Below are 1,153,433 nucleotides of genomic sequence, written 5' to 3'. Positions count from 1 at the left end.
GCGCTATGGGCAGCTGCGAATTGTGTTTCTCTTTCGTGTGTGGTTTATGAAGTCAGTTACATTCACATTTTAAGTTAACATTGCATTAAGAGTTATTTTTATTTGAAAACTAGAGATAATAACAGGTTCATAGGCACACTTATTTATTTGAGAGAAAATTTTTCTTATCTGCATTAACAGCGCCGGCTGAAGTGGCCGTGCGGTTCTAGGCGCTGCAGTCTGGAACCGCGAGACCGCTACGGTCGCAGGTTCGAATCCTGCCTCGGGCATGGATGTGTGTGATGTCCTTAAGTTAGTTAGGTTTAACTAGTTCTAAGTTCTAGGGGACTAATGACCTCAGAAGTTGAGTCCCATAGTGCTCAGAGCCATTTTGCATTAACAGCTTCATTCACGAAACATTGTATTGTTTACCTATTGGCGATCGAATGGCGTCTGTTTCAGCGAGCAATGAACATGAAATGGAACTAAAGTATGCTCTGTTCTGGAGGTCGTCAACTTGAAGACACATTTACTTCGAGAGGATTTGAGAGTACCACTAACTGATGAAATAACAAGAAATGTAAAAAAAGGCTCTGAGCACTATGGGACTCAACTGCTGTGGTCATAAGTCCCCTAGAACTTAGAACTACTTAAACCTAACTAACCTAAGGACAGCACACAACACCCAGCCATCACGACGCAGAGAAAATCCCTGACCCCGCCGGGAATCGAACCCGGGAACCCGGGCGTGGGAAGCGAGAACGCTACCGCACGACCACGAGATGCGGGCAACAAGAAATGTGTCGGCAATAAAAAACAGAGATGCGACGTCTAATTATTTTGTTAGTGAAATATCTAAAGTGCCTTGCTGGCAGTAACGGAAATGTAGGATTATCTCAACACTTTATAGCATAGCTGACGTTCCGCTAACATTCCGCTCATGTGAACTCACAAGGGGAACCGACAATAGGTCGCTCTCTGACACAGACGAAAATTTTGCAGGGTGAAAGAAGGTTGAGACGAAAGCGACACCTATTTTGTCTTAGGTGCTGACACTTAATAGAGTCCGAGAAAGTGACGATTAAAGTTTCGACGATACTTTATCAGTCTGCTAGCACATCGCGTACGGAAGTGAGGCGTCAGCGGTTTAACAGCACGCAATCACATTTTTGCGTACCTTCCAATCCAGTCTTAGGGTGTTGTTTTTTCTTTATAATTTGTAGTTGCGGAAGTAAATGGCACAAACATTTTTTGTGACGTCGTGAAACGCAATAGAACAGCCGGGGTGGCCGAGCGGTTCTAGGCGCTACAATCTGGAACCGCGCGACCGCTACGGTCGCAGGTTCGAATCCTGCCCCGGGCATGGATGTGTGTGATGTCCTTAGGTTAGTTAGGTTTAATTAGTTCTAAGTCCTAGGGGACTGATGACCACAGATGTTAAGTCCCATAGTGCTCAGAGCCATGTCCCATAAATGTTTGGTTGGATTCAAGTCGGGTGTACTGGCTGGCCAAATCATTCGTTCGAATTGTCCAGAATGTTATTCAAACGAATCGCGAACAATTGTGGCCCAGTGCCATGGCGCATTCTCTCCATTCAAAATTCTATCTCTATTTGGGAACATGAGGTCTATGAATGAATGTCTGCAAATGGTGTCCATGTAGCCTGTCAATGATCGGTTCAGTTGGACCAGATCCATTTCATGTAAACACAGCCCACACCATTATGGAGCCACCTCCAGCTTGCACAGTGCTCTGTTGACGATTTGGGTCCATAGCTTAGCAGGGTCTGCGTCACACTCGAACCCTACCATCAGCTTTTACTAACTGAAATCGGTATTCATTTTTTTCCTTCCCCCCGGAGGGGGCGGGGGGGTGGGCTGGCAGCCTACATAAAAGTTAAAAAACATAATGAGAATATAAACAAACAAGAAAAACAGGCGATAAAACGGTGACATTGTAAAAAAAACTGTAAAATGGCGGAAAGTTGTGGAATTTAAAACATAAAAAAATGCTGCGATGACGATTCGGATGAAGACACAAAGTAGACAGGCACAATTAAAAAAACACAGCGACAGTCTAGTTTCTGTTCACAGAAGATAAAAACACAACTAGCGACAGTATGGTGGCTGTTCGCAACAATGATAGGGGACGCACAACACTGAACACTCACTTGGAACAGCACTATACAGGTGACACGACGGCAGATGGGGGGGGGGGGGGAGGGGGGGAGAGGACCCGGACCTATGAGGGGGAAAAAAGGTGGGAGGAGAGGAAAAGAAAAAAAGCGGGAACCGATGGAGGGAGGGGACATAGAAAAGGAGGGGGCGCTGGGTGGATGCGAGAAGGAGTGAGAAAGGCAGTGGAGGGGAGACCAAAAGGACTTGAGGGAGAGAAGGGAGGCAGAGAGAGGATAGGTGGGGAAAAAACAGGATGGAAGGGGGGGAGAGGGAGCCGGGGGAAAAGACAGAGGGAGGGAGGGGGAGGTGAGGATCAGAGTTGATAGTAAGGATAAATGGAGGGAGAGAGTGCTTCATATGGGAGGGAGAGTCTACGGAAGCCACCTTGGGAAAGGAGATGCAGGGTGTAGAGGTGAATGGCAGGGGGGACACAACGGCGAAGGCACGGAAGAGTGCGGGGGTAGCAGGAGGTGTAGAGGATGCAGGTGGGGGAAAGGAATCAGCTCGTAGAGGAGCCACGTGGGGGACGGGAACATATACAGAAGGCGAGGTAGAATGCATGGCGCTCGAGGATCTGGAGGGACTTATAAGATGTGAAGGGGGCGGATATCCAGGCAGGACTGGCATAACGATGGGACAGATTAAGGATTTGTAGGTGTGGAGGATGGTAGAGGGGTTCAATCCCCATGTCCAGCCAGAGTGAGGCAGTTGTGGGCTTTGGGTTGGATAGAGCGGAGATGGGGGATCCAGGTGTGGTGACGGTCACTGGGGAGGCCAAGGTAGGTGAGAGTGGGGGAGAGGCGAACAGGACAGGCGCAGATGGTGAGAGAGAAGTCAAGGAGCGGGAAGAAACGAGTGGTACGACCTACGATGATTGCCTGGGTCTTGGAAGGATTGATTTTCAGGAGCCACTGGTTACACCATGCGACAAAAAGGTCAAGGTGATTCTGGAGAAGGCGTTGGGACCGTTGAAGGGTAGGAGCGAAGGCAAGGAAGGCGGTCTCATTGGCATACTGCAGGAGGACTACTGGTGGGGGTGGTTGGGGCATATCTGCCGTGTAAGGAGGTAGAGGAGAAGGGTCGGTATTCGTGGACCAGCCCACAGTTTTCCAGTTGTCTAGGGTCCACCGAAATGATCACGAGCACAGGGGAGTATAAAGGCTCCATTGAAAAAAAAAAATTTGTTTACTACTACTACTACTAGGCTAATTACTGTTTAGCTCTACAGGACCTTTATACTGAAATGTTTCCCACACCACCTTGTATTGTCTTTCTATGTGTGTGAGTAACTGTATGTTCACTGTTGTGGGTAAATACATACAGCGTACACAGGGCAATGTGTGAAACTGATAGCAATTACACGCTTCCGCTGTTGTAGAAATCTGCTCCAGCTGCTGCAGATACCGTGCTGAGCTGAAAGTGGTAACCAAAGTACGGATAATATTTCTTCGGGGCTCTGTTGCATAGCAATCAGATTGCTTTCAGTTCTGAGAAATGTTCAGGTACAATTGTGGATTTAAATGATCCATGAAGTGAATTCATTTCCGAAGAAAACATCGAACTATTTCACTAGAACTGAACGCTCCCGTCGGAACTGTTCTCAAGCTGGTATTTATTATTATTAAATCACAATAGCAGTATACGCTGTGTGTAGAATAACACGTACCTTCTTGAAATGAACAATATTTTATTGTTCTATTAACTGATTTCCTTCCATATACACATTATTTTACAATGTGAATCAAAATCTCGCAATGGCGTCTATTTTTACATCACAAGAATGGCTCTCTTCCAGTAAAAATTACTCTTAAGAAGAACAAAAGCTCCATATCCTAAGAATAATTATGTGAGCGCTGACCGCCACAGAGTAATAAATAATATCTTTGTCTCTCTCTCTCTCTCTCTCTCTCTCTCTCTGTCACAGCAAGTTACGCTGCCTGATACATTATATATGCCCCTCTTGTGGACGAACGTTTTTGGGCAAAAACTAACACGAGCGTTCACACAACACTATATCGGTGATTGTTTATGACGCTGTATTAATGTCCACTAGAGTATTAATGTCCACTATATTTCTTACGATATTTTGGTATTAGTGAATGACTATCCAAATGGAAATTATAGATTTGGGTGCATATACTGCTGACAAAGCGTGTGCTGCTTGAAAATTACTGATGCAGCTTATATGCATGGCTTACTTGCTTGCTTTCATTCATTTGCGAGGATGGCATGAGATGTGATCAGAAACCTTTTTCATCATCACTCAAAGCTTCTGTCACATGCCTTAGGAGGTCTCAAACGGGTAATCTAGCCATTCGGCCAAGCCCCACAAAGGAAAACCAAGGAAAACCTCGGGGTAGATTTACCATCCTCGTATTTCACATTTGCAAAGAAAATTAATTGAATTACAATGGAAAAGATATTTACAATATGGATATTTTTTGAATGAATTTACACACTGTTCACAAAAGAAACACAACGCTGTTAATCTTCTGTGTCTTGAGGTGAACCGTCGATGCGTTGGTTTACGTCCATCTACGATTCCCTTCTATCTGTCATCTCCGGGTAACTGATTGAATTCTATTCTCATTTCTCCGTATCCTCATGGATATTATGGTTTTCCGCATATGGTTAACATGAAAATAAGAGTCAGTGTAAGTTCCGTGGAAAAGGTGTTTGATCTATGCTGAGCTGAAATAGAATCTAACCTAAAGTTCTTTCTAATTCTCTGTCCTGAATTCGAAATATTCGGAAGTCGTAAGGTGTTCTTCGAGTTGTAGGTGTGGAGGATGGTAGAGGGATTCAACCCCCATATCCAGCCAGAGTTTGAGGCAGTTGTGGGCTTTGGGCTGGATAGAGCGGAGATGAGGGATCCAGGTGTGGTAATGGTCACTGGCGAGGCCAAGGTAGGTGAGGGTGGGGGAGAGGCGAACAGGACAGGTGCAGATGGTAAGAGAGAAATCAAAGAGCGGGAAGGAACGAGTGGTACGACCTACAATGATTGCCTGGATCTTGGAAGGATTGAGTTTCAGGAACCACTGGTTACACCATGCGGCAAAAGGTCAAGGTGATTCTGGAGAAGGCGTTGGGACCGTTGAAGGGTAGGAGCGAAGGCAAGGAAGGCGGTCTCATTGGCATACTGGTGGGGGTGGTTGGGGCATATCTGCCGTGTAAGGAGGTAGAGGGGTCGGTACTCATGGACCAGCCCACGGTTTTCCAGTTGTCCAGGGTCCAACCGAAATGATCACGAGCAGAGGGGAGTCACTACAGACGATGTCATGCTGTTAACGAAGACACTCGCGCCAGTCGTGTGCTATCGTAGCCCCTTAAGGCGGAATTTCGCCGTACTGTCCTTACGGATACGTTCGTCGTACGTCCCACATTGATTCCTGCGGTTATTTCACACAATCTTGGTAGTCTGTTAGCACTGGCAACTCTACGCAAACGCCACTGCTCTCAGTCGTGAGGTGAAGGTCGTCGGCCACTGCGTCGTCCGTGGTGAGAGGTAATGCCTGAAAAATGGTATTCTCGGCACGCTCTTGACAGTGTAGAGATCGGTATATTTCCCTAAAGATTGCCGAATTGGAATGTGCCATGTCTCTAGCTCTAACTACCATTCCGCGTTCAAAGTTTGTTAATTCCCGTCGGAAAACTTTTCACTTCATTCACCAAAGTACCAACGAAGCTCTACCAACGCATCACCCTTTGTACCTTGTGTACGCGGTACTACCGCCATCTGTATACGTGCTTACTGCTATCCAATGACTTTGGTCATCTCATTGTAGTTTGCGCAAAGACAGCCAGAGAATAGTGAAAATCCAGCTCGACGCCCATGCACTGTAGCTTAGGTAGTATTTGGAGGCCAATTTGAGGTAATTTCCCAACTTCATCTCCTATATTAAATTGTTCGTCTCGACTTCTTCTAGACTACTGCGGTACGTTGGAAAACACGACAATGGACTGAAAATACAGGAAATTAATAAAAATGTACGTTAAATATATCTCGGAAACTGTTCGAAATAGGGCATATATCTACAAAAAGTTGTTTGCTTCAGATTATCGCTCCTGTCATATCCCTAAATACTGACCATTCCTCCTGGAACACAGTGTATATTTTTTCATTTTCATATACTGTTAATGATACGAGGCGTGTTTTTAAGTAAGAACCGTTTTGAAATATCTCAATAATTTTATTTTTACATGAAAGCCTGTACCTTAATCTACTTTTCTACATAATTTCTGTCAATACTGAGGCACTTGTCATAACGTTGTACCAGTTTTTGAATACTCTCCTCATAGAAGTCTGCCGCCTGACTTCATCACCAATGTTTTGACTTCGTCATCGTCTTGAAGACGCTGACGGCCCACGTGTTTCTTCAAGTGCAAAAAAATGGTTCAAATGGCTCTGAGCACTATGGAACTTAACATCTGAGGTCATCAGTCCCCTAGAACTTAGAAATACTTAAACCTAACTAACCTAAGGACACCACACACATCCATGCCCGAGGCAGGATTCGAACCTGCGACCGTAGCGGTCGCGCAGTTCCAGACTGTAGCGCCTAGACCCGCTCAGCCACTCCGGCCGGCTCTTCAAGTGCAGGTACAGTTGGTGGTCACTGGGCGCAGGATCGAGGCTGTACGGAGGATCGAAAAGATGTGATGAGATCTTTGGTCTTATTCGCCACATGCAGACGGGCATTGTCTTGCAGCAAAACAATGCCGTTGCTCAACTTCCATGGACTGTTGCTTTGATTCTGGTGTGACGTAGGCCACCCATGTTTCATCGCTCGTAAAATTTGGCTTAAGAAATCATCACTGTTGTTGTGGTACTGCTCAAGTAAAGTCAATGCACTGTCTTAACGTTTGATTTTGTGCACATCCGTCAACATTTACGGTACCCAACCTGCGCACAATTTTCGGTAATTCAAGTGCTCGGTCACAATCCCATACAAAATACTACGAGAAACATTAGGAAAGTCATCCCACAAGGAGGAAATCGTAAAGCGTCTGTTTTCTCTCACCTTATTGTCCACTTCCTGCACCAAACTTTCATTAACGACCGAAGGACGCCCACTCCGTTGTTGATCATGCACATTTGTGCGGTCATTTTTAAATGCTCTCACCCGCTTTCTTACCATTCCAACTCATAATGTATTCTCCGTAAACTGCACAGATCTCACGATGAATATCGATCGCTTTTTGGCCTTTAGCCCTAAGAAATCTTATAACGGCGCGTACTTCACAGTCGGCGGAACTCACGATTATCGGAGGCATCTTAAACACTGAGTACAGAACGAAAACAAGGTAAAATCAGACTGTAATGGCGTCAAATGGTTCTGAGCACTATGCGACTTAACTTCTGAAGTCATCAGTCGCCTAGAACTTAGAACTAATTAAACCTAAGGACATCACACACATCCATGCCCGAGGCAGGATTCGAACCTGCGACCATAGCGGTCGTTCGGTTCCAGACTGTAGCGCCTAGAACCGCACGGCCACTCCGGCCGGCTGTAATGGCGTCAGTGCGTAGATTAAGGTACAAGCTTTCATGTAAAAATAAAATTATTGAGATATATTAGCACGTCTTTTTTAATTTCAAAACGGTACTTACTTTAAAAACACGCCTCGTGTAAGATTTGTGATGATAAAATCTATTTTAATAAGATTTTAAATGCTTATTTCTTTTGCTAGTAACTTCATTATATTTCACGATGTCGTGCAACAATACAGATGTCACATACTTCCCTGACGACCAAAAATAGAGGAAAAAGAAACATAAGATTGGCTTTGGACACAAGGTGCAAAAGTTCGAAACGATTGCGCTAGCCGATTCATTATGTTCGATACTGAGCAAGCTTCCTGATGAAGTGGCTTCGTAACTTTGACCGCTATTTTCTTAGAAACTGCTGGGTGTTGGCACTTCAGTCAAAATAGAGGTCTCTTTTATTTTTACCATTCTTTCACCAAGCTGTCCTTTTATTTTTTTCTGAGGACACACTACCATTCGAAGCATTATGGCTGACACGTCACCGGCAGTATGAGAATATCTACAGCCTGAATATTTACCAACACCAACTCAATTATTCTGGAGGAAAACAGCTGATAGCTGCTAGAAAGTATGGAGTCTAACTTCGACGGAAAGCACATCAGACTTAAAGCTCCTGCTAAAACTGGATCAACATTTTATATTTCCAGTCCAAACCGTTTTTAGCTGTTCTTATATTTTGATGGATTATTTTGTCAGCTGATATAGGGGAAAATGACAGCAAGAGTGGTGGAAGTTTATTAGAGATAGGTTATTTCGCTAAAGCATTGTTAGGATACACGCTCCTGCTTCCGGAATCTAAGGCTTTGCCGGAAGAAAACTGTTTTCCCTCTGACAAAACTTATAAGGAGACTATATACACATAAAGAATTAACTAATGAATGGCGTACATTTAACAGATTAGTCAAATGAAGGTGGTCGGTGAAAGTGTTCGTTTTGTATGTTAGTAGGGTTGGCCCCGTCCCGATGTATCGGGATCATCACCATTATGGACCTTTTTACCCCAGCATCCCTACAAGATACAATTATGTGCGGTTTTGCAAAATACTGGTGCAAACTTGGGTTTCTATACCATAGCGTTTGCTTACTTAGAGAAATTTGCTATTTCTTTTAGCAAATATCAAGTATTTTATTGGATAACGCTATCTGAAACCCCAGATTGAGTGATGACAGAAAACACTATTACATACTTAACTAAAACTGGTGTGAAGATTTCAGGCGCCAATTATTTTCAGGAATATACGTATCTGAGGAGCTTTTTAGAAACTAAGCGTGACTCGGCCGTGCGGTTGTTGAACACTCCGTGGAAGAAAGGTCGATTTAATTTCTTAATAAAACTGAAAATCCTGAACGCAAATACCAACTGCAAAATTCTGCGAGTATTTGTTTTCTATTCCCACATACAACGCCACAGTGGAAAGAGTATCTTCGCTTATGTCGGCCCAGTGGACTAACGAAAGAAATCGATTGCCGCCATGGACTGTGGAATCAGTCTTACAGTGCCACTACAAGCTGACTTGCATCGAGTTTTACAAATGCGTAAATAGGGAAAAGAGTCTTGCTAAAAAAAGGTGGAGTCTTCCGAAAAATATGGTGTACCAGTTACTTCTGCCGCAACAAGTTCCATGTAATTGTGTTCTAAATGAAAAGTAATTATATTAAATAAATATTTTACTTCATTTTTACATCTCCATATCAGTGTGTCCCGACGAGGTCCCAGCAACCCTGTATTTTAGTGTCACAGATCTGGGTGTTAGAATTGTGACATGAATAAAATCGATCTACATCTACATGGTTACTCTGCAATTCGCACTTAAGTGCCTGGCAGAGGTTTTTCGAACCATTTTCATACTACTTCTCTACCAGTCCAGTCTCGAATGGCGCGTGGGAAAAGGGAACACCTAAATCTTTCTGTTCGAGCTCTGATTTCTCTTATTTTATTATGATGATCATTTATCCCTACGTAGGTGGGAGTCAACAAAATATTTTCGCATCGGAAGAGAAAGTTGGTGATTGAAATTTCGTAAATAGATCTCGCCGCACAGAAAACCGCCTTTCTTTCAGTGACTGCCACCCCAACTCGCGTATCATATCAGTGACACTCTCACCCCTATTGCGCGATAACACAAAATGAGCTGCCCTTCTTTGCACTTTTTCGATGTCCTCCGTCAATCCTATCTGGTAAAGATCCCATACCGCGCAGCAATATTCCAGCAGAGGACGGACAAGTGCAATGTAGGCTGTCTCTGTAGTGGTTTTGTCGCATCTTCTAAGTGTTCTGCCAACAAAGCGCAGTCTTTGTTTCGCCTTCCCCACAATATTATCTATGTGGTCTTTCCAATTTAAGTTGCTCGTAATTGTAATTCCTAGGCATTTAGTCGAATTGTCAGCCCTTAGATTTGTACGATTTATCGTATACCCAAAATTTATCGGATTTCTTTTAGTACCCGTGTGGATGACCTCGCACTTTTCTTTGTTTAGTGCTAACTGCCACTTTTCGCACCATACAGAAATTCTCTCTAGATCATTTTGTAATTGGAATTGATCATCTGACGGTAAATTACAGCGTCATCTGCAAACAATCTAGGGGGGCCGCTCAGATTATCACATAGATCATTTATATAAATCAGGAACAACAGAGGGCCTATGACACTACCTTGCAGAACGCCATATATCACTTCTGTTCTACTCAATGATTTACCGTCTATCACTACGAACTGTGACCTCTCCGAGAGGAAATCACGAATCCAATCACACAACTGAGACGATACTCCATATGCACGCAGTTTGATTAATAGTCGCATGTGACGAACGGTATCAAAAGCCTTCTAGAAATATGGAATCGATCCGAGATCCCTTGTCGACAGCATTACTTCATGGGAATAAAGAAAATGGTTCAAATGGCTCTGAGCACTATGGTACTTAACTTCTGAGGTCATCAGTCCCCTAGAACTTAGAACTACTTAAAACTAACTAACCTAAGGACATCACACACATCCATGCCCGAGACAGGATTAGAACCTGCGACCGTAGCAGCAGCGCGGTTCCGGGCTGAAGCGCTTAGAACCGCCCTGGCCGGAAGAAATAAAGAGCTAGCTGTGTTGCACAAGAATGATATTTTCTGAATCCGTGTTGATTATGTATCAATAAGTCATTTTCTTCAAGGTGATTCATAACGCTCGAGTACAGTATACGCTCCAAAATCCTACTGCAAATTGAGGTCAGTGATATGGGATTGTAATTCAATGGGTTACTCCTATTTCCTTTCTTGAATATTGGTGTGACCTGTGCTACTTTCCAGTCTTTAAAAAGAGACCCTTCATCAAGTGAGCGGTTGTATATGATTACTAAGAAAGACGTTATTTATGGTGTCTGCATACTCTAAGGGGAACCTGACAGGTATACCATCTGTACCGGAAGACTTGCCTTTCTTAATTGATTTGAGTTGTTTTGCAACACCTAAAATATCTACTTTTATGTCACTCATGCTAACAGCTGTTCTGGTTTCGAATTCTGGAATATTTACTTAGTCTTCTTTCGTGACATGAATAAAATCTATGTGATAATTCAAGCAATTCCTTTGTTTCATAACTTTATACAGATTCATGATGATGTCTGTTCTAAGTCATCTGTGCAGCACAATGTGTACCACCCTATTGAGAAGGCATATCAAAAATCAGTAAACTGACAGTGACCTACAAACAATGTTATGAAACTTAGTGATCCACTCTGTGGTTTCTTTCACAGCCAAAGTGAAGCATTGTCTTTTCAGAACAAAGTATGAATTTAGCTACATACAGAATGGGTCTGACATTGTTCTAGATCCAGAAAAACACCAAAGAGATTTGAAGACATTTGTAGAAAATTACATTACATAATTCTATTTAGTTCTATATCTTTGTTCTCTTCCAAAAAAAAAAAAAAAATCCAAATACTGCATGTGTCTGTGATATTTTACTTGCATTCCTTTCTCAGACTTAATTTTGAGCTTTCCTATGCTATATTTAGCACTGCTGTGATTGTAGATATATGGCTGTTTTTCCACTAGACCAACAAAAATGACTGGGCCGACTACTATCCATAGTATTACAATACAGGATATCATTCTATGGCTTAATCATTTTCTCTCTACCTATTTTCTGCTTAACTGCCCTCCACAAGGACAATGCCATTAAACAAGGCAGGAAAATCCCCCAATATATGATTCACTCCTTTTATCTTACTATCCTGACCTGGCTCATTAATCTCAGCTTCCTCAGAATCCTCTTGAAACATGTGGCTCGACCCATTTGCAGTAACATTGCCAGTCCCTGTGTGCCTCAGTCATGCAGACACCCAATTCAGTGCTCAATTATTGGTCTTTAACAAGAAGGGCCTATATTCTAGATAAAGCCTGAATTTTTCCAGGGCGAATATAATTACTAATACCTCAACTTCGTAAATGGAGTACTTCTTCTCTAATGGTGTTAATCCTCTAGGAGCATATAATGCTGCCCTTCACCCTTCCTAAAAAACATTTAACCATGGCCACAAATCTTGCTATTTCCTTCTTGTTCCTGGGCAGATGTCATTCTCTAATGGCCTCGATACATTCAGGATCAATTTTGATTTCCCTGGCGACATGATATGCCCTAGAAATGGCATGTTATGAAACATATCACTCACCTTTTCAGATCTAACCATACATCAACACACATGAACACGTCCCTAAAGTGTTCCATATGCTCTTGCTAATATTTACTAAGGAAACCACAATGGTACACAAAATCAAACTTGATGTTGGAAGACAGCATACTGTTGGGGATGGGATTTTTTTGGCCACGGTTAATTTTTTTAGCAAATTTGTACCGAATTTCATGCAATTGACTAGACCATTGAATGAACTACAGAAAAAGGATTGCCAGTTCGAGTGGGGTGAACCACAGCAATCAGCGCTCGAGGGCTTGAAGGAGGCTTTGGTGGGTGCCCCTCTGTTGGAAATAAGATATGATAAAGTATTCATCGAACAAACCGATGCCTCAGTGGCTGATGTGGCAGCTGATTTACTTCAAGAGTACCCAGAAGAGTGAAGGGCAGTATTATATGGTCCTAGAGGACTAACACCATTAGAGAAGAAGTACTCCATTTATGAAGCTGAAGCATTATTAGTTATGTTCACTCTGGAAAAATATATGTCCCATAAGCTCTTGCCAATTTTTACTAAAGAAACCGCAATGGTACACGAATTCAAACTTGATATCGGAAAACAACATACTCTTGGAGATGGTGCGACCATGGCAATGAGAGAGGACTGCATGGAGGGCCAGTAGGACCCAGTGATAGACTGGTGGTCAAGTAAAACGCTTTGTTACTTGTCAGTTGTACATTTATCCACTGTCAGTGTGAGACAGACACTCTTCACTCCAGCACGACTCTTGGCAAGTGCCCAACAGATCATTGGTCACTGCCCATTGGGATGGTACAAGCATCGGCACCCTGTGATGCTGGCATCAGGCCAACCAGCAAGCAGGAGGTTTGTCAGTAGGTCAAGGCCCTGACATCAGTGGCACACTACTGTATGCCTTTTGCTGTTGTAGGCCCATGCCCAGGTGACTCAGATGCGGCTTGCATCTTCTGCCATACACGGGACACGATCTGCTGCCTCCTGACTGGAGTCTTGCATTGGCAGGCACAGATGGGAGGCCTTCTGCACCGTGGTGCTTTGTCACACAAGATGTATTAGATGAGGGAGGGGGCTGTCTGACCCCGTCACATACCCTGTGGCTGCACCTGACAGTGCGCACTTGTCTTGTTATCTGGTGTAGCCCTGGTTTCGTGGTACTACGGCTGAGCTCCAAATGAATGTCTCAAAATTAACAGCTATTTCCACTGCTATGGGATGCATTTATTGCACTATTGCCAGACACCCAGTTACTTAGCTCATAACATCATTCTAGACGAGTTGTGATGCTGCCCACTCTAGCTATTACTGACACAATACTGCACAGAAGTTTGCTACAAATTCTTACAAGTTTCACTCTAGCCTAGGTAGGGACACTACAATATCCAAGAGCTGTAATAACATCACTGTGCCATTGATAAGCCCCAAAGGCATCCTATTAAACTCAAATTCCAAAAGATAGCAAATGCCATGATGCATCTCAGTTCCTCATTCAGTAGAATTTGATAGTATGTTTGGTTCATATCCGAGATGGTGAAAACACAGGCACCTGCAAATCAGCATAAACTGGTATGCAAAACTGGCAACAGAATGGAACGAAGAACTGCCTTCTTAGTAAGTTCTCTATAATCAACTACCAGTCTTGCTTTGCCACACAGTTTTGGCACAAGAAATACGAGAGCTAAATACTGTGATTTGTAAGGGCATATAACTCTTTGCTGCAACATCTCTTCCACTAGAACTTTCAGTTCCTTCATGCATGATGAGGCATGTGGCTTGCCGACAATACGTCAGTCCTTACATTTGTGCTATCTTCTGCTGTGCATTAAATCTGGGCGACAGACTGCTTGCTGTTTTCATGCAGCTGGGAGGTGTGGTTCTGTGCTGCTGGCAGTTAGGAACAGACACCAGTTAACAGACATCTCCTGCCTGCTACGACATCTGGGCTGGCTTCAGCACAAGTTGGTAGTGTATACTACGGGAGCCAGAGTAGTGTTCTTGCCAGGCCATATTGCCATGGCTGAACTGTGGATGTGCACTGGAGACTGCCAGCATTTTTCCTGGGAAGTAGCTAGAGCATTCAACCAGACAGTATTTTCTTACCTCGACAGTTGCTAATGACTGTGTTGGGAGCATAATGTAGCATGTGGAACATATTCCTGATAGATTGTCTCACCTTGTAAGCCCTTTGCATTTGGAATCTCATGTGTCACAGCTGGCACTGAACTTGATGTGTCATCATTGTGTTGATTTGTTGTATTGATGGCCACTCCTGATTGGCCTCAATGTTGCATAGTTGTCCTAGATGAATTTAAGTTTCTAGCAGTTATAAAAGGGTCTGGATAGGCAACATGATTGAAGGGATGTTTTGCAATTAAAGATTGTTTGATGAACTAAAGAGTGGTACCTGTTCATGAAACTTTAAATCTGTATCATGCATGATGAATTCTTACCAGAGCTCTGGTTGTTTCACCTTATAGTCTTGTTTTTTAAATGGAAAGAGTGAATTTGAGTGTTTTGGTATAATGTTTGCCATAAATTTTCGAATTCAAATGCTGGGTTGGATATGTGCGTTGGCTTGTAGGTGGCTCTGAGTTCCATCCTGTGTTTTCTATACCTGCCTGCCCAATTTCTTTATTTGTGCTGTTAAGCCATTGCATTGTATTTGACTACTCATGTCATTACTACCTGCTAGCTGTTTGCATGGCTGGTTGCTGTTTGGCTGTGTTCACTGATGCTTGTGTTTGCTCCTGCCCTGGATTTTCTTTGTTGTATCTTGTTTATTTTGTGATATTTTGCTGTAATTTCTTTTTTAATTCGGTAGTTGTAATTGAAGCCTGAAAGGGCAAATTAATACATCTTAATCCCATTGTGCATGGATAATTCACCCTCACATTGAATGTTTGAATAATTTGGTTATTCATTGCTCTGGCCTGGAAAATAGTAAAAACTGAAGTCTTATTTTTAGGTAAGCTAGTATTTGGATTCATTTAGACATGATAGTAGTTTGTCTGGAGACTGGCTGATTCTAATGTCAACGTTTGTTAATTAGTGTATTATTTCTGTATTTCCAGTTTAGGTAAATTTTGGAGAAGTTACAGTTAATTGCCTTGCAGGAGCAAAACTATTTTTAAATTGATTGTAGGTGTGGGGAAATTAGCAATTATTTGGCTCTCCTGTTTAGGTGTATTTAATCATTTTATTGTTCTGTTATATATTTGTTTTTAAATTTTTAGAGGACTTTTATGAACTTTGACTGTTTGTACAGGGAGAACATTCATAATCTGAGCCCCTGTGGTTAAGTGCAGTCTCAGGATGACTATGGTTTGCCTGTAAATTTTCTTTGCAGTTTGAATTTAATATTGTTTATGAGATGCAATGTTACAGCAATTTCGGCATACAGGGGCTGAGCGAGCACCTGTATTTGTTTTGCCTGAGAGATGATGTCAATTGCTGAAATTCTCACTGATTGAAATATGAAATTTGTTACTATCATTAAAACCAGTGAAATTGAGTGATTGTTAATTTAGTTCTGAACTTAAATAAAGAGTGTATTACTATGAATGCTGCTGCCTTTGTAAGTATTTGGATTCCACCTTCCACTCCACAGCCACTTGCACTGCTCCTTGCATTGTTTTATCTCAGAAGGATGCATTACACGATAGTGACAGATGATATGATGGCCTCCTCACATGCACAGTATTAATTAATTTGATCCGGTACTTAATTAGGTCAGTCAGCCCTAATGTATCCATTAGCCCATTGCCAAATTCACTTCATAATTACTGTATTTGCTCCCCCTGACTCAGTAGCAGATGATGTAATTGTATCACATTCCCCTCCTTTCTCTCTGTTGTACTGTCACTACAGGTGCTTCAAAATAAAAGCAAAATGATAATGTCCTGTTTTAGCAAAACTGGAAGGTGAAGTGCTCTTGCGCCCAATTCAGTATCAGTCTAGGTCTTTTAATTATATCCAACCCAAGAATCAGTTCAGTAGATAGTCCCTCCACTAGCTTTAACTTGATTTTCCATGTAAACTCCCAGATTCTCAAGCTAACAACAACCCACCCCAACATCTGGAAGGCACGAGAATTTGTCATGACATATGGAGTGTCATCCAAATTCAAATTCGACCACCCATGTACTGCCTGGTGTGTGCAAAACCACTCACCAATTACTAAAGTCACCAATCAACCAGTGTTCCACTGCTCTCATATTGGCTCATTATTAATTTCACGGAAGGCGAATGGTGTTCAATGTTGCTGATGTGTGAATCTGCCTTAATTCCTACAGCAGCAGCAGCAACAGAACTGAAAAGCTTTGCTGGACCCAACCCCTCTTTCTGTTGTGGGCCGCCTCTCTGGAAATGTCCCAGTGCCCCATAAATGAAACAATCATTAGATTTTAAACTCTCTTCTCTTTATAAACATTTGCACATCAAAAGAATTACTTTATTTTATTCAAACTGAAAATATAGTAAACGAGTGTGGTTTCTGAATGGAAGCATTAATGGAGTTTAATTTGGAAATGTAGTCCAAAACATAAATGAAGAAGTAAGCCTCTAAACTGAGAGCTGTGATTCTAAAGTAATATGGAAAATTGACCTTTGCAACTATGTAGTCGTGAATTTTTTGGAGGAAACATAGGGGCCTGAACCACTAATAAGCTTTGAATCAAGGATTAGTGAATTTACTGTGCCTACATATCCCATAACCTCTATAATACATAGGCACCTTCCACCACCATGATAACACTGCTTCAGCTACATCAACATACAATAAGCTGTCAACATGGAGACCACACTGGGTCTCACTGCACAGGTGTGACACACTGAGAAGAGTGGTCAACTCGTGCTGCACACCTAAGAGGCAACCTATTCCTATAACTCATGACATGGTAACTGCACACCAGTTCCATGACCTTACATCTCACTTGGCACCGAAATCTGTCATTCTAGAGTGCGGGTTTGATGCTCAATGACACTGGAGGCTGGAGAAGTTTCATCCAGTCAGCCAATGTGGAGATGGCTAATTAGAAGTTTGAAAGAGTTATGGAATCAGTCAGGGAATAATTGAACAAAGATGAGACTTCAGTAACTACAATCTTTAATTGGTCATCACACTACACAATGATTTGAATGAAAGTACACCACTTCTGATAGCAAAATCCCATGCAAGGAAGTACGCAGTTAAGTATGAGTGTGAGCAGAGCCAGAGTGAATACTACAAGTCCAGGCCCCAGGCATGACCTACACAGACATCCCTCCTGGACCAATGACTGTCTGTACTGAACTCTCTCGTGAGCTACCCCGCCCTGCCTTTTATCTGTGTGGCAGGCTGCATTGCCCCTTCCACATTGTCGCTCCCAGCCACTGCCCTTTGAGGCCTTGTATGTGACCGTATGTAGTCCACCAATGCCTTGCCATACATCGTGGCTTCTCCACATGAGCTCATGTGATACCTCGTGAGTCCACATAATATTGCTGGCCACTGCCCAAGCCACTGCCCTTCCCGTGAACCATATGCGAGTGAAACAGGAAAGGGAGGTAATGACAGTGGCACGTAAAGTGCCCTCCACCACACACCATTGGGTGGCTTGCGGAGTATAAATGTAGATGTAGATGTAGATCACCTTTGTACTCTGAGGACTTTCTAGAAAAACTTATTCTTTCTGGCTTCTGTTCATTGCATTTTCTAAGTATGCAACACCTCTTGCTTTTTGATTTCACTTTATCATTGATGTCACTTAATTACTGGGTAACAATGTGAGGCAATCTCATTGGTAATTTGCATGCTATGTTCACTACAGTTTTGGTGTCTAGTGTAGAGTACTCTCATTAGCTGTCTAAAAGTCAATTCATGTCAGAGAAAAAAAGTTTCAATTCACTACATATTGGCTCCCAATGTGGAGCAATATAATTAGTAATCTGCATGTCATTTTATGCAAGAGATCAAAGAAATCTCTCTTCCCTACATTTTTGGCAGCCAGCTTGTGGCCATCCCATTAGCACTTTGCATACTATATCACAGAGTATTGAATGATTCACCACAGGGTGCACACAGAGAATGCTTTTTAGCCTGCCAGTCAAGGTTCAGCAACACCATGTATGCTCTGCTAATTCTGTAGTCTTTCTCATAATATTTTACAGAAACTATTCATAAAAAAAGATTTTCACATTACATATAGCTTTAAGGCCTGGCCAGACAGAATGCGGCCTGGCCGTCCGGCCTGTGGCCTCGAACCGCAGCCGGCAGGCCGCACTGTTGTATCGCTCGTTATTGTATGGTGGTTGTCACACAGAGTGCGGCTCTGACGCACCGGCACGCGGCCTGCCGCACCGGCCGCCGCCGGGTTGTCACAGATTACAGATTCGCCCCAAGCCGGAGCCGCTGCTTGCCTCTGCTGGCGCACGCAACTGCTCTGTGGTCACACTGGAAGCAGCGGCGTGAGGCGGTTTTTGTCTTGCAGCTCGTAGTGCATGCATCATGAACACAGAAAGACTTATAGAGGAGGTGAGACAATACAACTTTTTTATGATGCACGCAATCCTGATTTGGAGGTAGAATACTTTTGCCCTCGATATACTCTTGATAGAAAGCTGAATTCTCAAAAATAGTGTTGTCACTGTGACGTCCATAATTTCCAATATCAACTACTGTAAACTCGTAGTATGGATCAACGATCGCCAGGAGAATCAGCGAAAAGAATTGTTTGTAACAGAAGAACTGGGATCCACTATCCTTTGGGCATTTTAACCTGATTTGCTTCCCGTCTATGCTTCCAAGGCAGTTCAGAAACCCCGAAAGTTCTAGAAATCCTTCTTCAGATTTCTTCCACATCTCTGTTGTAGGAGTAGGTAAATACTTGGGTTGTAGAACAGTCCATATTGCCTGGCACACTTGCTTCACAATTTCTGAGACTGTTGAACGTCCTAACCGAAATGAAAAAGCTATGGTCTGGTGACTCTCGCCTGTAGTCAAGTACCTGGAAAAGATTAAAATAAATTATGCTGATAGAACGAATAGATAAGTTAACGACCAAAGATATGTTTGTTTAAATCCAATGACAATGTTATGAATACAATGAAACAAAACAATCTATTAAGTACAAAGTTCTCTCTAGCGGGACATACGGAACTAGATGTTACTATCGTTTGCTGTAATAGCAAACACTTCAGATAAATTTATCACTCCACTAGTAACTACGTTGTGGGATAGCACTTTCCTCCGCCGAACCTTTCATATGATACAGCAAAACTGAAATGGAATAAATTATATGACTTCTGTTTGAAGCACAAAGAGGTCATAAATGGTAAAACGTACTTCAAACGAATGGCTAGTCTGTGCCTTGTATCAATTGGCTTTCTCCAGTTCGTTGTGCACTTCTCGGTGCTACCTTTCTATCAGGCGATGCAGATCCTCGAAACATTCTCGCGACATACGAAAATATTTGAAGAACCTATCTTCGTCAGACTCTAGATCAATACACAGACGATGGTATTCTCCTAAGCTTTCTCTCCTGCTATGAATGTCGTGCACCCAACATTTCCTCTTCTTGGTGCCATTTCATATCGATAGTGCGAGCTACTCATTTCTGCACCTCTTCTTGGTGCCATTTCGTATCGCTAGTGCGAGCTACTCATTTCTGCACTTAAAAAAAAAAAACTCGCACAAAGATAACGTGTCCTGCGTGAAGCTTCCAAATCGTCTAACGCCAAGACAATCTCGCTACGCATGCAATCTTAATAATGGGGTTCGGCCCTTTCCACAGTGTAACAGCTGACGCTGCGGCCGGCCGTTGCCTGTGTGGCGTCCCTGAGTGGCCGCTGACGGGCCCGGCCCACCGCTGCGCCGTCCGTCTCAGCGTCATGCCGGATTCCGTCTGGCCAGGCCTTTATTGTCAGCTTCTTGGTGAAATCCCCATCACCCACCTAATGGTCATACTTACTGTGGTATTTGCATTTAAGTAAGATGATGTGCGAAATTCAATGAGTTTGCAATGAAAAATATGGGTCGCTGTGATTTTGTGTTTTGTGCTTATTACACCACGTGTTGCTGCAAATGAAATTTAGTTAAGATATTGTATGTTTGTTTAATCTTGGGAGGAGCTCTGTCTCCAATCTTGAGGAAATGGAATTTACATAGCACATTCACTTCCGACTCCATAGCGGCAAAATGAAGTATTCATTATGTACCTCATATCTCCTAAACTGTTGAAGATATTGAAACGAGATTTTGGCAAATGATAGCATGCAACGAGCAGAGTATTTTGCCATATGGTTAACTATAGAACTTCCTTATCTTTGTCGATATAGCTGAAGCTATAATTTATCCAGTACTGTAATTTTTTAAAAATTCATTGATAACTAGTGAAAAGAGTGTTTACCAGAGTAAAAATAAATGTGAAATGTCTTCTCTTATGTTAAATCACACCGACACAGTGATGGTCTCTGTAAGGTATGGACCTCAGTGTTCACCTATTCCTTGGTTAATAAGACACTCTGTGTCAAGATTCTGTGCAATTTATGTTGTGTTTTGGCAAAAAAAGTAAAATTTATTGTGGCAATTAAAAATATATTTTTTCTCCAGTTACCAAAGGATTTTCATCCCACATTCCAGTTATATTTAACATACAAAACAGTACAGTAAACGGCTTACCACCTTTCCATTCCTATCCCTGTACAGAGTGAGGGGATGAATCTTCTTACTACTAATAATGTCTTTTAATTCATCACTGATATTGACTCTGATGAATGGTTGGCAAGGTACTGCAGGTCATCAGTGTGTCCACGTGTCAGACTTATGAAAAAGTTTTTATGTGTCATTTCTATCCTGCAGCAAAAATGCAGCATTTTTCTATTTGAAAAAACAAATTTAGTGCCTGTGTATCTGTGGATAACTAGGTTCTAAAAATATAATATTCATCACTTTATGAACTGCTTGAGACTACTCATTATGCTTAAAATAGATTATAAATAATTGTAATCTAACTTTAAGGCATCAAAAGACAAGTAAGATGAGAAAGATAACCACTTCACTCTGAATGGGGATAGGAACAACTATTTTTATATCTCTCAGATGAAGGGCAGGGAGAAAATCCTTGGTAAGTTACTGCTCCAGTCATTCACTATTAAATGTATGATGGGTTACGTACAAGAGTCTGCCAAAAATTCATCAGAACTGGTGAGTTATTTTTGTCTGAATTGTTGACTCTTCTCATTTGAAAAAGCATCATCAGTTATGAGTAACAACTACATTTCTCTTGTTAACAGGTTTAATTTTGCTTCTTTTACCAAAACACAGTCTAATTGGGAAAAACTTGCCTTGCAGTAGCTATTAGGATAAATTCTGAAACAGTGTCATATTAAATGAGCAATTGGTAACCAGATAGGTCAATATCTTTTATTTTCATAATAGCAAATTTTCTTTTAAATAGCAGTCAAAGACTCTTAAAAAAGTATAGTACTGCATTTAAAAAATAAAATAAAAATGATAGCTTCTGCTATGTCACCATAGATAAGAAAGTTTTGTGTGTTAACCATATAGGAAAATATTCTCCTCTTTGAGAGCTATCACTTGCCAAAATCTTGTATCAGTACCTTGAATGGTTTATGGTATATGAGGAATGTTATGGATATTTAGTTCTCACACATGTGCAGAAGGAAGTGAACAGGCTACATAAATTCCATTTTCTTGAGACTGGAGACAGGTAGAGACCTCCTCCCATGTTTAAAGAAAAATTCAATATCTTAAACAAATTTCATTTGCAGCAATATATATGGTGTAATATGCACCAAATGCAAAATCATAGTGATCTCTAGATTTGATTGTAAACTCTTAGAATTTTGCACAGTGTCATACTTAAATCTGGACATCACGTTAAGGATGACCATTATTGAAATTTTGGACACTTCACACTGAAGCTGACTTATAAAGTTATAATTAATGTGAAAATGATTGTTTTTACCAAGTACTCATTATAGAATTGTTTGAGAAAGATTGCAGGGAATGTGCTGCAACTCTGTCAGCATAGTGCATTGCCAACTGGTGTACCAAATGCAGACAAAGAATGTCTCGTCTATTATGGTCGCACTAGTCAGTGTAATGCCTAATTAGATACCAAGATGTTATACTTTGCATTGGATCAAGCTGCCTTTTACTTGCCCCCCCCCCCCCCCCCCTGCACAGATAGCCCACTTTATTTCTGTTCACACCCAACTTCCAGCACTGAGGGAGGAAAGAGCAGTTTGTTCCCATAATACAGCCAGTCTTCCAATGATTGCTTCCTCCGTTCCTGACACCACTCAGTAAACTCAGTCATGGCTCAGGTGGTCGTCAACAAACTGAATGACCCTACTCTGGTAGGATCGCTCTAGCTACACTGACAATTTTTCAAGAGAAAATAACCATTAGCAGTTTTGAACTGAAAATAATAATATTGTTTACGATTATTTGTAAACAATATTATTATTTCCAGTTGTTTCAGTTGTGTAGGATTATTTGTCCCCCCATGAACCATGGACCTTGCCGTTGGTGGGGAGGCTTGCGTGCATACAGATGGCTGTACCGTAGGTGCAACCACAACAGAGGGATATCTGTTTAGAGGCCAGACAAACGTGTGGTTCCTGAAGAGGGGCAGCAGCCTTTTCAGTAGTCGCAGGGGCAACAGTCTGGATGATTGACTGATCTGGCCCTGTAACAGTAACCAAAATGGCCTTGCTGTTGTGGTACTGCAAACGGCTGAAAGCAAGGGGAAACTACAGCTGTTATTTTTCCCGAGGGCATGCAGCTTTACTGTATGATTATATGATGATGGCGTCCTCTTGGGTAAAATATTCTGGAGGTAAAATAGTCCTCCATTCGGATCTCCAGGTGGGGACTACTTAAGACGATGTCGTTATCAAGAGAAAGAAAACTGGCATTCTACGGATCGGAGCGTGGAATGTCAGATCCCTTAATCGGGCAGGTAGGTTAGAAAATTTAAAAAGGGAAATGGATAGGTTAAAGTTAGATATAGTGGGAATTAGTGAAGTTCGGTGGCAGGAGGAACAAGACTTTTGGTCAGGTGAATACAGGGTTATAAACACAAAATCAAATAGGGGTAATGCAGGAGTAGGTTTAATAATGAATAAAAAAATAGGAGTGCGGGTAAGCTACTACAAACAGCATAGTGAACGCATTATTGTGGCCAAGATAGACACGAATCCCAAGCCTACTACAGTAGTACAAGTTTATATGCCAACTAGTTCTGCAGATGATGCAGAAATTGATGAAATGTATGATGAGATAAAAGAAATTATTCAGGTAGTAAACGGAGACGAAAATTTAATAGTCATTGGTGACTGGAATTCGACAGTAGGAAAAGGGAGAGAAGGAAACGTAGTAGGTGAATATGGACTGGGGCTAAGAAATGAAAGAGGAAGCCGCCTGGTAGAATTTTGCACAGAGCATAACTTAATCATAGCTAATACTTGGTTCAAGAATCATGAAAGAAGGTTGTATACATGGAAGAACCCTGGAGATACTAAAAGGTTTCAGATGGATTATATAATGGTAAGACAGAGATTTAGGAACCAGATTTTAAATTGTAAGACATTTCCAGGGGCAGATGTGGACACTGGCCACAATCTATTGGTTATGAGCTGTAGATTAAAACTGAAGAAACTGCAAAAAGGTGGGAATTTAAGGAGATGGGACCTGGATAAACTGACTAAACCAAAGGTTGTACAGAGTTTCAGGGAGAGCATAAGGGAACAAGTGACAGAAATGGGGGAAAGAAATACAGTAGAAGAAGAATGGGCAGCTTTGAGGAATGAAATAGTGAAGGCAGCAGAGGATCAAGTAGGTAAAAAGACGAGGGCTAGTAGAAATCCTTGGGTAACAGAAGAGATACTGAATTTAATTGATGAAAGGAGAAAATACAGAAATGCAGTAAGTGAAGCAGGCAAAAAGGAATACAAACATCTCAAAAATGAGATCGACAGGAAGTGCAAAATGGCTAAGCAGGGATGTCTAGAGGACAAATGTAAGGATGTAGAGGCCTATCTCACGAGGGGTAAGATAGATACTGCCTACAGGAAAATTAAAGAGACCTTTGGAGAAAGGAGAACCACTTGCATGAATATCAAGAGCTCAGATGGAAACCTAGTTCTAAGCAAAGAACGGAAAGCAGAAAGGTGGAAGGAGTATATAGAGGGTCTATGCAGGGGGGATGTTCTTGAGGACAATATTATGGAAATGGAAGAGGATGTAGATGAAGATGAAATGGGAGATATGATACTGCGTGAAGAGTTTGTCAGAGCACTGAAACACCTAAGCTGAAACATGGCCCCGGGATTAGACAACATTCCATCAGAACTACTGACAGCCTTGGGAGAGCCAGGCCTAACAAAACTCTACCATCTGGTGAGCAAGACGTATGAGACAGGTGAAATTCCCTCAGACTTCAAGAAGAATATAATAATTCCAATCCCAAAGAAAGCAGGTGTTCACAGATGTGAAAATTACCGAACTATCAGTTTAATAAGTCACAGCTGCAAAATACTAACGCAAATTCTTTACAGACGAATGGAAACACTGGTAGAAGCTGACCTCGGGGAAGATCAGTTTGGATTCCATAGAAATGTTGAAACACGTGAGGCAATACTGACCCTACAGCTTATCTTAGAGGAAAGATTAAGGAAAGGCAAACCTACGTTTCTAGCATTTGTAGACTTAGAGAAAGCTTTTGACAATGTTGACTGGAATACTCTCTTTCAAATTCTGAAGGTTGCAGGGGTAAAATACAGGGAGCGAAAGGCTATTTACAATTTGTACAGAAAGCAGATGGCAGTTATAAGAGTCGAGGGACATGAAAGGGAAGCAGTGATTGGGAAGGGAGTGAGACAACGTTGTAGCCTCTCCCCGATGTTATTCAATCTGTATATTGAGCAAGCAGTAAAGGGAACAAAAGAAAAATTTGGAGTATGTATTAAAATCCAGGGAGAAGAAATAAAAACTTTGAGGTTCGCCAATGACATTGTCATTCTGTCAGAGACAGCAAAGGACTTGGAAGAGCAGTTGAACGGAATGGACAGTGTCTTGAAAGGAGGGTATAGGATAAACGTCAACAAAAGCAAAACGAGGATAGTGGAATGTAGTCGAATTAAATTGAGTGATGCTGAGGGAATTAGATTAGGAAATGAGACATTTAAAGTAGTAAAGGAGTTTTGCTGTTTGGGGAGAAAAATAACTGATGATGGTTGAAGTAGAGAGGATATAAAATGTAGACTGGCAATGGCAAGAAAAGCGTTTCTGAAGAAGAGAAATTTGTTGACATCGAGTATTGATTTGAGTGTCAGGAAGTCATTTCTGAAAGTATTTGTATGGAGTGTAGCCATGTATGGAAGTGAAACATGGATGATAAATAGTTTAGACAAGAAGAGAACAGAAGCTTTCAAAATGCGGTGCTACAGAAGAATGCTGAAGATTAGATGGGTAGATCACATAACTAATGAGGAGCTATTGAACAGAATTGGGGAGAAGAGGAGTTTGTGGCACAACTTGACTAGAAGAAGGGATCGGTTGGTAGGACTTGTTCTGAGGCATCAAGGGATCACCAATTTGGTACTGGAGGGCAGAGTGGAGGGTAAAAATCATAGAGGGAGACCAAGAGATGAATACACTAAGCAGATTCAGAAGGATGTAGGCTGCGGTAGGTACTGGGAGATGAAGAAGCTTGCACAGGATAGAGTAGTATGGAGAGCTGCATCAAACCAGTCTCAGGACTGAAGACCACCACAACAACAGGATTATTTGTGCATCTCTTCTTATTCTTCTTTGCCTATTTCCCATTTCCCTGTGGCATTGATATTGTTACATGGACTTTGTCAATGTTAGCAACAGCTGACAGCCTAATGTCTTTCCTGATGTCATCACTCCTCCTAGGGATATATTCTCTTTAGCTCCATCTATCTGCATCTAGAGTAAATCTCATGTTTAAGTGTGAGAATGTCTTAAGATGCTTGTGTATCATGTATTTGAGGTGGGATGTGGGTACCAGCCTAGTATTTACCCAACTGAAAGTGGGAGATCAGATTGAAATCACATCCAGGCTCGTCATCTCACCACCCCTCGTCATTCATCCATAAGGTGTATTCAGTCTAGGGCTAGCTCACCTCAGCAGATCTCAGAAGGTGGGCATTAATGTGCTCAGCTATCTGGGGGGAAAGGCAGGGTTTATAAATAGCATGCACAAAATATGTAGCATTTTTAAAATATTAAAAATAATAGACACTGACATAAAGCTAGGTGTGTTTTTGAACATTTTAATAACACAATCATCACGATTCTACTTCATAAAACCACATTTTACATATTACAAATTTTCACAAGGGTTTCTATTCTACTAAGGTTTTGCCTAATTAGGAACTTGCGCCTCAGTACTATTGACATAAGTCATTTGCTTTACATTGTTAACAAAATTATTATGGCTTACAAATTGTTAGTTGACAGGCTCTCAGATCAAATGTTGCTAACAGTTAAGTGAAACCATAACATCCTAAATTTTGACACCTGTTTGTTAAGGATCAGTATGCATGTGACAATGGCATGTATTACCTACTATATCCCAAAATGTCATGCATAGAAATGGGATTCCTCTGCGGCTCATACCTCATTTTCTACTGGTTTTAGAAAGGTAGGGTCAGGGGCTAAGAATCATTTGTATACCCAACTGAAGGATCATCACTATCCTACAGTTCCAGTTCCAGACAACCCACAAAAACCCAAAAGAAATAGTTATCACACAGAATGATCAGATGATAAAGCAAGTGTACTTATCAAAATTCCTAGGCGTATACGTGGACAGTAGGCTGAACTGGGAACATCACGTTCTACAAACACTAAAACGGCTGACGTCGGCAACATTTGCTTTACGAATTTTGTCACGCTTCAATGATATTACCATCTCAAAGTCAGCTTACTTTGGCTATTTTCATTCAGTCATGTGTTATGGCATCATCTTCTGGGGCAATACACCTGCCGCAAAGAAAATCCTCACAGCACAAAAAAGAGCAATAAGAATCATTTGTGGTGTACCCCCACGAACCTCATGTCGAAATCTTTTTAAACGACTTGAAATACTGACAGCAACATCTCAGTACATATATTCACTGATGTGCTTCATAATAAATAACCCCACTCTGTACGAAACGAATTGCCTACATCATGAACATAACACCAGAAGAAAAGAGGATTTCCACAGTGAGTTAAAGAACTTGACACTTATTCAGAAAGGGGTAAAGTACGCTGGAACGAAAATTTTCAATTCCCTACCCAACAGCATCAAAAGTATAAGGAGTAGTACATCAGTATTTAAACATAGCTTGAAAAATTATTTACTTGAGACCTCACTTTATCCACTAGAGGAATTCTTTCAGAGAAATAAGTAAAACCCACATTGGAAAGATGTTTTTAAATTTTTTGACACTGTTTACTGTTAAACTAATGTAATAATGCCCTAATGTAAAAATTCCTGTTTTTCTCATTTCCATTTTTGGGTCACTTTTAAACCCAAAGTGGGAAGTTTTGATTACTGTTCAAGGTTAAAATAGATGCAATAATGCCCTAAATATGAACCTGCTATCTTCACATTTATGTTGACTAGTTTTTAAGCTAATAAGTATGACTTTTGTGCACTGTTATTAATACTATAACAATGTCTTTCTTCTATGTATTTTATTATGTACATTGACACGTTCCACATCTGAGTGACTTGCTCACATGTACAGATCTATGGAACAAGTATATAAATAAATAAATAAATAAAACAGTACAAAGTGTGAATATTATACATTTCCTCCTGCTTAGGTTAATGGTGAAAATTGTTTGATTCTTTGTGCATTTGATGCTGGGCACAGTGGGCTTTAAAAAGCTTATGGATGCATCATTAATTTACAAGCAGTTCCTTGGAAAACTGCAAAAAAAAAAAAAAGATTTTTCACCATTTTTTTTTTCATACCAACATCCAGCTGCAGATTCCAAGATGGCTATGCACAAAAAAATGGCTGTAATTTTCATGATTTATTCCCAAAAGCATGATCTTGTACAACCTTGAAAAGTTTCTTGAAATCTTAATCTGTTTCCGAGATACAGAGGATCAAAATTATCCTACTTGTACACACAAAGTATGTGAGGCATAAACATAGTTTATAAAAGTGACATAGTATGGATAAATATGCTGTAAGGGTCTTGAGAACCCTACATTGCAGTAATGAAACACATGCAAAATTTCTTTGCACATATAATCTGGTCTGAGGTGTAAAATTAGTTTGTGTTATTTCAGTTTCACATTAATAAGCTATCAAACTTTTAATGACCCAGTAAGTTCTTTTCATATGAGTGACATGCCCTGTGGACTAGAGGAAAAACTCTACTATCAGAGCATAAAAAAGGTGAATATGCTCCTGTTTAAAAGGCTAATTGAAAAGTGTGGCACCGGTTGGCTCATTTTACCTTTCTCAGCACATGTGAAAGCATCCCCAAAAAATATTGGCATGCAAACATATTTGCACTTTTTCATGCTCAGAGAGAAGCAGACAGTAGCAGTGGAAAGCGATAGAAAAGCAATAAATACTGGAAGATAGTAGACAGTGGCTGTGGTACAGAAAGAGTGAAGGAGACAATCTCAGTGTGAGAGAAAGACAGGGACACAGTGGCAGAGGAACATAGTTGACAGTGAAAGTACAGAGCTAGGCAGAGGGTGAAGGAGACAGTGCCAGTGGGAGAGAAATAAAGACAAGGAGAAAGTGGAAGAGGGTGAGGACCAGTGATAATGAGACAGTCAGTGACAATGACAATGAGGAAGAGAGAGATATTGACAGTGAGAAGAAACAGCAGCAGTGAGAAGGAATGAATGAGATAGTATCAGTAAGAGATAGGAAAAGGGATACAACAAAAGTGAGAAGAGATAGCAGCACTAAAACAGAACTAAGGAGACTGTAACTGTGATACAGGAGACAGTGACAGCCAAAGACACAAAGAGGTAATGGTAGTGAGATGGCCTGAATGAGTTAGTGAAAATGGGCAAGTAGTGGATGGGTATGGGTGACTGCGTGTTAAAAAGAGCACAAAAATGTTTGCGTGCCAAAATCTTTGGGTAAATTTTTGAAGGTGCTCACAAAGGCAGAATGATAAAGGTGGTACCCCACTTTTTAGTCAGAGTCTTTTATACAGGAGCATATTCGCCTTTGTTGTGCTCTGATAGGAGCATTTTTCCACTAGTAATCTAGTACGTTTCATGTGATACTAAGCATATACTGAACTGATTTTCAGTTCAGTTACAGTGCACATTTAAAGTATGTTTGTCTACCATATTCATAAATATTTTTGTAAAGTTTTCATGCATGCTTTAATGTTTAACCTATTCTTATACATGATTGTGTCCATTTTACCTTGTGGAATGTTTCAGTGTTGAGTCTGCATGTTCCACCCCTAAGCACAACACAGGTCCTACTTTCCCAGTGTGTTTTTTGGAGCTTCACTGTATGCCATAGTCCTATGTGAGCAATTGTGTTCCATGCAGAACTTTTTAATGCAACATATTTTACTTTTTTTATGAGAGTGCTTATAATTTGTAAAGAATTTTGACACAATGTGTGAAAGTCAGCTCCTGCTATGGTGACTAGCTGTCAGGTCTGCTTGCCATTAGTTCTACAGATAGTAAGAACAAGTAATTTTGATTACCTTACTCTTGCCACTTACACTGGGAAAACAACAGTAAGAACATCATGTCATTTCTTTAAATGTAAATATCAACTATTTTGCAGCTAGTGACCTAAAAAAAGTTTTAATTTTGTGATGGAGAGACTTCTTCTTCTTCTCCCTATCCAGTGTTAGGCCTAGTGCCCAGTTACAGTCTCACTCCATCTCATTGCTTGTCTTGCTACATCTCTTCCACCTCTCAGTTAGTATATGAGGATATTTCATGGGGATCTGGCCGGTCTCTGTCTGTAGTATGATACCAGTCAATGAAGGGAGTGCCATGAATTACTAAAAATTCTGATCTGTGGGTTGTGAGCTTTGAGGTGAGTGACAGGGGAGGGGTGAGGTGTTTAAAGGCCATTTTTAATATTTTTCTTGAGTAACTCAAAAACCATGGCTTCTAATGACAATGTTTCCTGGTAGAAAATTAAAATTTCGCAGTAAAAAATTAAACAACAGTATATTTTCCACAAAAAAGATCCTCTTCTTTCTTCTCTAAAAAAACCGTTTCCACATCGCAGGGGATGGAAAAATCACTAATTATTAAAAATTTTGTTTTAGTAGTATAAAATCAATGTTTATTTTAAATGAAGTTGGTTAAAAACAAATATTAAATGTTGTACTATGTCTCAGAGCTGTATTGTGGGATAAATTGTATTGTGGGGGCATAATAGGGGACCAACAGGGAGAGGGGGTGGGGGGAACGATAGAAGCATGAGGGAAGGCAGATCACCGTATTGTGGTCAGGTGCTGCCTTCCATCATATATTTGCAAACTGGAGAGGGAGCAGGTGATTCCCCACTCTACCTAACCCACTACAATGTGTTTCACAAAGTTAACAAAGCCTTCAAATTACACCTTATGAATCACTGGCTATGCAGAGTCAGACATGTTGGGGGGGAGAGTGTTTATTTTCCACAGAGTGTGTTAACACTACATGCAGTACAGATATGAGCTACTAATAGTACTAATGCAAGACATTCATATGGACAGAATAAGTAAATCTATGGACATAGTGCTACAGTGAATAGACAAAATAACTTCACTTAGCATGTGTTTGTATAGTGGAGCTATTTTCAGTTTATTAAACGGGTACTTATTTGCAGTTTGAGCTTTTATGTAAAATACATTCCTCTAAACAATGGCTGAAAAGTGTTTATGAATGTGATGTTGTGAGTGGCGTATGTAGTTTAGGTGGGAAAGGAATTGGAATGGTAAATACGGCACCTCGTCCTGTCTAACATTTACAGCATATTGTAAAGTCGTGAATGAAGTTGTGGTCACTTGGTGATGAATTACTGAATAGCCAGAAAGTTACAGCAGTTCCCTCACTGTTAGTTGCGTTACTTGTAGACTGCATAATTCTTCCATTCAGGAAAGCTGGCACTTGTTGGGTGAGCTGCACTAAGTGCAGCAACTTACCACACACACTCACAATATATCTTCCAATAAGGCTGTGAATATGTCTGATGGAATGGAACTGATCATGTTCAAGACTAGAGCAACAATCTGCTATAATGCATTGCTTGATTTATGTTGAAGTATCTGAAGTTCCATAACACTAAGGTGACCTGCTTCTGTTGCAGAAGAGACAATTTAAGCCTCTGGGCCTCTTCAGATGTTGGGAAAGCTGAGGTTGGGTTGAAGAATCTGATACCACTCACAGTGTGAAAGGAATTCCAGCCAGTGATAGTGGAGACAATGAAACTGACATTGTTGAATACATGTTGGCAGCATGTTACACTTGCGACAGGCACTTCAGTGTGGTAAGCAATTGACAGCTCCAGCTGTTGGTTTACGGGAAGAACGACTGCTGGAAAGCCTCAATGCATGCTAGAATCTCTCTAATTTTACATTCGTGATCTCCTCGGGAGGTATAAGTAGGGGGAAGCAATATATTCGATACCTCATCCAGAAACGCACCCTCTCGAAACCTGGACAGCAAGCTACATTGCGATGCAGAGCGCCTCTCTTGCAGAGTCTGTCACTTCAGTTTGCTAAACATGTCCGTAACGCTATCACGCTTACCAAATAACCCTGTGATGAAACGTGCCGCTCTTCTTTGGATCTTCTCTATCTCCTCCATCAACCCGACCTGGTACGGATCCCACACTGATAAGCAATACTCAAGTATAGGTCAAACGAGTGTTTTGTAAGCCACCTCCTTTGTTGATGGACTACATTTTCTAAGGACTTTCCCAATGAATCACAACCTGGCACCCACCTTACCAACAATTAATTTTATATGATCATTCCACTTCAAAAATCGTTCCGTACGCACACTCCCAGATATTTTACAGAAGTAACTGCTACCAGTGTTTGTTCCGCTATCATATAATCATACAATAAAGGATCCTTCTTTCTACGTATTTGCAATACATTACATTTGTCTATGTTAAGGGTCAGTTGCCACTCCCTGCACCAAGTGCCTATCCGCTGCAGATCTTCCTGCATTTCGCTGCAATTTTCTAATGCTGCAACTTCTCTGTATACTACAGCATCATCTGCAAAAAGCCGCATGGAACTTCCGACACTATCTAGTAGGTCATTTATATATATTGTGAAAATAAGTACTCACTTAATAAACAAAAGTAGCTAGCTACACTATATAACTATGTGCTCAATGAAGTTATTTTGTCTACTCATACGAGAGAAATGGACAGGAAATGCAGGGGAGGTATAATATGACTGTAAACTGAAAAGTGAGTAGTGCTCATGGTCGAGGGAGTTGCCTATCCTGGAAGAACACTACAGTTGCTCTACAGGATGACTAAAATCAATTTCCCCTCTAGCAGTGTAGAACAGTGGCAGAGATTTTTAATGTCCATGTGTGTTTCTTGCATTAGTATTATTACTAACTCATACTTGCAGTCTGTTTAGCGTTAACAAGCTGTGTGAAAAATAAACAGCCCCTAGACATGTCTGTGCACTGTCTTACCAGTAATTCATAAGGTGTGCTGCAGAAGGTCAATATAACTTCGTAAAACTCACCTTAGTTACTTGTACTGGTGTAGTGAAATAGACAGAATGGGGAATTGCCTGCTCGCTCTTCAGTCCGCATGACCATAATTGAAGACCTACTACCTCCTCTCTTGCTTCTATTCTCCAGCCACCCCCCCCCCCTTTCCACTCTGTTACAAACCCAGAACACAATTTATCTCTTAATATGGCTCTACTGCACTTGGATGTGATGCACACATTCTCTACTGCTCTTGGATGTGATGCTCACATTTAACATTTGTTTTCAATCCATTCATTTAAAAATAACCATTGATTGTACACTGTTAAAACAATATTTTTTAATAATCTGCAATTTTTCCATCCTCTGCAATGTGCAAACTATTAGTCCTAGAGAAAAAATCAATAGGATCTTGTTTGTAGGAAATTTAATGTAGTTTAATTTTCTACTGTGAAAAATTTTCGCTAGAAGCAGCAGTTTTCAAGTTATTCAAGAAAACATAAAAATGTGACCTTCAAACTCCCCCCCCCCCCCCCTTAAATCCAGCACTCACATCCATTGGTCTGGATTTTCAATGTGTTATTCATGGAATTCCCTCCTATCACTGTACAAAAATTTGTGACCACACAAATGTTTTCTACTGAAGAGCCAAAGAAACTGGTATACCTGCCTAATATCATGTAGAGCACCTGTGAGCATTCAGAGGTGCTGCAACACATCATGGCATGGACTCGACTACTGTCTGAAGGAGGGAATTCACACCATGAATTCTGCAGGGCTGCCCATAAATCTGTAAGAGTACGAGGGGGTGGAGAATTCTTCTGAACAGCACATTGGAAGGCATCCCAGATATGTTCAATAATGTTCATGTCTGGGGAGTTTGGTGGCCAGCAGAAATTCAGAAGTGTGTTCCCTGTGCCGCTCTGTAGCAATACTGGACATTTGGGGTGTCACTTTGTTCTGCTGGAATTGCCCAGGTCCATCAGAATGCACAATGGACATGAACAGATGCAGGTGATCAGTCGGGATGCTTATGTATGTGTCACCTGTCAGAGTCATATCTAAACGTATCACTCCAACTGCACACGCCCCACGCCATTACAGTGTCTCCACCAGCTCGAACAGTTCCCTGTTGACATGCAGGGTCTATGGATTCATGAGGTTGTCTCCATGCCTGTACACATCCATCTGCCTGATACAATTTGGAATGAGACTCATCTGACCAGGCAACATGTTGCCAGTCATCAACAGTTCAGTGTTAGTGTTGATGGGCCCAGGCGACGCGTAAAGCTTTGTGTCATGCAGTCATCAAGGATACACAAGTGGGCCTTCTGCTCTGAAAGCTCATAGCGATAATGTTTCATGAATGGTTCATATGCTGACACTGCTGATGGCCAAGCATTGAAATCTGCAGCAATTTGTGGAAGGGTTGCACTTCTGTCACGTTGAATGATTCTCTTTAGTAGTCGTTGGTCCCGTTCTTGCAGGATTTTTTCCGGCTGCAGCAATATTGGAGATCTGATGTTATACCGGATTCCTGATATTCACAGCACACTTGTGAAATGATTGTACGGGAAAATCCCCATTTCATTGCTACCTCGGAGATGCTGTGTCCTATCGCTCGTGCGCTGACTGTAACACCACGTCCAAACTCAATAAAATCTTGATAACCAGCCATTATTGCAGCAGTAACCAATCTAACAACTGGGCCAGATACTCGTTGTCTTATATAGGCATTGCAACCACAACGCCGTATTCTGCCTGTCTACATATCTCTGTTTTTCAATACACATGCCTATACCAGTTTCTTTGGTGCTTCAGTGTGTATCATTTTTCCAAGATGTTCTGTAGTTCTGCACTGTACTGATAATTGATTTTACTTTCAAACCCATAAGGACTATGTCATATCTCTTCTGCTTGATAGTGTACAGTCAACTGGTTTTCTTATTAACTGCATCTTGGCACTCCGTCATCTCTACAGAGTGTCCAAGCTTCTCTGCTACACAAGAGGGTAGGTTTGGCCAGGGTGTTGTATTGTTTGAGTTTGGTGTGCCACTGAACAACAGAGGCTCTGAAGATGTAATTTTGTTATGCCCGTGACTTCTGTGTGAAGTCTGTGATTTTGTGTTGCATATTGTTTCCTTGTACTGTAGGTATTCGAGGATTTAGTTGTCTATTGAAACTTTTTTTCTCTTGTGACCTTCCACAGTGGAAGGCCACTACTTTGGTTTCGTTGCGGTAGATCTACATATCACACATTTTTTCTGTTAAGTGCAGGTTACACACTGTAGGCGGAACACAGAATACGTGTCTCGTTGTTATCTGGAAGTTGTACTGTAATGTGGTTGGAAAAATTGCCAGCTGTTGTAGCGTTTACTAAAAGAAAAACGGTTTTGTTGATCAAAGGCTATAGAAAAATGTGTCAATGTAATCAAAATGTTTTCCGCAAAAGAAAGCGAGATGTTTATGTTATGGCAGTATCATTTTATTATGCTGGTCAGATAACGGTTCAACTGCCCGCAGAGCCGGTTTAACATCATACGTCTGTAACACTGATGAACTACGGCCGCTTTTCAGCAATAAGTAGGCCCTACCGTAACCGCACGGTTAAAAATAAATTTAGGAATTCACAGATTATTTCCATTACTGTATTTACAAATTAAAAGTTTATCAGCCGCTCACAAGTAGAGAAATGCAATTTCCCTTCAGGAGGGTGTCGCAGAAATCGGGTAAAAGGAATTTCAAGAATGTTGTTCTTTTATGTCAATGTGCATGAAATGTCCGTCATTTACCCGCAACACTACTGTTCCGAATGAAAGCACATTTTTGTCTATGTTTTCTGCTGTTGCGTTATCAGCAGCAGAAAACTATTTACTATTTCCTCACTGTGGGTGCGTGAATATCTGAAATTGTATTCACAGAAATTTGCGGTGTAGTATCTCCGATTTCTACTGTTCACCCTCGAGAAACCAGAATTTCTAGAGGATACTCTCAACTCCAATATGAGTAGCGATAAGATGTAAGTTGCCATGACTTTTATTGTTGAACCAGCTCACAGTAGTTACGATCAGCATTACGTCATGCTTGTGCCATTAATGCCTTTGGGGTGGCATGGAGGGGACATCGACGTATACGCCAAGGTTACCAGTTGCTACATAGATACACACCCCCACAGATGTGAAACATCCTCGAACGACCAAAGTTGTTTGCTGGTAAATATTGTATATGTGCAATGTTTTGATCTTACCCGTTCAGAAAGCTACCAACCGTATAAAACAGTACAGCATCTTCGCATGCGACCTTTGATAACTATCAACAACATTTTGATGTCAGCACCTGTAAATAGTCTCGCTTTAAAAATTAAATGCTTTCCAGCCCTACATTGGACATCGACCATATGAAATTACGATCGGCGAGGTAAAACCTCGTTTTTAATCAACGTTATTGCGATGGATAACGAACAAAACTGGTTTGACAAATTTACTGTTATTGTGGAACAGAATATTAGAGGTGTGCAGGTAAGGCAATCACATAAATGATTTGTAATCATCAGCAGTAAAAGTGACATAAAAATTGTTGTAGCAACAGCTGAATTTGTGTTTGTACTGTATTTCAGATCGGCATATATTCTGTGGGCGTGATCGGACTTGTTGTGGCCTTGAAAAGTGTGCGACCGGTAATTATTATAACATAAGCTGCTTAAAACTTTGTAGCGTTGTATTTGATAATCGCCAACGTTGTTATCAAGATAAATTATCCTGTGTATTTTGAGAAAATTACGGTCACATGAAAAAATTCCAGCTGTGCACGCTTTTCATGAGCCTGTGGACAAATGTACCGGTACTCAAATCTATAACAAGCGAGCAGTTGTAAATGCATCCACTGACATTGCCGTAGAAAATATTGGACTTCGGTTTGCGAGAAAATTTTGGAGGGTCAGTCGTTTTATAAAGCCGTCTGAAAATGTCTCTCGTGGAATTACACAATTTTGCAGTAGGTACAAGAAATGAGCAATGAATGCTGATAAACAAAGCATTTCTATTAATGTTTCAAGCTGTGCATTTAGTTTAGAGCTCTTCTGACATTTTGTTATTCAGTGACAGATGCAGAAACATTTCAAAATCTCGTGTTTTACTTTTTATAACTTACCTGTCATACTGTCATTGGTATTCCACATATTTTCCTTGCAGTTTAGTTTCCATTATGGCTACTTTCCAGAAATAGCCACTGGATTACTGTACGCTACTTTCACAGAACTAAATCAGGAGGGAAACCTTACCGTAACTTAACTAGTACTCTCGTTGGAACAGATCAGTGTAACTAAACTTGCACTTGCTGTGATGCGCATATCTTGGATGTGTAAAACTGATATTGAAATTTGTACTAGAGGAATGATTCCTCAAAGCCATAATTGTCATCTAATTTTGACAGTTCATTATTATTTAAACTTGGAGAATGACTTTATAGCTTGCTGGAAGGGTATGAGACACAAATCATTTTTAATTGGAGACAGAACCTTACTTCTGTTTTTCATGTACCTACAAAAAAATGATAAAACACACAAGCGAAAATATTTGAAATCTTTCTTTATGTGAAGCCACGTTCAGGGGAATTGAGGGCAACAAATGTTGCTATAAAGTCATCAGTTCATGTTAAACATTGAAAATTATTTAGCCAAAGGATCTACCAGAAGAACATTCCACAAAAGGTAAAGGAATAGATAGGATGACAAACTTCCGCTATTCCTAGTAAATGTCACCATGTGCCATGTGGAATGTTGTGATTTTTCCACCTTAACACATAGTCAGTGACCAAAAACTGATGTGTTCATTTAAAACTTCAGATCCCTTCAACCAAAATGTTTTTGTATTATAATGTACAACATTGTATGACAGACTTACAAGGGGCATTCAAAACAGGTTCCATACAGGAAATTGCTAAACTTTACTCAGCAACAGTGGTTGCTCCACTGTCAAAGGATACCTGGGTGGTTCATACCACAGCTTTGAATAAAACTAAATTGCAAAGATATAATAAACTTTTCTAGATTGTTTCTGATTACTGATTAGATTAGATTAGATTAATACTAGTTCCATGGATCATGAATACAATATTTCGTAATGATGTGGAACGAGTCGAATTTTCCAATACATGACATAATTAGGTTAATTTAACAACATACTTAAGTTAATATAACAACTTTATTTTATTGTGTTTTTTTTTTGTTTTTCTTTATTTTTTTTTTTTTTATTTTTTTTTAAATATTTTTTTTTTCTTAATTTATATCTAAAAATTCCTCTATGGAGTAGAAGGAGTTGTCATTCAGAAATTCTTTTAATTTCTTCTTAAATACTTGTTGGTTATCTGTCAGACTTTTGATACTATTTGGTAAGTGACCAAAGACTTTAGTGCCAGTATAATTCACCCCTTTCTGTGCCAAAGTTAGATTTAATCTTGAATAGTGAAGATCATCCTTTCTCCTAGTATTGTAGTTATGCACACTGCTATTACTTTTGAATTGGGTTTGGTTGTTAATAACAAATTTCATAAGAGAGTATATATACTGAGAAGCTACTGTGAATATCCCTAGATCCTTAAATAAATGTCTGCAGGATGATCTTGGGTGGACTCCAGCTATTATTCTGATTACACGCTTTTGTGCAATAAATACTTTATTCCTCAGTGATGAATTACCCCAAAATATGATGCCATATGAAAGCAATGAGTGAAAATAGACGTAGTAAGCTAATTTACTAAGATGTTATCACCAAAATTTGCAATGACCCTTATTGCATAAGTAGCTGAACTCAAACGTTTCAGCAGATCATCAATGTGTTTCTTCCAATTTAATCTCTCATCAATGGACACACCTAAAAATTTGCAATATTCTACCTTAGCTATATGCTTCTGATTAAGGTCTATATTTATTAATGGTGTCATACCATTCACTGTACGGAACTGTATGTACTGTGTCTTATCAAAATTCAGTGAGAGTCCATTTACAAGAAACCACTTAGTAATTTTCTGAAAGACAGTATTGACAATTTCATCAGTTAATTCTTGTTTGTCAGGTGTGATTACTATACTTGTATCATCAGCAAAGAGAACTAACTTTGCCTCTTCATGAATATAGAATGGCAAGTCATTAATATATAATAACAACAAAGGACCCAAGACTGACCCTTGTGGAACCCCATTCTTGATAGTTCCCCAGTTTGAGGAATGTGCTGATCTTTGCATGTTATGAGAACTACTTATTTCAACTTTCTGCACTCTTCCAGTTAGGTACGAATTAAACCATTTGTGCACTGTCCCACTCATGCCACAATACTTGAGCTTGTGTAGCAGAATTTCATGATTTACACAATCAAAAGCCTTTGAGAGATCACAAAAAATCCCAATGGGTGGTGTTCGGTTATTCAGATCATTCAAAATTTGACTGGTGAAAGCATATATGGCATTTTCTGTTGAAAAACCTTTCTGGAAACCAAACTGACATTTTGTTAGTACTTCATTTTTACAGATATGTGAAGCTACTCTTGAATACATTACTTTCTCAAAAATTTTGGATAAAGCTGTTAGAAGGGAGATTGGACGGTAATTGTTGACATCAGATCTATCCCCCTTTTTATGCAAAGGTATAACAATAGCATATTTCAGTCTATCAGGGAAAATGCCCTGTTCCAGAGAGCTATTACACAGGTGGCTGAGAATCTTACTTATCTGTTGAGAACAAGCTTTTAGTATTTTGCTGGAAATGCCATCAATTCCATGTGAGTTTTTGCTTTTAAGCAAGTTTATTATTTTCCTAATTTCAGAGGGAGAAGTGGGTGAGATTTCAATTGTATCAAATTGCATAGGTATGGCCTCTTCCATTAACAGCCTAGCATCTTCTAATGAACATCTGGATCCTACTATATCCACAACATTTAGAAAATGATTATTAAAAATGTTTTCAACTTCTGACTTTTTGTTCGTAAAGTTTTCATTCAATTTGATGGTAATACTGTCTTCCTCTGCTCTTGGTTGACCTGTTTCTCTTTTAATAATATTCCAAATTGTTTTAATTTTATTATCAGAGTTGCTGATTTCAGACATGATACACATACTCCTGGATTTTTTAATAGCTTTTCTTAATATAACACAGTAGTTTTTATAATTTTTGATAGTTTCTGGGTCACTACTCTTTCTTGCTGTCAGATACATTTCCCTTTTCCGGTTACAAGATATTTTTATACCCTTAGTAAGCCATGGTTTGTTACAAGGTTTCTTACGAGTATATTTAACTATTTTCTTGGGGAAGCAGTTTTCAAATGCATTTACAAAAATGTCATGAAATAAATTACATATTAAATTGGCATCAGGTTCACGGTACACCTCATCCCAGTCTAACTGCTGTAGGCTTTCCCTGAAATTTGCAATTGTTAAATCGTTGACTGGACGTACTACTTTGGAGGACTGTTTAGTATTGCTGAATGGAGCTATGTCATATATTGTAACTAGCTGTGCACCATGATCAGAAAGACCATTCTCAACAGGCTGAGCATTTATCTGGTTAAACTTATCTTGGTCTATAAAGAAGTTATCTATCAGTGAGCTGCTATTCTTTACCACCCAAGTAGGAAAATCAATAACGGGTGTCAAATTGAAAGAACCGAGTAATACTTCAAGGTCATTTTTCCTATTACCCTCTTTCAGAGAATCTACATTGAAGTCCCCACAAATAATAATTTGCTTCCCCCTGTCTGACAGATAGCACAACAAGGAGTCCAAATTTTTCAGAAATAGATGAAAATTTCCTGATGGGGACCTATATACAGTTACAATTATAAATGTGCCTTTATTTAATTTAAGCTCACAGGCACATGCTTCTATATGTTTCTCTACACAAAACTTTTTTGTTTCTATACTTTTTGCACAATGATAACTTTTGACATATATGGCAACTCCTCCTTTCTCCATATTTTCTCTCATTACATGTGCAGAGAGCTTATATCCACTTACATTTACCTTATCCGTATCAGGAACAATGTGATGCTCAGACAGGCATAGTATATCTATTTCATTCTCAGCTTCTAAATCTTCTAAACAAACCAGAAGCTCATCTACTTTATTCTTTAAACTCCCAATATTTTGATGAAATATACTTACATTATTTTTAATTATACTTTTATGAGAACCTTTCCTTATTCTAACATTTGCAGTACTCTCCTGTCTGAGTTTCTCATTGTGCTTAGGCCTAGTTCCTATACCAGTGGTCACACAGTGTTCAGAGAGGCAGATTATGTCAACTGGGTTGGGTGACTTTAATTCATCAATGCAATTACCTAGGACTGAGATACAACTTGGTGGAGATAAAATTTCTGGTGATTGGTGAAAATTTATAATTGATAGCTGTGATTGGTGATCCAATGTGCTAGAATTGTGCTGTTTAATTTCTTTCCTAAACTGAAGATTTGTTTCAATCCTGACCTCTCGTAGAACTTGACATCTTTCTGTCTTACCTATCCTAAAAAAGGTGCTGCTCCAACATCTGTAACCACTGGTATTTTACCATTCATGGCAGTGCCTCCCCCCCTTAAATTTCCTGCTATTACCCCAGCCAGTTTCCCCTTCCCTTTCCTGTTGAGATGTAGGCCGTGCCTGGTATAGTCCCACCTACTGAGATAATCAACAGGAACCACACCAATATGAGCCCCCGCACCCGACCCAAGCAGCCGTTCCAACTCCAAATTAACTCTCCCAACAGAAGAGTTCAAATGAGGCCGGTCATGGCGTCTCAGGACAGATACAAATTCAACATTGGTGTTCCACAATGCAACAGTAATGTTAAATGTAGATGATCAGTACTGAAATCATTGTTTCTGTTTATCTAGATGTGTCATACCCTAGCAAAGATTCAAATGCCCAAGTGTAGATTAATCTTAGATAGTTATATAGGCAAATATAACACTAACAAAGTCACAAATTATCATATCAGAAGAAGAATTCACCTCAGAAAAATGTAAAATTACAAGTAGACAGATTGGTTGAACGGATTTACCTTAAGGAAAGGAAATTCCACTATTGCTGATAAGGGACAGTATAAAATAGAAAAATAAAAGCACAAAAACTATTCCTAGCTTTTATTGGGGCCGGCCGGAGTGACCGTGCGGTTATAGGCGCTACAGTCTGGAGCCGAGCGACCGCTCCGGTCGCAGATTCGAATCCTGCCTCGGGCATGGATGTATGTGACGTCCTTAGGTTAGTTAGGTTTAATTAGTTCTAAGTTCTAGGCGACTGATGACCACAGAAGTTAAGTCGCATAGTGCTCAGAGCCATTTGAACCATTTTTTTTATTGGCCATTTCTTGTATGTCATTGTATACTGTCAGTACTTGACATGTGTAATTCACACTTTCTCTGAAAATTTAACAAAAAAAAAAAAAGGAACAGGTGAGAACATCTTTCTTTTATTCACCAGTTTGAGTACTGGCTTCATTATTTAGAGTATGTTCAGGAATCACTGTTGCAATTTTCCATGAAACAAAATTAAAATCAAAACATTTACTTCTTATCAAGACTGAGGGACTGAAATTGTACAGGACATCATTTGAGCAAGAAATTTATAAGAATGTATGTATGGAGCAGAAGACGGTGTGAAAATGAATCATGCCCAATGGGAAATTTGGGATAAGAAGGGAATTTAAGTGTTAAAGATGTGGTGCTATAAAATGACGTTGAAAATTAAGTGGACTGTTGGGAAGTGAGATGGTTCTCTACAGAATCAGCACAGAGAAATATACATGCAAAACATTGGCAAGAAGAATGGGCTGGACTGTAGGACATGTCAAGTCATCGGGGATGGACTTTTTGAAGAGGGTAAATTGGGTGCAGAAAGACATAGGTTGGAATGTATCCAATAAGTAATTTAGGATGTTGTGTACGTGTGCTACTGTGAGATGAAGAGGGTGCGAAGAGAGAGGAATTCATGGCAGGTTGCATAAAACCAGTCAGAAGATTAATGACCCCACAAAAAAAGTGTGTGTAAGTAGCTTTGAGGATAAAATTGTAATGTGGTCCATCTGGTACTGGGTACTGTTGTTAGGTGTTCAGTTTGACCTGTTGAACATCCATTGGAAGGTGCGGTCGGGTGGGGATGATGGAAAGGCAGCCTTTGTGGTATTGTACAACCTGCTAACCAAATCTAAAAGCTGTCTCTGAGGTGCAAATCATCAAGCACGTCTTGCTGAGCAATTTTTGCAAAGTTGCGAGAGTATATCAAGAGATCAGTACCGTGTAATAGTGCATGGCCTGTTCCATTTTGAGGAGACTTAAAAGATTTTCTCTTTATGAAGCTCTCTTACTAGGTAGCATATGGTAGTGGATTCCCAAAGCACAGTGTCATCATATATGGTATGTGCATTATTTGTAGCAATTGCTTAAAAATTAGTTTGGGAAATGGATGTGAGGAATGGTATTTGCTGTTGTTGATTGTAGTCACACCACTGTTATTCTGTCTATGCTTTGAAGTCATTCTTTCTCTGGAATCAATAAACCATAAGCACGAGCATACCAATCTCTTTAAAGTGTCTTCCTTGTGCTTAGAGTAACATATCATTCACAGATCCTCAACCTCTTTCACTGTAATATATGGAAGCGTATTTTTTCCTATATATTCGCTCTTAGTTTATGATGGGTAGCAACTTTTCATTTTCCTCAAGAGCGCTTTCAGTTCCATTGCTTATATGTCCTCTTCAGACTTATTGGACAAAGCCAGAGTTCAATGGTCTGATGGTATTTGGAACTATCTTTTTCATTTTATGGTTTTTCACTAAAACATCCACAGGAGATGTCATGGTATAATGCTCCCTTCCAGAATACGAAGGTATGTAACAGGCAATTTTAGTTGTATGTGGATACGAGTATAGGTGAATAGTCACTGATTGAGAAGATAATAGGCAAAAATTTATATATGCTGTTTTGTTCAGAATTTGGATTTGACAATTATCATTTGAAACTACGTTACGCTATACTCTTCAAATAGCTGGACTGGTCGAAGTAGCATCCATATTTGTATATTTTGAAATGAATTTTTGAAAGATGGCCAGGTTCTGACAGCGGTAAGAATCATCCTGGACACTCTGCTGCATGTTTTCGGAATTTGATGAATATAATATTATATTCCGCTGCAGAGTGAAAATTTCGTTCTGGATACATCCCCCAGGCTGTGGCTAAGCCATGTCTCCGCAATATCCTTTATTCCAGTAGTGCTAGTCCTGCAAGTTTCGCAGGAGAACTTCTGTGAAGTTTGGAAGGTAGGAGACAAGGTACTGGCGGAAGTAAAATTGTGAGGACGGGTCGTGAGTCGTGCTTGGGAAGCTCAGTTGGTAGAGCACTTGCCCACAAAAGGCAAGGGTCCCGAGTTCGAGTCTCGGTCTGGCACACATTTTTAATCTGCCAGGAAGTTTCATTAGTGTGCATTGCATTATTGTTGTTATTGTGAAATGCTGATGTTTCAGTAAGAAGCCTTTCCTGCTTTTGAGATCAATTGTCAGTGCTACTTCTGCTTTTTGAATGTGAAATTGGGATAACATCTCACTCACTTCTTGTCACTTAGTTCATCCTGTAAACCAAATTTTGGTGGAAATGTGTTATCTTACTATTAACATTTGGGCATTGATATTATATTTGTTCTGGGTAGCTGTCTTTGTGGAATTTTTAAGTTGTTTCTTTCTGATAACTTAGATAAGGTGTCATCATGATGCTTTCTGACAACACAGATGAATGCAGTCGCATGAAAACTTTTATTTAATTCTAAATTCTTAAATTGAGTGTAAATACTTCATATTTTACTAGCAACCTGATCTAGCTTTGCACACGTAGCACTAAGTATCTATGGCCAGTTGACTTGTGTATAATATTTAGTGATGTACACAAACCTTCCTCAGGAATCGGTCTATTTGTGAATACTGTTTAAAAATCCCTACAGTAGTTCCTGAGATTAGCCATGATATACAGAAGGAAAAAACGCAGTGGGGCACTTTAATTTATAATGTTAATATGTATACGGCTTGAACTCTTTTTATTACCAGATATTCATGAATCACATGACAGTTATTTGACGGTAGAGATAATAAAATGCACGTATAGAGTGGTCACAATAAAACTGTCTCACATTATCAATCTGTTTCAACCTTGACATGACTGCATGAGATGTTTGATGAGAGGATAATCAGAAAAGACAGTAATATCTTCTGGCTACCATAATGACCAGATATGTATACTACTGAATTTCCTCCGTGGAGCAAGTTAAAGGGTCAGCTGTATTCAGACAGTGCCCACACAATGGAAAAGCTAAAGCAGATCATTAAATATTCAATTTCTACCAGCCCTCAGGCAGAACTGCTTCATGCATTAAATCAGTTAATTAACTAGGGAAGCTTGTTTCATGTAAGACTTTCCTAAACATTTTTCAGTTCGGTCTTACTTTTTAGTGCAGCAGTATAAAATTGGTCCAGTCTTTGTTTTTGGCATTCTTACCATACGCTATATCTATTTTTATTGTAGACTATGCAGAAACTGAATATTCAAAATTTGAAGGCTAAGAAAACCAATGATTTGTTTAACTTATGAAAAATATCAAACAGTAGAAAATTCAGGATAGAATATGACAATATTATGAAAAGAATAGTTGCTACTTACCATATAGCGGAGATGCTGCGTTGCAGATAAACACAACAAAGACTCTCAGAAAGTAAGAAATTACCCACCCACCCACACACACACACACACACACACACACACACACACACACACAATTGCTTGCACATGTGCAGGTGTGTGTGTGGGGGGGGGGGGGTAGTTACTGACAAAGGCTGTGGCCAAAAGCTATATGTGTCTTTTAATCGTGCCTGTCTTCAACACGACATGTCTTCTTTATGTTAAGTAGCAATCTTTCTTCTCTTACATTGTTAAGATATTTTGATTTATGAAGAGTGGAGTACAGTAAGAATAGTATTTTAGTGGGCAGACATTTACTTCCGTACTACAAAGCAAGTATAGAAATATTTCTAAATGCACTGCTTATATTCATTCCTTGTCTATCATAGAGTATTATAAACAGACTCTTTGTTATGTGTTTAATACCAAATTAGGTCTGCATATGTGTGGCAATAAATCTTCAGTATTTGTGTGTGTGACTTTCTTTCCCAAACAATGGAAAATCCAGGATGGAATGTGACAATATTTTTTTTTCTCTTTTTTTATTCAGTTCTCACGCTTTGTAAGGCCTCAAGACATTCCAAAAACCTTTGTGGAACGCCATGTGCCGTTAAAGGGGCGAGTCTTACGGGTAGAACTAGGTGGTCCAGCTACACCACCATTGCTAATGGTGGATCATCAACCAATCATATCCCTTACACGGCAGTCGTCTTCTTGTCTACCTGTACATATTGCTGGTGTCGACATTTCTGGCAATGGAATTTCTTGGATGCAGTCTGTACTGGTTGGAGATCAAGTGAAGTTCACACCACTGAAAATTAATCCAAGCAGTGTTAGCTGCATAGTGAAAGCTTCGGTAAGTCAAAATAAGAATTTCATAATTATTTATAGTATACTGAGAAAGTTGGACTTTGTTTCCTCATAAACATTTAGTGTGAATAAACCTCATATGTGTATGAACATCAGCTGTAAATGATTCCGAAGTCAGACAGTTGAGTTCTAACAGTACACAACTAATGACAGTTCACAACTGATGACAGGGCAGGAGTATAATGATGCACTATTGTGACAGAGTGAAGTGTCGTAGGATATTCTTTCCTGTGAGTTAGTTTGTTGCACCAGTAATTTATTATTGATATCAGAAATATTAACAACTTCATTTTAAAAGTGAGAAAGAGATCTCATTGATTAAAATCCTAGTTGAAGTGGATTCAAATCCTTGTTTGACCATCCAGATCTGTGTTTCCCACTGCCTAAATCACTACTGGTGAACAGGTTGGTGATTCCTAAGACAAGGCAGGCATCATACTGATTGTTGCACTCAAGGAATGCTTCAGTATTGGCTTGCTGTTCGGATTGACTAAATTAATGGGTCAGATACTGCTGTTCACAGTTTCTTAGTTTTTTTTTTTTTTTACTTAAGTATTTTACACAACTATTGGTTGCATGTTATCTAATTGACTATTAAGATGATGTGCTGTGCCCCTCTACAACAAAGGGATCAGACTTCTGATACCTGAACTGTTGCCTCCCCATGTATTCCTAGAAGTGGTTGCTTGTCATTCTGGAGCATTGGAACTTCTGGCAATGGCTGCTGTGCTAGATGGCCCTTGCTGTGGCTGGGTAGTGCCCACAGGAAGAGCACCTGATCAAAGTGAGTGATCCCCCCCCCAGGGGGTCCACAACTCTTTTGTGGATATGTGCGTAGCGAGCACGGGACCCCGAGCTAATGTGGCCTTCCTTCCTTTCCGGGCTGCATACCTTCCCTTTCCGCATCCTTCCCCATCCCCCATCTTCGCCCCTCCCCCCCCACCTCAGCCTCTTTCCTTCTCTTTCTCCCCCTCTCGGAGTATGTTTTGTGCCTACGTCCGGAGACGGATGCTCAAAACTAATACATTCTTTGCTTTCTCCGCTTGCAAGTCTTCGTCCTTCCTTTGTCCTTCTCTTTTCCTTACCTCTTCTCTTTGCCCTTTTCTCCGCTGTGGCGTTTGAGACCTCTCTTCCTTCCTTTCCCTTTGTTTTTTCCCCTTTCTCTTTTTTCCTCCCTGTGCGTGTCTGAAGGCCGACCCACTCATTTCCATGCGTAGCCGGTGACGGGGTAACGCGTAATTCCCCGCCCTGGGTAGACAGGTAGGACACGTACGTACCCCCTGGTAATGGCCAGGCCCAGGGAGGGGTGATTACCCGAGCTGACACCTTCCGAAAGTGCCGATTGGTCCCTCCGTCCGTTTCTCGGGAGGTGTGAACAATCACCTAAGGCGGCAGTGCCCTCAGAGAGGGCCCCCACAAGGGAGGAGCGCGCCATCGGAGACGCCGGTAATCATGGGGGATTCTTCCGCAATGGTTTCCTCACCTTCCACTATGTCTGCTCACAAATGTAAGTTCACTGAGTCTCAGACACAGTCAGTTCTTCCATCGTTGCCACAGTTCCTTGTTGTTTCTCGGTCTGACGAAGGTCACGACTTCTCCACGGTCAACCCTTTCATTATTCAGAAAGGTGTCGACGCAATTGCAGGTCCTGTAAAGTCTTGTTCCAGATTACGGAATGGCACCCTGTTGTTAGAAACAGTCAGTGCCCTCCAGGCACAAAAATTGCTGCGTACCTCACTACTACACACTTTCCCTGTCCGGGTGGAACCGCACCGTACCTTAAATTCCTCGCGTGGAGCCGTTTATACACGCTCCCTCGATGGACTGTCTGACGAAGAAATTCAGCACTACCTGTCTGACCAGGGCGTAACGGCTGTTCATAGGGTTATGAAAAGGGTTGACACGAACATCATTCCAACCCGCACTGTCTTCTTGACATTTGACAAAGTTCAACTCCCATCAAAAATCAAAGCAGGCTATGAGATAATTTCCGTTCGCCCTTACGTCCCAAACCCTACGCGTTGCTATCGGTGTCAGCGGTTCAATCACACCAGCCAGTCCTGTTCCAATCCGGCCAAATGTGTTACGTGTGGCAAGGATGCCCATGAGGGTGCTTGTCCACCTCCATCCCCTCGTTGCATCAACTGTATGGGTGACCACGCTGCTTCCTCTCAAGATTGCCCCATTTTTAAAGACGAAAAGCTCATTCAGGAAATCAAAGTGAAGGAAAAGGTGTCAACCTTTGCTGCTCGAAAATTATTCGCCAGTCGAAAGCCCACCGTGCCTCAGACAGGAAAATACAGCACTGTCCTTGCCTCTCCTCGGCCAACAAAGGAGGTGGCCACGCAGACTTGTGATCTCATCTTTAGTGCCACGGTCGTCAGATCGGCCAGCGAAAAGATCGCCCGTTCAGCCTCCCCACTTTCGCCTGCTCACTCTATGGCTCACCCTTCATCAGGTTCTGCTAAATCTCAAGCCCAAAAGTCAGACACCAATACTTCGAAAAAAGAGCATACTCGTGAAGATTTTTTACGTACCCCAACTTCACAACCATCGGTTTCTCCTCCATCTAAACATCATGTTTCCAAGAAGGCTAATAAGAAACCCAGTTCCTCTCCTCCGCCAAGGCGTGTCTCATCTACAGCACCACCTGGCGGCAATCGCCCTCAGCCGTCTTCTGTGACGCCGAGGCGCACTGCTGGCGGCCGATCGCTGGTGGCAGGAGCTGCTCCTGAACAACCTATGGATCAGGATCTTCTGCCTTCGGCTGAATGCCATTCCGTGCTGTCGGTCGCAAGCTCTGAGCCGTCGTTGAGTTGACGGCAACCTTGGTCACATTCCTCCATTTTCTGTTCACCCTATCCGCGGCATTCGAGCCAATCAGGATGAATTGTCAATCCTCTTACGATCCTACTCGCCGGTCATCTTCTGTCTTCAGGAAACAAAGCTGCGTCCCCATGACCGCTTTGTTCTCCCCCATTTTCAGTCCATCTGATTTGATCTCCCCTCTGTTGAAGGCACTCCAGCACATGGAGGACTTATGATTCTTCTCCATGATACTCTCCATTATCATCCAATCCCCTTAAACACTTCCTTCCAAGCTGTCGCTGTCTGTCTTTCCCTTTCTGGATACACCTTTTCTCTTTGTACTGTATACATTCCATCGTCCACACCAATGGCACGAGCTGATCTCCTTCATCTTCTTGGTCAGCTTCCACCCCCCTATTTGCTGGTAGGGGACTTCAATGCCCACCACCCGCTTTGGGAATCTCCACATCCCTGTCCGCGTGGCTCACTATTGCTAGACGTCTTCCACCAAGCAGAAGTTTGCCTCAACACTGGGGTCCCCACATTTTTGTCTGCCTCCACGACAAATTTCTCTCATTTGGACCTTTTGGTCGGTACTGTTCCGCTAGCTCGGCGCTTCGAATGGTTCGCCCTTGATGATACACACTCGAGTGTCCTTAGACTGCAGCCTCAACTGCCATATATGCGCCTGCGACGCTGGAAGTTTGCCCAAGCCGATTGGACACTTTTTTCGTCTCTAGCGACATTCGATGACCGTCACTTTCCTAGCGTCGACTATGAGGTCACACATATTACAGACGTTATTCTTACAGCTGCGGAACGTTCAATACCACGCACCTCCGAATTGCCACGGTGCCCCCCAGTTCCTTGGTGGAACGAGGCATGCTGGGATGCAATATGTGAGTGGCGACGTGCTCTTCGCGTTTTCCGCCACCATCCTACTTTGGCCAACTGTATCCGCTACAAGCAGTTCCGTGCGCGATGCTGTCGCGTCATCCGCGATAGCAAGAAGTCAAGCTGAAAATTCTTTACTAGCTCCTTTAACACCTTCACTCCCTCCTCAGAAGTTTGGAGTTGGATTCGACGGTTATCTGGCGCGCCTAGTTTCTCCCCGGTCTCTGGGCTCACTGTCGCGCATGATACGTTAGTGGACCCCGTCGCAATTTCTAACTCATTGGGTCAACACTTTGCTGAGATTTCGAGCTCTTCAAATTACCCGCCAGCGATTCTCCTGAAGAAACGTGCACCGGAAGTACAACCTCTTGCTTTCTCCCCTCAAAATTGCAAAAGCTCCATGTGGGAACTCAAACATGCACTCTCTTCTTCCCGCTCCTCTGCCCCAGGACCGGATGGTATCCACATCCAAATGTTGCTGCATTTATCAACCCATAGTCTGCGTTACCTCCTTCGCCTTTATAATCGAATTTGAACCGACAGTACTTTTCCCAGACGATGGCAGGAAGCTATCGTCGTTCCTGTTCCGAAACCTGGAAAGGACAAACATCTCTCCTCTAGCTATCGCCCCTTTTCTCTCACGAGTAGTGTATGTAAGGTTTTGGAGCGTATGGTGAATTGCCGTTTAGCTTGGTGGCTGGAGTACCGCAGTCTTTTAACACCTGCCCAATGCAGTTTCCAAAAGCATCGTTCTGCAGTTGACCATCTTGTTGCTCTCTCCACTCATATCATGAACAATTTTCTGTGGAAGCGCCAAACAGTAGCAATATTTTTTGATCTGGAGAGAGCATACGATACCTGTTGGAGGACAGGCATCCTCTGCACACTGTTCTCTTGGGGCTTTCGAGGTCAGCTGCCCCTTTTTCTTCACGAATTTATGGCAGAGAGCACATTTAGAGTGCGGGTGAACACTACTCTCTCCCGTACTTTCTCCCAAGAAAACGGGGTACCCCAGGGCTCCGTGCTGAGTGTTGTACTGTTTGCCATTGCCATAAATCCAATTATGGACTGTCTCCTTCCCGAAGTCTCAGGCTCCCTCTTTGTGGACGATTTTGCGATCTACTACAGCTCTCAACGGACCAGCCTTCTTGAACGACGTCTTCAAGGATGTCTCGATCGCCTCCACTCTTGGAGCATCAAAACCGGCTTCCGCTTTTCTCCCAGTAAGACCGTTTGTGTTAATTTTTGGCGTCGTCAGGAGTTTCTTCCACCCTCCTTACATCTAGGACCTGTCAACCTTCCATTTTCGGACGTCTCTACATTCTTGGGTCTTATGTTTGACAGAAAACTGTGCTGGTCCTCCCACGTTTCCTATCTTTCGGCTCGCTGTCTGCGATCCCTCAACACCCTCCATGTCCTGAATGGTACCTCCTGGGGAGCGGACCGAGTGGTCCTTCTCTGCCTCTATCGCACCTTAGTGCGCTCGAAATTGGATTATGGAAGCATAGTTTACTCCTCTGCTCGGCCGTCTATTCTTCGGCATCTCAACTCTATCCACCACTGTGGATTACGTTTAGTGTCTGGAGCTTTTTACACCAGTCCTGTGGAAAGCCTTTATGCTGAGACTGCTGAACCTCCACTGTACAATCGGCGAGCAGTCCTTCTGAGTCGTTATGCTAGCCATCTGTCTTCCATGCCTGCTAATCCGGCCCATGACATTTTTTACGATGCCTCTTTGGATGTAGGGTATGCAGGCCACCCTTCCTCCCTACTACCACCAGGAGTCCGCTTCCATCAACTGCTCCATTCTCTTTCCTTCCGCTTTCCTAAAACCTTCTTGACAACTTGGGGTACAGCACCACCTTGGCTCCGTCCCCGGATCTGCCTTTGTCAATTTCCCAAGGATGGTACCCCTTCACTTGTTTATCGTCGGGCATTTGCTGCTCTATGTGCACAAATGAAGGAAGCCACATTTATTTACACTGATGGCTCGAAAACATCGTTAGGTGTAGGAAGTGCCTATATTGTTGGCGACACCCCAAATAGATTTCGGCTTCCCGACCAGTTTTCGGTTTATACTGCGGAGCTGTACGCTGTTCTCCAGGCTGTCCAATTCATCCGCCGCCATCAGTGGATACAGTATGTTATCTGTTCAGATTCTCTCAGCTCTCCTCTCCAAGCTCTCTACCCTGTCCACCCTCTGGTCCACCGGATTCAGGACTGCCTGCGCTTGCTCCACTTGGGGGGCGTCTTGGTGGCGTTCCTCTGGCTCCCAGGACACGTTGGTATCTGTGAAAATGAGGCGGCTGATATAGCGGCCAAGGCTGCAGTCTCTCTTCTTCGGCCAGCTATTCGATTGATTCCCTTCGCCGATCTACGGAGTGTTTTATGTCGTCGTGTTGTTCTTTTATGGCATGCACATTGGTCGACACTTCCCCATAATAAATTGCGGGATGTGAAAGCTCTTCCCTGTGCTTGGACCTCTTCCTCCCGAACGCGTCGTCGGGAGGAGGTAATTTTAACTAGACTCCGGATAGGGCACTGTCTTTTTAGCCATCGACATCTTTCAAGCGGTGATCCTCCACCACCCTGTCCCAACTGCTCTCAGCTGTGGACGGTAAGACACCTTTTAATTGAGTGCCCCTATTTTACTCCGTTATGCGCCCGTCTACAGCTGTCGCCTGATATATCGTTCATTTTAGCAGATGACACGCGCTTGGCCGATCGCGTTCTCGAGTTTATTAGTGCCAGTGAGATGACGTCAGTCATTTGAAGCTCTTTTTGGGGACAACCAACCCCTTTCTGTAGTGGATTTTTAAGCTTTCCTTCTGCTTTTAGTTTCTCCAATTTTTTGAGTTTCGTTCCCATTGCTGCTGGTTTCCATTTTCGTTTTTTACCGTTTCCTAAGTCACAGACCGGGCGCTACTGACCATAGCAGTTTTGCGCCAAAAAAAAAAAAAAATTTGAGTGATATCAGGGTGGATGCTTTGTGTATGAAATGTATTAAACTCGAAAAATCTGGGCATTCTTCTACAGCCATCCATCTCTTTAGTTTTGCAGTGGATCATATAATGCTGCTTCTTATGACCCTGCGGCCTTCCCTTCACTTTCTACATTCTGGGAGGAGGGCCGATCTCGCCAGCTTGGAGTGAAACATTTTTCCCCGCTACCTGGCCTGCACTAGGACTGATGGGGACACATTTGTTGCCACCAAGCCGTTATTTTTTGTGGAAAATATTGATAACAGATTTGGTGAAGTGGAGTCTCTTGGTAAGATGTGGTTGCGTTCACTGTTGATAAGAACATCTTCTGTCGCCAAATCTGCAGCCCTTCGTGCTTGTGATCATCTTGGTGACATCCCATTGTCCATTACTCCCCACCAGTCTTTAAATATGGTTCATAGAGTCATTTATCGTGGGGACCTCATCCTTCAAACTTATGAGGAACTTCAGGCCAATCAGGAATGACGGTGAATTAATTTTTTTGGGTGTCTTCAGAAAGGTCATAAGGACGTATTCTGACATTTGAGGGAGATACCACCCCCACCCCCTCCCCGCCGCCCAGAGGAGGTCGAGGTTATGTTTTATTGGTATGATGTGAAGCTGTACGTTCTGCCACCCATGAGGTGTTTTCTATATTTACTTTCAAAGTCTGAAAGCTTCCATCACTCCAGTGGTGTCCCATTGTACTCTCCACTCTTACAGGAGTTTCAGGATGCTATTTCTTTTTTACGCCACTGGCTCTGAATCTGATGATCATGTGAGATACATTTACATGTCTTTTGTTCGCACGGAACATCATCTTTTGCTTGCCATGTGGGTGTTTACTGTGTAACTAATGGTCAGGCCTTCTATCAGGCCCTCTGCTTTATTAAAAAGTCCTCCCTCACCCAAGTTTTGTTTTGTACAGACTCGGTGTCTTTCCCACCACCCCTTGGTCTCTGCCATCTATGACCTTCTCAATGATCTTGGTGATGCTACTTGTTTGGTTGATTTCCTTTGGGTTCCAGGACATACGGGTATCCTGTGTAATGAACAAGCTGATGGTCTGGCTGGGGGGACCTGCCACTGACCCATGTTCTTGGTGACCACTCCGGGATCAGCTTTGTGGCTTTACATCAAATTCATTTTTACTCAATTGTGGACGGATTCTTGGGGAGGGGGGGGGGGGGGTGGCAGCACTAACCCCTGTCTAATAAATGTCGTACAATCCAGGAGATTCCTAGCATGTGGCATTCTTCTCTCTGCCTCTCTCAGCGGGTATTTACTATCCTTTGCTGTCTTTGTATTGGTCATATTAAATTGACTCATGGGTTTTTGCTCGACAGTGACGTGTCCCTCTCCCCCGTTTGTAGTTGTGGAGCCCCCTCACTGTGATCCATATTTTGTTGGACTGCCCCCGCCTTTTGGCCCTCTGCACTAAATATGCCTTCCGACCTTCCTTGTCATGGGTTTTAGTGTACGACCTTCACATTGTTACGTCTGTCATCGGTTTTTTCTCGAAACTGGTTTGTCCTCCCAGGTTTAAGTACCTGAATTTCCCACTGGAATTGCGGTCCCTTGGTTAGCACAGGTGTTGGTTATGGTGGCCTTGGTCATGCCTCCACACCGGCCAGATTCTCCCCATCTTTTCCCTACATTTTGTTTGGTCGTTTTCCCCTGGTGTTGGCCCAGGTGTGCTGTGAACATGGTATGGTGTGGGGATCAGGAAGGATGTGTGGCAGTGCTGGTGCCCCAATGTTTGTAGCATCTCTGGGGTGCCTCTGCTCCCGCTTTCCCCCCCCCCCCCCCACCCCCCCCCAAACCTCACCCTTCTCCCATCCTGCTTGCTGTTCTTTACTCTCCCCTCTCCCATTCTGCTTCCTGTTCTTCTGCTGCTCTGACTTCCCTTTCACCTTTTCGTTTTACCATTTTCCCTTCCCCGTGACTGGGCTGTGCTGTATGGTACCAGGATAGCCAGCAGAATTACATAAAGAGATTCTGTAGGCAGGATATGTACCAAAATGTCAAGTAGCTGGACAAGCCTTGACAGAAGAAAGGGAGGTTACTGAGTTCCCCATGTTTCTTTTTGAGATGTTGAGATGGGATCGTTGTACCAATTTTTTCCTGTATCAAGCATCACATGAACTCCAACAGAATGAGCAAGATAAAATATCAGGCGAGCATGGTACTTATGAGATGTATACCACAGACTATATGTAATAGCTGGGGAGTTTTTACACTTTTACTTGTACATGGCATTCTCTTTAGCAGGTGAAGATAGGGACTGGGTAGACAGTTCCTCTTGGTCTCTAGTGGAGTGCACCAGGAAGACTATCTAAGTGTCCCATTCTGCAAAGTTTGTCCACTTGGATAAGAAATCACTGCAAATGGAGGACACTCACAACATGAGTAATGTAAGTGGCAAGCAGTTTGATGACATCACCTTGAAGGTACCCAGCAGGGTCTCAAATTCGCAACGACTCCTGAAAATGTGCCCATTTCAGGTATCATCAGTGCAGTGGAGCAAGTGGCCAACACATTTTCACCAAATGTGGCAGAAGAAATTCGCTGGGAGATCTGTAGGGCACTCGGCAAGAAAAAGGCTCCAAACTTTTGAAGTGATGAGACAGTTGAACTGACATTTGAACTCAAGGGTCCCTGAAGACAGCAGCATCCTGATGTTGGCAGCAGACAAAGGTAATTCCATAGCCATTTTACTCCAGGCTGATTATAATGAGAAAGTTTATCACTTTCTTGAAGACCTTGATACAGACTTTTGGAATGTGACCCTACAAAGTAGCCAAGGGTTCTTTTGAAGAAAATGGTTATGGCTGCAAGGTCATTACATAGTTCAGATTGAGAGTGCCAGTTCCAAGTAGACTATAGGGCTGCCGAAAGCACGTAAAGAGTACGTGCCACTGTGATCAGTTGTCACCAACATTGATGCATCAGTGCACCCAACAACCAAGTATATGAAGAAACTGCTGTTTGCATATGTGAGGAAGTGTATTCACCACATCCGCAACTCGGTGGACTTCCAATGTCTCAAGCAACTACATGTCATAGAATCTGATATAATGGTCAGTTTTGATGTGGTATTCCTGTTCACCAGTGTACCACTGAAAGACTCACTAGAACTGGTTGCAGAGAAGTTTGATGATGATCTCATGGACTTGTTCAGGCACATGCTGACCTCAGCTTATTTTCTTTATTGGGGCCAGTATTACGAGCAGACAGAAGGTGTAACCATGGACAGCAGACAGAAGGTGTAACCATGGACAGTCCTCTGTCTCCAGTGGATGCCAACATGTTCATAGAGAGATTTGAGGAGGAAGCATCAGAGATGGCTAGATGCAAACCCACATGCTTCTTCAGGTATGTGGAGTATACCTTTGTGATCTCGCATTGCGGCAGGAAGGAGTTCATTGAGTTTCAGGGACATCTTAACTCTCACCTGCCAAAAATTAAGTTCCCCATGGAACTGGAATGGCCAGTTGTCGCTTCTAGATGCACTTGTCAGAGAGCAGATGGGTCATTCGGCCACAATGAGTATCACAAACCTAGAGAGAGTGATTGTGCCTACAAACTAGCAGCTGTCACAACCCATCGTAGAAGAATGCAGTTATATTGGCCCTCAGGGCACACACAGTGTTATATCTAGATAGTTTGGCAGCAGAAATAGAACACCTACAATCAGTGTTTTGCAAAAATGAATAAATGGTCAAACAAATTCAGGAAGTCCTCCAACCAGCCAGTCCACCACATGCTCAAGAAGGGCAAGATGAAGCAAACACTGCCGTATGTGTCCTGTGCGGGATCTGTTTGTGCAAAAACCTTCAGAATTCCAGGAAGTATAACATTAAGTGTATGTTCTGTCCACCTAGCAAACTAAGGGGACTACTGGGAAATGTAAAAGGTGAACAGAAGCTATGAAAACCAGGAATTTATAATCTCTCTTTTTAGTGTGGCACGTCATATATTGGCCAAACAACTAGGATAGTGGACCTAAGATCTAAAGAACATCAGAAGTGTGCTTGACAAAGACAGGCAACGAAATCAACCATTTCCAAGCACTGTTTGGAACTCAATCATTCCATGAACTATGATGAAATGAGCATTCTGACACAGACCCCAAGTACTGGGAAAGTATTGTAAAGATAAACGTAATGGAAAATCTAATGAATCATGACACTTGGAAACCTCCACCAGAATTGCTGAAAATGCAATGGAGCCAGCAGCAGAACTCTTCGATAAGGAGAACTGAGAGTGTAGACATGCAGAACAAACTCCAGACAGAGCACCAGGTGCACTAGCCTGAAGATGGAACATTGTAGGATGCTTCTAGTGAGAATGGATCACAGAGGGACACCTAGAACCATACTGGACAAAAAATGGAATGCCGGCACTTGGCCTGGTATACCTGACTGAAGAGGGAATGTATAAGAATATTTCTAGTGGCAGATGCCAAAGAGAACAACTAGACTTGCATGGGACGGAAAATGGAAATCCAATGCATGGACGGGCACACCATCCAAAAAACAGAATGGCAACATACAGCCTGGTGCACCTGCCTGAAGAGGGAATACCCAAGGATGCTTTTAGCAGGCTGCAGGTCACATGCCAGGGCCCGACCATGGAGGGGGCAGGCCGTAGTTATAAATACTGTGCACATTCCACTTGATGAGCAGTTTCAGGTAGCACCTGATGCATATAATGAGTCACATTGTCAAAATATTTCGCATGAACAATGCTGGCATCTGGCAGAATACCCAATACTTTAAGAAGTCAACAGGTCACCAGGAATGCGTAAAGAATTCTGTGTCACAATAATCTCTCTGAAAATGCATAAGCTCGTTGTAACGACATTTTACAGATCATCTGCAGGCAGTGTCTTGAACTCATAAAATTTTTAGAAACAGCTTTAATAAGGTTGTGAAAGCTTAAATGCAAAAATCATAGCTTGTATAAGCTTTAACATTTACATTCTGCCAGGGGATGCTTACTGGTAGCACCCAGAGTAGTGGATGTGTAGCTATGGGTTATTCTCCACAGTAATATTCCCTATGAGGAGTGAAGGACATAGTGGCCAACATTGATTTACCATGAAATGAATAGTCCACGATTTATCTTACCATGATGGCCAAATGCTAACAATAGTATTCACTGGGCAGTAAAATACTGTTCATAGAAGAAAAGTACTTTATCGCAGAACCATAAACAGTGTCTTGATGAGTGTTTAGAGAGAAATTACGGGAAGAGCTCCAGGGAGAAATATATAAATCAGACAATTTTTATGGAAAGTCTTTCTTAAATACAGTAAAACTTGCTAAAATCAGCACATGTATAATTCGGAAATCTGCCCAAACCGTACAAGTATTTCAGTACCAACGCATTCAGTGCACTTTTATATGCCGAATTTTTTGTATAAAGTGGAAAGCGTCTAACGCAAAAATGGAAAGCAATCTTAGAACATACTTAATAATTCATTGTATAATGTGGAAAAGAGCCTATACCGTACATTACAGTTCATTAGTTATTCATGACTCTATGAGGACTTCACGTTTAACACCTCTCTAAAGCAGCGCAAAACCAATAAAAGAGGTACAGCGCAGCGCTGCTGGTATGGACCTAAAACCGCGCCACTCTGTGCAACAATGAATAAGTTACGCTCAGTGTCGGTACAGTACATCAAAGGAAATGGTTCATTTGTCATCATTCTGTTTGTCAGCTTTCTCGTTTCATTATTGGTGCACGCCGGCGCATACAGGAACATTGTTGCGCATCTACCAACACACTGCTGCAATGTGTGCAGTGAAAGAGGTGTCATTATTTTCCGCCAGTTTCAGTTTACTAATAGCACTTTAAGAAATACAGTAACATGATGTCGAACAAACGATATCTATCGTTAACACTTAGTGAACGGATTAATGTAATCAAGGTGACTGAGAAAAACAATCTCTCTGTACACGAAATTATGTTACATTTAAAATGAGGAAAAACACAAATTTATGACACTTTAAGAAACAGGGATAAGATTCGGGATGAATGGAGGAAAGGGAATGAGCAGATGAAAAGAAGACTGGAAATGAAGAAATTAACGTAATAGTGTGGGAATGCGTGGCCAAGAAACTTACTTTTATCCTGACCCATGTTGCAGAGTGAGGCTCTGAAAGTCACTAAAGAGCTTGGAATTATGGAGTTTAAGGCATCCATAAGATGGCTGGACAGCTTCAAAGCTAGGCACAACATCGTGTAGAATGAAGTGTGTGGGGAAGCTAAGAATGTGCAGGAAAGTGTAGCAACAGAGTGGAAGATAATTAACATAATAATTGTTAATTATGACCCAAAAGACATTTTCAATGCCGATGAAACGGGACTGTTTTATCACTTGCAGCCTTCAAAACTGCTAGCAGTTCGAGGTAAAAAGTTCACTGGCAGAAAAAAATCCGATGAAAGACTCACTGTACTGCTGTGTGGAAACATGTTAGGTGAAATGGAGAAGTCATTAGTGATTTGAAAGGCGGCAAAACCATGTTGCTTCAAAAAGGTAGATATCATTAAGCTTCCAGTCACATGGTGAAGCAATAAAAAGGTGTGGATGGTGGGTGGTCTTATGGAAGAATGGTTGGGCTCTGTCAATACCAAAATGGAAAAAGGAAATTGCCAAGTTCTCCTTTTCCTAGACAATGTAACCTGCGATCCGAAAGTAATTGTCTTTGTTTCCTCCAGGTTTAACCAGCCTCACACAACCTATGGACCAGGGGGTTATTTACACATTCAAGTGTCATTATAGGCGATTACTAATGCAATCTCTTATTCTTAGTGTTGAAGAAGCCGAAAGTGCATTTACTCTTGCTCGTTCAGTTTCTGTCCTGGATGCAGGAAATTTGATTGGCCTGGCCGTAAAGGAAATAAAACTCAAAACTGTCACAAAGTGCTTCAACAAAGTAGGGTTTAGGGGTCAAGAGCAAGATGCTTCTGTGGGCATCAAAGCTTAAAGAAAATGCAGCAGCAACTGCTGAATTAATGAAAATGCGAATCATTTCATGTAGTGCAGATGATTATATTCAAAGTGCTGACTTTCTGTCAACTTGCTCCACCTTCACTTCAGCAATAGATTTAATAGAAATCCGCAACTCGGAGGATGATGAAGAAGAAACAAAGGAAGAAGAAGAGGAGCAAAACGATGTACCAAGAAAAATCAAGATGCCTGAAGAAGCCACTGTATGCATAAATGATGATATGCAATTTGCCAGCACACACAAATTCTCCCATCTTTTTGGAACTACTGTATGGTGCAAAAAATTGTCTACAAAAAACATTTTGAACAGGAAATCAAAACAAGTTTCCCTCCTTGGTATGTGGCAAAAAAGTGAAATGTAATGCAATTAAACATGGGAATAATATGTTCGTACATACAATAATTAACGAATGTAAAGTTAGAGTCAAAATATAGAAATGCCGTGTTATTTATCAATTAGTGCAATAGTCCAGTGTTCTGTTGTCCAATATACAGTAAACGAACATCTGCTGTGCTGGAGTGAAGGTACATAAATACAGTATATGCATAATTAAAAATTTTTACTCTACTTTTGTGCATGATGCATGACAAATTTTACATAGCCCAGTGAGTTTTGTGTAATATGGAAACTTGTCCAATTTGAAAAATTATTTTAGTTGCAGGTGATTCTGTTTTGAGAAAGTTTTACTGTATGTCCCTACAGAACCTTGATTCTTGTTTTCCTTTAAAATAAAAAGGGTAACATTGAACAGAAGGAATGATAAAGGATGGATAACTTCTGGGATTAAAGAACCTTTTGCTAGGAAGTGTGAATTCAATGTAATTCAGAGTACAAGCAGTAATCAAGATTTGATGCTCCATTACCTCCAGTGTTGTTGAATCCTTCATTCTGTTGTACAATGCTTAAAAAAAAAACAACTCAAAGAATCAGGCAAAAACCATTTAGAACATTCTTGAACAATAAACAAACAAAAATAGTAATCCAAATGAAATTATACCTCCAGAAATTAGCTCTAGCAGAAATGGTGAGACTTTTAATAGTTGGCCACAAAAGTTAGTGATTATATCTTCGTAGTGTTAGCAAACACTGTACCCAGTAATAAACAAGCAAATACAGGTGCATTAGATTTACTTGTGCAGACTCTTCATGTTCCACCAACTGATATTTGTTTCAAAAATACAACCCATAAGGAAATTACAGAATTTTTCAGGTCACTAAGAAGTAGTGATTATCATGGTTATGATGGTGTTTATTGCAGATTATCAATGTCCTTTGCTAACTTGATTGGATTATCCATGTACTACACACAACAAAAAAAGTTTTGCATCACCCCAGTTCCCAGAACTCCTGAAGACAGATGTTGGCTGTGGATATTGTATCACAGACACAGTCCCTTTGACTGTTCAGAGATGTCACTAAACCCACCCAAAGATGTAAACTACCATGCACTAGCAGTGCCTATTAGACACAGGGGCTCCAACAGCCGATCAGTTCCAGTCATTCCACCAGGAAGGAGTTACACGGCTCATGTTGTCTGTAGTTCAACCATGCCTAGACAGTAAATACTGCGGTTTGATCATGTCCACATTGTTACTTTGTGCCAGGAAGCACTCTCAACAAGGGAAGCATCCAGGTGTTGCGGAGTGAACCAAAGCGCTGTTGTTCGGACATGGAGGAGATATAGAGAGACAGGAACTGTCGATGACATGCCTCGCTCAGGCCGCCCAAGGGCTACTACTGCAGTGGATGACCGTTAACGTACGGATTATGGCTTGGAGGAATGCTAACAACACTGCCACCATGTTGAATAATGCTTTTTGTGCAGCCGCAGGACGTTGTGTTACAACTCAAACTGTGCGCAATAGGCTGCATGATGCGCAACTTCACTCCCCTCGTCCATGGCGAGGTCCATCTTTGCAACCACACCACCATGCAGTGCGGTACAGATGGGTCCAACAACATGCCAAATGGACCGCTCAGGATTGGCATCATTTTGTCTTCAGCGATGAGTGGCACATATGCCTTCAACCAAACAATCGTCAGAGATGTGTTAGGTGGCAACCCGGTCACACTGAACGCCTTAGACACACTGTCCAGTGAGTGCAGCAAGGTGGAGGTTACCTGCTTTTTTCGGGTGGCATTATGTGGGGTCGACGTACGCTGCTGGTGGCCATGGAAGGTGCCGTAACGGCTGTACAAAACGTAAGTGCCAGCCTCCGACTGATAGTGCAACCATATCGGCAAGGCATTCATCTTCATGGATGATAATTCGTGCCCACATTATGCACATCTTGTGAATGACTTCCTTCAGGATAACGACATTGCTCGACTAGAGTGGCCAGTATGTTAGCCAGACATGAACCCTATCGAACATGCCTAGGGTGGATTGAAAAGGGCTGTTTATGGACAATGTGACCCACCAACCACTCTCGGATCTATGCCGAGGAGTGGGACAATCTGGACCAACAGTGCCTTGATGAACTCTTGTATAGTATGCCATGACAAATACAGGTATGCATCAGTACAAGAGGAGGTGCCACTGGGTATTAGTGGTACCAGTGTGTACAGCAATCTGGGCCACCAACTCTGAAGGTCTTGCTGTATGGTGGTACAACATGTAATATGTGGTTTTCATGAGCAATAAAAAGGGCAAAAATGATCTTCATTCCAATTTTCTGTACAGGTTCTGGAACTCTCGGAACCAAGGTGATCCAAACTTTTTTTGATGTGTGTATGTTTGTAATCAATTAATGACTGGATATATTTCCTCTAGACTTAAATATTCAGTAGTAATACCCATCTGCAAAATTGAAGATAAGTAGACGACCTCTTATTCCAAATCTAAGTAGACGACCTCTTATTCCAAATCTGTATCATTCCTTCCAGTCTTTTGAAAAGTATTTGAGAAAGTGACCTGTGACAGAACACTGACTCATTTAACCAAGCAGAAGTTGTTAACAGCCTCTCAGTTTGAATTTCGTAAAGGATTTTCCACACACAAAGCAACACAAGATCTCAAAATTAAGTGCTACTGGAGCTACATAAAAAAATTCCTTCTGGTATGTTCAGTGACTTTACCAATTCTTTGATAGTTTGCATTACAGAAGTCTACTGAGAAAACTAAACGGCATCCCTCTCACATGGTTGGAATCATACCTCCATAACAGAAAGCAGAGGTTGTATCATGGGCATGAAAATAACCTCAATATGGGAGGACATAACTTGGAGTGCGAAAGGGATTGCTAATGGGCCCACTTCTTTTTCTAATGTATATAAATGATCTTCCAAACACATTAAAGGGCAGATAGAAAACTGTAATGTTTAATGATGACAAAAGGATACCTAGTCAAGGCTCCAAATTCAACCATAGCAGACACAACTCAGATGATGATAGCTTAAGAGGCCAACAAGTGGTCCACAGCTAACTCTTAACCCCACAAAGACTCATATTAGGCAGTTTCAGACAAGCGGTAATGACCTGTTAACACCATAAGTGGACATTAATAGTCACACACTGAATGTAAAATTCATCGGTGTTCCATAACAAGTTACAATGGGGTACACACATGGATACACTAATTGAGAAACAGTATGTTAGGCCTTTAGAAGTAGCTCCCATTTTGTTGACCCAAAGATGAAAATGTTGGCTTTTTTTTTGTATTTGACCGTCTGTTGTCTTGTGGAATTAACTTTTGGGCCAGTGCACCTAAAGTAAATAAAGTGTTTGATCAACAGAAGCAACCAGTATAGATATTGTGTAAAGTAGATAATTGTACAGCCTGCAGAAATCTTTTTAAAGATCATGAAATTTTTACACTCATTTCTCAAAATATTTACTCCTTAATAGTTTTTGTTTCTGATAATAGAAATTAGTTTCAACTGAACAATGATATACACAGTCACAATACAAGACACAATAATAATTTTCATGTAGTCTTTTCCTCCTTGTCCAGTATGTCCAATATAAAGTAAGAAATCAGGAATCCTCAGCAATTTAAAAGAAAATAAAAATCATACCTCATTACACATTCATTTTGCAATTTACTTGAACATCTAGATTCAGGGTTCATAGCAAGTGTTTGTTATAACGCTGAATGACAAGTAATAATCTATTGTCTGTAGCATTATAAAGGACATTTCATCGTTTAACTTTACCAAAAATATCACAAGTTCATGACTGATTTACTTCAACTTTTTACATGATACTACGATGAACATTGTGATGGACATAGACTATATATTTTTAAAAGCATTTCTAAATACAAGTGTAATATATGAAATATGAATGAATTTTAATGGTGTTGATATCAATGAGATTTCAAACAGTAGTTTTCCATTCTTGTTCAGTTTTAGAATGATACACATGAACCAAACAAGATGTAATAAAAAGAGACTTAACATATAAATGAGAATAATTCACTGCTCTCTAAATGAAGAGTTGCTGAGCTGCAGACAGATATATAGAAAAGACAAAAAATGCTTAGCTTTCGACATAAAGCTTTAGATGAAAGGAAATAGGACATAAATGCAAGAAGAATTAATGAGAATTACTGTATTATACAATAATGGTAGCATCTAAGATACCAGAATTGATACTTGTTTGTGCTTTCTAGTCATCTCTGAAGCAGTTAAAGGAGTAAAGTCTCATATTTTTGTTTATGCTTATTTGATAAATAAGTACTGCATAGATATATAATCTACGGTGTTACTGCAAACAACTGAGCATTTAGTCAGTAATGAAGAGCAGCACTAAATGTGAACAAAAACTACAAAATACCATGTAAATCCTCAAGCACCAGTTTAATACCAAATAAAGGATGTTGAATGAAAAAAATCATTAGATGTAACTCAGTTCTGATTTTTTAACTGACGCATACTACAAAAATTTCAGAAAATTTTCTTTTATTTATTTCATTAGGTTGTGTGCAAATTTTCAGAAAGGTGATGTGGCTGTAGACCTCGTTTCAGTGGGATTTGCAACAGTGTCAGCATTGGACTTCACACTGGAAAAAGATCAGCTTTACATCACATACTACAAAAGACTTTTGAAGGCTGAGAAACAGGCAGAGCGTAAGGGGCATGGTATGTGGGCCACTAACAGCACATGGTTCCAACGGATATGGAGGAAGGTATGTTTTCAGTCATAATGTCCTTTTTGTACACAAGCAGTTAATTCTAAGTCAGAGTTGGAATTTTGCATTTATTTCCTTTGGTTCGTTATCATGTGCTTGCAAGTAATTGTATAGCAGACATCAAAAATACAATATTTGTGCTGTAAGCTGCACGGTCAGAAACGTGTAATGCTCAGAACGCAGAATAAGGCCTCAGCTACGTATTGTTAATTGCCAGTTAAAGTAAGATTGATTTTTTGTATACTTTATGAGATGTATGTTGAGGAGGGCAGTATCATTAAATTCAAATAATTATCTCTTCTTACTCCCCTCTCCTCCCCCCCTGCCTCCCACCAATGCCGTGCCTTTTCATTGCTGTCCCTCCATTCCTATCCCACGGCCCCTCCCTATCTTGTCCCTCTATCATACCCACCCCATTCACCCTCCCCCTGCCCCTCCCCCTGCCCCTCCCCCTGCCCCTCCCCTTGCCCCTCCCACTGCCCCTCCCCCTTCCCCTTCCCCTCCCCGTCCCCTCTGCCCCTTCCCCTCCCCACACCCTTCCCCTCCCCCCTGCCCCTGCCCCTCCCCCTGCCCCTCCCCCTGCCCCTCCCCCTGCCACTCCCCCTGCCACTCCCCCTGCCCCTCCCCCTGCCCCTGCCCCTCCTCCTGCCCCTCCCACTGCCCCTCCCCCTGCCCCTGCCCCTCCCCCTGCCCCTGCCCCTCCCCCTTTCCCTCCCCCTGCCCCTGCCCATCCCTTGCGCCCATCCCTTGCGCCCCTCCCTTGCGCCACCCCTGCTTGTGTGCCTCCCATTGTGCGCCCCCCTTGTGCCACCCCCCCCTTGTGCCACCCCCCCTTGTGCCACACCCCCCTTGTGCCACCTCCCACCCTTGTGCCGCACCCCACCCTTGTGCCGCACCCCCTCCACCCTTGTGCCGCACCCCCTCCACCCTTGTGCCGCACCCCCCCACCCTTGTGCCGCACCCCGCCCACCCTTGTGCCGCACCCCCCCACCCTTGTGCCGCACCCCCCCCACCCTTGTGCCGCACCACCCAACCCCCCAAACCCCACCCCCCCCACCCACCACCCCCCACCTTTGTGCCGCACCCCCCCCACCTTTGTGCTGCACCCCCCCCACCCTTGTGCCGCACACCCCCACCCTTGTGCCGCACACCCCCACCCTTGTGCCGCACCACCCAACACCCCAACCCCCCCCCACCACCCCCACCCTTGTGCCGCACCCCCCCACCCACCCTTGTGCCGCACCCCCCCACCCACCCTTGTGCCGCACCCCCCCACCCTTGTTCCACACCCCCCCCCACCCTTGTGCCACACCACCCCACCCTTGTGCCGCACCCCCCCACCCTTGTGCCGCATCTCCCCACCCTTGTGCCGCACCCCCCCCCTCCCTTGTGCCGCACCCCCCTCCCTTGTGCCGCACCCCCTCAGCCTTTTGCCGCACCCCCCCCCCACCCTTGTGCCGCACCCCCCCACCCTTGTACCGCACCCCCCCCACCCTTGTGCCACACACCCCCCCCCGCCCTTGTGCCGCACCCCCCCCCCCCCGCCCTTGCGCCGCACCCCCCCACCCTTGAGCCTCAACCCCCCCCCACCTTGCGCCTCCACACACCCCGCCCTTCTGCCGCCACCCCCCCCCACCTTGCGCCTCCACACCCCCCGCCCTTGTGCCGCCACCCCCCCCACCTTGCGCCTCCACACCCCCCGCCCTTGTGCCGCCACCCCCCCGCCCTTGTGCCGCCACCCCCCGCCCTTGTGCCGCCACCCCCCGCCCTTGTGCCGCCACCCCCCGCCCTTGTGCCGCCACCCCCCGCCCTTGTGCCGCCACCCCCCGCCCTTGTGCCGCCACCCCCCGCCCCTGTGCCGCCACCCCCCGCCCCTGTGCCGCCACCCCCCGCCCCTGTGCCGCCACCCCCCGCCCCTGTGCCGCCACCCCCCGCCCCTGTGCCGCCACCCCCCGCCCCTGTGCCGCCACCCCCCGCCCCTGTGCCGCCACCCCCCGCCCCTGTGCCGCCACCCCCCGCCCCTGTGCCGCCACCCCCCGCCCCTGTGCCGCCACCCCCCGCCCCTGTGCCGCCACCCCCCGCCCCTGTGCCGCCACCCCCCCGCCCCTGTGCCGCCACCCCCCGCCCCTGTGCCGCCACCCCCCGCCCCTGTGCCGCCACCCCCCGCCCCTGTGCCGCCACCCCCCGCCCCTGTGCCGCCACCCCCCGCCCCTGTGCCGCCACCCCCCGCCCCTGTGCCGCCACCCCCCGCCCCTGTGCCGCCACCCCCCGCCCCTGTGCCGCCACCCCCCGCCCCTGTGCCGCCACCCCCCGCCCCTGTGCCGCCACCCCCCGCCCCTGTGCCGCCACCCCCCGCCCCTGTGCCGCCACCCCCCGCCCCTGTGCCGCCACCCCCCGCCCCTGTGCCGCCACCCCCCGCCCCTGTGCCGCCACCCCCCGCCCCTGTGCCGCCACCCCCCGCCCCTGTGCCGCCACCCCCCGCCCCTGTGCCGCCACCCCCCGCCCCTGTGCCGCCACCCCCCGCCCCTGTGCCGCCACCCCCCGCCCCTGTGCCGCCACCCCCCGCCCCTGTGGCGCCACCCCCTCTCCGCCCTTTTCCCCCTTTTCCCCCTCTCCCCCCTTTTCCCCCTCTCCCCCCTTTTCCCCCTCTCCCCCCTTTTCCCCCTCTCCCCCCTTTTCCCCCTCTCTCCCCTTTTCCCACCTCCCCCCTTTTCCCCCTCTCCCCCCTTTTCCCCCTCTCCCCCTCCCTCCCTCCCTCCTATCCCTCCCTTTTGTTCCTCCATCTACCACACCCATCCCTTATGTTTCTCCCACAAACCAGTCTATTGTGCCTTTGATTTAAATACTAGTTTGCCCATTAACTGTGTGAATTTCTTAGGCATTTTATTTGCGCCTTCCTACATACAGTTCAGATGAATGATGCAAGTTTTGTTGTGGCTATGATTCTTTGTTCCTTCATCTACCGCCCCCATCCCTCATGTTTCTCCCACAAACCAGTCATTTTAGAAATAAGTAATTGTTTAATGATAGTAGTTTTATGGCATTCTCTGTGAAACTTCCTGGCATATTAGAACTCAGTGCTGGACCAGGACTTGAATCCAGGACCTTGCCTTTCCTGGGCAGTGCTCTTATGTTTAAACCTGTAGTCTTCAAGCCTTCATACAGTGCGTGTGAAGGGAAATTCTGGCACAACTATTTTTTGCCCTTTCTTGTTCCATTCACAAACAGCATGTGGGAATAATGATTGTCAGTAAAGCTCTATATGGGCTCTGATTTTTTTGTCATGACAATTTCAAGAGATACATGTGGGAGAAAGTAATAATTTGATCAGCTCTTCCTGGAATGTACACTCTGAGAATTTTGGTAGTACACCTGACCTTGATGCACAGTACCTCTCTCAAAGTGTCTGCTACTCTAATTTGTTGACTATAACTCTCTTCTCCCAAGTAAACGATGAAATGGCTGCTCTTTGTTGATCTCTTCTGTCTTCCATTAATGCTATTTGGTAAGGGCCCCTGACAGCTAAACGATGCTCAGTAGTCTGTAAAATGAGCATTTCATTAGCCACTTCTTTCACGAGTGAATTATAAACTCTTGTGCTACTACTTTTGTGCAGTTTGCTTTACCTAATCATTCAACTTTAGGTTGCTCTGGATGGTTAGTCCTAGCTATTTTATTCCAGTTACTGTTCCCATTGATTTGTTGTCAACAGTGTAATCAAAGAGTGGTGGATCTTGATGACTGAGCTATCCAGTCACTCCTCAATACGTGTCATCACAGTGCTACTTCTGGCAGTATTTCTTGTTAAGAGAATTGCCTATGAAAGGTGAGTTTCTAGATTTGAGACCCAGTCTAGCACACAGTTTAAATCTGCCGGCAAGTTTCAAAAAGTGCACACACTGCTGCAGTGTGAAAGACTCATTCTGAAAGCATTCGCGATGCTTTTTAAATATTGAACTCTACATAATGTAGCTGCTTTTGATACCTGAAATATAAATATTAGATCCAAATATAGACAATAATAAATCAAATAGTAATACTAATTACTGTATATATTCTAAGTAAAAGAAAGCCTTAAAACATTTAAGAGAATGAGATAATTTGCCTCTAGAATTCATGGTCTAGAAAATGGTTACTGTTGGTATCAGTTTTATTATTTGGAAAAATTTTATTGAAGTAATTGTGTATTGTTACAGAAGTGCTACCTAAATAACATACAATAGATTATAGCTTTTACTACCCAGTTTAACCAGTGTGATGCAATTTGGTTCATGTTTGATAGCATGACAAGTTGGCCTACAATAATTTACTCGGGATGTGTTGTATGTCTAGTGTATTTTAATTATAGTCAAAGTGAGGATAAGATTTAGTAATTTGTCAAAGAGAAAATTCTGCTAAGAAAACTGTTAAAATTTCGAGGAGACATGACTGCTAGCCAGCACTTACCTGTAGAAGGGGAAATTCTGAGTAGTGCCACTAGATACATGTAAGAGTAGAAAATACTAATCTTGACTTTAGAAATTCGTATGTTTCTTCTCTGGGTAGGAAAGAGGTATTGTTTGGGGGAAGATTTGAGATGGGGAGAGCAGGTTACTGAGACACTAGGTTAAGAGGGACCCACATGTTGTGATGAGAGTAGATAAGGATAAAGGACATGGTATCTCAGAGAGGAAGAGGTTAAAAGTAGTAAACTGTGTGCAAGCTTCAGCAGTGGTGATACAGAAAAAATAGTGACATGTAAAAAGAGATGAAAGGGAAGGAGAAGTCAAAAGTGCAATGTATAATGCAGTTATCACCCTCTTTTATTCAACTCTTACTCAGAATATGTCTTGGGGAGATATGTCACATCAAAATAGTAATTTAAATTTGGGTCAACATGATTCTTAGGACCTAAAATAGTTGATCCTAAATGTCAGAATGTAGTGAGACACATTAGGGTTGTTCTTGAACATGAAACAAACTATAATAGCAGCTTTATATTGCATTGAGATCAACAGAGTTACTGGAATTGAAAAACAGCTGGGTCTCAATGAACGTTGGTAGCATTCGAAGCTGGTGGCAAAAATAAAGATTTTCATTGTAGTTGATGGTGGAGCAACATCGGTGTCTTCATAAAGATATGTTTTCATAGCTGTAAAATCACCATTGACAGGTCATACTCGAGAAGTACACAGATTTGCAGTATTGGTCTCTTTCGTTATATCTCGTACACTAAATTTTTCAGTGCACCACAAGAACTTGTCTGTAATAAACTATCGATTGACAGTCACTGAGACAAATAGTCCCTTACTAATGCAAACACCCTTGTTTCTTTCATACAGCGTAATGATCATGGCAGTGAAATTAAAGAATTAGTTTTATGAGGTGGTGCACAACCAGTTGTTCCTTCTGTAAATTACTTACAAATGGAATAGGAAGGAACTAAACACTGTGGGTACACTATTTGCTTTCTCTGTCTTGTAAAGTACAGTGGGTTGTTGAGCACACATGCAGAATTACAGCAGGGAAGAATTGCTTTTTTGTTTTTATTTATTGGCATTTAAAGTGCCTATTAGGTTTCAATTGAATATATAAATTTAAGCACTTTCGTCTACTTGGTTGTTTTAATTGCAGTACTTTGCTGTTCTACTAGTTGTTTAAAATATAACTATCTTCAGAGGAATTTGCCGTAAAAGAGGATGATGAGAAAATACTGAAGGTCCCAAAGATTGAACAAATACTATGTTGGTTAAACATATTGCTTCTGGCAATTACTAGTGCAAGTTGGCTTCAGGAAAAGCTCTTCAGATGCACCTTAGGGACTCGTTCAAATTCTCCTTAGTGACGTGTTTGTTATTTTAGCCCTGTGTTGTATTCTGAACAGTGTTTGTTACTCAAACTGTTTAAGTGTTTGTGATCATTTGCTCTTAATTTGATTTATCGCTTTCTTCTTACAGAAATTTGTAATACTTTTATGTTTTGTTAACGTTTCAGGTCAGTGCAAGACTACAGCCAAGACTGTTGCTACCAGTAGTGTTACGGCGTTCTTGAATAAGCTTTCCATCCAGTTCCTAATAGGATACTATATTGCTACTGGTTGTGTGTAGAAAATTTAACCATAATTGTGTTCATCGATGTGTCATTATGGCTATCCAGATTATAGTCAACAGCAGGTAGCTACTAGTAATAGTAGTGACAAAACAGGAAATCTGTAAAATAACAGTACAACAAGAATGAATGGAGTAAGGCCAAGAGTCACACAAATTTAAAAAAAAAAGGCTGCATCTCTAGATTTCAACATTTTTAAAATTCCTTCATTATGATGATGATTCAAAACTGATTGAGGAAAGAGTATATGCATAGGCACTGAAGCAGAAAGAAAAAAAGGGGAGAGAGAGAGAAAGAGAGAGAGAGAGAGAGAGAGAGAGAGAGAGAGAGAGAGAGAGAGAGAGAGAAGTGCATTTATTCTGTGATACAAATGTGGCACAAGATAAAATTGTATCTTTCCTGGGTTATGTTTTGCAGAAACTTTTCTTTTCCTTAATCACATGTGTATGTACCGTTTCCTTTTCATATTTCCATTCATCTCTCAGTTGAAGGAATTTTTATGAAATGCTAAAATTTGAGGATATAACCACACTGCTGTGTGTGTGGCCCTCACTCCACTTGGTCTTGTTTTCCCATGTGATTAATAGATGTTTCTCTTCTGTCACACACATCATCATGTTTGTACTTATTAATTTAATTTTTTTGTGCAGCATTGAAGATGACATATTGAAGTAAAAAAACAAAAGCAGGTTCAAATCAAAGGAAAGAGGTAACAGTTTCAAAATAGCTATGTACTGGTATTAACATGTGTCATAAGTGGTAGTACATAGTTTCAAATATTATTTTTCATTGTTATTTATACCATTGTGGATACATTTTCTAAAATCTTAATTGGACAATAAAATCTTGTACAATTTTCTGTACTGATACTGATTTGACTGATGACAGTGTAGTGCATATTTCTGACTTTTTTATTGAAAATGGAATAACCATTGTGGCAGTATTTCATATCTTGCTACAAACATTAGCAGTTTACGCTGTTGTCTGATATACTATGCAGTTCTTATACTTCATGTAACCCAATTAAAAACTGTTCTTATTCCAGAGCCTTTTTTATTTCTTATGTTATCATGTCATAAGGAGTGACTGTCACTCACTAAATTGAAAATAATGAAAAAAGTCAAATTAAACATGTAACTGGCTAACAAGACTTTTGATCATGGTGCTTCTTTTATAAAAACACATTTGTGCCTTAGTGAAAGATTGTGAAGGTTGTGAATATGTAATTTATGTCAATTTGCCAGTGGTTATTTTGATAATTTGGATGTATATTCTGTAAATAAAGTGTTTTCTCTTAATACAAGTTCTTGTAATACAAAACTATTTCTATTTAGTTTAAAATGAAAATGAATAAAAATTAAAATATGACCTATCAAATGAACAAATTCCAATTATATTAATGTATAAAATGCAAGAATTTTCAGATGATGCTACATGATATGAACAAACAAACAATAAATGTTGTTGAATTGTTATAAGACCGATGGCTGGTCAGAAATTACCATCGGGAGATGCATTCTGCAGTAGAGTCGATAAAAATACACAAAATAACACTTAACAGAAATGCTGGCTTTTGTCATGTCACATGCGACAGCAGAGAAGGAAGTTGGTAGAAGTAGGAAAGAAATACAGACAATTCAGACCATAAGTTTCCCTGCTCAACATCATTTACTGTTTGCAATTGAGAAGAACGCACAGGGCATTTATGCTGCAGTAAGACATGATGAAAGTACAGCAAACTATTATGTGCTGTTCTGGAAACGCCATTAATTCAGTTGCGTCAACATTGTATGATTGACTTGTTAACATCCTAGCGAAGTAAATATTTTAAATCATCACGCATTAGTGCATAGTGATACTTCTACAATAATTACAGTCAAATTCGTAATTTGTGCTGCCATGATATCGATAGCTGCTGTGTGAATACCTTGTTAAGTTGATACTGTACAAACAACTGTTGTAATGTCTTTTTTCATCTCGACACACACTTCATCTTATTCAGTTAAAACATCATGAATGATGGTATTTACTTGTCTGTTTCATGCTTACAATGAGGATTTTATGACTGTACACTGGTCTCACAAGAATTTTCACCTTTGGACTTGGACAGATACTGCAAATGAAGAATGGGCAAGAAAACCAGTGTTGAAGGTAAAATTAATGTGAAGTACGTGAGCAGGCAACACATCACTTCATAAAAAAGAAACGGAAGATAGAACACCGCCTATGACAATTTACAAGTAAATAAGATGTGACACAAATTGGTGGGGTGGGTAGGAGAGGGGGGTGGTTGCTGCCTCTTAGCAGCTACATAACAGTATTACTAAGAGTAAGGTGTTCATATCAGTCAGTGTACACTGCGCACTGTCTTGTTATACATATACTAATTGAATGCCCTTATATGCGGGTATGCTGTTAAATACTACCAAACAGTGGAAAGTCCGGTATGGAATAACAACATGAAAATCAGGGGTGGTGATAGGGTGGGGAGAGGTGGTCCAATCCAGTCCCCACCCTAGAGACGTGAACCTTTTTTTTTTCTTTCACTTACATTAAAATATGTCAGTTATTAATTGTAATGAATATGAGATTAAATTTCGCCTGTTGAACACTTATGACAACATTTAGCCTGCCAAGATTTGCAGCAGTGAAGTGGTATATCTGTAAGTGGTCAGTGCTAAGTTGAACTTTGGCTCCGTACTTGTTATTGGTGCATGTCTGTGCACTTTGTCTTGTATTTATGACTGCTGCCAACTTAAGTGATCTAACAGCTGTAGCACTATAGTAGTGCAGCACACTCGTGTTGTGTGACAACTGAAAAATAAATAACGTAACAAGTGTGTTTGAACATGAAGAACTCTATGATTTGATTTAACGTAATATTGTTACTTCTGTTTGTAATTTATTGATACTGTTTCTCTGTGCCTGCATGCCTTAAGTTGCATCATTATACATCAGACAACATAGCCCCGCTTATGTTCCTCTTCAGTGTGGTAACAAAGTTCTCCACACCTCACACTCGAACAATTTACATAGAATTCTGTCGATAAATACGGAAGAGAACTATTGCTTCCCAGATCACTACCCCTGAAATAAAGAAACATGGTTTAAACAACATATATGTAACAATGATGTATCTAATACACAAGTTCGACTTATTACCAATGGCACAACAGCACCTGCTGGTTGTGTCGTAGGGTCACTGACCAAGCGTTGTGGTTGTGTTTGTTTACACGTGAGTTAAATTATGAAGATAGCCTGTGAAAGTCTTATGTTTTGTCGCACTGGTAGCAAGAATGGAGTTGCAGTGCTTAGTGTGACTGAGATTGTGTTCTTTTATCGAGGTGATCTGAAGTGATATTTCATGGTAATATTTTTTTTTTTTATTTATATTCTGGCAAAGTGAAATACTATTTAATAATTGTGTTAATTTAATTATGCTAACCTTACATGACAATAAGTGTAACTTTTGTGTCATTCATTCAATATTTAGAGGGGGTTCCCATTTAAATAAACCACAAATAATTTGTTTCCAGTGGCCTTTTAAATGCGTTAAAACTAAGGGTAGTTGGGGGAAAAAACCAAAATGGAAATGTGACACTGTTTTAGAAAAGTGATGGAAGTAGCTGAAGACACTAGAGAAGAACTGTAAATTCTGAGGTCTTGCACTACAAAATCCTTTAGGGCTGTTGAAATGTGTTGACCAGTTCTCTGGCTGACCCCTGTCATATTCAAGTTATATTATGCCAGTTTGGGCCACTCTGGCAATAGGAATGAAAATGATACTTGAGAAGTAACAGACACAATTGTTCAAATCTAACATATCAACCGCTCTGTGATTTGCTTTGGCCACAGTAATGTAGATGACTCTCTGAGGAGAGGCATTGCATGGGCAAATTTTATGTATCCAGTTTTTAGCTTGTGTTTCAATACACGTATTGTCAGGGACAGGCCATTGGTCGCCCTGTAGGTAGCGATTGGTGGCGTCATTTGTAAGGCTGTGCAAAAGGAGATTTCTCATAGTGAGGGTAAGCAAAGTTTCTCTCTCTCTCTCTCTCTCTCTCTCTCTCTCTCTCTCTCTCTCTGTCTCTCTCTCTCTCTCTTTGTGAAAAGGCAGGGCACGAATGCCTGCATCTGTGGAGATGCATTAGTAGGTCTCTTTGTCACCATTTGTATACTAGTTATGCTCCTGAAAACTGAGGAGTGGGGAGGTCCAGATACAAAACTGATGTGCCCTGCCTGGCACCATTCCGTTGCCTGTCAGATTAAGGAAAGCAATTTTCCTTTGGTGCCTACAAAAGACTTGCTAGAGATAAATAAGGGAATTGTTTACATAATGGTATGCGAGGATGATCCCTAGATAATAAGTAATTTTGTAGTATACTAAAAACTTGCAAAGGGGATGTCTTTGAAAAGTCAGTGTGGGAGGTGAAGCTGATTTTGATGCTGAAGAGTCAGTTTTCCTTCCAGTGCCGTGAAGGCAGACACACGTGACTAGGTTGGGAGCTGTTTTTATTTCACTGACAGAAATCAATGAAGGAATGTTAAGGCTTTCTGGGTACCAAGATGCAGTGCTGCACAACGAGCTGATGTCAACTTGAGTAACCCCATAAATATCATTGTGTTTGTGCTTTTGTATTTGCTTGTAGGAATCTAGTGTGTTTACAGTTCATTCTATTGTTTCTAATTTTTGGCCAGCAACCAAATATAGTGGCCCATCATTAAAAGCAAGCTGCAAAATAATGCTCAGAATTGCCAGATCTAGAAACCTTTCAGCAATGGTGAGTTCATTAAAGAGGACTTTGTTAAGGAAGCAGAACTGGTGATGTCATTGGAGGTAAAGAACTTTTCCGAAATTAGTCTATTGCGACAAACAATTACTTGCCCCTCAGCTGTTGTGGCACTGGATATTTACAGGCAGTTAATTCTCAGTACTGGCAAGTTCATTGCTTTCTCGATTGCCTTGGACAAGTTGATTGACATTTTGGACACAGCATAACTAGGGATTTATGTCCATGAAGTCAACAGCAATGTCTTATAATGTCTAGAATTGCATTCCCATCAAAATTATCACATTGAAACTTGCATTCCTCAGATCTTGGACACTTTTTACTTGTAGCATAAAACAATCTGAGACAAAAAACAAGCAGTGCATCACGAAGGAATTATCCAAATTGGGTGGAAATTGGGAGATGTGATGTACATGTACAGACCAATAAATTGTTACAGTTTCAGAAAAACTGGGTGATTTATTCAAGAGAGACAGCCTCACAAACTAAGCAGTCAGTAATGCGTTGGCCCATCTTTTGCCCTTATGCAAGCAGTTATTCGGCTTGGCATCAACTAATTGAGTTGTTGGATTTCCTCCTGTGGTGTTTCATACTAAATTCTGTCCAATTGGTGTGTTAGTTTTTTATCTGTTTAATATGCTCCTATTTACAAATGAACTGCCACCTTGTTACGAAGACAGGTTGTATTTTCATAATATGGAATTGAACATGTACAGAGTGTGAAACTTATTTGACATTTCTTGTTTGTAGCAAGGATTAATAGTACTTGACCTTTAAATGCTTATACATTTAAGAGCAATTAACAAACAAAATCTTAAAATTAATGATTTATGAATAGAAGATAAGAATGTAGCAAGACAGAAAAGAGGTTATCACATATTATAAATTCAGAAAAAATTTAAAAAAAAAAAAAAAAAAAAAAAAAAAAAAAAAAAAAAAAAACAAGCTTCTTGCATTTAAGAAGGAGAAAAAAAAGATAATAGGAAAGTACATAGCTCTGTATTAGAAATTCCACTGCCTAGCTATCTTGTGCGTGAGGGCTCGGCAAATCATCCAGCCTGTCACATTCGAGGTAGCCTACAAAATATATCTTTAATATACATATGATAAATTTACATGTACAGACGTGTATTTGTATTACTCTTATGTGCTTTACACAGGGCACAATCAGTGTGCTATTTGTGCGTCTTTGACTTCCTTATTTCTACATGTTATGTGATGCTATCTGTGTTTTCAGTAAGGTAAAACCTTATCGAAGCCTAATAACTGATTGTATCATTTTTGTTACCAGTATTATTTTAAATAAGCTTAATAACCTAATACATTATTTAAATTACATGTATTACTCTAGATGTTTCTACATATGTTAAAATGTTTAATGACATATTATCCATTTGTGTGTACCATAATTTTGTCTTATCTTACATTCAGGTCTGTATATTAATCTCACTGTTTGTATGTGCTTCAGTGTCTGAGTCTGTTTCAGTGTTTTTGTCTGTCTATGTCATTCCAAGAATCCTTTTTCCATTTTTGTTTGCTCTTAATCGTGTATGTGAATGTATTTGTTTGTATAATTCATGTAAGGCACATACCTTTTCACGTATGCTATTCTTTATCCAGTACACTGTTGCTCTCTGACAGATGATGATGTCAATGTGACACACTCCAATCACCATGCATAGTGGCTCCAACAATGTTGTGCCGAAGGCACCCGACTTCTGAGCAGAATACTTCTTTGGCCACATCTCACAATGATTTTATGTGTTGCAAACCTCAGACGATGTGCCCTTGTTCTCGCTGCAAAGCACACTGTGGAATCAAATAGTGCGATGTGATATGTACACACTGTTGTTGTGGTCTTCAGTCCTGAGACTGGTTTGATGCAGCTCTCCATGCTACTCTATCCTGTGCAAGCTTCTTCATCTCCCAGTACCTACTGCAACCTACATCCTTCTGAATCTGCTTAGTGTATTGATCTCTTGGTCTCCCTCTACGATTTTTACCCTCCACGCTGCCCTCCAATGCTAAATTTGTGATCCCTTGATGCCTCAAAACATGTCCTACCAACCGATCCCTTCTTCTAGTCAAGTTGTGCCACAAACTTCTCATCTCCCCAATCCTATTCAATACCTCCTCATTAGTTACGTGATCTACCCACCTTATCTTCAGCATTCTTCTGTAGCACCACATTTCGAAAGCCTCTATTCTCTTCTTGTCCAAACTGGTTATCGTCCATGTTTCACTTCCATACATGGCTACACTCCATACAAATACTTTCAGAAACGACTTCCTGACACTTAAATCTATACTCGATGTTAACAAATTTCTCTTCTTCAGAAACGATTTCCTTGCCATTGCCAGTCTACATTTTATATCCTCTCTACTTCGACCATCATCAGTTATTTTACTCCCTAAATAGCAAAACTCCTTTACTACTTTAAGTGTCTCATTTCCTAATCTAATCCCCTCAGCATCACCCGACTTAATTAGACTACATTCCATTATCCTCGCTTTGATTTTGTTGATGTTCATCTTATATCCTCCTTTCAAGACACTGTCCATTCCGTTCAACTGCTCTTCCAAGTCCTTTGCTGTCTCTGACAGAATTACAATGTCATCGGCGAACCTCAAAGTTTTTACTTCTTCTCCATGAATTTTAATACCTACTCCGAATTTTTCTTTTGTTTCCTTTACTGCTTGCTCAATATACAGATTGAATAACATCGGGGAGAGGCTACAACCCTGTCTCACTCCCTTCCCAACCGCTGCTTCCCTTTCATGCCCCTCGACCCTTATAACTGCCATCTGGTTTCTGTACAAATTGTAAATAGCCTTTCGCTCCCTGTATTTTACCCCTGCCACCTTCAGAATTTGAAAGAGAGTATTCCAGTTAACGTTGTCAAAAGCTTTCTCTAAGTCTACAAATGCTAGAAACGTAGGTTTGCCTATTCTTAATCTTTCTTCTAAGATAAGTCGTAAGGTTAGTATTGCCTCACGTGTTCCAACATTTCTACGGAATCCAAACTGATCTTCCCCGAGGTCCGCTTCTACCAGTTTTTCCATTCGTCTGTAAAGAATTCGCGTTAGTATTTTGCAGCTGTGACTTATTAAACTGATAGTTCGGTAATTTTCACATCTGTCAACACCTGCTTTCTTTGGGATTGGAATTATTATATTCTTCTTGAAGTCTGAGGGTATTTCGCCTGTCTCATACATCTTGCTCACCAGATGGTAGAGTTTTGTCATGACTGGCTCTCCCAAGGCCATCAGTAGTTCTAATGGAATGTTGTCTACTCCAGGGGCCTTGTTTCGACTCAGGTCTTTCAGTGCTCTGTCAAACTCTTCACGCAGTATCTTATCTCCCATTTCATCTTCATCTACATCCTCTTCCATTTCCATAATACTGTCCTCAAGTACATCGCCCTTGTATAAACCCTCTATATACTCCTTCCACCTTTCTGCCTTCCCTTCTTTGCTTAGAACTGGGTTGCCATCTGAGCTCTTGATATTCATACAAGTGGTTCTCTTCTCTCCAAAGGTCTCTTTAATTTTTCTGTAGGCAGTATCTATCTTACCCCTAGTGAGACAAGCCTCTACATCCTTACATTTGTCCTCTAGCCATCCCTGCTTAGCCATTTTGCACTTTCTGTCGATCTCATTTTTGAGACGTTTGTATTCCCTTTTGCCTGCTTCATTTACTGCATTTTTATATTTTCTCCTTTCATCAATTAAATTCAATATTTCTTCTGTTATCCAAGGATTTCTATTAGCCCTCGTCTTTTTACCTACTTGATCCTCTGCTGCCTTCACTACTTCATCCCTCAGAGCTACCCATTCTTCTTCTACTGTATTTCTTTCCCCCATTCCTGTCAATTGTTCCCTTATGCTCTCCCTGAAACTGTCTACAACCTCTGGTTCTTTCAGTTTATCCAGGTCCCATCTCCTTATATTCCCACCTTTCTGCAGTTTCTTCAGTTTCAATCTGCAGTTCATAACCAATAGATTGTGGTCAGAATCCACATCTGCCCCTGGAAATGTCTTACAATTTAAAACCTGGTTCCTAAATCTCTGTCTTACCATTATATAATCTATCTGATACCTATTAGTATCTCCAGGATTCTTCCAGGTATACAACCTTCTTTTATGATTCTTGAACCAAGTGTTAGCTATGATTAAGTTATGCTCTGTGCAAAATTCTACAAGGCGGCTTCCTCTTTCATTTCTTCCCCCCAATCCATATTCACCTACTATGTTTCCTTCTCTCCCTTTTCCTACACTCGAATTCCAGTCACCCATGACTATTAAATTTTCGCCTCCCTTCACTACCTGAATAATTTCTTTCATCTCGTCATACATTTCATCAATTTCTTCATCATCTGCAGAGCTAGTTGGCATATAAACTTGTACTACTGTAGTAGGCATGGGCTTTGTGTCTATCTTGGCCACAATAATGCGTTCACTATGCTGTTTGTAGTAGCTAACCCGCACTCCTATTTTTTTATTCATTATTAAACCTACTCCTGCATTACCCCTATTTGATTTTGTATTTATAACCCTGTAATCACCTGACCAAAAGTCTTGTTCCTCCTGCCACCGAACTTCACTAAGTCCCACTATATCTAACTTTAACCTATCCATTTCCCTTTTTAAATTTTCTAACCTACCTGCCCGATTAAGGGATCTGACATTCCACGCTCCGATCCGTAGAACGCCAGTTTTCTTTCTCCTGATAACGACGTCCTCCTGAGTAGTCCCCGCCCGGAGATCCGAATGGGGGACTATTTTACCTCCGGAATATTTTACCCAAGAGGACGCCATCATCATTTAATCATACAGTAAATCTGCATGTCCTCGGGAAAAATTACGGCTGTAGTTTCCCATTGCTTTCAGCCGTTCGCAGTACCAGCACAGCAAGGCCGTTTTGGTTAATGTTACAAGGCCAGATCAGTCAATCATCCAGACTGTTGCCCCTGCAACTACTGAAAAAGCTGCTGCCCCTCTTCAGGAACCACATGTTTGTCTGGCCTCTCAACAGATACCCCTCCGTTGTGGTTGCACCTACGGTACGGCTATCTGTATCGCTGAGGCACGCAAGCCTCCCCAACTATCTTTATGAATAGTCTATATTTTGTAGTATTTAGTCTTGCATTGCTTTCTCAGTTGTAAGTCTGATATGTCTAGTGAATTTCAGTTTGTCGTCTATGTGGAAATCTAGATATCTAGCCTTTTTTTGTGTTGCGAGTTTGCGTTATTTTATTTGATACTGGGATTTCTGTTATGTTTGCCTTTCAGTATTAAGTACACTGTTTTAGTAGCTGCAGCTGTTAGTTTAATGTTGTTACGCCATTCATTTATGTCTACAAGGAGCTGCATAGTCGTTTGTTCTAAATGTCTTTTTGAGTTTCCTGATACCACTATGAGCAAATCATTAGCATATACTGCTATCACTTCTATTTAGGTTGCCTATCAGCGACTCAGTAGCAGTGTTCCACAACCAGGGTCCACATATGGACCCCTAGGGGCATCCTTTGGTAATTTTCTTGGCAACGCTTCAATGGCCCTCTCATCATTCAACAATTCTGTATCTGCAGTAGTCGAGAAAGCTGCTATATAAAGCTGTTGGGATTCGCATTTGTCTTAAGTTTGTGAATAGCATAGGCCATCAAAGGTTGTCAAAAATTATCAGACATATCAATTAATATTGCCACCACATATTTGTTCTGTGGGCTCTGAGTTGTGTTAAGCCCTATTTACTGTATTTATTGCCACCACAAATGTATTCTGTGTGCTCTGAGTTATGTGTAAAACCCTACCGTTGAGTCTTTGTCCTCTAATTTTTTGATAATCACTGCATTGGCCATCTTCCAACAGACGGGTATTCTCCTTTGCTGTAAAGAGCCTTTAAGTGCAGTAGGTAGAGGATGATATGTCATGCGGCAGATTTAATGGTTTCTGAGTGGACCTCATCTGGTCTCAGAGCTTTTCTGTCTTTTAAGTTTCGTAATTGTCAGTGCAATCTCCTCATGAACAAAAGGAATACTGAAACCACAATGTAAATAGTTGGTGTCCATTTGTCTGGGTGGATCTATATGGTGGTGTTGGTCGTGTGAAGGGTAATCATCTGGTTGTAGGTTGTTTGGCGGAGCACCTTCTAAACATCTCCAGCCCAGAGTTATTGTACTGTTTGGTCATTTTAATGTTGACATTGCCATTGGTGTTTTAACTCTCTCAGTTTGTATTTTGAAGAGCTGTCCCAATATGTTATTCAATACTTTGGTCCTGACAAAACTGTCCAGACGGTCTTGCCTTGTTTTTTGTAATTCGTCTTTGCATCGTCGTTTGCCTTCAAGATATTGTTGCAGTCTGACTTCTTTTCCTTGTGTTGACTTTGCTAGTTGGTAGTATCGTCTTTTACCTCGTTAGTCCTTCCTAAGTTTTGTTGGTATACTTTGTTTATGTATGTCGTTGATTTGTGGGATTGCAGCAATTTGAGCTATCTGTTGTAGGTCAGTTAGTATGTGTGCACTGTATTCAACCTCGGGTGGTGTGCAAGGGGAATTCTCTATAGCAGGGCGTCAGAGGACATTTGCACCAGCGCATCGCACGACTCTCTCTCTCTCTCTCTCTCTCTCTCTCTCTCTCCTTATGCTTGTCTCGTTCGCTCCGCCTGTCTCAAGCTTTTCTACAACTTCACTTCTGCTTTTTTCGTCATTGCCAAATGTTTATAAACAGTGGGCAGAGAGCTTAGTTTGATGGGACTAGATTACCAGGGCATAAGAGATTTTTTTTAAGCAGTAATGCTACTAAGATCTGGAAAAAGGGATCGGCTGAACTCTTAGAGCACTTTTTAAATTCAAACAGAAATACTTCCACACAATCTAATCTTCGAACACGATAAAACAGAAGAAATACTTTCACATACGTATATGGAACCAGAGACAGAAATAATCTTCGCTGCTTCTACGTGAAGCTTAGGAAACTTTTCATTCGACAAATTCTGGTAGAATTCGAGCAAACCTTGGGTATTGTAAAATAAACACTTTCGGTGTTAATAGATTTGCAAATCGATTAGATTGAAATGTAAATCGAATGGCGCTTTACAAACTCATCAAGTATTGGCTGCAGTTTTGTAATTTCCTGTAATAAAACAAAAAATAAATGAAAGTAATGTATTAAGTAGCTTTGAAATACTGAAAGGTGAGATGTTTTAATAAACACGTACTGTTGACTAATATAACACTTGTACATTTAACAAAATCGACTTTATTTTGCTGTTAGTGATATACCGGTACACTACTTGGAATCGGTTGCTAATCTCATTTTCAATGTATTGTAGCACCTAGACGTATTTTTCAAAGAGCGCTCCTTCCTGCACAGATGCTGTCAAACAAAACCACTTCTAAAATCAGGATGCCTTTTTTAAGAAAAAAAATATGTGGTGATGCGTACGTTCCTCTGAAATATTGTTTTTGAGGAACTGAAGTTTGTGTTGAACAACTTTTATTTTGACGACCATATTGTTGATGAGATTATTTTCTTTTTGGAGTTTCAGACATGCCGGTAAATCATTTAGGAAAGCCAAAATGTCTGTTTAAAATTCTAAATCAGCTACCCATTTGGGGCCATGTAAAAGTGGCTCCGGACGTTCTTTGCCCTCCACCAACTGAACCACGGAGTGTCGTCCTCCAAAAACTCCAGATATCACTCTTCCTTTGCTCGGCTAACGTACCTCAGCACGATACGGGATATCTCAATATTCCTCTTCAAATGAAATCAAAAATTCCTTGAACTGATAATGAATAAGCTCGTAGAACGAATATACTCTGAAGAGCCAAAGAAACTGGTACACCTACCTCATATTGTGTAGGGGCCCTGCGAGCACGCAGAAGTGCCGCAACACGACGTGGCATGGACTCGACTAATGTCTGAAGTAGTGCTGGAGGAAATTAACATGAATCCTGCAGGGCTGTCCATAAATCCGTAAGAGTACCAGGAGATTGATATATCTTCTGAACAGCACGCTGCAAGGCACCCACACATTCTCAATAATGTTAACGTATAGGGGAGTGTAGCGGCCAGCGGAAGTGTTCAAATTCAGAAGTGTGTTCCTGAAGCCACTCTGTAGCAATTCTGGACTTGGGGTGTCGCAGTGTTCTGCTGTGCTGGAATTTCCCAAGTCCGTCGGAATGCACAATGGACATGAACTAGATGCAGGTGATCAGACAGGGTGCTTACGTACATGTCACCTGTCAAGAGTCGTATCTAGACGTATCACAGGTCCCATATCACTCCAACTGCACACGCCCCACACCATTACAGCGCTTCCACAAACTTGAACAGACCCCTGCTGGCATCCAGGGTCCATGGATTCATGAGGTTGTCTCCATATCCAATCATGTCCATCCACTCGATACAATTTGAAACGAGGATCGTCTGACCAGGCAACGTGTTTCTAGTGATTAACAGTCCAGTGTCGGTTTTTACGGCCCAGGCGAGGCGCAAAGCTTTGTGTCGTGCAGTCATTAAGGGTACACAGTGGGCCTTCGGCTCCGAGAGCCCATATCGATGATGTTTCGTTGAATGGTTCACACGCTGACACTCGATGGCCCAGCATTGACATCTGCAGCAATTTGCACATCTGTCACGTTGAACGATTCTCTTCAGTCGTCGTTGGTCCCGTTCTTGCAGGATCTTTTTCCGGCCGCAGCGATGTCGGAGATTTGATGTTTTACCGGATTCCTGATATTCGCAGTACACTCGTGAAATGGTCATACATAAAATCCCCACTTCATCGCTACCTCGGAGATGCTGTGTCCCATCACTTGTGCGCAGACTATAATACCACATTCAAACTCACTTAAATCTTGATGACTTGTCATTGTTGCAGCAGTAACCGATCTAACAACTTTTGCCGACCGCAGCGCCGCATTCTGCCTTTTTACGCGTGCATATATCAGTTTCTTCGGCGCTTCAGCGTAGTTCACGATACGCACTGCTGCGTTCACGTGTCTTGAAGACAGATAACTTTTACTCAGAGAGCTTTTTGGTATGGAGACGAAGGTAAATTCGACATGTTAAGCTCTTTCCACAGTAGGCGAATAAACCCTTTTGCTCTAACGTGCATTGCTGATACGCCATTTGTGGTTACGGGAAACTATCTTTTCCCAGGTGAACCCTATTCCTTCAACTGCCATTTCGACCGTTCGTAAAATACCCGCCCTCTAGCAGTGTCTTTCACTGAAATTATACCCAGGAGCTCTTCCGTTGTATGTAGGTCATCGTCCACGCCACGCAAAAAACTATCTGAGCCGTGACGCTAATATCCCTAGTCTCATCAAGTGCAGTGGCGTAGTACGCCAGGACTTTTCAGTCTTGGCTGCCTTTTGTTCATGCAAATTCCCGGCAATATCATTGATTCGCCGAGATATTGTCACACTGGAAAGTGGTATTCTGCTGTATGCGGGAGCTAATGTGGGTTTCATTGTCTCTACTGCATCCAACAAAATATCCTTTCTTAATGGCCCTTCCATAAACGGCTTCCCAGCATTTGCCAAACGTAGAGCAACTTTATAACTAGCTCTAAGAGTCATTTCGCAGCATTCTTCACATTCTTCGCCCTACATTAGAGAGAGAATATTGTGTTAGAAATAATACAATCAAAAATAAAAAGGAATAAATGTCTGAGAGAAACGTAAAGAAACTTCAGTTCATTTCACAGGACCTTTAACCAAATTGATCATGCTGGAATAAAGATACAAACCAAATTTGTGGACACAAAATTCTCTCCTGCAAGAGTTTGCAACTTCCTTAATGCTTCCTCTCTGGTGTCTCCTACGATTCCATTATATTTTCGTGAATGCAGTTTTCTGTACACACGATTTTCTGATACATGTAATTGCTGTTCCGCAGATTAGACATTTGGTTTTATCGTCACAACTAACAAAAATAAGGAAGTTCTCACTCCGGTTTTAAAGGACTTTCGAAAATCTTTGCTTTTTTCGGAGCAAGTTGTTCCATTATTCTAGTAACTGGCTTGCGCTTATCTATGTCAATGTTAAGAAGCTGTCTGTCAACGCACACGATAGCGCACCAAGGCGGCTTCACGGTGCACGCCGAGTTGAAGCGAATCGACTGATGCACCGTGCAAACACTCTCTGCACATCGCTTCGCGCGCACGCGATTTTCCATGCGTGAGAGGCTTTTAGTGTCTGCTAGTTTGCCCTTTTCGCGGGTGTTATTGAGTGAATGTGTTTGTATTTATGTGTGTAGCTGTGAGTATAATTATTGCATTGTGATCGCTGTGTGTTGCTCTGCCATGTACCTGATAATCAGCGATATGTGTTACAGATGTTCTATTTGCTTATGAAATGTCTATGTTATTGATACCTTAGGTACTTCCACGGTATGTCGGGGCTTGCCCCGCCTTACTGAGCGCACAAAGGCTGCCCTCATTTAGGATGTCGGTTATTGCTTGTCCTTTGGCATCTGCCCTATCAGCATGCCAGAGTGTTGAGCATAGAGCATACGATAATGTCCGCGAGAATGAGTAGTCTTTTGACCCTAGAGAATGTTGCTATTTCCCTACAAGGGTCTGCATAGGGCTCATTGTTATAAGATTACTGTGCGTATAATGATGTGACTATCCATGATTCCCATCCCAGTGTAATTTTTGCCGTTAGAAAGTGTTCAGTACATAGTTCTGTTTATTTTTGTCACTGTAATTCGTGTGTTTGTTACCACGACTGCTGAATGAGATTTTCACTCTGCAAGGGAATGTACGATGATATGAAACTTCCTGGCAGATTAAAACTGTGTGCCGGACCAAGACTCGAACTCAGGACCTTTGCCTTTCTCGGGCAAGTGCTCTACCAACTGAGCTGCCCAAGCACGACTCACGCCCCGTCCTCACAGCTTTACTTCTGCCAGTACCTCGTCTCGTTCGTAGGAGAGCTTCTGTAAAGTTTGGAAGGTAGGAGACGAGGTACTGGCAGAAGTAAAGCTGTGAGGACGGGGCGTGAGTCGTGCTTGGGCAGCTCAGTTGGTAGAGCACTTGCCCGAGAAAGGCAAAGGTCCTGAGTTCGAATCTCGGCCCGGCACACAGTTTTAATCTGCCAGGAAGTTTGACCACGACTGCTGCTTTAGCGTCATTTACATATGTGATTGTCATATATGTGTTAGGAGACCAGTTATTTTACCGTAACGCATGTAGGGTTCCTGTAAACAGACGACGTCCGCTTGTAATTCGTCCATCAACTTGCTTAGTTCCGTACTAACAGTTCTAAAAATGGCTCTGAGCACTATAGGACTTAACTTCTGAGGTCATCAGTCCCCTAGAACTTAGAACTACTTAAACCTAACTAACCTACGGACATCACTCACATCCATGCCCGAGGCAGGATTCGAACCTGCGACCGCAGCAGCAGCGCGGTTCCAGATTGAAGCGCCTAGAACCTCTCGGCCACTCCGACCGGCACTAACAGTTCTATTCCTCATAGAATTCACTTGTATGATCTTCACGGCGGGGCATATCTTGTGTAGGAAAAGCTCTTCCGTCTACTTTCCTTAAGATCAGAGTACAGTAAATGCGCCTGTGTGCTCTGCTAAGTCCTTGTAGACGTTATTTGGGAGCACACCCTCTCCTCTCCGTGTGTTACCACCCCCAGGAGTCTACAGAGCTCTCCTTTGTTAGCTGAGAAGTTTTCTGTTTGCAGAGCCTTGCGATTAGTTTGTTCCGTAGTTGTGTCACGTTAAATCGTCAAAATCCCGAGCTGGCTGAAGAGTCCTACGCATAATGCCCGAAACGTTTCCAATTTGGCGAGAGATGCGGCGACCTTGCTGGCCAAGGTATGGATTGGCTAGGACAAAGACAAGCAGTAGAAACTCTCACCCTATGGGAGCGTGAAATGTAAGTCCAGGATGACTTGCCAAGAAGGGCAACAAAACGGAACATAGAATATCGTCGACGTACCGCTGTGCTGTAAGTGTGCCGCAAATGACAACTAAAGTAATCCTGATACGAAATGAAATTGCAACTCAGAGAATAATATCTGGTTGTTGGGTTGTAAGGTATCCCATCACTGCCCGGGTCATTTCCAGACATGTCATCGCTGGTCATCTGGTCTCAGTTCGAAGTGGGACTCATCACTGAAGACAGTTCTACTCCAGTCAGAGAGACGCCCCAGTTTCTCTTTTCCGGCGAAGTCTTTGGCGAAAGCTTAATGTGTAGCAGCGTTTTCGTTGTGCCTGGCTACAGCTCTGAGCCGCGGTAAAATTTGCTGTTTGAAGAGCGCGCCGCAGCACGTAGTGTAAAGCAGTCGCCCTCCGTTTCTGGCGGTGGCGCCGCTGTGGCAATTGCAGCTTTGGTGTCTCCCTCTGGTGGAAAAGGGTAAAGGTTGCCTGTTCACGTGCATTTAAGGCACGTCAGGCTGGTCAGTCAGTCGGAGGCAATTGGTCAGCCAGGGCAGTCTGTCAGTCTCGCCGAGTCTTGTCAGTTGGTCAGGCGTCTGGGTCAGTCACTCGTCACCGGTTGCTGGTCTGTCTCTCGTTCGCATTTGTGCGGCAGTCAGTGTCTGTCTGTCGTCCGGAGTGCTAGTATGCGTTAGGCCGCCAGTCTGCTCGAGTTTGTTTAGGCAATGGGCATTGGCGGTTGGATCGATCGGTTGGGACACAAGATGACTTGTCCGTCTTGAGCGTCGGCGCATGTGAGGTCGTCACGTCAGTCCAGTGGGCCGCGCCGTATAGCGAGGGGTAGGGGCTTCGCGGTCGACGCGAGAGCAACAGGAGTCAACCCACATCAGTCTGGCCGGTGCGAGCTGCGACGCCGTGAGATGGGAGATCGGCGCGCCTTCCTGCGTCCGTTGAAGCGGCTGGCAGCGGACGGTTCGGGAGAGCGTTTTGGGGGTCCTGCGCCAGGTCTCGGCCAGACATCGCAGTTTTAGAAGTTAAGTGATTTGTGACATGTTGTTTAATTTACTTGTTAAATTCTACCTGTTTCCTTGGTCAGTCTCTCGTCCCCAGCTTGCTCGTCTGTCTCCCGTCGGCATTTGTTAGGCAGTTAGTGTCTGTCTGTCTGTCGGTCTGCCATACGTAATAGCTGCCTCTGTCATGTTTGTCGGATTCGGTGTTAACGAATTTATTGCTTAAAGGCCGAATTCCTGAAATACGTTTTTATCTTGCCTATCATCTTGCGAGGTGGTATATGTGTAATGTAGAGCATGTACATTTTATGTAAGTCTGCATTTCATGGGTTTTATTTAAATAGTTATTTTAGTTTATAAAGTGCCCACCCTTCCACCGCAAGAGTTCTTTAAAAACAAGTTGCAATTTCGGTGGCAAATAATTTTAATGCGAGTGTTTTGTAGCATTTCCATCCCTCTTACGGGGTGCATAGTTTATATGTTTGTGTGAGTTGTTAAAATTTTTAGTTTAAGGTAATCTGGTGTGTTGCAGATTTGCACCAGTGTAGTCTTTCAGAGGTTGTTGTGAGCGGTCGTGACTACGGCCGTGTTGAAAGGGATCAGGCAAGCTTTTCAGCCCGAAGGCTCCTACTGTTAATATTGTTCTCTTGCGTCCAAAATTGTTAAATTGTAACTTGATATTTCGAGGGTGCTTTTCTGCTTATAATTTTAAATCTGTTTTTGAAAAGGCTTTCAGGAATAAAATTCACATTTGTTAAAAGTAATTTTCCATCAGTTACTTCCTGGCAACTACTTCCACGCTCACCTAGTGTGATTAAATGTGTTAATGTTCTTGATGAATCGCCAGTAAATAAAGTTAATTCTTTGAGAAAAAAAATTGAAAGTAAATTCACGGTTCAAGCTCAATATGTCATTTTTACGGTGAGTAGCAGCTTATCCTTTCCACAATTGTTCAGTTGGCAAAATCTTGGAGTTAAACGATAATTATCCCACGATAGCCTACTTACAGGGCTCCAAGAACGGATATTAATTCATCTACATCTACAGCCACGTAGATTCTCAGCAAGCCACCGTGCAATGCTTGGCGGAGGGTATTCTGTACCGCCACTAGTCATTTCCTTTCCTGTTCCACTCACAAATTCAGACTGTCTATATGCCTCTGCATGAGTCCTAGTTTCTCGTATCTAATCTTCGTGGTCCTTGTGCTCAATGCCATGTTGGCGACAGTAGAATCGTTTGGCAGTCAGCTTCAAATACCACTTCTCTAAATTTTCTCAATAATCTTTCTTGAAAAGAACGTCGCCTTCCCTTCAAGCATTCCTATTTTAGTTCCCGAAGCATCTCTGTAACACGTGTTGTTCGAATGTACCGGCAACAAATCCAGCAACCCGCCTCTGAATTGCTTCGATGTCTTGTTTCAATCCGACCTGGTACGGATCCCAAATACTCGAGCAGTACTCAAGAATAGATCGCACCAGCGTCCTAGACGTGGTCGTCTTTACAGGTGAACCACTCTTTTCTAAGATTCTCCCAATAAACTAAACTCAGCTATTCGCCTTCCCTACCACAGATATCACATCCTCTTTTCATTTTATATCGCTTTGCAACGTTACGGCCGACCGGTGCGGCCGAGCGGTTCTAGGCGCTGCAGTCTGGAACCGCGAGACCGCTGCGGTCGCAGGTTCGAATCCTGCCTCGGGCATGGATGTGTGTGATGTCCTTAGGTTAGTTAGGTTTAAGTAGTTCTAAGTTCTAGGGGACTGATGACCTCAGAAGTTAAGTCCCATAGTGCGCAGAGCCATTTGAACCGTTTGCAACGTTACGCTCAGATATTCAAACGACTTGACTGTGTCAGGCAGGACACTAGTAATACCATATCCGAACATTACAGATTTGTTCTTCCTACTAACCCGTATTAACTTACATTTTTCCATTCATCGCAACAACTGTAAATTTTGTCTAAGGCGTCTTGCATCTTCCTACAGTCACTCAACTTCGACATTTTATCGTGTGTCATGGCATCATTAGCATTACTGCCCACCCTGCCCACCAAATCTGTCTCTGACGAACACGCGCCGACGAGGATCAAGGACAACATACTGGGTTCTATTACTTAAGTCTTCGAGCCACTCACATATTTGTGAACTTATTTCATATGCTCATATCTTTGTTAATAGCCTGCAATGGGGCACTGTGTCTAGTCTAGAAATATTCTTCAGCTCCGTATGTAACACTCCCGTAGAGACCGTGAAGACAAGATTAGATTAAATCACACCATGCACAGAGCCATTTAGGCAGGCATATTTCTTGCACTTGATACGCGATTGGAATGGAATGAAAACGTAATAACTGAAACAATGTAAAATACCATTTACCATGTACTTCAATGTCGTTTTTGGAGAATGGATGTAGGGCGCTACCCACTGTGATCAAGGAACCATTAGGGTGTACCTATGGACCGAGCGAGGTGGCGCAGTGGTTAGACACTGGACTCGCATTCGGAAGGACGACGGTTCAATCCCGCGTCCGGCCATCCTGATTTAGGTTTCCCGTGATTTCCCTAAATCACTCCAGGCAAATGCCGGGATGGTTCCTCTGAAAGGGCACGGCCGACTTCCTTCCCCATCCTTCCCTAATCCGATGAGACCGATGACCAAGCTGTCTGGTCTTCCCCAACCCAACCAACCAACCAACGTGTGCCTATGGACCAGGAAGATATGGAGTGCCTTGTGGAACGTGGCAAGCAAAAACAGATTTCTCACTATTCATGATGTATTTCAACTAGATATAGTATACCGTAACGATAGATAGAAGGGAAACTGCTTATAGTCCAACAGAGTTGGTAGTGTGGTAATGGCGTTAATCCTCATCAATGTTGGAAACATTGATGATGACGCCAGGTACGTGAGCTGTAACAGTACATATAATTTTATTAACTGCCAGTGTATAGAAAACAATATTAACTGTTAATAGTTGAATTCTGACTAAGAATGGATATATCTGTTTGAATTTTAGATAGCAAAAAGGCTGCATTCCAATCAGTGCATACATTATAAAAGTAAGTGTAGAATGTGCGTCCCTCTAACATCCAGAAACGCGTCCTGGTACGATCAAGGGAGTCATATGTTGTGGTAGCCCTCTATTCCCCATCCACGAAGGTGGTTCCCGTTCTTACCTGAAGTGAGTGCTTTTGAAGGTACAAGGGCTGGAAAGTATCGCCCTCTACAAATTTCTAGAACATTCCAGAATCCGGGATGTTCCGGACTGTTTGAGAACAGTCTGGAACATTCAGGAAGATTCCAGATTGTTCGGGAACATCCCAGCACATCCCAGATTATTGTGGAACATTCCAGAACACTCTCGAATGTTGTGAAATGTTCTGGAACATCATGGACCATTCGAAGCCTTTTTGGTAAGTTCTGGAATTCGCCATCGGTGGGGTGTATAAAGCAAGACCCTTCGCGGGTTCGAATGTCAGTTTCTTATCACTGACGAAGGGAGGAACCGAAAAAGTAGTGCAATGAAAACAAACAGTGAAGTGAAGTGTGAGTAGTCCGAGTGATGCAGTGACAGAATATAAATCGGAAATAAAGTATGACGGGTGTGTGAAGTGTACTTAGTGTATTTGTAAGAAAGAAGTTGATTTGATTTAAATTTTAGATAATGCCCAAACGTGAAAGAGGAGGAGATCTTGCTAGTTCTGAAGCAAAACGGCGAAAACAAAAGAACAGCGAAAAAAAAAAAACGAAGCACTGAAGAACCAACAATTGCGACACAATCTTATAGTAAAAGACTCTGACCTCAAGCCAGCCATGAAAGTATCAATCACCATACGAGATGCGCGGACGAGGACAAGTAAACAGTGCAACCTAACAAATGGAGCATTCCATTACGACCAGGAATGCCGTTACACTGCCGTTGATTTGAAATTGAATTTCAGATCATACTACTCAGAAATCTCAATTCACCAAAACTATGTAATGCAACAAGGTTGATCGTTAAACAGCTATGGAATAACACCGTCGAAGCCGAACTTATGACTGGAGAATACAATGGACACACACTGTTTATCTCCAGAATACCACTGATCTCTACTGAACTATTATTCCAATTTAAAAGACTGCAGTTTCCAATCATATTAGCCTAAAATTTTACAGTTAACAAAGTGCAAGGACGAACTTTAAAATATTGCGGCATCTACCTCCTGCTTCCTCGTGGTCAACTACACGCAGCTTTCTCTCGAGTAGGAAATTCGAAAAAAATTGTACATATATAGACCAGATAACAAAATGAAAAATGAAATTTATAAACAAGTATAAATAGAATATGTTTTTAATAATATTTTTACCTCTTATACTATAACAAGTATTGTAAATATTTAGAATATGTTTTCATATATACTATTTTACCTCTTATACTTTAAAGTTTATCCTTTTATTTCAACTACCACACAATCTCTATCAACGAAGCAAGATACACCAGCTAGTAGATAAACAAAGGTATCTAGCTCTTCCGTTATCTTTATCCTTCTCTTTCAGCAACCAAGACTGGAACGAGTAATTGTTTGCAGCAGTAATTTTATTTCTAGAGAAGGGGGTTGGATTCGAATAGCGATGTACACCTTCTCAGCGTGTATTCCGTTTCTCGTGTGAGACCTTTGTTGTAGCTGCACCTACAGCATCTTAGGATAGACTATCTTTAACTTCCTTTTAATGGGTCGGTGAATTTATCGTAGAATTTTGTTACTGGGGTTATTTCAAAAAAATGTTCAAATGTGTGTGAAAACGTATGGGACTTAACTGCCAAGGTCATCAGTCCCTAACGTTACACACTACTTAACCTAAACATCCTAAGGACAAACACACATACCCATGCCCGAGGGAGGACTCGAACCTCCGCCGGGACCAGCCGCACAGTCCGTGACTGCAGCGCCTTAGATCGCTCGGCTAATCCCGCGCGGCCGGATTATTTCGGCAACTGCATTAATCAGTAGTATTTGAAATGTATTTTATTACATTAAAAATTAATGATTCAAAGGCAAAGTTGTTCGACTTAAGTATGGTACTCGAACCGCACATTTCCAGTTCCAGCAAACATTTCTCAGTGTCGAATAACTACCACATTATCATTATTATTATTATTATTATTATTATTATTATTATTATTATTATTATTATTTATAGGTAGCCTTGGTGAAGGAGCTAGAAATTATTGGTCACCTGCATAAAGAAGTCGTTGATGTTTGGATTTCCATCAATCGGAGAAACTCTGCGTAGACTGGTATTCCAATTTGAGAAAGAAATGGAATTCGTCATAGATCTTCCAAAGAAAATCAAGTGGCCGGTTGGGATTGGTTGCAGTCCTCTCTGAAACATTATCCACATCTAGCTACCCGAAAGCCGCAAGGTTTGTCTATTGATAAGGCTACTGCAATGGTTAGGGAAGCAATTCTGGCTTTCAGATGAATCCTAGGTCGGACAAAGTTATAGTCAAATAATTTCCGGAGAAAAAGGAGAAACCATAACAGTTGTCACTTGTTGCAATGCTGAAGGCCATTCCTGCGACGTGAATTTTTAAAGGTAAAAGAAAGAAGCCTGAATGGTAGGATGGACTTCCGAACGCCTCAGTTGTATTTATGACTCAAAAATCAGGATATGATATATTCATGAGCTGGATGGAAGATCACTTTTGTTCCAAGAAACAACAAGAAAAGTGGTTCTGGTTCTCAATGGCCATACCTAACACTCTACTGATCTTAATATGCTGCAGCTTGCTACGGATAATGGTGTGATCTTGATTTGTTTATCTCCTCATTGAACTCACTATCTTCAGCCACTTGACAGGCTTGGTCTTAAATCACGGAAACAAGCTTTTTACAGGGCAATGCGCAACTCGACATTGTCTCGCCCTGGATGTAAAGTCTCAAGAGCACATTTCCCGCTCTTCATTAGTGAAGCGTGGAAGAAAGCTATACTGCCATCCAAGGCTCAGTCTGGGTTTGAAGCTTGTGGCTTGTACACTCTCAACCTTAAAAGAATTCCAGAGAAGGCATTTCAAGTTTCTGACACGGCTGCTAATGTTGAGGCAGACAGGAACGATGGAGGGAACCTCGACAGCACAGGATGTACTCGGGCTCTTCTCCCACAGACAGATAACAGCAGAGACTGAGAATAGCCCGATGTCAGGAACACTCTTTAAAGACATTAGTCCTTGTGTCTATCTTGGATCCACAGAAACCGCTGAAGTTCTCACAGAACACAGCTGAACTGAAGAGGCAAGAGCCAGTCACGGCGAAATAGGTCTAAAGCAAGAGATCCACTGTAGGGCAACCTAAGATTACCGAACCACGCAGGTCATAGAATGACAGTGTGCTATGAATCACTACGATAAAAGGTAGATTAGTTTCAGTGTGTCATGTATAAAAAATGATTGCATGAAACCCGTACAGAAGAAGACAACGTGCGAAATAACTGCGCAAAAAAGCTCTGATTCAGTGTGGAAGCAATCATGTTATATGCTAGTTTACTAAATCCATTTACATGTTTATTTCATATGTCTTCATAATCTATAAAATTTGATGTCGAATTATTTATTTAGCTACACTGTACCATAAATTCACAAAACTAGCGCTGGAGTCTGCTTCCGATATAACTGCCATTTCATTCCGATGATCAGAGTGAGATGCCTAAACCACACTATTCATAAAAAGGTTCAAAACGCATATTATTTGTAGTGGTAGCAGAACACCAACTGACAAGTACACAGAAAAGGCTCTTCAGTGAATTTAGTGTCGAATCTATACTCCATATTGTAACTAAGGTTCTGATTCTGCAAACCTTAAGTTGGCCATCTTCCCCCGATCTACAGTATTGAAGTTCTTACTGGAGAAGTGTACATTCAGTAGTTCTTATACTGAAATATCTTGCATACATATGCATTGTCCAGTCACATTAATATGACCACCCCCTATGTTCGATGTCAGCGCGCAATAATCACTCACAGACAGCAGGTGGCGGCACTGGCAGTGGAGGTTATATGAAGCTTGTCGGGGAGGATGTGGAAAACAGTTGACTCGTTGTCGTGATGCGGAAAAGGAGCGATATATCTGCCTTCCAAAAGGACATTATCATTGGCTTTCGGGCCAAGGGTGGAAGCATTTCCAAAACTGTAAATTGTTCGCGCGCCGCCGTGGTTAAAGTACATTGAGGCGACAAAAGTCATTGGATATCTCCTAATATCAAGACAGACCTCCTTTTGTCCGGCATACTGCAGCAACTCGATGTGGCATGGACTCGACAAGTCGTTGCAGAAATACTGAACAATGGTGCCACTATAGCCGCCCATAATTGCGAAAGTGTTGCCAGTAGAGGATTTTATGGGCGAACTGACCTCTCGGTTATGTCCCATAAATGTTCGATGTTCGCGTCGGGCGATGTGGGTGGCCAAATCATTCGCTCGAATTGTCCAGAATGTTCTTCAATCCAATCGCGAACAGTTGTGGCCTGGTGACATGGCGCATTGGCACCCATAAAAATTCCAACGTTGTTTGGGAACGTGAATAAATGGCTGCAAATGGTCTACAAGTAGCCCAACATATCCATTTACAGTCAATTATCGGTTCAATTGGACCAGAGGACACAGTCCATTGCATGTAAGCACAGCCCACACCATTATGGAGCCACCGCCAGCTTGAGCAGTGCCTTGTTCGAAACTTGGACCCATGGCTTCGTGGGATCTGTGCCACATGCGAACCGTGCCATCAGCTCTTACCAACTGAAATCGGGACTCATCTGACCAGGCCACTGTTTTCCAGTAGTCTAGGATCCAACCGATGTGGTCATAAGCCATGAAGAGCCACTGCAGGCGATGTCGTGCTGTTGGCAAAGGCACTCGCGTCGGTCGACTGCTGCCACAGCCTAGTAACGCCAAATGTCGCCGTACTGTCTTCACGTATAAGTTCGTCGTACTTCCAACATGGATTTCTGCGGTTATTTCACTCAATGTTTCTTGTCTGTTAGCACTGACAACACCACGCAAACGTCGCTTCTCTCAGTTGTTAAATGAAAGCCATTGGCGTGGTGAGAGGTAATGCCTGAAATTTGGTACCTCGGCACACTCATGACACTGTGGATTTCGGAATATTGAATTCCCTAACGATTTCCGAAATGGAATGTGCCATATGGCTAGCTCCATCTATCATTCCGCGCTGATTGTTCATTTCCGCCGTGCACCCATAATCATGTCGGAAACCTTTTTACGTGAATCACCTGAGTACAAATGACAGCTCATCCAATGCACTGCCCTTTTATACCAAATGTGTTGTGTCGAGGGGGATTACTTTGACCGGGACAAAGTTGATGTTAATAAATAAATAAAGATTCTTGAAGAAGAACGAAAAGTCCTATTACTTTTTGATCATACCTTGCATATAAACAATGAGACATCTAGGAGAAATTAATAGCTATTTACGCAACGGATTGTCAACTTTATATTCGGTGGCATCATCGTTGCGTTTCCCCAACAGTAGCAATATGCAAGTAGATATTTGCTTCTGAAAGGGAAAGATATAAAAATCAATAACCTGGCAGGCTATCAAGAATTAAGTGTTTGAACGTGGTGTACAGTCGGCACACGAGCGATGGGACACAGCATCTCCGAGGTAGAGATGAAGTGGGGATCCCCGTGCGACCATTTTACGAGTATACCGTGAATATCAGGAATCCGGTAAAACATCAAATCTTCGACATCGCTGTCCGCCCCCGTTAGCTGAGTGGTCAGCATGGCGGAATGCCATACTAAGGGGCCCGGGTTCGATTCCTGGCTGGCACAAGAGATTTTCTCTGCTCAGGGACTGGGTGTTGTGTTGTCCTCATCATCATTTCATCCCCAACTCGCAGGTCGCCCTTTGTGGCTTTGAATGCAATAAGTACTTGCCCTCGGCGGCCGAACTTCCCCGAATGGGGGACTCCCGGCCCACAATGCCGTACGCTCATTTCCATTTTTCGACATCGCTGCGGCCGGAAAAAGAGCCTACAAGAACGGGACCAACGACGACAGAAGAGAATCGTTCAACGTGACAGAAGTGCAACCCTTCCGCAATTGCTGCAGATTTCAGTGCTGGGCCACTAACAAGTGTCAGCGTGCGAACCATTCAACGAAACATCGTCGATATAGGGTTTCGGAGCCTACTCGTGTACCCTTGACGACTGCACGACGCAAAGCTTTACGCCTCGCCTGGGCTCGTCAACACCGACATGGGACTGTTGATGACAGTAAACATGTTGCCTGGTCGAACGAATCTCGTTTCAAATTGCTTCGGCGGGTGGACGTGTACAGGTATGGAGACAACCTCATGAATGCATGGACCCTGCATGTCAGCAGGGGACTGTTCAAGCAGGTGGAGGCTCTATAATGGTGTGGGGCGTGTTCAGTTGCAATGATATGGGATCCCTGCTACATCTAGATACGATTCTGACAGATGACACGTACTTAAGAATCCTGTCTGATCACCTGCATCCATTCATGTCCATTGTACATTCCGACGGACTTGGGCAATTCCAGCAGGACAATGCGACACGTCATACGTCTGGAACTGCTACAGAATGGATCCAGGAACACTCTTCTGAGTTTAAACACATCTGCTTGCCACCAAACACTCAAGACATGAAAATTATTGAGCATATCTGGGACGCCTTGCAACTTGCTGTTCAGAAGAAATCTCCACCCCTTCGTACTCTTACGGAGACGGATTTATGGGCAGTCCTGCAGGATTCATGGTGTCAGTTCTCTCCAGCACTACTTCAGACGTTAGTCAAGTACACGCCACTGCGTATTGCGGTACTTCTGTGTGTTCGCAGAGGCCCTACACGATATTAGGCAGGTGTACCAGTTTCTTTGGCTCTTCGGTGTATAATATTGCAGTGTATGCTACTTGTGATGATACATGAAATAAGACATTGCTCAAATGCCCTCCATGACTCTACAGACACACTTTCGTTCTTTCGATTAATTTTAACTCTTCAGCATACTTGCACCTCCAGTGTGAAATTACACGCTGGCTCTCGGCCTTGCGCTCTACGAGTAATTGTGGTTTGTTAACGTACACACTAAATTTCAAAAATATCCCTTTCCCCCAGACTAAAATCACTTGGTGTCAAATTACCAAGATCTGCGTGGCTAATTCACGTCACCGTTGCGAGAAATCACCCAGCCAGGGAATTTCTCTCGTAACAAGACCATTATTGCAATCGATGTGCTACAGGTTGCACCATCCCACTGAAACCAAACCTTTTCAGAATTCACAGGACTCAGTTCAGACCACAAGAGCTCTTTTAACATACTGAGGTAGCATCGCCGCCCGCTGTTTATGCATTTCTGGCGCCATCTTCGAAGTACGGCTCAGTTACGCTCAAATGCCACACCCATAGTCAGTCGCTGTGGCTGTAACGGCTTCTCCATAATTACTCGAGGACTTTCTACGACCCAAATTCTCCAATTTTGCTCGTTCCTGAAGCCACTGAATAGGAAATGTGCCGCATTAGTGGATACTATTTTCTTAAAGAAATTGTTGTCCACTCTTCGTTTTGCAAGCACCCAGCGGAGTTTTTAGTGATAATTTGTTTTCGGTTCTTGCGTCAGTCGGATTTTGTAGGTCCATAGGTGTAAATCTTCCAGAATTCATTGCGTGTTGGTTCTGGGAATGTCCAGTTGTTTTGAACGTAGCGAATGGATTCTACCCTGCTTACAGGAATATTATCGCTAACGATAGCTATGTTTTTCGCAGAGCGACTAATACTAGGGCGTCCTGAGGATTTAATGTCCACAACCGAATTGTTTTTCTCTAATTCAGCTGTCAGACTCATCACAATCGCCTCATTCGGTGCATTACGTTGGCCAAACATTCCACGGAGTTTGTGAACAGTCTTTGCACAAGATTCACCACATTTGTAAATAAGTTTTCACTGTGACAACGCGCTGTTCCGTCGTGAAACGCTCCATTTCTAACCAGAGGGAAAACAAATGAAAATCGCGCAATGTTCAGTGCTACCCATTTACTGGAATAGAAAGGACAGATCTTATGGGACACCACTTACTAAACCAGCAAATACGACACGTTCCAGTAAGAACTGTGAAATCACATATGGCGTGTTCTTATTGAAATCAAACATGGCGTGTTTTGATCTCTTCTCCATCAGCCCATGTCACAGCACACATGATTAATAACTAAAGTAACAATTAACAAATCTTTTATACAGGGGAGGGTATAGGGGTGGACAAAAATTTGGAAACGTCAAAAACACAGCACGTTACCATGACTTTTACGGTGTAGAAAAACCGTTAGCTTTCGAAAAGGCTTTCAATCGCACCGGAATGGATAAATAAAGGTCCTGCAAGGTGCTCGAAGGAAACTTATACCATTATGCCTGGAGAATAGTGGCACGTTCAGGAAACGATGATGGAGGTGGATAGCGATCAAACACCCTTCTCTCCTAAGTAGACCACAAAGTCATAATAATAAAGGTTTGACGACTGTGGGAGCCAAGAAAGATGCGACAGTTCATTGTAGCGCTCACACAACCAGTGCTGGACGAGGCGAGCTGTGTAAACAGAGGCCCTGCCGTCTTAGAACACGGCATCACCATGGGGGGGAAACGTTGCACCTTGGGATGGATCTGATCAGCCAATAAGGTTACATAATGCACAGTGGTAAAGCGACCTTGTAGAGTAACCATAGAATACCACAATATGGCTGTCCAAATCGTCACCGAATGCACCAAGTTTCTCGCTTGGGACGTAAACTCAGCCAGAAGTTGGAAACAGTGTGAAACAAGACTTATACGACGAAACAACATCCTTACATAGAATGAAATTTCCACTCTGCAGCGGAGAATGCGCTGATATGGAACTTCCTGACAGATGAAAACTGTGTGCCGGATCGAGACTCGAAATCGGGACCTTTGCCTTTCGCGGGCAAGTGCTCTACCATCTGAGGTACCCAAGCACGACTCATGCCCCGTCCTCACAGCTTCACTTCTGCCAGTACTTCGTCTCCTACCTTCCAAACTTCACAGAAGCTCTCCTGCGAACCTTGCGGAACTAGCACTCCTGGAAGAAAGGATATTGCGGAGACATGGGTAGCTCAGATGGTAGAGCACTTGCCCGCGAAAGGCAAAGGTCCCGATTTCGAGTCTCGATCCGGCACACAGTTTTAATCTGCCAGGAAGTTTAACATCCTTACATGGCTCCACAGTCCAGTTTTTACGGCTTCAGCATAACGTTTTCCTTTTTCGGGAATTTGCTTCACTGACGAGTGGTTCTGGAATTCCAGTTCGCCCTGCAATTGCCTGCTTCTAGTGTTGAGAGGGTTCGCGAACCCATATGTCACTATCACACACTTTCATCGCTTTGTGACTTAGAGGATGATGTATTTCCGCTTTCCTTGTATGAGAGAATAAATCTTCGATGTAAATCTCTCTCGAAATGTGAAACTTTCCGCTATCTTGGCTGCGGAAGCATCCACTATACGACAACCAACAGTCTGCCCACGTTCGAATTCACTTAGGTTCGACATATTCACTCTCAACTAAGCAGAATGGTGTTCTGACCACTATCGATCCTTGCAATGTGTTGAGGATATTGCACAAGTGTCGTTCGTGGTCAGATACAACTAGCATCTACATTTATGCACAAGCAAGAAGTTCTCGCTGTGTTTCGATATTTTTGTCCAACACCTGTAGCGCGACAGCACCGAATACATTCGACTAGTCTGACAGGCCTATTACCTGGCCTATGTGTATATCGGGTCAGACTAGAAACTCCAGTTATACAACCAGCGATACCACCGGCAGACCACACAGAGGTTTCTGAACTATGTCATATTTAATATCGAAGAATGGAAAGTTGATTCCAGATAGCGTAACCTGGGTTGACCTGAATGCATTGCAGCCGCCAGGAACGGGTAACCCGTTTCCGTCTGCTTCTCCCACCCCGCGCACAGCCGGTGCCGCAGCATCTTCAGCGGTGCTGAGACAAGAGGCGCAGTTGGCGGAAGGCCGTGGCATGGAGCGCTGGCGAGGGAAGGCTGCATTGGTCACTGGCGCCAGCGCAGGCATCGGCGCTGCCGTCGCGACGCGACTCGCAGCACGCGGGCTGCGCGTCTTGGGACTCGGTCGTCGCCTCCACAAGCTGCAGGTCGTACCTTCTTTCTTGCTAAACACTTTTATGACGATAGAAGTCGATGCTTCTGAAGTACCAATACCCCCCTTCATCTCCTGTCCCCGTTTTTTTAAAGAATCTAGCTTCCACGTATAAAACAGCTTCAAATGTTTGATTACTTTAAAAATGGGTTAATGTGTCCAGAGTTTCACGTGGTGCATGTAAGCGCGAAAAAGATTAGAACGGATTTGAATTTGTCATCTCTGTGATTCTACTAAACCATACATTTAAATTTTGCGGAGGGCAACAGAAAATACTAGTTGGCATAGCTGCATAAGTAACGTGTCAGACTGGGGTACGAGGACCGCCTGGTTCAATCCTAGGCTGTTGAAAGTCGTCTGTACCGGACTACTTCAGGATGGTTTCGAGAAGTTTCCCGACCGCTGTCTAGCCGACTGCTGGTCCTGGGCTACACTTTACTCAAACAGTCCAAAAAAATGTAGCTTTCTAAACAAATTCTGCTCAACTTTAATTACGCAGTCGAAATTAAAAAATAGAAGGCATGCAAATAATGCAATAAATCCAGTAATATGGTACGATGTGAAATTCTGTTAAGAGTCTAAGTTTTCTTCACTTTTAATAGTATTAATGTGTCATTTTTTGCTGTTTTTTTGTTATTGTGATTTAACAGGATTTCTTCATTCATTGTCATTTTTTCCCAATTAAAATTTTTTTCCATGTCATCATTCTTATTATATAAATAATCTTATACTTATTCTTTCGACTAGCTGCATTTAATTGTAAGGTAGATGTAATTTCACATCGAATAATTACAAAGATAGCATTTATATTGTTAATGATAATATACAAATGTGTACTTTGCGTATATTAGTGAAATCCTTACTGTTTACGTATCAAAGTAATCTACCTTTAAGAAAATGAGTGGATACCTGTCACTCGTTTGAGATACAAAAATTTTTTTGCCCTTCCTGTGAAATTTAGATCCCAAGCTCACTGAATAAGTTGTCTCAAAAATGGCAATTATAAAATCGCGCCCCTCTTTGATAAATCTGCGGACGTCCATGTGCGTGCCTCTGTACGATTAAAACTTGCTCATTGTACTGTATATGTACTGTAACGAATCGCACTAGTCTTTTTTAAGGTGTAAAATAACTAAATTACCATTTAACACGAATGTTATGGGTAAATTACTGCTGAATTACTCCATACTAAGATGATTTGATCTCTATATTTCGTTTCCACAGAGTGCAATCCATTCAGTATGCTTCGTTAGTATTTTCTTTTAGTAGGCCATATTCAATGAAGCTGATTTGACTTCCCATACTCACATTTCATTCCCAGGAATGAGAATCGCACAACTATACTGACGATGAGGAAGTGGCGTAGTTGTTCAGGAGAAAAGAGGTGAAATTTCGTGCCGCCGACGTCAGCCAATCAGAGTCGTCAAGACATGAGCTGTTGAAATGATCTTCTTGAAGGAAGTGATGAAGCGGTCTCTGACCCAGGCAAGCAAGACAGCAGCGAACGGGACACGGACTGCATCCGCCGGGGCGAGAGAGAGAGAGAGAGAGAGAGAGAGAGAGCGAAGAGGCGACGGCGAAAGACGGTACGTCGGTGAACCAGCCGTGCTGAGCAGCTAACGGTGCCACTGCCTTTCCAGCAGTTGCCGTTTCACTCGGGTCCATACTACGTTCTGTGCCCCGCGCGTCGATAGCTGAAAACAGATTTTTCCGGATTTCATTTTTGTTTACATCTCTGCAAGTCGGCGCTTTTCGCAGAATTCCAAGATTTTAAACGCGTACTGAAGAGTGCAGGAGAGAGACAGAAACCTTTCGGTCTATTTCTTGTACCACGAACAGTGCCTAACTAACGCCTTATCGCCAGATCTAAACAACGACTGTAATATGGCACTGATGGCGTTTCGCTAGCACTTAGTGCAAAGGCAGTTAAACGGCGTTTTCAATCAAGGCCGGATTTAGGCAGTGGCCACCTAGACCCGGAAAAAGACGCCGGAAGGAGACGGGGAATCTAAATTTCAGTCGGGGCTTGTATTTTCAGTAGACTTGGTCTCTCCGTCTCCCCTCCCCCGGTCTCTCTCTCTCTCTCTCTCTCTCTCTCTCTCTCTCTCTCTCTCACACACACACACACAACTGCATGTAATTCGAATTTACGGACGGCAAGTAGTGTCGCTATCGTAGGAGTTTGTTCATTGTTGAGTTCGGTTAGAGGGCGATCCACAATGTCGCTTACCGCAACTGATATATAGTTGTGTTTCGTATCGATTCGCGTAAAAGTTGTCGTTGCTTTGGTTGGCAATGCTCATCGCTGCGTCTACTTACCATTGAAACTTACGTTCTTCCTGAAAGAAAAAGAACTAGAAGAATTCTATCCGAACGTCATGGTTTCGTTCAGAATACACCTGTCGATGGTGGTTTTTAGTTGTGCAGTGGAAAGGTCGATATATGTTTTAAAAGCATTAGAAATCATCTCGCACCTACCGGTTTATAAATTAGACTTATCGCATTGTCTGTATCGTAACTTTATGTGTAAACTGTAAGCATGATGATTGCCGCGCGGAGTGACCGCGCGGTTAGAGGCGCCATGTCACTAATCGTGCGGTCCCTCCTGTCGGAGGTTCGAGTCCTCCCTTGGACATGGGTGTGACTGTTGTCCTTAGCGTTAAGTTAGTTTAAGTAGTGTGCAAGTCTAGGGACCGATGACCTCATCAGTTTGGTCCCTTAGAAATTCATACACATTTGAACACATTTGATTGTGATAACGTAACTGATGACTTTGCTGAATAGAAGTATCTAGGTGTTACACCAATTTTCAAGATTAGAGTTTATGTTGGTTTCACATTTTCAGGACATTTACTTCTTTTCTTTCTGTGGATAAACCGCAGCGGCCTTATCTGTTCAGTTTTTATTACAAAGTTAACTGGATGTTACGTATCACTCTTAAGTAACCCCTTCCCATCAAATACACCACACCACGTAAGTCGGGGTTGTTCCTTCCGTCCCTCCAGTATAGTTTTTCGTTTCACAAAGGAAATATAACTGTAAGTAGGCATATAACTTTAAAGTGCAGAATACCGGTTATGTTTCTTCTAAGTAATTCCATTACTGACTACATTTTTGTAGTACGGTATCTTCATTTTGTAGAGAAACAAAAATGTTTGAAGAAACGCCAAAAATCGAAAACAAACGAGATATTGGGTGGTGTAATGTATTTTTCGTTAGGCAGTAATGAGCAAGGGTAAAAAAGGACTTAGTTAATGGAATTTTCTCAATAATATGCAGCGCATAAATTAAATGTTTGCTGTCGAAAGGACACATTACAAACGCGAAAGCATGATGTGTTGGATTTACAGCCAAACATCTGAAAATATTAATCGGCGTCATTTCTCCTATTTTGCTGAGCTAGTGGGCCATGCCTTCGGTGGTGATCCAGATGACAGATGGCGCCGTGAGCCTTTGCGGCGATGTTAAACATACTACGAGCAGTGTCGGACTCGTATCCAATTCTGAGGACGGAGGAGTTGGCGAAGTTGCCAGGTGGGCTTTACTTCTTGCGCATCAACTTGCGTGCCGCATGCCTGCAATTGCCGTTGGACGCAGCTTCTTGGGATTAATTAGTACTCACGACCCCTTTGGATTTTTGAACTTTACCAGTTTAATCGCTTGCCCTTTGGAATTTCGTCTGTGCCAAGAATTTATCAGTGGTATCTGGAGCAGTTTAATCATAACATTTCTTGCTACGTAAACTACTTCGATGACATCTAGGTCAGGGTCTCCACACATTTACGAAATCTGCAGGTAGTTTCCCCTACGGACTAGCATGTCAGATCCCAGGAACCTAGCCGACCGGAGTGGCCGTGCGGTTCTAGGCGCTACAGTCTGGAACCGAGCGACCGCTACGGTCACAGGTTCGAATCCTGCCTCGGGCATGGATGTGTGTGATGTCCTTAGGTTAGTTAGGTTTAATTAGTTCTAAGTTCTAGGCTACTGATGACCTCAGAAGTTAAGCCGCATAGTGCTCAGAGCCATTTGAACCATTTTTGAACCCAGGAACATAAAGGGGCTCCAGTGTTTTTGGAAAAGATTTCTTGGCATGTGAAGTTCAAACCCCAGGCCGCACACAACTGCCATCCTCTTAATCCGCTTCACCAAAATGGCAACAAATTCGTGTGGTTTGCGGACTGTCAATGGGATTTTCATTGTCTCAAGCAGTGTTTTTGTTGCTTGTTGGCTTCCTTTACGCCAGGTAACAGCTAACCCTGACCACTTATCGGTCCGATTATCGCATTGGTGTGGTTTTGTCATATCAGAATCTAGATGACGCCATCGCTTATGCACTGAAGACGCTATCAGAGGGGCAGCGTTAATTACTCGCAGGTAGAAAAGGAGATGCTGGTCATCTTTTTCGGAGTTAAAAAATTTCGTGCTTTTTTTTTGTGCAGGAAACAAGTTTCTACACATTACTGACCACAAACCCCGCATTCATTACTGGTCAGCTGCTCAGCACGCTAGTGCAGAAGTGCTATAGTGCTCACTGGCCAGGCCTGATCCAAAGTTTGATTGACAGGAGGCTCTGTTTTTCACACTAGAGAGTAACTTGCAGCGGATATTGATGGATCTTCCTTTGACGGCATGGGGGTTCACAGCCACCATGGCTACCATCCCGTTTTCCTGGAGAATGATTTCAGTAGTCCAAATGGGATGGCCTGAAAGCACTCCTTCAGAAGCAGATTTGGTATGGTGTACATTATTTCATTTGCAGGATGGGCTCAGCGTTGTCTAGGGAGTCCTAATGCTGGCCACAGAGGAGCAAAGCTGCCGAGTGCTTATCTGGCGCTAAATGTACGCATACTCCATACATATATATATATGTTGGCAATCGATCATGATTCGACACTGTGTGTGGGCTTGTGCGGTCTGTGCACAGAACCAGACTGTGCCGCCACATCAGGTTTCCATTTGGCCAGTTCTGGAGCACCCATGGGAAAGGATACACTTCGACTTTGCATGCCCTCTTCTTGGAAGCACGGTAATGTTGGTGGGCGATGCATTGCCAAATTTCCCACATGTGGCCAGCCTGTCCTCTACAACGTCCGCTACAACTATTTACATGTTGTCATTCATTTTTGCTATCGAGTGCTCTCCTCAGACCCTCGTCTCTGTTAATGGTCGGCAATTCATGTAGCGAGAATTCTCAGATTTTTGCAATCGTGTTGGTATCCAGCACCTGACTACCGCCTCATTTCACCCGGCTTCTAACTCATAGGTGGAGTGAATCAGGCAAACATTCAAAACCCAAATGAAGATGTCTGCGTTTGTCTCATCCCATGACAATGCGCTGTCTAGCTTTCTTGCCACATACTGGATGATGCCTGTAAAAGGGTACAATATAGCAGAATGTTTGCATGGGCGTCAGATCTCTGGTCTTTTGGATCTGTTGCACCCTGAGATGGATGCCCTGGACCATTGTGGCCCACGCATTTTTCTCATAGAGCTATCATTTGGTCCTGGACTTCTGGCCAGTAGCAGGGCAGCAGGGGTGGCTGCTAGGTGTCATGGTGGGCAACAAAGGCTGGCACTTATTTGTAGTAGATATTGGTTGGGAGCAGCTGTCTCATCATTTGAATCAGTTATATATGCAACTCATTGTACTCTCTGCACTACTGTCTCCAAGCTAGCCAGTCGATGGGGACAATCACAGCATTGTCCTGCTGGGAGGCTCCCAATCGTGCGAGTGTGCTCACCCACTGTTACCTCCATTGCACCTTCCGATTTCCTACCTTTTACTGCAGAATAGGGAGCTGTTGGGAGCAGCTCTCATGACTGCCAATGCAGAGCCCGTGAAATTTGAACCAGCGTTCTCCATTCTCCACTCGCCAGTGGATGAGACCTCTCCCCTGCTGATGCCAGTGGACCAACCATTCCCCAGCCTCCAGAATTTTTTGCTCCTCCAGTGGAGCCAGGTGTATCGACATTTTCTCCTGTGGTGGTCGATCTGCTGCTAGGAAACCGCACGCCCTCTGTTTTATACTGGAGGTCACGCCACCTGGTCATTTTCGGCCCTATATGACCTTTTGACAGGGATGCTATTTGGTATCCCTTCTAGCAGATATCGAGATGGATGCAGATGAGCTGGCATGAGTAATCCAGGAGAATATTGCAGAACTCTGTCACAAAGTGTGTGCGTAAAGATTTCATTGGCAGAGCCCCTGACTCGAGCTTACCTACTGGCAGCAGTAGACCTGGTCTGCCAGTTCTTAGGCAGACATTAGCTACCTCGGACCTGACCTTTGCCTCGCGCCGTTCTCTGTTTTCCGTGTGCTTAGTTTATTCTGTCATTCATTATGATCATATTGGGTTTGCTCTGCACACTTCTCTCCGCGACGTTCGAACTCTCTTCTCCCCTGCACTGACTTTCAAGTCAAATTTCATTTCCTCTTCACAGGTTCAGTTCCCTAGGCTTTTAGTGGAGCCACTGCCAGCTAGTATAATAATACTGTGTGGCGACAGTAACGATTTCGTTATGTTATCACGCCTATGGAAATAAAAAAATGACGAAAAGTTTCTTGACTCCCCACTGAACACAGTGCCCATCAGGCAATGTGGACCATTGTATACTGTATAATTCCAGCTCTACGGTCCGACCTCGACAGACAAGTCAGAGCTGACCAGCCTAATTAACTTATCCTCTGCCAGTGCTGTCATTTGGATGTGAGCTCCTCAGTTGGCCTCAATAGGCTGAGTGCCCCCTATTACAGTCGTTGCGCCAAGGAAAAAATCTCTGGCCTAACTCGACGATGAACCAATGTGCTCTGCGTGGCAGTCATATAAGTTGACCTCTGAGATATGAAGTTTCTTGTCTGCCAAGGTGAGGGAACAGAAAGGATATAATGAATACGAGTGGATTGTAGGCGCTTTCAAATCTCGACATTTCGCTAAAAAAAATTGGAGGTACTATAGACATGTGTTCAGGTCCACTGTCAGTAGCAGCATTTTGGAGAGGAAGCGTGAAGGAAACTCTCAATTCCACCATCGATTTGGTAAGCAAAAGACATTAAATGCTAACGGCATACGAATTATAAAGCTTGTGTCTTAGCTAATTCTCAGATTCCTCAACTAAACTGCTCAAAACAGGTTTTGTACCACCCGTATGTCTGTGAACGTTGGTGAGCTTAGATTCAAGAGGAGGAGGAAATAAGCCCATGGAGAAAAAACTTTATTCTGGATGAAAAACTAATATATAATAAAAAACTCATTCTCTTTGAAAGTGCACGTACATCTTTGCCTACCTGTGAAATCAAAATGTGCTGCTAGTGTTGCTCAATCTAGCGCACTGAAACCAAGCTTGGAGCCTCCTTGGTATGCTACCCACAAGGTGGTTGAGACGTCACAGTTCAAGCCTGTCCATTCTTCGATGTAGCCCTCCCGAACTCAGCCAGTGGGTGAGGAGGGTTCCTGCAGGGGCATGCAGGTCCAAAGAACTCTCAAGCTGGTTCATGTCAGCAGACAGCACAGGCTATTCCAGCTGCTTGATTCTTACCCGGAGGAAAGTGTTCTTGTCTTAGATATGGTGTGCTCATGAATCATCTTCTTGAACCCATTGCCAAAATGTTGAATGTGGGTGTGGATGGTATGTTGAAGGACCCTGTCCAGAGACTGCACAGCACTCAAATTACCCTTACCAGCGATGAGAAGTGTCAGAGATTGATGATAGCGGCCCGAAATAAGACTGACCCACCTCCCTGCTAAATCCGTGGGACTGCAGCCCGACATGTGCGTTGATACTTGGACGCCTCTTCTACGGCGATCATCAGGAAACACGTAAATCCCAGTCATTGGTGATGAGAAATCGACGCTATTGATCCAGATTCTATTCCACTGAATCGCATTATGCAGTGATTTCCGAACCAAGAAAATAGTCATGAGGAGGGTGCAAAACTGTTTCTGAGCGGCGTACGTCAGGGATCTCCCCCTGTAGCTTAGGTAATTGGTGCTTCCGCAAGAAATACTATGTGTGGAGCTTACAGCAGTCCCCACAGTCAGGTCCTGACAGTAGCTCTGTAAAATGACTGAACTAATGCAAACCTCTTCCATCCAGTCTCTCGACAAAGAGGTTGATGTTGAAGCTGAAGAGAGCGGACGCAAGCTCGAAATGTTAAACTCTGCATTTAAAAATGAATCCACACATGAGGATACTACCAAACAAATTTTTCACCGCCCCCCGCCCACCCCCACCCGGCCACTCACAGACACATACAAGTAGGAGACAATGAAGTAAGCATCCTCATAATAGAAAAACAGTTAAGACTAGTCAAAGTGGGCAAGGCACCATGCCGACTCCGAATCGAATCCTCCCGTCGTTTAATGATGAGGGTCGGTGTGCCGGCCAGCCTGGGTGTGGTTTTCAGACGGTTTCCCGCATCCCACTAAGTGAATGCCGTGCTGGCCCTCCTCACTTACACGACTCGAAAACATTTAGGAAATTTTGGCGCCGGCCGAAGTGGTCGAGCGGTTCTAGGCGCTACAGTCTGGAACAGCGCGACCGCTACGGTCGCAGGTTCGAATCCTGCCTCGGGCATGGATGTGTGTGATGTTCTTAGGTTAGTTAGGTTTACGTAGTTCTAAGTTCTAGGGTACTGATTACCTCAGAAGTTAAGTCCCATAGTGCTCAGAGCCATTTGTACCATTTTGAAATTTTGGCAGACTTCCGCGTGAATTACACTACACGCAGATAGTTGGGGTACACATTCTCTCCACTTGGAAGGGGTCAGGGGATAGGGGGCAGAGGAAGAGCACCCGACCACCTTTTAAACCAATCCTACCAAATCCGTTCCTAACCAAGCCGACTCTGTGCAGATGCGGGACAAAGGCACGAGAAAAAAAAGGAAGATAAATACGCTGGGGAAATTAGCCCCTTATTCAGCCGATATTTGTCGTGTAGCGAATAGTCTCGCCTTAGCGGAAAAGAGCGCAGAGCACTTACATTTACGAAAAGGACAAGAGAACGGACACGGATAATTGGACGCCAATATCGCTATCATCAGTGTATTGTACGAGCCTTAATATTAAACGATAATGCTGTGAGATTTGCAAAAGTGAGATAGTTTTGTGTCTGATCAGGGTCATCGAGATCTCGAGGTGCATCTCGTGCAGTCTCCACGACGTGACTTTTACAAATGGAAGTCCTTGGCGTGTGTGCGAAAACAGCCGAGTAGCGACGTGATTTGGATTCCACATACATCTGCTTTTTTGGGTTGGCAGGGGCCTGTCATATACGATGAAACCGTGATTAATAGAGCTCTGTGATATCCACATTTGCCTTCATTGATTACGGGCCACACTTTCTTATTTTTTTATTTTAGACAACTATTGCCGAACAGCGCTGAACTTCAAGTGCTGCTTTAAAACAAGTTCCTCTGTACACAGTCCATTGATTGTAAATCGCCATAAGCATCAAAATTGTAGTACTGGACCCTTGTGCTGAAAGAAACATCTGCAGGCTTCTCATGCTGGACGTTGGTTTTGAAGCAACTGAACACCTCTTCCCAGTGACTGTTAGTGGAAAGTCGACCACCAAGAATATCTTTTTTACGGAGAATACAGCCACTATTGTTTTCCTCACTGACTGGAGTGCAGCTGGCGTTCTGTTATATAAAAAATAAGTTTTTTTTTGGTGACTTGTTAGGCTTGGGGACTTTCCCTCAACCATAGGACAACGTCGTGTTGTGCGTCACTAGTGGGGTAGTTTTGCATAATTCCGATGTCAGCTTTGACATTGCTGTTGCGCTTGTTTAATCACAAGCACAATTTTACAGTTAATAATTACTAACATGACCATTAATACCTACGCCAGCTCACTCGTTTGTTTTTATATTTACAGAAACAATTTTATACATATCTGGCATTTATAATATTTTGCACACAGTAAAAATCATGATTGCTTACACACAGTTTTATAGTTATCGTAGCAGAATTAGTATATTAAATACGCTGATGAGCCAAACATCATGACCATTGTCAGCCTCATTGTAGCACCACGGGCACGCGATGTGCTAAGGAAAATACACTCATGTTCAGAAAAATATAGAGCACCTTGAACGACTAGAGATCGGACGTTCATGTTGACAGGACATACACGTTAATGTGTTCTGCAGAAATGAGTAGCATTTGAAGCACATCGGCCGCCGGCCGTGGTGGCCGAGCGGTTCTAGGCGCTTCAGTCGGGAACCACGCGACTGCTACGATCGCAGGTTCGAATCCCGCCTCTGGCACGGACGTGTGTGATATCCTTAGGTTAGTTAGATTTAAGTAGCTCTGTCTAGGGGACTGATGACCTCAGATGTTAAGTCCCATAGTGCACATAGCCATTTGAACCATTTGAACCACATCGGCCCACGAGTTCAAGGTCATTATCGATATCGCGGCGCAACACCACCTACTGGTAAAATGTGCCTGCGGCTCTCGTTGTCGCTATAAACCGAAGGTAACGGATCAGTGTGACCTGAGCAGAGATGCAGGATGCCTCGCAGACGTATGGGCGAACCGTACCGTCAAATCAATAAGTTTGAATGAGGGCACATTATTGGCATGAGAGAATATGATGCCTCCATCCCGGAAACAGCTGCTCGTGTGGGACCAAGGGACCAGTGCAACGAGTGTGTGCAGAATGGTTCACAGATGGCTTAGGTCGCACCACCCATACCACCCTCCGAGATCAACACATCATCCGAATGGCATTACAGGACAGATCTGCGTCCTCCTCGCCTCTGGTGCAACAGTGTAACACATCGTAGACTATCAGGGGTGACAGTCCGTCGCCGTTTATTACGGCGTGGGTTACGTGCTCTTCGTTCACTTCTCCGCCTATGCCTGACGAATGTGTAGAACATGCTAGACGGCAAAGGTGTATGGAACGGCATCGCTAGGGTAGGATATTGTTTTCGGACGAATCCAGGTTCTGTTTGTTTGAAAATTATGGCTGCATTGTGGTTCGCCGCAGACAAGGGGAGCGCCGTCACAGTGACTGTATTTGCACAAGACATACAGCGCCAACTCAAGGCCTGATGGTGTGTGTTACTATTGGAAACAACCACAAATCACAGTGGGTGTACACAGCGCAGCACTGGCCAGCGCACTGTGACCAGTCTGACCTAAGTGAATGACATCCTGCAGGCCACAGCCATACCCTTTCTGCACAACACCCAGACGCCATTTTTCAGCAAGACAGTACACGACCCCATGTTGCTGCACGAACACGTGCCTTCTTGGTGTGACGGGATATCAGCCTTTTGCTCTGGTTCACCCAGATCACCAGACTTGTCACAGTTCGAAAGTGTGTGGGATACGGTGAAATGATGGGAGCAGTGCTGTGACCCAGTGCCAACGGCCACACATGAACTTTGGAATCAGCTGATTGCAGCATGGACGACTATACCACAGAATGCCATTCGCGCCTTATGCGCGCCGATGCCATCACGCATGGAACAAGTTATCGGGGCCCACGACAGACCATGCGCATGCTAAGGAACAGTACACATGGTTAATCGAGGTGACTGAAATATCCTGTGAATATGACCGTCCTATCTCTAGCGGTTTAGGTTGTTCTGTCTTTTTTGCACACGAGTGTACGAGGTGCTAACCAAAAGTTTTGGGACTGGTGCTGGCATCTGTTGAAAACCTTATCTATGGACTAATTGTCACCATCACCCTCGAAGTATTTCGCATCCGCACGTACACACCGGTCCCACCGCTTCTGCCAATCTACATGTACATGACTACTCTGCAATTCACATTTAAGTGCTTGGCAGAGGGTTCATCGAACCACAATCATACTATCTCTCTACCATTCCACTCCCGAACAGCGCGCGGGAGAAACGAACACCTAAACCTTTCTGTTCGAGCTCTGATTTCTCTTATTTTATTTTGATGATCATTCCTACCTATGTAGGTTGGGCTCAACAAAATATCTTCGCATTCGGAAGAGAAAGTTAGTGACTGAAATTTCGTAAATAGATCTCGCCGCGACGAAAAACGTCTTTGCTTTAATGACTTCCATCCCAACTCGCGTATCATATCTGCCACACTCTCTCCCCTATTACGTGATAATACAAAACGAGCTGCCCTTTTTTGCACCCTTTCGATGTCCTCCGTCAATCCCACCTGGTAAGGATCCCACACCACGCAGCAATATTCTAACAGAGGACGAACGAGTGTAGTGTAAGCTGTCTCTTTAGTGGACTTGTTGCATCTTTTAAGTGTCCTGCCAATGAAACGCAACCTTTGGCTCGCCTTCCCCACAATATTATCTATGTGGTCTTTCCAACTGAAGTTGTTCGTAATTTTAACACCCAGGTACTTAGTTGAATTGACAGCCTTGAGAATTGTACTATTTATCGAGTAATCGAATTCCAACGGATTTCGTTTGGAACTCATGTGGATCACCTCACACTTTTCGTTATTTAGCATCAACTGCCACCTGCCACACCATACAGCAATCTTTTCTAAATCGCTTTGCAACTGATACTGGTCTTCGGATGACCTTACTAGACGGTAAATTACAGCATCATCTGCGAACAACCTAAGAGAACTGCTCAGATTGTCACCCAGGTCATTTATATAGATCAGGAACAGCAGAGGTCCCAGGACGCTTCCCTGGGGAACACCTGATATCACTTCAGTTTTACTCGATGATTTGCCTTCTGTTACTACGAACTGCGACCTTCCTGACAGGAAATCACGAATCCAGTCGCACAACTGAGACGATACCCCATAGGCCCGCAGCTTGATTAGAAGTCGCTTGTGAGGAACGGTGTCAAAAGCTTTCCGGAAATCTAGAAATACGGAATCAACTTGAGATCCCCTGTCGATAGAGGCCATTACTTCGTGCGAACAAAGAGCTAGCTGCGTTGCACAAGAACGATGTTTTCTGAAACCATGCTGATTACGTATCAATAGATCGTTCCCTTCGAGGTGATTCATAATGTTTGAATACAGTATATGCTCCAAAACCCTACTGCAAACCGACGTCAATGATATAGGTCTGTAGTTCGATGGATTACTCCTACTACCCTTCTTAAATGTTTTCTGGAAGTCCTGTTCTTTGAGGGTGTTTATCACCGCCAGCGATTCTTCTTGAATTCTCTCTAGAGTGCCGAACCGACGGCCTTTCAACTTGAGTTTCAGTTTTGGGAATAGCGCGAAGTTGCAAGGTGCCAAATCTGGCGAGTACGGTGCGTGGGGTACAACCGCCATGTTGTTTTTTGCCAAAAAGTTCCTGGTGAGCAAGGTCGTGTGACAGGGCGCGTTGTCGTGATGCAGCAGCCAGTTCCCTTGACGCCAAAGTTCGGTCCGTCGTCACCGCACGTTTTCACGGAGCCTTCGCAAAACGTCACAGAAGTACCCGGAATTCACTGTTTGGTTGGGTGGGACGAATTCCTTGTGCACAATTCCTTTGGTATCAAAGAAAACGATGATCATGTTCTTCACTTGGCTCTTCACCTGTCTCGGTTTTATTGGCCTTGGAGAGCCCAAGCTCTTCCACTGGGACGGTTGTGGCTTTGGGTCATAACTGTAAATCCAGCTCTCATCACCGGTGATAACCCGTGACAAGAAGGTTGGATCATCAGATGCCGTCTGACGAAGGTCCGTGGACACATCAACACGCTATGCCTTCTGATCGGCAGTCAAGATCGCACAAATTTTGCGGCGACACGATGCATGCCCAATTCATCAGTCAACATTCGTTGACATCTCCCATAAGCAATACCCATTTCATCTGCAAAGTCTTGAATGGTTCGACGTCGATCCGCAAGAACCAATTGTTGAAGTTTGCCAACAATGTCTGGCGTTGTGCAGCTAACGGGCCGTCCAGTGTGAGCATCATCCTCGACATCTGTACGGCCGGCCCTGAACCGAGCATGCCACACAAACACACGCGTATGGCTCGTGCTCTGTACCCCAAACACTTGTTGAATCATTGCAAGGGTCTCCAGAGCACTTGTCCCGAGATTCGCACAGAATTTGATACATACGCGCGGTTCTGTTCGCGGATCCATCGTAAAATCGCCACACACCAAACACAGAGTATTACGGAAATCACTGTGGACACGCAACACGTCCTCCCAGCTGAATGCCACTCCGCACACTGACTCATCAGATATGCAGCTCTCGCCTCCTAGCGGTGCAAAGATCTGCTACTCCTACTTTCCGGATGGCAGCACCAGTCCCGAAAATTTTGGATTCCTCCTCGTTTATAAGCGGAGTAGAGCAACGCAAATGTAGAAATCCACTAACATACGAGATTCTGAAAAAGGACAAAGTGATATGGCCCGGCGCCTGGGAACGAGCATCTCGAACACGACGAAGCTGATCGGCTGTTCATGTGCTACTGTCGTGAGCATCTGCGGAAAGTGGCGAAAGGACGGTGAATCCTCGAGTAGGTGGCAAGGTGTTGGACGTCCACGCCTAATCACAGGCCGGCCGAGGTGGCCGAGCGGTTCTAGGCGCTACAGTCTGGAACCGCGCGACCGCTACGGTCGCAGGTTCGAATCCTGCCTCGGGCATGGAGGTTTGTGATGTCCTTAGGTTAGTTAGGTTTAAGTAGTTCTAAGTTCTAGGGGACTGATGACCTCAGAAGTTAAGTCCCATAGTGCTCAGAGCCATTTGAACCATTTGAACCTACAGAACGTGGAGGTCGGAGACTTGTCCGCACTGTAAGCCGACAATGTGTGGCAGATCTGACGACGAAGTGTAATGCTGGTGCAGGCACAGGTGTTCTGCAGCACACTGTTAAGGACACATTGTTGAACACGTGAGTCCACAGCAGACGAATCATACGTGTTCCCATGTTGACCCAACTAGATCGTCAATTACGATTGCGGTTGGCACGGGATCGTCGATATTGGGCCGTGGAATGATAGAAACGTGTCGCCTGATCGGATGAATCACGTTTCTTGTTATACCAGGTAGATGTTCAGATACGCCATCGTCCAGGCGAAGGGATGCTCAAAACATGCAATGTGCCACGGACGCAGGCTGCTGTGGGAGACACTCGCCTGTGCGTCCATAGGTCCTACGATAGTATTCAATGGCGCCATCTCAACGTCCACAAAGCAGCGTCCCGTAATTTACGGGAATTGCGTGCCTTCTGCGTAGATATTTGATGCCAGACACCTCCGGAAACCTACCAAGGACTTGTGGAGTCCATGCCACGCACAATCGCTGCTGCACTGCATTCCAAATGTGGGCCAATATGCTAATAAGAGGATTATAATGTTTTGGCTCCTCAGTCATCAGTATAAACAGTGTGGCGAGGTAGCGAGAATGATAGCAACATTACTTCAGAAATCTCCGAACCCTGCCGTATCGGCACACCACCTGGATCCTCACATTACGAAACATGTTATAATACCTCTTTTAATAAGAATCTCTTTTCTCGTGTCTCAGTTCCACCTCGGCATTACATCCCACATAAGAACAAGTAGTTTCTGCAAGAACAATTGTACTTGTTGTGCCTGTGGACCAGGCATATTGTGAGTCACACATTGTGGAAGCTAGCCCATAATGATCACCAGCCTCTCAAAGCCAGCGAATTGTGATTTAAGACCAGGGTGACGGGACACTCCGCCCAAAGTACACTTGTAATGCAACTTTAACAAGTCGTAATTAGGCACAAATGTGATTGTAGCTTTTGGTGACTTCATGAAATACGATTCGTTGTAGGAGATCAGAAACTGACTATTTGTAGGAGGGTCTCCTGCGTGTCAATGAACAAACGAATGTAGGTCCTTTATTAAGACATTATGTTAAGAGATCAGGGAATAACTTTTTTGCACTAGAGGGATCACAGAGGACTAAAACTGTGGGAGATGACGGAGGATGGAATACATCCAATAAGTAATCGAGATGAAAAGGTTGACACAGGAGAGGAGATCGTGGCGAACTAAAGTCTGAAAACTGGACGGAAAAACAAACAATTTGTAGCCACATATGAGGTAAATGTTACCCGTTTGACAGCAGTTTCACGGAATTGTATTTAGTTTCCTTTGTAAATCTTGTCTTAAATGTTAATTTTCCAGGAAGTGGAGAAACTTGCTCGAGAACAAGGTGGTGAACTTCACGTCTTGGAGTGCGATCTTACGAAGGAAGAAGACATCCTGCGTGCTTTCCAATGGGCCAGCGACAACTTTGGTGGAATTGATGTGCTCATCAATAATGCTGGCCTCTTCTACGAGAGTCTCCTGTCAGGTAATGGCGTTTCGAATATACTGTTTATGTGTGCCATTTTGTTGGCCACACTCTTGTCATGCATGGTATACAGAGGAAAGTGTAAGACCAATTTTTTTGAGAGAAATAGACTTCCCGAAGCCCCCCTCAGGAGCACGTTTTTAATTGGAACTGACTATGTTTTTATCTATGATGAGTAGTATTTGGTGTTGTGGTTATGTACAATAGAAAAAGTGAAAACAAGTGAAAGGCCAAATTATGATTCTATAAGTGGAGATTCAAAGAAGAGACCATAAAACAGACGGCAGATTTCTTTATTGTGAAGCCTGAGAAGAAGGAAAGGGGGAAAACCCAATAAACAGAATGATAGGAGGAACTTCCAAGTCCTTCAGCATCTGACTATCAATAAAATTCGTGAAAAGTTGAAAAATGATTAACTGAATTTCTGAAAACAATGTTTCACAGTTCTCTTTCAAATAGGGCGATGTCTTTTTGACAGCAATCCTGTTCTAAGAAATTTCATAGAGAAAAACATGCAGATCACTGAAATGTTGGAATTAGATACATAAAGAGTCTCTTCTTGGACAAGAGGAGCTTTTGACAATACATATCTCCACAGTTTCTTCGTTTTTCTATTCCGTGAATTCGTTATAGCTGACAGGGATTCAATACCAATAAGAATTGCTTTCTGTGGATCACGGCAGAAGTTTCTTTAACTGATCTTTAAGTTATTCTTTCAAATATTATACGAGGTTTGGGACTTAAATAGTGGCAACTATTTATTCACAACCGATACAAAAGAGTTACATGTTTCCCCTATTACTGTCTTCCAAAGTAGTCACCAGCGTTGTGTAGAACCCGTTGCCAGCGATGTGGAAGGCGTAGTATACCGGTAGCAGAGCCTGTTCTGTTGATGGTGCGAATGGAGCGGTCTAAAGTTATGGTGATCCTCGTGTACGACTGTGAAGGTGTTATCCTAACGCATTACGTTCCTCCACGGCAGACCGTCAATGCACAGTATTACTGTTCGTATTTGGAGCATCAGCTGCGACCAGCTTTGCGAAAGAAGCGGAGACGCTTTCTGCGCAACCCACCATTTTGCACGACAATGCGCGGGCGCATACAGCGCAAGCTGTGGCTGCTCTGTTCGGCCGATGGGACTGGGAAGTACTGTACCATCCACCATATTCCCCGGACTTAAGTCATTGTGACTTTGATTTGATTCCGAAGATGAAGGAACCACTTCTTAGCATTCGCTTCAGAACTGTTCCAGATATTCTACAGGCAGTAGACCGCTCCATTCACACCATCAACAGAACAGGCTCTGCTAACGGTATACTACGCCTTCCACGTCGCTGGCAACGGGTTCTACACAACGCTGGTGACTACTTTCAAGGACAGCAACAGGGGCAAACATGTAACTCTTTTTTATCGGTTGTGAATAAATAGATGCCACTATTTAAGTTTCAATCCTCGTACATCTGAATCGTGTTAGTACGGACTGCGTCACGTTGCAGAAACTAGCCATGGGTGCCTGCAGCTTGTTGACAAGTTTGTTAAAAATCGCCACCGTAAAAGAGAATACTGGAGTTTTGAAGCATTTTAGATGGTGTAAAACTATTGCTAGGGGGTCATGTGAGTCTGTTCCGCTGATGTAAGCCATGACAGTGAAGTAGCGTGTATGTACCTGTCAGTCAGAAGGAATCAGTACAGTAACATCGGTGGACGTGGACACACGACAGAATGACAGAAAGGAGCTATCGTGTTTGCACGCACCCGTAACGACACTGTGACTGAAGGTGACGATTTGCTGGTGTACCGATTTGACCTCTTCTTTTTGGAACGGCACCAAAGTCGCGTGCACCGACGACCCACTGCGGCCATGCATGCCTTTTGGACATGCATGCATATCCAAAGGAATTTTACATGGTAACTTAGAATAACACAGGCGTATTCATCTACCGACACGAGGCAAGCGACTTTCAATTAAAATGTCTCACCTGTGCGGGAATATGCATGATGTATGTACGAGCACAGGCAATAGACTCATGGTTGACGAGATTGGAAGTTTGGGTCTGGTTCAAATGGCTCAGAGCACTATGGGACTTAACATCTGAGGTCATCAGTCCCCTAAAACTTAGAGCTACTTAAACCTAACTAACCTAAGGACACCAGACACATCCATGCCCGAGGCAGGATACGAACCTGCGACTGTAGCGGTCGCGTGGTTGCAGACTGAAGCGCCTAGAACCGCTCGGTACTCTGGCCGGCGATTGGGTCTGGCCGCGAACCTTGCACGGGTGCCAAATGGTAGGGCGACCGCTCGTAATAAGCAGGAAATCTGCGTCTGAGTCCCGCTCCGGCACACATTTTCACTGTCGTCATTCCATTCTACAGGTGACTATTGTCCACATTCGCAATTGCGAGTACATTTAATGTGTTTGATTGTAGGTCGTTTAAAAGCTCCCTTCGGCGTAAATTCGTGTTAGGTTCCTTCCTTGATCCATTTGTTCTGTTCCTCTCTGCTACACAATTTAAATGGTTTATTTATCGAGACATCAAGAGGTTGCAATTGTGAAGTAAGTGCTCCGGAATAACAGCAAGCTCTGTGTTTCCCTGTCTCAATTTTTCCTTAAAAGAATTTTTCAAAAGGAGTAGTAAACTGATCTAGCACAAGAAGAGAACACATCTTCAATAAAGCACCTTTCCTCCTCTCCGCCACTCTGTTAATCTATAATTTCATACCAGCCTCGTCAATCCAACCCTTCTCATGTACGTGAACAACAACACCTGGCGGTGTTTCAGAAGGTTTTTGCACTGTTTTGAGCTTGAAAATGATCAGTGGATTAAGTTTAGTACTGTCAGCACAACATGAAAGAACAACACTGTAGCGTATTCTTCCACGACCACTTGTTTTTATATTTACAGTTTCAGTACCTTTCATGACTACAGTTCTGTTACTCGACACATCAAATTCTAGAGGAGATTCGTCCATATTCGCTATTTGGCTTAGTTCCACGCTGGTTTTCTTTAGATACTGAATACCGTAATAAACCGATGGAAAGATAACATTTTCTCCTCGTGCTCTTGTGGCGTTTTCTGAGATGTTTTGGTTTTGTTCGCATGCTAAGTCCATGACTCTTCGTAAACCTGTAGCACCAACCTGCCCCATCCATAAAGTTTAAGATCCACTGTAACGCTCACCTACTAGCTTGTATTTGAACCATTTTCGTATTAATTCCGATGCCATTTTGACGGTGTCCTTGATTCCATTTCAATACGTCATCTTCTAGTTCTGGCCATTTTGCATTTGAGTCCTCTATTTTCACATTTAGTCTTTCTCATTTTTTTCAGTTCTTCTTTACCAGCCCACCAATCGATTGGTTTTTTTCCGTTGGTGAAGGACTACTCTGTTTCCATGTTCTTCTGCATATGCTATTACTTTCGATTTATAGCCCGCATCATATGAATACCTTTCATTTTTTTTTCATTACGAAACTAGCTACTACCAAAAATGTTGTACCGATAGCACAAATCACTTTCAATCCAAGTTCAGTGGCACTGTAGATTGCAATGACGCATCATAAGCTAGAGAGTGTTCTGGCGGAGGGACACAGTGTGAGTCCCTGTTCATCACATCGGTGCACCGCTGCTGCCAGTTGAGTCGAATGTTGCCCAATACACTCATGCTCATAAATTAAGGGTAATGCTGATACATGGTGAAACAACTGTCTGGTGGGCGGTTTTCGGGTTTAAATCGCCTCGGGGTATGACCATGCGGTGCATTTGACCTGCGGTCATCGCACGGTGGCTCTAGCAGCAGTCCACGTATGCAGAGGTGTGTTGGTGCATGTCCGCGTACGGTGCAACGAGTAAGTCTGCAGACGTTTTCAGACGTGCTAACGGTGACTGTGTGTTGAAAACGGCTCAAAGAACACATATTGATGACGTTATGAGGGGTAGAATACTAGGGAGACTGGAGGCTGGTCAAACACAGCAGGTCGTAGCACGGGCCCTCCGTGTGCCACAAAGTGTGATCTCAAGATTATGGCAGCGATCCCAGCAGACAGGAAACGTGGCCAGGCACTACAGTACGGGACGTCCACAGTGTACAACATCACAAGAAGACCGATATCTCACCATCAGTGGCCGCAGACGGTCACGGAGTACTGCAGGTAGCCTCGCTCGGGACCTTACCGCAGCCACTGGAACAGTTTTCTCCAGACACACAGTCTACAGACGACTGAACAGAAATGGTTTATTCGCCCAGAGACCTGCAAGGTGCATTCCACTGACCCCTGGTCACAAGAGAGCCCGTAAAGCCTGGTGTCAAGGACACAGTACCTGGTCTTTGGAACAGTGGTCCCAGGTTATGTTCACGCACGAGTCCAGGTATAGTCTGAGCAGTGATTCTCGCCGGGTTTCCATCTGGCCTGAACCAGGAACCAGATACCAACTCCTTAATGTCCTTGAAAGGGACCTGTATGGAGGTCGTGGTTTGATGGTGTGTCGTGGGATTACGATTGGTGCACGTACACCCCTGCATGGCTTTGACAGAGGAACTAACCCCTTTTCAGGGGTGCAGTGGGTCCCTCCTTCCTCCTGATGGATGATAACGCACGGCCCCACCGAGCTGCCATTGTGGAGGAGTACCTTGAAACAGAAAGGCGAATGGAGTGGCCTGCCTGTTCTGCCTAAACCCCATCGAGCACGTCTGAGATGCTCTCGGTCGACGTATCGCTGCACGTATTTAAACCCCTACGGCACTTCAGGAGCTCCGACAGGCATTGGTGCAAGAATGGGAGGCTATAGCCTAGCAGCTGCTTGTCCACCTGATCCAGAGTATGCCAACCCGTTGTGCGGCCTGTGTAAGTGTGCATGGTGATCATATCCCATATTGGTGTCGGGGTACATGCACAGGAAACAATGGCGTTTTGTAGCACATGTATTTCGGGACGGTTTTCTGAACTTATCACCAATACCGTAGAGTTACAGATCTGTGTGTTTCCTATGTCCCTATGCGATTAGCGCCAGTTTTGTGTAGTGCCACCACATTCTGCAATTATCCTTAATTTATGAGCATGAGTGTTGATAGGTTTCCCGTGGCATCGAATATCTATCCATTTTCAAGGTTGGCGGGAATTTTAAATCAAACACTGGACATTTTTATATTAATTTCGAGTATAAGACTCTCGTGAATTTTGGAGGCAATTTTTCGAATAAAAAAGTGCGTCTTATAGTTCGAAAAGTACGGTATACGCGGCCGCAGTGTGGGGGAAAGCAGCTGACAGGCATATTCGTCGATGCCGAAGTCTGCGTAACACGGTCCTACGCCTCGCTTTGTATGTACTACGGAATTTATCTTCCTGGGACCTGCACGAGGCTACTCGTATTCCTATGTTGAGCGACCGTATCAAGCTGACCGCGCAGCAGTCCTAGACACATCGCAGCAGTCAGCCAATAGGCTAATTTCAAATCTGGGCTACCGGAGGCACAGGAGGGGGACAGCTAGGCGACCCGACCTGTTCCGGCAGTAACAACTGCCGATCCAACACAGCAGTTACTCTCGGAGCAAACATAGCATACATGAAAAAGACAGAAAACGTTGTACTGTATGGAAGGCACATTACGAATTAGGACAAATGAACATACTCGTAAGAAATGCAGCATAATGTTCCCCATTTAACCTGCACTGCCGGAAGAGAGTGAGGGGTGCCTTCTGAGGTTAGAGTCTGTCTGTCTGTTCCCTGTTCCCAGACTGACACTACCAGCAATGACCTCGCAATTTCTTTTGACAAGAAAGAACTCCTGTCTCGAGCATTTTAGTCAATCACAACCAAGGAAATTTCTTGCTACTGTGTATAATGGAGCCTTGCTTGGCCAATAGCAAACGAGGCCCCTTTTCGCAGGTCAGTATGCCACGCCACGTCAGAAAAGTGCCATGCTGGAACCTCCACGTGTCATTTTGCCTAGATTGTAGGCCTTGTGACATATCACACCATATTACGAATATTCGATGTAAATGTTATATACTTGTTCAGATTACTATGAACGTCAACTTAGATGTTTATTTCAACATTCTCGGTGACCAAGTGTTACGCGTTCTTGTGCATTTTCCATTGCGACTATGGTGTTGACGCTCCCATCTTCCAAGATCAGAGCAATCGCGTTAGCAAAACTGAACGCATGTGATCGTGGTGTGATGAACACTCAGGAACCATATCCACCTCTCCTGGTTCGCTGTATCACCCGATCTTCATCCCATAAGAAACTTCTGGGAGTATTTATAACAGCAGGTGAAACATAGCAATCAATATCAAAATGGCTCTGAGCACTATGGGACTCAACATCTTAGGTCATAAGTCCCCTAGAACTTAGAACTACTTAAACCTAACTAACCTAAGGACATCACACACACCCATGCCCGAGGCAGGATTGGAACCTGCGACCGTAGCGGTCCCTCGGTTCCGGACTGCAGTGCCAGAAGCAATCAATATCCCTGCAGTTTATTTGCTCAACGGGGTCTAATAGACAACGAATGGCTTTAAATGGATATGGCATTCCTGAAGCGGTTTGTGAAATGTCTTTCTCGCTGAACTGAGGTGGTGTTACCCAGTATTAACGACATGTCTCGCGTGAAGCGTCCGTCGGCTGAGGAATGCCCACAAAGGCAGCCCAGGTAGTGGTTAAAAAAAACGTGAAAATCTATCCACAGTTTTCAAAATTCTAGAATAAATATCTATGTCAACAAAGCTGGCGCTTCTCGCGTTTTCGTGTGAAGTACCATCGAGGCTAAGCGCCACGCAGACGACGTACAGCCGACAAAGTCCGCCATATATACGGGGTGGTCCATTAATCGTGACCGATCCTAATATCTCACGAAATAAGCGTCAAACGAAAAAACTACAAAGAACGAAACTTGTCTAGCTTTAAGGCGGAAACCAGATGGCGTCGGTTGAGTATGTGATCGATTGCTGAAACTGCAGGAATTGACACAGAGGGCTAAGGCAAATTTTACATAACCAATTTCAGATGCGAAAAGTGTTTGCGAAACTGGTGGCGAAAAGTCTCACGATCGAACAAAAAGAATCTGGTGGAAGTGTTTGTACTGGCGCTTTGCACACCACTGAAAATTATCCTAATTTCTTGGAAAAAGTGATAACGTGAAACAAATCTTAGTTTTTCACTTTGTGTACGGTCCAGAAACTAAGCGCCAATTCAGGCATTGGATGGACCCAACTTCACCGAGAGGAAAAGAGTTCGAATGAGCAAATCAAGATCCAAAGCGATGATGATTATTTTTTTCGATAGTGTGTGTCTTCACTAGGTTCCTCAAGGTCAAACTATTAATCAACATTACTACCTTCAGATTCTTGCTCTACTTCGCGAGAAAATAAGAAAAAAAGACCCGAATTGTGGAAAAACGAGTCGTGAGTTTTACATCAAGACAACGCACCGGCTCAGACCACATTGTATTTTAAAATAGGTTTCTAACGAAGCGCAGCATCCCAGTGTTAGACTACCTGCCTAGCATCACGCGACTTTTATCTATTCCACAAGGTTACATCTGCATTAAAAGGAACAAGATCTCAGTCCATCGAAGCAGTGAAAAAGCCGCGCGCTTCATTAAGAAGCTCATAGTGCAATATTTCCATCCATGGGAAATTCGCTTGGAGCGTTGTAGGGGTAGAGAAGGGAAGTACATTGTGTGCGGCAATAACTAAATTGATATGTTTCTGAAATAAAATGTTTTACAGCAACAGTCCCTTTATTTTATCGCCATACTTCGCAAAATCTACTTATTTGATTATATGTCACGTCGGAGGGGCCCATTTTCGTTTGTGTGCCACATGATAAATGAAATTAGTAAAAATGGGATTTTATTTTGCTGTTGGACGATATATCCGGTAGCTGCTTCGCCTTAACGTGCTGTCGTTGTTTGCTGTACAGACGGCGCGACTGAGGAGTGGCGCCAGATGCTGGAAGTGAATGTGCTGGCGCTTAACGTGTGCACCAGGGAGTTCCTGCGCGGACTGCAGCGGCGCAGCACCCAGGCGGGACACATCGTGCACATCAACAGGTGACTGCCCTAAGCGGCAATGTTTTTACACCGCTACCGGCGGCCAGTTAATATTGTTATGCCGTTTCTTTACTGTTCATAATTGTTGTACCACGTTATTTAGACCCACGTCTATACTCTGTCGCCCACTGTGAAGAGAATGTCAGGGGGAGTATTAAGATTTCTTCTCGTTCCATTTGAGTAATTGTGATTTTTATTGGTCCGCTAAATTACCTTTCATACAGCCATGTGCTTGTAATTCAGGACGCGTCATGGTGCTTACAAACTAGGCAATATATACAGACATTAGGTTACATGGTCTGTGAATAATAATATTCTATATAATGCAACATGATTAACAATACGTAATGGTTCAAATGGCTCTAAGCAGCATGGGACTTAACATCTGATGTCATCAGTCCCCTAGACTTAGAACTACTTAAACCTAACTAACCTAAGGACATCATACACATCCATGCCCGAGGCAGGATTCGAATCTGCGACCGTAGCAGCCGCTTGGTTCCGGACTGAAGCGCCTAGAACCGCTCCGCCACAGCGGCTATGTCCAAAAGAACAGAGACCACGCATTCGTATAAGTGATTCGTCCTGATGGGCAATGAACCCACCACAGACGGTCGGATGCACAATTCCGGCCGACGTCCTTCGGGAGTCTCAGAGTAGCGAGCACGGGGGCGTGGGCAGGGACTACGGACAGGTGGGGATAGGTGGGAGTGTGAGTCGGCCGAGGGGCGTGCTGAGATAGTCCGCGCAATTGTTATGAACGCTGTGTCTGGGTGGTGCAGTGGTTAACGTAACTTCCTAGTAAGCAGGAGCGCCTGGGCTCGAATGCCGGTTCGGCACACACGTCGCTGATGCTGCAAAAAGTCCTGGTGCAGCTGATATCAACAGTCCCTCCCCTTTCCCCCCCTCCTCTTTCAATTTACGTAACCTGAAACCACCACACATTCTGTACACCGGGGATTTTGTGTAATAGTATCAGTTGCTAATAAAGTTCTTGGAAACCCTTATATAGTCGATGTTCCGCTGCTGCCAAGCATAAATGACAGCTACGTGAACCATATCCCATACTTACGATCCTACTGTTGTGGAAAAGATTTTTGCAGTTTTGGTCGCTCTTCTGTGTCATTTCAGTTTTGTAACTTCCCTTGTATGTTGAAGGTTTCATGTTTAAGCTTGATTCTGTTCTGCAATCTTGGCCCTTTCTATCCCTCTCTCCCTCTTTCTCTCTCGCTCTCTCTTTCTCTCTCGTGTTCATTAAATAGACTGGCGAAAAAAATCGCAGCACCAGAAAATAATTAATGTAGAATAATGAAACATCGGGATTACATTTGCCTAGGTAACATACTTAAGTGATTGACAATGCACAATGACAAGTTAATGCAAGCGCGAGAGAAGCCATTGCAAATGTCAAATGCTGATACATTAATAACGGGTGTAACAGCCAGAATGTTTAATGCAAGCATGCAAACGCTGGAGTTGACCTCCGGTGATGCCCCATATTTGCTGGTGATCGTGCAGGGCAAGGCAACATGTCGACACTCTGTAGAGCATATTGGGTTACCACGGCGTTATGTAGACGAGCGTTATTCTGTTGAAAAACACCCTCTGGAAAGCTGTTCATGAATGGCTGCACAACAGGTCGAATCACCAGTATGACGTACAAATTTGCAGTCAGGGTGCGTGGGATAATCTCGAGAGTGTTCCTGCTGTCATCCGAAATCGCACCCCAGACAATCATTCCAGGAGGTGTAGATCAAGTGTATCTGGCATGCAGACAGGTTGGTTGCAGGTCCTCAACCGGCCTCCTTCTAACCAACACACGGCCGTCACTGGCACCGATGCAGAACTGGATTACATCATAAAACGCAACAGATCTCTACCCTGCCCTGCAATGAGCTCTCTCGCTTGGCACCACTGAAATGGCGGTGGTTTGCGATTGGTGTAATGCACATTACAGGACGTCTGGCTCGGAGCTGTCCTTGAAGTAACCGATTGGTAACAGTTCGTTGTGTCATTGTGAAGCCAACTGCTGCTCAGATTGTTTTTGCAGATGCAGTACTACGCACCAGAGCTCCACGCCGAACATGGTGGTCTTCCATCTCGGTAGGGCTATGTTGCCATCCCGATCCCTGTCTTCCTGCCACCGTGCATTCTCGTGACCACCGCTGCAAGTAACCGTGTACAGGGGTTATATTCCTGCCAAGTCTTTCTATAATATCACAGAAGAAACATTCAGTTTCTCATAGCCCTATTACACTACCTCGTTCAAACTCTGTAAGGTGTTGGTAATTGCGTCTTTGTCGTCTTAAACGCATTCTTGACTAACATCAACTCACCACGTCCGCTATCGAAGGTAATTGACGCTCACGACCGTTACAACGTGTATTTAAAGCAAACCTGATTTGTATACTCATAATGGCTCTGTTAGCGACACTTTTTTGCGACGGGCGTGAAATTTGAAAAGACATCATCTTTCAAATGTAGAAAACCGCCTACCAACTTTCGTTTATGTCGCACAACTTCTAACCCTTTGTGTGTAAACTCTCACATCTTTAACGACACGACTTATTTGAGACTGTCAGCTGACTTTCCTTGCTGGTTGGGTTGCTTCTGCAACCTCCTTTTCTCTTTTTTCTCCGAAGTATATTTGCTAAGAATAGGAATTTCTCAAGAATCCTTCTACGTATAAAAAATAATAAGCAGACGTATGCAGTTTCTTTTGCTTCACTTAACGATGTATATTCAAACATCAAAACTTTTGTAAATCTCATTCTCCACATAAACAAACACTGTCAATTAAGTCTCCTCGCGTATCCAAAGGTTAGAAACAAAGTTCAGTTACACACTAGAGAAAGTTGGCTTAAAAACAAAGTTCATTCTCATCCTGAATCTGAATACACGTCTTATCCTCTCCAAGTCAAAGTTGAGCATCCATTTAAAAATATTTCAACAGTTCTTCCTTTTTTTCACTACAATAATCAAAGTTATAAAACAGTACTGAATAACACAGACATTCCTTGAGTCTGCCGTGTTCTTTCATTAAGCTTCCATGGCGCGACCGGCAAACACTTGTCGGTGCCGTTCGACCGCCGCGACTACAATCTTCTTACTTCACGCCTTCGGACCTGCACACACAGACAGGCAACGCGCAGTAGATAGGCCCTCTCACACTATTTAAGATATCGTGTGTTCGAGACGGTAGAAGGCCGAGTGGTTCTAGAATTTACTCGAAAATTCTCGAAACACTACAAACTCCTTGGTGTCGCGGTTTTTTTTTTTTTTTTGCCATCATTGTATGTTTAACTTTAGACCACCCTTGGTGGTTGTTTTGTGAACTCCGGACTTTCAAAGGGCGAGATCGCGTTTTACATTGCACAACGGTGATGTAACTACTCTGTCGGGTTGACATTGAAGGTGGTGCAGTAATAGCTCCTGTCTGTTGCAGCGTGGGTGGACACTGGGTTCCGTCCCTGCCTGGAGCGGCCGCCTACGCCGCCAGCAAGCACGCCGTAACGGCCCTCACTGAAGGGCTGCGCCGAGAGCTCGTGAAGACTGGCAGGGCTGGCATCAAGGTCTCGGTAAGAGACACCTTAGAGAGTCAGCAAAGAGCAAGCTGCGCTAGCAGCGGCTGTGGAGCTAGGAAGCTGCGGAAGTGGTGCGTTTACATTGTTGTTGTTGTGGTCTTCAGTCCAGAGACTGGTTTAATGCAGCTCTCCATGCTGCTCTATCCTGTGCAAGCTTCTTCATTTCTGCGTAACTTCTGCAGCCTACATCCTTCTGAATCTGCTTAATGTATTCATCTCTTGGTCTACCTCTACTACTTTTTTTACCTTCCATGATACCCTCCGATACTAAATTGGAGATCCCTTGATGCCTCAGAATGTGTCCTACCAACTGGCCCCTTCTTTCAGTCAGGTTGTGCCACAATTTCCTCTTCTCCCCAATTCTATTCAGTGCCTCCTCCTTACTTATGTGATCTACCCATCTCATATTCAGCATTCTTCTGTAGCACCACACTTCGAAAGCTTCTATTCTCTTCTTGTCTAAACTATTTATCGCCCATGTTTCGCTTCCATACATGACTACTCTCCATACAAATACTTTCAGAAACGACTTCCTTACACTTAAATCTATATTCGATGTTAACAAATTTCTCTTCTTCAGAAATGCTTTCCTTGCCATAGCCAGTCTACATTTTATATTCTCTCTATTTCGACCATCATCAGTTATTTTGCTCCCCAAATAGCAAAACTCATCTACTACTTTAAGTGTCTCATTTCCTAATGTAATTCCCTCGGCATCAACGTACTTGATTCGATTACAATCCATTATCCTCGTTTTGCTTTTGTTGATGTTCATCTCATATCCTCCTTTCAAGACACTGTCCATTCTGTTCAACTGCTCTTCCAGGTCCTTTGCTGTCTCTGACAGAATTACAATGTCACCGTCAAACCTCAAAGTTTTTATTTCTTATCCATGGATTTTAATTACTGCTCCAAATTTTTCTTTTATTTCCTTCACTGCTTGTTCAATATACAGATTGAATAATAGGCTACAATCCTGTTTCATACACATCTGAGCCACTGCTTCCCTTTCATGCTTCTCTATTCTTATAACTGTCATCTGCTCAACATTGTCAAAAGTGTTCTCCTAGTCTACAAATGCTAAAAGTATAGGTTTGCCTTGCCTCAATCTATCTTCTAAGATAATTTGTATGGTCAGTATTGCCTCACGTGTTCCAACATTTCTACGGAATCCAAACTGATCTTCGCCGAGGTTGGCTTCTACCAGTTTTTCCATTCGTCTGTAAAGAATTCGCGTTAGTATTTTGCAGCTGTGACTTATTAAACTGATAGTTCAGTAATTTTCACATCTGTCAACACCTGCTTTCTTTGGGATTGGAATTATTATATTCTTCTTGAAGTCTGTGGGTATTTCGCCTGTCTCATACATCTTGCTCACCAGATGGTAGAGTTTTGTCATGACTGGTTCTCCCAAGGCCATCAGTAGTTCTAATGGAATGTTGTCTACTCCTGGGGCCTTGTTTCGACTCAGGTCTTTCAGTGCTCTGTCAAACTCTTCACGCAGTGTCTTATCTCCCATTTCATCTTCATCTACATCCTCTTCCATTTCCGTAATATTGTCCTCAAGTACATCGCCCTTGTATAAACCCTCTATATACTCCTTCCACCATTCTGCCTTCCCTTCTTTGCTTAGAACTGGTTTGCCATCTGAGCTCTTGATATTCATACAGGAGTTTCTCTTTTCTCCAAAAGTCTCTTTAATTTTCCTGTAGGCAGTATCTATCTTACCCTTAGTGATATATGCCAGTACCTCCATACATTTGTCCTCTAGCCATCCTTGCTTAGCCATTTTGCACTTCCTGTCAATCTCATTTTTAAGATGTTTTTGGCTGCTTCATTTACTGCATTTTTATGTTTTCTTCTTTCATCTGTTAAATTCCATATCTCTTCTGTTACCCAAGAATTTCTACTAGCCCTCTTCTTTCTACCTACTTGGTCCTCTGCAGCCTTCACTATCTGCTTTCTCAAAGCTACCCCTTCTTCTGCTACTGTATTTCTTTCCCGTGTACTTGTCAATTGTTCCCTAATGCTCTCTCTGAAACTCTGTACAACCTCTGGGTGTTTCAGTTTATCCAGGTCCCATCTCTCTAAATTACTACCTTTTTGCAATTTCTTCAGTTTTTATCTACAGTTCATAACCAATAAATTGTGATCAGAGTCCACATCTGCCCCTGGAAATGTCTTACAATTTAAAACCTGGTTCCTAAATCTGTGTCTTACCATTATATAATCCATCTGAAACCATCCAGTGTGTCCAGGCCTCTTCCATGTATACAACCTTCTTTCATGATTCTTAAACCAAGTGTTAGCTATGATTACTTCCTCGTTCATTCCTTACCCCCAGTCCATATTCACCTACTACTTTTCCTTCTCTTCCTTTGCCTACTGTCAAATTCCAGTCCCTCATGACTATTAAATTTTCATCTCCCTTAACCATCTGAACAATTTCTTTAATCACATCATACATTTCTTCAATCTCTTCATCATGTGCTGAGCCATTTTGCATATAAACTTGTACTACTGTGGTAGGCATTGGCTTCCTGTCTATCTTGGCTAAAATAATGTGTTCCCTATGCTGTTCATAGTAGCTTACCCCTATTTTTTTTACTCATTATTAAACTTACTCCTGCACATTCCCCCTATTTGATTTTGTATTTATAATCCTGTATTCACCTGACTAGAAGCCATGTTCCTCCTGCCACTGAACTTCACTAATTCCCACTGTATGTAGCTTTAACCTATCCATTTCCCTTTTTAAATTTTCTACTCTACCTGCCCGATTAGGGGATCTGACATTCCATGCTCCGATCTGTAGAATGCCAGTTTTCTTTCTCCTGATAACGATGTCCTCCTGAGTAGTCCCCGCCCGGAGATCTGAATGGGGGACTATTTTACCTCCAGAATATTTTACCCGAGAGGATGCCATCATCATCTACCCATACTGTAAAGCTGCATGCCCTCAGGAAAGGGGAAGGTAGTTTCCCCTTGCTTTCAGGGGTTCGCAGTACCAGTGCAGCAAGGCCATTTTGGTTAATGTTGCAAGGCAATCATCCAGGCTGTTGCCCCTGCAAGTACTGAAAAGGCTGCTGCCCCTCTTCAGGAACCACACATTTGTCTGGCCTCTCAACAGATACCACTCCATTGTGGTTGCACCTACGGTACAGCCATCTGTATCGCTGAGGCACTCGAGCTTCCACACCAACGGCAAGGTCCATGGTTCATGGACATTACATTACCTGACAAGAAAAGTGAAGCACCCAGAAGACATGGTTGGATACCAATTTATCTTTGTACACGTATATTGCAATATTGTGTATATAAACTATTACAATTGCAATTCTCTGCGACAGGTAGAATAGTCACCAGAGTCCATTACTGCTGTTTGTGTCTAGCGGTGTTACCAGACTTGATAGGGTATATAAAGAGTGTGAACAGCATTAGATATTGAGTGATCACTGTGAAAGACACAGAGATGGCGCTTACCCATTGTGAGACAGTGTTTAGTGCAACATGACAGAGATTGAAAGAGGTCTCATTGTGGGTCTTCATTTGGCACTCTGGTTGAATCACGCAACATTGAGATTTGTGGGGTGACAGGTGTGACAGTAGCCCAATGTAGGACTGCATAGAAATGTAGGGGTTGGGATACTCATCATCAAGATACCACATCTCACCACCATAAGGGAGGATCACCCTGTTGTGCATCAGACATATTGGAACCCCTTCACAATTGCACCTGCCAACCTATAACAAGTAATGGATGGTCAGCAACATTCTGTGGCAATACCACACCATTGGCTAGAGACTTCCGACAGCCGGGATAGACAATTACTGTCCCATGTTCACATTGATGTTAACACCACAATACAAACAGTTGCATTTGGAGTGGTGCAATAACTGGGAAGAATGAACTGCTGATGACTGTGTTCGGTGATGAATTGTGGTTCTGCGCTATCCAAGGTGACCATCGTCTGCAGGTATGGCAATGACTTGGGGTTCTTGAAGTGTTTTTGAGGGGCACATCATCGTTGCTCCTGGCATTGTGGTGTGGGAAGCCATTAGCTACGGCTTCAGGTCACAACTGATATTACCTCTCATGTGACAGTGTAGTGACACCATTTTTTAATAGGACAAGGCTCACCATGCATGGCACATGTCTCCATGTGGAACCCCTTCACAACTGCACCTGCCAACCTATAACAAGTAATGGACAGTCAGCAACATTCTGTGGCAATACCACACCATTGGAGTTACTCCAGTTGCCAGTGTGTTCCTCTGACATGTCTGTGACAGAACATGTTTAACACCAGCTTGAACGTAAACTCCATCCCAGTGTCAGTATTCGGGATATCTTGGGCCGATCGCTTTTTTAATACTCATTGCACGCATCCAGACTGGGGAGGGGGGGAGGGGGGCAGGAGGGTGAAACTTCATACTGATAAGTGAGCTTATGCTGCCAAGTTATTTGTAAATTTGACTAGATCATGTAATCCCTGAAATTACATCACTTATGTTCTCAACCCATGAAATTTCATTTTGTTTTCTCCTCCCCTTCTGCCTGCTTCACTTTTTTTGTCATGCAGTATATATTTGTTGAGGAAGAAATGCAGACAGCCTCACCAAATTATAATAAAATCTAAAAAAAAACTGTTTTTCTTTAATTACCTGAATATATCCTCACAGGGCAGATATAGTTGCTCCAGAGGTTTCCATAACAATTTAATTAATTGTTCTAAATAAGTAGGCTTTTGTGGTCAATGTCAGTTTCATAAAAATCTTTCTGGATGTGTCACTGCCTTATCGAATAAAATACTTAAAACACCAAACTACTAAAATACACCTATGTTTCGTCTGAGTTGAAGAAATCTTCCTTGAGACAGACACCTTTCACCAGACATCTCAGAGTGAATCCTAATCTCTTATCAAGTGAACTTACCTTAATAATGGTATTTTGCTTTTTATTGTATGTCGTATCATCAGTAATTTCTCATGTGATGCAGGGACCCATCCAAAATAACTTATGAAATTTGTCACGTTCATGGTTCTCACTGCAGTCAGTACACTGAAATGTGACAAGTCGCTCCTTTTGAAGCTGTTTTCAGACCTATTTCCTATTTTGACAGCAATATTTACTATGATTGCAGCACATACTTCTTTTGCATGTTTTACATCTTAACATTATGAAATCGAGTTGCGAACTGAAGTCTAACAGTACTGACAAAATTAACAGTGCTGTTAGAGCCACTTCAATATACAGTATCTACTACTATAAACGAATCATTCATTTTCAAAACTCTATACTTTTCAGTGTATGACATATACAAATATGACTAATACTTGAACAGAACTTTAAACTCATCAAGTTTGCATTTTGCTCACTACAGATTTTCTGTGAGTGTCCTATGATCGCACGACACCCTTCCAAGCAGTTGTCAAGTTCATTCAATACCTTATGTAGCAACATCCCATCAGTGACCATCACAGGAGTGTTGATGCGTCTTCTGATCTCTTTCAGTGTTCTTGGCAGTTGAGGTATGTATACATGATCCTTACTCTATCCCCAAAGGAAAAAGCCACAAGGCATCAGGTCAGGCAACCTAAGGGCCAATGGAACAGAGCAACATCATCTTCACTACACCCAATCCAGTGATGCGGAAATTCATCGTTTAAGTAGCATCTAGCATCGATGCTCCAGTGAGGGGGTGCCCCGTTTTGTTGGAAGGTGCGATTCTTGGAATCAGCAGTCAGTTGTCCAGACAACCACAACTGGAAGATATCAAGTCAAGAGGTACCCCATACAGTCTTCTCACAGAAGAAAAATGGCCCATGGAGCTTCGTCTGTGACATTACACAGAAAACATTAATCTTCTGCGAAACTCCTTCATGCACCACAGTTTCAAGAAGATTTTCAGTGCCCCATATATGCTCACATTGTTGTAATTACTCTTTTCAGTCAAATGAAAGGTTGATTCGCCACTCAATATCAGCTTCGTGGAGAAATATTTGTCCTCAAGTGCTTCCTGCATTGTAACACAGAATTGAAGGCATCCACTGTAAGCTTATAGTAGTAATTGTTGCACAAGTTATCGGTTCTCTTCTGCTTACAGAGACAACACAGCATCCCTAAACTGTTGACACCAACACACACTGCTCTGTTCACATGGCTGTTCTCCTCCACAATTGATTCTGAGTAAATGCTGTACTGTTGTAAGTGATAAACATCTCGTATGTTCCAACATGCCAAAAACTCTTTTCTTGCATTGTGTCATTTTGCTGAGGCACTACATTTCTAACGCCAGCTGGCAGTCTCAATGCAAACTCAGTGAGTTTACAGCTCTATTCACGCATCAGTCATATTTGCACAGTAATACTTTGGAAAATGTAGAATTCTGAAAACGATTTAATCATTTATAGTAGCCTTGTATTGAAGGTTTGACACAGTAGTCTTGTCAATAAATATTGAACATGTGCAGGGCTATTTAGAAGACAAATTCATTGACAGAATTGTTTGTCTGGTTCTCCAGCCTAGTGACATTTGCAGCTCACTTTCTGTCTTTACTTTGTCCTCTCCCTAATTTTCCAGCTCAACATAAATCTGGCTTCTCATTGCAGAGGCAACACACGAGTGGAAATGACACCAGAAAAATACTGGGAAAAAACAGTGCACTGTACGACTTGCTCCTTCAGATGTTTCGCTAGAAAATTGCAACATCTCCATGACTGGAGCTTTGCAATGTAAGTTCATACAAAGAAGGAAAACTGCTGTCTACAAAAAATTCAAACACACTTTTTGAGTAAAATTTCTTTTGTTCTGAAAACTATTCAGTCTCATTAACGACAACCAAAGCATTGGCCTGTTTAACATGCTACAGTTTTTATTATATAGCAGACATCTGGCTTTTCCATAGTGCACAGTGTGCAATGGAGGGTTTCGAATTACCATGGCAAGTGACCTGATCACAGCAACAGCCAACAGGTGACCTTATGTTGTTGTTCCTTGCCACTGAAGAGGCTTACTACCATACAGCAGACTATTGAAACTGCCTGAAGCTTCTGCATGAGGAAGTGGAAGTGTTCATAGTGTGTGGTGAAAGAGTGGCGAGAGAGTTTCATAGTGTGCTAATACTGCCTTTCTTTATTATGTATAGGATGCTTTTGTGGGAAAACTGGATACTCTACAGGTACTAGGTACAGCATGATGTCACACTGAGAGGGGAAGATATTTTCCAGTGACAACCAAGGAGAGCACCTCCCATAATCTGTATTGTTTGCAGTCTAATGGTAGACTAACTCACTTACTCCTTGGTTCTACAGTCCTTGTAGGGCCTTGGCATGCATCACAATATCTTTCCACTTACCTGGTCCATGGCTTTCTGTCTCCATCCTCTGACACCCAACTTTTTCATGTCCTCTTCAATTCCATCCACCCATCTCTTTCTGGAATGTCTCTTCTGTCTTCTGCCTCCAGCCTTGCCATCAAAAATCCTTTAACATGTTCTATCTTCCTCCTTTCTGACCATATGTCCTGCCCACTGCAGTGGTGGTGACAATGTCAGGTTCTTCAAAAAATTCTTCTAGTTCTGTATTCTTATGGATGCACCAACCTTCTTGTGCTATATATGTTACGCAGAAGTTTTCTCTCCCAAATGCTAAGAATCTTTTCCTCATTTGCAGTCATGATCCACGTCTTGGTGCCATACATAACTACTGGTCTTACAATTGTTTTGTAAATGAGGTTTTTAGGTTTTCATGATAGAAGTGAGCTCCTAAGCATGGGTAGTGTGGCAAAGTAGCATCTGTTGCCTGCTGTTCTAGCTTTCACCTCACTGCCGATGTCATTTGTCTCTGTGGTAGTCAATCCAAGATACCTGAAGTCTCTCACCTTTCAAATTCCTTGTTGGTTATCCTGAGATTTGGTTGATTTCATTGTTTGGTTGGTTGGTTGGTTTGTTGGGGGAAGGAGACCAGACAGTGAGGTCATCGGTCTCATCGGATTAGGGAAGGACGGGGAAGGAAGTCGGCCGTGCCCTTTGAAAGGAACCATCCCGGCATTTGCCTGGAGAGATTTAGGGAAATCACGGAAAACCTAAATCAGGATGGCCGGACGCGGGATTGAACCGTCGTCCTCCCGAATGCGAGTCCAGTGTCTAACCACTGCGCCACCTCGCTCGGTTTCATTGTTTGGTCATTGCCATATATTTGGTCTTTTCAACATTGACTACCAGGCCAAGTTCTCTTGTACCTCTCTCCAGTTGTTCATTGGCTTTAGTCAGCACACCAGTGCTTCATGCGAGTAATGCCAAACCATCTGTGTAGGCTACATGTTACAGTGATTGATTAAAAATGGTTCCTCCTCTATTTCACTCAATCTGAATTGCGCCTTTTTCTAGGAAAAGGTTGAATAACAGTGAGGAGATATTCTCACCCTGTCTCAGTCCCCTCTTCACTTCCATTTCTCTGGAGATTTCGCCTAGTATTTTTACTTTGTAGTTGGTTTCACTGTCACCATAGTAAGTTTAATGAACTTCTTAGGTGTTCTAGCCTCTTCCATTACATTCCATGATGCCACTCTTGAGATGCTATCATAGGCTTGTTTAAGATCAATGTAAAGCTGGTGTGTGTTTATTTGATATTCATAACATTTTTCAAGTAATATGTGAATATCTACCTATTTCTTTTGAAGCCATTCTGATTGTCTTTAGTTCTCTCTTCCACATAGTGAATAAGCCTCCGAGTTAGGATCTTGGAGAACACTTTATACGTAGTATTCAGCAGGGAGATTCCTTGATAGCTCTGACAGTTTAATTTATCTCCTTTTTTTACGCATGAGGCACATTATAGCCTTTTTCCACTCCAATGGCATGCTCTCCTCCTACCAGATGTTCAGTGTTACTTTAGATACTGCTTTCCACAGTGTTTCCCCACCATATTTGAGAAGTTCCACCTGGCTCTGATCTTCCACAAGTGCCTTATTGTTTTTAAGATCTTAATAGCTCATGTTATTACAACTGCCTGGCCTATGCCCAAATTGACTTTAGGCCTCCGTTTTGTGGTCTATGTGCCTAGCTCATCACAGGCTAGCTCAGCACAAGTGGTGCTGCTGTATCTGTGTGTGATGCCTCATGCAAACAGCTCAGTATTATTGACATATAATGTCAGTTGAACTCTTGCCATCTTCAGAACATTCACGGTGTACGGTAAGTATAACAAGGACCCAAGTGCAGACACCTGTGGCACTCCAGCTCTAATTGGCCATGCTGTTGACATGGTGTCGTCACACCCATGTTGTTCCTCCAGTGCAAGTAGCTTGTAGAGGAGTCCTTCACCTGCAGTCCATAGGGGCAGGTTGAGTTCATGAGTGTGGATGACGTAGGGAGCACCCCGCTCTGAACATTTAATGCCAATAGCTTCTCTAGCAGCCATACCCCTTCTGATCATTAAAGCTGATCATTTCCTTCCCATCTGAGATTTTTCAGTGACCTAATCATATTCGGCAGAAAGAAGATCTCCTGACCAAAGCAAGTTAAATCTTATCACCCTATCTTGGAAAAAAACAATTATAATTTTTGAAAGACATGATGTGAACACCTATGTGCTCAGAAAGAATCCTATGAATATGGTCTGTGGATGAAATATTTATAATACAACACTGAAGGGCCACAAGAAATTATTAAATTCTGGTGTCTACAACATACTAGAATATTAAGACTATTAGTCAAATCCAGGAGGCAGTTAATCAACATTAAATCTACTAGAATTTGCATAACATTACTATTTACTGAAATTATTCATTAAACATTAAAATGTTGTTTATATCAGATTACAGGTTTCTGGTAAATTTGAACCTTCTGTCTTTATTCCCTACTGCTTGTAAGGCACAAAACACATGTAATAATTCAAAAATTATTCACCTTCTTGAAATTTTGCCAGATGGTATTTCTTTGCACCTATCACAACTTTTTGATAATAAGACTATAATAAAAAATATTACTTTCAAATGATTGCATAACAATGTGGTGTCATCCAGCTGTGTTGGATGTAGATAGCATAAGGGAGTAATTTCTCTTGTAATCAAAACCATTCAGATGTGCTGACCGAACGTAGAGCACCTTCCTGATATTAAGAGCGAGGCAGAAAACAAAGAACTTTCTTCACTACAAGTCTTACAGAGTGAGGGCTGTAAACTTCCACCCCTACTCTGACCTATATTTCAATTTACATATTAATGGTCTCAACTTTAACTAAAGCAATCAGAATCTGTCGTACGGGTAAATGCAGAAAGGTTAAGAGCTTTGAGCATGTCTAGTGCCAAATCATTTTCCTGCTTCAAATTAAATAAATCTTGTATATATTTATTTCAATTCAAAGAAAAAAATAGTATTCACACTGTTTATATTCAGTAACTCAGAATGAACAAATTATGTAAATTTAATCACTATTTATTTGACACGTATTTCAATCTTAACAGCTTCAGTTTCCACAGGTCACTATTGTTGCAAAGCCATTTTCCTTATGGAAAGTGTTGTTCTGGATTGTTCTCCATGAAAACCACAAAAAATTAGATGAAACATCATGAATGACAATTACTATTCCTTATCAGCCAGATCCGATTGCTAACTTTAATCTTTTGTGCCACTTTAAATCAGAGCACTATATTTTTTAATAACTCCTAATCCCAAAGTATTCATCCACATTACTAATTAATATTCTCTCTCTTGTCACTTTTCCTTTACTTAACTCCTCATCTACATTTATCTCATATTCATTACTGTTTCACACAACTTCACTCCTCTAAATTCTGACTACTTCCACATGCCTCCAGAGATGTGCTGATTATACAAAAATGCACTTGCTCTCATATTAGAAACCTAACATCACCAATAGTACAATGGCCAATGACTGCTTCCAGGCTATCAAAGTACTTGGTCCTAGTAGATATGGTAACCTTAAAGGGCATACGATTTGAGATGAACTGTCTGATAAATATCAAGTTTTGTGGCCCACTAGCTTCTTTTGAGAGCATGTGTGTGAACAGTGTGACTTGGCAGCTAAATGTCAGATCACAAATCCAAACACAGCGGTTCGTTATTTTTTTTTGCTCTGTTAGTTGTCACTTCTTTCATGTTAAGCAAATGAACACTGGTGGAAATGGGAAACATTACACCATGATGCTTTAGCCTGATATTTGTCAAACTTTGTAGCAATGTACACTGCACAATGGGTATTAATTGATTCAGAACTGATGCCCATCGTTATCAGTAAAAGGTATGACCCCAAAGGGTACAAATACACTCTTGTGTTGCTTGTGCAATGCAAGTAAACAGCCTCCAAATGTTATCTTGAGAAATTTCTGTCCATGTTTGAAACATGCTGTATTAATTCATGAAGATTACTGATGTAGGCTGTTATGAATGTATGCATCTTTCTATCACATCCCCGACATGCTCTATCAGAGGACCAAACAGGTCAGTCAAAAGGATCAAAACATTGCTCACTGAGTGAGGTGGTGCAGTGGTTAGCAAATGCTTGGATGGTTCCTTTGAAAGGGTTCAAAATGGTTCAAATGTCCCTGAGCACTATGGGACAGCTGAGGTCATCAGTCCCCTAGAACTTAGAACTACTTAAACTAAGAACATCATCATACACACCCATGCCTGAGGCAGGATTCGAACCTGCAACCGTAGCAGTCATGTGGTTCCCGACTGAAGCGCTTAGAACTGCTTGGCCACACCAGTTGGCCTTTGAAAGGGCATGGCCAATTTCCTTCCCCATCCTTGACAGAATCACACCTTGTGATTCATCTCGCATGACCTCAAGGTCGACATGGTATTAAACCTAATCTTCCTTCCTTTTTTCACATTACCCAAAACATTTGTGGTGTGGGCTCGCACTGTGGTGACTTGCGTTATCCTGCTGGATTATGCCATCTGGTAGCCTGGTCATGAAGGATATGTATGACAACAGTTTACTATTCTTGTCATAACCATACATCCCCACTCCAAGATTCCATGAGTTGGAAAGGCAGGGGGCGAAGAATCGCTTCACAGAAATATGTTGGTGTGGATCTGACCACCACTATTGTGATGATGCCAAGAACAATTAAGTTATCACCATATGCCATCTAAAGACAACTGAATTTTGTTGTGTCCCAAGTGTGGTTTTTGCAAGGGACTGAGTGACAGAGGTTTGTCCTAACTGGAATTGCAATTGACTTCTAAATTTATTTCCAACTATCAATTATACGGATGACTTCCCCAGCTGAGATGCCTTCGCAAGTCCTTACACAGAGACAGTGACTGTTTATCACATTATTGTCTGCTTACAGAAATCCTCGTACATGAAATTCAAGATCAGCAGAGCTGTTGCAGCTAATTAACTTCTTCTCAGCAACCCCAGCATATTCCCATGCCTGATTCACCCCATGAAAGTTTCTCATGTCTAATCCACACTGCCTACAGCCTGACTACACATTCCTCTATATTTCTCCTCCTCTAGATGCCTGGTCCTTGAGTTCTATTGGCTTTTCCCTTCAAACCCACCAAGGACATGCTGTAGTGTCAAAAGGCTTCACATCACCTTACTGGCTACTCTGGTGTGTCATTCTTGAGGTATCTTTCAGATAGTGAAGGGGATAGGAAGCTTACCCTATGTGGTATGCAGCTATCATGGCATAACATCATCCTCATCATAAGCCTTCTGTCTGTCTCTCCTCACAGCTTATGCTCTCATCCTGTCTCAGTTCTTGTCCCTTTTACCTTAGACCCCTCCCTCTATTACATTACTTACTTCATATCATCTAATGACTCCCTTCATTAATTCTGTCATTTATTTCATTGTCATCTAAGGCTCTGGCTTCATAAATTCTGTCACTTAACATATTTCTTTATTGGCTATGGACCTTGCTTCATTAAGTTTGTCTCTCAAATTATTTCACAGGGCTGTCTCTCAAATTATTTCACAGGGCTTCTCTTGTTGCACCCATTCTGACCCCTACCATGTGGCCCTGTAGCTGGATGATATTTAAAAGGCCCCTTGCCATATCTGTGGCTGCTCCTGCTGCAGGTCATTCCCTCTCTTTAGTTTTTTGTTGACTTGAATATTATTTCTAGAACTTGGCTTCTCATTGAGGACATGTCAATCTGACAGAATTGTGTTTGAACAACTACTGTTACAATAGCTCTGACAATAAGATTCCAATTTTTGTTATAGGGAATCCAAGTCTTTGATATTTTATGAGTTCAACTGCAACCTGGATTTTAATGAGTGCACATCTGTATTTGGTGGCTGGTACAAATGTGTCTCACACAGTATTCTTTTTTTTGCATCACAATGTGTAGATAACAATCGAAAAATAAGTCAGAATTTACAACTTTCACCACCAACCGATAGGATAAGAAAATCAAAGAGGCGAGGCAAGAGGAGGGACTCTAATGGCTTACAATCCCAAGGATTCTCTCTGTTCATTAGCATTCTGAGATTTATTTCATACATTGCTACAGGGTCTTGTGTAATGTAAGCATAAGTGGCAATTAGACATGGATGTCAAACTTAGCAGCTTTGTTGGTGGTTATCACACTGCCACTTCCTTCAATTCAGTATGACCCAACATAGTACAAAGACAATGCTATATTTCAGAAACACGCATATCAAACATCCACCCAATGCTGTTATATATTTGAAACATCATCCACAGGCCAGAGAAAAGTATGACATCTCAGCAACATCATAATAACAAATCCCCACATTACTTCCTAATGAGGTGGCTTACGAATTGTGCCAGAATACAGTTTAGAGAGAGAGGAATGATTAAAAGTGACTGTTGGAGCTGCAATGTAGTCCACTGTATTTTACTGATGTATAAACACTGCTAACAATATTTCAGTTCTTGGGGGTTCAAGGTGGATTGTTCTCAATTTCTTCATGAACAGTATAAGCTGTCACTTCCTACACAGTAGGACAGCACAGTACCAAACTGAGTTATAGTAAAAACAGCATGTCAGGAATACAATGTGAAATGGAGTGTCTTCTCAGAGCACCTTTGTCTGTTGAAAACTAAACACTTGTAGTAGTACCAGTAGCAGTAACAACAGTGGTAGTGGTGGTGGTGGTGGTGGTGGTGGTGGTGGTAGTGGTAGTAGTAGTAGTCTCGATTCTTTTAGTTGCTGATGACATTAAAATAAAATTTCTCTTAATCACTATATGTGTCTATGCACAGGCTATTAGCCCAGGGCTCGTGAAGACTGAAATATTAGACAGGGGTAATCTCCACTCTGCAGCAAGCGACACAGTGTTTGCCAGTCATTCACACATGCTGCCTGAGGACATAGCAGATGCTGTTGAATATGTCCTGTCTGTCCCAGAACGTGTCCAGGTGAGTCTTTTTACAGAGCACACCAGCTTGCTGCTGAAGTGCAATCAAGTATATCCTATTATCAGTATGCAATTTCTGCCTCATCGCACAATATGTTCAAATGCAATGCTACAATCAGATCTGAATCCCTGAAGAAATTTCAGAAAGATTTTAAGTGTGACGCATGTTGAATTTCACTTTGGCGACCAAAGTCAAAAATATTGTTAACTATTTATATTTTGTTACACAACATATACTGCCAGACAAATCCATTAATTTTATTTCACACATTACTGTTAGAAATGGATCATGAAGGTGAAAGTTTTAAATTAATGTGACTCAGTTATTGCTTGAAAAATAGCTGTTATTAAACTTAATCTTGTATTTTTTTGTTTTCTTCATGCCTCCTGTGTTTCAGACCAGTAACATTTTGCTTTCATGAAACTGATCAACTTTACAGTACTAAAGATTTGATGATCCCTCTGGCTCATTCATCCACAATGAAACATTTCATCTAGAACATTTTGGTTAACATTTCTTTTTTGGATCTGTCACAAAGTTGTTTTCTGATGAAGGTAAAGCATGCTAATAAGAACTGTGTGTGGATATATGCTCTACGATAGATATATCAAATAAATTTCTAGCAGCTGTGATTTTAAGGCTAAAAGACAATGTCATCATATTTCAGTCAGTTAAATATTTAATTATTTTGGAATGTTGACTGCCTCTTGGAAAATAAGAGCTATGAGCACTTCTTCTTCTTCTTCTTCTTCTTCTTTGATACTGTGAAATGCATCTCTTCTACTACGAGCTCTTTCCTTTCCATATTTTGCGAGGAGGTAGTATGGACCAAAACAAGATAAAATATTTAGTAAACATGGGCTCTAAAATGAACATCTTCAGAACAAATGCTCATAATGTTTAAGATATGTGATTTGGCAAATCTTCTACAACAAAAACCGTAGGTTTTGTCATGACGCTCCTTGGGTTAGTTTGGAGACAGTACATGGTCTTTGTGTGGCACATTCTGTATGTCACCATCATGGATGTGGTTCACTCTTGATTTTCATTTTCAGCAATTTTTCAAGCATTACAATAAAAATAATAGCCATTGAAATGAAAGAATCTAGAAAGGAATTTTAGTCTGTAACATGCCAGGTACTTTTCATTATATGTTACAAGAGATGCCCTGGTTTAACAAAAACACATTAGATTACATGTTGTTGAAATACTTCTGTAATGCTTGTACTTCAGAACTTCATTATATTAGAAAAGATGGGCAGGTCAGTTCTTACACTATGCCACCAAAAGCATCCGGACACCTGCCTGAAAAATAACTTGCAAGTTAGTGGCACCCTCCGTCAGTAATGCTGGAATTTGATATGGTGTTGGTCTTGATGACAGCTTCCACTCTCGCAGACATATGTTCAATCTTCTTGGGGAATGGCAGCCAATTCTTCACGGAGTGCTGCACAGAGGAGAGGTATCAATGTTGGTTGGTGAGGCCTGGTATGAAGTCGGCATTCCAGAACATCTCAAAGGTGTTCTATAGGACTCAGGTCAGGATTCTGTGCACGCCAGTCCATTACAGGGATGTTATTTTCATGCAACCACTCTGCCACAGACCGTACATTATGAACAGGTGCTCAATCGTGTTAAAAGATGCAGTTGCTCTTCAACAGTGGGAAGCAAGAAGGTGCTTAAAATATCAATGTAGGCCTGTGCTGTGATAGGGCCATGCAAAACAACAAGGGGTGCAAGCTCCCTCCATGAAAAACACACGCACGCGACCACGCATGCACACTCCGCTGCTCGACTGGCTGCGGTTCACTTCGTTACCATCGTTCGCGCACGCCAACGCCACTAGCTCAACACCATGTCCGGACACAGAAAGGGATGCAAGCTGGCTGCCATGGCCAAGCTCCTGCTCACACTGGCGGGAAATGGGCACATCACCAGGATGTGCAAGGACGCAGTCGCATGTCTGAAGTGCGCCAACGTGCACGACACGCGTGCCTGTGATAAACCGTAACACGTCATGTCCACGTGCGTGAACTGCGGTGGCACGCACGCTGTGCATACCTAAAGAAGACACAGGCCGCCGCAAGAAAAGCGGCACATAAGGAAGAGGTTGTGGCCCCACAATCCCGCTCTACAGGGGGAAAACGAACGCGGCAACAAGAAGTTGGCTAGACTGGAGTCCCGCCCAGCGGCAGAGAGGGCAGCCACGCAGAAGTAGCTCATCACTGTTCACCGACAGCTTCAACAGCTGCAAGAGGAACTCAGGTTGGTGATGAAGAAGACACCCGCCCCCAACGCCACCTCCACGGTGGGTCGACAAGCAGGGATGGACGCGGTGACCCAGATGGATGGTCCGCCGCGAACGGACGTGGCGACTCAAACGGACATCGCCCTGGAACCTGTAGCAATACAGGAGACCGGGGAGATGCCCATGGACGTGGCACCGTCCTCCCCTTCCCCAACTCCCAACGGGGAGGTAAAACACCAGGGGAAACACGAAGAAGAGGCTGGGAAACTGCGCACCAATGTCATCCCATTCCCTGACAGCACCAGCATGCCAGTGGTGCTGAAGAAGATCACCACCATGCTGCGGGATGGGTGCTTCAATGCGCAGAAAAACCCATACCTCATTGCCCAGGTCGAAGGGGAGTAGAAGCCTTCACTACCACATAGGCCGCTAGATCTCTGTGGTGGACACCAGGCAATAATGCTCGAATTCGCCGCGAGGAAGGATCTGGACGTCATCAAGGCGGACCCCATCTTTACGCCATGCGACTGGAACTACATCCTGGAAGACGCAGTTGTGCGGCTGAGGAAGGAGGTTCGCGACAGCGAGAGGTAGCTGACAGCAGAGCTCAAGGCAGCAATTCAACAAGTCACGCGCGAGGGGAAGAAAACCCAAAAGAACAAAGTCCACCGCTAGCATGTTCGCATGCCAGCTGTCAAGAGTAATCGACGAACTGCGCCAGCACACATCTTCAAGACAGGAAACACCTTCACACACCCCACAAGGAATAGGAGGCAAGGCTGAACAAGCTAGAACTCCACCCCCCTTGGGCCAAGGATGAGGCCCGTCAGTACATCAGCATCAGCATCAGCATCATGAAAAACACAACCACACCATAACACCACCACATCCAAATTTTGCTGTTGGCACTAAACCCACCGGCAGATGACATTTATTGGACAATCGCCAAACCCACATCCTACTATCGGATCGCCACATTGTGTACCGTGATTCATCACTTCACACAATATTTTTCCACTGTTCAGTTGTCCAATGTTTATGCTCCTTACAACAAGCGAGGTGTCATTTGGCATTTACCGGCATGATATGTGGCTTATGAGCAGCTGCTTGGCCATGAAATCAAAGTTTTCTCACCTCCCACCTAACTGTCATAGTACTTGCAGTGGATCCTGATGCAGTTTTGAATTCCTATGCGATGGTCTGCATATATGTCTGTCTATTACACATTACCGACCCTCTTCAACTGTTGGTGGTCTGTCAGCCAACAGACGAGGTCGGCCTGTACGCTTTTGTGCTGTGCTGTACATGTCCCTTCACGTTTCCACTTCACTATCACATCATAAACAGTGGACCTAGGGATGGTTAGAAGTGTGGGAATCTCATGTACAGACGTATGACAAAAGTGACACCCAATCACCTGACCATGTTCGAAGTCCATGAGTTCCGCGGGGCATCCCATTCTGCTCTCTCATGATGTCTAATGACTAGTGAGGTTGCTGATATGGAGTACCTGTCAGTAGGTGGCAGCATAATGCACCTAATATGAAAAACTTAGTTTTTTGGGGGTGTCCGGATACTTTTGATCACATACTGTACCTGCAAGAGATGCAAATCCTGTTACAGTTAACTGAAACATGAACTAAAAACTCTTTCTTCAGGTGAGAAAGAAGAAAACCCTCTGTCCTTGAGGGTAGAGCACATTGCTACAATTTTGGGATTACCAAATTACTTTATAGTGGGTAGCATATTGCTTCTTCACTGGGCCGATTCAATAACTAATGTCATCCTTACACTGGGCAAAGGCTGCTTGGGATACTTGTTGTGTTGAAAAGATCCCACCATGAAGGAGTAGAATGTGGAATGTATTAGAAGTGGGCAGACATTATAAATCTGCTTCTGAAAGATGCTTCTGAAGATGAAAATTTCATAGCCTGACATGATGACAGTGCTAATATAAATGTGACATTTTGATTTTTGTTATGGTTCAAATGGCTCTGAGCACTATGGGACTCAACTGCTGTGGTCATTAGTCCCCTAGAACTTAGAACTACTTAAACCTAACTAACCTAAGGACATCACACACATCCATGCCCGAGGCAGGATTCGAACCTGTGACCGTAGCGGTCGTGCGGTTCCAGACTGTAGCGCCTTTAACCGCTCGGCCACTCCGGCCGGCGATTTTTGTTATGTTGGTACATGTTAGACAATAATTTAATCCACAGTGAACTTGATCAGCAGGATATTTTTATAGCTATTTTTAAAGTACTTATACTGTACATGTTTGTTGCATGGTGCTGAATACATTGTACAAGTTTTAGTCATTCCCTTTCCTGTTCTGCTCAGAAATGAAGTGACGGAAAAATGGCTTTCTGTATGCATCCAAATGAGCCTTAATTTCTCTGACCTTGTCTTTGAAATTGTTATACAAAATGTATGTTGGTGACAGTAGGATCATTCTGCAGACTGCTGAAAATACAGGTTGTCTAAACTTTATCAAGAGTATTTCCCAAAAAGTACAAATTCCTATTTCAGTTCAAGAAGCATTTCTGCAACACATGGGTGTTGATTAAATCTCCTAGTAACAAATCTACCAGTACGCCTCTGAACTGATGGAGTGTAACTCTTGGGACATCATCTTTTGTCAGATTACCTGGTGGGGATCCCATACACTCGAGAAAAACTCAAGAATGAGACATACGAGTGTTCTGTGCATGGTCTCCTTTATAGGATTGTCTCAATAAACCGAAGTTGACCATTCACCTTCCCTGCAACTGACCTTACATGTTCGTTTCAATTTATGCTGCTCTGCAGTGTAACACCTAGATATTTAATCAAGGTGACCATATGAAGCAACACATCATAAATACTGTATCTGAACATTGCAGGATTTTTTTAACTATTCATCTGCATTAACTTAATTTTTTCCACATCTAGACCAAGCTTCCATTCATAATGTTAAATAGAAATTCTATTCAAGTCACTCTGCATTCTCCTACAGTAACTCAAGGACAATATTTCACAAGCAGTAAGGCACCATCAACAGAAATATCCAGGTTGCTGCTCCCCCAACCATCAGATGGTTTATGTATACAGAGTACAAGAGTTCTCTTTGTCTTAGATGAATACTCACTGTCCAGGACAAGACACTGGGTGCTATTACTGAAAAAATTCTTTGAGCCACACAGATATCTGAAAACCCATTACCTATGCTCAGACATTAGTTAACAGTGTACAGTGCAGCACTGTGTCAAACGCTTTCTGCAAATCTAGGAATATGGAATCCATCAGTTATCTTTCATCCATGATTCACAGTACTAAGTGCAAGAAAGGGGTAAGCTAAGTTTCACATGAACAGTGCTTTCTAAATACTTGTGATTTGTGGATAGAAGCTTTCCTCTCTTAAGAAAACTTTGTTATATTCGAACTTAGAATATGCTCAAGAATTCTGCAGAAAACTGACACAAGGATAGTAGGCTGTAATTATGTGGGTCCATTCTTTTACCCTTCATTATACAGAGCCATCTGTACTTTTTTTCCAATCACTTGGGACTTTCATCTTGATGAGAGAATTATGATAAACACAAGCTAAGTATGGAGTCAATAGCGAAGAGTAAAACCAAATTTGGAGTCCACCTGGATCCAGTGCCATATTCAACTCTTTCAGCTGCTTTTAAACAACAAGGATGCCCTCTATATGGGAGTTTGTGAAGTAATCAAAGGATGGTATATCTACAATTCTCCTGTACGAATGATTTATAAACATGAAATTTAAAACTTCAGATTTCTTTTTGTTACCGTGATCTTTCATTAACGTCTCATAAAGGAAGTTGTTACATGCTTTGTGTACCAATCTTTTTACAGATGTGTGAATGTTTACTAAAGTTTATCTATTGACATTTCTGCATTCTTTTTTGAGTGCAGAAATCTCTTTTTCTTCTCAGCTTTTTCTGCATTTTGTTACTAAATCACAGTGAGCATTTTCCATCCTCAAACCACTTACTTGACACATACTTTTCCAGAGCCTGAATTACAGTCAGTTTAAACATTGGTTATAATTCCTCTATTCCATCGCACTGGCACTAGAAAGTGTCCACTCACTGTCTAAGTAGGATACTAACAACTGCTTGTCTGATCTTTACAGCATTAAATCTCTCCAAGCCTTCTCAATGGGTTTGTTAACTTTAGTAGTCATCATGGCTACAATGAATCGTGATTGCTAATCCTTCTCGCTATACTGACACTTTTGAGAAGGTCACCCTGTTTGTAGTTATGAGGTCTAAAATATTTCCGTTCCATGTGGGTCGTTGTCCATGGCAGCTTTTAGAGAAAGTGTTCAGAACAACTTCACAAGACTGTCTGCTGTCCATATCACATGCAACAATATCCCAGTATGTATTTGGTAGGTTAACATTGAATCTAACTAATTTTGCTTGATTTTGGGGGGAGGGGACTAACTCTGTGCTGCCGAAAGCAGACATTCTTCGAGTGATTCTACAACTAGTTCAGTGGAATTCGTCGCTGGTAGGACAATTACTCGTGTCCAGATAACTTTGCAGTCAGACTCAACCTTGACCTTGATATAGAAAATATTTTTGTTGAGTGTAATGAACCCTCTCCCTCCTACAATCTCTAATGTGTCTTTTAGATACACATTCCATGCTTCATTAAATAGTTCAAATCTTTCTACTTTAGATTTCATCCAGCTGTTGGTTCCAAGTATAATTTGAACATGACAGCTTTCCTGGAGGGCTATAAATTCAAGTACTTTGTTACAAAGTCTTTGGAAATTTAATATTAAAATCTTATAAATGATCTGATTTTGCTCTCTGTCTCTTGATTGGTGAGTGTTTATACAAGGAACATTAGCTATCTGTTTCTTCTTGTCAGAGCACCCCAATTTACCTCTACAATCCTCTGCCCCATAATGCATGTCCAGATATCTACAGTCGAGACTATCACAGAATCGATGGAGCCTCTGGCTGAGATCCCCCAATTGGCTTAAACCCAAGGATCCCAGTCAAGTAACTCAGGGTATGACACTGCAAATCATAAGCTCTGCTTGCACCCTGTGAGTAAGGCCAGCACTCTTCAACATTCCTACCAGCCTCCTGCAGGAACTGAGGATAGCCTCAGGACCCAAATAACAGAAGTCATTGGTGTCGACATTACAACTGCACCCTGCACCCTTGATAGCTGCAGGCTTGCCAACAAAAACTCATGCAAAGTTGATGAATGTTTACAAGAAGTCTAGTTCTTCAGTTTCAACAACTGAACCAGTAGTAGGTGAACTCATAAGTGCTGTACCCCTCTTGAAGAAGATCCACAAGGTGGACTTTCCACAATTGCAGCCAGATGAGACATAATAGAAAGGAGAGTATGGTAAATTACATGATGAATTAACTGTGTGCAAGGATTTTGCTTCCGTTGCTTCCATTTGGAAAGTTTGTGAAAGAAATGGCTCTGAGCACTATGGGACACAACTTCTGAGGTCATTAGTCCCCTAGAACTTAGAACTAGTTAAACCTAACTAACCTAAGGACATCACACACATCCATGCCCGAGGCAGGATTCGAACTTGCGACCGTAGCAGTCACGTGGTTCCGGACTGAGCGCCTAGAACCGCTAGACCACCGCAGCCGGCTTTGTGAAAGAAGCCAACTGATTTTTGTAAACTGACCAATGTCTTGAATGGGGTGTGGGCCTGCAAATTCATGCCAGAAATGAATCCTGAAGCGCAAAAGTGGTTGGAAATTGATGTGCTGTAACATAAATGGCAAACCAATTTCATATATGATTGTTGGAACTTCATTAACATAATTTCATATGTCAATATCTTGTAAATTTGTAACTACAGTGGTTTCCTAGAATTTTTCCAGTTTTGGCAGCAAGTGACCACTGGTAGCTATGGCTCTTTTTGATGTAGCAGCTTACATTTGCTACTGGAAAGAGTATTTAAAGCTGCTGAAAGGTGTTCTCTTTACTTATTACTTCGCAAATGATACAAAATTAACTGTTGAATGCTACTGAAGTCTTCTAAACCAACTCGGTTAAAAATATATGAAAGCAGAACTTGATTGATTGACGAGAGAGAGAGAGAGAGAGAGAGAGAGAGAGAGAGAGAGAGAGAGAGAGAGAGTTATCAAAAAGTAATAAGAAGTTTTGTTTTTCTTAAAGCATATTTATTTATTCACATTAACATCAAGTTTGTCCCCTTCAAAGTAACTGCCTCAGATACAATATACTTGGGCCAGCACTTTTACCAATCTTAAAAGCACTTCTGGAGATTACTTTTCATTGTGATGTTCAGCTTCTACAGCAATTCTATTTTTATCTCATCAATGATGGCAAAACAACATCCTTTCATGGTTCCTTTCAGTCCCAGAATAGAAAGAGATTGCAGAGGGCCTTGTCCGGTGAACATGGTGGCTGAGGCAACATAATGGCTTTATTTTTCACCAAAGAATCACACACAAGCATTGAGGTATGAGTGAGAGCATTATTGCGATGCAATTTCTGTGACTGGTCTTCCCAAAATTCTGGTCATCCTCTTCTGACTGCTTCATGCAAACAGCGCATAACTTCCAGATAGTAATCCTTATTGACCATACACTCATAAGGCAGGAACTCATGATACACTGCCCTGTTGTAAATGAGGAAAACAGTGGGAAGAACCTTCACATGTGATCGAACCAGTCAAACTTTTTTTGTCTTGGCTCTTCAGGCCGTTTACATTGGAACGAGTGGGCATTCGTTTCAATGTCATACACGTATACCCATGTTTCATCATCTGTTATAACCTTCTTTAAAAGTTCTGGAACATTATCGACTTCATTCAGTAATTCCTGAGCGACATCATTTTTGGATGAAATTCATCAATTTTGGAACAAACTTTACTGCTACATATTTCATGCCCAAAACATCTGAAAAAAATAGCTTCCATGAGCCAAACGATGTGCAACCTCTCCGATGGTGATTTTCCAGAACCATTTTCTTTACTTCATCCACACTGTCGTCAGCAATAGATGTGCTAGGGCATCCAGGGCAGTCGTCATCTTCAACAATTAAACAGTTTTGGAACAAACTTTACTGCTACATATTTCAGGCCCAAAACATCTGAAAAAAATTGCTTGTATGAGCCAAACCGTATGCTAATATTGTCAGCAACCTCTCTGATGGTGATTTTCCAGAACCATTTTCTTTACTTCATCCACACTATCGTCAGCAATAGATATGCTAGGGCATCCAGGGCGGTCGTCATCTTCAACGTCTTCGCGAACCTCTTTGAAATGTCTGCACCACTTGTAAAGTCTTGTCTCACTCAAAGTAGATTTGCCAAAAGCCCCAGTCAACATTTTGAATGCCACACTGCAATTTATTCCATTTTTCAAGTGAAATTTAATGCATACTCTTTGTTCCATCTTTATTGAAATTAAGAATTCACTGAGCACTCGAAAACATATACGACCTCTTCAGCTGTCAACAAACTAAATATACAAATCAGCTGAAAATGAAAACATACATCAGGAACTCATGATCCAAGATTATAAAAAGAACTGAAAACTGAATGTATAAAGTCCGTAAAATTAAAAAAGATCCAGTTTAAAAGACATTGAGAAATTTGAAGTACAAGTGATAGTTTCCAACATATGTCATCATCACCAGATTTGGTACCATCTGATTTAAACCTACTGCCAAATCAATAGAAATTTGTGGCTGGGAAATGTTTTGAGACCAACAGAGGGACTAACAGCAAAATATGCGTATACTGTATTGCATTCCTTAGACAGATGCACATCCAAGGATGACATCTACAGACTGGAAAATTTTCAAGTGTACTGACCTACAAGCGCACTGCATCAAAAAAATAACCATTTTTACCTAAAAACAGCCCCTCATTAACAACCAAGAATAATTATTTATAGTCTTTATGCTTTATTACATTAGAAATGATGATATAAAATTAACATGAAGGTTTATACCTAAGGAAAGGCCTTTAGTTTTACTATTAAACCACCCTCAAACTGCTTTCTTAACATTGATTTCGATTTACACACACACACACACACACACACACACACACACACACACACACAGAGAGAGAGAGAGAGAGAGAGAGAGAGAGAGAGAGAGAGAGAGTTTGGGAGGGAGTTATGTTAAACAATTGAATTTCAGTATACTCATAGACACAAAAAATAACCTTTTACTTTGGAATCATGTTGCTTATCATAACACTATATAATACCAATATATTATTTCATTTAATATTTAGGTTGTTCCTTATTATCAGTAACAATTTTGATGTAATAATTATTACACAGATTAGAAAAATATATGATAAGCATTGCAGCTGACTAACTTTTTTGTACTATACGCTTCATTTCAACTGGACAAATGTTTTTATTTCACATCTTTTTCTTCTTGGTTTTTCAGATCCATGACATCATTCTCAGACCTGCTGGAGAAGAAGGCTTTTGAAGACATAAATTAAGAACAGAAGTCTATTTATAATGATATACCATGGTTTTGTTACAACCTTTGAACTCACGAAACTAATAAAGTGGTAGCATATGACTGTTGCATAATGTTGAATTACTAATATTTTCCAATAACTTGTTATGTGTGCTAATAATTAGCTTGAAATAAAAGTTTATTAAACAGAATTATACTACATCAATTAAATTTTTTTCAATGAATAGCAAAAGTGTAAAAAGGATTTGACTGACAGCAGAACATTCATCTGCTCATTTCACACTGGACATTAAACCACTGTCATAGTGTTGCTTCGTTAGTAAATGAAATGTGGAAAGTAATTTATTAGAATCAATTCAGTTCCATAGATTGATTTGAAACCTTGTAATTGAAACACCAATAATGACTAGAAAAAAAAATTGTTTTAACTTGGATTTGTAGATTTCCAAACACAACAAGATACTGTTAATAAAATATGTTGAACTCCATTTAATAAAAATGTGCAGTATGTAAAATAACTTCCAACACTTTGAAAAATGAAAAGGAAAAACTTATTATTATCAAATATATACTCTGTAGACGAGGCAAACACAGTGTGTCACGTTTAATGAAAGCTCAGTGTATGGAGAGAAAGGAGTCACTGAAGGAAATGAGAGAGTAGCATATGGTAATTATTGTAACAGTAGGCAAAAGAATTGTACAAAGTTGAATAAGTACTAATACTACTTGTACTACCCATAAATGGCCAGTTGGTAGAAAAACCCAGCAACAGCACTACACTCAATGACCACATCTCCCACATCCACTTAAAGTGCAGTTAAAAGTGAGAATTACAATGAACTATAGCAGACAGACAGGAAGACACACACATCTGTGTATTGTTGGATCCACTTGTGAAATCACTATGATAGTTTGAGGGAGCAGCATTTCATCAGTCAGATGGTAGAAATGTGCTGGAGACATCGATCTTTATGTTGTTGGAGCTTCATTTTGCTTTCTGGATTGCCACTGCACTGTCTCCTTTGGTGATATTTTCAGTAATCCATATTTCACTCAACTTCCTCAATTTTTGCTGCTATATCTCCATCTTCGGACAGTGACATCGATAGCCTGGATCACTGCTGCACCTACTATTGTGAGATGGCATAGGAAGGCAGTCATGTGGGTGTAATTGAGGATGTCACATTGTCTAGTGGAGCTCATTCAGTTCAGAATGTGCTTTGCTTACAACTACCACAAACACTGTATTCCTCTATATCTGGCTGTGATTTTTGACACACGCTCTGGATATTTATTTGGACTGTTTACTTGGTGGCTGATTGGAGGCTGCTGGCATGAATATAGATCTTTTTGGTTAGTTCTTAGGCCAACTATTTATTCACAGCTTCTACATTAAGACATGGATTGGTTTTGCAAGCTATCATTGTATTTTGAACTATGTAAAAAGCAGTGTGAAAAATCACTTTTATTACACTGACACAAAGTGTTACATTCACTTCCAAAATTTTGTGGTTGTGGCTAATTTTTAAATGGTGATATATTCCATTGCATATATAGTTTCAGTACTGTACCCCACTATAGAAAGTTAACTGGGCTATTACAGCTGCTGAGACATTCATGTTCCTTTGAATATTCTACAAGGGTAAGACCAGATTGGCTAATGTTAAATTTATCACATACACAAAGCTTCTGCAAAAGGGGCATTTCACACATCATACTGTGAGCTAACCATTTTTATTGGTCCCTTTTACTTCTGTTCAGAGTTTTTTGTATCAAAAGAATTCTTTGACACACATACATTTTCACACAAGCACAACTTGCACACACTACTACTGTCTCTGACCACTGTGGCCAGACTGCAGACTTCAGTTAAACCTGATGGGAGAAGCAATTTGGCATGTTGGGGGAAGGAGGAAGCTGGGGGGAGGGTAGGGATGGGTGAAGGCTTAGCACTGCTTGTGGGAGCAGGAAGGGGGATGGTAGGGACTAGTGCTGGAGAGGGCGTAGGGTAGGGAATAAGTAGGTGAAGGGCAGGGGCTAGAGGCTGGAGGGGTGAGACGGCAAGGGGGGGGGGGGTTATGGGGACATAGGTTACGTTGCAGGAAGCGTTCCCACATGCACAAGTGAGAGAAGCTGGTGTTGGTAGGAAGGATACAGATGGTGCAGGCTGTGAAGCAGTCACTGATGTGAAGTACATTGTGTTGGGCTGCTTGTCCAGCAACTGGGTGAACTAGGCTATCACTTGGCCCCAGATTGTTGGAGCTCATTAGTTGCCATGCCCAAGTATAAAGCAGTACAGTGTTTGCAGCTTAATTTGTAGCTCACACAACTGCTTGCAAAGGTAGTCCTGTCTCTGATGGGATAGAAGATGCCTCTGGCCGGACTGGAGTAGATGGTGGTGGTGGTGGTAGGATGTATGGGACAGGTTTTGCATCTAGGTCTACTGCAGGGATATGAGCAGCGAGGCAAAGGGTTGGGAGCAGGGGTAGAGTAGCAATGGACAAGGATATTGCATAGGTTCATTATGTGGTGGAATACCACTGAGAAGGGGTGGGAAGGATAGTGGATAGAATAGTGTACTTACCCGATTATAAAACAAGGTTTTTTCCCAAATGCGTCAATTCAAAAAATACAGGGTCATCTTATATTTGCAGATTAATTATTGGTGCTGAAGTTGACATTTTAATGTTGTTTAATAAAGTATATAAGTATTGGCTTTCCTTTACACATGAAGCTTTGGATATTGAGGACATGTGCAGATTTATTTTGAAGAATTCATAAGGGCAAGGTTGGGCAAACTATAATCACTTTCGAACAGGTTTGAGATCTGCTGGTACACTGAAATGCTCAATACAGTATTGAGTAATGACACTGCTCGAACAATCACATGACATTCGACTCACATGGCACTACCCGAGATACTTGAGAAACTATGAACTAGCCACTGCAACAATCTATTTCTCTGTTTAAAATTTGATGGTTTTGTAAAACAGGAGAAAATAGCACTAAATTCTATAATCTTAGAAACTGTTGTTATATTTTAACAGGTTTGTAATAAAAGTTCTCATACATGTATGGATACCATATAAAAACATTATTGCTACTTTTTAAGTAAATGTAACATTCAAAAGTGAAAATGTTGTCCTTCAAAAAAACATTACTTGATTCTGAATTCAGATCAATATTTAACTTGATTATGAGATAATGTAATGATTTACTAAGTGGGTTGCAAACGAGGAATTCGGCTGCTCTTCATGTATTAGAATATTGAGTAAAAATGTTACCAGCTTTTAATCAGCTTTAGAACATGAAGGTGACATTCAGATGAAATGAGCAGGAAAACTAATCCAGAATGAACTATTTAACAAATGAAATCATTCAGATTAAACTGGCTGTAATTGTTCTGAGAATACATCATAGCAGCAAGACCTGTCATGGAGATGGTACCAACAGACATCAGTAGATCACAGGATGAGTGAAAGTTCGAGAATCAGATAGAATCTAAATTTATGTATCTTTTGTTTATGTATTAGTTGCTGTTGTTACATATGATCTGCTGCTTCTGCAGTCCATGTTTCACACTTGCTCAAGCACAGCACTACAGAAGGGTTGGAGGGGTAAAAGTGATGTCTGCTTGGCTGAGAACTAGAGGAATGTGGGGAGGAGAGCAATATGTGGGCAGCAAATTATGTCATGTTACCAACCATGGGAATGTATACCACATACTTTGGCTTTTTAGGAGCATCCGCCACATTCAAACTGCAGTTTGCCTGAATCCATTTGTACGTGGAATTGAAATGACTTTAAAATTGTACAAATACTCAACAATAGTATTCATTTCTGCAGGAGATGGTAAAAGTCCAGATAGGGGCCAATGGCATACTTGTGTTTCTTGCTTACACTCTTGCTTTGCTCATCGTGACACGTGACAAAAACGAAAGGAGATGTGTCAGCTGCTAGTTCTACGCAGCCAATGAGAGAACAGAAGGCAGATAATATTCTGGAAGCAGGTGACATTGTAACATTATCACATCAGTACAGAAATGAAATCCGCTATGTATCCAATTAAAAATGGGTGTGTTCTCAGGTCCCACAGTAACCACAACTGCAGAAATCACAACATATTTGGAAAAGGAAGCCAAATATTTGTGACAATGAAGATATAAATTTCACAGCTGTGCCATTAGGATGATGATGATTATGATTTTAATTTTATTTCTTATAGTTTTATCAAAATGTAGACAACCAATACATGACATAAATTTAGTAAAGTATAAAGCTAACTTTTTAGACAGATACTTTACGTCAATAAAACAGTTTGTAATTTTAATTAGTCAAAATATGTTAAAAATAAACTTTTCTCAAGAAGCCTCAAAAAAAAAAAAAAGGGGGGGGGGGTCATCTTATACTCAGGTAAATACAGTATATGGTTTTACAAGACATAATATTTACTGTCACCATAATGGAGCCCTTCACTAGTTTTAAGTTTTACAACAACTTAACAAAGATAAATAAAGATACAAACATCTAATTATTTGGCAAAAAAAGCTGGTCATAACATCCATAGGACATCAAGATGTGGGTGACCACCTACACAAAAGGTACGGCTGTTGGATGTGTCATGTTACATCTACTCTTCAAAGACAGAGCATATATTAATATGGCTGAATATGACAATACATTTTCAGAGTAGAATTTTGAATGTCAACAGAAATGTTACAAGAGGTCAAAGGAAAAAGCATAAAAAAAATTATTTTTAAAAAACAGTCATACTGTACATTACCATGGAATTGCTGTAAACTGTTTAAATTCTTTAATATATATTTAATGTCAAAACAAAATTTAGTTTCAACCCATTTAATTTAAGATAGTAACAGAAGTGCCAGATTCTCTCGAAGTGGCTAATAATAAACATTAAAAAAACACACAATACAATTCCGAAAAAAGTAAGACAGACCCTAAATGGAAACAATATTATGGTGAAACAACGTATTTTTACATTGCACTTAATCTTTCAGCTGGAACAGCTAACTCGGAGGAACAGTGACCACTCTGGAGGAGGCTCTGCAAATTTACGCTTTTCTGCCTCTTCTTGAACTGTGAAAGGGTTTTTCAGTATCTCATGCAGCATTTGGACTTCAGTAAAGTCATCATCTTCTGCTCGCTCAATTGCGACCTGTGCCATCCAGTTACGAAGAATGTAGCGTGGATTGAATTTCAGTATCCGTTCCTTCCGTACTTCCTCAGTTAAATCTGTGAATAATTATAAACGGTATTCAGTGGCCAATTATTGGAAACAAAGCAGAACAGTAAATATTTTGCTGGGTCCGACAATAAGAACACATTATCTGCTCTCTGGCAGATTACCAAATATAATGGAACATTACATATTCCATACGATATTCAATACAAATGTAATGAGATGGAATGTGACATCTCAACATACCTAGTATATAATTCTTTAAAACATGTATTTACATTGCAACATGTGTGTAATTTTCATGTCCGAAATTGATTACTTCTTTCTATTGAGGGGTGCCTCTACAGTACAGGTACCATTAAGGAAAAATAATGTAAATCTAACCTTGAAAACATTTCTGCCATCTGTCAGATATTTTGTTTCTACAGATTAGTAATCTAAGAATTTTGTAGCTATGTATTATACACTGTTCTGTGCCAAAAACAGATTCATTAGAGGAATGTGTGGATTAGTTTTCCTTCTACTGTTGAATTTTTGAACTCAAAGGTGTAAATGACAATAAATTTCATCAGTTAATAAATGTTGTGAGCCTGCTGTTCCTAGAGGTTAAACCAATGCCTACAAATCTTAAGCAAGTTAATCCAAAACCTAGTTCTCACTCCTTCCTTTTGCATATTTGTGCCGTACAGGGTGACAACTTTAGATGAAAGAAAATCATTAATATTTTCTTTGCTGATGCATTTTTTACTTGGCCCAAAACAAAAAAATGCATCATTCTCAATAAGAAATTCCTGATTTAAATTAAATGGTTGATAGACATAAATAAAGATGCCCATAATAATACACTGTGAAAAATCCTTTGTAATTCATGGTAGTACACTATGAAAGATCCATTGTAATTTTTTCACATGAAGAGGATATAACACTTGTGAACCTCTCTGTCAATTGTTTGGAAAGCCAACTGCAATTTTCTGCAACTTGTTCCTTAAAAAGAAACAAAACCAAGTATGTGCCGAGCCATGCATTCCATAAAAACATAATTTCTTCAACAGAATGTTTTCACTGAAACAAATGATGAATTTAATAAGTCATAGAAGATTCTAACTGCCGATATTCTATCATTTGAAAATTTTATTGTATTCAGCAAATGTATAAACTACTGTTTCAGTTCAGTGATCATTTAAAATCCAAACTGTAATTGGCTTAGTATCCCACTATTGCACAGATAGGTGACAAACAGGCACTGTCTCAAATATTCTCAAAATTATGTAAGGGGAGAGACTGACCACTAGTTACTGCTACCTGCAGAGCCATCCTTTTAATAGGCAGGCCAATTTTTAACCTCTGTGGGGAAAACTGAGTTACTTTTTAGTGTCAAACTGAAAATATCATCAACCCAATGTGAAATTACACTTTAGAATGACTTCATAATTTTACTTATTGCAGATGGGAATGTGTAAGAAATTTCAACTTCAATCAATTTCATTCGTGTTGCTTCTCTGGTGTACTGTTTTACCTCCTCTTTTGAATAACTTGCATCATGTTTTCCACCTACTTGTAAATAGTACCTGTCTAATGCTTTCATCTTTGATGCAACACAAAATCCAAAACTTACTTCCTTTTCAAATGGTAAGTACTAAAAACATCTGCCACAAGTGAAAAATGTCTTATCATATTTCTTTAGTACTCCACTGGGCATCAATATAGAAAACACGTCCTTGATGTGTGGCCACCTAGGCCAATATTAGTTCAGCTGCAGCATGTTGTAAGCTGCATCAGATTTTATGTATGGTTGCATCTTAGAGTGATATGTGTGTGCCTATCTCGATGGACTGTACAACCCTCAGGACTGTATTTTGCTCCTCAGATTACTGGCTGCATCTGATGTAACAACACTCGCACTTAGATTTGAACAATGACAGATTTTATCCTCATTACTTGGCTGCCTTAGCCTATGAAGAACTTACCTGATTCATGTGTTGGTACTGATTATTATGCAGAAATAAATGTAAAGTTCTATAAAAGGAGCCCCATTGCTTTTAATAGAAATAGAGCCATCTTCAGCAACTTATTTTCCCCATCTCTCTTTTTATGTTATTCTATATTTATTTTATTGTCTGTGCTTTTAATTTCAGGGAACATGATTATTTTTACAATTTTTCTTAATTAATACTGTTTGTAATATGTAAATTCCCTTGATCACTATCTGCACTGACTATTTTGCAGACATTCCAATTTCATTCCGAAGATAGTATGACATCTGTAGTAATTCAAGATTTATTTGAGGTTTCCTAATTGCACTGAATTATCTGGAGGGAGATGACTATTTTCTAAAATGGCTGCAAATATGTTAAATTTAGAGCTGGCATTGGACTCATGGTAAATCCTTCCTACTCAACATTTTAAGTTTTCTCTTCAGCAATATACTGTTTTATCATTAATCATCCTTAATGTTCTCATGAAGTGTTTTTGAACAATGCTATAAGAACAATATAACATAGCCTTTTTTTTTGGGAGGAAAGGAAACAGAGGAAGCCAGACGATTTTGGGCCAATATGGCATGTTTCGGCTAGTTGCCAACCTTAGCTGCTGAACAATACAACATATTGTAGCAACGAAGTAGGCACTGTGAATGCAATGTGCAGCCTGCACTGTGAGAAAGGGGTGGGAATTGTTCCCATTGTATCTCTCCTCTCCCTGCAGCAGGCCATAACTAGGTGCTGACCACATGTGCATGTTTCCAGCATCCAATGCAAAAAGGCAAGTTATATTATACATATAGCACATGCAAGGAAATTACAGAATCAAGCTAACTGTGCATCATTATATGCCAATTTAACATGGTAGCAGTATAATGTAATTGGATAAATAAGGAATCTACCCACTAAGTGGGAGCAAGAGAACACATATATAAAAAGAGATTTTATGTAAACAAGGCTCCTTCTTCTGGCAGAAGGGTTGAAGGGGAGGGAGAGGGGTGAAGGATAAGGACTGTAGCAGTTTAAGAAAAGGGATAGAGTTCAGAAACATAACAAAGACCCCAGGTCAGGGGAGACTTACCGGGTGGGATGAGGAGGTAAGGCTGACTTTTGGGGACTGCACCAGATGAGACTTGAAAACCTAAGAGCTTAAAGATGGAAGACATGGTAATATGTAAGACAGAGATTACTGCTAAAAAAACTGTGCATGAGTTAATAACAGTGAAAACCTAAGTGCATTGTATGTAATAGAGATGTAAGGGGGACAGCGAAAAATACACAGGTCAAAAAATGAAAAATGTAGAAAACTAAAGTACAGTGAAGAAAGGATTATTTACTGTGAAGAAATGCTGAGACGGAAGAAATTGAGGCAAAGTTGGCGGCAAGAACCAAGGACATGTTGTAATCCAACTTTTCACTTGGAGATTTCTGAGAAACTGATGTCTGGGGGAAGAATACGGATTGTGCGTGTGGTGAAACAGGCACCAAGGTGACGACTGTCATGTTGTAGAGCATGCTCAGCAACAGTGCCCAACAATCAGTCTTTCCTTTTCAACCTGTCTGGTAAGTCTCTCCTGACCCTGAGTTCTGGGTGACTTTTCTGAACTCTTAAACACTCCAGTCCTTTTCCTTCACCCCTCTTCCTTCAACACTTCTGCCAGAAGAAGGAGCCTCTGGCTCCAAATGCCTGCATATGTAAAACTTTTTTTTTTTACATGTGTGTTCTCCAGCCACTGCTTTGTAAATACATTTTTAATCTATCCAATAACAACTTATTGTCAAAAATTGTTTATTTTCATTGTTATAGCTTGGTAGCAGGAACAACAGAAGAGAAAGTCAGCTTGAGCTATGCAATAAATTTCAGCTGGTAACAGCAGATATATCGTTCAAGAATCACAAGAGGAGGAGGCACACTTGGAAAGGAACTGGAAACACAAGATGATAAAAGCTGGATTACATCATGACGGGACAGATTCTGGAAACAGATAATGGACTGTAAGGTATATCCGAGGGCAAATATAGGCTCAGATCACAGTTTAATAATGATGGAGAGTAGACTGAAATTTAAGAAATCATCAGGAAAAATCAATGTGTAAAGAATTGGGATATGGAAGAACAGAGGAATGATGATGAGATTTTAACATTCTATGATACTGGGCAATGGATATCAGAGTAAGTAGTTTATCAGTGGTTTTTTTTTTTTTTTTAACACCACATCTCAAATTCTCCAATTCTCTTTCCCAGTGTAATCACAGCCCATGATTCACTGCCATACAGTTCTGTGCTGCAAACTCACATTCTCAGGAAGCTCTTCTACAACATAAGGCCAATGTTTGATACAAGGCTTCTTTTAGGAAGTACTGCCCTGTTGTTCTATATTAGTCTGCTTCTAAGTGTCCTCCTTGCTTCATATGTTGTGTGTTATTTTGCTTCCAAGGTATCAGAGTTCCTTCACGTTGTGGATTTCATGGTTCCCAATTGTGATACCAAGTGTATCATTATTCTCATTTCTACTACTCCTATTTATTTTCTTCTTTCTTTGCTTTACTCTCAGTCCATAATTTGTGCTCATTAACAGTCCACTCATAGTGAATATTGTTTATATCCTTCTGCCTTGAATTTTAATCACACTCCTGAACCTGTCTTTAATTTTAATTATTCTTCTTCACTGTACAAATTGAAGAGTGGGGGAGAGAGACTGAATCTTTGTCTTACAACTGCTTTAAATCAGGGACTTCCCTGTTGTTCTTATTTATCTCACTTGGTTCTTGTAAATATTGTACCCTATGTCATTCCCTGTAGCTTATACCTATTTTTTCTGAGAATTTCAAACATTTGCACCATTTTACATTGTCAAACACTTTTCCTAGGTCAAGAAATCCTACAAATCTGTCTTGATTTTTTGAACTTTTGCCTCTGTTATATCAAGGGCAGCATAAAAAACTGCTTCCCTGACTATTTATTTGTTGTATAACGAAAACCAATACAAGTACACAACATTTGTGGATAAATATGCATAAACATGATGTTATAGAACATTACGGCTCATGGTAAATGTACCTTCATACACCCAAGAGGACAGTCAGCAACAGTGCAATGGATTAACTGCAAGTTCATAGAAATGGACCATCTTTGTCCTTCTCTGATGCTTGTATCTTTCCTAAAGCCAAATTTACTGTCAGCCAACATACCTTCAAGCCCTGTTTCCACTCTATTGTATGTTATTCTTGCCAGCAGTTGTTAAGCTGAATGTGTAATATTTCCCACATTAATCTGCCTTTAACATCTTCGTGACTGTATAAACAACACTTCCGAAAGTTTCATGGTATACCTCCATTCTCCTAGATTCTACATACTAACTTAAATAATCTTTGGTTTTCACTTCCACAACCAATTTTAAGAATTATGAAGAAATTTCATCCATGTCTAATGCCTTGTTTGACAATAACTCTTCCAAAGCTTTTTCAAACTGTGATTCTGATGATGGATGCCCTACGACATACACATCAACGCCTATTTCTTCTTCAGTCACATTAGCAGATGTTTGGTCCCCTTAAAGGTCCTCAGTGTACTCTTTTAAACCCACCCACACTCTGTTCTTTGTTTAACAGTTGAATTCCTTATACAGTTTTAATGTTGTTGCACTTACACTATGAAGAGCAATGACAGAGGTTGGATTGGCAAATACAGATACGAACTAATTTTGGATAACAAAAGAAATACTTCACCTGATTGACAAAAGAAGGCAATGCAATTGTATTTATGGAAAGAAAGGAATATAGCAACATAAATTCCTTAGGAAAGAATTAAATAAGAGGTGCAAGGAACTCTAAGTAAGAAAAAAAGAAGAAAAAGCTAAGACCATTTGAGGATTGAACCCTGAGCCTTTGTCCCAGATTTACCACTGACAAACATTCACAAACTTTACTTTTTAGCTTGCTAATATTCTGATAGCATGCACAGATTCCACTTTTCCACTTACTCTTATGTGATGAATCAGAGATTCTTTCAAGACTGTCAGAAATCCAGAGAAGAAGAAGCTGGAAGCATTTGAAAAGTGTTGCGATCCAAGAGTGTTAAAACTTAAGTAGGCAGATAAATTATAAAATGAAGAAGTGCTAGAAAGGTACAGATGAGTAAAGAAGTCAATGGAAAACCCATAAGTATCAGAAGGCTAATGTGACATCTGCTAAGGCATTCAGAAATATTTAACTTGTTCATGTTAAAAGAAGTAGAAGTGAGAATTGTATGGACAAAAAAAGAAAAGAATATGCAAAAGAGATTATAGAGGATGCTGGCTATATCAGTTACACTGAAATGAAATACATTACATGAACAGAAAGGATGGAGGACAGGGTAAACAGTTGAACGACTGATGATGACTTTTTTAAGGACTGCTCACCTCAATTCTGAATTTAGTATAAAAACATGTTGCACGTTAGCCCCCCCACCCCACCCCAATAACCACAGAAGTTTGCTTTTGTGACATAATGCCAATTCTCCCCCCCCCCCCCCCCCCCCCCCAAATCCCCCCTCAAAAAAAAAAATTCCCTACTCATTTGGATAACAAGATGATCAGCATTCAGTCATGCTGAAAACAGAAGAAGAGCAAAGGAGTGTAGCTCATTTCTGGCAGCAGAAGGAGTGGAGAATTAATGAAAGAATGGGACAAGCATACAAAGAGCACTGCACGTCCATTTTGAGGGTCAAGGCATGATAGAAACAATTCAAGGACATTGGCCAATGTAGAATCAATGAATGCCACACCACATTACTGATATCATTGTAAAGCAGGCGGATGTCCTTATTATGGAAGACTGAAGAATGACAGTGGTCGTCTCTGCCCCAGAGGCTGGACTGAGCATTGGAAATGCAATGGACATTTGGTGCTCTCCATACATTTGTGACATTCATCGATGAGTTTACATTCCCCATTCTCTTTCCACTGTAAGAAAACACGCTATATCCCTTCGCTGTTCTTATGAACACTCTACTTCTCCATTCTGAGCACTACTGAGTGCAGTGGATAATTGACGCGTACACATGCTCACTCCAATATCTATGGGAGCACACCCACATCCCTCCAGCATCAAGTCTGTGGCCTCAGCACTCTTATATGGACTAACACATCTGTAGGCAATAATGCGGTGTCATTGACCATCGACACTGATGTTCCAGCCAATGACCACTGCAAGAACGCTGCCTGTCCTCACACCATTACAGAGTGTCAATTGGAAAAAGGAAATAGCTACATGTCTTGAGAGTTGTGAGTTGCCACTGTCACACCTTGATAAGTGGCCACATGTGACAAGGGCCACCACCATGAGAGAAGACCTACTTCTGCCCTTCAGTGGACAGTTGTGCTCTTTATCAGTCTTTGTTATTTACATTGTGTTACATGGCATCAATGGTCATGTGTTTATAGTAACTGATGTCAACAGTCAAGAGTTCATTCTTCTACAGAGTTGCAATTTTACACAGCTAGTGTTTAGATCTCGAGGCATTGAATTGCATACATAATTCCACATGTAAACATTCAGCCACAGTCATGGAGAGTGAGAAAGATAAATGTATTTTATTCCAAATAAATTGTTTTGTGTTTTAATTAATCATTTTACTGACTGTTCTTTTTTACCACCTGTATGTTGGATAGCAGATCATGAGAAATGACATTATGATCATTTTACACTGGCACATTTCTCTTCGAATAATTCTAATATTTTATGCCAGTCTCTCTAACACTATATTTTATGTCTTTAGCTGGGCCTTTTTAGTCCCATCACTATCAGATATCTGTTACAATCCTTAAACATCTGTTCAAAGTTTTGTGTTATCTGTTTAAGTTTAACATTTGTTTTCATGACACCTAAGATCCTATAGCTCCTGGCCTGCAAACCTCCCACAGATTTTACCCACAAAGAGAGCTCCTGTGCTGCAGTGTGTCAATCTTTTTGGCATAATCTACAGTCCCATGTTACCTTAATGAGTGCCCTTTTCATCCCCATGGCATTTGGCTCAATGTAACCACAATGCAGAACCTCTGAAAAAAAAACACTGACAGTTTCACAAATCTACAGTAACACTCTACACTAATATCTATATTTGTAACTCATGGCTGATCAGTTTTATACAACCCCAACATTTAGACAGTATCCATAGGAAAACGCACTTAAGAAAATTATTTAATTACAAGGAGAGAGAATGGCTGGTCAGTATTTACGCTTAGGATGCAAAATTCAATAGCTATTAATACATAAGCTTAAAAGTGAAAACTGTCAGACCAATTAGTTCATTCATCAAGAGGGGGCAAAGAAGGATTGGAGGGAGAGATCAGGAATTGTGAAAAGCTGGTGGCAGGTCTCTCAGATCCCAGGATGACAGGCACCATCCTGTTACGAGGACAAGGGAAACAAAGATTTCTCCTCATCTGCACTACTGGTGGATCCCTCCTTTATAAGCTTCACAAATCTATTTCTCTTTCCTCACTGAGGAAGGAACTAACATTTCCAAAAGCCAGAAAAGTTTCTGTTTTTCAATCTTAAATGCATCTTTTGGCAATGTATGAATTTGGCCTCGTGATGATCAGAAACGACCAGTTATTTTCTCTCTCTGCACTTCAACAGGTAGATAAAATTAAATAGACAATATTAGGGTTATATGCTAATTTTTACCATGGGTAGAATTAAGTCTACAAATATTTCTGTGAATGTCAGAAGAAATATGCGCTTTTTACAATGTTTCACCTTACACGAGTCAATACTGGCATGTCCAATAAAGTAAATTACACTTAAATTACATTCACGACAGGATCAAATGTTTAAAAGTAACTCCTTATCTAATATTATTCAAATATTTACAATGACAACATTAAATTTGGTTGCATGGGTTTAGTGTGATAAACCAATACACTTTATACAACAGCTTATAAATTATTACAAACTCAAGATCAGTTACATTATTACAGTATACAAAACAAATAGACATAGCTAACTGGAAGCTTAAAGACTTACCCTTTTCTTTCTTCACTCTATTCCTATAGAGTTCAATAAAGTCTTCAAATAATCTGTGCCCAGACAATTTTTCTAAAGACCAGAGGGTATCTAGTTTAGATTTGTCTGTAATATCAGTCAGATCAATTTCACCAAACTGCCTAAATGTCATTGTAAAATCAGCTCTTGTTTCTGCCATTATCTGAAGCAAGAGTGTGATTAGCTCATCATCTGAGTCTTCAGACTGTTGTAAACCCAACTTTCTCACAAATGCTTGTCTGAAATTAGAAGCACGCACATAATTTTGAGTTGAAACTCACATATTACACAAAGGAGACCATTTTGGAAAGAAAAATGTTACAATATTGAATGAATAAAACCTCACCTCCTTTTCTGAGTGGAGTAAGATGAAAGGCTATTCATAACATCCAATATCTGGCTCCTCTCATCATCGTTTAAGAGAGGAGACAAAGCATGGGCAAGCTTTTCGAGGTTCCATCTGACAATCTAAAATGCAAGCACCAGTTAAATATAGTACTGTCAGTGATGCTTGGTGACAGGTAAGGGCATAGACATAAATATTTCCAAAAAAATTGTGATGTATTTGCTACATTATTGTTGATCACATAAAATATTGAAACTTAGAAGTCGTAGAACTTTTTTTTTTTTTTTAAAAAAAAAAGTTGTGATTATTAATGAGATATACTAGTGTTTCCACTAAGACCTATGGTATTTAACCTTCACTTCTATCATTGTCTTGACCAGTTATACTAGAAAAAAATTTCATTTTGCAATCAGTATACAGCTCTAGCTACATTTTAAACATAATTTATCATAAATCATTTAGATTTGTTCTTTTACTTTTTTTATGGTTATGCACTTCAATCAGTAAAAATGGAATGCTTTTAGAATCATTTTGTTGTCCATCTGTCTGTCTGTCTGTTCAACTGTGAAGAACTCTTTTTCTCAGGAACAGTTCTAGGTTCAAGTTGAGATTTACGTCAAATACTGAGGTCTATCGTCCCTTGGCGGTGTACGTAATTTAAGCTTCTAGGACAATGCAATCAAAAGATAGGGTCATATATGTTACATATTTTGATACGAACTCTTATCAAAACATGAACTACATACGTACATGTCAGTCCTGGTTGTCCAGCACAAAAGCACATGCCTGGAAACTGAGAGGTTGTGGGATTGAATCTCTGTGAGACCATGGATTTTTTTAGTTTGTGTTTTAACTACACTTCACCTCTCAACAATTTGAGGAGTTGCCAGGAACAACAAGTGGTTGGAATTCCACGTTAGACTGAAGATCCTCTTTCCCGTGTTGGATAACTGAGGTAAGACTTGCACCAAATCATTAAGCCACACAAAATTATTATTATTATTTACATATACAATTAAGTTTATACAGAATGCTCAGAACATGAGACCTATTCACATTTGCCCCCCCCCCCCCTGCATTCTCTACTGTTGTTCCCTTTCCTTGGGGCACTGTAATAGTAAGATATATGGCTTGCACTTGAAAGGAATGAGATTCAAGTCCCCATTGGGCTGTCCAAATTTAGGTTTCCTGCAGTTTCCCTAAACCAAGTAAGATGAATGCTAGTCCAGTTCCTCTGAAAAGGACACAGCTGATTTCTTCCCCATTCTTGTTCAATTCAAGACTGCATTTATTTCTAATGACTTAGTCATTGATGAAATGCTAAAACACTAATTTTCCTTGTTTCTTCCTATCTATCTGCTTAACTCCTTGACTACCTCTCTAGCTTTTGTTTTTATGATAGTATTTATGTAATATACAATTTCCACCATATTTCATCTCTTGTGCCTCAACATACATTTTAGCCAATAATTAATGTTTCTTCATTAGTGAACTGCTTATCATTTTTTAATTATAACAAAGTTTAAAATTCTGCTATTACATTCCACTTTTACTCCTCATTTATGCCGTGGGAGATCATCATTTTATCTACCTTTTTTTTTTTTCTTGCTGCCAATCTGCTTCTGTTCACTGATATCATAACATGAAGCTCTACACCAGATCAATTAAACTACGATCAGAGACGAGAGGTAAAATGGAACTTATTGTAGAATGATACAACTTTGGATTAATTAGGGACTCTGTGTACTCATCTGACTCAGGTTCCCGGCTTTCTCCTCCATATATCAGCCACTGCACACAACAAAATATTTTCAGCCTTATGTTGTTACATTCTTTGTTTATGAGTATTCTATAGAGAGATAAGTCAGTAGACCACTATCAACGACACCCTGTTACATTGTGTAGTTATGAGAATGTAACCTTTTTTCTCCTTTGTCCCAGACACTACTGACTCTTTCCCCCTTTGTATATATACTCTGAATGCCGGATTTATGGGAACACATTAGAAAATAAGTTTTTCTCGATATATCAGATATCCATGCATACATACATACAGGAAATGGCTACCTGAGTATCAGAGTATGTGTGTTACGCATATTGATGTTTCATAGTTTAGAGATACTACAGTTAGCTCTCCCTAAGCTTGGTGATAAACTACATGCCACAACTGGAAAAAGGCGTACATCAACCACATTAATGACAGATGAGATCATTCATCCTTGCAAGTCAGATGTTTATTTAGTGTCACTCAACTGCAAAAGGTTTCGTTATAGGGTCCAAGAATTAGTTTCATTTATTAGCAACAATAATGCCCACACAGTACTTGGAACAAAAAACTGGGTGAAACCAGAAGTGAAGAGCAACAAAATTTTATGCTGGGTGCTAATGGTGGTGATGTATTCATTGCTATAAGGAACTCAATAATATTTAATGAGGTGATCACAGATTCTGAATGTGAAATAATCTAGATTGAGGTAAGTGTCAAAGGTGGATCTAACTAATTGATGCTTTTATAAGTTACTTGCCTCATGATATATAGTGGCAGAACATTTCACAGAAAATTGGAGAATACTGAGAGTACATTTTCTAATGATGCCACTGCATCAGGAAGAAATTTCAACTTGCTAACTATAGATTGTGAGAGAAAGACAATTAAACTGGGTGGCAGAGACAAGGATTCATGTGAGATTACTCTGAAAGTGTTTTCTGGAAATTATGCTGAGTAGTTAGTTACAGAACTGACTCATGAGGACATCATCTCAGATCATCTAGTAAGTAACAGTCCTGAACTTTCATTGAGATAAGCGATTTTTGAACAGAAACTCAACTTAAGTCACTCGATAGAGGAAAAGCAACTCGATCAGATGACACTCCTGTATTACCCTATACAGATTAACAGTCCCATACTTGCCAAACTAGATCCATAAGAATGTAAAATATGAACTCCTTTTTTTTATTGTAATAGTACAAACTACTAAAACAACAACTACTGCTTGAAAGAGCTAGCTCCCCTTCTAGTTGCAGTCTGTAGGTTATCAAAAGAACAAAGCATTCCTAGTGGTTGGAAAACAGTACATGTCGTTTCCATGTTCAATAAGGGCAATCAGACACATGTATGTAACTATAGGTTTTATTGACAATGTGCAACTATAGATCAAATTTTATGCTTGTGTATCATGACCCATTCAGAGAATGAGAATTACCTCTGTAGAAGGCAACATAAATTCTGCCAACAGTGGTCTTGTGAAGCTCTGATTACACTGTTCATCCATGAGACCAAGAAGGCAGAACATAACAGCTCCCAGGTTGGTGCCATGTTCCTTGACTTCAATAAACCATCTGATAAATATCCACATTCTGCATAATTGCATAGTGAACCAAATCAAAGCTTATGAAATAACACACTAACTTTGTAATTACATTTGGTATTTCTGGCAGATAGATCTCAACATGTTGTAACACGGGGTGACATCATAAGATGTAAAAATTACTTTGAGTGAATCCCAAAAGGAGTATTATAATGTCGTTACCATTCATGTAAATGATGTGTTGGATAATTCCAAAAACTCTGTGAAAGCATTCTCAGATGATGATGTTTTGTACACTGAAGTCACAATGCCAGATAACTGTAGCAATATGCGGGGACATTTGTTTGGTGTAACGACTGCCAATTGACCCTCAACATAAATAAATGTAACATACAGAACATTATTGACTAATTATACATTTGATGATCAATTACTGGAAACACTAAGAACCATAAAATATTGAGGAGTATACATTCAGAGTGAGCTAAAATGGTACAAACACACAAAATCAGACATAGCAAAAGCAGATGCAAGACTAAGATTCAAAAGTGAATCACAAGGAAATTTAAACAAGTAGCTTACAAATTCCTCACTCCACTGATTCTTGAGACTTGCTAGTTAGATGGAACCATTAATTACAGATAGGATTAATAGAGGACGTAGAGAGAATCCAAAGAACAGTACAATTCATCATAGCTTCATTTAGTAAGAATGAAAGCATTATGGATATGTTCATCAAACTCTAAGGGAAGACACTGTGCGTCATGGAGAGGGAACAGATTAAAAAGAAAATTATTACTACCTCCCACCTACATTTTGAAAAATGACCACAGAGGGAAAATCAGAGTAATACGAGCTCATACAGAACATTACTGACTGTTGTTCTGCCTGTACATCATTCCTGAAAGTAAAAGGAATGATGGACATGATAGTGGTACCGCATCTACCCTCAGAATCTGAAGTTTATTGTCTCATGATGTACATACATAAACCATTGATTTAAAGCACAGGAAACTCATCAATATAGAAAATGTATCAGTGATACATACAATGTATCAAACAAAGAACAAAAGCAATCTTAATTTACAAAAATTGTTACAAATTTGTTTCATTACCCTACAAAGCAATCTTCATCATCATTTAAAAATTCCAAGAGTGAATAATAACATTTTTGCACTAGGATGATGTGTAATCTCATCTTCATGAAACATAGTTCCATACAGTGAAAGATTTTTAATTTATTATAAATTTTCATAGCCATGTAATGAGGAGTTTGGAAGTAGAGTTTTATTTTCTGAGATGGCAACACGAAGTTCTCTTTGTTTCTTGTGTCATACATATGTTGTAATTAGTTTTCTATAAATAATTATGAACTGGTATGGATAAAGACAAACAGTTCATAACTGTAAATACATGGAATAGTTTTAATCCTTGAATAAAGATCGGCATGACTCTCTAGGCTTAATATTACACAAATTTCTAATGATAGTTTTTTGATTTACACTACTTGCATTCCCTCAAAATATTACTCTGTATCTTACAATGGCTTCAAAACAGTTGTTGTAAAGATCTTTCCTAGTGTCAATGTCACCTGCATAAGACAATATTGTGATTATGAATGCTAGACTGTTTAGCTCATTTGCCAAGTAGCTTATATGCGAAGACCAGAATTTTTTTTTCTAAAAATATTCCCAAGAATTTGATAGATTCTGACTTTTATGAGTGATTTGGAAGTCACCTGATTTTCACTGTTTAGTTTTAAACTGTGTGAGGTGGTTTTGTTTTCATGTTTACTTTTAATTCATTTACACCAAACCAGTGTTTTCAATTAACTATTTGGGGCGCAAATGACTCTTTGAGGAATTTGTCCTGTGGTCTCGCTTGCAATCAGCACAGATGTATCATCTGCACATAAAACTGAGTGCAATGTTCTGTGTAGCAGTAAATCATTTACTAAAATAAAAACAGGATTGGGACTAAGATGAAGCTACTTGACTGTAAATTTTTTAAAAGCTGAACACTGTTATGATTTATTACAAAAGAAGTTCTCTTTTGTTTTTTAACTCAGTTTTAGTTGGTACAGTTTCTGTTGCAGGAAAAATGGGAAATGATTTGTAGGCAATGGGCAAGTCGGGAAATATTTTAGTGGTTTTATTGATTTGTGTTTTTGGACTATATTTTGAATTATGTTATATTTTTAGGTTTTTGCTACCAGAGATTTGGTTGCTACCGTCATTTTTTCTGATAGCTAAATTAGTTGTTAAGATGTGTTTATTTAGTTTTTGGACTTGGTTATGAATGTATTGATATATGTTTAGTGGGTATTGTGGACTTCATTTTAACTCTGTAGATAAATTGAAGTTAAAGATACCAGATGTATATTCTTATTTGTATATTATTCAGTTGCTTTGGAATTTTGTTTTAATGTGGTCAGTCGGCATTGTTGTGTTCATTTTAGGTACACGGCTGAAGTGAATTTAAGACATCATTATTTGTGGATTTTCCTCCCAGTAGAAATCATTGTTTCATGGTTAGTTGGTAACCTTAAATTTATTTTAGCTATGTAAGTTAACAAGATAATAATAAAAATTTGCAGTGTTCTTTTGGAGGATTCAAGTACCATGAGGTTAATAGAATTTTGTTTCATTTTTGGATTTCGACATATGTGAAGGGGGAGCAGGAGATGGTGATTTGTTCCTGCTACCCTCAAATTCCTGGCAGGTGTCCCATCAGTTACTTATTAGTTTTAGATTATTTAATATAGGCTATTGTTTTAAGGTGAAATTTCTGTTGCCGTGTTTCATTACGGTTGCATAAACAACTTCATGGTTGCCATATTGGTATTATATGAGTTGTCTGTATATGCCATTTCAATGATACTGCATGTCAAAATCAATGCCCAGTATACTTCAGAATTTACAGTAAACAAACTGGAGGAAGATAGTGCGCAGAGGCACTAAATTACTGCTTCCAGTTCCTGCACTAAAAAAAGGAATGTGAGGCACACATTATTTATGATGGTCAATGGAGGAAACTTGTGACTTAGAACTGCTCAGAAGTAAAATTCTACAAATGTACATTTCAATGTCATTTTGTCATGAAGTGTCTGGTGAGATGGCTTTGACCCATTTACTGATTTAACGTAATAACAAAACTTCTTAGGCTAATATTCTTTGTCAGATCACATATATACAGAATTTTACTTTCAAATTAGTTGAACACTTTGTGCATGGCTCTCCTTATGGGAATTTTGACTCTGTATAGTTTTTGTTAGTCTGCGAGGCTTTGGCTACATTTAAATGTGCACTGAAACTCTCTTTAGTTTCACAACAACTTTCTAATATGACTGCCAAACCACCACAGGTCGTCCTTGTCCCTCACTTCACATGGTACTACTTGTCCAGGCACTTATGATTGGCACCAAATTCTGAGTCTTGGAAGACAACAGGCAGACAATTAGTTCGCTCCAGCACCAGGTTATGTCTGAGATCAAATGATACTGCTAGGTGTTATGTAGCCACAATACATATGACACCACTCTTAGCTCTGTATGTTTTGTGCAATCTGAGTTACAAATATGAAATCCTGGTGACATTTCTCTTGGTGGCATATAGGAAGCAATCAAGTTTATTCCCTTCATTTCTAACAAGTGGCATTAAAAATTAGCTAATACATATTTTAGTGCGTGTTGTAAGTACTTGGTGCACTGTCCACTACACACAACCACCTCAGAAACTGGCATTAATTATGGCATCACAGACTCTTAACTTAGTTGTCATCAGCATAGTTTTCATGATGAATACTTCTCCTTTTCTCCTTTAGCTTAATAACTTCAAAAGTTAGTTGACTCTCTGAATTTCATATCAATTATATTCAGAAATTAAATTTGGTATACTGAAGTAATTCACTAGAAATTAAGTTCCAAATGTTGAAGAGACCTATTAAATCTTTCAAATACTGCTACACTTTGGATATGTATGACAAATCAACAAAAATGCTTGTGCAGGTAATATATGTGTCAAGATATGTTAGCACAAATTAACAAATATAGCTGATCCACTTACTTCGAGCTGTTTACAAAGAGCATATCTCTTCTCATCATCCGATGAATTTGGCACAAAGAGTGGATCATAAGTTTCTACAAAACCAAAGGGACCATAGTCAATGGTAATTCCAAGAAGGCTCATGTTATCTGTGTTCAGTACACCATGAGCAAATCCCACAGTATCCCAATGTATTGCCAGGTCCATTGACTTATATGCTACATCACTAAACATTTGAACATATTTGTTCTTGTCATCCTTCAAGTCAGGGAAATGTTCCTGAAAGAAAATCTTAATGTGTTACTGTGTTTTTACCAGAGCCTATCAGTTGGTCACTTCCCAAGCACTGTGTTTAAACAGTTATTATAAAAAATTGTCACCTGAATGATGTAATCTACTAAAACTTTAAGAGTTGCCAATTCACCATACTCTGTCAAAATTTCCAGGGAACCAAACCGGAACCAAGAAGGTGCTAGCCTCAGCACTACAGCTGCTCTCTCTGCTTTAGGATAACCCTTGTAAAACTGATCCCTTACAACAGGATCTTCACTAACAACTAAGGTGGCAGCCCTAGAAGTTGGAATCCCTGAAAATATGTTCATGAAAACAGGAACTGATTGCAGATAATTTCTTTAAAGATTGATCATGATTTGGAAATCTGTCTATCTAAAAATACAGCCTATTATTCATATAAACAATTAAGTTCTTAATGTTTTGTATGATGCAGTGACCGCTACCTAAATAATACATGGCTTCAGAGCATAGAAACTCTCTGACTGACGAACGAAGCACTGCTCGTCCATCACCAAACCGCGAGTATGGTGTCCTTCCTGAGCCTTTTAGTTGTAATTCCCAATGTTGTCCTTTGCTGAAAAGTGTAATGAATCAATCAACCACTACCCATGCAACAGATAGTATATAGGCTTGATATGCTGCTCACCTGTTAACGTATTCTCCAAGCGATACTGCTCTTCCATCACCTAGTTGGTAAGCCCAAAGTCCAAACTGGTAACCGCCGTATCTGTGAGCTAACGGTGTTGAACTATCCAACACTTTATTCCCAGCTATAAACTGAATAAATTCCTCTGTGTCACTTATTTCCGGATCCATGTCAAGAATGTCTGTTAATGCATCTCGCGAGATCGACACAAGCCTTAGCTTTGTTTTTAATGGCACCGGTGACACTTCTGAAAACACCGCATTTTCTACATTCCCACGGACATAGTTTTCTTTTATTTCATCAATGGGCAACTGTTTCAGTTTGCTACAAGAAAACTGCCATTCACTTAGGCTTCTTTTCAGCCTAGGACAAGTATCACGCTCGATTATATCCATCACTAAGTGCGTGTAATTCTTCGGCCACTTATCACAAGTGTCACAGGTTATCGAAGTGGCAACAACACACAAAATCGTCGAACACAAAAGAATCTTCATTAATTACAAATGGGATACATCAAGTAAATTGAAAAACTTCATTACAGGCGCCACACCTATTTTCATGAGTGTCTGTATTTAGAATGTCAACTGCTGCCATAACAAATAACTGCTTCGATATTTTACAGTTAAGCGACTATTATAAATTTGTAATGAAAATAATAACACAACACACTAAATATCGATTAATCGATAAATACTACAGTTGATAGTTTTCTCGACGTATGTGTGTTCAGTTATTATTCATCGACACAGCGCTCCGCAATATCGATGCTTGTGAAACAAGTTAAACAACCAAGCCGGCGCATTTGCAATTGCTAGAGAAGTTAGTTTCATTGGCAATGAGCTCGCTGATTACTGATGCACTTCCTTTAAAGGATAAGCAGAAGTAAGTACTTTGCTTTAGATAATAAAATGCTGGCATAATCAGTACGTGTGACAGAGAACACGCCATGTAGTCGTAATGCAGAAGTGGAAGACATAGCACTGGATAGAAACTTATGGGACAGATTACTCTAGCCAGTCAAAAGACTTTAACTAATTTGCAACGTCATGCTTGACTGACTGGTTATATTAACAGTCATATACACTTACAAATAAGCAGCTAAGTGCTCTGAGAGAATTTTTAAGTGGCACTGTTCTCAAGAAAAGGTAGAAATAAGAGCTGCTGGGTCTACGCATATTTCTTGCTACAGGATCATATATCTTGTCTTACGTAATCCAGTTTCCTGTCGTGTCAGTATTTAATACAGTCCTACACACGCGTCCGTTGTGATCGAAGTTAATATAACTAGTTCGCGTGATGTAGGAAGGCGACCCAATTTTCAGACTTCTGCGCATCCCCCTCTACTAGCCACTGTTGTTTGTCGTTGTGGTCTTCAGTCCTGAGACTGGTTTGATTCAGCTCTCCATGCTACTCTCCAGTGCAAGCTTCTTCATCTCCAAGTACCTATTTCAACCTACATCCTTCTGAATCTGCTTATTGTATTCATCTCTTGATCTCCCTCTACAATGTTTACCCTCCACACTGCCATCCAATACTAAATTGGTGAACCCTTGATGCCTCAGAACATGTCCTACCAACCGGTCCCTTCTTCTTGTCAAGTTGTGCCACAAACTACTCTTCTCCCCAATTCTATTCAATTCCTCCTCATTAGTTATGTGATCTACCCATCTAATCTTCAGCATTCTTCCGTAGCACCACATTTCGAAAGCTTCTATTCTCTTGTTGTCTAAACTATTTATCGGCCATGTTTCACTCCCATACATGGCTACACTTCATTCAAATACTTTCAGAAACGACTTCCTGACACTTAAATCTATACTCAATGTTAACAAATTTCTCTTCTTCGGAAAAGCTTTCCTTGTCATTGCCAGTCCACATTTTATATCCTCTCTACTTCGACCATTATCAGTTATTTTGCTCCCCAAATAGCAAAACCCCTTTACTACTTTAAGTGTCTCATTTCCTAATGTAATTAATTCCCTCAGCATCACCCAACTTAAGTCGACTACATTCCATTATGCTCATTTTGCTTTTGTTGATGTTCATCTTATATCCTCCTTTCAAGACACTGTCCGTTCCATTCAGCTGCTCTTCCAGGTCCTTTGCTGTCTCTGACAGAATTACAATATCACCACCGAACCTCAAAGTTTTTATTTCTTATCTATGGATTTTAATACCTACTCCGAATTTTTCTTTTGTTTCCTTCACTGCTTGCTCAATATACAGATTGGATAACATCAGGGAGAGGCTACAACCCTGTCTCACTCCCTTCCCCTTCCCAAACACTGCTTTCCTTTCATGTCCATCGACTCTTATAACTGCCAACTGTACAAACTGTCTGTACAAATTGTGAATAGCCTTTCGCTCCATGTATTTTACCCCTGCCACCTTCAGGGGCAAAGCTTTCTCTAAGTCTACAAATGCTAGAAACGATATTTCTACGGAATCCAAACTGGTCTTCCCCGAGGTTGGCTTCTACCAGTCTTTCCATTCGTCTGTAAAGAAATCGTGTTAGTATTTTGCAGCCGTTTATTAAACTGATAGTTCGGTAATTTTCACATCTGTCAACACCTGCTTTCTTTAGGATTGAAATTATTATATTCTTCTGGAAGTCTGAGGGTATTTCACCTGTCTCATACATCTTGCTCACCAGATGGTAGAGTTTTCTCAGAACTGGCTCTCCCAAGGCTGTCAGTAATTCTAATCGAATGTTGTATAATTCCGGGGCCTTGTTTCGACTTACGTCTTTCAGTGCTCTGTCAAACTCTTCACGCAGTATTATATCTCCCATTTCATCTTCATCTACACTCTCTTTAATTTCTGTAATATTGTCCTCAAGAACATCGCCCTTGTGGAGACCCTCTATATACTCCTTCCACCTTTCTGCTTTCCCCTCTTTGCTTAGAACTGGGTTTCCATCTGAGGTCTTGATATTCATACAAGTGGTTCTCTTCTCTCCAAAGGTCTCTTTAATTTTCCTGTAGGCAGTATCTATCTTACCCCTAGTGAGATAAGCCTCTACATCCTTACATTTGTCCTCTAGCCATCCCTGCTTAGCCATTTTGCACTTCCTGTCGATCTCATTTTTGAGACGTTTGTATTCCTTTTTGGCTGCTTCATTTACTGCATTTTTATATTTTCTCCTATCATCAATTAAATTCAATATTTCTTCTATTTCCCAAGGATTTCTACTAGCCCTCGTCTTTTTACCTACTTGATCCTCTGCTGCCTTCACTACTTCATCCCTCAATGGTACCCATTCTTCTTCTACTGTACAGGGTGATTCAAAAAGAATACCACAACTTTAAAAATGTGTATTTAATGAAAGAAACATAATATAACCTTCTGTTATACATCATTACAAAGAGTATTTAAAAAGGTTTTTTTTCACTCAAAAACAAGTTCAGAGATGTTCAATATGGCCCCCTCCAGACACACGAGCAATATCAACCCAATACTCCAACTCGTTCCACACTCTCTGTAGCATATCAGGCGTAACAGTTTGGATAGCTGCTGTTATTTCTCGTTTCAAATCATCAATGATGACTGGGAGAGGTGGCCGAAACACCATATCCTTAACATACCCCCATAAGAAAAAATCGCAGGTGGTAAGATCAGGGCTTCTTGGAGGCCAGTGATGAAGTGCTCTGTCACGTGCTGCCTGGCGACCGATCCATCGCCTCGGGTAGTTGACGATAAGGTTTCATAACTAACCTTTTTCGTAGGACTCTCCATACAGTTGATTGTGGAATTTGCAGCTCTCTGTGAGTCGATTTTCCTGGGCTGCGAACAAATGCTTGCTTGATGCGTCCTACATTTTCATCACTCGTTCTCGGCCGTCCAGAACTTTTCCCTTTGCACAAACACACATTCTCTGTAAACTGTTTATACCAACGTTTAATACACCACCTATCAGGAGGTTTAACACCATACTTCGTTCGAAATGCACGCTGAACAACTGTCGTCGATTCACTTCTGCCGTACTCAATAACACAAAAAGTTTTCTGTTGAGCGGTCGCCATCTTAGCATCAACTGACGCTGACGCCTAGTCAACAGCGCCTCAAGCGAACAAATGTACAACTAAATGAAACTTTATAGCTCCCTTAATTCGCCGACAGATAGTGCTTAGCTCTGCCTTTTGTCGTTGCAGAGTTTTAAATTCCTAAAGTTGTGGTATTCTTTTTGAATCACCCTGTATTTCTTTCCCCCATTCCTGTCAATTGTTCCCTTATGCTCTCCCTGAAACTCTGTACATCCTCTGGTTTAGTCAGTTTATCCAGGTCGCATCTCCTTAAATTTCCACCTTTTTGCAGTTTCTTCAGTTTTAATCTACAGTTCATAACCAATAGATTGTTGTCATAGTCCACATCTACCCCTGGAAATGTCTTACCATTTTAAACCTGGTTCCTAAATCTCTGTCTTACCATTATATAATCTGTCTGATACCTTCTAGTACTTCCAGGCTTCTTCCATGTATACAACCTTCTTTCATGATTTTTGAACCAAGTGTTAGGTATGATTAAGTTATGCTCTGTGCAAAATTCTACCAAATGGCTTCCTCTTTCATTTCTTACTCCCAATCCGTATTCACCTACTACCTTTCCTTCTCTCCCTTTTCCTACTATCGAATTCCAGTCACCCATGACTATTAAATTTTCGTCTGCCTTCACTATCTGAATAATTTCTTTTAACTCATCATACATTTCATCAATTTCTTCGTCATCTGCAGAGCTAGTTGACATATAAACTCGTACTATTGTAGTAGACGTGGCCTTTGTGTGTATCTTGATCACAATAATGCGTTCACTACGCTGTTTGTAGTAGCTTACCGGCACTCCCATTTTTTTATTCATTATTAAACCTACTCCTGCATTACCCCTACTTTGTTTTTGTATTTATAACCCTGTATTCACGTGGACAAAGCATAATCGGACAGATGAAGGAAGATGGACCTGGCATGGTAAAGGACAAAGAGAATGGAATACATGTAAATGTAGGAGGGAAAATTAGGAAGACCAGGAGCACTGAAAGTAATGCTGGATCAAATAATGAGTCTGAAGCAAAGTATAATAGCACTACAAGGAATTAGATGGACAGGTGGTGGAGTTATAGAAAAGAAAGAGGCGAATATATTCTATAGCTGCAGTGAAAGAAATCACCAGCTGTGGACAGGATTTGTTGTACATCATCAATTAAAGCATTTGGTGATAGGGTTTACACTCATCAAAGAAAACAGAGAGAATGGATGAAAGCAAGTGTCAAAGAAATGGAGTTCACGAGAAGCAAAAATAAAATAATAAAATTCTGTAGAGAGGTGAATGCGGCATGGAAGCCTTTTGGCAGCAAAACAAGCTTAATAAAAGATGAGACAGGGAATATAATAAGTGAAGGGAAGGGAATATGCGAAAGATGGTGCAGGTATTTTGATTGTCTCCTCAACCCTAGAATAACTATACCAGAGAACCCAACAGACACGAATGGGCGAGAGGACCTAGACAACAACACTACCCCACCAAATATAGAAGAAGTGAAAACCGCCATGAAGAAATTGAAAAACAAGGATGCAGGGACAAATGGTATTCCAGCAGGACTGTTTGGGCAAGGAGGCAGAGAGCTGGAACAAAGCCTTCTGAAAATGGTCACCAGAATATGGGAAGAGGAGAAAATGCCCCAACAATGGAAAGAGGGTATAATATGTCCCATATATAAGAAGGGAGATAAGATGGAGTGTGGCAATTACAGAGGGATCACACTAATTAATTTGGGATATAAAATACTCTCTAATATACTATTCGTCAGAATACTCCCAATCATACAGAGGGAGACAGGGCCGTACCAATGCAGATTCCTTCCTGCGAAGTCAACCATAGATCAAATATTCACCTTAAGACAAATCCTGGAAAAAACAAACGAATTAGGAGTTGGCACGCATCACCTCTTTATAGATTTCAAAGCAGCTTATGATGGCATAAATAGAGAGCAGCTATATCAAGCTCTAGATGAACTGGGCGTCTCTAGAAAGTTGGTAAGGCTGGTGAGAATGACAATGAGCGAAACACAAGATAGTGTAAGAATAGGAGGAATAATGTCCAACACATTGAGTATTAAAAATGGAGTGCGACAAGGGGCTGGATTGGCATACCCGGGATGGATTGGCATACCCTCTCTTTAATCCCGCCCTGGAGAAGGTGATGAGAAACGCAAACCTTCTGAACAGAGGAATGATCTTCTATAAATCGGTGCAGATACTGGCCTACGCACATGACATAGATATAATAGCAAGAACCCAAAAAGCAATGGAAGAGACATTTGCAGCTCTTGAACAGGCCATGAGGAACATGGGGTTAATTATTAATGAACAAAGAACCAAATATACGGCAGCTGGAAAAGCACATGGAGAAAATATGCCAAATGCAATAACAATAAGCAATTATACATTTGAGAGAGTTGAACATTTCAAGTATCTGGGCTTGACAGTTACACATCTAAAAGCAGAGATTAATACTGGCCAACAGAGCCTATTTTGCTCTAACAAGACTTCTGTCCTCAAGGCTCCTGACTCGTACCACGAAATTAACTATGTATAAATCACTTACACGACCAGTGCTTACATATGCGTCTGAAGCCTGGACATTAACAACTAAAGATATTTAAACACTGGATGCATTTGAAAGAAAGGTACTTAGACAAATTATCGGCCCAATCTGTGAAAGAGGAAGATGGAGGAGGAGATACAACCACGAGCTACATACCATATACAAAGATCAACCCATCAGAAGGATAGTGAAATCATCCAGACTGGGGTGGGCGGGACATGTGGCTCGCATGAATGATACAGAAGTACCAAAAAGAATATTACAAGGAAAGCCAGGAGGGCAAAGAGGACGTGGTCGACCAAGAGCCAGATGGGAAGATGGAGTAATCGAAGATCTTAGGAAGATGGGCTATAGAAACTGGAGAGTATTGGCAAAGGACCGAGAGAGATGGAAGGAAATTGTAGAAGAGACCAAGGCTCATCATGAGCTGCCAAGCCAAGAAAGAAGAAGAAGATTCACCTGGCCAAAAGTCTTGTTCCTCCTGCCACCAGACTTCACTAATTCCCACTATATATAACTTTAACTTATCCATTTCCCTTTTTAAATTTTCTAACCTACCTGCGTGATTAAGGGATCTGACATTCCACACTCCGATCCGTAGAACGCGTTTCCTTTCTCCTGATAACGACGTCCTCTTGAGTAGTCCTCGCCCGGAGATCCGAATCGGGTTCTATTTGACCTCCGGAATATTTTACCCAAGAGACTAGCAGCCAGCCGAGTGGCTAGCAGCCAGAGAGTTTAAGGCTAGAAAGCGAAAATCTCGCTCCTACATGCTGCATTGTTGCCGTACTTCGCTACAACCGAATTCTTCATTCAGCTCTCAATTTTTTCTTTTTTTTTTCTTTTTGCAGTATAGCCGTGAATGGGTATGTGTAAATGTTTAAGCGCGATAAAAAAAAAAAAGGTCAGATGACGGCAATAAATGTGCAGTGCTTCACAAGCAGGCGAAGGGTATTATTTATGCACCTACAACTTCTTCAAATGTCAATTTAAAGCAGATCTTCTGCTGTTGACATTTGAAAACTCGAGAACGGACTCAAAAACCATGTGATGTAGGCGAGAGAACTGTAAAGAGAATTGTAAACGGAAGTGTCAGAGCTGTAGGAACCGTACAAAAAGTTGATTTTGTGTCTCCTGGCAAGCATCGAAATCGCAAAGAATCTGTAACACAGATGGATGGTTTTAACAACGATGTTTTGAAGTGCTGAATATGAATACCTGACATCACAAAAACGTGTTACAGCTATGCAGGAGAAAGTAGGCTTCAATGGTAAGCGCTTCATCAATGTAAAGAATTTTAAAAGATACATCTATGCAGGAGAAAATTGGCTTCAATGGTAAGCGCTTCATCAATGTAAAGAATTTAAAAAGACGTTGGTTCCAGATATGTTCTGAAGAGAGCTTTTGGTTTAAAAAAGTGACATAGGTGCAGCACGAACTACATCCCTTATACAGATTGACAGTACAAGAGAACGAGGTAGTTCAACAGTGTATTACCTTGATGAAATATGGGTCGGTTAGAATCATTCCAGGAACATGTGCTGGAAAATGAGTGATGGTATATCGGTTTTAAAGTTGTCATAGTAATATGTCCTCGGATAATTATTCTGCATGCTGACTCTTCTTCTGATTTTGTTCCTGAGATTAAACTGTGTAAGAAAAACAGCAGACTACCATTCGGAAACGTACCAGTTACGTGACGTGATTCACAGTTCTTGTCATACCTAGCTTCGAAGTCGGTCACTGCTGTATACTTACAGTTCAACTGTTACAGAGAAAACGCCAAGTAAAAACATCAGAAAAGCGGATATTTCGTCCTGTCTTAAAAATCAAAATATCAGGCACAGTATAAGTCAGACTTGTAACAATATCCTGCAGCTTGTTAATTTATACAAGTTATGTGACAGAACGTACAAACGTGACTTCCTTGCACGTGAATGGGGCACATAGTTTTGTGTTTACTCACGTGTCACTGTCAGTGTAGTCCCATGGAATTAATATGGGCAAAGGGTTAAGGGGCTCCGGAACGCCCTATACTTGCAATGTTAAAATAACGCTTATAAATTACATCTTTCCTCACAAAGTATTTGAGGTAGGAAGTTGAACTTTTTACAGATTATTTATTGGAATATGGGCTACAACTTAACACAGGGATTTTACAAAATTTTAGTTCAGTTATTAAAGATGATTTTTTTTCAATTGTAATGAAAATTCACAACATTTTTTTGCAATTTTTGATTTATATTTTCAAAAATATACAGTTTTTTGGAAAAAAGGCTGTGTTAAATTATGCAGAAGGTACTGTGTAACATTTACTGAAAGTTTGAAACAAATATGTTTGGAAGATCCTTAGAAAACATGTAATTAGTATGAGAAAATAAAAGTTTTGGGAATCGAGCGACAAAGATTGGATTAACTTTTTAGTGCATTCCAGGTCCATAGGATGGATTATCTTCATCCTCTGCAAACTCCTCCTCCGGCTTCCTCTTGTTCCTCCTCCTGTTTACTCTTGCTTGTATTTCTAGACTCTTTACCGCCCTGTCTACAGCCCGAAGGCGTTCCTTGTCTAAAGCAAGCATCGCTCGTACCATGTTAGAACCTATCTTCATTCCCATATTTCTAAATACCTTTGGCTTTCCAACATTTCTCCTTTTCTTAAAAGCCTTCAGAGGATTTCTAATAACTTTACTTTTACTCATTATTATACTTCAACAAAACAGAGACTCAAGAAACAGAATTAATTACGAATATTTTCGAGATAACGACAGAGTAAATAAACATGAAACAATCGACAATCACACCAGCGATATATATTGAACCATCACAGGTTAGCCACAACACATACTTTATCTCACATCACTAAAATGTACCTGATGAACACGGACGTTAATAATAACACCATTTGACAGCAGTTTAACAGCGCCACAGTGGGTCACGCCCATGTAGAACACATTTCAAAAAAAATTTAAAAATAGTTGTAGTCTTCGGAATTGAATAAATTATATATCTATTAAAAGGTAATAGTCTGCAGATTCAGAAAACGCAAAAAAGTAAAAATTGAACTTTTCATGATTTTGAGCCTTTCCGGAGCCCCTTAAGACTATGTGGGAAGGAAAAAGAAACATTCAAGATAACATACACTGAATCGCTTGTGCATGAGGCAATAGACAACATCCCACCTGTAGTGTGGGCACTGTATGTGCTGCACGTTGAAAAGGTTCAGAAAGAAGAATTTGACAAGGAAGTAATATTGGATATAAGCCAGATTGTTCGGAAACAGACTCAAATAGAAGTGATAATGGTATTATGAATCAGATTTGGAACAAAGTAATAATAGTTCTTAGTTTTAAAGACCCGTAGTTTAAAAAATGTATTTGTCAACATATCAGTTTCATTCATAATAATGAGAACTTTCTAGACTTTTTGATTAGGACTTTGTATCCTTTGACCTATGGAGACTATAATGTTCAACATAATGCCCAAGGAGCTTCTCCCACCATGTTGTATGCTCTAATAATGCACGAGAATGCAGCTGGATAAATTTGTCAGAAGTCTGATATTTCCACATGTAAACCTGTGTCATTTTCAAGGCACGAACTGGTTAAGGCCCCAAAATAACAGTATTTTTTATTTGTCGAGATATCGGTGGTTTTCGATGTTATCGGTCAGCATTCCCTGGAGTTATTCGCAGATGATGGTTGATTGTTTGCTTGTTCAATGGATTTTAAATGCGGTCTCTCACTGTAATGTCGAACGCGTTAGTTTACACTCACAATTACAGTTAACAGCGAAAAATATGACAGCTTACTGAACAATTTTACGATACATTAGTATTTTCTACCACTAATTCATTTTTACACTCAGTGATTACACTTAACTAAGGTCAAACACATCACGACACACACACACACACACACACCTTACGCATTTTTAAACTTCTATCGAGTAGAAGCAGTAGTCAAGGAAACATAATATTTCGTTTTGTGCTTGAAGTTAACTTTGTTGTGTATCAAATTTTTACTTATACTGCAATTCAAATCACAGTAAATGATAATTATTGCAATCAGTTTCAATGACCTTGCCCTTAGACAATTGTCATATTGAGAAAAATTGTACTTCAGGTCTTCAGAAAATTGTCTCAGCTGTTCTCGCCTCCCAATGTCACGCAGAGTAAATCTGTGGAGCGGTGGACGCAACGTTATCAAAATGAGAATTTTTATTTCTCTCTTGAAAACTGATAGAAATTGGTTTTAATATTTATTATGCCCCTCACAGATTTGAACGTATAATACAATGTAACGAGCCTGGTGTCCACAGTTTGGCAGCGTGGACTTTGCCCGCTCTCTGCTGCCGCCCATATGCAGTAGTTCGTGTTTCCTGCGATACAAATGCGCCACAGATAAACATTGTGTCGAGATTTCCGAGAGTGGTTAATTGTTGCAGGAGGAATAACAATAAACACTGAGTAACCGTTCAAATTATCATAAACATTACAACAATTAAAGTCAAGAATAATGAGATGTTTTCGAAACCCGCATAGCTGTATGAAGGTGCTTTATTCGCAACTACCGCTTTCACGTCAGTACTAGGCCTATAGACGTATCTTCAGGTTTATAAAGGTTATAGTTCAGAAATGTAAGTGGACAACTACGGAGTCCCAGCTTTCGGGAAGCTATACACGTTATAAGTCAAAGAACAACGGTGTGTTGTCATAATAAAATTGACTGTACCCAAAACATGCTTGTAAATTGTACAAAGCGTGACTGCTGAATGAGTCAGGTCACATACTGTATATTACGAGATCTGGTAGACACAAACTGTGTAAAACCAATGAAGGGCTGCTTACGCCACATCGGCCGGTTACCAATGTGGAAGTACGCACATTATAAGGGATTTTAAGTTTTACTTCATTGGTCACTATCTGAAAGCTGGCATTTGCGAATAAAACATCTTCATGCAACTATGCGGCTTTTGGTGACACCTCATCAATCTTGGCTTTTTTATTGTTGTAATTTTTATGATAATTTGAACGGTAACTGAGTGCTGTATGTTTTTATTGTTACTCATAATGTCTCTGAGCTGTAGTTGGCCCCTTCCCAGAAAATTGTTTGTTGCAAGAGGTTACAACGGAGTATTACTGTCGTAATGTTGCTTTGGCTCCAGATTTGTGAACCCCATGCTTCATTCGCATTTAATTATTGATGTACATAATGTTCTACAGCGAAATATGAGAAAAATAATGGAAACCAGAGTTAGAGATAGCTGCATGTGTGATATACAGCGTTTTGGGCACTGAGAAAATGAACATGATGTGTTGGTGAATGTGTCAACACCTTGTAGATAGAGGAGGCCGAAAATGCACGCTATCTAACGCAGACGGGCGTGAATTCTGGAACAGGATAAGTAGTGAATTCTAATAAGAAAAGTATGCAGCTCCTCGAATACTTAACTTTTATTTATCCTTGTTGTGAATACAGCATTCTCGATGAGACATTTCATACGATAACTATCAAACTATGTAAGGCTAATGGCGCCTTGCTAAGTCGAAGCCATTAACTTAGCTGAAGGCTATTCTGTCTCTCGGCAAATGAGAGCAAAGGCTTCGTCCGTATAGTCGCTAGCAACGTCGTCGTACAACTGGGGCGAGTTCTCGTACGTCTCTCGAGACCTGCCGTGTGGTGGCGCTAGGTCTACGATCACACAGTGGCGACACGCGGGTCCGACATGTACTAATGGACCGCGGCCGATTTAAGCTACCACCTAGCAAGTGTGGTGTCTGGCAGTGACACCACAGAACATAACGTGGCAAACGACCTGTAAGTTGTGGGACATTGTACAGCTGTGTTCGATTGGCTAACTGTTAGCAAAGCACTTGATTGAGAAGTCTGAAAAATGTTGTACCCTATTTTGGGCAACGGAAATGTTCTTGTGGATGACAGTGTCTAAAACTGTTCCTAAGCACTTGTGGCCCGACTATGGCCAGCGCCCGTGTGCCAAACCAAGGAAACACCTCTTCAGTTTTGTAAATGAGTGGTCTGTAGCAAGAACGAACACGATTTCTGGAGCATAGTACTTTATATAGCAACACATAAGACTGAATGAAGTACAGGTTGTGCGTAACACTGAACACATAAACTGGATAACAGTAATATAGGTTACAGAATAGACCGAGTACCCGTTCGCGATCGCCTAAACTATATTGTAACGTGTCGTTTTGTAGGGTGGGCAACCACAGCCAAACTTCAACATTTTCTTCTCCAAAGAAAATTCCGCACTGGCTGTATAAATGTTCCTTTGGCGGGTCACCAGAGCGCGCCAGGGGCCGACCTAAGTGACCTCTGTAAGAGGGCCTGTCAACTGTATGGACGCACGAACTCTGAAATCATGAGTGAAGGTATTACCCGTTCAGTTTCCAATGCCGTTTTAGCTGGACTATCTGCAAACTGTTGACGTGTGGTGCTATTGATTGTTTCGGATCCAATAACATGAGTTTGGAGTGCAGCAGACAAAAATACATTCGCTCTTAACACATTATTCTACAGGAAAGCACAAGGAATGAAAATGAAACAGAAATTTTGGTGTACGATCTAGTAACTAACAAAGAGGTCCCCGCTGGAGTGAGGGGGGGGGGGGTGAGATCGACTTTTGAAACCATATATTTGGTGGTGTAGGTTATGGTCCCAGGAGTTATTCACTCTAATAAGCCCTCATTTGCAAGTAACAGAAGGAGAAAATCGTAATTCCATTAAAATAAAAAGGACATATTGTCAGCAGAAGCACTGCAGTGGACAGCATATCTGCTTGCAGACTCTCGCAGAAGAGAATTTTGTGTCCACAAATGATGGTTCAAATGGCTCTAAGCACTATGGGACTTAACATCTGAGGTCATCAGTCTCCTAGACTTAGAACTACTTAAACTAACTAACCTAAGGACATCATACACATCATGCCTGAGGCAGGATTCGAACCTGCGACCGTGGAAGCAGCGCGGTTCCAGACTGAAGCGCCTAGAACCGCTCGGCCACAAGGGCCGGCCCTCTGCAAGAGAATATCGGTTCAAACCTTTTTAGATCTGTAACTTTTATTTTCAAATCTTTACCTAAATGGTTTTGATAACTATGTTATTAAATCGTGTCGCAAAAATACATTTTTGACAGCATTGCACAACCAATAGAAAAAGATTATTCTACTTTTGTTTTTTGATCAATATATCAGCATTTTCAAACGTTTAAATATTATGGTGGATAAATAAAAATAATTAAAATCACATACATAAGGATTCCCAATGAAAAAGGAAAGACAAGAGCAAAATATGTGACTCAACAAAAAAACTTAATACAATCTTTTCAACGACCTTTACTCCATATGTAAGGGCTGAACATTTAGGTCTTCTTCTGTACACAATTCGGCCCAATGTATTGTCTCAGTAGACCTGTTGCCGATGTCCGAAGCAGCTGTCTGCCGAGTCGGAATTTGCCTCTTCCGATATATCCTCAGAACCACGCGACGAAATTTCACTGACACTGGTTGACGTTGAATAATTTCGCTCTCAGTAGCTTTCATCAGGATGTCTCTGTGCCAGTATACGTCCATAATAGTTTTCACATTTAGAGCAACTAGTGCAGCATAAACGCATCAATTTTCGTAAGGTTTCCACTATCATCGTTCACAAAAATCCTTCCTACTGTTGCTTAAAAGTTGTAAATGCGTTTTCCTTCACTAAATAGCTGAACTGTTTGCAGAAAAAGTAGGGAAAAACCTAGTAGCTTCGGCTGTTGTTGTTGTTGTGGTCTTCAGTCCTGAGACTGGTTTGATGCAGCTCTCCATGCTAATCTATCGTGTGCAAGCTCCTTCATCTCCGAGTACCTACTGCAAACTACATCCTTCTGAATCTGCTTAGTGTATTCATCTCTTGGTCTCCCTCTACGATTTTTACCCTCCACGCTGCCCTCCAATGCTAAATTTGTGATCCCTTGATGCCTCAGGGAATGTCCTACCAACCGATCGGTTTTCCTAGTCAAGTTGTGCCACATACTTCTCTTCTCCCCAATCCTATTCAATACCTCCTCATTAGTTACGTGATCTACCCACCTAATGTTCAACATTCTTCTGTAGCACCACATTTCGAAAGCTTCTGTTCTCTTCTTGTCTAAACTATTTATTGTCCATGTTTCACTTCCATACATGGCTACACTCCATACAAATACTTTCAGAAACGACTTCCTGACACTGAAATCTACACTCGACGTTAACAAATTTCTCTTCTTCAGAAACGCTTTCCTTGCCATTGCCAGTCTACATTTTATATCCTCTCTACTTCGACCATCATCAGTTATTTTTCTCCCCAAATAGGAAAACTCCTTTACTACTTTAAGTGTCTCATTACCTAATCTAATTCCCTCAGCATCACCCGACTTAATTCGACTACATTCCATTATCCTCGTTTTGCATTTGTTGACGTTTATCCTATACCCTCCTTTCAAGACACTGTCCATTCGGTTCAACTGCTCTTCCAAGTCCTTTGCTGTCTCTGACAGAATTACAATGTCATTGGCGAACCTCAAAGTTTTTATTTCTTCTCCATGGATTTTAATACCTACTCCGAATCTTTCTTTTGTTCCCTTTACTGCTTGCTCAATATACAGATTGAATAACATCGGGGAGGGGCTACAACCCTGTCTCACTCCCTTCCCAACCACTGCTTCCCTTTCAAGCCCCTCGACTCTTATAACTGCCATCTGGTTTCTGTAAAAATTGTAAATAGCCTTTCGCTCCCTGTATTTTACCCCTGCCACCTTTAGAATTTGAAAGAGAGTATTCCAGTCAACATTGTCAAAAGCTTTCTCTAAGTCTACAAATGCTAGAAACGTAGGTTTGCCTTTCCTTAATCTTTATTCTAAGATATGTCTTAGGGTCAGTATTGCCTCACGTGTTCCAACATTTCTACGGAATCCAAACTGATCTTCCCCGAGGTCGGCTTCTACCAGTCTTTCCATTCGTCTGAAAATAATTCACGTTAGTATTTTGCAGCTGTGGCTTTTTAAACTGATAGTTCGGTAATTTTCACATCTGTCAACACCTGCTTTCTTTGGGATTGGAATTATTATATTCTTCTTGAAGTCTGAGGTTATTTCGCCTGTCTCATACATCTTGCTCACCAGATGGTAGAGTTTTCTCAGGACTGGCTCTCCGAAGGCCGTCAGTAGTTCTAATGGAATGTTGTCTACTCCCGGGGCCTTGTTTCGACTCAGGTCTTTCAGTGCTCTGTCAAACTCTTCACGTAGTATCGTATCTCCCATTTCATCTTCATCTACACCCTCGCCCATTTCCATAATATTGTCCTCAAGTAGATCGCCCTTCTATAGACCCTCTATATACTCCTTCCACCTTTCTGCTTTCCCCTCTTTGCTTGGAACTGGGTTTCCATCTGAGCTCTTGATATTCATACAAGTGGCTCTCTTTTCTCCAAAGGTCTCTTTAATTTTCCTGTAGGCTGTATCTATCTTACCCCTAGTGAGATAAGCCTCTACATCCTTACATTTGTCTTCTAGCCATCCCTGCTTAGCCATTTTGCACTTCCTGTCGATCTCATTTTTGAGACGTTTGTATTCCTTTTTGGCTGCTTCATTTACTGCATTTTTATATTTTCTCCTTTCATCAATTAACTTCAATATTTCTTGTTACCCAAAGATTTCTACTAGCCCACGTCGTTTTACCTACTTGATCCTCTGCTGCCTTCACTACTTCATCCCTCAAAGCTACCCATTCGTCTTCTACTGTATTTCTTTCTCCAATTCCTGTCAATTGTTCCCTTATGCTGTCCCTGAAACTCTGTACAACCTCTGGTTTAGTCAGTTTATCCAGGTCCCATCTCCTTAAATTCCCACCTTTTTGCAATTTCTTCAGGTTTAATCTACAGTTCATAACCAATAGATTGTGGTCAACACTTCTTAAATCACGTATCCCTTCGTCTTATTCCCAGTCTGTGACGTCACCAGAGCTTCAGCCAATAACAGAGCGTTTTACAACACGTAACCAAATCTTCATATTTGGTGATTTGGAACTTAAATTACATAAAAAGAAGAGATATTTTGTATTAAAAATAAATAAAGATAAGAGTGAAGTAATGGTATTTGGAAGAGTGAAAGGGATCAACGGAAATATTACCTTAAATGGAGAACCCCTAAAAGTGGTAGAAAGTTTCACTTATTTAGGGAGTGAAATATCTAGTGATGGAAGAATAACTAACGAGATTAATAGGAGGTTACAGAAGGGAGGCAATTTCTTCCAAACAATAAAACACCTGATTTGGAATAATTAAGTTTCAGAAAGAGCAAAACTCCTTATCTATAAGAATTATTACATCCCTATTGTCACCTATGGTGGAGAAACATGGTCAATGACAGAAAGGGACTGGAGCAGACTGCAAGCAGGGGAAATGAAATTTCTCAGAGCAGTTAAGGGAAAAACAAGAATGGACAGAGTAAGGAATGTAGTGATTAGAAAGGACCTTCAACAAGAAATTATGAGAGAAAAAATTGAAAGAAAGAGATTAAGATGGTATGGGCATGTTAAGAGGATGCATGGGCAGAGACTCCTCAAAATTATGAAAGAACTAAAGATGGATGGGAAAAGACCTAGAGGGCGCCCAAGAATACGGTGGAGAATGGGAGTGAGAATATCTGTAGAAAGGAGAGGTGTGACCTGGCAGCAAGTGGAGGAAGAAAAGTGGTGGGAGGACCGAGCCAAATGGAGAGGACTCGTCAGCACCCAGACCCGGCAGTAGCTGGAGCGGGATTCGGATATAGATAAATAGAAGAGATATTTTGTGAGAATATTGACCGTAAATGCGATTTGAATGTTATAATCACTCCGAATAACAACAATTAGAACCACATTCTGAACATAGGAAAACAGCCTATTGCCGACAGAAGAACTCGGAACTAAGCTTTGTTTACATATTGTCGGAGCCGAAGGTGTCCGACAATACTGTGCTCGACAGTACACGAATGACGCACGTGGCTCAACATTGTACAGTCACGTTATTGTCATACGGATGTGTATTCTTGCCATATGTGCAAGGACGGACATTCTTTTCTCTGCTCCCTACAACATCATTAAACATTATCAAATGTAAGGAATTCTGGAAGTTTTGCAAGTGGGTGGTGGCAGTACAGACTTGAAATAGGCATAGCCAAAGATGCAGCTGAAACATTTGGCGACATCGTGGTTTCGTCAGCTACTGGAACTGACTCCTCACTGCTTCGTTTTGCCTTGCAACCATTTTTTTTCTGTATTACAAAGATCATGTAATATAAATTTTTAATGTGTCTCAATAACTCACTCTCTGACGTGACTGGAGTAAGATCAGTTGCTTACTCTACAGATAAGGCTTCTTATTCTTAGCTGCATCTCCACTTCTGGCTTCCTGAAATTTCAACGTTTCTGTATCTTTTTACTTAAAATGAAATTATATACATTATAATACGCTGATTATAATTTTCAAATACTTTTTAGATACCTAGGATCAGGAAATTCATTCCGTTCACATCACTTCGAATTTCTATTCGGTCGTTCTTCGGTTGCACGCATTATTCGTGATAATCAGACACTCAGAAAAGAGTTCATGAAACAACTAAAAACTGAAGCGTGGTTGGAAATCTGTCAGAAGTATGGGATTAGGACCAATCTCCTTAACTGCGTAGGAGCCATTGATGGGAGAAACACCACGATTACAAAAACATACGGATCGAGAAGTGAATTTTTCAGCTATAAAAGTTCTTTTCGATTGTCCTAGTAGGTGAGGAAGATAGCACTTACTGTTTCAGATACACAGACGTGGGACGCTATGGATATGTAGGAGATTCAAATTTGTCCAAAGCAACTGTTCTAGCCAAAAAAAATCTACGCAGAGAAATTAAATATTCCACAATCAAAACTTCTTTCAAACTATGCTGCGTGTAAACCACCTCCATTTGGATTTGTAACTGGCGAAGGCATTTAAAAATGCATGACACCACGAAGAAAAGTTTTCAACTATAGATTACCAAGAGCCAGACGTTTTTTTTAATGTGCATTTGGCATTTTAGCAAATAAACGGCGGATTTTACACTGGCTGGTAGATGGGAATGTTAAATTTGTTGACAGCATAGTAAAAACATTTTGTGTCCTTCACAACTACGTGAGGATTGTTGATGCTTACAATTTTGAAGACATCTATGCCTGCATACGGAGCTATAGGAAACAAACGTGGATAATTTATCGAGATTATTTTGCTGACTGTTCTAGTCGTGGATCAGTGCCTTGGCTAAACAGCTACACAGAATAAATCTTAAAAGTGTGTCCTAACTGGGATTTTAAGTGGAACTTGCTTGTAAATGGAAATGCTGTAATAAATACAACTTTTTATACAGTTTTCGCACCTACCAACTGTACTTCTTTCTTCCAGTTCCCAGCTGCGCGGGGTAGTCGCGTGGTCCAACGCGCCTTGCCACGGTTCACTCGGCTGCCCCCGTCAGAAGTTTGAGTCCTCCCTCGGGTATGTGTGTGTGTGTGTGTGTGTGTGTGTGTGTGTGTGTGTGTGTGTGTGTGTGTGTGTGTGTTGTCCTTAGCATAAGTTAGTTTAAGTTAGATTAAGTATTGTGTAAGCCTAGGATCTATGACCTCGTCAGTTCCGTCCATAGGAACTTCCCACCACTACCTCTTCCAGTTACATTTAATCTCTCCTCCCCCCTGTTCCCAACGTCCCCACCTCAATAAGAACCACAGTAATTGCTTCGTACGTCTCCATTTTCATATTTCTATGTTTACAGCCTGGGAACTTTATACCATAAATATATGGATATTTTTGCACTTCCACGATTAAGAGCTCGGCGTCTACACACTTCACGTTGCACATCATAACTGCGTTATGGTCGAGAGGGCGCGACAAACTGAATGCTGTATGAAAAACTGATCGTGTGGCCAGAACAGTTCTATTTCTGCCGCGTTTTTTGCAGCTCGCATTCCACAGGAAGAAACGCACGTATGACCATAGCCTTACCCTGAATAAGAACTGACTTCAGCCAACAAACTTTAGGAGTTAAATCTAACTTACATTGGAAAGTTAAACACTTCTATTTTTAAAAATTACGAAACATAACAAATATTTAATTTAACATTCGAACAGACGAAACCTATTTTAGATATTGATAAAAATTGCCTGAACTGTTATTAATTGTCTTTATTAATATATGGACGCGATTTCGACTATTGTGCCACTCTCAAGTAACAGCTGTAAAAATATAATTCGTAAAATAGCATTTAAATTTTTGGGAGGCGTTCTGATGTAAAAAATTTAAAAAAATCTAAATTATTTTTCAAACGTTGTACCACTTGAAAGTCTCTTCGGGTTTGCTGCCGGATCCTAAAATCAACTTGACTCGATATTTCGGCGATCCAACTGTTCGCCATCTTCAGGAAATGCTGCTTCTCCTTATGAGTCCCGCTGAGAACTGACGCAAGATTGCAATTCGACGTCCTATATTGGCCACCGTTCAGTACACGGCGCATGCGCCGCCCATCACGGTTTCTGGCTTCCAAAATAGGGAGGTGACGCCGCCCTTAGTGAAACACTGCTGGCAACGATATATCGCACTGAAGGCCGCACAGAAGAACGTTCAGTTTTGATGCGAGATAATACAGGTTTCCACGTTTTGCTAAGAGGAAACCCATTGTCCCTGTTGATTAAATTATCAGCCAACCTAATTTCAATCGCCTCTTTATACACACTATTCCAAAAACCGGAAACGTTGGCAGTTTCCTCAAATTTCATTTTGTGTCCCTCATTTAGGCAGTGTTCTGCTACGGCCGATTTTTCCGCCTGTTGTAGCCTCGTGTGACGGCGATGTTCCACACACCTGTCATTCACTGTGCGAATAGAACGGCCAACGTAAGCTTTCCCACATTGACACGGGATTTAGTACACCCCGGGTTTCCTAAGTCCCAAATCATCCTTCACAGAGCCGAGCAGAGCCCTAATCTTAGAGGGTGGACGGAACACACTCTTAATGTTAAAACTCCTTAAAATTCGTCCAATCTTAAGCGATAAGCCTCCAGCATAAGGAAGAAAGGCCACAGATCTATGTTCCTCTGCGAATACCTCCGGAGACGGTCCAAATTCCATAGCCCGACGAATCTGTTTCTCGAAGAGACTTTCAAGACTTATTACGCCGGGAAAGCCTACGTAGTCACGTTGTACCACTTCCTACTATATTAAAAAGTACATCATTGCATGTCATTACCCATATGTCGTAGTAAAGTAGGAAGTGATACAACTTTAATTTAATTGCAGTAGTCCTTTAGCAATTCACATTGCGTCACAAGAAAAGTGAGACACCCTGAAGAGAAGGAGGAAACGAAATGAAACTTCAAAAGCGGAGAGAAGACATGATGTTGTTTCAGTGATTACAATATCGAATCAAATTTACAAAGAACTTGGCAGTATGAGTCCAGCTGAAAGTATGACGTTGCACTGCCTCTGACCTGGATATTTCCATTGAATCGTTTGGGAAGTGTTTCATAAAGCCGTTGCATCCCTTCCTGAGACAAGCTGGTCACAATTTTAGTAACTTGTTCTTGATATCCTGGATGCTAGCTCTAGGACTGAGTTGATGTCGGAACGGGTCTCAAGGGAACAAAAGACGTTGGGATCTTGCACGCCATGGCAGTACCTCAACATCACACAGACGGTTTGTAGATATATAGTTCATAAATGTACGAACATTGTCCTGTTGAAAAATGGCATGACGATATTGTCGCATAAGAGGTAACACAGAAAGACGCAGGAGTCTAGAAATCTACTCTGTAGGAATCAACATGGGTTTCGAAAAAGACGATCGTGTGAAACCCAGCTCGCGCTATTAGTCCACGAGACTCAGACGACCATTGACACGGGTTCCCAGGTAGATGCCGTGTTTCTTGACTTTCGCAAGGCGTTGGATACAGTTCCCCAGAGTCGTTTAATGAAAAAAGTAAGAGCATATGGACTATCAGACCAATTGTGTGATTGGATTGAAGAGTTCCTAGATAACAGAAAGCAGCATGTCATTCTCAATGGAGAGAAGTCTTCCGAAGGAAGAGTGATTTCAGGTGTGCCGCAGGGGAGTATCGTAGGACCGTTGCTGTTCGCAATATACGTAAATGACCTTGTGGATAACATCGGAAGATCACTGAGGCTTACCGAGCGAGGTGGCGCAGTGGTTAGACACTGGACTCGCATTCGGGAGGACGACGGTTCAATCCCGCGTCCGGCCATCCTGATTTAGGTTTTCCGTGATTTCCCTAAATCATTCCAGGCAAATGCCGGGATGGTTCCTCTGAAAGGGCACGGCCGACTTCCTTCCCTAATCCGATGAGACCGATGACCACGCAGTCTGGTCTCCTTCCCCAAAAAACCAACCAACCAACCAACCAATCACTGAGGCTTTTTGTGGATGATGCTGTAGTATATCGAGAGGTTGTAACAATGGAAAACTGTACTGAAATGCAGGAGGATCTGGAAGGAATTGACGCATGGTGCAGGGAATGGCAATTGAATCTCAATATAGACGAATGTAATGTGCTGCGAATACATAGAAAGAAAGATCCTTTATCATTTAGCTACAATATAGCAAGTCGGCAACTGGAAGCAGTTAATTCCATAAATTATCTGGGAGTACGCATTAGGGGTGATTTAAAATGGAATGATCATATAAAGTTGATCATCGGTAAAGCAGATGCCAAACTTAGATTCATTGGAAGAATTCTAGGGAAATGCAAACCAAAAACAAAGGAAGTAGGTTACAGTACACTTGTTCGCCCACTGCTTCAATATTGCTCACCAGTGTGGGATCCGTACCAGATAGGGTTGATAGAAGAGATAGAGAAGATCCAACGGAGAGCAGTGCGCTTCGTTACAGGATCGTTTAGTACTCGCGAAAGCGTTACGGAGATGCTAGATAAACTCCAGTAGAAGACTCTGCAGGAGAGACGCTCAGTAGCTCGGTACGGGCTTTTGTTGAAGTTTCGAAAACATACCTTCACCGAGGAGTCAAGCAGTATATTGCTCCCTCCTATGTATATCTCGTGAAGAGACGATGATGATAAAATCAGCGAGATTAGAGCCCACACAGAGGCATAGCGACAATCTTTCTTTCCACGAACAATACGAGACGAATAGAAGGGACAACCGATAGAGATACTCAACGTACCCTCCGCCACACACCGTCAGGTGGCTTGCGGAGTATAGATGTAGATGTACATGTAGATGTGCGTGACGTACTGTTGTACCATCAGAGCTCCCTCAGTCGCTACCTGCCGTGACCAGAGATCAAGCTGGGCATCTGCCCACACCATGACTTCAGAAGTAACACCGCTGTACCTTTCCAAAACACTGGAAGAATGGGATCTCTTCAAAGCTTGCCATTATACTCGCTGACAATAGCCATCCTGGGTAGAGCGGAACCGCAGTTCATCGCTGAACTCGATGCGACGCCATCCATCAGCAGTCCATGCTGTCTGGTCACAGTACCACTCCAAACCCAGCCATTCGTGTTGTGGCGTTATCGGCAGCCTCCTAGACGCGAGAGGGTAATTCCCTAATCTAGCAGCCGCTAGTCTTAACCAACAGTTGGGATGACCCAAATTTTTGAGGGAATCAGTTACTTGTTCTTGGATGGCACATGCCGATGGCAAAGGTTTCTTCATAATACAGCCATCCTCCCTATCCATGACGACGAATATCTCGCCCTCGCGCTCCAATGCAGTCCAAATTGTCTCCACTTTCACACCGGAATGCCCTCAGTTCTGGACACTGCGCTATTAGACCAGTTGGCAAATTAAAAACCAACATTACGACCCCTTCCAAATTCTGTCAGGTGCTTATAACTTTGTACCAGTACGTAGCATCTTCGCATCCTACACAGTGATCACTCAAATCTGACGCTGTTTACGCCCCTTATGTACCCTGCCAGCCCTGGTGATGACAGTAAACATGGGTAACACTAATGCACTCTGATTGGCGATCTACCAGTCACAGAGATTTGCAGCACTAATCGTTCACATATCCGCTGACGGAGAGTACATGTACGAAGTTACATTGACACACAACCATGTCTCGTGGGCGCTTAATGTTTGTTGTCAGGCAGTGTATGTTGTTACAGCTGTTACTTACGAATGGCACATAACCTATTTGCGATCGTAAGTAAATATGTTTAGAAACAATCTGATCAGAAAATGCCGTCATTTCAAAAATACCTCAGGAGTATAAAAGCAACTTTAAAAGAAACCTATCTGCTTTCGCAATGTTTTATAAAACCAATAATAAGTCAACGAGGTGGTTGGTACTGCTTATTTCTGGCAATACTTTTTGATTTCGGGTTGTTTTTCAGTTGTTAAACTTGGTTTCAAGAAGGACGAGAAGAAAGATTTAAATAATTATCGTCCAGGTTTATTACTGACGTCTTTTTCCATAAAATTCGATAAAGTAATGAACTTAAGTAAATACTCGCATTTCAGCAGAAGAAGTCGAATCCAGGATTCTGGTATGGGGAGGGGAGGGTGGGGGGGGGGCGAAGAGAGGCTGAGCTCTACAGTAAGCGAAGGTGTTTTCCTAATCTATTATATCAGCAACGATAGCGCTCAGATTTTCAGGACTGTTGTCTGAAAGCCATGTTACAAAGAACCTTTCATTTCCTTTAGGTTAAGAAGAAACATATACACTCCTGGAAATGGAAAAAAGAACACATTGACACCGGTGTGTCAGACCCACCATACTTGCTCCGGACACTGCGAGAGGGCTGTACAAGCAATGATCACACGCACGGCACAGCGGACACACCAGGAACCGCGGTGTTGGCCGTCGAATGGCGCTAGCTGCGCAGCATTTGTGCACCGCCGCCGTCAGTGTCAGCCAGTTTGCCGTGGCATACGGAGCTCCATCGCAGTCTTTAACACTGGTAGCATGCCGCGACAGCGTGGACGTGAACCGTATGTGCAGTTGACGGACTTTGAGCGAGGGCGTATAGTGGGCATGCGGGAGGCCGGGTGGACGTACCGCCGAATTGCTCAACACGTGGGGCGTGAGGTCTCCACAGTACATCGATGTTGTCGCCAGTGGTCGGCGGAAGGTGCACGTGCCCGTCGACCTGGGACCGGACCGCAGCGACGCACGGATGCACGCCAAGACCGTAGGATCCTACGCAGTGCCGTAGGGGACCGCACCGCCACTTCCCAGCAAATTAGGGACACTGTTGCTCCTGGGGTATCGGCGAGGACCATTCGCAACCGTCTCCATGAAGCTGGGCTACGGTCCCGCACACCGTTAGGCCGTCTTCCGCTCACGCCCCAACATCGTGCAGCCCGCCTCCAGTGGTGTCGCGACAGGCGTGAATGGAGGGACGAATGGAGACGTGTCGTCTTCAGCGATGAGAGTCGCTTCTGCCTTGGTGCCAATGATGGTCGTATGCGTGTTTGGCGCCGTGCAGGTGAGCGCCACAATCAGGACTGCATACGACCGAGGCACACAGGGCCAACACCCGGCATCATGGTGTGGGGAGCGATCTCCTACACTGGCCGTACACCACTGGTGATCGTCGAGGGGACACTGAATAGTGCACGGTACATCCAAACCGTCATCGAACCCATCGTTCTACCATTCCTAGACCGGCAAGGGAACTTGCTGTTCCAACAGGACAATGCACGTCCGCATGTATCCCGTGCCACCCAACGTGCTCTAGAAGATGTAAGTCAACTACCCTGGCCAGCAAGATCTCCGGATCTGTCCCCCATTGAGCATGTTTGGGACTGGATGAAGCGTCGTCTCACGCGGTCTGCACGTCCAGCACGAACGCTGGTCCAACTGAGGCGCCAGGTGGAAATGGCATGGCAAGCCGTTCCACAGGACTACATCCAGCATCTCTACGATCGTCTCCATGGGAGAATAGCAGCCTGCATTGCTGCGAAAGGTGGATATACACTGTACTAGTGCCGACATTGTGCGTGCTCTGTTGCCTGTGTCTATGTGCCTGTGGTTCTGTCAGTGTGATCATGTGATGTATCTGACCCCAGGAATGTGTCAATAAAGTTTCCCCTTCCTGGGACAATGAATTCACGGTGTTCTTATTTCAATTTCCAGGAGTGTATTTCTGGAGGGGGTGGGGGGAGGGAACGCAGCCCTATAGCCTCCCCCGTCTCCTGGATTCGCCTCTGAAGCAGAAAGAACTTGAAACGTCCTGGCAGATTACAACTGTGTGCCGGACAGAGACTCGAACTCGGACTTTTGCCATTCGCGGGCAAGAGTTCTACCATCTGAGCTACCCAAGCACGACTCACGCCTCGTCCTCACAGCTTTACTTCTGCTAGTACCTCGCGTCCTACCTTCCAAACTTTACAGAAGCTCTCCTGCAAACCTTGCAGAACTAGCACTCCTGAAAGAAAGGGTACTGCGGAGACATGCCTTAGCCACAGTCTGGGTTCGCAGGAGAGCTTCTGTAAAGTTTGGAAGGTAGGAGACGAGGTCCTGGCAGAAGTAAAGCTGTGAGGACAGGCCGTGAGTCGTGCTTGGGTAGCTCAGATGGTAGAGCACTTGCCCGCGAAAGGCATAGGTCCCGAGTTCGAGTCTTGGTCTGGCACACAGTTTTAATCTGCCAGGAAGTTTCATATCAGCGCACAGTCCACTGCAGAGTGAAAATCTCATTCTGGAAGCATCCCCCAGGCTGTGGCTAAGCCATGTCTCCGCAATATCCTTTCTTTCAGGAGTGGTAGTTCTGCAAGGTTCGCAGGAGAGCTTCTGTTAAGTTTGGAAGGTAGGAGACGAGGTACTGGCAGAAGTAAAGCTGTGAGGACGGGACGTGAGCCGTGCTTGGGTAGCTCAGATGGTAGAGCACTTGCCCACGAAAGGCAAAGGTCCCGAGTTCGAGTCTCGGTCCAGCACACTGTTTTAATCTACGTTTCATATCAGCACACACTCTGCTGCAGAGTGAAAATCTCATTCTAGAAAGAACTTGCTTGCTGCATTACAGTTTGCATTCCAGAATGGTTGTTTGACTTAGGACACTATTTATACGTTCACTCATCAAGTATTAAAAGTCTTTTGTAGGTGGTTTTTGTTCCTGACCCCTTGTTGTTACTGGAACACAAAGCATGCCTTTTTCTCGTAGGTCCTCTATAGGTAGGTGTTGACTTACATTATGGATAACTGTTGCTCTCTTAGAACGACGTCCAGTTAAGAATTTCCACTGTACTTTCGTCGTCTTTTGTTCCCTGGCAATCATCTGCTGTGCTATGTCCTAACAGTCTATTACGACCTTATTATGGGACACTTTTGTCCCATGAGGTTCGAAAGGATCAAATAATAAAGTAACGCCAATTGGTATTTTTTGCGATCTTTCCAAGGCATTTGACTGCACAGATCAGTTTATTCTCTTAGAAAAACTTAAGTTCTGTGGAACTGATGGCATTACAAGCAACTGGTTTGAGTCATACTTAACAAACGGAAAGTAAAAAAATTTGCTAAATACTTCAAAAAGTGACGAAAAGAGAGAAAATTTTAGCGACTGTGGAGAAAACTCGAATGGAGTCCCGCAGGGTTCAATTTTAGGCCCACTTATATTCCTTATGTGTGTGGATGAACTTCCACTTAACATTCATTGAGCACGATTTTTGCAGGCAAAACTAATGTCATAATAAATTCCATTAGAGAGAAAGCAACACAAGACATTGTTAATGATATTTTTCATAGAATTTTTAAGTGGTTCTCTGAAAATGGCCGCACTGCTTTCAGGTCTGTACAACAAATGGAGACATACCAATACTCGATGTAGCACACAAAGAGCTGTCCGTGAACAGCGTAAAATTGTCCCAAATTTTTGGATGTGCATGTTGATAAAAACTTGAACTGGAAGAAGCATATTATTGAGCTGCTCAAACAATTAAGTTCAGCTACTTTTGCTCTCAGTATAATTGCTGGTCTTGTAAACAAAAGAATCAACCTCCTGACTTATTTTGCATCTTTCCTCTCAATAATATGTTATGGAACACTTTTCTGGGTTATTCAGCAACTAGAATGAAAATATTGATTGCAAAAAAGTGAGCAGTAAGAATAATACGAAGGGTTCACTCGCAGTCGTCATGGAAGCACCATCACAATACATATATTCCATAATGAAATATACCATAAATAATCTGTCACAATTTGAGATGAATAGTGATGTCCATGGCCACAACATTAGAGGAAAAAATGATTTTCATTAACGATTATTAAAGCTGACATTAGCTCATTAAGAAGTTCAATATTCAGCAACAAAACTTTTTGATAATTTGCCAGTACCATAAAATCTCTGATAGATAGCAAATCATGTTTTAAACCCAATCTAAAATCATTTCTACTGGACAACTTCTATTCCATGGACGAATTTTTATTTCAAAACTTGTTAGCCTGAAAAAAAACGCTATATTCTAAGCCTAATGGCATGATTAGGACCAAAAAATTATATGTTCATTTATGTTAACACAAATCACATATACATATCCTGTATACTGACTCGTTCCACACCATTTCGAAAAAAGGATCGTTCAAATTGTCTATGGAAGACGTAACTAAGTACTCACCACCAATATTTTGCCAACATGTAACCAATTTCGTGCTGGCAAAGTCTATTTTGTGGTTGATTTAAGATTTTGTACTTTGAACCAAATTTCACTATCTAAAAAAATATTCATTCATTCAATGAAGATTTATTTATATACCAGGCATATAATTAAGAAAAATATAAGCTGATAATATTCATTATTGATGACAGTTGTTGACTACTACGATTGTTTGTACAGCAACGAAAGTAAATAGAAGAGTAAAGAAGGAGTGGGACGCTTTTGGTAAATGAATTGATTACAGAAAAGATAGTGTTTGAAATTTGAAGTTTTCAGTCAGTGTATGTTTTGACTTATGACAATGGGATCTGAAAACCTATTAAGAACTGATAGTTTTGCAGGCAGCAATGGATAAATTCGTGTTGGGAAAAACAGGAAGAGACAGGAAAATAGGCAGATTGATCAGCTACATATTATGCTGATTTGGGAAGAGCTGCTTTACAATTAATGACGACAATAACAGCCACAAAGTTACTGATGTTTAGGCACAAAGTATGCTGTATGTCAAAGTAATGAAGAGGAGGCTGCTACTTCTGAAGTACAACATGAATTTACAAGGTCTGGCAGAATGAATAATGGACTACAAAATTGACAGAACTCCGTAGCGAATTGACAAATTTATTGAAACACACATTGCAAATGAAGAAATTATGTAAATACCATTACATACCATGTAAGCTCTTTACTTGGTTTTGATTGTAACACCATACTGATGGTCACCACCCAGTACTGTGTATTCTTCCAGGAGGCGAACGAAAGCTTCCATCACCCGATTCAGAATGTTCAGTAGTTTGATGGGATATTCTCCACAGCTGTGCGTGACCTTTCCTTGAGTTTAGCCACGAAATAAGGACATTTGACATACACTTTACTCTTAAAGTATTCCCCACAAGGAGAAGTCAGGGGCAGTAAATCGAACGACCATGTTTACTAGCGAATGTATCCAAATCTAGAACTCGCACACTATACTAAAGCAACAAATCATTGTATGCTTACAATTTTGTAAGAAAGAATGGAATCACCAAACATTCTGCTAAGACAAATTAATCAGACAAGAATTCCTTCTGTTATAAACACCATCTAACTCACTTATGAACAAGGTGAGGAGATGCTGATTTCTGCATTTCACCCACTATTCTAAATAGTTCCAGAGATTTGCTGTGCGATCTGGTGATGTAACTGGCCAGATGAGATACAATAGAGCGCCTGCATGATCGTCAAACAAAAACTTTTGTGAGCAGCCCTGTGAACATGGCTGCACACACATAATGAAGATGCAGAAGGAAATTTAACATTTAATTACCAAGAATGATGAAATAAACATCTGGGTTCACACTCACGGAAACCTGATTGAGTGGCTCCAAGTCGTAGCGCAAAAAATTCTTCCATAACATCACAGATTCATCTACGACCTGAACTATTCCCTCAAAACACTGCAGGTTTAAAGTCTCACTGGGTCGTTGTTGCATTCGCAAAATCACTAGAGATCAGACCATACTACATGCTTCCATTTAATTACTGTCCAGTTTCTATGTTGTTTGGCCCATTCAAAACTTGTAGTTTTATGTGCTGCTGTTCATAGGATCACTTTTTTGTATGTCTGCCTGCCTGTGCGGTTGTTAAGACCCCTTTTTCTCAGGAGTGGGTAGAGATAACAAATTAAAATTTGTCAAATACTAACGTACCTTGGTGGCTCAGTCAGTGCAATCAAAGATATGGCCAGTTTTTGACACCCGCAAACCTGTACCACACTCCCTGTTGAACTGGAACAATGAAATATGGCAAGAAGTAATGTTTCACAGAACAAGTAAAGGAAAAGATCCGAAACCTGTGAATCTGTATTTCTTTTTCTTTTCTTTTTTTGGTCATCAGTCGTCTGACTGGTTTGATGCGGCCCGCCACGATTCCTCTCTTGTGCCAACGTCATCTCAGAGTAGCTCTCACAACCTACGTCCTCAACTATTTGCTGTATCTATTCCAATCTGTTTCGCCCTCTGCAGTTTTTGCCCTCTTCAGCTCATTCCCTGATGTCTTAACAAACGGCCTATCATCCTGTCCCTTCTGCTTGTCACTGTTTTCCACATCTGCCTTTCTTCTCCGATTTTGCACAGAACATCCTCACTCCTTAACTTATCAGTCCACCTAATTTTCAACATTCGCCTGTAGCACCACGTCTCAAATGCTTCGATTCTCTTCTGTTCCGGTTTTCCCACCCACAGTCCATCTTTCATTACAATATAATGCTGTGCTCTTCATATTAGTAGACTTCTCTTGGCCAGAAATGCCCTTTTTGCCATGGCTAGTCTGCTTTTGATGTCCTCCTCGCTCCATCCGTCATTGATTATTTTGCTGCCTAGGTTATTGAACTCCTTAACTTCATCTACTTCGTGACCATCAACCCTGATGCTAAATGTTTCTCGCTGTTCTCATTTCTGCTACTTCTCATTACTTTCGTCGTTCTTCGATTTGCTCTCAGTCCATATTCTGTACTCATTAGATTGTTCGTTCCATTCAGCATATCATGTTATTCTTCTCCATTTTCACTCAGGATAGCAATGTCATCAGCGAATCGTATCATTGATATCCTTTCACCTTGAATTTTAGATCCACTCCTGAACAGATTGAATAGTAGGGGGGAAAGACTACATCCCTGTCATAAACTCTTTCCATTCTTATTATTCCTTCTTGACTCTTGTACATATTGTATATTACTCGTCTCCCCCTATTGCTTACCACTGTTTTTTTCATTTTTTTATATCATATAAAAATATCTGTTTGCTGTTGCAAATTTACATTGCATTCGAAAACTGTGAAAACTCTCAGAAACTAATACAGGTAGTTTGACCTGGTTTTCCTTAATAGGTAGAGTGATTCATGAGGAAGGTTTTTATACATAATTTACAAATATTTCGTAGTAGCTGGCTGAAATGAAATCCCCTGCTGTCGTGAAAACAATGTCTTTGCCATCTAGCGGTGACAGGTTCAAGGCCATCTAGCTACTGTGCCACACCAGGGGTAGTATCGCAGGTCTTTTATGGACTGCTCATTCTACATACAAACATTCACTGGCAGTCTATGCCTATGACACGTACAGCATCTGTAAAGTTTCATAGCAAAGTAATACTGGTAATTGATGGGGCACTGCATCTCCATTATTTGGGATGAACTTCCGATATCCCATAAAGTATCTGTTGACGCAAAGCACAGAGCAATTCGACAATTTGACAACAGCCCTACGGCGGCTGTACCGTTTACTTCACTGGAGAATTTCGTCAAATTTTACCAGTAATGGAAACAGGGACGTGAGCAGACGAAGTCAGTGCGTCTGCAAATACCAGTTAGCATAGCTTGTTAATATAACTCCGAAAATAATAAAGTAAATTAAAAATTATAGTAGCTAATGCGAAAGTACACAAAAAATTAGACTTGAAACTTAAAATAAAAACATCCTTGAAAGTCTTGGAATTTCCAGGACGACATATTGACACTATCAATATCGATAATATGCAAAAATTGTCGAGATTTTCGATGCCGAGGATGGATGAACTCTCTATATATACAATTAAGTTTGTACAGAGTGTTCGGTATGCGAGCTATACTTGTACTTGTCTTTTTCTTTATTATTGCGACAGCATTGGTGGGATATTATTAACAAATATTTTATTTGTAGAACTATATAAACATTATTGAAAAATCAATGACAACGTCATATTAAAAAAAAAAAATATTACGCTTGCAACTTACTTCTAGTTTTACAATAATGCAAGATAAAAGGTTATGAATTGGAATATTTGTCTTCAGTAATAAAGCGGCTCATTTGACAGTTATCTGTTGTCGACTTCAAGCAATTCGGAAAGCCCGCCAAGACTTTCATTCCTGTCCCAACTTCTTCATCTCATTGCAGCACTAGCACCAGATGTCCTCAGTTATATGCTGGATATGTTCCAATCGCTGTATTCCCTTGAGGTTTTACTCTTTACAGCTCCTTCTAGTAACATGAAAGTTATTCCCTGATGTCTTAAAACGTGTCCTGTCATCTTGTCCAATCTTCTCGTCAACATTCTCCATATATATGTTACTTTCCTCGTTGATTCTGCGGAGAACCTCTTCATTTCTTATCAGTTCATCTAAATGTCAACAGTTTTCTACAGCACCACATCTCAGATGCTTCGATTCTTAGTTTTTATGGTTTTCTCACAGTCTTCGCTTCCATATAACGCTGTGCTCAAAACGTATTTTCTCAGAAATTTCTTCCTCAAATTAAGGCCGATGTTTGCAAGGTAACCGACGCCAAATGTCCACTGCGTGCAGTCCCCTTCGAAATGTTGGCTCGGAAACGGGTTGACATTTGCCGGCATTCACTGAGAGTACTAATCCCTGTCAGGTCTGGAACCGAATGACTGGCCGTGACAATTGCTCCCTGTCCCTGTCGATTAAGATCATTCATGCGAACTGTTCCTAAGTTGTGTTTACATCACTGCGATTGGTGCATCATTTCTTGCAGATACGATGAACAGTCCGTGCTGATACACCATTAAATGGGGCAACATCATACATGATGTGATCATGCTCACGTCCAAATATAATAACTCCTGCTATTCTGTTTCGTCTCCTTGTCCACCCACTTTACTGTGCTGATTCAGTACAAGCGACTGGCACTTCACTACCATGACTTAACATCAGCGAAGGAGGCCCACTTGACCGCCAGGTACCCTTTATGCCACATCTATGCCTCTGCAAAGTAACTAATGTGCTGCTGTAAGGGAAGGACTCATACGAAGGGTGACAGAAAAGTTCTCCACTCACCTAATAAAGGTTGTCAGTAGTCCAAATGTTTACAGATATTTTTCAGCAAAGTCCCATTTTAGGGCCACACGCCACCGGTGCAGAAGACTCATTATTCCCTCCTTGTAGAACGTTCCTTCCTGTATGGCAATAGTCCTCCACCGCAGCCATGATATCATCTCATCGGAAATGGGCTCCAGCTAGACGTTTTCTGAGCTTAGGGAAAAGATGTCAGATCAGGCAAATAGGGTGAATAAGGTGGGTGCCGAAGCATTTCAAAGGCACAGGACTCGATGGCAGACATCGCATGCTACGGTCGCAGGTTCGAATCCTGCCTCGGGAATGGATGTGTGTGATGTCCTTAGGTTAGTTAGGTTTAAGTAGTTCTAAGTTCTAGGGGACTGATGACCTCAGATGTCGAGTCCCATAGTGCTCAGAGCCATTTGAACCATTTTTTTGAACATTGCAATGACGGATGTGTGCGTGGGCGCAATGTCCCGATTAAATAACGCTGGATTTTTGTCAATATCCCGACGTGTTTCACTTTGATGGTCTCTCACGGATGCATTAGTCACGCAGCATAATACGCTCCGTTCACTGTCTCCCCTTCTTTTGAGGTGAGGTACTCAGCCACCTGGATAACACCCCTCGAATCCCAAAAAACAGAGACCTTGCCAACTGATTGACTGACTTGAACTTCTTGGGGATGGGTGAAGATTGTTATTTCCACCGTTTCGACTGAACTTTGGATTCGGGTTAAAAGTGGTGAACCCATGCTTCATCCAGTGCCACAAAACGTTGGAGAAACGTCACAGGACCTGCCTTAAAAAGTCAAGTGTTTGGTGGACATGACGTGATTCTGGCGTTTGGTTTCTGCTGTCGACGTTCTTGGGACCTATGGACATGAGACCTTGTGCACGTCGAGTACAACTCTTATGACATGTCTATACGCGTTCCTCTCTCAGTAATGTAGCATTCTTCCATGTAGCCGTCTGCCATGATGATATCCGGAGTTGGAGTGACGTTTTTCTCCGTACTGACCGTTACCGATCTCCCACAGTGAGGTGTATCTTGGACAGAGGTGTTGGCCTGCTTGAATTCCGCAACCCACTTTTCACAGTGGAATAGCAAGGTGAATTCTCCTCTAATGTTTCTATCATGTCACAGTATCCTCGTCGCCACTGTACAGCCTTGCACCATAAGCAAGCAAGGGAGACGATACTGTTATGGGTGGCTAGTATTCTCTCTCTGCAACACAAATGCACAAGTGGATTAATATGGTTCATTATTTACATGAACATTTATTTATCAAAAAATGGTTCAAATGGCTCTGAGCACTATGGGACTTAACATCTATGGTCATCAGTCCCCTATAACTTAGAACTACTTAAACCTAACTAACCTAAGGACATCACACAACACCCAGCCATCACGAGGCAGAGAAAATCCCTGACCCCGCCGGGAATCGAACCCGGGAACCCGGGCGTGGGAAACGAGAACGCTACCGCACGACCACGAGATGCGGGCATTTATTTATCTTGAATACAGTCCATATGTTTTGGTACAAGCTCATCAGTAATAGGTCTCTTGAAGACAGTATTGGTAATCTTGCGATTACAAACTTTAACCTCACTACTAGAAAAGTACAAGTCCCACTATAGTTACTAATCTGGTCACAATGTACTGTCATAGCTTGTGGCCTGCTCTGCGCATATACTCACTGACTCACTCTCACATCCTGTCTGTCAGTACATCCACAGAGTGGGTCAAAGGCACACTGTGACCAGATTAGTAACTATAGCAAGACTTGTACTTTTCCAGTAGTGAAGCTTAAGTTTGTAATAGCAAGATTACAAATATTGTCTGCAAGAAGACTGCATAGTACAATATGAACACCTCTTCCTCTTTCTGAGCTAAAGATTTCACTCATTATAGAGGGACACTGACTCAGTTTTTCAGGATAGCAGATGGGAAGCTGCGATACCAGTGTGCGTGTGCGTGTGTGTGTGTGTGTATGTGTAGTGAGTGAAGTGGTATGAAACAATGTGTGTATTGTGTGTGCCGTGACTGATAGCGCGATATGAGTAAACCGTGTCGCATTTCATTATTTAATAAGTCATTTGTAAAAAAAAAAGTATTTATACCACGAGTAAATCTAATGATTGTCTCTAACTAGAAGTCTTAAGTGTATGTGTATACGAATTAGCTTATTTTAAATTGGTTTAAACTTGTAAATACTTTGACATGTCGAATACCCGTGTAAAAAGAGATCTATAGATGACTAAAGCTACTACTACTACTACTACTACTACTACTAATACTGCTGATGTGGTTGTACCACAACAAATGTTGATGTAAGTAAAGATTACCGATATTTGTCTTATAGAATGAGGATACTGGTCACCCATAACCTCATCCTCTCCCTTGCTTCCTTACTGTACAAGACTGCACGATGTCATTGTGAATCTCCTGTGTACTCATGTCCTTTTTCAGTAGACATTGGTTGACAGCATGCTTGCTCTCTTTCTCCACTTTTGGAAATGTGTACGTCTAGAACACTTTAAACTCCAATATCTGAAACAAGAAAAAGGTATTGATGAAGAATTCGGTATGTAGTCTAGTAAAGGAGTGTACTACTAGTTGCTAAACTGACATTCGGCTAGGACAAGTATTTCATGGATGGGTCGATTACTGATTATAGACATTGTGGAGTAATTAAAGTTTTTGCTAATCAAACTGTCCAAGGAAAAGAAAGATCTGAGTAAAGTTTGTCAGTGTGTGAATCTTCAATTTTCAGAATACAGTAAATTAAAAGTTTTTATTGATTCCTTTTACTATTTTACACTACTTAAGACTTGTTGATTAAACCCCTCCTGATCATTTAATTTCTATAAAATTAACAAAGGAATAGTTTCATCAGTAGTTGTGGCCATGCATTGCACTCCGCATGGATCGCAGCATTTCTTTCTAATTGTTTTACCACCTATTTGGATACAATATACTTATTGTTGCAGTTGCAGTGGCAAGACGAGGTAAGTTGTCTGTTGCGTACAGGAGCATTGCAGTATAATTGTTTGGAAACGTTAGGGAATTTTTAAAAATTTAACAATCAGATACTGGAGAATTAATTTTTCATGATTTATTCGAAGAGTAGTTAATTTCTCTTTCTGTTCTCTACCAGAGCACTGACATGTCCGATAGTAGGAGGTTCCAGAAAATATTTGAATACTGACCTGTCGGAATAAAGGTTTTCATAATACAAGTTGTACGGCTACGTATCAGATTTTATGATTACGACAGTAACACTTCGCTAGATTGCCTTGCAATTTTTAGAGCAAAAGTATAGATAACGATAATATTGTCTGAGATAGAGCGTTACACACTTCCAAACTTCTTTCGGCAGGCTAATAACAATTACAGTTTTTTACAGTCAAACTTTTAACTGTACGTTATTATAGCTATATGCAAATGAAATAGATTACGAAGTGGTAGTGAGTATGTCCTGCGGGCTATGTGGGATGGAGGGGCGGGGAAGGGAGTGCAAAGAGAGAGGGATATGATAGGGTATATTTAGTTTTGAACCACGCAAAAGGAAACTGTCTTCATTGTTTCTTTTGAGACTGTTATTTTAAGAGACAGTCATTACTGAATACAGTGACTATTTCTGTTGTATTCACTATCTATCTGTTCACTCAGCATGTCAGTGAGATGGAAAATCTGTTCTCCGTGTGCTTCAAGTACCTCTACTGTATTGAGTTTTGTGCCTGAAGGTTGTCTATGATAGATTGTGAGATCTTTATTGATGTCTGAAATGCTGTGTTTGTTGTCAAAAAGGTGAGCTGCCAATGCGTATTGGTATATTTAAATGGTTCAAATGGCTCTGAGCACTATGGGACTCAACTGCTGTGGTCATAAGTCCCCTAGAACTTAGAACTACTTAAACCTAACTAACCTAAGGACAGCACACAACACCCAGCCATCACGAGGCAGAGAAAATCCCTGACCCCGCCGGGAATCGAACCCGGGCGTGGGAAGCGAGAACGCTACCGCACGACCACGAGATGCGGGCGGTATATTTAACCAAAGAGCTGACGTGTGTTCATTATATCGTAGAGCAAATGATCTGCCTGTCTTACCTATGTAAAAACGGGGAGAGACTGGACATGTGATCTTGTAAACACCTGCTTGTTTATGTTTGTCAAGTTTGGTGCAATGTGAAGAGCAACATGCTTTATTTTATTAGTTGTGTAATAGATCATTTGGATGCTATACCTTTTCAACTGATTGTCAGTACATAAACTCAGGTAGATGAGTTGATGTAGTGCCACCGTACATACCACAGGTGATAAGAAGCTCCAGTTTAGAGACGCTGATGTTTCAGGACGAACCAAAGAAAGTATAATACCGACTCTTGCTGTCACCCAGAATCAAAGAGTGTCCTGAAGATCGAATTAAGTCGAGTGATGCTGAGGGAATTAGATTAGGAAATGAGACACTTAAAGTAGTAAAGGAGTTTTCCTGTTTGGGGAGCAAAATAACTGATGATGGTCGAAGTAGAGAGGATATAAAGTGTAGACTAGCAATGGTAAGGAAAGAGTTTCTGAAGAAGAGAAATTTGTTAACATCGAGTATAGATTTCAGTGTCAGGAAGTCGTTTCTGAAAGTATTTGCATGGAGTGTAGCCATGTATGGAAGTGAAACATTGACGATAAATAGTTTAGACAAGAAGAGAATAGAAGCTTTCGAAATGTAGTGCTACAGAAGAATGCTGAAGATTAGATGGGTATATCACATAACAAATGAGGAGGTATTGAATAGGATTGGGGAGAAGAGGAGTTTGTGGCACAACTTGACTAGAAGAAGGGATCGGTTGGTAGGACATGTTCTGAGGCATCAAGGGATCACCAATTTAGTATTGGAAGGCAGCGTGGAGGGTAAAAATCGTAGAGGGAGACCAAGATATGAATACACTAAGCAGATTCAGAAGGATGTAGGCTGCAGTACGTACTGGGAGATGAAGAAGCTTGCACAGGATAAACATGGAGAGCTGCATCAATCCAGTCTCAGGACTGAAGACCACAACAACAACAGCTGTCACCCAGAATCAAAGAGTGTCCTGAAGATCGTGTAAGGTAACACCAAAACTGAATGCTTATGAATAAAATACAGCTGATGATGTTTCCATTACTGCGTATAAGACACAATAACAGCTGTTGCCCCGTTATCTACCAGAAGGTGGATTACGGAGATGGGTCAATAGTGCGTCGTACGCCTTTGGAATGCAATACAGCATGGAATCGACAAGTCCCTGGTAAGTTTCAGAGGTATGTGGTAACAGATGTCTACGCACAGGACACTCAATTTCCGTAAATTACGGGCCATTGGTTAGTCAGTGCCAAGCTGACGCCTGGTAGCGTCCCAGTTCTGTTCCATCCTGTTCAGATTAGGCGAATTTGGTGCTCAAGAAATCAGTTCAGTTTCATGCTTCTCAAAGCACTGTAGCACGTCTCTGGCCTTATGACACGGACAGTTATCTGGTTGGATAACGCCGTCGTGGGAGAACATCAATCAAGAACGGATGAGGATGATTAAAAAATGGTTCAAATGGCTCTGAGCACTATGGGACTTAACTTCTGTGGTCATCAGTCCCCTAGAACTTAGAATTACTTAAACCTAAGGACATCACACATATCCATGCGCGAGGCAGAACTCGAACCCGCGACCGCAGCGGCCGCGCGGTTCCAGACTGAAGCGCCCAGAACCGGTCGGCCACCCCGGGCGGCGGATGAGGATGGTTCACTATAATGTTCAAGTAGTCAACAACTGTCATGGTACCTATGTTTACCGCCACAGGTTCACGGAAGTTCAGTGGAATGTCCACCATAGCATAATATTGCTCCCAACAGTCTCTGTCCGTGGCACAGTGCTTGTTTGCATCAGGCGTTCGCTTGGATGATGGTGAATGCGGACACGGCCATCGACGTGTAACAATAAACATGACTCATCCAACCAGGTACCACATTCCATTATTCCACTGTCCAGTCCCGATGATCCCAGTGCCAACTGCAAACGTACAAAGGGCGTTCAAAAAGTTTTGCACAGTCGTCCCTAATTTTTTTTTTCTTGCAGGACGATAATGAAATTTTTGTGAACGTACTTGGAACGTTTAGCTATAAGTTGGTATATAAAAGTATTTTCTTTTATTTACAGGTGAGCCATAATGGATCGTGAAGTAGATGTCAGGTTGCGACAACGGTCGGTTGATGGAGTTCCTCTTCAAGACCGGCGATGACTCTGCCACATCGATTCACAGGAAGTTGCTCCCTGTTTATGGGGAGGGCACTGTGGTTCAAATGGCTCTGAGCACTATGGGACTCAACTGCTGAGGTCATTAGTCCCCTAGAACTTAGAACTAGTTAAACCTAACTAACCTAAGGACATCACAAACATCCATGCCCGAGGCAGGATTCGAACCTGCGACCGTAGCGGTCTCGCGGTTCCAGACTGCAGCGCCTTTAACCGCACGGCCACTGCGGCCGGCAGGGCACTGTGGATCGCAGCAGTATCCAGCGGTGGTTGCAAAGGTTGAAAGAAGGTGATTTCTCTCTGCTGGACATTCCACGACGCGGTAGACCACCGACGACAGTGAGTGACGTGAATAAGGAGACCATTGATCAAATCATCCAAAATGACAGATGTATGACTCACGACAGCTTGCTGAAATGACTGGTTTGTCACTGGGTAGCGTGGTATCACTGGTACAGTCACTAGGGTACAGACAAAATCTGTGCATGTCGGGTGCCTAGATTATTGACAAGAGAAATGAAAACGGTGAGGAAGAATGTGTGCGAAGGTCTCATGAAGACCTTTACTGAAGAGTGGAAACAGTGTTTCGACGCCGTCATTACCCAGGATGAAACATGGTTGTTTTTGTCCGAACCTGAGAGCAAAACCCAATCCATGGAGTGGCATCATCAGGGTTCCGCTCGGAAGAAGAAACCAAGACTTCCACGAACAGCAGGCCGAAAGGTGATGGCCTCCTTCTTCTGGGATCAGTGTGGTGTCATTTTCATTGACTTTTTGGGACCTGGCTCCACAATGAACTGGGAAAATTGCTGTTTGTCATCGGACAAGCTGCGACGTGCCATCAAGAAAAAAATGGTTCAAATGGCTCTGAGCACTATGGGACTTAACATCTGAGGTCATCAGTCCCCTAGAACTTAGAACTACTTAAACCTAACTAACCTAAAGACATCACACACATCCATGCCCGAGGCAGGATTCGAACCTGCGACCGTAACAGTGGCGCGGTTCCTGACTGAGCGCCTAGAACCGCTAGACCACCGCGGCCGGCTGCCATCAAGACACAGACCACAGCTTCAGGGTCAGCTCAACAGACTACACCATGACAATGCCAAACCACATATGGCCCTTATGACGCAGGTGAAAATCGGGAAAAAGGATTGGAAAATTGTTCCTCGTCCTCCCTACAGATCGGACTTCTCCGTCTGATTTTTACCTCTTTGGTCGTCTGAAGGCCCACCTGCGCGGTAAAACATTCGATAATGAGAAAGACCTTATTTCCTGTGTCAAGCGATGGTGTGAAAGTCAATCCCCAGAATTTTGCCGTTTACATCATAGAAAGAACGTTGGGCCAGATGCGTCACAACTGATGGAGGCTACATTGAGTAGGCTCAATGTATAGCTAAATGTTCCAAGTATGTTCACAAATAATTTCATTCTCCTCCTGCAAAACATAAGTAAATTAGAGACGTCTACGCGAAACTTTTTGAACACCCTTTGTAACTGACGTCGGGTTAACGGAGGAGCATGTAGGGGCGTCTTGTGTGGAGCCGAATGTTCAACAATGCACTCTAAACGATGTGCTGCAAAACAATCGTGTCTGCACCAGCACTGCCCTTTGTCGGCAGATCTTCCACAGAGCGCCGCCTATTCTGCTTTACAGAGGGGCAACCCTTGGACCTCCTCCATCTGAGATGACGTGTGGACGGTCATCAGCTTATCATCTACTCGTGGTTTCACCATCCTTCAACCACTTTGCATAGATACTCAGGACTATAGCTCAGCAATAGCCGACAAGCTTCGCTGTTTGTGAGGTCCACGTCCCCAAGGATCGGGCACAACAATTTACCCCTTGTGAAAGGTTCGTATCATATCTATAATTATTCGCCATTTGTCTCTGCTTTGCTTATATACACTGGTGTCCAAAATTTTAGAACGCAAGTAACTTTCGCGTGATTATCTCAGCCAAGTAACAAAGCTCGAGGAAAATTGGACCATAGATAGAAATAACTGCTACAGTATAGTACAGAGGCTAACTGAAAGACAGACTTATTGAGACGACCAGGAATAGCACTCTTATTCAAAGAAAATAATGGCACTGAAGTCACCACTATTCATAACGCCGGCCGATGTGGCCGAGCGGTTCTAGGCGCTTCAGTCTGGAACAGCGCGACCGCTACGGTCGCAGGTTCGAATCCTGCCTCGGGCATGGATGTATGTGATGTCCTTAGGTTAGTTAGGTTTAAGTAGTTCTAAGTTCTAGGGGACTGATGACCTCAGATGTTAAGTCCCATAGTGCTCAGAGCCATTCATAACGGTCATTACAAACGGTGGTACATGGTTCTTTCAGGATGTGTGATTACTACGGATGACAATCCCTGTTTTGCAACGTCCTCACATGATAGCCCCAAAGTTTGTGAGGTGTTCATGTGGTAGGCGTTCCATCCCTCCAACAGCACTGCTGACAAATGCTGTATGGTCGTTGGTTTATGTTGACATGGGGCAGTACATCTCACCAACGCATCCCACACATTCTCGATGGGATTTAAGTAGGGGAACGGGCAGGAGGAGGGTTCGAAGAGTTTCTCCACCCGCGGGTTTCGGTGCGGTATTGCATTGTCAGCCACACAGATGAAGTCGTTGCCAAATGCACTCCTGAAAAGACGAACATGGGAAAGGAGTAGGGTGTCACACAACCGCTGACCGGCTAGTGTACCGTATTCAAAGATCTGTAGGTCAGTACGTCCGTGTAACATAATGCGTTCACACACCATGACACCTATACCACCGAAACTGTCACGTTTCGGCAATATTCCTGGGTGCACTATGTGCTCCCAATTATTAAAATGCTCCGGGCTATTTTGCCGAGGTCGAGTGGATTTCACATTCACATCTAAAGTTTCGTCCCCGTCTGCAGCCAAGCACGCTCGCCAACCGCTGGAAAAATCTGGAATATATAGGCTTCCGTGTAGTTGTGGGGAAGTGTACGTGGACACTACAAAAAGAACGGTAAAAAAAGCACAAGAAGGGAACAAAGGAAAAGTTGTTCCGGAACGTGCTTTGCAGTCAGGAGACCGGCGCATTCATTTTGACATATATAGAGGAGACCGGGGACAAAAGTAGCATTTTACATATTGCATTTTTTTATTACCTTCCTACACACACTAATGTGTGTGTCCTCTGAAGCTTTTCTAACACAAATGAATTTAGTTTCCACAAAATTACATATATGTGGTATTTGTAAAACTAATTTTAAGGTATCAGTGTACCTGTTACTTTTGTCCCCATTACAGAGGACGATAGTAACACAGGTATGCTACCAAAGTAACTTAATAAGTTAAGGGGGGTAGGGCGTGAAACGGGCCGACTTGGAGCAGGAGAGGCACCACAGGACATTTTAATTTCCATTGTCTATACTTTTACAAATAAATTCATAAAACTTTGTTAGCATGACCAGGAAGGATTCAGGATTCACACTCATAGCAGAGGAAGTTCAAAAACATAACAAAACAATTTTTTTACATGTGAAATTTCATCATTTTTTCACTTGGTATTGGCTGCATTTGTTGCTGTAGGTACACTTTTCTTCATAAGTAAGAGAGATTCTTCGATGAATTTTGCACAGAATACAAACCATACTTACAGGTGTATGAAACTCTAGAATTCCCCAAATCTGTTAAAAACTGTGGTAAAAATTGAGATAATTAACTATAAAATTCGAGTTTTCTCTAAACACGAAGTTTAAAACGTAACAGCCCATTCACTTTTCCATAGATTAAATAAATTCTAGAGTTTCATACACCTCGTAAGTATGGCTTGTAAGCTGTGCACAATTCAGCGAAGAATCTCTCTTGCTTATGAAGAAAAGTGCACCTATAGCAACAAATGCAGCCAACAGTAAGTGAAAAAAATCATGAAATTTCACATTTAAAAAATATTATTTTTTCGTGTTTTTGAACTTCCACTGCTATGAGTGTGAATCCTGAATCCTTCCTGGTCATGCTGACAAAGTTTTATGAATTTATTTGTAAAAGTATAGACAGTGCAAATTAAAATGTCCTGGGTGCCTCTCCTTCTCGAAGTCGGCCCGTTTGACGTCCTACCCCCCTTAAGCCACATTTTATTACCTAAAGGACTCATACAGTAACTTAGAGTACAGTACCATTACAAAACATTAATTAAACATCAATAAATTTCAATTCTCATTCGTTTACAATTATTATATTATTTAAAAAGCAATTAATAGCACTGAACGACTTCAGGCTTTATGAGTAAATGTTCAGTGAGTCAATAAAAGAGAAAAGTAATGCATATACTAGTCCTACTCGGATTCACAATTGTGGCACACGTAAATATCCCCCCGCCCCTTTGGTACAAGCAACAAGGGGCCAACCCTTACATTCCCAACACTGAATCCACTTCTCTTTGGGACGACTGTGGCGGAAAGGCTCGACACATACAAGGCAGTAGCTATCATTGTCTTCTGATGATGATTCTTCAGATTTTTTCTGCTTTCGCACTCTTGGCCGGCTGCTTTTTAAATTTGGCTTCTTTTCCGCTTTTTTCGCCAGGGGACGGGCTTTTAGCTCTTCTTCGATAGCCAGTTTCTTTGGAGTGTCGGTTAAAATTCCAGACTTTCTCCTTTTTCTTCCTTTTCTTGTTTCTGGCTTTGAACCTGCTTTTGGAAACGGACGAACACCTTCGGATGAAAAGGCTGTGCTGACTGAAGATGATTGTAAATCACTAGGTCCTGCATCACAGGCTGTGACATTTGAAAGTGTCTTCTCGCATATTGCTACTGGATCAGGATTAGATGTTCTCCCAGATTCAGATGGGTCTCTAGAAATCGCTAATGATTCTGCTAAGGACATAGTTTGCTTTCTATAGTTGGAAGCTTGTGCTGGGCGATCAGTGACAGAAGATGGTGCAAAATATATTTCACTGAACGCATTCCTATTAAATGGTACTATGCCTGTGCAGTGAAACCCTGCTCCAATGTTTTTGGGAGTTACAGCAAGTACAATTGAAGCGATGTCATTAATTGACATGGTCTTCCCCGGATGATTCTTGATCCAGTTGTCAGTAAAAGCATTTACCATCTTTTTAAATAGACCATAAACTGGTCTAGAGGCTGCATCCTGTGTGTACAGTGCGGTGGGAATGACAGCATAACAATCCCCTTGCTTTTGCAAAAATTCAGGCTTCTGATGGATACATGAGATTCGTGATTATCGAGAAGCAGTAAACATTTATGCTCAGGAGTTGGTTTAGCAAATTTTACGAAATGATGCAAGAATAACAAAAATTCTTCCTCTTGCATCCAGCCACTCGCATTTCCTGCTCCAATGCAACCAATAGGACCGTCTCGAACAAAATGATCATGATACCTCAAGCGAGGGAATACAAAGAGAGACGGTGTACTGTCTCCGTGAGCGTTGATGGCAATAGCAAGTGACAAGAGTGCCTCTTTCAACCGACGTGATAGCTCCTGCCTGCTTTATTCCCAGTTTAGCAACAATTCTGTTTGGTTTCTGAACAGTGGTGACACCTGTACCGTCAATTATCCTGATGTCCATAGGTTTTAATTTATATCTCTCCATAACGCTAGCCAGGTTGTTGAAAAAGGCATTCACATTTGTTGGATTAAAGGTCGTTGCTCGAGCAAGACTTGTGGGTTGAGGCGACCGAATAGACAACTGGGGATTTCCCTTCATGTGTACTGAAAACCAGTCTGGACTAGCAGTTTGATTGTCCACACAAGTTGATGGAATTGGTATACTTTTTCTCGTTGAAAGTTCGTGAGCTAATTTACGGATATCCTTAGGGCAAAGTCCGTAACATATCTCCGACGCTTTAATCACATATTCAGTTATAATTTTTTGTTGTTCATCAGAGAACACTCGTTTTACACCTCTATATCCAACACGAGGCATTGGTGTGCTGCTATCACTCATAGGTTTCTCTTTCTTTTTAATGTACCGATGCAATGTCACATGGCATACATTGTGTTTCTTTGCTGCTGCTATAATGCTTATATTATAAATTGCAACATCATGTGCATTAGTTTGATATACAGTAGTAGGAGTTAGTCCTCTTGTAGTCGTCATAACCCGTGTTTGTGGCATAATTCCCTGTAACGAAATAACTAAGTAAATAACGAGGCTATTCAGTAATAACGAGTTTGTTCAGCAAGACACTGCTGCTCCTAACAGTATCATACCTAATTTACTGTTCACTAAAGAAAAGAAAAAAAACAGGGGTCCTGCAGCTAATAATACTTTTTTAGTAACGGGGACAAAAGAAACACTATTACTTTAGTCCCCAGCGGTAATGTTTCTCTTGTCCCCGACCACGCATTTCTGTTTAATTGATATTTTAGACACACACTATACAAGTAATGAAGAAGCTGATACTGGTGGCATAAAACATAGTTAAATTATTACAGTAGACTTACGTTTACAGCGTAATGCCACCCTTATCACAAAACTAAGAAAATTGAGAAAACTTACGTGAGACTGAGAAAACGTTCTACTCCGCCACACTCAACAGAGACTCTCCAATACTGGTCAACAATTGGTAGGCAGTTGGTAAACATGAAGGGAATACGTTGTTTGAATCACGTGATTTTCGGTGCTACATGCGAAGGCAGGGGGGAGATGTCACTTTCATACCCTGTTACTTTTGTCCCCGGTCCCCCCTACCGACATCCACAAGCGGATACCGTGAAAGCTTATACAGAGAGGCCTTACAGATTGTAAAACACCTCATGTATTTCAATACGAAAGAGGAGGGCGTTAAACTGAATGACACCTTGAGTCCAGTGCTGAATAAGATGTGTACCAGTCTTCCACCATTGGGTGATAGCAACAGCGGTCGACGGCACTCGACAACGGACAGTTGAGCTCGCGCATTCAAAACATGTAATGTCACGCCACTGCGGGGAAGCACACTGAAGCGGAATTTTTCTGTAGTTAGTAGCGAACCAGGGTGTCTATCGGAAATTCATAGAAGCTACAGTCCTCCTTGAAAATGCCCTCCGCAGATGGGGACGAAACGTTGCGGTTTTTAGGTGAAATCCACTCGATCACGGGTTAACAACCCGGAACATTTTATAAACTGTGACATTTCCGGCCGTGAACGTTTACATTTTACACTACGTGTCCCCACCTCTCGCCGTATGAGGGTATGTCCAGTGTTGTCGAATATGATCGTTTTCGCGGTGCAGGTGTTATGGCGTAGGAAAGCATAATGTTGCATGAATGTACTCACCACTAAACGTTTGAAGACGGTACAGTCACCGGTCAACGCTGTTGTGACACTGTAATCTCTAAGGCGCTGCAGTCATGGACTGTGCGGCTGGTCCCGGCGGAGGTTCGAGTCCTCCCTCGGGCATGGATGTGTGTGTTTGTCCTTAGGATACTTTAGGTTAAGTACTGTGTAAGCTTAGGGACTGATGACCTTAGCCGTTACGTCCCATAAAATTTCACACACATTTGAACATTCTGAACACTTATCATTCAGCGAGTGACTTTTTACAGGGGCGTATTTGGCCCGGCCTTCATTTTTATGGATGAAATGCGCGACCGCATCGAACAGTGCAGGTGCAGAAGCTCTTGCAACGTGAGGATATGCGGCAAATGGACTGACCTGCCCGTTCCTCCGACTTAAATGCCATTGATCACGTGTGAGATGCGTTGGTAAGACGTATTGCAGCACGCCCGCTTGCGCTAACGGCAGTCCAGCGGTTGTCGAGCCCTCTGATGGAGGAATGGAAGCCGGCCGCTGTGACCGAGCGGTTCTAGGCGCTTCAGTCCGGAACCGCGTTGCTGCAACTTTGCAGGTTCGAATCCTGCCTCGGACATGGATACGTGTGATGTCCTTAGGTTAGTGAGGTTTAAGTAGTTCCAAAGTCTAGGGGACTGATGACCTCAGATGTTAAGTCCCATAGTGCTTAGAACCATTTGAACCATTTTTGGAGAAATGGAGCGCCCTGCCACAAGAACACCTTACAAACCTTGAGGTAAGTATGTGAGCACGTTGCAGAAAATGGACTGCCGTCCTTAGTGTTCAAACATTCTGATAAGAACAAAATCCCGCCTTTTGTAAAGTCCAGAGTGGCCGTTATGAATCGCACTGACTTCAGTGCAATTATTGTCTACGAACACAAAACGTCATTTCTGTTCGTCTCATTTCATATTTCTTTCACTTACCTTCTGTGCTATACTTGTGCGAGTGGTCCAAGTTTCATCGAAGTATTTTACTTGACAGTGATACATCATGCGAAAGTTACTTTCGTCCTCAACTTTTCCGCAACAGTGTACTTTCCATACTGTGTCGTATGCCCGTACGGACATTATGCGACATTCAGTCCCTCAGTGGTTCAAAAGGCTCTGAGCACTATGGGACTTAACTTCTGAGGTCATCAGTCCCCTAGAACTTAGAACTACACTATTGGCCATTAAAATCGCTACACTACGAAGATGACATGCTACAGACGCGAAATTTAATCGACAGGAAGAAGATGCTGTGATATGCAAATGATTAGCTTTTCAGAGCATTCACACAAGGATGGCGCCGGTGGCGACACCTACAACGTGCTGACATGAGCAAAGTTGCCAACCGATTTCTCATACACAAACAGCAGTTGACCGGCGTTGCCTGGTGAAACGTTGTTGTGATGCCTCGTGTAAGAAGGAGAAATGCGTACCATCACGTTTCCGACTTTGATAAAGGTCGGATTGCAACCTGTCCCGATTGCGGTTTATCGTATCGCGACATTGTTGCTCGCGTTGGTCGAGATCCAATGACCGTTAGCAGAATATGGATTCGGTGGGTTCAGGAGGGTAATACGGATCGCCGTGCTGGATCCCAACGGCCTCATATCACTAGCAGTCGAGACGACAGGCATCTTATCCGCATGGCTGTAACGGATCGTGCAGCCACGTCTCGATCCCTGAGTCAACAGATGGGGACGTTTGCAAGACAACAACCATCTGCACGGACAGTTCGACGACGTTTGCAGCAGCATGGACTATCAGCTAAGAGACCATGGTTGCGGTTACCCTTGACGCTGCATCACAGACAGGAGTGCCTGCGATGGTGTACTCAACGACGAACCTGGGTGCACGAAGCAAAACGTAATTTTTTTCGGATGAATCCAGGTTCTGTTTACAGCATCGTGATGGTCGCATTCATTTTTGGCGACATAGCGGTGAAGGCACATTGGAAGCGTGTATTCGTCATAGCCATACTGGCGTATCACCCGGCGTGATGGTATGGGGTGCCATTGGTTACACGTCTCGGACACCTCTTGTTCGCTTTGACGGCACTTTGAACAGTGGACGTTACATTTCAGATGTGTTACGACCCGTGGCTCTACCCTTCATTCGATCCCTGTGAAACCCTACATTTCAGCAGGATAATGCACGACAGCATGTTTCAGGTCCTGTACAGGCCTTTCTGGATACAGAAAACGTTCGACTGCTGCCCTGGCCAGCACTTTCTCCAGATCGCTCACCAATTGAGAACGTCTGGTCAATGGTGGCCGAGCAACTGGCTCGTCACAATACGCCAGTCACTGCGCTTGATGAATGTGGTATCGTGTTGAAGCTGTATGGGCAGCTGTACCTGTACACGCCATCCAAGCTTTGTTTGACTCAATGCCCAGGCGTATCAAGGCCGTTATTACGGCCAGAGGTGGTTGTTCTGGGTACTGATTTCTCAGGATCTATCCACCCAAATTGCGTGAAAATGTAATCACATGTCAGTTATAGTATAATATATGTGTCCAATGAATACCAGTTTATCATCTGCATTTCTTCTTGGTGTAGCAATTTTAATGGCCAGTAGTGTACTTAAACCTAACTAACCTAAGGACATCACACACATCCATGCCCGAGGCAGGATTCGAACCTGCGACCGTGGCGGTCGCGCGGATCCAGACTGTAGCGCCTAGAACCGCTCAGCCACCCCGGCCAGCAGTCCCTCAGTGGACAGCAGTCATAATGTTTTGGCTCATCATGTTACGTCGAGGTTGGAGGCTAACATGACACCTTTCAAGGTGCTCCAGTGCAACTAGAGTGGCTCTTTCAAGGAGGTGACTAATCCTTTGTGTGCTGAGCTTAAGTACACGAACAGCTTGTTACAGCGCTTCCAGAGCATGCCCGAATGCAGGATAACCGAAAACAAGTTGGCGATTCGAACCAATAGTTCGACGAAAGAAGGAATGTTTTTGCAAAATGTGGCTGGATCCGTCAGGAGACGGAACTGACCAAAGCGCGGATGGTGGTCGTGATGAAGAAGTATTATCGCGTGTATTCGCGGACAAGGACTCCGGAGGCGTCGTGACGTCACGGCGTCAGGGCGTGGGCCTCCTTGGGCGTGGCGAGGCAGCGGGCGAGGTCGCTGGACGAGCCGTCGGTCTTCTGGGCGACCTTGTGCGGCTCTACGGTAGCGGGGACCACAGAGGCACCGGCGGCTGGGGCCAGGGAAAACCGCGAACAGCTATGCCGGCTTGTCAGTAGTAAGAAGGGCAGTAGGAGTAATCCATCGAACTACAGACCTATATCATTGACGTCGGTTTGCAGTAGGGTTTTGGAGCATATACTGTATTCAAACATTATGAATCACCTCGAAGGGAACGATCTATTGATACGTAATCAGTATGGTTTCAGAAAACATCGTTCTTGTGCAACGCAGTTAGCTCTTTATTCCCACGAAGTAATGGCCGCTATCGACAGGGCCGGCCGAAGTGGCCGTGCGGTTAAAGGCTCTGCAGTCTGGAACCGCAAGACCGCTACGGTCGCAGGTTCGAATCCTGCCTCGGGCATGGATGTTTGTGATGTCCTTAGGTTAGTTAGGTTTAACTAGTTCTAAGTTCTAGGGGACTAATGACCTCAGAAGTTGAGTCCCATAGTGCTCAGAGCCATTTGAACCATATTTTTTGTTTTTTTTTTTTTTTTTTTTTTTTGCTATCGACACAGGATCTCAAGTTTATTCCGTATTTCTAGATTTCCGGAAAGCTTTTGACACCGTTCCTCACAAGCGACTTCTAATCAAGCTGCGGACCTGTAGGGTATCGTCTCAGTTGTGCGACTGGATTCGTGATTTCCTGTCAGGTAGGTCGCAGTTCGTAATAGCAGACGGCAAATCATCGAGTAAAACTGAAGTGATATCACGTGTTCCCCAGGGAAGCGTCCTGGGACCTCTGCTGTTCCTGATCTATATAAATGACCTGGGTGATAATTTGAGCAGTTCTCTTAGGTTGTTCGCAGATGATGCTGTAATTTACTGTCTAGTAAGGTCATCCGAAGACCATTATCAGTTGCAAAGCGATTTAGAAAAGATTGCTGTATGGTGTGGCAGGTGGCAGTTGACGCTAAATAACGAAAAGTGTGAGGTGATGCACATGAGTTCCAAAAGAAATCCGTTGGTATTCGATTACTCGATAAATAGTACAATTCCCAAGGCTGTCAATTCAACTAAGTACCTGGGTGTTAAAATTACGAACAACTTCAGTTGGAAAGACAACATAGATAATATTGTGGGGAAGGCGAGCCAAAGGTTGCGTTTCATTGGCAGGACACTTAGAAGATCCAACAAGTCCACTAAAGAGACAGCTTACACTACACTCGTTCGTCCTCGAATATTGCTGCGCGGTGTGGGATCCTTACCAGGTGGGATTGACGCAGGACATCGAAAGGGTGCAAAAAAGGGCAGCTCGTTTTGTATTATCATGTAATAGGGGAGAGAGTGTGGCAGATATTATACGCGAGTTGGGATGGAAGTCATTAAAGCAAAGACGTTTTTCGTCGCGGCGAGATCTATTTACGAAATTTCAGTCACCAACTTTCTCTTCCGAATGCGAAAATATTTTGTTGAGCCCAGCCTACATAGGTAGGAATGATCATCAAAATAAAATAAGAGAAGAGCTCGAACAGAAAGGTTTAGGTGTTCGTTTTTCCCGCGCGCTGTTCGGGAGTGGAATGGTAGAGAGATAGCATGGTTGTGGTTCGATGAACCCTCTGCCAAGCACTTAAATGTGAATTGCAGAGTAATCATGTAGATGTAGATAGCCTGTTTCTGCTCTTATTAGGCTTCACCTGTTACATCTGTTAGGTTTTGGGTCTCCTTCCGTTTCCTCGTCTTCTTGCTTTGTACAGGGGTCGGACCAAAATGTGGAAACACGGCGAGGAATCCATGCTTGAACATAAAGACAGATCCTAGCGAAAGCTGCAGGTTTCACTGTTGTACTCGACGACGAACGGCACCTGCACAATGTCCGCAATACGGAGTGTCAGTCGCAGTCAGAACGGTGTTCTGTGTGGCTGTGAGTGCATCATGTCGGAGCTAAGTGAATTCGAACGTGGGCAAATTTTTGGTGCTCGCATGGTACGTGCTTATACAACCAAGATAGCCGAAGCGGCCGGTATTTCAAGAGGCACCGTTTCGAAGATTTGGTTAAACAATGGTTCAAATGGCTCTGACAAGGGAACCTCCCCATCGCACCCCCTTCAGATTTAGTTATAAGTTGGCACAGTGGATAGGCCTTGATAAACTGAACACAGATCAGTTGAGAAAACAGGAAGAAGTTGTGTGGAACTGTGAAAAAATAAGCAAAATATACAAACTGAGTAGTCCATGGGCCACATAGGCAACATCATGGACAATGTGAACTCAGGAGCGCCGTGGTCTCGTGGTAGCGTGAGCAGCTGCAGAACGAGAGGTCCTTGGTTCAAGTCCTCCATGGTAGCTCAGCGTGTTCGGTCAGAGGGTTAGCTGCCCTCTGTAATAAAAAAACTGAGTTAATCGATCACCAACGAACATAAACGGATGTCTTACGACGTCCGCCCTGAGCAGATTCAACGAACAAAAGCGAACAAAATGAGACTACACAAAAAAAAGTGAGAATTTTACTTTCTTTATTTTTGCATAGTTATTATCTGTCCGTTCGTTCATTGACGTCTCTGTTCACTGTAATAAGTTTAGTGTGTGTTTCGCGACCGCATCGCAAAACCGTGCGATTAGTAGACGAAAGGACGTGCCTCTCCAATGGGAACCGAAAACATTTGATCGCAAGGTCATAGGTCAACCGATTCCTCCACAGGAAAACACATCTGATATATTCTATACGACATTGGTAACGGCATGTGCGTCACATGACAGGAATATGTTGTCGACCCACCTAACTTGTACACTTGGCGAATGAGTAAAAAGATTCTTCTAACTTGCCCGATTTAGGTTTTCTTGTGGATGTGATAATCACTCCCAAAAAAGTGATGAAAACATAAGAGTTTGTCACATAAACTAAAAATAAAAAAATTAAAATTTTCATAGATGATTTGAACCAAGGACCTCTCGTTCCGGAGCTGCTCACGTTACCACGAGACCACGGCGCTCCTGTGTTCCTAGTGTCCTTGATGTTGCCTATCTTTCCATGAACTACTCAGTTTGTATATTTTGCTTATTTTTTCACAGTTCCACAAAACTTCTTCCTGTTTTCTCAATTGATCTGTGTTCAGTTTTTCAAGGCCTATCCACTGTGCCAACTTATAACTAAATCTGAGGGGGGTGCGATGGGGAGGTTCCCTTGTGAGTACTATGGGACTTAACTTCTGAGGTCATCAGTCCCCAACTACTTTAACCTAAGAACATCACACACATCCATGCCTGAGGCAGGATTCTAACCTGCGATCGTAGCGGTCGCGCGGTTCCAGACTGTAGCGCCTAGAACCGCTCGGCCATCCCAGCCGGCTATCGAAGATGTAAACTGCATACAGGAAAGACGAAAAAATATCATCCCCTAAGTCACAACGCCGAAGAAGATGTGTGTTGAGTGATTGTGACAAAAAACAAGAGAATGACAGCTGCAGAAGTCACAGCGAAACTGTCACCAACAAAACAACACGAAGGAAGCTCCAGAAGCAGGGAATTGCAGGGTCAGCTGGAACTTCAGAATCACTCATCAGTGATGCAGATGCCCTTACCTGGAAAACGTGGTTTCGTAGTACCTGGACTATGGACAAATGGAAGAAAGCCATTTGGACGGATGAGTCTTGTTTCGTACTTCAGGCCCAGTTTGCGTCGTAAACATGGCGGAGGTTCGGTGATGATCTGGACACCCATATCTTGATATTTCATGGGACACATGGTTAATCTTCAGCGTCGCATTATTGCTAAGGATTTTGTGACCATTCTGGCTGGCATCTCATAATACGATGTTTGTTCCCCAGTGGTGATGATATGTTACAAGATCATAGAGCCCCTGTTCATACAGCTTGCATAGTCCAGGACTACTTTTGTGGGCACGGGGATGAGCTGTCGCATATTAGCGAGGAACCGCAGTCATACTATATCAATATCATTGAGCCTTTGTGGTCCACTTCGGAGAGAAGGATGCGTGATCTCTACCCATCACCGTTGCCTGAAATTGCCACTACTTTGCTGGAAGAATGTTATAAGATTTCATTGAAGGCGATACATGACCTGTTTTCTACATTCTGAGATGACTGGAAGCTGTTTTGAATGCCAACGGGTTTCCTATACATGGTAACGTGTTGCGCTTGCGATGTATCCATACTCCCTGCATTTGTACAGTATTTTTGGTAGTCTGTCATCCTACAGACTACTGATGTGCTCTTTCCATTTTCTTCTATATTTTTCTATTTTTATCATTTAGAGATTTAATCTTAATTCTGCCCTTATTTACGTACTTCACTTTCGACCTTGTCTTTTGTATCCTGATAAATCCCTGAGAAATATCATTTCCGTGTATCCACTGTAAGTGTGTCCTTTTTTGATGCAATCCAGGTTTCGCTTCCATACTATTTAAGTGTGAGTGACAGTATTCTGAAAAATTTCGTAAGTATTACTTTCTTTTGAAAGGTTCGTCTAATAGTACCATTCATTAAGTTAAATTCATCTGTCTTATGATGAAAATCAATGTTGTATTCATAATGACATGTTGCATGATAAATATTTTAAACTAGCTTAGCGCTTGTTGCTTCGCTCCTGTAGGCCTGCAGAGACTGTTTTTTTGTTTTTATTTAATGGAATTTTTGTGTTGTTTACAAATTGCAACACTTTCTAAGCTTTTCACGCTAATTTAGGCCATATAAGCACGATCTTTTCCGAATGTACTTCTGACATAATAGCGATTCCGGTAGCTAGACGCCAAAGTTTTCGTTATTCATGCCTTTTGCGTTCTTCTGGAGATATTTCCATAACAACTTCCATCCCCTAACAAATATTTCTTTATATATAACCGAGAAGTGGAATATCAATTTTCATAAATTTAGGTTTAATTTTTTTTAATGTAACAAAATATTTTCTTAAATATTTTCATATCCTTGTTCATACCCTTAGGGGTTGAATTTCCAGAAACACTGAACACGTGTTTTTTATTTGTAACTGAGAAGTCAAATCCTAATTGTCATAGTTGTAGCCTTAAAACTTCTTTTGTAGTTCTTTAGTAATTATTTGTTTAAAAAAATTTCACCCAGTATTTTACCTCCTTAGTGGTTGAATTTCCAAAAATTCTGACATTTATTTTTTTTTATTTTCTGCCTGAGAAACCAAATATCAGTTTTTGTAGCTCTAGCTTCAAAATTCCTTTTGTAGTGACATACTTTCAAAAGCCTTTCATTCCCAATTTTACCCGTTTAGGAATGGAATTTCGGACAATCCCATCTTAAACGTTGCCTATAGTATAAGATCAACACCCTCTCCAAACTTCAAGTTTCTATCCTTAGCAGTTTGGACAGGGCGATGAGTCAGTGGTCAGCCTGACCCTATTTCGCCCTTTTAGGGGGTTGAATTTCCAAAACCAATGAAACACTTTTTTTTCATCTCTAAACGAGAAGCCAAAAACCGTTTTCAAAGATTTAGCTTTAAAAACGATTTCGCAACAAAGTATTTCCATTAAACGTTTCACTCCCTTTTCAGGACCTTAGGGGTTGAATTTCCAAAAACAATGACATGCGTATGCTTCATTCCTAATAGAGAAACCAAATAAAAATTTATGTTTTGGTTTAGCTCCAAAAATGCTTGCACAGTGAAGTATTTCCATAAAAACTTTCATCTCCCGTTTCAGCCCCTGCGGGGCATGGAGCTGAATTTCCAAAAACAGTGGAATACATATTTTTTTTATCACTAACTAAGAAACAAAATTTAAATTTTCACAGATTTAGCATTAAAAATGCTACAATATTTTCATAAAAGATCTCATTCCCTGTTTAACTTCCTTAGAGGTTCAGTTTCCAAAAACACTGAAACATGTATGTCAAATACCAGTATTCATAGATGTAGCCTTAAAAATACTTTAGCAGTTGTCGCGTCCCTTAGGTAGTGAATTCAATAAATCGTACATAATATCTAGAAAAAGTGATATTAAAAATGAACAAACAATATTTTTAATGTACAAAAATGAACAAACTCTGATGGAGGAATATTTTGTGCAATTATGTCAGATATTAACTATAACAAAGACAATCAAAAAGACGTGGATGCTAGCAGATGTATAAGAATTGCTGCCATTGTAAACAGTGTGTAAATAGCAACTAACAATTAGAATGTCTCTCTATTGATCTTTATTGCTCGTTTGGTTTTGATCTTGTTGCTCATATGTCGTATCAAGATACTTTCGTTTCATTTGTTATAAGAGTGATTGTTCTTACCTGGTCTTATAGGTCGGTATTGTGGTAAATGTATCATGGTTATATTTCGTAATACATTGTAAAGCAACATTGAGCGTACATGTATTCATTTATTAGATAATAACCTCCATTTGCCGTTTATTCGAGGTTTCCAGCAATTTATCACACCTGCTGCGAATGCGAAAAGTATTATCTCTGACCGTCATTTGACTTTTTTGAAATTTCATTATTTTTAAAACCAACAGCGCACGTTAAGGCGCAACATATGCTCAAAATATGGAATAAATTATCGTGACGAGTACGTAAACACTAAAACTTTGATTTAAATACCAGAGCTTGACGTAAGTGGAAAGGGGTAAAATATATGATCCTGGCTTGATTGTATGAACCTACGTAAGTAATTGACATTTCATTTCAAATTGTACTGATAGAGAGGAGTGAGTCATTTTGCGACATTTCTCGCAAATCATTTTATTGCCTCATAAGCAGGTGTTTTTCTTATTAATCTGTTTCATATCGGGCTGAGAGAAAGAGAACACACTTGACAAACTAGCTGGAAACTCTTAAAAAGAGAATACGTAAATAAACTGTACATAATTCAGGTAAGAACGGCAGTAACTCAGATTTACTGTTGTGAAGGAATAGTCAGCGCACAGCAGAAGCAGGGTAAGCACAGTGAAGTGTATATCTAGTATTAAATAATTTATATAAGTGTTTTTCCCTGTGTCAGTCCTTGTGTAGGGTTTTATTGTGATTTCATTTGTGTTTGTGTACCGAAAGTCTTAGGTTAGGCAAAGGAAATGGGCACAACAGCAAGCTAGCCAAGGCTTGCCTGAAATAGAAACCGTGCCACCTAACAGTGCATGAACCCGACGATCTGTTGGAAATGACTGACACTGATAGTAAATTACAAACTATAAGTGAACTAGGTGCTCCGTCTTTTGCCACTGGCAGTAGGACGAAAGGCACGAGTAGTCAAACTACGCTGAAAAGGCAATTTGAACAAACCAAAACTGATAGTTTACCGGACGTAGCAATGGGTTCTCCAAATGCTGACTCATGTGCCGAGTTGTTACGCAAGTTACAAGAGCGTGACCAAGAGAGAGTCAATAAATTATAAGAGCGTGATCGAGAGCGACACAGCAAAGTGTTGGCCGCTTTCAGTGAAATTAAAAAATACGAACGTGTACAAACAGAGCGTGATACGAAGATTTTAAAAGAAGTAAAGGATTAGTTTACTCAATTGAAAGAAGCGTACAAGGATCTACCAGAAAAGGTACAGACCTTGTCCACGCAAATAACTGTCCTGCAGACAGAATAGTTACGATTAAAAGAGAAGGGGTCTGAATTGACACAAAGATTCGACACCTTAGCGGTCGAAGCCAATGAAATGGCGGAGCACAAATGTGACGAAGAAAATAAGAAACTTGATGAAACTTTCAACCAATGTCTGCAAGCAAAGGACGGCAAAATCATTGACCACTTAGAACAGAAGGTCAAGGATGTAAAAAGCTATAGTAAACAGCAGTTTAATGCTGTGTCGGACGACACAGTGTTAAAAACCACACATAATACCTCACTGTGACAACGCCACGTACCAGGGTGTGTAGAACCAGGTACCTGTTCTGTTAACAGCAGTAGACAGGGTAATAATATTCACACAGCCAATGCAGATAAGTATGGAAATGCTAACAATTTCAGTGCGAGCACATGTCCACACATGTTGAAGTTACCCATGCGGTTTGCGACAACAGAACCAATGTAAAATTCCGCAAGGGATTATGTCACAAAATGTGAGCAACTTAACTGGATCTAATCACTGTCTTTTGCAACGCAATTCAGTTGTGGGAGCAGTATCTCCAAGGTCGGAACTGGATGAGAGTTTGATAAAGAGAACACAGTTCCAACCTTGTACTGACAACAAGAAAACTGTTCACCCTGCTGTTTTCATACGTAATTTTAGGAACATATTACCGAAAGAGACAAAATGATCATTTTGTACGACCTCACATCCAAGGTGAGCCAGCCGTTTGGGCTGTGCAAGTCTCTGAATCTTGCGAAACGCAGAAGATGTTTGAGAAAGCATTCCTTGCAGAATTTTGGTCCACTGGCATTCAAGAAAGTCTTAGGAAACAGATTTATTCACCCACATTTTGCAACACAAAAGAGGATACGTTAAGAAAGTATTTTGGAAAATATATCAAACCATTCGCCACAATACAACGGCAATAGTAACAGAAAGTGTGGTTACAGTAATAATAGTAACCATAAATCATAAAACGGTTACAACAACACCAATGACAATAGCCGGTCATTCAGCCGAAAGAAAAGTCATGAGGACAGAGGTAGCTCTAGTCCTAGCAAAAATCCTAAGTGGAAAAGTTTTAAACAAGGAGGATATTCTGCGCTATGGAGCAATAATCAAGGCCCAGAACAGAGTAATACACCGAATAATAATTTTAATAACCCAAGCAATGACACAGCGTTGAATCATCAGGATCCGCAATGGACTGGTAATAACAATCAAACAATAAGAATAGTCGAAGTGGCAGAAGATGTACATCAGACAGGCACATCTGCGTCGAAAAACTAAATTCGGAAACAATCCACTCTCCGTTGTTGGCTGTGGAGAACAAGAAGAGCAAACACGATCTTAGTCATGAATTACAATTATTGCGATACAATGATGATGTGACTTGCAAGAAGAATTATTAGTACAGAGAAAGAGATAGTACAGGCTACGGTGGGAGGTAGTGTTTACTGTACACCCGTGAACGTAATTATCAATACTGGAGCTTCTACAAACGTGCTGAGCGTGGAGTTTTCCAAGAGGGTAACCAAAGTGCAAAAAATACCCACTTTGTCAGTGAAAAATTCTCGGGAAACTGGATCCATAAGAGCACAGTCCCAAATGATTAAATGTCAAATACAAGTCCCAATCGACGTCGAAAAGGAATCTATATTAAGTAACTTTCTTGTCGTATGGATATTCTCAATCGCTTGTATTTTGAGTTGTTTCTCAGGGAGAGAGAGGGACAAATTGACTCTCTCGTGGAGAAGTCACATTGATCAATAAAGGCAAACGAGTAGCTTTGGCGTTAGTGAGGACCAAGGAAACACATGGCAGATATCTCCAGAATGTGAAAGTTTTATGTATGGGGTCTCGGGTATTGCACATATTTGATATCGGTGATAAGGAACTTTACTACTCTGACGATGGGGAAGGCATTGCGCCCTGTATTGAGGAATCAATAGAATTAAAGACACAGGAATCGAAATACTTATCCATCAATCAGTAGGATGAGCTGAAACACTTGCTGTGTGACTATGTTGAAGTGTTTTCGGATATATCTGAGGACTATGAGTTCCACATTGAGAAAATACCTCAATAAACGTACTGCCATGCCAATTACTCTGTATCTTGGAATAACAAGGACGGGCTCACCAAGGAAATACGCAAAATGGTTGAGTGGGAATAATAGAGACTTCACTTTCACCCTATAGAAATACTTTGATTGCATAGCTAAGGCTGGAGGCAAATTACACCTAGTCTTAGATGCTCGAGAAATGAATGAAATAATGCCTGTACGAACCAGACCTGGGAATTTGGAAGAACTAATCCAGAAGTTTTTTGGTGTAAAATTTATAACAACGATCGATTTAAAAGCCTTGTATTGGCAGATACTCTTAACAGAGGAATCTAGAATATGCCTCGGGCATGGATGTGTGTGTTGTCCTTAGGTTAGTTAGGTTTAAGTAGTTCTAAGTTCTAGGGGACTGATGACCTCAGATGTTAAGTCCCATAGTGCTCAGAGCCATTTAAACCAATCTAGAATATATACAGCCTTTATGTTTCGCGGACGTAGTTATCAGTTCCGTGTATTACCTTTCGGGTTGAACGTAAGTGCTGGATTGTTTGTTACAGCTCTCGACACTGTTCTAGCCCCAGAGTTACTATACAAAGTTACTGTCTATGTGAATGACTTACCAACTGCTACGTCCACATGGGAAGAACACTTAGAAGTACTTGAAAGAGTACAACAAAGATTTGTCACAGACGGGGTGACGGCAAACTTAGAAAAATCAAAACATGGCAGACTAGAAACAAAGTTTCTAGGTCATATCGTTTCACCGGCGTGTATTCTACCTAACCCGAAATGGTTTATTGCAGTCGAGAAGTTCCCACGACCTCGTACAAAAAGACACTTAAAAACGTTTGTGAGCACGGTTTCATTCTTCTGTAGGCTCCTATCAGGCCAAGTACTGAATTGTAAACTGATGCTAAGCTTACTCGAGATGAATGTACCATGGTTATGGTCAAAGAAATGTAACAATGCCTTTAATGATATCAAACAAGCATTGTTAAATGCGAACCTACTGCACCATCCAAACATGAACAACGAGTTCTGTACTGCTACAGATGCTTCATCATACATACTCCAATGTTGTCTGTTCCGGACAAAAGAAGTGGATGGGCAGAAAGAGTTGAGACTAATAGGATTTGCTAGCAGAGTAATGACTATCTGCGAGCGTCCATAATCGTTTACGAAGCAAGAAGCCTTTGCCGCAGTGTGGACGGTCAAGAAGTTTCATTTTTACATATATGGCAAGCCTATTAAAATCTACTATGATCACCAGGCGTTAAGCTTCTTGCTGAGTTGCAGGTTGCTTCATGAGAGGTTACAGCGATGGACATTGATACTGCAATCTTACAAGATTAAAATCATGTACGTATAAATCAGTGACAATGTCGACGCAGATGCGCTTTCGCAATTACCGTAAGAATAGACGAGCTAACCGAGATCATAGAGTAGTTTACAGAGTTTAAGGTGCTCACGATTAAAGACCAAGTATATAGGAAACATTTCGTACAAATGTATAAAAATATGGTGGCTCTGCAGGATTCAGACGACGCCTGGAACAAAATATAGACAACTCTGAAACACAATCCGATGTGTTCCCTTAGTCAGGTCTACAAGATATAAGGTTCTATCTTGTATCACCGAAAGAGTACAGACTCGCAAGATTTGTGTGTATATATGCCAGAGACTAATTTTACTGTCTTTGTCTGGTACACACATTTAATATGGGACACGTTGCTATTAACAAGTGTGTGAATATAATAAAGAGATATGGTTACGTTGTTAACCTAAAAAGAAAAGTGCAATAGATAATCCGCACGGGTGAGAGATGTCAGAAGGCAAAACAAGGTGACGTGTCGGATAGGAATCTCTTGCACACAGCGTGTGACGAATCAAGTTGGGATAATTTTACTTCCCCTCTTGTTTTGCCATCTGCCTCTTTAAATTCTTTTTTTTCAATTTTAACTAATTACCATTAACATATGCGAGTATAATCTGTATTTTCATAAAAGAGGAAGGTTGGTCCTCAGTTTTAAAGAATATAACATCAGATCAAATTTTATGCTTAGTTTTAGGTATGTAATTGATTTTCTAATTTATTTTGACTATTCCTAGTTAGTATTTTTTATTATAGGACGAAATCAGCAATTGTTTCGTAACTTAAATTCTATTGTTGACATATAAACAAATATAAATTCTGTAATAATTGTAAACATTTGGAAGACGAAAGGCTAATAAACTTAAAGTATATATTTGGCTCTATTCGAAAACATGTCAACAAAGCTAGTCCGTAATTAATTCCGAAGTAATTAACAGTTTTGTCAAAAGTACTGTCTGCGTAACAATATTTGTTAATTTCATGATTTAAACAAATAATTCGGACTAACTCATGCTGTGGAAGATACTGTTAAAAATAACCAATCTTTCGATGTATTCAGTTAATTTAATTTAATAAAGTAAGTTTTAATTGCAATTTCTGTAAATTTAACTTCGAACAATGTGTAGTTTCAGCACCTATTATTTTGAGGATATATGTAAGGCCCGGCTTTTGGTCACGAGACAGTCAGTCCGCGGCCGAGTTTCAGACGACGTATTGGTTAGAACGGCAACAATGCATAAACTTAACAGTGAACGAAGTGTTACAGCCGGCGGGTGTGACCGAGCGGTTCTAGGCGCTTTAGTCTGGAACCGCGCGACCGCTCCGGTCGCAGGTTCGAATCCTACCTCTGGCATGGATGTGTGATGTCCGTAGGTTAGTTAGGTTTAAGTAGGGGACTGATGACCTCAGATGTTAAGTCCCATAGTGCTCAGAGCCATTTGAACCATTTGAAGTGTTACACCAATAGGCCGTATGTTAAAGCAATGACAGTGACTGTTCAATTTATTCGAAAGACTGTGAACTGTGTGGTTAGGCTTTTACTGCTCGTAGATGCACAGTAAACTATTGTAGAAGTATGTGGATGTTCGCCTGCAAACTATTAATAAGGCTTATAGGAAGTTAGAACGATAGTGCACTGGCCATATTCAATGTGTGTTATTGGGGGGTTGTGAAAAGTGAAAGCAAAAGACTGTGAAACGCAACTGTGCATCTGTCGGCTACATCATTTACAGTAGACAGTTCTGCACATCCACCCTCTGTTTTTTCAGCCAGTACGTCGACTCCGAGGACAACAAATGAAGAAACGAAGTAGGTGAACCACTACAAGTGATACCTACAAAAGCACTGCAACTTTTGTTATTTCACATATCAGTGTGCTTGCACATCTCAAGGGATGAAGTTAAGTTCATATTACAGTATATGATAAGTTTTCAAAATGTATGAAGTTGTATTGCTTGAAGGCCTCAACAATCAATATCCTGTCTTCCAGGAGTGCTAGTTCTGCAAGGTGTGCAGGAGAGCTTCTGCGAAGTTTGGAAGGTAGGGGACAAGATACTGGCGGAATGAAGGCTTTGAGGACGGGTCGTGAGTCGTGATACAGTAGCTGAGATGGTTCAAAATGGTTCAAATGGCTCTGAGCACTATGGGACTTAACATCTATGGTCATCAGTCCCCTAGAACTTAGAACTACTTAAACCTAACTAACCTAAGGACATCACACAACACCCAGCCATCACGAGGCAGAGAAAATCCCTGACCCCGCCGGGAATCGAACCCGGGAACCCTGGCGTGGGAAGCGAGAACGCTACCGCACGACCACGAGATGCGGGCAGCTGAGATGGTAGAGCACTTACCTGCAAAAGGCACAGGTCCCGAGTTCGAGTCTCGGTGCAACACACAGTTTTAATCTGCCAGGAAGTTTCATATCAGCGCACACTCCGCTGCACAGTGAAAATTTCCTTCTGGAAACATCCCCAAGGCTGTGGCTAAGTCATGTCTCTGCAATGTCCATCCATACAGGAGTGCTAGTTCTGCAGGGCCTGCAGGAGAGCTCTGTGAAGTTTGGAAGGTAGGAGACAAGGTAGTGGCGGAATTAAAGCTATGACGACGGGTCGTGAGTCGTGCTTTGGTAACTCAGATGGTAGAGCACTTGCCTGCTAAATGCAAAGATCCCGAGTTCGAGTCTCGTTCCGTCACACCATTTTAATCTGCCAGGAAGTTTCATATCAGCGCACATTCCGCTGGAGAGTGAAAATTTCATTCTGGAAATATCTGTGCAGAAGATTCTAAATATATTCGAATATATATGTTTATGTAGACACAGTGAAATACACAAAAGTATAGAGAATGAGGTATCAAGAGGCACATAAAAATAATGATCACACACACAAAAAAATAAACACTTAAGGATAGCAGTCACACTCACAGATAATGAGAGCACAAATATATAATTACTAAAAACATGGATTAGAGAGTAATGGTTCACATCAAAGAATATTTCATGCATTCAGTCAGTATGATTACACCTATTATGGTCAGTAATCAGCATGCTATCTAGTTATATTTTAGCCTTTAGTTCGTTCACCTTTTTATCCTTTAGCCTATAATTACACCAATCTTTCAACAAATATCACTGAAATAAGCAAATTCTTTCTGTCATGTTTCATACATTCTCATACATTGCCATACCTAACCATTTGCCATCTCTGTCCAACCTAAGCATTTCTCATATTTGCCCTACCTAATCATTTTGTCTTTTTTCATCTTTGTAACCATTTCTTTGCTCTTTCACATTCATATTTGTAACCATTTCTTTGCCCTTTCTTAACTTTTCCTCTTTGCTTCCTCCTTAAACATCTTTCATAATTTCTTATACGTCTGAAATGACTTATGAGAGCTCCATAGATTACTGCACTTAACATAATTCTTATACTAGTGGCGTCGCACCTACAGTAACAATTTATACAGAGAATATGCATTATAAGGAAACTCAGTAAATCTAAAAGGCAAATAAATCTGAAAATTCCTTTAGCTAAAGCAATGTGTGTATTATGTTACATCGTATGTAAATACAAGAAGACATTCCGCAGTGTCACGCATGTCAGTAGAAAAATAGACAAAAAAAAGTAATCTTATTCTATGGCATGGCAAAAAATAGTAAAGTTGAAAAGTAAAAAAATTATCATTAATATTCCTGCATATTGTCCTTTCATGTCACACCTCGCAGTTATGACCATCTTCACTTCCCAAGAATTTAAAATTTCCAAAAGACCTAGACTGTTATGAGAGCGTTTCATGCATATATAAACTGCAGAGAAATTCTAATTTGTTTTCACGTGGCCAATTTGGTGGTAAAGAATATAAGAAATTATCAGTCCAAGCTTGGGGGTGAATTTCGTAACTGTAGTTGGTGAAAACTTTGAAAGTGTTGGTGATCGAAGTTAGCGTTTCTGTGCGAACCAAATTGTTCTCGATTGCACCATATCGGTATTTCATTGTCGTGTCTAGATGTTCGATACTGTTCTCGTGGAAAATCACCTAAACGCCGTAAATATGTATGCTCACCAAAGGTTTCTGAATATGAATGTAAACAGTCAAATTCGTCCTTTTCATCGTTGAGGATAAGCTTTCTTTCAAGACGCTCGATTTTTTAATGTGTAGTGTTTCACAATTAATTTTGTATTTGCTTTCTTTAAATTTTATCAATGACTGATATTCTGCTGTCTCTGAAAATTGTACTGGTATTGTGTCATTTGAATCTCTATCTGCACTGGTTGCCAAGTTTGCCATTTTCGTTGTCAGGTCATAAACTTTTTCTTTAATTGTGCTTAACTGTTTTGTTCTTCAGAATTTAAAGTCAGAGTTTCCATATGTTCGCTAATTTCTTTTACCGTTGTGTTAAGATGTTCGTTCTGTTGTTTTATCTAACTATCGCACTCGGAACTACAATGTTGATTTTAGCTAACAATTCATCCTTGTCATTACGCTGATTTGTTTTCAAGTTTTCGTAGTCTGTGTCGAGGTCATGCAGACTAGTTACAAAACTGCTGATTATTAGTTGAAGGTCATTTTTAATTTCTTCCCTAAGTGATTTACTGTTTTCTTCCTGCGATTTTTTTTATTTCTTCCAGTGATTTCCTATTTTAATCTTATGTTTCTTTAAGCACCTGGTGAACTGATTCTAGGTATAGAATTGTTCACTGAAGGTGATGTGTGTTTTGTTCGTTCAAAAGTCATTGGCGCAAAACCTAGTTCTGATGTGCCTTTTACCAGTTGTTATTAGGTTTCGCACGACCGTGGCGACTTTAGGATGCTTTCGGTTGACTGTGACCGCTTACCGCCGACCGACCCAACTTCAGAATTTGCGTGTTCATTACCTATCTTTTGATCTGTTTCATAATTGTTCGCTAAACTTAATTAATAATTATGGATCCGCGCAATTTCCTTCAGTCTCATGTAAATTACTGGTATTTGCTAATTGCTCAAGGTGGTTTATGTCATCGTGTACCGAATCGTTATTTTGCAACAGCCTCTGTTGTCTTGTGTTACGACGTATTTTCATATTGTTTTCTGTTGTATCAAACATAGTGCAACAATATTTCTTTGGAAGACAAAATTGCTACAATGACCAAACAAACAAAATTCTAATATCGTCCACGCAAATACTCAACAATGAAAGAAATCCACACACAACCTGTAGTATTATGCCAACTGTTTACGCAACAAAATAATCGATAATCGTCACAAAATACAGAATTTCACAAATTGAACACAAATTTTTTAATGAGTTGTCTGAAAAAGAGGTACAACATTAGTAAAATTAGCGTATCCGCATTTCTTGCTGTCGAGAAATCCAACACTATCTGACTACGTATTACCAAAAGAACCAACGAACTACCGTGGCAGGTAGGTCGCCATGTGTAAGCTCCCCACTATATTTGTTTCTTTATGAAATTTAGCCCAAATTTACCACACACTCTATAAAAGTCTACGTATTACCAAAACTGTGTACCCACAAACTGTTACAAAATTGATGAGGCTTTCGTGGCCACTTGTTGACACAGACACAGAAGCCAATACACAAACTGTTGTTCAACTTAAACTCGTATGCTAACCTTTGACTAAACAGCACCTAATCTGAAGTGTAACTGATATGAATGCAACTTGCCTTTATATTAAATGCGTAACTGAAGTAAAACAATTATATGGCCTTAATCAGAATTTCCACTTAGGCAGAAAACGGCTAAGCTAGATTTCTGTTTCTAAATGCATATTCAAACTGTTGCATATGGTAATGCGTAATAATAAACAGTGGGGTGAGAAGAGTAACTATTCACATGAAAAGGTCTTCATATGAAAAATACCAAGACAACGATTTTAAAACGAAGTATGCATTCAAAAAGACAGAGTAAAACCTCGCGTGATTCACACGTAACATACTTATTAACAATAGTATGCTTAGCAAAGTGAACAATGATTTAAAAGGGTGCATTGATAACAGAGAATTTCGATAAAAATCAAACAGCTTAATTAGTATGTTAATGCATGACTCCGGGAAGTGGCGTGGTCTTTCTCTCAGTTATGAACAACTTAACTAGCTGAGCACAATCATTCCTAGCTGCACAGTGCTGCAGTCTTACCTCAAACATCTTCTCTTAAAAAGTAATAACATTATTCAAAATGTATACTCTTTTCACATTCCAGTATATATATATATATATATATATATATATATATATATATATATATATATATATATATATATATATATATAATACTCATTCTTGCCGTCCTCCTCCTTCTTCATCTAACAGATAAATACCAAGTCAACACCGCACTACTGAATACGCCCACACTTACCACACTTCTGCTAAGACTGCATCAGACTGCCCAGAGGCAAAGACTGTGCCACGACAAGACCAAATATCGTTTAACAGTAGAGTAACTTCGTCTGTCTCTGACATACAAAAATCAATATGACATGACCGCCTTAAACATCTTACACCGTTCTTCCTTCAAAATAGAGGCAAGTTTAGGTAACGACGATGGTAGAGCGATCAGGCACCTTTCTCGGCCGGCCGCTGTGGCCGAGTGGTTCTAGGAGCTTCAGTCTGCAACTGCGTTGCTGCTACGGTCGCAGGTTCGAATACTGCTCGGGCATGGATGTGTGTTAGGTTTACGTAGTTCTACGTTATAGGGGACTGGTGACCTCAGATGCTAAGTCCTATAGTGTTTAGAGCCATTTGAACCATTTGAGCAGCATTCTCTCCTAAGTAGGCCACAAAGGCTCAATAATACTGAGATCTGGTTTCTGTACTGGACCGCTCAGTTATGACAGTTTATCCTCGTGCTCACAAAATCAGTGCTGGACGATGAGTGAGAGTTCTGACAGGAAGGGTCCTTTCGTCTTGGAATACAGAACACTGAACCATGGGATAGATCTGATCAGGGAAAGTGATCACATAATTCTTGCCAGTAATGCGAACTTGCAGAGTAACCATGCGGCCCAAATAATCACCGAGCTCCCGCCATGTTCCACTCTTGGGATGTAATCTCGGTCAGCAGTTGGAAACAGTGTGATACAAGACTGACCCGACCAAATTACTTTCTTATATTACTTCATAGTCCAGGTTTTGTGGCTTTAACAGCATGGTTTCCTGTTAAGGCTATTTGCATTATTGATGGACTTATGGAGCTCCCTTCGTAGTGTTATTGTGCTGACATAGTTCACGAGTGTAATACACAGTTCTGCGGTGAAATTTGCCGCTGTCATTCTTAAATTTTTCGTCACAATCCTCGCCAACGACCATTCATCACGATCATTCGACACATTTCGTTCGCGTTGTGACTCAGCGCATGATGTTTTTTCGCTTTCCCCGTATGCGGTATAATTCTGTTAAAACACCAGACAGTTTGGCTACTTTGATTATAGAAGCACTCAATAATCTGCCCACGTTCGAATTCACTTTGATAGGACATAATACCCTCACAACTACACAGAACAGTGTCTCGACCACGACTGGCGCCAGAAATTTACTGTTGACGTTCACAGGTGGCTTTCGTGGTCAAGTACAACCCTGCAGGCTTGCATTTATGTTCCAGCATGCATTTCTCGCGGTAAATCCATATTTTTGTCCACCACCTATATGAAAGGATTTAATTTTCATGCAACACAAATGATACAGGTATCAGACACATTTGCATTTACAAAAATTACTCGCGGTGACCAACGCCTGCTTCCATTCAACCCGAGCGCTTGGGTTCCATACATTGTCGTGCTTTGTAGAAAACTGGTGGTGTCTACTTGGTCAAATTCATTTTGGATACCCCTCGTCAGAACATCGACATTGGGTATGGGGGGGTGAATATACTAATGAGTTTTAATTTGCCCAGAGGAAGAAAATCCCTTGGATTCAAATCTAGCGATTGGGCTGGCCATGCACTAGATCGTTCTGTCTGGAAAGTGGCTGTGGATATACTGGCGAAGTACACGTGTATAGTGAGGTGGAGCATATCGTGCGCTAACGACATTCGTTGGATGACACCTGGAAGGTAAATGGAGAAACTCATGTATGAGGAACTATAGATATGTTTGCCTAGTAAGAGGTTGCGAAAAGAGGCAGGGGCCAATAGATGATCACGAATGATTCCGTCCACACGTTGAAGCGGAACTTCTGTTGATGTCTGTCTGGTCGCAGTTCACGAGGGTTTTCATAAGCCCTGTGTGATTGTTATGATTATTCAAGCTCCTCCTCACGTCAAAACCCTGCCTCATCAATGAATGTGGTGCACGCTACGAAGTACTAGGAAGACAGCACACTGCCGTAACATGCGCTGACAGAAAATTATTCTTGGCTGAAGTCTGCCTCATCCATACACTCATAGAACGTCATACGGTTACAGAAGATTCTCATGCAGAATGCTCCAGATCGCGTTCACTTTTCTCAGTTCTCATTGTACAAGTTGCTGCAGTTACGAAGAACCCGTTTTGGAGTTCAGGCGTTCGCACATCGCATGGTCTCCAGTCGTCTGAAATTCTCTTTGTCAAATGAGCCAGCAAGCGTTGGTGGATCGGTGCAAAGTTTCTTAGAGAAGGTAACTACCTCCCAGGGTAATGCATGCCTATCTTCTAGGACGTACATGTAGAGAATATCCTTCATTACAGACAATCAATACATCGCTTTGATGTGCTGTGATGAAGGTCACTCTAAAACAGGACAAACGACCATCAGACAAAAAAATCTAAACAATTGCCGTGTGTAACTGCAAACAAGAAAGTGAGTAACAATGCACATTTGAGTTAAATGCAAACAATCAGGAGTCTCTTCCAGGGAATTCTTGTCATACCCAACTAATACTGGATTTTCGGACAAATGTTCAAATGAACTTTTACTGTTTTGATTTCAAGAAGAAATCCGTGAAGTTTCTGACATTTTCATCCACCTTGTGTGCTTATTGACGAGGCTTCGAGCGCGGCTGTAAATAAAATAAATTCCGCCGATTCGGCTGCCGGGGATTTAACGTGCGTGGCTGCCACATTTACGATCCACGGAACGGGGCGTGTCCCTGCCTTTCAGGCGCGCCAGCCTTGGTAGTGGCAGTGATGGCGTGCCGTCCCGGAGACCGCCGATCAGTATCCGTTAAACACAACGGTCTAGTTCAAGGGTGCACAACCAGTCTCTAAGTTTTGCGCCTTACTCTCAAGTAGTCTGGTTTAGCTTGGCGCAGTTTTTATCTTTCTTTTGCGTCTTCCACGTACCATATTCACTACAACTCTCTATGATGTGGAATGTGTTCATAGGTTCACAAAGAAGATACATTTTCTTTGAGAAAACATTGCTATATGCTGGTCATTTACAGAATTAGAGTTTTTTCTTTAATCTTAATCTAGGAAAAAATTTGATAAAAGTAGTCCAACCCCATACAAACATAATGCCTAACAAAAAATGAAGCTCCCAGAACACACAGTTAATACAACACAACTTTATAACTTGCCAACCACCGACGGGTAGGTTTATTAGATTCACAACTCTCCATAACAGGTACACTAATGACCCAAAGAAACTGGTACACCTTCCTAATTACGTGAAGGGCCCCCCAGAGCACGCAGAAGTGCTGCAACACGACGTGGCATGAACACGACTAATGTCTGACGTGAGTCATGCAGTGCTGTCCATAAATCCGAAAGAGTACGAGGGTGTGGAGATCTCTTCTGAACAGCACGTTGCAAGGAATCCCAGATATGCTCAATAATGTTCGTATCTGAGGAGTTTGGTGGCCAGCGGACGTGTTGAAACTCGGAAGAGTGTTCCTGGAGCCACACTGTAGCAATTCTGGACGTGTGGGGTGTCGCATTGTCCTGCTGGAATTTCCAAGTCCGTCGGAATGCACAATGGATATGAATGGATGCAGGTAATCAAACTGGATGCTTACGGACGTGTCTAGATGTAGCAGTCGTCCCATATCACTCCAATTGCACACGCCCCACACCATCATAGAGCTTCCACCAGCTTGAACAGTCCCCTGCTGACATGCAGGGCCCATGGATTCATGAGGTTGTATCCATACTCGCACACGTCCAACCACTCGATTCAATTTGAAACGAGAATCGTCCGACCAGGCAACATGTTTCCAGTCATCAGCAGTCCAATGTCGCTGTTGACGGTCCCAGGCGAGGCGTAAAGCTCTGTGTCGTGCAGCCATGAAGAGTACATGAGCGGGCCTTCGGCTTCGAAAGCCCACTTGAGTATTTTTCGATGAACGGTTCACAGACTGACCCAGCATTGAAATCTGCAGCAGTTTGCAGAAGGGCTCCACTTTGTCACGTTGAACGACTCTCTTTAGTTGTCGTTGGGCCAGTTCTTGCAGGATCTTTTTCCGGCCGCAGTGATGTCGAAGATCTGATGTATTATCCGATTCCTGATATTCATGGTACACTCGTGAAATGGTCGTACGGGAAAATCCCCACTTCATCTCTACCTCAGATATGCCATGTCCCATCGATCTTGCGCCGACTGTAACACCGCGTTCAAATTCACTTAAAATCTTGATATCCTGCCATTGTAGCAGCAGTAACCGATCTAATAACTGCGCCAGACACTTCTTGTCTTATATAGGCATTGCCGACCATAGCGCCGTATTCTGTCTGTTTTCATAGCTCTATGTTTGAATAGACCTGCCTTATTAGTTTATTTGGCGCTTCAGTGTAGAACGGCCAGCAGAGTGTATTTTCGTTATGTGTATTTAGTGTTTTTATCAGGCCTGAGTGGAGGATAAAAGTGATCTGAACAGCGTCCGACTAGCAGCTGCCGGACAGCGGAATTACTGTCCCGTGCATAGACTGCAGTGGACACGGAGATGTGACGTACTCGTGTGAAGAGGTAATTATGAGCTCCTGACAGAGATTGGAAGGGGCCTCATTGTGGGTCTCCGCTTGGCCGGCTGGTCGAATCGTGCAATATCCAAATTAGTGGTCCATTCGGATGTGACAGTGACCCGGATTAGACTGCATGAGAAACTGAGGGCAGGCACATTCATCTTCATGGTTCCAATCGACCATGTCTGACTTCCACGCGGCAGGATCGCTATATCGTGCACAAAGCAGGTCGCAATCCCTTCACCACTGCGCCAGCTATCTGAGAACAAGTATGGATTCCCTGCAGGATTCTGTGTCATTCCGCTGTGTTGCATTGAGACTAGCAGCTGCCGGACAGCGGAATTACTGTCCCGTGCATAGACTGCTGGTGACACCACAACACAAACGGCTGCGTTTGGATTGGTGCCTTGAACGGGAAGTAAGGACTCCTGATGAATGGTGTCGCATTATATTCAGTGACGACTTCTGGTTTTGCAGTATCCCACTTGATCATTGTCGGCAGGTACGGCACTGACTTGGGGAGAGGTCCCGTTCTTTCAATGTTTTGGAGAGGCGTAGCGATGTTACTCCTAGCGTCGTGGTGTGGGAAGCCATCGTGTATGACGTCAAGTTACTTCTGGTAGTATTAATTGTCGTGCGACAGTATCGTGGTCAGTGTCATTTTTCAGTAAGACAATGCTGTTACACGCATGACACGTGCCTGTATGAACTGTCTCCGTGACGCTGAGTAGCTCCTGTGGCCAGCAAGATCCTCAGATTTGTTCCAGATAGTACATGCGCGGGACATGCTCGGACGTCAGCTGTGCCAGTATCCAGGATGTTAAGGTTCAAATGGTTCAAATGGCTATGAGCACTATGGGACTTAACTTCTGAGGTCATCAGTCCCCTATAACTTAGAACTACTTAAACCTAACGAACCTAAGGACATCACACACATCCATGCCCGAGGCAGGATTCGAACCTGCGACCGTAGCGGTCGCGAGGCTCCGGACTGTAGCGCCTAGAACCGCTCGGCCACCTCGGCCGGCTCAGGATGTTAAGGACCAGTCACAATAGTTACGGGTCAGCGTGCCTCAGGAGAGGAAACAACGGCTTCAAGATAGCCTTCTCAATGCCTGTACATAGGCCAGAGTCGTTGCAGCTGATAAGGGGTTCATACTACCGAGATCTTTGCGAATTTGAATCTCTAATTAATAGGCTGTCAATGTCCCCTATGGCTCTGACATATATCGAAGATCGACCGTAGCCAGTGCTGACCACAGAAACCCAATTCTTGTGTGATATGCTATGTGGTGAGACCGATAATCACTCCACCTTTAGAGACGGTTCACTCGCGACGTGCTGCCACGTTCATTAAACGGCTGTCATTCGCCACATCTAGCCTCGAAATTCGGGCTTCAGACACGACCCATCTTCAAACTAGACAGCCCCTCGCGCGACTTATGACTACTCAGCTATGACGACTGTAAATGACTCTTGCTTGTATCGTAAACTGAGTCTTTCGAAGTAAGGAAGCAGTGATCTTAACTGTATATTTCGATCATTAAGAGGACTTGAATGAACAATGCGTGTGCGACAATGGTTTTGCAAACTGTACGCTTTTCATAACTACTAACTGTCCGTCGCATGGATGTTCGTGGCTCTACCTAAAACATAACCCACAATGACCTGTGCTGTGTCGAAGGTGGGGTTAACCACTGTTCATGGCTGGTTGTCGAAGATGGAGCATAACTCGGCAGAGGAACTTCCAGACGTGCATTTAACATGTGATGTTTGTCAACAGGTGTCATCCCAATTGGAAGAACTTTACCGCGGTGGGTAGAACTCTAGGAGAAATTCGGTCGAATACATTGACTTACCACTGCACTACTTCGTTCGGTATGGAACCAAACGATAATTTTGTTCAATCATCAAATTGTATTGTAATGCATACACTCAGGATGGTGTTCGTCACTTTGAAAATTTCGAAATTTTTTCTGTGAGGTTTCTTTGTAATTTATTTACATTAATTTCCGACGAGTAATTCCTTATATCAAACTACAAGGTTTACGATCCTTTACTTTCTGCATAACTGTCACGACACCGTCGTAGCAAAAATTTACAATGATCCAGTAAAGCCTTTTTGTCTTTATTCAAAGTATGGATCACAGTCTTACTCAAAATGTAGTTAATTTGGCTCCATGATGACGCTCTTCGCTCCCTGAGTACCAGCGCATTTTATACCATATAAAGTCGACATACGACTATACCATACTTACATACATCGTCATTCCAAAAGATTTTGAGACTGGATTAAGAAAATATAGAGAAAAGTTAAGACGGTGGTTTTAGTGCCTCGATGTTCAACATAATCTCCACCATTTGAGTACACCGTGAAAATGTGAGAAAACTCCTTCTTTGGTATCTTGTTCAACTCACGCGTCACATTCGCCTGGGTGACGGTAATGTCGTCAAAGCGTTGACGTATCATATCAGTTTCTGCACTTCGTTGTTCTTGCTCGGGAGATAAGGTGTGCGTCACAAACATTGTAGACGCATTTGCCTTCTTCGAAACATTCTGGAGAATGTCTTGAACATTTTCTTTACAGATATTGCTACAGTGCGATTTATGACACAACGACGTTGAAACGCCATGGCCGTATGCCCACTATTTAACATTGCCTGCTCACGTCTGTTAACTACAGTGGCAGTTCAAGATGGTATTGTAGTTACATCGCTGATGTCGCTTGAATTCCAGCAATAAAATCAGTCTCGGAACTTTATGGACATTGTAAAAAAAAAAAAAATGCTACTCAGTGCTTGAAAATATCTCCGACTAAAATTAGTTACCTATACGGTAGGATTATGATCCATAACTGGAATAAAGATGTAAACTGCACGATTCTTCATTGAGGAAGTTACATGAAAATCAAAAAGCGTGAATAACATATCAGAGATTAGTAATTCGAAAAATAAAGTAAAAACAATAATGAGGGTAACTGAAAGCAAAACGATCAGGGCACAAGATGACCCAGCAACTGTAGTAGCTGAAGATAATGACTAAACGGTCCGTGGCACCAAACACAAAATAAACTTCCTAAACAGTCACTTCCTACAAGGAACTAACTGTAGTAGCTAAAGATAATTACTGATCGGTCCGTGTCACCAAACACAAAATAAACTTCCTTAACAATCACTTGCTACAAGGAACTAACTGTAGTAGCTAAAGATAATGACTGAACAGTCCGTGGCAGCAAACACAAAATAAACTTCCTTAACGATCATTTGCTACAAGGAACTAATTGTAGTAGCTAAAGATAATGACTAAATGGTCCGTGACACCAAACACAAAATAAACTTCCTTAACAATCACTTGCTAAAAGGAACTAACTGTAGTAGCTAAAGATAATGACTGATCGGTCTGTGGCAGCAAACACAAAATAAACTTCTTTAACGATCACTTGCTACAAGGATCTAACTGTAGTAGCGAAAGATAATAACTACATTGTCTGGTGCACCAAACACAAAATAAACTTCCTTAACAATCACTTGATACAAGCAACTAACTGTAGTAACTAAAGATAATGACTGGATGGTCCATGACACTAAACACAAAATAAACTTCCTTAACGAGCACTTGCTACAAGGAACTAACTGTAGTAACTAAAGATAATGACTAAACGGTCTGTGACACCAAACACAAAATAAACTTCCTAAACAATCACTTGCTACAAGAAACTTCCTGTAGTAGCTAAAGATAATGACTGAATGGTCCGTGAGACCGAACACTAAATAAACCTCCTTAACAATCACTTGCTACAGGGAAAATGGTTCAAATGGCTCTGAGCACTATGGGACTCAACTGCTGAGGTCATTAGTCCCATAGAACTTAGAACTAGTTAAATCTAACTAACCTAAGGACATCACAAACATCCATGCCCGAGGCAGGATTCGAACCTGCGACCGTAGCGGTCTTGCGGTTCCAGACTGCAGCGCCTTTAACCACACGGCCACTTCGGCCGGCCCAAATGCTGCTACAGGTAACTAAATGTAGTAGCTAAAGATAATGACTGAACGGTCCTGGGCAGCAAACACAAAATAAACTTCCTTAACGATCACTTGCTACAAGGAACTAACTGTAGTAGCTAAAGATGATAACTAAATGGTCAGTGGCACCAAAACACTAAATAATCTTCCTTAACAATCACTTGTTACAAGGAACTAACTGTAGTAGCTAAAGATAATGACTGAACGGTCTGTGGCAGCAAACACAAAATAAACTTCCTTAACAATCACTTGCTACAAGGAACTAACTGTAGTAGCTAAAGATAATGACTGAACGGTCTGTGGCAGCAAACACAAAATAAACTTCCTTAACAATCACTTGCTACAAGGAACTAAGTGTAGTAACTAAAGATAAAGATTAAGTGGTTCGTGACACCAAACACAAAATAAACGTCCTAAACAACCACTTGCTACAAGGAACTAACTGTAGTAGCTAAAGATCACGACTGAAAGGTCCGTGACACCAAACACAAAATAAACTTCCTTAACAATCACTTGCTACAATGAACTAACTGTAGTAGCTAAAGATAATGACTGAACGGTCTGTGGCAGCCAACACAAAATAAATTTCCTTAACGATCACTTGCTACAAGGAACTAACTGTGGTAGATAAAGATAATGACTAAATGGTCCGTGACACCAAACATAAAATAAACTTCCTTAACAATCACTTGCTACAAAGAACGAACTGTAGTAACTAAAGATAATGACTTACCTGTCTGTGATACCAAACACAAAATAAACTTCCTAAACAATCACTTGCTACAAGGAACCTACTGTCATAGCTAAAGATAATGACTGAACGGTCTGTGACACCAAACACAAAATAAACTTCCTTAACAATCACTTGCTACAAGGAACTAACTGTAGTAGCTAAAGATAATGACTGAACGGTCTGTGACAGCAAACACAAAATAAACTTCTTTAACGATCACTTGCTACAAGGAACTAACTGTAGTAGCTACAGATAATAACTAAATTGTCTGGTGCACCAAACACAAAATAAACTTCCTTAACAATAACTTGCTACAAGGAGCTAACTGTAGTAACATAAGATAATGACTGAACGGTCCATGGCAGCAAACACAAAATTAACTTCCTTAACAATCACTTGCTAAAAGGAACTAACTGTAGTAGCTAAAGATAATGACTGATCGGTCTGTGGCAGCAAACACAAAATAAACTTCTTTAAGGATCACTTGCTACAAGGATCTAACTGTAGTAGCGGAAGATAATTACTACATTGTCTGGTGCACCAAACACAAAATAAACTTCCTTAACAATCACTTGCTACAAGGAACTAACTGTAGTAACTAAAGATAATGACTAAACGGTCTGTGACACCAAACACAAAATAAACTTCCTTAACAATCACTTGCTACAAGGAACTAAGTGTAGTAACTAAAGATAAAGACTAAGTGGTTCGTGACACCAAACACAAAATAAACGTCCTAAACAATCACTTGCTAGAAGGAACTAACTGTAGTAGCTATAGATCACGACTGAAAGGTCCGTGACACCAAACACAAAATAAACTTCCTTAACAATCACTTGCTACAATGAACTAACTGTAGTAGCTAAAGATAATGACTCTAACGGTCTGTGGCCAACACAAAATAAATTTCCTTAACGATCACTTGCTACAAGGAACTAACTGTGGTAGATAAAGATAATGACTAAATGGTCCGTGACACCAAACATAAAATAAACTTCCTCAACAATCACTTGCTACAAAGAACGAACTGTAGTAACTAAAGATAATGACTTACCTGTCTGTGATACCAAACACAAAATAAACTTCCTAAACAATCACTTGCTACAAGGAACCTACTGTCGTAGCTAAAGATAATGACTGAACGGTCTGTGACACCAAACACAAAATAAACTTCCTTAACAATCACTTGCTACAAGGAACTAACTGTAGTAGCTAAAGATAATGACTGAACGGTCCGTGGCAGCAAAAACAAAATAAACTACATTAACGATCACTTGCTACAAGGAACTAACTGAAGTAACTAAAGATAATGACTAAGTGGTCCGTGACACCAAACACAAAATAAACTTCCAATGCAATCACTTGCTACTAGGAACTAACTGTAGTAGCTAACGATAATGACTGAATGGTCCATGACACCAAACACGAAATAAACTTCCTTAACAATCACTTGCTACAAGGAACTGACTGTAGTAACTAAAGATAATGACTGAATGGTCCGTGACACCAAACACTAAATAAACTTCCTTAACAATCACTTGCTAAAAGGAACTAACTGTAGTAACTAAAGATAATGACTAAATGGTCCGGGACACCAAACACAAAATAAACTTCCTTAACAATCACTTGCTAAAAGGAACTAACTGTAGTAGCTAAAGATAATGACTGAACGGTCTGTGACAGCAAACACAAAATAAACTTCTTTAACGATCACTTGCTACAAGGAACTAACTGTAGTAGCTAAAGATAATAACTAAATTGTCTGGTGCACCAAACACAAAATAAACTTCCTTAACGATCACTTGCTACAAGGAATTAACTGTAGTAGCTAAAGATAATGACGAAATGGTCCGTGGCACCTAACACAAAATAAACTTCCTTAACAATCACTTGCTACAAGGAAGTAGCTGTAGTATCTAAAGATGATGACTGAACGGTCTGTGGCAGCAAACACAAAATAAACTTCCTTAACAATCACTTGCTACAAGGAACTAACTGTAGTATCTAAAGATAATGACTGAACGGTCTGTGGCAGCAAACACAAAATAAACTTCTTTAACAATCACTTGCTACAAGGAACTAACTGTAGTAACTAAAGATAATGACTAAGTGGTCCGTGACACCAATCACTAAATAAACTTCCAAAACAATCACTAGCTACTAGGAACTAACTGTAGTAGCTAAAGATAATGACTGAACGGTCTGTGGCAGCAAACACAAAATAAACTTCCTTTACAATTACTTGCTACATGGGTCGTAGAAACTCGGTTCAAATAAAAAAAAGCATTACGGCACTTGCGACGATCAGCACCACGAACATTCATTCAGTGCGAGATCACTCCTCTTTTCAGGTAAATCAAGAAAATAATTAAATCGCTTACAAAACAAGGATCTATTGTTGGCCTGATAACATTTAAAGCAAAATATTTAAGGACGTTCTTCTGATATAGCTTCAGTACTGAGCCATATATTTAATGCATCACTTTCAGAAGGTATCTTTCCAGGCAGATTAGACTATGCTATTTTTAGACCTCTCTTAGGGAAGGTAATACGACAGATGTTATTAACTATCAAAACGTTTCACAAATGGCTCAAATGGCTCTGAGCACTATGGGACTTAACTTCTCAGGTCATGAGTCTCCTAGAACTTAGAACTAATGAAACCTAACTAACCTAAGGACATCACACACATCCATGCCCGAGGCAGGATTCGAAGCTGTGACCGTAGCGGTCGCGCGGTTCCAGACTGTAGCGCCTAGAACAAATCGTTTCACTATTAGCTTTCATCGCCAAAGCCTAGGACAATGTAATGTATTTAAGAATAGTTGAGCACGTCTGCAAATATAATATTCTGTGTCAAATAAAACTTTGATTCTAGAACGCTCTCTCCAACTACACTGTATGACAAAAACAGTGAATCTCCTAGACAACCCAGTCGGATGTGAATGTAGCTTCGTACACTTACACACCATTGGTGGGCATGGAGATGATTAAAGTTAACAACTGTCTGTGATAGGTAGAGTTCTCATCAGAGTTCACTAGTGTACTCGTGTTTAATATTATCACGTGATCTGGTAGGGTATGTAAGGAGGCGCGAACTGCGTCAGATATTGAGTGATCACTGTGAAGCGTACGGAGATGCAATTTACTCGGATTATCAGCACTGGGAGTTTGAAAGGGGCCTCATTGTTCGTCTCTATTGCCCCAGCTGGTCTAATCATGCGATGTCCAGGTTTGTTAGGCAATCCGTTATGACTGTAGCCTGAAGGTCGACTGCCTGGGAATGTGAAGGTTTCGGTCGACCTCGTCTGACCGCCATAAGCACATTGTAACCCCTTCACGTCTGCGACTGTCATCCCAGAAAACTAATGGACTCCTTCCAACATTCTGTGTCAACCCACACAGTTGGTCGCGGACTAGCAACAGCCGCGATAGGGACTTCCGTCACATGCGTGGGCTGCCATTGACGCCACAACACAAACGACTACGTTTGGAGTGGTGCTATGAGCGGGAAACATGGACTGCTGATGAACGGCACCGTATTGTGTTCAGCGACGAATTGCGGTTCTCCACTACAGTGAGTATGGCGGTGACCAGGGGAGAGACCCCATTCTTAAAATGTTTTGGAAAGGCACAGCGGTGTTACTACAGGCGTCGTGGTGAGAAGAGCTAGCCGGTCACGGCTGGTAGTGATTAAGGGAACATCATCTGCCTTCATGTGTTACCTCTCATGCGACAATATCGTAGTGTCATTTTTCAACAGGACAATGTCTGTCACTGGACGTGTGTCTCTCTTTGAACTGTCTGCGTAATGTAGAGATCCTCATGTGGCCAGTAAGACCTCCAGAATTGTCCCCTATAGAACATGAGTAAGACCAGCCCTGACAACTCCATCCAAATATCAGTATCCAGGATATCAATATCCAGTTAAACAACAGCTGTGGGCCAAGTAGCCTCAGGAGGGGTTACGACACCCTTCCCAATCCAATCAATGCATGCATCCAGGCCACAGAAGGTGTGCCGTCATACTGAAAAGTGACTCGTGCTACCAAATTCTTTACAAATTTAATTCGATTTTATAATACGGGAGCAGCCAGACTAGGGAATTACCATCCCATATGTAGGCTGCCATTAACGGTAGAACACAAACGGCCGTATCTGGTGTGGTGGCATGAGCGAAACGCATGGACTGCTGATGATATAACGTCACATACCATTTCAACCTATGACATTTCATTGCATGTCTTTCTCCGCTTCTGGATGCTTCAGTTTTCTTGTGGCCAGTTTAGTTTACTATACGTGTGTTAAAACATCCTAATTCTCTTCGAGAAACTTAAAGTTTACGACTTTCGAGGTACAATGAGAAGTGAGGCACAATCTTAAAACAATTCTAGTAGCCATAAATATGACACCAGGAACAGTAGCTGCCACTATCCACATCTAAGAACTGCTATTTCACAGACAGGAGCAAACTATGCAGCCACAAAATTATTCGTCTAGTGCTCTTGTGAATTAAAGGTGTTTGCAGATAGTGAAAGTTTTAAAAACAAATTAAACCATTTCGGGTGTACAACTCCTTATAATCTACTTATATATTTTTGATGTATAGCCCATATACGGTTGGGTTACATTTATCAGATTAGGTTATAGATTAATGTTAAAAAAGCGATTATGTAAATGATTAACATCTTTTCTTCTATTTACCCGACATGTTTCGCTGAAGTTTCAGCATCATCCGTAGGTTTTTATTTTGTTTCTATTAAACAGAAAAAATGCCCTACTACTTTTACATATATAAAAACAAAGTTTTGAATGGATACCTTGCTATCTATGTTGTGGTTTTCGTGGGTTTATATGTATTTTTCTATTGCGCTTGTTTCCTTTCACAGTTTGCCATCTGCAAGAATATAGAACTTAATGTAAAAAAGTCATTTACTTCGAAATTTAGCGACTGGAAATGTTATGGTTAATTGTATAAGGCAACTTGTGTGTGTGTGTGTGTGTGTGTGTGTGTGTGTGTGTGTGTCTAGGTGAATAGGTTTGGATTTTATTTATTTAATTACCATAATTATTATATTTTTTATTTTTATTTATAAATTTCATTTTTATCTTTTAAACTGTGTATGCCTGTGTGTATGTGTGTGTGTTTGTGTACGTAACCATGGTTTCACAGAGAAAAATTCCTTATTTGTAAATATTAAATATACTCTGAAATTTGTGAAACTAAAGTCAACTGTCAGTCGTGTGACTGGAGTATTGTTACTTGTTGTTAATGTCGAAAGAAGGTGTTTGTACATGCGAGAATCACTGTCCACTTCCCAGTTAAAGAGCTGCATTTGAGGAGCACTGAGGACCAACCAGCGTCGCTGAGCGACAGCTTAATGAGACTGAGATTTTCACTCTGCAGCGGAGTGTGCGCTGATGAAACTTCCTAGCAGATTAAAACTGTGTGCCGGACCGAGACTCGAACTCGGGACCTTTGCCTTTCGCGGGCAAGTGCTCTACCAACTGAGCAACCCAAACACGACTCACGCCCCGTCCTCAAAGCTGTACTTCTGCCAGTACCTCGTCTCTTACCTTCCAAACTTCAGGAGTGCTAGTTCTGCAAGGTTCGCAGGAGAGCTTCTGTTAAATGTGGAAGGTAGGAGACGAGGTACTGGCAGAAGTAAAGCTGTGAGGACGGGGCGTGAGTCGTGCTTGGGTAGCTCAGTTGGTAGAGCACTTGCCCGCGAAAGGCAAGGGCCCGAGATCGAGTCTCGGTCCGGCACACACTTTTAATCTGCCAGGAAGTTTCATGACTGCTTAAATGCTTACCACAGAGCGCATCCTCGGGTTATGAGCCCAGACACAGCAAGAAGAGTAGTGAGTAAGGCTCGGTTTCACACTCGACGTCGCTAGCTGACATCAAGGACAGCTAGTCGGTCTCCGTCTTATGACGTCGCTGCCAATCAGCCTATGGCGGGTCCTTGATATTACGTAGTACGTACTAATCGCGCAGCACTGTTCAGCCTTTGGTGAGTTGGCGCCGGCGTAACTACCTTTTTTGAATATATTCATTCCGAATATGGCTGTTAAAAATAATTGTTGCGATTGCAATTTCGACTTCCGTCATTTACAAACACACTCAAAACGCGTTGTTGATGAGTTAGTTACATGTTGAAAAGATGATTTGAAAGATTTCTTTAGCGAAATGATGGATCTCAGATCGATTCCGTGTTCCTGGATTTCCGGAGGGGTTTTGATACCATTCCTCCCAAACTACTATTAATCAAATTGCGTGTATATGGAGTATCGTCTCAGTTGTGTGACTGGATTCGTGATTTACTCTCAGAGAGGTCACATTTCGTAGTGATAGACGGTAATACATCGGGTAGAATAGAAGTGATGTCTGGCGCTCCGCAAGTTAGTGTCATAGGCCGTCTGCTGTTCCTGATTTACGTAAATGATCTAGGTGATAATCTGAGTAGCCCCCTTAGAATGTTTGCAGATGACGCTGTAATTAACCGTCTAGTAAAATCATCAGACGATCAATTCCAATTACAAATGATCTAGAGAGGATTTCTGTATGGTGCGAAACGTGGCAATTGGCACTAAACAAAGAAAAGTGCGACGTCATCTACATGGATACTAAAAGAAATCCGATAAATTTTGTGTATACGACAAATCGCACAAATCTAAGGGCTGTCAATTCGACTAAATACCTAGGAATTACAATTACGAGCAACTTAAATTGGAAATATTGTGGGTAAGGCGAAACAAATACTGCTCCTTGTTGGAAGAACACTTAGAAGATGTGACAAACCCACTAAAGAGACAGCCTACATTACACTTGTCCGTCCTCTGCTGGAATCTTTACCAGGTAGGATTGACGGGGAACATCGGTGGCGGGGGGGGGGGGGGGGGAGGACTGCAAAGAGGGGCAGCTCGTTTCGTGTTATCGCGCAATAGCGGTGAGAGTGTCACTGATATGATACGCGAGTTGGGGTCGCAGTCACTGAAACAAAGGCGGTTTTCTTTGCGGCGAGATCTATTTACAAAATTTCAATCACCAACTTTCTCTTCCGAATGCGAAAATATTTTGTTGACACCCACCTACGTAGGGAGAAATGATCATCATAATAAGATAAGAGAAATCAGAGGTAGAACGGAAAGATTTGGGTGTTCCTTTTTCCCACGCGCCATTCAAGAGTGGAATAGTAGAGAAGTAGTATGAAAATGTTTCGATGAACCTTCTGCCAGGCACTTAAGTGTGAATTGCGGAGTATCCATGTAGATGTAGATATGTATACATGATTGGTGCAAACATTAATGAACGCTTTTAGTCCCGCTCATGCAACAACACTTAAAACCTAGAGCACAGTTGAAAAGTTTCCCACAATATGCCGCCGATATCGAGTTCTGTACGCGTTGTGACGTGGCATTTCCGGGTCGAATGTTACTGGTACACTTTCCGGAAAAATACGTTTCTCTCATTCGCCGTGATGCCATGGTGGTGACTTTGCAACGACTGTATGTAAGACATCCAGCAGTCTTCCATTAGTGGGATGACACGTGCATTCTTGTGGGATTTTGGTGATGGCGTCGTTTGCTACCACGACGTGCAGAAGCCGCTTGTATTGGTCACTCTAGAATTGGAAATAGTGTTTTTTGGATCAAAATCTCTACCGATTAATGTTCTACCACGCAATGCTAGCAGGATCGCGATATTGGGGGGTTCGAGAAGTCCCTTAGGTGGCATTTAGGCGACTGCTACTCCAGTTGCTTCCGTTGTCCCCAGTACTGATACTTGTAGAAGATGGTGAAGCGATTTCTTTCTGATGATGGTGGTTCCGCCGGACGTTCATTTCCGTAACAGCACTAATTTACTGCTCTAACACTGACACCGACATTTAAATGAGTCTCCGTTACGAAGCTTATGTCAACCCTTCATTTGGTAAGAAATTCTCGGAATTGACGGAATATGCCGTTTCCATTCCACAAGACGATAGTTATGGTGAGGTTTACTACCTCTGGCCCGAAAAAAGCATGTTCTTTGAGAATTTTTCTCTCGGGATGTGTCATAGATATCAATGTCAAATTTGGTCAAAATGTTTATTGGTATTTCGCCGGCCGTAGTGGCCGTGCGGTTCTAGGCGCTACAGTCTGGAGCCGAGCGACCCCTACGGTCGCAGGTTCGAATCCTGCCTCGGGCAGTTAGGTTTAATTAGTTCTAAGTTCTAGGCGACTGATGACCTCAGAAGTTAAGTCGCATAGTGCTTAGAGCCATTTGAACCATTTTTTGTTTATTGATATTTCCTCTACAAACTGGAATTTTTTCGACCGGAAATGTTGAAGAGCAAAGGCGGAAGTGCCGTCGGAACGAAACAAATTTTCGATGTAGACCTCCACGCGCGATATGTCACATGTCAGCCGGCTCTTCTGAAATCAAATTTGAGTTGACGTTAGCGAACTATATCAGATTCTTTAGGAGTTGTACCTCGCTTAACTTATTTTGACCGTAGGAAACAAAATGGTGGCCATTTGGAAAAATAGGTTTTTTTTCATCGATTTTTTAACTTCGTCGGCCAAGTAAAAATATTTATAGTTGATGAATCGGAATAAAAGTTGTACAACTCCTAGAAAATTTAGTTAGCTTCGTCGGAAACAAAGAATAATGTATATCGGTTCAGTAGGTTTGAAGTAACCATACCGCGCAATAAAAAGTTATTTCGAGAAAAACGCGTTTGAAGTTTTGACTAAATATAAAAGCAATATTATGCAACTTACGTTCAATCTGCTATTCCGGGCCCACAAACTGGTCCTTCCTCTTCCTCATAGAGGGTCTTCTGCTCGATCTGGGCCATCCTCCGCTGCTCCAGAGCCGCTCGTACGGCCGGTGACAAGCGGTTTTTCGGCCGCTTGAATCCGGTGGTCGTCCGAATGCTTGGCGAAACTGCGTCGAATAAGAGTCCCAGGGTGACGTACATCGTTGCCATGGTCTTCAGAATTGCTGAATATCCTTCGTTGAAGCTGCTCACTGCCAGGAATGTCGCAATCTCCACAGTCTCGCACCAGAATGCAAATGCTTGGGGGGCTAACTCCCAAACACACCCGTTCAAACTTTCATTTGAATTTTTTGTGTTTCCTCCCAAGCACCGGTACAATAACTCGTCCTCCGAAAGAAAAAAAACTGGTGCGTGAAAAAGGCTGATTTCAGGCAGGTGCATTTGTTTGTTCAACCGCGAATAACAAACATTTCCGTTCTGTATTCGAAAAAACTGTTTCAGAGGTGGATCCAAAAGTGCAATTTAAAAAAAAAAAGGCATCGATTTTTTGAACCAAAAGATAGTAAATCACCCCTTAACCACGATATCTAATGGCCATCGTTGGCGTTAACAGATCTGATGGAGTTTGCGGCTTCTGCCACAGCAGTGCGAACGGCGGTTGCTACGTGACGCGGAATGTCACATACCAGCTCCTTTAAAAGTTTATGTCGGTTTGAATCGTTAAAACTTGCTGAAGTTCGGAGTTTTGAGTCAAAGTTTTGTTCTCTTTAGGAGTGTTGATTTCATTGGGCGAAACTCTGGAGGCTTGATGACAGATGAGAATCACGGTGGTGTCGTACTCTGCCGTCGTTCTGTATAGTAGTCTGTCTTAATTTTGTACCATCTGAGACAGCCGCTACGTAGCTGGCTCCTGTTTCTCGCAGCGCTGATTTCTAGTCCCGATTTCGCTGCCTGGTGAATGTTCACTTCTACGACTCGCACCCATTCGAATTAGCAACATGATCTCCAATGCAAACGGCACATTTTGGATTTTCCTTGGAAAAGCCATGTGCGTATTCACAGAAAAAACTTAAGTGCTTACCAACTTAACCTACCCCCATGAACCATGGACCTCGCCGTTGGTGGGGAGGCTTGCGTGCCTCAGCGATACGGATGGCCGTACCGTAGGTGCAACCATAACGGAGGGGTATCTGTTGAGAGGCTAAACAAACGTGTGGTTCCTGAAGAGGGGTAGAAGCCTTTTCAGTAGTTGCAGGGGCAACAGTCTGGATGATTGACTGATCTGGCCTTGCAACACTAACCAAAACGGCCTTGCTGTGCTGGTACTGCGAACGGCTGAAAGCAAGGGGAAACTACAGCCGTAATTTTTCCCGAGGGCATGCAGCTTTACTGTATGGTTAAATGATGATGGCGTCCTCTTGGGTAAAATATTCCGGAGGTAAAATAGTCCCCCATTCGGATCTCCGGGCGGGGACTACTCAGGAGGACGTCGTTATCAGGTATCAGGAGAAATAAAACTGGCGTTCTACGGATCGGAGCGTGGAATGTCAGATCCCTTAATCGGGCAGGTAGGTTATAAAATTTAAAAAGGGAAATGGATAGGTTGAAGTTAGATATAGTGGGAGTTAGTGAAGTTCGGTGGCAGGAGGAACAAGGCTTTTGGTCAGGTGAACACAGGGTATAAATAGAAAATCAAATAGGGGTAATGCAGGAGTAGGTTTAATAATGAATAATAAAATAGGAGTGCGGGTAAGCTACTACCAACAGCATAGTGAACACATTATTGTGACTAAGATAGACACGAAGCCCATGCCTACTACAGAAGTACAAGTTTATATGCCAACTAGCTCTGCAGATGATGATGAAATTGATGAAATGTATGATGAGATAAAAGAAATTATTCAGGTAGTGAAGGGAGACGAAAATTTAATAGTCATCGGTGACTGGAATTCGAGAGTAGGAAAAGGGAGAGAAGGAAACATAGTGGGTGAATATGGATTGGGGCTAAGAAATGAAAGAGGAAGCCGTCTGGTAGAATTTTGCACAGAGCATAACTTAATCATAGCTAACACTTGGTTCAAGAATCATAAAAGAAGGTTATATACATGGAAGAATCCTGGAGATACTAGAATGTAGATTATATAATGGTAAGACAGAGATTTAGGAACGAGGTTTTAAATTGTAAGACATTTCCAGGGGCAGATGTGGACTCTGACCACAATCTATTGGTTATGAACTGTAGACTAAAACTGAAGAAACTGCAAAAAGGTGGGAATTTAAGGAGATGGGACCTGGATAAACTGACTAAACCAGAGGTTTTACAGAGTTTCAGGAAGATCATAAGGGAACAATTGACAGGAATGGGGGAAAGAAGTACAGTAGAAGAAGAATGGGTAGCTTTGAGGGATGAAATTGTGAAGGCAGCAGAGGATCAAGTAGGTAAAAAGACGAGGGCTAGTAGAAAGCCATGGGTAACAGAAGAGTTACTGAATTTAATTGATGAAAGGAGAAAATACAAAAATGCAGTAAATGAAGCAGGCAAAAGGGAATACAAACGTCTCAAAAATGAGATCGACAGGAAGTGCAAAATGGCTAAGCAGGGATGGCTAGAGGACAAATGTAAGGATGTAGAGGCTTATCTCACTAGGGGTACTGCCTACAGGAAAACTAAAGAGACCTTTAGAGAAAAGAGAACAATTTGTATGAATATCAAGAGCTCAGATGGAAACCCAGTTATAAGCAAAGAAGGGAAAGCAGAAAGGTGGACGGAGTATATAGAGGGTCTATACAACGGCGACGTACTTGAGGACAATATTCTGGAAATGGAAGAGAATGTAGATGAAGACGAAATGGGAGATAAAATACTGCGTGAAGAGTTTGACAGAGCACTGAAAGACCTGAATCGAATCAAGGCCCCGGGAGTAGACAACATTTCATTGGAACTACTGACGGCCTTGGGAGAGCCAGTTGGCAGCCCTGCAGCCAGGCGACTAGCGCGAGTTTTGGTGTTCTCGTAAAGATAAGTCATTTTAGATTATAAAACATATAGATTAGTACTGAATACGTGGTAAATAAGTGTATTAGTGTGCCGTTTAAGTCTACCATTAAAGGTTTCGTTTTTCTTTACGTAATATAGCAGAAAACACGAAAAGACCGTACAGTCGTATTTTCTGTTTACGTTCTGCTGAAGCAAATCTATAGAATTTCGTTTAGTTGTTCCTTGCTCTCTCCAGCAATTTAACTTAGCGTACCTCTTCATTATTTAACTAGCATTTCCGGAAAGTAGCGTAAAGTTTAAGTTGTTGTTTCAGAAACTTTGCACTTTTGTTTTTGTTTACACACAGTTGCGTATAGGCCAAATTTGTGTAACCATATTTTCGTGTTTATCTGTAATTTAACTGACTTATTCTTAATAAACTATTACTTTTATCATGAGTGAAAAGTGCTTGACTTGCCGTAGAATTGTTAGGTCGGGGCTTTGGTGTGATGGGTGCTGTAGTTTTTTCCATGTGGGTGACTGTAGTGGCGTGGGAATAGGGGAAGTAAATGAGACTCATCAGTGGTTTTGTAGGATTTGTAGTAGAGATAGGAAGATACTAGAACAGGAGGGGAAAATTGCCGCCCTTCAGGCTGAGTTAGACAAGGCCAGGGGAGATCTTGACAGGTTAAGGAGGGAGAAGGGTAAAGAGAGGTGGGAAGTGGCAACAGGCAACAGGAGGAACAGGCCTAGAACTTTGTCTGACAGCTTTATGGTGAATGTGGAAAATAGATTTGACCTGTTGCTTCAGTTAGAAGCTGGTGAGCCTCAAGCAGTTGCAGGTGTAGACAGGGCACAACAAACTTTCAGCAGCAAATTGAAAAGTAAGAATGTAGGGAAATCAGTAAAGAGAAAGAAAGTGTTGTTGTTAGGTAGTTCCCATGGAAGAGGTGTTGGCCAACTTTTGCAGGATGAACTAGGATCAGAATACCAGGTCACCAATTTTTTTAAACCTAGTGCTGGTCTGGAGCAGGTGACAGAGGATTTAGGATCACTTTGCAAAGATTTCACTAAGGAAGACACCGTGGTTATAGTGGGTGGGGCAGGTAACAGTATTGACAGAGATCCTGGGTACAGTATAGAGTGTGACCTGGCGAAGATTGCGTCAGCATCGAAGCATACTAGTGTTGAGTTTGTATCCGTTCTTGGGCGCCATGACCGACCTCATTTGAACTCTTCTGTCAAGAGAGTTAATTTGGAGCTGGAACGGCTGCTCATGTCGGGTGCGGGGTCACACATTGGAGTGGTTCCTGTTGATTCTCTCAGTAGGTGGGATTATACTAGGCATGGCCTTCACCTCAACAGGAAGGGGAAGGGTAAATTGGCTGGGGAAATAGCAGGAAAGTTAAAGGGGGGAGGCACTATCATGAGTGGTAAAATACCAGTGGTTATAGGATTCAGAAAAGACCCTTTTTTAGGGTAGGGAGGACAGAAAGAAAGCAAATTTTAAGAGAGGTTAGAACTGAGACAAATCTTCAGTTTGAGAAAGAAATCAAAAAACATAATTCCAGCTTATTACATCAGCATAAACAGCCATTGGTTAAGAATTTTCAACTGTCAGCAGATATTTTAACTCCACCCAATCTTAACTCAGTCAATGAGAAATGTCAGCTATCTTTATTGCATCAAAATATTCGAGGACTGAGAAATAAAATTAATGAATTAACTATCTGCATAGATGAATTAGAGTCTTCAAACCCAGCTGACATAATCTGCCTCTCTGAACATCATGTGACCACTGGTATAGAACTTTTAAGTGTTACAGGGTTTAGGTTAGCATCTCACTTTTGTAGATCAGAAATGGAGAAAGGAGGAGTTGCCACATTCATCAGGAACTGTCATAATTTTAAGAACATAGACATTCATAAATTTTGCCTAGAACAGCATATGGAAGCATGTGCAACAGAATTAGAATTTCACAAAAAATCCTTCATAATATTAAGTGTATATCGAGCACCTGCAGGTAACTTTAATCTGTTTGTCAACCACCTTGAAGCTGTACTGGCCCATTTAACAACCAAAAACAAAGAAATAGTGGTTGCTGGTGATTTCAATGTAGATTTCCTTAAACACTCTCCCAATAAGAACTTGTTTGAGTTAGTAACACTATCATTCAACTTAATTCCCACAGTAAAGTTCCCCACTAGGATAGCCACTTGCTCACAAACAGCCATTGATAATATCTTTATAGAAAAGTGCAATGAACAAAATTATATTACAAAACCAATAGTCAATGGCCTCTCAGACCATGACATGCAGTTCCTTCTGTTAAATGTTAATACTGAACAGGATATAAAATCCGTTAAATCTGAGCTCAAAAGGGTAATCAGTAAGCCAAAAATTGATTATTTTAGGACACTCCTCAGAGACATTCACTGGACTGATGTTTACAGCGTTCATGGCATGAATGAAAAATATAACATTTTTGCTAATAAAGTGCTTACCTTTTTCGAACACTGCTTTCCCCCAAAACTTACCAAGGTTAGAGCAAAGTCTACAAAGAAGCCATGGATTACTCGAGGAATAGGGGTATCTTGTAAAACAAAAAGAAAACTGTATCTGTCACTCCGAAACATTTCCAATGTTGATGCTATAGTACATTATAAGAAATACTGCAAAATATTAAAGACTGTAATACGGATGTCAAAGCAAATATATTACAAGGAAAAGATAGTCATATCAGATAACAAAATAAAGACAATATGGGATATAGTGAAGGAGGAGACCGGTAGAACCAGGCATGAAGAGGAACAAATAGCATTAAGAGTAAATGATACATTGGTGACAGATGTGTGTAGTGTTGCAGAACTTTTTAACAAACATTTTATAACTGTTACTGACAAGATGGGGTTGTCAGGTTCGGTAGATGCTGCTATGGATTACCTTAGACCAGACATTTCAAGTAACTTCCTTAATATGAATTTGACCCTCACTACCCCAACAGAAATAATGTCCATCATAAAATCTTTAAAATCAAAAACATCTAGTGGGTATGATGAAATATCAACAAAGTTAATTAAAGAATGTGATTCTGAGCTAAGTAACATATTAAGCTATCTGTGTAACCAGTCGTTTATTAGTGGAATATTTCCTGAATGGCTGAAATATGCTGAAGTTAAGCCACTGTTTAAGAAGGGAGATAAAGAAATAGCATCAAATTTCCGTCCAATTTCACTGTTGCCAGCATTCTCAAAAATTATCGAAAAAGTAATGTACAGTCGTCTTTATAACCATCTTATCTCAAATAACATACTGTCAAAGTCACAGTTTGGATTTCTAAAAGGTTCTGATATTGAGAAGGCTATCTACACTTACAGTGAAAATGTGCTTAATTCATTAGACAAAAAATTGCAGGCAACTGGTATATTTTGTGATCTGTCAAAGGCATTTGACTGTGTAAATCACAATATCCTTTTAAGTAAACTAGAATATTATAGTATAACAGGAAATGCTGCAAAATGGTTCAAATCTTATATCTCTGGCAGGAAACAAAGGGTGTTATTAGGAAAGAGACATGTATCAAGCTATCAGGCCTCATCCAACTGGGAACTAATTACATGTGGGGTCCCACAAGGTTCCATTTTGGGGCCCTTACTATTTCTTGTGTATATCAATGACCTTTCATCAGTAACATTACCAGATGCCAAGTTTGTTTTGTTTGCCGATGACACAAACATTGCAATAAATAGCACGTCAAATGTAGTCTTAGAAAGATCAGCCAATAAAATATTTGTGGACATTAATCACTGGTTCCTAGCCAATTCTTTGTCACTAAACTTTGAAAAAACACACTACATGCAGTTCAGAACTTGTAAGGGGTGTCCCAAGAGTATATGTCTAACATACGATGACAAGAAGATAGAAGAAGTGGACAGTGTTAAATTCTTGGGATTACAGCTTGATAATAAATTCAACTGGGAGGAGCACACCACAGAACTGCTGAAGCGTCTTAACAAATCTCTGTTTGCAATGCGAATTTTGTCAGACATAGGGGATATAAAAATGAAAAAGCTGGCATACTATGCTTACTTTCATTCCATAATGTCATATGGGATTATTTTTTGGGGTAATTCATCAAGCCAAGCTAAAGTTTTCCGGGCACAAAAACGTGCAGTGAGAGTTATATGTGGTGTGAACTCAAGAACATCCTGCAGAAGCCTGTTTAGGGAACTAGGGATACTAACTACTGCTTCCCAATATATTTATTCCTTAATGAAATTTGTCATTAAAAATATATCACTTTTTCAAACCAACAGCTCAATTCATGGAATCAATACTAGAAATAAGAATAATCTTCACAAGGATTTAAAGTCACTTAGTCTTGTACAAAAAGGTGTGCATTATTCAGGAACACACACTTTCAATAACTTGCCAGCAGCCATAAAAATCTTAACAACCAACGAAATTCAGTTTAAGAGAAGCCTAAAGGATTTATTGGTGGCCAACTCCTTCTATTCCATTGATGAATTTCTTAGTAAAACCAACTGATTTGTATATAAGTACAACATAACTTCTGCACAATTTCAGTGCAGTAATGTGTTCATTGAAAATTTGTGTGTGTGTGTGTGTGTGTGTGTTAGTATAATCTAACTTCTGCACCATTTCAGTGCAGTAATGTGTTCATTGTAAATAAGTATTACAGTAGTTGTATTACCTTATAAATAAATAAAAAACTTTTTTATTTTAAATTCAGTGCATTAGTATTTGTAAAATTACTCTTAGTGTTCATTAAAAAATGACGATCATTCCACTTGGGACCTGTGGAATGGTACATTAGCTTATTTGTTTTAATTGTAAATATTTGTCATGTATTGTTGTTTTTATGACATGTTCCACATCCTGGAGGACCTCCTCACTACGGATCAATTGGAATGAAAGTAAATCTAATCTAATCTAATCTAGTCATGTCAAAACTCTACCATCTGGTGAGCAAGATGTATGAGACAGGCGAAATTCCCTCAGACTTCAAGAAGAATATAATAATTCCAATCCGAAAGAAAGCAGGTGTTGACAGATGTGAAAATTACCGAACTATCAGTTTAATAAGTCACAGCTGCAAAATACTAACGCGAATTCTTTACAGACAAATGGAAAAACTGGTAGAAGCCGACCTCGGTGAAGATCAGTTTGGATTCCGCAGAAATGTTGGAACACGTGAGGCAATACGACTTATCTTAGAATATAGATTAAGGAGAGGCAAAACTACATTCCTAGCATTTGTGGACTTTGAGAAGGCTTTTGACAATGTTGACTGGAATACTCTCTTCCAAATTCTAAAGGTGGCAGGGGTAAAATACAGGGAGCGAAAGGCTATTTACAATTTGTACAGAAACCAGATGGCAGTTATAAGAGTCGAGGGGCATGAAAGGGAAGCAGCAGTTGGGAAGGGAGTGAGACAGGGTTGTCGCCTCTCCCCGATGTTATTCAATCTGTATATTGAGCAAGCAGTAAAGGAAACAAAAGAAAAACTCGGAGTAGGTATTAAAGTTCATGGAGAAGAAATAAAAACGTTGAGGTTCGCCGATGACATTGTAATTCTGTCAGAGACAGCAAAGGACTTGGAAGAGCAGTTGAACGGAATGCACAGTGTCTTGAAAGGAGGATATAAGATGAACATCAACAAAAGCAAAACGAGGATAATGGAATGTAGTCGAATTAAGTCGGGTGATTTGTATGGATTGAAGCCATGTATGGAAGTGAAACATGGACGATAAATAGTTTGGAGAAGAAGAGAATAGAAGCTTTCGAAATGTGGTGCTACAGAAGAATGCTGAAGATTAGGTGGGTAGATCACATAACTAATGAGGAGGTATTGAATAGAATTGGGGAGAAGAGGAGTTTGTGGCACAACTTGACAAGAAGAAGGGGCCGATTGGTAGGACATATTCTGACGCATCAAGGGATCACAAATTTAGTATTGGAGGGCAGCGTGGAGGATAAAATTCGTAGAGGGGGACCAAGAGATGAATATACTAAGCAGATTCAGAAGGATGTAGGTTGCAGTAAGTACTGGGAGATGAAGAAGCTTACACAGGATAGAGTAGCATGGAGAGCTGCATCAAACCAGTCTCAGGACTGAAGACAACAACAGCAACAACCAACTTAAAGGACCTTCCGTCATTTTCTTGGCATAATCAATTACTACGCCAAATTCATACCAAATGCCGCTCAATAATTTCTCTTAATAATTTACGTAAGAAAGGCGGAAAATATGAATGATCACAGCACTGTTAGAAGCTTTTCGAAAGTTGAGGCAATGTCTGAAGCCCACCCCTTGTCTAACGAATGTCTTATCCTGGCCACTGACATCTTTCAACATGGCATCAGGGCCATTCTTTCTCGGAAAAGTAAAGACAGACGTGAACAATGCTTTGGAAATGCGACTAAAACTCTGATATCAGCTCAAATACACTATATTCAAATCGAAAAGTACTGTTCGGCAGTCAGATATTCTATGCCTTCCTTTACGACACAAAAGTCTCACATTATTTACAATAACCCACCGATTTCTTTGTTTGGCCCTAAGAACCAAGTTCATGAAAAAAAAATCGCACTATGCCTGCAATGCTGGGTCCCTTGTACAACAGCTACACTTTTACAGTTCATTATTGGCGAACAGCACATGCTGACACCATGGCCTATCCTGACTAACAACGAGCCCAGATCCCAAATATAACACTCACGAAAACATTGCTCTTCAAAACTGAAGACACGCTACAAAACCGTCTCAATGCAGTCGTAACTGCAAAGCAAACGGCTAAAGACCCTTTTCAAATTGTATGATACATTCGCCAGGGTTGGCCAGAATGCTTCCCACCCTACTCCCTTCCATAACTCTGGAGATAATTTTCTCTCAGATCTAGAATCCACAAGGTACAAGGAACACTAATGCGGACAATAGGCAATGATGGCTGCCAGGTAGTCATCCTTTCCCACTGTATCAGCATGTCATAAAGGTTCTGCATCCTGACCACTGAGGGATGAAATGCGTGAAAGCACTTACAAGGTTGCACAGCTACTGAACTGTCATTATGCAGGGCATGGAGAGGACAGCCTGTACCCTTATGGCTTTCATGTCAACCCAGTCAGCAGCACTATCACATACCACGCCCGTCCAACGCCACAGCACCCATGCGGGTACATACATGTGGACTTCAGTGGCCTATTCCTGCGAGAGATGTGGTTCATCTTCATTGATGCATGCTCCAAATTCGCATATGTGATTCAAATGCCTAATGTCACAGCAAGGAAAACAAAAAACACCTTACACAAAATATTTGCCGTTGGACGGACCACAGAAACAGTTGTTTCACTATAATTGTCCCCTATTCTCTTCTAGTACGTTTCAGGATTTCTGCATTTAGAATGGCAGTTGCACCATTCTGTCCAGCTTCTAATGGTGAAGCCTTACCTTCAGCGTGCAGATGCAAAAATGATGTCAGCCATATCTTAACTAAGGTCTTGACCCAATTCCTCGCGTCCTATAGAAACAAACCAATCAGGGAGGGACACTCTCCAGTAGAACTGTTGACGGCTGGGACTAGCTGCGGCCTACAACACACCAATGCCACCTGAACCATCGCCCCCGTTACTATCTGGGCAGAAAAGTATAGGCGTGCACCTCTGGGGGAGTGTCAGGATGCCTACCAGGCTTCAAGGCATCATCAGAACTGCTGGGGGGGGGGGGGGGGGAGTGACACATATTCACCATGGAAGCTCATGGCGCCAGGATGGTATGCCATGCAAAGCAGCTGTGCTCCTGGCTAGCGACTACACCTCGAACCAACCGCCTCAGTCACTGGCGGTGCCTCAGTACAACTTCAGATGCCAGACACACTTCAGATCAAGAACCACAGATCCAGTGACGTCGAACAGGTCCCCCAACGGAATGGTTCCCCTTCCCATCTCCAGCACCAGCGACTACAAGTGGGAACCCAATGAGCAGAAAACCAGCACCAGCACACTCCAGCATCCTGACAACACTCCTGGTGCAAGCAGAGGACACAGTGCAACATAGACACCAACCAACGTTGAGATCGACCTCGCCTGCGCAGTCACCCGGCTGCTGTATCAATACAGTGATACTGCTACTAACAGGGACACTTTCGACCTTATGAGTCAGTTGATGAAGGGAGGGGTGCTATATCTTTGCCCTCGGACAGCGAGGTCTACAGTCTGGGATATATACTGCCAAAGATTTCAAAAGAGGCACCTGTGAGCAGTCACATGCTCCTGGTGTTAGATATCATGCATGAGATAAAACTGGCCTCCTTGCTAACATGAATTCATCCTGCTGTGTTCTGGCATCTAAATCCCTGGCGCTGTGCCTGCATGATCAGGCTGTTTATTAGATCTAACTTGGACAACTCTTTGGATTACGAGTACGTGAGCGCTGAGGGACTTGTGTGACCATGGACTAGCTGGTTTTTTCTCTTGGCATGTGTCTACAACATTACGACGAGCTGATGCGGTCTGGTTTTATTACATGCCAAGTTCCTTAGGACCAAATTGAGGAGCAAATCTCCAAGGTCATGGAACGTGTCAGTACATCAAATTACAACATAAACCGTCCTTACTGTGTAATAATGAGTGATTGATGCGCATTTGGATATTAGTCATCAATGACAACCCAAATTCAGTCCGAGGATTGGATGAGAAGGAACTATTACTACATGATACGAATGAAGACTTGGAACGTTTTACGATTGTTTCCCCAAATACACTTTAAGATAAAAAAAGATGCACCACGAAGGAATCATTCGAATGGGACGGAAATCGGTAGCTGTAATATACATTTGCAGACAAACAAATGATTACAGTTACAGAAAAATTGGATGATTTTACTCAAGAGAAAAAGCTTCGGAAACCGAGCAAGTCAGTAACGTGTTAACGCACATCTGGCTCTTATGCAAGATGTTGTTCGGATTTGCATTGATTGACGGATGTCTTCCTGAGAGATATCGTGACAAATTCGGTCCAACTGTCGCGTTAGATCGTCAAAACTCTGAGATTGTAGGGAAGCGCTGCCTATAATGTTCCAAATGTTCTTAATTCGGGAGAGATCCGGATACCCTGCCGGCGAAGGTAGGGTTCGGCAAGCACGAGGAAAATCAGTAAAATCCCTCGCTGTGGCATTATCTTGCTGACACGTAAGCCCAGGATCGCTTGCCATAAAGAGCACAAAATCGGGGCCTATAGCATCGTCGACGCATCGCTGTGCTGTAAGGGTGCCACAAATGACCACCAAAGAGGCCCTGCGACTAAAAGAAATGCCACCCAGATTATCACTCGTAGTTGTGAGTAAGATTGGTATACCACTGCTGTCCGAGGCGTCTCTAGACAAGTCTTCGGCTTGGAATCTTATTAACTGCAGTGGAATTGTCTTCATTGATGAGTCCTTTTTCGAGCTAAGCCTCGACAACCAGTGAAGACGCGTCTGGCTACGTCCAGGACAGTGGTTGGGTACCAACCTGCCTGTCACCCGCAATACGGCCCGGCTGCCAAGAGTGATGGTCTGGGCATTTCATAGCAGCATAGTCTGTCTTATTCCGTCGTGTTGCTGCAGATGCTAATGTCTCTCCATTTACCACCGATAAATTGTGGATACGCTTGTGGGAGACAGGTCAGTACGAGAGGCGAGTTGGACAAGGTCGCCGAAGCATTACAATCCCACGTGGAGACCGATATCTGGTCAACCCTGTGTTGCGGCGTCGTATGGCTACCGCCACAGCACTGCAACACTATCTCAGGAGGGCCACTGGAACCGCTGTGTCCGTCTAGACTGTAAGGAAAAGTTTACGAGAAAGGACCTTACGACCCAGGCTTCCTGTTTGACCACTCCGACTGACACTGTAACATCTTACAGCTCTCCTTCTGCCGTTTCCATGTCAACTGGAAACTTCATCTCTGACGAATTCTGATGCCCTGTGACTAAAGACAATGACCATATTCGTGTGTGGGGGCTGGTGTGCGGTACGTGCTACTTGCTGTCCATAAAATCGACATATTTCCAACGCTCTATGATGTTGTGGTGAGGATTCAGTGTTGACAGCCGTACGGATGTTGTCGCTGTCCGTGGTCGCCATACCGTCAGGCAGTGCATCGAACAGATTCTGTTGGACCGACTGGTGGTTGCTGTTACGTTGGTGGCCCTGAATTCCTTCTCACGCGCGATAATGCCAGGATCCACGTGGCGGGCGGTGTGGGTCATGCTTGACAGATGCGTTTGTGGCCGTCCTGTCCCATCAAAGAGTCTTCAAGGACTATCGAGGGCTTCCAATGAAGAATGAAAATGGATATCACAGGGAGCATGCCACATAGGTGTCAGGTGGTGGTAAACTTTCACAGAGTGCATGCACGTTTTTGAAGCTCTGAAACTCCAGCGAAAAGCATCCATAATTACGGAATAAATAAGTGTTTCCACTTGGTTTTCGACACCTATTGCACATTTCAGTTCTTGTTATGTAAAGGAACGAGAATGTAGTGATGTCTTCTTTGTCTACTTAATTGGTGAATGATAAAGGTATAATTTGCTAACATACCCACTCCTCAATTATTACTCAATGATGTTTGGCAGAGCAGCGTCTATCAAGAACAGTAATACACTGCGGCCCAAGTCGGTTAAGTCTCTCTTAACGCAGCTAAAAAAATTTTAAAAACTGCAAAATTATAATTAATTTTCTGCGTCAAAGAAACATCAAAATTTAACTGTTGATGCTGCACAGCAACAGATAATTATAATTAACTATACCTGTAAATGGTGGTATTATATTTGTAATGAACCTTCTAATAAAATGAAACAGATAAATCGTGTGTAACCGAGGTCCAGTAAATAAACAAAACACCAACTACTAAAGACTTTTACAATACAAAAATGCCTGTCTCAAAATGCAACAATTGGGCGTTACAACACAGCACAACCAAGAATGTCTAGCGTTAAACTATAATTTAAATAAATTAGAAATGCTTGAGAGGCGGGTCATTAGGAAAATGTTAGGACTACTAAAAATTGTGGAAGGTAGGAAATAATGAATTAACGGTGAAATTTATCGAAACATAGAAAACGTGTTAGAATTAATGAGAAAAAGAAGACTGGCATTTTTTGAACATTTATACTGAATGAAAGACAGTAGATTAACTAACAAGATCTTCAAATTCTGTGGGATAAAAAGTCAACAAGTTGACCCCACGAAGTAATGTAGGATTTAGAAAAAAAATGTAAAAGCTGAAAAAATAACTGACAGAGAAGAAAAAGTGTTGAATACGGAAGGATGCCAAGGTAGGAAAGAAAATAAAAAAACCGGTCTGAATTGGACAGAAGAGAGAAAAGAACATACTGAGCAGATGAAATTGTACTGGGAGAAAAGAAAATAACAATGAATAAGGAACTGAAACTGGCACATTGTCCTTAGTCGGCCATAAGAAGAAGAAGGAAAGATACATGTCACATCTCTGTGATTCCGTTACTTCCTCGGAAGTTAGTTGCTTTATAACAGATTACTATAGTGAACTAACGCGGCTAGTGCATCGACAACAGTTTATACATTACGTCAATTATTTTGTAAATTACATTACTGGCCATTAAAATTGCTACACCAAGAAGATGACGTGCTACAGACGCGAAATTTAATCGACAGGAAGAAGATGCTGTGATATGCAAATGATTAGCTTTTCAGAGCACTCACACAAGGTTGGCGCCGGTGGCGACACATACGACGTTCTGACATGAGGAAAGTTTCCAACCGATTTCTCATACACAAACAGCAGTTGACCGGCGTTGCCTGGTGAAACGTTGTTGTGATCCGTCGTGTAAGGAGGAAAAATGCGTACCATCACGTTTCCGACTTTGATAAAGGTCGGATTGTAACCTGTCGCGATTGCGGTTTATCGTGTCGCGACATTGCTGCTCGCGTTGGTCGAGATCCAATGACTGTTAGCAGAATATGGAATCGGTGGGTTCAAGAGGGTAAAACGGAACGCCGTGCTGGATCCCAACTGCCTCGTATCACTAGCAGTCGAGATGACAGGCACCTTATCCGCATGGCTGTAACGGATCGTGCAGCCACGTCTCGATCCCTGAGTCAACAGATGGGGACGTTTGCAAGGCAACAACCATGTGCACGAACAGTTCGACGACGTTTGCAGCAGCATGGACTATCAGCTCGGAGACCGTGGCTGCATCACAGACAGGAGCGCCTGCGATGGTGTTCTCAACGACGGACCTGGGTGCACGAATGGCAAAACGTCATTTTTTCGGATGAATCCAGGTTCTGTTTACAGCATCATGATGGTCGCATCCGTGTTTGGCGACATCGCGGTGAACGCACATTGGAAGCGTGTATTCGTCATCGCCTTACTGGCGTATCACCCGGCATGATGGTATGGGTTTCCATTGGTTACACGTCTCGGACACCTCTTGTTCGCATTGACGCCACTTTGAACAGTGGACGTTCAGATGTGTTACGACCCGTGGCGCTACCCTTCATTCGATCCCTGCGAAACCCTACACTTCAGCAAGATAATGCACGACCGCACGTTGCAGGTCCTGTACAGGCATTTCTGGATACAGAAAATGTTCGACTGCTGCCCTGGCCAGCACATTCTCCAGATCTCTCACCAATTGAGAACGTCTGGTCAATGGTGGCCGAGCAACTGGCTCGTCACAATACGCCAGGTCACTACTCTCGATGAACTGTGGTATCGTGTTGAAGCTGCATGGGCAGCTGTACCTGTACACGCCATCGAAGCTCTGTTTGACTCAATGACCAGGCGTATCAAGGCCGTTATTACGGCCAGAGGTGGTTGTTCTGGGTACTGATTTCTCAGGATCTATGCAGCCAAATTGCGTGAAAATGTAATCACATGTCAATTCTAGTGTAATATATTTTTCCAAGAATGCCCGTTTATCATCTGCATTTCTTCTTGGTGTAGCAATTTTAATGGCCAGTAGCGTATTTTGTATGTATTCTACCCAGTCGAACTTTCTATTTTGCCCCTTCATACTTGCATCGTTTTGAGTTATTTCTATTACCAAATTCTCGTCATATCTCTATGATCTATTAAACGCTAACAGCAGTAGCAAATTAAGTTTGGCGAACAATGAGCGGAGTGGCGGAGATCCGCTACTGCTAGCACGGCTGAAACGCGAGCCATCGACTCCGGTGGGCAAGGCCGTGTGGGTGTGCGGCCTTGTGGGCCGCTAGGCGGCGGGCGCTCCGCGGTCAAGCTTCCAGAAGCTCTCGGGGCAAGAAGGGGCCAAGCGCCCGGCCGGAACGCGATCTGCGGCCCGTCTTGTCTGTCAAGGCGTGGTCGTGGTCCGCGCCTCGCCGATCCGTTACCGCGGTCGCCAAATCCGGTGCGCCGCTCTGCGTATATAAGACCGCGGCACGCCCAGGCAGCTGCACTTCTATTGTGACGTCCCAGCACCACACAGCCGCGATGTACTCGACTCTGGTGAGTAGCCGACGACACGAGTGCTGGTTTACCCGCTAAGGCTACGGCGCAAAAGTGATCGAACGAACGCTTCGGCAATCTTATCAGTGGCTAGGCATTTGTTAGGGGCAAGTCACAAAGTCTTAATTAAATCTCGAAAGATTCAACATGTGTCCATGAAACTTGGTGTTTCTTCTCTACATATTCACATTTCAATGCTACACTTTTTTTTTCCGAACGATGGTTAGGTGACGTCGATCATCGCTGTACAAGTGTGCGTAATTGGCTCTTTAGGAAAAGTTCCTTCTCGAACATCAGCTCGTCGTCGTTCTGGAAACGTTGAACACACAATGGTTTCTTCATACGAGGAAGAGGAAGAAGTCAGGAGGGGGGGAAGGGGGACGGGGAGGCAATGTTTGAAGTCGAAAGTACCCTGTTGGACATTTCTCAGTCTTCACAGCCGGCCGCGGTGGTCTCGCGGTTCTAGGCGCGCAAGTCCGGAACCGTGCGACTGCTACGGTCGCAGGTTCGAATCCTGCCTCGGGCATGGATATGTGTGATGTCCTTAGGTTAGTTAGGTTTAAGTAGTTCTAAGTTCTAGGGGACTTATGACCACAGCAGTTGAGTTCCATAGTGCTCAGAGCCATTTGAACCATTTTTTCAGTCTTCACAGTCTCCCATAATATTGTCTGGGGATTTCGACAGTACGCTCCTGTGACAGTTTGCCCCTTATGACAATAATCTGTGAAAGCCACATTATCTAAGCCAGTGGTTCTCGACAGGTGGTCCGCGGACCCCCAGGGGTCGCAAGCTATGCCAGAGGGGTCCGCAAGATGCTATTAGAATAAAAAAATATATTAAACATATTTCGTATGATAACAGATTTTTTGTTTTGGCCGCTTCCTGCATGAGCAGTTTTAAGCTCCATATTTTTCAATAATGAATATGTCAATGTTTTTTGTAAGTACCAAAAATAGAAAACGTATAGAAAGAATCTTAATTTGGCTTTTTAGGTACTTGATACTGTGATATGACAAGGTACCAATCATACTCGATATTATGTTCAAAAATTTTGTTGGGAATCCCTGATCTAAGCAGACAGCGTATGGAGCATTAGTGCGACCCAGTCTTGAGCACTGCTCGAGATTCTGGGATCCCTAGTAGGACGGATTAAAGGAAGATATCGAAGCGATTCAGAAGCATGCTGCTAGTTTTGTTACCGGAAGGTTCGAATAACAGGCGGGTATTACCGAGCTACATCGTGAACTGAAATGGGAGTTTCTGGGAAGAGGGGGGGGGGGGGGGGGGGGGGGGGGGGCGGGGGGGTTGGGGAGGAGGGATGGAGAAAATTTAGAGAACTGGCATTTGAAGCTGACTGCAGAACGATTCTGCTGCCACCAACATACATTTAGCGTGGAGACCACGAAGATAGGATAAGAGAACCCTGGGCTCATATGGAGGCATCGCCCTGTCCGTTTGTGATTGGGTCTTCACCTTTTCCGGCGGTGTGACACCTTATGTTTCCACTGCTCGCTTTGCTCTACGTCTACACGTACACCTCTGCTCTGAAAACCAGTCTAGAGCGCAAGGCACAGGGCACGACCAGTTGTACCAACTATTAGGGCTTTTTCCCGTTCCTTTCCCGCATGGAGTGCAGGAAGACTGACTGTTCAAATGCTTCTGTGCACGCTGATCTTGTCCTCGCTATCCCTACGGAAGCGATATCTAGCGGGTTGTGGTATATTCTTAGAGTTACCATTTAAAGCCGGTTTTTGAAACATTGTAAGTAGGATTTCTCGTGACAGTTTCTGTCTATGTTCAAAAGTCTGCCAGTTCAGTTCTTTCAACATCTGTTACACTCTCCCGTAGGTCAAACAAACCTGTGAACATCCGTGTTGCGGTTTTCTGTATATGTTCAATATCTCGTGTTAGTCTATTTGATGCCGATCCCACACACTTGAGCAGTATTCCAGTATCGATCGCAAGAATGATTTGTGATAAATCTCCTATCTGCTGTGATCACGTTGAGACTATGTGATTTTTCCATTTTATGTCCTTGGCAAAGTGTTACATTCAGGTACTTTTGTGAGTGTATCCACACCAGCAGTGACTCACTGATATTATAGTCATAGGATGCTAGTTTCTCCGTTTCGTGAAATACACAATTTTATATTTATGAACATTTAAAGCAAGTTGTCGGTCTTTGCACCATTTTAAAATCTTATCAAGATCTGACTGAATATTTGCGCAACTTTTTCAGACTGTACTTCACTGCAGATGACTGCATCATCTGCGAAAAGTCTGAAGTTACTATTAATATTGTCCGCAAGGTCATTGACATACAACGTGAGCAGCAAGGGTCCCAACACATTTCCCTGGAGCACGCCCCAAGCTATTTCATCTGTTGATGACTCTCCAGCCAAGATGTCTTGCTGCCTTCTCCCTGCTAAAAAATCGTCAGTCGAACCACAAATTTCGCTTTATACTCCATACAATGGAACTTTCGATAAATGAGCGTAGGTGTCGTACTACGCCAAAAGCTTTTCGGAAAACGAGAAATATTACGTCTAGCTACCTGCCTTGATCCTTGGCTTTCAGAGTGAGAAAAAATTTAGTTGTGTTTCGCGTGAGCGATGTTTTCGAAATCTATGCTTAATGGCATGAAGGAGATAGTTCTGTTCGAAAAACCTCATTATGTTTAAGCTCAGGATATGTTCTAAGATTCTATAACAAATATGTGTCAGGGATATTGGACTGTAGTTTGGTGGATCCCTTTTCTTTCCCTTCTTGAAGACCACCTTGGCCTGTGCTTTCGTCCAGCTACTGGACACGAATTTTTGTTCGAGTAATCTACGATAGTTTATATGTAACAGAGGGGCTAAGTCAACCGCAAATTGGGTAAAGAATTTGACAAGGATTCCTTTGGGGTCAGGGGCCTTGTTCAATTTTGACGATTTCAGTTGTTTCTCAGCACCGGTGACATATCTATCTCACTTATATTTTCAATGGAACAAACATTAAATTGGTGCAATACTCCTTGATTTTTCCTTGCACAGGAACATATGGTAACAGAGTTAAACATTTCTGTTATTTCTGCTCTATTCTCAATTTCAGGTCCTACCTCTTTCTTGAGTGACCGGACGCAACTTTCGGTGCCAGTAACAGCCTTGCACGTATAACCTTTACCTTGTGTCATGGTGATACACCCAGTGCTCGTCCATAGTGGTTAGGTGACTAAAAAAGGCACTTGGATTGATCTGACAGCTCCAACATTTCCGCCGCTGCCTCATTTCGAGGCGCGTTTTGATTAATTGTTAACTGTCACGGAACCCTGAAAGCGGCGATCTTTGTCGTATTCAGAAAGTTGTGCAAGATGTTGAACACTGTACCATGGCCAATTTTCACTTTTACTACTGTAGCCTCGATTGCGATCCGCCGGCCTTCTCTTGCGGTTTGCGTTTCTTCACGGACTGTGTCACGATGGTGCATTGTTGCAGTTCACATTAACAAACACACCATAATTGTTGTAACGCTCTTCCCTTTCAGACGCATGAAACAAATTACTGCAGGCTACTCCACTTTATCAATATACTGCGCCGTTTGTTTTGGATGCTCTAGCGGCGTGCTACGGTACTATGGTACAATGTGTACTAGGGCTGCGAACATATACGTGAGAACTACCGAAAAATTAATTCTGTAATTTCATGTTTTCGAGGTGATAATTAAAACCGTACAACTGCTCCTCGGACTTTCAAATGGCCTTTTACAGTCTCGGTCTACCAACTCACTGATCTTTTTCCTCTAGACAAGTAATATGTCCTTTCTTGTGACTGTCTGAAACGCTCCATTTTCATTAACGCTCTGAAGAGAATATTGGCAGTTTCCCTGATTGTCTGTTGCTCTTCCACTGCAGTTGCATTGCGTTTATAATCCAACAGACTACAGTCAACACTTTCGCTCATATTTCATTTCAATGTGTGAAGACAGTTTTCTCTCCTTATTTCGATTTGACGCATACGTAGTTAGCAAAACAGAGACCTGGTCGAGTTAAATCGTTCAGGCTGTTAATTTAGTTTCTTTTCGGGCTTTTTTTTGTTTCTAAACGTTACTGATGCTCCTGAGTGCTTTATTGCGATTTCTATCTTGTATGTGCATCTGGAACATCGATATCACATAATGTGTATCGTAAGCATTTAATGGAACTGGCTTCCTGTGGGACTGAACAATCTAATGACTTAACTTTTCAATGCTGAGATCATCATATTATTAGAAATACATATAAACATTGTTGTTGTGGTCTTCAGGCCAAAGCCTGGTTAGACGCAATTTTCCGCACTAGTACAGGGTGTTTCAAAATGAATACACGGGTTTTAAGGCTTTGTAGCACATATTACATTCACCTTACAGTTATAAGTAATGCACCAAATGAAAGAGAAACACACAGTTTTTCTTACAATTATTCTGTGTGAACACCGATCACACATCGAGACGGTAGGCGAATTGTTCTGAAACCTTGATCAATGTGTCAGGGGTAACTGTTGCAATAAAGCACTCCGTCCTCAGGCCAAGACTGGCCTACCGGGACCATCCGACGGCCGTGTCATCCTCAGAGGAGGATGCGGATAGGAGGGGCGTGGGGTCAGCACAGCTCTCTCCCTGCCGTTATGATGGTATTCTTGACCGAAGCCGCTACTATTCGGTCGAGTAGCTCCTCAATTGGCATCACGCGGCTGAGTGCACACCGAAAAATGACAACAGCGCATGGCGGCCTGGATGGTCACCCATCCAAGTGTCGACCACGCCCGACAGTGCTTAACTTCGGTGATCTCACGGGAACCGGTGGATCCACTGCGGCAAGGCTGCTGCCAACTGTTGCAATAACACTGTTTCTAAAGCCGGATAGGTCAGCTGGTACCGGAGGCACAAACACATAACCGCGTCAGAACGTGTGCGAACGTGGAGGTCATGCATCAAATGCTGTGTCAACCGGCCCTTTGCGCCCAATCCATTGGTCGGATACAACGTCGTTTAACCAGTCGCGCACTGAGTTACACCAGCGAGGTGGCGCACCATCTTTCTCCCAAGTAAAGATGTGTTTTTCAGCTTCTTCCCGTCCAGGCACGGGCCATAGCTGTAGCACGTAATGATAAGAAACATCAGTTACAGTTGATTCACCGAAAATGAAAATACCATAAACTTTCCACGGGGATATTTCCTGGGGCTAAGCGACAAAGACTCGCACACGTTCAACACGTTTTTCAGTCACTTTTTGTCATTCCATACTCTTCCCATTGCGCACAGGTATACTAACAAAACTGTTTGAATTGCTCTTTCATTTCGTGTATTATTTACAACTGTACGTCGAACGTAATGAATGCTACAACGCCTTAAAACCGATATGTTCATTTTGAAACATACAGTATATTCTGTGCAAGCCTCTTCATCTCTGCATAACTATTGCAACCTACATCCATTAGAACCTGTTCACTGTAGCCCACTCAACCCTTGATTTACTTTTACAAATTATCTTCCACGGCCAAATTGAAAATTTCTTGATGCCTCAAGATGTGGCCTATCAACCGATCCCTAGTTTTAGTCAAGCTGCGCCATGAATTTCTTCTTTCTCCAGTTAGATTCAGCACCACCACATCAGTTATTCGATCCACTCATCTAATCTTCAGCATTTTTCTATAGCGCTACATTTAAAAACTGTTTATATTTCTGCAGTGAATGAGATCCCTCTGACATCTTCTTACAGACTGCAGATGTGTGTTCAGTGCGGTCCAGAATTATCCCAAAATTCTTTGCCGAAGAAGAAAAGGTTACTTCTGTGAAGCATAGCAGTAACGGTGGAAGAGATTCTCTAAACTGAGGAGCGAGTGATTGCTTGCCTTTTCATTACTTTTAGGCCGGCCGGAGTGGCCGTGCGGTTCTAGGCGCTACAGTCTGGAGCCGAGCGACCGCTACGGTGCCTCGGGCATGGATGTGTGTGATGTCCTTAGGTTAGTTAGGTTTAATTAGTTCTAAGTTCTAGGCGACTGATGATCTCAGAAGTTAAGTCGCATAGTGCTCAGAGCCATTTGAAACATTTTACTTTTATTTTTGTTTTTCATTTATATTACGATGTCTGTATATTACTTCCTCTTTGTAGAGATATAACGTTGCCCTCCGGTGTATATTGATATAAGTTGTCCTTATTCGTCTATTAATTGTACGCCAGGTGAATGAATTTAAAAAGTAAGAATATTGTTTGAAATAGTTTTCGTTGAAATTTACGTAGTGTATCTTGATTCAAAATCTATTGCAAGCGCCAGTTTTTGGAAAAGCCATCTGTTATGTATAGTTTGCCGCGAAAATATTGCCAATATTCAAAATCTTCAAAAATGTTAGCGACATTCCCTTCCTAAGTGAGATCCATACGGAGAAATGTCACTGTGAAGAACTTGCCTCCGCACGACGCTTATGGTGTTCGGAATACCTGTATTTCGGATGTTTCTACGATCGACATCACCCAAGGGAATGCACCAAATCATCCCGGAGAATAAACACATGAATAAAATATAAGAATTAATATAAGAGTTAATGTGAGAATTAAATACCGGAATATGAGAATTTGAAAAGGATTGTAAGTTCTCAACATACCATATACACGTATATTGTATAATAAGGGTATGACACTTATTGTGAAATCCAGTTGTAAATTTACAAATAATATAACACTCTTGTATCCCCTAATTTGATAACATTCGTGTAGTAACCTTCTACGGACATGGGTAGGTAAATGAAGACAATAAAAATAAAATGAATACAACATCCCCAAAATTAAGAAGCCACGACACTAACCCTTGAGCCACCGTTTCATCTGATGATCTCGCGCAGTTAAAGGATCACAATGTACCTCGAAAATACCTCGAAAACTTTCACTGTAGTTTTTTGAGAAACCGTCTAGTATCTACGTATAAGTCGCTTATTTTGACCCCTCTTCTACAGAAGTTCCTGGGAAATTGGGTGATGACACTTGCCGTATTCTCCTCATTAGATATAACAGAAGGTCATTAGCATGTAATTGATAAAGCAGTTAATACACCTGCAGTGTAATATTTTACATTTTGATAAGAAATAACCACAACTATCTGAACAGCAGAGCAGAATAGTTGACAAAGCATTAACATATAATGAAGAAAGCTATGGGCCTAATATTGATCCTTGTGGGATCGCTGAAGCTGTGAGCGTCCGTTGCGACCTTTTTGTTTCAATCATTAAACAGTGTTGGCGATCCTTAATTGTTCGATTAAATGATTGACGATCAGTTACTAGAGACAGTTTTTTTCTGTTTCGAGGTAATGACTGAAGGCCTTTGTGTGACGTGTGCAGGTGGTGGTGAGCGCGCTGCTGGCGGTGGCCTCTGCTGGGCTGCTGGCGTCCCCCCTGGCCGGGGCGCCGCTGCTGCCCAAGGTGCAGGTGGCGCCCGCGCAGGTCAACGTGGTCAAGCAGCCCATCACGGTGCAGCAGCCGGAGCTGCGCTACCGCGAGGTGCCGGTCCCCGTGCGCGCCGTCGCCTACGCCGCCCCCGCCGTCAGCTACGCCGCCCCCGCCGTCGCCTACGCCGCCCCCGCTGTTAGCTACGCCGCCCCCGCCGTCGCCTACGCCACCCACGCCGTCGCCCCAGCCATCTCCTACGCCGCGGCTGCACCCATCGTCAAGGTCCACTGAGACGAGATATAGCGCGCTGTGTATGTTCCTTCCTACGTTGCACTGCATTCAATAAAAGCCATTTTTTTCAAACTGGTGACTGTTTTCTAGCTTCTTCGCCTCACGTCTCCTTGCCCCAACTAACCTTGCTCTCCTGTGGAGAACTGCAGAAAGCAGCACAAGTCGCGTTCGTGTACATGAAGGACAATAGACGTGATCCACAAACCTACCGCATAATATCGCGACATCGATTTGTTGTACGATCTTACAACCACGGGCGGCGCAAGGCACGTGCGAAACGTGCGGCCGCACGGGGCGGTACTTTCCGATGGGCGGCACATCAACCGCCCTTCCCCATTTTCTTTTCTCTCTCTTTTTTTGTAGGACAAACTCAACATTAATGTCCAGGGGGATTCGAAACCAAACCTCGGAGGGAGCGGCTTCGGGAACTGTGGCATGGGGCCTTGACTACCTGCCGGCCGCCCCTGTTGAACAAGGGGTGGGAGGAGGACTAATTTCTTCCTCGCCACTGTGGCAGCACCGTCGTGTGACGGTTTTCAAACAGAGAGGGGAAAGCAGTCGGGCGTAGACGCCAGTAATCTTCAGGGAGAGCATAAGGGAACAATTGACAGGAATGGGGGAAAGAAATACAGTAGAAAAAGAATGGGTAGCTTTGAGGGATGAAGTAATGAAGGAAGCAGAGGATCAAGTAGGTAAAAAGACGAGGGCTAGTAGAAATCCTTGGGTAACAGAAGAAATATTGAATTTAATTGATGAAAGGAGAAAATACAAAAATGCTGTAAATGAAGCAGACAAAAAGGAATACAAACGTCTCAAAAATGAGATCGACAGGAAGTGCAAAATGGCTAAGCAGGGATGGCAAGAGGACAAATGTAAGAATGTAGAGGCTTACCTCACTAGGGGTAAGATAGATACTACCTACAGGAAAATTAAAGAGACCTTTGGAGAAAAGAGAACCACTTGTATAAATATCAAGAGCTCAGATGGAAACCCAGTTCTAAGCAAAGAAGGGAAAGCAGAAAGGTTGAAGGAGTTTATAGAAGGTCTATACAAGGGCGATGTACTTGAGGACAATATTATTCAAATGGAAGAGGATGTAGATGAAGATGAAATGGGAGACATGATACTGCATGAAGAGTTTGACAGAGCACTGAAAAATCAAAGTCGAAACAAGGCCCCAGGAAAAGACAACATTCCATTAGAAGTACTGACAGCCTTCGGAGAGCCAGTCCTGACAAAACTCTACTATCTGGTGAGCAATATGTACGAGACAGGCGAAATACCCACAGAATTCAAGAAGAATATAATAATTCCAATCCCAAAGAAAGCAGGTGTTCACAGATGTGAAAATTACCGAACTATCAGTTTAATAAGTCACAGCTGCAAAATACTAACATGAATTATTTACAGACGAATGGAAAAACTAGTAGAAGCCGACCTCGGGGAAGATCAGTTTGGATTCGGTAGAAATATTGGAACACGTGAGGCAATACTGACCTTATGACTTATCTTAGAAGCTAGATTAAGGAAAGGCAAACCTACATTCCTAGCATTTGTAGACTTAGAGAAAGCTTTTGACAATGTTGACTGGAATATTCTCTTTCAAATTCTGAAGGTGGCAGGGGTAAAATACAGGGAGCGAAAAGCTATTTACAATTTTTACAGAAACTAGATGGGAGTTATAAGAGTCGAGGGGCATGAAAGGGAAGCAGTGGTTGGGAAGGGAGTGAGACAGGGTTGTAGCCTCTCCCCGATGTTGTTCAATCTGTATATTGAGCAAGCAGTAAAGGAAACAAAAGAAAAATTCGGAGTAGGTATTAAAATCTATGGAGAAGAAATAAAAACTTTGAGGTTCGCCGATGACATTGTAATTCTGTCAGAGACAGCAAAGTACTTGGAAGAGCAGTTGAATTGAATGGATATTGTCTGAAAAGGAGGGTATAAGATGAACATCAACAAAAGCAAAACGAGGATAATGGTTCAAATGGTTCTGAGCACTATGGGACTTAACATCTGTGGTCATCAGTCCCCTAGAACTTAGAACTACTTAAACCTAACTAACCTAAGGACATCACACACATCCATGCCCGAGGCGGGATTCGAACCTGCGACCGTAGCAGTCGCGCGGTTCCGGACTGCGCGCCTAGAACCGCTAGCCCACCGCGGCTGGCTCGAGGATAATGGAATGTAGTCGAATTAAGTCGGGTGATGCTGAGGGAATGAGATTAGGAAATGAGACACTTAAAGTAGTAAAGGAATTTAACTATTTGGTGAGCAAAATAACTGATGATGGTCGAAGTAGAGAGGATATAAAATGTAGACTGGCAATAGCAAGGAAAGCGTTTTTGAAGAAGAGGCATTTGTTAACATCCGGTATAGATTTAAGTGTCAGGAAGTCGTTTCAGAAAGTATTTGTATGGACTGTAGCCGTGTATGGAAGTGAAACATGGACGATAAATAGTTTGGACAAGAAGAGAATAGAAGCTTTCGAAATGTGGTGCTACAGAAGAATGCTGAAGATTAGATGGGTAGCTTACATAACTAATGAGGAGGTATTGAATAGAATTGGGGAGAAGAGGAGTTTGTGGCATAATTTGACTAGAAGAAGGAATCGGTTTGTAGGACATGTTCTGAGGCATCAAGGGATCACCAATTTAGTATTGGAGGGCAGCGTGGAGGGTAAAAATCGTAGAGGGAGACCAAGAGATGAATACACTAAGCAGATTCAGAGGGATAGAGGTTGCAGTAGGTACTGGGAGATGAAGAAACTTGCACAGGATAGAGTAGCATGGAGAGCTGCATCAAACCAGTCTCAGGACTGAAGAACACAACAAGAACAACAATTTTGCAGAAGACGAGATCTAATTTGTAAATTCGAATGCAATGTTCGACACTGCAGTTACATGTTACGCCTGAGGCAATTTTGCTAAGCCCTTCAAAGGCAGTTTCCGAGGGTTTTATTCTTCCCGCATTATGGAAAACAATGGTTGAACATTACTACAGTCAAACATGTCCAACACCTACACTGCTAGAAGTATTCCGAATGGGTAAATACGCTGCGAATAATTACAAGGGATAAAGACGTTGCTAATAAGCCTGGCATAAGTTTCGACGTATTTTTGAAAACTTTTGCTATCCGTTTCTGAGTGATAGTCGGACGTTTTGGTTTTTGAGCCACGAAACACCTGTCTCCGCCTGCATCAACAACAATTAGACTCTGACCGGCACTTTTGTTTGACAATACTACACGCACACTATCACTTTAGCAAGATTTATTTACTGTATAATGCGTGTGAATCCATGTTTCATCTTAGTAAACTACTGGTCGCTTTGATTCTGATGAAAATCTGAGAAAGTATGGTCTTTTAGCAACAATACCCTCTCGACCGCACAAAACAAAACGTTAATTTTGACCTTCTAAAACGAAAATCCGTAGACAGAACATTGCTTCTAAGGGTTTCCTTGCGAGTTTTGAAGCTCGTTTCTGTTTTCTGTTAAGTAGTGTGTAAGCTTAGGGACTAATAACCTTAGCAGTTAAGTCCCATAAGATTTCACACACATTTGAATATTTTTGTAAATTCACGAGGCTTATTAAAATTAGCTAGATTTCATCAATCAGGTTTGACTCCATTTTCGAGCTTGTGCCCAGTGACTGTTTTGTACAAATCTGTGGAAAATGTCACCAATCAGTCGCAATTTTTGTCTTTATTTTCCAGATCTTCATAGATTTCTGGCACAGTGTGGCTATTCTCAATGCTTTGAGTTATGTTTACATCTATACCGTAATGCTGAACGTAACTGACAGCATGACGGTTTAGAAGTAAGCACATATTAAAAGCCACTCAGTGGCCGAAACCTATGTAGATTTGAAAAGTAAAAACAAAAATTGCGATTGATTGCTGACATCTCCTACAGATTTGTTTAAATAAAATTCGGAGTAGGTATTAAAATCCATGGAGAAGAAATAAAAACTTTTTGTAAAAAAAAAGAATAAAAAAACGGGGCAGCGGGGGGGGGGGGGGGGCGGCAATGTAGCAGCTCGCACGGGGCGGCACTTGGGCTTGCGCCGGCCCTGCTTCGAACATATTCTGAGGTATCTAAAACAGGACGACCTCCTCCGTGTCAACCAACACGGATTCCGAAGACAATGATCGTGCGAAACCTGGCGAAACCCAAATCGCGCTTTTCTCATATGACATACTGAAAGCCTCAGATCAAGGCAGTCGGGTAGATGTAGTATCATTCGATTTCCGAAAAAGTTGTGACTCAGTGTCACCACTACACTTATTATCAAAAGTACGGTCATACGGGGAAATGTGTTGGGACCCTTGTTGTACATGTTGTATATCAATGACCTTGCAGACAACATTAAAAGTGACATCAGACTTTTCACAGATGATGCAGTTACATGTAACGAAGTATTGTCTATAAGAGCTTGCGCAATTATTGAATCAGATCTTGCTAAGATTTCAAAGCAGGGAAATACAGAAGCGTCCGATCTTACCCGTCGGCTTTGACCCATGACGTCACAAATGTAGCGGAAACGACTATAAACGACAATTCCAATATGGCGGATATAAAAACATCGCATACGTATTATCCAATATGGCGGATATAAAAACATCGCATACGTATTATAAACACTGAAATACACAAGTTTCACAAAAAGCCTAATGACTCTAACGGGACAAGCGTGGGAAATTGGGGGTTTTTGGGTGGGGACAAACTAAATATACACAAATGTAGCCACCGACCGCCATACAAAACCACGCAAAACAACGAAATAAATCAACATCACAAAACTGACCAAATACCAAAAAACACATTCCTATCCAAAATCGGACACTTCCCTTGACCTATGTAGCTCAACAGAACCTACCGATCACATCCTCCAATACAAAAAAAAAAAAAAAAAACGAACACTTCCCTTACACCTACATACATCTACAACAGCTCCCAATCACATAAATTACGATCGAACACTTCCGTTGACCTATATAGCTCAACAGAACCTACCGATCACATCCCCCAACACCAACCTAAAAAACCAACACTTCCCTTACACCTACATACATCTACAACAGCTCCCAATCGCATAAATTACGATCGAACAAAGATAATAATAAACAAGTGGTACTCGAGGCCAGGCAGGGGGGGGGGGGGGGGCTGCGCCCCCCCCTGACCCCCCCCCCCCGCCAAAAAAAAACCTCCCAACCTAACCTCGTATTCAGGGCTACGCTACAGATCAATGTGTAGGTCCCTAACATCACGGGTCAAAGCCGACGCGTGAGATCGGATGTTTCTGTTGACACAAAACATACATCAAAAACAAAAAAAAAACGGAACTTACCTCAAAAAAGTTCCAGCCCCACAAACTAGATTGGCCACCACAATCAGACACAAATGCACCCTAACTAACCACTTTCGGCCTATACATTTTACCCACAGCCCTTAAAAAAACCCGAAAAATGCAATAGGCCTCTGGGACACTCTTCCGCCAACAGTACTCATCTAAATGAGACTGAAGGTTGGAAGAGCGCCTCTTCCCCCTCCCAAGAACTGACTTAACCGCCCCCCACATCCCCTCAATTGTGTTAGTGCAAGCCCCAGTATCATAATTCTTAAATTCTAGACTGTGGTTCACTACTAAATGATTAAATCCCCTGTCACCCAACCCCCTATAAGAAGAAAAAGCATCAGAAACTATATGTACCCGGGCTCTACATACTCCTCAATTAACCCCACTAATTCAGCCTTCGACCTCCCCTCCACAACCCTAAAAACACATTCAGTACCCCCACCCCCGTGAACAACAGCCCCCCACACCCAAAGACCAGCCACAGACTTCCCCCTCCCATACTTCCTTTTACCAAACTGCGACTCGTCCACCTCCACAAGCACCCCATGCCCACCCAACTTACCCCTGTACTTAATAAATTCCGAACACACTTCACGACAAAAGGAATACCAGTCTAAAACAGTCCTCTCACTCACACCAGTCTCAAACGCGCAAAAACTCTGTGGGCATCTATAACAAAAATAATATGTAATAAGCACAATCTCACGCATGCCCAATCTAGACTTCTCGAACCAGGTACCACGCCTTATAGAACGCCATACGCCATCTTTCCGGCAACACCACATGTATCCGTCGCTGGTCCGAGAGGCCGGAACTTTAACCAATTTCATCGCCTCAAGGCAAAGAGAACACTTAACAACTTCGGCGATTAAACCTAATAGTTGTAAGAACTTGATAAGTTCTAACGCTGTCTCGCCCATCATCGCCCTCAACCGAACACTATTAAGGCGGTCTTTCATATCCATTCCTAAACAAAAAACCACAACCAAATACACTCAATAACAAACTCACCCGACATACAGCAATGAGCATTAAATTAAAACAAACGAAAACCATGAACACACCACCAGAGAGCACCACAAACAAAAACAAGACTAAACTCCGCGCCGTAATGACGTCACACACCACAACACGCTTACGTCACGGGTCAAAGCAGACGAGTAAGATCGGAGGTTTCTGTTGACCCCAAAGCAGTGCAAATACTGACAACTTGCTTTTAATGGTTAGAAACATAAAGTTGTGCAATTCATAAAATGGAAAAATCGAAGCATCCTTTGACTGCAGTATCAACAAATCACTCACCTCAGACAAATATATGGGTGTAGCACTTTGTAGGATTGTTGTTGCTGTTGTTGTGGTCTTCACTCCAGAGACTGGTTTGATGTAGCCCTCCATGCTACTCTATCCTGTGCAAACTTCTTCATCTCCAAGTAACTACGCAACCTACATTTTTCTGGCTCTGCTTAGTCTATTCATCTCCTTACATCTCCCTCTACGATTTGTACCCACCACACTGCCCTCCAATACTAAATTGGTGATCCCTTGATGCCTCAGAAGATGTCCTCAGTTTTTTACGGTAAGGAGGGCAGAAACAAAAGATGTTCGGCAACAGGTCGAAAATTACATTCATATTGAGAAAACAGGCAGCCAGAAAACAAATTTTAATGTACAGTATTCATGAGACAACCTCTGGTTGAAACTAGAGATACTCAAAAATTGACAGGAAAATTAGGTTAATCTAGTTATAATTCAGCCAGTGCAAAAAATCAGTTATCCTTATGGCATCAGAATATCTGAGGACTAAGGGATAAGCTCAATGAGTTGCTTAATTGTGTTGAAGAGTTAGAGGTGACCAAACCGGTTGATATAATCTGCCTCTCTGAACATCATGTGACTACTGGTAGAGATATGTTAAATGTTACAGGATTCAAGTTAGCTTCTTGCTTCTGAACAGAAAATATGGAGAAAAGAGGAGTTGCCACATTTGTCAGAACCAGTTTTGATTTCAAGAATATTGATATTAATAAATTTTGCTCAGAGCATCACTTAGAAGCTTGTGCAACAGAAGTTGTATTTCATAATAAGTCCTTTATAATAGTAAGTATATACAGATCACCTTCAGGAAATTTTAACCTCTTCATAAAATATCTGGGAAATCTGTTGTCCCATCTTACAGTAAAAAAAAAAAAAAAAAAAAAAAAAAAACAAGGAAATAGTGGTTGCTGGTGATTTTAATGTGGATTTACTGAAAAGCTCTGTCAGTGAACAATTGTTGCAATCAGTAACTTTATCATTCAGTTTAGTTCCTATTGTGAACTTTGCAGCTAGGATATGTAAATGGTCTGAGACTGCTATAGATAATATCTTCATAGACAAATCTACAGAAAAAGGTCACATCACAAAACCAATAGCAAATGGGATATCTGATCATGACATGCAGCATCTTGTGTTAAATATTGAGACATGGCAGGATAAAAAAGAATCTATTAAATTTTAGTACAGGAGGGTAAAAAATCAGTCAAAAATCAAAAATTGAGAAATTCAGGAAATTGCTCAAAGACATGAACTGGACAGATGTTTACAGTACTTCTAACTCAAATGGAGAATACAAATCATTCATTAATAGAGTTACTTGCACTTTTGAAAATTGTTTTCCCTGAAAGGTAACTGCAATCACACACAAGTCAAAACATTAACCATGGATCACACGACGAATGTTGCATTGTAGCATCGTAAAACATTACAAAGAATACTGAAAAATACTGAGGCAAGTAATCCAGAAATCACAGCGGCTTTATTATGAGAAAAAGATAATTACGTAAGGCAACAAAATAAAAACATATGGAATACAGTGAAGACAGAGACAGTTGGGGCCAAAAAGGAAGATGAACAGATAGCTCTAAAAATAAATGAGACTTTGGTAAGAAATGCATGTAGTGTGGCAAATCTCTTAAACAAGTTCTTCATTTCTCTTACTGACAGCTTGGGATTATCAGGTTCAGTGAACAGTGCAATGGAGTATCTGAGACCTGTCATTAAAAATAATCTCAGTAAAGTGGAAGTGACACACACATCTCCCAAAGCAGTAGCATCCATAATAAAATCCTTAAAATCTAAGTATTACAGTGCGGATGATAACATATCAACAAAATTAATCAAAGAGTGCTCATATGAGTTGAGTTCTATCTTATGTTATTTGTGTCCTCTTATCAGTGGACTGGCTAAAATATACCAAAGTTAAGCCTCTTTACAGGAAGGGGGATAAAGACATACCATCAAATTATCAACCAATTTCACTTTTGCCAGTTTTCTCAAAAACATTTGAAAAGGTTGTATTCAAGGGTCTTGTTAAACATCTGACTGCAAATAATATATTGTCCAAGGCACAGTTTGGGTTTCTTAAGGGTTCTGTTATGTTGTTGTTGTTGTGGTCTTCAGTCCTGAGACTGGTTTGATGCAGCTCTCCATGCTACTCTATCCTGTGCAAGTTTCTTCATCTCCCAGTACCTACTGCAACCTCTATCCCTCTGAATCTGCTTAGTGTATTCATCTCTTGGTCTCCCTCTACGATTTTTACCCTCCACGCTGCCCTCCAATACTAAATTGGTGATCCCTTGATGCCTCAGAACATGTCCTACAAACCGATTCCTTCTTCTAGTCAAATTATGCCACAAACTCCTCTTCTCCCCAATTCTATTCAATACCTCCTCATTAGTTATGTAAGCTACCCATCTAATCTTCAGCATTCTTCTGTAGCACCACATTTCGAAAGCTTCTATTCTCTTCTTGTCCAAACTGGTTATCGTCCATGTTTCACTTCCATACATGGCTACACTCCATACAAATACTTTCAGAAACGAATTCCTGACACTTAAATCTATACCGGATGTTAACAAATGCCTCTTCTTCAAAAACGCTTTCCTTGCCATTGTCAGTCTACATTTTATATCCTCTCTACTTTGACCATCATCAGTTATTTTGCTCACCAAATAGTTAAATTCCTTTACTACTTTAAGTGTCTCATTTCCTAATCTCATTCCCTCAGCATCACCCGACTTAATTCGACTACATTCCATTATCCTCGTTTTGCTTTTGTTGATGTTCATCTTATATCCTCCTTTTCAGACACTATCCATTCAATTCAACTGCTCTTCCAAGTCCTTTGCTGTCTCTGACAGAATTACAATGTTTTTATTTCTTCTCCATGGATTTTAATACCTACTCCGAATTTTTCTTTTGTTTCCTTTACTGCTTGCTCAATATACAGATTGAACAACATCGGGGAGAGGCTACAACCCTGTCTCACTCCCTTCCCAACCACTGCTTCCCTTTGATGTCCCTCGACTCTTATAACTCCCATCTGGTTTCTGTACAAATTGTAAATAGCCTTTCGCTCCCTATATTTTACCCCTGCCACCTTCAGGATTTGAAAGAGAGTATTCCAGTCAACATTGTCAAAAGCTTTCTCTAAGTCTACAAATGCTAGAAACGTAGGTTTGCCCTTCCTTAATCTAGTTTCTAAGATAAGTCGTAGGGTCAGTATTGCCTCACGTGTTCCAACATTTCTACGGAATCCAAACTGATATTCCCCGAGGTCGGCTTCTACTAGTTTTTCCATTCATCTGTAAAGAATTCGTGTTAGTATTTTGCAGCTGTGACTTATTAAACTGATAGTTTGGTAATTTTCACATTTGTGAACACCTGCTTTCTTTGGGATTGGAATTATTATATTCTTCTTGAAGTCTGAAGGTATTTCGCCTGTTTCATACATCTTGCACACCAGATGGTAGAGTTTTGTCAGGACTGGCTCTCCCAAGGCTGTCAGTAGTTCTAATGGAATGTTGTCTACTCCCGGGGCCTTGTTTCGACTCAGGTCTTTCAGTGCTCTGTCAAACTCTTCATGCAGTATCGTATCTCCCATTTCATCTTCATCTATATCCTCTTCCATTTCCATAATATTGTCCTCAAGTACATCGCCCTTGTATAGACCCTCTGTATACTCCTTCCACCTTTCTGCTTTCCCTTCTTTGCTTAGAACTGGGTTTCCATCTGAGCTCTTGATGTTCATACAAGTGGTTCTCTTATCCCCAAAGGTCTCTTTAATTTTCCTGTAGGCAGTATCTATCTTACCCCTAGTGAGATAAGCCTCTACATCCTTACATTTGTCCTCTAGCCATCCCTGCTTAGCCATTTTTCACTTCCTGTTGATCTCATTTTTGAGACATTTGTATTCCTTTTTGGCTGCTTCATTTACTGCATTTTTATATTTTCTCCTTTCATCAATTAAATTCAATATTTCTTCTGTTACCCAAGGATTTCTACTAGCCCTCGTCTTTTTACCTACTTGATCCTCTGCTGCCTTCACTACTTAATCCCTCAAAGCTACCCATTCTTCTTCTACTGTATTTCTTTCCCCAATTCCTGTCAATTGTTCCCTTATGCTCTCCCTGAAACTCTGTGCAACCTCTGGTTTAGTCAGTTTATCCTGGTCCAATCTCCTTAAATTCCCACCTTTTTGCAGTTTCTTCAGTTTTAATCTACAGGTCATAACCAATAGATTGTGGTCAGAGTCCACATCTGCCCTTGGAAATGTCTTACAATTTAAAACCTGGTTCCTAAATCTCTGCCTTACCATTGTATAATCTATCTGAAACCTGTCAGTATCTCCAGGCTTCTTCCATGTATACAGCCTTCTTTTATGATTCTTGAACCAAGTGTTAGCTATGATTAAGTTGTGCTCTGTACAAAATCCTACCAGGCGGCTTCCTCTTTCATTTCTTAGCCCCAATCCATATTCCCCTACTACGTTTCCTTCTCTTCCCATGTCACCCATGACTATTAAATTTTTGTCACCCTTGACTATCTGAATAATTTCTTTTATTTCACCACACATTTCTTCAATTTCTTCGTCATCTGCAGAGCTAGTTGGCATATAAACTTGTACTACTGTAGCAGGTGTGGGCTTCGTATCTATCTTGGCCACAGTAATGTGTTCACTATGCTGTTGGTAGTAGCTTACCCGCATTCCTATTTTCCTATTCATTATTAAACCTACTCCTGCATTACCCCTATTTGATTTTGTGTTTATAACCCTGTAATCACCTGACCAAAAGTCTTGTTCCTCCTGCCACCGAACTTCACTAATTCCCACTATATCTAACTTTAACCTATCCATTTCCCTTTTTAAATTTTCTAACCTACCTGCCCGATTAAGGGATCTGACATTCCATGCTCCGATCCGTAGAACACCAGTTTTCTTTCTCCTGATAATGACATCCTCTTGAGTAGTCCCCGCCCGGAGATCCGAATGGGGGACTAGTTTACCTCCGGAATATTTTACCCAAGAGGACGCCATCTGACATAGAGAAAGCTATTTAAACTTACAGTTAGAATGTATTTAGTTCATTAGATAATAAATTAGAAGCTACTGGCATCTTCTGTGACCTGTCAAAAGCCTTTGACTGTGTGAACCACAGCATTCTCTTAAGTAAATTAGAATATTATGGTGTCACCGGCGATGCTGCAAAATGGTCTGAGTCTTGTTTAAGTAACAGGAAGAAAAGAGTGTAATTGCAAAATATCTGTGCAGTAAGCAGTCAGTCTTAATTTGATTGGCAATTAATTAAATGTGGTGTTCCTCAAGATTCAATATTTGGTCTGTTGCTTTTCATTGTGTACATTAATGACCTCTCATCTGTTACATTGCCAGATACTAAATTTGTTTTGTTTGCAGATGATACAAACATTGCAATAAGTTGCAAGTCAAGTACAGACTTATAAACAGCTGCTAATTAAATTTTCACTGGCATTTATAAATGGTTTAAAGCTAATTCACTGTCATTAAACTCTGGAAAGACCCACTATATGCAGTTCAGAACCTGTAAGAGATTTCCTTCCAGTTAGCATATAAAATATGAAGACATGCAGATTGAAGAGGTTGACAGTGTTAACTTTCTGGGATTATAAATTGATAATAAATTCAGTTGGGAAGGGCATATCACAGAATTTCTTAAGTGCCTAAACAAGTCTGTATTTGTAATGAGAACGATGTCAGATGTAGGGGATATAAATATAAAAAAAACTTGCATGCTTACTTTCATTCTATCATGTCATACGGGAGCATATTCGGGGGACACTCATCAAACAGAGAAAAAGTTTCTAGCATGCAAAAGCATGTTATAAGAATCATTTGTGGTATAAATTCAAGAACGTCTTGTAGAAACCTATTCAAGCAACTTTGTATTATAACCACCACTTCTCAATATATTTATTCCTTCATGAAATTTGTTGCAAGTAATATATCCCTATTTCCAACCAATACTTCAGTACATAGTATCAGCACTAGGAATAAGAAGAATCTACATAAAGACCTAAAATCACTTACCTTGGTCCAAAAAGGGGTCCAATATTCAGGGACACATTTTCAATAAATTGCCAGCACCCATTAAAAACTTAGTTTCAGATAAAGCATGGTTTAAACAGAATATGAATGACTTTTTGATAGGCAACTCCTTCTACTCTATAAATGAATATCTCAACAGGGACTGTTAGACCAGTTTAAGTAAAAATGTCTGTTAGATTTCAGTTTTGACAGCACTTGGTCACAACAGTCAAGATTAGGTACTTTGTGCACAATAGATTTATTAAAAGTGCATCACAGAGTTTCATTCTGACAGCATATTAATTTTGTAAATGTTAGTAATTCCTGTTTACTGTAATGTAATCACCTATTTTGACCATCTCCTGACAAATGACCAGGGTAGCAAGTATTATATTCAAATGCTTTATGTTTTTTGTGTTATACTTTTTGACATGGTCCACACCCATGAGAATCATCTCAATTTTGGTCTATGGAACTAAAACTGGATCTAATCTAATCTAACTAAATGGCCAGTGAACTGAAGATCCTGGTAATGAGTAGTTAACAACAGGAAACAAAGAAACATTATAAAACTGCTTAATGTTCCATATGGATAACGCATATTTGTTTTATCTATAGTAAAAGAATGATTACTTCGTAGAAATGTTTTAAGAAAACCTCATCAAAGTGGCATTAAGGCAAATGCATGCCTATGATTAATGGCTTATGGTTCTTTGTGGAGCATTCTCTATGTAACAAACAGGAATAAGTATATTTATTACAAATGGAATACACTTGCAGCAGTGGATATGCATTAAATATAAATATTTTCAGTGAAAAGGTTAAAACTAGTTTTGAGCTTTGAATATTGACCATTTGTTTAATGTTTCACAGTAGTGATCACATCGTTTACCTGAGGGGTGGAATCTTTAGTGTAATGTATCACTTTGGTAAAGTGATGTGTTGCGCAAATATTTTTTGAACCAATAAATGATGATCACCACTATAAAAAGTTTATTTTTATACTGAATTGGATAATCTATTGTTTGGATTTATGTTCTGTTTATCCTCATGTATCATGAAATGGATGGACACAGCATATCCGCAAGCCGGGACAGTGATAAACATCATACCAGGCTTGCGGTATGTGCTGGTCAGGCAGTGAATTCCATGTTGTCTGGTACTGCCATGGAGATATGTGTAAGCCATAGAGGAAGAACAGCTATGACAATGCCTATGATGTTATTGGGGCAAGAGAAAATCTCAGTTGGAATCTGTCAAATAAGACATCGTTTTTGGACTTAGTCCTTATCAAGATAATTGTGGTGTTCTGAATGACTCAGCACTGTTGTATCATATAATCAATGTAACCAAAAGTAGAATATATAATGAGTAGTTTATCAGAAGCATCATCTTTCTTTTGAGAATTGGATTGTATCCTTTAACTTCCAGCAGTAACTGCAGCATTTTGAGGAAAGAAGTCTGATCAGAATAGATTGGCAAGAATGCTGAAATAATAAGGCGAGCAAGATTGAGTAGTAGGAATCTTAGTTCCTGATCATACTTTATTTTGCCACCCGACATCATGATAACAGATCAGCATAATATCGCCTTTTTGAGTTAACAATTAGAAATTACATTCTAATATCATTAAATTCAGCTTATTCAACTAGCCAGGAAATGAAGCTTTAAAATATTCACAAAAAATAATTTTACTCACTTACCACCAAAAATTGAAAATCCAAAAGTGAACAATAACAGGTCATTTAAATAAATCCCATTGAATATCAACAAAAGGAAAAGGAAAAACTATGATTAATAACACTCCTCAAAGTACAAAAATAGGAAATAAACCAGAAATACTGATTCAAGGATGACACTGTCTATACCACCTCTTCTTTCTACCAGAACTTCCATCCAATCATGTTAATGGTTGTTTTGTGCCTTCTAATTTTGAATGTAGTTCAGCATAATTAAAGTTGATTTGCTAAACTGTATAATAAAAGTTGGAAAACATGTGTTTTTTAAGCTGCATTTATTAGGGTAAAATGTAACTCAGGGACAGCATTCAATGAGATGATTGCATGAAACTTTCCACAACAATCGTCTAATTGGTTGGTATAAACAACTTTCATCACTCAATGACTGATTGAAGATGGCCATCATCTATCCAGTTTGAATTGTTACTGTGCAGTTATGGCACCTGGACTTCATGATTCTGTGACTTGATGTAGTACTGTGTTGTGCCCCATGTAGTATAAGTAGGTTTCAGATCCTGGAGAGAACATTTCTTTGATCTTGAAATTTCATAAGTCTTTGTGCTCTCTGTTAGCACAGAAAATGGTAGTTCTTCATTCTGAATTATATATTTGGATTTATAGAGGTAATATAAACATACAATCCTATACTGCAGCATGTTATTTAGAGTCTATAATAGTTGCTACTGCCATGTAAAACTGGATGTATTCTCAACTAGAATAGACAGGTCTTGTTGTTTGTCCTCAAACAGATAGTACACTATGATGCAATTAATGTTGGGCAGTAGGGGAACAGGATGTTATTGTGGGAAGTGGGTACTGATGTCAGGGAGGTGAGCTCCACCAATGTATATATTGTGCTTGGTGTTTGGACTATCCCTTTATGCAGCTCAATAACAGCTGTGAGAGGAAGCAACAGAGCGAAGATGATGACTCTATTTTTTTCAATATTCTTATAAGACTCACATTTTCCATGACTACAAAACAGTGACAAAGTTATCGCCCACTCCTCTGACAAGACAATTACATGACTTCTCATGAAAGGCCTGATAACTTAACTAACCAGAATTATGTAGTATTTGCTAAAGCCACACTGTTTTCCTCTGCATTCAGCAGTTGTAAATATATGGTTCAGTGGAATTACAACCAATCATCTCCAAAAATACTTGAAATTTCTGCAATGAATGAAAAGTCAGTACTCCAGATGCCAGCAGGGGGAAACTACCCCATTTTGGCCCCTCTCCATCCTCCCTCATTGACCACTATGCACACATGATGAAAATGAGATATAAGTGAATCAACTTCTGTCCCAATTATTCTGGGTGAAATAGCTGATGTGAGTAATTTCTCACAGTTCTCCTCAGCATTTCACTGTGTCAAAGATGTTGGTCAAGCCTATGAAAGATTTTTAACATTCATGAACGTTTCTGAACAACAAACAACTGAGGCACTATATCATAAAAACAACAGATCATGATGAAGCACCAGGCAGAAGTTGGCATCCAAACAACATATGAACAATTTTTTACGGCCAAATCCACTGCAGAAGAAAACAAAAAAGGAGAAGTCCAGGACTCCCAGGAGGTGAAAATCATGTTAGAAACGAAAAGAATACTAGAGCCTACTCTTCAATGAACTAACCAGGCAAGAAATATACCTCTCATAGAACTGATTAATTCTTTAACTCTCCTATATCATGATGTACAGGACTTAACCAGTAAGCTATATGAGCCAGAGGTCCTTTTGAATGGTTCATTGAAGGAGAATTCTATCTTGTGTGTAACTGAACGCTGGCTGCAAGAAATACAGAAATGTGCAGCTGGGATTTCAGACTTCCAGTTGGTCAGCAGCTTTTGCAGGGGAACATACAGAGAGGGTGGAACATGTATATATGTAAGGACAGATATTAAATGAAAGGAAATTAGGTTTAAAAATGTCTGCTGCATTGAGAAAGATTTTTAATATTGTTTATGTGAACTAACAGACAGTAAAATTATAATTGCATGTATATATAGGTCCCCATCTGGCAATTTTGAATTGTTCTCTGAAAATTTGGAAAATCTTCTAAACTATCTAAATAGTCAGTCAAAATGCATAGTTGTGCCTGGGGATTTCAATGTTAATTTCAAGGATAACTGTAAAAAAGGTCAGAAACTTGTTGATCTACTAAAAACATACAATAAGGACATGTGTGTAGAAGATACCACAAGATACAGCAGCAAAAGTGAAAGTGCTATGGACCAAATATTCATTGACAAATCAAAATGTGGCTTTAAACATGAGGTACTGGATACAGGTTTCCCTGATCATCAAGCTGTCAAATTGACTCTAGAGAAATCTCATGAGAAAAGTGACAACAGGAGATATATTGAGAGAAGATTAATTAATGATGACACCATCAGGGTCTTTAATCTAATGTTATAAAATGTAAACTGGGACATGGAAAGCAATAGTTCTGTAGATACAAAAGTCAACAAGTTCTTGTCAAATTATAAATACTGCTATGATATTTCATTCCCTCTGAAGAGAATGACAATGAACAAAAAATCAAATTCATGGATCACAAGTGAAATCAAAGAGTCATCAGAAAGCCTTAGAATGCTATATAAGTGTGCAAAGCAAAATACTATCTTGAAACCATATGTTAAGTGTTATAGGAAAAAGCACAGGGAAGCTATAGTTGCTGCAAAAAAGAAGCACAATGATTCATATATCAGAAAGGGTAACAACAAAATAAAATCTATGTGGAAAGTTACTAACAATCATACAGGCAAACATGAAAATGTTAGTAATAAAATCACCATAAAACACAGAAATGAAATTGTTGGTGATACGCTTGTATTAGCTAATATATTTAATGATCATTATAATAATGTAGCCCAAAACCTGATCACCACTAAATATAATCTTATGAAAAAGGTAACAATGCCAATAAATGAAAAGACACTGTACCTATATCCTGTAACACCCAAAGAAGTACATGCCACTATCAGCAAACTAAAGAGTAAAATGACCTGCAGATTTGTTGGTATTTCTGACAAAATTATTAAATATAGTACCGATAATGTTGTCTCCAACTTGTGGACATAATCAATGACCCCTTTGAAACTGGTGTGTTTCCAAGTAAACTTAAGCAGTCAACAGTAATGCCAGTTTATAAAAATGGTGACAAGTTTGACATTAAAAATTTCAGGCCACTATCATTATTATCTGTATTTTCGGAAATAATTGAAAGAATAATGTATGATAGATTGCTAGACTTCTTAAACAAAAATAAAATTCTTGTAAATGCACAGATCGGTTTCAAAAATGGCAAATCTACACAAACGGCTCTCTTCAGTTCCCTAAAACTTGTTTACAAAGCTATTGAGGACAAGGGACTGATCTGTGGGTTGTTTTTGGACTTTCTAAAGCATTTGATCTTATAAATCATAATCTACTGTGGTTAAAACTGTATAATTATGGTGTCCGTGGTATTTCCGAGATGTGGTTCAAGTCATATTTAACTGATAAGAAACAAAGAGTACACATTTCTCAGGATGGAAATGTGTAACATTCTGAACATAAAAGAGTTAATTAAGGGGTGCCTCAGGGCTCGGTATTGGCAATATTGTTGTTCTTGATTTTTATTAATGACCTTCCACAACAGTTTTCAAGAGCTGATACTATATTATTTGCTGATGACACCAGCTTCATTATACAAGGGAAGAATGATTATGAGATGTAGCAAAAAACTGACATAACAGCAGAAGTGGCATAAAAATGGTTTAAATATAACTGTCTAGTTGTCAATGACAAGAAAACTGTATGAATGAACTTCAACCACATAAGGAATAAAAATAGGACCAATGTAAAATTCACATAATCGAATAGCCAAATTCAGCAAAAGAATCACATAAAATTTTTAGGATTATCGGTGGATGAGCATCTAAGATGGGAAAAAAATGTAGAAATGCTTAATAAAAAATGAAGCAAGTACAGTTACATATTACAAGTGCTTAAAGATTGCTGCAATACCGAAAGTGCTTATTATGCATACATGCATAGTCTACTGAAGTGTGGTATAGTGTTCTGGGGAAATACCTCTTTTGCAAAGCAGTCTTTTAAGTTCCAAAAGAAAGCTGTAAGGTTAATAAGTGATGTTGCTTACAGAGCACCATATAGAGATATCTTTAAGGAATTAAAAATCATTACCTTACCACCTATATTTATATTTGAAAGCATCTTCTTCATTAAAAAGTTTCAGCTTTGAATAGTGAAATACACAATTATCAAAGAAGGAACAAGGATGGCTATCATACGGATGTGCACAGAAAATCAATATAACAGGACAGTGCTGTTTACAAACCAAAAATTCTGTACAGTGCATTGCCAGATAGCATAAAAAATACCAAACATTAACACATTCAAAAAAGAACTAAAAATCTACTAATAAACAACAGCTTCTACAGCATTAATGAATACCTGGAAATTTGCTCAAATCTGTAGGTCTGCTTCATAATTCTCTAAACAAGAATTCATCATTATCAACCATTCTTAGATAAAACCAAACTTCTTTCATCCATGTATGTATCTAATTATGCACCTAGTTTTGTGCCATATTTTACTATGCCTAGTTAACTAAAGTACTGTTATTTAATAGTTTTAGTCAAATGAACCAAGGGGTTTCACTAGCTTTTATTCTATCTGTATGTATGTATATAATTTTATAATCAAATTAAGCAGAATAATGTCTTTATTATAAAGATGTGTTGATACCAATGATAAGATTTTGTACATGATGTAATTATATATAATATTTTATACTGTTCTGTACCTTGACAAGTCCAATATCATGAATGTGATAATACAGGCACCAAATAAATAAATAACTACAGTAACAGGAATGATTTCTTTTTTTCCTGTTCATTTTGAATCACCCTGTATATCTTCAATATGGAAACCACTCTAAGTTTCATGATCATCATAAATATTTTGAAATGGACTAATCATGAGTTACAGAACGTGGATGTATTCACAATAACATTTCAGTCTCAGACCTCTCAGCATCTTGTGCCTGTAGGTACAGCCATACATACACAAAACTTACAGAAGATAAAAGAGTCATTGTTGTTGACAAAACACCCAGCATTTAAAGGCCAAGCAAGCAATGCGCAAAAATTGTATCAGAATAGCCAATGAACAAGGAACATCAGTTTACTTCCATAATACCACATTATGTGTATAAAAGTCATTCCATCTGGGGCCATTATTGTCCAGTGCACTTGGAGGATAGAAAAATATAGGAAATTAGGGTTACCAAGCTTAGGCAAAAAGCACAAAAGGTCTGCAAGTAAATAAAGCCACCAGTCTCTGTAATGGAATTTGCAGCTACACCCATTATTCATGAAGCTGCTGATGAATCTATTTCATTCTTCATACCATCCATGGAAACTGCCTATCCTTGGTGGATCGAAGAGTGTTACTCTGCAATCAGTGGCAGGCAGGCAGCTTTGACAGTTCAAATGCTGACCAACTGCAGAGAAACTTACAGCAAGTACGAAGGGAAAAGTGCCATGTAATTACTGAGGGCAACGAGATTAAATATTGCAGCTGGTGACTACATATGGGTGTACTGATTTGACATAAGAATGGAGTGACAGTAGTGTGTCTAGATACAAATGTTTGTAAGCAAACGAACAATATACAATTTCAGTCTACAAGTGGACACACAAACTTTCTGATATTTTTGTTTTATTATTTTTAAGGGTAGGAGAGGAGAAGAGGCAAAACGTGGTGCTATGTGGACTCCTCTTTCACCATGTCAATGTGTTTGTTCACAAAGTGGATAAATATCACCATTTGCTTAGTTTAGAAACCAGGAATTCTGCATCAGTTTTTATAGTAATATAGTAGCCACAAATTGTTAAGAGATAATGTGTGGCTCCTATATATAAAAGGTGTTTCAGCATGTGGCTTTATACGGCTTGACCAGCAGTTGGCCTAAATCAATAAAAAGTTGTGAAATGAAGTTGTAGATGTTTACATTTACTAACACTCTTTGTTCCCTATTCACTGGATAGACAAGAAGTACAGACCAAGAGTGATTTGGATCTGAGCAAGTAGTTGTCATCACAAGGTGGCTGGCATAATATGTTGATCAAATGGAGCAACAATGAGAACTGCCTTTCCCAGCAGAGCATCACTTGTGTCAAGCAGGCCGGGCATGGGAATCCGGCTGGTGATGTGGCAAGCACTTCAAGGGTGTTACTTGTTTCCAAAATTTGTGTTGTGGGCCACTAACAGCTTGCAGCACCATCGGCAATACGAGTGGCAAGTATAGATCTGTTTCAGACAGTTGTGATAACTCCATCTTGCTGACCAAGTCAGTTATATTAGAAGAGACTGTATCAGTCAGATTAATTCTACAAACCTGGTAACAAACACAAGTGTCTCCAGTTCAGTTTTATGTCATGGTTTGCAAGGCCTTCCTATTCTACTTATGGTCCATATATGGTTGTGTTCTTTTTCTTGTAAATCAGTGTTCGTTATTCTGAGTACTAGAAGTACTCTTTACAGCGTACTTCCAAACAGTTTTTTTGGGAATTTATATTGCAGAATGTTCATTTTGCGGTTAGAAGGTATTCACTCGAGGATACATCTTGCAAGATAATACACTGGGAAGATTAAAGGATAAGTTTTTCGAGAGGAGGAACCTGTATTACTCTTTAATGTGGTAAGATAAACAGGCTAAGATCATATGAATAGTTACAGAAAGGAGGTAGGCTAAACCAAATGTGCACACCAGTTAATGATACTAACAGTTTTATATAAAAAGTACATTTTTCCATGTGGATAGTGTGTGTAAAAATAGTTGATTAGCAACCTAAAATATCTAAATTTACATTCATACTCCACAAGCAACTGTATGGTGTGTGATGGAATGAATCTTGCACCACCACTAGTAGCTTTCTTTCCTATACCACTTGGAATTAGGGAAGAATGACTGTCTGTATGCCTCTGTACAAGCCCTAATTTTTCTTATCTTCGCTTCATGGTCCTTATGCAAAGTGTATGTTGACAGCAGTAGAATCATTCTTCAGTCAGCTTCAAATGCTGGTTCTCTAAATTTTCTCAATAGTGCTCCTTGAAAAAAATATTGCCTTGCCGCCAGAGAGTTCCATCTGAGTCCTCAAAGCACCTCTGTAATACTTGCATGTTGATCGAACAAATCTAGTAACCCACTTGTGAACTGCTTTGATATCTCCCTTTAACACGACATGGTTGGGGTCCCAAATACTTGTGCAAGACTGAAGAATAGCGTGTATTAGTTTTCTATATGCAGTCTCCTGTACAGATGAACCACACTTTTCTATAATGCCTCCAATAAACTGAAGTTGACATTCACCTTCCCATATACAATCCTTACATGCTGGTTCCATTTCATATTGCTTTGCAGTGTTATATCTGGATATTTAACTGGTGTGACTGTTTCAAGTAGCATCCTACCTGATGCTGTGTTTGAACATTATGGGATTGTTTTTCCTAGTCAGTATCACACCAGCTAGAAATTTCATCTAAGTCACCTTGTATCCTTCTGCCATCACTCAATGACAACACCTATCTGTATATCACTACCTCATCAGCAAACAGCTGCAGATTGCTGCTCACTCTGTCCATCAGATCATTTACACACATGGAGAATAACAGCAGTCCTATCATATTTCTCGGGGGGACTGGTCTGCAATGAACACTCGCTGCTGAGGGCAACGTACTGGGTTCTATTACATAAGAAGTCTTCAAACCACTCACTTATCTAGGGACGTATCCTGTATGCTTGTACCTTCAATAACAGTCTGCAGTGGAGCATTGCATCAAGCGTTTTTCAGAAATCTAGGAATATGGAATTTGCATATTGCCCTTCATCTGTGGTTCATAGGATATTGAAAGAGAAAAGGGCATGCCGAGTTTTACATGAACAATGCCTTTTGATACATCTTGGTGATGTCTTCCTGAGCATCCGCTCATGAACAATACAATTATTCATTCTGAATGCCTGGTCACATAGCATAGCACATCAAGACAGTTACTCTATATTTGTTTCAATTCTGCTAACTTAAAGGATATTTTGTGTGTGTATGTTTCTGTTTCTTCCAGCAACATACTTTCTTTTCTCCTTTTCTCAACACTTCTGAAGGCAAATTTATGCTGAAAATGGTCAAGACAGAGTGTTTATTTATTATTGTTTATCTCATTGTGTCACACAGCATAGGTTTATCTTTTTTTATCTTCCATTCACTCCACCCTCACTTTCAGACTGAAACTCAATGTAAAACGTTTTATGAAAGCCAAGGGATTCCACATGGAAATGCAATACAGACCAAACACACACATTCAATTATAATTTATTTTAAAGCTTTACATATACTATGTACAAGGCATCTGTTTTTCGCTTTCCTTCTTCCAGTATAACTACAATGATGTGGAAATGTAGAATTTTCCAATAATGTGTATTTCTTCCACATGTTTCTCACTCATTTTTGATTGAATTGTCACAAACAATAACAAATTAAAATTTTTGTGATGCCATCATTATCTAACTCCTTAAAGTAAACTGTTATCATCCTCTCTCTCTCTCTTTCTCTCTCTCTGTCTCTCTCTCTCTCTCTCTCTCTCACACACACACACACACACACACACACACTCACATCGACACACACACACACACACACACACACACACACACACACACACACAAACAAACTCACAATTTGGATATAAAGACCATCAGCTATTCACCTTTACTAATCAATCTCAAAAAACATTAAAACTTGAATTTTTCATTCATTATTTTCTTAAAATACATTTTTGGGAATCAAACAGAAATAGAAGATATATTTCTTATTGCTCCAAAAACACAAACTGATGAAACAAATAATAATGAATGTGATGCTTTACTTGTGCAACAGGAAATAATGTATATAATTATATGAAAAATACTGCTTTACTGAGTTTGGTTCAGTAACACAATAATTTATGTTTCTTTTATTATGGCACCACAAAAATCAAAACTAACTGACAACATTGTGTTGCATGAGAGTTTTGAATAAGAAGTTCTGACGTTCTGGTTATCATCTCTCAACCTGATTCATCACTTTAGATTACACAACTGTAGAATTAGTGGAAAACTATCACAGAAATTGAAGTTTAAAAAATAGCAATGTTATTTATGGAAACAAACGACTGTTTTGGAATAAAGATAAAAATCTGAATGCACAGAAATATAAAGTATGTAAACGTTAAACTGTATGAATGTATGAGTTGCAATTAAAAACATGCAATTTAAATTTCAGTGGTTACAGCTAATTAAGGAATCACCACACAGTAATCAAAGCTTGCTTGATAAAAAACTGTATGTTTGATTAAACACATACTTCACTCATGAAAGTATCAGGAATGAATGAGTGAATTAATTAATTTATCATCTTTTATCTGGACTCTCAGGCAACATAATGATTGTCAAAGAGTAGAAATTAACCACAGTAGTTCAATATTGTGTTTACAGATTATGAGATTAGCTAAGAGGTATCTTAAAATATTGCAAAAAGATACTAACTTCTGAGCAAAGTGTCTGAAGTTCCAGTAATTCTGACTTCACTCATTATAGTTCATAAAATAATTTTCACAAAGGCTGATTCTTATTAATGTTAACTTATATTTAATTGAACCTCTCAACTTCTTTAAATATTCGGAAATAACAAGATAACCTTCAATTCTATTTTGTTAATTATGCAAAGACAAAAATTCTCTGTTTTAATTGAATTAAAATATTCATACAGCTAGTATGACAGATTGCATAATTTACAACACATGTCAGTTAAATCTTGAATAATTATATTTTAATATAACAAGTAAAGAGAGGAGCTATGGGCATGTAGTTTATAATGTTTGTATCAAAATGATGTGCATATAATGTCAGTGTGATCAGTTAATTATTTCTTTATACAAATCCAGATCATTTAATCATTTTCTTGCTGACACTGTTGTCATGAAAAACTAGAAATAAAATCTTTTTTTAACTGCACAAACAGCATAAGGATGAATGTCAACTCATTTGTACTGCATTGTATTACACCCATGTGTTACTTCCCTATTCATTTACTAATTGCACACAAATAAAAATAATAGCCAAATTTTGAGAAATAATATATTGAGCATTGTACAACATTTTTAAAGTGTGTTTTTTCTTTTCAGAAAGATTTAACAAATGCACAAATTACTTTACCGAGGTAGGAAAAATGAAAGAAAAAACTACTAATGGGCATTGTGGGAATATATAATGACATTGATCGTTACTCTCGTCAGTATAACTAGAGTGAAATTAATGGTACAACTCAGTAATTCAACAATATTATGAGCACTGAAACTTAAATTTATGTTACCACTGGTTCAAGATGTGTGTGCAATGTTGTCTCTTGTAATTGTTGCAGAAAACTGTCAGAATTCAGAAATACGTCCTGAAGAGCATTGATTATTTCTCTGACATGAAGATGATGTTTCAGGGTACATCCTTTCTGGCATAAAACATTTTGCACACATTAAGCAAATTTTGTTGAAAGTGAGAAGGTGTATTGTCCATAATGTTCCTTAATGTTGGAGTATTTTTGATCGCATTTTTTATGACATAAGCCTTTTATAGAGAGGTAAATAGTACTGGAGTGCCAAATTCTTGAGATGAAGGATGAACCACATAAAGTTAAAAATACTGGCACTTTATAAATCTTTTCTTGTGCAACAGATATATGGCAAATGCTTACTATGAGCAATATTTTTCAGAAACACTTTTGTCAGCAGATCTGCTATAAAAACAAACCCTGATGCTTCTTTATACATAATTTGTAATATGTACTAGTCACATGATATATTTCCTACATTCTTGAACAAGTGATAATACTGTGTGACACAAAGACAACTAATTTGAAATTAAATTAACACGAATCTGCAAAAGGTGGTTGATATTGTAACATTTAATAATATAATGTAATTAATGAATATGTTTATACATCAAACACACAAAACAGAAAATGCAAAACTTTCAAGCTCACTGTAAATCTGTAAAACAATTCATAATAAAAAGATATAAGTGAAACACTTCGACTGATTCACAGAATACAAGTGATTCATATTACATGTTCTTTTTTTTAAAAAAAAGAAAGAGTTAGATGGTTTAAATAATACTATTTTCCCCATTATGACATCATCGCATCATTTTTTTCTTCTCTTCTGGTGTTCTGAGTATTGAATTACTTTTCTGAGTGAACAACATATGTCGTAAATGATTATGGCTTTCGCACTTGTAATGTATGAAATGATTTTATGAGATGCTTTACACTATTTACAAAATTATGAAATATGGATTTTGTGTGCTAATTATTAATTCAGTAAGAAAGGAACTGGGTAGGACAAAGGACAGGAATCCAAATTTACAGCATATTATAGTAAAGCTAAATGTAATACTCAGGATATTACAGTTCTTTGCCTTTCACTAAATTACAGGAAAAAATACCATTCCAAATTTGAGCTAGATATACTTTGTGGTAATTCAACAGGTGCTTGATGCACACAATTTTATGTAGGCCCTATCATGCATAGTGCAAGACACTAACAAATTGTCCTGCACAGATCATTGTCATGTTAAGTGCTACATACTTCAGACTTGATTTAAATTAAATTTACCCTTCTTATTTGGTAACAATCCTAAAAATTAAACTACTCCTTCTGTAACATACTTACGAATAATCTTTAAAAATCCAAGATTTAACAATACATACATCTCCTGGATTTGATTTCAGAATAATATTTGTTAATGATTGTTAATCAGTAACAGTCAACATTTATGGCATCTTTTTTAAGATTTGTCCATTTGCCAAATTTTATATTTCCTTAAAAAGAAAGACTTATTTTGTGTATGCTACTGCTTTCCATATATTTCTGTATCACAAATATATGAAGGATATTATCACTGCCAACAGTATTTTACAGGAAATGGACTCTCACATCACATACAAAATAGATACTACCTCTTGATTTTCTGCACCTGTTTATCTTCTATTTGCTGATTTTGTAAATTCCTTTTTAAAACAGCCGTCTCTCACATAAATTCCATGGGACTAAGGGCTAAGAAATATAAAGAAGTTGAGTGAAAGAAAAAAATTAAGGGTTGAGTAATATGGTGGCTCTAAATTCTCAATTAATCAATAGTGTTAAGTTTCTCTTCAGTTTTGTAATTACTGAGTACAAAATGTGCTTACATCAGTTTCAATGTAAGCATCGAAATGGGAGCTACAGGAATACTGTTGCGGAATGAAACTGAATTAAATATTAACAGTGGATGACAGTGACAATATGATTTTATGCTCTTGAAAGTGATAGTCTTAAGTCCATGCTCTTACATGGAGAGATGTGAATAGACATCACATATTTAAGCTCCCAGTGTTGTATATAACAGTCTTTGTTAGTGTGTAATGATATGATTATGACTCCACATTACTTACATAGCAAATTTTACTGTACAGATTTGTACAACCTGAACGAAACTTTTGAAAAGTGAAATATTATGAGTACATATTTATTATACTATGATCTTTATTTATACATATACCATACTATTAAACTTTGGTTTATCTTTAACAGGAATTTCTTTCCACTGAATAGAAAAAATTCTTCTATTCAAGGGCTTCAATGCTCAACAGTGGGCTTCTGGTATTTTAATGTGTTAGACCATTAGTAAATGATGATAAGTTTTCTATAATAGTGTCTGTTATGTATAATTGTGCAATTACATTTATTTATATTTTCATTAAGTTCTCAATTCACACCCCTCTAAGGCTTAGGTACTGACAGAGTATAAAATTATATTGCAATTGTTCCTATTATTATTTTGAATTAATCCCTGGTTTCATACATATTATTCAATATAGTATCTTTCTTACCAAGACTCACATCCCATATTTAAAGCTCTACATTCTCCAGGTTTTAGCCACAAGGCTTGTTTGAGAAAGTCATCTTATAAAATCTCATATTCACATAAGAATTTTAACATTTTGTTGTGCTAAGCTCCCTTCATTCTGCTAACAAAAATATTAATCCATTTAGCAACTGATTCACATGTTTGTTGCACATTTAGATTATGGAAACAAAATAAATTTGAGTATTCTGTGTCAAAACAAAAAATACAGGTCTAAATTCAATAAATTATCATTGTTTTCCCTGATAACAGTTACAACTAATATCAACAATACATCCCAAATTATGAACAAATTTGGCACATTACACTTCTTAAAAGCAGGTAAATTATCTTCAATAAATAAATTTTATGCATAATTTAGCACACATCTATCTGCAAATTCCTACACAAGAAATCATCCAAGAACACATTCAGTTTCTCCTGGTCAACACAACCTAACATTCTTTATATTCCTTAAATAATTAATAAAACTGATGATATTTCATACTTAATCTTTGACTTATTACTGAAATATGATCTATGGAATGCAACTGAGAAAATAGCATAACATATAAATAATTCCACATTTCAGATTGATGTGTGTCTATAAAATTATTTTACATGTGATGATAAATTTCCAATACATTGCTTCACAACTAAAATCACTTTTTCACTAAAGAATGATAAGTCTTTTTTGCTGTGGGATTTTTGTCTTAAATGTACATTAGAGTAATTCTAAATAAACAGAGTCAAGAAAACATATTGAACCAGGTTGTTGGTGAACCAATAATTCACTTATCAGTAAGTAGCAGCTGCTACAAATCAACAATGCAATAAATCATCGAAACAGAGCTTCCCAGTGGAATGTTCTAGATAAAGAATTAGTTTTACACATTTGAGCAGTTACAATCAAACCTTTTTTTATGTGCGTTACCTGATAGGCCAAGTGTGGTTTGAAAATAGTATATTTTTCAGTGCGCTCGCAATGGCTGTAATGCTCTAGCATTACTTATCTTAGCAGATATTTTATGGTTTACAATCTTAATAATTTTGCTCCAAGACATGATGGTTTTGCACTTCCGTAGTTTATCTAACATGCCAAACGCTCCCAGAGACAAAAAAGTCTATTAAAGCTGATGGTCACATTATTTTTAATGAATCATTCAGCTTCTTTCATAACAACCTTCATTACTGAACTATTCAAAGATTTATATTTAAATTTTGTATGATTTCAGCAATGGTATCCTGCTCCCTGTATCTTTGGATCAGAATAATTCAACATTATCTAACAGAATCAACAAGTGATTAATGTTTGAACAGCCTCATGTCCTCTGTCTATGCTGAATGATTCACTGGAAGTGCATGCAAATTATTAAGATATGCTGAGCCATTTGACTGATGTTAATACTGCAATTTACCTATGCGAGCGCTCGACTTTCTTCATGGCTGCTGTGCACTGGTTGAGGATGTTGATGATGCATTTTCATGTGTGCTGCTTTGGCCTTCTGCTTTGCGAGTTGGAGTTGGGTAATCAAACACTAAGCAACGTTCTCTGTCCCTAGCTGTATTATCTGAACAGGAAGAGGTAGAGGAGGATTTACCCTTTCGAGGAAGTGTGGTTGCTTCACCTAGGCCTACCATGTCTCTTGGTTTCCACACGGGTGATCCTACAATGAGAAAGTCAACCAGTAAGAGATTGGTTTAAATGGAAGTACTGGTTATATTGTCACATAAATGATACCATTTGAAAATTATACAGCTTTTCATGGCATTATTTACCCTTGATATTGTCTGTCTCCTTCTGAAATTAATTCTTATACAATGATGTTCTATCTCTGAATATATCTTACTATGTCTTCGAAAATTACTTAAATATACATATTTTATGCCAAACATATTGGTATATTTGGAACTTTTAAACATGAACAGCAACTCATTTTCCAATTACCCCCTCAATAATATAGATGTATGTGTACATTTGGTTCTGATTTATTGGTGCTTAACCAACTGTAAATTTATTTAACATTGTAAGAAATTTTTTTTATCTTAAGCAAGGATTCAGTTAACCTTGAAAAGTTCAAAGTTAAAGAAGCTGAATTACATACTTATTTACTTAGATACATAATAAATGCTAGCCATGTGTGTTTCTATTTCCTTTGCATATTTGATGGTGACTGGGAGTGCAATCTTTAATCAATGTAAAATTTAGAAACCATCAGTTTCAAGTGGATGGTTTTATACAAATGATATTTATAAGTCAAGGAGCTTATTGGATAATATTTTAATAACAATGCTGATGATAAAATTATAAACCATTTTGAAAGGGCCACAATTATGGAAAAACAACAAGGATTTATGTTACCAAGTTCCATACACTATCTTTATAAGAGACTGTCAGGAATCATATCAAAGAGTAGATAAAGTTGAAAAACTGCAGAACTTTTATTAGGTATCATATGTCACAATAATCTCTTCTGACAGACATTCTCTGACAGTGAATGATGATATATTTCACTTATCCAGCTCCTTATTTAAACACAATTTAAACCAAAATCTTTTGGTTAACTTTCAGCTTTATTTGCTTATTCATTTTAATATATAGTCATTCTTCTTTAAAGAAACAAAATTTTGAGGGTTTTAGTGATTTAAGAACTCTGTAGTGAACATCACTGTTTTAAGATTGTTGAAAACCAACAGACATTAAATAGTTAAAATGAAAAATAGGATACATTCTATGAGCTTCTCAGGAGGAAGAAAATAATCATGAATATTTCTTCACCATCAAAATAACACAGGAAGTATCTACACCTCAATGCCAACACAAAAACAAAAAATTCAAAGTAAAATTTTATAACATGTGTGATGTGTTATAATTTTAGTAAATTACAGGTAAACTGACTTTTTGTGTGAAGGATAGTTTGTTTCCAATAAGATCTTTTACTGTAATTTTATCAAAAAACATTTAAGTAGTCATGAAAGAGCAAATCTCATATGATTAAACTTTAGTTACAACTTTTAGCCATGCTTACTCTTTAAGAGGGCTGCAGGTTAATAATTACCAGAATTGATCTTCTGATAATTAAGTTCTTAAAAGAAATTATTACCACGATTAAAAACTGTAAATGGAATTATTGTTTTGGTGGCAGTGGAAAACATAATTGGGTAACAAAACCACATAATATAAGGATGCCGATTTATCAGATGATGTAAAACTTATTACATTTAGAATAAAAGGACAGTTTACATAAAAGATGCTATGAAAATATAAATGCTTTGGATCTTAGAAGAAGAAATTCGAAACTCTGGCCTCTCACTACATGCATATGCATCCTCATAACTTTGTATAACGGCCCAGGAAGCAATTACTTAACAAAAATATTACAATATGTCTTCTGAATATATCTGGCCAAATCCAAACTAATCACTGCAACACAGGCTGTACTTTCCGATAAAGACATGTAGCCAGGCTTGGAGAAACACAAAAATGACCACCGAATTCCTTACACCTTATAGCTCAATTGAGCATCACTCAAAATATACATATAGCAGACTACACTCTCTGAGGAACAACCAATGTTTGCTTAGCAATGTATCATTTCTTTTAATAATGTAATTTTCTGTTTTATATTACTGATACTGTTTATATCTAATAACTTTGTGTTCTGCATATATTGCTTTTATTTCTTTATATTATAATACAGTTACTAAACAAAGAACCATTTTATGCATTTTCTTCTACACTTTCTCAGGCAAGACGGAATTTCTTGCTGCATACTTACTATCACATTGTTGGCAAAAGTGAGATTTTGTCTATTATTGAGAAAAAATAGTTCTTCATTTTTCCTGTTTTCCATAATTTTTTATTTTTAGTTATATTTAAATTTATGTTCTTTGTATACAAATGATATTTTATTTCCAAGTAATATGGATAATAATGGCCTCTTACACTTTAAAATGGAAGTTTCATTCTTATATATGTAGATGTTGTATCAGGAGGAATAATAAAACTGTTACATATAAAAGGCAGAGTGTATGTGTGTCATCCGGGATCTCCTCCCAAACTACTGGATTTATTTCAACCAATTTTGGCACAGAGGCAGCAAGCCTCATGAGGATCATCAGCCTCCCACCTCCGATAAGAAGGGCAATATGGGCAAAAATGTGTTTTTTCCAGCTACTGGCATATAGGCTGCCCTGCCCAAAGGCATGTTGTATGGGAACAGTATCAGTCTGTCAAATCAACCTGTTTTGCAGAAGCAAGATTGATATTTTGGAGCCCAATATGTTGGCTGCCCGTGATGAGAGGCATGTTGTGTTGGAACAGCATTGGCCTGTTTTATCGACCTGCTTCATATGATGGCCTGTAGATCAGGAGCTTAAAATGATTCTCGGGCCTGTGATGTACTGCCTGCCCTGCAAGACAGGCATGTCATGGGAGTAGTATCGGCCTGCTATATTGACTCATATTGCTGGGCTACATGTGCCGATCAGCATGACTACGAACAGTGTGAAATGGACAGAGGAGGGGATGGACAGTAAGAGGGGGAGGAGGAAATGGACAGAAAGAGAGAAGGAAGGGAAGATACATGAAGATGGAAGGTATAGAGGGGCAGTGTTTGGGTGGAAAAGGAAGAAGGGGAAGGCAGAGATGGAAAGAGAGAGGAGGAGGAGGAGGATATGTTCAGAGGGAAGGAGAAGGCAGAGATGGAAAGAGAGAGGGGGAGGAAGATTGTCAGAGGAAGGGGAGGAAGATATGGATGTGGTCAGAGGGAGGGGGGAGGAGGGGATGGACAATAAGAGGGGGAGGAGGAGATAGAAAGGTAGAGGTGGTAAGGTGAGATGGATGGACAAAGGAGGAAGAGGGGTAGAAGGGGGGGAGGACTTGTATTGAACACATACGCAGGCAAAGCCACAAGGAAAAGCCTAGTAGTAAATATTTTAGGAGCTAGTAGTACAGACTAGTTCAAATAAAACATCCCATATAAGATGTGTCCTTTTTTTTTTTTTTTTTAAAGGGATACAATTGTACACACAGGTAAAATTTCGTTTCATGCGTTCATACTCCAGTTGTTTTGAATTTATTCATCAACTGTCTTTTTAATGTATTTATTTATTTCAGAGTTCAGGCTGTAAAATTGTGACTGAGTTTACATAACAGAATTTTTCAACTGTGATTGTGATTGTCATTTGTTAGCCAATTGTATTGTATTGTTTAAGCATGCCACATGTATTCACAAATGCTGAGTATGTTGATATGGTATTTGTGTATGAGTTTTGTAATGCACATACTGCTGCTGCTGCTGTTGCTTGTAGAAAACATAGTAGATGATTTCCTAACTGTAACATACCATACTTAATTATTTGTCTTTGATGAACACATTCTGTAAGTCTTTGTTTGGATTACATTCTAGCCAATAAGATATTTCATTCTAAACAATAAAAAATGGGACATGTTATATGGAACATTTTATTTGAATAAGCCTATAATACTATCTTGTAAAATATTTACTGTTCCTCCTTAAACAATTGATATGTTGTAATTTCTGTGTGATAATTTCTTTTATCATTAGAATAGTTTGAAACTGGACAAAAGATAAGAAACACTTTAGTGAAAAAATTAATGACAAGAGGTTATGATAAGAAATAAATAACTTTTCAGTTAAGTGGAAGACTAAACATGGGAAACAACTCTACATAATAATTTTTAAATTTCAACATGTATTACATAGTAAGGGAATCATGCACATAACAGAGGCACCAGCAATACCTCCTCACTAACAGATGGGGTAATTTGTTTTAGCAGTTCCAGAAATTACTGTTTGTGTCATACGGAGATAAGTAAAGTAATGGTATGTCTCAAAGAAATGTATAGACCTGTTTGTCTGTCTTTCAAAAGTTCTTGATTTTAAAAGTCACTGGTGTCACACTATTTCACCAACTTTTTTCTTATCAGACATACAATGAATACCACACGCATTCACACAGAGAAAGATAATATAGTATCTAAATTTAAAAAGATCATTGCTTTTGGAAGGAAAAGAAAAAAATAAGGAATGAGAATATTTATTTCTTCAAATTTTCTTCTCTCCTTTCTTCTCCTGAGCATGCTTTGATACACAATGTGCATCTTAATATACGAGGTACTATACTGTTGGTGAAAACTGACCATTAATTTAATATAAAATACAGAAGACAACACCTTTATATTCGGGAGAGTAAGAACACATGCTTTGTTTTCTATTAAGTGTACAAACAAAATGCATATGGAGCACATGAAACTGCCATTTAGGTTTGAGCAAACTTGAAATTTATGTACAAAAATATTTCATGCAGGATACCTTGAGTATTAGTAGCTATAATAGTAGTAGTAAGAATGGTAATAATAATTACAGTAATAGAACAGGAACATGTCAGAAGTATACAAAGAAATCATAAATGGACATTCCCACTGAGATTTCCAACAGATGAACAATCCATACTTACCACACAAAATAAGAAATACCAGTACGGTGGACAACTACACTACACAATCATTAATAACAGCTGCAGAACTAAAGCTCATTTACATGATAACTGAAAAGGACTATTAACAGAACAAACAGGAGGGAGCATGTCTAAAGGAATGAGCCAGAATACCCCCAACAATAGCTTAGGACCATGCAATCAAATGCAGGAAATGATGTAATACCTTTTGAAGAAATTAAAATATTTATGGTTCTGAACATTTTAATTGAACAGTAACACAATGGCAACAGTTGTATGTGAAATAAAAGAAAAACTTGAAAGATCGATAAGAAGATAGATGCTCAAAGAATGCAGCACAAGGCGAACCAAAATGAATTTTTTTACAGTTTTGACAAAAATTATATTATACGCAAACAGGACACAAAGGACATGAGATTGACAGAATATGCTGAGGAAAGGGAAGCTAAGAGAAAGAAAGGGTGTCAGACAACTAAAGGATTGACCTTGAATAATAACAACATGCAGAATGCATTTTACCAGCAGACAGATACTGGCAGTGTACAATTTTGTATTGGTCTATGACGTATGTACACAGCAAAGGGCATTGTATATGAAACATAAAAGCCAATTTTTGAGTTTAAATCTCTGACACAGTTTATGGTGCTGTGAAAATTTTATTACCATTCCCATAGACAAAAAGGAACAGGGGAAAGTCTTGGCTGGAATATCAACAATTATGGAAAAGGAAGATTGCTACTCACTGTAAAGATGACATGTTAAGTTCCAGGCAGGCACAATGAAACGATTGTTATACATTAAGCTTTCAGTCAGGCCATCACCAGAAAAGAAAAACACACACACATTCACACAAGCAAACATATTTCATGCACATGTGACTGCTATCTCTGGCTGGCCTGAGCAACTGTGTGCATGTAAGGTGTTCTTGCTTGTGTGAAAGTGTGCGTATTTTTTCTTTTCTGGTGAAGGCTTTGGCCAAAGCTTAGTATGTAACAATTTTTTTGTTGTGCCTCTCTGTAACTCAACCTGTCATCTTTACGGTGAGTAGCAGTCTATCATTTCCATAATTTTTGATATTCCCAGAGACAAAACGGTCTTTCTGGATTCTTGGCAATGTGTTGAGAGTTAACTATTATTCTATGTTTTGTTTTTATCTTAATAATATCATGATAATTGCCCCTTAATCAGTCAGTTGATTTTGTTAAGTACATTGTATGTGAATGTATTGTATTAAAGCATAAGCCTTCAAACATTATGGAATGATTACTTTTCAGTAAGGTCAGAATCTTTCAAAATAATGGGTACCTGTTGATGGCCCAATAAACCAAAAAATGATAGATCATGAACATATATTAGAGGAATGAGCTTTTGGTGAGAGAAGAATCCATCAAAATTATTATACCCAGGCAAAATTTTTGTTGTATTTTTAAGATATGTAAAAGGACATTTACATGAAAAATGATTATAAGTAAATTTAATGTGAAATGAGATTCAATTCAGGTACACTTTAATATTTATCCTTTTAAACGAGAAAGAAAAAATTTCCATAGTCTGTGACACCTGTGAAATGAAAAGTCTAGAAAATTTAGATAGTTTAAAAGAAAACTCATGTATTTGGAAACAAAATATAAACATATATAATATTACTTTTGTCAGGGAACAATACCATTATGGTATTAATTATTGTAGGAACTTGTTAATGAGAGTACAATATTTTTATAGAAAAAATATATTTTTCTTTCTGTTGAACTGAAACAGGGGAAAAATAAACACCTATTGATTTGGCTTTAGACTCTTCAGTTAACTTTTCAGATGGTACTGAAAACAATAGAAATGGTAGGCATATGAGACAAAACAGTAAGATAAAATAAATGAAATTCAACCAGGAATCAAACTACAATGTAACAGCCATGTGGAGTGTTAAAATATTTTGACATCAGTAATATGCGTTATATTAATGCTATAGTAACTACATTTAAACAAGTAGAATTGGAAACAAATTGTTGTGAGTGTAGTAAGGAGTTCAGATGTGAGTGCCAAAGTTTGAGGTGGAGAACAGAAAAGGGGGAGGGCTTGAGTGGGGAGGGGGTGGTATTGAATTCTACAGCAGAACTGCAGAGAGTGGAGTATCTGTGGAATCTGAAATGATAACCTAAGGTTAATAAAGTAAATGATGTGAGGAAAATACTTTTTGAATCTTCCTAGCATAGCAAATCTTTTTATCACAGAACTCAAAAATTGATCTGAAGAAACTATGAAACTGCGAGAGAGAACGGCTAGTCAGGGGGTAAAAGATTTAGTACTGCTGACAGACACAAATGAAAGAACGTGACACTACCAGTTCTGCAAGCTAAAACAGTATCTATAAGCAGTATGAAATTTTTTTGGTCTCCTGAAGGCAAGTAATGGACAAAAATTCTGTTTCACAGTTTCAAAAATGGATCTTTTCTTTTCATAAAGAAAGTTCTTTGATATGTAGATGTGTCATAACCCAAATCAAAACTCTACCATATCTTCCAGTTCATGTCTCCTGAGGAAAATGCACTAGAAAGAAATTAATGCTGGTATTGATCAGAAAAAACTTAATTGACATGAATAATAACTTAGACTCTTCTGCCGATTACTTTGTATGCTCCAGGATGTGTATTGGGAGTCACTAGGCTTGTTTTCACAGCGTTTTGATTCCTTTCATTGTTCTGCAACACCCATCTTTCAGTCGCCGGAAATGTATTCTTTTCTGTTTCGCTGTATAGTTTTGGCTAATGTTATAGGACTTCTATTTGTGAATACAATATTTATGGATGAAAGCCACAGGTGCTCAGCAGCATTTTTTACTTTACTCGTTTCATGGTCAAAATACTTTGAAAGATTTCCATACCATGATTTTTAACAAAACATGTAATGAAAATATCCCATTAGCACAGTTTTGCCCTGAAGTCGAATATTAAAAGTCTAAATTTAAATGTCCCAGTTAAACTCATAAAGCTTGCAATCATCCTTCCATTGCATATACTTCTCTGCACCCTCACATTTGTGTAGAGTATCATCTTCATTTTCAGAAGAAGGAAGTTTGTAGTTTGGTCAGAGCTGACCACCTGTCCTATCCTCATAAAAAAAACACTCCCATATTAAAAAAAAAAAAAAACTACACACACAAGGCAACATAAATCCCACAGGTATTTAACCGTAATTAATTCCTTGATTCAGTGTGATGTCAGACGAGTAGTATAAATTGGTGTGAAATTTGGAATACAAATGACTGTACAATGATTTGCTTTTAGTCCTGCAACACAAGATACACATTTAATGCCTCAGTCTAAATATGTTGATTAAAAGCAGATTCAAAATTACTCACAAATGTTATCAGGTCATATCAGAAAAAAAAAAAAAATAAATAAATACAAAAATGCACGACTGCAACAAATTCAGTGTGTTGGTAAAATAGATCTAAAGAAAACTGAAGCAACAGCTAAAAAATTTTGATCACTGACTATACTATGATCATGTAAAGTAGACTCAGTGCAGAAGAAGAGCAGCAGCAAATTGAAAGAAACAATAATGACAATGAAGCCACACACTAAATATCCAATAAAGGCATCCTTCCAGATTGCTTAAATGTTAAACTTGTTGACTTAAGAAGAATGGAATTCTAGATGATGAGCATACTGTAATGTATTTATGAGATTATGGCAGTAAACTTGAAACTCACTTTTGGACAAAATTACCTGCCACTGAAACAATTATCCATTTAAAATAGTTTTTCTTTTTAATCTGTTATTTTTCTTAAAGGAACAAAGCAAACCTTCACTTTTAGAACAGTGATGACAGCAAATGAAACAATATCAAACTTGAAAAGCTTACACATCTTTTCTTTGTGAAGCTCCTATATGCGTAATACATCCAGCAGGACGTTTACTTCCCTACACTTGTTTTAAGCCAGGTTAATTTCAAGAATTGTGTACAGTTTTGTATGTAACTGGATGCAATTTATAAAATATGAGCTATTTTTCATAACTGGAACAATGTATGCATTATAACAGGAACCTTTTTATGAAAGGTGACGAAATGCAGATAATTTGACATTCAGTGTGCAGCTCTTTGACTTCCACTCTACAGCTGTACATGCTAATGCACTCCCACTTTTTTACCTACATGTTTCGTTTTACAATAAGTATGAGAAATTAAATAAACTGTGTCTATTGAACCATCTGTGAAACAAGCAACAAATATGATTTTATTAAACACCTTATTAAACATACTTCCTTTAACAGTTTGCACTATAGCTCTTAAAGTAAATGATCTAGAGCTCTGTTACCTACACAAACAGATTATGCAAAGAGAGACATTTCAGCTAACCTGTGTCTATGAGCAATGTCTTTGCAGAATGAAGACATAAACTTGCAGAGAGCTTAGCGCAGGCTATGCTATCAACTCCAAATATTAAAAATAAGAATTTATCCTGATAAAACAACATTTTTATTGTTAAATGCCTTCACAATTTTATATCTGCTTGTATTGCTATTAAATGCTAAATCTGGCTTACTAGTTTGTTTTTCATGCGTAACAATACAAGAAGTACATAGTAGCCTAAGATTTAAAGACCTTATGAAAGCTTCAAATATAACATCGCCAGAGCAAATTAGATTTTCCTGTCATTAATTTTTAAAGTAAGCCAGAGACATTTATCAACAACACTGTGTATACTGTACAACAGTTCATATTATTTAGAATTTTATGTACATTTTTACTATGAACTGTAAGTGAAATGTGTATATCTTAAATAAGTGCATCTAAGTATCATACATTTAATTAAGCATGCATATTGTACATTTTAACATTAAACTTTCCTGATGCTTTATATGAAGCAGTAGCAATTGATATGGAAAAATTTCCACAAAATCACATAAACAACAGACAAATATGCACTACCGCATGTGGCATTATATAATAGCTCTTAAGCAGTTTTTAAGCTTGAAGAATTCTTCAGTGCCTTTCCCATACTGTTATCTGAAATGAACTTCACACTGATAAACCTGGCATATATTGTGACATCTAAAATTGGCAGTTTTTGAGCGAGAAAAGGTATATTCTTTTGAAACTAAGACAGAGATGGATTTTTTTAATGGTTACAAACCGAGATGAAAACATGGAAAATACTGTGTGGTACTGTTCCTCTTTAGCTAAGCTGTCTAAAGACTCTTTCATGTAAACCTAAAAATTTAATTGCTGAAGCATGTGATCTGTGTGACAAAGTTTTCACTCTTCCCTCCAACACTGTAACATTTTTATCCCATGAAGACTTAGAGCAACTGCTTGACAGACCAAAAAAGAACTCCAAATTCAAAATCCATGAAAATTTCCATGATATTAATTTTTGATCGCATAGTTACTCATATGACAGATGGACAAAATAGAACTTTGCTAAAGATTGTGACCTCAGTAGCTTAAAAACGTTAGAAGTGTCTTTTGTTATTGAATAATTATGGTAAATACACAGAACTAGGTACTGAATTACAAAGTGCTGTGGTTATGATCTGATACACAGATAAATTCAAGCAATAGTGACCACACTCAGAAGGCTTCTTATATTTTGTCTTTTTAAAATTGAGGAAAGTATTTGCAAAGTTGTCTCACTGCATACTGACTCAAGTTTTGTTGTTATTTGTTAGGGGAAGAGAGGTTTAAGTAAAACATTATACCCAAATACAGTGTATAAAAATTAAATGCTGAAAATATATTACAGATGCTGTTTATAGTGACAACAAAACATACTGAGTTTGATGTTACTATCAACAAAAAATGATTTGTGTGTCTTCATAGCAACAATTAAGAGACATTTGGTTTGGTTAAATAAATATCATGAAATAAGAATAATTTGTCCTGAATGATCTACCAGATTTCGCAAAAATACAGAAAAAGGCAGTTAGTGTAATGAATTTTTATTGATAATTTGAATGAGCTCTTCATCATACATTCAAGATCAAGGTCAATCTTAATCACATTGTAACATTTTTCTTTAACAGTGGGTATAGAATTCATTTACCAATGAAACAGATACGGAGAATTTAAGAAACTGAAATGAATTCAAAAATGAAATGAATCATAGAAATCCAAGGGGAAAGGAGTGTCAGACACAATAACCAGAAGAGGAAGCCAATATTACTCCATATCATATGATCAAGCTGCAGTATAATATGTCCATACATTACATGGCAACATACACATGAAACATTACAGACTACAAACTAATTATAAATTAACAAAATATACAAATAAAATATTTTATGTAATTCACAAAATATGCCAGTAAACTGCTAAGTATATCCACATGAAATACTTTATTGACTTAAGTAAGTGCGTCTATCTGTGGTTAATGTGCAATCACTACTGCTTCTCTTACACTCATACAGTTTTGTAATTGCCAGCAAGGTAACACTGCAGGCAAGTGGGCTGTGGTAAAGTTGTAGGTGGTCTGAGCAGTTGTGACTGCTTACCTAAATCTTTAACTGTTGGTGGCTGGTAGTTCTCAGGCTGATGGGATGATTGGATCAGTCTTGCTTGGCTTCCAGTGCTTCCCGCTGAGAGGGTTGACGTAGAACTCAGAGTAAGGTGATTTGGTGTTCTCCCTAGAGTCGACTTCCCTTTTGCTGTTGCAACTAGGCTTGAATCCTCTTCTCCCTCAGACTTTGTTCCTGGATCCAAATCATGCTGTTTGCCACTACCTTTTTCATGACTTTCATCTGCAACATAACATAATTGTAAAATGTTGTATTATATTGGATTTTTTGGCAAAGATTCATAGCCACTGTTGTACGTATTGTTTCAAGAAAGGCTTGTAATACAATATATGTGCTCTATTACTGGTACAATATATTTTGCAGATAGCCAGACTGAATTGACAATGGAAAGTTCAAGATCAGCAGAAATGGGAGAACCTGCAGGGATCATATGTTGCATGCCAACTTGAAGAGGCCACATCACAAGTGATCAAGCTGGCTGCTGCTGCTGCTGCTGATGATGATGATGAGGATGATGATACTGTGCACAGTTTCACTCTCCATTGTTTCATGGAATTTCTTTTGGTGCAGTGCACTAAAAAGTACTTCTTCTGAAGAAGAGAGCAGTAGAACTCGTGTGAAAAGTCGATGACAACACTCATTGCAGTGGCATTTTTAAGGGTCTTTGAATTCTTACACTCTCATTCCGATACATTTATGCCTTAATGATATTTCTGCTAATAATAAATATCAGTTTCAGCTGATCTAAGGCACTGTCATGATACAATTCACAAAAGTAATTTTCCTGTAGACACACACACACACACACACACACACACACACACACAAAAATCATACCTCTGTAGCCACTCTTCCTATGAATTATATGACTATCTGATTCTGTTACCTACTTGGCAAGTAGTACTGTTCACAGTAAAGCTGTTTGATAGTTAATAATGTATTGTAATAACTTTGTATATACAATTTTAGATAACTATTTATGAATGCATGCTTTCATGGTGATATCCATTAATAGAATGTTATTAGGTTTCAAGCCACGTCAAGTGGTTAACTATTTAGTGTTCGATGCAGCTTTAAACTCAAAAGTATTTTATTATTTTAATTGCAGATGACTATTATTTGAAAATTATTAATGTAACCAAATTATTAATCCATTAATATCTGAATAAATTTCTAGAGGAAAGACAAAAATAAAAAACTGTAGTGCTTTAGAGGTACCCAAAACACTCAGGAGAATGCAGCACTTGTCGGAAGCATTGGTAGCTCCACACAGAATCAGCATCTACTGACATTGGCATTCAAAAACAGTTAACTTTCCAGTTATTAGCACAGCGGTGGTATGATGCAAATTCATGACATTCAGCATGAAGGGGTAATGTTACCAGGTAAATATCAGGCTACCAATAGCAACTACTGAACTTTTGTCACATAGAATCTGGAATCAAGTACCAGTTATGAACTAACACTAATACTCACAAGAACCAACCCTTCACACTGAAGCCAAGTTAACTGACCATGCATGAAGTACACACAGAACTTTTTTGCATCTCTCAGCAGAAGGAGCTTTTTTTGTACTTACAAAGAATGTTGTAGTAAAATGCACCAATCCATAAATAAGTCAGTCACAGAACCTCCCAGAGATTATAATTGTTAAATGATAAATAACTTTAGGAGACATCAATCAAACCAGTATAACCCACAAGTTGTTGGAAAGTGGCTATAACCACTGTGCCGCAGTAGATGATGTACGCCACATGGCAACGGAACTGAGCAAATAGCAACTTTTTCAACACATCACCTCCTTTCAGATTTGATACATAAGTTTAGCTGGTATATGCATGAATAGCATTAAGCAGTCTGTAAGTACCCCTTCTTGATGGGCTCTATGGGCATGATTAATGTAAAAGGTGACATAATTATAAGAGTACCTCACTCAGTCACTGTGCCATTTATTAGCCTGTAGATAGCCACCATATAAACAGACACATAAACAAATTTTTAAAAAAAGTGACTCATTCTGCAAAAATTTTATACTTTGGAACTATTAACGGAGCATAAGATTAGCTAACTGAATGCATTAGCAGATTGGGTTCTACAAACTATGCTGAGTGCATTGTTTGATTTGTTGTTGTAATGACTGACCGTTTAAGCTAGTAGTTATGTTAGAATTTGGATCAGAACTGTAAGATCAAAGAAAAAATTTACTGTAGATCTAAATAGGTACACACAGCTTACACTGTTCAGATTCATTACATGTGATTATTCATAGAGAAGCAGGAAAGCATTACAGTCTACAGCAGATAAGAAAAATTTCAGTACAAAAGTCAGTCTCAAAATACACTCGTGCTCATAAATTAAGGATAATTGCAGAATGTGGTGCCACACAACATGGCACTACACAAAATGGTGCTAATAGCATAGGCACATAGGGAACACACACAACACAGATCTGGAAGTCCACAGTATCGGTGATAAGTTGAAAAAACCGCACCGAAACAAATCTGCTACAAAACACCACTGTTTCCAGCACATGTAACCTGACATCAATATGGGATATGATCACCATGCACATGTACACAGGCTGCACAATGGGTTGGCATACTCTGGATCAGGCGTTCGAGCAGCTGCTGGGGTATAGCCTCTCATTCTTGCACCAGTGCCTGTCGGAGCTCCTGAAGTGTTGTAGGGGTTTGAAGATGTGCAGCAATGCGTTGTCCGAGAGCATCCCAGATGTGCTCGATGGGGTTTATGTCTGGAGAACAGGCAGGCCACTCCATTTGCCTTATATCTTCTGTTTCAAGGTACTCCTCCATGACGGCAGCTCAGTGTGGCTGTGCATTATTATCCATCAGGAAGAAGGTGGGACCCACTGCACTGCTGAAAGGTGGACATACTGGTGCAAAATGACATCCCGATATGTCTGACCTGTCACAGTTCCTCAGTCAAAGACAAGCAGGGGTGTACGTGCACCAATCACAATCCCACCCCACCATGCTTAAAATTGCTAAAATTGCTCTTTGTTTACTAAAATCCTGCTATAGTGAGAAAACAGAAAAGAATGCACATCATGCCTACTCACAATTTCACCTTAAATACAAGGTCACATTTTGAGGTTATTCTAAAGCTCATCTATGCCTACTTTCATTCTCACCTTAAATATGGAGTCACACTTTGGGGTAACTCCAAAGCAAACCGCAACATAGGGCCATTAGAATCATATTATGAAGCAAACCTAGAGACTCATGTAAACCACTATTTAAGATCTCTGACATTCCTCCTTTATCATGTATGTACATTATGGGAACCCTTACATTCTTTACAATCAATGTAATGGGTATGGACAGTAGATTGCAAAGAAAACTGTGGTAGTCATGTTCACTTTGACAGACAAAACAAAAATTTATATATGACCTAAATCAACGCATCCCTGTGCCAAAGTGGTACTTTTCACATGGGAGTTAAACTTCATAACAAAATTCCTGAACACATAAAATCATTTACTGAGGACAAAACCTTTGGAAAACCGTTTATAGCATCACTGCTTTTACCCTACTGAAATACTTAATGTATGATGTGTACTATTCATAATTTTAAGGAAATTTGCACAGGAACCACTTTCACCTGTACATTTATAAACTGACTTGGCCAATGGATTATGCATAAACTGTTTTTGAAGAGAACAGTTGAACAGCAAAACTATGCTCTGCTCTTAGATACATATACAATCTATATTTAACTGTTACTTAAATTTAGAGTGTTCACTATCAATTACAACACCAGATAAATTGTTAATTCTCATTAGTCTTCTCATTCCCCGCATCATTCTAGTTATACCTAAATACAGTTCAGTAAGTAAAGATGTTAGGGTAACACTTTGATTTGTAACAGAAAATCTGTTTGGTGAGTGTTAGTAGGATGTCTTTCACATTACAAGTACCTGTGAGAGCAATCTTTCTGGAGTCCAGACCAAATAAGGTGGCCAGAGATCTAGAAGGAAAAACCTGAAAGTTTTGAGAAAATAGACAAAATAATATACAGAGAAGATAAAAACTAAAATTACTTTCTTTTTATGTATGTGATTGTAATAACATTTATTTGAAGTGTGGAACTACTATAAATTTTATTCTGCGGGCTCTTACAGATTTTGCTTTTCTTTTTCCTTTCTCCACTGTCAGAACAACAAAAAATTTTAAAAGTGTTTAATGTATTTCTGTAAATAATTAACATTATACCTATGCATACTCTCATTTCTTATAATATGAATTCTTCATTGTCATCTGTGATATAGTATCGTATCTATATAGTATCATCACTGGGCAATGATCCAATACCAAGTAAATAACTATAAAATTAATAGATATTATTGCATTCTATGCAGGTCCTAACATGTCTGTTTGTTGACACATATGTCAAATTTAAAACGCAGTCAATGCAGAAATGTTCTTCACCCACATGAATATGCAATTAAGTATTTTCATTGACGATGCCTGAAATTTACTTTGTGCACCAATACATTTATAAGGCTTTGAGGTTACAATCTACATATGTATAACTTAGCTGCATTATATCATATTTTATATATCATTTGACAATGACTCAGAAGACAAAACAAGGCTGTAGTAAATTTGTAATTTTCACTGCCAGCAGAATCAGGTATCTAACTTCAACACATTCCAAGTGACTGTGAAAACCATTGTAAAGAAACTATGAATTTACATCATTGTCTATGAACTATGTAAAATGTAAATAGACCTGTATTACTGTTCAAGAAGATCTAGTCATCTCTCCATACACATATATGTACAGGAAAGATATATACCACAATACTGTATGATTGCAGAACACAAAAATCTACAGTATATATTGTGAAAACTGATGAGCTGCAGGGCACATTTGCTTTACATTTATGCAGACAAGGACCTGTACAATAACAGTCAACAGCAGTACTGATTTTTCTTCTCCTTATCTCCAAATATGAGCATCTTTATCTGTGGCACTGGATAAGGTTCATACTAATCTTTGAATAGTTTAGTTCTCCCCTTCTCTTTTTGTGAGAAGAAGAATCCCCTCATTCATTTCAGTCTTGTTTTTGTGCCTGTCAAGCACTCAATGCCTCAATTGTAACATGTGTGTTTACCTTTATTCTTTCCATTATTTGTACTCCACCCATGACTTTCCTGTGTCATACTAACTTTTCCATACAGCAAAATGTTCGAAATCCTCAGGAAGATAGATGTAAGCTATGGGGGAAGGCAGGTAATATGAAATGTACAAGAATGAGGAGGGAAAAATATGATTGGAAGACCAAGAATGAAGTGACTAGATTAGATAGAGTGTAAGACAGTGAAGTAGTCTTTTGCACCTACTGCATAGGAAATACAAGAAAGATTTGGGAGTGGAATTAGAATTCAGGGTGAAAGGATATCAATGATAAGACTGAAGTGTGACATTGCTGTTCTCTGTGAAAGCAAGGAAGAACTGCAACACCTGCTGAATAGTATGAACAATCTAATAAGTACACACTACGGGTAGAGAGTAAATAAAAGAAAAACAAAAATGAGGTGCATCAGAAATGAGATTAATAATAAACTTAACATCAAAACTGAGGAACATGAAGTAAATGAAGTGAAGAAATTCCAGTACCAGGGAAGCAAAATAACATATGCTGGATGAAGCTCAGGAAAAAGAGTGCTTTCCTGGCCAGAAAAGTCTGCTAATATCAAATATTATCCTCAATTTTACAAACAAATTTCTGAGAATGTACATTTGGAGTGCAAAATTATTTGTAAGTGAATCATAAATAAGTGAATCATGAACTTTGGGAAAACTGGAGAAAAAGAGAATAGAAGCAACTGAGATATGGAACTAAAGGAGGATGTTGAAAATTAGAGACCGATAAGCTAAGAAATGAGGTGGTTTTCTGCAGAATTAGCGAGCAGAGAAACATACGGAAGCTTTCACAAGACATAGGAACAGGATAATAAGGCACGTTAAGACATCAAGGAATATGTGTTTATGTATTAATACATTACATTTATCCTTTGGACTAGTTTGAACATAGCAATCTGTTTTTCAGGAACTATTCTATTCCTGTTGCCATTATAGCTACACTACAGAAATAGTAAGATGAAATATTTGATTTAAAGATGGATTTCATATTTTTCTATTTGTTCTCACATCTTTATCCAGCATTCATGGATTTTTGTGTGTATTTTTGGTTTAGTGGTAACTAGGGTATCTGTCACCATCTTCATTTTACAATTTATACCCTTTTCAGACTCTAACCAGATTACAGTATCATCAGTAATTCTAATGTACTTCTTTACTATAAATTGCTAGCTTACTTGTGCTAATTTCCACTGGGTCAGTTGCATTTTTCAGAGACTACTTAAAAAAAGTCTCCTACCATTAAAGACAGAAACACTCTGTGGTGTATCAATCATCAACATGTATAGTATGCTGCACAAATAATTCAGGGTAATTACCCACACCTTCATATGATCTACTTGTGTAATGACTCCAACACAAAATACATGTAAAATAGTTATCACCCTCAATGGACAACTGGCATATTAGCTGAAAATGAATTTTTAGTGACATGTTTCCTGAATGCAGGGCACATCACTATATTATTGCAATGTGGACTTTTCTACTGTTGTCAATTACTTTCCAGTTCTGGAAAAAAATGCTCATTCGCTAAAAATGGAGTATCCAGTATGGAATTTAACAATATTATGAAAAGGAAAACTGCTACTTATCATATAGTGGAGGTACTGAGTTGCAGATAGGTCCAAAAAAGGACTATCACAAATAAAGCTTTTGGCCTTACTGGCCTTTGTCAACTCACCCAGACATGTGTGTCTGTCGTCTATTTTTGATGAAGGCCTTACTGGCTGAAAGCTTTATTTGTGACAGTCTTTTTGTTGTGCCAATTTGTGACTCAGCACCCCCGCTATATGGTGAGTAGCAACTTTCCTTTTCATAATATTGTTACAGTATTTTTAATAATTAGAAAAATGTACTCACACAAGTGGCAGAAGGAAAACACACATATGAAAGATATTATGTATGTTAATTAACAATAAGCAATACATTGCTTTTCATTTACTATAATGTTGTTCTACCTTGAACCAATGGAAGAATCAGATAACATTAAACTTTTCATTTCAGTTTCCCTTTAATCCACATTTTTTGTCACTATGCCCCTCTGGACTGAAAGTACAATATTTGATCTACTAAACTCTCTGATATCTTCGTTCTCATCTTTGACTCACATTATACATGGCTCTTGGCAAAAAGTGAGTCCTTTTAAACATGTCCCCCCTTCCATTCATCCCATTCAAACCCTCTTCCCTCCTGGAAGTCTGAAAGTTAGGCTTAGTATTGTCTACTGTTGTGTTTCTATGAATTTCACACCTGGAGGTAAATAATTGCCAGCCATTTTGTCTTCTTTCAGAATTTCGACTTGGTAATGCCACTTTTCAAGTCTCATAATAATGGAGACTTGGGAAAATGTATTACTTAATTTCAAAGAAACTGAATTTTTAATGACCTTATTGCTAAGAAAATTGACTATTTGTGCTTCTGCTGATATTCTAGGTGTTCATATTCACTTCCTGATACTTCAGCAATTAAACGAACAGTAATATCTTCTTTCTATAATTACACATAATCAGTTCAAAATCCCATTACTACTGGAATTATAATTTAATTTAGTAGATTAAATTTTAATACAACTCACCAGCACCATCACTAACAGTCTTGCTACGTGCTCGGAAACTGCTAGGAGTTTCTTGGGAACCACTTTCACCAGTTCGATCAAGATTGTCATAGTCAATGTTGCCAGCCGAGTGTCGCTGAAGGCCCTTTGGTGGTTTCTTTGGCTTTCCCAAAGTGTGTGATCCCTGCAGAATTACTACACCCTTGCTAGATGTTGCCTGTTGCTGTTGCTGCTGCTGCTGTTGCTGTTGTTGCTGCTGCTGCTGTTGTTGTTGCTGCTGCTGCTGTTGATGATGTTGCTGTTGCTGCTGATGTTGCTGCTGTTGATGACTGTCTCCACCAGAAGACCCACTGCCTCCAGTTCCACTCATACTGTTAGAAGCAGCACTACCTGCTGGAACCTTAGTGGCTGTACCACTGCTGGGTGTTGCTGATGTTGAAGCAGATGACACTAGAGCCCCAGATCCTGATCCTGGCTTCGTTGCAGGGATGCTCATATTACGAACACTCTCACGAATTATTTGGCGAATAGTTTTCAGGAACGCATTTCTGAAGTCTGCCGTGCTATAAAAGTAAGAGAAATGTTGAGAAATTAAATTTGGTTACTCAGTATACAAGGTGTCCACATGAAACTACAGACTTTTACACTTTGACAAGTTATTCAAGAAGTAAAAAAGAGTTTCCTTGTAAAACATCTGTAATCCAAGTAAGGAAAACTCCTATAATTAAGGGAGATATAACAGGAAAACAGGACGGGAGTGAAATCAATAACACAGTAATTCATATAAAAATGACAGATGAAATGTAATAGCTGAGTATGAACTAGATGAAGAGAAAAGATTATTATGCTGTGAAATGCAGACTGCAAAAAAGAACTAGTAGAGAGGTGGGTACTTTAAAGTTTAGACATTTCAGATGATGCCAAAGGCATGGGGGATAAGATACAAGACAACTGCTTGCATAGCAACAAGAAGAAAACTATGACAGAAAGTTGCAATAATCAACAAAGAAGGAGAAAGAAATTAATAAACACCAGTAAAGTAATATTTTTTAAAAAAAGTTCAATCTTGTGTAATTTTGTGTAGGAAGGGCACTGCTATTAGGGAAAGAAGATCAATGGAGCACAAATAGCTTTAGCAAATAAATGATTGATATGATGGCATTTCTCTTATAACTGGGACTTTCAGCAACAGTCCTTTGAGGATGATGTCAAAGGACACACAGGTTGAGAGGAAAAAGAAATGAGACTGATGTTTAAAGAGTACGAAGATAAGCAAATGAATGGAATTCATCATAGGAAGGAGAGGAGAGCCTTAAGGCAGAAGGCAGACATCAGTGGGCCCAAATAATAATAATAATAATAATAATAATAATAATAATAATAAAACAGTTGAGCTGATAAATTATTTATGGAATTATCTACATTGATATTCTGTGAACCACTGTGAAATGTGTGACAGAAGGTACTTCCCATTGTACCAAATATATGGTTTCTCCTCATTCAAATTGCATGTGGAGTGTGGGAAGAAACATTACTCACATACTTCTCTCCACTCTGTAATTACATCAAATGAATTCACAATTGCAAATAAGGACTACCATCAGCTATAAAATGGAATGACGACATTGAAAATTTGTGCTGGACTGGGACTCTAACCTGTATTTCCCACTTATAGCCAGCAGTCCCCTAACCATTTGGCTATCCATGCATGACACCACGGCCAGATCCAAACTTCCACATGCTGTCAACCATGCATCTACAACCTGTACTCATACATCCCTTATGTATCTTCCCATACAGGTCAGATGTTGTACTTGAAAGTCGCTTGTCTGCTATCGGCAAATAAATGCGATATTGCAGTGCTTGTGTTATTCTGATTATGATGCCTGCATGTCCAAAGGAACAGGCACTGCGGTGACCACAGCCGTTACAAAACACATCAAATGAATTCGCATTTGCGAATGAGGGCTGCCATTAGCTGTAGAATGGAATGGCGACAACGAAAGTTTGTGCCGGACTGGGACTCGAACCCATAAAAGCTGTGGTCACCACAGTGCCTGTTCCTTTTGACATGACTGCATGGAACTTTGCATCATAATCAGAATAACACAGGCACTGCAATATCGTATTTATCTGCTGATATCAGGAAAGCGACTTTCAAGTATAATGTCTGACCTGTACGGGAATATACATAATGGATGTACAAGTATAGATCTTAGACACATGGTTGATGACATATGGAAGTTTGGGTCTGGCCATAGGTCATGCATGGATAGCCAATGGGTAAGGCGACTGCATGTGATAAGTGGGAAATCCGGGTTCAAGTCCCAGTCCGGCACAAATTTTCATTGCTGTCATACCATCCTACAGGTGATGGTAGTCCTTATTTGCAATTGCAAATTCATTTGATGTGGTTCATAATGGCTGCAGTCGCCACATTGCCTGGCATGTCCAAAGGAACTTTGCATCGTAATCAGAATAACACAGGGACTGCAATATTATGTTCTGTAATTAGTTAAATCTTGGCTTCTTGGTCTCTATGGGAGCAACACATGGGGGACTGTAGTATTATCTTATGTTTATGACTTAATAATGGATATTGTAACTTTTTAACTAGGCTTTCATGGGATAGCTGGCATCTCTCTTCAAGTTTCTGCCAGTCCAAATATGACAGTATTTCTGTGACACTCTCCCATGAGTCAAACAAACTGTGAGCACTTGTGCTGCCCTTCTTTGTATACATTCAATACTCATGTTGGTGCTATTTACTATGGGTCCCACATATCTGAGAAAGTATTGAGGATGGGTCACAATTTCCTTTGTAGGCTGATTGTTTCATTTGCAAAATACTGGGAAAATGCAAAGTGTGTCAACTGCTTTGCCTGCAATTATGACTATGCAATCATTCCATTTATTGTCCTCACAAACTGTTACATCTAAGTATTTACTGAGATGAATAACTGCAAGCATGATTGGCTGATATTGTAGTAATTGCATTTTATGAACTGGACAATTTTATGTAATTGAGGAGTCTTTTTGGATAGTACTTCTTTATAGATAACTGCACCACTACAAAAAAAGTCTGAAGTTATTAATAATACTGTTTGCCATCAAATTCGATGGTTACTTCCCCACAGTGGCAGCAAACACCTTACCCAGTAATAAACAACCAAATACAGATGCATTAAATCTGCTTGTGCAGAAACTGCATGCACTGCCAACAGACATTATTTTTAAAAATACAGGCTCTAGAGCAATTACAGAATTCATCAGATTGCTAAAAAGTTGTAAGTCTGGCTCCCAGGGTTATCTTTCCAGCAGAATATTGAGCCTGCCACATCAAGAAATGTGTGAGCCACAGTTACAGCCAGCATTAGCTAGTGGAGCTCGGCATCAACTGATTTACCATTAGGCAAAATTTTGGCAATAGTGTAACGCACACAGGTGTGCACGAGACAAAGCAAAGAACAGTGTGAGCTGAGCAACGGACCAGTATACGCATGTCTCCAGGTGTATGATCCTGCTTGTCGCAGGCCACATGGTTTGAGCTCACCCCAATGCATACGCGATTATGTAGATAGCACTCTCTATTCATCCTTCTCATTACATCATGACTGCCACAAAGTACACAGCAACATGCATTTATTCTGCATTCATTCTGTGTATAGTTATTTCCGAGTAAATTATTATGTTGGAGATGAGCCTCTGTAATGAGGAAAAGCTCAAAATAATATTTGAGCTTTTCCTCATTACAGAGGAATATTATGAAATATTTATATATTTTCTTCCAGAATAGAAAACACACACACACACACACACACACACACACACACACACACAAACACACACACACATAGAGGGAAACATTCCACATGGGAAAAATATATCCAAAAACAAAGAAGATGTGACTTACAAAACGAAAGGTCTATCAACCTGCCAGCGCTTTCGTTTGGTAAGTCACATCTTCTTTGTATATATATATATATCTAAAAACACAGATGATGTGACTTACCGAATAAAAGTGCTGGCAGGTCGATAGACACACAAACAAACACAAACATACACACGAAATTCAAGCTTTCGCAACAAACTGTTGCCTCATCAGGAAAGAGGGAAGGAGAGGGAAAGACGAAAGGATGTGGGTTTTAAGGGAGAGGGTAAGGAGTCATTCCAATCCCGGGAGCGGAAAGACTTACCTTAGGGGGGAAAAAGGACAGGTATACACTCTCACACACACACATATCCATCCGCACATACACAGACACAAGCAGACATTTTTAAAGGCAAATAGTTTGGGCAGAGATGTCAGTCGAGGCGGAAGTACAGAGGCAAAGATGTTGTTGAAATTGAAATTTGCCGCCGCTCATACCTCACCTGTCTTTCAACAACATCTTTGCCACTGTACTTCCACCTCAACTGACATCTCTGCCCAAACTCTTTGCCTTTACAAATGTCTGCTTGTGTCTGTGTATGTGCGGATGGATATGTGTGTGTGCGCGAGTGTATACCTGTCCTTTTTTCCCCCTAAGGTAAGTCTTTCCGCTCCCGGGATTGGAATGACTCCTTACCCTCTCCCTTAAAACCCACATCCTTTCGTCTTTCCCTCTCCTTCCCTCTTTCCTGATGAGGCAACAGTTTGTTGCGAAAGCTTGAATTTCGTGTGTATGTTTGTGTGTCTATCGACCCGCCAGCACTTTCGTTCGGTAAGTCACATCATCTGTGTTTTTAGATATATTTTTCCCACGTGGAATGTTTCACTCTAATACATATATATATATATATATATATATATATATATATATATATATATATATATATATATATATATATATATATATATAGAAGGAAACATTCCACGTGGGAAAAAATATATCTAAAAACAAAGATGATGTGACTTACCAAACGAAAGAGGGGGCCATCCTGTAACCCATGGCTGTTCCCTTTAATTGTTGGTATGTCTGGCCTTCAAAAGTGAAGAAGTTGTGGGTACGCCAACCTATTCATGGGTCGCCTAGAGGAAGCCTTCTTGGTTACCCAGGCCTGCCAACCCAAAGTTTGGTACAGATTTATTGATGACATCTTCATGATCTGGACTCACAGTGAAGAAGAACTCCAGAATTTCCTCTCCAACCTCAACTCCTTTGGTTCCATCAGATTCACCTGGTCCTACTCCAAATCCCACGCCACTTTCCTTGATGTTGACCTCCATCTGTCCAATGGCCAGCTTCACACGTCGGTCCACATCAAACCCACCAACAAGCAACAGTACCTGCATTATGACAGCTGCCACCCATTCCACATCAAACGGTCCCTTCCCTACAGCCTAGGTCTTCATGGCAAACGAATCTGCTCCAGTCCGGAATCCCTGAACCATTACACCAACAACCTGACAACAGCTTTTGCATCCCGTAACTACCCTCCCGACCTGGTACAGAAGCAAATAACCAGAGCCACTTCCTCATCCCCTCAAACCCAGAACTTCCCACAGAAGAACCACAAAAGTGCCCCACTTGTGATAGGATACTTTCCGGGACTGGACCAGACTCTGAATGTGGCTCTCCAGCAGGGATACGACTTCCTCAAATCCTGCCCTGAAATGAGATCCATCCTTCATGAAATCCTCCCCACTCCACCAAGAGTGTCTTTCCGCCGTCCACCTAACCTTCGTAACCTGTTAGTTCATCCCTATGAAATCCCCAAACCACCTTCCCTACCCTCTGGCTCCTATCCTTGTAACCACTCCCGGTGTAAAACCTGTCCCATGCACCCTCCCACCACCACCTACTCCAGTCCTGTAACCCGGAAGGTGTACACGATCAAAGGCAGAGCCACGTGTGAGAGCACCCACGTGATTTACCAACTGACCTGCCTACACTGTGATGCATTCTATGTGGGAATGACCAGCAACAAACTGTCCATTCACGTGAATGGACACAGGCAGACAGTGTTTGTTGGTAATGAGGATCACCCTGTGGCTAAACATGCCTTGGTGCACGGCCAGCACATCTTGGCACAGTGTTACACCGTCCAGGTTATCTGGATACTTCCCACCAACACCAACCTATCCGAACTCCAGAGATGGGAACTTGCTCTTCAATATATCCTCTCTTCCCGTTACCCACCAGGCCTCAATCTCCGCTAATTTCAAGTTGCCGACACTCATACCTGTCATTCAACAACATCTTTGCCTCTGCACTTCCGCCTCGACTGACATCTTTGCCCAAACTCTTTGTCTTTAAATATGTCTGCTTGTGTCTGTATATCTGTGGATGGATATGTGTGTGTGTGCGAGTGTATACCCATCTTTTTTTCCCCCTAAGGTAAGTCTTTCCGCTCCCGGGATTGGAATGACTCCTTACCCTCTCCCTTAAAACCAACATCCTTTCGTCTTTCCCTCTCCCTCCCTCTTTCCTGATGAGGCAACAGTTTGTTGCGAAAGCTTGAATTTTGTGTGTATGTTTGTGTTTGTTTGTGTGTCTGTCGACCTGCCAGCACTTTCATTTGGTAAGTCACATCATCTTTGTTTTTAGATATATTTTTCCTATGTGGAATGTTTCCCACTATTATATCTTTGTCTTTAAATATGTCTGGTTGTGTCTGTATTTTTTTGGATGGATATGTGTGTGTGTGCGAGTGTATACCCGTCCTTTTTTCCCCCTAAGGTAAGTCTTTCCGCTCCCGGGATTGGAATGACTCCTTACCCTCTCCCGTAAAACCCACATCCTTTCGTCTTTCCCTCCCCTTCCCTCTTTCCTGATGAGGCAACAGTTTGTTGCGAAAGCTTGAATTTTGTGTGTATGTTTGTGTTTGTTTGTGTGTCTATCGACGTGCCAGCGCTTTCGTTTGGTAAGTCACATCATCTTTGTTTATATAAACACAGATGATGTCTGCTTGTGTCTGTGTATGTGCGGATGGATATGTGTGTGTGTGCGAGTGTATACCTGTCCTTTTTTCCCCCTAAGGTAAGTCTTTCCACTACTGGGATTGGAATGACTCCTTACCCTCTCCCTTAAAACCCACATCCTTTCGTCTTTCCCTCTCCTTCCCTCTTTCCTGATGAGGCAACAGTTTGTTGCGAAAGCTTGAATTTTGTGTGTATGTTTGAGTTTATATATATATATATATATATATATATATATATATATATATATATATATATATATATATATATATATTTCCTACGTGGAATGTTTCCCTCTATTATAACCATATCATTAATTTGAATCCAACAATTACGTTTGTTATTGTCGCTGTTGCATTCCGAAATCTTTCCTTTCTCTTTCTGTTTTTACCAGTAGTCTCACTTTGTATTCACCTTCCCCTTTTTACCGTAATCTACTATACAATTTTATCCCGCCTATATATACTCAATAATACGTAACCCACTTCCAAACCATAACAAAAAAAATTTTATTTTCCGCTTTCAACACTACCGCTGCTATAAAATCCACCGTTTCTAGTTCAATAACAGCTGCTTTCACGTATAAAACAACCATTTCGGCTAGTTCTAATAACTTTCACTATATTTCCACTTCCGTTTTTCGCACATCACTGATCATTTTTAGCCGCTCCCCACAGGTTTTAACGTCATTATTTCTTCGCCATTCACCACAACACCACTCCTTTTAATACAATTACACGTTTTTTCGAAATTTTCCCGAATTTCTCCGTCGTTTAACATTTTTTAGTGGCAACACAACCATCTAACCTTTATGCACATCGCTGTCTACCAACCCAAGTTCACCACAGGATCAACTTAACCAACACTTTTTCGCCTTTTTCCATACCAGATCTCCAGTTGCTTTCTAGTTCACCTTTATCTCTCCCCATATATTTTTATCTTTCATTTTCATTTCAACCTCATGTTACACTTTCCACCTTCTAATACCTTGTCACCCTCACAACACCCCCACAACCACCCCATTAAGTTTTATGTACATTCCCTCCGCAAACATGCCTTCACCCTAGCCAGATTATGCTCGCATATTTTGTTTTCTCAGGCTTGTCTGACATTTGGCATAACCTCCAAAGGCCTCACACTTAAAGTTCCCATCTCTGGCTGCAACCCTTCTTTCCATCAGTCCCTATACCAGTTCCAAACTGAACAATCCATTGCCCTCACCCACCTAATCCTTCACCTACACATCAACTCAGCCAATGAACACACCCGTCAACTCCTATCCTTAATAAAAGTCCTCAATCTTTCCTCTCCCACATCCACACCGGCTATTCAGAGCATCCTCCTACAGGCCAACCGCAAATTAGAACAGCATGCCACCCTTCACCTCAAAAAACTATCCAATCTCCTGGTTTCCCACCTCCGGAAAGGCAACTCACTCACCCTTGGTCTTTAAATATGTCTGCTTGTGTCTGTATATGTGTGGATGGATATGTGTGTGTGTGCGCGAGTGTATACCCATCCTTTTTTCCCCCTAAGGTAAGTCTTTCCGCTCCCGGGATTGGAATGACTCCTTACCCACTCCCTTAAAACCCACATCCTTTCATCTTTCGCTCTCCTTCCCTCTTTCCTGATGAGGCAACAGTTTGTTGCGAAAGCTTGAATTCTGTGTGTATGTTTGTGTTTGTTTGTGTGTCTGTCGACCTGCCAGCACTTTCATTTGGTAAGTCACATCATCTTTGTTTTTAGATATATTTTTCCTACGTTCCTACGTGGAATGTTTCCTGTGTGTGTGTTTTCTATTCTGGAAGAAAGACTTTTTGTCTGAAATGTTAAATGTGTAGCAGTCTTTTTATTGTTCATATCTGCAACTCAGCTCTTCTTCCTTGTGGTGAGTAGCAATCTATACTTTTCATAATATTGTTGTTATTCCATTCTGGATTTTCCACTGTTAGTATATTGATACGATTACCCGTATGCTATCTGGGTAATCAATGAATGACTCAGGGCACATGTCCTGACAGAATTAAATATGCTGAAGTAACACCTGACTACCTCTTCCTCCACACTTATATCACTCCTTCTGTCCTTATTAACAGTGCTTAAGAAAGTGGTCTATGGTAGAATACTGACTCACTTAACTGAGCAAAACATTTTAATTGGATCTCAATTTGGCTTTGACAAAGGGTTCCACATACAAGAGCACTGTACGACCTCACATATGAAGGGCTAGCAGAGCTATAAAAGAAACTTTTTCCTGTTGGTATATTATGTGACTGTCAAAGCCTTTGTTTCTGTGGATCACAAAATTCTACTTAGCAAACTAAAGTGTTATGCTACATGGCATTCTTGTTGCATGGATGTAATTTTACCTCCACAACAGCAGAAAGCGGGTTTTATTAACATTATCTCAGGTATGAAAATAGATTCAAAATGGGAGAACATAACATATTAATGACAGTGAGGTCCCCTTTCAGGTAGAAAGATGACATATCAATTAATGAAGTAGTGTATTAACAACTTGAGACACCTCTGCTGTCCACAACCATTATGGCTAATGTATTTTAGTTACATGTCTCTAATGACCTGATTATCAATGGAGAATTAAACCCTATTGTTAATTTATTCCTTTTCTTTTAAACAGAAAATCACAATCAACGGTAGCTTTCCATGAAGGCCACGTACAAGTTATTTATGCAGTTTGGCTCACATCACTATTATTTGTGGAGTAGATGCTTTCACATCCTACAGTATTATAATTCAGGATGATGTCACATGATCTCATCTTGCATTTATTTTTCAGTTTTAAATGATTTATGCCAAGTGTTCCCCTTTCTTTCTTTCTATTTTGAGCAGGGTCAATCTTTTTCCTTGTTAAAGAAGGAACCTGGTGGAAACATACAATTTAAAAACATTAGTCATATTTATCCACACAAGTTTATCTTTGACTTGTTTGCCAAGAGCTGTCATTGACTCTGTTCATTGCTCCCTCGTACTAAAAAATGGCTTGGCTGTGTGCTCCTTACTGTCTGCACAGAAATGGATATCATGGCTACAGCTCTCATGCCTGGTCAAGTGCTGGTTTTACTACATGGCCAAAACATCATAGAATGCAAAATGAAATGAGACAAAATAACAGCCAGTGCAGGAAACTAATTTATTTCAAGAAGTTTATCATGACCCTGGACCATGTTGTAACTAAAAAAAATATAAGCCTAGGTTGAGCCTGTAATCATTAGTGACTGGACTAAACCATTAGCAACTTGTTAGAGCTATGTAATGATTTCAAGGGAACAATAAAGCTAAAGGGCACAAACGCTATTGACAAAACTACCCCATTATTTGTCAATATGATCTGCTTTCTGAGTTGATGGGTGTAAATACGTTTCAAAGACAGAACTTTCACTGCTTGCTGAGGTGTCAAACCAAGTCATGGTAATCAACACTTCAGCTGGAATGTATCATTGCAAAAAACTATCATTCAGAGAGGTTAGTGCATCTGTGAATTTCTCGAGGTATACCACATTTGCAACCTTCTCTAACACAATTGTTACTGGTGTTAATCGACAAGACCACTTGAACATCCTCGAGGTATTTTCTCTTGCTTCCAAGAAGCAGGCCTTGAGTTTAACTTAAACAAGAATTAAATTCTCCGAGAACAAACTGAGTATACAGAATACATCTTGCAGTGCAACAGGCACATCAAATGTCAATTTTTCCATTATTGAAACACTGTTGAAACCTAGTAATGCAACTGAGTTCCAAGCTTCTTGTATTTCTAAGACTACTGACACCAAGTATTCACTGAACAAACCTCATTTTGACATGTTACTGAACACCAGATCAAGGCAATTAAAGGAAAGGCAAGGCAAAAGTCACATTCAGTTCCATATTTAGCAGACTACACTCTGGGCAAACCTTTGGTATTAGTAATTCAAGCCTCTCACTAAGTCTTCAGCATAGTGTTGAAACATACAAATCCTGATGGTATGGAGAAACATAGTGAAGGCTACAGTGTTCACACAGTAGACCTTGCTTCAGGCCAAAAGCAATTATTCACAAGCTGAAAAATGAGGCTTCAGTGTTCGTTACCTGCTTGAAAGATTTCATGTCTACTTGTCTGGTACGAAGTTCAATTTAATAACAGATCTCAATTAACCAGTCATAAATATGCACTCTACTGCAACCAATGATCAAACACTTGCCTATGTCTTCACAGTCATCTTTCCTGGCAGTAGCTAACAGTATATGTAATGACAGTTCCATCTTGTGTTTAGAATAATTTGACTTCTACTGCGCTGATAACCTCAGAGTTGATTGCCCGTAAACTCCTCTTCTTCCTTCTACTGCCTTACATAGCCAAAGAAATCGAAATGCACAGTGCTTACTGTGTGCTTTAAATGCTAGGATGATGAAGGTAGTCAGCAAACTATGCCAAAGGCAACACTTAAAGTTCTAGTTGTTGTTCTGGTCTTTAGTCCAAAGACTGGTTTGATGCTGCTCTTCATACTACTCTATCTTATGCAAGGCTTTTTATCTGCCAATAACTACTGCAATGTACATCCTTATCAATCTAATTACTGTATTCATATCTTGGCCCCTCCTTAGGGCTTTTATCCCACACACTTCCCTCAAATACTAAACTTGTGATTCCTTTATGTCCCAGAATGTGTCCTATTCACTGATAACTTCTTTTAGTCAAGTTGTGCCACAAATTTCTTTCCTCCCCAATTCTATTCAGTACCTCGTCATTAATTACACAACCTACCCATCTAATCTTCAGCATTCTTCTGTTGCACCATATTTCAAATGCTTTCATTCTCTTCTTATGTAGACTGCTTATCATCCATGACTACACTCCATTCCTATATCTCTCTGGAATCCAAACTGGCTTCACCAGTTTTTGATGGTATTGTAGAATATATAAAGGGTCACACCCAAAGATGGCTAAATTCCAGCAGAATTGTTGCAAAGGATGGAACCCACCTCACACAGGTATCTGAAACATGACACTTGGTTCTGCACAGGTGCCCCAATCTGGGTGTGGTCTTGTGTCACAACAAGGACCTTTAACATTTCCACCACAAGCACACTAAATTGGTCAAAGTTTGAGCTATCGACAAGTCACTTCAGTCTACAGTTTACCAGGCCCAGACAATGCAAACTGGATACCCTAAATTCCAATCCTGGCCACATAGGCTAAGTGCTTATAACAGATAACACTGCCAGTCTTATGAAGTGGGCAGCATCTCAAAACTTTACTGTGAACCAAGCAGACTGCTTGTGCTTTCATCACACTGCAGCAGGTGTAAATTGGGGTGTTTCAAGTTCTATGTGCTTATTCCATGAGGAATAGAGTAATATTCAGGGATGCTGGTGTCATCAGAGCCCAAGGAAACAGCACAGTTATGTAGGGAGCCACTGCAGTATGCATGCTACAGCTGGCAGTCCTAGGGTTCTTGAAAAATCACATAGCCCACGTCCACATCTATGGTAATTGCATACTGGCTGAAGCAGTGCTTTTTACTTTGTTTTATTTATGGTCATCGAAGTTAAGCACTGTTGGGCTGGGCTAGCACTTGGATGGGTGACCATCCGGGTTTGCCAAGTGCTGTTAGCAAGTCGGATGCATTCAGCAGCTGTGAGGCCAATTGAGTAACTACATGACTGAGAAGTAATGTCTCTGGTCACAAAGAACGACAACAGCTGGAAGTGCAGTGTGCTGGCCACATGCCCTTCCATATCCACATCCAGTGACACCTACTGGCTGAGGATCACAGGGCAATTGGTCGGTACTGTTGGGCCTTCTGAGGCCTGTTCAGAGTTACTCATGGTACTGACATCTGTTACCACTGATGTTCTTCCAACTAGTTCCTTCCACAATGACCTATGCTACATGCTTGTGTAATTTAACACACAGAAATAGTTCACAATGTCAGTTTGTGTCTATTAACATATCTGTTGGTTCATTTCACACTCATAAATGTTTCCCTTCGCACTGCAATCTATAGAAAAAATGAATATAAACTGTATGACAAAAATGTGAAGCATATGGAAGACAATGTCAATATAACTTTGTGTATGTCACACCATTGGCAAGTACGTAAACAATTAATGTTGCAATTCTCTGTGACAGGTAGGAGCAGCCACCAGAGAGCATTAGTGTCATTCATTTTTACTGTCACTAACAGGCCAGTAGAGTGTGTAAAGGGTGTGAACAATGTCAGATGTTGAGTAACCAGTGTGAAGTACACAGAGATTCTGTGTACGCATGCGAGACATCATTATCAGCACCTTACAGAGTTTGGGAGCAGTATCATTGTGAGTCTGCATTTGGCTGCCTGGCTGAATCACGAAATATACAGATTTGTCTGGCAATCAGACACGACAGCAGCCTGATGCTGGACTGAATGGGAATGTGGGCAGGCAACCTCATCCTCAAGATTCCAAATGACCACATCTGACCACCACAAGGGAGGACAGTTGTACTGTGTGCCAAGCACATTGTAACCCCTTCACATTTGTGCCTGACATCCTAGAACAAGTAACGGGCTGCTTGCAACTTTCTGTGTCATCCTGCACCATTAGTTGGAGGTAGTAACTGCTGGACAATGGAATTAATCTCCCACACATAGGGTGCTATTAACACTACAACACAAATGGCTGCATCTGAAGTGGTATTGTGACAGGAAAGGATGTACTGCTGACGAATGGGGTTGCATTGTGTTCAGTGATGAATTACGATTCTGTGCTACCCTAGATGACCATCTGATCTTGGAAGAGGTCCTATTCTTTCTATTTTTTGGAGACACACAGCAGTGTTACTCCTGGTGTCATGGTGTAAGGATCCATCAGTTAAGTCTTTAGGTCACAGATGGTAGTGGTTGGAGGAACTCTGATGGATATCACAGACATCTTGCATTTTTCCTCTCATGTGACAGTATTGTGGTGCCATTTTTCAGAAGGACAGTGCTCATCCACACAAGGCACGTGTCTCTATGAACTGTCAGCACGATGCTGAGCTACTTCTGTGACCAGCAAAATACCTCAGATCTGTCCCCAACGGAACATGTGTGGGAGAAGCTTGGACATCAACTCCTTCCCAGTGCCAGGCACAAATGGTGCAACATCATACTAATAAGTGGGCTCATACTCCCAACTATCCAGGATATCAACAACCAGTTACAACATTTGCAGGCTGGCTTGCCTCAGGAAAGGATACAATGGCTTTACGGCACACTTGCCAACTGAGCCAGTGCATGCATTCAGGTCAAAATAGGTGCAACACAGTGCTCATACAGCCAAGTTATTTGTAAATTTGACTCGAATTTGTAATCAATGAAATAACAACACATACCCTCTCAACATGTCAAGTTTCATTTTGTTTCCTCCTCCCCTTCTGGATGTTTCAATTCTTTTGTGAAGAAGTATATGAAGAAATTCACAGGTTAAAAGAATTAGGGGTTCAGTCAAGATATTCTGACACACCCATCAGAGAAAACTGTGCTTGGGGAAACTTGAAGCACAACTTTTCTGTATTACTGTATGTAGATGAAAAATTATTCTGTGCTCAGCTCAGTATGTGACTAGTAACTGAAGAGATCATGTTGGACACAGCAACCTAATAAATGCAAAAAGAGAGATAACAGTCTGTTTGTTTGAAGAAGGTACTTTACTTGGCATAACTGGCCAGTTTTTCCTGCATCTTGGTAGAGTACAGCTATAATATAATAGTAATAACTAGCTGTAAAATTTCTTTGAAGATAGATGTCACATCGGTACAAGATAACACTTGTTACTATACAGTGTATTTATGTTTAAAGTAATTAGTTATGTTACAAATATGGGACAATTCAACTAGAAATCTTTAGGGAAGGTTTTTATTAGTAATGAAGCTGTCAAGATTGATATTAAGGTTACCTGTTAGAAAGAACGTAAACTTTTTCTGATCGCCTTTGTAGTTGTGACCTAAGATGTATAAGTTCCCAGAGGAAATGTGAATCCATGTCCTTTGCTGAACTTGCACGAACTTGTACTTCAGTTACAGGAATAAGAACTTGGTATCGAATTATTTCTACTTCACTGGAACTGCCTTTGCTCGACACTCCCTGTGTACAGCAAACAAAATTCATTAATCACACTATACCTATGATAACAAAATGTTTGTAGTATAATGAAATTTGTAGAATACTGAATTAGAAGTTTTTTAATATATGTTCTGTATTATTAATAGAGGAAAGGATTGATCATGAGTTTAATCACAAGGAATTGTTCAAGTATATACAACAAAAAACTGGTTTGTCTAATATATTACACTCAAATAATTAATGTAATGCTATTTAGAAAGCATTAATATGTATTCTAACCATTAGCTTCTTCTTCTGTCGCAATCGTTCCTTACAGAGGAACACAACTGCTGACTTGAATACAAAGCACATTGCATGGAGTTCAAGGCCTTTCTTTATCTTTCCTAGGAAGTCAGATATGTTCAACCATTCAACACCTCCATAATAAAGAAGATCGCCAGGTGAGAGATCAATTGGCTGAAACATAGACACCACATTTGTTACTTACCAAGTAATTACAATAAAATTTTATTAAGTGTGGAACCTATCCAAGGCTCTCAAATATAAAAGAAACAGTCACTCACAAAAGTAGTAAAATAACAACATCTAAACTATTTTCAGAGATAAAGTTCTTTCTGAAATAAGGAAAGTGGATGGCTCCCAGCATCAGTACTCTTTCATTCCCAATAAAAGGCTATCTGGCTGTAGCAGGCTGAGATAAATTTATACACGTTAGGATTTCGCAGCCAGTATTTACATTGATACTTTTAGGAAAACCAGAATATGAACAATATGGTAATAGTGATATCTTTGCTTTAAGGGATTAAACACTGATGCTAACAATGGTGCTAATGCTAACTTAATCCTTGTACATGACATGGCCACACTGAAAACTCATGAGAGATGGCATTATTGACATTTTCAATTCATTTAAACAGCCTATGCCTGGACACTGCATTTAATAGTAAAAAAGGAGAAACAAATGGAGAGTGCTATCAAATTAACTGTTACTGACTAATCAGGACAGTAAGAAATATATTATCATAAATTCAAATGGCTGTTGATGTTTCTTGGTGCCCTGAACAATACTTTCTGCTGAAATTACTTTTTAGTCAGCACACTGACTGGTAACTATAATTTATTTTCCACCTGATGAACTGGTCACTGATACCAACAATCATTTAACTCATATGAAATGAATTTGTGCAGGTGTGTGGGTGTCAAGTGTAGTAATCTATGCAGACATGATGGAATTGAAATTCTGTGGTGTCAAGCTAGAGGAAAATATAAAGGCACAAAAAATTTCATTCGAAAACACACACTACTTTGTTTCTTTGGAGACAGAAAACAAATGCTGTATGTTGTTGTTGTTGTGGTCTTCAGTCCTGAGACTGGTTTTATGCAGCTTTCCATGCTACTCTATCCTGTGCAAGCTCCTTCATCTCCCAGTACCTACTGCAACTTACATCCTTCTGAATCTGCTTAGTGTATTCATCTCTTGGTCTCCCTCTACGATTTTTACCCTCCACGCTGCCCTCCAATACTAAACTGGTGATCCCTTGATGCCTCAGAACATGTCCTACAAACCGATCCCTTCTTCTAGTCAAGTTGTGCCACAAACTTCTCTTCTCCCCAATACTATTTAATACTTCCTCATTAGTTATGTGAACTACCCATCTAATCTTCAGCATTCTTCTGTAGCACCACATTTTGAAAGCTTCTATTCTCTTCTTGTCCAAACTATTTATTGTCCATGGCTCGCTTCCATACATGGCTACACTCCATACAAATACTTTCAGAAACGACTTCCTGACACTTAAATCTGTACTCGATGTTAACAAATTTCTCTTCTTCAGAAATGCTTTCCTTTCCATTGCCAGTCTACATTTTATATCCTCTCTACTTCGACCATCATCAGTTATTTTGCTCCCCAAATAGCAGAACTCCTTTACTACTTTAAGTGTCTCATTTCCTAATCTAATTCCCTCAGCATCACCCGACTTAATTCGACTACATTACATTATCCTTGTTTTGCTTTTGTTGATGTTCATCTTATATCCTCCTTTCAAGACACTGTCCATTCCGTTCAATTGCTCTTACAAGTCCTTTGCTGTCTCTGACAGAATTACAATATCATCGGCGAACCTTAAAGTTTTTATTTCTTCTCCATGGATTTTAATACCTACTCTGAATTTTTCTTTTGTTTCCTTTACTGCTTGCTCAATATACAGACTGAACAACATCAAGGAGAGGCTACAACCCTGTCTCACTCCCTTCCCAACCACCGCTTCCCTTTCATGCCCATCGACTCTTATAACTGCCATCTGGTTCCTGTACAAATTGTAAATAGCTTTTGAAAGAGAGTATTCCAGTCAACATTGTCAAAAGTTTTCTCTAAGTCTACAAATGCTAGAATGTAGGTTTGCCTTTCCTTAATCTAGCTTCTAAGATAAGTCGTAGGGTCAGTATTGCCTCAAGTGTTCCAATATTTCTACGGAATCCAAACTGATCTTCCCCGAGATCGGCCTCTATTAGTTTTTCCATTTGTCTGTAAAGAATTCGTGTTAGTATTTTGCAGCCGTGACTTATTAAACTAATAGTTTGGTAATTTTCACATCTGTCAACACATGCTTTCTTTGGGATTGGTATTATTATATTCTTCTTGAAGTCTGAGGGTATTTCGCTTGTCTCATACATCTTGCTCACCAGTTGGTAGAGTCTTGTCAGGACTGGCTCTCCCAAGGCTGTCAGTAGTTCTAATGGAATGTTGTCTACTCCCGGGGCCTTGTTTCGACTCAGGTCTTTCAGTGCTCTGTCAAACTCTTCACGCAGTATCGTATCTCCCATTTCATCTTCATCTACATCCTCTTCCATTTCCATAATATTGTCCTCATGTACATCTCCCTTGTATAGACCCTCTATATACTCCTTCTACCTTTCTGCTTTCTCTTCTTTGCTTAGAACTGGGTTTCCATCTGAGGTCTTGATATTCATACAAGTGGCTCTCATTTCTCCACAGGTCTGTTTAATTTTCCTGTAGGCAGTATCTATCTTACCCCTAGTGAGATAAGCCACTACATCCTTACATTTGTCCTCTAGCCATCCCTGCTTAGCCATTTTGCACTTCCTGTCGATCTCATTTTTGAGACGTTTGTATTCCTTTTTGCCTGCTTTATTTACTGCATTTTTATATTTTCTCCTTTTATCAATTAAATTCAATATTTCTTCTGTTACCCAAGGATTTCTACTAGCCCTTGTCTTTTTACCTACTTGATCATCTGCTGCCTTCACCACTTCATCCCTCAAAGCTACCCATTCTTCTTCTACTGTATTTCTTTCCCCAATTCCTGTCAATTGTTCCCTTATGCTCTCCCTGAAACTCTGTGCAACCTCTGGTTTAGTCAGTTTATCCAGGTCCCATCTCCTTAAATTCCCACCTTTTTGCAGTTTCTTCAGTTTTAATCTACAGTTCATAACCAATAGATTGTGGTCAGAGTCCACATCTGCCCCTGGAAATGTCTTACAATTTAAAACCTGGTTCCTAAATCTCTGTCTTACCATTATATAATCTATCTGAAACCTGTCAGTATCTTCAGGCTTCTTCCATGTATACAATCTTCTTTTATGATTCTTGAACCAAGTGTTAGCTATGATTAGGTTGTGCTCTGTGCAAAATTCTACCAGGCGGCTTCCTCTTTCATTTCTTAGCCCCAATCCATATTCACCTACTACGTTTCCTTCTCTCCCTTTTCCTACTGACGAATTCCAGTCACCCGTGACTATTAAATTTTCATCTCCCTTCACAATCTGAATAATTTCTTTTATTTCATCATACATTTCTTCAATTTCTTTGTTATCTGCAGAGCTAGTTGGCATATAAACTTGTACTACTGTGGTAGGCGTGGGCTTCGTATCTATCTCGGCCACAATAATGCGTTCACTATGCTGCTTGTAGTAGCTTACACACATTCCTATTTTCCTATTCATTATTATTCATTATTAAACCTACTCCTGCATTACCCCTATTTGATTTTGTGTTTATAACCCTGTAGTCACCTGACCAGAAGTCTTGTTCCTCCTGCCACCGAACTTCACTAATTCCTACTATATCTAACTTTAACCAATCCATTTCCCTTTTTAAATTTTCTAACCTACCTGCCCGATTAAGGGATCTGACATTCCACACTCCGATCCGTAGAACGCCAGTTTTCTTTCTCCTGATAACGACAACCTCTCGAGTTGTCCCCATCGGAGATCCGAATGGGGGACTATTTTACCTCCAGAATGTTTTACCCAAGAGGACGCCATCATCATTTAACCATACAGTAAAGCTGCGTGCCCTCGGGAAAAATTACGGACGTAGTTTCCCCTTGCTTTCAGCCGTTCGCAGTACCAGCACAGCAAGGCCGTTTTGGTTAGTGTTACAAGGCCAGATCAGTCAATCATCCAGACTGTTGCCCCTGCAACTACTGAAAAGGCTGCTGCCCCTCTTCAGGAACCACAAGTTTGTCTGGCCTCTCAACAGATACGCCTCCGTTGTGGTTGCACCTACGGTACGGCAATCTGTATCGCTGAGGCACACAAGCCTCCCCACCAACGGCAAGGTCCATGGTTCATGGGGGTAGGAAAAATACTGTATAGCTAATGGTAAAAGTAACATTTATTTATATGATTGGAGAAATACCTGACAGCTTTAAATGGAAATGTATGATATATATTCCAAAGACCAACAGTGCAAAGAAGTGCAATCAGTGCAGAGCATTCAGCCTCATATCACATGCCTGAAAAATAGCAACCAAGATAATCTGTCATTCGATAGATCAAAATGATCAATGATGATCTTGAAGGAGCTGTTGAATATGAGAGACAATACTTGCATTATTAGCAATTACACAAAAAATTCTTGAGATTTAACACATCAATATTGATCATCTTCATACACATAGAGAAGATGTTCCGCAACACTGACTGGAACAAATTGTTCAAGAAATGAAGAACATGGTAATTGACTATAGGGGCAAAATCATAACCCTGCAACTCTACAAGAATTATAATGTAGTAATAGGGAAGACTGAGCCACAGACTAAGATATTAAAATGAGTAAAGCCAGGATGAGGCTTATCTTCACTCTTATTTAATTTGTACATGTAAAATGAATTAAGGAATTTTCAGAACCCAGCCAGAATAGGAGAACAGTTGATGTATGAAATTAAAGTTGGTGTAAGATATGATAGCACTGAGAAAGGAGGAAGTATAAGCAAGACTAACAACTTTTAGGTAGAGGAGAAAAAGATTATGATTTCCAGAAGGTTCTTTATCCTGTCTTCTTAATAATTAAACCTATACCACATTGCTGAGTGTTACTAGTGGCACTTATAACTTGCACAGTAAATGTGAATGTGAGATCACGAAGTAAGTTTTTTAGATTCAGAGATTGATTCATTCTCATAAAACTACTTGTAAACTACTCAAGTAAAAAATTGTTTTTGTTTGGGCTAGATTTTGAAATCCTGTTAAGATTGGGATCATAAGTATTGGATTCTAACTGTATGAACTAAATTTAGTGGCAAAGCTAGGAAAGTAACTGGGGGTAGGAAAATTTTCTTTCTGGAAAGGAGCTGTCTATCCAGTCAACACTTTCTTTTTCTCTTATACAGTCTATAAAATAAGTAATTGGCGATCTAAAAATTACAGAAATTGTCAAAATTTTACTTAGGATTTTTCAGATTGATTTTTATTACTCAGAATTTAGTTATCAGTCTCCTGATAGTAAAAATGCAGTTTATTTAAAGGAAAATTATGAAATTATCATGCGTACAAAAATTTCTACACACATAAAAATTCATTGCTTTAAAATTACCATTTGAAATCTCCTTCTTTTCGACATACGAAAAAATGATTTCCTTTCCCAAAACAACATTTTCTGTATAAAATTATTTTTTAAAGAATATTCCAAATTCTAAAGAATTTTTTTGTAAAAATGAAACAAATTTAAATAACCAATACTAAATTCCTATTTTAATATGAAATTTCTAAAAATATATAATTTTGTCAAAGTTAATGTCATAATAAGAAAATTATTGTAATTAAAAAAGTCCATCTTTCAAGAACAGTCTATAAGGGAAAGCAATATTACAAATATGAGCAATGCACTAACAATACTCTCATTTCACAGTATGTATTTGTTCTGTAAACATGCTGTGATGGATCTATCTATAGTTTTCTGTTGTGTAAACATACTGTACTGTGTTATTATAAGTTTTGTAGGTGTAAAAAAAAAAATCAAAAATGCAGAAAAAACATGTTTCAATCAACAGATGTTGTTGTTGTGGTCCTCAGTCCAGAGACTGGTTTGATGCAGCTTTCCGTGCTACTCTATCCTGTGCAAGCTTCTTCTGCTGCAATCTATTTATCTCTTGGTCTCCCTCTACGATTTTTACCCTCCAAGCTGCCCTCCAATATTAAATTGGTGATCCCTTGATGCCTCAGGACATGTCCTACTAACTGATCCCTTCTTCTAAGTCACGTTGTGCGACAAATTTCTTTTCTTCCCAGTTCTATTCAATACCTCCTCATTAGTTATTTGGTCTACCCATCTAATCCTCAGCGTTCTTCTGTAGCACCACATTTCAAAAGCTTCTATTCTCTTCTTGTCCAAATTATTTATCATCCACATTTCACTTCCATATGTGGCTACACTCCACACAAATACTTTCAGAAACAACTTCCTGACATTTAAATCTATAAATCTATACTTGATGTTAACAAATTTCTCTTCTCTTCTCAACAGATAACAAATCTGATCTTGGGCAATAAGCTAGAAGCAAGACAGAAAGATAGGTAAATTTTTTTGTAAGTATCTCTTCCCGATATTAAACATGAAATGCAAGAATAGTGAAATTTCAAACCTAAAATGCACTTAATAAACCTTATTAGACTTATTGATATGGGAATGAATTTTACAATTGTAATGCTCTTCTGAGATGAAATCTCAGAATTGTGTTGCTTATTGGGAAGAGAAATATTACATACTGTCTCATCCAATGAGAATGTATCACCAGCTTTGGAAAATGTCTGAACATTCAAGAACAACTTTTATGCAATATGGTAATTATTTGCACTCTTATGCCATTCAATTTACCACCAAGATGCTTATACTCAGAAATGATAAGACGTGCAAAGACTAAGTCACTCAGTGTCACAAATTATGCCTCTGTTATACATTTCTTTTTACGTGAACGTCACTTCAAATTAGTGAATAGAGTTTGCAAGATCAAGAGAAATTATAAAAAAAGCATGCATTTTCTATTCTGTGACAGTAAAAATACTTATGAACACAAATACTACATGAATAAAGAAATAGGACAGCTACAATATTCCCAGTTGTAAACATCAAAGAATAAAGTGGAAATTCTCACATTTAACAAAGACTGATATGAAGCACACACATTTCCATATATTATGATATACAACACATATGTAATATAGGATCAGAGACATAATACCATTCAGAAATATAAATTATGTAAAAAGGAGTTTATGAAAACAGTGTACTTAAATAGGAAAATAGTGGTGTGATACAAAAATCTGTAAAGGATGTCATCTGGACCAGAAAGCAGGATCATTTGGAAATATTGACAAACAATCTGCATAGGCACCAGATAATGCCATAAAAGGCAAAAATAAAACATTAAGAAGGTAATTGAAGTCCTAATGGACACAAAGGGAGAATACAAATTATTTGGTAACCATTTCATCTGCATTTACATAAATCTACCAGAGTCATCCAGTATCATGGGAAAACCAATGATTAACAGCCAATCTAAAATGAGTGTGAAGGAATCAAACAAATCATTAGCACAGCCAAAGAAACAAAAGTAAGAGCCTGGTGACCTGTGCAACACTGTAGAATGTTGAACTTTCAAAGGAAGCTGTTGAGCTTAATCAAAGCATTCAGTTGAATATCTGTGGTCTCTGTGGGTCACAATCTTATGTATGTCTTTCTTTTTTATACACTTCTATGCTTAATGCATGCCTTATTGTGTCAAGTGAGCCACATGTGTCATTGGCTGTACATCAGCTAGCTCTGAGTGCAGTAGAATGTGCAAGTTTCTTTTAAATCTTTCCTATAGAGTCAATTACAAGTGAAGTGTATTTTCTGGAGTGTCTGTGATTACTAAAATGCTGTGTAGAAGACAGACTTGTATCATAGTTATTGCATCTGTCCATGGCTAAATAGTGTTAAATGCTGAAGGCCAAATAAAATAAAGAAACAAGTTTCTTTTAACATGAAGTGATCTAATAAAGTGTTGAGTAAAATGACTACCAGTGTTCTCAAACATGTAGATAATTGAAGGAATCACATGCAATGTAACTCTACTGCATTTTATTTCCTCCTTAGTAGAATAAATATAAAAAAAACTAAGTGCTAACGATTTTCTGTGGATGTGGAACATCAAACGATTCTAAATAGCATTTTATTTGTTTGAGCTATGTTATTAGAACTGGATAGGTAAATTAATAAGAAGCAAGTAAACGGTTTACTCCATCCTATGAACAAAAGTAGCAGTTTATTAATTTCACAGAAATACTACACAAGTGCTATAGGTACTGATGCTTATTACCTGTTTACATGATTTCTGATGTTGCCTAAACAAGTGATCAAATATTGCTCCATACTCTTCATGTATCCTTTGCATTTCATTTATATGTTCAGCTACCTTCTCCATGCCCTTAAGGGCCTCTGAAATAAAAAGAATGTGTGTTTAATAAAAATATGCACAAAGTTGATCACAGATTAATTGCAATAACTGAGAGGTGACAATGTTTTGTAAAGTAAGTAAATCAAGAACAGTCATGCCTCCCTAAGAGTCTGCTACATAATTATTTGTACATATTGTAATGTCATAACAAATCTATTGACTTGCATAACACTTCTGTGCTGTCAAATGATGTGGAACACTGCCTTTCCCATTATTCCAATGGCTCATCATCCCATTCCAAATCTGCTTAACCAACCACATTCTGACTCATTTACATCTTCTTTTTCAAGCCTAATTGGCCAACAAATCCATGGTACTGCCATAGGAAAATGGATGATGGCTTTTTTATGTGATTCTGTATATTGGTCACATAAAGAAAGCCTTCATCCAATCCTAACCCTTCACGGATGAACAGATAAATGCTCTTTCCTCCAGTACTTCTACACACACTCTCAAATCTGTTTTACTGTTCCTTCAAGGACACTGACCTCCACATGTTGGATACTTCCGTAGAAGCCTTAGTTGATATCAAAATTGTTAACCATCATGAGTTCATCCTTTTTGACAGCTGTCATCTGTTCCATGTCACTCTCATGTAATTTCGATACTTGCAGACAATGCAGCTTGGTGTGATAAAGGAGTTATTCACTTATATTTATAAGTTTTCAACAACCTTTACAGACAGTTATTCCATAAAAAGATACCTGACCTCATACCTTTCCACAATCCTGGCATCATCACTGCTGCTAAATGGTACTATCCTTAACACACATGCCTTGCCAAACACAACACAATCTTTGCCATGGCTTTCACAATCTCATGTTTTGGAATGAGGCACAGGACATTCTATCAACACTCCTACCAACACACCTGACTTACTGAATATCCCATTACATCCATAAACCCTCATAGTCTCATCCTGCACCTAACTGTTACAAGACCTTACAACTAACCAGCTGCCTACCTATATGAATGTTGATTGGCAAAAATTGAAGTTGGTCTCACAAATTCAAACACATGCTTGCTAAGCGTGCTGCACACCACAATGATAATTACTTGAACAGCAGCTTCAAAATACTGTGCCATTGGTAATCCTCTAACCTCCTATATCCTCACATAAAGCACCACTCTCCAATCCACATAACCAACATCATTCCATCTTAACCGCACAGGTCAGAGCTTTCCCTCCAGCACACCCTCTAGTTCTGAATTATGTAGGCCCACAGGCTAAATTGCTGCTAGACCAATTGTAAAGGACTCCTTTTTACTCTTTTGTCTTTGTCTTTGCCTCCCACAGTTTTCCACCTTTGCCCCCAATGCTCTTCTGTCCTGACATCATACTTTGTTTTTAACTTCTCTCTCTCTCTCTTTTGCTCCCTCCCTCCCTAATATTCTACTCTATCTATGTTGTATAGCAATAATGGAAATTCTAAGATGGAACAACTAATAAAAGAAAAAGAAGGGAAAGGCACCATTCACTTCTAGCAGATCAATATGTGATGCATAGACACCCGTAACAGAAAACAATGTTCTCTTGTCTTTTAGCTCTCTGGCCCTTTTTCTCATAGAAAATACAAACAATCACATACACTACCACACAGACACCCAAGCACGTGCTGCTGCAGAGGCAATTATGTGCATTTGTCTGTCTGTTTGGCTCTGTGAGTGAATGTTTATGCTTTCTACTAGAAGAACCAGAGAGCTCAATAGCTAATGTACACTGCTTTCTGTTACACATTTCTAAGCACTGAATAGCTATCTATTTTGTGTCATTTGACAGTATAATCCAGATTTCCAACTCTTCTTAGCACCATGCATGTGAATTTGCACATGCAAACAATCAGACACACACACATAAACAAACAAACAAACAAACAAATACACACACACACACACACACACACACACACACACACACACACACACACACTTGCAAGTTCTGTAGATCCTGATAGCAATGGAGTTCAAGGATATGGAATGAGTAAGTATTTTTACAATGTTAACAATACAGTAGCACACAATATGATTAATTCATGACAAGACTCATAGTAACAACATGGCACACTAGAAGGAATAAAAACATATTACATACATCAGAATTAACACTTATGTGTACACATTCAGATTAACAATATCAAATTATTTGAGCAAAAATATAACATTAGAGCAACAAATAATTTACATTTATCCTTACATTGCATGGCTAACTCGGTTGTATAATAAAAACTTGCTCCCATGCACTAAAAAATTCACAAACTGAATAGAATGATTTTTGTATTAGGTATTCCTTCAGTTTGCTCTTGAACTTTGGTGTTTCAGGAACAAGACTTTTGATGACACTGGGTAGAGGATTGAAAATTTTGATGCATGTATAATTGACTCCTTCCTGTACAAGGGTATAGTTTGACTGGTTACTATGAATGTCCTTTTTGACCTTGTATTGTGGCCATTTTATTCACTATTGGTTTTGAAGAGAGAGTGGTTTTTATTAATGAAACATACATAGGATATATGTACTGAGATATAACTGTAAATACCTGTAGTTTCCTAAACAGATTCCTGCATGAATGCCTTGGTTGCACACCACTCATGATACGTATAGCTCTCTTCTGAGCAATAAAAACTTTTTTTGCCAAGGGCTAGTTGCCCCAAAAGATGATTCCGTAAGACAAAAGTGTGTGGAAATATCTGAAACAAGCAGCTCCTATGGCCTACTTGTTTTGTTTGGTGGAGATTTTACCTGACATTTGGTACAAAATCACCACTGATTTATCACAACTGATTCATGTTTAACAAATTCAAGAAGACAAAATGCATGCACCACTCCATTACACACCATTTTCTGACATGCCTGCCCTTTAGTGATGCACTTTGCAACTATGCCACAATGTGAATAACAAATCAAAACTTGGAGAGATGATCCACCCATTGATATTCATGATTTTTCTGTATGTCTTGCAATTTTCATGCAGTTGTCTTCTGAAATCTACTGGAGCTTATGAATAACCTTATATTGTGGGATTTACAAAACAGATTGAGAGATGAACATTGAATTTGTTTGATAATTAACTACACAGCAATCAGTATATTGTATTATTATTATTATTATTATGTAATATTCTGCCTAGTGGCAGGTCCATGTCTTCGTACGGAGAATTTCTGATTCCACTGTTCCATGTCTTCAGCTTCTTCCTTCAGTCTGTTGTATCTCCTTCCACCTTTCATGTCCTCCAGATGTTGAATTCTTCTTCTTCCTCATCCTGCGTTTCCTCTGATTTTCCCTTCGATGACATCACGTATGAGTCCCTCGTGTCTAAGTACATGTCCAATGCAGTTGGCCTCTCTCTGAAGAATTGTACGCAGAATACTTCTCTTCTCTGCTACTCTTCGCAGTACATCATCATTTTTTATGCGATCTGTCCACTTGATCTTTTCCATTCTCCTCCAGCACCACGTTTCAAAGCTCTCTAAGTATTTTTTCTCCTTCTTTCTCATGGTCCATGTCTCTGCTCCATACAGTGCAATGCTCCAAATGTAGCACTTTATCAGTTTTTTCCTCAATGCCAAACTCAACTTGCTGGTCAGCAGAGTCCTCTTCTTGTTGAAAGCAGCTTTGGCCATGGCGATTCTTGCTCGGATTTCGTTGGTGCACTGGGCATCCTTTGTGATAAAACTTCCCAGGTACTTGAACTGATTCACATTTTCCAGTTCCCAATTGTCAACAGTAATCTTCAAGTGTTTCTCACATTTTGATCTGCACATCACTTTTGATTTTTCGATGTTGATTTCCATATTGTATACAGTATAAAAACATATCTGTAGGACAGGGGTGTTCAACCTGTTGATCACGATCACCCATTCAATCGCCATGGCTTTATGGGTCAGTCTTTCAAATCCTTTTGTTTAAAATTTGTTTAAAGGAACTGTTTTTATAAAATGCTAGTTTGTAGACAATGAGTGTTTTGCATGGCATTCGTAGGCCTCATTTCTGACCACATTATCTTTGCCTCTTTTATCTCCATCTGCATTTCATCACCTTTAATGCTTGCTATGCATGGAGATGTAACATCTTTGTGAAAAATAAGTGCAGCTAACCACAGGAAAATATACTAGTTCCATTCTGAGTGGGAAGAACAGTTTTTTGTTACAATGCATGAAGATACGTGTATATGTTTGGTATATAATGCTAATTTACCCATACCTAAAAAGAACACTACTGAATGCCATTTTACAGCAGCCCACAAAGAATGCCATTTCAGAGCAGTCCACAAAGACTTTGAATTGGAAGCAGCTGTTGGTAGTGGGTTGAGGGGCAAGAAACTTTCTAATCTTAAAAGTAATTTACAGTCATGGCAGTAATTTTTTGTCAAGCCTGTACAAAAAAGTCTTTCATCAAACATTGCATAATTTCATGTATCAGAAGTACTCATGAAACATGAAAAACCCTTTGCTGATGCACTGATGTCGAGGACTTCTTTCTACCAGCTAGTGAGTCCCTGTTTTCCCCATTCAAAAACATGTGAGAGATAATATCAACCATCAGAGACATGCCTCTGTCAGGACCTACTATAACAAGAGAAGTGGAATTAATGGCAGAAATTATAAAATGTCAACTGATCATAGATTTGCAATCCTGCTTGTTTCTCAATGCAGTTAGATGTGTCAGTACATGGAAACAATCCACCTCAATTTATGATTGGTATTTTCAGATTTCAGTGTAAGAGAAGACTGACATACAACTTTGACCTTGAAAGACACTATATGAGGAGAAGATATTTACAATGCATTCACATATTTCAGTTTGGAATATGATTTTCCGATTCAAAAACTTGCATCTGGTACTACTGATGGAGTGCCTTGTATGGCAAGGAAACACAAATGATTTATTACCTGGCATGCAAACAACGAATCGTTCCTGCTTTTCTTTAAATATCGTTATCTTGTGCATCGGCAAGTGCTTTGTGGAGATATTTTGAGAATTGTACATGTTAGGAGCAATGTTACAAAAACTGTGAATTCAATTCGCTCACAATCACTATAGAGAACAAAGTTTAGATTGAAATTAGAAGAATTGAATAGCCAGTACAGAGACCTGCTATTGCACACTGAAGGTTGATGGCTGGGAAGAGGTATGCTTCTAAACAGATTTAGAGAAAATCTACCAGCGATAAAATCTTTTGTGTCTGAAAGAGAGGAAGATTATTCATAACTGTATGATTTGAGCTCATTGCTGGATCTACCATTTGCAGATGCTATGTCAGTAAAACTAAATGAATGAAACAAAGAACTTCAAATAAAAAAAACAAATCATCATAATGATTACATTTCTATAAAGTGTTTTGTGCGAAAACTTGATTTTTGAGTAGTACAGTTTCAGAAACTAAATGGGAAACAGTTTCCTCAAATACAGTCAGAACTGTGGGATCAACAAACACTACTGGATCAAGAAACTGCAGAGACATGTACAGCCAGCACGGTTGCACTGAAGATAGAATTTGAAAACTGATTTTCAGATTTTCAAAGCAATATGTCAGCTCAACTTTCCAGAAAGTGGATGTGAAAAATATTTCAAATAAAATGTGTACTCTTTTCTCTTGTAGTGAAACTGAACTTGAAGAGGAAATAATTTGATTTCAAAATGATGTGTCACAATACAAAAATAGTGAGTATAAAATCCTACCATAACATTGTTAAAGTGATGTTGTACATTTTATCATTTTTTGGATCAACTTATCTATGTGAGGTAACATTTTCAACGATGAACATAGTGAAATCAAAGTGTAGAAATAAACTGACTGACACTCATCTTTCAGACCGGGTGAGGTTGGCTCTGACAAATTATTTGGCAGCTTAATATACTTATCAACAATATGCAAAGCCAGGTATCTCACTAACCCTTTTTCCAACATTTATGATGGTGAATATTTTAATTTTTTTTTTTTTTCACGTGTGTAAGATCTTAAAAACTGAGTAGTAGGCTACAGCTTCTGATGGCAAGAAAATAACCTTTTATGTATTTTGTGAAATTAAAATAGTTAATTTTGGCTACAGTCTTGTTTTGTGCTTAAACTTTTTTTATGAATTTTTAAATCATTAGATCTCTCAATTGACTAAATCGCATGTGGTAGATCTCAAGCCTAAAAAGATTGAGCATTCCTCAGTAATACATGTGGTGATGAATAGATTTCAGTTTATAAAAATTCTGGATGAGATTCCAAATTTTTAGTATGCATTTCAGTTACAGTAAAACTGATTAGTTCTCTAAACTGAAGAGCAGATGAGTTAATTTATGGATATAATTGGCTGGACTGCAGGAGGCCACTTTTTTACATCTATAATGTTCAGATGCTTGTCATGTCAATAAAATACCTCATTCAGACTGAGCTTTCTTTAGAAAGTCATAACACAAAATGCCCTGGCAACACAATGCCACATTTCTGTGAATTACAGATTTATTTAGTATATAATACATTATGCAAGTGAAACAATGTACTTACCAACAAGATGCTGATGCTCATCTGAAGAAGGATCTGTTAAGTTTCGCAGCTGCTGCAGTAGAAGTGGATATTTAAGAATTCGTTGGATTGGTTTGATGAGATATGATTCCAGAGTGGAAGAATGCTGCTGTCTTGGATTACGTGCAGCTAGGAACTCTTGCAGTGCTTGGTTACCCTCATCTAAGGCAAATAAGATTTGTATAAACAGTAAATGTTGCACATCTTAAGTCTATACTTCATTTAGAAACATGATGAATGTCTCTTTCAAATCTGTCACAAATTTAAGACACTAGTTTTGAGTGTAATTGCTACTTCAAGACCCAAAGCACTTCCGTGCATAAATCTTCAATCATGAAACAAACAAAAGCCAATAAACTTCACTGATATATGTAACTCATATCTTCATAATGCGTCAGTGCGTGACACACAGGAAAGAAACACAGCTGCCACATACTGGCTGCAAGTAATGACAGCAAATGAGAGTAACCGTTTCTTTTTGAAAGGTAAGTTTATTCTTACATAACTGGAAAGTAATTACAAGAAAGGGGAAAGGTATATTAAGGTGCCAGTTATAGTAAACATACAGTAAAGTTCAGTACAATGAAATGAACTGAATACAATAATCAAATGATCAGATATAAAGAGACATATTGTAAAGAGTAATGTTTTCTTTCTTAAAGTTTTACACACTGAAAAGAGGAAAAGAAGACAGTTTAAGAACCAAAATATCCACGGGTGTACTGCCGGTCTACAGTGTCCAACGGGCACAATATTTCGGCGATCATACATGTCGCCATCATCAGGTGAACTGACGGACTGAGCTCCTGTGAACGTGCCGGCACAGAGATCCGTACACTATGGCTGCTCAGGGCGAACTGGGTTCGGTCGCGGCGGCGGCCGATTTAAATACCCTCCGCCCGCGGCGCGCTTACTCTGCCGTCCGCGCCCCGCGCCACGGTCGCGCGGTGGAACAGATTGTGACGGTGTCTGAGATGACGTCGGTGTGATGGCTCTGTCCGCTGTGGTCGTCACAACTATACATTTGCTCGATTTACTCTTGATTAACCCAGTCGCTGGTTCCCAAGCCTTGCCAAGATTATAGCCACAGTCACGGTTTATGAGGTCGTCATTGGTGCGAATTTCGATGGCCTCTCTAACAACGCTGTCCCAGTATCTCGAAGTCTGTACCAGAATCCTCGTGCGTTCATACTCCATAGCGTGATTTTCCGACAAACAATGTTCAGCGACCGCCGACTTGCTCGGATACATCAGTCGAGTGTGCCTCTGGTGTTCACGGCATCGATCCTCGACGGTACGCATCGTCTGACCAATATACGACTTGCCACATTGACACGGAATCTGGTACACGCCGGCCTTCCTCAAACCGAGGTCATCTTTAGCGCTCCCCAGCAGTGCACGAGTTTTATTCGGAGGATAAAACACAGTTCCAACCCGGTGTTTCTTCAAAATGCGGGCGATTTTCCTCGAGAGTGCGCCTGTATATGGGATAAATGCAGTTAGTTAACTTCATAGTGTGATAATAATTTTATTTACTTTATTTAAATAAGGGATGGATTTATAGAAGAAGTATGCTAAATTAAATTTCTTGTGAAGTTAAGAAGAAATTTCTTGTGAAGTTAACAAGAAATTTAATTTAGCATAATTCTTCTATAAAACCATCCCTTATTTAAATAAATTAAATAAAATTATTATTACACTATGGAGATTTATATTCCCTAGTGTAGGAATAAATGTATTTTCTGGGGAAATAGGGCAATAAATGAAAATGTTTTTATAAAGCATAAGTACTGCAATCTCTGAAGTTAGTAACAGATGATCCGCATGGTCCTCTGCAAATTAATCAGTGTACACACTTGTTGATGATGTCCATATCTCAAAAAAACTTTGTTAAATTAATGACACTCATATCACAGTACAGGACACAAAAATAGTTTTAAATAAGAGTAAACAGCCACAATGGAAGTACAGAAAGCTTTTGTACAAAGTAATCTGCCCATCTCCTTGTCCATAATGCAATAATACACTAATACAGTAGGCTAAAGGTGAGAAAATAACATGAAAGATTTTCTTACTTATCGGATTTAATGTTAATCATTATGAGTGGAAAAATGTATCTGCAATTAAAACATGTTGCAACTGAAACTGATATAAAAATACAGTAGAGTCTCTATAATCCAACTGAGCGAGGTGACACTGTGGTTAGCACATTGGACACGCATTCGGGAGGATGACGGTTCAATCCCATGTCTGGCCATCCTGATTTAGGTTTTCCGTGATTTCCCTAAATCGCTTCAGGCAAATGGCGGAATGGTTCCTTTGATAGGGCATGGCCAATTTCCTTCTCCATCCTTCCCTAATCCAATGAGACCAATGACCTCGCTGTTTGGTCTCTTTCCCCAAATCAACCCAAACTTATAATCCAACATTTCACCAGTCCGACACATCCAGTAATCCGACACAAGGAGCCAAGATCACGTGACATGAACACTTCAAGTGAATAGCTTAGTAAACAATACGTTGTCAGCCACCAGCTGTTGATTATTATATACATTGTGCAATCGAATTAGTATCCTCTTTTAATTTGACTGTGATAGTGTTAGTGAGTGTTGCATATTCCTATTAACAGAAGACACACTTTACACATGGTTTCTTCAGGAATGTAGTAAACACACTCCAATTTCAAGAGATCTTATCAAATAGAAAATGAGATTTTTTTTATAAAGGAATTATGAAAAAGTGTGATTCCTACACAAGTTTTAAAAGAAGATTTGGGGTCCACTTGCTAACCACAACAGGAGAAAAATCTCTTGTGACTTCAAAGCAGCTGTAGAGCTGTATAAAACAAAAATTCAAGTAAATTTTAGAAGAATTAAATCTTTGTTCTGAAGAGGTTCATAACGCAGTTGAAAGCGGATTGTTCTGGATACTTTTGTCCAACAAAACATTTGTCCACAAAGCAAAAGCAAGTGCTCTTGGCAGAAAAATATCTAAAGATAGGCACACATTTATGCCATGCTCTAATGCTAGTGGAACGCAGAAACTTGAGCTGTCATAGGAAAATCAAAAAACTTCTTGGGCTATCAAAAATCCAACACATCTAACAGTCAAATATAAACATGAAAAGAAAGCTCGGATGACACGGGAATTGTTCAGTGAGTGGTTTCATGAGGAGTTCATGCCACCAGTCAAAAAGTTCCACAAGAGGCAAAATTTGTCTCAGACAGCTCTGTTGGTGTTCAATAACAGCCCTGGACATCCAGATGAAGATGAACTTAAATCCAAAGATGGTATGATCAAGGTGACATTTCTCCCCCCCCCCCCCCCAAGATGTAACCTCTTTGCTACAATCTACGAATAAGAATATTGTCCAGGCTGTTAAGGTTCATTACGAAACAAGCTTTCTGTAAAGTGTAATTAGCAAAGAGAAAAGTATTATTCAATGATTAAAAGAAGCAAATGTTAAAGCGTTGTTTACAACCTTGCTTGCACTTAGGAAAGTGTTTCAACTAAAGTGTTGGTATCTGCTTGGGTCAAACTGTGGCCAAATCTGCCTTTACTAAATGAGTACAAAAGACGATTTAAAGAAGGTAAAGGGATTGAGGAAGATGCTGAACCTATTAAAAATGAGGAACTCGTGCAGCTCCAGGAGACAATTGACGATATCTGTTCAAATAAATCTGAAACACTGTCTGTTAGACGTGTAAATGACTGGTTATTCAGAAATGGAAATTGTCAGCTGATGAGTGATAATAAGATTATCCAACTTAACTACATATGACAATGAACAACAATCGGAAACTTTGCCAGTACACACCATATAACATTGTGATGCTGGTAGGGTATTCAATACATGCATCACATGGGCTGAGGAGAATGACATAGAAACAGCTGATGTTTTAGTTTTAAGGAGGCTGGAAAAGAAAGCTTTAAAAATCATTTTGATCTTAAAAATGAACAATGGTTGATGACTTCATATCACAGAAGCCAATTGATGAAGATGAACATAAAAATGATAACTACATTAAAAATTAAATTGTTCTTTTTTTTCAATCAATATATTTGTTGCTATAAATATGTACATAAAGTATTGTTTTTGTATGTAAAGAGTTTTACAAAGGATTTTTGTTTTGTTTTGTGAGTCAATTAAATGTTTAAATATTAAAAAAAGAAAACAGCATTTTTCACTGAAAACCCGGCAATCTGACAATTTCTTTCATCTGACATTTCCCAGTCCCATATATGTCAGACTACAGACTCTACTATAGACTTAATCAGAAAATTGTCATGAAAATGTTACACGCAAAAATATTGCTAAATTAGACCAGTGGCGGATACATATTGGGGGAGTGTGGGGAGCATGCCCCCCCTTGTGGGGCCACCCACATTGTCACCTGCGCCACCCCGCCAGTCAGCCCTTACGCTGTTCATTTGTTTCTTTCGTCAGTCGACTTGACTGAATCAAGTTATCGAGTAATTATACTTTCCTATGTAGCATGCGTATACGCATCATTGTATTTTGTACGTTTCTGTCTAGCACGAAGACAGCTAACACATACCTACAGGAAAAGTCGCCGGGCATTCTAGTGATCTCGATAGATTATTCTGTCTGGCATTTGTTCAAGAAAAGTCATGAATATTCTACTGTTTTCTTGTACAGAGAACCTTTGATATGTAGCATTATAAATATGGACTACTCGTCGAATAGGAAGGTAGTTTACATTCAGAAGCAGAAATATTAAGACTGAAGAATGAATAAGTAAAAAGTCCTAGTTGTAGCAAAAGCAAGTGGGAAGATTAGCCAAGAGTGAGAGTGATCAGTTGATTGTAAAGTATTAATAATAGTAATTCATAGCAATTTCTCAGTAAAAATATTATTATGAGACTCATGACAAAATTTTTACTAATAAAATAACTATAGTTTCCCATACCTAATTCGTAATATGAGTTAGGTATGGGAAACTATTGATGAGTATATCTCTACCTCAGGTAATAGTGACTTTTGAGAAGATTCCTAAAACTGCATTGTTACTATATAGGCCTTCTATCGAATGCACTAAAAAGGAACAGAATCAACAATAAAAGTTCTAGACACATAAATTGCCTGATGATGTCATCATTGTAACCTCACCCTTATATTATACATGGTAAGGTGTATATTGGCTTGTCGCTTTCACAGTAGGTGTTTGTTCATACTCCATAAAAGTCTGGATGTGAACATTTTGGCAGTGAATGTTCTCAAAACAACAGAGCCACATATATAGTCAGTTTGAAAGCTACAATTGTCGCGATAACTTGGAAGTGATAAAAAGTGAACAACTGTGATTATTGGCTATTACCAAGGACTTCAGTTAGTGTTGTGCTTAGTGATATTAGAAATATACAGAGTGTAACGTGTGTGTTTCAGTGCTAAGTGTACTAGTGTTGCATTTTTCAGTGTGAATAAAGTCTTTATTCGAGGATAATGGCATCTAATTTACCTATTTCACAAAAATATATTAAAATGGATCATTATGTAATAAGAAAAAGAAAAGTGGAAACATCTGATGAGTCCAGTCACTATTCAGCCACAAAAACACCACCAGATATACATGTAGAGCCCAGCATTTTGTCAAAACTTCCACAACAAAGTTCACTGACTGGTTCCTTTAATCCCATGGATATTGGTGATTATTTGGATATATTAGTGTCAGGAAATATTAGTGATGATATAAAATACAAGATTCTCACAGCTCCAAGGAAACCTGAAAAAGGTTATATCTTTCCTACTTCTGAGCACAACAAGGGGGACGGGTTGAATACAGATAAGTGCATGTTGAACAGTATCCACAACTGATGTTCTCACAAGTTAAAAAGGGACTTCTTTGCATTAACTGTTCAGTTTTTGTGAATAATAAAATGGTTGGAGGAAAGAAATCCATTATTGCCAAGAAATACCACTAACAAAGTTTGCCAAACTTACTGGTAAAGATGGTGACCTTGAGACCCACTTTCAGCTCAAGTACCACATTGAAGCATCAACAGATTCAAAATTATAGTTGGCAATACAAGAGAACAGTGAACTTGAGGTCATAAATCAATTGTCAAGACAGAGAATGGAAAGCATTAGGGAATACAGAGACTGGATAGTACTTATAGTAAAAGCAGCCATATTTCATGGCAAGCAAAATATTCCTCTGCAGGGGCATAGTGATGATGGGAGTCTATTAGAAAATGAAAGTGATCGTGAAAGTGTAGTGAGCAATGAGGAAAACTTTAGAGCTCTTCTAAGATTCAGAAATGTTGCTGGGGACTTGCAACTAAAACATCACACTGAGACCACTAAAGCAAATGCCACTTACATAAGTAAAACATGTAACAAACTTATTTCATGCTGTGAAACAGTGATGTTATTGAGAATACTGGAGGAAATCAAAGACTCTCGTTATTACAGCATAATCTTCGATGACACTATGGACATAGTGCACATCTTTCAACTGAGTTTAGCTGCAAGATATGTTGATGGTGACGGCAAATTACACAAAGATTTTTGGGTTTCATTGACATACATAAAGTCAATGACTTTAGTGGAAACATAGATGATGACCCTCAAGAGAGTCAAGATGAAGGGCATAGCATTACTGGTGAAGTATTAGGTACTACAATTCTAAGGAGAATGGATAGCCTTTCTCTGTCACTGAAGAACTGTGTGGGTGTAGGCTGTGATGGTTGCTCAGTTAAGTCAGGAGCTGTGGCTACAACAAAAAAGAAAGCTATCAATGCGCAAATAGCACCATGTTGAAGTCATCAGCTCAACCTCACTGTCTCTCATAGTTGTAAAGTTAAAAGTGTGGGAAACTCACTTGGTACTATTGAAGAAGCAGTATCGTTCTTTACAGCATCTAGCAAGTGGTTTGCAACATTGAAGAGTCACCTAAAACACTTGCTGCAGTCACAATGTCAAACGAGATGGGTTGAGCGACATGATGCTATTATTCAATTCGCAGCTGATCTCAGAACAGTTTGCAAAGTTCTTAAAGAAATACAGTGTTGGAAGGATAGAACAATGGCTGCCAAAGCTGATATTCTCCTTCGATCTCTCTCTAATTGCAAGTTTATTATCACTCTGTTTACACTGAGTGACATTATGGGCATAACATATCCAGTCAGCAAAATCTTACAGGATCCTGGCTTGGACATCATGATGGCAAAAGCAAATCTAGATTCGACACTCAGGTTGTATGACGGCATGAGAGCTAATACTGACAGCCACTTTGCTCGTATTGTTGAAGAGGTGAAGGCAGTTATGGAGGAGTTAGACATGGAGATCAGTGTTCCTTGTCTTACAGGCAGACAAAGACACGGAACATAAATTGAATCAGTGCTTAACTGAACTACGGTTATTGAATAAGAATCACTCTTTGCATTTAAAAAGAGACTAATGGGAGAGATTTTTCAATACAAGAAAATGAGCATAAATGCCCTTAATGATCGTGATTCTGTTATGCACGCATCGCATTGCCTGTTTGTCCTAGATCTGACTATCCTACTTTGTGCACACTGTACAAAATATTTGCTTGTCTACCTTCATCTATTGGTACAGTAGAAAGAAGTTTTTCAACATTGTGGTGTACAAACACATGGCAGAGGTGAACAATGAAGGAGGATTGACTTAATAGCTTAGCTCTGTTGAACACTCACCCTGACATTGACTGTCCTATTGACAATGTAATAAACCAATTTGCCAGGAAGACTAGGTGCATAGACTTCATCATTTAAAGAAGAGTACCACAATTGTAACATTTTTATATCATAATATGGCATTGTCTTGTGTATGTGTGTAATAAGTTTAAATAAAACTTTTTTATACTTTGCTTGTGACTTGATTATTTTTTATTATGGCAAAAGTAAAGGTAGCTCAAGATATTGTTAGCAACCCCTCCTTGAGATTTTCCTGTATATGCCACTGATTAGGTCACATATTAGCTTTTCCTTTCATTAGTTTTATGCAGTTAAAAATTATATGTTTAATAAGGCTAGGATATTTAATAATATTAAAAAAATTATTATGTGGATTGAAAGAAAAGGATGAAATAACAGTAACAAAATTCAGCAGCATTTTTAAACTAATTATCTGTTAGAAATGATACTGTAAAATAACCATGTCTTGTTTTGTGTTCTGCATCTATGAATGTTCTACTACCTGTGTGTGTGTGTGTGTGTGTGTGTGTGTGTGTGTGTGTGTGTGTGTGTGTGTGTGTGCGCGTGTGCACATCTGCACACAAGTTATTTATTTTGCATACTGTATGATGATTCAGAAAACTGATTTACTTTTAATGAGACAAGTGAATAGATAGAGAATAAAAAACCAAAGAGTTGCTCTTGATTTGTAAATAATACATTCACAACTTGACTTTGTGATTCCTTGATTTAACATGAGCACAACATGCAAAAATCTGAAAGAAAAAAATTCATTGGTAGTTACTTTGTATGACTAGTGTATAGATATAAAATAAAACTAAAAATTTCTCAAATGACTTTCTCTTGACACATGAAATAATACACACACACACACACACACACACACACACACACACACATTTTCCTAAACTCAAAACTCTACATATTTTATCATTTAATACAATTATGTCTACTGAATTACTTACTAGGGTGTAGTACTTTTTGTGCCTTTGAATGACTTGCACAGAAGGAGCTGTAGAGCTTGAAGTGGTTTACGTATAATAGGAATGCATTTCCAATAGAGAAAAGAACATTCTGAAACAGAAAAAAGATATTATCAGAAAAAAATATATTCATACATTAATGAGTCTTTGAGATCCACAAAAAGATTATTTGACATGGAGACAATGTGCAGACTGGACTGTCACAGAAGTTAATACACAAAAACATGCAACATCAAGAGCACATCAGTATGAGAGCACTTAGTGTAATAGCAACAGTTCCTGTGGGCACATGTCTTAAATGCAGTGGTCCTGAGTGTGTGTGTGCATTCGGTTTACAGTATATGAGTTATAGAGAAGTAAAATGCTTCAGTGAATACTTTTGTACAAAATTATGTGCAGTGAGGAGAGCAAGCAGTTTAATGCTCCAAGTAGCATCATTTCTGAACTGGAGAGAAGATCCAGGGAGGAGGAAACATTCAACAGCTGATGGGCAAAGGTTCGTAAGAAGGCAATTGAAACAAAGGTACATTTCAATCTAATCAATCAAAATAAATAAGTTTCCTCAGTATTCCAAGACAGCTGACTTTGAAGGCTATTATATACATTATGTTGCAGTATATTTGGTGGCAGTAGAGAGTGGTTGAAATGTAACTAGGTGTAGTAGTTAAATTATTTTTCAAAATTTTATTATTAAGTACATTATGTTCTTCTTATAATAAGTAGTGTAGACAAGTCATTCAAAATTTACAGTGTGTGAAAACCAAGTCCACTGTCAAAATTCAACCCCACTAATAATTGTTTGTTTGAGGACCGACATACCTTATTTGCAAGCTGTCATTCCCATCTTTCTAACGATCGTATTATCTTATGAAAACTGTGTAAGTCAAAACTAATCTTTATTCAAAATTGTGAGTTTTTAGAATCTTAAATGTAATCCTTTCAAAATTTCAGTGTTATTGTCACGTCCTACATTTTCTGTTTCTTAAAATGTATATTTCTCCTTGAATAATACATTAGATTATAAGATGTTTTAATCAAAAAATTAGAATTCTCAAATTTCTTCCTCATAAAATGGAACAATTATTTATTTGTACCAATTAATGGAAATTCAGCTGACTGTCTAAAAAAAATAATGGCTTTGCCTAACGTGAATCTATATTCTATACTTTCGCTGCCTTTCATTTTAATATCTAAAATGTAAAAGTTTTATATGTAACAGTACACATGTAATTTTCTGTTAAATCAGTCATCTGGACATAAATCTTAAAAAAATACACATACAATGACAAAGAAAGTAATTATTATGTTACTTATTAGTCAGTTTGCTCAATTAGTCAGTCAACACCCAGAATTAAGAACGTAAAATTCTGTGTCAATCTTCATATTTTCAAGTGATCTTGTGCTATGTGATTACTAATTATTGGCACATGTAAGTAAGTTTAAAATTTCTGTTAAGTGAAGTATATGAAAACTAACCAACTGCTGATCATCATTGTGAGACACAATATTAATAAACATATAAAACAGGTATAGTCTGTGGCAGGAGCCCATGACCAGCCTACTGTCCATACTGCACATAGAGTGGCAGGCCTCCCACCCTGCCCTCATTTCACCTGTCGGAAAGATACACGGTTTTGATTTTTATGTGAGGCTGGGTGGATCTGGGCCCATACTGGAGGGACTGAAACAAAAAAAAGCCCATCCCCATCAGGGATTGAACCTGGGACCTCCAGGACTGGAGTCTAGTGCTAAGACATATCTGACTTTGATTTTATAAAATTAATCTTTATTCATATACAGTTGTTTGACTCTAGTAACCTTCAAAGTAGCCCCATTCAGTTTCTGCACATCTCTCCCAATGCTGCTGCTACTGCTGGAAGTATCACTGGAAATCCTCTTTGGGTGTGGTGCACAGCTGCTCTGTCAAATGCCTTCCCTGTTATGAAATCTGGTCTTTTTCAGTCTTTTTATAGTTAAGGGAAAAGCTAGAAGTCACTTGGTGCTAGGCTAGGAGAGAGAGCAGGCTGACAAATGGAATAAGGAGGCTGACGAACCACAGCTGTGTTGTTTTGACCAAAAAACCCTGAATTAATTGAGAATGATGAGCAAGTGTGTTACTGTGGTAAAGGTGTCAACTGCCCACTGGCCAAAAGTCCAGCAGTTTGCATCTCACTGCTTCAAAAAGGCAATGCAGGACCTCTTGGTACTACTCATTATTGATGTTAATACCTTTTGGGGTGTAATCATGAGGGACTACACCACCGGAATCAAAGAAAGACAGTCAGCATTACTTTCATATTGCTGTGGCTCTGCCCAGGGCTCTTCACCAGTGATCACTATGTTAAGAAAATTGACATTACTGTTTACAGTATCCAGCACGCCCTCTGCAATCTCAAACAAAGGTGCTTCTGCTCAGTTGTGAGCAGCTTTGGTGCAAATTTTGCTGGAATCTTTATGAGATACAAACGTTCTGTTAAAATTGAATTAATGGATTCAGAACTAACTTTAACCTTGTCGGCAAGTTCTATGATTAGATTCATCTACCCTGCATCACCAGGGTCCTTACATGATCATTAACAACCTTATTTGTGGATGCTGAGGGCCTACCTGAATGTGCTTCACTCTTCACTGATGAGTGGCCATCTCTGAAGCTGTTGTACCACTCCTTTATCTATGCGGTACCCATTGCTTTACCCCCAAACTGTTGTTGAATCTTGCAAACTGTTTCAACTTGAGCATCACCAGGTTACAACAAACTGTGATGCAATAACATTGTTCCACTATTTCTGTCATTTTGCCCACAACACAAAATCTGATGACTACCAGTTATACATGTTCACTTGTCAACACCTAGCAAGCTAGTGGCTATTTCCACAGTCAAGGAAAAAATCAGGCTATACACTATGTATGCCTATAGACATAGAGAGCGTGTGCACGCTGATACCACTGTTGATTTCAACAAGGGGAGGAAACAGTTGGCCAGGGTTGTGAAGCACACACTAAAATCAACAATCTTATGTTCAGTTGCATTTTGTACAACAGAATGATCCATTTCACTCTTGACCACAATTTGACTGTGGCCATTCATCCTGGTGCACAGCTAGTTGGTAGTCATACCAAATTAAAAAGTTGTGCAATGATTGTAGCGAGCTGGTATTACATTTGTATGACTACCAACCAGCTGTCCACCAGGGTGAATGGCCAATGCCAAACTGTGACCAAGAGCAAAGTAGAACACCCTGTATCACAAAATACAGCTGAACGTAATATGTCTGATTTTAACAGCTACTTCACAACCCAAGCCATTCATATCTTCTCTTCCACAAGCAGCTTTTCTGAACTGCACAGGTGGGAGTTATCCTTACAACACACTCTCCACTCCTGAAATTATTCCAGCCTCAACCTACAATAACCTATTGTCCCTACAGCCTCTACCCAACAGTTTCTGCACCCTCTGTCCTATAATATCCTCCCAATTCCCATCTCATCACCACTCTCTGCCAGTGCACCCATTGGTCTTTTCCCCTCCCTGCTTCCCTTCCACTCAACCCCCCCCCCCTTTCCCACACACCCACAGCCTTCTGATGCTGCCCCTGGCAGCCTTGTCCTGACATATTTTAGTCCCTGTATGCTGTGCAAGATGGAGCTCTTCTACCCCCCCCCCCCTGCCCCCCCTCCTTCCCTGCCCCACTCCAGATTGCTGATTTTATTCACTGCACCAATTGCAGTTTGGCTGAAGAGGCCAGAGATAGCAGTCATGTGTGCATGAGGTACATCTGCTTATTTTGATCTGTGTGTGTTTTCTCTTCTTTTCTGAAGGAAAATTTGACCGAAAGCTTAGTGTATAAGAGTATTTTCATTGTGTCTGTTTTCATCTCAGTGTTCACCTTTATGATGAGTAGCAATCTATCTTTTTCATAATTGTTGATACTCCAACCAGGACTTTCCATTGTTATATATGAAATATGACTTGATATGAATAAATTATGTACTTCCTTCCTGCCACAGTCTACAAGTGTGTACAATTTTAGAGCAGTATCAAGCAGATAGTTTTAAAACAATGTTCAGCATGCTGTCACTAAATGAATGGTTTAGTTCTCAACATATAGGGAATTCAATAAGTCCATCTCAGAGTTGAAAATTGGCTACCCTAATGCAGAATCTTATATCTTTCTTCATTTACTTGCTGGCTTTAATCATAATTCAGTTTTGTATCTCTTCTTAAAATCAAGTTCCCAGTCATAGCCCACAATTTTCCACTGATTCATTTATATTACTGCATGTGAAACAATTTACATTTAGTCGTTTACTGTCTTGCCAACATTTTTTTATTTTTACATTTACATGTAGCAACAAAATCAGTATCCTGTATAGAAATTTAAAGTTGAAAGAGAATCTCAAAACTCCTGTTCTGCCCTATGCATAAGAAAGTATATTTCACTATGTAAAAATACAAAAGTACATTTCACTATGTAAAAAAATATAAGTAATTGATCAAGAAAATATATAAAATACAGTTTGATGGTGATAAAATATCACCAAGGTACAGCTATGCAAAATTCAAAAGTTGCGTGTGTATGATAAGTATTAGTGAGTGATATCTGAAATGCAAATAGTATTCATCAAACTTTTTTTAATGGCTTGCAGAGGGACAGAGGAATGTTAGTAGAGAAAATCTTTGTGGAGAACATTACTGTCAAAGGGAGGAGAGAACTGTAGGGGCAACAAACTGCAAGAACAATACACAGTACTACAACTACAGGTGTATGAAAGTAAAATAATTCTCAGAGATAACTAATGCTTAATGTTTCGTGAATGTGCCCTATTGACATGTTCATTTTGAATAAAAGTATTCACTGTGGTAAAAACCATATCAGTTATCAAAGCAGCATTCTGTGACACAGATAATTATTTTCCTTCCTTCACTTCACACTTCAATGAATAATCTCTGAAGAGTCAAACATAGCTCCCACTATAAGCACAGAACTGTTTCATTCCACATTTTAAAACAAACAACTTAGACAGCATAATATGTGTTATAACGTCAAGTTTAACAAATATATTTCAGAACGACACAACACATATAAGTCACAGAGTAAGCTGACAAGCAAGACATGTGTACACGTTAGCATTCGAATGAGCACTGAGTCCCAGTCTAGCGGCCGCTGCTCGGCTGGCCGCTTAAGTGGCGCAGCTGCTGCATGGCTGGCAGACAGCGCCGCACGTAGAGGACACGCGTAATTGCGCGGCGGTGCTTTGCACGATCGGTGAGTCACAACACTTTCCCCCCCTTTGAAATTGTTGCACTGGTCTTGATGGAGGTGTCCTGGAGATGGCTAATGTCCATAGGCATTGTTTGACTCGCCGTAAAGTCTCGAGGAGGAGTTTCCCGTACGGACGGAAGTGTCCCCGATGATAACGGGTCGAGATGACAGGAGACGTAGGGGTCGAATCTGCTGGGGCCCCCTGCACCAATCTGCCCGTTGCGGCAAGTCCAGTTGATATGACAGGAGACATGGGTGATGTGTCGGCGTCCGTTGGAGGAGGAGGCGAGTAGATTTGCTCTGACAGAGGATGGTCATCCGGTTCCTGCATGGGCACGTCTCCTGGTGGCATCCGTTCTTGTGCTGGCATCGCGATGACGGTGAGAGGGCTGCGTTGTGAGTATTGAGAGATGCTAAGATCCCAAGCATCAGGTAGAGTCGAAGGTGGTGTAGCGGTATTCGGAACAGGCGTTGCCAGCACACCAGGCCGAAGCTGGTCCGAATGACGCACTGCAACACCTGTGTCCATCTGGATTTCATACAGGCGTCTGCCACGGTGTCGTAAGATGTGGCCTGGGCTCCATTTTGGCTGCCTGCCATATCCCCATACCTAGACGAGGTCATCGGTGGTGAACCGGCCAAGGGAAGGCACCCGCGGCCGTGAGGTGGGAGGCCTCAGAAGATGAAGTAGTGTGCGGGGCTGTCGGCCATGTAAGCCGGGCTGTGGTCGCCCATGGGGGTGAAATGGTAAGACGCCAGAAACTGGAGAAGTGCATCAGCAGCAGCAGAAGAAGTCAGAAGTTTCCGCATCTGAGCCTTAAACGTGCGGACCAGTCGTTCAGCCTCACCGTTTGATTGTGGATGGAATGGCGGGGCTGTGAAAAACATAACGCCGTGACGAGCACAAAAATCCGCAAATTCGGAAGAGGCAAATTGCGGACCATTATCAGTAACAAGAGTAGAGGGGAGGCCTTCCAAAGAAAAAATGCAGCTGAGAGCACTGGTGGTTGCCGCGGTGGTAGGCGACGTGCAACGGACAATGAAAGGAAAGTTAGAGTAGGCGTCAATTACGAGGAGCCAATAAGTACCTAAAAAGGGTCCTGCAAAGTTAGCATGAATGCACTCCCAGGGCTTCTCAGGCGAAGGCCACGGTGACAAAGATGACTTCGGGGCAGCGGCCTGTGACGCACAAGGGCCGCAGGCAGCAACCATGTGTGCTATTTCAGAGTCGATGCCAGGCCAGTACACATGACGGCGCGCCACAGATTTTGTGCGAGACACACCCCAGTGCCCTTGGTGAAGGAGGTGCAAGACCAAAGCACGCAAAGACGCAGGTACCACGACACGCGGTGAAGCATTGTCAGTGGAGAGGAGGATAACACCATCCCTAGCCGTGAGGCGGTAGCGCAAAGCGTAGTAGTTCCGCAATGGATCAGAAGTCTTAGCAGACAGGCGGTCTGGCCAACCCTTCTGAATACAGCGTAAAACCCAGAAGAGGGTAGGATCAGAACTCGTAGCAGCCGCCAGCCTGACCCCAGTGATGGGGAACCCATCCACAACCCGCTGCTCGGCACATCCAGGTGGAAACACAAAAGTTCGTCCCTATTGTATGCCTGATCAGGACCCATGAGAAGGCGAGACAGAGCATCAGCATTTGCATGTTGAGCCGTTGGCCGGAAATGAATCTCATAATTGAAACAAGACAAGTAAAGAGCCCAATGCTGGAGGCGGTGTGCAGCCTCATCGGGAAGTGACGTTGATGGATGAAACAAGGAAGCAAGTGGTTTGTGATCCGTAACAAGATGAAATTTTGAGCCATAGAGAAAAACACCAAACTTATGAAGAGCATAAATAATGGCCAAAACTTCTTTTTCAATTTGAGAATACTTTTGTTGGGCATCCGTGAGCGTTTTGGAGGCATAAGCAATGGATTGTTCTGAACCGTCAGAAAAACGGTGCGCAAGGACTGCCCGACCCCGTATTGAGAGGCATCTGTGGCAAGAACAAGATGTTGGCCAGGTCGATAAGTAGCCAGGCATGGGGCCTGTTTCAGCATAGTCTTCAATTTCTGGAAAGCCGCATCGCATGACGTGGACCAGTGAAAAGGCACGTTTTTATGCAACAGGCGATGCAACGGCTGAGCCACCGAAGCCGCAGACGGTAAAAACATGTGATAGTATGCTATTTTCCCCAAGAAGGCCTGCAGTTCCTTAACAGATGTAGGGTGAGGAAGGGCATCAATTGCAGCGACAGTTTGCTGAAGCGGACGAATACCCTCCCGAGAGAGTTGAAACCCCAAGTACGTGATAGATGCCTGAAAAAATTGTGATTTCTGAAGATTACACTTAAGACTGGCAGTCTGTAAGACATGAAAAAGTGTGCGGAGATTTTGAAGATGTTCTTCAGTGGTGGAGCCAGTGACAACAATGTCGTCCATGTAATTGATACACCCAGGGACAGGGAGCAATAATTGTTCCAAGAAATGCTGAAAGAGAGCAGGGGCGCTAGCAACCCCGAATGGCATGCATTGGTATTGATAGAGGTCGAAAGGCATGTTAAGGACCAGAAACTGCCGGGAAGCAGCGTCGAGAGGAAGTTGATGATAAGCTTCTGACAGGTCAATTTTAGAAAAATACTGGCCTCCAGCAAGTTTAGTGAACAGTTCTTCAGGACGGGGCATAGGGTAAGCGTCGATGAGGCATTGGGCATTGACAGTGGCTTTGAAATCGCCACAAAGACGAATATCACCATTTGGCTTAGCAATGACAATGACAGGAGAGGACCACTCACTGGAAGTGGCAGGAAGCAAGACCCCTGAAGCAGTGACAGGAGAGGACCACTCACTGGAAGTGACAGGAAGCAAGACCCCTGAAGCAGTGAGATGATCCAACTCCCGTTTTACCCAATCACGAAGGGCCACAGGAATGGGCTGAGCCCGAAAAAAATTAGGCTGAGCAGTGGGTTTGAGCGTGATATGAGCTTCAAAGTCGTTTGCACGGCCTAACCCAGGAGAAAAAAAGGGACGAAAATGTCATCGACAAGGAATCCAGTTGAGCATAAGGAATAGCATCAGAGACAATATTGACAGAGTCATCTATGGAGAACCCAAAAACGCGAAAGGCATCGAAACCAAAAAGATTTTCAGCATTGCTCTGGTCGACCACAAATATGGGAACAGTGCAAACGAAGGATTTGTAAGATACCTCAGCGTTAAACTGTCCCAAGAGAGAAATCTTCTGTTTATTGTACGTCCGTAATTGCCGAGTGACAGGTGACAGGAGTGGAGAACCCAACTGAAGATACGTCTGAGAATTAATTATAGTGGCAGCAGAACCAGTATCCACCTGCATGCGAACATCTCGACCAAGGATTTGGACATTGAGGAATAACTTCCCTGAAAGGGAAGAAGTGCAATTGACAGACAACACAGAATCAGAATCAGCGTCACGTTCATGAACATCATGTATGCGGTCGGATTTGCAAACAGAAGACACATGACCTTTCTTTTTGCAATTGTGACACACAGCCCAATATTGGGGACAATCCTCACGTGAATGTTTCGTAAAACACCGCGGACATGAAGGAAGTTGCCGGGGGTTTTGCTGCAGTTTCTTAGCGGGTTGTTTACGGTGAGGCCGAAGCTGCGCGTGGGAGCGCACTGCGGCCACGTCGGCCGGCGGGGACACGCCGCACGCGTCGTCAACAGTGCACAGAGGTTGTATTTCCCCGACATCACCCCATGCTTTTATTTGCACCCCAGCAGTGCGAGAAATTTCAAAAGACTGCGCAATGGAGAGAACTTCATCTAGAGTCGGATTCGCCAACTGAAGGGCACGTTGCCGAACTTCTTTGTTGGGTGCCGACCGGATAATAGCATCCCGTACCATGAAATTGGCATAGGATTCTTTGTGAACGTCAGTAACAAATTGACACTTTCGACTGAGGCCGTGAAGTTCAGCAGCCCAAGCGCAAAAGGACTGATGTGGCTGTTTTTGACAACGATAAAAGGCAACATGAGAGGCTACCACATGCGTCTGCTTTTGAAAATAGACAGACAGAAGTCAGCACATTTCAGCAAAGGACAAAGATGCACAATCCTTCAAAGGAGCTAATTGCGACAACAACCGATACATTTGAGGTGAAATCCAGGAAAGGAACAGAGACTTACATGGTTGTTCGTCCGTGACATGAAATGCCAAGAAGTGCTGTCGAAGACGTTTTTCATAACCAGACCAGTCTTCCGCCATCTCATCATAAGGAGGAAAAGGAGGTACAGCCAACGACGAGAAACGCCCCGCATTTGACGCCGCGACGAAATCGCGAATCGCCGCTGTTAGAAGCGTTTGCTGTTCAAGGAGATTTTGGAATAATTGCTCGACAGTAGCCATGGAACCCTGTGGGTCAACAATGAAAAGGAAAAATCTACTACCTCATCAAGTTTAACAAATATATTTCAGAACGACACAACACATAGAAGTCACAGAGTAAGTTGACAAGCAAGACGTGTACACGTTAGCATTCGAATGAGCACTGAGTCCCAGTCTAGCGGCCGCTGCTCGGCTGGTCGCTTAGGTGGCGCAGCTGCTGCATGGCTGGCAGACAGCGCCGCACATAGAGGATGCACGTAATTGCGCGGCGGCGCTTTGAATGATCGGCGAGTCACAACAATATGATATTCACAATCCACTGTAGTGGCTGCTACAGCACTACTCACAGTACTGTTATTATTAGATCATGACACTGTTTGTAGCTAGAAACTATAGACCAGTGGTTTGAAGCATTCTGATTACAATCCATTTTCAAAGATTTATGATTACAGAAGTATAATCATATTTGAAGCATGTAATATGTTAGAAATGAGAAATCTTGAGTTATACGCACTTTGAATTGGCTAGGATGCTCAAACTTGTTGAAATCAGGTTCCATTTCTAGAGCTTCATCCAGGTTCTGAAGAAATTGTCTTTGGAATGCTACAATCTCTTGGATGTTTCCAAAAAGTGCATTAATTTCTGCATTTGATAAAAATGTTTCTTTCTTCAGTGGTTCTAAATAATTCTCCAATAGATTATTCAGGTGCTGAAACAAATTCAGTCATTACACATTACTGTAGTAGTATGGGACAACACAATTAATCATTACATTTTGTGCAATGTATCTCAATATGAACCCACACATCTTTGATATTACAGACGTGATATGTTCTTGCAACATGACAAAGTCAGCAGTCAAAGCGAAACCTGAGTTTCTGCAGTGTTAACAGTGGTGACATGGTGCCTCTAAACCAAGACCTGATAGTCACAAAGTTTTATCAGAAAATAGTTATATTATTTTCTTGGAGTGAGAAGGAAGTGGCAGCTAAAATACTATGACAGCTATTACAGCACCATACAATGTGACACATTGCACACAATGTAAAAGTGAAGTAAGTTTGACACAGTACAACAGCAAAGAGAATGGATAATTATAAAGAAATTAAGCACATATTAGATAATGTGGCTTTGTTAACCAAATCCCAAAATTTACAAAATATTAAACATGTCATTTTCACATCTACAAAGGACAATAAATGCTAAAAAAATACTTGTCATTATGACCACAAAACTTCTGCTAGTGACATTAAAGCTCACCCACTCGTGTGTAGCATGGCAATTAACTTTTACAGCTAGCTATAATGTGGTGAAAGGACTGGTGGGAAGTGACAGTAACAACAGAGTATGAATTATTTGGTCACAGTTTTACTACAAGACATATGTTCACATGTAATATCTAAACAGGTCTGTGATTACCATTGCTGAGTGTTACACAGAAATGGAAGTAATTTTGGGCATGCCCCATAGAATTGTGATAGAACAATTACTGTTCATTTTTTATATAAATAACTTACAATTACTGGTTAGCATTAGTTATCATTTAAGGATTTTCAAAGACGAGGAAGTTATCTATGATCTATGAGGATGTGCTACACAGAGGATGTGCTCCTCACCGCTGTTCACAGTGCAGTGCAGTGTAATGTAAGATTTATAGCAACACTGCTATTAGCACACATTTCATAGCATTGTCCTTCTTCTGCAAAGTATTTATCATTATAAAGCTATGTCATCTGGAAGTGTAATTCTTTCCTTCAATTTTTTACCACAATTTGAATTAGTATTGAGGTATCTATAAAGAAAAATTATTTATTTCGAGAGTTATTTTTCTAATAATATTTGCTTCTTTCCTTGCAGTATACACCATACTAGTAGTGCTACTTAATGTGATTAAGAGAGCAGCAACAGACAATTGTGACTACTGGATTGGACCAAAATATGACATAAGACAGAATTGTTTGTGGCATTCAGAAAGAAACACATCTGAATTTGACTGCAATGGTGTGGGATTCTGTGGAACATTAAATCAGGAACACTGAATGTGATTTCAAATTAAACATTCTGTAGCAGAGTCACTTGGAGTATTAGTATAGAATTGTCTTCAGGTTATGACTGGATGAAGATGAACACACACACACACCACTTCTTATTTCTCCCTTTATCTTGTTTATTACTAAATGGTAAATGGCAACCATTAAAATATGCTTTACGCTTCAAAAATATTACTCAATTTATGTCCAACAGGTTTCACATTAATTTATTACTGCACATTTATATCAGCATTCACTTTCAAAAGAAAATCATGTACTTACCTTAACATAAGTGCGTTCAGTATCAATAAGTTCGAGAATAACTTTGCGAAGTTTTTCAGCATCAGTAAGTTGGCGGCTAGGTGTAAGCAGAGCTTGTGACTGGCTGCTTGTGACACTACCTGTAGGACTAGACTTACGAGTTTCTACAGGAGATCGGCAGAAGCCTGTCACTTGCTCTGCAGTCTGAAAATATATGCAAAAAGTAAAAATTCTTTAGTCCAATGTAGACATAAAATAATGAACAAAAATATATATTTTCAAATTGATAAGAATGCTGTATGTTATTAATGTCTGGGTTCCAATATGTAACAATACTTAAATAGAATATTTTTAAGACCTTTTATGGAATTTTGAGCTTTAAGAAGAATGTGTTTGTCATTAGAAATTGATCTGTTCAAAAAATGGTTCAAATGGCTCTGAGCACTATGGGACTCAACTGCTGTGGTCATAAGTCCCCTAGAACTTAGAACTACTTAAACCTAACTAACCTAAGGACAGCACACAACACCCAGCCAGCACGAGGCAGAGAAAATCCCTGACCCCGCCGGGAATCGAACCCAGGAACCCGGGCGTGGGAAGCGAGAACGCTACCGCACGACCATGAGATGCGGGCAAATTGATCTGTTAATATTTCTTTTGGTGCTCTATCTTTAATTTCATTATAAGAAACTCATGGTTCTGCATGCAGTTTAATTTTTTGAGTATTGTAGCTTGTATAAAAGGTCTGTTCAAAAAATTCTGGAACATTTGTAATTTCATGCGAAATGTGGTTGGCATCCCTGCACACGCCTTTGTTTAATGTGTAACTGCTGGAAGTTTCAATGTTGTATGTCTGTTAGTTATCATTCAGTGCTGTATTGAGTAGAACATTGTGTCGCACAGTTTTGCAAATTTTGAGATGGCAGAGTAAGTGGAGCAACATATCTGCGCTGAATTTTGCGTAAAAATCAAGAAAACCTTTACAGAGACACACCAAATGACACAGGAAGCCTATGGTGATGAATGATTAAGCTGTACTTGGTGTTACACATGGTTCATGTGGCTTAAAAACTGCCCCGACAGAAATTAAAGATGACCCTCATTCAGGATGCCCTTCAACATCTACTGACGTCACTCATGTCAGGAACGTCAATGAAATTTTGCATGCCAATTGAAGACTGACTGAGAAATTGCAGATGAATGTAACATTTCTGTTGGATCATGTTATGAAATCCTGACACAGCATCTTGGAATGCATCATGTAGCATCACGTTCTCATGGCTCATGAGTCACGACCAGAAAGAGCTTCGCCTCACAATTTGTGAAGAGCTTTTGGATTGTGCAAATGAGAATGAGATGTTCTTTAAGAGGGTCATAACTGGTGATGAGATGTGGGTCTATCATGATGAGATTATGATGTTGAGACCATGGTTAACTCTTCACAATGGGTTGGGAAAGGTCCTCCAAGACCAAAAAGAGCTCATCAGGACAGGTCAGATACCAATGATGATAGTTTTCTTTGACTTTGAAGGATTAGTTCATTGTGAATTTGTGCCACAGGGAGACATTGTTAATCAATCGTACTATCGAGACATGTTGCAATGTCAGCAAGGAAATGTGAGACGGAAACAGCCTGAGATGGGGCAAGACAATTCATAGCTCTTGCATCACAATAATGCACCCATACATTCATCCCTGTTCGTGCACAACTATTGCATAAAAAATGAAATCACTGTGCTGCCTCATCCTCTGCACCCTCCAGATCTGGCCTCTGTGGACCTTTTCTTATTTTCAAACTTGAAAACCCCATTGAAAGGATGAAGGCTCACAATGATAGATGAGACAAAAAAATTTGCAGATGACGCTTTGTGTGATTCAGCAAGAGATGTACCAAGACTGCTTCTGGAAGTGTAAAGGGCACTGGGAGTAGCGTATCTATTGTGTTGGAGAGTATTTTGAAGGAGGTCTTGCACAATAAGTAAAACATAAGGGTAGGAACATTTTGTGGACAAAGTTTCAGAATTTTCTGAACAGACCTTGTTCACCTACTGTGGCTATAAATAATGACAGTCATTAAATTTGTCTATAATGTCAGCATGCTCATGGAATTTTATCAGTTGATTTATGACTTCTCTTTCTTTTACCTTTGTTCCCCATTGGCACACAGTCAGCATGGATTTGACATGGCTAATTTAAAGGGTGCCCAGATGCCCTTCCTATTGCCACTCCATTGCCACCCATCCCCCCAGGGCATAATATGTGTACCACAATTGTCTGCATGCAGTTTTATTCATGTAAAAGAGAGCAAAAGTTTTCTAAATGTTTGTGTATCATGTAACTGAGGCGGGACTTGGGTGCCAGCTGAGTATTCATCTAGTGGGGTGTAGGAAACCACCTGAAAGCCACATCTGGGCTGGTTGGTACACCAGCTCTCATTATTAATTTGTCCAGATTCGATCTGAGGTTGGCCACTCTCCTTGTATGATATGTTTTATGACTGAATGGACTTCCAGGGGTGTGAGTGGATTTCACAAGCTATTTTCATAAATATGTGGCCGAGAAAGTAACATGACCATTGCTATCATTCCTTAACTATTTATTTGTTTCACTGTTTAACATTCCTTCACTTCTTGCCAGGAAGCCATTAGAATATCACCCACTGTCATTGTCCACATGTGAAATATGCTGTTTTGCTATGCAAAGTGATAATGCTCAGATCAGCTTAGGAATATTTACAGATTGATATGAACCATCTTCCTGCACTACTGTACTTGTGAAAGTGTTTTGGGAAGGGCCACTATCCTTCCACAGACCTTCACAGTTCCTACATCACTGTGGGCCTTTTAGGCATGTCACTACACTTGGACTCACTATAAGAACCAACTGTTGTTGTTGTTGTCTCCATTCCAAAGATTGGTTTGCTGTAGCTCTTCATGCGAGTCTATCCTCTCCATGCCTCTTTATCTCTGCATAACTACTGCATCCTACATGCAGTTGATCCCACTTACTGTATTTGAGCCTTGGTCACCCTCTACAATGTTTGCCCTTCACACTTCTTTCCATTACCTAACTGAAGACTCTTTGATCCCATCAACCTATAGCCTAGCCTGGCACAAAGATAGTTCAATGCTCCATTCCACCTCATTCCACAGTGATTACTGATTAACTGATTTCGTGAGCTAAAGTAATCTCAATTTGGTCAAGTTCAAAACAGACAATTTGGTAGGAAACTTTTATTTTGTTTGCACATAATTAATTTCATGAACTAATGTGGTTTCGAATTATGCATCAGAGGAGAGGATAAGTGTGAAAACATCAAGAGCCAACATGGCCAACTTTACAGTGTACTGTTTCTGGAAAGGTATACATAGCAACTGGTAAGCTTCTAGACAACATTGGTAGAGGAATACAATTACTATTTCTTCAAGTTAAGATGTAGATTTCCCACAGGAACAACTGCTTCCCTGGAAGAAAGAGACCATCAGTTTTTACAGGCAGGAGAGACATTTGCAAAGCTTTTTTAGATCTGACAAGGGCTCTTTTTAGAGTTGGAGAGCAGGACATGAGGCAAGGTGTAGAAATTAACTTCATACAGTTTTATAGGTACTGGCAGGAAAAGGTCTAGTAAAAATAAAATAGTTACTCCTCACTGAACCAAGATTATGAGTAGGAGCACCTTCTCGTTTTTTTGGGACCACGCACTTTTCGGAAGTCAGTGTGAGTGTTTAAAAAATTGAAATAGATTTTGTGAAGTTAAACATGAAAAGAGCCACAGAGAACCTACCAGGCTTTTCTTCATGCTGTATTACATTGAGAGCAGCTTTAAGCATTGGCAGTTCATTCCAGCAGCAGCTATAATGGCATCACTTGGTGTTAGCAATGATGACACAGCTATGCAACTTGCCTCACATGCCACATAAGTCTCTGACATGCTAATGTCTCATGTTTGTGCCTTCCTGACAGTAACTGAAATTGTTGAGGACTGCTGGGTCACAAAAAGCAATGTAAAGTTCTCTAACATTAGGTGAAATCATGTGAGTAATGAAGTAATGTGTAAGACCCATGGCAAGATTAACATTTGACACTCTCTGCTTTTGTGCCAGGTGCAGTTGGAAGTGTGGGAAGTTTTATGTAGTTTGTACTGTTTTAAGAAACCACCATGCTTCAAAGTAAATGGTCTTCTATTGAAAGTTAAATTTTCTCTTATCAGCTCATCAATCGAAACCTTTCTCTGGAAAAGGAGAGTACTTTTCCTTTGATTTACTATATAATGGAGAGAGTGCATCGCATGATCATACTTTTTGAAAACACAAGCAGGTCGGTCTTGCAGAAATCAACCCTCCAGAAAGCAGGATGATATGCAATGCTGAGGTAAATACATTTAAAAAGAGGTCAATTAGCATGCAATCGGGACACCATAAGAAAAGTGTGGTTAGGTATCTTTACTTGGCCTTCTGCACAGAACAGAGCATGCTATGGTGATAAACAATCCATTCTTACAGTCAGATTGTACCACATTCTTCACCCCCCCCCCCCCCTTTTTGATCTAACTATCCAATCTTTATCATTCTTCTATAGCACCACATTTCAAAAGCTTCTAGTCTGTTCTTGTCTGAATAGTGTATTGACCATGTTTCACTTCCATACAAGGTTACACTCCAGAAAAATACCTTCATAAAAGGTTTCCTAACATTTAAATTCATATTCAATGCTATCAAGATTCTTACCTTGAGAAACACTTTTCATGATTTTGCCAGTCTGTTTTTAACGTCTTCTCTACTTCAGCCAGCATCAGTTATTTTTCAGCCCAAATAACAAAATTCATGGACTACTTTTAATATATCATTTTCTAATCTACTAGTGGACTGAAGCAGACATGTTTAAGCTCCCAACAGTGCAATTTATTTCCACTTCAATAAACTTCAGCAAAGTCTCTTACCTGATGCAAAACCAACATTCTAACAGAAGTTTTTTTAGGAGAAGGGGGGAGGGTTGGGGGAGGAGAAAGAGAGAGAGAGAGAGAGAGAGAGAGAGAGAGAGACTGCATATTAAAGTCAAGCCTCTCCAATCTTCACTTCACTAGTAGTGATCTGTGAAAGAAAACATAACAGTGTATCATGCCAACTCCTTGCACTTGAAATGTAGCTCTGACAGTCCCCATAGAACACAGTACATGCAACTACTAAAACAGATCACCCGACTATACATCCAACAGGATAAATAAACTTACTTTATACACTCCATATCTTTCCGCGAAATCCCTGATTTAGTAGATCCTGAGCAACTACAGAAAATTTATTGAACATTATGCCTCTCAGCAAACAGTATTGTGGCTACAGATTGATCAACTCTTGTACCAATCATGTGCATTTCTGAAACCCCAGAAAACTTTCTAAGATTTAATTTAGCACAAAAACTCTTATTAAGAGTGTTCTCTGAAAACTCAAAAATTTCACAAGAACCAAACCATACTTTTATTGTAGAAAGTACATTCCAGACACTAATGATACAAAGGGGATGTCCTTCACCTGTGCTCAAACTGGATGTATCTATTGCAATAACTCACTAAATTCCCGCCACTTGTCTCAAGGAAATGAAAATTTCTCCCCTGGCTGCAGTGGCCTCTCACAATGCAATACAAATGCATATAAAAATCACTACCTAAATTAAAATCTGGACTGAGTAATTTACCACCATTACATGCATGCTAGTAAATTATATATTACACCCATATGGCATGTAGCATTCGAGTACTTCACAGGCAATTTGAAATTGTAAGTCACATAATACAGTATCCAAGTTGAAATTTTCTGAGTTACACACTCAGTGTTTAATGCACATATATTTCTCCTCTGCTGGCATTCGCATTTACTATGAACACTGGCACTTATGTTATTTTCTTATGAAAAATTCTGTGTTTTTTATACCTTCAGTAGATTTTCTATTTCGAATGAGTTCGTCCGGGAAGTAGTTTTTCCGCCAGCTTCACTAGAAGGAGCAGGAGAGCTCTCCGCCTCGGGAGAGTAAAGCTCCTTGCCTGGAACATTTAAATTTGTTTTTTTGAAATACTAAAACCTCCATTTTGTGTTTCATTTGGTAGTCAATGATTTAGGATAACAAAATTCTACAATATTGGCAGAAACTATGGAAAGTGTTAAATAATATTATTTAAAATTAATATTAAAAGCCCATTTTGACTTACAGATAGCACTGTGAATGTAATTTGAAGAATACACAAGAAAGTGAAATAGAAAATACGCTGTTTGTAAACTGTATAAGAAAGAACAAGTTTCACAGGATTTGTAAGGTTCGCCAATGTTCTGTCATGTAAAGGATACAAAACCAAGAAATCAAGCAAAATGATGAGTATTATCTGAGCTTCTTGTCTCATAATGTTGTTTGGGGCCAAAATTTAATAACAATTTCCAGCAATCAGACATTAAGAGGACTTAAGATGATGCCATGGTGAAATGCAGGGTGATTATAATTAAGGTTCCAATTCCAAAATGCTGTAATTATATTTGAACAGAATACTATCAAAGAAGATGAAAATATTATGGAAACAAAATTTAATGAAAATTTTGGCACTAGATGGCACCGTATTCAGCAGAATATGCAATGGGACACTCACCATGAAAGTATTAATGAAAGATTACATGCTACTGGCAAAGTTCTTCTACAAGAATGGTGACTGTGTGTCAACAGCTCTGCAGAAGTTTCGGGTACTCAAGAGTATGAAAACAGTGTTGGTAAAATGTCCACCAAGAGTCTCGAGAAAATTATTATAAAATTCAAAAAGACATGTTCTTTTGAAATGTAAGGTGGCAGAAGGAGAAAACGACTGATGTGACATCAGTAGAAGATGTGGCCACAGCATTGCAGGAGGGCTCAAGCAGTGCTGTGCAAACAGGCAGTGCACAGGGAATTGCCCGAACTTTGGATATGCCTGTGACCATGGTGCATAAAATTCTACAAAACATCTTGCATTGCTATCCATATGAAACTACCCACCAGGTTTTATTCCATGAGAATAATTGTATCCTAAGACTGTGATGTCATCCAGGACAGAAGGATGGTCGGCATCCATTGTAATATCATCTGTATGTTATTGCAAATCCAGATTTCAGCTAACAGTGCAACGATCATCAGTACATTACAGGTAGTCATGTAGACTCAGTATAGTTATAATGACATATATGACAATATAAATTTGGCATGTACAGGCATCAATCAATGCTTACACATCAAAGTTATACTGTAACATGGCACTCCATCGCACATTACAGTATCAGTGAAAAGCTGCTGCAGAGGTATTTTGGAAATACCAGGATTACCAAGGATCCTATGTGACTTCTGGCTGGTAGGGTTATCCGGAAGGTGCTGTATTCAGTGCTCCAATTACAAACACAGCTGCAATGAAGGCACACATTGTGCAACACATTCTTAATGTGACCCTTGAGACACTAGATCTGTTATGTAACATGCTGTTTCTTGATTTAAACTTATGGCAGAAAATGATGAACAGCATACTGAACATGATTTGCTCTGGTCTCATGACAATTGAAACAGATTTTATTGTTGCTTCTTATGCAGTTCTTGGTTTTAGGACAGTTAAAAATTGATTTCCTTGCTGCTTTTTATGAGTTTTTTGGCCTCAGGACAATTAAAAGCTGATATCATTGTTGCCTTTTATGTAGTTTTTGGTCTCAGGACAATTAAAAATGAATTTTTCCAATCTGATATGGTATGACCTTGCTGTCATACCACAATTGTTGAATGCTAAACTTATGCAGTCTGGCACATTGGACAGTACAGCTGATGCAATGTGTGATTCATCTGTCATTTGCAGCCAGACCCATTTAAGTTATGATGCTTACAGTTCCATCTAGTGGGGAAATTTTCATTAACTTTTCTTTGTTTCCATAATGTTTGCTTCTTGTTTGGTAATATTCAATTCATTATTCTGAGCACCAATTCTTTTTTTCCCAGCATTTTGAAACTGTACCTTTAATTATAATCATTCTAAACATTACACACAAATTCCATTTTCGTGTAAGATTTTCTTCATTTTGATATTAACAGAAAATAATTTATCTAACCATTGCCCAATATTGACACATCCAAGATGCAACTGTTGCATATGGTATTTTAAGCAATATTTGTAGGTATCAGAGCATAAACAAAAGCCAGAAAATATTCAGTCACAAACTGTATTTTTTGAGTAGTTTCTTTACACAGAAGAAAAAATATTTCAAAATGAACTTAACTATAAGACGTAAAATAATGTAGTTACCATAGAGACAGGTGGCAGCATCTATGAAGGATAAGGATTTAAAGCTTTCAAACCAACAGTGCCTCCATATCATCCGATGAAGAGAAAGGTACGTGGGAAACTAATTATATGGAAAAATCACACACCATTCCCAGCCCAAAAGGACTTTAATGAATGTGGGAAGATGATAAATATTTGTGGGAAGTGTTGCTATTTAGCTCTGTGGTTATCTTGCCCATCTAGTCATTTTAATAAGTTACTTTTTGTCTTCAGATGGAGTGCCCCATAACCATTTGTTTTAGAGCTTTAGAGCTCCAATTCCTTTTTTGTCTTTCGGTCAATGTAATTCCCCATTTTATCTGGGCCTTTATAATACGTATTTTATTAAAACTTAAATGAATAACATGTTTTCAAGCAAATTTTGGCCTTATGAGATTTTAATTGAATTCTTTGACACTGTTCCTACCATGAACAGTAACTGATATTGTGGGCACCAGAACTAAGCAAAGAGTAGAAGCTCGAAATTTAGTGCTGCCATTCAAATTCAACAATCTACTACTTCTCTAGATGAAAAACTTGAAAGAAAGTGGTACAGTTCAAATGAAACAATCTACTGATTTTTCTGGATGTAATGGAGTTCGAAAGGAATACTCACTCCACCCGGGTGCAGGAACAATGAGCCCTGATATCATCTCTTCGCTGATGATAGGGGGATCTGAAGGGGGAGGTGGGCAGACGAGGCTCTCGATGATGTCGTCCGTCGCACGCATAATACCCACAAGATCTGGCGGCTCTGTCCGTGATGACCTCATCATCATGCACAGGGCGAGTTCTTCTTGGAGAACACTCTCGAGATACATCATGTCCAAGTCGCTCACTATAGCACCATTTATTACCATGATCTCGTCGCCCTTGATTATTCCTGTACAAAAAGTTATTATACAGAAATTTATTTACTACATTTACTGGTTTGTATAGTGTGAACTGTACAGCATCAATGGATTTAATGGAATGCTAGATTGCATGCAAGTTTTACTGGTGTGCATCATTTTCTAAATTGCAAACTGCTCCAAGAATAAACTTATAACCAATAATTTTTCAATGTACTTGTGTGAGACAGTGAGTGTCATGTGATCAACATCCACTGAAAAAGGACTATTATATTGATCAATATCTTAAGTTAATGGTGTGCTTTTAGGCAACTTTTATTGTTCTTGTTATTGCCACACAAATTTTGGCTAATGTGACTAATTTTTATATTAGATAGATTCTTACTTTATAAGTATACAAACACCCAAAACGTATATAAAGCAGTCTTAAGAACAACTGCTGTAATTATAATTGGAGCAGATTACTGTTAGTCATAAGAGTTAGTATAGATTGTTACTCACCACATAAAAGAGATATTCAGAGAGGCACATTTCAAAGTAGACTAAGCTATCAGACAAAGCCCTTTGTCAGGGCTAGACACACACACACATGGTCATTGTTGTCTATGGGCACTGAGTCTGCGACTCCAATGGGGCGTTGGCACCTGGAGATGACAGTGGCTATGCGTGTTTCAGTTGTGAGTGAACGCTTTTTTAAGCCTGACAAAGGTCTTCATCCCTTAACTTAGTTAACTTTTAAATGTGTCTGTCTGCTGTTCAACATTTACTATATGTGGTGAGCTGCAATCTGTCTTAATTCATATTGCTGTTACTCCATTCCAGAAATAGGTGGAAGAGATTTCTTTGATCTATTAATATACGACTTAACTCCCTCCACACCCCTGAGAGCATATATCACTTGACTCCCTCCACACCTGAATGCTCTCCTTCATGATGCGATTTACAGAGAATTATATGTGAATGAAACTGAATGAATGAATGAATGTGTTGTAGCAGCCCCTTATTGTTAGAGGGCCGCAGAACCAACATGCAAGACAAATTGCTAACCCCTTTCTGCACGGAGAGAAACATTACCAGTGGACAGAAACAGTAAAAGAATTTCCAAACGAACACAGAACTACTTCGCCAGACAACATGTGACAGTGTTCCACCAGTCAGAACTGCTGTAGCACTCTGCTGACCTGGCTTTATAAGCACACCTAGACCGTCAGACTGGCAGTGTTTACCATCTGCTAAGAACAGCTCTGGCCAGTACTTACGCCAGCCCTAGCCTTGTATTCACTCGCCGTAGTCTTGTAATAGCATGTTGTATTTTGTGGAGTAGTTTTGTGCATGTGCATGCACTCCGTGTTAAGGCCACAAGTGGCCCATCGGGACCATCCGACCACCGTTATCATCCTCAGTTGAGGATGCGGATAGGAGGGGTGTGTGGTCAGCACACCACTCTCCCGGTCGTTAGGATGGTTTTCTTTGACCGGAGCCACTATTATTCGGTCGAGTAGTTCCTCAATTGGCATCACGAGGCCGAGTGCACCCCGAAAAATGGCAACAGCGCATGGAGGCTGGATGGTCACCCATCCAAGTGCCGGCCACGCCCGACAGCGCTTAACTCCGGTGATCTCACGGGAACCGGTGTATCCACTGTGGCAAGGCCGTTACTGTGGAGTAGTTTTGGTCAGCATTTTCTTCCACTGTCTTGTTTCCTTATCTGTTTTGCTATCACAGAATTTTTTTTTTTTTGTTCTGCGTTTAAAACTTAGTGTATGCCAAGAAGGCGTTTTTCTTTAATTGTAATAAAGTGCGTCCAAACTGACTGTTAGTTCTTTCATGCTGACTGCAGGACACTACAGTTATTGGTGACAAGGATACAACTTTCATTTTCAAACAGAATGGCCTCCTCTGAGGAGCTTCCTCAGTCCTTGGTGGAAACTCTACAGGAGATTCAGGCAATGCTCACGCATTTGGACATTCTCTCACTCACCAGCGTTGCAAGAAGCAACCCATAGGGTTGATTCCATCACAGGTAAATTGAACACTTTGCACGTGGCTCCACCAACGTTTCTGGCTTTCAATAGGTCTGTCGAACCATTGTCAAATTATGTTGAACAGTTGGAACAACATTTACTGGCACATGGGATACACGACGAAAATCAAAGTCAGGCTTTCTTTTAGCGACAGTTGGTCCACAGGTGTATCGTTAAATTCAACAATTGAACCCTGAGCAGTCCCCCTCGAGACCTCTCATTTACTTACATTAAGGGCTGCCTTTTTTAGTACGATGCACAAATACATGTCACCTCCACCAGTCAGACTTTCTTTTCTTGTCAAAAGTCTCCAGATCAGACTTATCTTGAATAGATTATAAAGTTCCAGGGTCTCTCCCACGATTGTAAATTCTGGTGCACTGACATTGCCTGCAAGCAGCCTTATCTCTCTTCGTTGATTTGCAGTATGCTGGTTTTTCATGCACCTATCTCTTGACATCTGTCTGCTGATCATTCATGCGTTTGAACAGTCTCACAGGCTACAACCACCATGTCTTGATCCAGCTGTTTTCACGGCTTGCCAGTTGCTTAGCACTGAGTGGGAGCCTTGTCAATCCATTGGCCCACTCTGTGACAGGAAGTCTTCCACCCGGCTTCCATCCTGTCTGGACTGTTTACGGACCCACCAATGGTCGGAGAGCCTCCACTGGTGAGTAAGATGCATGGCTTACAGCTGAACAGGCCCTAGCGCTGTGGTGTGTCAGGCTTCACAAAAACATCGTGTCGATGCCACGCTTCCTGCAGACTCACAGGCTCATCCCAAATCATCACATCAAGAGCTGGAAACCTTGCATTCCATTGACAGCCAAGTATTCTCCATCATTCCCCAATCAGGTGCCCATTTTCTCGTTACCTTGGAGGTCATGCATATTACGGTGGTCTTCCAAATTGACACAACATCATCTGTCTCTATTGTGGATGGTGCCACATACCAACATTTGAGTTCGCCGGCTTTATCCCCATACACTTGCACCTTGCACAGTTTCAGTAATCACTCTATATCCGTCGATGGCGTTTTTTCCACACAAATCTCTTACAATGGTTGTTCCTTCACAGCTCAGTTTTTGGTGGTTGGATCCCCTGGTGCAACTAATTTTTTGTCCCCTGGGTTTATCTGTGCAGGACGCAGAACAAGTGGTGTCAATTCCCTCATCGCCCCATTGCTCAGAAAATGCAAGGGTTTCACTATACATGTTCAGCTTCTTCCCTCTGCTGTTCCTCATTTTTCTAAGGCCTGCCCAGTTCCCTTTGCTCTCTGAGACAGGCTCCAGGTGGAACTTCACCGCTTACAGGATGAAGGCATCCTTTTTCTCATCGCACGCAGTCGTTGGGCGATGCCTATCGTGATAGTCGAGAAGCTGAACTGTGCTTTACACATCTGTGGCGATTTTAAGGTCATGGTCAATTCTCAGTCCATCATCAATGCCTATCCTGTCCCATTGGTGGATGACATCCTCACACATCTTGCGGGCTCAACCGTTTTCACCAAAATTGATTTGTGCAATGCTTATTTCCAGCTGTCTTTGGACCAGAAATCACAGCAGATCCTAGTCATCGAAACCTCGTGTGGCCTTTTCCCTTACAACTGCCTCCTGTTTCACATTGCCAGTGCCCCTGCTATTTTCCAATGTTGTTTGGAATGCCTCACAAGCCAGGTACCCGGGGTGGCCAATTATCTGGACAATGTCATCGTCAGTGGCTCATCAGCAGTGGACCTCGTGGACAAGCTATACCGGCTGTTTCAGGTTTTTTCTGAGGTTAAACTGCGTTGCCAGAAAGAAAAGTATGACTTTTTTGCATGAGAGGTCAGCTATCTCAGGTTCATGATTGATGCCAGTGGCCTACACACCTCTGAGGAGTATATTGAGGTGATTCAAAACCAGCCTCCCCCCACCAATGTAAAGCAACTACAGTCCATCCTCGGTCAAATAAACTATTATCAGCATTTAATTCCACAGCTCATGGTCTCACAGTCGCATCCTCACTTCCCAAGTACAGCGGCCCAGGTTCGATTACCGGCGGGGTCAGGGATCTTCACCTGATTCGAGATGACTGGGTGTTTGTGTTGTTCTCATCATTTCATCATCATTAATGAAATTGGTGAGAGTGGACTGAGCAGAGGTTGGGAATTTGTACAGGCACTGATAACCGCACAGTTGAGTGCCCCACAAACCAAACATCATCATCATTGGCGTTTTATACCCCACACCATCGAGATTTTGGTGCCCCTGACCAGGTTATTGCACATGGGTGCAAATTGGGTTTTGGACACGGTGTATGAGCTGGCTTTCATACATCTCAAGTCAGCTCTCTCCCGCCCTCCTTGTCTGACTGCTTACGATCCTTCTCTGTCCTCATCATCACCACCGATGCCTCAGACTATGGCCTGGGTGTGGTCCTCTCACAAGTGGTTGATGGCGTTGAGAGGCCTGTGGTTTTTGCATCCAAAAAATTGACCGATGCTCAAGCCAAATATAGTCAAATTGAAAAGGAAGCTTTGGCGCTGGTTTTTGCCCTGACGAAGTTCTACAATTTCATGTATGGTCATCATTTCACACTGCAGACTGGTCACAAACCTTTGGTTTCTTTGTTCACCTGGGTGCTGCAGCGCCCACCCAGACGGGACGCCATCTCCAGCATTGGGCACTCTTCCTGGTGATGTTTGACTTTGATATTGTCTACCGTACCTCTGAATGGCATGCAAACATCGATTTTCTGTCCCAGCTGCCTGCCGTAGTGGATCGTGAGTTTGATGCTTCCCCCTTGGTGTGCTTCCATGTGGACCCAGACATGGACACAGCTCTGGACGCGCTTCTGTTGGATGCCGATGCAGGCTGTTGGGTCACCGCTCAGGATCAGACAATGCAGAGGTCCAGCACTTTTGAGATCATCAGCAAAGTCTCTTATTCCGCATTGGAGTTATCCTTTTGCATAGCGATTCTGATGTTCTGTGTCTGCATTGCACCTTCGGGTCCTTGACCTTCTTCACACTGGCCAATGGGACATCATCCTCACCAAACAGCTTGCCCGCCGGCGCATTTATTGGTGTGGCCCGCCGACACTTTTATTGGTGCGGTATAAATAAAGACATTGTCTCCCTCGTGTCAGCCTGCAACATGTGCCAAACATGTCAGACGCACCCCCGCACCAGTATTTTTCATGGCCAAATGCTGCTGCCCCATGGGAATGTCTTCATTTGGATTTCACAGGGCCCTTTCATGGTTCCCAGTGGCTCATCCTGATTGACTCTGGGTTGGGATACCCGTACGTCTCCCACGTGATGAGCACCACTTCTGCTGAGAGTATCAAAATTCTCCGGCACCTCTTTGCTGTTGACGAGCTGCCCAAAACGAGTGTTACGGATAATGGTCCACAGTTTACTTCAACCAAGTTTAAGCACTTCTGTACTGCCAATAGAATTTCCCTTGTCCATACTGCCCCATTTCATTCTGCATCAAATGGCCAGGCAGAATGTTTTGTGTGGACATTCAAGACCCAGCTCAATAAGCTGCTGAGCCATCATCCGCTGGAGGACGCCGTGCTTCTTTTCTTGGCTACATACCATGCTGCCCCCCCCCCCCCATGCCATTAAAAGTCCAGCTGAGACACGTCATGGTCCACCATTCTGCTCCCCCATATCTTTCCTGGTTTCTGGTTCCTTCTCACCCTCCTGCCTGCACGCCGATGCACTCCTTTCGTGTCAGGCAAGAGGTCTGGGGGCGGACCTTCTCTTATCCACGGGCGCGCTGGGTGCCTGCCAACATCACCGAACTCTGTGCTTGGGTAATGGCATCTCTTTGATGGGCTGACGGTTCCACCATACGCTGGCACCTCAACCAGCTTCGCCCCTGTCTGGTGGACAACGAAGCTGCCAATGCCTACTGCCGACCACTCTGTGGCAGAACCTTCGCTTCCACCTCCACCTCACCCGCTGTCTCCACCACCAGCTGCCCATGCTGCGTCACCACCTCCCACCCCTGCTAGCCATAAACCCATGGACATCAACTAGGACGCCCATACTCCTATGGACGTTTGTGGTGCTGTGCATCTATTTTCCCAGGGGGAGAAATGCTGTAGCGGCCCCTTATTGTTAGAGGGCCCACAAAACAGACACGCAAGATGGGTTGCTAACCCTCTTTCAGCAGTGCGGGTAGAAACATCGCCAGCAGGCAGAAACAGTAACTGACTTTCCAAATAAACACGGAACTACTTCGCCAGACAACATGTGACAGAGTTCCACCAATCGGAACTCATATGACTGCTGTAGTACTCTGCCAACCTGGCTTTATAAGCACGCCTAGACTGTCAGACCGTCAGTGTTTACCAACTGCTAGGAACAGCTTCGGCCAGTACTTACGCTGGCCCTAGCCTTGTATTCACACACCGTAGTCCTGTAGTAGCACGTTGTATTTTGTAGAGTAGTTTTGGTCAGTATTTTCTTCCATCATCTTGTTTGCTTATCTGTTTTGCTACCACAGAGGTGTGGTTTTTTTGTTTGCTTCTGCATTTAAAACTTAAGTGTATGCCAAGAAGGTGTTTTTTCTTTATTTGTAATAAACTGTGTTCAGATTGACTGTTAGTTCTTTCCTGCTGACCGCAGGACACTACAGAATGAATGTTTGATTGTACAATGCAGGCTTTCATGGCTGGTATTTACATCTTGTATAAGTATTAGCCTATGATATATGAAAAGTTTTTGTGCAAAACATTTTGTTTCCTAATACTGGAGACAACATAAGAGGCTATAAAGATGCAATTAGTACTTACAAATTTCGAAATTCTCAGCAAATAGTTGAACAATTTGGCTTGTTGAGCTTGATTACATTTAAAAATACTAACAGCATCTGTATAGCTTCTGGTGATCTTTACCATAGCCTAAAGCCCTTACAACAAACATCTCCAAGGAGATAAAGTGTTCATTCAGCAGAAGTGACCAGTAAGATTAACATGTGAAGTAGATAATTGTACAGCTTGCAGAAACCATCTTAGGATTCTTGTACTCACTTTCTAATACATTCACTACTTAACGTTATTTGTTGCTGATCAGATTAAGCTAATCTATGATGTACACAATTACAATAAAAGGCATGAAAGCTATTTCCATGTAGACTTTGCCACCTCATCTATGGTTCAGAATGGAGTTGTGTACTCTGGAGAGAAGATATTCAACAAGCCCCCATCTAACTTAAAGCAAGAAACTGATAATCCCTCTGAATTCAAAAGAAAATTAAGAACATACCTCATTAGCCACTATTCCTAGCAATTATCTGATTCAGTACTGTAAGTATGACTCAGTATTTATAGATGTACATAAATACTAGCCACCAATAGCAGATTAACAGCAGCAATACAATATAACTGCAGAGGCAGCAGCTTTTTTCAAAACGTATGTGGGACGTGCTTGACAGACATGTTCATGTTCAAAGAGATTTCAGGATTGCAGCCGGTCGTTGTAAACTTCATTCCACGACATTTTGGCTGGACAACTGCCAACCATCTACAGGTGAACTGAATGAGGACTGACGAAGACATTCTCCACTCCGTGTTATATAGTGCGCTGATGGTACTCCTGCGCATGTGTTGAAGTCGTGGAGACAGAAGGACCACACCGCCCAGCGGCAATGCCCTCACTGGTGGAACTGCAAGACTCAGCTGCCGTCGGTATTGTCACTGGCCGCAGCTTTTGAAGTCTTCTGGTGTCTTCACCTCGAGCAAATTTTGGAGTTGATGGGATTCCACGCGTTATTCAGTTGGTAATCACTGAATAACACGTGGAATCCCATCATCTCCAAAATTTGCTCGAGATGAAGATGCCAGAAGACTTTGATAGCTGCAGCCAGTGACTATACTGACAGCAGCTAAATCTTGCAGTTCCACCAGTGAGGGTGCTGCCGCTGAGCAGTGTGGTCCTTCTGTCTCCACGACTTCAATGCATGCGCGGCAGTACCATCAGCGCACAATACAAGATGGAGCAGAGAATGTCTTGTCAGTCCTTGTTCAGTTCAACTGAAGATGGCTGGCAGTTATTCAGCCAAAATATCATGGAATGAAGTTTACAATGACTGGCTACAATCCATAAATCTCTTTGAACAGTTGATTCACTGGGAAAATTTTAAATTTTACAGACGTGCTCATGGTTGTCCTCTTTCATTACACACTCTCCAAGAACTCTCATGAGCTCTCGCTGAAGAACGGGAGTGGATACCACAGGGTGACTTCCATAGACTTGTATAGAGGATGCAATGTAGATGGCAAGCCCTGATAAATATTCATGGAGGGCACACACATTATTGAAGCTCTCAAAGTCCAATGAATAGCACCCAGGATGACAGAATGAATGATTGCTTCCATTTTGTTTTTGACATGTGATCGACATTTCAGTTCTTTTTATGTAAACAATTGAGGATGCAATGAGGTTTTGTTGTATACTTAATTTGTGAAACATAAAGGTGTAATTTGACAATATTATGAACAGGAAAGTTGCCATTTACCATATAACGGAGATGATGAGTTGCAGATAGGCACGATAAAAATATAGCTTTCGGCCAGTAAGGCCTTCATAAAAAAAAAATCATACAAAACACACACACACACACACACACACACACACACACACACACACACATACAAATTGACCACACACACACACACACACACACACACACACACACACACACACACACACACACACATTCATGCACATGCCACTCATCCACACATGATTGCAGTCTCAGGCATCTTAGGCCACACTGCGAGCTGAAGCACCAGACTGGTGCCTATCTGTGACTCAGCATCTCCGTTATATGGTGAGTGGCAACTTTCCTTTTCATAATGTTGTTACATTCCATCCTAGATTTTCCACTGTTGAAAGGTATAATTTGGTAACATACCAGTCCTCAGTTATTGTTCAGCGAAGTATAGCAGACACTTAAAGTCATGTTTCCCTAATTCTTTTGAGCAGTGTATCATAGGAAATATCTACCATCCAGGATGCAGCTGATCAGTGGATTGGCATTATTTCATGAAATTATAAAGTTTGCAAATGTCTTCCAATTCTGAGTTTTCATTCAGTGGAACATATTTCACAGTCACGTGAGCACATAGTCATTGTGATGTGCAATATCTTTGTGATATCAAATTATTATATATATCCAATATGACTAAAAACAAAATGTTTCCATTTAATTAGAGCAAAGGAAGGCACACTTCCAACTGGTATGTGTTACAAAATTCATTTTTTCAGAATCTTGACTTTCTGAAGTTCTTACATGGTGGGGGAACTGTGAGTAATGTACATACAATACTACTGCTAGATCCCTTACATTTTGCTAAGCTAAAGCTTGTGCCCAAAATAAATAGCAATGAATACAAAGTAATTTGCTGTTGTGGAAACTAGGTGTTTTGTTCGTTAATTGTTTAAGACTCAAAAACTGCTCTGCTAATTTTCCTGATATCCTATGATGTGCTACTGTGAATAAAAACATACATAACTGTTGTATGCATACAGTTGTACCCTAATAGTAGTTAGTCCTGAGCACTTTTCCTTAAATTACTGTAGCATCTACTTGTAGCTGAATTTGTGAAGAATATTCATCTTGTCCAATTGCTCCCTACGACTTTAATGTGACTACCCTCTTTCATCATTGTGTAAATAGTCCAAAACAGTCAATTTTCTTTAGAGAAGAAGTTTTCCCCTATCAGGGTGAATTGGAACTCCGCTGACAAGACTTTGGGAATGTTCAGGGGCATTTTCTGAGCTTTTAGTATAAGGAACTCGTGGTCTCCAGTGGCTCATTACAGAGTATTAATGTTATAACACTTTTCCTTTTCGTTATCCTAATTACCTTGTGAAAACTTCTTCACAACAATGAAAAAGTCTGTAATATACAATAACTACAATGTACAGCACTAAACACAGAGTAATCTACAGATCCAAAAGTACTGTGACATGGTTTCCGCTGCTGCACAAACATGTCATCGTGGTGTCATTGTGCCACTCTTCTACTGCATTCAGTGAATCCACACATGAGGTGCTACTGGCCATTGCTTTATCCCTAACCTGTCCATACTGCTGGGTACCATTGTTAACATACCACTAATGCAAAGAGTAAATTGGGCATAATTGTTGTCAACAGTTAGTACCATACGTGAATGGAACAAGTTTGTTTCCAAACAAGACACATGGCATATACTTTTAACATTTGCATCACTGTGCATATGTTTTCAGGGCATTATGGATAATAAGTAGATATGGGTAAGAAGTCAAACAAAATGCAATTATTCTGCATCAAGTCACAGGAGGCCATAGGTCCCTTACAACACAATTCTCAGAAAATATCCCTAAACAGCTTCTAAAGTTTTGGTAAACTGAACTTGAGTAAAACTGCAAACAGAGAGATGTCCACAATGTTAATAGTCACAGAATCCAACCCCATGAAGAGGAGAAGTACACTAGACTCTTGCTAAACCAGCCATTCCTCGCACATATGGGTGTTGGATTAGCGGAAGTGCCAGATTGTTGAGTGTGCCTAAAATTTAGAATAAAAATTTTATCAAAGCAAAAGATACATTCATTTTTACAGAAAACTTAGTCCTTGAGTGTGTACCTGCATATTAGTATCACTCAACATTCACTATGAAATATGTCCCAAAGTTTTAGTTGACATGATGATGATATGCAGCGGTAGTATGCTTTATCACATAATGGCTTTACAAGCATTTCATAGGTCCTACCACGTTTCTGATTGTTGCATAATGTACTCCAGGAAGACATCTCCAGCTTCAGCACCAGCAGTTCGAGATATCCTCAAGTTCTCTCCTCCTATGTCCTCTTCTTCATCTGTTTCATTGTGACTTTCCTGTGAGCCTATGATTACCCCTTTTCTGTTGAAGTTTGGTCATAAATAGTTGCTCGTCCAACACTGTTGCCAGCAGCAACAATTTTCTGTGAAGAACCTCAGATCAGTTTATATCTAATTTCGAGTTTCTGCTTGAGGTCTGGCATAATGTGTTTTCCTTCAGAAGCCATGATAATGATCCACAAGGAAAGCCACAATTACAGGAATGTTGAACATTATAATTAACTAAAAACATTGTTGCAGATGAAATTTCATTATTGTAGGCGTCATTTCAGGTTGAAAGCCTAGAAGCTGGAAGTGTGCCAGATTACTGAGAGGCCGGACTACTGATGGCCGTATTACTGAGAGTTTCATGTAGTCAACAAATAAGTGACAGAGCATTGGGGCGAATATTGCAAGGGATGAGGCATCTGTTGTTGATTGTTGTCAGGGTAAAGCACTGGAGGCGGTGAGCTGCACACTACACTGGTGGAGATCACACTCTGACCAGAGGTGCTAGTGAATGATGGAATATCACAACAAATGGCAGGCATGACAGGATTTGAACTCCAAAGGTTGGGAACCATTTTAATGGTAGAACATTGTATAACAGTTTCACACAGATTAGCACACACAGACACCCAATGTTTGCAGTCACAGAATCCAACCCCATGAAGAGGGGAAGTAGCCAACAGCTAATAACCAACATGGCACTGAGGCGAATAGTGCAGGGGATGAGGCACAGTAACAAACTAGTCAAAAATGAGCATATCTGATAGTAGAAGGCAGCATATATAATATAAAACCCTGTAGTCGGTTGTTTTGAGCCTAAGCACTGGAGGCAGTAAGCTGTGTACCAAATTGGCAAGTTGTGTTCTTCCATTGTTCACCAGCATCTCCGGTCAGAAGGTGGTCCCCATCAGGGTGTATACAGCTGACTGCCTCCAGTGCTTTACCCTCACGACAACCGACTACAGGTGCCTCATCCCCTGCACTATTTGCCCCAATGCTTTGCCTGTTATTATTTGTTGACTACTCGCCCTATCCATGGGATGGTTTCTGTGACCACGAATGTTGGGCGTGTTTCTGTGTGCTAATCTATGTTATCACGTGAAGATGATGCTTTAATGCAGATAAACTGGTCAGATGAATAAATCATCAATTAACAGCTGTTTTAGGTTTCATCAAGTTCAATTTGCCATGAATTTCAGTGGCTGTGGCTGCCCACACTATAAAGTTGTGTGTTCTAAAGTTTTGTCAGTGGAGTTATGGTTAACCCTTTACATTTGGCTACCAAACATCTAAAGGAGTAAGAACAATGAATTCAAACACCATGATAGTGAGAACAAGGAGTATCATCTCACTTCTTATTATTACTGATACCTGTTGAATATTCTGAATCAGAGCACACTGTCGAATTTCATTAAATGTATGCTGAAAGATCAACTATTCTGTATGTGCAAAACAAATATCATGCTAAACTGAACACTATACTTCAACTAATATTTCTACAAGGTCTACAAGGGGTTGTTGATCTTTTATAGCTGCATCTAATTATTCCAACTACAAAGAAAGTGTTACCAGTATAATTAAGATTAATGTCTGACATTTCCATGTAATTACTTTTGTCTGCATATTTTCTGAAAACACTATATATTCCATAGACTAACTATGTTACATCCTTGAACACTTCCTAGCAAGCTGAAAAATATACTATTTTGCTTAAAGAACAAGTGGCTTATAGTTACCATTCTGCATAGCAACACTCTTGTCCTCCACTCTGCTCACATAACAGCACAGTTCGTCTTGGCGATCGGCGTTCTCGATCAGTTCTGCTTCCACTGAGAATCCCCACATCTGTTCGAGAGTGGTACGCTGAAGCTCTACCTGATACAGTATCTTTGCACAAACCTCCACTATCTCGTGTGTGTGGAGCTGTAAATTGAGTTATAAAAGAAAGAAATGTATACTTTTTTCATTAGTTTCACAATTTCCAACTCATAAAATCAAAATATTAGTAGAACCTTAAGACACACACACACACACACACACACACACACACACACACACACACAAAAAGAACCACAGATACACAAACGTGGCAACTGCAAAACTGTTGATTATCAATTATTGAGAGCAGTTGCCTGGGCAGATGGAGGTGGGGAGGAGGTTGAGAAGGACAAATGAGGCAATGAGGGAGTAGCAGAAATGGTGTGAGGCAAGCCTTTTGAGAGACGACTCAGTGGCTGCACAACAAGATAAAAGGAATTCAGAGGATAGAGGATATGAGAGGTACAGAGAAGAAAGGGGGGACGGTGACAGGGAAGGGCAGATAAGAGAGGTAGGTGGAGATGAAGAGAGAGAGAGAGAGAGAGGGAAGGAAGCGAGAAATGGAGAGGGGTGTACAATGGGGAAAGAAGGGGAGGAAGAGGAAGAGAGAGAGAGAGAGAGAGAGAGAGAGAGAGAGAGAGAGAGAGAGAGAGTATCCTTATGAGGGTGCAGGAGGGAGGAAGAGTGGTGGGATAAGACAGTACATGATCTGGATGGGGTAGGAGTGATGTGAACAGAAGAGAGAAGGAAAAAATTAAGGTGAGACAAAGGGAAATAGATTAGTGGAGGTTTAGACTAGGGTGATTGTGAGAGTGTAGGATATGTGGGAGAGACAATTTCCATCCGTGAAGCTCAGAGGAGCTGGAATGATGTATCCGTATGGCTCATGTAGTGAAGCAGCTGTTGCAGTCATTTGTGTTGTGGTGCACAGCATGTTAGGCAACTGGATTGTCTAGTTTGTGGTTTACAATAGCTTGGCATTGGTCATCCATGTGTGTGGTTTATTGGTTGCTTGTCATGGCCACATGGAATACTGCACAGTAATTGCAACATTGTCAATATGTAACATGGCTGCTTTTACAACTGGCCCTGTCTTTTATAGGGTAAGAAATGCTTATGACTGTAACACAGTGGGAAGTAGTGGGTGGCTGTGTGGGACAGGTCTCGCACCTAAGATGACCACAAGGGAATGACCCACAGGATGCAGGATTGGGAGCAGGATTGTATTTTCTACAAAGGAATAAAACTGTACAATAATTGTCCAAGGAGATTGAAAGAAAATTAAAATCCTAATATTCAAGCTAATAGTTAAAGTACATTTCTTAAATAATCAATACTACAGAGTTAATGACTATTTGGAAAACACTGACTAGAGAATGGTAAGAAATAGATGTTATTTAACAATAAACAACTATTATTATGCAGTAAACTGTGTTGGGTTAATGATTTTTGCTGTAAAATCATATACCCAGAACCCATGACAGAATGTTCTAACTTCTTTACAATCTCTTTGAATCAATATCTCATTCACTGTGATGAGGTGCTGACAAAGCTAACTCAGACGGACCAAGTGGACAACAAGAAGAAGTCAACAGAACATCAGATGTATCGTCAAGGTTCTGATGCCAGCCACGTGTGTGTGTGTGTGTGTGTGTGTGTGTGTGTGTGTGTGTGTGTGTGTGTGTAAATGACCTATACCACAGGCATTGGTTTCTCTCTGTGCATGTTCAGTAGTGTGATGAACTCTCTTGGTAAAAAAATCAAGCCTATTATCATATTTGCAGTTTAAATTTTATCGAATTTCATCTGAATAATAGTGAGTGACTCTCAAAGATCCAGAAAGAATATATCATGAAAAAATAAGCTCAAGAGTTTTGAGTAATTTATACAACTTAAAAACAAACTGATAACTGCAAAAATAATTTTGTTTAGTATTTATTCTCATTAATGTGATGCTGTTTCTAATATTCTAGAAACCCACAGTGATAAACCTTTTAAATTGGAATAAATAACAAATGTTGACCACCAATTACTTATAAAAATTTAATGAAGGAACGATGTAATGAAACACGAACAAATCATAAAATGACAGTTGATTCCCAGAAAGCTCCTTCAACATAAAAATTTCGCCAGCAGTGTTCAATCTATGAGCATTGATTTTTATTTCACATTGCAGACAACTATTCAGTTAAGTGTTATAGCAGTGCAATAGTGAAATTAGAATTCTCCACGACCTAATGTATCAATTTAAAGCAATTGAAATTATTAGTGTCTATTCAATAAGCTACAGTGTCTTATGATTTATAACAAGTGAGAGAGAGACACTGTTATCACATCTCAGTTTCATGCATGATTACGCATTTTTAACAGTAATCACATGAGTAACAAATATTTAATAACTGTGCATTTCTTAAAGAAAATAACGAAAGTGTGACTTTATGTTACTATAGCATAAACTGAACACCATGCTTTCAAAATAAAATAATACTCCTAAAAGAACTAATTCCATAAAATATTAACCATAAATTACAAGAGTGTGTTGAAAAGTGATGCCTCTGAATTTATTATGTGAAAACTCTTAAAGTCTTTTGAAAATAAAGCAAACATTATTAACATTCTACGTCTTTATACATCATGTCTCTGTATTTGCAGCCCTCTGCCACTAGAGGGCTCCAAATTGTAGCCTGTAACATGGTGGTGTGTAAAGTAACTATGTCAGTGTGTGAGAAACAGCTTGCTGTAATTCAGTAGAATGGAGAGTTGGAGTGACTTTTTCATTGATTTTTGCGTTTTTAGTTAGAAGAAAATCTTTAGTGCCTTAACTGATGTACCTCCTGGGTTTCCAGTTTGAATACCCTCCTTTTTATCTGTTGACTGAATTTTTGATGGAGTAGTAAAGAAACTTCATAAAACTTCAGAAAGGTAATGCACAAGTGGGTGAAGAAAGATTTTTGTGAAAGATTTGGAAATATCTGATTACATTAAACAATGCAATAATTTGAAGCCTGTAAATGGGGTCAATGATCTGAAAACGATTCATCAGAAGAAATTCATGATAGGCAAATGGGTAACTGATGTGAAATCCGAAACACACTTCAAACTGCTTTCTGCCATTAGGCAGATGTGGATACACTTTCATAAAAGTATCAAATAGATTCAAAGTGCTCTCTCTGAAGAACAGGAAATGGGGCACATTAATGTTTTTATTTCTGCTTCTGGTGTTCAAGTGCTTTATTTAATTTAAAAAAGTGAATTTTCAAAAAATAAAATTTATTTACCAGTTCTATGTTATTGAAAACTCATCAAAATGCAATATGTCCAAAACAGCTAACATGAAAACGCATATCATCCACTTAAAACACAACAAACTACATTTAATCAGAACACTCCTCACATCTTGACAGCAAATCAAAAAATTACACATTTTTATCAGTAGCCCTACAGATGTATTTTGTATAAATTTCAAAAAAAATATAAAATTATTTTTGCTGTACAGGTTTTTCATTTGTCAGAAAAATTTAACTTTCTGTGAGGTTGTGTGTTTTGAAAAGTTACTCATCATACAACAATAATGGAAATTCTTGGATGAAACAATGCATAGAATGAGAGAATGGCAAACTACTCACAGCAAACTGATGTGTGGAGTGTAGTAACACACAACAGGTAACACCGTTCACTCTAGTTTTCAAAGTCTTGCTCTTTTTCTAGTAATGTGAAATGTGTTTTATTCATCTCATAATCCACACAATTTCAGAACATTTGTCTGATGTACAGGAGTTGTGTCAATGTTACAATTTGCTTATTTGAAATTTCGTCACACTCAGATTACCAGAAAAGGAACAAGAGCTTGAAAGACAGTGTGAATAGTGTTTGTTGCTGTGTGTTTGTATGCTCCACACATCAATCCACTAAAGGTGAGTGGTAGCCTTTCCCTAATCTATGTAACCATAAATTTACAAATAATGGAAGATCCAAGATTGAATAATGACAATCTTATGAAGTACTACTTTGCTTCTCACCATGTAGCGGAAATGTTGAGTCGCAGACAGGCACAACAAAAAGACTGTCAAATAAGTAATGTTTCAGCCAAAAAGGCCTTCACGTGTGTGTGAGTTGCTTTTGTGTGAGTGAGCATGTGTATGTTGTCTGGTTCGGATGAAGGCCTTTTTTGGCCAAAAGCTTAGCTGTTTGACAGTCATTTCGTTGTGCCTGTCTACAACCCAAGATTTCCACTACATGGCAAATGGCAATCTATCCTTTTCGTAATATTGTCAATATCCATAAAATATGTATCTTGACATTGAAAAGATGTCAAACTATTTACAAGCATGAACTTTTTAGCTGTCAACTATTTTATCTTGTTAACAGTCACCAAAATGATTACTTTTATTAGCATGAGAGCAGATCAAGAGCCAATTCACAATTGGCAATACCAATGATAATATTAGTCACATGCCTTATTCTGGTAATCAGTTACAACACTAGTAACATATAGCACCATATAATATCTATTTAAACTATAACTAAAGAAAACTTCAATATTTCTTCACAAGGACACTATGTTTAACTTTAAAAACATCTTGCATGTTCTAAAAACTGTGTTATGAACTTGTACTTAACATACATATGTCTCTATAAGATCCGTCCGATGAGGAACGAAATAATTGTGGTCTTCCATGTCTCGTCTTTTCTTGACCCGTACAAAATGTTCCATCGGGTTTAAATTCTTCCGACCGCACGCGCTTGCCAGAAATTCCTCGACAGACATTGCATCCCTCAGGTAGATATGAGCAGTCTGTCAAAAGAGGAAGAGTGAATAGATTAACTTAAAACATTCAATAGATATTTCATTTATCATACAGTAAACACTGGTTTGTTGAAAATGAGGAATAATTCAACAATTAAGCTTATTACATGACTACTGCATTTCAAATGTTACAATTAAGTATTTATTGAAGAAAAAGTTTCTGCTTCAGTCACAATATTACACAAGAGGATATTTAGTAACTGTTTCATCTGTACCACAGATACCAGACACACTTTTGTGGCATTCAGTGAAAGCAGTAGTCAAATACTTTTTATATGAAAAGTCTTTAGCAGGATACGTATGCTTTATAACTTCTGCTAACACAGTAAATATTACTATGAAACACATACAGTTTTAGCACAGTCAAACTGCCATTTATCTTCTGTGAAAGGGGATAAACATAGGAGATGAATCACATGGATTTCAAATTAAATAATTGTACAACACACAGTACATTGAGTGAGCAAGCATAGGAAAATTATATATTATTTCTCCCTATCATTACTCACTCAACATGTATCTTAATTAGGACAAGCAGAGTCAGGTACTGAACTCAATAGTGTGATATAACACAGAAAGGAACAATTAATGCAGGCCATGGCATCATAGTTACAGAAAAAGGAGAAGGACAAAAGCTGTGGATAAATTCAGTTTATTAATGAAAGACGAAGATGTAAGACTGAGATAGCATGCACAAGAATGAAATTAACAAGAATTGTATTTATATCTTCCTTCAGGCTGGGTCATAGTAGCCCATCCCTACACTTTCTTTGTCTTCACCACGGCTGGGAGGCCAGTACATGTTCGGCCAACTATACTAGCAAAACTAGCAGGCAGCTCGAGGGGAAGCAATGCAAACACATTGCACACATCAGCACTGGCACTGGTCTATAGTAGTACTGCTGAATACTGCATCCCAGTATGGGCAATGAACACCCACACAGAAAAGATGATGGGCAGCTCATTGAACTGAGGAGGATCATAACTGGCCCAACCAAACATTGTGGGGACAACCTGGCTACCACTGCTAGTCAATATACAACCACCAAATATCGAACACAAAGCTGTAATAAAAAAAAGGAAGATATCAAACCATAGCCACCTCCCCATTCATCATCATTTACACACAAGGGTTCAATTGAAATTGAGGACATCTCTTTGGAAAACCATACAAAGATCAGAAGTTTTTGAGGATGAAATGGATTGTCAGTGAAGAAACACACCACAAAACGGAATCCTTATTGCTGATGTGATCAAAAGAGTTTCTGGTTTTGACCTCCCAAGAAGACACTGGACAAGCTTAAACAAAATAAGGACTGAAGCGGGTCACTGTAAAAGCTAAATGACAAAGTGGGATCTAGCAAATGATCCTTTCTGTAAGAGTGGTCAACTTCAAACCAAGGACCATATTTCAAATTATGCAATTTACAGTTTCAAAGGAGGAGGAATTAAAGACACCCACAATGTCTCTGGAGTAGCCCTGGAGTGACTGAGGAATGTTCAGTGTGCTAATTTGACTGTAGTGTTTACATCTTACCTCATTAATGGATTTTTTTTAATTCATGAGATTTTGTGTTTCTCCTTTCAGATGTGTTAATGTTGCAGTGCATATAGTATATCTTCATATATATTGAAAACTTTTTTCTCATGTGTTATCTGAGTTACTATGATTCGTGTGTGTTTACTGTGTGATATATTATTGTCACCACCATGTCAAATACAGGGTGTACATTACGTACGGGAACACTTTCAATTATTTATTGCATAAGAACCAAACATTGTACAGATATCATACCTATGTCATTTTGAAAAGAAACCCTGAAAAATTTTTTTTTCATGTATACAGCCATAGTGTATTTTGGTAATTTGCCGAGTCAGCACTAGTCACAAACACAAACGTGGCGAGTTCAGGTGGAGAGCGAGCTTTCTGTGTGTTGGAGTTCAACAAAAACAAGTGTACCACAGCTGTACAAAGAACTTTTTTCTGTGGGGATGCATTAAAGATCTGGTGTATGTACTGCCTCTACCACGTGATGTAGTAGAGCTCCAGGAGAGAATACGGGACTGTCACAGACACCGATGCTAGGCTGGTACAGGTATGGCAAGAATTCAATTGCTGTATTGATGTCTGCTGGGTCACTCATGGTTTGCATATCAAATGTTTGTAAAGAAAAAAAGGAAAGAAAGAAAGAAAGAAAAACTTTCAGAGTTTCTCTTCAAAATTTTATATATACGATACAGAGCAAAGGTCAATTAAATATAATTTAAGAGAAGTGAGAATTTATGGTGTTAAATTATAAGGCGCAGATGAGAAAACTCTGATAACTGCAGGAACAAGAGGGCTGAGAGATGGAAAGGTTATTTCAAAGGCATGTGTAATGGAGAAGAACTGTCCCAAAGTGTCAAAAAGAGGAGGAAATTAATATGAAAGGAATATGAAAGCCAATAGTACTAGGGATACAGCCAGTGTATAACAAATCACTGAATGATCAGAGTTCAAACACGTTAGCAGGAGACGACAATTTTAACTATGAACTACTAAAACTGTGGAAGGTATACAAACTACAATGTGTCAAAAATCTATGAAACAAATGTTTTATCATTTCCAAAAAGTGTTGCCATAAAAAATGCACACAGTGGATTTCCTTTGACGATTTTCCATTTCTGTTACTCCCACTTGGTTTTAATAGTTGTAGATTGCTCATATCTTTCTTATTTAGCCCCATTTGTCTAAGGACATCTTATTTCATCTTTCAACGTCAAAGGCTGTCTCTGTGTCTGGAAATGTTAAGAATTTAGCCTGAGTTTTCATTGTTTTTCTTTCCATTACTAAACAAAAAGGCAGAATTGCTTCTTTGACCATTTTCCAATTTCAAACTGATCTTCATAAATAAGTTTTTAAAATTAATTTTGTATTCATTTTACAGTTCTGGTCTGGTGATCAGTACACAACCACAACATGTCAGACTGACCAACCACTAGGTTAAGTAACAGACTGTTCCACTCAGACTATCAACACAACTAGCAGTCCCAAGAGTATCCTACAATTTCCACATCACTAGCAACAGGTTATACACAATTCTTGTGACTACTCTAAAGGTCAGCACAACTTTGAAACATGTATCTACTGGCAGAAGTAAAGCTGTGAGTACCGGGCGTGAGTCATGCTTCGGTAGCTCAGTTGGTAGAGCACTTGCCCGCGAAAGGCAAAGGTCCCGAGTTCGAGTCTCGGTCAGGCACACAGTTTTAATCTGCCAGGAAGTTTCATATCAGCGCACACTCCGCTGCAGAGTGAAACTCTCATTCTGGAAACATCCCCCAGGCTGTGGCTAAGCCATGTCTCCGCAATATCCTTTCTTTCAGGAGTGCTAGTTCTGCAAGGTTCGCAGGAGAGCTTCTGTAAAGTTTGGAAGGTAGGAGACGAAGTACTGGCAGAAGTAAAGCTGTGAGTACCGGGCGTGAGTCGTGCTTCGGTAGCTCAGTTGGTAGAGCACTTGCCTGCGAAAGGCAAAGGTCCCGAGTTCGAGTCTCGGTTGGGCACACAGTTTTAATCTGCCAGGAAGTTTCATATCAGCGCACACTCCGCTGCAGAGTGAAAATCTCATTCTGGAAACATTCCCCAGGCTGTGGCTAAGCCATGTCTCCGCAATATCCTTTCTTTCAGGAGTGCTAGTTCTGCAAGGTTCGCAGGAGAGCTTCTGTAAAGTTTGGAAGGTAGGAGACGAGGTACTGGCAGAAGTAAAGCTGTGAGTACCGGGCATGAGTCGTGCTTCAGTAGCTCAGTTGGTAGAGCACTTTCCCGCGAAAGGCAAAGGTCCCGAGCTCGAGTATCGGTCAGGCACACAGTTTTAATCTGCCAGGAAGTTTCATATCAGCGCACACTCCGCTGCAGAGTGAAAATCTCATTCTGGAAACATTCCCCAGGCTGTGGCTAAGCCATGTCTCCGCAATATCCTTTCTTTCAGGAGTGCTAGTTCTGCAAGGATCGCAGGAGAGCTTCTGTAAAGTTTGGAAGGTAGGAGACGAGGTACTGGCAGAAGTAACGCTGTGAGTACCGGGCGTGAGTTGTGCTTCGGTAGCTCAGTTGGTAGAGCACTTTCCCGTGAAAGGCAAAGGTCCGGAGTTCGAGTCTCGGTCGGGCACACAGTTTTAATCTGCCAGGAAGTTTCACATCAGCGCACACTCCGCTGCAGAGTGAAAATCTCATTCTGGAACTGAAGTCTGATCTTCTGATCTTCCCAAAAGTGTCTCCAGTGTCTTAACTACTGCACCGAGCGAGGTGGCGCAGTGGTTAGACACTGGACTCGCATTCGGGAGAACGACGGTTCAATCCCGCGTCCGGCCATCCTGATTTAGGTTTTCCATGATTTCCCTAAATCACTCCAGGCAAATGCTGGGACCGTTCCTTTCAAAGGGCATGGCCGACTTCCTTCCCCGTCCTTCCCTAATCCAATGAGACCGATGACCACACTGTCTGGTCTCCCTCCCCAAACAACCCAACCCCCTCCCCCCCCCCCCCCCCCCCGACAACTACTGCATTATATTGGTTGGTGTTGTGGTGTATATATGTTTTGAAAAGGCTTTCAAAGATCACAAACATTCTCAGAAAGTGGGCAAAAACAAATGTATTATCCATATACATTAAGGATGGCACCCATCAATCAGTTCTACAGACATATGGTCCACAGATTCATATTCTCAATGCCATGTATGAGAATGAGAAACATTTTTGTTTTATTTTAAATTACCTATCATAGAACAGAATTACACCAACTACCAAACCTAAACACCACCCCAACCTACTATTAAGTCACTGTTACCTCATTTATTAAAAAAATGGCTGCTCCTTTGAGCCCTTGTATGAATTTATGAAAAACATGGCAGTTGACTGTTACATTTCTACGAGCACTAGGGAAATCTCTGAGGGTAAACAGCTAATGTTGAACAGTCTCTAGAGTAGTGGACTCCTGTTATTTGCTGAACATCTTGTTCAGTGAAACACACAAAAGTCATTGGCCTTAACAGAGTCGAGTATCTGAAGTGACAGATTCATGCAAAAACTTAGCAGTCTACAGGAAGGTAATCATAGTTACATCATTGTGACAGCAAGCATTAAAAATAAACAGAACTGTTATGGCATGCTTAGTTCATGGAACAAATAATGATAGCATCATCTGCTAGAGTATAGATGTAGATGTTGAAATAGATGCAGATATTTCTTCAGTAAGGGCCAGTACTAAAAGAGCACAAATCAGAAATGCATATTCTCAAGCTCAGTGACCTGTTTATTTAAATTATACATGCATACACAACACATGCTAGATGAATGTGTTTTAAAAAATTAGACATGTACATAAACATGGAAATATCTGACAGGCAAATTATTCTGCAAACAACAGTTTTTTTACTGGCTATTGGATGATATAGCATGTGGATCGAGTGAGACTCAGGAACACTACTGTCTGTGAAGACTGTAATTTATGTTTTATTATTCTCTGTGTTGCATGTACACTTAAGTGATACAGATTCTGCCACGGGAGGTGGATCAACAGTTGGGGCCTACTTGTACATTGCAAATTTGAAGAATGGGAGTAATTTTCATGTTCATGTAAATACAGTTTTTCTGCTTTCCCTGAAAAGGGACATTAACAGAACAGTATTCTAACTTATCAGACAAATAAATCTGAAAAACATGTCATGTTTATACATCTCAGTGTCAAAGTAAAGCAATGGATGTAGCGGAATAAGAAAATAATGACACTCCAATTAACAGTAGCATTTCACTGCTTAGATTTTGTAAGGTTCTCTCTAAATATTTAGAGCTGACTGGATACTGTCATATTGTATCTGTCTAGAATCAGCAAAATAATCAAGCAATATGGGAAAAATAGTGTTAAATTACATTAATTTACTAGATTCAGGATTAATGAAAAAATTGCTCAGGTTTGTACTTACATGACATGAGCATGAAATGAAAGAACTATGTGATAAATATCAGTGAGTTATTGTAAAATTGTTATCATCAGAGTACTGTGAAGTGTTAATATTTCATGCCATTGCTGCCTATTTGAGTTTACAAAGTGCGTGTTGTGGCTATTTAACTGTGACAGAAATCTAAAGACCTCTAACAACAATAAATGTAGTTTAGAAATATTATAAGTGTTGCTTGAAAATAATTTCAGTAAGTATTGACATGGTCTCAATTAACTTTATTGACCTGGTTATGTAAGTCAATCAAAAATTGACATGTAAACATGGACATAAGATGTGTAAACTGTAAAAACATTATATTACTAACAAAATGAAAAATTTATAGGTGGTAATATTATTTCACAGTTGTAAAATCAGAAGACAGAGTCAAAAGTAAAAATTTACACCATTTTAAAATAAGACAGTCAAGGAATGGAAACAAAAGTTTGCAAACTGTTTTGTTGTGGTTTCACCATTTGGAAGAAAGGTAAAAGGAATGGTGGGAAAAGTTAATCTGAGTACCATAATAAATAACTCTGAGTACTTTGAGTATTTCTCTCTATTCTACTATGAACTCTTAAATACGTCAGTCTGTGTTTTTTTTCTCATAGTCAAACTAAAGAAGGAAAATCTAGGCTCAAACAAACTGGTGCTATATTCTGTTCTTGCTATTTCCACAATTCCACAATAAATATGATTTCAAATGCAATAATGACAAAATCTGATGTAAATGAAAAGCTAAGTGAGAAGGGGATGCTGATATAACAAAAATGAAAAATATTTTCTCAGCTGTAGATTACTGTCACAGATATAAAGTAACATATGGCAAAAATAATAGTAAGCACATCTGGTAAATAGATAGTCAAGACAGTAACACATTATGGGAAGACTGTGGTATCTTTATTTGCACCCAATTTTCAATTTTTCTTACTAAATAAATATGCAACAACAGCTCTAAATGTAATGGTGTAAACTAGGCACTTATTTCAGTGATGGTAATGAGAAATGTTCACAGTGGTTGCATTCATTGTTTCACTCTTCACTACCAACCAAAAAATACAAATGTACTAAAATATTTTTTTCTCATGAGCAACAGCTGTAAAGTAATACCTCAGTTGATATACCTGTCATTAAGAAGTAATTGGTATAAACGTGCATGCATCTTGTTTACCTTTTGAGACCACAGTACTGAACCAGCACAAATATTAAGAATTTTGACAAATAATGTGTTTACTGATCTCTGCAAGCAAATATCTGGTGCAGAACAATGTTGAACACTCAGGGCTATCTGCACAGTTTTTCTCTGCCTCTTGGTTCCAGAGTATGGAATCATCAGAAATGTGGAAAACATTTCACAAACTGAATTTATTAACATCTGTGTTTACAAGCAGAGGTCTAGTGCAGAAACTGACAATGCTATTGTTGAATGTCATTCTTTAATTGTTGTTCTGTATTTCAAGGATTGTAGTACAAAAATTAGTGAAGCAGATATAATTACACAAATGATTTAAGTACAGCAGTTTATCTTCCTGGCAACTGTGAACAAAGGAGGATAAGCTAACTCCTCATATTCCCTTTAGCTCACTTTGCTTGCTTTCTCTACTATTTCCTTCACATCTATGAAAACAGTCATGAAAAAATGTGCATGTATAACACACAAACTGCTATGTCTTTAATTTCTTCATTTGTATGGCCATATTGTCCGCAGTTGCTTTACAGTTTCTGAGGGTATTTTTGTTCCGTCATTACAACTACAAGAAAATTTGTGTTTTTCTCACCAGATGTGTTGTGCTTTATTGAAATAAAGCATCATCAGTGGTCTGTAACTAAAGATATTTACAATTTGATTTGTTTGTTATATTAAAATATAGTTCGTTAACAACAGTTTTTTGATCTAGAAAACAAATTAAATTGTAAATATCTTTAATTCCAGACCACTGATGATGCTTATTCAGTGAACTGAAACAAATTTTGTGAGAAAAACACACATTCTCTTGTAGTTGTAGCGATGGGACAAAATACCCTCAGAAATTGCTGTGTGTTTGTTTTCCCCTGCATGCAATACCACACAAAAATTTCAAGATATAACTTTAATTGTGTATCCATAGCAGTTATGTTGCAGAGTGTCTACACATGTAATGAGAAAGAACAGCTACCATTTCATGTAGTAATTTTTGCTCTAAAATGTATATTTCCACAAGCCCGGGTACGGGTATCAGCAGTTTTCTGTGTCATAGGCTACACAAGATTCAAGATGTGGGAGGCATCACTATCTACCAAGCAGATGAAGCAGGTGAAAGGGAATACAGATGTCTAAAACATAAGGCATACAGAAAGTGTAAAATGGTAAAGTAGGAATAGCTAGAGCAGGAATGCAAACATACACAAGTAAGTGTGAACATGGGAAAGATGGATATTGACAAAAGGATAATTAGCTACACTTTCAGAGAAAAGAGAAGCAAGAGTATGAGTACTAACAGCTCAGATGATAAGGCAGCTCTAAGCAACAAAGAGAAGAATGAAAGGTGGAAGGAACATATAGAAAGAGTATACAAATGAAACTACAGCAATATACTGGAAAAAGAAGAGGAAGTGAATGAAGATCAGGTGAGAAACATGATACTGTGAGATAAATCTGACAGAGCACTGAAAGAAGTCGAAAAAAGGCACCTGGTATAAATGACATTCATTCGGAGTCATTGAACTGCTTGGGAGAAACAACCATGACAAAACAACTCTATCTGGTATTTAATATACATGACACAAGGAAAATACTATTAGGCTTGAAGAAAAATGTAAAAATCCTATTTCCAAAGAAGGCAAATACTGACAGAGGTGAGTATTACCAAACAATGAGTTTAATAAGTCGCAACTGCAAATTTCGGACAGTAACTTGTGTAGCAATACTTATGCTACACCTCATCTTATAAGATAGAGTGAAGTAAAGCAAACCTACATTTATAGGATTTGCACATTTTGACAAAGTTTTTGACTATGTTGACTGAAATGCTTTGTAATTCTGAAGATAACAGGGACAGAATACAGGGAGCAAATGATTATCTACATCTTGTACAGGAACTAGGCTGCACTTATAAGAAAAAAAAGAATGCAAAAGGGAACTAGTTGAGAAGGGAATTGCAGTCCAATGTTATTAAATCTATACATTGGGCAATGAGTAAAGGAAACCATGGAGAAATTTGGGAAGAGAATTAAAGTTCAGGGGAAAGATTTAAAAACTTTGAGGTTAACTAATGATATTGTAATTCTGTAGAGATGGAAAGGAATTTTAAAGAGCTGCTGAACAGACAATGCCCTGAAAACTGTCAACAGGATGAACATTGACAAATTTAAAACAGGTTTCATTGAATGTGGTCTAATGAAATCAGGTGATGCTGAGAACATTAGAATACAACATGAGACACTAGGAACAATAGATGATCAAAGCAATGCAGATAGGTAATAGCATGGAAACTGTTTCTGAAAGAGAGAAAATTGTTAACACAGAATATAAATTTAAGTGTTTTGAAGTCTTCTCGAAGGTATTTGTTTGGAGTGTAGTTAATACAGATGTGAAATGAGGGTGATAAATAGCTCAGACCAGAAAAGAATGGAAGCTTCTGAAATGTGGTGTTACACAAAATTGTTTTTGATTAGAAAGCTAGGTAGGATTGCTAAAGAGGAGAAACTGAATCAAATTGGAGAGTAAAGAAATTTATGGCTCAACTTGACTAAAAGAATGGATCAGTTGATAGGACATATCCTACTGCATGAATGAATTGTCAGTTTGGTAACTGAGAGAAGTGTTGGGGTTCAACAATGTAGAGGAAGACCAAAGCTTGACTGCAGTATGAAGGTTCAAATGGATATAGGCTGAAGTAGTTATCCAGAGATGAAGAAGCTTGCACAGGATAGACAAGCACAAATGGTTCAAATGGCTCTGAGCACTATGGGACTTAACTTCTAAGGTCATCAGTCCCCTAGAACTTAGAACTACTTAAACCTAACTAACCTAAGGACATCACTCACATCCATGCCCGAGGCAGGATTCTAACCTGCAACCGTAGCAGTCGTGTGGTTCCAGACTTGAGCGTCTAGAACCGCTCGGCCACCCCGGCTGGCAGACAACCACAAAGAGCTGCTCCAAACCAGTCTTTACACTAAAGGCCACAACAAGCACCAATCAGTCAAAATGTGTGTGTATACATGTTTCTGTTTCATCATTCAGTGTGTTGTTTTTGCCTCTGCAAGCACTTGCTACTGTAAAGAAGAACTGCCATTACTGTACTCTTAATATGCTTTTTATTCCTTTCTTCAGTGTTATGGATTTTAACTGTAAGCTCACAGTGTCACCACTATTCCTGATTTCTTTAATTAATAAGTGTAATATAAGTTTCCATGTTAGAAGCTTTTAGTTTAAATGATTATTGCTATTTTTTTAGTAATAAATTTGCTACATGAGAATGACACTCCTAAAAAATATGTTTCATCTATCCTTATATTTTCAGGGCTGTGCAACATAAAATGTGTCTATTCCAGTTTTTATTCTCAAATAATATTTTAACTTATTCATCAAAATCCCCACAAGTTATTTTCATCTCAGAAATGACAAATTTCTTGGCAAACTTTAGATGTGTGAGAAGTATGGGGAGCAGAGAAAGCAAGTCCTATTACACATACACCAACTGGAACAAGAAGAGGAATGTTACAGAGGAAAGAAGCTCTGTCTTTCTTGTGTAGTACAGCCATCATAGCAGTACTTCCTGTTTTGTACTAGGGATTTACACACACTTCTTTTCTGAGAATTAATACCAATAACAGACAAGCAACTGCTTCATTGTTCATTCGAATTCAAACGTGACACCCTGAACATTCAACATTGCCTATTGAAATGCTAGTTCTGACAGCATTGTTTGATCACTCAGCAATCAGCATTGCAGCAATCAGGACACAGAACACTGGACACTCAAATCTTCTGAGAGTGCTCACACTGCATCCTTAATTGTCTATATAATTAAGAATCTTTTATATGCAGGAGAATTTTCACATACACCTCCATATTACAATTTTATGCAGCTCATTTTGATGATTCAAAATTAATGCAAAGTCTTACATTTTGGTAGCTTGGCACTTTAATCCAAACCGTTAATGAGCTTTAAATTCTTCATCAGTGTATGTAAACTGAAGTAAAAGTTAGATCTTGTTTATTAATATTTTATAAAAATTTTACAATTAATAAAAAACACACACACACACACATTGATTTTATTTCTCGTTTCTTTGCCAAATGTTGACTGTTACCAGGTGTACATGAAACAAATGTTTCACATCCTTCCTAAATACATGTCAGTGTAAAATGGTAAAGTGAAAACTTGGAGCATAATGGATAGAACTTAAAGTCCTCTTGTTATCACTGTCACAAGGAAGCCAAAGCAGCAGCTATTGAACAAAGCATTTACATGTATGAGTTAATAATAGCAAATTCATTGCACACTGACTGAGATGATATCCCACAGGGGCAAAACAACTTGTCTGGTAACAGAGCGAAAAAATTCCTTAATGCTTTTAAGTGAAGTTACACATTGTCTGGGCAATCTGTGTAAACACTAAACCAGCACAGATCTGTTGTCTTTATTGCGTATGATAATAGTATACCTTACTCTCTTCCAAAATATCAAAGTAGAATTATTGTCTGATTTTTGAGTGAGAAGGGGTGGTCTGGGGAGGGGGTAAGGGATAAGGTGAAACAACGACATGATGCACTGATATTACACAGCAGTGGCAGGGTGAGGGCATGGGGCAGCAGAGACGCTAAGAAAGATACATAGCTCATTCAGGGCTGTGATGTTTGAAATATTGAAATTCATAAAAAAGTACAGAAAACTGCTTGATAATTAGTAATTAAGTATAAGTACAACCATATTTTATAATGTGTGATTTACAGTAAAAAAATCAATTTTTTTTCTATTTGACTCATTTATTGAGATGAAATACATTAATTAAGTCTAGTTGGTCCACTTTTCGCAAAAAGTCAAATGGAAAAAAGAAGTAAACTTATGAATGGCTGTCTTACAAATATATATATTCATTCTTTTTCTGTGAGGATGTAATAAACACAACCTTAGTAGATGCTCATTACTAATCGTGGCCCTGAGCCATGTCCCTGATGATGCTAAACAATATTGTGAGGTGCACGTCTTTAGTGGAACTGTCATAATTTAACAGAAGTGTCTCAAGTGAAGGGGAAAAAAATTTAGATTTGGAAAGGTCACTTACTTTCATGTCACAGTCCTTGTCCCTGCTTAAAGGGTATCAGGTTCTGCTTCCCACTGCAAGATTTTCAGTGCCTCATAATAGTTTTGGTTAAAAGTTCTATTCAGGTTTTTCTGAACATTGGGGTGAATGAACACTGATTTGAAAAGCCCCTCTTTGTTTTCTGTAATCCTTGATTCAAGAGACTGAGTACAGAATGGGAAGACCTATTTCCTAGTAATTAAGTGGAGTGCCCACAAAATTTTTTTAAAAGAATTTGTCTGGAAAATGTTGTATGCATATTGATGTCAATTTCCAGAAATGCATTTCAAATTGAGATGTTTTTGTCTTGTGGTGAAACAACACACCAATTATAGAAGTTGTATTGTATTGTATTGTATGTCACCGGGGACCTAGAAATGACGGAGAGGCTCCGTCCTCGCCGTAGCTGCAGTGGATTATAGAAGTTAATGCTTCTCCCAATGATAAAATGCTTTGCCGAGAGAACTGTTTGATCAATTGGGTATTGCCCTTTTGATGCTGAGGTCTTCAATGAATTACAATAGTAACAGTACATACATGGACATGAGTGGCTGCAGAATTTTTTACAGGGAGCAGTGGTGGTGGTGTTGGGCGAGGGGTGGATGGGTAGGAGGGGGGGAGGGACGGGGTAGCAAGACTTCAAAATTGCCATTTCTGATGTACAGGAGGTGGCCAGTTTCGTGATACGTCACGCCATGCGAAATAAATTTCATGTGACATAAAAAATTTATTATATCCCAAAGAATCCATGCAACATATGAATAAAACGCCTGTACTCCAGAATCTGGGAGCGGGCAAGGTTTCCCTCTTCGTTGTCCCCATTCCTTACAATTGCGGTCGCCTATCTACAAGGATATTAAGTCTTACTTGGGGCACGAGCACGGAGGTTGGGAGGGGGGAGGTGGTTTGGGGCAGCTGCCCCTAGTGAGAATTCATTTAGTTTATGAGTATGAAAGAGGGCTTGTAACCTCAGTGCCCAGATTTTAATGAGCTAAAATACCTCGAAAATTATCACTAAACTGACCTGAAAATATCCATAAAATGACGTAAACATGATACAATATCTATGCATAGTGAGTTATAAAATGAATTAGAATAATGAAAGATTTTGTAGGATGTCTGAATCGAAATTACAAAAAGGTTATTTAAATTAAAATTGCTGTGTTTTCCTTTAAGAAATCTCATGCTTTGAAGCTGTACGAAAATTACTGGATATCCCGGCAAATAAATGCCATACGATCATTTCATCGGATAACATGTGTTTGTAATTAGAAAATATTCAACATTTACCTTTATTAAAAAATAAAAGAAAAAGGAATCTAAGAAAATCTACACAGGACTGCCAATATTTCACAAATCGACATTACCTTTGGTATTATATCGATATAAATTATCGATAATTTCGTTTCAGTACCCACATGTGGTACTCAAAACTAGACATGATAGTCTTAATGGGAATACCGCGATCGGTCATTAAATAAAATATGGCGTTTCAGTCTTCGATCGCTATTCTTTATGGCTATTGCCAGTTGACATTTACGCACACCAAAAAAAGTTTTGCATCAACCCGATTCCCAGAACTCCTGAAGATAGACGTTAACTGTGGGTATAGTATCACAGACACAGTCCCTTTGACTGTACAGAGATGTCGCTAAACCCGCCCAAAGATGTAAACAACCATGGATGAGCAGCGTCTATTAGACGGAAGGGGCCCGACAGCCGATCTGTTCCAGTCATTCCAGCAGGAAGGAGGTACACGGCTCGTGTTGTCTGGAGTTCAACCATGCCTAGACGGTCAATGCCGCGGTTAGATCGCGTCCGCATTGTTACTTTGTGCCAGGAAGGGCTCTTAACAATGGAAGTGTCCAGGCGTCTCGGAGTGAACCAAACTGATGTTATTCGGACATGAATGAGATACAGAGAAACAGGAACTATCGATGACATGCCACGCTCAGGTCAACCAAGGGCTATTACTGCAGTGGATGACCGCTACCTACGGATTATGGCTCAGAGGAACCCTGACAGCAACGCCACCATGTTGAATGATGCTTTTCATGCAGCCACAGGTTATCGTTACGGCTCAAACTGTGCGCAATAGGCTGCATAATGCACAACTTCACTCCTGACGTCCATGGCAAGTTCCATCTTTGCAACCACGACACCATGCAGGGCGGTACAGGTGGTCCCAACAACATGCTGAATGGACCCCTCAGGACTGGCATCACGTTGTCTTCACCAATGAGTGTCGCATATGTCTTCAACCAGACTCGTTGGAGACGTGTTGGAGGCAACCCGATCAGGATGACTGCCTTAGCCACATTGTCCAGCGAGTGCCGCAAGGTCTCGCTGTATGGTGGTGCAACATGCAACGTGTATTTTTCATGAGCAATAACAATGGCGGAAATGATGTTTATGTTTATCTCTATTCCAATTTTCTGTGCATGTTTCGGAATTCTCGGAACCGAGGTTACGCACAACTTTTTTTGATGTGTGTATTTTAGTACTAGTAAATCTGGAAATGTTTCGCAATTTCTAAATTTGTGATCTCTTGATCGCCCATCTCTGTTGATTATTTCCTTAGCCTCTCTTGGTTCATCCCCAACTCCTCTCCCACACTCTGTCCACCACTTCTATCGCCCATACTCTGACTGTCTCCTGGTGCCCTATCTCCTCCTCCCAACTCTTCGGGAATCTGCTCCTTCCCCCTCATTATGACCATTTCTCCTCCCCCCCCCCCTTCCACCTCTCCGTCCATATCCATCTCCTCTTCTCTCCTTTCTCTGACTACAAGCGCCATTAACTCCGTAGCAGATTTCTAATCATAATCAGATAAACCATACACACAGCTTTTCTGTTTTCTGTGAAAATCGACTTCGAAGAAGAAATCAGCACTACACGTTGTTGCGTATACCATTTAAATATATACACTCCTGGAAATGGAAAAAAGAACACATTGACACCGGTGTGTCAGACCCACCATACTTGCTCCGGACACTGCGAGAGGGCTGTACAAGCAATGATCACACGCACGGCACAGCGGACACACCAGGACCGCGGTTTTGGCCGTCGAATGGCGCTAGCTGCGCAGCATTTGTGCACCGCCGCCGTCAGTGTCAGCCAGTTTGCCGTGGCATACGGAGCTCCATCGCAGTCTTTAACACTGGTAGCATGCCGCGACAGCGTGGACGTGAACCGTATGTGCAGTTGACGGACTTTGAGCGAGGGCGTATAGTGGGCATGCGGGAGGCCGGGTGGACGTACCGCCGAATTGCTCAACACGTGGGGCGTGAGGTCTCCACAGTACATCGATGTTGTCGCCAGTGGTCGGCGGAAGGTGCACGTGCCCGTCGACCTGGGACCGGACCGCAGCGACGCACGGATGCACGCCAAGACCGTAGGATCCTACGCAGTGCCGTAGGGGACCGCACCGCCACTTCCCAGCAAATTAGGGACACTGTTGCTCCTGGGGTATCGGCGAGGACCATACGCAACCGTCTCCATGAAGCTGGGCTACGGTCCCGCACACCGTTAGGCCGTCCCGCTCACGCCCCAACATCGTGCAGCCCGCCTCCAGTGGTGTCGCGACAGGCGTGAATGGAGGGACGAATGGAGACGTGTCGTCTTCAGCGATGAGAGTCGCTTCTGCCTTGGTGCCAATGATGGTCGTATGCGTGTTTGGCGCCGTGCAGGTGAGCGCCACAATCAGGACTGCATACGACCGAGGCACACAGGGCCAACACCCGGCATCATGGTGTGGGGAGCGATCTCCTACACTGGCCGTACACCACTGGTGATCGTCGAGGGGACACTGAATAGTGCACGGTACATCCAAACCGTCATCGAACCCATCGTTCTACCATTCCTAGACCGGCAAGGGAACTTGCTGTTCCAACAGGACAATGCACGTCCGCATGTATCCCGTGCCACCCAACGTGCTCTAGACGGTGTAAGTCAACTACCCTGGCCAGCAAGATCTCCGGATGTGTCCCCCATTGAGCATGTTTGGGACTGGATGAAGCGTCGTCTCACGCGGTCTGCACGTCCAGCACGAACGCTGGTCCAACTGAGGCGCCAGGTGGAAATGGCATGGCAAGCCGTTCCACAGGATTACATCCAGCATCTCTACGATCGTCTCCATGGGAGAATAGCAGCCTGCATTGCTGCGAAAGGTGGATATACACTGTACTAGTGCCGACATTGTGCATGCTCTGTTGCCTGTGTCTATGTGCCTGTGGTTCTGTCAGTGTGATCATGTGATGTATCTGACCCCAGGAATGTGTCAATAAAGTTTCCCCTTCCTGGGACAATGAATTCACGGTGTTCTTATTTCAATTTCCAGGAGTGTATAAAGAATATAAATTAAATGAAAGAAACAATTTGCCTTACTGTGAGACTGAACAGAGAACCGCACATTTTCACAGCATTTTTACAGCAAAGCACTGCACACGATTTTCTTTCTCCGAGTAGGTTTTAACAGAAAATCTGTGCATTGTTGTTTACAAATTATGTAGCCCATGTCCGTCCGAATGTCTATTAGAGTATCGTGTAAAAGTTCAAAAGCGCTGTGGGCCCAGACTTCGTATTGATGAACGATAATGCTCGACCTCAAAGAACACGAGTGCTTGATGTTTTTGTGGAAACAGGAAGAATGGGCGTTATTGCCTCAACATGAGATTGATGACATCATTCACAGCGCGTCCCGTCGTTGTCAGATCTGTATTGGAGCCAGAGGTGGTCACGCCCCATACTGAGCACATTAACCAGCTGTCATAATGTGTGCGAAAATCCGTAAGCTGGAAAAAAAACGAAGAACATTTTTGTCTACCATCATGAATGTCGGAGGTAAAAAAAAAAAAATGGTTCAAATGGCTCTGAGCGCTATGGGACTTCACTTCTGAGGCCATCAGAGCCTAGAAGTTAGAACTACGTAAACCTAACTAACCTAAGGACATCACACAAATCCATGCCCGAGGCAGGATTCGAACCTGCGACCGTAAAGGTCGCGCGTTTCCAGACCGTAACGCCTAGAACAGCTCGGCCACCTCGGCCGGCTGTTGGAGGTCATTACCCTTGTGTATACTTTACATTGTTTCTACTTTACTCCCTCCTGTTTATGCAGTTTTGTGGCAAAATTTACGCAACCTTGCAAAATATCCGTTTGTTGCTTTAATTTTGGGCACCAGTGTATATATAAAAATATTTGGTCTATGTCCATACGAATGTTCATTAGAGTATCGTGTAAAATTTTGAAGTAAATCGGTAAAGGACTTTCCGATATTTTTGATTACAACGATTTCCCTTTATATACTACATTGTTTTTATATACTGTGGACATTAAAAATACATAGCCAATGACAGTCCGAATATTCATTAGAATATCTTGTAAGAATCTGAAGTAAATTGGTAAGACTTTTCAAGATGTTTGGTAAGAACTTTCTCCATTGCTATGTTACAATTACTTATATATTTATATATTGTATACACTAAAAATATGTAACTTGGGTCCAAACCAACGACCATGGCCTTGACGCAGTAGTAACAATGGTTCCCATCAGATAGTTAATCGTTTTCGTGCTTCTTTGGCACTTCGATGGGTCACCCACCGTCCGGCTCGGCCAGGTGCCGTTGGCAAGCGGGGTGCACTCAATCCTTGTGAGCCCAACTGAGGAGCTACTTGATTGAGACGTAGCGGCACTGGCCACGAAAACTGAGAACGGCCGAGAGAGCGGTGGATAGACCACATGCCACTCCATATCCGCATCCAGTGATGCCTAAGTGCTGAGGATTATACGGCGATCGGGCGGTTCCGTTCGGCCTTCAAGGCCTCTATGAATGGCGTTTGTTTGTTTTACAACCTGTGTCCGCCTGTTTGTTTATTTGAGCTTTGTGTAAAAATTTGAAGTAAGTTGGCCAGAACTTTTCGAGATTATTGGTACAGTTTTCCCTTTATATATTACATATATAGTTACACATTAAAAAATATGTGGCTTACGTTCGTCCGAATGTTCAGCGGAGTATCGCGTAAAATTTTGAAGTAAACCAGTCAAGAATGTTCCCACTTATATAATACATATATACTTATATACTAAAATAGCCTACGTGCGTCTGAATGTTCATTAGAGCATCATGTAAAAATTTGAAGTGAATCGATCAAGAACTTTCCAAAATTTGTGCTAAAAACCTCTCCCCTATATACGAGGGTTGGAACTTAAATAGTGGCAACTATTTATTCACAACCGATACAAAAGTGTTCCATGTTTGCAGCTGTTACTGTCTGTGGTGTGCGTACTGTAAGACCTTCGGTACACACACCATCAGATTATTTGACTTGTCGCTCTAACGAAGTAGGCGAGTGTCAGCAATATGTCTCGCGGTCTTATCGTGGCGTGTTTATCTTCTGCCGTTAGGTCAGACGATAGAAATGCCACTTGCACGCTTAGAATAGCAGATTGACGGTGACCATCTTTAAACAGAACTTGATTAATATTCATACAGATTTATTAAAATAATAACAAGCATAAAAATTAATTAACTTGGTTCTGGGTGCTGTTTACAATTGACAATCTGAAGTTCCTTTGGTATTGGTACGTTAATCTTATTCTCACATATATCTCTGATACTTGACAAAAGTGTCTATACATTTATCTTCATGGCTATGTACAGGAATATGGTAATCTTATTAGGCGCAGACTGAAACTTGACTATAGACTGGTACAGACAAATGTAGAACTCGTACAGACTGGTGCAGACAAATGCAGACGGACTAATCGGAGGTCTGTACACTCGTTATGATACTTCGCGCGTTCATGTATCACTACGCGAGTGTGATCCGCGAGGAGAAAAGGTTCTAGGTTAGCAGCAATCTCATTGGCTGCGTTACATATTAATACGCGGATCGGCGGAAGCAGAATTTGGTCCGTCTCTATGGCAGCGCCATCTCGTAGTGCGGAGACGGACGTGCGCTGCGCCTGCGGTGTTGTCTTAGCGGGGCGCGCTCTAGTGGGGAAGTTGTTTACGCGCTGACTACGCGGAACTATTTACACAACACTGTCCTTCAAAGTAGTCACCAGCGTTGTTTAGAACCCGTTGCCAGCGATGTGGTAGGCGTGGTACACCGTTAGCAGAGCCTGTTATGTTGACAGTGCGAATGGAGCAGTTCTGAAGTGAATGCCACGAAGTGGTTCCTTCATCTTCGGAATCAAATCGACCGTACAGTGCAGCCACAGCTTGCGCTGTATACGTCCGCGCACCCAAAGTGCCACTGTTCTGGAGGCAATGCCGATTCCCCGCACGTCTCTTGAAGACCTTGATGACACTGTCGTGCTGTATGACCTCTGGCACATTCAATCTTGATCCAACTCCGTTGTTTCTTTTTCGAAAACCTCGATTGTGCGGACGCCGGTGACGTGGGACGGGCGAGTCCATTTGCTCGGAGGTAGGTATGTCAACAACGTATATATATATATATATATATATATATATATATATATATATATACACGATTTGGCTTTATATAGTACTATAGATGCACATCAAGGCATAGCTTTACCTACCCAGGCGTTGATATGGTACGACGGTAACTGATAATCATCAGCTTAGATCTGATAGGTTGAAATTATAATGACTTGGAAGTGGGTTGTCTAAATCCCTTAGCAGCCACAAGGTCGGACTGAACTTTCGGGACCCGTTCCTGTCACACGTCCCGAGGTCCTGAATGTGCCGGTTTCGATACGTACCAAAGGAAACAAAAACTGCTTGCCATCATTTGGTATCCCTGGAGGAAGTCAGCGACCGTACTGAAGTACGGGGCGTGTAACGTTCGCTGCTAGCCTAAATTCAGAAGCACTTGCAGCTGCTGTATCTTGGCTGAAGCATCAAACGCCCACTCGGGCGAATTTCCTGATGTTCGCGACTAATTTTTATCTTTATAATGGCCGAATTACGACACCGACTTGGTTTTTTTTCTACTGGAACTATATATTCGTAAATTGTGGGATTTGAAAGAAGCTTCTAAGCACTTCAATAACATAACATATATGGGACTTGATCAAACACTCTCAGGCCAACAGCGCTGAAAACAAATGGCCCGCTGTCAGGACAAGAGGTTCGTCAAACGTGTATGCTATTATAGTAAATGTAAGCAAACAGGAAGAAATTTCTGAGAAGACTGTGGGAAAACCGGTACAGAATAGTATCGAAGCATTTGAGATGTGGTGCTATAGACGAATGTTGAAAACTAGCTGGACTGATAAGGTAAGCAATGAGGAGGTTCTGCGCTAAATGGAGAGGAAAGGAATATATGAAAAACAAACACTAGGAAGACATCAGGGAACAACTTCCGTGACACTAGAGTGAGCTGTAGAGCGTAAAGCTGTAGAGGAAGACAGAGATTGGACTACATCCAGCAAATAATTGAGGACGTAGGCTGTAAGTGCTACTCTGAGATGAAGAGGTTGGCACAGGAGGGGAATTCGTGGCGGTCCACATCAAACCAATCAGAAGACTGCTGATAACATAAAAAAAAGAGCAGGTAGCTCTGACACGGTTCGTCTGTTTATCACAGCTGTCATACCAAGCGTTCAAAATGATGACCTTGAGAACTGCTACACACAGTAAAGTGCTTCTAGAGAAACAGTACCGCACCTTGAATTTCATCTGGGATACCTTCCAATAACTGCGGCAGCAGTATATCTTATTAACTCAAGAGACTTTACTATATTCATATTCCCGTCAGTAGAGCAGGGCCCAAAGGTGCGGGTCTTGAAAAACAGGAATTTAACATTGAGAGACCAAGAGTGTTGTTTTTATCCATTTCTTTGAGTCAACGCAGATTTTCAACTCACAGTTAGTCCATACTGCGAAGACTGACTTGAACATGGTTTGTAAATGATGCTTCTTCCTTGAACAAAATTTTGCATAGGTATGCCGGACCACTTTGCTCTTTTCGTAGATAACAGGCCCTTGTTATAAGGCATTTCATGCCTTCGGGCGTCGTCGGTGTTTCCTAATAGACCTATTGTTTTAATTTTAGCAACAAATAAAAGTATAGATGGAAGACTTATGTTTGGTAAGTGTGCAGACCATTTTGCGTGTCCTGAACGACCGTTCCACTACCCTTCAAATGTTCAGTTGAGACGGTCTGTCGTTACATGTGCGGAAAGGGAGGGAGATCCGTCATGTTGGTAGCACACTGACTGCCTTATGTCAAGTGGGATACCTTCCAATAACTGCGGCAGCAGTATATCTTATTAACTCAAGAGACTTTACTATATTCATATTCCCGTCAGTAGAGCAGGGCCCAAAGGTGCGGGTCTTGAAAAACAGGAATTTAACATTGAGAGACCAAGAGTGTTGTTTTTATCCATTTCTTTGAGTCAACGCAGATTTTCAACTCACAGTTAGTCCATACTGCGAAGACTGACTTGAACATGGTTTGTAAATGATGCTTCTTCCTTGAACAAAATTTTGCATAGGTATGCCGGACCACTTTGCTCTTTTCGTAGATAACATTCGAAGAACTGTAACTAAATTTGGAAGTCATTACCATGAAGCTGTAGATGCAGCGAAATGTGAACAGGATGACGTGTGATCGAATGTAACGTTCACATAACACTCGTTTCGCTGATCCCTCTCGCGCTTCCGAGAGGCCTCTTAGTGACATTTGGCTTGTATGTTACTGTAACTAAAATGTTACTTTCATTTTTTTCAGCAGCTGTCCTTCCTCTTCCTTGGCGTATTTTATTCTCCACACTTCCAGCTTTTAGAAATTTTTAAAATTATGTTTTGCAAGACTGGTCGTGGAGTGCTTGACACGAGTTTGATACTCTTCAGCACGACACAGTCGCTCCGTTGCTATAATATGCTCTACGGAAAAAAAGACCGACGCAGTACGAAGGAATTACCCGAATGGGACGGCATTCGGTAGATGTGATGTAACGTACAGACAAGCAAAATGATTATAATTTCAGAAAAATAATACGACTATTCAATAGAAAGAGCTTCACAAATTGAGCGTGTTGGTCCACCTCTGACCTTTATGCAAGCAGACTGGTAGAGTTGTCGGATGTCCTCCTGAGGTACATCGTGCTATATTCTGTTCAACTGGCTCGTTAAACCGTCAAAATCCCGAGCTAGTTAAAGGGTCCTGCTCGTAATGTTCCAAACGTTCTCAATTAGTGAGAGATCCGGCGACCTTGCTGGCCAAGATAGGGCTTAGCAAGCACGAAGACGAGCAGCAGAAACTCACGTCGTGTGCGGGCGGGCAATTTAACACCAGGACGGTTCGCTACGAACCGCGCGGGATTAGCCGAGCGGTCTTAGGCGCTGCAGTCATGGACTGTGCGGCTGGTCCTGGCGGCGGTTCGAGTCATCCCTCGGGCATGGGTGTGTGTGTGTTTGTCCTTAGGATAATTTAGGTTTAGTAGTGTATAAGCTTAGGGACTGATGACCTTAGCAGTTAAGTCCCATAAGATTTCACACACATTTGAACATTTTTGGTTCGCTACGAAGAGCAACAAAACGGGGAGTAGAACATCGTCGACGTACCTATGTGCTGTAAGGCTGCCGCGGATGACAGCCAAAGGGATTCTGCTATGAAAAGAAATGGCACTCTATGGCACCCTAGACCATTCAGTACTCCAGGTTACTGAACCTTACGGGCCGGCCGGGGTGGCCGAGCGGTTCTAGGCGCTCGAGTCTGGAACCGCGCGACCGCTACGGTCGCAGGTTCGAATCCTGCCTCGGGCATGGATGTGTGTGATGTCCTTAGGTTAGTTACGTTTAAGTAGTTCTAAGTTCTGGTGGTTGATGACCTTAGAAGTTAAGTCCCATAGTGCTCAGAGCCATTTGAACCTTACGGTGGGAGACAGTTAGGCTGGCATCCCACAGCTGTTAGTGGCGTCTCCAGACACCTTCGCTGATCATCGGGGTTCATTTTGAAGCAGGATTCATCAGTGAAGGCAAATCTATGATTTTACGGTGTCTGGTCTTTCGGACATGTCCAAGTTGGATCTGCAGCTGTGATACATATTATGAAAGCTGAATCAAGGGAGGGGAGGGGGGGGAGGAGGATTAAAGGGGAAGTAAAGAAGCTATGATATCAGGTGCATCGGGACTTTGTGCGAAATCAACGGCAACGAGTGAAAATGTGTGCCAGAGCGGTACTCGGATACGCGATCTCCCGCTGACTGGCAAGTCACGTTAACCACTTTGCTACCCGTTCACGCCGTTTACTGCAAATGTGCGGACTATCTTGGGTTGAGTTGAGTCGGGGGAAGAGACCAAACAGCGTGGTCATCGGTCTCATCGGATTTGGGAAGGATGGAGATAGAAGTCGGCCGTGCCCTTTCAAAGGAACCATCCCAGCATTTTCCTGAAGCGATTTAGGGAATTCACGGATAACCTAAATCAGGATGGCCGGACGCGGGATTGAACAGTCGTCCTCCCAAATGCGAGTCCAGTGTGTTAACCACTGCGCCACCTCGCTCGGTGCGGACTATCTCTGGCCATCCCACATTCGCACCTTGCGTCACCTACCCACTTTCCCCGTCCACGTTTCCTATCCTCCATTTTGATTCCCACTGGAGGTCGACGCAATTGTGCATCTGTCCTGAAGGTTGTGGATTTATTGACCTGATAACGCACTTTATGAAACATGTGCCGTTAGCAGGTAAAGACCTTGAAACTTCCTGGCAGATCAAAACTGTGTGCCGGACCGAGACTCGAACTCAGGACCTTTGCCTTTCGCGGGCAAGTGCTCACCATCTGAGCTACCCAAGCACGACTCACGCCCCGTCCTCACAGCTTTACTTCTGCCAGTATCTCGTCTCCTACATTCCAAACTTTACAGAAGCTCTCCTGCGAACATAGCAGAACTAGCACTCCTGAAAGAAAGGAGTGAAAATTTCATTCTACACTCCTGGAAATTGAAATAAGAACACCGTGAATTCATTGTCCCAGGAAGGGGAAACTTTATTGACACATTCCTGGGGTCAGATACATCACATGATCACACTGACAGAACCACAGGCACATAGACACAGGCAACAGAGCATGCACAATGTCGGCACTAGTACAGTGTATATCCACCTTTCGCAGCAATGCAGGCTGCTATTCTCCCATGGAGACGATCGTAGAGATGCTGGATGTAATCCTGTGGAACGGCTTGCCATGCCATTTCCACCTGGCGCCTCAGTTGGACCAGCGTTCGTGCTGGACGTGCAGACCGCGTGAGACGACGCTTCATCCAGTCCCAAACATGCTCAATGGGGGACAGATCCGGAGATCTTGCTGGCCAGGGTAGTTGACTTACACCTTCTAGAGCACGTTGGGTGGCACGGGATACATGCGGACGTGCATTGTCCTGTTGGAACAGCAAGTTCCCTTGCCGGTCTAGGAATGGTAGAACGATGGGTTCGATGACGGTTTGGATGTACCGTGCACTATTCAGTGTCCCCTCGACGATCACCAGTGGTGTACGGCCAGTGTAGGAGATCGCTCCCCACACCATGATGCCGGGTGTTGGCCCTGTGTGCCTCGGTCGTATGCAGTCCTGATTGTGGCGCTCACCTGCACGGCGCCAAACACGCATACGACCATCATTGGCACCAAGGCAGAAGCGACTCTCATCGCTGAAGACGACACGTCTCCATTCGTCCCTCCATTCACGCCTGTCGCGACACCACTGGAGGCGGGCTGCACGATGTTGGGGCGTGAGCGGAAGACGGCCTAACGGTGTGCGGGACCGTAGCCCAGCTTCATGGAGACGGTTGCGAATGGTCCTCGCCGATACCCCAGGAGCAACAGTGTCCCTAATTTGCTGGGAAGTGGCGGTGCGGTCCCCTACGGCACTGCGTAGGATCCTACGTTCTTGGCGTGCATCCGTGCGTCGCTGCGGTCCGGTCCCAGGTCGACGGGCACGTGCACCTTCCGCCGACCACTGGCGACAACATCGATGTACTGTGGAGACCTCACGCCCCACGTGTTGAGCAATTCGGCGGTACGTCCACCCGGCCTCCCACATGCCCACTATACGCCCTCGCTCAAAGTCCGTCAACTGCACATACGGTTCACGTCCACGCTGTCGCGGCATGCTACCAGTGTTACAGACTGCGATGGAGCTCCGTATGCCACGGCAAACTGGCTGACACTGACGGCGGCGGTGCACAAATGCTGCGCAGCTAGCGCCATTCGACGGCCAACACCGCGGTTCCTGGTGTGTCCGCTGTGCCGTGCGTGTGATCATTGCTTGTACAGCCCTCTCGCAGTGTCCGGAGCAAGTATGGTGGGTCTGACACACCGGTGTCAATGCGTTCTTTTTTACATTTCCAGGAGTGTTGAAACATCCCCCAGGCTGTGGCTAAGCCATGTCTCCGCATTATCCTATTTTTCAGGAGTTCCAGTTCTGCAAGGTTCGCAGGAGAGCTTCTGTAAAGTTTGGAAGGTATGAGACGAGATACTGGCAGAAGTAAAGCTGTGAGGACGGGGCGTGAGTCGTGCTTGGGTAGCTCAGATGGTGAGCACTTGCCCGCGAAAGGCAAAGGTCCTGAGTTCGAGTCTCGGTCCGGCACACACTTTTAATCTGCCAGGAAGTTTCATGTCAGCGCACACTCCGCTGCAGAGTGAAAAAATCTCATTCAGGTAAAGACCTTGTTTGAAACTGAAAGTAACGGCACATACTCTGCGCCTTTATTTCACCTAATCATTTACGAATCTCTCGTTAGATCATGGCTTTTGTGTTACAGTAATCTAGTGCACTTTATCTAGAATTTTACAATCTTAAGAGTACCTTTACTACAGTGGTTAGAACTGCTAATGCCAGAAACTAAAATGTATCTTTAACACTATCAAATAATTAATATTAGATTCGATTAACGTCGCCTCAAATATCAATAGAGAAATACAGAGACTGGGACTCGAGAGTGAATGTTCAGTCACACTGCTTACCTTGTAAGCACCCGAGCGTGAAAATCGGAAGGAGGTCTGTACGATTGCCTTAGAGAGAGCTATGGTTGTGACTTCTAGAAGCCCATAAGAGCATTGTAAGGTCACAGGTTAATGTAAGCGCGAGATAAACCATTGCAAATGTGAAATGCTGGTGTATTATTAACCGGTGTACCGCCAGATCGTTGAATTCAAACATGCAAACGTGTCTGCATTGTGTTGCACAGTTTGTGGGATGGAGTTCCTTGGCTGTTCCACTTGGTCGGTCAATACAGGGACGGTTAATGCTGCTTGTAGATGTCACGAGTGGCAGCACAACAGGTCGAATCACGAGACTGGCGTACAGATTTGGAGTCAGGGTGTGTGGCATAGCCGCGAGAGTGCTCCTGCTGTCATACGAAATAGCACTGCGGACCATAACTCCAGTTTTAGGTCCAGTGCGTCTTGCACGCAGGCAGGTCGGTTTCAGTCCCTCAACTGGCCCCATTTTAACCAACACATGGCAGAACCACTTTAATCAGAAAACACAACAGACCTCTACCCTGAGCTGTCGTTTGACATTACTGAAGTCGCAAATGGCAATGGTTTGAAGTCAGTGGAATTCACGTTGGAGGGCGTCTGCTCGGAAGTGTCCTTCATGTAACTGAATTTTAACAGTTCGTTGTGTCACAGTGGTGCCAACTGCTGCTCAAATTGCCGCTGCAGATGCAGTAAGATGAGGCAAAGTCATACTCCGAAAACGATGGTTTTCTCTCTCGGTAGTGCCACGTGGCATTCCAGAGTTCGGTCTTTTTCCTACCATACATTCTCCTGGCCACCGCTGCCAGTAATCATGTGCACTGGTTACATTCCTCCGAGTCTTTTGCAGTATCGCTGAAGGAACATCCAGCTCGTAGCCCTGTTACATGACCTCGTTCAAACTCAGTGAGTTGTTGACAATGACGTCTTTATCGCCTCAAAGGCATTCTTGTTCAAATGTTCAAATGTGTGTGAAATCTTATGGGACTTAAATGCTGAGGTCATCAGTCCCTAAGCTTACACACTACTTAACCTAAATTATCCTAAGGACAAACACACACACACACCCATGCCCGAGGGAGGACTCGAACCTCCGGTGGGACCAGCCGCACAGTCCATGACTGCAGCGCCTGAGATCGCTCGGCTAATCCGCGCGGCAAAGGCATTCTTGACTAACGTCAATTGGAGTTGTAAAATCCTGAGTATGCTGCAAACTGTGCATGTGCAGAAGAGGAGGTTGGTACGGCTTCCTTAGTCTCAGCTAAAGTTGAGACTTCTTGAAACCCATAAGAGCAACAACCTGTAGAGACCATGTCCCCAGAGGTACAAGAGGCTAAAATGCTGAGTATTCTACAAACTGCGCACGTGAAGAAATAGGGGACTTTGGTGTCGTTCGTTACCGCTCTACTCACGCGACGCTCTCATCTATCATAAAAAATGGATTTCGTGCTTTTGTGTCTTCGTAAGCTTTATTTTCCAGTCTACTTTATTTTCGTGATGTACTGCAAAGTTTGTATGCGGATGTGATAGTTTCCTGCGAATGTCTTCCCACAACAGATATTAAATAAATGAAAGAAAATGGGTGATTAGATTGTGCATCATCTGTACAAAGAAAAAGTTTACACGGTGTATAAATAAGACTGTGAACAGATAAACGTTTTTCAAGTAAAAACTGTTTCATCAGTGTTGTGTACATAGTTGGGCGTAGTCAGCGCGCACACAACTTCCCCACTAGAGCGCGCCCCGCTAAGCACAACAGCGGAAGCGCAGCACTCGTCCGTCTCCGCACTACGAGATGGCGCTGCCATAGAGACGGACCAAATTCTGTTTCCGCCGATCCGCGTATTAATATGTAACGCAGCTAATGAGATTGCTGCTAACCTAGAACCTTTTCTCCTCGCGGATCACGCTCGCGCAGTGATACTGAAAGCGCGAGGTATTATAACGAGAGTACAAACCTCCGATTCGCAGTCTGCATTTGTATGCACCAGTCTGTACCAATCTGCATTTGTCTGTACCAGTCTATAGACAAGTTTCAGTCTGCGCCTAATAAGATTACCATATTCCTGTACATAGCCATGAAGATAAATGTATAGACACTTTTGTCAAGTATCAGAGATATATGTGAGAATAAGATTAACGTACCAATACCAAAGGAACTTCAGATTGTCAATTGTAAATAGTATCCAGAACCAAGTTAAGTAATTTTTATGCTTGTTATTATTTTAATAAATGTGTGTGAAAATTAATCAAGTTCTGTTTAAAGTTGGCCACCGTCAATCTGCTACTTTAAGCGTGCAAGTGGCATTGCTATTGTCTGACCTAACGGCAGAAGATAAACATGCCACGATAAGACCACGAGACATATTGCTGACACTCGCCTACTTTGTGAGAGCGACAAGTCAAATAATCTGATGGTGTGTGTTCCGAAGGTCTTACAGTACGCACACCACAATCAGTGACAAAGTCAATTGTACTGAACGGGAAAAATAATTTTTGATGCTATTTGACCATTTGAAACAAAAAAAGGACGCAAACAATACAGTAAAAGGACACTGCCTTCTAAATATTATTGGATGTGTTTGAATGTATATTTTGTCTTGAACAAATAAATATTAAAGTTTTGAAACTACCTTCCAAATGTTATTCTACATGTTTGAATGTATATATTGTCTTAAACAGATAAAGGTGGAAGTTTTGAAACGTTTGGACAATACTTTTGGTATTGTTTCAATTCTCCACAGTGTGGAGAATTTGCTATACAGCCTTTCCCAAGAACATTAACAAAGCATTTTGCTTTGGTCATTAGTAAACTCCTTTGTTACTGCTAGTTCCTCCATTCTGTTACTATATTCAGGTTGAGGTTTGTATGAAAAGGGCAGTCTCTCATAATCTTACTCTCGCCATTCGCGGGGCAAACTACGTAACACACGGCAAGCAGTTTCGATGGCAATGCATAAACAAAACCGACCACTTGCGACAGGAGAGAGTCAGTGGACTTGACTAGCCACGATTCGTGTGACAAGGAAACTGCGCCTATTCGTTATCACCGATTTCTTCCAAACTTACGGTAGGTGCAGGGCTTTCCTAGAAATAAAAGTGACAAAAGGGAGAGCTCCAGCTGGCTAAGCATCCGTAAAGAACTGGGATTTTTAGCGCCGGTTGGCCGAGGAATTGACGATTTATGTCGTCGCTTATAATAAAACATTGACATTCGTATGTCCCTTTCCATGTTGCCGGTAACAATCGACTTATAACCGAATCCTGAACCAGCGAGGGGTAAAAGTGGTCCTTGGGAACCAACGATATGAACACAGCAAGCCATTCGTATGCAGTGCAGTATGCTATAGCCCTTCCCAGAAAATAATCTCCATCACTCTACCTACGCCCACAAGAGAGTAGTGTCTTATTTGAACCGAGAATACGAAGAACCGTAGACTAGCGCGTGGCAAAATAGAGGCGTCTCGTAATTTCTTCATCAAAATAGGGAAAACGTACAACAGCCTTAATGAAGCCTACATGCAGGAGAACAAATTTCTTCCGTTAACTCACTCGTGGGGAAGACAGAAAAATTCACAATTATACGACGCGAATATTCAAGATGGAGAGCATGCAGTATTAAAGTGATTTCCCAGAAAAGCGTTCCGCTAGTGCAACCCACCGACATCTGTTTTTGTCGTCAGGTGCAGAATTTGATCCGAAAGCAGAAGCTGCTCTTTTCCCTTCCAGAGAGAAAAAGTAATCACATCCCGAGAATACTACGTCATTTTACGTCACCAACTATCCTTGCCAATATTTGGCGAAATAATGAGTTGCGCGTGGTTTGCTACGAAATCATACTATGGGACAGAATCTTTTATGAATGCAAACGAAATTTGTCTACAGAAACTGTAAAACAAACATTGAACTTTAAAAATGCGGCATTTATAACGTGTACAAGATGACGAGAAAATTACTGTTGCACTGATTTTATGATGAAAATAGCCCCAATGTGGTCATATCATCAGAAATAATAATAATCATCATAATAAAAGTATCTAATTTTGTTTACGAAGTTCTCGTGTACGCCTTACAATGCCTTCATAGAAATTTTTTATTGTCTTGAACGCAAAGTTTTTTGAATAAAATTACCGGTTTCGGCAATGCAATGACCATCTTTAGAATCTACAACAAAAGTAAAAGAAGATAAATTGATAGCCACTGTATCAAGAGATTAAAAACAAATGACAGTAATTATAACGAAAACAATACCTCTCGTTCTGCTAGGCTGCATATCACAAACGCAAAAATAACACTTGTCAAAACGGCCAAGCACGCATCAACCAATCATTTAAGGATGGAAAAGATGATGCATACCTGACGTACAAATAATTATGCAAAGTACTTAAAAGGAACCTCATTGAAAAGTACAGGTCCTCAAAATATTTTCAGTTGTATAGAAGAAGATTAAAAAAGAAAGGTTTTATCGTATGGGAAACGTATTCGTCTTCTGACAGTTTAAAGCTGCTCAGATGTTTACTTAACATTCATAGAATAAAAACTGATTATAAATCAGTCTAAAACTGAGTAATTGCGACGATGCTGCACTTTTCTACCTTCCGACTATAAATTATGCTATCATTTTAATGAAGTACTCTTGCAATTTACTTTACGTCCTTTCCTTTTTATTTTTATTACTCGCTGTTTGAATCAAATCATAAAGCGGATTGTGAGAAACAGTACGCTCTTTCTCGAATTTTATTCCGTCGTCCTTCTTTGTAAAAACTAACTTTAGAGCCATCGCAATGTATTCAATTTTAGATTAGTTTTTACTTTTTGAACATCCTGTTAAATTCTGACCAGTTTTAAACTGTCAGCAGACGAATACCTTTTCATATGGTTAAACATTTCTTTAAAATCTTGCTTTGTTATATACAACCGACAATATTTTAAAGATCTGTCTTTTCAAATTAACTTCCTTTTAATTACTTTGTATAATTATTTTACGCTGGTATCAAGGACCCCTATCATCGCTTTGTATCCTATATATAACTGGTTGAACTACTTATGGCAGTTTTGAGCTGTGTTGTTTTACATCTTATGACTTGTTGCACTGCAGAAGACTGAGAGATATATCACGCTTTTGTTATAATTACTGACTTTTTTTTAATGTCTTACTGTAGTAGTTAGTGATGCACTTTCATTTACTTTTATCGTAGATTCTAAAGGTGGCTATTGCGTAGCCGAAACTGGTAATTTTATTCAAAAAACTTTGCGATTACTCTGTTACAGTAGTCTCTCAACATTTCCAGATCAACGGCACCTAGACCATCTCGAAGCGCTGAAGCTCGAACTACACAAATTGATGTAGGAAAAAGAAATATAATAATGTTGAGAAGAATAAAACCACATGCACGACGCCTCACTTGTTTTGCCTAACTCAGATGCGTTTATAGTTTTTCGGTTAAGGGATTCTTCGTAGCATTTCTTTCAAGAAAGCCCAATTTTAGTCGGTTTCTTTGCCAGTTTCCGACAGTAACTTCGTCGACGCCGCATTCGAGACCAAGTTTTTATAATTTTACTTTTCTCGTTTCTCAAGTCGTTATAGTGCTCCTAAATTAACATTTAAAGTCACAAATTTTGTTTCGTTTGTTACAGCACTCATTTTTAGGTGTACAAACAAAAGCAGTCGACAAAGAAAATGAAATGCAAAACAGTACTGTGACGACAATGACAAAGTAAAAATACCACTTTCAACAAAAGGTTTGCTTTTGTAAACAAAAACCCGGAGAAGCATATGCGCGGGGCTTTTAATACCGACACTGAGGAATGAGTGGTTCAACAGGAGTTGTACTATGAGCGGGTGGGGGAAACGAATCAACAAGTCTGCGATTTAAGGGAAACTCGTAATTCCGAGACTCGGGAAATCGAAACTCTACTGTATTTGTGGCGAAATTTAAAAGAAGTCGGTGATGATGAGTAGGTGCGCTCCTCTTGTGAGACAAGAAAGTTGCTCTTGTAAAAGGCGCTTTAACATTTAACCCGATACATCGGTCTCTCACACCCATCGTTCATATTAAACATCTAATGTAGTAGCACTGTGAAAAATCATGTTCTCTCTTTTTCAGTACTTTCGTTCTAATACTTGCCGCATTTAAAGCAACATTCAACAATCAGTTTGACTTCGTCGGCCTAACGATAAAAGTATATTATTTATAAATGAGCACGAAACTGCTTGCCTGTCTGACAGCCTGACAACGTGTTCCTCATTATGTGTAATAATTAGTTGAGTCGAATAGACCATATGTGCCTAATTACAACATATTTTGCTTTCAGTTGCCTTTTCAATTTTCTCATTTTGTAGTATGTTAATACAAATGTGAATTTATGTTACTTTTCAGCTATAACACGGAGCGGCTTTCTAAGAGGAATAAGATGTCTGCGTTGACCCAAATTTTGAAGCTTGGTTGCAATAGTAATTACGTGACATAGGTGAACAGGAAAATTGGAACGACGACTACATTTTTGATTATACTGACGCTAATTCTGATTTTGTGGTAGGTGATGTTCACCATGGAACAGCGATACTAGTGAAGAAAATGCTTTATTGGAAGAAGAGCGTGTTGTGACCTGTACAACAGATAATTACTCACAGCAACACAGTTCTTTTATGGCAAAGAAAATTTCAATTGGGAACTTTCAGAGTATCTTAGAGAATGGAAAACACCCCAGCGCAACATTTTGGAAGGACAAATGCTTATACTAAAAGCAAAAATCGAATTTTGGCGCAAATGCTTAATAACCAAGAATAGGATAATTTATTTGATGACGACACGTTAGAGGCGTACCAACTGATAGAATGGAAAAGAGGAAGACGTGTCTAACGCATCGTGCACCAAAGACAAGAAAAATGGCGTGTAAGTGCACCGCAGTACGTGGTCAGCCAACTTGCCTGGAATGTAGTAAGAAAATGTGCGTCGATTGAGCAAAAGTTCTCCGAATTAATACTTTCAGTGCCTTACTTCCGTTTACACTTTCTGAGGTCTTTCCTTTATATTCATGGATTTAGTGACTGGTGTGACGATATTTCTACCTCTACATTTATATCCATACTTTGCAAACCACCATGAGATGCATGGCAGAGTGTATACCCCATTGTGCTAATTATTAGGGTTTCTTCCTGTCGCATTCACGTATGGTGCGCGGGAAGAATGATCGTTTGGATACCTCTGTGCGTGCAACAATTATTCTAATCTTATCCTCACGGTCCCTATGTGAGAGATACGTAGAGGGTTGTAAGATATCTTATCCCTAGAGTAACTATTCTAAACTGGTTCTTGAAACTTTGTTAATAAACATTCTCGGGATAGTTAACGTCTGTCCTCAAGAGTCTGTCAGTTCAGTCCCTTCATTATAGTCATAGCATACTACGTTTTTTCGCTTTGTGAAGTGGAAAATTTTACATTTCTGAACATATAGTGCAAGTTGCCAAGCTCTGCAACACGTTGAAATTTTATCAAGATCTGACTGTATATTTATGCAGCTTCTTTCAGATAGTACTTCATTACAGATAACTGCATCATCTGCAAAACGCCAGACTTAACTATTAATATTGTCTGCAAGGTCACTGATATACAATATGAACAGTAAGGGTCCCAACACACTTCCCTGGGGCACACCCGAAGTTACTTCTACATCTGACGTCAACTCTCCATTCAAGATAACATGCTGTGTCCTCCCTACAAAAAAGTCATCAATCCAATCACAAATTTCACTTGATACTCCGTATGATCGTCCTTTTGACAATAAGCGTCGGTGCGGTACTGAGTCATTTCTCGCAATAAATGACTATACATACTCACCATGTTTTGCGTTTGTTTTGCATAATGCAACAAACGATGTCTTTATAAGCCCTGAATAGTATTATATTCAGTTATTCGAGGGTCGTTTGGAAAGTAAGGAACGATCGGTCGCGAAATGGAAACCACAGTGAAAATCAAAACTGTTTTCTTTGCACATTTAGCTACACCTTCCAGGTACTTCTCTACATAGTCGCCGATTCGACTCGGAGCGTTATACCAAATTTCCAACACCGTCGTCGTAAAAGGCAGCCGCCAGTGCTTTCCGATAATTCTCTACGCTGGTCTATAGTGTGTAGCCTGCGCACAAGTGTTGTCTTCGTATCCAGTGTTTCATGTGAACAGAGATGCTATTCAGGACGAGCCAATTAGGGCCGTGTTGTGGGTGATCGAACGCTTCCCATCGAAAAGGCTGCAGGAGCGTCTTCGCTGCCCTGCAGAGTGCGGCTGGGAATTGCCATGAAGGAAGTGCGTGGCAGTTGTGTTAGGTGGGCTGCATTCATTAAGGCGAAGCCTCTGAACGGGCCCTCCTACTTGGTGGGAGACATTGTTGTTGTGGACACCTTTACTCGCTCACAGTGTGCTCACAACTAAACATAGCGTCTTGATGCGATCGACGGGCATACTAGAAACACTGCCCAAAATGTCTGTGAAAAATCTCATAGGATTTTCACAGTGGTTTCCATTTCGCGACCGATCGTTCTTCACTTTCCGAGTAGCGCTCGTACAATGAAGCACCAAGGAAACTGGTACAATCACGCGTATTCAAATACAGAGACATGGAAACGGTCAGAATTCGCCGCTGTGGTCGGAAACGCCACTGTAAGACAACAAGTGTCTGGCGCAGTTGTTAGATCGGTTACTGCTGTTACAACGGCAGGTTATCAAGATTTAAGTGAGATTGAACGTGATGTTATAGTCGGCGCACGAGCGATGGGACACAGCACCTCCGAGGTAGCGATGAAGTGGGGATTTTCTTCAACGACCATTTCACGAGTGTACCGTGACTATCTGGAATGCGGTAAAACATCAACTCTCTGACATTGCTGCAGCTGGAAAAAGATCATACAAAAACGGGACCAACCACGACAGAAAAAAATCATTCAACGTGACATGTGCAATCCTATAGCAAATTGCTGCAGATTTCAGTGCTGGGCCATCAAGAAGTGTCAGCGTGCGAACTATTCATCGAAACATCATCGATATGGGCTTTCAGAGCCGAAGGCTCACTCGTGTACCCTTCATGACTGCACGACAAAAAGCCTTACGCCTCGCCTGGGCCCAAGAACACCGACATTGGACTGTTGATGACTGGAAACATTTTACCTGGTCGGAGGAGTCTCGTTTCAGATTATATCGAGCGGACGGACTTGTCCGAATATGGATACAGCCTCATGAATCCATAGTCACTGCATGTCAGCATGATGAAGCTCGTGGAGACTCTGTAACGGTGTGGCGCGTGTGCAGTTGGAGTGATATGAGATCCCTGATACGTCTAGATGCGATTCTGATAGGTGACACGTATGTAAGCATCCTGTCTGATCACCTGCATCCATTCATGTCCACTGTGCATTCCGTTGGAGTTAGGCAATTCCAGTAGGACAACGCGGCCCTACACATGTCTAGCATTGCTACAGAGTGGCTCGAGGAACACACTTCTGAGTTAAATCACTTCCGCTCGCCACGAAACTCCACAGACATGAGCGTTATTAAGCATATCTGGGATGCCTTGTAACGTGCTGTTCAGAAGAGATCTCTCTCCCCCCCCCCCCCCCCCCCCCCCAAGGACATCACGCAGCCTTCCGAAATGCATTCACAAAAGAAGACGAAGTAACTATTCTAGAATTCTAATCGAGAACAGCTGCCAACATGAGTAATGTAGAAATAAATATCCTCGGAGTAGTGAAGCAACTTAAATCACTTAATAAAAGCAAGTCTTCTGGTCCAGACTGTATACCAATTAGGTTCCTTTCGGAGTATGCTGATGGTTTAGCTCCATACTTAACAATCATATACAACCGTTCGCTCGACGAAAGATACGTACCCAAAGACTGGAAAGTTGCACAGGTCACACCAATATTCAGGAAAGGTAGTAGGACTAATCCACTAAATTACAGGTCCATATCGTTAACATCGATATGCACCAGGATTTTAGAACATATATTGTGTTCGAACATTATGAATTACCTCGAAGAAAACGGTCTATTGACACACAGTCAACATGGGTTTAGACAACATCGTTATTGTGAATCACAACCAGCTCTTTATTCACATGAAGTGCTGAGTGCTATTGACAATGGATTTCAGATCGATTCCGTATTTCTGGATTTCCAGAAGGCTTTTGACACCGCACCACACAAGCGGCTCGCAGTGAAATTGGGTGCTTATGGAATATCGTCTCAGTTATGTGACTGGATCTGTGATTTCCTGTCAGAGAGGTCACAGTTCGTAGTAATTGATGAAAAGTCATCGAGTAAAACAGAAGTGATTTCTGGTGATCCCCAAGGTAGTGTTATAGGCCCTTTGCTGTTCCTTATCTATATAAACGATTTGGGAGACAATCTGAGCAGCCGTCTTCGGTTGTTTGCAGATGACGCTGCCGTTTATCGACTAATAAAGTCATCAGAAGATCAAAACAAACTGCAAAATGATTTAGAAGTTATATCGGAATGGTGCGAAGAGTGGCAGTTGACCTTAAATAATGAAAAGTGTGAGGTCATCCACATGAGTGCTAAAAGGAACTCGTTAAACTTCGGTTACACAATAAATTAGTCTAATCTAAAACCCGTAAATTCAACTAAATACCTAGGTATTACAATTACGAACAACTTAAATTGGAAGGAACACATAGAAAATGTTGTGGGGAAGGCTAACCAAAGACTGCGTTTTATTGGCAGGACACTTAGAAAATGTAACAGACCTACTAAGGAGACTGCCTACACTACGCTTGTCCGTCCTCTTTTAGAATACTGCTGCGCGGAGTGGGATCATTACCAGATAGGACTGACGGAGTACACCGAAAAAGTTCAAAGAAAGGCAGCACGTTTTGTAGTGTCGCGAAATATGGGAGAGAGAGTGTCACAGATATGATAAAGGATTTGGGCTGGAAATCATTAAAAGAAAGGCGTATTTCGTTGCGACGGAATCTTCTCAAGAAATTCCAATCACCAACGTTCTCCTCCGAATGCGAAAATATTTTGTTGACACCGACCTACGTAGGGAGCAACTATCACCACGATAAAATAAGGGAAATCAGAGCTCGTGCGGAAAGATGTAGGTGTTCATTCTTTCCGCGCGCTATACGAATTGGAATAATAGAGAATTGTTAAGGTGGTTCGATGGACACTCTGCCAGGCATTTAAATGTGATTTTCAGAGTATCCATGTAGATGTAAAAAAAAAGAATGGCCAAATGTGCGTGAAATCTTATGGGACTTAACTGCTAAGGTCATCAGTCCCTGAACTTACACACTACTTAAACTAAATTATCCTAAGGACAAACACACACTCCCATGCCCGAGGGAGGACTAGGACCTCCGCTGGGACCAGCGGCACAGTCCATGACTGTAGTGCCTTAGAACGCTTTTTTTTAAATCTCATTTTGTTCGTTTTCGTTCGTTGTATCTGCTCGGGGCGGACGTCGGAAGACACCCTCTTCAGTTCGTCGTTGATCTATTAACTCAGTTTTTTTATTACAGAGGGTAGCTAACCCGCTGACCGAACACGCTGAGTTACCGTGCCGGCGACCGCTCGGCTAATCCCGCGCGGCCATGTAGATGTAGATGTACTCTTACAGGTTTATGGTCGGCCCTGCGGGATTCATGGTGTCAGTTCCCTCCAGAACATTAGTCGAGTCCTTGCCAAGTCGTGTTGTGGCACTTCTGCGTGCTCGCGGGAGCCCTACACGATATTAGTTATATCTCTTTCTTTGGTTCCTCAGTGTAAAATGAAATAGTTGACTATTCACTTAATTTTTGTCAGGTAATGTGGAGGTAAGTGATAAAAAATTTTACAAGGTCTATGAGACCGCATCTACATCTACATCTACATGATTACTCTGCAATTCACATTTAAGTGCTTCGCAGAGGGTTCATCGAACCACAATCATTCTATCTCTCTACCATTTCACTCCCGAACAGCGCGCGGGAAAAACGAACACCTAAACTTTTCTGTTCGAGCTCTGATTTCTATTATTTTATTTTGATGATCATTCCTACCTATGTAGGTTGGACTCAACAAAATATTTTCGCATTCGGAAGAGGAAGTTGGTGACTGAAATTTCGTAAATAGATCTCGCCGCGACGAAAAACGTCTTTGCTTTAATGACTTCCATCCCAACTCGCGTATCGTATCTGCCACACTCTCTCCCCTATTACGTGATAATACAAAACGAGCTGCCCTTTTTTGCACCCTTTCGATGTCCTCCGTCAATCCCACCTGGTAAGGATCCCACACCGCGCAGCAATATTCTAACAGAGGACGAACGAGTGTAGTGTAAGCTGTCTCTTCAGTGGACTTGTTGCATCTTCTAAGTGTCCTGCCAATGAAACGCAACCTTTGGCTTGCCTTCCCCTCAATATTATCTATGTGGTCTTTCCAACTGAAGTTGTTCGTAATTTTAACACCCAGGTACTTAGTTGAATTGACAGCCTTGAGAATTGTACTATTTATCGAGTAATCGAATACCAACGGATTTCTTTTGGAACTCATGTAGATCACTTCACACTTTTCGTTATTTAGCGTCAACTGCCATCTGTCGCACCATACAGCAATCTTTTCTAAATCGCTTTGCAACTGATACTGGTCTTCGGATGACCTTACTAGACGGTAAATTACAGCATCATCTGCGAACAACCTAAGAGAACTGCTCAGATTATCACCCAGGTCATTTATATAGATCAGGAACAGCAGAGGTCCCAGGACGCTTCCCTGGGGAACACCTGACATCACTTCAGTTTTACTCGATGATCTGCCGTCTATTACTACGAACTGCGATCTTCTTGACAGGAAATCACGAATCCAGTCGCACAACTGAGACGATACCCCATAGGCCCGCAGCTTGATTAGAAGTCGCTTGTGAGGAACGGTGTCAAAAGCTTTCCGGAAATCTAGAAATACGGAATCAACTTGAGATCCCCTGTCGATAGCGGCCATTACTTCTTGCATGTTTCTATTTACGCAAATTTAAGAGATGTTTGGGGTTAAGGGTTAAGTACGATCTGCCCCTGGTAGGGAGTAACATGTCAGCCAGTGCGCGAGGAGAGAGACAAAGAAGCGGTGCTTTAGGCTAGGCTAGACTATGCTATGCTAGGCGGCGTGCTCGCCTGTAGGAGAGTGAAAAGAAGGCGGGACAACCTCTGACCTGGTTGTCGGGCAGCGCGACCTTGACGCTCTTGTCCTGGTCGTCGCGAGACGAGAGCTGCAGCGAGCGGCGCGAGGAGCCAGAGTTGGAGCGCGACAGCATGGGCGGCCGGCGCTTGGTGGCTCCGCGGCCCGCCAGCAGGTTGTTCAGCAGCGACGGGCTGCGCGCGCAGATGAACGCGTGGAACGACGACACCGTGAACACGCCCAGCTTGTTCAGCGTGTTCTTCGTCGCGCGCGACACGTGCGTCAGCAGGCTCTGCACAGCGCACGCACACACAGGTACACTCACTCACCGTTCCTGTTGCAACGTACTGATAAGGGAACCTCCCCATCGCACCCCCCTCAGATTTAGTTATAAGTTGGCACAGTGGATAGGCCTTGAAAAACTGAACACAGATCAATTGAGAAAATAGGAAGAAGTTGTGTGGAACTGTGAAAAAATAAGCAAAATATACAAACTGAGTAGTTCATGGGAAGATAGGCAACATCAAGGACAATTTGAACGCAGGAGTGCCGTGGTCTCGTGGTAACGTGAGCAGCTGCGGAACGAAAGGTCATTGGTTCAAATCTTCAATCCAGTGAAAATTTTAATTTTTTATTTTCAGTTTATGTGACAAACTCTTATGTTTTCATCACTTTTTTGGGAGTGATTATCACATCCACAAGAAAACCTAAATCGGGCAAGGTAGAAGAATCTTTTTACCCATTCGGCAAGTGTACAAATTAGGTGGGTCGACAACATATTCCTGGCATGTGACGCACATGCCGTCACCAGTGTCGTATAGAATATATCAGATGTGTTTTCCTGTGGAGGAATCGGTTGACCTATGACATTGCGATCAAATGTTTTCTGTTCCCATTGGAGAGGCACGTCCTTACGTCTACTAATCGCACGGTTTTGTGATGCGGTCGCAAAACACAGACACAAAACTTATTACAGTGAACAGAGATGTCAATGAACGAACGGACAGGTAATAACTATGCAAAAATAAAGAAAGTAAAATTTTCAGTCAAGGGAAGACTTGAACCAAGGACCTCTCATTCAGCAGCTGCTCACGCTACCACGGGACCACGGCGCTCCTACGCTCACTTTGTCCAATATGATGCTTATGTGACCCATGGACTACTCAGATTGTATATTTTGCTTATTTTATCACAGTTCCACACAACTTCTTCCTGTTTTCTCAGTTGATCTGTGTTCAGTTTATCAAGGCCTATCCACTGTGCCAACTTATAACTAAATCTGAGGGGGGTGCGATGGGGAGGTTCCCTTGTGAGCACCCACTTCACCGAGACACCTTGGGCGGTGGTTGATGTGGTTTAATGCAATACTTCAAAGATCCGCCTCAGTTGCGAAAAGTTAATGGTCTTCACCCACGTTTCAGCTAGAGTAATCTAGCCTTCTTCAGAAGCATAAAAGAAACTAATACAGTAAAAGCTCGATTAACCGTCACTCTTTAAACTGTCAGTTTCTGTTAACCGTCACTGCTGTAACAGCATAATGATACTGTAATAACAGAATGGTCTAAGGTGCAGTGACGCGTTCGATTTGTTTATTTACTCTATTTTAGTGGGAAGTGAATGTACCCGCCCGCCGTAGAATGGTCCATAAAATATGATCTTCAGTTGACGTGCTAACACATCTCCCCCTTTACTTGTCCTTGTCTCAGTTGTGGGTCAACAATCACCACTGAATCGGTTTCCAGTTGTGGCGAGAAGACTGTAATTGTCGCAGTGTATCTAGCGGGCTGTGCCGTGTTACGTGTTTTCCACTCGAATAAGCTTTATTGACTAATATTTTACACTACCGTATTTAGAGCAGGTGTGTGTGATACAGTGACTTGATAAAATGTCTGAAAAACGTAAACGTGTTGTTTTAGGACTTAATCAAAAACTTGAAATTATAAAACGCTTAAGAAAGGGCGAAACTGCAAGTGTAGCGCTGATTTCTGGTATTGGAAGAACAACAGTTAACGATATAAAACGTGATGCTGATAAAATGCAGAGCATGGATGGAGATGTGCGAACAAGAAAGACAATGAAACCTTCAAAATATGATGAATTGGACACTGCAATGTACCGATGGTTTATACAAGCAAGAAGTCAAGGGATTCCACTTTCAGGGTCTATAATAATGGCTAAGGCTGTTGAAATGAACAACAAACTTGATGGTGACTCGTCTTTTAAAGCAAGTATCGGATGGCTCGACAAGTTTAAATTTCGTCATGGCGTTCGCCAACTTGATATCAGTGGAGAAAAACTCAGCGCGGATAGCTCTGTAATTGATGAGTTCCGGGAACAATTTAAAGAAAAAATGGCTGAATTGAATCTTGTTAGGGAGCAAGTTTACAATTGTGATGAAACTGGGCTTTATTGGAAGGCTTTACCACAAAAGACATTAGCATCACTCTCTGAAAAAGCTGCTCCAGGTTTCAAAGTACAAAAATGTAATAAATAGTTTTATTTGCTATTACAATCGTCTTTAATTTGTTTTCGCTCCGAAACATTATTATATTACTGTGAGAGTGATATGTGTCTATATATAAAATAATTGATTGAGGTTATGTTTTGGAGGAATACAGTGTTTCTGTTATCCGTCTATTCGCTCAACCGTCACGACCACGGTCCCGAAGATGACGGTTAATCGAGTTTCCACTGTACATGCCAGAATAAGGCACGGTCAAACATAAAAAGCTAAAGTACCGTGGTACCATGTCAAGATACGTTACTTAGCTGAGGAACAGCCCCGGCCCCACTTCATGGAAATCGGTCGGTTAGCCACGGACGCTGCGTTGGAACTCATGCTTCTGAAGAAGGCTAGATTACTCCAGCTGAATCTTGGGTAAAGACCAGTAACTTTTCGCAACTGAGGCGGATCTTTGAAGTATTAATTTATCACAATTGCTGACAGGGCTGCAACATTTTAAAAATTCTTAGTTTAATTTAAGCTGACCAGTTTTCAAAGAGAAGAAACCGTGGCACTTATGGTTTACCTAACTTCATTACCACACTTACACTTACCTTCCTTGTTAGTTAACGTGATATTCTGAAACTGACAACAGGCATATGCTGCAGCTGAAAATTCCATGGTAAAAATGTACGAGGCGCGTCCACAAAGTGAGTTTACCGATGCTATAAAATTACCAAATATGCAGCAACCAGTCGCAAAATCATGTTTTATTTATTCACTTTTTCCGATGTTGTTTCCTTTAAAGTAGACTTATTTAGCCGGGAAAATCGCCCATGCGCAACAGATCTGTGACGTGTCAATCAACTGTCTGCTGAACAGGTCCCGTCTGTTGCCAGTACCGCGGTAGCAGTGCCCCGAAATGGCGTCTCTTATTCGCTCACCCGCCCACCTTGAGGCTCGGTCAGTGATAAGGTTCCTTCAAGCACAAAATATAGCACCCATCGAAATTCACCTTCAGCTCTGTCAGGTCTACAGGCGGAACATCATGTGCAAACAGGTGGTGCGTTGCTGATGAAGGATTTTTCTCGAAAGTCGTCAAAGTATCCATGATGAAGAGCGCAGTGGACGACCGTTCCTCATCAATGATTACCTGGTTGAGCTGGTGCGGCAGCGCACTCTAGAGTACCGTCGCTTCACGATTACGGAGCCCAGCAGCCGTTTTCCGCAGATAGCGCAATCATTGTTGCATGAAATTGTAACTAAGCACCTGCTGTTCAAGATATAGTGCGGCAGATGTGCCTCGAAAAATCGAACAGGCAAACTTACTTTCTGGATGTGCCTCGGATCTTCGTTTTGTGTATTGAGAAGAAGCAAGTAGGTATATTTCATAAAAATAATTTTCTTCAGAAATAAAAAAGACTGATAAGTATTTTTTCATTGCAACAACTTGGATATATTTTCTGCAACGTTTAGTCACTTACTAAATTGTTAGGTACTAAAACTTAACATTTCGCTTGACTGCAGACTGCTAGAGAAGCGGTCATACATGCCAAACAATACTCAAAAACTTCTGCTAACATACGCCCCATCGCTTACATTCTTTACAAAATTTACTCCCATATGGCTGCAGTCCCGTTGAGAGAAATGGTTTAAGCGATGCTCCTTTAGGCATTCTTTGGGTTTGGTTTTACTTGTATTGAGGCCCATAAAGCGGAGGGTCAAAAAGTCAGAGGTGGTGGTAGGTAATACATCTCCCTTCTCAACATATCTCTTACTCTTTCTTTAGGCACGATACGATTTAAACCAAATGCGTTAGGTCTACAGGGGCTTTTGTGGAAACATGTGTCACTACGCGTTCTACTTCTAGGAAATTTATTATTCACAAATATTTAAATAAATGAGAATTATGATTGCAGGCATTTTCTTTCTCGATTGAAAAATAGGACAATTATGTGTCCAGAATTATTTTCTCGAGGCACCAGGACATTTATGCCAAAAACGGCACTGTTGCGCAAAACTGGGACGTCAGGTCAGCCTAAGTTGAAATGAATCCATTTTTTTATTATTTTCACTTCTCCTTTCGTCATTTTCTACAGTGAATTTTTAATTTTGTACATAAACAATGAAAATTTTATGCTCTAAGGCATAGCTCATCAAACTTTCTCTCTCTCTCTCTCTCTCTCTCTGAAGAACAACGGGACGCTCTGTGACGAAGCAACTACCTGCCTCTCGCTTCTTCAGCAAGGTGACACGTGTTAGGCCAGCAGCCTGGTGCTCGAGGTGCGTTGTAGAGGGCTTACCTTGGGGTTGGGCAGCTCGCCGCTCTGCAGGCTGGCCATGTAGCAGCGTAGCCGGAACTGTTCGCAGTGGAGTCGCTCTAGGTTCTCCTCCCACTGCACGATCTGGTTGTTGATCTGCTGCTTCGTCTCTGGGTCCGACACCACGCTCTGCTGCAGGTCCGCCATGTGTTTCAGCTTGTGGTCCTGCCAACAGCAGGCGCAACTGTTACTCACTCTCCTCATCCAATGCTGGTGATGGTTGTTGTCACTGTCAGGGCAATACCAACGGAGTGGCATGACAAATCCATGCGAATGGCACAGACACACAAAGAGAGTGCAAAAACAAACCGGAAAAAGACCAAGAAAGAAAAACATTTTAAGGGTACGTATAGGCTGCATGCTCGCTGTTCGTTGCTGACACATCGCACTTCGCTGCTCGCTGCAAGCCTTATTACACCTACTCATATGCTGCAACACGCTCCCCGCCAGGAGTATTTACCTTGCAGCTGTTTACATAAAGACTGTTGATATTTTTAGAAATAACGTGGAGTGCGATATATCGATATTTAAGAAGTAATATCGTCTGTCGATATATCGGTGGAAGGTGTCGATGTATCGATGGAAGAAGTGGACGTACCGGCCAATAAAAATATCGGCTTCACACTGTAAATATACTGCCGGTTTTAGAGCTGTATGTTTAAGTACTGATTTATTATTAGATATTCTGTAAATCAAAAAACTAGCAGTCTGCCTATCCCTCTTAGAGCAAGAACTGAAAGAAAACGGTGCACGTTCACTCTTGGCGATAACCACGGTAATTGCATGTAACTGACACATTAATTGTGTCCGATGGGTCTGTCGTTCGGTTTCGTCACATATCAGATTTGTCCGAACACTTCACGCTATTCGTCCACGAGACTCAGAGGGCATGGACACGGGTTCCCAGGTAGATGCCGTGTTTCTTGACTTCCGCAAGGCGTTTGATACAGTTCCCCACAGTCGTTTAATGAACAAAGTAAGAGCATGTGGACTATCAGACCAATTGTGTGATTGGATTGAAGAGTTCCTAGATAACAGAACGCAGCATGTCATTCTCAGTGGAGAGAAGTCTTCCAAAGTAAGACTGATTTCAGGTGTGCCGCAGGGGAGTGTGTAGGACCGTTCTATTCACAATATATGTAAATGACCTTGTGGATAACATCGGAAGTTCATTGACGCTTTTTGCGGATCATGCTATAGTATATCGTCAGGTTGTAACAATGGAAAATTGTACTGGAATGCAGGAGGATCTGCAACGAATGACAATTGAATCTCAATGTAGACAAGTGTAATGTGCTGCGAATACATAGAAAGAAAGATCCTTTATCATTTAGCTACAATATAGCAGGTCAGCAACTGGAAGCAGTTCTTTCCATAAATTATCTGGGAGTAGGCACTAGCAGTGATTTAAAATGGGATGACCATATAAAATTAATCGTCGGTAAAGCAGATGCCAGACAGATTCATTGGAAGAATCCTAAGGAAATGCAATCCGAAAACAAAGGAAGCAGGTTACAGTGCACTTGTTCGCGCACTCCTTGAATACTGCTCACCGGTGTGGGATCCGTAACAGATAGGGTTGATAGAAGAGATAGAGAAGATCCAACGGAGAGCAGCGCGCTTCGTTACAGGATCATTTAGTAGTCGCGAAAGCGTTACGGAGATGATAGATAAACTCCAGTGGAAGACTCTGCAAGAGAGACGCTCAGTAGCTCGGTGCGGGCTTTTGTTGAAGTTTCGAGAATATACCTTCACCGAGGAGTCAAGCAGTATATTGCTCCCTCCTAGGTATATCTCGCGAAGAGACCATGAGGATAAAATCAGAGAGATTAGAGCCCACACAAAGGCATACCGACAATCTTTCTTTCCACGAACAATACGAGACTGTAATAGAAGGGAGAACCGACAGAGGTACTCAAAGTACCCTACGCAACACACCGTCAGGTGGCTTGCGGAGTATGGATGTAGATGTAGATGTAGACCTCCCTGTTTTTCCATTACTGGCAACGCCATCGACCTAGTAGCTGTAGTGTCAAAATTGCATTGGGAAATTAAACGCTGCAGTTTCTGCTAGTAACGCAGAGCGCCGATTACGTGGGCATTTCCCCTCACTGCAGAACCAATCTTGTCATTTAGATATTTGTTCATCATTTTCAGCAACTGTTTCTGAAGAAGGCCGATGTAAAGAAATAGCATAATAGATGCGATAAAAATTATTTTTTTAAACCAACCGATGTGTGCCATTTCATCACATCAGAAATCTTGAAACTTCCTGGCTGATTATAACTGTGTGCTGGACCGAGACTCGAACTCGGAACCTTTGCCTTTCACGGGCAAGTGCTCTACCATCTGAGCTACCCAAGCACGACTCACGCCCCGTCCTCACAGCTTCACTTCTGCCAGTACTTCGTCTCCTACCTTCCAAACTTTATAGACGCTCTCCTGCGAGACGAAGAAGTACTGGCAGAAGTGAAGCTGTGAGGACGGGGCGTGAGTCGTGCTCGGGTAGCTCAGATGGTAGGCACTTGCCCGCGTTAGGCAAAGATCTCGAATTCGAGTCTCGGTCCGGGACACAGTTTTAATCTGCCAGGAAGTTTCACATCAGCGCACACTCCGCTGCAGAGTGAAAATCTCATTCTATCGGAAATCTTGTTATTCCCCATCGGACTTTTTCTTTTGTGCCACATATTCTTGCTTCACACAGTCAAAGAGATAGATTGGACATGATGGCAGCTCACTAAAAGTCAAATTATGTTCTACTATAATTTCAAAAGAACAGCTTCAAATATGTACCGAAAACTGTGAAAAAAAACATAATTTAAAATAAAAATCTCGGCACTTGATGTTGCCACTTTGGTACTGATTATCGATATATCGTGGAACGGAAGTCAGCGATATGCATCGATATTTTTGGTTAAAATACCGAGATATCGATATTTTATCAAGAGCTCTAGTTCACGTAGTACTAACAGAGGCAAACTCGACACTACTGGAGTGACCTTGAAGCAACCAATCACGTTTCAGGACATGCGGCGATGGTCGTAGTGTGAAACACAGCCAAGCTTGCTGAAGATGACAACGAACAGTCGGGCGAGCAGCGACGGTGCAGGTTAAATATGCTGGTGGGACTCAGTGGGCTTGTTTTATCATCGCCAGGCCGCGCTAACGAGCAGCAGATAGCGAGGTGGCGGCATGAACACACCATAAGAATTGACCAGGAGAGGCTGATCTGCTCTCCTAGTTACCGTCTTCAGCCTAAGTGATGCTGCCTTCGTCTCAGCCCACAACTGTAAACGCACGCTGTTGTCATAGCGTAATTTCTACAGTGACATTTCGTTTCCGTAGCACCTGTGTTACTAAACGTCTGTCGTACATCATCGTTCATTGCTCCTGGTTCATGACTCCAGTTACAGATTACCTGCCTGATGATTTCTGGGGCAACAAAAATATGATTTTCAATATTTTTCGTAATTATTGAACGAATTTAAAAGTTTAAAATGCTGTCGTAAGCTTCTCATTAACAGGTATAATATTATGTTAAAGGTTTTGTGGTGTCACCGCCAGACACCTCACTTGCTAGGTGGTAGCTTTAAATCGGCCGCGGTCCATTAGTACATGTCGGACCCGCGTGTCGCCACTGTCAGTGATCGCAGACCGAGCGCCACCACACGGCAGGTCTCGAGAGACTGACTAGCCCTCGTCCCAGTTGTACGGACGACGTAGCTAGCGATGCACACTGACGAAGCCTCGCTCATTTGCAGAGCAGATAGTTAGGATAGCCTTCAGCTAAGTCAATGGCTCCGACCTAGCAAGGCGCCATTAGCATTATATAACTGTATCGTCAAGAGCGATGTACAACAAGGATGGATTAAAGTTAAGTATTCCAGAAGCTACGTACTTTTATTTACAGCATTCATTACGTATCCTGTTTCAGACCTCTCTAGCCTGCGTGAGTTAAACGCGTGCCTTTCGGCTACTTCCGAGTGGCGTGGCTGTCTTGCTACGCCACAACAGGTTCTGCATAATAAGAGAATTATTGCTCTTAAAAACTGAGTGTATGTCTTGAGGCAGTGAAATCATGTATAGGGCCCAGGTTTTTAATGACAGGTCATATTTTTTTCTCTGAACTTTAAGTATTGTAGTGAAGAAAAATGTATTTTTATTGTGCATATAAATTCATATTTTGCCGTTTTCAGTACTAGGTCATATTTCGGCCAGATTTCGCCATAATTGGTCATATTTCGGCCAGCTTTTGCCAAAAATGCCTATACTCGTATTTGTTGTGTCTAGGACACAGGAATAAAAATATGGGAATGCTGCTCACATGCCAGTGTGTCAGGCTGAAATGGTAATTAAATCAAGAACCTAAGGTGTCAACAGGCGTTGATGTACATCAACGGGGACAGTCGAAAATGTGTGCCCCGATCAGGACTCGAACCCGGGATCTCCTGCTTACCTGGCAGACGCTCTGTCCATCTGAGCCACCGAGGCCACAAAGGATAGTGCGACTGCAGGGATTTATCCCTTGCACGCTCCCCGTGAGACCCACATTCCCAACTTAATGTCCACACACTACATTCGTAGCGCCCCTGCTCTTTACACTCATTACTCGCGCCAGACAATCTTACCGTGTCCCGTAAGAGGTCGGGCAATGCGTGTGCATCCAGCACAGAACAAGGGGGTCAATGGCCGGCTAGCCTTAACTATATGGAGATCGTATCCTTCTTTCAGACATGTCCGAAAGAACAGATAGCATCTTCATATAGTGTGCTAGGTGGTATTGTCACAAACTGCACAATTACTACAAAACTTTGTCAGGGATGTGGTAGACAAGCAGCGTAACACGCTAATCGGTTCAATGACTTACGACATTGTCGGGCGGGATCAGCAAAACGCTCTCGAAGCCAACTAAGGCGGCTTCCGAGGTAATAAAAGTCGTAAACGTGGTCACATGTTCTGTCTGATTATAAACTCAGTCCGGTTCAACATGCAGGAAGTAAAATGCTGCAACAGCATGAAGATGTGTGGTTTTGTTGTGAGGTTTTTTGGTGGCATTGCAGAGAAGTTTAGCATTGACGGGGAAATATTATTTTGTAGACTATGCGAAGTTCAACTACTGCAGAAAAGCGCTTTCACATGCAGCAGTACTATAATACCGCCACACAAAGCATCTCTGTGAAGTGCTGAAAATGACGGCAGAAAAACGCTGTTACTTGAGCAGACAGATCTATCTTCAACAGTTAGTCATTCTTGAAGGACTCTTGTTAGATCATGGTGTTTTGCAACATTCCATTGGAGAAGCTGAAGAATCTACACTTCAGGCAGTTCTCGGAGAAGTACACAACACTTGAATCTACACTGAGAAAGAAGTATTTATCTGTGTGCTAAGAGCAGGTGCTCAACAAAGTACGATTTAGTGCTGCTGACCAAAATGTCTGGGTGTCCACAGATGGAACCACCGACGTGGGTGGGCGTTATGTTGCAAATGTTGTTGTTGGTGGTCTAAATGTTGACGAGCCTGCAGAAATGGTCCACCTAACGTGTGAAGCTCTAGTGAGAGAGTAAGAAAATTCGACAACTGCCATTTTGTCTGACAAATCTATGAAGCTATTGCGACAGGATGGTGTAAACAGAGACGACATTTTGCTACTAGTAACAGGTCTAAAACAGCCAATGGTCTTAAGTTTCCCTATCCAAGTATTATGTATGTTACTTGCCTTCACAAGCGCTACCCAAAGTTGTAGAAGAGGAGCGATGAAATTACCCTGTTGTGGACAAATTAATTTTCAGTGGCAAGAAAATCTATGTGAAAGTTCCGCTACGGGTGCAGATATTCAAGGAACAAGCATCTTCTAAAGAGCGAGCAAGAGTCACATCCACAGTCAGAGAGAGTAAAACTGTGAAAAAAATGCTCAACAAACATCAGAGGCAGACGTTACAAAAGAGGCGTTGTTTATCACGGAGAGGGTTAATGTTGAAATTTAGAGAGCGTGCGTTTGAAGAAGAGTCGGGGCAACGTATCACTTCCTCCCACATGTGTCTCGCGAAATGACCACTACTATACAGTCAGAGGAATTAGAGCTCATAAGGAAGTTTATAGACAGTCGCTTTTCCTACGCACTATTTGTGAATGTAACAGAGAATATGGAAAAGGATAGTTGTACCAGATGTACTCTCCGCCACACACCGTTTGATGTCTTGCGGATTATACTACTGCAGTCATTAAGTTTTGAGAGCGACGCCTGCACATTAGGCAGCCACAATAACTTGCAGTTGTACCAGATGTACTCTCCGCCACACACCGTTTGATGTCTTGCGGATTATACTACTGCAGTCATTAAGTTTTGAGAGCGACGCCTGCACATTAGGCAGCCACAATAACTTGCATGTCACGGCGTACATCGCGCTGGGTAAAGCGTGACTTGTTCAGGTCATTAGTGAGACTTTTGTAACGTACAGGGCTATTACAAATGATTGAAGCGATTTCATAAATTCACTGTAGCTACATTCATTGACATATGGTCACGACACACTACAGATACGTAGAAAAACTCATAAAGTTTTGTTCGGCTGAAGCCGCACTTCAGGTTTCTGCAGCCAGAGCGCTCGAGAGCGCAGTGAGACAAAATGGCGACAGGAGCCGAGAAAGCGTATGTCGTGCTTGAAATGCACTCACATCAGTCAGTCATAACAGTGCAACGACACTTCAGGACGAAGTTCAACAAAGATCCACCAACTGCTAACTCCAGCAATTGACAATTCACCAAAAGTTAACGTGTTTTGTGCAATCTCGAGGTTTAAAGTTTACGGCCCCTTTCTCTTCTGCGAAAAAAACGTTACAGGACACATGTATCTGGACATGCTGGAAAATTGGCTCATGCCACAACTGGAGACCGACAGCGCCGACTTCATCTTTCAAAAGAATGGTGCTCCACCGCACTTCCATCATGATGTTCGGCATTTCTTAAACAGGAGATTGGAAAACCGATTGATCGGTCGTGGTGGAGATCATGATCAGCAATTCATGTCATGGCCTCCACGCTCTTTCTTTCTGTGGGGTTATGTGAAAGATTCAGTGTTTAAACCTCCTCTACCAAGAAACGTGCCAGAACTGCGAGCTGGCATCAACGATGCTTTCGAACTCATTGATGGGGACATGCTGCGCCGAGTGAGGCAGGAACTTGATTATCGGCTTGATGTCTGCCGAATCACTAAAGGGACACATATCGAACATTTGTGAATGCCTAAAAAACTTTTTGAATTTTTGTATGTGTGTGCAAAGTATTGTGAAAATATCTCAAATAATAAAGTTATTGGAGAGCTGTGAAATCGCTTCAATAATTTGTAATAGCCCTGTACTACGGCTGACCGTTACTGCTATTGCGAGATCGCCCATAGTTTAGGAGCGGTTGGCATTCGCCAACACTGCAACCTCTTCAATCTTGCTCTAAGTTCTAACCGTTTTTGGCCGGCCACAACGCACATCTTCCAAATTGTCTATTCCGCGGGAAAAAAACGTCGGTGCCGTCGAAACAAAACACTGCGACATAATGAGTCGTCACCATGAACTTGTTGCACCATCTGAAACGTTTCCGTAGCGGTTTTGCTCGATTTATGGCAGAATTTTATGCCTGTCCCTTGATCCAGTTGCAACATAATCGAGTTCCGACACGCTCATTCAAATCGCCGTCACAGCATCAACTGCTTATAACACATGCACCCAACGGTCTCTTGCTGCAGCGAGAGACCAACCGACAAGGTCCCACACTAAGGTACTATCAACGTCCTGTACTGCACCACACCATCGCTATGCGCCCAGTCTTATAACTTAATGATTGTACTACTTAGATATACACTGAGGCGACAAAAGTCATGTGATACCTCCTAATATCGTGCCAGACCTCCTTTTGCCCAACGTACTGCAGCATTTCTACGTGGCATGGACTCAAAAAATCGTTGTAAGTCCTCTGTAGAAATAATACTGAGGCACGCAGCTTTTTTCTTTCTTTTTTTTTTTGGGGGGGGTCATCAGTCTACTGACTGGCTTGATGCGGCCCGCCACGAATTCCTTTCCTGTGCTAACCTCTTCATCTCAGAGTAGTACTTGCAACTTACGTCCTCAATTATTTGCTTGATGTATTCCAATCTCTGTCTTCCTCTACAGTTTTTGCCCTCTACAGCTCCCTCTAGTACCATGGAAGTCATTCCCTCATGTCTTAGCAGATGTCCTATCATCCTGTTCCTTCTCCTTATCAGTGTTTTCCACATATTCCTTTCCTCTCCGATTCTGCGTAGAACCTCCTCATTCCTTACCATATCAGTCCACCTAATTTTCAACATTCGTCTATAGCACCACATCTCAAATGCTTCGATTCTCTTCTCTTTCGGTTTTCCCACAGTCCATGTTTCACTACCACACAATGCTGTACTCCAGACGTACATCCTCAGAAATTTCTTCCTCAAATTAAGGCCGGTATTTGATATTAGTAGACTTCTCTTGGCCAGAAATGCCTCTTTAGCCGACCATAATTGCCGGCGCATGATTTTGTGTACGAGCTGACCTCTACATTATGTCTCATAAATGTACGAGGGATTCATGTCGGGCGATCTGGGTGACCAAATCATTCGCTCGCACTGTCCAGAATTTTCTTCAAACCTGTCGCTAACAACTGTGGACCGATGACGTGGCGCATTGTCATCCATAAATATTCCATCGTTGTTTGAGAACATGAAGTCCTTGAATGGCTGCAAATGCTCTCCAAGTAATCGAACATAACCATTTCCAGTCAATAATCGGTTCAGTGGGACCTGAGTCCATTCCATGTAAACACAGCCACACCAATATGGAGCCACCACGAACTTGCACAGTACCTTGCTGAAAACCTGGGTCTATGGCTTCGAGGGGTCTGCGCCACACTCTAGCTCTACCATCAGCTCTTACGAAGTGAAATTGGGTTTCCTCTGACTAGGCCACAGTTTTCCAGACTCCTAGGGCCCAACCGATATCGTCACGAGCCCAGGAGAAGCGCTGTAGACGATGTGCTGCTAGCGAAGGCACTCGCGTCGGTCGTCTGCTGCTATAGCCCATTCAGCCAAATTTCACCGCACTGTACTAACGGATATGTTCGTCGTCCCACATTGATTTCTGCGGCTGTTTACAACGTTGCTTGTCTGTTAGCACCGAAAACTCTACGCAAACGCCGCTGCTCTCGGTCGTGATATTTCCTCTGGAATACTAATACTGTAGATCTCGGAATATTGAATTCCCTGTTTCCGGAATGGAGTGTCCCATGTGTGTAGCTACAACTACCATTCCGCGTTGTAAGTCTGCTAACTGCAGTCGAGCGGTCATAATCACATCGGAAACCTTTTCACATCTACACTCCTGGAAATTGAAATAAGAACACCGTGAATTCATTGTCCCAGGAAGGGGAAACTTTATTGACACATTCCTGGGGTCAGATACATCACATGATCACACTGACAGAACCACAGGCACATAGACACAGGCAACAGAGCATGCACAATGTCGGCACTAGTACAGTGTATATCCACCTTTCGCAGCAATGCAGGCTGCTATTCTCCCATGGAGACGATCGTAGAGATGCTGGATGTAGTCCTGTGGAACGGCTTGCCATGCCATTTCCACCTGGCGCCTCAGTTGGACCAGCGTTCGTGCTGGACGTGCAGACCGCGTGAGACGACGCTTCATCCAGTCCCAAACATGCTCAATGGGGGACAGATCCGGAGATCTTGCTGGCCAGGGTAGTTGACTTACACCTTCTAGAGCACGTTGGGTGGCACGGGATACATGCGGACGTGCATTGTCCTGTTGGAACAGCAAGTTCCCTTGCCGGTCTAGGAATGGTAGAACGATGGGTTCGATGACGGTTTGGATGTACCGTGCACTATTCAGTGTCCCCTCGACGATCACCAGTGGTGTACGGCCAGTGTAGGAGATCGCTCCCCACACCATGATGCCGGGTGTTGGCCCTGTGTGCCTCGGTCGTATGCAGTCCTGATTGTGGCGCTCACCTGCACGGCGCCAAACACGCATACGACCATCATTGGCACCAAGGCAGAAGCGACTCTCATCGCTGAAGACGACACGTCTCCATTCGTCCCTCCATTCACGCCTGTCGCGACACCACTGGAGGCGGGCTGCACGATGTTGGGGCGTGAGCGGAAGACGGCCTAACGGTGTGCGGGACCGAAGCCCAGCTTCATGGAGACGGTTGCGAATGGTCCTCGCCGATACCCCAGGAGCAACAGTGTCCCTAATTTGCTGGGAAGTGGCGGTGCGGTCCCCTACGCCACTGCGTAGGATCCTACGGTCTTGGCGTGCATCCGTGCGTCGCTGCGGTCCGGTCCCAGGTCGACGGGCACGTGCACCTTCCGCCGACCACTGGCGACAACATCGATGTACTGTGGAGACCTCACGCCCCACGTGATGAGCAATTCGGCGGTACGTCCACCCGGCCTCCCGCATGCCCACTATACGCCCTCGGTCAAAGTCCGTCAACTGCACATACGGTTCACGTCCACGCTGTCGCGGCATGCTACCAGTGTTAAAGACTGCGATGGAGCTCCGTATGCCACGGCAAACTGGCTGACACTGACGGCGGCGGTGCACAAATGCTGCGCAGCTAGCGCCATTCGACGGCCAACACCGCGGTTCCTGGTGTGTCCGCTGTGCCGTGCGTGTGATCATTGCTTGTACAGCCCTCTCGCAGTGTCCGGAGCAAGTATGGTGGGTCTGACACACCGGTGTCAATGTGTTCTTTTTTCCATTTCCAGGAGTGTACATCTCCATGGATACTCTGCAAATCACATTCAAGTGCCTGGCAGAGGGTTCATCGAACCACCTTCACAATTCTCTATTATTCCAATATCGTATAGCGCGCGGAAGGAATGAACACCTATATCTTCCCGTACGAACTCTGATTTTCCTTATTTTGTCGTGATGATCGTTCCTCTCTATGTAGGTCGGTGTCAACAAAATATTTTCGCATTCGGAGGAGAAAGTTGGTTATTGGGGTTTCGTGAGAATATTCCGTCGCAACGAAAAACGCCTTTCGTTTAATGATTTCCAGCCCAAATCCTGTATCATTTCTGTGACACTCTCTCCCATATTTTGCGAATCACGTGAGTGCAAAAGACAGCTGCGCCAATGCACTGGCCTTTTATACCATGTTTACGCGATATTGCCGCCATCTCTATAATTATGTGCATATCGCTATCCCATGATTTCGTCACCTCAGCGTAGATACTTTCCTTTCCCTATGACTTGAGTATGTACCCTCTGAATAGCAGACTACAAGCGATACTCGTGGCGAAGAAAAAGGTTTAGAGAGATACGTGGCTGTGAATATAGCAGGTGTACTGTGCAGTCAGTGACTTAATACATTTGATAACTGAAGTATCACTTTTCGTATAAAGCCTGCCGAGATTAACAGACTTCTGGATCAATGGGCAGGAGAGAGAGAGAGAGAGAGAGAGAGAGAGAGAGAGAACGACTAGCAGAATTAGCAACACCCTACATAACACCGACCAAGAATCCATAAATCAACTGAAGGTTGACGGCTACGACTGACGTTTACGTTGATTAATGAATGAGAGTGTACAACGAAGTCACTGGGGAACACCTATCGACCGGTTACTCCTTCTCTATTAAAAAAAAATTTCTTGCTTATAAATTGGCTTTCAGTGTAAATCCAGTGCTCCTGTTTTAGCACAGGAATGGAACTAACCTCTTGTCGTTGAGCGATACGTCAGCCTAAAATTGGAAATTTCTCTCTTAAGGTCACGAGAGAATATATTCCGCTCCTCCTGGCTGGTATTGCTCTTTAAAGCGATAGTGTGGTGGTAATCATGAGCCGGCCGCTGTGGCCGAGCGGTTCTATGGGCTTCAATCCCGAACCGCGCTGGTGCTACGGTCGCAGGTTCGAATCCTGCCTCGGGCATGGATGTGTGTGATGTCCTTAGGCTAGTTAGGTTTAAATAGTTCTAAGTCTAGGAGACTGATGACCTCAGATGTCCGATAGTGCTTGGAACCATTTGATTTTTTGGTAATCATGAAACGCAGATTTAACCCCTTTATGCCGTGCGTTGCGAATTCATATCACACCAGAGCGATGCTAATAAATGGAAGGTTAATTGTTTTTGAGTGCCAGTGACGGTAGGTGCAGATTCTACAGGAAGCTGTCAAAGCCTCTGACAAGTGATTTCTTCTCCTGAATGTATAGGGTACATCTAGAGCGGCTTTGTGTTCACGCCTTTGCTCACGACACGCAGCAGAAAAGCTGTCGTCATTGCTTTGACGATTATAGACAGAGTTAAGTTTATTTACTTTTGAATACATTGTGGGAGTATGCAGTGATCAGTGTTATTACAAAATATATTTACTATAAAAACAGTCTTGATCACAAATTATTTATTTCGGTGACTGGTTTCGACCACAACTGTGTTCCTCTTCAGACCATTGAGTAAGAACCTCTTTCTGGTGGTAAATCACTGTTGTGGCCGAAACCGGTCACCGGAAAAAATAATTTGGGATCAAGACAGTTGCTGATAGTAAAAAAAGAGTTAAGTTTATTTCTGAAAATTATTTGTTTATTCTGTAGTATCCGTGATGTGAGGAAAATCAGATTTTGACGTTGCATGTGCGAGTGAATTTCAAAATACTGTTTGTGTAAAATACCCATTATTAGGCGATTGTTACCTACGTGAGCACATGTTAGAGATGAAATCAAGAGTTGCGGAAGCAAATATTTCCGTCTATTTGCAGCACCACAATACTTCAGTGACCAAATGTATTTATTATTTTACGTTGTATATACTCTGATTTATTAAAGTTTTCAAATATCCGACCTCAACACTGTGCTGTCTGACTACATTTCGCATTTATTACGCTCTGGAAATTCTAGCAAACTGGTAGTACTGCGAACCGGTTCCAGTTACGTTTACTCGATCTGACGCAGTAGATTATTGGCCTAAGGTTACAGACACAAGGCAAAGATGTAAAAGACCACACTGTAAAGGAGAGACAATATTCGTGTTTAGTGAGTGTGACGCTCATCCGTCACTAAACAAGAGATTAATTTGTTACCGGGAATCTCACAAATAAGTCTACATTGTATATTATAAAATTATTTAAAATGTATGGGGCCATAACTTTTTTAATCGCTCAACTCCTATCAATGTATCGTCAAAATATTAAATTATAGTGTTTTACTAAACGAAGTGTTTTAAGTGTTAATTTTCTGAAGTGTCTGTTATTGCAAATACGCAACATACCAAATCACACCTGACGTTATATCTTAGATTTGACTGTATGTACTCTATAGATTTCAGTTAGAAATGTATTCAGGTATTTAACGATTAAGTCTAGCGAAAGGGAGAGACTGGCTGGTTGGATGCTTGTTTGATTTGGGGGAGCCGGCCGCTGTGGCCTAGCAGTTCTAGGCGCTTCAGTCTGGAACCGCGCTGCTGCTACGGTCGCAGGTTCGAATCCTGCCTCGGGCATGGATGTGTTTGATGTGCTTAGGCTAGTTAGGTTTAAGTAGTTCTAAGTCTAGGGGACTGATGGCCTCAGATGTGAAGTCCCATAGTGCTCAGAACCATTTGAACCATTTTTGATTTGGGGGGGGGAGAGGGGGGGAGGGGACCAAAAGCGAGGCCATCGGTCCAATCGGATTAGGGAAGGATGAGGAAGGAATCTGTCCACTCGTGTGCCCTTGATGACTGCACGACACAAAGCTTTAGCCTCTCCTTTTCCCATAGACATCGACATTGGACTGTTGATGACTGGAAACATGTTGCCTGGTCGGACGAGTCTCGTTTCAAATTGTATCGAGTGGATGGACGTGTACGGATATGGAGACGACCTCGTGAATCCATGGACTCTGCATGTCATCAGGGGCTGTCCAAGCTGGTGCAGGCTCGGTAATGCTGTGAGGCATGTGCAGTTGGAGTGATATGGAACCCCTGATACGTCTAGATATAATTCTGTCAGGTGACACGTACGTAAGAAGCCTGTCTGATCACCTGCAACCATTCATGTCCATTGTGCATTCCGACGGAGTTGAGAAATTCCAGCAGGAGAATGCGACACTCCACACGTCCAGAGTTGCTACAGAATGGCTCCAAGAACGATCTTCTGAGCTTAAACATTTCCGCTGGCTACCAAACTCTCCAGACAAGAGCATATCTGGGATGTCTTACAACGTGCTGTTCAAAAGAGATCTTCACTGTTACTGATTTATGGACAGCCCTGCAGGATTTATGGTGTCAGTTTTCTCCAGCACTACTCCAGACATTAGTCGAATCGATGCTGCGCCGTGTTGCGGCACTTCTGCGTGCTCGAGGGGACTCTACATGATATTAGGCAGGTGTACTAGTTTATTTGGCTCTTCAGTGTATAAACAATGTTACTCTTTTCGTATCAGCCTTTCTGTCTCAAGATAGCGTGTGCAAAGGGGATAGATGCGCATGGCTATTCAAAATGATCTAGACCATTTCAAGGGATTGTAAAAATGTGTGAACCGTCAGCCATAAGGCACGCGTCCCTTCTAGAGGCCAAATTGATCGACACTCGCTCCAAAGTGTTTGCATCGATGTCAATCACAACTGTCCTAGTACATCCTCGTTAAGACATCGATGTTGTGCGGAAACAGTGTATTTGATATAACCCCACAGCTAAAAATCAGACGGTGTCAGGTCCGGTGAACGTAAGAGACTTGACAGCAACTGCATATTGCCAGCTGATGCACAGCAGACGCAACGTCGTGGTGACACAGTATTCAAGAACTCGCAGACATCATTGTGGAAGTGTGAAGTAGCACCATCCTGTTGTAAAATGAAATTATCACAGTCCTCCCGCAATTGCGGCATGAGCCACAGCTGAGTCAAGTTCAGGTAAGAGTGTTCATTGATCTTCGACTCCGCAAAGAAGAAGGGTCCATACACGTTTTACCTTGACAACAATTAGGGATCCACGGACATGTTCGACAACAATGTGGGGTTTCTCTGCTGCCCATACTGCACCATACAGGTGAAATCTTCCACCTCCGTTAAATGTCTGATATCAGTGCAAAACTGACTGCACAAACGCTTGTGACCACGTGTAATGCCTAGGAACAAATGAACACGGTATGATTTCATTTGCAGGTGTTTCTCGGCACTCTCCAGCCAGTTGGTTGTGAAATCCTAGGAAACTACTGGCACGAGACGTTGATTTTTGTAGACATCTACGTAATGTTTGCGTAATCACTTCAACTTGTTGCTCAATTATCGATGGATACTCATTGTTTCATGCCTTTACAAGAATAACGCGTTTCCTTAAACTGTGTGATAGGTCCTGAATTTCCGACGCACTGCTGTTGCGGACTTCCTCATGCAGAACATCACGCGAAATACCTTCTCTGCTGGAGATTACTCTAAAACTAAAAAAAAAAAAAAAAAGAAGCTTGCGATGCTATTTCCATACCTGCACTCATATAACGCCTAACCTCAATGTAAACATTATCCATAATCACTTGAAAGTGTCCAGATCATTTTGAAAAGCTCTGTATTTGGAGCTCAATATTTATTCTTCCCTTCGTCTGCTTTATTTTTCTAAGCTGAATAGGCAAGGCGGGCTGTTTGAAATATAAGCTAATTACGGAGATTTTTCAGGCAGATCCCAGTTAACTGTCTTTGATTTATTCCCTGCACAATATCGTCTTACTCAAAAAGCAGCAGATCGGACAAAAAAATTGTCCCAACTAGGAGACATCAAGCCAACAGCGTGTAATCCCACCTTGATAATGGCCTCAGTTTGGCGAGGAAGAGAGTCCACAAGTTTCTTTATGTACGCCATTCACAGCTGAAGTCACTCATTGGTGATTAGATCCCGTAGAGAGATCACAATGTGGTGATGTTGACTACAACGTTGCGACCGCTGTTCAAATCAGAGCCATATATTTTCTATCGGATTAAGATCGAGTGATTTAACGGGCCAGTCAAAATGCGGATGGGTGCCGTTGCGTTCGTTAGACCAGGAATGTATTCGGGAAGCCCTGAGGACATAGATGTTGTCGTCCTGAAAGACAGCAGTCTCCACAGCATACTCAGCACGAAGATGTAAAGAACAAGGCAACTTTCGTCACCAAGAATGATGAACTGTACTTCCTGGTTCTTGTTAAAGGTAACATGAATGTCTGGACTCAAGTCATTGTGCGAAAAACATTCCCGGAAACATCAAAGAAGCATCTCCGGCCTCTCACTCTGCGCATACTTCGCGTTCCGAATTACACGTCGAATGTGTAATACATCAGAAAACAACGTAGAGTCACAATACTATTTGTAGTAAGACTGGAGAGTCACAGCGCACGAGAGGCCAATGTCTCTGCTTCACAAATATTTTTTATTCCAGGAAATAACTATTGACTTGAAACTGCGTGATAGATTAAGTGTTCCGATCCGACACTCGAACTCGGGACCTTTGCCTTTCGCGGGCGAGTGCTCCACCGACTAAGTTACCCAAGCATGATTCACGACCCTCACTCACAGCTTTACTCCCGCCAGTATCTCGTCTCTTACATTTCAAACTTCACAGAAGCTCTCCTGCGAAACTTGCAAAACTAGCACTCCTGGATAAAAGGATATTGCGGAGACTTGGCTTAGCTTGGGGGACGTTTCCAGAATGAAATTTTCACTCTGCAGTGGAGTGTGCGCTGATATTAAATTTCTTGGCAGCTTAAAACTTTGAGCCGGACCGAGACTCGAACTCGGTCTGGCACACAGCTTTAATCTGCCAAGAAGTTTCATATCAGCCCACACTCCATTTCAGAGTGAAAATTTAATTCTGTGAACTGTACACTTATTTTGATGACAATCTTTATTTTTCTGCAATCAGCTACGCAATAGGCAACCAATGCGAGTGTACCACAAACGCAGCTAAGCGATAAATTTAAATTGAAAATCCGTCCCAATATATGCTTAGCAGGGCTTACCAACCGAAACTGTTAAAGGGTTCGCTGTTTTGTAGACACAAGGCCGAAATTTAATTTCACTCTTTGCTTTTCGGTGGCCTGTTTATAAAACTGCAGCTGCGCTTTAAATTTCTCTGTTTAGGAGCTTTTAATTGACGCTTCCTCTCAGCCATCAAACGCAGGGCTGACAGATTTTCGCAATGTAAAGGTGTCAATATTCACTTTTTCGTAAGAGAAAAATTATAGAGGGCTGCCTGCATTATTTTATACTCTGCGCTAAACCTGTTTTTTTTTTTTTTCGGCGAGATACTTTTTTCTCATTGTACCGGTCTAACAGCTCTTATTCACAGCACTGATTTCGGCTTCAAACATTTGAAAGTGTCATTTTCTGTTTTGTTCGTTCTTTCGGGATCCACAAATATTGATACCCCATGCTGGTGCTGAACGGCGGATAGAATAATGTGTCTTTTTTTATCAATACTCGAGTACTTATAAATTTGACATTTTCGAATTTCGTAAAAGGTGCTTAATACCCACATTTATGCTAAATATTTCGATATACCGTTATAGGAAAAATATAAAACAAGACTATACTAACTAAAGAAAAAGAGTTGAATTATGCAAATTCCCCTTTAACTGGCATTTAACAAATGCCAAATGCGAGGACACACGAACGTTTGGTTTTGATTGCAGGCAGAATACCAGAACTTAACTCCAGACGGTCTCTACGTATTCCAATTGATTAATAAAATAACAGAGGACGCTAAATATTCTTCATTTATCTGGATGGTATCTTTTCACCAAAACGTAGGCGCTACCGATCATCACTCGGCTTTTGAATTTTTGTTACTTCACTGAACTACAATCAGAACTGAAACCTGTGGCGTGATAAACGATTTTCTTAAAATAATGTCTATTACTCAAAGCAATTATTTCTGACAACTAGTTTGAAGAATTACCAGTGGCTGATTGCTGCGTATTTTTTAAAGCGCTGATATTTGCAATCGTATCTTTTCATAAATGACCAGGACTGTGGTATATTTAAAGAGCCTACATACGTAGACGGTACAGAAATTCTTGTCCCAGGTCTTCACCACTGGAAGCAGTATTACGCCTGAAGTGACATAATAGTCTTAAGATACTTCTCATTTATTGTTGCGTCTCAGTCGTACGTTTTTTAAACGAGATCACATGTTTAGATAACACTGGATCATCTTCTGATCTAATGTGCAACTGGGGAGGAACAATAAATGAAAATTATTTTAATTATTTAAACAGTTGCTGAATCTGTGAGGACGATGATGTCTACCATAGTGACACAATGTTCTCTTTGTCAACACAGATTTTACGATAGAAATTCTGATAAAATACGCGACTTGGTAGTCCTGCATGACACGGGTCCATATGCGGCAAAGAGAATTATATTGGAAAACGAAAAACTGTACACTACAGTAAACCTCGTTATGAAAACATAAGACGTCCATGCTGAAACTACGGCGCGAGCCAACAGGGCACTGATCTCAATAGACAACACTGCTGTAAGTAGTCATGACGATCGTTGGTGCTCACAGGGAATGACGGCTTTCTCGGCGAATTTCATTGATGAAATATTCTAGGGTTATCCGCATCAACGAAGAACAAATTTGTTTTCAAAAGACAAAGTTACTGCGGTGTGCCAAAGGTTCTGGAATTCGGTCCTCAAAGAGGCAGTGGAATAACAGTACATGATCTTTCCGTCTGAGCTCTCTCATGGGATGTGCGAAAATACATCAGGAGCACTTTAATGTAAAATCGGCGGAGGCAGCGGGAGGAATAGACAGACAGGCAGCATCAGGACCTGACGACTGGATTCCTGCTGCTCTCATCTGTTATTTTCCCCTCTTTGGGGAAGTGTGAGGGGGAGTTTGTAGCCTTTCGGCTTTTACTCCCCTGTGTACGTGTGTGTGTGATTATAACTGTAGTTTTTTGATGTCTGTCAAACGTGATGACTGTTCTGTTAGTGTCTGGTATTTGGCGAGATGTTTGGTGTTATATGGGAAGGAGCAGGATTTGGGATTGGATATTGGGATTTTCTCTTCGACTTAATCGTCGAAGATCGTCATGGGGCGCTTGTGCTTGTCGTGGGACATGTCATACCGACCTAGGGAGTGGATGAGGGCGTTTCCTGATCTGGAAGAACCCTCATAGAAGGCCCTTGCCAGATTTTGGAAACGCTCTCTCAGGAGAGGGATTTCAGCTGCGGCATGCAGATCATCTATGGGGAATCCCAGAGGTAAATGCAATGCCAACCTAATGGCACGGTTCTGCAGCCTCTGGAGTTTGTCCAGGTGCTGCTTTGGCGCGTATCCCCAGACAGGGCACGCATATTCCATTACTGGCCGGATCAGGGCCTGTTACACATTAACTGCTACTGGGCAGGGAAGGGAGCTGGTTGAGTTCAGGATTGGGTATGGTGTGGACATTCTGGCGCGGACCTTCCTGTGGACCTCGTCTATGTGGGGTTTCCACGTAAGACGAGAGTCCATGGTTACGCCAAGGTACTTGGCGGTTCTGCGCCAGGGGACGACTGGGTCCCACTCCCTCCCCACCTCCCCAGCCACCGATTGTGACGTCTCTTGCGGAGGCCAGCGATTGGCCCACCCGTTGGGCCTCGGTTGGTCGGTTGATTCGGAGAGGGGACCGCGGGTCATGGCCATCGAACATAGGCCGGTGTGAGGTGGAGCGTACACCATTAAGTTAAGCAGTGGTTTTGACTTTGTACATATGTACTGTTTGTGTTTTCCTTTTCTTTTTCGTTTATAAATGTATAGCTATGGTGTTCCTTTAATCATTGACAAAGGTCTTCTTAGGCACTTGTGGGTTTTATTGTTGTTCTGAAGAAGGTGTAGTTATCTACGCCGAAACCTGGGTTAACACTTAACACTAGGTGCTTTTTCCGCAATCGAGGCGGGTTTTTAGTTTTTTAATACAGTAGGAAGGAGTGTATGTTGGTCACATACTAGAAAAAAGTCCTGTGGTGACTGAATATTGGAGTAGGGGTGCTTCTGAATGTCACTTTTTAAAGTTTTTCTTAAATCCCAGGACAAAATTTAGTTACATTAAATTTACTACAAAAAATGTCCTGTCCATTTTTCCTATAGGGCTAACAGTTCGCGCGTAGTGAACGAGAGAATATGAAATTCTCCCGCATGGTTTATTAAGGCCAGCTATAACACTGCGGAATGCACTGAACGACAGTGGTAAGGGCAGCTGTATCACTTTGTATATGATTATAAAAGAACTGTACAGTTTCTGCTGACTTTAGTGTTATCTATATACGTTATGCATGTTGGATTTATTTTATACGGGCCTACAATGTTCTACGTGATCGAAACTGCTAGTTGATCAAAAAATTGTTCAAGCTTGGGCTTATCCTGGTAATCACGACTGTCTTTAAATTTCTCATTTATATCGTAACATACATCACTGGAGGGCTGAATGAGCTCTGTGCCGTTGCAGTTCGAATAGAGCGCAAAATGAAAGTGAGTTGAGTGATCAGAAACTCTTCTGGCAGGAGGGGTTGGGATCGAAGTCTGAAACGCAGCACGTGAGACCGCTTAACTAAGCGTGTGTGGAGGCGCGGATGGCTGCTGCGGGGGACCCGGAGCGCCACCAGGAGTTGGCAGCTATGCAGACGGTCACGGCGAAAGTTGGTCAGACCGAATTAATCCCCGGGGACTCATTAGTGGCGAGGCCGTGGGACAAAAGAGGTAGTCCGAACGCCGTCAATCGAAGCGTTGTCGCGACAAAAGCTCGCGCCCGAGCGCCTCTCAAATCTTTCGCTGCCCCCCCACTCACCCCTCCCCCAAACCACTAGTGACGTCGCTCTCTTCTCTCGTTACGCTCTCTTTTCCTTTCATCACCTCGCGAAATTTTCCTTTATGCGGGCATAAAGCCGGCCCGGCGCGCAGAAGGGTGTATTGTGAAGGGCGGAGCGTGTGTAAAAACACGCGGCGTCCGGGCCCGCCTCAAAGGCCCTGCCCTGTGCCGCTCCGTCTATCTCGCACAGCCCTGGACGAATATCGCTCCCCGGGCCAGCAGGCGGCGGGCAGAGAACGCGCGCCGCGGCATCGCTAAAGCTCGATGGCTCGAGAGCCCGACATCGTCGTCTTCGCAGGAGGTAAACAGCAGTGTCGCCAAGGCCGTAGCCCCCATCTGCGTTCCTTATTATTATTGGAGCACGTCTCGAGATCGGGATACCATTCGCTGCCCTTATACGCAGCGACAAGTGCTAGTCGTATAGCGGCAACGGCAATGTCGTCCAAATCTTTCCCCCTAAACTAGGCCAAGCAGCCGTTCACACTTCCACCGACAAAAAATGCTGAGCTTGAATGTCCCGAATTTCGATATAAAGGGCGAACTGATGTTCGCTCACTCTGACGTCACAGTACGATTCTTTGCGTACTAACAGTAGGAAACGTCAAATTTCGTGCCATGCCTAATTTCGATAGAAAATACACGTCAAAGAGATGCAATTTGGCAACACTGTAATCAAATATAGAACTATAATTTCCGTCAGTACCATTTACGTGTGGACGCAGTTCTAAAACTACCGCAGGCTACCCCTGACTACTATAAGTAACCGTTATTGTTGTTGTGGTCTTCAGTCCAGAGCCTGGTTTGCTGCAGCTCTCCATGATTATCCTGTGCAAGCTTCTTCATCTCCCAGTACCTACTGCAACCTACATCCTTCTGAATCTGTTTAGTGTATTCACCTCTTGGTCTCCCTCTACGATTTTTACCCTCCACGCTGCCCTCCAATACTAGATAGGTGATCCCTTGATGCCTCAGAGTATTCCCTACCGACCAAACCCTTCTTCTAGTCAAGTTGTACCAATTCAATACCTCCTCATTAGTTATGTGATCTACCCATCTAATCTTCAGCATTCTTCTGTAGCACCACATTTCAAAAGCTTCTATTCTTGTCTAAACTATTTATCGTCCACGTTTCACTTCCATACATGGTTAAACTCCATACAAATAATTTCAGAAACGACTTCCTGACACTTAAATCTATATTCAATGTTAACAAATTTCTCTTCTTTAGAAACGCCTTCCTTGCCATTGCCAGTCTACATTTTATATCCTCTCTACTTCGGCCATCATCAGTTGTTTTTCTCCCCAAATAGCAAAACTCATTTACTACTTTCAGTGTCTCATTTCCTAATCTAATTCGCTCAGCATCACCCGATTTAATTCTATTACATTCCATTATCCTCGTTTTGTTGTTGATGTTCATCTTATATCCTCCTTTCAAGACACTGCCCATTCCCTTCAGCTGCTCTTCCAGGTCCTTTGCTGTCTCTGGTAGACAACGTAATTTTGCTAGTAGCTTGATCATTGAGATCACAACTGCGTCACCTTTATGTTAGATGTGTTGCTTACGTATCGGTCGTCACCCCATTTCTAACCTTTTGTTCGCATATAGGATCAGGATCTTTCTAGATTGCCCTAGAAACCGGGTGCAGTGAACAGTTTAGTAACTGAGTAAGAATACCTGGAGAGCCACATAATCTGCAGAATATTTTTGTTATACATAATTGTCCTCCTGTCTGTTAGTTAAAAATAAACAGTATTTGTAGGAAAATTGAAATTATCAATATTTAATTCAGGTTTTATTTGAAAGTTATTGATTTGTAATGTGAAAGAGCGGTTCTGGCGCTACAGTCTGGAACCGCGCGACCGCTACGGTCGCCGGTTCGAATCCTGCCTCGGGCATGGATGTGGGTGTTGTCCTTAGGTTAGTTAGGTTTAAGTAGTTCTAAGTTCTAGGGGACTTATGACCTCAGCAGTTGAGTCCCATAGTGCTCAGAGCCATTTTTTGTAATGTGAAACAGGGGGATGTTGTAATAAAAATGAAATAAAAATAATAGAGATGTACAAAGTACCATAGTGCTAGAAGACGCAATTTCCTCAAAGGAAAGGTTAAATTAAAGAAAACCACAAGAAAAAAACTTATGAAACATTGCTTCAATACTTTGTAGAGCTTTTACAAAACATGTTTGTATTATTTATAAACAACTTTCGCATTTATAATAATAGAAAACACTTGCCTTTGATCATGATGAATACAAAATAACAGCAACACTTCTATCGGATTTTTTATGTTTGTGCATGTACTTGCATCAAAGGTAATTGCTTTGGTTACATAAAAATGCAGAAGTAATGTCATTAACTAACTTTTGTTACTCATAAAATGCAATTTATATTTCGTAACGACATAAAATACACAACAAACACTGAACAGTTTGCGGGTCTAATTATGTGCAAAACTAAGAAACAAAAAGCAAACAGTGGGTTTGTCCTAGTTTTTATTTCGCACATTAATTTATATCTCTTTTCCCACCGGTAATCCTACCATATACTACGTCATTTATATACTGTGCTAAAGCTATCGAACCGTAAATGAAATGAAATGATCGTATGGCATTGTTGGCCGGGAGGCCCCGTCCCGGGAAGTTCGGCCGCCGTTTTGCATGTCTTATTGCATGTGACGCCACTCCGCGTCGATGAGGATGAGATGATGATAACACAACACACAGTCCACCGGCGGAGAAAATTTCCAACGTGGGCGGGGATCGAACCCGGGCCCGCTGCATTGGAGCCAAGCACTTTACCACGTTCTTTTATTTTTGTTGATCTCATTTTGTTCTATATTGTTCGTTGAATTTGTTCGAGGGGGACGTCCGATGACACCCATTTAGGTTCTTCGTTGATCGATTCACTCAGTTTCTTTGTTACAGAGGATAGCTAACCCTCTGACCGAACACGCTGAGTTACCGTGCCGGCAACCACTCGGCTGACTATAGAAACGTAATTTTAGTGGAGCGCAGGTCTACGTGTTTTGCCTAGTTAGAGCAGCGGCTACAGTTTTGCTGTGCAGTACCCCATTTCGAGAGTTCGATTCTGTGTCTAGGTTTATATAGGAGGATAAGTCAATAAGTATCTGCAATTTTGCTCTAATTTTCTTTAGGTTGGCTATACGACTTTGAGTGCTCACCACCCGTTAGATGGCATCACTTCAATTGGCTTTGCGCTATTGCCACGTAAATACGGCAGCCCCACTCTGTTTGTACCATAGAAGAAAAGCGTTCCGTGATCCAGTTTCTGGGTGTGAAGGTGTACCAGGAGTGACAATTCATGGATGACTTTCAGCACAATACCAGGACAGTGTTTTGTCACAGCGAATTGTTTACCGGGGAATTTAACAAATAAAAAATGATGGCACGAATGTGAAGGATGAGGCAAGAGCGGGGCGTCCAGCTACAGCCACAACAGGTGGCAGCACTGAACAAGTCTGTGCCTTGATTTCGAACAACCGACGAGTGACTGTTGATGACGTGGCAAACTATATAAAAATCATGGACCTGCGAAATCATGCATAACAATCTCAAATTTCACAAAGTCTGTGCGAGACGGATTCCAAAATAACTCGATGACGAGCACAAGCGTAACCGTCTGAAGATCTATCAACGCCTACTGCGACGTCATGCTAACGAAGGTGTAACATTTCTGAAACGAATCATCATTTTAAACGGTCCACTTAAAGATGCTATCAACAGATGAAGAAAGCAATGGATAAGTATCTTGCTGCTGCGCAACCAAAAACCTTTTTTCCAGAGGGCGTCGGAAAGCTTTTGCAACGGCGGACCAAGTATATTGAAGAGTAGGGTGGCTATGTAGAAAAATGGAGCCAATGAAAATGATGTACCCCTGCTGCAGTCTATCTATGTAAATAAGAATCAGTTGCCACATGTATGGATGATCATCACCTGAGAGTATCTTGACCGACTAGGTTTTTTTTGTGTTCGTTATCGTCAGGACAAGGTTAGATTAATTATTTTTGCGAAATTCAGTGGAAAAGTCGGAAATTAACATCAATTGCCACATGTACGAAATATCATCAATTAAGAACGGTTCGACAGGTTTGGGTGATTTTTGTCTTTGTTGCGCTCGTAATTGTCAGGACAAGGTATCTATGAAAGAAAACTTTCGGAAAATCGGAAATTACAATCGGTTGTGAAAGATCATCGCTAGAGAACGGCACCACCGATTTGGTTGATCTACTTGTTGTGATCGAAATTGTGGATGGTAGTAGTATTTTTATATGAAAAAGAAAAAGAAAACGCTGGCCGGGATGGCCGAGCGGTTCTAGGCGCTACAGTCTGGAACCGCGCGACCGCTACGGTCGCAGGTTCGAATCCTGCCTCGGGCATGGATGTGTGTGATGTCCTTAGGTTAGTTAGGTTTAAGTAGTTCTAAGTTCCAGGGGACCGACGACCTCAGAAGTTATGTTCTATAGTTCTCAGAGCCATTTGAAGCATTTGATTTGAAAACGAAGACGTCGTTTAGTTTGACAGTTCTGCTGCCACATATTTTCATAGCAAACAGATAAGATATATATAGGATATAAATACATACGTTATATATGAAAGGGAAACGTTGTTACCTAAAATCTCCAAAAGTTCTTGGTCGATTTGCTACAAATTTGTTCACGAACCTCTAATAAAGATATGGACAGATGAGGCCACATTTTTTGTAATATATTCAAGAAGAATATAATAATTCCAATCCCAAAGAAAGCAGGTGTTGACAGATGTTAAAATTACCGAAGTATCAGTTTAATAAGCCACGGCTGCAAAATACTAACACGAATTCCTTACAGACGAATGGAAAAACTGGTAGAAACCGACCTCGGGGAAGATCAGTTTGAATTCCGCAGAAATGTTGGAACACGTGAGGCAATACTGACCATACGACTTATCTTACAAAATAATAGATTAAGGAAAGGCAAACCTACGTTTCTAGCATTTGTAGACTTAGAGAAAGCTTTTGACAATGTTGAGTGGAATACTCTCTTTAAAATTCTGAAGGTGGCACGGTAAAATACAGGGAGCGAAAGGCCATTTACAATTTGTACAGAAACCAGATGGCAGTTACAAGAGTCGAGGGACATGAAAGGGAAGCAGTGGTTGGGAAGGGAGTGAGACAGGGTTGTAGCCCATTCCCGATGTTATTCAATCTGTATATTGAGCAAGCAGTAAAGGAAACAAAAAAAAAATTTGGAGTAGGTATTAAAATCCATGGAGAAGAAATAAAAACTTTGAGGTTCGCCGATGACATGGTAATTCTGTCAGAGACAGCAAAGGACCTGGAAGAGCAGTTGAACGGAATGCAGTGTCTTGAAAGGAGGATATAAGATAAACATCAACAAAAGCAAAACGAGGATATTGGAATGTAGTCGATATAAATCGGGTGATACTTCCGGAATTAGATTAGAAAATGTGGCACTTAATGTAGTAAAGGAGTTTTGCTATTTGGGGAGCAAAATAACTAATCATGGTTGAAGTAGAGAGGATATAAAATGAAGACTGGCAATGGCAAGGAAAGTTTTTCTGAAGAAGAGAATTTTGTTAACATCGAGTTTAGATTTAAATGTCAGGAAGTCGTTTCTGAAAGTATTTGTATGGAGTGTAGCCATGTATGGAAGTGAAACGTGGTCGATAAATAGTTTGGACAAGAAGAGAATAGAAGCTTTCGAAATGTGGTGCTACAGAAGAATGCTGAAGATTAGATGGGTAGATCACATAACTAATGAGGTATTGAATAGAATTGGTAAAACTTGACTAGAAGAAGGGTTTGGTCGGTAGGGAATACTCTGAGGCATCAAGGGATCACCAATTTAGTATTGGAGGGCATCGTGGAGGGTAAAACTCGTAGAGGGAGACCAAGGGATGAGTACACTAAACAGATTCAGAAGGATGTAGGTTGAAGTAGATACTGGGAGATGAAGAAGCTTGCACAGGATAGAGTAGCATGGAGAGCTGCATCAAACCAGTTTCTGGACTGAAGACCACAACAATAACATGTAATACATGCTTATATAAGTCATATATAAGTGGAAGGGTAGCTAGCCCAAATCATATAAAGTTCTTGATAGATTTACTTCAAATTTTTACTCCATACTCTAATGAACATTCTGACGGACATTTATTTTTGTATTATATTTCATGTATAAACATGTATGTAACATACGTATTGGTTCCGATAGTTCCGGAACCTGTACAGAAAAGTGGAATAGAGATCAACAGAAACATCATTTCCACCCTGTTTATTGCTCATTAAAACCAGACATTGCGTGTTGTACCACCATACAGCGAGACCTTGAGAGATGGTAGTCCAGATTGCTCTACATATCGGTACCCCTAATATCCAGTAGCACGTCCTCTTGCATTGATGTATGCCTGTATTTGTCGTGGCATACTATCCACAAGTTCACCAGGGCACTTTTGGTCCAGATTGTCCCACTCCTCAACGGCGAGTAGTTGATGGGTCACGTCGTCCATAAACATCTCTTTTCAATCTCTCCCAGGCATGTTCGATAGGGTTCATGTCTGGAGAACATGCTGACCACTCTAGTCGAGCGACGTTATTCACAAGGAAGTGCAAGATGTGGGCGCAGATTGTCGTCCATGAAGAGGAATGCCTCGCCAATATACTGCCGGTATGGTTGCACTATCGGTCGGAGGTTGGCATTCACGTATCGTACAGCCTTTACGGCACCTTCCATGATCGCCAGCGGGGTACGTCGGCCCACATAATGCCACCCAAAACAGCAGGGAACCTCCACGTTGCTGCACTCGCTGGACAGTGTGTCTAAGGCGTTTAGCCTGACCTGGTTGCCTCCAAACACATCTACGACGATTGTCTGGTTGAAGGCATAAGCGACACTCATCGGTGAAGAGAACGTGATGCAAATCCTGAGCAGTCCATTCGGCATATTGTTGGACCCATCTGTACCGCGCGAGGCATATCATCGACAGTTCCTATCTCTCTGTATCTCCTCCATGTAGGAGCAACAACGCCTGGACACCCCTTGTTGAGAGGTCTTCCTGGCACAAGGTAACAATGTGGACGTGATGGAACCGCGGTATTGACAGTCTAGGCATGGTTGAACTACAGACAACATGAGCCGTGTAGGTCCTTCCGGGTGGAATGACTGGAACTGATCGGCTACAGTATCTACACTATCGCAAAACATGATTTGTTTCCATTACACAACTTTCCGCCAAGTGCCAAGAAGAAGAAGTCAATGACTATATTTGAGGCAAAGAGCTTTAAGTGATTTACGACGACGTCAAAGATATTTTTTCGCCTAACTAATACACAATTTAGCAAAATTTAGTGGAAAAATCTTTTCAGGTTTTCATATTACGGCTTCAGATTTTGTCATAAGTAGATAAAATGTAAATAATTAAGCATTAAACAATGAATTATTGAGAATATAGTTTTATATGAACTTTTCTATTTATAAATGAAATTGTCGATACCCATGGGGTACCGAAGGTTTCAGAATGTGTATCAGGCTTGATTACATCATGTCGATGAGGAGACGTGCTAAAGCCTGCTTATTTGCTTGCTCCATTGTCATCCATTCGTCCTTTTCGTTTGTACCTATAGTCAAACATCCAGATGGAGGGAATAAAAAAAAAAAAGGATTATAAGTTAAAAGAAAAATAAAAGAAACGTTGCTGAGCTAGTTACGTGCGGTCGATGAGAGTCTACATCTACAATTACATCTACATCGATACTCTGCAAATGACATTTAAGTGCCTGGCAGCGGTTTCAACGAACCACCTTCAGAATTCTTTATTATTCCAATCTTGTATAGCGCGCGGAAAGAATGAACACCTACATCTTTTCGTACGAGCTCTGATTTCCCTTATTTTATCTTGGTGATCGTCCTTCCATATGTAGGTCGGTGTCAACAAAATATTTTCGGATGAGAAAGTTGGTGATTAGAATTTCGTGAGAAGATTCCGTCGCAACGAAAAATGCCTTTCTTTTAATGGTTTCCAGCCCATATCCTGTATCATTTCTGTGACACTCTCTCCCATATTTCGCGATAATACAAAACGTGCTGCATTTCTTTGAACTTTTTCGGTGTACTCCGTCAGTCCTATCTGGTAATGATCCCACACCGTGCAGCAGTATTCTAAAAGAGGACGGACAAGCGTAGTGTAGGCTGTATCCTTAGTAGGTCTGTTACATTTTATAGGTGTCCTGCCAATAAAACGCAGTCTTAGGTTAGCCTTCCCCACAACATTTTCTATGTGTTCCTTCTAATTTAAGTTATTCGTAATTGTAATACCTAGATATTTAGTTGAATTTACGGCTTTTAGATTAGACTGATTTAACGTGTAACCGAAGTTTAACGGGTTCCTTTTAGCATTCATGCGGATGACCTCACACTTTTCGTTATTTAAGGTCAACTGCCACTTTTCGTACCATTCCGATATATCTTCTAAATCGTTTTGCAGTTTGTGTTGATCTTCTGATGACATTATTAGTCGACAAACGACAGCGTCATCTGCAAACAACCGAAGACGGCTACTCATATTGTTTCCCGAATCGTTTATATAGATAAGGAACAGCAAAGGACCTATAACATTACCTTGTGGAACGACAGAAATCACTTCTGTTTTACTCGATTACTTTCCGTCAATTACTACGAACTGTTACCTCTCTGACAGGAAATCGCAAATCCAGTCACATAACTGAGACGATATTCCATAAGTACCCAATTTTGCTACGAGCAGCTTGTGTAGTACAATGTCAAAAGCCTTCCGGGAATCCAGGAATACGGAATCGATCTGAAAGCCCTTGTCAATAGCACTCAGCACTTCACGTGAATAAAGAGCTATTTGTGTTTCATAAGAACGATGTTTTCTAAACCAATGTTGACTGTGTGTCAATATACCGTTTCCTTCGAGGTAATTCATAATGTTCGGATACAATATATGTTCTAAAATCCTGCTGCATACCAACGTTAACGATATGGGCCTGTAACTTAGTGGATTGCCCCTACATTTCTTGAATATTGGTGTGACCTGTGCAACTTTCCAGTCTTTGGGTACGTATCTTTCGTCGAGCGAACGGTTGTATATGATTGTTAAGTATGGAGCTAATGCATTAGCATGCTCCGAAAGGAACCTAATTGGTGTACCGTCTGGACCAGAAGACTTACTTTTATTAAGTGATTTAAGTTGCGTCACTACTCCCAGGATATTTACTTTTACGTTACTCATGTTGGCAGCTGTTCTCGATTCGAATTCTGGAATATTTACTTCGTCTTCTTTTGAGAAGGCATTTCGGAAGGCTTTGTTTTGTAATTCTGCTTTGGCAGCACTGTCTTCGATAATATCTCCATTACTATCGTGCAGAGAAGGCATTGATTGTTTCTTGCCGCTAACATACTTCACATGCGACCAGAGTGAGAGAAAGAGGTCAGCGGACACTGAATTCCTATCAATTACTAATGGCGTTCAATATCTCACGTGTCTTGGATCACAAACATGGTAATTCTGAGAAGGCGAATGGCGCTGGGTCAGCAGACAAGTGTGTGAAGCGGAAACGACCGCCGAGAAAGAAACTCCGCTGCCCGAATTCGGCGGGTCGGGAGATGTCGAAGTCGGAACAGGCGTTTGTCTTGCGGCAGCGGTGGCAAACTTGGACACTTCTTGCGAGCTTTTAAATAATGGCTTCGTCGCTGTCCGGAGGGAACGAGTGCGCAGACGCGCCAGTTTAATGCGCTCGGATTAAGCCCGTAAATAATGTCGGGAGATAAATGACGAGGCGGCCTGGCGCAGTGTTACAATCTGCTACAGTCCCAGGTGAGGTATGGCGTTCATAAGGCGACACGTCGCAGGTGCGGCCCCAAATAAAACGGACTGCTGCCGTCGTTCTGCTGCGAAAGTCCCGAACAGAGGCGCGATCGACAACACGACCCAGTACTCTCTGCATAGTGCCGAACTGGCTACGCGAGTCGCCAGTAGCGTTCACGATGTGTGTTACGCTCCGTGGCCATTGCGATGTAAGCAGCTCGCTACACTTTTGGGTTAGTACCTTAGCGGGAAAAGAAGAGCGTCAACGAGTTTGAGGTGTGGTGTCACAGAAGTAGAATACTGGAAACTGGACTGATAAAATAAGAAATAAGGAGCGTCTTAGCAAATCGGCAAGGAATACATGGAAAAGATTAACGAGGACAGCACGGCGAGTGGTACAATCCGGTTTCGCAGTAACTTCGCTCAGTGGAAGAGAATACAAAATAAGCGAATACGTGTCTCAGCTTATCCGTAGGAACTCGCCTGTTTCTGACAAAGCGACCGCCAAAGTTTTCGAGGTATTTAGATGCCTTTTTGTGCGCAATAAGTTGGCCTTAACTAATGGCACAGTTGCGGCAGTCACTTTTGCGTCCCGTGTTCGAAACCTAATTATTGTTCTATGTATTTTAATTCATTTTTTTTCATTTATCGACCTATGTCCGTAAAAGGTTACTACATGAATGTTTGTTATCAAGTTAGCGGATACAAGAGCGTTATATTAATTGCAAAACTGTTATACCTTTATTGTACAATATATCTGGGTATGCTATGGTATCTGTGTACTGGAATTTCCAGGGGTTACAATCTTTTTTTCGTTCTCATATTTTTATATTTCGTTCTTATATCAATTCTTCATTCTAATACTTTATTCTTACGTATATTATAGAGGAAGATTTGGTGCATTTCCTTGCATGATACCAACCGTAGAAACGTTCGAGACATAGAAATTCCGAACACCACGAGTATTGCTCGAAGGCAGCTTTGCCACAGCGACATTTCTTCGTACGAATCTCGCTCGGAAAAGAAACGTCGTTGACGTACTGAATATTACATGTTGGTAGTAATTTCGTTGCAAACCACGCATAACTGATCACTTTTTGCGAAAACTGGCTCTTGAAATTGATTATGAATCGAGATAAACTGCAGACACTTCGTTGAAGACAATTTCAAATAATTTTTCCATTCTTTTATTGTTTTTCTTTTTTATTCATTCACCGGACACACAATTAGAAGATGAATGAAGAGAACGTTATTTCAATCTAAAGAGGAAAACATTCGTATAGTAATCATCTACAGACATTGGTATATAAATGAAGAACAAATATAAAATTAATAATCAAATTTCGAACATGGAGCGCAAAACTGTGAAGCTGCGACGCTAGCCACTGTGCTACCACTTCGGTTGAATTACTTACGAGCTGAAAGGCATACAAAGTACCTTGAAAACTTTGACTGTTGTTTTCTCAGAAACAATCGAATATCTATGGATATGTCGAGATTCGTGTTCGCTTATTTTGTCCCCTCTTCCACTGAGAGGGGTTTCTGGGAAATCGGAATGTGGTGCTTACCGTGCTCTCTTCGTGTGCATAAGAAGGGAGAGGGTGATAGGACATGAGTTAAGACATCAGCGAATAACTTCCGCGATACTACAGGTTGCCACAGGGGAACACAGCGAATGGAGTGTGTATGTTGCGGCAACTTGTGAAATCCGGCATTTTATGGAATGCCTAGACAGTTTGTAGAATAGCAAAAATAATTACACATGGTATGAAATGCATCTTATTTAATACTTTGCCTAGGCATTTTATAGAATGCCGGTTATGTTTAAGGCAAAGTATGAAAGAAAGATAATTATTATTATACCTGTTTCATTCCAGTATGGCAGGAGTTTAGTTGTGCCAGAGTGTCGCTTTTGCTAAAATGGACATTGCATGTGACGATTGTGAAAATGTTGTAATTGAGGGTAATGGAAAAGTGTTACAGAAAGTTGGAGTAATTTTTCAAAAACAGAGTTTTCCTAAGAGATTCGATTACTGTTAGTTATAGATTTGTAATAATTATTAAGAAATTATTTCTTCGATTGTTTATTGCGTATTAGTAACTGTTAAAGACTATTAAAACACATCTACTTCAGAATATTAATTTTAATTTTAATAATGAACAGCCTCAGTTACACCGTTCACCTAGAAATTTACCTAGGTCTCAGTCGGGACAACCCAACCCTCCTCAGAATAACAACATCTATCGTTTGTCCATAGTGGACATCGTCAATCCAAAACAACTAATCCACAAATTATCGTCAGAATGTAAAACTTATTTGGCACTGCCTCGGCCCCACCTAGCGACCGCGATGCGGCAGCCAGAGTTCCAGTACAGCACTCGTGGCTGCCGCATCAAGGTCGCTAGGTGGGGCCGAGGCAGTGCCAAATAAGTTTTACATTCTGACGATGATTTGTGGATTAGTAGTTTTGGCTTGACGATGTCCACTATGGACAAACGATATATGTTGTTATTCTGAGGAGGGTTGGGTTTTCCCGACTGAGACATAGGTAAATTTTAGGTGAACGGTGCAACTGAGGCTGCTCATTATCAAAATTAATATTTATACAGTTGCTGACAGGGCCGCAAAATGTTGATGATACTTACTTCAGAATAAACTTGTAACACTATAGCTCTAATGCTCTACTGATTTATTTTGCCTTTTGCTTTAGTTTAATGTTATAACATTGAGTATCTGTAAATGTGTTTGAATCGATACCATAAAATTGTATACTCTTTTCTTTGTTAAAACTTTGATGTCGTGGTTTGATTCTATGCAGTGTAGTATATCTGTCATCTAAATTCTTTGTCCCATTTGGAGGGAACAAAACTTACTATATATAACTGTAATTTCTGTGTGAATATTTTTTTGTAGAAATATCAATATGTGCAAATGTTCTGTGTTATTTAATGCGTTTGGTTGCTGTTATGTACATTGCTGACCTTCACTTAGGTAGGATTCTTAGTTTGTATGTAAAAGGTTTAGTGGTTCCCCTCGGGAACGGAACTGTGTTGTTGTTGTTGTGGTCTTCAGTCCTGAGACTGGTTTGATGCAGCTCTCCATGCTACTCTATCCTGTGCAAGCTTCTTCATCTCCCAGTACCTACTGCAACCTACATCCTTCTGAATCTGCTTAGTGTATTCATCTCTTGGTCTCTCTCTACGATTTTTACCCTCCACGCTGCCCTCCAATGCTAAATTTGTGATTCCTTGATGCCTCAAAACATGTACTACCAACCGATCCCTTCTTCTCGTCAAGTTGTGCCACAAACTTCTCTTCTCCCCAATCCTATTCAATACCTCCTCATTAGTTACGTGATCTACCCACCTTATCTTCAGCATTCTTCTGTAGCACCACATTTCGAAAGCTTCTATTCTCTTCTTGTCCAAACTGGTTATCGTCCATCTTTCACTTCCATACATGGCTACACTCCATACAAATACTTTCAGAAACGACTTCCTGACATTTAAATCTAAACTCGATGTTAACAAAATTCTCTTCTTCAGAAAAACTTTCCTTGCCATTGCCAGTCTACATTTTATATCCTCTCTACTTCGACCATCATCAGTTATTTTGCTCCCTAAATAGCAAAACTCCTTTACTACTTTAAGTGTCTCATTTCCTAATCTAATCCCCTCAGCATCACCCGATTTAATTTGACTACATTCCATTATCCTCGTTTTGCATTTGTTGGTGTTCATCTTGTATCCTTCTATCAAGACACTGTCCATTCCGTTCAACTGCTCTTCCAAGTCCTTTGCTGTCTCTGACAGAATTACAATGTCATCGGCGAACCTCAAAGTTTTTACTTCTTCTCCATGAATTTTAATACCTACTCCGAATTTTTCTTTTGTTTCCTTTACTTCTTGCTCAATATACAGATTGAATAACATCGGGGAGAGGCTACAACCCTGTCTCACTCCTTTCCCAACCACTGCTTCTCTTTCATGCCCCTCGACTCTTATAACTGCCATCTGGTTTCTGTACAAATTATAAATAGCCTTTAGCTCCCTGTATTTTACCACTGCCACCTTCAGAATTTGAAAGAGAGTATTCCAGTTAACGTTGTCAAAAGCTTTCTCTAAGTCTACAAATGCTAGAAACGTAGGTTTGCCTTTTCTTAATCTTTCTTCTAAGATAAGTCGTAAGGTTAGTATTGCCTCACGTGTTCCAACATTTCTACGGAATCCAAACTGATCTTCCCCGAGGTCCGCTTCTACCAGTTTTTCCATTCGTCTTTAAAGAATTCGCGTTAGTATTTTGCAGCTGTGACTTATTAAACTGATAGTTCGGTAATTTTCACATCTGTCAACACCTGCTTTCTTTGGGATTGGAATTATTATTTTCTTCTTGAAGTCTGTGGGTATTTCGCCTGTCTCATACATCTTGCTCACCAGATGGTAGAGTTTTGTCATGACTGGCTCTCCCAAGGCCATCAGTAGTTCTAATGGAATGTTGTCTACTCCCGGGGCCTCGTTTCGACTCAGGTCTTTCAGTGCTCTGTCAAACTCTTCACGCAGTATCTTATCTCCCATTTCATCTTCATCTACATCCTCTTCCATTTCCATAATATTGTCCTCAAGTACATCGCCCTTGTATAAACCCTCTATATACTCCTTCCACCTTTCTGCCTTCCCTTCTTTGCTTAGAACTGGGTTGCCATCTGAGCTCTTGATATTCATCCAAGTGGTTCTCTTCTCTCCAAAGGTCTCTTTAATTTTCCTGTAGGCAGTATCTATCTTACCCCTAGTGAGACAAGCCTCTACATCCTTACATTTTTCCTCTAGCCATCCCTGCTTAGCCATTTTGCACTTCCTGTCGATCTCATTTTTGAGACGTTTGTATTCCTTTTTGCCTGCTTCATTTACTGCATTTTTATATTTTCTCCTTTTATCAATTAAATTCAATATTTCTTCTGTTACCCAAGGATTTCTATTAGCCCTCGTCTTTTTACCTACTTGATCCTCTGCTGCCTTCACTACTTCATCCCTCAGAGCTACCCATTCTTCTTCTACTGTATTTCTTTCCCCCATTCCTGTCAATTGTTCCCTTATGCTCTCCCTGAAACTCTCTACAACCTCTGGTTCTTTCAGTTTATCCAGGTCCCATCTCCTTAAATTCCCACCTTTTTGCAGTTGTCTTCAGTTTCAGTCTGCAGTTCATAACCAATAGATTGTGGTCAGAATACACATCTGCCCCTGGAAATGTCTTACAATTTAAAACTTGGTTCCTAAATCTCTGTCTTACCATTATATAATCTATCTGATACCTTTTGGTATCTCCAGGATTCTTCCAGGTATACAACCTTCTTTTATGATTCTTGAACCAAGTGTTAGCTATGATTAAGTTATGCTCTGTGCAAAATTCTACAAGGCGGCTTCCTCTTTCATTTCTTCCCCCCAATCCATATTCACCTACTATGTTTCCTTCTCTCCCTTTTCCTACACTCGAATTCCAGTCACACATAACTATTAAATTTTCGTCTCCCTTCACTACCTGAATAATTTCCTTTATCTCGTCATACATTTCATCAATTTCTTCATCATCTGCAGAGCTAGTTGGCATATAAACTTGTACTACTGTAGTAGGCATGGGCTTTGTGTCTATCTTGGCCACAATAATGCGTTCACTATGCTATTTGTACTAGCTAATCCGCACTCCTATTTTTTTATTCATTATTAAACCTACTCCTGCATTACCCCTATTTGATTTTGTATTTATAACCCTGTAATCACCTGACCAAAAGTCTTGTTCCTCCTGCCACCGAACTTCACTAATTCCCACTATATCTAACTTTAACCTATCCATTTCCCTTTTTAAATTTTCTAACCTACCTGCCCGATTAAGGGATCTGACATTCCACGCTCCGATCCGTAGAATGCCAGTTTTCTTTCTCCTGATAACGACGTCCTCTTGAGTAGCCCCGTCCGGAGATCCGAATGGGGGACTATTTTACCTCCGGAATATTTTACCCAAGAGGACGCCATCATCATTTAATCATACAGTAAAGCTACATGTCCTCGGGAAAAATTACGGCTGTAGTTTCCCCTTGCTTTCAGCCGTTCGCAGTACCAGCACAGCAAGGCCGTTTTGGTTAATGTAGCGCGCGCAAATTGTGGTTGGCGTAGATAGAAAAGGTGGAACAAGAGTCAGTCGGGGACGAGCTACCAAACTGTGCACTGCCATGTAAACGTTGCATATTGTGCTGGTTCCGAGAGAGGCTTTTTCTGCTACTTTCCAATGCCTCGGATGGATGGATAAATAGCTGGAACGATACTGAAATTGGTATTCATCATCGCCATCAAGAAGGGCCAAAGTCCAGCAATTCTGTCTGCAAATCCGCCTACCAACATGCGGTTGCCACCACATTGCGCAATCACTGTAAAGGAGTACTATAATAACGTACAGTGAAGGATCAGCTTATTGGGCGAATTAGTGTGCACAAATATAAGGTAACTAATAACTGAATTTATGTACCTACCTTGATTTTTTCCTATCACAACACCTCTCAGGTTCCTCTCCATTTGAATTATGATTACCGAGTGTCCTATTTTGTGGAAAAAATGAAAGCCTCGAAGTTAGACAGTTAATTACATAATGTTATTTGATCTTTGATGAGAAGGGAATATTCACATTTACTGTGGATTTAGTGAAATTGTGGGAGGCAGTAAATGCAGTTTTGTGAAGTTTCAAAGTCACCTATTTAATCATTTACTTGAAAGTAAAATTTGCTGTTCCTTTTATAAATTAGAGTTCTTAAAATTGAGGCTTATAAAGTTTTGCTTAGTTAATGATCATAGTGCTACCTGTAGTAAATTTTAAAAGGTGAGTCAGTTTCTTGCAATTTTGTCAACATTGTGTTTCACTGTAGTAAAAGTGGAAAACTGCAATAGTAGAAAATTATATGTTCATGATTGTTAAGTGTTTGTCTCTCTTGTGTATTATATTAATATATATATTAATAGTGTATTATATTAATATATATTAATAGTATAACAGGATCCACAGTTTGTCTATTATGCTAATACTAGGTATTAAGTAATGGGAAGACCACTACTTACGAAAACCATAATTTCTTTATTCAAAAGATAGTGAGAAGCAACCTGTTAGTGGATTCCAATTAACTTCCATTTCAAATAGTAAAGTATTTAACTGAGAGAGACTTAACTTATGTCCAATTTCTGATCCTGCAGTGAATGTTAATAGTAATGTTATAAAGATCAATCTAGTTTTAACAAGCTCTGAAAGTAATAGTGTGTTTCGGTATTTGTTATATTTTTTTGCAAATAGTTTGTGCTGCTCTAGCTGCTAGCTTCAACCTTACCGTAGACATACGGTATGTATGTGTCAGAGTTCATTGCACTCGCGTGTGGCCAAGTATAGTTGGTGTTTATCCGTTAAAGTTACTCATACCTACTTTCTTAAACGAGAACGTTAATCTTTCTCTTGCCCAATTAGGCTGGCGACCGTTTTCCTTATTCTTTAAACAGTATAGTTAGGCAAACATATTGTTTGTTACTGTTCGAATATTTACGTAATCCTGACTTTCATTTCCGATAAGCCATTTCCGTTAGGTACAACACGGTCAACCTAGGAAGATTCCTCTCAGAGGATAACACTGTTCTGTTGCGTTATACCATAATTGCTTTAATAAGATTGTTTTATTTCACAACCTGCCTCCAGCTTCGAGATTATGGTGTAGCTGTAGCGGACGAGAGTGTTATAAGCTAATTTTCAGATATAAACAAATGTCATAATTTTAATGTTTTAATGTAACTGCCATTAAAGATGGCGCCGGCGGAGTGGCCGAGCGGTTCTAGGTGCTACAGTCTGGAACCGCGCTACCGCTACGGTGGCAGGTTCTAATCCTGCCTCGGGCATGGATGTGTGTGATGTCCTTAGGTTACTGAGGTTTAAGTAGTTCTAAGTTCTAAGGGACTGATGACCTCAGCATTTAAGTCCCATAGTGCTCAGAGCCATTTGAACCATTAAATATATAAATTTCTAGTTTGAGCACGTTATTCTACTGTAATTTTATACTTTGCCTGTGTTCATTTCGCATTTTATAAGATATCTAGGCATTCTATACCTTCCCTAGGAAAAATATTAAATGAAACTTAAATTAAACATTTAGCCAAAAATACTAGTCATTCTATACGGTGTATCCCGGGACGAACGGTCAGTATTCAGGGATGTGACAGAAACGATCATACGAACCGAAGAGGACTAGTAAACATGGGCACTAAATGCATCCCTTACGAGCTGTGAGAACATGTTCAGTAGAAGAGATGCGTTTTACAGTAGCGAGGACTGGCAACTGGTCATAGTTCTTAAGGTATGAACCATAGAGCTCATGTTTACTGGACATTTTTTCCTTATTTTCCGAGCGAGGTGGCGCAGTGGTTAGACACTGGACTCGCATTCGGAAGGACGACGGTTCAATCCCGCGTCCGGCCATCCAGATTTAGGTTTTCCGTGATTTCCCTAAATCACTCCAGGTAAATGCCGGGATGGTTCCTCTGAAAGGGCACGGCCGACTTCCTTCCCCATCCTTCCCTAATCCGATGAGACCGATGACCACGCTGTCTGGTCTCCTTCCCCAAACCAACCAACCAACCTTATTTTGGGTCATACTACACTTCTCAAAGTGTGGGAAAAACGAGTTTGCGGTAGAAGAGATTTGTTTCACAATATCGAAGACAAAGAAGTGCTCATAGTTCTTAATGTAAGCATTTTAGACCCATGTTTACTTGATATTTTCGCTTCGAATGATCGCTCCTGTCACATCTATGAATATGGCCCATTCCTCCTGAGACACACTGTATCTAGCCTATGCATTGTATACAATGCTTTGACACTTTGCCAGTCACGTGCACAACAAATAACAGAGGGCATTGGGCGTTAAGTGCCACTCTGAGATTAAGAGATTGTCACAGAAGAGAAATGAATTTTTTTCATACAGACGTACAAAACTCCTGAATCTATAGTTGTCCGTTTTGTGACTGTAATTATTTTGGTCAGCTGAGGCTTTTATGGCATTTTAAATCGTAAGCTGACGTTCCTTAGTGTAGGTCACCAAACTGTGCAGCCACAAGTGTTCGGTTGGTAAAAAACAAACTTACGACAAAGAGTCATGTTTTTGTTTTTATTTAAATGTGATTTACATTCTATCTCAATGATTGATTGAGGGCGAGAGGGGGGGGGGGCAGAATCATCGTTGATGACTCTCGAGTTATTAGCTTTCAGATTTTAAAGAAAACTGTGAGGCTAAAATACAGATGATGATGTTTTTGAAAAGGATGATGGTGATATAATGTACGCATGGATTTTCAAAAGTAAGTTACACATGTCGTTCAATGCTAAGACGATTGCGCAACAAGAGTGGCGTATTGTCAGAAGAGAGTGCAGGTTCCGGGTTTCCTGAAGAGACAATTCTGCTGCGGTACGGATAACAGGTGCATCACAGGTTACAATAGAAACGGACAACTCGTGCTCCAAAGTTAAAGTACGTGGGACAGTACGATTATTGTGGGAAAAACATCAACCTGAAATTCTGGCTATATAGAGACTATATCCAATGCCGCCTCCAACCGTAGCGAAATGGTGCCAATAATTTGACCAAAGTCGTACAGACATGGCTGATGTTGATCTGGGAGGAAGGTCGTCATCGACCACAGACGAAATGGTCCTGGCGGTCGAGGAACAGATTCTCATCAACTGCTGATTTTCCGACGGAGGAAGTTCACATGCCAGTTCTCGAATGGCTCCGGGACCAAGGAGCGGATTTATGTGGTCTAGGAATTGAACGATTAGAAGAACGCTCTGAATGTTATCTACAGAAACTTTATGACTATGCTGGGAAGTCATGCTATACATCTCTGTAATGCAGCATTCAGTACAAGTTACATAGCCTTCCATAATAATGTGTAACTTACGTATTGAAGTCCTCTTGTTCGCTTATGTCCTACTTACTGTGAGGGGTAGTGAGATATGGTAGTTATTGTGGAGGATGTTGAGCAGAAAATGATGACGGCTGCCTTTGTGGGAAACAGCTGATAGTTGGGATGCAGGTGTTAGGACAGGACTGGGATGCTAACTGGGTAAGGATTGGGTGGGTCCGAGCCTTCATCTGTAGTGGAATGAGTAGGTTAGGTTATGGTTATAAGGAAGGCAGATCACAGAGATGACTTTCCGGTTTGGGGAGGGGAGGCGATCGAAATTCCATTGGGAAAGGATATAAAGTGCACGGAAATGGAGGAAAAGTGGGAAGCGTTAATTGCACAGGACATGCTTCTCACTGATGGGGGTGACTATAGGGTGATGTCGGATTGGCGCAGGTGTTATATTGGAGGAAGTGTGGCAATTGGATTGACTCGTAGAATAGACGGGTAGGGGAAGTTAGAATGACGTGGAAGGCAAAGCTAAGTAAATGGCGGTCGAGAGTACGGAGGGAGTGATCAAATTTAGGGGGGGTGGGGGGTGGGAGGGTAGTAGGTCCATGCACCTTTGGTATAGGTAAGTATGGGACAAATGAGGGTCTTGTAGGCATGGAGAATATTAGGGGGAGTCAGTCACTATGTAAGGCCTGTAAATAGTTTTAGTTTACTATGGTCTTTCTTTTTTGTGTGGTAAGTAGACGGGGGAGTACAGTTTAGTTTCAGACAGAGGTACTTTAGTATTTCATTTAGCGTTACTAGATGGTTATGAACTTTGAGGTAAAATGTAAATGTCGTGCGGCTAGGGCCTCCCGTCAGGTAGCCCGTTTGCCAGGTCCAAGTTACATTCCGTTACATTACCGATACACGATAACTAACATAATTTGGATGGTGTCGATTCAAATAAATACGTAGGTATTGCAATGACGAACAGCTTAATTTGGAACCAACACACTGAAAATGTTGTGGTGAAGGCAAACAAAAGAAAGCGTTTTATTCACAGAACACTTAGAGGGAGCAAAAAATCTACGAAAAAGACTGCCTACACTACGCCTGTCCGCCTCCGCTAGACTACTGCTGTGCGGTGTGGGTTCGTTACAAGACAGAACTTACGGAAGACATCGAAAAAGTTCAAATCAGGACAGTTCGCTTTATACTTTCGCAAAATAGGGAAGAGGATTTAAGCAACATGATATGCGAGTTGGGGTCCAAATCACTGTAACAAGGAATTTTCGTTGCAGCGAGATCTTTTCACCAAATTTCTATCATCAGCTTCATTGTCTAAAATATTTTGTTGGTTTCCAAACACACATAGGGAGAAATGGTCGTCGCAGTAAAAACTGGAACTCGCAAGGAAAGATTTTGATGTTCGTCTGTCTCACATGATGTTTGAGAGTGGAACGGCAGAGAAATACACTCCTGGAAATTGAAATAAGAACACCGTGAATTCATTGTCCCAGGAAGGGGAAACTTTATTGACACATTCCTGGGGTCAGATACATCACATGATCACACTGACAGAACCACAGGCACATAGACACAGGCAACAGAGCATGCACAATGTCGGCACTAGTACAGTGTATATCCACCTTTCGCAGCAATGCAGGCTGCTATTCTCCCATGGAGATGATCGTAGAGATGCTGGATGTAGTCCTGTGGAACGGCTTGCCATGCCATTTCCACCTGGCGCCTCAGTTGGACCAGCGTTCGTGCTGGACGTGCAGACCGCGTGAGACGACGCTTCATCCAGTCCCAAACATGCTCAATGGGGGACAGATCCGGAGATCTTGCTGGCCAGGGTAGTTGACTTACACCTTCTAGAGCACGTTGGGTGGCACGGGATACATGCGGACGTGCATTGTCCTGTTGGAACAGCAAGTTCCCTTGCCGGTCTAGGAATGGTAGAACGATGGGTTCGATGACGGTTTGGATGTACCGTGCACTATTCAGTGTCCCCTCGACGATCACCAGTGGTGTACGGCCAGTGTAGGAGATCGCTCCCCACACCATGATGCCGGGTGTTGGCCCTGTGTGCCTCGGTCGTATGCAGTCCTGATTGTGGCGCTCACCTGCACGGCGCCAAACACGCATACGACCATCATTGGCACCAAGGCAGAAGCGACTCTCATCGCTGAAGACGACACGTCTCCATTCGTCCCTCCATTCACGCCTGTCGCGACACCACTGGAGGCGGGCTGCACGATGTTGGGGCGTGAGCGGAAGACGGCCTAACGGTGTGCGGGACCGTAGCCCAGCTTCATGGGGACGGTTGCGAATGGTCCTCGCCGATACCCCAGGAGCAACAGTGTCCCTAATTTGCTGGGAAGTGGCGGTGCGGTCCCCTACGGCACTGCGTAGGATCCTACGGTCTTGGCGTGCATCCGTGCGTCGCTGCGGTCCGGTCCCAGGTCGACGGGCACGTGCACCTTCCGCCGACCACTGGCGACAACATCGATGTACTGTGGAGACCTCACGCCCCACGTGTTGAGCAATTCGGCGGTACGTCCACCCGGCCTCCCGCATGCCCACTATACGCCCTCGCTCAAAGTCCGTCAACTGCACATACGGTTCACGTCCACGCTGTTGCGGCATGCTACCAGTGTTAAAGACTGCGATGGAGCTCCGTATGCCACGGCAAACTGGCTGACACTGACGGCGGCGGTGCACAAATGCTGCGCAGCTAGCGCCATTCGACGGCCAACACCGCGGTTCCTGGTGTGTCCGCTGTGCCGTGCGTGTGATCATTGCTTGTACAGCCCTCTCGCAGTGTCCGGAGCAAGTATGGTGGGTCTGACACAGCGGTGTCAATGTGTTCTTTTTTCCATTTCCAGGAGTGTACATCACTGATCTGCGACTAATACGTGTTTCGGAGAGGGTCCATCGAAATAGACTGCCGGAATAAAACCAACACCCTCAAGGATAAGGCCATATCTTTGACAAGTGAGGTGACAGGTAGCACATCATTGTAGCAGTATATGATAACAAATTCAGACCAAACGAAATCCACATGTCACAGTGAAGGATATCCAAGCACTGCACAATGTAAACCTCCCTCCCCCGCCACCGACCCTACCCCCCACCCCCCACCCCGTCTCTAGCGGCACTGCACAACGAAACGGAACATAAAGGGGTCGAATAGCATCCGGCGATAGACGGTCCAAGTACACTGCGCCTTTCGTTTCAAGGCGCCAGTGGTTCTTGCGGGCCTGGAGAACGAGTAATTTCTCTCTTCACTAGGTCCCATACGTGTTCCATCGGCGATAGATATGGTGATCTCGCTGGCCAGGATAGGTATTGTACACCACGAAGAGCACGTTGCATAGCAGCAGCCGTATGTGGACGTGTATTGTTCTGCCAAAAAGAAAAAAAAATTCCTTCCTGTCGAAGAAATGCCAGTGGCACGGGGATAGCAACCTGTACAGTGCAGCGGGAAGTGGTTACTTTATCCTGTGCAAGCACCGAATGTGACCGCGAATCACCTCCACACTACACGATGAAGCCTGGGACGGGACTTGTGTAACGTGAACGAATGCACTGACCCCAGGAATGTGTCAATAAAGTTTCCCCTTCCTGGGACAATGAATTCACGGTGTTCTTATTTCAATTTTCAGGAGTGTAGATGCAGATAATATTAGGCCTAAAATAGAAAACCAACCTAAAAATGTGTAATATATCCACAGAAATAAAACGAGGAAGTGTGGAACCGTGTGTGGGTAGATTATAAAAAGAAAGAATACACTGTGTTTTGCTGAAGGAATAGTTTTTTAAATACCACATTTAATTCGTTAACACTGAAAAACGCAATGGGTGCTTCTACAGTGAGCGGCGTTGCTTAGTGGAGTCTGTTGAGTCAGTAAGTAGCTTTAGCTTAGATTTCCGGGATGAGAGGCCGTGGCCGAAGTGCAGGATGATTCAAACTTCCTATTACAGGCTTCTGAGGATTGTAGAGGGGACTAAGGAGATTAAGTTTTGATAAGGAACACATGTCCGGAAATCTGAATATCAGACCACTTTCAAATCTCCCGCTTCACGATACGCACACAGCGGAGACAATGAGCTCCGACCTGTGGGACGAGGGAACGGATGGCATGGGCAATATTTTGAATTCTTGTCCTCGGGTTCTCTTCTAAGGGACGAAGGACGTCCTCTTCAGAGTCGAGAGTGCAGCGCGTCTGTGGGCCACCACAGTTAACCCCCCCCCCCTCCCCCCCAGTTTCGGACCTACTAATTTTTCGCAGCTGTTGTAATCGAACGAAAATAGTGTGTGATGTCATAATTACAGCAGGGACTGACGGCGGGGTCTTCTTAACTTCTGAAAGTGTTTCAGTCTTCAAACTTATTTCACTCCCAAACGATACACTTGCGGACATGGGTTCCTTGTCAAAACTTCATCTACTAAGTCCCCTCCATAACCACTAGAAGCCTGGAATCATGAATCACCCTGTATCAAGCTATTGGCTGCGGGAGATGTCTTCGCAGTTAAAGCGGCAATGAGTATGCGTCGTTTTCCTCGAAGATGTCTCCCGCAGTGAGAGACGAAACGCCAGCTAGCAGTTTTACAGTTCAACTACAGCCTCTCAGTCCAGGAGTTATAAATGTAGTAAACATTGGCCGTGAAAGCCTACACTGGCTGTGTAGTGAGCTGTCGGACAGCAGTACAGTGTGGTGAAGCTTACCGACTCGATGGCCTTCTCAAGGCGGAAGATCTCTTCCTGCAGCAGGTGCAGCGTGCCCGTCTTGCCGCGGTGCCGGGCGAAGGCGGCGGCGCACGCAGAGTGAATGCTGTTCACCCAGTTCTCCAGCTCCACCTGGCACGGCGCCTGCAACACGAGGACAAAGCACTCGCTCAGGCGACTCCGAATAAGCTCAGTCGCTTCCACGTTACACGATACACATTTGGACAGCAAGGCAACGCATGGAATGGAAGTCTAGTCTAGCAATTATTTATTTCTAATTTCTGCTACCAGACACTTTTTTATTTTATGTTTAACCTAACATAATACAACGCGTTTCGAACATACTCTGTTCATCTTCAGGCGTTTATACATACAGGGAAATGTTATTCAAAAATAAACAGTCTTAAACTAGATTAATCTAGAACTCTTCGCCCATTGTTTGTTACTGTAGCGGTTGGTGTAGCATTTGGGGGGGGGGGAGGAAGGGGGCCGAGGATGGCTAGATTCTGCTGGTGTTCTTCCTTTTGGTTGACTATATATGATATCACAGCTTGTACAAATGCAGATAGATTTGCATCAGTTATGTGTTACGAAAATAGTGTGAACGGCTTTTATATGACAGGTGATCACTTACGATTTCATCATGTTGCTGCTTCACTTGCATCTCTGGTGTAATGGCGGAGCTATTGATTAGCATTACACTATTGCACATTGTATTTTATCACTGATTGCCAACGTAATTCACAGCAGAAATTGCTTGGACATACATGTAAACGTTTCGCACACAACACAAGATGGCGGTCTGTAGCATGTGGGTCTGTATCGATTATCGAGGTTTTGTATCGATATTCTTGGTACTGACATATGTAGTCAATTATTTACATTGACACATCTTCAGTCTATTGAGTTAGAACTAGCTTAAGACTTTAATGATTTATTTCAAGTTTCTGCTACCAGTCACTTTTTATTTTATGCTTAATCTAACATAATGAAACGCGTTTCGAACATGTTCTGTTCATCTTCAGGTGTTTATAGATACATACATACATACATACACGTAGAGAAATGATACTTAAAAATACATAGTCTTAAACTAGATTAATCTAGAACTCTATGTCCATTGTTTTTTACTTTAGCTGCTAGCATGGCATTTGGGGGCAGGAGGGGGGCAGTGTATGGCTAGAAATCGAAATCAGTGATGTCTTCTGCTGGTTTTCTTGCTTGTGGTTGACTATGTATATCACTGCCTGTATAGGATCCAGATAGATTTGCATCAGTTATGTTACGAAAATAGTGTGAAAGGCTTTTATATGACAGTTGATCACTTACAATTTCATCATCTTGCTGCTTCACCTACATCACTGGTGTAATGGCGGAGCTGTTGATTGACATTACACTATTGCACTTTATATTTTATGTCACTGATTGCCAATGTAATTCACTGCACAAATTGCTTCGATGTTATACACACAAGATGGCGGACTGTAGCATTTGAGTCTGTATCGATTATCCAGTTTTTTGTATCGATATTCTTGGTACTGACAGATTTGTAGTCAATTATTTAGATTGACATATCTTGAATATATTTAGTTACAACTGGCTTAAGACTGTTGATGAATTTTGGGTTTTTGAATTCAGTTATTTCATTAAGAATGTTATCTCCATGCTTTGGGTTATGTATGAAAATTTCCATTTCTTCCATGATATCCTTTCTTTTATTTTTTCCTATTTTGTGTAAAATTTCGAGGTTGTCTTCGATTTTCGAAGGGTGGCCTGTGTCTTTAATGAGAGTTGCTACTGCTGATTTGTTACATTTATCAAGTCTGTAGCAGTCTAAATGTTCTTTGAATCTGGTTCTGAAATTTCTGCCTGTTTGGCCGTTATAATATTTATTACATTGGCTGCAGGTAATTTTGTAAATGCCAGATGCCCCAAGACTTGTATCTGGTGGTTTTATATTGTGAATAAGCTTCCTACTTAAGTTGTTGGTGCTGAAGCTGATTTTTACTTCTGTGTTTTTGAATAGTCTTCCTAAATTGTCAGATGCTATTCCAAGATATGGCATTTTTACATATTTGACTGCTGGAACACTGTCAGTTGTGAGTGTAGATTGATGTTGTTTGTTCAGTTTAGCAAGATTGTGCACAACAAATACATCGTCCATAATGCTCAGTAAGGGTAGCACCTGATTATATTAGTAGATTTCTTCAGGCATTTTTATTTACATTTTAACTCCACTACGCGTTTCAATAGTTATGCAGTGATCTTCAGGTGTATTAGCGCACTTAGATGAAATTTTTCTTTAGCGGACATCGCTGTGGCAGTGAGACAGTATGTCATCTTGCATTCAAGGGGAAACGCAAGCGTAATTTAAAGAACTGATCGGGTTTGTACACTTTTCTGTTGTATGTGGAAGCTGTACCTGGAGCATATCTGGGGGAATATACGCTGTCCAATCACATTAATGTGACGACCGCCTATGTAGGACCTCTACGCGCAATAACCGCTCACAGATGGGAGTTGGCAGCACTAGCAGTGGAGGGTGTATAAAGCCTGTCGGGGAAAGGGGGTGGGGGCAGAGACCGCGGGAAACAATGCAGTCGTTGTCGAAATGCATAAATTGAGTGATTTACCTGACGTCCAAAAGTATATAATCAATGGCTTTCGGGTCAAGAGCAGAAGCATTCCCGAACCAGCGAAATTTGTAAATTATTCGCGCGCCGCCGTCGTTTAAGTATACAGTGCAACGCAAAATGGCGCTACTAAAAACTGGCGCGGAGCAGTGGTGGTGTACGACAGATCATACACTGTTGTTGTTGTGGTCTTCAGTCCTGAGACTGGTTTGATGCAGCTCTCCATGCTACCCTATCCTGTGCAAGTTTCTTCATCTCCTAGTACCTACTGCAACCTACATCCTTCTGAATCTGCTTAGTGTATTCATCTCTTGGTCTCCCTCTACGATTTTTACCCTCCACGTTGCCCTCCAATGCTAAATTTGTGATCCTTTGATGCCTCAGAACATGTCCTACCAACCGGTCTCTTCTTCTCGTCAAGTTGTGCCACAAACTCCTCTTTTCCCCAATTCTATTCAATGCCTCCTCATTAGTTATGTGATCTACCCATCTAATCTTCAGCATTCTTCTGTAGCACCAAATTTCGAAAGCTTCTATTCTCTTCATGTCCAAACTATTTATCGTCCATGTTTCACTTCCATACATGGCTACACTCCATACAAATACTTTCAGAAACGACTTCCTGACACTTAAATCTGTACTCGATGTTAACAAATTTCTCTTCTTCAGAAACGCTTTGCTTGCCATTGCCAGTCTACATTTTATATCTTCTCTACTTCGACCATCATCAGTTATTTTGCTCCCCAAATAGCAAAACTCCTTTACTACTTTAAGTGTCTCATTTCCTTATCTAATTCCCTCAGCATCACCCAACTTCATTCGACTACATTCCATTATCCTCGTTTTGCTTTTGTTGATGTTCATCTTATACCCTCCTTTCAAGACACTGTCCATTCCGTTCAACTGCTCTTCCAAGTCCTTTGCTGTCTCTGACAGAATTACAATGTCATCCGCGAACCTCGAACTTTTTATTTCTTCTCCATGGATTTTAATACCTACTCCGAATTTTTCTTTTGTTTCCTTCACTGCTTGCTCAATATACAGAATGAATAACATCGGGGGAAAGGCTACAACCCTGCTCACTCCCTTCCCAACCACTGCTTCCCTTTCATGTCCCTCGACACTTATAACTGCCATCTGGTTTCTGTACAAATTGTAAACAGCCTTTTCCTCCCTGTATTTTACCCCTGCCACCTTCAGAATTTGAAAGAGAGTATTCCATTCAACATTGTCAAAAGCTTTCTCTAAGTCTACAAATGCTAGAAACGTAGGTTTGTCTTTCCTTAATGTTTCTTCTAAGATAAGTCGTAAGGTCAGTATTGCCTCAAGTGTTCCAATATTTCTACGGAATCCAAACTGATCTACCCCGGTGTCGGCTTCTACCAGTTTTTCCACTCGTCTGTAAAGAATTCGTGTTAGTATTTTGCAGCTGTGACTTATTAAACTGATACTATGTGATCAAAAGTACAGCCGCATGGGGTAGCCGTGTGGTCTGAGGCGCCTTGCTTCGGTTCGCGCGGCTTCCCCCGTCGGAGGTTGGAGTCCTCCCTCGGCGTCGGTGTGTGTGTTGTCCTTAGTGTAAGTTAGTTTAAGTTAGATTAAGTAGTGTATAAGCCTAGGGACCGATGACCTTAGCAGTGTGGTCCCTTAGGACCTTACCACAAATTCCCAAATTTTGAAAAAGTATCCGGACACCTCCAAAACATACACTTTTCATATTAGGTGTATTGTGCTGCCACCTACTGCCAGGTACTCCAGCGACCTGAGTAGTCATTAGACATCGTGAGAGAGCAAAATGGGGTGCTCCGCGGAACTCACGAACTTCGAACGTGGGTGTCACTTGTGTCGTACGTGTGTACGCGATATTTCCACACTCCTGAACATCCCTATGCTCATTGTTGCCGATGTGATGATGAAGTTGAAACGTGAAGGGACACGCATAGCACAAAAGCGTACAGGCCGACCTCGTCTGTTGACTGACAGAGACTGCCGACAGCTGAAGAGCGTAGTAATGTGTAATAGGCAGACATCTATCCAGACCATCACACAGGAATTCCAAACTGCATCAGGATCCACTGCAGTACTATGATAGGTGGGAGGTGAGAAAACTTTTATTTCATGGTCGAGCGGCTGAATGAGTTTACCGTATTGCCCTGGCCACCAGATTCCTCGAATTCAAACCCAATCGAGAATCTGTGGCACTACCTCGGATGGGCTGTTCGCTGTATGGATCCTCAACAGCGACACCTAACGCAGATGGCCACGGCATGGTACCACATTCGTGTCCGTACCTTCCAGAGATAATTGACTCTCTTGCTGCACTTCTCGCAGAGTTCCGCACTGCAGAAATTGTTTACTCAAGCTTTTGACAGATGGTCACATAAACATGAGTGGACACTGTATTTTTAGTAGGCTGCCATGGCGAAATGCACGTGTGTTTCACTAAAAACTTTTCAATGTTACAGTAAACATCTTTGAACTGCAACACTTGCAAATATTGTAACTTGAAAAGTGTGTAGTGATCAGCAGATGAAATTCGCAGCATGCAGCATACTTATTAGCCCAGATTTGTATTAACTACATCTCCCAAAAACAAACAGAAAAGTTTATAAACCCTTTCAGTACTTAAATAACGCTAAAGTTCCCCACTAGTGCAATATGTCTCGCAATCTCCTTGCCACAAGCTTTCTACATAACAGACCAGACATGTAGATCTCACATACAAATTCAACGATGCAAAAGTATTTGAACAATATCGTATTTTACCCCCAAGAGCTATTGTTACAATTTCGTTATTGAAGAATCAATTTCGGTCCACGGATCATCATCAACTTCATAAACGATTTACAAACTTATAGTAGGCGAAATAAAGTGCCGTCAAACAAAGTCCACAAATTACTCACTCTTATCAAATAGTAACATAAATTACACCGTGAACCACAAAAATGTGCCAAACAGTGCACTAACTCATGTTATACAAGCGGCATTAGTCTTTTATGAACATGATGACTGAAGGACAGAAACTAGTTTTCAATAAATCAGTTTTAGCAGCAGCTTTTGGTGGTAAAGGATGACGTTCTTGAAACACTTATGAATACCATAATCCATCTGATGATAATGGAATGAACACTGAAAAGTGTAGTGTGCAGAAACAAAAACCGAAAGTGAGTGGTGTGCCAATAATTAGTAGTATGAACAAACGTCATTGAAAGCAGAAATATATTCTCAATCCGTGACAAGACGTAATAAAGTTGAATATCAGTATTGTCAAAAGCTGCTAACATGGATTAAATGCGAGGAAGTACAAAAGACGACCGCGAACTAAAATAAAGTAGAAGAGGAGCATTAGACTTACAACACATTTAAATCGAACAGTTCACACATGTATTCGCAAGCAGCGACAAATGTACAGGAGTCCACAGAACACGATACGAAAAGACTAACTCCTGTTTTGTATGGAACAGAAACAAATATGGAATACTCCACTTGATATTACGGATGAGTGCAAAAATAAGGCAAGTACGAGCAACATATTTTCAACGCAACTGAAAGTGTTCAGAACGCTCAAGAAGTCGTAATCAGGAACAAAATGGGATGAAACCGACTTCTGTGTCATGTCATATCAGATGATGGAGGAATTATTTCCTCTTGATAATGGCCACATGGTCGAAACTGCAGTATTGGGTTTTACAAATAAATAATTTTATAGTAAAAAGGCGATCACGAAGTCATTTACAAAATTTTAAATGAGGGTGGACCCCAGTTTACAGAAGTTAGTTTTTGATTAAGATTGCTCGAATATATTACTTTGCTAGGTCACAAAAACATTTTTGTTTCCAGGCGTGTACTTTAATACTAGACTATTAGGCCCAGCTGTTGTGTCACCGCCAGACACCACACTTGCTAGGTGGTAGCCTTTAAATCGGCCGCGGTCCGTTAGTATACGTCGGACCCGCGTGTCGCCACTATCAGTGATTGCAGACCGAGCGCCGCCACACGGCAGGTCTAGAGAGCCTTCCTAGCACTCGCCCCAGTTGTACAGCCGACTTTGCTAGCGATGGTTCACTGACAAATTACGCTCTCATTAGCCGAGACGATAGTTAGCATAGCCTTCAGCTACGTCATTTGCTACGACCTAGCAAGGCGCCATTATCATTTGCTATTAATCCTGTGATGCATGTACCGTCAGACCGATGTTCACCAATTATGGATTAAAGTTAAGTATTCCAGCAGCTACGTGCCTTATTTGCTATTCTCCATTACGTGTCCTGTTCCAGACCTCACGCCAGCCTGCGTGAGCTAAACGCGTGCCTTTCGGTCTCCCGTCCATTGTGGATTGGCTGTCTTGCCAGTCCACAACACCAGCCATTAAGAATAAACGAAAAATGCTGTCATGTAAATCGCGTATTTAGAATTAAAAAATACGGATTTTCGCGCTTGTTTTCTAGTAATCAAAGATCACTGCCAGGCCATTAGGAGCGTTTCTGTTGTTCTCTGCTTCCATACCGTAACATGGGCCTTATACTCTTATATTTTGATATTGCGGGCAAATACGACCCGACATTATAGCAGTACACGGATCCAAGTCCATGCTGTTTTATGACTAGAAAGTGGGATCGAATGAGGTGACGCAGTGGTTAGTCCACTGGACTCGCATTCTAATCTGAGTCTAGTCATCCAAATTTAGGTTTACAATGATTTCCCTAAATAGCTCCAGGCAAATTCCGGAATGGCTGCTCTGAAAGGGTACGGCCGATTTCCGTCCCCATCCTTGAAACATTACGAGCTTGTGCCCCATCTCTAATAACGTCGATGTCGACGCACGTTAAACCCGAATCTTCCTTCTGGAAAGTGGGCGGGACTTCCAAGTGCCGTTTCTTCAGAGAGACGGCTGTCCCTTCGAGATTGGAGTTTCGGCCGGAGCGTCCAGCAGCTAGAGTGCCGAGCCTTGGCACGCTTCGAGTCCTCCACACACATAACGAGCCGGGACGGCGGCGAGAGCAATCTAGCTGGCCAGGATCCAGCGTCCGTCTAGCCCCACTCATGGTCCCCCATCACGCCCGACTCTCCTCCTTTTTGTCCGGCCAAAATCAGCGCACATCTCCCAGGCAGGGCGCCAAATATAGGTGTACCGACCAAAGGGAACACCAAAACCCTTCGTGTCAGTCGTCACTCCCATTCGCGAATGAAAGATATCGCCAAGAGCTCACCATTCCTTTTCCGTCTCAGTAGAGATAAATCGTGCTTGTTTCAATGACTGTGAGCTTACGCTTAGGTGACGGCGATTCATTTTTAAGTTAATGCTGCAGTTTGTTTTGACTCGTTATCTAAGATTCTAATATGGACTGTAGTGTTTCACATTTGAATAAAACTTAATAACACACGGTCCGAAGCAATAGTTGGTACAGTCAGGGAATTTTTCAGCCAAGTACCACAGAGACTGTAGGAGGACAGACGAAGTCCCGTTTTCGAATATTTGGTAGAGAATGTCCAATTGCAGCATTTGCCTTACAACCAATGGAAATCTCCCGAAAACCTTGGTTATAACTATGCTCTAGGAGAAAAATATGAAAGCGTAGTGTATGTACAAGCGTACTCGCGCCAATCTAAAGGCTGTAAATTCAAATAAGCATCTAGGGATTACAATGGCGAAAAACTTATATTGGAGCACTCATGTAGATAATGTTTCGGGGAAGGCGAACCAAAGAGTGCGTTTTATTGGTAAAACACTTAAAAGATGCAACAAATCCACTAAAGAGTTTGCCTACTTACGCTAGCCGGTCCTCTGCTACAGTACTGCTATGCATTGTGGGATCATTGCCAGTTGGGACTGACGGAGAACATCGAGAAAGTTCAGAGACGGGCAGCTTGTTTTGTGTTACTGAGAAGTACAGGGGAGAGTGTCACGGATATGTTACGCGCATTTGATATGTTACGCGACTTGTGATGACAGTCATTAAAACAAAGGCGTTTTCTCCATCTTTCTTCTCCGAATGGAAATACCTTTTGTCGACGACCACCTACATAGCGACAAATGGGCATCGCAATAAACTAAATCAGAAACCTCACGGAAAGGTTTAAGAGTTCGTTTTCCCCGCGTACTGTTTGAGAGTGGAAAGCTAGAGAAGTACATTGACGGTCGACGAACCCTCTCCCAGGCACTAAGGGTGATAGATATAGACACCTGCATGCTTCACGGAGTCATACTGGACAATAGCCCAGGATTCCTTCAGCTTTGAAATGTTGTTAGCTCAGACATTGATGTACAATATGTACAGAGAGACATATAGGTGACATCACATAGGCCTAGCATCCATCACATTTGTATCTCAAATGATAAAGTTACTTACTGAATCATGGAAGAGCTCCTTACAGCCAACTTTTTGTTGGCAGATGTATTTCTTAAGTTAGCGAAAATAATGGAAACAAATTTTCTCCAATTTTTTTTTTTTTTGAGATTGTGTCAGAAAGCTAGCAAACAAGAAAAGCACGATCAGATTTATTGAAGAGAATAATTTTGTTTTTTACATCTACACTTACATCTATAGTTTGCAAACTACTATGAAGTGCAAATTGGAGGGTATGATTCACTGTACTTGTTAACAGAGCTTATTCCCATTCCATTCACGTATGAAGCGCGGGATGAATGATTCGTTAAATGCCTCTGTGCGTGCTGTAATTAATCTAATCTTGTCTGTGCGATCCCTACGAGAATGACACACATGGGCTTGTGGTATGTTTCTAGATTTATCACTTAAAGTTGGTCTTCTAGCGTCTGCCACAGTTCTTTCAACATTTTCATGAAATTTCTCCGACGGGTCTCTCAAATCTGTGACCGGCTACTCTTCTTTGTATCCGTTCAAATCCCCTGTTAGTCCTACGTGGCGCTGGTGCCATACAGTTAAGCAATATTCTAGGATGGGTCGCACTAGACTTTTGTGTGCAGTCTCCTTTATAGAGTGATTGGTTTTAATCTGCCAGGAAGTTTCATATCAGCGCACACTCCGCTGCAGAGTGAAAATCTCATTCTGGAAACATCCCCCAGGCTGTCGGTAAGCCATGTCTCTGCAATATCCTTTCCTTCAGGAGTACTAGCTCTGCAAGGTTTGCAGAAGAGCTTCTGTAAAGTTTGGAAGGTAGGAGATGAGGTACTCGCAGAAGTAAAGCTGTGAAGACGGGGCGTGAGTCGTGCTTGGGTAGCTCAGTTGGTCAGCACTTGCCCGCGAAAGGCAAAGGTCCCGAGTTCGAGTATCGGTCCGGCACACAGTTTTAATCTGCCAGGAAGTTTGACAAAGAGTGCTCGTGAAATTTCAGGAAAGCACAAGATGAGTCCATCAATAATGAAATCCCTACCCTGTTGATTGTTTTTCTCAGTCCTCGATCTGTGTTCCTCAGTCAAAATTGAAATTCGGCCAGGTCGTTCTTCTTCGTGAATATTCGTTCGTTCACTATTAAAAGCGGTGCACGATATTCATCTTTTCGATCTGCAGCTCTCGTCCTTTCTTTCCACATTTGCAGTCAAATTGTAGGATATGGGTTCTGCCTTGTTGCAAGTACACTGCTTTTCCTTTTACCCAGACATGGTTCACCACCTCTGTACTATCATCAGTGGATTTTTTGTTCATTGAGAAAATGTGAAAAAGAGAAAATATTTTAAGATATGACTTATTAACAAAGTGAGGGCTGAAGAAAGTTTTTGTTCGTTTTACTTGTTACCTTGATTTCATATTATGTGGTTCGCAGTACTAACTCTGCAGTGTCCTGCACTGATAGCTTGTCATCTGCAAACCAAACAATGTAAATGTAGATTTTATCGGCGATTTAACACATCCCATGATTTTTGGCGTGTCAAAATGTTTTGCGCATACATTTGTTGCTACGCATCCCTTGATTTTTAAAAACATGATTTTTGACGTGTCAAAATGTTTTGCGTATATATTTGTTACTATGCAGAACATTTCAACACGCCAAAAATCACGTTTTTAAAATTCAAGTGGTGTGTTAAATCGCCGATTAAATTTACATTTACATCATCTGGTTTGCAGATATCAGTGCAGGACACTATAGAGTTAGTCCTGCAAAACCACATAACGTAGTATCACGGTAAGAAGCAAAACGAACGAAAACTTCCTTTAGGCCTCACTTTGTAAAATCAATTATAATCCAAAATATTTTCACTTTTCACAGCTTTTCAATAAAAAACCACCGATGATGGCACACAAGTGCTGAAACATTTGGGCAAAAAGAAAAAGCAGTATGTTCGCAAAAAGGCGGAACCCATATCCTATAATAACGGTCCAACATTTTCGAACTCAAGCGTGATGCAACACTTTTTCAAAAACTTTGGTCAGCGGCCTGTAAATTTCAATAGTGCGGTCTTTTATTACTTTCAGGAAGCGCATTACGCTATGAACCTCACACTTGTCGGGATCGTTAATTTCGTTGAACACTTTACAATCTCACAAATAAACAGTATACGACTTTTACTGCTCGCTGTTTGCGTTATCATGGCGCCGACGATAAGGAAGTCTGTGACACGGCGACGGGCTTGGGGAGAGAAAAGCGAGGTTCGTCAGTTCAAAATGTTCTTCACTCTAAGAATGACCCTCGTGCGCTACTACACCGGACACAGCGCCTGCGTTGACGGGAAACGCCCTGCAGGAAACAGCTACAGAAACAAGAGTAATAAAAAAAGAAAAATTACGGAAGACGGTCGCCTGCCTAAAATTATGTCAGAGGGGGCTGATAGCTTACATCGCTATCATATGTTTCTGAAGAATTGTTCGGTCGTTTGTCGTGCACGATATCAAAAGCCTCGCGCGAAATTGCGATTTTTCAGGCGGTCATATCTCTCGATCAAAGAGATAACGGGTTAAATGTTTTGGATAACACATGGCCTAGCGACCATTTGTTTGTTTATCGGAACAACAGGCATACTGTAGCTGTCCTACAAAACAGGGTCAAAATTTAAACGTAACACATTTTCTCTAGCACAGGTACATTAAGCAAATAGGTTGATTCTTTAGCATTAGGCGTGGTCTAAAGTGGGCCTACGGTGGCTTATAAAAGCAGAATTTACGAGAATTCATAGACGGAGGAACTCCCGAAAAACTATGCTTTTTGGGTACCAGAAGTACCAAATGCGGGTATAGCCACTTCCATAATTTCTATTCATGGAAAATGGTCAAACTTTTTCACCATGTATTGTTGTGACAAAGTTCTCGAAGAACTTCGAAACTTTTTTCGACATCCTCACCCGTTACCGTGATTTAGAGGTTTAAAGTTACCGTACTTACGGACGTAATATCCAGAACGAGGCTCAAATGTAGTTTGAACTGACGTAGTGAACACATGGAAAGGGGTATGGGGTCATTACAAGATTCTGAGATCACCAAACTATGTTTTCAGTCGCCATTTTTTCACCAATAAAACTTCGATACGCTGTCTCTGTATAATGGGCACTGCACGCCTATACAGGCTGTCTTGACCTGGAAATTGTTAGATGGTGCAAGCTGGCGGCATAAGCATCTTTAAAAAAGTTATTTAGTTTTATCAAATTATTTGTACTTGTAAACCAAACACAGCATTTTTTGGTATACTGTATGTGTAGCTTAAAACTGCTGTGCATTTTTGTGCAAAGTAGAGTAAAATGAACTTGCGTTGGATGGGGACCGCTTTGTGTTAACGTTATATTATTTGTACTTATTTGTCGTCCTGGTGTCTCTAGAAATTTGATGAATCACACCAGATGAGACATTTCCACTGATGAAAAGTCAAATCTCGACGGTCGAGTACATACTCCACTCGTACAAAACGATTTGATTGGGTCAACAAGGGAAAAATGTATAGTCGTCCGCTGCGTGACCCCTTGTTCAGCGACGTGCGCTAAATTGAGGGCTCAGAAACACTTTTGCATGCACTACAATTATATTTTGTCGTCAGAAATGGTTCAGATCAGAGTAGAAAAGCCTCCGATCTTCGTGTTCTGCGATGAGGCTTGGACGTTCAACACCTTGTCGCCTACTCGTGGTTTCAGGGCCTTTCAACCACATTCCATCGATTCACACGACTCTAGCACGCGAGCAGCCGACCAGTTGCGCCTTTTATAAGATTCTCGTTCCCAGGCGCAGCATCGTAACAATTTGCCCTTTGTCAAAGTTGTCATTTGCTCCCCTGGCGGAATTAGCCGAGCGGTCTTAGGCGCTGCAGTCATGGACTGTGCGGCTGGTCCCGGCGGAGGTTCGAGTCCTCCCTCGGGCATGGGTGTGTGTGTTTGCCCTTAGGATAATTTAGGTTAAGTAGTGTGTAAGCTTAGAGACTGATGACTTAAGCAGTTAAGTCCCATAAGATTTCACACACATTTGAACTTTTTTTTGCTTCCCGTATCGTCGATAGAATGATGCCCGAGTCGCCTCTGCTGAGCTTATATATACGAGGGTTGTCCAGAAAGTAAGTTCCGATCGGTCACTAAATGGAAACCACAGTGAAAATCAGAAACATTTTATTTGCAAGAGTTAGCTACATTTTCCAGATACCCCGCTACATAGTCGCCGCTCCGACTTAGACATGTGTCAGAGCGTTATACCAAATTTCCAACACCATCGTCATAGAAAGCAGCCGCCTGTGCTTTCCGATAATTCTCTACGCTGATCTGTAGCGTGTAGCCTGCGCCCAAGTGTTGTCTTCGGATCCAGTGTTTCATGTGAACAGAGATGATACTCAGGACGAGCCAATTAGGGCTGTGTTGTAGGTGATCGAAAATGCTGCAGGAGCGTCTTCACTGCCCCTGCAGAGTACGGCTGAGAATTTTCATGAGCCGGCCGGAGTGGATGTGCGGTTCTAGGCGCTACAGTCTGGAACCGAGCGACCGCTACGGTCGCTAGGTTCGAATCCTGTCTCGGTCGTGTGGTAGTTGTGTTAGGTGGGCTGCATTCATTAAGGGGAAGCCTCTCAGCTGGCCCTCCTATTTGGCGGGAGAAATCGTTGTTGTAGGCTCACAACTGAAAAGAGCGCCTTGATGTGATCGACGGCCATACTAGAGACACTATCCAACAAATCTGTGCAAAGATTCGCCGGTTTTCACTCAGGTGTCCATTTCGCGACCGAACGGAGCTTACCTTCTGGACAACCCTCGTACTATACATGCCGCGTTCTGTAATCACAGGAATACTTTCTTTTTGTCCCATTCATTTTTAACCACCTTATATACACTCCTGGAAATGGAAAAAAGAACACATTGACACCGGTGTGTCAGACCCACCATACTTGCTCCGGACACTGCGAGAGGGCTGTACAAGCAATGATCACACGCACGGCACAGCGGACACACCAGGAACCGCGGTGTTGGCCGTCAAACGGCGCTAGCTGCGCAGCATTTGTGCACCGCCGCCGTCAGTGTCAGCCAGTTTGCCGTGGCATACGGAGCTCCATCGCAGTCTTTAACACTGGTAGCATGCCGCGACAGCGTGGACGTGAACCGTATGTGCAGTTGACGGACTTTGAGTGAGGGCGTATAGTGGGCATGCGGGAGGCCGGGTGGACGTACCGCCGAATTGCTCAACACGGGGGGCGTGAGGTCTCCACAGTACATCGATGTTGTCGCCAGTGGTCGGCGGAAGGTGCACGTGCCCGTCGACCTGGGACCGGACCGCAGCGACGCACGGATGCACGCCAAGACCGTAGGATCCTACGCAGTGCCGTAGGGGACCGCACCGCCACTTCCCAGCAAATTAGGGACACTGTTGCTCCTGGGGTATCGGCGAGGACCATTCGCAACCGTCTCCATGAAGCTGGGCTACGGTCCCGCACACCGTTAGGCCGTCTTCCGCTCACGCCCCAACATCGTGCAGCCCGCCTCCAGTGGTGTCGCGACAGGCGTGAATGGAGGGACGAATGGAGACGTGTCGTCTTCAGCGATGAGAGTCGCTTCTGCCTTGGTGCCAATGATGGTCGTATGCGTGTTTGGCGCCGTGCAGGTGAGCGCCACAATCAGGACTGCATACGACCGAGGCACACAGGGCCAACACCCGGCATCATGGTGTGGGGAGCGATCTCCTACACTGGCCGTACACCACTGGTGATCGTCGAGGGGACACTGAATAGTGCACGGTACATCCAAACCGTCATCGAACCCATCGTTCTACCATTCCTAGACCGGCAAGGGAACTTGCTGTTCCAACAGGACAATGCACGTCCGCATGTATCCCGTGCCACCCAACGTGCTCTAGAAGGTGTAAGTCAACTACCCTGGCCAGCAAGATCTCCGGATCTGTCCCCCATTGAGCATGTTTGGGACTGGATGAAGCGTCGTCTCACGCGGTCTGCACGTCCAGCACGAACGCTGGTCCAACTGAGGCGCCAGGTGGAAATGACATGGCAAGCCGCTCCACAGGACTACATCCAGCATCTCTACGATCGTCTCCATGGGAGAATAGCAGCCTGCATTGCTGCGAAAGGTGGATATACACTGTACTAGTGCCGAAATTGTGCATGCTCTGTTGCCTGTGTCTATGTGCCTGTGGTTCTGTCAGTGTGATCATGTGATGTATCTGACCCCAGGAATGTGTCAATAAAGTTTCCCCTTCCTGGGACAATGAATTCACGGTGTTCTTATTTCAATTTCCAGGAGTGTATATGAAACTATGTAAGATGTTCGCTGAGGTGTCAACGTATTAGGTTATCACAATACGGCAGGGCTCTGTCCTGCTCCAAAATGAAGTCGAATACCTCTTCTGTCTATTGAGGCACCGACAAGAGAGAAAGTATATCGAGTAGGTTATGCCTGAAACGGCAGATTCCACGAAGAAGTTGGTCACGACGTTGACAATGTTTAGGTTTCAGGGAATCATGTTCATGTTCCAGAGGGACATGCGGGTTTTATGTATCCTATACTGTCAAATTACGCTTATTCATTTTGCCACCTAAGTGAAATGTGGCTTTGTCAGAGAGCACTAGTCTCTCCGCAAAACCATCAATGCTTGTAAAGCATAATTGCCTTCATTTTGGTTCATCGGCTGGTTCATGGTCTGCCTTCAACTGCAGACGCTTTCGCAACACACGCCACACTGTTGACTCGACATCTTCTCTTCTGGCACGTCGCTTGGATTTTCTGGGGCTTCCTTCGTAGATCGTATGAATGTTTCCCACCACTTCATTCTTGACTCATGGCAGTCCTGTGGGATTCTTTTTGAATACACATCCTGTCTCGTCTAATTGCTTTGCCCATCTAGCATTGTTGTGACGGTGTGGCACCATTTTACCAAATTCGGTCCCAAAATGTTTGTGAACACGTTATTGATGATGTTTCTGCGTATTCTACGACAATGCGCTCTGCGATGCCACAATTTTGCATTTAAAGTGCTAATGCCAGTGATGAACAACAACGGCCAGTTTTCACTGTTTCAGAGTGTTGCCAACCTAATCTCTGAGAATTAACCTTTCAGACTCTATGTGGATTTCTAAAATGAATTCATTACTATAGTAGCAGACCTACTTTCTGTTTGTCCCATTCATTTGGAATCTTCGTCTATAGTCGAAACTGGACACGGAGAACGAATGTTAGAATCAGATACCACATCGTTGCGCTGAACTGCGGACGCTGAATCAGGTACAGGGAAAATTAGGTATTCTGTGGCGAGTGCGCGGTCGTGATCAGCCCACAAAAATGGTTCTCCAGGGCAAGACCTCGGAGAGCAGTACTCTGCAGATAATAGAATTAGCGACTCTCCCCCAGCAAGAGGTCTGCAGACATCGCCAACCGCAAAGCTGAAAAGACTTGGCGGAGCACAACGTAGCCGTTTGCGACGTTGTAAGAGCTCGCGGTCCTGCAGATGGCAGCCATCCATGGCGCTGCTGGATGCGACTCCTGGCCTCCGTCTTTCAGCCTTTATGGCATCGGAAAAAAATCTCTTACGGCAGGCTTTCGCGAGTTAAGCATTTCCACTTTCCGCGTTTAAATTCGTTTTCGCCGTTACTTGTGAGGCGAAGTGGTGGATGGGGGACGGATTTCTGCTGATGCTGCTGCGAAGGGGCGCGGAGAAGTGGGGGGGGGGGCAGAGGGGGACGGGGGGGGGGAGGAGAGTCTCTTTCAGGACTTTACAGAGTGGCGGGCGACCACATCCTCAGCAACATCTCGCAGATTTGCTTGTCCAATATCTCGGCCAGATACTCGTATGGCTCGTTTCTGTGGTTTTCACGGAGTGCTGTGCTTTTGGTATCTCAAGCATAAACCAAGGCCACAACCATAATAAATATATACATATATTTTTCACGGTAAATGACGACAGCCAAAACAGTTGCATGATCAAGATTTATTAAAATTCTTGACCAAGGTTTCGGTATATATAAATATACCTTCATCAGAAGTAAAAAATCAAAGGCGAAGTACTGATGCTAAACTGTGTTTGCTTTGACCCTATGTCCATAATCATGTTGTACAAATGGAGATGATGTCTTAACTGCTGACGACGCCTTTGGCACAGTTGTTTTATTACTCTCCTTTGCAGGATGTAATTTTAGATTTTTTACTTCTGATGAAGGTATATTTATATATACCGAAACCTTGGTCAATAATTTTAATAAATCTTTATCCTGCAACTGTTTTGGCTGTTATCATTTACCGTGAAGAAATTCAACAGTTGCTGTTTCAGCCATGTTTAAAATCTTGAAATATACATATATATTATTTACTATCTAGTAAAATTATGGGACGATCAAAATGAACTGCAAAATGATTTAGACAGGATATCCGTACGGTGCGAAAAGTGGCGATTGACTCTAAATAATGAAAAGTTTGAAGTCATCCACTTGAGGACTAAAAGGAATTTCGGTTGCTCGGTAAATCACAGAAATTCAGTTCATTACTTAAGGATTACAATTACGAATAATTGAAATGGGAATGATCACACAGATCATGTTGTGGGGAAAGCAAACCAAAGACTGCGATTTATTGGCAGAACACTTACAAAATGTAACAGGGCTGCTAAAGAGGGTTTTCCGCTACGCTTGTCCGCGCTCTTGTGGAGTACTGCTGTAAGGTGTGGGATCCGTATCACACAGGACTGCCGGTGGGCGTCGAAAGAGTTCAAAGAACGGCAGTTCGCTTTGTCTTATCGCGAAATATGGTCGAGAGTACCACGGATTGGACTGGCAATCACTGAATCATAGGCGTTTTTCATTGCGGCAGGATCTTCTCATGTCATTTCAACCTTCAACTTTCTCCTCAGAGTGTGAAAATACTTTGTTAGCACCCACCTTCATAGGGAGAAATGATCATCATAGTAAGATGAATTAGAGAAATCAGAGCAACCACGAAAAGAGTTAAATGTCCGTTTTTCCCGCGCTGTTGGAGAGTGGAACGGTAGAGAAATAGCTTGACTATGTTGTAAAACGAAGTTTTTAAACATGTATTGTCACGAATTGCCTAATAATTTTGTCCAAAATGGATGTCGTTGAAGTAGCAAGCGGTACACAAACAATGACAGGCAATTATATACAGCGTGCTTCAAGAGGAACAGTAAGTATTTAAGTAGGTGGCAGTATAGACATATTTCAATAAAACAGTGTGTGTAGCCTCTGTTCAGTTTTTATTAATTACAGAGATACAGTTGTTAGAATGTCACGCAAGCAAATATTCACGTCAGGTATTAAGCAAACGCAAGTGGTTAAGTTCAAAGTTAAATTTCAGCTCCGAATTCAGTGCACTTTCCAATTCTCGCTATTCTACGTTAGTTTCGGCATTCTTTTATGGACCACTATTCGTAATTCGAACGATCAAGTCTTCTTGAGGCACTGGCGAGAGTAAAGCTAAGAGGGCAGGCCGTGAGTCGTGCTTCGATAGCTCAGTCAGTACAGTACTTGCCCACGAAAGGCAAAGGTCCCAGGTTCGAGTTTCGCTCAGGAAGTTTCAGGTCAACGTACACTCCGCTGCACACAGAAAATGCTGGGAGTCATCTCTTTCGTTTACTTTTTCTTTGTAGCACTACCTTTCAAACAATCCCCTTAGCCAAAAGCCTAAATGGGTAAGGTATGGAAAGCTTAGCTGACAAGAAGCGTGATCATTTCTGCTGATCCATCTTCCGAGGAATTTTAACTTCAGATGATGTGTCACCTAGCGACTAGAATGTATAGAGGCGCAATCATGCTAGGAGAATACACAAGGAACCTCTTTCAACAATGGTGGAAGCTCATTTTCAATAAAGTGTACGGCGGCTATTCAGACAGTAAGGTCGCGATGTGGAAAACATTGTGAAAATCAAAACTAGTTTTATATGCAACAGTTAGCGTACATACTTAGCTACATCTTCCAGCTACTTCTCTACTCACTAGCTGCTCCGACTTTGGCATTTGTTGTAGCACTGTACCGGCTTTCAAACACCTCGTCATAAAAGGCAGCCGCCTGCGCTTTCCCCTAATCCTTTACGCTTTAGTCTGTGCCAAAATGTCTTCATAGCCATCATTTCATGTGAGCAGAGATGAAACTCAAAGAGAACCAAGTCTGGGCTGTCAGATGGGTGATCAAAGCGAAGTGACGTGATTCACTGTCCCTGCAGTGTACGAGCGAGAAGTGTCATGAATTAGGAAACGCATGGTAGTTAAGACTTGTGGGCTGCGTGAAATCAGGCGAAATCTTTCACTAGGCCCTCATACTTGGTAGAAGACCCTATTTTCGAGGCATTTCAGAACTGAAAAGAGCGAAGTGACGCGATCGATGCGCATATAGAGACACTGTCCAACACACCTGTGCAAAACTTCATCGAATTTTCACAGTGCCTTCCATTTCGCACCCGATCGAATCTCACTTTCCGAATAGCCTTCGTAGATAATGGGGCCCTATAAGGCGATGTGGTAACACAACAAGCCCAATCAGCTGATTGTCTACCATACCAACAAACACTTTTACAGAAAACTGTAATTACAAATGTCTCCACAAAGGTATGTGGCGTTTTCTGAGACCATCGATGTGAGTTACGAGTGTTACTGATACCAGCATGACTGGCTTCATCAATAAGTGCTCCAAGCAGTCCATTACTTGCTCTCTGCTTGCAGGCACATGTGTGAAGGAATACGACGTGCGTGGTGCACTATATGGCTACCTTCTGTTGTGATGTCTGAAGTGGTCGACCAGAAACCTGAAGTGTATGCCTGCCATCATGTTGCCATGTAGTCTATTGTCGGGTCGCTGTAATATGTGAGTGGCTCACAAATCTGGATATCGCACGTTTCGACTAGCTGGCCATATGGAGACCCACAAGGATATCCCTTTCAAACTGTCAGGTGCTGATAACGCTGTCTCACACAATTCACGCTCTTTATATACATTACAAAGCCTCGTAATAACATTAAACATGAAGAACACTAATGCGCTAAGGTTATCGCGCTATCTGTAACAGAGAATTGCAACCCTGATCATTTACATGCACATCGACGGTGTGTACTTGTACGAAGTTAGACATCTGATCATCTCTTTTGGGTGCTTCACTTATTTTGTCGGGCAGTGCAATTGGCTGAATGCCTCTGATCGACCTCTTGCATACCTTGTTTTATCCTTATGGTCCAAGGTGAACATCAGAGTCAGGACAGTCGTTCTGCAATGGCAACAAATATTGGTTTTCTACGTTTCCCCAGCATTGTTTGCCGAAAAGATCTTCCCTACAGACATAACATTGTAAGCCCACAGAACGCATTATCCTTCAGATCGAACACAATGGTAACGCATTTAGCATCACAACTTCCTTTAATTGGTCCTGTTGGGGATCCCACATACTCGCGCACCACTCAAGAATGGTTAGCACGAGCATTACGAAGTCAGTCTCCTGAATATGTGCAATACACTGTTCCAGATCTCTTCTAGTAGATCCCTGTCCGCATTTCGTCTTCCCTATAATCTATCTTAAGCGCTTATTCTATTTTGTATAGTTCTACAACGTTAAGCTCAGGTATTTATTTGAAGAGTAGAATTATCAGACATTCTACATGGCATTTGTTCACAAAGCACGTTTTAGTGCTGTTGTCTTCTCGGTCCGCTCTTAGAAGTCTCTAGACTTGTTTCACGCGCCAAATCACGGAGAAAATGTTTCGTTCATTACTATATCGAGAATGGTCTTCGTGCTAAGCAGTGCACTGCGTCTGCATGCATGTAAGCAGGTGCTAGAGTTGCTGCGTAGTGCCACTCGGTTGTAGGGTGTTAACAGGTTGCCTGCCCGCAGGAAATCAGGAATCGGCCAAGGATTGTCGCTGCACAGGTACCTTTTTAAAGCGCTCAACGAAGGAGTGCAGATGGCACCGTTGGCGTTGCCGAACTGCGAGAGGGGGGTTGGGGGATGGGGGATGGAGGGGCACTTAAAGGTACCCTTTGCCGTTTTATTTGTGTGCATGTCAAGGTCCCCGGCACAATCCTTGTGATCTCGCCACAGGGGGGCGCAAGAAGCAGGACGGTTGAAAAAGCATTAACAGCTTTTATTAGTTCTGATCATGCTCGAATTTCGTCGAGTGGTTTTGAACGGTCTCTAGCGGCTGCAAAAATGTTGCCGTGCTACACTCCAAAGTGGACAGATAATGTTCAATGGGATTGGAGCCCCACGATGGTCTTAGAGAAGGGTTGAATCGTCTGGGGGCTATCAGAGGATCAAATGTCGTCAAGAACGTCGTTCTCTTGCACATCCCACTGTACACTGTCGTTTTTGATCGAGAAATGTCCGCCCAGTAGAAGGGGTGGTTTCATTGATCCCACTTATGCCACCTCCTGCGATCTTTTCGTGTCGATTCTCAGCCGGCCGGGGTAGCCGAGTGGTTCTAGGCGCTACGGTCGCAGGTTCGAATCCTGCCTCGGGCATGGATGTGTGTGATGTCCTTAGGTTAGTTAGATTTAAGTAGTTCTAAGTTCTAGGGGACTGATGACCTTAGAAGTTAAGTCCCATAGTGCTCAGAGCCATTTTTTGTCGATTCTCAGCGGCGGTGTGCCTAAAATGTTTTCCTCGACCACCTATAAGAAAACTACGTGTTTTCAACGCTGGGCGTCGTGGGTTCGGATCTCAGTCGCATAGGTGTCAATAGTAGGGGTGAGATATGCGTTGAGGAGATGTGTGGATGTGACGGCCTTCCCATATGGTGAAGTGTGCACGATGATGTTGGGCAGAACAGTGGTCAAATTTGGTGCCAATATGACCCCATTAATACAGCCTACATCTCTCATGAACTTCTGAACTCTGGCCTTTTTTTCGCATGTGTCGACACCTTGCTGAATGAAGCATCGCGCCACGGTTTTGTATCATTATAGATGAAATTTGTAGGCACATTAGAGCCAAATTTCAAACCTCTGCGACGCAATGGAGGAAAACGACGGGGTTTCGAAAAAGTGGTCTTTTATTTCTTTTGGGCAGGGAAGATACATTGCGGGAGCCGAGATTGTAAGGATATACAGGACTGCACTATACTGTGCAACCCGAACGAATGCTAACAACGCGGTGCACACAGTCACAAATGTGTACTCAAATATATGTTCAGCGTTTATGGCGTAACATACGTGCGAGAATTACGCATTAATTCCAAGCACTGACAATGCCCAACAGCTATCCGAATCAGAGATATTAATGCAAAAATATTACTCTAATATTAGATTTGTTATTTTTACAGCTCTATGAAATTTAATGTGTGCAGAACCAATACATGAGCAGCCATCGCTGGAAATGCGTAGCCCATAAATGGACAGATATAACAATATAGGTGACAAACAGCGGACAGTAAAAAGTTGTTTAAATCATGAATACAATGTGCAGCTAACAAAGATATGAGGAAAAGCTGCTCTCTCTCTTGCAGAAGTGAAGATTACGATGTCGTAAATTACTTTTTAAAAATTATTTAGTATTTTACGTACATTTTAATAAATGAAAAGTGCTAATTTGCTTTTGTTGTACAGTGTCGCTTTTATTGTGTTAACCGGTTTTCGGCTTACAAGGCCATCTTTAAACGTTTGCTCAGTGTTGTCACCAAAGAAGTTACAATGTCTGCGAACAACATTGGAAGAGAAGTTACATGACTAGATTGAAGCAGGAACGTACAGTAAATAACATCTTTGAAAATATGGTGGTAAAGCAATGTTAAATGTAAAAAAGTGAACAGTAATAAATAGAAACGGAGTAAATAGGAAAAACTTTGACACGAAACAGGAACAGCAAGCCTAGATAACAGTTTATATAAGTAAATAAAACCAATAAAATAAAATAAAATTTCTAGTGAAAAGGCTACTTCAGGAGTTATACAACATGGAGAGTGATACACCAACCAATTAAAAGAAGAAAGAATTATCAATGTAACTACAGAATACAAACACCAGTTGAAAGAAAGCCTCAACAACTGAAACTAGTCTATATGGATTACATAGACAATTTCAGTAAACTAAAAGAACTTAATGAATACAAGAAAATGGTAATATGCAGAAACAGACAGTGTGGGAAGTAATAAAAAACAGAGAAGATCATGTGAAGTTTAGGAGAGTGGAAGTTCTGAGCTGTGTATGGTCATTTAGAATTAAATCTGGACTGTGAGCTACTTCCTTGTTTCATACCTCTTGTAGTTGTCCCATCAAGTGTTGTTTTTATTTTACTTGGTTCATTTATTTAATTCAAACTATTACGTAGTCACAGCTTTAAGAATAATGTTAATGTTTTTCCTGTTTGCTCCTTTTATATTTGTGTACTGTTCAGCCAATTTTTACCTTTAAAAATTCAGTACGACCACACTCTCAAAGATTGCATTTACTGTACGTTCCCTGACACTTCTCCATTTCCCTGCATTCATTCATTTCTGTTTATCTTATTAAGTTTCTTATATATTCTGTAGCTACACTGATAATTTTTTCTTGTTTTAATTGGTTGGCGTATCACTCTCCATCTTGGATACATCCTGGAGCAGCCTTGTTGTACTAATTTTATTTTATTTTGATGGTCTCTTTTGTTAATACAAACTGTTATGTAGGCTTGCTGTTCCTGTTTTGTGTAAAAGTTTTTCCCGTTTACTCCGTTTTTATTTAATTACTGTTCAATTTTTTACATTTTACATTGGTTTACCACCACAGTGTCAGAGATGTTATTTACTGTACGTTTCTGCTACAATTTAGATGTGTAACTTCTCTTCCGATGTAGTTTACAAATATTGTAACTTCTTTGGTGACAATAATTAGTATGAGATGGTTTTGCAAGTCGAAAATCGGTTAACGCAATAAAAGTAATACTGTAGACAAAAACAAACTAGCGCTTTTCATTTATTACAATGTAGTTCTACCAAGAACCGACGGAAGATTCAGTTAACACTACGGACATTTCTTCCCATTCAAGGACACAAAAAAGAATAAAGAGTTAACTACAATCTGTAATTTGTGCCAAAAAGACATGGTATATACAAGAGAATACTGTCGTGGCACATTCGCGTCAACTCCGATTAAGGAAAAGAAAAGGATAGATAGTGTGGGAATCCTCATTACAGCCTGGACAAATTCTTAAACAAGATGGATGGTTCTTATTTTGCTCCAGTCTTCTAAGGAGTGCCAAACGTAAATATTGATTGTGTGAACGACTGCGATGATTGATTTCCAACGTTGCGTTTTCGTTGTTATGGAGGAGAACGGCATGAAAGAGAATGAAACGAGAATATAAAACCTAGTGTTGACACATAGCATGCTCCTTTCGAGAAATGTTTTTACGATAATCTAGAAAGAACAGGTTTCATTAAATTTGTTTCACTGATTTTTCGGGCAATGATTTAATACCAGCCTGCCAAATAATCTTAATCTGTAATATTATGTATACCTAGTATTTAATTTTAAATCACTCATGCCCAGTCGTTTCGGTGTTGCGCTGGAAAGTGATTACGCGATGACGACGTGTGTGATAACAGTGCGCTATAATCTACGTAGAAGCCTGCTCGGTCCTGAGGGAACAGAGTACGTAGTTGGCGTACGTGATCAGAATTAAGAATATATATTATATTTATTGATATAATAGCCAAAATCCTAAACGTTACTTGTCCGGGGACATAATAATATCTGTCTACCATAAGTATGGTTTCAAAACGCCGATCTATTGAACTATTGCACCAGTAAGCTGAGTTAGTGGTTGCCTGAGAGCACGCAAATGTCAAATTTGTCGGACGTCAGTTCTCAGCATTATCGCAACTATTTTGTGCGACGATATTTAAACGGCTACACAGTGTAAGCAACAGAACGTTCATTCTGGCTAGTATCATGTGATTCTAACATGCGACAGTTTAATAACAAGATACCGCCTAAAAAGTAGTGTGGAACAAGCGAACGCGATATTCTAACTGGATGTTACTAAACCTTTTATGGAACACTACTTCCTCTTACATAACCCTATCATATGCGAACAACGATATTGATACTGACACTGTCTTATTATATTATATAAAATAAACATAAAATGTTCCATTTTATTTTGACACACACGAAATTACTTCTGCTTCTGTGTTTCACTATTTGTAGAGTATTATGTCTACCTGCATATAGCGTTCTAGAAGTTATCGCTTCAGACTGAAGTCTTGTGTCCGTGTTAGCTTACAAATATTTTTTCTTTTATGGGATCCACATCTCCTTATTTTTCCAACACATGTCTCACTGAAGTTACATCATCATTAGTGGGTTTTTATTTTCTTTCTATCAAAAACGAGAAAATGCCCTTTAATATCTGCGTATAAATAAATTTGAGTATTTAAAAATGCACACATAATTCTGAAAACAGACAAGAGTTTTTATATCAAAGAAAACAGCCCACAGAATAGGAATCCCACGCAAGTGCAAGGATTAAGAATAGTCTACAGAACAAATAACTCACTTCAGAGGAAACTAGGCGTATCCAACGCAGGCCAACACAACACAACTCGTGTTTACCAGCTGTCACGACAAGACTGCAATTCAATTTATATTGGACAGACAAGCAGAAATTTCAATATTAGGTACACAGAACATAGAAGGGCTCTAAAAAGCAACAGCAGTTGAAGGAAAAGAAATAATAAACGAATACACGGCTCCCTGCAACGGATCTTGGTTCTGATTCTCTGCCCTTAGAGAACTGTCAAACTACACTGACCAAAACACACACACACACACATTAACGTTAATAATAACATATTCTATCGTACATTTTCACAATTAGTAACATCCTGCTTGGCTATCTATGGCTGCAGAGAACAAAATGTGAATGGAAAACAAGTGTAATTCAAAACACAGTAAACCACAAAAAGTACCACATGTGCGAAGGACATATCCACAAAAAAATCTTGTCTATTTCCATATTTGTGAATAGTTTCTTAAGAGCTCAAATTTGTATATGTACAGATAGTAAAGGGCATTTCTTGTTGATTAATAGAAAGAAAATAAAAAAACCACTGATGACGTTGTAACTTCAGCGAAACATCTGGGTAAAAGAAGGAAAAATTATTTTTGCCAAGGGAAATAAAAAAAAATTAGCATTTACAGTTGACAGAAAGAAGAAACGGCGAGAGAAGTACGGAAACGTTCATAAGTGGATCCAAAAGAGAACAATATTATTCATTTCCCTTTTGGCATTTCTGTTGCAACCCAACTAAGTATAATATTCACCAACAAATACTACGTGGTCAGAATAGACTTTTACTTTTCAGCGTACGTCTTCAGATTTGAGTTCTGGTCCATTAATATGTCAGGAAGTTTCAAAGAGCAGTTTACGTGAACATTATTCTGCTGATGTTCGTTATCTGATTGGTACATCACTGGACTCACTTGAAAAAGAGGAACTGTAGACATTCTATATTCGATTAATATAAGTTCTTTTGGATGAGTATTTTTTTCTGTTGCTGATTGCTTCTTTCATTTCTAGAAAAATGCAACCTTAAGAGATACTATCATAAAATGGTTGAGAAAAGACGAAAGAAAGCAATTTTATAATGTTTCCATCTAAATGTGCATTTAGTAACAAAATACTACCATCGATTCATGACCATTGAGTGCAATTGAAATAGAGATTGAATGGAAATTTCCCAATACTAGATAGAAACCGGTTATGACTGGATAAGAAATTATTTCTCGATTTCCAGTACTTGTGAACTGCAAGTTAGTAGAGATAAGGAAGTAGTAGACATGAATAACAACCGCGCTTTAAAACTCAAGTACCAAGAATCAGATTTACGCAATTTCTGGATTCCTATTCAACAAGATTAGACCTACGCTCGCGTAAGTAAAATACTCATCTTTTGTTGTAGCTTTCTGCAATATATTCGCGTTAAAATGTATTTTCTATTATGATTGATATAAAAACAGATAAACGTGGAAGTGTGAGAAAGTTATATCAGGAAATGCGTTTGAATTTTTCCTACATCCAAGTTAATATAAAACAGATTTGTAAAGCTCGTAAAGCCCACGTGTCGCATTGAACTGATAATAGGATTGAAAAGTTTTGTATCTGTGAAAAGGTATGTAACGTATATTTATAATGTAATTAGAAATACAAAAATTGATATTTCTTTAAAATATTATTTGTTATAATAAAAAGTCCTTTATTAATGTCAGTGGAAGGATGCTTCGTGAAACTGTGTAAATTAAAGAGTGTCACCATGATTGTACGTTTGGAAAGCTTTGCTCCAAGTAAATTTTCTATTTCACCTGCATCGCAATATTTATACTCAGTGACTAAAGGAAAAAAATTTACTCTTATTATCATTACACTGACATAAAACAATTCCTTTGGATATTGACTGTTCTGCGGTAGTATGAACCTCAGCAAGTCCATACTCTGAGTTACAGTACTCTTAGAACACATTTCGTCACTTCAAATGATGCTTTATTACTTTATTACAAATGAGTGATTATAAGGAGTAACTGAACTGCCGGGGAGATTCCAATTGCACGGCTCCAGAACAGTTCGCAACTTCAGAAAGTATTTAATAACGTAGTTGAAGAATGTTGTTGTGGTGGTCTTCAGTCCAGAGAATGGTCTGATGCAGCTCTCCATGCGACTCTATACTGCGCAAGCTTCTTCATCTCCCAGTACCTACTGCAACCTACATCCTTCTGAATCTGCTTGGTGTATTCATCTCTTTGTCTCCCTCTACGATTTTTACCCTCCACGCTGCCCCCCAGTACTAACTTGGTGATCCCTTGATGCCTCAGAACATGTCCTACCAGCCGATCCCTTCTTCTTGTCAAGTTGTGCCACAAACTTCTCTTCTCCCCAATTCTATTCAATACCTCTCATTAGTTATGTGATCTACCCATCTAATCTTCAGCATTCTTCTGTAGCACCACATTTCGAAAGCTTCTATTCTCTTCTTGTCCAAACTGTTTTTCGTCTATGTTTCACTTCCATACAAATATTTTCAGAAACGACTTCCTGACAAATTTATACTCGATGTTAACAAATTTCTCTTCTTCGGAAACGCTTTCCTTGCCATTGCCAATCTACATTTTATACCCTTCGGCCATCAGTAGTTATTTTGCTCCCCAAATAGCAAAACTCCTTTACTACTTTAAGTGTCTCATTTCCTAATCTAATTCTCTCAGAATCACCCGACTTAATTCGACTAGATTCCATTATCCTCGTTTTGCTTTTGTTAATGTTCATCTAATATTCTCCTTTCAAGACACTGTCCATTCCGTTCAACAGCTCTTCCAAGTCCTTTGCTGTCTCTGACAGAATTACACTGTCATCGGCGAACCTCAAAGTTTTTATTTCTTCTCCGTGGATTTTAATACCTACTCCGAATTTTTCTTTTGTTTCCTTTACTGCTTGCTCAGTATACAGATTGAAGAACATCGGGGATAGGCTACAACCTTGTCTCACTCCCTTCCCAACCACTGCTTCCCTTTCATGTCCCTCGACTCTTATAACTGCCATCTGGTTTCTGTACAAATTGTAAATAGCCTTTCGCTCCCTGTATTTGACCCCTGCGATCTTCAGAAATTGAAAGAGGGTATTGTAGTCCACATTGTCAAAAGCTTTCTCTAAGTCTACCAATGCTAGAAACGTAGGTTTGCCTTACCTTAATCTATCTTGTAAGATAAGTCGTAGGTTCAGTTGAAGACTAAGTCTGTTATTTTACCTCTACGCTAATTTTTCATGTATATAAAGAAACGATTCAAGACCTGTCAAACGAAATGAAGCAGAATGAGAGCAGGTACACGTAACAGCAGTTGATGAAGGTGGTAGGTGATGGTGCAGTGACCGATTTCGTACAAAAAAGTTAAACGCCTTATAACTTTCGTGACTTACTCGAAATTTGGCATGACAACGTGCAGTTGGGGTGTTTCCATGTGCTTGTTGACTTATGCGGGAGGTGATGGGATCAGGCATGTAATTCGTGCCTCTGGACAATAGGTTTAACACAAATCTACATATAATGTTGCTCGTATCGGTGATAACAGCTGTTGCTCTATTTATCATCAGGGATGACACAGCCCTACAAGAACGTTATTTTTAACCTGTTTCTATGCCTTAATAAGATATCGAATCTTGTTCTTGGCAATGGAACGTATACCGAAATTGGAATATCACAACAAAACAGTTACAATCATGCGGCAAATTACTTCATTTTAAGAATCTGATACAAAGTATTGCGTGAAATGGTTACTAGAAACTGTTGGGAAGTCATTGTACAACACATCGGCACTGAGAATGTTACGCACAAGTTGACAAACATGTGACATTTTTACCACAACATGTGGTAAAATCCCATTATCAGGTGCTATAAAACAAGGAAACAAGTCAGTTCATAGCAATACTACACGTACTGACACCCATTTAAAAATATTGAAATCGCCCTGTAGTAAAACTTTGAGCTTCTGTACCATTATGCGCGTCAAAAGAAAAAAAAACCGGCAGCAAATATCTATCGTAAAACTTAAAACTTCTGGTAGAACATCTCGTTGCAGTGCTTTACACTCAAGAGACAGCTGTAAAGTAAAGGCAGTCGTTTTCACCTACCCAAGGTAGAACTTTCTTGCAATGCACATGTCACAGCCTCCTTGACCATACTATCATAAAATCTACAAATATTATGTGTCAGGTCATAAAGTATTATAAAAACCAATAGTATACACACGTTTCAACGTGTGCATCCATATAGTACAACGAACAGAGAACGTTAAACCTAACGCCGCTAATTCGAATATGTTGTCCTATCATAAAACCTATGAATTTTTTAGGACTTGACGTACAGTGTTCTGGCGTAATCACAAGCGCCGGAACGAAGAAGAACGCAAGAGAAGAGAAGGCGGTGAAACGACGTCAGCCAATAACCCACTGACTAGGGCCGCGCCACGACAGGAGAGACCTCAGCAAGAAGTGAATACAAATGCCGTTCCTGCCAGCCTCGGACGGACGTTAGTGGACAGGATTCGCAAAGTATTAGCACAGCCTAGCAGAGAGTGCTACGATATCAGATTGTAGTGATCCATATCCATTGCTTGTTTGAACATCGTGTATAGCAAGGAGTCGGATCTATGTTGCATGCCGCCCATCGCTTGCGACACCATTGTGCATTCATGTTAAATATGGTCAACCTGCTTTATTGAAATAAAACTACTAATTTTATTTGCTTGAATTGTTGTATAACATTCCGAGAACGCAGCATCCTTTAGGCACCCTATACGCGACGAGTGGGCAGTCCCATCATGAACTACTTTTAGAGGGCCGCGCGGGATTAGCCGAGCGGTCTCCGGCGCTACGGTCATGGACTGTGCGGCGGAGGTTCGATTCCTCCCTCGGGCATGGGTGTGTTTGTCCTTAGGATAATTTAGGTTAAGTAGTGTGTAAGCTTGGGGACTGATGACCTTAGCAGTTAAGTCCCATAAGATTTCACACACATTTGAACATTTTTTTGAACTTTTAGCGGGTAGATTGGTATGTCGGATTGGCTGATGTCATTTAATGTCCATCCCACCTGTCTGACCTGGTTTGAGCCTCATCCAAGTGTCTGTGAGTGTCAGAGCAGCGTGGTTGAATACATGTTTGCAGAATGCACCGGTATGATCCTTCTGAATGGCGAAGCTCACTGTAATGGAAGAGCTGCTCCGTTGCCTTTATCAAGATCGTTCTCCAGAACATCGAACTCTGTCGCGTAGCCTTATCGCCACAATTACGCAGTGACTTCGAGAAAGGGCATCTTCATCATCAGCTGGCGTGCTCCAGGGAGACGCAGCACATCTGAAATGGAACAGGCCATCGAGTACATGAGCAATTTCTTTACCTATTAATGTAACTGTAAAACAAGAGATGTACTGGGCCACATCTAATCAGTTAGCTGTAAGAGTGGTCGCGTTACCAATCTGTTTTCAAATGGTTATAACACGGAAACGGTAAGTTCCGGACGTGGGTTCCGATTCAAAATACACACATAAAAAACAGTTTTGAATCACCTCGGTTCCGAGAGTTCCGGAACCTGTACAGAAAATTGGAATAGAGATCAACATAAACATCATTTCCGCCATTTTCATTGCTCATGAAAACCACACACTGCATGTAGTACCACCATACAGCGAGACTTTCATAGGTGGTGGTCCAGATTTTTGTACACACCGGTACCTCTAATACCCGTAGCACGTCCTCTTGCACTGATGCATGCCTGTATTCGTCGTGGCATATTATCCACAAGTTCATCAAAGCACTGTTGGTCCACATTGTCCCCTCCCTCAATGGCGATTCGGCGTAGATCCCTCAGAGTGCTTTGTGAGTCACGTCGTCCATAAACAGCCCTCTTCAATCTATCCCAGGCATGTTCGATAGGGTTCATGTCTGGAGAACATGCTGACCAGCGTAGTCGAGCGATGTCGTTATCGTCAAGGAGGTCATTCACAAGATGTGCACGATGGGGGCGCGAATTGTCGTCCATGAAGACGTCAATAAGCTGCCGATATGGTTGCACTATCGGTCGGAGGATGGCATTCACGTTTCGTACCTTCCATGACCACCAGCGGCGTAAGCCGGCCCCACATAATGCCACCCCAAAACAGCAGGGAATCTCCACCATGCTGCGCTCGCTGGACAGTGTGTCTAAGGCGTTCAGCTTGAGTGGGTTGCCTCCAAACACGTCTCCGACGATTGACTGGTTGAACGCATATGCGACACTCTTCGGTGAAGAGAAGGTGATGCCAATACTGCGCTGTCCATTCGGCATGTTGTTGGTCCAATCTGTACCGCGCTGCATGGAGTCGTGGTTGCAAAGATGGACCTCGCAATGGACGTCGGGAGTGAAGTTGCGCATCAGGCAGCCTATTGCTCACAACTTGAGTTGTAACACGACGTCCTGTGGCTGCACGACAACCATTATTCAACATCGTGGCATTGTTGTCAGAGTTCCTCCGAGCCATAATCCGCAGGTAGCGGTCATCCATTGCATTAGTAGCCCTTGGGCGGCCTGAGCGCGGCATGTCATCGACAGTTCCTGTCTCTCTGTATCTGCTCCATGTCAGAAAACATCGCTTTGGTTCACTCCGAGACGCCTGGACAGCTCCCTTGTTGAGAGTCCTTTCTGGCACAAAGTAACAATGCGGACGGGATCGAACCGCGGTATTGACCGTCTAGGCATGGTTGAACTACAGACAACACGAGTCATGTACCTCCTTCCTGGTGGAATGACTGAAACTGATCGGCTGTCGGAACTCCTCCGTCTAACAGGCGCTACTCATGCATGGTTGTTTACATCTTTGCGCGGGTTTAGCGACATCTCTGAACAGTCAGAGGGACTGTGTCTGTGATACAATATCCACAGTCAACGTATATCTTCAGGAGTTCTGGGAACCGGGGTGATGCAAAACTTTTCTGATGTGTGTATAATCTACTCACTCCCCTCTACAAGTCCAAAAGGTTTTAACGGGAATTTCCGAACACCCTGTGTAACTTTCATAAATTTTATAACAGACAGTTGGATCGATAGGGGGGGGGGGGGTTGTCATATGCGTTGCGGGAAAGTACTGTATTTGTACGTGAAAGCGGCGGCCTTTAGTTCACAACTGTGCCTCCACAGTTTTATGTTTGACGATGCATGTTCAGTGCCGAGTTATTACTTTTGGCAGTGCCTAATGGGATAGAAACTTTAAGGTATGTTATAATATATGTACATCTAGTATTGTGACATACTGAGATGTTTCCTTGTTTTATAACACCTGACAATGGGATTTTACCACATGTTGTGTTAACCGTATCACAAGTTTCACAACTTGTGTGTAACATTCTCAGTACCGATCTCCTATTAACACCAATGCTTCGATGCCTCCTGCGCGACCTCGTGTGGCGAGCTAAACGAAAGGTTACTGAACTGGCGGCTACGTCCGCCTCCGGCAGAGAGGGAGACCCACCTGGAAGAGGTAGGCGTCGCCGAAGGCGGTGCTGAGGCAGAAGACGTGGTCGCGCTTGGGGTGCTCCGGGATGGGCTGCATGATGGCGCCGTCGACGATGATGAGGTGCTTGGGCGCCGCCTCGACGCTGCGGCCCTCCCGCGAGTCGCACGGGTAGAAGAGCAGCGTGGTGCCCTTCAGGCACACCCAGTAGCCCTTCCAGCCGCGCTTGCGCGCCAGCTCGATCTGGTGCTTCTTCCGCAGCAGCCACTTCTTCACGCTCAGGAACCTGCACCGCACACACACACAAGTACTTGAGTGCACGAATTCGCTAACCCTCAATTCTCAACAAACTACTTCTTATGAAAATACACCATGTATACAAGAATCTTGACAAAAATACACGCACTCTATATATTCTGCTTACAAGGGAACCTCCCCATCGCACCCACCTCAGATTTAGTTATAACTTGGCACAGTGGATAGGCCTTGATAAACTGAACACAGATCAAGTGAGAAAACAGGAAGAAGTTGTGTGGAACTGTGAAAAAATAAGCAAAATATACAAACTGAGTAGTCCATGGGCTACATAGGCAACATGAAGGAGAACGTGAGCTCAGGAGCGCCGTGGTCCCGTGGTAGCGTCAGCAGCTGCAGAAGGAGAGGTCCTTGGTTCAAGTCTTCCCACGAGTGAAAATTTTACTTTCTTTATTTTTGCATAGTTATTATCTGTCCGTTCGTTCATTGACGTCTCTGTTCACTGTAATAAGTTAAGTGTCTGTGTTTTGCGACCGCATCGCAAAACCGTGTGATTAGTAGACGAAAGGACGTGCCTCTCCAATCGGAACCGAAAACATTTGATCGCAAGGTCATAGGTCAACCGATTCCTCCACAGGAAAACACATCTGATATATTCTATACGACACTGATGACGGCATGTGCGTCACATGACAGGAATATGTTGTCGACCCACCTAACTTGTACACTTGGCGAATGGGTAAAAAGATTCTTCTACCTTGCCCGATTTATGTTTTCTTGTGGATGTGATAATCACTCCCAAAAAAGTGATGAAAACATAAGAGTTTGTCACATAAACTGAAAATAAAAAAATTAAAGTTTTTACTCGATGGAAGATTTGAACCATGGACCTTTCGTTCCGCAGCTGCTCACGTTACCACGAGACCACGGCGCTGCTGCGGTCCCAGTGTCCTTGATGTTGCCTACCTTCCCATGAACTACTCAGTTTGTATATGTTGCTTATTTTTTCACAGTTCCACACAACTTCTTCCTGTTTTCTCGATTGATCTGTGTTCAGTTTTTCAAGGCCTATCCACTGTGCCAACTTATAACTAAATCTGAGGGGGGTGCGATGGGGAGGTTCCCTTGTTAGTAACGTTGTTAGGAAGATCCTTGTCACGCATAGTTCTCGAAGAATGCCGTATTGATTATACCGAATTAGCAGGTGTGCCACAGCAGTGATGAGCTTGTAATGCGGTGGTGCATCAGTTCGGAGCGTCTTTCCTTAACTTAAACAAACACGGAGCAGTGTAGCGGCTGTTAATTTTGTCGACTGGACATCTGAATTTTAAACAATTTTAATAAACATTTTTGGAACAGTGATAAATTTTTAAAAAATTTTCTTTCAAAAATTCAGTCTTGATCACACCACGTATGCTTCAGGAACATAGATGACCGGTTTAGTTTGTATCACATGACCATCATCAGACCCATGGCAACCTTCGAAGACGGTAGGTGGAGCTCTCTGTGATGTCAGACAGTTGACATCACAGCAGCTGAGAAGAGTGCTCCACCCACCATCTTCGAAGGTTGCCATGGGTCTGATGATGGTCATGTGATACAATCTAAACCGGCCATCTATGTTCCTGAAGCATACGTGGCGTGATCAAGACTGAATTTTTGAAAGAAAAATACCTGAATCTTAACTCCGCGGGCTCGCGGGCAAGCAGTATCACTATTGAAACTTCCTGGCAGATTAAAACTGTGTGTCGGACCGAGACTCGAACTCGGGACCTTTGCCTTTCGCGGGCAAGTGCTCTACCAATTGAGCTACCGAAGCACGATTCACGCCCGGTCCTCACAGCTTTAATTCTGCCAGTATCTCGCCTCCTACCTTCCAAACTTTACAGAAGCGCAGGAGAGCTTCTGTAAAGTTTGGAAGGTAGGAGACGAGATACTGGCAGAAGTAAAACTGTGAGGACCGGGCGTGAGAAGTGCTTCGGTAGCTCAGTTGGTAGAGCACTTGCCCGCGAAAGGCAAAGGTCCCGAGTTCGAGTCTCGGTCGGGCACACAGTTCTAATCTGCCAGGAAGTTTCATATCAGCGCACACTCCGTTGCAGAGTGAAAATCTCATTCTGGACTATCACCATTACGTGTAAGCCTACGCACCCCAGGTGGAGCAATATTCGAAGAGCGAGCTAAATTCGACAGAAGGCGCCCACGCCGCGGTAACTTACAAAAAAAACTAATACACCTACCTAATATAGTGTAGGGCCCCCGAGAGCACGCAGAAGTGCCCCAATACGATGAAGTATGAACTCGACTAATGTCTGAAGGGAACTGACAACATGAATCTTGCAGGGCTCTTCAAAAGCCCGTAAGAGTACGACGGGGTGGAAATCTCTTCTGAACAGCACGTTGCAAGACAGCCCAGATATGCTCAATAATGTTCATGTCTGGGGAGGTTGATGGTCAGCGGAAGTATTTAAGCTCAGAAGAGCGTTCTTGAAGCTACTCTGTAGAAATTCTGGACGTGTGGAATCTCTGTCTGACCATGATGTAATCTAACTGAAATCTTCCATTATCACCCGGCCGTTTCCAAGTATAGCTTCGCCTCTTGTGGTTCTTGAACAGAGTATTCGCTATTACTAGCTGAAACTTGTTACAGAACTCACTTAGACTTCCACTATGTCATTATAAAGTGGTCCTAATGTATAAAAGTCATCTAGCCCCAGTTGCAGTCTATCAAACGACTTCGTGCGAGGGGGGGGGAGGAATAATTATTAACCGAACAATTGAAAAAGATGTCCTAATCTACTCGTTAAAAAATATAATCGTATGTTAAAGCTTTAACACTACAATGGAAGTATCACAGTTAAGGGTTTCACGACCGGATGTCATAGTTACTGATGAGTCTTTTGGGTCGTATGGCCGTGGTCCTGGAAAGTTTTCGGTTCCCCACGTTTCGTCCAGAGCTGTGCCGGTCGAAACGCCAGGAACCGAAAACTTTCTAGGACCACGGCCATACGACGCCGAAGAAACATCAGCAACAAGTATTACACTTAGAAACTGAGTATACGAGATCTGTTCAAAAAATTCCGGAAAATTCGTAATTTCGCGCTCATGTTGTGTTGGAGCGAAATGAGGTTGGCATCGCTGCAGACACCTTTGTTTAATGTTTAACAGCCGGAAGTTTCATTGTTGTATATCTGTTAGTTATTGTTTAGTGCTATATTTGGTAGAACGTTGTGTCGTACAGTTTCCGAATTTCGAGATTGCATAGTTAGAAGAGCAAATCATCTGCATTGAATTTTGCGTGAACCTCAAGAAAATTTTTACAGAGACACACAAAATGATGCAGGAAGCCTACGGTAATGAGCGCTCAAAGCGTACTTGGTTTTACGACTCGTTCACACGATTAAAAATGGCCGGACTTAAGGTGAAGATGACCCTCATTGAGGACACCTTTCCACGTCTACCGAAGCTCATGTCAGCAACGTCTACGAAATTGTACTTACTAATAGAAAAATGACTGTCCGAGAGATTTGTAGGAGAAAGAAACGTTTCAGTTGGATCATGTGATAAAATCCTGACGCAGAATCTTGGAATGCCTCGTGTTGCCGCCAAGTTCGTCCCAGCACTCATGAGTCAAGACTCAAGACTAGAGAGACCTTCGCCTCACAATCTGTGAAGAGCCTATGGATCGCGCAAATGAAAACGAGATGTTCCTTAAGAAAATTATAGCTGATGATGAGATGTGGATGTCGGTTATGGTGCTGAGACGTTGAAAGGACGAAGATTTGCAACGACAGACGAGATAAAAGAAAATTCGCAGAAGGGGCTCCGCGCGATTCAGCAAGAGGCGTACCGAGAATGCTTCCGGAAGTGGAAACGTCGTTGGGAGTGGTGTATTAGTTGTTTAAGAGAGTATTTCGAAGGGGACCATGCACAATAAATAAAAGGTAATCGTAGAAAAATTTTGTGGACGAAGTTCCAGAATATCCGTATACCACTGTATATGCCGGCAAAATTATATCTTTGTACGACAATTAGGTCAGGGAATATGACGTCATTATATCTACATCGATACTCTGCACAACACATTCAACTGCCTGGCAGAGGGTTCGTTCCAATCTCGTATAGTGCCGGAAAGAATTAAAACCTGTATCTTTACGCACGAGCTCTGATTTCCCTTATTTTATCGTGGTGATAGTAGGTCGGTGTCAACAAAATATTTTCGCATTCGGAGGAGAACGTTGGTGATTGGAATTTCGTGAGAAGATTCCGTCGCAACGAAATACGCCTTTCTTTTAATGATTTCCAGCCCAAATCCTGTATCATATCTGTGACACTCTCTCTCCCATATTTCGCGACACTACAAAACGTGCTGCCTTTCTTTGAACTTTTTCCGTGTACTCCGTCAGTCCTATCTGGTAATGATCCCACTCCGCGCAGCAGTATTCTAAAAGAGGACGGACAAGCGTAGTGTAGGCAGTCTCCTTAGTAGGTCTGTTACATTTTATAGGTGTCCTGCCAATAAAACGCAGTCTTTCGTTAGCCTTCCCCAGAACATTTTCTATGTGTCCCTTCCAGTTTAAGTTGTTCGTAATTGTAATACCTAGGTATTTAGTTGAATTTACGGTTTTTAGATTAGACTGATTTATCGTGTAACCGAAGTTTAACGAGTTCCTTTTAGCACTCATGCGGATGACCTCACACTTTCCGTTATTTAGGGTCAACTGCCACTTTTCGCACCATTCCGATATTTCTTCTAAATCGTTTTGCAGTTTGTTTTCATCTTCTGATGACTTTATTAGATAAACGACAGTGTCATCTGCAAACAACCGAAGACGGCTGCTCAGATTGTCTCCCAAATCGTTTATATAGATAAGGAACAGCAAAGGGCCTATAACACTACCTTGGGGAACGCCAGAAACCACTTCTGTTTTACTCGATGACTTTTCACCAATTACTACAAACTGTGACCTCTCTGACAGGAAATCACAAATACAGTCACATAACTGAGATGATATTCCATAAGCACGCAATTTCACTACGAGCCGCTTGTGTGTCAAAAGCCTACCGGAAATCCAGACATACGGAATCGATCTGAAATCCCTTGTCAATAGCACTCAACACTTCATGTGAATAAAGAGCTAGTTGTGTTTCACAGGAACGATGTTTCCTAAACGCATGTTGACTGTGTGTCAATAGACCGTTTCCTTCGAGGTAATTCATAATGTTGGAACACAATGTATGTTCTAAAATCCTGTTGCATATCGACGTTAACGATATGTGCCTGTAATTTAGTGGATTACTCCTACTGCCTTTCTTGAACATTGGTGTGACCTGTGCAACTTTCCAGTCTTTGGCTACGGATCTTTCGTCGAGCGAACGGTTGTATATGATTATTAAGAATGGAGCTAATGCATCAGCATACTCCGAAAAGAGCCTAATTGGTATGCAATCTGAACCAGAAGACTTGCTTTTATCAAATGATTCAAGTTGCGTCACTACTCTGAGGATATTTACTTCTCATGTTGGCCGAAGTTCTCGATGCAAATTCTGAAATATTTACTTCGTCTTCTTTTGTGAAGGCATTTCGGAAGGCTGTGTTTAGTAACTGTGTTTTGGCAGCACTGTCTTCGATAGTATCTCCATTGCTGTTGCGCAGATAAGCCATTGATTATTTCTTGCCGCTAACATACTTCACATACGACCAGAATCTCTTTGGATTTGCTGCCAGTTTTCGAGACAAAGTTTCGTTGTGGAAACTGTTACAGGCATCTCGCATTGAAGTCCGCGGTAAATTTCGAGCTTCTGTAAAAGACCGCCAATATTGGTGATTTTGCGTCTGTTTAAATTTGGCGTGTTTGTTTAGTTGTTTTTGCAACAGTGTTCTCACCCGTTTTGTGTACCAGGGAGGATCAGCTGCGTGCCAGCCGATGTGGCCGTGCGGTTCTAGGCGCTTCTGTCTGGAACCGCGTTGCCGCTACGGTCGCAGGTTCGAATCCTTCCTCGGACATGGATGTGTGTGATGTCCTTAGGTTAGTTAGGTTTAAGTAGTTCTAAGTTCTAGGGGACTTTTTTTTTGTTTTAGGGCGCAAAACTGCTATGGTCATTAGCGCCCTTTCCGTGACTTAGGAAACAGTAAAAACCGAAAATGGAAACCAGCAGCAACGGGAACGAAACTCAAAAAATGGGAGAAACTAAAAGCAGAAGGAAGGCTTAAAAATCCACTACAGAAAGGGGTTGGTTGTCCCCAAAAAAAGCTTCAAATGACTGACGTCATTTCACTGGCACTAATAAACTCGAGAACGCCATCGGCCGAGCGCGTGTCATCTGCTAAAATTGACGATATATCAGGCGACAGCTGTAGACGGGCGCGTAACGGAGTAAAATAGGGGCACTCAATTAAAAGGTGTCTTACCGTCAACAGCTGAGAGCAGTGGGGACAGAGTGGGGGAGGATCGCCGCTTAAAAGATGTCGATGGCTAAAAAGACAGTGCCCTATCCGGAGTCTAGTTAAAATTACCTCCTCCTGACGACGCGTTCAGGAGGAAGAGGTTCAAGCACAGGGAAGAGCTTCCACGTCCCGCAATTTATTATGGGGAAGTGTCGACCAATGTGCGTGCCATAAAAGAACAACACGACGACATAAAACGCTCCGTAGATCGGCGAAGGGAATCGATTGAATAGCTGACCGAAGAAGAGAGACTGCAGCCTTGGCCGCTATATCGGCCGCCTCATTTCTACAGATACCAACGTCGTGTCCCGGGAGCCAGAGGAACGCCACCGAGACGCCCACCAGGTGGAGCAAGCGCAGACAGTCCTGAATCCGGTGGACCAGAGGATGGACAGGGTAAAGAGCTTGGAGACTGAGGAGAGAGCTGAGAGAATCTGAACAGATAACATACTGTATCCGCTGATGGCGGCGGATGTAGTGGACAGCCTGGAGAATAGCGTAAAGCTCCGCAGTATAAACCGAACACTGGTCGGGAAGCCGAAATTGATTTGGGGTGTCGCCAACAATATAGGCACTCCCTACACCTAACGATGTTTTCGAGCCATCAGTGTAAATAAATGTGGCTTCCTTCATTTGTGCACATAGAGCAGCAAATGCCCGACGATAAACAAGTGAAGGGGTACCATCCTTGGGAAATTGACAAAGGTCACGGAGCAGGCAGATCCGGGGATGGAGCCAAGGCGGTGCTGTACCCCAAGTTGTCAAGAAGGTTTTAGGAAAGCGGAAGGAAAGACAATGGAACACTTGACGGAAGCGGACTCCCGGAGGGAGTAGGGAGGAGGGGCGGCCTGCATACCCTACATCAAAGGAGGCGTCGAAAAAAATGTCATGGGCTGGATTAGCAGGCATGGAAGACAGATGGCTAGCATAACGACCCAGAAGGACTGCTCGCCGATTGGACAGCGGAGGTTCAGCAGTCTCAGCATAAAGGCTTTCCACAGGGCTCGTGTAAAAAGCTCCAGACACTAAACGTAATCCACGGTGGTGGATAGAGTCGAGACGACGAAGAATAGACGGCCGAGCAGAGGAGTAAACTATGCTTCCATAGTCCAATTTTGAGCGCACTAAGGCGCGATAGAGGCGGAGAAGGACCACTCGGTCCGCTCCCCAGGAGGTACCATTCAAGACACGGAGGGTGTTGAGGGATCGCAGACAGCGAGTCGAAAGATGGGAAACGTGGGAGGACCAGCACAGTTTTCTGTCAAACATAAGACCCAAGAATTTAGGGACGTCCGAAAACGGAAGGTTGGCAGGTCCTAGATGTAAGGAGGGTGGAAGAAACTCCTTACGTCGCCAAAAATTAACACAAGCGGTCTTACTGGGAGAAAAACGGAAGCCGGTGTCAATGCTCCAAGAGTTGAGGCGATCGAGACAGCCTTGAAGACGTCGTTCAAGAAGGCTGGTACGTTGAGAGCTGTAGTAGATCGCAAAATCGTCCACAAAGAGGGAGCCCGAGACATCAGGAAGGAGACAATCCATAATTGGATTTATGGCAATGGCAAACAGTACAACACTCAGCACGGAGCCCTGTGGTACCCCGTTTTCTTGGGAGAAAGTACGGGAGAGAGTACTGTTCACCCGCACTCTAAATGTGCGCTCTGCCATAAATTCGCGAAGAAAAAAGGTTCAGCCGACCTCGAAAGCCCCAAAAGAACAGTGTGCGGAGGATGACTGTCCTCCAACAGGTATCGTATGCTCTCTCCAGATCAAAAAAATATTGCTACTGTTTGGCGTTTCCGGAGAAACTTGTTCATGATATAAGTGGAGAGAGCAACAAGATGGTCAACTGCAGAACGATGCTTTCGGAATCCGCATTGGGCAGGTGTTAAAAGACTGCGGGACTCCAGCCACCAAGCTAAACGGCAATTCACCATACGCTCCAAAACTTTACATACACTACTCGTAAGAGAAATGGGGCGATAGCTAGAGGGGAGATGTTTTTTGTCCTTTCCAGGTTTCGGAACAGGAACGACGATAGCTTCCCGCCATCGTCTGGGAAAAGTACTGTCGGTTCAAATTCGATTATAAAGGCGAAGGAGGTAACGCAGACTATGGGTTGATAAATGCAGCAACATTTGGATGTGGATACCATCCGGCCCTGGGGCAGAGGAGCGAGAAGAAGAGAGTGCATGTTGGAGTTCCCACATGGAGAAAACAGTATTACAGCTTTCGCGATTTTGAGAGAAGAAAGCAAGAGGTTGCACTTCCGCTGCACGTTTCTTCGGGAGAAACGCTGACGGGTAATTTGAAGAGCTCGAAATCCCAGCAAAGTGTTGACCCAATGAGTTAGAAATTGCGGCGTGGTCCACTAATGTATCATGCGCGACAGTGAGCCCAGAGACTGGGGAGAAACTAGGCGCGCCTGATAACCGTCGAATCCGACTCCAAACTTCCGAGGAGGGAGTGAAGGTGTTAAATGAGCTAATAAAGAATTTCCAGCTTGCCTTCTTGCTATCGCGGATGACGCGACGGCATCGCGCACGGAACTGCTTATAGCGGATACAGTTGGCCAAAATAGGATGGTGGCGGAAAACACGAAGATCACGTCGCCGCTCACGTATTGCGTCACGGCATGCCTCGTTCCACCAAGGAACTGGGGGGTGCCGGGGCAATTCGGAGGTGCGTGGTATTGAACGTTCCGCAGCTGTAAGAATAACGTCTGTAATATGTGTGACCTCATCGTCGACGCTAGGAAAGTGACGGTCATCGAATGTCGCTAGAGACGAAAAAAGTGTCCAATAAGCCTGGGCAAACCTCCAGCGTCGCGGGTGCATATATGGCAGTTGAGGCTGCAGTCGAAGGACACATGGAAAGTGGTCACTCGAGTGTGTATCATCAAGGGCGAACCATTCGAAGTGCCGAGCTAGCGGAACAGTACCGACCGAAAGGTCCAGATGAGAGAAATTTGTCGTGGAGGCAGACAAAAATGTAGGGACCCCAGTGTTGAGGCAAACTAGATCCGCTTAGTGGAAGACGTCTAGCAATAGTGAGCCATGTGGACAAATATGTGGAGATCCCCAAAGCGGGTGGTAGGCATTGAAGTCCCCAACCAGCAAATAGGGGGGTGGAAGCTGACCAAGAAGATGAAGGAGATCATCTCGTGCCATTGGTGTGGACAATGGAATGTATACAGTACAAAGAGAAAAGTATATCCAAAAAGGGAAAGACGGACAGCGACAGCTTGGAAGGAAGTGTTTAAGGGGATTGGGTGATAATGAAGAGTATCATGGAGAAGAATCATGAGTCCTCCATGTGCTGGAGTGCCTTCAAATCGGACGGACTGAAAATGGGGGAGAACAAAGCAGTCATGGGGACGCAGCTTTGTTTCCTGAAGACAGAAGATGACTGGCGAGTAGGATCGTAAAAGGATCGACAATTCATCCCGGTTGGCTCGAAGGCCGCGGATATCCCAATGGATAATGGACATAGGGTGAACAGAAAATGGAGGAATGTGACCAAGGTTGCCGTCAACTCAGCGACTGCTCAGAGCTTGCGACCGACAGCATGGAATGGCATTCAGCCGAAGGCAGAAGATCCTGATCCATAGGCTGTTCAGGAGCAGCTCCTGCCACCAGCGATCGGCCGGTTGATTGGCCGCCAGCAGTGCGCCTCGGCGACACAGAAGACGGCCGAGGGCGATTTCCGACAGGTCGTGCTGTAGATGAGACACGCCCTGGCGGAGAAGGAGATGAACTGGGTTTCTTATTAGCCTTCTTGGAAACATGATGTTTAGATGAAGGAGGAACCGATGGTTGTGAAGTTGGGGTACGTAAAAAATCTTCACGAGTATGCTCTTTTTTCGAAGTCTTGGTGTCTGACTTTTAAGCTCGAGATTTATCAGAACCCGATGAAGGGTGAGCCATAGAGTGGGCGGGCGAAAGTGGTGAGGTTGAACGGGCGATCTTTGCGCTGGCCGATCTGACGACCGTGGTACTAAAGGTGAGGTCGCAAGTCTGCGTGGCCGCATCCTTTGTTGGCCGAGGAGAAGCAAGGACAGTGCTGTATTTTCCTGTCTGAGGCACGGTGGGCTGTCGACTGGCGAATAATTTTCGAGCAGCAAAGGTCGATACCTATTCCTTCACTCTGATTTCCTGAATGAGCGTTTCGTCTTTAAAAATGGGGCAGTCTCGAGAGGAAGCAGCGTGGTCACCCATACAGTTGATGCAACGAGAGGATGGAGGTGGACAAGCACCCTCATGGGCATCCTTGCCACACATAACACATTTGGCCATATTGGAACAAAACTGGCTGGTGTGATTGAACCGCTGACACCGATAGCAACGTGTAGGGTTTGGGACGTAAGGGCAAACGGAAATTATCTCATAGCCTGCTTTGATTTTCAATGGGAGTTGAACTTAGTCAAATGTCAAGAAGACAGTGCGGGTTGGAATGATGTTCATATCAACCCTTTTCATAACTCTATGAACAGCCGTTATGTCCTGGTCAGAGAGGTAGTGCTGAATTTCCTCGTCAGACAATCCGTCGAGGGAGCGTGTATAAACGACTCCATGTGAGAAATTTAAAGTGCGGTGTGCTTCAACTCGGACAGGGAAGGTGTGGAGCAGTGAAGTACGCAGCAATTTTTGTGCCTGGAGGGCACTGACTGTTTCTAACAACAAGGTGCCATTCCGTAATCTGGAACAAGACTTTACAGGACCTGCAATTGCGTCGACACCTTCCTGAATAATGAAAGGGTTGACTGTGGAGAAGTCGTGACCTTCGTCCGAGAAACAACAAGGAACTGTGGCAACGATGGAAGAACTGTCTGTGGCTGGGACTCAGTGAACTTACGTTTGTGAGCAGACATAGTGGAAGATGAGGAAACCATTGCGGAAGAATCCCCCATGATTACCGGCGACTCTGATGGCGCGCTCCTCCCTTGTGGGGGCCCTCTCTGAGGGCACTCCCGCCTTAGGTAATTGTTCACACCTCAGATCACACCTCCCGACAAACGGACGGAGGTACCAATCGGCACTTTCGGAAGGTATCAGCACGGGTAATCACCCCTCCCTGGGCCTGGCCGTTACCAGGGAGTACGTACGTGTCCTACCTGTCTACCCGGGGCGGGGAATTACGCGTTACCCCGTCACCGGCTACGCACAGAAATGCGTGGGTCGGCCTTCAGACACGCACAGGGAGGAAGAAAGAGAAAGGGAAAAACAAAGAAAGGGAAAGGAAAGAAGAGAGGTCTCAAACGCCGCGGCGGAGAAAAGGGTAAAGAGAAGAGGTAAGGAAAAGAGAAGAACAAAGGAAGGATGAAGACATACAAGCAGAGAAGGCGAAGAATGCGTTACATTTATGAGCGTCCGTCTCCGGACGTAGGCACAAACCATACTCCCAGAGGGGGAGAAAGGGAAGGAAAGAGCCAGGTGAGAAGAGGGGGGGGGGCAAGATGGGGGATAGGGAAGGATGCGGAAAAGGAAGGTATGCAGCCCGGAAAGGAAGGAGGGCCACATTAGCTCGGAGTCCCGTGCTCGCTACGAACGTATCCACAAAAGAGTTGTGGACCCCCTGGGGGGAATTTCTAGGGGACTGATGACCACAGATGTTAAGTCCCATAGTGGTCAGAGCCATTTGAACCATTTGATCAGCTCCATCGTTTGTTAATTTATTTGGTATAAATCTCTCAATTGCTGCCGATACTATTTCTTTGAATTTAAAACACATCTGGTCTACACTTATATTATTAATTTGGAATGAGTGGAGATTGTCTCTCAGGAAGGTGTCAAATGAATTTTTATCTGCTTTTTAAAATAGGTATATTTTTCGCTTATTTGTCGAGGATTTGGGGATAACAATATTCAACACTGACAATGAGATGAGTGGAATACTGCAGTGTTTCTCAAGCATAAAGAAGCTACATGCTTAACGTCAAGTATTTAACAAGTACGTTCATTTGTTACGTTGTTTAAAGAATGGAGGGTGGGGGTTATTTGATAATTAGAGCTCATCCGCCGCTATATTGCTTAAGTGAGCTGAAAGTGGAGGCAATGCAGGGATGAATATGTATCCCGGCGCAGATTCCACGAGCAGGAAGCCGGAGGAACTGATTGTCAGTTGTGAAATTTAGCCGCGGTGGAAAAAAAAAAAAAACAGAAGTTGTGCAACAGCACAGCGTAATTGCGTGCAAGTGAGTTTTCAGGGCGGCGATCAATCGCGCGCCCCTGATTGTAACAATAAATCCGTGTCGGCCGGCGTGCGGTCAACCGCGCAACGCAACTTCGGTTGGTTTGCGGTGGCGCTACTCACACGGCGTGCAAACAACGGGTTTTAAACCCTCGCAGCCGGGTCCGGTTGCGGTCTGCAGTTGCTGCTACGCCGCCGCCCTGGTATCGGCTTCAACAGGCGCGACTCGAATTTTTCGCTGTCCGTCGTGAATAACGCGAGAAGCCTCATAAAGTCTGTAATACTGACACGCGAATATTAATTGCGTCATTCTGTGTGCACGGTTCGGTGAAATTGGTGGCTTCGTCAATACAATAGCTGTGATACAATGGTATTTCAAATAAATGTGACACATGATGGCTAAAATTCTTCTGGGTATTGTATCGCGTCATTGTGTAAACTACTTTAATCGTAAAGTATAAAACGACGCCTAAAATATGACGTGACTTATGAACCAAATTAGGGTTCTTGTAATTTTAAGCGTGTCTTGTACACCTGGTTCTCTGTAGCTTTTCAATGTGTAATATTAATAATCATGTATCTTACGTAAGCTGCTTTTTGATGCTACTTCATGTCATCGGATTACGTTTGGGAGTTTGTTCGTCATCGGCGGTGCCTTATATCTTCTACTTTTTAGTGTATGCCAAAAATGATATTTCGTAATCATCGTATAATAATATCTACATCTACATCCATACTCCGCAAGCCACCTGACGGTGTGTGGCGGAGGGTACCTTGAGTACCTCTATCGGTTCTCCCTTCTATTCCAGTCTCGTTTTGTTCGTGGAAAGAAGGATTGTCGGTATGCTTCTGTGTGGGCTCTAATCTCTCTGATTTTATCCTCATGGTCTCTTCGCGAGATATACGTAGGAGGGAGCAATATACTGCTTGACTCTTCGGTGAGGGTATGTTCTCGAAACTTCAACAAAAGCCCGTACCGAGCTACTGAGCGTTTCTCCTGCAGAGTCTTCCACTGGAGTTCATCTATCATCTCCGTAACGCTTTCGCGATTACTAAATGATCCTGTAACGAAGCGCGCTGCTCTCCGTTGGATCTTCTCTATCTCTTCTATCAACCCTATCTGGTACGGATCCCACACTGCTGAGGAGTATTCAAGCAGTGGGCGAACAAGCGTACTGTAACCTACTTCCTTTGTTTCCGGATTGCATTTCATTAGGATTCTTCCAATGAATCTCAGTCTGGCATCTGCTTTACCGACGATCAACTTTATATGATCATTCCATTTTAAATCACTCCTAATGCGTACTCCCAGATAATTTATGGAATTAACTGCTTCCAGTTGCTGACCTGCTATATTGTTGCTAAATGATAAGGGATCTATCTTTCTATGTATTCGCAGCACATTACACTTGTCTACATTGAGATTCAATTGCCATTCGCTGCACCATGCGTCAATTCGCTGCAGATCCTCCTGCATTCCAGTACAATTTTCCATTGTTACAACCTCTCGATATACCACAGCATCATCCGCAAAAAGCCTCAGTGAACTTCCGATGTCATCCACAAGGTCATTTATGTATATTGTGAATAGCAACGGTCCTACGACACTCCCCTGCGGCACACCTGAAATCACTCTTACTTCGAAAGACTTCTCTCCATTGAGAATGACATGCTGCGTTCTGTTATCTAGGAACTCTTCAATCCAATCACACAATTGGGCTGATAGTCCATATGCTCTTACTTTGTTCATCAAACGACTGTGGGGAACTGTATCGAACGCCTTGCGAAAGTCAAGAAACACGGCATATACCTGGGAACCCGTGTCTATGGCCCTCTGAGTCTCGTGGACGAATAACGCGAGCTGGGTGTCACACGATCGTCTTTTTCGAAACTCATGCTGATTCCTACAGAGTAGATTTCTAGTCTCCAGAAAAGTCATTATACTCGAACATAATACGTGTTCCAAAATTCTACAACTGATCGACGTTAGAGATATAGGTCTATAGTTCTGCACATCTGTTGGACGTCCCTTCTTGAAAACGGGGATGACCTGTGCCCTTTTCCAATCCTTTGGAACGCTACGCTCTTCTAGAGACCTATGGTACACCGCTGCAAGAAGGGGGGCAAGTTCCTTCGCGTACTCTGTGTAAAATCGATATATATATATATATATATATATATATACAAGAACATTTTTACGAGGATATTTACTTGTCAGTGGAAATTTCTCGTAAAATTTTTTATGTTGATTGCATATATTTGTATATATATATGCATATATAAATGAAAGGTGAAGATTAGAAACACGCTAAAACAGAAATCACTATGAACGTTCAAAGTGCCATTATTCCCAAACTGCATCTTCAGTGCTATTGTGTTCTCGGTACTGTGTTGCATGCCCCTAAACTTTTTCCATGCGTCAAATCATGGAGAATATTTTTCAAAGGTTCGTTACTAGATGGCGCACCGTCTTCGCGCCAAGCAGTGCTTCGCTATTGGGCATACAACAGAGCACCGAGAACACAAAAGCACTGGAAACGCAAGTTTCATACGTCAACGTCTCCACAATTTAGCCTGTGATGGTTTGCGGAGACAACAGAAAAGTTTTTGGCGAGTGGACACAGCTTTTTGATCTGCAACTGAGATTTTACAAATACAGAGAAACGAAGAAAGATATGCATTGCATTTGTACCGCAAGCTACACACAAGCCTTACTTATTCTATATAATTCCAAGTCATACAACTGACGTCTGATGTTACATATGCTGTTGAAACATTGTTGTCAATGCAGGCGTATATAACATCTCCAAATACAGTATGATCAATGTGTCTCACATTGTCCCATCAGAACAGCTGTATAAAAATTCTTACTGTGAAACAAAAGAATGAATAAATTTCAATATATTCAAAAGAGGAAAGACCATGGCATTTGTATGTCATGCCGTACTTTATCTGAAAGACTAGCCATGCGTATCAGTCAAAAAACAGAAATACCTGTTCAAGGTGTTGCCATTTCTTCCTCAGCACCACAAGGAATTTTATAGTAAACTTTGCACTATATGAACCCAAGAATGGAATTGTGTAAGAAACAGAAATACTTTTTTGAGTTTAATTATGTTGCTCTTTTCTAAGAAAATGAAAAGAAATGTGAAATCGTTTTCGTTGACTTCTATTCCTGTAGTTAAAAACAGGTGCATTTGTATGTCATGCCGTACTTTATCTGAAAGACTAGCCATGCGCATCAGTCACAAAACAGGAATACCTGTTCAAGGTATTAATGACATTTGAAATATAAACTTTCTTACTGTTACTTAGAAACAATCAGTTTCCTGGTACAACACTTAGAACAGTCTTAACAAATTATTTATTTCCTTATTTGTCACAGTACTTTTTGTAGCATAATTCTGTGGTCTGAGAATACGTTATCAATTTTCTGAATAAAAATAGGTTATGTAGAAAGAGAGATACATCGTTTTATGATTCTCCTAACTAATGTGAGATCTGCCACTTCGAACTTTTCTATTTCAACTCTTGATATGATTATTACGAAATACTCTCTTTGGCATCCGCTAAAAGCAGTAGATATAAGGTACCGCCGACGATGCACGATAGCTCGAAACTAGTCCGGTAAAATAAACTACCATCAAAAAGCAGCTTACGTTAAATACAGAATTACTAACGTGACATATCTGCAATTTTAATCTGTCCTGATGACCATTTATATGGATAATTCACTGTACCTAAATGACTGTCGGAATTCCTCAAAAATTGCGGATTCTGTTCGCATGCAAATCATATTCGTTGTATGTTGATGGAGATTGACTGAAAGGGGTGGAAGGTTTAGAAACACACTAAAACAAAAATCAATATGAAGAGGCAAAATAAAATTACAGCAGAATTTTATTATGATGTACATCAAATGATTGAGTTTGTTCGGATAATTACGAAACTGAATTCGATTTTATCGAGGTTGCGTATTGCGACAGTTATCGATGTATCTTTACCAATGTTTTAATTAATTAATAGTTATTAAAACATTGTGTAGTATTCCAGTGCCCTTCCAATGGCCCCATTCACTGAATTATCGTTGTTGGTAGACACCGTCTATCGGGATACTTTTGTGCGTACAACTCAATTGTTCTCTTTCTTCCTTAACCGACGTGATGTATTTCCTTATCTGGGTATGAAATCACAAACCTCTACAAAAGACAGCAGTCGGTTACATGTTCATTAATGCTAAGTTCTAAAAATTATAGTCAGTGCGGAACCTCTAATCAAATTTTGAAAAGTGAAACGGTATTGAATTTGTTTCTTTTAGAACTACGTTATTAGCAGCAGAAATTACGACAATTCAACTGAAAAAGCGAAGTTGATATCGATACCTCTATAATCAATATAGCTGTGAGAGGCGATTGTACGTCGTTTAGTGAGTACTTTCTCGCGATTCATCTAGGTGAGAATGGAATTACGATATCTTACAGCATTTCGGAAATATTGGTTTAACTGAACCGCTAAGTATATGCAATATATAAAATATATATATTAAGGGCTTGTTCATTCTGAGAGAAATTAAGGATGGGAATTATAACGAGAAATCTGTACCAGGATTGTAGACTGGGAGATCTGTTCCAGTAGTGTAGGCTGGAAAACGATATCAGTCACATTGAGGCAATTCTTGGTGCTGAGTGGTCCCACACACCGAATGCGTCGTACGCTAATGACGGTGCACCAGAACACACAAATAAACAGCGACCACGGCTATAGTTGAAGGGCGCCTATCAAGCGGAAATGATCGGTACAAATTATCTTTAAATTGCGCAATTTGGCCTTTCGTTTCAGCGTAATGCGCCGTTTTCGAACGCGTTGCGCGGCGATATTGGACGATTAGGGAGCGGCCACGCATATCGCGCAACAATGACAGCGATACGTCATCAGCAACGGGCGCCGCTGGACGGACTTCATTACAATGCAAATGCTCGGGGCCGGCTAGACTCGTCGGGCCAGAGCTAGATAGCGCGGACATTCGTTAGCATAAACGAGCTACGGGACTTGCCAAATGCAGTGCTGCGACCATTAGTTTTAGAGTCGAAAGAATGCGAAGAAGCGAAGGAGGCTACTTTTAAGTGGTGGGCCAGTCGACGGATGGGGAAACTATCATGCAAAGCTACCAGGCTTCTAGCCCAGAAACGTACCGGCCAGGTGATGCATAGGGGCATCTCCAAAGCCAGTTCTCTTATCGGGACCGCAGGAAGCGGATTATACGCGCTCGTTATGGTGATTGCGGCAACAGGAAAAATCGCGCTCCAGTCGCGAAATGGTCGAGCTGAGATTACGTTATTTATTGCCTCGATATACGGCACCTTATCTCGCTAAAAAGACTCCAGAAAATCGGATTTAACTTTCTGGCGCTAATCTACGGATGGGTTCAAAGTATTATTGAACACTATATGTCATAGTCGCTATTGTGCGAGATATTTCCTTAACGAATTGGCCACAGTAACGGATATCGGGAAGTTTGCGCCGTGGTAATGTCCAGAGGGAACGCTGTGGACATTTGATGGTTATTAAACGCATTAGTCTGTTCTATTTCAGAAGGCATTTATTTATTTATTTTATTGCAGGGCCGTGGATCCTTAGCCTTCGCACAGAACTTGGAGAGAGTACTGCTCAAGCGTCAGGGTTACCACATTGCCGGCCGGAGTGGCCGAGCGGTTCTAGGTGCTACAGCCGGCCGAAGTGGCCATGCGGTTCTAGGCGCTGCAGTTTGGAACCGCGAGACCGCTACGGTCGCAGGTTCGAATCCTGCCACGGGCATGGATGTGTGTGATGTCCTTAGGTTAGTTAGGTTTAACTAGTTCTAAGTTCTAGGGGACTAATGACCTCAGAAGTTGAGTCCCATAGTGCTCAGAGCCATTTGAACCATTTTTTAGGTGCTACAGTCTGGAACCGCGCGACCGCTACGGTCGCAGGTTCGAATCCTGCCTCGGCATGGATGTGTGTGATATCCGTAGGTTAGTTAGGTTTAAGTAGTTCTAAGTTCTAGGGGACTGATGACCTCAGAAGAAGTCCCATGGTGCTCAGAGTATTTGAACCATTTGATTACCACATTAGTCAATCGTCCTGGATAATACAAAGCACCTAATGCATTCCTTAATTGTTCTACCAGTTTAAGAGTACAAAAAGTACTTTAAAGATTACTGAGAACAATTATGGTGCTATTTAAACTCCTCGGTTGACTTCATTTTTAGTTCAGTTTCTTACCGTCTTGATGCACCTACAGTGCCGAAAAAAATGCAACATCTTCAAGGACAGGGTCGTTTAATTGACAAGTGATGTGACAAGTAGTTCATTATTGTAGGAATAAAGGGTGTTTCAGTAGGAATAGTAAATATGTTAGGAGGTGGTGATATAGACAAATGGCAGTTAAATGCCATGTATGTCCAGTTCTTATTGAGTATAGAGATACAGCAAAGGCAAATGAGGACGTTCACAATTGATTTTCAAAAATTCCGTTGCCAACTTCTATGCGCTTTTGACTTCTCTTAATAACACCACGTGTAGCTCTTCTGAGATCGTCTTTGCATTCTTTTATGAGGGCTGCGCTATTCATAATCCAAACGATCAAATCGGCTCCAGTGGCTGCTTTTTCTTTGTAGACTTCACCTTTCAACCAGCCCCACAGGCAAAAATCCAAAGGGGTAAGGTCCGAGGACCTTGGTGGCCAAGAAATGTGCCCATATCTACCGATCTGTCTTCAGGGGAGTATTAGATGACGTGTCACCTGAGGACTACAATGTGCAGGAGCCCCGTCATGCTCGATGAAGATGCGCATTCTTGTAGCCAAAGGAACCTCTTCCAATAATGCTGGAAGCCCATTTTTAAGAAAGTTTAGATAACAGAGTCCTGTAAGACTATGGTGAACTGCAACAGTTCCAGTCAACTGATTGTCTGTCAAACTACACCACACGTTTAAAGAGAAGCGTTCTCGAAAATGGGTCTTCACAATGGCACGTGGATTTTCTTCAGACCACTGATGTGAATTACGAGTGTTACTGATGCCGTCACGAGTGAAACTGGCTTCATCAGTGAAGAGTACAAATGAGATTACTTGGCAACTTTCAAGTCTCCTGTGACAAAATTCCAATTGTTTATCTTCATCTCCTGCTCGAAGGTGCTGAATGAGCTGTTAATGATACGCATGGAATCGGTGCATACATTTTAATGTCCGCCATACTCTTGTATGTGGAACACCGATACGTGCAAAAATTCTAAGTATTGTTGTTGAAGAACTACGTTCTGCCAACTGAATAACGTTTTCTACTTCATCCACAGTCTGTTCATTTACACGTTCAGATGCAATATGACTGCTGTGTCACTCAGTGTATTGGACACACAAGTAAACGCTCTTGAATCTGGTAGTCTGCGGTTAGTAAATTGCATGCCGTATTCTCTACATGCAGCAGCAGCGTTTCCATTACAAAACCCATACACAAATACCATATCGGCATACTCAGCACAAATGCGGCATGCCTATACGTTACAGTACAGTAGCGATAGAGTGGGGATTTTCCCGCACAACCATTCCACGAGTGTACCGTGAATATCAGGAATCCAGTAAGACATCAAATCTCCGACATCACCGCTGCCGGAAACAGATCCAGCAAGAACGGGAGCAACGAGGACTGAAGAGAATCGTCTAGCGTGGCAGAAGTGCAACCCTTCCGCAAACTGCTGCAGATTTCAATGCTGCGCCATAAAAAAGTGTCAGTGTGCGAACCATTCAACAAAACGTCATCGTTATGTGCTTTCGGAGCCGAAAGCCCACTAGTGTACCTTAATGACTGCACGACAGAAAGGTTTACTCCTCGCCTTCTTCGACATTGGACTCTTGATGATTGGAAACACGTTGCCTGGTCGGACGAGTCTCGTTTTGTATCGAGCGGATGGTTGTGTACGGCGATGGAGACAACCTCATGAATCCATGGGCCCTGCCTGTCAGCAGGGGACTGTTAAAACTGGTAGAGGCTCTGTAATGGTGTGGGGCGTGTGCATTTGGACTCCTGATCCACCTAGATATGGTTCTGACAGGTGACACGTATGTAAGCATCCTGTGTTACCTACATCCATTCAGGTCCATCGTGCATTCCGACGCACTTGGGCACTTCCAGCAGGACAGTGAGACACTCCTCACTTCCAGTATTGCTACCTAGTGGCTCCAGGAAGACTATTGTGAGTTTAAACACTCTCTCTGGCCACCAAACTCCCCAGACATGAACGTTAGTAAGCATATCTGGGATGCCTTGGAATGTACTGTTCAGAAGAGATCTCCACCTCTAGCGGTTCTAGGCGCTCAGTCCGGAGCCGCGCGACTGCTACAGTCGCAGGTTCGAATCCTGCCTCGGGCATGGATGTGTGTGATGTCCTTAGGTTAGTTAGGTTTAAGTAGTTCTAAGTTCTAGGGGACTGATGACCATAGATGTTAAGTCCCATAGTGCTCAGAGCCATTTGAATCATTTTTGAGATCTCCACCACCTCGAACTATTACGGATTTATGGACAGCCCTGCAGGATTCACGGTGTCAATTCCCTCCAGCACTACTTCAGACATTAATCGAGTCCATGCCACATCGTGTTGCGTCACTTCTGCCTGATCGCGGAGGCCCTGCACTATATCAGGCAGGTGTAACATATGATAAACCAACAGGGGCCTTCAGCTGCTTATTGTGTATACACGCGCACTGTCCCCAATTGTAGCCAATAGTACTAGACGATTTCATACTTAACATTCTCACAAAACTTGCCGAGGGCATCGGCCAGGAGGGCAGCGGTATGGCGTGGCCCTAGTAACGCTGTGCGCTGCGAGCGTGCAATAAATATGATATTCTGAGGTACTGTTTTCCGTAAACGGAGACAGGTCGTATAAATACATGGTGAGCAATTGAAGGCGCCTGCCGAGTTCTAACTGCATTTATTATGTTGATATGGAATAATGAGAAGTCTTCTGAATGTGCCATTGGAGTTATCTTACAGTTAATCATTAGAGATATTGGTATGTCATAACTGATGTATGGCACGACTGTAATCGGTCCTTACAGAATGTTCGAAAACTATTTATGTATTCTGACATATTGTGTTTTACGTTTTTACTGGCTCAGCGGCCACGCCTACGCTCGCCTAGAGTCTATGGTCTGCATAGACTTTTTTGTTTTTCTTTAATCGAATTTTTATGTCGTGCAGAAATTCCATCACCTTCTAAACTTTTCAGCTACTTAAGACCACAGAAGCGTGGTCTTTCCCGCATTTACTTCTTACCAAACAGTAGCTGGTGTTTAAGATTTTTGTTAACCTTGCCTTGTGGTTATATTCCCATAGAAAGTTTCATTCCTTAACAAATATTTCTTTATATCTAACCGAGAGGACTGTTTTCATAGATTTAGCTTGAAAAATATTTTAATCCAACAAAATATTTTCTTAAGAATTTCGCCCCCTGTTTCACCGCTTTAGGGGTTGAATTTCCAAAACCAGTGAAACACATACTTTTTTTGTTTCTAACAGAGAAGCCAAATACAATTTTTTACAGAATTACCTTTCATAACGCTTTCATAATGAAATAATTTCATAACACTTTTCATCTCATATTTCACTCGCTTAGGGGGTTAAATTTCCAAAAACATTGAAAAATAATTTTATTTCCAAGCGAGAAGACAAATGCCGGCTTTGATAGATGTAGCTATAAAAATGCATTAAAAGTTCTTTAATAATGATTTACTTTCAAAAAATTTTCACCCACTACTTTACCCCCTTAGTGGCTGAATTTCCAAAAATGCTGAAATATGTTTTTTTTTAATTTCCGACTGAGAAACAAAATACCAATTTTCGTAGTTCTAGCTTCAAGATAGCCTAAATAGCGACAAATTTTCAAAAAACCTCCCATTCCATATTTCACCCCGTTAGGGATGGAAAATCGAAATACGCTTTCTTAAACGATGCCTATAGTATAAAATGAACAGCCTCTGCAAATTACAAGTTTCTGTCGTGGGCTGTGCGATGATGTGTGAGTGAGTCAGACAGTCGGTTCATTGCCTTATGTAGGCATTAATACTGTAGTTTACGTTCTAACGTAGATGATCGTTTGAAAATGAACGCAAGCGTCCGAAACCAGTCACATTTAAAAGTTATATGAAATTGAGACGGAAACCTAAATACGTAATAAATTAATTGAGTTGCTGGTCCTTTGTGGTAACACAATGTTGGAATTACACTTTTCGTTCTCTCTATTAGGTTTCTTCAGTGTTCCTCTTTCTGTTTAAAGTAATTCTTTCAACCTCATGGAGACCATTTTATTATTACAATTATAATAAAAATAATGATGATTATTATTATCATCCCATACTGTTCATGAGCTACACTGGTACATATTGTAATGTTGATTCACTAAGGATATCTGTTTACATGTAAGAGAAGGCCTGTGGACGCTAAACTGGCCAGGTGAAATAAATGCGAAAACAAAATTCTACGAATGCAGTACACCGAATATGCTGCCGAGTAGCCTACGATGTGTCTTAGTGATACTAATACCACCTCTAATTTCCGACGGAAGTGACAATTTCTTCTTTCTTTCAAACGTCCTCATTACACCTTCCTACTTTTACTTTTCGTTTGAATGTGTTGTGGAAGAGAGAGAGGAAAAAGCGTTACAAAAACGTCGTATGTTGACATAAACCGACGCGCTGGATTTGGTCTCTTCCAGAAGGGAATCCTCAGGTGAGCGTAGGAAATGCAAACGCGCACTTGAGCGAGGCGACTGCATTAGCCGGGCGTACGCTCCATAAGCTAGTATTAGGTTGCACGATAACATCGGCCTTCATTAGCAATATTTCGTGGTCGGGAGACGCGAAATACAGCCGGGTCGGTTGCCGGCTGCGTCCACCGGGAAATCACGCTCGCAGCGCGCAGCATTTGCTAGGGCCACGAAAGCTTCGCAGCGCTCGAGGCCGACACCCTTGGCAAACATTGGCTCTGGCCGCGCCGCGCCGCCCGGGACTATTTTCCGGCGCGTAGCTCGTCCGCTTACGGAGCGCTAAATCGATGTCATTTGCGAGCAATAAACGCCCAAATAGGAGGCGACGAGGCGTGAACGCTTCTACCGGGCCAACCAAATCTGGGCGCGCAGTGGCTGGGTGGCGTGGCGTGGCACGCACAGTATAGCGCGACAGGCCGTGGCTGCGCCCTAAATTCAAAGTTTATCTCCGCGAGTTGTCTAAGCGGCGCTCGTTGCGCAGTGCCTCGCGATAAAAGAACAAACATTTCACGCTTTTATCTGATTGCGCTTATAAGTGGAGGAAACAGTTTACGTGCTCGCTCTGTGCGGCAGGAGAGGGAGATGGGAGTTATGGAGGAAGCGCTTGCTGTAGTAATTTACGACGTTCTGTGGACAACGCATAATATTAAGACTTCTCATCTAAAGGGAGTACTCTGCTTTATATTGTACCCAGTCGATCAAAAAGGAGATCTTACAGGATAGAATTTTCTCATTGTGTATTGAAGGCTGATCTGTTTTAATTGTTAAAAACCATTCAAAAGCCAAGATAGCAAAAAAAAAAAAAAAAAAAAAAAAATTATTCGAGACAACCGGTTTCAACAGTCTTTGCTGTCATCTTCAGGTAAGAGTTGAACCTTATAGCCATTTAAAGTGGATTTGCACTGTTCAGTGTGTGTCGAGCATTCGTAAACAGCTCATGGTCTCGCGGTCGCGTTCTCGCTTCCCGAGCACGGGGTCCCAGGTTCGATTCCCGGCGGGGTCAGGGATTTTCAGTTGCCTCGAGATGACTGGGTGTTTGTGTTGTCCTCATCATTTCATTATCATTCATGAAAGTGGCGAGACTGGACTGAGCAAAGGTTGGGCATTTGTACGGGCACTGATAACCGCATCGACAAAAGCTGACAAGAAATGCAGAAAATGTATTCGTAATTTTGAATATGAACCACCATCGGGTGTATATTGGAATGATGACAATGAAAATTTGTGCCGGACCGATACTAGAAACCGTATTTCCCGCTTTACGCGAGCGGTCGCCGCAAACGCTTCGGCTATCCGTGCACGAATCATGGCCGGACGGAAACTACCACATGAGGTCGTCCTTGTGTTACAACCTGCAATTGTACGTTACGTATACTCCCGTCCGGGAATTGGCTGGCTCTGAGCACTATGGGACTCAACATCTTAGGTCATAAGTCCCCTAGAACTTAGAACTACTTAAACCTAACTAACCTAAGGACATCACACACACCCATGCCCGAGGCAGGATTCGAACCTGCGACCGTAGCAGCCCCGCAGTTCCGGACTGCAGCGCCAGAACCGCACGGCCACCGCGGCCGGCCGTGCGGGAATTAAATATTTATCAAGAGCCGAGGATATTGGTGAATAAATACAAACTAACACTGCCTGTGGTATTAAGAAATACGATGGAACGTTCCTTCGGGAGCTGGCCGTGATTCGTGCACGAATAGCCGAAACGGTTAAAGCGGTCACTCGCATAAAGCGGGAAATTTTCATTGTCATTCCAATATGCAGCCGATGGTGGTTCATATTCGCAACTGCGAATACACTTTCTGTATTTCTTGTATGGCTACAGCCGATGCAGTACATGTTCCTCCGGACATGCATGAATGTTCGATGGAACGTTCCATCATACTTCTTAATAACACAGACATTGCTATTTCGCATCTATTCGCCAACGACAGGCCCTCGACTCTCAGTAAGTACGTCCTTCCTGGACGGGAATACACGTAACGCACGAGTGCAGATTGTGGCACATGAACGGCGACATATGAAAGTGATGGCCGTGATTCGTGCACGGATAGCCGAAGCGGTTGCGGCGACCGCTCGCGTAAAGCGGGAAATACGGTTTCGAGTATCGGTCCGGCACAAATTTTCACTGTCATCATTCCAATATACACCCGATGGTGGTTCATGTTCAAAATTACGAATACATTTTCTGCATTTCTTGTCAGCTTTTGTCGATGCAGTGCTCGTTCCTTTAGACATGCATGCATGTCCGATGGAAACTGCATCGTGCTTCTTAGTAACGCAGGCACCGCTATTTCATAACTGGATATAAGCTGTTGTACAGGGAGCATACTGCGTGGCGGCACTCTGGGGCCGCTAATGGGAGGTAATGGCACTGCACACAATGGGCACGCCTCCACGCTAGCCAACAAGCTGGACGCTGCGCCGCTGGCTGCTGCCTCGCTGATCAATGCAGCCGGCCGAGAGACTGACTGTTACCATGGCAACCACTCTGTGGACGGCCGCGAGCTAAATGCCGACAGCAGGTGCAAGCCGCATCCGCCCCCGCCCCCTCCCCGGTGAACATAGATTCTCGATCAGGGACCATACTATATTACAACACTGGCAATTTGTTCTTCTGCCCACCTCGCCATTAACTTTTGAAGTTGCCTAATAACTTTTGCAACTCATTATTCAGTGCTTCTTGTATTTATGCGCAGAGAACAAAGACAATAAAAATTTCGAATAAACCCCCACAGACAAAAGAATAAAAAATTCATATTGATTGTAAGCATAAGCTTCCGCGGCCGTTGTCTTCTTCAATAAAATTCTTCAGGGTATCAGACCGCATCGTCATAATTTAAAATGCGCCAACGTTTCGGCCAGCGTTGCAGCTAGCCTTCATCAGGGCCTTACGTTAACGTAAGGCCCTGATGAAGGCTAGCTGCAACGCTGGCCGAAACGTTGGCGCATTTTAAATTATGACGATGCGGTCTGTTACCCTGAAGAATTTTATTGAAGAATTCATATTGACTTTGTAAAGGTACTGCAGTATCGCTTTCCGCCTCATTATCGATAGTTGCCTCTCTGGAGAAAGTGGAATGTGATCGTTGAGAGCTTTGTGTGAGCTTTCGTTGTGCCCGTCACAAGTATTGACCTATGTATGTCCTACAAAAAACGCCAACTGTTGCGTTGCCACAAATGGTTAAGGGCCTCGCATCTGTGATTTGGGAAGACGCGCCAGAAGCGGATCTAAGTATGAGGGTTGGTTTGCCGGCCAGCCTGGAGGTAGTCTGGAAGGGGTTTCCCACTTCCGACTAATTGATTACCGGGCTGGTACTCCCATCCGACTTCAGTTACACTATTCACAAGTATTTAGAAAACGTTCGCACATTTTCACATGGGATAGCACTAGAGGGGTTGGGATACACAACTTGCGTCTCTGGAGGGGTCTCCATAGGCACGCAATACCACTAATATTGCCGAATCCAATAATTAATAGGCTGACTCCGTGAAAATACGTGATAAAGGCCACGAAAAAGAAGAAGCCTATGAAAAGCGTACTTTCCTTAAAAAAAAAATAAAAATGGTTCAAATGGGTCTGAGTACTATGGGACTACATGGGACTTAACATCTGAGGTCATCAGTCCCCTAGAATTTAGAACTACTTAAACCTAACTAACCTAAGGACATCGCACACATCCACGCCCGAGGCAAGATTCGAACCTGCGACCGTAGCGGTCGCGCGGTTCCAGACTGAACCGCCTAGAGCCGCTCGGCCACACCGGCCGGCCGGTGAGAGAGACCGATAATCAAAATTAAGGGGTGGAGATACATTCGCTTGTTCACTGAAGTGACGAAGGTCTTGGAATACGTGACGGCGGCCTTGGGATATCTCCTAATATCACGTTGGACATTCTTTTGGCCGGCGTAATGCATTAACTCGACGTGGCATGGTTTCCACGTGTCGTTGGAAGTCCCCTGCAGAAATCCTGAGCCATGCTATCTGTATAGCTGTCCGCAATTACGAAAATGTTGCCGGTGCAGGTCTTCGTGCTGACCTCTCGATTCTGTGCCATATATGTTCGATGGGTTTCATATTAGCCAGAATGTTCTTCACTCCAATCACGAACAATTGTGGCCCGCTGACATGACGTGCTGCCATCCGTAAAAATACGATCTTTGTATGGGAACATCACGAATGGCTGCAGATGTTCTCCATGTAGCCGAATAAAACTATGTCCAGTCAATGACTGGCTCAGTTGGCTCAGCGGAAATGGTCCAATCCAAGTAAACACAATCCACACAATTATGAAGACACCACAAGCTTGCATGGTACCTTGTCGACAAATTAGGTCCATGGCTATGTTGGGTATGCGCCACACTCTAAATCTACCATCAGCTTTTACCACCTGTAATCGGGACTCACCGGACCAGGTTACGGTTTTCAAGTAGTCTGGAGTCCAACCGATATGCTCACGTACCCATGAGAGCACTGCAGTCTATGTTGTGCTGTTAGTAAAGGCACTCGCGTAGGCCGTCTGCTGCTAAAGCCCGTCACAATCCGCGCACTGTCCTAACGGATACGTTCATCGTATGTCTCACATTGAGTTCTGCAGTTATTTCACGAAGTGTTGCTTGTCTGTTAGCACTGACACCTCTACGCAAACGCCGGTGCTCTCGGTCGTTAAGTGAAAGCCATCGGCCCACAGCCCTGTCCGTGGTGAGAGGTAATGCCAGAAATTTGGTATTCTCGGCACACTCTTGAAACAGTGGATCTCGGAATATTGAATTACCCAACGATTTCCGAAATGGAATGTTCCGTCCTTCTAGCTCCAACTGACATTCCGCGTTCAGAGTCTGTTAATTCCCCTCGTGCGGCCATAATCACGTCGGACCCCTTTTCACATGAATCAACTGAATACAAATGACAGCTTCGTCGATGTATTGCCCTTTTATACGTTGTGTACACGATGCTACCGCCACATGTATATGTGCATTTCGCTACCCGTTGTCTCTTGTCGTCTCAGTGTACGTCGTGTCGCAAGATTAATAGCGAAACTGTTGGGCATACGCGCATGAAAGTGATCGGTAGAGTCATTAGGATGAAATAATGTTAATTACTACTATACTAACAGAATCAGAATTAAGTGCCTGAACAGTAGAAGATTGAAATGGTAGTAAAGCAACAGTGTGGACAGCACAACAGTAGGTTTGAATGTACTCCGAACAGATCACTGTCCCTGAAATACTAATAAGGGCTACAATGGGCTTGTATTGAATGACCAAATCAGTGAATGAATAGTGCAGTCCACATGCCTAAGGTAACGAAGTGGAGATTACAGCTAGTAAAACGAATGTATGAAAATATTCACATAACCCACCCGCTAAACACATATTTTGTAGTATGTACCATGCATCTATGACAGTAAAATTGAGAGTTATATATCACATATGCTTAAATATCTTATGAAAATGCCTTCTTCGAGTTGTAGGTAGTTCGCAAATAGACCAGAAACTGCTTTATTATTCACCTCGAAACAATAAACCAACAAATTGATATAACAACACAACGTAACTATGTAGCGGCTACTACACTGCTGTGTGGCGTACGTAGTATTATTATTGTATTAGTGGCAGTGGTCAGACACAAAGCACTGGCCGTTCGAATTGTTCCAATTTCTGCCAGTTCAAAAGTAAAAAGTCCAACAATAAACTGATTTACAAACAACAGGTACAGTGCGTACATTTTAAAATGGTTCATTTTAAATGAGGATGTAGCATGTAGAGGTGTAGTGCAGGGGAAGCATGCGTAGAATCTGTCTGGCTTGGGGTCTGCTGTCGATAATTAGCTTTCTTTTCCGAGAAGGGCAATTACGATGCACTGAGAATTGCACCATAGTTTTATAAAAATGGTTATTAGAAATAAGCAGCACCAACCGTCTCATTGAGCAGTTGGTTCGTGGTTTAAAAACCCTACAAAAAATATTTATGTTTAGTCGTTTTAAAAATAAAAGTGTTCCGGAAAATTGTTCTTCATTACAAAATTTAGTTAGGCGCTAATGTCGGTGGAGTGAGATTGAGGTGGAGGGGGCTAACTAATACCCGGCTGCATACAGGGCAGTCGTGTCAGAAAGGATGGGAACAACTGGTGTGGTGTACAGCTAACTTTGTGTTCCAAGACCACTGAAGCGGCGTTTCAAAATGTAACGTTTTATAACAAAAGTGTCTTGAGTTCATATACTTGCGTAGAAACAGCACTTTACAAAACCGGCACTGTGATGAATGCGGTATTATGACATCTCGCAGCATTGTAATTGGCGTCTATGTTATGATCAGAACATGCTCTCTTCGGATCGAACTGACGAGGAAAGAAGGAAGATTTTACGGAAACTGTAAATCTGAATATGAGTGTCTGTACGTGTATTTAACCTGTCATCTCGCCCGATTGTAGTAATTCTGGTGAATTTTAATAATGAGTTAATCGCAGAACCCCGACATTCTCGCAAACATCAGCAATTATAGGGTAAACTGTGGACGGGGGAGTGAAAGAAATGTACTATAGAATATGAAGGAATGTCGAAGTACAATCTGTGAAGAACAGCTAAGCGCATTATTCAAAAATTGTCAAGTGTGTGTTAAATAGTATGGGACTTAACTGCTAAGGTCATCAGTCCCTAAGCTTACACACCACTTAACCTAAATTATCCTAAGGACAAACACACACACCCATGCCCGAGGGAGGACTCGAAACTCCGCCGGGACCAGCCGCACAGTCCATAACTGCAGCGCCTAAGACCGCTCGGCTAATCCCGCGCGGCTAAGCGCATTATTAAGCGCAACACTAACCGATGCCTGAAACAGAACCACGTACTTTTATTTTGTCACATCCGCCTATAGTATTAATGAATAACCAAAACAATTTTTCTCTCTGGGAAATTGGTTCCGATAACAGGAAGTGAACCGGTCCTCCTCAGTGAGAGATAGGTATCCTGGAAATTTTAGTTTATTCTTAGCCAGGTTCTAGTACACAGACATCTGAAGAACTAGTATGTGCGTTTTGGGATGCTAACCGTGAAAAATTCAGTTAACGCTAGCTTTCTGTGATGTGACGTGTAGGTTCTTCCTCCACATATCGTTTATTTTGAGTTCACCTGTAACAGCTCTTGTAATTTATAGAGTTGTTGTTCTGGCATGCAGTTCATTGTTGTGCTATAAATAACCCACTGTATAGATTCGCTGCTCTCTTCCGTTCATAAGGTTATGTGGATCGACATAATTTCGTCTCCTGCCACGAACACAGTTTGTGCCTTCAGTTTGTAAACGAATTCCGTTTTTATGTTCAGTTCAGACCCGAGAGAAAGAGAAAGGAGAAGGAATTTTGTGTGTGTGTGGTGTTTTTGTAAGAGAGTAAGAGAGAGCGAGGGAGAGATGATTTATACACTTCCATACGCCTGCAGTCTCAACGATGTCTGTTACAGAATTTCTACAAACTATACATTTAATCGTCGTCTTCTTTAGTGTCGCTATTTTTCCACTACGTCGAAGCTATACTGTATTTCTTTCCGTCTCTACATTTCAGCAAAAAATGTTCAAATGTGTGTGAAATCTTATGGGACTTAACTGCTAAGGTCATCAGTCCCTAAGCTTACACACTACTTAACCTAAATTATCCTAAGGGCAAACACACACACCCATGCCCGAGGGAGGACTCGACCCTCCGCCGGGACCGGCCGCACAATCCATGACTGCAGCGCCTAGACCGCTCGGCTAATACCGCGCGGCCTACATGTCAGCCACATCCCGCGTTCGCAATATGTTGCGCTCGATATTCCAATCTACCATCTCGCCAAAAGGTATTAAAAGAAGTGAAAAGTCGATAACTGTAAAAGTGTCGGCGCAAGCACGACGATGTTTTCACGTAAATGCATACAACTAGTACAGATCATTATCTCTGTGCATATATGATTTTACGTGACTCAAATATTCGACACTTCCAACTTTTTTTTTTACTTGTAGTGTGTACCTCTCCTGAAAGTGACAGTAATTTTCCATTTACATTAATTACGTCGCCACGTCTAGAACTTTTTCCCGGATGTATGATCTGTTTTACGGAGTATATTGCCACTGTCAGCGTTTTCTTCACTTGTCAGCTCCCAGATGAAACACAAAAAACTGAAAATTACTCATTTAGTTGTTACAAGAAGAGAATCCGTGCAAATTGTCCTAACGTGACGGTAATACGCCATATTAACCATTGTAGTTCCAAAAAAATGAATAAAGGTGAGTTCTTTTCGTATAAATGGTTGTTCACAGTTCGTTACTGAGTGAGATGGCGCAATGGTTAGCACACTGGACTCGCATTCGTGAGGACGATGGATCAAACCCGCGTCCGGCCATCGTGATTTAGGTTTTGCGTGATTTCCCCTAAATCGCTTCAGGCAAATGCCGGGATGGTTCCTTTGAAAGAGCACGGCCGACTTCCTCCCCACCCCTCCCTAATCCGATGGGACCGATAACCTCGCTGTTTGGTCCCCTCCCCCAAATCAACCGCTGGCCTGTGTGGCCGAGCGGTTCTAGGCGATTCAGTCTGGAATCCTGCCTTGGGCATGGATGTGTGTGATGTCCTTACGTTAGTTAGGATTAAGTAGTTCTAGGGGACTGATGACCTCAGATGTAAAGTCCCAAAGTGCTCACAACCAAATCAACCAACCGACCAGAGTTCGTTGCAACATGTAAGTTTCCCCTGGATTTCATAACATTCCTGATGCACTATGGATTGTTCAATAAGTTTATTGAAAAATAAAGGGGGAGAATCGACTTATATTATAAATTTAGCTGCACAGTCACTTAAAAGAAGAAAAGTGTTGCGTTTATGTTGTGACTAACTGATACTGGAGAAATAAGAGCCTAAAATTCGATGGACAACCACCCAGTATGACTGTTTTCCTCATTCACTCCATAAATTGTTACGGATAGGTTCCGAAATCAAACAAGAACTTTGCCTCATTGTCTGCGACTGTGTGTTCGTGTTGTCCTGATCATTTCATCATCATTCATGAAAGTGGCGAGTTGGGACTGAGAAAAGGTTGGGAATTTCGTACGGGTTCCGATAAACGCGCAGTTGAGTGCCCCACATGGCAAACATCATCATCATCATCATCATCATCATTGTCTGATTATAAGGAACTGATCGTAACCACTTTTCGTCCACTCTCCATCGAAATTCTGGTGATTTTTTTCCCAGAACCAGGCCTCGAGGACGTTACCTCCAGGATCAGTTCGACATTGTAACACATTCTTATTGCTTCCTTCTAACTTCTACTAGGCAGGTGCAACCGCTCAGTTCAAAACAAAAAAATGGGGTGAAAGTGAATAATTTATCCGAGACTGGCTTTTTTAACTCACCAGTTTTATTTATTTATTTTTTTTACAGTAATTTCTTTACTGGCGAGTTTTTTGGGTGATACGGTATTCCAAACCCGTCATTCGACTACTAGTGACTGGGAAACGCGGTCGGAGAATCATCTACGGGATGGAAAACGTTGTTATGAAAATTTGATAATGTGTGCGCAACGAGTTTGACTTGCTAGCCTGCAGATGGTGCGACATGGATACCCATCTGCTTCTTGCTTGTATTTGATGAACACATCCGACAGCTATACGTGAAACAGTACAACGTACAAGGTATTGCCATACAATACAAATAAATTAGATGATCCGTTTGGAAGAAATACGCTACTAGCCTCATTATGCAGACTTAATAAAAACAAGAAGTTGCGTATAGGTCTCAGAAAGAAAGACGTTCACACAAAGAAAAGGTTAAAACTATATCTAAACTGTTCTACTGTCACATCGTAGTGAAGGCGTAGCGTAGAGCGTCCGCAAAGACATGTTAAGGCCTCTTTTTGTATTCCGGAATATATGTACATGTGTTTTCACATTGTGGATGACTTCTCTTAGCGCATGATCAGTTTCGGTGACGGTTCATCGCGTCGAATAAATGTCTAATATTTCATTCATTCATGACGTAAACAGTATGACGTTACAAAACCACAAGCTATCTCAGCGTCATCGTTTCAACTGTTGACGCGCCGCGTCACTATAACGTCACGTCTCTTTCGCCATGCTGCGTTAAACCGTTGCCATTCGATTTTACTACTGCACCTCGCTAGCGCATAGATCATGGCTTCATATGAGGGTTGTTCAGGAAGTAAGTTCCGATCGGTCGCGAAATGGACACCACAGTGAAAACCCGATGAAGCTTTGCACAGATGTGTTGGATAGTGTCTCTGGTATGACCGACGATCGCATCAAGACGCTCTTTTCAGTTGTGAGCGCACTGTGAGTGAGTAAAGGTGCCTAGAACAACGATGTCTCCCGACAAGTATGAGGCCCGCTCAGAGGCTTCGCCTTAATGAATGCAGCCCACCTAACACAACTGCCACGCACTTCCTTCTTCATAGCAATTCTCAGCCGCACTCCGCAGGGGCAGTGAAGACGCCACTGCAGCCTTTTCGATGGGAAGTGTTCGGTCACCCACAACACAGCCCTAATTGGCTCGTCTTGAATATCATCTCTGTTCACATGAAACGCTGGATACGAAGACAACACTTGGGAACAGGCTACGCGCTACAGAACAGCGTAGAGAATTATCGGAAAGCACAGGCGGCTGCCTTCTATGACGATGGTGTTGGAAATTTTGTTTAACGCTCTGACAAACGTCTAAGTCGGAGCGGCGACTATGTAGAGAAGTATCTGGAAAGTGTAGCTAACTCTTGCAAATAAAATGTTTCTGATTTTCAGCGTGGTTTCCATTTAGACACAGATCGGAACTTACTTTCTGGACAACCATCGTATATCTACATCTGAAGCGTTCAATACTTCGACAACAGATGGTGTTCGTAGCACGTACACCATTAGTCACAGATATGTACCTTTTTCACAACAGGCCGATACGACATTCGTCCATTTATTGTTAAGTACAGTTTCATTTATCACGCATTAGATTATTCACCATAGTCCGATAAAAACAGTTTGTTAGTTGACGTCTGCCACTTAACGCTATACTGTTGCACAACGGATGCCGTCTACCGTTCAGTTACAGGAGACACATAAACAGGGTGGTTCACTTCACAAGTGGTCTAACTTAAAGTGTAACACAGAGCAATCTTGGGAGCAGCTGCCATGAGGTATGATAAAAAAGCGAGCTGCTCTGTCGATAATTGATTTTAAGCGACCAATGACTGACCCGCGGTAGATGACGCGTTTTGTAGCCCTGAATTTAAACTCATATCGTTGTTTTCATTAAGTCTGTGTAATTATGCTAGTTGCGTGTTGCTTCCAGGCAGAGCGTGTAATTGATTTGTATTGTATGCTACTGTTTCATGTATGGCTGTCGGATTTGTTCACCAATCAGAGGCATGTGAGTAGCCGAGGATCGGTATCGCTATCCCGTGGGCCAACAAGTCAAGATCGATATCGCTAATCCGTGCGCCAGCAAGTCAAGATCGAAACGCACAAATTATCAAATTTTCAAAACATTTTGCATTTTTTGGCTTGTTTTCGGACCTCGTTTCCCAGTCACTAGAATGGAGGGTGAAGAAAACTGCCACGGTGGATAAAAACTCACCCAAAAAAAAAAAAAAAAAAAAAAAAAAAAAATTACTGCAAAGAAAAAAATTCGATAATCTGAAAAAAGAGCCAAATGTTGGATCCTAAAACAACCTTTGTCCCTGTTTTTTTCCTATCAGGAATGCTTATTTAGGTATAATCTGCGTTTATTGTATGGTATCTTGAATGTGTATTCTCGGCGTGGAAGAATGTCAATTTTGGCAAAAAGACATTACTTAAAGTATACGGACATGCTGTGTTAGGGTCTAAATTATGAGTCGGCAAAAAGCAGGACATTAGGATTCGGAGTCTGGAAAAGCATCTGTGCCGAAATTCTGTCCGTTGTTCTGGGAAGCACATATGGTTAAAAATAATGCGAAGGGCTGCTCAAACAGAATGAAAATTATTTCCTCGACAAAATGTTGTTTAATCGCTAAATTCGCGTATTAAAATTAAATCTACATGTTTGCAGGCGTACCCATCAGCGATGTCAACATCCACGGCAATATTTGCAGATTCATTCTACAGTTCCCCATTTTGCATTTTAATGAATACGAGTTGTTAGCTGTAGTCTGTGTACAAAAGCAATTAAATATACGGTTCTAAAATCAGCGTGCTCGCGAGGACATTCTAGGTAGCGAATATCCCATGATTAATGAAGTAGCTGCCTCTGTGGAAGCCCTTTGGGAAATAACCTTTAGCGATCATAGAACGAGCAAACCGCTTCATATTGTTGCTTGGTTAGGTATTGATTAAAGCTGAGCAAAAATGAAGCAGAACTCCGTGCTTTCGGTAATAATAATAATAATAATAATAATAATTTTGTGTGATTAAGTGGCCTAACGTACCCCAGTTACCCAATCGCGGAAAGGGGACCTATACTTTAATGTGGAAATCGAACCACGTGTAATTTCTGGGGAATCTCTACACCACTGAGAGGTGAATACTAGGTTAAGACGCAGATTGAAGAATCCGTGGTCTGACCGGGATTCGATGCCGCGACCTTCCGGGTTTCCAACCACGCGTTTTGCTGCTGGACCACCTGGGCTATCAATGTCGTCGGTAAAACCGTATCAGTAAGCAAGCTGTGAATCATTTGTGTGACTCAAAGACGCTGTAGGTAATGTTTGTGGTGTAGCCCCGTCTATGGATGAGCTTTCTTATATTTCGAGGTACATCGACAATACCGTTAAAAACCAAGTTCTCTATAACTCGTAAACATTCAAGTTCTCATACTGGTTATTTACTGTAAATGTAGCCCGCGGTAAGCCAAAGATGTACTTGTTTGAAAAAAAAAAAAAAAAAAAAAAAAAAAAAAAAAAAAAAAAAAGAATATTACTTACTTTTCGAGAGATATCTATTTTTTGAGAAAAGGGGCGCGCTCTCGATAATTGGCTAGATTTTCTCAGCGGATGGTCCTACAGTAACTGTTACAGGCTTATTTTGTTCGCATTTGTACTGCCATGACATTAAATAATTTTTACGGCTTTATTAATTGTAACGATCAGAAGTGGGTTCGATAAACTTATGCTTTTCTTGTGCGTTCTTTTTAAACCAAGTATTTCAATTTTTATCTTCATTTAGCACAAGTCATTGCGAAGAGAATGAACCTAAAAAGGTACTGTAGGGCCATCCGCTGAGAAGATCTAGCCAGTTGTCAAGAGCGCCATTTTTTGTCAAAAAACCGGTATGTCTCGAAAAGCCATTGCTTTTTCATAATTTTTCAGACAAGTGCTCTCTTGCCTTACTGCGGTCTGTACTTACAGTAAATAACAATTGTGGGGGCCTGAATGTTTACGAGTTATAGAGAACTCGATCTTAAACATTTTTTTCGACATATCTCGAAAGGTAATACAGATAAATACTTAAAAAGCTATCGATAGATCTTGTAAAGTCAGACAACTTTCTCATTTAACATTTTTCGATCGGAGCTATGCTTCCTATCTATTTAAGAAAACCGTTTTTTGCAACTCTGAGGATTTTACAGCCATTTTCGTCATCTTGGATAGAGTTTGATGAAAAAGGAACTCTATTTAAAATTTAATTTTCAGTACGGTCGTATTTTATGTTTTCGGGCAATAATTTCTCCGGTTCACTTCTGCATAATGCTTGCACGACTTGTTAGAATACCTGAGGATCAATATTTGTACCTCACTGAGCCGTCCGCGCACATCGGTCGTTTGGCACATCAGTTTCGCACTCTTTAAATGATACTACGGGGATTGGTATGAATATGGGGTCACTGTTCTGTCCTTTGAAAGTATGTAAGTCTGTAGAGCCTCGAGTTCCGCCAGGGGACATTTGTACCTCTTATTCCTGAGATGTTATGTCCACTTTTTAAACAAGAATGGCTTATAAATGCAAGTCTCTCCAGAATCCTTTTCACGATGAAATCATTTTTCTAGCCCCCGATCTTTTATGCTTATTTGCACATGTGTTCATTTCTGCTTTGTTCATGAATGCAAGTCTTTCACGGACATTCTGTATCAAGTGTATTTAAACTGAGCTGACTTCAATAGACAGGGAAACCTGCAACTAATTAAAGTAAGTGCGAGTCGCAGTGATCTTCAAAACACTTGCTACAGCGAAGATTCTTCGAGACATTGCTTTCTGATGATTCGTTTTTCATTCGTTAAGTATTAGTGCATTCCGTGTCAGTTACATCTGCAGTACGATACATTTACACTGGTAAGTTGTCAAAGAACAGCTGGCCAGAGTGGCCGAGCGGTTCTAGGCGCTACAGTCTGGAACCGCACGACCGCTACGGTCGGAGGTTCGAATCCTGCCTCGGGCATGGATGTGTGTGATGTCCTTAGGTTAGTCAGGTTTACGTAGTTCTATGTTCTAGGGGACTGATGACCTCAGAAGTTAAGTCCCATAGTGCACAGAGCCACTATTTTTGTCAAAGAACAGTTAGAGGATATTGGTTGCACTTTACCTTGATTTAGCTTATGTTAAAAGCGCTTTTATCGTTCCGTTGCGTTAAGAAGGCAGAGTACCTCATATTTCACTAAAAGTAGTCAGACCGAGCTCTTATTCATTTACGAGGGTTGGAACTTAAATGGTGGCAACTATTTATTCACAACCGATACAAAAGAGTTACATGTTTCCACCTGTTAGTCCTTCAAAGTAGTCACCAGCGTTGTGTAGAACTCGTTGCCAGCGATGTGGAAGGCGTTGTATACCGTTAGCAGAGCCTGTTCAGTTGATGGTGCGAATGGAGAGGTCTACTGCCTGTCGAATCTCTGGAACAGTTCTGAAGCGAATGCCACGAATCAAATCAAAGTCACAAGGACTTAAGTCGTAATACCGTTCGTCTTTGGAGCATCACCTTCGACCAGATTTGCGAAAGAAACGGCAACACTTCCTGCGCAACCCACCCATCATTTTGCACGTCAATGCGCGGGCGCATACAGCGCGAGCTGTGGCTGCTCTGTTCGGCCGATGGGACTGGGAAGTACTGTACCATCCATCATACTCGCCGGACCTAAGTACTTGTGACGTTTATTTGATTCCGAAGATGAAGGAACCACTTCGTGGCATTCGCTTCAGAACTGTTCCAGAGATTCGACAGGCAGTAGATCGCTCCATTCGCACCATCAACAGAACAGGCTCCGCTAACGGTATACTACGCCTTCCACATCGATGGCAAGGGGTCCTACACAACGCTGGTGACTACTTTGGAGGACAGTAACAGGTGCAAACATATAACTCTTTTGTATCGGTTGTGAATAAATAGTTGCCACTATTTAAGTTTCAAACCTCGTATGAATCAAATTTCATACAAATGGGAATGTTTTCAGCCCGTTAAAATCAGAGACATAATTTGCTATGTCCTCACAAGTTGAAGTTAGTAAAGATAGTTGCGTCTTTAATTTAAAATTCATTGTAGTTATGAGGTTAGAATTAGACTGACAACGTCAAGTTTTCAGCGCAAAGATTTGACTTCTTTTGGAGTGAACACTATTTACTTAATATCTCGCCAAGTTTCGTAAGAGTAAGGCAAACGCCATTCACCGTTCTCTAAGAGCTAACGGATCTCGGGGCGAGCTTTGTAGTTCTGTTTGTGTGCCGACTTGTCAATGGTGGAAAAACTTTAAGATGCTGTCAGTAGAACTTCTTTGCCGCCAGCAGACTTATTGATCCGGTACGTTTACCGAGCATCTCTCGCAAGAGCCCATAGGCACTTCCGCGCGCAAGGAGACGTGTACACCAGAAACTGAGGCTTAGATAATGGCGTACCTCATGAGTACGTTATAGAATTTCTTACCCTCCCCTTACTAGACGCGGAGGAGAAATGAAAGCTCACGGCGGTGGTCTGTGATCTGGTATCATACTGAAAAGGCCAGACTACGAGATTGTTGTAACTTAGTACGCAGGAGAGCCAAATCTTACGAATCATTCCAATATACGAATAATTTTCAGAAACAGGAACTCTAGCTGTAAATTCTTATTAAAATGTTTAAATTATCTTTGTCTTATACTTGCCTTACAAGTAACCGGCATTCTATTACACTACTGGCCATTAAAATTGCTACACCACGAAGATGACCTGCTTCAGACGCGAAATTTAACCGACAGTAAGAAGATACTGTGATATGCAAATGATTAGCTTTTCAGAACATTCACATAAGGTTGGCGCCGGTGGCGACACCTACAAATTGCTGACATGAGGAAAGTTTCCAACCGATTTCTCATACACAAACAGCAGTTGATCGGCGTTGCCTGGTGAAACGTTTCCGACTTTGATAAAGGTCGGATTATAGCCTATCGCGATTGCGGTTTATAGTATCGCGACATTGCTGCTCGCGGTGCTCGATATCCAATGAATGTTAGCAGAATATGGAATCGGTGGGTTCAGGAGGGTAATACGGAACGCCGTGCTGATTCCCAACGGCCTCGTATCACGAGCAGTCGAGATGACAGGCATCTTATCCGCATGGCTCTAACGGATCGTGCAGCCACGTCTCGATCCCTGAGTCAACAGATGGGGACGTTTTCAAGACAACAACCGTGTGCACGAACAGTTCGAGGACGTTTGCAGCAGCATGGACTATCAGCTCGGAGACCATGGCTGCGGTTACCCTTGACGCTGCATCACAGACAGGAGCGCCTGCGATGGCGTACTCAACGACGAACCTGGGTGTGCGAATGGCAAAAAGTAATTTTTTTGGATGAATCCAGGTTCTGTTTACAGCATCATGATGGTCGCATCCGTGTTTGGCGACATCGCGGTGAACGCACATTGGAAGCGTGTATTCGTCATCGCCATACTGGCGTATCACCCGGCGTGATGGTATGGGGTGCCATTGGTTACACGCCTCGGTCACCTCTTGTTCGCATTGACGGCACTTTGAACACTGGACGTTATATTTCAGATGTGTTACGACCCGTGGCTCTATCCTTCATTCGATCCCTGCGAAACCCTACATTTCAACAGGATAATACACGACCGCATGTTGCAGGTCCTGTACGGGCCCTTCTGGATAGAGAAAATGTTCGACTGCTGCCATGGCCAGTACATTGTCCAGATCTCTCACCAATTGAAAACGTCTGGTCAATGGTGGCCGAGCAACTGACTCGTCACAATACGCCAGTCACTACTGTTGATGAACTGTGGTATCGTGTTGAAGCTGCATGGGCAGCTGTACCAGTACACGCCATCCAAGCTCTGTTTGACTCAATAGCCAGGTGTCTCAAGGCCATTATTAAGGCCAGAGGTGGTTGTTCTGGGTACTGATTTCTCAGGATCTATGCACCCAAATTGCGTGAAAATGTAATCACATGTTAGTTCTAGCATAATATATTTGTCCAATGAATACCCGTTTATCATCTGCATTTCTTCTTGGTGTAGCAATTTTAATGGCCAGTAGTGTAACTGGCTACGCAAAGTATTAAATAAGACGCATTTCATACCCTACACAATAATTACTGGCTAGGAGTTCCAAAAAATACCCGATTGCACAGTTTTCCGATAACAGGTACACCATGAATACCCTGACTCAACGCTACCAGGCTAATACTCCAGTACTTACACTTCTTTGGGGTAAGAGTTGATCAAAATTTCATTGTTACAGAAGTTTATTTTCAGTATTTTCAATACAGAAGAATGTCTTTCCTACATATAAATGACGTATGCAATGCCTATTGCTGTGTGTGTTACTGGAACCTTTCAAATGGCGATCCCAACACAGCATGTCCACAGGACGTGCTTGTGCAGGTTAATGTCACCGTTCATGGTCGGAGGAAGGTGAAACACTGGAACGAAGGAAATGAGAGCATCATACCGACAGCAGCAATGTTGCAAGAAGAGCAAGCATAGGTCCTCCCAGAAGAATTATACTACAAGATCATACGATTGTCCGACTGTCTCTGACAAATGACAACAGCGGAATTCTGGGTAGTGATTACACAGAGAGCTACGTGAACCACAGGGAAAAGTGGGCTGGAAAATGCTTTGAGAGCTCGAGGTGCCATGCATTATTTACTACGGACAACAGTGACTTGCGTGATGTATAACTGGAACCAACTGTGGGGTTCCACGAGGCGTCTTGTTTCTGTTTGTGGCAACTGGATCAACAGCAATATAGGCGATCTGGTAAAAGGACACAAGAAGGAGTGATCCATAACTCCAAAACTCCTGGAATCATCGTGTGGTGAGCTACTAGATATCACAAATGACTGATATGGTGATTGTTGTAGGAAGGCTGAAAGCACATCATTATATCATTATATGACAAAACTGGTAAACTCTGTTCTCATAACCCTTCACGACCTGCATATCAAACGGCGTATTCCAGCAGTGTAGTTCACATCACCATGAGGAATGTACAGATCCTTCATAGACCATGTCTGGGATGAGACGGGAAGACCAATTTTTTTCGTATGAACCTCCACCATATGACATAGCATGCATTTCAGGCATGCCAGTAAGTTTCTGAAGATGACTTTTGGAGGCTGTTTGCTTCCATTCCGCAATTTCGCAAACAGTGTGTACGTGCCTGTTGGCGTCACATCCTCATACTGATGATGATTATGGACATCAGTTATGAACGGAATGAAAGTTTAAGCATTTAATACCTGTTAAGTGAAGAACATCCCACGAAGTTCGAAACAATGGGACACATGTAAGACTTCCCATTTGTATGAATGTATTTAAACCCTGTGACCACTTCACTGCACATTAAAATGTTTTAGAACCATTTATACTTTTCTGCAGTAGAACACGTCACAATGCAATCAAAGTTGTTATGTTGATCGAGAACACACATCTAAAATTTTCAGAACGGCATGTACTATTCTAAAAAAAATGGCTCTGAGCACTATGAGACTTAACATCTATGGTCATCAGTCCCCTAGAACTTAGAACTACTTAAACCTAACTAACCTAAGGACATCACACAACACCCAGTCATCACGAGGCAGAGAAAATTCCTGACCCCGCCGGGAATCGAACCCGGGAACCCGGGCGCGGGAAGCGAGAACGCTACCGCACAACCACGAGCTGCGGACGCAAAGTTACTATGTTGACTATTTGCACACATGAAAATATTTTTGGATCCTTATGTACTATTCCTTGTGAGCGCGTCACAATGCAGTCAAATTTTGACTAACAGCGCAAATGAAAATGTTTTTGGATCCTTATGTACTATTCCTTGTGAGCGCGTCACAATGCAGTCAAAGATATAATGTTGACTAATAGCGCAAATGAAAATGTTTTTGGAGCTGGATGTTATATTCTATTATGGAGCATGTCACAATGCACAGCGATCCAAGGGATGGAGGGCGCGTGGAAATAATGACAGAGACCCCTCTCCCACAGAAAGCTTTATTACTAGGAGCCTTTATATCTTTACATACACCAATTTGCAAATTTGTCAGCTAACTTTCGAAGAAAAAAGAAGCGCTGAATGTAAGAGTCTCGAAAATGGCAAGGAATTCTAGAACTTAAAAGCTAAGTTTAACACAGGGTACTTTTCAGATGGCTGCGTAAGAGCCAGCTCATATGTATGACCTTGTGGCCTGATTAGCCACATTCCAAGCATATAAATGTGATGATGTTTGGTTTGTGGGGCGGAGCGGTTATGAGCACCCATACAAAGTCCCAATGTTGACACAGTCCAATCTCGCCACGTTCACGAATGATGATGAAATGATAAAGACAACACAAACACCCAGTCCCAGGGCAGAGAAAATTCACTACTTGGCCAGGTATCGAATCCGGTACCCCGTGATCCAGAAGTAGCAGCGCCAGCTACTAGACCACGAGCTGCGGACAGGCAAAGAGGTAAATCTGCATATGCAGCGGCTGACCTACCTGCTGTTAGCAACGCATGATACGTATCTGACGCGGTTCGTTAACCCACAGGAAACGGCAACCACAGGAAGCTGAGTAAAGCAAGACAGAATGGGTAGCACCCTCTACTAAGAAAAAAAATGGATAATGTGACTGCCAGAACGTAAGCGCAGAGGACTGAAGGAAATAGCACTGTCCTTATTTACATGCTCGTAGAGCCATAGTTTGTAGATCTGTATTTAAATTTTAGTGATAGTGAAGAGATGATATTTGATTTTCTATTATGTAAATTATTACTTTATCAAAGTTGTGAGACATTCTTGCTGTCATTGTTCTTAAACTAACTGCGTGGCATACTCGGTTAAGTCCAAAGAGCTTGGAGACTCGATTAATACGAAACAGAGAGAAGTTAATACGGTGGTTTTAATGCTTCAGTTCTTCTACATAGTTTCCCCTCATCTGGTACAATGAACAGACAGTTGATACAAACAAGTGACATTGTCAGGAAACTCCTTCTTTCGGATGTTGTTCAACTCGCACATCACATCAGCGTTAATGTCAGTTATGTCGTCAGATCGTTGAGCCTCTATTTGAATTTCTGCAGTTCGCCGTTTTGTGGTAGACTGGTATTTACAGCACCAAGTATCGTCCACCATAATATTTTTACTGGAAAAGATTTGTCTGCACACGCATTTCGGTCAATTCGCGGCGGATGTCGAAGAGCCGTTGTTTTTGTTTGGGAGTCAAGGTTTGCGGGACGAACTTTGCATTCACTTATGTCTTCTGCAGGATGTACTGAGTCCTTATTTCAAAAACGTTGCTCCATTGCGAGTTGTGACACAAAAATGCTGACATACTACGGCTGCAGGTCCACTGATGGAAATTGCCTGCTCACAACTACCTGTTTTTACACACTTCTGTTGTTTACAGTTGTAAGTTCAAGCTACCGTTCTAGTTACTGCGTATAAATAAAGAAGCTTGCCGGATGGACAGTGTAAGTAGTTTCGAAGTATGTTTTTCAAAGGCAATGTCCTTTTTAACTGCAATTTGTTGGAAGTCATGCTAAAGTAATGTACTCTTCACTCATGTTAAAAATAATTATTCTTAGATTAAAAAATGTTACCAAATATGTAACAGTGTAAGTGCAGATACACTACTGGCCATTAAAATTGCTACACCAAGAAGAAATGCAGATGATAAACGGGTATTCATTGGACATATATATTATACTAGAACTGACATGTGATTACATTTTCACGCAGTTTTGGGTGAACAGATCTTGATAAATCAGTACCCAGAACAACCACCTCTGGCCGTAATAACGGCCTCGATACGCCTGGGCATTGAGTCAAACAGAGCTTGGATGGCGTGTACAGGTACAACTGCCCATGCAGCTTCAACACGATACCACAGTTCATCAACAGTAGTGGCTGGCGTATTGTGACGAGTCAGTTGCTCGGCCACCATTGGCCAAACGTTTTCAACTGGTGAGAGATCTGGAGAATATGATGGCCAGGGCAGCAGTCGAACATTTTATGTATCCAGAAAGGCCCGTACCGGACCTGCAACATGCGGTCGTACATTATCCTGCTGAAATGTAGGGTTTCGCAGGGATCGAATGAAGGGTAGAGCCACGGGTCGTAACACATCTGAAATGTAACGTCCACTATTCAAAATGCCGTCAATGCGAACAAGAGGTGACCGAGAAGTGTAACCAATGGCACCCCATACCATCACGCCGGGTGATACGCCACTATGGAGATGACGAATACACGCCTCCAATGTGCGTTCATCGCGATGTTACCAAACACGGATGCGACCAGGCTGTAAACAGGACCTGGATTCATCCAAAAAAATGACTTTTTTCCATTCGTGCACCCAGGTTCGTCGTTGAGTACACCATCGCAGGCGCTCCTGTCTGTGATGCAGCGTCAAGGGTAACCGCAGCCACGGTCTCCGAGCTGATAGTCCATGCTGCTGAAAACGTCGTCGAACTGTTCGTGCAGATGGTTGTCGTCTTACAAACGTCCCCATCTGTTGACTCAGGGATCGAGACGTGGGTGCACGATCCGTTACAGCCATGCGGATAAGATGCGTGTCATCAGAACTGCTGGTGATACGAGGCCGTTGGGTTCCAGCACGGCGTTCCGTATTATCCTCCTGATCCCACCGATTCCGTATTCTGGTAACAGTCATTGGATCTCGACCAACGCGAGCAGCAATTTCGCGATACGATAAACCGCAATCGCGATAGGCTACAATCCGACATTTATCAAAGTCGGAAACGTGATGGTACGCATTTCTCCTCCTTGCACGAGGCATCGAAACAACGTTTCACCAGGCAACGCCGGTCAACTGCTGTTTGTATGAGAAATCGGTTGGAAACTTTCCTCATGTCAGCACGTTGTAGGTGTCGCCACCGGCGCCAACCTTGTGTGAATGCTCTGAAAAGCCAATCATTTGCATATCAGAGCATCTTCGTCCTGTCGGTTAAATTTCGCGTCTGTAGCACGTCATCTTCGTGGTGCAGCAATTTTAAGGGCCAGTAGTGTATTTGTATGGTTTATTGAGGATGGTGTGTTGAACATCAGTTATTCACGTCCTTTGCAGACTTACGATTATAGCTATGACAAGTCATAGGTTTTTTATGTGAGGGAAGAGCAAGTCATTAATCTTTATATCCCCTGGGCTGTGGGTCAGGTACTGAAGTGTAGATGCTTGGACGCAGAAAGGTTAGTCTGTACTGACAGGCATAGTCCAATTAGTGGTACAGAATGGCCATGCAGAAAACATGTTGCAAAGCTTGTGACGTGGTTGTAAAAAGTCTGTTCGATGCAGGGAGGAAACAATCAACACACTGACGTGTTTAACTATTAAGGTACCACACATAAAATAATATCTGCGCTTATATCTATTACACCCTGTTGTTGTTGTTGTTGTTGTTGTTGTGGTCTTCAGTCCTGAGACTGGTTTGATGCAGCTCTCCATGCTACTCTATCCTGTGCAAGCTTCATCTCCCAGTACTTACTGCAACCTACATCCTTCTGAATCCGCTTAGTGTACTCATCTCTTGGTCTCCCTCTACGATTTTTACCCTCCACGTTGCCCTCAAATGCTAAATTTGTGAGCCCTTGATGCCTCAGAACATGTCCTACCAACCGGTCCCTTCTTGTCAAGTTGTGCCACAAACTCTTCTCCCCAATTCTATTCAATATCTTCTCATTAGTTATGTGATCTACCCATCTAATTTTGAGCATTCTTCTGTAGCGACACATTTCGAAAGCTTCTATTCTCTTCTTGTCCAAACTATTTATCGTCCATGTTTTACTTCCATACATGGCTACACTCCATACAGAAACGACTTCCTGACACTTAAATCTATACTCGATGTTAACAAATTTCTCTACTTCAATAACGATTTCCTTGCCATTGCCAGTCTACATTTTATATCCTCTCTACTTCGACCATAATCAGTTATTTTGCTCCCCAAATAACAAAACTCATTTACTACTTTTAAGTGTTTCATTCCCTAATATAATTCCCGCAGCATCACCCGATTTAATTCAACTACATTCCATTATCCTTGTTTTGCTATTGTTGATGTTCATCTTATATCCTCCTTTCAAGACACTGTCCATTCCGTTCAGCTGCTCTTCCAAGTCCTTTGCTGGCTCTGACAGAATTACAATGTTAACGGCGAACCTCAAAGCTTTATTTCTTCTCCGCGGATTTTAATACCTCCTCCGAATTTTTCTTTTGTTTCCTTTACTGCTTGCTCAATATACAGATTGAATAACATCGGGGAGAGGTTACAACCCTGTCTCACTCCCTTCCCAACCGCCGCTTCTCTTTCATGCCCCTCGACTCTTATAACTGCCATCTGGTTTCTGTACAAATTATAAATAGCCTTTCGCTCCCTGTATTGTACCCCTGCCACCTTTAGAATTTGAAAGAGAGTATTCCAGTCAACATTGTCAAAAGCTTTCTCTAAGTCTACAAATGCTAGAAAAGTAGGGTTGCCTTTCCTTAATCTATTTTCTAAGATAAGCCGTATAATTCATTTTAATTAAACAGTTTAGTATTACGCTCCACCAATCATAATTATTAAAATCGTGGACATTTGTGTCAGTTTAAAACTGGGGTCGATGGGAAGTTATATTTAGGGAGAAAACGGGGGGGGGGGAGGGAGAGAGGGAGAATGAGAGGGAGAGAGAGAGAGAGAGAGAGAGAGAGAGAGAGAGAGAGAGAGAGAGAGTAGTATACTGCGGTCCCTCTCCCGCAACCGAAACCCTGTATCCGCGCGTGACTCGGTGCAGCCACGCGCATTCTGCTCCCCTGCGGACACTACGTACTGCGGATACATCGGGATAGAGGCGTAGGGTGAATCGTCGCGGAACGCACGACTTTGTTTTGTTTCTTCCTGACAGATGTAGGGTTCGGGTGAACGCCGATGCCGACGCTTGAGGGCTGCCGGTTTCCAGGGCCTTAGCACAGACCGGCTGTACGTGCTGAGGGCAGATCCGGCTGGCGCTCATCAGAGTGGGTCGCTGCAGACGCCGTTACCTAGTGATGGTGGGAGGGCGGGAGGGAGGGAGGGACGGGTGAGGGAGGCGGTGCGCCGCATTAGCGCTTGTGGCGTGATTCACGGGGCGCCCCGGGAGCGCTTCCGGCGCCGAAGCGATCGGCCAGTTCGCTTGAAATATGGCCAGCCATTGGCCGGCTGGGCTGCCCGCAAGGAACACCGCTGCGCGCGACCCCTGCTACTGCCCCTGCTGCTGCCGCATCTGCGACTCCTACGCCGTGTGACGGCTGCGCATCGAAACCAGTCACGGTTGGAGCGACGGGGAGCAGTGCTTAAAGCCTCGTTCACACACACAGCTTACCTGACTTCACTGCTCGTCGACTGCAGTGTGGGGCTGTAACAGGGTGCGATTTGTGCTTTTACCAGTGGGGGGCCGGCCGCGGTGGTCTAGCGGTTCTAGGCGCTCAGTCAGGAACCGCGCGACTGCTACGGTCGCAGGTTCGAATCCTGCCTCGGGCATGGATGTGTGTGATGTCCTTAGGTTAGTTAGGTTTAAGTAGTTCTAAGTTCTAGGGGACTTATGACCACAGCTGTTGAGTCCCATAGTGCTCAGAGCCATTTGAACCATTTGAACCAGTGGGGGGGGGGGGGATGTCTTAGGGGGTTATTAGTATTATACATGTTACGAGCTTGGACCGTGGCGTTAGGCGTGGTTAAACAACTATTTATAAATAGATGTTAATGCCGAAACTCACTAGTCATGAGTATGCACTATCAGAAAAGCCATCCCTTGTTATATCTTTAAAAGCGCATTATAGGTAAAGCTTATTTACAAAATCTTCTACGTACAGGTATACGAGGGGAATTCAAAAAGTAGAGGCACATTTGTGAAAAGCTGTACTTATTCTGATGATAGAAAACTGAAACATATTAATAACATAAATAGTAAGACTTATTAAAAACTTTCAGTGTTCGGCTCCACAAATTTAAATTATATGTAAAGTTTTACTCCAGTGCGTGGGAAATAAACTTCCCAGGTTCGGGTGCATAAACTAAAACCAGAGGAGGGGATGGGCTGATGCAGAGGGGGGGGGGGAAATCCCCCCCATCCCCCCTGCAAATCGCACACTGGGCTGTAAAAATAACGACTAAACTTCTGCATCTACATTTACACTGAGACCATGGGATACCTCCTTATATCGTGACGGACCTCCTTTTGCCCGGTGTAGTGCAAGCACTCGACGTGGCATTGACTCCACGAGACGTTGGAACTCCCCTGCAGAACAATGAACAGTGCTGTCTCTGTAGCCCTTCTTAACTCTGGAAGTGGTACGGGTGCAGGATTTTGCGCAAGAATTGTTCTCTAGATTATGTCCCATGTCGGGCGATCTGGGAGGCCAAATCATTCGTTCGAGTTGCCCAGCATGTTCTGTAAACCAGTCGCGAATAGTTGTGGCCCGGTGACCTGGCGCATTGTCATCTACAAAAATTCCATCGTTGTTTGGGAATATGAAGGCCATGAGTGGCAGCAAATGATCTCTAAGTAGCCGAACACAACCATTTCCAGTCAATGATCGGTTCAGTTAAACCAGAGGACACAGTCCATTATATGTAAACACAGTCCCCATCATCACGCAGCCACCACAAGCTTCTTGACAACTTGGATCCATGGCTTCACAGCATCAGCGGCAGACTCGAATCCTACCATCAGCTCTTACTGACATCGAGACTTATCTGAACAGGTCTCGCTTTTCCAATCACCACGAGCCCAAGAGAGGCACTGCAGGCGATGTTAGCAAAATCACTCGTGTCTGTCGCCTGCTGCCATAGCCCGCTAACGCCAAATTTCGCCGCACTGTCCTAACGAATACGTTTCTCGTACGTTCCACATTGATTTCTGCAGTTATTTCACAAAGTGTTGCTTTTCTGTTAGCGCTGACAACACTACGCAAATGCTGCTGCTCTCGGACGTTAAGTGAAGGCCGTCGCCACTGCGTTGTGAGAGGTAATGCTGGAATTTGGTGTTCTCTTGACACTGTGGATCTCGGAATATTGAATTCCCCAACGATTTCCGAAATGGAGTGTCCCATGCGCCTAGCTCCAAGTGCCATTCCGCGTCCAGAGTCTGTTAATTCCCGTCGTGGTGCTGCCATAATCACGTTGGACATCTTTTCCCATGTATCACTTGATTACAAATGGCAGCTCCGCCAATGTACCTCCCCTTTTATACTTAATGTAAGCGATACTACCCCTGTCTGTATATGTGCATTTCGCTGTCCCATGCCTTTTGTCACCACAGCTTATACTCCACAAGCCGCCTTACTGTGTAGGGTAGAGGATATTTTGTGCACTAACGTAGCTACCCACTGTGTGGGCTCGAATTTATCTAATTCTTCGTAGTCTTTTCGGAGGATATACCTAGGAGGAAGCAATATAACAAATGGTTCAAATGCATCTGAGCACTGTGGGACTTAACTTCTAAAGGTCATCAGTCCCCTAGAACTTAGAATACTTAAACCTAACTAACCTAAGGACATCACACACATCCATGCCCGAAGCAGGATTCGAACCTGCGACCGTAGCAGTCGCGCGGTTCCAGACTGCAGCGCCTAGAACCGCTCGGCCACATCGGCCGGCGCAATATAACTGCTGACCCTTCTAGGAATGTACACTCCCAGAACGCTAACAGTGAACCACACCGTGACGTAGAACGCTTGCCTTGCAGCATCTGCCAGTGGAATAGGCAGTGGAATAGGCTTTCACGCTTGCTAAATAAGCCCATTACGGAAAAAAGTTACAGTATGTACTGAAAGGGGGTAGAATCATAGCCAGAGTCATTCATACACTGGCGGGCAAAGTGAAGCACCCAGAAGACATAGTCGGGTGTCGTCGTAACTTCGTACACGTACACAGCATCAGCGGGTATCTGAATGCTAAGCGTTTCAGTTCTCTGTGACAGGTAGAACAGCTACTGCAGTGTTTTTATCTTGTACGGTAGGGTATATAAGGTACATGAACAGCATCAGGCGTTCAGTGATCACTGTGGAGGGCAGGAAGATGACATGTACTGGTATGAGGAAACGTTATCAGCAACTGAGAGTGTTTGAAAGGGGACTCATTGTCGGCCTCCATTTGGCCGGCAGATCGAATCAAATACGACAGTGGTCCGATGCTGGCCTGCACGGGAACGTGAGGGAAGACATATTTGTCATCAAGGCTACACATCTGAGCACCACAAGGAAGGATCGCCATATGTGCACCAATCACATCGCAACCCCTTTATATGTGCGCCTGCAATCCGAGAACATGTAACGGACTCTGACGTGTCGCTCACACCGAAAAAGGGAAAACAGTGATCAAAGTTTACAAAAGTCTGTTGACCAAAAAAGGAAACGTCTGCATCTAAGATAATAACAAAATCGAAATTTCAGTGTCTCTCAAGTATGAAGACATGACAGTGTGGTGAATCCAGAGTCTGACAAAGTAACACAATAAGGATCTTCATAGACAAATACACATGTATGGAAAATATTCTGACAAGGGAACCTCCCCATCGCAACCCCCCCCCCTCTCAGATTTAGTTATAAGTTAGCACAGTGGATAGGCCTTGAAAAACTGAACACAGATGAATCGAGAAAATAGGAAGACGCCACGGATGCAGGTTCGAATCCTGCCTCGGGCATGGATGTGTGTGATGTCCTTAGGTTAGTTAGGTTTAAGTAGTTCTAAGTTCTAGGGGACTGATGACCACAGCAGTTAAGTCCCATAGTGCTCAAACAGGAAGAAGTTGGTGTGGAAGTATGAAAAAATAAGCAAAATATACAAACTGATTAGTCCATGCACATGATAGGCAACATCAAGGATAGTGTGAGCTCAGGAGCGCCGTGGTCCCGTGGTTAGCGTGAGCAGCTGCGGAACGAGAGGTCCTCGGTTCATGTCTTCCCTCGAGTGAAAAGTTTACTTTCTTTATTTTTGAAAAGTTATGATCTGTCCGTTCGTTCATTGACGTCTCTGTTCACTGTAATAAGTGTAGTGTCTGTGTTTTGCGACTGCACCGCAAAACCGTGCGATTAGTAGACGAAAGGACGTGCCTCTCCAGTGGGAACGGAAAACATTTGATCGCAAGGTCATACGTCAACCGATTCCTCCACATGAAAACACGTCTGATATATTCTATACGACACTGGTGACGGCATGTGCGTCACATGACAGGAATATGTTGTCGACTCACCTAACTTGTACACTTGGCGAATAGGTAAAAAGATTCTATTATCTTGCCCGATTTAGGTTTTCTTGTGGATGGCATAATCACTCCCAAAAAAGTGATGAAAACATAAGAGTTTGTCAAATGAACTGCAACAAATGAATGCAACAGTTTCACAGTCGCACAGTTTTCCCTGTGCTCTATCAAAACATATGTTTTTAACGTTTTCAAATTTTTCCGTGTGTAGACCGAAAAATCCTGCATATGTCCAAGCAAATCTGAACATGTCCTGGAATTTTGGAGAGCGAAGTTGATTCTGTGTCCCCATACTACTGCGCAGTTACCTCGCATCGGACGGACGGACGGACAGATAACAATTGTCTGAAAATAAAAAATTAAACTTTTCACTCGAGGGAAGACTTGAACCAAGGACCTCTCGTTCCGCAGCTGCTCACGCTAACCACGGGACCACGGAGCTATTGAGCTCACATTATCCTTGATGTTGCATATCTTGCGCATGGACTACTCAGTTTGTATATTTTGCTTATTTTTTTCATAGTTCCACACAACTTCTTGCTGTTTTCTCGATTGATCTGTGTTCAGTTTTTCAAGGCCTATCCACTGTGCCAACTTTTAACTAAATCTGAGGGGGGTGCGATGGGGAGGTTCCCTTGTAAGTCCAAATAAACTGTCCTGTATAAACCCAGCATATAAGGAGAAAATTTGTCCTGAGTAAAGTCTGATTGTCCCAATGGAACATCGATGAAGGCAGAACATAGCGGCGTCGGTCTCTACAATGGGCTTTCAGAGCGACCTAAGACGATGGCGTGGGAGGGGGGGAGAGGGAACATCACCCACCCAGAGGCTAGGGGAGGGTCTCCAAGCTGGAGGAATTGACTTGTGCAGCTTTGGCGCCGACTTTTATCGCAGCACTATTTTCTGGTCACGTGTGTGGAGGACGCGAATAGGTCCCTTGCAAGTGGCGGTCTCTGCTAGCGCTGATACCGCCGGTTTGTGTCCGTCCGTTACTAAACTGCTGGCCACCGTAAATGCAACACCCTGAAGGAAGCATCCGAATCAAGTGAAATTTACACCATGGGTTTGCAGCGATGAGATATGCAACTGATTAGAATTTCAGCGCAGACGCACATCACGCGCGCCTGTGCCGCCACCTCATAGCGCCATTTATGGCTTGGCGATTTCGACGAGATTACGTTCGGCACGTGTGTTTACCTTGTGGTTGTTTCACAAGACGATCAGTTATGCCTCGTAGACAACAGCGAACATCGTTTGATCAAGTATCCGAGTTCGACAGAGGAAGGATAGTGACTTACCGATATTGTGGATTATCATACAGAGAAATCGCTAGTCGTGTTGGACGAAACCAAACAACTGTAATGCGGATATGTGACCGCTGGATGCAGGAGGGTACGACGGACCGACGTGGTCGATCGCATTCACCTCGGTGCACCACTGCACGTGCTGATAGGCAAATTGTGCGCATGGCAGTGACGGATCGCTCAGTGACATCCCGAACCATAGCACAGCACACTGCGTCTGTAACGCATCATCCAGTGTCTGCGCGTACCATTCGACGCCGTTTACAGCAGAGTGGTCTGTCCGCAAGACGTCCATTGCTTCGTCTACCATTGACGCAGAACCACAGACGTCTCCGTCGCCAATGGTGTGATGACAGACGGATGTGGACGGCAGAATGGAATGACGTTGTCGTTACTGACGAGGCACGCTTCTGTCTGCAGCACCACGATGGTCGGATTCGAGTGTGGAGACACCGTGGAGAGAGGATGCTGGACAGCTGCATTATGCACCGCCACACTGGTCTTGCACCGGGTATTATGGTATGGGGCGGTATTGGATATTACTCTCGCACGCCTCTAGTACGCATTGCCGGTACTTTAAATAGCCGGCGCTACATATCCGAGGTGCTGGGGCCAGTTGTCCTTGCTTACCTTCAGGGCTCGGCCACAGCCATATTTCAACAGGATAATGCGCGACCACACGTGGCACGCATTGTCCAAAGGTTCTTCGTCAATAACCAGATTGACTTGCTTCCCTGGCCGGCTCGCTCTCCGGATCTTTCGCCGATAGAAAACATGTGGTCCATGGTTGCTCAACGAGTGACCCAGATTACATCCCCAGCTGCCACACCAGATGATCTTTGGCAACGTGCGGAAGCTGCTTGGGCTGCTGTACCCCAGGAACACATCCAACGTCTCTTTGACTCAATGCCGAGACGTGTGGCAGCGGTGATCTCCAACAATGGCGGCTACTCTGGCTACTGATTCTGGCAGGAACCACATGTCACAGACGTCTGTAAACGTAATCATTTGATACTTGGTCAACATGTTATCTACAAAATAACTTTTGTTGTGCTACCTCTTGTCTTTCTTGGTGTTGTATTTACGGTGGCCAACAGTGTACGACAGAGCGAGTCCCCGAACTTGAGGCGTGCAGGGGCTATGTAGGGTGCACGCGTGGCCGAGGTGCCCGATTGGTTGCCGATCACTATTGCGAAGATCGCCGATATAGCATTCTGTGTCGTCTCGCACCAGTCGTGGACTGCTGATGGACGGCATCGCATTACGTTCAGCGATGAACTGCCCATTCAGCACTACACCCGATACCATCGGCGGAAGTATGACGGCGACCTGGAGAGAGCTTCCAATCTTCCAACGTTCTGGAGAGGGGCAACAGTTTTACTCCCCGCGTCGTGATCTGTAGATCTATCCGCAACAGAACACGTGTGGGACCAATTCGGATGTCAAATTTATACCAGTGCCAGCCTCCTTGCTATAAAGAACCAGTTAAAACGGTTGTTGGTCCGCTTGCCTCAGGAAAGAATACAACAGCTTATGACAATTTCAGTATTACTAAATGGCTAAAATGGTAATCTGGTCTTCCAGGCCCAGTGGCAAGGTTGCGCATCTAATGGCTCCCAGGGGCAACCTAAATTTGCATTTCAATATTTTACACAATTATTAACAGAATGGATAGCAGTGCGAATTAAAGCGGCGCTTCCGAAACGAGGTGGAGATCGAATCCATCTCGCGAATTAGCGAAAAGGGTCCGTTTTCTAGTCAGCATGGATGTAGTTTTATGACTGTTCCTGCATCCCACTAGGCGAATACCTCAGTGGTTTCCCTCTCCCCTCTCCCCCCTCCCCTCTCCCTCTCGTCTGTTACACTATTCGCAAACATTTAGGAAACTTTCACTAACTTCCTGATGAATAAAACTGTACACAGACTGTTGGGGTACACGTATTCCACGCCACGTGGTAACGATGTGGTGACAGGAAGGCATCCGGCTGCCCCTTAAATTAATTATGACAATTCGTTAATAAACGTGCCGAAGCTGCGCACAAAAAAAGAAGACTTCCTTTACCACAAAAATGTATAACGCTACCAAAGAGTAGATATTAAAGATCAGTTAATAAGCTGAAAATGCCATCATAATCTACTCATTACGTTGTATAATGTTACATTAAGAGTTTAACACTATAAGTAAAGTTAGAAACGTTGTACATGTCTTGAGGCGTTGCGCAAATTAACCAGACTATATTGTAGCAGTGTTTAAGGATGAGCGCATTCAGCAGCTTAGAACATATTTTACACCTAACTTCAAACCTTTTCTAAGCTTTGTCTCGCTTATAGTTTTAGTGTCGACTTTTTCATTAGAAACTAACAAAACCGACATAATTTGCGCCTTCGACCATAAAGGTTTCATGTGATTAACGTCAGATATTTAGCACATTAACTCATTTGTAATCAGACTTTAAAGCTGTTTTATACATGGGAGTTCGTTTGTAAGAATCGGGAGTGGGGGGATTTCTGGTATGATTCGGCTAGGTTCAGAGATATACTCAACTGAAATTGCTTTAGATGTGGCAAACCACTCTTTTCCCAGGCATTTATGAGAATTCAAACGTGAATAAAGCTTCTAAAATGTTTTCCTGTTTACAGACAGCTGCGGATATTAATGTGAATCTTTGTTACTTTGTGTTACAGGTAACCTGATGATTTTCAGCGAATGCAAGCTCTAGTGCAAAACAAAGCATTTCCTTAAAAGAGACCGTCTGCTGTGGCCCAGCGGTTCTAGATGCTTCAGTCCGGAACCACGCGACCGTTGCGGTCGCAGGTTCGAATCCTGCCTCGGGCATGGATGTGTGTGATGTCCTTAGGTTAGTTAAGGTTACGTAGTTCTAAGTTCTAGGGAACTGATCACCTCAGATGTTAAGTCCCATAGTGCTTAGAGCCATTTGAACCTTAAAAGAGCAGATATGGTTGTTGTACACCCCACCCACAACACTTCAGAGGATTTTCACAGATATTTTGCCAGAATTTTGCTGCATGAGACCCGTCATTTCCAGTGGAGCGCACAGAATACGTTCTTAAAAAACGGTTCAAATGGCTCTGAGCTCTATGGGACTTAACATCTGAGGTCATCAGTCCCCTAGAACTTAGAACTACTTAAACCTAACTAACCTAAGGACACATAACACACAAACATACCCGAGGCAGGATTCGAACCTGCGACCGTAGCGGTCGCGCGGTTTCAAACTGAAGAACCTAGAACCACTCGGCCACTACGGCCGGCAATACGTTCTTATTCTTCTTTTTCTTGTGCCTTTGTCCCCCATCGGCTCACAGTCTGCATGGTTATTAACGGATTTAGCACGGTTGCTTTCAAGGGGTGGGCTCACATGTACCCCGACTAACTGTGTGTATTGTTGTTCTTGTGAAAGTGAGCGAAAGTTTTCTAAATGTTTGAGAATGAAGTAAATGAGGCTGGACTTGGGAAGCAGCCCGGTATTTACCTAGCGGCATGTGCGAAACCACCTAAAAGCCACATACAGGCTGGCTGGTACACTGACCCTCGTCTTTAACGCGCGGGGATGCGGTCCGGGGCCGGCACATCCCCGTCCCTGAAGCGGCGCGTTAACACGCACGGCTATCCGGGGGAATCGTCGTATAAAAAAAGGTTAATAATCTAATTATGATTTATTCGTTTTGTTAACCTAAACTACATTTGTTTCTGTGAAAATCCCTTCCAATCAGAGAAAAAGCCTGTAATATGCCACCACCAAAACGTGCAGCATAAAACAGATAGTCGAGTAACAACCATCAGATGGAAAAATGCTCTGACGTGATTGTCGTCGCATTGGGAATCGTGCACTATAGCGTCGTTCTGCCGCTCTTCCATTACATCAGTTAAGTGCAAATCGGCCAACTCTTCATCACTTAAACTATCCGCGCTGCTGTGTATCCGCGTTAATGTAAAATTAGGTCTGCCAGAAAAACAAACCGAAGACATAACCGAGAAGTACGGAATGGAAAAGCCCGAGGGTGAAGTATAAAATGGGCGTGACTTTTGCCAAAAGCAAGAATCATGGGTGAATGGATCTAGTTTGTTCCTATTTTACGAAGTGCTTTGCCTGACACCAAGCGGAATATAAGAAGCTCGTTACGCATAATCAGGAATGCAGGACTCCATTTGATGAATGGAGGGATCATGTTGTTAAAAGGAAGTCTACGTGTGCCAATGTCTGTATGGTGGCCCTAGTTTGATTGTACAAGAGGCGAGATTCTTCCTGCACGTCAGCCATGAGGCATGAAGATGGTGTAGTGTAGCGCCGAAACTGGTAGAAAAATAAAATAAAATTGGAAATATTTTAGGGTGAAGGTTTTTTTGATTTGACATTTTACGTTGAGCGGCAGAGGTCCCGCGACCATCCTGTATATAAAGATGGATGTACAGAGACTTTAGTTCATTTGTTTGCATAAGAACTAAATGCTATTTAGCTTTGGAAATTTTAAAAGTAGAAGTTTTTTTATCCAAAATATAGTTAAGTGTAAACTTGGTTGAAGGTATTAGAAGATATCTAATATTGTTGAGGGGATACTTGGAAACATTGAACTCTAAAGGCAAAGGTGGGACCCCGTGTACGCCGTCTGTCTGCACCGTTAATCACTTCATGCTGCTCATCTACACGTCCTCCAAATCTGGATTCATCTGTGCAGTCTTTCCGGATTCTGCACTTTCCACAAACGTTTGTGTACGCCGAAACGTATTAGTTATATGTAAAACATGCACGGTTTTCTTGCCGCGTCAATTCGATTGGACGTGGCAGGAAAACCGAGAATGTTTTACATATAAGTGCCGTCGCGAAAGACTTCGTTCTCACGCATTAGTTATGTTATTCGGCAGAGTTTAATAAAATGGTTAGTAACGACTTAGCGTTACGCTGACAATCGCGTTGGACAATTCTGATTCAGCAATCCCGTCGTTTCATGTAACGAGAGTAATTATTTTGAAACAATTATTTTAACACCCGGCGCGGTTATAATGACCCGCTTCCACAACAGAATTAAAACAAATTAAACGCTTAACCCTGTCTGTCTCATCTGGTGTGTGTCTGTGTGTGTGTAACAGAGAGAGAGAGAGAGAGAGAGAGAGCGCTTTGGTAGATGTGACTGGATTGACATGAGAGCTCTATATTAAATGATATCTGCAATTAGCACGTTCGTTAAACGAATTAGCCCACCAGCGAGGCTTGTGCAAAACTGTGACGATTATCATTGTAGGAGGACCTCAGCTGGGGCACCTAAAATTCATTGTCTTTTCGTGCGACTTACTACCCATTGTCTCGTTCCCATTCACTCTGATGTTATAATCGGTGAACAGCAAAAATAACGTTCCGACGGAAAGTGGTTTTTATCCTAAGTGAGAAATCTACGACAGTAAAGACGTCTGCTTAAGAAGTGAAACTGGGTCATACGACTCTACAATGTTTTAGACAATTACGTCTTGTATCAGACAGTTCATGATGACAGTCGGAAACATTCGTGTAAGGAAAGGAACTTGTAATATTTTTGACGAAATCGTCCTAAGCCGAGACCTACCAAATCTAGAACATAGTGTTAGCGTTTCGGAAATATCAGGATTTCAAGAGAAGGACATTCAACAGAAAACTAAAATCATCAGATTAGGAGTAAATAAAAAAGTTAGCTTCTCTTGTCGAGAAAGATGTTCAGAATCTCAAACTGCAGCCAGTAGCAAGAAGGTGCAACACGGGCCGTAGATTTATTGCTGCAGGTATGGATTCTCTTTTTCAGTACGCTGAATTTTCGTTCATGCTTTTTTCACTTCCGATGTTATTAATGAGGAGAAGTATTCTTTTGAATCTTCGACTCTGATTTGTCATATTTCACGCAAATAGTCTCAATCAATCAATTTTTGCACTCATTTGCACTTCCTTACATTTTACTCTCTTCCTTTGCCTGTTCCAGGATATTTTAGAAGACATACTTTTTAATTTGCTCTCGCTCTCAGAATAATGTTGCAATGCACTCTCCACGGCAATCGAGACTTGAGAAGCAGCTAAACTGTATCTGAACACACGATCGCCCATCTACATCTGCCTTTACACTGCGCATGAGACTTTATATGCAGTTGCAGAGAGTACTTTAGGGAAAATTATCATTTCCTCCTGCCCTGTTCCAGTTGCGGACGGTGCACTAGAAGTTGTTGGTAAGACTCCGTGTGAGCTCAAATATCTCTAATTTTACTTTCATGGCCTTTCGTGATACATAGGTATTTTCTCTCCTAGGAACGTACGTTCTCGGAATTTTAACAGTAAACCTCAATGTGGTGCATGCGCCTCTCCTGTAGGGTCTGCCACTGGAACTCTATGAGCATCTCCGTGAAGGGCTTGCTAAATGAACGTCTGATGAAACGGGCTGCTCTTGTATGGATCTTCTCTATTTCCTTTATCTGTCCTATCTGTAAGTGTCCCAGACCGAACGAGCTGTACTCAAGTATCGGTCGAACGAGCGTTTTGTAAGATGCCTTACATTGAATTTCAGTCCGTTATCTAGCCTTCCTACAGTCAGTTTTATATGGCGCTAAAAATCACTCCATACACGTGCTCCCAGATATTTAATGGATTTCCCTGTTTCCAGTTATTCGTCAAAACCCATGTATTCATAGAATTACGCGTCTTTCCACCTATTCACCTAATTGCCGTTTCTCGCTATGGTATTATAGATCGATACCACCATCACCAGCGTCTCACAGCTGGCAACGGATACGCACGTATCCGACCGATGGTGAGAGCGGTTGTTCTGGGAATCGGCGGATCCAATGAGGCGCGCCCACGCAGCCACGAGGTCAGTGGCTCCGACCACAAGTGCCCTCTGCTGTCGAGATGTAGGGTGGCCAGCAGCAGCTACACGGCCCAGTCTCAGGCGCAGTCTTCAATAGTATTCAGTCTTCGACAGTTGGCTAGTGCATTAGTAGCGGGAGCCCCACAGTGTATATTCTCTTTATTTTGCTTTTTATAGTAACTGGACTTTATTGCTTTTGTTCTTTTGTATTCTTCGCAACACATGGAGAAAGCTGCAAATTAAGAAAAACTTCTGTTCACTGTATCTGCATGCTCGCTAATCATTTGTACTCCTGCCCAACTTCCCTGAGAGGACAGCTGCTTACCACTCTGTTGCCCGCCTCTTCCTACCATTGTGTAGGAAGAATCGCACAACACTCACTTAATAGGTGTACTAATACACTCGCCACATTAGTTCTGTGGTTGATCAAAACTAATGTCTTTTCATATGCCGCTCTTGATGATTTTAGCGAATAAAATAGCAATGTACACGTAACTATAAGTATGTGGCGTTGTTGTTATTGTGGTTTTACAGTTACATCACCATGCTCGTCGCTAAAGAGGCTGCAGTATCGGCAGGATTGGGTGGTGAGCGAATGGTGGAATCTGAGGGAGAAAAATAATCTTCTGAGGGATGTTGCTGTGTGCACGAAATTAACTCACGCTAACGAGCGTTGTTATATCATTCGTCCTTTGTACAAGCAAGGTTATTGTCCTCAAATCTTGACGACAGTGTACTTCCCATTTACTGCGACTCACAAAGGATAAGGTATTTCTTTTTTTTCGCCGTTACTCAGCACAAAAAAAGGTCATATTAATAAGAGAAAAACATGTAAAAGGAGTTTATTAATGCCTTTAGCAATGCCAAAATGTTGAAATTGTCCTAGCAGAGCTGGATTCATTACTTTCAAGGCTACAGCTAACTGTAGGCAAAGGTTATCTTGAAAGTAAAAGGAGGAATACACTAGATCACACATCCCTCACAAGTATTTTACAAAAATACCTAGAAAAAACACATTGCTCATTTACAGCTTGTCACCTCAAGTAGAAATCTGACAAGGAAGTAACTGGGTAGCCGTGCGGTTTGAGGCGCCTTGTCACAGTTCACGCGGCTCCCCTCGTCGGAGGTTCGAGCCCTCCACTGGGCATGGGTGTGTGCGTGTTGGCCTTAGCGTAAGTTAGTTTAAGTTACATTAAGTGGTGTATAACCCTAGGGACCGATGACCTAAGCAGTTTGGACCCATAGGAACTTAACCACAAATTTCCAAAAACTAGAATTGAGAAGACGCAGTACAGTGCAAGGAAAGCAGGGACGATACGGGAGCGTTCTTGAATCAACTGCTCACATGCTGGCGTGGTGCGTCGATCGAGATGGACTGAGAACAACCTTTCAAAAACTCGACAATGGCGGCTCCGTAACATCTCCGTTCAAATTTATCTGTTGAGTGGCTCTCCCATCATCTGGCTCAGGATACCATTCCATGCAGGAATGACCTGCAAGAACTCGTGTCCCCCCCCCCCCCAATTGTTGCCTTGCACAAGCACTTCCCACAGGTCGCAAGGAGCGGCCACATATTACCGGAAGCAACGGCCGCGCATTGTGTGGTCAACCATTGACGCCGGACTCGAGAGAAATCTGGAACTGTTTAGGTCTAACGGACAAAACTGGCACCCTTTTTTGCGCACCAAGAAAGCAGCTCTACTGCGCATATTTGTATTTTAACTGTTAATGTAAATAACTGTGCCATTGAAGTTGCACATATTAGGACGAAAGTAGAAGTGGCAGTTAACAATTATTATCCTTAACTGGCCGATTAAATTGACATTACAACGATAAGCTATTTTAAAAATTCCACACGAGTGGATTCGTTACATGTCACCCATTCATCGTCCAATGGGAAATCTCTAAGGGGCAGTGAAATGAAATTCCTAAATTCCAAAATCCAATCTTCGCCGAGGATGTAGAGTATATATTATTACCACCAACTTTCATATCGCACAATGATCACCATTCAAAGATAAGGGAAATTAGAGCTCGTACTGAGGCGTTCAGACAGTCGTTCTTCCCTCACGCGATCTGCGAGTGGATCAGGGGGGAGGAGGGGGGGGGGTATGCCTTTGGCGCGAATAGTCCCCTCCGCCACACACCGCTTGATGGATATATATATATATATATATATATATATATATATATATATATATATATATATATATATATATATATGACAGATGGAAGAAAAGTAAGGAAATTCTTTCTTATTCGAAAAGTGAGTGAGGATAAGCCGTTTTCATTATTTGGCACGCATGGATTCGTTATACACCACCATTCATCTGTCAAATGGCAAATCTATAAACGGGAAATCAAATGAAAACGAGACAGATGGAACAAAAGTTAGTTAACTGTTTATTATTTGGAAAGTAATCACCGTAAGTGTTAATACATTTATCCCACTGTGAGACAAGCCATCATGGAAAATCTTTGCGGTTGCCTACAGAACAATGTTTGTACCGAGCCTGCACCTCTTCGTCAGAAGTAAATCTAAGTGGCCGTGCGGTTAAAGGCGCTGCAGTCTGGAACCGCAAGACCGCTACGGTCGCAGGTTCGAATCCTGCCTCGGGCATGGATGTTTGTGATGTCCTTAGGTTAGTTAGGTTTAACTAGTTCTAAGTTCTAGGGGACTAATGACCTCAGCAGTTGAGTCCCATAGTGCTCAGAGCCATTTTTTTAGAAGTAAATCTACGGTCACGAATGTTTGTCTTCAGGGCTTCAAAAATATGGAAATGGTATGGAGAGAGATCGGGACCTAACGGAGGAAGTGTGGGCTCATCCACAAGTTTCCAAGGTTGCTTCGAGTACGATACAGAAGTTTCGCTAGGGTGCCCTTACACATCACGATCACTCCCGTGCGATTCCCATATTTTTGGTGCCCTGAAGAAGACATTGTGGGCTATCGACTTGCCTCGGTTGAAGAGGTGCAAGCGCGATAGTTAAAACGGCTTATCCTCACTCGCTTTTCGAATAATAGAGAGTTTACTTACTATTTTTCCATTTGTCTATTTTCATTTGACTTACTAAACCGTTATCCCAGAAATCGGTGCGACGTAACAGCCATATTTAAAGATTTTCTCCTTTTATTCAAACTAATTAGCATCAAGCACGAGTAATAAAAATAATATTTAATTTTCAGAAAATTCGTTGTCTGTGAAAGACATCGAAATGTGAGCCTTCTTATTAGTATCCATTTTAAAAAAGAAGATGGCAGTGCCTATGAAACCATTATAAATGTAAAAAATAAATGTAAAAAAGCTCACTTAGGTCAAGTAGACGATTACGTCTTGTTGAGAATGAGGTGCTTCTTGATCTCTGGCACTGTGTTATTAAATATAAGTGTAACTTGCTTGCGAAGACTTACTGTCCATTAAAAGTACAAAAATGTTTGTTCGTTTAAGACTTCACTATATGAAGAACATCTTTCTTGTTAGTTACAAACGTAAATTTCATTCGGTGCTAATGAGATAATTAAATGCGGAAACTTTTCGTTTGGTTCACGATTATTTCTAATGCCATTTTGTGTGTAATTACTATTTGCATGTTACATTCATTAGAACCTGTAGTTCTCTATTTTTCTGAACTCCGATAACTTTTCTGAGTGCAATTATCCCGAAAGGAAATTTCAATTCTTTTCACGGTGAGTAAAATACGAAACGAATTGTTTTCAAGCTAACTGTGGGCCGTAGGTGTAAATGAAAGTTAACAGCATTATTATCATTCCTGATCTTTTTCGATAGTAATCCAGATTAAACCAAAGATATGATTTGGTCCCACTTTTCTTATAACGGTCCCGCTAGAAGGAGGGATGATAGGGTTTAACGTCAGGGCGACATAGAGGTCATTAGAGACGGAGCACAAGCTCGGACTGTGTAAAGCTTGGGGGAGAAAATTGGCTTTATCCTTTCAAAGGAACCATCTCGGCATTTGCCTGGAGTGATTTAGGGAAATCACGGAAAACCTGAATCTGGATGGGCGGACGTTGGTTTGAATCGTCGTCCTCCCGAATGCAAGTCCAGTGTATTAACCACTGCGCTATCCTGTTCGGTTTTACCGCCAAAGACAGTGTTCTAATAAACAATTTAACGTAACATTTAAAGCTCTTTATTATTAGATGCAGAATACAAAGTCGATCTGTCGTTATAACAGCCCGTAATGTTACGCTGTTACCAACTGCACGTTGCCTTTCTGACGTCTTCCAAACAAAAAGTTGATTTTCAAAATTTCGCGTAATAATTTGCAAAATTTAAAAAATTAAAATGCTATTGTAATTTTGTCATATAGAAGTACACTATTATGCTCAAAATTTAACAAAATAATAAATTTATTTACTTGCCGTGTCCAGAACATGCATTAAAATCTAGTATATGTCAACTGTATTAAAACTTAAAGTTTAAATATGTTTCACCCAATAATCATCTGCATATATGGTCTCATCATTAGCTAGCTGTAAATCTAGCGGGGTACAGCTTGTGCTGAGGTCTGGGTACTTCAGGAGGCGGTCGTCCGTTTGGACATTCTCATCGTCACAAAGTGGTACCCCAAGGAAGTCGGCCCATCAAGCGAGGATATACATGCAAAAAATGGTTCAAATGAGCACTATGGGGCTCAACTTCTGAGGTCATCAGTCCCCTAGAACTTAGAACTACTTAAACCTAACTAACCTAAGGACATCACACACATCCATGCCCAAGGCAGGATTCAAATCTGCGACCGTAGCGGCCGCTCGGTTCCAGACTGTAGCGCCCAGAACCGCACGGCCACTCCGGCCGGCGATATACATGCAGTTTGAGACGGTAGTCCTCATCCTGTTGAGAACCTTCCAGGCTGTGAAGGATTTGTTACATCCAGCCTCAAGTTCTTCCTTCAGGATAGGATTTGGTGTTGCCTCTTTCCATAGCGGAAGTCTTGTCTCTTCCGCAGTGAGGTTGATTGGGTCTGAGCGCCAAAAGAAGCTCGGCGTTGGACGAAGCCGCCTAAGCTGTTATTGAAGCCAGTGTAGACGTTGACAATTATCTGTTATCTGTTTCTTCCTGTCCAAAAAAAAAAAAAAGACAAGTATAAAAGTTACAAACTACGCGTCGGTCTTGAGTCAGCGAAACTGAAGGCGCGCAAATACCTGGACTATATTCAGCCAGTATTTGAGACTGAGAGCACTTAGCCACTTTCAAGAAACATCATACATAATGTGAAGGAGCGTGAGAGACTTTGTCGATGACACCCCCTACAAAACGATGAATGAAAATAAGTTCATCGCTTACTACATTTTCACTGTTTTCACAGTTAAACTTCAGCGTCAGGCACAATGTTTTAATTTATTTCTTCATTACTACCGACTCTATTCACTACACAGTTGGCAGGCAGCACATGCATATACACCACTGGACGTACCTGCAAAATTACTCACACATCAAGAAAAGTTTTGCATCACCCTGTTTCCCAGAAGATAGACGTTGACTGTGGATATTGCATCACAGACACAGTCTCCTTCAGTGTTCAGAGATGTCACTATACCCGCCCAAAGACGTAAACAACCATGCATGAGCAGCGCCTATTGGACGGAGGAAATCCGACAGCCTATCAGTTCCAGTCACTCCACCACGAAGGAGGTACATGGCTCGTGTTGTCTGTTGTTCAACGACGCCTAGACACTCAATACTACGGTTCGATGGCGTCCGCATTGTTACTTTGTGCCAGGAAGGGTCCTCAACAAGGGAAGTGTCCAGGCGTCTCGGAGTGAACCAAAGCGATATTGTTCGGACATTGACAGGAACTGTCAATGACATGCCTCGCTCAAGCCACTCAAGGGCTACTACTGCAGTGGATGACCGCTACCTAAGGATTATGGCTCGGAGGAACCCTGACAGCAACGCCACTATGTTGAATAATGCTTTTCGTACAGCCACAGGACGTCGTGTTACGACTCGAATTCTGCGCAGTAGGCGGCATGATGCGCAACTTCGCTCCCGACGTCCATGGTGAGGTCCATCTCTGCAACCAAGGCGACATGCAATGCGGTACAGATGGGCCCAACAACATGTCGAATGGACCGCTCCGCATTGCCATCACGTTCTCTTCAGCGATGAGTGTCGCATATGCCTTCAACAAGACAATCGTCGGGGACATGTATGGAGGAAACCTGGTCAGGCTGGACGCCTTAGACACACTGTCCAGCGAGTGCAGCAAGATGGAGGTTTCCTGCTGTTTTGGGGTGGCATTATGTGGGGCTGACGTACGCCGCTGGTGGTCATGGAAGGCGCCGTAAGGTCTGCACGATACATGAATGCCATCCGCCGACCAATAGAGCAACCATCTCGGCAGCATGTTGGCGAGGCATTAGTCTTCATGGACGACAGTTCGCACCCTCGTCGTGCGCATCTTGTGAATGACTTCCTTCTGGATAACGACATCGCTCGACTAGAGTGGTCAGCATGTTCCCCAGATATGAACGCTATCGTAAATGCCTGGGATGGATTGAAAAGTGCTGTTTATGGATGACGTGATCCACCAACCGTTTTGAGGGACCTACGCTGAATCGCCGTTGAGGAGTAGGACAATCTGGACCAACAGTGCCTTGATGAACCTGTGGATAGTATGTCACGACGAATACAGGCATGCATCAATGCAAGAGGACGTGCTACTGGGTATTAGAGGTACCAGTGTGTACAGCAATCTGGACCATCACCTCTGAAAGTCTCTCTGGATGCTGGTACAACATGCAATGTGTGGTTTTCATGAGCAATAAAAAGGGCAGAAATGATGTTTCTGTTGATCTCTATTCCAATTTTCTGTACAGATTCCGGAACTTTCGGAACCGAGGTGATGCAATACTTATCTTGTGTATCATTGTACAACGTATAGTTCAGGAGACAAGACGTCGTATGCATTTAGATGCGTAAAATACTAGCTTTTGTTTAAAACGGAGCGGACATTTTTCACCAACTGTTTCATAATGAGAGAACTTAGCAACAAACTTTAAGCATAAATTGAAACATTTTCTGCAGTTTTTCTCGCTTACATGCTTAAAGTCAAACATTTAACACATTTTCTCATTCGTAATCATACAGTCGAGTTGTTTTATACGAGATCTGTTCGGAAAGTAACGTCCCATCGGGCGAGAAATGAAATTCCCAGTGAAAATCGGATTAAGCTTTGCACAGGTGTGTTAGACAGGTCTCTACTATGCCCATCGATCGCGTCACGACCCTCTTTTGAGTTCTGAGCGCACAATGAGCACGTACAAGTGTCTCGAAAATAGTGTCTCCCACCAAGTACGAGGGTTTGGTTAGAGATTTCACCTGAATTCATGCAGCCCACATAACTGTCATGCATTTCCTTCTTCATGACAAATCCTCGGCTGTACACAGCAGGGGTGATGAAGACGTTCCTACAGCGTTTTCGATGGGAAGTGCTTGATCACCCACCCTACAGCCCGGACTTGTCTCTCTCAATGTGCTCACAATTGCTGGCTGTGAAAATAGCATTTCGGTACAGACAACGATCCGTTGACGAGCGTAGAGAATTGTTGGAAAGCACAGGTGGCTGCGTTCTGTGACGAGGGTACTTTGAAAGCTGGTAGAGCGCCACGACAAATGTCTAAATCGGAGCGGCGACTATGTCGAAAAGTGGCTGGAAAGTGTAGCTAAAGGTTTCAAATAAAATATTTTTCATGTTCACAGTTGTTTGCGTTTCGCGACTTGGCGGACATTTAATCTCCAACACCCGCTTTGGAAACGAAGTGAAGGTAATCGGATTGCGCCTTCTCGAGCTGAGGCGCCGCGCTGCGTGTTGCCGTACATGTAGGCGCAGGCGCCTGCTGCTTATGCAACACGCGCGGCAGGCGGCGGAGCGTGTGACAACCACGTCACCCAGGGGCTGCAATTGATTGCCGCAGATTTGCATTCCGCTCTACGGCGCCGCTGCGAGCACCAAGCACTGAGCGCCAAGCACCAAGCGCCAGCAGGCCATTCAGGTGCGAGAATGCGGGCAGCTCGTCATTGTGAAGATACCCACGTGACGTCACACAGCACTTTGCAATTGTGCAGGCCGGTTGAACAAACGGAGCACGTACTCTTTACTTCCATCACGCTCTTTATGCTTAAAAGCGCTCAAATAAGGGTATGAGCGATTTTTAAATTTTGTTGGCCTTGTAGGTGTCTGGGGAACGCCCACCCACGTGTCGCGTCGCTCCTTCACTGTCCTGTTAACTGCCTATAACGACTAAATTTCAGGCAGGAAAATGGTTGGTGAAATAAATAAATGTCCTTAACGCAAGCTGAGGACTGTTCACTAATTCAAACTTTTAGTGAGCCCTTGGCTGATATTCAGATTGCAATGACTGTTTCGTGAGCTCTATTGACAATGCCCATATGTCTGGAGCACGACATTTGTGTTCAAAGTAAAAGTTCGAAGAATTCGTTGTGGACAACTTCACACAGTAAAGGAAATTTCATAAGTCCTTAAACATGACATTGAAGTTCAAATTACACGAGCCAGTATACAGAATTTTGCAAGCGTTTAACATAACACTGCTGTTCAGACTTAAAGGCCAGGAACGCGACTGTCGAAAACATCTCTAAGTTCTCGAAATCCTGCCGAAAACCTACAAACACTTCAACCGCGACTGACGCGCCGAACATCAACGCACGGCTTGACGCCGATCTCGTAAATCGAATAACTTTTTGTGTGTTCCATCTCTGTCTATCCTTTGGATCTTTTTAATCTATTCTATACGCACCTGTTACTTCAGTGATCTGTTACTTTTGATGCTGTCCATCATCTTTCCCTGTTTGTTCTGTTTTAATCTTTATATAACTGTTAAACCCAAAATCTAAGCTGTTTTGCATAATGTAGCCTGTGTGCCTACTATTTTGCCACTCTATCGCTCTTTTCAGCATCGTAGCAGATATCCCAAGTACCTTCTGCTGGTAAAGGTATTCTTCAATAGTCTATAATTTTTAGTACTTTTTCATCTCCTACTTTGTTTTCCCACTTAGATAGCAGCACCTTCCAGGCCCTTCCATTTTTTTCTCCGGATCTCCTACAGTATACGTTTCAACTCCATACAATGGACACTTTCAGAAACTACTTCCTAAGTTTCATGTCACTATCTCATACCAGTAGACCTCTTAAATGAAAGAAAGCTGTTTTTGCCCGTGCCAATCGACTTCTGATGTCTTCCTGGCTTTCGCTGTCCTGTGTAATCTTTCTTTCTTGATAGGAGGACTATCAGTCCTGCCACTCTGTATCAGTCCCAGTTTTGATGTCAAAAAAGTCGACATTCTCCGTTTTGCTTCTCTTCGTCCTTGCACTAAATACACGTAAACCATTTTCTGTGCTAACAAGGGAACCTACCCATCGCACCCACCTCAGATTTAGTTATAAGTTGGCACAGTGGATAGGCTTTGAAAAACTGAACACAGATCAATCGAGAAAACAGGAAGAACTTGTGTGGAACTAAGAAAAAAATAAGCAAAATATACAAACAGAGTAGTCTATGTGTATGATAGGCAACAGGAGCGCCGCGGTCCCGTGGTTAGCGTGAGCAGCTGCGGAACGAAAAGTCTATGGTTCAAGTCTTCCCTGGGGTGGTAATTTTAATTTTTTTTTATTTTCAGACAATTATTATCTGTCCGTCCGTCCGATGCGAGGTAACTGCGCCGTAGTATGGGGACGCTACACCTAAACAAACATCGAAACACACGACGGTCTACACACGCAAAAATTTGAAAACGTTAAAAACATATGTTTTGACAGAGCACAGGAAAAACTGTGCGACTGTGAGACCGTTGCATTCATTTGTTGCAGTTTATGTGACAAACTCCTATGTCTTCATCACTTTTTTGGGAGTGATTATCACATCCACAAGAAAACCTAAATCGGTCAAGGTAGAAGAATCTTTTTACCCATTCGCCAAGTGTACAAGTTAGGTGGGTGGGCAACATATTCCTGTCATGTGACGCACATGCCGTCACCAGTGTCGTATTGAATATATCAGACGTGTTTTCCTGTGGAGGAATCGGTTGACCTATGACCTTGCGATCAAATGTTTTCGATTCCCATTGGAGAGGCACGTCCTTTCGTCTACTAATCGCACGGTTTTGCGGTGCGGTCGCAAAACACAGACACTAAATTTATTACAGTGAACAGAGACGTCAATGAACGAACGGACAGATCATAACTTTGCGAAAATAAAAGAAGTAAACTTTTCACTCGAGGGAGGACTTGAACCAAGGACCTCTCGTTCCACAGCTGCTCACGCTAACCACGGGACCACGGCGCTCCTGAGGTCACATTATCCTTCACGTTGCCTATCTTACGCAAGGACTACTCAGTTTGTATATTTTGCTGATTTTTTTCATAGTTCCACACAACTTCTTCGTGTTTTCTCGATTGATATGTGTTCAGGTTTTCAAGGCCTATCCACTGTGCCAACTAAATCTGAGGGGAGTGCGATGGGGAGGTTCCCTTGTAAGTGTTGTAACATTTCTGCCTCTGGCATCTACAATTGCTTTATCGTCATCTTACATGTTGCAGTAGGCAGCTGACGTCACACAAAAGTATTAATCGCTATTTCCGAAGACGAAAAGCTGTCACGTATAGCGTCTGCGCAAAGTACCTAAGTTTGGTGAGCTCCTGCGTTTAACTGATGTGGGACGAGCCACCATCGGCTACAGGAGTATCGCTTGCGCGCCTTACGTTACAACTTGAATACTATTTGTTAATAAAATGAAATGTCAAATAATTTACAAAAGAGTAAAAATTCTCTCTTCAGTCAACTCGTTAAGGCGTGCTTATTAAAATATTCTATCTTTATTGAAACACGTAGAGACTTCAACAGCGAAAATCACTTCGTGAATTATCAGTCTCTACAAACATTACTGCAAGGTGCGATCCACGCAGGAAGTTGCTCATATTGTGCGTACCTCGCTCGTAGCAATGTGGCTGCGTGCAGGCTCGAGTCTCCGAGCAATGCAGACGAATTATTCATTTGCAAATTTTTGTTGTTGTTCACTCGACATGAAAAATATGCTTTAACGTATGTGAATTATCTTGCGTACGGATTATAGATCACTGATCGCTGTGAGCATATTACTTTGCGATAACGGTTGAAATGTTCTAATGTGTGTGAACACCTAAGAGACCAAAATGCTGAGGTCATCGGACCCTAGACTAACTTATGCTATGAACAACATACACGCTCATTCCCGAGGGAGAACTCGAACCTCCGGCGGGAGGGGCAGCGCGCGATTAATCACTCCAATGCTCTGAATAAAAGCTGTCATCCTTGTGAAATTTCGAATACATCACTTAAAAAACTACCTAAGTTTGAATATCTGGCTCAAGTATACTAGCAGACCTTTTCAGTATTTGATTGAGAACCAACGATTCGTCTCATCGCTGAGCTGAGACCAACAACTTGAAGCGAAGACGCCAGGTTAGTTCAACTTGTAGAGTTCTGAGATCTCTTCCGATGTTTCAGGATCAAACCGTGATCGCCCCATGCACTAAAGCCTGAGCACAAAATACCAATGACGTAGTGATAACATCTGAAGTGGGAAGGTTTTCAACAAAAACATTAAACTGTTGTAGTGTGCTTTCGATTGAATTCATCCAGAAGGGTTATGTCGTCTGCAAATCCTGGTATTTTCCTCTTGTACTTTCTTTCCCTGTTCCGATATATTCTTTGAATTACGTCATAGCTTCTTTGATGTACAACATGAGAACAACTGTGGTGATTAACTGCAGTCACATGGCATTATTCGAATGGTATGGTACTTGTTCTTCTTGATTCTTCTCTTTTATTTCTCCGCACTTTAGTCCCAATCTTTGCTATACCTTATCTTCTCCAAGTTTTTCTCAAGATCCAAAAAATACTAGTAAAGTAGCGCAGTTTTTCTTCGACATGCTTGCCATTACTGCACTCAGAACTCACAATAGTCTCCGTGACTTAATAAATGTCCCATTCAGCAGTCGCTTCTCTTACGAGTACAAAAGAGATTTCCATAAACGTCTTTGCGCTCCTTTCTACTGATTCTTCGTTTCGCAAAATGTGTCCACGTGATTTTTAACGTTGTTCTGCAAAATTATACCCAAAATACTTCCCGTTTCAGTTCACGTGTCATTCAGGGATGTGGAACAGGTCGTAGCGGTAACCTTTCTCGTTGGAAAGACACATGGCAGAGTGAGTATTTATGGAAGAATACGAAGAAAGTTGCTTACTAAAGCTTTGTACGATCCAGCCATCAGTATTATTCACCAGTCTCGGATCATTATATTATGGGAAGAGCTCCGCGATTCCTAAATCAGAGGGATGAACAAGAAATCTCTGAGCTTCTTCAGAAAATTATGCATAACGTAAACATCCGATTTTAAAATTCCTTGAGCAGGTGCTGTTTATTTTTTTACTAAGTAAACTAAATAAAGTAACAGGAAAGATGTAATAACTACAATATTAAGTGACTTCATCTAAGTTTTTAAGTTCAAATTACAAATAATGGGAAAGTGAGGGAAGGCTGAGCTATAACTTATTTTTAAGAACCATTCAGAACAGCAACAGATATGCAAATATTCAGACAATAATGATTGACATTTCCAGAATGAATATTTCACTCTGTAGTGAAGGGTGCGTTGTTTCTGCGTTCCTGTACTGCACCAGAACACGGACACTTAACGTCGCCTTTCGTTGGTAATGTTTTTCTGACTGAGTTATCTACAAAGAAATAATCAGCCACTGATTTACAGTCGTAGACATCCTAATAGTCTGTCACCAGCAAATACAATTCTCAGCTGCTATGTGCTCTCTCCAGCTACAGAAATATACATAAAAAAGCACAAGGTATTATCGACATTTGACAGCCAAGCTACATTTATTCTGTTTTCTCTTTCAGACAAATTGATGGTGTGCCTCGCACACTCTGCAAAAACTTACCAAAGTGAGTCGCAGATTCCGTGCTCACGCCACTTAGTATAAACTATCGCCTAAGGCCTACCACTCAGGCGCTCGCGAACCGCTCGCAAAAGCCCCTACTAATATCATCGCACAATAGTGCGGAAAACCACATGCGAAAACCACAAGCGAATAACCACAGTGAACAACAATTGCATAATATGCGATAGCTCATCTGTGTAACCACACTCGAATAAAATATCCCATTCGCAAGAAACATCGCACCAAAGGCGACATCCATAGACGCAAGACAGCCCACAAATACATTGCACGACTGGCGATGACAATAATCAGCCCACAGTGAAGACACACTGTACTGCGCAGTGGTCAATACCACTGTGAAACATACAATAAAGTCAACACGCCTCTCGTGTGAACAATACATTACCACCCTGCAAAATACCTCCATGGGTCTCGCAAACTAATTTAACGACCCCCTTCTCACACACTATGCTACGAATTGTATACGGGATCGTACAAGGGCGTTAACTGCAATGCACATACAATAAACAGAAGAAATTTGATTGTAGCTGAATTCTAAGATGTTACGAGAAGAATTCCGTCCCCAATACTCGTGCACTTGTTTCGGACTCGAAGACATAAAATTCTATCGTTCTTGTGATACCTGACTCTGTCGATCCGTGAAAACTGCTAAACTACTATGAGAACATATTAACTTGCGCGAAATGGGACTCAAATAAACAACGAGGTTTCCGTCGTGAAATCGTCACATTTCTACTCTCAACAGTTGTAATTGTCAGCTCTGGGATGACCAACTGTACATCTATAAACTTGATACATGTTACGTAGCAATAATTGTACAGTAAAATTCTAAAAATGGCTAACTCTTACGACTGGCAGCAATGGGAGACGTTCCTATGGTAGTTACTATAGTGAATTACAAATATCAAAACAAATGATTGTTGTCTTTAACAAAACTTATGTTACTATGCTTATGTTCCGCTGTCACTGATCTGTGGCTTGTTAGGAATAGGAAACTTCCAGTGACGTTTCTTCAAGATCGTCGTATATAATACCGCTGATGAGGCTAGGTCCGAGTTCAGTTGCGCATGCGTTTTGTGCCTCTTCTGCATATTCAACCAGTCATTGACGTTGGTTGACATTTCCTCGCGCCCCTCGTCCTGGGTTTGGTCCCTGAATCTCTGTTTCCTCGGCCTGACCTCCATTCCTGTATACACGATGGTTCAGCTGCCCCTACCAATGTCGTTACAAAGAACCTGCAATGTTACATCTAGCCTTCGAAAACCACGCGTAAGATTTTTATGTTCTCTCGCTCGTTACACGCAAACTATTAGCCTCAAAGATAAAAATGAAGAGGACGTTTTCGTAGGAAATTTTATGAAGCTAAATCTTGTACTAGGATATGTTTTCGCTGGAGGCAGTGGTTTCGAGTAATTCAAGAAAAACGTTTAAAAGTTACCTTCAAACGCACTTCTAGCCCCACACTTATCCCTCACCAGTCAGGATTTATAGTGTGTCGTTCGTGCCACTCTTCCTTTCAGACTACATGAACTATTCCCGATGTCTAACCTTCTCTGAACTGTATTGTTTGGTCTATTACGCCACCAGCATAGTCGGCTATTTAGTTAACGTTATTAATTTAGACCTCACCGTGAGGGTACTGAAAGAAAAACGACTTTTGTAAACGTTATGCTAAAACTATTTACGTAGGCAGTTCTGTGCAAACTTCTTAACCCTTAAAAGGACAGTATTTTCTTAGTCAGAAGGCTGACGAATACAACTATGTAATTATTCATTTTGTGCTGTTAAAATTCACACAATTTTTACCCAAAGTTTACAGAAAGGTCAATCTGTAAGTGCTCGACTAAGCCGGTGGAGTTATAAGACCAGTGAATGAAGACCAAAGAAGTAGGTGAGAAATAACTCTTGCAGTGGCAAATATTTGAACAGTCATAGGTGGGTGTGCCATGACGAACATACTAGATATACTGCCTGGTGGGGGCTGAGTGTGGAAGTGGGGGAGTGTTTGAAGGTAACTCACATACGTTTTTCTCGAATATATCGAAAACCTTGGATTCCAGCACAAATGTATTCCTACAAAAAAGTCTTGTTAATTTTTTTTCCGTAGGACTAATAGTTTGTGCATAGCGAGTGAAAGAATATGAAAATCTCGCACGTGGTTCTTGAAGGCCAACTTTAATATTGGGGATTGCATAAAACGACATCTGTAGGCGCAGCTGAATCAACGTGTGTATAATAACACTGATTTGCTGCATCCTTCATATGTATTATTAACTTGGTGTAGTGTTAGCTCTTTCGATATGTACATTACATGTAAATAAACTACAATAATACAATAACGTAAATAGATTCACAGATGCAGACGATAGATTCCAGTTAAATATTCGCCTCAGAGGCAAATGACAACGTCATTCCTAATGAAATTAGGACCAACATTTACCGACACGAGATATTTGGCGCCTGCTGTATATGCAACAGGCAAAGCAGTGCTGTGGCACATGCAAACGCGTGCTATTGGTTGCCGAACGACACCTGTCCACCACGTGACGCATGAGCGACGCCTGACCGAATCAAATGCAAATTGTACCGCGTATGAGCTGAGCGCTCTGTAATTCCCGCCATACTGGGCGTCATCCTTGTTACGCCACTCAGATCGCATTTCGCTGTGACACGGCCTGCACGTCGCGCAGCGAAAAGGAAAAAAAAAAGTGTACCTGCCAGTCGGACGTAGAAAAGCAGGTTTTAGTTTCACTGGAACTGAAACATCCAAACTGAACAGAAAAAGAGGACTAATTAATGACAGAATGGATGCAAATTATAGCGAATTAGTAGCTGAAAACGTGTAACTGAAAGCATTGAATTGAAGACTGCCACATAACGTAACTTATATACTTTCATCTCGTCTACTACAGCAGTTACACTGGCACCTGTACTCCGCAAGCTACCTTTGTGTATGGCGGAGGGTATTTCTTCATCAGCCCCCCCTCCCCTCCCCTCCTGTTTCGCTCGCGAATAGATTGTTAGAAAGCCGCTTATACGCTCAAATCTCTCTTATTTTACCTTCAGGGTCTTTTCGCCAGATATACGTAGGAGGAAGCAATATATTGGTTGGGTATTCTAGAAACGTACGCTCTCGAATTTCAACAGTAAACCACATCGGGATACAAAACACCTCCCTTGTAGCGTCTGCCAGTGGAATTGGATGAACATCTCCGTGCTGTTTTCCCACTTGCCAAACCCTACCTGTGACGAGTCCGGCCCCGGTAACTGAGTGGTCAGTGTGACGGAATGTCAATCCTAAGGTCCCGGGTTCGATTCCCGGCTGGGTCGGAGATTTTCTCCGCTCAGGGACTGGGTGTTGTGTCGTCCTAATCATCATCATTTTCATCCCCATCGACGCGCAGGTGGCCGAAGTGGCGTCAAATCGAAAGACCTGCACCAGGCGAACGGTCTACCCGACGGGAGGCCTTAGCCACACGACATTTCATTACCTGTGACGAAACGCGCTGTTTTTCTCTCTTTGCTGCATCAACCTGGTACCGGTTCAGTACTGACGAACTCTATTCGATGGAAATGGAGATTTTTTGAGTACCTATTTTGTGTGTGGACTTCACTACCTGAGAAGTCTTCCAATGAAGCTCAGTCCTGCACCTGAGTTCCCGCCATTAGTTTTGTGTGGTAGTGTCTCTTTAAATCACTCACTACTCGTACTCCCAAATATTTAATGGATGTTACTGCTTCCAGTGATTGTTGGGCAGAGGTGTAGTCGTACAATAATCGCTCTTTTAGCATAATTACGCGCAGGAAGTTGAGCATCCACTGCCAAATGAGAGGTCACTTACGGTTACTATAATCATATACTGGTGCAAAGAAAAAGGAAATAATCAAGGGAGCCGGCCGCAGTGGCCGTGCGGTTCTAGGCGCTACAGTCTGGAACCGAGCGACCGCTACGGTCGCAGGTTCGAATTCTGCCTCGGGCATGGATGTGTGTGATGTCCTTACGTTAGTTAGGTTTAATTAGTTCTAAGTTCTAGGCGACTGATGACCTCAGAAGTTAAGTCGCATAGTGCTCAGAGCCATTTGAACCATTTTTTTAATCAACGGGAGGCTAAATGGCTCTGAGCACTATGCGACTTAACTTCTGAGGTCATCAGTCGCCTGGAACTTAGAACTACTTAAACCTAACTAACCTAAGGACATCACACTCATCCATGCCCGAGGCAGGATTCGAACCTGCGACCGTAACGGTCGCTCGGTTCCAGACTGTAGCGCCTAGAACCGCACGGCCACTCAGGCCGGCTAATCAAGGGAATTCAGCGACTTATGTTCGCTGCCGGCGTATACATCTCAGTTTGATGGTAAAGACATATTTTATGCACCTTATGGGCACTTGGTATTGGTTAGTAAGCCGGCAGTCAACTATCGGGAAAACAATATCAACACACAACTTGCGTTCCTAGAGTCACGCTCTCATCCGTGTTTGTCATCAAACGGAAGAATTCCAATGTGCAAAGTAACAGCCAAAAGTTAAACCAATTTAGTTAAAAAGTTCTCAACCTAGTTAAAATGTTGCAACTCTCGTTTCACTATTCCGTCACTGGTCACTGGGAAAATCAGTGTTCTGGAAACCAGGTATTGTGACAACAAGCGGACACGACTGAGGACACAGCTGGAGAAGAGGAAGCAGTCTAGTTGACGATCGGTAATGTGATGGGACAAGAGTTGGAGATTTTAAAGCTGTAGAGAACGATTTTCTCGGAAACTTGGAGCCGCCGCATGAAAAACTGCTAGTCAGGTACTCAGGACAGGTCCCTCTGCAACATACGTAAGACACATCAAAATCCGTGACTAAGAGGTCTGATGGTCTTCATGTGATTAGCGAAACTCAGAGTTTCAAATTAGTCCTGCCATGTACATACCAAGACTGATGGGAAACTTTACAACATTTCGCTACTCAGAACCAAGGGCTAACGGAAGGACTTGCATTATTAACAAACCGTCATTCATTGACGATGTAATATTCGTAGCAGACACTAAAGATGGCCTTCAAAGGCTCAAAGATAAATCCGGTACTGCGTGTAAGATCTTCTGTATGTCTGTGAATGTACGGAAGACTGTTGTTATGGCGCAAGGATACAAGGATTTGCCAGGTATAAGATTGGATGGCTCATTGTTGAATGTAGTTGACAAATTCTGCTACTTCGGCTCACTGTTGTCAAAAGATCTCTCTTTGGACGACGAGATAAAGGCGAGAATTGACAAACCACTCGAAATTTTCGAGAGAAGTCCTCACAGGAGTGTGCAACGACGAACACCTTGCCGTGACCACAAAAATGCTCGTTTACCAGTCATGTGTGATGAAAATCCTCTCTTATGGAACCAAGACTTGGACATCTTACTAATGACCTCCTGTTTAATCTAGGTGCAAAACCAATAAATCTGAAGACAGCCAGCGAGAATTTCAATACCGATCCTTGTGCACTATCAAAATAGGCACGGAATATAGGGTTAAGATCAATTCATCCAAACCCCAAGCGGTACTAGTTGGTCATCCTAGGATCATTAGTCCGAAACATAAGAAATTCCTATCATCTTTAGTCCTAAATGGAACAAAATGCAATGTGCAAGAAGGCATTACCATTCCTCCAAGCCCTACAAAAAGTATAAAAAAGGTTTTCCTTCTGACACGAAGAAGAAACTAGTACAAACACTTCTACTTCAAATGATTGATTACAGCGATGTTATCCTGCATGGCCTTTCTCAAGAAATCACACGACGCCTACAACTGGTTATAAACGACCGTGTCCGGTATATCTGTGACGTTCGACTCTCTGATCATACTTCAGGATCAAATGCACAGCTATCCTGGCTGCTTGGAGACAAGCGTAGAGATTTCCATGCACTTTGCTTCCTCTATTGTATTATCAAGGTACACTGTCCCTGATATCTCTCCTCGAAACACCCGTTCCCACCAGAGCAAAATCCTTTCTGTCCCACTTTGTCACTCAGCCACTTCCTCGAAGTTCTTTTCATTAGCAGGACCCCACCTTGGAATAATCTTTTTCATTGTATTAGAGAACGGAATAACATCTACACTTTCGGAATACAGTTAATGAGATATCTAATAAAGCAACAATGTCTCTGTTCGCACTCGTTACCCCTTTACATCCTGCTTTCCAACAACATTTTCCTCATTTGCCAGTGTTCTTAGCTAGTATAGTCTCCTTACATTTCCCTTCCCCAGAACTCGCTATGCCAGACAATATCTGTTTTGTGAACCTGTTGCTGTTGTGGTCTTTAGTCCAGAGACTGGTTTGACGAAGCTCTCCATGCTTATCCTGTGCAAGCTTCTTCATGTCCCATTATCTACTGCAACCTATATCCTTCTGAATCTGTTTAGTGTATTGATCTCTTGGTCTCCCTCTACAATTTTTACCCTCCAATACTAAACTGGTGATCCCTTGATGCCTCAGAATATGTCCTACCAACCAATCCCTTCTTCTAGTCAAGTTGTGCCACAAATTTTTCATCTCCCCAATTCTATTCAATACCTCCTCATTAGTTACGTGATCTACCCATCTAATCTTCAGCATCCTTCTGTAACACCACATTTCGAAAGCTTCTATTCTCTTTTTGTCTAAACTATTTATCGTCCATGTTTCACTTGCATACATGGCTACACTCCATACAAATACTTTCAGAAACGACTTCCTGACACTTAAATCTATACTCGATATTAACAAATTTCTCTTCTTCAGAAACGCTTTCCTTGCCATTGCCAGTCTACATTTTATATCCTCTCTACTTCGACCATCATTAATTACTTTGCTCCCCAAATAGCAAAACTCATTTACTACTTTGAGCGTCTCATTTCCTAATGTAATTCCCTCAGCATCACCCTATAAATTCTTTTATATCTCTCACTTTTACCGAGCGAGGTGGCGCAGTGGTTAGCACACTGGACTCGCATTCGGGAGGACGACGGTTCAATCCCGTCTCCGGCCATCCTGATTTAGGTTTTCCGTGATTTCCCTAAATCGCTTCAGGCAAATGCCGGGATGGTTCCTTTGAAAGGGCACGGCCGATTTCCTTCCCCATCCTTCTCTCCCCCGAGCTTGCGCTCCGTCTCTAATGACCTCGTTGTCGACGGGACATTAAACACTAGCCTCCTCCTCCCTCCTCCTCTCTCAGTTTTATTATTATTGTTTTACTACTATTGTTCTATTACTATTATCATTCTATTACTATTTGTCATAATACAATTATTGGTATTTCTCAGGTAACGAAGATGAAAAAATGTACTGTATGTGTGCAACCCTGATCCTATCTAAGTGAGGACCCTAAAGGCCCTCATCTAATAAGGTTAAATAATACATTTTATTTGTGGTACTTAATGAATACTCTAGGAGTGACGCGGAGGGATTTTGTGACAAATGAGATGGTCCTGAATACTGCGAAGCTACCGAGTACTACAGCCACTCTCAAGGAACGTCACATGCGCCGGCTAGGACACACATCGTATAGACCACTCACATCTTTCCTAATGCAAGCTCATTCAGTGATACATCACTTGCTACGAGACCTCGTGTAAGACCTGCACTGCATTTTAATGATTGCACGAAGCTCTATATAAATACGTTTAAAACTGCAACTAGACCTCAGCAACTGAAGACGCCTCTCAAGGAGGGTAGTTGCCTCCACTATGAAGCCTGGTTCAACAGTGTAGCTGTGAAACGAGCGTGTAAGCATTCGCGTACGATAAACACACACACCAGTGGGCGCCAAGGGAACATTGCATCGAATCCTGAGTCGCAAACGAAAGTTCCTCCGTGGTGCTACTAGAACCTTCCGTCAGGAGGCATAGCTCAGTGACGATGGAGTGCTGCGAGTGGACTGCAAGCGCGACAGTGTATCCCCGCCATGTCTACGGAAGCGCACCTACTTTTTGCAGTAGAATAAACTCGGGCGTCAGATGTGGAGCTTGCAGCAGAAACTGTGTTTTATATTCTGCGGAGCCCTATTTACAGTAGACATCTAGGACACGCTGCTGAGCAATGTGGGTGGAGTTCGTGAGAGGCAAATGAAGGAAGCAGAGTCAGCCGGTGGATCTCGTGGGCGGTCAGTGACCGAAGCTGGAACACGAATTAAGTTAGAGGCTGGGATGGGGTGGGGCGGAACTGGCATCGCGTGGGCGTGTCGGCCATGTGCAGAGTGGCCAATCAGGGCCGGCCGCAGCCGCTAATCAACTTAATGCCCGCCTTTCGCTTATGCAGCGCGCGCCGTCTGGACTGCGCTACGTGCCGAGGTGCGGAATGCAATTAGGACTCTGCAGTCCGCCAAGTCTTGTGAGTTCGGCCGTTGGCGGTCGAGCGCGCACAGTTTGTGCGCAGTCCTGCCGAAAGCTCTGCACGCTTGTCTTAAATATCGGAAGCGCAGCATTTCCCAGGCTGCCAGGAGTCATACGCTGCTTTGAGCCCCTTTTGCACGAATGACTTCCTTGTCCAGCGTCGTACCGAGGGCGTGGCAAGACAGGCCCCCACTAAAGACACAGACACAGACGGGGCGCAAAAACTGAGAAGAAAAAACAATGAAATAATTCCTCCTAGCACCATACACATATTTACGTAAAATTGGCGATTGTGAATTTTGAGTAGCTATGAAAATACTTACAGGATATACAGGGTATTATAAAAAGGTACGGCCAAACTTTCAGGAAACATTCCTCACACACAAAGAAAGAAAATATGTTATGTGGACATGTGTCCGGAAACGCTTACTTTTCATGTTAGAGCTCATTTTATTACTTCTCTTCAAATCACATTAATCATGGAATGGAAACACACAGCAGCAGAACGTACCAGCGTGACGTAAAACACTTTGTTACAGGAAATGTTCAAAATGTCCTCCGTTAGCGAGGATACCAATCCATCGGTCACCGAATCTGTTGTTGAGAAGCGTACGAACACTTCGACTGAAATGTGCAGGAGCTCCATCGTGCATGAACCACATGTTGTGTCGTACTTGTAAAGGCACATGTTCTAGCAGCACAGGTAGAGTATCCCGTATGAAATCATGATAACGTGCTCCACTGAGCGTAGATGGAAGAACATGGGGCCCAATCGAGACATCACCAACAATGCCTGCCCAAACGTTTACAGAATATCTGTGTTGACGACATGATTGCACAACTGCGTGCAGATTCTCGTCAGCCCACACATGTTGATTGTGAAAATTTACAATTTGGTCACGTTGGAATGAAGCCTCATCCGTAAAGAGAACATTTGCACTGAAATGAGGTTGACACATTGTTGGATGAACCATGCGCAGAAGTGTACCCGTGGAGGCCAATCAGCTGCTGATAGTGGCTGCACACGCTGTACATGGTACGGAAACAACTGGTTCTCCCGTAGCACTCTCCATACAGTGACGTGGTCAACGTTACCTTGTACAGCAGCAACTTCTCTGACGCTGACATTAGGGTTATCGTCAACTGCACGAAGAATTGCCTCGTCCATTGCAGGTGTCCTCGTAGTTCTAGGTGTTCCCCAGTCGCAAGTCATAGGCTGGAATGTTCCGTGCTCCCTAAGACGCCGACCAATTGCTTCGAACGTCTTCCTGTCGGGACACCTTCGTTCTGGAAATCTGTCTCGATACAACCGTACCGCGCCACGGCTATTGCCCCGTGCTAATCCATACATCAAATGGGCATCCGCCAACTCCGCATTTGTAAACATTGCACTGACTGCAAAACCACGTTTGTGATGAACACTAACCTGTTGATGCTACGTACTGATGTGCTTGATGCTAGTACTGTAGAGCAATGAGTCGCATGTCAACACAAGCACCGAAGTCAACATTACCTTCCTTCAACCGGGCCAACTGGCGGTGAATCGAGGAAGTACAGTACATACTGACGAAACTAAAATGAGCTCTAACATGGAAATTAAGCGTTTCCGGACACATGTCCACATAACATCTTTTCTTTATTTGTGTGTGAGGAATGTTTCCTGAAAGTCTGGCCGTACCTTTTTGTAACACCCTGTATAACGAAGAACACGGGGCGCAGGCTGTAGATAATAGTTAAGAGATGTCCTATTCAAACATCAATTACGTACTGCATAGGCCCTACGTTTTCCGTTACAAATTTTCATAGGTATTAAAAATCCACTGCAACAAAATTTCAAAACTATCTGTATGGTGTTAGGAATCTGTATGCGACCAGGAAAAATTATTTTATACTTCCATGTAAAAACGTGCTGTACGCTATTAAAAATTTACTGTTATTTAAATAATAGTTTCTGCTTTTTAGTCTTGTTTGTGTGAAATATTTGATTCTGTTCCAAACATCTTGATGATTTTACAACGAAGACATGTAAATTTCAGTTTCTCTTCACCTGAGACAACCAATATATTGTTTTCTTCTATGAAAATCTCGCGAAAATATCGTGAAGGCGAAAATTGGAAATTCGAGCTCACATGAAATCTTTCTAGGAACTGTTCTTCCTGCAAACCATTCGCAACTGGACCAGGAAAAGGGGCAAATGGCAATGAGTTCAAATGTTCAAATGGCTCTGAGCACTATGGGACTCAACTTCTCAGGTCATTAGTCCCCTAGAACTTAGAACTACTTAAACCTAGCTAACCTAAGGACATCACACACATCCATGCCCGAGGCAGGATTCGAACCTGCGACCGTAGCAGCCTCACGGTTCCGGACTGCGCGCCTAGAACCGCGAGACCACCGCGGCCGGCAATGGCAATGAGAAGTGAATCAAAATTGCCCTGTCATCCAGTTCTGAGCTATGTTGAATGTTTCAGGTCTCTAGTTCGTCGGTACGATAGTTGAAAATATACTGCAAACTTTGTACCAAACAGACAAATGAACAGTCAGACAGACACAAGAGAACAAGTTAATGAAAACATGTTAGGAAGAAAGACAGGCTGTTCAACAGGGAGAGATATAGGATTGTTCCTGTCTTCCACCTACGAGGAAAAGCCTACGACTGTAAATATATGCTGTAGTCACAACGTCGTTTCGTCCAAGTAGCATCGCAAAGAAACGACTGATATCGGACAGACGTGGCTAACATGGTTCATATGGCAACAGTGAGCTGGCAACAGGGAGTCTGGTTCAAACAGCTGCCGCCTACGCATCTCGTGCATGTTAAGCAATGTAGTACTTACCACTACTTCACTGAGGTATTGTACGATGTCAAAGGTCTGCTAAAGGATGCTAAAGCAAATATGCTATTTGACCGAAGGCTTCTGATTGGTGATGATTGCCACCGGCAGGACTGGTGCGAGACTATTTGAGCTAAAATACCTAAAATTAGTTGACAGAGTAATAAATGAATTGGAATACAGATTTGACATGTAGCACACCATTTCATTTGCCTTTAATTTCCCGCCAGCTTTGCTTAAAGCTGTGTACATTACCCAGAAAAAAGTGCAGCTGAATATTGTAGATTGGTTAGGTTAGTTAGGTTAGTGTTGTTTAACGTCCCGTCGACAACGAGGTCATTAGAGACGGAGCGCAAGCTCGGGTTAGGGAAGGATGGGGAAGGAAATCGGCCGTGCCCTTTCAAAGGAACCATCCCGGCATTTGCCTGAAACGATTTAGGGAAATCACGGAAAACGTAAATCAGGATGGCTGGAGACGGGATTGAACCGTCGTCCTCCCGAATGCGAGTCCAAATATTGTAGAGGTATTGATACAGCTGAGCTAGTTACAGAAATCGCTGCTTTCAAGTTTCAGGTGAAGCGCTGATGAAGGTAGTTGACGCGATTCCCATTTCAATATTTTAAAGTCTTTTTACAAAGTATGAGTTAATACATACTTGTTGATGCACCGAAGTAGCCTTGAGAATATTTGTGACAGCATCAGTGACTGAAGTATTTTGTCATAGCAGTTTCAAGAAATTAAAGATGATACACTACTTAAAGCCACTTATGGGCATAATCTGACTGTCAAATTTTGCTATTTTGTCTATACAATATGACGGAGGTGATAAACTACACTTAAGGATTTAATCAAAGAACTTGCTGGAAATGGATATTTTATGAACTCTTAATTACAGCCTCATTTTTCTTTTCATAATCTTGTCTGTGTTTCATTTCTTATTAGTAATTTGTGCTTTATTAATAATTTAGGGGTAACAAATAAAATCGGTACTTTATTGTATGAGGGCTATTCGGAAAGTAAGTCCGATCGGTCGCGAAATGGTAACCACAGTGTAAATCCGTTGACACTTTGCACTGATGTGTTGGGCAGTGTCTCTAGTATGCCTGTCGAACGCGTCACGTCGCTCTTTTCAGTTCTGAGCGCACAGTAGCCACGTAAATATGCCTAGAAAATAGCGTCTTCCGTCAAGTACGAGGGCCTGCTGACAGATTTCCCCTGATTTCAGGCAGCCCACATAACATAACTGTCATACATTTCCTTCTTCATGATGATTCTCTGCCGCACACAGCAGGGGCAATGAAGACGCTTTTCTATGGGAAGTCCTTGGCTCCTTTTGAGCTTCATCTCTGTTCACATGAACTGTTGGCAATCGAGACAACATATCGGCATAGACAACAAGCTGTGGGCCAGCGCAGAGAACTTGCGAAAAGCCTTTTTTGACAAGGGTATTTTGGAAAGCTGGTACACAACGCTACGGTAAATGTCTAAGTCGGAGCGATGGCGGTGTAGAAAAGTAGAGTGAAGGTATAACTAACCGTTGTACATAAAACATTTTTGATTTTCGGTGTGGTTTCCATTTTGCATCCGATCGGACCTTAAAAAACAAATAGCTCTCATACTTCATTCTAAAACCACGTGTTATAACTGGTATAAAAACAAATATTTTGGTTTACTTTCAACTTTTTTAGAAAATCCATACATGTTATGGGTAATATTTTATACCAATGCAGTTTATTTACGTAACAATAGTCAATAACGCGTAATTTTCATGAAACATATGTACAAAATCATAAAGTTTGTTAAACCTGCATAGGCAAAATTGTAGGAAAGTAGTTTTACGGAGGGGTTGGGACGCAACTTTGCCTGCTCTGGCAGGCGCGCGGAATCACCTTGGTACAGATATGTTCTTGTCTCGATGGACTACTCGTCGTAAATAAGTCTACTGGAACGCAACTGCCGCATTATACCTTTACTGTCTAGCTTGCTACAAGAGATCGTTTTTGTTCGCACGTAGGAGCGAAAGTCGCGTGTGTTGTGAAAGTCATCTGGTGTGCAGGTTTTTTTTATCCAAATGGTGAATTTGAGGATATTAGGAATCATGCTTCGCACCAAAAGTCGAAATTTAGTTACTGGATCATTGACAATAGAGTTAATTAATCACCTAAGTAGAACTCATAGTAGCTGCAGTTGAGAAAGGCCGTATGGTAGTATAAGTGCGGCAAGACATTTCGAAAGACAACATTTAATTTGCTCGAGAAAATACATACAAACAGAGACATCAAACAATGGACAGGGGCACTATGAATATAGTGCGGGACAATAAGCTGAGAATGTGGGTCTCAAGGGAGGCGTGCCAGAGATAAGTTCCTGCAGTCGCTCTATTCTCTGTGTCCTTGGTAGTATATGTAAAAAAGTTTCTTCTACTTCTGCTCCATCTATCATGGTGATGTTTCCCTCATACTGTCCCACTTAACAGTGAAAACTAGAGGAAGAGATCAAACCAAAATATACAATGTGCATGTGGCATCACAAGTGTATGACATACAGAAATTTGAACTCAAAATCAATGTGTCGATGCTACATATAAATTATTATGCCTGTCCTGCAATGTTTTACCCAAAGAAAAGATGACAAATGGCCATGTAAAAGGGTTCAAGGAACAACAATAAGAGAAAAACGAAAAAGGAAAGAATATAAAAACGAAAACCTATAAGATGACAGTAATGTTAACTAACACCAGGAATATAATAGGTTAATAGAATAAATTGTGTTTTTTAAAATGTATCGTTGTTAATATATTTAAATAAATAAATATGGTTGCAAAAAAAAGAAAAAATGCAGAAAATCCTGGGTTCGAGTCCCGGTTGGGGCACACATTTTCAGCTGTCCCCGTTGAATTATATCAACGCCTGTATGCAGCTAGGGCTATTCATTTCATTGTAATTTCAATGTTAAGAAGGCTGTAGACAGCACAATTTTATTTTATCCCTTGTATCTTGTTTTCTTTCTAGGTGCCAAATGACATCGGAATTTTTTGTCATTTAATAGATCTGACCTTGTAAGTATCGAAACTTTAGATTCTTATTTATTCACGGTACAGGCTGTTTATTCCTTAAGGTACTGTAAAAGCTAAATACTTTTATGGTTTAAAATCATTAAAAGTAACCGGACACCACGACGTACTGTGAGATTGGCCGCTAGATGTCACAAGTGGAGCACCTGTCCGTATGAAAGGAAGTGGGGAGTATTGTTTTTAGTAGAGAAAGCAGCAACAACCGAATTGGTTGGGCAGGAGAGCGTAGTGAACTGGAACGTGAACTGTCATGGGATGTCAGCTTTCTGAGGCTGGATAAGTCGACTGCTGGCGACGTAATTGCGAGGTGGAAACGTGAAGGGAAAACCGCAGCCGAACCAAGACCAGGGAGACCTAATGTTATGATGACAGGGACCGTCGAGTAATGTGGAGGGCGGTTGTAAAAAAATCACGCCAACCTAGCAGAAGGAATTACTCGTGACTTCAAAGTTCAACAAGTAGTCTATCTAGACCAGTGACTGAGGGAATTGAAAAGAACGGGGTAGAGTGGTCAAGCAGCTCCTCATAAGCCCCAAATTTCTGTAATCAATGCTAAGCGACGCTTGAGGTGCAGTGAACAGCGACGTCCCTGGAAGGTAGGCGACTGGAAACGAGTTATTTCGAGTGATGAACGCTGTGGACATGCAATCGAAGGGTTTGGGTTCGACGAAGCCTGGAAGACGTAACCAAGCATCATGTGTAGTGCCGTCAGTGAAGGCGGTGAGGAGACAGTGTTACGGCATGAGTGCGTTTTTCGTTGTTAGAGTGTGGTTCCCTCATTACGCTGAAGAAAATGCTGTACTGCGTACAGCCGAGGAACAGTTATTGTTTGCACCACTATGTCACTGTTCCCTGCATGAAGCAGCATCTGTGAGGCAATTGTTTATGGACAACAACATCCGTCAAGTGGACTCGCCTGCCCAAAGTCCTAACGCGAAACCAATGGAAGATATTTAGGATGGGCTAGAACGTCGACTTGCTCCAGATCCCAAACACCAGTACCTCCCCTGGTTTCGGCTTTTGACAAAAAATAGGCTGCCATTCCTTCACAGACGCTCAGACAAAGTGTCCGCAGTGCAGTTTAAGCCCACATAAAGGCGAAGGATAGACACAAAGCATATTAACACCCACTAGTAGGTGACTGGATACTTCTCGTCAGTAGAAATATGTCGGCTCTGTTTCGGGAGAACGCTTGGAGGTAAAATATTAAGTCCTCATGGAACTATTGCAATGTATGAAGACCACAAAGCAAACAGTAAAGTAAAGGTTAGGAAGATACAACTGCACAGAATTCTATAACATGAATGAGTGCAGCGAAAACTGTTTCAAGCTCTGATGTTGACACACTACGTCACAGTTGTCTGGTTCAACACATTCAGTCAGCAACATTCTACACTCGGCACAGTCAATCGATGATTGACACCACTCATAGATTCGCAAAGTGGTTGGCGGCTGAATTAGACTCAGGCACGTAAGAGACACTCACCTCGAATAGTGTATTTTGATCAGAAATATGTTCTTGTAAAACGGACATTAGGTCAACTGTCTTGTTAATGTGTCACGTGCAACGTATTTATCCTCTGCATAAATTGGACCTCGAACATTCTTTCTGACTAGCGCTTCTTTAGTGAAACGCATACAGGGTGAGGTGCCTAACTTCTGGCTCGTTATTTCCACTCAAAATAAACAAAGAATAGTCTAGCTAGCATTGAATGCTCGTGTAAGATATATGTGCAACATACGGTTGTTTGCTCACGTCAGTTAGGACGTGGAGTTTTACAGTATTGGCAAATACATTTCCTTGCCCTGTGGAATATAAGACTCGCATAAACAAGTTCCGGGTAACGTCAGGTAATCGACTCATACACCATGTAGTTAGTTTAAGTACTATAATTAACGTAAACGAAATGCAGAAAATCATTTAATTTCTATTTATTTTACTTCTTACAATGCCTAATTAATCCAGATTTTCTACGTATTTTTTACTACATAATTGATGTTCTTCTTATTCTCCCTAGTCATGAGCTTCAATTTTATGAATGAAAAGTTTGTTTTGGAGGTCTATGCATTGCTGTGGGACAAAAACAGGAGTAAAAGACAAAGTCTACCAGAAAAATGATACACTCTTTGTCAGGCTCTATCGAGATATCGATATTGGCGTTCGATTTGAGTTACGAGTGTGTTGTAGTATGGTCTTTGGCTCAATAGAAGTTAGCACTTTCATCTCGGTATTAAGAAAACAAGATGGCTGGAGCACACTTGACATTAGAGCAACAAAAATGTATTGTGAAATGGTTTTTTCAAGTTTGATAATGCCACTGAAATGCAACGTTAGTGGAGGCGGGAGTTTGAAAGAGAACCGCCAACCCGCCTAACAATCAAACGCATCATTGACAGGTTTGAATTGTATAGAACAATTGGTTATATACGCAAAAGGAAGATCAGGAAGACAGCGTAGAACTGAAAGTCCTGTTTCGTCGGCTCTCATGTAGGAAACGTCTGTTAATTCTCTACAGAAGTCTGCTACGCAATGTGCACGTGGAGTGAGGGTTAGCAGTACAAGTGTACGCAGAATTCAGAAAGCTGCAAAATCGAAAGTTTACGTTCCACGATTACTGCAAGCGATTAATGATGACGATCCTTATCGCCAAATGCAATTTTGCGAATGCTATCAGCAAATGGTAACTGATGACGAACAATTTGTGACGAAGGTAGTGTGGAGTCACGAGAGACAATTTAAACTTAATGGAACCATGAATAGGCATAATAGTGTGTACTGGGCACCGGAAAATCCGCATGTTTATTTGGATAAAGCGGTCAACCTATCAGGGGTTCATCTGTGGTGTGGACTGTCATCTAGGGGCTTAGTGGGACCCATTGATGTTACTGTCACTGGAGAAGTGTACCTGGAAATGTTACGCACATCAATTTTGCCAGGTATACGTGCGCTTTATGGAGCTGATGAAGAGGTCTCCTACCAACAGGACGCGGCGCCACCACACTACCACCTAGCCGTAAGAGCTTTCCTGGATGACAATTTTTCGGGGCATTGGATTGGACGAAGAGGGCCCATTGAGATCCCTCCACGGTCGCCAGATTTAACACTTCTGGACTTTTACTTGTGGGGAACTGTGAAATATGACGTCTATCGACGTAAGCTACGCACTCTGGAGGAACTTCGCCACGTGCAGCGATTTCCACTGTACGAGGTGCATTCAAGTTCTAAGGCCTCCGATTTTTTTTCTAATTAACTACTCACCCGAAATCGATGAAACTGGCGTTACTTCTCGACGTAATCGCCCTGCAGACATACACATTTTTCACAACGCTGACGCCATGATTCCACGACAGCGGCGAAGGCTTCTTTAGGAGTCTGTTTTGACCACTGGAAAATCGCTGAGGCAATAGCAGCACGGCTGGTGAATGTGCGGCCACGGAGAGTGTCTTTCATTGTTGGAAAAAGCTAAAAGTCACTAGGAGCCAGATCAGGTGAGTAGGGAGCTTGAGGAATCACTTCAAAGTTGTTATCACGAAGAAACTGTTGCGTAATGTTAGCTCGATGTGCGGGTGCGTTGTATTGGTGAAACAGCACACGCGCAGCCCTTCCCGGACGTTTTTGTTGCAGTGCAGGAAGGAATTTGTTCTTCAAAACATTTTCGTAGGATGCACCTGTTTCCGTAGTGCCCTTTGGAACGCAATGGGTAAGGATTACGCCCTCGCTGTCCCAGAACATGGACACCATCATTTTTCCAGCACTGGCGGTTACCCGAAATTTTTTTGGCGGCGGTGAATCTGTGTGCTTCCATTGAGCTGACTGGCGCTTTGTTTCTGGATTGAAAAATGGCATCCACATCTCATCCACTGTCACAACCGACGAAAAGAAAGTCCCATTCATGCTGTCGTTGCGCGTCAACATTTCTTGGAAACATGCCACACGGGCAGCCATGTGGTCGTCCGTCAGCATTCGTGGCACCCACCTGGATAACACTTTTCGCATTTTCAGGTCGTCATGCAGGATTGTGTGCACAGAACTCACAGAAATGCCAACTCTGGAGGCGATCTATTCAACAGTCTTTCGGCGATCACCCAAAACAATTCTCTCCACTTTCTCGATCATGTCGTCAGACCGGCTTGTGCGAGCCCAAGGTTGTTTCGGTTTGTTGTCACACGATGTTCTGCCTTCATTAAACTGTCGCACCCACGAACGCACTTTCGACACATCCATAACTCCATCACCACATGTCTCCTTCAACTGTCGATGAATTTCAATTGGTTTCACACCACGCAAATTCAGAAAACGAATGATTGCACGCTGTTCAAGTAAGGAAAACGTCGCCATTTTAAGTATTTAAAACAGTTCTCATTCTCGCCGCTGGCGGTAAAATTCCATCTGCTGTACGGTGCTGCCATCTCTGGGACGTATTGACAATGAACGCGGCCTCATTTTAAAACAAGGCGCATGTTTCTATCTCTTTCCAGTCCGGAGAAAAAAAATCTGAGACCTTAGAACTTGAATGCACCTCGTAACGTTCACTGACATAGTTCTGGCGAATGCTCGTCATTCTGTCATGTGTATAGCCAACAACGGTGAACATTTTGAACATTTAAATTAACCATGTGCTAAACTGAAGGTTGTATAACATGCCTGATCAATTATTAAATTTAAAATAAACACATAAGTAAAACTTTTCGTTCCTTACAGTGTGCATACATTTTTCTGAAGGACTCTTTCTACAACGATTAAAAAATGGTGCGATTCATCAAAATTTTAGGACAGGTTCAAAGCGAATACTGTTTATGTTACAAAACAGCCGGCCGTTCTGACCGAGCGGTTCTAGGCGCTTCAGTCCGGAACCGCGCTGCTGCTACGGTCGCAGGATCGAATCCCGCCTCGGGCATGAATGTGTGTGATGTCCTTACGTTAGTTAGGTTTCAGTATTTCTAAGTCTACGGGACTGACCTCGGATGTTAAGTCCCATAGTGCTCAGAGCCATTTGCGCCATTTTTGTTACAAAACAACTGAAACACGTGCAATATTCAGAAAACTCAGTGCAATAGCCTGAAACGTATGAAGCCAGTGCCACTGGAATGTGAAAGTGGAGCTGATTGTCGATTGTACACCCAGAGCTCCATGGAAAAACATGTGAAGCTGTACTATTGTGATGAAATAATAATAAAAGTAATATTCGGTAGGGTAAATTAGATATTACAGCATACTCTAAACTCATGTAGTCCAAAATAACTAATAACAAACAGAAATTAACATTGTTTCTCGAAAACATGCGGACACTGAAACAAACACCTTTCTTCAAGGAGATTCTGCCACCTCTAGACGGGTTTAGTTAACTGCCTGAGCTAAAATAAAATAAAAGTTGGTTGTGGCATTACGCTACATGAGGACCGAAGAGGTTATAGCAAAATTTTTTGAAAGCTGATTTTGGTGTAAAGATCATATACTCCCAAGAAGAAAGTTTTTAGACTTCGTTAACGGGTGATGTTATATGCATATCCAGAAGAAATAACTCAGCTAGTAAAAGTAGAAGGTATCCGTTCTTGTGGCGAACAGCCGGAAGCATTTACCTGATAGAATAGAGCGCGAGGACGAAGGCGGAGACGAATGGGCCATTATTTGGAAGGCCTTACCCGGGCAAGAGAAATGGGCAATATAGTCGCAGGGAACGACAAAGAAAATGGCGGAACCAGAGAGGGAGCACACATTCCTCTGTTTTCCCTCAGTGGTGAGCGAAATACGCAGAGGTAGTTCTGGTTCAGTTTGTAAATGTGGTGGTGAAAGCTAACGAAATGCACAGAAAATTACCCGTTGTTGGCAATTTTCTTGGTATGAAGCTTGTAATCCCTCTAAAAACCTTCGCAAAGAAATTTAGATGGGGAAAGCCCAACCGAAACAGTTCGGAACCTAACCTTTGCCTCTTAGCTACAATCAATTGACATACACTGTTGGCCATTAATACTGTAACACCAGTAAGGATAGCAAAAAAATAATTTTTTTTATTGAGTGTAACTGTACAGCACGAAAAATATACGAATCAGTTTGAAGGTGATTTGGGGGAATACAGTGGACGAAATTTGGTAGACAGACCTATCATATCTGGCAGCAACGATGTCTCTATAACGGCTGAGTATCAAGTTAAAGCGTGGGTGACAGATACGGTTAAGCCATACCATAGTGCTTCGATTCGGTGCCAGATGTGGAAGGTTCACGTTCGTGGTATTTCTATCGCCCATAAACAATCTGTCTGCTAGAAGAGAGTGTGCCATCACTATATACACTCCTGGAATTTGAAATAAGAACACCGTGAATTCATTGTCCCAGGAAGGGGAAACTTTATTGACACATTCCTGGGGTCAGATACATCACATGATCACACTGACAGAACCACAGGCACATAGACACAGGCAACAGAGCATGCACAATGTCGGCACTAGTACAGTGTATATCCACCTTTCGCAGCAATGCAGGCTGCTATTCTCCCATGGAGACGATCGTAGAGATGCTGGATGTAGTCCTGTGGAACGGCTTGCCATGCCATTTCCACCTGGCGCCTCAGTTGGACCAGCGTTCGTGCTGGACGTGCAGACCGCGTGAGACGACGCTTCATCCAGTCCCAAACATGCTCAATGGGGGACAGATCCGGAGATCTTGCTGGCCAGGGTAGTTGACTTACACCTTCTAGAGCACGTTGGGTGGCACAGGATACATGCGGACGTGCATTGTCCTGTTGGAACAGCAAGTTCCCTTGCCGGTCTAGGAATGGTAGAACGATGGGTTCGATGACGGTTTGGATGTACCGTGCACTATTCAGTGTCCCCTCGACGATCACCAGTGGTGTACGGCCAGTGTAGGAGATCGCTCCCCACACCATGATGCCGGGTGTTGGCCCTGTGTGCCTCGGTCGTATGCAGTCCTGATTGTGGCGCTCACCTGCACGGCGCCAAACACGCATACGACCATCATTGGCACCAAGGCAGAAGCGACTCTCATCGCTGAAGACGACACGTCTCCATTCGTCCCTCCATTCACGCCTGTCGCGACACCACTGGAGGCGGGCTGCACGATGTTGGTGCGTGAGCGGAAGACGGCCTAACGGTGTGCGGGACCGTAGCCCAGCTTCATGGAGACGGTTGCGAATGGTCCTCGCCGATACCCCAGGAGCAACAGTGTCCCTAATTTGCTGGGAAGTGGCGGTGCGGTCCCCTACGGCACTGCGTAGGATCCTACGGTCTTGGCGTGCATCCGTGCGTCGCTGCGCTCCGGTCCCAGGTCGACGGGCACGTGCACCTTCCGCCGACCACTGGCGACAACATCGATGTACTGTGGAGACCTCACGCCCCACGTGTTGAGCAATTCGGCGGTACGTCCACCCGGCCTCCCGCATGCCCACTATACGCCCTCGCTCAAAGTCCGTCAACTGCACATACAGTTCACGTCCACGCTGTCGCGGCATGCTACCAGTGTTAAAGACTGCGATGGAGCTCCGTATGCCACGGCAAACTGGCTGACACTGACGGCGGCGGCGCACAAATGCTGCGCAGCTAGCGCCATTCGACGGCCAACACCGCGGTTCCTGGTGTGTCCGCTGTGCCGTGCGTGTGATCATTGCTTGTACAGCCCTCTCGCAGTGTCCGGAGCAAGTATGGTGGGTCTGACACACCGGTGTCAATGTGTTCTTTTTTCCATTTCCAGGAGTGTATAAAGTCAAAATTCTTCTTCGGCCAGCACCAAACACAGCCTCGGCAATTCACTTCGTAGGATGGTTCTACGGAAGACAGTAGTACTCGTATATAAGATCGCCTATCAGTGTGGAGTGACGTAAAAGGATGGACAAAAAACCAGCCCTGGATGATGCGAGGTGTATGAGCAGCGACCCTGTCGTCTTGGAACACAGCACCTCCTTTGGGGAACAAACATTTTACCATCGGATGGACCTGGGCATCCAAAATGTTTACATCATTGTTGGCAATATAACGCGATCTTGAAGAATAACCAGTGGAGACCAAAAAATACTACGATATGGCTGTTAAATCATCTTTGAGCTCCCACTATGTTTCACTATTGGGACGTAAAACCAGCCAGAAACTGGAAAGAGTGTTAAACAATACTCATGCGATAAAATGACTTTCTTCCATTGCTCCACAGTGCAGGTTTTATGCCTTCGGCGAAACATTTTCCTGTTACGGACATTTGTATGACTAATGAGTGATTTTGGAATTCCAGTTCACACTGCAGTTTTCTGCTTATGGAGCTCAGCTCTAAATTTTCGTCACAATTCTCTTTAGTGATTGTCTGTCACGATCGCTCAAGACACTTGTTCGTCCACGTTGTGACTTAGCGGATGATGTTTTCCCGCTTTCCCTATATGCGGTATGTATCTTCGGTACGGTGACTCTTGAAACACCGAACACCTCGGCTGTCTTGGTTACGGAAGCAGCCACCATACAAACACCAACAATTTGCCCACAATCGAATCCATTTAGCTCCCACATAATGCACTCACGACTACACAGAGAACTTTTCTGATTACTGGTACTAGCAACGTATTGCGGACACTGCGCAGGTGCCGTTAATGGCCGAATACTACATCTAAATCTGCAGTCTTGGCTATCATCTGGATTTGTATTCAAATATACATTAACAGAAAGGCCAAACCTTAACATCTGTACCATCCTTCTGGAATCTGATTTTCAAGTAGGCTATTATACGTATGCCGCCTGCTTAGCTGGGTGGTAACGTACTCGCCTCCCATGCAAGCGGCCCGGGTTCGATTCCCGGCCGGGTTGCCGATTTTCTCCGCTCGGGGACTGGGTGATGTGTCGTCGTCATCATCATTTCATCCTCATCAACGGCGCGTGGACTAAAATAGGACCTGCACTTGGTGGCCGAACTTCCCCGGAAGGGGCCTCCCGGCCAACGATGCCATACGCTCATTTCATTTCAGTGATTTAATTAACCGTGAAGTGGATCCAGCACTGGATATACACTGGCGTCCAAAATTAAAGTAACAAAGAGAAATTTTGCAAAGTTGCGTTTATTTCGCCACAAAACAGTATAAACAGGCGATAGCAAAGTAGAAATAACGTAAGGAATACAGAATGTAAGCAACTGAAGCATACATAACAGTAAACGAAAATATTCTTACAATTTTCCAACTTAACACATTTGCACACACATTACCACAACTGGTTAATGTGCTCACAATAGGATGTGACCACCTCTGGCAGCAATACAGGCCAGGAAACGACGGAACACGCGATGAATAAACGACATTCTTCCTGCGGAGCTGCTCGCAAGTGTTGGAGAATGGTTGGCAGATGTTGACGTGATACAGCCCGTCACCCTAGTGCATCCCAGACATTCTCTATGGGATTGAAACCGGGAGGGCGAGCAAGCCATGCCATGCATGCGTTATCTTCCGTTCCCAAGAAAACATCAACCGACCATTCGTTCTCTATGAGGTCGAGCATTATCGTCCATCAATACGAAGTCTGGGCGCAATGTACCTCGCAACAACCATACATCATGTCCCAAGATCTCGTCACGATACCTGACAGCAGTTAAACCATTACGATTAACCGGTACAATTTCGTGCAGAGGTGTTCGAGTGTTCAACGTAATCACGGTCCACACCATTAGGGATCCTCCTCGATATCGGTCTCTTTCCACAATTATCGGGTCTCGAAATCGTGTTTTACATTCCATTCAGATGCGAATCGGTCGAGAATCACTCTCCAGACGAAATCGGGGCTCATCTGCGAAAAGAACATTGGCCCACTGTTCGACTGTCCAGGTGGCATGTTGACGACTCCACTCTAGGCTTTCTGTGAAGACGCGTCAGAGACACACATACAGCAGGTCTCCGAGAATAAAGCCCAATCTGTCGAAGCCTTCTCTACACGTCTGCCTCGATACAACACGTCCAGTGGATGCTCCGAGGTGAGATGCCAGTTGCCTTACAGCCAAATAACGGTCCTCCCTGATGTCAAACATAGTGGATCCTGCCCTGGTCTTCGGTATATAATTTCAGTCTCTATAAACTGTCGGTATATCCGAGAAACAACAGAATGGTCCACGTTAAGCCATCTAAAAATGGTTCAAATGGCTCTGGGCACTACGGGACTTAACATCTGAGGTTATCAGTCCCCTGGAACTTAGAACTACTTAAACCTAACTAAGCTAAGGACACGCCCGAGGCAGGATTCGAACCTGCGACCTTACCGGTCGCGCGGTTCCAGACTGAAGCGCCTAGAACCGCTCGGCCACATCGGCCGGCTTAAGCCATCCGCCCACATGACTTTGCAACTGTCCCATCGACAGTTAGTTTGATTATATCGTCAATTAGACACAGCACGGGGAAATAGCGGTTTGTTGCTTTAATTTTGGGCACCAGTCTCGTTAGTTGTCACAGGCAACGGTAATGTTCCCCCCCGTCGACCAGAATTTGTGACACATATTCCTCACAGAAAACGTCTGGATAGTATATATCTCTGCTGTCCGTTTTCTATATCTTGCACTACAATTTGTCGTGTACGCTTGTGCATTTGGCTCGCCGTACCAGTTGTGAGCTGAACGCGAACGCTTTACCGTCAATCACTGTGTAAATGTGAACAGCGACGAGTGAAGAAGAGAGCAGCTGGTGATATTCTTCGATACAGAAAAAACTTCTGACCGTGTATGGCATGGTGGCTTAATATTTAAACTAGACTCTATAAATTGCCCGGGACATACTCTCATGATAGGTAATTCTTTCCTGAGAGACGAGGGATTTTTCATCAGGGACGACTATAATTGCTGCAGCACGAAAAACGACTGTGGTCGGGTTTCCGCAAGATTCGGTTATGGGACTCGTGCTGTACTCTTTATCTACAACAACGGTATACCCAAGCAGGAGGGAGGGGAAATCTTTCATTTTGCGGGTGTCACTGCACGACGATTTCAGTGCTGCCACAACCGTAACTTCATTGTTTGCCACCTCCAGAACTCTGACATATCAAATATTGAATTTGTAGTTTTGTGTACGTACAAAGTACTCTGCCAATTTAAATGTAGTCACTAAGACAAACTATTGTAATGGCTGTAGTGTTTGGTACAAGAAGGTGATAAAATTAATTTAAAAAAAAACAACAACTAGCCAGAATCACACTATGATGCACTGCTTGGAAGGTGAAAATCAATCCTAACAATGATCAAGGAATTCTGCTCACCACCAAGCTCAAAACCGAAACTTCATTTGGAGTGACTCAGTTAAATACCTTCGCCATACCATGGATAACAGATTCTTGGAGGTCGCACATGACCAGTGCAGTCAACAATGGTTGAAGTCGTACTTTATCAGTTGCACCAGTTCGCAAAGAGTGGTGCACTTTCAGACAACGCAAAACTGTCAATATGGAGTGCCTTCACGTTTCCGGCTATCTTGTACGTTTCGGAAATGTGGTCAATGGCGGCAAACATTCATAAACACTGGAGACTCTTCAAAACAAAATTTTCCGAATTGTCACGGAGACTCACAGCTATATCCTCAACACACACATTAGGCAGCTCTTTCAGCAACCACCCATCTACCAAATAACCCAGAGGAAATCCATAAGAATCTGTGTGAAAACTTCTTTGCTCCACAATATCACCAGTTCACTGGTTCAGTAACTCCTAAATTTGCCTCATAAATGACCAAAGGTGACCATCGAGTGACGCTTTAGGGACTGACACACATTTGAAAACTGTAACACTGTACACAGATAATATCCCCTCATTTTTCTAACCGTATCACAGTCTGAAGTCAGGTGGACATAATGTCCTTTGGAGTTTCTGTTTGTTTCATGGCCAATGTTCTTAGCATCAGTCGTTACGGCTTGTTTCGAAGATGGATGACTAGAGTCGAAATACTAACAGAACACAAAACTCTCGCTGTTTTATGGATCATGGAGTGCGCCATAAGAACACTGAGATTCTTTTGCGATTTCTGTAAAAATAAAATAAATTCTACCATGCAGCTCATAAATTGCAGAGTGTTTTCAAAGCATTGCAGCGTCACATTCAACGCAGAAAATTCCACATGGAAAATCCTGGATATCCTGAGGCGATGCATATCTTTGTTGCACGTGTAAAATTATTAGCAGGTATTCCGTTCCGTTTGGCTTTTACAAAGAGCGCTTGTCGCCACTGCAACACAAATCTAGCGCAATCGCAGCGACTGGCAATAGCTCTGCGACACGCCACTACAAAATAACGAGGTTTGACGAAACGCACCCCTCTTCGTGCAGAACCTCTATTAACTCCGTGTTGGAATTCCGCTATATCGGCAATTTTTTGTGTTCCAGAAAAACAGAAACCCATACGTCAGGAATAACGGCTAATACCCGCGAAACAAGTGATTGAAGTTCCAAATACGTCGGACCGACGTCAGGTCTTTTTTGTACTACACATAAAGGCGTGCAGTACAGTCGAGCGCAAAGGCTGTCCGTGGAACGCTTAAAAAAAAAAAAAAATGAAGGAAGGGCAGAACGGCGTTTCCGCGGTGCCGGACCTTTTGAAGTGCTGGCGGTGTTTTACGAGGAATTGTAACACTACTGTGAATGACGCGGTCGGATCCAAATATCAGTTTTTCCGCTGCTGTACTTCCTTTTTGGCTCACCATAAATAACCGTAGTGGATACAAATACCGACGTGTTGTTGCTTCATATCCTGTCCTGCTTCTAGCAACGGATTCACTGTAATCCTATGCGGGACTAACGAGGATTCTATTGGAGATCTGCAGTGGCGTGTTGTTTGGCTACCGAATATCGGGGAGACAATGGAAGACAGAAATCGGATGAGATTGGGAAGCTAATAACCTTGAGAGAAGGAAAAAATACTTTATAAAGGCTTTTTTAACCAGAAAAGTCGACGATAGAGTAACAGAATTGATAACAAACTATCATCAACAGCTCACAAACATCCAGCCTTCTATTAAATGATACACCATCACATATGTGATCCAACAAAGAAAGATTTCCAGAGTTGGATACCATAAAATTTACTGTCTCACCCAGCGGCTATTGCCCAGTTCTAATCGATCACGCCTTATATAAAAACAAGCACAGAAAATTATACACCTCTACGCTCTATTTTTCCTTCCAGTGTTTAAGGAAAGCGGTTTTTGGTTTGTTTTGGGGAAGGAGACCAGACAGCGAGGTCATCGGTCTCATCGGATTAGGAAAGGACGGGGAAGAAAGTCGGCCGTGCCCTTTCGAAGGAACCATCCCCGCATTTGCCTGGATCGATTTAGGGAAATCACGGAAAACCTAAATCACGATGGCTGGACAAGAAAAATGGTGATCTGTCCCATGTTTCATACTGGACAGTCAGAGAGCTACGTAAAGTGACGTAAAAAATTGCAACATTAAAAAATTATTAGAGTAATGAAACTTGGGGAATACATTCGTCTAGGTAACGTATTTAAGTGATTAACATTGCAAGATCACAGGTGAATGTAAGTATGAGATAAGCCACTGCAAAAGTGAAATGGTGGTACATTAGTAACGGGGGTAGCCGTAAGACTGTTGAATGCAAGCATACAAACGTGCATGCAGTGTGTTGTACAGGTGCCGGGCGTAAGATTTTGGGATGGAGTTCCATACCTGCTGCACTTGATCAGTCAATACACGAACGGTTAATGCTGTTTGTGGATGATATTTAAGGTGTCGTTCGGTGACGTTCTATATGTACTCGACTGGAGACAAATCTGGCGATCGAGCAGGCCACGGCGATGTGTTGACACTCGGTAGAACATGTATGGTTAAAACAGCGGTATGTGGGCGAGCGTTATCCTGTTGGAAAACACTTCCTGGAATGCTGTTCATGAAAGACAGCACAACAGGTCGAATCACCAGACAGACGTACAATTTTGCAATCAGGGTGCGTGGGATACCCACGAGAGTGCTCCTACTGTCATACGAAATAGCCCCCCAGGCCATAATTCTAGTTGTAGGTCCAGTGTTTCTAGCACGCAGACACGCCCTCAACTGACACCAGGGTGGAACCGACTTCCCTCAGGAAACCCTGCCCTCCAGCCGGCCGGTGTGGCCAAGCGGTTCTAGACGCTACAGTCTAGAACCGCGCGACCGCTACGGTCGCAGGTTCGAATCCTGCCTCGGGCATGGATGTGTGTGATGTCCTTAGGTTAGTTAGGTTTAAGTAGTTCTAAGTTCTAGGGGACTGATGACCTTAGAAGTTAAGTCTCATAGTGCTCAGAGCCATTTGAACCATTTTTTGAACCTGCCTTCCAGCTACCTCTCAATTGACTCCATTGAAGTCGCAAATGGCAGTGGTTTGGGACCTTTTCGTAGTTACATTTTGTACTAGGATACTCTTTCGCTTGAGGCCATGCTTTTCGCGTTATTCAAGAAAACTTACAAAACTGACCTCTGAACGCACCTCCACTCCCGACCTCATTCCTCACCAGTAAAGATTTCTAGTATTTTGTTCGTGGCACTTCTTCCTACCACTGTACAAAAATTTCGCGGTGGTCTAGCGGTTCTGGCGCTGCAGTCCGGAACCGCGGGACTGCTACGGTCGCAGGTTCGAATCCTGCCTCGGGCATGGGTGTGTGTGATGTCCTTAGGTTAGTTAGGTTTAAGTAGTTCTAAGTTCTAGGGGACTTATGACCTAAGATGTTGAGTCCCATAGTGCTCAGAGCCATTTTGAACAAAAATTTCCGACTTCAGGAACTATTCCCGTTAATCGACCTTTCCTGGTCTCTCTTGATTATAGTATTACGCCACCAGCATAGACGGCTATTTCCTTAAAATTATTAATTTAAACGTGCTCTTGACCGTAAGGAATGAAAAATGACTTTTGTAAATGCTACGCTGAAACTAATTACGTTGACAATTGGATCCATACTTAACCCTTACAAGCCCAGTAGTTTCGTAGTGAGAGGACCTGACGAAAAAAAGATATAATGGTTATTTTATGCTGTTAAAGTTCACAAAATTGTTAGGTAAACTTTATTGTTAGGTAAAATTTATACAAACGTCATTTTTATAGAATTTAAGTGCTCGACTAGTTCGGTGGCGTAATAAAGTCTGTCAATGAAGATCAAAAAAGGTCGAGTTGGGAAATACTTCATGTAGTCGCAAATATTTGTACACTGGTAGGAGAGAGCATCCACGGACAAAATAGTAGAAACCCTGACTGGTGGGGGCTGAGTTGGGACTGGGGGTGCGTTTGAAGATAACGTTTTCCTCCAAAACGGTGGCCTCCAGCCAAAATGTATCCCAACAGAAAATTTAACTACATTAAATTTCCTACAAACGACCCTGCTCATTTTTTTCTGTAGGACTAGCAGTTTGCGCATATCGAGCAAGAGAATATGAAAATCTCACCCATGGTTTATGAAGGCCAGGGCTGCATAAAAGGACAGCGCTAAGGACAGTTGAATCACCCTATATTGTGTTGTTTTGTCATACATACACCTTCCCTTCATTAAGCGTAATTCTTCTTCTTTACTGACATGAAGTTTGATCTTATGTATTTCCAACCATGTTACAACTGTCAACGAAATCTTTCACTCTGTTTCTGCGTCACTTATTATATGTCATACATTTTCGAAGTTTTTCTCCCGTGTTCTAGTCTTGTACTTATTTCATTGTACTGAAATTATTAATTAAATTTAAATTGTTGTATTGGCTCTTCTGTCGTTTTATCACATTTACTTCTTCTCGTCCGTTAAGTCTAATTCCTTGCTCATCGTGTCCTCTTTCAGGACACAAAAAACCCACTTTTTTTCTATGTCCATGAATTGGTTTTGCATATTCCCCTTGGGTTTACTTACTCTTTACCTTTCCTCAATTACGTACTATTGCACTGTCAAATTACCCTCGTTTTGCACCTGCCTTTGCTGATGCAATATCTGTATCAATATTTTTCATTGGCACTATAGTCTTGTTGGACAAAAGTGTGAGCGTAGCGATTACAAGACTCCTTATTAATTACAAAATTGGTTTTTATTCATAGTCCAGCTAATAGTGAGAAAATGGCAAATTGTGTATTAAACTGACCAGCATGAGGTCTAGTTTGAGTGCTGCAGCTGCCTTGTACAAAATAATAATTTTGTGTAACTACTACAGTTCGCTACTTGTATACTTGCAATATATCACTCATTAGCTGTACTAAGACTCTATTCTGCAAGATGAATGGAATTCCAGTACATTTAATAAGTAATATTTTCTAAATATACAAGTCGCGAAGTGTAGTAATTAAACCAAAGTGTTACACTCCTGGAAATTGAAATAAGAACACCGTGAATTCATTGTCCCAGGAAGGGGAAACTTTATTTACACATTCCTGGGGTCAGATACATCACATGATCACACTGACAGAACCACAGGCACATAGACACAGGCAACAGAGCATGCACAATGTCGGCACTAGTACAGTGTATATCCACCTTTCGCAGCAATGCACGCTGCTATTCTCCCATGGAGACGATCGTAGAGATGCTGGATGTAGTCCTGTGGAACGGCTTGCCATGCCATTTCCACCTGGCGCCTCAGTTGGACCAGCGTTCGTGCTGGACGTGCAGACCGCGTGAGACGACGCTTCATCCAGTCCCAAACATGCTCAATGGGGGACAGATCCGGAGATCTTGCTGGCCAGGGTAGTTGACTTACACCTTCTAGAGCACGTTGGGTCGCACGGGATACATGCGGACGTGCATTGTCCTGTTGGAACAGCAAGTTCCCTTGCCGGTCTAGGAATGGTAGAACGATGGGTTCGATGACGGTTTGGATGTACCGTGCACTATTCAGTGTCCCCTCGACGATCACCAGTGGTGTACGGCCAGTGTAGGAGATCGCTCCCCACACCATGATGCCGGGTGTTGGCCCTGTGTGCCTCGGTCGTATGCAGTCCTGATTGTGGCGCTCACCTGCACGGCGCCAAACACGCATACGACCATCATTGGCACCAAGGCAGAAGCGACTCTCATCGCTGAAGACGACACGTCTCCATTCGTCCCTCCATTCACGCCTGTCGCGACACCACTGGAGGCGGGCTGCACGATGTTGGGGCGTGAGCGGAAGACGGCCTAACGGTGTGCGGGACCGTAGCCCAGCTTCATGGAGACGGTTGCGAATGGTCCTCGCCGATACCCCAGGAGCAACAGTGTCCCTAATTTGCTGGGAAGTGGCGGTGCGGTCCCCTACGGCACTGCGTAGGATCCTACGGTCTTGGCGTGCATCCGTGCGTCGCTGCGGTCCGGTCCCAGGTCGACGGGCACGTGCACCTTCCGCCGACCACTGGCGACAACATCGATGTACTGTGGAGACCTCACGCCCCACGTGTTGAGCAATTCGGCGGTACGTCCACCCGGCCTCCCGCATGCCCACTATACGCCCTCGCTCAAAGTCCGTCAACTGCACATACGGTTCACGTCCACGCTGTCGCGGCATGCTACCAGTGTTAAAGACTGCGATGGAGCTCCGTATGCCACGGCAAACCGGCTGACACTGACGGCGGCGGTGCACAAATGCTGCGCAGCTAGCGCCATTCGACGGCCAACACCGCGGTTCCTGGTGTGTCCGCTGTGCCGTGCGTGTGATCATTGCTTGTACAGCCCTCTCGCAGTGTCCGGAGCAAGTATGGTGGGTCTGACACACCGGTGTCAATGTGTTCTTTTTTCCATTTCCAGGAGTGTATTTCGTACAGTGTGACTGCAGCACCCAAACTGCAGTAGTTTTTTTAATGGTGGGCCGTGAACACTTAAATACGTGTTATGCCAACGAAAGATTGTCGAATTCCCGGAACACGTAGGAGAAGGAGGACATTAGTGATAACGTCCCGTGGACAACGAGGTCCTTAGACACAGGCTCGGATTAAGGAAGGATGGAGAAGGAAATCATCTGTGCCCTATCAAAGGAACCATCCTGGCATTTGCCTGAAGCAATTTAGGGAAATTACGGGAAACCTAAATCAGGATGGCCGGATGTGGGTTTGAACCGTCGTCTTCCCCAATGCGAGTCCAATGTGTTGACTTTGTTAACCACTGCGCCACCTCGCTCCGTCCGAAACACGTACTGACATAAATAAGAAGGGGCTAATTGCTGTATTTTTTAACATAATATAATCCACAGCCAAGGCGCTCAACCACCAGTAAAATAGATAAATTAAGGTGAAGGTGGCACTTGCGGGCAATGGTACCTATCACCAAATACTCTCATTGAGGAAAGAAGTTTAACGTCACATAAGACCCTTCTGAAGGAATGTTAATTGCTTATGGGTACGTCATTCACGTGTGTTTTAAGTGGTTCTTAAGAAATTAAAGCACTGGGGAGAAATTGGAGGCATTTTCCTGACTCATTGCCGACCCAGAACAAAAAACCGAAACTTTGCCCTTCGCGAGAAAGTGAGTGTTCGTAGCCTGCTTTCATTCTTGGTCGAGTGCCAAGTCGTTTTTTTATGCTACGTGACACTCGGATATTATCAGCAGGGGTGTAGAAGGGAACTGTCTTTTTTTTCAGACGGCGTATTGCATAGTACTTGGCAGAGATGTTGTGAATCAGTAACGTTCATTAACATTTCCACGTTAATGCCATGGCTACCCGAGTGCTTGACGAAAACAAGAACGGATGACACACGGGTACGGTAGCATATTACGTCCACGGCTAGAGTTAAGGTGGCCCTGGGGATGTGGCCCACCAGCAGAAGCCCTTAGCAGCCTCATCTGCGTCCTATTTACTGCTTTTGCGTCCGCAGTCGTGGTCTCCTTACGACAGAATAAATGGATTATGATGTCAGCAACGGGCTTCCCTGCTCTCAGCGTGAAAGGATTATGTATACTGTTCCCTGCCATGATCCTGCTTTCACCAGGATTTCAGTCAGGAGCAACCTACGCAACTACTGCAGTTCAGGCGAATACTCCCAGTCAAGAGAACATACGAATGAATATACCAGGCCAGGGGTAGACAATGGACTTACTTTCCAACATGGTTCCATTGAAACATTGCTTTCATACACAACAGTCCTGATTATAGGCGTAGATTCACTCCATTTCATCGTATTCGTATTTATACTTCCTGTAGTAAAATTTCAAGAGGAACGGATATCAATTCCAGAGTTCACATACAAGTTAGTTCTATTGGCTGGATATAAGAGTGACTCTTGAAAGGGATGGACAACATAACATGGCATATGGCTTAAAGATAAACAAACACACACACACACACACACACACACACACACACACACACACACAAAACCTCTTTTTCATTAACCTCCACCGCTAGCTAATGACTCCACTATATGGTATAAGGCTTCTGTATGTGGAACACGTGCACACTCACACACTTATTAAACCACAACACACATATGTAAAACAGAAAAATGACGAAGCGTAATTCCATGCCCGCATATGAAACTACAATTTCGAATTTCTGTAAGCTTTCGTTGCTGGTGAAGTAACTTCAGTGTTCTAAGCATCAGGGACTGTAGTTTTCAAAAACTTCAGGTATCTCCCGAAAGTGTTTCAACATCCACGTGTTTCAGAAACCCGCTAGGATATCCGCGCGCGTTAGCAAGATGCTTTCAAGTTTCAAGGAGGCCTGCCGGCCCCAGATCAAATATGTCCGGCGCACAGTCAGAATACTCGCTTCAGAACTTGGACAAAATAGAATTAGAAAAAGGTGCTCGTTCTAGATTGCACTGATGTACACTAGTCCAGTCGTGCAGTGCTATGACATTCACAAGTCGATACGATACGTGGTGTGACAGTTGCCCGTAAACAGTGAATCGGAGAGCGACACATTGTTCAGGTATTGTTTCTGTGGCAAGTGTAATATGTGACAGCTATCCCGCCCAGTTGTCAGGCTAAGGTAAGATGTGCAGCACTCCAGAAGGTATGTTTATGACATTTTTAAACGGTGTAATAACGTATATCGACTTAAAACTAATATACTATATCCGATGGCGTCAACATTTCTGTCCATGGAGTAAGATGGCGCGGAGGGGGGTGGGGAGGCGGGTGGGGGGGGGGGGGGCGAGATGCACAGGAAGAGCATACGGCCGCCCACGGCCATTAATAATGACAAATCCAGATTAACATGCCGACCCCGTGAATGCGTGGGACAAGGTCAGGAAAGAGACCCAACTATTTCAATCAATAAGTTTCAGGTTCAGAGTGGAGGTATTGTAATTGGACAGTTGCTTCACCCACTAGTATAACTACCCTGGAAAGTGCTGCTCCCTGGCAAAACTGTTCACAAGTTTATTTCCAACAAATGTTTGAAAACAAGTGCCTCCCTGAGAAAGCCACTAATCTTAAAGCCTTCATAGGAGGCTCCAAACACATCCGGCCGTACTGAGCTCTACTATTGCACATGCAGATTTTCAGAAGTTTACACTGAATTAATGCCACAGTGCTGTGCTTTTGGCTGCACTCTTCGAGGACAGGCAGGAAGGAAAGTTTACAGGACTCCTACTGAATACACAGATGCAGCAAGAAGAATTCTTATGCATTAACGAAGCCATGTTAAGATTTAAGATTCGCTGGCGAGTATATCGTGTAAAAATAATTAAAAATGGGTGCGGTGCATTAAAATGAGCAAACTGATGATCAAAGTTGCCGCATGATGAAGTGAAATTAAATAATTAATGTACAGATAACTTTTATGTGTCTGCATATGGCCGAAACACTCAATTAATGAGATATAGCTGAAACACCACATCTGATTTTCGTTTCATTTCTTTTCATAGTTAATTGTAAACTTGTACAGACTGCACATTCCTTTCTCATTCGTTCACTTGAATTTAGTGTATCGTAACAGCAAAGGAACAAAAAAACAAAAGAAGATAAAGAAAGAATAAAAACTTGTAAATGTATTATTCGATGTTTTGCAGCTGTTGCTATGTTAGATTAGTAATTTCCTAGATACAATATATGCATGAAACAAGGTTTGTTGTATATTTTGGCAGAAAGTTCAGTACCTAAATACAGTGATATGTCCTTGACTTATTTTCAATTACACCGTAGTCGAGATAAGTGTGTCGGCTATTAGCTGTCAATGCTTCATGCTTGGTGATACATTTGCAGTACTGAATGTTTCTTGCATATCTAGAGTTGCGCTCTACCAAAACTACGTTTCGGTAATGTTATAACAGTACGTAAATGACGTAGTACCTGGTAGGATTACCGGTAGTACTGGTAGCATTGATAGGGAAAGAAGCATACATGAATGTTGATAGAGAACAAGGGTACCGAGTATTTCTCTTTGTTTTTTGTTTGTTGTTCTGCACGTTGTTCAGCGTTAGTCCACTGTGTGTTTCATATCCTTACAAAATGTGAATTGCATTTTATCAGTAACAAAAAGTAGTTGACCAGGTAGCTCCTGCATTCTTATGTAACTGAGGCAATTACTTTTGATGCAAGTACAGTTTACATTACAATCATAAAAAACTATAAAATTATTGTTGTAATTTTGCACTCAACAGAACGTTCTTCACAATGATCAAAGGCAAGAGTTTCTCGTTATTATTGATTAATGCGAAAGATTTTTAGCAACAACAGAGACATATTTTATATATACTCGACGAAGTATTGAAGTTATGTTTGATACGTTTTTGTTTATTTTTATAAGTTTATCTTTTTTTGAGAAAATAGCGTTTTCTAGCACTAGGAGATAGATCTGCATTCTTTTTTAATTTTTAGTACAATGTCCCTCCGTTTCTCATTAAAAGTCAACCATTTTCGAGTAATATCTCAAACATAGAACATTTCAATTTTGCTATAAGTATTGTTTAAGTACCAGTATAGAGGATAACTATATAAAACAAAAATGATGTTGGTTACATCGCCATTTATATTTCCTCAGTTTATAGATGGTTCACTGCTTCCAATTTTCAGGGTAATCTATTAACCCCTGATCGCATATGCAAGCAAAGTGATCAAAATAAGATAGCACCTGATAGTTATGCAACACAGCTAACGTACACGTAATGCTGTTACGATTTAACTAACCAAGACTCCTATGAAAGCTACTGTAGTGAACACTTACTATTGGCTGCATTTGTTGCTGTAGGTACACTTTTCTTCATAGGTAAAAGAGATTCATCGATAAATTTTGCACTGCTTAGTAAACACAAACTGCTTCATGCAAAATTCTAGAATTTTTAAAATCTATGAAAAACTCTGGTCAAAATTGAGATAATTAACTATAAAATCTGAGTTTTTCTAAACATGAAATTTAAAATGTAACAGCTCATTATTTTTTTTATAAATTAAATAAATTCTAGAGTTTCATACATCTGTAGGAATGGTTTGTATGTTGTGCAAAATTCATCGAAGAATCTCTCTTGCTTATGAAGAACTATAGCAACAAATACAGCCAACAGTAAGTGAAAAAATGATGAAATTTCACGTGTAAAGAAAATATTTTGTTTTGTTTCGAACTTCCACTGCAATGAGTGTGAATCTTGAATCCTCCCTGGTCATACTGACAAAGTTTCATGAATTTATTTGTAAAAGTGTAGACAGTGGAAATTAAAATGGCCTGTGGTGCCTCTCCTGCTCCAAGTCAGCCCCCTTAAGAATAGGGACTGCAAGAGAGGAGCTAGAAGTGAGAGAGGAATTTACATATTCGAGAAGCAATTGCAAAAGGAATCGCAGAAGTCGGAAAGAAATTGTGAGCAGAATACAGCAGGCCAAAACTGCATTTAATTTGAGAAAGAACCTGCTCACAAATAAAAACGTCTGTAAATAATTAACCAGATGATGAAAGCATTTGTTTGGGGTGTAGCCCCTATACGGGAATGAAGCTTGGACAACAGGAAAACAAGAGAGAAGACGGCTGGAAGTCCTGGAGATTTGGTACTACAAAGCGATGACGAAGATCAGCTGGAGAGTTACCAATGAAGAGGTGAGGAGTACGGGAAACCGAACTCTGTGGAGACACATCCAAACAAGAGAAGGCAAACTCGGAGGACATATTTTGAGACACAACAACATCATTGGAACAATAACTAGTGATATATGAAATCGGTGGGGCGACCACGGATGTCATACATGCAGCAGATGGGCAATAATGTGGAGTGGACTGCATACGTGGATATGAAGAGGAAGGCAGACAGAAGAGGGGAATGCCGTACTGCTGCAAACCAGCCTCAGGGTTGAACACTAAAGAAGGAGAGAGAGAATACATCACTCGAATGAAACTCCTTTGACACAAATACGATAATATTCCTACACGCATAACACGCTATTGTAGTGTTGGGCAGTTGGACGTGAATAGCGCGTAGCGTTGCGCAGTTGGAGCTGAGCCGCCAGCAGTGGTGGATGTGGGGAGAGAGAAGCCAGAGTTTTGAGACGTTAATATGATCGGACGAGCTGGACGTGTGTCCGTCAGAAAAAGGAAATTTGGGATACTGGATGTCACAAATTATACATATATATTATGGCTTTTGAACATTATTAAGGTAAATACATTGTTTGTTCTCTATCAAAATCTTTCATTTGGTAAGTATGCCTATCAGTAGTTAGTGCCTTCAGTAGTTAGAATCTTTTACTTAGCTGACTGTATTGGTGCACGCTGTATTGCTGCAGTTCGAGTAACGAAGATTTTTGTGAGGTAAGTGATTCATGAAAGGTATAGGTTATTGTTAGTCAGGGCCATTCTTTCGTAGGGATTATTGAAAGTAAGATTGCGTTGCGGTAAAAAAAAAATAAAAAAGAATAAAAAAAATGTGTGTCAGTTTAGTGTTGATCAGAATAAGTAAAGAGAGAAATGTCTGACTACGTTCAGTTTGTTGCTCAGCTGTTTGAAAGTCAAATAACGTAGAGGTTGACCAGCACAGTAATCATAAATGTTTCTAAGGGGACGTTTCAAGCTCATTTCTTTGATAGAAATGGCCATGGCGTCCCCCGAAATTTATGCAACAGGGAGCGGAGGGCAAGATTATAGGAGTGACAATTTCTGTATAACTAATAAGGAGAGTGAGAGTACGTTAAAAGGAAGCATATTTCATTGGTGTATCCGAACTACTTGTTTTTATATTGTTAATAAGAATATGGATACAGAAAATCTTTAAAAACCATAAATCCTTTAAAATATGCCAAAATATTTAGAGACTTCTTGGGTAGAGGCGGCGAAGGACCGCCATCTAGACCTTTTCCGGGGAGCTGTGCACATCTTGTGCGTATCAGTTGCCGACATGTAAGACAGAGACCAGCGCATTGTAGCAGACGAGCAGGGAGGGGAATCGCGGGCAGTAGCAACGTGCCCTCGTCTTCAATCGAGAGCCATTAGCACAATGACAGCGACACCGTAGCAGTCATGTAAAATAGGCTATTTTCCTATGTGAAAAATATGGTTAGGATTGTTGTTACTCTGGTTCACTATAACATTTAAAAAGTGTTTACGGTCAATATTTTCATAATATATCTGTTATTCTTATCTAATAAAACCTTAAAAATAATTTAATATCTATATTTGGTCACGTGATAGAAATCGCTCTGTTATTGGCTGATGCTCTGGTGACGTCATAGACTAGGAGTAAGACGAAGCTATCGAGTGTTACAGGAGCGTTAGCCGAAGTTACGATGGAAAGTTTTCTGAGCGGTTATAGTGGAAAGCTTGCGAAAGTTGATGCATTTATGCCGTTGAGATCAGGGATATGTGCGACGAAGGACATTCTTTTCCCTGTTCCCTGCAACATCATTAAACTCGCTCAAAAGTAAGGAATTATAGAACTTTTGCAAATGGGTCCTTATATTGTAACTATATTGTCGACTATCAGTCATCAGCTGCGACTCAAAACACAATAAAATTATTATTGGCCAATCTTAGTGCTGATTTCCTATCTAGGAGACATCAGTAAAGATTCTGCATTCAGCAGGTGTTTGGTGGTGCAACGGATAGCACATGCCACTGCAGATTAAGTGGTCACATGTACGAATCCTGGCAGAGTCACACATTTTTAAAAGTTTGCACGACGTTCGGAAACAGCGTTAGCAGGAACTGATTGTAGCAGCTGTTTAGATTGTGGGATGTATTATATATAGCTTCACATTAGTCTTAGTCTGAGAAATGGACAACATAGGATAAACGCACGTTTGCGAATAAACAATTAACTTTTTTGGAAAGCGTTGCTAGCAGAGAAGATATCACCATACGCCCACATTACAACGAATTGTAGAACAATGAGCTTATACGGGGATATATAAAGCGTCTAGAACTTACAGGTGACACAAACAAAAGGGCGGTGTTGTTTGTCAGTGTAAATTAACGTTAGCATCTGAAGCAGACTTACTTCATCTTTATGTAAGATGGTGAAACCTCAGAAGTTTAAACAGTATCCGTACAATACGAAGATAAAAACATTGTTTCTAATAAAGTAAAAAGTGTGTGGTCACATAAACTAGAAAATATCTTTCTGAATGTGATATGTGTGAACAGTGATTGCAAATGTAAGCGCATGTAAAAATTAAGGAATACACAATAATATTCTGTTTCTTATCGGTGTGGTGCAGCTTTGTAATTGTGATTTGGTTTTCATAACAGTGGAATGTCGAGTCGTTTTAAAAGTAAGTTCAAATGTTCTTTCAGGTTAGATTCGAACCACCGAATAATTCAGGTGTAGCTGGGTAAAACGACTATTTTCACTAGGAGTTTAATTTCGTTGAATGACCTATCATTCGTTGTAACTATGGGAAAGCATATCTCGGACTTAGGTTAATATCAACTTCGCAGTGCAACACATTTTTAATTAAGTTAGTGAACTTGTGCGTCGAAGTGGTCGCAATTTGTCGGTACAGTGCAACCACATATTACGCATCTTCTCTGGAACACTCAAAAACAATTTTCAGGAGTTTTTATAGATGTATTTGTACAGTATGCTACTACACACCATGTGTAGCACTTTTACGAAATGTAAATTCCAAAACAAGATATCACTGTGAATTAGCACTATGGCAGTAGGAGCAGCGAACTAGCCAGTGACGCCACAGGCATAACATGACTCGAATGGAGCGTTCTAGTGGGCTTTGAAATTATTAAATTTCACTTGTGATTTTGTAAAAGAATACTGAAATTCAAGAGGAAACAAGCATGTTAGGAACATAAAATGACATAATTAATCATTTAAGGCAGTTTCAGAAAATAGTCAAATACGCTATTATGATGAGCATAAGCAGCAATATCAGAGTCGTAGGACTTTCTTGATCCTCACTTGCAGGATCCTGTGCGAGTACCTCTCAGATTCAATCTTAGTGTGTTGAACGTGCAAGCCTTGCAATTAGTCACCACTTTTATAGTCAGTATTTTTCATTTTGGATTAACGAGCTTTGCAATTGATTTTCCGATCGACTCAAGCAGTGGCATGGCGTACTTTGTGGTTCAATCGAGTATCACTGCTAATTAATTACAGTCACTAATTAGAATTTCTACAATTTGTATTTGTAAACCAGTCCACATTTTCTAATGATTTACGCATGTGACTGATGTTTTTAGTGTATAAATTAATGTGTTTAAATAAAATATTGTTTCTGCTAGACACTTTCCCTTCAAGTGAAGTGCTCTATGTGTAAATCCCGTCTCAAAGATCTATTGCTAGAGGCAATGGAACTAGCGTTATCCAATTAAGCTGTGGACGTTAAGCTCAAAGCGCAGAGTTTAAAGCTAACAATAGTTTTCTGGGTTGGTGTAACTTCCCTGAAGCGAAAGATTCGTAATTTATAAGGACATGCGGAAGAGAAATAACGAATAACGGATAACCCGCTGAAAGCAACAACATTTTAATTTCCGCATGAGAGGGTAACATTTGTTATTGCGTATCGTGTTTTTGTTTCAGAATGCAAACGTTGCTCAATGTGACGGCCATCTGCGTCTACACCAGCATGGAAGTTTGTATGGATACTATTTTACCATAGATCGCAGCACTTTTCGAACGGTGAGCCTGGAATGTTCAGCTATCTTGATACAGCCTGTGCACTGCTTGGAGATGAGCTTCAACCCGGTGTGGAAAGAGACCTCTCCATATTCCTTTAACGCATTGGTACGAAGAGCAGGAGCACTATTGTTGTCGTTTTGATACAATGTTGCGAGCAAAGCACTGCTCGCTCTTGTCCAGATCCATGTTGAGTGTCTGCAACTGTAATGAATACTGTTGCTTGTGTTTGAACTCTACGTCACTACCAGTCCCAGCGGCTAGTGGAGAGTCACTACTAATAACGGAAAATTCTGCACCACACAGTCTGAAGCTCCGAAACTGGTAGCTACACAATAAGTAAGATTATAAGCACAGCTGTAGGCGTTCCATTTTCTTACAATAGTGAACGGCCGTGGCACTCAAGACCTCCACTCAAAAGGATGGACATACAAAAGCTTCATTCCTGTAATATTGGGTACCCATACGATAAATAGTTTTCTATTTTAGGGCGGCACGTGTGCGGTGCACTTGCTCGTGTGCAGTTAACAGGTGTTCTGCGTGCACACAGGGGCAAACTGGCCACCCGCTTCTCTCCCCTGCCCACCATACCGTCTCTCCGCTCCTCCCTTTGTAATGCGTTTTGTTTCCTGGCTTGCTTTATTGAATGAAGGAATAAGGTTAGTAGGAGTGCTTAGAAGAAATCATGGTTTGAAAGAGTACCTATTACCTACGATACGTTTTATTTAATTATCACAGGTAGAGTTTACAATACGTTTGGTGCCTGGAAGATATTTCACAAATTAGCTGATTTTCTCCTTGCAAACTTGTGTTCAATCCATTCATGAGCCCGGTAATGTAAACTAAAAATGCAAGATCGGCAACCCACTCTGGATCTTTTAACTTGGGATCGTACCTTGCTTTGTCCTTTAAAAACTGATTTATTGGTATTCTCAGCTCAAAAAAACTTTTGAGTTCATTACCGCGGCTAAGCCAGCGGCCTTCACCGTACTCTTCCCCAATTTCAGCTAAATATGTGTGATAATGTCTATATGTAAAACCGATATATGTGTGAACTGTCTGTATGTAATCCTGTGTGATCTCAAATAATTAACTGCCCGAATAACCACTTGATTTTGCACACAGTACTTCTTGGTGCAAAATGCAGTGGATGCTGTACAATGATTCTTCTGTACGCTGTAGCCTTTTTCTTAGTAATCCAACGAATCCCATTTGTTCCCCTTTCATTGCAGGTGCTCCGTCTGTTGTCACTGACACCAAACGTTCCCAGTTTAAGCCGTCTGAATCGACAGCTTCTTCAACGGCTTTTAGGATGTCCGCGCCGGTGGTCGTACTTCTTAAAAATATCATATTTAAAAAATCCTCTATTATGTGCAGAACAGTGTCCACGCCGCGGACATAAATCACTAATTGCGCGGTGTCTGAAATATCTCTGGACTCATCGAGTGTGACGGAAAATGCAATACAGTCCTGCACTGCACTCCGTAATTGACGGTAAACGTCACCTGCCATGGCACTTATACGACGACTTACAGTCCGCCGAGAAAGAGTGATAGCTCGAAACTGATTTGCATTCAGTGGGGCAAAGTAAATCAGCAGCGTCATTGATGCACCCCTTTATAAACACACCTTCAGCAAATGGTTTTCCAGCTCTCGCTATATTAAGCGCAATCTTATAAATTGCACGTACCGCTGGGCCATCATTGTTGTCGTCCAGAAAAATTGAAAACAGTGCTCCATAAAATGTTAAATCAGTTAGATGAGAGACATTACGAAAGAAAGTCGCAGATCTCCTGTGACAACAGCAACTTACGTAAGATTCATCTAGTTCGTAAGATCGCTCTTCTTAAGTTCAGTCAACTTCCCCATCCGCTCAGAATCCGACAGTAACATTGTACTCGTCCTTGTGAAATTTATTATAATGGCGTTCAATACTAATTTTCCGCTGACCAGCGAGAATACTGTCACATATCATTTCGAATTTTCACGTTTTTGCACAAAGAAAAAAAATGATTCTCCCATTCCTTTTTAAAAGAGAGCAAATCTCCACTTCTCCGTTTCCTTGATTCACTCTGCATTTTCCGGTTCTTGATATACAACGTTCACTATGTAGTGGTCACCTCGCTTAGCCTGGTACTACACCGCCGCAACCTGCCGGCTGTCGCCACAGCCCCGGTCGACGATTGCACGCGAGCAGCAAACGTGCAGCGCTGTGCGCTCCTGAGCCGCGTGCAACGTTTGCCCGCCCCTCTACACTGTCTCAAGCAGCGAAAGTTAATTGTAACCACCCTGTAAATGCACTCAAAATGGCGGTTGCTATGAAGGTGACAATACTTTCCCTATACAAAGCTGTAAGTTTTCCGACAGACTGTGCATTAAACGTTAATACGAATACTGCCGTACTAGCGATTTATTTTTAATTTATTTCTGGCGGCCGCCTGTCAGGACTGAGTGGTCACTGGTGCCACGGACCAGGTGACATTTGTCAAGCTGCGCCAGTTGTGAGAAGAGCTGTATTTTATTTACTGCCTTCCTCCTCGCAGCCGGCCGGATGGCGGGTGTTGGCGCGGGGCGGAAGGAAGGAAGGGGGGAGGGAGGGCCCGAGGTGTCGCCCCAATTTCCGGCGGCGAAACACGTGCCCGCGCGACCCGCCCTTGAGGCCGGGCCGGGGCGGCGCTGCCGCCGCTGCCGCGCCTGCAAGCGGATTGGCTGCTGCCGCGGAAGCCGCTAGGCGGGGAAGCCCCTGACAGCCGCGTGACAAGCGCCGCGCGGCGCCGAGGCCGCGTCCCCCACCACCTGCCCTGTCTCAGCCTGTCAACGGGCGGGAGCAGATTGCGCAGCCACACCGTGCGTGCTGTGTGTGTGTGTGTGTGTGTGTGCGTGTGTGTGTGTCAGGGTGCAAGTTAGCGGTGGGCGAAACTGTGACTTACCGATATTTTCGGTCGCTGCAATTTTTAGTTGCTCTCTGTCACCGTTTAAAATCACAACACTGAATTGCAATTTCTGCGATTTTTATCACCGTAGATGTTTCACTGTGATTAGTCACAAGTAACAGCTAACAGCTGTATCTGTTACGTGGCTATCTGGCCAGGCGAACTGTGCCAATGCAACGGAAGCGATACGTTCTCCACTGTAAAGAGTACAAACTGAGTATTTGAACAGTGTGTCACTGAAGCCATTATGCGATTTGAAAGAAACGATAAATATGAAATATACTGTGAGTGGATGATGAAAATTCCATTCCCGCATTGTTATAGCGGTTCCGTACACCTAACTTTTCTGCCATGTATACTCAAGACCGATCTACAGACCAAGCGGCACAAGCCACCGCTTGGGTCTCCAAGATGGGAGGGGTGCAAGGGACGTCCAAGTGAAAGATCTGTATAATCTGGATACAGTGCGTATCACAATTAGTAGCGAAAACTGTCACTCGTGAAAATGCACGAGGGAAAAGAGTGAGGTAAGAAGCGGTGGTGGGGCGGGGGGGGGGGGGGGGGGGTCACGAAATTATAAGTTTCTTGTGTGCCAAGGCTTGTTGATTAAGGCTTGGTTGTATGTTAAAAGATGATTGAGTTGCAAGGGAAAATAGTGGTAAGTACGGATCTTCCAGTTAAAAGTTGACATCCAGTGCCTGAGGATACACACGAAAGCTTACATGTTACAGTTGTAGTAGTGACAAAAATATCCTTCTTTTGAATTCACAGCTGTTAAACATTTGGTGAAAGTTCGCGGTGGAACCTCCCCCCCCCCCCCCCTCCCCCCGCCCCACCATTTTGCACTTTTCGAATTGTTTATGTACGATATATGCATAATAAGCATCAAAACTCGTGGTAGCCTTGTACATTATGTGTTTTGCAATTACTGTGCAGTTCTGATTTTTGTGATGAAAAGTGCATTAAGTGTCTTTAAATGTGACGCTAACGTAAACATTACGTTGCGCTATAGGTCAATCTGTTTACCTAACTGTGACTGAAATCGCAACGAGATACTGTAAACCACAATAAACTGGTAGCCACGATCGCAGGAATTCCTTTTATTCCATGATAAACGGTTTCGGCGAAACTAAAGTCGCCATCATCGGATCTTCGGACACGTACAGGTTACAACATCAAGGCAAACAGAGCCAGAGTTGCGGTAGTACCTAATTTGCACTTGTATATGATGGAGACACTTAACATTTATAATGTCATCTCTCTTGGACGCTAGTTACGACAATTTTGTAAGGCCTGCGTGTTACAGGCAACTATTACTATCACCACTGTTTGCCTTGATGTTGTAACCAGTACGTGTCATAAGATCGGATGATGGTGACTTTAGTTTCGTCGGAACCGGTAGTCATGGAGTAAAAAGAATTTCTGTGGTCTTGGCTTCCAGTTTACTGTGTCACATGCATCTAGATCGTTCCCACATGATCACTATGTGCTCCCTACAAGATACTGTAAAGTTGTTGTGAAAACTACTACTTCTTGATCACTGTGATTTGCAACAGAAAAGTGATTTTTTTGTCCATCCTAATGGAAATGGCCACGGAGTATACCATGAAGCACGAAGTAAACTGGTGAAAATTAGTTTTTCTATACTATTGTGATGACTTAGTTACCAGGACTAGTCACTGAGTTTGAATTAGTACGACAAAAAAATAAAGCTACGCAGTTAATTTTTTATTGAATTCTTCATTTGTGTGACCATATTACCTTAGTTGCCTTACGGTGTAGGCGAGAAATCAAGTGGAAATCAGCGTAAGTAAAAAACGAGCATATTATTAACTGTTTTTCGATCTTAAAGGAAATCAAAATTTAAATGACTTTATTACAGACCACTGACGATGCTTCACCTCAATAAAGCCAAAAACGTATGGTGAAAAAACTGTAAGCGAGAAAAAGTTTAGAAAGGATTTGAAATTATATTGACAGTTATGCTGGAAGTTGCTAAGTGCTCTCACTATCAAACACTGGATGAGTATAGTCTGTGCAATCCTCATAACACTTTAAGAAAAGATGGTTTTTCAAGCTCCTCTATGACTATAACATTACGTCTCCTGAACTGAGAATCGTACAGTGACATAAATTTACAGGCGCTTTCAGCGATATGTGCGAATGCTGCCTGCAAAATGTGTTTTACCCTTTGAGATATCAATTTTTTTCTGGAGGACTAAAAATTTTTGTTCATGTAGTAATGCTCTTAGGCGATATTTTTTAATGATTTTAAAAGCAAGATTTATACCAAAGTACGTACCCACTTTCGAAACATACTTCGTACACTTCATTTTATGGAGTAAAACAACTAGCTACGAAATATTCTCTATTGTAGTAAATAGTAAAATAATCCTTACACAACAATAACAATATTCCATCATGCGATGGAATATAGCGTACCAACCACATCCGAGTATTCTAGTGATCACGAGCTGCTGCGCACTGCTACACTGACTAGTTGATATTTACATAGTGATGCTCAACAGTTGGCAGCACGTGCTCATGATGAAAATGTTGAACATTTTGAACATTCACAGATGTATACCTCATGTTTCTATTGGGAAAAAAACTTCTGTTGCAGCTAAGAACTATAAAACTTGATGTACACAATTGTAACCAGAAGGTGTGTAAGGATTAAATAGTTAGTAGTAAAGACGTAAAAATTAAAATCTCATGATTTATGCAGAAGTTATATTGCCCGCTACAATTTTTTCCTTTCCATATTTCATGGGCGATGCCAATGAGAAAACGTTTCGTAGGTCCTTAAAATTATGTGTAAAGTTTGTTGGAAATTGCTGCGCGCTCTCACTCCCAAATACTGCATGAATATAGTCTGGACACTTTGCACGCCATGTGTTACGCGGTCTAAAGACATATAAACAGTTTCTGACCTTCAAACTTACGTACTGTGTTCAACCTTAAACGAAAGATTACATCTGTTAATGAGTAGACTGTGACATATGAAAGTTTGGTCGATCATTCTGTTAAACATTGGAAATAAAACTTTTATTGCCCCAGGATGCCGTTAGATAGGCAACTTTCACCTGGGAGGCGGTGACCATTTTAGCCATATAGTAACACAGACACGTCGTGAACGTTAGGTGGAAACTATCTGAAAGTGCAAAACCTCGAGTGTGCATTCGATGACGAATACAGGGTGTTACAAAAAGGTACGGCCAAACTTTCAGGAAACATTCCTCCCACACAAAGAAAGAAAATATGTTATGTGGACATGTGTCCGGAAACGCTTAATTTCCATGTTAGAGCTCATTTTAGTTTCGTCAGAAACTACTGTACTTCCTCGATTCAAATTGTAAATTTTCACAATCAACATGTGTGGGCTGACGAGAATCCGCACGCAATTGTGCAATCACGTCATCAACACAGATTTTTTGTGAACGTTTGGGCAGGCATTGTTGGTGATGTCTTGATTGGGCCCCATGTTCTTCCACCTACGCTCAATGGAGCACGTTATTATGATTTCATACGGTATACTCTACCTGTGCTGCTAGAACATGTGCCTTTACAAGTACGACACAACATGTGGTTCATGCACGATGGAGCTCCTGCACATTTCAGTCGAAGTGTTCGTACGCTTCTCAACAACAGATTCGGTGACCGATGTGTTGGTAGAGGCGGAACAATTCCATGGCCTCCACGCTCTCCTGACCTCAACCCTCTTGACTTTCATTTATGGAGGCATTTGAAAGCTCTTGTCTACGCAACCCCGGTACCAAATGTAGAGACTCTTCGTGCTCGTATTGTGGACGGCTGTTATACAATACGCCATTCTCCAGGGCTGCATCAGCGCATCAGGCATTCCATGCGACGGAGGATGGATGCATGTATCCTCGCTCACGGAGGACATTTTGAACATTTCCTGTAACAAAGTGTTTGAAGTCACGCTGGTACATTGTGTTGCTGTGTGTTTCCATTCCATGATTAATGTGATTTGAAGAGAAGTAATAAAATGAGCTCTAACATGGAAAGTAAGCGTTTCCGGACACATGTCCACGTAACATATTTTCTTTCTTTGTGTGTGAGGAATGTTTCCTGAAAGTTTGGCCGTACCTTTTTGTAACACCCTGTATAAAGTCTGCTCACAGGATGCCTGCAAGAGATTTCAAACTTAATGAACTCTAATGTTTCAAAAGACTATCGAGATCGCTCTCAACCAAATAAAAGCTGACATTTGTGCGTGTAGTACAAATAAACAAAATTTCTGTGTCTTATATTATAAGGGGTTGTCAAATGGAAAAAAAACATAGACGGAAAAGTAAGTAAATCGTTTATTATTTCAGAAGTAATCGCCGTAACTGTTAAAACATACAGCCCACTGTGGGACAAGACGGTCAGTGCCTTCGTGGAAAAAAGGTTTGGGGTTGCCTACGGAACAGTGATTGTATACAGGCGTGCACCTTTTCGTCGAATGAAAATCGACGGCCTACATGGCGCTACGTTGTTCCGACTACACTGCAGAAGTTTCGCCGTAAATCCCCTACACATCCTGCATGCAGTCCCGATGTCTCCCCATGGGGTTAACACATTTTCAGAACCTTGAAGAAAGATATTCGTGGCCGTCCATCTACATCTACATCCATACTCCGATACTCCGCAGGCCACCTGACGGTGTGTGGCGGAGGGTACTTTGAGTACCTCTATCGGTTCTCCCTTCTATTCCAGTCTCGTATTGATCGTGGAAAGAAAGATTGCCGGTATGCCTCTGTGTGGGCTCTAATCTCTCTGATTTTATACTCATGGTCTTTTCGCGAGATATACTGCTTGACTCCTAGGTGAAGGTATGTTCTCAAAACTTCAATTCCATTTTTCCATCTGTCTCGCATTCATTTACTCATTACATTTCTTCTGCCAACATTAAAAAAAAACCGGTAATTACAGTGCGGGAAAAGGATAGAATCGAAACGTTTGGGTAGATGTCGTACTGTAGAACGATACTGAAAATTAGACGCGCAAGTAATGTAAGAAATGAAGTTTTCCGTTCGGGGTAGCCGCGCAGTCTGGGGCGCCTTGTCACGGTTCGCGCAAGTACTCCCGTCGGAGGTTAGAGTCCTTCCTCGGACATAGGTGTGTGTGTTGTCCTTTGCGTAAGTTAGTTTAAGTTAGGTTAAGTAGTGTGTAGGTCTAGGGACCGATGACCTCAGGAGTTGGTCCGATAGTACCTTACCGCAAATTTCCAAACAAAAATGAAGTTTCCTGCGGAATCGTGGAGTAAAGGGATATGTAGAGAATGATGACAAGAAGGGACAGAGATTATGGCGTGTGTTGAGGTGTCAGGGAATAGCTCAGCATAGGTATAGGAGAGGGAAAAACGGTAGAGGAAGTCAAACGTTGTAATGTGTCCAACAGGTAATTGAGGCCGATGGATACAAGTGTTACTCTGAGATGAGGAGCTTGACAGAGAAAAGGAAGTCGTGGCAGTCTGCATTAAACTAGTCAGAACAATGATGACAAAAAAAGAGCATCATCTTATTGTGTCGGGATGTCAGTAAATGACTGTGTTGTGAAAGAAAAGTTACCATGAGAAATGTGCACTTCAATCGAATGAAACGCCCTGGAAGATAAGAACGGTTTACCGGACCGGTATTCTCAACCAGATCCTTTGCCTTTCACGAGCCTTTGCTCTGCCAACTAAAACTTGACTCACCATCCACCCTGACATGTGTCACGTCTTGGCACAGTTTCCATACATATATTTTTTTCTCTTGGCTTTCGTATTATCTGCGTGACGCAATCAGGACGTGAGCGAAAATATGGGTTTAGTTAACCGAGTTGAGAGGGAGGAACCCGCCTTGGGTGGGTGGGTGTTCCGTTACAAGAGGTTGGTAATTCTCGTGGATTTGGTAAGACTGATCTGCTGAAGTAGCAAGTTATTACTTTTATCCAATTCGTTCACTTTTCTACCAACACACTTGTTTACTGAGATGTCAGACAAAACCCTTTGACAGAACGCCAGATGCTTGAAATCATTACTAGGAAGGACTTTTATTAGACACGAGTGCTTTCACTGCAACTCGGTCTGTAACTACTGGACACCTGGCGTAAATCATGAATCATCAACACTTTTAAATAAATCACTATCAATCAAAGGCCACTTGCCTCCAGTACAACAGACAAGTACCCGTCAGTAATTTGGTCCTGTTATTCACTGAAACTCCTCTAACTTCGTTCTTTGTCCAAAAAGGCATTCTCTGTCCAGTGTTGTTCCAATGAATACCGAAAATTACTACTTAGCTTGCAGTTTCCACGTGTCCAAGAGAATCTATCGCCATCATCTCGTAGTTAAAGAGTCTATTGCTCCATCACAGGCTGCACTCTGGCTGGTCCGATCAGCTGATCTGGATGCATAAGCGCCTCTGCAGTACCTGTCGGAAATATTCCCTTGGAAGCTTTCAACGGCAAGTGACCATCTTATTCTTTGACTACCATTCTAACTTCCAGTAGAAATTCATCCACTACGTGCTTCGGAAGGTTACCAATGATGTCTGTGATATCGACCCTCGTCGGCTTGGCGAACCGTGAAAACTACACTACTGACCATTAAAATTGCTACAACAAGAAGAAATGCAGATGATAAACGGGTATTCATTGGACAAATATATTATACTAGAACTGACATGTGATTACATTTTCACGAAATTTGGGTGCATAGATCCTGAGAAATCAGTACCCAGAACAACCACCTCTGGCCGTAATAACGATCTTGATACGCCTGGCCATTGAGTCAAACAGAACTTGGATGGCGTGTACAGGTACAGCTGCCCACGCAGCTTCAACACGATACCACAGTTCATCAAGAGTTGTAACTGGCGTATTGTGACGAGCCAGTTGCCCGGCCACCATTGACCAGACGTTTTCAATAGCTGAGAGATCTGGAGAATGTGCTGGCCAGGGCAGCAGTCGAACATTTTCTGTGCCCAGAAACGCCCGTACAGGACTTGCAACATGCGGTCGTGAATTATCCTGCTGAAATGTAGGGTTCCGCAGGGATCGAATGAAGGGTAGAGCCACGGGTCGTAACACACCTGCAATGTAACGTCCACTGTTCAAAGTGCCGTCAATGCGAACAAGAGGTGACCGAGACGTGTAACCAATGGCACCCCATACCATCACGCCGGGTGATACGCCAGTATGGCGATGACCAATACACGCTTCCAATGTGCATTCATCGCGATGTCGCCAAACACGGATGCAACCATCATGATGCAGTAAACAGAACCTGGATTCATCCGAAAAAATGACGTTTTGCCATTCGTGCACCCAGGTTCGCCGTTGAGTACACCACCACAGGCGCTCCTGTCTGTGATGCAGCCTCAAGGGTAACCGCAGCCATGGTCTCCGAGCTGATAGTCAATGCTGCTGCAAACGTCGTCGAACTGTTCGTGCAGATGGTTGTTGTCTTGCAAACGTCCCCATCTATGGACTCAGGGATCGAGATGTCGCTGCACGATCCGTTACAGCCATGCGAATAACATGCCTGTCATCTCGACTGCTAGTGATACGAGGCCATTGGGATCCAGCACGGCGTTCCGTATTACCCTCTTGAACCCACCGAGCCCATATTCTGCTAACAGTCATTGGATCTCGACCAACGCGAGCTGCAATGTCGAGATACGATAAACCGCAATCGCGATAGGCTACAATCCGACCTTTAAAGGCGGAAACGTGATGGTACGCATTTGTCCTCCTTACACGAGGCATCACAACATTTTACCAGGCAACGCCGGTCAACTGCTGTTTGAGTATGAAAAATGGGTTGGAGACTTTCCTCATGTCAGCACGTTGTAGGTGTCGCCACCGGCGCCAACCTTATGTGAATGCTCTGAAAAGCTAATCATTTACATTTACATATCACAGCATCTCCTTCTTGTCAGGTAAATTTCGCGTCTGTAGCACGTGTCTGCTCGTGGTCTAGGGGTAGCGTCTTTGATTCATAATCAAAACGTCCTCGGTCCCGAGTTCGATCCCCGCCACTGCCTAAATTTTGATAAATAATCAGCATTGGCGGTCGAAGACTTCCGGCATAAGAAGTCAGCCTCATTCTTCCAACGGCCTCGTCAAAGAGGGCGGAGGAGCGGATAGAGGTTCAGGGCACTCACTTGTCCTAGGGGTGGGAAATTGCCCCTAAAGGCGGAAGAATCAGCAATGATCAACGACATGAGGATGCAGAAGGCAATGGAAACCCCTGCATTAAAGACACGTAACGTGTATCCACAGGAAATGTTGCCTGTAATTGAAGAAGTATCATGATGATCTCTTCATTGGCAAAAGATTCCGGAATAGTCCCCCATTCGGATCTCCGGGAGGGGACTGCCAAGGGGGAGGTTACCATGAGAAAAAGATTGAATAATCAACGAAAGGATAACGTTCTACGAGTCGGGGCGTGGAATGTCAGAAGCTTGAACGTGGTAGGGAAACTAGAAAATCTGAAAAGGGAAATGCAAAGGCTCAATCTAGATATAGTAGGGGTCAGTGAAGTGAAGTGGAAGGAAGACAAGGATTTCTGGTCAGATGAGTATCGGGTAATATCAACAGCAGCAGAAAATGGTATAACAGGTGTAGGATTCGTTATGAATAGGAAGGTAGGGCAGAGGGTGTGTTACTGTGTACAGTTCAGTGACCCGGTTGTTCTAATCAGAATCGACAGCAGACCAACACCGATAACGATAGTTCAGGTATACATGCCGACGTCGCAAGCTGAAGATGAACAGGTAGAGAAAGTGTATGAGGATATTGAAAGGGTGATGCAGTATGTAAAGGGGGACGAAAATCTAATAGTCATGGGCGACTGGAATGCAGTTGTAGGGGAAGGAGTAGAAGAAAAGGTTCCAGGAGAATATGGGCTTGGGACAAGGAATGAAAGAGGAGAAAGACTAATTGAGTTCTGTAACAAGTTTCAGCTAGTAATAGCGAATACCCTGTTCAAGAATCACAAGAGGAGGAGGTATACTTGAAAAAGGCCGGGAGATACGGGAAGATTTCAATTAGATTACATCATGGTCAGACAGAGATTCCGAAATCAGATACTGGATTGTAAGGCGTACCCAGGAGCAGATATAGACTCAGATCACAATATAGTAGTGATGAAGAGTAGGCTGAAGTTAAAGACATTAGTCAGGAAGAATCAATACGCAAAGAAGTGGGATACGGAAGTACTAAGGAATGACGAGATACGTTTGAAGTTCTCTAACGCTATAGATACAGCAATAAGGAATAGCGCAGTAGGCAGTACAGTTGAAGAGGAATGGACATCTCTAAAAAGGGCAATCACAGAAGTTGGGAAGGAAATCATAGGTACAAAGAAGGTAACTGCGAAGAAACCATGGGTAACAGAAGAAATACTTCAGTTGATTGATGAAAGGAGGAAGTACAAACATGTTCCGGGAAAATCAGGAATACAGAAATACAAGTCGCTGAGGAATGAAATAAATAGGAAGTGCAGGGAAGCTTAGAGGAAAAATGTGAAGACATCGAAAAAGATATGATTGTCGGAAGGACAGACTCAGCATACAGGAAAGTCAAAACAACCTTTGGTGACATTAAAAGCAACGGTGGTAACATTAAGAGGGCAACGGGAATTCCACTGTTAAATGCAGAGGAGAGAGCAGATAGGTGGAAAGAATACATTGAAAGCCTCTATGAGGGTGAAGATTTGTCCGATGTGATAGAAGAAGAAACAGGAGTCGATTTAGAAGGGATAGGGGATCCAGTATTAGAATCGGAATTTAAAAGAGCTTTGGAGGACTTACGGTCAAATAAGGCAGAAGGGATAGATAACATTCCATCAGAATTTCTAAAATCATTGGGGGAAGTGGCAACAAAACGACTATTCACGTTGGTGTGTAGAATATATGAGTCTGGCGACATACCATCTGACTTTCGGAAAAGCATCATCCAGAAAATTCCGAAGACGGCAAGAGCTGACAAGTGCGAGAATTATCACACAATCAGCTTAACAGCTCATGCATCGAAGCTGCTTACAAGAATAATATACAGAAGAATGGAAAAGAAAATTGAGAATGCGCTAGGTGACGATCAGTTTGGCTTTAGGAAAAGTAAAGGGACGAGAGAGGCAATTCTGACGTTACGGCTAATAATGGAAGCAAGGCTAAAGAAAAATCAAGACACTTTCATAGGGTTTGTCGACCTGGAAAAAGCGTTCGACAATATAAAATGGTGCAAGCTGTTCGAGATTCTGAAAAAAGTAGGGGTAAGCTATAGGGAGAGACGGGTCATATATAATATGTACAACAACCAAGAGCTCGGTCGACGTCCACACAACGACGCCGCTCCGCCATGCTGTATTCGGTGATACTGCGCCCGCTCCGGCCACTGATTAATTTGTTAGATCACGTCGGCAAAGTTTCCACGAGGGTTTCATGGGCCGTGTATTGTAGAATTCTTCTCGCACTTTGCATTACGCCTGGGTCAGTCGATAGGAATTACTTTTGAGTATCGTGCTTTACTCCACGCAAATGTAATTTATTACCACTGCCTGATAGGAGAGTCTTATAATGTCATGATTGAAGGTCTTGAGTTAAAATAAATTTGTGCTAATCGACTGCATGTGTTTTCAATAAAGTAGTTGAAATCCCATGTCATTTTCTTAATTAATTTTATGTTTAACATTTGCATCTGGTGTTCAATAACTGAATATAACATCAATGTGCACCCCTTTTTAATTAAAAGTGATCAATTCTGAATAAATTAATGTCAACACTGCCACCGCAGTTCAATTAGGGGTCACAGGGCCGTATTACGTTTTTGCGTTATCCGATATTGCGGCAGTTTTGCACTCTCTGTTGATCTGTTAGTCAATTAGTTGGGGTGAACACACGCCAAAACCAGCTAAGTGACGGGTGGGGTGTTACAGAACAGGTCGTCTGTCATTCGAACACGAACACCAAAAGTCCTGGGATTGGATCCTGGACCATACCACAGCTTTAACCTGCCAGCGAGTTGCAGATTTTCGCGCTCTCTGTTATAAGAGTGTACATTCATTCTGTTCAGTGAAGAGTTAGTCCTGCTGCATAAAAAGAACAAATTCTGAAAGCGGCGCCAATGTGTGTGGTGTGGAGAATCTGACATGTCAAAGACCGCAAACGGAATCTGGTTAGCAAATTTGTTGTGTCGGGTTCGAAGTCCTCTGGTAATCCGATCGTTACCTGGCGGTGCAGGCCGCAGCACGGGCTCTCATTTGAGTGATTCCGGCTATACGACACGGCTGCGGTGAGAGCGGGACTAAGCCGGTGCACCGTGCTATGCTACGCCGCGCCACGCACTTGCCGGAGCATTAGATTAGCCGTCGGCCGACCGCCGTCGTTCTGCGGCGGCGGCTACAGCGGCGGCGAGGTCTAGCCGGTGACCTGCGGTCAGCCGACGCTCGGCGGCGGTGCGCGTGCTGCGCAGGTGGCCGCAGACACAACCGTCCGGGGCTGCCACATTGGCTCTGACCTACAGCACGGCCGGTTACCGATAAGCCACCGTTTCTGCCTTTAGATGTACAGAGGCGCAGGAAGCCTCCTGAGAACCAGTAACCACACAGCCCCATCTCTTTAAAGAACTGAGCTCCCATGTATAAAACAGCTCTAAACGTCTGAATGCTTTACAAATAAAGGGCCAGGCGAAGGAACCAGGTAAGCCAATTTTTATGAAATTCGAGAAAAATTGATTTTTATGTTTGACCTGTGATCACAATACAAGACGATTCAGTTGTCCCTACATATGGATTTGATGCAACCCACAATGCCTTCAAAAACTACTTGCGTGATTTTCATATGCTGTTGTTCACTATGCGCAAACTGTCAGTCATACAAAAAAATGAACAGGACATTTTTGTAAGAAATTTAATGTAGTTGAATTTTGTACTGGGACTCCTTTTCTCTAGAAACCACAATTTTCGAGTTATTCAAGAAAAACCCTTTTGTAGGTTATTTTTGTATGTTTTTCCTGAATAATTCGAAAACTACAACCTCCAGAGAAAACATATTCCAGTGCAAAATTTAACTACATTAAATTTCCTACAAAGAGTTCTGTTCATTTTTTCTGTAGCACAAATAGTTTGGACATAGCGAGCGAGAGAGTATGAAAACTTTGCACGCGGTATTTGAAGATGTTGAGGGTTGCATAAAACACACAGGTAGGGGCAAATGAATCGCCCAAAATAAGAACATACAATAATTTTTATTTCGTAAGTCAAACCTCCAGAGAAAACATATTCCAGTGCAAAATTTAACTACATTAAATTTCCTACAAAGAGTTCTGTTCATTTTTTCTGTAGCACAAATAGTTTGGACATAGCGAGCGAGAGAGTATGAAAACTTTGCACGCGGTATTTGAAGATGTTGAGGGTTGCATAAAACACACAGGTAGGGGCAAATGAATCGCCCAAAATAAGAACATACAATAATTTTTATTTCGTAAGTCAAACATCTTGGGTGCACCGAATGTAACTGACAACAAGTGTGTTTCCAGAATGAAGTAATTTCCCAAAACGCAGTCAAATATCACTCTGTCAGGGGAAATAAACACAAGTCAAGCGAAACAGACACAGTAATTCCATAATAATCACGACTGAATGTATTTATAGATATAATAACAAAACTACTACCCACATAACGTATATTTAGCTGCTGGGTAGCTGACTGAAGAATGTCACAGCACCAGGGCAAAGGCTGAATCAGGCTTTGCAAATCTTAATATTTCAGACTAATTTCAAACGCGTACGCGACTCATACAATTATATTTGGCGATGACTTTAATTTACCCTCGGTACGTTATCGAAAATATATGTTTAATTCCGGAAGTACGCATAAAACATCATCCGAAATTGTGCTAAACGCATTAGCAGTTCATGATCTCACGCGAATAGTAAACGGTTGTGGAAACACACTTAACCTCTTAGCAAAAAATAATATTGAATTAATAACGAACATCAAAACGGATATACGGATTAATGAACACAAGGTTGTTGTAGTGAGACTGAATAGTGTAATATCCAAATCCTCCAAAAATAAACGAAAAATATATCTATTCAAAAAAGCAGATAGAAATTCACTTGACGCCTTCCTCAGAGACAATCTCCACTAGTTTCAAATTAACAATGTAAGTGTAGACCAGATGTGGCTTGAATTCAAAGAAATAGCATCGGCAGCAATTGAGAGATGTATACCAAATAAATTAACAAACACGGAGATGATCCTCCTTGGTGTAGGGTCAGAACACTGTTGCAGAAAAAACGAAAAAATCGTGCCAAATGGGCTAGCACTTGGATTTTGATTGAGAAGCAGCGGCTCTGGTGTCGTAAACTGACATAGGGCCGGGAGAGCGGTGTGCTGACCACATGCCCTTCCATACCAGTGACGCCTGTGGTCTGAGGATGACACGGCGGCGGGTCGGTACCGTTGGGCCTCCATGGCCTGTTCGGGTGGAGTTTAATTTTAGATAGCGTTAAACGGAGTGAGACATTTCTTTGGCTATTTCTCCACTGTAACAGCTATGACTAAGGCCGTAATTTTCACGCTGTCTATTTAATTTTGCGCACAAATATTTATACTTTAATAGTTCCAGAGTGCCTACCCATAATTAGTTGTGGAAGAGATGTTGAAAATAATGCTTCAGTTGTAAGGTTCTTTTTATTTTTCAGTGCTTAAACGCGACCGATTTCGTTCTCTTAGATACCCATCGTAAGGTTTTATAATTTTGATCATACATTGTAGGCTTTCAAGGCCGGTATTGTCTTCACTTAAAACTTCTGGGCTGATAGTCCGTGGTCGATGTACAAAATTGCAGTTCGCCGCTTTACGTCGGAGGATGTCTGCCGCAGTCGGAGACGAAACGTCAGGGGAGAGTTTTATTCGAGGGTGAGTCAAATGAAACCCTTAAATTTTTTAAACAATATTATTTATTGTGCAGAAGTGGTACAAAGCTGTATCACTTTTCAACATAACCTCCCCCACGCTCAATGCAAGTCCTCCAGCGTTTACAAAGCGCATAAGTTCCTTTAGAAAAAAACCTTTGGTAGTCCACGCAACCACTCATGCACCCCGTGGCGTACCTCTTCATCAGAACGGAACTTCTTTCCTCCCATTGTTTCTTTGAGTTGTCCAAACATATGGAAATCACTTGGGGCAAGGTCTGGTGATGAGAAACGGCGCCATTCCTTGCTCGGTCTCTTCGTTTCCTGTTGGTGGAAGTGAACCCATGTTTCGTCCCCAGTAACGATTCTTGCAAGGTAGCCATCACCTTCTCGTTCAAAGCGCCGAAGAAGTTCTTCACAAGCATCAACACGTCGTTCTCTCATTTCAGGAGTCAGCTGCCGTGGCACCCATCTTGCAGACCCTCTGTGAAACTGGAGCACATCATGCACAATGTGGTGTGCTGACCCATGACTAATTTGTAAACATGCTGCAATGCCATTCAGTGTCACTCGGCGGTTTTCCTTCACTATGGCTTCAACTGCTGCAATGTTCTGTGGAGCCACAACGAGTTGTGCCTGAGTTGGACGAGGGGCATCTTCCACTGAAGTCAAAAAAATGGCTCTGAGCACTTTGGGACTTAACTTCTAAGGTCATCAGTCCCCAAGAACTTAGAACTACTTAAACCTAACTAACCTAAGGACATCACACACATCCATGCCCGAGGCATAATTCGAACCTGCGACCGTAGCGATCGCGCGGTTCCAGACTGTAGCGCCTAGAACCGCTCGGCCACCCCGACCGGCCACTGAAGTCACAGCAGTTGCAAACTTCCTACTCCATTCGTAGACTTGCTGCTGTGACAAACATGCATCACCGTACTGAACCTTCACTACGCAAAAACCGAATAACAGAACGCTGTTCTTCCCTGGTGCAAGTCGAATGTGGGGCGGCCACCTTTATACTGATACTGCGACGATATGTGTGCATCTGCACTATGCTGCCACCTACAGGCCATTCTGCACGCTGTTTGTAGCACGCTTACCAACTTACAGGATAACGGCGCGAAATTTCGATTTTTTATCACATATTTAAGGTTTTCATTTGACTCACCCTCGTACATCGACCACGGCCTACCAGCCCGGAAGTTTTAAGTGAAGGTTTTATAACTCTGTGCTCTGACCCCGAGCGCCGTGATGGACGGCTACTGGACGCGGAGTATTTCCAGCACCTCGTCCTGTACTCGTTCATTCGGGGTCATAGCACAAACGCACACTTATAAGAGCTGATGATGGGCATATAAGACCCTCAAAACCGGTCGTGTTTAAGTACGGTACTGAAATAAAAAGAACCTTACGACTGAAGCGATGTATTCGAACTTTGCTATAATGCTCGGTTGCGGAATGTTCATGTAGCAGGGTTGTTTGTAGTTTTGGAGGGTTATGGGAAATTTTCACAGGGGGGTTTTGCACAGTGTAGAACTATCCCATGGATCACATACCTCCAAATTCCCTCCAGACCATAACGGTACGACCTGTAAGGCTAGTTTCGCCTCTGTATAAAACCGCTGGCGCGGGCTCAGGATTGCTGTTTAGCGCGAGCCCTTTCGATCGCTGACAGCCATGCGGCCGGCACAAAGACGCTTCCGAAATGCGATTGCGCGGTCGCGGCCGGATATTGGTAATCAGCCGCTGACGCTCGATGGCTTGGCCCGCATCCAGCGGCGTGACCCGCAAATTCCAGTCGTCGGCGATCAATGAATTGTTCATTCACTGATATTGCACTCTAATTCCATTATTGGATAATTTAGCGTTCTAATTGTTTTACTAGTCTGAAAGCCAATTTAACGATGTGACGATTCGTTCACCGGGCTGACCAAATCGACTAACCCGGTTTGAATTTTTAATTAAATTTGTCTTCGGATGAGCGAGGTCGCTATTCACTCATTCGTCTTCGTTTCGTTGAAATAAGAAGAAAGCATTTGCCCAGCAGTCTCAAGTTCATTCAGGCAAAGCTATCTGATTGGAGTAATTTGTGCCGGCCGAAGTGGCCGTGCGGTTATAGGCGCTTCAGTCCGGAACCGCGTGACTGTTACGGTCGCAGGTTCGAATCCTGCCTCGGGCATGGATGTGTGTGATGTCCTTAGGTTAGTTAGGTTTAACTAGTTCTAAGTTCTAGGGGACTAATTACCTAAGAAGTTGAGTCCCATAGTGCTCAGAGCCAATTGAACCAAATTGAGTAATTTGTTGGTAGTGATTTTGGTATAATTTCTAATATCTTCCTTGGCACAGATCAAAAGACTACTACAACTTAAATTAAGTGAAGGGGTCAACGATTACATTGAATACCCCATTTAGTCATAAACACAGTTACGGTGTCAACACTCTTGGAAAACATCTGGAATAGTTATGTGAAATTTTGTTTCTGTTAGGTTGGCACAAGATGTTCAGTAACGGAAGTGAAGTGACACCTCATTGTCTACAATGGATTTCGTTGTTGTCTTTCGTTTAAGTTGATAACCTAGAACGTCGTAAGAACACAAAATTCTGTTTTTGGTCTCTTTGTTGCGAACGGAAATAATACAGAGTTGATTTAGGTTGGTAAATATTTCGAAACGTTTTTTCTCGTCCGTTGTTGGAGGTTCAGTAGTGTTTAGTGAAGTCCCAGTAGCAGTACTCTCGTTCTCAGTATCCAGAACAGTAAATCCCAGAGTCTTTAAAGAATTCAACTCCAGTGTAAAATATAGCTTCAAACATCTCATTATCTTATAAATGATTTAATGTGGTACACATCTGACGTTAAGCATATAAGGAAAGGTTTGAAATTACGTTAAAGGTTGTTGGAAATCGCTAAATGCTCTCACTATACAGGATGTATCAAAAAGAATCATCCGATTTGCGACGTCTATATTTCTGAAACTAATAAACATATACAATGAATTTTGTTTTTTGATGACCGGGAAACTCACAAAGTTTCTTTTCATACCTTTTCAGAGGTGTTGAATATGCCCCCCTTGAGATGCACGGCATTTCTCAATGCGGTATTCAAACTGTTCCCACGCTGCAGCGAGCATGTCTTGAGTTACAGCTTCCACAGCTGCTGTTATGCGATGTCTCAGTTCATTCATTGTTTTTGGTAACAGAGGCACATAAACAGAGTCTTTTATGAACTCCCACAAGAAATAATTGCATACATTGAGGTACGGTGACCTTGGAAGCCAGTAATGTAAGGCTGAATCATTTGGTCCTGTGCGACCGATCTGTCGTTCAGTAATCCTTTGATTTAAGAGTTCCCACTCTTCCAGATGCCAGAGCGGCGGTGCCCCACCGTGTTGGTAAATGAAGTCGTTCGAATCAGTCTTCAACTGTGGGAAGAGAGATATGTGTCCAGAATGAGATTTTCACTGTACACCGGAGCGTGCGCTGATATGAAACTTCCTGGCAGGTTAAAACTGTGTGCCGGACCGAGACTCGAACTCGGGAACTTTGCCTTTCGCGGGCAAGTGCTCTACCATCTGAGCTACCGAAGCACGACTGACGCCCCGTCCTCACAGCTTTACTTCTGCCAGTACCTTGTCTTCTACCTTCCAAACTTTACAGAATCTCTCCTGCGAACCTTAACAGTGTTCTTGACAAAGAAAGTTGGACCATAACCCTTTTCCCGTGAAACTGCACAAAACACATTAAATTTTGGAGAGTCCCTCTCTTGTTGTACAACTTCATGTGCTTGTTCCGTACCCCATATTCTTACATTATGAGGGTCCACCTTTTACACTTCAATGAATTGTTGCTTCGTCACTAAACACTAAGCGTGGAAGAAAACTGCTATCCTCCATCTTGTAAGAACGACATTACAGAACTGTACACGTTGTTGGTTGTCACCTTCACTAAAAGCTTACAGTAGCTGAATTTTGTATGGTTTTATGTGCAAACGTGGACGCAACACACGCCATAAGGACGTCGGGGCATGTTTGTATTGCATTGTATTGTACTGTATTAAACCGGGGACCTAGAAACGACGGAGAGGCTTCGTCCTGCCGTAGCCGTCAGTGATTCACAACCCTACAACAGGCCACAGCAGTCCACCCACCCCAGCACCGCGCCATACCTTACCCATGGTTATTGTGTGGCTCGGCCCCCAGTGCCCCCCCCCCCCCCCCCACTCACACCAAACGAGTATTACCCCAAATGTTTGCGTGGTAGAGTACCCATGGTGTACGTGTACATGAAAACGGTGTTTGCGCAGTAATCGTCGACACAGTGTAATTGAGGCGGACTAAGGGGAACCAGCTCGTATTCGCCGAGGTAGATAGAAAACCACTTTAAAAACCATCCACAGGCTGGCCGGCACACCGGACCTCGATACTAATCCGGCTGGCGGATTCGTGCTGGGGGCCGGCACGCCTTCCCGCTCGGGAAGCAGCGCGTTAGACCGCACGGCTAGGGGGGCAGGCGGGGGTATGTTTAGCTGTCGAGCTGCACGGCGAACGGATTTCTGCGGACTCCTCGTGAAACTATGGCGGATGCGTTCGACGTCTGTGTCAGTCAAACGGGAACGGCTTAGCGATTTGCTTTTACACAAATAAACTGTTTCTCAGAATTGTTCATGCCATCGTCTAATGCTCTGTACTGTAGGAGGATCAACGCCATACCTAGTACGAAAGTCGCGCTGAACAGTTATTACTGACAGGCCTGCGCGAAACATAGATCACAAAGCGCTTTCTGTGGTCTCGACACTATTTTTACTAGAACTGAAGTGGCGCACACTGCTGCTACCTAGCGGGAACCACGTAGAACTGCAGAGTTTTCTCTATCCAAAAGTACGTTGTTCACGCACATATCTCAAATAACATGATGGTTACGATCTTTTTTTAAAAAATCGGATAATTCTTTTTGATACGCTCTGCACAGTGTGGGTAATTTGCGGCCCGTTCTAAGCAAACAAAGTTTTTGTTTATGACGTATATCCGAAACTGTATGTCGCACAATGATATCATTTTACAGGTACGTTTAGAGGTATAAGTGGATACTGTCTGCAAAATGTGTCGGTAATAGAATCAGTAACAAAGAAGTACTAAATTAAAGCCTCATGTGTTAAGCTCACGTTTGCCTCTATGAACAGCGAAAATGGAGTAAGCGATAATTCTTTTTTAGTTTCATCATTTGGTGTGGAGAATCAGCGAGAAAATGTTTCGTAAGGTTTTGAAATTATGTATAAAGTTTTTTTGGAAGACGCGAAGTTCTTTCATTATGAAGTACTGGATGAATGAACTCCTGGTATTTGCGCGCCATCAGTTACGTTGCCTCAAGAGAAACACGCAGTTTCTGTTGTATATGTCTCGGTAGATCACATAACTAATGAGGAGGTACTGAATAGGATTGGGGAGAAGAGGAGTTTGTGGCACAACTTGACCAGAAGAAGGGATCGGTTGGTAGGACATGTTCTGAGGCATCAAGGGATCACCAATTTAGTATTGGAGGGCATCGTGGAGGGTAAAAATCGTAGGGGGAGACCAAGAGATTAATACACTAAGCAGATTCAGAAGGATGTAGGTTGCAGTAGGTACTGGGAGATGAAGAAGCTTGCACATGATAGAGTAGCATGGAGAGCTGCATCAAACCAGTCTCAGGACTGAAGACCACAACAACAACATGTCTCGGTATTTCGGCAAGCTGAGTGTTCGGCGAAGTATCGCGCCTGCTGGACGACGCTACGCTGATGAATACCCAAGATCTCCGTATGCCGGGAAACCTAAAATCACATACACAGTTTCTGACTGAAATGTTTGTCCTTCCGTGTTAAGCTTTTGTAAGTAGGCTTTTTAGGGTTTTATGTTGGTAACGCCACGTAGCGCTCTGTATGAAAATCACTGGCTGTGCTGTGTGCAGTCTGTGGCTGGTTGACATTGTTGGAATATTCGCTATTGTAGTGTTGGGCAGTTGGATGTGAACAGCGTGTAGCGTTGCGCAGTCGGAGGTGTGCAGCCAGCAGTGGTGGTTGTGGGGAGAGAGTTGGCGGAGTTTTCAGAGCGGATGATCTGGACGTGTGTCTATCAGAGACAGTAAATTTGTAAGACTGGATGTCATGGACTGATATATAACTATTAAGGTAAATGCATTGTTTGTTCTCTATCAGAATCTTTCATTTGCTAAGTATGCCTATCAGTAGTTAGAATCTTTTATTTAGCTGGCAATAGTGGCGCTTGCTGTATTGCAGTAGTTCGAGTAAAGAAGATTTTTGTGAGGTAAGTGATTCATGAAGGGTATATGTTATTGTTAGTCAGGGATTATTGAAAGTCACATTGCGTTGCGCTAAAAATATTGTGTGTCAGTTTATAGATGATCAGAATAAGTAAAGAGAGAAATGTCTGCCGGCCGGGGTGGCTGAGCGGTTCTAGGCGCTACAGTATGGAACCGCGCGACCGCTACGGTCGTAGGTTCGAATCCTGCTCGGGCATGGATGTGTGTGATGTCCTTACGTTAGTCAGGTTTAAGTAGTTAGAAGTTCTAGGGGATGATGACCTTAGACGTTAAGTCCCAAAGTGCTCAGAGCCATTTGAACCAAGAGAAATGTCTGAGCACGTTCAGTTTTGCTCAGCTGTTTGAAAATCAAATAAGGTAAGGGGTTTACCAGCACTGTCATTCATAAATTTTTCTAAGGGGATGTTTCACTTTTAACATAAGTCTGAACTTCACAAGGGCAAATGATGACAGCAATTAAAATGCTTTAATTCGGTGCATAATTGCATGAAATACTAAAAATCAAATTTCCGTCTCTAAGCGCATTAAATAGTCAAAGTGCAACTGGTACCGTGTTTCAGGATAGTCGCTTAGTAATATAAGTGCTCTCAGCAACGTCGTGTTGGTGGTCTAGTAATAACTTGCGAGCGGGGAAATCGAATCGCAGTTTGTGTATCTTCGTCCTAGCCTTCGCCTGTCAATGATATACGCCAGGAGCGCCAATGTTGTAGATCCAATTTCTCCAGTAGGGTTATTGGGGTAGATTAAGGTGACGTAAGCCGTCGAAGTGACGACCAATTGAAAGGACTTACCGACATGCGGCTGAAAATCCTTCTTGGGGGCTGCCAGCCAATCATGTCACACGGATTTACCATTTTACTCTAAGCGATGTGTGCCATGCGTGACAAATTACACGACGCCCCGCTACTCTGATTTGATCGGAAACGTTTGCTGGTGAACAAGGATTAATTCTCAGCATTTCCACACTATTAAATAAGTCAGTTGCCTGTCTCGTTTTGGAACACGAGAAAGGGTTAAAACTGTCGCTTCTCTGAAACCACTAATAAACGTCCTGTAGCACGCGAACTATAGCAGTCGTACTACTCTCAGATCCGACCTTTAAATTGTAAAACGAGCACTAGCAGAGAGTCACTACATCATCTAGAACTGGTTTCTAAGAACTCCAGCCAATAATATCCACCATAAACGAAACGGGAAAACAGTCCAAAGTCTATAACGAGACGGATACACAAAAACAGGTCATTGATGGCTACAAGACCTGTGATCATTCAGTGTTTGTATCTTCACAATACATTGCCTTCCAGCCTTTATAGTGTGAAGATACAAAGACTACGTAAACACGGACTTTGTAACTAGCAGTGATGTATGCGAGCCTCGACGGGCTAAAATGACGTCAAAACACTTGTCCCTACCCGTGCGGGAATCACGAAATTTGCGAGCGTTGGGACTGTGGACTCGGTCACACATGGAAGTTCCGGTCGCACCTGGAGGCGTGGTCGGATAACTGAAGTGATTTAGGTGCAACTCGAAAATTCGGGTTCGAGTCCCGTCCGGCCCAAATTTTCATCTATCAGAAGCTAGTGACGTCAATTCGAATTTGCAAAATGCGAATCAATTTACACACACGAAGACACTACACTTGAAGTTTCCAGTGGAACAAAGGCATTTTTTTGTGTTAGCTAAGGATTCCACACTCTGTTATACGGCCTCTTCCTATCGATTACGTGTACACTCTCTAAATTCCAACACTGACCTAGCTAACTGGCAAGTGACCGAGCCGGTTACCACGCCCCCGCATGGGAAGGTAGCTGCGAACCCTTTCAATGATTTCTGCAACGTGGAACAACTTCATCATTAAGGATCGCTTAAAAGCGAGTTGATGCACGCAACACTCTTTTGGTACACCAGATCCGCCCCAGTGAGCTTACAGCTGGCGACCTTATTTGTTTAGCGAGCTCGGCATCCACACCGCGAAGTCATACTAACAGCCAAATCTTTTTGCCAATCATTCTCAGAAGCAGATCCAAATATTTCCGTTTGGCATTCCGTTCCCACTAACAGCACTCAGCAAACAGCTGCTTCTCGCCGGAGCTTTTCAAAGTTTATTTCTGACCGATTCTACAAGAGCCTGGTCATCCTGGGAAAAACTCTCGTCTGCATGCCAGTATTGTCGTTCTAGACCCAGAATCAAGAGATGTCGTTACGATCGTGTCCTGTACAGAAGATGGCATTTCGATCACCACGCCACAAATGACATTAGGGCACCTGTTAGGCGGGGTAGTGTTTTCAGGGTAGTTCCATATCCACAATCGCTGTGTACACAGCCACAGACGGTGAATTATGGCGCAGAGAAGACGCCTACAGACTTTCTGCTGTGGAGGGCCGTAGGAAGAATGGAAGCAGGAGAATCGCAAACTGATGTGGCCCAATGGTTTAATATGAATCATTCTGCTGTTTCTCGGAAGAAGCGACATTTTATAGATACCGAAACTGTATCACGGAGACCACGACACGGCCAGCTAGGTGTGACATACAGTGGGCCATTATTTGGCTGTAAGGGCACGGCGGTACAGCCTTACTACTGCACTGCAACTGGCATCTGACCTCGCAGAATCCCCTGGAAGTGTTGTATCGAGGAAAACAGTATATAGAAGGCTAAGGCAGAGTGGCCTTTATTGTTGGAGATCTGCTGTCTCTTTACCTCTGGCGTGTCTTCACACCGAGCGAGGTGGCGCAGTGGTTAGACACTGGACTCGCATTCGGGAGGACGACGGTTCAATCCCGCGTCCGGCCATCCTGATTTAGGTTTTCCGTGATTTCCCTAAATCACTCCAGGCAAATGCCGGGATGGTTCCTCTGAAAGGGCACGGCCGAATTCCTTCCCCATCCGTCCCTAATCCGATGAGACCGATGACCTCGCTGTCTGGTCACCTTCCCCGAAACCAACCAACCGTGTCTTCACAGGAGGAAACATCTAGAGTGGAGCCATCAACATGTCACCTGGATGGTTGAAAGGTGGGCCAATGTCCTTTTCAGAGATGTCCCGATTTGGTCTGGAGAGTGATTCTCGACGGAGCTTCATCTGCAGAGCACGTGGAACACGATTTCGTGACCCAAACATTGTGGAGAGAGACCCATATCGAGGAGGATCCCTAATGGTGTGGGCAGGGATTATGTTGATCACTCGAACACGTCTTCATGAAAATGTACGCCTGAATCAGCAAGATTTAACTGCTGTCAGGTACAGTGAGGAGATCTTGGGATCTCATGCGCGGTTGCTGCGAGGTGCTGTGGCCCCAAACTTCGTATTGATGGACGATAACGCTCGACTCTTTGGGCATGGGTGGTTAAAGTTCTTTTGGAAACGAAAGGTGTTGCTCGCATGATGTGGCCTGTTCGCTCTCCCGATTTCAATCCCATAGAGCATGTCTGGGATGCACTAGGGCGACGGGTTGCATCATGTTAGCATCCACCAACCAATCTCCAAGACTTGTTAGCAGCTCTGCAGGAAGAGTGGGCGTTATTGCCTCAACATGCGATTGATGATATCATTCACAGCATGGCCCGTCGTTGTCAGACCTGTATTGGTGCCAGAGGTGATCACACCCCGTATTGAGCAAATTAACCAGTTGTCAGAATGTGTGTACAAGTCCGTTAAGTTGGAAAAAAAGGAAGAATATTTTTATCTACCGTTAGGCTTGCCGCAGTTGATTACGTTTCGTATAATTTACAGTGTTTCTACTTTACTATCATCAGTTTATACTGTTTTGTGGTAAAATAAACGCAATCTTGCAAAATTTCCATTTGTTGCTTTAAGTTTGGACACCAGTGTAGAGCGAAAAATGAAACGGATGAATGTGTGCGAGGGAAAGAAGGGGATGGGAGAACGCCAAATGACAAGTCTCTTGTGGAAAAATGCTCTAGAACCGTCCCTGCCAAAACCACACCTCCTGTAGAAGTAGTATGAAAAATCCAATCCATCATCTCAAGTGTTGACAAGAAACTACATCTGTACATACCAGAAAGAGACATTGGCGTCCACGATTGGGTAGAACAACTGCCAGCAAAGCACCGTATGACATCTCATTTCTTTGATTCTTTCGTCGTGACCATCTCACGAGACGTATAAGGGACGGAGTAACATATTTCCCAACTGTTTCCGTAACTTAACCCCTAGTAGTTTTAATAATCAGCCTCTCTGTGATGCAAGTCGCCTCTCTTGTAGCGTCTGCCACTGTGTACAAGCCGGCCGGTGTGGCCGAGCGGTTCTAGGCGCTTCAGTCTGGAACTGCGCGACCGCTACGCTCGCAGGTTCGAATCCTGCCTCGGGCATGGACGTGTGTGATGTCCTTAGGTTAGATAGCTTTAAGTAGTTCTGAATTCTAGGGGACTGATGACCTCTCAGATGTTGAGTCCCATAATGCTCAGACCCATTTGAACCATTTGAACCACTGTGTTGAGCGTTTGTGTAAAGCTCTTGGACTGAGTAAAACGGTTCCGCGATGAAACGTACTGCTCTTTGTAGGATCTTCCCTGTCTCTTCTGTTAGTGCTACTTGGTAAGGATCGCAAAATGACTAACAGTGCGCGAAACTGCGTTCAATACAAAAAGAATGACGTTGTTTGCATCGCAATAAGATTTAAGTGTCAGGAAGTCTTTTTCTGAAAGTATTTGTATGGAGTCTAGCCATGTATGGGAGTGACACGTGGATGATAAACAGTTTAGACAAAAAGAGAATAGAATCTTTCGAAATGTGGTGCACAGAAGGATGCTGAAGATTAGATGGGTAGATCACATAACTAATGAGGAGGTATTGAATAGAATTGGGGAGAAGAGAAATTTGTGGCACAATTTGACTAGAAGAAAGGATTGGTTAGTAGGACATATTCTGAGGCATAAAGGGATCAGCAGTTTAGTATTGGAGGACAGCACGGAGGGTAAAAATCGTAGAGGGAGACCAAAAGATGAATACACTAAACAGATTCAGAAGGATGTAGGTTGCAGTAGGCACTAGGAGATGAAGAAGCTTGCACAGGATAGAGTAGCATGGAGAGCTGCATCAAACCAGTCTCTGGACTGAAGACCACAACAACAACAACAACAACAAGTCAATTACATCCAGAGAAATTGCAAATCAAAATTGACGCTTGAAATGAACGACGTGCGCCGCTACTGCACATCCCGAGATGCACGTTACTCGTACTCTTACTCTCTTTGCGTGTGCTACTTATCTACGTACACACTGCGGAACGGTACCGGCCAGTGTTCTCTAAGCCGTTTCTTTAGTGGATGAACCGCATTTCCTTAACATGCTCGCACTATATGTGTCTGGCATCCGCTTATTCCATGTCTTGTTATTCTACTTCAGTCCACTTCAGATGGTTAGTATTAGGTATTTTACAATAGTTATTGTTTCCAGTAATTTGTCGCCAACAGTACAAACAAACTCTAATGAATCTCTTCGCCCGTTTATGCGCAGTACATTTGTTGACGTTGAGGATCAACTGCCAGTCCACGGACCAATCGTTGATCGCGAGCAGGTCTTTCTGCAATTCGCTACAGTCGTTTGGCATTGCTTACTTCATTCATTTCTGGAGGTAATTTGATGGTTGGGTCGATTTTACCTCCGACTCCGCACCACGCTGCTACTTGGCGGCAATTTTCCCATAAGAAATTTCACATTGTCAAAATGTTCGATCACGGAATCTCTATCACAATAGATTTAACCGACAGATCCACGTTAAAATTGCTTCCATGCCACCAAATTTACCGTCTACAAATTGGATTGCGAGGTCATCTTTAGCAAAGATGGCAGGTTCACTCTTATAAAGAAATGAAAGTCACGAATAGCGTCCAAAATTGCAATGAATTTGCCAGTTGAAGGTACACTGCTGGCCATTAAAATTGCTACACCACGACGTGCTACAGACGCGAAATTCAACCGACAAGAAGAAGATGCTGTGATGTGCAAACGATTAGCTTTTCAGAGCATTCACACAACGTTGGCGCCGGTGGCGACACCTACAACGTGCTGACATGAGGAAAGTTTCCAACCGATTTCTCATACACAAACAGCAGTTGACCGGCGTTGCCTGGTGAAACGTTGATGTGACGCCTCGTGTAAGGAGGAGAAATGCGTACCATCACGTTTCCGGATTGTAGCCTATCGCGATTGCGGTTAATGGGATCGCGACATTGCTGCTCGCGTTGGTCGAGATCCAATGACTGTTAGCAGAATATGGAATCGTTGGGTTCAGGAGGGTAATACGGAACGCCGTGCTGGATCCCAACAGCCTCGTATCTCTAGCGGTCGAGATGACAGGCATCTTATCCGCATGGCTGTAACGGATCGTGAAACCATGTCTCGATCCCTGAGTGAACAGAGGGGGACGTTTGCAAGACAACAACCATCTGCACAAACAGTTCGACGACGTTTGCAGTAGCATGGACTATCAGCTCGGAGACCATGGCTGCGGTTACCCTTGCCTTGACGCTGCATCGCAGACAGGAGCGCCTGCGATGGTGTACTGTCCGCAGCTAATAGTCGTGCGGTAGCGTTCTCGCTTTCCGCGCCCGGGTTCCCGGGTTCGATTCCCGGCGGGATCAGCGTTTTCTTTGCCTCGTGATGACTTAGTTTAGTTAGGTTTAAGTATTTCTAAGTTCTAGGGGACTGATGATCATAGATGTTAAGTCCCATAGTGCTCAGAGCCATTGGAGCCATTTTTGATGGTGTACTCAACTACGAACCTGGGTGCACGAATGGCAAAACGTCATTTTTTCGGATGAATCCAGGTTCTGTTTACAGCATCATGATGATGATCGCATCCGTATTTGGCGACATCGCGGTGAACGCATACTGGAAGCGTGTATTCGTCATCGCCATACTGGCGTATCACCCGGCGTGATGGTATGGGGTGCCATTGGTTACACGTCTCGGTCACCTCTTGTTCGCATTGACGGCACTTTGAACAGTGAACGTTACATTTCAGATGTGTTACGACCCGTGGGTCTACCCTTCATTCGATCCCTGCGAAACCCTACATTTCAGCAGGTTAATGCACGACCGCATGTTGCAGGTCCTGTACGGACATTCTCCAGATCTCTCACCAATTGAAAACGTCTGGTCAATAGCGACCGAGCAACTGGCTCGTCACAATACCCCAGTCGCTACTCTTGATGAACTGAGGGGTATCGTGTTGAAGCTGCATGGGCAATTGTATCTGTACACGCCATCCATGCTCTGACTCAATGCCCAGGCGTATCAAGGCCGTTATTACTGCCGAAGGTGTTTATTCGGGGTACTGATTTGTCAAGATCTATGCACCCAAATTTCGTGTAAATGTAATCACATGTCATTTCTAGTATAATATATTTGTCCAATGGATGCCCGTTTATCATCTGCATTTCTTCTTGGTGTAGCAATTTTAATGGCCAGTAGTGTATAATGAGCTGATCCTTTAATTCAAGAATGGCTGTCGCAGTTTAGCGTGTCGAAGGTTCACAAAAGTTGATACGCTGCCTCTGTCGTCTTCGATACGACTCATAGTGCCGTCACGCCTGACTTCCCTGCGAGCAACCAGTCTGCCTCAAGATTCGAGTGGCAGTAGCTTCTCCCGTCGGCAAGGCCGGGTTGGCAGAGCCGGCACCAACACCGGAACGACACCGGGAGGTGTCAGGCGGAACAGCGGGCTGTTCCAGACTGGGTGGCGCCGGCGCCGGCGCTGCCGTGCTGTGCCGTGCTGTGCTGTGCTGCTTCTGCTGCTGTTGCGGCGGCGGCGTCTGCGGCCGGACGCGGGGGCAGGCGACGCCGCGACAAAGCCGGCACATTGTGCGCGCCTCACAATGACGCCCCCGCTGTGTGTGTGTGGGAGGGGGGGGGGAGGGTGCAGGCGCGGGGGGAGAGGGGCCACCGCCCGACGCCACACCCGCACTGCGCCAGGCGCTCGCCGCTCTACCCTCACCAGCGGCTCTCCTCTGCCTAGACAGGGCGCCCAGCTGTAGTCCGATTTATAGTCCACTACTGGCCATTAAAATTGCTACACCAAGAAGAAATGCAGATGATAAACGGGTATTCATTTGACAAATATACTAGAACTGACATGCGATTACATTTTCACGCAAGTTGGGTGCATAGATCCTAAGAAATCAGTACCCAGAATAACCACCTCTGGCCGTAATAATGGCCTTGATACGCCTGGGCATTGAGTCAAACAGAGCTTGGATGGCGTGTACAGGTACAGCTGCCCATGCAGCTTCAACACGATACCACAATTCGTCAAGATTAGTGACTGGCGTATTGTGACGAGAAAGTTGCTCGGCCACCATTGACCAGACGTTTTCATTTGGTGAGAGATGTCGAGAATGTGCTGGCCAGCGCAGCAGTCGAACATTTTCTGTATCCAGAAAGGCCCATACAGGACCTGCAACATGCAGTCGTGCATTATCCTCCTGAAATGTAGGATGTCGCAGGGATCAAATGTAGGGAAGAGCCACGGGTCGTAACACGTCTGAAATGTAACGTCCACTGTTCAAAGTGTCGTCAATGCGAACAAGCGGTGACCGAGACGTGTAACCAATGGCACCCCATACCATCACGCCGGGTGATACGCCAGTATGGCGATGACGAATACACGCTTCCTATGTGCGATCACCGCGATGTCGCCAAACAGGGATCCGACCACCATTATGCTGTAAACAGAAACTGGATTCATCCGAAAAACTGAAGTTTTGCCATTCGTGCACCCAGGTTCGTCGTTGAGTACACCACCGCAGGCGCTCCTGTCTGTGATGCAGCGTGAAGGGTAACCGCAGCCATGGTCTCCGAACTGATAGTCCATGCTGGTGCAAACGTAGTCGAATTGTTTGTGCAGATGGTCGTTGTCTTGCAAACGTCCCCATCTGTTGACTGAGGGATCGAGACGTGACTGCACGATCCGTTACAGCCATGCGGATAAGATGCCTGTCATCTCGACTGCTAGTGATACGAGGCCGTTGGGATCCAGCACGGCGTTCCGTATTACACTCCTGAACCCACCGATTCCATATTCTGCTAACAGTCATTGGATCTCGACCGACCCGAGCAGCAATGTCGTGATACCATCAACCGCAGTCGCGATAGGCTACAATCCGGGAACGTGATGGTACGCATTTCTCCTCCTTACACGAGGCATCACAACAACGTTTCACCAGGCAACGTCGGTCAACTGGTGTTTGTGTATGAAAAATCGGTTGGAAACTCTCCTCATGTCAGCACGTTGTAGGTGTCGCCACCGGCGCCAACATTGTGTGAATGCTCTGAAAACCTGATCATTTGCATATCACAGCATCTTCGTCCTGTCGGTTAAATTTCGCGTCTGTGGCACGTCATCTTCGTGGTGTATCAATTGTAATGGCCAGTAGTGTAGTTGGCAATTGACAGCCTGGGGGTGGGCTGCTGGTGACAGCAGGGCCGTACCGACGTCGAGGCAAGATAGGCTCCTGGCAAGGGCACATGCACATATGGGATGAAAACCCCGACCGGAAAAAAGTGTTAGAAAAACGGTTTGGGAATTAATTGAGTGGAGGGTGTGATTTGTCTTTCGTAAAGAATCACTGCAGGATGCATTTCTAGCCCTGGGGACTTATCTTCAGGTGCTCTGGCAGTCTGCATTTTTTTTTTTAGATTTAGGTTAATTCTGATCCTGGTGTATTGTAGTCTTATCAGGAGCGTAAATAACCTATATCGGAAAGAGACTTGATGCAAACCCGAAATAACCTATATCGGAATAAAAGCTTCATGTATATTGTCAAAGCACACGAAGATCGGCCCCTAGGGCTCGATACGCATCGTACAGTGAAATAAAATTACGACTGAAGGCGGTTGTTCTTTAATTTAAGAAAGTAGTACAGTCACAGAAGAAACACTGACATCACTGGATAAAATTAAATTTCTTTCGCTGCTTGTGTTCTGTCGACGATAAGCCATCTTTCCCACGTCTCGCGACTGCAAATGTAGGCTATACATACAGTATAATTCCTATAATGTCGTCCAAGTAGCTTTACAAAATACTACAACAGACCAGGTGTCTTTCTCTAACATGGTTGGATATGGCGAAGTGCACTTCATTCACACAGCTGCCACCTACACACCTCGCTTATGCTCAACAATAGGCTTCTCCCTAAGACTTCGCTATCGCATTGTAGCATCTCGAAGATTGCCAGGTAGATGCTAAGACAAATGTGGAACTCTACATCTACATCACTACACTGCGATTCACAGTTCAGTGACTGGCAGAAGGTTCGCCGAACCACCTTCAGGCTATTCCTCTCCGTTTCGTTCTCGAATAGTGCGCTGGAAAAATCGATACTTAAATCCTCCTGTCCGGGTTAGTTACTATTAGGTGATCATTTCTCCGTATGTTTGTGGGTTTCAACGAAATATTTTGGCATTAGGAAGAGTGGTTGAAATTTCGTCAAAAGATCTCGCCGCAACGAAAAACGCCTTTGCTTTAATAATTGCTACCCCAACTCGCGTATCGTGTCCGAGACACCCTCTCTCCTATTTCGCAATGTTACAAAGCGAGCTGCCTCTCCTTGAAGTTTTCCGATGATCTCCGTCAATCCTATCTGCTAAGGATCCCATACAGCGCAGCAATGCACCATAAGAGGACGGGCAGGCGTAGAGTAAGCACTCTCTTTGGTAGGACTGCGGCTTCTGGGAAGTGTTCTGCCAATAAAATACAGTCTACAGTCTTCAGTTCACCTCCGCCCCCCCCCCCAACCCCTCCCTACCCAAGATTATCTAAGTGATCCTTGCATTTCAAGTCGTTCATAAATGTAATCGCTAAATATTTAGTTGAATTCAAAGTCTTTAAATTTATGTGGTTTATCGTATAATCGAAATTTAGTTGATTCCTTTTACTATTTATGTGGACATGACCTCACACTTTTCATTATTTACAGTCAGTTGCTACTTTTCTCACCATACACATATCTTGTCTAAATTATTTCCGATTGGCAAATTGACCGAACGCTTACGATTTCTACAGACTGAGGACCGGAGAGAGACGTGACAGTACGAGACGCAAGCAAAAAAGGTGAAGATTATATGTAATTTACATACCTGTCCCACCAGGACTTCCAGCGCTTCCAAGTTTCATTTGATACGACCTATAGGGGTGGCACAGGAAGAGCATCCGGCCAAGCCCCCACCACTAACATTCCCAAATGAAGACTTACGCGCCGACCAAAGAGACTGAGAATACGTAGAGGGGCTGCTGCATGTTTATTCAGTGCTCCCTGCGGTGACACGCCGCGCGAGTAACTGCCATGTTTCGGTAAGTTATTCTGCGGTTATTTTGAAAGTTGGAGTGTTCATAATTTTTTTCGGAATCGGGCCAGCTACTGATCACAGTACAGATGTACGTACATACCTAGAAAAAAGATTGGTATAAATATTCTTACATATTAAGCAATGATAAATCAAGGATGGGACATAACAACATTGTGAAAAGGAAATTTGCTACTCACCATATAGCGCAGATGCTGAGTCGCAGATAGGCACAAGAAAAAAGACTGTCACAGTATAAGCTTTCGGGCCACAAGGTCTTTGTCGAAAATAGATGGAGACACACACACACACACACACACACACACACACACACACACACACACACACATGCTCGCAAACGCAACTCACACACATGTGTGTCATGTATGTGTGAGTTGCGTTTGTGTGTGTGTGTGTGTGTGTGTGTGTGTGTGTGTGTGTGTCCATCTATTTTCGACAAAGGCCTTGTGGCCCGAAAGCTTACATTGTGACAGTCTTTTTGTTGCGACGCAGCATCTCCGCTATATGGTGAGTAGCAACTTTCCTTTTCATAATATTGTTATATTATTGCATATTGCGTTCTGTAACTGTGCTGTATACAGTGATGTATTTGTTTACTTCTGTAATAAAGCTTGCTTCATGCAAGTTCTTCTAAGCATGTGACACTCAGAGAATTTTGTGACGATCGAGTACCTAACAAAGGCCTGAATCATGCCTCTGTAAAATTTACGAAACGTCAGCAGCATAAGATCGTAAAATTTTTGTGTGACTGAAAACTTAGTGCTGGTTGGAAGGTAAGTCGATTACCTCGTTTTTGGAGGATTCACTTTTTGACGGCTGCAATAGGCATTAGTTCAATAGCTATTATTTTCCTTCCTGGAAACTAAATGAAGCCTGTGTTCATATCAGAAAGTATGGATTACAGGTAGAAAGGTCTGTAATTCCCTGTGAGCACATAGGTCTTTGGTTAAAATATTACTTACAGGAGCCCTTTATATGCAAAGTATAAAGAACAAGTTACACTGTGAATCAATTCTGGTACGATTTTATACATGGATAACCGTTTTTCAAAATTTGGTTCGACAACAGGTAGCACAAATTTTAAATTGTGATTTCCGATAATCGCGTAGCTATGATATACTGAACAAAGTGTAAATTAATCTTATAATGGATCTTAGAACTATAAATGTAAAAGGGTAATCATAGGGGCTGAAATGAGATATTGGACGCCTCCCCCCATACCTCCCCCACCCCCGTGTCATCATATGTTGGTTGTGGTGAGACTGACTTATAGCAAAGCCTAATGTTTACGTTCACTGCTTCATTAACGCACATTATATTTAATACACTTTTCGCCATAAAAACTAAAACAAAGATAATTTCAGAAAACGTATATTAGATAATGGGAATGTTTCCAAGGGTTTCGATGAAATTATGCACATACAAATAAATTACGAAAAATCTAAGGGACTGGTCTATTACGTAACTTTGCAAAATTTGGCTCTATATGTAACTACAAATAAGCAGCGTAATACGATTCATGAAAAAGACATGGCAGTATCAATCAAAAAGTTCATTGCACAATCGACGGCATGCGTGGCTTATATCGTAATATACCTGCCGCGTGGTGTGGTGTCTCCCTGCTCAGTGCAACACAGTCTTTGCTTTGAATGTGACATGAATGATGCATACAATCGAAATTAAAGCTATCATTCTGTAGAACGTTCGTGTCGACAATGACTTATTCTTCGAAAGCTGTAGAAAAGGGTGTACTAAAACACACCAAGACGGATCCTAAAGTGCATTTTACAGACTGTATCTTTTACTTGCAAATTCTCTGCTAGTTACCTCCCGGGGTTACAATATTGAAACTAAAGCTACTTAGACTGTCAAGAGAGGGTGTATACAAAGTTTTAGTTTGCTATACTCAGAGGTAATACCGTTAATAATGCTCCTTCTCTATGGTTTTCTATCTTTTTGGTGCCGACCCCATGACGTCGTCCACATGAATACTAAAAGGAATCCGCCGAATTATCGGTTACACGATAAATCGTACAAATCTGAAGGCTGTTAATTCAACTAGATACCAATAACTTAATTCGAACGATCACATAGATAGCGTCGTCGTGAAAGTGAACAAAAAACTGCAGTTTCTTGGCAGAACATTACAAGATGCAACCGGTCTACTAAAGAGACTGCACACACTACGCTTGTTCGCCCTCTGCCAGAGTACTGCTGCGCGGTGTGGGAATCACATCAGACAGGTTTCCCAGAGGACATCGAGGAAGTTTAAAGAAGGGCAGCTCATTTCGAATTATACTGAAACAGGGAAGAGAGTGTCACGGATGGGATACGTGCGTTGGAATGGCAATCATTAAAACAACGGCGTTTTTCGTTGCGGCCAGATTACAAAATTTCAGCCTCCGAATGCGAAAATATTTTGGTAATACCCAACTAAATGATCATTATAATAAAATAGGAGAAAACTGAACTCGCACGTAAAGATTTAGGGGTTCGTTTTTTCCGATGGAGAGTGCAACGATAGAGAAATAGCTTGAAGGTGGTTCGATTTACCCTCTGCCAAGCCTTTTATTGTGAACTGGAGAGTGATCATATACATGTAGATACGAGATATAGCCCGGAAAAAGAAGAAAGAAATAAGGGCTTAAATCGGAGCATGCTACCGAAATCTCCTTGCGAGTTAAAGGGACGATGTTAAGACGAAACGTCGTGTGAATCTGTCCAAGGGGGTGTCTTTCCTTGACAAAGCCATAGCTCAACCCGGACAGGGCATAGTCATACATGCTGCTTCTTGGGATTTCAGATTTTGCCTTAAACTCTGAACTTTGATAACGTGGCACCCAATGACTTCTTCCTCTTCCTCTTATGCCAACAACGACGTAGGATCGTTTATATGCTATTAGACAGTACAGATTTAGTAACGCCGTGGAAGCTGTTGTAAATGACTATAAGGTACATGATTGTGATCTCAAGGTTCAAAGCGGTAGTAGAGAAATATTTAATAACAACTCTTGGGGGTTGGTCTATGACGTTACTTTGAAATTTATACCCTGTGTTTGTTACGAGTTTAATACTGAGAAAATTAAAAAAAAAAGCCTTTCCGCAAACTTCATGCACAGCAAACAAAAAGCGGTTCTCAATTACGGAAAGATCAGTTCTCGAGCGTGGTTTTTGGTAATCAACAATAAAAAATTATTCCAATGGGTTCAATAATTTTTCGACATTTTACGCGGTAACAAGTAATATGGATTATATACCGTCTTTTGCGACGATAGTAAAATTGCATACACGTTTCGCTTTATTTCAAACTAACAATACGTTGTTGTAAGTCTGTTCTGCCAAGATCGCAAACAGTTCTAATGTTCTAAATTACTCCTATAAAACAGTATTAAATTACAATTATTATTCACGATTTTTTTTATTCTCTACTTCATTTCTAATGTCATTCTACACGTAGATGTTTGATTTCAGTACACCGCACCTTCTCTTACGATAAATATATTTTCATTTTGAAGTTGTGTACATCCATTTACACTTCGTGTATTTAGTTTTGACGTTGCAGGATGTGACTTTCTGTGGTTGTGGAAACGAAAGATGATCGCGTCGACGCAACAACAAAACAGAGTATACGCTATGTGGAAACACTGTGCTGCTATTGGCAAGTATTGCTAAATATCCTACAATTGTAATAATCTTATTTGCATAACGGTGTTTATGTGAGATGATTTTGAGCTGTCCTGATTAGATGCATTCGAGTTTCTTTTAGTTGAGTACTGAACCGACTGTATCCAAGTGAAACGTGCTTTCTGCGAAAATGACAATTGAATTACAATGAAATGAAAACCCTTAGTTGCTTATAGTCGTTGACATACGTCAACGGGGGCAGATGAAAATGTGTGCCCCTACCGGGACTAGAACCCGGGATCTCCTGCTTACATGGCAGACGCTCTATCCATCTGAGCCACCGAGGACACAGAGGACAGTGCGACTGCAGGGATTTATCTCTGGCACGCCTCCCGCGAAACCCACATTCTCAACGTATTGTCCCGCACTACACTCGTAGTGCCCCCGCCCATTTACTCATTACTCGCGGCGTGTTGCCGATTCCCGTAAGAGTTCGGACACTGTTTGTGCATCCGCACAGAAGAAGAAGAAGATGGTCAAGTGGCCGGTGAGCCTTAAATATATGTATACTAAGATGGTATCTGTTCTTTCGTACATGTCCGAAAGAACAGATACCATCTTAATATATAAATGACAGTTGGTTATGTGATTTGTATGAAATAATATTTTGTAAGATTCATGTTGTACCTGATCTTAGGCAATGCAGTCTTCACGTGAGCTACATTGCTAAGGAGTATTTTGTTTTTTACCGTGTATCGTATGCAGGGATTTTTGACGACACTGTCATAACTGTTTCGATTTACTCCTCACACATATCTATATTCGTTATTACGTAACCGCAGTCTCCACTTGAGCTTATAGCTAAGGTATATTTTACAATACTACATTCAGTTTATTTACCACAAATATTCTTAATTTAAATTCGTAATGTGTTTTGTGGTCTGCGCTACAGCTGTAGAGCTCTCGGTTCGATACCTTTCCGAGAAATACCGGGTGATCAAAAAGTCAGTATAAATTTGAAAACTGAATAAATCACGGAATAATGTAGATAGAGAGGTACAAATTGACGCACATGCTTGGAATGACATGGGGTTTTATTAGAACCAAAAAAATACAAACGTTCAAAAAATGTCCGACAGATGGCGCTTCATCTGATCAGAATAGCAATAATTAGCATAACAAAGTAAGACAAAGCAAAGATGATGTTCTTTACAGGAAATGCTCAATATGTCCACCATCATTCCTCAACAATAGCTGTAGTCGAGGAATAATGTTGTGAACAGCACTGTAAAGCATGTCCGGAGTTATGGTGATTCATTGGCGTCGGATGTTGTCTTTCAGCATCCCTAGAGATGTCGGTCGATCACGATACACTTGCGACTTCAGGTAACCCCAAAGCCAATAATCGCATGGACGGAGGTCTGGGGACCTGGGAGGCTAAGCATGACGAAAGTGGCGGCTGAGCACACGATCATCACCAAACCAAACGACGCGCGCAAGAGATCTTTCACGCATCTAGCAATACTTTGATTTCTTTTTTTTGGGGGGGGGGGGGTTCTAATAAAACCCCTTGTCATTCCAAGCATGTGTGTGAATTTTTACCTCTCTATCTACATTATTCCGTGGTTTATTAAGTTTTAAAATGTAGACTGACCTTTTGATCACGCGGTAATTCTTTTATTAACACGTTGCTCATTACAAAAGTTGTAATTAGAAATATTTCATCGATTTGCAGTAAATTTTCTTAATCGAAACTATCTTATGTATGCTTTCAAAAAATGTCGCCAGTCAAATGGAGTCATAGTCATAGTCGTCCGCCACATGTTCACTACGTTACTGGTCAAAGTCGACGGCTACTATCCTAATTTCCTCACCATCCCGGGAAAGTTTTTTTTTCTGGACGAGCAAATTAAAATACGGGATGACTCTTTTTGAAAGACAGTGTGTGTATGCGCCACCCCTGCCAAAGTGTATCTGCCCCATACGCTGCATTTCTTCAATGAATACCACGCTTTTAAACTTCCGAGAAATATCAGAAAGCTGCTGAAATCTTGGGTGCCAGACGTGGCGTAGACGTGTTCGGCGGCTGACTCAAGGGCTCAGCAGCGCGTTCACGGCCGCATGCTGCAGACGCCCTGACGGCCGTGTGCAGCCGAATCAGTCGCGAGTTCCGGCCGTAATTTGGCGAAACGCTCCGGTGATGACGTCAGCCGCAGCTACCGTGACGTCACAAGGGCTAATTGCAGGGACCTTGCTCTGTGCTAACTACCGGGGCATCGGGGGCTTGGTCATTAGCTGTGCCAGCTCCCCCCGTTTGATGGTGGGCCGAGCAGCTCGGAACCGCAGCTTAGCTTGCTTTCGCAAGACGGTTTCGTCGACGGAGTGAGCGCAAAGTGAAAGTCAGTGTGTGCGAGCATGTTGAACCAGTTGTCGCGAGAGCTCTCGGCCAGTTTGTTGGATGGGCCATTGATTTGGCGGAGGGGACGAAACAGCGAGCTCATCGGTCCTATCGGATTACGGAAGGATGGGGAAGGAAGTCGGCCGTGCCCTTTCAAAGGAAATCACGGAAAACCTAAATCAGTATGACCGGATGGCCGGACGCGTGTTTGAATCGTCGTCGCCGTGCGGGGTAGCCGCGCGGTGTGAGGTGCCTTGTCACTGTTCGCGTTGCTTCCCCCGTCGGAGGTTCGAGTCCTCCCTCGGGCAAGAGTGTGTGTTGTCCCTAGTGTAAGTTAGTGGTGTGTAAGCCTAGGGACCGATGACCTCAGAAGTTTGGTCCCGTAAGAACTTACCACAAAATAGAAATGAACCGTCGTCCTCAAGGATGACTTGGGCAGCGACGTGGGGCATGGCAGCAGGGACGCGTGCACTAAATGTCGTTTTTGTGGTGTTGACGCAGTTTTGGGAGAGGCGGACAACTGAGAAAGAGAAGAAGAAAAGGGGAGGAAGGAGGCCGATGGAGAAGAAATAGTGGTAAGAAGGAGACAGGAAAGTATAGGAAGAAACTAAGTTGCAACTGAGTGTACGGTTTGCCTCGTGTTTTGCAACGCTGCCATAACCCCTACCTCTCCTTGGCACGGAGATACATGTGTTCGATTTTGGACTAGCAGATGGAGCCACTCCTGTTGCGCCAAGTAAGTCAATGCGTTTATTTTTTGTTTATTACGGATTTACTTGGATCGGAAATGGAATAATGAAAATAGAATCCCATTATTATGGAAAGCAAATCTGCTTTTGGATGTTGGTTTTCCATGTTTTGAATTTTATCATACGAAAAAGAATTATTGAAATGTATACTTTATACCTTTTACATCACTGTAAGTATTAACTGACAATGAGGATAAAACAAGACATAGAAACATGTTGACAGCGTGGGTGAGTGTGGGAGGGAGTGGGGGTTGGGGGGGATTGGTGGTAGTGGGCGAGGGGAGAGAAAGGAAATAGTAGTATTTGACATGAATGCCAGTGTGCTCACCGCAGATGAATCACTAGCTGAAGACTTGTTGCAGACGGGTTATTACTCAGTCTGATGACTTACAATATAAAATGTTCTCTCTGTCTCCCTCTCTCTCTCTCTCTCTCATTCTCTTTGTGTGTGTCGACACGTCTAACGCATTGTTTTTTGATTGCTCACTTTACAAGCGGACATCTCTCAAGCATCCATTGATCTAGTCGTTGCAAAAGAGACGAAAAGGAAAATGAGAAGCATTGCAATGAATTAGTACAGAAAGAAGAAGACTACTTCGATTGTGCGATACATGATGAACATTACACACCACTAAATGTAAAGTAACCCACATCTGTTATACAGACCTCGTTTGCATGGGCTATTAAAAAACATAGCATTGGTTAAAAAGTGCAGTTCCTTAGATGTGATAAACCCATGGGAAAGAGAAAAAAAAATTCCTCTCATCATAGGACGTGGATTCCAGCACCAGATTTCTTTTTGTAAGAATAGTAATTAAAATGTGAAAACCAGAGGATAGCTAAAGTATTCGTAGCAGATTATCAAAAGAAAAAGTTCCTTAAAATTTTTTTCTTATTTTTAGCAGTGTCTTAGGAAACAGCTGTACTACATTTATTAAATTCATTCGCAATTGCAGAGCCCTTCTGACATTAGTTGCAAGAGGTATGAAGATATTACTTATTTGTGACACATGAAAATCCGAGCCGCGACGGAACTCGAAACCGGATTTCCGACTTGTCGAGAGCGGTCGCCTTAACCCCTTGAGAAACGTGGATCGGATAGCCAAATGGCTACAGCAACCGCTCGCAACAAGCGAGAAATCCGGTTTCGAGTCTCGACCCAGCACAAAGTTTCATGTGTCACCAGTACGTAATATCTTCACATCTAATACAGTTAATGTGAGCAAGATTTCACAATTGCGAATAAATTGTATATTTTTAAAATTAGTTAAGAATTTGTAAGGAACCTTTTTGTTAGTAAGATGAGACAAGAGTTTAGAAAGAGAAAAGTATGCTAGTTTTATACTGAAAACATCATCACTTTTGAAAGAACTCTGACATGCCAGAGACGTTAGAGACCACTGAAAATATAAACTAATACCGCAGATTGCTCTTTCTGATATCGGAAAAACTTATATTTTGTCATTGACGGTGGTGTGAAAGAAACTGGACTTCGAATGGTTGAATACAAAGACTACTACTAATGAGGAATTTTTTCTAACAATGGAAGTCAAATAAGACCTGACTGTGAAAATCCGAAATAGATAAGAAATACGGATACTGCAAATTTGCATAAAGAATACCAGAGTCGGTGAGCTGAAGGATCTCAGAAATGTTTGAAACGAATCACGTTTCTTAGTGATTTTAAGGTAACGCTGAACAAACATATATTTGAAACGTTGGGGAGAAACGAAGCCAAAAATGCAGTATTGAAAGTTCATGCCCATCCGTGTCGTTTACCAATTGTAACATTAACTTGTTAACATTGCCCTAAGGAACAAAAAACTGAACGGTAGATTGTAAAATGACAATTTCGGAATTAGTTTTGGAAATGTTGTTCCAAGTTTTCGTGAGAGACTAGGACATGACTATTTTTATAATCTCAACGAAAGGACTTTCGGTAGATATAAAAATGTTCAAATGTGTGTGAATTCCTAAGGGACCAAACTGCTGAGGTCATCGGTCCTAAGAACAACATCCACACACACACATGCCCGAGCGAGGAGTCGAAACTCCGGTGGGAGGGACCGCGCAATCCGTGACATGGCGGCTCTAACCACGTTGCCACTTCGCGCGGCGCGGTAGATATAGAGAATGAGGGATCCAAATAACAAGAATAAACTGGAAGTTCACGATTACAGGCAAAAACGAAAAACGAAACAAAACATATTGAATAAAGAGTAAAAGGGATATGGACTAGTTGTTACGCAACGACTAACAGGGTCAATAACATGGAGATTTTAATTGCTGAGTAACTCAGTTTATTTACAAACGAGTTCATGTTTTCCTGATATAGGGTAAAAACATCTATCGCAAATATTGCGTTCTCGACAGTTGGCAGTAACGTCATTAACACGATAGCTTTAGAGTACCGGTACTCTACAGGGAAGCTAACAGAAACATTCTTGGAACAGGCAGCGTTAGCCAGTAGAGAGAAATCATTAACTTGATGGAACTACGACTCTTCGACTCTTCCGTCTACACACTCCATCCCCCACCCCACACCCGCTTCCTCCCACTCCACACCCGCTCCGCAACCTCCCCCCCCCCCCTTTCTCTCCTTTTAAAGCAAACATACGCTCTTGTCTGTTTTCAATATTTCGTGCCAGCCTTTCTGTCTGCCAACTCGGGCAAAATGACACAGATATGCCTACACATAATCAGGAGATTCCACGAATCACGTAAAGTTTAAAAAATGACGAGTTGGTTGATGGAATCATTTGATTTTTTCCCAATATTTGCCTTTCAGGCTAATGGATGAGCAAGAGCACTCCTATATAATTCTGAATCGTAAAGTAACAGCATTACACGAGAACTCAACATATGAGAACTTTACTCTTCGCAGCGAAATTCACGGACAGTATGTTGTCTACGACGAAGTCACATCGCTAACTTTGTCAGGGCGATCGATGAGACCGTTTTATCCAGCTGAAAATATGATAACAGTTTACAAGACGCGTATACGATCACAGCCAGCGAGGTAAAAGGAGCATATTGTTCTCTCGCTATATGTAGTCTTATGCCATTAACATCAAGAGGTAATACAGAAGTTCAAATTGCTAACAGCTCGTTTTGTTTAACAGCCTTGAATGAAGGCGACTGACAGGGCTACAGAATTCTGTCTTCATTTCTTTTAACTGGTTACTGTAAACACAATAAACAAATGAAACGTAGTTTCAAGACTATGTTGTAAAAATCAGGATTTTCATGTATTTCGCCCATTTCGTGCCCCGCTCGAGACACGGCAGAATCACCTACTTTGAAGTAAAGGCCGAAAAGTTTCATACGCTACTTACATCTCATAGCATTGTGCATGTATGCGTATTTGTTCAATGTGGTTATCTCATTATTTTGTTTTCTTGTGCTGGTATAGCTATGAGACTCTCCTCTTCGGTAGCCCTCACTTCATACTTTCTGTTTGAGTGCACGCATCATTGCAGTTCACCTCTGGGTAGGACTTTAAAATCCTTAGGTAACTCCTGCGACATCCAGTATTGTTCCTGGTAACAAGTTCCCTTTGGTAGTAAACCCACCAAGAGCATTGTCAACATAGAATAGAAATGTCTGCAGAGAGAGGTAACCCGTACCCGTACCGTACATATCGCCAATATGAAACTAACTGCCATGTGACTTTGCTATAGCACTGTTTGTGCACTTTTCTCCGGTGAGACTGAAAATGTAAAGTGACAAGTATTTGCCCTTGTTTTACACACTGATTCACTGGTAACAACAGTGGTGAGTAATTGTTATTGCTTCGGATGCAAATCTATATACTTCGAAAGGAGGGATGGTTCCCACAAAGGCCTAACAATAATGACAGTTGGTTGATGTGTTCAAAATGTTTAAACCACGTTTAATGAAGATTTGATATTGTAGGTCTAATTTATGTGACAATTTGGCCATATTTTCACAAGATACGTACTAGACAGATTGTGGGAGTGCATGCTACTAAGCAATGCGTTGAATGTCAACTCATTTCCATCAATGTTCATCTATATGTGATCTGTGTATACGTCTCAATTATTTCCTTCATATTACACAGATTTCCAAACCTAGCACAGATTTTAAGGTAGTCACAATGCAAGGGTTGGAGCTTTAATAATGGCAACTATTTATTTACAGCTCGTACAAAATAGATACGTGTTTCAAAGTATTACTGACCTTCAAAGTAGTCACCAGCATTGTGTATTACCCGTTGCCAGCGATGTGGAAGTCGTAGGATACTCTTAGCAGTGCCAGTTGTGTTGGCAGTTTGAGCGCCGCGGTCTATTGCCCGGCGAATTTGTAGCAGTTCTGAAGCGAATGCCGTGGAGTGTTTCCTTCAGTTTAGAAATCGAATTGAAATTACGAGGGCTTAATGCAGGGGAGTGCGGGTGTTATAGCACTTAGCAGCTGCATCAGTCAAACAAATGAGTAACAGCTTGCACTGTAAGTGCTTGAGCATTGTCCTGCAAAATTATGGCCAGGTGCTGCAGAAAGTGTCAACACATCTGTCTCTAACCTGGTCGTAGGTTTAGTTCCAAAAATGAACAGCATAGAGACAGAAGTGATGAGATTTTCTTCAGGACCTGACCATCATTTTGCAGGACAATGCTCAAGCACGTACAGTGCAAGCTGTTACCGAATTGTTTGACTGATTAGCCTGCTAAGTGCTATACCACCTACTGCACTCCCCTGAATTAAGCCCTCGTGAGTTCAATTCGATTTCTAAACTGAACGGAACACTTCAAGGCATTCGCTTCAGAATTTCTACAAATTCATCAGGCAATAGACCGCGCCGCTCGAACTGTCAACACAACTGGCACTGCTAAGAGTATCCTACGACTTCCACATCGCTGGCAACGGGTTATACACAAGGCTGGTGACTACTTTGAAGGTAAGTAAAACTTTGAAACACATATCTATTTTGTACGAGCTGTAAATAAGGAGTTGACACTATTAAAGTTCCATCCCTCGTATAAAGTTATCACTCGTACCTATGACATGGAAAATGATTACGCGCGACTAACATTTTAGTTTTTCTAAGAATGGACAAAGATTAATGCAAATACGGTAAAAGAAACAGAAACGGAATAATATAATAAATAGAATATAATGAATAAAAAACAACCAAAATAATAGAGAAGCATTAGCAGCAGATTTTCTGCTTGTCATGCCTCGATTTGATGCTTTTTGGGATACTTTCAGTTTAGAGTAGAGCCATTTGACAATGGCGTCACGACATAAAACGATACAGCGCAGAGCAAGCCTAAAAAGTGTTTTTTTGTGAATAAAACCATCTGGAGAGCTAAATAAAATTTCTGTACTTGTTACACCGTTTCGGCTGCAGCCATCATCAGGTACCAAAAAGCTTGGAACTTGCAGAAAAACATCACAGCCTCGTGACTTGGAAGGCCGCCGTTGACGACAAAAGTCAGGTTCAGGGACTGAATCCCCGTTCCATTCATCTTCCTATTCTTCTGTGCCATCCTATGGGTTTTTGGGCTGTAGTGTATCTACTATACGCGCAAATAAAGTTGACACTCGGCGCGGTGGCTGATGGGAGCGACGGCAAAGGCATTTCCCATTTACGGTCGCTCCCATCAGCCACCGCGCCGAGTGTCAACTTTGTTTGCGCGAATATACTTATTCTTAGACGTTACTGTAATACTTCGCCACAAGGTAAACTTAAAGCCGAAACCTGTACGTGAGGTTTTCCCAAAAGGCCGATGGATATGGCTTCAGTAAAGTGTTTGCTTCGTTCGAGGAGGGTTGCCCCATTTAAAGTTTGCTGGACGGCAACAGAGATGTCACCAAGTCTCAAACATCTGGGGACGCTTGAGCAAAAAACATGCATTCCCGTTACAAACAAGCAATCGTTTATTATTGGATAGCTGCTTTCTTGACAACCCAGAAAGGAAGACAAACTCTTGAAGCAAGTCACAGTGCTGGACAACTCGCTACAGTTCCGACAGCCATCACTGGGAAGTGTCTCAATGAGTGAGTTCTTAGATTGAATGCGAGTTGCTGCTTAACCGGGAATTTTTGGACGCACACTGGAAAATGTCTTCACGCAGTGTCGATCGTTAATTGGATAGGAAATTCAGCACCATAGAGGACAATGGGAAGGGAGGGGGAGATTTAAAAAAATTGCCAGATTGTACGAGGCAGAGAAACTATGAGAGCAGTCAGTCAGAGAGAAATCGACAGCGATGAGACAGGAATCTGATAGGAGGACAGGGGCAGCGAGTTTGCCTTCTGTTGACTCAATCTTGAGATTTTGAGTCATGTCCCTGCATTCATACCGATGTTTATTATCACTGTAACATAATGTGACGTATACATACATTTTCGTCCGTTCCTTGTCAAATGAGCCTCGCTTGCGGTCCAAAGTTTAAGTCTGCACTTTCCAGTCTGTTCTCAGCCTCAAAATATTTGCTCAAACTACCTCTCTGAGGTAATACCCGCAGACAAGGTAATATCCGCAGACAATAGGCGCCAAACATCGGAATATAGCGCCACGCTATACGTGAGGGAGTAGGACATCTGGTACAGAAAAAGAAACGTGTTAAGCTGCCCAGGACATCGCCTCCAAGCTGTAGAACATGGAAGATGAATGGTTCCTGCTGTCAAGCTGCAGCCACAGAAACGACGAGGGCTGATAGATGCGTCATGCCTAGATCACGTCTACATGTAATACTGACTGTTGAATGATGAGATTAAATGGTCCATTCCCGCCCTACTTACGCAGTTACTGACTCAAATCAGCTGTGAGTTAATATTTGTATTGTTGATATAATAATACACGTAAATGTTTCCAAGTATTAACAGTTCAATTAATTTGTCTGCACTTTGACCTCATATGCATATTAGTTTCTACGTACCCCCTTTGAATAGACTATCCCTGTATCGCATTTGAATTCACTGTCTTTTGGCAACCAGCGAGAGACCACTTGAATATCAGTCTCATTTCAATTTACTACATTTTAACGTCCAGTTTGGGGTCATTAGCAATTCAGTTAGTCAGTCAGTTTGAATTTATTACACTTTTTGCACCCAGCATGGGGCGACCTTATTTATCATTTCTCAAATTTGAATTTATTACATTTTTGACGCCCAGCTTGGAGCGATCTGGATGCCAGTTTTAATTTACTACATTTTGTTGTTCAGCGTGGAGCAAGTCATATCAATTTATCTATTAAATCTTGTTTTACTATATTACCTTAATGAATTCGTCATGTGATCAGGAAAAGTGGTGTATTGGTATTATTCTTTACGCTTTTCCTGAACAACTCAAAAAATTGTATTTGCTATATTACTGATGCGCCAGTATAATCTATCGCTTACTACGTGCTAACATACGTATTTTAATCATCACACGTACTGATGCTGGCAGCAATGAATGAGAACCAAGCGCACACATAAAAAAGGACTTAACTGCAGCGAATTGAGCAGAAGTGTTTTGGCCTGGTTCCGCAAAAATCGAGCACTCACGGTAGATGGCAGTGTATCTCAGTGGAGACTGAAAGCATCGAAAACCAAGGCGTGCCTATCTCCGTGTATTAAGATGTAGGACGCTGGGCCTTTCATCTCCCTAATTTGACTTTGTCGCCCTTAAGATTTTCCAGAGCGTGGCTTGATTGAAATTATCCCTTCGTACTACGACTGTGCCTGTCTAATTACGTCGGTTGGCAGCTTCATTTTGTGTTAAACCCGATACCGGCGGCGTATGCAGCGCAATCTCGCTCCTGCCTTTGCGCCGGAGGCTAGTGAAAAAAAAAAGAAAGGTGAAATTACGTTTTTAATCTAACAAGAAATGTCAATTTAGTTGGCGGCTGGAAAGAAGAAAAATGGTAAGGCGCCGGTCGCGCCATCACACTCTGGGAGGAAAAAGTTGAAGATTATCGTACTTCATAGTAGATGTACTATCAGTACGTTTTCAGATGAGCAGGAAATGGCAGACGTCAGGGAGAGCCTACCATTATCCAGCACAAAACCACTGCTTCGTCTGTAATCTTGCTGGCGTCGACGGAATACTAGGCACAATCGAAATATGTGCGTTTCAGTGAACACAGACGGTAGGAACATGAGGTTCTAAAGTCGCGCCGATGACTGGAGACGGAACGCAAGATCGGCTTGGAGAAAGATGAGGAAGGAAATCGGACGAGCCTCTTTCGAACGAACCATTCCAGTATTCGCTTTTAACTATTTGGAGAAATCACCAAAAATCTAATACAGGATGTCCAGAGGGTGATTAGCACCGCCGTCCACTTGCCGAGTACGCACAGCATTTCACCTTTACCCATCTCCAGGGAAACATTAATTTTGGCTTCAATATCGAAGTCAAAAGAAAAGGTAAATGCCCATTTCGGGTCTTTACGGCAATTCACATTTTCCACACCATATGTGTGCCACTACCGATAACATCACTAATTATTGATATTAGCAGTTCATTTCCGTTGGGTGTGATATTGAAGATGTTCTAGAAAGTTCTGGAAACTACAATTATGCACCAGCAGCTGGGGAATTCCAGGGAAACTGAGCGCACGCTATTTGGAGACCTTGGAGTGAGTCAGTCGGTAGCTAGAGGTCAAGGGTGATGATCGAATTGTGGCCCAGAACTGTGAACAAAAAGTTAATGTTGACATATAATGAGTCTGAAAGTGATAGGTGAAGCATCTGAGCCGTGTTCGTGATTGAATTTTCCCGGGAAGTAATTCTGTGAAGTAAAAATTGTAAGGTGGCTATAATTTCGCACATTACAAGAACTCATCCACATACTTCCTATTTGCAGCTTCAAGGTCTAAGGTCTAAGATATATGTATTACGCGTAGGCTACTCAGCTACCTGCTCAAGGCAGTTTCCAGAAAACGTGTTCAAAAGTACTTCGCACGACTGTCTGTCTATGCACCCCGCAATGAACCCATGGACATCGCATTCTATGCTAAGTTGGCTAAAGTCAGCTACAACTAATAATGGATGATCTCGGTATTTAGGCGCTGCTGACAGACTTCCTTTGGACGATTCAAGAACTGTTACAGCGGAATTGAGTGGCCCATAAAAACATCCAGCAAGTAACTTGGGTTCACCTGCACCTGTTATACGCGACCAGATAACTTCATCGTCACGCTCAATTTCAACGTCAATAGAGGCAATATTTTTGTCAACTGCAATGAACACTTGTACGCCTCTTACGGCGTCCGTAGACTGTCCAAAATTACTTTGGGATTGACGCTTCGGCGGGAACACGTGGAGGTATGGAATAAAGTTGCCACGTCACGCACAAACACACGCGTGATCTTACATTTCAGTCAACTCGTTCAAATAGGCAAACTATCCACTTAATGCGTACAGAAAAGGTTATCGATGTGTTCTGGAAGAGCTACACTAAGTTTTGAATTTAGTTTTATCTGCGGCAGTAAATTAGTAAGGCGATATAAGGACAATTTACGAAAATGCATTTTCTCATGACGTTACCGAATTTTGAACAAGCGGGAAAATTTCTTGTTACTGAAATTAGGTGAATAGGTTACGCAAATGAAATTCTAAGAAATATTTGTTTTGCAAATAAAAATCACCCTTCCTTGCTGCACCAATAGAGAAGAAGATATAACCATAATTAGAATCAATAATAAAAAATATCTCCTTACCCTGCAAGAAAATTAACACATACAGAAAACCGAAGTAGAAAAGAAAACTCTGTGAATGATCAAGCACACAAGCCGAAAAATTCATTGTTTACACTAACAGATACAATAATAGCATACCACTCCAAAAGAGGATTGTTGTAATAATAATAGTAATAATAACAATAATACCACCCAACACCTTTCCACTCACTTGTCCACGATCCCTCCAGAGAACATTTAAACAAAAACTCAAATCAGCCGATGACATAAGCTTTCAACCGCTCCTTGACAGCTATTACATTCAACTCTCTACAACTCACACTGAATGACTACCAACAACCCTCTCCCTACCTCTCTCTTTCACACACCCACCCACAGAGAGAGAGAGAGAGAGAGAGAGAGAGAGAGAGAGAACAGACGTTAGTTTTCAGCATACATTTCGTTAGGTTGTTAGGTTGGCAACACGTACTTAAAAAACCAAAAAGGGATGAGACACATAGCGAACTCACGAAATTTACATTTTTAAAAGCGCAGTATAACACGCAGAAAGTGACAGGAGGTAAGGAGCACTCAGGACAGCAAGCTGACTTCAACTGAAGCTCACTGCAAGCAGGAAGTATTGTGGTAGTGGGGTGAAGCGTCGCTGTTCGTCCTACAGTACGTCTTTCCGATGTACGTTCGATGACTCGCTAAATATCTCAAAGCTTTTCGGCTCCGGGTTTCAGTCAACTTTCGGTTCCAAAAATAACCTGAGCCCGAGAAATTTCATGGAGGGCAGTAAATTATGGAACTTCGTCACGAATACTTCGGTAGTTTACTGATAAAAATATACCTAGGCACTGGCACTGGCTTCCGGCGTAGCGAATTGTGAAGTGATTTGACCGTTGCAGAAGGGACTCCAGACGACAAACCGATTGACTCTGTTGAGGACCCGAGATGAATAACAACGTGGCCTGCTCTGTGAGAGACCTTCCGTTAACAGACTGAGATCACCATGGCGCGCTGGTCCAGCCACAGCCAACCTACACGTATTCCTGGCTGGGCGTCGCTCTGTGCTTCTAACTAACGAACCGTTCGCTCCAGGGAAGGCAATCAAATATGGAGCAAATCTTATAGATAAATAATTTGCACTGCACAACTGACACAGGATCTGGGAACACAATCCCGCCGGAGGTTCGAGTCCTCCCTCGGGCATTGGTGTGTGTTGTTCTCAGTATAAGTTAGTTTAAATTAGTTTAGTTTAAATAGTGTGTAAGTCTAGGGACCGATGACCTCAGCAGTTTGGTCCCTCAGAAATTCACACACATTTGAAAATTTTTGGGAACAAAACTTGCAACTGGATTCTTATGATTTCAAAATAATAATAAAATATTCAGAGTACCTACTTGTCTTCTTATGTTTCGTTGAAGGCTCGCACGAAAATATTCGAGGTTGCGGCGTGTAATTTTGTCATAATTATTCTTGATTAATATCTGTTACATCCTCTTAATTTAGTGGATTACTACAATGATACCTACCGATCATTTTCGTGTGCTTTTCTCCAGTGGAAGATTACTCTTATTACAGTTCTCTCTACAGATTCAAAAGATACTCATTACCTTCCACAAAGGAAAGGAAAAACGTAAGAAAGTACAAAGATGTGTACATTCTATCCTATGTATCACTTTAAGTCATCTGATTTCGAGGCTACACATTTGATTAATAGTTCGACATTTTATTAAAATATTTACGAACTAATTACTACTCACGACGGAAGACGGAAAACATAGTAGATGTTATAGCGTTGCTGCCAGCCACACTGTGGAGAGGCAACGGTCTCTACATTGAAGGTTACCGGCCCTGCCATCCGACTGTCGATTACACCGATGTCAAGTGAACAAATTCTTACTGCCGCATGCACGTACCCACTCCTCGTTATACAGACCCAGTTTCAAATTATTTTGCATTTCGGTGTTTAACATAGTAGCGATATACACTACTGGCCATTAAAATTGCTACACCACGAAGATGACGTGCTGCAGACGCGAAATTTAACCGACAGGAAGAAGGTGCTGTGATATGTAAATGATTAGTTTTTCAGAGCATTCACATAAGATTGGCGCCGGTGGCGACACCTACAACGTGCTGACATGAGGAAAGTTTCCAACCGATTTCTCATACACAAACAGCAGTTGACCGCGCGTTGCCTGGTGAAATGTTGTTGTGATGCCTCGTTTAAGGAGGAGAAATGCGTACCATCACGTTTCCGACTTTGATAAAGGTAGGATTGAAGCCTATCGCTATTGCAGTTTCTCGTATCGCAACATTGCTGCTCGCATTGGTCAAGATCCAATGACTGTTAGCAGAAAATGGAATCGGTGGCTTCAGGAGGGTAATACGGAACGCCGTGCTGGATCCCAACGGCTTCGTATCACTAGCAGTCGAGATGACAGGCATCTTATCCGCGTGGCTGTAACCGATCGTGCAGCCATGTCTCGATCCCTGAGTCAACAGATGGGGACGTTTGCAAGGCAACAACCACCTACACGAACAGTTCGACTACGTTTGCACCAGCATGGACTATCAGCTCGGAGACCATGGCTGCGGTTACCCTTGACGCTGCATCACAGACAGGAGCCCCTGCAATGGTGTACTCAACGACGAACCTGGGCGCACTAATGGCAAAACGTCTCATTTTTTCGGATGAATCGAGGTTCTGTTTACAGCATCATGAAGGTCGCATCCGTGTTTCGCGACATCGCGGTGAACGCACATTGGAAGCGTGTATTCGTCATCGCCATACTGGCGTATCACCCGGCGTGATGGTATGGGGTGCCATTAGTTACATGTGTCGGTCACGTCTTGTTCGCACTGACGGCACTTTGAACAGTGGACGTTACATTTCAGGTGTGTTACGACCCGTGGCTCTACCCTTCATTCGATCCCTGCGAAACCCTACATTTCAGCAGGATAATTTACGACCGCATGTTGCAGGTCCTGTACGGGCCTGTCTCGAAACAGAAAATGTTCGACTGCTGCCCTGGCCAGCACATTCTCCAGATTTATCACCAACTGAAAACGTCTGGTCAATGGTGGCCGAGCAACTGGCTCGTCACAATACGCCAGTCACTGTGGTAGCGTGTTGAAGTTGCATGGGCAACTGTACCTGTACAAGCCATCCAAGCTCTGTTTGACTCAATGCCCAGGCGTATTAAGACCGTTATTAGGGCAGAGGTGGTTGTTCTGGGTACTGATTTCTCAGGATCTATGCACCCAAATTGCGAGAAAATGTAATCACATGTCAGTTCTAGTATAATATATTTGTCCAATGAATATCCGTTTATCATCTGCATTTCTTCTCGGTGTAGCAATTTTAATGACCAGTAGTGTACTTCTGGAACAGTACCACAGAACGACCTTGCTTCCTACCCGGTGTATCGTAACATATGGAGCTGACAGGCTGAGTTTATTACGGTGTATTACTGGGTTGTGTTTTAATTTAAATTTCGTTGGATTTGTGCCGAGTAGCACTAGAGAGTACTGACGCTTACTCCATGCATTGCGTGGTGGCACATAGCCAAATACAGTACACAGCTTGCTAGAAGGCCGTCCAGAGCAGAAGAATTCCTGAAGCACTGCTACACGTCGCGCGACGATTGTTATGTTAAAACATGGGTTGAAAAACGTAAAAAAAATTACTTAGTCAAAACAGCGGACATGTCAACTCTGGAACAGTCATGACGAACCCTTTCTTTGACAGCAAGAACCCGCTGTTCATTGACTTCCTGTAACACGGGCCACAATTAACGCTCTGCAGCACGTGGACACTGGAAAAACTGGAGCGCGCCATCAAGTCCGGACACCTAGTAATGCTGACGGACGGCATATTCTGTTGCAGGATAATGCCCACCCACATGGTGTCAAGCTTGTCTCGGCTGCGCTTCAGAAGTTTCGCGGGAAGCCCCTATTACGTCCACCATACAGTCCTGATTACTCTCGATCCGATTCCCATATTTTTGAAGCCCTGAAGAGAGACATTCGTGGGCGTCGATTTGCTTCGGAAGAAGAGGGGCACTCTTGGGTGCAATCCATAGACAACCGCAAACATTTTTCCATGAAGGCATTCACCGTCTTGTTTCCCAGTGGGATAAATACAGTCTGGAACCGCGCGACCGCGACGGCCGCAGGTTCGAATCCTGCCTCGGGCATGGATGTGTGTGATGTCCTTAGTTTGGTTAGGTTTAAGTAGTTCTCAGTTCTAGGGGACTGATGACCACAGCAGTTGAGTCCCATAGTGCTCAGAGCCATTTGAACCATTTTTTGAGTAATCGGGCAGACTCATTTGCGTTTGATTGCTTATGGCTCATTTTACGTTGCAGGTATAGGACTGACCGCATGTTCGTTTGTTCCTGCACTGCGTAAAGCGCCAGTTGCTAGCCAGTAGCTTTTTTACGTTTAAGCCGTATGTGGCAGCGCAGGACGACTGATGTGTATCGTAAATTTTGTGGACCAATTTCTCCTTCTCGATCGAAATTACTACTGTTACTATTGCTGCTTCTGCTTCTACTTCGTCTTTTTCCATAGCTGATTATACAGGGTCAATATTTAGTCACATTTTTTCCATTTAGAGGTGTACCACCCATCGCTCGTCTCGGACATATTGGAACACCCTTCTATTTGGTCCTTCTGTCCCTGGTGTCTTCTAGTTTAGTCCCCATCGCTCATGACGTATTTATGGGGGTCTGCGTTGCTTCACGTCCGTAGGTATAACCTTTAAATACCCTACACGTGACCCCTGGGTGGTGCTAAGAAAGCAACAACGATAAGATGAGACCGAACTGTCTGAAAAGACCTCTCGGTCAAAGAATGACGAAGGACACGTGCGGTCCTATCCAGGACCCACAAGCTCGTAGAATTGGACCATCTCTGCGCATCTGTCAACTGAATATCGAAGGGATAAGTCGAGCAAAATGTGAGTATCTTTCCAGGCTCACACAGAAATATGCAGTTGATATCATCGCACTTCAAGAAACGCACACAGCTGATGAATCACAGCTGCAGAGTAGGGGGAAAATACCGGGCTTTAAACTGATAGCCTCTAATCACCATCAAAATTATGGCCTTGCAACTTACGTCAAGAATCACATAACAAACTACTAGCCGCTGTCAGAAAATTCTGAAAATGACATTTTTACAACTGCTGTTAAAATTGAAAACCTAACGATAGTTAACGTGTACAAACCCCCAGGGACTAACTGGCCTAATCCCGTTCTACCGTCTCTGCAACACCCAACTATATACCTCGGTGATTTCAACAGTCATCATCACCTGTGGGGATATATGGAGAATGACCTCAACGGTGAAGCGCTTGAGGACTGGATGGAAACTGAAAACCTGAATTTAATTTACGATGCTAAAGATCTGCCTACCTTCCACTCAGCTCGCTGGTCCCAAGGCTATACCCCAGATCTGTGCTTCACAACTCAGTCTCATAATTCCCTAAATCAAGTACGACGAACTGTGCTCAAGGAATTCCCACATAGTCAACACAGACCTATTATATTGGAGGTGGGGATGTCTATACCTGTTGTACGATCACATCCTAAACCGAGGTGGAACTTCAAGAAAGCCAACTGGACTGAATTTGCAAAGCAAACAGATTCCAATATCAGATGGATCAAACCAACGTACAACAACTACAGCAGATTTGTTGGGGTTATCAAAGGTGCAGCCAGACGATGTATTCCTAGAGGGTACCGTAAAGAGTATATCCCTGGTTGGAGTTCCGAGAGTGAGGAGTTACTAAAAGAATATGAAGACCATCCTAACTCTGACAATGCAACAAGCCTCCTCCAGTCCCTGGATGATAATCGAAGAAAGATCTGGCATGAAACTGTGGGGTCCCTAGATTACACCCATTCTAGCAGAAAAGCCTGGTCTATCATCAGGAAATTAAACTCTTCAAACCCTACAACAAAAAGATCAAAAAATGCCATCAATTTGAATGACTATGCTAAACACCTTGTGTCAGTTACAAAGAATATAAAGGACAAGCAAGCCAAAAGGGATATCAAACTACAGTTGAACACCAAGAAAAGAGCAGCCCTACAGTCTTCCGAATTCTCTACTCCATTTCAAGAAGAGGAAACTAAAGCTGCAATCAAAAGTATGAAACTTGGAAAAGCAGCTGGATATGATGGAATATACCCAGAATTCCTGGCTCACTGTGGACCAGCTACAGTAAAATGGTTGACCAACTTCCTTTCAAACATCCTGCAAACTGGAAACATCCCACATCTGATGAAGAAATCAAAAATATTAGCCATACTGAAACCAAATAAAGATCCCACAAAAGTGGAAAACTATCGTCCAATAGCACTCTTGAGTATCACTTATAAACTCCTTGAGCGTCTGATCTACAACAGAATCTGTGAAACAATCTACCATCATATTCCTATCGAGCAAGCAGGATTTAGACCTGGGAGAAGTTGTAACGATCAGGTACTATCTCTCACTACGCACATTGAAAATGGGTACGAGAAGAAATCAGTAAGTGTGGCTGCCTTTTTGGATCTATCTGCTGCCTATGACACTGTCTGGCGAGAAGGACTCCTTTTAAAATTTGTGAGTGTTATCCCATGTCGTAAACTCACGGCCTTACTCAACAATATGCTAAGCAATAGGTACTTTCAGATCTACTCAGATAATGATAGGAGCAGAATGTTTAAACTAAATGACGGCTTACCTCAAGGGTCTGTTCTGGCTCCCCTCCTTTTCAATTTGTATACACACGACTTACCAGAAACATCTTCAAGGAAATTCATATATGCTGATGATATTTGTCTGGTGACTCAGTGCTCCAACTTTGCTGATGCTGAAACTATTCTATCCACTGATCTGGAAGCCTTAGACAAATATTTCAAGAAATGGTGCCTCCACCTAAATCCTCAGAAAACAGTTATATCTGCATTCCACCTACGTAACAGACAGTCAAATTACAAACCAGAAGTTGTATTCAGAGACCAAGTGTTGCCATACTGTAGTACACCAAAGTACCTGGGATTAACACTAGATGGAACTCTGTCTTTCAAGCAGCATTTATCAAATGTGGCTGCTAAAGTTAAAACTAGAAATAATATTCTTCAGAAGCTTGTTGGTACATCATGGGGAGCCAATACTAACGTCCTGAGATCTACAGCATTAGCTCTGTCATATTCTGTTGCTGAATATTGCTGCCCAACCTGGATCAACAGTGTTCACACTAAGAAGATAGACGTGCAACTCAATCAGGCAATGCGATTAATCACAGGATGTATTCGGAGCACAAACACGCTGTGGCTGCCGGTTCTAAGCAATATCCCACCTCCAGCCCTAAGAAGATCAGAAGCTCTCCTAAAGACGTGGAAAAACATTCAGCAGAACCCCCAGCTCCCCATCCATCAAGATATTGTACAAGGAACACACCAACGCTTGAAATCGAGGAAACCACCATGGCGCACAGCACTCGACCTTGAAGGATCTGCTTTCAACATTAACAGTTCATGGAAACTCCAGTGGGATCAGTCCTCAGTAGCCAATAAACATCTAGTCGAGGACCCTTCCAAGCAGACGCAAGGATTTGATCTTCCAAGGCGTCAGTGGAGGATCATTAACCGCATTCGAACTGGACAAGGCAGATGTGGCTATCTACTGCACAAATGGGGATGGGTTGGCTCTGCAAATTGTGACTGTGGTGCCCCCTCACAGACGATTCATCACATTGTTGCTGACTGCCCTCATCGTACTTTTAGAGGAACTTTAATGGACATTCATCGTACATCGGATGAAGCAGTCAAGTGGATTGAAGAACTAGATATAGAGCTGTAAAATTGTACGAACTTGTGATTGTACATTTTAGTCCTGAAAATATTGTATATAAATGTAAATCAATGTACACATCATACGATAAATAAATGACGTATTTATGTCAATTGAGAGCTCTCTTCTGTGATTGTGGCCGGCCGGTGTGGCCGTGCGGTTCTCGGCGCTTCAGTCTGGAACCGCGTGACCGCTACGGTCGCAGGTTCGAATCCTGCCTCGGGCATGGATGTGTGTGATGTCCTTAGGTTACTTAGGTTTAAGTAGTTCTAAGTTCTAGGGGACTGATGACCACAAATGTTAAGTCCCATAGTGCTCAGAGCCATTTTTTTTCTGTGATTCTTTTGACACATCAGTAGCTTTAATTTTCTCATTCGGAATCATGCCTAGTCTGGTGGCTCCGTAGATACATAGCAGTAACCATTGTAGCTACAAGAATCATGCTCTGGGTTTTATTAGTTGCTCATGTCAGCTCTCCGTTCATATGCTGGCCTCCCGATTGTCTTGTGCGTGTTGGAAGATTTGTTCTTTTTCTGGCACAGACTGCTTTTTCCTTTCCTTCCAGTTACCTTATAGTTTTGATCTATCTCATGATCTCGGCTTTCTGACGCTTGCTGCATTTGGCTACAGGTATTTCAAGGAAATCTACCCTCTTTGAATCTTCCAATTAAGACTGTTTCATACGGCTCACTATACGGGCATATATATTTCGCTTTCCTTTTGCTGTTTTCCAGTCGTCTGCCTTCCAGTAATCCACTCCATTTAGCAGGCCACTTCATCCTTGACAATCGAGCCTCAAAGCGATATCTTTCAGCAAATAGCCTGTACTGACGGAAACTCATCGAGTAAAACAAAAGTAATATCTGAGGTTCCCCAAGGAAGCTCCTGATATACATACACGATTTAGGAGACAATCTGAGTAACACTCATAGAGTGTTTGCAGCCGTGCGGGATTAGCCGAGCGGTTTCAGGCGCTGCAGTCTTGGACTGTGCGGCTGGTGCCGGCGGAGGTTCGAGTCCTCCCTCGGGCATGGGTGTGTGTGTTTGTCCTTAGGATAATTTACGTTAAGTAGTGTGTAAGCTTAGGGACTGATGACCTTAGCAGTTAAGTCCCATAAGATTTCACACACATTTGAACATTTTTTTCTGTTTGCAGGTGATGCTATCATTTACCGTCTTATAAAATCATCGAATGATCAAAACAAATTGCAAAGCGATTTAGACAAGATATCTGTATGATGCGTTAAGTGACGACTCTAAATAACGAAAAGTGTGAAATCCACGTGAGTACCAAAAGGATTCCGCTAAATTTCGATTACACAATAAATCTCACAATTCTAAAGGCTGTAAATTCAACTAAATACTTAGGTATTACTTAAGTTGGAAAGCTCACATAGATTATGTTTGGCTAAAGCAAACCAAAGACTACGATTTATTGGCAGAACACGGAGAAAATGCAACAGGTCTACCAAAGAGACTGCCTAGCTTGTACGTCCTCTTCTGGAGTACTGTAGTGCGGTGTGGGATCCCTATGAAACAGGATCGACGGAGGACATCCAAAAAGTTCAAAGAAGGGCAGTTCGTTTTGTACTATCGCGAAATAGGAGCGAGAGCGCCCATGAAAATTCAACACCAACTTTGTTCTCAGAGTGTGAAAGTATTTTGCTAGTGCTCATCTACTTAGGGAGGGATGATCATCAAAATAAAATAAGAGAAATCAGAGCTTGCACGAAAAGATTTAAGTGTTCGATTTTCCCGTGCACTGTTCGAAAGTGGAACGGTAAAGAAACAGCTTGAGGGTGGTTCGATGAATCCAGGCACGTATTTGCAGACTGCGGAGTAGTCATGTAAATGAAACTGTAGACCACTCCCTTCTAGAAGGACGTCTAATCATGCGTAATTAAATGACGTATTCAAGAGCCGGGGGTAGACCCCTGACGTATGCCATTAGTCGGGCTTATGATCGGTCAATGTCCGTACGGAAACGAGAAGCCGTTACTGCTTAAATTCGTCAGGTATTAACATGATGCTGACTTCTGTTATTGTCCTCATGAAAGATCCGAGAATCAAATCCATAGCCATTAAGTGAAAGAGCCAACTAGTCCAACGCAGGTGGACGTCAAAATACTGTTAATTGGAATAAATTAATTCAAATTATAGTACAGGGTGATTCAAAAAGAATACCACAACTTTAAAAATGTGTATTTAATGAAAGAAACATAATATAACCTTCTGTTATACATCATTACAAAGAGTATTTAAAAAGTTTTTTTTTCACTCAAAAACAAGTTCAGAGATGTTCAATATGGCCCCCTCCAGACACTCGAGCAATATCAACCCGATACTCTGGGAGAGGTGGCAGGGGGTAAGATCAGGGCTTCTTGGAGGCCAGTGATGAAGTGCTCTGTCACGGGCTGCCTGGCGGCCGATCCATCGCCTCGGGTAGTTGACGTTCCAGGTAGTTACAAACAGATCAGTGCCAATGTGGTGGCGCTCCATCCTGCTGAAATATGAATTGTTGTGCTTCTTGTTCGAGCTGAGGGAACAGCCAATTCTCTAACATCTCCAGATACTGTAGTCCAGTTACAGTAGCACCTTCGAAGAAAAAGGGACCAACAACTTTATTGGCTGAAATGGCACAGAAAACGTTCACCTTAGGCGAGTCACGTTCATACTGAGTTGTTTCCCGCGGATTCTCAGTGCCCCATATACAGACATTGTGACGGTTGACTTTCCCGTTAGTGTGGAAAGTTGCTTCATCACTAACCACAATCTTTGAAACGAAAGATTCATCTGTTTCCATTTGAGCAAGGATAAAATCACAGAAATCGATTCTTTTAATCTTATCAGCTGCAGACAGTGCTTGAACCAATTTCAGACGATAAGGTTTCATAACTAACCTTTTTCGTAGGACTCTCCATACAGTTGATTGTGGAATTTGCAGCTCTCTGCTAGCTCTGCGAGTCGATTTTCCTGGGCTGACGCTGACGCCTAGTCAACAGCGCCTCAAGCGAACAAATGTACAACTAAATGAAACTTTATAGCTCCCTTAATTCGCCGACAGATAGTGCTTAGCTCTGCCTTTTGTCGTTGCAGTTTTAAATTCCTAAAGTTGTGGTATTCTTTTTGAATCACCCTGTACTGTATTTTACATCACTGATCAACATTTCATCGAAATAACTATCTTTTGTTGTTGTCATTCTTCTGACTGGTTTAACCTTTCCTTCGCTGATCTCATCACTATATAACAGCTTGCATCCATACCCTCAGTTATTCGTCGCACGTATTCTAATGTCGGCCTTGCGCTACAGTTTTTGCTCTATACGGCTCCTTCTGTTACAATGGAAATTATTTCTGATGTCTTACCAAATGTATTATTATCATGTATCAAGGGCCGTGCAACGTTGGCGACACCGGTTCCCGGCAGGTCATCGAACAAGCAATGTCGGGCGTGGTTGGCGCTTGTATGGGTGACCATCCGCACCGCCATGCGCTGCTAATCTACCGGGGTTCCCTAAACCTCGTGATGCTAATAGAGGAGCTACTTGATCGAGTAGTAACGGCTCCAAGTCACGAGAACCGACAACGGCCGGCGGATACCCCTCCACACCCGCATCCGATGATGCCCGTCGGCGGTCGGTCGGTACTGTTGAGCCTTCCGAGGTCTGTTCGGACGGATTACATCACCTCGTGCCCTCTTCTAGTCAGCGTTTTCCAAGCATTCCTCTGCTCGCATATTCTGCCTGATATCGTCTTCATTTCTTATACAAATTGTGTTGTGTTGGGCAGAAGAGCCAACACTGTGTTACAACTGGAGGCCGAAATGCACGCGTTTTAGCTCACGCAGGCTGGCGTGAGGAGGGAAGAACTATACTGACGTGAAGTCTGGAACATGACAAGGGATGAGAATTCAGAAAGCGGACATAATTAGTTTGACACTTAACTTTAATACATTAATGATGAACGTCGCTCTTGACGGTACATGATTCACAATATTATTTGTTCAGATTATAGTAACTGAATATGGCGCCTTGCTGGGTCGTAGCAAATGACGGAGCTGAAGGCTATGCTAAACTGCCGTCTCGGCAAATGAGAGCGTATGTAGACAGTGAACCATCGCTAGCAAAGTCGGCTATACAACTGGGCGAGTGCTAGGGAGTCTCTCTAGACTAGACCTGCCGTGTGGCGGCGCTCGGTCTGCAATCAGTGATAGTGGCGACACGCGGGTCCGACGGATACTAACGGACCGCGGCCGATTTAAAGGCTACCACCTAGCAAGTGTGGTGTCTGGCGGTGACACCACAAATTGTACGTTACTTATGTTCATAAAAAAACTGAATATCCATTCGTTCATTATCTCAAAACGCTCAGAGCAATCTACAATCTATACGCGATGTTTGACTGCTAAATCGAGTGAAAATCTCTGTATGATTGCGGGACCTCGGCTGTTCGGTACAAAATGTCGAATCAAAATACCTTCAGCCGCTCAAATGTCCAGTTAATTTGTTTGAGTAACCATTTTCAGCGCTACATTGCACCGTATTCAGGCCCCGTGACCGACGTGTAGGAAGAATCCCACCTCTGGTCCAGTCAAAATAGGGACCACCATTCAGTGATTTCTTCTTGACACGGCGATCCCTCCGATCATCACTGGCCCCTATTTTGACTAGACCAGAGGTGGAATTCTTCTTACGACGTCGGTCAGGGGGTCTGAAGATGGCGTACTGTAGCGCTGGAACTGTTTACTCAAATAAAATAACTGGAAATTTAGACGGTTGAAGATGTTTTGATTCGAGTGAAAACCAGCAGGTGCTTAGTTTGGTTCGGCAGCAGCAGTAGAAACGCGCAAACGTGGTCGCTTTTCTGTTTTCTGTTCAGGCCTTATTTTGTCGGTGTTAGAATTCGCGGGTCGCTCTGCAACTTCCTCCTCGCGGGTTTGGCGTCGACTGACAGGTTCATTTCCTGTGAAAACCGTTAACGCCTACCCCTGCCCTATCCGGGCACACGCTCTGCAGGCGCGAGCAAATGAAAAGATTTTATTTTTCTTACACTTGTGAAGACGGGTGGCACTGGGGCGTGCGGGGGAAAAAATAAAAATAAAAAAAGGAACGCCGCCTGGGTTCAAAGCCGTCACCGGCAGCGGATACGCCTCTTCCAGAACAAGGGGCGGGGGCGGGGCGGTGGTTTTTATATTAAACGCGCCGCCTCGCCTCGCTACACCAGCGCCACAGCGGCTTCCGCTTCGGCGGCCGTGCAAAGTGGCGCCAGCAATTAAACGCTCGTCTCCCAGAATCGCCAGGGGCACCGTTCCACCCCCGCCCGCCGCTTTCCGCTTTCGTGCTTTCGCTACCGCACTGCCCAGTATTTGAGCTCGACAAGGCGAGCGGCATCTTATACTGAAACGTCGCTTCCTAAACGGTGCCAACACGTTGCGGAATGAATGAATCGACGGATAAATATTCATTTCAGCACGATTGTATCACTATGATTCTTTATTTCGTAGAAACACAATCCGTTGTAGCGATACAAGTGTATCCTATGTAATTTTTCCTCCTATCTATGTAATTATGTGGTTATGTAGTTCTCAATTCGTTCGAGCAATCAATCATTCATAATATGAAACACAGTCATAACTCAGTCACACAAAATGATTCAGAAAGTTTACTTGTTAGAATGAAATCAGGCGATGATTCTTCTTCTCTGCAGGCTCGTGCTTTGCGGCAGTCTGCTAATCTGTGCAAATAAAATGCCTCGTATTTTTGGGAGCGTTGTATAATCAGTCGGGAAACCTCAGATGAAACTGATATTTGGCTATGATGAAGTTTAACCTTCCGAAGAAGTAATGGAGCTCTTGGATTATTATATGCAGGTTCGTATCCAGTCTTTCGGAAGTTCCCTTCTGATTAACAACTACGCAATATATAGATGAATATCATTAATTCTCAAATGTCAAATAATGTACATTGTTACACACCTTTTGTATGAAGGAGCAATGTATATATATTTCCCTTTTAATCGTACAATTTCGTATCAGTTATCTTTTGTCATAAATCTCAATATTCAGATTACAATTCTTCAAACAATGCTCAGGTTAATCGGCACGAAGACAATCTCGGAAGCTTTTTTTCTAACAACCCCCAGAGAGAGTACTACAATGAATAATTATGCGCTCATGGCATAGCTATTGTATGAAACTACTTTGCGCATGGATTCTGCGAGTATGAAGATAGAAAATTAGTAAACGTCATTCAAGGGTAGAATTGTATCAAAACAATTAATCGAATATAAAGAGATATTACAGCTAAAAGAACAGAAAAAAAGGAAGAAAATGGCACGACTTGGAAGCAGCACGGACGACTTCTGATGTGCGATCTTTGTCGGGTGTATTAACGCTGCTGCTCGACCTGCTGGCGCTCTCGTATGGTATTCAACAGACTTGGGGCGAAACAAGCGCTGTATCAATTGAAAGATGCAGAGGCGAGCGACTGTGCCGGGACTTATCCCAGTTCACTGCTACTAGCGCCACGTCACCTTAACGCGTCTATTGCACCATAATTTAGGAATAAAATAAAAAATTAAAGTTGCTTTTTCAAACTTTGTCAACATATTCTTCAGTGTATTAACGTTGAATTGTCGAATATCATAGTGGTTGGATGAATATCTTTCCCTAAATACGTGGTTTTACGAAAAATAAGTAGCGCTAAATAATAAAGCTAGGAAGCCAAAAATTAGTCAGCATGTGCAAATGTACGTCAAAATTAACTGGTAGAAGAGTGTGTGAATTCCTAAGGAACCAAACTGCAGAGGTCATCGTTCTAACTGGTTCAAGTCTCAACGTGATTAAAGCAATATTTTGGTCAGAATCCACGATTATAAGAAAAATTAAAGGCGCTAAATATTAAACTTAGAAATACGAAAATTTGTATGAAGCTTCAGTTTACCATAAACACAGTAACTACGCAGATTAAGTAGATTAAGTATCTGTTATATTAATGCCATTAAGTTCTGATTACAGCACGTGATGAAACCTATTAAATAACAGAGCGATAACAAGTTACAAGGCCTGGATGTAAATAATAAGAAATAAAAGGTCTCTTCGAGTTGTAGCTCAGAGGCCATGCTCTACTGTCAGTTCCGGTGTAAAAATTCGAGACGGGAAAGTTTAAATACAGGAGAGCTAAAACTTTTTCTGTGTATTTAACCAACTTAACTACATTCATAAAAAAATTACGAAGATTCTAAATTGATTCATGACAGTGATATAAAATATTGTGTGTCCGAGAAAACCGCCGTTTAGAGGCTACCTTGGGCGTCTGCTGCGCCCGTATACAAACACGGCACGAGAGGCAAGACTTCCTTTGGTAGAACAGCGCCCCCCTGTGTACCTGGCGCACAGAGAGGTGGATGACGTCATCGCAGAAGTGACGGAGGATGAGGTCGCGCAACAGCTCGCTCGCCTGCAGACAAGGAAGGCAGGAGGGTGCGACAACATCAGCAACGAGCTGCTGAAGATGCTGCCGCCGAGCGCCGTGCGGCAACTTACGAAGCTCTTCAACTCCGTGCTCGGGACCTGCAGCTTCCCATCTGCGTGGAAACATGCGAAAGTTGTAGCTAGGGACCGATGACCGTCGCAGTCTGGTCCCTTTAATCCCACAAACCAACCAAAGTTGTAGCTGTCCCCGAGGCCGGAAAAGACCTGCGGCTGCCGCAAAACCACAGGCCCATCAGCCTGTTGCCCGCAGTTTCGAAGGTCTTCGAGAGGCTGTATGTCAGGAGGCTGTGGTGACACGTCGGGGAGGAAGATCTGCTCCCTGACGAACCACCGGCCGAAGTGGCCAAGCGGTTCAAGGAGCTACAGTCTGCAACCGCGCGACCGCTACGGTCGCAGGTTCGAATCCTGCCTCGGGCATGGATGTGTGTGATGTCCTTAGGTTAGTTAGGTTTAAGTAGTTCTAAGTTCTAGGGACTGATGACCTCAGAGCCATTTGAACCATTTTGAACCCTGACGAGCAGTTTGGCTTCAGGAGGGGCCACTCCACGCAGCAGCAACTGCTTCAAATGGCTCTGAGCACTATGGGACTTAACATCTGTGGTCATCAGTCCCCTAGAACTTAGAACTACTTAAACCTACCTAAGGACATCACACACATCCATGCCCGAGGCAGGATTCGAACCTGCGACCGTAGCAGTCGCGCGGTTCCGGACTGAGCGCCTAGAACCGCGAGACCACGGCGTCCGGCAGCAACTGCTTCGACTGGTAGAGTAGGCGATGGGGGCGCTGGAACGTCGCGAGTATATTGGGGTGGTACTCCTGGGCCTTTCCAGAGCCTTCGACAGCGTGTGGGACGACGGCCTTGTGTATAAACTTACACAAGGCCTACCGGTGTCGCACGCCCGCCTGCTCAAATCCTAATTGACTGGACGCACCTTCCACGTGCACGTCGACGACGGGACGTCTACAGCACGCCCCTTGCTCTACGTTCCGAAGAGGCAAGGCGTGCACGTTGCGCTCTACTCGGACGATACGGCGCTCTACGGCAGAAGCATCAACGCCAGGCCGATGCATCACCGCCTGCAGTCGGCTTGCGACGTCCTCGGAGCTTGGGCCACCAAATGGCGGCTCAAGTTTAACGCAGCCAAGTCAGGCGGTGATCTTCACTAGGAATAAGATTCCTGCCGACCTCCAGCCACTCAGCATCATGGGAGGCCCCATCCCATGGTCGAACACCGGACGCTACCTAGGCGTTACTCTGGACCGGCGCCTGACGTGGAAGGCGCACATCAGGGAATTAAGGGTTAAAGCGCCTGGCAGATTGCGCCTGTTGTACCCCTTAATGAACCCAGCGACGACCCTGCCCCCACACTGCGGCATTACTCTGTACCTGACACTAATCAGGCCAGTGTTAGAATACGCTGCTGTGGTGTGGGGCAACGCGGCCGATTCGTCCATCGCAAAGCTGCAGACGGTCCAGAACAAGGCGCTCACGTTAGCGCTTCACCTGCGACGAGACTTCAGCACCGAAGAACTCCACAGAGTAGCGGAAGTCCCGCTGCTGAAACACCGATCCCGGCAGGCGGCACATCGTTTTTACGCGGCCGCCCGGATGTCGGAGAACGACCTTGAACGCAACTTGGGAAACCAACTGCACTGGCGCCCGACCACAAGGTAGCCAGACCTGTTGCTGGAGTGAAGGCTCGCCGCATCATGAGCCAGAAGAACTAACGGAAGCAACGCAACCGTGAGGAAGATTCCGACGAGAGGACAACTTCCAACACACCCGGGACGAAGTAGGAAAGGCGTGATCCGCTCACCCTAAAACACACCGGAGTACGAAGTTCCGCGAATTTGCGTAGCGTAACAAGACTTCCTTCACTTCGCACCCAGCTACGGTACGGTCCGCGTCAGTCACATGCCAGAGTCTCGCTGCCTCGGATGACGTCACAGACAGGCTGCAACTAAACGCATATTTTCAGTAATAATCGAAAGTGAACTCGCGAGGACTGTAAATCGTCCTGGATCGTTTAGATTTGCGAAAAGACTTGACTTCGCACCCATCTATCATCCGGTCCGCGTCAGTCAAACGCCGGAGTACGCGATGCCTCAGATTACATCGCAGCCAGGCCGCAACTAAACTCACGTTTTCAGTGTAAATAGGAAGTGAACTCGCGAGGACTGTACACCGTCCTGATCGCTTAGATTTCGCAGAAGTGTGCCGCCCGTGTCATCCTCAGCCTCAAATGGTTCAAATGGCTCTGAGCACTATGGGACTTAACTGCTGTGTTCATCAGTCCCCTCGAACTTAGAACTACTTAAACCTAACTAACCTAAGGGCATCACACACATCCATGCCCGAGGCAGGATTCGAACCTACGACCATAGCGGTCGCGCGGTTCCGGACTGTAGCGCCTAGAACCGCTCGGCCACACCGGCCGTCCTTAGGCATCACTGGATGCCGGTACTGAGGATACTGTGGTCAGCATATCTCAACTGTTGTCTGTTTTCACGACATACTGCTACTTCTCAGTCAAGTAGCTCTTCCGTTTGCCTCATAAGGGCTGACTGCACCCCGCCTGCCAACAGCACTGCCGCGCGGGGTAGCCGAGCGATCTAAGGCGTCTTGTCACGGTTCGCGCGGCTCCCCCCGTCGGAGGTTCGAGTCCTCCCTCGCGCATGGGTGTGTGTGTTGTCCTTAGCGTAAGTTAGATTAAGTAGTGTGTAAGCTTAGGCACCGATGACCTCAGAAATTTGGTCCCATAAGACCTTACCACCACAAATTTATACAACAGCACTCAGCAGACCCGGATGGTGAACAATCCCAAGTAATAGCCAACCTCGGCAGCGCTTAACTTCGGTGATTTGACGAGAACCAGTGTTAAAACTGCAGCAAGGCTGTTGGCCACAATAATTCTTACTTTTCCATAAATTGCTTATACATTCCCTGACAAAAAGAATTGAAGCACCCAGAAGGAGAGGATGAAACAAAATAAAACTTTATACGTCGAGGGGATATGTGATATTATATGTGATTACAAAATCGAATCAAATCTACGTTGAACTTGGGAGTAAGAGCCCTCTTATCAGCATGACGTTGAAGCTCCTCTTGCCTGGACGAGTGCACTGATTCGGTTGGGAAGGATATCAGCATGTCGTTGTATCCTTTTCTGAGGCCAGCTGGCCCACAAATTTTCTAACCGGTCCTCGATATTCTGGGTGTTGGCAATGGGATGGGCTTGACGTCTAACGTCTGATGGCTCCCCACACGATGAGACCAGGAGTGGATGACTAAGATCCCCAAAACACTGGGAGAATGAGACTCCTCCGAGGTCGCCACCATATTGCCGACGGTGATCACCCGGGACAGTGCGGGAATTGCGATTCATCGCTGAACACAATGTGACGCCATTCATAAGCAGTTCGTACTCCCCAGTCACGTCACTACTTCAAAAGCAGACGCTTGTGTTGTGGTGTTACCGGAAACATACGTATGAGACAGTAATCCCTCGTCAGGCTGCTAATCTCAGTCCAATGGTGCGAACACAGAATGTCAAAGGTAGTCCATTTCTTGTTCTCGAATGGGAGGCGCAGATGTGAAGATGTTACGATGTGATTGTTGCACAATACGGCAGTCTCACATCGCCAATACAATGAGATGACAAAAGTCATGGGATACCTCCGAATACTGTGTCGGACCTCCTTTTGCTCGGAGTAATGCAGCAATTAGACGTGACATGGAAACAACAGGTCGTTGGAAGTGCCCTGAATAAATATTGAGCCATGCTGAGTCCATGGTCGTCCATAATTATGGAAGTGTTGCCCGTGAAAGATTTTATGCACGAACTGATCTCTCGGTTACGTCCCATAAATATTCGATGCTCATATCATGAAATCTGGGTGGCCAAAGCATTCGTTCGTACTGTCCAGGACGTTCTTCAAACCAGTCGCGAACATTTGTGGCCCAGTGACATTATGCATTCTCAGCCATAAAAATTCCATAGGTGTTTGGGGACATAACGACCGCGAATGGCCTCAAATGGCCTTCAAGTAACCGAACATTCAGAGGTCTCAGTCCATTCCATTTGAGCACAGCCTACACCATTATGTAACGACCCCCACCCATACATATTGGGGCCATGGCTTCGTGGAGCCTCTGCCATACTCGAACCCTACCGTCAGCACTTACCAACTGAAAACAGGGCTCATCTGACCAGGCCACGGGTTTCTAGTAGTCTAGGCTCCAACCGGTGTGGTCACGAGCTCAGTAGGCATGTTGCAGCCGATGTCGTGCCGTTAGCAAAGGCACTATCGTCGATCGTCTGCTGCCACAGCCCATTAACACCAAATTTCGCCGCACTGTCCTAACGGATACGTTCCCTGTACGTCTCACATTGGTTTCTGCGGTCATTTCCGGCAGTGTTTCTTGTCTGTTAGCACTGACAACTGTAAGAAAACGCCGCCGCTCTCGGTCGTTAAGTAAAGGCTGTCGGCAACTACGTTATTAGTGGTGAGAGGTCCGCCCCCGGTAGCTGAGTGGTCAGCGCGACAGACTGTCAATCCAGAGGGCCCGGGTTCGATTCCCGGCTGAGTCGGAGATTTTCTCTGCTCAGGGACTGGGTGTTGTGTTGTCCTAATCATCATCATTTCATCCCCATCGACGCGCAAGTCGCCGAAATGGCGTCAAATCGAGAGACTTGCACCAGGCGAATGGTCTACCCGACGGGAGGCCCTCGTCACACGACATTTCATTTCAGTGGTGAGAGGTATTATCTGAAATGTGATATTCTATGCACACTCTTGATACTGTCTTTCGTGGAATACTGCGATTTTCGAAATGAAATTTCCGATGCATCTAGCTACAACTACCATTACCCGTTCAAAGTTTGTTAATTCCTGTCGTACGTCCATAGTCACGTCTGAAACCTTTTCACACGAATCACCTGGTTACAGATGACAGCTCCGACAATGCACTGCCCCTTTATACCTTGTGTATACAAGCTGACTGTTAATAAAACCGACAAACTGCAGGGATAGATTCCTGAATGGAAATGAAGGAAAAGTGGTCCTCTGAACATGTGTCTAGAAATGCATAGCTGCCACAGTAGATGGCGCTGACGAATGAAAGTTCCTCTTACATTGTGCCGTGTGTTTCAAGCGTGTAGCAGGCTGTGTGATTGACGCAGTCACTTTAAGCAGCAGAATTGTCCGGTATAACGTCGGGAACAAGCCAATGGGGTGTTTCTGAACGGCCAAGCAGATGAAAACAGTCGAGATGTAGCAACGCTATATATACGAAAAAAGCATCATCACAGACACGAGTCACATCAGACAACGTTTCAAGTCAATTTCGGGTGTTTGTCTGAAAGGACCCGTTAGCATACAAACGCTCAAAAAGGGCTTGAAATGTTGTATGACGTGGTTGGACTCTGTGAGGGTACTTGTTCTGATACAGCCGTGCTGCCTCTCGACCGTCTCCAACTGCTTGGCCATACACAAAGCCTATCTAGGATTGTTCCCCACATGAATACCGGATCATTCTGCTGCTTATGGAACGCTGCGTCAGTCACATAGCCTGCTACACGCAAGGCACATGGCACTTGGCTGCAGTAACTTTCATTCGTTATCGCCATCTGCCATAGCAACGATGTATTTCCGGATGCATGTTCTGTAGTGTCGCGGAATAGTAGAGAGTTGGAAACGTGGAATATTGTCAATGTTTCGTTGTCTATGCCGAGAGCCAGAGGCAGTAGGTTAGCCAAGAGGTAAGAGGATTGCACACGTATCGGAATGTGTCGTCACGCAGGGGCAATGGCCAGGTTACACACAACAGGCAACAGAGCACGTGGGTTTGTGTTAGACGGAGACTTTTGTAGAGTGTAAGACAGAGGTATAGCGTCAGCTGTACTGCATTTCACAACTTCGCGTAAGTCTGCCGTAACAACACGTAACTCTGTCAGAAGAACACCTAAGGGGCGAGTACGACAGATAAATCAGCAGTATAAGTGGAACGAATGCGTTCATTACAAACGAGCAGGACGTTGCTCGTGCTTCCTTTAAATACGCCAGCTTCGATAGTAACAAGGCACTCGCAGTTAGACTTGCAGTTAGATGTGTACTGGGTCACTGCATAGCGCTCAGCTCGGTGATCGACATGTTAATCTTTATTAAGGAGACGTTGCAGTAAAGGGCGGCCCATCCAGCAGCAGACGTGAGGGGGCAGTACCAGCTCTGGTCCTGCTGCCGCTGTCAATCATCAACCCAGGATTAGCAGACATCACAGACTCACTCGCCGCCAATGCTGACCACATCAGTGAGTCGTCGTCGAGATCGCCATGACAACCGGGTGAGCCAACGACGCTGGGGATCAGCAGTCCATTCCGCCTGTCCATCACGGACGAGCCACCAAGAGAAGCAGGGAAGAAGACGGGGTGGAATAGAGTACACTCCACACTACGAGAACGTCTCTCGTGCCGACAGCGCCGGGACTCCAACCTGGAGCCTCCTATGTGCAGCGGCCTGCTGTCCGCCGCCGAGCCGGCTGGCCAGCCGGGCGCCGCCAGCCACGCGCGGTCGAAGTAAGCGCATTCCACGCTACGTCACAGCACGCGGCGCTGCGCTAGCAAGACTGGTGCGGCCCGGAGCTGGTGTCATCGCTCCGAGTCAGCGAGGACTCGGGGAAGCTCGTCGATATCACCAAGCTCAGCCAGCGTGTGTTACGCGGGCCACATTGTACTCGGCAGGAATAAAGGTGTCATTAATTAATAATGTTTCTTTGGCGTTTCTGACGCGTCCACAGTCATTTCTTAGCATCCTGACAACTGGAGAGGTCACCGCTCGGCTTCCAGTCTACCGTAGGCGACCGGGACCACCGGGGGCGCCTACAGTTTATAGGACCCTTTTTCCTTCATTTCCAGTCAGGAATCTGTCCCTGCAGTTTGTCAGTTTTATTAATGTTCATCCTGCATGTGCATTTCACTAGCCCTTGACTTTTGTCACCTCAGTGTTGTCAACTAGCGCAGGGTTGTAGGGTCGTGGATGGGTTTCTCAGTCGGGTGACATCCAATGACTAGTCAATGTTCGAAGTCACTGAGCAGTCCTGGTAGACCTATTTTATAACAACACAGTATATCATGTCTTCTTTTACAATGGCGGGTCCGCCGCTCATGACATGTAATGGTCAGCTCCATGTTGTAAGGCTGTTCGGATATTTTTAATGAGATACAGTACCAGAATAAAGGTGGAAGATACGTTCGATTTGAAGTGAAACCAGAGTGTTAATACGCGTTCGTGGAGCGCTAGATCAAGTAAAGCTGATACGCATAAGCGGCCACTTTACAAGGATCGTTTGTAGGATACCACGCATTAGGAGACTGTGTGAGGGCAAAGTTATGCTGGAAACCGAAGGGAACAGTGCGCGTCTTTGTGATGCCTGACAGTGGAGGGACATCCAGCAACAAAACGGACAACGGCGATGCCAGCATCACAACAGGTTTCCCAGGCGGCCGTGGAGCGGCGCGGCTCATATTTCGCTGTGAAGTCCTGCCGTGGCCGCTTGCTTTAAAGCGATCAATGCTGGACAACTTGGCCGGCGCCGGCTCTGGCTCTGCCTGTGGCGTGAGGACGCCCCCTCCTCCTCCCCCACTTCCACTCCCACTGTCCCAACCCCTCACCCTCCCACCCCTTGCTTCCCTCCCTCCCTCCCTCTCGCCCCGTCACTTTTTCAAGCGCAGCCGCCGCTGCCGCCGCCGTCCCAGCAGACGGCATTGTTTTGGCTCTCGTCTCGGAGCACTCCCTCTTTATATTTGCCCAGCCAGCCATCACGCCTTGCTGCGCAGGTCTCCTCCGCCAGCTCCACGGCTGCAACGTGCGTGATATATTTGTGTAGAAAGCCGTCCGATTTTTCGGCTCGAGTGCCACAGGTTGTTGTTGTAGCTGCTGCTGCTAACCTAACCATCCGTTTCTACACCACGCTCCTTTCCCCTTTTTTGTTTTCTCTTTTATTGTTCGCTCACTACCACAGCTCTAGCTTTTCCGCGCTCCTTGCATTCTCTATCTCTACCTCTCTCCCCCTCAGGCGCGTCTTTTTCCTCCCCTGCCGCGGACTTCCGTCCCTCCGTCCGCCGACTCGCCAGAGCGAAATGAAGTTACGCCGGCAGCGCGGAGGTTTCTGTGAGCAATGGCTGCCGGCGTGCCATGTGTTGCGTTATGTCTGTGCAGGCCCTGGAATAAACAAACGCGTCTGTGGCTGGTCTCGTGGTTGCATAAACAAGCCGCCGAGGGACACGTGCGATTTACGACGTCATAAACGGCGCCACTAGCGCCTACGCTACAGAGCTTCTGCGACTTGCACCTCCAACACAACGTAGTGTAACTTGAAGAGGACACTTCAGCCGCACGTTAAAGGTTACACCTACAGAAACGGTCATAGCGCGGCTGTAGCATAGACTTATAACAACGTCGTTGTTGTTTTATTTCTGTTGTTATGGACTGCAGTCCGAAGACAGGTTTCATGCTCTCCATGCTAGTCTAGCCCAAGCCCTGTGAAAGCCTCTTCATCGAGGCATGACTACGGCCCCTTACATCCATTTGAACACGCTTACGTACTAGTCTCCCTCTACAATCCTCCCCCCCCCCCTCCCCCACCGTACTTCCTTCTATTACCAAGACAATTCCTTTATGCCTCAGGTTGTGTCCTGTCAATCGATCCCTTCTCTCAGTCATTTTCCTTTTACCCCAGTTAGATTCATTCTCATACAGCACCACATTTCAGAAGCTTCTATCTTCTTGTTGAATGGTTTACACGTGGCCCGTGTGTCACATCCATACAAGACTACACCTCATACAAATAGCTTCAGATGAGACTTCCTAATACCTAAACTTACTTTTATTGTTAACAAATTCCCCATTTTCAGCAATGTTGTTCTTGCTGTAGTCTGTCTGTACTTTATATCCTCTCTACTTCTGCCATGATCATTTATTTTGCAGCCCAAACGGCACTACTTTTAGTCTCACTTCCTTATCTAATTCTCTCACCATAACCTGATTTAATTTGCCCACAGATCTCGTTGAGCTCCTCTTTCCTGTCTGTGAAAGAATTACAGATTCGTCGGCAGACATGACAGTTTTTATTTCTTCGTCCTAAACTTTAATTCCATTTCGAAATTTCTCCTTGGTTCTCTTTACAGTTTCCTCATTCTACGAACTGAATAACATTTCTTCAGTGTTTTTTTTCAGGCTAATGACACGTCCGTATCGATATTTTTGGGTAAGCTAGAGGTGCTGCTTCTAATTGAAGTTTCTTTGGCACACCGCTGGAGGACACAACTTCCAGGTTAAAGACAGCCAGTCTGCTGGCAGCCAGGAATGGATGAAGGTTTCCCAGCATAGAGAAGAGTGTTGATTTTGAAATGGGGAAGGCTTTCCTGTTTGGAGATGGCTACGCAGTGGTAGCTGTATGTAAAATCGCCGCTTCGTATGTGCCTTCTCCATTGTGTTTGTGGAACATTCACTGTGGTGGTCCCAGGTTTTAATTGCAACACCAAAGTTATTCATAGAGGTGTACCTGCTGCGAGGCTGTGTGGCAGTTATTACCATCATGCAACGGAAGTTAATGATGAGGTCCTATCTGCGGTATCGTGAAATAAGAGTTGCGCAAAGGTGAGTTAACTTACTAGTACATCGCAGGAGTTCGGCTACCCAATTATTTCTATTTATTCAGAATTCCAATGGAAGTGCCAGCGGTGGCTTCGTGTCTTTTGGATGATTCGATTTCGTTTCTAGTTATAACTCAACCTGGGCGGCATTCTATCGTAGACTGCTTGGTCTTTAACCACCTGAGCTGGCACTCGGTTAAGTGTAATTCGACCTAAGAAATTATCTAGTAATTGGTAATTCATTTGATCAATGCATTTCTGTTTTAAGCGACGGGAAAGATGCAAAACTGCTGCCTTCTCACAGACGTCGTGTGACTAGGGCCTCCCGTCGGGTAGACCGTTCGCCGGGTGCAAGTCTTTCGATTTGACGCCACTTCGGCGACTTGCGTGTCGATGGGGATGAAATGATGATAATTAGCACAACACAACACCTAGTCCCTGAGCGGAGAAAATCTCCGACCCAGCTGGGAATCAAACCCGGGCCCTTAGGATTGACATTCTGTCGCGCTGACCACTCAGCTACCGGGGGCGGACTTCTCATAGATGATACGCTTGTGATGAAAAGTATCCAGTCACCCCCAAAAACATACGTTTTCATATTAGGTGCAGTGTGCTGCTACCTACAGTCAGACACTTCATATCAGCGACCTCAGTAGTCATTAGACATCGTGAGAGAGCAGAATGGGGCGCTCCGCGCTCACGGACTTCGAACGTGGTCAGGTGATTGGGTGTCACTTCTGTCACACGTCTATACGCGAGATTTCCACACACCTAAACATCCCTAGGTCCACTGTTTCCGATGTGATAGTAAAGTGGAAACGTGAAGTGACACGTACAGCACAAAAGCGTACAGGCCGACCTCGTCTGTTGACTGACAGAGACCGCCGACAGTTGAAGAGGGTCGTAATGTGTAATAGGCAGAGATCTATCCAGACCATCACACAGGAATTCCAGTCTCCATCAGGATCCACTGCAAGTACTATGACAGTTAGGCGGGAGGTGAGAAAACTTGGATTTCATGGTCGAGCGGCATCGCATAAGCCATACATTACGCCGGTAAATGCCAAATGATGCATCTCTTGGTGTAAAGAGCGTAAACATTGGACGACTGAACAGTGGTAAACGTTGTGTGGAGTGAAGAATCACGGTACACAATGTGGCGATCAATGGCAGGCTGTGGGTATGGCGAATGCCCGGTGAACGTCATCTGCCATCGTGTGTAGTCCCAACAGCAAAATTCGGAGGCGGTGGTGTTGTGGTGTGGTCGTGTTTTTCATGGAGGGGCTTGCACCCTTTGTTGTTTTCCGTGGTACTATCACAACACAGGCCTACACTGATGTTTTAAGCACCTTCTTGCTTACCACTGTTGAAGAGCAATTCGGGGATGGCGATTGCATCTTTCAACACGATCGAGCACCTGTTCATAATGCACGGCCTGTGGTTGAGTGGTCTCACAACAATAACATCCCTGTAATGGACTGGCCTGCACAGAGGCCTAACCTGAATCCCATAGAACACCTTCGGTATGTTTTGGAACGCTGACTTCGTGCCAGGCCTTCCCGACCGACATCGATACCTCTCCTCTGTGCAGGACTCCGTGAAGAATGGGCTGCCATTCCCCAACAAACCTTCCAGCACGTATGCCTGCGAGAGTGGAAGCTGTCATCAAGGCTAAGGGTGGGCCGACACCATACTGAATTCCAGCATTACCGATGGAATACGCCACGAACTTGTAAGTCATTATCAGCTAGGTGTCCGGATATTTTAGAACACATAGTGTATGTAATTGTTTAAAGATGATATTGTACGTGTGGTAATATTGCTTTTCTGTTTTAGAGCTCTAAACATTTACTGTTTTTAGTTTACTAGCCTCTCGCAACTTTGTACATTGCTGATTCCGTCATGTGGTGAGACAAAATGATAAATCCCCCTTACATGCCTAATTACCGAGTCATGAGTTTGTGCAGTCCGATTGGTCCTGAGAAAATTGTGTCCATGATTTACGCATAATACTAACTGTAACTTTTGTTACACCATTTCCCCGTTCTAATACTACCTTGGTTAACTACATTTTTACCTCCCGCGTAAGGTTATTCCATTTCATTTGCATACTACTATATTTACTTAGTACAGCATAAACTTACAGGTAGATCTCAGCTGCTTGGAAGAGGAACTCCAGTATTTCGGAGCCTCAGCACAGTCTGTTTGTAAACTGAAGAGCGAACAGCGCTTATTGTAACGGAAGTCACCCCTCCCGAAAGAACGTATGGAAACTCGGTTCATGACAACCAGTGTGCAACGGTTTACATTAATTCTGTTCATTACGTTTCTTTCATTAGTTGTATTAGTTACTTCATCCCTACAGTGTTAAGATGAGATTTCTAACTTTCCCTGCGTGTAGATCGTTCTATAAAGTTTCGGACAAATTGTCGGATGTCGGCTGTCACGGTATATGTGTGCTCTATACACGTGAAGATGCCCAGGAAAGTCTGTGCCAGAATATTGTCGTTGTCAAATTATCAACATCCGTCAGTTCATCCGAAACTTGAAGGAACAGCGTTCAGCTTTTTTGGTAAGGTATCACCAATCATCTGGTTTCATCACACCTCTTCATCTCAGAGTAGGATTTCCCCCAAATTTTTATGATATACTCCAATCTCTGTCCTCCTTTACGGATTTTATCCTCTACAACACCCTTTGCAGTGGGTGCACGTAACACGACGGCAGCGCGAAATATTCTGCGCAGAGCTAGAGGAAGAAAGCTTTGTGACTTCAGCAGAGTAACTCCTGCTTCTGACCGACACCTCATGCTCCAGCCGTTGCCTCCCTTGGTAACTGTTGGTAACTGGCAACGCTGGGGTGAGCGCTACACCCAGCCACTGCTGCTTCTGACTCTTCCTACACGTGGATCAATATAACAAAGTGACTGACAGTTGAGCGGAGGGGAGTAATGTTGTCAGTTTGTCGTTGCACGCAATCGCAATACGGCTCCGACTGAAGCAGCTATGCGGTTCTGTACTGAGTTCAGTACATTCATTACGTTCACATTTAAAGGGCAGCTCTGAGTTCGCTCTCCAGGATCGTCTACATCTACATTGATACTCTGCATATCACTTATAACTGCCTGGCAGTGGGTTCATCGAATCACATTCACAATAATTCTGTATTATTCCAATCTTGTACAGCGGACGGAAAAAAACGAACACCTATCTTTCGGTGCGATCTCTGATTTCCCTTATTTTATTATGGTGATTGTTTCTACCTACATAGGTCGCGGTCAATTTTCGCATTCGGAAAGTTGAAATTTCGTGAGAAGATTCCGCCGCAAAGAAAAACCGCCCTTTTTTATGTCCACCCCAGATCGTGTATTGTTTCACTGAGACTCTCTCCCCTATTTCGCGATAATAAACAACGTGCTGCCCTTCTTTGAAACTTCTAAATGTACTCAGTCAATCCTGTCTGGTACGGATCCCACACCGCGCATCAGTAATCTAAGAGAGGATGGACAGGCGTAGTGCATGCAGTCTCTTTAGCAGATCTGCTACATTTTCTAAGTGTCCTGCCAATAAAACGCAGTCTTTCGTTAGAATTCCGCGCTACATTTCCTACCTGTTCCTTCCATTGAAGTTGTTCGTAATTGTAATTCCTAGCTATTTAGTTGAGTTTACGGCCTTTAGATTTGACTGATTTATCGTGTAACCGAAGTTCAACCGTTTCCTTTTAGCACTCATGTGGGTGTTCTCATACTTTTCGTTACTTAGGGTCAATTGCCAATTTCCGTAGTACCCTTAACATTTTCCTGAGAAATTTGAAAGTTAGCTGCCACACATTTCATAAAAATACACACCGTATGTTAGAACAAATCACGACAGTTATATTACAACCCGCATCCGACGCCCACAGTTGATACAGGGTGTTTCAAAAATGACCCGTATATTTGAAACGGCAATAAAAACTAAACGAGCAGCGATAGAAATACACCGTTTGTTGCAATATGCTTGGGACAACAGTACATTTTCAGGCAGACAAACTTTCGAAATTACAGTAGTTACAATTGTCAACAACAGATGGCGCTGCGGTCTGGGAAACTCTATAGTACGATATTTTCCACATATCCACCATGCGTAGCAATAATATGGCGTAGTCTCTGAATGAAATTACCCGAAACCTTTGACAACGTGTCTGGCGGAATGGCTTCACATGCAGATGAGATGTACTGCTTCAGCTGTTCAATTATTTCTGGATTCTGGCGGTACACCTGGTCTTTCAAGTGTCCCCACAGAAAGAAGTCACAGGGGTTCATGTCTGGCGACTAGGGAGGCCAATACACGCCGCCTCCTGTATGTTTCGGATAGCCCAAAGCAATCATACGATCATCGAAATATTCATTCAGGGAATTAAAGACGTCGGCCGTGCGATGTGGCCGGGCACCATCTTGCATAAACGACGAGGTGTTCGCAGTGTCGTCTAAGGCAGTTTGTACCGCCACAAATTCACGAAGAATGTCCAGATAGCGTGATGCAGTAATCGTTTCGGATCTGAAAAATGGGCCAATGATTCCTTTGGAAGAAATGGCGGCCCAGACCATTACTTTTTGAGGATGCAGGGACGATGGGACTGCAACATGGGGCTTTTCGGTTACCCATATGCGCCAGTTCTGTTTATTGACGAAGCCGTCCAGATAAAAATAAGCTTCGTCAGTAAACCAAATGCTGCCCACATGCATATCGCCGTCATCAATCCTGTGCACTATATCGTTAGCGAATGTCTCTCGTGCAGCAATGGTAGCGGCGCTGAGGGGTTGCCGCGTTTGAATTTTGTATGGATAGAGGTGTAAACTCTGGCGCATGAGACGATACGTGGACGTTGGCGTCATTTGGACCGCAGCTGAAACACGGCGAACGGAAACCCGAGGCCGCTGTTGGATCACCTGCTGCACTAGCTGCGCGTTGCCCTCTGTGGTTGCCGTACGCGGTCGCCCTACCTTTCCAGCACGTTTATCCGTCACGTTCCCAGTCCGTTGAAATTTTTCAAACAGATCCTTTATTGTATTGCTTTTCGGTCCTTTGGTTACATTAAACCTCCGTTGAAAACTTCGTCTTGTTGCAACAACACTGTGTTCTAGGCGGTGGAATTCCAACACCAGAAAAATCCTCTGTTCTAAGGAATAAACCATGTTGTCTACAGCACACTTGCACGTTGTGAACAGCACACGCTTACAGCAGAAAGACGACGTACAGAATGGCGCACCCACAGACTGCGTTGTCTTCTATATCTTTCACATCACTTGCAGCGCCATCTGTTGTTGAAAATTGTAACTACTGTAATTTCGAAAGTTTGTCCGCCTGAAAGTGTACTGTTGTCCCAAGCATATTGCAACAAACGGTGTATTTCTATCGCTGCTAGTTTAGTTTTTATTGCCGTTTCAAATATACGGGTCATTTTTGAAACACCCTGTAGGTACTACGCCGAGGTAACGGAATGATGTGACAACTGTACTCCGATTAGTTGTTGCTGCAGTAGCTGCTCATAAATGACTAGCTGTCGGTCACTTTCTTATCCTGTTTCAGGATTTCAAACCTATTACAAACTTTTTCTGCTTACTGCTTAACTTCAGCGAAACGTGGAAAGCCTACTGGCCGTATCTTGGTATTAATTCTGTACTGATGTTGACAACGGCGTCCACGAAGTTGATTGTCATCACAATTCATCCTCCAATAATAGCGCTCTTTGTGAGTACAATTACCCTGGAGAATGATATCGCAGGTCACAACACAGAGAAATTAACGAAAAAAAAACGAGCTTTCGAGTTTCTTTGTCAGCGACACTGGAATTCATTTGTACAGTGAAGTCCTCCAAACCTCGCATTTGCTATTTACAACGAAATACTTAATTTGGCTTCCATCAAAGAAATTAAAAATGTTCGACTTTACAGAATATTTGATCATCGGCTGATAGTGAAATTCTGTTTTTACAATGGTTTCACACCGTAAGCTGCACGTGCAGATTTTATGTAATTCTACTGAACCCGCCGCTCTTTTTATAAATCTGAGTTTCGCTCGCGATTAGTCGACCTATTCCTAATCGATAGCGCCAGATGGAAACTCCTTTGTAATGTATAACATAAAATGATACGCAATAAAAGCTTTTCTGTCAATTTCGGCCACTATATCAAATCGATCTTTTTACTTGTATTCACTTCTTGTCAGTTTTCTTCTTGTGGTTCAGCTTTTCGTATTTCTTTTCTGTTTTACGAGTAATACCCAGCTTTAGGAAGATGTATTGGACTCACAACCACCTCGTCTTCACAGTGACATAATGCTACTGAGCCGGATAGTTTCTGTGAAATACGCCTTAATGAGAGCACTGCTCATCTTAATTTTGACACTTTTTTTAAAGTCTTTTGAAGCAATTGAGGTAATTCAGTAGAAGCACGAAACAAAATAACTCTATTCTGTAACTAGTTTTACTTAAAAGACACAGTTCTAATTAATATAAATATATAATAATTAAATTAATATAAATATATAATATTAATATAAATTAATTAATATAAATTAATTAATATAAACATCGACAAAAACACACCAGTAAGTTTCGTAATCCTTTGGTAACAAAATATCCCGTTTTGCAGAACTCTGATCAAATGAAACAGTTTGATGTACTTCACAGTAACATCCTGTTTCTATTTTGGCATTTTACAGTGATTGTTTTGTAAATTTTTAGCCCTTCCAGCTCTCTTTCAGCAAGGTTCAGTCAATGTATTACAAACAAAGTTTAGATGCGAACAGAAGCGGGAGTTGCCTTTTAGATGCACTGAATCATCCATAAGACTGGCCATTTTCTCCCCTCCCCTCCTCTACATCCGAACAGGCCTCGGAAGGCACAACAGTACCGACCGATCGCCGTATCATCCTCAGACTATATGGAGGGACGTGTGCTCAGCTCATCGCTCGCCCGCTACTTTTCAATCAAACAGCTCCTCCGTTGGCCACACAAAGGCTAAGTGCGCCTCGCTTGCTAACAGCGCTCAATAGACCCGGACGGTCACCCATCCAAGTGCTAACCAAGCCCGAATGCGCTTAACTTTGTGATGTGACGGGAACTGAGGTTACCATTGTGGCAAGGCCGTTAGCGTGATTGACTAGCAGCACAACTTAAAGTTGTATGAAAATTCGTTTAATTCGTAAGAAATGTTGTAATTGTAACGCACGGATTTTTTAACGCCGTGTGACTGACGTCACATTCCACTAGAGCAAAAGAAGCGCCCTAGCTGAAGGTGGCAGACGTAGGGAGCCACGTCACGACGGCGGCTGGTGAAGCAAGCAGAAGCTTGACGGCTGTGTTTCTAGATGGCTCTCTGTTGTTTATGCCCAGTGCGAAGGTCGCAACACTAATTCATCGAGACATTTCAGTACATGTCATTTGTGTTCTTGTTTTTGTACTGAACAATTCTGAACAAACATTACTCAATGGATGCGTGGATCTGCTCATTAGCTTTGGCTCATATTAATGGCATTTACAAATATGACAGCCGCCACGGTGGCCGAGCTGTTCTGGGCGCTTCAGTCCGGAACCGCGCGACTGCTACGGTCGCAGGTTCGAATCCTGCCTCGGGCATGGAAGTGTGTGATGTCCTTTGGTTAGTTAGGTTTAAGTAGTTCTAAGTCTAGGGAACTGATGACCTCAGATGTTAAGTCCCATAGTGCTTAGAGGCATTTGAAACAAATATGACAGTACACATGTGATGTGTTATGACAGTGAAAGGTACCTGTGACTACTGGAGACAGTACCTCAAGTTACTCCAAAAAATCGTAACACAACACACACACAAATGTCATACTAACTAATGTAAATCCATCTGATGATGGAGGTTTAAACCTTTGAAACGCGTCGTGGAGATAAACAAAACGGTGACTGGTAACAGTAAACTTGTTGTTTCATTTAATAACAGTCACGGTAAAGCCTAACCTAAAATGTTCGTACTTAAAGATGGATCTTACAGTTGTGATATATCTGACTAGCTTAATGCCCGCTGATCGCTGGTATACATTGTATGGTCTGCACATTTCTTTCTCTGTAAACAAATTTGTGTGTTGTTACGCCCATTGGTCATGTCTGAATCTTCAAACCTGATTTGTCGCGGTGATTGTTACATAGTTTATTGTGATGTAGTTCACAAATTTCAGCACCTTTTACAGTTTTCACGGTAGTTAGTGCCATAGAAATACGGTCATTGCCGAACGTACTTCTGGCCAAAAAGTGATTCTGCTTGCTGGACTCGCAGGTTTTTGTTAATCCTGCCTTTTCAGTTCTTTTGGTGATATTTCCATAGAAACGTTAATCCCATGACACATATTTTTTTATTTCTAACTGAGAAGTCAAATACCATTATTCATAAATGTAGTTTTAAAAATGATATCGTAGTTTTTTGGTAACTATTTTTTAAAAAAGCTTTGGTCCATTATATCATCCGCATTGGGGTGAAATTTCTAAAAATGCTGAATACATGCATACGTAACCCAGTACCTTGTTTTCTAAATCTAAGTATCCTCCTAGTCTTTAGCGGTGGTGTAACTGGTTAAAATATCAGTTTTAAAGGGGCGTCTTGAAAAACTATATTTTATCCATTTAAATCCATTCCATGGATTGTGAAATAATATTGTTGTGTTCCAAAACCGTCTAATGTCTCAGAACGAGAAATGACGCCGTTCTTGATATCAGAACATTACGGGCCTGCGGGGAGACAAGATGGCAGGAAACGGGGAAGAATGTTCTCATAAAAAGGCGGCAGAAACAAGTGACTTACTGCTAAATAAACACCAAAGTTTGGATGGGGGCTGCATGGCTCCACAGATGATATTGCCGTCTGAGGCTGATGTGTTACCGAAGGGGTAACGGCTGCCCTGAGAGCAAAATCTGGGCTACGGTGAGGCAGTGCTGCTAGCGTCCGGTCCTCGTAACTTCCGTCTGTGACGCACGGTATCTGAGCAGAAAATCGGTTCGCAAGAAATTACGTTTCCCGTTGCCCATTTCCGGTGGCCGTTCAGGCTGTTCCGGAAAATGAAAACGGCAAGACAGAAATGCTGTTCCCAGTATTGACGAAGAGATTTACGAAACTCAGAAGAATGGGTCGCCATGTACTCTCCCGCTCCCCCGCCATCGACGGCCCTTTTCCGCGAACAAAGAGGGCTGCCCAAGTCAGTTTTCACTGCTAAATGGACATCGCTGAGATTCATCCTACATTTTTTTTATCGCTCTCGTGCTACAGCTAATCTATTGATCTGTCACATTATCCTTTAAAATGAAATGTCCCAACTCTCAACTCTGCCATTCAATGAACACTGACGGTCGTCCAGCACCCCTGATTTCACTACGAACGATTGTGGACCGGTAGGCTCGCATGGACACCTCGCACATTCTATTGCTATTTTTCATGTGATTTTGCTGACCTTTCCACATTACGATTTCTGACGATGCCGTATATACGTCCATATTATATGAGGAATCTGTAAGAATAAAATACTTGTATTTTCTCAAGCACAAAAGCTAATGTGCACACAACATCAGTACTCGGTGAAGAGTAAAAAGAGTTTTTCTTGCTGTTTATGCTTTGACTCCATTAGAGAAAACAGCGCCAGAAACAGAATTAATTTCACGAACACAGACGGGATTTCACAAAAATGGAGAGGGGAGTTCTCCTGCGGCAAGTAAATAAAATACTTATGTAGGTGTGGGTGACCTTCCGCACTTACCTCTTCCACTTTTTGCTTTTGGCAGCACCTCTTTCTTTTCACTGCAATTTTTCACATTTGATATCGTGAAACAATGATATGAAAATAATAGAAGTTCACACAGCACTTGATACCACGGCTATAATAGTGGGCATGAGAAACCAGCGCGTTGTTACTATATCAAAGACACACGCACACTGATCAACTAATTTAAAGCAGAAGACTTGGCAGCCACAGCAAGGATATACCATTTTGAAAGATAAGGCCGCTTCAGCTGTTAGCTTCGCAGCATTTTAGCTGTATCATCAGGTGGAATCTGTACAAACTGGTGGACTAAAGCTCATGTAAAGCAAGAAAAACATATCTAAAATGAAAAGTATCTACGGAACGAACATATAATATCAAGTCATGATGGAGAAAAGAGATTGGGGTAACCCGGCGTTCATAGTCAGCTTTCGTCCTTTCTAGATATCATGGGAGCGTATCACGAGAGCGTTCTTTATTATTCTATGCTCTAGCGAGTAACTGCTGACTGTGAAGGATAGGTCATCCCAGTCTTTCCTTGTGACTTGATTGTGTAAGTATGTCCGCTCCGCTTATACTTTATATTTTAGTTATGTTTTCCTGATGATGCAGCTGAAATGCTGTGAAACCGGCAGCACCTACAAATAAAGGATTTACAGCTAAAGCAGTCTTTTTAATAAAATTTAAAGGCCAGTTTCATCTGAAAATCTATACAAATATTTCTGAGGGAATGTATCAAAGCATCGGAAAAATGCTCCTAACGAACCACAATAAAGGCGAAGATGCTCCTGTTTAAAAGACTCTGACTGAAAATTGCAGCCTCATTCTACCTTCCTCAGCACCTTAAAAAATTTCCACGAGAATTTTGGCACGCGAAGATATTTGCACTCTTTTTAACATATAAATGGACTCTCACTCCCAAAAGCATCCCTAACACTATCTCGCTCACATCCACTAGTCCATCGCTGTTAAGTCGCTCATACCCATCTCCTCCGACTTGCCCATTCTCACTCTCTCATTTGGGTCATCTCAACTCACTGTCATTATCTCTTTCTGTCTCTAAATGTCATACAGCTACTTTCTCCTCTCACTGCTCTGTCTCCCTCTTGCTCTCTCTTACTGCTATGATCTCATTCATTTCTTCCCACTGTTGCTTTCTGTTCTCACTGTTACTGTCTCTCTCTTCCTCGTTGTCATTGTCACAGCCTCCTTCACTCCTTTTCTAGCGCTGTTCTGTTGCACTGCCTCTGCGTTCCTTTCCTTCTCTCACACTGCCATTGTCTCCTTCGCTCGTTCTGTACCACATCCACTATCCTCTTTTTTCGATTTTTATTACTTTTCCATCCCTTTGCCACTACCACTGTTTTCTCTCTCAGCACAGAAAATGTGCGAATGTGTTCGCGTGCCAAGATTTTTGGGAATATTTTTAACGGTGCTGATAGAGGTAGAAAGAGGAAGCTAGTACCACACTTTTCCGCCAGAGTCTTTTAAACAGAAACATATTAATCTTTCTTGTGTTCCGATAAGAGCATTTTTCTACTGGTTCCCTGCGTTTCCCTGCCCCAACAGGGCATATCACTCATGTGAAAAGAACTTAATGGGGTATAAAATTTTGATAGTTTACTCACGTGAAACTGAAATAACCAAAAACTAATTTTACACCTCAGACAGGACTTCACGTGCACAACAATTTTGGATGTGCTTCAGTGCTACAACTCTGAGTTCCCAGAACCATTCTGATGATAATGGAGACACGTTACATCATATTTCTCCGTGCTACGTCACTTTATAAACTAAAATTTTTCCTCACACCGATAATACGTGCTTATTTTACGTGTACTAGTAGGATAACTTTGAAACTCTGTATATCGGAAACAGATAATGACATCAAGAAAATTTTCAACATTTTTCGAGATCGAGAATACTGATTAAATGGTAAAAATCACAATTTGATGTGCAAAGCCGTCTCAGAATCCGTGGCTCTGTTTTGGTACGAGGAAATGGGGAAAACCATTTTTTAGATGTTGTAACGAATCATCCTTAAAGTAATGGTGGTCCCATACGGCCCTTAAGCTCTATAGTGGACCACATCATTCGCAAAAGTAACCAACCGATTTGCTCCATCTGCCGAAGCAGGAGGAGGCGTATTGTATTCATACTTAGACCCTGCACTGTGGGTTTCTGACATTAAGACGATCCTTATGTTTGGTATGTAAACAGTCCCTAGGCCAAGAGCTACGTAACACTTGGCCCTACCTTTTTATCACCAACAGATCCCGAGGCATGAGCCCTGAAAGAATCCCGATTTTACGCGCGGCGGTTTGGAACATATGCTGTCGCATGTGAGCCGTGCGTGGCTCGTGTTCCCGCCATCGTGTATTTTATACCCTGTTTTTAACGTACTTCCACCTCACTACGTTAATTTAAATTACTACTGTCACTGAGTTGCCGCTTTGCCTGACCGTGAGCGGCGCTAACAGCGCGCATCAATATATCCCCTCTCGTAGTATCTTTGGTCGACTGCGATTACTTTCCGGTCGTCTGTCGTACGCCAGTTCGGATAGCGAGTTCGGATATGCCAGTCAGTTGGAACGCGTCTGGAGCGCAATCCGAACCTACCCGTCGGGGAGTTGCAACGCGGCACTAGTGCAGTCGGGTTGGAACAGTGAGGTAAGCGTCGACATGGCTCGCCCGACCATTGCCGCCACGCATCACTTGGGCCGGGCCGCGGTGTTTGTGGGTCGTCCTACCGGACGACGCGTTTTGGCTCGCCGATCGTTCTTGAGTCGGCTGTATGTGTGTGCATCGACTCCCGATTTTTCTTCATGTGTGCTTACTTACTGTTGGGTATCGCTCAGGTCTTCGTGCAAGTGTTTGTCAGGTTGTGTGTGTATTTGGCGTTATTTCCAGTGACGACTATTTTAGATGTTGTTGGCATTCTGAGAGGAATCGGTCGGTTGGTGCAGATCAGGAAGGATATCTCCGTGTGGTGCGGTAGGCTGGGTCCGCTGAGGGTCCCTGCGCAGTGTCGGATCGAGTGGGGAGCTGTCCGGTCGCTACGAGCTTCGTGGCTGACCGACCTAGAACGTCAAGGTTGAGTGGTGTCTCAAGTACCCAAGCCACGTCCATTCATGTTATGGTTCGTTTTGGTGGTTCGCTGTTGGGGACGTTTTCCTGTGAGCAACACCGAGTGTTGTATTGCTGAAATTTATCCGCCATGCGGTGGAATTAACTATATTGGTTGACTAAAATTCAAGTGCACCAGCGGAATTTTCTGCCTTGTGGCCGTTTGTGTTCCGGTTACCTGCCCTGGTCACTAACGCAATTTCAGGCAGTGTCCTTTTCCTCACCTGTTGTCGCTGTCCAACACGGTGTGTAGTTTTAACAGCTTATTACATATATATATTTGATTGTGAATAATTACGTCCGTAACATTTTGGTGTTTGAGTTCTCATGTACCGACTGGTGTTTAGCAAGTCACTTTGTCGGTCGGTCCGTGGCTGCCCCTTGATTGAGTTACCGACGGATCAAGTGTAGTTGGGCTCACTACCAGTCTCACCTAAGTGAACGAGGGCAGACCGACCTCATGTATGCTTCTGAGTGCCGTTGTCTTTACTGTCTTTCTCACGAGTGTTTAATTGTCTGTTTATAACCTATCACAGCCAATGATTAAAAAAATTCTCGGTTTTACTGTGTTTTATGTAAATCAAAGGCCTTCAGCCACGTATAAGGTTGAATTCCGTCAAGTGGATATTTGCTAAAAGGTTATTGTCGTTGTGTTGTCTTTTCTTTTTAGAGCGCTTTCAGCCACTTAAAACTTAAGGCTTATGGTTATATATTTTTTTTTAAATTTTGGAAAATTAATTGTGAGCCTTCAGCTGCTTGGAACCTTATTCTTAAAATTATCTTTCTAGCTTAAACATTGCGGCCTTCTGCCCTTAAGGGTTTATGGTTTTTTTGAATTTTGGAAAATCAATTGTGGGCCTTCAGGAGCTTAAAACCTTATTCTTAAAACTACCCTTTCAGCAAAGACATTGCGGCCTACTGCCTTAAAACATTATGGTAATATATTTTATAATTTTGAAATTTAATTGTGGCCTTCAGCTGTTTGTATTGCACCTTGGATATGTTTGTTCTATCTAGTTTTGCCTCGAGGCTTTCCACCTAGCTGTGAGATTATATATACATAAATTTTATTTGCTATTTTAACTGTATTTTCATCTTGTTGATTTTTAAGAAATCTTGTTTGGAGACATTTTGAAACTCGTAGTTGTAAAGGTTCGGCTATGTGCCGTTTTTTTTAAAGGTATTAGTAAATTACAATTTTGAAGTGAAACTGACCATAACCTTATTTGGCTTTTTCCACAATCCTAATCACCTGTTCTGCCCAGCGGGTTTATCGGGCGTCTCAGCATGCATACCGATAAAATATTCCTGTGTTTACTTCATCGTCGCTGACCCGTTAGTGGTCTTAAGGGTTGTGTAAGAAGGCATCAGGAAGCAAGCTAACACGAAAATGGTATCCCATCAACGGAGAAAACGTGCAGCTGGAAAGCCTTTAACCGATGAAATTAGCATAGCCCAGGAGGTGTTGAAAAGTTAACTAGTACTCCTAATGATATTGGACTGATGCTGGGGAAAGACCACAGGGCTCTCTTGTGTGCCCGTCTGTCAGTATCAGCTTCTGGCGAGGTGCTGGAGGAAGACACAATGCCTACAGATTTGAGAAATGCGGACAGAATAACATCCCAAAAAGGGAAAATTGGACTCGGTAAAGTTCAGAGGAATTTATAAATCTGAATTAGAATTATGTAGGAATGACAAAAAAAGTACCGCAGCGAGAGTCGAACCAGAGACCTTGCGCTTATGAAATTAAGTGGTTACTTGCTCGGCTGTGGATTTCTTGAATACTAGCACAAAAAAAAAGTATGTAAGCAAACCAAAAAATTTTGAAAGACGATTTTCTCGAAAACGGTTAGGAGTTACGTGTTCCTATTTACCTACGTTATAGACAGGCCCTGTACAGCCTGTCAATACGGTTAAACCGCCGGGGGAAGTTCCTGCGTCCCCTTGCGATCAGCTGCCGCGGGCGCCGTGCGCTGTCAGATGCACGCTGCTCATCTCCGTTCCAGAATCAACGCTCCAGCCGCGTGCTGACGCCATCACCTACCCGGCTGCCGCCTCAGGGAGAGAGCCAGACAGGTGCTGCCACCAGCACGCTTCGCCTGCCGAGGGCAGCCTACGTCACAGAGGGCACTGGCCACTTTCCCAGTACCGTCTTCGCCGTTGTAGCTTGTTATGAAATAAAGGGATTATTCAACTAGTACTGTTTCGATGATGCAGCGCCGCCTGCCGCCTGCCACAGCCGCCTGCCGCCTGCCACTGCAGCATTGCGGCCATGCCCAGGTTTGTGAAATGCAGACATGAATTATGAAATGCAGACATGACCTATCACAGCGAGCCTCATCACCCACTGCAGCGGTCACTCATCCCGACCGCTACAGCGTGCTTATGCTTTCCGGAAGCCGTTCCTGCTCCGAACTGTCGAGGAGTGCAACAGGAGAGTATGCAATTCCAGAAGTAGGGACGTTGCGATATCCATACATATTATTACGCTACTGGCCATTAAAATTGCTACACCACGAAAATGATGTGCTACAGACGCGAAATACAACCGACAGGAAAAAGATGCTGTGATATGCAAATCATTGCCTTTTCAGAGCATTCACACAAGGTTGGCGCTGGTGGCGACAGCTAAAACGTGCTGAAATGAGCAAAGTTTCCAATCGATTTCTCATACACAAACAACAGTTGACCGGCGGTCCCTGGTGAAACGTTGTTGTGATGCCTCCTGTAAGGAGGAGAAATGTGTTCCTTCACGTTTCCGACTTTGACTTTGATTGTAGCCTATCGCGATTGCGGTTTATCGTATCGCGACATTGCTGCTCGCGTTGGTCGAGATCCAATGACTGTTAGCGGAATATGGATCGGTGGGTTTAGGAGGGTAATACGGAACGCCGTGCTGCATCTCAACGTCCTCGTATCACTAGCAGTCGAAATGACAGGCATCTTACCCGCATGGCTGTAACGGATTGTGCAGCCACGTCTCGATCCCTGAGTCAATAGATGGGGACGTTTGCAAGACCACAACCACTTGCACACAACAGTTGGACGACGTTTGCAGCAGAATGGACTATCAGCTCGGAGACCATGGCTGCGGTTACCCTTGACGCTGCATCACAGACAGGAGCGCCTGCGATGGTGTTCAAATGGTTCAAATGGCTCTGAGCACTATGGGACTTAACATCTATGGTCATCAGTCCCCTGAAACTTAGAACTACTTCAACCTAACTAACCTAAGGACATCACACAACAATCAGTCATCAAGGGGCAGAGAAAATCTCTGACCCCGCCGGGAATCGAACACGGGAACCCGGGCACGGGAAGCGAGACCGCTACCGCACGACCACGAGCTGCGGACTGCGATTGTGTACTGAACGACGAACCTCTGTGCACGAATGGCAAAACGTCATTTTTTCGGATGAATCCAGGTACTGTTTACAGCATCATGATGGTCGCATCCGTGTTTGGCGACATAGTGGTGAACGCACATTGGAATCGTGTATTCGTCATCGCCATACTGGCGTATCACCCGGCGTCATGGTATGGGGTGCCATTGGATACACGTCTCGGACACCTCTTGTTCGCATTGACTGCACTTTGAACAGTGGACGTTACATTTCAGATGTGTTACGAGTGGCGGCTCTACCCTTCATTCGATCCCTGCGAAACCCTACATTTGAGCAGGATAATGCACGACTGCATGTTGCAGGTCCCGTATGGGCCTTTCTGGATACAGAAAATGTTCGACTGCTGCGCTGGCCAGCACATTCTCGACATCTCTCACCAAATGAAAACGTCTGGTCAATGGTGGCCGGGCAACTGGCTCGTCACAATACGCCAGTCGCTACTCTTGATAAACTGTCGTATCGTGTTGAAGCTGCATGGGCAGCTGTACCTGTACACGCCATCCAAGCTCTGTTTGACTCAATTCCCAGGCGTATCAAGGCCGTTATTTACTGGGTACTGATTTCTCAGGATCTATGCACCCAAATTGCGTGAAAATGTAATCACATGTCAATTCTAGTATAATATATTTGTCCAATGAGTACCCGTTTATCATCTGCATTTCTTGTTGGTGTAGCAATTTCAATACCTAGTAATGTAAATTTTGCTGCTGTGTTAGAGTGTGATTGCAGTTCCTGGAAAACAGGGTATTTTTGAAGTAGGTTCGCATAGATACCATATAGCGTATGGAATCTGGTACTGGGACGCCCCAAAGTAGAAGTGCCCTGCGTAAAGTGCCTTGCGGTGTGCAGACGCCTATGAGAGAGGTTTACGGCTGCGGCAGCGCGCACCGGCCTGTTGCTCGGCCTCGGTGCAATGCATCGCCGCCACCTGGTCGGCCCTCTGCGCCGGCAGGAGGTGTGAATATTCATGCGTGCGCCGCTCGCGCTCGCGGGCCATCGCCGGCCGCACATCTGCATAATTCCTGTCCCCGAGTATCGCTTGCGCTGCTCTGCGGGCCTCCCGACTACCCGCATCGGTTACTTTCAGCCGGCTGCTCCCCTCACAGCTCTCGCGACGGCTGACCGATCGCATTAATTGCTTCCAGCAAACCGCAATTGGTCGAGGACGCCCCTGTAATTTACCGCCAGGAAACGAGCTGCAACACAAAGCGAGCTTGGTCTGTAGCAGACGCTGATATAAACTTCTCAGGCGTACCTGGTATACGGGACAGAGTCTTCACGTCTTCTTACAATAATAATAGAATTGAACCAGAATGCTGCTATAATTCACGTCTTTTTTTGCTGTTGTTCGATAATACGATGCCTATTTGAGCTCTATTGTCATCAGGGCCAGCCGGTGTGGCTGTACGGTTCTAGGCGCTACAGTCTGGAACCGCGTGACCGCTACGGTCGCAGGTTCGAATCCTGCCTCGGGCATGGATGTGTGTGATGTCCTTAGGTTTAAGTAGTTCTAAGTTCTAGGGGACTGATGACCTCAGATGTTAAGTCCCATAGTGCTCAGAGCCATTTGAACCATGTCATTCTAGGAAGTGAGAAATACATCGAGATTACATGGTGAACCACAAAATTTTTGTTTCATTACACTCACGTGGACTTTTAAATTAATGATGTTAAGGAAATGGCAGACTTTGCTGGTGGCGGAGTAGCCTAATCAATAGAGAACAAGGACTGTCGAATGTATGAAATAATTCGTGTAGTATGAATTTTTTATAAAGTGATCGGAGAGAGTACAACGAGCAATTTACTAGAAATTCTGGCTGGTGAGGGATGAATGTGGGCGTGGAGATACGTTTTAAGGTCACGTTGTACATTTTTCTTGAATAATTCGAAAAGCACGGCCTCCAACGATAACGTATCTCAGTACAAAATTTAACTACAATAAATTTTTTACAGAAAGGCCCTGTTCATTTTTCTGTGAGACTAACAGTTTGCGTGTAGCGAGCGAGAGAAATGAAAATCTTATGCGTGGTCTTGGAACGCCACGTAAAGAACTGTGGGCTGCATAAAACGAGAACGGTAGGGGCAGCCGAATTATCCCGGATAGAGAACAAGAGCGCTCGCATCACGCTTCCATGGGGTTCCCCTGGAGAAATCCCTTGCCTCTGATGAACATTCTCCATCCAGGATAATGTACTGTGGGTTCTATTAGTTATGAGACATGGTTCAAATGGCTCTCAACACTATGGGACCTAATTTCTGAGGTCATCAGTCCCCCTAGTACTTAGAACTACTTAAACCTAACTAACCTAAGGACATCACACACGTCCATGCCCGAGGCAGGATTCGAACCTGCGACCGCAGCGGTCGCGCGGGTCCAGACTGTAGCGACTTATGAGACATCAAGGCACAATCATGTTTGAGATTTGAGAATCCATTCGTTAAGCTCGGACGTTCGTGAACATCCTGCAGTGGCGCATTGTGTTAAACAAACACCATCCAAACAGGCCTTGAAGGACCAATGGTAGTGACCAGCCACCATGTCATCCTCAGCCCTTAGGCGCCACCAGATGTGGATACGGAGGGACATGTGGTCAGCACACCGCTCTCCTGTCGATTGTCAGTTTTCGTGACCGTTGCCACTAATTCCCAATCAAGTAGCTCCTCAATTGGTCTCACAAGGTCTGAGTGCACCCCGCTTACCAACAGCACTCGACAGACAGTGTTACACACTTTCTGCAAATCAAGGAATACATATCATGGGAGTTCGTGCGAGGGTGGTTTCTTCTCGAGAGAGATTTGTGAGATTCGCATATGTTTCGTAGATCCGATTTTATGTCTCGAGTTCCGCACTTTCTACACACTAACTTTAAGAATCTTCGCACTCCCATAGTTGAAATGGAGGACAGTGAGACGTCGGCTGGTATAAATTTATATTAAAAATAAAAAAATTCCTCCAGCTGTATTTAAGGTGTCGATTTTATTTTGGCAGCTAGTTTTAACGTTGCAACAACGTCATCTTGCAAGATCCCCTCGCTTCTAAACTGATACTGTTATTACCCAGCGTAGCCGCTAGTCCGTAGAGGGTGGTATATGTGACGTACAGTATAACTGGTCAGCATTTGCACCCGGAATTTGCGAGTGTAAGTCGGATCTTCCTTGATTCGCCTTGGTGGGTCGTGTCGTCGGATTTACTCCTACCTGAGCGCGGTGCAGCTCTCGTAAATGTCGTCCCGTGCAGATTCTTCTTCGCGCATTGGATGTCTCTGTCGGTGGACGCTAATTATCTGAAATTGCTGTCGATCAACTTTGGGGTATCTATTTACTCGAAATTAACATTCAGAATGCCGTAATATCCTATTAGATCAATAATGAAACACTCACTTCACGAACAACTCGTAACCGAGAGCATGGCTCCCATCGAACAAGACAGGAAGAGCTCTTAACGCCGACTGCCGACTTTGGCGCGCAGTCCGTATCTCTTACTAGTTTCATCACAGTTCGTGGATTTCCGATCAAGTTCGTACTTATTTAGATATCCATTTGTTAATGAACGAGTGTGAATTTTAACGAGGCAAAATTATGATAGCCGGCCGAAGTGGCCGTGCGGTTCTAGGCGCTGCAGTCTGGAACCGCGAGGCCGCTACGGTCGCAGGTTCGAATCCTACCTCGGGCATGGATGTGTGTGATGTCCTTAGGTTAGTTAGGTTTAACTAGTTCTAAGTTCTAGGGGACTAATGACCTCAGAAGTTGAGTCCCATAGTGCTCAGAGCCATTTGAACCAAAATTATGATAAATAGTTTTGAACATCCAGAGGCTCCTCCTAGTATTCATGTTGTCATAAATGATTTTAATTATTAAATGTAAATAAACAAAATCGGTGACTTTGGCGCCAAGATGGCGGTACTTCCCGTCATGTATATTTCCCAGGCTGATGCTTGTTGCTACGGTCCAGCGCCGAGCCCCACCCCACTACGCGCGACATATGGTCGCTTCGTCACCTAGCTAGCCAGCGTGGGAAATGATCTCCGACTCATGGCCGGCTATGGACTACAGCACTTCCCAACTATCGTGAGTACATCAATAAGAGACAATAATTTATTAAAACTGGTAAAATTGTCTTCCTCACGTAAGAGGCACCTTACAATCTTCAGGCCCATACACTTGTCGACGTGATCTGCGTGCTTCTGATACTAGAAGTCTGTGTTGAGATATGGACGTGCCCCGTGTGGAAGGTGGAAGATGACTATCCTCCTTCCACACGGAGTACGTCCATATCTCAACACTGACTTCTAGTATCAGCTGCACGCAGTTGACGTCAACAGTGTATGGGCCTGAAGATGACGTTGTTACAACGTTGAAACTAGTTGCCAAAATAAAATCGACATCTTACAAAAACAGCTGGAGGAATTTCTTCATTTTTAAGATAACTTTAAGAATGGTTCGGTTGCCACTTCCCCGAACGGTTTTATAAACTGAGACAGAATGGCATCTACCCCTTCTGCTTTGGAGGTGAACGCAAAGTACTGAGGTGCCCGACTGTCGATGGAGCGGCAAGAAGCAGCCGGCTGGCTGTGGCCCGGGCCGCCCCTGAGCTGACGGCGGCGCTTTGCAGCGCCGGGTTATCGGCAGCTACAGCCACCGCTGTAGGGGTCGCGGCCTGCCAACTCGGCCGTCGGCTCCAAGTTGCCGGTCCAATCCGTCCAGCCGAGAATCCCCCGGCGACCGGGCCGCGCCACGCTGTGTCTGGCACCGGCACAGCTGGCCGATGCCGTAATTACGCTGCAACCGCTCGAACTCAGCTCGCGTGCGCGACACCGCTCTACGGAACCACGGCCACACGGACGTCAGTCTAAGCTTATCGCCATTCAATGGTGAAAGAGGGGAGTTCAGGTAATCTTTGAAGCTAATCATACTCGTCCTCTAAAAACTTGTAATTCTAAAGTGTGTGGCTTTCAGATTCCGATTAATGTGTCGCACAAGTTTTCTGATCTAGAACAGCCTTTGCAACCCTACTTTTGAGCGCGAACACGAACTACGTAAAGTACTTTCGATATGTGTGGTGTCAAATACTCTGAAGTACAGTTACGTTCCACAAGAAAGTGTACGCCATAACTTTAAATGTAACGTCTGCAGCGACATCTCTGGTAGTGGTTCTAGGCGTGTCAGTCTGGAACCGCGTTGCTGCTACGGTCACAGGTTCGAATCCTGCCTCGGGCATGGATGTGTGTGATGTCCTTAGGTTAGTTAGGTTTAAGTCGTTCTAAGTCTAGGGGACTGATGACCTCAGACGTTAAGTCCCATAGTGCTTAGAGCCATTTGAACCATATTTTTTGTAATCAATGCGCTATTGCACAGTGTATAGATAAACAGTGTGAGAGGTGAATGTTTTGTTTTGACGGTTGCAGTTTAAAATGATTGCAAAGTGTGTGAAGCGTCACGACGCAGTGTTCCTCGTAAATCAACCAAAAGGGACCAAGGCTTTCATATGGAGATACTGCTAAAATTCTTAAAACAAAGACATTCGTCGCGAAGTGAGTCAAACGTTGGAAACATGGATGATTTGCCCGAGAGAGGGCTAACGTGCACGACATGGCTATTTGCACTTACTTACAGACAGTTGAAACGCCGAAAAAACTGTGCAATATTTATCAAAACTGCCTTCTGACATTCGTTAAAAAGCTGTTTTGTTCGAACGAGGCAAACGGGGTGCTTCAACAGAATAATGATCAGAAATATCGCAGCCGTCTCTGTACAGCGTGAAAACAAAACAATGGGGTGTCCATGATGGACTGGCCTGCTATGTCTCCGGATGCAAATCCGAGCGCAAATGTTTGGTCGTACATTAAGGTGAAGCTTAAAGGAAAGCCAATATATGCTTTGAAGCAGCAGTCATATAAAATCAGAACGTTATGCATTCGTTACCGAGAGATTATACAGAAAATCTCGTGAGAAGCATGCCAAAAAGATGCCAATCTGAAATCGATAATGGTGGCGATTACATTAACTATTCGGTAGTTCTGCAATTAGTAATAATATGTATTTTCATGTAAACATATAGTTACACTACTGGCCATTAAAATTGCTACACCACGAATATGACGTGCTACAGACGAGAAATTTAACCGACAGGAAGAAGATGCTGTAATATGCAAATGATTAGCTTTTCAGAGCATTCACACAAGTTCGGCGCCGGTGGCGACACCTACAACGAGCAGACAGGAGGAAAGTTTCCAACCGATTTCTCATACACAAACAGCAGTTGATCGGCGTTGCCTGGCGAAACGTTGTAGTAATGCCTCGTGTTAGGAGGAGAAATGCGTACCATCACACTTCCGACTTTGACAAAGGTCGGATTGTAGCCTATCGCGATTGCGGTTTATCGTATCGCGACATTGTTGCTCGCGTTGGTCGAGATCCAATGACTGTTAGCAGAATATGGAATTGGTGGGTTCAGGAGCGTAATACGGAACGCCATGCTGGATCCCAACGGCCTCGTATCACTAGCAGTCGAGATGACAGGCATCTTATCTGCATGGCTGTAACGGATCGTGCAGCCACGTCTCGATCCCTGAATCAACAGATGGGGACGTTTGCAAGACAACAACCATCTGCACGAACAGTTCGACGACGTTTGCAGCAGCATGGACTATCAGCTCGGAGACCGTGGCTACGTGTATCCTTGACGCTGCATCGCAGAATTAGCGCCTGCGATGGTGTACTCAACGACGAACCTGGATGCACGAATGGCAAAACGTCATTTTTTCGGATGAATCAAGGTTGTGCTTACAGCATCATGATGGTTGCATCCGTGTTTGGCGACTCGCGGTGAACGCACATTGGAAGCGTGTATTCGTCATCGCCATACTGGCGAATCTCCCGGTGTGATGGTATGGGGTGCCATTGGTTACACGTCTCGGACACATCAGGTTCGCATTGACGGCGCTTTGAACAGTGGACGTTACATTTAAGATGTGTTACGACCCGTGGCTCTACCCTTCATTCGATCCCTGCGAAACCCTACATTTCAGCAGGATAATTTACGACCGCATGTTGCAGGTCCTGTATGGGCCTTTCTGGATACAGAAAATGTTCGAGTGCTGCCCTGGCCAGCACATTCTCCAGATCTCTCACCAACTGAAAACCCGGCATGGATGTATGTGATGTCCTTAGGTTAGTTAGGTTTAAGTAGTTCTAAGTTCTATGGGACTGATGACCTCAGAAGTTAAGTCCCATAGTGCTCAGAGCCATTTGAACCAACTGAAAACGTCTGGTGAATGGTGGCCGAGCAACTGGCTCGTCATAATACGCCAGTCACTACTCTTGATGAACTGTCGTATCGTGTTGAAGCTGCTTGGGCAGCTGTACCTGTACACGCCATCCAAGCTCTGTTTGACTCAATGACCAGGCGTATCAAGGCCGTTATTACGGCCAGAGGTAGTTGTTCTGGGTACTCATTTCGCAGAATCTATGCACCCAAATTGCGTGAAAACGTAATCACATGTCAGTTCTAGTACAATATATTTGTCCAATGAACACCCGTTTATCATCTGCATTTCTTCTTGGTGTAGCAATTTTAATGGCCAGCAGTGTTTAATAGTGTCTTTTCTCTCACACCAGTAACGGTATACACTTTTTAGTGGAACTGACTGTAAATATGACTATCTACAAGTGATACTTACTACGAAAAATGGATATCAACGGTACAAAGAACGACTTCCTCGTCAAAAAATCATAACGCACTAACTTATTTAAGCTTATTTTGACTGTGCCCTGTTAGAAAATGCATCTACTGAGTTATATGAAAATTTTACAAGTGAACACGATTCCTAATTTCATCTCAGGAAGTTCGTTTAGGCCAAACTCAGCTCCGCTGTGTCTTGTTCCATTGTAAGAATATAAAAATAAATCACTACGTAATTAAGGGCCTTACTGTTTAATTTTTTAGTTGTTTTGTCAAACGAGGATATTATTGCCTTTCCAAAAATGCAGCTTAATATTCTCACAGTAGTGCAATGCGTGACAGTACACTAATATTTCGTTGTGTTGTGAGACTGTGAGGATAAGCTTTAGTACACTGTTTTGCACATGAATAAAACGATTGTCTTAAATGGAAGTGGTTCAAAATGGTTCAAATGGCTCTGAGCACTATGGGACTCAACTGCTGAGGTCATTAGTCCCCTAGAACTTAGAACTAGTTAAACCTAACTAACCTAAGGACATCACAAACATCCATGCCCGAGGCAGGATTCGAACCTGCGACCGTAGCGGTCGCTCGGTTCCAGACTGTAGCGCCTAGAACCGCACGGCCACTCCGGCCGGCAAATGGAAGTGGTATTCCGATTTCTTCAATAACGCAGAATTGTATCACATTAACATGAAACTATAATATTCCTTTGGCATTGTCGTACTGAGTGAAAACTGATTCCGACAAACGGCATTTAAGTTACAAATTTGCTCTTTACTTTTCGATGACATATTTTTAAATGCTCAAATGTGTGTGAATTCCTAAGAGACCAAACTGCCGAGGTCGTCGTTCCCTACAATTACACTCTACTTAAATTAACTTGTGCTAAGAACACACACACACACACACACACACACACACACACACACACACACACACACAACTATGCCCGAGGGAGGGCTCGAACCTCCGGCGGAAGGGGCCGAGCAATCCGTAACAGGATATCGGTGTGTGGCTACACTTCTCACCGGAAGCGACAACGCTTCCTTGGAGCACGATAACTGTCCGCTGCAACCAGGGAACCGACAAACAACGGAACGGGTAGACGCGACCACAGCGCCCTCTGCAGCACCCAAGCAACCGTCAGGTTAGGTCCACGGACCGGGCAACGATAGAGTGCATTGTGAAATGTGGCAGGCAGGAACTGATATTATTATAATAGTAGTAGATATAGTTAGTTTTTAACAATATCTGAAGAAACAGAGAATGATCTTGCATCTGTACTAAATTTTTATTTTTATTTTATGTATTTATTTATTGGTCCGTGGGACCAAATTAAGGAGAAGTCTCCATGGTCATGGAACGAGTCAATACATGAAATTATAACACGATAGTAGAAACAGATAAAATGAAATATAAGAAACATATTCAGGCGACAGTTCGTAAGTTTAAATAAAGAAAATGAACAATGTATCACTGGAATTTGCTTAATTTTTCAGCTCTTCCAGGAGCTCCTCGACAGAATTGAAGGAGTGAGCAATGAGGAAACTCTTTAGTTTGGAATTAAAAGTGTTTGGGCTACTGCTAAGATTTTTGAGTTCTTGTGGTAGCTTATTGAAAATGGATGCAGAGAATACTGCACTCCTTTCTGCACAAGAGTCAAGGAAGATTTGATTTCTGCCTAGTATTAACTGAGTGAAAGCTGCTAACTCTTGGGAATAAGCTAATATTGCTAACAACAAACGACATTAAAGAAAATATACAGGGTGTCCCAGCTATCTTGTCCACCCAAAATATCTCTGGAACAATAACAGCTATTGGAAAACGACTTTCACCGGTATCAATATAGGGCTGGGGCCCATGAATGTACATATTTGGAAACATTCTAAAACGAAAGCACATGTGTTTTTTAACACAAACTTATGTTTTTTTAAATGGACCTTCAGTATTTTTTCTTCAGCAATCCATAGCATGACAAAGCACATACACAATGGCGTTGATTGCATCGCAATATTCCCATTACATCCCGAGATATTAAGACGCGAAGTTGACGCTTGAAACACCCGACATGCGCTGCTAGCGCACGTCCTGAGGCTCAGGCGTGAACAACATGCTGCCCGTAATGGCGATGTGATTGACATGCGTAATCACACTTCCATACTTAGCAAGAGGTCCGAAACGAATAATACGGTCTGCTGCCATCCTGCATTAACGTCGTACATTCCAGCAGGTATTTATCCCATAGGCTATGGGTGATGCGGTACTGTAACATATCTGTGCACCGCAACGTTAGTCAGAAAGCTAACTTCGCTTATCGTTAATCCGTTACTAGAAAGTTAATGCCGTTCAACGTTAAAACTTTACTTTACTGTAGATCTAGCGCAAGTGACAGTTATTCATTTACTCGTAATAGTAAAATTCATGTTGATGGTTTTAGTGAAACGAGCAAGTGGACTAAAAGTTTTACCGTTGTTTAGGTAAAAATGTTTTGATTTGGGAAGTTCAGGTAGGACATAGAAGATGAATGTAAACATGTTTAACCAGTTAGTTTTATTATCATATAATTATCAATGTTATGTTTGTCTAATGCGTTAAATGACAAATTGTTGCAAACAAATGTTTCTTAACATCACTGGGTAAAATGGCCCTTTGTAGAAACTTCCACTGTGATACCAGCACTACATACTAAACATAGCGTTCACATCTCATGTTCAAAGTGATGCCCATTGGTTTGCATACATAGGCTCACTCTGCGGATGAAGGATGCCCTACTTCGTGCTAGAGTTTCCTCTTTGATGGCTGTACAAGCATCAATAACGCGTTGCTTCATGTCCTCTGGTGTTGTTGGTTCATGTTGGTAAACAGCATCCTTCACTGCTCCCCAAAGAAAATAATCCAGCGGTGTAAGGTCCGGAGATCGGGCAGGCCACCTAACTGGGCCACCTCGTCCAATCCACCTACCAGGGCGTGCGCTAGCAGCGCATGTCGGGTGTTTAAAGCGTCAACTTCGCGTCTCAATATCTTGGGATGTAATGGGAATATTGCGATGCAATCAACGCCATTGTGTATGTGCTTTGTCATGCTATGGATTGCTGAAGAAAAAATATAGGAGGTCCATTTAAAAAAACATAAGTTTGTGTTAAAAAACACATATGCTTTCGTTTTAGAATGTTTCCAAATATGTACATTCATGGGCCCTAGCCCTACATTGATACCGGTGAAAGTCGTTTTCCAATAGCTGTTATTGTTCCAGAGATATTTTGTGTGGACAAGGTAGCTGGGTCACCCTATATACTGTGAGGTCAATGTCAGAATACCGAGACTGTTGAATAGCAGTCGATAAGAGGTTCTCGAACTTACACCACACATAGCTCAAACAGCCCGTTTTTGAGCCAAAAATACCCTTTATGAATCAGAAGAATTACCCCAAAAAAAATACCATATGACATAGGCGTATGAAAATATGCGAAGTAAACTACTTTTCGTGTTGAACTGTCACTTATTTCAGATACTGTTCTAATGGTAAATAAAGCAGCATTTAGTTTCTGAACAAGATCCTGAACATGGGCTTTCCACAACAGCTTACTATCTATCCGTACGCCTAGGAACTTGAACTGTTCCGTCTCGCTTATAATATGCCCGTTCTGTCTGATCAAAATATCGGTTCTTGTTGAATTGTGAGTTAGAAACTGTGAAAACTGAGTCTTACTGTGATTTAGCATCAAATTATTTTCCACAAGCCACGAACTTATTTCATGAACTACATTATTTGATATTGTTTCAATATTACACACAAGATCCTTCACTACCAAGCTGGTGTCATCAGCAAACAGAAATATTTTTGAATCAACTGTAATACTAGAAGGCATATCATTTATATAAATAAGAAACAGCAGTGGCCCCAGTACCGACCCTTGGGGAACGCCCCACTTAACAGTGCCCCATTGGGACTGAACATCACTACTAGTCTCAATATTGCGGAGAATTACCTTCTGCTTTCTGTTCTTAAAGTAAGGGGCGAACCAATTGTAAGCTACTCCCCTTACTCCATAATGGTCCAACTTCTGCAGTAATATTTTGTGATCAACACAGTCAAAAGCCTTCGTTAAATCAAAGAAAACACCTAGCGTTCGCAACTTTTTATTTAATCCGTCAAAAATCTTACAGAGAAAAGAGAATATAGCATTTTCAGTTGTTAAACCATTTCTAAAACCAAGCTGTACATTTGACAGCATATTATGTGAATTTAAATGCTCCAGTAACTTTGTATATACAACCCTCTCGATAAGTTTAGCAAACACCGATGGCATAGAAAGAGGTCTATAATTGTCAACATTATCCCTGTCTCCCCTTTTTATAAAGTGGCTTCACTACCGAGTACTTTAATCGGTCAGGAAACCGACCACTCCTAAAGGAAAAGTTACAGATATGGCTAAGTATTGGGCTAACATACATAGATCAATACTTCAGTATTCTGCTAGATACCCCGTCATATCCATGAGAGTTCTTTGTCTTTAGTGATTTAATTATTAACTCAATCTCACTCTTGTCAGTATCATCGAGGAACATTTCAGGTAACAGTCTCAGAACACTTTTATCTGAGAGCGCTATATGATTCACTGTTGGGACTAGGTTTCTACACTCCTAGAAATGGAAAAAAGAACACATTGACACCGGTGTGTCAGACCCACCATACTTGCTCCGGACACTGCGAGAGGGCTGTACAAGCAATGATCACACGCACGGCACAGCGGACACACCAAGACCCGCGGTGTTGGCCGTCGAATGGCGCTAGCTGCGCAGCATTTGTGCACCGCCGGCGTCAGTGTCAGCCAGTTTGCCGTGGCATACGGAGCTCCATCGCAGTCTTTAACACTGGTAGCATGCCGCGACAGCGTGGACGTGAACCGTATGTGCAGTTGACGGACTTTGAGCGAGGGCGTATAGTGGGCATGCGGGAGGCCGGGTGGACGTACCGCCGCGTTGCTCAACACGTGGGGCGTGAGGTCTCCACAGTACATCGATGTTGTCGCCAGTGGTCGGCGGAAGGTGCACGTGCCCGTCGACGTGGGACCGGACCGCAGCGACGCACGGATGCACGCCAAGACCGTAGGATCCTACGCAGTGCCGTAGGGGACCGCACCGCCACTTCCCAGCAAATTAGGGACACTGTTGCTCCTGGGGTGGGGTATCGGCGAGGACCATTCGCAACCGTCTCCATGAAGCTGGGCTACGGTCCCGCACACCGTTAGGCCGTCTTCCGCTCACGCCCCAACATCGTGCAGCCCGCCTCCAGTGGTGTCGCGACAGGCGTGAATGGAGGGATGAATGGAGACGTGTCGTCTTCAGCGATGAGAGTCGCTTCTGCCTTGGTGCCAATGATGGTCGTATGCGTGTTTGGCGCCGTGCAGGTGAGCGCCACAATCAGGACTGCATACGACCGAGGCACACAGGGCCAACACCAAGCATCATGGTGTGGGGAGCGATCTCCTACACTGGCCGTACACCACTGGTGATCGTCGAGGGGACACTGAATAGTGCACGGTACATCCAAACCGTCAGCGAACCCATCGTTCTACCATTCCTAGACCGGCAAGGGAACTTGCTGTTCCAACAGGACAATGCACGTCCGCATGTATCCCGTGCCACCCAACGTGCTCTAGAAGGTGTAAGTCAGTTACCCTGGCCAGCAAGATCTCCGGATCTGTCCCCCTTTGAGCATGTTTGGGACTGGATGAAGCGTCGTCTCACGCGGTCTGCACGTCCAGCACCAACGCTGGCCCAACTGAGGCGCCAGGTGGAAATGGCATGGCAAGCCGTTCCACAGGACTACATCCAGCATCTCTACGATCGTCTCCATGGGAGAATAGCAGCCTGCATTGCTGCGAAAGGTGGATATACACTGTACTAGTGCCGAAATTGTGCATGCTCTGTTGCCTGTGTCTATGTGCCTGTGGTTCTGTCAGTGTGATCATGTGATGTATCTGACCCCAGGAATGTGTCAATAAAGTTTCCCCTTCCTGGGACAATGAATTCACGGTGTTCTTATTTCAATTTACAGGAGTGTATTTAATTCACCTACTATATTCAGAAAGTGATTATTAAATACTGTACATATATGCGACTTATCAGTAACACGGACATTCCCACTACGCACTGATTCTATATCCTCGGCCTGTCTCTGCAGACCAGCTACTTCCTTTACGACTGACCATATGGTTTTAATTTTATCCTGAGACTTAGATATTCTAAAATTAATGAAATTTAATCGCAATTTCAGAACCCTTCTGACATTTGATGCTTTTGATATGAAGATATTACCTATTTGTGCAACACGAAAATTTGTGCCAGACCGGGACTCGAACTCGCACTTTCCGCTTGTCGGTATGAGTTGCTTAACAACTTTGGCTACCCAGAAAGCTTCGAAGACCAACCCAAACTTCCGTATGCCACAAGTAAGTAATATCTGCACAACTAATGCAGCTAGCCGGCCGAAGTGGCCGTGCGGTTAAAGGCGCTGCAGTCTGGAACCGCAAGACCGCTACGGTCGCAGGTTCGAATCCTGCCTCGGGCATGGATGTTTGTGATGTCCTTAGGTTAGTTAGGTTTAACTAGTTCTAAGTTCTAGGGGACTGATGACCTCAGCAGTTGAGTCCCATAGTGCTCAGAGCCATTTGAACCATTTTTTGAACTAATGCAGCTAACGTCAGAAAGATTCCCCAGTCGCGAATAAATTTCGTAGACGTAGTTAGATATTTCTAGTAGATGTAGTTTTTATTAATGGTTGAATTACTTATGATGATGGCAAATAGTACTGTGTTGGATGTAATATTTGTTGGTGTATAGAAACATAAATGATGTTGATAGTAATGACTTGTGTAACAATAAATACAGAGTGTTTCAAAAAGGATTTTACAAATTTAAAAATTCAAACAATTTATTGAAAGAAGATATAGAACTGGGTTTAGTGTTATTTTGCAGGGAAACAAATCAAGTTTAATATAAAGATGTTGTATGTGGCTTCTGTTGGTTATACTGCACACGCATCGGGAGTCAGTTTCTTCCCAAACTCTCTGTAGCACTGCAGATGTAACTTGCTCAGTGGCGGCGTAAATTCTTGCTCTAAGTTTACGTAGAGAAGCCGACACAGGAAGTAGAAACACTATATACTTGATGAATACCCATAAAAAAAATCGAGTGGTGTCAGATCTGGGGAACGTGGTGGGCCATGCTATTGGAGCATCACGGCCAGTCTATTGACCTGATAATTGACAAAACCTCGACGTCAGCCAGGTAGTGGGGTGGTGAACCATCTTGCACGAAGTAAACATTTCATTCTTGGTCATCCTCATCGATCTGTGGTATCAAAAATTGTTGTAACTTACCCAGGTACACTATCCCGTTGATGGTGTTCTCACGAAACAAAAAAGGGCCGTACACCTTGTTTTTGCTCAATGGACAGTAAACGTTCTGTTAAGGGCTATCACGAACATGTTGCAATGTTTGATGTGGATTTTCACTGCCCCAAATCCTACAGGTATGTGTGTTAATGTTGTTACTTAAGTGAAAAGTCGACCCGTCAGAAAAGATGAGTTTGTCCAAGAAACGTTCATCATCATGTAATCGATTTAACACATCCGCACAAAAGTTCTTGTGAGCCATTTTATCAGTGTCTTTTATTGCCTGTACGATCGTTAATCTGTACCGTTTCAAATGCAAACGGTTTCTCAACACACGCCAAACAGTCGACTGTAGGATTTGCAGTTCACGAGATGCGTGCCGTTTTGATTTCGTAGGGCTGTTGACAAAACGTTGTCTCGCTCGCTCAAAGACGTCGTGAATGAGCTTGGATGACATGATGGTTTCCAATGTCTTACCAAGCATCCTGTTTCCACAAAACATTTATGCCACTCATAAATTGTAGGCCTACTAGGAGGATCTTTAGCGTACTTCGTACGGAAGTTACGCTGAACTGTTGTCGCCGACTTCGATTCTTCAAATAGAAACACACAGCTAGTACGCTCGGGTCCAGTGAAGGCAGCCATCTTTAACGCAAATGCCGCTAGCGCTCCTTGCGGTGCGATTCGGCACTATCAAACTACGCGACACTTTTATTCCTCTACAAATTGACACTACACCTCTATAGGTACTATGAATCAGTTTGTATGAATTTTCAAAGTTGCAAAGTCCTTTTTGAAACACACTTTACAGCTTGTGTTTCAACTATCGATGACAGGTTACAGCGTAATAAATACACAAATGTCAGGACTTACTGCGTGTTCGGAAGGAAACATCTTTTCAGTCATTAATGAAACGGTTCTTGTTGTCCCTTGGAATACTCGCTGCTCGGTAACGATTACATACGATATGCAGCGGCCCTACTCGTTACCTGCTACTGTTACTGCTTCACAGGGATAGCCGGCTGCCTCTGTGAGCACCTGCCGCCCGCAAAGTTTTTAATCACGGCCGGCTGGCCCGTCAGTGGTCGAAAACTTCTGCCACACCAGACCACAGCTTAAGCCTGTTGTTTTCTAATTCCCTATCTCAAACTGCCAGGCCTCAGTCTGGTCGACAAATGCAAACGTACACGGTCTGCCTTGAAATGCTTCACGCACCGCATTCTGTCGCGTGATAAAGGAAATTTATGGCGTGTACGAGCCAACTGCTATATCAGCCTTTCTATTGCACGCGAGGCGTATGGTCACTTCAGAAATATACTGTAGTTTTACTTATTTTATTCTCATTTCATAGGAATATTAGATTAAAATAAATATCAAATAAAGTATCACGATGGAAGTAATGATTGTCATTGGCTACCTAGAGAATTGGTCTTTAAGTAATTTTTCGTCCATTTATTCATAATTCCTTGTGTTTTGTAAATCACATCGAAAAGGATTGCTCTAATCCTTGATAGACGATAAGTGGGTGAGCTTTTTTTTCTTAAAAAAAAGTAAGAGATGCATCTCTCAGAAACATAATCTGCTCAGTGCATTAACAGTAACGTATCACTGCTCTGCCTAATACTGCTAGTACTTACGCCTTCTACAGGTAACCTTGTAACTTTAGAGGAAAGCTGTTACTTTGAAGAAAAATAACTCTTTAAAGTCAGTACCGCCATTAGACTGTTGTTTATTTACAGTGTTACCTTTACACTTACACTTACTCATGATTTCGGCTTGAAAGTGCCATTATCAAGTGTTTGAAGTGTTATAAATTGCCTAATTTACACAAACACTTGATAATGGCACTTTCAAGCCGAAATCATGAGTAAGTGTAAGTGTAAAGGTAACACTGTAAATAAACAACGGTCTAATGGCGGTACTGACTTAAAAGAAATATATGATGACTGTGGCCCCGCAGTATGAAAAAATTATTGAAAAATAACTATTGCTCTCTCCGATATGTTAAACACCTGCTGGTTAACTCATATTGATAAGTTAAAATTTACTTAATTATTTACTAACTTCAACAGTTTTATTAACATGTGTATAAACAGAGGTCTGTTTACAATATGTTACTACTGTTCATGTAGATTTATTAAGGTCGAGCAAAACGTTTTCGTTTGAAGGCGCTGGTTTGATGCAGCTCTCCATGCTACTCTATCCTGTGCAAGCTTCTTCATTTAAAAGTAACTACTGCCACCTACATCCTTCTGAATCTGCTCAATGTATTCATCTCTTGGTCTACCTCTACGATTTTTACCCCCAACGCTGCCCTCCAGTAATAAAGTTGTGATCTCTTGATGCCTCAGAGCATGTCCTACCAACCGATCCCTTCTTCTAGTCAAGGTGTGCCACAAATTCCTCTTTCCCTGAATTATATTCAGTACCTCCTCATCTAATCTTCAGCATTCTTCTGTAGCACTACATTTCGAAAGCTTCTATTCTCTTCTTGTCTAAACTATTTATCGTCCACGTTTCACATCCATACATGTCTACACTCCATAAAAATACTTTGAGAAAAGACTTCCTGACACTTAAATCTATACTCGATGTTAACAAATTTATCTTCTTCAGAAACGCTTTCCTTGCCATTGCCAGTCTACGTTTTATATCCTCCCTTCTTCGACCATCATCAGTTATTTTGCTTTCCAAATACCAAAACTCATCTACTACTTTAAGTGTTCCATTTCCTAATGTAATTCCCTCAGCATCATTTGATTAAATTAGACTACATTCCATTCCCTTCGTTTTGCTTTTGTTGACATTCATCTAATAGCCTCCTTTCAAGGCACTGTCCATTCCGTTCAGCTGCTCTTCCAGGCCTTTTGCTACCTCTGACAGAATTACAATGTCATCGGCAAACCTCAAAGTTTTTATTTTTCTCCATGGATTTTAATTTCTACTCCCAATTTTTCTATTGTTTCCTTTACTGGTTAGTCAATGTACAAAATCATAATGTACGACATGCTACTCAGAGGCCCTTGAATATCCAATTTCCCGTGGGACCAAAGCTCCCTGCGGCGCGTGTAGGACAGGCCAGTATTTCCTAACTTCTAATTGGAAACTCCAATCGCTAAGTTGCATTACTCCGACATATCGAACAGGAGACTACTCAACACGCCACTAAGGCCGTGGCTCGAGGCTAACGCTACTCTTTCCAATTAGAGTAGATGTTCAAACGTAGTACCGCCAACTTCAATACACTTAGTGATCCACTTTTCAAATGACAGTACACTGGACGGAAGCATATCTGCGAGAATATAAGCACAGGCGTATCTTATGCTGTCGACCACGCCTTCACAGCCTGTTGTCACTTGCTAGTACAACTGATCTTTTAAATATTCCCACAGAAAGAAATCCGGCGACGTCGAATCCGGGGACCTAGCGGACCAATTAATAGGGCCATTCTGCCGATCCACTGACCAGTGTAAACACGGCCTAATGCCTCCCGTGTTTCAATTGCATGACAGCAGGTGAGCCGCTGTCATGCTGAAACCACATACGTTGTCGAACGTCCAGGCCAACATATTACAGTATTAGCGGTAGTTCCTCTTCCAAAAACGTTTAATTTTTGCATCCATTCAACGTGCCGTACATAAAATACGAACCAATGAGTTTGTTCACTATACGTTAACCGGAGAAAGACGTTGATGGTCAACTAGCCCTAACCAGAGGGGACTGTCTACACTCCAAAAATGCACGCATGCCGGTTAACGCTACCATGGTTTGTAAATGTAGACTCATCAGAAAATAGTATCTCGGCAAGGAACGTGGGGTCCTTTGCATTTGTTGACGTGCCCGTTCACAGAACGCTACCTGGTCATGGAAATCGGTGCCATGAAGTTCTTCATGCAGTGACACATGGTACAGTGTTGTGACAATATTACCTACGGAGATACCGGAATTGCGGTGTGATTAGAAGGCGCTTATCCGCGGGTTGTGGTGTACTGCCGCTAGTATTGCTATTTCATTAGTCTCTCCTGTAACAGGTTTGCTTCGTTCCCTTTACCCGGTCTATAAGCTGCCACCATACGTAAAGGCGTTCACAATCTTGTAAAAGAACAAACGAAAGCGAGATATCTCTGGAAAACGCTCGCCATTCAAGGCAATAGCAGTCTCAACATTTTTCCCACATTCCCCGTACATCAGGATAATTTCAATATTTTTATTTCGTGGTTGCAACATTCATCGCCCACTTGCACGTCTGTACTCCAAATGATAGGTAGATGTGCAGGCAATAAACACTGCGCAAGTACTATAATGTTTGGAGCCGGTATCTGTTCTACGTCTGCACGATACGTGAGTTGTGATCGCAATGTATTGCCTGTTACAATAGGTCGTAGTTCACAACACGGCCACGGTGGCGCGTCGAGTAGTACCCTGCTCGGTAAGTCGGAGGGATTCGACGTCGCGAATGGGTTGGTTCAAATGGATCTGAGCACTATGCGACTTAACTTCTGAGGTCATCAGTCGCCTAGAACTTGGAACTAATTAAACCTAACTAACCTAAGGACATCACACACATCGATGCCCGAGGCAGGATTCGAACCTGCGACCGTAGCGGTCGTTCGGTTACGGACTGCAGCGCCTAGAACCACATGCAACTCCGGCCGGCTCGCGAATGGGGCTTCCAATAACATGTTATGAAATGCTGGCCTGATATAAATAATGAAGCGCGTTTCGAGAATTTATTCTCATTTTCAAGTGCATTTGTGGACAATAATATGCTTGGCGACGTCTGATAGTGTGATTTCCTGCCTCCCTTGCCTCTCTGTGGAGTCAAATTGGAATCGGAAAATCGGACAAAGGTTTTTGAGGGATTTTCAATCCTTATGTTAGAAATGGTACTGCATAGAGCAAACTGGCAGGAATTTTAAAATAACATACACTGACACATCAACTGTTACACAAATAACCAATTTACAAAATCAGAAAAAGGAGTACAAATAAAAAGCACTGGACACCCATTAGAAGAGATCTTAAGATCTTAAGGAACTGCACCACTTCCGAAAGCGTCACCAAATGGATTTAATGGAGGAGCTTGAAACTTTTATACACCACAAAAAGCAAGGAGAAAAAATTCTCAGTGGCAAGTTAGCGAGTGAATCAACTAATATCTTCAAATGTTTCTCCTGCGAATGATAACTGGAAATTTTCATAAATACATACATTTCCTGATTAGAAAAAAAGAAAACCATGTATTCCATAATTTAGTAGTCAAAAGTGATAAAAATGGGTTTTATTTTTTACAATTATAATTATACACATAGCGTAATCGAAAACACTGTAACATCTCTGTGTACAAACTCTTTGTGAAGCCATAGTGTCATAATATCTTTGTAGAATGTTTTGTAAACAAACAATGTAAGTGATGATTTGCGTGTGTGTGCAATTCTGTGTATTGAAGGAGGCACAATATCTGTAAGTAAACAAACAAAAATACCATTTCTAACACTGGCATTGAAAAACCCTCGGAAATTCATTTTGTCCGATTTTCCGATTGCAGTATAGCTCCAAAAAGACGCAAGAATGGCAGAAAATCACACAAGCACACACCACCAAATTTCTATTTCTATTCCTCCGATTACAGCGCCGTCTGTGGCGAAACAAATAAAATGCTTCAGACAACACGTATGTAGATTTGCAGTACAATAGTAATCTGTAGTAAAAAAAAATTGAGGTTCCTGTTCAAGATTTCAAAGTTTCCCCCCGCGACCCACGCAGGGGGGATGGGAAGTGGGTCGAGTGTGGAACTGTTTGATGTCCGAGACAAGCAAATTGGAATTATAACTTATTTTTTGATCCGATATGCAGTTTTCGAGATATTTTAATGTCTTAATGTCTTCAGTAGTAGTCCTGTATACTGACGATGATGAAAGGCAGGAAACACTGCCCTGGCACGCTGCTTTCTTACATGAAGTACTGCAGTGCACTGCAACATATTTTATAAGCCAACAGCTGCCGACCTCTGACAAGCAATGTGTTGAAGGCAATAAAAGTGCCAAGCTTGTAGCCGACGCGCGCTATTGAGCGGAAAGTCATAAGGCTCCCTGCCTTGTCACCGTAATCCAGCAAAAGAAATCGTAAATGACAGCAGCACGTCTGCCAGCCGGTGAACTCTTCTCCGAGCAGACTGCAGTTTAAACTGTGTGGCGTATACCTCCGCTTTTGCTGTTCTTGCGCGTCGCAGATGCTGCCGGCTGGGGAGATACAACACTGCGAGAAGAACTCGGCAACTACTTCCACATCGCTTTCCTGGTTCCGTGATTAAACTGGCTCTCTGGCCGTATGCCATATGTCACTAGATTCCATTCATTCACGATAATTCCTTCACTGCAATACGTAAAAAATTATTATATACTTCGAGTCTTTAATTCTGAAGAAAGCCGGCCAGAGTGGATCAAATGGCTCTCAGCACTATGGGACTTAACATCTTAGGTCATCAGTCCCCTAGAACTTAGAACTAGTTAAAGCTAACTAACCTAAGGACATCACACACATCCATGCCCGAGGCAGGATTCGAACCTGCGACCGTAGCAGTCGCGCGGTTCCGGACTGCGCGCCTAGAACCGCGAGACCAACGCGGCCGGCGCCGGCATGAGTGGCCGAGCGGTTCTAGGCGCTACAGTCTGGAACCGCGCGACCGCTACGGTCGCAGATTCGAATCATGCCTCGGGTATGGATGTGTGTGATGTCCTTAGGTTAGTTAGGTTTAATTAGTTCTAAGTTATAGGGGACTGATGATCTCAGAAGTTAAGTCTCATAGTGCTCTGAGCCATTTCCATTTCTGAAGAAAGTATTCCCGTGTTTGTTGTCACTCATAGCGCTAACTGTAATAAACGACTTTTTGTTACTCTCTTAGTAACAGAACAGTAATGAATGTGTTTTATCTCTCGCAAACGTCTGGAAATTCGCCTTACTTCTTTCTTGAACACCCTTTTGACATTGGCATCTACAGAGACAAAACGAACTATTTGACGAATGTTCTAGGATTTCTAATTTAAGATATGTACCTGCATCGAAGTTTATAGCGCAGCTTGGAAACTGTTCATATTCGTGATTGTGTTGTCTTTTATATCTCTGAGATTCGGAGATAACTTATACATTGTAGAAATTTTATCTTCATTTTGGGTGGTTAACAAGCCGTAGGTATTCTAGTCCACTTCTATTGAAGAAACACGAGCCTAACCTCGAACATAGTCGTGTGTCTACCATACAATTCAACTTGGGATTGACACAGTTACCATCCGATAGCGAACAAGCTACCATGTTACACCTCTCCGTACGAGCATCACCGATGAACGTTTGGATCTTCTCTATTTTCTCTATCAGTCCTATCTAGCACGGACTCCATACCGACAAGCGATAACAAGTTGGTTGAATGAGGGTTTTGTAAGCTGCCTCCTTTGTGGGTGGACTACATTTCCTTTCCCGAGGATTCCTCCAGTGGATCTCAGCCTGGCATCTGCCGCGCCTGCGATGATTTTTATGTGATCGTTCCACTTTTAACCACTTCTTTACGTATAGTCCTAGATATTTTATGGATGTGGCCGCTTCCAGTGACTGTTTTACAATCATGTATTTAAAGAATAATGTCTCTTTCCGTCTATTTATGCGCAATGCGTTACATTTGTTTTTGTTGATGGTCAAGTGTTCAAATGGTTCAAATGGCTCTGAGCACTATGGGACTTAACTGCTGAGGTCATCAGTCCCCTAGAACTTAGAACTACTTAAACCTAACTAACCTAAGGACATCACACACATCCATGCCCGAGGCAGGATTCGAACCTGCGACCGTAGCAGTCGCGCGGTTCCGGACTGAAGCGTCTAGAGCCGCTCGGTCACCGCGGCCGGCTACCTATAAATGTAAACTGATTTAAATCTCTACATCGTTTATGATGATGGCATCTCGAAGGCACGCAGTGATACTGTATTCGCAATGTATTTTGTTATGTGGAGGGGTGTACTTTACTGTTATTGATTATTAGTACAACACACACAAACGACTTCAGGACAGACACTTTATCATAGTCGCAGAACTTCTTCGTGTATGTTGTATGAATAATGAACATCAATAAAGAGTAGCCTCAGAAAGCATGCAATCTTTCAATAAGAAAAACTAACAGCAGTGATAATAGTATCCCATTCCTCTAACGCGTTGGTAGGAGAGGGGGGAGCAATGGGTTTCCATTTGACCGAATTTGTGGTTACGTTTCTGTATAATCTTTCTGGCACAGTGTTAAAAATTTTAGGGATGAAAAGGCGACTCTGGCTCATGTTTTAAAATTGCGCACTTTACCCACACCGGTTCTGTTCTGTTAAGATCTACCAGTAATGCCTCTCCCTCATTACGTAAAGAATGAACTCAGTTGCGTAAGACATCTTCAAACGTCTGATTACGTTACGAATGATTTAACGTGCCAGTTATTAAACGTAAATAAAGCCTTAACGGATAAAGACGCAAAACATGGAGTGGTATACGTGAAAACCGTCTGGAAAATTTGTTGTGAGTTGAGTTATTAGTAAAGAAGTAATAAATTAAAAGCGTAATACCTGATACTGAAGTTTAACTGCATGAATAGCAAAATTACAGGAAGCGATAAACGTTTCTCCTTTCATTATTTCGCTAGGTGTGTCAGTGACAAAGTTTAGGTAAGGTTTGAAAATATTTGTATATTTTACCGTAAGTCAGCAAGTGGTCTCATTCTCAAATACCCAATGCATATAGTCTCGGTAATTTGCGCGCCGTGAGTTATCTGGCCTAAAGACATAAACACAGATTCTGACTTTAATACTTGCACTCTGGTGTTAAACCTTCAACGAAGGATAATGCAAATTAAGGGGTGGGTAATGTCAAAAGTTAAAATTTCTAAATTCCGTCATAATTATAGGAAATATTCAAAATCAAATTTTAGTTGCCCATCGAATTCGTTACATAGGAACCTGCAAGTGGAACGGTTGATCGTTTTAGCTGTGGAAGAGTACGAGGGGCTTTTGAAAAATCCATGAAAAGTACGAGAGATGGCACCACCGACACGTATCGAGGTCATGTTTAGTTAGTAGCATCTTTGGAAAACGCACACCAAGTTTCAGCCATATTGGTCTATTTCTTTGTGTTTGGCATTCGTGTGAATCAAGGAAGTCGAGTGATTGTCAAAAAATGGACGAAAAAGAATTTCTTGTGGTGATTAAACATTATGAAAGACAAAACGCCTCCGGAGACTAAAGAGAAGCTCGATAAACATTACGGTGACTCTGCAACTTCGATTAGAACAGTTTATAAGTGGTTTCAAAATTTTCGGGGTGGCCATATGGGCACATGTGATGCTGAACGTTCTGGACGCCCTGTGGAGGTTACGACTGCAGAAATCATTGATAAAATCCATAATATGGTGATGGATGGCAGAAGAGTTAAGGTGCATGAGATTGCTAGTGTTGTGGGCATCTCGAATGAAAGGGTACATAATATTTTGCATAAACAAGTGGACATGAGAAAGCTATCCGCAAGATGGGTTCTGCGATTGCTCACGCTTGACCAAAAACGGAATCGTGTGAAGTGTTGCAAGGATGGTTTGCAGCTGCTCAGGAAGAATGCGCAGGACTTTAAGCGTCGTTTCGTCACTGTGGATGAAACATGGATACATTACTATACTCCTGAGACCAAACAACAATCTAAACCTTGGGTTACCAAGGGAGAATATGCACCAAAAAAAGGCGAAGACCATTCCTTCGGCCTGAAACGTTATGGCGACTGTCTTTTGGGATTCACAAGGGATAATCCTCATCAACTATCTGGGAAAGGGTAAAACTGTTATTGGTGCATATTATTCATCGTTATTGGACCGTTTGAAAACCGAACTGAAAGAAAAACGCCGGCGATTGGACCGCAAAGTCCTTTTCCATCACGACAATGCACCAGCACACACCTCAGCAGTTGTGGTCGCAAAATTAATTGGAATAGGATTTCAAATCGTTTCACATCCATCCTATTCTCCTGACTTGGCTCCCTTCGACTATTATTTGTTCCCCAAGCTGACGAAATGGCTGGCGGCATAATTATTTTATTCAAACGAAGAGGTGATTGCCGCAACTACTAGCTATTTTGCAGACTTGGACAATTCCTATTATTCGGAAGGGATCAACAAATTAGAACTGCGTTGGATGAATTGTGTAAGTCTAAAAGGAGACTACGTCGAAAAATATAGGTTTACCCCAAACATGTAAGTAATTTTTATTTTTGCACGGAATTTACGCAGTTTATGGCGGGTCATGGCCCATCGAACATAGGCCGGTGTGAGGTGGAGGTTACACCATTAAGTTAAGTAGTGGTTTAGACTTTGTACATATGTACTGTTTGTGTTTTCCTTTTTTTCGTTTATAAATGTATAGCTATGGTGTACTTTTAACCATTGACAAAGGTCATCTTAGGCACTTGTGGGTTTTATTGTTCTGAAGAAGGTGTAGTTATCTACGCCGAAACCTAGGTTAACACTACGTGCTTTTTACGCAATCGAGGCGGGTTTCTAGTTTTTTAATTTACAAACGCTCCTCGTATAGAGCTTTCCTTATGCTGCAAAATGACTCACTCTTCCGTTTCTTTAGCTCAGTGATCACGCAGTCACATATTTCTGTTCCATCCTTACGAGTGTTCCAGGAAATGTTAACTTATATTGCTTTGCTTTTCATTTTAGCAAGCCTACGCTCGTGTCTTTTTGTGTGTGGGTGTAACTTAAATCTGCAAATACAGGTGAAAGTTGCTGCAACAATATACCTTATACTCACCTGGGTGTGAACCCCTAACATAGCCTGTTGTCCATCGTTTTATCACCAGACTAGAAAGGCAAAAAAAAAAAAGAAAAAAAAAAAGAAAAACACGGAATACTAGAAATTGCGCTAACAACTCCATTTTCGTACTACTTTAATTTTAAGGACGAAAAAGACGCACAAGCACGCAACGCAACACATTGTATTTGGCACGGAGCGTCGAGAAGAGCACGCGTCTGTAACTAGAAATTTTGAGCCGCGCCAGAAATAACATCTGGGAGGCAGCGAGTGCGGCAGCATCTCCGGCCCACGGCCCACCCACCGCGAATGCTTGGAGCACCCTCGAGCGGGCGACGCGGCGTCGCTGATATTTTCACTGCGGCGTCTCCTCTGGAGGCAGCAGGAGTAGGTGGCGCCCTTTCAGACCCGCTTCCCGCTCGACACACTGGCGTAAGGCGTAATTCCCCCCCCCCCCCCCCCCCCCGAGAGTAACTCGCTCTTGCTCAATCTCTCTCTCTCTCTCTCTCTCTCTCGTGTGCGTGCGTGCGTGTTTGTGTGTTTGTGTGTGGTGTGTGTGTGTGTGTGTGTGTGTGTGTGTGTGTGTGTTCAGTCATAGAAGCTAAGGTGAGCGGACAAAAGTTTAAGGCACCCCCAGGACACATTATATCGTTTCTGAATGAGGTTGTATAACGTCTTTGATCCTTAGTTTTTCATTTCTACAAACGGGACCTGATTCAACCTGTCTATGTAAAGTCGCATAAACAAATCATTGGTAGTAAAATGTACGGTCGCTGCGTAGTGTTACGATTGGTTCTGGGTGCGGTATATCACACCTAGTTTTATCTTGGTCACCCTGTGTGTATTGTGCTTTATATTCCCATCGCTGTAAAATATATCATCTTACAACGAATACGTTTTGTTTTCTCCGAGCTGTGTGGTTCAATTTATGCCCTGTCGGTGGCTGAATGCAGTACGTGCAGTACGTGCGCGCCCCTTTTATCTTCCTACTACAAAATCAGTCGTGTGACTAAGACATCCATCACGCACTATGCCTGCTGTTTATGGCTTTATTATGCTTCTATAGCTACATTTCATACTCATTAGCAGCATTACTTGCATGCTTAACTCTCATGACACCTTATACAATTTTTTATAATTTGAGAATTCATCGTGGTTTCGGTTCCAGTTTTTTAGTTACTTGATGCAACTGAGATTCTAACCACATTTCGCCGACGAGCCGAACTGATAGGTTACGTCGCCGAGGAGCCGTACTGACAGGTTACGTTTCCTGTTTTAAAGAAAATACGTTTTAGTCCCCGGCCAAGTCAATAAGAACGTATTGGTGTGCAGCAAGCTCCAATGTTGAGACGGGGTAAGCGGAAAGCAAAACACAGGAACTGAAGGTGGTTTTTAGACCGTTTTCCAAAGTAATATGTGTCTCTGGTGTACAGCGCCTAGCGTTTCGATTGGTTCAAATGGCTCTGAGCACTATGGGACTTGACATCGGAGGTCATCAGTCCCCTAGAACTTAGAACTACTTAAACCTAACTAACCTAAGGACATCACACACATCCGTGCCCGAGGCAGGATTCGAACCTGCGGCAGTAGCGTTTCGCCTTATGTTTCCAAAGTAATATCTAGCACATTATGATCTCGGAACTAAGAGCAATATTCAAAGTTTACTGAGTAGCCTCAGTCACAACAGTCTTCTTTGGACGAGATGTTGCAAACGAATCTGAATTTATTAAGTTGACGGACGCCGTGACGCTGTGGTTCAACGCACAAGGTGGCACGTACGACGGGCATACGGGGATCCTTAACCAATAAAAACTGTACATTTCACTCGCACTTAACAATTGAGCTCATTCCAGTTGCAAAGACAAAACACATAAACAGTTGCAGCACGAAAACCCAAAGTTTTCACGATTCGTAGGAAGACGGCGTCATGTTTCATTCTTTGGATGTAAACTCGGCCAGAAGCTGGAAACAGTGTGAAGCAAGACTTATCCGACCAAACAACTTTCATCCATTACTCCACAGTAGTACACACGATTGTGTTTACTTATCTGAAATATGTTACGATGGGGGATCTTCCTCACGTCATTAACGTGTGTTTTCTTATATTTAAGATTAAAGAAATTTAACAGCCATCACACACTTCCAGCGACCTCATACCGAGCTAACAGCAACGTCAGGCAGTGATATAGTTTTGGCCATCGACATCCATACTTAACAAACTACCGTGAGGTGCATGGTATAGGGTACGTCGCACTGTACCAATAATTACGGTTTCTTTCCGTTGCATTCACGTATGGGGCGCGGGAAGAATTACTGAAGGGCTCTGTGTGCGCAGTAATTGTTCTGATCTTATCCTCATGATCCCTATGCGAGCGATACTCAGTGGATAGTAGTATATTCCTAGAGTTATCCATTTAAAGCTGGTTTTTGAAACTGTGTTAATAGGCTTTCTCAGGATAGCTTACGGCTACCGTCAAGAGTATTCTAGTTCAGTTCCTTCAGTATCTCTGTGACACTCTCCCATGGATCAAACAAACCTGTGAACAATCGTGCTGCCCTTCTCTGTGTACGTTGAATACCGCCTGTTGGTCCTGTTTAGTACGGGTCCCATACACTTGAGCAGTATTCTAAACTGGTTGCACGAATGATTCGTAAGCAATCTCCTTTGTAGACCGAGTGAGCTTCCCCTGTATTCTACCTCATGCTTTACCCACAACTGAACCTGTTCCATATCATATATTCACCGTCCGCATTTCCGTTTAATGAAAAAAATCCGAGCTTACACAGTATCGGAGCAGATCTGCAATTAGCCTGCCCTGTTAGCCGTGCGGTCTTACGCACTGCTTTCCGGGAGGGAAGGCGTGCCGGTCCCCGGAACGAATCTGCCCGCGGATTAGTATCGAGGTCCGGTGTGCCGGCCAGTCTGTGGATGGTTTTTGAGGCAGTTTTCCATCTGCCTCGGCGAATGCGGGCTGGTTCCCTTTATTCCGCCACAGTTACACTATGTCGGCGATCTTCAGGAACGGGTACACTATAATTACTCTACCACGCAAACATTTGAGGTTGCACACGTCTAGTGTGAGACGTTCCCGGGGGGTCCACTGTGGGCCGAACCGCACAATAACCCTGTGTTCGGTGTGGGGCGGCGGTGGCGTGGGTGGACTGCTGTAGCCTGTTGTGGAGTTGAGAACCACTGAGAGCTACGGCGGGGCCGAAGCCTCTCCGTCGTTTCTAGGTCTATAGTTCCATACAATACAAGACCTGCAATTGGATTCAAGACTTTCTTGCAGATACAACTCAACACGTCGCTCGTAACGGGACTAAATAGACAGATGTAAACGTAATATCCGGAATACCACAGGAAATGTGATAGGACCATTGCTGTTTACAATATATGCAAATGATCTAGTAGAAAGCGTCGGATGCTTTTTAAGGCTATTCGCAGATGATGCAGTTGTCTATACCGAAGTAGCAAGATAGTAAGTATTTGTAGAACGACCTCCATGATGAATGGTGCAGACTATTGCAGTTGACCCTGGACGTAAATAAATGTAACATATTGCGCATACATAGGAAAAGAAATCCACTACTATACAGCTACACTATTGATGACAAACAGCTGCAGACAGCGTCTGCCGTAAAATATCTAGGCGAATGTATCCAGAGCAACCTTAAGTGGAGTGACCATATAAAACAGATAGTTGGAAAAGCACACACCAGACTCAGATTCATCGGAGGAATCTTAAGGAAATGTAACTCATCCACGAAATATGTGGCTTGTAAGGCGCTTGTTCGACCGATTTTTGAGTATTGTTCATCTACCAGGCAGGACTGATAGAGGAAATAGAGAGGACCCAACGAAGGCGGTGCGTTTCGTCACGGGATCGTTTACCTGGCGAGAGAGCGTTACGGAGATGCTAAATTCGCAGGTGTTACAAGAGAGGCGTTGTGCGTCACAGAGAGATTTACCATTGAAATTTCGGGACAGTACTTTTCAGGAGGAGTCAGACAACATATTACTTCGAAAGTAGAGCCAATACAGAGGCTTGACGACAATCCTTCTTCCCACGCACTATTCGCGAGTGGAACAGGGTTGGGGGGATCAGATACTGGTGCCGTAAGTACCCTCCGCCTCACACCATTAGGTGGCTTTCGGAGTATGATGTAGATATCCATACAAAGTGTTTCACCCAGGTATTTGAACGAGTTGGCCGACTCCAGCTGTGACTCATTGATATAGTTATAGGATACTACTTTTTATGGTTTTGTGGAGTGCAAAATTTTACATTTCTGAACATTCAAAGCAAGTTACCAATCTCTGGACCCCTTTGAAATCTTATCAACATCTGACATTATTTATGGAGCTTCTTTCTTGTAGTACTTCGTCATAAATAACTATATCCTCAGCAAAAAGCCTAATATTTCTATTAATACTGTTTGCAAGGTCATTAATATAAAACGTGAACAGGTAGGGTCCCAACACATTTCCCTGGGGCACAGCTGAAGTTACTTCTACATCTGACGATGACTCGCCATCCAAGATAGCATGCTGTGTCCTTCCTACCAAAGAGTCCTCAGTCCAGTCGTAAATTTCACTTGATACCCTTTATGATCTTACTTTGGACAATAAGCGTAGGAGTGGTACTGACTCAAATGCCTTTCGGACATCAAGAAATGCTGCGTCTACCTGACTGCCTCGATTCGAAGCTTACAAAATGGCTCTGAGCACTATGGTACTCAACTTTTAAGGTGATGAGTCCTCTAGAACTGAGAACTACACTCCTGGAAATTGAAATAAGAACACCGTGAATTCATTGTCCCAGGAAGGGGAAACTTTATTGACACATTCCTGGGGTCAGATACATCACATGATCACACTGACAGAACCACAGGCACATAGACACAGGCAACAGAGCATGCACAATGTCGGCACTAGTACAGTGTATATCCACCTTTCGCAGCAATGCAGGCTGCTATTCTCCCATGGAGACGATCGTAGAGATGCTGGATGTAGTCCTGTGGAACGGCTTGCCATGCCATTTCCACCTGGCGCCTCAGTTGGACCAGCGTTCGTGCTGGACGTGCAGACCGCGTGAGACGACGCTTCATCCAGTCCCAAACATGCTCAATGGGGGACAGATCCGGAGATCTTGCTGGCCAGGGTAGTTGACTTACACCTTCTAGAGCACGTTGGGTGGCACGGGATTCATGCGGACGTGCATTGTCCTGTTGGAACAGCAAGTTCCCTTGCCGGTCTAGGAATGGTAGAACGATGGGTTCGATGACGGTTTGGATGTACCGTGCACTATTCAGTGTCCCCTCGACGATCACCAGTGGTGTACGGCCAGTGTAGGAGATCGCTCCCCACACCATGATGCCGGGTGTTGGCCCTGTGTGCCTCGGTCGTATACAGTCCTGATTGTGGCGCTCACCTGCACGGCGCCAAACACGCATACGACCATCATTGGCACCAAGGCAGAAGCGACTCTCATCTCTGAAGACGACACGTCTCCATTCGTCCCTCCATTCACGCCTGTCGCGATACCACTGGAGGCGGGCTGCACGATGTTGGGGCGTGAGCGGAAGACGGCCTAACGGTGTGCGGGACCGTAGCCCAGCTTCATGGAGACGGTTGCGAATGGTCCTCGCCGATACCCCAGGAGCAACAGTGTCCCTAATTTGCTGGGAAGTGGCGGTGCGGTCCCCTACGGCACTGCGTAGGATCCTACGGTCTTGGCGTGCATCCGTGCGTCGCTGCGGTCCGGTCCCAGGTCGACGGGCACGTGCACCTTCCGCCGACCACTGGCGACAACATCGATGTACTGTGGAGACCTCACGCCCCACGTGTTGAGCAATTCGGCGGTACGTCCACCCGGCCTCCCGCATGCCCACTATACGCCCTCACTCAAAGTCCGTCAACTGCACATACGGTTCACGTCCACGCTGTCGCGGCATGCTACCAGTGTTAAAGACTGCGATGGAGCTCCGTATGCCACGGCAAACTGGCTGACACTGACGGCGGCGGTGCACAAATGCTGCGCAGCTAGCGCCATTCGACGGCCAACACCGCGGTTCCTGGTGTGTCCGCTGTGCCGTGCGTGTGATCATTGCTTGTACAGCCCTCTCGCAGTGTCCGGAGCAAGTATGGTGGGTCTGACACACCGGTGTCAATGTGTTCTTTTTTCCATTTCCAGGAGTGTACTTAAACCCAACTAACCTAAGGACATCACACACATCCATGCCCGAGGCAGGATTCGAACCTGCGACCGTAGCGGTCGCCCAGTTCCAGACAGAAGCGCCTAGAACCGCTCGGCCACCAACGGCCGGCTGTAGACACGTGTGACCTGTTCTTTTTTCTAAGAACCGGGCACGGCGTTTTGTTCGACGGTTCTGCGATAGATTGTAGTCGTCGGCGTGTATGGCAGCAAGCAGAGTAGAGGTCTCTTTCTTCCAATGTTTCAGGGAGGCACAGCTGTGTTTAGTAAGGCGTCGTGATGTGAGCTGGTACACCGTTGTGACCCACTGAGTCTCCCTTTCGGACAACCGACTGCAGCGGCAGGTAGATGTGGACGGCTTTTCCGTCTCGCATCTCTGACCATAAATCGTGTTTGCTTTCTCAGTTATCACGAAAACATGTCACCACTCAGGCCGCCAACAGTGTGAGAATAGGAGAGCCTGTGATGAGGGGCGTGTGGGGGACTGGGGGGAGGTGAGAGGCTGTTCTATTCCCCGTTTGCGATACATCCTGATACGATTGTTTCCGCGCTGCAGCGTCCGCAAGCTGTAGGAGTTTTATCCGACAATTTATCGAAGTATTTGTTGGCCGCTACGGCCGTAGAGCCATTTATAATTCAGCGCATCAGTGGGGCGCAAATACCACAGTGCGGAGAGAACCGGTCATTTGTAGTAGATCTCGCGCGCTTGCATTCATCGGCTGCGCTCGACGCGGGATTTATTTGCGGGCAGCGCATCTGCACGCTGCCGCGCTCCTAGCCCTACATACTGCGACACCGCGGATTTACGAGTATTGCACTCACCACGCGCGGCAGGACGCACTAGCCTATCATCCAGAAAAGTGCGCGCTTATCTGCAGCGTGCATTTACTGCAAGGCCTCCGCAGCAACAAACTTCGGTCGGCTTTCTATAGGCAAACTCCATCGACTGCATAGGAGGCTGTCTAAGGTGCATTTAACTGTAAGTATCGTTACTGAAACAAGTTGTGCAGTACATCAAGAAAAATTTTGGTAAGGACATTATAGCTGTCAGTACACAGGACGAGGTAACTAACATTGTTGTGCACGCATACAGCACCTTCTGCACATGGCACGACGTGGTTAACGTGATTTTGCGCTCTCGAGCAGCAGTTGGTTTTATTTGGCTTGTAAACCGTACAATTTGTTCACGAAATTGGACGTGCGTATGATTCCTATGTCAGCTCTATCAAGACCCACCCTTCCTTTCTTGAACATATGCTAGTAGTGTTCCTCAAAAAAATGGTTCAAATGGCTCTGAGCACTGTGGGACTTAACCTCTGAGGTCATCAGTCCCCTAGACTTAGAACGACTTAAGCCTAACCAACCTAAGGACAACACACACATCCATAGCCGGCCGGTGTGGCCGTGCGGTTAAAGGCGCTTCAGTCTGGAACCGCGTGACCGCTACGGTCGCAGGTTCGAATCCTGCCTCGGGCATGGATGTGTGTGATGTCCTTAGGTTAGTTAGGTTTAATTAGTTCTAAGTTCTAGGCGACTAATGACCTCAGAAGTTAAGTCGCCTAGTGCTCAGAGCCATTTGAACCATTTTTGATCACACATCCATGCCCGAGGCAGGATTCGAACCTGAGACCGCAGCAGCAGTGCGGTTCCGGACAGACAGATGTTCCTGCACTAGAAGCTGACTTTTGCTGCAACTGCTTTAAAAAGGTGATTACTACGTTTGTTCCAAATAACATAAGCGAGCCCAACTCGTTTTATAACACAGCTTAAAAAAAACCTCCTAAACAGTCTAACAAAATGTTAATAAGAAGTACAATGGGGTTGGCTTCGATCAGATAAAAACCTTTGTATTTCTATATGTTCTTCTCGGATGACATTTGAATCTGAAGCGGCAGCTAAGATATTGCTACGTCACAGCCCAACAATTCACATCCAGTTTCTTGGCAGACGGTTAACAAAACTACTTTCAGACTAGTTCTGATCACTCCACTCTCGAATATCACACGGCAAAAATAAATGCCTATGTATTTCCATGCGAACGACAGTCATTTATCCCAATGTAGGTGGGACCGAACTAAATATTTTGGCATTTGGAGGACGAAGACAATGATTGAAATTTTATTGAAACATCCCACCGCAACGGAAAAAGGCCAAAGAACTGAGGCGAGCATTAATCGATTGAAAACATGCAAGTACGACACATACAATCCAAATAATTTAATGCAGAATAATCAACAGCAGTCATTTTTCCACTTACGGCTGTCAGATATTGTTTTATTCTTGTTTATTGCGCTTGCAATTTCGAGTATTACTATTGTTCATGTCCCAAATCGGTACATACAAGTTTCACTAAAGGAAGTATATGTTCTATAAAAAATACCAAAAACTGTGGATTAGCAATATTTGAAAATCGTAGATGCACACAGACACAAATACAACAGCCCAAACATCAAGGGAGTGCAAACAATATCAAAGGTATGGAGTACACGAATAATCACAAAACCTGGTAAAAACATACAACATATTTCTTACGTTCGTATACACAGATGGATAACATACGATGCAGATGGACACTATAGGTACAACTTCAAAGATCATATCATTAGAATCGCTGCGGGCGTTCTGTCACATAGACTGGTGACATTCTTAAAATCCTAAAATAATGATAATGAAACTCGGTTATGTTAGCATCTAAGTTCTTCATGTGTCTCAGCAGTACAACAAGAAGTATTTTAATGAGACTGACACCAGCCACCGGATCTCATATATATATATATAATTTGAAAGACATTAAGATTCTAACAGTGCAAAGACAGTTAGCAAAATCGATCACAGCCTCGTACGTAATTCATTATGCACGTGAACAGAGAAACCAACTGTCATTTTAACGCTAAAAAAATATTACCGGGTCTTTAAAAGGGCCAGACAGAGCAACGGAAATAATGAATATTGAAATTCATTGTTTCCTTTATAGTTTCCTTAACTGATCATTATTTGATCTCGGAACACGTATCTGAACATTGTTGTAGGAGATTTTTCTTCGTTTTTTTATTTCCAAAAACTTTTAATGTTACAACATTATGTGGGACAGAAAGATCTTTTATGTAAGCGAAAACTATAAATCTACGTTTGGTTTATCATCTTCTTACAAGTAAGCAGAATGTGAAAGAAACTGACTATTGTACAGAAACGTTTTTTTGAGAGTGAGAAAGGAGGAAACTGAAATTTGCAGTGCTTTAAAAGAGCAACCAGATCATATTTTGAACAGTTTTTTTCTAAAAATCTGATCCATCGATGATTTCAGAAGCATTGATTTTTGTTGCGTAATTCACTCAGCCAATACCGAAATACATATACCCCGTCAATCCAAACAGTTTCTAGACTGGATTAAAACAAAACAGTGAAAAGGTTGTGGTTTTAATGTTTCAAGTGTTCTACATAGTCTTCTTTCACCTGAGTACAACGTACAGAACGTTCATATAATAACTGAAACCGAGAGAAAAGTCCTACTTTGGGATGTTGTTCAACTCGCGTGTCGCATAGGCTTGAATGTCGTTAAAGCGGTGGTCCTTCATGTGAATTTCTGCACTTTGCCACAATGTGATAGGTTTGTATCGGTAACACCAAGTCTGGTCACCCACGATGATTTCTTCCAGGAAAGAATTGACCACGTTTTGCATTTCAATCTATTCGCGGCAGACGTCCACGCGTCGTTGACTTTGTTCGGAAGTGAAGGTGTGCGGGAGTAACTTTACAAACACTGTGCTCTTCCTCAAATATTAAATTTGTTTATATTGTTTCCCGTTCATACTGAAGTTTTCCACATTTCTCGAAAAAATGAAGTTTCACAAAAGCTGAGTCACAGTACCGTGTGTTTCACTAGTTCCCGAGTCGTCTTTGGTCTACTTCGCTTTCGTGTGAATTTACAGAAGCCTAACTGGCAATGCGGAAACGTATAGTTGCACGCTGTCCACTAGACAGATACCGCAGTGCGAACTAAAGATGTTAATACAGCTGCGGAATGTCAAAGAAACGTCTAATCTTTTACGTTATGTACGCTTTCTGCACATGCAACGCCTTTAACGGGGAACATCAGTCCCGTATTACAGGCCGAATTACTCTTTGAGACAGAGCAGTCTTTTCAGCAATTATGTTCGCATAATCGACTTTTATAACGCTCTTTCCAGCCTTTTCACTCGGCACACAGCCAGAGAGAGAGAGACAGACACAGACAGAGAGAGAGAGAGAGAGAGAGAGAGAGAGAGAGAGAGAGGAGTCAGAGTAATCCCGGCCAAATCGTGTTCTGCTCTTTTTAATCTCAGCCGCCCTTTCAGCTCTTCGCCGCGCGCCCGTTCGGCACTGTGTAACATCTCATTACCGAAACAGCGCAGCGAACACAACCCGAACGAGGCGCGCTCGATTCGAAACTTAATAACGAGAGCTGCGGGTATGTGGGGTTCTCACAGCCAGTCCGCTGAGTCCGAGTCGTTTAACCTGGACCGCACGACGTCGCCGAGGGCTTGCATGATCGACCTCCTACAAATAAACACAGTCCCAATTGTAATAAGTCGCCTGAAAAGGCTGGAAAAACGCCAGGAAAGACTTGGGAGAGAGAGGGGAAAAAAAATAGTAATACTCTAATGTAGGTGCTGGACAAAAATACGGAATCTCTTTGAGAAATGCATGTTTCAACATACACTATGTGATCAAAAGTGTCCGGACACCCCCAAAAACATACGTTTTTCATATTAGGTACGTTTTTCTGCCACATACTCCGTTTCAGCGACATCGTGAGAGGGCAGAATGGGGCCCTCCACGGAGCTCACCGACTTCGAACGTGGTCAGGTGATTGGGTTCACTTGCGTCATACGTCTGTGCGTGAGATTTCTACACTCCTAAACATCCTTAGATCCACTGTTTCCGATGTGAAAGTGAAGTGGAAACGTGAAGGGACACGTACAGCATAAAAGCGTACAGGCCGACCTCGTCTGTTGACTGACAGAGACCGCCGATAGTCGAAGAGGGTCGTAATGTGTAATAGGCAGACATCTATCCAGACAATCACACAGGAATTCCAAACTGCATCAGGATCCACTGCAAGTACTATGACAGTTAGGAAGGAGGTGAGAAAACTTGGATTTCATGATCGAGCGGCTGCTCACATCATGCCGCTAAATGCCAAACGACACCTCACTTGGTGTAAGGAGCGTAATCATTTGACGATTGAACGGTGGAAAAAACGTTGTTTGGAGTGAGGAATCACGGTACAAAAAGTGACGATGCGGTGGCAGGCTGTGGGTATGACGAATGCCCGGTGAACGTCATCTGCCAGCGTCTGTAGTGCCAACAGTAAAATTCGGAGGCGGTGGTGTTTTTGTGTGGTCGTGTTTCTCATGGAGGGGGCTTGCACCCCTGGTTGTTTTGCGTGACACTATCACAGCACAGGCCTACATTGATGTTTTAAGCACCTTCTTGCTTCTCACTGTTGAAGAGCAATTCGGCGATGGCTATTGCATCTTTCAACATGATCGAGCACCTGTTCATAATGCACGGCTTTTGGCGGAGTCGTTACACGACAATAACATCGCTGTAATGGACTGGCCTGCACAGAGTCCTGACCGGAATACTATAGAAGAGCGTTGGGATGTTATGGAACGCCGACTTCGTGCCAGGCCTCATCGACTGACATTGATACCTCTCCTCAGTGCAGGACTCCATGAAGAATGGGCTGCCATTCCCCGAGAAACACTTCCAGTACCAGATTGAACGAAGCTGTCACCATGGCTAGGGGTGGGCCAACACCAGATTGAATTCCAACATTACCGAGGAAGGGCGCCACGAACTTTTAAGTCATTTTCAACCAAGGTGTCCGGATACTTCTGATCATAGAGTGTAAACGCAGATACTACTAAGGTGGCGCAACTGTATTTCACCGCTAATGGCACCAAGACGTTGAAAGTGCCAGTCGTGGTCGGAAGAGTGTTCTGTGTAGTAGTGATTGCGTTATGTCGGAGAACAGAGGAGTCGAACGTGGGCAGTTTGTTGGCGCTCGTGTGGTGGGTGTTTTTGCAAAAACAAGGTAGCCGAAGTGTTTGGTGTTTCAAGAGGCACCGTATCGAAGATTTAGATCGCATGCAGCGAAAGAGGAAAAACATCGTCCACTAAGTGACGACGCGTACGAAAGTGTGTGCTGCGTGAACGTGACTGGTGGTCATTGAACAGGACTGTGACGAAAAGTCGCCGATGAACTGAATGTCGCACTCGGGAACCCTGCAGGCACCACAACAAAACAAGGCAGCTAATAAGGAGAGATTTGCATAGCGAGCTAGATTTCCAAACCCACTCATTACTGGCGCAAATACGCGTAACAGGAAAACGTAGTACCGAAGCCATAAAACGTGGAGTATGTAGCAATGGAAGAATGTACACTCCTGGAAATTGAAATAAGAACACCGTGAATTCATTGTCCCAGGAAGGGGAAACTTTATTGACACATTCCTGGGGTCAGATACATCACATGATCACACTGACAGAACCACAGGCACATAGACACAGGCAACAGAGCATGCACAATGTCGGCACTAGTACAGTGTATATCCACCTTTCGCAGCAATGCAGGCTGCTATTCTCCCATGGAGACGATCGTAGAGATGCTGGATGTAGTCCTGTGGAACGGCTTGCCATGCCATTTCCACCTGGCGCCTCAGTTGGACCAGCGTTCGTGCTGGACGTGCAGACCGCGTGAGACGACGCTTCATCCAGTCCCAAACATGCTCAATGGGGGGCAGATCCGGAGATCTTGCTGGCCAGGGTAGTTGACTTACACCTTCTAGAGCACGTTGGGTGGCACGGGATACATGCGGACGTGCATTGTCCTGTTGGAACAGCAAGTTCCCTTGCCGGTCTAGGAATGGTAGAACGATGGGTTCGATGACGGTTTGGATGTACCGTGCAGTATTCAGTGTCCCCTCGACGATCACCAGTGGTGTACGGCCAGTGTAGGAGATCGCTCCCCACACCATGATGCCGGGTGTTGGCCCTGTGTGCCTCGGTCGTATGCAGTCCTGATTGTGGCGCTCACCTGCACGGCGCCAAACACGCATACGACCATCATTGGCACCAAGGCAGAAGCGACTCTCATCGCTGAAGACGACACGTCTCCATTCGTCCCTCCATTCACGCCCGTCGCGACACCACTGGAGGCGGGCTGCACGATGTTGGGGCGTGAGCGGAAGACGGCCTAACGGTGTGCGGGACCGTAGCCCAGCTTCATGGAGACGGTTGCGAATGGTCCTCGCCGATACCCCAGGAGCAACAGTGTCCCTAATTTGCTGGGCAGTGGCGGTGCGGTCCCCTACGGCACTGCGTAGGATCCTACGGTCTTGGCGTGCATCCGTGCGTCGCTGCGGCCCGGTTCCAGGTCGACGGGCACGTGCACCTTCCGCCGACCACTGGCGACAACATCGATGTACTGTGGAGACCTCACGCCCCACGTGTTGAGCAATTCGGCGGTACGTCCACCCGGCCTCCCGCATGCCCACTATACGCCCTCGCTCAAAGTCCGTCAACTGCACATACGGTTCACATCCACGCTGTCGCGGCATGCTACCAGTGTTAAAGACTGCGATGGAGCTCCGTATGCCACGGCAAACTGGCTGACACTGACGGCGGCGGTGCACAAATGCTGCGCAGCTAGCGCCATTCGACGGCCAACACCGCGGTTCCTGGTGTGTCCGCTGTGCCGTGCGTGTGATCATTGCTTGTACAGCCCTCTCGCAGTGTCCGGAGCAAGTATGGTGGGTCTGACACACCAGTGTCAATGTGTTCTTTTTTCCATTTCCAGGAGTGTATTTCGACGTATGAGTCTTGTTTCACACTGTTTCCAGCTTCTGACAGAGTTAACGTCGAGGTGACAATTTGCACAGGTAGTCCTGTTATTTCAAAACTCCGATGGCTACTCTGCAAGGTGGCGTTATGACCAAGAATTATATGTCCAGTTTGGCTGATCAGGTACGTCCCATAGTACAACGATGGTTCCCCAATGGTGACCCTGTGTACCAAAGCGATATGACCGCTGTTCCCATAGCGTCCAGACGAGGATGAACTATCCGATATGCCCTGGCCGCCGCGGTCACCAGATCTCAATATTATTGAGCCTTTGTGGTCTACTTTGGAGAGAAGGGGTTGTGACAGCTATCCAGCTCCATTATCGCTACCTAAAATTGCTACTATTTTCCAGGAAGAGTTGTATACGATCCCCTTGAAAACCGTACGGGACTTGTATTTATCCATTCTGAGACAACTGGAAGTTATTTTGCATGCCAACGATTGTTCTACAGCGTATTAGGCACGGTAATGCGTTCTGATTGTGGTGTTTTCATATTTTTGTGCAACCCGTGTAAACTGTAATTGCTTGAACCATGACGCCGTGTGATCTAACTGAGTAAGCAATTACAGTTCCTGTAAGCTGTCGACTTGTCGATACTCTGGACAGAAACATTATAGATTTTTCATGCTGTACTTTACTGATGTTTATTGATACGATTGCTTTCTTTTTCTCAATTATTTGTCGGGTGTATTCCAATCTCTATCTCTCTGTACAGTTTTTAACCTCTACAGCTGCTTGTCGTACAACAGAAGTTATTTCCTGAAGTTGTAAGAGATATTTCTTCCCACATAATTGTTTCTCTATGATTCTGAGGAGATGAAAACGAATGTAAAGGCTGTCCAAGTCGTCGAGTACATGAACAATCACAAAACCACGACACTAACGTAATTCTTACTTTAGTGTAGTTTCGCTTGACGGCTGGATAAAAAGCCTGACAGTTGGACACTTCAAGGACATTATGGCCCTAGCGGAGCAAATATAGGCAGTCAAGACAAAACAGAGCCTTACCCAGAAGTTATCACACATTTAATCAACGGAAAACTACTTAAAAAAGATACAAGCATAAATACGCGTAACAGACTATTCATATTACTTATCCGGTTAATTTAGGTTGTGTAATATCAGCCAATGTATTGCAATAGACAAAACAGGGGAAAATAAAGGTCAGAAAGTACGCTTTAGAAACAATAAACAACTACGCCTGCTTCCGCAATAAAACATTCCAAAGTTGTAAACCAAAATGGTTCAAATGGCTCTGAACACTATGGGACTTAACTGCTGAGGTCATCAGTCCCCTAGAACTAAGAACTACTTAAACCTAAGCTAAGGACATCACACACATCTATGCCCGAGGCAGGATTCGAACCTGCGACCGTAGCGGTCGCGAGGTTCCAGACTGAAGCGCCTAGAACCGCTCGGCCACATGGGCTGGCAGCTGTAAACAACTCCAAAGACGTCATAAAGGGAAGGGCGATTACAAACCAGGAAATCGATATCTGATCTTCATTTGAACTGCGTAGGAATTAGCTATATGCGTGATGGTACTCATTTGAAAACACTAATGTCAATTGTTGATTAACCGATGTAAATAAATAAATGATTAATAATGTAAATAGAGCACCCAGATTGTGGTTGCAGGATTGTTTTATAACCTTTTTTACATGATCCATTTCGGAAATTCCATTCTCATCTTCAGATGCACCTGCGCACGTAGAAAATTTTTTCCAAAAATTACATTACGTCAGTGCATATACAACATAACAGTATTTCTCGTACAGCGCGAGCACGAGCTGAAGAGTAATGTCTCCGAATTTTTTACGTGCAAACTCTTCAAAATTTTTATATCAAACAAACGTTATTAGAATTCTACACCTCTGTTCTTCATGTTTATATATCTGAAGCCCTCTGCCGCCAGTGGGTTCCGAATTGCAGCGTGTAACATGACGGCCGTCCGGAGTGGCCTTGCGGTTCTAGGCGCTACAGTCTGGAACCGCGTGACCGCTACGGTCGCAGGTTCGAATCCTGCCTCGGGCATGGATGTGTGTGATGTCCTTAGGTTGGTTAGGTTTAAGTAGTTTTAAGTTCGAGGGGACTGATGACCACGGCAGTTAAGTCCCATAGTGCTCAGAGCCATTTGAACCATTTGTAACATGACGGCGCGTAATGTAGCTATGTCGGTGCGTGATAAACAACTTGCTGTAATAGAGTCCAGAATTCAAAGAGTTGATCCTGACATGAAGCACCCTCTCCTTCAGCCATTGCCAGGCCACATACAAACGGTGTAGCCTCTGCAACAATCCGACGCCTTGGGTTCAGCGTCACTGTTCATCCTCCGTACAGTCCCGACTTGGCCACTATCCTATTTTCATCCGTTTCCAAAGCTTAAGAATCACCTTCGAGGACTTAACTTTGATAGTGATGGGGTGGTACAAGCAGAGATGACGATGTGGCTCTGTTTCGAACATTTTGCAATGACAGTAGCAACAAATAGTGTTTCGTTGAGAGAAATGTGGTGCTCACCTTAGAGACGATGTTGAGAAATAAATACGTAGACAAGAAGAATAAAGATGTAGAATGTCAGTAACGTTTATTTTATTCAAAAGGTTTAAGACTTTTCATATAACAAATTCGGATGCATAATTTTTCAGCACTCCTTCTCATATGTTACAAGCCGACAAGCTTAACGAGTATAAGAGCATATTAAAGTCCTTACGCTTGAATCAGAATATTAAGTCAATAATACCTTCTGTCTCTGAAATGCCGATGTCGTTACTTACTAATGGTAAGCAATTTACAGCTGAATTAAAACATGTTGTCGTGGAAGTATCATGGGCCAAACAAGATAACCATAATGATATTAGCAACTTCTATTTTATCATATGACGTTCTTACAGGTGAACGTTCATGACATGACTTCGTAGCTCATGGAGCATAGAATAGTATTTTACTACACCTCCTTTTAGATTAATATTTGCTTGTATTCAGTATAGAAGTTTGTCGTCGTCGTTATAAATGTTTTTGTTACCTATAGGGAGTGGTTACATATTCCCCCTGCAAATGATTTTAATTTAACTGTAAACTGGTTACCAATAATATGTAAAAATGACAACATTACAGAGGCAGAATGAATTATTGGCTTAATATTTGGTCAGGGCTAGTAGTAACTGTAATTTCATTTATATTATGACTTAAACAGAAGAACTTTGACGAGATATTATTCCCTGTAGGCTTGACACCTTGAAACATATTCTTTACGACAGTTATTATTATGTTGCACATGCACTGAAGTAATGTATTTATTGGAAAAGTTTTGCCATGTGTACAGGTGCATCTGAACATTGGAATAAGTGTAAAGTTCTCATTGTAACCATAGACGAGCGAATCGGGCCTGTCCGATCGCCATGTCATCCTTAGCCAAGAGTGTCGTTGGATGCGGTATGGAGCCACATGTGGTCGGCACAACGCTCTCCCAGTAGCTCTTGGCTCTCTTGACCTTTACAACGTTGCTAATCGGTCGAGCACCTCCTCAGCTGGGATCACGAGGTTGAGTGCGCTTCATACCAGTCCTCAAAAATGGTTCAAATGGTTCTGAGCACTATGGGACTTAGCATCTGAGGTCATCAGTCCCCTAGAACTTAGTACTACTTAAAGCTAACTAACCTAAGGACATCATACGCATCCATGCCTGAGGCAGGATTCGAACCTGCGACCGTAGCAGTCGCGCGGTGTCGGACTAATGCGCCTAGAATCGCTCGGCCACCGCGGCCGGCATACCTCTCCACTCACCAAGGAAATATCACTGGTAGCACCGAGAATCGAACCAGGGTCCCCCACATTACTGAAAGCCACACTGACAACTAAGCTACGAAGGAGTATTAAGATAGGAATGGAATTCACGAACTCGATCATGCAATAAAATAGTGATAAAACCATCCTGCCGGCAGAGAATATTCCGTTTATAATTGCCAAAAATTAAGTTGACAGTCAAGGCCTCGTGCGATGACAACGGAGCGTTCACAAAATGTCATGATAAAAAGGCGCGATCGTTAGGGTCTCAACCCAAAAGGCTGTAGAGGGGTGACATTCTTTCACTGGCTGGACCAGCATTAGCCTCTGTAACCAGGAGTCCATTACCCAGCGTGAGCGGCTTTTGATGTGGGGCTTAGGCGCCGTGTCAAAGGTAATTAACACGCGCACTGCGGTGCTGGCGCGGAAGGAAGATCTGTGTCGATCCTGCCTCGATTTGAAGTCGCCTGAACGTTGGCCTCTCAATTTACTAGCAGAAGCATCTGCTTTCAGAGCCCGTTCTCAAAACACAGAGGTTGTTTAAACTGTTCCCTTCGTGTGCAATTATGCTTCCCCAAAAGCAGAAGTAGTATAGAGGAGGTTGGAGTGAACGGTGCGAGCGAGGGGAAAGGGATAAATATAGGAAAAGAAGGTGAAAGAAGACCCAAAAGAAGAAGAAAACAATCATGAATGAAATAAATGTTAAAGCAGAATACGATAGTGCACTGTCCTGTCACATTAATGTGACCATCTGTCAAAAGCCTGAACAATGAACTACTGCAGTGCGGATTGCTGCTAGACGTGCACGAAGAGAGTCAAAGCGTTTGTGGAAGGTACCGACAGGGTTCAAATGACTCTGAGTACTATGGGACTTAACATCTGAGGTCATCAGTCCCCTAGAACTCAGAACTACTGAAACCTAACTAACTTGAAGACATCACACAAATCCATGCCCGAGGCAGGATTCGAACCTGCGACCGTAGCAGTCGCGCGGTTCCGAACTGAAGCGCCTAGAATCGCTCGGCCACAGCGGCCGGCTACCGACAGGGATGCAGAGCCACTTCAGTACCGTGCCCATCTACGCTAGGTTTCTCGATTGAGGATCCATGGCGAGGAATGGCCCGATCGAAGTGGTCCCACAGATCCTCGACTGGGTTTAAATGCGGGGAGTCTGGTGGTCAGGGGGTACGGTAAATTCAGCCTGGTGCTCTTCGAACTACGCATGTTCACTGCGAGCTGTGTGACGCCTTGAATTTTCCTGCTGGTAGATGCCGTGGTTCCGAGGAAAAACAAACTTCATGTAGGTGTGGACATGGTCCCCAGGGATAGATGTTTGCTTGTGTTGATCCACTGTACTTTCAGAATGACCAGATCACGCTAGGAATGCCACTAAAATATTCTCCAGACCACATCTCATGCAGGATGTTTGCTTTCATGCGTTTCACGCCCTAAACGCCAACGGCCATCTGTACGATGAAGAATGAAATGTGATTCATCTGAAGAGACCACCTGTCGCTCCTCAGGGACGTCCAGTTGCGATACTGGAGTGCAGATTCCAACCCTCACCGACGAAGAACAGGGTGGATGAACGAGGCGCCTGCTGCAGAGGCTAATACGCAGCAACGTTCACTGAACAGTCGTTGAGGAGATGCTGTCGGTAGTCCCTTGGTTCATTTGGGCGGTCGGCTGCTCAACAGTTCGCCCGCACGCGTCTCCGCAGCCGTCGTTCACCCTTGTCTTCCATGGTCAGTGGTGCACCGCAGTTACCTCGCTAACGGTTTTGAATAGCGCCAACTAGCCATGCACGTTATACTTTTACCACGACGGCCCGAAAGCCAATGACACGAGCTTTCGAACGGCAGATAATGCCCTCCGTCTCCGCTTTACGACAACGACTGTACTGTTTCGCCCGCATATACATTTCGCGAAATGTTCACGGTGCATAAATCAGTGAAAGTGATTCTTATACGGAAGAATGAAGCACAGAAGGGGGGAAGCATTAGTGATGCCCGGAGCTCGCTAAGCCACGCGAAAAGGTTTGCGGAGTGTAGATGTAAATACGTAATGTTTATTTTGCAAGTCTCGATATTACCATATTCATACTAATATTATAAATGCGAAAGTAACTTTGCTTGTTATCACGTCACGACTTAACCGCTGAACCGATTTTGATGAAATTTGGTATGGAGGAAGAACAGGCTACTTTACGAAGGAAAAACAACTAATGTGGAATACATCACTGGGATATAGACGACGCGTGTACGGAGGTCGGTAACGCCTGGTGTTTGTACACTATTCCTGACAGTGGGAATACAGTGTTTACTCTTTTGGCGGCTTCTGAAATTTTAAAAAGCAATTGATGAACCACATGACAACGCTCGAATGTTTTTTACGGCGAAATACTGGAAGTATTACAGTATGCCTCTAAAACGGAAGTCTGGTTCTACACTACTGGCAAATAAAATTGCTACACTAAGAATAAATGCAGATGATAAACGGGTGTTCATTGGACAAATGTATTATACTAGAACTGACATGTGATTACATTTTCACGCAGTTTGGGTGCATAGATCCTGAGAAATCAGTACCCAGAACAACCACCTCTGGCCGTAATAACGGCATTGATACACCTGTTCATTGAGTCAAACAGAGCTTGGATGGCGTGTACAGATACAGCTGCCCATGCAGCTTCAACACAATACCACAGTTCATCAAGAGTAGTGACTGGCGTATTATGACAAGCCAGTTGCTCGGCCACCATTGACCAGACGTGTTCAATTGGTGAGAGATCTGGAGAATGTGCTGGCCAGGGCAGCAGTCGAACATTTTCTGTATCCAGACCTGCAATATGGGGTTGTGCATTATCCTGCTGAAATGTAGGGTTTCGCAGGGATCGAATGAAGGGTACAGCCACGGGTCGTAACACACCTGAAATGTAACGTCCACTGTTCAAAGTGCCGTCAATGCGAACAAGAGGTGACCGAGACGTGTAACCAATGGCACCCCATACCATCACGCCGGGTGATACGCCAATATGGCGTTCACCGCGATGTCGCCAAACACGGATGCGACCATCATGACGCTGTAAACAGAACCTGGATTCATCCGAAAAAATGACGTTTTGCCATTCGTGCACCCAGGTTCGTCGTTGAGTACACCATCGCAGGCGCTAGTGTCTCTGATGCAGCGTCAAGGGTAACCGCAGCCATGGTCTCCAAGCTGAGAGTCCATGCTGCTGGAAACGTCGTCGAACTGTTCGTGCAGATGGTTGGTGTCTTGCAAACCTCCCCACCTCTTGACTCGTGGATCGAGACGTGGCTGTACGATCTGTTACAGCCATGCGGATAAGATGCCTGTCATCTCGACTGCTAGTGATACGAGGCCGCTGGGATCCAACACGGCGTTCCGTATTACCCTCCTGAACCCACCGATTCCATATTCTGCTAACAGTCATTGAATCTCGACCAACGCGAGCAGCAATGTCGCGATACGACAAACCGCAATCGCGATAGGCTACAATCCGACCTTTATCAAAGTCGGAAACGTGATGGTACGCATTTCTCCTCCTTACACGAGGCATCACAACAACGTTTCACCAGGCAACGCTGGTCAACTGCTGTTTGTGTATGAGAAATCGGTTGGAAGCTTTCCTTATGTCTGTTCGTTGTAGGTGTCGCCACCGGCGCCAACCTTGTGTGAATGCTCTGAAAAGCTAATCATTTGCATATCACAGTGTCTTCTTCCTGTCGGTTAAATTTCGCGTCTTTAGCACGTCATCTTCTTGGTGTAGCAATTTTAATGGCCAGTACTATAAGAGCTCCCAAAGTTACTCGAACGCAACGAATCTCGGAGCAATTTCAGATCCACCGCTACGTAGATGCAGAACATCATCCGGCCTTAAGAGAAGAGATACTCACAGAACAATCACAAGCCCGTCGCATTTTAGACGCTCAACGTCGTGCGTCTCTTCTGAGACGCTTGAAGGCTCACGACTTTTCAATATTGTGCGACAAACAGAGAGCCGTCGTACCGTTACATGAAGAACTTGGAAGCAATTTTTTAAAGACTGAATTTCATGACTATCCATTAATGCACTATGTTGATCGTCACTTAGTCATCTTAGGGGAGGCATAAAAAATGTACGAACGGTGATGCCTCGGAATGGAAAGAAGAAATGGCTTAAATTTTCTTTATTTAACGTCTATGGTCACAAATTTTTTGTCATCAGACTATCGGTTTCGGTCTATAATGATCTTCAGATGTGTTTTTTATAAAACAGATAAACATTAAAAAACATCTTCAGATCTGTTTCATAAAAAACAGGCCTGAAGATAGTCATTATCAACCGAAACCGGTAGTCCGATGACAAAAAATTTGTGACCATACCCGTTCAGTAAAGGAAATTTATTCTATATTCGGGTCACTATTTCATTCGCGACCAGTCGCCGCTTGTGTAAGAAGTAGTTGGTATGTGTTATTCTGATGGCAAAGCTCACTTGCTGTGCTACGTGAGCCAGAGGGACCCCCAAAACTCTAATTCTATACGAATGTAATGAATCGAGGCATTTTTAAATCTAATTAGAAAATATAATACGCGCTTTCAGATTCGACATACGTCAAAACAGTAGAAACACGTTCATTATGCACCTATATAGCTGCGCTACATACATTTTTATACATACACACATACAGGACATACCTACACTAAAGATATTTATAAATTACTAGCTTAATTTCCATGACTCATCATAACAGAACAACTTATATCTTAGCGCAGCTGCCGGCAACAGCTAACATTTACATAAAATGAAATATTTGCTAGTAAACATATTTTGGAAGAAGCTGGGAAAATGATATAATTGAATTTTCAACCTGTAACGAATATATCTCTTACGTCTGCCGGTACACCATTTCCATTTCTAATTAATGGGTAAACATGATGTTCACTTTTTTTCCGGTAATCCACTCGTGGCATCAACAAACTGTAAGGGCCATACCTTTTTTCTGGAAAATACTAGAAAATTTCAGTGTAATAAACACGATCTATTTTCTGTTTAGCGCTAATTTGCTTAGTTCGTACAGTTATTTCGCTGAACTATTAATGCTTTAATTCCAGCCGTAACTGATGAAAACTGAGTTAGCTGAAGTAATCACGTTTAAAAATTCATTCAACCGATAATTAAATCGGAAGTTAATAGTCAGTGTATCCCACATCTGTGTAACCGTTTTAAATTTAATAAAAGTCTCGATAAAACCATTCTTTATTTTATTTTTTTCATCTGAACTTGGCCCATACACACTCTACAGTTACTTCAGCTTTCAAAAGATTGTGAATCATTTGAGAAATTTTCAGTTTGCGGATATACGCTGGAAATCCAGAGAACTTTCAGAAGATGTGGAATTTGAGTAAGTTGAATGTTTAGTAATTCGCCCTGCTAACCTTATTTCGAGTATCAGCTGTAACCTACTTGTCCCAAATGCAACAGACAGCTGAATCTACTCGCCCTGGGAGAGCAGAGGAATGGAGGAAATCGTCTCACTTCATCTGTAACTGCAAAAAGTTCATCTCTCTTTTTTAGATTAAGCACTGTATTACCAAGGACATGCGCCAACAAGTGACCGCTGCTATACAGGAGAGGTGTGCATTGGACTCGGCTGTTTTGATGCACGATGGCGCGCTCCACTTCACACTGCTCGTGAGATCACTCGTTTACTCCGTAACACATTTAGAGAAAACTTGAATCATTGTCTGATTGTTCCAAACTGACTACCATGATCACCAGATATGAAACTGTGTGATTTCTGGCAAGGTTTATCAGCGGAATAATAACAAACGTGGGAGGCTGAAGATGAGCAAAGCGAGAGAGGTAGCCAACATCGCAGCCGAGACGTTTCGGGTAACAGTAGAGCAACCTCTAGTGTGGTTCCAAGCTGTTGTGAATGGAGATGGTCGTCACAGTGAGCAAAGCTTGTAACCTGGAATGTAAACATGTGACGTGACTACAAACGTTACCCTCTCACGTGTAAATTAAAATGTGTTTCTTTCAATGATTTATTCGTTATTTCACTTCCGCATTTCTTAACAATATTTCCACAAAGTTTGATTGTCCTAAGCTCACTTGCATTTCATGGGACGCCTCTCAGGTTGCGCAATTTTAATATAACCACCCTGCCGTGCGGGGTAGCCGCACGGTCCAGGGGCGTCTTGCCACGGTTCGAGTGGCTGCCCCGTCGGAGGTTCCGGTCCTCCCTCGAGCATGGGTGTGTGTGTTGTCCTTAGCGTAAGTAGTGTGTAAGCCTAGGGAACGATCACTTCAGCAGTTTGGTTCCATAGAACATACCACAAAGTTCCAATTTCCGGAGTACTTCACCGGGGACAGCGTCGACTACAAGCAGGAGGCCGACATCCCGTCGGTTGGTTGGCAACATCTGTGTCGGACGAGGGCTCGTGGCCTGGCTGCCCTCTCCTACCTGGCTTTCATCGCCACCACTCAGTAACCGCAGTGGCGTACCGTAGATCCGTGGAACTGCTTGCTGATAGGGGGGAGTACTATTCTATATTCGTCGTGGTGATTTGTTTCATTGCCTACCTGCCCTCATTATTTTCTCGTTTGAACCCGACCCTCAGAGTTTTACTAGCTCGGTTCTTTGGTCGTACACTCCTGGAAATGGAAAAAAGAACACATTGACACCGGTGTGTCAGACCCACCATACTTGCTCCGGACACTGCGAGAGGGCTGTACAAGCAATGATCACACGCACGGCACAGCGGACACACCAGGAACCGCGGTGTTGGTCGTCGAATGGCGCTAGCTGCGCAGCATTTGTGCACCGCCGCCGTCAGTGTCAGCCAGTTTGCCGTGGCATACGGAGCTCCATCGCAGTCTTTAACACTGGTAGCATGCCGCGACAGCGTGGACGTGAACCGTATGTGCAGTTGACGGACTTTGAGCGAGGGCGTATAGTGGGCATGCGGGAGGCCGGGTGGACGTACCGCCGAATTGCTCAACACGTGGGGCGTGAGGTCTCCACAGTACATCGATGTTGTCGCCAGTGGTCGGCGGAAGGTGCACGTGCCCGTCGACCTGGGACCGGACCGCAGCGACCCACGGATGCACGCCAAGACCGTAGGATCCTATGCAGTGCCGTAGGGGACCGCACCGCCACTTCCCAGCAAATTAGGAACACTGTTGCTCCTGGGGTATCGGCGAGGACCATTCGCAACCGTCTCCATGAAGCTGGGCTACGGTCCCGCACACCGTTAGGCCGTCTTCCGCTCACGCCCCAACATCGTGCAGCCCGCCTCCAGTGGTGTCGCGACAGGCGTGAATGGAGGGCCGAATGGAGACGTGTCGTCTTCAGCGATGAGAGTCGTTTCTGCCTTGGTGCCAATGATGGTCGTATGCGTGTTTGGCGCCGTGCAGGTGAGCGCTACAATCAGGACTGCATACGACCGAGGCACACAGGGCCAACACCCGGCATCATGGTGTGGGGAGCGATCTCCTACACTGGCCGTACACCACTGGTGATCGTCGAGGGGACACTGAATACTGCACGGTACATCCAAACCGTCATCGAACCCATCGTTCTACCATTCCTAGACCGGCAAGGGAACTTGCTGTTCCAACAGGACAATGCACGTCCGCATGTATCCCGTGCCACCTAACGTGCTCTAGAAGGTGTAAGTCAACTACCCTGGCCAGCAAGATCTCCGGATCTGTACCCCATTGAGCATGTTTGGGACTGGACGAAGCGTCGTCTCACGCGGTCTGCACGTCCAGCACGAACGCTGGTCCAACTGAGGCGCCAGGTGGAAATGGCATGGCAAGCCGTTCCACAGGACTACATCCAGCATCTCTACGATCGTCTCCATGGGAGAATAGCAGCCTGCATTGCTGCGAAAGGTGGATATACACTGTACTAGTGCCGACATTGTGCATGCTCTGTTGCCTGTGTCTATGTGCCTGTGGTTCTGTCAGTGTGATCATGTGATGTATCTGACCCCAGGAATGTGTCAATAAAGTTTCCCCTTCCTGGGACAATGAATTCACGGTGTTCTTATTTCAATTTCCAGGAGTGTAGATATAGGCAGTAGTATTGTAATAAGACACTAGTTGTCGTTTGAAAATTTGTCCCGCTATTATATTGCCTTTTCTTTCTGGTTTGTACGCAATCATTAATGTTCTAATTAACCAGCTCTTGGTCTTACATACAGCCGGAACAATTGTACTAAGGCACAAGTTGCCGTTAAACAAAAGAGGGACCTTGTGGTTAGATTTAGCTGTTAACCGGTTCAATTACTTCGATTCTAATTGTATTTCTGAGTCATTAGTTATAATCTGAGCAACCTGTTGCAATAAGCTACTCGTTTCCGTGTTTGAAAGACGCGTCATTATTGATGTATTTTAGCTGGATCTTGTTTCGTCGAGTCAGTTCTCTTTAATAAGTGTTCACAAGTGATGTTTTAAGACGTTCCTTCAGAGCGGACTTAATAACTGACAAACAGTTTAACCTTGAAAATATTAACAGCCAACTGTCACCAGGGATTTGGCCAATTGTCGGAATGGACGGGTTGGGTTCGTGTCACACCTTGTTTGCCGACTGAAATTAAGAGGTTGGTTGCTTTGAAGTAAGCCTTATCATTGTCACATTGTCTACTAATCTGTTTAACCTTTAAGCACAGGTGCGCATCTTAATCACGAACGGTTCGACATACAATGTCTCTAAGCACTATGGGACTTAACATCTGAGGTCATCAGTCCCCTAGACTTAGAACTACTTAAACCTTTGCCCCTCTCCATCTCTGAATTCTGATCGGCTGCAATTAAAACCTCTAAACGGAAGTTTTCAGGGTTATTTGATCAATTTGCTCTAACTGTCAAGAAGAAAGCGTTTCGTCTACCAACTCATCGTTACTCCGAATAACATTCCGAATGGTCTTCGCAGAGAGAGAAGGAATTAAAAGTAATTTGGAGATGGACAGTCGTCAAACTCGTGTAATTCCTGTCGACTTGACTCTGCAGCGTAACTACTCAACAGGTGTGAGAGCAGAGGCAGCCGAATGTTGGCAACACTGGTGGGATTCCCCCTGCGGCAGGGACGCATTTCGGCTGGGAATCCCCGCGAGACAGCTTAAGCCGCAGGCCTGGTCTACTTGCGGTCCCCTCCCCTTGCCCCATTCCGCGGACTGCCGCCGAAGACGACGACAGCGCACGAGAATGCTGGCGGGTGGGTTGGGTGCATTTGAATTGCAAAAGCGCCTGTCGGACCGCCTTCCTCGGACGGCGTGAGCCGCTACATGACCCTCCAGGGAGCAGGCCCGCGCGCCCGGAAGAAAACCCGCCGCTGTCGCGACTCAGATCTGGCAGGCAGGCAAGCCTTAGGCCTGGCAGAGATTTACCGTCGAATATCGTTTCCGCAGCTAAGCCGTCCCGAGCAGGCGCCTTTCCTTCAAAGGATTTACCGTGACAAGACTGGAGTTGTTTACAGCGAAATGGTTTCGTCTACGTAGGTCAGGCAGCAGCGACATCCGTACTGCGCAAGTCAGAATATGATCACATAAGACTGGCTACTGGATTTTCTTAATCATACACCCAACAAACTGTTGGCAATGGTGAAGTATAACATGGTCGCAGTAAGGAGTGTAATGTATTCGGTGTTTGAAATTGTAGAATTTGTACTCTCTAATCGCGCGTATTAAATTATATATACAGGGTGTTACAAAAAGGTACGGCCAAACTTTCAGGAAACATTCCTCACACACAAATAAAGAAAATATGTTATGCGGACATGTGTCCAGAAACGCTTAATATCCATGTTAGAGCTCATTTTAGTTTCGTCAGTATGTACTGTACTTCCTCGATTCACCGCCATGATTTCATACGGGATACTCTACCTGTGCTGCTAGAATATGTGCCTTTACAAGTACGACACAACATGTGGTTCATGCACGATGGATCTCCTGCACATTTCAGTCGAAGTGTTCGTACGCTTCTCAACAACAGATTCGGTGACCGATGGATTGGTAGAGGCGGACCAATTCCATGGCCTCCACGGTCTCCTGACCTCCACCCTCTTGACTTTCATTTATGGGGGCATTTGAAAGCTCTTGTCTACGCAACCCCGGTACCAAATGTAGAGACTCTTCGTGCTCGTATTGTGGACGGCTGTGATACAATACGCCATTCTCCAGGGCTGCATCAGCGCTTCAGGGATTCCATGCGACGGAGGGTGGATGCATGTATCCTCGCTAACTGAGGACACTTTGAACATTTCCTGTAACAAAGTGTTTGAAGTCACGCTGGTACATTCTGTTGCTGTGTGTTTCTATTCCATGATTAATGTGATTTGAAGAGAAGTAATAAAATGAGCTCTAACATGGAAAGTAAGCGTTTCCGGACACATGTCCACATAACATATTTTCTTTATTTGTGTGTGAGGAATGTTTCCTGAAATTTTGGCTGTACCTTTTTGTAACACACTGTATAGTGTAAGGTGGGGTAAATCCGACCGGACGGGTAAACACGACCGCCCTGTGTGAGGAACGGAAAAGCGGAGCGATTTCGCATTAGTGTTACCATATAGACCATCCGAAATAACGAAAATGTCAACTTGACAGCTTTGACACATTTGACATTTAGACACTCAAAAGACAACAAGTGTATTTGCGATTGTTTCAATTTAATTTTTGTGCAGATTTCATCACTAGATTTACCTTATTAAATACAACGATCGCAGAACAAACGGTAAGTGATTTTTGTAGTGCATTTAGTGACCTATTCAATGTATGTATCGTTTTTGTTGGAAATTTCGTGTAAATTGTTTCTATGTGTGTTAAAGGTGTGTGTGAAATCTTATGGGACTTAACTGCTAAGGTCATCAGTCCTTAAGCTTACACACTACTTAACCTAAATTAACCTAAGGACAAACACACACACCCATGCCCGAGAGAGGACTCGAACCTCCGCCGAGACCAGCCGCACAGTCCATGAGTGCAGCGCTAATCCCACGGGGCTGTGTGCTAAATGAAAAATGGCATGGCGGGGTGAATCTGACCGCATATTTTTATCGTTTATGTGTATGGAATTATTTATTTACTTAAACAAAGTGAATTTTTGTTTATTTTTAGGAAAATGGTACCAAATTACAAACGAAAAAGCACAAAACGCAATCAAAACGATATTCGCCGAGAGTTGCTGCAATGCAAATGGGAATGTCTTTACGAGCTGTCGCTCGTGATTTTAACATTCTAAGATCGTCATTGCTGTTGCACAGCCGTGCAATGACATCGTCTTTTTTCAATCAAAATTTACTTTCATTTAACTTCCAATACATTTAGTACTCCAAATATTCTTTTTTTTTAAATAAATTTTGTTCATTTATATAAAAAAACATAATTGCTTATAATTATTTCCCAATAAAACCGTTCATTTAGAACTATTTTATGCAAATTCAGCCAAACAAAACTGGACGTTTCTCAAAATACGGATATCTCAAAAACTATTGATGGTATAATAAAAATATTTTGCGAAAAGTTGCTCCTTTCTATTACCTATAATTTAACGTATATAATGTTAAGATCCGACCTCGGATAAGCGTTTTATAGCCACAAGAAATTACTAGGTCGGATTTACCCCACCTTACCTCCCACAGTACGAATACATTCGTCGGGTTTTCCTCTCTTGCAAACTGTGGGAGTTCCTTACAATCTTAATAGTGATACGGAGTGATGGTGTGGGTCAACACAAGTGAGGTCGGAGTTAGTGAGAGAGAGAGAGAGAGAGAGAGAGAGAGAGAGAGAGAGAGAGAGTGTGTGTGTGTGTGTGTGTGTGTGTGTGCCATTGTTTTTAGCATTTTTACCCATATTCGTTTAACATTCGTAAGGGCGCTGATAGCCTCGCCACTGTGCGCCCATACACCCCAAAAATAACGACAATGTTAATTATGGCCGGCCGGTGTGGCCGAGCGGTTCTAGGCGCTTCAGTCTGGAACCGCGTGACCGCTACGGTCGGGCAGTGATGTGTGTGATGTCCTTAGGTTAATTAGGTTTAATTAGTTCTAGGTTCTAGGCGACTGATGACGTCAGAAGTTAAGTCGCATAGTGCTCAGAGCCAGATGTATACAAGGTGAACATTAATAAAACCGACAAACAGCAGAGACGGATTCCTGACTGGAAAATAGAGGAAGAAAGGTTCCATGAACATATATCCGGAAATGTATCGTTGCCACAGTAGATGACGCTGACGAATGACGGTTGCTATGGCCACATGCCGTGTGTTCCTTGTGTCTTGCAGGCTCTGTAATTGACGCAACGTACTGTACACAGCAGAATGGTCTGCTATTCATGGCGGGAACAAGTCGAGATGGTGTCTGTGTACGGCCGAGCAGATGGCCGAGGGGCAGGCATTGGTGCTCCAAATCTGGTGTACGCACAGTCCTCCACCTCCATGTTCGTCTTTCTGAAGGATCCTATCATCACACAAACGCCCAAAAATGGCTTGAAATGTTCTGTGATGTGGTTGGGGTCTGTGAGGGCACATGTTTTGGTACAGCCGCACTGCCTCTTGACCATTTCCATCTGCTTGGCCGCACACAAACACCGTCTAGCCTTGTTTCCGACACGAATACCTGACCATTCTGATGCCTGCGTCAACCACACAGTCTGCAACGCACAAGTAACATATGGCATGTCGTCAGAGGAACTGTCATTCGTCAGCGCCATCTACCTTGGCAATGATGCATTTCCGGAGACATGTTCACAAGACCTTCTTTCCTCCATTTCCAGCCAATAATTCGTCCCTGCAATTTCTCGGTTCACCCTGTATAGCCAATATCAATATCAATTTCGTGTGGCCTGGTGCAAGTCTTTCTATCGGACGTCACTTCGTTGACTAACACGTCCATAAAGGACTCCAGAGAAAGGGGAAATCAGTGTAATCTGGAATCCGAAGCAAGTGTTGTTTTTGACGAATCCTCACATCGTTGACAGGTGAAGGCTAGACTAAAACGAAGACTGAAAAATCCGTGGTTCGACCGAGGTCCGATCCCGCGACCTTCCGGTTTCGAGGCACGCGCTTTTCCGCTAGACAGCTAGGGTCAACATATATATATATATATATATATATATATATATATATATATATATATATATATATATCCCTTCTATAAGTTCTGATCAATGGGTTTGCGAGTACAAAACTATGTGATATATAAATATGGCCATATCTTGACTTAGCAGCTTAAATTTTTCATACCATCAAGGGTCCATGGATCTCAGTATGAAGCAAAGATTTCAGTTTGATACCTCTTCCCGTTCCTGAGAAAAACAAGTCTCAACAGTCGAACAGGCAGACAGATAGACACAGACGAACACCGAAGTGATTATATAAGGGTTTCGGTTCCGCTAAATTAGATATGGAACCCAAAAAGAATGTCAGGTATAAGAGGTAGTAGAGCAACGTTACGAGAAAATCCCAACAGTTAAATATAATACTAAGGCTACATTCCTGTGTTAGTAAACTGATACGAAAACAAATTTTTGTAGCCAGGAATAGTAGCTCCAGAAAATACAAACCATGATGTAACTGACAGACAAACAAGTGGACGTGACCTGTAGGTCTGAACCAGCGTCAGCATACTGCGCTTGCTGATACGCTATGAGACAGGCGACTGGAGAAGCTCGGCCCTAAGTGTCGCTCGGTGCATGCAGTTTACAGAGGATAAAATACAATAATAAAAACATGCAATGTCAGATGTTAAGTACATAGAGTAATGGAACTAAAAAAAATGGCTCTGAGCACTATGCAACTTAACTTATGAGGTCATCAGTCGCCTAGAACTTAAAAGTAATTAAACCTAACTAACCTAAGGACATCACATATATCCATGCCCGAGGCAGGATTCGAACCTGGGACTGCAGCGCCTAGAACCGCACGGCCACTCAGGCCGGCAGTAATGGAACTGGCCAATGTAATTAAGCCTACGGTAAAATATTAATTTTTATAATTATTAAAATATATGTTCTCACGGCCGGCCGAAGTGGCCGTGCGGTTAAAGGCGCTGCAGCCTGGAACCGCGAGACCGCTACGGTCGCAGGTTCGAATCCTGCCTCGGGCATGGATGTTTGTGATGTCATTAGGTTAGTTAGGTTTAACTAGTTCTAAGTTCTAGGGGACTAATGACCTCAGCAGTTGAGTCCCATAGTGCTCAGAACCATTTTTTTTATGTTCTCACAAATATATATACTGCATGCTTAGTGTAATGTAAAACGCCCAAGAGAACAACATACTCAGTTATCAACTATATATGCAGTGAGGAGATTAGTACATTTTCTCCGGCGTAAGCCTCTCTCCCAGAGTCTTCTGTGTGCTTCGGAGGTACATAAACGAAGTAGTGCTGTAATCTGTGTTTTTGAGACTGAAACGATCAGTGTACTAAATGTAAATTGAGCAAAGCAGTACGTAACTGTGGTTACAAAAACATCGAAATTGCTGAAAAGGAGTTTATTGCGTCATTTCCGAGGGAATTAACGATCGTCATAAGAAGGGGCTGAGTCGTTCAGCGCAGAATTAGAGGTTCTTAAAGTTGCGGAAATCCAAGCTCGCCTCATTAGTGAATAGCTGGCATAAATCCCTTCTTCCAAAGAAGTTCGACAACAGGCGCGTTCGTTACGTCGTTATTTTAGATTAAGAAAAGAGATTCAGGTCGCCTAAAGAGGCTTAAACGTTTGGAAGTTTTCCCTCTCCGGTTTAGCTCCCATGTATGTACTGGGAGGGTTAGGGGGCGGTTGAAAATGAGGGGGGGGGGAGGAGAAATGAGGAGGGGGAGAAATGGAGAGAGAGAGAGAGAGAGAGAGAGAGAGAGAGAGTACGGAGTTATAAGGGAGGAGACTAGTAAGTCCTAATGAATGACTATCGTTAGCGTTCTAAGGAGCAATTCCTTTAATTGAATGTCGCTCTTGCAAGCGAGGCCAACTTCCTGGCTACCAGATATTTGTGCCAAGCGGAGACGAGCTTCTGGATGGCAGTTTAATACAGTTGCAGAAGTACGGCGCCAAAAAACGAGCATCAACTTCGGCGGGGCAAGAGCAGATTTCTCATCACGTAACGCCGCATGATCACGGCGTGTCGTCTTTCGGCAGCCCACTCCCCGACCTGGAAATCCACTTCTCAAATTACGGACCGCTGATGGAAGGCAATCCGCAACGCGTCTTCTGGATGACCTGCGTTAAGCATCAACCCGACCGACAACTTGCAGATTTTCATACTGCGTTCTATAGAACAGCTACGCTAGGAAAGCTGTACTGAAGAATTTAGTTTCAAGACATTTCAGACAATACAATGCTGTAATCGAGCTGGCCTCACGACTAGAGCTAAACGATATTTCATAGGATGTATTTGTTGTTCTGTATAAATAAATAAAGAAAGTATATTATTAGCACCGTTACATCCACAACATACTATACCTCCTTGGACTTCTTGTTTTTTCGTGTTTTCATGTTATTCTGGTGTTTTTACGTTTTTAGTTACATCACACACATACTGCGTCAGTATACACAGTTTGATGTTGCTTGAGAAAAAAACCAAACTGATGGCGTAAGATGAAAGCATATTTTTTACTTTTAATCACTAATGAAAACCACCTCAGCTACATAATTACACATTTATTGTAGTAGACTGTGGGCAGTCTTGTGTTGTTCAGTTTCGAATGACGGTGGTTCGCAAGCAGTGTGATTAGTCGTGTAGGAGTGACAATATTTTAAGTTTTCTTGTCGTCTATAAGGGCGTTGTCCTCGTCGGTCGTGTCTTTTCGGTCATTTTTGTATCAAGTATTGCCTCGCGTTAGTATTCTGATGTACTGTAAACTCGTGTCTTGTTAGGCTACGTATGTTAGTGTAATTTTATCTAGTACAAGTTATGGGTTGGTTTACGATGACAAAGCTTCTCCTCGTCCGTCCCCTATTTTAATTAAAACTAAGTTTGGCTACGTTTATTATTAAATGATAACTTTGAACTATGTTCAGTAAATCCTCCAGTACATCCCATACCCCATCACCCACACTCCTACCGTATCACTCTGTGTATCAAATTTTGAGAGACCCCCAATGACAATTTATATTTACGTAACGCAATGCTCCTAAAAAACATTCGAGGACGTAGAGAATATGAATGTAAGCAATTACCCAATTAATTTTATTATTATTATTATTATTAATCCCTCCGCGACTTCTTTTCTGGTGCCAACTTCATCATCTCACACGCTACTTCGTTGAAACTGGTAATCTATTTAGGAGTTGGACTCATCATCAGATTTAAAAATTATGGCAGTAACACTTAGGCACTGTAAACCCGAAACAGGATATCAGCTTTAATAAAGTTGTATATGTCCAAGACACTGAATTTTATAATATAATATCATAAAAAGATCAACGGTGTTCTCTGCAGGTCCAAACGGCCTCATTTAGCATCCTCAGTTAATTGTTTACTATATTTCATTCAGTCTTCCTCTACAAATTTGGTATTAAGTTTCTTAGGACCCAAACTGCTGAGGTCATCGGTCCCTAGGCTTACACACTACTAAATCTACCTTAAACTAACTTAAGCTAAGGACAACACACACACACACACGCACACACACACACACACACACACACACACACACACACACACACACACGCACACAACCATGCCCGAGGGAGGAGCCGCACGAACCATGGCAAGGCGTCTCGGACATCGTGGCTACACCCCGCGGCTTCTTCTGCATATTTTCCCCTGTACCTAAAGTACCACGGAAGTTATTTAATTGAGGTGTCAAAACGTGTCCTATCGTCCCATCCATTCTTATTATCAAGGTTTTCCACATGTTTTTCTCCTCGCCGATTCAACAAAGAAGGTCTCTATTTCTTACCACTCCATCTAATTTGCATCATACTTCTACAGCACAATATCCGAATGGCTTCGATTCTCTTCTTTTCCAGTTTTCTCATATTCCACGATTCATTTCCGTACAGTGCTTTGCTCCAAGCGTACTTTCTCAGGAATTTATTCCTCATAATAAGACCGACGTTTGATACTGGTAGCTATTCTTTCCCTAGTCTGCCTGTTAGGTCGTATTTATTTCGTCTGTAGTGTGTTATTTTGCCGCCAAGGTGGCAGAATTCCTTCACTATTTCCACTTCGTGATCGAAGTTTATGATATTTTGATGTTAACTACTCTTCATTGCTTTCGAATTTGCTCGGTTTACTCTCTACCCACAGTTTGTGTTCATTAGACCACTCCATCTAACAGATATTCCAAATTTTCGCCATTTGAACTCAGGGGAACCTCATCAGAAAACCTAACGATTAATGAGCCGCAAATGAAACTATCATTCGTCTAATTTACGTCCAACCACCCACCTGACGGCCACCTGGACGGTGAGATATGTGTAATCCACATGCATGTACTCGTAGTTAAGAATTCCCCTGTTCATCTATTGCTCAGAAGAGAGAAACAATTCGTTTTTCATAACTTTAGATAGCATTATTGGGAAAAACAGCGACCTGTTAGTTAAGTAAAATTAGTAAGAAACAGTCTCGATCGCACAGACATTTATTAAAGGTATGGACCGGTTTTGGCCTCTGGTAGAAGGTCATCTTCAGGTAAGGCACTGTAAGGATAAAAATTAAAAGTGCTGATTTACATAGGGATTTCTGAAGACATTTAACAGAACATATGTTGGAATGATGCATCGTAATCTATCTGGATGACAATATTGAGGCTTGGAACAGCTGTGCTGGCTACAGCCAGAAAAGTGCTGCTGATGGCTGACCAGCCACGGGTTAAATAGAATGAAAGAGGGTGCGCATGCGCTACCTGACGTCAACGATAGCTGACGCGAAGCTGTTTACATGTCGTATGTTAAGACTTTGTGGTGTTCGTACTGTAAGACCTTCGGTACACACACCATCAGATTATTTGACTTGTCGCTGTAACGAAGTAGGCGAGTGTTAGCAATATGTCTCGTGGTCTTATCGTGGCGTGTTTATCTTCTGCCGTTAGGTCAGACGATAGAAATGCCACTTGCACGCTTAGAGTAGCACATTGACGGTGACCAACTTTAAACAGAACTTGATTAACTTTCACACACATTTATTAAAATAATAAAAAGCATAGACATTACGTAACTTGATTCTGGATGCTGTTTACAATTGACAATCTGAAGTCCCTTTGGTCTTGGTACGTTAATCTTATTCTCACATATCTCTGATACTTGACAAAGTGTCTATTCATTTATCTTCATGGCTATGTACAGGAATATGGTAATCTCATTAGGTGCAGACTGAAACTTGACTATTGACTGGTACAGACTGGTGCGGACAAATGCAGACTGGTACAGACTGGTGCAGACTAATGCAGACGGACTAATCGGAGGTCTGTACACTCGTTATAATACCTCGCGCGTTCAGGGATCACTACGCGAGTGTGATCCGTGAGGAAAAAAGGTTCTAGGTTAGCAGCAATCTCATTGGCTGCGTTACATAATAATACGCGGATCGGCGGAAGCAGAATTTGGTCCATCTCTAAGGCAGCGCCATCTCGTAGTGCGGAGATGGACGAGCGCTGCACCTGCGCTGTTGTGCTTAGCAGGGCGCGCTTTAGTGGGAAAGTTCTGTACGCGCTGACTACGCGGAACTATGTACACATCAGACTTGGACGTCCATTTAAAATGTATATATAGGTTCCAGATCACCAGGCTTTGCACCATTGTCACGGTTTAAATATCAAACCTCTCCACAGTGTCTCAGGAAATGCGGGCATGTGACACTGTTGATGGTGATCCATCCGTCGGATCATCATCATCATCATCATCATCCAACGCAAACATTACATTACAAACAGTACATGCAAGTAGTTTTACAAGATAATGTTTTAATGTAGCATGTTGCAAATAAAAAAACGCTATGGATGTCGTATACATTAAAATCAGTTTTATAAACATTAAATGATAAGGCAACGTAGTAGGCTAAATTGAAACCCAGAAGGCCGTCTGGAGGCAATAGTAAGCATACGGCTTTCTGGGTTACAATTTAACCTATCACGTTGGGTTATTATTTAATGTTCTTTATCCGTTTACGGTAAAATGTATGCAGGTTTTTAAAAACGGACGTTCAAATCTTAACATATGACATGTAAATTGCTTCCCATTGGCCATCATTAACATATGCGGCCCACGAGCGCCCTCTTCCACTCTATTTTACTCATGACTGTTCAGCCATCAGCAGCAGTTCTGCGACTGCGACCAGCACAGCTAGTGCAAGCGTCATCATCGTCAGCCTGATACCTAACAATACATTGTTTTAACGTATATTCTTCCTAATGTTTCCTGACTTCCCTATGTAAATCATCACTTTTAATTTTTGTCTTTACAGTGCCTAGTACTAGAGGCCGAAACCAGTCGATATTTTTAATAAATGCTTGTGTGATCGAGACTGTCTTTTACTAATTTTAATTTGTGATTTCTGAAATGCGATACCTCACGAACGATCTAACTCTCATCAGCTGTTGCAGAGGAGATCCTAGGATGAGACCTCCTTTGTCAACTGTGAAGTTATACACTCCTGGAAATTGAAATAAGAACACCGTGAATTCATTGTCCCAGGAAGGGGAAACTTTATTGACACATTCCTGGGGTCAGATACATCACATGATCACACTGACAGAACCACAGGCACATAGACACAGGCAACAGAGCATGCACAATGTCGGCACTAGTACAGTGTATATCCACCTTTCGCAGCAATGCAGGCTGCTATTCTCCCATGGAGACGATCGTAGAGATGCTGGATGTAGTCCTGTGGAACGGCTTGCCATGCCATTTCCACCTGGCGCCTCAGTTGGACCAGCGTTCGTGCTGGACGTGCAGACCGCGTGAGACGACGCTTCATCCAGTCCCAAACATGCTCAATGGGGGACAGATCCGGAGATCTTGCTGGCCAGGGTAGTTGACTTACACCTTCTAGAGCACGTTGGGTGGCACGGGATACATGCGGACGTGCATTGTCCTGTTGGAACAGCAAGTTCCCTTGCCGGTCTAGGAATGGTAGAACGATGGGTTCGATGACGGTTTGGATGTACCGTGCACTATTCAGTGTCCCCTCGACGATCACCAGTGGTGTACGGCCAGTGTAGGAGATCGCTCCCCACACCATGATGCCGGGTGTTGGCCCTGTGTGCCTCGGTCGTATGCAGTCCTGATTGTGGCGCTCACCTGCACGGCGCCAAACACGCATACGACCATCATTGGCACCAAGGCAGAAGCGACTCTCATCGCTGAAGACGACACGTCTCCATTCGTCCCTCCATTCACGCCTGTCGCGACACCACTGTAGGCGGGCTGCACAATGTTGGGGCGTGAGCGGAAGACGGCCTAACGGTGTGCGGGACCGTAGCCCAGCTTCATGGAGACGGTTGCGAATGGTCCTCGCCGATACCCCAGGAGCAACAGTGTCCCTAATTTGCTGGGAAGTGGCGGTGCGGTCCCCTACGGCACTGCGTAGGATCCTACGGTCTTGGCGTGCATCCGTGCGTCGCTGCGGTCCGGTCCCAGGTCGACGGGCACGTGCACCTTCCGCCGACCACTGGCGACAACATCGATGTACTGTGGAGACCTCACGCCCCACGTGTTGAGCAATTCGGCGGTACGTCCACCCGGCCTCCCGCATGCCCACTATACGCCCTCGCTCAAAGTCCGTCAACTGCACATACGGTTCACGTCCACGCTGTCGCGGCATGCTACCAGTGTTAAAGACTGCGATGGAGCTCCGTATGCCACGGCAAACTGGCTGACACTGACGGCGGCGGTGCACAAATGCTGCGCAGCTAGCGCCATTCGACGGCCAACACCGCGGTTCCTGGTGTGTCCGCTGAGCCGTGCGTGTGATCATTGCTTGTACAGCCCTCTCGCAGTGTCCGGAGCAAGTATGGTGGGTCTGACACACCGGTGTCAATGTGTTCTTTTTTCCATTTCCAGGAGTGTATTTTCCCCCAGGCGCCGGCGCAGTCATATTTAGAGGAACGCCTCGTGTTAGTGGTGCTAGCACAACGACGCGAGTGAGCATCGCCTAGTGGCGGGGCGCTCGCGTTGCTTCATTATAACCGTCAGCCGCACACCCCGCGCCGCCTTCCGCTGCGGAGTCGTAATTAAGACGGAACGGCGCGCTGTCGCTCGGCTGGAGCGCACGGAGTCTCCGGCACAAAGCCGCTACATCTGGGCCGGCGAGCCCGTATCCGGAACCCAACAGCCATCCGGCGCCATATCTGCTCCCAGACTAGTTGTGGGGAGCGCCCCGCTTGTCGTGTCCAACCAGCGGAGCAACGGCGTCAACTTCAGGAGGGGCCGTCCACGTTCTAAATTCGAGCTGCACACTGATGAGCCAGAACATTATGATCACCGTCGCTATACACTCGTCACTTGCCGAGGAATGGTCCGCTCCGATAGATGAGTGCTGCCGGCAAGGTAGCTCAGCGTGTTCGGTCAGAGGGTTAGCTACCCTCTGTAACAAAAAACTGAGTGAACAGATCAACGGACAATCTAAATGGGTGTCATCGGACGTCCGCCCCGAACAAATTCAACGAACAATATAGAACAAAATGAGATTACAAAAAAAAAGTACTTAGCGTGACGGATTGCCGTGCTACGGGCCCGGGTTCGATTCCCGGATGGGTCGGGGTTCTCCGCTCAGGGACTGGGTGTAGTGTTGGTTTCATCAACATTTCATCACCATCCGGGGCGCAGGTCGCCCAATGTGGCGTCCAATGTAATAAAACCTGCACCAAGGCGGCCGGACCTGCCCCGTAAGGGGCCTCCCGGCAAATATCGCCAAACGCTCATTTCCATATCTGGCGAGGAATGACTGCTAGTCAAAGCACGGTGCATGTAGTATCAGTGAGCTTGCTGTCTGTGTGTAGAATGAAGAAGGCGCTCGGTCTGTCTGAGATTCAAAAATGGTTCAAATGGCTCTAAGCACTATGGGACTTAGAACTAGTGAAACCTAACTAACCTAAACACATCACACATGCCCGAGGCAGGATTCGAACCTGCGACCGTAGGAGCAGCGCGTTGAGGACTGAAGCGCCTAGAACAGCTCTGCCACAGCGGCCGGCTGTCTGATACCGACCGAGCGCCGATTGTGATGACCCGGAGGCTCGGCACAAGCGTTTCGGAAACTGCACGATTTTTCGGGTGTTCGAGCAGTGCTGTGGCGAGTGTCTTCAACACGTGGCGAAGCGGATTCGAAAAAAAAATCCAGACGACCTGGGGTCAGGTCGGACGTCTTAGGCTGGAAAGACTGGTAAAACAGGACAGCAACTGAGGTGAAAGTAACATCATACTTTAATGCTGAGCAGCGCAGAAGTGTATTTGATCACACAGTGCACCGAACAATCCTAACGATAGGCCTCCGCAGCCGACGACCCAAGTAGGCCCCAATGTTGAGACCACGATATCGGCAACAACGTCTGAAAGTGTCAGAGCGTTACTTGGTCTAATGAATACCGATATCTTCATCATACCGATGGCAATGCGCGAATCCGTCATCCTCCAGAGCAACAGTTTCTTGACATCTGTACCGCGGGACGTAGACGAGCTGGAGGCGACTCCATTATGCTCTGGGGAACATTTACGTAGGTGTCCATGGGTCCAATGGAGCTCGTGAAACGTACCATGACAGCCAAGGAGTATCGTACACTGGTTGCAGACCACGTACACGCCTCCATGATGATCATGTTTCCCGACGGCAATGCCATTTCTCAACAAGACAATGCACCGTGTCACAAGGCCAGGAATGTGTTGAAGTGGTTCGAGGAACACACTGGGAGTTCCAATTTATATGCAAATCGCCGGATCTCAACCCGACCGTACACATCTTGGATATGATTTAATGCAGCGTCAAAGCTCATTCCCCCCCCCCCCCCCCCCCTCCCGTTATTTACGGGTATTAAGTGACTTGTGTGTGCAGATCGGGTGCCAACTCCCTGCAGCGACTCACCAAGGCCTCATTGCTTCCATGCCACGATGTGTCCTCGCTGTTATCCGTTCCAAAGGAGGACATACCGGCTGTACGGAAGGTGGTCATAATGTTCTGCTCGTTGTATGTTGGTATGCTCGTCACGAGCGGCGATGGGAAGTTATGACGTCGGAACAGCTGATTTGTGTAGGTGATGACGTAACCTTGTTTTAGTTTCGATTGCAGGAGTAATAGGAAGAATTTAACGTAGCTACAACTTTACCATACTAGGTGCTAGAGTGCAAACGAACTGAATTTTCAGAGGAAAACGCTGTGACAGCAGGGGTAAATACAGACTTTAGCATACCTGTTGTTATGCCGGCCGGTGTGGCCGTGCGGTTCTAGGCGCTTCAGTTTGGAACCGCGTGACCGCTACGATCGCAGGTTCGAATCCTGCCTCGGGCATGGATGTGTGTGATGTCCTTAGGTTAGTTAGGTTTAAGTAGTTCTAAGTTCTAGGGGACTGATGACCTCAGATGTTGAGTCCCATAGTGTTCAGAGACATTTGAACCATACCTGTTATTGAAACTTCCTGGCAGATGAAAACTGTATGCCGGACCGAGAGTCGGATTCGGGACCTTTGCCTTTCGCGGGCAAAGGTCCCGAGTTCGAGTCTCGGTCCGGCACACAGTTTTAATCTGCCAGGAAGTTTCATATCCGCGCACACTCCGCTGCAGAGTGAAAATCTCATTCTGGAAACATCCCCAAGGCTGTGGCTAAGCCATGTCTCCGCTATATCCTTTCTTTCAGGAGTGGTAGTTCTGCAAGGTTTCGCAGGAGAGCTTCTGTAAAGTTTGGAAGGTAGGAGATGAGGTACTGGCAGAAATAAAGCTGTGAGGACGGGGCGTGAATCGTGCTTGGGTAGCTCTGTTGGTAGAGCACTTGCCCGCGAAAGGCAAAGGTCCCGAATTCGAGTCTCGGTCCGGCACACAGTTTTAATCTGACAGGAAGTTTCATATCAGCGCACACTCCGCTGCAGAGTGAAAATCTCATTCTGCATACCTGTTGTTGATGTACGCTGTCGGGAAGAATGTAACATATTCAAGGACTGTGTTCAGTGGCACCAGGGTATAATATGTGCTTACTGGGAGGTTGGTAGTGATTCATTTGTCGCAGTCATCGACTATCAGATAGCACTCAAGAGACCTGTATGTTCCCCCCTCCGTTTTTTCTCTGGAACCAATAGCTGAGCTGGGTTTTGAGGTGAACATGATTGCAACATTCATTCTAGGTTACAAACAAGCTCAACCGATGAGTAGGTACTCCTAGTGAAGAACTTCAGCCGTCTGAATAGGGTTACATTGAGGGCCTGTGGGAAGCTTATGCGTTAACGGATTGCTGTACATGTTCGGCACAATGTATCGGTCATGTGTCGCTGCTTTTAGCAATTGTGTGTTGAGCATTCCCACATCCTATCCTGCGCTCCGACGTGAGTATTTTTCAGCTGATTCCCTTCTTTTCCATGCTGCAGGAGGGTGCGCTGCTTACACACTCCTGGAAATTGAAATAAGAACACCGTGAATTCATTGTCCCAGGAAGGGGAAACTTTATTGACACATTCCTGGGGTCAGATACATCACATGATCACACTGACAGAACCACAGGCACATAGACACAGGCAACAGAGCATGCACAATGTCGGCACTAGTACAGTGTATATCCACCTTTCGCAGCAATGCAGGCTGCTATTCTCCCATGGAGACGATCGTAGAGATGCTGGATGTAGTCCTGTGGAACGGCTTGCCATGCCATTTCCACCTGGCGCCTCAGTTGGACCAGCGTTCGTGCTGGACGTGCAGACCGCGTGAGACGACGCTTCATCCAGTCCCAAACATGCTCAAAGGGGGACAGATCCGGAGATCTTGCTGGCCAGGGTAGTTGACTTACACCTTCTAGAGCACGTTGGGTGGCACGGGATACATGCGGACGTGCATTGTCCTGTTGGAACAGCAAGTTCCCTTGCCGGTCTAGGAATGGTAGAACGATGGGTTCGACGACGGTTTGGATGTACCGTGCACTATTCAGTGTCCCCTCGACGATCACCAGTGGTGTACGGCCAGTGTCTCCATTCGTCCCTCCATTCACGCCTGTCGCGACACCACTGGAGGCGGGCTGCACGATGTTGGGGCGTGAGCGGAAGACGGCCTAACGGTGTGCGGGACCGTAGCCCAGCTTCATGGAGACGGTTGCGAATGGTCCTCGCCGATACCCCAGGAGCAACAGTGTCCCTAATTTGCCGGGAAGTGGCGGTGCGGTCCCCTACGGCACTGCGTAGGATCCTACGGTCTTGGCGTGCATCCGTGCGTCGCTGCGGTCCGGTCCCAGGTCGACGGGCACGTGCACCTTCCGCCGACCACTGGCGACAACATCGATGTACTGTGGAGACCTCACGCCCCACGTGTTGAGCAATTCGGCGGTACGTCCACCCGGCCTCCCGCATGCCCACTATACGCCCTCGCTCAAAGTCCGTCAACTGCACATACGGTTCACGTCCACGCTGTCGCGGCATGCTACCAGTGTTAAAGACTGCGATGGAGCTCCGTATGCCACGGCAAACTGGCTGACACTGACGGCGGCGGTGCACAAATGCTGCGCAGCTAGCGCCATTCGACGGCCAACACCGCGGTTCCTGGTGTGTCCGCTGTGCCGTGCGTGTGATCATTGCTTGTACAGCCCTCTCGCAGTGTCCGGAGCAAGTATGGTGGGTCTGACACACCGGTGTCAATGTGTTCTTTTTTCCATTTCCAGGAGTGTATAAAACGAATTCTGTAGAACAGTATAGTTCTCACAATTTATATACTTTGACATGTTTATGTACTTTGATACATATAAACAAGAAACAAGCACGCATAACATAATACTCACACAATATAGTTTGCTTTACGTTTTTTCTAAATATTTTGGTCGTCGAGAACGCCTGCCTTATGATTTTTATTTAAGTAAAAACGTTTCATTGAATTTCCAATATTTACTGAATTTGCAGAATGTCTGAGTAGGCGTGAAGTGCCCGCAATGCAGAGGCTGGCGTCATAAGTTTTATTGGTGAAAAAATGCTGACTGAAAACGTAATAATTCTCTGGTGACCTAAAAACCGTTGCCGTGACCGAAGAACGATTGTTATGTTCACTACGTGGGTTAAAACTTTATTACGCTTTGTATCGGATATTACGTGCATATTTCATCTGCATAAATACAGTAAATTTGAACCTCTGTATTTCCGTAACGGATAATGACATCCAAAAAAGTTGCAAGGTTCTGCGAGAAAGAACATATGGTAGATATTTCGAAGCTTTGTCATGAATAGAAATTACTAAAGTGTCCATCCCCACAAGTAGTACTTTGGGTACCCAAAAATCATGGTTTTTCGGGGTTTTCTCAGGAAGCGCCTATGAACTAATGGTGCTTTTATAAGCCGTCAAGATCACATATAATGCAAAAGAAGCAGCTGATTTTCTCAATTTGCTTGAACTGGAGAAATGTGTAACGTTTAAATTTAGTCCCTGTATTGTAGGATAGAGTATGACCATTCCTCCAATACGTATGCAAATAGCCGATACGGCAAGCGCTATTCAAAACACTTATTCCCTTATTTCTGTGATAAATAGAACCCTAATTATAACCATCTCAACAATCGCATTTTCATGCCCGGGCGTCGGGCACGAACCGAAACTGTTGCGGAATTTCATGAACCTTTCTGAAACGTGCTGTATTTTACATCATGGCTGCTACTATGCACGTTTTAGTCATTTTTGTGATATGATCTGAACTGTGACAATTCAGTGATGGAAGGTGCGGTGAATGCTGTAAGCAACAACGATTGATTGAGACAATTGCTTTTTCACACTTCTAGACATGAATGGTAATACTAAATTATATTACCGCAGAACGATTGTATTTGTATTAGTTTTTAACATTTATGTCCTCAATAATCTAAAAGTATTATATTTATTGTCAATTACCTGACTTGTGTTTGTGATCGGTACCAGTTTCTACTGACTCTGGGTACACTAACTTAATTATTTTTTCATCATCAAACGGTCTTTGCTGTATCCAGGGGCAAAGAGATTTCAAGCAGTACAGACAAGTAAAAGAGGTTGCCTGCACTGCAGGAGTAAGCGCGGGCCCACACATAGTTCCAGTCGAGATTAAAGACGGTACTGCCGTTGCCGCATTGTTTTGCTTCGCAGGTCACGTGGCAATATTAGAGCGTGTATTTAGGTGACTGCACGGTCTGGCGATAGTAGAGGGAGGTGCGAAGTCAACTCGAGTTCAAATGGATTCACTCTTGGAGCCGACCTCCTGCCAGATAGTACAACGAACACCACCTTTCATCTTCGACGGTTGAAGCTCGCTCATCAAATTCATCGCTCAACGAACTTCTTGAAAGGGTACGTTAACTTGATCAGGACGTTGATACTAAGTGATAAATAATGAAATATCGTGTCTTACGTCTCTGCTCTTCAGAAGGTTGCTACCGACATAATATTTAATGCGTACTTAGTGGGGCGGCTGCGTGGTATGTACATAAAATGCCAATAAGACCAAATGTGAAATAACGTCTTCAGTATATGTTCTTTATGTTAATTGTCAAATACGGTAGTAGTTACTAGGTATCGGCTTTCGCCCATGATATCTCTGCAGTAAGTCCTAATACCACGTGTAACTGTAAACAGAAAAGTGCACGAACACACTGTACGGTTCACTTATGAGAATAATCTGCAGCACCTTGCATATTGCTTCCACAGATAAGGGATCGTACAGTGCCCTCTAAGAACCCACTTTTAACATTTTCCATCTTTGAATGGGAGCTGAAAAAACTGTAGTAATAATGTGGTAAAAATACTTCTTGCATTACGTACACTTGATTTGTGCTGCTCGTGAAGTACATAGCTCAGCATCAAAAATAAACTTCCAATAAGGACAGCAACCAATATTATGTTAACCAGCAAATACATCAACATATGGTCTCGAAAGCTTCAAAAATTTTATATCATAATTTTGCTTATTGTTTGTATTTGTCTAGTAATAACAAAGTCACTTGTTTAATTCTCGCTAGAAGTAATTTTTTACTTTTATTTATTATCGAACGTGAATATCAACAAATACTAAATCATAATATTTTGATTTTTAATTATAATCTCACGAAAACAATTTGAAATTCGATACAGGCATAGGAAATGCCTTGTTGTTAAATGAAAGGTTATACATCACAGTAAAAATGTATACTAAAAATAAACAAGTATTTTACTCTCTCTCTTGTTTCCCATTACTGAAGCAAATTTTGGTTAGTTGTGAATATTGGCATTGTCATTCCATCAGTAGTTAAAAATAAAAAAAACAGTTTTTTAAATTGACACTGTGACTGTTAATTAATAATTTGATTGATAATAAATATAGAATTTAAATAAAAATAAAAAGTTACCCCAGGGAGAATCGAACCAACGACCTTTTTATTGCTAAATTAACACTATGCCGTCCGGCAACAACACCGTGGTGTCCTGAGCATAGTATCGCGCAGTGGCCGGTGACAGCAAGTTAGTATCTTTTGTATTCTGTTGGTGTTTTGTTTAGGTAACAATATGTTACACACGTCAACAAGTGTTTTGTTTTTATAAGTACTTGTGCCCTTTCATCATGGCGGACAAAAGAGACAATAGGATTATCTACGATGAACGCGCGGTCGTACTGTCTGACGTTCCGGACGACTTGGCCGATTGGAAGAAGACATTGGATTAAAAAAAAAAAAAAAGAAAGTGAAACAGAATCGTAGGAAGATAGTGAAATACGTCCAAGAAGAATTCTGCGAACGCTACGGTTGCCAACTGTTTCGACTGAATCAGACGAAGAAAGTGCACAGTGATCAGACTTTGATTTACCGAGGACCAATAATAAATTTTAAGGTTCCCCGGATCCAAACATATTTCCCAAAGATACACGGAGCATAGAGGATATCGTACAATTATATATTGGGAACGATCTATTTGAATACATTAGCAACGAAACCAAACAGTACTAAAGTCAAAATTGCAATAGAAGGAAACTGGATTTTAAAAATGCCAAATTTGTCGATGTTACGGGACCCGAACTTAGAAAATGGTTTGGGCTTTCTATCCTTATGGGAATTGTAAGAAAAGCAAAGATCAATGATTATTCGTCAATGAATCTGTTGATAGACACACCGATATTTCGCAAAACGATGTCCCGCAACCGATTCAGACAAATATTATCATTTTTACATTTTTCCGACGGCAACAATAAACTGAATAATGCCGACCGGCTTATCAAAGTGCAATTCGTAATTGTTTATTTTTCCAAAACATTTTAAAGAAACGTTTAATCTAAGTCAAAAATCTCAATTTATGAAGGAATGATACCGTGGCGTGGACGGTTAAATTTTAAAGTTTACAATCCGTCGAAAATTACGAAATACGGCATACTCATTCCGATACTATGTGATTCGAGTACGGGATACATTTTCTCATTCGAGATGTATTCCGGCGCTGGACAGCCTATAGAAAAAACAGTGATGGAACTATTGACACCTTCTGATGGAAAGTGGCATCACCTCTGCATGGGTAATAATTATAACAGTGTACAACTCGCAGAGAAGTTACTTGAGAAGAAAATTCGAGTTTGTGGAACGATACAGCAAAATAGAGGATTTCCGGAAAATTAAAGCTCGCGAAAGTCAATGTGTTTGAAGCTTGTCACAACGGAAAGGTGACAAGCGGCCGACGACAAGCCACGTAATCCGACTTAGCGCTGCCGGCGCCAAGCGATTGAATTTGTACGAGACGTGCGGACGCCAAAGTGTTAATAAGTTACCGAATCAGCTACCACCGAGTGTGTTAAACTACTTCAAACGTTTTGGACTATACAGCGCTCGGATATCTTGTAATCTGCAAACGCGATTTTTTGTTAATTGCATCTTATTGCATTAGGAAACTGATGTCGGGGCACTGAGCTTCAAATATTGTAAGTATGAAACATTCATAACGTCCCCTAGCACAGATGAGTTGCGCGCACGTTCCAGTGGCTGCGAACAGGTATCCGGCACAAACGACGATGCCTTGGTCGGAAGAGGCGGGGGTGTTGGCAGCAGTGATAGAGGTAGAGGTAGAGGCAGCAGGCGAGCGGTGCCGGCTATTAGCGTGGCCCCTTGTGGCGGTGCTAGACAGCAGGCGCGACACACGATAGCTCGTAATTGCGCGCTCCGCGCCAGCGGGCATCGCAGGGAATCGAACCGACGCTCATTACGGAGGAGAATGACGCTCCGCTTCTGGTTCCAGCGGGAGCGCAGCGCGGCATCACGTGACGCGCCAGTGCACGCCAACAGTATCCCGCAGCGATACTTACGGGCCAGAGGCTCCCAAACTAATAGCTGTGGCAGCACTCACTATGGAACCACCTAAGTGCATATACTGTAGTTGGAGTCACGAAGGATGGCTGTCGAATTTAGGCCTGTTCTGCACATCTACGTCACGCATTCTTCGACGACCAATGAGCGTTCAGTAGTGTTCTCAGCACTCTGCTGTGAATGTCGCAGTCAACGTGAGCATTAAAAGCGATCGTAGCGATTTATTCAGTGAAATTTTGTTCCATTTGTCGCGAGTTGTCACGGCCGATGGTGGTGGTAAGGAACTAATTCTGCACAGGCAAGCGACAGTCATAATTCGCAGCATACGAGGGCGCACAGTGGGCCAGAATCTTGAAAACGTGGCCAAAAAGGAAAAAGAAAAGTTTAAAGATGTGGATTTTGGACTATCAGGTTGGCAGCAGCAATGCTGGGACAATTGAATGCCGGCTGTGCGGACGACCAGATGTTCATTTGTTCGGTAATATCTCAGGTCAAATGCGGCAGTTCATTGTTAGCGTGCGCGCAGCTGGCCAGGCTACAAAAACAGTCGTGTTGTTGAAGGAAGTTATTTATGTTTTGTGCAAGTGAAACCAATACTTTCAATATGGAATGTATTCCAGGAGGTATGTAGTAGTGCAAAAACACTTATATCACTATTAAATCATCAATTATGCACGTTTACATTTCAATTAACGTACTACAGGGAAATGAATGACAAAATCGTAAAATGTGCTTAAAAATAGAGATAAGTTACGAATTCCACGACATTCCGCTTTCTTTTGCGCTGTGTACGCAAGTACATATTATTACCTTTGTAAATTAAGCTTCAAATCCTGCGACTAGTTGCGACTCTGGCTTTGAGCCACGTTTTAAGCGACACTTGCAAACTGTCATTGTTCAGACATCTTCAAAAATGACAGTAGAATCAATTAATTATGAGTTTTATTTGCACAATTTAAATTACAATCGACACGTAGAAGCATTGTAAAGAATAAAATAATTAGAAAAATGACGAAAAGTGTAACACAGATTTTTTTTTAAATTTCAGTTTCATCTGATCCAGCGTATTCCAGAATCGGATTTTCGAGGAAAGATATTTTTCTAATAACAAAAGAGTATTTGTCAAATGATTTGGAAGCGGTCATAGAACATTTGGAAAGGTCGTTGACAGAAAAAAGTGGACATACAATTAAAATGCCCTATGATATGAGGCCTACCATTTCGATTTTGTTAACTTAGTTAAGAAGCAAATATAAGGAAGCAACTCGGCGACAAGGATATTTTTTCAAGAAGAACGAAACCTGGTTAAATACAATAGTATATATTCCGATTGATTCGAAACCTGCAAGTGTGACTAAATCAACAGGCCGACCTGCCACAAAATTTGAAACATTATCTGATAGGTCTAAAAGAAGGAGAACTGAGGAGATTCGTACGAAGTTCAGTCCTGTCGAATTATCGTTCGCCGCGCAAATGAGTCTTCGATCTTCGGGGCACCCAGATGCTGCGAAGATTGTGAAAGACGTCACACTCTCAAGTCCATCCAAGGTGAAAAAATACAAGGCAGGCTTGCGATTTTCAACATCATCGCCATCCTCATATGATGCAAATGAAGGTCAAGCACTCCTTTTCGACTTGAAATTGTCAAAAGAATCTTACCAGCATTAGAGAAATGTGGCTAAAGGAAAAGGCTTAAACACACTATATCCACCGTATTCAGCTGGTTTGGTAGCAAAAAAAGCTTGCTGCCCTCCAGACGTAACCCTCACTTTTACCGAATCAAAAGCTGAGGTACGGTTGCAAGCTTTGTTAGACCACACTGTTCAGCGTGTTCTACTGATGAAACGAGACGATATTTTACATATGAGTGATTCGGAAATGTCTAATATGGCCCTTATTTATAAGTGGGGCTTTGACGGAACCTCCGGGCAAAGCATGTATAAAATGAAGTTTTCAGATTCGAGTATTTCAGATGCAACTTTATTTTTCACTTCGCTTGTTCCACTGAAACTTGCAGGTGTAAATGAAGAAACTAAAGAAGAAAAGATCTTATGGATTAATCCGAAGCCGTCTTCAACCCTCTTTTGCAGACCACTGAAGTTAGAATTTACAAAGAAAACAGAGCAAACGTCTTTAAATGAGAAAGCGTATTACGACAAACAGATCGAACAACTCCAGTCATTCGAAACAGTTATTCATGGGAAAGACATTTCCATTAAATACAATTTAAGCATGACCATGGTAGATGGTAAAGTGTGCAATGCTACCACCAACACGAAATCTGCGCAACGGTGCTATCTCTGCAAGGCTACGTCTGCCCAATTTAATAACATTGACGATGTTTTGAAAAAACAAGTTACCGCCGATTATCTGCAGTACGGACTATCAACTCTTCACGCCTGGATTCGATGTTTTGAATGTTGTATTCATTTGGCATACCAAATGAAAACAAAAAAGGTGGCACGCACGTAAAGCAGAAGATAAAGAGGAAAAAGCAATACTGAAAGCCAACATTCAAAAAGCTTTCAAAGAGCAGCTTGGAACTGTAATTGACATGCCGAAACAAGGGTTTGGCAGTACGAATGACGGAAACACCACTCGACGTTTTTTTGAAAACACTCCAACATCAGCGCTGATAACTAGAGTTTCCGAAGAACTAATCCACCGTTTCCATATAATTTTGCAGACGATTTCGAGCGGACGTCAGATCGACGTTGAAAAGTTTCGAGCATACGCCTTAGCAACTGCCAGGCACTACGTGAAAGAATACCCCTGGTACAACATACCAACAGCAGTCCATAGATTGTTGATTCACGGTCCAGACATTATTTCTTCGGCCATTTTACCCATCGGTCAACTATCGGAGGATGCTCAGGAATCAACCAATAAGTTGATAAAGCAATATCGCCTGAGTTTTTTTCGAAAGTTTTCAAGAGTTAAGACTATGGAAGACGTGTTCAGGAGATTGTTGGCAACGACAGACCCCTACGTTTCTTCCTTACGCAAAATCTGAAGAGTTTGTCGCCAGAAGCCGTTGCCCTCTTAGTTCCTGTGGCGGAAGACTACGAAGATTCAGATGCAGATGATGAGGAAACAGTGTTTGAGGATGATGACGATTCAGTTGAAGCAGAAGATGAAAAAGAATAAGAAAATGAAAACTTGTAAATTAAGTTATAAAAAATTTACAAAATAAATAATTGTAATTAAAATGAAATAATTTTTCGTAATATTTTACACCATCTTGTAACCTATATTTCGTCCTTTCTTCGAGTTTTCCACTTTTTTGGTTTATTTTTTAAGCATTCACTACAATAACCCCTAAATACTGACTTTTTTATGAATAAAAATATATAAAAATAAATAAATAAAAAGACATAGATTTTGACCGCCATCTTGGATCCACCATTTTTAAATTTTTTGAACTCTGTCATCATCAGTAACCTCGATAATTCTCTAAAAATTACTTTTATACGTGAAAAAGGATAGTAGTGTACATAGAGCCTGCCATCTTGGGTCCGCCATTTTGTTTTTATCACTTTTTGATATCATATTCTTAATCAGAAACTCCGTAAACCCTTACATATTAAGTTTGGTACAAATTGAACAACTACTTATATTTTGACCAGATTTTTGGGATTATGACCCGCTGTGGGGCGGTTTGAAAAGTCCGGGCAATGTTAGAGAGATGGCACCACCGGCGCGTATCGAGGTCATGTTTAGTTAGCAGCATCTTTGGAAAGAACGCACACCAAGTTTCAGCCATATTGGTCTATTTATTTGTGTTTGGCATTCGTGTGAATCAAGGAAGTCGAGTGATTGTCAAAAAATGGACGAAAAAGAATTTCTTGTGGTGATTAAACATTATGAAAGACAAAACGCCTCCAGAGACTAAAGAGAAGCTTGATAAACATTATGGCGAATCTGCACGTTCGATTAGAACAGTTTATAAGTAGTTTCAAAATTTTCGGAGTGGCCATATGGGCACAAGTGTTGCTGAACTTTCTGGACACCCTGTGGAGGTTACGACTCCAGAAATCACTGATAAAATCCAGGATATGGCTATGGATGACAGAAGAGTTACGGTGCGTGTGATTAATAGTGCTATGGGCATCTCGAATTGCCCGCATCTCGAATTGCCCGCATCTCGTGGTCGTGCGGTAGCGTTCTCGCTTCCCACGCCCGGGTTCCCGGGTTCGATTCCCGGCGGGGTCAGGGATTTTCTCTGCCTCTTGATGGCTGGGTGTTGTGTGCTGTCCTTAGGTTAGTTAGGTTTAAGTAGTTCTAAGTTCTAGGGGACTGATGACCATAGATGTTAAGTCCCATAGTGCTCAGAGCCATTTGAACCATTTTGGCATCTCGAATGAACGGGTACATAATATTTTGCATAAACATTTGGACATCAGAAAGCTATCCGCAAGATGGGTTCTGCGATTGCTCACGCTTGACCAAAAAAGGAATCATGTGAAGTGTTGCAAGAATGGTTTGCAGCTGTTCAGGAAGAATCCGCAGGACTTTAAGAGTCGTTTCGGCACTGTGGATGCATTCTATACTTGTGAGACCAAATAACAATCTAAACAATGGGTTACCAAGGGAGAATCTGCACCAAAAAAGGCGAAGACCATTCCTTCGGCCGGAAAGGTTATGGCGACTGTATTTTGGGATTCACAAGGGATAATCCTCATCGACTACCTGGAAACGGCTAAAACTATTACTGGTGCGTATTATTCATCGTTATTGGACCGTTTTAAAACCGAGCTGCAAGAGAAACGCCGGCGATTGGATCGCAAAAAGTCCTTTTCCATCACGACAATGCACCAGCACACACCTCAGCAGTTGTGGTCGCAAAATTAATGGGAATAGGGTTCCAACTTAAATCACATCCCCCCTATTCTCCTCACTTGGATCCCTCGGACTGCTATTTGTTCCCCAATTTGAATAAATGGCTGGCGGGACAAAGATTTTATTCAAACGAGTAGGTGAGTGCAGCAACTAAAAGCTATTTTGCACACTTGGACAATTCCTATTATTCGGAAGTAATCAACAAATTAGGACAGCGTTGGACGAAGTGTATAAGGCCAAAAGGAGACTAGGTCGAAAAATAAAAAGAGATTTACCCCAAACACGTAAGTAGTTTTTATTTTTGCACGGAATTTTCAAACGCCCCTCGTACACGCTTTCTTCAAGCGCTGACCGCGTGTATACGCTAACCGCAACCGCCGCTTGTAACCGGCTACAATGCAATTCCCGCCCGTGTCTCGAGCTGCGCGAACAGCCATCGTTAGTGAATCGGACTATAGTTATATGGATTCTGACCAGTAACGAGACAATTGACCATCACAGGTTGTGTTTCAAATGATCACCGGCAGCAGCAAAACACGCCTCCCGTCCGGGATGGAACGACTGCTGCACACGTGCTAGCATTTCAGCGATGTCGGAGCAGGCTGCTGTAATCACTGTATAACATGGGGTACAGTTGTTATCTCATTGTACACAGTGTCTTTCAGCTTTAGTGAAGGCATGCTGTAGTACTTCGTGCAGTAGCAGCTAGGAAGTCATCATGTCGGTACCACATGGTCCTCCTGGTCTGCAGAGGAAGACAATCTGTTAGGACTCTGCTATTCTTGTGTGCGTTCAGTGTTCTGTCTATAAATCACGGCACTATGAGATGATGGTTCACTATTTCACACCACATGTTTACACTCCATGGACGCTGCCTTTCTACCTGGCGAAGCCAACGGGGATTGTCAACACACCAACAGTGCATGTTTCGGAGGTTTCAAAAATGTGTGTGAAATCTTATGGGACTTAACTGCTAAGGTCATCAGTCCCTGAGCTTACACACTACTTAACCTAAATTATCCTAGGAACAAACACACACACACCCATGCCCGAGGGAGGACTCGAACCTCCGCCGGGACCAGCCGCACAGTCCATGACTGCAGCGACTTAGACCGCGCAGCTACTTCCACGCTGTTTTCGGAGGTTTACCTGGCCATGATTAGTAAATGTTGCTTTATCACTAAACAAGATACAAGATACACTATGTGATCAAAAGTATCGGGACACCCCCAAAAACATGCTTTTTTCATATGAGGTGCATTGTACTGCCACCCACTGCCAGGTAGATTATGAGCTACAGCAGACTGGACCACAACCTTTGAAGGCCTCGCTATATGGTGGTACAATATGCAATGTGTGGTTCTCAAGAGCAATAAAGAGGGCGGAAATGAAATTTCTGTTGGCTCTGAGCACTATGGGACTCAACTGCTGAGGTCATTAGTCCCCTAGAACTTAGAACTAGTTAAACCTAACTAACCTAAGGACATCACAAACATCCATGCCCGAGGCAGGATTCGAACCTGCGACCGTAGCGGTCTTGCGGTTCCAGACTGCAGCGCCTTTAACCGCACGGCCACTTCGGCCGGCTGAAATTTCTGTTGATCTCTATTCCAATTTTCTGTACAGGTTCCGGAAGTCTCGGAACCGAGGTGATGCAAAACTTTTTTGATGCGTGTAGTTGACATAAATGGCTGTATCTTTTGATTGCACTGACTTAGAAGCTTACATTTATTACAACGCCAATGGATAATACGCCTTAGTTTGTGACATAAATTTCAACTTGATACGTCTAGCCCTTCGTGAGAAAAAGGGGTCTTAACAGACAGGACAGACAGACTAACAAAGTAATCCTAAAGTGAAAAAAAAAAAAAAAAATACGAGGTTACGGAATATCGGACCAGGTTTGTGATTGGATTCAGGATTTCCTAGAAGAAAGAACACAACATGTCATTCTTAACGGTTCAAAATCTGCAGATGTAGAGGTAATTTCGGGAGTACCGCAAGGAAGCGTGATAGGACCTTTATTGTTTACAATATACATAAATGACTTAGTTGACAACATCGGTAGCTCCGTGAGGCTATTTGCAGATGACACGGTTGTCTACAAGAAAGTAGCAACATCAGAAGACTCGTACGTACTCCAGGAAGACCTGCAGAGGATTAATGAATGGTGCGACAGCTGGCAGCTTTCCCTAAACGTAGATAAATGTAATATAATGCGCATACATAGGGGCAGAAATCCATTCCAGTACGATTATGCCATAGGTGGTAAATCATTGGAAGCGGTAACGACCGTAAAATACTTAGGAGTTACTATCCGGAGCGATCTGAAGTGGAATGATCACATAAAACAAATAGTGGGAAAAGCAGGCGCCAGGTTGAGATTCATAGGAAGAATTCTAAGAAAATGTGACTCATCGACGAAAGAAGTAGCTTACAAAACGCTTGTTCGTCCGATTCTTGAGTATTGCTCATCAGTATGGGACCCTTACCAGGTTGGATTAATAGAAGAGATAGACATGATCCAGCGAAAAGCAGCGCGATTCGTCATGGGGACATTTAGTCAGCGCGAGAGCGTTACGGAGATGCTGAACAAGCTCCAGTGGCGGACACTTCAAGAAAGGCGTTACGCAATACGGAGAGGTTTATTATCGAAATTACGAGAGAGCACATTCCGGGAAGAGATGGGCAACATATTACTACCGCCCACATATATCTCGCGTAATGATCACAACGAAAAGATCCGAGAAATTAGAGCAAATACGGAGACTTACAAGCAGTCGTTCTTCCCACGCACAATTCGTGAATGGAACAGGGAAGGGGGGATCAGATAGTGGTACAATAAGTACCCTCCGCCACACACCGTAAGGTGGCTCGCGGAGTATAGATGTAGATGTAGAAAAGGGTTCCGTTTTTACCGAGTGACATGCGGGATAATAAAATGAACAAGCACTGCAAATTAAAACTACAGTCACGATAATTAACTGCTGGAGAAGGTTGCTGTGGTTAAAATTACCTGACTCGACTGAATGTTCGAGAAAATTTTATTGAAACATCTCACAGATTCACTTTAAGAAAGGCGTTTTTGCAAATTTTTGCACGTTTTACAAAGACACGTGCTCTCAGTTATATTGCAGGCAACAAAAAGGGCTCCTACGCCGTCCTATTAAGTCGCAACTTGCGCCCGGTGCCAGCCTGTGGTCACGATATTAAATTCAGAGCGACACAGTGGCTGGAACTGCCTCGCAGCACAATACAGTAGAGCCACTAAAAGTAATTACAGGTGGCACACTTTAAGCTATATTGAAAAATCCACCTCAAATTGAACTGTGAGCACAGAAAGCTTTGGAAAGACCTTAGATACTTAACAGAAAAATATCCGTAGACAGCAATTTAGGCTTAAATTATACTGCTAAACTAGGATTCCATTTAAACTGTGTATTCGCTTACAGAATAACGCCGTTTAATTATATACTACGATTATGAAGAGAGGTTTTGAAAGGTGTAGTATGGTATCGGTTTTTGGTTATTACAGTTACATCTTTCTAATTCAAGTGCAAATTTCTAGGCAAATATCTCGCAATAGACATAAAAGCTGAAACTACCTGGCTGATTAAAACTGTGTGCTGGACCGAGACTCGAACTCGGGACCTCTGCCTTTCGCGGGAAAGTGCTCTAACACTGAGCTATCCAAGCACGACTCACGCCCCGTCCTCACAGCTTTACTGGCAGAAGTAAAGCTGTGAGGACGGGGCGTGAGTCGTGCTTGGGTAGCTCAGTTGGTAGAGCACTTTCCCGCGAAAGGCAGAGGTCCCGAGTTCGAGTCTCGGTCCAGCACACAGTTTTAATCTTCCAGGAAGTTTCATATCAGAGCACACTCCGCTGCAGAGTGAAAATCTCATTCTGGGAACATAAAAGCTCATTTATTCAAATGACTGACAATAATAATACATCTAAGAATGGATTAATGCGAATAATCTCGCCGTTGAGTGTCTTTCAAACACACGAAAGAATGGAAAAGACGGGTAAAGGCGCCAGAGAGGCAATTCTTACGTTTTGCTTGATATTGAAAACAAGAGTAATCAGGACACATTCATACGATTAGTCGACCAATAAAACGCGCTCGACAATGTACAACGGTGCAAAATGGGAAAACAGGTATAAGCTATAGGAGAGACAGTAACATACCACATTCATGACTTTTATTCGCAATTGCGGAATATTTCTGACATTAGCTGCGTTAAGTATGAAGTTTTTTCCGGTTGGTGACACATGAAAATTTGTGCTGGACCGGAGCTCGAACTCGAATTTCTTGCTTGTCGCGAACAGTCGCCTTATCCACTTCGGCTAACGTAGCACGCTTCCAGGATCGACCCCCAAATTCATACTGTCCACGACCCCATCGCTAGCGACTTTACATAGACCCTCGCCAAAGGGTTTCAAGGAGATCAACGTACTCAACGTTAAGATTACGATCGTTATTTTGACCGTCGAGGCTTGTAATAATTATTTTTAACACTGTCTGAAAAAAACAGACACTGGTGACAATCTTGCAGACTTTTTTCGCAGCTGAGGCATCTTTGTGACATTACCTGCCTTAGATGTGAATAAATTTCATAAATTTATTACATCTGGAAGATTGTGTCCCGTGTCTGTTTCTTCAGACGTTGCTAAAAGTAAGTATTAGAAGTCTCAACTGGCAAAATTAAGATCGTGATGCTAACGTTGAATTTCTTTTATCTCCTTGAAGCCCAAGTAAAAGTTGCGAGTGATAGGGTAATAGACGGGATGAGATACGGAAATCTGGATCGGTCCTGGAAGTGTGCTCGGATAGCCAAAGTGGTTAAAGCTACTGCTCGCAACAAGCGGGAGACCTGGGCCTAGTCCCGCTCTGGAACAAATTTTCGTGACACCAGTAGGTAGTATCTTCATTCCTAACGCAGCTAAATATCGGAAAGACTCCCCAACGACGAATAAATTTCATGAACTTAGTATTGCTGCACGTTCGTTACCAGTGTCTGTTTTCCAGACATTGTTAGAATTAAGTAATACGTGATATATACACGAAGTAAGAGGGGAAAATAAAAATGGGAGCTGAAGAATGTAGTGCTCGGGTTAAAAAAGATGTAAGATAGGGACGTCTTTCGCCACTACTGTACAATTTGAAGATAGACGAAGGAATGAAGGAAATAAAAGAAAAGATCAGAAGTGGCATTAAAAATTCAGCGTGAATGGATATGAATGATAAGGTTGGCTAATAATACTGATATCCTCTGTGAAAATGAAGAAAAACCGCAGGACCTGTTCAATGGAGCTCGAGGACTGCTGTGGCATGCTATGCAGTAAAGTAACAACAACGGACGAAGTGTGCATGTCAACAGATGACAACAAACACGCGGTGGACCTTTCAGAACGCTGCAATAAAATCGAGCAGTGCCCACATTGAGAACGCGTTTATGTTGCTGTGGCAGGTTAATTTGTGCGAGCATTGTTGATTAGAACCACCTAACAGTTACTGAAAGGCTCTCCTTTTACGCGTGGCTCTGAAACGGAGGCTGAGCGTCCAGGGTACGACATTACGATACGTATTTGGGTAAGGTCAGTGTTTGTGTTGATGACGGCGAGAGAAGGGAGAGAATGAAACCCGCTGCCAGCACATGGGCTGCTCCTCTCTTCAGGTGCGTTGGAACGCCCTATCTTGACAGTGTTAAATTTAGTGACTTGGCTTCCCCGGTTTCAGGAACCACTGTAGCCACTGACATGAAACATTTACAGGACATTAAACTGTATGTCTTGACTACACTGAACTACAATAATTGCATTTCAGCCAATGCTTTCGGAAATACAATTTTTAATTGCACGGCTAAAATTTTGTGTCCTTTTTTTACGTTATACTAAATAATTTTAATTATACATAACTATATTCGTCTTTTAGTTCAGTAGACTCAGGATATGTATTTATTACTCCCTGAAAATACACTCCTGGAAATGGAAAAAAGAACACATTGACACCGGTGTGTCAGACCCACCATACTTGCTCCGGACACTGCGAGAGGGCTGTACAAGCAATGATCACACGCACGGCACAGCGGACACACCAGGAACCGCGGTGTTGGCCGTCGAATGGCGCTAGCTGCGCAGCATTTGTGCACCGCCGCCGTCAGTGTCAGCCAGTTTGCCGTGGCATACGGAGCTCCATCGCAGTCTTTAACACTGGTAGCATGCCGCGACAGCGTGGACGTGAACCGTATGTGCAGTTGACGGACTTTGAGCGAGGGCGTATAGTGGGCATGCGGGAGGCCGGGTGGACGTACCGCCGAATTGCTCAACACGTGGGGCGTGAGGTCTCCACAGTACATCGATGTTGTCGCCAGTGGTCGGCGGAAGGTGCACGTGCCCGTCGACCTGTGACCGGACCGCAGCGACGCACGGATGCACGCCAAGACCGTAGGATCCTACGCAGTGCCGTAGGGGACCGCACCGCCACTTCCCAGCAAATTATGGACACTTGCTCCTGGGGTATCGGCGAGGACCATTCGCAACCGTCTCCATGAAGCTGGGCTACGGTCCCGCACACCGTTAGGCCGTCTTCCGCTCACGCCCCAACATCGTGCAGCCCGCCTCCAGTGGTGTCGCGACAGGCGTGAATGGAGGGACGAATGGAAACGTGTCGTCTTCAGCGATGAGAGTCGCTTCTGCCTTGGTGCCAATGATGGTCGTATGCGTGTTTGGCGCCGTGCAGGTGAGCGCCACAATCAGGACTGCATACGACCGAGGCACACAGGGCCAACACCCGGCATCATGGTGTGGGGAGCGATCTCCTACACTGGCCGTACACCACTGGTGATCGTCGAGGGGACACTGAATAGTGCACGGTACATCCAAACCGTCGTCGAACCCATCGTTCTACCATTCCTAGACCGGCAAGGGAACTTGCTGTTCCAACAGGACAATGCACGTCCGCATGTATCCCGTGCCACCCAACGTGCTCTAGAAGGTGTAAGTCAACTACCCTGGCCAGCAAGATCTCCGGATCTGTCCCCCATTGAGCATGTTTGGGACTGGATGAAGCGTCGTCTCACGCGGTCTGCACGTCCAGCACGAACGCTGGTCCAACTGAGGCGCCAGGTGGAAATGGCATGGCAAGCCGTTCCACAGGACTACATCCAGCATCTCTACGATCGTCTCCATGGGAGAATAGCAGCCTGCATTGCTGCGAAAGGTGGATATACACTGTACTAGTGCCGACATTGTGCATGCTCTGTTGCCTGTGTCTATGTGCCTGTGGTTCTGTCAGTGTGATCATGTGATGTATCTGACCCCAGGAATGTGTCAATAAAGTTTCCCCTTCCTGGGACAATGAATTCACGGTGTTCTTATTTCAATTTCCAGGAGTGTATGAATACTCTACTAGAAGTGGTTTCTGAGATTTAGGGGAAAATGCAACAGAAAATGTAAATTTTCAGGAACGGCTTCTGAAGTTTCAAAAGACTGTAACTAAATATGTGCTTCATTTTTTATTTTTATTCAGTCAGAAGCACCCTGCATCATACTGTATATCAACTTCCTGATCTCTTTCGAAGTTTTTTCTTCTTTCTGGACTCCTTAGTGGCCAACTGTGCTGCATAATCTGCTTTATCAACGCGAACTTTGTCCATCCGTTCAACTTCTCTGATGCAGTTTGCCCCAGGATTAATTCCCATATGCTGTAGCACTTTCGCACTACCAATGTTGCCATCATTAAAAGCAATAACAGCATCACTGAGCTCCGACTCTAGTGTCTTCATTCCAACAAAAACATTTTTTGGTGAACGAAACCGTATAAGATTACTGAACGACTCATTGGGATTTTGAGTCTGACCATGCAGACACTTTTTCAGTAATCAGGATTTTCCAGGTCTCTGTAAATAGGTTTTATGATATCCTTGACTGCTGCTTGGGTGGAATGTTTATGGCTGTATGAACTGTTTTAGAACTCGGCGTTGCCGTAATTCCACCATGACGCAGGTCCAGGAGGGAAAATGTGGTGTACTGGTTTTTCGTCAGTTGAAAGTCTGTGGAAGAAGGTAGCCCATACTGCCTGCTTCATTTTCAGCAAATCCTCGGTATTATTTCTAATCGCCATCTCATAATTCTGCTGTGGTTCATCAATCATTTTGTCTGTCACCCTGCCTCATATGGTTTTACCGTCAGAGAGTTTCTTGTCTCTTAAACTTTGTTTCAGCTTCCTCAACATGGTGCCTATCCTCTTAGGACATGACCAACACTGTTAACATCTATACCACAGCAATCCCCAAACTTCTATTTAAAAACAAAAAGTACCGATTTTATTAGATCTTGAAGTAATGCACGTAAAAATTTTGACATTTTCAACCGGTGTAGATTATATTTAAAAAGAATAAAATAAAATACCTCCCATGTGAATTTATAAGTTATATACATATATCATTTTATTCTGAAAATTTCTAATTTTATAATGAGATAAATATCCGAAAATGTGAAAAAAATTGTTTACGTTCTAACTCCTCTTAAACCACCAAGACGGCCACCAACTAAACGTTTCTATAAACTTGACGGATCGTCACCCATGGTGTCACCTGTTGCGCTCTACCAGTATTTTTTTTGGGTAGTTTTGTTACACCACATGAATGATGTACTAAGTGATATGATTGCCGCTAGTTTTGGTGGCATTGATAGAGAAAGAAACATACAAGATTGTGTAAGAGAGAAGCTGGAAGCTGACGGCTTCTCTTTGTTTTTTCGTTGGTTTGGTTGTCGGCTCATGATTAGAACCGCACATCATTCAGTGTTTTTCAGTTGTGTATTTTATATCCTTGCAGAACATAAATTGTATTTTATAAGCAATAAAAATTATTTAATTAAGTAATTTCTGCGCTTTTATGTAACAAAAGTGATTACTTTTGATGCATGTACAGTTTACATGTAGAAACATAAAATATATATACGTGTATAATTATTATTGTTATTTTGTACTAATAGAACGTTAAATACTCAGGATTGGGTTTGATATCCCATGTTTTTGTCACGGACAGGATGCTGTGCATGAAATGACCTCTCGATTATGTCCCGTGAATTTTTGGTGTCTGGTTGGCCAAATCATACGCTCGAACTGTCCAGAATGTTCTCCAGATCAACCGCGAGAAACTGTGACACAGCAGCATCACGCATTTTCATCTACAAAAAATTCCGAAACCCGTGAATGGCTGCAGATGAAGTAGCGGGACATAGCCATTTCCAGTCAGTGATCGGTTCAGTTGGACCAGATGATCCAGTCCTTTCGACGTAAACACAGCCCACACCATTATGAAGCTGCCATCAGCTTGCACAGTGCTTTATTGACAACTTGGGTCCATTTATTCTTTGCGTCTGCGGCACACTTGAACGCTAACATAAGTTCTTACCAACTAAGATTGGGACTCATCTGATCAGGCCACGGTTTTCCAGTGGTCTATGGTCCAATACATAAGGTCACGAGCCCGGGGGAGCCGTCTATAGAGCTATGAAGAGGCGTTTACAAACTCGCGTTGTAGACCTGCATTTGCCATCAAAATTAACAAATTACAGGGTACAGTCTATTAAATATTGAGGAATGGATTTGACACTCCCATGTTTTTGTCATGGACAGCTTTATGTCGCTTGGTCAAAGTTGGATTTACCCAAGGTTGGGTTAGGTTCAAATGGTTCTAATGGCTCTGAGCACTATGTGACTCAACTGCTGAGGTCATTAGTCCCCTAGAACTTAGAACTAGTTAAACCTAACTAACCGAAGGACATCACACACATCCATGCCCGAGGCAGGATTCGAACCTGCGACCGTAGCGGTCTCGCGGTTCCAGACTGCAGCGCCAGAACCCCGCGGCCACTTCGGCCGGCGTTGGGTTGGGGTTGTTTTGGGGGAAGAAACCAAACTGCAAGGTCATCGGTCTCATCGGATTAGGGAAGGACGGGGAAGGAAGTCGGCCGTACCCTTTCAAAGGAACCATCCCGGCATTTGCCTGGAGCGATTTAGGGAAATCACAGAAAACATAAATCAGGATGGCCGGACGCGGGATTAAATCGTTGTCCTCCCGAATGCGAGTCCAGTTTTACCCAAGGATTTATTCATCGCAGTCCTTGGGCATGTAATTAGAAATATTGTTTAAAATCAAGTCTTGAGTTAAATAAACATTACAAGGAATTTGTATTTTGCTATGTTTCATAATCTGGATACTGTACTTACACACTGTGTATTGCATTATGCATATTTCTTTGTATGTTTCATAATGTCAGAGGTGTTTTCACGAAAACATGGACATGAAATTTTTTCGACATTACTCTTCAAACACAGATCATTTTTTGTTTTCTTTTCTGATAGAAAATTGGCAAAACTTCTGATAGAAAATTGGCAGAGCTTCTGATAGAAAATTGGCAAAACTTGTACCAGGGAAATACTGGGTTTGTCAGTTAGTTCTGAATAAAAGAGTATTTTTCAAAACAGATCGCGCTATACAAATTGACAAATTTCAAGAATCTTCAGTAACATGAAATATTCTGAAGATTATAGAGGTGCAACTTTGAACATAGCTGTTAAGGTTCAGTGACCGTGTCAGAATTATATTAGAACAAATAAGTCCTCGGTCACAAATATTAAGTCAAAATTGACCAGGTTTCGACGCTACTATGAGCGTCTTCTTCAGAATTAGACTAACTGTTCTAAAACATATTAGGTATATAACACATTAATAAAATTAAAGTTTGTACTGACTGGAAAAGATACAGTACTTACAAGTCACATATTAAAAAAGATCTAAGCCGGAAAGGCGACGTCATGAATAGTTGTGAGATGGCGAGCCGCTAAGGGCTGCTCGTACTGTGAACAAGGGTTGCAACAAGACTAGCTCTTAGCGGCTCGCCATCTCACAACTATTCATGACGTCGCCTTTCCGGCTTAGATCTTTTTTAATATGTGACTTGTAAGTACTGTATCTTTTCCAGTCAGTACAAACTTTAATTTTATTAATGTGTTATATACCTAATATGTTTTAGAACAGTTAGTCTAATTCTGAAGACTACGCTCATAGTAGCGTCGAAACTTTGTCAATTTTGACTTAATATTTGTGACCGAGGGCTTATTTGCTGTAATATAATTTCGGAGGTGGTTCTTTTATTCTAATGTCACGAGGATTCATATGGCCCAGTGAGCCTGATTCGGACAATACGGAAGGTACTTCTTTCGTCGATAGGAGGAAGAAACGATGCCCGCGCGCTATGATCGTAATGCACCTCACTCGGAGCTCGCCGAAGCCGAGCTGCCGCGCCTGCAGCTCGTGTGACGAGTGCGGCGGGCTTTCCGAGACGCGGACTGCGCTCTGCTCATCGCGACCGGCCGCAGCCACAGCCCCGTCCCCATATCGAACGCGGCTACGGGATGGCGTCTGCCGCTAATCCCCGGAGCCGGCGACGTCGCCGGCGTCGTGTTGTTATTTCAGGCGCTCCCAGCAGGCATCGGGAGGTGGAGGCAGATGGGTGGGGGGAGGACTACTTGTCGGCGGGGATTACCCTCCCCTCCCCGGCGCGACGCGCCGCTCAGCCACATCGATCTCCGCGAGCGCTCGCTGGCTCGCCAGATACCGAGCGCCGCTCGCTCATCTGCAACCCGCGCTACGACTTCGCCGTGCGACGGGGTGCCAGTACCACGCTGTCAAACGCGCTTGTATATAGGTGGAAAAAGAAGTGTGTACAGGTTAAACCAAACATTTTATTTCGGGATCTTGGTTCTTGGTATCGGTGAGGGCTTGCAACTGTGTACCGCATCAAATATCGATATTGAAAACTTGTCGCACTATATATATATATACTCCTGGAAATGGAAAAAAGAACACATTGACACCGGTGTGTCAGACCCACCATACTTGCTCCGGACACTGCGAGAGGGCTGTACAAGCAATGATCACACGCACGGCACAGCGGACACACCAGGAACCTCGGTGTTGGCCGTCGAATGGCGCTAGCTGCGCAGCATTTGTGCACCGCCGCCGTCAGTGTCAGCCAGTTTGCCGTGGCATACGGAGCTCCATCACAGTCTTTAACACTGGTAGCATGCCGCGACAGCGTGGACGTGAACCGTATGTGCAGTTGACGGACTTTGAGCGAGGGCGTATAGTGGGCATGCGGGAGGCCGGGTGGACGTACCGCCGAATTGCTCAACACGTGGGGCGTGAGGTCTCCACAGTACATCGATGTTGTCGCCAGTGGTCGGCGGAAGGTGCACGTGCCCATCGACCTGGGACCGGACCGCAGCGACGCACGGATGCACGCCAAGACCGTAGGATCCTACGCAGTGCCGTAGGGGACCGCACCGCCACTTCCCAGCAAATTAGGGACACTGTTGCTCCTGGGGTATCGGCGAGGACCATTCGCAACCGTCTCCATGAAGCTGGGCTACGGTCCCGCACACCGTTAGGCCGTCTTCCGCTCACGCCCCAACATCGTGCAGCCCGCCTCCAGTGGTGTCGCGACAGGCGTGAATGGAGGGACGAATGGAGACGTGTCGTCTTCAGCGATGAGAGTCGCTTCTGCCTTGGTGCCAATGATGGTCGTATGCGTGTTTGGCGCCGTGCAGGTGAGCGCCACAATCAGGACTGCATACGACCGAGGCACACAGGGCCAACACCCGGCATCATGGTGTGGGGAGCGATCTCCTACACTGGCCGTACACCACTGGTGATCGTCGAGGGGACACTGAATAGTGCACGGTACATCCAAACCGTCATCGAACCCATCGTTCTACCATTCCTAGACCGGCAAGGGAACTTGCTGTTCCAACAGGACAATGCACGTCCGCATGTATCCCGTGCCACCCAACGTGCTCTAGAAGGTGTAAGTCAACTACCCTGGCCAGCACGATCTCCGGATCTGTCCCCCATTGAGCACGTTTGGGACTGGATGAAGCGTCGTCTCACGCGGTCTGCACGTCCAGCACGAACGCTGGTCCAACTGAGGCGCCAGGTGGAAATGGCATGGCAAGCCGTTCCACAGGACTACATCCAGCATCTCTACGATCGTCTCCATGGGAGAATAGCAGCCTGCATTGCTGCGAAAGGTGGATATACACTGTACTAGTGCCGACATTGTGCATGCTCTGTTGCCTGTGTCTATGTGCCTGTGGTTCTGTCAGTGTGATCATGTGATGTATCTGACCCCAGGAATGTGTCAATAAAGTTTCCCCTTCCTGGGACAATGAATTCACGGTGTTCTTATTTCAATTTCCAGGAGTATATATATATATATATATATATATATATATATATATATATATATATATAGTAATGAAAATTTGAGAAAGATCATTACCAATTATACCAGGGGACAGAATGATAAGACATCTGTTAAGGCATCAGGGAAAAACTTGCATGGCACTAGAGGGAACTGTAAAGGGAAAGACTGTAGAGGAAGACAGAGATTGGAATACATCCAGCAAATAATTGAGGACGTAGGTTACAGGTGCTGTTCTGAGATGAAGAGTTTGGCACAGGTGAGGAATTCGAGCGGGCCTCATCAAACCAGAAGACTGACGACTCGGTTGTGGCTCAGTATTTCTGCAAGGAACTTTCAGCAACTTGTGGAGTACGTGCCACGTCGAGCTACTGTATTACGCCGGCGAAAGGAGTTCCGACACGATATTAGGAAATACCCCATGACTTTTTTCACCTCAGTGTAAACAAGTACCGCGTCAATTCTCTGAGAAGGCTACGGTCAAATCGATGTCCCATTCGTGTCTAGTTCCAAGCTACTGAATACACTCCAACAATTTCGACATGCACGTGACGCACTCAAGCTATTTTCTCAAAGAAAAAATTATTACTAAAAGTTAAAACCATGTTTCTTACTTTGCTGCAAGCTGAAGTCAAAAAATTATTTAAAATTTAAGCGTCACAGCTGACCAGTATCGATCTATGAGGCCACGGGCAAATAGAGAGACGTAACTGCTGTGGCTCCGATGATCCTGTCGTGGGAATCGCTGAAATCTGGCCCAGTATGATTGTCTCTACTTGTAAGAAATGAAATCGCCATGTAATAGCGATCTGTATTACTTATTATAAATTTTAATTGTCTTGATCGCAATGAAATGTTCGAGTAATAACAACTTGATGATTACCGGTTTCGGACGACCAGCAACCATCCTCAGATCTATGAAAATAAACGTAACTCGAGAGCATTTCTTATAAGATTGCTGACTGGGTAGCTTGAAATGAATAAATCACTAATTGTTCAACGAATTATATTTGACGCATTTCAGGCGTAGCTGGTCTGGAGAATGTCACACGAAATTTCTTCGTACAGAGCATAGTGTCACATACATACGTTTTCATTATCAGTGCTCAACAGAAGCAATCGGAAGGCTAGCTGTTCAGATCCCCATACTGCCGTTCAGATACGGGTTTTCCATGTTTCCCCTAAATCGCTGAAGACAAACGCAGGAATGATTTCTTTTAACCTTCTGAGTATCAGTGGTAGCCACCATTTCGTTATTATTATTATTATTATTATTATTGTCATTATTACTATTATTACTATTATTTTATGTACCAGTGACTTCAAGCACCGACACTGTTGCAAGACATCTGGTGAGACACTGAGGTACTTCTACGAATTTAGTGCACTGCAGCCGGCACATAAAGCGTTTAAAGCAACAGTCCGCGCGGAGGTTGTGCTACGTGACGGTAGAAAACTGTTTTTTTTTTTATAGTACCGTATTGTGATCATTGGCAATGGAAGTAAGAACATTTTAAGTTACTGTAACATAAATTACAGTTTGTACTGCAGCTTTTATGAACAGTTTCGAAGTGAAACAATAGCGCACTATATTCTCATCATACACCCATGGCAGTCGGTATAATCGTTTTATCAGCAGACTAGGCAAAATGAGGATGTTACTTTTCATCGTCATCAGGTATAATTTCGGCCGGCCGCGGTGGTCTAGCGGTTCTGGCGCTGCAGTCCGAAACCGCGGGACTGCTACGGTCGCAGGTTCGAATCCTGCCTCGAGCATGGGTGTGTGTGATGTCCTTAAGTTAGTTAGGTTTAAGTAGTTCTAAGTTCTAGGGGACTTATGACCTAAGATGTTGAGTCCCATAGTGCTCAGAGCCATTTGAACCATATAATTTCGGGTTAGACACATCTGCATGTTCCAAAATAAAGCAATTTTAAGTTAATCACACAATCACATCGAGGTATCATTCTTCTACCCCTGTGTATGTACTCATAGGCTTTCCTTGGTATCCAGTTTTGATCCATATGTAGTAGATGGCCATGGCATTCCTACTTCGAACTCATAAAGCAGTAAAGGTACACTCACACTATTTCAAAATTTCCTCTCCTGGTTTTGTTCACGAGCGTTCGCGTAATCTTACCTAGCATGTGTAAGTATCTTTGGAGTTTCTTTTCAGGATCATTATCACAAGCATAAGAAAAATCACAGCCCATGTACTTGAATATATGGACTTGTTGCATTATGTTCTTTTCCACAAACGGGCATAACTTTAGTTTTTATTGTTGGTAAGAGTATATTATATTTTGTCACTACGTGTACGGGCCATAGAGCTCATCGTAGGTTGTCTACAGTATCCGCCAGTATAACCTGATCATCTGCGAGAAGGTGTAACTTAAATTCTCAACCTCTCGCCGGTATGTAACTTCAATTTTCTTTTGCAATTTACTATCAATATCATATATAAATAGTGCGGGTGATGGAGGAAAATCTTGTATGTGTCATTATTTCGGTTTCTCACTCCTGTACTAATGGTTGGGCCAATGCCTATCTTAATATTGTTATCAGCATATAAACTATGAACTGACGTATTTAAATGCTGAGGCATACCATACTTCCATAAAATTTACAATACCTTAGAGTTTAGCACACAGTCGCTGGCCTTTTCATAACCCAAGATGAGGCATACTCGCTCGTGTTAGTAAGTATGTGGGAACGACAGATTCCAGAAACAATACCGCCACTTCAGTTCTCCGGAGATCTTCCCAGAAGTTTTGGTAAACTAGCGCAGACGGAGATAAATAAATCGGAGACCTACTTCTGAAAGTGGGGTTCCACCACCACGCCACCCCCCTCCCCCCCCCCTCCCCCCCCTCTCCCTGTGTCTATGGCAGCTGAATGCAGCCCCCCTCTTTCTTCCCCTTCCGCCCGCAACGAATAACGTAGCCGACTAGTGTTTATTAACGGAGGAGTTTTGTGTTTGTCTTGAGTAATTTTCTGCTCATTCGCGCTCCCCTGTGTTTGCTCTCTCGCAGCGTAGGCGGCTGCGGTTCCTGGGGAGTTCCTTAGCGGCCCCGCCAGCAGGAGTCGGGCCGTATTGTCAAAACAACGTTGAATAGACGCAGACGTGGCAGCCGAGATGAATGCTGCGGAAGGGAACAGCAAAAGAAATGCGGAGGCTGGCTGCGACCATAAATCGCGTCTGCTCCACCAGCCTGTCACTCCTCTTCCGCCCACACACAGCTCTGTTTCGGCTCGAAAAGGCCGAGAGCGAGCTCTCCTAGTACTGATTTATCTAAGTGCGGTACTTCCGCTTCTAATACAGCTTAAACTATCTCCGTCACAACCATTTGAGCCTAGTATGACATCTACATTTAGGCCAAAATCTGAGAGGAGCGAACACAAAAATTTCTATAAATTATACAATGGTTCTTTCCCGAATGTTCATACACATACGAAGAGAGGGAGATGGTCAAATGGGGTATAAAACTGACCAGTGTGAGGGCTAAATTTGCAAAATATACTTAATTGCTTGAAAGTAATTAGGGTAACTAAGAAAACATTAATCCGTAATTCGACGGAAAATTACGCAATGGATTATTGTCCACATTTTCATAGCCAAACGAAGAATGGGAAATGGACAAGTGGGGCATTATATTTATCAGAGTGAGATTTGTATCTGCAAAAAAATATTTTATTGTTTTAAAGTGATTAGGGCAATTAAGAAAAAAATAATTAGTGGTTGGAGGGATAATTTTTGCCCGGATGTTCATACCCAAAGGAAAAGTTGGAAATGGATATATGGAGAATCAAGCTGACCAGCGGGAGGTCTGGTTTTGTTGAAAAAATATTTAACAATTTGTAAGTAATCAGGGTAATTAAGAAAAAATTAATTAGTGATTTCTGGGAAAGTTCAAATATTTTTCGAGCAGCTGGGGCTAGCTTTGTAAATAAAATGTCAAAAAATTCATCTCTTCAAGTTCCAGCTGTTAAGTGTACAAACAAATTCATTGGTTTGATACTAAAAGGTCGAAATGGCTTTCTTAAAAACAAGCACTAAATTCAGATATTTCGAAAACAGTAAACCCTAGGAAAGTAAATGAGGTTTGAAAAAGATCATGTTTCCTGAACAAAACTTGAAACTATCAGGAGATTTTGTACAAAAAAGGTCAAATGCTTTACGAGATCATTTTTCTCAAACGAGTTGCCGATTCAGAATTTAAAGTTCACTCTCTAAGACAGTATCTTAGAAAGTTAAAGAGTAGTAGAGGATACTTGTCTGGTAGATTATGTAGACCGTAGCGTCCGCTATTGTGTGTCCTTGACGTATTTCTATCATCTGTGATCGAAAGTGTAAAAAAGTTCCGACAATTTTTCAGTCTCAAAAGCTTTTGGATCGACAATCCCTCAAATCTGAGGAAAGGGAATGTGCATTGTCAATCGGCACCGCATTTGCTGATCATGATTTCGGGAGACATTAAAAGGAGCGTCAGATGTTTGTCTAACCTGTTTTATTTCTTACTTTTAGACAAATCATTTAAAAATACATTTTACGGTTTCTTTAATTTTTTTAAAAAAAGTTATCAGCTGTTGTACTCGATTCATTTAAAAGAACTCGTTCGAAGCTGCCTTAAGAACATTGGTTACAGTGTTACCAAAAAAATGGAGTGGAACCGTGGTTTAGAAGTACAACTCCTCTCATTCGTACAATAGGGGAAAGCATATGGCTTGGTTCAGTGACAGGTGAATCTCTCATTCTAGAGCGGAGCGTGCGCTGTTTTGAAACTTGGTGGCAAACAAAGCGTGTGTCGGACGAGGACTCGTAGGCCTGAACACCTCAGTCGGTAAGGGCATATACACTGATCGGCCATGACATTAGGACCACCTGCCTAATAGCCAATACGTATGTGCAACTTTGGCACTGATAGGAGCGCCGATGCGTAGTGGCAATGAGACATTGGTAGGTCGCTGGAGGGAGTTGGCACCACATCTTCACAAACACCTAATTCTCGTAAATTCCGGGAAGCAGGCCGCTGAGCTCTGACGTCACGTTCAGTCACAACCCGGACGTGTTCGATCGGGTTCAGATATGGCGAGTTGGGGGGCCAGCACATCTATTGGGACTCGCCACTGTGTTCCTCGAACGACTCCATTACATTCCTGGCCTTGTGATATGGCGCATTATCTTGTTAAAAAATGTCACTGACGTCGGGAAACACGATCGTCATGAGGGGAGTACGTGGTCTGCAACCAGTGTACTACACTCCTGGAAATTGAAATAAGAACACCGTGAATTCATTGTCCCAGGAAGGGGGAACTTTATTGACACATTCCTGGGGTCAGATACATCACATGATCACACTGACAGAACCACAGGCACATAGACACAGGCAACGGAGCATGCACAATGTCGGCACTAGTAAAGTGTATATCCACCTTTCGCAGCAATGCAGGCTGCTATTCTCCCATGGAGACGATCGTAGAGATGCTGGATGTAGTCCTGTGGAACGGCTTGCCATGCCATTTCCACCTGGCGCCTCAGTTGGACCAGCGTTCGTGCTGGACGTGCAGACCGCGTGAGACGACGCTTCATCCAGTCCCAAACATGCTCAATGGGGGACAGATCCGGAGATCTTGCTGGCCAGGGTAGTTGACTTACACCTTCTAGAGCACGTTGGGTGGCACGGGATACATGCGGACGTGCATTGTCCTGTTGGAGCAGCAAGTTCCCTTGCCGGTCTAGGAATGGTAGAACGATGGGTTCGATGACGGTTTGGATGTACCGTGCACTATTCAGTGTCCCCTCGACGATCACCAGTGGTGTACGGCCAGTGTAGGAGATCGCTCCCCACACCATGATGCCAGGTGTTGGCCCTGTGTGCCTCGGTCGTATGCAGTCCTGATTGTGGCGCTCACCTGCACGGCGCCAAACACGCATACGTCCATCATTGGCACCAAGGCAGAAGCGACTCTCATCGCTGAAGACGACACGTCTCCATTCGTCCCTCCATTCACGCCTGTCGCGACACCACTGGAGGCGGGCTGCACGATGTTGGGGCGTGAGCGGAAGACGGCCTAACGGTGTGCGGGACCGTAGCCCAGCTTCATGGAGACGGTTCCGAATGGTCCTCGCCGATACCCCAGGAGCAACAGTGTCCCTAATTTGCTGGGAAGTGGCGGTGCGGTCCCCTACGGCACTGCGTAGGATCCTACGGTCTTGGCGTGCATCCGTGCGTCGCTGCGGTCCGGTCCCAGGTCGACGGGCACGTGCACCTTCCGCCGACCACTGGCGACAACATCGATGTACTGTGGAGACCTCACGCCCCACGTGTTGAGCAATTCGGCGGTACGTCCACCCGGCCTCCCGCATGCCCGCTATACGCCCTCGCTCAAAGTCCGTCAACTGCACATACGGTTCACGTCCACGCTGTCGCGGCATGCTACCAGTGTTAAAGACTGCGATGGAGCTCCGTATGCCACGGCAAACTGGCTGACACTGACGGCGGCGGTGCACAAATGCTGCGCAGCTAGCGCCATTCGACGGCCAACACCGCGGTTCCTGGTGTGTCCGCTGTGCCGTGCGTGTGATCATTGCTTGTACAGCCCTCTCGCAGTGTCCGGAGCAAGTATGGTGGGTCTGACACACCGGTGTCAATGTGTTCTTTTTTCCATTTTCAGGAGTGTATAATCCTTGTCCATCAAGGTGCCTTGCAGGAGCTCCAGAGGACCCATGGGTGCCCATGTGAATTATTTCCAGAGCGTAACAGAGCTGCTGCTAGCTTGTCTCAGTCCTGCAGTGCAGGTGTCATGGAGCTGTTCTCCTGGAATACGACGGATTCGCGCCCTCCCATCGGAATAATGAAGAAGGTATCGGGATTAATCAGACCATGCAACGATGCGCCACGGCACCAACATATAGCGCCGACCATCACGTGTCCATATCAGTCCTAGTTGCCGATGTCGTCGTGTTAACATTGGCAGATACTCGTTCATGGATCGCCAGATGCGGAGGCCCGTCGTTAGGAGTGTGCGGTGCACCATGTGTTCAGACGCAGTTAGCATTAAACTCTGCTGTTAGTTTCGCCAGAGTTCGCCGCCTGACCTGTTTTGCCAGTCTGACCATCTTACGACGTCCGACGTGTGTAATGAGGGGTGGCTGTCCAACCCCACGACATCTGAACATTGTTTCACCTCGGTTTCGCCAAGTGCTGAAGACACCCACCACAGCACGACTCGAACACCAGAACATTCGTGCATTCTCCGAAATGCCCGTGCCGAGCCTCTGGGATATCAGAGTCTGCCCTCGGTCAAACTCAGATAAATCGCGCGCCTTCCCCGTTCTACACACAGGTAGCACGCTCACTGGTATTACATGCACCGTGCGTGTGTCTAACTAGTAGTCATTTCTCGCCAGATGTCGCCACTATCGGCTGGACAGGTTTGTATCGATCGTAGGTTAGTAACCATAATGTTCTGGCTCATCAGTGTAAGACAGGTCGGAATGCACAAACAAATGATGCTCGATGTGCCACATGGAATAAACATGGCATACACATCCAACGAGTACGCTGACATGCTGCCGTTGCTCGGCGAATGCCGGCACGATGTCTGTGTCGTAGTCGTGACGTATATCGTAAGGTCTTAGCGACATTAGCATTTACGTTCTTACATGCTGAAAGTCTTCGAGAAACAACTAGTTTTAGAAGGCGCTGCTGTAACAGACAAGATATAGCAGCCACTAAAGCCGAAATATTGTCTCCCTACGATCAGACATGTAATGCTACACAAAGTTAAATGGGAGGTTTAGCGGATTCAAGGAAACCACTTCACGAAGCATACGTGAATTCTATAATGAGTAAGAACTGTGTACTCCAGATATTAGATGTGGGGATTGAGGGGGCAGTTACGTACAATCTCTATCCTTCCTTAAGGACGACTGTGGTGGGTTCGATTAAACAGAGGGATGCTCACCCTTAACAGTGGAGAGCGGCAGGTGTGGCACCAAATCGTATTTCCAGACAAGTCTGCTTTCTGCGTGCAACCTCAAGATGGATGTATCGGAGTGCAGGGACTCCTGGGAGACCGCTGGCTGTCAGGCTACAGTCCACGTCGTACGAGAGGAGCACCTGGCGGGGTAGTATGGGGTCCTATTCGGCACCTGTGTTTCCCAGAAAAGTTACATTTCTGATGTGTTAAGGCAGGTGGCGTGCCTCATATACGAGCTCTCTGTCACATTTACCTTTAAACAAGACTTGCTAGAGCGTACATACAGTGGGAACACAAAATAAGTTTACATTTTAAAAAATTCACACAGACGATACGGCAAAATTTATTTGTTTCAAACCTTATCCCGATCATACAGTCCTCGTGACATCGTTGTTGTCCACCCCTGCTAACATCTCGCTGCAGGAGAGACAACCTGCAGCGTAATCCCCTGGCGTGAGTGTTCCACCAACCGAAAGCTGTACCGTTTCATGTGCAAGATTTTGCACAAGGGTTTGGAAATGGTTCTGTGGGGGATCTAAAGCTCAGCGACAGGTTGCTTACTATGGCTTCGATGGGTGGCCACTGGTGAAAGCATGTGCAAAATGATAGTTGATCAGTAGGTACTGACTCCCTTTTTGCTAACTTAAGGACATGCCAACTTTTCTATTCTAGTGTAGTTGCCATTTTCACGCTAGCACTTCAAGGCAGCGGCAGCCCGCAAAAATGCAACTGTGTGTGAAATCTAATGGGACTTAACTGCAAAGGCCATAAGTCCCTAAGCTTACACACTACTTAGCCTAAATTATCCTAAGGACAAACACACACACCCATGCTCGAGGGAGGACTCGAACCTCCGCCGGGACCAGCCGCACAGTCCATGACTGCAGCGCCTAAGGCCGCTCGGCTAATCCCGCGCGGCCGGCAGCCCGCAACAAAAGTATTGCGCCCATGTGTTAAAAAAGGAACCGGGTTAAGTGAGAGTAGCACACGAGCACTGATGCTTCTGTAAAAATTTAACTAAATATATAGATAGTTTATCAAACCGGGTAATCGAGAATCAGGATGATTTTTGCCCATTATCAGTACCCATACAGGCATGATAACGATCCTGGGAATTCCAAAACTTTCGAGAATGTTTTAATTTTAAGTTTTAAATTTAATTTTTTGTGAGAGTTTCACATTTGCTATTCTAGTTTCTCATTTACTTTATTAATTTTTGAGCTATATTAACATGTTATTCTAACTAGCAACTGAAGATGCGTTGACGTCGTCTGTTGTCGTCCCTGTCGCGATTACTGGTGAGATTTGACGGACGTCTCCAGAAGAGAAAACGTTACAGCGAGCCGTAGGGCTACTGTTGTTACGCAAATGTCGAATTGTTCCGCGGAACACTTCAGTGAATACCTTATGGGATCTAAGGAACCTCATCTCAAATAATGGAAGTGCATTCCTGCTTCAGTAGCCAGTACCACTTAGGTTTGAAACATTACACATACTTCCAGAATGAGATTTTCACGCTGCAGAGTGAAAATCGCATTCTGGAGACATCCCCCAGGCTGTGGCTAAGCCATGTCTCCGCAATATCCTTTCTTTCAGGAGTGCTAGTTCTGCAAGGTTCGCAGGAGAGCTTCTGTAAAGTTTGGAAGGTAGGAGACGAGGTACTGGCAGAAGTAAAGCTGTGAGTACCGGGCGTGAGTCGTGCTTCGGTAGCTCAGTTGGTAGAGCACTTGCCCGCGAAAGGCAAAGGTCCCGAGTTCGAGTCTCGGTCGGGCACACAGTTTTAATCTGCCAGGAAGTTTCATTACAGATGCTGTACGTGTTGTAGGCATTGACTGTAAATGCGCTAGTAGGTTGGTCTTACACGTATCACAACTAGATGACAAAGGCATGGTTTTCACAGCGGCAGGGGACTTTATTTCATCGTAGACGAGCCAAGTGGGGCGAAATATTTGTAAATTACGTATACAAATTTTCCTCACGAATCATACTACCTATCGCTGAAAACTATGTCAAAAATCCTAATGTAGTTCCTGAGATTCTTGAGAGATTACGAATGGAATGCAAGTTTCAAATAGCAAAGAAAGAATATTTTTATGTGGTACAATTAAAATTTAAAATTTTTCGTATATTTCCCTTTACTTCTCCTGTGAAACCTTGCTTCTTGCCAAATTTCGTGTCTCTAGTTCAACGGGAAGTACCCTATAGGCTTTAATGAGTGAGTTTTTCGAGTATCAAAATATGTGAACTAAATGGCTGTATCTTTTCATTAAATTTCCTTAGAAGTACAAATTTTTTATACCCTAAGCGACGGTCGTTCTTAGTAAGCGACATAAATTTCAACTTGGAATGCGTACCCGTTCCCATGAAAAGGGGTCTTAACAGTTAGAGACACAGACATAGATAAACAGGCGGACAACAAAGTGATCCTGTAAGGTTTTTACCGACTCAGGTATGGAACCGGGTAAGTTTCACAGTTTCATTTGTATGAATTTTTGAATTTATAAACTTCTCATCTGGTTATCCTGTATAACTTGTGCTGCCCCAACCTACGTCATTACAGAGAAGGATGTTCGACTGTTGTCCTGGCCAATACGCTCCTCAGGTCTTACACTTTTTCAAAACATCTGGTCAAGGCTTGCCAACAGACAAGCCGACCAACGCTCGCCAGCCATTCCAACTCATCATCTCTGGCACAGAGTCGAAGCATTATGGAATGAAGCACTCATATCTCTCATACAGTCTCAGTTCGATTTAGTGCACCACAGGTTAGCACAATTGTTGCTTGTGTGCTTAATTCCGCCCGCCGTACATCTCCTAATCATCAAAAATTTAATCATGTGTTTTTCCTACTATGCTATATATGCGCAATAAGTAAAATTTCTTAACTTACTGTCCATCCTGGGGCTATAGTTTTAATGGTCACTTCGAGGCACAGTAACTTAAATCTGACCTCCGTAGAGTCTAGCACAACGGAGACCAAGATAATTTTCTCAAACTCTACAATACTCCGACTAAACGCAATTCTAAGAATGGCAGCTGCTTACTGGAAAGAAGTCGTTAACATTCATGGACTTGTAACGGTGCTGCAGTTGCTCGTTCCTAAAGAAATTCTTCCTTTCTTTCATTTTTCCCCACTGCGCCTGTTGCTTGCTTCAGTTTTAATTAACTCTTTTTTCAGAAACGCGTAAGAACGAGGACTGGCTTTGTGGCAAATATAACCTTTGGTTTAGCATATAAATTATTTGCCTCGATGAGTTATTAAAGGGAAATTTTTGAGGGAGTTTGAAACTCGCAATACTGGAAGACAGCGCATGAAATAAGAAAAAGAGAAAACGAAACTGAAAATGTGTATATAAACTCACTTTCTTACCAATGTTGGAGAGCATGTGCAAACGGATGAATAAATACGTAATACTTCTATTCCAGGGTTCTGGAACCAATAGGAAGTTGTCAGCGACATAAGAAGAATCAGAAGAAGTACCTTTAGGGAATTCGTTTAATTTGCTGCAATGTAATGAAATTTATTACACATGATTGCACCCACACATCACCTACGTACATGGTGTTTCATCATTATATGTCAATCCGCTGAATACAGTCGCCTTGGGACAAATATAGGGCGTGACTCAGCTGTCCCTAACGATGGATCTATGCTAACCACAACACCTTAAAATACCCCGTGCAAGGTTTTCATGTTCTCTTACTTGTTACGCACGAACTAGTAGTCCTACAGAAAAAAATGAACAGGATCAATGCTGTAGAAAATTTATTTTAGTTAAATTTTGTTCTGGGATACGTTTTCGCTAGAGGCCGTGGTTTTCGAATTATTCTGGAAAAACATACAGAAGTGACCTTCAAACGCGTTCTTCTTAAATAACTCGAATACAGTGACCTTCAGCGTAAACGTATCCCAGTACAAAATTTAATTACATTTCCTACAAAAAGGATCTATTTTCTGTGGGGTTAATAATTTGCACGTAGCAAGCGAAAGAATATCACAATCTCGCATGTAGTTTTTCAAGATGTTTCCCATTTGTAGGGGCAGCTGAATCAGCGTGTATAATATAGCTCCTTGAGGTTAATTTGAACCTCGTAGGTGGTGACTTGAAATGTTGTTCAGTGATTGTTTGGAATTCGCTTGCTATGATGTAACGATAATATATATACATGCAAACTTGTCAGAAAGCAACATGGCGTTACAGAGACTACATTGCTTCATGCTTTTAACAATGGACTTGAAATACGTTATTTATGACGTGTCCAGAAGCATAATTCAAAAAACAATAAGAAATGTGGTCTAAGCAGCACGTGCTTCAGGTGTAAAGTGAACGCGCAAAAGCCGGAGAGTTATGGAACCCACACTAGTGAAGTACGTGTCATTGATATGAAATCCCATTAGTCTGTGCCAGCAGCGTAGTGGAGGCAATAGCCTACGGATTTCACGTTTCAAGTACAAATGCAAGTAATTAAGTTTTTATTAAAAAGACTGCCACAGACTAGGATATTAGAGATTCATTACTATTCTTCTTATTTTGAGCCCACAGTACTTTCCATCATTTCTGAATGGATTCTTTCCCGCTCCCCAGACCAATTTGTTGCGGTCTTCTCGGTTTTTCTGCCAACCTAAAGGTCCAGTTGCAAACTTTCTGCCTAAAAGTTTTCCTGTCTGGAATATCAAGTTGCGTTGTTCCTGCTTACTTCCCGTATTGTTTCACTCCACCAGTCCATTTTCTTGCTTCATTTTAACGCTATTGGGATTTTTGTAGAATTACTCAACCTGTCTAGGTAATTTGATTGGTTACATTTTTTAAAATATGACCACAAAATTTTAGTCTGTGTTATTTGAAATTCAAATAATTCTTGGCATACTTATCATTTCTTTATTTACTTTTAGTAATGGGAATTTGGACCTAAAATAATACTGATTACATTCTCATTTGGATTCTTCCTGGTCTCTCTTTCTGTTTAAGATGAGTGTTTCAGCCCCACAAAGACATTCTGGTTTGATGACTGTTTCTATTTTGTGACAAAGAATTTCGTAACTAATCTTATACAGGTCAGTCTCCAGAATAGTTTCACCACAATATTTCAACTGAGAAACTCTCTCGATTGTCCCTATCTAGTTTTTAGTAATTTATCTTCCTGGTTGTTGCTACAAACTTATTTTGGATTTTTGCAAATCGTTATTGGCGGCCTACTATACCTGCTGTTCCTTTAAGAATTTCTATTTGATTCTGTGATGTTCTGAAGTATTATACAACCGCCTAGTCTTCTGCAAAAGTTAAGCTGTCTAACCTAACACTAGTTGTTCTTTGTTTTACTGGTTCATCAGTTTTAAACTAAACTTTTTGCTTTCGCTCTTCTTGGATAACTTTTCCTAAGATGCGGTTGGAGATGGTCCATAAGCTCGGTTTACTCCTTTTTAGTGATTTATTTATTTTATTTCGAATACAATGAGATTTCGTGGTAAGGAGGGACATGGGGTCAGTACACCGCTAATTGTTTTTAAGTATCAGCATAAATTTTATACCGAGTAACTGCAATCATTCAAGTCGTGCTGCAAAATAAATATGTTTTGGAGAAATAAAGCAACTGTATCTTTAAAGTCTGTACCGCCATTATACTATTGTTTATTTACAGTGTTACATTTACACTTACACAATCACGATTTCGGCTTCAAAGTGCCATTATCAAGTGTTTTAAGTGTTAGAAACTGCCAAAGATGCATTCTGTCATATTAAAATACACACTATTTTAATATGACAGTATGCCATCTTAGGCAATTTATAACACTTAAAACACTTGATAATTGACTTCGTGATTGTGAAAGTGTAAATGTAACACTGTGAATAAACAACAGTCTAATGGCGGGACTGAATTTAAATAAATATATTACGACTGTGGCCCCGCATTATGAAAAAAATATTAAAGCAACTGTACCGTACTCTATTCACATTTATGACGCTGGCACTTCGCATCAGTACATTTTAAGTACTCCCAATGAGCGGTAGGTGAGGACTTGAAGTGCTACTTTCCTAGAAGGTACTGTTCCCGATGATTACACGTTTGTGTCGAAATTTGTTAATTGTCAAATTTGCCAAATGCCCTCAAGGTAGTTGTGAATAAAAACAAGTATATTTTATGTAGTTCGCGTGCTCCAATTCGGCAGTGTAAAGCTTCCTTCTGGGAATACTTCATCTGTCCATATGAATGCTCGTGTAATGATGGCGCTTGCCCTACGTTGGACTCTAATTTCACGCATAAAAGTGCTGGCTGTTGTAACACTACCTCTTCATGTTTATTGGATGTCATATTTAAAGATTCTAGTACCTGACAAGATTAAACGATGCTTCTGTCACTCCTTAATGCACTGTCCGTCAGTATTACAAATTTACCGATTGTGCACTGAGCAACGTATGGAACAATATGGCAGTCTACGTTCTTTCACTTTCTGCCGAAGCTGCAGTATTGCAATGTTCCTGTCACCTACCGAGCAGCTTCTGTCTCGCTGTTTACTGATTATTTTATTTAAGCACATTGGAGAATGATCTCGAAAAAACCTGACTGAGGTTGATTGTTAATAAGTGATTGAATCTACCCAAATGACTCTATTTCTAAACTTGTTGTAGCTGGAATTCACAGTCATAAAGAATTTTTTGAAGGACATCATCTTCACGCCAGTGACTGTTATAAGGTTTTATTACACTATTGCAGTTTCGGCCTTAGGTCATTATCAAGTGCTGATATTATGGCTTTAAGCCATGACAACGTAATGTAAGCTGACACATTTGACAATGTATTTAATAGTATTGACAGCGACATACAAATGTGTCAGCTTACGTTACGTTGACATGGCTTACTGTTATAATATCAGCACTTGATAATGGCCTAAGCCCGAAATTGCAATAGTGTAATAAAAACTTATAACAGTCACTGGCGTGAAGATGATGTCCTTCAGAAAAGACTATTTATGTTTCAGTAATAAATCACATTCAGCTGTATATGAACTTTTACAAGAACACGACCGGCTTGTTGATGTCAAATCACATCTTCAGGTGTACATCTACAAGGTAGGAAGCGTACAATCGACATTATGGTGCCGGCCGGTGTGGCCGAGCGGTTCTAGGCGCTTCAGTCTGGAACCGCGCGACCGCTACGGTCGCAGGTCGGAATCCTGCCTCGGGCATGGATGTGTGTGATGTCCTTAGGTTAGTTAGGTTTAAGAGTTCTGAGTTCTAGGGGACTGATGACGTCAGAAGTCAAGTCCCATAGTGCTCAGAGCCATTTGAACCATTTTTTTTTGTTGACATTGTGGTAAAAACAGATACCTATTCGAATAATCTATGCTCTATGACAACGAATATGAAACACTCACTCCACAATAAACATTAAAGACCTGGCACGGGAAGGGGGGCGATTCAACCTTCTTAAAATAAAACACTGATACCCTCAACAAATAAGATGTCGTAGTTGAAATTTACCAGTTGAAAAACTGACGAGTTAAACACGCTTTTAACATGTCAGCTTTTTATCTGGTCCATCTGAACTATGGCGCCCTGCCAGTTTCGGTAACAAGATTTTATTTTGAGGAGGTTGAGCCCCCCCCCCCCCCCCCCGGTTAACGTATCATGTCTTAAATGTTTACTGACGATTGATTGACATAGAGCGTAGATTATTAGAATGGGTATCTGTTTTGATCGTAATGTCGACTGTACGTCTCCGAGTCTTGTACGAATACTGAACATGTGATCTGACATCATGAAACCGGCCGTGTTCCTGCAAAAATTAATACACAGACGAAAGCGTTTTATTTCTGAAACATGGATTACTTGAGTCGAGGTTGTGCTCGACAGAAATCTATTCGTGATTCTAATTCTGTTAGCATTATAGTCCGGCTTTAAGGACAAAATATATGCCTAAATAGGACGCCGAGTCTGGATTTTCTACTTTTGGACTTGGCGGTCCTACTCGGCAGGGCCTGTGTTGTCTGCCGCTGCACTGGCTGCGGTAGTCCGCCCTGTGTGGGACTGTTAACAAACTCGTATGCCTGCGCTGAAGGCGGCTTCTCGCAGTGCAAAAACTTTTAATAAAAATGCTGGGAGAAGAACGTGCCGTTCCTGATGGAAATGTCACACCCGTGACAGTTTCTGGCCGTCATCTCTGAGACGAGAGCTTTGACATTCGACACGGGCCGAGTGCCGTCCGAAGCCAGCAGGGTATCTGCGGCAGATAATCCCGGGCCCAGCAGCGTCCGCCGACAAGATCGACAGCGTGCCTGCCCACAGCCACTGTTTTAAGCGCTGCTGCGGCCCAACACAATAGGTGGGGGTGGAAGGTGGGAGGAGGAGGACGGGGGATGAGGTGCGCGGGCGGTTGGGGTGGTCGTAGCGGTCGGCGATCGCGGGCAGACAATGAGTCGCGGCAATAACTCGTCTGCGGTGAGGTTCGCTGCTGGCTGGGGTGGAAGCACCGCTGCCACCACCGGCGCCTGAAAGCGAAAACCAATACAGCGGCGGCAGCGCGCCGTGGTCGCGGCGAGCAGCCGCGCGCCCGATATGAATACTGGCGGGCCTGCCCGACTGCCTGCCACGCCAGTGCCGTCCCGGTAAAAAATGAACGCCGGCGCTGGCGGGGGATCGCGGGATCGGGTATTAAAAGCGCGGCGCTGCAAATGCGGGAACCCCCGGCCGATAGGCGCGGCCCGGCAGGGTGGGGAGGGGGGAGGGGGGGCGAGAGGTGGTCCGCGGTTGCTCTCCAGTGCTGCCAACAGGACAAAAATGAAAACACGGGCAAGTAGTAATACAGTCGTAGAGGCGCATCGCTTGTTGTGTAGGGGAAGCGCCAGATGATTAATGCTTCCCCTCTTACTCTTCCCTGACCCTACGCTCTGTATGCAGCCGCCGATTGCTACTAAAGACTCACTGATTTGACCAAACTGAGTCCTCGCCACTGCAGTGTTCATTACTTTGTGAAAAGGTTCTACAAACACCGCTAGCAGTCACTATATTTGTTGACGACTTAAATTATTTAATTAGCAAAATGTTTCCCAATTAGGCTTCGTGTTCTGGCTACAGTGGCAGTACAAAAAGATTAAACACAAGCGAAAGTAAATTTTAAAGCTTTTTTTGCATTGTATTGATATGTGCTGTGATCATTCTGGGGAGGAAGAGAAGGGTAACGTAATAAGAGACGGTCTCATTTTATGTTGGTCTGCTATTCACGTGAAAACCTTACAGGTAATGACTCACTTTCCAGAATGAGATTTTCACTCTGCAGCGGAGTGTGCGCATTCTGGAAACATCCCCCAGGCTGTGGCTAAGCCATGTCTCCGCAATATCCTTTCTTTCGGGAGTGCTAGTTCTGCAAGGTTCGCAGGAGAGCTTCTGTAAAGTTTGGAAGGTGGAGACGAGGTACTGGCAGAAATAAGGCTGTGAGGACGGGGCGTGAGTCGTGCTTGGGTAGCTCAGTTGGTAGAGTACTTGCCCGCGAAAGGCAAAGGTCCCGAGTTCGAATCTCGGTCCGGCACACAGGAAGTTTCAATCACTCACTTTGTTCTTGTGACGTGGCTTTCTTCCTAGATATCTAAATTTCTACAACCCTTTTCAACCTGTCAATCATTTTTCACGAACTTCTAAAGATAGCGTGAAGCACAAATCACAGACAACTCATCAATGCAGAAAAACAAGATGGCAGCCAGAATAAAGCTAACTTAGATTCAGCTATAGATAAGTCGGTCCTGGATTTGTCAGACACTCACTTCACAAGCTGACCACAGCACAAACCAATACTGTCCAAAAAAGAAGCTGTAATATCTAGGTGGGCTCGTGTTTAATTTTTTGTACTGCCACTGTAGCTTGATGACAATATGTAATCTCTAAACTTGTCGCTAATTAAATAATGAAAGTAGCCGGCCGCGGTGGTCTAGCGGTTCTGGCGCTGCAGTCCGGAACCGCGGGACTGCTACGGTCGCAGGTTCGAATCCTGCCTCGGGCATGGGTGTGTGTGATGTCCTTAGGTTAGTTTGGTTTAAGTAGTTCTAAGTTCTAGGGGACTTATGACCTAAGATGTTGAGTCCCATAGTGCTCAGAGCCATTTGAAATAATGAAAGTTGTCAACAAATTTTGTCAAGTTACCTTCCAGTCGGAAAGTGGGTGCACTCAGCGACTGTTATGTGACTTATAAGTTATAGAGTGTAGCAATTAGTCGTCCTCTTTTAGATTCTATTGCGCAAATCCAGAGTTCGGCTAGTAGCTAGCCATTCCCAATGCATTATTTTCTATTGTCATTGCATGTAAGTCACTGTTGTTCGGGCGTCAGTCACAGTTCTTTGAATCCCGAACAACAGGGACTTACATTCATTGACAATAGAAAATAATGCATTGCGAATGGCTAGCTACTAGCCGAACTCTGGATTTGCGTGATGAAACCTAAAAAAGGACGACTAATTGCTGCACTCTACAATTTATAAAACAAATTTCAAAAAATGGTTCAAATGGCTCTGAGCACTATGGGACTTAACATCTATGGTCATCAGTCCCCTAGAACTTAGAACTACTTAAACCTAACTAACCTAAAGACATCACACACATCCATGCCCGAGGTAGGATTCGAACCTGCGACCGTAGCAGTCGCGCGGCTCCGGACTGAGCGCCTAGAACCGCTAGACTACCGCGGCCGGCTAAAACAAATTTTGTGACCGGTAGTGATACTTGTAAAGCCTTTTCATACTTTGGAAACAGTCACGGTCGATTAACAGACAGTTTGACTTTAAATCGTTCATTATTGTAGTTACCGTACAAATTTTTTTCCTGCTCTTCTATCGAAAGAGTAAAGTAGATCTGACCCGCACATTTGAAACAACTTTGTCTGTGAAAGGGAAAAATATTGGTTCGGCTCCCGGTCTGACACACAGTTTTAATCCGTCACACGAGTGAACAAAAGCATTGATGACGACTTTTATATATTTAGCTTACCGTCAATAACTGGGATGAACGGAGAGATTATAAACATCCGTCTGTTATTTATTGTGTTCATATAGCAATAGGTTTTGAGGTAAACAAATAACTGAACAGCACCGTAACATGAGCACACCACAGACTTACAGAATCTAACCACAACCAAGCATTACAAGGACTGTTCTTTATGAATTAAGCTGAAAGAGTGAAAACCTACTAACAGAAAAAATGAAGCGAAAAAAGAAAAAAGAAACATGCCGCAAGAGATGGTCACCTGACATATGAACATAATAGCCACAAACATGCTTCTCTACGCCTCGTTTGCTTCTGTTCTAATAACTAGCCGTCTCTTCCAAATGAAATTTTGTATATGTACTTTTATTTACGCAAAGTGCATCCCCCTTTAGAGTTACCGTCTATTTTGGCAGTGGACGATTCTGTACAAGAAACGTAATCGATTTCATTAGATTCTCTGCGTGACCATGTCACATGAAATTTTACATACATATTTTTAGTTGCTGAAAATTAGCGACAGTAAACATAGGGAGCAGAGACGGGTTGAAGGAAGGTGCCCTTTCGCCGTCGTGATCTTTCAGAACCATAACAAGAGCCTATTTGCACAAGGATAAGGGAACAATTTGGCTGCTACTAATTTCAAGAAACCGTCCGTTAATTCATGTCATGTTGATCCATGTGTTCGAAACTAGTGAACAAAAACATTTTATTCAAGCAACATCTTGTCCTTGTGACCATGACGTTTCAAATATCTTCTATCTTTAGGGAATCGCCTACAAAAAAATCACAGCAAGCTTCAAGTTCACCTTCAAAATCTCTCATGCACTTCTGAGTGAGCTTTATACTAAGACATTAATTACGTTTCTTTTTTTTTCTTTCTGCATTATACATCTATCAGTAACGTGACGCAGGACGTTACGATTTATTGTACGACATTTCGGGATTGCAAGCGGAAGATACTGCATTCTTGGCAAGCCACTGCAGGATGTCATTGCTGCCTAGTAAGATGTCAAGATGATCCCGAAATCTCACGAAGTATTAATTAGACCCAGAAAGCTTCACAGCCAACTTGCTATGGCTTATTAGAGAACTTTCCTCCGCCCTTCGGCAAGAAGTGGTTCCATTGTGACGGAGCGTATATTCCCTCCAGTCCGCAAAACCAAAACTATGTCCCGGATATACCAAGAAGGAGATCTGAAATTTTGCGGCAGAACCTGATGTACTGATGTCGTGAATGCCTTGAAGGTATCGGCAGGATAGCTGTTTTTCGTGTACGTTGTTATATTACCAGAAAAAATTCTTCTTGTGGAACAACCGCAGCTGTACTAGACCATGAAGAAAAGACACAATAGTTGCTGAATCAACGATCTTTTATTGCATACACAACCGGTTTTAGTTACTGTAAACTATAATAATGAAAATATTGTTTTATGTGACAATAGGAGGAGATTCTCAAATTTCAAAAAATGTCACATAAGGAACTATACAGATAAAATTTCTAAAATAAAATAAAAGATACCACGATATTACTTACAAATTAAATCACTTAACCATCTAAGTTCATTCTCACCCATTGTTGTTATGGAACAATTGAGAAATTGAATCAGAAACGACTGCAGATATCAAAGTCCTGCAAGAAACTGAAATCTCTAGTATCGATTCCCTTAATATTATTAATGAATGCACTGAATTGTACGCAAAAATACTTTACTTAATTATGCATTATTCAGACAAGTCAGTATGTGTATATAACGTAATAATTTTCCATGTTTCTAGACGTACAGCTTCTCTTCCCTCCAAATGTTGTGATGGATCCGTCTCGTTTCTGCTGTTGCTTCCCGCTTCTCCGACTTAAACTGTTTACCAATCAGATACCTGATTCATACTTCGACTGCGTTATTGGTCACGTGCTCCCTTAATGCTCACGGCAAGTAAGTATTTACGCATAGTTTTCCTGTTAGTATTCCCAGACAGCTGGCGCTGGGGAACAGCTGTTACGGAATTTATGTAAGTAATCCAACAAAACGCGTATTTTCTCTTGCCTTCTTTTTTTTTCATTTTACGTGTTTTAAAGTTCTGGTGACTTTCAGTGTGTGGTCGTGATGTCGGTTTTTGGGATTTTTCTAGGTCCCCCCGTTCCATTCTTTTGACATTCTTTTGTTGCATGACAAGATTGGGGTGAGGATGACCTCAGATGGTTAAGTGATTTTATTTGTAAGTAACGTCCTGTTCTCTCTTTTACTTTGTTTGAGAAATTTTAACTGTGTAATTCCTTACCTGACATTAAAAAATTCTTGAGGATCACCTCCCATTGTTTTGTAACATAATATTTTAATTACTGCAATGTATAACACACGATGGAACTTTATGTGTTCCGAAACCGGTCGTTTATGCAATAAAGGAATTATTGATTCAGCAACTCTTGTGTGGCTTCTTCATTTTACAAAACTGTTATCTTAGGGTTTTTTAATCACGTAAAACAAAATTAAAACTTCAATTAAATGCATACTGTTATGTAAATATGTTTTTTTTTGTCTGGTTTGACGTGGCCCACCACGATCTATTCTCCTGTGGATATCTCTTCTCGTCTCTTCTGCATAAAGCCAACGTCCAAAGTTATTCTTTCTCTGTAGGGTGAACCCAGCTTCATCGACAAATTAGGAGAGGATGTGCAGGATGCCTTTGAGTAACAAATTAAGGATAAGATCCCACAACAGGAAACGGCAACTGAGGACGCTACAGGGCGTCGAAATTACAGGGAGAACCCCTTCCGCAGAAAAAACTTGACGCCTCTCCCAGCAGTCTGCTCGGCAGTCTCGACGATATAGGAACTTCATGAAACTATAGAATTTGAAGCAAAAATATTCCACGATGTTCCACAACAAATTTCGCCTTTTTTTCAACAGAAACTGGCCGAGAAAAAGATGTTTTGGAGTAATTATTGAATGTCACTCGTATACAGCGCTAATCGTGTCCCTAACTATGACACAGTCACGTGAATTATTCAGAGGCCATATCAGTCAAACATGGCAAGGCGTTGAGTAGTTTTCAGTACAACGGATCATACCGAACAGAAACTGACCATACAATTTAGTTTTCTTCTCACATGCAGCGAGCCTCAACAGGGAATCTTTGACACCCGCCGCATTATCGCCCGTCCGTCGGCTATGCCCTGTTGGTGGCCAGTCACTGGTTGCAAAACTGACAGCGGCGCCCAGTCACGCATATCATGCTGTTTCCCACGATTAAAAATAGGATCTCCTCTCTTTTCACCATGATTAAACCCTGAGCTGTCTCTTTATCAATCAACGAACAGGTCGCGAGTTGGCTTACGAAATGCCTCTGAGCACTATGGGACTTAACATCTAAGATCATCAGTCCCCTAGAACTTAGAACTACTTAAACCTAACTAACCTAAGGACATCACACACATCCATGCCCGGGGCAGGATTCGAGCCTGCGACCGGAGCGGTCGCGTGGTTCCAGACTGTAGCGCCTAGAACCGCTCGACCACACCGGCCGGCGCTTACGAAATAAATTACCATTGTCGCAATAATCAATTTCATACAAGCTAGTCTAGCCACGAAGGATGTATATCAAATCCTCGTTCAACCAATGCTTGAATACTGCTCGTCAGTCTGGAGTTAGTACCAGTCTGGAGTCCGTACCAGATAGGATTGATAGAGGAAATGGAGAACATCCAAAGCAGCAGCTTGTCTCGTTACGGGAGATATTTAACCAACCCCGACGGCAGACAGTACGAGAGAGGCGTTCCACATCACGATGCGTTTATCGTTGAAATTCCGAGAGCTCTTACTCGCGCTTAAAGAACTTGAAGGTAAAATTTGAGAATTTTGAGCTCCACGGAGGCTTATCAACAATCATTCATCTCGCGGACTATAATGTAACTGTAACAGGAAAAGGGGGTAGGGGGGGGGGGGGGGGTAGGGGAGTGCAGTGACAGTAGTAGATAAAGTACCCTCCGCCAAAGTGACTTGCGGAATGTAGATGTAGATATAATCTGCCAGAAAGTTTCCAATCACAAATCAGCACACATTTCGCTGAAGAATGAAAATCCATTCTGTGAATGAAATACACACCTACTAGGGAGGGTGGGCGTGACGAATGCGTGCCAGCGTATGGTCTGTGGATAGTAGTGGTATACCTAAACCGGTAGCCACCAGGCAAAATAAATAAATTGCGACTATAGACTAAAACATATTTTCAGTATTGTATTGCTCGCTATTCCACCGACAATATGACGGGAATATGTAATAAAAGGACAGTTAGAAAAACTGATAGATGTAATCTAGCCCGTTTCTAGTTAACTATATTTCTAGAATCTCATGTGCCGTGTCTCTATACCATTAAGTTTCAACGAAGAGAAAGAAGAGCTAGCCTTCGGGGGTCAGGAATGAATACGGCCTCAGAATGATTAATGCCGCGTGTGCTCACGACACACATCCGTGACGTATGTCGCAAGTGTAGGACGGTGTCGTGGGAAGGACGTAGGAGGAAGCGCAGCTGAATCAAATAGCCTTTCACACTGGCGAGCATTCACAGGCACTGACGCTCAATGGGCTTCTCAGAGGGCACAGCTATACAGCACACCTAACGAGTTTTTCTTACAGCATGGCTTTGGCGCAGAGTGACCCCTTAACGTGGCGCCGTCTGAGTGTCCTAAGAGGCGCGTTAGGCGATTTCTGCTCAGTTCGCGAGAGAAGCACTTGCTTTACACGACAAAGGACCGATGCCTGCGAAAATAATTCTGGAGATTTATAATCTTCGTACTCGAGAAATCTTCCCACTTCTTATCAAATCTTTATCATGTTAACCTCTATAGGCTCAACATGAAGAGAGTACTTTACGGAATGAGCAATAAGATGACAGAAAACAAGTCACCACAAAAGATCGCTCTTATCTACATCTATACTCTGCAAACCAATGTGAAGTGGATGGCAGAGAAGTTACACTGTTTCATATCTTAGGATTTCTTCCCGTTTCAGTTATTTCAACGTCGCTGCGCGCGCTGGAATTAGTGTAGTCTTATCTTCAAAGACCCTACGGGAGTGATAAGTAGAAGGCAGTAGTGTGTTCACAGATCCCTCACTTAATACTGGCTCCTAAACTTTGTACGTAGTCTTTCAGCACATGGTTCTCCACCGCAAGAGGCTTCAATACCATTTTTTTTCACCATTTCCTTAACGATCTCCGGCGGATTAAACGGGCCGTTTACCATTTGTGCTGCCCTTCACTGTATACGTTCAGTATCACGTGGTAGTTCTGTTTGCAGGCATTGTATTTTCAGAGTTTCCTGCGAATGAAATGATCTACTAATTGATTTACTTACGACTGAGCGTACGGGATGGTTCCATGTCATATCCCTACAAACTGTCACACCCTGGTATGTGTATGAGTTGAATGATTGCAATTCTGACTCATTTATATTGTTGTCATAGAATACCCCGATTCTGCGTTTTCTGAAATGCAAGAATTTTACATTTCTGGGAATTCAAAGCAGGTTTCCAATCTTTGCACTTGTGTGAAATTTTACGTACATTTGCAGCTATATTTGTGCAGCATTTTTCTGACTGTACTTCATTACAGATAACTCCAATGATATGTAAAGAAGTCAGAGCTTATTAATAAATATGCCTAGTGGTTAGCCATGTGGTTGTTGTTGATGTTGTGGTCTTGAGTCCAGAGACTGGTTTGATGCAGCTCTCCATGCTACTCTATCCTATGCAAGCTTTTTCATCTCCCAGTACCTACTGCAACCTACATACTTCTGAATCTGCTTAGTGTAGTCATCTATTGGTCTCCCTCTAAGATTTTTATCTGCCAGACTTGGTGAACTGTTGATGCCTCAGAACATCTCCTACCAAACGATCCCTTCTTCTAGTCAAGTTGTGCTACAAATTTCTCTTCTCCCCAATTCTATTCAATACCTCATCATTAGTTATGTGATCTACCCATCTAATCTTCACCATTCTTCTGTAGCACCACATTTCGAAAGCTTCTATTCTCTTCTTGTCCAAACTATTCATCGTCTATGTTTCACTTCCATACATGGCTACACTCCATACAAATACTTTCAGAAACGACTTCCTGGCACTTAAATCTATACTCTACGTTAACAAATTTCTCTTCTTCAGAAAGGCTTTCCTTGCCATAGCCAGTCTACATTTTATATTCTCTCTACTTCGACCATCATTAGTTATTTTGCTCCCCAAATAGCAAAACTCATCTACTGCCATAAGAGTCTCATATGACACCGTATTTAAGTACCCTTTTGGTAGCTGTGAAATTAGATTTGATACATATCAGTTGGTGAGTTTTACATACATCGGTCTAGTCACTTCAATGTGACCTCCAATTACGTTCGCCATCAATGTAGCCACTCAGACGGTTGGTGGCAGCACTGGCAGGAAAGGTATATAGACCATATTGGGGGAATGTGGAAACAGCGCAGTCGATGTCGTAATGCGGAAACGGAGCGATTAATCTGACATCCCAAAGCGCGCGATCATTAGCTTCCGGGCCAAGGGTGGAACCATTTCCGAAATGGCTACGTTTGTGAGCTGTTCACGTGTCTCCGTAATTAAATTATACCGTGCATGGCCGAATGGCGCTGTCCAAAAGCGAGGCAGAGGCGACTGTGGTGCACCACGAGACACAGATGACAGGGCTGAGTGACGGCTGCAGACATGTGTAAGGGCGAATGGACGTGCATCTTGTAATATTTCTGGCTTAGTCAGCCATCATATTAGGCTCCAAGACGCTGTTCCCAGATCAGTGGAGATGCAAGAAGTATATAGATGACGAAATGTGGTGTGAGGTACCTGTGACAGATGTTAGATTCGGTACCATTCACGCGAGAAAGACCGCCTGCATAATGTTACTGCTCTGTGATTGGCTGTTGTATTCGGAGCAAGGGCGCCAAAACGTTAAAGAATAGTTATTATTATTAGTTAAACTACTCATTGGAGTGACTTCACTTTTTAATATAAATATCTCTCAACAAATGACTATCAATGAGTCATTTTAGAATTATTAAAAACAATTTAAATCAAAAACAAAAGACTGACGAAATTGCAGAGGAAGCACTTCGGAAGTGTTCGGGTCACGCCTTTTCTGGTATGGCGCGCGAAGTGTTTCGGGCTGTTCGTCACTCTGGTTTACGCAGTCGAGAAGAACAGACATATTGTCTGTCGTAGGATGTGTTTCCAATTTTTATTTAAGTTTCCGGCTGTTCGTCATTCTGGATAAGGCAGTCGAGAAGAACAGACATGTTGTCTGTCGCAGGATGTGTTTCCAATTTTTATTCAAGTTCCTGTTCGTCACTCTGGATTAGGCAGTCGAGAAGAACAGACATGTTGTCTGTCGTAGGATGTGTTTCCAATTTTTATTTAAGTTTCGGGCTGTTCGTCACTCTGGATTAGGCAGTCGAGATGTACAGTCATGTTGTCTGTGGTTGGATATGTTTGCCAGTATCCAGTATTAAAAGATTCACTCCGGTAGTCATGAGGCACAGACACGTGCCACAAATAGTGTAAAGATACATTTTCGTAAACATTGTGTTTCATCATGTACTTTGCTGTATCAGAATGTGTTGTATTAAGATCATGTAGTCTTCTCGTGTGACTATATTAAAATACGCGAGTGGCATCCCAAAGAAGTGATACATTATTTCAGAACAGAACCTCGCTAAAAGTCAGTTTCAGCCTCAAGATACAGAACCTACGACCTGCGTGCTGTTTTCTGCGCTGGGGACATCAACCTGAAGACAGCAGGTTAGTTAACTATAACAGAACCTTCGTATTCCATACAGTGCAGTGGAAAAAACTAGGCACCTCACGTGTACTGCATGCACAGAACAAATGTGCTCAGTGACACGTCATGTGCAGTAATGCAGAGGAGGTAGACGATGATTGTTATTGACACCAAGAATCAGTTCATTCTGACTTTCTTGCCGTAACCTGCTGAGCACCTGACCGCCCAGATGAACCAAGGGGCTACCAGCAGTGTCTCCTCAGGGAACGTCCAGCGAACGTTGCTGTGTACGGGACTCTTGTATCAGGCGCCTGGCTCATCCACCCCTGCTAACTGCTGTTCACCGGCAACAAAAGTCGGAATGTGCACCATAGTACCGCAGCTGGAGGCCCACTGAATGGCGAAAGGTGGCCTCTTCAGATGAATCACGTTGTATGCCCCAACGGACAGATGACCGTGGACTTTTACGGTGTGAATCATCTGAAAGAAGCATCCTGCAACAGTTGTCGGAAGGGTGCGGGCCGGAGGAGGGAGCATTGTGCTCTTGGGAATGTTTTCAGTGCATTCCACGGGTGCTCTCGTGATTCTGGAAGGCACATGTATGCACTTATCCTTGGGTAGCATGTCCACGCCTACATGCAGTTGCTTTTATTCGACAACGTGGGATCCTTATCAGGCAGGACTGACAGGACCCAACGAACAGCGGCTTCCTTTCATCCATACATGGATCTTTTCATCATTACTAACTTTTCTACAGGATAGGGTATACAAGTAAATGGCATATTACTATAAACATAACTAGGTCTAGACTGATTACGGGGATCAATTTGTAAGTAGGCTGTTTATGTTTTCTTATTGGCAACGTTACGTAGCGCTCTGTATGAAAATCACTGGCTGTGCTGTGTGCAGTCTGTGGCTAGTTTGCATTGTTGTCTGCCATTGTAGTGTTGGGCAGCGGCAGCTGGATGTGAACAGCGCGTAGCGTTGCGCAGTTGGAGGTGAGCCGCCAGCAGTGGTGGATGTGGGGAGAGAGATGGCGGAGTTTGGAAATTTGTAAGACTGGATGTCATAATCTGTTATGTATATTATGATTTTTCAACACTATTAAGGTAAATATATTGTTTGTTCTCTACTAAAATCTTTCATTTCCTAACTATGCCCATCAGTAGTTAGTGCCTTCCGTAGTTTGAATCTTTTATTTAGCTGGCAGTAGTGGCGCTCGCTGTTTTGCAGTAGTTCGAGTAACGAAGATTTTTGGTGAGGTAAGTGATTTGTGAAAGGTATAGGTTAATGTTAGTCAGGGCCATTCTTTTGTAGGGATTTTTGAAAGTCAGATTGCGTTGCGCTAAAAATATTGTGTGTCAGTTTATGCACAGTCTTGTATAATTTTTCTAAGGGGACGTTTCAAATTCCACAATGCCAGGTCTTGTAGGCGATGACATATCGGTCGGCGAAAGATTCCAGTCCCGGTAGCGAATATATTAACCAACGATTGCTGACGCGCTGCGATGTTGAAGGTTCTTGAACAGCGGCTCGGTTTGTCGCGGATTGTTTAGTCGGCGCGACATTCTGAACAAACTCTATTGGCAGTCGTTACAACAGAGGCGTTGAGCGTCACGGACAGGTTCACTACTGAAACCTAGAGAGGGCACTTTCCAGGAAGAGTCAGACAACATATTACTTCCTGGCACATACATCTCTCGTAAGGATCAGGACGAGAAAATCGAGAAATTTGAGCGAAAACAGACACTTGTCGACAATCATTCTTCCCACGTGCCATTCGCGAATGGAATACGGCAGGGGGAATCCGTTATTGGTACCATAAGTACCCTCCACCACACATCATTAGGTGGCCTGTCGAATATGATGTACAGGTAGATGTAGATACATGTAGATGTTTTTCCTAGGCACAACGGCATCTACTAGCAGAACTAGCGTGGTTTGAACGGCGAGTTTACCGCACTCCTCTAGCCACCAAACTCCTCGCTTCCAAACCCATCAAGAATCTGTGGAACCATCTCGAGCTGGCTGTTTCCTGCCTGGTTACTAAACCGAGAAACCTAGCTCAGCCTGCCACAGCAATGGAGTCGGCGTGACTCCTCATCCCTGTGGGTACCTTCCAGAACAAGACTTGTTGCAACCCTTGTTCACTCAAGTATTAGCAGCCCTTTGCGGCTCGCCGTCTTATTTACAACTATTCATGACGTCGTCTTTCCGGCTTAGATTTTTTTTAATGTGACTTGTAAGTACTGCAACTCTCAAGTCAGTACAAACTTTAATTTTATTAATGTATTATATACCTAATATGTTTTAGAACAGTTGATTTAATTCTGAAGACGACGCTCATAGTAGCGTCGAAACCTGGTCAATTTTGACTTAATATTTGTGACCGAGGGCTTATTTGTTCTAATACAGTTAGTGAAATGTTGATTAGAAATTAGATATTTGCCATGTCGTTGCGTAACTGTCTGTTGCGGTCTACAAAACGGCAGGATCCTGCGGGAACATCCCAAACAATTTTTACTAACTTCAAGGAACTATGAGCATCGTTTATCTGTCTTTTGTTCGATGTTATGGAGGGAAATTTTTGCTTCATTCTCATGTATGGACAGTTCCCGGAGAACGCTGTTCACCTTCCAACTGAATCAAGTATTACAGTGTCACATCTTCTACAATCGTTTGGTTGGTTGGTTTAAAGGAGAGAGGGGGAGGGGGGGGGGGAGAGGTGGTGGAAGGGACCAAACAGCGAGGTCATCGGTCCCTCTTCTACAATTCCACATGAGGAAGCAGGACATGCAATTCCAACGTTACTGTATTTCAGATTTAACCTTAATACTGCTGGAAATTCGTATTGCTGCTGGAGAGAAGAAGGATCCGGCGGCAATATTGATGCGGGGGACCAACGCGAAGCTTTCTGGAGAGCACCTGCTTCTTTCTAAACCTTTGGCCCAGCAGACAGGATTTATCGGCAAATGTGATTTACCGTACCCGCACCGGCGAGGGGGAGAAGGGCCTTTATTCCCGAGGTCAGACGTAAGCCTGCGTGAGCGGCCGATGCGGATGCTCCGCACGTATTCCCGTCTGTCCTTGCTGTCAAATTTATTTTCGGTCTGATTCCACACGCTTAACGCATCTACGTTAGAAATTTTGGAATGGAGATAAAATCTCTTAGCACAGTTTCAGTTTAAAATTACTTTCATTCAAAATCGCAAACAATATAGCTATTACCGTTTTCGTCATTTGTGCCATCTTCTCTTATTCCTACCGAGTCTCTTGATGCGACAGGATACGCCATACTCACCTGAATACGGAACTGCTGGGCAGTTGTTGAAAATAACGGAACGAAATAAAGGAATGTGACATCTTCAGACGGAAAAGCAGCTTCAATAGGGCTGGGTACAATGCCATTCATAATTTAGACAAAATGTGAACTGATTATTGAGAATTCAGAGCCTTCTTCCAAAGAAAAAAAAAATTAAATTCAAATGAAGATAACATTCTCAGGTCTTCTTTTTTATATTACAATTAGGGTTTGGGTGATGAAAATTGGAAGTTGTACCTAACCTGTAGACAACACAGACATTGTAACCAGTAGTTTGAAGAACTCTTAAATTTTTACAAAAATAATGAAAATTTTTTTTGGCAAAAATCATTTTCTTGTTGCTCATAATAATCGCCAATAAAAATATACACTTCTGCATATTTTAGAAATAAATGTTAGGGTGGAATTACGGGAACCCTTGCCAAAGATCGATATTAGCGGGCTATTTCCGGTGGTTATGATATCGCTTATGTTCTGGAATGTTCTGGGAGTTACGTTTACATGCCACTAGTCAGGGAATCCCAAGTAGAATCCGCGCTCTCGAGGCGTTGGAATCAGTCAGTTGGCCCAGAAGCGCTCTGAAAACTTTAAGGAGTTTGAAAGTGATAAAGACAAATAAGAGCGTGGTCAGAAATTCGTGATAAGTAATCTTGTGAAGCAAAAGTGTGTAGAATCGTGAAATTCGAGGACTTTAAAAATAGCTAAGTTTTATGTGAATGCCTGTCTTTAGTAGCACCGGTCAAACTAAGTTCTTAGTCCAGAATGAGATTTTCACTCCGCAGCGGAGTGTGCGCTGGTATGAAACCTCCTGACAGATTAAAACAGTGTGCCGGACCGAGACTCGAACTCGGGACCTTTGCCTTTCGCGGGCAAGTGCTCTACCTACTGAGCTACCCAAGCACGATTCATTTGGCCCCTCCTCACAGATTTACTTCCGCCAGTACCTCGTCTCCTACCTTCCAAACTTTACAGAAGCTCTCCTGCGAACCTTACAAGACTAGCACTCCTGAAAGAAAGGATACTGCGAAGACATGGCTTAGGCACAGCCTAGGGGATGTTTCCAGAATGAGATTTTCACACTGCAGCGGAGTGTGCGCTGGTATGAAACTTCCTGACAGATTAAAACTGTATGCCGGACCGAGACTCGAACTCGGGACCTTTGCCTTTCGCGGTCAAGTGCTCTACCTACTGAGCTACCCAAGCACGACTCATTTGGCCCGTCCTCACAGCTTTCTTAGTCAACCGTTTTTTCCCAGAGAGATATTCAGGCTAAATCAAGTGTAGTACCTCGTCTCCTACCTTCCAAACTTTACAGAAGCTCTCCTGCGAACCTTACAAGACTAGCACTCCTGAAAGAAAGGATACTGCGAAGACATGGCTTAGGCACAGCCTAGGGGATGTTTCCAGAATGAGATTTTCACACTGCAGCGGAGTGTGCGCTGGTATGAAACTTCCTGACAGATTAAAACTGTATGCCGGACCGAGACTCGAACTCGGGACCTTTGCCTTTCGCGGTCAAGTGCTCTACCTACTGAGCTACCCAAGCACGACTCATTTGGCCCGTCCTCACAGCTTTCTTAGTCAACCGTTTTTTCCCAGAGAGATATTCAGGCTAAATCAAGTGTACTGCATAAGCTGATAGGCCTAAAGAAGCCCCAATCTCACGGTTAAACTCCTGGTGCCTTTACATCTCTTCAAGTTTTTGAATGTATCACTGAATAAGAACAACCTTCCAATTCTTGTTCCATAACTAAGATAAAATTTTATTTCTTCAAATTCACAATAGCATAAATGAGTTTGCTATAATTTTCAACAGCGTTTCCGCCTTCCACGCGGTGGAAACAACCGTAGTGTAATCTTCACAATTACAAAGGAAATGGGTGACCTCGAACGCTCAGAAACGCACGAAAATGTGCTTAGAATATAAATTACTCCTCCAAAAAACAGTGGATTTAGCCATTCGCTGCGATACTGCGCGTCTTACCGTCTGAGGCATTTGAATGAACATCTATTCAGGCCTAACAAGGAGAACCAGCCAAAGGTCGCTGTCCGAAACTTGGCAGGCTGAAAGAAGGGTGAAAATAAAGGGACATTTAGTTGTGTTAGGTGCCAACACTCAACAGTTTCTGAGAAATTGACGGTCAAAGGCTCAACGCCACTTCATCAGTTCGCTCGCTCTAAGTGAGTTGGTGGCGCAGCGCTAAGAACCTCACCTCAGAATTTGTGCGCCCCTTTTTCAGATCCATTCTTATGTTCTTTTTCTCTCTCTAGTTGTCGTCGAACTATGTGACAACAACATTTTCTGTGACATTTGAAATACAATGGAATTGTTGACAAAAGAAATTAAAAATTGATTGTATCATCACAGATCTTATATAATTAAGGGTAACTGAAAATTGAAAACATAAATTCTAGTATTTCATTGTATACTTTTTTACTTTCATGCTTCAAGAGAACAACCATCACGAGCAACTTACGAAGGTGCATATGCCACACATTCATTTTTTAGTGTGAATATAATGCGGAAAAAATCATCGTTACAGTAGCTAAGTATCTCGCGATCTGGCGATAATTTCGCACCAAACTATGCATATAGCACCTTTTCTCGAAAGCTTGGAGCCTGCTGTTGATTATGGATAGAGTCATGTATGTTAATTGCTTCACTTCTACTTATGATTTTTCTTTGTTGTGCGATGAAAACAGGGTACCTCTCTAATGGGAAATTGTCTTTCTTTAATCGCTAGTAAAAGTACACGCGGCGTGGTTGACATAAAGGCATACACTTTGGCTGAATTACTTTTAATGAGAACATCTATATTCCGATTTCATCGACAAATAGTTCATCTCACTATAAGGCCTGATCGCTTTGCCCACCCGATGAGTCAACAATGTACAGAAACAACTGTGTAATTACGTAACATCGCAAAAATTTGTCCAGAATCTGATGATAATTTTCTTTCGTGAGTTCCATCGATTTTATGACTGAGGCGCACAAATTCTGTTGCCGTTGCATTAATTTGTATATGTCTTCTTGCGATCGAGTTGCCAATGACTACTAATTAGAGATAAAAGACAACAATTGGTAACTTCTTTGTGGAAAGTGTTAATTCGTGTCAATTCTGATGACAGAAGCTATTTTTAATAATATTTGAAATGCTTTCTTTTGTCAATTAATTCTTTTATGTCCAACGAACGCACACACGCTCGATTGAATTGACTAATTGTTTGTTCGCACAATTCTGATTATTTGAACAAACAAATGTACTAGGAGAGTCTTGTAGATTAAACTCCAGATAAACAAACACTTCTTCCGTAACTCTTAAATGGAATGAATGGCTGGTCTTGGTAGACCATATAATGGAAACAAAGTTTAGAAACGCTGCTGGTCCATTCGTCTTGAATGCTAAGTTCTTTTACGAGTACCAGTGATGTCAAGTTTCCTCACTAGGAACCCCGAAATGATGTCCTAGTCCAGACCCACCTAGCTGGTAATGTCCGGTCCCCAGTGGCGGGACGTCTTGGTCAGAAGAGAGGCGGTGAACGGTGGACCGCTGCAGTGGCGGCGGTTCTTTTGGTGATCATCAGTTTCGGGGGGGGGGGGGGGGGGGCGATGTCACTCCTTTCTGCTTTTTTTGTGGTATGTTGAGGAAAAGCGTCACCGGTTGATTTAGGTCTTACCGTCTTGACGTAAGGGTAAATTTGTTCCATCCTATAATGATGTCATTCCACTGACATCATTGGAGTGCACGTTGAAGGTGTCGCCGTGGGACTTGAGTCCCATACCACCCTCCGACGCTGGAAGTTCAAGGTATCCGGCAGTAAGGAACACAAATACATAGGTACTGATATTGGTGGTCGGATGGTGGTAGAGACATATCCAGTGGTCGTATGAAGACTGACACTCTGTTAATGGCCATAACAGGGTTATCGTTAGCCATGGTCTGAATCTAATTCCTCGAGGATGGTGAGGGGAACAGGGTGGCGGTGCCACTGCCGGGGAGTCGTGGTGCCAATGTGGTCTGAGCCAGTGACCGTGTCGCACAGGACATACACTTTGTCATACAGACGCCTTGCCTCCTCTCGAATGGGCGTCTTCAGTGCTACCATGTGTGTTTCCTCGGGAGGGGCATGCAGCTCCACCGAAGGCGCTAAAGGATCTACAGGTGGAGGGAAGGGTAGACAATCATTCTGTACCATCGGAGCTTGACTTCTAGGTTCAGTTCTCTGCTGTTGAACAGTGGGTACAACACTTTCATCAGTTTCCGTCCTTTTTGGGCGACGTATTCCGCATGTCGATGGGAGAGCAGTTTTTTATCCTTGCAGGCACCTAGAAATTTGATAACGGGAGACCACAGGACCTCGATGCCTGCAATAGTGATGTTGTGGTGGAGGTTTGGGCACCGTTTCGTGAAGCAGACTGTCCTAGTTTTGGCGGAATTGAGGGCAATTTGGTCTGAATGACACTAGGTGAGACTGTTGTGTCCACCTACCTCTGGAGACGAGCAATGAGCTGCTCCATGTTGCGACGGGTAGTATAGAGCGCCGAATCATCGCCAGGAGGCAATGTGGGATGACTGACATTTCATTAACATAAATGTTAAAGGGCATGGGAGGCTAGATCCTTGAGGGGCACCCGTCAACATGTGACATAAGTTCGAGCGTTTGCCTTGCTGAGTAACTAAGAAGATTCTATCATGGAGGAAATTATCCACGATCTTGACATAGATGTCTGGAATGGTCGTCTGTGTCAGCATTTTGTACACGAGATTGTCCTGCCAAATCTTGTCGTACGCGTTTTGTAGGTCCAGGAAAACCGCTGGCGACGACAGGATGGAGTTAAAGTGCTTTCTGCTGCTTCAGCGAGATCTTAAATCCTCTCTTCGCGGAGGATTACTTAGTGTTGGGCTGCAGAAGCAGAACATACTGCCTACCTGCCAACGCCGATTCTAGCCAGCTACGCACGACGATTGCGGTATCGGCGCAACCGCCGGAATCGCCCTCTTTTGGCCAACTTGCTGACTTCCCCGCCCTGCCGCGGTACGAGCGGAGCCGTGGCGTTTGAATATTGTGGCCGGCGAGCATTCGGCTGTTGGTGCTACGTGGTAGGCGCGCCACAGAATATTCATTGTGTTTCACGATGTCACAAAAATATTGATGCCACATAACGACATCCGTGACAACAAGAGAGAGTGAATGAGTCGGGAGGGAGGGAGGGAGGGAGGGAGGGAGGGAGGGAGGGAGGGACGGAGGGAGGGAGGGAGGGAGGGACGGAGGGAGGGAGGGAGGGAGGGACGGAGGGAGGAGAGAGAGAGAGAGAGAGATAAAACTGGATTCGAACACCGGGTAACGTGAACTGTCATTTTCTCGGATACCTTTTCGTGTTGGTACCTAAGCCAAACTAAGAGTCCCTTTATTTTTACCCTTCTTTCACCCTGCCAAGTTTCGACTGTGACAGGGAGCGGGCTTCGGCGCTGTGTTCCTGTAAGAGAGCGAATTTGATAATTCGAAGAAACAAAATATCGATATAATCGGACCAAAAACACACATATTTTGATGTCGCGACTTATCGCTGTGTTTGCCACTGCATAAAATAATTACATTATCTGGACAATAATTTTTTGCTACTGACATGCCACCACTGCGTAGCTATTCAGTCTTCAAAGTGCAGGTGTGGGATTTCAATGCAATAGTCAAAGCAAAGTGCAACAGAACAACATCTATATCTAAATCAAGACACTTCTTTCACATTCAGCATCACTTCTGCATTCAAGCAGTCCAATATCAAATGCCGAGCTAATTACATTTTCAAACGATTAAATTGGTATTGTAAGGTGCCTCTTACGTGAGGAAGATATTTTTAACAGTTTTAATAAATTATTGTCTCTGTATTCACGATAGTTAGGAAGTGCTGTAATCCGTAGCCGTCCATGAGTCGGAGAGCATTTCCCACGCTGGCGGCTAAGTGACGAAGCGACCATATGTCGCGCGTAGTGGGGTGGGGCTCGGCGCTGGACCTTAGCTACAAGCGTCAGCCTGGGAAATATAAATGACGGGAAGTACCGCTATCTTGGCGCCAAAGTCACCGATTTTGTTTATTTGTATTTAATAATTAAAGTAATTTATGACAACATGAATACTAGGAGGAGCCTCTGGGTTTATTTATATTTAATAACTAAAGTCATTTATGACAACATGAATACTAGGAGGAGCCTCTGGATGTTTAAAACTATGTATCATAACTTTGACTCGTCAAAATTCATTAACAAATGCATATCTTAGTAAGTACGAACTTGATCGGAAATCCACGAACTATGACGAAACTAGTAAGAGATACGGACTGTGCGCCAAAGTCGGCGTTAAGAGCTCTTCTTGTCTTGTTCGATAGTAGCCATGCTTTCGGTTACGAGTAGTTCAAAAAATGGTTCAAACGGCTCTGAGCACTATGCGACTTCTGAGGTCATCAGTCGCCTAGAACTTAGAACTAATTAAACCTAACTAAGGACATCACACACATCCATGCTCGAGGCAGGATTCGAACCTGCGACCGTATCGGACGCTCGGCTCCAGACCGTAGCGCCTAGAACCGCACGGCCACTCCGGCCGGCCACGAGTAGTTTGTGACATGAGTGTTCATTGTTGATCTAATCGGAATAAAAGTGATATTACGGCATTCTGAATGTTAATTTCGAGTAAATAGATACCCCAAAGTTGATCGACAGCAATTTCAGACAATTAGCTTCCACCGACAGAGACTGCCAATGCGCCAATGAAGAATCTGCACGGGACGACATTTACGAGAGCTGCACCGCGCACACGTAGGAGGAAATCCGACGACACGACCCACCAAGGCGGATCAAGGAAGGTCCGACTTACACTCGCAAATTCCGGGAGGAAATGCTGACCAGTTGGATTGTACGTCACATATACCATCCTCTACGGACTCGCGGCTCAGCTGAGTAATAACAGTATGTTTAGAAGCGAGGGGATCTTGCAGTATGTAAAAGCCATAGTCAGCACTTTCCGTGCATATTGCAACATAGGCTTCCACTTCAGTGCAGATGTTGATCGTATTTTGTTATGTTCCACTTTTCTCTGGTTACTGGATCGAAATGCTACACCTGCAATTTGAATAGCTGTGCACCAGTATTGCGTCAGTAGGAAAAAATGTTGTTAGAGAGCGTAATTATTTTGCGCAGAGACAAATGCAGAAATAAGTCACGATATTGAAAAATGTGTGTTTCTTGTTGTATTTTATTAATTTTTTTTCGCGTTACCAAAGCTGCTCTCTTAGGCCCTTGAATAGATGATCATTCGTTCAAATGCCTACCGTGGTAATATCTGCAATTTTGATATGAATGAGACATACCATTGTTTTTGGGAGGGGCGATTCATGTTGTAGGCATATTTCCACGCGATTCTGAGCGTTCGAGGTGATCCTCTTCCCCTTTTAGCGTTTTGAGCGCGTCACTGCCGGAACTGATATCTGGCAGTGTCATTTATTCTCAGAAAACAACTTTTATTAAATGTGCACCTTTATATTTCGGATATCCCTTGCATCAATTTTTATTTTTTGCGTACTTCTCTTCGTAAGCTTTTTATGAGTTGCTTGTATAGTGAAACGCTATTTAGGTGTGGAGCAATTTCCTTAAAATCAGAATTCCGGTTCACCTCCCGAGTCAGGAAGGCCGGTGAGAATCATCGCAGCTGAAGGTATTTTCAGAGACGGAAGTAAAAGCCGACAGCGCAATCTTTTCTCGCAGCGGGCTGCGGACGCAGATGTGTCAAATCATTGCTTCCAGGATCGCTGCCTCCGCGCCTTTTTGAATTATTTATTAGCCCGCTATGATTTACGGCAAAGCTTATACATTTTTATGGTTTTTTTCCGTCAGGAAGCGCACCCCACGTACCGGTGCGGAAGCGGAGTAGCGGTTTCCGCGCCGCTCTCAACGGGTTGACGTAAACCACGAAATTCAAACTTTAGCGTCTCTCTGCAGAAATATACTGCTTAGCGTATATTCTAGTCATGTCTAGTGCATTTTCTAAATCGAATTTACTGTGATGATAAGTTGCTAAAACCGATGCTACCTTCATATTTATAGCATTACAAAAAGTTATGAAAAGGTTGGGAGTAACAGATATAAATCTCAAGATTCAAGTTTGGTATTATTCCTCACGCTGAGGCTATGAAGGCCTTAGAGCCACTTAGTAACGGTACGGATTACGTGATTTCCGCTTACAATTTGCGTAAACGACAATTGGAACAGAAAGAAGTATAATAAAAAAACAGAGAAGCGAGAACATCTACTTCATAACGCTACTTTTGAGTATCAGAACCTCAGGGAAAAAATACGCAGAATTAATTTATCGTCCAACCTAGAAAGCTAAGTTACGGGAAATGACCGAAGCAAAAAAGATATATGTATAGATGTAGTGTAGAACAGTTCCTGATAATCAGATTTTAGTCCGCCCTGGGCTAAATCTGGAAACTCTCCGCAGTCTCGTGAAGTGAGAACATTTCGCTCAGAAGAGTGTCTAATTTTCAAGTTTGATTTGTTCTTTCGGCTAACTCAAACATTGGTTGTATTACCTAAACTGATGAGTTCCCTTCGGCCGCTAAATGCGAAGGGGAAGAAAAGCGGTACGTTGCATCTTAATTTACTAGTTTTTATCTAAAAATATTGTTCAGAAGAACTTAATCAATTTCGACCTAATTATTAAAAAAGTATTAAAACTGACTTACTATCCTCACTGATACAGTCTATGAAGCAACTATGTGCAACGTTTGCTAGCCAGATCTGACAAGAGAAACACATTTCCTTTATTTACTGTTATTCTTTGATGAAATCTTATTTTATACTCTGATGATTCATAGGAACGACATGAAACGCAAATGTCTTTTGTTTCATTATTTATTCTAGTACTCCACGAACTTGACGTCTCTCTGAGGTGGGCCATATACAATTCACAGTTAATTAAACAGGTGTTGAGCGTGGACGAAAACTTCAGTTTAATGCCTCTGCGATGGATCTTACAGAACTTGTCACAGAAGTCGAAAATGATTAAAAGACATTTTTATTTTGTTAGAAAAAAATATTCAGTCCTATAATTACTAATTTATGGGATTTTATTCATTCCTACTGCAATCATTTTAATATTTTCGTCTGATGGATCTGTCTCAGCCGGCCGGAGTGGCTGAGCGGTTCTAGGCGCTACAGTCTGGAACCGCGCGACTGCAACGGTCGCAGGTTCGAATCCTGCCTCGGACATGGATGTGTGTGATGTCCTTACATTAGTTAGGTTTAAGTAGTTCTAGGTTCTAGGGGGCAGATGACCTCAGAAGTTAAGTCCCATAGTGCTCAGAGCCATTTGAACCATTTTTGATCTGTCTCAGTAAAAAATCCATTGAACACATTTTTGATTCAGGAGACTAACTGCAGTGAAGGATGGTCAACGCCACAGAACGGAAGGCAGGTAGCGTAAATGATTTTTCCATTTACGTAAAGCCACATGGGCGCATCATGTTCCACATTCGTATTTTTGAAAGTATACTGAGATCCAAATACGGTGATTTGACTTCAGGAGGAGTACAGAATTATGCTTCGACATACACAATGGAAAAGAAAATAGACATTCATAAATATAATTCTCTTCTTATAGTTATAAGTAAAATTCATCGCGGAATCCAAAAATTTTCAGGCAATAAACAGCTTTCGCCCTGTACCTTGCCGCATTAGTCGCCCACATTATTACTACGCCCGGGAATGAAGCCGCTTCGGTCGAATTATCTTGAGTGTTTATTGTGATATTGTCCACCCCGATAGGTGAGTAGTCAGCGCGACGGACCGCCGTACAAAAGGGCCCGGGTTAGATTCCCGGCTGGATCGGGGAATTCCCGGCTCAGGGACTGGGTATGGTGTTGTCTTCATCATCACCTCATCCCCGTCGACACGCAAGTCGCCGAAGTGGCATCAACTCAAAAGACTTGCACCAGGCGACAGGTCTACCGGTCGGGAGGCCCTAGTCACACGAAATTTCATTTTCATCGTGATATTTTACGAGGACACTCTGAAACACTTGATATTATATGCACAACTGTCTTGAAATCTTTCTCAGTCCGATGCGTTTTCCTTAGTCACCACTGTACTTGTTTACAGCACAGTCACCGAATATTTCCGATAACGGCCACGAGAGGCCAAGTGCAATAATACAGTGATGGGGTAGTACACATATTTACAGTTTAGCGGTGCACGGAGAGGCAGCAGAGGTGAGTGGTTTTTACCGCCTTCCAGAAGGACCGCCACGGTCGATGTGCGCTAACATGAACAGGTGAAACAGAAAATGTGGTGTCGTCATTTTTAAAGTAAGACGAGTACCTCATGTCCAAATAACAGCCAGATGATGGGATCTTGACTCTCGAAACGCATTGATGTGCATTATGTTCAAAAATGGTTCAAATGGCTCTGAGCACTATGGGACTTAACATCTGCGGTCATCAGTCCCCTAGAACTTAGAACTACTTACACCTAACTAACCTAAGGACATCACACACATCCATGCCCGAGGCAGGATTCGAACTTGCGACCGTAGCGGTCACGCGGTTCCAGACTGTAGCGCCCAGAAAAGCTCGGCCACCCTGGCCGGCGATGCTAAGGGAATCGGAGCTAAGGTCGCCTCATCCAGTGCCTTCAGGACTGCATGGAGATGAAAGGAAGCTCCAGGAGTTGGATGAAACTTCAAAGTGAAAAGATAGCAATGAAATTCGCGGATGACATTGCTATCCTTAGTAAGAGGAAGAAAAGCAGGGCCTATTGAATAAAATTGACAGTCTAATGAGGACACACTATGGATATAGAGTAAATCGAAGAAAGTCGAAAGTAATAAGAAGCAGCAGAAATGAAATTAGCGACAAACCTAATATCAGAATATGGAAGCACACGTGGTAAAGAACTTCTACTACCTTGGAACCAAGCCGGCCGCGGTGGTCTAGCGGTTCTGGCGCTGCAGTCCGGAACCGCGGGACTGCTACGGTCGCAGGTTCGAATCCTGCCTCGGGCATGGGTGTGTGTGATGTCCTTAGGTTAGTTCGGTTTAAGTAGTTCTAAGTTCTAGGGGACTTATGACCTAAGATGTTGAGTCCCATAGTGCTCAGAGCCATTTGAACCTTGGAACCAAAGTAACTCATGACGGACAAAACATGGAGAACATAAAAAGGAGACAAACACAGGGGAAGAGGGCAGTCCAGACCTTAACTTGCGGAAGAAATGTCTAAGAATATATGTTTGGAACAAATCATTGTATGGAATCGGAAAACCGGAAAAGAAGAGAATCGAAGCGATTGAGATGTGATGTTATAGAAAGATGATGAAAAATAGGTGGACCGGTATATACGAGGTGGTTCTCTACAGAACCGGTGAGGATAGGATCACGTGGAAAATACTGACAAGAACAAGGAGCAGGAGGAGAGTACATACAGGGTGTTTCAAAAATGACCGGTATATTTGAAACGGCAATAAAACCTAAACGAGCAGCGATAGAAATACACCGTTTGTTGCAATATCCTTGGGATAACAGTACATTTTCAGGCAGACAAACTTTCGAAATTACAGTAGCTACAATTTTCAACAACAGATGGCGCTGCGGTCTGGGAAACTCTATAGTACGATATTTTCCACATATCCACCATGCGTAGCAATAATATGGCGTAGTCTCTGAATGAAATTACCCGAAACCTTTGACAACGTGGCCGGCCGAAGTGGCCGTGCGGTTAAAGGCGCTGTAGTCTGGAACCGCAAGACCGCTACGGTCGCAGGTTCGAATCCTGCCTCGGGCATGGATGTTTGTGATGTCCTTAGGTTAGTTAGGTTTAACTAGTTCTAAGTTCTAGGGGACTAATGACCTCAGAAGTTGAGTCCCATAGTGCTCAGAACCATTTGAACCATTTGACAACGTGTCTGGCAGAATGGCTTCACATGCAGATGAGATGTACTGCTTCAGCTGTTCAATTGTTTCTGGATTCTGGCGGTACACCTGGTCTTTCAAGTGTCCCCACAGAAAGAAGTCACAGGGGTTCATGTCTGGCGAATAGGGAGGCCAATCAACGCCGCCTCCTGTATGTTTCGGATAGCCCAAAGAAATCACACGATCATCGAAATATTCATTCAGGAAATTAAAGACGTCGGCCGTGCGATGTGGCCGGGCACCATCTTGCATAAACCACGAGGTGTTCGCAGTGTCGTCTAAGGCAGTTTGTAGCGCCACAAATTCACGACGAATGTCCAGATAGCGTGATGCAGTAATCGTTTCGGATCTGAAAAATGGGCCAATGATTCCTTTGGAAGACATGGCGGCCCAGACCAGTACTTTTTGAGGATGTAGGGACGATGGGACTGCAACATGGGGCTTTTCGGTTCCCCATATGCGCCAGTTCTGTTTATTGACGAAGCCGTCCAGGTAAAAATAAGCTTCGTCAGTAAACCAAATGCTGCACACATGCATATCGCCGTCATCAATCCTGTGCACTATATCGTTAGCGAATGTCTTTCGTGCAGCAATGGTAGCGGCGCTGAGGGGTTGCCGCGTTTGAATTTTGTATGGATAGAGGTGTAAACTCTGGCGCATGAGACGATACGTGGACGTTGGCGTCATTTGGACCGCAGCTGCAACACGGCGAACGGAAACCCGAGGCCGCTGTTGGATCACCTGCTGCACTAGCTGCGCGTTGCCCTCTGTGGTTGCCGTACGCGATCGCCCTACCTTTCCAGCACGTTCATCCGTCACGTTCCCAGTCCGTTGAAATTTTTCAAACAGATCCTTTATTGTATCGCTTTTCGGTCCTTTGGTTACATTAAACCTCCGTTGAAAACTTCGTCTTGTTGCAACAACACTGTGTTCTAGGCGGTGGAAATCCAACACCAGAAAAATCCTCTGTTCTAAGGAATAAACCGTGTTGTCTACAGCACACTTGCACGTTGTGAACAGCACACGCTTACAGCAGAAAGACGACGTACAGAATGGCGCACCCACAGACTGCGTTGTCTTCTATATCTTTCACATCACTTGCAGCGCCATCTGTTGTTGAAAATTGTAGCTACTGTAATTTCGAAAGTTTGTCCGCCTGAAAATGTACTGTTGTCCCAAGCATATTGCAACAAACGGTGTATTTCTATAGCTGCTCGTTTAGTTTTTATTGCCGTTTCAAATATACCGGTCATTTTTGAAACACCCTGTATGTTAAGATATGGAGAAATAGCTTCCGCCATGATACTAGAGGCAGCCGTGGCGGTTAAAAACTGAACGGAAATACAGAGACTGCAATATGGCGAACAAGTGCTACTTTGAGATGAGTAGTTTGCCACAGAAGAGAAATCCGCGGTGGTTCGCATAAAACCAGTCAGAAATTCCATGAAAATCTTCCCATTAAAAAAAAAAAAGGTTGTATCGGTAGAGCTATTCCGCAGTTTTCGCACATCTGCACCAAGATTCTGCAAACATCTTGAAATGTGTCGCACAGGCACGTCACATCGTACATGTTATTGGAGCTATTTCACGTTCCATGTGTGTGATCCGCTAAAAAAACGTGTTAATCGGAAGCGCTCCAACTGAAAGTACAACCTGGACGACACTGTAGGACTGGCTCCTCACAGGAATTCTGAGAACAGGGAGACTATCGTCTCATGATACAGTGGTGATTCATTTGAATAATGGCTTCAATTACACCCACAGTATTGTTTAGTACCTGTTGTTTTGAACAACCCTCATATTAATATCGTCTGCAATGTCGTTAATACTCATCATGAACAGCCAGGGACCCAACAAACTTCCCTGAGGTACTCTCTATTTTGTATCCCGCATGGAAGGCGGCGCGTGGGTCCGCTCCTGAAAACTGAAGGGTAGGCCGAATGTAGGAAGCTAGGAGGAGCGGGTGAGATAGAACAGTCGGTACTGCAGTGTGAATTTAAATCACCTTTACTTTAGCAAGAAGATGAATACATAATTTTGCCCTGAGGAGCACGTAGGTGCGAAGTCGGATGTCTCAACTCCCAGAAGCTACAAAAGGCAAAATATGTAGCGTCTCGCCCACTATGAAATAGAAACAATGTTGCTTGGTCATCTACTGGGAATCAAATGGGGAGCATCTGGTGTTGCGTTCGTAGAGCTGCACAGCGCTGGCTAGAGGGCACTGTCGTCGGTGTCTGTGTCGTAGTGCCAACCTAAGAACTTGCACCTACGCCGTGGCATCGTAGCTATCGATAGCACACCCTAATGTACGTCTGTACCATTCGATGACTGTCCATCCAAGTTAACTTTCTGCTTCCTCCGTACTAAAAAGTTGTCAATCGTGTCACAAATTTCGCTTGATAGCCAATACTACCGTACTTTTAATAAAAGCCGTAGTCGTGGTACTGACAAGGAGAACACGGCAAGTACTATAATTGGACATCCCAGAAACTTCGACCAATGAAGGAGGAGTCAAAATAATCGAACATGTATTTCGTCTTGCCCGTAGATATTTGACCGGTTTTGAGAAAACAATGGTCGAAGTTTTCGACGTAATTTAGACACTTATAGCGCGCGATAATTTCTGCCTAAATGGTGTCACACACGACAGCTAGCGTCGCCGCCTCTCACTTTTACGTCGTGTTCGAAACCCGATTATTGTTTTCATTTATTTTACTGTATTTTATTTTTTTCATTTATCTACTCATATCCGTATGTTGTTACAGAATGTTTCTTACCACGTTACGGAATACACGTACGTTATAGTAATTGTAAAATTACAACTGGGTTTCACAATAAGTGTCACACCTTTATTATATGACATATGTATGACTGGTATTTTCAAGGGTTACAATATTTTTAAATTCTCATATATGAGTAGATAAATGAAAAAATAAAACACAGTAAACTAAATAAAAACAATAATCGGGTTTCGAACACAGGACGTAAAAGTGAGAGGCCGCGACACTATCTGCCGTATGTGACACCATAATCTTCTACGGACGTGGGTAGATAAGCGAAAAACGGAAATAAAAATAATAATCGTCTTTCAAACACGAAGCGAAAAAGTGTGAGCAGCGAGCTACATCTACATGGTTACTCTGCAGTTCACACGTAAGTGAATGGCAGAGGGTTCATCGAACCATTTTCATACTGCTTCTCTACCATTTCACTCTCGAATGGCGCGTGGGAAGAAGGAACACCTAAACCTTTCCGTTCGAGCTCTGATTTCTGTTATTTTATTATGATGGTCATTTCTCCCTACGTAGATGGGTGTCAACAAAATATTTTCGCATTCGGAAGCGAAAGTTGGTGATTGAAATTTCGTAAATAGATCTCGCCGCAAATGAAACCACCTTTGTTTCAGTGACTGACACCCCAACTCGCGTTTCATATCAGTGACACTTTCGCCCCTATTGCGCGATAACACGAAACGAGCTGCCCTTCTTTGCACTTTTTCTGTATCCTTTGCAAAAACAGACATAATGCCTGCGTGGCTACCGCGATCACTTTTTTATGAAATGTTACTTATAATCCGACTTGATTGCAAAATATTTATTCATATGACCGGTTTCGGTTCTTCTAGAACCATCTTCAGATTTGAAATGACAATGATACTAATTTACTATTTCACAAATGCAAGCCATTTCGTCCAATCTGATCACCATCAAATGTACCCTCAAATTTCGGTTACAGGAGGAACCCGTTCACACTCAGCAACCTTCACATCCTGCCTCACATTAAATTTGTTGGCAGAATGCACGTCATTTATATTAATTATAAAACTCTTACCGAGAGGCGGCGTCTGGTACATTTGTTACATTACATATGCACATGTTGTATTAAGTATATTTTTCTAATTTGCTTTTACCTCTGAAAATATTTAGTTAAGATATAGTCTACACCAGCGCCATGGATATACAAATCACCCTTTGTTTTCGATCGTAGAAAAACGATAATTTTATTTTGTATTTTAATTATGACAAGTACAGATTTTAGCCTTGACAACTATAGATCTTAACTAAGTATTTTTAGAGGTAAAAGCAAATTAGAAAAATCTACTTAATACAGTATGTGCATATGTAATGTAACAAATGTACCAGAAACCACCTCTCGTTAAGAGTTTTATAATTCATATAAATGACGTGCATTCTGCCAACAAATTTAATGTGACGCAGCATGTGTAGGTTGATGAGTGTGGACGGGTTACTCCTGTAACCGAAATTTGCACGTACGTTCTTTTACATTTGATGGTGATCAGATAGAACGAAATAGGCTTGCATTTGTGAAATAGTACATTAGTATCATTGTCATTTCAGATCTGAAGCCACGCGGGATTATCCGAGCGGTCATAGGCGCTGCAGTCATCGACTGTGCGGCTGATCCCGGCGGAGGTTCGAGTCCTCCCTCGGGCATGGGTGTGTGTGTTTGTCCTTAGGATAATTTCGGTTAAGTAGTGTGTAAGATTAGGGACTTAGCAGTTAAGTCCCATAAGAATTCACACACATTTGAACATTTTTTTTCAGATATGAAGAAGGTTCTAGAAGAACCGAAACCGATAAATGAGTAAATATTTTGCAATCAAGACGGATTATAAGTAACATTTTCGATATCCTCCGTCAGTCCTAACTACTGTGCCACCGCTTCGACTTAACTAGTTATTCGTTAAAAGGTACATAAGTTTCCTCGCGAAAAGTTGAGTATCTACGGATAAGCCGTGATACTTCCTAGCTTGTTTTGACCTCCCTCCCACTGAGCGTATTCTGGGAAATTGGGTTGTGACATTTGACGTGTTATCCTGCTGACAAGGGAACCTCCCCATCGCACCCCCCTCAGATTTAGTTATAAGTTGGCACAGTGGATAGGCCTTGAAAAACTGAACACAAAAAAATGGTTCAAATGGCTCTGAGCACTATGGGACTCAACTGCTGAGGTCATTAGTCCCCTAGAACTTAGAACTAGTTAAACCTAACTAACCTAAGGACATCACAAACATCCATGCCCGAGGCAGGATTCGAACCTGCGACCGTAGCGGTCTTGCGGTTCCAGACTGCAGCGCCTTTAACCGCACGGCCACTTCGGCCGGCAACTGAACACAGATCAATCGAGAAAACAGGAAGAAGTTCTTTGGAACTATGAAAAAAATTAGTAAAATATACAAACTGAGTAATCCATGTGCAATATATGCAACATCAAGGAGATTGTGAGAGTAGGAGCGCCGTGGTCTCGTGGTTAGTGTGAGTAGCTGCGAAACGGGGGGGGGGTTCCTAGGTTCATGTCTTCCCTTAACTGAAAATTTTACTTTCTTTATTTTCGCAAAGTTATGATCTGTCCGTTCGTTCATTGACGTCTCTGTTCACTGTAATAAGTTTAGTGTCTGTGTTTTGCGACCGCACCGCAAAACCGTGCGATTAGTAGACGAAAGGACGTGCCTCTCCAATGGGAACCGAAAACATTTGATCGCAAGGTCATAGGGCAACCGATGCCCCTACAGGAAAACACATCTGATATATTCTATACGACACTGGAATGGGTAAAAAGATTCTTCTACCTTGCCCGATTTAGGTTTTCTTGTGGATGTGTCAATCACTCCCAAAAAAGTGATGAAAACATAAGAGTTTGTCACATAAACTGAAAATAAAAAATTAAACTTTTCATTCGAGGGTAGACTTGAACCTAGGACCTCTAGTTCCGTAACTTCTCTCGCTAACCACGGAACCACGGCGCTCCTCGCCTGCTGGTGTCCTTGAAGTTACCTATCTTCGCATGGACTACGCAGTTTGTATATTTTACTAATTTTTTTCATAGTTCCATACAACTTCTTCCTGTTTTCGCTATTGATCTGTGTTCAGTTTTTCAAGGCCTATCCACTGTGCCAACTTATAACTAAATCTGAGGGGGGTGCGATGAGGAGGTTCCCTTGTGAGTAAAGTGGTGGATCACTTCACCGGACCATGCTGGTACCAAGATTCCGGTGTCGCATAGGCCGCAGCTGTCTAAATCCGCGGACCACTTCGCGGCTTTCACGGCCGACTGGTGCCGGCTTCCGAGGCCGCCCGACCGCCTAACGACGGTCCGAAGCGTTTCTGCGACTGGAACATCATCAGGCGCCGACTCGCGCAGCCGGTGCGCCGCTAATGACCTCGATGCCTGGGGGTGGCGGGGGTGGGAGGGTGGACGTTTTGCATCAGAGCGGCCGCGGTCTCCTCCAAATAATTGCGACAGCCGCTTAGCAGATCGATCGCGCCGTGGCGCCGATGCGGCCGGAAGGCTCGCGGCCGACCCTTTAATTGCGGGGCCGCCGGCTAAACGAGGCGCCTCGAACCGCCTGCGCTTCTCCAGACTCCGGCACTCTGAGCGCTGCCTCCCCTGCAGACACCTCTTAACCGTCGCACCTCTTTGGCAGATGCGAGGAATAGTTACAGACTATGGCACGGTTTCGTAAGGCTATATTTGCGAGCGCAGCTCGAATGCAATACAGAAAACATTATCTACTGCTTGTGGAGAAACCAGATTGCAGTTTTGCGGGTTGGAAGAAGGGTATCAGACGGATGCCATATTCCTTGACTTCCGGAAAGCGTTTGACTCGGTGCCCCACTGCAGACTCCTAACCAAGCTACGAGCATATGGGACTGGTTCCCAAGTATGTGAGTGGCTCGAAGACTTCTTAAGTAATAGAACCCAGTACGTTGTCCTCGATGGTGAGTGTTAATCGGAGGTGAGGGTATCATCTGGAGTGCCCGAGGGAAGTGTGGTAGGTCCGCTGTTGTTTTCTATCTACGTAAATGATCTTTTAGATAGGGTGGATAGCAATGCGCGGCTGTTTGCTGATGATGCTGTGGTGTACGGGAAGGTGTCATCGTTGAGTGACTGTAGGAGGATACAAGATGACTTGGACAGAATTTGTGATTGGTGTAAAGAATGGCAGTTAACTCTAAATATAATTAATGCAGATGAATGGGAAAAAGAATACTGTAATGTTTGAATACTCCATTAGTAGTGTAGCGCTTGACACAGTCACGTCGATTAAATATTTGGGCGTAACATTGCAGAGCGATATGAAGTGGGACAAGCATGTAATGGCAGTTGTGGGGAAGGCGGATAGTCGTCTTCGGTTCATTGGTAGAATTTTGGGAAGATGTCGTTCATCTGTAAAGGAGACCGCTTATAAAACACTAATACGACCTACTCTTGAGTACTGCTCGAGCCTTTGGTATCCCTATCAGGTCGGATTGAGGGAGGACATAGAAGCAATTCAGAGGCGGGCTGCTAGATTTGTTACTGGTAGATTTGATCATCACGCGAGTGTTACGGAAATGCTTAAGGAACTCGGGTGGGAGTCTCTAGAGGAAAGGAGGCGTTCTTTTCGTGAATCGCTACTGAGGAAATTTAGAGAACCAGCATTTGAGGCTGACTGCAGTACTGCCGCCAACATATATTTCGCGGAAAGACCACAAAGATAAGAGAAATTAGGGATTGTACAGAGGCATATAGGCAGTCATTTTTCCCTCGTTCTGTTTGGGAGTGGAACAGGGAGAGAAGATGCTAGTTGTGGTACGAGGTACCCTCCGCCACGCACCGTATGGTGGATTGCGAAGTATGTATGTAGATCTAGATGTAGATGTGTTAGGGAAACACTAGTTGAGAGGGAAGTGAGATTGTGCTGTAGCTTACCGTCGACGTTATTCGCTCTTTATATCGAGCAAGTAGTGAAGAAAGCAAGAACAAATCTGGGAAAGAAATTACAGTAAAGGAGCATGTAAAGCTTAATAGTTTATATAACAGTATCACGAAGGATGGTAGGGTACCAACGGAATGGAAAGGAAGTGTAATAATTCTAGTGTATAAAAAAGAGCAATTGAGCATGTCTGGGATGCCTTGCAAAGTGCTGTTCAGAAGAGATCTGCACCCCATTGTACTCTTACGGATTTATGGACAGCCCTGCAGGATTCATAGTGACAGTTCCCTCCAGCATTACTTCTGATATAAGTCGAGTCCATGCCACGTCGTGTTCCGGCGCTTCTGTGTGCTCGCGGGGGTCCTACACGATGTCAGGGAGGTGTGCCAGTTTCTTTGGCTCTTCAGTGTATATGAGATGGCAAAGTTTGGTGGGACACACTATATATTACTTTCTGTGTTGCCTGTTTCTGGTCGCAGATGTAAGTACTACATTTGTGAAATTCATGGTGCTCTCGTTGTCTGCCCATAGGGAACATTCTCCGCCCTTGGTGGACACCACGACCACACATCGGGAACAGCCTGTTTCATCAGTAATATTGCCGTGTCGTACCGTAGTTTGACCATACATAGTACCAACATTGCAGCAATGCTGTAGGAAATACTGTTGCGGCCATACACTGTTGTAAAAATGGCGTTTTATTAAGAGGCGATTACAAGGCGATGTCATGCGTGTGTACTGTATTCTGAAACGTCCAGTATATCCCAGATAACGAAGAGGTCTCTAAAACGCAATTGCACTGCTTTACAATACACTGTCAACGGTAGACGGCAGCGAGGTGTCACATTTACCAATCTAATCCCTTTCCCATAGATCACTGACCACATCAAACTTAGAAACAGAACACTTGTGAATACTTGACAACTACAAATAAGTTCTCAGTTAATAAACTGAAAATAAATCCACTATATAAACACGATTTCTGTGATTTTTGTCAACTCACGTAAGAGAACTGGAATAGGAAATGCTAGGAAGATACAGTCTGTAAACTGGAAAACGGGCACCCCTACATGATGAGTACTGGCACTGTAGAGATTTACACATATTCTGCCCTTATTCATTACCTGCGTTAGGTCTTGTTAGTAACTCATATCTGCATTCCATGTAGTATTACCGCTCTTTCTGCAAAATAATCACTCCCCTGGCATGTATACGCACTGCGCCGCCAGTGATCCATAAGGTGCGCTGCGGAGGGCTTATGTATCATTGCGAAATACGCTGTAGTTGCTTCTTGTGACGTAGAGTGGGGAATCACGTGCCCTATCGTCTATTTTCAGCCCTGTGAAGGAGGGAAGTGCATAGACACAGTCTGGTGACTTCCACTCTCTTGCGATCCCGAGACACAATTTATCCGTAAATACGACTCAACTGCTCTCGGATATTATACAAGCAGTATATGTTTGTTTTTAAATCGACGTCATTTACAGACAAACACCAGTTTTACACCATTAAAGAACAGTTTTAGTAATCTGCTGTTTTCCCAGTCCCTGTAGACGAGAACTATTAGTCCTACAAAAAAAATGTTCAAATGTGTGTGGAATTTTATGGGACTTAACTGCTGAGGTCATCAGTCCCTAAGCTGACACACTACTTAACCTAAATTATCCTAAGGACAAACAAACACATCCATGCCCGAGGGAGCACTCGAACCTCCGCCGGGACCAGCCGCGCAGTCCACAGGAAAAAAAAAAGGGTCTTGTTTTGAAAGACATTTAATGTATAATGGGCATTCAAATGAAACCCGGTCACTAGTTTAAAGTAACGGTAACGATTTTATTAATTCAAAAATGTGGTTATACACAGTACACATACTCAAAAATAGTCGCCAAACTGTTGGCACGTTTCTCCCATTGCAACGCTAGCCGGTCGCTTCCGTGGTTGAAGAAGCTAATAGGAAGCTGTCGGATCCAGACCGAGACCCACTCGCCGGCCGGTGTGACCGAGCGGTTCTAGGCACTTCAGTTCGGAACCGCGCCGCTGCTACGGTCGCAGGTTCGAATCCTGCCTCGGGCATGGATGTGTGTGATGTCCTTAGGTTATTTAGGTTTAAGTAGTTCTAAGTCTAGGGGACTGATGACCTGAGCTGTCAAGTCCCTTAGTGCTCAGAGCCATTTGAACCGGGACCCAGTCACACACTTCGGCGGTGCTTACGCTAATACCCAGTAACCGATGGATCTCGTTCACGGTGATTCTGCGGCTGCCCATGACTAAGGCATTTACTTCCGCAATCATTTCTGGTGTGGTGGCAAATGAGCGTGTCCAAAACGAGCTTCGTCTTCCAGTGACTCGCGTCTCTCAAGGAATCGTTTGCGCCATTCCACAACACGTGAACGACTCAGACTGTACTCACTGCACACAGCCTTCATCAGTCGATCCATTTCAGGGCCTCCAACTCCCTCCGCCGCCAAAAATCGAATCACTCCTCGTTGTTCCTGCTTACTCGCCTGCATGTTTGGTAGTGGGCGATAGCTTGTGTGACCACCTTCTCTTCGGCGTGAAACCACACTTGCGCTATGCAACATCAAACGGGGCGCACTCGTCAGTCTCTCTACCAATAGATGGCCCCACCATACCCGCAATTACGTGGTGCCACCTTACGTGTAAGGCAAAGGTAGACGCACTGACCAGGTTTCATTTGAATGAACCTCATAATTTAATTTTGTATTGGGAAGATTTTCGCTTTTCGAGTTATTCGAGAAGAAGATGAAAATAGTGACCAACGCACATACCCCAGCGGCCAGAATTTTTAGTACTGTGCAAAAAATTTGGAGACTACACTATTATTTCCCTCTAATTTTCCTTCGTTGTCTGGACTAGTAGCACCTACTCGCTGTGCGACATTACAGTGAGCTTGTAGTGCCCTCTTGTTTTCCGTTTCTCTCGCCCTCCCCCCACTCCCCCCCTCCCCCCCCCCCCAAAAAAATGGTTCAAATGGCTCTGAGCACTATGGGACTCAACTGCTGTAGTTATCAGTCCCCTAGAACTTAGAACTACTTAAACATAACTAACCTAAGGACATCACACACATCCATGCCCGAGGCAGGATTCGAACCTGCGACCGTAGCAGTCGCACAGCTCCGGACTGCGCGCCTAGAACCGCGATACCACCGCGGCCGGCTCTCCCCCCCCCACCCCCACCCCCCCCTCTCTCTCTCTCTCTCTCACACACACACACACACACACACACACACACACAACCACGCTCACGCGTATTGACCACCAAAGCACGTGATTCATGAACGTGATGCAGCTGACCGGAAACTGGTCAAGCGATTTTCAGCTATCAGTTCTGTTCGGCAAACTAAGCTCCCTGTGAACTCCTCGTGCAGAGTTCTTGCCACCGCATACGTGGCGGTAAGTGCTGCCCACCCCTCGCCGCGAAGGTGAATGTGATTGGCTGAACGGGGGGTGGGTGCTTCCGGGCCCTGGCGGCGCAGTCGGCGGCCGTTCGCCCGACGCGGTGGTAAAAAGCGGCCCGCTAAGTTGGCCGTGATTGCTGTAACGGAGTTTGCAGAGTTTCGGCTGACAGCGCTGATCGATTAGCGGGGCCCTCTCCCCGTCCGCACGCTGACCTCATTCCGCCAGCTCGCGGATCAGCAGATACGCAGTTAATGGCACTGGGGCAACGCCCTTCGCACTGTGGTTTCGTCCGTGTTTGAATTCAGAATAGGCAAAATTCCTACTGAATGGGTTTTTCAGTTTCGCTTATCCCCCTGCTGAATAATGACAAGAAGTTAACTCTTCGTTCACGAAAGTAAGCTGCGTGACGCGGACAGTCCTTCATATTCTCGTTACGGAGGGTGCATATTAAGAACGACTTACGCTTACATATGACAACGAAGATAGATATTGTCTGGGGCACTTAATGTAATTTTATTAGAATAACAGGTAATTATCTTTCCTACAGACCACCCATAATTCATCCAGACATCTAACAAAAGAAGATAAAGGGATACTATAGTACAAAACTGATGGTAATGTGAGATGATAATGACAAAAACTGGCAGCATGAAAAAAAAAATCATGAAGCAGTCTGTATTACTAAACGGCTTAGACGGTCGCATTGTTCCAGTTTCAGGTTCCCTATCAAACGGCTCCCGGGAGCACCAAAAATAATACTTCATATAATTACTTTCTGAATTTAAAATGCTGCCATAATCTACTCATTAAGGGGAGATTGTACTTTCGTAGGGAGCAAAATATAAAAAAAAAAAATATTTTTGCTCATAAACATTTCTTGGAGTATATTTTACTAGAGAAATATGTTATTTAAGGGCATTTTAGCCATTAAAGGCTTTAAATATTGATTTACTATACGGGCAGCAATGTTGCCACGCCACCCTTTTGCCTTGAGTCAACTTCTTGAACTTCAAAAACTTAATTTGCTGATTTGTGAAAATATTTCGTGCTGACAGTAGTTACAAAGCATGGCGCAAAATCCTTTAAACTGGCGGTGTTTCACATAGTCATGCCTAAAAGGTAGCCTCGCAACTACAAACCTGCATTTTATAATACCAATAGCATATAAAAAGATGTTATTAAAAAGTAAAGAGTAATTTCAATACTTAACGCAGAGCGGTATGTTTAAAAACAAATGCAAGTAATGTGAAAAAGTATATATTGGTCTGTTAGGCAGAACTATGGCAATTACGCTACGTGTACATGCGAGAAGCTGGAGATTATGGAATGAAGATTCAAACTTAGCTGATCATTTTTTAACAGAAAACCACATTCTACATCATATGGTTGGAGTTTTACATTCTGTTAAGAAAAGCGGAAATATGGCCCTACTGGAAATAATGGGAATCGACAAACACATGATACAGAAGGCGACCTCAGCATTAAATCATCAGCCTAGTTTCATTTTCGTTTTGACAAATTGAGTTTTCATCTGAAATACTAGATTGAGATTGTAAAGTCAAGTCCCATAGTGCTTAGAGCCATTTGAGATTGTAAACTTATTTATAATCCGTTGTTAAATGTATCTCCACATAAAAATTTTATTTCCTCTTTTACTTTCTGGTTAATGTAATTAATTCTATGTGACAAAAATGTGATGTTTTTCTATGTATGCAGTCTACGTCATTTTTTCTCTTCTGTACAAACGACACCTGTGTAAGCTTCACATTATCTTTATATCTGTTTGCAACATTCAGCTGTCACGCATAGATAGCCTAAGAAGGCGAAAGCCGGTTTGTGATCAAGTAAATATAATTCTGTAGATCATTAGAAAGTGTTTTCCTATGTGATAGAACCTTATTTTAGTAATGTCTACGCTAGATTACGACGGTGGTAGCAGAATTGTCGCGCAGTAGTATGAGTTTTAAAAATTACAAACGGGACGAACGCATCTCGTTTCTAATTTTTAACTTCGCTTCCAGATTGAAATCCATCCTGAAGCGCTGGTCACTACAACACGAACACTGCGCCATCCTTTGCTAGATGGCAGCATTGCCCATGAACGAAATAACCTCTATATCCCGAGGGGCGCGAAAGCAGCAGAGTTTCGAAAAACGTCGAATAAAGTTTTTCTCCGAAAATTCAGTGTTGCAAATTTATTTCTGTCAGAATATTTTACTTTATATTCGGCCGCGTCCCCCGTGAGAAGAATTTACATGAAATTCTGAGAAGGGCAGGTAGGTTATTTTTAGGGGAAACACGTCTTTTATCACGTGCGGTATAAACCGGACAGGAAACGTTTCAACAGAGACTGAAACACGCACGAAGCACTAATGCAGATATTTCCTATTTAGGAGTATTTGTCGGGGTAATATTTCTTTCAACGAGTTGCGACAGATTGTTGTTATGTATGTTCCAAGTTTCATCTAATAGCGGACTGCAAGTGCATCGTGGCCAGGAAGGAGCATTTCTATAAAGAAACAGGTTCTGCAGACGTAAACTGTAGTCAAAGCTGTCTCATATCAAATGCGTAAAACATATATGTCTATACATATCCAATCAATCACAGATAATGCTGTAAACCGCGATTTCGATAAACCATTGTTCTCACATGTCTGCACATGAGCATTTGCAGCAAGCTCTTTTCCAAGTACTTCGCTTTGCCATTCTGCTGCGGTGAGTCAGAGGAGCAAACGTTTCGTCACCAAACACAGTTTAAATCTAAAATAACTTCAAAAGTGTACAAGATCACCTAAAACGCAGAATTTGTGGTTTTTCATGATAAATAACTTCCTAACAGCTAATATGCTTTGTATAGGGGTCAATGGAAAAGTTCGACTAAATACTTGATCATTAAAACTCAGTAAACAATATTTTGTTAAAAAACGTACAATTTACCTAATATTTTCAGTTTCAGACAATTAGTATTATGAGATTAATGTGTTTTTGCTCTGTTGTCTGAGAGAAGGAGGGTAGTGATTGGAGCATGCATACAAATTATCGGTGAAACTGTTAATGGCAAATAATAAGTGAGTGTGGGAGTCAGACTGTGCAACCTTGGTGCGAATCAAGCACTAGGGGCAATATGATGACTGCAAGATAGCCTGTTTTCGTTACTTCAGGAACGTAATGTTTACTTCGGTTCTTCAGACGAATAAAGGTGGAGTTATTTTTTATTTAATTTCGTTTTGGAAGCTATTCGTTTGATTTTTGCGTAAACTGATTCCGAATCTGCGAATGGTCAGGCTACTGTGTTATTCGGGCGATCAGAAACATGACATCTCGCGCGATTTCAATGAGGTGGTGTAGCCCGAAGTTCTAAACATTTTTGTTGGATGTTGCAACGCTTCTTTTAATAACAGGACGTTAGCTAAAATCTTAAAGTGGCTACGAGAGAGAAAGAGTGTCATGTAACTATGAAAGAATTAGTACTGTGATTATTTTCGTATTTCCATTTCTGGAACAGTATATTACGACGACTTACGGACTTTGTAGAAAATATTTGTGTAGTCAAAGTGAAACTATAGAACAAACATTCTTTTCAAGAATTTTTCTTCTTTTAGAAGTCGCAGCTACAGGTAATGAATTGAACACGCTTTACAGAGATAAAAATAATATTATGTACTCTATTGACATGCGTAGCGTAGCCAGCTTTACACAGCTTTTCTGAGCTGAGTAATATTTTGTATTTATTTATTTATTATATCTCGACACCACCCACCTACAATCTAATGCAGGTAGCATTTTCACTGAAAGTTGTACACAACTGTAATTAACCATTCGCTTCAAGAATTGTAATGTAGATCGAGCAATTCCATAATTGGTGAAATTAATATTAATATAAAAAATGAAAAACACCAAAAACCCTTAAGCCATGGTACCACCGTTGACATTACCATTGTAGGAAATGGCTTCCTGCCTGATCCTAATTTTAACTACTGAGTCTCCTCAGGATTAAGGTCGCTACACTCTTCTGTTAGCCCCTGTTGCGGAATTGTACGTGTACGGCCTTTGCTATCATTACTGACGTGCATGCGAATGAGTCCTCGATTTCTGGGGACAACTTTCTGTATCTTTAGATTCGTAGTTCCAGAAAACGCATGCCATTCCTAAAAAATCACGAACCCACCGCGCGTCAGTCCTGACATGGGACCACAGGTAAGCTGGCGCCGTCATCCGCTGACCCATTGGGGTCAACCGACGGCACTTATCGAATCCACCACACCAATGCTCCCGCAAACTGCTCTTGCTCAGAGACTCGCTTAAGTCTCTCAAAAGTTCCCATTTATTCTGCTGGTTCGGCCATAGCTGAAACGTTGCTGGCTACATATACACTGCTTCAGGTGGTCCTCTCTGCAGGGATTAATTGCAGCGGCTGTGAATTCTCAGTGATATTCGTAGTACACACAATATTAACTTCAATGTTTTTAATTTCAGCATATTTTCTAGCAAGGGTAGGCCGCGACGTTCGGATCACTGATATATTTCAATTTTTGCACACTTTTAGTAGTCCATTAAAAAAACATAACATGCGAGCAGTAAGGCTTACTACTTCGTCAATTTCGAGAAATGGCAATACAAGTTTTACGCGTCAGTCATTATGGGTGCTTTGCGACTATGACCACGAGTCCATGTGGTGAGCATTCACGCTCCGTAATCGGTCGAGTCTTGCTCATCCCTTATTTGTACTGTATGTATTTTTTTTCAAGAATGGTCGTGTTCTTTCATATATATTCGTATGAGGTTTGAAAGGTAATATAATGTATATATGCATGATATTTTATTGAATTTACAATGGAATTTGGCTGCTTACTCATTTTAATTATCATAACAAATATTATAACAATTGACAAATAAACGAACAAACGTCTAACGTTTTCCTGAAAACGTAAGCCTTTCGTGAACTGCGAAATCCCTTATACCTGCGATTGGGTTAAATTGCCCAGAAGTGTTTTACAGCTAGACGCTTCGGCCTACAGACACGGAGACAGATAACGTGCGTAGTGGCGTGACTAGCCCATGTGCAATTTTTTTCAAAATCACAAAATTTACATTTTTACTGCAAAAATGTAGGTGACTCACGATTCTTCGACTACTGCGGATGATGAATATCATGAAGATTAAATGTATAATGCTCTTGCAAAACGTCGGTTCAAAGATGCCTTCGTGTTCTGTAATAGTCTTCTTCAAGAAGATTAATACACAGAATCATCAGCTACCGTTTATGTAGATGCAATGTCGATTGGAGAGAACTGTATCGGTCTACTACAAAAATGTTAGGAGTAGAGGTACTTATTTCTGACGAGAGATTCATCCATTCCGACGACATTTCGTCGAAATAAATGAGGTCCTCGTCACAAATAAGTGTCTTTTCTTCTAATACTTTTATGGTAGACTCATAAAGTACTCTCAAATTGTCATTGTATCTCCAAAATATATGAAGAACGTCTTCTCCATGAAGTTGAACATTTTTCTGACGAAGAGAATTATACCTCCATTTTCATAGTAAAAATGTAAATTTTCTGATTTTCAAAAAAATCACACGTGCACTGTTCGTCCTTGCTAAAACAGCAAGGTGTGACCGCGGCGTCAAGTTAAACTGCAGAATGGAACATGTCTCTGTGTTTGCAAGTCGAGAAGTCCAGGTGCATAGCAGTTCCGGGTACCTTGCCGGATTGATGGTATAAGCGATTTCGAAAATCGCAACAGCCACACATATTCAGGAAAACTTCAAGCGTTTGATCTTTCACTTGTCGATAGCTGTAAACACAATTTTGTTGTAATAATTAAAATCAGTAATCAGCCGAATACCGTTGTAAATTCAATAAAAGTTCAGTCAAATATACGCGTTTCTTCATTATAACACTTTCCAATCCATACAGGCACACAAGGGCTTTGCATCAACCCGGTTACCAGAATATCTGAAGATAGAGGTTGTCTTTGGGGTTTTGTACCACAGACACAGTCCCTTTGACTGTTCAGATATGTCACTAAATCCGTCCGAAGATGTAAACAACCATGCATGAGCAGCGCCTATCAGACGGAGGGGGTCCGACAGCCAATCAGTTCGTCATTCCACCATGGAGGAGATACACGGCTCGTGTTGTCTGTAGTTCAGCCACGCTTAAGACGGTCAGTACCGCATTGATACTGTGTGCCAGGAAGGACTCTCAACAACGGAAGTGTCCAGGTGTCTCGGAGTGAACCAAAGCGATGTTGTTCGGACATAGAGGAGATACAGACAGGAACTGTCGATGACATGCCTCGTTCAGGCCACCCAAGGGCTAGTACTGCAGTGGATGACCGCTACGTACGGATTATGGCTCGGAGGAACCTTCACAGCAACGCCACCATGTTGAATAATGCTGTTCATGCAGCCACAGAACGTCGTGTTACAACTCAGACTGTGCGCAATAGGCTGCATGATGCGCAACTTCACTACCGACTTCCATGGCGAGGTCCATCTTTGCAACCACGACACCATGCAGCGCGGTACAAAAAATGGTTCAAATGGCTCTGAGCACTATGGGACTCAACTTCTGAGGTCATTAGTCCCCTAGAACTTAGAACTAGTTAAGCCTAACCTAAGGACATCACACAGATCCATACCCAAGGCAGGATTCGAACCTGCGACCGTAGCGGCCTCACGGCTCCAGACTGCAGCGCCTAGAACCGCACGGCCACTTCGGCCGGCCAGCGCGGTACAGATGGGCCCAACAACATGCCGAATGGACCGCTCAGGATTGACATCACCTTCTCCTCACCGATGAGTGTCGTATACGCCGTCAACCAAACAATCGTCGGAGACGTGTTTGGAGGCGATCCGGTCAGGCTGAACGTCTTAGACACACTGTCCAGCAAGTGCAGCAATGTGGAGGTTCCATGCTGTTTTGGGGTGCCATTATGTGGGGCCGACGTACGCCGCTGGTGGTCATTGAAGGTGCCGTTAAGGCTGTACGATACATGAATGCCATCCTCCGACCAATAGAGCAACCATATCGGCAGCATATTGGCGAGGCAGTCGTCTTTATGGACGACAGTTCGCGCCCACATCGTGCACATCTTGTGAATGACTTCCTTCAGGATAACGACTTCGCTCGACTAGAGCGTCCAGCATGTTCTCAAGACCTGAACCCTATCGAACATGCCTGAGATAAATTGAAAACTGTTTATGGACCACGTGACCAACCAACCACATTGGGGGATCTACATCTAATCGCCGTAGAGGAGAGGGACGATCTGGGCCCAGTACCTTGATGAACTTGTGGATAGTATGCCACGGCCGGCCGGGGTGGCCGAGCGGTTCTCGGCGCTACAGTCAGGAACCGCATGAGCGCTACGGTCGCAGGTTCGAATCCTGCCTCGGGCATGGATGTGTGTGACGTCCTTAGGTTACTTAGGTTTAAGTAGTTCTAAGTTGTAGGGGACTGATGACCTCAGAAGTTAAGTCCCGTAGTGCTCAGAGCCATTTGAACCAGTATGCCACCACGAATACAAGCATGCATCAATGCAAGAGGACATGCTACTGTGTATTAGAGTCACCGGTGTGTACAGTAATCTGGACCACCACGTCTGAAGTTCTCGCTGTATGGTGGTAAAACATGCGTTGTGTGGTTTTCATGAGGAATAAAAAGGACGGAAATGATGTTTATGTTGACCTCTATTTAAAGTTTCTGTACAGGTTTCGGAACTCTCGGAACCGAGGTAATGCAAAACTTATATATATATATGCTATGTGCTGAAGAGCCAAAGAAACTGGTACAGGCAGGCGATATGTAAACAGGCCTATGTAAGACAACAAGTGTCTGGCGCATTTGTTAGATCGGTCACTGATGCTACAATGGGAGGTTATCAAGATTTAAGTGAGTTTGAACGTGGTGTTATAATCGGCGACGAGCAATGGAACATAGCAAGTCCGACGTAGAGATGGAAATTTTCTCTTATTGTCATTTCACGAGTGTACCGTAAATATAGAGAATCCGGTAAAACACTAAATCTCCGACATCGCTGCGGTCGCCAAAAGATCTTGCAAGAACAGGACCAATGACGATTGAAGAGAATTGTTCAACGTGAGAGAAGTGCAACTCTTCCGCAAATTCCTGGAGATTTCAATGCTGGGGCTCGGCGTGAGAACCATTCAACGAAACGTCATCGATATGGGTTTTCGGAGCCGAATGCCAACTCTTCTGCCCTTGATGACTGCACTGCTCAAAGCTTCACGCCGCGCCTGGGCCCGTCAACACCGACACTGGACTGTTGATGACTGGAAACATCTTACCTGTTCGGACGAGTCACGTTTCAAATTGTATCGAGCTGATGGACGTGTACGGGTATGGAGAGATCCTCATGAATCCAGGGCCCTTCATGTCAGCGGGGACTGTTCATGTTCAAGCTGGTGGAGGCTCTGCAGTGGTGTGGAACATGTGCAGTTGGAGTGATAGGAGACCCGCGACCGTCTAGATACGACTCTGGCAAGTGACACGTACGTTAGCATCCGGTCTTATCACCTGCGCCCATCCATGCTCATTGTGTATTCCGACGGACTTGGGCAATTCCAACAGGAGAATGCGACACCCCACGCGTCCAGAACTGCTACATAGTGGCTCCAGGAACACTCTTGTGAGTTTAAACACTTCCGCTGGCTATTAATCTCCTCAGAAATGAACATTATGGAGCATATCTGGGAAGTCTTACAACTTGCTGTTCAAAAAAGATTTCCACTCCGTCGTACTCTTACGGATTTATGGACAGCCCTGCAGGACTAATGGTGTCGGTTCCCTCCAGCAATACTTCAGACATTAAAGGAGTCCATGTCACGTCGTGTTACGGCACTTTAGCGTGCTCGCGTGTACCCTACGCGTTATTAGGCCGGTGTACCAGTTTCTTTGGCTCTTCAGTGTGTATATGAAATAATATGACTAGTGTGGATGGTTCAAATGGCTCTGAGCACTATGGGACTTAACATCTATGGTCATCAGTCCCCTAGAACTTAGAACTACTTAAACCTAACTAACCTAAGGACAGCACACAACACCCAGCCATCACGAGGCAGAGAAAATCCCTGACCCCGCCGGGAATCGAACCCGGGAACCCGGGCGTGGGAAGCGAGAACGCTACCGCACGACCACGAGATGCGGGCGACTAGTGTGGAAAAATGTATTAAAGGGTTGAGCAGAATCCAGCGATCCACCGAATACGGAGCTTGAATGCTGACCACTTGGCCGCCGCCATCTCGTGGTCAGTCGCAACGCACTCGTGCCTATTACATACATAAAATTTCCACTACCATTTTGTCGAAATTGTCAAAGTAATACGCCTTACTACTTGCACATTATGTGGTCCCAATTGACTGCAAAAAGTGCACCAATTTCTAAGTAAAACAGTGATCCGAACGTCTTGGCATCCGCTTTTAAGTTTCCTATGCCTTATCAGAATCAGCAGGTGCCATTTATCTTTGTCTCTAACAATGTCAGTGTACCAGTGCCTCTTATCTGAGGAACATTAAACGTCGCTTCAGGATAGGTCTTGCTTCAGAAAATAGGTCGCGCCGTCGCAAGCTTCCGTCATGCAAGCCAAGTAGATTGCAAAGTGCCTGCCGTCATGGCACGTCGTACCCACGTCATGTAAGTGCGACTGGTGTTATAAACCGTCCTTTTACATGGGTACAGGAGCATCGACGCACATCAGCGTCGCAGGTTATCAGTCGGCAGCGCTATACGAGTGCGCGCCGAGAAGAAGCTCCCTAGAGAGAGAGAGTGGTTGGGTACTCACCCCGCCTTGCGCACGGCGCCGGTGCAGTTGAAGGAGGCGGCGGCGGTGCCCGTCTGCTTGGCGCGGTACGGCGAGTTGTGCACGCTCTCCGCGTCGTCCTCGTCGCTCACGGCCGTCGTCAGCGACATGCGGTCGTCGTCCGACATCTGCACACCAAGAGGAAGCGCGCTACGTCAGAGGGCGGGCAGTGGTGCCGCGCTGCGGAGCGCGCGGAATGCTCTGGAGCAGGTGTTGGGAGCTGGGCATGGGCATGCATAGGGGAGGCATTAACAAGACACTAACAAAGCACAGATGCACGCGGAAACATGTCCGCAGTTTGTCTAGCCAACAGTTTAAGAAAGACTGTACCAACTTTGTATGAGGGTTATTCAGTAAGTAATGTCCCACATGTTTTTAAAAACCCATTAATACACATAGACAAAAGTCCTTGTTTCCAGAATGAGATTTTCACTCTGCAGCGGAGTGTGCGCCGATATGAAACTTCCTGGCAGATTAAAACTGTGTGCCGGACCGAGACTCGAACTCGGGACCTTTGCCTTTCGCTGGCTCTACTTTACAGTCTCGGTCCGGCACACAAATCTGCCAGGAAGTTTCATTTACAGAAGCTCTCATGCGGAGTTTGGAAGGTAGGGGACGAGGTACTGGCAGAAGTAAAGCTGTGAGGACGGGTCGTGAGTCGTGCTTCGGTAGCTCAGTTGGTAGAGCACTTGCCCGCGAAAGGCAAAGGTCCCGAGTTCGAGTCTCGGTCCGACACACAGTTTTAATATGCCAGGAAGTTTCAAGTTTCAAAAGTCCTTGTTGATGCTTCAGATTTTATGTTTGTTTTGAGCGCCGGTGAAGTTTCTAACAAAATGGTTCAAATGGCTGTGAGCACTATGGGATTTAACTGCTGAGGTCATCAGTCCCCTAGAACTTAGAACTACTTAAACCTAACTAACCTAAGGGCATCACACACATCCATGCCCGAGGCAGGATTCGAACCTGCGACCGTAGCGGTCGCTCGGTTCCAGACTGTAGCGCCTAGAACCGCTCGGCCACTCCGGCCGGCCGAAGTTTCTAACAGTTCTGGCAGATGGGACAGCTGTAGTGCAGCGTCAAAATGGCGTCTACAAACGACTCACATTACAAGCAGCGTACAGTTAATGAATTCTTGTGTGCAGTAACAGAAACCGAGTGAATATCCATAAACGTTTGTGTGCAGTGTGTGGTGATGCTGCAGTTGGGCGGTGGGTAAAGAAAGTTACAGCCTTAGGAAATGCATAAACAGAGTTCCATGATCAGCCATGCTCGGGACGTCCTGTCGCAGCATCTGCTCCAGAGATGCTCCATCGTGCGGACGCCATTATTCGTGCCGACCGGCGCATCACAACTCTACAGTTGTCGGTCAGCATTGGAAGTGCGTCTGCAATGATCGAGACTCTCTAATATTCAAAGAGGTGCTCATGATGGGTTCCACGAATGCTCACAGCAGGCCACAAGATTCAAAGAAAGGCCATTTCATCTGAATTGTTGGAGCTTGAAGATTCTCTACGGGAAACGCACTTTGAAGATGATGACAGTGTGAGTCATGCAGTGGAAACAGGGCTACGCCTACAGGAGAAGAGCTTTTACCAGCAGGGAATAGATGCTCTTCTACAACGTTGGCGTACGGCCATAGAATGTGATGGAGACTACGTAGAAAAATAGGACGAGACATGTTGAAATATATTGTCAACAAATTCTGACTCTTGACGATAAATATGTTCTGAGAAAAAAAAAAAAAAAAAAGACATTTGGGGAATTACTTGCTGAACGACCCTCATATCATGCGGTACGTGTGGTGACAGTTCGTTTGCCGGACAAGTGGAGCACATTCAGGATTCTGTTCCAGTTAGGAGAGAAAGGGGGGGGGGGCGGTGAGGTCATAATTTCTCCGCATAGTTTCTCATTGTTACTCTTCCCCGCTTCGAAAAATATAATTTTCGGTTGTAATAACAGTATATATAAAATTATATAAATAAAATTATATAAATCCTTTTAACTCATATATATTATAAAAATGTGCATGCCTGTTACTTAATTTAATTTTATTTTTTTCGTCTTCACACCTGCTCCTAAACCACTGGACCGATTTCAAACAAACTTGATACTTATGTCCAGCAATATCAAGCAACACTCGCCTTGAGTGTAGGAACAACCTATCATATTGCAGATATGACATCGTAAACGAAGAGATGCGCGATAAACTGCCGCATTATGCATGGCCTTTAAATATATTATTTTCTTTCTACTAACTCTATTCGCAACGTATTTCGCTGACAGTATCCAAACATGCCGCTGAATGGCCTACGAAAATATACCACTGTGCGACACATAGCTGAAGAGATATGGCGTCATAAACACCGAGGGACATGAAAAAAGTCCTCGTCATGTATGAAGTTTTAATGCATTTAGTCTTTACTATTGACATTCTCCTGCAGTCGAGTCAACTTAAGGAACGTCATTAATGCTGAGGCATGCGGAAAAAAGCTGCGTCATTCATGAAGTTTTAATGCATTTGTTCTCAATTCTGATACTCTCATATAGTCGACTCAAGGAAATCCCTAACATTTGGCAGAGCTTTTGACAGCTTTCAACTGCGAAGCACAAACTGGTGTGGGCAAAATCGATAACCGTCTATATAGAGCTATGAAGAAGCGTTGCCATAGAGACATTTACAAAATCGCGTTGTAGACACGTACAGTAACTGTTCGAGGTCATGTTTTTTAATTTGGATACTGTACCTATACACTTGTAGATTATGAATATTTCTTTGTATGACTCTTTCATGATTTCAAAGATGTTTTCACGAATACAAGGAAATGACATTTTTTCGATACTTCACTACAAACACAGTTCATTTTTTGTGTTCGTGTCTAATACAAAACTGCCAAAGTGAATGCTCGGGAAATGCCTGGTTTCTCGGCTAGTACAATCATTACAATTTGTTTGCATCAGTTATCAGAACGGTGGGTTTTGCTTCTTTTGAGTGGTTGTTTTGTCACTTGACGTATTTCAGCATTGTCCCATTTTCCGTACACATCGAAAAGTCACTCTGCGTAAGAGGAATGGGGATATAAGGGACACACAAAGCTATATAAGTTGCGTATGCAAGGACGGGATGAAAGTGACGAGTTCTCCTACTATGTACCTCAGTCTACGCCCCGTTCTGATGAATCAGCAGACAAAGCCACATCCATGCCGAACTCGCAGATCTGAGACTGTCATTTCGTAAAAATGTATCACGTGTTTGGGGATTTCAATGTTCCGTACATGACATATCAATGTACTGACATCAGGTTGTGATTCGTGTAAGGAAAATCAGCAATGGAATGCATATGGCCATGATCCAGAAGCCAACCAACAATCGAAGCAGTGCGAGATTATTTAATTACCACGGCCGAAGAACGCAAAACAAATTACGCCCAACGTGGAAACAGCCATGGTTTGGTTTTTGTGTTCCCCAAGGTGTGACAGTTGATCAGAATTTATGCGTGACACAGTGCCTAGAAATGGCCTTTTTTTACCTCAAATATGCACTGTTGCATTTTGTAACAATGTGTCGAGTGCACGAGATGCAAGTTCCCTCTGAGCTGATAATAACCGATGATTGACTGGACCTTCATATCGCACAATTTCAGTTGACTGTTTCATTTTCAATTACACAATTCTGATTTTTTATACAGCCGCCAGTCACTGGTAATGAATTACATAGTCTAAAATAAATACCTAATGCTCTTGAAAGTTTATTACAACAGTTCTTCATCAGGGACCAAGCGCATCGCCCTAAGGCAGGGACAGGTTGCCCTACCAAAGCGTTTGTTTTCTATTTGTGAAGAATTTCCCATCCATAACTCAATGCTAGAGCACATAACCGTTGTTTCTTGTTTCGCACATACTCTATTTGGCACTGAATGTGTTAGAGCCAAAGACGCAAAGTGACACACTGAAGAGTACGCAGTTGGTAGGGAAAAACGAGGAATCATTTTACGTATAAGACAATGGGGAGATATGCTGGAACAGGAAAACTAAGGGTAAAGAGTAAGCAGAGCAATTCATTAAAATTAGTGTATAATTACATGAATATCTAATAAAGACGCATGCATTGGTTTACAAATGTGATCTAATTTGACACCTTACCTGCATCCTTTCGGAAGAATCGTCGCTGTCTATGTCACTGTTGTGAGTCTGCAAATCATGGTGACATTTACTACCGATTATAGTGTTATCAAGACTTGGCATAAGAGAACGAGGTGACTTTTGCTGGAGTCATTTCAGCCCCCATATATTCTACAGTAGAGCACGTATATAGTCCCTACTGGAATTTGAGTCACGGCAAATATGAAGCGGGTGTTTTTCTTGCTCTCAGATTACACGGAGAGCAGTGGCTGTAGTACATCGTTTTTGGAGCTTCGAATCTGACGCTTAGCAACAGACTCTGTGCGGACTGATAGTGGTGGCAAGCAAGTTTGAGTATGACGAACCATCAACATCAATATATGCAACTACAGCAGTTGTGTAGGTTTTGATAACGAAACGGTCACGACGTATTTGAAATAACGATAAGAATATCCACCTGAAGCGACATGGGATAGTCACGAAGCAATTACGTATCCAGGGTGTTGAACACTCTCTGACACCTGAGGTCTGCTAATGCAGGACATCAGGTTACGGTCCACAAAACATAGTTATTATAGTGTAACGACGGTCGAGTGTCTTACCAGTATTCCATATAAGACGTATATAATAGAAATAGCTCTTTATGAGTCAATCCTGTTCAACAACCGTGCTGCTCTGAAAATAAAGAGAGCTTAACTATAGGTTTAAAAATAGCCAAAGCCCCATAACCAAACAAAAACCGAACGAAGCGAAAATTAGCGCAAGGAGAGCCATGCTTGACTGTTCAGTGAGTCAGAAAGTAAAATTCTATCAATAGATCTGATAGAAAAACAGTTTTAATCTGCCAGGAAGTTTCATATCAGCGCACATTCCGCTGCAGAGTGAAAATCTCATTCTGGAAACACCCCCCAGGCTGTGGCTAAGCCATGTCTTCGCAGTATCCTTTCTTTCACGAGTGCTAGTTCTGCAAGGTTCGCAGGAGAGCTTCTATAAAGTTGGGCAGAAGCTGTGAGGACGGGGCGTGAGTCGTTCAAATGGCTCTGGCCACTATGGGACTTAACTGCTGTGGTCATCAGTCCCCTAGAGCTACTTAAACCAAACTAACCTAAGGACATCACACACATCCAAGCCCGAGGCAGGATTCGAACCTGCGACTGTAGCGGTCGCGCGGTTCCAGACTGTAGGGCCTAGAACCGCTCGGCCACTCCGGCCGGCGCGTGTGCTTGTGTAGCTGAGATGGTAGAGCACTTGCCCGCGAAAGGCAAATGTTCCGAGTTGAAGCCTCGGTCTGACACACAGTTTTAATCTGCCAGGAAGTTTCATATAAGCGCACACTCCGCTGGAAACTTCTGGCATACTCTGGAAGTGTTACAGAACTATCAGCTATGACAAAATATTTAAATTATCTAGTGTATGACGTTGAAAGTGTCATGACGTTTTCCGCGTATGATGCTGTTGTCTATAGAGAGGTTGCAACGGTAGAAAACTCTAGCGAAGTACTGGACGAGCTGCAGAGGTTCCACACTTGGAGCACGGAATGGGAATGGATCTTCAATATGAATGGCAGAAAGGCCAATGTAATTGTAGGTCAGACTGCAGAACAACCACGGGAAGTAGTTACACCCATAGAATATTAACGAGTAAGCGTGCTGAGTGATTTAAATGGAACGACCACATAAAACTGATTGCAGGTACGGCAGGTGTCAACTTAGGATTCATCGGAAGAATCCTCGGGGAGTGTAGAACATCCACGAAAGAGCTAGCTTACAGAACCTTCGTTCGGCCTATACTTGACTAAGCACATTTGGTCACAGCTTCACTTAGAAGTGCAGTAGCGCCACTGAGATTCTCAGTCATCTCCAGTGGCAGGTGCTGCAAGAGAGGCGTCGTCTATCACAGTGTGGTTTACAGTTAAAATTCTGAGAGCATAAGCTCCTTGATGTGTTAACCGATACAGAGTGTGTCAAAAAGAATAATCCGATTTAAAAAAAAATGATAACTGCTATGTTGTTTGAGATACGTGCATGAACAACGTACTATTGGAAAGAGCAAACTCTCCAGCTTTACATTGTTCCCGCTAGGTGGAAGCAGTGTCCACCCACTTCAGTTCTAGTAAAAATGGTGTCGGTACTACTTTTTGTGCAGTGCGGGTCAGTAATAACTGTTCAGCGTGACTTTCGTACTACGTATGGTGTGGATTCTCCTACAGCACAGCGCATTAGCCGATGGCATGAATAATTCCGAGAAACAGGAAGTTTGTGCAAAGGCAAATCCCCGGATAGTTCCCGAGTGTCTGACTCAGACGTCGAACGCATCCGTCATAGTTTCACAAGGAGTCCGCAGAAATCCGTTCGCCGTGCAGCTTGACAGCTCAGAATGCCCCCGATGTCCGTCTGACGTGTGTTGCGTCGACATTTACACATGAAACCGTATAAAATTCAGCTGCTACAAGCTGTCAGTGAAGGTGACAAACAACAACATGCGGACTTCGTTAATTTCGTTCTTGGCAAGATAGAGGATGACAGTTTTCTTGCACACTTAGTCTTTAGTGATGATGTAACATTCCATTTAAATGGAAAGATGAACAGTCATAATTTGAGAATACGGGACACTGCGACATCGCATAATATCAGCTGTGGAAGCTGTAACTCGAGACATGCTCGCTGCAGTGTGGGGACAATTTGAATGCCGCATTGACGTATGCCGTGCGTCTCAAGGGGTGCATATTGAACACCTATGACGAGCTATGAAAAAAAATTTTTGAGTTTTCCTCTCATCAAAAAACAAAATTCATTGTATATGATTATAAGTTTCAGAAATATAGACAGGCCAAATCGGATGATTCTTTTTAATACACCTTGTAGCTTTCGACACAGACCATAAGGTACGGCGGAGTATACATGTAGGTGGGAAGTCACGCCAAAATCTACGTACGATCAGTACAAGGTAAGACGGGGAACACTGGAAAAAATGTAAATAGTTCATCTGAGAATGGTTAATACAGCAACGTCAAATATGTTGAGTGATTAAGGAAGGACCGTAGCTCTGTTGTCTTCGTTGTTAGACTTCATCGAACAGATTTTTAGTGCACCAATCGAAGTGCTACTGAAAATGAACTTCATTAAATCATATTTTATGGGTTGATTCCCCTCGATTGTCTACACTCTGTAAACGACAGAATAATAAGCACACGACAGCTGAGTGACGAGAAGAAAGGATACTGAGGTAACTGATCCACCTGCGAGTCATTACACCAACAGCATTGTGGAATGGGAATGCGCTCCTGATATATGGATTCAGAATACAATGGTTGTCCTTATTTCCATTTTTATGAACGACACGCGTTACCACTCGTAAATCTTTCATGATGGCTGGCCCCTGAGGCATCTTCCATGTCGCGGGGAGAGCATAAAACCGAAAGCCGTTGTCATCGAAGTTCTCGGTCTGAACAGAAACAAGGGAAACGAGACATAGATGAAATGCGCAGCGGAAGGCACATTTTGAAGAGATAATGCAGGAACTCAGAATAAAAAGATATGAGGGTTCTATATGCGTCGAAATGATCGCATATCGGGCATCGTGAAGGGATACACAGAAAAACCTAACTTTCAGTGTAATGGATCAAAGGAACGTCTTGTTCTATATTGAGGAATACAGATAAAGAATATACGTCCCCTTCGTGGCTTTAGTGGACATCGATGTATGGAAACGTAATGGTCACTTCTTAATATATTTTTTCCGTAATAGATTTTTCGTTATTTTTAAAATGTTCAAATGTATGTGAAATTTTATGGGACTTAATTACTAAGGTCATCAGTCCCTAAGCTTACACACTACTTAACCTAAACCATCCTAAGGGCAATGACACACACCCATGCCCGAGGGAGGACTCGAACCTCCGCCGGGACCAGCTGCACAGTCTATGACTGCAGCCCCTAAGACCGCTCGGCTAATCCAGCGCGGCCTTTATTTTTAACGATCAGTACATGATGATGTTGAATTGGTGCAGTACGGACAGTGACATCTACTTTTTTGTATGCATTATCAAGCTTGCTGTAAGCTATTTTGGAATAAAGATAGTTGGTGTATGGACTGTTTTGTTCACTCCACTGCAGTTTGGTGATGACAGTGCGGCACGTCATGTCACCGTCGCGAAGATGAATTAGCAGGCTGGTGAAAATAACTAGTTATTTACGGGTATATGAAGTAAGATCTAGTGTCTTCTGATAGAGTAAAGCTGCGTGCCGGACGGGAGTCGAAGCTGGAACCTTGCCTTTAGTGGGAAAAGCTCTTAGACCCTGAAATAAGGAACAAGATTCTCGAGCCGCCTGAAAGCTACACTTCGTCAATCTCTGTTTCCCAAACTCAACAAAAGCTCTCCTTTTCTTTTTCTCTCTCGCTTAATTATTGATGAGAAGCCCATTGGCCGAAGGACAAATACGAAAACTTCGAGTAGTTTTGTATAACAAATCAACTCTGTAAGCAAGCTCAATGAACAAAATATTATTCAACTCTTTAAAAGAGCACATTCTTAGTGTTCAAGCCTCTCTAGGTAGTATAGAACATGGAAATGGTCTTTATTGAGGAATATGACAGGATCGGTCATTCGAAGCAAAAAAGGGATGTACACATAGTCTCTAAAATGCATACCGTAATAGCTGTGAGTACTATTTCAGTACAAGTCACGTGTTTCACAGTAGCGAAGATGAACAAATGCTCGTAGCTCTTAAGGTATGCACTTCAGAGCCCGTGTTTAATGGAAATTTTTTCTCGACTTTTTCCTTTTTTTGTCATCAGTCTTCTGACTAATTTGATGCGGCCCGCCACGAATCCCTTTCCTGTGCTAACCCCTTCATCTCAGAGTAGCACTTGCAACCTACGTCCTCAATTATTTGCTGGATGTATTTCAATCTCTCTCTTCCTCTACAGTTTTTGCTCTATACAGCTCCCTCTAGTACCATGGAAGTCACTGCATCCTGACCCTTCTCTTTATCAGTGTTTTCCACATATTCCTTTCCTCTCCGATTCTGCGCAGAACTTCCTCATTCCTTATCTTATTAGTGCACCTAATTTTCAGAATTCGTCTGTAGCACCACATCTCAAATGCTTCGATTCTCTTCTGTTCCGATTTTCCCACAGTCCACTACCATACAATGCTATACTCCAGACGTACATTCTCAGAAATTTATTCCTCAAATTAGGACCGATAGTTGATATTAGTAGACATCTCTTGGCCAGGAATGACCTTTTTGCCATTGCTAGTCTGCTTTTGAAGTCCTCCTTGCTCCGTCCGTCATTGGTTATTCTACTGCCTAGGTAGCAGAATTCCTGAACTTCATCTACTTTGTGACCGTCAATCCTCAAGTTAAGCTTCTCGCTGTTGTCATTTCTACTACTTCTCATTACCTTCGTCTTTCTTCGATTTACTCTCAATCCATACTGTATACTCATTAGACTGTCCATTCCTTTCAGCAGATCATGCAATACTTCTTCCCTTTCACTCAGGATAGCAATGTCATCAGTGAATCGCATCATTGATATCCTTTCACCTTGAATTTTAATTCCACTACTGAACCTTTCTTTGATTTACATCGTTGCTTCCTCGATGTACAGATTGAAGAGTAGGGGCGAAAGGCTACATCCTTATTTTACGCTCTTTTTAATACGAGCACTTCGATCTTGGTCGTCCACTCTTATTATTCCCTCTTGGCTGTTGTACATATTGCGTATGACGCTTCTCTCCCTATAGCTTACCCCTACTTTTCTCAGAATTCCGAAAATCTTGCACCATTTTACATTGTCGAACGCTTTTTCCAGGTCGACAAATCCTATGAACGTGTTTTGATTTTTCTTTAGTCTAGCTTCCATTATTAACCGCACCGTCAGAATGTTCTCTCGTGCCCTTACCTTTCCTAAAGCCAAACTGATCGTCATCTAGCGCATCCTCAATTTTCTTTTACATTCTTCTGTATATTATTCTTGTAAGCAGCTTCGATGCATGAGCTGTTAAGCTGATTGTGCGATAATTCTCGCACTTGTGAGCTCTTGCCGTCTTCGGAATTGTGTGGCTGATGTTTTTCCGAAAGTCAGATGGTATATCGCCAGACTCATATTTTCTACACACCAACGTGAATAGTCGTTTTGTTGCCACTTCCCCCAATGATTTTAGAAATTCTGATGGAATGTTATCTATCCCTTCTGCCTTATTTGACTGTAAGTCCTCCAAAGCTTTTTTAAATTCTGATTTTAATACTGGATCCCTTCTCTCTTCTAAATCGACTCCTGTTTCTTCTCTATCACATCAAACAAATCTTCCCCCTCATAGAGGCTTTCAACTTATTCTTTCCACCAATCCGCTTTCTCCTGTGCATTTAAGAGTGGATTTCCCGTTGCACTCTTAATGTTATCACCAATGCCTTTAATGTCACAGAAGGTTGTTTTGACTTTCCTGTATGCCGACTCTGTCGTTCCGACAATCATTTCTTTTTCGATGTCTTCACATTTTTCCTGCAGTCATTTCGTCTTAGCTTCCATGCACTTTCTATTTATTTCATTCCTCAGCGACTTGTATTTCTGTATTCCTGAGTTTCCGAGAACATTTTAGTACTTTCTCCTTTCATCGATCAATTGAAGTATTTCTCCTGTTGCCCACAGTTTTTTCGCAGTTACCTACTTGGTACCTATGTTTTCCTTCTCAACTTCTGCGATGGCCCTTTTTAGAGATGTCCATTCCTCTTCAACTGCACTGCCTACTGAGCTATTCCATATCGCTGTATCTATAGGCTTAGAGAACTTCAACCGTATCTCATCATTCCTTAGTATCTCCGTATCCCACTTCTTTGCGTATTGAATCTTCCTGTCTAATGTTTTAAACTCCAGCCTACTCTTCATCACTGCTATATTGTGATCTGAGTCTGCTCCTGGGTACGCCTTACAGTTCAGTATCCGATTTCGGAATCTCTGACTGACCATGATGTAATCAACTGAAATCTTTCAGTATCACCCGGCCTTTTGCAAGTGTACCTCCTCCTCTTGTGATTCTTGAACAGAGGATTCGCTATTACTAGCTGAAACTTGTTACAGATATCATTTAGTCTTTCTCCTGTTTCATTCCATGTCCCAAGCCCACATTCTTTTCTTCTACTCTTTCCCCTACAGCTGTATTCCAGACTTCCATGACTATTAGATTTTCATATCGCTTTACGTACTGCATTACCCTTTCAGTGTCCTCATACACTTTCTCTATCTCTTCATCCTCAGCTTGCGACGTCCGCATATATACCTGAACTATCATTGTCGGTGTTGGATTTCTGTCGATTCTGATAAGAACAACCCGGTCACTGAACTGTTCACAGTACCACACTCTCTGCCCTACCTTCCTGTTCATAACGAATCCTACTCCCGTTATCCATTTTCTGCTGTTGTTGGTGTTACACTATACTCATCTGACCAAAAATCCTTGTCTTCTTTCCACTTCGCTTCACTGACCCCTACTATATCTAGATTGAGCTCTTGCATTTCTCTTTTCAGATGTTCTAGTTTTCCTACCACGCTCATGCTTCTGACACTCCACGCTCCGACTCGTAGAACTTCCGTTGATTATTCAGTCTTTTTCTCATGGTAACGTCCCCCTTGGTAGTCCCCTCCCGGAGATCCGAATGGGAGACTATTCAGGAATCTTTTGCCAATGGAGAGATCATCATGACACTTCTTCAGTTAAAGGTCACATGTTCCGTGGATACACGTTATGTGTCTTTAATGCAGTGGTTTCCATTGCCTTCTGCATCCTCATGCCGCTGATCATTGCTGATTCTTCCGCCTTTAGGGGCAGTCCATAATACCACCTCTCAAAATATGGAAAACAAAGAGCTCACAGGGAAGAGACTTGTTTCATAGCTCTTCAAGCATGCGTTATTAGCCCATGTATACTGGGCTTCTTTGATTAGGATGATTGTTCTTGTCATAACCCTGAACACTGATCATTGCTAGTGGTATACCCTGTCCGTATGAAGAAAATTGAAGAAGGCTAGTTCGTCAGGATCCCATTGAGAAAATAATAAAGGATGTCAAAGAAAAATTTGGAGAAGGAATTAAACATCGGGGAGAAGAAATGAAAGCTTTGGCGTTTGCCGATGACATTGCAATTCTGTCAGGGACAGAAAAGGACTTGGAAGCGGAGTTAAATGGAATAGTCAGTCTCTTGAGAGGAGGATATAAGATAAACATTAACAAAAGCAAAATAAGGATAATGCAATGTTATCGAATTGGATCAGGCGATGTTAAGGGAATTAGATTAGGGAATGAGCACATAAAGTAGTAGACGAGTTTGCTATTTAGGCAGGAAAATAACGGATGATAATCGAAAGACATGACATGTAAACTCTAGAAGCAATGACAAGAAAACGATTCTGAAGAAGAGAAATTTGTTAACATCGAATATAGATTCAAGTATCAGGAATATTTCCTGAAGGTTTTTACCTGGAGTGTAGCCTTTTATGGAAGTGAAACGTGGGCGTATAGCAGTTTAGTCGAGAAAAGAAGGTTTTGAAATGTGGTGCTACATAAGAATGCTGAAGATTAGATCAAGTAACGAAACAGGAGGTACTCAATGGAATTGGGGAGATAAGGAATTTATGGCTTACCTTGACTAATGGGTTGATATGACACATTCTGAGACATCAAGGAATCGTTGATTTAATATTGGAGGAATGTGTGTGTGTGTGTAGCGGTGGGGAGTGGAAGGGGTAAAAATTACAGAGGGAAACCAAGAGACTAGTAAGTGAACAGGTTCAAATGGACGTGGGATGCAGAAATTATTCGGATATGAACAAGACTGCACAGGATAGAACAGCGTGGAGGGTTGCATCATACCAGTCTTGGAACACAATTCCACAACAACCACAGTAACATGTTCTTATTGGATCGCAGAATGGAATCCGCGCTGTGTTGGTTCTCCTGTCTTGGTTAAACGAAATCGTGTCTTTGTTTCCTGTAGTCTATTCAAAATTACTTTAAGATTGACAGCCATGACAGAAGTCGCGCGCGCGCGGGCGTGTGTGTGTGTGTGTGTGTGTGAGAGAGAGAGAGAGAGAGAGAGAGAGAGAGAGAGAGAGAGAGAGGAAGAGGGAGAGGCAGAGGGAGAGGGAGAGGGAGAGGGAGAGAGGGAGCGGGGGGGGGGGGTGCCCACGCAGGATGCACGTACTACATTCTGCAGTACCTGTAGCCACACCAACCGCTCCAAGTTCCAAACATTCAACCCACCATCACAACACTTCCCGCTTGCACTGTGAGTTTCAAGCAGCTTTTTCCTCTGTGTGATTGTTGCACCCTGTGATTTCGTTGGTGTCCTTTTTACTGTTGCAGTAGGTGTTATTTTATTTGTTGTCACTGATATTTGTTGTGTGTTGCTGAAATGTGCCAGAAAGAGTGAGCTAGTGAGAAATTCCACGTTCAGAGAGAAATGATTTGCTTGTTACCCTCGTATTTTGAGACTGAAAAACTTAATAGTGGTCCTCTGCTGTCCGTTAACAATGTAATCGATAGAGATGTTGCATCTCAGAACGTAAACGAAAACACTACTGTGAAGATTGAGAAGGAAGTATTCGCGAAATAAAAGGGAAAGTGGAAAAATGTCGAAGCTTGAAACTCTTGGGGAAAAACATTCTATGGATAAGCTGATTACGAATAGAGATTCATTTACTGAGGGTGCTATTCCTCGTTATGTTCATGATTATTATCGTAAAATCCTGCAGTCAACAAGTCACTGGACACCCCAAGAAATCAGGTCTTTTCAAGCAGTCGCGCGCGCGCACCCGCTTTCGTTTTATTAAATAACAGCAGTGACAGTTACAGTGACACTTCAAACATATGTCATAGCGTCGTGAGTGACGTCAGCGGAGTTTTCCCGTTATCACCACAGAAATGAAGTACAGGCTGATTCAGCTGCTTGGTAGCACTGCGCAGTAAGTACCTACGTAACAAAATTATATTTATATAACACTGACATATTAATAAGAAGGGGTTATCAGCAACCAACTCCAGATGAAGTTGGTATCAGGAATTCAGTCGTGTCACACAAATTAAATATTATTGTTTACAATATAACTGCAGCAATACTGGAGCAATGTTTGTTACAGTGCATTTTGTCCTTTTCCGAGTACTAGTTGGGCTATTCAAGATGCGTTTTCCCACCGAAATGAAATATTTGTTGTTTAGAAATAAGTAGGTGAATCAGAAAAATTAATAACAGGTTTACTCTAAGCCTAGCGATCCGCTTCTCGTAACAAAACTATACGGTGACCACTTAGTACTTGACGCGTGGACTGACCATAGTGCTTCATATTTAACTGAAATTATCTCACTGTAGAAAACTCTGAAAGAGTTCCGTTTGGGAACAAATGAAAATTTGATGTATTCGTAAGATTTGACTTGCTTAAGGTGTTCCTTTAACTTCAATAACAAAAAAAGTTTTGTGCATTTCGTAAACGTCGTCACGAAATTCATATTCGTAAACTTTCTGTACATCATCCTATATAATTTGTTGCCGCAAGTAAAACTGAAAAGAAAGCATAGTGCAACCCCTCCTGAGAATATAGATACTAGACTAATTTTTATGAAGCAAGTAGTTTGCGAGGTTGAGCGAGTTGAATGAAATGTAAGACTACGCGTGTGTTCCGTGCCGGAAGTAGCAACTCTGCTCTCTGTCGCCACGTGCTCCTGCCTAACAGTCAACTCGTAAAGCAATTTTGAGTAGACTACAGACAGAGTTGACGGAATGCCAAGAACAGTTACGCGACGAGACCGGGAAGGGAGCCAGGAAGAAACGAGGAAAGGGCCCGCGGTATACTGCGGAAGGGCGTTCATTTGGGACCGCTGCGAACAGAGGACGGAGTCGGCGAGTAGGCGCGTGCTGCCGTCGGTCCGTCTCTGCGGAAACAAAAGGTTCCGCCCCCGCTCTCCGCCCCCACCTCCCACCCTCCGAATCTTGTTCTCACCCCGCCTCCAGCCGCACAACAAGTGGCTGTCGAAAAGGTCATCGTACAAAGCCGCGCAAAATAAAGGAGGGCACCCACTCCTCGAGGTCCGACGCCATTGTAGGAGTAGAGTGGGCGACCAGCGCGCGGCTGAAGAATTGGCGGGGGCGGCGGAGGTTAAAGAAGAGGGATGGATATTGCGTGGCGCCGTACATAACTTCTGCCACTGGCAGCGATAGTCCTCGGGCTGTCTGGAAGCGGAGGAGGCAGGGTGAGAGGAAGAAAGAGCAGAGGGGCTGAAAAGGAAATGAGACCGTACCTAGTGGGTCCGACGCTCAGCTGACCCACTCTTGAGGAGCTGTCGACAGCCAGGTTCCGGCCCACCGGCTCCCTAATTGGCGGCCCCGCCGTGGAGTACCATCGACGCGGTCGTGAAGTCAATTCCGGGACAATAATCCCCCAAGTCGTCGGGCCGGAGCGGTATTAAGAACAGCCCGCCGCGCCACTTGGACTTGGGGCAGAGTTGTAGGTGTGAAATGGCGCTCCGGTGTTCTCGGCCGAGATTTAATTGCTGTGCGCCGCAGAACGAGCTATTGCCGGGTCGAGGAGCTTTCAAATTCGGTCTACCATTAACGTTTATACACGAATTGAGATCCCGCATCGTAATCACAAGTTCTCGCAGTAAAACAGGGCACAGTCATCAAAATGACGTGAAGTGTTCTATGTATAAAAAATGAGAACGGAAATATGGTTGTCACGGTACCCCAAGAATGTACAGCGAAAAACGTGGACAGTGCAACCAATCATGGGGAGAAAAGCAAAGTTATTGGTTGCATTGATGGATGTGTGGGTGGATTAATGATTAGTGGCGCTCAGTGTCTTGGTCTTTAGACTAGACTTTTACATAAAATAATAAAAGTGTGGCTTTTCTTCTTTTATGTCTTTAAAAATATATGCAGTGATCACTTTATGACATAAATAAGAAAATTAATACTTATCGAAATACATGTACCACGAGAACAAGACCACTGAAGGATAAAGCGAGAAGAGAAACCGAAACTAAATATTATATTCATGGCTGTACACACAGTGGTATACGGACCAGAAATATAAACATTGATATCAAAAGACCTGAGACAACTTGAAACATGAGAAACGAAGTTCCTTATATCAATGAAAGGCTGCATCAGAGAAGAAGAAATAAGAAATGAAAAAATAAGGAAAGAACTGGGAGTAAAGCCATTAACTGAAAAATAGAGATGGGACGAAACGAATCGTTTTCGCTTTAGTAGCCAAGGCCACGTTCAGTACTAGTTGACCGATTTCAACAGTTAAGACTGACTTTTTCTGATCTTTAAAAAAACTTGCTGTTATACGTCCTGTTGCATTATGACTGTATCACACATGCCATGCTGACATCATAATGGATAGTATGTAGCACATTCCACACACATTTGTTGAATTTAAACGCAGGTTTTGCCACAAAGGAATACAACACAGTTAACAAGCAGTAGTGGACTGAAACGTGTTTGGACATCCCTAGCTTACACGATGTCCTTTCTAACTATATTGTGTTTATTTGTGACAAAACTGTTTTTATTTTTAACAAACCCGTATGGCATGTGCTACTATAATGTCAACAAAAAATGGTTCAAATGGCTCTGAGCACTATGCGACTTCTGAGGTCATCAGTAGCCTAGAACTTAGAACTAAATAAACCTAACTAACCTAAAGACATCACACACATCTATGCCCGAGGCAGGATTCGAACCTGCGACCGTAGCGTAATGTCAACATGGCTTTTGCGATATCATGATAACGGAACAGAACGTATAACAACGACTTTCTGAAGATCAGAAGATAACGGTACTACCTGTTGAAAGCGATCATCGGGAATAAACAGTACTAAATGCGATCTTGGCTATTTAAATTTCACCAAAAGATAAGTAAACCAATGCAAGCACATTGGGAAGAGCTTTTAGGTCGTCTCAGAGAACTCCTCGATAAGCGATGGAATACAGTCTTATTGAAAGAGACAATATGGGTCGGCTGAGGAACAGATGGTGAGGCTGGAACAAGAGAGAGGGCCTAATGCAGGATTTGCAGAAGAAGAAGAAGAAGAAGTAAATAACGTCATTCTCTAACATTTATGCGGTAGTGCCGCCACTATTTTTAGAGACTGTGTAGTAGCATACCCCTACAGCACTGTAGAAGCCATAGACTGTAGGAGAGCGCAGTACATCGGCATGCTGGAGCACCAAGGCTGTTTGCGCATTGCGAGACAGACAAGATCTGACACTGTGAATCTACCAGCACAGCAGTCGAACAGGGGTCTTACAGAACGGTCCAAGTGGTTTCTCCACGGGTGGGCCGCATGAATGTTGGCAGGAACGTCACTGGAAGAGGCGCATTGGCATAACAAATGAGCCGCTACCGGCTGTGACTTCTTGGCAGAGATATTCACAGCCTGGCAGACCTGCAACGACGAGGCTCTGCGCCAGGCATAGCCATACGATGCGTCAGCAACCAGTTAGCACGGGATCATCATCCTCTATCAGCAAGCCATTGCTGCCTCTCCACTGGTAAGCCATTTATAGGTTCACTCCAGTAGCACCTCGACTTCTGCTCAGGGGCCAGCGGACCAAGACCGTGGAGGTACAACCGCCTTCCCTTCTACACTGGTGAGTGCGCCATAGGCCGAGTAGAAGTGGGACTTCCCACTGGGAGGATGTCTGTAAGTGTTGCGATCCACTTCTGCGTTGCTAACACATTTTGCACGCAGTGTGGCACATCAACTGAGTCGCTTGCTCTAGCTGGATGTTTACGCCAGCATTCTGGGGCTGATAGAGTACGTCAGGTCGCTCCAACTCGCCACCGGCCATCAACACGCCACACGCGCATACCGCGCCACGCGCCCAAAAGAGCTTAGCCTTCCCACCGCGGCGTCGGAGTGTCGCTGCAATGGTTGTAATACAGTGAGTGACTTGTTAATCTTGTTTTACTAAGATGGCACCAGCTTGCATCCTCGCCATGACCCATCACCCCCTGCAAGCCCTGCACGGGAATGGGCCCATTTGCCCTGGACAACTTCTATACTATTGTAAGTTCGACAAGCGTACGCTGATCAGCCAAAACATTATGACCACTGCCCGCTGTGACGTTCGATGCCGCCTGGTGGCGTTATATGCATGTGACGCGGTAACAAATGTACGTAAGCGGAGCAAACACGGACGGTGATCACACTAGCGAAGGTACTGTATAGGCAACAAATGAGGAACTCCATTAAGATAAGCGACTTTGACAAAGGGCAGTTATTAATACACGGAGCCTATGAACGAGAAACTCGAAACGGTGAAGCTGGTCGAAAGTTCACGTACTACTGCCCAGGGGCCTATTCTTGAGTACTGCTCGAGCGTTTGGGGTCCCTATCTGGTCGGATTGAGGGAGGACATAGAAGCAATTCAGAGGCGGGCTGCTAGATTTGTTACTGGTAGGTTTGATCATCACGCGAGTGTTACGGAAATGCTTCAGGAACTCGGGTGGGAGTCTCTAGAGGAAAGGAGGCGTACTTTTCGTGAATCGCTACTGAGGAAATTTAGAGAACCAGCATTTGAGGCTGACTGCAGTACAATTTTACTGCCGCCAACTTACATTTCGCGGAAAGACCACAAAGATAAGATCATAGAGATTAGGGCTCGTACAGAGGCGTATAGGCAGTCCTTTTTGCCTCGTTTGGGAGTGGAACAGGGAGAGGCTAGTTGTGGAACGAGGTACACTTCGACACGCACCGTATGGTGAATTGCGGAGTATGTATGTAGATGTAGATGTAGATGTACTGGCGTGAACATCTACGGGAAGAGGTAGAAGGGCAGTGGACCTATCATGAGACGGTACGACTATTTACAGAACGTGGGGTTGGGGGGCTTGTCTGCCCTGTATAGTAGGATTTGTGGCATCTCTGCCGAAAGAGCACAATTCTGGTGCACGCACAAGTGTTTCAGACCACACCGTTCATCGTACGTTGTTAAACGCGGTGCTCCGCAACAGATCTCCCCTACGTGTTAACATGTTGATCCAACGACATCATGAATTACTGTTGCAGTGGGCACGGGTCCATCGGGATTCGACCTCCGACCAATGGAAACGTGTCGATCTTCGGGCGAATCACACTTTTGCTACACTAGGTCGATGGTCGTCTCCACAAACGCCGTCATCGAGGTGAACGGCGACTCGAAACGTGCAGCGCGCCACGGACGCAGACTGGTGGGAGCAGTATTATGTTGTTGGAGACACAAACTAACAGTTGCGAAACACCTGCATCTCTTCATACTTTATGGCTCAAATGGCTCTGAGCACTATGGGACTCAACTGCTGTGGTCATAAGTCCCCTAGAACTTAGAACTACTTAAACCTAACTAACCTAAGGACAGCACACAACACCCAGCCATCACGAGGCAGAGAAAATCCCTGACCCCGCCGGGAATCGAACCCGGGAACCCGGGCGTGGGAAGCGAGAACGCTACCGCACGACCACGAGATGCGGGCATACTTTATGTCTTCCCCGACAGCTATGTCACGTTTCAGCAGTATAACTTCATAACTGTACGTGTCTCGGAGTTAGCCGAGCGGTCTAGGGCGCTGCAGTCATGGACTGTGCGGCTGGTCCCGGCGGAGGTTCGAGTCCTCCCTCGGGCATGGGTGTGTGTGTTTGTCCTTAGGATAATTTAGGTTCAAATGGCTCTGAGCACTATGGGACTCAACTGCTGAGGTCATTAGTCCCCTAGAACTTAGAACTAGTTAAACCTAACTAACCTAAGGACTTCACAAACATCCATGCCCGAGGCAGGATAATTTAGGTTGAGTAGTGTGTAAGCTTAGGGACTGATGACCTTAGCAGTTGAGTCCCATAAGATTTCTTTTTTTTTTTGTCTCTCGGAGCCAGAACCGTGCTGCAGTGGTTTGAGGAGCGTTATAGTGAACTCACGTTGATGTCTCGGCGATCAAATTCGCCTGACGTTAACCCTATGGAAACCATTTGTGTCGCTTTCTTTAAAGTCAGTATCGCCATTAGACTTTGTTTTTTATTTGCAGTTTTACATTTACACGATCATGATTTCGGCTTTAAAGTGCCATTGTCAAGTGTTTTAATGTTATACAGTGCCTAAGATGGCATACTGTCGTATTTCAAATACATTATTAGACACATATTCTAAGAATCAATATTTCTGGTAAATACGACAGTATGCCATCTTAGGCATTGTATAAAATTAAAACACTTGATAATGGCACTTTAAAGCCGAAATCATGATCGTGTAAATGTAACACTGCAAAAAAAGTCTAATGGCGATACTGACTTTAAAGAAATATATTACGACTGTGGCCCCACATTATGAAAAAAATATTATTTGTGTCGCTATCGGGCGCCATCACCGCGTACGCAAATCAGCGGCCCTCTATTTACACGAATTACGTGACCCGTCTGTAGGAATCTAATGCCACATACTTCCACAAACCTACCAACAACCTTTGGAACTTTGATATGCAGAATCAGTGATTTACTTCGTTCCAAAGACGGACAAACAAGCTTTTACGCAGTTGGTCATAATGTTTTGGCCCATCAGTCTACATCCATATACGTTCCTTCCCATATACGACGGCTATTCGGAAAGTAGCGTCGGATTTTTTTGAAAACATAAACCATCACCGTGTTTTTCAAAATACCGTTTTTATTTAATTCCTTATGTGTCTCTATATAGTTTCCCTATTTCTTTAAACGTGTCACAACGTTCTACAAGCTTTCGTATCTTAAAGCATGAGCGTCTGTCGCCTGAGAAAATAACAACGGCTTCCAACTAATTTTCAGTAAATTAATTTCCAAACGGCTTGTTTAGTAGGTTCCATGTCACAGCCACCCCACCCTCTCACATTCCCCGTCTTTCAGCTATGGAATCGATCCACATCCACAAAATTAACGTTAAACCCTGCAAATAATATCAAACCGATACCCTTACATCGAGAGCACATTTATATTTCGATTAATGTGCACAGTTACTCTTTCAAACTAATCGCCGCGGAACATTAATTTGGCGACTCACGTAATTCCGATAGACACAGACAAAGTCGGCCGAAGTAATTAATGATTCATGGGCAATAATCTCAAACGGAGACCGACAGGGTGACTAGGCGAAGGGGTGGGGGGGGGGGGGCGGCAATGCCACAGGCGGATACTAAAGCACTGAGACATTAAACCATTAATATAAAATTTTGTGGAAGGTGACTGCATCGTCTCGTTAACTTTCCCGCGCATACATAGCTGCACTGCACGTATCGAGTTTGATCGTAATTAATCACTGTGTGACGTAGAGCGGAACTTGTGCTGAGGATTACCGCTCTATCGCTCCCTTTTTAGGCACAAATCAACAGCGGCAGCCACCATCAGTCATCCGACAGCTGCAGATCCGCGGTTCCATCTGTTGAGCGACAGCCGTTTGTCACTACAACGCCGGTGATAACACTAGCCACTGGTAGACACTCAGCACACTTAATGCAACGCACGACGTCTATATTTAATGCGACACCATCTCCCTCTACAAATGATCCGTAACGAATCGTTCAAAGTCAACTCGTGGATTGATTTCTGCGTCTTAGTTCTATTCCATGTAAATCCTAACTAGCAACGTAAAGCTACTTATAAATACACCGATTAGCCCAGACGTTATGATCGCTGCCCACACGGCAGTATCCTTCTGATTCTGCATATAAAAACAGATATAAAAAGAAAGATTTGTTGAAAGAAGGTTCGGGTAAAACTGGTGTACCGCTTGTGGAGCTTGAAAGGAAATGGACTAGTGTGAAAACACAGTACAATGGTGAGCATTGTCAAAAGGTCAAACCAAAAGTGCGTCGGGGACAACTGAGATCTACGTTCCGAAATGGATATTTTACGAGCATATGATGCGAAGAAGCCAGGGAGAAAAATATTTACAATAGTAAGTGCCGCGCGGGATTAGTCGAGCGGTCTTAGGCGCTGCAGTCATGGACTGTGCGGCTGGTCCCGGTGGAGGTTCGAGTCCTCCCTCGGTCGTGGGTGTGCGTGTTTGTCGTTAGGATAATTTAGGTTAAGTAGTGCGTAAGCTTAGGGACTCATGACCTTAGCAGTTAAGTCCCATAAGATTTCACACACAACACAATACAATCGTAAGTAAAACGTCATTCACTAGCGTAACTGAAGCTGTAAGACTTTTGGTCGTAAATTTTGTAATTACATTCGTATTTTCACCGGAAATTTATTTATTTCTCTTGTAATCTCTTTTTGCCAACATCTGATACGAAGTAATTTGCAAATTAATGGCTTAAGTTGGTAATAACCAAAGATATAAGGGTTTTGGCCAGAAGTCTTTAACTGCATTTGTCTCTTCACTGCCGGCCACGGTGGTCTAGTGGTTCTAGGTGCTCAGTCCGGAACCGCGCGACTGCTACTGTCGCAGGTTCGAATCCTGCCTCGGGCATGGATGTGTGTGATGTTCTTACGTTAGTTAGGTTTAAGTAGTTCTAAGTTCTAGGGGACTGATGACCACAGCAGTAAAGTCCCATAGTGCTCAGAGCCATTTGAACCATTTGTCTCTTCACTCGATATTTACTTATTCATATTTCTCTTGCCACTTCACTTTACCAACATCCGATACAAAGTAGATTGCAAATTCATCCCACATATTCTTTGCATTTCTTCCTGCGTTGCCTCTCTTTCTCTGAAGACATTTGTTTGCGGAGGCATCCTCCAACTGCCATCCGAAAGCCTGCCTGTGTCTGAATCTTCCACATCAAACCTGCCAGGTACTGACTAAACGGTGGCACTTCTTTATTTCTTCTAAGAAAATTGTGCAAAGACAGTTTCAGAAGTCACTAATGTTGCTTTTTACGGACTTAAGTGCATAGTTGCTGTAAGACACCGCTTACAATACTCCAAAAAGTTCTCCAAAATTCTTCTAGCGCGAAGTAGTCGGTAATTAAACATTCTTTCCTGACTGTCTTTCTCTTGCCATCCTGCATATGGTTTCATCATGTACTCCGAAAGAGCAAAAGCATCATCTCCCACCGTAACAAATGGAAAATTTCACATTCAGAACCCATTTCCGTTCCTTTTCTGTAACAAAAAATAAAAACACCGAAAGTGTATTTACAAGAGTCTGAAACTGCTGTCATCATTTTTCAACAGTCGTCAGCGGTTGTATGTTTGCCAGACTCACAACGCTTGCAAGTTTGTCAAACTCACAACAGTTGTAAGCTTTTGTTTGTTCGAGTTGGTTTTCGGTGTGAAGGTACCTTAAGAACAACTGACACCAATTGTATCTGGCGCGCCGCTTGAATTTGCCTGCGCAACGGCGTGATTATTTAACTTCAGTCCTAATTAACTCGGAAACGGCGCAATGTATCGAATTTTTTTCTGAACAGTTATTTCTCAGCAAAACCTTGCAACATCCTTACAAGCATTACAGTCTGTTTCTGAATACCCTACATGAGTGAAACAGAGAGGAAGGTGGAATCTTTCTACGATACGGATCGCAATTTGGGAAATTCACGGACGTACGCGACTCTGACAGAAGAACAACTGCTGTAGCGCAGCCCCTGCAAAAAAGCGTCTCCGAAAAGAAACTGGTCGGCAGCAATTACCTCCAGAAATGAGATCCAGAAGGCATTCGAGGTGTTACCAGAGTACTGACCCAAACGTTGAAACTCTGCAAACAATTATGCTCTCTCTCTCCCCCGCCCCCTACCCTTTCTCTCTTTTCATTGCCTACCCACACCACTATGAAAGGAGGTCATTAGTGTGACACGAGAGACATGGTAAACGATAAAACTCTAAACAATTAAAAACAGACTGGCCTGGTTATCCTAAAGTTTCTCAGCTACACTTTCAGTGAAATTAGTACTTGTAATCCTTGAAAATGTAAGGAAAACATTAATGTTTCCACATTCCCAGTAGTTCAAAAAATGGTTCAAATGGCTCTGAGCACTATGGGACTCAACTGCTGTGGTCATCAGTCCCCTAGAACTTAGAACTACTTAAACCTAAGGACATCACACACATCCATGCCCGAGGCAGGATTCGAACCTGCGACCGTAGCAGTCGCACGGTTCCGGACTGCGCGCCTAGAACCGCGAGACCACCGCGGCCGGCTTCCCAGTAGTTCCAACATATCTATCCAAAAGACGGAAGGTGTCTGAAAACCATTTATGACATATAGAAAATGTTCAGGTAAGCCTGAAATGCGTGAAACACTTTTTCCCTACGTTTTAATAACTGAAACTGTATGAAGTTACAACCATTTCCATTCACGCCAAAGGATACCTAAAGTATCACTGAATTCTGAGCATTTCAGCACACTTAGAGCAAGGCATTAACGTTTCTCTACTCCACATATCCACAGACAAGAGTTTCCCACATCAACAATTATTACTCATTACTCACTGCGATGTTACTGTTCCGGTAAAATTATATGTAAGATACAGAATGCAACAGCAGCCATTTTTCTACGCTGTCAGATAAACGTCAACTCTTGTAAACAATTTCGACGCACTATTCACTCCAAATGACATTTTCGTCAACTGATTCTAGTTAAGTTTATTGTCCACTACTTCAGCTTCCGGTCTGAAACCATTATAAAGTGCAATACATCTTTCCTCAGCACATGTAAAGCATGCTACGCTGAAATCTGGATATACACGTCGTCTGAAGCATACGCCATATAAATCTTTCCGTCTCATAATAGCGAACAAGCCCAAGCAAGAAGCTTCTTGTGACATCATAGGCTTTCCCGGTACAATAAATCTTTACAGTCTCTTCCAGTTTGCTGCCGGATCCTAAAATCAACATTTGATATTTCGGCGATCCAACTGGTGGCCACCTTCAGGAGAAAGCTGCTTCTGCCGATGAGTCCCACTGAGAACTGCAAACCCGAAGAGACTTTCAAGAAGCTTCCTGTGGTAACGCACACTGTAATCTCCAGTTTTTACACGCATCGGATGCTTAGTTTTGGAAACCCAACTGCCTTTAACGTCTCGCACTATAAGAACTCATCTACTGTTTCTGTGACTTTGTTTTTAAGTTGTACCGATTCCTTTAAGACAAACACATAGTACACGGAAATATTTATGAACATTTACATTTTCTGTTAATTAATTGGTTTCTTGGACAAGTCTTCAACTACTTTACCGCTTAACAACTAACTATATTCATGCATTTTGTAGGCCGGGATACGAACTTTCGTTGTTATTTATCATCTTCGTACATGTGTTCCGCATTATCTCTAAAATCCTTTGACAGTCAGAATTGCCGAACAATCAGTTTAATAAGCCAAAGCTGCAAAATACTAACACGAATTCTTTTCAGACGAATGGAAAAACTAGTAGAAGCCGACCTCGGGGAAGATCAGTTTGGATTCCGTAGAAATACTGGAACACGTGAGGCAATTCTGACCTTACGACTTATCTTAGAAGAAAGATTAAGGAAAGGCAAACCTACGTTTCTAGCATTTGTAAACTTAGAGAAACCTTTTGACAATGTTGACTGGAATACTCTCAAATTCTAAAGGTGGCAGGGGTAAAATACAGGGAGCGACAGGCTATTTACAATTTGTACAGAAACCAGATGGCAGTTATGAGAGTCGAGGGACATGAAAGGGAAGCAGTGGTTGGGAAGGGAGTAAGACAGGGTTGTAGCCTCTCCCCGATGTTATTCAATCTGTATATTGAGCAAGCAGTAAAGGAAACAAAAGAAAAATTCGGAGTAGGTATTAAAATCCATGGAGAACATATAAAAACTTTGAGGTTCGCCGATGACATTGTAATTCTGTCAGAGGTAGCAAAGGACTTGGCAGAGCAGTTGAACGGAATGGATGGTGTCTTGAAGGGAGGATATAAGATGAACATCAACAAACGCAAAACGAGGATAATGGGATGTAGTCGAATTAAGTCGGGTGATGTTGAGGGTATTGGATTAGGAAATGAGACACTTAAAGTAGTAAAGGAGTTTTGCTATTTGGGGAGCAAAATAACTGATGATGGTCGAAGTAGAGAGGATATAAAATGTAGACTGGCAATGGCAAAGAAAGCGTTTCTGAAGAAGAGAAATTTGTTAACATCGAGTATAGATTTAAGTGTCAGGAAGTCATTTCTGAAAGTATTTGTATGGAGTGTAGCCATGTATGGAAGTGAAACGTGGACGGTAAATAGTTTAGACAAGAAGAGAATAGTAGCTTTCGAAATGTGGTGCTACAGAAGAATGCTGAAGATTAGATGGGTAGATCACATAACTAATGAGGAGGTATTGAATACAAATGGGGAGAAGAGGAGCTTTTGACACAACTTGACTAGAAGAAGGGTTCGGTTGGTAGGACATGTTCTAAGGCATCAAGGGATCACCAATTTAGTATTGGAGGGCAGCGTGGAGGGTAAAAATCGTAGGGGGAGACCAAGAGATGAATACACTAAAAAGATTCAGAAGGATGTAGGTTGCAGTAGGTACTGGGAGATGAAGAAGCTTGCACAGGATAGAGTAGCATGGAGAGCTGCATCAAACCAGTCTCAGGACTGAAGACCACAACAACAACATCTTGAGCGTCATAGGCCCTGTCGAAGTCCTGAAACCATATACAAGTTCTTCCAACTTCGGAATGTAGAGGACGTAACTTGGTGCACAGTCTACACTCAACAAAGGATGATCGGAAAATTTCCACTAAAAAGTATTGCAAAAATCGGTATGTGCTACACGCAGTGTGTGGAAAGGCTTTGTTATCCAGTAAACAAACCTTCTCTTCCCTTCCCGTTTTCTTTTCAGATAGCCCGATGTAGCTATTCCAACGCCTTAAAGGAGACATCCACATCTATAACGTGACCAGGAGAAGTAATCGCAGCGCCCCCGCCCACAAAATCAGTTCAAAATGGTTCAAATGGCTCTGAGCACTACGGGACTTAACATCTGAGGTCATCAGTCACCTAGAACTTAGAACTACTTAAACCTAACGAATCTAAGGACACCACACACATCCATGCCCGAGGCAGGATCCGAACCTGCGACCGCAGCGGTCGCGCGGTTCCAGACTGAAGCGCCTAGAACCGCTCGTCCACAGCGGCCGGCACAAAATCAGTCACAAGAATTCAGACACGTAAAGAAAATGTCTCATGGAGAAAGCATGTAGTGATTTGTGGAGTAGTTTTGGGTCGATAAAGCCATTGCATGCTGTGCACCGGAGCCTGGGAACTGATTTTGACGGCAACTGGCTGATTTGCAACAGCCTCAGGGAGACAGTTCTAAATTGTTATAGGACGTGCTTCTGCAAGATGGGGTGGAGACAGTTGTTGTCGTTGGACAAATGCTTCAATGCTCCGAGTGCTGTTTTCCATTTGCACACTGTGGTAAATTTTACTGTAATTGTGTGAAATCTTATGGGACTTAACTGCTAAGGTCATCAGTCCCTAAGCTTACACACTACTTAACCTAAATTATCTAAGGACAAACACACACCCATGTCGGAGGGAGGACTCGAACCTCCGCCGGGATCAGCCGCACAGTCCATGAACGCAGCGCCCCAGACCGCTCGGCTAATCCTGCGCGGCAAAAATTTTACTGAATCGTGTAAACAAAATCGGATGTTCACCTGATGTCCATATCGTCTATTTGCATGTCAGTGCATAGCTCAAGATTCAAAATAGTATGTAACTAAACCTACCACGCAGCTTGAAAATATTTGCCGGAGTGGGACTCGAACCTGTAGCCTTGCTTTCCGCGGGCAGTGCTGTTACCCACTGAGCTACCGACGCACCGCGAAAGAACCGCCCTCACATCTTGCACTTCTCCCCCACTTTCCAAACTCCACAGAAGCTCTGCATTCCTTACTGGGATAGCGATAGTAGGAGAAGGGGTATTATACGGATTAATGGCTTCGCCGCCGTCCAGGAATTATTTGCAGAACGAATATTTCACTTGCAGTAGAGTGAATGCTGTTTTAAAAGCTACTGGTGGATTAAATGCGTAGGATTATATCAAATGTTGGGACGTCGCGCGTTGTGCCCCGTCAGCCCGTTCCAGTTTGCTTCGCGTATTGAAGCATTCATACAGTAAACAACTCCCTGGCTCTTTCTGAGCCATTTCTCCCAATAAGCTTTCTTCGAAAAGTGCTCGTTCAGAGGCCCCGTCCGACATGGAGGCGTCGTGCATTTGTCTGTCATCGAGAGAGGATGATGATGCAGAAGAATGACGCTGTCCACGTCAATGAACGCGTCGAAGGCTTATGATTACAGTATCTATATTTGGAGAGCTTCTGTCAAGTTCCGCGGAGTTCGAGACAGGTACTGCAAGAAATGAAACTGTAGCATCCCTAGTCAAACCTCGATAAATAATTATGTGAAAGACGTTATTCACAATCAGCAATACAGTAAGTCACAATGTGCCACACCACAAAAGTAATGCACAATTACTCGTCGGATGTGCTCTCGACATCACAAGTTGCAGGGTGATACACACGTCAAAAAAGTTTTGCATCACTCCGGTTCCCAGATCTCCTGAAGATAGGCGTTGACTGTGGATATTGTATCACAGACACAGTCCCTTTGACCAGAGATGTCACTAAACCCGCCCAAAGATGTAGACATCCATGCAGGAGTAGCGCCTATTAGACGGAGGGGGTCAGACAGCTGATAAGTTCCAGTCATTTAACCGGGAAGGAGGTACACGGCTCGTGTTGTCTGTAGCTCAACCATGCCTAGACGGTCAATATCGTGGTTCGATCACGTCTGCATTGTTACTTTGTGCTAGGAAGTGTCCAGGCGCCTCGAAATGAACCAAAGTGATGTTGTTCGGACATGGAGGAGAAACAGGAACTGTCGATGACATGCCTCAATCAGGCCGCCCAGCGGCTACTACAGCAGTGGATGACCACTACCTCGAAGGAACCCTGACAGCAATGCCACCATGTTAAATAATATTTTACGTGCAGCCACAGGACGTAGTGTTACGACTCAAACTGTGTGCAATAGGCTGCATAATGTGCAACTTCATTCCCGACGTCCATGGCGAGGTCCATCTTTGCAACCATGACACCGTACAGCGTGGTACAGATGGGCCCAACAACATGCCAAATGGACCGCTCAGGATTGGCATCACGTTCTCTTCACAAACGAGTGTCGCATATGCCATCAATGAGACAATCGTTGGAGGCGGCTTTGGAGGCAACCCGGTCAGGCTGAACGCCTTAGACATACTGCCCAGCGAGTACAGCAAGGTGAAGGTTCCCTGATGTTCTGTGGTGGCATTATGTGGGGCCGACGTACGCCGCTGGCGGTCATGGAAGGCGCCCAAACGGTTGTACGACACGTGAATGCCATCCTCCGACCGATAGTGCAACCATAACGGCAACATATTGGCGAGGCATTCGTCTTCATGTACGACAATTCGCGCCCCCATCGTGCACAGGATAACGACATCGCTCGTCTAAGTCACCAGCATGTTCTCCAGACATAAACCCTATCGAACGCGCCAGGGATAGATTGAAAAAGGTTGTTTATAGACGCCGTTACCCACCAACCACTCTGAGGGATCTACGCCGAATCGCCGTTGAGAAGTGGAACAATCTGGACCAACAGTGCCTTGATGAACTTTTAGATAGTATGCCACGACGAATACAGGCATGCATCACTCCAAAAGGACGTGCTAATGGGTATTAGAGCTACCGGTAAGTAGAGCAATCTGGAGCACCATATCTGAAGGTCTTGCTGTAGGATAGTACAATATGCAATGTGTGGTTTTAATGAGCAATAAAAAGGGCGGAAATGATGTTTATGTTGATCTCTATTCCAGTTTTCTGTACAGGTTCCGGGACTCTCAGAACCGACGTGATGAAAAACTTTTCATGTGTGTATTTGTCATACAGACAAGGAAAACATAAATTGTAGCTTCATGCAAATACACTTCTTTTCATTATATTATCTCTCAAATGCCATGCACATAGATTAATGATGCCATTTGAGAGGGAGTCGAAACGTCGTCTCATACACGATCGAATGCTAATCACTTGACCACAATGAGCTCTAACTCTCCGCACAAAACCCACAAGTACATAAGCCACACAATAGAGGCGCCAAACTTCTCTTGCAATTTTCTCGGAATTTTCAGAGTAGTTCATGTTACTACTTGGACATTATGTTGCTTTAATGGCATATTAATGGCGTACACAGTCTGAAGTAAATCTATGATCCCAACGTAGTTGCGTCCCCATGTAAGATTGTCAAAGGGCGGGTTATCTTGCTGTTGTTGTTGTTGTTCTTGTGGTCTTCAGTCCTGAGACTGGTTTGATGCAGCTCTCCATGCTACTCTATCCTGTGCAAGCTTCTTCATCTCTCAGTACCTACTGTAACCTACATCCTTCTGAATCTGCTTATTCATCTCTTGGTCTCCCTCTACGATTTTTACTCTCCACGCCACCCTCCAATACTAAATTGGTGATCCCTTGATGCCTCAGAACATGTCCTACCAACCGATCCCTTCTTCTAGTCAAGTTGTGCCACATACTCCTCTTCTCCCCAATCCTATTCAATACCTCCTCATTAGTTATGTGATCTACCCATCTAATCTTCAGCACTCTTCTGTAGCGACACATTTCGAAAGCTTCTATTCTCTTCTTGTCCAAACTATTTATCGTCCATGTTTCATTTCTATACATGGCTACAAAAATGGTTCAAATGGCTCTGAGCACTATGGGACTCAACTGCTGTGGTCATAAGTCCCCTAGAACTTAGAACTACTTAAACCTAACTAACCTAAGGACAGCACACGACACCCAGCCATCACGAGGCAGAGAAAATCCCTGACCCCGCCGGGAATCGAACCCGGGAACCCGGGCGTGGGAAGCGAGAACGCTACCGCTACATGGCTACACTCCACACAAATACTTTCCGAATCTATACTCGATGTTAACAAATTTCTCTTCTTCCTAAACGCTTTCCTTGCCATTGCCAGTCTACATTTTATATCCTCTCTACTTCGACCATCATCAGTTATTTTGTTCCCCAAATAGCAAAACTCCTTTACTACTTTAAGTGTCTCATTTCCTAATCTAATTCCCTCAGCATCACCCGAGTTCATTCGACTACATACCATTATCCTCGTTTTGCTTTTGTTGATGTTCATCTTATATCCTCCTTTCAAGACACTATACATTCCGTTCAACTGCTCTTCCGAGTCCTTTGCTGTCTCTGACAGAATTACAATGTCATCGGCAAACCTTAAAGTTTTTATTTCTTCTGCATGGATTTTAATACCTACTCCGAATTTTTCTTTTGTTTCCTTCACTGCTTGCTCAATATACAGGCTGAATAACATCGGGGAAAGGCTACAACCCTGTATCACTCCATTAATCACCACACAACTCGGTTGTAAAAGCACGGTCAGTCATACTATACGTCTCTTACACCATCCTCTACGGACACGCTGGCTAATATATTTGTGGAGGTTTAATACAAATAATGGGGAGCGGGGGGTTCTTGAAACATTGATTAGTGGGAGTTTTTTTATTCTATGAGTAAGTTGTGAGTGAGGCTTAGTTTTACAGCAGTTGCGGTACATTTGGGTTCCGGAAAAGTGTAGGAAAACGCGAGACAGTACTGACTCTATGAAATACCTTAGAAGACAGACTGAGGAAAGGGAAACTTAATTGCATGGCATTTGTAGAGCTAGAGAAAGCTTTTGGTAGTGTTGACTGCAACACACCCTTTGAAATTGAAGGTAGCGGGGATAATATACAGGGAGCTACAACTTGTACAGAAACCAGATTGCAGTTACAAGACTGGAAGGACATGAAAGGGAAGCTGCGGCGGAGAACGGAGTGCTGCCGCGTTCTGGGGCGGAGTAGGGCCGCCGCTCGAGGGAAGTCCGTGGCGGGAGTTGGGCGTCGCGCAGTTAGCGCTTCTGTGGAGCGAGCGGCAGCGGCAGTGTTAATGACGGCGACAAACAGGCAGGCGGGCGGCGGCGGAGGGAGCGTTTAGCGTCTAGCGTTTACTGCGCTTTCCGCGTGAACGCCGGAATTAGGCTCCGCCGACGCGTCGCGATCCTCCCGTCCCCAGGGCGGTAGGACGCGAGGCGGCGCGCTTGGCGCTCCCTGGCGTCTGTGTGAGTTATGCGCCATCGGCTGACGTAACGCGGAGGCCCTGGGGACGCCTTGATAACCGCCGCCAGAGAAAAACGAGCGGGCGCTGCGCGGTTTGTTTACTGCACTCCCTGCAAAGTGATTCGCGGCTTCGCTGATAAGGGAACCGTACACCCAACGACTCAACGATCTTGCTTATCTTTCATACTACTGTAGTACTGTTATTTGGTCATCACTCTTATGATTCTGTGTTCAGCCGCTTATTTGCAGCTTCTATCAACAAGACACCATTTCGGCGACTTGCGGGCCATTACTTATTCCAGTAAAACTACCTGGATAAGAGTAACGGAAGAGCGTTACTTTTATTTAGAACAATAAATATATACCATGCACCACGAAGTTCCCACCAAGAAGACAGTATAAATTAAAAAACTGAATAAATCACGGAATAATGGAGATAGAGAGGTACAAATTGACACACATGCTTGGAATGACATGGGGTTTTATTAGAACCAAATACAAAAGTTCAAAAAAAGTGTCCCACAGATGGCGCTTCATCTGATCAGAATAGCAATAATTGGCATAACAAAGTAAGACAAAGCAAAGATGATGTTCTTTACAGGAAATGCTCAATATGTCCACCATCATTCCTCAACTATAGCTGTAGTCGAGGTATAATGTTGTGAACAGCACTGTAAAGCATGTCCGGAGTTATGGTGAGGCATTGGCATCGGATGTTGTCTTTCAGCATCCCTAGAGATGTCGGTCGATCACGATACACTTGCGACTTCAGGTAACCCCAAAGCCAATAATCGCACGGCCTGAAGTCTGGGGACCTGGGAGGTCAAGCATGACGAAAGTGGCGGCTGAGCACACGATCATCACCAAACGACACGCGCAAGAGATCTTTCACGCGTCTATCAATATGGGGAGGAGCGCCATCCTGCATAAACATCGTACGTTCCAGCAAGTGTTTATCAGCCAGGCTGGGGATGATGCGATTCCTTAACATATCGGCGTACCTCTCACCCGTCACGGTAGCAGTTACAAAACCAGAATCACGCATTTCCTGGAAGAAAAAAGGCCCTATAATGGTAGATGTGGTAAATCCAACCCACACCGTGACTTTCTCGTCCTGCAATGGAGTTTCCACGACAGTTATAGGATTTTCGGTAGCCCAAATTCTGCAGTTGTGGGCGTTGACACACCCTCGGAGCGTGAAATGAGGTTCCTCGGTCCACGACACGTTACTCAACCAATTGTTATCTTCCGCCATCTTTTGAAACGCCCACACCGCAAATGCCCTCCGCTTCACTAAATCGCCAGGTAACAGTTCATGATGCCGATGGATTTTGTACGGATAGCATCGGAGGGTACACCTCAGTGCCAACAAAACAGTAGTGTATGGAATGCCGGTGCGACGTGCGACTGCACGAGTGCTGACTTCCCAGTGCATAGACGAACCCGCTACAGTCTCAATTTCTTCCTGAACTGTCTCAGCAGCATTACGCCTTGTGCTTGGTCTATAGGGGTCTATAGTCTAAACAACCCGTGGCTTCGAAATTCGAAATCATTCTCGCCACAGCTGCATTTGTCAACGGACCTTTACCTGTTCGAATCCCCTTCCTATGGCGATAGGAACGTAACGCTGAACTAGCACATTCCCCATTCTGATAATACAGCTTCACTAAAAGGGCCTTTTCAGGTAACGTCATGCTGCGACTGCTGGCGCATCTGATTCTCTCTCTCATTACAGCTCCTTTTATACACGATTGTCATGTGCAGTCACTGACGTTTTGCTGTCCAGAGCCATCTGACGGACATTTTTTTTTGGTTCTAATAAAACCCCATTTCATTCCAAGCATGTGTGTCAATTGTTACCTCTCTATCTACATTATTCCGTGGTTTATTAAGTTTTCAAATTTATACTGACTTTTTGATCACTCGGTACAAGTACAGATGCACACATCATTACAATTCCATAAAAATTGGATGACTTATTCGGCCGTTGTGGCCGAGCGGTTCTAGGCGCTTCAGTCCGGAACCACACTGCTGCTACGGTCACAGGTTCGAATCCTGCCTCGGGCATGAATGTGTGTGATGTCGTTAGGTTAGTTAGGTTTAAGTAGTTCTAAGTCTAGGTGATTGATGACCTCAGATGTTAAGTCCCATAGTGCTTAGAGGCATTTGATGGCTTATTGAGAAGAAAGAGCTTGACAAACTGAGCAACTCAATAACACATTGGTCCATCGCTGGACCTTATGCATGCAATTATTATGCTTGTCATTGATTGAGGGAGTTGATAGACGTTCTCCTGAGCGTCACCGTGCGGAATTTGGTCCAACTGGCGCGTTAGAGGGTCGAGATCCCGAGCTGGTTGGAGGGCTCTGCCCATAATGCTCCAAACGTTTTCAATTGGGGAGGGATTCGGCAACCTTACTGCCCAAGGTGGGGTTTGGCAAGCACGAAGACAAGCCGTAGAATCCGTTGCCGTAAGCGGCCGGGCATTATTTTGCTGAAATGCAAGTCGTGAAGAGTGACAAACGGGGCGTAGAATATTGTCGACGTATCGCACCCGCGGATGACAACCAATGGGGCCTTGCTGTGAAACGATATGGCACCACACACCATCACTCCTGGCTGGTACCGAACGAGGTGGCGCATTCGGGAGGACGACGGTTCAAACCCACGTCCGGCCTTCCTGATTCAGGTTTTCCGTGATTTCCCTAAATAGTTTCAGGCAAATTCCGGGATGGTTCCTTTGTAAGCGCACGGCCGACTTCCTTCCCCATGCTTCCCTAATCCTATGGGACCAATGACCTCGCTGCTTGGTCCCCTCTACCAAATCAACCTACCTGGCTGTCGGGTTGTATGACAGGTTGGTATTCCACGTGTGTTCGGAGCATCTCCTGACACGTCTTCGCTGGTCATTAGGGCTCAGTTCGAATCGGGACTCATCACGTCATCTACTCCAAATGTGGCTGACACTACTGCAAAAGGGATTGTTGGTGTACTGTGCACAACGGTAGTCGGCGCAAGGGGCATCGTGAGCTCGTCCCCATTTCTGTGAACCGCCTATTAATGGGCCTTGAGGTCCCTGAAGCACCAGTTGCACGTCGAATATATGATAACGATGAATCCGTGGCTCTGAGAGCCTCTCTGAAGAATGATAGGTCCTCTCTTTCCGTCGTCTCTCTAGGTGGATCGCTTCCTTCTTGACGCTGTGTTCGGCCATGAATCACGCATTCCTGCCAACAGCATCCAACAGTGGCATCGCTCCTGTTCAAATGTCGAGCGATTCGCCGATAACTCCAACCGGCTTCTTGCGCCCAACTATACGCCCTCTTTCAAACGCTGCCCTCTGCGTATATTGTTCACGCGCCTGTCTGCGAGACACAGTAATGTTCAGTCTCCTATTAACTATCTTTGCAGCTGCACCATGAAGTTGTACTGTAGTGGCAGCACAGGCACACTTTCGTCTATCGGACGCCAAAGCTTATACTTTTTCATTTTCCTTCGATATCTGTACGAGTATCAATTTGTGACCAGTTTTCATAACTGCATCTTGGTGCGTCTCTTTTTGTCTTAGAGTGTATTATCCATTAAGGATGCCGGCCGGAGTGGCCAAGCGGTTCTAGGCACTACAGTCTGGAACCGCGCGACCGCTACAGTCGCAGGTTCGAATACTGTCTCGGGCATGGATGTGTGTGATGTCCTTAGGTTAGTTAGATTTAAGTAGTTCTAAGTTCTAGGGGACTGATGACCTCCGATGCTCAGAGCCATTTGAACCATTTTGAACCTTGCAAATCACCATTACAGGCTAACTAAAAGCCTCACTATAATTTCAGTGAACAAGTTGAAGATGAACTCACATACTCCCTCACGTTCCTGAACAACTGACCTATACTCGTGGAGCATTAATTACTATGCTTGAATGGAAACGAAGATTACTTTTAGTCTGCCAGTTCTAGGCGGGAAGCTTTTCAAAGGAAAGAGGAAAATGAAATCTGATAACAGCAAAAACAGATTTTGCAAACTGTCAAGTTTCATGGCAGGCGTCTTTAGGGAGGAGAAGAAGAAGGCAAAACGTATGTCTTCATAGCCGCGCAGAGTAGCCGCGAGGTCTCAGGTGTCTTACCACGGTTCACGCGACTCCTCTCGTCGGAGGTTCGAGTCCTCTCTCGGGCATGGATGCTTGTGTTGTCCTTAGCGTAAGTTAGTTTAAGTTACATTAAGTAGTGTGTAAGCTTAGTGACCGCTGACCTCAGAATTTTGGTCCCATAAGAACTTACACAAAATTCCGAATTTTTGGTCATCACAACGGTTTGAGTAGTCGTTGCTGAAAACCAAGAAGCTTAGAATAAATAACTTCTTAAAGTAAGGACCACCACAGTTTCCCATTAGACATATTTTACTTTAGTGGTAATTCGTTTTAAGTTGTTATATGTGGGTAGAACTGTTGAATATCGTATTATTCGCTACTGTGTAACAAATATGCCGCGAGACTCGAAGGCCGTTACATTACTGTCTGAAGAATTCCGTTACTCCAAGTTTCTTTCATGCACGTACTTAGTGCCGGATTCGGACTGAGCCGGTTCCGCCAGCAGTCTTCGACTGATGAATATACACTCCTGGAAATGGAAAAAAGAACACATTGACACCGGTGTGTCAGACCCACCATACTTGCTCCGGACACTGCGAGAGGGCTGTACAAGCAATGATCACACGCACGGCACAGCGGACACACCAGGAACCGCGGTGTTGGCCGTCGAATGGCGCTAGCTGCACAGCATTTGTGCACCGCCGCCGTCAGTGTCAGCCAGTTTGCCGTGGCATACGGAGCTCCATCGCAGTCTTTAACACTGGTAGCATGCCGCGACAGCGTGGACGTGAACCGTATGTGCAGTTGACGGACTTTGAGCGAGGGCGTATAGTGGGCATGCGGGAGGCCGGGTGGACGTACCGCCGAATTGCTCAACACGTGGGGCGTGAGGTCTCCACAGTACATCGATGTTGTCGCCAGTGGTCGGCGGAAGGTGCACGTGCCCGTCGACCTGGGACCGGACCGCAGCGACGCACGGATGCACGCCAAGACCGTAGGATCCTACGCAGTGCCGTAGGGGACCGCACCGCCACTTCCCAGCAAATTAGGGACACTGTTGCTCCTGGGGTATCGGCGAGGACCATTCGCAACCGTCTCCATGAAGCTGGGCTACGGTCCCGCACACCGTTAGGCCGTCTTCCGCTCACGCCCCAACATCGTGCAGCCCGCCTCCAGTGGTGTCGCGACAGGCGTGAATGGAGGGACGAATGGAGACGTATCGTCTTCAGCGATGAGAGTCGCTTCTGCCTTGGTGCCAATGATGGTCGTGTGCGTGTTTGGCGCCGTGCAGGTGAGCGCCACAATCAGGACTGCATACGACCGAGGCACACAGGGCCAACACCCGGCATCATGGTGTGGGGAGCGATCTCCTACACTGGCCGTACACCACTGGTGATCGTCGAGGGGACACTGAATAGTGCACGGTACATCCAAACCGTCATCGAACCCATCGTTCTACCATTCCTAGACCGGCAAGGGAACTTGCTGTTCCAACAGGACAATGCACGTCCGCATGTATCCCGTGCCACCCAACGTGCTCTAGAAGGTGTAAGTCAACTACCCTGGCCAGCAAGATCTCCGGATCAGTCCCCCATTGAGCATGTTTGTGACTGGATGAAGCGTCGTCTCACGCGGTCTGCACGTCCAGCACGAACGCTGGTCCAACTGAGGCGCCAGGTGGAAATGGCATGGCAAGCCGTTCCACAGGACTACATCCAGCATCTCTACGATCGTCTCCATGGGAGAATAGCAGCCTGCATTGCTGCGAAAGGTGGATATACACTGTACTAGCGCCGACATTGTGCATGCTCTGTTGCCTGTGTCTATGTGCCTGTGGTTCTGTCAGTGTGATCATGTGATGTATCTGACCCCAGAAATGTGTCAATAAAGTTTCCCCTTCCTGGGACAATGAATTCACGGTGTTCTTATTTCAATTTCGAGGAGTGTATTTCGTTACTCGCATGACGTTTTCCCTGTATGTAGTCCGTGTGGACTCGATAATTCTGTATGATCTCCAGCCACTTTGTTATTCTCAGCGGGCTAGTTAACATACTTTTATATGTCCATCCTTGTGCCAGGAGAGACTACATCACAGTTACAGGTAGTCTGCGTGAACTAGTTGTTTGTCACTGATGCATTGTATGTATGGATCGTTATAACCTCTTCAGCATCAACTAAGGCCTGAAGATTGTGCACTCAAGCACCGAAAGTGGCAGGTGTACAATAAATGACAACATATGGACGGCTCTACGTGTTCCATTTTCTTACGAAATACATTTCATCACTCACCACGTTCTCTTTCCCATTTGTAATTCGCTTTCTGCTAGGACCAAGTCTGCATTATTCGTAAGCCTCAGCTTCCATACTACCTGACACGTTTCGTTAGTCCCGTGAAAATGAACGCCATGTGTGAACGACAGATGGAGAGAGTGACTAGACCGCGATGGGGGGAGGGTAGGGGGGAGCCAATCCAAGTGAGAATACTAGGTCCGGAAATACAAGTAGGCTTCTCCGCTCCGGGATGCCATCTTCCCTCAGCTAGCCCATTAACTCGATATACTGCGCGTTCGCTAGTTGCTGCTCATATGATTGGACGAAAACTCATTTCCATATACAGTGGATAAGTTTAATGGCGTCATTCTCGCGAGGCAAAGCTCGTCCGGCGAGCAGAAATCGAATTAGCGACGGCGGAGCGGGCGACGGGCGGCGGGCACCGTCTGTCGGCAGCGGTTTGCTAGCCGACGTTTGCCTTCGCGCACGTGTGGGCGGGCTGCAGTGTTTCCCCACAGCTCAAGTGGGGGCGCCCGCTCCGGGCCGTCGATAGCAGGGGCTCCGCGCCGCATCAATCAGGATCGCGTGTCCGGCCGGGGTGATTCGTCACGGAGCCGTCACGCCGATGCGGGCTCGTCTCCACCAGCATCGTGAGATCAGCGGCGCTGTAACGACAGCAGTCGCGAGGGGCAGCACTCGACGTGCTTCTTCTGTCGCGGCGCCATTCCTTCTCGTGTCTGGCACACAGCTCCTGACATGCTGCAGTTGAAAATATACACGGAGACGGGTAAAGAAGAGCGTTAAGACATATCGCTTTGGTGGAAAATGCTGATGTGCCACAATAATGTTTCCTAAATAGTTCATTATGAACCCCCTTTCGGCTTGCTAGGCTTTTGTTGATAACTCAATATTAAACAGATAGTCCACACAACTTTCTCTACGTGATAGTTCGCAGCTGTACAAAGATTGTTTTTCAGAGCATTGTGACATTTCACAATTATACATTGAAGCGCCAAAGAAACTTATATTGGCATGCGTATTCAAATACGTAAATACGTAAATATGTAAATAGGCGCTGCAGTCGGCAACACCTATATAAGACAAGTGTCTGGTGCAGTTCTTAGATCGGTTACTGCTGCTAAAATGTCAGGTTATCAAGATTTAAGTGAGTTTGAACGTGGTGTTATAGTCAGCCCACGAGCGATGAGACACGGCACATCGGAGGTAGCCATGAAGTGGGAATTTTCCCATACTACCATTTCACGGGTCTATCGTTAATACCAGGAATCTGGTAAAACATCAAATCTCCGACTTCACTGCGGCCGGGAAATGATCCTGCAAGAACGGGGCCAACGACGAGTGAAGAGAATCGTTCAGTGACAGAGGTGCAACCCTGCCGAAAATTGCTGCATATTTCAGTGCTGGGCCATTAACAAGTGTCAGCGTGCGAACCGTTCAACGAAACATCATCGATATGGGCTTTCGGACCCGAAGACCCACTCGTGTACCCTTGATAACTAGCTCGTCCGGCTAGCCGCGCGACCTAACGCGCTGGTTCCCGAGCGGGAAGGCGTGCCAGTCCCCTGTGCGAATCCGCCCAGCGGGTTAGTGTCGAGGTCTGTTGTGCCGGCCAGCCTGTAGGTTTTTTTAAGCCGGTTTTCCACCTACCTTGGCGAGTGCGGGCTGGTTCCCCTCATTCCACCACAGTTATACTATGTGGGCGATTACTGCGCAAACGCTGTCTCCATAATTACTATACCACGAAAATATTTAGGGTTACACTCGTCTGCTATGTTCCGGGGGGGGGCGGGGGCGGCTTTGGGGGCCGGCCAAACCGCACAGTTACCCTGGGTTCGGTGTGGGGCTGCGGTGGGGTGGGTGGACTGCTGCGGTCTGTTATTGAGTTGTGAACCAATGAGGGCTACGGCGGGACGAAGCCTATCTGCAGTTTCTAGGCCCCAGTTTAATGCACAATACACACACACACACACACACACACACACACACGTTGATGACTGCACGGCACAAAGCTTTACACCTCGCCTGGGCCAGTCAGCACCGACATTGGACTGTTGATGACTTGATGACTGGGACATGCTGCCTGATCGGACGAGTCCCGTTTCAAATTATATCGATCGGATGGACGGGTACAGTTATGGAGACAACCTCATGACTCCACGGACCCTGCATGTCAGCAGGAGACTGTTCTACAACGATATATGGCGTGTGTAGTCGGAGTGATACGGGACCCGTGATACGTCTAAATACGGTTCTGACAGGTCACACGTGCGTAAGAATCCTGTCTGATCACCTGCATCCATTGATGTCCATTGTGCATTCCGACGGATTTGGGCAATTCCAGCAGGATAATGCACGCCCAGAATTGCTTCACAACGCTCTTCTAGTTTAAACGCTTCGGCTGGCCACCAATCTCCCCAGACATGAACATATCTGGGACGCCTTACGTGCTGTTCAGAAGAGATCTCCACGCCCTTGTATTCTTGCGGAATTATGTACAGCCCTGCAGGATTCTTGGTGCCAATTCTCTCCAGCACTACTTCAAACGTTAGTCGAGTCGATGCCACGTCGTGTTGCGGCACTTCTGCGTGCTCGCGGGGCTCCTACACGATATTAAGCAGGTGTACCATTTTCTTTGTCTCTTCAGTGTATATAGGTACAAAAACACGTGCGTAATTTAATACCTAAACAAGCTCTGAACAAATTAAACTTATATCCAACACATTAAAAGCGTAGGAATGCACAAGCCAAAAACGTTGTAAAACTGAGTAATGGCATAGACTACTATTTTATATGGACAAACTGGTAAATGTAATGAACAGGCCGAAAAAGAGGGTATGGTGGGGGCTGAGAGGAGAAAGGAGTCTATAGAATGTGGGTGTCGAACAGCTGTAACAAGCGTATTATCTAATAGTGGGAGAAATATTAACCTTTTGCTGCTACTTTAACAATGATGAGTGAGGGGGTGTTTATTAATGACCAGAATTTCGAGTAGTGTAAGTTTGCTGTCTTTAGTTCCTCTACGGAGGACAGCACATTTAATATCATAAGAATGACATCCATTCAGAGCATCTTCAAAAAGATCGCATCATCCTTTTTCAGTCTCCAACTTCTTTCATGCCCTGTCGGTATAGTCATATGTCTTTGAAAAACAATCTTTGTACAGATATCAACTCTCGTTAAAGTTATGTGGACCATCTGTTCAGTACTAAATTATCCGACGATGGCCTAGAAAGCCGAAAGCCGATTCCTAACTAACTACTAAATAAATATTGCTGTGGAACATCAACACTGTGTATGCAAGGTTTTAGTATATCAATGACGTAATATTTATTATATAATAAGCATTTCTTTTCATAATGAAGTCGAAAACCTTGACTGACAGGAAAATCACACCTGTCTGGGGAATTTTTAATCGTTGTTGTTGCATATATGAATTACTTTATGTTGCGATAAGGCTTCCCTAGTAGTGTGACGACCTCTTCATCAAAGAGTAGCACTTGTAACCAACGTCCTCAATTACACTGTTGGGTATCTTCCAATCTCTGACTCCCCCTATTGTCTTTACGCTCTGCAGTTCCCTCTAGTACCATGGAAGTTACTCCCTGATGTCTTATCACAAGTATCATAATCCTGTCCCTTCTTCTTGTCAGTGTTTTCCACATATTTCTGTCCTCCTCGATTTTACGTAAAACTTCCTCGTTCCACATCTTATCAGTCCACTTAATTTTGACCGTCCTTATATAGCACCAGGTCTCTAACACATCTATCCTCTTCTTTGCTGGTTTTCCCACAGCTGATGGATAACTGCAATATAATTCTGCGCTCCAAACGTACATTCTCAGAAATTTCTTCCTGAAATTAAGTCAGATGTTTGATTTTAGTTGATGTATTTTGGCCAGAAACGCCCTCTTTACGTATACACAATTACTTTGATCTTGCTTCGGTTTCTTCTCAGTCCGCACTATGTGCTCATTACAAAGTTCATTCCGTGGAAGAGGTGCTGAAATTCCTCTTAACATTGGTATCCTTCCACCCTGAGTTTCAATCCTATCTCGAACCTTTCTTTACAAGAAAAACAAGATGAACGGATTTCACTTCTATTTACCGTAATATAGCTGTTCGATAACTACCACCAAGTTTGCTGCGATATAGTATATCTGCTCAGTAGTTCGCATAAACTCTGTCAACATGCCTGATGTACGGGTAATCATTTCTGCCGTTGCCATGATCCGTGCAACTAGATCTTCCTCCGACTGGACGGAGGTCTCGTAAACAAGACTCTTCATGTGCCCCCAAAAGAAAAAGTCTAAAGGTGCTAAATCTGGGGATGTGGTCCACCTCGACCGATCCATCTGTCCTCGTAGACGATGTACACATGTTTTAGGACACGAACTCCAAAATATACTGCCGCGCCATCTTGCTGAAATCACAATTCGCGCCGAATGTCCAATGGCATATCTTCCAAAAACTCCGCCAGAACTTGGTGCGGGAATATCAAGTACCTGGCACCCGTTACGTGGGGAGGAAGGGTGTACGGCCCAATCACATGACCATCGCAGGTATCTGTACAGATATTGATGCCGTAGGTGTGCGGAAATCTTCAACAACATCTGGTTTTGGGGTTTCCTTTATCGCAAATGAGTCTGTTTTGAGCGTTCAGAACACCTTCCCTGTGGAAATGCGCTTCGTCTGTGAAAAAAATTGAGGAAAATTCGCACAACTGTGTAAAAACATAATACAGAAATTTAAACGTGGCACAAAATCTGCCGGGAGCATGCCATGTACCCTGTAAGGGTGATATGACGGGAGTTACCGTTCATACAGAACACGCCAGGCAGACGAGTGAGACACGTGCAAGTCACGTGCACTGACTCGAGTACTCGTCGGTGGGTTCTCTTCAACTTGGTGAGGCACTTCAGCCGTTGTTCTACTCTGGCCAACAAAGGATGAGGAGGAGTTACACGATTTGGAAAGTACTCGTGGTACAGACGTTAAGCTTCTCTTCCATTACGGAGAGCAAGTGAATGAACAACATACCGGTGTACTCTGAGAAAGTGTACTCAATCATCCTGTTCTGCAGTAGACACCGTAATGTCAATTGGCTCATCACCAGGAAGCATGAAAGTATGGCAGAGGGAAACGGAGAACATCACTTGATGTCACGTCATCGTACCATACAAGAATGAGGATACCCCACAATAAGAGACGAGCTGAATAATAAACATCTAAAGCGCGATTGAGTAGCTGCTGTTTTCCTTGTAACATGGAAACCAACTTTTTGCGGACATAGGCTCATTTGTAAAACTTCATATTTAAGTGTTTTTACAACCTCCAGAAGTGTTTAATACGAAATGTGAAATATCCTGTACATAAACGATTTAGGAAAGAATCTGAGTAGCCGTCTTAGATTGTCTGAAGATGGTGATGTCACTTACTGCACAATAAAGTCATCAGATGACCAAAATGATGTGAAAAGTGGCAACTGACTCTGAATAAGGAAAAAATGTGAGGCCACCCACATGAGAACTAAAAGAAATCCATCAAATTTCGGTTACACGATAAACCACACAAATCTGAAGGCTATGAATTCAATGAAATACTTAGGAATTACAATTATGAGCAACTGAAACTGCAGAGATGACATGGAACACGCTGTGGGGAAGGTGAACCAAAGACTGCCTTTTATTGGCACAATATTTCGGAGACGCAACAGGTCAACTAAAGAGTTTGCATGTACTCCGTCCTCTGCTAGAATTCTGCTGTGGGATCCTTATCACATATCTCTGACGGAGGACATTGAAAAAGTTCGAGGATTGGCAGCTCCCTTTCTATTAGCTTGACATTGGGGAGAGAGTATTACCGATATGATAGCGAGCTGGGGTTGCAATCATTAAAAACAAAGGCGCTTTTCTGCGCTGTGACTTCTTGTCAGGAAATTTCTACCACCAACTTTCTCCTCTGAAGGCGAATATACTTTATTGTCACCGATATACATATGGGGGAATGACCATCGCAATAAAATAAGAGAAATCGGAGCTCATACGGAAGTAATTAAGTGTTCAATTTTTCCAGGCGCTTTTCGTGAGGCGAACGGTAGAGAAATAGTACCCGCCACGGTAGCCGAGCGCGCTAACGCGCTGCTTCCTGGACTCGGGTAGGCGCGCCGCACCCGAATCGAATCCGAACGGAGGATTAACGACGAGGGCCGGTGTGCCAGCCTGCGTGGATGTGGTTTTTAGGCAGTTTTCCACGTCCCGCTAGGTGAATACCGGGCTGGTCCCCACATTCCGCCGCAGTCACACGCGTCGCATACATTTGAAACACGTCCGCACTATTTCACGCTTTACACTAGATACAGGCGGTTGGGGTAGACTGATTCCGTCCTGGGGGGGGGGGGGGTACGGGATGGCGGCAGGAAGGGCATCCAGCCATCCCTAATACTAACACTGCCAAATCCATTGTAACCCCGCCGACCCTGCGACCGCTGCGGGACTATGGCGTAAGCGAAAGAAACAAATAGTCTGAAAGTGATTTGAAGATCGCTCTGCCAGGCACTTAAGTGTGAATGCAGAGTAATGTAGATGTAAATGGTTTCCAGCGGTACACTATTTCCTTTATATCCGTTGGGCCCTCCGCATTCGTAGATCAACGGTGTGTTTATGGACATTTCCAATGACGATAGCACCTTTCTGCCTTTTTTCCGCGACTACACGTTGACTTATTTTAGTGCGCTGATCCCATACAACCGACTGGTTCGTATACATAATTTCACTATCATGACTTAAGTCTGAAGCATAGGATCACACGACTGAAGTAGTTGTGCACCATGTGCAGTGATTCCATGCAATCAGTGTGTTTTTTTTCTCAAAGGGGTGGCTAATATCCTGTCCAGTGAATTCACGTTTTCTATATAATTTATAGAATTACCCCCATGAACATAAAATCCTGTTCGTAACTTGGTTTGTATCTACAATTACGAAGACAATTCAAGCTAAATACTATGTAATGTGGCGCAGTTATGTACTCACGAACAAATGACTACAATTTGAGAAAATGTGGATGATTTATTCAAGAGAAGGAAGTTCACAAACTGAGCAAGTCAGTAAAGTGTACGTCCATGTTTGGCCCGTACGCAAGCAGTTATTCGGCTTGCCGTTTTTTGATGTAGTTGTTGAATGTCCTCCTGAGCGATGCCGTGCCAGATTCTCCCATAACACTCAAAACGTTCCAAATTGGGGGTCTGAAGAGCACGTCGTGTACGGGCGGGCATTATCTTGCTGAAACGTAAATTCAAAAATGGTTCAAATTGCTCTGAGCACTGCTGAGGTCATCAGTCCCCTAGAACTTAGAACTACTTAAACCTAACTAACCTAAGTACATCAGACACGTCCAGGATTCGAACCTGCGACAGTAGCGGTCGCGCGGTTCCAGACTGTAGCGCCTAGAACCGCTCGACCACTCCGGCCGGCGTAAGTCCAAGATGGCTTGCCATGAAGAGCAACAAAACGCGACGTAGAATATCGTCGACATACCGCTGAGCTGTAAGATTGACGCGGGCGACAACCAGAGGGGTTGTGCTTTGAAAACAACAACACTCCTGGCTGTCAGGGCTTACGGAGGGCGACAGTCAAGTTTGCGTCCAAACGCTGGAAGGGGTGTCCCCAGTCACGTCTTCACTGGTCACCGGAATTCAGTTCGAAGCGGAACTCATCGCTGAAGAGAATTCTGCTCCAGTCAATGAGATTCCAGGCGTAAGATGTCTGGAGACGCCCCAACAGCGGTGGGATACCATTCTGACTGTTGCCCTCCATACAACCCGACAACGAGGTGTGATAGTCTGGGGTGCCATTTATTTTTATAGCTCGATACCTTGCGTAGCTATCCGCGGCAGCCTTACAGCGCAGTGATATCCTACTCTCTGTTTTGTTGCCCTTCATGGCAAGCCATTCTGGGCTTACATTTCATCAAGATAATGCCCGCCCACACACGGCGAGAATTTCTATTGCTTGTCTTCGTGGTTGTCAAATCCTACCTTGGCCAGCGACGTCGGCGGATCTTTCCCCAGCTGCAAACGTTTGGAGCATTACGGGCACGGCTTTCCATCCAGCTCGGGATTTTGACGGTCTAACGCGCCCGTTGGACAGAATTCGGCACGATATCCCTCAGGAAGACATCCAACAACTCTATCAATCAACGCCAAGCCAATATCCGATTGCAGGCTGGAGGTGGTCCAACACGTTGCTGACTTGCTTAATTTGTGAAGCACTTTCTGTTGAATAAATTACCCATTTGTTCTCAAAATGTTACTGCTTATTTGTGTGCACATCTACATCAAAGCTATTGATTTCCGTCCCATTCGGATGATTTCTTCGTGTTTTCTTAGAGTTTTTTTAGAGTTATTTGGAACCGACACACGTTCTTCCTACGCGTTCTATTAGTTACCCACCTTTTTTCCTCATAAGATGGAAAATCGCGTTTTGCTTAAAAAATAAACATTTTGTTTACTTTCGCATGGGTCACCTTACCGTACGAAAACTGTTACCGGGAAAAGAAAAAATGGTTCAAATGGCTCTGAGCACTATGGGACTTAACTTCTGAGGTCATCAGTCCCCTAGAACTTTGAACTACTTAAACCTAACTAACCTAAGGACATCACACACATCCATGCCCGAGGCTGGATTCGAACCTGCGACCGTAGCGGTCGCGCGGTTCCACTTGTAGCACCTAAAACCGCTCGGCCACACTGGCCGGCCTGGGAAAAGAAACAAGTAGAAATAATGCTCATGAAATTACACATCATCTGTACCAAAATCAAGTGCAAAAACGTTTAGTGGGTTGTGCTATCCCGGTTTAACAGAGCTATTAAATGTACGATCTTTAGATCTGAGTGTTTTTCCGCAACTTCTCTGACGTCATGATTGAACAAAGGTTTAACATTTCTCCTGTCAACCGCCAGATATCGGCTGTGAAATTTGCTTCTTCTTTGAAATAGTAATCAAACGGTCTCTTCAGCATGCACACATCGGAAAATATTATGTAGAAGGCGCCCCGTGCTCAGACGGCCGAGCCACGCGTAGCGTTGAATAATTTAGAATGTGGATCGGGGCACAGCGAGTTCATTGATCCGTGTTGCCGGAAGCACGTGTTATACCACACAAAACACAGAGCTCATGGCAACAGTGCGGGCAGTAGCGCAACACGTCGGGAAATACAAAGAGGTTCTTAAGGGCAAACTTCGGTCGGGTAACTCCAAATTAATTTTATATTTCAACAAACTGTCAGGTATGTCTCAATCTGTGCCCCAGATTTCATATTCAGAATGCTTCTCACCGACTTCTATTTACCAGTGCCGTACGCCAATACTTTCGTGCTGCAGGGAACCAACGCCCGACATGACATTCGCCGAAGAACCATACAGGTATGACCGTCTGCATAGTTGCGTTAAGTGTAACTTTACAAAGCTGTGCAGCAGCAGTTCTGTGTGGTAAGTATTCGACAGTTGGTTGGTAAATTTCTGGACCTAAGTGGCAGCAAATGTCTACGCACAAGTCTAAAAATTCCTGTAAATTACGGACCGTTCGTTTTTAGGCACGCAGCTGACTTCCAATAGCGCCCCAAATGTGTTCCACTGGATTCAGATCAGGCTATTTGGTGCCGAAGACATCAACGTGAGTTTATTAACATTCTCATCACACCACTGTAGCACGATTCTAGACTTGTGTCAATGGAAGTTATTCTGTTGGAAGATTCCATTGCCCTCGTGTAAGGCATCAACCATGGAGGGATGCGGGTGATCAGCAATACTGTTCACGTAGGACACAGATATCATGGTGCCTGAAACACTTGTGCTTTAGAGCTGCCGATTTTTTAATAACATCGGGAATCCGAAATATCGATATTTGATGGAATACAGCCATATGCTCTCTATATATCAAGAAAGTCATTATCTCGATATATCGACAGGAAACATGCCGTAGTACCGGCCTATAAAAATATCGGCAGCACATTGTAAATATACTGTCGGTTTTAGAGTTGTGTATTTATATGCTGATTTATTATTAGATATTCTATATATCAATAAGCTAACACCCTGCTGCAATACTACTACAAATTTTCCAATTTTTTCTTATTTGTGTTTTTGTGTCGTTAATTTGAAGTGTCTCCGGCATAGTGGTGACAAGTTCGCACGGACGGCCCTTAAGGATCCATCTTAAGATTTTGTTTTGAACTGGTTTCTGCGGATTCATGTGTCTTGGTTTTCAAGAACTTTCAGCACTGCAGCGCGTCAGCAATCGTATCGAAATAATTACAAAAAATCCGCCTCGACTGCACAAAGTACATGGTGTTTACCTAGGTTTCAGCGTGGGTAACCACGCTTTCTTCAGAACTATTTTATAAAACAGCTTGCCTAAATGGGCATAGTCAAAAACTATAGGTGTTTATTTTAGCCTTTGACTATGCACATTTACGCATGCTGTTTTATAAAACAGTTCTGAAGAAGTCGTGGTTACCCACGCTGAAACCTAGATAAACACCAGGTACTTTTTGCAACCGAGGCGGATTTTTTATAATTATTTCTTGGTTTTCAGTCCTTTTCGCTCTCGTATGGATTTCCCTCTGCCTCTGTTCACTCTCAGAAGTTGGTCTCATTACTATCACTCCACTTTTTGCGGACACTTTTTCCTACCTGTGCACTTTTGATGGTGCGGTAGATTCTCAGGTTTTGGTGGCTCTGTCCTTAGTCACGTTAATCTAGCCTCTGGCCCGTAAGCTTCCTCAGCCTACAAGAAACGGGCTTGCCTCGCTGTAGCAGGGGCGGTGGACCTGAGAATTCCCTGATACCTGAAGTTCGGGCTAACCCTGAACGCTCGCGTATAATTCGCCCTAACCCGTCAAGATATGACAGTTTTGCTAGCGCCATAATGTTTTGTCTCATATTAATCTGAGGATTCTCGATGTCAGGGTACAGCTATACAACTTGGCTGATGTATACGGGATCACCGGCCGCTATGGCCGAGCGGTTCTAGGCACTTCAGTCCGGAATCGCTCTTCTGTTACGGTGGCAGGTTCGAATCCTGCCTCGGGCATGGATGCGTGTGCTGTCCTTAGGTTAGTTAGGTTTGAGTGGTTCTAAGTCTAGGGGAGTCATGACCTCAGATGTTAAGTCCCATAGTGCTCAGAGCCATTCTTTATACGGGATCAGCGGTTCAGAATTAACGCTGAGAATCGGAAACTAGTAGCGAACAGGACTTAAATAGAAGAATATAAAAGTGTCGCTGTGAAATTCATACACTACTGGCCATTAAAATTGCTACACCACGAAGATGACGCGCTACAGACGCGAAATTTAACCTAGAGGAAGAAGACGCTCTGATACGCAAATGATTAGCTATTCAGAGCATTCACATAAGGTTGCAGCCGGTGCCGACACCTACAACGTGCTGACGTGAGGAAAGTTTCCAGCCGATTTCTCATACACAAACAGCGGTTCACCGGCGTTGCCTGGTGGAACATTGCTGTGATACCTCGTGTAAGGAGAAGAAATGCGTACCATCACGTTTCCGATTTTGATGAAGGTCGCATTGCAGCCTATCGCGATTGCGGTATCGCGACATTGCTGCTCGCGTTGGTCGAGATCCAATGACTGTTAGCAGAATATGGAATCTGTGGGTTCAGGAGGGTAATACGGAACGCCGTGCCGGATTCCAACGGCCTCGTATCACTAGCAGTCGAGATGACAGGCATCTTATCCGCATGGCTGTAACGGACCGTGCAGCCACGTCTCGATCCCTGAGTCGACAGATGGGAACGTTTGCAAGACAACAACCATCTGCACGAACATTTCGACGACGTTTGCAGTAGCATGGACTATCAGCTCGGAGACCATGGCTGCGGTTACCCTTGACGCTGCATCACAGACCGGAGCGCCTGCGATGGTGTAATGTACGACGAACCTGGGTGTACGAATGGCAAAACGTCATTTTCTCGGATGAACCCAGGTTCTGTTTACAGCATCATGATGGTCGCATCCGTATTTGGCGACATCGCGGTGTACGCACATTGGAAGCGTGTATTCTTCATCGCCATACTGGCGTATCACCCGGCGTGATGGTATGGGGTGCCATTGGTTACACGTCTCGGTCACCTCTTGTTCACATTGACGGCACTTTGAACAGTGGACGTTACATTTCAGATGTGTTACGACCCGTGGCTGTACCCTTCATTCGATCCCTGCGAAACCCTACATTTCAGCAGGATAATGCACGACAGCATGTTGCAGGTCCTGTACAGGCATTTCTGGATACAGAAAATGTTCGACTGCTGTCCTGGCCAGCACATTCTCCAGATAGTTCACCAGTTTAAAACGTGTGGTCAATGGGGGCCGAGCAACTGGCTCGTCACAATACGCCAGTCACTACTCTTGATGAACTGCGGTATCGTGTTGAAGCTGCAAGGGCAGCTGTACCTGTACACGCCATCCAAGCTCTGTTGGAGAATGACCAGGCGTATCAAGGCCATTATTACGGACAGAGGTGGTTGTTCTGGGTACTGATTTCTCAGGATCTATGCACCCAAACTGCGTGCAAATGTAATCACATTTCAGTTCAGGTATAATATATTTGTCTAATGAACACCCGTTTATCATCTGCATTTCTTCTTGGTGTAGCAATTTTAATGGCCAGTAGTGTACTTTCATGTAAAATCTTGTAGGGTCCAGGAAACATCTAACAGCAGCTGTCGTACATACCTTTGGTGCGATAATAAGCTTCCAGCTGTCTGGCCAATCAGTGCATTTCACGGTGTATAAAACTGTAACCATTTATTTACACAGAAATCATTCCTTAAAAAAGAGAAACGGACTCTGTGAGTAACAGTTGTGTATAGGAAGCGGAGAGGGCATTGCCAGCGGGGGCAGACGCCGTGTTGCGTGGGCGGCGCCCGGTCGCCACCGCTGCCGACGCCGCCAACGCAGATTAGTTTGTAATTAGGCCGGCGTAACGAAGCGCGGCCGCCGCGGGACAATCGCAGCTGTCATTAGCTGGCGCATGATTTGTGGCGCCATTTCCTAATCGAAGTGCCCCTGGCTGGCCTAAGCCCGAAGAGCCGGCTGTGTTAGCGCCCGTCACACGGCACGCCGGTCGCGCATTACCACTCTCAGATAATCCGCAACACCTGCGCACGAGCACAGCCTAACCAGCTCTCGGAGCGCTTCCGAAAGGGCTGCTCGACATGAGTTTCTGTTACTTGAAACGAGTACCGTAAAAGGTTCTTTAGATTCAGCTCACACGTATAGCGACGGATGATGGGTGGTCAAGAACGAGGTGTAACAGAAAAAAGGATCAATATATCGAACTTTATTGGTTCGCTAGTACTGGGAGAAGGGGCAAACAATGTTGTTGTTGTTGTTGTTGTGGTCTTCAGTCCAGAGACTGGTTTTATGCAGCTCTCCATGCTACTCTATCCTGTGCAAGCTTCTTCATCTCCCAGTACCTATTGCAACCTACATCCTTCTGAATCTGTTTAGTGTATTCATCTCTTGGTCTCCCTCTACGATTTTTACCCTTCACGCTGCCCTCTAATACTAAATTGGTGATCCCTTTATGCCTCAGAATATGCCCTACCAACCGATCCCTTCTTCTAGTCAAGTTGTGCAACAAATTTCTCTTCTCTCCAATTTATTCAATACCTACCCATCTAATCTTCAGCATTCTTCTGTAGCACCACATTTCGAAAGCTTCTATTCTCTTCTTGTCTAAACTATTTATCGTCCACGTTTCACTTCCATACAAATACTTTCAGAAACGACTTCCTGACACTTAAATCTATACTCGATGTTAACAAATTCCTCTACTTCAGAAACGCTTCCCTTGCCATTGCCAGTCTGCATTTTATATCCTCTCTACTTCGACCATCATCAGTTATTTTGCTCCCCAAATAGCAAAACTCCTTTACTACTTTAAGTGTCTCATTTCCTAATCTAATTCCGGCTGCATCACCCGATTTAATTCGACTACATTCCATTATCCTCGTTTTGCTTTTGTTGATGTTCATCTTATATCCTCCTTTCAAGACACTGTCCATTCCGTTAAACTGCTCTTCCAGGTCCTTTGTTGTCTCTGACACAATTACAATGTCGTCGGCAAACAATATACTTTTCAATTAGTTTTGTAAAATTTATTACTCTGAAGACACACCATCTGAGTGTAGGAAAAATATCATCCACAAGATCCCGAAGATAGCAAAGGCAGATACACTGATAAGACAAAACATTACGACCACTGCACTCTGTGACGTTGGATGCCGTCTGGTGGGGTTGAAGGCACGTGACGCGGTAGCAAGGTACGTAAGGAGAGGAGATTCGAACATAGAATCACACTACCGAAGATATGGACTGCAGATGGGGAAATCACAAAGAGATAAGCGATTTTGACAAATGGCAGAATATGATTACGCAGATTCTGTGAACGAGTATCTCGAAAACGGCGAAGCTGCTCTAATGTTCACGTACTATTGTCGTGAGCATCTACGGAAAGAGGTATAACAACAGTGAAACTACCCCCAGCCGCTAAATACACTACTGGCTATTAAAATTGCTACACCAAGAAGAAATGCAGATGATAAAGGGGTATTCATTGGACAAATATATTATACTAGATCTGATATGTGTTTACATTTGCACGCAATTTCGGTGCATAGATCCTGAGAAATCAGTACCCAGGACAACCACGTCTGGCCGTAATAACGGCCTCGATACGCCTGGGCATTGAGTCAAACAGAGCTTGGATGGCCTGTACAGGCACAGCTGCCCATGCAGCTTCAACACGATACCACATTCATCAAGCGCAGTGACTGGCGTATTATGACGAGCCAGTTGCTCGGCCACCATTGACAAGGCGTTTTCAATTGGTGAGAGATCTGGAGAAAGTGCTGGTCAGGGCAGCAGTCGAACATTTTCTGTATCCAGAAAGGCCCGTACAGGACCTGAAATATGCTGTCGTGCATTATCCTGCTGAAATGTGTGGTTTCGCAGGGATCGAATGAAGGGTAGAGCCACGGGTCGTAACGTATCTGAAATGTGACGTCCACTGTTCAAAGTGCCGTTTTGGATTGACTGTAAACCGAAGAAAGACGGAAGTAATGAGTGGCGGGAGAAACGAGATTAGTGATAAAATTTATATCAAAATTTGGGACTACAAAGCGACGACGTGAATGAATTCTGATGCCTTGAAAGCAAAATAACACATGACGGAGGAAACAAGGACATTAAAAGCCGACTATAACAAACAAAGAAGGTGTTCCTGGCCAAAGCCTGGCTAATATTATCAAACATTGGCATTACTTTGAGGAAAAAATTGTTTGCAAATGCCTCAGAAACTGTTTTAACATTCCACATCTACATTTTTAATGTCTACCTATTTATTTCTTAACATAGAAACGCTGTAGAAACCTTGACGGTGGCACAAGCTCACATCTGCTTAATCGCTTCATCACCACCAAAATTAAGTCCTTGGAGGTGTGCTCGAAGTTCAGTAAATCGGATGGACACAAGTCGAAACTGTATGGAGGATGATCGATGACAGTGATCCCAGGGCATCGGATTGTTGCAGATGTCGCAGTGCTCGTGTGTGGTCCGGCATTGTCATGCTGAAGAAGGGCGTGCTCAATATGTTTACGAACTCTTCGAATTCGAAACCTCTTTCCCAGGTACCGACGAAGGTACTTTACAAATTGCAGTGTTGCACGAAACGGTTCCGGGCCCTCTCGAACCATCTAGCGGTAGAGCGCTGTGAATATGTAGACATGATGAATAAACGCAGAATGTTACTAATGTTTGTTTTATTTGAAGACCTTTAAGAGTTTTCACATAAGAAATTGGGGGTCGTCACTTTTAAGTACGCCCTCGTACCTTTTGAAACACAGCAGTGTGTGGAAATCAGTCATGGGCTGTGGGAATGCCGGGAAAAAAGAGAATCGAAGTGTTCCAGATTTGGTGCTATAGACAAAACAAACATACATCGTCCTAACTGGCCTTGAAGGCCCAACGGTACCGATAGCCCGCCGTGTCGCCCTGAGCTCTTAAGTGTCACACGATACGAATATGGAGGGACATGAGGTAAACACACCACTCTCCTGGTCGTTGTCAGTTTTCGTGACCTGTGCCGCTATTTCTCAACCAAGTAGCTCGTCAATTGGCACCACAAGGGCTGAGTGCATCCCACTTGCCTACAGCACTCGGTGGATCTGCACGGTGACTCATCCAAGTGCATACCGACGGGAACCGGTGTTACCATTGCGGCAAGGCCATTGGCTATGGTGCTATAGAAGTGCGTTGAAAAGTAGTTGGGCCGCTAAAGAATGAGGCGAAGAGAAGACATGTGTTAACACATCAACGCATAACTCCCATCGTACTTGAGGGAACTATAAGGCAAGAAAGAGTTCGGAACACATCCAACAAATAATTGACGTTGTCAGGTTCAAGTGTACTTTGAGAGGTTGGAACAGGACAGGAATTCGTGTCGGGAGCATCAAACTAGTGAAAAGACTGACCAAAAAGTAAAATAAATTAAAAATCTGTGGGAGGGTGGGGAGGGAAGCTGAGTATTAACCCTTTTCGAGAGTAATCTGTAGTGCCATTCTCCCCCAGTCTAGCAATTTTTTTCTGAAAACTCTATAAGAAATCTTTCATTTTGCAGCAGAATGTGCGGAAGCTTTCCCGGCCAGGTACACACTTTTAATCTTCCATGCTTACAGAACACACATTCCGTCGCAGACTGAGAGTCACCTTCTGGAAAGAATCCCTGGACTGTTATTAAGCCATTTCTCCGCAATATCCTATATTCCAGGAATGCTGGTCCAGCAAGTTATGCAGGAGAGAGGTACTGGAGGAAGTAATAATGTGAGGACGGGTAGCGAGTCGCGTCTGGTTAACTGTCGCTAGTAGCACAGCCTGCGAAAGACACATATCCCGGATTCGAGTTTCAGCGTGACACGCATCTACATCTACATCTACGTGGATACTCTGCAAATCACATTTAAGTGCCTGGCAGAGGGTTCATCGAACCATCTTCACTATTTTCTATTATTCCAATCTCGCCCAGCGTGCGGAAAGAATGAACACCTATATCTTTACGTACGAGCTCCGATTTCCCTTATTTTATCGTGGTGATCGTTCCGTCCTATGTAGTTCGGTGACAACAAAATATTTTCGCATTCGGAGGAGAAAGTTGGTGATTGAAATTTCGTGGGAAGATTTCGTCGCAACGAAAAACGCCTTTCTTTTATTGATTTCCAGCCCAAATCCTGTTATCATTTCTGTGACACTCTCTCCCATATTTCGTGATAATACAAAACGTGCGCCTCGCGGGATTAGCCGAGCGGTCTAAGGCGCTCCAGTCATGGACTGTGCGGCTGGTCCCGGCTGAGGTTCGAGTCCTCCATCGGGCATGGGGTGTTTGTGTTTATCCTTAGGATGCTTTAGGTTAAGTAGTGTATAAGCTTAGGGACTGATGACCTTAGCAGTTAAGTCCCATAATTTCACACACATCTGAACATTTTGAACAAAACGTGCTGCCTTTCTTTGAACTTTTTCGATATATTCTGTCAGTCCTACCTGGTAAGGATCCCACACCGCGCAGCAGTATTCTGAAAGAGGACGGACAAGCGTAGTGTAGGCAGTCTCCTTAGTGTCCTGCCAATAAAATGCAGCCTTTGGTTAGCCTTCCCCACAACATTTTCTATGTGTTCTTTCCAATTTAAGTTCTTCGTAGTTGTAATACGTAGGTATTTAGTTGAATTTACAGCTTTTAGATCAGACTGATTTATCGTGTAACCGAGGTTTAACGAGTACCTTGTAGTACTCATGTGGATGACCTCACACTTTTCGTTATTTAGGGCTTTAATACGCGGGACCTTTCATCCCACAAAATCATCACTATCATCTGCAATCTACTTTATCCCTCGCACTCCAATTGAAGGCTCAAAAGCATCTTTTTCACGCTTGACAGTAAACTTGCATCATTTCTCTTGTCCTTTATCAAAACGAACACATTCTTTCTCATATAACTTTCCTCTCTAATCCTAGCTGTGCCCAAATCCCGCAGTTAGAAAATGTTACTAGTCCCAGGATCGCACACACCACCAAATCATCGAAACTGAAGTACCAGTTTTCATTTCCATCGATGTACGCTTTTTACATATTTTTGATGCTTTTATTCAAAGATTGATGAATGAAAACACCTGCATCGAGCCTGTTCTCCTTCCGCCCCCCTCCACAATTGCTGAGGAATGTAAATAATAGATATAAGAAAAAAAATTGAACCCTTAATTTTGCTCGTATTTTGTTACAAGCTTCACCAAAATCGTACTACTCAGCGACAGAGGGCGAGTAGTTTACAGCAGACGTTTCCTGCTGCTGCAATGCAAGGTATGAATGGTGAAACTCCATTGCAACCTCGTGATTAAGAACATTCCACACGTTTCCAGAACAGCAAGGAACGAATGAATCGATATGTAGACTAAGATATCGATTCGAAGACGACCATCATCTACTGAAAATTTGAAAAGCAGACGAATTTCGAGGACCAACTTTTATTTTCCATGAATCTTTAGTGATCACACGTGACATTCAGAGACAGTGAAAGATACACACACTGCTGGGGGCTAAAATTACAACACGATGAAAGTATACATATTGTATCGCGAAAAAGCAGTGGATTTCTGAACCATTTGACTGCTACAAATGTCCTCTTGCATTCCCTGCTGAGAGTGGCTGTGTTGTCGCTGTACTGCCTACCTAAGTCTGTTACTTGTTTTCATAGACTGCGTTCTGGCCGTTATGAAATACTTATCATCCGATTTCAAGAAAAGTAACAGGTGAAAAAATTTGATGTTTGCAAATTATACAGTCTAATATCTTCGCTCGATAAAGGAATGAATTTCTTTTTGTTATTCGTCGTAGTTATTGCGCATTATCAAACTAACTTAAGCAGTGTACAAAATTTTAAAGTGTTTGCAGAGATAAAAATGCACTGCATAGACTTTGTATATGGTTGATTTTAGCTCATATATTTCTATGTATGGGATGTAAATAAGACAACGAAATTTTACTTAAAATTGAGAGCAGAGCCGTATTTCCCTTCATTGTCGAGTTATTGGTTTTTATATCCAGCGGAAAGTCACATGTGGCGAGCCAAATTCCTTCCCTGTACATCAGGAATCATATGGCCATAACAGTCGTCATATGTCATACAGGTATTGAAACGAGGTTTTTGCAGATGATAGCACGTAAGGAGGTATGTATGTTTTGTAATAAATACTCGAAGCTATGCCGGCCAGTGTGTCCGAGCGGTTCTAGGCGCTTCAGTCTGGAACCGTGCGACCATTACGGTCGCAGGTTCGAATCCTGGCGCGGGTATGGATGTGTGTGATGTCCTTAGGTTAGTTAGGTTTAATTAGTTCTAAGTTCTAGGGGACTGATGACCTCAGATGTTAAGTCCCTTAGTGCTCAGAGCCATTTTTGAACTCGAAGCTATTCTGTTCACTGAGATATGGAAGTAGCTTGTCCGCAACACTGTGGGGGTCGGTGAAACAGGAGATGTAAACATGTGAAGAGCACTTAAGGAAAACGCAGAGACTGCATTTAAATACGTCCACAGCACTTTGGGAGTAGCGATGTAACTCATCCACAGCAATAAAAGGATTAATATTAGCAACCTTTATGTAATGTGTGTGCTTTAACCTGTACCACCTAATAGAAGAATGTCAGCCACACTAATGATCTACTGTAATTTTTCTCGCCCTTATCACAACATAAATATTCACAATGATACTCTGTATACCTGCGAAATGATGAAATAAGTACTGGACTTTACGCTGGTATGCTTTGTGATGACTATAGTGACAGAGTTGGTTGAAGAAGTTTATAAAATGTAACGTAAATCTACCCTCGACATGAAAACTGATTTAAACATCGCACTGTGTTACTATCCATAATTCTATCGAAGAAAAGCCTCAGATTTTGAACTGACCTACCTTTACGTTCTTTTGCCTTTTTCACGTGTATAGTTAACTGCCAGTAATGGAATACACAGTAGGCGATAGAAGAATTCCTAGGACCAAGTGACGATTGAGCCCAGAATCTTTGCATTTGTAGCCACGAGCCAACAGTAATGTAAGGTCCAGTTGCGTTGTATTCCATCACCTCCATCTCTCACGTGAGAACGTGTCAGTCCCAAACTGCTGTAAGACTGTACTAGGCGCAGCCATCTGAAATCTATTTAATTTTCTATGTAAAAAGAATTTCTTGTCGAAAGAAGCCTGCGCAGCAATTTTTGGCCATGTTACCTGGATTGACGCAGGTTAACATGCACGTAACCGAAAAATCGGAACTCTGTAGTGTCGCTTGATTGCGTATGTGATATTTTTTAATACTACACGCAAAACGAAGGTTAGGTGGGAAAATGAAGCAACCTAAATGTGCAGCGAAACTCGCGAGTAACTAACAGCCGCTCCGGCGAGCGGAGCGCGGGTTTAATCAGCGCAGCCGGGCGGAACCGCATCCTGCATGACAGGCGGCCGTGAAGGGCTGCCTACACAGCGGCGTGCAGGGGCGCCACGCCAGATAAACGGGCTGCCCTAGCCGCAGGGTGATGGGGAGCGGGGCCAAACCAATTCCTCTGCCGGGCTATTTCTTTTATTCCCGTATTTGCCGCCCTTCCGTTCACTCCTGCCACTGCTGTATCGCTCTCTCGCTCTTTTTACACACACATTCTTTTTTTTTTTTTGTGAGAAGCAGAAAAATTTGAAGGCGGTTTCAACCGCTCTAATTATCAGTGTTGTCGCAGGAAAAAAAGAAAAACATCATGCGATCGGGGAAATTTTTTCATTTTATTTGCTATTCGAATGATTATAGTTGCAACAGTATTTTCATACGTTTTTATCTCCGACGTGAAACAAATATTTTCTTTTAATGCTTACGAGTTTGCAAAAATAAATCAGCAGAAGCCACCCATTTGTTTTAAACTGGACATTCCGTTGACAGTACTGAAAACGATTAAAGACACGGCATGTACAACACAAAGTCCAGAAATTCTCAAGAGACTATGGGTTAAAGTTCCCAACCCATTACAAGCTTCCATTTAATCTCAAGACTTTTTATTCTCACTACAATCAAGTAATCACATATTTTTAGGTTCATACACAAGCAACACTCAATGTTTCGTTTAATGATTTACACAATTACTGATACTAAGAAATTTTCGTTATACGGCAGTCGTATTTCTGCAACGTAGGGCATCTCTAGAGTAAATCAAGGCCTACTCGGAGTATGCATGATCACATGGAAAGTTAAGTGGTTTTCACACATTAATCTGTTGACATTATCCAGTCAGTCCAACCTGTTTCGAGAGTGGCGTAATACAAAATAGATGAAAGTTAAGACTGCGGTTTCAGTGTTTCATGTATTCTACATAGCCTCCTCCCTCTTACATAGAATGCACAGAGCGTTTATACTGCCTCGTGAAAATGTCGGAGAAGTCCTTAGTGGACTGATCAATTCGCGCTTCACTGTCGGTTACGTCATTAAAGCATTGACCCTTCATATGGACTTCTGCACTTTGCAGTTTTGCCGTAGGGTCATATTGAGAACAACAATGATATTTTCCAGAAAACAGTTAAATCGCGGCAAGCTTCTACACGTGGTTGCTTTTAAATGGGAGTTAAGGTGCGAGGGAGAAAGCTTGCGCATTATTTTCTCTTCTTCAAAATATTACCGAGAATTACTTCAATATTTGATTTAGGAATGTTGGTCTATTGATAACGGCCGCACGTGCTCTATTAACAGTGCCTGCTCACAACTGCTCGTCGAACGCACCGTTGTTTCTTCGAGATGGCAGTTCAAGGCGCCACAGCAGTTACTGCGCTTGTACGTCCGGAATAAAATCAGTCTCGGAACTTTATGGGAGGGCGGAGTATAATTAATATGAAAGAACATAGACGAATGCATTTCGCTTATATAAAAGCATATCCTTCTTCTTTTTCAAATGCCACACTATGCCATCTCGATAGGTCTCAAGTGAAATTTGGAAGCCCTGATTACTCTCCTCTCTTCTTACGCTTCGTATGGGATATAGAAAGCAAACTAGTCATAAAATACACCGATAAAAATATTGCAACAACAGAAAGGATAGCAAATAACAAAATTGAACTTGCTATGCCTATACAAGATAGCTTAAAGAAGATTTTATTTGTAGTTGTTTTGGCAGTTTACATGGTGCGAAATTTATTACATAAAGCTGCCATCTTCTTCATTAGCAATGGTAATATCTCGGATGGATATCGAGTCAAACTGAGTTTGGGTGGCATAAGGGTAGGGGCATCGAATCAGAATGACAGACAGGCACGTCATTCCATGCCAGAGTTCAGTAGTCGAACTGTTGGCGAGTGTGACAGCCTCTAAGCAATGCATTATCAGAGGTTTTTAGTGGGTGAAACATCTAGAGGACGCGCTGGCCATGAAAACAGTACAACAAAAAATGGTTCAGATGGCTCTGAGCGCTATGTGACAACATCAGAGGTCATCAGTCACCTAAACCTTAGAACTACTTATACCTAACTAACCTAAGGACATCACACACATCCATGCCCGAGGCAGGATTCGAACCTGCGACCGTAGCAGTCACGCGGTTCCGGACTGAAGCGCCTAGAACCGCGGCCGGCACAGTACAACAACTTATATACAGAAATGAAATGATCGTGTGACATTGTTGGCCGGGAGGCCCCGTCCGAAGAAGTTCGGCCGCCGAGTGCAAGTCTTATTTCAGTCGCCGGCACATTAGGACTACACAACACCCAGTCCACTAGAGGAGAAAATCTCCATCCCGACCCGGAATCGAACACGGGCCCGATCCTGCTGCGTGGTAGACAAGCATTTTATAGAGACAGGCCAGTACAGCGCGGTCGGCAAGCGATCTTGCGTTATCTTGTTGAAACATGTCAAAGAAGCTTAAAATTAGGGCACAGCCACCGGCCTTATCACGTGAAAAATGTGATGGCTGCTGTTGAACTTGACGACTATTACGTGGGTGTTAAAATAAAGAACATTGTTGCATGTAAAAAAAAAACTCAAGTTGCTACAGTATCTCGACTGATACAAGATTAAAGTGAATTGAACATGTCTTTCAGCGTACTATCATATATTGAAAACCTCTCTTCGGAGTTCTGAACGTTGTTGTTGAGTGCCCGTATACAGAAAGTGCGAGTGGCGTTCAATAAGTAATACAACACATTTTTTTCTGAAAGCAGGTTACTTTTATTGAAGATTGCAATACACAAATTCGTCCCCACTCTATTGTAACATAATCTCCGTTCAATGAGACAGCCTCACTGGGAGGGTCTGTATGTCTGCATGGCGCCAATTTGTCGACGTCCGAGGCAACGTCTTGGTGCATCAGTAATATCCCCACTATTCGCGTACTGCTTCCGGCGGAGTGCTTCCGTTATTGTCACCTGTCGATCAACTCGAGTGAGAGTGTCGGCACCTTCCAACATTGCAGGAACCATAGCTGTGTGCGGCCGGCCGGCAAGCGGCAGATGGGAAAGGTTTGTGCGATCTTGTTGCGGTGATGACAGACGCGGCGCCTAGCGTCTCACCGTGCTATTGTTCATTGCGAGATCTCCGTATATATTCTGCAAGCCTCTATGAACATGTGCGATGTTCTTGTTTCCACGAAAAGAAACTCAATGGCAGCTCACTGCTTGGAACGCACCTCAAACGCCATATTGAAGGCGTCAAGTGCCACAACCTATAAGAACTTCATGAAACAAAAGGGGCTGAATCAGGAATATTATAAAATGGCCCACAACAAATTACCATTTTTTTCATCCGAAATTACCTATACACTACTGGCCATTAAGATTGCTACACCACTAAGATGACGTGCTACAGACGCGAAATTTAACCGACAGGAAGAAGACGCTGTGATATGTAAATGATTAGCTTTTCAGAACATTCACACAAGGTTGGCGCCGGTGGCGACACCTACAACGTGCTCACATGAGGAAAGTTTCCAACCGATTTGTCATACACAAACATCAGTTGACCGGCGTTGCCTGGTGAAACTTTGTGATACCTCGTGTAAGGAGGAGAAATGCGTACCACCACGTTTCCGACTTTGATAAAGGTCGGATTGTAACCTATCGCGATTGCGGTTTATCGTATCGCAACATTGCTGCTCGCGTTGGTCGAGATCAATGACTGTTAGCAGAATATGGAATCGGTGGGTTCTACAGGGTAATACGGAACGCCGTGCTGGATCCGAACGGCCTCGTATAACTAGCAGTCGAGACGACAAGCATCTTATCCGCATGGCTGTAACGGATCGTGCAGCTACGTCTCGATCCCTGTGTCAACAGATGAGGACGTTTGCAAGACACCAACCATCTGCACGAACAGTTCGACGACGTTTGCAGAAGCATGGACTATCAGCTCGGAGACCATGGCTGCGGTTACCCTTTACGCTGCTTCACAGACAGGAGTGCCTGCGATGGTGTACTCAACGACGAACCTGGGTGCACGAATGGCAAAACGTCATTATTTCGGATGAATCCGGGTTCTGTTTACAGCATCATGATGGTCGCATCCGTGTTTGGCGATATCGCGATGAACGCACATTGGAAGCGTGTATTCGTCATCGCCATACTGGCGTATCACCCGGCGTGATGGTATGGGGTGCCATTGGTTACACGTCTCGGTCACCTCTTGTTCGCATTGACGGCACCTTGTACAGTGGACGTTACATTTCAAAACGTGGTTCTACCCTTCATTCGATCCCTGCGAAACCCTACATTTCAGCAGGAGAATGCACGACCGCATGTTGCAGGTCCTGTACGGGTCTTTCTGGAGACAGAAAATGTTCGACTGCTGCCCTGGCCAGCACATTCTCCAGATCTCTCACCAATTGAAAACGTCTGGTCAATGGTGGCCGAGCAACTAGCTCGTCACAATTGCCAGTCACTACCCTTGACTGTGGTATCGTGTTGAAGCTGCATGGGCAGCTGTACCTGTATACGCCATCCAAGCTCTGTTTGACTCAATGCCCAGGCGTATCGAGGCCGTTATCACGGCGAGAGGTGGTTGTTCTGGGTACTGATTCCTTAGGCTGTATGCACCCAAATTGCGTGAAAATGTAATCACATGTCAGTTCTAGTATAATATATCTGTCCAATGAATACCCGTTTATCATCTGCATTTCTTCTTGGTGTAGCAATTTTAATGGGCAGTAGTGTAGAACGCCTGTCATAGATGTCTTACTGATTCCTTCATTACGCAGAAGTGCTAATAATCTGTGAATACGAGCATATACTGCATCTCATGGACAATTGTTGCACGCAGTTTTTATGGTATCGGAGTTTTAATAGGCGAGCAGTGTATTTTGGCCGCCGAGCTGAGAGTTAACGTAGCTGAGTTCCTCCCGTATGTGTGACTGGCACAACGGACAGACGCGGGCAGGGAGGCGGCTCGTGTGCCGTCTGCTGTGACGCCTTCCTGTTGTCTGCATATTTCGTGCGGTCAGCGAGCTGGGCAGGCCAGAGGGAGCCGGCGTGAGAGATGGCTGGCGGGTGAGCGGACGTTTCCGCCGCAGCCAGCGGTTCCTCACCCACTGCAAGCGGAGCGTGCCGATGTCGGACGGGCAACACGTCTGCCTCGGCGCTTGCTCGCTTCTCTGGCGGCGCCAGCAGTTGGTACATCTCTCGCGTGTGCCGCGGCTAGTTACAGCACGAGATCCACGAAGCATTAACAACAAGGAGGCTGTCGTATCTAATGTGCCGTCTGTTCTCCTTATATTTGAGTGTACAGTCATCGGTCATCTATTAAAAGCGGTCACAGTTTTGCTGATGCTGAAGATTAGACCTACAGTGTGATTAAAAAAAAATTTTTCCAAGCTGATGCGGCACATCCGGCATACAACAAGGATCAGTAATCACAGAGGAATGGCGGATCGTTGGTTATTTCGTCACAAAACACAAATTAACGCCCACTACAGGTGATGCTTAAAGTTTTGTCCAGATACATCGCGACATGCCTGACATCGACGCTGCACTGAACGGCGCAGGTTTTCAAAAATACGTGGTGTATCTGGAAGACATCGTGCTGCCGCAACAATCCTGCCTACTAGGACCTCTGGCAATGTGACAGGTGTTTCATACACACGATGTGATAGGTGTTTCATACAAAATGACCTACAGACACGCCCACCCCCCCCCCCCCACCACCGCCACACACACACACACACACACACACACACACACACACACACACACACACACAGGAAAAAAATCTATTGGAGACAGATCGAGTCATACGACTGGCCCACCACGATAATCTAGCGGGCGGGAAAGGTTCCCTGCAGATGTGCCCTCACTTGTTTGCTGAAATGCGAGGGGGCTCCGTCGTGCTGAAATCAAATGCGGTGTCAAATAGGCATGAGAACATGATTCAGCATGTTCGGCAGAACCTCTCGCAGAAATACGAGAATCGTACGATCAAATTAAAAGCAACGACCTCTCCTGATCATAGCGTCCAAAATAAAAAAAAAAAAAACATCCTGCACATACAATGAGGAAGCGACCACCGCCGAGCAATAGACGTAAATCCAACGATACAATCGTCTTTGACAAAGGGCAGATTTTTATGGCCCTGTGCCAGAGAACGAGCAGCTCGGAAGCGACGAAGCTAGTCGGCTCTTTGCCTGCTACTGTCGTCACCATCTACGGAAAGTGGCTGAACGACGGCGAAACCACGAGTAGGCGACAGGTTGTCGGACTTCCACGCCTTGTCATGGATGGTGGAAGTTGTATCATTACGACCATAAACAGTAAACTTCCAACCACATAATTTTTCCCCTTAATAATATTGCATTCTAACAAACGGCAACATTGACCACTTGTTTACTCTCGCGATAAAAAGAGACGCATCAACCCGAATGCAATCTAGCGGGTGTAATACCGTGGTGGTAACGTGCTGCCGCCTCTTGGCTAAAATGCAACTAATGATGCTACAGACGTTCATAAACCCTGCTTGATAAATATGCAAATGTATATTGCTTCGTTTAATTTGTTAAAAGGATTATGTTATTAAAAATATTGTAACGTTACACCTTTCTCATTGTAAGGAGACATGGCTTTAGTGTTAAGGAATATTCTGTAGGGAAATCTCAGATGTATTCAGTAATTGTAGTTCCAGAACAATACAATACAGAGAGCCCTACTTCACAACGGGGTGACGTGAAGACGTAATGAGTGTGCCCGTGGTATTATCAATGAGAGCCTTGGAAGACAATTTTACAATGCTACGTTTCTACAAGAAGAGCAGCTAAACAAATATGTGTAATTATCTAAAAAAGTGTGCTCTGATGTATTGCAAAATATATGCCAGATATGCTGTGGAGTCGTGGTCTCTGCAATACTTAAAGGTACTTAGTGCTATTAGTGCAAAGGAGGAAACAATATCTTTCAGAGCCACAAAGGTGTGCACTGTGAAGTGTATTTTATAGCAGCACTTTCGACAGAGGCTTGAACATAGCTCACCACATACGTTTATTTTTGTACGGGCTTTTGTGTAATGCGGACTTCCTGCAGGGAAGCCATATTTGAGTTGTGAAAGCCATGCTCTATTCTGACTTTCAAATTACGTAATAATTATTTGAGTTATTGTTAAAGCAGGAGCTTTTACAGTGTTATCTTTCTTTCCTTTGAGAGTGTGTGTTAAAATGATTACATTTTGCAGTAATACAAACTGGCAGAAACGTGAATATAAATATTTGTCAGTTTCTTAACTGAAGCAAACAGGTAAATCCTGTTACAAATGTTACGTGTTACTGATACTGGACTTACGAAGATTGCACTGCAAGGTAATCTGAAACATTATTCGTGTTGAAAGCACGGCCGTGGATTGTATATTGCTAAAATTCTCAATTTGTATGCATCTGACGAAATAATACTCTGCTTATTCAAAGTTAGGCTCAATGGTAGTTGAAACAGAAAGTTTAATTTCTTGTCAGATATTGAGAAGTAATTTTATCTTTGGTTCAAATGGTTCAAATGGCTCTGAGCAGTATGGGACGTAACATCTGAGGTCATCAGTCCCCTAGAACGTAGAACTACTTAAACCTAACTAACCTAAGGACATCACACACATCCATGCCCGAGGCAGGATTCGAACCTGCGACCGTAGCGGTCGCGCGGTTCCAGACTGAAGCGCCTAGAACCGCTCGGCCACACTGGCCGGCTCAGCTTTGGTATGAAACAAATGTTCATGATTACTCAGTTACAAAATCTGCCACCACAGTAAGCTAAGCATCTTCTATGCTTTGCAAGCCAAATGGCTCTGAGCACTATGCGAGTTAACTATCAGTCGCCTAGAACTTAGAACTAATTAAACGTAACTAACCTAAGTACACCACACACATCCATGCCCGAGGCAGGATTCGAACCTGCGACTGTAGCGGTTGCTCGGCTCCAGACTGTAGCGCCTAGAACAGCACGGCCACTCCGGCCTGCTTTTGCAAGCCAGTCAGTACAGTTCTATGATCAGTATCTATAGAGTGTCTTACATTCAAAGTCGTTATTTGTGTGTGGGTTATGTAGATATGCCCGTTAGGCATTGATACACATAAAGTATACATGTTAGTTAACGATCTCCTGTCATCGTCACCTCAAAGGTAGTTCGTATAATGTTAGTCAGTTTTCCTTTACTGTCAGTCTGCAATAACTACTTATTTATTTATGGTATAGTAGCGTACAAGCCGGCCGAAGTGGCCGTGCGGTTAAAGGCGCTGCAGTCTGGAACCGCAAGACCGCTACGGTCGCAGGTTCAAATCCTGCCTCGGGCATGGATGTTTGTGATGTCCTTAGGTTAGTTAGGTTTAACTAGTTCTAAGTTCTAGGGGACTAATGACCTTAGAAGTTGAGTCCCATAGTGCTCAGAGCCATTTGAACCATTTAGTAGCGTACAAGCGCTGTAATATAGAGAGTGACCAACAGTTTTAAGGATGAGCAGCTATTGCATCCTATTGTTTCCCTTTTTTCGAATTCGACTGCCAAACACGGTCATTGGACCAATTAACATTTATAATTAAGACAGAGCTTAAACAAACGGGGACCCCTCAAGGTCAGACACTTGGCCGCTCTGTAAATCAGTAAAGGTGGCGATCGTGGCAGATCTAACGACACGATACTATTTTGGTGCGGGCACATGTATTTCAGACCACGCTGTCAGTGCCTTTTCTTTGAACGTGGAGCTCCGCAGCCGACGACTGCCACGTGTTCCGATGTTGGGGCAGCGACGTCTTCATTGACGATTCCAGTGTGTACGAGATCGTCGAGATTAAACCTTGGATCAGTGGAAAAGTGACGTCTGGTCGGATGATACTTCTTAAATGAGATCGACGGTCGTGTCCAGATAAACCGTCATTCAGGTGAAAGGCTGTTCGAAACACACACTGCGGCACAGATGTTGGCAAGTGGTGGTATTATTATGCTATGGGGGACTTTCATCTGTGCTTCAAAAATGGCTCTGAGCACTAGGGGACTCAACTTGTGAGCTCATCAGTCCCCTAGAACTTAGAACTACTTAAACCTAAACTAAGGACATCACACACATCACCTCCCGAGGCAGGATTCGAACCAGCGACCGTAGCGGTCTCGCGGTTCCAGACTGTGGCGCTTAACACCGCACGGCGACTTCGGCCGGCATTTGGGCTTCCACTGGACCTGTATCAGTAATTGAAGAAGCTAGGACAGCTGTGGACTATGTGACCATTAGATCGGACCACCCGAAACTCTTGATATTTCATGTTTTCCCAGACGGCCGTGACTTTTTCCAGCAGGATAACTTTCTGTGTCAATAGGCCTAAATACAGAGGTTTGAAATGCATGATTCTAAACCCACGTTGACGTGTTGGCCACTAAATCCGTCTGATATGACCACATTGGACCGCATGTGGGACGGCATCGGACTCCAGCTCCACGCCCACTAACCACCTGCCCACAGATGAATTCTTCTCTGGTTATCAGCCGAGTGGTGGCGTCGTCTTGTCGCAACGTTTCAATGAGCTTCGTACCCATCATATTCTGCCGAAGTGACTTCGCCAGAAGATGGTGGATACGAAACTCATTGAAACGTTGCGACAAGACGACGCCGTTACTCGGCTGAAATGGTTCAAATGGCTCTGAGCACTATGGGACTTAACTTCTGAGGTCATCAGACCCCTAGAACGTAGAACTACTTAAACCTAACTAACCTAAAGACATCACACACGTCCATGCCCGAGGCAGGATTCGAACCTGCGACCGTAGCGGCCACGCGGTTCCAGACTGTAGCGTCTAGAACCGCTCGGCCACTCCGGCCGGCACTCGGCTGAAAAGCTGAGAAGAATTCATCAGTGTAATACGCCGAGAAAGACTGCAATTGCATATACACCTGCCCATTATTTACGTGAATTCAGGGACCTGTTGGCAAACATCTGGTGATATCTACTTGCGCAAACGTATACACAAAATTGGTGCAATTAAGCCGGTAATCACAATGTTTCGGATCATCTACATCCACATGCATACTCCGCACGCCACGGGTACGCTGTACCATCATCACGCGAGTGTTACGGAAATGCTTCAGGAACTCGGGTGGGAGTCTCTAGAGGAAAGGAGGCGTTCTTTTCGTGAATCGCTACTGTGGAAATTTAGAGAATCAGCATTTGAGGCTGACTGCAGTACAATTTTACTGCCACCAACGTACATTTCGCGGAAATACCACAAAGATAAGAGAGATTAGGGCTACTACAGAGGCATATAGGCAGTCATTTTTCCCTCGTTCTGTTTGGGAGTGGAACAGGGAGAGAAGATGCTAGTTGTGGTACGAGGTACCCTCCGCCACGCACAGTATGGTGGATTGCGGACTTTGTATGTAGATGTAGATGTACCACTAGTTGTCTTTTCCTATTGTGCTCCACCCGCTAACAGAGCGAGGACTGTCTATAAGCCCTAATCTCTCTAATCGTATCTTCATGGTCATCAGTGTAGATACTCTTCAAATCAATGTGAAGTGTATGGCACAGGCTTCTTCCGAGCGGTCTTAGGCGCTGCAGTCATGGACTGTGCGGCTGGTCCCGGTGGAGGTTCGAGGCCTCCCTCGGACATGGCTGTGTGTGTTTGTCCTTAGGATAATTTACGTTAAGTAGTGTGTAATCTTTGGGACTAATGATCTTATCAGTAAAGTCCCATAAAAAAAGGCTTTCTTCCGGTCGTAATTGCATACGGAGACCGAGAAAAAATGCTTAAGGTACCACTGTCTTTAGTCAGCCTGTGAAATAAGCTATTTACAATTTTTCGGAAAAAAATTTATGGACCAATCAACGTAAATCTTTTTGCGCATTATTTATCGACTCTGGGACATTTTCTAATTTTTTCAAAGAAATTAAATCATCATTAAGAACCCCATCCGAAAAATTGAAGTTCCTCTGTCCAAAATGAGGCGTGGACAAGACGCAAGTTCTACAGTATGCAAATCTAATTTGAAATCACAAAACAAACTATTTTCTCAATCAGTAAGATGATGTGCGCGGAGTAATAGCACAGCTTTTTGAAATTCGAGAAAATAACGAAATGGCGGACGTTTGAAACAAAAATCTAGTTTCGTCGTTTGTTTTTGGCAATAACTAATGAATAAACTAAAACACAAAAAGACGACAGAAGGGACTGCGAGCACATTTGTAAATCTTTCTGAAATTTGACAGAATTGTTCCTCGGGCATGTCCGCAAGGAGTGATAGGCTATTTATTGTTAATTTTACGTGGTACCAGTTTCTCTTTTTTTCTACGCAAGCTCGGAAATCAAACGGTGCTGTAAATGAAAGGTACAACTGCAGATTTAAGCTGGGCCATAGGCACAGTCTACTCATCTCCTTCCACTGCCACCAGATATTTTCCTCCACCAGAACTGGAACTGGCCATTTCCGAGTCGACCTCTACCGCACAGCGCAAGCGCGAAGCGGGCAGTATGTCTGGTGGTCGGGGCGGCGCTAACGACCACATCCGCCGCGCCCTGACCGGCGCTGCACGGTATGGGGCGCAGGTAAACATGGCGAGCGGCCATTTGTCAGCCGCTGACGTCACCGCTGGCTGGGTTGCTCTACAGACCTCCCTGCTCCAGCCTGTCCTTTCAGACCTAGACCGTAAAACTGCCGTAGACTATCATGAGTAAGATAGATTAGGATAGTTTTCTCAGTAACCTTGGTCATTTAAGATCGTAACCGCATTATCTGTATGTGAAGTGTGCTGCATATCGAGCATTATATCATTTCGATCCCTTTGCCTGCTATCAGTGCCATATTAGGTTCTCCGAGAAACCGGAAGCGGTGAACAAACTGGAAACTGAAGATATAGTCCCGCAACCTACAGAATATTTTTACTCTGCATGGTTATCCTTTCGTCTGTTCTTTAAAAGTGAGCAGTGTTTCATTCCGGTTTTTTCAATAACTGTTGGTTTGTAACGTGGAACACAGTGATGTTATAGTAACAGTTTAAGAAAAATGGAGTCATTATGCGCTGGATAACGCTGTTCCTCCCCCCCCCCCCCCTCCGTAACCTCGCGGGGTAGCCGTGCAGTCTAGGCTGCCTAGTCACGGTTCGCTCCCCCCGTCGGAGCATGGGTGCGGGTGTTGCCCTTAGAGTATAAGTTAGATTAAGTATAGCGTAAGCCTAGGGACTGATGAACTCAGCAATGTGGTCGCACAGTCCTTACCACAAATTTCCAAAATCTTCCTCACCCCCCCCCCCCCAACCCTATCAAGAAATAAAACGCAAAACAGAAAATTCAGTATTTCGTAAAGCTTATACAACGTGTTCGGAAATTCCAGTTACCAACTTCAAGGGCTTGTAGAGGGGAGCAAGTACACAATATTTTAAACAGGAACCCATGTTTGAAAACGCATCGTTTCCGTGCTACAGCTGTTTGAAGTCATGTTTGCTAGGTAGGTATGCAACAGGGTAGTCATGGTGTGCAGTGCTTATGTCGGATAGGCTGATGTCATTTGACGTCCATCCTACCTCTCTGACCGGGTTCAAGCCTCGTTCACGCGTGTCAGAGCAACATGGTTGAGTGCACGTTTGCAGGTTACACAAACATGATCGTTCTTCATGGCGAAGCTCACGGTAATGGGATAGCTGCTCGTCGCTTTTATCAATATCTTTCTCACAACGTCTGACTCCATCGCATTCCCGTTTCGCTACCTTCACCGTCTGCAGGGCTGACTGTGATGCTGAAAGGAGACGCCGTGCGCCCGAACTGGAAGTGGCCGTGCGACATCACGTTGAAGAGAATCTGTCAACGAGTATATGAGCAATTTCTTTGACTATTAATGAATGGAACTGTAAAAGAAGTGATGTACTGAGTCACGCCAAAATAATTACTTGTAGAAGTGGTCGCGGTGGGTTGAGTTGGGTTGTTCGGGGGAAGAGACCAAACTGCGAGGTCATCGGTCTCGTCGGATTAGGGAAGGATGTCGGCCGTGCCCGTTCAAAGGAACCATCCCGGCATTTGCCTGGAGCAATTTAGGGAAATCACGGAACACCTAATCAGGATGGCCGGACGAGGGATTGAACCGTCGTCCTCCAGAATGCGTGGTCGCATTTCTACAATGGTTGTAGCACGGAAGTGGTACGTTTACGTATATGGGTCCCAGTTTAAAACACTATCTACTCACTCCCTTCCACAAGTCCCAGTAGTTTGTAAAGGGAATTTCCTACCACTCTGCGTTAAATATGTTCTGTTATTCATAAACATCTTTCACACTTATCAATTATAGAAGCAAAGTCTTGCTTAGTTATGTGTTCATCTGAAGATATGGTTTTTTGTGCCACGAAGCCGGCAGTGGCGCAAAAATAAAGGATTAAATGCAGCTGAATTGGTTTATTAACACCAAAGTAGATTACTCACAGCTGTGGTTGCTCTCACACGCACTCATTTATGTCTCTTTGCGTACCAACGATACCAGTACTACCGCTAGTCCTACCATATACACCGTCGTTTATGGACTGTACCAAAGTTACTGAACTGTAGCTTTCGTAGAGCGCAACTCCAGTCGATCGCCAAAGATAATTACTCATAGCTGTGCTTGCCCTACCTGCAAGGTTGTCTGCTGCAAAATTTTGCCTTTGGACATGATAATGAACATTCTATGGAGTACAAAATAAGAAGAATAATTATAAGGATTTTTTATGTTTGTGCTTGTAAACTTCAATGTATCAGAAATAATTACTTCGGTTACACAAAAGTCTGTGTACCAATACTACCGGTAAACCTAACATTTAATACGTTATTTATGACTGTTCCAAAGCTACTGAACTGTAGTTTTCATAGAGCGCAATTCTAATCGATTGCCTTCTCTAATCTTCCCTAAATATATCTTAAAAAATTAGGCCACATTCCATGACAACCTAGGGACGAAAGTAACTTTGGGATGATATGTTATTGCCAACTTGGCTCATACAAGGAAAGAACAGCTACAGAGTAGTACACAAGGTAACTGGAAAAAATACGCAATGACACGATTAAAAATGACGCTTTTATTCGCGAACAGAAGTCATCGCGATTGACGATGGTCCCCTGAAGATTGCGAAAGGTTGTAAATGGTTCTTAATAGGATATGCGATCACCACGGATTTAATACATGCTCTGATGCGTGCTCCAATGCTGCCCATTATGGTGGTACGAGTTCTTATATTAAGGCGTTACATTCTTTACCAGTGCAGCTGACGATTTCTGGACGGCCGTTGGTGCATTTCGGCACACTGCAATACATCTGCCCACTGCACCTTACACGTGCTATGATTTAAGTCATGGGAACAGGTGGCCAGCCTAATCGCCTAATATCGTCCCAAGAGCTTCTCCACCTATGCATTTAGATGCGGTCACGCATTCTCACTCTGTAAAAATGAAGTCAGTGCCGTATACATCCCTGAAAAGACGCTCGAGTGGAAGGAGTACAGCGTAGAGCGGTGAGTGTAGCGTACGATTCTGAAGTCAGTGCGCCATTGCAGAATCATGCTTCCCCTCCCTGTAGTTGAGGTAACAACTAGAATGAATTACTAATTACCCTCAACGACAACCGAAATTTTGTCGGTAGGGTTCCCGTTCACCCCGTATATTACACAAGCCACCGTATAGTGCATGATGGAGTATACTTTTGCCCTGTTACATTCATGTATGGATCGACAGGATAATCCCTTAAGTGGCGCGTTAAACAGCAGAATCTCATGTATTTTATTCTAACGATCCGTAAGTGAGATTAAGATGATGGCTACAGAATTGTCGCACAGTTGTCCTCGAATAGGTTATCGTCAGAAATAATGTCGCCCATCTTCCTAGGATTCCTGTTAAAAGTATCTCGAGCATATCTGTTAAATCATACAATGCACACTTTTATGGCCTGAATTTACGTCTTTGGTGGATTCCAGTTTACGAGCGTTAGACTGTGGTGCAAAGTAGGATTCTGTGCCCGATGATTCGTCTAATGCTGAGAGTATCATCAGCGGCTATAAAAACAGTTTTCAAATGTAAACAGGGTCAGCAAGTCGAACTCTTTGTGCCTATTTGGGCAACTATCGTTTCGTGACATCATCAGGCCGTTACTTAAGGTTGTTGGCTGTGGTTAGTGTTTAACGTCCCGTCGACAACGAGGTCATTAGAGACGGAGCACAAGCTCGGGTTAGGGAAGGATTGGGAAGGAAATCGGCCGTGCCCTTTCAAAGGAACCATCCCGGCATTTGCCTGAAACGATTTAGGGAAATCACGGAAAACCTAAATCAGGATGGCCGGAGACGGGATTGAACCGTCGTCCTCCCGAATGCGAGTCCAGTGTGCTAACCACTGCGCCACCTCGCTCGGTGTTACTTAAGGTCGCGGAGTAGTGCTTACGTGTGTTACTGAGCTTGTGGTGCTGAAGAACAGGCACTGTTTGCTGTACAGACCTGTTTAGCCGCGTGTCTGATTTCCTTCAATGCCTGCTCTCTCGACCACTTCACAAGGCTGCAGCAGAATTCTTGGAGTGGTCGCATTAGCACCTTGAACGTAATTCCATCTACAGATACACTACATTTTCCTAGGACTTTTTCTTGTCACAGACTTTACCTGTTCGTTCCATTTAACACCGGTTCTCAAAGTTGCAGATAAAATGCTTTAACGATGTGACGTGCTCCACACGTTCACTGCTACGTCTAGTAACGGATACCGTTAGGTTCTTTGTTATGAGTTATTACTTTGCACCTATCCTTATTCAAAGAGAACTGCTATTCGCAACACCAAATGGGTTAACTGTCCTAGTGGTTCAGCTCTACATTAAAGAATGAGAAAAAATTTATTTTCAGTTAGCAATGGTTACTGAGCTACAGCACTCCGAAACATAGTAATCAGAGAAGTGTGCATGACAACAAAACAGTTTGTCACTTGTGTTTCAGTGCAACGGAAGATCATTGAGAAGTGAGAAGATTTAATCCAAAATGGGCATCTGTAGCAAAACTGAAGAACGTGTCCCAGCAGTGCTATTTCAAAAATTAAGACAGAGTAACAGAGGCGCACACTGATCTAATGAAGAAGCAGCAAATGAACCGAAAAATAGCGTCGTTTTCTTATTAAATTTATTACTGCGTCAGCTTTATTAAATCGAAATATGTCGCGTATTAATTATCGGCTTTGATTGTAGTGACTCTTAATTATTCTCTTATTAGATGCCTCTCTCAGCAAGCAGCTCTTCCTTGGGCTCGAAGAGTACTTCCTGTTCTGTAAGCATCTTATCGAGCTTCGTTGTTCCCCAGGATCCTTTTCCTGGGCTTTCATCTGCTGCTTGCCTTGCCGTAATAAATGCTACTCTCCGAACAACAAACAAAAACGCTCGTTTGGTTATCCTTTAAGCCCGGTGCTCCAGCGACTCAGTTAACTAAATTTTATGAGGGCTCCAACAATGAATAAGAAGCGACTGCAGTAAGTGGCTCTCATTTGAGAGAACTGCACAGCGGGGGCATAAGAATATTTCAAAATTTTATTATCACGACGGTTTCCTTAATTACATATTCTTCTGCAGGTTTACATAAAAGGGAGAGACTGTCTGTGGTCGTTCAAGACTTTTACAGCTCCCTCTGCTCATCGCAGCTACCTAAGAACAAGACAGTAATTATTCCTCTGAGTTTCTGGGTGGATTAAATGTTCTCGTCTAATGTGTGCTGCAACTGCAAATGTCCTCCTCTGCTGCAAAACCGCGCAGTCCTACACAGTTAAATAAGGCGAAGCTTCGGTGATCATATTGATTGATCGTACGTCTGATTTCGATACACTACTGTCCAAAACACACACACACACACACACACACACACACACACACGAACTTCTCTGAATCGATGCAGATGCGAGATGCATCTGATGACGGAATCGATATTCAGAAATCGGTCATGTATGTTGTATGAATAATTAAAATCCATAACGTGCAAGTCATTGGTCTTTCACGCGTTACAATTAAATTTTATTCGTTGTGATCACAGCCAACAAATTTCAGCTGAAACTCAGTACAACAGACAGAGGAGAAAACTGCTATGAAATGCTAACAAAGGATTTTGATCTCGACTGAAACGGAAGACAGATATTTTTTTGATATTATTGGGCTTATATCTCTCTAATATATTTTACATAACGTACATGAAAACCGTTATAGTTTCGAACAATGCACTATTTTTGGAATTCGACTAGAATGTTGAGAATTTGAGAGTTAAAACTCGAAACAGGAAGAAACGAAATCTGCGCTCGATACCTGATGGAGACAATTTGGGAATGGACGGTTTAAGTAACTTTGATAAGCAGCCAGTTCTTCTTCGAATGTAATTCGATCTATTGTACCGTTAATTAATTTTCGAGCTATTGCAGACAGTACAGAAACATTATTTTCTGGACCATGTGCAGTTAGCTGGTAGATGCTAGTCCCCCCCCCCCCCCCCCACACACACACAGTACAGAATGTTCATAAGTTAGTTATACAAAAGTAATCTTTAATTGTGAAAAAGACAAATAATTCAGAGAAATATTTGATGCAGCATATCTTCCAGGTTTATTCACAAACGTTCAATGTTCAATGTGGCTTCCGTCTGCAATCAGTTTTCTGCCATATCCTATAAAACAAGTCTTGATGTATGGTGTCAGCTGCTTGTGATATTCGTTTTCGCCGCTCGTCGACGTTTCCCGGAAACGGAGGAGCAAACACTCTGTCTTCAATGTAACCCCATACACAGAAGCCCTGTGGGGTTAAATCAGGCGATCGTGGCGGCCGCGATATTGTTCCACCACGTCCAGTCCCGATCGGCACATTTCTACGGAGATACGCGACAACTCCACGATGATAGTGTGGAGGCGTATCATCTTGCTGGAAAATAAATTCTGTTCTCATATCCCGTTGTAACTGAGACATTATATAATGTTCGAGCACGTCCAGACACTATACGCCAGTTACAGCTGACACGGGAAAAAAGAAAGGACTGTAAATCTTGATACAGCTTACAGTGCAAAAAAACACTTACCTTAGGCGAGTCCCGTACATGTTCGATCATGTGACGTGATTTTTGTTCACTTTACCGCACTGAAGACAATTTAGTAAGAAAATCAACTTCAGTCCGCATTATATTAAATACTTCTACACAAAACTCAGCTCGTTTTTCTTCGTCAATTTAACAGTTCCAATTTGTAGAGTCTGAATGACAGGCGTTTCTGTATTACCTTCCACATTGTAAAACTCGGCATATTTTATTCTGCGCTAGCACCTCCCCTTGATTTACTTGGACTACGAATGTAAGACTGCCGAAATTGTTCAAATGTTGCGCCAGAGACTGCTGTCCGACCCTGATCCAGCGTCCTATGTGATATACAGCCAGTTTCGGTGAAATGACTTACCGATTAATAACGGTTTGTCTTTGAGTCGGTGGCTTGCGATGTTTAATCCTGAACTGTAGTAGCGGTCACGAAACCATAAACAACATTGTGCCCGCTCTGTACTCCTATACGACACCATGATGGCTGTTGGAATAACTCACTCCGTGCAGGCCACCTAGCGGGAACGTCGGGAACTAACAGCGTTTGGCGGCAATAAAACTTCAAGATATACTGTATTCATTGATGTACAAAGATTTCTCTAAGCTAATTACCCTTTTCATAATTAAAGACTGCCTTTGTATAATTCATTTCTAAACACCCTATATTCAGGGTGTTACAAAAAGGTACGTCCAAACTTTCAGGAAACATTCCTCACACACAACGAAAGAAAATATGTTATGTGGACATGTGTCCGGAAACGCTTACTTCCCATGTTAGAGCTCATTTTATTACTTCTCTTCAAATCACATTAATTACGGAATGGAAACTCACAGCAACAGAACGCACCAGCGTGACTTCAAACACTTTGTTACAGGACATGTTCAAAATGTCCTCCGTTAGCGAGGATACATGCATCCACCCTCCGTCGCATGGAATCGCTGATGCGCTGATGCAGCCCTGGGGAATGGCGTATTGTATCGCAGCCGTCCACAATACGAGCACGAAGATGGTTAAAATGGCTCTGAGCACTATGCGACTCAACTTCTGAGGTCATCAGTCGCCTAGAACTTAGAACTAATTAAACCTAACTAACCCAAGGACATCACACACATCCATGCCCGAGGCAGGATTCGAACCTGCGACCGTAGCGGTCGCTCGGCTCAAGACTGTAGCGCCCAGAACCGCACGGCCACTCCGGCCGGCGAGCACCAAGAGTCTCTACATTTGGTACCGGGGTTGCGTAGACAAGAGCTTTCAAATGCCCCCATAAATGAAAGTCAAGAGGGTTGAGGTCAGGAGAGCGTGGAGGCCATGGAATTGGTCCCCCTCTACCAATCCATCGGTCACCGAATCTGTTGTTGAGAAGCGTACGAACACTTCGACTGAAATGTGCAGGAGCTCCATCGTGCATGAACCACATGTTGTGTCGTACTTGTAAAGGCACATGTTCTAGCAGCACAGGTAGAGTATCCCGTATGAAATCATGATAACGTGCTCCATTGAGCGTAGGTGGAAGAACATGGGGCCCAATCAAGACATCACCAACAATGCCTGCCCAAACGTTCACAGAAAATCTGTGTTGATGACGTGATTGCACAATTGCGTGCGGATTCTCGTCAGCCCTCACATGTTGATTGTGAAAATTTACAATTTGACCCCGTTGGAGTACATACTGACGAAACTAAAATGAGCTCTAACATGGAAATTAAGCGTTCCCGGACACATGTCCACATAACATCTTTTCTTTATTTGTGTGTGAGGAATGTTTCCTGAAAGTTTGGACGTAACTTTTTGTAACACCCTGTTTACGTTCACCTACACAGTAAACAAACACTGAACCTAAGTGCAAAAAGTATGAGAATGTTAAATGTTACACATTGCCACATCCAGAACAATGACATGAGATGCATAAATTACGGAATAAAATGTTCATAATCGTAAATAACGGATGCAGGTGAAAATAACAAGCTACAGATATGGCCATAAACTGGCAATACACATTTAATGCAAATAAAAGAATATTTATGGTCGTCATACTACTAGAACCTACTTTCAGAAGAGAAGGTGCATTTTGCTAACTTACGCCCGAATTTCAGTTATTTTCGCCAGCATCATGAGCCTGTCGTCTAGCTGCACATGGTCCAGAAAATGTTTCTGTAGTCCCTTCATCTGATGATGAGCCTCAGTAGCTCGGGAAATAGATAACAGTACAACAAATATTATCGAATTCAAAAAGTGTTTGGTTGATTATTACACCTACGTTACACGCAAATTTAAATTACAATTGTAGCTCGGCATCTACAGTGGATATGAATGAATTTACAACTTGTAAAGTTGTCGAAGTACCGTGGAAGGAAATTGAGAACGCCGCTTAAATCTAGAATCGACATCGCCGAGAAAGTCTTAATGATACTTGTCTCGTTGCTGTTGCTGCAGTCCGCAGAGAGGTTCCACTATAACGAACAAAATGTAGCACCGCCTTATGCTAGGGAGTTAGCTGCCGTGGTCGAAGTACAGCTCTGTGGTACGTATTCTTGATGGAACGAGTGCGCCTAAATGCTAAGGAAGACAAAACATACAGGCAGAAATGGCGGGCGTGCATGTGTGTCGAGCTGATGAAGGCGGGCTGACGAGCCCGGCATGCAAAACACCGGCAAATGCAGATGCGCTGCCCCTACCGACGCCTTGTCTCGCGCACCGCTCCGGAGGGCCGTGCACACAGAGGGTTGGCCCGTCTCTCAGCATTCAAAAATAATGCGGCCGCGAGCACCGCAACGTTTAACAAGTCACACGGCCGTAAATACGGTGGCACGCCACGTGTGGACGGGTAGCTCGATGCGGGTTTATGTTGATGCAGGTAATGCCAACATCAGCCACGAACTCAGTGTGGCCGCTACTTTTTATATACGTGACTAATGTAGGACATCGAGCGGACTTAATAAAATGTAATTTTATTAAAGTTTCTAACATGTTGCAATATGTTTACAGTGTGCAACATTGATACGCTTCGACATCATGCTTTCGGCTGGCTCGATACAGTGTTCTAAATGTCTGTTCAGTGCCAGTGTTCTAAATGTCTGTTCAGTGCCAGTCTTCTTCATTATCTCTATATGCAAAATGCAATGTCCCTACTGCCTGATTGATTGATTGATTGACTGACTGACTGACTGACTGACTCACACACTGGCTCATTATCGCCCAACCGAAACTGCTAAGGATAGAAACTTGAAATTTGGAGAGAGTGTGTGTCTTATACTGTATGTACCTTTTAAGACGGGATTATTAGGAATTACACTCATAAAGATGCTGAAATAGAAGACGAAAGGCTTTTTGAAGTACATCGCTATTAAGACACTTTTGGAGATAAAAACTACGAAAAGTGGTATCTGACTTCTTAGTCAGAAATGAAAGAAATATGTGTTACAGCATTTTTGGATATTCAACCATTAAAGGGGCAAATGGTGGATGATAGATTTAAAAAAAAATAATTCGTTATTAAAGAACTACCAAAGCATTTTTAAAGCTAAATTTATAAAAGTTGATCTGTCACTTTTCGGTTGAAAGAAAAAAAATACGTATTTCAGCGTTTTTGGAAATTCATCCCCGCATGTAAGTGAAATAGGGGACGGAAAGTTGTGTGAAATTATATCATTATTAAAACATTTTCAAAGCTAAATTTAGGAAAGTTTCTATCTGGCTTCTTTGTTAGAAATTTTTAAAAATACGTGTTTCACTGTTTTCGGAAATTCAACCCCTTAGGGGGTGAAATAGAGGACGAAAATTTTTAAGAATATATTTCGTTATATTAAAAAAATTTTGAAGCTAGATAGGCCCTATATGAAAACTGGTATTTCACTTCTTGCTTAGACATAAAGAAATATGCATTAGAGAATGAAAATTCCTTTGGAAATACGAGGGCTATCCACAAAGTACATTACGTTTTGGAATTAAAAATAAATAAAGTATTGGAAATTTTTTTTATTATATACAGATGAAAGCCACACTTAAATACTACTTTTCTACATAGTTGCCATTTAAATTAAGGGACTTATCGTAGCGATGGACGAGCTTGGAAATTCCTTCGTCGTAAAATTCGGCCGCCTGCGCCTTCAACCACGTGGTTACCTCTTTTGGGACAAAAAAGGTGTGATTTTTGTGGATTTCCTGGAAAGAGGCACTACAATAAACTCTCAAAGGTATTGCCAAACTCTGCACAAACTCAGAAGAGCAATACAAAACAAGCGCAGGGGAAAATTCGGGTCAAAGATCTTGCTGATTCACGACAACGCCCGGGCCCACACGGCAAATGCCACTCGTGAAGTTCTCGAATCTTTTAAGTGGGACTTGTTTCCTCATCCGCCGTATAGTCCCGACCTGGCACCGAGCGACTTCCACTTATTCCCAGCAATGAAGAAGTGGTTGGCTATGCAGCGTTTTGATGACGACGCACAGCTTCAAGAAGAGGATAGCCCTCGTACAACAACAAAAACGTAAAAGGCATAATTAACAAAAAACTTGAAGTCCAGATATCACAATTGCTGTTTGGTTAGATGCACACTCGAAAAAGACCACGCTTCTACGTCCTAAATTAGCGTGAAATGTTTAGAAGATGAAAATTTTATTACGGAATAACAAATACAGTCTGTTTAGATCATACAGACTAGGCGAGTGAAGCAGCGAATGCTGAGCTAATTACGTATATCCTTCACGTCTATAAAGGCCTTTGTAGACGATCAAACAGTAATATTTTTCTTGTTTGTCAAATTATTTGGCGATATGTTGCTTCAGTAGACAGTTTTCTCGAACAAGCACTGTGACTGATGTGTTTGAGGGACATTTTGAGTAATAACGGATTTTATGAACAAGTTTGACAGTTTGCGCTTGCGCTTATCAAACAAAAGCTAGTTTCTTGCTTCGAAGATGGCTGGCTATACGAATTTTGATTTTTCGCCGCGAATTTTGTGCGTAAAAGACTTTTTATTGTAGTTTATCACCTATCGTGAATTTCCCCAATTGTGGAAACTGAAGTCAAAGGATTAAATGGACAAAACCGAATTATCACAGGCCATCACCAAAATAATAGAGGCGTTGCACCGTTCCGATTCAAGTATAATACGGCAAGACGTAAATAAGAAAATCAATATGCTATACGCAACGTACAAGCGGGAGTGCAACAACATAAAGTTCTCTATCAGTACTTAATTTATTGCTTGTTTTCATAATTACGTCGCTCAGTGTACAAAGAGCAATGCAGGACAGGAATATTAAATCTCCAAAACCTGCTCCATTTACCAGGTACCACAAAGTTACAGGTAATCGTTGAGAAACTGGTTTAGATTTCTGCGTAACTGTGCCGAAGTAATTCTAACCTCTTATACAGTTTGACTGTCCTTTAGGAGAAACTTGATGTAATCACGATGTTATGGTTGTAATATTACCTACAAGAGATTTTTATGGGCATACCAACTTGTTGTTTTCTTTTTCTTCTTTAAACACAGAGATAAAGTCAATGCAAGGAAAATTGTCTGCATTGGTAACTCATTCCCACTAGCAATAAAGTCGGTTGTGCCACTTGTGTCAAAATACTTCGCCACAAAAACAAACAGCATGAGAGATTCTTCAAAAGTCGGGTTTAGTTAGATGAACTTGTTTTTTAAGTATACGATCTTGTCTGACGAATCCGTGGAAATAATCACTTGTTGATTGGTGCCACGAAGCGAAAATGAAGTTTGTATCACACAAATCCACGTATCTACTGCTGAAAGGTAGTCTGATTAGAAATCTAACCCTAGGAATCGAGGGAATACCAGTTCTTCGGGGCCGCGAGGCCAGATATCTAGGGGTTATAATTGATGAAAAGTGGAATTACACGTCGCACACAGACACCATATCTCAACGAGCCCTAGAAGTTTTAAACAATCTCATCGACATAGGTCATAAAAGATTCCATTGCCACCCAATCTCATTAAACTCTATCACAATAGTATTTGAACGTCAATAGTAGGATACGGGTGTGGGGTCTGGCCACACAGGCTCCCGAGGATGATGCCTGGCATGACTGTAAGAAGGGTGCAGCGGAACATGCTGTTACGCTCTGTTGGGGCATATGGAACTACTCCTGAGGGGGCGTTGTTGGTGTTAATGGGGCTGTGTCCATTAGACATTAAGATACGGGGACAGGCAGCATGGTACTGGATAGCCAAGGGAAGATGAAACAGACCAGGGAAAACATGGGGGTACAGTTAGGTGACAAGTTTGGCATTAGAAGAAGGGGTAGGAATCATGGGAAAAAAGAAATGGGAAGAAGGGTATTTCAATTGCTGCCTAATATTAAGGAAACATTAGATATGGGTTATTTTGTGCCAAGTAAAGGTCACTTGCACTTTCTTACAGGGCATCCAACATACTTATGTCGATTTGGTAAACGGGTTACACCAATGTGTGACTGTGGCGCTTAGGACGCCACACCCGAACATATCATATATGACATCGTGGCGAATGACTTGAGACATCAAGTATCGAATAGAGTCACCTATTCCCTAATACGAAGTGCTAACACCTAAATAGGTTGGCAAACGAGGTATCACGTAAGATTATGATTGACCATAATGGTCAATAAACAAAAAAACCGACAAAGACTGAGGCGCACCTGCCCAATACCGCCGTTAGGACCGAGATCCGCCAAGCTCTAGGATGAGGTAGGCACGTGTATCAGTTTTCATCAACAGTAACAGCACTTCAAATTAGATACTAGGTATGTAGATATACACTAACAAGATTAGGGACTGCAGCGATTTTAAGTAATTGGCCACGCCCAGTGCCAGGGCCACGCCCACTGGGATTAGCTCGGTGGGCAGGCCACAAAGATTAGGTTTGTAGTACAACTGGCACACCTGTAACGCTGCAGAATAGACTAGTATTAGAGTATATTAGTAGATTAAATTAACCTTGCCCATAGAAATAGTGCCAGACACAAATTAAGTAGAAGCTGCATTCGTTATTGTATTAATTAAGGTCCACTAATTAGTTTAGGTGGGGGGTTATTTGTATAATTTTCATTGTATTGTACTGATAAAGATTTTTTTACAATAATTAATACTATAAAAAATCAGTGGAAAGGAAATAGCAAATTTGACACATAAATTTGATCGTTTACAGTGGCCTTAACTCAACCAAATTGAGTTTCATACTCCACTCGCTGTGTTCGTGAGAAAATTTTCTTGTCTAGGTTTCTTCGAAGATAATTCTGGGTGGCTTGGCAGGAATCGTATAAACCTGTATGAAGCATTATCGGTTTATTTTCAATTGCAATCTCGGAAAATTTTTCAATTTTCGGTGAAATCTTCCATAGTCTTCTCAGGAACAACTGTAGTGGCGGCCGTTGTGATGGCCTTTTATAGTTCGGATGGGGTTGGTGATTAGCTGACGTACGCCATCAATACGTCTACGTGTCATTGGTGACACGACTGCTCTCGTCGGAACGTAAGCAGTTCAGTGCATCTATCTGTTTTATTAGCGTCGAGAGCTCGCTTCGACGCACTACTAAATTCATAGCTGCGGTCCCGGTTGAACTTGTTCTCTCATATTTCAGCTTTTTTTTTAGTAATAGAATCCCGGTATGTAGAAGCCAATGCCCTGTGGTGTGTATGATCTACATGTGGACTCAGGAACTGTGTTGGTGACAGGAACTAGTGTCGGCCTGTGAATGTGTGGCTTTACTACCCAACCACGACGTTACTGCACTCGGCCTGCTATGATCGTTATCAGAAACACGTCCGTCCCATTAGCTGAACGGTCAGCGCGTTCGATTGCCTATCACTGGGGCCCGGGTTTGATTCCCGGCTGGGGAGGGAGATTTTCTACCCTCAGGGACTGTGTGTTGTGCTGTCCTCATCATCATTTCATCCCCATTGTGGACGCGAAGGTTGCCCAATGTGGCGTCACACATTGAGTGTGGCGGCCGAACTTCCAGACTGGGAACTCCCGGCCACTGACGGCATACACTCATTTCCATTTCCATCGGAAACACGCTGCAAGCTATAGCAAACAATTATAGTGATGACTAAGGAAAAGAATGACACTTTGAACGATTTGAAGACCGTTGTGCGTATACTACGAACTGTTTCAGTGTGTCCTCGTGAAACAAATAAACAAAAACAAACACTGTCCGAACAGACCTTCAAGCCCCAATGGTACCGACAGGCCGCCGTGTCATCCTCAGGCCTTAGTCTTCACCGGATGCGGATATGGAGGGACGCGTGGTCCACAGACCGTTCTCCCGGCCCTTGTTAGTTTTCGTGGCCGGTGCCGCTACTTCTCAATCAAGTACATCCTCAACTGGCCGCACAAGGGCTGAGTGCTCTTCGCTTGGCAACAGCATTCGGCAGACGCGGTGACCCATCCAAGTGCTAGCCAAATCCGAGAGCGCTTAACTTGGGTGGTCTTGCGGGATATGGTGTTACCACAGCGGCAAGGCCTTTGGGTGGCACTCGTGGAACATCATGATAAAAACTCGATGAGCCGACCTAAACGGCCTCACTCCCACGTTCGGTAATATCGTGGTCGACTAATACCTGGTTGTGATGTTACCCATTGGGCTGCTAGCCCACGCACGTCGGCAGGTCTCCCGCTCCAACTGATAAGTATACATTCGTGAATTCTGGCTCGTAATTTATAGAATTAATCGTAGCTTCCAATTCATAGAATTCCTTGGTGTTTTCAAGCTCCTTAGTTTTCATGCTACTTCATTCACCAAAAAGGTAGTCAAGAATTTTGGTAACTGATATACGTTATTATTATTAATAATATAGTTTCCTGTCACAGCTGCATACATATTCCTAAATGGTGATTATTCTGAACGATTTCGTTCATTTTCGCCTGCGTCTTTATCACTTGACTGTAGAAAAATTCTACTGCAATAAGTGTTAAAAAATGGTTCAAATGGCTTTGAGCACTATGGGACTTAACTTCTGAGGTCATCAGTCCCCTAGAACTTAGAACTACTTAAACCTAACTAACCTAAGGACATCAAACACATCCATGCCCGTGGCAGGATTCGAACCTGCGACCGTAGCGGTCGCGCGGTTCCAGACTGTAGCGCCTAGAGCCGCTCGGCCACCCCGGCCGGCCAATAAGTGTTGTTCTGTTCATAAACTATACATTCCAATTGTCTGTCCCTGGCACAATTTACTTCCGCACACTATGTCAGCTTTTTTTTTTTTTGTTTACTTGGGTGACCTAGTAACAGGAACTCAATTGTGCTAAGGACGGATATTTAGAACGTATACTGTAAGAAAAGAACAACAGTTTTTCACAATGTGTCCTAATTATGTTAGGACTGCTTAATGCCGAATTGCGGCGTTGGGACCATTGAAGTTTCAACTACACCCATGTAGGGGGTGAAAGCTCTAGCATCGCTGCAGCAGGTGTACTGGGCGCGATTCAAACAGTACGTGTCTGACACTCGTCGGAAAATAGTGGTAGAGCAGCGAGGAAACATCCAATCCTCCATCGTTTGTGGGTGAGAATTCGTCGAATTCGACCCAAACACTAAGAGGCAAGTTCATGGTCGCTTCTTTACAACAACGCGACAACGCCCCCATTAAAAAAAAGAGCGAAGATCGTATGAGAGTTTTGGCCAGCAAATGCTTCACAGTCCTGGATCAACCGCCGGATTTGGCCCCAACCGACTTCTGGCTGTTCCGCAAATTGAACTTGGGAAGGAAAGGACGCCGTTACGACAAAATTACTGGTATCCAAGAAAAATCTACTGCAGTACTGAAAGCAATTCCAAAAATGGACAAGAGTGGCAGTTTTTAAATACTTTTAAAACGATTTCGGCTGTGTAATATTTAAGGAGGAAAATATTTTGAGCAAATACGATGATTTTGTGAATATAATCCATGACTTATTTTTCATAGCCACAGTCCTTAGGGAACTGGGACACAATGTGTATGTATTACACTGGAATTATTTTACAATCGCATGATAAAGACCCCGGTACTGATTCGAACAAAAAAAAAACGATAAAATTTATTTGCCGGTCCTTTATGTCAACACAGTGATGGTATCAAACACAAACACTTTCACTGAAAATATTTTTTTTTCGGGGGAGAAAAGAAGAGGGTGTCCCATGACCCCAAGACATCTCCCTCCCCCCTCCCCCCCCTTCTCAATTAGGTCCGCACCTGTTTGCGATAGTTATGGAAAGACGAAAAGACGCGCAGGATAATCTAGCGTGGTTAGTTGCACCGAAGCCATTTTGGCAGCTAATGTAAACGGTAACACGAATAGCGCTATCAGAATAAATTTTCATGTGGGTGCGGCGGTAGCGGCAGGGCAGGTGTTGGTGCGGTTCCCTGGGTGCGACCGGGCAAGCAGAAGAGAAGGCACACACCGCGCCGGTTGCCCGCTGCCCGGGGCGCCGCCACGCTAACAAATTGAAAAGCAATCTCGCCGCTCTGATTGGTTGCCGCCCAGCGAAACGTGACGTGGCACCGGCGCGTGCCAAATCCAATCAGAGATTATCGCGGCCAGGCGGCTGCCCCGAGCCAAACAGCGGCGGGGCCCACCCACAACAAGCGCTGGCGGTAGAATGAAAAATGAGCGGCCCGCGGCGACGCCGGCTGGTACTCCCGGAATACCAAATGACGCCGACTGGGAGCCTCCGGGCCCAACTTGGAATTTACCTTGGCGTTAACGGAGCATTCCTCATCGCTACACCTTCAGTCCTCGTAAAAATATAAACGTTTTGTACTCTCCAGTACAAAAAAATGGCTCTGAGCACTATGGGACTCAACTGCTGAGGTCATAAGTCCCCTAGAACTTAGTACTACTTAAACCTAACTAACCTAAGGGCATCACACACATCCATGCCCGAGGCGGGATTCGAACCTGCGACCGTAGCGGTCGCGCGGTTCCAGACTGTAGCGCCTACAACCGCTCGGCCATTCCGGCCGGCTCTCCAGTACAATGCATTAGTGACGGGTTGGATCCATAACTTCAAGGACTCAACGACATTGTTCACAAGTTCATCGATGACTCATGCGAAGTTACTTTTAACCGAAGAATAAGAATTTCTACTGCCACATCTTCACCAACACATCCCACGCTCCCTACTCCTAAACACACTCCATATCCCATCCGAACGCAAATTCAACCGGCTACCTCTCGCAGACAATAAGCGCAGATATCTACCCATCCTACCAACTATAACTCTTCTCCATTTATCCAAGTCGGGGCTCTCCTCTCCTTTTCCGTCTCCATCTCTCTCCATTCATTTTCTCTGATAGCACTGCCCCGCCCACTAACCAAACTCCTGCTTACCTTCTGTCTTCCCACTATTCATCCAAATATCTACCTTCCCAAAGGACCATTTCGCAACCTACACCCATCAACCATGCAGAACACATTCTCTTCTCCCGAAATCATTGTCTCCCAATGCACGTCCTTCAGCTTTTACACGAGAGCGCAGTGCTCTTACTTAGAAGAATCTCACATTTCGCCGGCCGCAGTGGCCGAGCGGTTCTAGGCGCCACAGAGCCGCGCGACCGCTGCGGTCGCAGGTTTGAATCCTGCCTCGGGCATGGATGTGTGTGATATCCTTAGGTTAGTTAGGTTTAAGTAGTTCTAAATTCTCGGGGACTGATGACCTCAGAAGTTAAGTCCCATAGTGCTCAGAGCCATCTCACATTTCCTGAGATGTGTTTTTAAATATTTTTGACTTTTATTTTTTAATCTTTGATTTTAATTTCAAAAACAAAAACAAGTGTCAATATTTTTATGTAAACACCTTTCTATAGATTTAAAATCAGATTGGTTCTTTTTTTTTTTTTTAAATACTAGCCGCGCGATCTGAGGCGCCTTGCCACGGTCCGAGCGTCTCCCCCCGTCGGAGGTTTGAGTCCTCCCTCGGGCTTGGATGTGTGTGTCGTCCTTAGCGTAAGTTAGTTTAAGTTAGATTAAGTAATGCGTAAGCTTAGGGACCGAGGACCTCAGCAGTTTGGTCCCATACGACCTTACCACAAATTTCCAAATTCAAAAACATTATTTTTTCGTCTTCGTTATATTTTTTAAAAGCTCTTGGTCCAAGAGCGATATTTTGCACTGGCTGACAGCTCAGCTATGCCCACATGAGAGGAGGGGGATGAGATAACAATAAAGAAAAAAAGGATTTTTAAAAGAAAATTTACTATCATACTTGTCACGCGAGCGATGCATTTAATAGGTTTGTAGACTGTATTATTGTAGTTACTATAGCAATATTAATAATTAACTTGAAGGCGCTATTACTTAATCAACTCGCTCTAAAATGCGTTTTAGAACCAATAACATTTATGGAATTTTGCACTTTTTTTCGTTCAAATGTAGGGGCTGAAATTGAATACAACTCATTTTTATCTAGGATACCAAGCAACCTCTCCCACTTAATTGTATGGAGCACAGCCGGCCGCTGTGGCCGAGCGGTTCTAAGCGCTTCAGTCTGGAACCGCGCGACTGCTACGGTCGCAGGTTCGAATCCTGCCTCGGGCATGGACGTGTGTGGTGTCCTTAGGTTGGTTAGGTTTAAGTAGTTCTAAGTTCTAGGGGACTGGTGACTTCAGATGTTAAGTCCCGTAGTGCTCAGAGCCATTTGAACCATTTGTATGGAGCACCGTGCAACCAACCGCGATTACGAGTTCTGTCATTTATTAGTAGACGACAATGCCGTCGTTTTCAAAGTGGCACGAGACTAATTCATCATGTTCCATCCAATTTGCACGAAATAATTGTAAATTATATACCTAAGGCTTCTTCATAAATCAGTTTATATATTAGTGAAAACCGTATCAAAATCCGTACATGAGATTCGTCTGAACTTACAGACAGGACCACCGCCGAGTTAATGTGGCTACAGATACATAGAAGAAAACTTGGAGGGAAGGCGATGGGGAGCACAAAAAATGTTGACAATTAAGAGGCACCCAGTTTACAGCCTTCCTACTCGGGCCGCTGTTCCCTTCAGGCAGTAATCTATAAGTTCTTTATTCTTGGATATTAGCTACCGTGCCTGTGACCATAATATCGGAATTATATTAAAAATTAAACTAATGTAAACACAAGGAAAATACACACCGGTCACTGAGTCAGTTTTCTTCAGTTGAAGGTATGTGTGAGTACAATACATCCCATTTGACCCATTAGGTACCAGTTTTTTTTCTTAAATCTACATTTATTTATGGGTTGCCTCACTGATATAGACACTGGGAGAAGATATATACAATAAAAAAATGAAATAACCTTGAAATAAATTCAATATTTTAGTCGATCCCCAAATGGGGATGATGGCACATGCGACTCTCATTTTACATTTTTTTTTTTTTTTGTTCCAGGCGACAAAGCTTTCAATATGGAGTACCGCACTGCACACAAAGCACTGCTCTCTTGCATTTTTCTTGCAAATTACACATTTTCTCGCTTTCCCCAATGTCATGTTTTCAGTCACGTGTCAGGCTCGTGGAGTCCTATCTCTACTGGAACACCATGAAGTGGATGCCTTCGGGTATGACAGATATCCTGCCCTTCTTCGGTCAGAAGCAGCGGATGACAGAACACAATATGGCCTTGACACCGTCCTTATCAATTGGAGCAGTGGAACGTTTTCATTAGTGAGGCGGTGAATGATGGGAACAGTGCGTGACTCACTGTTTGAATTCGACGCTCACTGGTTTCCCGTGAATGCATTGTTTTGAATAATGGTGTCCGTACCATTTGCTCATCAATGCTCAGGTTTCCAGAATTTTCAAAAGTTTATCCCTGTCGGCAGCTCTTATCCACTTCAGATGTGTGTTGTCAGTGAAGTGAAGGTTGCGCTCGATTCCCAGATATCTGTTGCGGCTCATAGAGTGTAGTACGCACCTTCTATGAAAGTCATCATCTTCCTTCCGGTGGGAAAACATGGTGTCCAGTAAAGAGCTATGTACCTAAGAAGATTTTTACGCGCTCATTCGATCAAAGCAGTGATTATCGTTCTGTTTGTTCATTAGTGTTAACTTTCAAGGTCGCTGAAAGATCACCTGGAAGAGTATCCTCCAATACATTTTCGTCCATACAATCACAGTCAGACAGCTCCTCTGCGCGAGCTAGAGGGAGATCGAGGACCAGTGCTCTCATTCATTTCACCATCATCAGAAGACGCCATGAAATTGGGGTTATTTACTTTTTCTTCAATTTTCCTTATCCAAAGTTTTGTATAGTGATTCATACCTGGGGAGGAAAGAAAAGCAAACTATTGTTTTAAACGGAACCTGCCATGAGCCCTAAATGGAGATTGAAATTCAGAGAGCACTCATGCGAAAATAAAATAAGACTAGGAAATAAACATCTTCTAAAAGCAAAACATCCCAGCAGAGAGGGGCTGGAAGTTACTTACATAATAATGCTGTTTTCAAAATATTCAACTTTTGTAATTATGGAAAATTGCTACACACAAATAATCCTGTACAGTTCACGCGTTTAGCAGCAACTGACTGACAGTCAATGCACAAGCTTGACAAAGGCCTACATAACAATGCAAAATAGTGACATTGGCTGCCAACATAATTACAAATACGAAATACCCGTTACAAAGACCAATACTCAAATGGGGATAATGGCATTTAATGGGTTACGGAAGACATACTGACTGCTTTTCGTAACTTCGTAACGAAAAAAGTTAGAACAAAGCCGATCACGCTGGTTAATGTCCCCCTGATAGCTAAATATTTGCCTGAAATATTTTTTATTTAGCTTCAGAACGAAAAGTAATTTGGGACTCTGAAGATAAATGCGTGATGCGGGAGCGTGCAAGCGCTTGTGTGTGTGAACTGTGAACGGTACGCAAGATTTATATCTTGCAATATTCTACGTTCTCATATTTTGCAATACTCGAGGTACTGACGTCATAATAAAAATAACAATTATAAATCCATGCTCATGATCCGGAGTTCTGTTGAGCACATTTAAGACTCTCAAGAAATGCCGTCTGTCGCGACAAAATTTCTGTTGTATGAACGGCAAATCAATGATAATGACTCATAATTGATTTACATCACGTCCATTGCCCAGTGCCTGGTTTAACAACATGCATAATGTTCTGCTGCTGTCACTATGGCGAAGCTGGTGGTTTTGAGTGTAATTCATTGGTTGAATACTTCATCCAATATACACTTTCCTTCTGGCATATGCATACGCGCTAACAGCATGGAGCAGAAAACTGAATGACAGGAAGGACGATACCTCAAGAGGGCTGGCAGGATGTACCATTGCCGACGGGTCCATCATGAATCACAGAGAGAGCCAGGTAGTCCGCCAATAGCCGAGAACCGCCGATCGCACGCAACTCGCTTATCTCGCCCTCGCGGTGCTAATTAGGAGCCATTGAGCGAACGGGTCGACAAAAAGCCACCGCGACTGCTATAATAAATGTCGGTTCCCGCACGGGGAGCATGAATACGTGGTCGTTACCACGCCTCTCCCTAGAAAGGACGGCACATATATGCTCGCTTTTGGCCCTCACCGCGACGTGTTAGCCGCCGCAGCCGTCGTTCAGGCGCCACTCGTGGGCCCGCAACGCAGGCCACAGAGATGTGAAACACCGCTGCTTGAGCTGCTAATGAAAATTGAATACTCTAGTTGCGCAAATTTAGTGAACTGAGGGGAAGCAAGAGAGGGTAGTGTGCTGAACAAGCGAGTGTGGTTCTGGTTGGTGCTGGAGAGGGATGCGTATATGTCGAGTGACACAGGAAAAGCGTGGTTATAAATTCCGCAGTCTCCCAGAAGCGCACAACATTTGTACTCCTACATTCGCTAGTTAAAAAAGTGCTACTAACACAAAACGAGTAGATAATTAATGGCCGAAAGTCCTGGAAACGGGTGTATATTTTATTAAAAAATTGTACATTGCCGGGAAAGAAATGTTGCACACTCTAAGACCTTCAGTGGGGGCAGGGCATAATACGTGCGTACGACGAATAATAGTGTCAGAGATCCATTTGTCGCGGTCGTCGGCGTTCAGATGGCGCTCAAGCCTCTCGGTGCGCCCTGTATTTTGGTTCTGTAGGCAGCAGCTGTCTGAGTTCAGGGGTGAACAGAGTTTGTAACATTCATTTTAGGGGACAACCATGCCCCGCCGATGAGTACGTACTCTTGCTGAACGGCTTCAACCGTCTGAACCGTCGTATTGAGGGCTTGCGGGAAACTGGATGGACGTATCGACGGAGTGCTGTAGATTTTGGGGTCAATCTATCGGTGGTGCGTCGGTGATTTCAGCAGTTGTCTCTGGAAACGAGATGGTCGTATCGACGGGTTCCTGCACATTTTGCGCACAATGTACCGGCGGTGTGTCTCCGCTTTCGGTATTGTCTATGGAATATTCATGTACCCGTATAACATATTCTGGACGTCCACCTAGAACAGACGTACGTTAAGATCGACGCATTGTGCGAGCAGTGATGACCGACAGAACGTCGACCAGGGACGAAATCCGGGCACATGCTGCACCTGCTGTGTCATCTGACACCACTGGGAACCATCTGCTTGCAGCAGGACTAAGATCACGTGCCTCTGCCACGATAGCAGCCAGCGCGGCTACTCTGGTGTCGTGGAAGAGTTGACTGGATAATAGAATGGAGAAGTTCTGAGCATATGCGGGTTACGGACGTACAAGTGTTCGGCGTAGATCCGGTGAAGGGCCCTTTTCTGGAGTGAAAAAAATGGTTCAAATGGCTCTGAGCACTATGGGACTCAACTGCTGTGGTCATAAGTCCCCTAGAACTTAGAACTACTTAAACCTAACTAACCTAAGGACATCACACACATCAATGCCCGAGGCACGATTCGAACCTGCGACCGTAGCAGTCGCACGGTTCCGGACTGCGCGCCTAGAACCGCGAGACCACCGCGGCCGGCTTCTGGAGTGAATTCCCCGACGATAGATAGGTCCCACCCCAGGCTTCATGGTGTGGGCGTCCGTCAGTTGCAACCCGCAGTAATTTTTTGTGTTTCTGCAGGATAAACTGACCACCGCCCGCTACGTTCCACAGGGTGCTATTGCCATTTTCCCACAGGAAGCTGTAGGACAGTGCACGTCCGTATTCTGTTGTTGAGACGGAACGTGCTCTCCGTGCTCTGTAATCGCCCTGGCCAGGAAGACTACCAGATACCCTGACAGCTGAACACGTATGAGACACGATGAAATAGGAATTTCCTCGTTCTCCAGAGTCTGCAAGAACCACTGCCGAATAGCAACGAAGAATGCAGGGCGCTGCATGCGAGAATACACGCCCGCGTTTCCGCCAGAGGGGGAGGGGAGGGGCTGGGTACACGGTGTATTGGTGTGACTATTTGGGCAAACTTTAAAGACACAGGTATGTTTAATTTGGTGGTGGTAAGTTCTTATGGGACCAAACTGCTGAGGTATCGGTCCATAGTCTTACACACTACTTATTCTAACTGAAACTAATTTACACAAAGGACATGACACACCCCCATGCCCGAGGGAGAACTCGAACCTCCGACGGGGGTAGCCGCGCGAACAGTGGCAAGGCACCTGAGACCGCGCAGTTTTAATTTAGTTTATTAGTACATAGTCCTACAATAATGATCTGCCAGTCACGCCACTTGTCAATAATATGGCCTTGTCCTAGAGACCGTTGTACTTTTTCCAGGGAGTGTAAAAAAACTAAAATTTAAAAAAATAAAAAAAAAATAAAACTGGTCAGGTGCGAGTAAGACTCGCCCGCTGAGGGTTCCGTACAAACTTAGCTGTATATATATAAACACTTCAACCATTCCAGAAATCGAGAATCTCGATGATTTTTGCCTGCTATCAACATTAACGCTGGCAAGATATCGGCCCCAGTACTTTCTAGACTTTCGAGAAGGTTTTAATTTCAAGTATGAAATCGAATAACAAAGGACAAAAGAAATGTCTTCGTGTGATATAATTCAAAATAAGCAACTTTCATATTTTTTTTCCCTTTTGTTGTGCTGTGAAACCTTGCTTCTTGCCATATTTCGTGCTTCTGGGTTTACGAGGAGTATCCTACAGGTTTCGGTGAGTGAGTCTGCGAGAGTCAAAATATGTGACGTAAATGGCCGGATGTTTGATGTATTCACTTAGAAGCTTGAATTTTTTACACTGACAAGCGACATGTCCTTTTAAGATTCATTCTGAGACTGATCTTGTGCATCGACAGTAGGACGTGATGTAATTTTCTGAAGATGTTTGTTTGAGAAGTCAATATAGGTGTTATTAATCCAAATTGGACTTCTTACATTATTTGATGGCAGTTTTAAAAGTGGTGTAGTTTTACTAAACAGTGACAGAACTACAGTAGCAGCGCGAGTTTAAGAAGAGCCAGAGGATGACACGGCCAAGAGTAAAACGTAAGAGGAACTAAATTAACATATACCACAACGTCCGCCAAATGCTAGACAATGTAGTTGACTACGTAATAGGATAAAGTTTATGACTCTTAAATCGCAAATGTAAGATTAAAAGTATTTACAATATAAAATTATGCAGCGGAAAAAGCCTTCTGAAAGTGGGTACTAGTAAAAAGTTATATAAGTATTGGTGTAGGTAAACTAGACATCTACAAGAATCAGGATAGGTGACGCCCACCTGCAGATGCTATCAGCTAGTACCAAACTGGTGGTTGGAGGGCGGAAGTGTACACCAAACAGTACAACGAAACAACCTTTAAAGGCAAAGGTTTTGTTACGTAAGTTCTTTCAACAAAAGTGACTACGTGTTTTTCTAAGGCTTGTCTCTGTTTATCGATATTCCTTTGCATCAGATGCTAAAATACTGTTCGTTAGTCCATTATTTCATTGGCAGAGATTTCTGGCAAATTATTGACGTGTTCATCCAAAGTCTTGTGATTACAGCCGAACGTGATTTCCGTCGTGTGTGCACCATGTACGACATTTCACGCTGAGTTGTCACACGGTGGAATTATGAACGGAAATGACGTGCTTTCATCAGCAGTTTGTTACATGAAGTGCTACGTTCTTTTGCGCAAACAACGAAGGCTCCTGCTTATTATATACATGAAATATTTAAACATGGTTGCCACGAAGACCGTGGCTTCTTAAAAGGAACAATACGCATTGACCCACTTTACGGAAGCTATAACGTGAAAATGGCGTAATAGGCCGAAATCTCGTTCGTTGTGAATAGGTACATTTAATAATAGTCCCAGCGGTAAATGTTATACTTCATGTGAACATCAGTTGAAGACAACATTATCATTCAATCTAATACTAAATGAATCAAAACTAGAATTTGAGACCATCCAACCACTCACAGAAAGCAAGTTCATATCTTTCGTATTTCGTATTAAAGTATATGATAGATAAGAGATCATACACGAAGATCATGATTCGTGTTTCCTATGCATGGTGATTTCGGGTTGCGATGAAGAAACGTGTTTTGCTCAAGATAGATCACAAGTCTGATTAAGCACCAGGAAAATTCCAAGGACCAGGAGGGAATCGAAGCCCGGGACCTCTGCCTTCCTAACAAGATACATAGTCAATAACGTAAATAATAATTTGGGTCAGTCATACGGATAAAGTTAGTTCCACGTGAATAATAATAGGAAGTGTTTTACGTTGCGGCAGCTGTGAAAAAAAGTGACGCAGATTTCGGAGCCAGCGGTGACTGCGCGTGCTGTCTAGGGTTGAGAAAGAACCTTCCGAAAGGAGAGGCTGCAGAAATCTCAGCACTCAGCGACCGCGACAGCCGCAGTGGCTTTAATTAACCCGACAGCTGTTGGAAGCGGAAACCCTCCACACCCACCGAAAAACTCCGGCGCCTCGTGTTTAATTAAAATACTGTCAAGTGCGGCCGGGAGCGAATCATTACTCTTAGAGCTTCTGTTCGCTTTGTCTTTGTCGTTTCTTACGAAAAGCGAGGAGTTCTCAGGTAAGGTCAGCAGAGGCTGGCGGAGGTTCTAGGAAGTTCCCGTTTGTAAAACTGTCTATTACTGTACTATACACTCCTTATTTCTAGTAATATTTTTCTTTCTACAGTAGGAAAGTTGCTAGCGTTTCTAGAAACTTGCAGTTTATGAAACTGTCTGTTTCTGTATTATAAACTTTCTTTCTGGTACCGTATTTCTATGTATCCTACGAAATTTGTAACGGCACTAAGAACTGTCGGTTAAAGAAATTGTATGTTTCTGTCTTACACTCTATTACTGTCGTATAACGAACATCTTGCTATTCTTGGAGTGCAGTGAATTAACAATAGTTAATTTGATGTGAGTAAATACAAATATGCTGAATAATGTATCGAATACTGAATAGTACCTCTCAGACTAATTGTGCTTATATACTAGTACCTGTTTTGAATTGTGAGCCGGCCGCTGTGACCGACTGGTACTACGCGCTTCAGTCCGGAACTGCGCTGCTGCTATGGTCGCAGATTCGAATCCTGCCTCGGGCATGGACGTGTGTGACGTTCTTAGGTTAGTTAGGTTTAAGTAGTTCTAAGTCAAGGGACTGATGACCTCAGATGTTGTCCCATAGATCATAGAGCCATTTGAACCATTGTGATCTAAATAAATGGACGGACGGTGTTATGCAAATAATGAATGGATGAACGAGATTTTACAACCGCTTGTAACTTATGGTGTGTAAACTAGTCAGTGAGTATCATCTACTTCCTTCCTCTCCAGGCGTGTATGTTTATTTGTATGTATTCAGTTCTGACTACCTTTGATAATGACACCAAACTTGAGAAAGATTAAGACGTTCGTAAGAGTTATGGAAGTAGAAAAAGCGCTCGAGATTGTAAAATTGTGCAGGATGTATGTATGTATATATAATAGGTAATAAATAACATGTATAACATCCAAAAAGGAAGAATAAGAATGAAAAACCAAGAGTGAAGTGTTTGTATTGGAAATGGTGTACGACAGTGTGTAGCATGTCGCCCCAAATTGTTAAATTTTTCAGTCGAAGAAACAACAACGGAAATAAAAGAAACATTCAAGAGTCAAGGAATATCAAGGATGATAATCGCTGATGACACTGCGATTCCAGATGAAAGTGAGGAAAGAATTGTAGGATCTGTTGAATCGATTGAGCAATGTAATGGTCGCACGCAGTGAGTTGAAAGTAAACTGAAGGAAGACGGAAGTAATGAGAGTCTTCGATAAAATAACAAAATTAGTGGCCACGATTAGATGAAGGAATTCTACTACCTTAGATGCACAGTTATTCTTGACAGATGACGCAAGGAGGGTTAAAAAGCAGATTAGCGTAGGCAAAGAGGATTTTCCAGGCCCCAGGAAGTCTGCTAGCATCGAACACAGGCCTTAATTTGATAAAGACATTTATGAGAAAGTGCGTTTGGGGCATAGCGTAGTGTGGCAGTGAAGCACGGATTGTAGGGAAACCGGAGAAGAATAGAAGCGTTTGAGATGTGGTGCTACAGGAGAATGTTGAAAATTAGGTGGGCTGATAAGAAACAAAGAGGTTCTCCGCAGAGTGGGCTTGGAAAGAAATATGTGGAAAACATGGACAAGAAGACGTTGAGACGATGACAGGATACGTATTAAGACATCGAGGAATAATTTCCATGGTAGTTGACGGAGCTATAGAGCGAAAAAACTCTTAGCGGAAGGCTGATATTTTAATATATCAACCACATCATTGAGGATGTTGGGTGTAGACCCTGCTCCTAGGTTAAGAGATTGGCAAAAGAGAGGAGTTCATCGCAGGTCTCATCCAAAACCTCTCCCCTCCCATTCCGCCCGCACAAAAAAAAAACCAAAGAAATTAACAGAAGTTCCGTATCTACATTGCTCCACGTACATAGTGGTCTATTCGTGTACCTGCTTCTTCTCACACGGATGCTTTGACGACCTGAACACAGTCGAACTGATAATTACCATTCTTCTGCGTGCCAATGGAGTATTCTCGCATTTCTGCAACATGGTCGTATTTCCTGTCAGAAAAATCACAGTTGGTAGTAACTGACTAAAAGGCATGGAGTAAAACAGAAGCGATATCTAGTGCTCCCCAAGGATGCGTTACAGGCCCTTTGCTGTTCCTGCTCTACATATACGATTTAGAAGATAATCTGAGCAAACCTCTTAGATTGTTTGCAGATGATGCTGCCATTTACCGTCTCGTAAAGTCATTAGGCGATCAAAACCAGTTGCAAAGTCATTTAGACGAGATATATCCATGGTGCAAAAGTGGCAATCAACTCTAAATAATGAAACGTGTGTGATCATCGACATGAATACTAAAAGGAAGCCCCTAAATTTCGGTTATGTGATAAATCACACAAACGTAAAGGCTATCAATTCAGCTATAATATCTAGATATTACACTTACGAAGTTTGCATTGGAACGTTCACATAGAAAATGTTGCACTGCGTTTTATTGGTATAACACTTAGAATATGCAATAAATCAACTAAGAAACTGGCTACACTATGGTTGTCCGTACTATAGTATTGCTGCGCAGTGTGGAATAATTAGCCGATCGGTTTGACGGAACACATCGATAAAGTCCAGAGAAGCGCAGCTAGTTTCTTTCTTTTTTTATCGTGGGACAGTGGAGAGAGTGTGATGGGCATGATACACATGTTGGTCTGGCAATCACTAAAACAAAGGAGTGCCGGCCGCAGTGGCCGAGCGATTCTAGGCGCTTAAGTCCGGAACCGCGCTACTGCTACGGTCGCAGGTTCGAATCCTGCCTCGGGCATGGATGTGTGTGATGTCTTTAGGTTAGTTAGGTTTAAGTAGTTCTAGGGGACTGATGACCTCAGATGTTTAAGTCCCATGGTGCTCAGAGCCATTTGAACCACCTGAAAACAAAGGAGTTTGTTGTTGTGGCGAGATCTTTTCAAGAAATTCCAGTCACCATCTTTCTCCTCTGAATGCGAAAAGCTGTTTGTTGACGCCCACCTACATAGGGTAAAAAGCGGGTCGTAATAGTATATGAGAACTCTTTGTGGGGGAACAGCCTTAATGTGTTTTGAGAATGAAGGCTGTATTTTTTTTTATTATCCGTGCTATTGGCAAATTTCAGTCGTCGCTCGTTTTAAAGCACATACTATTTAAGCTTTACACTACATATCACTCACCAGCGATGTATTTGAATGCGATACGTGCGTGAAGCTTAAAATATCTGCTTGAAAATGACCCAATGTTGAAACTGGCCAATTGTGCGGGTAATAAAAAGAATATAGCCTGCTTGGGTCATGTTTCCATTCTCAAGATAGAGAAAGAGTCAGAAGGTGAATCGATGAAACTTCTGCCGCGGATTAAACTTTGAGTTTCAGAGCAGTGATGTCGATTCGGGTGTAGAACATGAGGAGAATTTTCGAGCCACCAACAGAAACAGCAGCTCCGCTTCCGAAAGCCTACAATAACGGTGGGAAGAGAAGGGTGACGAGCGTATAGCCCCATACAGGACCATCCACTGATGTAAAAGATCAGAGGATTCAGAGGATGAAGCATTAGACATAGACCAGCCGTTCAGTAGCGGAAATCAGTATAAAGTCATGGATATTTTTAGAAAAATTACCGTTGTCGGTTGGAATAGTTGAGCACAATATATACGCAATAGTACTATATCCAGTATACCGACAAATGCACTCAATTGGTATCGCATTTTGCCGGCCGCGGTGGCCGTGCGGTTCTGGCGCTGCAGTCCGGAGCCGCGGGACTGCTACGGTCGCAGGTTCGAATCCTGCCTCGGGCATGGGTGTGTGTGATGTCGTTAGGTTAGTTAGGTTTAAGTAGTTCTAAGTTCTAGGGGACTTATGACCTAAGATGTTGAGTCCCATAGTGCTCAGAGCCATTTGAACCATTTTTTTTGGTATCGCATTTGATATCAATAGTACAGTATATAACAAGACATCGACGAGTCAGGTGGTAGAGGGTGGAATTCCGAATAAAGGCAGTCGACTCTGTGTGGTGTTAGTGTATGTGTACGTGCCCTTCCTGCAGACTGGAAACAGTCACCATTAGTGACAGTGCCTATCGTGTTCATAAACCACTACTGTGACATAACCACGGGGTAAACAGTTAACATATGATGAAAAAGCAAAAATCGGTGCATAGAAGTAAATGGACCTCTCTAATCGTCAAATCTCCGTCACGTACAGTGCTTTGTGTTAGATTCGGCGCACGATATGGGCAAAGTAGAGAATTATCTGAGGCATAGAAACGGTTACTTTTGTGCAAAGCAAGGGCCACAAACCGTTAATCTTCTCAACTTGTTGATGATTTACAGTTGTAAGTAACTGACAGACGTTTACGACAAATTTCGTCAATTGAAAAGGTCTCGCATTCTAGAAACAACAGTAGAAACCTGCTCTGACACTCAAACTGGCCACCACAATGGAATGCGACAGATGGATATTAACAACAGAAGCCGCCCATAGTATCGTAGTATGTAAAAAAAGAAAATTTTGGATCCAAATCGGCAGATAAAAAGTACTCATGGTGATACATTAAATCATGTACAATGTTCTTGTGACAGAGCCATCACCCAGCATTATGCTTGAAATGGCTATGTGACCTCCTATGCACCATCTGTATCTAGGCCTGAAAACGTTCGAAAACCGGTTCTTGGGATGAATAAACAACTATTTCAAAAAAGTGAATGGTTACAGTCTTATGTGTTTTCAATGAACAGTGTAGATTGGAGTTTGCTGAAAAACATACATGGACTTAAGAATGGGATAAAGTGATCTTCAGTGGTGAGAAGAAATTTAATTTAGGCGGTCCGGACGGATTTCAGTATGACTGGCATGACCTGACGATAGAGGAGCAGGAAAGAATGAACAGAAATTTTTGTGCTGTAAGTATGATTTGGGCAGCCTTCCGCGCTAAAAAAAAATCACGCATTGCTTGGCTGAACACTAGAATAAAATCTAACGTGTACGTCGAGATGGTAGAGAAAGAACTGATTAGAACCTATGAGGACCTAGGTGACGAAAGTCTAATATTTCAACAAGATAATGTATTTGTGCACATTTCTGCTATAATCAAAAAAATGTTTTGAAGATACTGATGTCTTATCCTGGTCCTCACGTAGCCTGGATTTAAACCCCGTGGAAAACCTTTGGGCAAGGCGTGTTTTTCTCAATGGATCAGCTCGTATATGAGCCGAAAAGAGCAACACGAGAAGAGTGGGCGGCAGTTTCACTGCAAGACTACAGATCGGAACAAAATCAATGCCGAATAGAATTTTTGAGGTAATTAGGACGAACGGTGGTGATACAAAGCAATTAAAATGCAGTAACACATGACAGTGAGTGCATTTTTACCAATTTCTGTCCACGAAATGCAAACGCTTTGTTTTGATACTCGTATGTAATTCCGTCATGACTGTTTACGTCTGTATGTGGCGCACGAAATGTGTTACCAATTGTTTCTTTCACAATTTACTACGTACATTAGATTTCCCGCTGGGATCTCTACAGCAGTACCAGCAGAGCTTGGAAAAACAAATGAGTTACGAAATGACGTGTAATTCACGATACTGCCGCTAGGAGACTAGTGAGCAGCAATGGCTGAGAATGGAAGACTGACGACACAGCAACGATCGGCAACTGTGTTACTTTTTCATGAAACGAAAAGCCTTGTTGTGACTCAGAGGCGTTTCCGACAACAGTTTAACACACGATGGGTCCCTTGCAAGAAGACCATCCACAGGTTGTACGATAAATGTGTACAGGAAGGAACAGTATTGGAAGCGAAGCAACCTCGGCCTAAGCCTGTTTGTTCGCCAGGGAATACTGAAGCGGTACGGGTTGCTGTACAGAGAAGTCCCGGGAAATCGTGTAGAAAGGCAGCAGTGCAACTGGGACTCAACATATCCAGACGCTCTGTTCAACGCATTCTTAAAAGTGACCTTCATATATACCCATACAAGATGACCTGTGCACAGAAGCTCACTGAAGAACACAAGCAGCAGAGACTACTGTTTGCTCAGTGGGCGGAGAATAGGGAAGAAACTCTCAACAACGTCTGGTTTTCAGACGAGGCACATTTCCATTTAGACGGCGTAGTTAACAAACAAAATGTACGCTTTTGAGCCACTGAAAACCCACGAGTGCTTCATGAACGACAACATTATGCTCCGAGGATTACAGCGTGGACAGCAATTTCCAGTCACGGACTTATTGGACCCTTTTTCTTTGAAGAAACTGTGAACAGCGAGCTTTATTTGAGCATGCTTCGCAATAGCTTCATTCCACAGCTTCTTGCTACTGCCTTGCCCTTCAACACGCAGTGGTTCATGCAAGATGGAGCAAGGCCACATACTGCAAACACTGTGGTGGAGTTTTTACACGAGCATTTCGACATGCGGATCATTTCACTCAGGTTTTCAGGTCGCTTCAATGACGGACAAAATTGGCCCCCCCCCAATAGTCCAGACCTCAATCAATGTGACTTTTTTCTGTGGGAGTACCTAAAGGACAAAATTTTCCCGAAACGTCCACGTGATTTAATGGAGCTCAGAAGACTTATTCTTTAAGGTTCCAGTGAAATTACGGAAGACATGTGACTTTGGGTAACCACTAACTTCAGTGTTCGTTTGAAGGAAGTTAGGAAACGAAATGGTGGACAAATTGAGCATATGCTGAGTTAGAACAAATCTCCATGGACGGCTCTTCATTGTAGTATATGTTTCTTTCAGATTGTATTGACAAAAAATGGTAACACATTTCATGCGCCACCCTATATCTACTTCTTTCATACAAAATACGATACATGTATGCTGCAGACATTGTATATTACTTTCGTAGGAACCGTCCACTATTGTTGGACTCGCTGCTGCTGATGGGACGCGCAGTGCAAGGCAAGCCAAGGCAAGCCGCGCGGCGCTGCGCTCCACTGTTAATCCCACGCTATGAGGCGCTCCTGCGTCTTGCCGGCGCGCACGCTGCGGCCCTCAGCTCATCAGCCGGAGCCTGCAGACAGGCGTCATTACTTGCAGCCGTGCTGGAGTAAATCTTCACTACTGCGCAGCCTCCGCCGCAGCTTGGCGCGATACATTATTGCCGCGTGGGCGTAAATCCGAACTTGCGCCTTGTGTGAAGGGATGCGCAGTATAATGCACCCAGCGTCGAATAATTATCTGCCCTCCAACGCTAATCTGTAGTAAAGCATCCTCTACGCACTCAAACGTGGAGCCAAGGGGAGGGGAACAGGGGCGAGGGGAGGTCGGGAGTCATGAACCCTCCTCCAAACGTTATGGTAAAAGTTGGTTGGTTTTGGGGTTTGATGGAGGCTAAACATCAGAATTTCTAAAATCATTGGGGGAAGTGGCAACAAAACGACTATTCACGTTGGTGTGTAGAATATATGAGTCTGGCGACATACCATCTGACTTTCGGAAAAGCATCATCCACACAATTCCGAAGACGGCAAGAGCTGACGAGTGCGAGAATTATCGCACAATCAGCTTAACAGCTCATGCATCGAAGCTGCTTACAAGAATAATATACAGAAGAATGGAAAAGAAAATTGAGGATGCGCTAGATGACGATCAGTTTGGCTTTAGGAAAGGTAAGGGCACGAGAGAAAATTCTGACGGTGCGGTCAAGAAAAATCAAAACACGTTCATAGGATTTGTCGACCTGGAAAAAGCGTTCGACAATGTAAAATGGTGCAAGATTTTCGAAATTCTGAGAAAAGTAGGGGCAAGCTACAGGGAGAGAAGCATCATACGCTATATGTACAACAGCCAGGAGGGAATAATAAGAGTGGACGACCTAGATCGAAGTGCTCGTATTAAAAAGAGCGTAAAATAAGGATGTAGCCTTTCGTCCCTACTCTTCAATCTGTACATCGGGGAAGCAATGATGGAAATAAAAGAAAGGTTCAGGAGTGGAATTAAAATACAAGGTGAAAGGAAATCAATGATACGATTCGTTGATGACATTGCTATCCTGAGTGAAAGTGAAAAAGAATTAAATGATCTGCTGAACGGAATGAACAGTCTAATGAGTACACAGTATGGTTTGAGAGTAAATCGGAGAAAGACGAAGGTAATGAGAAGTATTAGAAATGAGAACAGCGAGAAACTTAACATCAGGATTGATGGTCACGAAGTCAATGAAGTTAAGGAATTCTGCTACCTAGGCAGTAAAATAACCAATGACGGACGGAGCAAGGAGGACATCAAAAGCAGACTCGCTATGGCAAAAAAGGCATTTCTGGACAAGAGAAGTCTACTAATATCAATTACCGGCCTTAATTTGAGGAAGAAATTTCTGAGGATGTACGTCTGGAGTACAGCATTGTATGGTAGTGAAACATGGACTGTGGGAAAACCGGAACATAAGAGAATCGAAGCATTTGAGATGTGGTGCTATAGACTAATGTTGAAAATTACGTGGACTGATAAGGTAAGGAATGAGGAGGTTTTACGCAGAATCGGAGAGAAAAGGAATATGTGGAAAACACTGATAAGGAGAAGGGACAGGATGATAGGACATCTGCTAAGACATGAGGGAATGACTTCCATGGTACTAGAGGGAGCTGTAGAGGGTAAAAACTGTAGAGGAAGACACAGATTGGAATACGTCAAGCAAATAATTGAGGACGTAGGTTGCAAGTGCTTCTCTGAGATCAAGAGGTTAGCACAGGTAAGGAATTCGTGGCGGGCCGCATCAAACCAGTCAGTAGACGAAAAAAAAAAAAATACCGAGGTCATCAGTCCCCTGTTCCAAACAGACATACTTGTAAAAGTCCTATACAGTAAAAGCGTAACCTCGGCACCCAGAGGGAGGGGGTACAGAGCTAAAATGAACACCTCAATAACACAAAATAGAGGACACTTAAAAGGAGCAGAGCAAATAGTTGACTAGAGTAAAACAGACTACAGTGGTTGATGGATCAGGTAAAAGGTCAACCACTCAACTACAAACGAAGACACTGTTGTGGTATCCACGTCACAATTTAAAGTCGCTGGAGTGGGTGTAGCCTGAGAAATAATGCGAGAGCGCCCTCACTAGAGTGAGTGATAAAACCCAGCTGCACAGATAAAACGTAAAACTGAGTCAGCTATAGAGGCATCGTCACCTAGAATTCAAGGAAGCGCAGCTGGTAAATTAAAGGACTGCCGCAAGGGGGCAATTGTAAAAGTGTTCATAGTTTTACATACCGTATTTACGCGAATCTAATGAACCATCGAATGTAATGCGCACTCTAATTTAAAAAATTAAAATCATAAAAAAGTGTTTGTTGCGGCATCACTGGTAGGCAAAATTTTATTTTACACAACAATGCGTGTTTGCATGAACTATCAAAACAACAATTTTAAGTGACGCATTGTTAAATTCACAATCATTACTAAAAAATAACACCTAACTTGACTACCTACATGACAGACAAACACGCCGTTAATTAGAGGAGTTACTCATCATTAATTACTAATGCCGTCATTAATGGTATCCTTGGAGGAGTCTACGTCAGAAACAGATTCCTGTCCTCTTTTCCAATCATCCTCGATGTCGTTCTACAGCACATCATCTTCGCCGCCGTCGACAGTATTTTAAATGCAGCATTTCTTCAATGATTCTACGATCACTGGTGTTTCGATGCTTTTCCAAGAAGCAGAAACCCAGTAGGCAATAACAGGGGTGCAACAAACTTAATTTTTCCTGTCGATGTCTGTTCACGGTTTGGTTCGCAAATGCATTTTTCGTACTGTTCCTGAACGTAACCTTTGAAAGCTTTATTTGTACTAATATCTGGGCGTTGTAACACACATATCATTCGTCCCAGAATAATAAAAATGTCACTGGCCAGTCTGTGGATTTTTTTTTCCGTTGTCACTGAAATAACTACGAAATGTATTAAGGCAAAGCATTGATGATCGTATGGAAAGCCCACCAGGACGAAGATCCCATACGTTTCGGAGCCAGTCAAGCATTAAAGCTTGTCTTCTGTCCCTTCTCCTGATTTCGAACAACGGTGTCATCGCGGAACAGTTTTTCATTTTTAAGGGTCTTGCGGCTTGGTTTCCGCTTGAAGATTAAAAAAGGGGGAAGTCAGCACCCATCTGCTGCGGTTGCCAGCATTACAATTGCGCGCCGTTTTTTACATCCTGATTTTCTGATGTAAACTGCTTTTGTCCCCTTCTCATCAACCGTGTAATTTCGTGGTGCATCAAACCAAACTGGCGTCTCATCGGCGTTACCTATTTAGCCCATCGAAAAATTCTTCTCTTTCCGAAGTGTGATGACATACCACCGAAATTCTCGAAGTTTTGTCTCAAAATTCTGTGGAAGCTTTTGGCATACTGTTGTACCGCGTCGTAGAGATAAGCCCGTCCGTTTCATCAAGCGATCAACCTATTCATGGATAGCCTTAAACTCTTACTTCGGTAGGTTAAGAACTGCAGCCATCTCTTCTGCTTTACTTCTTATGGTATCACTAGTCACAGATTCTTCCTCCTTTCACGGACAAATTCCAAAACTTTTAATTCAACGTCATGATGTCATCCCTTGCAAGAACCAGCCAATTTCTTTCTAGGAGCGGTAATTGCAAATAATGCCAATTGTTGTTTATTCCATAAGAGAAAGTTGCTCTCAGTTATATTGAATTCTCGTCCCGCACTCATCTTACAATATTTTGCAACATAAACAACTACTTTACTCTTGAAAGTAGCATCATACTACGTTATTCTCTGCTTGCCTTTCATTTAGTGAGTGAGTGAGTGAGTGAGTGAGTGATGATGATGATGATGATGAGATCCCATACTTCTTGACAGAGCGTAGGGGACTATACGGGAGACCAGTACCGTGATACTAGGCAAGGTGCAAGAGGAGGTGGTTTGCCATTGCCTTCCTCCGACCGTAATGGGGATGAATGATGATGATGATGAAGACGACAACAACACCCAGTGGTCTCGATGCAGATGAAAATACCTGACCCCGCCGGGAATAGAATCCGGGACCCCGAGCTCGGTAAGCGAGAACGCTACCGCGAGACCACCAGCTTTAGTGAGTACCAAACTCAAACACACTACGCAGTAATAGACCAGCGATAATGTACAGAAGTTGAGAATTTCAACAATGCATTGTGACGGAAGGAATTATACTTAAATTTCAATGTAGATGCCGATAAAGTTTGTACTAGAATATAAGACGGCATCGAATACTACGCGCATCCCAATTTGGAAAAAAAAAATAAATAAATAAAAATCACATTAGATTCGTGTAAATACGGTATACCAGTTTCCAAGTTCCTGAGTTAACTTTCGGAGAATAAAGTAACATGAAAACTGCCTCGAAAATCGGAAGAAATTCTAGAATATTGCATGCTATGATTAACACAGGATACTTTTTAGTTTCATTCCGATATGGAAGGGCTAGAGTCCTGAGATAGGGTGAGACATAGCTTGTGTTCCAATAGTGCCATACGGAGGAGATCCTTCAGGGTGTAGAACATCCAAAAAAAAAGAACACACAGTAAATACTTACAAAGAAAAACAAATATGCTGGTGTACCTTCAAGAGATCCCGAGTGGAGTCGTCTTCACGGATGTGGAATAAGTCGAAGAAAACCTTAAACATGAAACTTCCTGGGTTATTAAAACTGTTTGCGGGACAGACGGATCGTGAGTCGTAGTTGCTTAGGGTACTTGCCTAGAGGTACTCTGTAGCAATTCTGGACATGTGGGTGTCGCATTGTCCTGCTGGAATTACACAAGCCCGTCGGAAAGCAAAATGGACATGAATGGATGCAGGTGATCAGACAGGATGCTTACGTACCTGTCACCTGCCAGAGTCGTAGAAAGTATCAGTGATCCCTTATCACCCCAACTGCACACCCTACACCATTACAGAGCCTTCACCAGCTTTAACAGTCCCCTACTGACATGATTCATGAGGCTGTCTCCACGCCCGAACACGTCCATCCACCCGATACAACTTGAAACGAGACTCGTCCGACCAGGCAACATGTTTCCAGTCATCAATGTCAGTGCTGACGGGCCCAAGAGAGGCGTAGAGCTTTGTGCCTTGCAGTCATCAAGGGTACACGAGTGGGCCTTCGGCTCCAAAAGCCAATATCGGTGATGTTTCGTTGAATGGTTCACACGATGACACTTGTTGATGGTCCAGCATTGAAATCTGCAGCAGTTTGCGGAAGGGTTGCATTTCTGTCATGTTGAACGATTCTCTTCAGTCCTCGTTGGTCCCGTTCTTGCAGGATCTTTTTCCGGACTCCTGATATTCACGGTACGCTAGTGACATGGTCATACGGGAAAATCCCCACTTCATTGGTACCTCGGAGATGAAGTGTCCCATCGCTTGTGCGCCGGCAATAACATCACGTTCAAACTCACTTAAATCTTGATAACCTGCCATTGTAGCTGCAGCAACCGATCTAACAACTGCGCCAGACACTTTTTGTCTTATATAGGCGTTGCTGGCCGCAGCGCCATATTCTGCCTGTTTACGTATCTCTGTGCTTGAATACGCATGGCTATACCAGTTTCTTTGGCGCTTTAGTGTAGGCAGTGTTGTGGGAAAGGCCAACCACATACGGCATTTTATTGGCAGAACCCTTAGAAGATGCATCAGGTGATTTTAGTAGACTGCCTACACTGCAGGTATTTTTGAAGTAATGCTATGCCGTGTGGATTCTGCATCACGTGGTATGGACGGAAAACATCAAAATGTTCAAAGGGGAAGCTCTTTCTGTATTTTGGTGAAATAGGGGTGAGAGTGTCCTGGACATGACATTAGAGTTGGGGTGACAATTATTAAAACAACGCCGTTTTTCGCTGCGGCACTATCTTTTGACCTACATCTACATCTACATCTACATTCATACTCCGCAAGCCACCCAACGGTGTGTGGCGGAGGGCACTTTACGTGCCACTGTCATTACCTCCCTTTCCTGTTCCAGTCGCGTGTGGTTCGCGGGAAGAACGACTGTCTGAAAGCCTCCGTGCGCGCTCTAATCTCTCTAATTTTACATTCGTGATCTCCTCGGGAGGTATAAGTAGGGGGAAGCAATATACTCGATACCTCACCCAGAAACGCACCCTCTCGAAACCTGGCGAGCAAGCTACACCGCGATGCAGAGCGCCTCTCTTCCAGAGTCTGCCAATTGAGTTTGCTAAACATCTCCGTAACGCTATCACGGTTACCAAATAACCCTGTGACGAAACGCGCCGCTCTTCTTTGGATCTTCTCTATCTCCTCCGTCAACCCGATCTGGTACGGATCCCACACTGATGAGCAATACTCAAGTATAGGTCGAACGAGTGTTTTGTAAGCCACCTCCTTTGTTGATGGACTACATTTTCTAAGCACTCTCCCAATGAATCTCAACCTGGCACCCGCCTTACCAACAATTAATTTTATATGATCATTCCACTTCAAATCGTTCCGCACGCATACTCCCAGATATTTTACAGAAGTAACTGCTACCAGTGTTTGTTCCGCTATCATATAATCATACAATAAAGGATCCTTCTTTCTATGTATTCGGAATACATTACATTTGTCTATGTTAAGGGACAGTTGCCACTCCCTGCACCAAGTGCCTATCCGCTGCAGATCTTCCTGCATTTCGCTACAATTTTCTAATGCTGCAACTTCTCTGTATACTACAGCATCATCCGCGAAAAGCCGCATGGAACTTCCGACACTATCTACTAGGTCATTTATATATATTGTGAAAAGCAATGGTCCCATGACACTCCCCTGTGGCACGCCAGAGGTTACTTTAACGTCTGTAGACGTCTCTCCATTGATAACAACATGCTGTGTTCTGTTTGCTAAAAACTCTTCAATCCAGCCACACAGCTGGTCTGATATTCCGTAGGCTCTTACTTTGTTTATCAGGCGACAGTGCGGAACTGTATCGAACGCCTTCCGGAAGTCAAGAAAAATAGCATCTACCTGGGAGCCTGTATCTAATATTTTCTGGGTCTCGTGAACAAATAACGCGAGTTGGGTCTCACACGATCGCTGTTTCCGGAATCCATGTTGATTCCTACATAGTAGATTCTGGGTTTCCAAAAACCTAAGTTGGGTCACCAACCTTTTCCTCGCAGTGCGAAAATATTTTGTCGGGGCTTGCCTGCAAAGGAAGAAACAACCATTGTAATAAATTACGAGAAATCAGAGCTCTGACGGAAAGAGTGAAGTGTTCATTTTTCCCGCGCTCTGGTTGGGAATGTAACGGAAGGGAAATACCTCGAAGGTGGTTCGAAGAACACTCTGCCTGGCACTTAATAGCGAATTGCACAGTAATGTCGTTGAAGATGTAGAGGAAAGACCTTTATAGGTTACAAAGATTACGTAGTAACTCTATGCTAGCGTTAATTAGTAAAAAGGTGCTTGTGTTTATGAAGCTGTATCTTTCTCACAAACACTTAGCTCCAGGAAGTAAATTAAGAGGTACTTGAGGCGTGAGTAAGGAGTTTGTTTTCGAGCCGGAGTGCCGGAGCAATCTCCTTACCGGGAAGAACTTGCTGCTAAGCAGCTTACCGGGAACTCGCGTTCCTTGGGCTGGATGCGCGATTCAGCCGACGGCTGCCAATATGGCCACGAAGGCTGCCGGGTCGCTGCGCGCATACTCAACCTTTTGCGTGCGCAGTAGTGACACCATTAATTGCTGGACAGTGCGGGGTTGTCGAACTTCCGTATCGCTACGAAGAATGTTAGCGAGACCGGAGAGTAATGTCACTTTTTTACGTGAAATTCAAACAGATAAAGTGTTAACAAGTATTTATTTCTGTTCAGTAATGTAACCACCCTCGTTAACAACAATCTTTTGCCATCTAACTTGCAATTTTAAATGCTGGATCGATACAAATCAATTTGTTTTTGAGCAAAATATTTGTAGACGGAGTTTTGGACTCGTCCACATTTTCCAATTTTTTGCCTCTTTGAAAATGTAGCGATCGGAATAAACGGACATCCGATGGCGCAATATAGGGGGAGTCTGGTGGATAAAGCAAACCTCCCAGTCTAATTCCTTAATTTTTAACAGGGTTCATCTTGAGCAGTGCGGTCTTGCCTTATACTGTTTCATAATAACGCCTTTTCTGTTGTCAATCACTGGGCGCTTTTCAATTAAAGACTGGCTTATTCCATTAAATTCTTCACCATTAGTTCAGGTTTCAACACTTCAAAATGAACGACACCGCGAATACTGCACTTAGAGCACAGAAGCATCTTTTTGGACTGTAGCGATTGGCGATTCATTCGGAGAGAGCCACTACCTTTTGCGTTTTGGACTATCACAGAGCACCCATTTTTCATCTCTGGTGTTCCAGCGATCGAAAAACGCTCCTGTGCTGTGCCACTGAAGCAGTAAGTTGCATGTGATGTATCGTTTAGCTTTGTCTGTCGTTGCCAATCTGCGGAAAATGTTCTCGGAGGGTGGACCAAGATCGGTTAAGTGTGTTTGACGGTTCTTCGATTGCCTGACACAAATTTGCTTCCAGTTCCGCCCTTAACATGTTATTGTCTAAAGTTGTTGATCTTCCCTATCGACACGAGTCTAAAACATAAAAATTACCGGATATTAAGGTAGAAAAACATCTTTGGCATTTCAGAACGTCTAATGGAAGTGGATAAACATCAAAAATGTTTTTCATAGCAACTGTTGCCTTACTATGCTTCAAAAACTCAAAAACTATGCGATGCCGGGTCTGTATCTCTTCTGGTATTTGTCTGGCCATTTCACCATAAATTGCAAAAATAAATTAAGATTTGATTATTTACAAGTAAACAAGTCGCTCTAAACGTAAAAAGTGCTTGGCGCGACCTTCAAGTAGACAGTGGGGTGATAAGTGACAAACGAATGTGACTGTGCACAAACGACAATACTTTCTAGTCCCTTTATTGCCTTCTATCTTTGTTCAAAAACTGGTTTAAAAGGCTCTAAGCACTATGGTATTTAACATCTGAGGTCATCAGTCCCCTAGAAAGTGGTTCAAATGGCTCTGAGCACTATGGGACTTAACTGCTGTGGTCATCAGTCCCCTAGAACGTAGAACTACTTAAACGAGGCAGGATTCGAACCTTCGACCGCAGCAGCAGCGCGGTTCCGGACTGAAGCGCCTAGAACCACTGGACCACAGCGACCGGCTCTATCTTTGTTAAAACGGCGACAGTGGGATAACAAAATGACTGATGTGGGCTTGGAGTCGAAATAATATTGACATTTTTCTTTCCACAGCATTTCGACAACTTCTTTAGTTCTGAAACATCACAATCTCAACCACAAGACTGGCGGCATCAGAATTACGTACAATTAAGTATGCGACGATAGCAGTTAATGCTGAGTGTAGTTGCTCTTACTAACAGCTTCCCATACTCGCAAAACAGTTTTGTCTTTACTTGCAATTACTCGTACTTCAGGTACTTGGGCTTCGCACGGCTCTGTCTTAAAAGGATGGCTCGATGTAGCCCTAGGGTCGAACCACGCACGTCTGCTTTCCTGTCCCACAGCTACTTCGCTTCAAATAATAATCTGTTGCTGCGATCCTGCAGACAAATATTCTACGCAATGGCTAGAATTGCGAGTTAATAAAGTACACAGGCACACAAAATAAAAGATAAATGGGTAATTTAATAACAAAGGTTCTATACTAACATCTTTAATTGATGTAGACGAAAGAGAATTGAGTTAATTATTCAAGAAAATGGCGCCTCACATGAGCGGAAAGTAGTCCTACGATATTCAGTTACAATACAGACAGAAAATACCCTTAACAAATGCGGTAAAGTTACTTTGAGAACGTTATGAGAATGGTCATCAGAAATAAGCGAGAACATAGTCCATTTCGTGACCACAATACAGGAAAAATTCACCAGCTGAAAACAGTTCGGAGTTCAACATGGTGATTCACGAATTAACGCATGTGATACGAAGAATAGCAACTCAGACTCGGTCTGTTCTGACTTCCGTAAAGTAGCAAACGTTAGATTCTTATTATGGAGCACACTCACGTCTCTCGAAATATAAATTTCCTTCAGAATTTAGAGGCCGTTGACTGCCCCGTCGCTACTATAGGCAGGTCTGCCTCCTTCCAGCACTCGACATAAAATGTGCAGAATCGCTTCCTTGAGCTATTCGCTCGAGAAGTCCTCATCTTTCACTTGACTCCCACAGTATTCCGCTACTATCTGCTTTACCATTGGCTGAAGGCCACTTCCATCAAAAATATATCCTCCTTTAGCGCTGCAGACATGATATGATTGAAGATGACCACATCCCAGAGTAAACTAATATATTACAACAACATTTCAATAACAAACGTCAAATATTCGGTTGCACTCAGATCATTTACTGTAAATATAAATAAAGGTTTGTCAATAACGAAATAAGTCACTAATCTTGCGCAAGTGCGCTCAGGTTAAATGACTATACTCTGTCCTCATATATTATTTAAATAATTATTTACCCCCTCCTGACAGAAGCGTCTTTTGGTTCTCTTTTCAACAGTGGTGTCTGCTAACACATGCGTCTGGCCACTTTTGAATTAGCACTGTTTTTGTAATAGGCTGGCTCTGAGCACTATGGGACTCAACTGCTGAGGTCATTAGTCCCCTAGAACTTAGAACTAGTTAAACCTAACTAACCTAAGGACATCACACACATCCATGCCCGAGGCAGGATTCGAACCTGCGACCGTAGCGGTCTCGCGGTTCCAGACGGCAGCGCCAGAACCGCGCGGCCACTTCGGCCGGCTGTAATAGGCATTCGCAATCAACATTTAAATAAAATTACTGGAAAAATAGTATACTGTTCATTAAATAAAAACACATGTATGACAAATTATGAGGTAGATCCATTCATGTTGTGTTCATTTTTTGTGTAGATGTGGAGAATGCAATGTTCTGACAAACATTTGCTTAGTAAAAAAGATATAAAAGACGTCGTAAATCAACAAATGAAATACATACAGATAAGTAGCTTTTAGGGATTAGAGCTATATGCGCAATGCTATCATCCGAGATGTCGTTTGTTAATTCACCTATTCACTGCGTAAATGTTTATTCACTGTGAGATATTAATTTTGTTGTTTTAAAGATATTGAAATATTGATGTGTCACTGGATGTGCTTCACTTTTCTGAGATCACAGAGGTATTCAGATTTACAGATATATTTGACTGTGAGTTATTGTCTAGCCTCAAAGAGTTGTAACTTAGCCATCTTTAAGATCCTCTGATATTCTGCCATTTCTTGGACCATCTCCTACACAGAGGTTACGCGAGTAACAGCTATCCAAATTCCCAGCCCCGAGATTTTATCCATTTTCGGCGACAAAGATAGTCTTTATATCTAGACTCGCTCCTACCTATCACCAATCCAGAAGCCGGAACTAGTGCAGCGCGCCATGAGATCTGGGCCCGCTAGCTTCAGCAATACAACAAATTCGTCTTACCTCGTACCAGTAAAAAATGGTTCAAATGGCTCTGAGCACTATGGGACTCAACTGCTGTGGTCATCAGTCCCCTAGAACTTAGAACTACTTAAACCTAACTAGCCTAAGGACAACACACACATCCATGCCCGAGGCAGGATTCAAACCTGCGACCGTAGCAGTCGCACGGTTCCAGACTGCGCGCCTAAAACCGTGAGACCACCGCGGCCGGCGCCTCGTACCAGTAGTTGGCGGTCGGTTAGCTCACCTAAACAAGCGTAGCGTTACAAGTAAGAAGACAATTAGGCTAGAAATTATTGAAAAATCGTTATTAATTAAAGGGTTCGAAAAGTTGTTTATTAATAGTGTTTGTGGCAGAGATGATTATTTTACAGTGATGTTCCATAAATATAGAAATATTTTTCCTTGAGTTTTGTGAGTAGAAAAAAAAAAGCCTCAACAAATTATAAATCGTCATCAAGATATTAGCTTCTGATGTAAATAATACGGGGACTATCAAGATCGACGCAGTAAATCTGCCAAAGACAAATATCTTCAAGAATGTAGCTTTTGATAACGTATTTGAAAGAAATACCGATCTAAATTCGGTTTAATAAATAAGTAGTCTTGTACGCAATCTGTGAAAATTCAACACAAATTTAGTTAGAGGGAGATCAGATATTTATGTTCTTCAGTGATCCGCGGAGGTGTCTAGCGAAGCCGAGTTGTACACCGGAGGGCACAGTCGTCAACTTCTAATTAGGTAGCGCAAAATGCTTGTAGCTTATAAAGCCGAAGCTCTGCCCACTGCCTAGCACGTGATCGCAGAAGACACGAACGAGAAGAAAATACTATGATGACGTATGCAAAAACATCGAAAACCGTAATCGGGTAAATTGAAATGCCGCAGTATTAATTGCCACACTTTAAAACCAAGTAATAATAATAACAGAAACAGAATAAGGACAGGAACCAGTAAATATAGGTTACAATAAGAAAAACTGGCTCCTATGGGCTACTCGTAAAAGTTATAGAATGTAGAGTTTTTGTCAACGATCGTTGGAGGCAAGATATAGGTGCAAAAATGTGCCGAAACGAAGTAGCCATTCGGCAAGGAGAATGATGAAATGCGTCCGCAATAAGGTAGACGCTCATCCAGAGATGTATCGGCAGAGGACACAATCAGTCACCAAGCAGACGAAGTCATCGGAACATGCCGACTTAGTGTTCGGTACCATGGAGATAGCTAACCCGAAGCTCAACGATAAACGCACATCTGCGGCTAGATAGTTGTCCATTGACTCGCTGTTTATTTTATTAGAATCTTCAAGTACCTTGGCTCAAAAATCGACGTTGGCGGCTAACTCGTTCCAAAAATCACTAACCACATCTGACTTAAATGACAGGTATTGACTCGTATTCCAAAACTAACTAAGTCCCAAATACTCCCAATTGCCTTGTAAACTTCGTCCGCAAGAAACAGAGCAGCACCTTCATGTGATGAAAAACGAAATGCTTCGGTGGACACATGGCTTGACACCTCATGATCATGAGACCAATGATGAAATGCGCAGGCACAGTCTATAGTTGAGAAGATGAGGGACAGCTATCTATGGCTGTAAGGAAACATCTTCGAACAGATCAAGAAACAACAGTAAAATGCGGATTTCCGTTTAAAGTCAATAGTAAATGACTTATTATGAGACGGACATAACGTTAGATAGATACCCTCCACATAGATAGCGGGTCTCCAGCTTGAACATGTACAAAATCGCGCCTTTCTGGTAATAAAAGCAAGCCTCAAAAAGGGTGAAATCGACGGTAAAAATTCGCCAGTGCCTGGCAACCTAACATACCAGAGTGCGTATTTGAGAACTTGCTACAAAGACTTAGTTAGGTTGATCATAAGTAGTGGCGCTAAGGTCAGTTAGCGTTTTTCAGAGGGCAGGTGTGTTAAATAGGATCCTGGAAGGGCGGTCGACAGTACTTTTTAGCCGTTCTTTGAGGGAACGACACATGGTGTAGCGTCCGATACAGCAAAACTCCGAAACACAAAGTCATGCACATCAGGCGCCATGTCTGCAGTGCTGAATCCTCAGAAACTCAAGAAAAGCTAACGATTTTCAACGAGCGATCATTTTAACTATCTTATCACTTGCTAGTGATGTCAGCTCGAAAGTACCAAAGTCACCGACGCACCACGTGATTCGTGCTACAACCTAGCTTACGCTATACGTTCTACTACCGTTGTATCATTATATGACGATATTTGTCTCTGTCGCCTCATTACCTAGTGTCTCTTCCTGCTTGTGTGTCTTCTTCAAGTAGTCGTGTACTGACTGCTAGCCAGATTTATTCGATGGTCGTGCCGAACTTAAGAACCCATTGCTACCTATTTAAGTGTAATTACCGAACAATGAGCTGTTCATCTTTTGTGAAGCAATAGTGTCTCGATATTAGTGCGGAGAATATGACGTACCACTTCTTCAAATGTACCATTTACAACATTTAAAGATACATCCTGTTCCGGGAAAACACGGAGCCACTGTCAAGACCTGTAAAGAAGGACAACACGGATAGTTATTTCGTAATATTTTACATGCTAAAATTATATAATGGGTAAGTCTGTTATCCACGTATTATTACATAGTACAAAAATTCTATGCCATTAGACACCGTCAGTAATATGCTTAACCTACCATAGAACTCTTTTCAGTGAGTGATGAAAGTCAACTTTCATTCACCTACTAAAGATAGTAATAACGTGTCGCTCATACCTGTACATCAGTGCCAACCAACAACTGTCGACACTAAGACCTATGAACGTCTGTATGTCCATATCATAGCAAAATGTTGCGTATATGAAATAATATACCAATCGATATTATAATATTCTGTCAAATGGGCATTAGATGACAACATTATAACGTAGATATAAGGATGTTTTCAGCTTTTGCCAGGACATAGACATACAGATGTTCGAAGGTCTTTGTAGCGACAGCTGTGTCATTGTTTAGCATTGACGTATATGTAAGATGTTATTGCAATTTCTGGTAGGTAAATCCATCTGACTTCCGTTAGTCAGTGAACCGAGATCCGCGAGAGTGTTACGGTGCTCTAGTATTTACGATCGTTACACCACGACATGTATAGCGGAGAGTATTATATGCCTGACAAAGCATTTTTGCTGCTTGCATATTTCTCACTATGCCTAATGGAATAGTACTTTTAAGAACATTATAACGGGATAATGTGTTCCCGAAGGTGTTTTGAAATTAAATAAATCACACCTTTGGACAACCGGTGCGTCATACTTCCCGTACGGATATAATAAACGTTTTTGATTATGTAACCGAAGACTCAGTATATCTGAGACTGAATAAGACTCTCACCTGAGTAGTGCCTTAAGACCACTGTTATTTATTTCTAATAGTAGCTGTAATCATGTTAATCACGATTGTTTAACGGGGTGTAAAAACTGTCAATGGGGAATGAAATGCGGTACCCAGGCCTTAGTCGCGTCGGGAAAGTTATCAGTCAAGTTCCCAGGTTAGCCAAGACCTGACAGCACAGGGGGAGAGAATATTGGCATTTTGTGATTCTAGCAACCCCGTGTTTTCACAAGCTGTTTTCGACAGGTGCCGGATGCAGATTTCTTTGCTCGCTGTTGAAATGCAATCAGTGGGTGAACGCAACGCCCTAGCGACTATTTACTGATGTAGGAAAACAATATAGACACATTAAAAACCTATCGGAATGTTACACCAAACTACAAAGTTGCTTCAATAAAACACAACGTGATCAGTCGCTAAACTTCTTTTTTAATTTTTTATTTACGACTTTGCACCAGCATAACGTGGCAGTTCTAGTACTTATCTCAAGTGCATCGCTCCAGGCAAGCCAGAAGTTGGAATTTCTAGAAGGTTTTAATACTTCACGAAGAAAAATGTTTATATAACGTTCTATGTAACTTATTATCGGTTTTAACACAATTACGCCTACTTCAGATTGAAAACTAAAATGGATTGTTGATGCAACCTGTCTTAACTGATGTTAACGCGTTCAGTCAATAGGTCATCATCATCAGACAACATTCACGGTAGCAGCGACGAAGACACCGAATATAGTAGAATTGGTAAACCGCCCTTCTTTCGTCACGTACTGGAGCACTTGATATGTGTGTGAAATTCACGACACGATTCTATAAAGCTGAAATTGTAATCTTATATTTCGTATAGTTTTAACGATATTAATGACGTGCTTTCGTGCATTTATATCCGAAGCGTGTGTTCGATTATGAATGTGGCATGAAATATATTGATTTTGTTATTTTTCTAAGAAGTTAATTACTTTTTATATATTGTGTTTATCTCGAAATTTAATTATTCAGTATTAATTTAATTTGAAATTATGTGATTAAAATTGTTATTTATAAAATTCCAAATAAACCTCAAAGAAAATATTATCAACTATTAATTATTTGTTATGTCAAAGAATTAGTCTAATATGTATATAATGTTTGCTCCTTTTTAATTAGTTGTTAGAGAGGGTGCTGCCGTATGTGGCTGGTGGAAAGTTGCTGTACTGTATGTGTAACGTCGTAATCTCTGTTTCAGACATAACTGAATATTAAAATTCTGCTGGGTTAGAATAATGAAAATTAAATGCTCCATGTGCCTCCAACAAATTATTTGGGGGTATATTTTATGACCAAAAAACTGAATATCGTCCTGTAAGCAGAAGAATGTGTCTAGTTGTTGAACCAACAAAGACCTCGACATACATCGAATGGAAACAATAAGTTAAGTAACGAAAATTACTAAATTAATTATTATTACAATTTTAGATTTATGACAAATTCAACCTGTGCTCCTATTTGTTATCAGTAACGGAAAATATTATGCAAACGTAAGCAAAAAAATCAACTGCGAGGTTTGTAATTTTAAAAAAACGATGTATTGTAGATTAGAGTACATCAGGTATGACGAAGTAATGCTCGATGGTATCAATCGCATCCTGAACAGAGGTAGACGCATCAGACCAGCAGAAAACTGATCAAACAGAAGAAAAAAACTATGACGGAGTCAACCGACACATGTGCATTTGCAATGTACAAACATCACACGTAATGGAAATGTTGATAGACGATTCTCACCAGCTACTATTCTTTGGACATGTTCGTAGATACTGCAGCAATTTGATTTCTTGACATTAGTACGAGACATTGCGGAAAGGTATCAGTATATTTGACGACGAAATGTACAGAGTTATTCAAATTATCTAGACAGTTTTTGCGGTGCGGTATTACAGGATTACATGTATGAAAATAGCAACTCAAGAAGTTCTCTTTTATTGTTATAGTGATCCCCAGCAACATGGATGCCAGACCAACGAAAAAGGCACTTTGTGTAGTTAATGCCGCAATAGTAAGAGGAGAACGATGATTTCATTTTTCAACAGGATGAGGCTAAACTGCACTTCCACGACGATGTTCATGAGTTTTTGGATAACGCAATGCCGCGACGATTAACTGGTCGTGCATCGGCTGGCAATCTCCAGCTGCCGTCGGGGCTACCATGTTCTCCGGGCCTGAAACCATGCGTCCTTCACCTGTGGTGTTACATTACAGTACTTTACAATTCCCCACAATATCCCTGTCTTACGATGACGTATCGGGGCAGCTGTGACTGACATCGATGCGGACACTTTGGGGCGAGTGTGGACCGAATTGGACTAAAGAACAGTTCACACGCTGAACATTTGTGAACATGCCACGAAAAACTTCTTGTGTTGCTGCTTCCACACGTATGATCATACAGTACCTAACCTCAGTATAAATATTTTTCACAATCACTTGAAAACATCTAAATAATTTTGAATAACCCTGTATATTGTTTAGTTTCTGTTTTATTTGGCCTCCAACTCCTGTACTGTATTTAGCCATCCAAAAAATATGTTTACATAGAATATATAACTGTACAGAGAAAATGTACATATGCATATTTAAAGATTTGAAAACTCAATCCGTCAATTATTTTCCAAAATACATTTTCAAAAAGTAGCATAATGAATATTTCTACGTGGTATGTTTGGCATGTGCTAAGGTATGTACCCATGCTTTTGAAAATGGCTCTGAAGTCGAAATTACATTAACTGATATAATAAACATAATTATAGTCAAATGGCGAAAAGATGTCATTTAGAAATCAAATTTCACATTCGGCTACAAACGTAGCGCCTTGTTGCCGAGCCGAAGATCGACGCATCCACGTGGATACAGGTGGAGCCCCTCCACGTGCACACAAGCATGATGGCCAACTCAAAAGGTCTACTGCCATCTCTGCATAAAGGTTAGATTTCACTTAAGTGAGGTGTCACAGGATGTGGGTACTGGGATGTTTGCGTACGTCTGGTCAAGGTTAACCATTAATACGCGCCGCAGATCGAAGTATCCAAAGGTTAGAGACAGAATATTTATCCTGCGGCACAATGAAACAAGTTAGCCAACAGGCTGGTTTTTGTAGGCGATACAAAAACTGACTTCAAAAGGCCGATAGAGAGAAAGAGAGAGAGAGAGAGAGAGAGAGAGAGAGAGAGAGAGAGGGAGGGACAGAGAGACACAGAGAGAGGGGGGGGGAGAGAGGGAGGGAGAGCGAACTACGCTTTTGCTCACCCGACAACAAAACGACGGTCGCATTCGTTTGCCGTAACTCAAAGGGCTGAGCCTAGCTCTCGCAAGCGGAATGCGATATTAGCGGCCGACGGGCTGTTCTCCTAGCAGCACAAACACCTCGCGCCACTGGACTCCCAAAAGAATAAGCAGTCTGCGACCAGCAATTCGCCACTATCAACTCAGGCGTCCGAACGCAAAGCGGCTGTTCAGCTTTCAGCGCAAAACGAGGTATTTGTGTAGTTGGACCAACGCACTGCTTCCAATTTAGAGGCGTGCGGTCACTAATTCTGGGCTGTAAAAGTGGCTTTAGGGCTAATGTATGACAACTGTATACTCCAATAGATGTCATCTCACTTACAGATAGAAAAAGATAAAAATAATACGAGCGCCACTAATTTATCTTAAATTCACTGTCCGCACCTCGGCAGGTTATTACATAATGTGCAAAATTTTATTCGAACTGGTGTGGTAGGGGCGATGACCAAGCAATAAGAAATTCACGGCTGTCGTACCTCATATGAAGAAAGTCTGTGGAACGTCGACTCCTAGGTGTTCTAGGAAATAGACATCCTTTAGTAAGCAGCACACTTTGCCGCTGTTTCATAGTAAAATTTGTAGCACGACGTGTTTCAGCAACGTGATGCCATCATCAGGTGCGCAGCTATTAATTAAACGTTATTTGTGCGATTATATACCACACAGATAAAATGGCATTTTACTGTGTGTGACTGACGTTAAGTGGTAATGGTCTGCCGACAAGTTTACAGTCGGTTACGATGCAACAATTTCTTTCTTAAGCGTGGAATATTTTGACGAAATAATCTATTACATTTCTGGTTCGTATAACACTAAATAAAAATATCGCTTATTCTGGTTTAGTTAGTTATCTACCAGAAACTGGAATGTCGGTTCACGTTGTACGTAAGTAATAGGTTATTTCAGTCAATACGTGCCATGTATGAGAAAAAATTGTTAGAAGGTGTCGGCTGGTGTGGCCGAGCGGTTCTAGGCGCTTCAGTTTGGAACCGCGCGACCGCTACGGTCGCAGGTTGGAATCCTGCCTCGGGCATGTATGTGTGTAATATCCTTAGGGTAGTTAGGTTTAAGTAGTTCTAAGTTCTAGGGGACTGATAACCTCAGATGTTAGGTCCCATAGTGTTTCAGAGCCATTTGATTTTTGTTAGAAGGTAACTCACTGTAAGTTTGTCGACGTAATTTCGCCATCTAGCCCCCAGAAGCACACAATAACAAAAATATTATATCTGTGACGGATGTAGTTATAAAAAGGTCTATAATTAATAGATGTTCACCCGATTATGACAGCATGCTCACAAAATTCGCTGTGCTGAAGTAATTATTGCTATCAAACGTTACTGGAGTAGCAAATTATGTTGTTACAACATTCATAAGACAGTAACAGACCTCACTAACTTCCAAACAACATATCGAGCTGTCTATCGGGCCACGAAGGCAGCGCTTCTAAAACGGTGGAGCTGTGTGAATTATTCACATGTCTTTGTGGTGAAATCGTCGAGTTAGATGCTCAATATTCAACAGGCGATGGTCGTACGGTGAAGGCGTGGAGTTAGAAGCTCATTATTCAGCAAGCGTTGTTTGCACAGTGGTTCTTCTATATGTACGCATGCATTTGAGTTGGTTAATGTACTCCATGGCCGATTGATACGAGCATCCATGTGAATGATTGTGGAATATTCTAGATGCATGTTTCTTATTTATTTGTTTGATCGTTTCAACCAGTTATGGGATACGATTGATAATTCCCTTTACGTGTTCATTTCTTTTCTCTTTCGCCAGTATACCTTCATTTTTTGATTTACTCTTTCTCGTTTTTGTTCGTGCTGTTTTTGCCTTCTAGTAAAATAGATCCACCAGTACTGCTATTTTTGCTCTGAACTTTTTCCTATATCCTCTTTACTGGTCCCACACTTCCATATAACGTAAGTGAGAACTTACTTCTTTCACACATGCGATTTTTGCCTTTCTGTTCTCTTGGTACCTCAGTATCCTATTTGCAACTCTTTCTGGTTCATTCCTTTAATGTGTCCACAGAAAGGCGGCCTTTTCTTCTTTATTGTGGTTCAAATCTTTCAAAACATTTCACAGAATTCCTTGTTTGATATCAAGTACAATATAAATTCATCTGCTGTTGCACTTCTGGCCAGTATTTTATTAATGTTGTGTCATTATTTACAGAATCGAAACGCACTAAAAATTTAAATACATTTAACGTACAACAAATTCACAGAAATAACCTAAAAAATAATTTCGTATTAAACAGATTATTTTTAGGAGCAGACATTAACAGCGTTCAAATGTTTTTGAAGTATCGTCATCTGTCAGCAGCTGTATTATCACTTCGTTAAAACTTTTTTTCAGGCTCTTTCAGACAGAAGACCATCTCCAGATATTAAAAAAGGCTTGCTTAAAGGATATGCGTCCGATCATGATTAATCGTATGTAGATTGACGTTATGTCTTTTCTGTATAACGCTGGTCTGTATACAACTGATGATGATTCGATACATATTCTACAATAGATGTCTTGTTCTTACTATGTGAATATGGTCCGTTGTTTCGACGAAACTGTTTGGTTGGTTGATTTGGGATAAGGGACCAAATAGTGAGGTCTTCGGTCTCATCGGATTAGGATAGGATGGGGAACGAAATCGGCCGTGCCCTTTCGAAGGAACCATTGCCTGAAGCGATTTAGGTAAATCACGGAAAACTTGAATTTAGATGACCGGTCGCGGGTTTGAATCGTCGTCATCCCAAATGTCCAGTGTACTAACCCCTACGTCGTCTCACTCGGTAACGAAACTGGTGTTTTGAACAAAGTGACGTACACATTCTGCACCAAATCATGATTTTTAAAACCCTGCGTTTTGACAAATGGTCTCATAATCCTAAAATTGGCTCTGAGCACTATGGGACGTAACTTCTAAGGTCATCAGTCCCATAGAATTTAGAACTACTTAAACCTAACCAACCTAAGGACAGCACACACATCCATGCCCGAGGCAGGATTCGAACCTGCGACCGTAGGGGTCACGCGGTTCCAGACTGTAGCGCCTAGAACCGCTCGGCCACCTCGGCCGGCCTTTATAATCCTAAATCAGCTAAATAATCTTACACGGGGACCTCGCGAACTGGCCCTCATCAATTATCTACTTACGTGATTTGAATACCAGAGTCTGGAATCAATTTCCCAAACCAGAACGCCTCTAAAAATAAAGAGAGAGATTTTGAAGATATTCGAAAGCTGATATGAACAAACGTTCCTACTATCATAACGAAAAGAGTTGCTTGTAGCTGAATGGGTAGCGCATTTCTCATGTATTTTCGGTCACCAATTCGAATATCTTTAGTAGTATTTTTTTACTTTCTTTTAAATGCTGCATTTATTATCAAATAGAAACTTTAATTAATTAATATAAAGTCATATTTTAGTAAAACAGTCCTTTCGTTTTTAGTTCTAATCACTCGAAAATGCAAGCATTCAATGTAAATTAAAATTATGTAAAAATTTTGAAACATCACATAGAAAAAAATACTTTTTTTATTTCAAGAGACTGAATAGTGGTATTGAGGTATACAATTCTTTCTCATTCAACAATATGGCATTTCACATATTTGTATCCAATTTTAATATATTTTCATGCGGTAGTAATCAAATAGTAAGGTACATTGTGTTTACGAAAAAATTATTATTCAGTCTTTATTAATTAAGCATCCGCTTGGTGGTAAATATAGAAATTGAATAACAGTAAAAAATAACGATGCTGCTACTACGAGACGGGACTGTGCGATTATATAGTGTTTTAGCACTGCGATTACAATCTTTCAAGTTAGGAAGAGTACACCCAGACGATGAAAAATCACTTGGCTATTCATGGTCGGAATGCTTTCCTGGCTTGTGAGAAAAAGAAGTTTATTATGCTTAGTGCAACAGAAATCAAGAAATAAATTCAAAAACAGAACGACCGTCATCGAATAAGATGTTTGAAATTACGACCCCGGGCTTTGATGCAGGCCTCACATCTCCCGCGCCTGCAAAATCTGATGTTTTGGAAAATACCGGGCGTGTTCCGGACTTCTCCTGCGGCTACTGTGATGCGCGCACAAAGTTCCTCAGTCTCTTATTCTTCTTGGTTTCTGCTGTACTGAACACATTAAATCTGGTGGCTCTCTCAGTTCGTGTCGATCCTTTCTTGTGTCTTGTGCCGTTTTTACCGCGCCAGGTAAGCGTTACCTACCGTGCATTGCTACGTGATTCTCCATCGTCTAGTTGTACTGTCTCTCTCCTGAAAGTTTGTCATCACTGTGCTGAAACATCATGTAGAAGTAATATGCTGCGCATTAATTTGCATTAGCGACTATTGTACTATAATGGCTCTCGGAAATTTTCTGAGCTTCATTTTTTTGCTGTTGTTTTTATTTTTTATTTAAAAAAAAAACATTTGCTTCCTACTGCTTTCGGAAACTGAGATCCGGACACTGACCATATCTCAAAAATATGAAGTCCTTGCAAGACAAGGTACTCCTCAGCAGAATGTGATCCACAGTTGTTCTTTTCCGTACGGTGAACGAGGTACCTGTCGATTTCGCAGAGCGACCTTTCCATCCGGTTACACGAGACGACGGGACGTTTTTAAACTGGCGTCGTGTGTTTTCGCTCGCTTTCGCAGCGATCACTGGAGTGCGGCGCAGCTCCGCTTTAAAGCCCGTTTGAGAGTCTAGCAGCCCGGCCCTCTGCAGGGCGGAGAGGGGTGAGGGAGACGGTTTCCTGGTTCTGCGGTATCGCACGCGCCCCTTTCGCAAAGGCGTGGGCTGTGGTGAAAGGGGGTGGTGGGGGCGGGGGGTGGGGGTGTTGGTCGGCCGAGCAGAAGCACTGAGGACTGGGACGATAATAACGAGACGGAAGGCCGAGGGCCAAATAGATGTGGGCGCGCGGGCCACGCCAGGGGGTCGTTAGCCGAGGCGCGCGCAACAACACCGCCAGAGGGCTGCCCGCGCGCCGCCGTCGCACGCAGCTCCCGACTGCCTCCGCGCCACCTCCAGAAACTCAAGAAATTCGTCCCCAGCGAGGACGCCTTCACCAAGTTAACTTGCGACCCATATCGTGGGCGACGGAAACCGAATTTTCGAAATCGATTTTCGCTGTCCTATTTACACGTTAAGCCGTCGGCACACGGACCGTCAACGTTGAGTGTGCCGATCTCAACGTGCTGCTGAACGCTCAGAGACGATGCGACTTGTGCAGACGGTACGTGGGCGCCGACGTGGTAAACGCGATCGCAACGCACTCAGCAGCTGTTGTCGACTGAAGTTGGCTCGTAAATAAATGTCGTGGACTAGGGCCTCCCGTCGGGTAGACCGTTCGCCGGGTGCAAGTCTTTCGATTTGACGCCACTTCGGCGACTTAAATCAAACTGTTTAGGAAGTGGACGGGCGTAAAATTCCCATATTAGTTCTATTAAAACGTGCTTTTCTCCCTCGTGCATATGCTAGTCAGGTTGTTCTGTCTGTAGTACACATAAATAAAACTTCAATATCCGTCTGTGCGGCTGGTCCCGACTGAGGTTCGAGTCCTCCCTCGGGCACGTGTGTGTGTGTTTGTCCTTAGGATAATTTAGGTTAAGTAGTGTGTACGCTTAGCGACTGATGACCTTAGCAGTTAAGTCCCATAAGATTTCACACACATTTGAACATTTTTTCAATATCCGTGAACATATTATGAGGCGAAAAGGGAAGTACCGTGTCCAGTCAGTTCCATTACAAACAGTGCGATACAAATTTACATTTGTTCTCCACATAACAAAAAATTATTTCATTATTCTCACTTTTTCGTAAAATCCTAAGCTCAAGCGTACTTGATCACTGTTTCTCCCCAGTAGCAGAATCTCTACATGTGAATTACAAAACGTAAAAGGAAAAAAGAGCAAAATATCTTACAGCAGTAGTGCAAGCTGCCCTGTAGATTAAGCCAATCGAACAAACTCATCAAAAAAAAAAAAAAAAAAGTTCAAATTGCTCTGGGTACTATAGGGCTTAACATCTGTGGTCATCAGTCCCCTAGACGTACAACTACTTAAACCTAACTAACCTACGGATATCACACGCATCCATGCCCGAGGCAGGATTCGAACCTGCGACTGCTGCAGTGGCGCGGTTCCGGACTGAAGCACCTAGAACCTCTCGGTCACCGCGGCCGGCCATCCCTCAAAAAGAGCGCCCTTATATTTACATAACATCGAACATTATGGCATATACTTACATGAAATTAATAAGAAAGTATCAGAACCTATTAAAAAAGCAGGGTAGGAAGAAAAACATTTGGACGGACTGGAATGCAAACCACTGACATTTCAAAATTTTGCAATGAAACTATAACGCTACTCATTGTTCTATGGCGACCACGATTGTCGCAAACCATTTTTAGCTTCTTACCATGTCTTGAACGCTTTAACTGCACCTATATTCCTAACTGAAATTTAATTGTAACAAATTGTACCAAGAACAATGCGTTTTAATGGATCCTCAACACGCTGTTAAGGATCTATTAAAAAATGGCCTACTCTTACAATACGCATGTTACAATAATTCTTTGACACGAATATCACGTTTCCTGTTATTGTATTACAACGAATCATACAATTAACCGAGAGTACTCGATAGCTCCCCAGATTGCTGTTGCCCATAAATGACAAGGCCTCGAGGTCGACGGTGCGCTGAGACGGATTGCCATGGGCGACCGTGAGTACATTATTTTTATCCTGGAGTACATCTTAAGGGGGGTAGGACGTCAAACGGGCCGACTTGGACCAGGAGAGGCACCACAGGACATTTTATTTTCTACAGTCTGTACTTTTACAAATAAATTCATATAACTTTGTCAGCATGACCAGGAAGGATTCAGGATTCACACTCATAGCAGTGGTAGTGCAAAAACATAACAAAATAAATTTTTTTAGAACCGAAATTTTATAATTTTTTCACTTACTGTTGGCTGCATTTGTTGCTATAGGTACATTTTTATTCACAAGTAAGAGAGATTCTTTGATGAATTTTGCACAGCTTACAAACCATACTTATAGGTGTATGAAACTCTAGAATTGTCCAAATCTATTAAAAACTGTGGTAAAAATTGAGATAATTATCCACAAAATTTGATTTTTTTCTAAATATAAAGTTTAAAACGTAACAGCTCATTCATTTTTTCATAAATTAAATAGATTCTAGCCCACGTGACGCTTCAACCTATGCTGGTAATTATGGGCACAAACTCAGACGTGAAATCCATGTGTAAAGGTTGCACTTTTCTCTTTTTAAAAATATTTTCACCTTAATACGATGGTCAGGTGAAACCATTATGGAAGACACCATCGTATGTTCTTCCTCCACACAGGTATGTGTGGTATATACGATGCTATCTGCTTACAATTTTTTTACTGTGATGCTAGTTAGGGGGGTAACTCCATAATCGGCAAAGGGGAAAAACTAGTTAGTAGCTAACTCACCAAATAGAGTATTTACTTCCAAAATAAAGACCTCTAGTGAATCGTCTTTATTTCGCTTTTTTTATTTTGATGTACCGTATCTCAGTTGGTAAAACTGGAACCCTAGTACGATCAGTTTGTTGGCCATATGTCTACCCGTAGGTCCGTCCGACTGTTAAGAACCCTTCTTGTCTAGAACGGGTGCAAGTACCATTTTGAAATTTATGTCACATACTAAGTTTTACTGTCCTCTGGCGGTGTAAAAAAAATCAAGCTTCTGCGTCAATGAAATCAAAAGAAACGACCATTTATCTCACATACTTGAATACTTGCAAGCTAATTCCTCAAAACCTTTAGGGCACTTCCCGTTGACCTAGAAGCGTGAAGTCCGCAGCTCGTGGTCGTGCCGTAGCGTTCTCGCTTCCCACGCCCGGATTCCCGGGTTCGATTCCCGGCGGGATCAGGGATTTTCTCTGCCTCGTGATGACTGGGTGTTGTGTGATGTCCTTCGGTTAGTTAGGTTTAAGTAGTTCTAAGTTCTAGGGGACTGATGACCATAGATGTTACGTCCCATAGTGCTCAGAGCCATTTTTATTTAGAAGCTTGAAATTTGGCAAGACGCAAGGTCTCAAAGTACAAGTGAAAGAAAAACTCCGATAATTGTTAATTTGTAATTACATGACAAGAAAAAAATATTTCTTTCCTCATTTGTTATCCGACTGTATATCTGCCCGTCTGTTAAGACTCCTTTCTTCCACGAAAGTGTAGACGTATTAAGTTGAATTTCACGTTACGTACCAAGGTCTATGCATACTTGTCACTGTACAACATTTAAGCTTCCAAGTCAACGCAATCAAAATATACGACCATTTACGTCATATATTTTAGTACTAGAAAACTCACTCATCAAAACCTATAGCGTACTTTCCTTTGACCTACGCTCATGACTTCGGCAAGAAGCAAGGTTTTACAGTGGAAGTAATGCAAAAAGTAAATGATGTTGCTGATTAGCATAGAAAGCATAACCTCAGAATTAATAAAGTAAATGAAAAATTACAATAGCACATGCGAAATTACAGCAAAAATTCAAACTTAAAAAAATTAAGCCTTGAAACTCCCGCTATTGATAACTTCCAACGATCAATACCGATAACAGGCAAAAATGGTCGATATTATCGATTTCCTTGGTCGATGATCTACCTATCCACATTATTAAGTGTATACGGAAGTGTGAGTGCGCACTTGGCCATTTTTATTTTTATTTTTTCCCAAGCATCAGTCTTCTGACGGGTCTGAAGCAGTCTTTCATGAGTTCCCCTCCTGTACCAACCTCTTCATCTCAGAATAGCACTCATTTCGCGATAAGTCTGTTTAAATTTAAGTAAGTCTGCTGCTACGACAGGTATACCGATGACGCAGTCAATCGTGATGTTCCCGAAAAGCGTGTCACCTGCCTAAAAGCCGAGCGACGCGAGACGCGAAGCCGAGTAACCGTTTGGACGGCTGTGAGCCACCTGGGCGCGTGGAAAATACCAGGTGTGCCGCAGCGGTGCGCCCGACGCTGTATAAGGGTGACGCGCGCGTCGATACGGCGCAGCCGTGCGGGCGGCTGGCAGGTAAGAAGAGCTGACACTCAATTCCGCCTGACGGGCGAGGATGTCGCCCCAGTCGATACCGCCTCCCCGCTACACCTGTTCCGAATGCGGACCGCTGCAGCTCCGCGACGCGTCTCCACACGCTGACCCGGATCACGCCGCCGCTCCGCTTCCGCAGTAATTTCGTAGGCAGTGACTGAGCTGGCGCTTGCTAGACCCTCCCGAGTACTCGCACTTCTGTAACAGCTTGCGACGCGCCCAGTGTGCACACTGGCTCTCACATTAACGACGTATTGTTTGTTCGCCTTTGTCTTTGTGGAAAACATTGCAGGTCCTAGTGCGGAATTGTGTATGTCGCTGTTATACACTACTGGCCGTTGAAATTGCTACACCACGAAGATGACGTGCTACAGACGCGAAATTTAACCGAAAGGAGGAAGATGCTGTGATATGCAAATTATTAGCTTTTCAGAGCATTCACACAAGGGTAGCGCCGGTGGCCACACCTACAACGTGCTGACATGAGAAAGTTTGAAACCGATTTCACATACACCAACAGCAGTTGACCGGCGTTGCCTCGTGAAATGTTGTTGTCATGCCTCGTGTAAGGAGGAGAAATACGTACCATCACGTTTCCGACTTTGATAAAGGTCGGATTGTAACCTATCGCGAGTCCGGTTTATCGTATCGCGACATTTCTGCTCGTGTTGGTCGAGATCGAATGACTGTTAGCAAAATATGGAATCGGTCGGTTCAGGAGGGTAATACGGAACGCCGTGTTGGATCCCAGCGGCCTCGTATCACTAGCAGTCGAGATGACAGGCATCTTATCCGCATGGCTGTAACAGATCGTACAGCCACGTCTCGATCCATGAGTCAAGAGGTGGGGAGGTTTGCAAGACACCAACCATCTGCACGAACAGTTCGACGACGTTTCCAGCAGCATGGACTATCAGCTCGGAGACCATGGCTGTGGTTACCCTTGACGCTGCATCACAGACAGGAGCGCCTGCGATGGTGCACTCAATGACGAACCCTGGTGCACGAATGGCAAAACTTCATTTTTTCGGATGAATCCAGGTTCTGTTTACAGCATCATGATGGTCGCATCCGTGTTTGGCGACATCGCGGTGAACGCACATTGACGGCACTTTGAACAGTGGACGTTACATTTCAGATGTGTTACGACCCGTGGCTCTACCCTTCACTCGATCCCTGCGAAACCCTACATTTCAGCAGGATAATGCACGACCGCATGTTGCAGATCCTGTACGGGCGTTTCTGGATCCTGACCAACACGTTCTCCAGATCTCTCACCAATTGAAAACGTCTGGTCAATGGTGGCCGAGCAACTACTCTTGATGAGCTGTGGTATCGTGTTGAAGCTGCATGGGCAGCTGTACCTGTGCACGCCATCCAAGCTCTGTTTGACTCAATGCGCAGGCTATCAAAGCTGTTATTAAGGCCAGAGGTGGTTGTTTGGGTACTGATTTCTCAGGATCTATGCACTCAAATTGCGTGAAAATGTAATCACACGTCAGTTCTAGTATAATATGTTTGTCCAATGAATACCCGTTTATCATCTGCATTTCTCTTGCAATTTTAATGGCCTGTAGTTGTCAAGACTGGAAGTTTGTAACAACGCACGATCTTTGTTTTAAACTTGGGATTTTTAAACTCCACCTTGTGCTAACCGTAATGTATCCTCTTCTTTGTAATTATTCGAACACGTTTCGAAACCTGTGTTCCACCTGCTGTAGACCTCGATTTGTTTATCTCCATAAAGCCCTAGTAACTATAGCATATGAACAATGTCATGATTACCGCCTTGAGCTGCTGATAAAATCTTCGTTTAAACAATTAATTTCGGTCAACTGACCGTCGTTACGTTTACAGCATCACATTAAGCGAATATACAATAGCTGACGTCTGATAGTAAGACCATGAATTGGTCACTCTTGTCACATCGTAATATAAATTACATCGTCAATACACAGGGTGGTCAGAAACAGGGATGTGACATGTTAAGACGTGCTTAAAAATAACCGTTAAGAGAAAATTTAAAAGCGTTGTGCCGTTTTCAACTAGCATTGAAGTCAGCCAGTAAGACTACTGGGCGCGGAAATTCATGCGGGCCGTGTTCTTCATTTGGTTTCCTAAAACCGGACAAGTGAGAGACATGAAGGTTGGACCTGAGACGGTAGTACGGATCGAAATCGAGCCAAAGGCTGAGCAGTGTCGTGCGCTAACGTCTACGCTATGAGAACAACTGACACTAACTGTATCTAGTGGGCCACTTGAATTTGCGCGCGTAACTTACGATTTTTTCTCTTAACAGTTATTTCTCAGGACAACCTACCCTACACGGCCCTTACAAGCTTTTCAGACGATTTCTGACCATCCTGTATAAACTGTGCTACGTGCACTCTTCTATGTTACAAATTCTATGTCACAAATTCTTAGTTTTATCTATGACCTTACATCCCGTAATGGGATAATGTAAATGCTTTTAAGAACATGACGGTCAGTCGATCGAAACAAAGATTTTATCAGTAACTCAACGTGTTGGTCATGACATTTTTCAAATGTCCACGAACAATGGGGTACCACCCACTGAACCTATAACATGTGAACTTTTTATTTCGGTCTTGTTGCTCACATGAAACTGCATTGATGGTACAGATGAGTTTTTACACGTCGGTTTGTTTGTATGCTTTTTTAAGGCTTGACAGCAGCTCATCTGCAAGTGTGCTAATAGGCGAAACAATTATCTTTATCAAACTGGAGCTGCAGAAGTAAAGGAACACAACAGATGCACACATGGAAGGAACTGTAGCTCCCCTGACGCTTATAACAGAGTAGAAGATCTTCACTTTCAACGTGGAGTTCTTTTCATTAAATGAGTTCACCTGTCATTAGCTTACTTGCTAACACAGCTATGAACCACACTGAAAACAAAATATTAACTGAAATTATACATCCAAGACATTACAACATTATATGCTGCTACTGTTATGCAGGCATCATTCGTTTAGTGCAAAAAAACAGACATCTGGATAAAGCGGCTACACAGTAACATAAACACAGACTAACTTTCAATTAAGTTCACCGATGACAAAAGATTTTACAGAAACGGAAACCCATGGAAAATGATTCATAACTCTCGAAACATGTTTGGGTAGAGAGAAACAAGAAACATATTGTGTTTTTCAGAAGGCGGAGTTTAAAAACCAAAACTTTATTCGCAAACACAGAAAAACATCAATAATAACTTCCAATCCAGAAAGAGTGTGTTTTGTTACTCGCGTATCGTCTTCTACGAACGATGCACTACGGATTATAGAGTCACAATTAATCGTTTATACACATATATATATAGTATTGCACGTAAAAAGAAGAAAGTGTTGATCTCGGGTTGAATGTACCATCAAGTTTCATATGTCCATCCGACCCACTCATCACTATCAATAGTTTCAAATTTCCCGGCAGATTAGAACTTCGTGTTTCACCGGAACTCAAACCAACCCGGAACCTTTGCCTTTCGTGGGAAAATGTTCTTACCGACAGAACAATCTATGCATGACTCACGACATGCCCTCACGAGAAAGATATCCTCAATCCAATGACTCATTTAACACTGGGCATTATTTTCCCATTTATTTCAGAATATTGAATCCTAGTCTGGTGGTGACGAATTGATTTTCATCGATTATCCATTACCTGTCACTCATACTGCAGGAATAAAAATTATTTTACGTTTATTTTCTTCTGAGTCATCGATTTCGGACTGTTTTGACAACGCCTGTCAACATTTTCCCTGCTGTGTGAACCTTTCCATCTCAGTGTAGCACTTAGCATCGAACATCTTTAATTATTTGTTGGGCATATTCCAATCTCAGTGTTCCCCTGAAATTTTTGCGCTTTACGACTCCCTCTAGTACCATGGAACTATTCCCTTCACTTCGTTATCATCTTAACGACTCTGCGCAGAACACTCTTTTTTCTTGTGATATGTAACAACACATTTGAAATATTTCGGTGATCTGTTCCTTTCGGTTTTCTCAAAGTCAATGATTCACTTTGAGCAGAATAATGACCGCGGGTAAGTCACACGTTTATACAGGGTGTTTCAAAAATGACCGGTATATTTGAAACGGCAATAAAAACTAAACGAGCAGCGATAGAAATACACCGTTTGTTGCAATATGCTTGGGACAACAGTACATTTTCAGGCGGACAAACTTTCGAAATTACAGTAGTTACAATTTTCAACAACAGATGGCGCTGCAAGTGATGTGAAAGATATAGAAGACAACGCAGTCTGTGGGTGCGCCATTCTGTACGTCGTCTTTCTGCTGTAAGCGTGTGCTGTTCACAACGTGCAAGTGTGCTGTAGACAACATGGTTTATTCCTTAGAACAGAGGATTTTTCTGGTGTTGGAATTCCACCGCCTAGAACACAGTATTGTTGCAACAAGACGAAGTTTTCAGCGGAGGTTTAATGTAACCAAAGGACCGAAAAGCGATACAATAAAGGATCTGTTTGAAAAATTTCAACGGACTGGGAACGTGACGGATGAACGTGCTGGAAAGGTAGGGCGACCGCGTACGGCAACCACTGAGGGCAACGCGCAGCTAGTGCAGCAGGTGATCCAACAGCGGCCTCGGGTTTCCGTTCGCCGTGTTGCAGCTGCGGTCCAAATGACGCCAACGTCCACGTATCGTCTCATGCGCCAGAGTTTACACCTCTATCCATACAAAATTCAAACGCGGCAACCCCTCAGCGCCGCTACCATTGCTGCACGAGAGACATTCGCTAACGATATAGTGCACAGGATTGATGACGGCGATATGCATGTGGGCAGCATTTGGTTTACTGACGAAGCTTATTTTTACCTGGACGGCTTCGTCAATAAACAGAACTGGCGCATATGGGGAACCGAAAAGCCCCATGTTGCAGTCCCATCGTCCCTGCATCCTCAAAAAGTACTGGTCTGGGCCGCCATTTCTTCCAAAGGAATCATTGGCCCATTTTTCAGATCCGAAACGATTACTGCATCACGCTATCTGGACATTCTTCGTGAATTTGTGGCGGTACAAACTGCCTTAGACGACACTGCGAACACCTCGTGGTTTATGCAAGATGGTGCCCGGCCACATCGCACGGCCGACGTCTTTAATTTCCTGAATGAATATTTCGATGATCGTGTTATTGCTTTGGGCTATCCGAAACATACAGGAGGCGGCGTGGATTGGCCTCCCTATTCGCCAGACATGAACCCCTATGACTTCTTTCTGTGGGGACACTTGAAAGACCAGGTTTACCGCCAGAATCCAGAAACAATTGAACAGCTGAAGCAGTACATCTCATCTGCATGTGAAGCCATTCCGCCAGACACGTTGTCAAAGGTTTCGGGTAATTTCATTCAGAGACTACGCCATATTATTGCTACGCATGGTGGATATGTGGAAAATATCGTACTATAGAGTTTCCCAGACCGCAGCGCCATCTGTTGTTGAAAATTGTAACTACTGTAATTTCGAAAGTATGTCTGCCTGAAAATGTACTGTTGTCCCAAGCATATTGCAACAAACGGTGTATTTCTATCGCTGCTCGTTTAGTTTTTATTGCCGTTTCAAATATACCGGTCATTTTTGAAACACCCTGTATGAGACGCAGCATTACGGGGAACAACATTGTTAAAGTGTACCTAGAGTGTACATGCCCATGTATAGCGCACGCGTGAAATGCCTGCCTGTTACAATCAGCCCACATAATCCTGTTTTAGCCAGTAATTTTGAGAAGAGATGTTCCATTGTGACATAGGTTCAAGTACTTCACAGAGAAAAATTCATCTACTTATTCCATCACTTTATTGTTAATTTGTGCTATTTTACTGTCAATATATTGATTATACACAGTTGGAAACTGTGGGTCTCACGGGGAGCGTGACAGAGATAAGTCCCTGCAGTCGCACAGTCGCCTGCGTCCGGTGGCTCAGTAGGATAAAGAGTCTGCCATGTAAGCAGGAGGTCCGGGGTTTCAGTCCAACTGTAGGAAAATAATATCTTAATAGAAATGAATGTTTTAAAAATGTATCGTTGTTAAAAATTTAAATAAATATATATGGTTACCAAAAAAAGAAAAGAGTTCCGGTCGGGGCACACATTTTTCGACTGTCCCCGTTGATATTTATCAGCGCCTGTATGCACCGAAAGGTCTAGATTTAATTATAACTTCATGTTCCATGAACTCGAATACCTTGATCATTTTCCCGTGTCTGGACGCTTTCGGTATACCTTCTGTGAATAGTTTTGAAGACACAGAATATCTTACAAAAAATGCCATACATCTGATATGACTTAGGAAGCCACTTTTGTACATGTCGCACGAAACACGAGTTGAGTATGTCATCATAAGAAAAAGCACATTTTGTGAAATTGTACTTTGCACGTAGATGAGACAAGTGCATAGGAACTTTAAAATACAACTATGGCAGTAAAGCCACACCTGCAAGTTACCGAATGCAAAAACTGACAATTGCTTCGTGAAGGCAGGGACACGTGAAATATCAAACTGGCCAGCCTAGAACAAACGATAAACCGACAGTGGGCGGAGTTGAAGCACAGTATATATTGCAGTCAGCACGGGCGTTTGACATACTGAAATGTATCGAAGAAGGATATTTTTCAATTCGATCCAAAATTCTTGTTTTCAGACTAGTTAAAAGTAATTTTATTACTGTACGACAAACTGTTTCTTCTGTAAGATGCTGTACATTGTGTATCAGGTGTGGGTAAAAGACTATGATACATTAATAAGGAGATACGCCAATAACCACCTAATTAAATTTTTCCTTTTCGAAGGAGGTGCCCTTTGTGCGCTGTGGAGAAATACGATCAGTACTGCAAACATATGCGTGACTGTAATAAATTTTGGTTGCTAATTTATGATGCAGGTACATAAAACTAGAACGAATAAATTTAATACCAATAAACTGATCATTGTGTAATTCTGCAGATTGATTATAATGGGGGAAGTATTCCTAGTAGCGACCCTTTTAACATTTTCAGCATGCTGTGACAGCTACCTATTTCAGAAAGTCGAAGTTGATTGTTTTAAGGTGCAGAACGGGTCCTGTATCGCGAACAATGGCCGTAGGAAGGACTAACGTTCAACAAGTACACACTTCATTTCGCAGGTGTTGCTCGAAGTACGGGGATCTACAGTGTCACTGTGAACTCTCTCGGTCAATAGGATTAATTGAAAAAAGCTCGTGATACTTCTTCGTTTTGCGACAGACCAATCAGAACAGCACGATACATCACGAGCAATGCAATTGTAGCGCCGGACAATGCCATGAATCAGAGGTCCGAAAATCCCTTCCAGTGTTTGCTGGAGGATGGGACGAGAGGGCAGTCGGAGCTGTGAAAGTATAAATTTCTGCTCGCTTTGCTGTGCAGATACCGCCAGCACTCCTCTCGAGTGGAGATTGCAACCTGCCTACGTATAAATGGCTAACATATATCTTCAAAATCGTTATACGCTTTATGAGGCTCGTATCCGAACTGGTTAATCGCTTTACTCTCATGCAAGTTCAGCACTCCCTCTCTCACCGAACGACAATGAATGGTAATTTTGAGAATCTCAGGCCCAGGCATAACAAACTTTATTTATGTCTAAATTTACTTGTAACTGTACTCTGAATAAGCAGAGCGAGATAACTTTTAGTAACCGTGATCTAAATATCGTAATAATTACGGAAATATGAGTCGCAATTTACATTGTGTTGTCGGATTTAGGCTGCTTGCTGTGGTAACCAAAAGGTCAGTTTTTACTATCTGCAATACTACTAGTACTGTTTACAAGGGTACAAGAGTCAGTACCGGGCGAGGTGGAGCAGTGGCTAGCATGCTGGACTCGCATTCGGGAGGACGACGGTTCAAATCCGCGTCTGGCCATCCTGATTTAGGTTTTCTGTGATTTCCCTAAGTCGCTTCAGGTAAAGGCCTGGGTGATTCCTTTGAATGAGTCGGCCATCTTCCTTCCCAATCCTTCCCTGATCCGGTGGGACCGATGACCTCACTGTTTGGTCCCCTCCCCAGTATCAACGAACCACCAAACCAAGAGTAAGTATTTCACTGAATCTACGTAAATGTCGACGCTGCTCCTTACTCTTTCGTCTCCAACAAGAGCTTCTACCGAGATGCCTTAGACATCAGGCGCCAACGGCACCACGCACAAGGTATAAGTAGTTTGAGTTATCTTGTACTTCGCATTGGGGAACGAACGCTGCGGGAAATCTGATTTCGGTACTTCGCGACCCGACCAGAAGGTGGCGACGACAACAGCGTTCCGGCCAGGCCTCCAGGCAGCGGCCACGGCGACAGAATAGGTCGTTGTCATACCGCAACTCTTCCTGCATCCGCAGTGTCACGTGTCGAATATAGGCGCGATGTATCCTAGCGCGAGATAGCTGTTTAGGCCGACGTATGAGCCTAGCAAGCCAAAGACTGCGTCCTGCCACCCCTCCTTTACGCCCTGTACACTGTAGACATTCCCAAACCGCCACGCCCAACATACACACTGCAACATGCTGACGACACCACCTATCTAGCCGCTCACCACGCAGTTTAACGTCCTCTCTCCAACGCTACCTGAATCTCCAGGTCGAGTCGTGTAATACATATAAAACGTCACATAAATCCACAGAAAAGCCAAGCGGTTGCAGCAGTCGGCCATCCCGTCGTCCAGATCTCCACTTCCCCATCTAAAACCAGCTCATCCCTCTGACTAACAGAGTAAACTATTTACTACTAAATCTTGATAGATTTCCACCTCTCCATGTACAACCAGCTCATCAACACAGTAAACTATTGACATAAAACTAACATGGCACGCACGTCTCCTTACCATAGAACACAAAGTCCGAAACCGACTAAAACTGCTAACAGGCCGTACGTGGGGTCTACATCCTCCTACTGTTATCATCACCTATAAATACCTCATCTGTCCCATCCTAACTTACGCCACCTTTGCCTGGATATCTGCCTCGTCAAAATTCTGTAAGTCCCTTGAAATCGTGGAAAGAGGTGCACTCCGCCTCGCCTTCCTCATTCCCCAACTCGCATCTTGTACCAACTCATCCGCTTCCCACACCTTCTTTTCTTCCTAGGTCCGATACATTAGTAACAAAACCCAGTCTCAGCACCCAATTTCCCAGCCACTAATAACCAATCCTTGTACCCCGCTGCGCCACATCCATATTCGACTTTCCACGCACCTTCGTGACTTATTCATCCCTCCCAACCGGAATTTCAGCGAACTCCCACTCCCCAACAATAAAATCAGTCCCGACATATACCCCTGTTTCCAGCCATGAACACAACGCTTCGCCTCACACCGTCCTTCCACTTGCTCCTTCCTCCTTCCCCCTTCATCCACGTTGCTGACCACTAGTCGCTACCTGAGGCTCTACAGGGCTCCATAGTTAAAGACATCATTGCATTTTCATATATCGCCTAGCATCACCATTACACCATGGCGTCATTCCACATTCATCAGTGACTATATTTAAACTACAATATAAAATCTTCTAACAAGTGTTAAAAACCATCAGTATTTTCCACTATGCACTCGTTTATTTGTCATTTGTTTTTATGTAAAAATTGTAAACATCGTCAACCTTCGTCTTTTTACAAAATCATCTGCTACTCTCATCTGTTTATAAATTTTAACCACATTTTAAATACAGTTGATCTAACCTTCGGCTGCCAGCTCGTTCTCTCTGTGAGAAACTGAAAGAACTAAAAAAAAAGAAAAGTGTGTCCTCCGCCGCCATTTCCCAGGGCAGCAGACCGTGTCCAGCGTCCTGACTCTTAAGTGTTCGGCGGCGGACTAGCTGGGACATGGTTAAATTTCTGCCTTTTCACTTCACCGTCAAGATAGTTCCCAGACTTTACTTTGTGTTTCTATCATTCACGGACTTTGAAGATTTCTATACAGTTTGATCGTCAGAAATTCTCCAGCGAAGGACGACTGTAAGATATTCTGAAAGTGTTTGCTACCGCGACTTACGCTAGATCGTGGACTATGTTTATCTCCAAACCCAAGAATTAAGATACTTTATTTATGTTGAACTTTAAATTTATGCAGATGATTTTTCTCATCTTTAAAGAGTGTTATGTTCTCACTTGTCAACTGATTATTTTCACGCACTGGAAAATTATTGTTTTTATGGAGGAACTTGAGAAATTTGTTTGCCATTGGAGGACTATTAGTTTTCACTTGCGGAAAAATTACGCCTAACTTCGGACAGATTGAAGCCTGTAGGTGCGAGACTGTACGGTGGATGAGGAAGAACAGTCCAATGAATTTTTGTGAGCTCCTCTCGGCTACGCAGACTTGTGCGAGGCCTTGAGTTTTCATTGGAGAAGGACATGGTCGTTTGCATTATTGTAGCGGTCGATCACGCTGAAGTCGTTTCTTTAATCTCCTGAGGGTAGGACAATACACTTCAGAGTTGCACACTGACGGAGGACACCAAACAGAAAAACCCCTTCAGAGTCTCAAAAGACCATCCCCATGACATTACCGGCAGAGGGTGCGGCTATTAACTTTTTCTTTCTCGGAGGAGAGGGTCTGTGACGACACTCCATGGACTGCAGTCTTCTTTCCGTATCGAAGTTATGAACCCATGTTTCATTTCCTGTGACGATGTTCGACAAAAAATTGTCATGATCAGCCTCCTATAGCGCAGATGGTGGTCCTTCGTTGCTCTTTATGCTCTTATATCCAATGGACAAACACCGTTGAGTAACCTAACTGGTGGACGAGTCTGTTAGAACTACCAACAGAGTCGTCCAGTTGCGCAGCGAGGTGCGACTGCTACGGTCGCAGGTTCGAATCCTGCCTCGGGCATGGATGTGTGTGATGTCCTTAGGTTAGTTAGGTTTAAGTAGTTCTAAGTTCTAGGGGACTGATGACCACAGCAGTTGAGTCCCATAGTGCTCAGAGCCATTTGAACCATTTTTTTGCGCAGCGAGATGTTTCATTGTGATCCGTTGACCACCTCCAATGAGAGTGTCCGCACGTTGCGATATTGCAGGAGTCACAGCTGTGTGCGGCCGGCTCTCGGGAGATCTACATCTACGTGATTACTTTGCTATTCACAATAAAGTGCCTGGCAGAGGGTTCAATGAAACACCTTCAAGCTGTCTCTACCGTTCCACTTTCGAATTGCAAGCGAGAAAAACGAGTACTTAAATTTTTTCGTGCGGGCCCTGATTTCCCCTATTTTATGGTGATGATCATTTCTCCCTATGTAGGTTGTTGCCAACAGAATGTTTTCACAATCGTAGGAGAAAACTGGTGATTGAAATTTTATGAGAAGATCCCGTCACAACTAAAAACGCCTTTGTTTTAATGAATGCCACTCCAATTCACGTATCATGTCTGTGACATTATGTTCCCTATTTCGCGATAATACGAAACGAGCTGCCCTTGTTTGTACTTTTTCGATGTCATCCGTCAGTCCCACCTGATGCGGATTCCACACCGCACAGCAGTACCCCAGAATAGGGCGGACAAGCGTAGTGCAAGCAGTCTCTTTGGTAGACCTGTTGCACCTTTTAAGTGTTCTGCCAATGAATAGCAGTCTTTGGTTTGCTCAACCCTCAATATTATCTATGTGATCGCTCCAATTATGGTTATTTGTAATTGCAATCCCTAAGTATCCAGTTCAATTTACAGCCCTCAGATTACGTGACTTATCGCGTAATCGAAATTTAGCTGATTTCTTTTAGTTCTCATGTGAATAACTTCGCACTTTTCTCTATTCAGGGTCAATTGCCACTTTTCGCACCATACAGATATCTTATGTAAATCATTTTGCAAGTCGTTTTGATCATCTGATTAGTTTATAAGACGGTAAATGACATCATCGCCGGCCATAGTGGCCGAGAGTTTCTAGGCGCTACAGTCTGGAACCGTGCGACGGCAGGTTCGAATCCTGCCTCGGGCATGGATGTGTGTGATGTCCTTAGGTTAGTTAGGTTTAAGTAGTTCTAAGTTCTATGGGAGTGATGACCTCAGAAGTTAAGACCCATTGAGCTCTGAACCATTTGTCATCATCATCTGCAAACAATCTAAGATCGGACAGATTTGCGCGACCTTGCTGCGATGATGACAGATGCCTCGCCCAACGACTCACCGTGCTTTTGTATACTGTCAGGTCGCCATAGAGATTCTGCAAGTGCCGATGAATATCTGTGATGATCTGATTTTCCGCCAAAAGAAACTCAATGACAGATCTCTGCTTGGAACGGAGCTCTGTCACAGACGCCAATTTGAAGGCTTCGTACAGCGCCGCCACTCACTTCTTGAAAGTACAGGGTATATTCTACAATGTCCCACAACAAGTTTCGCATTTTTTCAACTGTTTCCGCCGAGAAAAAAAAAGTTGCATTACTTACAGGACGCGCCGCGCGGGATTAGCCGAGCGGTCTATGGCGCTGCAGTCATGGACTGTGTGGCTGGTCCCGGCAGAGGTTCGAGTCCTCCCTCGGGCATGGGTGTGTGTGTGTGTCCTTAGGATAATTTAGGTTAAGCAGTGTGTAAGCTTAGGGACATGACCTTAGCAGTCAAGTCCCATAAGATTTCACACACATTTGAACTTACAGGGCGCCCCTCGTATTATTGGCAGAAGTGGAAAAATGCCCCCATCTCTTGATAAATTACTTTCTATGAAGAGAAGACTAGCAAAAAAACTGTGGAAGGAGTTTAGGCGTCACTTTCGTCCCACCCCACACCAAAAGAGATGTAAAAGAGGAAATATAAATTGCGAAGAAAATGTGGCACCCACCTGAACATCGTAGAGATGGTGTGTGTGTGCTGCAGCAAGCTGCCGCTCCAGGTACGTTGCAGGCTATTTTCACTTTTTTTTTCTTTCAGAGAAAAGAGCTATAGTGCCCGGACAGGTCACTGTAATGTGGACCAGAGTTTACGCCTGGCCGTTGTATTGAAATTCAGAGTGGTCCGCAGCACGAGAGAGAGAGAGAGAGAGAGAGAGAGAGAGAGAGAGAGGGAGAGGTGTGGCTGAGTGCTGCTGAGAGATACTGTGTCACCGGAGTCGGTAGGGGAGAGGGGAGTCTGGGTGGAGGCGAACGGCCGTTGTTTACGACCTGCGAGGCCGGGCCGTGGCGGGGTTTAGCCGCTCGCGCTTCCCGGCGCACGGAGCCGCGCAGCTATGCGCAGCGCGCGGCGCGGCCCTGCCCTGGCGCAGGGAGGTGGCCGGCACTCGGCCTAATTAGGCCCGACACGACAGCCGCGCAAACACTGCGCCGCGCAGCTGCACGCCACTCGCGCCTGCTGTGCTCGCCGGTGCACGCACAGCCTCTTCCGATACCCTCTCGACGCTGGCCGTAGGGATGGGAAAAACAGACCGGTCAAAACCGATACCGGTGTTTTAGCCCTAAATAACCTGTATTTACTCTCTTAGTCCAGACTGACGACTTTTTTTGATGGTTACTTAGCATGAATGTAATCTCTTTTCCTTTATGCCCGCCGATAACGTGACTGTTTTTGGCGATAACTTGAATGTACATGGATACTCTGCAAATCACACTTAAGTGCCCGGCAGAGGGTTCATCGCACTACCTTCACAATAATTCTCAATTACTCCACTCCCGAACTGCGCGTGGGAAAAACGAACACCTATATCTTTCACAAACTGCGACACTGTCGCGAAAAAAACAGTGATCCGTATATGTAAGAAGTTTCCTTTAATTTACGTCTATGATCACAAACTTTTTGTTAAGAGATTACCGGTTTCGGTCTTTAATGACCATCATCAGATCTGCACCAAAAATGGGAAAAACATAAATACACTCGCAAACTGTCTACAGCTTAAGAACAATACATAGACCGTAATGAAAAGTAGTACTGAAACACAAACATCTTGTGGCTACTGTACGGCAGCTTGTTTTTAACAGTAGTGCTACTGACAACATGACTCGTGCATATGATGTTATTTATATGTATTTGACGATGCTGGTGCTGATTCCGCATTTAACATTTGACGATGCCACTATGGCTGCAGTACATTAGGACTTTGTTTTTATGAAATAGTAATGCCTCTTCATATTGAAAGCGCACAAATGTAAATTTTGTCAGTAGGCCCTACTGCTTTTCATTACGGTCTATGTATTGTTCTTAAGCTGTAGACAGTTTGCGAGTGTATTTATGTTTTTCCCATTTTTGGTGCAGATCTGATGATGGTCATTAAAGACCGAAACCGGTAATCTGTTAACAAAAAGTTTGTGACCATAGACGTAAATTAAAGGAAACCTATATCTTTCCCTGCGAGCGCTGATTTCCTTTATTTTATGATGATCGTCTCTCCCTATGTAGGCCGGCGTCAACAAAATGTTTTCGCATTCGGATGAGAAAGTAGATGATAGAAATTTCGTGAGGAGATCCCGCAGCAGCCAGAAACGTCTTTGTTTTAATGATGTCCATCCCAAATCTTGTACCACGTACGTGTCACTCTCTCCCCCATTTCGGTATAATACAAAACGTGCTGCCCTTCTTTGAACTTTCTCGATGTATTCCGTCAATCCTATCTGGTAACGATCCCATACCGCGCAGCACTACTCCAAACTGGACGTACAAGCGTAGTGTAGGCGGTCTCTTTAGTAGTCTGTTCCACCTTCTAAGTGTTCTGCCAATAAATCGCAACCTTTGGTTCGCCTTCTCCACCATATTTCGTATGGGTTATTTCCAATTTAAAGTGTTCGTAATTGTAATTCCTATGTATGTAGTTGAATTTACGGCCTTTGGATTTGACAGATTCATCGTGTAACCGAAGTTTAACGCATTACTGTTAGCACTCATTATTTAGGGAGAAATTGCTAATTTTCGCACAATACAGATATTTTATCTAAATCGTTTTGCAATTTGTTTTGATCTCCTCCTGACTTTACAAGACCATAAACGATATCATATGCTAACAACCTAAGAGGGCTGCTCAGATTGTTTCCTAAATCTGTGCGGCTGGTCCTGGCGGAGGTTCGAGTCCTCCCTCGGGCATGGGTGTGTGTGTTCGTCCTTAGCATAATTTAGGTTAAGTAGTGTGTAAGCTTAGGGACTGATGACCTTAGCAGTTAAGTCCTATAAGATATCACACACATTTCAACATTTGTTTCCTACATAGTTTACATATATTGAAAGGGTACAGTACCGCCCGACATTGAAAATAGGTACAACATACTTCATGATTCTTGTCAGAACAACACATTTTTTTGTAAAAATAACTCAATTTCAATTAATACAGCGAAGCCGGATACCAGTGTGGGAAAGAATGACAATTTATTTATTTAATTGATCACATGTGCACTCCCACAAAATAAATCCCTACATCCAGTTTGGTGAGATCTGTGAAATGAATGAATGTATGGTCGTCTGCTAACCGCAGATAGTGAATGTGAATATATGATCATCTTTGAGACGATACTTTGGCCACCTTTGTTGGGACCAAAGAGATGAAATTTACCTGAGCTTTGAGCGCCTGAAATGTGGCTGACCAATACGGTAGCATGGTCTTCCCCCACCTCGACAGAGGTGCGAGATGACCAAAAGAACGGCCATGTTTCAGCACTCTGCCGCTGGATCTTGTGCTGTTAAGACCTGTTTCAGTTGTGCTCCGTAATGACAAAAGAGTGGAGACATGGTATGCTTGTGGAATATTTAAGAGTAGTTTGAAATAACAATTTCTCTATTTCAGGAACTTTTGTGGGGAGAATTAAATGTCAGGCAGGTAATATTAATGGGATTGTAGTAATCTTCGGAAGTGACCAACGGTCACAATGAAACCACGTGTAGCAATAAGTTGAAATACTTCCGTGTGCTTAAGTTAAGCTGAATTACTAGTGTGTGTACAATAAGTTGAAATATTTAAGAAATAGCGTGTGTACCATAAGTTGAAATATTTAAGAAATGGCGTGTGCAGGACTTGAAATTAGAGACGAGTACTTCCACGTGGTTAGTACTGTGTGAGTCTTAAACTGTGTATGAGACAAAAGATAAAGAGAAGTACTCGTCCATGGTATCAGTTGAGGACTCGCGTGTGTGATGAATACGTTCTTAATATTACTTTGCGTGATATGATTCCGTGTGACGCTAGATTCAAACTTTGAGAGAGAAGCAAGGTGAGTCGACCGTCTATCCAGCAACGCCACTTGGCTTGCATTGCACAGGAAGACGTGCAAATATCTCCAGAGTTCATAGTAGGAAAGTAGAATTACAAAGTGGGGCAGTGTCGTGTGAAACTGGGATAAATACTAATTGAAGTGGGAAAGCTGAAAGTGATAATGTTGTGACTATTTAGTGTTTTGTATTTCATGTCGTAGTGTGGTGTATGTCATGTAATTTGGGTATGTGTGGTTTGCATGGGAGAGTAGCAAGGTAGTTTCAAAAGATTAGTGGGTTATGCTTGTTCCTTCTGTACTGCTCGGTCTGGAGGATAGTTTCGTGATGATGATTGTGTGAGTCGAAGTGTGAGATATAATAAAAGATCCACCATCCTATCCAGAAAGTGCACTGTAGCGTTAAATAATTACGAGGCCATAATATAGAGTTCACCAATGTAAAGCCATGCCCACTGGGCGGAATTTCTCATGTGTTACTGTTGTAGGTTATAGAATTTGTGTGTTTAGGTTAGAGAATTTGTCGGAATAAATAAGATAGTGAAAAGAAAAAGATTGGTGGACTTTTCCTTCGAATTGTATGTTGTCATAATGTCCCGAATTTATAATGTGTGCGCCATTCATATTCAGTGCGGTGGCCACGTGTTGACAAAAGCCGTTAAATAAAAGACAAAAAGAAAATGTGGTATTGCCAGTGCGTAGTGTACAGTGAGAGTTCTGTAAATTACTGATAGTCAGATGCGTGTTTCCGTTGCGAATTAATCATATAGGAGGATAACTTGTAACTTAAGTGTGAGTACTAGAGTTCATGTTACTCGGTAAATAAGAATGAATCCATTCGCTTGGCAGACCACTCATCTTGCAGTCCTGACTGCTTGATGCCACAGTATGAGCAAGGCATGCGGTGGGTGCCTCTCAATATAACTAACAGCAGAGGGCCTATAACACTACCTGCGGAACGCTAGAAATCTCTTCTGTTTTAGTTGTTGACTTTCCGTGAATTACTACGAACTGTGACCTCTCTGACAGGAAATCACGAATCCAGTCGCATAACTGAGATAATATTCTATATGCACGCAATCTGATTACGATCCGCTTGTGAGGTACGGTGACAAAAGCTTTCTGAAAATCTAGAAATACGGAATCAATTTGAAATTTTGATTTTATCCATACTGGATCAGAGGTCGTGGTTGTCAATTTCAATGTTAAAAAATATATCGGCTCAACCACTTGATTATAGTGTAAAACACTAAGATTGACGCGTTTCGGAAGTCAAGCTTCCATCATCAGAATAATAAAAAGTAAAAGAACCTGTTAAAACTCGCTAAAATGAAACATGCATCAGGCACAATAAAATTGATAATAAAATTAAAACATAGTGGCTACTTCCCTTGTTGCAGCCGTGTCTTCCAAGGTGCATCTCTGCATAGTCGTCAAAATATAAAAAATTCTAAACTGGTGTCGCCTATGGTGTTCAACATCTAACCACATGGCTCTCTCCTCTATCGTCGTAAACCGCCCGCGCGTCTTCGTTGATACCACACACCACGTAGCCAAACACGACACTGAAACGCGAGTGAGCTCACGCGCAAGTAAACAAGGAAGTCACATATGTCCATACAAACAGATGACGTATACATGTTCCAAGGACCTCATGAAATGAAGGTATCCTTCCAATTGCTAAAAATGTAGTTACTAAAAGAAACCAGTGAAATGTTTGAAAAAGTTATTTGTATCACCAGTTAGCTGTTCATTCAGTGTGTTCTGATTGTCCACGCTATGTACCGTAATTTCCAGCTGTTCTAGTAGATCCAGCTTTTTGCCTTTCTCCTGTTTATGTAAAATAACGAGATTCCGATCTATTCCCAACATGGGGTGTCCCGTTTCCCACATATGCGTGGCCACAGCTGCTTTTCGAAATTATTAAGCCGGAAACCACCGCTATGTTCTTTGTAACGTACTTCAAAGGCCCTACCAGTTTGGCCTACATAGCTTGCCTTGCACGTGTTACACTGAGTTTTATAGATCCCAGCTCTCTCATATTTGTCGCTTTCCTGCTGTAAATTATTTCTTAGTTTAAATCGCAGCGTATTATTGGTCTGAAAAGCGGCATCCATCAATAAGAAGCAGCGTATCATCTACATAGCGTTGTAATATACAATTTCATTCACGGGATGTTGCGGGTTAACGAGGAGTCTTCTTTCCAAATGATTTAGAAGAAAAAGAAGTTGCAGAAATAGTAAATAAATTTAACTAGTTACACGGTAAAATTAAATTCACTGTAGAAGAAGAGAAAAATGGTGAATTGCAATTTCTCGACCTAAGTATTAGCAAACAAAATGGTAGGCATGTTTTTAAAATATTTAGGAAACCAACCACAACTGATGTGTTGATACAAAATAATTCCTGCCATCCTAATAGCCAGAAACTCTCTGCTTTTAGATCTTTGATAGATAGAGCCTTTAGAGTCCCTATGAATGAAGAAGACAGAATGACTGAGCTGAACATCGTGAAACAACTAGCCAGAGCTAACGGATATCACCAAAACGTTGTCAATAAATTAATACGACAGAAACAGCGCCCGAATGCAAGGAAGAATACCGCAAATAATATTACGAGAGTCACATTACCATACTTCGGTGATATTTCGCAAAAAGTGGCTAACATTTTCAAACCTTTTAAAGTTGATACCGCTATTCAGACCAATAATACGCTGCGGTTTAAACTAAGAAATAATTTACAGCAGGAAAGCGATAAATATGAGAGAGCTGGGGTCTATAAAATTCAGTGTAACACGTGCAAGGCAAGCTATGTAGGCCAAACTGGTAGGTCCTTTAAAGTACGTTACAAAGAACATAGCGATGGTTTCCGGCTTAATAATTTCGAAAAGTCAGCTGCAGCCATGCATATGTGGGAAACGAGACACCCCATGTTGGGAATAGATCAGGATCTTGTTATTTTACATATACAGGAGAAAGGCAAAAGCTGCATCTACTAGAACAGCTGTAAATTAAGGTACATAGCGTGGATAATCACAACACACTGAATGAACAGCTAACTGGTGATACAAATAACTTTTTCAAACATTTCACTGGTTTCTTTTAGTAACTACATTTTTAGCAATTGGAAGGATACCTTCATTTCATGAGGTCCTTGGAACATGTATACGTCATCTGTTTGTATGGACATATGTGACTTCCTTGTTTACTTGCGCGTGAGCTCACTCGCGTTTCAGTGTCGTGTTTGGCTACGTGGTGTGTGGTATCAACGAAGACGCGCGGGCGGTTTACGACGATAGAGGAGAGAGCCATGTGGTTAGATGTTGAACACCATAGGCGACACCAGTTTAGAATATTTTATATTTTGACGACTATGCAGAGATGCACCTTGGAAGACACGGCTGCAACAAGGGAAGTAGCCACGATGTTTTAATTTTATTATCAATTTTATTGTGCCTGGTGCATGTTCCATTTTAGCGAGTTTTAACAGGTTCTTTTACTTTTTATTATTCTGATGATGGAAGCTTGACTTCCGAAACGCGTTAATCTTAGTGTTTTACACTATAATCAAGTGGTTGAGCCAATATATTTTTTAACATTCAATTTGAAATGTTGAGAAACCGTCCCTTATGAGCTCTATGTAGTATGTCTAAGTTTTGTTCAATGTTCATGACTGAGAACTTTAAGGCAGCCATATGCGCCCCAAACGCTGTTTTGATTTGAGAGTAGGTGTGCTCCCTGAATCTAGTTTCAACGTTCCTACCAGTCTGCTCTATGTATTGTTTGCAGCGGTCATCACATTTGATCTTATATACACCTGAAGCCTGAAATTTATTCCTACTATTACATATTTGTGCCGGAGCTTCAATTTTAGAAGAAATTGAAATATACTCCGAGAAAAAGAAAGACCCGGATTTAATCCTCAACTAGCAACGCGAGTTCAGTCATAAAGCCTATTTCAGTATTTATGACGACTTACTAAAATGATCACTGTTGCGTATAGTAGTCCAAGCCGAAGGACGAGAGATGATGCACGGCGAAACAGCTGGAAGATGCTTGCAGAGCCTAGCGTCGTTGACGGGGCTCTCCTGTACGGCCCTCTTACCCACGGCGATGGACATCAGACGACTAAATGGCTCGTGGCGCAACACCGAAATAGCGGGAACCACGGAAGCAGACCATGGAGGAAAACAAGTCTACACCAGCGCCATGGATATAGAAATCGCCCGTTGTTTTCGATCGTACAAAAACGGTAATTTTAACGTGTATTTTAATTTTGACAAGTGTCCGCAGCTCGTAGTCGTGCGGTAGCATTCTCGCTTCCCGCGGCCGGGTTCCCGGATTCGATTCCCGGCGGGGTCAGGGATTTTTTCTGCCCCGTGATGACTTGGTGTTGTGTGATGTCCTTAGGTTAGTTAGGTTTAAGTAGTTCTAAGTTCTAGGGGACTGATGACCATAGATGTTAAGTCCCACAGTGCTCAGAGCCATTTGAACCGTTTTGAATTTTGACAAGTACAGATTTTAACCTTGACAACTACAGATCTTAACTAAGTATGTTTAGAGATAAAAGCAAATTACAAAAAACTACTTAATACAGTATTTAACAAATGTACCAGAGGCTACCTGTCGGTAAAAGTTTTACAATTACTATAAATGACGTGCATTCTGCCAACCAATTTAATGTGACGCAGCGTGTGAAGGTTGCTGTGTGTGGACGGGTTACTCCTGTAACCGAAATTGCAGTTACGTTCTGTTACATTTGATGTTGATCGGATAGGAGGAAATAGGTTTGCATTTGTGAAATAGTAAATTAGTATCTTTGTCATTTCAGATCTGAAGATGGTTCTAGAGGAACCGAAACCGGTCATGTGAATGAACATTTTTGCAATCAAGACGGATTATAAGTAACATTGTAAAGTGATGTAGTTCAATTTCTTTGAAGCGTCGCATGAGAAATTTAAGAGCATCAGAATAATTTAAACTGAGAACAGTTGTGGAAATTTCTGTGACTACTCTGGTATGCTCATTATCAAAAAATATATCTTACAGTCAACTGCCTTATTAGTACCATTGACTTGTTTACCAATTCATACGCAGAGAGTAACGTGTTTGAGAGTAACGTGTATGTGATCACCCACAACAGAAGTACTTCAAGCTATTTATGACAGCATCAGTCATTCTCCAACCAGTCAGTCAGTTTTGAGACAAGACAAAAATATCGGAGGCTCCTTGCAATGGCACCTAGTGACTACCTTTTCTTTCCTAGAATGAAGAAGCCACTGCACAGCAGTCGTTTAGAGAATAACGACGTGGTGGTACTTGTGGTGGAACGACTACAATCGCGGTCTACACGCTGAAGGGTTAATATGCAGAGAAGGAGTTCAAATGGCTCTAGGCATTATGGGACTTAACATCTGAGGTCATCAGTCCCCTAGACTTAGAACTAATTAAACCTAACACGCATCCATGCCCGAGGCAGGAGTCTAACCTGCGACTGTAGCAGCCGCGTGGTTCCGGACTGAAGCGCCTAGAACCGCTCAACCACAGCGGCCGGCAGAGAAGGAGTAACAGTATCACCAAGTCATATGGTCACAGATTAGTAATCGCTCATAAATTATAGAGAACGCTGAGTGCAGTAGCTACGTAGGGATTAAAATTTCAACACCACATAGGAAAAGTGGAGTACACTATCATACCAGTGGAAAGATGATGACCTGAGAAAGGAAAAAGATCTGCCGAAGGTAATAGTGTGGGCTATGTAACACGTACTGCTTATATTATTTTCCCACTATATCCAGATGTCCTCAACCAAAGTAATCGCGCGGCGTGGGACGTAAATTTGATGTTGTCGCAGTTAATCGCGCGAAGTCGGAGGCTTGACAAACACCTTGCGTCGCAGCGGAGACAGCTAGGAAAGACTGTCTGCGAGGGACGAAAGCGGAGACGCAGAAAGTTCGGCAATAAACAACGGCTGCTCGCGGAGAGAGGAGAACAATTTGCAGCGCCTGTGGCAGACAGGTGGGTGCAGCCAGCCCTGGCGCCTGTCTCACCTTCCCTACTGGCTGCGTCTACCGAGGGTGGCCCCACACGCGAATTCAGGCGTGGTTCGTAGTTGAAGCCTTTCAGGCGAATTCACCCGAAATATACACTGAAATACATTATTCAGTTTTTTTTCGGGACCTGACTTTTTTTATTGGCGTTCGGGATGTGCTCATACAGCGATATCAACACTGGAAATGTTGCACAACAAATGGTTTTGACAATTCATAGAATACATAAGTTTAAGTCGTACCCTGATACGAAGTTACATAGGATAACAAATGACAGATTCCGCCAATAAATTTTTTATCCACAGCATACGTAGTGAACGAGTAGACAAGACGAAAACGTAACGCATGATTTTACACAGAGGTAGGGTGCTATGTAAGGACGCTAATGAATACGTATCTAAATTAACAATAAAATGTTCTTTTGTATGCAGAATGAGATTTTCACTCTGCAGTGGAGTGTGCGCTGATATTTTTTCGTTGTTGATGGTTGTGTTTGGTCGTTGTGGACATCACATGACATTCGTTCAAGTTCGTTTGTTGATCCTTCCACTCACTTTTTTTATTACAGAGGCCAACCGGCTCTCTGACCGAACACGCTGAGCTACCGTGCCCACAACCAACTGAGCTACCCAAACACGACTCACGCCCCGTCCTCACAGCTTTACTTCTGCCAGTACCTCGTCTCGTACCTTCCAGACTGTACAGAAGCTCTCCTGCGAACCTTGCAGAACTAGCACTCCTGAAAGAAAGGATATTGCGGAGACATGGCTTAGCCACAGCCTGGGGGATGTTTCCAGAATGAGATATTCACTCTGTAGCGGAGTGTGCGCTGATATGAAACTTGCTGGCAGATTAAAACTGTGTGCCGGACCGAGACTCGAACTCGGGACCTTTGCCTTTCGCGGGCCGAGTTCGAGTATCGGTCCGGCACACAGTTTTAATCTGCCAGAAAGTTTCTTTTGTATGCTCTGTAAGAATTGCTTCAAAAGCTACGGATAGAGAATTTAATATTATTGCAGGTAGAAAAGCACCTTCTAGACAGAAGAGTGTACTGAACCAGATTTGGGCATTACAGCGACATGTGTGGACACACCAGTATCCAGACATATATATATATATATATATATATATATATATATATATATATATATATATATTACACAGTGACTTGCATTTGTAGACGGAGCGTTCTACATCTTGCTGAGTAGCACGTGGGAATATAGTCAGGCGCTCTGGTCTTTCCTTGGCATTCTAATTACTAAGGATTAGCAGCACAAGGACATATCTCGGGATGTTGGCTCCATTGATGGACTCGTACAGTATTTTATACGTTGCTATATCGTTGGACGATAATAAGGTTTCGATGCTGCTTGGGAATGATAACCAAGATCCCGAAGATTAACTGCAGGTATGTTTATGTGATAAGTGAAGGACCTTGCAGGAATATGTGATTTGGATCTCCTTCCTCTTCGCAAATTCAGAGAGGGGTGGCGCTTAGATTGAGCCGATGGAGGTGTTCGTTGAACTTCCAGTAAATAAGTTTCAGTCGTGCTATGGCTGTCCGTGAACCTCCTCGATTTTTGTGTCTTATTATACCACAGCACTCTTGGGATGAATTAGCATATAGTGGCTACCTTTCATTTTCGATATCCTCTTGCCAGTCAATCGCTACCTGAGCATGGTTATTGTTACGATTTTCGTCGTCAGTTGTTATGATGACGAGTGGCCAATGCTAAATAGAAACGTATATTACAGGTTTGGCAGTGAAGTCGGTAAGGAGCAGGCTGCATAGTCTGCATCTTCAACGACTGAAATAATTACTAGTCGTTGGTAAAAAATAACATATATTGTACTTAACTTGTGTTACAGGCTTCTTCTGCGTACATATAATTACAAACATATCTAGAGAGGCACTACTTAAGCCATACTTAACTAAGAGCGTTGTTAGAGGTTGCTTCCTATCAGCTGAAGGCTATGCTACATTCCTAGTTGACGTCCCGAGCAAGAGTGGACGAGAGCTCGTTAGGTACTTGTCACAAGCCGCGGAGCGGCGCTAGTCGCGATTCGAGGGTCCAGCGATTCCTATTACGGACCGCGGTCGATATCTGCAACCCCTAACAAATGTGGTATCTAACGTTGATACCACAGTTATCATATCGGTGAGAGGGAGTTTATCATATTTAATAGCTAAATCTAGAGATTCTTACTTTATTAGGACATTTACTTGTACATTTCCAGGTATCTCAGAGCGGCGTCCTATCCACTCCATCACGATTTTGCAATAGTTCCTCTGCGCCCGAAACACAAGGTCGATATGATTTCTGCCACTGCAGGGTTGGTACAATTATTATCATGGTTTCTGATCAGTTACAGGACTGACATACTATCAGAGATTTAACTATTGTGTCTGCCGTGGTCGTCTGTACGAATAGCAAGGCGTCCAAACTGGCAATCAGCTCGGCTGTCTTAATAGGAGAGTGTTTCTCTTGCTTGTATAGGCCTTGCTAACTGGCAATCAGCTCGGCTGTCTTAATAGGAGAGTGTTTCTCTTGCTTGTATAGGTCTTGCATAGGCACTACCAACAGCGTCATTAGAATTGGACCCATCCCTGTACACCAAGCACGCATGTGAAAGTAGCACTTATATCCAATGTTTTTAATTACATGCTGGGTATATTCCAGTCTAACTGTTCTCCCCTGCAGCGTTACCGTCCAAACGTCCATAGAGTACCATGGAGGTTATTCTCAGACGTCCTAACACCTGTCCTGTCCCTTCCTCCTGTCAATGTTTTGCTCATATTCCTCTCCTCTCCGATTCTGCTGAGTGTGGTGTCACCGCCAGACACCACACTTGCTAGGTGGTAGCTTTAAATCGGCCGCGGTCCATTAGTACATGTCGGACCCGCGTGTCGCCACTGTCAGTGATCGCAGACCGAGCGCCACCACACGGCAGGTCTCGAGAGACTTACTAGCACTCGCCCCAGTTGTACAGCCGACGTTGCTAGGAAAGGTTCACTGAGAATTACGCTCTCATTTGCCGAGACGATAGTTAGCATAGCCTTCAGCTAAGTCAATTGCTACGACCTAGCAAGGCGCCATTTCTCCTTTGCTATGTATCTAATGAAGCATGTACAGTAACAAGACCAATGTTCACCAATTGTGGATTAAAGTTAAGTATTCCAGCAGCTACGTACTTTTCTTTATAGCATTCATTAAGTATCCTGTTTCAGACCTCACGCCATCCTGCGTGAGCTTATAGCGTGCATTTCGGCTTCCTCAAACAACACGGTGTTGGCACTTCTGCCGACTCATCACTGAGAACCTCCGTACTTCTCATCAGTCCACCAAACTAGCAGCATCCCTTTATAGCACCACATCTCAAATGCTTAGATTCTCTTCCTCTCCGGTTTTCCCACAGTTCATGTTTCACTTCCACCCAATGCAGTGCTCTAAACGTACGTTCTCAAAAAATAATTCATCAAATTAATTCCAATTTCAGGTAATACAGTTCCTTGGCCAGGATCTTGTCTGTGGTAGTCTGCTTTTTCTTATCTTCCTTTCTCCCTCTATCATGTGCTTCTTTGCTGTTACGGTAGCAGAATGATCTAACTCCCTTTATTTGCTGGCCACAAATTTTCATGTTAAGTTTACCAGTAATCTCATTTCTGTTATTCTTCGTTACTTTCGTCTTACTTCAGATTATTCTCATATATTTTTCTTTCCACTCAACGTGTCTGCAGTTCGTCCTCGCTTTCACTGAGGATAGCAATGTCGTCAGCGAATCTTATCATGCCTCTTTTTGCCCGGAATTTTGATCCCACTCTTGAATATTTCTTTCATTTCCGCCATTGCTTCTTCGGTGTATAGACTGAAATGTAGGGACGAAAGACTACACCTCTGTCTTATACATTTTATAATCCGAGCACTTAGTCCTTCTCTTCCATTCTTACTTCCTCCTCTTTGCTCTTTTCAGTACTCTATATTACCCGCTTTTTCTGTATCTTAATCTGTTTTCCTGCGAATTGCAAATTTTATCGAACGCTTTTTCTATGATCGTGCATTACTTCTCTTAGATCGTGCTCGCATATCTACCGAACCGTCAGAACTGCCTTTGTGGTGTCTTTACCTTTCCTAAAGCCAAATTGATCGTCGTATTCGTATTACTGGTTTTAAATTAACATTCTGTTTCTGTTTCTGGCATTGAAAATTCTATCCGATGTATTAAAGAGATGCAAAACTTATAAGTGTCAGCGAGAGTTTCACGAACGATAAGACGAAATAAAGATGTGAAACATGTGGCGTTGGCTTCTATTGCCAACATGTCCCTTGCTTTTGAACGGCATTTACTAGATAAAGTGAATTATTTGAGGTTTTTTGCAAACCGTCTGTTTGGTACAACTGCGAAAAATGCTCATTTCGAGACATTACTGAAGGGGACAAAACACTGGTGCCGGCCGCGTTGGTCTCGCGGTTCTAGGCGCAGTCCGGAACCGTGGGACTGCTACGGTCGCAGGTTCGAATCCTGCCTCGGGCATGGATGTGTGTGATGTCATTAGGTTAGTTAGGTTTAAGTAGTTCTAAGTTCTAGGGGACTGATAACGACAGCAGTTGAGTCCCATAGTGCTCAGAGCCATTTGAACCATTTTTGAACAAAACACTGGTAAAAAATTAACAGCCTTCCGTGGCATAGTAACCACAATCTGAGACTCACATAGCCAAATGATATCCACACCAACTTGATTATCACATCCCTGAAACACACTCCCCAGTTTTGCGACAAAAAAATAACGAGCTGCTTGTCTATTTTGATGACATTATTAGTTTACAAGTGCCAATGAGGGTAATGAAAGGAAAACGACTTTTGTAAACGTTACGATAAAACTAATTATGTTGACGATTCGATCCAAACTAAGCCCTTTCAAGCACACGAGATACAGACCTAAGAATAATATGGACTGGTATATTTACACAGGGTAGTCAGAAACAGTCTAAAAAGCAAAGGTATTGTACAGTAGGTTGTGCTGAGAAATAAATTTTAAGAAAAATATTCGATACTTTTCATCTTTCCGAGTTAATAGCGTCTAAGTTAGCGCACGCAAATTCAAACGACCCGTCAGAGACGGTGTCGTAAAACGTATTCTTCGTTTGTTTCCCTAAAACCGAGCAAGAGCGCGATACAACAACTAGACATGGAGTGATACTAAGTATCGAATCTGACGCAAAGGCTGACACTAACTGTATGTGGCGGACAGATTGAACATGCACGCACAACAGCCTCATTGGCTAACTTCAATGTTAATTAACTCGGGAGCGGCACAACGTATGGAATATTCTTCTTAACATTTATTTATCAGCACATTCTGCCCTGTAATACACTTACAGGGTTTACAGACTGTTTCTAACCACTCTGTATATTTCTTTCATTCCGTGGCTTTTCTGCGAAATGTGACCTATCAGACATACGTGTCGCCAGGTGGGATACGTAGGGGAACTCGGGGCGGAACGGGATACTTGATATTTAACAACTTCTATGAAATAAGGGAACACAAGGAAACACTTCTTAGAGTGACAAAAAAAACCTTGTAGTGTAAGCTAATGTACCTTATTTTGAAATCACTTAAAACAATACATTTTGCATTTTTTACAATTTTTCAAAGAGAGTCTTGCAGATTTCTCTTTCCGCCTCACCCACGGGGCAGAATGAGATAAGGGTATTTTTTGTTAAATTATTGCATAAACGTTGAATTTGAATTACGAATATCGTATTAAACTATGACAAAATGTTGTATAACACCAATTCAGACTAAGGAATGTATAATTTAAACAATTAAAGTCATTCTTCAAAATAAGGAAATATTTTAATGTCATTCTGAAAAATGTACAATGCTTAATAATCACCAAACCACTAACTACTAGCCCTTTCGACAATAGTCACAAATCAGTATTTCCTCTTCATCTTCACTGTCTATGCCAGCACATGAATTGTGTGCCCACTCTGGCATGCGACACAGCCCTCATTAGAAACGGAAGTCACCACAGTAGAGACACTCAGCATCCTCTCTCTCTGATTTTCTCTTCTCCATCATCTTCTTCCTTTTATTTTTCTTAAGGTCTTTGATGTCCTCTGTTTTGGTTTTTTTGGGTGTACAGTTCGATATTTTTGCGTTAAGTTGCATTGCACCTGACGTCTCTGTCCTGACATTGTTTATATTTGTGCACCCTCCTCCTTTCTGTAGGCCTACTTTACGTGCGACAGCATTCTGAAGTTCCTTCTTATAAGGAGAATCTGTCAATACGACGGTTTTTCCTTTTCGTGTTGTAGTCCGGCGAGTATTTTGACAGATTAGTGGGATTGGAATGACAGCCTCGGGCGATATCTGGAAAGCTGATTTGTTCGGGGAACATAGCTGGTTGGGAGAGTCTGGCATCCGTGAACATCCAGGCTGGGTTTGCTTTCTACTTGCATCAAAATATGACGGGACAGAACGGGACACTATCCCATTCTGCCCCGTCCCGTTCCGCCCCAAGAGCACTTTTGAGGTTAACACCTTTTATGGAGTGTAATAACTGACGTATTTAAATGCATTAAATAACTAAAGTATAACAAATGCCATGCACTTTAAGGGAATGTGTCATTTTAAGGTATACAATTAACAATTAACGGCTTACCTGGCGTTGAAATTCACCAAACATTAGAACAACGCAAGCTGTAACGTGACGGACAACAATTCACTCAGATCTCGCACTTCAAACTAAATCAGAAAGGCTGCCCTCACTTCCCTTCCACTCGGAGAAATAGTTACATGCCCATACAACAGGTTGCAACACTGTCCAGTCTAGAAAAGAGCAATTTCCCATTGTGCCCCGCTATCCCGTACTGCCCCGAGTTCTCCTATGTTGATATGGAGCTGAACGACTTTTTCCGACGACTGTATACAGTACAGTACAGTACAGTACAGTACCACTCAACACGTCGGTCCCGTTCAAAAGTTCTCGCCGGTACGGTTTCGCGCAGCAGCCAATACTCGGCCGATGTGTAGGGAACCATTAGGCGACGGGATGGCGGGGCTGCGGCGCCCTCATTATCGGCGAAGAATCGCCTGCGAAGTAGAAACCCTCATGTAACTCCGGTCCGCCGCCAACTTTCCCTGAATATTAACCTCTTCTCTGCATCTGAACAGGGGAAAAAAAAGGACGAGACGAACGCCAAAGTAAAAAGTAATTGTAAAACTTGGAGAGGAGAAATTAAAGTGACCTGAACCGAACGAGCGTCTGTATCTCCTTCGCCACCTTCCGTCGCCTCCAACTACCCTCCCCCGCTTTCACCCCTTCGGTTTTTGCTCCCTTTCAGGAATTCTCGATATGTAGGACTTTCGCGGAACTGCCACGCTCTATGAAATCCAGCTGAGAGACGTAATTAATTTCCACGAAACGAGGCGGACGTCCGAGTGGGAGGAGGGGGTGGGGCCAGCAGCAAAACTTGGGCCCGCGTCACAAGGCACCGTAACCTCCCCTCGACCGCGAAATATTAAATTACCGCCAAATGTTTCGGGCATGTTGCGAATCATGTTGAGAGAGACGTATCACGAAATACCTCGATAAAATAAGGTAAGTTCAAAGCTTTGGGGATGACAAGGTGGAGAAGCCATTCGGACGCTTGCACAGAAAGTGAGAAGCTTTGCTGAGCTCGATGGGCGAGACTGGAACTCATATTCGTAACGATGCCGATGCAGACTTGCACAAAGAGGGCATTCATGGCCCAAAGAACCCTATTACACTACTGGCCATTAAAATTGCTACACCAAGAAGAAATGCAGATGATAAACAGGTATTCATTGGACAAATATATTATACTAGAACTGACATGTGATTACATTTTCAGGCAATTTGGGTGCATAGATCCTGAGAAATCAGTACCCAGAACAACTACCTCTGGCCGTAATAACGGCCTTGATACGCCTGGACATTGAGTCAAACAGAGCTTGGATGGCATGTACAGGTACAGCTGCCCATGCAGCTTCAACACGATACCACAGTTCATCAAGAGTAGTGACTGGTGTATTGTGACGAGACAGTTGCTCTGCCACCATTGACGAGACGTTTTCAGTTGGTGAGAGATCTGGAGACTGTGCAGGCCAGGGCAGCAGTCGAACATTTCCAGAATCAGATTTTCGCTCTGCAGCGGAGTGTGCGCTGATATGAAACTTCCTGGCAGATTAAAACTGTGTGCCCGACCGAGACTCGAACTCGGGACCTTTGCCTTCCGCGGGCAAGTGCACTACCATCTGAGCTACAGAAGCACGACTCACGCCCGGTCCTCACAGCTTTACTTCTGCCAGTATCTCGTCTCCTACCTTCCAAACTTTACAGAAGTTCTCCTGAAAGAAGAAAGGAAGTTCGAGTCTCGGTCGGGCACACAGTTTTAATCTGCCAGGAAGTTTCAGTCGAACATTTTCTGTATCCAGAAAGGCCCGTACAGGACCTGCAACATGCAGTCGTGCATTATCCTGCTGAAATGCAGGGTTTCGCAGGGATCGAATGAAGGGTAGAGCCACGGGTCGTAACACATCTGAAATGTAACGTCCACTGTTCAAAGTGCCGTCAATACAAACAAGAAGTGACCGAGACGTGTAACCAATGGCACCCCATACCATTACGCCGGGTGATAAGCCAGTATGGCGATGACGAATAAACGCTTCCAATGTGCGTTCACCGCGATGTCGCCAAACACGGATGTGACCATCATGATGCTGTAAATAGGACCTGGATTCATCCGAAAAAATGACGTTTTGCCATTCGTGCACCCAGGTTCGTCGTTGAGTACACCATCGCAGGCGCTCCTGTCTGTGATGCAGCGTCAAGGGTAACAGCAGCCATGATCTCCGAGCTGATAGTCCATGATGTTGCAAACGTCGTCGAACTGTTCGTGCAGATGGTTGTTGTCTTGCAAACGACCCCGTCTGTTGACTCAGGGATCGAGACGCTGCACGATCCGTTACAGCCATGCGGATAAGATGCCTGTCATCTCGACTGATAGTGATACGAGGCCGTTGGGATCCAGCACGGCGTTCCGTATTACCCACCTAAACTCATCGATTACATATTCTGTTAACAGTCATTGGATCTCGACCGACGCGAGCAGCAATGTCGCGATACGATAAACCGCAATCGCGATAGGCTACAAATCGACCTTTATCAAAGTCGGAAACGTGGTGGTACGCATTTCTTCTCCTTACACGTGGCATCACAACAACGTTACACCAGGCAACGCCGGCCAACTGCTGTTTGTGTATGAGAAATAGGTTGGAAACTTTCCTCATGTCAGCACGTTGTAGGTGTCGCCACCGGCGCCAACCTCGTGTGAATGCTCTGAAAAGCTAATCATTTGAATATCACAGCATCTTCTTCCTTTCGGTTAAATTTCGCGTCTGTAGCACGTCATCTTCGTGGTGTAGCAATTTTAATGGCCAGTAGTGTAGTATCAAACACTCGCTTTAATTTGAGGAAAAAGTATCTGAGAATGTAAGTCTGTAGCACAGTATTGTGTAGAAGAGGATAAAGGACTGCGGGAAAACCGAAAAAGAAGAGTCGAAGCTTTTGAGACGCGATACTGTAGAAAGAAGCTGAAAATTAGGTGAACTGATGGAATAAGAAATGAAGAGGCTCGCCGCAGAATCGTCGAGGAGGAAAGCATGCAGAAAATAATGACGAGAAGAAGGGTCAGTTTTATAGGATATACGTTAAGATGTCTGGCAACAAGCTCCAGATGGAACTGTAGACGGGGGAAACTGTAGGGGGTGACAGAGATTGGAATATACCCAACTAATAATTGAGACCTTTGGGTCAAGTACTAGTTTTGTAGATGAATTGGCACAGGAGATAAATTCGTGATGGGCCGCATCAAACAAGTGAGAAAACGCGTAGAAAAAGAGACGCGTAGAAACGAGATGTGGGTGAGGCTTGGCAGCTCCATGACACCCTAGCACCCAGCGAGATCTCCCATGTGATGCCACTGACGTGAAAGGTCTCTCTTTGAAGACATACTTATGACCATAAGTGACATCGTGATTAATCAAATGCCTGAAAGATGATGAGGAAAGGTACAGAGGAATTCCCACATGCCGGCATGGATGTGTGTGATGTCCTTAGTTATGGTAAGTAGTTCTAAGTTCTAGGGGACTGATGACCTCAGAAGTTAAGTCCCATAGTGCTCAGAGCCATTTGAACCATTTTTTTTTAATTCCCACATGTCGAACTCATAACCTAAGGAAACTAGCTTAATTTATGAAATTTTTTCGCAATTGCGAAATCTTTCTGAAGTTAGCTTTGTTGGGTATTAAGATATTACCTACTGGTGACGCATCAAAATTTATAAAATTAGAAGGAAGGTCTGCGTTGGCCGTAATTTTGATGATTTATTAGCAGCCAAATCGATTTTCAATCACATAGTGATCAGCTTCAGTGCTTTAGCGTACAAATTAAAGCTCGTAGGCACTGGTGTGTAGTTATCAGCAGTAACGATCACGAGTTATTGTGATCGTTTCATAGCTTCTGTTACTGCTAATAACCAGACACCAGTGCCTACGAGCTTTAATTTGTACGCTAAAGCACAGAAGATGATCATTATGTGATCGGAAAATCGATTTTGCTGTTAATAAATCATCAAAATGACGGAACACGCTGACCTTCCTTCTAATTTTATTTATCATATGATCGTTGTGCACACAGCACTCTATAGTGTCGGCAATCAAAATTTATGTCGGACCGGTATTCGAAACCGGATTGTTTGCTTGCACGAGCGGTCGCATTACACACTTTGGCTACATGAGCACAAACTTTCACATCCTACTCTCGACGACCCCATCGCTCACAACTTTGCTTGAATTCCCGCCACAGCGTTTCAAGGAGACTAACGTATTCGACATAAATAGTACAATCATCATTTTCTCATCTAGGCTTGTAACATTTATTTTTAAGAATGTCTGAAGAAACAAACAGAGGTGACGATCTTCCAGCTGTACTAAATTTATGAAATTTATAATAAATTGCGAAATCTGTCTGACGTTAGCTGCAATAGTTATGATGATACCACATATTGGTGACACTAAAACGTTTGTGCCAACCTCGATGGGCAAAATTACAATCACCAGACATTATTACATTAATAAAAGTACTGATATAAATATTGATAGCAGAATTAATATTCACATTACTAGTATATATTGGCGTTCACGTGACTGTTTCATATTTGCAGCACAGCTGTAATCAGTGACGTTTCTTGGCCACCGAGGTCCTCAGACTTTATTATTTCAATTTTTTTTTCTTATGGGGCTGCTTAAAGAGCGAAGTAAACATAAGAGGTGAATTAATCACTTTCTGGTTGAAGCCCTTTTGTTGACCGCGCTTGTTTCCTAATACGTAATAAAAAATATGGTTCTGCGTAAACACAATTTTCTTTAGTACTCAGAAATGTTTCGGATAAGTTTTTCCATCTTCAGTGGGTTCAGTGATCCTCTGTTATATAACACATCCGCAGTTCGTGGTCTCGCGGTAGCATTCTCGCTTCCCGAGCGCGGAATTCCCGTGTTTGAATTCCGGCTGGGTCAGGGATTTGCACCTACCTCGAGATGACTGGATGTGTTGTGTCGTCTTCATCATCATCATTCATCCTCATTACGGTCGGCGGAAGGCAGCGGCAAACCACCATCATGAGGATCTTGCCTAATACGGCGGTGCGGGTCTCCCGCATCGTTACCCTACGCTCTTTCAAGAAGCTTGGGACATCATCATCATCATCATCATCATCATATAACATATAAAGAATTGTAAGCTGGAAAGCATAACAGTTTTTATGTTATAGTACAGTATTTGCATTAATAAAAGTACTGATATAAATATTAACAGGAAAATTAATGTACACCTTAGTAGTATATATTAGTGTTAACGTGACTGTTTCATATTTGCAGCAAAACTGTAATCACTGACCTCCAATAAGTCATCTGCAATTAGTAAGCGTTTATCAATGTTTTATTACGTAATTTGCCGAACTTTAGGCCTAATATGAAAGTATCGACGTTTCTTCTAAGTAGCCGGCCGTGGTGGCCGTGCGGTTCTAGGCGCTGCAGTCCGAAACAGCGGGACTGCTACGGTCACAGGTTCGAATCCTGCCTTGGGCATTAATGTGTGTGATGTCCTTAGGTTAGTTAGGTTTAAGTAGTTCTAAGTGACTGATGACCTAAATCCCATAGTGCTCAGAGCCATTTGAACCATTTTTTTTCTTCTAATTTTCTTTATTTCTTTTCTCTTATATTTACTATATTATGTTTATGTGTAAACATAGATTCGCCACATTACTCTTTGACTAGACGTTTCTCAGATTACAGAAATAGTTGTCAAAAATGTGTTGAAGTATGTGCTGATTTTTCGAAAACTAGTACTGTAACCTAAAAACACTGGCTAAAGAGTAAAACAGCGACTTTTGTTTACTACACAACATAACGAAAGCATTGTTATAAAAAAAGAAATACAAAACGAAAGAAAAATTAATAACAGAAAAAAACTCGATAATTTCGTATTAGCATGAAATTTGGCAAATTACGTAACAAAACATTGATAAACGCATATTAACTGCAGGTTAGATTCTGGGAGGCGATAACTAACTTGGAGGCAATAACTACAGCTGTGCTGAAAACATAAACAGCCACGTGAACAGCAATATGTTATACTAAAGTATATAGTCGTGTTTATTTTGCTGTTAATACTTGCGCCAGTACTTTTATTAATGTAAATACTATACCCTAAAAAGCTTATGTATTACAGTATATAAATTCTTTTTATGTTATGTAACAGAGAAAAAGTGAACCCACTCAAAACGGAGAAACTCACCGAGCGAGGTGGCGCAGTGATTAGACACTGGACTCGCATTCGGGAGGACGACGGTTCAATCCCGCGTCCGGCCATCCTGATTTAGGTTTTCCGTGATTTCCCTAAATCGCTCCAGGCAAATGCCGGGATGGTTCCTTTTAAAGGGCACGGCCGACTTCCTTCCCCGTCCTTCCCTAATCCGATGAGACCGATGACCTCGCTGTCTGGTCTCCTTCCCCGAAACAACCAACCAACCAACGGAGAAACTTCTACGAAGCATGTTTGGGTACTACAACAAGAAAAACTGTGTTTGCTCAAGGCAGAAATAAGAGACGAATTAAGTGGTCGGATTATGAATAGTGCTGATTTTATTAAGAAAATCCAACATAGCTTCGGAGGCGCTACACGTTGTGTTGAAAAGAAAATTCGAAAGCGCAATGAAGTCGAAGTCTTAACTGATAAAAACCAACTTTGAACGTAATCATTTGTCTTTGCGTAAACCTGTGAATATCTGTTTGATTTACGTTCAAACAGTTTTATATTTGTAACAAATCTGAAATGGGTACATGTTTCATGATATGTTTTATTCGAATTAGTCTGTGCTACCACCTCGTAAAATACTTACTACTTCTCCTGAGACACTTTGAATGTAAGCAGCTATACATACAACTCCCAGTTCAGGAGAGGGAACATATGGTTACGTCCGTAATCACCAGCGTATACTGATCAGTATCACCATGACCATTCTTGTATTATATGTAGTGGCAGGAAGGGAGAAGGAGGAGGAAGAGAGGGGGCAGGGGGGAGAGAGGTGGGTGGAGGGTGAGGGCAGGGCAGCAATAGAAATGAACCGTACAGAAGAGAATTTTAGCTGTCTAGGGTCTCAACCGAATAACGGGACGAATTACAGACTATAATTTTTTCGCGGTATTTATTTTTGGAGTTCATCCCGAAAAACTTTGGTTCCCGAGCGTTAAAAATACACACGAAGTTTAATTAATTTTATAGCCAACATATTACGCAAGCGATAATTACGTGGAAATCCGTTTAATAAAACTTCCAGGTGGACGAAGTAATCAGCTTATGCCAGGGAACTTTGCAGCCTTTTTGATTGGTTCCCTGAAGCAGCGGCGTGAGAGAGAGTCAGAGAGAGAGAGAGAGAGAGAGAGAGAGAGAGAGAGAGAGAGAGAGAGTGAGAGAGAGAGAAGGGGAGGAGGGAGCTACAAGGGAAAGGGGCAGAGCCGAAAACTCTGGAGGACTGATGTGCCTTAAATTTTATTTTGAATCAAGAGTAACGACCTGTTAAAAAGAAACGTATCTCACACATAAATATATATTTTTTGTCGCAGCTGAAAGCGAGTGGAGATTTAATTTATGTGAAGGAGAATTACGTTTTTTTTTAATTTTCGTCCTAATATGACATGCACGGAAGCACGCACGCACAGTAGCGCACTGTCAGGTCGGAGGTGCAGGAGCCGGTAGGTTTAGCTGCGGCTGCGACAAAGACGGCGTCCGGGAGGTAATGAATAAATTACCGAGATCTCGCCGGCGGCGAGCTCGCGTATCAAAGGAAGCCTCTAATTAATCTGTTCCGGCGTGTTTTCGCGCGGCGCGCCAGTCTCGCAGAACACTGCATCGGGTAACTGTTTTGTGTGTCGCTAGCGTCCCGTCGAAGCTAAGTGGCAGGGACCCGTTGGCTTGTGTGACGCTGCCTGTGGGAAGGGGCCGGAATTTACCCGGCAAAGTGGAGGACCCAGTAGAGAGAGTTCCAGTTAGCGAGACAGGGTCACTAAGGCAAGGCGGTGGTAACAGGAATATCATGTGGGAGTAAAACTGTGCGTATGGCGAAAAGAGGAGAGAAATGCTCTCTCGGCTGAGTGAACTATGGAAACGTCACGAACACAACACATTACCACGCCTAAAATGGCTTCCAATTATCTCGAAATGGATGAACACACTTCTTGTACAGTTTTGAAGGAAATCTTACACAATTCCTAGTGCAAAATAGTGGAAAGTTCAGATGACCATGATGTACCGGATGATCAAAAAGTCAGTATAAATTTGAAAACTTAATAAACCACGGAAAAATGTAGATAGAGTGGTAAAAATTGACACACATGTTTGGAATGAAATGGGGTTTTATTAGAAACCCCCCCCCCCAAAAAAAACAAAGTTCACAAAATGTCCGACAGATGGCGCTGGACAGCAAAACGTCAGTGTCTGCGCATGACAATCGTGTATAAAAGGAGCTGTAATGAGAGAGGGAATCAGATGCGCCAGCAGTCGCAGCATGTTGACGTTACCTGAAAAGGCGCTTTTAGTGAAGCTGTATTATCAGAATGGGGAATGTTCTAGTTCAGCGTTACGATCCTATCGCCATAGGAAGGGGATTCGAACGGGTAATGGTCCGTTGACAAATGCAGCTGTGGCGAGAATGATTTCGAAGTTCAAAGCCACAGGTTGTTTAGACGATAGATGCCGTAGTGGCCGACCGAGCACAAGGCGTAATGCTGCTGATACAGGTCAGGAAGAAATGGAGACTGTAGCGGGTTCGTCTACGCACGGGGAAGTCATCGCTCGTGCAGTCGCACGTCGCACCGGCATTCCATGCACTACTGTTTTGTTGGCACTGAGGCCTACCCTCCGATGCTATCCGTACAAAATCCATCGGCATCATGAACTGTTACCCGGCGATTTAGTGAAGCGAAGGGCATTTGTAGTGTGGGCGTTTCAAAATATGGCGGAAGATGGCGATTGGTTGAGTAACGTGTTGTGGGCCGACGAAGCTCATTTCACGCTCCGAGGGTCTGTCAACGCCCACAACTGCAGAATTTGGGCTACCGAAAATCCTAGAACTGCCGTAGAAGCTCCATTGCAGGAAGAGAGTCACGCTATGGGGTGGATTTACCACATCTACCGTTACCGGCCTTTTTTCTTCGAGGAAATGCGTGATTCTGCTTTTGTAACTGCTACCGTGACGGGTCAGAGGTACGCCCATGTGTTACAGAATCGCATCATCCCCAGCCTGGCTGATAAACACCTGCTGGAACGTACGATGTTTATGCAGGATGGCGCTCCACCCCATATTGCTAGACGCGTGAAAAATCTCTTGCAAGCGTCGTTTGGTGATGATCGTGTGCTCAGCCGCCACTTTCGTCATGCTTGGCTTCCCAGGTCCCCAGACCTCAGTCCGTGCGATTATTGGCTTTGAGGTTAACTAAAGTCGCAAGCGTATCGTGATCGATCGACATCTCTCTCTCTCTCTCTTTTTTTTTTGTCATCAGTCTACTGACTGGTTTGATGCGGCCCGCCACGAGTTCCTTTCCTGTGCTAACCTCTTCATCTCAGAGTAGCACTTGCAACCTACGTCCTCAATTATTTGCTTGACGTATTCCAATCTCTGTCTTCCTCTGCAGTTTTTGCCTTCTACAGCTCTCTCTATTACTATGGAAGTCATTCCCACATGTCTTAGCAGATGTCCTATCATCCTGTCCCTTCTCCTTATCAGTGTTTTCCACATATTCCTTTCCTCTCCGATTCTGCGTAGAACCTCCTCATTCCTTACCTTATCAGTCCACCTAATTTTCAACATTCGTCTATAGCACCACATCTCAAATGCTTCGATTCTCTTCTGTTCCGGTTTTCCCACAGTCCATGTTTCACTACCATACAATGCTGTACTCCAGACGTACATCCTCAGAAATTTCTTCCTCAAATTAAGGCCGGTATTTGATATTAGTAGACTTCTCTTGGCCAGAAATGCCTTTTTTGCCATAGCGAGTATGCTTTTGATGTCCTCCTTGCTCCGTCCGTCATTGGTTATTTTACTGCCTGGGTAGCAGAATTCCTTAACTTCATCTACTTCGTGACCGTCAATCCTCAAGTTAAGTTTCTCGCTGTTGTCATTTCTACTACTTCTCATTACCTTCGTATTTCTTCGATTTACTCTCAATCCATACTGTGTACTCATTAGACTGTTCATTCCGTTCAGCAGATCATTTAATTCTTCTTCACTTTCACTAAGGATAGCAATGTCATCAGCGAATCGTATCATTGATATCCTTTCACCTTGTATTTTAATTCCAGTCCTGAACCTTTCTTTTATTTCCATCATTGCTTCCTCGATGTACAGATTGAAGAGTAGGGGCGAAAGGCTACATCCTTATTTTACGCTCTTTTTAATACGAGCACTTCGATCTTGGTCGTCCACTCTTATTATTCCCTCTTGGTTGTTGTACATATTGTATATGACCCGTCTCTCCCTATAGGTTACCCCTACTTTTTTCAGAATCTCGAACAGCTTGCACCATTTTATATTGTCGAACGCTTTTTCCAGGTCGACAATTCCTATGAAAGTGTCTTAGTTTTTCTTTAGCCTTGCTTCCATTATTAGCCGTAACGTCAGAATTGCCTCTCTCGTCCCTTTACTTTTCCTAAAGCCAAACTGATCGTCACCTAGCGCATTCTCAATTTTCTTTTCCATTCTTCTGTATATTATTCTTGTAAGCAGCTTCGATGCATGAGCTGTTAAGCTGATTGTGCGATAATTCTCGCACTTGTCAGCTCTTGCCGTCTTCGGAATTGTGTGGATGATGCTTTTCCGAAAGTCAGATGGTATGTCGCCAGACTCATATATTCTACACACCAACGTGAATAATCGTTTTGTTACCACTTCCCCCAATGATTTTAGAAATTCTGATGGAATGTTATCTATCCCTTCTGCCTTATTTGACCCTAAGTCCTGCAAAGCTCTTTTAAATTCCGATTCTAATACTGGATCCCCTATCTCTTCTAAATCGACTCCTGTTTCTTCTTCTATCACATCAGACAAATCTTCACCCTCATAGAGGCTTTCAATGTATTCTTTCCACCTATCTGCTCTCTCCTCTGCATTTAACAGTGGAATTCCCGTTGCACTCTTAATGTTACCACCGTTGCTTTTAATGTCACCAAAGGTTGTTTTGACTTTCCTGTATGCTGAGTCTGTCCTTCCGACAGTCATATCTTTTTCGATGTCTTCACATTTTTCCTCCAGTCATTTCGTCTTAGCTTTCCTGCACTTCCTGTTTATTTCATTCCTCAGCGACTTGTATTTCTGTATTCCTGATTTTCCCGGAACATGTTTGTACTTCCTCCTTTCATCAATCAACTGAAGTATTTCTTCTGTTACCCATGGTGTCTTCGCAGCTACCTTCTTTGTACCTATGATTTCCTTCCCAACTTCTGTGATGGCCCTTTTTAGAGATGTCCATTCCTCTTCAACTGTACTGCCTACTGCGCTATTCCTTATTGCTGTATCTATAGCGTTAGAGAACTTGAAACGTATCTCGTCATTCCTTAGTACTTCCGTATCCCACTTCTTTGCGTATTGATTCTTCCTGACTCATGTCTTGAACTTCCGCCTACTCTTCATCACTACTATATTGTGATCTGAGTCTATATCTGTTCCTGGGTACGCCTTACAGTCCAGTATCTGATTTCGGAATCTCTGTCTGACCATGATGTAATCTAATTGAAATCTTCCCGTATCTCCCGCCCTTGTCCAAGTATACCTCCTCCTCTTGTGATTCTTGAACAGGGTATTCGCTATTACTAGCTGAAACTTGTTACAGAACTCAATTAGTCTTTCTCCTCTTTCATTCCTTGTCCCAAGCCCATATTCTCCTGTAACCTTTTCTTCTACTCCTTCCCCTACAACTGCATTCCAGTCGCCCATGACTATTAGATTTTCGTCCCCCTTTACATACTGCATTACCCTTTCAATATCCTCATACACTTTCTCTATCTGTTCATCTTCAGCTTGCGACGTCGGCATGTATGCCTGAACTATCGTTGTCGGTGTTGGTCTGCTGTCGATTCTGATTAGAACAACCCGGTCACTGAACTGTTCACAGTAACACACCCTCTGCCCTACCTTCCTATTCATAACGAATCCTACACCTGTTATACCATTTTCTGCTGCTGTCGATATTACCCGATACTCATCTGACCAGAAATCCTTGTCTTCCTTCCACTTCACTTCACTTCACTGACCCCTACTATATCTAGATTGAGCCTTTGCATTTCCCTTTTCAGATTTTCTAGTTTCCCTACCACGTTCAAGCTTCTGACATTCCACGCCCCGACTCGTAAAACGTTATCCTTTCGTTAATTATTCATTCTCATAGTAACCTCCCCCTTGGCAGTCCCCTCCCGGAGATCCGAATGGGGGACTATTCCGGCGAGATTGTGCACCAGCGCACTCACCTGATGATGGCGGCCAGTTGGACCGCGGAAATATTGTGTCTGGAAGACGTCATGATCCGGCTGCATACCCGAGAAGAATATTATTCCGGAATGTTTTGCCAATGGAGAGATCATCATGACACTTCTTCAATTACAGGCCACATGTCCTGTGGAAACACGTTACGTGTCTTTAATGCAGTGGTTTCCATTGCCTTCTGCATCCTCATCATTGCTGATTCTTCCGCCTTCAGGGGCAATTTCCCACCCCTAGGACAAGAGAGTGCCCTGAACCTCTATCCGCTCCTCCGCCCTCTTTGACAAGGCCGTTGGCAGAATGAGGCTGACTTGCTATGCCGGAAGTCTTCGGCCGCCAATGCTGATTATTTATCAAAATTTAGGCAGTGGCGGGGATCGAACCGGGGACCGAAGACGTTTTGATTATGAATCAAAGACGCTACCCCTAGACCACGGGTTCCATCTCTATGGATGCTGAAATACAACATCCGATGCCAATGCCTCACCATAACTCCGGACATGCTTTACAGTGCTGTTCACAACGTTATTCCTCGACTACAGCTATTGTTGAGGAATGATGGTGGACATATTGAGGATTTCCTGTAAAGAACATTTTTGCTTTGTCTTACTTTGTTATGCTGATTATTGCTATTCTGATCAGATGAAGCGCCATCTGTCGGACATTTTTTGAACTTTTGTATTTTTTTGGTTCTAATAAAACCCCATGTCATTCCAAGCATGTGTGTCAATTTTTACCTATCTACATTATTCAGTGATTTATTCAGGTTTCAAATTTATACTGACTTTTTGATCACCCGGTAGATGACAGCCATCACCCACCCTTCTGTCCAAAATAGAACATGGAGGCTCAATAATACTTAGATATGTTGACTATGGTGGCCAAGGGGATGAGACAATTCATGAAAGCATGGTGTTCATGAAAGCAGTCCTGGACGATGCGAATTGTGTGAGCGGACACCCTGTCGTCTTGGAACACGATGTGAAACAAGCACTGTACCATGGACCTGATCAGCTAAAATGGCTGCATAATCCATGGCAATAATGCGACTCTGGAGAGTAACCTTGGGGGGGGGGGGGGGAGGGGCGTGAATAACACGATATAGCTGCACAAATAATCACCGAACTCGCTCGAAGTTTCACTCTTTGGACGTAAGCTCGACTAGAAGTTGGAAATATTGTCAAACAAGGCTCATCCGATGTAATGATATTCTTCCATTGCTCCATAGGACAGGTTTTATGACTTCGGCACCACGGCTTGTTACGGCCATTTTCATCATTCATGAGTGGTTTTGGAGTGCCGGCTTGTTCTGAATTTCCTTGCTTATGGAGCTCTGTTTCAGAACTGATACGGTTCGCAGTTCGCGAGTGTGACATTCCGTCCTGCAGTGATTTTTGCAGCTGTCGCCCTCTTATTTTTCGTCAAAAATCTCTTCCGTCACAATACTACACATTTCAGTCCGCGCTGTGACTTCGCGGTTTTTCCGCTTTTCCTGTATGCGAAATAAATATTCGATACGGCGGCTCTTGAACCACCAAAAATTTCGACTACTTTGATTAGGGAAGCATTCGCCATACAGTTTCCCACGTTCGAATTCACTTAGCTCCGACATAATCCACTCATAACCGCACAGAGCGGCGTTCCGACCACGAGTGACAACTGGAACGTTTTGAGGACATTGTACAGGTGCCGTTCGTGGGTCAAAACAATAGCAATATGTTCAAGCATTCAGCTTCTGCGGTGTTTTTGTCCAGACCCTGTATTTCGTAAATTGTAGCCTTCCACAATAACAAAACGTTCGTTACTGATCCCAGAAAGTCTGCAGCACCAGGTGAATGGCCGAAAACCACTTTAATTTAAAATCTCCCAAGGATTCCGGTTGTCTCGAAGGAAATGATGCCAATAAATGGAAGAAAAGGTAGAGAATTTGCCGTAGGCTCTGTTCTTTATCCAATTTTTGGCTTCTGGCTTTAACTGATATTATCCTGCCGAATAAGATACAGAGATGTTCAAAAAGAGGGAACAGATTTGAGCCGCGCGGGGTAGCCGGGCGGTCTGAGGCGTCTTGTCACGGTCCGCGCGGGTCCTCCCGTCCGAGGTTCGAGTCCTCCATCGGGCATGGGTGTGTGTGTTGCCCTTAGGGTAAGTGAGTTAGAGTAAGTAGCGCGTAAGCTTAGGGACCGATGACCACAGCAGTTTGGTCCCATTCGACTTTACCACAAATTTCTAAACAGATTTGAAACATTTATTGCTGCCAAACTGTAAAAGATAGAAACACAATTCCAGTGTTCCTGGAAAGCAATTCAGTGTGAGCACCATGTGTTGCACGACAAATATCAAAACGGTGGCTCATTTCCTGCCACACACGAAGCAGCTGGTCTGTTATCTGATTCACAGCTTCTATAATACGATATCGCAGACTTTCAGGGACTGCTGACCTCAGAAGTTAAGTCCCATGGTGCTAAGAGCCATTTGAAGCCGGACTTTCAGGAGTGTCAGGCATTGGGGGAATAAAAGCGATATCTTTTATGTAACCCCATAGATAAAAAAAGTCACAAGATGTGAGGTCTGCGAAGTTGGATTGGAAAAGGAGAAGCAGAAGACTAACTCCATCGCCGGTGGCCTCCCATGTATCCAATCCTCAAACCATGCACGGATCATGGCTGCGGCAGAAGCGATTAACCGTACATCGCGTTTCTTGAACAGAACTTGCAACGCACATACGTTGTGTACACCATACTTGGCGCCGTCATATCGAAAGCTGTTGTAATATCAAAGCAAATCTGTTCATCTTGGTTTCCTTGTAACATGGAAACGAACCTTTTACGGACATGGGTTCCTATGGAAAACTTGACCTACTAATTCATCTCTACAACCTCTAGAATTGTATAACAAGATTTGTGAAATACCCTGTAGTTGGTTTGTAATGCAAAAACTAATTTATTTTAAAAATGGCACATAGTAGCTTTTTGGATTACTCTGTTCAATTTATAATCGATTTACCTCTACGAAAAATATAATGCAGACCATGAAGTAATACGAGGGCTGTCCAGAAAGTAAGTTCCGATCGGTGGCTAAATGGAAACCACAGTGAAAATCAGAAACATTTTATTTGCAAGAATTAGCTACACTTTCCAGATACTTCTCCACATAGTCGTCGCTCCGACTTAGACATTCGTCGGACCGTTATGCTAAATTTCCAATACCATCGTCATAGGAGGCAGCCGGCTGTGCTTTCCGATAATTCTGTACGCTGGTCTATAGCGCGTAGCCTGCGCCCGAGTGTTGTCTTCGTATCCAGCGTTTCATGTGAACAGAGATGACACTCAGGACGAGCCAATTAGGTCTGTGTCGTGGGTGATCGAACACTTCTCATCGAAAAGGCTGCAGGAGCGTCTTCACTGCCCCTGCAGAGTGCGGCTGAGAATTGCCATTAAGAAGGCAGTGCGTGGCAGTTGTGTTAGGTGGGCTGCATTGATTAAGGCGAAGCCTCTCAGCGGGCTCTCTTACTTGGCCGGAGACATCGTTGTTTTAGGCACCTTTACTCGCTCACAGTGCGCTCACGACTGAAAAGAGCGTCTTGATGCGATCGACGGTCATACTAGAGACACTACCAAACACATCTGTGCAAAGCTTCATCGGGTTTTCACTGTTGTTTCCATTTCGCGACCGATCGTAACTTACTTTCTGGACAACGCTCGTATATTTCATTAGTGCTTCATTGATATTAACCTACTAAATTATAAAATTTGCAAATCAGTGTAGAAAATGTTGCAGCAATGTACTTCTGCGGGTGCAAGTGGTGACGGAGTGTTAGGGGGAGGGCAGTTTTGCGATTTCAACGAGGCTCGCAAGTGACGTCACACAGAAAGGTTTTACAACCGATCCTGTTCCGCCCTAGTGGGTACGTACGTTACTCTCACAGATGAGGGCCAAGTTTTCGAGCACCTCATACAGAACCTGTGTCTGCTCGCCGTCGCGTCGAATTCGGCATCACATAGGACCGCATGGCTCGAGGAAGGACTGCTTTGCACGAAGCAGGACGGAGATGGCAAAGCAGGAAGGGGGCGTAGGAGGAAGACGCGCCTGTGACGTAGGCCAGCCCTCACGCAATTATCGAAGTTGCCGATCGGCGCGTCGCAGCCTCCTCGCCGACAACACGGGGAATTTCCGCCTACGTGCCCTCGGGGAGCACTCCGCAAACTGTGTCCCTGGCTTGTTATATCAGTTCCTTCGTACAGCGTAGCGCAGAAGCTGATAAAAAACTTTCTTTTTTATTGCTGAATTTTCTGTTGAACCCCGTAGCAGAGGGTATGGTAAACGCAAAAAAAGTGGCAGTCGAGTGATAAATTCTCAATCTTGACGAGGCTGGAAATAATCAGGTATGTGTCAAACGACAGATATTATTCCGAGGCGAATACTCAACCAACGTCTAGCACAACTAAAGGCAAATTAATTTAGGCGTAGAGATCATTTTATCGATATCAGTTTATTATCCATAGAAAATAATTTGCAGTTTTATACTCTTTATTTAGTTTTTTCTCAGATATAGTGTTTTATTATTTTGCAAGTTTTGAGATGACTGAATAATGCAAGGTGTCACAAGAGGAACGGTCAATATTCACGGATGTGACAGGAACAATCGTTTGAAACAAAAAACTTGATATGGGCATATGCCCTATTCCGGATGGTTTCCGAGATACAACACATTTTGTGTGCATTCTTATTATTTTCTGTAATACTCAATAGATCGTTAGGTTTACACATGTACACATATGAAACAGTTAGTAAAAACATTACAACACGCGTTTTACAAAGTAACAACTGAAAATACATATTTGTAACATATTCATCTCTAAATATTATCACACACGTTGTTGAACAATTGTTCGAATATCCCACCGCCAACTTCAGTGCATTTGTGCACTGTTGGGAGAACATGTTGTGTTGTTTATCTGAGTGCCTTCGCACGTTCCATAATGACGACAGAAGCTTCCATGACGCGATCAAGCAGTTCATCTCACCTTTCTTTTGTACGCTTCAGACTTCATACAGTCCCACAAACAAAATCTAATTGCGTAAGGTCTAGCAATATAGGTGACCAGTACTACTACGACTAATCCAGCGAGTATGATAGGACATGTGCCTGCACGCCTCTAGCCCATATACAAAAAATGTACATTAAATGTGTTTTATTTCGAAAACCATTCGGATTAGGGCACTTGTCCACATGAAATCGTTTGCTTAAAATGGTCTTTCCCTTCATCCCTGAATACTAACCATTCCTCCTGGGACTCACTGTATAAAGACGAAATATGGAAAGTTATCCAATCAATCATACTACAAAATGATGTAATGCTCCTCCTCTCTCTGTGAAAACCTTACATCGTTATTCTGTGGGATGCAATATTAATACAGATGGAATGGAAATGAAGTCCCATGCTTCTTGACAGAGCGTAGGGGAGCGATGCGAGAGACCCGCAACGCCGTACTAGGCAGGGTCCTAATGGAGGTGGTTTGCCGTTGCCTTCCTCCGTCCGCAATGTGGATGAATGATGATGATGATGAAGACGTCACAACGCCCAGGCATCTGGGGCAGGTGAAAATCCCTGACCCCGCGGGGAATCGAAATCGGGACCGCGTGCTCGGGAAGCGAGAATGCTACTACGAGACCACGAGTTGCGGACATTAATACAAATAATAAAGAAAATAAAAGGAAGAGCATTTAATACAGCTGCAAAGACACCTCAGTTCTTGCTACGAAATTTAATTGAAATTTTTAATTACATAGTAACCGACATTACCGCTCCTAAGGAAAGGTAGGCTAGTGGTCTATGTCTAGTCTACTTCGCAGTCTAGTCTACGTCGCAGTCATTATGGAGTACTAACTCTGATTGTCAAGCATAAGGCAAGACATCGTTTTGAAGTACCCATCACGGTATTAATGTAAAAGGTTTTCGGGAAACGGCTGTAAATCTAAATCGGGAAGTGGGTGACCGAAGTGTTCATTCAAAACATGAATACACAGAAGAGGATAAAGTGGTGCTAGGAGAACATCACTGGTCTGTGGAGCAAATGTAATGGGTTCAGACGAGTCGATTTTCACGCCGTTCCGTACCGTGTACTATCTTCGCGCATGGGAGACAGCAAGTGAACATTTCAACCACTCTTCCAATTACTGTAAAGAAACTGTTAAAATTTGCTGTGTTATACTGGGATTTTCAGTGACTTTTTTGTCGCATTGGAAAGAAAGATAAGTTGGTGAAATCATTTTCATGGCGCAGAAACAATCCCCAGTAGCTTTACTTTCCAAAGGTGAAAATTCGACACTTATGCGGTTGAAATGCGCAAAATTAGTTTCATACCTTTTAGCCGACCTCCATAATTCCTAGCTTTAATGATTCTGACGCCACTGTCGTCTGTACTGGGGAAAATAATGAACGGCCTGCTATCGTCCTCAAGCCACGCTGTCTCTCTCTCTCTCTCTTTCCTACTATTTGTCTCTCTCACTATTCTTTCTTGCCCTTCTCCCTTTTTTCTCTATCTTTATATCATTCTTTCACGTTCTCTTTTTCCTCTCCAACTTTCATTTTTCTCTTCCTAACCCTTTCAACCCTACCCCTGCTTTCCACCTTTGTTCCTCCTCTATCTTTGCCCCCACTCTCTTCTTTAACACCTCCTTCTCTCTCCTTCCCCCTTTTTCTTTCTTTCTTATGACCATCCTCTCTTTTGCCTCTGTCTCTCTCCTTCTTCACCTCTCCTTACCTTAATCTTACTTTGTTTCTGTTACTCCCCATTTTCTTCCTATTCTTTTGCAATTTCCACTGCCCACCCATTTGGGAAGGAGAATGTTGTTCAGTGAGATTATAACGATCTCCGGCTGGGACAAAAGGAGCTGTCAAATGCGAAAGTCCACCATTTTTTGAGTTACAGTTTCTTCCCCCGACTACCATGCAGCATTTACACGAATTTGTTCTCCGTGGGACTCACGTTGTTCTGGATGTCCAAAGGGTCCCCAAATTACATTTTATGGGTCTTCATATTACTCTGACCAAGACACAGTAGCATCAGAATCGTATCAGATGCCCTCAGCGGCGTATCCTAGAATCCGCAGACGTGTGACAGCCATTGGCGTGTTGGCGGCAGAGCAATTTCCGCCCCAGTTACGCGGGCAGAGGCTATTGTCGGAAGAAGCCCCGTGCGCGCTAGTACGGCGCCGAGTAATTAACTTTTAGCTGGAGAGTGGCCGCTGCTAATGGCCTCGCGGCAGCCATGTTGCTGTGCTGCACCGGACACGGCCGACAAATTTCTTGCAGCTGCCGGCATACCGAAGGCCCATAGGTTTCACATCGCGTGCGCCGTCGCCTTCCGTCAGTGCCGTCTCCATAATGAAATTCCAACCCGCTTTCGAATACTTCTGAGCAATAAAAGCGGCCCGAGCAGCGAATGACATGTGTATTTTCATAACGGGAGCTACGAAACGTGCGTCGTAACTTGGCTCCGTGACCGGGGCATCTGAGGTCGTCCGACAAAAGCGATAAAAGGGCCACTTATGGAATTTGCACACATTCTGTGGGTCTTTCCGTTTGTTCTCCATCATTACTGGGCTCCCCATAACCGTACAATGCGAGGTAGCTCATTTGATTCAGCGTACGATTTCACAACCAGTGTTCGATTAAGTAGGTTTCCTGTTTGTTTCAGCGCCATTACGAAAAGTGAAAACATATTTTTGCAGGTAGAGTTTATTAGGGAGACAACAATCCTCATGGATAGGGGAAGATTGAGAGTTAATGTTTAATGAAGCGTCGACGACAAGGTCATTAGAAAAGCAGCACGAATCCTGATCAAAGGAACCATCTTAAATCTTCACGGCCAGACGGGGTCTTGAACACTAATGTTGCCGAATCAGAGTTTAATCAGTAAGCCCCCGATTCTTTAAAGAATTGGACTCATTTCTATAAAACAGTTCAAAGGAATGATTATTTTACAAATGATTTAACGTTTAAATATTTGACATTAAGGGGGGTAGGACGTCAAACGGGCCGTCTTGGAGCAGGGGAGACACCACAGGACATTTTAATTTCCACTGTCTATACTTTTACGAATAAATTCATAAAACTTTGTCAGCATGACCAGGCAGGATTCAGGTTTCACAATCATAGCAGTGGAAGTTCAAAAACATAACAAAATAATTGTTTTTTACATGGGAAAGTTCATTTTTTCACTTCTATTGGCTGCGTTTGTTGCTATAGATACACATTTCTTCATAAGTAAGAGAGATTCTTCGATGAATTTTGCACAGAATACAAACCATACTTACAGGTGTATGAAACTCTAGAAATTATTTAATTTATGAAAAATGAATGTGCTGTTATATTTTAAACTTCATGTTTAGAAAAAACTTAAATTTTATAGTTAATTATCTCAATTTTTACCACAGTTTTTAATAGATTTGGAAAATTCTAGAGTTTCACACACCTGTAAGTATGGTTTGTACGCTGTGCAAAATTCATCGAAGTATCTCCCGTACTTATGAAGAAAAGTGTACCTATAGCAACAAATGGAGCCAATGGTAAGTGAAAAAAGGTGAAATACAAATGTAAAAAAATTAATTATTTTTTCATATTTTTGAACTTCCACCACTATAAGTGTAAATCCTGAATCCTTTCTGGTCATTCTGACAAATTTTTATGAATTTATTTTTAAAAGTATAGACAGTGGAAATTAAAATGTCCTGTGGTGTCTCTCCTGCTCCAAATCGTCCCGTTTGATGCCCTACCCCCTTTAAGCTCGTAAGTGAGGAGAAGTCTGGACTGAAATTATGGTTAAAGATCGTTAGAAGTTACTAAATGCTCTCAATGTATGAGTATAGTTTGGGTAATTCGCGATCCGTGTGGATCAAAAGCTAGTCTTTTACGCATCTCGATTTTTATGACGTCTTATCTCCTACACTATGAATCGTAAAATGATACATTTAGCGTTATATGTAGATACGGTTTGCAAACTGTGTTGTGAATACATTTGGTAGTAAAGGAATAATAAATTAAATTGCATGCGTGATGCGGCAGCTTTACTGAGTGAACAGTGCAAATATAGTATGATAAACTTTTTTCTTTTTATTATTTTGCAGATGTCACAGCGAGGAAAAATTTCATAAAGGTCAGAAACTATTTTGTAAATTTTGATGGAATCCACTAAATGCTCTCATTCTCCAGAACTGGATTAACAGAGTTTCAATAATTTGCATGCCATGAGTTAAGATACAGTATGTTAGGGGTTTAGGTACAGATGTTGTGGTCATTGGTACTTTAATACTCGTATGTACCGCGTTCAGCGCGTTAGATGTTTTTTATCTGCGTGTAACAGTCTTTCCACAAGAAAGTCACATACTTTACCACCTGATGTTTTCTGCACAGTTGTAACTGTAATGCACTGTAGACTCCACCTTCAACATAGACTTTCCACATTTCCCTTCCTGTGTACCCACTTAAGTACCTGAACTGCTACCAACGGGAAGATAAACATAAATGGCTTGACAAGCTGCGACATAGTAGCGAAAAAACAGCGACCCGTATATATAATAAGTTTCCTTTAATTTACGTCTATGGTCACAAACTTTTTGTAAGCAGATTACCGGTTTTGGTCTTTAATGACCATCATCAGATCTATTTCATAAAAACAAAGTCTCACAAGCTGCAGTACATTAGAACTTTGTTTTTATGTAACAGATCTGGTGATGGTCATTGAAGTCCGAAACCGGTAATCTGTTAACAAAAAGTTTGTGACCATAGACGTAAATTAATGGAAACTTAATAAATGACTTGCTTGTGCCGTGCATACTTGGAAGTACTAACCAACCTAAAAATATACTATTCGTTATAGCTACAATTATTAGTCTGAAAATGAAGTAAATACATAAAATGTTATTCAGCACACTGTCCTCAGTCATTAACAGGATTATATGCACTTATACACCTAACACCGCCGTACATACACATTTTGTAACTGTAATACTTGCCTTATTGTGTTAAACTTTTAATGAGTAGATTACGATGGCATTTTAACTTTTTAAAGTCAGTCAATAATTACACGAAATACTGAGAATCCTTTTTTATGTTGCCTCTGATAGCCATTGTAAGGAAACCTGGAACTGAGACTTTGGACCATGAACAACGAACAGGGTTAGCCATTTAGTAATACAGATATCTCGGCCACAGCATCATGTCCGTCCATCATCATGGTGCACGCTGCCTATATCACCAATAGCGGGAACTTCACATTGGTGAATTTGTTTTATGTGCATGAGGCCGTGGTCCAAGGCCAAATGTTAAGTTTCATAATACTGGAGACATCGTCATTGATTGCAAAGACTCAAGTAGCAGTTTCTACCTTTAAGAAGCTCAAATAACCGAAATGGTGACATTAACTGCTGTTTGAGGCTTTATAGCCTCTAATGATGTCTTCAGCATTTTAAGACGATACGTTAGACTGTGAAGAAGTCCATAATGCCTATAAACCAACATTAAGGACGGAATTACTAGCTGTGAAAACCTACGTTTTTGCTTTTCATTCTTCATAATGATGTGTTCACAAACCCAAATCTAGTGTACTGTGTTGTATGATTGATTAGGTCTTGTGGTAAGGTTCAGATATCGTCGCACCGCCAATGATTCTCCTTCTGCATCCTTCGAGTTCTGTATAGTTTCAGCTTAAAATATTTCTTTGTTACACAGTTTTAAATAGTCGTTTAAACTGATTGTGTTCATGTAGCAATCTGATAAATACTTAGTAAGAGTTATAATCTCACTACATATATTCGATCATTTAGGACTCGCGTTTGGAGCACAGGAAAAATCAATGCCAATAAAATAAATTAAAATATTTATTTATTTATATTGGCAGTTGGTCATAGCCGGCCAGGGTGGCCGAGCGGTTCTAGGCGCTACAGTCTGGAACTGCGCGACCGCTACGGTCGCAGGTTCGAATCCTGCCTCGGGCATGGATATGTGTGATGTCCTTGGGTTGGTTAGGTTTAAGTAGTTCTAAGTTCTAGGGGACTGATGACCTCAGATGTTAAGTCCCATAGTTCTAAGAGCCATTTGAACCAATTGGTCAATCGACCTAATGTTATAAGCATAAGGTAACAGTCGATTGTTAATTGTTATTATTGCCATTGTTGTTATTACATTATATAAAATAAAAATTATCCCGCATAAATTTGTATACTGTTATGTGTGGTCAGTTAACACCTTACAGATTGAAACAGAGATGGTTTTTATTTAATTGGACGCCACGGTAAGAAAGAGCTGCTGCTAATAATTTTGTGACGTACAATGACGATTACATGATTGAAACCCGTAGTTAATAAAGATTTATTTCTTCAACAGCTCTAGGCGGTTTCCGTACACGGCTTTTTGCATCAACTGGCCGTCAAGTTATAGCTTATTACTGCTTTTAGAACTTACTTCCGTATGAAAAAAGTTGTAGCCTCACGTTCTATATCCAGCAGAACTAAAATCATTGTTCCACTGGAATTCCTCTTGAGTACCGGAAAGGGAGATGAGAAGTTACTATCAATTTTAAACTAAAAATATTGAGGACTATATTCGTACCGGTGGACGCGCGTTAGCGAAGAAAACGAGAGAACAGGATATTATATTGAAGATTTTAAGGCTCTATCATCCAGAAAACGAACGCCAGACGACAGTGATGCCATGAAGCGAAACGAAGCGTGAATTCGAGAAAGTTCTAGGACAACTGAGATGGCCGAGAGTTCATTGGGAAAAGCTTACAAAAACAATTACTACAGTGCGGTTATGAGGTCTACTAATTATAAGCACTTTTGGTAAATGGCGACAGCTACTTAAGAAGAAAGGAAGTAATCCTTTTGTTTGGCCGTGACAAAAAAAGTAACCTTGTAAAGGAGTGATTCGGAAAGTACGGGGGAGCGAAACATCTACATCTGTTCTCTGGAAATCAATGTGTAGTACATGACTGAGCGTACTACCCACATTAGGACTTACATTGAGGTGACAAAATTCATGGGACAGCGATATGAATAGATATAGATGGATGTAGTATCGAGTAAACAAGGTATAAAATGGCAGTGCATTGGTGAAGCTGTCATCTGATCCATGTGAAAATGTTTCTGCCGTGTTTATGGGAACACCATGGGAATTAACACACTCTGAACCTGAAGCGATGCATGGGGCATTCCATTTCGGAAATCGTTAGGGAATTCAGTATCCCGAGACCCACAGTGTCAATAGTGTGCCGAGAGTACCAAATTTCAGCATTTACCTCTCACCACGGAAAACGCATTTCAGTGCAAATGTTCTCTTTACGGATGAGGCTTCATTCCAACGTGATCAAATTGTAAATTCTCACAATCGACATGTGTGGGCTGACGAGAATCCGCACGCAATTGTGCCATCACGTCATCAATACAGATTTTCTGTGAACGTTTGGGCAGGCATTGTTGGTGATGTCTTGATTGGGCCCCATGTTCCTCCACCTACGCTCAATGGAGCACTTTATCATGATTTCATACGGGATACTCTACCTGTGCTGCTAGAACAAGTGCCTTTACAAGTACGACACAACATGTGGTTCATGCACGATGGAGCTCCTGCACATTTCAGTCGAAGTGTTCGTACGCTTCTCAACAACAGATTCGGTGACCGATGGATTGGTAGAGGCGGACCAATTCCATGGCCTAACGCTCTCCTGACCTCAACACTCTTCACTTTCATTTATGGGGGCATTTGAAAGCTCTTGTCTACGCAACCCCGGTACCAAATGTAGAGACTCTTCGTGCTCGTATTGTGGACGGCTGTGATACAATACGCCATTCTCCAGGGCTGCATCAGCGCATCAGGGATTCCATGCAACGGAGGGTGGATGCACGTATCCTCGCTAACGGAGGACATTTTGAACATTTCCTGTAACAAAGTATTTGAAGTCACGCTGGTACGTTCTGTTGCTGTGTGTTTCCATTCCATGATTAATGTGATTTGAAGAGAAGTAATAAAATGAGCTCTAACATGGAAAGTAAGAGTTTCCGGACACATGTCCACATAACATATTTTCTTTCTTTGTGTGTGAGGAATGTTTCTTGAAAGTTTGGCCGTACCTTTTTGTAACACCCCGTATTCCCTCGGTACCTAGTGCTTCAATTTTAACGATTTCAGCAGTTTATAAGTCACTGACACTAATATCACCACTCATCAACTTTTTAGTGGTGTGAGAAACTAGTGCAGTACACCTACAGTTTCAATTGTAAAGAGACATTTGATAATTACCGGATCTGGAAAATGAAAACTTCCGGTGTTAGTCCTGAAGCCATGAAAGCCATCACGTATCGCTGGTGAAAGCCTGTAATGTATGAGAGTGCAGCGCGCTAAGCAGACATGAAACGCAGAGAAAGTGTCGCTGTCAACAGGTACCAGCGGCTGGTTCCTGGCGGCTGCTATTGGATAGAGGTGGGAGAAAGGGAGCCAATAGCACGCCTGCCGGCTGTGGGCTGCAGCAAGCCGCGCGCGCCGTCCGCCAGGCAGCGCCACCGGCGGGGCAATGCAAATGTGGTGAGCTTTTGTCCGGCGTCCTTTGTTCCCGCTATAATTACGTCTGTCTGCACCTCCGCCCCCTGCCCAGTTTTACTGGTCCGCTCCCTGGCTGCAATTAGCTCCACCACTGCGGCTGCCCGTGCGACGCGGCGCCTCTCTATCTCGTTACTCAGTTACGTGATCCCCCCTGTTGGTTCCGGAAGCTAGACACGTTTCACGTGGGACATTAAACATGCACGTTTAGCTGGACTCATTGATTATATCTGCGACTTGTCAACAGGTACTGTTAATAATACAGGCACACATGACAGGATGTTGCCGCCCCTACGACCAGATTAAACAAATACCGTTCAACACCGCTAGTAAACTCGATAATGGTCTCAGATTGGCTAGGAACAGTGTTCAAAAGTTTCTTCACATATATCATCTCCAGCTGAGATCACTCATTAAAAATTACATCTCAAGGGCTACTATCATGAATACCTAATTTTATTAGTGTAATAAGATTAAGGAAAGGCAAACCTACGTTTCTGCGACCGGAATTGTCAATGAAAGCTTTTGACAATGTTGACTGGAATACTCTTTTAAAATTCTGAAGGTGGCAGGAATAAAATACAGGGAGCGAAAGCTATTTACAATTTGTACAGAAACCAGATGGCAGTTATAAGAGTCGAGGGGCATGAAAGAGAAGCAGTGGTTGGGAAGAGAGTGAGACATAGTTGTAGCCTATCCCCAATGTTATTCAATCTGTATATTGAGCAAGCAGTAAAGGAAACAAAAGAGAAATTCGGAGTTGGAATTAAAATCCATGGAGAAGAAATGAAAACTTTGAGGTTCGCTGATGACATTGTAATTCTGCCAGTGACCGCAAAGGACCTGGAAGAGCAGCTGAACGGAATGGATTGTGTCTTGAAAGGAGGATATAAGATGAACATCAACAAAAGCAAAACGAGAATAAAGGAATGTAGTCGCATTAAATCGAGTGATGCTACAGGAATTAGATTAGGGATTGAGATGCTTAAAGCAGTAAATGAGTTTTGCTATTTGGGGAGCAAAATAACTGATGATGGTAGAAGTAGAGAGGATATAAAATGTAGACTGGCAAAGGCAAGGAAAGCGTTTTTGAAGAAGAGAAATTTGTTAACATCGAGTATAGACTTAAGTATCAGGAAGTCTTTTCTGAAAGTATTTGTATCGAGCGTAGCCATGTATGGGAGTGAAACCTGGACGATAAATAGTTTAGACAAGAAGAGAATAGTAGCTTTCGAAATGTGGTGCTACAGAAGAATGCTGAAGATTAGATGGGTAGATCACATAACTAATGAGGAGGTATTGAATAGAATTGGGGAGAAGAGGAGTTTCTGGCACGACTAGAAGAAGGGATCGGTTGGTAGGGCATATTCTGAGGCATCAAGGGATCACCAATTTAGTATTGGAGGGAGCGTGGAGGGTAAAAATCGTAGAGGGAGACCAAGAGAGGAATACACTAAACAGATTCAGAAGGATGAAGGTTGCAGTAGGTACTGGGAGATGAAGAACCTTGCACAGGATAGAGCAGCATGGAGAGCTGCATCAAACCAGTCTCTGGACTGAAGACCACAACAACAACAACAACAACAACAAGTGGCATGAGTGGAGGATAGGAGTGAAACGTTATTACGAGTAATGTTAAGACAGCGCATAAAGCTTGGTGTCATGTGGACATCCAGTGTTCCATATGAAGTCAGACTTGTTGACAGGCTGCTGAGGAAACGGCGGTGCTGTAATGGTTTTGTGAGGATTACATCTTCGGGCACCAAGGTGACTAGCAAATGCTGGGATACAGAAGGTTCTGGAAGAATTTTTAAGAAGACCTTCGGAAGAATCGGAGGAATACATCTGTATGGGAGGAACTGGCACAAAAGTCTCCAACAAAACAGTATACGAGGTGCATTCAAGTTCCAAGGCCTCCAATTTTTTTTCTCCGGACTGGAAAGAGATAGAAACATGCGCATTGTTTTAAAATGAAGCCGCGTTCATTGTCAATACGTCCCAGAGATGGCAGCACCGTACGGCAGATGGAATTTTACCGCCAGCGGCGAGAATGAGAACTGTTTTAAATACTTAAAATGGCGACGTTTTCCTTACTTGAACAGCGTGCAATCTTTCGTTTTCTGAATTTGGGTGGTGTGAAACCAATTGAAATTCATCGACAGTTGAAGGAGACATGTGGTGATGGAGTTATGGATGTGGCGAAAGTGCGTTCCTGGGTGCGACAGTTTAATGAAGGCAGAACATCGTGTGACAACAAACTGAAACAACCTGGGGCTCGCACAAGCCGGCCTGACGACATGATCGAGAAAGTGGAGAGAATTGTTTTGGGGGATCGCCGAATGACTGTTGAACAGATCGCCTCCAGAGTTGGCATTTCTGTGGGTTCTGTGCACACAATCCTGCATGACGACCTGAAAATGCGAAAAGTGTCATCGAGGTGGGTGCCACGAATGCTGACGGACTACCACATGGCTGCCCATGTGGCATGTTGGCAAGCAATGTTGATGCACAACGACAGCGTGAATGGGACTTTCTTATCGTCGGTTGTGACAATGGATGAGACGTGGATGCCATTTTCCAATCCAGAAACAAAGCGCCAGTCAGCTCAATGGAAGAACACAGATTCACCGCCACCAAAAAAATTTCGGGTAACCGCCAGTGCTGAAAAAATGATGGTGCCCATGTTCTAGGACAGCGAGGGTATAATCCTTACCCATTGCATTCCAAAGGGCACTACGGTAACAGGTGCATCCTACGAAAATGTTTTGAAGAACAAATTCCTTCCTGCACTGCAACAAAAACGTCCGGGAAGGGCTGCGCGTGAGCTGTTTCACCAAGACAACGCACCCGCACATTGAGCTAACGTTACGCAACAGTTTCTTCGTGATAACAACTTTGAAGTGTTTCCTCATGCTCCCTAGTCACCTGACCTGGCTCCTCGTGACTTTTGGCTTTTTCCAAAAATGGAAGACACTCTCCGTGGCCGCACATTCACCAGCCGTGCTGCTATTGCCTCAGCGATTTTCCGGTGGTCAAAACAGACTCCTAATGAAGCCTTCGGCTCTGCCATGGCATCATGGCGTCAGCGTTGTGAAAAATGTGTACGTCTGCAGCGCGATTACGTCGAGAAGTAACGCCAGTTTCATCGATTTCGGGTGAGTAGTTAATTAGAAAAAAAAATCGGAGGCCTTAGAACCTGAATGCACCTCTTACGAACAGCCAGTGTAGAGGACCAAGACAGTTGGTACTAGGAAGCAGCCAGGAGCAGTATAACAGCCGAGTTGTTCGTAGCAGTCAGTAGAGAGGGACGCTTTGATGCTGGTGCAGTAAAATCTACAAGGAGACTGTACAAGTCTGAGGGAGGACAACTGAGTGTTGTAGCAACAATTATCTGAAGTTTTCTTGCTGTTAGAAAAGAACAAGCTGTGTAGAGCTTGTCTCTGGTAGTAGCAACTTGTTGATACCGTCTGTGCACTACATTCGTGTCCCATTCTGCTTAATGTGGTATTGTCTGAGGATTGCGGTGCCACATCAAAGTTGGTGGCAGATATCGATACCACAAATTTTAGCGATATTTTGCTGCAGTCGGCAGTGTTAATTGGGAGAAGCTGAAGAAAACACGGCATCTGTCTCAGTGCAACAGCGCCTTTACACGGAGTTGGTACAGAGCTCAGCATTGAAGCACTCTGCCCAGTTTATGACCTCCACTGAAGCATTCAACGTCATCGTATAGGACTAAAGAGATGTTTAAGTCTCAGATGGAAATGTAATTTTGTATATGTTGAAAAGGAGAAAATTTTGTTAATTAGTAAATGTGATATTTTAATTGTCAATGACAGCTGTAAATTGGATGGTTCAAATGGCTCTGATCACTATGGGACTTAACTGCTGAGGTCATCAGTCCCCTAGAACTTAGAACTACTTAAACCTAACTAACCTAAGGACATCACACACATCCATGCCCGAGGCAGGATTCGAACCTGCCACCGTAGCGGTCGCGCGGTTCCAGACTGTAGCGCCTAGAACCGCTAGGCCACCCCGGCCGGCAGCTGTAAATTATCGAACACTCCTGAAGTAAAGGATTTTATCAAGTTAAGTAAACCTTTTTATCATTCTTGTAATTAAGGGAACTAATATCTCATCAGTTGTAGTTCCGATGAGCCATCTTCCAGAGTTGTCAAAGAATCTGCAGTTATGGTCAAGCGACTGTAATAGCAAAAGGTAGAACTCAGGAAACGGGAGCTACTAAAAAGAACTAGCATACAGAGTGGTAGGGTGTACTCATTGATAAAAAGAACTAGCATACAGAGTGGTAGGGTGTGCTCAATGATATAAACCACTCTAAGACTCCTCTTCTAATAAGGTCGAACTATTGAAAATTAAATTGTTCTTAAACCGAATCCTTAAGTGTTTGCATCCTTATTCTCTTCCCACATCTTCTGCTCTCCGTTCCAAAATCACCTGTGCCAGGCATCCAAGTAGACTTGCTCCCTCTTACTCCGTTAAAGCTGAGTAGACCTTAACCCACTTTGTCGTAAATACCCTGATTGCGCCACATCGTCCACAGATGGTGGTGGGATTTGTGTCAGGTCACGACACGACACTACGGCATTGCGGGGCTGTTGATTGCTGCTTTTCACCCACTGTTCCAAAGGACTCTGACGTTATCTATGATATTGCGACGGTGAGATATAGCGAGCTAATCAAGGTGCGATAGTGTCGCTGAATGTCCGCAAAACCAGGATAGTATGTATGCAGTCCTGCGAACATAGTTCTCAACACAGCTGTCATCATCTTGGAAGACGGTTGTGTCCTTATCACTGTTATAATGAAGAAGTAGAAGATGGGCAAAAATTGGTCACAGAGAATAATGAAATATACAGACTGGTTCATGTTCACCGTAACCTGAATGCTGTTAGAGTTTACGGGATATACAAAGTGGGCTGAAGCCTGAATGGGGACTGAGCATGGAGGCTTGATAAGGTAGTTTGTGCAGTTGTGCAAACTCACTATGCCACGCTGACGTGGTGGTTAGAGCATCAAACTAGTGAGCAGGACACCCAAGTTGGAATCTTGACCTTGGTACAAATTTTCATTTGTCGCTTCAGTAAGCATACAAACTTATGTGACAAAAGTCTCAGGATACCCCCCCCCCCCCCCTCCAGTATCGTGCCCGACCTCCTTTTTCCTGGCATAGTGCAGCAATTCGACGTGACATGGACTCAACAAGTCACCTGCAGAAGTACTCAGCCATGCTGTCTCTATATCAGTCCTAATTGCGAAAGACTTGCCATTGCAAGAATTGTACACGAGCTGACAACTCGATGATGTCCCACAAATATTCAATGGTATTCACGTCTGGTGATCTGGAGGGCCAAATTATGCGCTCGAATCGTCCAGAATGCTCTTCAAACCGATCGCGAAAAGTTGTGGGCTGGTGAAATGATGTATTGTCATGAAGTACCTAAATGGCTGCAAGTGATCTCTGTTGTAACCGCGACCGGAACAGTCGCGGGGTTGCCGTAAAGGAAAGCGCGGCGGAACCCACGGAGCGGCCCGCGAACAACAACACAAAACGGTAAGGACGGACACGAACAACGAAGGACGACCGAGCGAGACTTTACGAACAACAACGCGCAAGAAGCAACGGAGTCACAAGAAAACCTCACGAATCAACAACGTCCATTCGTACACGGAACAAAGTACACTACTGGGCATTAAAATTGCTACACCATGAAGATGACGTGCTACAGACGCGAAATTTGACCGACAGGAAGAAGATACTGTAATATGCAAATGATTAGCTTTTCAGAGCATTCACACAAGGTTGGCGCCGGTAGCGACACCTACAACGTGCTGACATGAGGAAAGTTTCTCATACACAAACAGCAGTTGACCGGCGTTGCATGGTGAAACGTTGTTGTGATGCCTCGTGTAAGGAAGAGAAATGCGTACCATCACGTTTCCGACCTTAATAAACGTCGGATTGTAGCCTATCGCGATTGCGGTTTATCGTATCGCGACATTGCTGCCCGCGTTGGTCGAGATCTAATGACTGTTAACAGAATATGGAATCGGTGGGTTCAGGAGCGTAATACGGAACGCCGTGCTCGATCCCAACGGCCTCTTATCACTAGCAGTCGAGATGACAGGAATTTATCCGCATGGCTGTAACGAATCGTGCAGCTACGTCTCGATCTCTGAGTCAACAGATGGGGCCGTTTGCAAGACAACAACCGTCTGCACGAACAGTTCGACAACGTTTGCAGCAGCGTGGACTATCATCTCGGAGAGCATGGCTGCGGTTACTCTTGACGCTGCATCACAGACAGGAGCGCCTGCGATGGTGTATTCAACGACGAACCTGGATGCACGGATGAATCCAGGTTCTGTTTACAGCATCATGATGGTCGCATTCGTGTTTGGTAACATCGCAGTGAACGCACATTGGAAGCGTGTATTGGTCATCGCCATACTGGCGTATCACCTGGCAAGATGGTATGGGGTGCCGTTGGTTACACGTTTCGGTCACCTCTTTTTGGCATTGACGGCACTTTGAACAGTGGACGTTACATTTGAGATGTGTTACGACCCGTGGGTCTACCCTTCATTCGATCCCTGCGAAACCTTACATTTCAGCAGGATAATGCACGATCGCATGTTGCAGGTCCTGTAAGGGGCCTTTCTGGATACAGAAAATGTTCAACTGCTGCCCTGGCCAGCACATTCTCCAGATCTCTCGCCAACTGAAAACGTCTGGTCAATGGTGGCCGAGCAACTGGCTCATCACAATATGACAGTCACTACTCTTGATGAACTGTGGTATCCTGTTGAAGCTGCATGGGCAGCTGTACCTGTACACGCCATCCAAGCTCTGTTTGACTCAATGCCCAGGAGTATCAAGGCCGTTATTATGGCCAGAGGTGGTTGTTCGGGGTACTGATTTCTGACGATCTATGCACCAAAATTGCGTGAAAATGTAATCACATGTCAGTTCTAGTATAATATATTTATCCAATTTTATGATCTGCATTTCTTCTAGGTGTAGCAATTTTAATGGCCAGTAGTGTAATGTAAACACACTGTCTGTAAGCAAGATGTCGATAGACGCACGCAAAGATCAGACTGAATGGCTGAGCGACAGGCAGGCGCTTAAATACATGATCGGGGACTTCGCTAGTGGCCGCTGGAACCACGTGTTCCACCGTGGCGCCCTCTTATTGTACGTGGGCCTCGAGGCGCGCGCTGCCACAGCTTACGGCGCGACGGTGTAGATACCTCTAGTGGTCTTCGAATTCCATGCCGTCTGGTGCGGATTCAAAAACCGCTGCGCGCGGTACCAGAATCTCCAAGTAGCGAAAGAATCGTTCAGTTGGGCCAGAGGACCCAGTACATCCCATGTAAACAGAGCCTCCACCATTATGGAGCCACTACCAGCTTCCATAGGGCCTTGTTGAACACAGCGCCTTGTTGAAAACTTAGGTCCATGGCGTCATAGGGTCGGCGCCTCACTCGAACCATACCATCAGCCCTTACCAACTGAAATCGGCACTCTTCTGACCGGGCCACGGTTTTCTAGTCGCCTAGGGTGCAACCGATATGGTCACGAACCAAGTAGCCAAATGGCAGTCAGTCAAGTGACAGAACGTTAAAATAATGGCAATACCCGTAACGATAATAAAAATAACAGTAATAATAATGTGTGGAGCGGTAAGTCGCGTTATTTGTCTAGCGCGCCGCCCGCTACCAAGACAGCCTATATTCCAGCGGGGGCACATGCTGAACTTGGTGCGACGTTACGGAAGATTCGAAGAACGGACGAAAGGAACGTATGAAGTTGAACGTGTATTTACTCTCAGTGTATTCCGTCTGTAGCTACGTACCGGAAACGGAAGCCTGAAACGAAACGGAATTTGATCGAACCATCTGCTGTCTCGGGGCGAGATGCGAAGTGGGTGATGACTTGGCGAATAAGGCCAACTGGCAACAGTTTTCTCTGAACTTATCTAAGGTGTAATGTCGTGTAGGGGAATTCCCGGTTCGACGGAGATTGCTGGCAAAGAAACGCCGGGGCAGGTGTGTGTGTGGTTGTGGAGGGAGGGGAGAGAAGGGGAGGTATTGGGGGGGGGGGGGGCGTATGCAGGCGGTGACAGCCGTGGGCTGTTTAATCTCTCTGAGTGCAGGAGCCGCCGCCGGCGACAAAGAATGCGTTTGCTCGTTTCCGGAAAAGCTCCCCCGCCAAATCTCTGTAACAGAGTTCGACAACGACGAGTGCGAGCGTTGCCTACCGCCTGCATTACAGGGTATCACCGGCGGCTATAGCGTCGATACGGTTATTGGGGTACACTGTCTTTTCTGAGATTGCCACTTTCTAGAGACTGTCTAGGAAACCGATAAAAAAAAGTGCATATAATAATAACGCAATGAACACATCACCAGAATAGCAGTAATTTTTGTGGTGGCCGTAATTACCATTGTTGGTAAATCCGAGTCAGTGGAATAAATGTAAAACGGAATAATAAATGCAGTCTATAGCCTTTCCAATAGTGTTTTTACCTCACCAATATACATTTAGAAGTCACAGATTCACCGCCAGCACCTCAGTTACTACGTAAGAAGCTACACGCTACAACGCCTATATGTTGGAGTTCCAGTACACTCTTAAACTGTAATTTGCCGTTTCTGTGAAAGAAAAATCCATGTAGATTTTTGTTCAAATTTCACTGATTCATTCTCAGGTATACTAAGTGTTTGAACAAAAATCTACATACGTTCTTTTACATCCCATCCATACTCAGTAAACCACTGTGAATTGTGTAACGTAATCACGCCAATGTTTACGTAACGAAAATTTTATATAACAAACTATGTCCATAAAAATCAATTATTTCCAGCGTAAACATTTCTACTCCCAGTTTTTAAAATATGTTGGAGTTTTAACTAATATTTTGTAAATTTTGTTCTGTTCTCAAAATATCCACGGGTGTACTGCCGGTCTACAGTGTCCAACGGGCACAATATTTCGGCGATCATACATGTCGCCATCATCAGGTGAACTGACGGACTGAGCTCCTGTGAACGTGCCGGCACGGAGATCCGTACACTATGGCTGCTCAGGGGGAACTGGGTTCGGTCGCGGCGGCGGCCGATTTAAATACCCTCCGCCCGCGGTGCCCTCACTCCGCCGTCCGCGCCCCGCGCCACGGTCGCGCGGTGGAACAGATTGCGACGGCGTCTGAGATGATGTCGGTGTGATGGCTCTGTCCGCCGTGGTCGTCACAACTTGCTCGATTTACTCTTGATTAACCCAATCGCTGGTTCCCAAGCCTTGCTAAGATTATAGCCACAGTCACGGTTTATGAGGTCGTCATTGGTGCGAATTTCGATGGCCTCTCTAACAACGCTGTCCCAGTATCTCGACGTCTGTACCAGAATCCTCGTGCGGTCATACTCCATGGCGTAATGCTTAACTTTGGGTTTTAACTTTATAGTTTACATATATACCGACTTAATCACATCCTTAATTACTTATTTACATAGATGTACATTTAAATTTTTAAGTTTTATTGAGTACAATGGACAACATTGTGTCACAAATAATTTACGATAGTTTCAATGCTTCAGTTGCACCAAAATTTTTGGTAGCTTTCTCCTGGTTATGGCGGGACTGGAAATCCCACCCCGATGTAAAAACAAAATAAAAAATAAGAAGCATTAAAATACTGAGTGGGAGAGGTCCTGTTTTGCAATAACAAAATTGTAAAAACATATTATTTTGTAGGGAAAACAAAATAAATAATTACTTTCCGCGAGGCTAACAAATTTTGGCAATGTATGCAATGGTGTACTACTCACTGATTTGTTTTGGTCTGCATAGAGAAATAATGTGTAATTTTAAGCAATTTTTCTGTTTTTTTTTCAGAAATATTTGCTTGCAGTGTTGGCTTAGAAACAGTGATCTAAAAATATGTCTCTCCAAGAATATTGTGGAACACATTTCAATGGGATTTAGAGTGCATCACAGCTGCACTGCGTCCCTTTCGATTGCGGAGGGAGGAATGAAGAGAAATGGCGAAACCGCACAAAGAATTAAGCCGTGAATGCGGCCCGTGGTGGCTAGGCGGAAGTACTTTATACATTGGAGCTCTGTCGTCTCTCGCGTAGCCGTGAGCAGCTGCCAAAAACCGTCCGCCCCGCGCTGCTGCTCCGGGCAGTGCGCGGCTGTACCGACACGACTGAAACGGCGGCGCTACACATTAGCCTGCGGGCGGCGCGCGTCCAGTCAGCGTTTAGCAATATTGAATGGCTGGCCGTGCTGCTGGTGTGTGCTCGGCGCGATTTACGACTGTTTGACGACAGAAAGAGGTAGATCGGCCTCGAGGGGCGCTTCGCTGCTGTCCTGTTTCCGTTTCCTATTTTTAGTTCTCTTGCGCATCCGGTGGCTGCAACTCGATCACAGCTCCCCGTGTGAGAGAATTATGCTGGCAGTGCTTCCTTTTTCAGTGACAAATATGCGGGAAACTGTAAAATGTAAACTCTCATAGCTGGAAATGCATGCCATCGTCAGACGAATATATCACTCAAATCCATTATCGGGGTACTATTAAAACCTTATGGTTTTCTCAAAATTCGCAAAGATACGTTCTTCTGAGACCCATTGTAAGTGCCATTGGTTCACCTACTTTTTTGATTTTAAAGTCCATGACAATGACGGTATGACCATATATATTAGTCAATTGTTGATATTGTATCGCTGTTTACAACATTTATGCATAACCGGGTGTTGGAAGAGTTGAATCCGAGTTTTCCTGCTGACAATGCACAACTGTTTAAATATTCTCTCGTGGCCATGTACTTCAAGTGAAATGATCGTCGAACAGATTGTGATGACATGGCTATGGGAAGCCCCTTAAGCTCGGTAATAGCAAATTTCGTTATGGAACATCAGTTATTAAGTACTGCCAACAAAGAATGAATATATTGTTCCATTACATAGATGACGGATTTGCGTTGTAACCACATGGTGGAGATTGACTAGATTGGTTTCGCTAACATCTCGATGAGATTAAACTGAAGATTCAGTTCATTATGGAGGAGGAGGTAGACCGAAAATAACATTTCCTTCGATGTGCTAGTCTGCAAGAAAGAAGATTGTAGTTTGAGCCCGACGGTATACAGAAAACCTATGCACACAGGCCGATACCTACACATACCACCCACGGCAAAAACAAAGTGCTTGTAAAATGTTAGGGGACAGAGCAAGAAACATATTTGATCTGGAGGTGCTCACAAATAAGATTTAAATTCAAATGCATTCGTCAAGAATGGATATTCGTCCGCTGCGATAAAAAAAAAAAAAGATTTAAGACAGCCACAGAAGGATCATAACAATGTACAGGCGTCCGCGAGATCCAAGGTTTTCCTACCATTCATTAAAGATGGTACTGACGGCACACAGAAGATTGTGACAGAACGGAATATCAATGTAATCTACAAACCAACATGCAACATACAAGACCAACTGACGTTGGCTAAGGGTGCTCGCAAACAGCAGGAAAAAGTAGGAACTTGAGTGGAATACATGTAACTTTCGAGACTGTACGTTGGTGCAACTATAAGAATATGATATGATATTGCAGTGCCTGTGTTGTTCAGATTTACAATGCGAAGTTCCTAAACACAACCAAACTGAAGCGACTACAGCCGTTATGAAATACGCGAAACATATTCACAGTTTTTTATATGGACAACCATCAGCTGTATAATGGAATGATGACAATGAAAATTTGTGCTGGACCAGGATTTGAACCCAAATTTCCCACTTATCGCGAGCGGTCGCCTTACCATTAGGCTATCTGAACTCACTTCATGGCCACACCCAAACTTCCATATGTCGTCAGCCATGTGTTTACAATCTGCACGTGTACATCCATTATGTTCAAATGGCTCTGAGCACTATGGTATTTAACATCTGAGGTTATCAGTCCCCTAGAACTTAGAACTACTTAAACCTAACTAACCTAAGGACATCACACACATCCATGCCCGAGGCAGGATTCGAACCTGCGACCGTAGCGATCGCGCGGTTCTAGACTGAAGCGCCTAGAACCGCTCGGCCACTCCGGCCGGCCATCCATTATGTACCGGGTGATCAAAAAGTCAGTATAAATTTGAAAACTGAATAAATCACGGAATAATGTAGATAGAGAGTAGTTGACACACATGCTTGGAATGACATTGGGTTTTATTAGAACCAAAAAATACAAATGTTCAAAAAATGTCCGACAGATGGCGCTTCATCTGATCAGAATAGCAATAATTAGCATAACAAAGTAAGGCAAAGCAAAGATGATGTTCTTTACAGTAAATGCTCAATATGTCCACCATAATTCCTCAACAATAGCTGTAGTCGAGGAATAATGTCGTGAACAGCACTGTAAAGCATGTCCGAAGTTATGGTGAGGCATTGGTGTCGGATGTTGTCTTTCAGCATCCCTAGAGATGTCGGTCGAGCAAGATACACTTGCGACTTCAGGTAACCCCAAAGCCAATAATGGCACGGACTAAGGTCTGGGGACCTGGGAGGCCAAGCATGACGAAAGTGGCGGCTGAGCACACGATCATCACCAAACGACGCGCGCAAGAAATCTTTCACGCGTCTAGCAATATGGGGTGGTTGTAATAAAACCCCATGTCATTCCAAGCATGTGTGTCAATTTTTACCCCTCTATCTACACTATTCCGTGATTTATTCAGTTTTCAAATTTATACTGACTTTTTGATCAGCCGGTATATATAATGTTCTGACGTACAGTGCAATATTCCTCCAGGCACTCGTTCATGTCCAGAGGAACAGGCACGGCGGCAACTGCAGCCGTTATGAAATATATGAAATGTATTTGTAGTTGTGAATGTGGACAACCATCAGCGGTATATTGTCAGTTCCATATACACAGGAGCGGCCCAATACTTTTGATCTGATAGCGTGGTTTGAAAATCTGTAAAAAAAATGAGATGCCTCTTCTGTCCCTCCCCCCCTTGTTACGAGTGAACCCTGCATCCATATTTGACTATATACTCCCTCTACTATAGTATCCTGTTTCCCCAGTGGCGATAGAATTGGGAAGCGATTATTGCGCACTTGACTTTGTAAACGTGCCGCTACGAGTGCAGGGAATAGCGAAGCCGCAGGAACTTGGCCGGCGATTTTGCGGTGCAGGCAGCGTGTTGGTGCATAGCGCGCTCGCCCCCACCTGGTGCGCCTCTTGACCTGTGCCCAGGCGACGAGACTTGGCGCTAGCGCTAAGTGTTGCGGGGCTGCCGACCTGTTAGGCGCCGCAACACGCGGCCGGGCCGGGCCGCGGTAATTAAGCTATCGATCGTTAATTAGCTGCCTGCCGGCGGGGGCGCTGCGGCCTGCGGGAAGCCGAGCCCACCTAGTCTGCCGAGAGAGAGCGTGGGTGGGGGCTGTGTGGTCACGGGAGGGATACTGCTGCAGGGGCCGGCCGGAAACAATCACAGGAAGCTTCGGAATCAATTCAAGATTTCTGTACTACCTGTTTTATTCCAGAACTAGCTAACCGGCAAAGTTTCGCAATTGCTAAATACGTCTGGGAATTGAATATATGACCTAATATCCTTCTCCTCCCTCTCTCTCCTTCTCCTCCACCCCCTTCCTCTGTCAATCTCCTCCTTCCTTCCCCGTCTCCATTTCTTCTACCCCTCCCTGTCCATCTACTCCTGCCCCCTCTCTGATATTTGATCTTGTTTCTTGTTAATGCAAATTCAGATCCCGTAATAGTATTCTTATCATAAGCCGATAACCATAAACACAGCTTTTCTGTTTTCTGTGAAGCTGCGAGGAAGAAACAAAACAGCAGATTGCTCTGTAAGGAATATTTGTTTAAAAATGTATATAATAAGATGGAATGTTTCTAATGGTTTAAAATCCCTACTACCGAGGTTAAAAAATGGTTCAAATGGCTCTGAGCACTATGCGACTTAACAGCTGAGGTCATCAGTCCCTTGAACTTACAACTACTTAAACCTAACTAACCTAAGGACAGTACACACATCCATGCCCGAGGCATGATTCGAACCTGCGACCGTAGCGGTCGCGCGGTTCCAGACTGAAGCGCCTAGAACTGCTCGGCCACTCTGGCCGGCACCGAGGTTAAAACTAATTGCGAGAACGAAAACACAACCGCATATTCACAGCGGAACAAATCATAGTGTTCTCTTGCACACAATCGGTTTTAACAGAAAACCTGTATATTATTGTTTATAGCTTGTGTCCATATGGACGATGTTAGAGTGTCCTGTAAAAATTTGAAGTAAACTGGTCAAGAACTTTTCTAGAATTCTGCTAACAACGTTTCCCTGTTCCACATACATTTATGTGATTCGTATATGACCATTCGAACGTTCATTAGGTTGTCATGTAAAAACGTGAAGTGAATCGGTCAAGACCATCTCGATATTTATATACTACAAATATATGTATTTATATACACAAAAAGGTAGTTAGGTAGGTAAAAACCAGCGCGTATTCGATTGCAGCGTTGTGTCGAAAATTCAAAGCAATTGGTGAAGAATTTTAAAAGATTTAAGATTTTGAACAAACGGAAACTTACATTTCTGTTTACATAGAAGACAGATAATGAATAAAGAGCATAAATTACGTATGGGAAATTTTACTAATAGATGATGTTCTATTGAATAGCCTCGAGTGGGTAGAATGTAGAAGATATTTAAAAAATAAGATTTGACAAGTGAAACGTGAAATTCGACAACTAAAGAGCTTATTTGGAAACTGTCATATCTCGATCTCCCACCAATATTCAGCTGTAGTTCCAAATGTTGTCTACATGTTTTCCCATCACGCAACTTGCTGTTTTCTTATCGGCGTCACGTTTGTCTTGTTGAAAACTATATCGCAAAATCAGTATTGTTTTCCAAATGCTGTATCTCCTTTATGTGTTTATATCCAAAATGTCACATATCAGTGCAGTCAATATAAAAACTTCAAAACGATCTCTAGGATCTCGAAGTCTGTCTCTTACAAAGATTATTATTCTGGTTTACTTTCAGAGCCCACCATATTAATCGAGGTCAGAAAATGGTCGTCTGTTGAGCCACTTAGTCAAAGCCTTAAGCAGGAAAAGTTTGATGATATGAATCAGCTTTTAAGTAATTACAGGTAAGTGATGGACATTATCGTAAGCCATTTTACAGCAAACCGTTTCCTTTTCAGTCCAATCGGGTGCTGCTAGCAGTAAATAATGATTTATTAACGCTTTGTACGAATTTTACAGCATCCCCTGAAATATATTCAGCATAATATAAAATTTTTCCCTAAATTCAGTAATTTAAAAAGTATTGTATTGTACTGTATGTTAACCGAGGGGTAGAAACGACGGAGAGGCTCCGTCCACGCCGCAGCCGCGGTGGTCCACAATCCCACGACGATCACCGCAGTTCACTTCACCCCTCCGCCGCCCCACACCGAACCACTCTTTCAGCGTTATTGTTCCCCCGTGGAACCCCCCCCCCCCCCCCCAGGGAACGTCTCACACCAGACGAGTGTAACCCCTATGTTTGCGTGGTACAGTAATGGTGGTGTACGCGTACGTGGAGAACTTGTTTGCGCAGCAATCGCCGACATAGTATTTAAATAGTACTTGGGATAATGTAAATGGCATTCGACATCTTTCATGAAAAAGACAAAAATTATAATTTTCTTCAATGATAACGTACAGAAAAATTTAGTGATTCTGCTGTAACGTAATATACTCGTAATTCATAAATCCGAAGTGTATTATTTACACTTTGTATGTACCAGGATCTTTATATTTTGTATGTATTTACAACACAAAATAAGAATCGTGAACGAAAAACTATTTCGTGTAATAATATCCCAAGCAGTTTGCGAAGTTGTCATGACTCATCACAGCCTGAATGTGTACCTCCAACCTTGGTTCATCTTCTAACCTGAAAGTTTGTCAGCTGAGTTAGCCCGTTTCGAAGTAATCTTTCGTCAGAATGGTTATAGTGAAAGACAGATCATACGTGCGTTGCGCTATCGACCAATTGTGATTCGTATGAATGATGTTAATGACGGGGTGGCATCCAAGTTTATGGCCTTTTGGCTTTGCTAGGAAGCATTTCCAACAGGATTAGTCGTATTATGCGGAAATATGATGAGAAATGTGTTTCACGACCACCATCTAAGATTAGGTCCGTCTTGGAGTCCGTCAAGGTCGATCTTGATTTGCTTAATGCGGATGCCTGCGGTATTGCTTGCAGTTGTGGTGTGTCATATACTTATTAGACCAGCAGGTCCTTTGAGGACCGTGTATTGAGCAAAAGCATCACACACGCTTATAAAAACCGAGCAAATCTTTTATTGCAGGACGTTCAGGACACGGTTAACGACCTGTAGGCCTACTTCACAGCTCTCCTGAACACATGAACAGTGCCAGAGCGAAGTTTGAAAAGTGGGATAGAGGTTCTGCCAGAAGTGAGTCTGTAAGAACGGGTTGTGGCTCGTGCCTCTGTTGTTCAGTCGATAACATCTTTTTCCTCAAAAGCGTAGGTCCGGCATCGAGTCCTGGACCGACAGATGGTTTTAAGTTACCAGAGTTATGTTTGGCCAACGATGAAATAAACAAGGGGTTAGACTACGGAACTAGTATGATAACAATAACGTCACATTTTGAACTTTTAGTGAAGCACTGTTATGTAAAAATTCACAGAAAAGTACGTCTGCGCTACAGTAAAGTGCATAATATATGTATGAGACTCAAAACAGAACGAGAAGGAAGGAGGCCAAGAGCCAAGTGTTCATTTTATAAGGAACTACCAAAAAATTTCCGTTAGAACGCCGTACAGACCAGAATCGGAGTGTCAATGAGGCAAAATCGTAGCGAGTACTCAGGCAACCATCCCACTGACACGCCAGGTTGAAAACATCCATTTTGTAAAACCTGCTGCGAGAAGTCCGTCACTGCCTGCTAGACATCCTCGTCGGACAGGAATTGTTGTCAGGGCTTTTTATAAGGTGCCGATTGTATGTGGACTGACGGGGACTATAGGGCGGGTCCAATATTGTCTCCCACTTGTCTGTAATAGATGATGCTGGCTTCCCAGGTCCACCAGCGTCTTGCGCCGAATCGCGACCAGCACGGAGCTCTGCGCACCACTCCACAACCCCCGGTTTTCGACAGTCATGCTGCCCCATACACATTCATCATTCTCCGATGGATGTCTACCGGTGTTTCTCCTTCGGCAACCAAGAAAACAATAACACCACCTTGGACCTGTGTGGACGCATTTGGTAATAACGTTGTCACAGGTTACATTTCCGTGTTCACTTATATGTCGGTCATTTGGAATCATGCTATGTTGCATACATGCTGCAGCAGGACCCTCAAACGGAAACTTTTTGATCGCCCCTTGTAATAAGAGAGTAGGTAGGTACACAGTCTTTCTCCTGTACTCCTCAACAGAAATATGGAAGAAACAGTGGAGTAAATCAACCAAAGTTACGGCAGTGTAACGTAACTTCAGCGTGAAACGATACCAATGATAAAATTCGCTGATGACATTCCGGTTTTCAGTGAGAGTGAGGAATAATTACGTAATGGATTGATGTACTGAGTACTGAATATGGACTGAACATACACCGAAACAAGGCGAAAGTTCAGGAGTAGCAAAAATGAGGGTAGTGACATACTTACATCAAAACTGGTTCAAAATGGTTCAAATGGCTCTGAGCACTATGGGGCTCAACTGCTGTGGTCATAAGTCCCCTAGAACTTTGAACTACTTAAACCTAACTAACCTAAGGACAGTACACAACACCCAGCCATCACGAGGCAGAGAAAATCCCTGACCCCGCCGGGAATCGAACCCGGGAACCCGGGCGTGGGAAGCGAGAACGCTACCGCACGACCACGAGATGCGGGCTCAAAACTGGTGATCATTTGAGGTCTACTGATGATACTATAGCAAATAGAAACGTGAGTGGTGAAGCGCTACAGTCAGTTGGGACATATAGTGGCATTGGCATTAGCTCGAATCACGAGCCATAGTCATTGGCATGAGTTCGAATCGCGAGCCATGGTCAAGCATTCTTCACCTTCGTAATAATAAAGAACAAACGCCTTCAGCCCCAAAAGTTAATTTTATTAAAATGCACGATGGATTTAGATCGGTGGGGCTAGTTATCACGTGCTTTTACAGTCTACGTAATCTTCACATTTCGTTTAAGGTCACAGTGTTATATTCCAAAATGCCACATTATGAAATATAAGTTTAAAAACTGTGATAAATCGAAAAGTAATTTACTATTTGCAGTAGCAGGTGTATGGTTCTGGGAAATGTTAATGCACAAATACCCACTTTCTATTAAACAGCTCATTTGAAGAAACATTTTGACACAGCACGTTTTCGAACGCAATTCCTTAGTGACATTCAGTGGTGTACAGCGATGCCTCTCGCTTCTGTTAGTGGCGGTCAGGTCAACAACAACGTGTCTATAGACAACCTGCTGGAGTGTCACAGTATGCAGAGATTCTCAGCCTCATACCTGTTCAATTCCTCAAATGCTGATGTTGGGAGGTACTGGATATGGCAGGGACGAAAAACCCTGCTGTTAAACCCTTCATTATCAGGGTACGAATCGGTACATTCGTCCGCAGTTCGTGGTCGTGCGGTAGCGTTCTCGCTTCCCACGCCCGGGTTCCCGGGTTCGACTCCCGGCGGGGTCAGGGATTTTTTTTGCCTCGTGATGACTGGGTGTTGTGTGCTGTCCTTAGGTTAGTTAGGTTTAAGTAGTTCTAAGTTCTAGGGGACTGATGACCATAGATGTTAAGTCCCATAGTGCTCAGAGCCATTTGAACCATTTCAATAGGTACATTCCAGCAAGATAATGCAAGACCCCTGCTGTTCACCACACGGATGTTTTGAGTAATACACGGATCCTTGACTGATCTGCCTTGTCACATGATTTGTCAGCCATAGTATGCCCGCGATGCATTTACGCGACTCCAGTCAGTAATTCTCATGAAGTGACGCAGCATGTCTTTCAGACATGGCAAGGAATTTCACAGGATGAGAGTTCGAGACTTGTTGCTTACATGCCAGAACTAATACATGTGTTATAAATATTTTAGCATACAACCACTAATATAAGGAACATGATCCCCAAGGTTGCATCATGTGGTTTTTTTCAGTTAGAGCAACAGTAAATCTGTAAAACAGTCGTGTCTGTCTTTCTCTGAACGCGCTTATATCCATAACTAGTAGACATTTTCGTGGGGCTTTCACTGGTAGCGTTGGGGCAACATATAGGCTACATTTCATCCAAATAAAAAGATATTCGTACGCATTATAAAAATACACTCCTGGAAATGGAAAAAAGAACACATTGACACCGGAGATCTTGCTGGCCAGGGTAGTTGACTTACACCTTCTAGAGCACGTTGGGTGGCACGGGATACATGCGGACGTGCATTGTCCTGTTGGAACAGCAAGTTCCCTTGCCGGTCTAGGAATGGTAGAACGATGGGTTCGATGACGGTTTGGATGTACCGTGCACTATTCAGTGTCCCCTCGACGATCACCAGTGGTGTACGGCCAGTGTAGGAGATCGCTCCCCACACCATGATGCCGGGTGTTGGCCCTGTGTGCCTCGGTCGTATGCAGTCCTGATTGTGGCGCTCACCTGCACGGCGCCAAACACGCATACGACCATCATTGGCACCAAGGCAGAAGCGACTCTCATCGCTGAAGACGACACGTCTCCATTCGTCCCTCCATTCACGCCTGTCGCGACACCACTGGAGGCGGGCTGCACGATGTTGGGGCGTGAGCGGAAGACGGCCTAACGGTGTGCGGGACCGTAGCCCAGCTTCATGGAGACGGTTGCGAATGGTCCTCGCCGATACCCCAGGAGCAACAGTGTCCCTAATTTGCTGGGAAGTGGCGGTGCGGTCCCCTACGGCACTGCGTAGGATCCTACGGTCTTGGCGTGCATCCGTGCGTCGCTGCGGTCCGGTCCCAGGTCGACGGGCACGTGCACCTTCCGCCGACCACTGGCGACAACATCGATGTACTGTGGAGACCTCACGCCCCACGTGTTGAGCAATTCGGCGGTACGTCCACCCGGCCTCCCGCATGCCCACTATACGCCCTCGCTCAAAGTCCGTCAACTGCACATACGGTTCACGTCCACGCTGTCGCGGAATGCTACCAGTGTTAAAGACTACGATGGAGCTCCGTATGCCACGGCAAACTGGCTGACACTGACGGCGGCGGTGCACAAATGCTGCGCAGCTAGCGCCATTCGATGGCCAACACCGCGGTTCCTGGTGTGTCCGCTGTGCCGTGCGTGTGATCATTGCTTGTACAGCCCTCTCGCAGTGTCCGGAGCAAGTATGGTGGGTCTGACACACCGGTGTCAATGTGTTCTTTTTTCCATTTCCAGGAGTGTATATTCATCTCCTAAACCACTGGGCCGATTTTAACACTTAATACACATATAACTTACGAAGGACTCACTGTGGCAGTAAGAGACACCTGCCTGTCAATGGGGTAAAGGTGAGAGCGGAAAAGAAGTGTAGGCCACGGCGAACGAATACCCAGATTTTATTTATCCAGTATTTGCGAACGAGGGCACTTAGTGACTTACAACGAACTTTACCCAATTTCAAACGTTCACGAAATTTTTTCTCGCTGACAGTGCCCACATAATGATTGTAAGTAGGCTGTTTAGGTTTTCTCATTGGTAACGCCACGTAGCGCTCTGTATGAAAATAACTGGCTGTGCTGTGTGCAGTCTGTGGCTGTTTTGCAGTGTTGTTCGCTATTGTAGCGTTGGGCAGTTGGCTGTTAACAGCGCGTAGCGTTGCGCAGTTGGAGGTGAGCCGCCAGCAGTGGTGGATGTGGGGAGAGAGATGGCGGATTTTTGAGAGCGGATGATCTGGACAGACAGTAAATTTGTAAGACTGGATATATATATATTATGACTTTTGAACACTATTAAGGTAAATACATTGTTTATTCTCTATCAAAATCTTTCATTTGCTAACTATGCCTATCAGTAGTTAGTGCCTTTCGTAGTTTGAATCTTTTATTTAGCTGGCAGTAGTGGCGCTCGCTGTATTGCAGTAGTTCGAGTAACGAAGATTTTTGTGAGGTAATTGATTTGTGATAGGTATAGGTTAATGTTAGTCAGGGCCATTCTTTTGTAGGGATTATTGAAAGTCAGCTTGCGTTGCGTTAAAAAAATATTTTGTGTCAGTTTAAGCAAAGTCATGTATAATTTTTCTTAAGGGACGTTTCATATGATGAAAGGGAAAACGTTTATCGATTCTTACACTTTCGTAGGAGGAATGGCGTTTCAATTTATTACTTCTTTGCTACAAACTGTATTCGCCACAACACTTTGCAGACAGTGTTCAGATATACCACTAAATGTTTCTGCCAAATTGTATCTACGTACGATACACATTTCAGGATATAAGATACAATAAATACTGAGATTGTGGCAAAACAAGCGCTGTATCATTGGAGAAATACAGAGGCGAGCGAGTGTGCCGAGACTAACTCCACAGACAGTAGCACCACATCACCATAACGCGTCTGTGCGTAGCACACAAATATTACACCATAATTTAAGAATGGAATTAAAAGTTAAACTTTCTTTTCCAAATTTCGTCAGCACGTAATTCAGTATAGCAATGTTAAAGTTGTTTTCAAAACTTTGTTAGCATGTGCTTTAGTATATTAATTTGTAGACTGTCAAATCCCAGAATGATCACTAATATATTTTTCCCTAAATACATTATTTTGAGAAAAAAATAAGTGGCGCTAAATTAAAAGCTATCAACCCAAAAATTGGTCATAATGTGCAGATGCATGTCAAAATTAACTTGTACAAGTCTCAACGTGATTAAGAAATATTTTGGTCAGAATCCGCATTTTTAAGAAAAATTGAAGGCGCTAAGTATTAGACTTAGAAATATTAAAATTTGTATGAAGCTTCAGTTCAACATAAAAACATTAATTCTGTAACCCCACTGAGCTACCTCTAATAGTTTTCAAGTAATTTGCAGAAAACTAAATTTGGAACTAAAAGTCATTATTTGTAGTAGGTTAAGTATCTGTTATATTAATTCCAGAAAGTTTTGGTTACAGCACGTGAGGAAACCTATTAAATAATAGAACTATAACAAGTTTCAAGGCCTGGATGTAAATAATGACAATTACAAGGTCTTTTAAAGCAGTAGTTCAGAGGTCAGGCTCTACTGTCAGTTCCGTTTTCAAAATTCTAGACGGCAAAGTTTAAATGCAGGAGAGCTAAAACTTTTTCTGTGATTTTAACCGACTTACAAAAATTACGAAGATTCAAAATTAATACACAACAGTCTTATAAAATTTTATATGTCCGAGAAAGCAGACGTTTAGAGGCTGTTACTGTGGGCCAAGGGCGGATGACAGCAGGGGTTCCCTTGGCCGTCCGTTGCACCACATTTATAAATACAGCCAGAGAGGCAAGAGTAGGCTTCACTTCACACCCAGCCACTGTAAGATCCGCGTCACTCAAACGTCAGAGTGAACACTGCCTCGGATGACGTCAGAGACAGGCTGTTACTAAACACATATTTTCAGTAATAATGGAAAGTGAACTCGCAAGGACTGTACACCGTCCTGGATAGCTTAGATTTCGCAAAGTGTGTCGCCCGTATTGTTAACAGATCCGTGTGGCAAGTGGTGACAATTATTTCCCACTTTTGTGGCGAGCAATTCTTTTGATTATTAGAAGTCAGGGCGAAACACAATTTAATAGGAACTTACCGTAGAGGTCACCTCTGAGCTGCTCATAGTGCCGTTTGGGAGAGAGAACTTCATTGTCAGTAAGAGCGTAATGAATAATGCAATGGTGAGCGTGTGAAACTCTACCAAATATTTCTATCAATTACAACTCAGAATCTTCATTTATAATCATAGTCCTGATCCCGCTGAGCAAATATAGAATCAGAACATTTCTTTCAGTGGGCTGGACAATAATGTGGATTTGCTGACTGGGAACTATGGTCGGTATGTTCTCCATCGCTTTCTGGGTGACCACAGAAATAGTTTCCATGCTCTCGTAAAAGACGGCGAACAATCCTCCAATATTTACAGCAATTGAACAATGTTAGAGCTGATTGCTTCCCTGATACTATTCACAACATATTTAGCACACAGTGTCTACATATGCCGTTAAATGTGTCTACAAAATTATATCGTCGTACGGCACGAAGATAAGGGGAGGAAGAAATGGACAGAGAGAGGGGGTAAGAACATATGGACAGAGAGAGGGGCAGGAGATGAACAAATAGGAGAGGGGGGGGGGTGGAGGAGGTGGTCAGAGAAGGGGGAGAAGAAGATAGAGAGGGGATAGAAGAAATGGAAGACAGAGGGGGAAGAAAGAAATTCACTAATATAAATGAAATAAACAGATAACTGGGAAACGTCGGGTACTCAGTTAGCTCTACATAACCATGCATAAACAAAAACTTCACAAGTAGGATTAACTTAGACAGACAGATGATGGGAGATTCCCTACCAAAACGCGTTGCTGAGGATTATGTTCCTGATATCAGCGGTTGTAAGCTAAAATATTTGTAACGATTATCTCAACAACAGCTACCTCCGATCCTTCGCATAGACAATACTCGTATTAGGATACATGTGTGTGTTTTTGTAGTGGGGGTCAAACCGCAAACTGACGTTAACGGTGAACATTAGTTCCAAATGGAATGTTATTTTAAGATTTAACATGTCTTGTGTGACGAACATCTCAACAAAATTTGGTAAATATCGGACTGGTGCTTTATGGTGTTTTTCCATTTCCGTAAAAGGCATTTTCAGTTCCGTAAGCGTGATAACCATGATGGTCGCTATGGTCGCTAACCTTTAATAAAGGAAGGCATAGGAAGAAGACAACTCTGATAGGCCATTTAACTGTTTTTAATTGTAGCAGAGTCATTGGAAGGCGTGAGGGAAGCCTTATACAGCATATAGACCAACATCTGTTTATTTCTACTTAAAATTGAAAAATATAAAGTATAAAGACGTTTATTCTAAGAGCCAGTGACAAGAATTGCGCTGTATAGCAAGCAGCATTCTTGAAATCGCCTCATTGTCCCATTACTGAGTTTATCAACAAGTGATGTCGCAGAAGCAGTATCAGGAGCTGTAATCACTGGAAATGCCTACAGGAGAAGGAGTCAGTTGTGCAGTTTTATGAGCAATAAAGCGCGGGGTACAGTAAACCCTGAAATTGAATTTAATGTAATTTGCATAAAAACGGTTTTCATGCCATCGTTAATAAGGGATATAGAGATATTTTGAACGGAGTAACTGCCATATTATGCAGATAGTGTAATTTCCCATCGTGCATTTAAGTACTTCAGCATGAGCAGTAACAGGTTAATGGTCCTTAAAATTCTTCTCCCTGTCATTGGCCAATAACAGCGTCCAGGTGAATATGCAGCTACTATTTTCTACGGAACGTTTGCCCCTTAGCTGAAAAAAAAAAAATGGTTTCCTTCAGCAGTGGATCAACACACTGTTAAAAACAACTGACATTTCGATTTCTATCACCTGACATCGTCCTTTTTCCCTTTTTTGACATATCATTAAAGCTGGTGAACTGTAGCGTTATTCGGAACACAATAAGTGACAGTTATATCCTCTGTTTGCTTCGCAATGAACGAGTTTATGGTTGCGATCTTCTTTAGTTCGCAGCCAGATTTACCTAATCCTTCGCTCCTATATGTTCTAAATGAAGGAACATAGGGAATTCCACACTGTAGGTATTAAGTGCAATACCAAACAATTTCTTGCAAACCAGTGACGGCTCGTTGATCACAGCTCTTAAGAACTGAACAGTGTTTAAGACTGCTACTGAATTTACCAATATGGAATGTGTGACTTAAGTTGTTCTCAATTTTGTACATGAAATGAAGAACTGTCGTCTGATGTTTCACAGTGGTAACTTCGGTCTAAATTTACGTTTACGCTGGTGATTGTTCTGTCATGGCGAAGAGAAATTACAAATATTATTGATGGCTTCTTTTGCTGCTCTTTTTCCGTGTGGAGTGAGAAGAGAATGGCTGCATACCTCCTAAAGTACTTAGATATCTGGATTTCACGAGGATCCTTAGGCAAGAAAATGTCACCTAACATAACTGTTGGCGTAATGTCTGTTAGGAACTATCGTAGCAGGAGACTCATTGACAATGACGTCAACTGAAACCGGTATGGCCGCTAAACAGTTACGTGAGTTCGAATTAAGTTACGTGAATGCAGCCAGGAAACGTCTTGACATTCCCATTAGTTATCCGATCATTCGACAAGCTGCGAGGAGCTCACGTTTTGCAGGTTATGTGAGTATTTGTTCAAACAACGTTTTAGGGTCTTGTAAACTACCTTCTTCGTTTGTGAAATACATTTTCTGAGATTTCTATTTGTGAATCTCATTGTGGTACGTGGATTTTTCTACAACTAGTTTTATATGGTCGTTCTACATTAAATCAGTATGTACTCATACTCCTAGATGTTGTTCGGCTATCGTATCAGAATCCAATTATCAGCAACGTTTGCACGGACACGAAGAACTCTTTTACGAAGTCTTTCTAAAATTTCTTTGTGGTAATATTGGTTAACTGTTTGTCTAGGAGGCACCCACTCTTTATGAACAATTCCCTTGGAATCAAAGAAGCACACAAGCATGCCTTTTGCTTTTGACTTTGACATTCGAGCTTTTCTTGGTCTGGGTGATTCCTTTGAGCACCATTGCAAACTTTGGCGTTTTGTCTCTGGATCGTACTGAAAAAACCAACTTTCATCACCAGTGATAACACGGCTCAACAATTCTGGGTTGATTTCCGTTTGCTCTAACAGATCGGCTGCCACATTTTTCCGTGTTTCTCGCTGTTTTATTGTGAGATTTTTGGGGACCATTTTTGCACAAATTTTCTCATAACAAGATCTTCAGTTATTAGACGAAACGTTTCTAGATTGATTTTCAGTTCTTGATCATGAGAATATTTTCTCGAAAAATGCGAAATTAAGCATGAAAAAATACGTAACTAATGCAGTGCTTCGTAATTTAAAGAATGAATGACACAGTTGCAGGCTGTCAGTAACATCGATTATGATGAATGAAATTAGGAAATGGCATTTCTTAAATGGAGTCGTGTACCGAATGGAAATATGAGAGACCACTTTCATGAGGGCAAACTGAAATGTTTGTTCGCCCAGTCTGAAATAATTTTCATTATCAAAATGGTTCAAATGGCTCTGAGCACTATGGGACTTAACTTCTTAGGTCATCAGTCCCCTAGAACTACCTAACTAACCTAAGGGCATCACACACATCCATGCCCGAGGCAGGATTCGAACCTGCGATCGTAGCGGTCGCGCATTTCCAGACTGTAGCGCCTAGAACCGCTCGGCCACCCCGGCCGGCTGTTCATTATTCTTTATGTCCTCGCGCTGTAACTCACTGTAGCGAATTCTGGTGGACACTTTGAGATTCTCCTCTCACTATCCACGGTTACACGCATAGCTGTTTCCATTTCTCTTTCTTTACGAGCAATGCGTTCGCCACCAACAAATGCTACTGTTAACTGTTCACCAAAGGAAAAGTTTTACGGTCGTGTAATAACTACAGTGAAATAGTGTGGTCACAGAAGTTTGACGTAATCTTTGACTACGCACGTATTTGTGTCGGGAGGCAGTTAACACTACACTGCTGACGTCACACACACATGCACAGAAGTTTGACGTAATCTTTGACTAAGCACATGTTTGTGTCGGCAGGCAGTTAACACCACACTGCTGACGTCACACACACATGCACTCAGGCCCGTATTTATCGTTGGTCACGCTGAAGTCAGCAAAACCCATTTGTAATTGAGAATAGCGTTACACATGTGCCCATCAGCCCATCTCACACTACACTGACTATAACAGCGTCACAAAATTAGGCGTGATTAATAAATCATTTTGACGCAGCTGTTGCATTTTTCATCATTTAAAATGATATTTAAATTATAGGTTTGTGCCATGAGAGACGAAAAAGGATTGTGGCGTGCCGAACGCCTTGCCGTCTTAACGCATTAATTGCACAGGGCGTAAGGACAGCTGCAGGTGGCGTGGCGCAGAGGCGATGTAAGGGGAAGAGCCGATCGCAGTCTGGGCTGAACTGGTGCGTGTTAATTACGGCGCCGCACTCTTCATTAGGATAATTGCCGGCCGCCTGGCGCGAGGCGAAGCAGGCGCCGCTAAATTGGAGGCTAGCGCCGGCGTCGGCGTCGGCGTGGGTGGTAACGCCGGCAGCGGTCGCGGCGAGCTGGGCGCACTCTTCAAAGACAGCATCCCGCGCCAAGCAGGGAGGGGACCCCTCTCTCGTTGACACCGCCTCTATCTGACAAAGCGGTCTATTGACCGATGTAACCTACACAACTGTTTCAATGACCTCGCATCCGACACTAGCACACTCCGTCTATCTAATTGGCCCTCACACACTCAGTACTTATTGCGCAATAATGATGAGTCAATATATTGCGCGAAAATGCGTCGCAATATGACTGCGTAATATCTCTGCCTTCGTAGCAAACATGCAGCTACATACTGCAAAAAGAAAGCGGGAAAGCGATATACATTGTATCGGACCTCCTATTCCCCAGCGGAGTGCAGCGTCTCGACGTGGTATGGACTCAACAAGTCGTTGGAAATCCTCTGCAGAAGTAATGAGCCAGCCTGTCTCTTTAGTGGGCAACGGCCTTGCCGCAGTGGATACACCGGTTCCCGTGAGATCACCGAAGTTAAGCGCTATCGGGCGTGGCCAGCACTTGGACGGCTTACCATCCAGCCGCCATGTGCTGTTGCCATTTATAGGGGTGCACTCAGCCTCGTGATGCCAATTGAGGAGCTACTCCCATCCGCGTCCTCAACTGAGGATGACACGGAGGTCAGCTGGTACCGATGGGCCACTTGTGGCCTGAAGACCGAGTGCCTGTCTCTATAGTCGTCCATAATTGTTATCCGTGCTGGATTTTGTGCACGAATTGATCTCTCGAGTTATGTCCCATAAAAGTTCGAACTGTCCAGAATGCCCTTCAAACCGAGCGTGAACAATTGTGGCCCAGTGACATGGCCCATTGCCATCTGTAAAAATTCCATCGCCATTTGGTAACATGAACTCCATGAATGGCTGAAAAGTATGCGAACATAACCACTTCCAGTCAATGATCGTTTCAGTTGGACCAAAAGACCCAGTCCAAAACATGTGAACGCACCCCACACCATTTTGAAGCCACAGCAGCTTATAAAGTGCCTTGTTGACAGCTTGGGTCCACGGCTTTGAACGCTAGCATCAACTCTTGCCGACTGAAATCGAGACTCATCTGACCGTGCCAAGGTTTTTCAGTCGTCTAGGGTCCAACCGAGATGGTCGCGATCCCTGGAGGGGCACTTCATGCGATGTCATGTTACAAACAATCCTGTTGGCAGAACATCCGCAACTGAGCATTATAGCACGGGTTGAAAATATCGCTTCAGTTGTAAATTACTTTATTTTCACACGACCCGTTTCGGACTGTTACAAGCCCATCCTCAGGTGTCTTAACTGTGCTGTGGTCCCCGAGCGCCATGCGTACCAAGCGTGTATCAGCGCTTAGGCAGCACACCGCGTCTGGTACACGCGGCGCTCGGAGACCACAGCACAGTTAAGACACCTGAGGATGGACTTGTAACAGTCCGAAACGGGTCGTGTGAAAATAAAGTAATTTGCAACTGAAGCGGTATTTTCAACCTCTGCGATGTCATGTTGTTAGAAAAGGCACTCGCATCGACCGTCTGCTGCCGCAGCCCATTATCGCTAAGGTACCAGAATTTAAGGATGAACGAGGAATCCTTCAACGAAATGGTGAACTTGATTCCCCCTTACATACACAGAAATAATATTGTTCATACACTCCCAGGATTTCACTTTGGACAATGAATGAAACGATCTATAAAGCTGAAAGTAATATTCATTATTGTAGACGAGAATTGATCAGGAGGCAGCTAGGAGAGCATGCGTGCTCATACTCGCTTGCCGCCTGAGTAGTGAGCGCTCACGTCCCGGTAATATGGCTGTCAGATGACGTTATGTAGCGCAGGGGAAATGCAAACTGTGAATTGTCTTCAGACGAACGACAGCATGTTACACTACTGGCCACTAAAATTGCTACACCACGAAGATGACGTGCTACAGACGCGAAATTTAACAGACAGGCAGAAGATGCTGTGATATGCAAATGATTAGCTTTTCAGAGCATTCACACAAGGTTGCCGCCTGTCGCTCTGGCCGTGCGGTTCTAGGCGCTTCAGTCTGGAACCGCGTGACCGCTACGGCCACAGGTTCGAATCCTGCCTCGGGCATTGATGTGTGTGATCTCGTTAGGTTAGTTAGGTTTAAGTAGTTCTACGTTCTAGGGGACTGATGACCACAGATGTTAAGTCCCATAGTGCTCAGAATCATTTCAACCATTTTGAACACAAGGTTGGTGCCGGCGGCGACACCTAAAACGTGCTGACATGAGGAAAGTTTCCAACCGATTTCTCATACACAAACAGCAGTTGACCGGCGTTACCTGCTGAAACGTTGTTGTGATGCCTCGTGTTAGGAGGAGAAATGCGTACCATCACGTTTCCGACTTTGATAAAGGTCGGATTGTAGCCTATCGTGATTGCGGTTTATCGTATCGCGAAATTGCTGCTCGCGTTGGTCGAGATCCAATGACTACTAGTAGAATGTGGAATCGGTGGGTTTACGAGGGTAACACGGAACGCCGTGCTGGATCCAAATGGCGTCATATCACTAGCAGTGGAGATGGCAGGCATCTTATCCGCATGGCTGTAACGGATCGTGCAGCCACATCTCGATCCCTGAGTCCACAGATGGGGACGTTTGCAAGACAACAACCATCTGCACGAACAGTTCGATGGCGTTTGCAGCAGCATGGACTATCAGCTCGGAGACAGTGGCTGCGGTTACCCTTGACGCTGCATCACAGACGGGGACGCCTGCGATGGTGTACTCAACGACGAACCTGGGTGCACGAATGGCAAAACGTCATTTTTTCGAATGAATCCAGGTTCTGTTTACAGCATCATCATGGTCGCATCCGTGTTTGGCGACATCGCGGTGAAGGCACTTTGAAAGCGTGTATTCACGATTGCCGTACTGGCGTATCACCCGCGTGATGGTATGGGGTGCCATTGGTTACACGTCTCGGTCACCTCTTTTTCGGATTGACTGAACAGTAGACGTTACATTTCAGATGTGTTACGACCCGTGGCTCTACCCTCCTTTCGATCCCTGCGAAACCCTACATTTCAGCAGGATAATGCACGATCGCATGTTGCAGGTCCCGTACGGGCCTTTCTGGATACAGAAGATGTTCGACTGTTGCCCTGGCCAGCACATTCTCCAGCTCTCTCACGAACTGAAAACGTCTGGTGAATGGTGGGCGAGCAACTGGCTCATCATAATACGCCAGTCAATACTCTTGATGAACTGTGGTATCGTGTTGAAGCTGCATGGGAAGCTATACCTGTACACGCCATTCAAGCTCTGTTTGACTCAATGCCCAGGCGTATCAGGGCCGTTATTACGGCCAGAGGTGGTTGTTCTGGGTATTGATTTCTCAGAATCTGTGCACCGAATTTGCGTGACGATGTAATCACATGTCAGGTCTAGTATAATATATTTGTCGAATGAATACCCGTTTATCATCTGCATTTCTTCTTGGTGTAGCAATTTTAATTGCCAGTAGTGTATATTATCTTCTACAAAATTTTTGAACAATCAGCGACCAAAATGCCGTTGTTCCCAAACCAAGACAAAAGGTTAGTGCACACTAGTGTGTTGGCAGTACGGATGAACATGCCCCCCCCCCCCACGACCACCGAGTTCTACTAGTCTGCTGCTCCAGACGGCAGGTCAGAGCGGGGCCGATGAAATCCGTGCCGTGACGGCGAGGCCAGGGACGACGCCGGCGCAGTGTCGGCGCCGCGGCGCCAGCGCCGCCTCTAATTGAACAAGCCGTCGCTAGGAAGCGTCGCAGGGAGCGGCAGGGGCAGCGGCGCCGGTTCTCAGTACGTCCAGTGCTGCTGCCCCACGTGATCTCAGCCGCTAACTCCGCCTCCACTTCCCTCCGAGCCGGACCCACGTCCCACGGGATCTCCCACTTTTATCTCGTAGATTTCGATTCACTTGTGCAGCGCCTCCCATACGGCCAAAAAGTTACTCGCCTAAACCTTCTCCTCGCTGTGAAAATTGAGGCTACAGCTCGTGACAGCGTTTCTCCCCACCACGTGAGGACGCCCGAGGACAGCAACAATGCGAATTACTTTTGCATTTTGTGCAGTTGATCCTTACAAGTACTTTACGCAAGAATACATGCGCACCTAGAAACTACAACTTGACTGTTTTCGGAATGGACATTCACTCTGCCTGCGTAAGTACGTACAACCAGAATCTTGTAGTATCCATATCGACAATTATGTCTTTTCACGCACGGAATGCTACGTAACATGTCCACACTGTAACGTTACGATCGACCAGATATTTTCATCATTGAAGAGATAGCGTACCTTATGGCACTGTGACCACTTCCAATGTATAGCATGATAAACATTACCCAGGTCAATTTTTTAATTTGTTAGACAAGTGGTTTCGGCCCTTTCCTCAGATGGAAATTGAAATGAAGTCCCATGCCTCTTTACAGAGCGTAGGGGAACGATGCGGGAGACCTGCACCGCTTTATTAGGCAAGGTTCTAGTGGAGATGGTTTGCCATTGCCTTCCTCCGACCGTAATGGGGATGAATGATGATGATGAAGATGACACAACAACACCCAGTCATCTCAAGGCAGGAAAAATCCCTCACCCCGCCGGGAATCGAACCGGGGACCCCGTGCTCGGGAAGTGGAAACGCTACCGCGACACCACGAGCAGCGGACCTTTCCTCAAATACAAATATATTAATAAGTGACTATCCCGGAACTAATTACATTTATGCAGGTTGCCTATCTAACAACGTCCAGGGGAATCGAAAATTTCCAATATTTCGCGTGACTACTAACCGAATTTGAAAATTTAATATGCTGCCGTAATGTACCCATTAAGAAGTACAGCCATATGTTAAAATTAAAAAAAAGACAAATATTACTGTTAGAAACTGAGTGTTTGTCTTGAGTCAGCGTAACTGACGGCACACAAACACACAAATATGCAGACTTCATACAGCCAGTATTTGAAAACGAGATCAATGATCAATTTACAAAAAGGCTTTAGACGTCATTTTAAACATTAAGAAACTTTTTCTTGATGACACCCCCAGCAAAATGATGCTTAGTCTATTTTCGCTGTTCATACAGAAAAACTTGAGCATCAGCCACGATGTTTTACTTTACTACACTACTGGCCATTAAAATTGCTAAACCAAGAAGAAATGCAGATGATAAACGGGTATTCATTGGACAAATATATTATACTAGAACTGACATGTGATTACATTTTCACGCAATTTGAGTGCATAGATCCTGAGAAATCAGTACCCAGAACTACTACCTCTGGCCATAATAACGGCCTTGATACGCCTGGGCATTGAGTCAAACAGAGCTTGGAAGGCGTGCACAGGTACAGCTGCCCATGCAGCTTCAACACGATACCACAGTTCATCAAGAGTAGTGACTGGCGTATTGTGACGGGCCAGTTGCTCGGCCACCATTGACCAGAGGTTTTCGATTGGTGAGAGATCTGGAGAAAGCGCTGGCCAGGGCAGCAGTCGAACATTTTCTGTATCCAGAAAGGGCCGTACAGGACCTGCAACATGCGGTCCTGCATTATCCTGCTGAAATGTAGGGTTTCGCAGGGATCGAATGAAGGGTAGAGCCACGGGTCATAACACATCTGAAATTTCCACTGTTCAAAGTGCTGTCAATGCGAACAAGAGGTGACCGAGACGTGTAACCAATGGCACCCCATACCATCACGCCGGGTGATACGCCAGTATGGCGATGACGAATACACACTTCAAATGTGCATTCACCGCGATGTCGCCAAACACGGATGCGACCATCATGATGCTGTAAACAGAACCTAGATTCATCTGAGAAAATGACGTTATGCCTTTCGTGCACCCAGGTTCGTCGTTGAGTACACCATCGCAGGCGCTCCTGTCTGTGATGCAGCGTCAAGGGTAACCGCAACCGTGGTCTCCGAGCTGATAGTCCATGCTGCTGCAAACGTCGTCGAAATGTTCGAGGTTGTTGTATTCAAATGTCCCCATCTGTTTGACTCAGGGATCGAGACGTGGCTGTACGATCCGTTACAGCCATGCGGATAAGATGCCTGTCATCTCAACTGCTTGTGATACGAGGCCGTTGGGATCCAGCACGGCGTTCCGTATACCCTCCTGAACCCACCGACTCCATATTCTGAAAGCAGTCATTGGATCTCGACCAACGCGAGCAGCAATGTCGCGATACGATGAACCGCAATCGCGATAGTCTACAATCCGACCTTTATCAAAGTCGGAAACGTGATGGTACGCATTTCTCCACCTTTCATGAGGGATCAAAACAACATTTCACTGGCAAAGCCGGTCAACTGCTGTTTGTGTATGAGAAATCGGTTGGAAACTTTCCTCATGTCAGCACGTTGTAGGTGTCGCCACGGGCGCCAACCTTGTGTGAATGATCTGAAAAGCTAATCATTTTCATAGCGCAGCATCTTCTTTCTGTCGGTTAAATTTCGCGTCTGTAGCACGTCGTCTTCGTGGTGTATCAATTTTAATGGCCACTAGTGTAACTTTCACACCAACCTTATGAACTAATCGTTGTTTTTAACCGACAATAACAAAAAATGTACAAACGTTTGTGTACAATTTGCAGAATAACCACGGAAGTTAGGTTATAAGTACAGGTGAAATGCGTCTGGTGTAATTCTCTTTATTTAAACTGCAGTAAACTCGTTGGAAAACCAATAATAACAGTGTCATTTATTTTTGTCACTTGGAAGTGTAGTGCAGTATTCATTATAAGCTATTGTGCTTCCGTAACGTGTAACTTAGTTTCTGAAGTGCTTAATGTCAGGTACATCATGAACGCTATCAGGTTTGCACGCATTGTTAAAAGTCAAACAGACAATGGTTCGGAGGTCCAGAAGGTGCCTCGTTGTCGAAGGACAAGACTGAAATTTGCACAGAGGATCGACTGAAGAATAAAACTGCTGCATGTTGACAATGGGTGTCTCGGAGCGTGACGTTGAGCGCTGCCGCTAAGCTAAGGCCTGCATAATTGACGGAGTGTCCTGCCTTGGCGTATGGCGGGCTGTCCTCTCCCTCAGGAGGATAAACCGGAAAAAAGAAGAGGAGACGGGCGAGACATATGAGCGGGTTGAGAGAAAATGAAGTGGCGTTGGAGTACTCCTCCGATAGCTCGTTCGGTAGCGCACCTGTCCCGAAAGAAAAAAACCAAAAATAAAAATACACATTATTAATCTGAGAGGGAGTATCATGTCATTCTTTCCTTCCTTCTTACGGCTTTTGCATTTGCATTTGCGTCTCACTTTCATGTAGTTTCAAGAGCTTCGTTCGATGTAGCACTTCCAAAATTATCGTTCTTTCTGCGGCGTACCACCATGCAACCGAGCCATTTCCCACCCGCAGTGCGCCTGAATACTTAACAAAGCCGAATGAAGGGTTCGCTTTTGCGGCCAGACTGGCAACTTATTTCGCACTCCACTTGCTTCAGTTTTCTCTGTAATCAATATTCAGTTCTTCTTGGAACAGACAGTAACGAACGGAGCGTAGCAACTTTGAAATTCCAGCAAAGAAACCTCTCTTGTTCTCTAATTGTACCTCTCACCGAGGTGGAGACGATCGCACTCATAAATAAAGATGAGAGAAATATCATTATGTCCTGATGAGACCTTGCCTTTCATGTCTCCAACTATCGTGAAAGGATTTTTAAGGTATACGTGCAAGAGGGCTTATAACTTTACCGCGAGGCACTTCTGTTGCGTCAAATTCTCCACTTCGGCTTTGATCTCACAATTTCGTATTCATTGTTAGTTAATGACCAGTAAATGCATCCAAACTGACGGTACCAATAAAATATAGCTAACATTATGGTCAGTGAGGTTTAGCACGTGGAAGCAAGGCAGGGCATTCCCTGACTAATAGAAGTCGATTTGGAACAATTTTACACGCTGTTCTAGAAGCACTGTCTGTTTCGTACCCTTTTGTGTTCAGTTCTAAGACATGGAGAATATGATAGGCTCCATTAGAATTTTAAGCGTTTTTCATTCTCTTTACAGAACCTGTTTAGAGAAAAGAGTACAACACTAATTAGATGGTTAATTATGCAAAATTAACACGTTTCCGCCGGCCAGATTGGCCGAGCGGTTCTAGGCGCTACAGTCTGGAACCGCGCGACCGCTGCGGTCGCAGGTTCTATCTAATCCTGCCTCGGGCATGGATGTGTGTGATGTCCTTAGGTTAGTTAAGTTTAAGTAGTTCTAAGTTCTAGGGGATTGATGACCTCAGAAGTTAAGTCCCATAGTGCTCAGAGCCATTTGAACCATTTAACACGTTTCCAATACTGACTGCGACATATTTCACACTAAAATTAGTGATGAGTCGTGACGACTCATTCTCAGTTGTCTCAAATAACCATCGTTTCTGGACCCACGACTACTGGAGCTTTTCAGCTACTATTATAATTATCTGGTCAGGTTTCGCTCCTAATTATGGTATTACGACATCTTTTCCGTCTATATAACAAAAACATTAATTTAAGACAATTGCAGAGGTGAATTACGGATTTTTCGACATATAAACGTCATCTGGTTAAGAGATGCGAAAGTAAATCTAGTGCCACGTAAGTTATGATATTCGTGTCTTCCGCAATACATATGAGGGCGCGCTTAAAAATAAACACTCCAAATTTTTATGCGAAAACTGCTAAAGCCTTTAAAACGAAACAAATAGTAATTATCGTTCTACATGTTTATTCTTCATGACTACATATTTGCAGTCCTCTCCCGCTAGAGGGCTCCGATTTGCAGCGTGTAACACGGCGGTGTGTAAGCTAACTATGAAGGTGCGTGTGAGACCCTCAGAAAACTGAAAGGAGGAGTTAGAAAAGTTTGTCCACACATGGGGCACGCTATCCTTCGGCAGGACAATGCCGGACCACATTCGAGCTTTGCGATATATGCAACAATCCGACGTCTAGGGTCCAATGACATCGATATCCTCCACAGAGTCCCTACTTGGCCCCATCCGATTTTTATCTGTTTTGACAACTTAAAGAACACCTTCGACGACTTCACTTTCGTAATGGCGATGCGGTTCAAGTAGAGATGAGGTTGTGGCTCCGTCAACAAAGTCAGACGTTCTACATTAAGGATATCAACAAGCTGGACTCTTGTTGGAGGAAATATGTTCATCGTCAGGGTGACAACGTTGAGAAACGACATGTAGACACGAAGAATAAAGATGTAGAATATTATTAAAATTTGCTTTTTTAAAAAAAAGCTTTAGGAACTTTCATATAAAAAATTGGGGGGCATTACTTTTCAGCACGTCCTGTTACATCATCACCTTGTTTGGAGCTCTCATTTTCAGCCTCCATTCGCGCTGTCCCGCACACATTGAAATAAAATACCTGACAGCCTGTAGTAGTATTTTGTAATGTAGATCAACACTGTTTCTCCCTAGCAGCTGATCCTATACCACAGAGGAATTCTTGAGTAGAAACAAGAAGTTACTTACGTGACCAGCATACACCGACGGAATGATAAACCAAAACATTACCTCCTTTGCTTAAAAACGGTTGGCCCACCTTTGGAACGCAATGTATCAGTAGCGACTCTGCGTGGCATACATTCGACAACTCTGTGGCTAGTATGTGGCGCCAGAAGTACACACACGGAATATACAATTCTCGTAAATTTCGAACCAGTGGTATGTGGATGCGGAGCTCGAGTACCAGATGTGCTACATCGGTTTCACGTCAGGCTATTTTAGTGGCCAAGATATCAACATGAGTTCACTATCATGGATCTCAGCCCACAGCGGCACAATTCAGGTCCTGTAAAAAACTGAGATTTAACCTCTTGGAAAATGCCATCATCGTCGGGGAAGATATAAAAAACATGAAGGAATGCAAACGGTATGCAATAGTATTCACGTAATCCAAATTCATCACGATTACTAACACAGGTCCCGTGGAGGCCCAGATAAATGTCCCCGTTGCGTGACACAGCTCCCACAGGCCTGCATCCTCCAGGACTGTTGATATTTTTAAAAATATCTGGAATCAGATATATCGATACATAAAAGATTTCGTTACCAGACATCGATATATCGAGAAAGTATCGAAATATTGGTATAATAACGGAAAAAATCGATGTACCTGCCTATGAAAATACCGGCTGCACATCGTAAATATAGCACTACTGCCACTTTTAGAGCTGTATATTTAAGTATTGAATTATTATTAGATATTCTTTAAATCAATAAACCAGCCGCCTGCCCATCCCCCTTAGAGCAAGAACTGGAATGAAAACGATACACGTTGAAGCTTGGCGATAACCACTTTGCTAACAAAGCAAGTGGCATAATAAAAGGTCTCTGATGGGTCCGTCATTCGGTTTCGTCACATATCGCATTTGTCCGGAACACTTCATGTCGACTTCCTTATTTTTTTCATTTCTGACAAGCCAGTGATCTAGCAGCTGTAGTGTCAAAATTGTATGGTGAAGCTAAACGTTGCAGTATCTGTTGGCAGTGCCGAGCCCCGATTACGTCAGCAGTTCCCCTCAGACGTCTCCCCCCCACCGAAAATATCGTCATTCAGATTTTTGTTCTCAACAGCAGTTGAAGAATTCCGATGTGAAGAACTAGCTCACTAGTTGCTTTAAAAATTGTTTTTTAATGTCACTGATTTCCTATTTCTTCACATCGGGAATCTTGCTATTCCATTGACACCCCCCCCAAGTGCAAAAATATAATACAAAATAAAAATATGAGCATTCGATAATGCCATTTCGATAACGATATATCGGGTGAAGAGTATCGCAGACATGTACCGATATTCTTCTGAAAAAATACCAATATATCGATATTTCGTCAGCAGCACTAGCCGCCGTGGCGCCAACAGCCCTTCGCCTGTATGACGGCGTATCCGGACACGACAATCGACCCTGCGCAGCAAGAAAGTTAATTCTTCCGATCAGGAGACACATTTACAGTGAATCACCGTCCAGCCTCAAAAAAATGTGTGTGAAATCTTACGGGACTTAACTGCCAAGATCATCAGTCCCTAAGCTTACACACCTAAATCATCCTAAGGACCAACACATACACCCATGCCCGAGGGAGGACTCGAACCTCCGCCGGGACCAGCCGCACAGTCCACGACTGCAGCGCCCTAAACCACTTGGCTAATCCCGCGCGGCCGTCCAGTCTCTATGATCCCTTGGCCACTGCAAACGCTGTTGGTGGTATCGTTTTGTCGACATGGGAACACGTAATGGACATTGCTGAAGAGGCCCAATTCGATGTGCGCTGAATGCTGTGCTCCGAAACAGTTTAACTCGCACCAGCACTGACGTCAGATCTGCCACACATCGCCAGCTATCCATCTTTACAGAGAGAGCATGCCTCCAACTTGCACATTCTGTAATGAGGCGTGGATGTCCTTGCCGCCTATTCGTGGGTCCCCTTACTTTCCACCGGTACTCAGAGACACACACGGCAGTAATATACGAGTAGCAGAACAGCTTCGTCATTTCCAAATGGCTCTGAGCACTATGGGACTTAACATCTATGGTCATCAGTCCCCTAGAACTTAGAACTACTTAAACCTAACTAACCTAAGGACATCACACAACACCCAGCCATCACGAGGCAGAGAAAATCCCTGACCCCGCCGGGAATCGAACCCGGGAACCCGGGCGTGGGAAGCGAGAACGCTACCGCACGACCACGAGATGCGGGCGTCATTTCCAGGATGCCTGTTTCCACTCTCCGCGCCGTACCGATCTGCCATTCGTCAAGGCCACCTACATTAGTGGATTTCCAAATTTTCGGCCCGTATCGTCACATTTGTCTCTGTTCCAATTGCGTACTTTCCTTACCGCGTAACGTACCACTGAATACTACCCGATGGCGTTGTTAGCACGTTACGCTGTAAGAAAAGTACGAATAATGTATACTCGGGTACGTGAAGCACTGAGGAGTGGAAAATCAACTCTAGCGACGATAAGGGCCACAGAAATCCACTAACATAAGTGACTTCGATAAAAGGCAGATCGTTATGGGACGGGGAACGTTTCGGGATGAAAGATCACGTCATGGGGAGCAAAATTGTCGCTGACGCTGCCTAGTGACGCAAGACATCCTTGCTGTACTTTAGTATCCACTGAAACTGTGACGACGAGATTTCATCTAACTAGTATGATCTGCTAACCAGGTCCGTTGCATACCACCTACCATGTAAACTGATAGAGTGATTTTCAACAGGAAAACCTGAAGAATGCGTGTCTCTAAATGGAGAAAGGCATTTTAGACGCGAATAAGGAACGTAAACTTTGCTTTCATATAGCGCAGATGACTACACTATGCCGAGCGGTCTAGGGCGCTGCAGTCATAGCCTGTGCGGCTGGTCCCGGCGGAGGTTCGAGTCCTCCCTCGGGCACGGGTGTGTGTGTTTGTCCTTAGAATAATTTAGGTTAAGTAGTGTGTAAGCTTAGGGACTGATGACTTTGGAGTTAAGACCCATAAGATTTCACACACATTTGAACTGTTTTTTTTTACTACACTATAGGCAACACATAAGGCATACCCACGCTGCAGAGTGCCTACAACCTGCCATCTCAGGTGCGTAACATATACATACATAAGAACACGCAACGCCTCCGGGAAGCGTCAGCGAACATTTTGTCTCATACATCACCCACAGACGTTTGATGCAAAGACTTTCAAACGCCCAGTAATATATGCACTAGCAGCCAATAGTTTTCGATCACCCACGAAAAAAACTACACCTTCTTTCGGTGTACAAACAAAACATACAAGCTAAACAGACCAACAAAATAAATATAGTACAATAGAATATTATTTGCATTTTAGCCTCTATAAAGTAGCCAACCCTTGTCTCCAGAACAACTGCACAAACCCTTGGCATTCTGGAGATAAGAATTTGTAGCGTTTTTGCAGATATTGCAGTCCAACACGTCTGTAAATTGTTGGCTAGGTCTTCAACATCAGATGACCGTAGTTTTCTTACCTCCCTGTCATCCCGTAAGATTTCTATTCGATTTAAGTATGTGACTCACTTGGCCAAACATTATTCTTCAGTTCCCCACATTTCCGTTTTCTATTGACGTACCCCATGCACAATATCAAAGCTTGTTTGGGATCATTGTCCAGATGCAGAAAAAACCCAGGACTAACAAGTCTCTTGCCAGATGGAACTGCATTGTTGATCAGTATCCTGTGACATTCTTCCTTCTTTAAAGTTCCACTAATTCTCACTAAATCACCGATTTTATCACCCGCGAAACATCCCCACACAATGACCGCTCGTCCACCGTGGTTCACCGTTGGAATCACACAGTGACACTTCGTGCGTTCTTCACGAAGTCTACGAACAAACGTTCGAAGATGGCTTCCAAATGCTTCAAACGTATGTTAGCCAGTGAACAATATCTTGTGCCATAGTTGCACGTTCCAGTTTTTATGTTAGCGTGCCCATTACAATCGTTTTAGTTTATTCTATTTGCGTAATAAAGATATTTCAGTCGCAATGTATTCCTTTAAATCTTGTTCGCGGAGACGGTGTTGCACTGTTGAGACAGAGACTGGACCTGCTCGCACATTGTTTTCTTCCTCGTCAATTTCAAGTCCTCTGACGCTTACTCTATTCACATATGAAATGACCTCCCCTGTATGCTGTTACTCGGGGTCTTTCAGATCGTGAAACACTTGCATTGGCACCAGATTGCTTAAACCGCTGCAACGTATACGCCACCGTAGATTGAACTACGCCAACTCGTTCCTATGGTCTTACTAGAACAGTCATCCTGATGCACAGCTACAATTACAGCACAATTTTCAGTTCTGTTTTCGTGCCATTACGAGGTAATATGATATGAACCAGATATACATACAAGCTACTACTTGCACTATAAACTAATGCGAACTGATTGCTACACAGACAGCAGAGGGAATATCGCCTACTCGTGGAACCATCTTAAACTTACGTGGATACACATCAGTCCCCCTCTAGAACCACCAGTCCGATACACAACTGAGGCGCTTCGTCTTTATATGTCTTATTATCAGAATGGTGTTGTGGTAGATTATAAATAAAAGAGTTTCTGCGTCAGTCACTTGTTTATTTTGCCACTACGCGTTTCGATGGTTCGCATCGTCATCTTCAGGTGGAGACTTGTATGTTTACATGACTGGTGTTGGTGAAGAGTACTGACGTCTTTCCACAGTAGCAGACCAAGAGCAGTGTAGGTTATTTTGAGCCTTTTGCTACCGACAAAAATTGTTTATTTCGAAAAGGCACTTTATAGGTTAAAAAGCACGAATTTCTGTCAGTGAACTGAACTTACAGGAACAGTAGGGTTTTTAAAAGTCTACAGATCTTATACATCTCTATCATACCTGTTAATACAACTCACTGTCAGAATTTACTGTTTATAACCTCTAAAGTGTCTTTTCTAAACAATTTTTATCATTAGCAAAAGATTCCAAATAACCTACACCTCCCTTGGTCTGCTACTGTGAAAAGATGTCTGTACTCTTCACCATCACCAGCCTAGCGAATAAACAATTCTATACCTGAAGATAATGGTGTGAACCATCGAAACGCTTAGTGGCAAAATAAACAAGTGACTGACGTAGAAACTGTTTTATTTTTATTTACCAACAGTCATAATACCGTCCCTTGCGGATAAAATATTCACAGATATGATAGAAAATTCGAACGAAGCCGCTGTTTCAACATGAAATCCACAGTAGTGACCGAAAACTTCTGACGGGTAGTGTACATAAAATGTTTTGCGTCTCTGCAATATTTTGATCAACTTACACTTTCCATATCATAATGTTTATTATCAGTATGACCTGCGAAAAATGGAACTTAATAATTAAACAACTAATGTAGCGCATTCCGACGCGTCAGTAAGTCTTACAAGGAATCCTTTGAGTCAGAGATCGCAAAAGGCCAATGATGTTTACGGCATTCGACGTCCCTCATATTATCTAACATGCAACTACAATATTGGCTGCTAATGGCAACACGGGGCGGGACTAGAGGCATCCAATAGTGAGCACAGCATGAGGCTACTGTTTAGTTGACGAGTAACTCACAACAGCGCTACATTGCATTACATCTACAACAACAGTTCCTGAAGTTGACATTTCGTCAGAGAGGAAACCAAGGAATTTCGCAGAGTGAGAAAGAAGTGGAAGTTGACGTATTAGCATTTGTGCAAGATGAGTCAGTGGAATGTGTGATGTCGTATACGCTCGACTGTGCTTACAACGTACCTAAGGAGTACAATAATGACGATACGTGCATAACAAGTGAAAATGAAATTGAAATAGGTGTCGAGCCATGTCGTTCATCATCCTTGTCGGACGAGCAGACACAAATTCCGTCTCCAGTAAAACGTAGTAAAGCGCATTCGTTGTCCAAGAAGCGGGTAGTAAACAAACGTACATGGAAGATCATCTGCAGCCTAGTAAAAAAAAGATTGTGAACAGATTTCGAATAAATCTACAGGAATATGACCGAGTATTGCATAACAAACCCTACGGATATTCAAGGGGGGACAAAGCGCACTTGTTACAAAAACTGGTGTTTGCGCGTTTCAAGATTGCTAGGTACAATTTGCAGGATGTGTATGATAGCGACCTGCTACATTATACACACCAAACTGCATTCGACATAGATAACAGTGATGTCAAGTGAAGCAGTGGATAGTTGCTTATCTTCGAACATTGCTACAGAATTGGAAGATGTAAGATAACGAAATTTTAAACAAAGCGTCAACATGACGATGCATAGCAAACTGCAGAATCAACACGATAATTTGGGATGAAATAAGCAAAATCGTCCAAACTTTCAGTAAGGAATTTTTCAGCTCCGACCAATCGGGATTTGAAGAGGAAACGCATATGAAAGGAACCCTGAAAATTAGAGGTAAGAAGATGGCTCTGAGCACTATGGGACTCAACTGCTGAGGTCATTAGTCCCCTAGAACTTAGAACTAGTTAAACCTAACTAACCTAAGGACATCACAAACATCCATGCTCGAGGCAGGATTCGAACCTGCGACCGTAGCGGTCTTGCGGTTCCAGACTGCAGCGCCTTTAACCGCACGGCCACTTCGGCCGGCGGTAAGAAGAGAATTGTATCAAGATCAACAAACATCAATGCCTTAACTCACTTGTATATATAAAAAAAAATAATGTGTGTGAAATCTTATGGGACTTAACTGCTAAGGGCATCAGTCCCTAAGCTTACACACTACTTAACCTAAATTATCCTAAGGACAAACACACACACCCTTGCTCGAGGGAGCACTCGAACCTCCGCCGGGACCAGCCACACAGTCCATGACTGCAGCGCCCTAGACCGCTCCACTAATCCCCCGCGACATTTGTATACAATTACGCTGATTCTTAATCTGGATCTTAAATGGCTGGAAAGTTACTTAATGTGCTACAATAAGTTGGAGGTGCTCTGCACACCTGCGATTCTTTCTCGTGCGCTCGATCTTGCAAGGACAATAGGGAATATTTACGTCACAGCAAGCCATAGTGGGAAAATAGGCGTCAGAGAACTACAACTATGGTATGAGCACTGTTTTTTCCAATAGGTGGTCAAAATAACTTGTTTTTGCTTGAATCCTGATCTTCGTGTAAAAATCATACTCCTTTAGAGCAAACTATCGCTGAAAAGTGTGTGACATTGCAGTTCCGAATTGCTGGACAATTTCAGCCTGTGCGTGTTTGATTTCTCGTTCCTGTAAAGCATATTATCGCACTAGCTGTAGCTGCGCCTTTAAAGATAGCCAGTTTCACTGTAAGCTCCACGACAGACTATTCCGCGTTCTATTGCATGCCGTCACATTTAATCAGTTCTCACCATCCCTTACACCAATATAGGCATTCTTTAAGAGTTAATACGCTACTGGTCATTAAAATTGCTACACCAAGAAGAAATGCAGACGATAAATGGGGATTCATTGGACAAATATATTATACTAGAACTGACATGTGATTACATTTTCACGCAATTTGGGTGCATAGATCCTGAGAAATTAGTACCCAGAACAACCACCTCTGGCCGTAATAACGGCCTTGATACGCCTGGGCATTGAGTCAAACAGAGCTTGGATGGCGTGTACAGGTACAGCTGCCCATGAAGCTTCAACACGATACCACAGTTCGTCAAGAGTAGTGACTGGCGTATTGTGACGAGCCAGTTGCTCGTCCACCATTGACCACACGTTTTCAGTTGGTGAGAGATCTGGAGAATGTGCTGGCCAGGGCAGCAGTCGAACATTTTCTGCATCCAGAAAGGCCCGTACAGGACCTGCAACATGCGGTCGTGCATTATCCTGCTGAAATGTAGGGTTTCACAGGGATCGAATGAAGGGTAGAGCCACGGGTCGTAACACATCTGAAATGTAACGTCCACTGTTCAAAGTGCCGTCAATGTGAACAAGAGGTGACCGACACTCGCAATCAATGGCACCCCATACCATCACGCCGGGTGATACGCCAGTATGGCGATGATGAATACACGCGTTCAATGTGCGTTCACCGCCATGTCGCCAAACACGGATGCGACCATCATGATGCTGTAAACAGAACCTGGATTCATCCGAAAAAATGACATTTTGCCATTCGTGTACCAAGGTTCGTCGTTGAGTACACCATCGCAGGCGCTCCTGTCTGTGATGCAGCGTTTTTGTATGAGAAATTGGTTGGAAACTTTCCTCATGTCAGCACGTTGTAGGTGTCGCCACCGGCGCCAACCTTGTGTGAATGCTCTGAAAAGCTAATCATTTGCATATCACAGCATCTCCTTCCTGTCCGTCAAATTTCGCGTCTGTAGCACGTCATATTTGTGGTGTAGCAATTTTAATGGCCAGTAGTGTACCTAGCTGAACGTTGAGCAAGGATTGTAACTCTCAAAGAGTTCGCCGTCGATCTTGATGGTGTGAACCTTTGTGATTACTGTGGCGGGCGCGCCATTTTTCATTCGGTGCTAATGCTGCAAGTTATTGGCATGTTTTGAAATTTTCTTGAATGTCTACGATGTCCATTTTGTGAAGTATCATACAGATATCCCCTAAAAGGTTGATCTCCGCACCTCCCGGACACACATTGTCACCCTCCTCATCCACATGGTCAGTCATTAGCAGCTAATATTTTTCCTGTCATAACTGTTCACACAAGACCTTCAAATGAGCGTTACTAAAGATTGAACTTGCGACCTCGCGCTCTGTCAGCGCATTGACACTCATTTGCACGTACCGTTCCCTGATCTGTTATAGAGAGAGCAGGAACGTTTTGCTTTGAGCTCCAGCAGCCTTGGCTTACTGGCCGTTAGGCGGGACGGCGCTCATCCCGTCGAGCAGAAGCGGCACTATATAAGCGGAGAGGCGCGGCTGAGCCGCCTGCTAGCTCTCATCTCGCAGCTCCCAGCTGCCGCGTGCGCGGGACGCGCTCTACCCAGATTATCCCGTCAAAGCTCCCCGGTCTGCTGACCGGATGCCTCTGGCAGCCAAGCCCGCGCCCGCTATCGTCCGCATACCCTTCCGTCTTCCTCGCTCTATCCATAACCGTCAGAGGGTGCGCAATGTGACCACTTAGCGCGTTGCTTGGACTGCCATCACAGGCCAAAGCGTTGTAACCAAAGCTTTTCTATACTTCTGCTGAGAAAATAAGGCATCAAAAAAGCCAGATGTGTTGAAATCATACGCCGTACTATCAAAGGGAAACCCTAATGTTTAAAGTGGATTTAGCGTGTCTGCTTCTCGCTTACACCACAACCAATCACATATCGTAACGCAATGTCGAATATGTTACCATGGCAATTCCTCCGTGTCTATGTAGCTCTACACGGTGATCTCGATCGCCGGAAAAAGATTGCAAGTTGTTCATTTACGTTTTCTGAATAATTTGCTATAACCGACCCGTCCTCTCGGGGGGCACGTTATTGAACGTAAACGGAAACTCCGCCCACTGGCCCTGGTGGAAACACCGGCAACGTCTGCCAGTGGCGTCACAGGATAAGGCTTGGAGGGGCGCTGGGTCGACACATCGCTCTCCCAATTGTTGTCAGTTTCCGTCACCTGTCTCTTTATTAAGTAATGCGTAATTAAGACTCATTCGGTTTGTTCCTCTAATTATCCTTGTTTGTTTAAAAATGTTAGCTGTAATATCTAATCACCAAAATGTAGAACACAAAACACAGATTAACTTTTTTTTAAGAGACATCATGTTTACGCGAGTGACTATTAAACTTTTTATTTCCACTGTTGCAATTTCGGCCTTAGGCCATTGTCAAGTGCAGATGTTTTGACTTAATCTTACACAGGCTGACACATGAACGACGTATTAATGTGTCAGCCTGTATAAAGTAGACATGGCTTAAAGCCAAAACATCTGCACTTGATAATGGCCTAAGGCCGAAATCGCAATAGTGGAAATAAAAAGTTTGTCACTGGCTTAAACATGATGTCTTTCACAAAACATAGAGTAATGCATCAAACCTGCAAAGAGAACAAACAATGTAGATTCCGTCCGTGTGGAGACAGCCGAGTATAGTATGCCTAGAAACGGAGAGGTCGCGGGATCGAATCCTGGTCGGACCACAGAAACTTTCAGTCCGCTTTTAATCTAACCTTGACCTATCAACGATATGAGGAGTCGCCAAGAATGATTCGTGCTTGTGAGTCTACGTTAAATTGTATGTCGCCTTTCCCCAGTTGGGTAATTGGAGTAGATTACTGTCAGGCAAGTCGCGGAATTGGAGTCCAACTGAAATACTTGTATTCGCTCATTGAGCAATTAACGTTAATGTGTAGTTCTTCCACTGTACTGAGTGATTCCACGTACACGAGGTGCGTATAGGCCAACTGTTCATCAGTAAACATATACATACTGAAACTTCTTGGCAGATTAAAACGGTGTGCCGGACCGAGACTTGAACTCGGGACCTTTGCCTTTCGCGGGCAAGTGCTCTACCAACTGAGCTACCTAAGCACGAAGCTACCTAAGCACGACTCACGCCCCGTCCTCACAGCTTTACTTCTGCCAGTATCTCATCTCCTACCTTCCCAACTATACAGAAGCTCTCCTGCGAAACTTGCAGAACTAGCGCTCCTGAAAGAAAGGATATTGCGGAGACATGGCTTAGCCACAGCCTGGGGGATGTATCCAGTTTTAATCTGCCAGGAAGTTTCATGTCAGCGCACACTCCGCTGCAGAGTGAAAATCTCATCTGGATATAGATACTGCTGTGGATCTCTGCTAATGTCTACGTCTACATCCATACTCCGCAAGCCACCTGACGGTGTGTGCAATTAACTCCGCTGCAAAAACAAACCCTAGAAAGAAACGAGTGCGGAATTCAAGCTCTAGGGTAAAGAGTTAAACGTAATTACAGTTGGAAATAGCAAATATAGTGAGGGAATGGTGCAGGTCTGTTTTCTAGCAATTGATGCAGCACAAACTGTCGACATCTTCGCTGCTGTGCAGGTATTGTCAATACAACACAGATACAAGTTTGAATTGAGGTAATAAATTTAACCAAATGCAAGGAGACTCCAGAAGGCACGTACCTCTAATGCCAAACTACTCAGAAAACACCCTGCAAAACCTTAAAAATTTTTTCAACGGAATTCTAGCTAAGCGTGCATAAGCGAGTATCGTCGTCGGTCAGGTGACTTCAGTGCCATTTCGAACCTTTGCGAGTCGCGTTTGAAAGCTGGCAACAGTTGTCATGCTCTTCTTTCGCCGTATAAAATATAGGAGAATTCAGCCTACCTCCTCTTGACACCTGCTATTGGAATAACAACTTCTATGCACTCACTACATCACTGGAACTATACTAGATGAAACGTAATTCCATTGAAGTAACTTTGCGCGTGTCGTTTCACAGAGTCCAGCGGTAATCCGCCAGATAATATTAGTTCTTCCACGAACACCACATGTTCGCAGTGGTACCAATTCTGCGGATTCACACAGAGCAGTGTGGAGCGTGGTTCGCTGCAGTTTAGCAACACTGCCCTCCATAATTATAAACTGCCGTTCATAATATTTCTGCGAGTCGAAAAAAGTTGTCAAAAGTGTAATCTGGAAGTTCATTCTGCTTAAAAGGCACAGCGATGGTATCCTGAATTGATTTATTAATTACATGAATATTGCAAGGCTTTGTTCAGACCAAAGGTCTTTTATCTTCTAGTGAAACTCGAAGGAAAGTTACTTCTTTATAACCTCAACGTTTTGATGTTGTTTTTTTTTCATTGGGTTTGGACTGTTAATATTTTATTGGGTTTAAATGCTAAAGTATTCATTAACTTCTATATCAGTTACACATATAACAAAATCATCCTTTCAAAATAATTGGGATTATAAGTACCCTTACTCGCAACTGTGAAAGTAACGGCACTTAGCGCTTCTTGGAAAATAAAAATGTGTTTTGAGAGAAATTTATGTTTCGTGGACAAATCCGTCAGGGCGCTCCACTTCCTAACTGATCCGTTCTTTACCACCTCTCTAATAATGTATAATGAATACCGCGCATCCTGCAATACGCTAAGAAAGTTCCGTAAATAAATAAGCACGCGGAAATTGCGAGACTTTTTTCGGAATCCAATAGTAGCACCTTGATATATCAACATGTACCTGTATGGTAAAAACAGAAAAAAAACAGGTTTAGAGCGGTGCTTTATTTTTACTGCCTTGGACTGATTCCTGAGAAACAAACTCATTCATTTTTCTTAACAACACTTTCTCTAAGATATTTTGAATCACGCTCGAAGGGAGCTTCACATGTACGTACACCAACGTTCAATGACTTTTATCTTGCTGATTGCCCTGCGTGGCATTATTGGACACACAAACCATTTTTTATTTTTTATTTTAGGTTGAATAGATTGTGGCATTTATTATGATCTGAAAGCTAGACTTTCGGGAAAATATGACAAAGAATCACAGGCGACGAACATATAACTATTTGAGACCGTGGAGTAGCTATGCCACTAGCGATGCGCAGCGAACTGCGTTTCGGTTCCTGTCCATCTGCATTGTTTTATAGGGTGCTGCTGGGCCAGATACCAAATTGTTCGGCCGAAGCATCGAATGCTCTGTTTACATAACGTGCAGTCTGCATGTGTTAAAAATAAAATGTTCCGATACACACTCGTTCGACAGAGCTCGCTGCACTGATTTCGATCAAAGCAGAGTGCAGAAATTGCTTCTCTTTATTTCTGCGTTTTATTACAACGCAATGATATGGGTAGAGGACACACACTACAAAGGAAATGGAACAACAGTACATATTTCGGTGCATGTGTTCACCATGACTGTATGATGGTTTATCACCAAGCCACAGAAATGAACTTCTTGTGCATTTATACTGCGACGAATTAATACAAACAATTAAAAATGTATGCAACTAAGTAGGATGGAACGCTCGACGATTTTTCTACGGTCAGTTTCCTTAAACTAACAATTTTCGAGATATGACGACCTTGCGCGACTTCAAGTCGATTCCAAGGTACAAAAGCGTCACACACTTTGCGCCATCATAGTCCTGAAACTAGATAAGACGTTCAGTCCATTCAGGACAGTGGGAGTTTCACAGTCTTGTAGAGAGCGTTACCGTACCTAAGATTATTTACTACCATACTTAATCATCGGTTTTCACAGTCGAAACTATTTCCAGATAAGTTCCAACGTGGAATAGTTACTACATCACGCCAAGAAAATTAATTAAAAGGCCATACATAATATCGTCAACAGAACGTGTACTCTTGGGGTCAAAATTTTACCAACCGATGATTTGTATCATTTTTCACTTATCTAGAAATATTTTCCAGGCAAAAAGTTTACCTCTATGTCATGTAAGCCAGTTTCTACACTTTGGTGCAGTTTGTTCTTATCTGTTTTAAAAATAAACGGATCATTTAGGGACTTGTTTCTACCTCTTTTCTAGTTTCATTCATGTTTCTCTGAAAATTGTAAAATCTTATTTTTTGTTTTCGTATTGACTCCCGCTGTTTTTTCCAAAGATCTCACCTCGATTAAACTAAACGTCTTACTTTGCGTTTCTGCATTTCCATTTCACCGGTCATCGCTCCACAGTCGATTGAGGGTTCTGTATGATTAAATTAATTGTACGAGAATCATTCATTATTCCGCTCAGTATTCGTGATTTCATAAACAAAGCGAAAGAGCTTTATCTCTAAGTACACAAATTAACAGTTTCTTACTGCAACTCACAACATGCACAAATGTCAATAATTGCCGTATGTTGACGTAAATCGTTCCTTTTTATTTGAAACTGAATGCTTCCAACTGACGTATGCCACACAGTAAAACATTTATTTTCTTGTGGCCACATCAAGTAGTAACACACTGTCATTTACAATAACAAGTATTTGATGTAAAAACGTAAAATCAGTACCAAAGTTACCTCCTTGACAACTACTTTTATTCTGTAGAAGACTCGTTTCACATCGTTACAATTAATGATACAAATGAAACATGAAACTAACTAACTACCTAACTTACTGACATTGTTATGGTGAATTCAGTGTTTATTTTTGTTAATTACTCTATTTCAACGCTATAAACAACGGTAACTTGTTTATTTAATAATAATTATGCAGTGAAATCCTTTCTTTCAGTCAGATAGTGCCATGAAGTTCAATTCTCTTCAATTCTAGTCAGTACCTCTTCGTCGCTTATCCGATTAACGGATATAATCTTCAGTATTCTTCTGTAACACCGCACTACAAAAGCTCTTTTTTTTTTTGTCTGAACTACTTACCGTCCACGTTTCACCGTTTAACTTCCATACAAATCTACACTCCAGACAAATACTATAAGACATAAATTTATATAAAATACTAATTTCTTTCAGGAACCTCTTCCTTCCTTCTTGAGAGTCTGCACTTTATACCCTCTGCAGTTCTGCCAACGTCAATAGCTTTACTGCAAAAAAAAAAAAAAATAAATAAATAAATAAAATAAAATAAATAAATAAATAAATAAATAAAAATAAAAATAAATAAATAAATAAATTCTTCTACTTCCGTCGGCATTGCCTGGCTTAGTTTTACGACCCTCCATTACCTTTGTTTAATCTTTGTTGATGTTCATCTCATAACCTCTTTTCAAGATACTATCCATTCAATTAGACTGCTCTTTCATGTCCTTTACCATCTCTTATAAAATTACACTGTCATGATCAAACAGCAAAGATTTAAGTTCTTCATCCTAGAACTTTCTCTTTCCAAATTTTTATTGGTTCCTCCACAGCTTGCTGAATGCTGAGACTGAACATCATCAGGGACGGACTACAACATTCACTCCCTTCCCTACTACTGCTTCCCATTCATGACATTGTACTTTTTCACCTGCAGTTTGGCTTCTGAACAACGTTTCGCTCCCTATGTTGAATCCTTGCTATGTTCAGAATTTCAGAGAGAGTTTCCAGTCAACTCTTTCGAAACCCGTCTCCAAACCTACACGTGCTATAAACGTAGGTCTCCATTTTTAACCTGTCTTGTACGATGATGACGATGATGATGATGACGATGAGTTGGGTTGAGGGGGCGCTCGACATCGCGGTTATCAGCGCCCTGACAAAAATCAACATGAAATCTCATTGGGACGAAGGCTGTCGTCACATGCAGAGCAGTTTATAACGTACTAAAGTAAGATGAGTTGTAGTGTTAATGTTGCTTCGCATGTTCTACATTTCTGCGAAATTCTAACTGATCTTCCACCAGATCGGTTGATACCAGTTTTTTCCAATCTCCTGTGGATAATTCGTGTTCATATTTTGCAGTCAAGACTTATTAAACTGCACGTTCGGAAATACTAAGACCTGTTAGTATCTTTCTTCTTCGATTTTGGGAGTTCTGAGTACTGAAATGTAAATCTAGATGCGTCATCCGGTAGCGGCCCTTTCAGTGGCCACGTCCTAATCGTGCATCAAGACCATGGTATCGTAGATATTATGAACCAGGCAGCTACAGGACAAAGTGGTTGTTCGATATGACAATGGAAACAGACAGCGTAATATTCAATTTCATCATGTTCATGAAATGAAAATGCAGAATCGGACAGTAATATTTGCTATTTATGAAGACCCACTCGTTCCCTGTGTGTGTGTGTGTGTGTGTGTGTGTGTGTGTGTCGGTGGAGGGGTGCACTCTCGGCAGGCAGACCAAGATGCAGGAAGCCCGCAAGCCAGCGCGCCTCGCTGCACCCACGAGCAGCGCCCAATCAGCGCGCCTACCAGGCCTGACGTCAGAGGGTGCTAACGAGCAGTGGCAGCAGAGCCCGCCGTTCTGATTCGTGAACCTGCGCACGTAGCGCTCCACGCGGACGAGGACCGAAACAGACAGGCACTGCGGCTCTGTCTGTCACACTCGGGCGTCGACATCATCGCCAAGTGGACAGGGGACGTAATCTACATCAACATCCAAGTTCCGCTAACTTTCGTGAAATACATGGCGTCAGGTACTTCCCATTGTATCATTTAACAGGTTTTCTTCCATTCCATTCGTCTACGTAGCTCGGGAAGAATTATTGTTCGTATCCCTCTGTGCTTTCTGTAACTGGTCTAATCTTATTTTCCTCGCATCCTAGGGGAGCGATGCGTAGGGGTTACAGTATATTCCTGAATTACTCTCTTAACACATGCTCTCGAAATTTGGAAATAGGCTTTTACAACGTAGGTAACATTTACCTTCAAGCATATGAGGGTTCAAATTTTTCAGCATTTCCATGAAGTTCTCCCGTGGATCACAGAGCCTGAGATATTCGTGGTGCCTTCTTTGCATGCTTTCAATATTCCCTATTAGTGGTGTCAGTATGGGGTCCATACAGTTAAGCAGCATTCTAGGATGGATCACACTAGGGTTTTATAAGTAATTTTCTTTGTTCACCGACTGAATTTTAAACTATCCCACCAACGAACCCAAGTATTCCACGTGCTTTACGTATTATTAAGCTTACGTAATTTATTCCATTCGGGGTTTTATTTAGGCTGAACCCGCGAGCTCTGCCTAGAAACATTTTGTGTAACTAATGCGAAAAACAGCATTTTAGAGCAAGTTTCTGAATCAAGAAGCCTATGACGCAGCATTTATGTTCTCTTATTTAATTGTACAGAATTTTCTTCAGTAAATAAAAGATAAAGGAGTCTAACAACGAAGAAACTCTTTTTGTATGTAACTGGATTACAATACTTTTCTCAAAATGGAAATGCCGTGTGGCTAGGGCCTCCCATCGGGTAGACCGTTCGCCTGGTGCAAGTCTTTCGAGTTGACGCCATTGCGGAGACTTGCGTGTCGATGGGGATGAAATGATGATGATAAGGGCAACACAACACCCAGTACCTGAGCGGAGAAAATCTCCGACCCAGCCGGGAATCGAACCCGGGCCGTTAGGTATGACATTCCGTCGCGCTGACCACTTTTTTTTTTTAAAAAAATCTCATTTTGTTCGCTTTCGTTCGTTGTATCTGCTCGGGGCAGACGTCGTAAGACATCCGTTTAAGTTCGTTGTTGATCGATTAACTCAGTTTTTTTATTACAGAGGGCAGCTAACCCTCTGACCGAACACGCTGAGCAACCGCGCCGGCTGTCCACTCAGCTACCAAGGGCGGACTACTTTTCCCAAACATTCAGCCTAAAAACGAGATGCGTGTTTTTCATCAATTCTGAAAATGACCTCCCTCCACTACCGTTTGTGAAGTTAAGTGACACGTACTAGACGACTTCGGAAGCAAGGTTACACGTTATTGTGGTAAGCCAAGTAATCTTTATTGAATGCTGCAGTACTCTTCAAAGCGCAGAGATAAATAATAAGATTTTGCAACATGATCACCAAGTCTCTGTAAAACAACGGTCATAACATCTACCAATAGTCAGTCAATGAAAGAAATCTACTGCTTGGCCGAGGAGCCATCATCCGGTAACTATTGTGTGAAAGTCCACTTCGTTGGAGATTCTCTTCCTCTCCCTCCCCCCCTCTTCCCCCCCCCCCCCAAGATTTTCTTTTAGCTTGCCGGAAACATGGCAAAGGCATGGTGCTAAATTTGGGCTTCCCAGTCAGCATTAGCCATGTCTGTGCAGCCTCGGTCAACTTGTCGGCACCATTTCACTACGGCTGGATGTGGTATTGCATTCGGTAAACACACCGCCAGAATTGGTCTTTGAATCTGTGTGCAATTTAGATTTTTCGCCCACAATAATCCTACTGCTCCGTGTACTTCAACTGTGGAGTACGTTTCCAGCTCTCGCATCATTTCACTCGCACTCTGTGATGCATCTGTTAACCGTATCACAGCAAAACTGTGCCTACAGGACACCCAGAACATACACCCTACTGATAATGCACCACTCGTGTTGAACTATGTTCTTAGCGCGGAGTGACATATGTTATTTATTTTCTAACGTCCCTACATTCATACAAGGGAACCTCCCCATCGCACCCCCCTCAGATTTAGTTATAAGTTGGCACAGTGGATAGGCCTTGAAAAACAGAACACAGATCAATCGAGAAAACAGGAAGAAGTTGTGTGGAACTATGGAAAAAATAAGCAAAATATACAAACTGAGTAATCCATGCGTAAGACAGGCAACATCAAGGAGAGTGTGAGTTCAGGACCGCCGTGGTCCCGTTGTTAGCGTGAGCAGTTGCGGAACGAGAGGTCCTTGGTTCAAGTCTTCCCTCGAGTGAAAAATTTAATTTTTTATTTTCAGACAATTATTATCTCTCCGTCCGTCCGCCCGATGCGAGGTGACTGCGCCGTAGTATGGGGACGCTACACCTAAACATCAAAACACACTTTTTTGGGAGTGGTTATCACATCCTCAAGAAAACCTAAATCGGGCAAGGTAGAAGAATCTTTTTACCCATTCGCCAAGTGAACAAGTTAGGTGGATCGACAACATATTCCTGTCATGTGACGCACATGTCACCAGTGTCGTATAGATTATATCAGACGTGTTTTTCTGTGGAGGAATCGGTTGACCTATGACCTTGCGATCAAATGTTTTCGGTTTCCATTGGAGAGGCACGTCCTTTCGTCTATTAATCGCACGGTTTTGCGGTGCGGTCGCAAAACACAGACCCCTAAACTTATTACAGTGAACAGAGACGTCAATGAACGAACGGACAGATCATTGCGAAAATAAAAAAAGTAAACTTTTCAGTCGAGGGAAGACTTGTACCAAGGGCCTCTCTTTCCGAAGCTGCTCACTCTAACCACGGGACCACGGCGCTCCTGAGCTCGCACTATCCTTGATGTTGCCTGTCTTGCGCATGGACTACTAAGTTTGTATATATTGCTTAATTTTTTCATAGTTCAACACAACTTCTTCGTGTTTTCGCGATTGATCTGTGTTCAGTTTTTCAAGGGCAATCCACTGTGCCAACTTATAACTAAATCTGAGGGGGGTGCGATGGGGAGGTTCCCTTGTTAGTGCAGCCTAAATATTAAGATAACAATCAGCGACGTTCTACTAGATAGGACAGAAATCAACTGTCTACAGAATCTCACTCACTTCAGAATCCCAGGATCCACCGGCAACTGTGCGAGAGGAAGGGCATGGTTTGAAAAACGAATGACGACTTAATTCTTATCAGCTGTCCATTGAAAAAATCTGCAGTTTAAGTCCATACAAAATAATTTCCTCTATGAGTTTTATGATTATAAGAAGGCCCACACCAAGTATTAAAAAATTAATTTAAATTTGGATGGTGGGAGTCCCTCTCCGGTCAGGGCCCATAGGAAGCAGCTTATATAACCTGCGCGTAAGACCTGATCCTATTTGTATTCCAATGAACTTTCACGCCCTGGTATCACATTGAGTCGTCTGATTCCGATTTTGTCTCTTTAATATTGGAGTCATAGGACACCCCGGTTTCTCTTTCGAGAAGTATTTTTCACTTCTGGCCGTTAAAAGCAATCTGCCAATCTAACTACGAATTTGAAATTGTAGCGGGTGGTTATAATTAAACTTTCCCTATATAACACGTTATAACACGGAAACTAATTAATCGTACGAGAACCAAACTTGGTAGCATTAATGTCAAGGACATGGGGAAGAGAAATAATGCAGAAAAAGGACTTAATACGGCGCCCATCAGCCCCCTTACCCAGTGTGGCTTCCGACCCTCCTTCTCTTCTGAAGACCAACTCCTCAACCTTGTTCACCTTCTGTCCCTCCAGCTCAACTCCGGTCGCTCCGCCATTTTTGTTTCCCTTGACCTCCAAAATGCCTATGACCGTGTATGGCACCCCAGTCTCCTCTTTAAACTCCAAACCTACGCCCTGCCTATCAATTTTGTCCGTCTGGTCGCTTCCTTCCTCTCGCACCGTCCTTCCTATGTCACCCTCCACACCAACTCCCATATCTTTTATCCCATGGCTGGTGTTCCCCAGGATTCTGTCCTCTCCCCTCTCCTTTATCTCTTGTATACAGCTGATATGCCCAAGCCACACCCACCAGTCCACCTTCTCCAGTATGCTGATGACACCGCCTTCCTGGCTCTCTATCCTACCCTTCAACGGTCTCAACGTACGCTCCAAACCCACCTTAACCAGTTCACAACTTGGTGTAACCAGTGGTTCCTCCGTCTCAACCCCTCCTAAACCCAGGCAATCATCATAGGCCGCACCACTCGCTCCTTTCAAAATAAAATGTTTCAAATGGCTCTGAGCACTATGGGACTCAACTGCTGAGGTCATTAGTCCCCTAGAACTTAGAACTAGTTAAACCTAACTAACCTAAGGACATCACAAACATCCATGCCCGAGGCAGGATTCGAACCTGTGACCGTAGCGGTCTTGCGGTTCCAGACTGCAGCGCCTTTAACCGCACGGCCACTTCGGCCGGCTCGCTCCTTTCGCCTCCATGATTTCTACCTCACCCTTTATGGTCGTCCCATCCAGCTCACCCCCACCCTGAAATACCTTGGCCTCACCCTCGACAGACACCTCACCTGGACCCCTTATCTCCAGACCGTCCAGCAGAAAGCCCGTTCCCACCTCCGCCTTCTGAAACTCCTGTCTGGCCGGACATGGGGATTGCATCCTTCTACCATCCTCCACACCTACAAATCCCTCATCCGTCCTATCCTCTTTTATGCCAGCGTTGCCTGGATCTCCGCCCCCACCCGCTTTTACAATTAGTTGGCTGAAAAATGGCTCTGAGCACTCTTGAGTTGAATATCCCTTGGTCCACTGTACGGTAGGTCCTTCGGACGATTCTCAAATGGTATCCGTACAAGATCCATATCGTACAGCAGCATGCAACACTGGACGCACAACGAAGTGTTGACTTCGATCTCCACTTTCTCATAAGGACTGAAATTGACGAGGGCTGGCCCTGGACCATCATACGGACAGACGAAGTTCATTTTTCTCTGACAAGTGAGGTGAACACACAGTATCGCCATTGGGGACCTTCACCTCCAGTCACTGTTATGAAGTTCCTCTCTATGGTGAACGTGTCACCGCATGGTGTGGCTTCATGGCTATGTTCACGATTGGCCCATTCTTTTTTGAACAGGCTGGCGCTCAAGGACCAAAGGCGTACAGTGTGAGTGGCCAGCGTTATTGTAATATGTTTCGCCAGCATGTCATACGCGTCCTACAGGAGAGAGACACATTGAACTCAACAAGATGGAGCCCCACCGCACATCGCACGTGAATTTCACCTGCTTCTCCGAAAAACGTTGTAAACGATCGATTTATCAGCCAATCGTTTCCAAATGCTTGGCGGCCACGATCACCTGATCTTACGCCCTGCGATTTCTGGTTGTGGGTCTACCTCAAGGACGGGGTTTACCAGGGGGAACATTCACACATGTACTGATCTGAGGTACAGCTTATCAGGAGAGGTAGCCAGCAAACCTACGGGCATGCTTCATTCTGCTGTGCAGAATGCAATCCTGCGCTTTGAGACTCTTCTGGACACTGATGGGCGCTTTTTTTTTTTCTTTATTGTATTTCAGTTCCCCATCGGGGCGGGCTGGCAGCAGCATATTCACTGCTCTTCAGCCGAAAGACATAGAACAAACAATAGAAGACATTTAAAAAATAAAATGGAGAGAAAATGGTGAACATAGATATAAAAAAGGGGGAACATCATGGAAGGCAATAGACAAAAAACGGGGTGACTGTAAAATGGAGATAAAAAACTGTTTAAAAGTAGCACACACAAAAAGCCACACACTGCGACAATTAAAATAACACAAGGCACAGTATGACTGGAGCATAAAAGGTATCGACGGATGGTGTAGCACATAACAAACACTGGCGGCGAACCTCAAGGCAGTACACAATTAAAATCACACCTCTTGACACACAGGAGAAACAGCACTAAGCACAACACTGATGTGGCACACTGATGATGATCAATACAGAGGATCTGCCAGGCGCTAGGAGATGAGGGAGACCTGAAGAAGGGAGGGAGGGGAAGAGATGGGGGAGATGAGCGGGGGGCGCGCTGAAGAGGGCCAGGTAGGGAGGGATGTGGGAAGGAAAGAGGCAAGTATGGGGTGCAGGGTCTCAGGGGAGGGGGGGATGGAGGAAAATCCGCTCTGGGAGAAGGAGGGAAGAGGAAAAAGGGGGCCCTGGGGAGAGGGGGGGGTGGAACAAGGCCAGGTTACAGTTGAAAGGAAGGGTAGATGACACGGCGAAGTTCGTCATCCGGGAGGGGGAGGCGTGGAAATTGCCCTGATGAAGGAGATGGAGGGTGTGGAGGTGGAGAGAGGGAGGGATACAGCGATAGAGGCGCGGCAACGGGCGGGGGGTGGAGAGGAAGGAGGAAACCAGAGGGTGGGGGGGATCAAGTCGGCGGACAATGTAAAGGATGCGGAGATGTTGGAGGAACAGGAGGAGGTGGGGGAAAGGGATCAGTTCATACAGGAGCCATGTGGGGGAAGGAAGGCGGATACGGAAGGCAAGGACTTAACTTCTGAGGTCATCAGTCCCCTAGAACTTAGAACTACTTAAACCTAACTAACCTAAGGACATCACACACATCCATACCCGAGGCAGGATTCGAACCTGCGATCGTAGCGGTCGCGCGGTTCCAGACTGTAGCGCCTAGAACCGCTCGGCCATCCCGGCCGGCAATTAGTTGCCAGAATTGTAGATGCCTGTGATGTGATTCGAAACACAACAGGGATATTTGTCAGGGTGCGTCAGAATCTTGTTCGCCGATGTCATGTTTGCATTGAGTCTGATGGCTTTCAGCACATTTTGTAAGATGCAGTACAAATGGCAGGTTCTTTTTGTCTGTGATGGTATTTGCAGTTAACTGTAACTAATATAAATAAAATAGTAAACACTAATGTGATTTTATCTCTATTACCTCCTTAAGCTGGCTTCTCCAACCCGAGGTTCACTACCTCAAATTGTTCAGTCGAGTATCCTCTATGTCCTGTTAAATTATTGCACGTTCTTACGGAAACACCCTGTGTACCACTGAATGTATCTGCAAAATTATAACATTGTACTACTCATAGTTCAGGCGATGTAACGTCATAAACATCGAGACGCTTGAAAAACTAGTTTGCCTTAGAACGGAATGCACATTATCCAAACTATACCAACCCAGTGTTTGATATAAGACCATTTAGCGACTCCCAAAAAACTTTAAACTTAATTTAAAACCTTTTCTAAACATTTTCTCTCTTACACCGTCACAAAGTAATGAAAAGAAAACGCCGGCCGTTGTGGCCATGCGGTTCTAGGCGCTTCAGTCTGGAACCGCGTGACCGCTACGGTCGCTGGTTCGAATCCTGCCTCGGGCAAGGATGTGTGTGATGTCCTTAGGTTAGTTAGGTTTAATTAGTTCTACGTTATAGGCGACTGATGACCTCAGAAGTTAAATCGCATAGTTTTCAGAGCCATTTGAGCCAATGAAAAGAAAATTTTTTGGTTTTGACCTTTTCATTAGTCTATGAGTGAATAATCCGAAACTATGAAAACCCAAATAATTAGAGTTTTGCGTCTTCATACACAAATATTGAGCACATTGACTCACTTGGAATGTAGTCAGACGTTTCAGGCTGGTTTATATATGGGAGTTCGGCACTTTTAAGGATGGGTGGTGAGATTCCCGGCCGTTAACTAATGAATAATGTTGCAGTTTTTTGCGTGCGTTTTCGGCTACTTTAAATTATTCTGAGTGTGTACGCCACATTATTACTTTCTCTTCGTTTTCATGTCAGTGTATCGAACCCGATGTGGAAGCCTTCATCCTGAGATTATTTGGACGGCGTCTCTAGACAACAATAGAAGAAGAAACGACGGGGTAGGAGCACCCAATAAACTGGATGGTTATTTAGGACACTGCCTCTGGCACACCTGAAGTGTTATAGACATTAGCGCACGTTAGAAATAAATCAAAATTGTTCCAACCATTTCGTATTCGAGATAAAAAAGAACTGCTGGCGAATTTGCTTTCTATCTGTATTGAAACAATGATTGTATCAGCAATTGTGGGGTCAGAAACGAAGAAAAAGGATAAGGATGTGAGAAGTCCGGAGATTTCAATCCCGATAGTTCCATTTACGACTCCAGTGACTTACGATGGGATGTCAGACCCTAATCTTTCTTCCTTCCAGCGATTTAACCACTATTCCACATCGCATAGCATGTGAGGTAACTCTATTGATGTTTTTGCTGAAACGTTGTTGCTAATCTTATATTGTACAATCATAAGAGCAGCTCCACGTGTAGAGTCTTTCCTGCACAATGTATCACTAGCTTTTTGGCGTGGCTTCACCTATGTATGCGTATATCACATGTTCTACACACAACTCCTCCTCCCCACTACCTCTGCCCATCTCCACCCCTCTCTAGCCACCTCCTTCCACCCGTTGTTCTTTGTCTGTCTCCCTCCCCCCTCCCTCTATGTCCACCTCCTCCTCTCGGCTCACTCTGTCCATCTCCACTACTACGCTCCCTCCCTCTGTCCAACCCCTCCCCTTTCTCTGTCCATCTTCACCTCTCTCCTCTCTGCTCATTTCCTCCTCCGCCTCTCTCTATCCATCTCACATGTCTCACTATTTTTACCCCCACTCCAATGGGAAGCTACGTCAATCTCACTCCCAGAGCGCTTCTTTCCAGACAGTATAATTATTATGTGTATCAAGTCTGGATGACATCGATCCAGTAGTTTCGTGGTCGCTTACAGCGTTCATTGACGTGTAGAGCCAAGCTGTAGATCTGGAACGTCATCATCAGTCTGCGACCAGTGATGATGACAGATGCGATCTGCGATCAATGAAAATGAGAGACTTCTGTCTGCAACAGTTTCGCTCTACATATCAACGAGAGCTTCAGAATGTGGCTGCAATCCCGAAACTAGTCTCGAAAAATGCTAAACATAAATGAACCCAAAAAAAGTATATCTGCAGAACAACACAATTATCAGCTACGAACCGCAAATAGATAATAACGAAAAATATTATCGGTAATTTTTTTCTATAAGACCTTCCTGAAGTTGGCGAGAGAACTAGAGATATCTCAAATACCCGGCTTGGCAACGACCTCATGTTTCATTGAGTCTGTAAGCTGCTCCACATGTTCGGGAGCCAAACGGCTTCTTGTTTGGCAATCCCGACTGCAAAAATCTTTGTGGAAAACAATGCAGGCGCCCTGTCCATAGGACAGCACCGGCTGTTAATCGAGTGAAACATGTTTACCGATAACGTATGTATGTAGCGCAGTCAACTCATTAACAACTCCTATCAGTAATGGGCTACGCATATAGGGTTAATTTTAGCATGTACAAGGTTACAGTGTGTGAAATCTGAGCGACATATACTGCGACGCAACTAAGTTCGTAAATGACGCGTAATCTTGTTTTCTCTGTCAAACTATGCAGTGTACACAGATACAGTGAAAGATTATTATTCTACGACTATGTGTCAAATATCGCGAGTAATTAGCTTACTGGGCATCACAAAAAAATCCAAAATTTCAAGATGTTTTCGAAAACAATGAGTATCCTCCTTTGCTATGCACATTCAATTACTGCAGGATGTTACAGCTGCACCGAATTTCTGATTCATCGTTACACTGTATTGTCCGTGTGTTCCCAGCTCTGTTAAAGTATTTAATAGTAATAAAAAGCCTCCAGTCTCAAATGTAATTTGAATGGCTACTGTACGCAAAATGAAATAAACAAGTTTATTTAAAAACGAAGTCTGTGTACGTCTGTTATTTTGAATATAGTCGACGAGCATGTCATTACACGTTTCAAGATATTCACAACTCTTGTTGTAGATTCTAGGACATTGGCAACTGTTGTCACTACGTTTATTTTCCCTTTAACCTATTCTACTTTCGAGATAGCGAAGTTCGCCCATTTTCTTTTTGCGTAGGTGCATTGATAGTCATTAGTTTCAAATGTTCCATTTCAATAGGTATCAAACTTAATTGCTGTCGATTTTCGGCAACCACTGTTATGGTGCTCTTCACATCCTGTCATGATGACGTTCTGTCAATGAGAAACCATTCCCACGTAGATACAATCCTTTACTTTCCTCATCGCTCTTCTATAAAAAGATATAGTAGGAGACAATGAGCAATCTTGCCATCTTTCCTCGTGGACTCTAAAGAAACGTACAAACGCCCAGTTCGCTAGTAAAGCATTTATTAAGCTTAGATAACCTGTTTCAGCTAGACTGTGTTGTCACCTTTGTATCTGCAACTGACAGGACTAACAGTTAATTATCATAATATAAGACTGTACCTTATTATTTCCATTAACCACAATATATGGAACGACAACATTCGTTATGTTTTTCTTTTTTTTCTTTCATCAGAACTGGGTGTTACAACATCTATAGACATGTCAATGTCGTGAACTTCACTAGAAATCTGTACGTCAAACATAAAATAAGCACCACTTATAAACATGGTACCAATGCGTAGACTACGAATGCTACCATACATCAACAGCTGGCAACTGACTGAATCAGTGTAAGCTTTGTGTTACATAATATCACCAGATGGCACTGCGGTGTTGTGACTCGATTATATCGTCTTCTATTGAACACAGATCTGGACATATTATTCCATATCATTGTTCTACGTTATATAAAATTTAATTATTATTTACAACTACTGTAAATGAGCCAAGTCAGAGAACATAATTATGTTAAGATTATCCTAAAACATGTTAGAAAGTATCGTATAAAAATTTAGGAAATTATTTATACAATTTTAAAAATTTTTATGCTTAAAAAAAACCAGGAAACTTGTGGTTTAGGTTCTATCTAACAGTAATGGGCATTACGCTAAAACTTCATTGCATCCAAGACAACATTCATATCTAGGGGTACAATTATCAATGTCATGGTTAAATACAACAGAGAGTACTACTTATTTACTCACAACCAACTGGAGGGAGTTTGCACCTATTGTAGTATCTTGCGTAATTTTACTATGGGCAAGGAACGATGTTCCGACAAGTTTATGGTACAATAAGACCAACTTATCAAGTGAATGGATAAACATGTAAGTCAAAGACAGTATGCTATATACTTAGCCCATGTGACATTTGTTAATCATTGTCTAGGATAATAACCTATAGAACTTAGGAATTGTCGACAGCCATTCTCGACGACATTACCTCATTATACATAATGTTACCATGGAAACAAAAATTAGCAACACTAGACGTCGTGTCCGTACATACAGACATACGTGTAAGTGCAGAAACATAAATTTCGTACATCAATTTGTAGATCGAAATACAATAAGCATGTAAAAGGTATTCCACATGAAAACCATGCAAATAATATCATAGTGCCACAATCTTACTTATACAGAAATTGTTATATAAGGTGTTCTGTGTCTACGTGGACACACATCCTGGTATTATTATCTGATACTTTTACAAGACACTTTACTAATTTACACAGTGTACGAATATTAAACATCTTACAACGTACTACTTCAAAGGTTATATGACAGAATCTCGTTTGAGTTAATCAATATACAGCAAACACTATATGATGGTGCTCGATGCATAGGTGAATATACATATACGTCTTATTGCCTAGCTAACGTTGTTGTATCCCCTACAAGTAATCATATGGCACTCCGATACCTCTTACACTGTTTGATGTAAACCAATGCACGATTTTGTGACACACAGGATTATTGCATCTCGGAGACTGAGGCTGTAATATGGTGCTACGAATTCATCGTTACAAATGTCTGCGCTAGTTTTAACCTCTTTTACATTCATGTAATGCTAACTATACAAAAAAAAAACTTTATCAGATGTGCCGTCATGTGATAATGTGTGGCCAATATCGGTATCGATGTTGTCTTGGATGTTATAAAGGTTTAGCGTCATGCCTGTTACTATTATATGGATATAAAGAACGTAAGCCAAATGCCTTTCGTAAACAGGTTTCTTTTAAACAGTGTATAAAAATTTTCTTAAATTGTTTTATGTACGTAACACTATAATAATGTTTTTAAGATAATTTCAAAATTATGTTCTCTGCTTTGCCTTATATTTGTTGTAAATAACAATTAGATTTTATTTAGCATAAAACAATTATATGGAATAACAAATCAATTTTTATGTCCAACGGAAGGCGAAATTTTCTAGTCACACCACCGCAGTGCCATCTGGTGCGCTTATGTAACAGAATTTTCACGCAGATTCTTACTCCGTTGTCAGCTGTTGTGTGTCGTAGTCGGCGCATTAGTGACATGTTTGAATACAGTACTTCTTCAATGTCTGACGTGCCGGTTTATAGTGAAGTTCACGACATTGATATGTCTATACAGGTTGTAACAACACTTGCCGTTCTGATGAAAAGAATGACGTAATCTTATAAAGCATAAGGTATGTTGCTGATCCGTTTATTGTAGTATATGGAAATATTTATATACAGTATTTTATCATGTTAGTTAACTGTTTGTCCCGTCAGTTTCGGTTCTATCCTATTGCAGATACGAAAATGGCAACGTACCTTGCCGAAACTGGTTATCAAAATCTAATAAATGCCTTACTAGCTATCTTGGCGTTTTAAAGTTTCTTCAGAGTCGACAATACTGCACAATACACTCACGCTGACACAGTGCGAGGAATACAGTGTAACTTTTTTTAAGGTTGAATAACGAGAAAACTGTTCTTGTTCTGTTGATCAGTAGAACAAAAACACTTTACATGTTATTTAGCCTTATATATGGAATTTTTCTACCAAGAAGTGACGAAGAATTCATAAATATCTTACATTTAGTTGACATACAGTTGGATAATTTATTTGATAAGACATGATTCATATATCTACATCTACATGTTGAGGAAAAACAATGTGACCTAAAATGAAGAGTAGAAAGACAGCATCAAACAAAGGGGTTTGAGTATAGAAATTAGGGGCCGCAATTGCATATTTTCGGCGCTACAAGAACTTAATTGAAATATGACGTAGGATATCATTAATCCAAATGAAATGTAATTCACAGAAAATATATACGTAAACAAAAGGTATGGACTAATCAATCGACATGATACGAAGAAGAAAACCTTAAAGCATCACTTCCACGTGTGTCATACTTACTTGACGTACCATACAGCACTTCCTAAGAAGTGAAAATGATCACATGTCCATGTTTGATGTTTCTGTAGGAAAGTAAACGAAAAAGTAAATGAGAAACGAGTACGCTCTTGTACACATACTTGCTACGACGTAATCAACAAAAGTCGTAGCAAATGTTCAAACTGACCACCGTTCTCAGGCTGGCATAGCACCGTAAATAGTGTGATTCCTAGTCCCTATACTCAAATTCCTTCATTTAATGATGTTTTTCTGCACGAATCTTTTGGTCAAATTGTTTTTCCGCACCCTATATATCTTCATAAATACTCAGCCAGCCGCTGTACAGAGCTTTGGTGGAGACACAGTCCAATATTTCGAGCCTTTTGAGTCAATGCACCGCATAAGGCTCCTAAGAAGTATATTTTTGGTCTCTACATTTCGGCTGCTTTATGCAAGTAGCACCTTTTTCTTGTAGCGTGCTACCTTTCCCAGAGCAATTCTTGACTTTTTGTCGACTGAACTTTCGCCATCTGAAGTGACTTTATTTGCGACGTAGTCAAATGTGTTTACTTGTGGGATTGGCATACAATTAACTCTTGTATCTACAGTCATATTTTGGCGACTGCAAACCACAACTGCATTGTTCTTTGTATTAAATATCGTGTTCTGATTCAAGTAAAGCCTTATTATGGAGCTATGTACACCCTGGCTCAGTGTGTGGCGTTGATGCTAGCAGAGGAATTTATATAACTAAATCTCATAGTGGTATTTCAGATCAATTTTCGAATTAAAAGCGCACAACGTAGCATTTAAAGTTTATTACTTAACTGTATAACATTTAAAAATACAGCTAATGATTTAAGAAACTTGTGAAATTTGAACAGATGGCGACTGGTTTGTATTTTACGGCGTTCCAGGACAACAGTTTACACGAAAAATAATAAAAAAGAATAATTAAAGTGATAGCTTCACTTTGCTGTTACGTTGCTGTTATCCGTCTACACTATTCGTTACAACTACCAGAATAGTTCTGCGTATTGCGCTATAATGACGGGCACAGCCGTCATCTTACTGTATTGGAAATGTTGAGTAATCACTGGAGTTATTTCCATTTGGTGGTAATACAATTATTACGTTAGTTTCTTTTACATAAACGTATATCACTATATTACATCTGAATATGAGTATTTGACATTTGACTCTCCTTCTAAAACTCCCATGTCGTACCCATGGACTTACTACGATACGCGACTCAGTACATTATCTGTCAGACACTATGGATATACATAAGATATAGACAGACATCCTGTACGTTACCTGCAACGCTCGTTAGTGAATGAAGTTAACAGATAATAGTTTATCACCAGTGTAGAGAGCACAAGAATCTGCGTTTTGGAAGAAAGTAAAATTTGCTTCTGGGACCTAGTTACGATAGTACTTATTATTATTATTATTTCATTTGGGTCAACTGTCTGGTACAAGTCCTTCAATTGGACAGTGAATGACGTGCCCCTAGTTTATCCCACCAACCCTACCGCGGGAGGGTACCTACAATTTAACGTGGAATACTTGTGTCTTACAAGGAAGGTATAAAATGAACATCAACAAAAGCAAAACGAGGATAATGGAATGTAGTCGAATTAAGTCGGGTGATGCTGAGGGAATTAGATTAGGAAATGAGACACTTTAAGTAGTAAAGGAGTTTTGCTATTTGGGGAGCAAAATAACTGACGATGGTCGAAGTAGAGAGGATATAAAATGTAGACTGGCAATGGCAAGGAAAGCGTTTCTGAAGAAGAGGAATTTGTTAACATCGAGTATAGATTTGTCAGGAAGTCGTTTCTGAAAGTATTTGTATGGAGTGTAACCATGTATGGAAGTGAAACGTGGACGATAAATAGTTTAGACAAGAAGAGAATGGAAGCTTTTGAAATGTGGTGCTGCAGAAGAATGCTGAAGATTAGGTGGGTAGATCACATAACTAATGAGGAGGTATTGAATAGAATTGGGGAGAAGAGGACTTTGTGGCACAACTTGACTAGAAGTGATCGTTTGGTAGGACATGTTCTGAGACATCGAGGGATCACCAATTTAGTATTGGAGGGCAGTGTGGAGGGTAAAAATCGTAGAGGGAGTCCAAGAGATGAATACACTAGGCAGATTCAGAAGGATGTAGGCTGCAGTAGGTACTGGGAGATGAAGAAGCTTGCACAGGATAGAGTAGCATGGAGAGCTGCATCAAACCAGTCTCAGGGCTGAAGACAACAACAACAACAACAACTTACCACGTGTCATTCTAGGCAAGTCTTCGCGCAGTGGAGAGGTGAAGATTGGGTTAAAGGAAGACTGAAAGTTCCGGGGTCCTACCGAGATTCGATCGCGTGATATTTCAGTTTCCAGGTACGTGTTTATCACTTGTCCACCTGGCCCTACACTACATTCGATGAAATGAGTGTACAAGAACTCAGCTTTCGTAGATATCAAATTCATATCAACTACTACAATACGGAGTGTAGCCATGTATGGAAGTGAAACATGGACGATAAATACACTCCTGGAAATGGAAAAAAGAACACATTGACACCGGTGTGTCAGACCCACCATACTTGCTCCGGACACTGCGAGAAGGCTGTACAAGCAATGATCACACGCACGGCACAGCGGACACACCAGGAACCGCGGTGTTGGCCGTCGAATGGCGCTAGCTGCGCAGCATTTGTGCACCGCCGCCGTCAGTGTCAGCCAGTTTGCCGTGGCATACGGAGCTCCATCGCAGTCTTTAACACTGGTAGCATGCCGCGACAGCGTGGACGTGAACCGTATGTGCAGTTGACGGACTTTGAGCGAGGGCGTATAGTGGGCATGCGGGAGGCCGGGTGGACGTACCGCCGAATTGCTCAACACGTGGGGCGTGAGGTCTCCACAGTACATCGATGTTGTCGCCAGTGGTCGGCGGAAGGTGCACGTGCCCGTCGACCTGGGACCGGACCGCAGCGACGCACGGATGCACGCCAAGACCGTAGGATCCTACGCAGTGCCGTAGGGGACCGCACCGCCACTTCCCAGCAAATTAGGGACACTGTTGCTCCTGGGGTATCGGCGAGGACCATTCGCAACCGTCTCCATGAAGCTGGGCTATGGTCCCGCACACCGTTAGGCCGTCTTCCGCTCACG

General features: G+C 42.7%; 5 protein-coding genes, 1 non-coding gene and 1 pseudogene across 7 annotated transcripts; 3 read left to right on the top strand and 4 right to left on the bottom strand.

Moving 5' to 3' along the window:
* Positions 1-36,118: 36,118 nt before the first annotated feature.
* Positions 36,119-72,861, top strand: LOC126203007 (uncharacterized). Of its 2 annotated transcripts, none has more exons than XM_049937208.1 (6): positions 36,119-36,275; positions 36,439-36,581; positions 36,680-36,739; positions 46,315-46,620; positions 65,277-65,468; positions 72,209-72,861. In XM_049937208.1, exons 2-6 carry the CDS (start codon positions 36,513-36,515, stop codon positions 72,212-72,214), a joined length of 633 nt encoding a protein of 210 aa, XP_049793165.1. In that variant the 5' UTR covers positions 36,119-36,275; positions 36,439-36,512; the 3' UTR covers positions 72,215-72,861. The 2 variants fall into 2 exon arrangements, with proteins under 2 accessions (XP_049793165.1, XP_049793164.1); XM_049937207.1 differs by having other exon boundaries at positions 71,445-72,861.
* A 29,456-nt stretch (positions 72,862-102,317) lies between these two features.
* Positions 102,318-155,531, top strand: LOC126203006 (farnesol dehydrogenase-like). The gene is made up of 6 exons (XM_049937206.1): positions 102,318-102,456; positions 118,535-118,703; positions 126,633-126,762; positions 130,208-130,340; positions 144,562-144,717; positions 155,396-155,531. The coding sequence occupies exons 1-6, from the start codon at positions 102,325-102,327 to the stop codon at positions 155,438-155,440; spliced, it is 765 nt and encodes a 254-aa protein (XP_049793163.1). The 5' UTR covers positions 102,318-102,324; the 3' UTR covers positions 155,441-155,531.
* A 4,706-nt stretch (positions 155,532-160,237) lies between these two features.
* Positions 160,238-178,935, bottom strand: LOC126203002 (protein adenylyltransferase SelO-like). The gene is made up of 7 exons (XM_049937200.1): positions 178,279-178,935; positions 178,076-178,206; positions 177,719-177,924; positions 177,360-177,617; positions 169,988-170,109; positions 169,624-169,880; positions 160,238-160,687 (listed from the first exon to the last, which is right to left on the bottom strand). The coding sequence occupies exons 1-7, from the start codon at positions 178,770-178,772 to the stop codon at positions 160,449-160,451; spliced, it is 1,707 nt and encodes a 568-aa protein (XP_049793157.1). The 5' UTR covers positions 178,773-178,935; the 3' UTR covers positions 160,238-160,448.
* A 100,819-nt stretch (positions 178,936-279,754) lies between these two features.
* LOC126203008 (cuticle protein 16.5-like) lies at positions 279,755-287,674 on the top strand. The gene is made up of 2 exons (XM_049937209.1): positions 279,755-279,910; positions 287,264-287,674. The coding sequence occupies exons 1-2, from the start codon at positions 279,896-279,898 to the stop codon at positions 287,600-287,602; spliced, it is 354 nt and encodes a 117-aa protein (XP_049793166.1). The 5' UTR covers positions 279,755-279,895; the 3' UTR covers positions 287,603-287,674.
* On the bottom strand, positions 284,639-284,756 carry LOC126204810 (5S ribosomal RNA; annotated as a pseudogene).
* Positions 287,675-315,837: 28,163 nt separating the features above from the next.
* Positions 315,838-897,989, bottom strand: LOC126203093 (protein still life, isoforms C/SIF type 2). Its single transcript, XM_049937336.1, has 19 exons — positions 897,848-897,989; positions 535,738-536,005; positions 502,768-502,911; positions 457,423-457,605; positions 452,711-452,968; positions 413,109-413,279; positions 408,403-408,589; positions 395,538-395,804; positions 392,538-392,647; positions 386,632-386,814; positions 384,834-385,028; positions 374,671-374,779; positions 366,008-366,187; positions 359,373-359,491; positions 351,049-351,225; positions 350,603-350,790; positions 335,806-336,347; positions 328,041-328,286; positions 315,838-316,730 (listed from the first exon to the last, which is right to left on the bottom strand). The coding sequence occupies exons 1-19, from the start codon at positions 897,973-897,975 to the stop codon at positions 316,504-316,506; spliced, it is 3,882 nt and encodes a 1,293-aa protein (XP_049793293.1). The 5' UTR covers positions 897,976-897,989; the 3' UTR covers positions 315,838-316,503.
* Trnat-ggu (transfer RNA threonine (anticodon GGU)) lies at positions 461,858-461,931 on the bottom strand. The gene has a single exon. It is a non-coding gene; the product is annotated as a tRNA-Thr (tRNA).
* Positions 897,990-1,153,433: the final 255,444 nt, after the last annotated feature.

The sequence above is a fragment of the Schistocerca nitens genome, chromosome 9 (assembly GCF_023898315.1).
Source record: "Schistocerca nitens isolate TAMUIC-IGC-003100 chromosome 9, iqSchNite1.1, whole genome shotgun sequence".
In the NCBI taxonomy this organism is placed as follows: domain Eukaryota; kingdom Metazoa; phylum Arthropoda; class Insecta; order Orthoptera; family Acrididae; genus Schistocerca; species Schistocerca nitens.
The sequence above is the reverse complement of the archived record's forward strand: the minus strand, read 5'-3'. Positions and strand labels throughout refer to the sequence as shown.

Bases quoted from the DNA above. Each gene is read 5' to 3' on its own strand.
- LOC126203007 (XM_049937207.1), top strand. From the start codon at position 36,513: ATGGATAACGAACAAAACTGGTTTGACAAATTTACTGTTATTGTGGAA. The intron at 36,740-46,314 runs GTAATTATTATA...TTTTTTATTCAG, and splicing joins CCTTGAAAAGTGTGCGACCG to TTCTCACGCTTTGTAAGGCC. The intron at 46,621-65,276 runs GTAAGTCAAAAT...GCAAATTTTCAG, and splicing joins GCTGCATAGTGAAAGCTTCG to AAAGGTGATGTGGCTGTAGA.
- LOC126203006 (XM_049937206.1), top strand. From the start codon at position 102,325: ATGGAGCGCTGGCGAGGGAAGGCTGCATTGGTCACTGGCGCCAGCGCA. The intron at 126,763-130,207 runs GTGACTGCCCTA...TGTCTGTTGCAG, and splicing joins CACATCGTGCACATCAACAG to CGTGGGTGGACACTGGGTTC. The intron at 144,718-155,395 runs GTGAGTCTTTTT...TTGGTTTTTCAG, and splicing joins CTGTCCCAGAACGTGTCCAG to ATCCATGACATCATTCTCAG.
- LOC126203002 (XM_049937200.1), bottom strand. From the start codon at position 178,772: ATGAAGATTCTTTTGTGTTCGACGATTTTGTGTGTTGTTGCCACTTCG. The intron at 177,925-178,075 runs GTAGCGGTCACT...ACATATTTTCAG, and splicing joins TGAAGCCATGTATTATTTAG to GGATTCCAACTTCTAGGGCT. The intron at 170,110-177,359 runs GTAAGTGGATCA...CTTGCATTTTAG, and splicing joins CTCTTTGTAAACAGCTCGAA to ATTGTCAGATGGAACCTCGA.
- LOC126203093 (XM_049937336.1), bottom strand. From the start codon at position 897,975: ATGTCGCTGACGACGGCCGTGAGCGACGAGGACGACGCGGAGAGCGTG. The intron at 502,912-535,737 runs GTGGGTCTCCCT...CTCGTGTTGCAG, and splicing joins GCGACGCCTACCTCTTCCAG to GCGCCGTGCCAGGTGGAGCT. The intron at 395,805-408,402 runs GTAACTATAAGC...CTTTTTGTACAG, and splicing joins GAGTGTTGCTATGCAGAATG to GAATAATCAAGGGCGACGAG.